Consider the following 1,091,626-nt stretch of genomic DNA (forward strand, 5'->3'; position numbering starts at 1 on the left):
TGCACTCACCGAGTAATTACAGTGACAAAGCTGTGCCCCGAGCTGGGAATTCTCCTCCCTGGAATAACGAGGAGAGCGGAGTTGGGGCCTTTTTGTGGATCTTCGCTGCTCCCTCTCCATGTGGGCTTTGGGACCTGCCCAGAGCTCCTCACGGGAAAGAAACCATATCCAGGAAAATCTCTCCCACTTCTTCATGCAGATCCCAAAAGGCCCAACCTCCAGGACAGTGAAAAAGGGCACAAAGACAGAGGGAATTGTGAAGGTCCCTTTGGAATTTCACCTCCAGAATCATCACCTCCCTCAGTTTTCCATTTTTTTCCTTTGCAAATCTCACCCTCAGGGATGAATTTCCTCCCCTTGGATGATGCTCTAAGCATCCCTCTGGGTTGATGGTCTCGATTTGGGAAGCAGAGTGTCACTAATCCAGGGAGAATAATTCCTCTCCCTTAAATCCCCTCTGGACTCACCATCCCTGGGGATTGCCATTTCCCATGGAATGCTAAAATAACACATTTAGGTGAAGAGATCTTGTGACACAATTGTAAAACCTCTCCAGAGAGTAATTCAGGGTGGGAATCAGAGAATCCTGGAATTTTTCTGTTGGGAAGGACCCCAAAGCCCATTCCATGGGCAGGGACACCTCCCACTGTCCCAGGCTGCTCCGAGTGTCCAACCTGGCCTTGGACATTCCAGGGATCCAGGGTTAGCCACAGCTGCTCTGGGAATTCCATCCCAGGGCCTCAAACCCTTCTGGGATGAGTCCATGATCCAAACAGGGCCTCCCAGTAAGGTCCTAGCTGCTCCCTCAGCCCTGCCATTCATGGAATTTCATCCCATGTCCCTTTTTAGGGAGCCAGCCATGGATCACTGGCTCTGGATCCACAGTTTGTGTTGTGAGGGTCAGGTCAGCCAGTGCCAGGAATCTTCATTCCTGGGAAAATGGGAAAAGTGTTCTTTGCTGCCTTTTTCCCCCTTTCTGCCTGACTGGATTTGCCGGATCCCTTTCCAGGGCCCCTCACCAAAGCCAGGCCCACTTAAGCTCAGCTCTAATTTAAGCAGGGAAGATCTTTCCAGCTCTTTCCAGCCTGGATCCCAGCACACTCCAGTCCTCCCTCTGGCTCTCTTCTTGTTCCCTTTCCCTCCTTTTCCCTGTGTTCTCCACAGAAAGGACAGAACACCAGCTCCTCCTCTGTTTACAGCTCCAGTGACTCCACTCCATGCTTTTCCCTGGCAAAACTGACACCATTCCATGAAAAAAAAAAATAATAACAAACAAACCCTCAGCCCAGCATGTTCTTCTGAACAGGACAAAAAGTCCAAACCCTGTCCTTGGAGGCAGAGGAGCACAAACACACAGCAGAGGAGGTCAGTGCTGATCCTGGAACTCCCTCTCCTGCTCCTTAAGAGCAGCATTGTCCTCGAATCCACCGGGAATGGCCGCGGAGCTGGGGCACGAGCTGGGATCAGCTGGGAGGAATTAGAGGCAGGAAAAGCAGCTCAGAGTTCCCACAGAGCTCCCGAGGCTCCAGGCAGCAGCCCCAGCTCCAGAGCCCAGCTGCTGCTCCAGCCCAGGAGCTCGGGACATTTCATTCCTGACTCTTCGTTACAGATACACGTTATAATATTGGCTTTTTGCAAATATTGACATGGATTCTATATGTGGGATGTTGAAGTAACTTTGCTATAAAGTTTTTATTTCTCTTGTTAATTAAGCTTGGACATAGTGAAATAGCAGCTATGCGTTATAGATACACATTATAATATTGGCTTTTTGCAAATATTGAAATGGATTCTATATTTGTGGTGTTAAAGAAGCTTTGCTATAAGATATAGTTTTTATTTCTCTTGTTAATTAAGCTTAGACATAGCAGTGAAATAGCTGATATGTGGTATAGATACATATTGTAATATTGGCTTTTTGCAAATATTGAAATGGATTATATACGTTTGGTGTTAAAGGAACTTTGTTATAAAGATACAGTTTTTAATTCTGTTGTTGATTAAGCTCAGTGAAATAGCTGATATAAGTATGTGTAATAGATACATATTATAATATTGGCTTTTCACAAATACTGAAATGGATTTTATACTTGGGGTGTTAAAGGAACTTTGTTATAAAGATACCTGTTGTTAGTTAAGCTTGGACATAGCAGTGAAATAGCTGATATGTGTATACATATTATAATATTGGCCTTTTGCAAATATTGACATGGATTCTATATGTGGGGTGTTAAAGTAGCTTTGCTATAAAGACATGGGTTTTATTTCTCTTGTTAATTAAGCTTGGACATAGCAGTGAAATAGCTGATATGTGTTATAGATACATATAATAATATTGGCTTTTCTCAAATATTAAATTAAATATTATTAAACAAATATTAAATATTAAATATTAATTATGGATTCTATATGTGTGGTGTTAAAGGAACTTTGTTAGATAAAGATATAGTTTTTATTTCTGCTGTTAATTAACCTTAGTGAAATGGCTGATAAGTAAGCTTGTGTTAAAAGGCCTGCTAAAATGTTAAAATGTTTTAAATGTTAAAATAAGTGTGCGTGTGTTGAAATGCCTGCTGGGATGGGATAACAGCCAGTGCACACAGGATGAGCACACCTGCACAGATCTGCCACCCATCAGCACCCAGTGTCTGGAGGCAGAGTGGACCAAGGCCCAAAAACTGAAGGTGATGATAAAAAAGGACCAAAACCACAACCAAGGAATGTGCATGCTCTAAAAAGGTGAACCCAAGATGAGCCGTGCTAAAAAGTTCTTGGAACATGTAAAGTAGTTTGGGGGAAGTTTGCTGTGCATAAAGGTCTATGAATATGCAACATGCTGATGTAATTAAAGGGTAATTAAGGGGTACCCCCAAAGATCACAGGGTGCTCTTGGCTGATGCCACAACAGCCTTTGCTCTGTGGCTCTTGTCTCCCATTGTCCTTTATTAAACTTTTACCCATTTTCACAGGAGTGTTTTTCACACTCAGCATTCCTGGGAGCATTTCCCAGCCCTGCCCCTGCAGGGACACTCCCAAACCTGCCTTGGGCCTCTTTCCCTCTTCCCAGTTATGGCCAAGGAGCTCCGTGTCCCGCCTGGCACAGCATTCCCAGTTCCCACTGCTCTCCAGCTGGGATGTCTCCCATGAGTCCTGCTCCATGCTGGTGGCTCCCAGCTGCCCAGGGGGACTCAGATCCCTGGAGGTGGCACTTGGGGACATGGATCCATCCTTGGCAGTGCTGGGCTCAGTGATCTCAGAGATCTTTTCCACCCTCGGTGATTCCACGGCCTCTCCTTGCCCCCAGCACAATTCCCGGTGTGGGATGGGAGCACCCAGAGCTGCCAGCAGCACCCAAGGGTCTGGATGGATCCAAATGGGAGCTGTGGGACACAGGAGCTGCTCTGGAGCACCAAGGAGACTCCTTGGCCAAGCCCACAGAGTCAGGGAGCATCCCCACCTTTCCTTCAGGAGCTGCATTCCCACCTTTTCTTCAAGAGCTGCATTCCCACCTTTCCTTCAGTTCCTGCATTCCCATCTTTTCCTTTAGGAACTGCATTCCCACCTTTTCCTTCAGGAGCTGCATTCCCACATCTTTTGGGGGCTGCATTCCCACCTTTCCTTCAGCTCCTGCATTCCCACATTTCCTTCACCTCCTGCATTCCCACCTTTTCCTTCAGAAGCTGCATTCCCACCTTTTCCTTCAGTTCCTGCATTCCCACCTTCTCCTTCACCTCCTGCATTCCCACCTTTTCCTTCAGCTCCTGCATTCCCACATTTCCTTCAGGTGCAACTCAAATTCATGGAATTTGGTTCCTGTGTTGAGCAGGGACAGGACGGAAATGGGAAGATTTCCATGGGCAGAGTCAAGGGCTGGGATCCTGGTTTATAAAAAAGGAGATTTGGAACAGAAAGAAAGGGATGCAATCTGAGGAACTCAGTCTAAAACTATCCCTGGATTTATTTAACTGCAAAATCATGGAATAGTTCAGTATTGGAATCTGCTCCTGGATCATTCCCAGATAAAAGGACTGGGAATGGGCAAACTCATGGAATCATTTGGGATGGAAAACAAAGCCCCACTCCCTTTATCCCCTTTTTATGCATCCAGAGGAAAATCCCTGGAGATGTCAGAGCCTGGGGCCAGCTGCTGTTCCTGCGAGGAATTTCACAGATCCCAGGATTTACACCAGGATAACAACGGGGTTTGTTTGGATCCAGGGATTTATTTATTTCCCTATTCCTGTCCTGTCTGGGAGTGGGAAGGTGGGAGGGGATTCCTGGGCTGGTTTTAAAGGAGGCTCTGTGGAGGCTTTTGGAATTCCCGCCCCTCTGGAAAAGAAAACAGACTGAAAATTCCCTCCAAATAGTCCAACAAATAAACGAGCAAACAAACAGGGGTTGTTTTTTGGGAGCAAACAGTTCTGGAATGAAGGGAATGAGGTCACAACCCTGCTCCCAGTTTGGTTTTGTGGGATTTTTTAGGAGAATGGAATATCCAGACTGGGAAAGGAGCAGCTCAGTTTTTGGGGAGCATTTTGGCTGGGGGAAATGGACAAGGAAGAGTTGGAGGAATTTCACCCGGGATTTGGGAAGGGAGGATCGGAAGCCTGACCAGAAAAATCAGGGAATATCCTGAGCCGGAAGGACCCACAAGGATCATCCCCCCAGCCCTGTCCCAACCAATCCCACTCTGTGCTTTGGAGCATTGTCCAAACCCTCCCGGAGTTTGGGAATTCCCCCTTGGGAATGTGCCATTCCCTGGGGAGCCTGTTCAGTGCCTCTGGGGGAAGAATCTTTTCCTGATATCCAACCTAAAAATTCCAAAGGATAAAGACCCACAATTCCCAAAACCTTACAACTACACAGCTAAAAATCCAGAATTACAATTCCCAAAAACCCTACAAATACACTACTAAAAATCTGGAATTGCGATTCCCAAAGCCCTAAACATCCAGAATTACCATTCCCAAAACCCTACAACTATACAATTAAAAATCCAGAATTGCAGTTCTCAAAAACCTACAAATACACAACTAAAAATCCAGAATCTCTGTTCCCAAAAAAGCTACAAATACACCAGTAAAATCCAGAATTGCAATTTCCAAAAACCCTCCAACTACACAACAAAAAAATCCAGAATTGCAATTTCCAAAACCCCTACAATTGCACAACTAAAAATCCAAAATTTCTGTTCCCAAAAAAACCTACAAATACACTAGTAAAATCCAGAATTGCAATTTCCAAAAACCCTCCAACTACACAACTAAAAATCCAGAATTGCAATTCCCAAAACCCCTCCAAATACATAGCAAAAAATCCAGAATCCAGGGAATCTGGAGGCCTCCTGTGCCTCTTCCCAGTAGCACAAAGTAAGGAAAGAGTGGAAAAGGAAGGAATTGCCAGGGGTTTGGAAACTTGAGGGTTTTTTCTCTTCCCTTGTCCTAAATTTGGTGGGAAGTGGAACAGAATTCCTTGGCTCTGCTGCGGTTCTGGCCAGTTTAGGGTTTGTTTTTTTAAATATGAAACCCAAATCCAATTATTGCCTCTTTCCCTGGGCTCTCCAGAAGAAATCCCAGCCCTGCTCTGTCCCAGGAATGGGAAACCTCTGGATCATCAGGTAAATGTGAGGAACTTCAGTCCCAGATCTTCTCCAGGCAGAACAATTCCAGATCCCTCCAACATCCCCTGCTCCAGCCTCCGGCCATCCTGGTGTCCCTTCACTGGGCTCCCTCCAGTGTTTCCATGGATTTCCTCTCCTGGGAAGCCCCAAACTGGACAGTGCTGGTCCATAACCCCCCCCATTCTTTTCCATAAATCCTTTTTCCAGCTCACAACAGAGCCGTGGGGTTGGGGATCCCAAATAATGGAATTACTCCTTCCAATCCTTTTCCTCAGCAGTTTCCCATGATTTACACCTCAGTAATTCCTTCCTTTGTCTTTCCCTTTTCCAAGCCCTGCCTTGCACTTTTCCCTCTCCCCAAGTCCCTCATCTGTGTTCCATGTGCAGCAGCCCTTGGAAATCTTGCAATTCCACTGCCTGGCTCCTAAAATATTTAAGGATGGAGTGAGGGCAGCCAGCTGGAAGTCCTCTCAAGCGTTGGAGTGTTGAAACCAACTCATTCCCTGCTCCAGACCGGGATTTCCCTCCTTTATCCCTGGTTTTAATGCTCCCTGGTCCCAGATGAGATTTTTGGGATACACTGCACAGAAAGGGCGCTTCAGCCTTCCCAGGAATATCCGTCCATGGATCCAAACCCAGCTGCCTCTCAGATCTCCAGCTGGTGGTGGCAGGACCATAAAAGTGCCTCTAAAAGGGGCTGTTTTTATGGGATTCCTTTGGGAATTCCCTCAAGGTGTCCTGGGATTCATCCCCCACACAGAACACACCCGGGGGGTTGTTCCCAGTGCCCCGGACAGATGGGACACACATTTCGGGAATCCAGATTTAAAAGCTCCATGGAATTCCTTTGTTTGTTTTCTTCCCAAAGTGGAGAGATAATTTAATAACCCAGCCCTTAATTAGTACCACAATTAATTAGATTTAGGAGCTGCAGCATGAGGACATTCCCTGGAGCTCCTACAATCCCTTTCAAGTCCTGTTGCTTCAGCCCGGCCTTGGAAATTCCCAGGGCTCTGCTCCCCGAGCTGCACGAAGCCTCTGGAGCCAGTCCCACCCATCCCAGAGGGTGTTCAGGCTGGAATTTGGCATTCCTGGGTTTATTCTCCAGCAGTGGGAAGAGCCTGGAGTGGAGGTGTGGGTACAGACACAACTGGGACAGCAAGGTGCCTGGAGAAATCCTTCCTGGACTTTTCCTGGAATCCTGGAGGGGCACATCCAGCTCAGGGCAGGACAGAGAGACCCCAAGCTGGGACAGGGCAGAGCTTCTGTGGGGAATCCCAGTGGGACTGGAGTTTAATTTACATTTCCCACAGTTTCCATCCCAAGAGCAGGCGTTGGGTTGGCGTGGCCAGGCTTCGGGAGTGAGGGAAAATCCCCGGGCAGGGACAGCTCCCATAACCTCAGGTTGGTCAGAATTCCCTTCCCTGGCGCTGCCAGGGATCCAGGGGCAGCCACAGCTGCTCTGGGCACCCTGTGCCAGGGATGCCTCACCCTGCCAGCCAGGAATTCCTTCCCAATGTCCCATCCAGCCCTGCTGGTTTTCAGTTTGAATCCATTCCCCCTCATCCTGGCGTTCCAGGTTCTTGGGAAAAATCCCTCTCCATCTTTCTTGTAGCTCCCTTCAGGTGCTGGAAGGCTGCAAAAAAAGAATCTTGGAATGGTTTGGGCTGGAAAAGACCTCAAAGCCCATCCAGTGCCACCCTGCCATGGCAGGGACACATCCTACTGTCCCAGGGTGCTCCAGCCTGGCCTTGGGCACTCCCAGGGATGGGATAACCCCAATTCCTCTGGGAAATCCATCCCAGTGTTTTACCACCCTCATTGGAACCCTCCTTCCTTATCTCCAGTTAAATCCCCCCTCTTTAATTTAACCCCTCCACCCCCTCTCCTTTCCTTGTCCCTTCTGTTCTTCAGGCCCTGATATAAAAGGCCACAGAAATTCCACCTTTTCCAGGCCCATATGGATATTTAAATGACCTGATCTTATTTTAACTCCTGCTACCTTTGTTTGGACACCAGAAGTGATACCTGGAATCCTGCTGGAATTCAAGAGATCCCTTGTTGTCTATTAAATTGAGTTCCAGGGGTGTGGTTTTGATATAAAATGGGATAAATCCTGGTCCCTCCTGCCTCATTTGCTCCAGAGTCCTCCCAATGCCTGCATTAATTCCTTTAAAACAGGTGGCATAAACTCAGTTAGAGTTTATCTAATTCCGCGCCCCTGGGATTGAGCACGAAATCTGGTTTAGTCCTTCCAGTGTTGCTCCAAAATCTCCCATCCCTCCTAAAAGCAGTCCCTGACACAGAACCAGGGCCAGTCAGATTTACTGGGAAAGGCAAACAATTCCACACAACTCCAATGAAACTGTCAAAATCCAGGGGAGGATTGAAAAAAGGGAGCCTCGTGTTCTGCCCCAGAACCTCCCAGCACCACCAACAGCAGCAGAGGGAGCTGGGAATGGTTTTTCCTCCCTGCTGGATCCTCTTTGATGCTCCTGGGAGACGCCAGCGTGGAAAGCTGCTGGAAAGCTCAGTGCCTGCTGCAGATGGGAAATCAGAGCCCTTCCAGCTGGAGCTGGAAATCTGGGAGAGCCAGGGATTGCCACAAATTGTGTTTTCCACTCTTGAGTGCCCTGGGATTATTCCCTGCTGCTGCTTGATCACTGCAGACAGGGCACGATCGGCTTGGGATGCAGAAATTTTGGGAATTTCCCTCTGTGAGGGGTAATTTCAATCTATTTATAGGATCAGGGTAATTTAAATCTATTTATAGGATCAGGGTGTCTGGTGCAACCAGGCTCACACCTCCAGAAGAACAAGTCTGCTTTTCCCTGCAGAAAAGGGAAAAGCAGATTCCCTTATCTCCTTATTCCCTCCCCTATCTCCTCTTCCTTAGGATTTGTGAGTATTTTCCCCCATCAGTTAAAATATTAGGGATTGGGAATTCCAGCTCAGCTGCCTTTTTCTGTCAAGGATGTTTTTCCTTCCTGTGATGTTGTTTGGATCATTAGGACGCTGAGACACTGCAAAAGGGTGTCCAGAGGGGTTGGGAAATCTCCACTCCTGGAGGTTTTCCCACTGGAAAGCCCTGGGCTGGCCCTGCATGGAGCAGGAGCTTGGATTCCTGAGCTCCTTCCTGCAGCTCTTTCCAGCTTCCACGATTCCATGATCCTTCTGCCCTTCCTTTGTGGCTGCTGCCCTGGAGCTCCTTCCTCTGAGGCACACAGGGATATCTGAATGTCTTTCAAAGCCCAGGATATTTTCCCAAAGCCTCCGTTTAGTGCAGCATCCATAAGAAATCCATAACTGGGATTGCTCAGCAGCCACTGGGAAATATTGAATTGGGAAACATTGAATTGGGAAATATTGGATTGGGAAATATTGGATTGGGAAATATTGAATTGTCAGATCACGGAATTCCAGAAGGGTTTGGATTGGAAGAAACCTTAAGGATCATCCAGTGCCACCCCTGCCATGGCAGGGACATCTCCCACTGCCCCAGGCTGCTCCAGCCTGGCCTTGGACACTTCCAGGGATCCAGGGGCAGCCACAGCTGCTCTGGGAATTCCATCCCAGCCCCTCCCCACCCTCCCAGCCAGGAATTCCTTCCCAAAATCCCACCTAAACCTTTCCTCTTTCAGCTTTCAGCCATTCCCTGTTTCCTGTCCCTCCATCCCTTGTCCCCAGTCCCTCTCCAGCTCTCCTGGAGCCCCTCCAGGCCCTGCCAGGGGCTCCAAAGTCTCTCTCCTCCAGGCTGGAATCCTCCTGGGTGGGATTCACCTGCAGCTCCAGCCTCTCCCACGCTGCATCCCAGTGGAACAAAGGGAGAGGAGCTGCTGGGTGGTCCCTCCTGCAGGACACGGGATCCCAGGGGTGGAAAAGCTGCTGAGCTTTGGGAAAGCAGAGCCTGCAGGAAGCTGCTGAGGCCTCTGTGGTGAGCACACACATGGCAGCTGGATGAGATTTATTCCAGCAGTGGGAATGATTAGGATCAGGGAAAAAAACCACAGCTCACACGACTTCTTCAAGGAGGAGGGAAGGACCAGCGCAGCACAGCCCCTGCAGAATTCCAGGGAAAATTCCAGAATTCCAGGCACCTTTCTCCCAGGGGTAAGGATGCTGAAGTGCAGATGCCGGGCAGGGTTGGATTGCAGCTCTCCAGTCTCTCCCTCACACCTGGGCCTGGAGCTCCAAATCTCAGCAACATCCCAAATCCCAAAATGGCCCCAAAATGCACCAGCGCTCCCGGGCTCTCTCCCTGGGATCAGTTCTGCTCCATTTGCATCTTGCAGTTCATTGTCCCATTCCAGCTTTAGCCCCTGCAGTCCCACCCTGCTTGTTTTTCTCTCTCCAGCCCACGGGGTTTGTGCTCCTGGGCTGAGATTTGGATCATTTGTCCTTGGTGCCCAGCTGGAGCAGGAATTGTTTTGTCTCCCTGCTCTGTGCACAGAGCTCAGCATGGCCTGATGTGAAGCTCAGACCCACACACTAAAGCAGCACAGAATCTGAAAATATAAAACCTGAAACCTGAGGCATCACCATAACTCCCTGGATTAATTTTTTTATTATTTTTTTGTCCTTCCCCTGTGCTCCCTGTCTTCCCTCCATCATCCATCCCTGCTTCCCAATCCAGCTGGGAAATGAGAGGAGCCCGTTTGGATTAGGGATTTGCCGTCAGTGTCACATCATGGGACAGCCGGGAATGCCACGGACAGAGAGGACACATCCCAAAATTCCCTCCTCCATGATTTCCCTCCGCCTGGGTGCCACCCATGTGGATTTTAAGGCTCCGCTCTGCGAGCTCTCAGGCCCCCATTCCGTAGGAATGTTGTTCCCTCTCACAAAGGGAAATAATTGAAACCGAGGAGGGAAAAAAAAAAAAAATAAAATAAAAAAAAAGGAAGAAAGACTGGAGGGAGAGCTACGGAGTCTCCCAGGGATTCTCTGGAAAACAGGCAGCCCCCTCCAGGCTTGGATTGCATCCCGGCCTCGGGAGCAGGGCTGGGAGGCTGCCACCCAACAGGACAGCGGGCTGGGAAGGGACTGCAGAGCTTTGTGCTGGAATTGCAGGCTGCATCCCGAGCCACGGGGACGGGAAAGCCTCGGGATGAGGGGCAAGAAATGGGATCTGAAGGCAGGGAAAGCAGGAGAGGTGGGAAATTGTGCCTGGAGGAGGCTCTGAATCCCTATTAGAGCCGGCACAGCCTCAGTGCCTCGTTAACATAGAATTCACATATTCATATATTCATTGATGTCTCCAGCCAATCAGCAGCCTGTGCTTATGCTGATGCAGTGCAGGGAAACCCTTGGGCTGCTCAGCAGCTCCATCATCCCACTCAGAGCCCATGGACATGGGATGGTGTCGGGATATCCCATATCCCATATCCCATATGCCATATATCTCATATATCCCATATCCCATATACCACATCCCATATCCCATATATCCCATATCCCACATCCCATATCCCAGATATCCTATATCCCATATCCCATATGCCAATCCCATATCCCATACCCCATACTCCATATATCCCGTATTCCATATATCCCATATCCCATATACCACACCCCATATCCCACATCCCATATCCCATATATCCTATATCCCATATCCCATATGCCAATCCCATATCCCATACTCCATATTCCATATATCCCATATTCCAAATATCCCATATCCCATATCCCACATCCCGTACCCCATACTCCATATCCCATCCTCCATATCCCATATCCAATACCCCATATCCCATATATCCCATATATCCCATATATCCCATATATCCCATAGATCCCATATATCCCACATATCCCATATATCCCATATACCCCATATCCCACACCCCGTATATCCCATATCCCACATCCCATATCCCATATCCCATAACTCACATCCTATATCCCATATCCCAAACCCCATATACCATATATCCCATATATCCCATATATCCCATATCCCATACCACATATCCTATACCCTATATCCCATATCCTCTATCCCATACCCCATACCCCATATCCCAAGGTGACCAATTTAGGACAATAATCCCGGCTTTAATTCCAGCTGGGAGGATCCTTGGAGTCCTTGATGGATTCTGTCAGCTCTCCCATCCTCTCCAAACAGGAGAATTGCTGAAAAGCCCACTCTGCTCTCAGTGTCAGTGATAAACATCCCCCATTCCTGACAATCCTTTATCTGGAAAAGATGGATACCCCAGCCAAGGAAAGCTGGGCCGTTTATTTGAAGATTTAATCTCTTTCCTCATGGACAGGCTGTCAGAGCATCCAAACACCTCCCAGTCCATCTGTTATCCATGGAATAATGAGGAGAGCAGGACTCACGGCCACAGAGGGATTTTTTTATTGCCACTTCATGGAATTATCCAGCATTTATCCTGTTTTGTCTGGAATTATTAACATCCCCTGTCAGCCCTGCCCTTGCTGTGAGTGATGTGGGATTTTCGGGCTCTGATGAGATTCCAGGGATTGTCCATTAAAACCTAGCAGCCAATTAAGGCTCAGTCCTGCCAGGACTGGGAAAATACTGGGGGGAAAAAATATTTGGATTTGAATTTCTTTCTTGCCCCAAGTTGAGATTGTTGTGATTTGAAGTTTTTCTACCACACTGTGACTTTTTAATCCTGGAATCATGGAATGGTTTGGGTGGGAAGGGATCCTAAGGGTCATCCCATCCCATTCCACCCCCTTCCAGGCTGCTCCAAGCCCCATCCAGCCTGGCCTTGGGCACTTCCAGGGATCCAGGGGCAGCCACAGCTGCTCTGGGCAGTGCCAGGGCCTGCCCACCCTCACCCCCATTTGAAGGAAAGGGAGGAGGTGAAATCCCAAATCCCAAATCTTTGTGTCCAGATTCTTCCTGAAAATATTTTTTTGGTCAGAATCCCTGTTCCCTTCCATGAGAAACGTTCCCTAAAAGTCGTGGATTTTTTCTGTTCCTTCCCCATGGAGTTGGCTCATTTCCAAACCCTTCTCCCGAGGGTTTCTGCCTCCAAATTCCAGTTCTGCCTCCCTTTGGATCACGGCCTTGTCCTTAGGATCAGCTGTTTGCTCCCATGGATTTCCCAGTACCATTTCTCCACTGGCCCATGTAGGAATATCGAGGGAGTTTCGCTCCTTTTTGGATCTGGTGACCCTCAGGGAGGTGTTTTCCCTACTCCAGAACTTGATGGAGGCCACCAGAACTCTTGGATCACCTCCTAGAAGCAATCCAGCCCCCTGGCAGCAGGAATTCCTTCCAGGCATGGAATGCAGGAGCCATAAATATTTTTACAGCTCCAAACATTGAGTGACTCCAACGGGAAGAGCCCACGGGATCTCCTGAGCAGACCCAAACAAGTGGATAATCAACTTCTTAGGGATAAAAATGTCAAAGGAAGGGATGGGAGAGCTGAGCCTGGAAAAACAGATCCCGAAAAACATATCCCAAAAAACCTTGGAAGACTCAGGGCAGAGCACACCAAGACATCACAGGGAGGCAAGGAGCTTTTCCAACACGGGATGTTCCCTATCCCATGGAAGTAATGGCTCTGTGTGAAATCATCCCATCAGTTCCTGGGAACTGGATTTTTCCCAACTTCCACAGGTTCAAGGCATTAATTCTTGGAGAGTTTTGTTTTTTCCTTGTTTCTCCTGGTGAGGGCACCTTGGAACACAACCACCCTGGATGCTCCATCACCCATCAGCATCCAGCCCTTGGCGCAGGAATTCTTGGCCCTCCTGCCTCTCCCGTTGGGAATTCTAGGTTCCTCACCTGCTGCACAAGACTTTTCCCTTCCCCAGGAATCTTGGAAACCAAACCTAAACTCCAGGAAAATGGTGGCATTTCATCCTTGCAGCGATTCCCTCATTTTTAGCAGGAATAAGAACAGCAGTTCCTGGGGATTGTCTGGAGCAGGAATCACCTTGTAACCGGAGAGCTGCGGAGAGCTGGATTGTCTGTTTGCTATTAATCCCTGATTTTGTGTTTTCCCCGGAAGGGTGGGGGTAGGAATGCTGTGTTTACCAGCCCTGCTCACCTCCCACATTCCCCACGCTTCCCAAGGCAGTCAAATCCCTGCATCAGGTGCCTGTTCCCGTTTTCCAGACCCTCAGCAGGGAAGGAATCACCTCAGACGCCCCCAGGTGCCACCTTGGGCACACCCAGCCGGTGCCATCTCCACCAGGGAGATCCTGGATGCGCCCCCATTCCAGTCAGAATGATGTGGGATGAAGCAGATTCCAGGAGCTGCCTCTCTCCTTCCCACGGCTGGGATTCCAGTGCCTGGAGCCTCCCTGGATTCACGAGGAAAGATGAGCTCATGAGAAAATCCATGTCAGGCTCCATAGCCTGGGATCCCTCTTTGCCAGAGGGTGGGATGGAGGTGCTGTGCCTGGAGGTGTGGGATGAGGGAGAGGAACAAAGGTTGGGAATTGTTGGCCGCTCTCCCTTTCCCTCGGTGTTTGCCGAGAATTCCGCTCCTTCCAGACTGGGACACACAAAGGGTGCGTGGTGTCGGTGACATCCTCACCCCTCCCGGCTCTGGATTCATCCCAACCCTTCCACACCCACTGGAGCGAGGTCAGGGAACCCTCAGGGAGCAGGGGGTTCACACAGCGGTCAGGAGAACATTCCGGGGGCAGCCGGCTGCTCTGGGCGTGCTAAAGCAGGGAACCATGGAATCATTGGGGTTGGGAAAGCCCTCCAAGGTCATGGACTCCAACCATTCCCCAGCCCTGGAGCCTGTCCCCAGGTGCCACATCCACACAGCTTTAAATCCCTCCGGGGATGGGGCTCCACTGCTGGAATTCAGGAGATCCCTCTGGCTGTCCTGGAGTGCCAGGACCCCTGCCAGGGGGCTCACAGACCCTGGCACAGAGCCCAGAACGCCTGGGACTTTGATTATGACCCATGGAGCAAATTACCAACCTTGTATGGAGATCTGCAAGCCACAAAAGTTTAATTAGAATGATAGTGAATTTATCATGGGGTGAAAAACAGATTTTTGGGGTTTTTAGAATGGGGGTTCAGGGGGCAAGATGGAGGAATCTGGGTGTGCCCAGCCTTTCTCCTTCTCCTTCTTGGCCTCCATCTTCTGCTGTGATGGTGGCACTTTTGGGTTGGTTTAGAGCAGAAGCTCAGTGTCTAACACAGGTGATGGGTATTGGGAGGTAACTGTAAATATTGTACATGTAGTTTTTAGTATAAAAAGATAACACAGCCCTGGGCAGGCAGAGCGCCTCTGTCTGTGCTGCTGAGCGGAGCTGGGCTGGACAGGAGAAAGAATTTTATAGATAAGGAACAATAAACAACAATGAGACCGAGAAATGCAGAGCTCTGACTCCTTCTCTGAGCACTGGGCTGGGAAAAGAGACTTTCCAACACATCTCGGGGTCACTGCGAGCAGCCAGAGATCCCAAGACTCCACCACTGCCCTGGGAATGCTGGTCAGGGAAAGGAGGGAAATATTGCATGGAAAACACTTTTTGTGGAACACAAACCTGACTGAAGGTAACACCCCACAGGTATCCATGGGGATTTTATTTTATTGTCACCAGTTTTAGCTCGGATTGGAACCAAACATCCATCATTCCAGGGAATAAAGATCCCTGGATGTTCAGTCCAGGGGGGATCCAAGCAACACCTGGACATCCTCCTTCCAGGAATGTTATCATGGAATGGTTTTGATTGGAAGGAACCTTAAGGATCATCCCAGTGCCACCCCTGCCATGGCAGGGACACCTCCCACTGTCCCAGATGCTCCAAGCCCTGTCCAGCCTGGCCTTGGGCACTGCCAGGGATCCAGGGGCAGCCCCAGCTGCTCTGGGAATTCCATCCCAGCCAGGAATTCCCAATTCCCAATCTCCCATCCATCCCTGCCCTCTGGCAGGGGGAGCCATTCCCTGGGTCCTGTCCCTCCATGCCTTGTCCCCAGTCCCTCTCCAGCTCTCCTGGATGTTCCCTTTGGGCCATTTCCCAATTTCCATCCTGAGCCTGCCCTGGCCCAGCCTGAGGCCGTTCCCTCTGCTCCTGTCCCTGTGCCCTGGAGCAGAGCCCGACCCCCCGGCTGTGCCCTCCTGGCAGGAGCTGTGCAGAGCCACAAGGGCCCCCTGAGCCTCCTTTGCTCCAGTCTCAGCCCCTGCCCAGCTCCCTCAGGGATTCTGCAGCCCCTGCCCAGCTCCCTCAGGGATTCTGCAGCCCCTGCCCAGCTCCCTCAGGGATTCTCCAGACCCTTCCCCAGCTCTGTTCCCTTCCCTGGACTCTCTCCAGCCCCTCATAACAAACCCTGCAGCAGCACCAGGGGGATTCCGGTGAGGAAGGAGAAGAATTTGTGTCATTCCAACTCACAAGATGCTCCAGCCCCGCAGGAAAGCAGAGGAATGGCGTCACATCCCCCAAATTCCTTCTGGCTGATCCCTTCTTGTGGCCAAGATAAAGCTGTGGACAAAGGGAATCGACTCCCTGGCCCAAGATGACACAGGAAAGTGTTGAGTAAAAATATTACAGAATTTAAAATTGATTTTAGGGAGAGTGGTTGTCACGTTGGACAGCACTGATCCAGCAGAGCCAGGAATTCCAAGCTTTGTTGGATCCATGGAGTGGCCCAAGGAAAATGTGGAGCAGGGGAGAGACCCCGCAGCTGAGGCAGGGGGTGGGAAAACCCCACACAACCTGGGAATTGTTCCTTTGCCTTCCAGGGAATGGTTGATTTTGCCCAAGAAGAATTCCACCAGCAGTGATTGCCATGAAAAAAAAAAAAAAATGAATTTAACTCAAAGCAGGCACAAATTTCTCTTGATTTTTTTATTGGTTGTGTCATTCCATGATGATCCAGAAATACATTCTGTGATCCAGAAATACATTCCGTGACCTGGAAATATGGTCCAGGGCAAGCTTTAATCAGCGAGATAATTTCTTTTATTACACAAAAATCAGGTAAACTTTCCTGAATGGGAATGTTTCCACCTCCATGCAGATCCATGGAATATAAAAAAAAAGGGGGGGAAATAAAAAAATCTCATGGAACCTTATTTTTTCAGTCAAAATTGGCTGTTGCTTCTCCAAAAATCTTCACAAGCGAAATCTCATCGGCACAGCCGGAAACCAGAAAAAAATAGGGAAAAAACAGAGAAAAGAGAGGGCCTGAGCGACAAGCTGAAATATTCCAGCGCATTTCCCAGAGGAATGTTTCGTCCCTGTTTGAAGGAGTTCCAGTCAGGTCTGCTCCTCCCTCCTCCGTGTGCTCCCCATGGAATCAGAGCCAGGCCAGAGCTCCTCAGCTCCCAACATCTGCTCCCAGCTGCGTCAAGGAGCTGCTGCTCAGACTCGTCCTTCCAGAAACCATTCCTGCCTTTTCCTGGCTCCGAGTGGTGCCAGCTGTGGAGCAGAGACAGTGGCAGAGGCACAGGACAGGGAGGAGAGGCTCTGGTGTCCCACACAGCCTCTCCCCGAGGGGCTGGGAGAGTTCCTCGGAATCTGTGGAGATCCAGAGAGGGAAAGCAGGTGAGGTCTTCTTGACACACTGGAGATGTCCTAGGGAATAATTTGTCCAGGGATGATGTTCCAGTCTTCCCAGATTTTCCTTTTTTGGTAACTCCATATTTTTGGAAGATACAATGGCTGGGATGTGAATTTTGTATTTCCTTCACTGTCAAATCAGCCAAGGTCATTTAAACAGAAAGAGGTGAGGTTTTGATGGAATATTGGGAAGGAATTCCTGGCTGTGAGGAAGGACTGGGATGGAATTCCCAGAGCAGCTGTGGCTGCCCCTGGATCCCTGGCAGTGCCCAAGGCCAGGTTGGACAGGACTTGGAGCACCCTGGATTATTGGAAGTGAACAAAGTCCAGCCCAGAACTGGAGCACATCAGGATCATCCTGGGATGGATCCAGCTCTGGATGTCTCCAGGTCAGATGGTGCTTGCATGATTCCCACAGAAACAAGCAGGAAATCACAGAATCAGTTTGGACTTATCAATTTATCACGGATTTATCAATTTTGGATGAGATCATCACCGACTGAGTTTCAGCAAAAACTTCCCAGGGGGGCTGGAAACATCCAGAACATCCGTCTTGCCCACATCCAGCTTTAACAAGGATGGATCCTCCTGTTTTCCATGAATCCACAGGCCCAGCAGTGCAGGAAGAAGCCGGGAGGACTCAGGAAAACCATCCTGTGCTCAGCCTGCTCTGTGGTGTAGACATTCCTCCCCTCTGGCATTTGGGAGCAGGAGGGGGTGTCGAGACAGGGAAAGCAATCCCAAATCCCGCTCCAGCATCCCGGGATCTCACGCAGGAGCCCGTCAGCAGCCCGGGCTATCACTCCCACTCACTCATCACTTCCCACCCCTGCCAGCAGCGCAGCTCCAAGCAGGGAACACATCTTGCCTCCACATTTTTTTGTTGGAATCAGGGAACAGCACATCCAGCCCAGATGTGCCTCCAGAAACTGAACTCCGCTGCGGTCGGAGGGTTCTGCTCCCCTCCTCTCACAGCCTGGGTCCGTGGGCAGATCCAAATTCCTGGCCTTATTTTAGGATTTGGGTGGAAGCAGATCCAAGATCAAACGCATCCAGAAGGGTCCAGAGATGTGCTTTCCCCATTCCAACAATTCCTCGTGCTTGGCAAAGGCAGCTGGCGAGGTCATTCCCACAGATGGTGCAGGAGCAATTCCATCCCGAATTCTGGGCCTTAAAAAGAGGGATAAGGATGAGTGGGAGCCACAGCCACATCCCAGGAATACAGGGATTGGGATGGACCTTCCAGCCTTGTCCCATTTGCTTTCCCACCTGCTCCTTTGCCTTCATCCAAATCCAAGCAGGAAAAATCAGCCAAAGGAGCTCTGAGTTACAAACACTGATGGCAAAGCTTGGAAAAGCTCCAGTGGGAATACTTCAAGTTCCTTTTCCACTTGGATTTTGTGTGTGTGTGTGTGTGTGTGTGTGTGTGTCCTTTGCTTTCAGTTGGAAGATCCCACCTGGATTTTTGGGTTCATGCTGCTTTCTGCCAGAGCTTGTCCACAGGACTTCAGACAAGACTTTGAGCCCTTTTTTTTTTTTAATTACAGGTACCTAAAAAGTGAATTTTCATAATTTAGAGGTTTCCAGCTGGACTTGTTTGATTTCTCTTGTGGGTGAGTGGATAAAGAAAACCCTTTGTACAGTTAAGGTCTAAGAGAAGAGCCCACAGAGGGTATGGGTGGGTGAGAAAGAGCTCCTCATCGAAATCCCAGGAATGTGAGCCCCTTCCACGGTCAGGAGAAGCGTTCCCATGGGATGAGTCCCCTCAGGAGTGGGGTTTGGCACCTGATCCAAGCAGGGTTAATCCTGGAATGCAGCTCAGGGAGGAGGAGAGGCTTGGAGATGGTCCCAAATCATCTCCCTCATGGCCTGTGGTCCTGCCAGGCCATGGAGGATCCCAGCCAAGGAATCCCTGGAATAGGGAGGTGCTGCTCCCCTCCAGCTTTGGCCGGAGGATGAACCTGCTCAGGCCTCAGAGACAATTTTATTCCCCCACTAAACCACATCCCAAATGCCACATCCACAAACCTCCTGAGCTTCCAGGGATGCTGATAAGGAGAGAGGCAGCAACCCCAGGAATTGCAGGGAGTTTCCCCCGGGATGCAGGTGCAGTGGGATGAACAAGCTGCTGTCATTCCGTGTTCCTTGGCAGGGTTAAAAAAACCGGCTGAGGGCTTCGCCAAGTGCAACCTGAGCTGGATCCCAAACTTAATCCCAAAATTAACAGCGTATCCCATGATGTCACTCCCAACAACCCCTTCCTGGATGAGACAGAGGCCCCAAATCCAGGTCTGCACATGGAATCTCAGTGAGGAATCACCTGTTATTCCTTGGCTCTCATTTCCTCCCCTCCATTCCGGAAGCTTTTCCCTGTAAACCTCCAGGTGGCCACCAACGAGCTGTGAAGATTTAGCTTATAAAGGTGTGAGGGGTAATCCATGGGAAAAGGCTGGAAAAATAGCTGTGGAAAATTATTTCCAGGCTCACTTTCACTGTTGGATGCCAAAGAATGAGCCAAAAATGTCATTTAAGGGTGCTGGAGTGAAAGATCACCAGGCACCACACCGGGAATGAACCTGTGTCCTTGGGAAGCACAAATTCCACTCATCCACTCCTGGATTTTCCTCCATGCTGTTGGAAGTGCTGCACACACAGTTTGGGAAGCTCTGGCTCTGCTCAGCCTGGACAGAAGGTTGGGATGTCTCCTTAGTGGGGTTGTGTCCTCAGCTGGAACGACACATCCTTGGAATCAGAGCCAAATGTGGAACAACACCCGGAAAATGGACTGGGAGGAAAGAAACAGGTAGAAAAGTCCAAGGATTTGCATCAGGGTGGCAAAGTTTGGGAAGGAGGGATGATCTTCCCTCCAGTTTTGCTTCTGCAGGATTCCTGGCTCAAAATTAACATTAAATTAAATTAAAATAAATTAAATTAAATTAAATTAAATTAAAATAAATTAAATTAAACCCTGCCAGTGATCTGGATGGGTCCCTTCCAGCTCATCAGATTCCAGGATTCCATGGTTCCATTTTGATGCTCCCAGCGTGGTGGTCACGTGCTCAGCACCTACTGGAAGCTCCTCTTCACCTGCACAAAGCTCCAAAACGCGCCTAGGAATTGCCTGGATGAGCAGGACTGATTTAGATGGGATATTGAGAAAGAATTCCTTCCTGTGAGGGTGGTGAGGAACTGGAATAGATTTGCCAGTGCCAGGCTGGACAGGGCTGGGAGCAGCCTGGGATAGTGGGAGGTGTCCCTGCCCATGGAATGGGGTGGCACTGGATGATCCTTAGGGTCCCTTCCAACCCAAACCATTCCAAGTTCCCAGGAGCCAGTGGATTTGACAGAGGCTGGGAGTTCTGGGAGGTTCCAGGAATGTCTTCTCCTTCGGGAACAGCAGGCTGGCCCTATTGGAATTTCACTTTATGCTGTGGGAGCATCCAGAATCCCACCGCAGAAGGAGGAGGTGGAAGGGAAAGGGAAGCTCCTGCCATTGGCCCAAGGGAAGGGTTTTCCTCCTCTCCATAGAGATTCCAGAATTAAAGTCCAGAGAAGGATTAAGCTCTTTCCCAGCTGGATCATGAATCTAAATCACCTTTAAAGGTCCCTTCCAAGCCCAACCATTCCATGATTCTGGGAGGAGCTGGACCTCTGGAAGGAGGATGGGGAGTCAGGAATGTCCCACTCTCGCCGGGAATAGGATCCACTTCCTTCTCCCTTTGGTACCAACCAGCCAAGGGCTCAACTGTGCAAAATTCCAGGGAAATCCAGCAAACCCAACTGCTGGACACCAACGGGGATCATTCCTGCAGCATTTTTTAGCTCCAGGTCTACACCTTTCCCATTCCTGTGCTGCTCTGGACACACGAGGGACGATTCCATTGTCCCATTCCATATTTACGGAGCCCTGGCCCCCAGCCAAAGTACCACAGCTGTGCCTGATCCCAAAATACCCCTCTGGCAGCTCCCACTGGATTTTGGGATGGCTCCATGGCTTCAAACCCAAACAGAGATGCTCAGTAAGGGAGCAAAGCCTCGCAGAAAGCCGGAATTCCCGCGTGGAATGGCGGAAACGGAGCCAACGGATGATGCAAAATGTTTTAGGGAATCACACGGGGCTGGAAATAAAAGAGACCTCTGGGGTCTCATCTTCTCCTGACCATGGGGGAAGTTGGAGTTTGCACAAATCTGCAGCAGGAAAATAATTCACAAAAAAAAACAGAGAGGGCTCCAGCGGGTGTGGAAGCAGAAGGGGAATTTCAGACACGTTCCAAGCAGCTCTTCCTGCACCTTTTTCATAGCAATGGGAAATAATCCTCTGGAAACAGGGCAGGTTGTCCCGAAAAATGGGGGGAAATGAGGCCTTTGGGTGTCGTTTTTCATTCCCTCTGAGTCCTTTTGAAAATGCAGCTGCTGGGAGAGAAATGAGGTTCTTAAAATCAAGGATTTTACAGTCAGGCTCACCGGATAACCTGGAATTTATATTCCCCAACCTGGATCATAAATCTAAGATTAAAAAATCTGGATTACCTGCTCTTTTCTCTTTGCTGGGAATTCTTTTTTCCCCAGGCACGGTGAGTTTGATTCTGTCTGTCCAAAAAAATTCCAATTATAAATGAAGGCTGTGCTGCCTCTCTCCCTGGAGCCGGTCTCCCTCAGGGCTTATTCCCATGGAATATTTTATAAATGGACATTTCCTAAGGGATTTCTCATCCACTGAAAGGTTCCTTGTGGTGCTGAGCCCCAACACCCTGACATGCAGGAATAGCTGAGATTTGGGGGAAATTACAGGAGCAGAGAAGCCTGGAAATGAGAGGAAGAGGGAAAGGAGGTGGGAAGGAGGGGGAAAAGGGATAATGGATTTAAATCAGAGAATAATCTTCATTTCACACCCCCTGAGAGGAAAACCAGGAACATCTCATTTCCACCAGGAATTCCAAGAGAAGGAAGGAAGGAAGGAAGGAAGGAAGGAAGGAAGGAAGGAAGGAAGGAAGGAAGGAAGGAAGGAAGGAAGGAAGGAAGGAAGGAAGGAAGGAAGGAAGGAAGGAAGGAAGGAAGGAAGGAAGGAAGGAAGGAAGGAAGGAAGGAAGGAAGGAAGGAATTGGAGTCAAGTGGAAAATGGGAGGAAAGAAAGAGGTAGAAAAATCCAGGGATTTTCAGCAAGGTGGCAACGTTTGGGAAGGAGATATCTTCCTGCCAGTTCTGCTTCTGCAGGATTCAGGTTTAATTCCTGGCTCAGAATTGAAGTTAAATCAAATTAATTAATTAAATCTGGCAGCAACAGAACAATCCTTCCATTCCTTCAACTGAATCCTTCAGTTCCTTCAATTTTAGTGCTGATCCTTTGTTTACAATTCCTGAAACTTTCCAAGGAATGAATGGAAGTATCAGAGCTTGCTCGGCCTCTGAAGTGGCTGAAAATGACCTTGGAATGGGCCAAGGAGGAATCTTACGTGGATAAAGAAGGAGTTGAACTGGGAAAATGCACAAGGATCTTTGGATTGGGATGGTTGTGGGCCTCTCCTGCTCATGGGACTCACGGACTCTTTATATCCCAATTAATGGAGAGAAAAACTGGGACTCCACCCAAGTTTGGTAGGAGATGGTTTGGGGGTTCTCCATTAAAATCTCCATTAGAAAATGGCAGCTGGAGAAGGACTTGGGATAAGTTCTTGGGGAAACCAAACCCTCCCAGGGCACTGTGGCTGGTGCAGCTCTCCTTGGGGAAGTCCAGAAAAAAAAATAAAAGCTGAAATTCCTGTAAAAAAAAAAAAAAAAAAAGGCTGGAATTCCTGTAAAAAAATAAAAGCTGAAATTGCTTTAAAAAAAAAAAATAAAAGCTGGAATTCCTGTAAAAAAATAAAAGCTGAAATTGCTTTAAAAAAAAAAATAAAAGCTGGAATCTCCTGTAGGACAAAGCCAGCTTGGAGTGTCCCATCTCAAGAGCAGCCTGTCCCAAATAAACCCAAATCCCTTGGGAGCCGAGGAGCTGAAATCTCCTTTTTGGTGGGTTTTGTTAGGTTGGGGTTTTGGGGTTTTTTTGTGGTTGTTTTTGTTGTTGTTGTTGTTTTTTGGTGATTATTTTTTGAGGGTTTTTTTTGTTGTTGTTTGGGGTTTGTTTGGGGGGTTTTGGGGGGGGTTGTTGTTTTTTGCTTGTTTTGGTTTGGGTTTTGGGTTTTTTGTTTGTTTCTTTGTATTTGTTTGTTTGTTGGGGCTTTTGGGGGGGGGGTTTGTTGGTTTTTGTTTGCTGGTTTTTGGGTTGGTTTTTTTGTTTGCTGGTTTTTGGGTTGGGTTTTTTTTTGTTTGTTTTGGGTTTGTTTGGGGGGAGGGTCTGAGGGGTTTTTTGTTTATTTTTTGCTTGTTTTGGTTTGGGGTTTTTTTGTTTGTTTCTTTGTTTGTTTGTTGGGGCTTTATTTTGGGGGGAGGGGGGTATTTTTGTTTTGGTTTGGTTTTGTTTGTTATTTTTTGGGGGGGGTTTGTGGTGCCCTATCAATCCCAGAGACGAAGCAGCAGCAAAGAAACCTCTCCCAGCTCAACCATTCCCAATCCCTGCTTCCCAAAGAGCATCCAGGGCTCTGCCAGAGCCACCTCTGCCTTTCCGGGGTTCCTGGGAGCATCCTCGCTCTGAGGGTTCTGGATCTACAGCACATCTGGCTCCTGGAGGGGGCTGGGGACATCCCGGAGCTGCTGCTGCTGCTGCAGGAGGAGCACCAAGGGCTGGTGAGATCCCAGGATCATATTCCAGGCTGAGCCCGGGATCGAGTTCCAGGCTGGGAACCGATGCCGGGGCTCCTCTGTCCATCCCCAGCCCGGCTCGGGTTACAAACTCCAGGCAGGAAAATTGATCTCCCTTCCCAGCCTCGTCCGGCTGGATTAACCCTTGGCGTACCCTGGGAGTGCTGCAGCAGGGAGAGGGCTGAGGTTAGGAAGGTGGGCATGGAAATCATGGAGAAAAGGAGAATGAATTCCCAGGAAGCCAAGGCAGCTCCTTCTCTGCTGGCATTCTGCCTTGGAGGATCCCCTGAAACCTCAGCTCTCAAAATCTCTTGTCTGGGCTGATTTTCCAGCCTTTGCTCCCTGAGTTTCTCCCGTTCTCCCTCTGGTTTTCCAGCCTTTGCTCCCCGTGATTCTCCCCTTTACTCTTCATTTTTCCAGCCTTTTCTGCCTTGTTTCTCCCTTTCCCCCTTTATTTTTCCAGCCTTTTCTTTCTTTCTTTTTCTCTCTTTCTTTCTCTCTTTCTTTTTTTTTCTTTCTTTCTTTCTTTCTTTCTTTCTTTCTTTCTTTCTTTCTTTCTTTCTTTCTTTCTCTCTTTTCTTTCTTTTCTTTCCTTTTCCCTCTTTCTGAGTTTCTCCCTGTTCCCCTTTGTTTTCCAGCCTTTTCTCTCCGTGTTTCTCCCTTTTTCCCTTGGTTTCTCAGGCCTTTGCTCCCTGAATTTCTCCCTGAATTTCCCCTTTGTTTTCCCAGCCTTTTCTCCCCCTGTTTTTCCCTTTTCCCTGTGTTTCTCTCCCTGCCACGAGTCCCAGTTCTGACCCTGCTGGGCTTCATTATGTTGGAAAAGGGGACACTTGAATATAGAGGACAGGATATAGAGGATATATAGGATATAGAGACTTTCCAGGATAATTCCTTTTTTATTTATCTGGAATAAACCTTCCCTATGCCTGAGAAACACCTTTCCAGCAGAGATTACAACAATTTAATTTAAAATAATAATTAAAATAATAAAAATTTATTAATTTAAATAATAATAATTAAATAAAATGGAATCAAAATAATAAAATGATAATTCAAATAGTAATTTAGGTTTAATAATGATTTAAACAATAATTGCAATAATTTAATTACAATAATTCACAGAGATGACAATAATTTACCCTTCCCAGGCAGGCCACAGTGTCTTTGCCATCCCAGGTCCCGGATGGATCAGCCTGAAATCTCAAATAAAAGTGGCTCTGGCGTTTTTCCACCTCCTCCTTTCGTCCCTGATTCCCAGCAGGTAACTGAACCCTTTGTCCCTCACTGTCCTCATAATCTCCCAGTTGCTTCAAAAATTATCTGAGGCAGATTTTCCCTTTTCTTGCAAAAAAAAAAAAAAAAAAAAGGAATATTTTTATAAGAATGAGAGGATTTAAAAGGTTTATCCCTGAACTCTGCCCCATATTCAGGGAGAAGAGACATCCATGGAGTCTGGAGGTAGCAATCATTTCATCCAGATCCATAAATTATTCCAGAGGAAGCTCTGACAAAATAATTGAGTCCCTTTCACTGCAGAAGGGGAGAAAATAAGATTTCAGAATCAGGCTGGGATGGATTTTTTTTAATAAACCCTGGATGTGATGGAAAAGCAGCCCCCAAGGTGAATGAGCAACAAATTCCCTGCCTGTTAACTCTGATTCCCGCTCCCTGCTGCTTCCCATCCTTTCTCCTCATTTCCCAAGGGATTAAAATAATCCATTTATTTAGGGATTTTTATTTAGGGATTTTTTTTTAATTAGGGTCAAAGACAGGGTTCCTGTTATCACCTGGTTTTATTCCGGGTCCTTATCAGAACTGATAAGGATTAAGTGCTCTGAGGGGTTTTTCTGTTTTTATGACCAATAAAGAAATTCCCTTTCCCAATAAATTGTAGATCCCTAAATGCACAGGACCTGGTGGGAATAGCTGGGATCCTGGAGCACTCACTAGAGGTAGGTTTTGGTTTAGGATTAGGGAAGGGCTATGGGAACACGGGATAACCTGGAAAATGTGGAAGGATTCAGGAAGAATCCAGACTGGTTTGCTGGGGGAAGGAAGCTGCCACCGCTTGGAAATAACACCAAATAACAGCAGGAACTCGGGAACCCCAGCTGAGTGATGGAACCCTGGAATGGTTTGGGTTGGAAGGGAGCTTAGGGATGATCCCATTCCATGGGCAGGTGCCAGGTCTTGGCTTCTTTTTCCGCCTCTGTCGAGGTGGGGATGGAAGGCGCTCAGGACAATAGTTCACGTTCAGACTCAGGCGTTGACTTTTTTACAGTCTCACAGCAGTGAATTCTGCAGTTCTTCACTAACAAGGCACAAAATGGCCAAATATCCTTCCTTAAAAGGCCTTTGAAGGATAAACTGTCCAATTCAGAATGACACCGAAATTATTTTCACTTTTAACCCAATAACCAACCACCCATGGCTGCAATGGGGACTTTTTAATCCAATTACACAAAACCACCCAAACCCATGGAGGAGAAGGAGAAGGAGGAGAAGGAGAAGGAGAAGGAGAAGGAGAAGGAGAAGGAGAAGGAGAAGGAGAAGGAGAAGGAGAAGGTGGTGAAGGAGAAGGATCAGCCCCCACCCCAAAACCTCCATCTTGCTTTATATCCATTCCTGTATTCTAAACCCTTAAACTCTGAGTTTCCCACCCTGTGATATCACACACTTCTATCCAAACTCCACACCCACAATCCCAGTTCTGTCATTCCATTCTGGAAGCTTCTCCAGGGCCTCAGGTCAGTGCAGTGTTCTCTTGGGGGTCAGTGCCTGGCAGCACAGAAATCTGAAATTCTCAGGATTCCAACAGGCAGGGACACCTCCCACTGTCCCAGGCTGCTCCAGCCTGGCCTTGGGCACTGCCAGGGATCCAGGGGCAGCCACAGCTGCTCTGGGAATCCCATCCCAGCCTCTCCCCACCCTCCCAGCCAGGAATTCCTTCCCAATCTCCCATCCATCCCTGCCCTCTGGCAATGGGAGCCATTCCCCCAGTCCATTTCTCACATCCCAAGAAGATTCCAAATGAAGAGCAAGGACTGTGGTTCCTCACCCACCAGTGCCAGGAAAATGTGGCCACCCAGGGAAACTGAGGCAGCTGGAACAAATGGGCCCAGGTGATTCATCCCAGGGATCCAAACACCACCTGAGGGTGAGATGGACCAGTGGAAAATCCTGTCAGGTTCCCACAGTGACCGACAGTGTCCAGAACATTCCTTTGAAATCAAAATCCGTGGTTCAGGCAACAACAGGAGGATGAAATCCCAGCTTCAACAAATCCTTGAGAATTCCCACATTCTCAGGGACCATCTCTGAGAAAAATCTTGGATTGGAGCATAAGGACATTGTAGGCGACACTTGGAGCAGCAAATTTATTGGAATTGTGGTATTGATTTATTGGAATTTCCCAGAGCAGCTGTGGCTGCCCCTGGATCCCTGGCAGTGCCCAAGGCCAGGCTGGACAGGGTTTGGAGCAGCCTGGGACAGTGAGAGGTGTCCCTGCCATGGCAGGGGTGGATTGGAATGGGCCTGAAGTTCCTTCCAACTCAAAGCATTCCATGATTTTCTCCTGCAGGAACACTGCTGCCCAAAGAGCAGAACAGGCCTTCTCCTCATGGGATTTGATCCATGCAAAAGATCCCTTTCCCTCCTCACCTGGAAAGTCCCGATGCCCCCAGACCATCTCCAAGGAGTGTGGGAATGAGGGCCAAAGCTTTGCCCAGGAATGTGGGATTTGTGGGGAGCAGGCAGTGGAAATGACGATTGGAGGAAGAGGAATCTCATTAAGGAATCCAGAGCCACCAATGGAAGGAGACGGGAATGTTGAAAAAAAATAAAAAATGGAGGGGAAAAATAATCAAAAGGCCCAAACATTGCTGGGTTTGGTGGAGAAACTGCACACAAAGAGAGCCTTTCTGGGAGAGAAAGACAAAGCGCTACCTTTGCTGGAATTCAGGGATACAGACGTCTCTTTTTGGGAATTGTTTACACCTGGACACCAGGGAGGGAACGGAACAGCCAAAAAAGACTGAGGGAACGTTGAAAAAATCCGTGTCGGGCCTGTGGGTTTTGTTTTATATGATTTGTTTATTTAAATGGGTTTTTTTCCCGATGAAGCAGCCACTGTTTGAAGAGCTGGAGCGTGGTGGGATCAAGGAACATTTTTAGGTCAGTGGTAGCTCTATTTATCATTTTTAAGACAAATTTGATTATCCTGATGGGAATTCAGGTCTTCAGGGAAAGCTGCCCAGTTGTCATATTAATCATTGCTTTTAGTGTTTTCCTTAGGCTTTGGGGTTTGGGTTTAATAGGGAATATTCATTTTTTTTCCCCTTTTAATTTAGCTTTCAGTTGCCCCAGGGCTTTGGCCTGGGAACCTCTGCAGAGTGTTTTTCCTTCAGTCCCAGCCTTGGAATTCTGGGAAGGCTGTTCACTCCTAATGCAGCCCTTGCTGCAGGTCCATCCCTCCTTCCACTGGTGGGGAGCTGGGATTCAGGGAATTCTTTCTTGGGAGAAGATAAAATAAAGAAAAAAATGTCAGAGTGAAAATAAACATTTACAGTTCCAACCATGGAGCACATCACCTTGTTGTCCTTCCAATGGTTTTATGGGACGCTGTTCCTGGCTTTTGCTATTATCATGGAATCATGGAATGGTTTGGGTGGGAAGGGACAGTAAAGCCCCTCCAGTGCCACCCCCTGATGTGGCCAGGGACACCTTCCACTGTCCCAGGGTGCTCCAACCTGGCCTTGGACACTTCCAGGGGGAATTGGGATTGGATTGAGGGAGGAGGAGAGTGGAGGACACCAAAATCTCAGCCTTATCCAGTAAATCCCAGCGCTCTGTGCAGAGACACTGGGAATAAATAAAACCTTTGGAAAAGGGGGATCACCGTTTTTGGAGGTGTTGGATCCTCTACAGCAGCAAAGGAGTTTGGGATGGGGATGTTTCTGGTTTGGGAATCTCCATGGAGTGGAAAACCAGGAGAGGAAAATCCAGCTGCAGCAGCAGGATCGAGCGGCAGTGCCGCCGCTCCCGCTCCCTGAAATGAGAACAGGAAAAGAGTCAGGAAAACAGTCCGTAAAACTTAACTAGTGGCCATATTTAAGAGAAATTAGAGGAAATGGCCCCACATCCTGTGGAATTCACCTTTGCCAAAGTCTGCAAAGCCCAGTCCCAGGGCCGGATTTAGAAAGGGAGCGGAGGCTTTAACGGCCAAAAACGTCGGGAGGGGAAAACGCTCCATGGCCACAAGAGTGAGGCTTCTGTTTGGGCTGGGATGGCTGGAAACGTGGCCGGGACACGGGGCAGGAATGCCCCAGGTATTCCATGGAAATGTCTCCACTACAATTCCAGACATGGAAACGTCATCAGTGCTGCAATTACAGCCCCAAGGGCACCCTGGAGAGGCGGGGTGGGAAACACATCCAAGGCTTTAGAGGCAAAATCCATCACCCCTCGGCTAAAGCTGCCTAAAGTTAAGCTTGAAATAACCCAGATTTTAAGCTCAGCCCAGTTCACTTTGCAAGAGGTTATGGAGAAGAAATTGGGAATTTTTTCACCCCTGTGGAATGAAATTGCTCCACGAGGGATGGGGTGGGAACATCAGCTCCTGGCTGCATCATGTCCCACAACAGTTTTGGGTGCTGCCCCCAGTTTCCTAAGTGTTTTCCATGAATTCCCATCGTGATCCAGGCACTGCTGTCTCTGATGGTTTCCACCATGAGCAAAGGTTCAAATTCAGCTCCTGCAGAATGGTGCTGGATTCAGTCCGGGAGCTGCAGGAACTTAGGAGGCAGCAAAACCATAAATTGAGGAAAACGGCCAGCCAGAATTCCCAGTGTCCTCTTCCAAGTGTCCCTCCCAGTTTTTGGACCTGCCTCATCACCACTTCATCCCTCCCTTCCCTCACTCAAGATTAAAACCACGGGAAACGCATTGCAGACATATAAAGAGGTTTAGACTCAATATTAGGATTTTTTTTTTCATGGAAAAGGGAGAAAATCGTTGGAACAGACTGCTGAGGGCAGTGGGGGAATCACCACTCCTGGAAATGCTCCAAAAGGTGTGGATGTGGCACTTGAGGACATGTTGTAATGGTGAACGTGGTGGCGGTGCTGGGTCGATGGTTGGACTTGATTTCAAAGGTCTTTTCCAACCTTAACAATTCTATAATTCCATGATTTTCCATCAGTGGGATAGACAGGCCATTTTTCATGGCTTGCGTGAAGTCTGAAGGCAATCTTCCCTTCTTCCCTTTTTCCCTTTTATCCTTCTTCCTGTCTTCCATTCTTCCCTTCTTCCCCTCTTCCATTCTCCCTTTATTCCCTATTTCCTTTCTGCACTTCTTCCCTTTTTTCCCCTCTTCTTCCCTTCTTCCCCTCTTCCATTCTTTCCTTCTTCCTTCCTTCCCTTCTTCCCTTCTCCAGAGGTTCTCCAAAAGCCCCTATCAGCCCCAGGAAAATCCCCATTAATTGGGATAGTGGGTGATATCCATAAGGGACATCACTGAAAAAATTCAAGGAAACTTGGATTGCTAAATCCATGGGAACATCCTGCACTCAGTTCCTCCTGATGTTCTGAGCAGGACCATGAGGATGGCGAGCAGGGAAAAGCAGACCCCAGTTGGGGAAGGATTGTCCCTCTTCATTCCGTGAAAATGAGGATTTATAAGAGGCATAGAAATGTCTGAATAATCCCCGTGGTGCAGATGGAGTGGCTGCTCTTTGTCTCTTCCAGAACAAGCCATTATCCGAGTGCTTCCCTATTTTTAGGAAGGGGAAACTCTTTTGGGATGGAGTTCTCAGTGGTAGACTTGGAATGACAGCGGGACAGAACTGCTGAGGTTGGAAAAGCCCTCCAAGATGGAGTCCAACCCTTTCCCACCACTGACCATGTTCCCAAGTGTCCCATCCACAGGGATATCCAATCCCTCCAGGAACGGGGACTCCTACTGGATTCCACCAGTCAGCACCAGCCTGGAATTTGACTCACCCCAGATCCCAGACATGATCCCTCTCACCCAGCAACAGCATCAGGAGATCAAAGCTGGATCTCTTGGGCTATTCCACACAGAGTTCCAAGAAAGTCTTTGTGACTCTGCTTTCAGGATCCAGCCCACATCAGAGCAGGGACAGAGAGTATCCAACCATGGAAAACATTCCCATTTCCAGGATATAAAATGCCACTCAGACCGAGGTCTGGTCATTTATAAACGAGTTCTTCCAGTGCTGAAGCAGAGGCTTCTCCCAAGGTCCAGGTCCTGCTCGGATCTCCCTCAAGTGCAATTTAAATGATCCATGTGTTTCATTCCCAAAATCCTTGGAGAGCTGATTGCCTGTGCCGGCACGTTCCGTGTCCGATACCCAGGTCATTTTTATGAGTCCCATGCTCACGGAAGTGAGATCCGAAATTGAAAAGTCATCTGCTATTTGATCCTGATTCCCAACTTTCTGACATCTCTTCTCCCCTTAATACATTCCAGATGACTATGAATATCCCAGGAAAACATCCGCCGCTTATTTAATAAACTGAAGAGGATTTGTTATTTTCCTAAGGGCTGAGGGAGCCCTTTGGGCAATGTTTTTCCGTGTTTTCCTTCCAAACTGCTGACACTTTGTTGGTATCAAGATGTCCAGATGCCTTTTTTTCCTCCCTGCTGGGACTCCTCGCTCCGTGGCGTTGATGTGTATATGAACTCCAGAATTCCCTGGATTTTACAGCTCCGGTGGTGTCGCGGTGTTGGATTTCATAAATCGTGCATCACCTCGGCTCGTATTCCTGGATTTCAGAGTGATTCACAGTCCCAGGAGCAGGAGTTCAGCAGGATCCGGGAAGATGCTGACAGGACCACTCAGAGCCTGAGCCCCACTGAGGTTGTTCCCAAATTATCTGGGGGATCTCCTGTCCTGCTGGAGATGAGATCCAGCAGGAATGTGCACCTGGAATGTCCTCACGGCACCAGGAGGCTGAGAACGTGCAGTTGTTGCGCTCGAGCTGGGCCAGAGGAGTTTTGGCTGGATTTTGGGAAAATTTCTTCCTGGAAAGAAGAATTCCAGCCCAGGGGCAGCAATGGAGGCCCCATTCCTGGAGGGATTTAAATCCATGTGGAGGTGGCACTTGGGGACATGGTCAGTGGTGGCCTTGGCAGTGCTGGGGACAGCTGGATTTGATGTTGGAGATCTTTTCCAGACTTAAGGATCCCGTGATTCTATCAAGGATCCAAAGTGCTCCACGCCAAGAGAGGGGGGAGGTGGATCCTGGTTGGTGCTCCCAGCCTGGATCTTGGGCGTGGCCCCTGAGCATCCTGAGAGCCCCAGTCCAAGGTCCTGCCATGGAGAACATCTGGACACTCGGACTGGGAAAGGAGGAACATTTAACATCTCATCCCAAAGCTGATCCCTGCCTCACAGCCAGAGGGGATCACACAGGGATTCCCTTCCCAAATGCGGGATGTGACCCCCTCCCGCTCTCCCAGCCCTTCCCAAGGGGCCGAGCTGGCACTTGGAGCTCGTCACCTTCCCCCTGCTCCTCCCCAGCACCCAAAGCCACCGACTGAAAGGAGTAAAGGCCGAGCAAGGGAAGCAGAAGAATCCTGGGATGGTTCTGATCCACAGAGAATCCCAAAGGAAAAAAAGAAAGTTGGAAGGGAGATAGCAATAAAAAAGAATAATGATACTGATACTGATACTGATAATGGTAATGATAATGATAATGATAATGATAATGGTAATGAAGCATTTCTTCAGTCCCTGTGTGATCGTTTTTAAAGCACAGCCAAACCAACCATCAAAGATTTGCAGAGCCAGTTTTCTTTTGAAAAGAAAACTCAGAGGCACAGAAATACAGAAGAAAAATATTTCAATGGCAAATCCTGGGAATTCATTCTGGCCAAAGGGCTCTCCTGGTGGGTCCCTCTTATCCAAGCAATGTCAAAAGAATTATAAGGGATGAGGATTTCTCCATGAAGAGTCTGATTACACAGAGGGACAGGACACAGGGAATGGCTCCCACTGCCAGAGGGCAGGGATGGATGGGAATTGGGAAGGAATTCCTGGCTGGGAGGGTGGGGAGGGGCTGGGATGGAATTCCCAGAGCAGCTGTGGCTGCCCCTGGATCCCTGGCAGTGCCCAAGGCCAGGGCTGGGAGCAGCCTGGGATGGTGGGAGATTTCCCTGCCCATGGCAGGGGTGGCACTGGATGATCCCTAAATTCCCTTCCTACCCAAACCATTCCATCTACAAACCCACACATTCCACTCAAGACCTCGGATTTCCTGCAGCTGAGCATCCACCAATGAAACCCAAGAAAAATGACCCAAAAGTTGGGCCAGAATCAAAAAAAAACATTTGAAGCTCATGAGTCCCTGTCATCCTGAACGTTACAAGAAACAGAGATCAGCTTGGTTTTATTCCTCTGACAGCAGGAATTTTTTCCAAATGGATGAGTTTTAAGCAGCTGTCGCAAGCCCAAATTAGCTCCCAATGCGTGATCCGTAGAAGTGGGCAGATAAATCATCCAGGAATGCCAGCTCTCAATGGGAAGAGAAATGGATCCACAGTGTTTTTTCAGGGATGAGTTCTGCAGTTTGGTGAGAGGAGGTGTCGACAAAAAAAACACAGCCTTGACAGCTCTGGAAACGAATTGTTGCTTTTCCAGTCACAAAACTCAGCTGAGGTTTTGTTTCCCTTCATAACCTCCTCCATTCACCCCAAAAATTCTCTGCCAACCAGGGAAATGTTGTGCAGAGCCCAAATCCTGCCTGGATTTGAAAGAGACCCAAAATTAGAATCGTTTACAATGTTCTGGAAGGAATCCCACGGAGCAAAGTGAAAAGAAAAGAATTTGTGAATGGGACTTCGCTGCTTTTAGGAGCACGGAGCTGACGGGAGGATGGAATGCTATGGATCTTCTCCTGCTCCTCAGTCACTCCGGGATGGAGGTGATGCAGGGATGGGATGAGAGGTTCCAGTTTTGGTTGCCTCAGGATCCCTTCCAAGGCCTCTCCCAGTTGGCAGGCTGGGCTGAGGGGGGGTTTGGTGCCTCCCAGACTGGTCTCCCTGAGCAGGTGAGTCACAGCCACAGAAACCCCGATGGCCAAATTCACTCCTGGCCGTGTTTGTTCCTGTCTCGGCAGGAGGAGAAGTTGAAATATTGGATTTTTCCACCCCAAAATTTCTGCCAAGACGTCAGAGGTTTAAGGGGAAAAGCAGAATTACCTGGATCAGCCTGACCTCCTGGTGGGAAGGAGGGGCCTCACACTTCCCAAATCCTGGGAGCTGTTGATTCCCGCAAGGACAAGAGAGGTCAGGTTGAGCTGGTTTGGCTTTTTGTCATCATCACTCCAGCCATGAATCCTGAGCTCTCATCCAGGGAAGAGGACACAGTCCATCCCTGATGGGATCATGGAGCCAGGGCCCATCCAAGAGAACACGGGATGAGCCATGGGAGTGACAGCTCCAAAAGGGATCAGGGCAAATGGACCCAAAAAATGTATCCCAGAAAGGATTTGGGAAGGGGAAAGGGAATTTTGGGAAAACAGTGTTTTATCCAAGTCTGTTTGGACAGGAAATCTCTGGTGTTTGTGTCTAACGGGAAATATCCAGGAAATCCCAGGAGTGCCCCAGTGCCAGGCACTTGTCCCGGTGTTGGGATGAGATTTCTATCACTCCCTGCCTGTTGGAGGCCAATCCAAGCACAGCTCCAGAGCTTTGGTTCTGATATTCCCAAAAATCTGGGCCAAAGATCAAATCCATCCCCGGTCACTTCACTGTTCTATGGAAAAATCAGATGGAAATTTAGCGGGGAGCAGGAAAAACTCTGGGTTGTGGAATGGTTTGGGTGGGAAGGGATCCCAAGGATCATCCCATTCCATGGCCAGGGGCACCTCCCACCATCCCAGGCTGCTCCCAGCCCTGTCCAGCCTGGCCTTGGGCACTGCCAGGGATCCAGGGGCAGCCACAGCTGCTCTGGGTGCTCTGTGCTGGTGTTCCATCACCTTCCTCCTTATCTACACGTCTTATCTGCTGCCCAGGAATTTTCCAGAGCTCCACCTCAGCTGGATCATCAAGCCAAGGAGTTGGTGGTCATGGTTCCCAAATGTGGACCTCAAAATGCTTTATTTAGCTTTGGGATCCACCTCCAAACTTTTGGGAGCATGAAACGAGGAGCAGTCACTTTGCAAAGCTCCAGAAACTCCCTCAGGATTCGTGTGGAACCATCAGTGGCTCCCAAGAGAGACCAAATTAAGGCTGGACCTAATTAAACACAGTCATGGAATCTTAAATTCATGGAGTGGTGGGGTTGGAAGGACCTTTAGGATCATCTGCTCCCAGCCCCTCTGCCGTGGGCAGAAATCCCATTATCCAGCCAGGCTGGAGCAGGGCCTGGGGTCCTGCAGGAAGGGAGAGGTCACAGCAATGGAACATCCACAATCCCCATCCAAGGCCTTGGGAGGCTGCTGACATTCCCTCCAGCCATGGCAGCATCTCCTTGGGCACTTTTCTGTCCCAAAATACTCAGGAAAGTGAGGAACAGGGAAGAGCTTTGCTCATCTTCCACTGATTTATGGCAGGAACGTCAGGACCACATGGAATTCCTTGTCATTCCTGCAGGGGAACCGCTCCTGGCAGGGAGATTCCCTACAAAGGGACCAACCTCCCTGTGCTTCCCATTCCTTCCTGCCAGCACCAACTGCAGGGAATAGGAGAGGGAACAAATTTTGGAGCATCCGAACTCCCAAGGTTTGGTGTCCTGCTCCAGCGGGATCCCTCTGCTCATCCCAGGGACCGAGCAAACAGAGCTCCTCAATCCCGACTGGGAATGCAGGGCGGGAGGGAAGCTGAAGGAAAATAAATAATTTCTGGCTGCTCTGAATCAAAGCCTGTTACAATCAAAACAGTTCCCCGCTGCAGCAGGGCCCTGGGGCCTCGTTCCCAAAAATTATGTGTGTGCTGGAAGCCACAGGGAAAAACTCTCTGACAGAGACCTTCCTGCTGTCCGAGGGAGCCAGGGAATGCTTTCAATCCAATATCTCTGTCCAGGCTCTCCCGGAGCTTGTGCAGCCTCTTTGTCCTGAGTCCAAGCCAGAGTGGGTTAATCCTGCAGCTCCTGCCCCTGGGAATGCCCTGAGGGAAAAACGGGAAAGGAAATGAGGATTTGGGGGCTAAATTGAAATGGGAAGTGGACAAGAGAGCATTGAAGGAGTTTGGAGGGGAAAACCCTCGGCACAAATGGCAGCAAGGAGCCCTGAGCCTGGTTTGTCCAAGAGTGTCACTGATTTCATGGGAAATATTCCAGATTTGCAGGAATTATTCCCGATTTTCAGGAATTGCATGTGGATTTATACACGAGGATGCAGCAGTTAAAACGGGAATTCAGAAATCTCATTGTGAGGGATCTCATGAGGTTCAGCAAGGGCAAGGTCCTGGATCCAGGTGGGAGCAATCCCAAGGACAAACACGGGCTGGGTGGAGAATGGATGGGGAACCCTGCAGGGAAGGATGTGGGATGTTCATGGATGAGGAGCTGGATGTGCCCAGGCCCTGCCCCAAGGCTGATCCCAAGGGTGGGACACAGGATTAGGGAGGGGATTCTGCCCCTCTGCCCCCTCAGGTGAGACCCCACCTGCAGAGCTGCCCCAGATCCACCAGCACAGGGAGCTGGAGCTGCTGCAGGGCTGGAGCCGGGCTGGGAGAGCTGAATGTTCCCCTGGAGAGGAGAAGCTCCAGGGAGAGCTCAGAGCCCCTGGCAGGGCCTGGAGGGGCTCCAGGAGAGCTGGAGAGGGACTGGGGACAAGGCATGGAGGGACAGGACACAGGGAATGGCTCCCAGTGCCAGAGGGCAGGGATGGATGGGAGATTGGGAATTGGGAATTCCTGGCTGGGATGGAATTCCCAGAGCAGCTGTGGCTGCCCCTGGATCCCTGGCCGTGCCCAAGGCCAGGCTGGAGCAGCCTGGGACAGTGGGAGGAGTCCCTGCCATGGCAGGGGTGGAATGGACCATCCTTAAGATCCCACCTAAAGCACCTTGGGATTCTGTGAGAGGATTAAATTTCTGGGATTACACCCCTAAGAGCCACTGATTGATGCTGAATGTCCAGAACCTTTCCCTTTTTCCAAGATAAAGGGTGGAAGCTCCACTTTTCCTCCAAGTCCTTCAGCAGCTCCAGGTTCTTCCCCCGTCCCGGAGCTCCAAAGTGACACCAGAGCTTGTCACAGGGAGGGGACTTGGAGCAAAACCTGGATCCTGCTGCTCCAGAGGATCCCAAGAGCAGATCCCACCCCACCAAATCCAGGCTGTGGGGAATCCAGATGAAAAATCACCAGCAGGATAAAGCAGCAATTCTCCTGATTCCGGAGAACCCCAAGTGCAGCTGGCACTCCAGAAATTCCAGGTAAACTTCCTTGGCACCTTGGATTTTCTGAGAGGATGGAGGGGAGAGAAAACAGGGATCAAACTCAGCCACTTGGGACCAGCCATTCCCAATTTCCCTTTTTCCCTCTCCTTGTGGCACTATGAAGACAGAATTCCTTTCATCCTGGATATATTCCAGGTCCTTTTTGTGGATACAGCTTGTTCTCCCTCCATGACCTGTTGGATTGGGCAGTTCTTGTGCTTTTTAACCACAAAAAGAGATGGGAATTCATTCAGATCCCAAATTCTGACGGAGACATCACTGAAAGCAAAGAATTGGGATCCAAGGATATCCAGAGGTGCCTTCCAAGCCCAGTGACTCCGATCTTCCAGCACGAATCCACAAAAGAAGGGCAGAATCCCTCCAGAAAAAAAAAAAAATAAATAAATAAAGCGACCAGACCTCATTTTCTGTTGGATTCTCCAGCAACAAGGACATTCCAACGGAGTGGAAATGGAACGAAAGGAGAAGGTGGGAACAAGGAAGGTGGGAATTGGGGCTGAATAACCTCGGAGCAGTTACAATGGATCCTTGTCCTGCCGCTGGAACGTGGCCAGGAGGTGCTGAACAAGGAGCTGCTCATTCCCTTGGTGACAGATAGGATTTCATGGCTTGGTTTTATGGGATGTGGTCATAAATCCATGGATTCTGCACGCCTGGAACGGGCTGGGCTCCTGCTTATTCTTCACTGGCTTGAAACAACTGGTGCAGGGTGAGGAACCAGCTGTGGGCAGATGTGGCACCTTCCAGGGAAGAGACAAACTCCAAGGATGATCCAGCATGGAATTCTCATAGGACAGAGCTTTCCATGGATTACAGAGAAACCCTGGAGCCGTTCTTGATTAAAATGATGAGCTGGACTTAAAACAGGACAAGAAGTCTGGGCCAGCTTTGCCTCAAGCCCATCCTGAAAAATCCAGCTTGTCCTGCCTTGCCCAGTCCTGAGAGCAGGGAAAATTCCTTGGAAAACAAGGAAGGAAATGGGATTTTTCAGCCTGGAAAATTCCAATAGTAAAAATTAAAATGTTGTTGTTGTTGTTGTTGTTGTTGTTGTTGTTGTTGTTGTTGTTGCTGCTGCTGTTGTTGTTGTTGTTGCTGTTGTTATAACTGGGGGGTGCTGTGAAGGATTCAGGTTCTTTGAAATGCCCCACACTGATTTTCCTGGGATCTCCAAGCTTGGCAGAAATCCCATTAGGAGAGGTTGGAAAAACAGAATACATTGGGATGAAACCACATTCCCACCTGGAAAGGCTTTGGGATTGGCGTGAGGAATAATTGTGAGGCAACTCCCCACAGCTCCTACATCCAGTCAGAGCTGGAAGTGACTTAGCAGAGCTGCTGATCCAGCTTTTCCCTGAAACACAGGGATTTGGGGCAGTTCCTGCCAGGGATGGATAAAAGGGGATGGGCTGGAGTCCGTCCCAGTTTCCACAAGTTTTATGGATGCTGCTGAGGAAAAGAAAGGGCAGAGAGGAGCCTGGATTGGGATGGGGACACCAGAGGGCTCCTACAGGTCCTTGGAACTGGATTTAAGAAGGAATTGAGGGGGGAAATGATCCCAGAGCACAAAGGTTGGATCTATGACTTTTGAGAGGTTTTCCTCATTTTTTATGATGGATAACTCGGCCTCTTGAGGATGGAATGAAACAAATCCCGTGGGAATCTGGTCTGGAAGTCAAAGGAATGGTCAGAGAGACCTGGGCCTTCCAAGCCTTGCTTGGTGCCCCCTCACCAAGCTCAGCTTTCATTCCCTGCCTTTATTCCCTTTTCCCCACTCAGCTTGTAGTGGATTGTAGGAACACAGCCCCCATCCTTTTGGAGCTCCTCCTGCCAGCTGGAATTCCAGGGAGGCAGAGAAATCCTTCCAAGAATATCCTAGAAGGTGAGACGTGGTTATACACGACCCCATTATTCCAAAAATATCCGCTTCCCTGCCAGTGGGACCGGGCCAAAATGTTGGATTTGGGGTTTCCCCCAGGATTTCAAGGATACCTGAGCCACCCTGGGCCTTCGGCTGAGCAAATCCCAGATTTTCTCCTCACCAAGCGGAGCTGGCACAACACCTCCAGCTCAGCATCCTTTTGTCCTGAAGGAATCGTTCCTGGCAGGGGTTTGTGGAGCTCTGCCTTCCCTTTCCCGCTTTTCCAAGTGAAATTCAATCTCCAGGCTCCCGTGCTCCTGGCAGGATGTGATTTGGTGGAGGTGGTTCCCAACCTTCAGTTCGGGATAGGATTCAGGAGCTGAGCCGAAAGGCAGGAAAAGCCACAATAAAAATTCCAACGAGCAGTTTTACCAAGCTTGGAGCAAACCCAGGGATTTTAAGGAAAACCTCTGGGTGTTCCCGCAGCTTCCCAGCCACCAGGAACAGCCACATTTTTCCATGGGATTGGGAAGAGCAAAACGTCCTTCAGGAGCTTCAAAGCCTCCAAGGGGCAGGAGGATTTCCAGCCTTTCCTTGGATTTCCCAGCTCCTGACTCGTCCCAGAAGGTTGGGAGGTTAAACTTTGTAGTCAGGGGTGATCTTTGGATTCTTCCCACTCTCCTCGCTGGGAGCCAGACCTGTTTCCTTGGTGTCCCTCTGCTTTTCCTTGCCCTGACATTCCATGTCTGCACCTCTGTAAAAGGCGTTTGAGTAAGTCTGACAACAGGAATAATCCAGCAGGAGCTGAGGATCCATTTTGAGGAAAATCCAAGTGGTTTTCCTCAGAGTTTCTTGGGAATACCCCATGTCCTGGCAGTCTGTGACCCCACTGGAATTTGTTTTGTGCTACCTGTGTAAAATTGGCGCTGCACAATCCTGGAATTCCAGGATTTTGGTTGGGAGGGATCTGAAGGATGATCCCATTCCACCCCTGCCATGGCAGGGACATCTCCCACTGTCCCAGGCTGCTCCAACCTGGCCTTGGACACTTCCAGACACTTCCAGCTTCTCTGGGAATTCCATCCCAGCCCCTCCCCACCCTCCCAGCCAGGAATTCCCAATTCCCAATCTCCCATCCAGCCCTGCCCTCTGGCACTGGGAGCCATTCCCTGTGTCCTGTCCCTCCATCCCTTGTCCCCAGTCCCTCTCCAGCCCAGAGTTTCCCCTGGATCCTTCTCTTCTCCAGGCTGAACATTCGCAGCATTTCCAATTCTTCTATTTAATGACTCCACCAGCAAAATCCTGGCTCTGGTTTTCCTGAACTTCTGCCAGCAGGAACTGGAATTTCTGGGGGAAACCAAGGTTTGATCCAGCTCTGGTATTGTGAGGATGGGAATGGGATCAGTCCAGAGGAAAACTGGTTTTATTGGGAATTCTCAGTCTCTTGGCCAAGGAAGTCCCTTCCCAAGTGGGGGCTGCACCCTCAGCCCAAACCCAGAGTTAGTGAGAATTCCCAAAAATAGGAGGGGAGAGACGAAGCTGGGAAACGAAAAAATTCCATTGGGAATTATCAGAATCCCTGGATGTCAAAATGCCCAATGAATAAAAAAGAAACAATTAAATAAACCTCCCCAGAATTCCCAAACTGGAGCCAAACCAAAGTAACAGCAACAACTTCCCTGCTCCTGCTGAGTCTCGGTTTTTTTGGGACAAGGATCTATGAAATCCCTCTTATCCTTGGAATGGCCTTCCCGAGCTCTGAGGAGCTCCTGCTAAATTCAATCCCTGCTGTGCTTTGGATAATGGGTCATAAAAACACCACAAAACCCCACAAATGTCTGGTTTTCCCAAAAAAGCCCTGCCCAGGACATTCCCTGCTCCGAGGCGAAGTGAGGCAGGGAAAAGAATTCCATCTTTTCCAGAGGGTTTCCCAAGGCTTTTGGGAAGGGGCTGAAGGTTTAAGGGATCTGAGCTCCAGCCCCGGGATGCTCCACAGGAAGGGCAGAGATGCCCTCTCATGGGGGAATCATGGAATTATCCCTCTAAAATCCCCTTTTCCCAGATTTTAAAGGCTGCTGTGTCCATGGAAGTGGGAATCCATATTTCTCAACTCTCCTTTTAGGGTTTTGGGAAGGAAAAGCCACCCTGGAGCATCGTTGCCCAGTCAAAAGCTGCAAATCCCAGTTTTCCTCTCAATCCTTTTGCTGGGAAAGCCTCTTTGGAAGGAAAAAGAAGGGAAAGATTGAGCCTATGGAATGATAAAGGTCCTGGGAGGGGTGGGAATTGTCCTTGTCCTTTAATAAATCATGGAATGAGTCCTGGAGGTGCAACCCACCCCAGGCAAGGCTGATCCCAAACGTGGAATCCCTGATCCCAGTGAAACGAGGGAGGGTTTTCCATGGGGATGGAAACAGTGGGAAGTGTGAGCTTCCTTCTGCTGCTTGGCACTGGGACATGCTCCACAGAGGAGGAATTTTGTGCCTGAAATATTTGGGGATATTAAACCACACAAAGGGGATTCATGGTCCGAGAGGTTTTGGCTTCCCAAAAATTCCTCCAGGCTGGGAGGAATAGGAGGAATAGGGACACAGGAATAGGAGAATTCCAGATTTAGGACCTTCACGGCTGGAAGGGATTGGATCTAAGCTGAAGGAGAGCAGGGAGAGATGGGATATTGGAAGGGAATTCCTGGCAGGGAGGGTGGGGAGGGGCGGGGATGGATTTCCTGGAGAAGCTGGGGATTAATAATGGATTAATGTTTAATAATGGATTAATAAGTAATGATAGGAAAGAAATGGAACAACCTGGAGGGAAAACTTGGAGGGAAAAAAATTCAGCTTGGACTTGGGTGGAGGATTAGGAAAAGTTTCTGCTCAGTGGCTGAATCCCAGAACCCTGGAATGGTTTGGGAGGGAAGGGACTGAAAGCTCATCCCATTCCCACCTCCCACTGTCCCAGGTGCTCCAGCCCTCTCCAGCCTGGCCTTGGGCACTGCCAGGGATCCAGGGGCAGCCACAGCTGCTCTGGGAATTCCATCCCAGCCAGGAATTCCCAATTCCCAATCTCCCATCCATCCCTGCCCTCTGGCACTGGGAGCCATTCCCTGTGTCCTGTCCCTCCGTGCCTTGTCCCCAGTCCCTCTCCAGCTCTCCTGGAGCCCCTCCAGGCCCTGCCAGGGGCTCTGAGCTCTCCCTGGAGCCCTCTCCAGGCTGAAGGGACAAGGAAAGGGATAATCCTGAAGGGATTTTGCAGGGTTTTGGACAGCCTATCCCTATTCCTATTCCTATTCCCATTCCTCTGGATTTTGCCTTGCTCATTCCCTGGGCTCTTCACCTTTCTGGGATCTTTCCTTCTCAGCCTTTCCATGTTTGCTCCCTCCTTGCTGTATCCCAGATCAGAATCCCACTGGGATCTCTTCCTGACCCAATTCCAGCACTCCAAGGCCTCTTCCACCCCCTCACACATGGAAAAGTCTCTTTGTGGGGAGCTCCAGGAAAAAGGAGGGATCCTTGGAGAGAGGAATCCTTGGAGCAGAAGGTCTGTGAGGGTTTTTCCCTCCCTCATTCCAAGTGCTGCTCTCCCTCCGTCCCAGGCTTGGAAATCCATCTTTTCCCTCTGCTCCAGGGATGGGAAGGAGCTCCTGGAGAACTTTCTCCATAGGCAAAGCATTGAGAATTCCAACTTAATGAGGAGATTTTACAGGCTTCCAAACATTCCCTGGCTCCAGGCTCTCCCCCTGTGGTGGATCCCGAGGCCAACGCTTCCATGGGGGAATTATGATTTTGGAAAATTCCATTTGAAAGATCCGAAGGGAATTTATTAAGACTTCCTGTAAAAGGACAGGGAGTTTAATACAGAGGGAAAAAAAAAAAAAAAAGGAACAGGAATTTTGATTTCCACCAGAACAGGGCTTGACTTCATAAATGAAATTCCCTCATGGTCTCCCCCATCCTGTTCCCATCCCATTTTCCCCCCTCCTCATCCCATAAAACAGAGCCTGGGATCAATGGCCTGTGTGTATGGGAATAAAGAGGAATCCTGTCGTTCCCAGGTTTTTCTGTGGGATGGGTCACGGAGCTGGGGCAGGGACAGAACTGCTGGGAAAGGCACAAACCCTGGGCTGGCTGGGATGGGAAATGTTTCCCTTCCAAACAAACTTTTCTGGGATTCTGGAATTCCATGGAGAACAACTGAAATATTCCCAAAATCCAACGTGCATTTCCTCACTTACATCATTTATTTCCTCTTTTCCTTTCCATTTTGTGTGGGGATTTCTCACTCTCAGAGGGAACCACTGGAGAGGGAACAAACCCTCATTCCGTAGGGAAGGGAATCCAGCCAGAGGCGTTTCCCTCCATCCCAGTCCACCCCAACAACTGGTGGCTGGTTTCCCTGGTGGATCTGATGGAATCCCAGGATTGTGCGAAGCAGTTTTTCCCAAATAAATTAATTCACCTCCTCAAATCAATTCTCCCAGTAAATCCCACCTTTCCATAGCCAGGAATTTCCCCCCCCCCAGCACTTCAATTCCCTCATCCCTTGATTCCAACAAGATCAGGATCCGACCTTCCCTTTTCCTCAGTAATGTTGGAGTTCTGGCACCTCCTCCTTGGCTGCTCCCAGAGCCCACTCCAAGATTTGGGAATCGTGTTTCACTCCATATTAATGCCTGAAATTTTATTATCCCGGGATCATAAAAGCCCAGCTGCTGATGGCGGCCCCAGCCTTGGTAATTTCACCCTGCTGAATTCCTGGGATTGGATCCAGAGTTTCTCCATCACCGTGTGGAGAGAGCCCTCTGCAGATGGCTGGATAAATCCATCCACTCACAGGAAATATTCCAAGGAATATCAAGACTTCTGGGCTTGATGATCCACCAAATATTCCAAGGAATATCTCCTCCTGCAGGAAAACCTCTGGGAAAGCAGCACAGCTGGACACCAGGATCTGGGATCAGCCCTTCCCAAGACCAGGTCAGCCTTCAAGGACGGGTTTGGTTTTTTTTTGGGACATGGGATTCCTCCTTTTCCTGACCTTTTTCCTGCTCTTATGGAGGAGGAGAGACCTGACAAGGCTCAGGAGCAAGAAAGAATCAAATCCAGGCTTTCCTGAGCTTTTTCCTCATTTTGGATGAGGATGCACGAGAATTTCGTGAACTTCTCCTTCCATCATTCCCTTCTGTTCTCCCTAAAACGTTGGTAAGACATGGAATCATAAAATCCCGGAATGGTTTGGGTGGGACCTTAAGGATGATCCCACTCCATCCATGGGCAGGGACACCTCCCACTGTCCCAGGCTGCTCCAAGCCCCATCCAGTGGCCTTGGGCACTGCCAGGGATCCAGGGGCAGCCACAGCTGCTCTGGGAATTCCATTCCAGGGTCTCCCCACCCTCCCAGCCTGGAATTCCTTCCCAAAACCTCATCTAAGTCCCAGGAGAACAGCCCCTGCGCTGGTTCAATCCCAACAGCTCCTGGTTTGGATCAGAATTTCCTGGGATTGCAATCCTGGGAGCAGGGAAACGCCGCCCTTTTCCCTGCACTGTAGTGTTAATTCCCAATGAAACCCTTGATCCGGAGCTACTGGAATTCCTGCCCTTGCTAATGAATTAATTAAGCAAATTGCCCATGGATTTGGTGCAGTGGAGGCTGGGACGGAGCAGAACAGCAGGACAATGAGGAGACACCCCGGGAACATTGGGAGAGAAGCCTCTGGACGCGCCTGGCACCATCTGGGATTTCCAAGGATACCTGGGGATGGATTAGGAACCCAAAATTCCCTTTCCACCTAAATTAATCCACTGAAATTATTCTGCACTTGTCTGCTGGGCACCATCCAGTGAGGGGCATCCAGAGATCCTGGGTCTTGGGTCATCCCAGCTTTCTCAAGCCTTGGGACACCTCCCTGTCACTGGATGTGAGCCAGGAAATCTGGGAAAGGCTGGAATTTCAGAGGTGTGGAGCAGGAAGAGCTGATAGAGGTAAGGAGAGGATCTTGGAAAGGACAGGAACAATGGGGATGGTGGGACAAAGCTCCCACCAGGAGCAGGAAGGAACAAAGGAAGCCACAAGCGGAAAAAATCAGAGGTTTCCTTGTGGAAAGATATCCAGAGTATTGGAGAGGGTTTTCCTAAAGGCTGGGAGCAGCCTGAGCTCATCCCACGCCTTTGGGTGCTATTCCAGCTGGAAAAGCAAGTCCTGGAAAAGCCACCATTCCTAAAAACCCCCCAGGAGGTGGGAGAGGGACACCAGAGCGGGGGCCGGGGGATCCAGCTGGATTTCTCCTGGTGGCACGAGACATCTCCAGGAGCAGCAGGACCTCGTCATGGAGCAGCTCCTCCCCATCCGCCTTTGGGGTGAAAAGGAATTCCCTGCTCTCCCACTGAAAATTTTGGGAAGTTCTGGGCTTGGTGATCCACCAAAGGGTTTGGGATTGTTTGGGCTGGAGTAGGAGAGGAGCATGGAACGGGATGGTCCTGAAGGTCCCTTCCAACCCAAACCACGCCATGGTTTGATGATGATTATGGAAAAGGACACTCTGCCTTGGAATTCTGGCGTAGCCAGGACCGAGGTGGAACAGAACTCGCTCCAGGACATTCCCAGCTCCCATCTTCTCGTTGGATGAAGAACAAACTTCAGCAAAATCCAAGCACATCCCGGCCCCTCACCCCACCCTGCTTTACAGCTCCATGGGGAATCCAGGGATAAAGCTTCTGTCCATCCCCACACAGTCCCTGCCTGGAATCCCGTGCTTTTCCAGCACACACAGCGCGGCTGTGGGGAGGCGGCGGATGAGGCTGGAATAAATCAAGGAGAGCAGCAGGAGGGGCCCGGCATGCGGCTGGAATTAGCGGAGAGGGGAATTGTAAACAACTGGGGAAACGTGCCTGAAATTAATTTTTAGGACCTAATGGGATTTTGCTTGGAGCAGAGTCAAGAATGAAAAGCTTTCCATGGCAGAACGAGGCACTTTGCATAAATTTGCATCCTGACATCGGCTGGCTCTTCCCGGGAGCGCGCGTGCGTCCCTGCACGGCTGCAAAGGGGATTTGGGAATTGCTCTGGTTGTTATCCACAGCTCCTCTCGAGAAGTTTTCATGGGAACAGAGCCTTGAAAGCCAGGATTCCTGGGCTCTGGAATGCCGTGGGATGGAAGAGCGGGAAAGGGAAGGACAAGTCACCTTGCTGTTGTCCTGTATGAACTGGGGGGAATTTTTCATTCCATAGGGAGCTGTCTGGGAAATGTGACTCCCCAGGATGGGTTGGACCCTGGGGAAGAAGTGATGAGGTGTTTTGGGAAGGGAAATGATCACAGAATAGGATCAGGGAATGGTTTGGGATGGAAGGGACTTCCAGGATCATCCCTGTTCCACCCCTGCCATGGGCAGGGACGCCTTCCACTGTCCCAGGCTGCTCCAAGCCCCATCCAACCCCAACCATTCAGGTCCCTTCCAACTCAAACCACTCTGGAATTCCATCATTCCATGATCCTATGAACAATCACAGCAGGAAATTCCTGTCAGCTGCCCAAAACCCTCAGTTTTCCTTGATGCTCATCCCAGCTGATTTTGAGGAAAAACCCAGGAATTAAACCATTCCCTATTGATTAAGCTGTGCTTTAATTTGCAATTATGTTCATTTACCTCCCATCCCACTTCGTGCTCTGCTTGGACATGGGATCCACATGGATCTGGATCAAACTCAGTGGAAATTTTTCCCTGGGTTTCAAAGGCTCCAGCTCTGCCTCTTTATCCCTTTACAGGGAGACACCTGGTTGGAATCTCCATCTCCAAAACACCAACCGGGATTAAAGAAGCATCAAGAAGGCTAAAATTCCTTTGCTTTATTATTCCCACAGAATGAGGAAGGATTTCTATCCTCAGTGGAGGCAATAAAATAATCCCCACTGGGTCACTGGGAGGTGGGAATGTTCAAACATGACTTCCTGCCAAATTTGAAGTTTCTTCATCAGCCAAAAATCAAAGGTCCTTCATCAGCCAAACTCGAAGGTCCTTCATCAGCCAAACTCCTCCTTCATCAGGCAAACTCCTCCTGATTTCCACAAGTTTTAGGCAGAAAAGGGATAAAGGAGAGCAGAATCCTCATGGGATTGAGGTGTGGAGTTACCTCCCAGCAGGACCTTCAGAAGAACCTTCCAGATCCTTTTTACACAACCCCTCTGCCCAAATACCTGTCCCGATTTTCCAGCTGGGAGAACATGGGAAGAGAAGCTTTTCCTGCTATTTCAGGCCTCCCCAAGACTTCCAGGCATTTCCATTAATAAACTTTCCAGGCACATCCCGACCCCAGCTCCAACAGGGACCTACTGGGAAGCTTTTCTCTTTCCCGACTCCGAGTGTTGACAGGCCTGGGAAGAGCCTTCCCCTTACATCTCCAGCTGCCGGGGTGTTTTGGCTCTCCCAGCTTTTGTTCCATGCAGAGACACGGACAGCTCCTTCAGAAATTCCACACTTCAGCTGTTCCTCAGCTTTCTGAAGGACACAATCCCAGTAGCTCCAGTGCCCCCAGGAAGCGTTTTTGGAAAACATCAAGCCGGGATGGCTCTGCCAAGTATTCCCAGGGCAAGAACCACCCTCGGCTTCCCAAACATCCATAATTCTCCATTAAACGCAGAGGAACGCCAAGTCCTTCCCTCTTTTCTCTTCATGTCATTATTTTTGGGAACAATAGGTCAAAATCCCGCAGCCGGGCAGCTGGAAGGGAAACACTCCCGGGAAAAACCTTTCCTGGTGCTACCTGGGTGGGATGAGCTCATCCAACTCCCACTTTTCCTCAATCCTTCAGATTCCCCAGAGGGGAAAAATCCTTAATAAAGGCACAGAATTGCTATTTTTAGTTACATTTACAATCTCCAAACGCCTCCGAGATGTTTTGTTCCTTCCAGCTCCATCTACCACAGATGGAGCCCAGGAAGAGCCATGGGAGGTTGGGCTCTTGTTGAAAATTCCTTTTTATTGGATGTTTTCTGCTCTCTAACAATCACGTCATAAATTCAGCAGGACTTTTATGGGAACTCCCAGGGCGTTTTTATTTCAAATATCATAATACAAGAGGGGGGAAAAAAATCCTTCAGAGCTGGAAGCAGCTCCTGGTTTTCTTATTTTTACAGGGATTTTAACAGGAAGAGCCATTCCGAACCAATGGCAAAAACTCTTCAGGAACAGCCTTGCTGGGCCAAGGAAAGGGGTTGGGGTTCTGTAGTAAAGTTGGAATTTTCTGCTGGAAAAGAATATCCAGGGGTGGGATTCTGCCCCTCTGCCCCCTCAGGTGAGACCCCACTGCAGAGCTGCCCCAGATCCACCAGCACAGGGACCTGGAGCTGCTGCAGGGCTGGAGCCAGGCTGGGAGAGCTGGGAATGTTCCCCTGGAGAGGAGAAGGCTCCAGGCAGAGCTCAGAGCCCCTGGCAGGGCCTGGAGGGGCTCCAGGAGAGCTGGAGAGGGACTGGGGACAAGGCATGGAGGGACAGGACACAGGGAATGGCTCCCAGTGCCAGAGGGCAGGGATGGATGGGAGATTGGGAATCGGGAATTCCTGGCTGGGATGGAATTCCCAGAGCAGCTGTGGCTGCCCCTGGATCCCTGGCAGTGCCCAAGGCCAGGCTGGAGCAGCCTGGGACAGTGGGAGGTGTCCCTGCCATGGCAGGGGTGGCACTGGATGGGCTCTGAGGTCCCTTCCCACCCAAAGCATTCCATGATTCCATGACCTTGCTGTGGTCACAGGGACACGAGTTCCACACTCACCATCCATTAGTGATGGACATGGGACGAGCAGAGGAGAGGATGAAAGGATCCTGCTCCAGCTGTCCCAGCTCCGAGTGACAACTTTCTCTGAACTTCCATGGAGTGCCAGAGGCAGAAAAGCTGCTGGAAGTGGGACATGGGCAGCAGGAGCAGCTCTCCTTCCAGGAATTGCCTTTGGATGTGACAGACTCTGATCCCAGCAGGAATGTGCTCCTCCCTGCCCAGGGCTCATTGCTCTTCCCAGGAATTCAGAGCAGGTGCAGGAGGAAATCCCATGGGCTGTGTCCAGCCACCTCCGTGCTCCAACACCCAAATTTTCCATTCTTCCCTCCACAGGCATGGGAAAACTTCCCAAGGCAATTCCTGCAACGTTGGCTGGAAGAGTTGAACAACAAATGGAGCAGGAGGATAAAAGGATGGCAAAATCCTGGGAAAATTTTCCTGAGTGGAAATTCATTGGAGTCATTGGCCCGACCCAGGGCTGGGGGCAGCTCTGCAGTGTGGGGGTCTCACACCTTTGGAAGGTACCAAAGAATTCCAAGAGCTCCCCTTTCCCACTCCCTCAGAGGCCACTTCCAATGTGTGGATTCCCAATTCCCGTATCTGAGCATCCTGTGCCGTAGGAAACATCCCATGGGATCCCTCCACTCTCCCCCTGCCATTGCCACAGGTCTCCCAGAGCTCCCAAACCCCATCCATCAACCATCCCAGAGCATCTCAGGGAGCCCTTGGAACCTGCCAAGCATTTTCCAAGCATCCCAAATGTTTAACGAAAAAAACTACTCCCAAACAGCTCTGCTCAGACATTCCAAGGCAAAAAAAACAATCCCAGGAACCTGTTTTGGAAGGTTGGGAGCTGCAGAATCAGGCCAGCAGCCCAGCAGAGGGGTCGGTGTCCAGAAGCAGCAGTGATCCCAAATCCCCCCAGAGCTGGAAGAGGCAGCACGAACCCTCGGCTTGGGCAGAGTCCGGCCGGGAACGCCACAAAAGGAATTTCAGCAGCTGTCAAAAACTGGGAATTCCTTTCATGTCCCTGCAGCAGATGGACACTTGAAAGCCAGACCTTGGCCGTGGGTGTGACCACTCCAAAACCATGGCCCGGAGGGCTGAGGGCTAGGGATGAAGGCTCCTCTCCATCATCCCAGGAGGTTGGAGAATCCCAACCAGTCCGGCACTCGAGGGCCGCTCCTGCTTCGTGTCACGGAGCCATCAGAGGCTCCTCCAAATTCCAGCCCACCCTGGTGCCTTTTATCCCAGCCAAGAGCATCCCAGGGCCTGGTTTTTATAGGACAGAGGGATGTCAGAACTTCCAAGGCCGGAGCATGGAGAGCACAGGAGGGAATCCAATGAAAAGAGGCGGGAGGTGGCATTTCCAAGGAGGGCAAAAAGAAACATCCCGGTTTTTAAAAGGCCGGAATGTTGGCAGGGGATAATCCAGAGGGAGTGGCCAGGAGGATCCTGAGGGATGGATTTGACCCCGGTGTCAGTCTGGGGCCGTGTTGGTGTTCTCCACGTTTCCCCCACAAAAGGCAGCGACATCAGGCTCCAAACCAGCCTAAGGAAAACAGGTTTTCCTATGGATGAAGGAATCCCTGATTTTCCATACGGATATTCCTGTTCCTTACCAGAACCCCCAGCACCACAACAACCCTGTCCCATTTCAGGACCACAGTCCCATGGCAGGACCACAGTCCCATGCCGGGATCCCTGTCCCACTCCATGATCCCTGTCCCATGCCGGGATCTCTCCTGCACAGGGACCCCATTCCCATGCCAGGATCCCTGTCCCACACTGGGAGCCCTGCCCCACTCCATGATTCCGTATTGGGATCCCTGTTCCATGCCAAGATCCCTCTCCTGTACAGGGACCCCATTCCCATGCCAGGATCCTTGTCAGGATCCCAGTCCCAGTCCATGATCCCAGTCCCATCCCGTGATCCCTGCCCTGTGCTTGGCACCCCAGTCCCATTCCCAGATCTGTGTCCCATGCCAGGATCCCACTCCCATCCTTGGATCCCTGCCCTATGCAGGGATCCAATGCTGTACCAGGACACCATTCCCACATCAGGATCCCAATTCCATGCTGAGATCCCATTCCCACATTGGGATCCCACATCTATCCAGGGCTCTGGGATTGATCCTGGCTTAATTTCAGCCTGGAATAAATGTGGAAAACACACAGGAAAAGGAAAATTCAGGACATTTCATTTGAGGTTTGTCCTAAATGAAAACATTGGGATTTTTCATTTCCAAGTCAGATTTTCCAGAAGAGCTGAAAGTGAAAATTATCCCTTCAGGAATTGGGAAAAGCTGTGCCTGGAACTGGAGCCAGGTTAAAGGGAATTTTTCCCCTTGAAATGAGGGAAAACTCTTCCGCTTCCCACCTTTGGTCTGGCTTCAGCCAGGGAAGGAAGGGATGGATGGATGGATGGATGGATGGATGGATGGATGGATGGATGGATGGATGGATGGGAATTCCAGCTGGCAGCATCCCAGTCAGGGATGCAAAGCCTGGCTTCATCCGGGTTCCAGCTGTTGGGAACAGCTGGACACGGCACAGTTCTGTGCATGGGGATCTGCTGACATCTACAGGGCGTTCCAGAGATTCCATGGAATCAGGGAATTCCAGAACAATTTGGGCTGCAAGCAAACTTAAGGATCATCCCATCCGTCCCCCTTCCATGGGCAGGGACACCTCCCACTATCCCAGGGTGCCCCAAGCCCCGTCCAACCTGGCCTTGGGCACTTCCAGGGATCCAGGGGCAACCACAGCATTCCCTGATGGAACCTTCCCACTGCTTTTCCATAAATATTTTGCCCCAGGACAAGGGTGAGGGGCACTTGGATGTCTCCCATCCAAGGAAAAACAGGGAAAACCACCAAAATCGCCCTATAGGGAGATGGTTGGACCCCAGCCCAGGTGTTTTCCCACCAGAGAATCCAGAGGGAATCCACAGGCACATCCCAACACCGAGCCTGGCCCCGGTGGGTGCAGCTCTCCCACTGCTCCATGGAATGTCCCCGTTGTCCCCTCACACCTGGGAATGGCCCCTCCACGGGGAGAGGATGGAGCAGGAATGGCTGCAAACACCGGGAACAGGAGAGACAAGGACAGGGAAGGAAGTTGGGAATGGAGGAAGGAATCAGGGAATTTTCCAGCTGCTCTTTGCTCCCAGGCACCCCCTGGAAGCAGGAACGGGGCTCTTGCAGGTGGAAAATCCTCATGGAAGAGCATGGAGCAGTGGGAAGCAGCAGATCCTGGCACAGGGACAAGGATCCATCACCCTGGGAATGATCCACCAGGACAAAAGCAGCAGGATGTGGGAATTACCAGGAACAGCTCTTCTTATCCCAGCTGGAATCTTGTGTCGGCAGCAGATGCTTCCACTTGGGATAAAACCTCTTTGGAATCAAACCCAGAGGATTCCAGCACCGTCTTGCAAGATCTCCCAGAGTTACAATAAAGTTTTCCAGGGAAAATGCAGGATCAGCTTGGCAGATTCCATCTGCTCACCTTTTCCAGAGACACAGGGTTGGGATCACCCCAGGAACCTGGATCACAAAATAACCTGGATCAGCCCATCCCAGGAATTGTGCTTGACCTGCTGTGGCCACCTCCAACTTCCATGGCCTCAATCCCACTGCTCCTCCTCCAACTTCCATGGCCTCAATCCCACCGCTCCTCCAACTTCCATGGGCTCAATCCCACTGCTCCTCCTCCAACTTCCATGGGCTCAATCCCACCACTCCTCCAACTTCCATGGGCTCAATCCCACTGTTCCTCCAACTTCCATGGGCTCAATCCCACTGCTCCTCCAACTTCCAGGGACCCAATTCCACTACTCTTCGAATTTCTATGAACTCAATCCCACTCCAACTTCCATGGGCTCAATCCCACTCCAACTTCCATGGGCTCAATCCCACTTCTCCTCTTCCCACTCCTCTGCAGGACAAGTGACAACTTTTTCCACATGGAATTGTTTTATTAGGAAAAGATCCATTAACAATAAAAATCCCCCAAGAGGAGGAGCGGGACATGCTCCTGGAGGGTTGGGAAATTCGGGAGCGAAGCAAATCCCACATTAAACTGAGCCAGATGCAGAGCAGCCAACGATTCTCGAGCCACGCTGCCCCTTCCCACAGGAATTCCAAGGCTGGCCATCGATATTCCCAAATACTCAGAGCCTCAAGGAGTGTCACAGGAACAGGAGCACCAATCCCTGGGAAATGATCCTGCTTTTCCAGGGGCTGCTGGCCTCTCCCGCCTTTCCCAGCCAGTCTGGATTGACCTTTCCAGCCCCAGCCCGGAGTTTTCCCACTTCTCCTTGCTCCAAGGAAATTCCAGCTAACTGGGGGGGGGGGGGTCTGTCCTGCTCCCATCAACCCCCCCAGATCCCAGAAAGTTTTCCATGGAAGTTCCTCAGCAGCCAGCCAGTTCCTTGGATCTGCCTCTCCTCCGGGCACAGCAGGACCGGGGAAGTTTGGGAAAAGGGAGGAGCAGTCCCAGGCAGGGAGGGACTGAGGGACACGGGGCCCGTGTGAGGCAGATCCAGAGCCTGTTCCTGATGGATTCTCCTCAGTCGGAGTCGCTTCCCTCCTGCTTTGCTGATCCCACAGCCGACGCCAGCTCCCCCTCCTGCCCTTTCAAGCGCTCTCCTGCCGGGAGAAAAGCCATGGAAAAGGGATGGATGGGTTGGATTGGGAGTGACCCAGAGCAGGACCCCAAAACCCTTCCCTTGGCACCATCCAAGTGCTCCCGGAGCCTCCTTGGGAAGCTCCTTGGGACCAACAGCTTCCCAGATCCATTTGGGAAGGGATCAAGCCCCACCAATCCCTCCCTGGCCCAGTGAGCTCCCAGCACGGATCATGGAATCCCTCTGGAATGAGCCACCCCGTTCCCGCGGCTCCGGAACGCACGGATCAGCTCCGCGATGGCTCTCTGGGTCCTCTTCTCCAGCTTTTCCAGCTTCTTGGACACATCCCTCTTCAAATCCCTGGGAGGAGAGCCACAAGGTCAGGACAATTCCATGGCCAGGCAGGGCCCACCTTTCCCTGTGGAAATTCCTTCTCTCTCCCAGGTGCTCCGAAACCAACCCATCCCTGGGTCACAAGCATTCCAGAGAATCAGCAGGAAAAGGGAATTGTGTCTTCCTCCACAGCCAGGAGGGTTTTCCAGTTCCATGGAATCATGGAATGCTCAGGGTTGGATGGGTCCTTAAAGATCAGCTCCTTCCAACCTCCCATGGGATTTTCCTGGTATTTTTAACCCTTAGCTCAGGTTTTCCTGGATATTTCCAGCACAACCTCAAGGGGTTGGAACCGCCCCCCCCGCTGACTCCAGCCCCCTTTTCCCGGGAGCAGCATTCCATAGGCACTCACCAGTCAGGTTTCCTGGGAGCCAAGTTTGCCAAATCCTAGGGAAGGAGAGGAGACATCCAGTGAAAGGCAAAGGCAACATTCCAGCCTGGACCTGGCACAGAGCAGCTCCGGATTGCCAGCTCCAGATTCCCAGATCCGGATTTTCAGCTCTGGATTTCCCAGATCTGGATTCCGAGATCCAGATTTCCAGCTCCACATTTCCCAACTGAGATTTCCAGATCTGGATTCCCCAGATCCAGATTCCCCAGATCCAGATTTCCAGCTCTGGATTCTGAGATCCAGATTTCCCAATCTGGATTTCCAGCTCTGGCTCCCCAGATCCAGATTTCCCAGATCTGGATTCCCAGATCTGGATTTCCCAGATCTGGATTCACAGATCCAGATTTCCAGCTCTGGATTTCCCAACACGGATTTCCAGATCCAGATTTCCCAATCCCAAGAATTCCAGCTCCAGCTTTACCTACCACCTCATCGATGATTGGCTCCGGCTTGGCCGCTTCCAGCTGCTCCTTCACCGTGTCCTCCACTAGATGGGGAAACAGGATCAGTGTTGGAAAACCGGGAATTCCACCAGCGCTCCAGCCTCGGCTCCCAAAAACTTCCCTAAAATCCCATTCCCACAGCTTTACTTAAAAACACAATGCCCACACCTGAGTATATCCCCTCGGTATCCAAACCCTCCTGAAAATTATCTGGGAATGATGGAAATCCCACAAACGGCATCCGCAGCTGGAAGCCGGTTGGGATCGAGGCCTCTTTTCCCAACATCTGCAGGGATCAGCTGCTCCAAAGGTCTGGAATTTTGCTCTCCCTGACTCATTTCCAGGCCTGGGACACTTTGGAGGAGTCAAGCTCCAGCCCAGGCCTCGGGGAAAGCTCTGGAGATATCCGGGATAATGGGAAAACACTCATGGAAAAAGCCACCCACGGAGGGGCTGCGGCACCAGGGAGCACATCCAGCACATGGATTTTGTGGAATCAAGGACAATTTCAGTTGGAAAAGCCCTCTTGGATTGAGTCCAAACATTCCCAGCACTGCCAAGGCCAGCACTGCCCATGTCCCCAAGTGCCACATCCACAGGGATTTCAATCCCTCCAGGAATGGGGACTCCACCACTGTGGGACAACTGGAATTTTCCCAATATCCGACCTGGTTATTCCCTTCCTCCTGTCCCTGTTCCCTGGGAGTGGATCCCAATTCCCCCTGGGCTCCAGTCAGGGAATTGTGCAGCCCCCAGAGCCTCCTTTTCTCCAGGATAACATTCCCAGCTCCCTCAGGAACTCCCCAGCTCCACTCCCTTCCCTGGACAAGCTCCAGCCTTCCCATGTCTTTCCTTTCACATGGAAGTTTTAAGCTCCTACAAAAACACAAGGAAAAGGGCAGTGCCAGAATTCCCAGCCATTCCCAGCCCTCCCTTTTTATTCAGGGCATTTTTCGAGGGATTTGTTCTGGAAAACTCCACATCTCAGGATCTGGGGAACTCCTTCATTTCCCCCCTCAGGTGATTTAGGGAAGTTCCGGGTGAGGAAATTCCAGCCCAACGCCCTCAACTCCTGCCTAAAATTTCCTTCAAGATAAATCCAGCAAAAAACAGCCGGAATTTCCGGGAGGCTCCTCCAGGGAGGCTCCTCCGAGGATGAATCCTTGGATTTGGGCCTGGGAGTGTTCCCACCCCTCTTGTGCAATGCTGGGTGTGAGAGTGACAGGATCAGATATTCCAACCCCTCCACGGACACCTCATCCCAGTGGATCTCCCACCTTGGGAAGAGCACGGAGCTTCCCAAGCCCTGGTTTCCCTTCCCTCGTTCCCATCTTCTCCCACCTGAGGCCGGCTTGGCCGGGGGCAGCTTCCTCTTCTTCAGCTCCTCATCCTCGGGATCGTAATTCCGCAGCTTGATCTCCCTGGGAAAAGCGGGAAGAGCAGTGAGGAAAGTCTGGGATGGCCCAGTGGGCACTCAGGAAAAGTGGGAATGTTGGAATCAGGAGCCAGAGGCAGATGAAATCATGGAATTGTTGAGATTCCATGGAAAAGCCTCCAAGATCATCAAATCTGGCCAAGGCCACCAGGGATCTGTGTCCCCTGGTGCCACATCCATGGCTTTTAAATCCCACCAGGAATAGAGACTCCCATTCCCCATTCCATGAGGAATATTCCCAATATCCAACCTGGGGTATCCTCTGGTACAGCCTGAGGCTGTCCCTAATCCTTGGGAGAAGAACCCAATTCCCACCTAGCTCCAACCTTTTGGGTCTAAAAACTGGGATACTCCGGATGGAGACCCCAGCGAAGATCCAAAATCATGGAAAAAATTATTTCAGGGAAACACAGCGGAAAAAAAAAGATTATTTAGGATACAAGGTGGTTATCCAAGCATTTCTGGAAGTGCTAAAATGAGGGAGCAAATCCCGGTTCTGGAATACATGGATGGTGGAGCGGAGGGAATGAGGGACCCAAACATCACCTGGAAGCTTTTCCATGTTTTCATCTCCTCCAGGGAAGCTCAGGAGTCAGGACTGAATCACAATCCCAGGATATTCCCATCTAATTTGGGCTGTAATTGGACGCCCTCGTTCCCACGAGTGATTCCTCACTGGAACCAAACCCTTCAAGCTTCAAGAGGAATTCTCAAAGCCACAGCCCTGGAAAATCCAGTCTGCAGGAGCTCATCCCAGCTCCAGGACACTCTGGAGGCTGCAGGATCCATGGAAAAGCTCAGCCCACGGGGATAATGAGGGAGGTGAAGCTCATTAACCACCAAGGACGGGATTAACCAGGATTAAGGCTCCAAGAGAAGCTGGGAAGGTTGGGAAGCAGAGAACCAGGTTTTTATGGAAAGCACCAAAAATCCAACCTTGGAGGTCAGCAGAGCACAGGTGGAAAATCCAACCCTCCCCACTCCATCCCATTCCTGCTCCAGGACGGGAATCTCCTGGCCAAGAGTCTGAGCCACTCCGTGGGAATGCTGGGAACACTGGGATGTGTTCCTGAGGTAAATTATGGAATTCCAGAGTGGAAGTGACCCTTGGGATCAGGGCCATGGGCAGGGACACCTTCCCTGATCCCAGACTGCTCCAAGCCCCATCCTTGGACATTTCCAGGGATCCAGGGGCAGCCACAGCTTCTCTGGGAATTCCATCCCAGCCCTCCCCACCCTCCCAGCCAGGAATTCCCTCCCAAAAAGGAATTGGGAGGATCTGGGGAGTGCAGCATTCCAGAGGGAAGCAATGGACACTGCCAGGGGTGGCACATTCCCTGGTTTGGGTGGGGAATATCCCAAATCCATGTTTCCCTCAGGGCCAGAGCTCCTGGCTGGGGAAGCAGGAGGGATCCCAGCTTTTTCTGGGAGGAGGCCCTTGGCACCGGCACGCCGGGAATGCACGGAATGCCCGGAGTGTTCCCGATGGAAACCAGGCCCCTCCGAGCTTGGCTTGTGCTTCACTGTTCCAGCCCCAAGGCTTTTATGGAACAAACAATTCCACAGATTCCTCCAAGCCTCCTGGCTGTCAAAATCCTTGTGGCAGGAGCACCTGGAACGGCTGTGCCAGGAAAAGCTGGAACAGGGATTTCTTCCAGTGTCATGGGGCCCTTGCTCCTGTTGTTGTTATTCCCAAAAGTCACTTGGAGCTGCTTCAGGAGCAGCTTCCCCATCCCACTCCATAAGGATAAGGCTTTCACCTCCTGGAACAGCAGGAAAAATGTATGGAGATCATGGAATCACCCTGGAATGGGCTGGGTGGGATCTGAAGGGTGATTCCCTTCCACGGGCAGGGACTCCTCCACTGTCCCAAGGGTGATCCAAGCTGACCTCGGACACTGCCAGGGATCCAGAGCTGCTCTGGCAATTCCATCCCAGCCAGGAATTCCCAATTCCCAATCTCCCATCCATCCCTGCCCTCTGGCACTGGGAGCCATTCCCTGTGTCCTGTCCCTCCATGCCTTGTCCCCAGTCCCTCTCCAGCTCTCCTGGAGCCCCTCCAGGCCCTGCCAGGGGCTCTGAGCTCTCCCTGGATCTTTCCCTTCTCCAAGCGAACATTCCCGAGTTTTCCCAGAGCAGAGGGATTCCAGCCCCGGGAGCAGCTCCATGGGATCCCCTGGATTGACTCCAGCAGGTGCTGCCAACGTTCCCGGATTTCTCACCCAAGGCACCAAAGGAGGAGCAGGCAGAGATCCAGGAGAGCCCTCCCTGAGGAAAAGCTCTTCCCTGGAAAAGCTGCTCCTGCCCAAGCTCCCGAGCATGTCCAAGCCTGTCCTGCTCCCAGAGTGGCTCCAGAAGGAAGGAATCCCAAAAAATCCCACCCCTCTCCACACCAAACTTGCCAGGCCGGTTGTTTTTCCAGGACGTGCTCCCTGCTGGAGCAAGGATTGGGAGAGATCCAGGGGTTCCAGGAGAGCTGGAGAAGATCCCAAATCCATCAGGATTCCCACAGGGCTTTCCCAAGCACCTCAGCTTTTTCCAGGTGGACACTGGGAATTTCAATATCCACGAATAAAACTGGGCAAAGCCCACGTTCCGTGTGGAGCTGGATGATATTCCAAACCATTCCCACCCCAGCCATGCTGGGAACACCAACACTGGAACGAGGACAAACCTCATCCATGTTTTTCCTGCGGCTCCTCCAGGTTGGGATGGATCCAAACCCAACTTCCACCCTTGAGGTTCAACCAAAAGGAGCCCTGGAGGCACCTTGGGAGCAGCGAGATGGCCACGGGATAACAGCTGGGATAACTGCTGGAATTCCCGGGATCAGATCCACAATCCCAGCACAAGGACTGGGAGCAGAAAGATGCTCCAGACATGCTCCTATTCCCAGGAATTCTCCCCCAGGATGGGCAGCTGGAAGTCTGAGCGCCCAGAAATCCATGCCCAAAACACCGTGGGGTGGATGAATTCCCAGGAATGATCCCTGGAAAAGAGCAGAGCGCTGGGAAGAGCCAAGGGCTGGAAGGAGCAGGGGGAACCTCTGGAGGCTCATCCCAATCCCAGGGAAAATCCAGGATCACCCAGAGCTTGGGATCACGGGAAGATCCATGGATCCTCCACTAGGGATGGATCGAGCTCCATCCTGAGGGAAAATCCTCCAGCTCCAGAGGGAGGAAATCCCAAAGCATGGATCAGAACCTTCAGGATGGAGCCAGCTCAGGGATGCTCCCAGCCTGGATCCCGGCGCTCTCAGATTCCAGGTGGATTCAATCCTTGTCTTCCCTTTTCCAGACTGGAGCAAAATGTGGCAGCTCCCAGTTTTACCCATTCCCACTCCTTTTCCTGAGCACATTCCCGATGGGAAGGGATCCCTGGGATGCTCCATGTCCGTGTCCAAGCAGGAGCAGATCCCGGGAAGTGTCAATCAAACCCTCCCCGGGTCCCCAGCTCAGCTCCCATCTCCCACATTTAATCCCGATTTTTTTTTTTTTTCCATTATTTTCCTTGTCCTAAAGCCCTTCCCTGAGATTTCCACGCTCCGGGATGAAGGGAATCAGGTCCTGGATTCTCCTGGCGAGCCCAACCCCCCTCTGGAGCAGAATCCCGAGGGATTTTGAGGCAGAGATTAACAAACAAAAGCGCTCCGGACCTGTCTGGTGACATTCCAGAGGCAGGAATTCCTCAGGGAGATCGGGTTTCCCAAGCCCGCTCCTCCCCCTCACCAGGAGCTGCAACTTCCAAGGATAACTCCGTGTCCAAGGGCAGGGCTCCCTGTGGATTCACTTTTCCTAAAGCTGGGAAATTGAGGATTATTTTTGCCCCATCCCTCTCCAAGCTTTTCCTTGGGTTTTTAACTCCATTTTTCCCACCTCTGACGAGCACAAGGAGCCCAATTCCAAAGCTCGGAGCTGCAGGATGGGAATTCCAGGCTCCAGCAGGTCCCTGATTCCCAAATCCAGAGTTTTACCCCGCGGGAATGAGGCGGAAAGGCCAAAATCCTCCCACACCCTTTTCCCGGGAAAGGTGGAGCAGCGGCTCCGCTTCCTGGTCCACACAAAAATCCAAAGGATCCAAGTTTTTCACAGCTCCAGAGAGAATTCCCAGGGTTTGGATCGGGGATCACAGCTGGAATTCCTGAGAGAAGAGCGGGGCCTGCAGGGCTGGGAATTTGCAGGAAAATGAGGAAGGAAAAAGGGGATGGGGAGGTCGGAGTGGAGCGGAAAGAAAGCAGGAAGCGGCCAAAAAAAATGGGAGCACAGGCTGGGAAAAACGTTGGGAAAACCAGAGCTGAGGGGATCTTGTCCTTCCTGCAGCCACTGGAAGAGAAAAGCTGGGAATCTCCATCCCTGGAAGTGTCCAAAGCCAGGTTGGGATAGTGGGAGCTGTCCCTGCCCATGGAATGGGATCATCCTTTGGGTCCTTTCCCACCCAAACCATTCCAGGATTTTCCCTGCTCCAGCTTTCCTGGCAGCACTGGGATGCCACAGAGCAGGTGGGTGTGGGATCTCCCAGGGAATCCTGGAAAAATGTGGAGAAGGGGTGAGAGAATCCCAGAATTCCAGAATGGATTGACTGGAAGGGACTCAAGGATGATCCCATTCCATGGGCAGGGACACTTCCACTGTCCCAGGCTGCTCCAGCCTGGCCTTGGACACTTCCAGGGATGGAATTTGATGGGATTTCCCCATATCCCAAGTGGCTGAGAGGGAATTCCCAAAATCCATTCATAACTAAAGGGAAAAGCAGGAAAAAAATCCTTGGAATGACTCCGTGCCCTGGCAGGGACCTCCAGCTCCTTCTCCTGGAATTTTCCCTCTCCAGCCATTCCTGGGATCAGCCAGAGCCTGTGGAGAATCCTCAGGATCCCAGGGATCCAGGAAGGATTCCAAGCCAAACCATCCTGGAATTCCACACCTGGATGGGCTGGGATGGAGCTGAAGTGGAGCAGCCAGGAGTGAAAATCCTGGAATTCTGTTCCACAAACCACAGGATTATTCCCTGAACCATCACATTCCCTATCCCACAAAATTCCTTCTGCCTGGAAAATCCAGCCCAGCTCCTGGAAGTGCTTTGGAGGGAATTCCAGCCACTAGGATTCCTCATTTCCCAAATCCAGGTGAAATTCCAGCAGATTTTCCTCCTTTTCCCCAGGCCAGCAGTGCCCAGCAATTCCCTTTTCCATAGGGAAATCCTTGGGAAATCCAAATCCAAGAGGAAATTAAGGGATGGGTTCTTCCAGATCCAATTCCCATGGGAGAAGTGGACATTCCACAAGAAAAGCAAAAGGAAATCAAAAGTTGGGAATTATCCAGGCAAAATTTGGGATTCAAACACTCCCAGATGGAGCAGATTTTTCTCCAGAAGATGGAAAGGGTGGGAAAAACAGGGAAATCCATTGGGAAGTGAAGTTTTCCCTCAAAAAAGAGGGGAATCCCAAAGAATTCCATGAGTTTGAGGAGAAAGCCAGGATGGAATTTCCCCTCTCCACCTGCAACTTCCTTGGATTTTCCAGGAAATCATCCTGAGGCAGGGGAAGGATTTTGTCTGGATCTGCCACTGGATGAAGGAAAATCCATAGGAAAACCAATGGAACACCAGGAATGCCACAGAGCCCTCAGATCCCTCCAGGCAACCCCAGCAGTCATTCCCAGGAGAAAATCTGCCCAAACCAGGATTTTCTTGGGATTTGGAGGATGGTTCCCAGGAAAAATCAGCCCAAACCTGGATTGTTTTGTTTTTTTTTTTTAATTTGGAGGGTGATTCCTAGGATAAAATCAGCCCAAACCCGGATTTTTTTGGGATTTGGAGGATGAATTTCTCATTCCAGCCAGGCCTGGATCCACAGGGGTGGGAAAACCAACCCAGATTCCATCGGCTCCAGATCCGGTGGCAGTGCTGGAATCTGAGAGCTCCTGATCCATTCATTTTTCAGGAGCTTCCCGAGCTTTGGTTTCACCTCTGGAGCCTTTTCTGGCACAAATTCCAAGCACAGAAATTTCCCTCTCCCAAGAAATTTGGCTCCTCCGGCCCCAAATCCGTGTGGGATTTTCTCCACCAGGATTTGCTTTTTCCAAGGAGTTATTCCCAAAAAAAAAAAATATTTTTACAAAGGAGGATTTTCCTCATTTTTTTCCTGGTTCACTTCTCCCACAGAGGAGGTTTTTAGGGATAAATCCATGGGAATAGGCCACATTCCACATTTTCCACCCAAATTTGTGATCCCAAAAAAACTCTTGGCTCTTGGTGGGAATCAGCTGGATCTGCCTCAGCTCCCATTTTCCAGGGAAAACAGTCACAGAAATCCATGGAAAAATCCCAATCCCAGCAGGAATGGCTGGGAATTCAGGAAAGCTCCCAACATTCCTGCTGCCTCTGGAAACACTCCAGGTTTTCCCTCTTGATCCACGGAATTTTGCCTCCAAGATGAATTCACCCATCCGTCATCCCAAATGATTTGCACCAAATTCCCATGGAAAATTCCTATTAAATCACAGAGATCCAAGGGAAAACCCTCCTGGGAAAAGTGGGAATGAAGTAGGAATCACCTGTGCTTGACTGGCTCCTCTTCCTCGTCTTCTCTGGGGATTTTGGATTCGGGTTCTCCACTCTCCTTGTTCTGCAAAAAAAAATGGGATAATCCGTCAGATTTTGACTTTTCTGGAAAACCAGGAGAACAAACAGCCCCAAAATCCTCTGGGACTGGGATACTTCTGGAATACTTCTGGGATACTTCTGAGATAAGAAAGGATTTGGGAATGAGGGATGAGAAGCCATAAAAAATTGGGAATTCCCAGAGCAGGATTCTTTTTTTTCCCCTAATTTATCATTTGGGATGGAAAACATGGAATCCCACAGGGAGCAGCACAACAAAGGAATTCCAGCTCCAGGAAAACGTTGGAGCAAAACCTAGCTTTTCTGGAATAGGGAAAGAGGCTCCATGGGTAGCACCAGATCCCAGGAAAAGCAGGAATTCCCTCTTCCATTCACTGTCCAGGCAGGAACAGGGATGGAATGGTGCCCAGGAGGAGCTGGGAATGAGCAGCCATGGAATTCTGGAATCCTGGAAGGAAATGAACATCCCAACTTCCCAAAAAAAGCAGGAGCAGCTCTGGATTTCCCAGGAATGGACACAGCAAACACTGCTAACCTCCATTGATCCCGACTTTTATTTCCATGGAAAATGATTGGGAATGAGGAGATTTTAGCCCTCTCCATTCCCAGAGCTGAATTCCCAATTTTCCCTAAAGGCTTGGATGGGAAGGGATCCTAAGGATGATCCTATTCATGGGCAGGGAATTCCCACTGTCCCTGGTGCTCCAAGCTGGCCTTGGACACTGCCAGGGATGAGGCAGCCATGGAATTCCCTGGGAATTCCCAACATCCCACCTCTCCCTGTCCTCTGGCACTGGGATCTATTCCCTGCCTCCCATCCCTTATCCCAAGTCCCTCTCCCAATGCCAGGTCCAGGATCCTGGTATTATCCAGGCCTGGGAATGTTTCCCAAACTGCTGACTCATTCCCTGGATCCCTCTTCTTCCAAACTCTGTCCCACAATCCAGGTTAAAAATTACATTCCCAGCAAACAGGGGAGGGAGCCAGGGCTGGAACTGTTCAGGTTCAGCTCCTGCTCCGAGAGCAAGGAAAATATTCCCCTTTTTTTTTCAAAGGAAAACCAACAATAATCAGCCCAAAAATCCCAATTTAATCCCGTTTTCATTCCCTGTTTTAAGTCCATTAAAATTTTGGGATACTCCCAGGAATTCCCTGCTCTATAAATTCAATAAAACTGGGAAGAGCCCTCTGGAATTCCCTGCTGCAGCTCCGAGCTGGGTAATGTTTGGCCACCCTTGAATCCGTGGAATTCCAAGTCCCTTCCCACACTCCAAGTCCCTTCCCACTCCTGTCCTCGTGCTCCAGAGCTGCATTCCCCTCACTCCTGCTGGAATTTTATCCAGAGGGCTCCAAGATAAGGAAACACTTGGCACAAATATTCCCAGGGAGCCCTGGCTGCTCCCACTCCTGACAATTCCTGCTTTTCCCTGGGTGTTGGAATATTGGATATTCCAATCCTGCCACAAGCTTGCCCAAAATTCCCAATTCTGGCTTCCTTCCCATTAAATCTGGAGTTTTTTAAAGGCTTGGAGATATTCCTAGAAAATCGAGGCAAAGAATTTCCAAGGAAGCTGTGGGGGAAAAGGGAGGGAAAGGAAAAAGGGTGGGAAATAAAAAAGGGCCGGAAGGGAAAAAGGGGAGGGAAAAACACAGGGAAACAGAAATGGCAGGAAGGGAAAAAATGGTGAGGGAAAGGGAAAAATGGGGGGAAGATAAGGAAGGGAAAAAACAGAGGGAAACAAAAATGGTGGGGGGAAATCGTGAGGGGGAAAAGGGCGGGAAAGGAAAAAACAGGGAAACAAAAATGGGGAGGGAAAGGGAAAAAATGGGGAGGGGAAAAAATTGTAAGAGAAAAAAATGGTGAGGGAAAAAATGGTGAGGGAAAGGAAAGACAGGGAAGGGAAAAAACAGGGAAACAAAAATGGTGAGGGAAAATCGTGAGAGAAAAAAATGGTGAGGGACAAAAATGGTGAGGGACAAAAATGGTGAGGGACAAAAATGGTGAGGGAAAGGAAAAAACACGGAAACAAAAATGGCAGGGGGAAAAATCATAAGGGAAAAAAATGGTGAGGGGGAAAAAATTGTGAGGAAAAGGAAAAAAGGGCAGGAAGACACGGAAGGGAAAAACACAGAGGGAAACAAAAATGGTGAGGGAAAAAAATGGTGAGGGAAAGAAGAAAACAGCGGGAAACAAAAATGGTGGGGGAAAAAATCGTGAGGGAAAAATGGCGGGAAGGAAAAAGAGGAGGGGAAAAAACAGAGGGAAATAAAAATGGTGGGGGAAAATCATGAGGGGAGAAAAATGGTGAGGGAAAAAGGGTGGAAGGAAAAAACAAAGGGAAATAAAAATGGCAGGGGAAAAATTGTGAGAGCAAAAAAGGGCAAGGGAAAGGAAAAAAGGGCAGGAAGAAGGGAAGGGAAAAAACAAAGGGAAACAAAAATGGTGGGGGAAAAAATCATGAGGGAAAGATGGTGGGGAAAAAAGGGCAGGAAGGAAAAGGCAGGAAAGAAGCTGGCACAGCTCTGGATTTCCCAGGAATGGCAGCAGGGATGGGCACTGCAGACTCTGCTCTTATCCCAGTTTTATTCCTATGGAATAGGGCACAGGCTGGAAGGAGATTGGGGCACTCCTGAATTCCCAGAACTGAATTCCCAACATCTCCTGAGCCCACAGGCACAAAGGCTTGGACTGGAAGGGATCCTAAGGATGATCCCAGTCCATGGGCAGGGAATTCCCACTGCCCCAGGCTGCTCCAGCCTGGCCTTGGGCACTGCCAGGGATCCAGGGGCAGCCACAGCTGCTCTGGGAATTCCATCCCAGCCAGGAATTGGGGTTTTCCTGTCACTCTTGGATGGAATTTTGGGTTATTCCTACTGAAAACAATGGGAATGTTCATGGAGAAACCTGGATTGTGTCCTGCCGGTGGAAAAAATCCAGGTTTTTTCAGATTCTCTCTGGGTTGGAGGCAACAAAAACAGGGGAAAAGGGAATTGCTTCTGTCTGCTCCTTCAGTTTTTCGATCAGATTCCCTCGAGGAAAATTCTCCAAAAATATTTAAGTGGAAAAAAATAATGGGAGAGGAGAACAAATCAATGGAATAATGAGATTCCTGTGTGGAAATTCCACAAAAAAATGGGAAGCTGCTCCTTTGTCTGCAGTGCTTGGATTCCTGAGGGAATCCAGCAGAGGCTGGGCTGTGGGAAAGCTTTTATATTCCAGGATTATCCAGAGAATTTAAGTGAAAATCTGGGAATGTAGGGATTCCTGCTTTGGGATTCCCACTTTTCCTTTCTTTCTGTAGAAATTGGGGGATGAGGGACTTTTCCCATAACTTAAGGAGAAAATTCCTTGCTGGGACAATATTTGGCATTTCCCATTGGGCACTTCCCAGATTTCCAGCTTTTCCCCTTTTCATTTTGCCCTTGCTATGGAATTCTGTGGGATTTGATGGCTCAAAGTCCCACTCTGAGGGAATTTCCCAGGAAAACTCCCTGGGAATTCACAAGGAAAATTCCCTAGAAATTCCCAAGGAAAATTCCCTGGGAATTCCTCTCCTTTTAAGATCCGTGGGGATGCTGCTGGATCTTCCCAAAGGATCCCTCAGCAAAACCCTGGTGAGCTCACTGTGGGAATTCCAGGCTCAGATTCCCTCTCCCATCCCAAAACTCCTCATCCAAGACCCCCACATCTCCTTCTCCTGCTTTTTTACCCCCCAATCCTTAAAAAGCCGGAGCTTTGCCGTGTTTTTGTGGGAAGGAAGGGTCTCCCATTGCTCCTTCCCTCCTCCCCGCTCCAGAGCATTCCCTGTGCTGTTCCTCGAGCTGGAAGAACTCCTCTGGCTGCATCCCAAGCTTTTGTTCCTGGCTGGATTTGCTCCAGAGCCACATCCCTGCCCCTCCACACCTTCCCAGCAGGAGGAAGGGCTGGCACTGCTCCTTTCCTCAGGCTTTTCCTGCTTTTCCGCCCTCTCCCTGCTTTCTCAAAGCCCCGGACAGTCCCACACTTGGGCTCCTTCTCTCCTTGTTTTTCCTGGATTTTTTTTTCATGCTGGGATTTGTTTTTCCCCAGAGCAAAGCTCCTCGTGATCCAGAGCCCAAGGCTTGGGAAAAGTGTTGCTGTGGAAACAGAGCCCAGGGAAGTTTTTCCAGCCAGGATAAAACACCCGGAGAGCTCCGAAGGATCCGTTCCTGTCCAGGCTTTTTTAGGGAAGTCAGAAAGGGCTGGAGCACAGGAAATGCTTCATCCTGGAGGCTCTTCCCAACAATTCCAGCTCGGGAATGTTGGAGATAAGAGGGGGGCTGGATGGGATCCCACAGATCCAGGGGTGGGATCCTCGGGGCAGGAAGGGCTCAGAGCTGCTGGAGCAAATCCAGAGGATTCCACGGAGCTGCTCCCAGGGCTGGAGCCCCTCTGCTCTGGGAAAACTGGGAATGTCCAGCCTGGAAAAGAGGCAGCTCCAGGGAGAGCTCAGAGCCCCTGGCAGGGCCTGGAGGGCTCCAGGAGAGCTGCAGAGGGACTGGGGACAAGGCATGGAGGGACAGGACCCAGGGAATGGCTCCCAGTGCCAGAGGGCAGGGATGGATGGGAGATTGGGAATGGGGAATTCCAAGGATATTTTTTTTCCCAGTGAATATCCTTTGACCTTGAAATGTTTCCCAGAGATCTGAGGCTTGGGATCATTTGCATTGCTGGAATTAAGGCTGGAAAACAAAGGGATGAGCTGTCAAAGGGAATGGAACCAACTGGGAATAAAGGAGAGGGATAAAAGCCAGGAAAAGCCTTTCACATCTCCCCCCCCCCAAAAAAAAAGGCAGGAAAAGCTTCCCAAGGACCTTGAGCTGCTCCACAAAAACTGCTGGAATTTTCACCAGCTTGAGATTGTCCTGGGGTGTTTTCTCCTGGAATATCCAGCATTTATTCCCATTAAAAACTGGGATCCTGCTGGAATCACAGCCTCAGGTTTGCTCCCCTATGGATTTCAGGCCTGGAATGTTCTGGGTTCCCTGCCCATGGAACTGGGTGAGCTTTAAGGCCCCTTCCCAAAAGAAATCTGGGATTCTCTAAGGTTTAATAAAGCAGGAATTTCAACCCAGATACTTTCCACATCAGAATTCCCAAATTTCTCCCCAAGGGCTGGGAATGGCTGAGCTCTCCCAGAATCTTCCAGCAAAAGTTTCCTTCTATATCCCAGCTCTTTTCCAGGAGCTTGGGGCTGTCCTCCATCCCTCTGGAGTGACACTGGATCCTCCCAGTTGGAAAAATTTCTTTCCCACCAGTTTTTTTCTTTTCCACCATATTTTTCCCACCATTCTTCCTTTCCCACTCTCAGCTTTCCATCCTTGGAAAACCAGGAATTCTCTGTTAAAAACCAAAGAGCTGCTTGGAATTCCCTGCCCCAGGAATGGCATGAGCTTTAAGGCCCCTTCCCAACAGAAATCCGGGATTCTCCAAGGTTTAATAAAGCAGGAATTTCAACCCAAATATTTTCCACATCACAACAGAATTCCCAAATTTCTCCCTGAGGGCTGGAAATGGCTGAGCTCTCCCAGAATCTTCCAGCAGGGTGGGAAAAGGTTCCCTCTATATCCCAGCTCTTTTCCAGGAGCTTGGGGCCATCCTCCATCCCTCTGGAATGGCAATGGATCCACCCAGTTGGAAAAATTTCTTTCCCACCATTTTTCCTTTCCCACTCTCAGCTTTCCATTCTTGGAAAACCAGGAATTCTCCATTAAAAACCAAAGAGCTGCTTGGAATTCCCTGCCCATGGAACTGGATGAGTTTTAAGGTCCCTTCCCAAAAGAAATCCAGGATTTTGGGATTCTCCAAGGTTTAATAAAGCAGGAATTTCAACCCAAACCTTTTCCACATCACAACAGAATTCCCAGATTTCCCCCTGAGGGCTGGGAATGGCTGAGCTCTCCCAAAATCTTCCAAAGTTCCCCCTCTATATCCCAGATCTTTTCCTGGAGCTTGGAGCTGTCCATCCCTCTGGAATGGCACTGGATCCGCCTAGTTGGAAAAATTTCTTTCCCACCATTTTTCCTTTCCCACTCTCAGCTTTCCATTCTTGGAAAACCAGGAATTCTCCATTAAAAACCAAAGAGCTCTACAGGAACTGCTTGGAATTCCCAGCCCACAGAACTGGATGAGCTTTAAGGTCCCTTCCCAAAAGAAATGTGGGATTCTCCAAGGTTTAATAAAGCAGGAATTTCAACCCAAACCTTTTCCACATCACATCAGAATTCCCAGATTTCTCTCCAAGGGCTGGGAATGGCTGAGCTCTCCCAAAATCTTCCAAAGTTTCCCTCTATATCCCAGCTCTTTTCCAGGAGCTTGGAGCTGTCCATCCCTCTGGAATAACACTGGATCTTCCCAGTTGGAAAAATTTCTTTCCCACCATTTTTCCCCCACCATTTTTCCTTTCCTGCTCTCACCTTTCCATCCCTGGAAAACCAGGAATTCTCTGTTAAAACCCAAAGAGCTGCTTGGAATTCCCTGCCCTAGAGGAATGGGATCGCCTTGAAGGTCCTTCCCACCAAAGCATCCCATGAAAAAAGCAGGAGAAGCCACAGAGAATTCCCACTGGGAATTCTGGCACAGCATCCCCAGCCCTGAGCTCATCCCAAAGTGTCACTCCTCATTTCCATGGATCCCATCCCAAAGCTCTGGCAAAAAGGGCAAATCCAGCTGGAATTGCAGGAGATGAAAGGAGCCTGGGATGGGCTTTGGGATCCCAAGGAGATTTTAATCCTTTTTTTTAATGGAGAGGGATGAGAAGGGGGAATTAGGGAAATCTCCGTGTGCATTGCCATGGAGATGGGAATGGCAGCAGGAAAATCCAATCCTGGGGATTTTCTGCTGGGTTTTTTTTTTTAGGAATTAACCCTCCCTGGCAGGAAACAGGGAGATCCTGTTCAAGGAAAAGAAGGAAAATCATTGGAATGGGGCTTTTCCCAAGATTTTGCCTCCATTGGTGATGGGAAAAGAGTTCTGGAATCGTGGAATTCTCGAGGCTGGAAAAGCCTTGGAATGGAGTCCAACCATTCCCAGCACTGATCCAGGTCCCACACCCACCCATGGGATTGGGAATTCCACCCTGTCCCAGGAGCAGCACCCCAAATATCCCAGAGGCTGCACATGGAGGGGCCGAGGGCTGGGAAGGGCCAGATCCTCTTTCCCAGCACATCCCAAAAAATTCGGGATCCATGGGGGACCCTCTGACACCCCCAGTCCCTCTGGGACCCCAAAATCCTCTAATCCTGTCCCACCCCAAAGCACTGGGGATCCCAAATATCCCAAAAATCTCAGGATCCTCAAATCTTGTCCCATTCAAAGCACTGAGGATCCCAAAAATCTCAGGATCCACATCAGGCCCTCTGACACCCCCAGCCCCACTCCAGACCCTCTGGGACCCCAAAATCCTCAAATCCCGTCCTACCCAAAGCACTGAGGATCCCAAATATCCCAAGAATCTCAAGATCCTCAAACCTTCAAACCCAACCAAATAACAGAGGATCCCAAATAACTCAGGATCCACATGGAATCCTCTGACTCTCCCCCAGCCCCACTCCAGACCCTCTGGGATGCCAAAATCCTCAAATCCCATCCCACTGCATCCCAAAAATCTCAGGATCCACGGGGGACCCTCTGGGATCCCCAAACCCTGTCCCACCCAAAGCACTGAGGATCCCAAATATCCCAAAAACCTCAGGATCCACATGGGATCCTCTGACTCTCCCCCAGCCCCATTCCAGACCCTCTGGGACCCCAAACTCTCAAACCCTGTCCCACCCAAAGCACTGAGAATCCCAAATATCCCAAAAATCTCAGGATCCCCAAACCCTATCCCACCCAAAGCACTGAGAATCCCAAATATCCCAAAAATCTCAGGATCCTCCGCCTGTCCCCGGCACCCTAAGGCCTCTGCCCAGGCCCCTTCCGCAGCCTCGGCCCCAGCGTGGGCCCCTCCCGGGGCTCCCCCCGCCCTCGCAGCGCCCAGCCCGACCCGACCTGCAGCGTGCGCTGCCTCAGGGCCTTCAGCCGCTCCCGTCGCTTCAGCGCCTCCTGCTCCAGCCGCCCCAGCACGAACCCCTCGGGCTCCTCCGCGGCTTCCATGCCACCCCCGGGCGCCGCCATCTTGTACCCCGCGTCCCGCTGCCGTACAGCGCGCAGCGCGCATGCGCGGCAGGCCGGGCGCGCCGAGCGCCGAGCGTATCGATGCGAGCAATCGATTGGGGGGGTTTGGGGAGGGGGAAGGAAAAAAATTCTCCATTAAATATTTGGAAACGCTTTAAAAGGAGATTAAAAGGGAAAACGAGGCGAAAGCGTCGAGTTCTGTTTGTTCAGGGTATCTCCGATGGAGAGCAGGGCTCAGCTGCACTAATTAGCGTTAATTATTTGGGGTGGGGTGGGGCTTTGCCTTCCTCCCCCCATTGATGAGCGCGGGGATGCGGGAATAGGGAGGGGAAGCGGAGAGCGGGGAGCGGCCCCGGCAGGTGGAGGGGAGGGGAGGGAGGGGGAGTCCCCGCCCCCCACACCTGGGGGAGGTACCGGGAGGGGGGGTCCGGGGGGGCGGAGCCGCCGCTCGTTCCCAGCCGGGCCGGCCCCGGGCATGGCTTCTTCCCGGGAGCGCCTCTGCGAGCTCTGGATGCTCTACTTCGCCAAGGTGAGCCGGGCACGGCCCCGGGCATGGCCATCGGGCACCGCCACCGGGCACCGGGCACCGCCACCGGGGACCCCCCCACCCCCGCGGGCTGCGCCCCCTCCCTTCCCAACCCCCCCCGTGTCCCTGTCCCCATCCCCTGCTGTCCCCCTTTGTCGCATCCCCCCCTGCGCTGTCACACCCCGCACCCCCCGCGTTGTGTCCGCGCCACCCCCCGTTTGTCACCGCGTCCCCCCCGCACCCGCCGTTGTCACCCGCGCCGCGGTGTCCCCAAGGCCACCCAGCCCCCCGTGTCCCCTCCCTGGGGACAGCGCATCCCGCGGGGACCCCCCCGCCCGGCCCGCTCCGCCCTTCCCCGGGTGAATTTGGGGTCCCCCCGCCCCTCCCAGCCCTCCCCGGGGCGGTTTGGGGTCACCCCGGGAGGATTTTTGGGGTCCCCGTGTCCCCCCCGCTGCCGGCGCCACCGCCCGGCGACAGGTGCGCGGTGACATTGGAGCGGCGACAGGGTGGGGACAGCGGGCTCGGCCGGGGGGGGGAGCGGGGTTGGGGACCCTGTGCCGGTGCTGGGGATGTCCCCAAGGGGGTCCCTGCGTGGGGACCCCCCCGCGCCACCCCCCAAAAGTCGCTCGTGCGTCGTTTTGTCCTTAATTACCCCGGGTGGGGGCGGGTCCTGCAGGGGAGGTGGCACCCGAGTGTCACCACCCCCCCTCCGTGTCACCCCCAGGTGGGTTTGGGGGTGAAACTGCTCCCCCAAACCCCGCTGTGGCCCGGGCTGGGGACATCCCTGGGGCCTGTCACCTCAGCTGGCCCTGCAGTGTCACCTGGGACCCTCCTCTGCACCCAAAAACCGGGCCACCCCACCTTGGGGGGACAGGGCCACGTGCGGGGATATGGGGGGTGACATGGGGACAGTGCCACTGCATCCGGGGGGCTGTGTGGGGACAGATATCACCTTGTCAGGGTGGCCATGGGGACAGGTGCCACATTGTCAGGGTGGCCGTAGTGCTGTGGGGACAGGTGCCATTGCAGCGGGGTGGCCGTGTGGGGACAGGTGCCACAGCACTGAGGTGACCGTGGCCATGTGGGGACAGGTGCCACATGGTCAGCGTGGCCCTGGTGCTGTGGGGTCACTGAGGTGGCCATGGTTGGACAGGGACAGGTGCCACAGGGCTGTGGCTGTGTGGGGACAGGTGCCACCCCACTGAAGTGTCTGTGGTTGTGCAGGGACAGGTGCCACATTGTCAGAGTGGCTGTGGTCCCGTGGGGACACTGAGGTGACCGTGGTTGTGCAGGGACAAGTGCCACATTGTCAGGGTGACCATAGTGCCATGGGGTCACTGAGGTGACCGTGGTTGGACAGGGACAGGTGCCACAGCACTGAGGTGTCTGTGGTGCTCTGGGGACAGATGCCACAATGTCAGGGTGGCCGTGGTGCCATGGGGACAGGTGCCACAATGTCAGGGTGGCTGTAGTCCCGTGGGGACACTGAGGTGACCGTGGGAGTGCAAGGACAAGTGCCATACCACTGAGGTGTCTGTGGTGCTCTGGGGACAGGTGCCACAATGTCAGGGTGGCCGTGTGGGGACAGGTGCCACATCACTGAGGTGACCATGGCCATATGGGGACAGGTGCCATTGCTGAGGTGTGTCAGGGGCACAGGTGTCACTTGGTGGCACAGGTGTCACTTGATGCAGCTGTCTGTGGCTGTGTGGGGACAGGTGCCACTCTGCCAGGTGCCCGTGGTCACAGAGGGGACATGGATGGGGACAGGTGCCATCCATCGGGGGTGTGTGGTGGCAGGGACGTGTGTCACACTGTCCATGGGGACACGTGTGGTGCCACCAGGGTCTGATGGCCCTGCAGGGACCCATCGTGCTGCCAGGGCACTCACAGGGGACAGGTGTCACCCACGGTTGTGTGGGGACAGGTGCCACTTGTCGGGGTGTCCCGCTCACTGTGCCACACCAGCGGGGTGGCCGTGCCACCTCCGAGGCACCAGGGACAGGGCCAGACCCCGGCGTCACCTCCCCAGCCAGGTCACAGCAAAACCCTGTGGCCTTTGCCACAGCCATGTCCCCAAGGCCCTGGCGAGGACAAGGCTGGGGGGACATGGCCCAGGTGATGGCAGTGTCCCCTCCATGGCAGTGTCCCTGTCACCCTCGATGGTGGTGTCCCCTTGATTGCAGTGTCACTCAATGGCACTGTCCCTGTCACCCTCGATAGTGGTGCCCTCTCGATGGCCGTGTCACTCAATGGCACTGTCCCTGTCCCCTTGATTGCAGTGTCACTCGATGGCACTGTCCCTGTCCCCTCGATGGCAGTGTCACTCGATGGCCGTGTCCCTGTCCCCTCAATGGCAGTGTCACTCGATGGCAGTGTCACTCGATGGCCGTGTCCCTGTCCCCCTGATGGCAGTGTCACTCGATGGCAGTGTCACTCGATGGCACTGTCCCTGTCCCCCTGATGGCAGTGTCACTCGATGGCAGTGTCCCTGTCCCCTCGATGGCAGTGTCACTCGATGGCAGTGTCACTCGATGGCACTGTCCCTGTCCCCCTGATGGCAGTGTCACTCGATGGCAGTGTCCCTGTCCCCTCGATGGCAGTGTCACTCGATGGCAGTGTCACTCGATGGCAGTGTCACTCGATGGCCGTGTCCCTGTCGCCGCCCCCCAGCCGGTGGCCCGGGCATGGCCGCGGTGCCTGCGGTGGCTTCAAACCAGGACAGAGCCGCTGTCCCCGGCCTGGCAGGGACAGGGGACAGGGACAGGGCTGTCCCCAGGGGTGGCCGTGCTGTCCCAGCCCTCCGGGGGGGGCGGGAGCGTGACCCCAGCGGTGTCACCAGTGGCGATCAGTGCAGGGGTGACATCCCCGCGCCTTTGTCATTGTCGCTTTTTGGGGGCTCCCGGCGGAGGGGCGGCACTGCCGGCTGGGCATTCCCGGTTCGGCATTCCCGGTTCAGATTCCTGGTTCAGATTCCCCGTTCAGATTCCCGGTTTGGATTCCAGGCTGGGCATTCCCGGTTCAGCATTCCCGGTTCAGATTCCCCGTTCAGATTCCCGGTTCGGATTCCAGGCTGGGTATTCCCGGTTCAGATTCCTGGTTCGGATTCCCGGTCTGGGCATTCCCAGTCCGACATTCCCAGCTGGGCATTCCCGGTTCAGATTCTCGGTTGGGCATTCCCGGTCTGGCATTCCCAGTTCAGATTCTCGGTTCGACATTCTCGGTCTGGGAATTCCCGGTTTGGATTCCAGGCTGGGCATTCCGGGCTGGACATTCCCGGTTCGGATTCCCGATTCCGCATTCAGGTTGGGCATTCCCGGTCTGGGCATCCCGGTCTGAGCATTCCCAGTTGGACATTCCCGGTTCAGCATTCCCGGTTCGGCATTCCCGGTTCGACATTCCCGGTTCGGCATTCCCGGTTCGGATTCCCGTTGGGCATTCCTGATTTGGATTCCGCTTCGGATTCCCGGTTCGGATTCCCGGCTCGGATTCCCGGCGCTCCCAGGCGGCTCCGCGCCGGCCGAGCCCCGAAGCGGCCGAACCGGCTCTGCCAGCCGGGAACCGGCTGCGACAGCTCCGCGGGGTGGCACCGCCACCGCCACCGGGAGGGACCGCGGCCTCGGGAGGGCACACCGGGAACGCGGCACCGCCGCTCCGGTGGGCGCAGCGGGAATTCGGGTTCGGGATGCAGCTCCGCGTGGGCGCCCCGGGAGTTTTGGAACAGCAGCTCCAGGTGAGCGCACCGGGAATTCCGGGACAGCGGCTCCGGGAGATCCCACCGGGAATTCCGGGCTGCAGCTCCCGGTGGGAGCCCCGGGAATTCCGGGGCAATCTCAGCGCTCGGGCAGGATTTGGGTTTGGATTTGCAGGGAATTCGGGATGAACCCACGCAGCTCCTCGTGCTGCCACCGCCGCGGGCTCGGGGACATCCCGGAGCCGCCCGGGGGGCGCAGGGACGGGGGCGGCGGTGGCACCGCGGTGTCCCCAAGCGGGGCCGGTGTCCCCGAGCGGGGCCGGTGTCCCCGGGCCGGCAGCGGGGCAGGAAGCGCCGTTGGGGCCGCGGGTGACTTGGCATTTCCTGAGAGCTCTGGGGCTTTTTCTTTGGTGGCTTTGCACAAGCGACAGCGGTGACAAAAAGGGGGGGCCCCCCTAAGCACCCCCTCCCCGCAGCCCGTTCCGGCCCCGCTGCGTCGGCGCCGCTCCCACGGCTGCGGGGCCATGGAGGGCCACGGCCACCCCCAGGGACAGGTACCGGCTCTGGGGACATGGGGACACCCCCGGCTCGTCCCGAGGGACGCTCGGGGTGGAGCGGGAAGCGCGGGGGAGGCGGATTCTGGGGTCCCCCGCCCCGTTGTGGCGGTGCCTGCGGGATCCCGGAAAAGGGGAGACGGTCCCCGTGGGAACGGGGGGACAACCCAGGTATGGGGAACTCGGGGTGCTCAGGGATTGGGGTGACCCCAGGGTGCTGCACTGGGGCGTGGGGGTGCCCAGGGTGCCGCAGTGGGGTGCACAGGGAACGTGGGTGACCCCACATTGATGCATTGGGGCGCCCAGGGCTGTGAGTGACCCCAAAGGGCGGCACAGGGTGCTCAGGGATGGGGGTGACCCTAAAAGTGCCACCCTGGGGTGCTCAGGGCTCTGTGTGACCCCAAGGAGCAGCAGTGGGGTGCTGAGGGACATAGGGCACCCCAAAGGTGCCACACTGGGGTGCTCAGGGACTGGGGGTGACCCCGAGGTGCCCCATGAGGTGCTCAGGAACATGGGACACCTGGAGGGGGCACCTTGGGGTGCCCAGCCTGGGTGAATCCCCGCTGTCCCCCGCTGTCCCCCGCTGTCCCCCACCGTCCCCACCGTCCCCTCTGTCCCCTCTGTCCCCACTGTCCCTGCTATCCCCACTGTCCCCACTGTCACTGCTGTCCCCATTGCACAACCCCAGCTGGGCCGGGCAGGGCCCGCTGTGCCCTGATTGGCTGCAGGGACAGGTGCTCTGCGAGCTGATTGGCCCGTGAGTTCCACAGGTTGTGCTGTGCTGGGCTCTGATTGGCTCAGCACCTCCACAGGTTTTGTGCCTCTGACTGCTGATTGGTCAGCGAGCCCGCAGGTGATGCTGTGCTGGGCTCTGGTTGGTCAGAGGCTTTACAGGTTGTGCGGTTCCTGGTTCTGATTGGTCAGAGGCTCCCAGGGGTGTGTGGGGCGGGGCTGGTTTCTCTGACTGTGATTGGCCAATCCCTGCGGGTGGGGGCCATGGAGGGCCGTGATTGGCTGCCGGCCCTAGCCCCGCCCTCCCTTGCAGAAGGACCTGTCCTACCTGCAGCAGTGGCTGGAGGCTTTCGTCACCAGCTTCGAGAGGGTCATCGCCCTGCCCTCGCTGGAGCCCCGCAGGTGGGACCCCAAAACCCTGCAGTGACCCTGCCGAGTGACCCCAAACAGCCCTGAGTGACCCCAAACACTCCCGAGTGACCCCAAACAGCCCTGAGTGACCCCACACACTCCCGAGTGACCCCAAACAGCCCTGAGTGACCCAAAGAGCCCTGCATGACCCCAAACACTCCTGAGTGTCCTCAAACACCCTGGAGTGACCCCACCTGGGATGACCCCAGCACCCATGGATGACCCCTCTGAGCGACCCCCAGCAATCCTGGGTGGCCTCCAACACCCCCTGGGTGACCCCAGCACCCCTAAATGTCCTGCCCAAGTGATCCCCTGGATGACCCCAGCACCACCCCTGGATGACCCCAGCACCCCTGAATGACCCCTATAGGCGACCCCCAGCACCCATGAATGACCTCCAACACCCCTGAGTGACCACACTGGATGACCCCCAGTACCCCTGGCTGATCCCAACACCCCCGAGTGACCCCTCTGAGTGGTCCCCAGCACCACTGAGTGACCCCCAACACCCCCAAGTGACCCCAGCACCCCTGAGTGACCCCTGTAGGTGACCCTCAACCTCCCAGAGTGACCCCTCTGAGTGGTCCCCAGCACCCCTGGATAATCCCAACACCCCTCAATGATCCCCGTAGGTGACCCCCGCACCCCTGAGCAACCCCAGCACCGCTGAGTGCCCCCCAAAGCGCTCGGGTGTCCCCAAACCCCGTGTGGGGCCCCAGCCCTGCCGCTGTGGGTGTTGTGGTGCCTCATCCGCCCGCCGCGGTCGGAGCCATCCGGTGCCTCGGGCGGGCGGGGGCCCTGGGGACAGCGGGGTGACATCCTGCGCCCCGGTGCCACCCAGGCCCGAGGAGCCGGGCTCCGAGATCCCGGCGCTGCCGCGGGAGGTGCTGCAGGTGCTGAGCCAGAGGCTGGGACACTGCGTGGCCCTGGGGACACAGGGGACGGGGCTGGGCCAGGCCCTGCTGCTGCTCAAGTTCTTCATCATCATCTGCAGGTGGGTGACCCCAAATCCCTCTGGCCCCCCTCTTCCTCCTGGTCCCGGCTTCCCAGCACGGAGCAGCCCCAGGGATGGGGGTCCCATGCCCCCCCCCAGGTCCTGGTTTGTCCCAGGGTGGCTTTGGGGGTGTGCAGCCCCTACCCCAAAAAAAATCCCATAGAATTCCTCCCTGAGGGGAGTCACCGCACTGGGAAATCTGGGATCCCCCCAAATCACAACATCCCCTCTAAAGTGCATTAAAAATTTTACAAAATTTTCAAAATATAATACTAATAATACTAATAATACTAATAATAATAATAATAATAATTAGTAGTAGTAGTAGTAGTAGTAGTAGTATAAAAATATATTATATATTTATATATATTATATAAATATTATTATATAAATAAATATATTATAATTATAACAACAATAATAATAATAAATTAGTAGCAGTGAAAATAATATTATTATTTAATAGTAGTAATATTAATAGTAATAATAATAATAATAATCGTAGTAATAATACTAGCTGTAATTACAATAATGCAAAATAACAAAATATTTAAAATATATAATAATAATAACTTAATAATAGATATAAAAATATAAATATTTGATATAAAAATATAAATATTTTAATATAATATTTGTATTTTATATATTTTTCTAGTTTAATAATAATTATTAATATAAAATAGTTTGCATTATTAATAATAATAATGCAAAATAACAAAATATTTTTTAAATATAGTAATTAAGAAATAACGTTATTGCCCCTCAAAATTGTCATTCCTCCAATGTAGTGCCTCTCCAAAAGTGCATCACATCTCTAAAAATAATAATTAGAAAATCGTTATTATTAATAATAATAATATTTAATAATGTAATATAAATAAAAATATAATAATTTAAAACCACCATTCCCCCCAAAATTCCATCATTCCCTCCCAGTGGAGTATCCTCCCTGAAATGCATTATATCTCTAAGAAAATTTTTTGAAAATAATCAATATTATTAATAATTAATATATTTAACAGTAATCGTGGATATAATAATAAATAAAATAATGTAATATAATAAAAATATACAAATAGGAAACCCAAATTCTTCTCCCCAAAATTCCATCATTCCCCCCAAACTGCATCACATCTCCAACAACAAAAATTAATAACACAATGTAATATAATAAAAATTGTGTAAAATATAAGAAATTTTTATGGCATTTTTCCTGCCCCAAACACTTTGTTCCCCGCCGAATTTTCCTGTTCCCCTTCCCAAATTTCCTCCCCCAGCTGTGCAGGTGAATTCCCGATGTTTTCTGTTCCAGGAACCTAGAGAACATCCAACCCGACAGGAGCCCCGGCTGCCTCCCGCACGTCCTGCGGCTGCTGCGGCTCTGCGGGAGCCAGGTGGGAATGGGAGCGGGAATGGGAGCAGGAATGGGAACGGGAATGGGAGCGGGAATGGGAGCGGGAACGGGAATGGGAGCGGGAACGGGAATGGGAGCGGGAACGGGAATGGGAATGGGAACGAGAGTGGGAGTGGGAACGAGAGTGGGAGTGGGAATGGGAATGAGAATGGGAATGAGAGCGGGAACAGAGATGGGAATGGGAGTGGGAACAGGAAGAGGGAGGGGGAATGGGAACGGGAATGGGAGGGGAAATGGGAGTGGGAACAGGAACAGGGAGGGGGAATGGGAACAGGAATGGGAGTGGGAGAGGGAGCAGGAGCAGGAATGGGATGGGAAGGGGAATGGGAATGGGAGCAGGAACGGGAATGGGAACAGGAATGGGAAAGGGAGTGGGAAGGGGTATGGGAATGGGAACAGTCATGGGAATGGATATATGGGAATGGGAACAGTCATGGGAATGGGCACAGGAATGGGAACGCAGAGTGGGAAGGGGAATGGGAATGGCAATGGGGACAGGAATGGGAACAGGAACAGGAACAATCATGGGAGTGGGAACAGTCCTGGGAATGGGAATGGGCGGGGCCTGATTGGCTGGGAAGGGGCTCAGCGCTGATTGGTCATTGAATCCACACATTATGTGAGTCTGGGCTCTGATTGGTCAGTGTCTCTATAGGTTGTGTGATTCTGGATGCTGATTGGTCAGGGAATCCACAGGACGTGCTACTCTTGGATCTGATTGGTCAGCAAGACCATAGATTGTATGATTCTGGATGCTGATTGATTGAGAGCTCTACAGCTTGTGCTGCTCTGGGATTTGATTGGCCAGCATCTCTAGGTTTTGTGATTCTGGATGCTGATTGGTCTGTGAGTCCACAGCGTGTGTGACTCAATGTTGATTGGTCGAGAGCTGTACAGGTTGTGTTGCTCTGTAATTTGATTGGTTCATGGGTCCGCAGCTTGTGCTACTCTGGTGCTGATTGGCCAAGAGCTTTGCAGAGCCAGGTGCTGATTGGTCACTGCAGCTCTGGATTCTGATTGGTCATCAGCCCTAGAGGTTGTGTGACTCTGGTTGCTGATTGGTCAGTGCATCCCAGCTTGTGCTGCTCTGGGCTCTGATTGGTAGATTGGTTGATTGGTTGATTGATTGATTGATTGATTGATGATCCCATTCTCCCTACAAAGTGGAGTTTTCCCCCCCAAGAAAAAACTGCATGCCATTTTTGGAGTGTGTCAGGGATTAAAGCTCGGCTTTCCCGGCAGCTGCGGAGCATCCCGGGGGACGAGCAGAGCCGGGCACAGCTGGAAAATGGGGCACAGCTGGAAAAGGGGACACGGCCAGAAAATGGGGCACAGCTGGAAAATGGGGCACAGCTGGAGAAGGGGACACGGCCAGAAAATGGGACACAGCTGGAGAGCCGGGGAAATGGGGCACAGCTGGAAAAGGGGACACAGCTGGAGAAGGGGACACGGCCGGAAAATGGGACACAGCTGGAGAGCCGGGCACAGCTGGAGAACGGGATGCTCCACGCCCTGCACCTCTGCGAGTGCTTCCTCGACCCCTACCAGACCTGGCGGCGGCAGCTGAGCGGGTGAGGGACCCCCCCACTGCATCCCAAAATCCCTCCCCCGTCCTGGATCCCCCCCTCACCCCTCTCTTTCCAGGGAATCCATCAGTGCCAAGGAGAAGAGCAAATACAAGTTCACCCCCGCCCCGCTGCCCCCCGAGTTCGGTGCCTTTTTCCAAGGTAAAAGTGGGATTTGGGAAAGGGGAGGGTTGGTGTGGGATCCCTAAGTGGGGAGAGCGTCCAGGGATGGGGGGGGTGGGATCAGGGAATATTTATAGGATCCGTGGAGGGATGTTGTATCCAGGGGCAGGTATCGGTCCAAGGACCTTAAAGGATCCTTTATCTGCTCCAGGTTATCCTGTGCTTATCCCACAGATATGGGATCCCACCCCTGCTCCAGGTTATCCTGTGCTTATCCCACAGATATGGGATCCCACACCCGCTCCAGGTTATCCTGTGCTTATCCCACAGATATGGGATCCCACCCCTGCTCCAGGTTATCCTGTGCTTATCCCACAGATATGGGATCCCACCCCTGCTCCAGGTTATCCTGTATTGTCCCACAGATATGGGATCCCACCCCTGCTCCAGGTTGTCCTATACCTATCTCAGGATTATTGTAGGATTCCAAGGCAAACATAGGATGCTGTTCCAGCTTATCCTATGCCTGCCCCAGAAATTTAGGATCCTGTACCTGCTCCCATGCCCTGAGAAGAGGAACAGGATCCCAGAGCAGGAATTAAGCCCAGCACCACCTGCAGAACCCGCAAAAATCAACACAAAGGGGGATTTCTATCAGGGAAGCCCCAAAAATCCCCTTTTAGAGGCAGCACTATGGCAAAAATCCCCTAGAACTCCGCCCCATAAACCCCCAGCTGAACACGAGTTTGGCAGAAATCCCCTTTTTTGGGGCCAAAACCCCGTTCCTGGCACAACCAGAGCTGGAAAACCTGGAGCATCCACATCCTCTCCATCACCAGCAGGGTCCAGCACCCCCATGGGGTGGATTTGGGTAGGAAAGGGATTTTTCCCTATTTTTTGCAGTGAAAAAATTATTTTTCCCTATTTTTAGCTAGAAAAGGGCCTTTTTCTGTTCGGTTTTGGTTGTTTTTTTTTTTGTTTTGCTGTTTGCTCCTGTGATGAAATCTTTCCCTCCTCATCCTCACAGAGAGCTTCCAAGGCGGGAAGCAGCTCCCAGAAACGATCCAGCTCCGGATTATCCATCTTTTTGGAGCCATCCTCTCCGGATCCAAGGTACCCTTGGGAGCCCCTCATTCCAGGGATAAACCCCAAAGTTTTGTTCATTCCAAGGCTGGAATTAAACCACTGAATTTTCCAAAGCTTTTTAAAATCCTGTTTAATATTCCAGCCTTGAATTCGGTGGGATCAGCCCAGAAATGTTAAATTAAGTAATTAAATTGAAGAATTGAATTAAAGATTCAGAAATTAAAGATTCAGATTTCAGAAGTGTTAAATTAAGTAATTAAATTGAAAAACTAAATTGAAGTATTACAATAAATAAAATAAAATAAAACAAAATAATAAAACAAAACAAAATAATTAAAAATTAAATAAAATTAAAGTATTAAAATAAATAAGAAAATAAAATAAAACAAAATAATAATACAAGACAAAATAATTAAAAATTAAATAAAATTAAAATATTAAAATAAATTATAAAATAAAGCAAAATAATAAAACAAGACAAAATAATTAAGAATTAAATAAAATTAAAGTGTTAAAATAAATAATAAAATAAAATAAAACAAAATAATGAAACAAGACAAAATAATTAAGAATTAAATAAAATTATTTTAAATACTTATTAAATTAGGAATTAAAGAATGAAATAGCACAAATAAAATAATAAAATAAAACTAAATAAGTAAATTAAATAATAAAATTAATGAAATAAAGTAAATAACAAAATAAAGCAAAATATGTCAATAATTTAAATAATTGAATTATTGAATAGTTAAAGTATTGAATGAGGCTTTTTTAAACTTAAGTATTTTTAAAACTTTATATTTAAATATATTTAAAACTTTGTAATACTTTAACTTCATTTAAACTTAAGTATGAAATAGTTAAATATAATAATTAAATTACTGAATTAAAATATTTTCTTGGACTATTACATTAAAATATTAAAATTAATTAAATAATTAAGTTATGGAGAGCTTTTAAGCTGAAGCTGCTGCTTCACCTTCAGTTCACCTCTGGGCTGGAAGCTGGAAAATCCTTGGATTAAAAATTTGGACCCAAAATCAGTTTTAACTTCCGCAGCAACCAAAAATCAATTCAATCAATAATTCCAAAAGTGGTTTTAAAGCAATTCACACCCCCAGGGTAAAATCTGCAGCGCTGGAGGTCCCGGGGTCAATAAACACCGGGATCAGTGCAGGGCTCAGTCCCACGGGTGACGGAATTCCCGCCTGTTCCCGACCCCGCAGCCCAACGCGCTCGAGGCCATCACGCCCGCGGCTCTGGAGGTGCTGCTGGGGGTGCTGCAGCGGGGTGGCAGCGGCGCCGCCCTGTCCCCCGCGCTGCTGGAGGTGACGCTGCGCTCCGTGGTGGCCGCGGTGCACGTCCTGCACGGCTCCAGCCCCGGCGCCGGCCCCGTGTCCCTGCGGAGCCTCCTGGACGGATTCTTCAGGGTGCTCAACTCCCACCTGCCCGCGGCGGCCGGCGGCGGCCTCATCGCCCTGCGGGTGCTCATGCTGGGTAGGTTGGGAGCAGGGTGGGGTTTGGGGATGTGGGGTGGGATGGGATGGGGCTGAGCCAGGCTGGCTGTCTGTCTGTCTGTCTGTAGATGCCATCCCGGCCATGCTGAGCTGCCAGGACCGGCCGGTGCTCCAGGCCGTGTTCCTCAGCAACAACTGCTTCGAGCACATCATCCGCCTGCTCCAGAACAGCAAGGTAGGGGGTGGCACCTCAGTGTCCTCATCCCTGTCCCCTGTTCCTCATCCTCAACCCTGTCCTCATCTCCCTCCTCCATCCTCATGTCCATCCTCCTTCCTCATCCCCATCCTCATCTCCATCCTTATCACCTTCCTGATGATAAACAAACCTGGGCTAGAGTGGCACCAATTTTGGACACATTCATCTCCATCCTCACCCTCTTCCTTCCTTCCTTCCTTCCTTCCTTCCTTCCTTCCTTCCTTCCTTCCTTCCTTCCTTCCTTCCTTCCTTCCTTCCCTCCTTCCTTCCCTCCTTCCTTCCCTCCTTCCTTCCCTCCTTCCCTCCCTTCTCTTCCTCCCTCCCTTGTTCGCCATTTCCTCTTTAAATGACCCTGGGACAGTCATTTGGTGACACCAGGGTTGGGTACCTTCATCTCCATCCTTACCCTTCCCAATTCTAAATGACCATGGGACAGGGTGATGTGTCCCTTTTGGGGACACCAGGATTGTGCACCTCCATCTCCATCCTCACCATTCCTGGCTCTGAACGATCCTGGGACACATCCCTGGGGTGGGGACCCTGCAGAACCCCTCCCAGTGTCCCATGCCCACCCGTGTCCCACAGCTCTACCTCGGCAGCTCGCGGGAGGCGGGTGAAGCCCGGGACGAGGTTCCCACGCGGAACGGGGATGGACTCCAGCAGGTACCCATGACCCAGGCACCACCCCTGGTGGGCTGTGTCCCCTCATTCCCACGTCCCAGCAGCTCCTCCATTCCCATGTCCCTCAGGTCAGTGCCAGCAGCTCCGACGCCATCGCTGTCCACGCCCTCAGGGTGCTCACAGCCATCATGAGCAACTCGCCCTCAGCCAAGGTGGGCAGGGGGGACCTCCCCTGAGGAGGACACCCCAAAACCAGAGGGATTTGGGTATTTTTCACCCGGGTTGAGGTGGCTCAGCCCGAGGTGACAGCTCACACTGTCCCTGTGCCTCCAGGAGGTGTTCAAGGAGCGCATCGGCTACGCCCACCTCTACGAGGTGTTGAGGAGCCAGGGCCAGCCCACCCAGCATCTGCTCCAGGAGCTCCTCAACATGGTGAGCATTCCCACTTTTCCTGACTCTGGGCAAAGCTCTCAGCACTGGGGGTTCCTGTGGATCTCAGCCCCCCATTCTGAGCCCCCCCCATCCTCTCCACTCTGCTGGTTTCTCAGCAGCTTCCTCCCAGCGGGTCCTGGGTCCATCTTTCACTCGGAGTTGTGCTTGGGTTTGGGAGTTTTGAGCCCTTTTGGATGTGGAACTGCTCACTCTGGTACTGCTGGACACAGGAGGGTCTCCAAGGTGCTTCATGCATGAGAGTCTCTGAGATCCTTGATTCGTGGAGGCCTCCAAGACACTCCATGCACAGAGATTCTTAATGCTCCGAGATTCTGGATGCACAAGAATCTTTAGAATGTTTGGTGCATGAGGGCCTCCAAGATCCTTGATACATGGAGGTCTCCAAGATGCTTGGAGTCCCCAAAATTCTGGATGTGCAGTATCTCCAAAACTGTTAATGCATGGGAGTCTCCAAGACCCTTAATCCATGAGGATCTCCAAGATCCTTGATGCATGGAGGTACCTAAGATTCTTGATGCATGGAGTCTCCAGGATTCTTCATGCAGAAGATCTCCAAAAGGATTGATGCGTAAAGGTCTCTGACATACTTGATGCACAAGGGTCTCCAAGGTCTTTGACCCATGAGACCCCTTGCTGTCTGGGGTCCCCGAACTCTGGCTGCATGGGAGTCTCCAGCATTCTGGATGCACAAGGGCCTACACAAGGTCTCTGCCTGGGATGGATCCATTCCTCTCCAAGCACTGGAGCTGCACCAACCCCCTCTCATGTCCCTGCAGGCAGTGGAGGGTGACCACAGCTCCTTCCCAGTGCGTCCCATCTGCAACGAGCAGCCCCTGCTGATGCTGCTGGCCTGGCTGCCGGCGCTGGAGTGCCGGGATCTCCAGCTGTTCCTGTCGGCGTGGCTGCGGCGCCTCTGCGAGGCCTCCCTGCCCAGCCGCCTCACCTGCGTCAAGGCAGGCATGGTGGGCTCCCTGCTGGCTGCCTTGGCCACCGAGCCAGCTCTTCCCAGCGCCTGCTCCCAAAACCTGCTGGAGCTGCTGCGCTCCTTGGGCAGCCTCTCCATCCGGCCTGGGGAGCTGCGGCAGCTCCTGCGGCTGCTGCGGCGCGAGCGGGGCCGGGGCCCTCATCCCTACGTGGCTCCGGTCATCCGGGCGCTGTCCGGCATGGCCAGGGGCGAGGGGCCTCCCCGGGCACTGCAGAGCTTCGACCTGAGCCCCGGCATGGCCGGGATCATGGTGCCCACCATCCAGAAGTGGCCCGGCAGCGCCTTCGCCTTCCACGCCTGGCTGTGCCTGAGCGAGGAGGAGCCGGAGCCGCCGGCAAGGCCGAAGAGGAGGCAGCTCTACAGGTGATGCTCGCTGGAGGGGGTGAGGTGAGGGTGGGGAGGGGCAGCAGCACCATCCCCACCGTGGTTTTCTCTATGTTTTTCTCCACCAGCTTCTTCACGGCGGGCGGGACGGGCTTTGAGGCGTTCTTCACCGCGGGCGGCGTGCTGGTGGTGGCCGTGTGCACCAAGAAGGATTACATGACGGTGGCACTGCCCGAGTTTCCCTTCAACGACTCTGCTTGGGTGAGGATCACCCCCATCCCCGTCCCTGTCCCCAGCAGGGACACCTCAATGCCCTGATGTCCCTCTCTGTCCCCCCAGCACTGTGTTGACATCGTCCACGTGGCCGGCCGCCGGCCCTTCGGTCAGAACATCGTCAGCATCTACGCTGATGGACACCTGCGGAAAACGGCACAGCTCCGCTTCCCCTCCCTCCACGAGGTGGGGGATCCTCCCAGCACCCACCCAGACCCTTCTGCATGGCCTCACTGGGGGCTGAGTGTGATCCCTTCTCCCTCCCAGTCCTTCACCTCCTGCTGCATCGGCTCCGCGGGCCACCGGACCACCACGACGGCCGCCACGGCTGCCAGCCACCCTCCGGCACCCCACGGGCCAGAGCTGGTCTTCACCCAGCACCCTGTGCTGGGACGCTCCCAGTCCGTCCCTGCCACCCTCGGTCCCCACTCTTGGACCCCCACCCAGCTGCCCACGGAGGGGGTGGTGGCCACCACGGCGGCCGGAAGCCAGGACACGGAGTGGGGCAGCCCCACCTCGCTGGAGGGTCACCTGGGCTCCGTGGCCATCTTCTGTGAGGCTCTGCAGCAAGCCCAGGTCAAGGCTCTCTTCTGTGCAGGTGTGTCAGGGTGGGACATGGAGGATGTCCCCAGGGTGCTGGTGGTGACCGGGGTCTCCTCCACCATGTCCCAGCTCACCCCAGCCCTCTCCTCCAGGACCAAATGTCACATCCCTGTTCACACTGGAAGGGGACTTGGTGGAGCTCAGCAGTAAACTCTTGCTGTACTACACCCCCCAGGTGAGGAGAGGTGTCCCACCCCCCTGGGGACAGCGACAACACTGGTGGACCCTGTGCCACCAGGGACATGTCCAGGAGCATGAGGATGCTCCCACGGTGTTCTCTTCCAGGCCTGCAGGAACAACATCTGCCTGGACCTCTCCCCCAGCCACAGCTTGGACGGGAGGCTGACAGGACACAAGGTGGTCAACTGGGACATCAAGGTAGGCTGGGCACAGGGTGGGTGACCTGTCCAGCCCATGGCCTGGAGGCAGGGGGTCCCTCCTGGGGCACAGTCCCAGGGCAGGACCCCCAGAGGTCCCCTGGACCCTGCAGGGACTCTGCCCATGGTTCTGGGTCACCATGACCCCCATCTGTCCCATGGGTCCTCATTATCCAGGATGGGCACTGTGGGTGGTGCAGGGGAACAGGTGACTTTTGGGGACCCCAGGTGCCATGGACCTCCTCCTCCTCCATGCTGCTGTCACCACCCAGCAAAGCCTCTCCCTCCCTCCCCCAGGACGTGGTCAACTGCGTGGGTGGGATGGGGGTGCTCCTGCCCCTGCTCGAGCAAGTGGTGTCCAAGACGGAGGAGCCCGAGGATGAGCAGGAGACCAACGACCTGGTGGGGCCGGAGCTGACGTCCTCCAGGAACGCCCAGGGCATGCTCATCCCGCTGGGAAAGTCCTCAGGTGAGGAGTTCAGGGGATGTGAAGCAGGAGCTGTCCTGCTTGGGTGGCTGGAGGTGACCACGGAGGGGTTCCTGGGCCTGGCCAGTGTCCACCACGGGCAGGAGAGGTCTTGCCTGAGGCTCCAGGAGTTACAGGGTAATGGAGGAACCCCTTGGGATGTTGTTATGACCCAGTTAGTCACAAACAAACAGTTCTGGGAAGGTGAGGATGGCTCCAGGAACCTTTGGCGTGGGTGGAATGTGCTTTCTCCCGACATCCAGCTGCTCATTCCCAAGCTGAAAGTGGCAAAGACTTCCATGTCCTTAAATCTGGGGAAAGCAGGAGAGAACAGGGTGAAAAGTTTGGAGAGACAGCAGCGTGGGATCTCCAGGCAGGGGTTTGGGTGGGCCTGGGGCTCACAGGTGCTGGTGCCCTGCAGAGAGCAGGCTGGAGAGGAACAGCGTGGCCGCCTTCCTGCTGCTGGTGAAGAACTTCCTGCGGAACCACGCCGTGAACCAGGAGAGCCTGGTGCAGTGCCACGGGCCGGCCATCATCGGAGCGCTGCTGCACAAGGTCTGGGAGGCTCCCAAAACCCCATCCCACCATCCTTGCTGTTCCCAGGGGGCTGGAAGATGTCCCCTGTCACCCGTGACAGGTCCCTGGCACGCTGCTGGACATGAGCACCTTGGTGGCCTCGCAGATCCTCATGGAGCAGGTGGCTTCTGAGGGCAGCGGGTTCCTGCTGCACCTCCTCTACCAACACCTGCTCTTTGATTTCCGCATCTGGAGCAACAGCGACTTCGCCGTGCGCTTAGGTGGGAGCAGGAACTGCCTGGGAATGTCCATCCCACGCTGGCTCCATGGGATCCTGACACCTTCCCCCTGCAGGTCACATCCAGTACCTGGCCAGCGTGGTCAAGGACCACAAGCAGCGCATCCGCAAGAAGTACGGGGTGCAGTTCATCCTGGACTCCATCCGGACCTACTACGGGTCAGCTGCCCCACAGGGCTGGAATCCTGGAATGCTGGCAGGGTGGGCTTCACCCCTGGGAGCTGTGGTTTGGCTAAACACCATTTTTGGGGGGTAATATCCTTCCTACCAGAGTGGGAGCATTGTGGTGGGTGCAGGACCACACATGTGCCATCCCTGAGCCTGTGCCCAGCTCCAAAATCCACCCCCAGCAGCCACCAAGAGTGTGGGGCTCCTGCAACAAGCAGACCCAAATGTGTGGGGTGGACATGTTCCCAGGGGTAGGAGATCCCTGGAGCTCCTCGGGCTTTGTGTTTGGATTTGGGATGATGCTGGCAGTGGGTGGTGGGTGACAAGGGACACATACCCACATGTGTCTGTTGATCAACACCTCCAGGGAGAAGACCACGGCCACCGATGACATCAGGACGGTGCAGACATCCCTTTTCAGCCTAGTGAAGGACTTCTTCTGCAGGAGCTTCTCTGGGGAGGAGATGCAGAGCCTGCTGAACTACCTGGCAGGGGCACAGGATGAGCAGCAGGTGTGTCACCGGCCACGCTGTGGTCCCCAAACCCCTCAGCGAATCATGGGCTGGGGAGAAGCCATTGAGATCCCAGTGGGACACTCAGAGGGCAGTGGACAACCATCTAGGTGTCCTGCAGGTGTGTGGGGCGCTGGAGGTGATCCACAGCCTGCTGAAGGGCTCCCCAGCCCAGGAGCAGCTCTTCGCCTTCCTCTTCGAGCCAGGCCACGTGGAGCTGCTCTTCTCCCTGCTGGTGCAGAAGAGGTTCTCGGATGAAGTGAGGGAAAGGGTCTTCAAGGTAGGGCAGGTCCCCAACGCCCACCTCCTGCTGCCCCCAGCAGGGATGTCACAGCCAGGTTGCCTCCTGTCGCTGTCCCACCAGGTCCTCTACAAGATGCTGAAGTACGAGAAGGTCCCCGAGCGCATCAAGAGCCGCCTGAAGCTGAAGGACATCGGGTACCACGGGCTCATCTCCTACCTCAGCGACATTCCTGGCTCCATGCTGCTCTTCCGCTGCCTCTCGGAGCAGGTCCTGGGGGCAGGTACCGTGTGCCTGAGAAACCAGGCCACCATCCCATCTACGTGCCATGGGATCATCGCTGGTGGCTTCCCACAAGGCTCAGCTGGGCTGGGTCTTTGGTGGCTTCTGGGGACAGCAGGAAGTGTCCCACCACTGTGCTGACTCTCCTTGTCCACAGACCCTCCCAACTACAAGGACCTGGTGGCCGTGGTGTACCTGTCCCACCGGGCTGAGCTGAGCATCCGACTCGACATCTGCCGCAAGGTGAGCGGGGCCAGGACACAGAGGGAGGTGACACAGGTGTCACCCCGGGGCTGAGCTCCTTGGACACCAAGCTGTGCCCAAAAACGGTGGCCTTGGGGATGGTGGTGACACGGATCAGCCAGCATGGAAATGGTGCAGCTCCAGCACCCCATGGTGGTTTTGGAGGATCTGGGGTGCTCCTGTTCCTGGGAGAGGGGACAGAGGTGTCACCCCGGGGCTGAGCTCCTTGGACACCCAGCTGTGCCCAAAAATGGTTGCCATGGGGATGGTGGTGACACGGATCAGCCAGCATGGAAATGGTGCAGCTCCAGCACCCCGTGATGGTTATGGAGGATCTGGGGTGCTCCTGTTCCTGGGAGAGGAAGAGCTGGGGCAGCAGCATCCAGTGTCCTTCATTTTCCATCTCCTTTTCCTTCTCCTGCAGCTCTTCCACCTGATCTATGCGCAGCAGGACCTGGTGAAGCAGCTGGCCAGGCTGGCTGGCTGGCAGGACACGCTCACCAAGCTCTACGTGAAGGAGTCCTACGAGTGCCGCCAGCACAGCCTGAGCCCCGCGGGCTGCCCGGAGCTGCTGCGCCTCTCCGAGCCCTCTGGGACGAGCCCGCCGCCCGCCGAGCTCCAGGAGCTCGATGTCTTCCTCCCACTGGGATACGAGGCCTCGGACCAGGAGCTCTCCGAGGGCTTCTCCGACCTCTCCATCTCCCCGAGCGGCCGCACCAAGTCCTTCCACTCCTACAACTTCAAGTCCTTTGACTCCTCGGACCGGGCCAGCCGCTCGTCCTCCAACCCTGGGGACGGTCCCACCTTCGATGGCGTCTACCACCCGCTGTCCCCCTTCTCCACCTCGCCCTTCGACCTGGGGCTGGACCTGGCCAGCACCAGCTCCATGGCCACGGCCGAGAGCGGCACCCAGACCCCGGCCAGCGGCCCCGGCACCCCCTCACCCCTGGAGAGCTTCAAGCCCTTCCCAGGAATGCGAGCGCGCAAGAGCTCCAGCCTGTCCAACGTCCTGGACGAGAGCAGCTACCAGGACGTGCTGCCCAGCGACAACGTCTCCAACACCAGCAACCCCCAGGTGAGCCCCAAACCCTCGTCCCCACCATCCCGGGGCACTGCGGGCACCTCTCACCTTGCTCTCCGCTGGCAGCAAACCCCCGAGGAGGAGCTGTGCAACCTCCTGACCAACATCATCTTCTCGGTGACGTGGCGCGGGGTGGAGGGCTGGGACGAGGCGGCCTGGAGGGAGCGGGGCCAGGTCTTCTCCGTGCTCACCAAGCTGGGCACAGCCTGCGAGCTGGTGCGGCCCCCAGACGAGATCAAGCGCAGGTGAGGCCCTCCCGTGTGCCGGGGTGGATCCTGAGGGAAGGGCACCCTCTGGAGCTGCTGCTGCTGTCCCACAGCCTGCTGGAGATGATGCTGGAGTCGGCGCTGACCGACCTGAAGGAGTCGGGCCCGGCCACGCTGCCCGGGCTCACCCACAACGCCCTGAAGCTGCTGCGGCTGCTCCAGGATTTCCTCTTCTCCGAGGGACACAACAACCAGGCCCTGTGGAGTGAGAAGGTGGGTGGGAGTGAGCAGGGATTCCTCTGCTAATCCCTCATGTCAACCCTGGCCCTAAAACCAGCCCCACCTGCAGAACTTGAACATAACCTCAGACTTATTCCTAAATTGAAATCAAAGCCTAATCCTAACCTTAGGAAATAACCTCGGCCTCAATCCTAGATTTAAATCAAAGCCTAATCCTAATTTTAGGAAATAACCTCTGCCTTATTTGTAATCATAAATTGAACCCCAATCCTAATCATTAAACCTTAATCCTAAGCCATAATTCTCAATTTAACTGTTCCTCCTAGATCATGATCCTAAACCTTAACTCCACATCTTCGTCATAAAACCCAACCCTTAATCCTAATCTTAACCCTAACTCTTTCTGTAAACCTAAACCCTAGCCTTAACTCACAGCCTGTAATCTCACTGTACTTCCTACATCCTAATCCTAAACTTTACTGCTATACCTTTGTCCTAAAGCTGAATCCTAACTCCAGTCCTCTACCCCTAAACCTGACCCCTGAACTTAATCCTGAGCCCCAACCTCATGCCAAACCCGGTTTGTCACGAGTTGTGTTCTACCCTAACCCTAAACCCAAACCCGAATCCGAGGAGGGCTGGGTGACAGGGCCGGTGGCTCGGCAGGGCTGGGTTCCTGCCCGGGCGGGGGCTCACGGTGTCCCCCCAGATCTACGAGGGGGTCAGCAGCCTGCTGGACAAGCTGGGCGTGTGGCACCACCTGGCCAACGGCACCTCGGACCTGAAGGAGATGGCGCAGACGGGGCTGCGGGTGCTCGTGGGGTACATCCTGCTGCAGGACCCCCAGGTGGGTCACCCCTCCCTGGGCACCGCTCTCTGGTACATTTGAGCACACTCTGAAGTCCATTGGCTACTCATTTTAAATGGAGGTTTAATGTGGTGATAGATTTGATCTAAACATGGTTCCAATTACCTGCATAGTTTGTTGTAATAAATTGGGTTAGCCCTCATCATGTTACTTGAGAGGCACAAAACAAATGAATATAAACTGGCATAACGTGTAGTGACTTAAAACACTTTGCTAACTCTTACGTGTTAATGAAAATGAATGAGGAAGTGGAACAAATCTTCCCCTAGGACAGCAATTTACCTCTAATTACGGCTTCAACTCTTTAAGACCTCCCTTCTTTTAAGAAATTTGCTTATAGTGAAAAGAAGCAAAAGGTGGCCCCGCCTGACGTCCCCTGTCCCCCCAGCTGCACTCCCTGGCCTATGTGAAGCTGCACAGCCTCCTGCAGACCACGTCGGCCCCGCGCAGGGACGAGGCCTGTTACCTGCTGGGGAAGCTGGAGACGCCCCTGCGGCGCTCCCTGGACTCCAGGTCAGAGACCTTCTCCTGGCTGGTGCCCATCATCCGCACGCTGATGGATCAGTGCTACGAGACCCTGCAGCTGCAGCAGTTCCTGCCCTCGCTGCCGCCCACCAACGGCAGCCCCACCTTCTACGAGGATTTCCAGCTCTTCTGCACCACCCCGGAGTGGAGGGGCTTCATCGAGAAGCACGTGGGTGCCGTGGGGCGGGATGGTTGTTGTGGGGTTGCCTGGATGAGGGGTGCTGGGTGCCGAGCCCTGGGAATGCCTCTCTGCTCGTGCAGGTGCAGCCCACCATGGCCCAGTTTGAGATGGACACGTTCGCCAGGAGCCACGACCTGATGTCCAATTTCTGGAACGCCTGTTACGATGCCATGATGAGCAGCTCGCAGCGCCGGGAGCAGGAGAAGGCAGCCAGCCGCAAGTTGTTCCAGGTACTGCCACCTCCTTGTCCCCAGGATGTCACCCTGGGGGGTGCTCTTTGTCCTGGGGACACTCTGCTCACCCCTGGGGTGTCACTCTGGGTGCTCCTCAGCGTGGGGAGCTGTTCCTCACTCCCAGGGTGACAATCCAGGGATGTGCTCCTCACTCTGGGGACATGCTTCTCACCCCAGGGATGCCATCCAGGGGATGTGCTCTTCAGCCTGGGTACATACTCCTCACTTCTAGGATGTCTTTCTGGGTTTTCCTCAGCCTGGGGACATTCTCCCCACCCCAAGGATGTCATGCAGGGAATGTGCTCCTCACCCCGGGGATGTCATTCTAGCAATGTGCTCCTCTCCCTGTGGTATTAATCCTGGGGTTGTGCTCTTCACCCCATGAGGACATTGCCTTCAGGAAGGGCTCCTCCTCCTGGGGACACTGTCCTAGGGATGTGCTCCTCGTTCCAGACACATTATCCCTGGGATGTGCTCCTCATCCTGGGGATATCAGCCCAGGGATACACTCCTCATCCCAACCACATCATCTGGCGATGTTCTCCTTACTCTGAGGACATCACCTATGGATGTCCCCAATCCCCAGCCCTGTTGTCACCTCACTGTGGTGCCCCCCCGGCAGGAGCTGGTGCTGGAGCCGGCGGCGAAGCGCTGCAAGGCGGAGAACGCGCGGCACGCCAACGTCCTCAAGCAGGCCAACAACCAGCACAGCACCGTGCTCAAGCAGTGGCGCTCCCTGTGCCGCCTGCTCACCTCGCCCCGCTCCGCCTGGGCCGACCGGTGAGTCCCCGCCCCGTCCCCAGGGAGGGGTGGCACAGCCAGGGGGTCCCCAGGGTGCCTCACCCTCAGCTGTCCCCCAGGAACCCACCGGAGGTTCGCTGGAAGCTGTCAAGTGCCGAGACCTACTCCAGGATGAGGCTAAAACTGGTGCCCAATCTCAATTTTGACCAGCACTTGGAGGCCAGCGCCCTACGGGACAATCTGGGTGAGGTGGTGGCACTGGGGCACCTGTGGGTCCTCCTGTGCCACGGGCAAGGGATGTCACCGGTGGGGTTGGGCTGGGAGATGACATGGACAGCGCTGAATTTGGGGGCCCTTCACAGGAGCTGCCCCTAGCTCAGGGGGGTGATGGGTCCTGCTGACCCCCTCCTCATTTCAGGAGCTGACCATCTCCAGAACCCCACCGAGTCCCTCCCGCTCGCCATGGCCAAGGAGGCCAAGGTGAGCGAGCTGGAGGATGACCAGCTGGCCGAGGAGGACCTCCCTGTCCTGGACAACCAGTGAGTGACCCCACCCCTGCCAGAGCACGGGCTGACCCGGGCTGGGGTTGTCACCAGAGTGTCCTCACCCCACTGTGCCGCACAGGGCTGAGCCCAAGGAGCAGAACCAGCGGGAGAAGCTGGTGGTGTCGGAGGACTGCGAGCTCATCACGACGGTGGCCGTGGTCCCTGGGCGCCTGGAGGTGACAACCCAGCACGTGTATTTCTACGACGGCAGCAGCGAGAAGGAGGAGACGGAGGGAGGTAACGGCGGGAGCTCCTTGGGGGATGTGAGGAACCCCTGCCCCACCCCATCCCTGCCTCTGGAATGGCGGGATGGTGATCCCTGGGGGGCTCTGCGTGCCCCCACCCTCGGCAGGGATCGGCTACGACTTCAAGCGCCCCTTGTCCCACCTGCGCGAGGTCCACCTGCGCCGCTACAACCTGCGCCGCTCCGCCCTCGAGCTCTTCTTCATCGACCAGGCCAACTACTTCCTCAACTTCAGAAAGAAGGTGGGGACCCCTCATCCCCTCCCAGCTCCCTCCCAGGGCCTCAGCTCTGCCCGAGTTCCTGCAGCTCCTTCTGTCCCCTCCAGGTGAGGAACAAGGTGTATTCCAGCATCCTTGGTCTGCGGCCCCCCAACCAGACCTACTTCGGCAGCCGGTCCCCCCAGGAGCTGCTCAAAGCCTCGGGGCTCACACAGGTACCAGCTCCACCCTGCCCATCCATGTTCTGTGTGTCCCCTTCCCAGGTGGAAAAGGGAGGGTGACAGCATGGGGTGCCCATGGGACCAGGGATGGACATGAACATGGACAGGGAATCAGGGATGGCTGTGGATGCGGGAGTGGCCATGGGACCAGGGATGGGCATGGACATGGACAGGGAATCAGGGATGGCTGTGGATGCGGGAGTGGCCATGGGGCCAGGGATGGCCATGGACGTGGACATGGATTTGGACAGAGGATGAAGGATGGCTGTTGGGAGTGGCCATGGGACCTGGGTTGGCAATGGGGTGAGGACAATCATGGGACAAAGGACAACTGTGGGATATGGGATGGTCTGAGAGCAGGGATGGCCATGGAACAGGGGATGGCTGTGGGATGGGGGTGGCCATTGGACCAGAGGTGACTGTAGAACCAGGGATGGCCATGGGGTGGACATGGCCACAGTTCTGGGGACAGCTGCAGGACCAGTGATGGCCATAAGACTGGGGACAACTTTGGAACCAGGGATGGCCAAGGGACAGGCACTGCCACGCGGTGGGGGGTGTCTGCCCTGTCTCCTCTCCCCCCAAGCCCATCTCCTCCCTCTCCCTTCTCTCCAGAAATGGGTCCTGCGGGAGATCTCCAACTTCGAGTACCTCATGCAGCTGAACACCATCGCGGGCCGCACCTACAACGACCTGTCCCAGTACCCCGTGGTGAGCCCCCGTGTCCCCCACTGTCCCCACACTGACCCAGTGCCCCCGCAGCTCACCCACCTCCCGCCCCCACCCAGTTCCCCTGGATCCTGCGGGATTATGTCTCGGAGACCCTGGACCTCACCAACCCGGCCGTGTTCCGGGACCTGTCCAAGCCCATTGGGGTGGCCAACGAGCGGCACGCCCGCGACGTCAAGGAGAAGTGAGTACCCCACAAACCAAGGGCGGGGGATGCAGGGAGCACCTGGCCAGCTCCTGGTGGACCCCATCCCACCTGGCCTGCAGGTACGAGAGTTTCGAGGACCCCACGGGCACAGTGGACAAGTTCCACTACGGCACTCACTACTCCAACGCCGCTGGGGTCATGCACTACCTGATCCGCACCGAGCCCTTCACCACGCTCCACATCCAGCTGCAGAGCGGCAGGTGGGCGCCCGGCAGGTGGGTCCTGCAGAAGGGACATTGTGGGGACAGCCAGGCTGCAGCCAGGTGTCCTGTGCCTCCAGGTTTGACTGCTCGGACCGGCAGTTCCACTCGGTGCCGGCGGCGTGGCAAGCCCGCATGGAAAACCCAGTGGATGTCAAGGAGCTCATCCCGGAGTTCTTCTACTTCCCGGAGTTCCTGGAGAACCAGAACGGTAAGGGACACCATTGTCACCACCAGGGGAGCACAGCGGGGTCTGTGTCCCTCACTGTCCTCGTGCTGCCCGCAGGCTTTGACCTGGGCTGCCTCCAGCTCTCCAATGAGAAGGTTGGGGACGTGGTGCTGCCACGGTGGGCGCGCTCCCGCGAGGACTTCATCCAGCAGCACCGCAAAGCCCTGGTGAGATGGGGAGCCCCTTCAGCCCTGGGGGTGTTCCAGGGCCATTCCCACCCCACCCTGACGCCCCATCCTTGGACAGGAGTCGGAATATGTCTCCGCCCACCTCCATGAGTGGATCGACCTCATTTTTGGGTACAAGCAGCGCGGCCCGGCCGCCGTGGAGGCTCTCAACGTCTTCTACTACTGCACCTACGAGGGTGAGCTGAGGGGCAGAGGGAGGGGGACACCTTCCAGGGGTCTGTCCCTCCAGGGCTGTGACTGTCCCCACCCTCAGGGGCCGTGGACCTGGATGCCATCACCGACGAGACGCAGCGCAAGGCTCTGGAGGGCATCATCAGCAACTTTGGGCAGACGCCCTGCCAGCTGCTCAAGGTAGCTCAGACCCCCAGCCCCCAAAACCAGCTGCTTTTGGAGGTTCCCCCACTTCTGACGGGTGCCCTGTCCCCCCAGGAGCCGCACCCTGCCCGGCTGTCAGCAGAGAGCGCCGCCCGCAGGCTGGCCACCCTCGACACCCGCTCCCCCAACGTCTTCGAGAACCTGGGCCAGCTCAAGTCCTTCTTTGTGGAGGTGAGGACACCCCCGGGGGTCCCTGGGAGGGGTGGGGTGGCCAGGAGGGTGCCCAGCAGCTGCTGTGTCCCCACAGGGCATCAGCGATGGGGTGGCCCTGGTGCAGGCCGTGGTCCCCAAGAACCAGGCACATTCCTTCATCACTCAGGGATCCCCTGACATCCTGGTGAGTGTGGGGAAACTGAGGCACAGGGATGTTTTGCTGGTCCAGGGGGGCCCAGCACCAAACCAGGGAGGATCCCAGCAGTGAGGGCGGTGTCACCTCCCCTGCCCCTCTGCCCAGGTCACCGTGAGTGCCAACGGCTTGTTGGGGACCCATAACTGGCTGCCCTACGACAAGAACATCTCCAACTACTTCAGCTTCACCAAAGACCCCACTGTCACCAACGCCAAGTGAGTCACTGGGGCACGGGGTCCCCAGGGATGGTCCCTGGAGGTGCCACCAATCCACCACCACCTTCCCACATCCTCCCCACAGGACCCAGCGCTTCCTGCAGGGCCCCTTCGCCCCCGGGGCCGACCTGAGCTCGCGCACGCTGGCCGTGTCCCCCGACGGGAAGCTGCTCTTCAGCGGGGGACACTGGGACAACAGCCTCCGTGTCACCTCGCTGGCCAAAGGCAAGGTCGTGGGGCACATCACCCGGCACATAGGTACGTCCTCCTCCCGTGGTGATGATGGTGATGGTGATGATGATCTGATGATGCCCTGATGGGTTTGTAGGGAGGCAGGTGACACCATGAGGGGCATCTCCCAGTGTCTCCGTCTCCTGGGACTGGCTGGCACCCAGTTCCAACCTCAGATCTGGAGTGGGGTGAGGAGCAGCAGCATCCACACCCCAAAATACATCTTGGAATGGGATTGGCAGCAATTCCACGTCCAAAAACACATTATGGTGCCATCCCTGGGAGTCAAGGGGCCGAGTGTGGTGGGAGGGGACCGACACCTCATGGTGTCCCTCTGGCTGTCACAGATGTAGTCACCTGCCTGTCACTCGACCTGTGTGGCATCTACCTCATTTCTGGCTCACGGGACACCACCTGCATGGTGTGGCAGGTCCTACAGCAGGTAAGGGCTTGAGGAGTGGGGAAGCTTGTGGTGGGCACTGCCAGCAGGTCACTGATGTCCCCATGTCCCCACCACCAGGGTGGCTTTTCCAGCGGCTTGGCTCCCAAACCCGTCCAGGTGCTGTACGGCCATGACGCCGAGGTGACGTGTGTGGCCATCAGCACCGAGCTGGACATGGCCGTGTCCGGCTCCAAGGTGAGCTGGTGGCGCCGTGGGGTGGGCATGGGATGGGCAGTGCCACCACCACCATCACCCCGTGTCCCCTTCCTCCCCCAGGACGGCACCATCATCACCCACACCGTGCGCCGGGGTCTCTTCATCCGCTCCCTGCGGCCGCCCGGCGAGAGCTGTCCCCCCGCTGTCCTGTCCCACCTGGCCGTGGGGCCCGAGGGACAGGTGGTGGCCCAAACCTCCGTGGGGCAGCCCTCCTGCTCCAAGGTACGTCCAGGTGTCCCCATGGTCCCCTCCCGGCCACCGGCACCGCCCCACGGTCCCCCTGTGCTCCTTGCAGGAGAGGTTCGCACTGCACCTGTACTCGGTGAACGGGAAGCTCCTGTCCTCCGTCCCGCTGGACCGGGAGGTGACAGCCATGTGCCTGACCGAGGACTTCGTGGTGCTGGGGACCTCGGAGTGCGGGCTGGAGATCCGTGAGCTCCAAAGGTGAGGCATGGCTGTGCCCTGTCCTGTCCCCAGCACGCCCTCAGGGTGTCCCATGCCGTGGTGTCCCATGCAGTGGTGTCCCATGCCATGGTTTGTGTCCCATTCTGTGGTGTCCCATGCAGTGGTGTCCCATGCCATGGTTTGTGTCCCATTCTGTGGTGTCCCATGCCATGGTGTCCCATGCCATGGTTTGTGTCCCATGCCATGATGTCCATGCCATGGTGTCTTGTGCCATAGTGTCCCATGCCATGGTGTCCCACACCATGCCTGGTGTCCCACGCCATGGTTTGTGTTCCCAGCCTGAGGGCGGCTGTGCCCCCCGTGCCCATGCGGGTGCCCGTGCACAGCGTGTCCGTCACCAAGGAGAAGAGCCACATCCTGGTGGGGCTGGAGGATGGAAAACTCATCGTGGTGGGCGCTGGGCAGCCCGCGGAGGTGAGCGGGACCCCCAGCCAGGGCTGGGTGGGACGAGGACGTGGCTCAGTGTCCCCTGGGTGTCCCCTGGGTGGGGACATTGGTGTGTCCTCTGCAGAGCTGAGGGGGACCAGGGTGGGGTGGGGAAGGGAATGTGGGATGAGGATGGGGATGAGGATGTAGAAGAGGATGAAGGTCTGGAAGGAGACAGTGATAGAGAAGGGGATGAAGATGGGGTTGGATAAAGGGTTTTGGGAAAGAGATTGGGATGGAGAAGAGGATGAGGATCTAGAAGGGAATGGGGATGGAAAAAAGGATGAGGATCGGGAGGAAGATGAGGATGGAAATGGGGAAGAAGAGGATGGGATGGAGAAGGAGATGAGTATCTGGGAAGGAATGAGGAGGAAGAATGGGATGAGAAACTGAGAGGAGTTAGGGGTGGAGAAGGGGATGAGGACCTTGGAATGGAATGGGGATGGAGAAGAGGGTGAGGATCTTGGGATGGAATGGGGATGAAGAAGGGGATGAGGAGGAGGATGGAGAAGGGGATGAGGATATTGGAATGAGAAGGGGATGAAAATCATGGGATGGGATGGGATGGAGAAGGGGATGAGGACATTGGAATGGGATGGGAATGGAGAAGGGGATGAGAATATTGGGATGGGATGGAGATGAAGAGGATGAGGATGAGGATGGACAAGGGGATGGGATGGGGATGGAGAAGGGGATGAGGATCTTGGAATGGGATGAGATTGGGATGGGATGGGATGGGATGGAGAAGGCGATGAAGACCTTGGGATGGCATGGGAACGTGGAAGGGATGGATAAAGGATTTGGGGATGGGAAAGGTGCTCACCCCGTTCCCAGGTGCGGCCGGGCCAGTTCCACCGGCGGCTGTGGCGCTCCACGCGGCGAATCTCCCAGGTGTCGGCCGGAGAGACGGAATACAACCCCGCCGAGGGCAGGGCCTAGGCTGGCACCCACCACCACCCACCCAGCCCCAGGGGCCCCGTGCCCCCCACACGGACTGGGGGACCCCCGGGCACCGAGGGGGGCCCGGAGAGCCCCGTCCTGCCCGCCATCCGTGGCCTTATGCAGCCCCGCTGGGGTGTGCAGCCCCCCTGGACTTTGGGGAGACGCCTCCCCCGTTGTCACAGCGGGGTGGGGACAGCAGGAGGTGGGGACCCCTCGCTGGGAAGGGGGGTGGCACAGCCCCCCCGCCGTGCCCGCTGGCCAGGAGCCGGCAGCGTGTGGGTGTCCCCCCGCCCTCCCCTTATTTTTTATTTCTATCCATTTTTAGAGGTTTTACAGAAAAAGAATTGTTATTAATAATAATAATAATTAATAATAATAATATATCTGTGGGAAATCAAGGTGTGAGGCCCATGGCTGCTCCAAGATGGAGACACACCCCCTCCTGTGTGTGTCCCTCAGTGTCCCCCCACTCTGGTGTCCTGCACAGGCTGTGGGACGTGGGGACACTCGTGCCACCAGTGGGGCAGGACTCAGCAGCTCTGTGCCCACCTGTTATGGGCAGGGGGGCTCAGCAGCTGCACACACACGTGTCACGAGTGTGGGGGGCTCTCAGCAACTGTGGAGTCCATGTCACAAGTCATGGGGGGGGTCTCAGGTGCTCTGTAGCCAGGAGTGACAAGTGGGGGGGTCTCAGCCCCTGTGAACCTCCATGTCACGAGTTGGGACAGGTTTCAGCAGCTCTGTACCCACCTGCCACAAGTTTAGGGGGTCTCAGTAGCTCCACACGCACGTGTGACAAGTTTGGGGGGTCTCAGTGGCTGTACAGACACCTGTCGTGAGTGTGGGGGTCCCCAGCTGCAGCTGTACATAAGTGCGACAAACGGGGGGATCTCAGCAGCTGTGCACCCCCATGCCACAAGTTTAGGGGGGGTCTCACCAGGTCCCCACATATGTGTCATGAGTTTAGGGGGGGTCTCAGCAACTCCCCACACGTGTGTCACGAGTTTAGGGGGTCTCAGCAGCATCAGCTGTGTCCCCCGTGTCCCAGGCAGGGGCAGTGGGTCCCCAGCAGCCCCTCACCCGTGTCAGGAGCACGAGTGGCCCCAGCCCCCCTGTCCCGTGTCCGAGCCCGGGGGATCTCGGCCGGTCCCGCTCTGGCTTTGGCTCCCTGCGCGTCCCTCCCGGCTCCGGCCGTGCCCGGCCCTGGCAGCCGCTCCTGTCCTGGCCGCGGCTGCCGAGCGTGTCCTGCGCTGGCCCTGCCACCCCGGCGAGGCCCCTCGGCTGGCAGTGACCCTTGTCCCCGCTCTGGCGGCCGTGCCACGGCGTCACGTGGGACCGAGGGCACCCGCGGCGCCACCGCAGCCACCGCCGGGACGGCCGGGACAGCCGGACGGAGCCATGGACGGACGCACGGACAGGTGGGCAGGGCCGGGAGGGGACACGCGCGGGGGCAGGTGACACCGCGGCGGAGGGGACACGCTGCTGGAGGGCGTTCCCGTCCCGATGGAGGGTGGACTGGTGTCCCTGTTCCCCGATTTTGGCTCAGATGGCTCCATCCCAGGGTGACACAGCTCCCTCCGGGCATCCTGTCCCAAGGAGCGCCCCCAAAGTGCTCCTTTTCCCAGGTGTCTCAGCCCCAGGTGTCCCTCTGCCCCGTGTGCCCATCCCAGACCACCCATTTCCAGGTGTCCCAGTCCCAAGTGTCCCAATCCCAGGTGTCCCAGTCCCAAGTGTTCCTGTTCCATAGATCCCAGGTATCCCTGCTTCTAGTATCCCTCTCCAAGGTGACCCAGGTGTCCTTGTCCCAGGTGTCCCAGGTGTCCCAGTCCTCAGTTTCCCACTCTCCCATACCCCAGTCCCAGCATCCACCTGATTCCAGGAAACCCCAAGGTGGAAGGGACACCCTGGAGCTGCCCCAGCACCACCCCCACCCAAAATCCCTCCAGGGCCACATCCCTGGGGGATCCCACTGCCCCCACCTGGGGACAGGGACCCCCAGCACCCTCCTCTGGGGCTGCAGGGTGGTGTAAGGTGGGCACCGGGGGTTTCTGAGGGTGCAGGGTGGGTTCACAGCAGGTTCTGAGGGTGCAGGGTGGGTTCACAACAGGTTCTGAGGGTGCAGGGTGGGTTCACAGCAGGTTCTGAGGGTGCAGGGTGGTTCACAGCAGGTTCTGAGGGTGCAGGGTGGGTTTAGGCTGGGGAGGGGTTCACAACAGGTTCTGAGGGTGCAGGGTGGGTTTAGGTTGGCAGGGGTTCACAGCAGGTTCTGAGGGTGCAGGGTGGGTTTAGGTTGGCAGGGGTTCACAGCAGGTTCTGCCAGCCCTCCCCACATTCCCAGCTCGTGGCTGGGAGCCCCCCTGGAGCAGTTGCCCACCCCGGCGCTGACCCTGGACCTGGCCACGCTGCGCGGGAACGCCGAGAGGATGCGGGAGCGCTGCCGGGCACTGGGGCTGCGCCTGCGGCCCCACGTCAAAACACACAAAACCCTGTGAGTGCCACCCCAGAGCCACCAGGAGCCACCCGGGGTCTCCCCTGAATCCCCCCCATCCCTCTGGGTCCCCTCAGTACCCCTCAGCCTTCACACAGTTTTCCCCCAGCATCTCCCCATCCTCACCCCAAAATCCTTCTCCAGCATCTCCCCATCCTCCCCATCAGCATCCCACCCCAGTGTCCCCCAGTTTGTCCAGCATCCTCCCAGTATCCGTCCCAGTGTCTCCCCATCTCCCCCTCAGGACATCCCACCTTCCCACCCAGCATCTCCCAGTCCTGCCCCAGTTTTCCTCAGCTTCACTGCCAGCCTCTCCCCATCATCCCTCCTGAATCCTCCCCACATTCCCCCAGAGAATTCCTCCAGCATTCCCCATATCCCCCCTCAGCACTCCTCACCTTCCCCCTCCCCATTATCCCTCCATTATTCCTACAGATCCCTCCCAGTATCCCCCCTTAGCACCCCTCAGCTTCCCTCAGGCACCTCCCCAGAATCCCTCCCAGCACCCCCTCCTCAGCCCCACCTTCCCCCCAGGCATTTCCCCATCCTCCCTCCCAAGTATCCCCCCACCATCCTCCCAGTATCCCCCATCCTCTCTCTTCCACCCAACTTCTCCCCCAGCATCCCTGCAGCATCTCCCCAGTATCCCTCCAGGAGCCTCCTCACTCTCCCTCTCATAATCCCCACCCTCCCTCCCAGTATCCCCTCATCCTCACTCCCAGTATCCCCCCATCCTCACTCCCAGTATCCCCCCATTCTCACTCCCAGTATCCCCCGATCCTCACTCCCGTCCCCCCAGTATCCCCCATTCTCCTCCCAGTATCCCCCCACCCTCATTCCCAGTATCCCCCCACCCTCATTCCCAGTATCCCCCCACCCTAACTCCCTCCTCCTCCTCCTCCTCCTCCTCACTCCCGCATTCCCAGGGAGGGCGCGGAGCTGGCGACGGGCGGCACCCGCCGTGGCATCGTGGTGTCCACGCTGGCCGAGGCTCATTTCTTCGCGGCCGGGGGCTTCGATGACATCCTGTACGCCTTCCCTGTGCCGCGCTGGCGCCTGGCCGAGTGCTCGGCGCTGGCCCAGCGCCTGCAGCAATTCCAGGTGCTCCTGGACAGCCCCCAGGGGCTGGAGATGCTGCTCCAGAACCCCCTGCCCGGCGGGAAGCGCTGGCTGGTCTGGCTCAAGCTGGACTGCGGCAATGCCCGGGGTAGGTGAGCCCCAGATCCCATCCCGGGCTGCAGGGAGGGGACCTCGTGTGCTGTCCTGTGGGGTGGGATGCTCTGAGTGTTCCCAGGTCCGGCATCTCAACCAGGATGGGGCATTGAAGCCCCCTAAAAGTCATTAATCAAGGGTGTTCCTCGGGGGAGGATGTCTTGTGTCCCTCCAAGCCCCCAAATCCTCCATCAAAACCATGATGGAGCATCTCAGCCCCACCCCCCAAAATCATTATTTAAGGATGCTCCGTAGGGAGGGATCTCCATGTCCCTCCAAGCCACCAGATCCTCCATCAAAATCATGATGGAGCATCTAAACCCCCCCAAAATTGTTATTTAAGGATGTTCCATGAGAAGGAATCCCCATGTCCCTCCAAGACCCCCAAATCCTCCATCAAAACCATGATGGAACATCTCAGCCCCCCCAAATCGTTATTTAAGGATGCTCCATAGGGAGGGATCCCCATGTCCCTCCAAGCCCCCAGATCCTCCATCAAAACCCCAAATTCTCCATCAAAACCACGATGGAGCATCTAAACGCCCCAAAGTTGTTATTTAAGGATGTTCCATGAGAAGGAATCCCCATGTCCCTCCAAGCCCCCAGATCCTCCATCCCAACCACGATGGAGCCTCTCAGCCCCTCCAAAGTCGTTTTTCCCAGCCACACCTGGAAAATGCAGCAGAAATGTCCCCAGAGCCCCACCATGGCACTTTCAGACCCCATTCCCACATTCCCACCGCCAGGATGCTCCATGGGGGCGATGTCCCGGTGTCCCCTCACCCATGTCCCCAAACCCCCTGCCACGCTCGTGTCCCCTCTCCAGCCGGGATTCGTCCCACGGATCCCGAGGCGCTGGCGCTGGCCCGGGCCATCGCCCAGGGCTCCCCGGAGCTGGTGACACTGGTGGGGGTCTACGCCCACTGCGGGAACACCTACGGCTGTCGCGACATCCCGGCCATCCAGGCCATCGCCAGGGACACCACGGCCGCCGTGCTGGAATTCGTCACCGCGTGAGTGGCCGGGATGGGCAGGATTTGGGGATTTGGGGACAGGAAGGGTCAAGGCGGCCGCTGTCCCCTTGCCAAGGCGCGGCTGTGGGCTGTAAATGCGAATCACCCCCATAAAGGGGCCCTCAAAGCCCCCCCGGGGGGCACCGGGGGGTGGTGGCGGCGCCGCTGGCCTTTGATGTGGCTGTGACCTGGGGCATTGTCCCCTCCCTCCCGCCTGTCACCCTTTCATCCCGGCGGGGGTCCGCATCCTGCGGGGAATTGCGGCCGGATGGGCCCTGCTGGGAAAAGGGGGAGGGACCTCCACCCCCCACCACGCCAGGGACAGGGATGTGCCCACCTGGGGACACCTCCCGGGGGCCACCGGCCCGTGGTGGCACCGGGTGGTGGTGGGGAAAGCCCAGATCCCATCCCCTCCCCAAAATCTGCCGGGGTCCCGGGCACATCTGGGACTGGTTCCAAGCACATCTGGGGGTCCAGAAATATCTGGGAGGGGTGCCAGGCACCACTGGGGGTGCCCTGACACATCTGGGGGGCATTTCTGGCACATCTGGGAAACGACCTGGCACAGCTGAGGGGATCCCAGGCACATCTGGGGGCTCCCAGAACCACCTGGAGGGGTCTCCAGCACATCTGGGGGTTCTCAGACACATCTGGGAGTGCTTTAAAACATCTGGGGGGAGTGTCCAGCTCAAACGGGTGGATCTCTGGCACATCTGAGGATGGCTGGGCACATCTGGAGAGGGCTCTGCCACACCTGGAGGGGGATCTGGAGGGACACCCACCAGCCCTGAGTCTTTGAGGGGGCTCTCAGGCACATCTGGCTGGCACCTGGGCACATCTGGATGTGTCCCCAGCACATCTTGAGTTCTCCCTGGCACGCTGGGGGGAGGCTCTGCCACATCTGGATGGCTCCCCTGAGTGTTTGGGGCACCCAGAGGTGCAGGACCCACCTCTGCTCTTGTTCCCGGTGGTGCCCAGGGGTGACAGACCCACCTCTGGTGACCCGGGGGTGACATCCCGCACCCCGATCACCCAGAGGGTGCCCCCCGTGTCCCCCCCAGGCTGCGGCAGGCGGGGATCCCGTGTCCCCAGGCCACCATCGGCTCCACCCCGTCCTGCAGCCACCCGGTGCCGGAGATGTCGCAGCTCACCGAGGTGCACCCGGGCAATTACCTCTTCTACGGTGAGCGGGACGGGACCCCCCTGGCCGGGAGGGACCCCGGGAGGGTGGGACGCGGCCAGGCTGAGCCCGTGTCCCCCGCAGACCTGCAGCAGACCCAGCTGGGCTCGTGCCGGCCCGAGGAGGTGGCGATCCGTGTCCTCACCAGGGTCATCGGGCACTATCCCCACCGCGGGCAGCTGCTGCTGGACTGCGGCTGGGCCGCCCTGAGCCTGCACGGCCGCGACCAGGGACCCCCGGGCTGTGCGGCCATCGAGGGCCACCCCCAGCTCAGGTGACAGCCGCGGGGCGTGCGAGGGAGCGGAGGGGACAGGCGGCGCCGGGAGGTGACACCCGTGCCTCGCGTCCCCGCAGGCTGGTGGGGCTGACCCAGGAGCACGGGCTGGTGGAGGCCGTGGATGGGCAGCTGGATTTCGAGCGATTCCCGCTGGGAAGCACCTTGGCGCTGATCCCGTTCCACGTGAGTGTCAGCCCCGCGTGTCCCCCCCGTGCAAGCGCCGTGTCACAGCTCGGTGTCCCCTCTGTCACAGGCCTGTGCCACGGCCGCCATGCACCCCGTGTACTTCGTGCACGCTGCCGGCAAGGTGGTGGAGCTCTGGCGCCCCGTGCGCGGCTGGTAGGGAGGAGAGAGAGGAGATTGCGAGGGGGATGCAGCCGCACCCAGACCCTGCACCCACCCGGGCACCCTGCACCCACCCTGGACCAAGGCTCTGCACCCACAGCGAGACCCTGCAGCCACTCCGAGTCATTCTGTGCACCCACGCTGGGGTCCTGCAGCCCCGTCAGGGTCCTGTAACCACATGGGATGCTGCACCCACTCCCACACCCTGCACCCACTCCCACACACCGCACCCACTCCCACACACTGCACCCATTCCCTCTCTGCACCCACTCCCACACCCTGCACCCACTCCCACACCCTGCACCCATTCCCACTGCACCCACTCCCACACCCTGCACCTATTCCCACTCTGCACCCACTCCCACACCCTACACCCATTCCCACTGCACCCACTCCCACACTCTGCACCCATTCCCACTGTACCCACTCCCACACCCTGCACCCATTCCCACTGCACCCACTCCCACACCCTGCACCTATTCCCACTCTGCACCCACTCCCACACCCTGCACCCATTCCCACTGCACCCACTCCCACACCCTGCACCCATTCCCACTCTGCACCCACTCCCACACTCTGCACCCATTCTCACTCTGCACCCATTCCCACACCCTGCACCCATTCCCACCCTGCGCCCACTCCAGGATGCTGCACCCACATCGGGGCTCAATAAATCTGCTTCTCTCGCTTCCAGGCGCTTATTCCCGAGGGGAAGAGCCTTGGGGAGGTGGCGGGAGGAGTGGGTGACGCCGTCCCTTCGGTGCCCTCTATCCCAGTTCGGACCGGCCCGGTCCAAGTTGGACCCAAGTTCCGATGGGCGGGACTCGAACCCACGATCCCGGAGTTGTGAGGGGAGGGGCTCCATGTCTGGTCACGCCCCTCAAGCCGCGCGCAGCCAATGGGAGCGCGCCCCGCCCGGCCCTGCCCGGGGGAGCCACGCCCAGCCCGGCCCGGCCCAGGCGCGACGGGGCGGCCGAGAGGAGCCGAGCGGGGCCGAACGGAGCCGAACCGGGACCGAAGGGAACCGAACCGAGACCGAACGAGGCCGAGCCGGAACGCAGCGGGGCCGAACGGAGCCGACCCGGGACCCAACGGGGCTAAGCCGGGACCCAGCGGAGCTGAACGGAGCCGAACCGGGACCCAGCGGAGTCAAGCGGAGCCGAACCGGGACCCAGCGGAGCCGAACGGGACCGAACGAGACAGAACAGGGACGGAGCGGGGCCGAGCGGTGCCGGACGGGACCGAAGCGGTTCGGAGCGGCTCGGAGCAGTTCGGCGCCGCTCGGCCCCGGTTCGGCCCGGCCCGGAGCGGGTCCCGGGCCGGTGCCGGCGATGCGGCCGCTCCCGGTGCCGCTGCTGCTGCTGCTGCTGAGCCCGGTGCGGGCGGGACGGGGGCGGGAGGGGAACGGGACCGGGATGGGACGGGCCGGGTCTCCCGCTGCCCCGGGGCGCTCCGGGTCACTTCGCTCCGTGTCTTTTGTTGAAGTTTTTTGGGTTTGGTTCGGTTAAATTTGGGTCATTTCGGTTCAGTTCCTTTTCCTTCATTTTATTCCATTTTCCTCCATTTTTTTCTCTTTATTTTCCCTTTATTTTCCTCGTTTATTTTCTTTTTATTTTCCTTTTTACAATTTTACTTTTATTTTTAATTTTATTTTTATCTTCCTTTTTCATTTTTTCTTTTATTTTTATTTTCCTCTTTTATTTCATTCTCCTTTTATTGAATCTTACTTTATTTTCCTCTTTTACTTTTTATTTTCCTTTTTAATTCTGTTTAATTTTCCCTGGTTTATTTCATCTTATCCTATTTTACTTTCTTTATTTTCCTACTTTACTATTTTTCTTCACTTATCCTCTTTTCCTTTCTTTTCCTTTCTTTTCTTTTCTTTTCTTTTCCTTTCTTTTCCTTTCTTTTCCTTCATTTCACGTTTTTTTTTCTTCCTTCCACTTTAATTTAGTTCAGCTTTTCCCTTCCTTTCTCCTCCTTTTATTTCGTTGATTTCTCTTCATTCCTTTCCATTCCAATACCTTTTATCTCATTTTTATTTACTATTTATTTCCTTTTTTACTCTTCCCGTTTGATTCTCCCCTTTTATTTCTCTCCCTTTCTCATCATTTGTTTTTACTGCCCCTCAATCCCCCCCCCTCCAAACCCCTTTCCCACGGCTGGGGGGCTCCCAGTGGGAACTGGGGGATTGAAGGGAAACTGAGGCAGGACCGCTGTGCCCGCAGGTGCCGGGGCGGGGCGGGGGGTGCCCCCCGTGTCCCCGCGGTGTCCCCGAGCCCTGCGACAGCCGCTGCCCACCCTGCGCCCGCAGTGAGTACCCAGAACCACCCCGAACCCAGAAACACCCTCAGAAACGACCCCAAAAACCCCAAAATGCTCCAACCCCGCAGCGCGGAGCCCCGCGGAGGAGGAGCCGGAGGAGCCGTGCCCGCCCTGCCCGCCCTGCAGCCGTGAGTGGCACCGGGACCCGGGGGGGCACCGAGGGGCTGGGCCAGGGTCCCCTTGTGTGCCTCAGTTTCCCTTGTGTGCCTCAGTTTCCCCATGTCGCTCCCTAATTTCCCCTCGTTGCTCTGCATTTCATCTTTCCGTGCCTCAGTTTCCCTATGCTGCTCCCTAATTTCACCATTTCGTGCCTCAGTTTCCCTTTTGTGCCTCAGTTTCCCCATGTTGCTCCCTAATTTCCCCCTTTTCGTGCACCAGTTTCCCTTTTTGTGCCTCAGTTTCCCTTTTGTGCCTCATTTTCCCCCTGTTGCTCCCTAATTTCACTTTTTTGCGCCTCAGTTTCCCTTTTGCGCCTCAGTTTCCCCTTGTCGCTCCCTAATTTCCCTTTTTTGTGCCCCCTTGTGGTTCCCTAATTTTCCCTTTTTGCGCCTCAGTTTCCCCTTGTGGTTCCTTCATTTCCCCATATTATGCCTCAATTTTCCCTTGTTGTGCCTCAGTTTCCCTGAGTTGCTCCTAATTTCCCCTTTTCATGCCTGTTTCCCCTCGTCGTGCCTCAGTTTCCCATCGAGGTGCCTCTCTCCTCATGTCATTCTTTGATTTCCCCACACTGTGCCTCAGTTTCCCCTTGTTTCTCTCACTGTCCCCTATTGTGTCTCAGTTTCCCGTCCTGCTTCGTTTTCCTCACATTGTGCCTCAGTTTCCCCACACTGTCCACAATTTCCTCCCTTTGTGCCTCAGTTTCCCATCCTGCTCCATTTTCCTTATGTCGTGCCTCAGTTTCCCCATTGTTCCCTAATTTCCTCTTGTCCTGCCTCAGTTTCCCCTTTTGGGCCTCAATTTCCCCACATCCTACTTTAGTTTCCTCATGTTGTGCCTCAGTTTCCCTTTTTTTACCTCATTCCCTTTCTCTGCCTCAGTTTCCCCCATTTTACCTCATTCCCTTGTCCCTCAGTTTCCCCTTGTGCCTCAGTTTCCCCTTTTGTTCCTCATTCCCCCTTTTTGTGCCTCAGTTTCCCCTCGTGCCTCAGTTTCCCCTTTTGTTCCTCATTCCCCCTTTTTGTGCCTCAGTTTCCCTTTTCCCCCTCATTCCCCCTCACTGTGCCTCAGTTTCCCCTTTTCCCCCTCACTGTGCCTCAGTTTCCCCTTTTTTCCCTCACTCTCCCTCCCTGTGCCTCAGTTTCCCCCTCACTCCCCTCACTGTGCCTCAGTTTCCCCTTTTCCCCCTCACTGTCCCTCAGCTGTCCCCAGACCCGGGGCTCTCTCCCCGCTCGCCTCCCCTGCCCCTCTCCAGAGGGAAACTGAGGCAGGGCCGCCATGTCCTCATTCCTTTCCTCTTTCCGGGGCTCCCACAGACGAGGCCACGGCGCCGCTCGCTGAGGGGACCCCGCCGGTGCCGGGGACCCCCCGAGTGACCCCGCCGGTGTCGGGGGCCCCCCCCGAGCCCCCCGGGGACATCATCCCCCTGTACTGCGCCCTCCTGGCCGGCCTCGTCGTGGGACTCGTGGCCTACGTGGCCTTCAAGTGGTGAGTGAGGGGTTCCGGGGGCCCGGGGCGGTTTGGGGATCCCCGGTGAGCCCCGGTGTCCCCGCAGCTGGGACACCTGCAGGAAGAAGCGGCAGCTGGACAAGGCGCGGGACACGGGGGACGCGGCGGTGGCGGCGGACGCGGAGAAGCAGCGGGGGGACAGCGGAGTCTGCCCGGACAGCGCCGGCCTGGAGCCGCCTCAGCCCCGTGAGCGCCCCGGGGCCGCGGGTGGGGGGGGACAGGAGGGCCTGGGGGTGTGGGGACACCCAGATCTGGGGGAATGGGGGGACATCCGAGGGTGGGGGGACACCCAGCCCTGGGGGGGTTTGGGGACATCTGAGGGTGAGGGGACACCCAGATCTGGGGGACTGGGGGACAGCCGGCCCCGGGGGGGTTTGGGAACACCCGGCCCTGGGGGCATTTAGGGACACCCAGCCCTGGAGGGGTTTGGGGAGACATCCAAGGGTTTGGGGACACCTGAGAATTTTGGGGTGGAAGGGATGGGATGGGATGACCTGGATGAGGTCGGGGAGCCCCCAAATGGGATCGGGGAGCACCTGGATGGGGTCGGGGGTCCCCTGCACTTCCCAAGGCGGGTCAGGAGCCGCCCCCGCCCCTCAGTCCGTCTGTCCCGGGGTGGATTCCAGGGCGCTGACCCCGTCCCTCCCCACAGCGCCCCACGAGGGTCCCTCCCCGCTCCCGGGATCCCCGCGGCGCCAGGAGGAGCCGGGAGAGCTGGAGCGGCTCCTGGAGCTGGGAGCACCCGGCAGCGACCGGCGCGGCCCCGGCCCCGCGGGGACACCGGGGGACATCACCTCCGCCGTGTGACAACCCCGGCGACACCGGGGGACATCACCTCTGCCGTGTGACACCCCCGGCGACACCGGGGCCGCACCGGTGGCTGCTCCCGGCGCGGTGCTCCCGCTTCCCGATGGATTCCTGGGGAATTTTTTTACGTGGGTTTTGTACTTTTGTAGGGATTCTGGGGGGTGGGACTGGGATGTTTGGTGGCTGATGCCTGGGTGGGGGCATTAAACGTGTCACTGGGTGCCACCAGGGTTTGTGTCCTCAGGTGTCTGTGTGTCTGTGTGTGTTCCAGGGATGTGTCCCTTCAGGTGTCCCCAGGTGTCCATGTGTCCCTGGGATATGTTCCTTGAGGTGTTGAAGTATTCCCACAGTCCCTTCAGGTGTCTGTCCCCAGAATGTGTTCCCTTGGGTGTCCCCAGTGTCCATGGGATGTGTCCCTTCGGGTGTCCATTTGTCCCTGGAATGTGCCCCCTGGGGTCTCCCAAGTGTCCCCACCTGCCCATGAGTCCCCTCGGGTGTTCGTGTCTCCCTAGGATGTAGCCCAAGTGTCCCCAGGTGTCCCTTTGTCCCCAAGATGTGTCCCTGCATCCCTGAGATGTGAGTCCCCAGGTGTCCCTATGTCCCCAGGGCCATGTCCCAAGGACAGGACCCATCAGGTGTCCGTGTGTCCCTGGGATTTGTGTCCCTGGGCATCCACGTGTGTCACCAGGATGTGTCCTGGGGTGTCCGTGTGTCCCACACCCATCCCAGACCAGCCCGAGGAGGAGGAGGAGGGGACACCCCAAAGACCCCAAGACAGGTGGCACTGGGGACAGAAAAAGCCATTTCTAACCCCAAAATGCTCCCAGGTCACCCCAAACTTCCCTTCCCAGGGGGTCCAGATTCCCGGGAATGCTGAGGGTGACAGGAGGTCCCCAAGGGAGAGGGGACAGCCCAAGCCAGGTCCCCCTTGTGGCCCTGCCCGGCGTCAATTTTGGGGTTTGGGTTTTGTTTTGTTTTTTTTTTCTTTTGATTTTTTATTTTTTTCTCTTTTTTTGCTCCTTTTTTTTTTACATAAAAAGTTCCGTAAAAATTGGATAAAGTAAAATGCTGGAAGCAGTAAAATCAATCTTATCAACATGGCCAGAAATCCGCAGTATTTACAGGGAAACAGAGGAAACCTCGCAGAACCAAAAGGAAAAACCAAGGAAACAACAAAAAAAAAAAAAAACAAAAAAAAAAAAAAACCAATAAAAATCTGGGAATAACCCCCCAAAGTCTCCTGCCAAACGTTCCCGTGGGATCGGCACGTTTGGGGCTGAAAGCAACGGGAAAAAAGCAAATTATTATCAATATATTCACATATACGTTAAAATATAATACAGAGCTTGGGAGCAGCGCCGCCAGAGCCGGGCTTGGCAAAGCCTGGATCAGCAAAAGCAGGCTTGGGAAAGCCCAGCTCATCCTCAGCGACGGGAACCAAGTTTGTTTTCCTTAAAAAACCAAAAATCCATCGTCATAATAATAATAATATAATAATAATAATAATAATAAATTCACAGGTTGGTGGCTCGGGAGGGCGAATCCCAGCGGGCATCGGGGCTCCCGAGGGCCAGGGGTTATTCCAGGGGCTATTCCAGCTCCGTGTCCTCTTTGGGCTTGTAGAGGATCCCGAATTTCTGCATGTACTTCTTGATGTATTCCTTGGTTTTGTGTTTGACGTTCTCGTTGCACTCCAGGTCCTCGGGGTTCTTGCAGTACTTGAGCTCCTTGTTCATCACTCCGTGGGTCAGCTGGGGGAATGCTGGAGTCAGGCCTGGAATTCCCACCAAGCCCAGGCCTGGCCTCTCCCCAGGCCACTGTGCTCCCACTTCCAAATACTTCCTCTTATTCCCAAATACTCCCTGAGCCACTGTCATATTATTCCCCAAATATTCTCTAAATATTTGGCATTGTTCCCTCAATATCTGCTGTTATTTTCCAAGCATTCCCAAGATATTTTCTTATTATTCCACAAATATTCCTCCTCTTATTTCCAGATACTGCCCAAGCTATTGCTATATTGTTCCCTAAATATTTCCCAGATGTTCCCCAAATATTCCCGAAATACTCCCCAAGTATCTCCCAAATATTTCCCAAATATTCTCTAAATATTTGGGATTGTTCCCTCAATATCTGCTGTTATTTTCCAAACATTCCCAAGCTATTTTCCTATTATTCCCCAAATATCGCCTGTTATTTCCAGATACTACCCAAGCTATTGTTATATTATTCCCCAAATATTCCCAAATATTCCCCAAATATTTGGGGTTGTTCCCTCAATATCTGCTGTTATTTTCCAAACATCCCCAAGCTATTTTCCTATTATTCCCCAAACATTCACTGCTACTTCCAGATACTGGCCAAGCCATTGTTATATTATTCCCCAAATGTTCCCCAAATATTCCTCAAATATTCCATAAATATTTGGGATTGTTCCCTCAATATCTGCTGTTATTTTCCAAACATTCCCAAGCTATTTTCCTATTATTCCCCAAATATCCCCTGTTATTTCCAGATACTACCCAAGCTATTGTCATATTATTCCCCAAATATTCCTCAAATATTCCCCAAATATTCCTGAAATATTTGGTAGTGTTACCCCAATATCTGCTATAATTCCCAAACATCCCCCAAGCTATTTTCCTATTATTCCCCAAATATTCCCTGAGCTGCTGTCATATTATTGCTCAAATCTTTCCTGTTATTCCCCAAATATTCCCTAATATTTACTATTGTTCTCCCAATATCTGCTGCTCTTTTCCAAGCATTCCCAAGCTATTTTCCTGTTACTCCCCAAATATTTCCTGTTCTTCCTCAAATATTTCCTATTACTCCCTAAATTGTTTTTCTATTACTTCCCAAATATTCCCCAAATAAACCCTAATATTCAATTTGCTATTATTGCCCAAATAGTCCCTAAATATTCATTATTGCTGTGCCAATATTTGTAATCATTCCCCAAATATCTCCCGTTAATCCCAAATATTCCCTAAATATTTCCTATTATTCCTCCATATTATTTATCCAGTATTCCCCAATTATTCCCCAATTATTCCCTGTTATTCCCCAAATATTCCCTGAGCTGCTGTCATATTATTGCCCAAATCTTTCCTGTTATTCCCCAAATATTCCCTAAATATTTCCTACTGTTCTCCCAATATCCCCCCACCCTTTCTCCTTCCCTTCCCTCATCCTCCAAGGAGCTGGAGGCAGTTGGAACCACACGATCCCATTTCCTGGGACCATCCCTTGGTCCCCATGTCCCCATATCCCATTGTCCCTGTACCTCCCATGTCCTCATGTCCCACACATCCCTGTGTCCCTGCAGCCACCAGATCCCTGTGTTCCCAAATCCCTGTGTCCTGTACTTCCCACGTCCTTGTGTCCCTATGTTCCTGCACTGTGTTCCCACATCCCTTTATCCCTGTGTCCCCATGTTCCTGTAGCCTCCATGTTCCCATGTCCCACATCCCCCCTGTGCCTGTATTCACAAGTTCCCATGACCCTCATGTTCCCAAGTCCTTAAACCCCGTGTCCCTGTGTCTCCATACCCTTCTGCGTCCCCATGTACCCACGTCTTTGTGTCCCTGTAACACCCATGTTCCCACTTCCCACATTCCAGTGAACCTGCACTCTCCATGGCCCCAAGTCCCACATTCCATGTCCCTGTGTCCTCATTTCAGCATCCCCGTGTCCCCATGTCCCCATGCTCCCATATCCCAAATCCCCATGTCCCTGTACACACTGTCCCTGTGTCCCCATGTTCCTGTGTCCCTGCACCCACTGTGTTCCCACATCCTGGTGTCCCCACGTCCCCCCACGTCCCTCCATCCCCGTGCCCCCCACATTCCCACATTCCCACCTTGCGTGCCAGGTGTTTGAAGTCCTCGGTGGTGGTGATCCGGCCCACCTTGCAGTCGGGCTTCCGGTAGGGATTCAGGCACTGCACGATGAACTGGGACATCTGTGGGACACACAGAGCACTGGATCCACTCCCTGCTGCCACCATCCCATCCCATCCCATTCCATCCCATCCCATCCCATCCCATCCCATCCCATCCCATCCCATCCCATGCCATCCCATCTCAGCCCATCCACAGCCCCATCCCATCCCATGCCATCCCATCCCATGCCATCCCATGCCATCCCATGCCATGCCATGCCATGCCATGCCATGCCATGCCATGCCATGCCATCCCATCCCATCCCATCCCATCCCATCCCATCCCATCCCATCCCTCACCTCTTTCCTGAACACCTCCTTGCTCTTCTTGGCCAGCTCGCTGGACGTGTCGGCTTCCGCCGTCTTGGGCTTCTTGGAAGACTGAGGATGGGAACACAGGGATGGAAACGATTCCCTGGCCCTGCCTTGGGGACAGTGCTCCTGTCCCACAGCCTGGTGGGCAGCACAACTTCCTGCTCACTCCCAGGGACATTCCCAGAGACGTTACCAGCCCAATGCCAGCTCACTCCCCAGTCCAATCCAGATCTTCCCAGCCCGATCCCAGTGAGCTTCCAGGCTCATTCCAGTGCTCTCCTCAGCCCATTCCCAACACCCTTCCCACCCCAGCACATTTCCCAGGCTGATCCAGGTACAAATCCCAGACAAATACCAGCACGCTCCCACACCAAACCAGGGACTTTCCAGTCCCGTCCCATGAATTTCCCTGCCCTCTCCTGGTGCTCTTCCCAGCCTTATCCCAGCAAACCTCCCCACCCAGCCCTGGTTCAATCCTGGTGAACTTTCAGGTGAGCTTCCCAGTTCATCCCAGTGAAATTCCCAGCCCAATCCCAGTCTGATCCAGGCACACTTCCCAGGTGATTCCTGGGGAGTTTCCCAGCCCAGTCCCGGCACACTCCACACCCCAAAGCAGGCATTTCCCAGCCCAATCCCAGTGAGCTCCCCATCCCAATGCCAGCAGGCTCCTCGCCCCAATCCAGGCACAATTCCCAGTCTGATCCCAGCCCAGTCCCAGCATTTCCCAGCCTTGCTCCTGCCACTCCCCAGCTCAGTCCCAACACATTTCCCAGCCCAATCCTGGAACAATTCCCAGCACAATCCTGGGCTGGGAGGCACAGGGACCACTCCTTGTTCTTGTTTTCTTTGGAAAAAAGCTGGAAAAAGATCAGGAGTGTGTCCTGGGGAAGTCAGGCTGGTCCATAGTGGGACTAAGTTCTGTGGGGGTGGATTTTCCTTCAGGAATTCCCTGGGAGGGCTGGGGCCCCCCACAAGCATTCACACAGTTTATCTTTAGCTACAGTCAAGATAAAGGGAATTTTCTAGGAATTTCTGGCTGCTTCTCGGAGTACTGACCCCTGATTTACCAACGGAGTAGAATCCACTCCAGCTGCATCCCAGAGCCCATCCCTTCACAATGGATCCACACCCACCTCCCACACGCTCCCATCCCAAACTCTGCCATCTCCTTGGAGCCTGGGAAGGGAAAAGCAGCATCCCTGCACCAGCACCATTTTCTGGGAGAGGTCTGGGATCCAGGTCATCCCAACTTGGATTGAAAGGACAGGAAGAACAAAAGGATTTGGTAAAGGTTTGGAAAGCTGGGGGAGGTCTCCCTTCTTCTGCTCTTTGATGATGTCCCAATATTTCTTTTAATTTAAAAAATCCCACTTTTTAAAAGTATTTAACACTGAAAAAAGCAGGAAAAAAATCCCTTTCAATCCCTAAAAATGTGCCTGGCTGTAGGGCAGAGCTGCAAAATCCCGGGAGCAAAGGGACAGGGTGTAAATCAGCCGTGCCAGGGAGGTTTTATGGCCGAGGCTTGGCCGGAGCAGGGACATCAAAGCTCCTGCTCCAGCCCCAGGCTCGGCTGCCACTTCAAAAGGCCGGGAATGGGGAGCAGATGGCTCGGGATGGCTCCGGCACCAAGCCCTGCAGTGCTCCATCGGCAAAGCCACTCCCGAGCCCCTCGTCATTCCCAAGCCCTCATCATTCATTCCTAAACTCCGTCATTCCCAAACCCTTTGTCATTCCCAAACCCTTTGTCATTCCCAAACCCTCATCATTCCCAAACCCCTCGTCATTCCCGAGCCCCGCCATTCCCAAACCCTTCCCGAACTCCTTGTCATTCCCAAACCCTTCCGAAACCCTTCCCCATTCCCGAACCCTCATCATTCCCAAACTCTTCCCCATTCCTGAACCCCTCGTGATTTTCAAACCCTTCCCAAACCCCTCGTCATTCTCAAACCCTTCCCCATTCCCAAACCCTTTGTCATTCCCAAACCCCTTGCTTGTCATTCCCAAACTCTTTGTCATTCCTAAACCCTTCTACCACCCCAAATCCTTCTCCACTCCCAGATCCTTCTCTATCCCCAAACCTTTCCCCACCAAATCTTTCTCCACCCCCAAATTCCTTCTCCATCGTGAAATCCTTCCCCACTCTCAAAGTCCTTCTCAATCACTAAACTCTTCTCCACAACCAATCCCTTCCTCACCCCAAAATCCTTCTCCACCCCCAAACCTTTTTCCAACCCAAATCCTTCTCCAGCCCCAAACCCTTCTACATGATGAATCCTTCCTCCATCAGCGATCCCTTCTCCTCCACCCAATCCTTCTCCACCAATCCCTTCTCCATCACCAAACCCTTCTCTGCCCCCACACCCTTCCCCATCCAACCCCTCTCCACGTGGGATGAGGGCAAAAATTGGTGTCAAAGTTGGCAGGGAAGGATGAGGAGGAGAAATGAAAACTCCGTTTCCAAGCTCCTCCTTGTGCCAAGGTGCCAACTCCTCCTTGGGGAATTCTTCCTAATTTTAGATTTTAGGCTAAAATTCCATTTTAAATTTATTTTAATATCAAAACCTCCATATCAAGGCCTTCCTCCCTCACTGCTCCAAAGTGAAATCCCATAACCCAAAGGCTGCCAGGAAAACAAACACAGGAAAATCCCCAGAATGGTGCTGTCCCTATTTTCCAGCCTCTGGAGGAGATGGGAATGGAGAGGCCACAAAGATAGGGGGAAGACCAGCCTGGGATGGGATCAAGAAGCCAAACACTTGGGAAAACCTGGGATTCTCTTTTCCAGCAGCTGTGATCTGCTCCACTGACACCAACCTTTCCATGGAGAACCAATGGGCACAGACAAACTCATCCCAAATCCAAACTTTTCCCATCCAAAAGGATGCAAAACCTTCAGCATCCAGCCTGGTGTCCCTGCCTGCCTTCCTGCAGGGCCACTCCCTCAGGAAAGCCATTTTCCAAGGGGAAACCAGGATTTCAAGTGTGCTTTAAAGGGAACAGTGATCCTGGCTTCCCACTCCTCTTGTGCCTTTCCATCAAAATCCTCCCCCACAGCCCGGGAACACCGGGAATAGCAGCAGCAGCTGTCAGACACGGTGCCAGTGGGTTTAATCCCTCCTGGGTGGGTTTAATCCATCTGGGAAAGGTGTGGGGTGGGGAGGAGGGTAAAAAATCCAAGGAATGTGGTTGTAATTTCAGGGTGGAAGCGTTGGAGGCAGGAGCTGCGACCATGGGAATTCAGTGCCAGGAAAAACCCGACCTTCTGGCCACCCTGGCCCAGAAGAAAAAAAGCTCTGGAGTGAGTAGGAACCACCTCAGCCTGAGGTCAGCCAGAGCCACTGCTCATTTAGGAATGAGGGATTCAGGGAAATTCAGGGATTTAGGGTTTGGAGGGAGCAACAAAATCTGGAAGGAGCAGTCAGCTCGTGTCCAGCCTGAGGTGAAGCCCTTGGATGGTCACCTCGGCCCTCAGCTCCTCTTCATCCCAATTTCTGGGATAAAAGGCCACATTTATGGAAGCACCTTCCCCTGCTGCTGCCTCTGCTGTGCAGGCAGCACCGAGACCCTCAGAATTCCATGGGAAAACAACTCCCAAGCTGGAAAGCACCAGCACAGATCGATTTCCCTGCTCAGAAGAGCCCAACCTTCTCCTCAGAACCTCATTCCCAACCCAGGGATCTTCCCAAACATCCCCAAGCTGCTCTCCACCACTGAACTTCAGCTCATCCCTCCACACGGATGCATTTCCCAGCTATTCCAGCTTCAAATCTCCCTATGGAGCCTCCAATTAACATTTTCTTGCTCAATCCCAAAATCCTTCAACAATACTTGCAACCCCAAGATCCCAGAATGTCATGGGATGAATGTGACACTGATCCAGGGATAAAAATCCTTGAAAAGGCTTCCCTGGATTCCTCTGTGGAAGCAACAGCCCCTTGGCTGAGCAGGGAGTGCCAGCTCTGAGCTCATTTTCCAATTAACTTTTTTCCAGGGAGATAAATATTTGTCCGTAATTTCATCGGAGTGAACTCGCCAGGATTCCTGGCTGGAGCACTCAGAGGCGTTCTGGGAATGGGATTAACCCTTGGCATCCTAGCAGCACATGGAAAAGCAACAGCAGCCACGTGGGACGTTCCTGGGTGCTGCAGGATGGAGAACACCTCCAGGAAAACCCCAGGAATGTGGGAGCACCAGAGCAGGAGAATTGACTCCTCTCTTTCCATGGATTTTCTCCAGCTTGTTAAGGAATCAGAAAGGTATGGGAAAGGTTCCTGAGCTACACCCTTAGTTGGTCCTTTTTCACTGTTGCTCCCCCTCATTCCTGCTTTTCTGGCCAGCTCCACACACAGGCTGGAATCCAGGGCAGAACTCCAGGGAAGTCCGGTGTCCATTCGACACCAGAACAGCCAAGCCCTGAGTGTGGCCAAGGGAGCCACTCCAAAGGATCCGGGCTCACTTCTGTCCCCCTGCCACCTCCCAGCTCCACAGTGACCTCCCATCCCGTGGTCTGTCCCAAAGATTTGTCCCCCTCACCTTCATGGGGTTCTCGTCGTAGGTGGGGGTGCCCAGGTCCATCTCGGCCTCGTGCTCCAGGCTGGCGTCGTCCCCGGGGCTGTCCCAGGTTGGAGGATCCCACTGGGTTTGTCTGGAGGAAGGAAAACACACCACTGACACCTCCTCAGAGAAACTGGGACTTGCTCATGGATTATCCCATCAGCTGGGACATCTGGACCCCATCAGAATTCCTGGCATGAGGAATTCACAGCCTTGCTCTTGATTTGAAGGGTTCTAAGTTGGAGAAGGTTAAAACCAAGCAAGAAGAACAGAAAAAAATGGAATCTGCACAATTTTCTACCATGGTGACACTGTGGGATCAAGGATGTTCATCACCAGGATGGAATTCCCAGCATGGAAAGGTGGGAACATCCCAGCAGAGAGCACAGGGAAGGTTCAGCCTCCACCAAGGCTCCCTGGAGTCTCCTGATCTCATCCCAGGACTTCCAAACAACACAATTCACCAATTCCTGCTCCACTGGTTTGAATTCCAGGTGTTTGAAGGTCTCCTGCTCTGCTGTGTGCCAGGGAGCAGGGAGGAATCCAACAGGGAGATGGAAAAGATTTATGGATGCAGGGAAATGTGTGCCAGGAGCAAGAACTGATAGCAGGAAATGGATATGGAAAAAAATATTCCTGCTTATCGTTTCAGAGGTGGATCCTCATCCACATCTCCCATGGAGTTGGAAATGTCAACAAAACTCTTTTTAGAAGCTTAACATTCATTTTAATTTCAGGTAAATTCATAGGGATTGATCCAAAACCTGGTTCTTTCCAAAACTGATGGGAAAGGTGTAGGAAAAACATTGAGAAAATTGTGTTTCTTCCCATGGAGATGGGAGCTGGGCTCTTCTCCCAAAAAACAAGGAACAGGACAAGAGGGAGCAGCCTCACGTTGTGCCAGGGGATGTTCAGGTTGGATACTGGGAAAACCCCTTCATGGAAAGGGCTGTCCCTGGACAGGGGTGCAGGGCCCATCCCAAGGGACCTCCAAGCCTGTGGATGTGGCACTTGGGGACAGGGGTCAGCATGCCCACACCCACCTGGTGACCACGTGGTAGTAGTAGATCTTTCCCTCAGGATCCCGGGCTGTTTTCCAGTTGGGAGGGAGGACGATGGTTTTGGGTTTGGGAGGGGAAGGCGGAGGCAGATCCAGGAGGTTGTTGGTGACCACCAGCTCTGGCTGCAGACAGCACGGAAGGGATGAAGAGAAAGTTGTGAGGGGTCACAAAAGGTGCCCTGGCAGCTCCTTATCCCACGGGAAAACCTCCCCATCCCTCTGGATGCTCACCTGCTGGATGGGCTGGGGCTGCCCGGCTGCCACGATGGTGGTGACGGCCGTGGGGGGCTGCACGATGACTCCCTGGGGGTGAGCCGTGTAGATCTGCTGGCCCTGGATGTACTGGAGACCTGGCTGGGCGTAGCTCTGGAACAGGGAATCACAATCAGCTGCTGTTCCCAAAAAATCCTTCACTGCAGGAGCGCAGATTCCACCAGGCCAGGTGCTCCAAGCCCCGTCCAACCTGGCCTTGGACACCTCCAGGGATCCAGGGGCAGCCACAGCTGCTCTGGGAATTCTACCCCAGCCCCTCCTCACCCTCCCAGCCAGGAATTCCTTCCCAATATTATCCTCAGATTTTTGTAATATCATTAATTCTGGTAGCTCCAGACTCTGCTTCTAAAAGCCAGTGGAAGTTGAGCTCCCACATCCAAGTTTTACTCATGGGCTCAGCTTTTATCCACACATCTCCATTCAGTCAAAAAACCAAAATACTCCTGCAAACTGCCAATTCCTGATTGTCCCCAACAACTATGGAATCATCACCCCTGGATGTGCTCAACGTCCCCCATCCCTGGATGTTCTCAGTATCTCCCATCCCTGGATGTTCTCAGTATCTCCCATCCCTGGATGCTCTCAGTATCTCCCATCCCTGGATGCTCTCAGTATCTCCCATCCCTGGATGTTCTCAGTATCTCCCATCCCTTGGAATGTCCAAGGCCAGGTTGGACAGGGTTTGGAGCAATCTGGGATAACAGAAGGTGTCCTGGCCACGGCAGGGGGTGGCACTGGACACTCTTTAAGGTTCCTTCCAACCCCACCCATTCCAGGATTCCATGATTCTCCAATTTATGCCATTTGTAGATGGAAAATACCCTGGAATGTGCTTTCCTCCTACTCCTGGGTAGGAAGCTCCCTGGGAAGAGCTAAGAAGATGCTCCAAGAAGAGAAGCACAGAAGTTACAGTGAGTAACTTGCTGGGGAAGATGGAACAGGAAAGCCTTATAAATGTGATTGTCTGGCAAAAGATTTTGAGAATATGGAAACTATGAGCGAGATTGAAATGAAAGCAAGCTTTGAGATCCCTCAGTTACTGAACAACTGGAAAACAATGGTGTGGCTGGACTGAAGGTAATCAAACAACACCCTCTGCCTGCAGACAGCTCCAAGGGTCAGAGCAGACCCTACAGCTTGGCAGAAGGGACCCAAAGAGGAGATTTTAGGGTTTAAAATGTAGCACAGGATGGTAATGTAATGATTCTTATAGGCTGTATGTAAATGCTATAGGATTTGTATTTGTACTAGATTGGTTAGTGAGAATTAGAATATTCAACACAGAAGAAGATTTATTGTATTGTAAAGGGAACTTTGCTCTCTTTACCCTTTTTACTCTCTTATCCTTTTTACTCTCTTACCCTTTTACTCTCTCACCCTCTCATCCTCTCTCCCCCTCTCTTCTCTCAGGCCTGCTCTGAGCTGTGCCTGGCAGCTCCCAGCAGGGCCCTGCACCCAGGCCCTTTGCAATAAACCCCAAATTCCAAGACCTGGCTTCAGAGATCTCTCATCTCCATCCGACCTGACCGTCCTACCTCCAGGTGCTCCTACAGTATCTCAAGTGTTCTCCCAGCTGGCTGCCCTGGTCCCATGGTGTTCCCAGCTGGAATTACCTGGACGATGGGCGGGGTGGTCTGCGAGTAGGGCGAGGTCACCCCGTAGACGGTCTGGCAGGTCTGGCCCTGGTAGTAGATGGCAGGTTGGGACTGGGCTGGGGAGTAGGGCTGCTGCACAGCCACGGGGGGCTGCTGGCTGGAATCCCACACCGAGCCGTAGCTCTGGCTCTGCACGGCGCCGGCCGCGGCCACCGGCAGCACGGCCACGTTGGCCTCCTGGTGCACCACGGCGGCGTCGCCCTGCGCCCCCACGTACTGCGGCGTGGTCACCTCCATGGTGGTGGCCACGTGCTGCACCACGGGCACCGGCTGCGCCGTGCTCAGCGCCGGCTCCACCGCGTGCCCCACCAAAGTCTGGGAATGCTCGGCGTATCCCGCCGGAGAGCACATGGAGTCCATGCTGGGCGTGGGCAGCAGCACCTTGCCGGCGTTGGGGTTGCTGGGATCCACGTAGGCCTGCATGGGGTATCCCGGTGGGTATCCCATGAAGCTGTGGTGGGGGGTTCCGTAGCCCATGGAGTCGTAGGGAAGCGGGGAGGTCATTCCCAGGTTCTGGAGCTGCTGTTGCTGTTTCTGGGCTTCCCGTTGGGCCACCTCCTGCTCGAAGAGCTTCCGGCGCTCCTCCGTGGACAGCTTGTTGCGGTCCTTGGGCCGGACCTTCTTCTTGGATGATGCTGGGGTGTCGTACCTGGGAGAGAGGGAACAGGGAAAGCACCTGTGAGGCCTCAGGAAGCTGCAGGCCCAGGGCTCCAGCAGCAAAAGGGACAGTGGGAAACCTGGAATGCCCAACAACAGCATGAATTCCTAAGAACATTCCCCTTTTTCCAGCTGTTTGACCAACTCAAGAGGAACACCCGCTGGTCCTGCTCATCCACAGGCAGCCAGGGCAGAGGATGAGCAATCCCAGTGGATTGGCCAACATCAGCCTGGTGCTGATGGAGATGCAAGGATGCCACAGAAGTTGTCTGGAGGAGCTGCTCTGAAATACCTGGAGAGGGAGGGAACATCTCCAAGAGAAGCCAAGGAAAGGTCACAATCTGCAGGGTATCCCAAACAGGCCCTGCTGGAAATGCTCCACCATGTTTTCCCCAAGCAGGACAAACAAGGAATTTGGAAGAGGCTCCCAAACAGGAGCAACTCACAATGTAGCACCTTCCCCCCCAAATTCCAGTGCTGGGGTGAGAATTCCATCCTTCCAGTCCAGAACCCCCACATGGGAGCTGCAGACACGGCCAAGAACAAGGGAATCACAAGCAGCACATTCCTGTTTGGAATTCTGCTCGTTCCCAGGCCGCAGCTTCAGCTTCAAAAAATAATGGTGTGGATGGGTTTTTTTAATTCCTTAAGAGATTTCATCCCAAAACACGCAGCAGCTGGAAGGATTTTTCCAGGGAATTAAAGGAGGAGGGGAAAAAAAAGCCTAAGGACTTTGATCAAAGCCCAACCAAGGAAAATTTCAGATCAAAGGTGGATATTTCCAGACGTTACGAGTGTGGTAAAACAGGGATTACAAGGAAAAATGCTTTGCAGCCTTAATATAATGGATTCTACAAAGCATCCAGGATATTCTCCATATATTCTGTGTTCCTGGGATCCATTTACATATCAAAAGCACATTGCTACCAACAGATCCGCTGGAGCTGTTTCCAGGCACTCCCAGAGGAGCTGCAGGATCCGTTAATGGGAACCTCATTGCCGGGAGGAGTTTGATTTCCCTAATTAAACTCTTTCCTGGCACTGCCTGGAGAGTTTGGAAGAGAAGCAGCTGCCATGGAGGGAGTGGGAAGAAAGAAACCGAGGGTTTAGCGTTGCTTTCTCCGTCTATTTGATTATTTTAAATCAAAATATTAAATCCCTGGAATAACAAAGAGGGATGCTCAGAGTGGGGAGAACATTCCCAGAGAAGGAATTTGGTCCTTCACTGACACGGACATGGCACAGGGGGAAGAGCCAAAGCAGCAGCTGCCTGCCCAAAAAACGCTTGTTCTGTTTAAAACAACCCCAAAAATCCAGGTTTTACTTCCTGGGGATGTTTCCAGCCTCGTTACAGAGGGATAGATTTACATCTGTATTTTTCATCCAGATGTTTCCAACTTTCCCAGCTCAGCTCAATGCGAGGTTTCCTCGTCTGGCTGACTCGGCACCAATTGTTCCCTAATTATGGAGTGGCTTTGAGAGGGACAACAGAGAAGTGACTTCTTTAAAGGAAATTCCATGGTATTTCTGCTGCCTTTAACACGATCTCCAGTCTCTCTGAACTGCAAACATGGAATATTTTCCTTCTCTTCATTAGGAGTCGCATGCTCAGCCGTGGCAGTGATGCCACCATTCCCAAGGAAAGGCAGGAGACCTGGAAACAGCCTGCTGGGATCAGACCCCCCTGCACTGTTGTCCTCACAGGTATTTTTAGGGAATAACCACTCAGCCAAGGAAGTTTTGGAGTTAGAAATCCTGGCTTGGGCACTGCTCCCTACTGTACAGGCAGGGATTGCTCCAAGCTCAGAACAATTCCCAGCACACTGGGAAGAGGTGGAGCAGGAGAAGGGAATGGGTTTTGAAGGATCCAAGGAGCTCTTTGCATTAGGAGGGCTGCATCCTGGAATTCCTGGATTCCCCATCCCTGGAAGTGTCCCAGGCCAGGCTGGACAGGGCTTGGAGCAGCCTGGGACAGTGGAAGGTGTCCCCATGGCACGGGGTGGGACTGGATGGGCTTTAAGGTCCTTCCAATCCAAACCATTCCATGATCCCTAATTTCTGTGCGGGAGCTGGCACAGCTCCCCTCATTTCCCACCTCATTCCCAAAACACGCCTGAAAATGGAGGTGCAGGTTACCCCAGAGAAGAAGCCACCAACACCAAGGAACCGCCCAACTCCCACCACCAGGACTGAATCTCACCACCAGGATTCCTCCAGGAGAAAACTCCCATCCCCTTCCTGGGTGATTCCAAAGACCCCAGGCCCGTTTCCCCAGGAGCTTTTACCCAGGCACGTGGCAGATCCCTGGAATATGGCAGCTCCCTGCCACCACTTGCCTGTCCTCTGGCCTCTTCGTGCCCCTCTCGTAGGCTGAGGACGGAGGGGACAGGGAATCTCTGCGTCTCTTCCTCTCCTTGCTCTGGCTCTGCCGCTCTGGATCCCGCTCCCGGCTCAGCACGGGGTTCTTGGGAGTGGGGGTCTGATCCCGGAGCCCAGCTGGGTCCCTCCCACGGTCAGCTGTTGGGAAAACGGGGAAAAAAGGAGGAAAATTTTATAATTTGGGTGTTGAGAGCTCCCTTCTCTTAGAAACGGCCTCAAGCGGTGCCAGGGGATGTTCAGGTTGGATATTGGGAATATTTCTCATGGAAAAGGATGGCCAGGGACAGGGCACGTGTGGAGTCACCATCCCTGAAGGGATTTAAAAGCCACGTGGAGGTGACACTTGGGGACACGGATCGGTGGTGGCCTTGGCAGTGCTGGACTCAGACTTGGAGGGCTTTCCTAAGCTCACCAATTCCATGATTTTAATTCTAGGTTGCTCCATGTCACCCTCAGGGCCCCATCTCTCCCCACCCACCACTCAGATTTTCCTCCCTATTCCCAGGAGCTGTTTCCCAGGAGTTGGAGCTATGGAGGCAGAAGATCCCCTGACATTCCCAGCTGGGAAAATGAAGCATTTCCATGGGAGCAGAGGAAAACAAGGGAGAAGGGGAGGACTTACCACTGCTTTCCTTTTCTGCTTGGCTCTTCTTCGGGATGCGATAGACCTCCTGTGGAAAAGCCACCAGCAGGGTCACAATTCCAGCTGCTCCCAAAACCACCCCAAACAGCCAAGAATCCCACAAATCAAACATTTACAAGAAACCACCAGAAAAGGGTCCCTTGAAGGAAAGTTCTGGGGGTTTTTGTGGTGCTTCCCATATATTTCCTCTGCTCAGTGTTTGATTTTTGATGGGTTTCGGTGGAATTTTGGGCAAAGAGCTGTAGGGTCAGTCCTACACCTTCCAAGGTGACAGAAGAGTGTCCCAGCAGCAGCTCCTGCTGTCCCTGTCCTGGTCTCCAGGGCAGTTTGAGATGACCCAGCAAGGAGCAGGGAGCTGGGCTGGGTGATCCCAACAGATCCCTTCAGCCTGGAGACATTCCATGGCCAACATCTGCTTCCCCTGCTCAGGGACCACCCTGGGCTTCTCCCAGCTCCCAACAGCCTCACTGGGGACAGGGTCACATTTCCATGATGTTCCCAAGGTCTGATCCTTGATGTGGGAGCATCCCAAGGGAAATGAGCAGGAGGAGCTCTGAGTGGCCCCTCTGACCAAGGAGCTGCTGCAGCTGCTGAGATCAGACCCCAGCGCCCACCACACCTTCAGCAGCAGCAAACCCCAAACCCTCTGCTCATCCAGCTCCTCCCTCGGCACAGGGAAGGCCTGGAGCTGCTGCAGAGATCCTGAGCAGGCCCTGGAGCTGCTGCAGGGCTGGAGCCAGGCTGGGAGAGCTGGGAATGTTCCCCTGGAGAGGAGAAGGCTCCAGGGAGAGCTCAGAGCCCCTGGCAGGGCCTGGAGGGGCTCCAGGAGAGCTGGAGAGGGACTGGGGACAAGGCATGGAGGGACAGGACACAGGGAATGGCTCCCCCTGCCAGAGGGCAGGGATGGATGGGAGATTGGGAATTGGGAATTCCTGGCTGGGATGGAATTCCCAGAGCAGCTGTGGATGCCCCTGGATCCCTGGCAGTGCCCAAGGCCAGGCTGGACAGGGCTGGGAGCAGCCTGGGACAGTGGGAGGTGTCCCTGCCATGGCAGGGGTGGCACTGGGTGGTCACAAAGGTCCTGACAACTCCAGGTGGAGATGGCACCATGGGAAGAAAGAGGAGAAGAGCTGGGAATGAGGATCAGAACTTCCCTAAAGTCCAGGTTTAGCACAATGTCCTTGTTAAACCCCCTGGACTGGGCAGGAACAGCCTTTCCCTTACCACTGGCACCAACTGTGCATCCCCCCCAGTAAGAAATGAGGTTTATTAGCACCTTTCCATGCTCCATTGTATTTTTAATTGGAATATTCTGGCATTCCCAGTGCAAATCCCATTTTACCTCTGTGACGCTCATGATCCTACAGAGGTTTTACAGCATTCCTGACTGTCCAAGTACTGGAAGGTTGGAAAAAAAAGCTCATTTTTGTTTAATTGCAGCTTCTATCAAGCCCTTGCTCTGTTCCCTTCCTGAAGGAATACAGCATTCCCAAGAATTCCCAGTCATTTCCAGCAGGATGTGATGAACCAGCTGGTTTGTGCCTGATGGAGCATCCCTGCTGGAGCAGCAGCTGCATCCCAAAAAAAACCCCATTAAATCATGAAGGAGATGCTCAGTTTAACACAAATAAATTGTTTTGGGGAGCTGTGCTGACATTCCAGCTTTCCCAGAGCACCTTCCCTAAAATATCCTTTCATTTAGGCCCTGGATGAGGCAGAGTGGGGAAAAAAGATGGATTTGACATTTCCTGGGGGGTGAAGGCTGCTCCAGCTGGGAATTTAAAGCTTCCACATGCTCAGAAATGTGGAGTTTACCTTGACTTGACTCTCAGATTTTACAGAATATCCTCTTTTATTTAAATTCCTTGAGTTTTTAAAACTGTTTGGGAATTAATTAATGGCTCAGGGGGCTCATTAGCAACGTGCTCACCCGCAGCACTGGATGGGCTAAAAATGAGAATTTCCTTTAGCAAAAAAAAAAAAGGGAAGGAGAAGAAACCCTGCTGTGGTTTGTCCACAAGGCAAAACCACTTCAAAAGTGCTGCTGCTGGCTAAAAAAAAAGGGATTTGGGCCAAGATTTTTAGGTTTTTAAAGATATTTTTGCTTTTCTGTGGAGCTCAAACACACCACATGGAGTTTGAAGCATCTACAAAAAAGAGAGGCATTGAAATTCCCCAAAAAATGCGCTTCAAATAAAGTTTTTAAAATTTATGTATGCGTTTGCTATGGGCTACAATACTCCAAATCCAGTTTTTTCAGATGAAATGTAAAGAAACAAAACAGCAGCTCCATGTTTGAGGTGGGGAGGGATGCAGGATAAACCCATAATTACATAGCATTTATATATTTATAAATGATGTAATCCATATAATGTCTGATCATGGAATCATGGAATGGTTTGGGCTGGAAGCTCATCCAATTCCAACCCCTGCCACGTGCAGGGAACCTCCCACCAGGCCAGGGTGCTCCAAGCCCCATCCAGCCATAATCTATGGATTTAATTTTATTTTCCTAGAGAATTCCATAGCTATGGATGGCAGGGATGACTCTGCCTCTCCCTACCTCGTGTGGGACAGAGGTGACCACAGGGGCAGGTTCTGAAGCCCCAAAATCACCTTCCACCAGTGGGTTTTGCCAGGATTTTTTTATTTCCCATGTTAAACTCCTAAAAATGTTCATTTTCAGAGCAGCACATCCAAAAAAATCCCCCCAGGTCTGCCCTGGCTGTTCCCAGGGGGGAATGAGGAGCCACCAAGGAATGGGATCATGGATGAACATCATGGATGTCCAGAAGGACAACGCAAGTGTTGGGAAGAGCTAAGCTACACCAAGTCCCCAGCTCCTAAAAAAGATCTGTCCCATTAAAGAGCAGGATGGGGAATGGAAATCACTGGGAAAAGGCTCAGGGGGAAGAGAAGGAGGATAAGGAGCACCTGGAGTACGGGAACTTGGCAATGCTGGCATTGCTCCAGCTTCACCAGGACACTGGGGTGCCCACTCCAGGATCCACCCCAACAAACTGGCCAGCCCTAAAGTCCAGGAAGCCCAAAATCCAAGGTGATGATGAGGAGGGAGCGAGCTCCGTGCTGGTGGAGAGAAACTCCAGCCCCGCTCAACGGAGCCTCCAGCATCCATTCCATGCGGGAAGATGGAGGCAGCAAAGGCTTTGAACCAGGAACAAATGGAGGGATTTGTCCAAATTGCTCCATGAGAAGCAGATGGTGGTCAGAGCAGGCTGGGGAAACTCCCAAGAAAAGCCAGTTTTATTTTTGGAAACGGAAGCTGCTGGCTCGGAGCTGCAGAATTCCTCAATCAACGCGGCCGCCGCTAACGGGCTCCAAATGGCTCCCGAGCTCCCAGCACGGCTTTGAAGGGACTGCACGCAAAATTAAATGCAGGAGGAAAAGTGACACGAGTCTGTTCGACACAAAAGAGGGGGAAAAATGGGATTTAGGCCGCCCAGCCTCAGGCACGAGCCAGCCTTGGCTTGGGAAAGGGGAGAGAGCTGCAGGATGGAGTCACGATTTAAAGGATTCTACAGTGGGAAAGGAAGATTGTGTCTTGATGGAACCTTCTCCACAAATCTGCCCCTCAGCTGCCAGCCATTCCTGAACTAACAGGTGGACTTGATGGCCTTGGAGGTCTTTTCCAACCTAAATGATTCCATGAGTTTATCCTATGATTCTATGAACTTCTGTGGATTTGTTGAAGGAAGAACGCAACCAAATCCACCCCTACCAGGCTGGATCCTCTTCCCTCCCTTCCTCTCTCCTCTTATCCTGCTCTGCTTTGGAGATTTGTTTTGGGTATCCAGACTGAGTTTCTCCTTTGGAACAGCTGTGTTCCCTTCCACACTCATGTACACAGAACAGCACAGAGAAAACAATAAAATATTAATAAAATGTGTGAAATTTCACAAAACTCACCAAAATGTTGGTTTAAGACCAAATTTGATCTGATGGTGTCGTTTTATCCCCAGGATTTGTGTTTTCTTTGGACCAACACCACGAAATCCCTGCTTGAAGGCCAGAAGATCCCACAGCAAACCACGGCCTGGCCGCTCCCCAGTCCTATTGTTCTCCCCAGCTATTCCTTGCTCTAAGTTATAACAAATTATAAAATCCCTGATTAAAACACGGGATGTGTGTGCTGGAGCCGGAGACAGGCACTCCAGGATGGCTTCACTGGGAAAGGGACAGGCCAGAGCAGCTTCAAGGGGCTTTGCCAGGATAAATCAGAGGAGACTTGGAAAGATCACCCCAGGGGAAGATGGAAGCTCAGCTGCCTTTGGTCACCCAAGATGTCCCATGCAGGGTGAAATGGCCTCCTGGGGAGGTTCAGGTGGGATATTGGGAAAATTCCTTATGGAAAGGGTTGAGCAGCAGTGAACAGGCTGGCCAGGGCAGGGGGGAATTGCCATCCCTGGAGGGATTTAAAATCCCTGTGGATGTGGCACTTGGGGACAGGGGCAGCGGTGGCCTCAGCAGTGCTGGGGGATGGTTGGACTCAATCATCCCTGAGGGCTTTTCCAACCTCACCAGTTCCCTGATTCCACGATTAAGTGCAAAAAAAGTCCACTTTGGCCTAGGTCAGGGTGAGGACTCAGCCTGAGCTCCAAGTCACCACAAACGCTCGCAAGGCCGGAAGTATCCAAATAAAACCTTTCAAACCCAAGACTGGCTCTTCCAAAAGGTTTTTCCTAAAACCAAGATCTTCTCCAAGCCACAAGGAAAGGAGCTGTGGATCCTCAGAGCCACAACCCTTTCCCAGAAGGTGAGGGCCTCCTCAGGGGTGGGGGAAGATTCCCAAAGCTCAGTCCCGCGTGAGGCAGAGCAGCACCAAAACCTCCTCTCTGTCCCTCAGCTCAGCTACTCAACCTCAGCCCTCAAGAGGACATTGGGAAGAGCTTCCCAAGCTCAGCCCTACGGCGTGTTCCGGTGATTCCAAGAGTTCTGTTGGCCATCACACCACGTGTCACCTCCGGCATGGCCTCTCCACACGGATCAGCCCCCGGAGCCTTACCTGAGCACAATCCACCTGGAAGAACCACGTGGAACCACCGCCTGTGCCCTTGCTGGGTGTTTTGGCCCCTGGGAGGGAGTTTTCAGCCCGGGAGAAGCCATGCAGCGCTTCCTCGGAGAGCGGGAACGGCGCCCACGAGCCCGGGCTGAAAACTCATCCCACTGGGAATGTGACTCTGTGTGTGTGTGTGTCGTGCCAGGGGTGTGGCCGTGGCCAGCACTCCTCAGGGAGCCCTGGAAGGACTTACAAGTCCTGTGTGTAGAGGTAGAGAAAAAAATTAAGCTCACTTAATCCTTTCAGGCCAGGAGCTGGGATTTCCCCGGAGCGACGTCCATTGCCGGCAATGGACGCACCAAAATAACGTCGGCATCCCCGAGTTAACCACCTCTGTCCTCCTTTCACCTATCACACTGCTCATGCATCAGCCAGCTTCCCAACCATCTTCCCGGCTCTTGGCGCTATGTCCTCTCCCTTCTTCTGCACGGAGTTGGAGAAAAGGAGCCCCTTGGTCAGCTCTGGCTGCCCGGAGAAGCTGGATGGAAACGGTGGAAATTACAAGGGGGTCATCAGCAAGGCTGGAGAGGACAGCGCTAAAGTCACCACGTTTCCGACCCTCCCACCCCCCAGACAAGGCCAAGGTGTTCCACCACTCCAAAATCCCGGCTTTTCCAAAGCTTGGATGTGCTGGGAAAGGCACCTGGGGGTGAGTTATCCATCCCCCTTCCAGCTTGGATTTGTCTTTTAGACATCCGGGGTGGGCTTTGATGGCACCTTATGAGGTGAGAGTTGGACAGAGGCAGTTAACTCCTGGAGCCATGAAAAAGTCCAGGACAGGATAAATTCCCAGCTCCCAGTTTCCCTACAATTGTTTTATGGGAGAGAAATGAACTGGCACAGCCCCGTGTCACGATCCTGCTTTTTTGGGGTGGATTTGCTGGGATTACTCCAAGCTCATGAGATCCAACCCCATCCCTACAACCAGACCAAGACCTGAGGTTCATTAATAAATACACAGAGAGGATGAGAATCCACATCTAAAATATGGGAATGTGGCAGGACTCCATGGTCCCACCACAACTTCAACAAAATTCTGTAGATTCCCAAGCTGAGCTTCTCCAAGCTCCAAAGAAAACACAAATCCTGGGGATAAAATGACACCATCAGATCAAGTTTGGTCTTAAACCAACATTTTGGGGGAGTTTTGTGAAATTTCACACATTTTATTAATATTTTATCATTTTCTCTGTGCTGTTCTGTGTACATGAGTGTGGAAGGGAGCACAGCTGTTCCAAAGGAGAAACTCAGTCTGGATACCCAAAACAAATCTCCAAAGCAGAGCAGGACTAAGGCCTGACTTAACTTTTAGTTTAAAACAGGTTGGACTTGACCTTGGAGGTCTTTTCCAACCTTAACAATTCCCTTGGCAATGATGGAAAAGGACTTTTCCCAACTGAACCACAAATTCAACCTGACAGTGTCACTTCAAGAGGAAAACCATACCAAGAGTCTGCAAATTCAAATCTGGTGAGTGATCAGATCCACTTGGAAAAAAGGAAGAAAAGCACCAAACCACAACCCAATCTCTCTACAGAAATGTGTTTTACCTGACCCCTCCCCCTCTAAGATTTGTGTCCCAAATGATTGTGCCCAAAATCTGTGAAAGTTCAGGATTATCTGATCCTCCTGAAAAATTCAGACTGAGGTAAAATGTCCCTGAATTCTCCTGGGAATCTCTGCATTTCTAAATCCTGGTGTTTGCAGCTCCAGAAATGGCACAAGAAAAGCTTAAGGCGAGGTCTCCTCCACCTGTGCTGGTTCCGCTGCACAATTAACACCCATTATTTTAATTAATTTCTTTCAATCATTACTCATTACCAAAACCAATGGGTAAATAAACTCCTTAGCTCGATGATGCATCAGAAAACATGAATTTGCTTCAAACTACTTCCAGTAATTAAAGCTGGGCTGGTGGTTGATTAAGAGAAGGGCAGAAGAGCCTCCAAGTCCCACCAAGCCCACAAGAAGCTGGAACTGTGGCAGTGCCTTCAATTCCTGCTGGATCCTCAGGAATCTCTGGGTTTGGACTTACTAAAGAGGCTCCCAGCCCTCTTGGCCTTGAATGTAAGGAATGTGAAATAATACACAGAATGCAATCCTACAGGAGCAGCAGATCCGTGAGGAGTTTCCAAAGATCTAAAGAAACCCAAGGAATGGCTGAAGTGTTGAGTGGGGAGTGAGATCCACAGAGCCATGGAATGGTTTGGATGGGGAGGGACCTTAAAGGACATCCAGTGCCACCCCTGCCATGGCAGGGACACCTCCCACTGTCCCAGGCTGCTCCAAGCTCCAGCCTGGCCTTGGGCACTGCCAGGGATCCAGGGGCAGCCACAGCTGTGCCAGGGCCTCCCCACCCTCACAGGAGGAATTAATTTTTTTCTTAACCACTAATCTGAATCTTTCCTCTTTTAGTTTAGAACCATCACTGGAATGTCATCCTACATCCCACCAAAAAGCTGGTGATGGCTGCAGATCCCATTGGCCACCTATGGGACAGGGACACAATTCCAGAGGACAGAGGGAGCCACCAAGCCCTTCTCTTGAAGAGGTTTTCTGCTCCAGAAGACCTTGATGGGAGTGAAACCACTGAAGTCCCAAATAACACCCAAGTCTGGGCACTTCCAACTGTGAACACCCAGGGGATGATCCAACACTGCCTTTGAGAGAACTTGGCATGGCCAACAGAGCCTTCTCTGGAGGCACCACACGGTGCAGATCAAAAGCAGAGGTTGAAAGGACAGGAAAAGCTGGGAATGTTGGGATAACTCAATTCAGAGAATCCCAGAATGGTTGGGTTGGGGGGAACCTTAAGGATCATCCAATCCCACTCCCTGTCATGGGCAGGGACACCTTCCACTATCCCAGGCTGCTCCAAGCCCTGTCCAACCTTGGACATTTCCAGGGATGGGCCATTTAGGAGTAGCCTTGAACACCTCCAAGGATGGAATTCAGGAGCAGGCAGTCCATCCATCCGTTTCCATATTGAGGGATGTGGGCAACTTCCACCCAAAATGCTCATGGGAATCTCAGTCCCTCAGAGCTGCCCATTCCCTGGAAGTCTAAGGGGATGACCAAGGTGTCCTTGTGTGCCCAAACCCAACGAGCTGCTGGTTTCACCAACACCTGGACATTTCTCAGGTCACACCCAGGGCAGCTGCCACCAGAGGACTTGTACAGAAAGCGCTTTTTGTGTGGAAAAGGCCATTTAGTTACCACATATTGACCAAAAGACATCAAACCAGCCCCATGTGCACCACACCACCACCAAATCCACGTTTTCCTTAGCTCCAGGTGCTGGAGCTGCACGGAGCTGCTTCTTACCTTGAGCTCCTTCCAGCTGTCGAGCAGCCTGGTGGCCAAGTCGCTCACATCCACGATTTTATCTGTCTGCTCCTGGCTCCTCTCACTCTCCACGTCAGAAACGCCTTCCTCCTCATCCTGTGACGGCGTCTCCATGGCCATGGGCTCCTCCAGCTTCGCTCCATTGCTCTCCTTGACCTCTGCCTCGGGCTCAGCCTCCAGCTCTGCAGGCTGGGATTTGCTGCTCTCCACTGGTGCCTCCACAGCACTTTTGATCTCCTGCTGCTGCTGCTGCTGCTGCTGCTCCTCTGTCACCTCCATTGGGGCAGCCTCCAGCTGGTCCAGGTCCTCCTTGCCCTCCTTCCCTTCCAGCTCGCTGGTGGTGTCCGAGATGGCGCTGTCCATGCTGTTCTCACTGATGATCTTCAGCCTGCGGAACACCAACTTCTTGGGGGTGTCCGTGTCCCCCTCCACGCCCTGCTTGGCCGAGAGCTCGGGGGTGTTGAGGGGGGTGTGGGCGCGGGACGTGTTCTCGCTGGAGTATCCGTCGCCCTCGCTGAGCTGCGGCACCGCCGTCTTGGTCTGAGCCCAGCGCTGGATGATGGGCAGCACCTTGCTCTCCTCCAGCATGTTCTTGGTGGGGATGGGCAGCAGCTCCAGGGTCTTCATGATCTAAGGGCAAGGACAAGCAGGGCGTTAGAGCCAGCAGGATTTAAAGCTGTGGCCAACCCGGAATAATTCACTTTTCTCAGGAAGGATTAACTCTGGAATATTAAGGGGATTGTAAAATCCTGGTTTGGGTGGGAAGGGACCTTAAGGCTCATTCAGTTCTCCTTGCCGTGGGCAATGGCACCTTCCTCTATCTCAGGTTGCTCCAAGCCCTGTCCAACCTGGCCTTGGACACTTCCAGGGATGGGAAGTCCACAACCTCTCTGGACAACCCGCGCCAGGACCTCACCACCCTCACAGGAGTAATTAATTCTTTCTTAACCACTGATGTAAATCTTTCCAAGAATTCCTTCCCAATGTCCCAAAATATAAAACTTAAATATCTGATCTCCTCTACCTAGTGACAGTCACGGGTGACAGATTTTGGGAAGAGTTTCTTCATGGAAAGGGTTGGTAAACATTGGAATGGGCTGCTCAGGGAGGTGGTGGAGTCCCATCCCTGGGGCTGTCCAAGGAACACCTGGAGATGGCACTCAGTGCTCTGGGCTGGGAACAAGGTGGGGAATGGGCACAGCGTGGACACAATGATCTTGAACTTCAAGAAGTCTTTGGGCATCCAATCCCAAATTGTTTATGGAAAACTGAAACATTCCAGCTCCACTTCAGACTGTCAGGATCTCAAATTCCCTGTGCTTCAGCACAGAATAAACAGCAACAGCAAAAACCTTCAAGTTCTGGCTCATGGAATCTATGTCAGGAATCTCAGGAAAACCACAGGAGCAAATTCCTTCCGTTTATTAAGGATCTGCCTGAGGGCAGAAGTTTCAGGCCTGTAGTTCTGAGGCACCTGAGGTTGTTTTCCATGAACACTTGGCACAGATTTGTATTGAAAAAAACAGAAGGAAAAGAAAATCCTTGTGATCCCGAGCATTCAGCAAAGCTGCCAAAACCCTCTTCCCCAAAAAGGGCTGGCCAGCCCTGGCACAGGCTGGAGTCACCATTCCTGGAGGGATTTAAGGGCCCTGTGGATGTGGCACTTGGGGACAAGGGTGAGTGGTGGCCTCGGCAGCGCTGTGGAATGGTTGGACTCGATCTCAAAGGGCTTTTGCCACCTCGAGGATCCCGTGAGAGCTCCCAATGCCAGGGAATCACTGACCTCCAGCTGCAGCTTCAGGTTGTTGGCCGTGCTCCCTCTGCCATCGCCCAGCTCCGTCATCCAGATCCAGAGCAGGGACAGGCCGTGACACTCCAGGAAGGACTTGAGGCAGGACTGCGAGTGCGTGTTCTGGAGAGCCAGAGGTGGGAACAGTCAGACACTTCCAGGCAGAAACAGGGAAAACTGCTCCACTGGGATCAGGGTCAAAGCCACAGCAGAGCCAGAACTCGGCACCTGAGCAGGTCCAAGCTGATTTGAGTGGCTGGAACTGCTGGGGTTGGAGCGGGGATCCAGCAGCAGGACCACCCCAAGCACTACAGCTCATACTGGGGAATAACACTGAAGGACAATGGATCCTGGAGCTGCTCAGCTGAGCTTGGGATGCAGCAAAAAGGGCAGGAGCTGCCTCCCACACTCCCCCTGCTCCTCTGAGGGTGTCACTGGAACAGGACGTGGATCCCTCCCTTCCCAGGCCGCTCCTCACCTGGATGAGCTTGAGGCAGGTGAGTTTCTGCTCCAGGGTTTCGATGCGCACCATGAGCCGGGACAAGCTCAGCACCTGGTTCTTATCAGAGAGCCCCTCCCCGTTCTCCAACAGCGCCTCCAGCTCCCCATCCACCTGCAGAGCCACAGCAAAACACCCTCAGGCTCAGGCCAGGCAATTCCCTGACTCCAAGCTCCCTTTTCCCCAATTTTCCATTTTCCCATTTCCCATTTTCCACCTTGCAGCTCTGCTGGAAATTCCAGGTGGTTGCATCAAAACCCTCCCGGCCCTGAGTTTATCTTTTCATGCAGGAAAACAAACTAAGAAATTATCTTTAATTGCAGGTAAAACTTATTATTTATATTCTGAGTTGTATAAATTCTTTATAAATTTGTAATGATTAATGGATGATAAACTATAACAGATTTATAATCCTTACAGCCAGAGAGTCACTCTCCACACGGACACTGAAATATTACCCTCTCATTTAGTGACTAATTAGTGTTTTAAAACACCCTATAAATGATTTAGGAATTATTTCTTGGCTTACTCACTCTCTAGAAATGATTTAGGAATTATTTCTTGGTTTCCTCCCTCTCTGATACAGCACATTAAAATGAAACTGGCATTTTTAAACTTCCCAAAAGAATTAGGAATAAATCTTTTCCATAGGAACACAGGTTTGTCCCTTCAAGGATGGAATAACTGCAATTTGTAAGAATTAAAGAAGAGCCTGTGCAGGTTCTTCCAGAAGATTTCACCCAAAAAAATTCCTCTTGCTTTGGATTCTCTGCACTTTTTCCACATGGCATGAACCCCTCCCTGCAATTCCATGTGTTGCCTCTAAAATTCCACCTCCCAACCTGGAAATGGTGAAACTCTGCCCTTGGAACTGCCAAATTTCAGGTGATGCCCTAAATGGCAAAGCCAGTATTGTTCATCTTTCATCAGTGTTTAAAAATCATGGAAAGCAACCCACATTTTTAAATCCAATTTATGGTAGGATTTAGTTATGGATGAGCAAATACTGGGAAAGTCACTCTCTGGTGAGACTTTAGAAAACCAGGAGAAAGGAAATTGGATTTAACTGAAGATCCAAGAAAACACAAATCTTGAGGGACCTTGTGAAATAAAATCACTGGAGTTGGAAAAGATCTCCAAGATCATCAATCCAACCTTTGATGACACTGAACCCTGAGGTCATCAGGAGCAAACTCCTCCCAAAGGAACAGAGACAGAATGAGAGGAAATGGCCTCAAGCTGCACCAGAGGTGGCTCAGGTCGGATATTGGGGAAATTCCCTCATGGAAAGGGCTGGTGCTGGTGGAACCCCCATTCCTGGAGGGATTAAAGCCACGTGGGTGTGGCACTTGGGTGGTTTTGGCAGTGCTGGGGAGTGGCTGGGCTCAGTGGCAGAGGCTCAGTGCCCAGACTCACCGAATCCTTTTTGCGGGAGCGTTCCTTCTTCATCTTCCCTCCGGCCGCGCGGATGCTGACCCTGTTCTCCCCACCCAGGTACCCCCGGCAGTTGGAGGAGCCACAGAAACATTTCTGGGCCTCTTTGCTGTGGGGGGACACAAAGGGAGGTTCAACAACAGCTCAACCCCAGCCACAGCCAGCCCCGCACCCTCCAAAGCCAGGAATGGGAATGGCTCTGCATGGAAAAGCCACTGAAAACCCAAATAAAGGCTTCATTCCCAACACAGCTGCCATGATCCCCAGCTGTGGCAGCTGGAAAGCCAAGCCTGCCTCACTTCCAGGCTCTCCACAGGCCAAGAACCAGGAGCAGAGAGGAAAAGGTGGAGCTGGTGGGGCTGACAACTTCTTATCCCGCATTGCTATCAGTATCCTAATTTTCCTAAGGCATTTAGCCTCAGGATTATACATCCATTAGGAAAAGCTTGCATTTCATAGCATTTTATAGCTCATATATTGAATTTGAGAGCTCAAAACAGGATAAAGAATGAGCTCAGGATTCACAGAAGCAGCAAAATCCACATGGAAAATTTGTTTTGGATGTTCAGCCATGGATAATAAATAGAATATATACAATAAATACAATAAATGCAATAAATATAGTTCCCAAGGAATATTTCTACCAAGGCTCTGTATTTCTCACTTGACACACCATCTATTTTAAACTCCATTCCACAATTTCTTGGGAAAATGGTAGGGTTTTACTTTAAATATGTGGAACCCACTGGAGGAATGTGGCCCTGCAGTGCTAAGAAGCAGGAAAGCTCAATTCCAGGAACTTCTAGGAATGAGGAATTATCTTAAAATGCAACTAAAAACTCATTCCTGCTTACAGGAAGGGCCTGGAGAAAGATCCAGAAGGAAAAGGAAGGGATGTTCCTCAAGTTATACTTCATCACAGAGTAATGGAGGAATCTGAGGCTCAGGTTTAGCAAAGGGATCCCAATTCCAGGCTGGAACTTTCCCTGCAGCCCTGGATTAGGCCAGGAAGAGGGGATGAGTTATCCAGGGGGTTTCACAGCTCCTCAAAGCTTGCAAAGCCATGAAACAGGAGTGGGAAGGGAAGAACAGGAATTCTCGAGGAATATCCCAAAGTCTAATTAACAACCAGGCAAGAAGAAGCAGGGAAGGGAATTATCTGGGAAAGGGATGGAGCAGGAGCAGTGACAGTGGGAGAGGGGAAGAGCAGGAATTCCTGGGCCAGGAAAGGGGACATACCCGTATCTCTGGAATTGGTAATCAAACGTCAGCTCCGAGCCCGACGGCACCAGCTTGGTGGTGAAAAACCCAACCCGCAGCTGCCCATTCACAGTCCACTGTGGAGAGAAGGTGCCAGCAGTTATTCCAGCCTCAGCTCCAGGTCTGCTTTCCCTGAACACACCAATCCTTGGAAAAGCAGCACTGGGGAGTTTAAAACCAGGCAAAGCGCCCGGCTGAAATCCAGGTGTTTTCATGTCACTGATACAACAGCAACAAAAACCCCCAAAATAAAGAAGGAAAACGTTTCACTCTGAGCTCTGCAGAGGGAGGAGCTGCTGGGTTTGATCCAGCATTTTACCTTTTGGGTCTCACAGTTTGGCTCACAGCTGTGGTTCATGAAGCGGGAGCAGTTTCCTTTCTGGGTGGCATCGATGATCTGAAAAGGGACAAGAAATGCAGGAAAATGCTCATGACTTGGGATGGGAAAAAGCTACAAACACAACCCATGTGGGAATCATCTCCTTTCCCACTCTATTTGATATTCCCCAGCTTTATTTTAGGGATTGGGGTTTGTTAGAACATTAAATCCCCACAAAAAGAGCACTTAGGTATACGGCTCCTCATTTTCCAGAGTTCTCCAGCTGGGTGCAGATCCTGGATTTTGTTTCTGATACAGCCATGAGGGGTTAGGACAGTGAATTTTTCTCCCACACACCTCATGCACCAAGGGAAAAGTCATCCCATAAATACAAACACTTTTATAACTGGAAATGCTCCTTTGTGACAGTTAGAATCACAAAACAACCTCAAAAATCCTTATTTTAGGAGGCAAAACACCCAGGAAAAAACACTCTGAGTATTTTTAGCTCCTTTTCTCTCAAGTTCCCCAGACCCGAAAAGTCCTGACAGGAGAGACAAGGAGAATAAGAGATGGAATTTCTATTTATCCCCCTTGTTCTCAGGCAGAGAGAACAGCTCCACATCCCTTGGAGCTGAAGCAGCCATAAATAATTAAGGATATCCCATTTATAAATATTCCAGTGGCAATCCTCCACAGAGGGACTCTGCCAGCTTAAAATATCCCAATTTCATGGAGTTTAATGTGAAAGGAAATGTGGATTTTTGGTGTATCTGGGCACCCAAAAAGGGTGAGTTTGGCTTGGAGCATGTTCCCAAACTTCTCTCCCATGGAACAATGAGCCAGGCACCATTTTCTCCTTTGGAAGGACACTTTCCCCTCCCTAAGGACACTGGGATACATTTAAGCTGCCAGAATTTTGTTGGAACTGAGCAATGGGTTAAAAAATCCTGAGGCTTGAAGTTTCCTCTCCTCAGGAAAACATTCCCAATGGATTCAGGATGTTGCTCCGTGGGTTCCCAAGGAGCTGGTGCTGTACACAGCTAAATCCAGCCTTTCCCAAAGCAATCCCATCCTAGCAATCCACTGCTCACCTCATCATTCTTCAGGGCCATGAAATAATAGTGGATGTTCTTGTTCCGGGCATATTCCTTCACCCGAGCCTTGAATTCCTTGTGATCCAGCACCTCCCCACAGTATTCCAAGACAAAAGTGTTGCTGCAAGAGGGAAAAACATCAGTTTTCTTAGCAAAAAACCCACACAAATAACATAAAATAATCCCTGTTCAGGTGGATTCTCTGAACACAACTCCCAGCCTGGCCATCCTGGTGGTGTAGCAATGATGATGTGCCTTAATCTCAGGGAATTCTGATTAATCTGGGATTTTGTGCTGTCACCTGGGAAGGTGATAAGGATGAAGCTCCCCTTGGAGCAAGGTTTGTTCTATAAATTCAATATATTCACAGAATTACAGGATGGCTTGGGTTGGAAGGGAATGTTGAGCTCATCCCATTCCAACACCATTCCATGGCCAGGGACACCTGCAACTGTCCCAGGGTGCTCCAAGCCCCATCCAACCTGGCCTTGGACACTTCCAGGGATCCAGGGGCAGCCACAGCTTCTCTGGGCTGGAAAACACTTTTCAGGAGGAATTTACCCAGTTTCCACCCTGAGTCTGTCCTGGCCCAGCCTGAGGCCGTTCCCTCTGCTCCTGTCCCTGTTCCCTGGGATAAGATCCCAAATCCGCCCCGGCTGTGCCCTCCTGGCAGGAGCTGTGCAGAGCCACAAGGTCCCCCCTGAGCCCCCTTTTCTCCAGGCTGAGCCCCTTCCCAGCTCCCTCAGGAATTTTCCAGCTCCCTCCCAGCTCTGTTCCCTGCCCTGGACACACCCCAGGATGCTCCCTTCTCCCTCATCTTGATCTCCCCATCCTGGTCCTCCCTTGTGCCTCAGGAGATCTCAGTGTCCTCACTCCTCTCTCCTTTCCTGGCCTCACCTAACCCAGCTCTTGGAATTACAATCCTGAATTAACAACAAGAAGAAAGATCCTCTCTGGATCCTCTCATTGTCCAAAGGGGAGGAAGAGGAGGAGGACTCAGGAAGAGAAGTTTTGCAGAGATGGGAAGAGAAGGATGGACACAACTGGAGTGAAATAGGGACAGAGAAAGGGGAGACAGATTCATCCCAAGAATAAGCCATGGAAAACCAGGAAGAGCAAAAGCAGAGTGGGAGATCAAAGAACAGATGGGCAGATGCCAAGGAGGAAGAGGGACACCCAGCAGGGACAAGGACAAGCTGGAAGAACCTCAGCCCATCTCCTGGCAGGGAAATCCAGACCCCACAGGCCCTTTTCCCTTCAGGAGGGAATAAAAGGCTGGGAAAAGGCTGTGGGAAGAGGGAAGGCTTACGATGGCAGGTCCTTGGCAGCTCTGAGCCCCCAGCCCTTCTTCTCAGTCAGGATCACCTCCACATCCGCATGCTGCTTCTTCTGGAAGCGCCGGTTGGAGCAGTAGTCACCGTTTGGACACCGGGAGGAGCTGAGGGAAGGGAAGGGAAGGGAGCAAATCAATTCCCAGCAGGAAAACAGCGCCAACAGGAAGGGCTCAGATGGGAAATAAACCCCAAATAATCACAAGAAATTCCGTGTGAAACCTTCAAATGTGGTTTGCTATAAAAAGCACAACCACGTGACTGTCAGCGTGCAAATGCAGATCGTTTATTTCTGGAAAGATAAAAACATTTGGAATGCTGATCCCGCTGTATTTCTGTATCAGGGCATCCCAGTGGGGAGAACTGGGCTCTTCTCCCCTTGTTTTGGGGGTTATTCCTTCAAGATATTCCCTGTCCTACGTCTGGCCTATGAGATAAGAGGAAAAATTGGGATTCTAGCAGGTAATTCCAATCCTTCCACAATCCTCGTGGGAGGAAGGTGGGGGGGAATCCCACCAAGCACCCTGTCCCTGCCTCCAGCTCCCATGGAGCAGCAAACCTCTCCAGAGGGAGAAGGAGACACCAGCCATAGGCTGGAGAGGCTCTGGGGAAAGGAGATCCAGGAGGCTGTGAGGGCTGATCTCCTGCAGATGATCCAAAGATTTAAATCATGGAATCATGAAATGGTTTGGGTGGGAAGGGACCCTATGGATCATCTCATTCCACCACCTTGCCATGGACAGGGACACCTCCCACTGTCCCAGGCTGCTCAAAGCCCCATCCAAACCCTGAAACCTTCCAGGGATGGAGCAGCCACAGCTTCTGCTGGCAGCTCCGAAGGTCACTCCAGGCCAGCACAGACACTTCACTGTCACAGACACATTTTATGGAAAATCCTTTCCTTAGGATCCTTTCTCCTGAGAAGCTGAGAGGCCTCAGAAATGAAATGTAAAGAATGATTATCTGCTGCTGTGGAATGCAACAGGTGCATCTGTGATTGGTCTCATGTGGTTGTTTTTAATTAATGGCCAATCACAGTCTGGCTGTCTCAGACTCTCTGAGAGTCACAAGATTTTATCACTTCATTTCATTCTTTTCCTTTCAAGCCTATGATGAAATCCTTTCTTCTATTCTATTAGTATAGTTTCAATACAATATATAGACCATAAAACAATAAATCAGCCTTCTGAAACACGGAGTCAAGATTCTCATCTCTCCCCTCGTCCTGGGACCCCTGCGAACACCACCACACTCCACTGCCACCTGCCAGGAATTCCCAAGTTATTTGAGGGATTCCCAGGACACCTGCAGGCCAAAGCATGGACCCCAGCTCACCACTCGATCATGAGCAGGCGATTGAGACAATCCTCTCCACAGGCCACCTCGCCCTGCGCCCGCTCCTCCTTGGACAGAGGGGGACACTCGCACAGCATCCGCTTGATATCCCGGTGGGATTTGTTCTTCTTCCTGGGAAGCCAAGGCATGGAAATACAGGTGAGACAGCAGCCAGGTGGAGAAATTCCTCCTCAATCCTTATCAGTGGTTTTTGGAAAAAAATGGAAAATAAATGTCTCAAGGTATGGATTGGTAACCCTAGGGACAGGAATACCCAAGGACACTTGGCTTGGTGATGACTTTGTGACGACAAAAGGTGATTCCTTAAAGAGAATTCCCAAGATATTTAGCTGTTTTTCCTTCCTCCTCCCTGTCTATGTTTATTTGGACACCCATATTTTAATAAGGCAAATTGGAGGGTTTGGTTACTTCAGCTTCTGCTTTGCTGTCAAGTGAGAGGGTGAAAAAGAGGAGAAAATCAGAAGTAGACAAAAAGCAGGGCATCCACTACTCCATATTTTAGCTTCCATGAAGGATTTGGGGAATGCTCTGGAGTGTGGATCCCAACAAGGCAACAAAACTATAAGAAAAAAAAATTAAATTATGGCCATTAAATTTTTAAAAGCTCCTCTGAGATGACAAATGAAGACATGGAAGTAACCAAAGCCTTTGGAAAAGCGCCTTGTTTGTCCAAAGGCCTTTCCACACCCACACAGAATTCCCAGTGCCAACAGAAAGGGAGTGAGCTGGCATTTGGGGACATTAAACAGGCAGGATCTGGTAAAGCCATAAAAAAGGGTACAAATAAATCAATCTTTCCCTCTGATCCTCCCATTTTCCAACTCTTCTCAGCACTTGGGAGTGTCTGGGGCAAACTGGGTGATTCTCTTTAGGAGAAAAGAGCCTGGGGTGGCTTTGCCAAATGTGGGGAATGCAACATCCCCGCCCCTCCCTCCAATCTGGCCATAAAAACCCAACCATCCTGGAACCAAATGGAAGCTAAATCCCAAACTCTCTCCAGGGAATTAAAACACGGATAAAGCAGCAGTTACCTCTCTGTCAAGTAGACGTTCTCCTCGATGAGGTCGAAGTAACAGGGCATCTTCCCCTGCTTGGCAAACTCCTTCCAGCGCTGGGGGTCCCTGAAGTCATCCATGATGCATAACCTGCCCACCATGGAGGAATCCTGCGGCGCTGGCTCCACCTGCTCTCCCTCCAGCTTCCCCTTCCTCTTCTCCCCAGAGTCCCCATCACTCTCCGAGTCGCTCTCCAACTCCGGCCGCCTCTTTTTTGGTGGGCCTCGTTCCTTGACGTCGTTTTTCTCCAAAGTTTTCACCTCGTCCTTCTTCTCCCCACCTGGCACCGGCTCCTTGGTGGAATTGCTGCTGATCTCGTGTGCCTGCACCGAGCCCTTCTCCTTCTGCCCGGGCATCTGGGATTTTCCAGAGGGGCTGGGAAAGCGGGGCTTGCACTCCTCATCCCAACGCTCATCCTCTTCATACTCCTCGTGGTCTTCCGTGAGGGAATCCGGCACCTGCCCTTGGCCGCGTTCGTAGTTAACCACGGAGGCTCTGCTGGCTGCCCTCGCATCCCAGTAACCGTTGCCTTGCCAGTAGCTCTGGGAGCTGGGATAGGCTCCTGGTCCTGGCTGGTAAACGTAGCCTGAGTACATCCCAAAGCTGCTGTCTGGCTGCTGGTAGGTGCTGCTGGGCTTCTCCGGCTGGGAGAAGTCCCAGCCTGCAGCACGCATCTCCTCCGGGGCACGGAAACCATCCAGCCTGGAGTAGTCTCCAAGGCCAGACTGGTTCAGCCCGCCCTGTCCTTGCCGACTGTCCGGCTTGGAAGAGCTCATCTGGTGCCGGGATGTGTCGGTGCTTTCCAAGCTCTCTGGGACACAGAAGGGCTGCTCCTCTGGCCGGCCCATGGGCCTCCCCATGGCCACCACGTCCGGCAGCACCATCCTCTCCTCCGTGCCGGCTTTGCCGTGGCAATCGGCCGTCAGGTCCGCCTGGCTCGTGCTGTCCACGCCGTCGCTCTGGGCCTGGCACGGATCCGCCCGCAGCTCCTCCGGCTCCTTCCTGCTCAGCTCCGTGGAGGTTGCTGGACTCTTCTCCATCCCTCTGGGAGAACACCGGCTCTCCACCTGGGGACCACCTTTACCCCCCATATTTTCTGACCTCTCCTCATAGTAGGGCCTGCTGGGCTCGGGCCGCTCATCATCCCAGTGGTCGGAGAAGCGCCGGTTGCTCCGGGAGGAGCCTGGGCTGCTCTCCTCCATGGCTATGGTGGAGTTCTTGGGAACCACCACGACCGACTGGAGCTTCTTCCGTGGCGTCCCATCATCGGAATCCGAGTCCTCCGTGTCGCTGTCCTCGCTGCCCCGCTCGCTGTCACTGTCCCCCATGTCGGAATAATCGTCGTGGCCAGCGGGAATGAATTCTGAGGCGTTGCCACTGCTGTCACACGTTGGGGTTTGGGTCACCATCTCCGTGTCCTCTGCAGTGACAATGACATCAGAGGAGGGATACAAAGCATCTGGAAAAACTGAGGCCACCAAGGGCTCGCTTCCCTCATCCCTCTCGGCCGATACACCGGGACACTGAACCCTCAGCTCATCCAGCTCAGCTCCCTCGGTGGAAACAGCACTTTCTTCCACCACCTCTCTGCCGCGGTGCTCCAGCGGCACTTCCGAATAGTAGGAATGTTCATTCTGGAACGATGACTTTCCTTTTGCTGAGCCAAAATCAATGTGCTGAGCATCTGACTCCAGCATCTCTTCAGCTTCCGAATGCTGGAGCGGCTCCTGGCACACACCCGGCGGGGGCACGTCCCATTTGGAAGAGACGCTTTCCTCTGGCATGGGATGATCCGACTGGAGCCTCTGGGAACAGCCATCCTGGGAGGAATCCCTGCTCGAGCTTTCCACTGCCAGGCTGATTTTATGGGAAGGATGGCTGTGTTCATCCTCCCCAGCAGACTTGGAATGGGAATCCTCCGTGCTCTCATAATCGCACGTCACCGTCTGCGGCTCCACCTGCACGTCCAGGAAAGTCTCGGATGTCACTTTCAGATCCGCAGGTTCCGCTTCGATTTCCACTTCCGAGTGGTACAAACCAGGGGTGGCATCATCGGAAATGTAGCAAAAAACAGGTTCTTTGGTTTTGTCACACGGAGTCACCTCCTCATCCAGCTTCTTAAGGACAGTGTTACTGGGATCTACATTCACGGCAGGGAGAGGGGCGGCTTCCTCCAGCTGCTGCGGCTCTGGAGCCTCCGCTTCCTGGAACAGGCTGTTGCACTCGCTGGACTGCACCTGGGAATCATCCAGCTCTTGCTCTTGGGACACATCCGTGCTCTCAAACCCATTGGATGGCAATGGATATGATGGGCTGGTCTTGACGGCAGGCGATGCTTCCGATGGACCCGGGCCATGCTCAGAGGATGCAGCGACATCCCCTGCTTTGCAGGCACTGGAGGTTGCCAGACCCTCATCCTGACCCTCTGGGGAGCCATTCATGCTCGACTCCGTGGGGAAACACGCTCTTAAGGGATCGTGCTTTGCCTTTAAACATGTTTCTTGCTCCTTAACACTGTCACGGACTTCATTTGCTGCAAGTTCCTCGGATTTTGAGTTTGCCAAATCCGCCTTGGATTCGTCGGCCTTCGGCAAAGCGGGAGAATCGCTGAACTGATTTAACGGAGAAAGTGTTTTTTCCCTTTCCAACTTTTTCACACTGGACACCCTGATCTCATTGTTCTTTACACAAGAGGTCTCTAAATCTAGAGAATTAGACTTGGACTTGATTTCTTCAATCGATTCTGTACAACAGAAAGAACTCTTAAATTTATCAGGCTTTGGTGCGGGGGCCTTGGAAGGGGTGGATTTATAGCGGGAGGAATTCACATTACTGTCGGGCTTGGAATGGGATGTCCCCTTCCGATAGCCCAGTTCATCGAGGGGAGAGCACCTTTTGGATACTTCACTTTCAGAAGTCCTTTTGGAATCTCGATCCGCTTTCGAAGACGACCTCCCTCGCCTGTCCACGTCGGCGTGAGACGACTCCACTTTGCTGTCCCTGTCCGACTTGGAGTAAGAGGATCTCGAGTCTCTGTAGGAGGAGGAGGAATGGGAGGACGTACGCCTGGAGTCGCTGGACCTGGAATGTGTCCTCCTGTACTCATCCTCCGAGTCCGAGCTCTCCCGTGCCCGGCTGTCCGCGTACGACCGGGAGTAGCGCGACCGTTCCCGGTACGGGGAGCTCCGGTGGTACCGGCGGTCCGAGTCGTAGTAATGTGAGCGCTCCGACCTCGAGTAGGAGGAGCTGGTTCGGGAGCTGCGATCGGAGCGGGAACGGGAATGAGACCGGCTTCGCCTCCTCTCTCTGTCCGAGCGGGAGCGGGAGGACGAGTACCGTGAGTCTCTCTCCGATTTGGAATAGCTCGAGTACTTCTCATCCCTGTCCGACCTGGAGCGCGACGAGGACTTGCCCAGGTCATCACCACGGAGGGACGTGGAGCTCCGTCTGGAATCTCTCTCCTTTTCCGTGCTGGAGATCTTCTGCTCGTGCGACCGCTGGCTGGAGGAGGTCCTCACGGAATCCTCGTCGGACTCGGAGCCCTGCGGCGCGCCATCCGACTGGGAGAACTTCCTCTTGGCCCCCTGCCTCCGGGAGCACACAAGAGCACCCTTGGAGCTGTCAGAAACCTCATCCTCCTTCCCAATATGGGAATCCTCCTTCGGCGGGGTAATCTCCGTCTGCTCGGGCTGAGTCCCGCGCTCCTCCGAGCCGTGCGACGCCGGATCCTGCTTGGCGCCGTCTGGCTCCAAGGCCTCCCTGGGCAGCGCGTGGCTCGGCTCCCTCGGCACAGGGACCTCGGCTTCGCCGGGCGGCGACAGGAGCAGCGCCGGCATCAGCGTCACTGGCGGCGGCGGCGGGGCCGTGGCTGCAGGAACCGGCATCGGCGACGCCGGCGGCGGCGGCGGGGGCGGGGGAGGCGGCGGCGTGGGGGGGAAATCCACGGCCAAGGCCACCGGTTCCGGTACTGGTGCTGCCGGAGCCGGGGGTGGCTTTGCCGTGACGTTCAGTAAATGTTTTTTAAAATGAATCTTCCCCAATTCTACTTTCGGTTTTGGAGGCGAAGATTCCTCGGCTGAACTGGCGGTGTCCCCCAGGTCCAGTTTATTTTTGGGGTTAAAATCAGTCGGAAGGGGAACCGCCGGAGGGGTGGGAGTTTCATTTTGTTTCTCGTTTCCCAGAGCAGCCAGGAATCTATTGGGTAAAGTTTTCTTGGTTAAACTAAAGCTGAAAGACACTTTTTGTCTTCCCTGCTCCTCAAGGTTAACCTTGGTTTTGGTGCCTTTGGGCAAAAAGCGGCTCGAGGCGACGCCTTTGAACACGGGGCCTTTGATAAAACCGGCTCTCGGCACCGTTTCAGGTTTGCCCTGTGGAAGAAAAAGAAGATGGAGTTGGAGGAATTGGATTTTGGGGGGTTTGAACTCAGTTCTGCAGCATTTTCTTTCACCTGGTGAATTTTTCATGATGATAAAAGAGAAATGCATATCCTGGGTCTGTCTTTATTGCCTGGCTCTGTCCTGAAAAAATCAATTCCTTAGACTTCTCCAGCTTGAAACTAAGCCTCCTCTGAGGTTTGGGCTGAGGCTTTTTATCTGACTTATTAATGACCAAGCTCAAAGTCCTTTTATCATTTAATTCTTATTTTTAAAAAATAGAGTTCAGCTTACAAAGTTAATTGAGGGCAAAAATCTGCTTTTTAATGCTGTTTCTGTGGTCCCAGGCTACAAAGGATCCTGGGTTTTAAGCTCAAAGTGCATTTGTTTATGTGAATCCAGCTGGATGCAGCCTTCCAGTACTGGAGAAAGCTCCAGGGAGAGCTCAGAGCCCCTGGCAGGGCCTGGAGGGACTCCAGGAGAGCTGCAGAGGGACTGGGGACAAGGCATGGAGGGACAGGACACAGGGAATGGCTCCCAGTGCCAGAGGGCAGGGATGGGTGGGAGATTGGGAATTGGGAATTCCTGGCTGGGATGGAATTCCCAGAGCAGCTGTGGCTGCCCCTGGATCCCTGGCAGTGTCTCAGGCCAGGCTGGACATTGGGGCTTGGAGCAGCCTGGGACAGTGGAGGTGTCCCTGCCATGGCAGGGGGGGCACTGGATGATCTTGAGGGTCCCTTCCCACCTAAACCATTCTGGGATTCTGGAATTTGAATCCAGCGTAAACCAGACCAACAAAAATTACAGCAGGAATTCAAACCCCATCCTTTCCCACCTCCCCCCAATGGGCTTCTCCTGGTCATCATTAATTCCTGCAAGTTCCCAGGCTCAGGCCTAGACCAGCATTAATTAACAACTCCCCAAGAATTCCCATCAGGAGCCAGTGGTGCATGATGACTCTGTCACCTCTGGATCAACCGACCATTCCAAGCTCCACGTCCTTCCCACCAGGAGCTTCTGGCTGCCTCCTGCCCAGGAGCTCACTCAGCACTTTCCAAACCCAAACCCAGGATTTTTCAGAGCACACAGCACCTTATATTCACCCATTTGGCCATTTCTCCCTCTGTTTTAAATCTTAGAGCTCATCTGTGTCCCAGAAATAAAATCCCGGAGAAGATAAAGTGGGAAAAGGACTTTGTTGTCAACAGCCCCTATCCCCAAAAATCCAAATTGCATCAGAATCATGGAATTCCAGAATGGTTTGGGTTGAAGGGACCCTTAAGATTATCCTGCTTCGATCCTGTCATGGCAGGGACATCTTCCACTATTCCAGGTTACTCCAAGTCCTGTCCAACCTGGCCTTGGACACTTCCAGGGATCCAGGGGCAGCCACAGCTGCTCTGGGAATTACATTTTTTGTGTTAACCCTAATTCCAACGGAAAGAGTCGTTTCCAAATTGTCCAGAGCCGGGTTTTGCTGCTGTAGCTGTGCCACGAGCACATTTCTGGCAGGAGCAGCAGTTTCCTGCAGCCCTCTGTGAATTATTAAGGATTTTGTTATCCTTTAACTCATGAAACAACATGGAGCTGCCCAGGATCAAGGCACCACAGTAAATGATTAAATGAGACATTGGTGGATTGGAAATCCTGTGTTTTCTGCACCCTGGGACATCACATATCCCAAAAATTCCTCTTTTTCAACACATTGGGGGTTTCATTGTGAGCACCTGTTAATGGTCTATCCATGACTCATCCTGGAGACCTAATCCAGCATCTGGATCTGGGTCTGCAGCAGCAAATTCCCTTCACTCCCAGTAGGAAAACTGGGAGCAAAACCCAAAAGCATTTCCTTGAAATCCGTGGGTTTTTTATGAGGGGTCATTTCAGGGACAATTTTAAAGGAGTTTCATGGCTAAAAGGGAACCCAAAACACTGACTTTGGAAAAAAGGAGAATCTCCAGCTCTGGAATGGGCTCCTCCCACCACAACTCACAACCATCTCCACAAAGTCCTGCTGGAAATTAAATCCCTGTTTTTCAGAGAATCCAAACATGACAAGTGATCCTGGGATTAATCCACATTAATTCATGGAAGAATGAAGGACAAAACGAACACTACTGAGGCCACCCTCCTGTAGGAGTTCAGCCTCCTGAAGAGTGAGGGAACAGCATTTTGGGGGATTCCTGGATCCACTGTTATCCTTACAACCAGAAATTCCAGATTTTTTTACTCCAACCTGGGACAAGAGAAGGGAGCAGGTTCCTCTCCAACCATACCCTGAAGGATCTCCACAGGTCTGAACCCAAATTCTTATCAGGGATAGGATTTTTTAATCATATCAACTATAAATAACAAATTAATAAATATACAGGTAAAAATACTGGAAATTCAGGGAATCAGCATTTCAGAGTTTTCCTTCTTGCTACAACTTTGGTGCCATTATTTTAAGTGTCAATGTTTTGATCAAAATCCTTCTAATTTCAAGCACAACAGCTCTGAAATAATGGGGATAAGAGGGTTTGGATAGATTCACCTTTCCCCAAATATGGGATGTGCAGGCAAAAAAGAGCTGCCACATTTCCATTCCTCCCCTTCCCACAGCAAATCAGCAGAGCTGACATAATCCAGGATATTTCCACTCATGGATGTTTTTCCTTAAATAACAGCAACTTGAACAAAACACAATTCCCAGAATTTGGAACACACTCCACAGGTAACTTGGTAAATGTAAAAGGTGGGAATTAATGAAAAGCTCTCCAGGAGAAGAGGAATTCTTCTTCCTCTCCTGCTTTACAGAAAGAGAACGCTACCCAAAATGGAAAGAAAAAAGCACATCCAAAATGATTAACAGCCTTCATTCCAAAGCCAGGAGATTAAAATATATCCCAGGCCTCCAAGTTTTCTCTTTTCCCAACAAATTCATTGAGTCACAGGCAGCAAAACTCATTATTTTTACAAATTAAGTCTTTAAATAATCAGCACCAACCCACACCAAGCTGTGCCATCACCTCCCGTGTGCTTGTGGCACAAGTGGTACTGGAATTATTGCCACTTTTTCCCAAATTTAATGGGAATTAGTGCCCTTCCTTCCCAAATTTAATGTGAATTATTGCCCCTCCTCCCCAGTTTGAACCAGAGGGATCCCAGAAAAAAGCACCCATTTGCTTTATCCAGCCCCTCAGTGGCTCTGGATTCATGGAATGCCTCAGTCAAACCTACCCAAGCTGGGCTCACAGGAGATCCAGGAACGTTGGAATTGGTTTTACTCACCTCATTTTCCTCTTCTCTATTGCAATCCAGCCGGGGAAACATGGAAAAAAAAACAGGAAAAGAAGGTGTGAACAACAGGTAGGAACAAGAAATGGAACACTGGACATCTGGATTTGGGATGGGAAGGACTTGGGACAGGGAGTGAGGGAAACACCGACGGCACCCGGACACAAACCCGGCTCTGAGGGGAGCACAGCACAGCTGGGAGGCTCCAAAATTCCCTGGAAATTCCCACATGGATCAGGACAGAGCAAACCTTTTTGGAGAGAAGTGCTGGCTTGGTGTTGTCACCAGTTATTCCAACACGCTGCAGGAATAAAACCCTCAAAAATGTGACTGAAAAAGGTGGATTTGGGATTCTTTCTATTTGAATACTTCCCTGAATAACTGAAAGTTTCTGCCTCTCATTGACAGAAATTAAAGATACTAATGAAGGTCTGACCGCTGTGCGTCTGCCCTGGCTATTTGCATAATTAATCCCTATTTTGGCAGCTTGAAAATGAATTAATTAGCATCATTCTCCATGCTGAGCCAACAGGAAAGTTGGGTTTTCCCAGCTTTCCACTCTTCCCAAGTTCTCTGCTCCGATCCCACAGCGAAGTCATTTTTTCTCAGGGAAGAAGGAACAGGAACACAACTCCCTCTCCTTGCTTTGCCCAATTCCTTGGAGAGTGCCAGGGAATTTTTTGGCCCTACCAAGACACCTCAGCCAAGACATCAACAGTTCCTGTGTCATGGATCTACCCGAGATCCCAAAACCCCTCTCCAGCACTCCAGCACAGCCCAGAGCCAGAACTCTACATTTTACCAGCTTTTATTCAGCGCTGTTGGGGTGACAAAGCCAAAGATTTCCCACAGAAAAGTTCACAGATTCCACCTCAAGCATCAGCTCAATGAGAAATCCCCAATTCTGGAAGAAAAAGTCAAAATTTTCATTTCGGAGTGACGCGGATGCAGTGACGGCACAAGAACCACCCGGGTCCCCACTGAAACCATCCCCAGCTGGGAACTGGGAGCAAAGGGAAGTGCTGGGAAGAACTTTCCCCTCAGGAATATTCTCCTGCCCCTCCAAAGGCTCCCACCCAATTGCTTGGGGGTGGGAGCTTGCTAAAAGACCATAAATTAACCCCAGAGCAGCACCAATGGGGTTTGATTCCATCAAGGAAACCCCAAAGGCGGGAGTTCGATTCAATGGGGTCAGGCAGGGCAGGAATTCCGAACCCCACAGGTTCAGGAGCTCTCCAAGAGCACCACTTCCACTGGAATTAGGGCCCAAAAGGAGCTTTCAGTTTCAGGATCACCAAAAGAGGAGTTTAGGACTTTCAGGAAGCATCACACGGTTTGGGTTTGAGGTTTTGTGGGGTCAACACTCAACAAAAACCTTGCACTTGGTGATTTAAGGGTCTTTCCCAACCTCAGCGATTCCAGGGAGATTTTCCAGATATCCCAAACAGATGCAGCAGAGAATTACCACCACCAGGTGGAAGCTGAGGGTTCTAAGGCAAAAATAACTCTCTTTATACACAAAAATCCGTCTTAAATCAGCTGTATATTGGGAGAGAGGTAATTAAATTTCATATTTATAGTTAATAACAAGGATAATTAATGATAAGGAGAAAAGAGAGTCTGGATCCTTCAAATCCCAGAAAAATCCCACAGGAAGAAGAGAGGAAACAGGTGATCCCCATCCATGGAAGTGTCCAAGGCCAGGCTGGACAGGGCCTGGAGCACCCTGGGACAGTGGAAGGTGTCCCTGGGTGGGACAGGATGATCCCATTCCAACCCAAACCATTTGGGATTCTGGGATTCCATCAACTAAAATAAAAGGTGTTGACCTTCCTAAAAGCAGGGTTATGAATCCCATTTCCTCCCCAGCCGCTTCCCTCTCCCCAAATAAAAAAATAAAATAAAAAAAACCCATAAAAATAGAATTCCAAAATTAGGGAAGGCGCTGCCGTTCCCTCAGGAACCTTGTGCCAAATTCCTCCCACGCTGGGATGAAGTTACATAAAACCCCCCTGCTCCAAGCTTGGGATCCATCCCAACACATCACCCAGGGCTTCTCCAGCACTTTCCCAGCCCCACAGGTTTGGAACAATTCCCTCAGCTGCACCTTGCTCCCCGCAGGCATCAAAAAATAAAACTGAGATGAAAGTGAACACGGAATTCCTGCACTTCTGTGGCTCTTTCCTGGGAAAGTCAGGAGAAAAGAGTTGGTAAAACCCAAAATAAAACTGAACACCCTGAGAAGTCCTGAATCAATTTTAAAAATAACCTAAAGAACCACAAAATCAAGCGAAGAACAAAAAAATAACCCCACTACCAGGAAGCTTCAGCACCTTTGATCTGTTTCCAGCAGCTTGATGCACTAATTTTGTTAAAAAACAAAAATTAAACACCAATTAAATCCCAGGAAAAGCTTTTCTAAGGCTACAGAACCACATTTATACCAAAATTCTTTACATGGGTCTCATTTCTATATATTTTTTTTAATATGGACCCACATTTCAACCAAAATTACATATCTGAGGCCACATTTCCAAAAAAATTCCTTACACGGAATTTTCCTTACATATATTTTGACCTTACATATATTTTGACCAAAACTTTTTATATTTAAACTTTATCAGCTTCTCTCCTGATGGAAACATCCCAATTTTGTCACGGGAATGGTGTTAAAAGTAAAATTGTATTTAAATTCAAGAGTTCAGCAGCTCCAGCATTTCTTGGTGCTTCAACAGGTTGAGCTGAAGATTTTTCTCTTTTTTAAGTGCAACCCACACAATAACTGGAATTTTATCCTGGTTTTCCTTATGTAAAAGGAGCCCCAAAAATGCCCTCAGGCTTCTAAAGTCTAAAAGACAAAACTTAAGGAGCCTCATCTCCCCTAAATCCTGAGGTTTTTTTCTTTTCTTCCCTTTAAAAGAGGAAAATCTGGAAGCTTGGGGCTTTTCTTATCTAAGTATCAGCAGCCTTACAGCCCAGGGAGCTGAAAAGGCCCATTCCCAGCAGGAATTCAGCTCAGGAATTCACAGAGATCCATCTGAAAGCCACCACAATGTCCAAAGAAAGGGAAGCTCAGCTCAGGAAATTGGGATTTAACCTGTTTTGTTCAGGCTGGGTTAGCCAGAAATATCCTGGATGCAGCTGCAATTCCATGGATCATCACCCTCATCCACAGCAGGGCTAAGGAAACTGGAAGGCAACGAACACCAAACCAAATTTCAGGTGGGAATTTGGGATTCCAACAGGATCCTGAAGCCCAAAATGAATTTTTACCATTTTTCCTGGATGCTGATGGAGAGCTGCACCCATGGGGTTCTGCTGGGAATGCAATTCCCTGAAAGCTGGGGAGGAAATTCCCTCTCTGCTGCTCTCATGAACAGAATCCCAGAATTCCAGAATTCCAGAATGGAAGGGACCCTCGAGCTCATCCCATTCCCAGCCCTGCCAGGAGCTCCTTCCACTACCCCAGGCTGCTCCCAGCCCCTGGATGCCTCCAGGGATGGAATATCCACAGTTTCTCTGGGAAAACTGCTCCAGTGCCTCACTCCCCCCACAGCCAGGAATTCCTTCCACATGTTTCTTCCTATTTTCCCCTCAATTTCCATCCTCCAGACTGAAGGATTTGCTGGAACACTCCCAGGCCTGAAGTGCTTCTGCTCCTTTGTTTATGAATCCCTAAGGTGGGATAAAAACCAAGGACAGAAGTGCAGCTGTCCCTGTGTTTAATGGGATATTAATGGAATATTGGGAGGAATTCCTGGGAAGGCTTTTGTGCAGAGCACTGGGCTTTTAATATCCCAAAAACACCACACTACAAATGGAGAATGAACAGCAGGAAAAAAAGTTGAGAAAGTACAAGGAAATCCTACTCCTTCCCACAAAAAAAAAACATGGAAAATGGAAAGGCAAAAGCACTCATGTGAGGAGGGAAAATCCCTGGAAAAAAAAAAATCTTATTTATTTAAAGGAGGTGGAATCCAAGCTGAGTTTCCTGGGAAATGAGGTCAAGGTACCTCCCAAAATCCCCAAATTCAGCTGTCCTGCTTCCCAAAATCCCCATTTCCTGGTTTAGACATTCCCACTGAGGGTTTGGAGCAAGGGAAGTGACACTGTTTGTCCTGTGCTGGAACAGGAAATAACAGGGAGGACTGGATATTCCAGGGAAAGAAGGAGACAAATATATTGAAAATAGGGATTTATCCTTTCATTCATAAAAAATTAGGAGGGGCTGAGTGACATCATTTATTAATTATTCCATAATTTATCTAAAATTTATTCCATAATGGAATTATGGGATAATTCTAGGATTTTAGAGAAGTCAAGATGTGCTCCAGGAAAAAAAAATCCAGTAAAGAAAAAATACCCAGTTTCTCTGCTCCTTCTCCCAAATGCCTGAGCATTCCCAAACTCCCCCCAAATCCTGCTTTTCTCTTTCTGCTCAGGGCACACCTCAAGAAGAAATTCCACTTGAAATCCTGACAGGAATCAGGAAAAACAAAGCTGCTCCCATGGAGCATGGGAAAGGGATTCACCTGGCACAGGGAGAGAGAGGAGGATGGAAGGGTGAGGATGAGGATGGGGGTGGAAGTGGGATGGAACCCAAAATAGAGGCACAAATCCCCACTGGAATTCAAAGCATGGCTCTTGGAAAACTTTCCCCTCCTCCTCTGGGAGCAGGGAAGGAGATTCCAGCAGCAGCTTTGGGAGTCAGCACCTTCCCAAAAATCACATGGCCACGGGGTCACTTTCCAGGTAATCCCTGCCCCAAATCCCTCCTGGGGCACAAAGAGCCTTCCAAGGAAAAATCCCACAAAAAGGGAAAAGGGAGATGGAAGTGCATCTTCCCAACCTAAATCCCAAACTCTGGGCACATCCCTGAGCCCATCCAGGGTGCAGAGGGAAGGATGGGCCTGGATCCACACACAAACAAATCCAGCTCAGCTCCTCCAGGGTGGGCTCCCATGGATCTCTCCCTGTGGGAGGGATGGACAGGCAGGAATTGCACCAAGAACCCCAAAATCCACATTAAAACCCAGCTGTACAAAGAACCCCAAAATTCACATTACATCCAAAATTCCATGGAAACTTTGGACACAGGCGTGGGGCATTCCTGGGATCAGAGCAGCCAAGGGCATCACTTCATTCCAGATTTTCCCCCCTTATTAACAATGCCTGATTCAAATTAAAACTGTCCTAGAGCCAAAGTTAGGCCAGAGTTAAAGCTCAAGCTCAGTTCCACCACCAAAACATTTCCCACTACCAGCACAAGGCCACTTCCAGGACTGAAAATGGAATTAGTGGGAATAGTAGGGAAAAAAAAAAAACCAAAAAAACTATTTTTATCATTTTGCTCAAATCCCAAAATTATCTGTGCCCAGATAAAGTTCCAATGTTTAAGTTCCTTTTTTTAAAATTGCTCTTTGTAAATTCCTTGATTTAAGTTAGAACGGGTTTGAGCAGGAAAAAGATTTCAGGAGGGAGTCCTGGAACCTGAAAACTTGAGGAATTTCAGAATTTTAAAATAAAATAATTAATCAGATAAATCCCAGTTTACTTACAATTGTTGCCATCAGGGATTGATTGATTCCCAAGGATGAGGATTCATTCCCAGGGACTGGGATTCATTCCCAGCACCTGGACATGCAGAGGTGCTGAGGCTCCACCTGAGCTGAGCAAAGAATTTGGGATTTGTGCTAAAAATCAGGGAAAGAACTCGTGGAGCAGCAAAGCAAGCCCCTCCCTCAGAGGGGGAGGGCTTAGGAACGGCCCCCAGCCCCCAGCACTTGCTGCTTTCCCGGGAAATCCAGGGAAATCCAGGATTTCCAGCCCTCCATCCCCTCCCTGACCTATCAGGTATCTCCATCCCGGGGCGGGGGATTTTCCCTGAATGGGGCAGCAAATTCCAACTGGGATTTTATGGAGCCTGAATGACATCACCCCCCAGGCAATGCAGGGCACCTTTGTCTCCCAAAATGCCTGGAAAACAAGGAATTCTCTCTTTGGGACACAGATGGATACTGGCACCCACTCCACACGTCCCCAAAACCAGAAGCCATCCCGTCCCCTCATCCCAAGATTCACACTGAGGAAAACCATGAAAACCATGAAATTCTAGCGTCACCACCTCCTGCTTCACACACGTGCAACACCAAATATTCCCAAAATCCACCAGATCAAAGGCTCAAATGTCCCATTCTGAGCCCAAACTCATCCCAAATTTAACAGGGAGGCAATTCCCAATCATGAGGCGACCCTAAAATCCCGTTCCAAAGGGGAGCAGCTGCAACCTGCAACCCAAAAAATATAAACCAGAACATTGCAAGGCCCTGGCTGAGCTCAGAGTCACTCCTTTGATAGAAATAAATAGAAGTAAATAGAAATAAATAGAAATAAATAAAAATAAATAGAAATTCTCAGGGGATTTATTTCTTACCTAATTATAGCTGAAATTTAATGTCCTGGGATTTTGCCCAGCAGGAGCAAGGACACCTTGGGAATTGCTCTCAGTTCCACAGGAGAGAATAAATCCCTTTCATGCTCCCTTACACCAGAAATTTGCCATTAAATTCCAAACTGGGAATGGGTTGTGCAGGCAAACACCAAGCACCAGGCTCTGGAGATTTTCCCTGGTGGATTTCCAGCTGCAAAAAAGCTGGAAATTATAATTGTTTCCTGCTACCTGGGAATGACACACTTTGGATTTCCAGCTGGAAAACTTCCACTGGTGCATTTCAAACAGGAAGGGAAAAATGGAATCACAAAGATGCTGGGGAAGCTGTAAAATCTTGGAGGAATCCAGAGGGAATCCACTGGAAATGAGGCTCCACAAGGAGCTCCAGCTCCTTCCTGATCCAGCCTCTTCCTCACATCAATATTTTGGGATCAAATTTTGACTCCTGGCTCATATTCTCATGAATTTTAGGTCCAGCTCCACATCATTCCCAGGGATTGCAGCCTCTGGGGTGGATCCCAAAAAGCTGAAGCTCACAGGAGAGGTGCAGCTGCAGGGATGGAGCATTTTTAGGGAAGTTTGCCTCCAAAAAATGGGAAAAGTCAGGAAAAAAAAATCAAGGAAAAAGAAAATAACCTGTTCTACCAACACTCCATCAACCAGAGCCACACTTGGATATCCTCAAGACTTTTCCTCGAGGAGTTCTAAAATTCTGGAAGGAAAAATGCCCATTAAAAACAGGTGTGGATAAATGCTCTCTTCCCTTCTAAACATCCAAACAAATCATATTCAAAATTCCATCAGCAGATCCGGGAACAGGCTGCCCAAGAAGCTCCAGCTGCCCCATTCCTGGAAATGTCCCAGGTCAGGATCCCAAACTCCCCATTCAGGCTCCCAAAGCCAAACATATAAAGTGAGTTTTCCATAAATAATCCAACTTTCCAGACACATTAAGGCTGGAAAATCCATAGATACACTCAGGAAACGAGTCAAGTTTCTCCCTCTCTCCAACCCACAGCCCATGGAATCATCATTAATCTCCATAATAAAGGGGAGGAGCATTCCAAGGGAAATGCAGGTGGAAAACTCAGCCTTTCCCTCCCCTCAGCATCTCCCATTGGATTGGAACGTGCTCCAGGATCCAAATGTGGGTGTTTAACCACAGCACATTTACCAGGAGCTTGTGCTGAGGGAACCAACCTTATGGATGGTTTTCCTTAGGGAAAGGCAGAAAATAGAATCCAGATTCCCAGAAAATACCATCCCAAAGTGACACCAACATGGAACACCCAGGGAGATTCTACAGCTCCAATGAACATCAAAAAAAAAAAATCCTTGGGAACAGCCACAACCAAAAACCTGGAGTTGCAGACTGTCTGAATCCATATGGGGTCACGTTAACAAAGCCAATGGAATATTCCATACCCTGCTCCTAAATCCCAACCCTCCAAACCACCCAGCAAGCCCCACCAGGATCACCAGGATGGCTGGAAAAGCTTCTTCCCCCAAAAGGGAGCTGAATTCCTGCTGGGGAGGTCTCCAGAAGCAGATGGATAAATGGAGTTTCCATGATGACACAAGGGCATGAGGAACAGAAACCCTTGGAGTGTGAATTCCGTCCTGTCACGGAGGTGTCACTGGTCCAAGAGGTTCCTGCACCCGCAGGACGGGGACAATCTTGGAATGTTCTTCCAGGAAACAGCAGCACCAATAGATGAAGTGGCTGCTGCTCACAGCAGGATACAAACATCCATCCATGTCCATCAGGAACAGCTTGTCCAGAGAAGCCGTGGCTGCCCCTGGATCCCTGGCAGTGCCCAAGGCCCAGGAGCAGCCTGGGACAGTGGGAGGTGTCTCTGCCATGGCAGGGGTGGGATTGGATGAACACTGAGGTCACTTCCAACCCAAACCAGTCTGGAATTCTAAGCAGCTCCACGCTGGCATGGGCAGCTCCATGGAGAAGCTCTGTGTGGAATGTGGTGGCAGCTCTGAGCTCTGGGAATTGGGTTATTTAAGCATCCAAAGAGTCCAGGAGACCTGGTTCTGCTGGACACTGAAGCTCCCAGGAACGCGAGCTCTGGTCGACAAGTGGACACGGAGTGACCCACGAGGTAAAACTGAGCCAGAGTTCCTTTCCACAGGAAAATTCCAGTCAAAGCCATCGGCATGGACACACCATCACTCAGCTCCCAGCTCAGCATCCACCTTCTCCAGCTTGCCTGGACCTCCAGCTCAGCAGCATCCCTGGAAGCGTCCAAGGCCAGGCTTGGAGCACCCTGGGACAGTGGAAGTTGTCCCTGCCCATGGCAGTGGGAGTATGAGATGATCCTTAGGGCCCCTTCCCACCCAAACCAGCCAGTGAATAATTCAGGAAGTGAATTCACAGGGCTCTGATCAAACCTCTCCAAGCAGCACAATCCCAACGTTCTGAGCTACAAAAACAACTCATCCCAAAAAACCAACCCTGCACGTCCCTCCTCATCCCACCCCGCAGCGGGTACGGAATGGGGGAAGCCACAAACATCCCACAGCCAGCACGGCTCCGTTTGAATTCCACACTTCCCAAACGCCCAACAGATCCTCACATGTTCCTCACAACCTCCAGCCAATTTTCCCAAGCGATCCCTTTCTCCAGGTAAAAGCTCTGTGCTGGGAAAAGCACACCCAAATTAAGGCACGTCACTAACGAACGCGACTCGGACGCGGAGGGAACGCCAGGATTCGAGGTGGGGACGGGGAAACAACAACCCTAAAAACACCAGGACACTTCACAAAAACTTCCTGAGTCCCAACATGCAACCCCCACCCCAAGGAAAACCCCAAAATCAGGCCAATTAATCCATAATTCCATTAAAAAGTTGTTAGAGGAGCCACTCCCGCTCCTTTCAACAGCCCAGGTTGGCGCCACTGGACATTTTTAGACAACAAACAGCGACGTGAGACAACCTGGACACTACTGGACACCAAATTCCAAGTGCCAGATCAATCCCAGGCACGAGGGTCCCTCCACAGGCTCCAAACAAAAAAGGTAAAACACCTGAATTAGCCTAAAAGTTTTGGGATGAACAAGAGTCCTTTGGACCCAGAGGGTCTCCCGGGAAGGGATCATCCCAGCAGGGTTAAACTGAAGAAACCAGGATTTACTCCCATCCTGGGAGCCACATTTGGCAAAACACAACCTGGACTCCAAAGGAAATCCTCCATTCCTCACTAATTTTAGAAGGTTCAGCCACCAGCACTGTTTCAGCTGCAACAAGGGGAAGCTGTTCCTCAGCTGCTCCAGGTGGGCACAGGCAGAACTCGCTCAAAAAAGGTTTGCTCTGTTGTCCCTGCTCAAAAAAACCACCATGTTAGTTGTGTCTCCAATCCGGCCGTCGCTTGGGGGGTGCTCCGTGCCAGATGTCTCCTCCTTCCACCCCAGAGCTGGCAAAGTTTATGGAGCCCCTGAGTCCTTCGCCAAGGAAGTCTAAAAATGTAAAAATACCGTTGAGAACCAGCGGGAAAAGGGTGTGGGGGGAGAAACCCAGCAGGGACGGAGTGACTTCTCAGGAGAGGCGATAAAGCCGGAGGCCCTGGCGGGATCTGGAGGGTGGGTTGGTGAAATTCCCCATCCAAAGGAGAACCAGAGTTCCCGGCCATTAGGCTGCTCCCCCTTCCCCTGGCTCCTTCCTCCTGGCAGAAAATGGGGTCAGGGCAAAGGCCGCCCGGGGGGAGAGAATTCCAGGGGTAAAAGCAAGACGAGGCTCGGTAACTAGGAAAAACAGCATTAATAACAACAATAATAATAAAGAAGGTACAGAAAAATGGCCCCGCGGGGAGGCCGGGACACGTCCGCACGCTCCGCCCGGCTCCCCCCGCGCACCCCAGGCAGGGACGGGACAGGGAAAGGGACACGGACAGGGGCAGGGGGGACACAGCCCCCGAGCCGACCCGCCACCCCCGGCGCGGCCGCTGCCGCCGCTCCCGCCGCCCGCTCTCCGCCCTCCCCGCGCTCCCTGCCCGCCCTCCCCGCGCCCGCCCCGGCCGCGGCCATCACGCAAGGCCGGGGATGCGCGGCCTACCCCGGACCGGCGGGAGGACGGCGGGAAGGGGAAGGGCGGCGGGACAGGGAAAGGGCAGGGGCAAAAGAACGGCAATGAGAAGGGGAATGGGAAGGGGAAAGGGCAGCGGCCCGGCTGCCGGCGGTCGCGCGGTGCCGGCGGGCCCGAGGCCGCGGAGGGCCCGCGCTTACTCCGGCGTGGGATGCTCCGGGTCGTAGAAATCCCCCATGGTGGGTGGGCGGGCGCGGGGCTCCGCAAGTGCCCCCTGGCCGGGGAGGCCCCGCTCGCCCCGTCGGGGCTCCTCACATGGTCCGGCGGGGCCCCCCCGCCACCCGCGCCCAGCCCGGCCCGGCCCCGCCGCGATCCGCCCCGGCCGCCGGCTCCTCCTCCCGCGGCACCGCGCAGCGCCCGGAGCCCTCCGGGAGCGGCCGCCGAGCCTCGGGACACGGCGGCATCGGGCCCGGCATGGGGCCGCGATCAGCCGCGGCACAGAGGGAATCTGCTCGGCACACAGCGGGATCGCCCCCGAGACCGCCGAGGCCACGGCGGGCACCGGCACCGGGATCGGCCGCGGTGCCACCGGGATCCCACCGGGATCGGCCGCAGCACCGCCGGGACTTTCTTGGGACCGTATTGGGATCATGGCAGGGATGGCCGGGGGCACGCCAGAATCAGCCTGGGTGTCACTGGGATCCCACCGGGATCAGCCGCGGGACTGCTGGGATCTCCTCCAGGTCAGCCCTGCACCTCCAGGTCAGCCCTGCACCTCCAGGATCTCCTCCAGGTCAGCCCTGCACCTCCAGGTCAGCCCTGCACCTCCAGGTCAGCCCTGCACCTCCAGGATCTCCTCCAGGTCAGCCCCGCACCTCCAGGTCAGCCCTGCACCTCCAGGATCTCCTCAGGATCACACCTGGGTCATTCCCAGGATCACCAGGATCAGCCACGGGATCAATAAATCTCCATTGAATCACCAGGACCGTACCAGGCTCACCCTTGGGATCACCAGGGCCAACACCAGGTTCACCCACACTATTCCCAGGATCTCAGCAGGATTCCCCTGGGGGCACCCAGGAGTAGCTGCAGGATCTCCTTGGGATCACCCCTGGGATCCTCAGGATCTCACCAGGAGCAGATGGGAGATCACCAGGGCCACACCTGGGTGAGCTGCAGGGCTGTCAGGATCAGCAGGGCTACACCTGGATCACTCATGCGACAGGCAGGAACTTCCCAGGATCTCTCAGCATCACACTGGGATCACTCCCAGGAGCACGCCAGGATCAGCAGCACCCCCAGGATCACACCCTGAGATCACACCTGGACACCAGCACCCCTTGGCACCAGATCCCTGGGGCTGTCCCAGGCCCCATTTGCCCTAAAAATCACTAAAATTCCTTTTTTTCCTTTCACAGGTCATTTCCCACCTTCCCAGTCCCTGGGAGAGCTCCTCCATGGAATGGTGCTGGAGCACTTCAGGAGACCCAGCTGCTTCTGGGATACCTGTTCACATGGAATCCTCCAAACCACATTTACAGATTCCAATATTGAGATTTTGGGGATTTTCCCACATTTGGGAGCATGGTGTGGGCAGGAGGGACCCACAGGGATGAGGTGGGAAGCAGAGGAGGGGTGGATATAGGAAAGGACAAAGGAAGGTTTAATTCCAGTCATGTGGAAGCGTTTTCCTGGGAAATCCAGCCTGGCCTGAATTCCCAGCAGCTTTTGGAACCTCTGGAATTGGATCATGACAAGGAAAAGGTGATTTCTGGCACATTCTCCAATGCCCTTCCAGGGGCCAGGTGCTGTTATGGGGACACAAGGAAGCTCCAACAAATTCAAACAAACAGAGCACCGTGGATCCATTCCCTTTCCCAGTTCTCCATGGAGCTGGGGGTGGCCTGGGGAAAATCTGGGATGCCTGAATTTGGGATGCTCCTGCCGTGGCTGCTGCTGGTTTTGGCAGCGGGATGTTCCTGACAGCTGGGGGGTGCTGACTTTGGGGCTTTCAGCATTCTCCTCCCAGATCCCAAATCCTTCTGAGGGAGCTGGAGGGGCTCACCCTGGAGAAGAGGAGGCTCAGGAGGCACCTTCTGGCTCCTGCAATTCCCTGGAAGGAGGAAGGTTGGAGCCAGGAGGGGTCGGGCTCTGTTCCCAGGGAACAGGACAAGAGGGAACGGCCTCAAGGGCAGGTTCAGGTGGATATTGGGAATGTTCCTCTTGAAAAAGGGTCTCCAAGAGAGAGATCTCAAACTCTGCAAAGCTGCCCAGGGCAGGGGTGGTGTCCCCATCCCTGCAGGGATTTAGAGAAGGCCTGTGGATGTGACACTTGGGGACATGGTCAGAGTTGGTCTTGGCAGTGCTGAGGAATGGTTGGACTAGATCTTGGAGGGCTTTTCCAACCAAAACCATTCGGTGATTCCCCAGAAATGAATCTTTGTTTCATTCCTTTCTCCAGGCAGATCCAACAGGCCAAGCCATGACTTGTTGCTCCAATGGGAGCAAGCCCAGGAGAGCTGCAGCTCCAGCACCAGGAGAGAGGGAATCAGGAGCAGCCTGAGTTCCCCACAGCAGCCTCTGTGCTGTGATCCTGCCTTTTCCAGAGGCTCAGGAACACCAGTGGTGCTGTTGGAGCTGCCTGGCTCGTGTCCTGTCCAAACAGCGCCATCGATCCCCAGTAACTCCCTGCCTGCCCAAAGGTTGTGTGGGTCACTTTTCCTGCTGTTTATTTTTATAAATCGATGGTGGACGCGAGCAGGGGGCACTTCCTGAGGTGCCATTCCTTGGGGAATGCTGGGATCCAGGCTATGTGATGGGCAGGAAGGTCAGGGCTTTCTTCTTGCCAGCATCCGGGAGCAGTCCGGGTTTCCTGTGCATGTTCTGGAGGGCAGCCATGGCGCTGCTGAAGGTTTGCTGGGAACAGGGAACACAAAGGGGTCACTGAGCTCAGCTCGGCTCTCAGAGCACAGTTCTCACCTGTAAAAACTTTTTTTTTTCCCTGAAAAATAAAACCAAATGCCTTCTCAGACTTTCCAAGTGGTGCTGGAAAGAGCTGGGAGAATCCCCATCACGGCAGCATTGCTCTGCTGAGAGCAGATCCCAGCAGGCTCCAAGGAGAGGACAGGAATCCCTAGGAAATTCTCCAGAGCACTGAAAAGATGTCTGAGATGTTTTCATGGAATCCCAGAATTATTTCACTTGGACCTTAAGGCTTATCCCAATCCACCCCATTCCGTGGACAGAGACACCTTCCACTATCCCAGGCTGCTCCAAACCAAATCCAACCTGGCCTTGGACACTTCAGGGATCCAGGGGCAGCCACAGCTGCTCTGGGAATTCCATCCCAGTCTCTCTCCCCACCCTCCCAGCCAGGAATTCCTTCCCAATCTCCCATCCATCCCTGCCCTCTGGCAGTGGGAGCCATTCCCTGTGTCCTGTTCCTCCATCCCTTGTGCCTCTCCAGCTCTTTAGGGTCTGGAAGGGCTCTGAGGTGTCTCTGGAGCCTTCTCCAGGTGAACATTCCCAGCTCTCTCTGGGTGAGTTTGTTCTGGCCAGGTTGGACAGGGCTTGGAGCACCCTGGGATAGTGGGAGGTGCCTCTGCCAGTGGCAGGGGCTGGGACTGGATGATCCTGAAGGTCCCCTCCATCCCAATCCATTCTGGGGTTCTCCCTGGAGTTACCTTTTGATCTGTCTTCATCCTGGCCCTGTAGAAGGACACGGAGCCCGGGCAGTCCAGCAGCACCTTCTCCTGCACCTGCTCAAACCTGTCCTGCTCATCTTCATCCTGCCAGGGAAAAGCATCCCCCATTCCATGTGCAAAACACACACCTGCACACCTGGGACAACTGTCCCTTTTGTGGCACCAAACACCAACTCAGCCAGGAAAACCCTGGAAGTGAGAGGTTCCCTTTCCACACCTTGGAGGAGCAGCTTTGGGCAGGGCTTTGAGCAAAAACCTGCAAGGGTTGGGGTTTTCCCACAGGAAAAATGAACATTTCCCAGCTCTCCCAGCCTGGCTCCAGCCCTGCAGCAGCTCCAGGGCCTCTTCTGGATCTCTCCAGCAGCTCCAGGTCCTTGTGCTGTTGGCCCTGGGGCTGGGGCAGCTCTGCAGGTGGGGTCTCACCTCAGAGGTGCAGAATTCCCCCCTTCTGGTCACACTTTTTTAGATGCAAGAATTGTGGAAAATGGGGAGTTGAACAGAAATGTGCTTTTCAGGATGAGAAAAGATCCAGGTCCCCACATGGCTCCTACCACAGGAGTGGTACTGACAAGTTTGGCTGCAAAGCTGGGATCCCACAGGCTGGGAATCCAAACACCCCTGCACCCCCAGGCACTTTGCCCAGTTCCTGGTGTTCCACAGATGCCCAGGTGCCTCAGTCACTGTCCTGATTTAGTCTGTAAACAGTGAAGGGAATGTGACAGCAGGATGTGGCTCCAGATATTCCCTTTGTGCCTCATTCCTTCTCCTCCTTCTCCTTTTTCTCCTCCTCCTCCTTCCACAGGCTCCCTCACTCCCTCACCACCCCACACGTGGCTCCTGAGGAGAACCAGCAGAACTCTGGGATAACTCACCAGGCACATGACTCTGTTGATGGGAATCATTCCAGGTCTGATGTTCCCTCCAGGCTCCAGAGCTTCCTTCACATCCTTAGGGAGACGGTAGTTTTCGTTGTACCAGATCTCAAACTCTGCAAAGCCAAGAGGGCCAATTCATGGCTGTAATTCATCACCCAAAAGACAGCATGGATTGCTTATCCCTATGGATCAGGCAGCATCTCAGTGCTCTTAAACCCTCAGATAGGAGCTCAGAACTCCAGGATTTGGAGTTTAAACGATTGGAAAAGTGAATTTAAGGAGGCTGTTGGCTGTGCTGAGGTGGCCAGGAGGTGGTGGCCAGCTCTGGGGACAGTCCCCTGGCCATGAGCAGGCACCATTCCTGCAGCCCCCAGAATCCCTTTGGAATGGGCAGCACGGCTGGGGCTCGGATTTCAATCCCACACAGCCATTTGCCACCCCATAATAGGCAGTGAGAACACACAGCAGGTGGGAATTGTGTCCTTATTAATCCTGGGCATTTCCCAGGGCACTCCACTCCTGATCTGGGTGAGTCCTGCGTGTTTGAACAAACTGCAAACATCTGGAGCACCCAAAAATGCCAAACCCAGATCCAAGAGGAAGCAGCGGCACAGCTGTGATTGGGTCCTGCTTATCCCTGGATTAATGGGAATGATGGGAATGATTATCCCATTTCTTCCTGCGTGGGATGCTCTGATGGATCCAAGCTGTCCCCTGGCAAATGCTGCATCCAAATGTTTGGGGCTCTGGAATTCCTACAGGGACTGGCTTCCCCCAGAGGGGCAGATCCAGGGATACAGCAGGGCCAGTTGGAACCCACAGATTTCAAGGTGGAGCCCAGCAGGAATTTGCAGGGATTTCCCAGGCAGAGCTGTGGCTAAGCTCCTTTTCCTGATAAGGCTGCAGCTCTGGAAGCTGGAAATCACAGAGGGACAGAGGAAATATTGGGAATCCAGAGGCAAAGCCCTGTCCCAGGGCAATTCCTTAACCACCACCTCTATTAAATTAAATCAAGGATGAGATTGGGGTCAGCAGTGTAAGATTCCTTGTGGGGTGGGACCTGTGTAAGGGTGGGACCAAGGACTAGAGGGACATTATCTGTGAGAGAAAATCTGCAGCAATTCAAGGTAAGGTCAGAAAACCCCACCTGATTATGGATAAAATCCAGTCTGGAAGGCAACAGGACAAAGGACAACAGAGATGGAGGGACAGGACACACGGAATGGCTCCCACTGCCAGAGGGCAGGGATGGATGGCAGTTTGGGAATTGGGAATTCCTGGCTGGGAGGGTGGGCAGGCCCCGGCACAGGGTGCCCAGAGCAGCTGTGGCTGCCCCTGAATCCCTGAAGTGTCCAAGGCCAGGTTGGACATTGGGGTGGGAGCACCCTGGGACAGTGGGAGGGGATTGGAACTGGATAAACTTTAAGGTCCCTTCCAACCCAAACCATTGTGGGATCCCATGATGTTTGGGAGTGCTCCAGTCTGGATTTATCCCAGCTGAGCCCTGGTGCTCTGTACCTGAGATGAGCCTTTTCCTGCACTTATCCACGAGGTGCTGGCAGTACTGGATCTCTGCCTTCAGGTCCTTGAGCTCTGTAAAGCCAGCCCTGTGCTCCTCCTTCAGCTCCTTCAGCTTCACAATGAGGGAGAACTCCTTCTCATCGATGATCACCTGTCCTTTCTCATCCGTGTATTCTCCTGGAGAGGGAGAAAAGGAAGGGAAGGTTCTGCTGAGGGTGGAGAGCAGGGACAGAGCTCTGCAGATGTCACACCTGATCTGATGGAGGGTCTGACTTGGCTCCCAGGAGAAAAAATCCCTGGGATTGCTTAGATGGGAGATTGGGAAGGAATTCCTGGCTGGGAGGGTTGGGAGGCACAGGTTGTCCAGAGAAGCTGTGGCTGCTCCTGGATCCCTGGCAGTGTCCCAGGCCAGGCTGGATTTGGTTTGGAGCAACCTGGGACAGTGGAAGGTGTCCCTGCCCATGGCAGGGGTGGAGTGGGATGATCCTTAACATCCCTTCCAACCCAAACCATTCTGGAATTCTGTGACCACCCAAAACTGCTCTGGAACCTGGAAATCACATAGGGACAATGGAAATACTGGGATTCCAGAGGCAAAGCCCTATCCCAGGGCAATTCCTTAACCACCACCTCTATTAAATTAAATTAAATCCAATCAAGGATGAGATCTGGAGATCATGAGAGCTCCATCCCCTGTCCCTGCTGCCTCCTCACCCTCCTGCCTCCGCTTCTGCTTCTGAGCCTCCAGAGCCTCCTTGGTTGCCTCCATCTCCTCCTTGAGGCTGTTGATCCTCTGGGCCACAGAATGGCTTCCCTTCTTCTTGGCAATGAGGATTCTCTTGTTGTCCCTGAAGATCCTGTGGATCTCCTGTCCAGTCTCCTTCTTAAACACCTCAAAGGCCTGTTGCTTGGACAGAAGGGGCCTGAAAGCAGATACAGACACAGGAGCTCACTCTGTCCTGCCCTGCAGCGTGCAGTGAATGATTCAGGTTGGAAAAGCTCTCCAAGATTGAGTCCAAGCATCCCTCAGCACTGCCAAGGCCACCCCTGAGCCATGTCCCCAAGTGCCACATCCACATGGATGTCACATTCCTCCAGGGATGGGGAATCACCATGCCCTGGGCAGCTGGGCCAGGGCTGGAGAACCTTTCCAGGAGGAACATTCCCAATTTCCACCCTGAGCCTTCCTGTCCCAGCCTGAGGCCGTTCTCTCTCCTCCTGTCCCTGTTCCCCTGGCTGTCCCCTCCTGGCAGGAGCTGTGCAGAGCCACAAGGTCCCCCCTGAGTCCCCTTCTCTCCAGGCTGAGCCCCTTCCCAGCTTCCTCAGCCCCTCCTGGGGCTCCAGCTCCATTCCCTGGACATGCTCCAGCCCCTTAGTGTGGTGAGGGGCCCAGAACTCCACTCAGGATTTGAGGTGTGGCTTCCCCAGTCCATGGGCATAGCCACAGCTGAGCTCTGATGGGATTTCTGTGGGTTCCTTTGGGGTCCCTAGCACTGCTCCCATGCCAACCCCAACACCCAGTGTCCCCCAGAACAAAGCTCTTCACACAGACACCATATTCCTCAGGAGATGCCTCAGAACTGAGTATCCCCTGGAAAGCCAGCCTTTCATGGGTTGAATTTTCACCAAAATAATGGATATTGTTCCTCCCTATTGTTAAACAAATGCCTGTGCTCTGCCCATGCTGCATTCCCAGCAGGATCAGCCCTTCCTGAAGCCAAACCCCACAGCTCCAAGCTCTGGCCAGCTCCACAGCACTGCTGCCATGCCTTGGAAGTCCTGCCTGTTTCCCAAGTGAGAATTCCAAGTGCCACTCCTGACTTTTCTGTGAAATGGCTTTGATGCCAGCGTGTCCCAGTGAACACCTGCTGTTGTTCCAGTACGAGCCACCCCAGGCAAAAAAAGGAGAATGTCACAGTCCACAGATGCTGCTCTGTGCTGGTGACATTCCTGGAGAGCAGGATGGCTTTGGGAGCAGAAGGAAGAGACAGAAAACCATGGAATGATTTGGGTTTAAAAAATGATTTTTAAAGCTCATTTTATTCCAAGGCAGGTGCCCAGAAGGCTCCACATTCCTCACTCCAAACTGCAGCTCCTGCCTTCCCTGAGTGACCTCTTAAGGGCATTTTCCAGCTCCTGCAGGGCTGGGTGAGCTGGCACAGGGCTGTAAACAAGAGCCCCTGGGCAAAGTGCCACAGCTCCAGCTGCCAGCTGCTGCAAGGGCTCTGGGATGTGCCTCCTGCAGCTGCAGCAGCCTGTCCTGCCAGCCCTGGGAGCCCCAGAGGGACACAAACCCCGTGTGGAGGGCACAGAGGGGATGGAGACACGGTGAGGAGCTCCAGGAGGGAATTCTGCAACAGCTTCACTGCCCCTGCTGCAACCCAGAAACCACATCCTGGGCTGATGCCAGCCTGGGCTGCAGGAAATGGGGATTCTGCCCCTCTGCCCCTCGGGTGAGAGAGACCCCACTGCAGAGCTGCCCCAGATCCACCAGCACAGGGACCTGGAGCTGCTGCAGGGCTGGAGCCAGGCTGGGAGAGCTGGGAATGTTCCCCTGGAGAGGAGGAGGCTCCAGGGAGAGCTCAGAGCCCCTGGCAGGGCCTGGAGGGGGCTCCAGGAGAGCTGGAGAGGGACTGGGGACAAGGCATGGAGGGACAGGACACAGGGAATGGCTCCCAGTGCCAGAGGGCAGGGATGGGTGGGAGATTGGGAATGAGGAATTCCATCCTGGCTGGGATGGAATTCCCAGAGCAGCTGGGGCTGCCCCTGCATCCCTGGCAGTGCCCAAGGCCAGGCTGGATGGGCTTGGAGCACCTGGGACAGTGGAAGTGTCCCTGCCATGGCAGGGGCTGGAATGGGATAATCCCTAAATTCCCTTCCAACCCAAGCCAGTCTGGAATTCTCTAATTCCAAATAGCTCCATTTCCATGACTGTGGGGATTTCTGGCTGCATGTGAAGTCTCCCTGCAGTTTTCCCACTCACCAAAGGGATGCTGTAGTTTTCAGAGATTAAAGGAATTAAATGATTTTAAATGAAATAAAAATAAAATAAAATAAAATAAAATAAAATAAAATAAAATAAAATTTAAATTAAATTAATTTAAATTTAAATTAAATTAAATTAAATTAAAATTAAATTAAATTAATTAAATGAATTGAAGTTTTTAAATATTCCAGAGCAAGTGGCCAGGGCAGAGCTGGAAGCACAGAGGTGACCCCCACCACCACCATGTGGAGCTCAGGGGGTTCCCACCACCACTCCTGCCCTGTATTCCTGCAGATCTCCAAATCTCTCCCCTTTGCCTTGGAGCTGCACTCAGGGAACATAACCCAGTGCAAAGCACCCTCTGGAAAAGGGGATTTATTCCCTCCCAGGGAAAACCTACCTGAGGTTCTGGGCATCCTGGGCATCCTCAGAAGATCGGATCGAGGAGTCTTCATCACTGTCCTGGTCACCTCCTTCCTCTTCCTCTTCCTCTTCTTGTTCTTCTTCTTCTTCTTCTTTCTCTTCTTCTTCCTCATCCTCTTCCAGATCCTTGGTGGGACTTTTGGTTGATGAGGTTTCATCCTGACCTGTCTCAGGAAGAGGGCTCCCAATTCCTTCCTTCCTGCCAGGGGAGGAAAGACAAACCAGATTCCTTCATTTCTTCACCAGAGGCATCTGGAACCAAAACATGCTGCAAGTTTGGCTTTGCTAAGTTCAAAACTCATCTGAGGTAGCTTCTACCAAAGTTTCTGGAGGAATATCCCCTGACAAGGAATGAAATCAGCCTTGTTCCCACAAATCCCTCATCCTCAGAGTGGAGGACCTGCCCTGGATACAGTGGGATACAGGCCAGGCTGGAGGAGCTCTCCTGAGAAGGATCCCAAGGAGAGCAGTCCCACCCTGCCCAGCTTTGGGCACACCTGGACAAAGGTTAACCCTCTCCAAAAGGAATCTCCAGGGATTTGATCCAAGCCCACAGTTAAACCAAGCCTGGCTCCCTGCTCCTTTCCCTCCACAAACCCCTCCAGCATCAACTGCAGGGAACAGAAATAGAATCATCATGGAATCATGGAATGGGTTCAGTTGGAAGGGACCTTAAAACCCATCCCAATCCACCCCTGCCATGGCAGGGACACCTCCCATTGTCTCAGGGTGATCCAAACTCAGTCAGTCCTGCCAGGGCTCCAGGGGCAGCCACAGCTGCTCTGGGCACCCTGTGCCAGGGCCTGCCCACCCTTCCAGGGGATTTTTTCCTAAGGAATGCCGTGACCAGGAGAGTGGGATTTGGAACACATTCAGAGTGTTTGCCACATCTCCTGAAAGCAAACCAGCACAGCAGAGCCCAGGGGCCATGTGGACACCAAAGCCTTGGTGGTTCCTCTGCTCCCTCCACGAGGACTTTGGGGAAGTGTCAGGGAGGAACCAAGCCAGGGTTTACTTCTGTAAACTGAAGGCTCTTCCTCTGCTCAGGACTGGCTGCTTCCCCCTCCCCTCCCCAAATCTCTGCTGCTCCTCTGGCAGCTCCCTCCATTCCTTCCTCCATGGGCTGCACATCCCTGCCTGACCACAGCTGGGCACTGGCAACTGCTGGGTCCTGCACTGGGGTGCCACAAGGATTGGGGACAGCAGCTGGGAAAGGCCCTGAGGGGGACAGGAGGTGCCAGGGAACAGGCACAGGACAAGGGGAAGCAGCCCCAAGCTGGGCCAGGGGAGTTCAATTTGGATATTGGGAAAATTCCTTCTCCAAAAAGTCTGTCCAGCCCTGGCCCAGCTGCCCAGGGCAGTGGTGGAGTCCCCTTTGCTGGAGGGATTTAAAATCCCTGTGCATGTGGCACCTGGGGACATGTCAGGGGTGGCCTTGGCATGCTGTGGGATGGCTGGACTGGATGATCTGGGAGGGCTTTTCCAATCTTGACAATTCCATGATTCCACAATTATCAGAGGTAAAGGAGAGGTGTGTGACTGCTTAACTCACTCATCAGCTTCCTTCTCCCCATCAGAAATGGGGGATGTGGGAGGAGTTCCAATCTCAATAGTCCCTGCATCAACCTCCAAATCCTCATCCTGGTCAACTGTACTTTCCTGGAAAAGAAAGGAATATCCCATTTGTGCACACCATGGAAGCACAGAAAGGAAACATGGAAAAGAAAGGAATATCCCATTTGTGCACAGCCTGGAAAGATGGAAACACAAAGGAATATCCCATTTGTACACAGCCTGGAAAGATGGAAACACAAAGGAATATCCCATTTGTGCACAGCCTGGAAGTACAGAAAGGAAACACAAAGGAATATCCCATTTGTGCACACCATGGAAAGATGGAAAAGAAAGGAATATCCCATTTGTGCACACCATGGAAAGATGGAAACACAAAGGAATATCCCATTTGTGCACAGCCTGGAAGTACAGAAAGGAAAGATGGAAACACAAAGGAATATCCCATTTGTGCACACCATGGAAAGATGGAAACACAAAGGAATATCCCATTTGTGCACAGCCTGGAAAGATGGAAACACAAAGGAATATCCCATTTGTGCACAGCCTGGAAGTACAGAAAGGAAAGATGGAAACACAAAGGAATATCCCATTTGTGCACAGCCTGGAAGTACAGAAAGGAAAGATGGAAACACAAAGGAATATCCCATTTGTGCACAGCCTGGAAGTACAGAAAGGAAAGATGGAAACACAAAGGAATATCCCATTTGTGCACAGCCTGGAAGCTGTGCAGGCCTCACCCAGCAGCTCCTCCATCCCCTGGAACAGCCTAATGTGGGAACTAAAAACTCTGTGAGAGCCCATAGGAGGATTTATGGATTAGGTGGGATTTATACACCAGGCTCCAGACATTATAAGGATTAAAAAAAGGATCTCAGCAGAGGCAGGACCTCACCTTCTCCAACCCAGTGACACACAGGTCACTTTGGAGATTGCATTGTACAGGACCTTGAGGGGGCTTTAAACTGAAAGGGGCACAGTTTAAATGGGATATTGGGAAGCAATTCCTGGCTGGGAGAGTGGGGAGGCCCTGGGATGGAATTTCCAGAGCAGCTGTGGCTGCCCCTGGATCCCTGGAAGTGTCCAAGGCCAGGCTGGATTTGGTTTGGAGCAACCTGGGATAGTGGGAGGTGTCCCTGCTCATGGAATGGGATGATCTTTAATGTTCCTTCCAACCCAAACCTTTCTGGGATTCTAATTCCCATTTCCTAAATTATTCTGTGCAGATAAAGGGTCAAATTAATCCCTCTGCTGCCTGGAATTCCTCTTTGTTCATGGTGCATCTCTGCCCTGGACACATTTTTTGACAAACTCAGCCCAGTGACATTTCTGAGTTCGATTTCAACAGGCAAAAAATCTGCTTTATACAATTCCCATTTTGGCACAAAGGAGCCAGCTCTCAGGTGGAGTCTGGGCCAGGTGAAGCCCCAGGTATTACCTCCTCCTCTACCTCCTCTTCCTCCTGCTCCTCCTCAGCCTCCTCCAGGCACAGATCAGAGCTAGAAATGGAGCCAGCCCCAGCCACGGATCCCAGCCCGTACTTGTTCCAGAGCCTGCTCTCCAGTTCTTCCTCCTGTTGGCTAAGGAAAAAACAGCCCTTTAGGAATCCTTTCCCATCTGTGATCCCTGCCAAAGGCAGATTCCCAAAAAAAAAAAAAAACCTTTACCTGTGGTTTTATCCCTCAACACCCCTCCCAGGCTTCCCATGATAACCTTTGTCCACTCTCTTCCTCTCCTTTTCCATGACATTCCTCTAGGGCTCTTTAACATTAAAGCTTTTTGATGGTTATTTTAATACTTTCCAGGACCTTTTAATGGTCCACATCAAACCATGCTATCTCTGCACAGTCCCATCCCCTTGTTTGAACCTCTAATCCAGGTTGGAGGGGGCTTGGAGCAGCCTGGGATAGTGGGAGGTGTCCCTGCCCATGGGATGGTCCTTAAGGTTCTTCCCAACCCAAACCACTCTGGGATCTCTGGACTTACCTTAAAATTACTTTGAACTGTCTAAACACCTCCTGGATCTGCCTGACATTCACAATCTGAGGAAGAGAGGTACAAAGCCATCAATTTTGGTATTAACTATATAAATGAGTTTAAAAAAAATCAGTTTAAGGGGTTTTAAGATTAAGGAAAATACTTCCAGAGCCTCCAAATCAGCAAAAATGGAATGAAAACATGCAACAGACTTAACAAAGCAAAAAGAAATTAAATTACAATTCTGTAGTGGGTTTGGGGTGAAAAACAGCCTCTTCAAAAGACACTGTCACTGCTCTTCTCTTGGAGGAAAAGAGGATGGAATCAGTGTTTAAATCCTTTTTTCACTACTTACATCGATTTCCTCAATGACTCCTCTGAGGTATTTCTGGACTTGGGATCTGATTTCTGCTCTCTGAGCTGTAGTCAGGGGGTTGTAAGTCATCAAGGAATGACTTGTCTAAAAAAAACCCAAAAGATTGGAAAACTGAGAACCAGGGAGTTGCAAACAGCTGAGGGAGCCTTTGAGAACAACAGGGACAAAGCTTTGGGCAGGTCCTGTCATGGTGGGACAAAGAGTGGTGGTAAAGAGGGGAGATTCAGGATGGATTTGAGGAAGGAATTGTTCCTGGGAGGGTGGGGAGGCCCTGAGATGGAATTCCCAGAGCAGCTGTGGCTGCCCCTGGATCTCTGGAAGTGCCCAAGGCCAGGCTTGGAACACCCTGGGATAGTGGGAGGTGTCCTTGGCCATGGCAGGGGTGGGAATGGGATGGGCTTTAAGGTCCCTTCCAACCCAAACCATTCTGGAATTCTGTGATTCCACTGCTCTGGCAAACACCTGGAATTGCTGTGCCCATTTCTGCCTGGGATTCTCATCACCTGACTTGGCAGGGATTTGGGAGCAACCCACCGACAGAAGAGTCTGGAAAAAACCCAAACTCCATCTCCAGTGGCTGGGGATTGAAATTCCAACACCATCCCTCTGTGTGGGATCTTCAGAAGTTTCCCTAAGCCCCAGAGGGTGGTGCTGGGAGCAGAGGGAAGGACACAACCCCACTGGACAATGAGCTCACTCACCAAGTTGACCTGCATGATCAGCTCTTGCTTCAGGAGCTGGATCTCCTCCTCCAGAGCCTTCACTGATGGCTGACAGGGAAAAAAAAGGGTGAGAAAACCACTACATTATATTGGGAAAAAAAAATAAACTGCTAAAACAGCATGAAATTGGCTGCTGGAGAATATCCCAGCTGGATCCCAGCTCCCTCAGGGCCTGCAGCAGGGAATCAGTGGTTCTGGAAATCAGTTTGATTTTCCTTTGATTATTATTTTATATTTTATTATTACTCCCTACAGGGCAGTTTCTGCTGGGTGCTGCCTGCAGAGCCTGCCCAAGGCATCACTGCATTTTAATGGGATGATTTCCTGGTCTGGAATTGCAGGGACCATCAAATTCCAGGATCTGGGATATTATCCTGGAAGCCAAGCATTGTGCAGGGCTCACCTCTGCCCTGAACTCAGCAGCTCTGGCAGTAAATGGGACAAAGGGGAGACTTTCCTGTGCTGGATTTGACTGGATTTCTCCCTAACATGAAATATCTTCAAGGATTCACTTTTTAAAATGTGTTTCCAGAAAGGTGAGCACAAAAATCTTGGGATTCAGGGAGAAGTGGGCACTGAGCTGCTTTGCAGTGACCTCTGGAGCACCAAAGCACAAAGTTTCCTTCCAATTTCAGCTCCTGCAGTTTGGTTTTCATTTTCACTCTGAAAGTGCACTCTAATATCCTGTGATCACTTCCTTTAAATGATTTCCTTAATTACCCAAGTTTTCTAATTGTGGAGAAGCTGTTCTGTTACCAGCAGCAACAGGGGTGAAGCTGCAGGAGCACTGGAGATGATTTCCTGCATGTCAGGGGAATAATTCACCATAAAATCTCTCTGTTGAGAGCTGAATCTCATCAGAAAAATGTGGGATATGCAGAAGAAAGAATTCCCAGGAAGATGTGACCACCTGCATGGTTGTGCCATAGACCAGGGAGCTGTAATTAAAAACCTATAAAAAGGTTTAATATTGATCCATTTTATCACCCACCTAAAAATCAGCAGTGCCAGCTTGGCTGAGGAAGGGTTATTTATGAAACTACCTGATTTTCCTCAGGGTTTTCAAGTTATTAGCCTAAATATTAATGATAAAATGATAACATTTCCCTTCCCCAGGCCCCTGCTGTCCCTACCTCCCTGTAGAAGGGCTCGTTGGGGACAGGCTCAGCTGTCACCCAGTTCATCCTGGTGGCAAAGCGGAGGGAGGATAGCTGGAAAATAAAGGGTTAAAATAAATAAAATAACTTGGCAGAAATATCATTTTCCTGATCTTTCTACTTAATTCTGTCAGATCCAAGAGCAGAGAGGTATAAAATCTGTGAATTGTTCCAGGGGATTCCTCCCTGTTTGCTACAGATCCAGCTCGCACAGGGGGATTTTCACCCATTTGATCATTTACAGGTTAAAAAACAACCCCTGGGAGCTTCCTGCTCATTCCTGCTGCAGCAGGGAGCCAGCTCAGCTCTGCTGGGAGCTGGGCAATGCCAGGGAGTCCATCAGGGGATGTCCCATGGAAAAAATATTAATATTAATATTAATATTAATATTAATATTAATTATTACAATTATTAATATTAATATTAACTACAATATAAATATAAATAATTATATATATAAATATATATAAATTAATAATTATTATCAATACTATTATTATATTATTGCTATTATTATATAATAATATAAATATATAATAATTACTATAATTATATATTATTATGTTATAACATAATATAATATTATAATATTATAATATAATAACATATAATAATATTGTATAATATTATATAAATATAATATAATATTATATTATATTATATGAATATAAGTAATAAATTATTATTAATATAGATAATTACATTGATAAAAATAATATAATATTAATAATTATCAATGAATAACGATATTAAAATTAATATGTTATTATATATTCTATATTATTACAGATTATTTATTAATGATAATACCACCATGTGATAACATCATTGATATTATTGCTATTATTATTATTATTATTATTAATAATAATAATAAAAACTATATTATACTATAAATATATAATAATATATTATTATTGCTATTATTATATTATACTATATAATTACATTATATTATATTAATATATTATTATGCTATTATACATTATATATTATTAGTAATAAATTATTATTAATGTATATAATTACATTAATAAAATTAATATATCAATAATTACTAATTATTAAGAACTACATTAATAATTGATATATAATGGTATATCTATTATTATTGTTGTTGTTGTTGTTGTTGCTGTTGTTGTTGTTGTTGTTGTTATTTCTTCTGCAGTGAGCTTAAATCTGAGCAGCTCCTGCCTGCTCAGGCTCTCATCTGACAGGAGTCTGGATTTGAGCCTTTGGGATCAGATGGGTTCTCCAAAGTTTGGGATGAATTAGGAATTCCTCCCACTCACGGTTTCTTCCACATGCTCAGCTTCCCCATAGATGTTTGTCACCAGGGCAGTGTTGCAGCCTCTCCCTGGGAAAAAATCATAATAAAAATAAAGCAAATAATATCATTTTGGGTGATTTTTATTTTGTTGTTTCCTTTCCTGCAGTATATTTTATTATGTGCTGATTAAAATAGAGGAGAGGTAAAAATGGAGTTCTATTTTTTTATCATTTATTTTTTAAATGATAAATTGTTTAATTAAGAAATGATACTTAAATTATTTTAACTTAATAACTAATTATTTGTGACTTGTGGATTTTTTATTTAATTACATAATATTATTTAAACTTATAAAGAAGAAGGTGAAGAAAAAGGTAAGAATAAGGACTAGCTTCTGTCTTAGAACTTCTATCTTGTTTTATATATATTACTGTATTTTAAAACTTTAAGTTTTCTACTATGTGATATTAGACAATTTTATTTAAATTATATGCTTATAATTTTAGTTTTATTATTTAATTTTGGAAATTTTTTCTACGGTTTTAAGTTAAATGTAATGTTTGCTTGGGGGTCAGTGTCTGTTAACACAGAAAGTCTAAAATTTTCAGTAGCCAGGGTTCCAACAGAATCCCAGGATGGTTTGGGGTGGAAGGGATTTAGTGATCACCCAGTGCCACCCCTGCCATGGCAGGGACACCTCCCACTGTCCCAGGCTGCTCCAAACCAAATCCAGCCTTGGACACTTCCAGGGAACAGCCACAGCTGCTCTGGGAATTCCAGCCCAGCCAGGAATTCCTGCCCAGGATCCCACCTAAGGCTTCTTTCAGTTTAAAGAAGCACAAAGGATGTAACTGTCCCTCCAAAGGGCACAGAAACAGAGGCACAGAGTGACTAAAAAGGCGAAATTTGTGTCTCACGGAATGAGGATGCAGAAAGAGAATGGGAATAAAAACTCTGAGTTCCAGGTGTTGGTAAAGATTCTATTTCTCAGGATGCCCAGAGCAGCTGTGGCCACCCCTGGATCCCTGGAAATGTCCAAGGTTGGACACTTGGAGCAGCCTGGGACAGTGGGAGGTGTCCCTGCCATGGCAGGGGAGGAATGGATGATCCTTAAGGTCCCTTCCAACCAGCTTAAAGAAGCACAAAGGACACACCAGGGTGTAGGAGTCCCTCCAAAGAGCACAGAAACAGAGGCACAGAGTGACTAAAAAGTTGAAATTTGTGTCTTATGGGATGAGGATGCAGGAAGAGAATGGGAATAAAAACTCTGAGTTCCAGGTGTTGGTAAAGATTCTGTTTCTCAGGATCTGATCCTGAGCAGCTGTGGCTGCCCCTGGAACCCTGGAAATGTCCAAGGTTGGACACTTGGAGCAGCCTGGGACAGTGGGAGGTGTCCCTGCCATGGCAGGGGAGGAATGGATGATCCTTAAGGTCCCTTCCAGCCCAAACCATCGCAGGATTCCCTGATCAATGATGACCTTAGGAGTTGCCCTGCCCAGTTTTGCAGGAGCTGGGGGCAGTGCCAGCCCTTACCCAGCGAGTCCTTGAGGACGTGGGTGAGTTTGCTCTGCCTGAAGGGGATGTGCTCCCTCTTGGGATCGGCCAGCGCGATGATCAGCTGCTCCAGGAACGACAGGGACTTGTTGATGTAGGAGGCCTCCACCCTCACCTGGCCCTCAGACTGCAATGGAGAGCAAGAGGAGACAGTTCTGGTCACACACAGGAGAGGGAGGGTTCCTCAGCAGGGCTGATGTTGTTTTGATTCTGATCAATGCAGAATGTCACAGAATCAGGGAATTGCTGAGGTTGGAAAAGGTCTCTTAGATCAGTCCAATCATCCATCCCCCAGCACTGCCAAGGCCACCCCTGACCATGTCCCCAAGTGCCACAGGCACAGGGATTTAAATCCCTCCAGCAATGGGGACTCCACCACTGCCCTGAGCAGCTGGGCCAGGGCTGGACAGACTTTTCCAGGAGATACATTCCCAGTATCCAACCTGAACCTCTCCCTGAAGCCATTTCCTCCTGTCCCTGTTCCCTGAGCAGCTGGGCCAGGGCTGGACAGACTTTTCCAGGAGATACATTCCCAACATCCAACCTGAATCTCTACCTGAAGCCATTTCCTCCTGTCCCTGTTCCCTGGCAGCAGAGCCTGACCCCCCCCGGCTGTCCCCTCCTGTCAGGAGCTGTGCAGAGCCACAAGGTCCCCCCTGATCCCCCTTTTCTCCAGGCTGAGCCCCTTTCCAGCTCCTTTAACCCCTCCTGGGGCTCCAGACCCTCCCCAGCTCTGTTCCCTTCCCTGTTTTTCCAAAAGGACCCAAAGGAACCTGAGGAGCTCCCAGCACTCACCCCAGTCTTGCTCAGCCTCTCAGACCCTGCCAGGTCAATTAAGGTGATTTTAGATTTAAGGCATTTGTGATTTGTGTAATCTCTGGAACGACACTGAGGGAGAGAGGAAGAGAAACTGCACTTAGGGGCAGACAAAACTGAAATACAGGAAAAAACAAAGATCCTCTTGGATCCCTAGAAAGTTGTCCAAATTGACAGGAACAAGGCTGGAGCCCTCACCTCAATGTACATGGTGAAGATGCAGTGGGATCTGGAGGAATTCTTATTCAGGCTGTGCTCTCCTATCACTCTGTTGGTCTCACCCTGCCAATGGAGAGAAAATTCCAGGCTCTGCTCATAGAATTGTGGCTTTTTGAGGATAAGCCAGGCAACATCTCTGTGGCTCTTTCCATTTCCTGATGAATGGAAAAGCAAAGAGCTCCCCAAGCTTCAAATGGCACTGAAAATTCCCACAGGTGTGGTGGGCAGGGATCTGAACCTCTGCCAGGAACATGAAGGGATGTGGGAAAGAGCCTTAAAGTCCATCCCATCCAACCCCCTGGATGGGCAGGGACACCTCCCACTGTCCCAGGCTGATCCAAGCCCCATCCTTGGACACTTCCAGGGGTCCAGGGGCAGCCACAGCTGCTCTGGGAATTCCATCCCAGCCAGGAATTCCCAATTCCCAATCTCCCATCCATCCCTGCCCTCTGGCAGTGCGAGCCATTCCCTGGCTCCTGTCCCTCCATCCCTTGTCCCCAGCCCCTCTCCAGCTCTCCTGGAGCCCCTTTAGGGCACTGGAAGGGGCTCTGAGCTCTCCCTGGATCCTTCTCTTCTCCAGGTGAGCATTCCCAGCTCTCTCAGCCATCATCACCCTCCTTCTGCTCTTTAAAAAGGAAGAGGCAGCTCCTGCACATTCTGGAGCTCAGGACACCACTGAGTTATTAAAAAGGCCAGATTTTAAGGACAGCAGATGGCTCTGGGTGAGGATCCACCTCCTGCAGCCAGATCCAATCATTCATCCCTGTTTTCCTCACCAACTGGAGCATCCATGAGGAAAAGATGCTGACCTCAGTAATCAAATCCCCTTACAAACCTCTCACCCTGAACAGCCCTGCTGTGAATTCCAACAGTGCCGTGATCACCCCAAACCATCTTTTCTTGGAGCATCTTCCAGAATCCCTGAGCCAGGGACATTTTCCTTGCAAGACCAAGAGTTTTCCAGCACAGCCAAGATGGGTTCAATGGCTGAACCTCATTCCACCACCTTGGCCGCCCACTCCTGCTTTTCCACTTCAGCCAGCACCCACAACCACGGGATTAAAGGGGATATTTGGGTTCTCTTGCCTCAAAGAGGAGATGCAGAGCCTCCTCCTCATGGCTGACAGGGTGGATGGAGAGCCCTTTGACATAAACCCCCTGGGGACCATCCATGACACACAACTGGTTGTCCTTGCAGCCCCGGCCCAGCGCCGGCGCCAGGAGGTCAAACAGGGCCTCGTTGTAGATCTCCAGGTAGGAAATTCGGACAGTCACCAGGATATTGAGGAATGCTGCAGCTGATTTGAAGACCTGCACCAAGACAAAGGGTTTGTGTCCGTTCACAGGGAGGATTTTCAGTTATTTGTGGCTTTTTAGAGAAGATATTTGGGTAGATGTTGATATAAGATATAAAATCTGTGGTGGTATAAGTAGATGTAAGATATAAGATATAAAATCTGTGTGGTATAAGTAGATGTAAGATATAAACAGAGAAGATATAAAAAGATAAGTTTCCCATTAAAAGCAGCTGTGGGTAAAGAGTTGCTGAAAATTCCTTCTGGCCTTGTCCTGCTTGGAAATCTGAGAATGTGAAATGAGAAGGGTATAAAATATAATTAGATATCAAATATAAATAAATACATTGAGGTGTATACAAGACATCAATTTCTGTAATACAGAGACAGATATTGAGAGAGAAATAGTTCTGAACAGCTCCAAGTGCATCTAGGGGTCTGTGGGGCAAAATCTGAGCTCCTAGGGCTCAGGTTGGATTTGGATTTCACGATCTTATAGAAGTATGGGATTCTGGAATGGTTTGGGTTGGAAGGGACCTTAAAGGCCATTCCATTCCACTCCTGCCATGGCAGGGACATCTTCCACTGTCCCAGGTTGCTCCAAGCCCTGACCAGCCTGGCCTTGGGCACTTCCAGGGATCCAGGGGCAGCCACAGCTGCTCTGGGCACTCTGTGCCAGTGTCTCTGTGCCTTAGAGGTGTTTTCAAATTATTTTATGATCAGTTTTATCCTGATTTCACAAAATAACAGTTTGGAAAACACCTCTTTTGAAGGCTTAGTGACATTTGGGGAGCAGCAAGAATTCAAACAGGAACTAAAGGGGAACAACCTCTGAAAATGACAATAAAACCCCTTTATTCTTTAACCATCATCCCTGGGGTAAAATGAAGGGGGGAAAAAACCACATAAAACTTATTCACTGTGTTCAAACACTTTTCTATCAGCAAGAGGTGACAGAAGAGCTCCCTAGTGTCTCTCCCTCCTCCCCTCCCAGCCAGCTGCAGTCAGTACCTGCTGGATAGCTCTGGGGATGATCCCCCTGTTCCTGTACTCAGAGGCTGTTCCTGTCATGGTGTAGGTTTTGCCAGCTCCAGTTTGCCCATAGCACATGATGGTGCCTAAAAAATTCCCAAAGCAAAAGGAAAAACTCAGGAGAGAGCCTTCAACAGGACAGCAAATGGCTCTCTGCTCAAACCCAATCTCTTGTTGTGATCAAAAGAATAAGAATTGCAAAAAATCACCGTTGTAGCCCTGCAAAGCTTTGCACACCAAGTCCTTTGCCACAGTCTCATAAACCATTTCCTGGGAAGTGTTGTGGAGGACCCCATCCAGCTTGAAGGACCAGTCAGTCTGAGAGTTATTCACAACTCCTCCCCTGGGACTCTTCTGGATGTAGATATCGATGCTCTGCAAGCCAACAAGAGAGGGAGATCAACTCAACAACCCTGAGGGTTTTCAGCACTTCAGGACCTGGGGTTAAGTAGAAAAGGGAGCACAAATAACAGAGTTATTTTACTGCCTTGGATGGTTCTAGATGTCCTAAAAGTATCTGGTAATGCTCTCAAAATTTCTGGTGACAAACATTATAAAAATAAAAGGAAATGTGGTTAAGCTCATCTGTTTAACTTTCAGTGATTTTGTGCCTCAGGGAAATTAATTAAGCAAGAGAAGGCAAAGGGAGGAATTTGCATAAGAGAGGATGGAAATAGACTGTGCCAATTTGTGGTTAGCACTGGGAAATCCTCATGGATCAGCCAGCCCCAGTCCTTTGGAGGGTTTTCCTGGTGATTGTACCACAGGAATTGTGTTTTCCATCCTCACACTCGCTGTGACAAAACCACAGCCGAGCAGGAACACACCAACCAACACCCCCAAAACATTATCCACGGCCTCAAGGGATGGAAAAGTCCTGGTTTTCCATTGGAAAAGCTGCAGCCAAACTCCAAAACTTTCCCACTTCAGCTTCTTTGGCTCTACCTTGTTGTCTGCCCCAAGCCTGATCATGTCTTGGGCAAAATGAGCAGTTGGCTTGACCCGCACGAACGCCAGGACTCGACTTGGTGTTCTAGGGAGGGAGAAAAACAAGGAAAAGAATCATCTTTCACTGTCTAAACTGAAATTTACATTATTTCTCAGCAAAAGGTGAGGCAGAGGAGTCAAAATTCAAAGCAAAGTGTTGGCAATTATTCAGCTGCAGTTTTTATTCCCCGTTAAAAGCAACTGCTGGCAAAGAGTGGCTGAAAATTCCTTCCAGTCTTGGAAATCTGAGGGTGTGAAAGGAGAAGGGTCAAACTGATCCTGATTTCCTGATTTCCTCATGTGCACCAGGCTCAGGAGCACTGGAGAACACCACTTTTCCTCCACTTAGCCTTGGGAAGCAAAATATTCACAGGAATGGGAGAGGGATTTCCATTTGTCGCACACAGACATTTATTTTAAAAATAATTTCAATTCCCAGTGAAATATCCACAGGCTGGAGGATCTGCTGGGTAAAACCCTCACGAGGAAGGCTCAGGGATCATCCAGCTGCTGAAGCCACAAGCACTGAGGATTTTTAAATCCCTGGAAATGTATAAATCCCACATTTTCCCTCAAACACTTCCTGCAGACAGCCCGTGCTCAATAATTGTGCAATAAGCAGTGACAGCTTCTGGTTTGGGAAAAAATCTTTGGGATTTCTGGTACATCCAGGATTTTTGTGACCTCTCACAGTTTACCTGCTGTAAAATGAATTGTGGGGGTTGGAGCTGAGCCAGGATTTTCTGGGTTTAAAGCAGGGTGTCAGGAACAAAGTTCCCTGGGCAGCTGTTATTCACAAGAAAATTAAAAACCACAAAAAAACTGGGTTTTTTTCTTCTTGTAAAAAAATCTCCATAACCTTAACAAAAAAGACTTCTCTCCCTAAATAAACTTTAAAAAATTATTCTAAAAATAATAAACAAAATTTAAAAATTTAGGTATAATTTCTTTATATTATTAATTTTTTAAAAAGTGGGGAAGGGAAGAGAAGTATTCTGAAAGGTTTATTTTAATTCTCACTACTTTTTTTTTTCCTTTTAATCACTATTAATAAAACTTTCTTTATACCCTTTTAAAAGTTTTAAACCTACTTCACCTTTCTCCTAATCCTATCTCACAACAAAAAATAAATACACTAGTAATTAACCAATTAACCAGCACACTCATAAACATTAATTAAAATAAAATTTAAATTAAAAAAGTTTTAAATTAAGAAATCTAAACCACTGCACAGGGGAACATTTGAGGCATACCTGGGGCTTTCACCCTCGTGCTCTTTGTCACAGAGCAGTGAGGAGATGATGCTCTCCTGGTCCTCATCCTTCTCCTTCTTCCCCTGCTCTGGGCTGTGCTTCTGCTCCTGCTCATGGAATTTCACAGAGCTCACAGAAACCTGTCCAAAAAAGCCCCAAAACCCAACGTTGGAGCAGTTGGGAATTACTTCTCCAAAGCAAGAAAAACAGCAGAGAAAGAAGGAAGGGAAAATTTTGGGGAAGAGCTTCACTAGGAATCAAAGAGAGGAGAAATTCTAAATAAATGGCATTTTCCTTGCTGCAACTTTGTGGGATTTGGGCAGATGAGGACAACAGCAATCATTGCTGGGAATGGTTGTGAACACCAGGAGAGGGGAGGGAATTCCCAGAGCAGCCCTGGAAGTGTCCCAGGCCAGGCTGGACACTGGGGCTTTGTGAAAAGTGCATATTAGATGGCTCTTTGCAGATATAAAAAGGAATACTAGATGTGTTATGCTGTATTCATTAGTAGTGCTGTATTCATTTTTTAAAGTAATGTGGTAAATATAATTTTATATTTATAAAATTATATAATTATATATATTATTACATTGTATATACGTATTATATAATGTAAATATTATATATATAATATATTATATATATTATATATAATATACACTATATATATTATAATATATAATAATATATATTTTATATAATAATACATATTTTATATATTTTATATATAATGTATTATATATATTATAATATTATATATTATATATTATATATATTATATATTATATATATTATATATAATTACATTGTATATACATATTATATAATGTAAATATAATATTATATATATTGTATAATATTACATTATATAATATTATAATTATATAATTTAACTATAATATTACCTAATATAATATTATATTTCTTTTATATATTTATATTCAATATTTACATTATATAATTACATTATACATCTATATTTACATTATATAATGTTAAAATAGAAACTATGAGATGTAAGATACTTTTTGCAACTAGCTCAAGAAAAGGATGAGATAATCAAGGAATTCTTTGCACAGACATAACAGCAACAAGACACCAAAAATCCCCAAGAAAAGAATTATTGCCTCCTTATCAGGAAAGACACAAGCTGCTTCCTTCCAGACATGAAGGAGCCAACAAGATGAAGGGGGGGAGTTGACAATAACCAAAGAATTTTTGCATCATGTATGAGATATATAAATATGCAACAGGCTGTTGGTTTTAAGGTTAATCCTTTCTTAGTGTGGGTTAATTTGCCCAGGAAGCACCTGAATTGCCCATCTGTCTTTGTTTTTATTGTCCTAACTCCCATTGTCCAAATTCTTATTACTCTAATTTGTATTACTATTTTTATAACCGTTTTATTACTAAAAATTTAAATTTTAAAATTTAAAATTACTTCTAAAAAATTTAAAATTACTAAAAATTTAAATTGCTAAAAATTTAATTTTTTAAATTTAAACTTTTAACTTTTAAACCAAGCGATTGGCATTATTCCCAGCCTTGGAGCTGCCTGGGGCAGGGGGTGGGTTTGAGGTCACTCCCCATCCCAACCATGCCAGGATCCGTTGGAATTACCTCTTGTTCACTCTCTTCTTTGGCCGCAGAAGTTGCACTCTTTTCCTGCCCCTGAGAGCTCTCCTGCTCCTCTTCCTCCTGCCAGGGAAAAACAGCCCCAAATCCCACGTGGGCATCATCCACACATCTCCAAAGCCTCGCCAGTGGGAGGCTCCCCTCCCACGGCTCAGATTTTGGGGAAAGTCCCTCTGGAAGGGCTGGGACCTGCCCGGGAAAGCCTTGCCAGTGGGATGCTCCCCTTCCCACAGCTCAGATTTCGGCAGGAGTTTGGGGAAAATCCCTCTGGAAGGGCTGGGACCTGTCCAGGGAAGCTGTGGCTGCCCCGGCAGTGCCCCAGGTCAGGTTGGACACTGGGGCTGGGAGCACCCTGGGACAGAGGGAGGTGTTCCTGCCATGGCAGAGGGTGGAATTGGATGATCTTTAGGTCCCTTCAAACCGAATCACGCCGTGTTTCCCTCCAGCTCACCCCCCGAGGCGGGTGGGGGGCGATGCCCAGGGGCAGGGGGGCGACGCCTGGGGGGGCTGATGCCGCCTATGCGGGGATACGACCTCCGATCGCCCCTCGAGGAGGGGAGGGCGAGCCCCCCGGCCCTGTCCCACCTGCGACCCCTCTGCAGTCGATTCCGGCGTGGCGTCCGGGGTCGCCATGGCAGCGTCCACTTCCGGGTTCTCTATGGCAACGGCTACTTCCGGGAGAGCCCGGAAGTGGCCCCGCATACGGCGGCCGGGCGGGGCCAGCGCGCGGCGGGGGCGAAGCGAGACGGCAGCGGGACGGGAGTGGCCGGGACGATGCTGGAAGCGGCGGCGGCGGCGGACCCGGAGCTGGATCCCGAGGATCTGGTGCATTTCTCGGTGGGAGACCTGCCCAGCCGCGGGTATGGAGTGATGGGCGAGATCCGGCGGCAGGGAAAGCTCTGCGATGTTACGCTCAAGGTGCGGCCCGGCCCCCGGGGGCGGCGGGGGCGAGGGTGCACCGGAGGGGTCGGAGCGGGGCTGGGAGAGCTCGGACCCCGAGGGGAACCCCGGTCACTGATGGGGATGAGGGACCCCGAACCCTCAGGGGGCTCAGAGAGAGCTCGAGGGACCCCCCGGCTCCTGAGAGGGACCTGGACCCCTGAGGAGGTCACGGGTTTTGGGAAAGGGGAGGCTGAGGGGGAATCTGGGGGTCCCTGAGGGGGGCTGAGGGACCCCCACAGCCTTTGAGGGGGGCTGAGGGTCCGCAGCCTCAGAAATGAGAGCTGAGGGACCCCCCCATGCCCATTCCTGGGGACTCAGCTTCTGGAGGGGGGACTTGAGGAACCCCCAGACCCATAAGGGAGGTCCCCAACCCTTAACAGAGGGGCCTGAGGGACTCCCACAGCCATTGAGAGGGGCTGAGGTAGCCCAGCCTCAGACAGAGGAGCTGAGGGACCCTCCCATCCCCATTCCTGGGGACTCAGCTTCTGGAGGGATCTTCTTGAGGAATCCCCTGAGGAGGGATCCCACCCCTTAACAGAGGGGGGTGAGGGTCCCCAGCCTCAGAAGGGGGAGCTGAGGGACCCCTCTGTCCCCATTCCTGGGGGATCTGAGGAACCTCAGCTTCTGGAGAGGGCACTTGAGGAACCCCCAGACCCATGAGGGGGGACCCCAACCCTTAACAGAGGGGGCTGAGGGACCTCCCCATTCTCTTTTCCAGAGGGAAGGAGGCAGCTGGAGCTCCCCCAGACCCCTCTGGTGGGGCATACAGGGAACAGGAGCAGGAGCTGAGGTCCCCCCTTCCCATGGCTTTGGCAGCAGAGACAGAGCTGAGCCCCCCACCCCCCCAAACCCCCTTATTGTGGGGTGTCAGGGGTGTTGGACCTCCCCAGCCCAGTGGGGTTTCAGAGGATCCAGGTTTAGGGACCAACTAAGATACCTTTCCCTAGGTTGTTATCCAGGGAATTCTGGATATTATGGGAGCATCCCTTCTTAGCATTCAAAGAAATTAATCCAAATTAATCAGCAACAACACCCAATCCACAAGCGTGGTGAGCGCTCAGGATCGTGTCCCTGGCTCTGCTGGGGGGGCTGGCAGCGTCCCTGTGCCAGGCAGGAGCTGCTGGAATCCCTCAGGATTGCAGCCTCGCAGGAGCTGGTGGGCTGGGAGCTCCACGCAGCTCTGAGTCACTGCACAATTAACTCTGCGCTTTAATTAACCGGGGAGGTGCTGCCAGCCTACTCAGCCTCCTGAAACCTGCCGGGCTGTGGGGTGGGGAGCATTCCATGGGCACGGGAGGAGGGGCTGGGATCCTCCTTGGGAGAGCTCCTCCCTTCTGCAGGGTGATGCTGGTGACAGCCTGGGCTGGAACCTGGGGGAATTCTGTGGCAAAGCTGGTTTGGGGTGCAGAGTGTAGTGGGTTTAGGATTAAACTGGGTGTTGGTGTGGCAGGAGAAGATCCTGGCCAGATCCTGGCAGTCCCACGTTTCTGGGAGACAATAGGAGGAGGTTTAGGATCCCAGTCTTATCTTGGATAAATTCCTCACCATTGTTTCTAAAATTCTTGTGAATAATTATCCATTTCTGTGAATTTTCCATAGCAAAGAGCTGTTTGAATCCTCTTTATCCCTACAGAGGTTTAAAACATATTAGGGAAGATCAAAACCATCACAGACCAGTTTGGGATGGAAGGAACCTTAAGGATCATCCAGTGCCACCCCTTGGATGGGCAGGGACACCTCTCACTGTGCCAGGCTGCTCCAAGCCCCATCCAGCCTGGCCTGGGACACTGCCAGGGATCCAAAGCTGCTCTGGGAATTCCATCCCAGCCCCTCCCCACTCCCACAGGGAAGAATTCCTTCCCAAAATCCCCAAGACAGATTCCAGCAGCACCTGCCTCCTTGTCAGTCCTCTGTCCCTGTTGTTTCAAGCATTCCAGCTTTCCCTCCTACACCCACAGCTTGGAATTCCAAGCATTTCATTCATTTCTCTTGAGTCATGCTGTGAAAATATCCCACCCTGAGCTGCCTCTGCCCCTGGCCATCCCCTCTCCCAGTGCCCACGTGGTGGTTCTGGGATCGGTGCAGCCAAACCTTCCCCCCCCATTCCCAGCCCAGCCTGGCTGCTCCAGCTGCTGGGGCTCTGAGCAGGAGTTTGTCCCAGCTGGAGCTTGGAGGTGCCTTTGGATCACTCAGGCCCCCCAGACACAGCCAGCACAAACGGGCCCTGCCCTGGCTCAGTAACGTTTTCCCACTGGAAATCCAGGCTGTGTTTCCAGCAGGGACAGAATTTGGGTGATTCTCACCCACAATAAGGAAGGAATGTGAAGGTCATGGAGCTGCTGCAGGGCTGGAGCCGGGCTGGGAGAGCTGGGAATGTTCCCCTGGAGAGGAGAAGGCTCCAGGCAGAGCTCAGAGCCCCTGGCAGGGCCTGGAGGGGCTCCAGGAGAGCTGGAGAGGGACTGGGGACAAGGGATGGAGGGACAGGACCCAGGGAATGGCTCCCAGTGCCAGAGGGCAGGCATGGATGGGAGATTGGGAATTGGGAATTCCTGGCTGGGATGGAATTCCCAGAGCAGCTGTGGCTGCCCCTGGATCCCTGGGAGTTTCCAGGTCCAGGTTGGACACTGGGGTTTGGAGCACCTGGGGCAGTGGGAGGTGTCCCTGCCATGGCAGGGGTGGCACTGGATGATCCTTAAGATCCCTCCCAGCCCAGCCCATTCCAGGATTCTCAGATAAAAGCTTGGAGAAATATTCCAAGTCCATCCCAGAGGAACCTCCAGGTGGATCCTGATGCTCCCACACCACTGCAGTGAATTTATTCCCCTTTTTTCCTTCCCCTTTTTTCCACTCCTGCTATTTTTTGTCTGTCCCATCTCTAAACCAAAAAGCTTCCAAACACCCCTTTGTCCCAGAAGTTGGATCTTGATGTGCCCAATGCTGCAGGTCATGGATTTGGGAATTCTTTTGGGGGATTTCTTTTCTCTCCCTGTCTCTTTATCAGCTGCAGGTCAGGGCTGCTCCCGATGTTCCCTCAGAGCTCCCTTTGGAGCCTCTCCGAAATGTTTAATTAAATATTCATTTGCTAGGAACACACATGGATGGACTGCAGGGAGGAGGGGAGGAAGGAGACACACCTCAGGCTGTGGTTAGTCCTTTTCCTTTGGAAAAAAAAAAATCGGAATTTTGCTTAGCAAAGCCACATTTCTGCTTTCTTGTCTGAGAATCACTGGGCTGGGCATTGGTGTGGCCATGAAATAACCAAGGCAGCCCTTCTCCCCAGCTGATCCCCATCCCAGTTGTGTTCTGGGAGGGGAAGCTGGGCTTTCCTCCTCATCCAGTCCTGCTGGTGATGGAAAAGGTGATGGAGGTTCCACAGGGGCAGGGAAACACCAGGCCTGGAATAGTCATGGACAGAGCAGAAATGAGGCTCTGAGCCTTTTTTTCTTCTAATTTGGTGGGGTTTGAGGCTTTGAACTCCAGCTGGGGACAAGCCAAAGGTCATTTGAGAATTCCTCTCTCAGAACTTCTCCTCCTTATTTTTAGTGGGTTTCCAGTCTTTTTCCCTTCACAGCTCCCACTAAATACTGCAAAACCCCAAGAGAATTCTGGCTTGCGTGTTCATTCCCTGAGCTGCAGATCCTGATCTTTACCAGCACAAAAGCAGCTCCTCAGTGCTGGTGTTCTTCCTGAGCATTGTTTCTGGAATTGTTTCATCCCTGCAGGATGAAAGCAGCCTGGGCAGTTTTGTTTTTTCTGAGATTTGGTTTCTGTCTGTGCTCCAGGCCGGGTGCGAGCGCTCTCCAGGGACACATCAGAGGCTGCTGGAATGCAGAAACCAGGGCAAGCAGATCCATCCTATTCCTTCCTTACAAATCAAGAGGGAATAAATCCCTTTCCAGCTGGGGGAGAATGATCCAAGTGCCAGGCTGGCACCTCCAGCAATCCTGGCCAAACTGTGGCAAGAGGGAGGGGTTGTGCCTCCCCAAATCCTTGGAGGGCAGAGTTGATGTGAGCTCCTCTTGCTGCTGCAGCTCCTCCTGTGGATCTCAGCCACTCCAATGCCATTTTTCCATGACTAACTCCAAGACCAGTTAGAAAAGTCTCCTAAAATATAACCCAGGTCTGGCAAACTGAAATAATTCCCAGCTGTGGAGAGGGTACAATATTTGCTTTGTGTCCAATCCCAAAGGCACCAACAGGTCATAGCCCTGGTGGCTTCTCTCCCAGCCTGGTCCCAGTTTTTCCAGAGCAGATGTTAACTCCAAACCACTCAAAAACTGGAGCAGTTGCACCCCTGAGAGCTGATGCAGAGGTGGAGGAGCCTCTGGAAGAGTGGAATTCCAGACAGCTCAGGCTGCCTGCCTGATCCCAGCAGGATCCATGGAAACTCAGTGCCTGGCTGTGCTGCAGATGTTGCAGCATGTTTGGGAGATCCTCCAGGAAAACAGGCCTGGAAAGAGAGGGAATATCTGTTTTATGGGAGAGATTGGGAGAGCAGATGATGCATTGTGCACAGGAGAGCTGCAGGTGAGGGTGTGATTCCAACCTTGGCACCCAGCAGACAGGAATTCTTTGGGATTCTGCCTGGATGTGATTCCCCCGAGCTCTTGGCTGCTGTCTACTCTCCTCTTACAGAAATATGAGGTTTTTTAGTTCCAGGATAAGACAAAATTCCTTTTTGCTGTCCCTGCAGGAGCATTCAAGAGAGCAGGGCTGGAGCTGATCCCCTCAGGATGCTCCCTGTCCCTGTGGGAAGGGGAGGAACTGGAATTCCAAAAAGGAGTTGGGTTTCTCTGAGCTGGCAGGGAATTCTCCGGGAGTTTGTTTGTTGTACCTCCAGAGGGGGTGTGTCCTCTGCTTCAAAGGGATTGGTCACAATTCTCATGGAATCCTGGAATGCTCTGGCCTGGAGGGACCTTCAGGATCATCCCATTCCCACCCCTGCCATGGCAGGGACACTTCCCACCATCCCAGCTGCTCCTAACCCCAATGTCCAGCCTGGACTGGGCACTGCCAGGGATCCAGGGGCAGCCACAGCTGCTCTGGCAATTCCATCCCAGCCAGGAATTCCTCATTCCCAATCTCCCATCCATCCCTGCCCTCTGGCAGTGGGAGCCATTCAGAATTCCCTCTTTCCTGCTGCCCACACTGGGGGATCAGCCCAGGACAGGGGGGTTTCTGTCCAGGGAATGTGGAGCTCCTCATCCACCCACAGCCCCAAATCCTTCCCTTCTCATTGTCCCCCTTGTCCCCCCAGCCTGGATTTGTGTTTGGGATTGTCCTGATCCAGCTGCATCCCATTACCTATCCCTGGCAAAACAGGGCTGGGAGGGGTTGGACACCAGCTCTGCCCTCAGTGCCAGCATCCCACAGAAAAGGTGGATTTGGGGTTTTCTGAGACCTCTGCAGCACAAAACTCAGCGAGTTCTCAGCTCTGCAGGGTGGTGACGTCAGGAACACAAGAAATGCCTTTCTCCCACCTACACCCTTTTCCTTGGAGAAAGGCTCCTTGTGCCCTGGAATTTGTTAGCATGTGGGGCTGTGGGGGTGTCCAGGGCCAGATTCCTTTGTCACCCACTCAGAAGGGAATTCCAGGATTGCTGGGCTCAGGAGGGATGCTTGCAAAGCTCCTTCTTCTGGAAAACAGAATCCTTGGCCTTAAAAGCAAAGGACCTAAAATTATAAATTGTAAAACAGAACATCCTGGAATGGTGTTGATGCCTCAGGGTTTAGCTTTTATATTTTCAGATTCTGTGCTGCTTCAGTGTGTGGGTCTGAGCTTCACATCAGGGCATGCTGAGCTCTGTGCACAGAGCAGGGAGACAAAACAATTCCTGCTCCAGCTGGGCACCAAGGACAAATGATCCAAATCTCAGCCCAAGAGCACAAACCCCGTGGGCTGGAGAGAGAAAAACAAGCAGGGTGGGACTGCAGGGGCTAAAGCTGGAATGGGACAATGAACTGCAAGATGCAAATGGAGCAGAACTGATCCCAGGGAGAGAGCCCGGGAGCGCTGGTGCATTTTGGGGCCATTTTGGTTCATCTTGGGTGCAGCCCTGGCTGGGCTCTTGTGCTGCCCAAGGTGCATCCATGGAGGCCTTTTAATAAATCCCTGCTTTATTCTTTAGCTCTGTCCAGCCTCTGCTCTGGGTCAGCCTGCACAAGGCATCAGGAAGAGGATGAGCTCTTTCCCACTTTTCCTTATGTGACTCCATCAGGAAAGTGCATTAATTTACTCCTGGAAAGGGAGAGCCTTTGGCTCTGGAGGTAGGGAGCCCTTTTTGGGAAAGAAGATATGAGGATGAGCTGAATGGACTCATCCTTGGAAGGATTTTCCATATTCCACAGGAAAATCTTGTCCTTTGCCTGCAGCAGGAAATGCAGCTGTTCCTTGGGGACTCTCCATGAAGCACTGATGGAATGAACACAATGATGCTTTTAGAGCAGAGATCCCAATTTCTCCATCTCCCCAAGGGCTCTCCACCATTCCAGGAGCAAGTTCCAAAGAGAAGGAGTCCCAGCTTTTGTCTTGTCCAGCACCAGGGAGTATTTCCCAGGCTCTGGATCTCCTGCTCACAGGGACCATTCCCAGTCTGGGAGCACAGGAAGGGCAGTACTGGGCAATCCCAGACCCAAAAGATTTCGTCCCAGTGGTGATTGATCCCAGCTGTCCTTACCCCACAGGAACCCTGCAGGATGCTCTGCAAGGCGCAGCTGTGTAGGAGATCATGAGGCTGTTTGGTGGCAGCTCCTCTGGTGCAGCCCTGGAGAGGTTCTTGCTGGAACCCTTCCACCCTTGGCCAGGGACTGGGCCATGGAATCATGGAATGGTTTAGGTTGGAAAAGCCCTCCTGGATCACTGAGTCCAGCCATGACCCAGCACTGCCACCACTGACTGTGTCCCCAAGTGCCACATCCACATGAAGATGTCACATCCCACTAGGGATGGGGAGCCACCACTGCCCTGGGCTGTCCCTTCCAAGGCCTCACCCCCTTTTCCATGAGGAAATTTCCCCAGTTTCCATCCTGAGCCTGCCCTGGCCCAGCCTGAGGCCGTTCCCTCTCCTCCTGTCCCTGTTCCCTGGGATAAGATCCCAAATCCCCCCTGGCTGTCCCCTCCTGGCAGGAGCTGTGCAGAGCCACAAGGGCCCCCTGACCCCCCTTTTCTCCAGGCTGAGCCCCTTTCCAGCTCCCTCAGGAGTTTTCCAGCCCCTTCTCAGCTCCATTCCCTTCCCTGGACACCCTCCAGCTCCTCAATGTCACTCTTGTCATGAGGGCCCCAGAGCTGCCATCTGGGCTCTGTAAATTGCACTTATTTTCTGAAATAAGGGCCTTTTTCTCCTCCTTGGGTCACACTACAGGCTTGGGGTTTGAGTAAATACAACCTTGGTGTTGAAATTCCTGTTATCTTTAGTTATAAAGATAATTTTGCCTATAAATAGAAGGTCACTGTATGCATTTGAAGCAGGTGTTTCACTTTAAGAGGTGCCTGTTCAATTTTAGCACCACGTTTCATTTATTAAAAAGCTGAAATGAGATTTGGACAGTTGTGATTTTTGGCAGCTTGAGCTTAGTGGGGAAATGAAAGTCAAGTAAAATGTTGCTTTTCTTGCACACTCAGCCTGAATGGGAGCACTCATGCAAACAAACCAAAGGAACTGTTCCAGTTGGAGTGAATTCCTTACAGGATTTCAGAGATAAGAGGAGGCCTTGTTCTCTCACCTTTCAGAAACAGCAGAAGGAAAACTGGAGTGTTTCTGTGTGTTGGGATGTTTGAGACACACAGGAAGGGATTTCCCAGCAGTGGGGAGGGGTATCAATAATGGGATTTATTATTGATAAATCACTGGCTTGGACCGGGAGAGCTGCTGAGGGAATGGGCAAGGGATGGGCTGGAAGTGCTGGAGCTGCTGGGCAGGGAGGGTTCCTGAGCCTCCAGGCTGGAATGGGGACAGGCCAAGCAGCAAAATTGTGCCCTTGGTCACCCAGGCTGTGGCTGCTCCTGTGTTGTGGGAATCAGAAAGATAGAAATCCTCACAAACACAAAAGTACAGCCTTAGAAGAAGCCTAAAGTGATGTGAAAACAAGGTACACAGACACAAACAGAGAAATCATAAACTTATGTTTCTATAAGTTATATATATCTATAACTTTCTATAAGTTGTGTTTCTATAGCTATATATATCTATAACTTTCTGTAAGTTGTGTTTCTATAAGTTATATATATCTACACCTTTCTATAAGTTGTTTCTATAAGTTATATATATATACACCTTCTATAAGTTGTGTTTCTGTAAGTTATATATATCTATAATTTTCTATAAGTAAGAATATACCTTAAATAAGTAATAAACTCTTAGATAAGATGATGAAGGGTTTTATAATATAATAATGCAGTAATGTGATTATATAGAATAAGAGTTTAGATGTTATTATAGAAACATATGTGTATACATGTAATCAGACCTTATTAGACAAAAGTATCCACATTATAGTAGAAAAAATAAAGGTAATAAGAAAACAGGTAATAAAAAGGTAAAAAAAAAATAAAGGTAATAAAAAAAACCAAAACATACTCTATAACAAATGTCCATTGGATGAGAAAGTTATATACTGTCTTACAACAAAGAATTTATTACCATCTTAGACTATGGCTGACTACTTACTATCTTATAAATCTCATCACCTTTGAGACTGATGTTATCTAAACAATAAATCATTCTTAATCTAATCATAATCCCATCCCTTCCATGAATACAACAACACCTACACTGTGCCAGCCCTTCCCACTGGGAATTCCCAAACCCAGAGCTCCAGCAGTGTCCTGAGGGATTTCCCTGTCCTGAGCAGCACCTGGGCACACAGAGAGGTCTCACCTGGCAGGGAGGGAGGGAATGGAAACCCCAGGGATGTGGGGAGGGGCTGTCAGCTCCCAGGTTCTGGAATCACTTCCCTTTGTGGCCTTGCCTTATGAAATTTGCTGTCTTTTTGTGTTTCTAACGCTCTGGCCAGGCTGGAGTTTGTGCTCTCTGTGTGAAGTCAGGGTGGAAAGCTGCTCTGCCAACATTCCTTCCTCTCCAGGGCCTGGAGCTCCATCCCCTCGTGGGATGCTGCATGTTGGAATCCAAAATGCTGGGAGCTCTCAGAGCCTTGGGGCTGTAAGCCAAAGCTTAGAATGAAACCCAGGATTTGATCGGAGACCTTGGAAAAGGCTTCCCAACTGAGGTGCTAGAAACCAGAATGTGGATTTGTAGTTTAAAGCAGAGACATGTTAAGCTAACAAGAGGAAAGTTTAGAGTTTTAGAGTTCAAGATACAAAAATAAAAGCAGTTACAGAGGTAAACAAGGAGTTTAGAATGCAGTACTGTAAGTTTGTGTGCCATAACATGATTGGCTAAGAAAGCTTACACTGTAGCATAAGACAAAATATTTAAGGATATAGTATTAATATTTAGGATATAATTCAGGATATAATATTTAAGGACAAAATATTTAAGGTCAAAAACATAAATATCATGTTTAGGTCACCTGGCCACCTGGCCATGTTGGCAGTGTTCTATTGGTCAATAAATCCTTAAAAGATCTTTAACTCAGGATCCTGTGACCTTGTGAGCCGTGCAGTGAAGGTGTGAGCTGAGCTCACCCTTCCTGCCTGTGTAGAAGATAAGAAAATAAATCACATCATCAAAAACAGCTCAGAGATCCTGTCACAGATTCATTCCAAAGCTGCCCACAGGTGAATTGTCCCAGCTGCAGGGAGTCCCTGGAGCAGTGGCTGGTGCTGATCCCTTCTCCTCCCTGCTCTCCCTGCTGTAGGTGGGGGACCACAAGTTCAGCGCTCACCGGATCGTGCTGGCCGCGTCCATCCCCTACTTCCACGCCATGTTCACCAACGACATGATGGAGTGCAAGCAGGATGAGATTGTCATGCAGGGCATGGATCCCAGGTAAAACTCCCAGGGGGAGTCCCAGGGACCACAGCTGCCCTGCCTCGCTGTGTGTGCAAGGCTCAAAGCCTGTTCCCATGTGAGTGGTCCCACAGAGCATCCTGCTGTTGGCAGAGTGCTGTCCCAGCTGGAGTTGAGTGCATTTCCTGCCCTTTCTCCTTGTTTTCAGTGCTCTGGAGGCTCTGATCAACTTTGCCTACAATGGTCACCTGGCCATAGACCAGCAGAATGTGCAGTCTCTGCTCATGGGGGCGAGTTTCCTGCAGCTGCAGAACATCAAGGACGCTTGTTGCACCTTCCTCAGGGAGAGGTGAGTGGGGCTGGGGGGATTCCAGCAGCAAGGTTCTGTCACCTGTGTCCAGCTTGGGAGGAGCAGGATGTGTCCTTCTAGGAGGATAAGGAGTGTGCATCCCAAAACTTGGCATCTGTACAGTTATGGAACACAAAATGGGTTGGGAGGGATCTTAAAGCCCATCCCAATCCCGCCCTGCAGGGCAGGGACACCTCCCACTGTCCCAGGCTGCTCCAAGCCCCAATGTCCAACCTGGCCTTGGACACTTCAGGGACCCAGGGGCAGCCACAGCTGCTCTGGGAATTCCAGGTCCTCCCCACTCTCCCAGCCAGGAATTCCTCATTCCCAATCTCCCATCCCTCTGGCAGTGAGAAGCCATGCCCTCTTCTCCTTCTCCATTCTCATTCCCTTCAGAATAACTATCAGTCCTTTTTGGGCACACAGTAAAAGACCTTGGCCAGCCACAGGAATCAAAACTCAGAGCAAAACTGAGGAGACATTTCCCTTTTTGAGAGCCCATAGTGGCAGGAATTGCCCTTCCTGCTGCTGTGTGTGCTAAAGGGGAGGAACAGAGTGCCTCAGCCCAGGAGCTGGACAGGAAACTGTGCCACAGCCCTAAATTGGTCCCAGGTTTTTCAATTTCCTCACTGGTGTTTGGCTGTGAGGCTGTTCCAGCAGCAGGGTGTGGAAATGGAAAGCTGGGATACTCTTTGTCCACATTCCACATGGATTCTCAGCCCTGCCAGAGAGTCTGACGTGTTCACTTTTCCCAGCCTGGCTTCTCTGCAGCTGCTCAGGGCATTCTGTGGTGTGATGTTAAATTAAACACACCCACCAAATGCAGGGATTGGCCACCAAAATGCTCCCAAATCCACCAGGAGCAGCCAGGTGTCCTAAGTGAAGTCCTGGCTTTGAGTGCACAGCTGCCAGTTTGGTTAATAACCAAGACTTAGTGGGTTCTGGCCACCCTGGAGAGCTGGGACGTGGACACTGAGCTCTCCTTCTTAAGTGGAATTGAGAATTGGGATATTTTTAGGCAGCTGTGTTGTAACCAAGCCCTCAGAGTCACCCTCATGTGACAGTTCCCCACCCAGCAGCACAAGGACCTGGAGCTGCTGCAGAGATCCTGAGCTGGCCCCAGAGCTGCTCCAGGGCTGGAGCCAGGCTGGGAGAGCTGGGAATGTTCCCCTGGAGAGGAGAAGGCTCCAGGGAGAGCTCAGAGCCCCTGGCAGGGCCTGGAGGGGCTCCAGGAGAGCTGGAGAGGGACTGGGGACAAGGCATGGAGGGACAGGAGCCAGGGAATGGCTCCCAGTGCCAGAGGGCAGGGATGGATGGGAGACTGGGGAGGAATCCCTGGCTGGGAGGGTGGGGAGGAACTGGCACAGGGTGCCCAAGGAAGCTGTGGATGCTCCCAGAGCCACCTGGATCTATCCAATGCCTCTTTGGCAGGGACAAGGGGACATTTGTGTTTCCATCCTCTGGCTCTGGCTTGGATTCACCTGGAGCTCCCTGTGCAGGTCAGCTCCTGGGTGAGAGGACACTTGTGACCGTGTTCACAGGGGTCTTAGGATGAGGGAAGAGATGAGGATCTGACTCCATGTTTCAGAAGGCTGATTTATTATTTTATGATATATATTATATTGAAACTATACTAAAAGAATAGAAGAAAGGATTTCATCAGAAGGCTGGTTAAGAATAGAAAAAGAAAGAATGATAACAAAGGCTTGTGTCTCAGACACAGAGTCTGAGCCAGCTGGGCTGTGATTGGCCATTAATTAGAAACAACCACATGAGCCCAATCACAGATGCACCTGTTGCATTCCACAGCAGCAGATAACCATTGGTTACATTTTGTTCCTGAGGCCTCTCAGCTTCTCAGGAGAAAAAATCCTAAGGATTTTTCATAAAATGTGTCTGTGACAGACACTGGAGAGGACAGGACACATCTTCCACTGCACTGTGTGTCCTCCTGTGCTTCCCAGAATCCTGGAATGGTTTGGGTTGAAGGGACCTGAAATCCCATCCCAATCCACCCCTGCCATGGCAGGAACACCTCCCACAGTCCCAGGCTGCTCCCAGCCCCAGTGTCCAACCTTGGGCACTCCCAGGGATCCAGGAGCAGCCATCTTCTCCCCCGTTATCCTGAGATTCCTGTTCTCTCCTGCTCCCCTTTCCAGGCTTCACCCCAAGAACTGCCTGGGTGTGCGGCAGTTTGCAGAGACCATGATGTGCACGGTGCTCTACGACGCTGCCAACAGCTTCATCCACCAGCACTTCGTGGAGGTCTCCATGTCCGAGGAGTTCCTGGCCCTGCCCTTCGAGGATGTCCTGGAGCTCGTTTCCAGGGATGAGCTCAACGTGAAGTCTGAAGAGCAGGTGGGTACCTGGAGTGGGGCTTGGCCAAGGAAGGTTTGACCTTGAGGGGTTTCTTGCTGCTTGGGAGTGGAATGGGAATGGGAATTGTTCTGTTCCTGGGCTGAGTGAAGCTGAGATGTCCTGGCACAGTGGGGACACTCAGAGGTGCTGGACAGAGCTGTGATGGTTTCCTGTGCCTGGTCCTAAAGAAACAGAAGGCAGGGCTTTTTTAGGATCACAGAATCACAGAGCTTGGAAAAGCCCTCAGAGGGCATTGAGTCCAACACCTCCCCCAGCACTGCCAAGGCCACCATTGACCATGTCCCCAAGTGCCACATCCACATGGCTTTCAAATCCCTGCAGGGATAGGGACTCCACCATGCCCTGGGCAGTTGTGCCACATCTGGACAGCTCTTCCCATGAAGGAATTTTTGCAAATTCCCACCTAAATCTCTGCTGGGACAACATGAGGCTGTTTCCTCTCCTCCTGTCCCTTGTCCCCAGGGAGAAGAGCTGGAATCCCACCTGGCTGCACCCTCCTGTCAGGGAGTTTGTGGGAGTGAGAGGAGTTTAGGGTGTTCCCACAGCCTTGAGAATCCATCAGTGTGGGCTGACAGTGAGCAGGGAAAACAGAGCCTGTCCTTGAGCCTGGAAATGTGTCCTGCTGTTCCTGAGGAGGTGACAAAGGCAGAGCACACCTCCAGCTTCTCCTTGTAGGGTAAAAATGTGCTTCTTTAATCAGGCTAAGAGAGGGAGGGGAACCTGCCCCACATTCCAGCCACATTCCTGTGTCATACCAAGAATTCCTCACTCTGTTTTTCCCAGAGCAGGTAGGATCCAAAGAGTCCATCCCAGGGTCATATCCCCTTGCCCTGGCAACTGCCAGCTCCACCTTTCAGAAATTCCAGTAGCACCCTGCAGAGTGGAAGAAAGTTGGTTTGGGGTTTTTAATCCCTGTGGTGCTGTTGGAGAAGCATTTTTGCACTGGAAAGTTTGGGAATTGTTTTGGGAGAAACTCCAGATGCCACTGTGCAAGAAAGAGTTGATGATTTGCTCTGGTCAGTTGTAAAGGCTGCAATAACTTTAATGGGGAGTCCTGTGAACCCAGGAATGTGGATCCCAAATTAAACAGGGACCAGGGCACCAGGATCCTTCTGTAGCTGGAGTCATCCAGTGGGGCTTCAGAGAGGGGCTTCACTGTCCCCTCCAGTGTCTGGGATGGAGCCTAAAGGGAGCAGCTCAGCTCCAGGTGTCTCCAGTGCAGTCATCCAGAGATGGATCCCTGTCATCAAACCTGTCTCCTGGTTTCTCATGGAGCGGCACCATTCCCAGTTTGCAGATTTCTGACACTAAATAAACACAATTTTGGGTTCTGTGCCACCTCCTCTGCCAAAATCCTCCTTGCAGCTCCCTCATCTCCCTGCAAACTTCTGTGCTGAATGTCCCATCCCACGGGACAGGAGATCAGGATTGTCAGAGGCAGGGAAAGAAACCTGCATGGAGCCAGGCTGGGGGAGCTGGGAATGTTCCCCTGGAGAGGAGGAGGCTCCAGGGAGAGCTCAGAGCCCCTGGCAGGGCCTGGAGGGGCTCCAGGAGAGCTGGAGAGGGACTGGGGACAAGGATGGAGGGACAGGACACAGGGAATGGCTCCCAGTGCCAGAGGGCAGGGATGGGTGGGATATTGGGAATTGGGATTTGTTGCTGGTGAGGGTGAGGGTGAGGAGGCCCTTGAATTCCCAGAGCAGCTGTGGCTGCCCCTAGATCCCTGGAAGTGTCCAGAGCCAGGTTAAACAGGGCTTGGAGAGGCCTGGGATAGTGGAAGGTGTCCCTGCCCATGGCAAGGGTGGCACTGGATGATCCTTGAGATTCCTTCCAACCAAAACCATTCCAAGATTTCATGTCATTTCATTCCCATCTGTGAGAAATGAATTTGTAGAGAATTTTTAAAGTTTGACAGAAGGTTCACATAGTATATATTTATATGTAAACTTTGAGACAAAAAAAATGTTAACGTAGAAATGCCATGGGATAGGATAGATATTGTTGAGAGAGAAATGGAACTAGAAGCAAATTTTAAAGAAATGTTAACTTAGAAATGCCATGGAATAGGATAGATATTGTTGAGAGAGAAATGGAACTAGAAGCAAGTTTTAAAGGATAGTTTTGTAAAAAAGACTGGATATTTTGGAGAAGTAGAACTATGAAAGATGGAGGACTCACAGGGGGTAGTTTTAGATTATTAGCTTTAAAGTATTTCTAGTATAGTGTGGTAAAAGTTGATAAGCTAAGACACACTTATAATGTATTGTAATTAGGAAATAGTTGGGTTTTGATTGTAATAACATGAACTATAACATCTGTATTGTCTCACTCTTCACACGAGACTAAAAATGGAATAAAAGTTTTTAAAAAACCTCTCAGTTGTCCCACCTCTGGGTCAGAAAATCCAACACCCATCCACTTGCACGACCCCCAGACTGCACCTTGGCCCTGCTGTCTCCTGGCAGGTGTTTGAAGCTGCCCTGGCGTGGATCAGGTACGAGAGGGAGCAGAGGGAGCCCTTCCTGCCCGAGCTGCTGTCCCGGATCCGGCTGCCGCTGTGCCGGCCGCAGTTCCTCAGCGACCGCGTGCAGCAGGACGACCTGGTGCGCTGCTGCCACAAGTGCAGGTGAGCCTGGGGCCAGCAGGCTGCCACAGCCACATCCTGCAGCCTCTGTGGGAGAGTCAGGGGTAGGACAGTGGGCATGGACAGAGACCAGAGATCTCTGCAGCCAGGTCGTGGAACTTGGGGTTTATTGCAAAGGGCCTGGGTGCAGGGGCCTTTTGGGATTTGGGGTTTATTGCCAAGGACCTGGGTGCAGGGGCCTTTTGGGATTTGGGGTTTATTGCAAAGGGCCTGGGTGCAGGGCCCTGCTGGGAGCTGCCAGGCACAGCTCAGAGCAGGCCCAAGAGAAGAGAGGGGTAAAGAGGATTAGAGGGTAAGAGAGTATGAGGGTAAGAGCATAAGGGAGTAAAAAAAGTAAGAGAGTGAGGTTCCTGTTCCAATACAATAAATCTTCCGTGTTGAATATTCTAATTCTCACTAACCAATCTAGTACAAATACAAATCCTATAGCATTTACATACAGCCTATAAGAATCATTACATTACCATCCGGTGTTACATTTTAAACCCTAAAATCTCCTCTTTGGGTCCCTTCTGCCAAGCTGGTGGGGTCTGCTCTGACCCTTGGAGCTGTCTGCAGGCAGAGGGTGTTGTTTGATTACCTTCAGTCCAGCCACACCATTGTTTTCCAGTTGTTCACTAACTGAGGTGTCTCAAAGCTTGCTTTCATTTCAATCTCGCTTATAGTTTCCATATTCTCAAAATCTTTTGCCGGGCAATCATATTGATAAAACTTTCCTGTTTCATCTTCCCCAACAAGTCTTGGTCTCCAGCCAGTCAGATCTCCTCTCTAACAATGCACCACTGGGTTTCAGGGATCTGGTGGATGAAGCCAAGGATTACCACCTGATGCCCGAGCGCCGGCCGCACCTGCCGGCGTTCAAGACGCGGCCGCGGTGCTGCACGTCCATCGCGGGGCTGATCTACGCCGTGGGGGGACTCAACTCAGCAGGTACCTTGCAGTGGAAAGACCACCAGGGGCTGGGTGGGATGATGATGGGATGCTGGAATTCCCTCCTGTGGAAGCATGGTGCAGTTTTTCCTCCTCCATGCAGCACTTTGACCCTTCCAGTGACACCCTGGGGGTGGTTGTGTCTGTAGTTTAACATCTTCCATCTGAAATCCTGTCCAAGTGAGGCTTATTTAGGACATATTCCTAAAGACTTTGATATGCCTGGAGCCCCAAGCAGAACTTGCAGGGATCTCCACAATGTCGTTGGGGTTGTGGGATCACAACACTTTGACATGAGCCTCACCATGGCATAAAAGGGAACAGAAAGTCACCAAGGAGAAACCTTCTACAGAGGAGCTGCACTCCCCGGAAGCAGCGACACCACAGATGGGACTTGCAGGTCTCTGCTGCCCCTTGGAGGACAGTGGAGGTGCCACTTCCACAGAAGGAACTTGTCCAGGCTCCTCGTGCAGAGCACGGCAGAGCTTGGAAATGTTCCCCGATCTTTTTGAGTGTGGGAACTAGGGGGATTGTTCAGAGTGGCATCTCTGGGGGTGAGCAGGGACATGTGGCTGGGAAATGCCTCTGTGGGAGCAGGAAGGCTGGAATAGGGTCTGAGAGCCCAGGATAGGACAGAGAATCCCAGAATGGTCTGGATTGGAAGGGACCTTAAGGATCATTCTGTCACCCTGGTTTTTTAAGTTTTTCTAAGCCTTCTGATGTGTACATTCTTGTAATGAACTTCCTCACGCACTTTATGTAAATAACTTATTGTTTTGCATTCTTTTATGGAGGAGGAGAAATTTGATGGACTGTTGGTTTGTCCAGTATCACTGGAGAGGTGGCAGTGTCACCCTCCAATCCACTGTCACTTTTGGAAATCTGGGAATGTTAGAGTCAGAAATTAAACACCCTCTTTTTTGCCTTGGAGAGCTGCATGTCCGCATCGTTTTATTTCATGTCCTATAGTGACCATCATCCCATTCCACTCCCTGCCATGGCAGGGACACCTTCCACTGTCCCAGGCTGCTCCAAACCCTGTGCAACCTGGCCTTGGGCACTTCCAGGTAGCCAGGTGCAGCACCCTGCACTTGGCCTTGTTGAATCTTTCCCCAGATATTTTCCCAAAGAAAAGCCGGCAATTTCCCCATGCCAACCCCATCTTTATGCACCCCTCTACCCCTCCTCGCCATCCTAGGGCTTCATCAGGTCTCCCTCTTTTAATTTGAGTAGCAAATTTCTATGCAGGCGACTCCCTGAACGTGGTGGAGGTGTTTGACCCCATTGCCAACCGCTGGGAGCGGTGCCAGCCCATGGGCACGGCGCGCAGCCGCGTCGGCGTGGCCGTGCTCAACGGGCTCCTCTACGCCATCGGCGGCTACGACGGCCAGCTCAGGCTCAGCACCGTGGAGGTCTACAACCCTGACACCGACTCCTGGTCCAAAGTGGAAAGCATGAACAGTAAGAGGAGGTATGGGCAGCTCAGAGGGAGGAGACTTCTGGAAAAGCTGGGGGAAACGAGGTTGGAGGGAGAGCGGCTCTTGAAACGCAAGGAGAAATGATTTTGGAGGAAGAGTATGGTGGCAGGTGGTGGGCGCCCAGCAGGATGTGTGTGTGTAGGGGGAAAAATGGGAAAGGAGGAGTGGGGCAGTGTGGAGGCAGCTGGGATTTCCTTGGTTAGTTTCTGGTGCAGCCGGGTGGGGGCCGGGCTCTGGTCCCAGGGAACAGGGACAGGACAAGGCTTCAAGCTGTGCCAGGAGAGTTCAGGTTGGATACAGGGAAAATTCCTCCTGGAAGGGGTTGTCCAGCCCTGGCCCAGGCTGTCCAGGGCAGAGGGTGTACATGCTCCTCACCAGGTTTCTCTGGAGCTCCCTCAGCCACTCCTGGTGCTCCAGCCCCTTCCCCAGCTCCATTCCCTTCTCTGGACACACTCCAGCCCCCCAGTGTATTTTTCTCTTGTGAGGGGCCCAAATCCACACTCAGGATTTGAGATGCTCCTGCCATGAGCACCTTTCTCCTTTGTGAGCTCAGAGTTCAAGTGGGACTGAGCAGTTTGGAGGTGAATCCAGGGAAAAGGCAGTTTGGTGGGATGCCACAGGCAGACTGTGTGGGGTCACAGCGCTGGGGACAGGGTGACAGCACCTCCAGGCACCTCAGAGGGTCCTGCTGTTCCTTGCAGTGCCATGGGAACGGTGGTGCTGGATGGGCAGATCTACGTGTGTGGTGGCTACGATGGAAACTCATCCCTCAACTCGGTGGAGTCCTACTCTCCAGAAACAAACAAGTAAGAGCCCTTGGTGTCCCAGAGCTTTTCCAGAAGGTTCCTCTCCAGCATTCCACGTCCTGGCACCGCTGGGCATCAGGGCTGTGAGAATGGCTTGAATAAGGAGTGGGCAAAGGAGAGGTGGTAGAATCCAGCGCTAGGAAAGCTTGGAACGATCTGTGGGAGTCCTGCTGACCTGTCCCCTCTCTCTCCCCCCAGGTGGACAGCAGTGACCCCCATGAGCTCCAACCGCAGCGCTGCCGGCGTCACTGTGTTCGAGGGCCGGATCTACGTGTCCGGAGGGCACGACGGGCTCCAGATCTTCAACAGTGTAAGGCCCTGGCCAGGGCTCAGCCCCTGCACCTCAGCACGGGGCTGGAGGGCTCTGTGTCCCGTCCCTGGGCATCCAAACAGCCCCCAGTGGTTGTGCCACCAAATTGTGTCACTTCCACTCATAACAGAAAAACCTGAGGGGGAGCAGAAGTGGCTCATTCATCCCCTTGGGGCCGTGGAGATGTTCTGAGGGCTGGAGCCCCTTGGTCATGGAGACAGGCTGAGAGAGAAGAGAAGGCTCCAGAGAGCCTCTTCCAGGGCCTAAAGGGGCTCCAGGAGAGCTGGAAAGAGGATGGGGACAAGGCATGGAGGGACAGAACACAGGGAATGGCTTTGAGCTGAAGGAGAGAAGATTTAGGTGGGATATTGGGATGTAGTTCCTGGCCATGAGGGTGGGCAGGCCCTGGCACAGAGTGGATCCCTGGAAGTGTCCCAGGCCAGGCTGGACAGGGCTTGGAGCAGCCTGGGACAGTGGAAGTTGTCCCTGCCCACAGCAGGGGTGGCACTGGATGAGCTTTAAGGTCCCTTCCAACCCAAACCCTTCAGGCACCATCCCATAACAGCCAAACTTTTAACTGAAAGCAGTTCAGTCCTTTCAGCTCCCTCAGCCACTCCTCCTGCTCCAGACCCTTCCCTTCCCTATTTACCACAAGAAACCCCAAACTGCCCCAGGTTTGGAGGTGCCCCAGCACCGCAGGGGATGCCCCAGGGCAATTCCCAAGGCAGAGCAGCAGCAGCTGCAGCAGCAGCATCCCTGACCGTGCTCGTTCCCCCTGGCAGGTGGAGTACTACAACCCGCACACATCCAGCTGGCACTCGGTGGCGCCCATGCTGAACAAGCGCTGCCGGCACGGCGCGGCCGCCCTGGGCAGCCGCATGTTCGTCTGCGGCGGCTACGACGGCTCCGGCTTCCTGAGCGCCGCCGAGCTCTACAGCTCCGACCAGTGGTACCTGATGGTGCCCATGAACAGCCGCCGCAGCCGCGTCTCCCTGGTGGCCAACTGCGGCCGGCTCTACGCCGTGGGCGGCTACGACGGACAGTCCAACCTCAGCTCGGTGGAGATGTACGACCCCGAGAGCGACCGCTGGACGTTCATGGCGCCCATGGTGTGCCACGAGGGCGGCGTGGGCGTGGGCTGCGTGCCGCTCCTCACCATCTGACACCACCGGGGGGTTTGGGTTTGGGTTTGGGGTTTGGGGTTTGGGGGGCGTCTCGTCTGCAGCGAGCGTGCCAGGATTTCCAGGTGCTCGATCCGGACACAAACTTGACTTGAGAGTAATCCCCACCTGTAAGTTTTTGGGCTGAAGGTCCTGAAGGGTCAAATGTGGTGAGCAAAGACCCCTTGGCCTTGTCCAGAGCCAAGGCCGAGCGGATCCGTCCACCCATCGTCCGTTTTCCTGCGGTTGCGCCTTTGGGAAGTGCCGTTGTGGGCTGGAGGAGGGGGCCAGGCTTCGTTGTGACATAAAAACAGACACTTGGAGGACTTGGAAAATCCATCTGCACCTTCTGGGAGCAGCAAAACCACCTGAGCCCTCCCAGGGGCACCAGCAGCGATTTGGGGGGTCCTGGTTGCACAAGGGGTCTCCAAACAGGACAAACACGGCGCTGTCACTTCCAGGAGCTTCTTACACAAGACACCCCCAGTTTCTCGTGCTTTCCTCAGCTTGATGTGGAAAACTTCTCCACAAGAGCCACAGGATGGAGAAACCAGGAAGAGGAAAAGTTCGGTTAAACCAGGATTGTTTGGGCAAGCTCTGGAGAAGGATGGATGGAAACGACTCCAGGCAACAGCCTGAGGGTTTCAAAATGGAAAATAGATTATCAGGATGTCCTTTAAATTAAATATCGAGGTATTTTCCAAGCCTAAGAGGCAGCTGGAACAGAAAGGCTGGGATATTTTAGGAGAGGCAAGGAAAATACTTTGTGAGTTTGTCGTGCTCTGCTAGGAAAGGTCTTTGCCATGGGTTTTGTGCCAGGAAACTTTGGAATGCTGGCAGAGCCAAAGAGCTGCCTGGCAGCATCTTCCCTGCAGCATCAGCCCTTCAGCCCCTGCCCTGCATGGTCCATGATCCCTCTGGAGCTCTCCGTGCCCGGCTCTCCCCGTGCCACCCTGGGCACAGCCATACCTCCTCCGGGCAGGCAGGGCCAGGCAGCTGCCAGGGATTTGGGATCTCCCCCCGTGCCCAGCCCCATCCCAGTGTTCCAGGGGCTGGGAGGAGCTGGATGTGCCCCCCAGCCCCGCTCCTGGTGTCTGCTCCTGCTCCCAGCATCCCTGGGACTGACTCTGGCTGTACATGTGGATGTCTATATTGGGGTACCGTGTATATTTTAGGGTCTATAATGAGCATATCTGGTTATCAATGTGATCTATCAGGACATATCCATTTCTCCCACATCTATCCACTGCTGGCTTCCCAGGAATGGGAATCCTTTGGACTTTTCTGTGCTGCTCAGACTTTAAAAAGGAAAAATAAGAAAAAACACGGTCAGAATGAAGTTATTGCCTGTGGCATCTTCTCTTCTCCAGGACCCCTCCCGATGGTCTCCATGGGCAGAGGAGGCTCTGGGGAGCTGCTCTCCTGGTGTTCCATTATCTCTTTTCCCTCCCACCATCTCCCACCTGGGGCTTGTGTCCATAGGAATGGGAATATTGGAACAAAGACCTTTGGAAGAGCAGCAGCTCCCCTGACCCCAGGGCTGTTCATGGTCCCAGGGTTTCCAGAGTGCTGTTCCCTGGGATCCTGGGAGGCTCAGGTGTCTCCCAGATGTGCTTCCTGGGATTCCTTCCCCAGGGATTTCTTTGCTTTTCCACTGTGGATGAAGCAAGGAGAAAGGGGAGCTCCTAGCTCCAAAGGTAACAGGAAAATCCTGAATTCTGGGGTAATGAGACCTGCTCAACTGGGGAAGGCAAATTGGAGAGCAGGATGCACACTGTGGAGTCCTTGGTAAACCCTGTGTTCCTGAGTCTAAGGAAAACCTGGGGCTGGGGTGTTTGGATGAATCTGAGCTGGATGAGAGGGATTTTTAAAACCCAAATCGTGTAAAGAAGCTGGGAGAGGGGAGGGGGCTCCTGGTTCTTCTCTCTGTGGGAAGCGGGAGGATGCTGTGGCTCCCGGCTCGGGAGGAGCAGGATCTCGGTAGGACCAGCGTTCCAAGGAACTGGGAGCAGCCACAGGGCAGGGGCCGCGGAGGGGGATCAGCCCTGCCGAGCTCCAGCATCGCCGCATCCCCTGCAGGTCCAGGCGCGTTCCCCCGCGGCACCGGGCCAAGGAAAACAGCGGCAACCCGATCCCTTCCCGCGGGCGGCACGGGAGGGGGCCGCTGTTTACCCTGCCTGGAGCCGCAGCCGGGGGCCCCGAGCCGGAGCCGGGGCTCATTGCCGGACCCATGGCGCTGCTGCTGGGGGCCGTGCTGCTGGCGGCGGGCGCTGCCGTGCCCCCGGCCGTGCCCCCGGCCGTGCCCGCGCCCCGGGAGCTGGCGCGCTCCGTGCTGGAGACGCACGGGCAGGAGCTGCGGCTGCTGCGGCTGCTGGGAGTGGCCAGGACGGTAGGAAAAGGGGTGCGGGGGGTGCTCCCGGCTCCGGCACCATCCCGTGCGGGGCCCCATGGAGCTTTTCTGCCGGCAGAGCTTCGACTGGGGGACCCACTTCAGCATCAACTTCACGGCCCGGCAGCCGCCCTGCCCCAAGCCCGCCCCGGACCCGCGCGGCTGCCGGGGCCGCCCGGGCAGGGTGAGCGTGGGGTGGGACCCCCGAACCCGGGGGATCGGGGGGTCCCCGGCGTGCTGAGGCCGCTGTGTCCGCAGGTGCAGCGCTGCTCGGCCCAGGTGTCCGTGTTCACCTTCCTGCCCGACGTGCCGCTGTCGATGGTGGAGTGCGGCCGGGAGCCGGTGAGGGCTCCGGGAGCGCGTCCCGGGGTGGGACACGCATCCCCCTCACTTCGGGGTGGGGGTTTGGCTCTGGAGTGAACCCCCCCCCTTTATTTCTCCCCGCAGCAGCCCGGTGACAGCGCCCAGCCCCGCTCCCCCGGCACCAACCCAGGTCACTCATCCTCCTCCTCATCATCCTCCTCATCATCATCCTCGGGGCCCCCTCCGCGGCCTCGGCCCCCTCCCGGCGCGTCCCTGCAGGGACCGTCCCGCCGCCCCCTGTCCCCAACAGAGCCGCAATAAAGAGATTTCGGGCTCGGACCTGTGCGTGTGTGCGGGTGACGGTTCGGGGCACCCGGGGGGCACCCTCGGCCTTGGGCAACAGCGATGGGGCAACTCTGGGCTTGTGCAACCCCGCGGGCACCGACCTGACACGGGCAACGTGTCACCAGCCGAGGGGTCCCGGCCCCCAAACCCCCGAGCCCGGCCAAGGGGCCCCCACAAGGGTGGGGACCCCGAGGGGTTCAGATGCCACCGCCCATCACGGGGACACACTGGGACCCCCCCAAAAGAACGGCCACTCTGCGGCTTGGGGCCCGGCGTTTCCCAAGGGGCAGCCCCGGGGCGGGTCCCCAACCTCCCGTGGGGGATAAAAGGGGCCCGGGGGTGGCCGTGGGGACAGCGATGCCGAGCCCGTGGGTGCTGGTGCTGGCGGTGCTGGGGGGGGCCTGCGCCCTCCCCGCCCCGGCGCCCCTCTCCTACACCGAGGCGCTGGCGCAGGCCGTGGATTCCTACAACCGGCAGCCCGAGGTGCAGAACGCCTTCAGGCTGCTCAGCGCGGAGCCCGAGCCCGGCCCGGTGAGTACCCCCCACGGGTGACACCCCCACCCCACTCGTGGTGCCTGATCGGGGCTGCCCATCCCGACTCTGAGCCCACCCCGGTGAGTGTCCCCCACCCGGGACCCCCTATTTGTGACCAGGACCCCAATTCCTGTCCCCCCACCCGCGGTACTCCACTCGGGGTGCACAGTGCCGACCCATGAGTGAGTGCCCCCCACCCGGGACCCCCCATTTGTGACCAGGACCCCAATTCCTGTCCCCCCAGTCACAGTACCCCCACTCGTAAGTGCCCCCCACTTGTGACCCCCCATTTGTCACACACCCCTCATGATCCCCCCTTGTCACCGCTCAGCGCTGGCCCTGAGCCCACACCAGTGACTGTCACCCCACTGGTGACCCCCTCCTAGTGCCACCCCAGTTGCTGACCCCTCTCCTGTCACCTGCCACCCACGCGTGTCCCCAGGGCGTGGAGCTGAGCTCTCTGCGGAGATTCAACTTCAGCATGATGGAGACGGAGTGCGCCGCCAGCGCCCGCACCAACACCGACGACTGCGACTTCAAGGAGAATGGGGTGAGGAGGAGGAGGAGGAGGAGGAGGAAGGGGGCACGGGGGCCAGCTGCCATCCCCAGGTGACACCGCGTGTCCCCCCAGGCCATCAAGGAGTGCTCGGGGCCGGTGCAGTTCCGGCAGGACTCGCCCGAGATCGACCTGAGCTGCTTCGACGCCTCCTCCGACGTGAGTGGGGGGAGCCGGGGGTGGCAGGGGAGGATCCCTGAGGGTCCCTGAGGGTCCCTCCCTGCCCCACATCCCCCAAAAGGGACGCCCCGGGGGCTCTGCTCCCCCGTGGTGGCTCCAGAGGAGGGTGGGGGTCCTGGGTGGGAGGTTTTAGGTGCAGAGTCCCATGGGTGGGGTCCTGGGTTTGGGTGTGGGGTGCAGGGCCCCAGGTGGGGCATCCTGGGTGGGGTCTGGGCTTGGGGACGTGGATGGGGTCCCAAGTGTTGGATTCTGGATATGGGGTGCCAAGTGTCCCAGGTGTGGGGTCCCTGGTGCAGGGACACGAGTGGGGTCCCTGGTGCGGGGTCCTGGGTGGGATCCTGGAGATTGGGGTCCCTGGTGCGGGGTCCTGGGTGGGATCCTGGGGATGGGGTCCCTGGTGCGGGGTCCTGGGTGGGATCCTGTGGATTGGGGTCCCTGGTGTGGGGTCCTGGGTGGGATCCTGCGGATTGGGGTCCCTGGTGCGGGGTCCTGGGTGGGATCCTGCGGATTGGGGTCCCTGGTGCGGGGTCCTGGGTGGGATCCTGGGGTTGGGGTCCCTGGTGCGGGGTCCTGGGTGGGATCCTGGGGATGGTGTCCCTGGTGCGGGGTCCTGGGTGGGTTTCCAGCTGCGGGGGCCCTGGGTGGGGTCGCGGCTGTGCTCCCAGGGAGGATTCCCACACCCCCGCGCCCTCTGACCCCCCCATCCCTCCGGCAGCCGGTTCTGATCCAGCGCGGCCGCTTCGGGCGCTTCCTGAGGAAGGTTCGGCGCTTCCGACCCCGGATCAAGTATGAACTCCACCTGAAGGGCTCCGTGGGGCTGGGCTGAGCAATAATAAAGGAGCCACCGGGAGTGGCCGTGTGGGCACCGCGTCCTCCTGTCTCTGTCACACGGGGAAACTGAGGCACGGCTGGGATACGGGGCTGCTCCGTCCTCAAGGGGACGTGGGGTCGGACTGGGGACAGGGATGGGTTCGCTCTGGGGAGCCCCCAGGACCCCACCCAAAAAAGGGGCCACCGTCAGCCCCAGGGTGTCACTGTCCCCATAGTCATTGTCCCCGTGTGGCATTGTCCCCACTGCATCTTGTCCCCCCCCAAACCAGCAGCGATGGCAAAGGGAGGCGAGGGGGACACAGGGGACACTGTGAGCCCTCCAGGGAGCTGCAGGGGAGGGGCTGGGGGGGGTTCAGGTCCCGAGGGGACCCCCATGGTGGCTTGGGACAGGGACATTGTGGGTGCAGATCTGGGGGCTCGGGGACCCCTGTGCCCCAAAAGCGGCTGGAGCAGCGTCATGGCTGCAGCCCCCTGGGCGTGTCCCTCCTGTCCCCCCGATATTCCTGTGGGTCTGTACCCCACAAACACCTACAGGCTCCAGGGGACCCCCAAGGTGTCCTGGGGACAGGGAAGGACAATCCCAGGGCTCCAAGTCCCTGCAGGAGGGCGGTGCCAGGAGGAGACCCCGGTGGTGCCCGTGTTGTGCCCATTTTGGGGGAGCTGCTCCTGCTCCCCCGGGACCTTCTGTCACCAGCACCGTCCCCATCCTCGTGTCCCCCTTGTGGTGACAGTGGCAGGGAACGGCACGGCAGGGCCGGGAGGCAGCTGGAGATGGAGAGGGGCTGTCGGGGGTCCCGAGGAGGCAGCACCGGCAGGGGAGTCCCTTTGCCTCTCCACGGCCTTGGAGTGGTGGGGGGACCCCAGATCTGCCCCAGAGAGCGCCCCCCACTCGTGACACCCCCATTCATGACCCCCAGGGTGTTCCCAGCTCTCACAGCTCCTTGGCTGGGCATGGGGGGATTTGGGGGTCCAGGAGAGCTCGGGGGTCCCCCATTGGGACGCTCAGGGTGACACCAGGAGTGATGCAGGGACCTTTATTGGCAGTGAAGCACCTGGGGAGGGGACACAGAGAGGGGACACAGGGAGGGGGCACAGCAGTGTCACCCTTCAGGGTTTGGGTGCCTTGAGGTTGAGCCTGTCCCGGATCCAGATCCGACCGCACTGGAAGAAGCCCCGGAAGCGCTGCTTGACCTTGCCAAAGAAATCCTTGATCTTGGATTTCCAGACTTGGCCAAACTGGGAAAACAAAGAGCAGGGTCAGACTTGGAGGGAGGGATGAGGAAGGGACCTGGGGGACCCCCAGCAGCCGGGGGGACACGGAACCATTCCAGGCCCTTCTCACCACGGCCGGCGCCTTCTCGCAGGAGAGCTCCACCGTGGGCTGCTGCCCCTCCAGGAACACGGAGCCCTGGCACCAGGTCACCGCCTGTGGGGCACAGAGGGGACACAGGAGAGCCCAACCCCCTCGTGCCTCAGTTTCCCCACTGGACAATCCCCAGTTCCCACGGGGACGGAGCCTCACCCCGAGCCAGCGGCTCTTGCAGTTGCTGGTGGCCATTCCCAGTGTCCTGCACGTGGTTTCCTCCAGGGTGAAGCTCAGCTCCTGCCGGCTCTGCAGGTCCGAGGGCTGGGAAAAGGGACAGGATCTATCAGGGATCCACCTCCCCCCAGTGCCCAGCCCCACACCGGGCCAGAACCTGCCCCAAGAATCCAGCCTGGAATGGGTCAGGCTCAGTCCCTCAGGGCTCAGCCCCAAAATGGGACAGATCCACCCTGGATCCAGCAATGCCCAGCCCTGGAGCTTCCCCTGGGAAGGGAGAGCTCAGCACTCACCCAGCCGGGCCGGGGCTGAGCCTCCCGCAGCCGCAGCACGTAGGGACTGACAGCCCTGGCGTTGAGCAGCTCCACGGCCGCCGCCACCACGTCCCCGTAGCTCAGGGACCGCGGTGGGGACGAGGACAGCGCGGTTCCATCCTGTCCCAGCGTGGCTCCGCGTGGACCTGGTGTGGAGGCTCCAGCCAGCGCCAGCAGCAGCAGCAGCAGCGGTGGCAGCGCTCGGCTCGGCCCCATGGCGCTCCTGGATCCTGGATCCTGCTCCCCAGCGCTTTTATGGGAGCTGCCCTGGGCGTCCCAGGGGCTGGCACAGAGGGACGTTCCAGGGGGATGAATCTGGCCAGGAGCCCGGCCCAGCCCGCTGCAGTGCCCAGGGCCGTGGGGAGGGGTGTGCCAGTCACCGTCGGTCAGCAGGGACACAGCGGTTGGGGTCCCCCTGCCATGTGTGACCCGGGGTGACAGCAAGGACAGGGACAGGGGTGACACACATGGCCTGCCAGATTAAGCTCCCAGTTGACCCAGAGATGGGGCAACTGAGAGGTGTTTTAAAAATTTTTATTCTGTTTTTAGTCTCATGTGAAGGGTAAGACAATACAGATGTTATAATTCACACCATCATGATCAAAAACCAACTATTTCCTAATTACAACACATTATAAGTGTTTCTTGACCTATCAGCTTTTGCTACACCATGCTGTAAATGTTTTAAAGCCAATCATCAAAAATGACTTTTTAATCTTTCATGGTTTTATTTCTCCAAAATATCCAGTCTCATTTGCAAGGCCATCCTTTAAAACTTGCTTCTAGTTCCATTTCTCTCCCTCAGCAATGTCTGTCCTATTCCGTGGCATTTCTAAGTCAGCATTTCTTGTCTCAGTTTACATACAGATGCACACACTGTGAGCCTCCTGTCAGGCTTTGAGAATTCTCCACAAATCCACTTCCCACATTGGCCATGGATAGTCCAGATCGTGGTGGTGATGAAAGGTCTGAGCCAGGTGAGGGTCTGGATCTTGTCCCAGGGAACAGGGACAGGACAAGGGGAAACAGCCTCAGGCTGGGCCAGGGGAGGTTCAGGTTGGATTTGGGAAAATTCCTTCCCCAAAAAGTCTGTCCAGCCCTGGCACAGCTGCCCCGGGCAGTGCTGGAGTCTCCACTGGTGAAGGGATTTAAAATCCCTGTGGATGTGGCACTTGGGGACACGGTCAGTGGTGGCCCTGGCAGTGCTGGGGACAATTGGGGTATTTTTGGTCTCCAAGGACTTTTCCCCTTGGTTCTCTGCAGACAGATGGGGTTTTCCAGCCTGGGGGTGATTTATGGCCTGTCCCCTCTGCAAACAGGGGAGCAGGAAGCTCAGGAGGACACCCAGGATCCTGCCCTGAGAGTGACCCTCGGCTCAGGCCCCCCTGGAGCCACCCAGCAGTGGAAAACATCCTCATAAATCATACGGGGACAGCGACACCGAGGGCTGGCACCTGGAAGTCCCCGGGGAGGGACAGTGTCAGTCACAGCCCTGCAGCAAACCCCACCTGACCCCGGAACATTCCAGGTGCAGCCAGCTCCAACCTTCCATGGAGAAGGGTGGGATCATCCTGCGCCAAATCCAGGCTCAGCTCCAGGGATGGGGATCCAACACATCCCTGAGGATTGATTGGTCTTGCTGCTTCCCTTCAAGTCTTTCCCAATTCCTTCCAAACTGTGCCCCGTTCCTTAAAAATTCCCTTAAATTCTGTAACTCCTTCCAAATTCTTCCCCATTCCTTCCCTCCAAATTCTTCAATTCCTTCTGAATTTCCTCCAAAATCCTCCCAGTTCCTTCTAAACTCCTCAGCTATTCCCTTTTCCCCATGAATCCCACTTAGGATTTAGCAGCAAGAGAAAGAGTTTCAAAATCGATGTGAAATATTTAAATTTCATTTTTAGCTGCCCGTGCCAGCCCTGAGCAGGCACCAAAAAGCCACAAAATCCTTGGGAATGAAAAAGGGAAAATTGAGTGAGTTTTCCTTGGGAAGTTGTGATTCCCAGGACATCTCCCACCTCTGACAGGGACAGTAAATCCCACCCAGAACCAAACCCCGAGCCCTGAGCTGGGGAAATTCCCTGCTCATAAATCTGACTCGAGGTTTATTTGCCCTTCCCAGGACTGAGCTGTCCCTCCTCATTCCAGAACAGCCCCGGGTTTGTCTGGGAGCCGCTCCCACAGGCAGACCCTGCTCCGACCTGGGCTCTGGAAGGTTCCCAGTCCCAGGCTGGTCCTTCCAGCCCAGCAGGTCTGGGATGCTGGGATACGGAAGGAAGGGCACGGCTGGTCCGTCATGGAATCATCCTGGAGTGTTTGGGTTGGAATGGAGCATAAATCCCATTGCACACCACCCCTGCCATGGGCAGGGACACATCCCACTGCTCCAAGCCCCAGTGTCCAACCTGGCCATGGACACTGCCAGGGATCCAGGGGCAGTGTGAAAAACGCCAATCACTTGGGTTTTTTTAAAATTTTAAAAGTTTAATAGTAATAAAATGGTTGTAAAAATAGTGATACAGTTAGAGCAATAATAATTTGGACTATTTGAATTAGGACAATATGAGACAATAGAGACAAAGAGTTACGGACAGTCCCGGTACCTTTTTCTGGGCAGGACGAGCCCAAAAGACCCCCAAAAAGGACACCCGTTAACAAAGGGTTAACCTTTAAAAACAACAGCCTGTTGCATATTCATACACCTCATACATGATGCATAAATTCCATTCAAACACAGGATTCTGTCTGGTCATCAGCAACTTCTTCCTCTGAACCCTAACAGCGCCTTCGAGGTGGGAAGAAGTTTGTTTCTTTTGATAAGAGGGCAATAAATTCTTTTTCTCTGAAAGATTTAGGTGTCCTGTGGCTGCTATCTCGCTGAGAGACCTTTCTTTAAAAAAAGAATCTTACATAGCACAGTTTCTATTTTAACTTTTTTTAATAACCTAAAACTATATTTAACACACTACTTAAGAGATTTATTATAGTATTACTTCCTAACCCACAACACATATAATATTCATTTTAATATTTGTGAAAAGCCAATCATAAAATACGCATTTTTCACAGGCAGCCACAGCTGCTCTGGGAATTCCATCCCAGCCAGGAATTCCCAATTCCCAATCTCCCATCCATCCCTGCCCTCTGGCAGTGGGAGCCATTCCCTGGCTCCTGTCCCTCCATGCCTTGTCCCCAGTCCCTCTCCAGCTCTCCTGGAGCCCCTCCAGGCCCTGCCAGGGGCTCTGAGCTCTCCCTGGAGCCTTCTCCTCTCCAGGGGAACATTCCCAGCTCTCCCAGCCCGGCTCCAGCCCTGCAGCAGCTCCAGGCCTCCTCTGGATCTCTCCGAGTCCTCGCCAGGTCCCTGCCCGATCCCATTTTCCCGATCCGGGCCCGTCCCCGGTTTCCACGGCAACGGCACCGCCCTGATCATCATGGCAACCCCGCGGAGGGGGCGTGGTCACGTCGGTCAATGCGCGCTGGCGCTTCCGCCTTAGGCCACGCCCCGTCGTAGCCTCGCGCCTCGACCCGGAAGTGGCGCGTTCCCGCTCTCACTGGGCGCCGCCATGTTGGGAGGCCGCACATCATCCGGGCAGCGAGGAGGGCGCTGCGATTGGCGGAGCGCGGCACGTGACGTGCAGCTCGCACCGCGATTGGGCGGTGGTGCCGCCGCGTCTGCGCGGTGCGGGTTCGGGGTCCTGGGGGGGAATCCGGGATGGGGGAAGGTGACGGGGAGCCCCGGCCCTCAAAACACAGCGGGACACAGCGGCTCCCGAGACATTTCACCAGTTTTATTGGCTTTAAAGTCCCGTTTCACTGTCCGCCAGCACTGAAAGGCGGGAATGTCCTTACAGGAATTGCAGAGTCATGGAATTGCTGAGATTAACAAAGCCTCAGAGATGTCCGAGTCCAAGCCCAGCACTGCCCCGTGTCCCCAAGTGCCACCTCCACAGGGCTTTTCAGTCCCTCCAGGGATGGGGATTCCATCCTGCCCTGGGCAGCTGGGCAAGGGCTCAAGAGTCCCTTCCAAGAGGAACATTCCCAATATCCACCTGAACCTGCCCCCGGGGCTCTTCCCTCTTGTCCTGTTCCCTGGGAACAGAGCCCGACCCCTCCTGGCTCCAACCTTCCTCCTTCCAGGGAATTGCAGGAGCCAGAAGGTGCCTCCTGAGCCTCCTCTTCTCCAGGGTGAGCCCCTCCAGCTCCCTCAGAAGGATTTGGGATCTGGGAGGAGAATGCTGAAAGCCCCAAAGTCAGCACCCCCCAGCTGTCAGGAACATCCCGCTGCCAAAACCAGCAGCAGCCACGGCAGGAGCATCCCAAATTCAGGCATCCCAGATTTTCCCCAGGCCACCCCCAGCTCCATGGAGAACTGGCAAAGGGAATGGATCCACGGTGCTCTGTTTGTTTGAATTTGTTGGAGCTTCCTTCTGTCCCCATAACAGCACCTGGCCCCTGGAAGGGCATTGGAGAATGTGCCAGAAATCACCTTTTCCTTGTCATGATCCAATTCCAGAGGTTCCAAAAGCTGCTGGGAATTCAGGCCAGGCTGGATTTCCCAGGAAAATGCTTCCACACGACTGGAAATAAACCTTCCTTTGTCATCCCCATATCCACCCCTCCACCCAACCCAACCCTCCCTGGGACAACTTGAAGCTGTTTCCCCTCATCCTGTCCCTTTTCCTTGGGAGTGTTGGCAACTACACAATGTTTAAAATGTATTTTATTTCTCTAGTCAGGCTCAGTTTATCTTTGCCTTAGAGAAGGGAATTAGAAGAATATTTTTTGAGGGTATTGTTCCCATCTGTGAGGCCTGATAAATTTAACATCTCAACAAACGGGGAATATCCCAAAAGACACCCAAAAAGATAACAGCCATCAGGAAGCATTGAGGAACATCTACCCCAGACCCCTGGGGCTGGAAAAGGCTGATAAAGAGATTTGTCAGGGCCTAATAAACATCAGACACAAAAAAAATCCCAGTCCAATAAGAAATCGAATTCTGAGAACTCTGCAATTTGGAACCAATGAGCATTGAATCAATGGATTTCTGTGGGTTTTAGACTGGATAAAGTTTGGGGAAAATTGAGTAAAATTCACCTGCCATGGGATGATTGCACACCAGGGCCACGTGTGGGTGAAATAATTTCTGTTGCACATCCCATCAGAAATAAGGCAGTGCCTTGTCTAACACCAAAAACGTTGTTGAAGGGTTTTTGTTTTTCCCATCATTTTGGTGACAGGAGCACAGCCCGACCCCTGGTTAGTTTTTAGAGATGGATTTAACATCCCTTCCAACCCAAGCCATTCCAGGATTTCAGGATCCCATGCTCACTTTTCCTTCTTTCCTCCTTTGAGCCACACAAACCCTCCCCTTTCCCAAAGCCTCTCAGTCAATCCCAGTTCAGGGCAGGCCCCACATTCCCAGTTTCCTCTCCCCCAATCCACCTCTGCCATATTTCTCCTCCCGAACCCCCTGGAAATGGGAGGGATTGAGTGTTGTGCCTCAGTGAATCCAATCCCAGTTTCCCCCCGGGAGTCAGAGCTTCTTCATCTCTGTCAAGTTGTCAATCTGGATGATGATGGGCCAGATGGTCTTCCCTTGGGGGACACCCTGGAGCTCCAACTTCTGGCACATGGAGTCCAGAATGTACCTGATCGCCTTCAGCACGTTCCGGAACACGTCCTGGAGCGACACCTCTGGCAATTTCTGGGCTTCCGTGCATCCTTCAAGCTCCTGACTGGCACCTGGATGCTCCAGAGGCTTCGCTCCCTTCCCCACCCCTGCATCCAGGCTTAGGGCAGGGGGTGACCCTCCAGTTCCCAAAATCTCCTCCGGGGCACGTTGTGTGTCCAATGTCACCCCCTCAGCATTCCCAGCGCTCTGGAGCTGGCACGGCGTGGCCGCATCCGTAGGGGGACAAACCCCGGGGTTTGTCCCCTGCGCGGCGCCGCCACTGGAGCTGGAGCGGTCTCTCCACGGAAACCCCAACCTCCAGTAGGGCTGATAGCGCCGCAGGATCTCCCTGGCTCTCCGGAACGTCCTGCGCCAGCGGCATCGACACGACGCCAGCTGGCGCCGCACGGCCCGGAAGGAGCTGACCTCACGTTTCCTCCCAGCCTTGCGGTTCCTCCTGGCCCCACGGTTCCTCCCGGACTTGCTTCTCCTCCTGCCCTCGTGGCTCCCCCCAGCCTCGCGGCTCCCCCCGGCCTCACGGCTCCCCCCGGCCTCACGGCTCCCCCTGGCCTCGTGGCTCCCCCCGGCCTCGTGGCTCCCCCTGGCCTCGTGGCTCCCCCCGGCCTCGTGGCTCCCCTCGGCCTGGAGCTGCTGGCAGTAGTTGTGTTCCCACAGGGAGCAGGGCTGGGGGGCGCAGGGCGTGCCCGGCTCGCTCCGGAGGCAGTAGCCATGGTCCTTTGCTGCTGCTGCTCGCAGCTCCTCCACCCGCAGTGCCCGGGTTCCTGGGAGAAGTGTCGCCTCTCCCAAGCTGTGTCCGTGGTGTTGGGCATTCCCGTGATTCCTCTGCCCAGGGCCATCCCACAGCTGTTCCCAAGGATGCAGCCTCTGCTGTTCCATCATGGAATGAAGCGGGAATGTCTCACTGTGAGTTAGGTCTTCCATGAGTTCAGGTTTATCCTCCACTTCCTCCTTCACAGGCCATGGCTGGGTTTGGCTCCCCACTCCACTGTCTGCTTCCGACGGGACTTCGCTCCTTCCCTTGTGACAGCCAAACTTCTTCTGGAAGTTCCTGTCCTGGAGACACCACAGCGTGCTCCATCCTGCTGGGAGAGAGGTGGGAAGGGGTTGGATCCTTCCTGACTGGAGCAGGGAGAAGAACATCCCTTCTTCCCAGTCCAGGACTATCCGGGCTCCACATCCCAACATCTGCCAGATATCAGGGGAGGCCCACAGTGGGAGAAGCCCTGGGAGTGGCCCAGGGATGGGACTGGAGCAGGAGGGAGCAGGACTCACCTGGACATGAGGTCTCCAGACCCTGGTACCCACTGGATCTGGGCCACCAGTCAGAGGAAGGCTCCTCCAGCCAGCTCTCAGTGTGTCCTGCAGGGAAGACAGCAGATGTCACCAGCCAAGCTGGAAATCCTTACTCTCCATGGCCACGGGAATGAAGGAAGAGCCCTGTCCTTGTCATCACCAGGACTCCTGACTTCTCCATAGCCATAGGGATGGAGCAGGAAGGCCTCACCCCATCCTGGATGCAGATTCCATCCCTCAGGGTCGGGATATTGCTGTTCACCTGGGGATGAGCAGACCCACGGCTCTTCCCCGCGCTCCAGCCGGTGCAGGACGTCGGGCTTGGGGCCTGGATAACCTGGGAATGGACAGAGGGCGTTGGACTGTCCCTGATCACAGGAAAACCAAGGACTGGGACACCCCAGCTGTGCCTCACCATGCATAGAAGCAGCTCTGGGATGTGGGAAAAGCAAGGGAGAAATCAGAGCTGCTGCCAGACAGGGATTTATTCCTGAGAGCCCTGATGGAAGTGTGGGAAGTTCCACAGCTTCCCAGTTCCACTGACAGGCTTTCCCAGAGAGGGAATGTCTCCTGCTCATCCCAGGGGTGGGACATCCCACCGTGCTCCCTGATCTTAGGGAATCATTTCCAGGGGTGCTCAAACCCAGACCCAAATCCTGCCTTTTCCAGCACTAAACTCCCTGATCAGCCTCTAAAAAGGAAAACTCCTCACAGGAAGGGTTGTCCAGCCCTGGAGGGATTGGAAAGTTGTGAGGATGAGGCACTTGGAGACATGGATTAGTGGTGGCCTGGCAGTGTTGGGGAATTGTTGGACTCGGCCACCTCCAAGGCCTTTTCTGACCTCAGCCACTGTGGGATTCTGGGATTCAGCGCTCTGGAAGCCGCTGGGGTGGGATCTGAGGGAAAGCCTGCCCGGGGCAGTTCCCAGGATTACCCAGGGAGGTCAACAGCTCGTAGGTGTCGGACACGACGTCTCGGTACAGCTCCCGCTGCCCCTCCGTGAGCGCGTCCCACTCGGCCCGGCTCAGCAACACCGCCACGTCCTCGAAGGCCATCGGCTCCTGCCACTGCATCAGGGATCACAGCTTCTTCAGGGATCAAATCCCCCCTTCAGGGATCAACTCCTTCCCTCAGGGATCACACCTTCCCTCAGGGATCACACCCTCCCTCAGGCATCAAATGCTCCCTCAGTGATCTAAACCTCCCTCAGGGGTAGCTCCCTCCTCAGGGATCACAACTTACTTCAGGGACCTAATCCTCCTTCATGGATCAAATCCTCCCTCAGGAATCACACCTTCCCTCACGGATCACAGCTTCCCTCACGGATCTAATCCTCCCTCAGAGATCACACCTTCCTTCAGGGATCAACTCCTTCCCTCAGGGATCAACTCCTCCCTCAGGGATCAACTCCTCCCTCAGGGATCACACCCTCCCTCAGGGATCCCAGCTTACATCAGGGATCAACTCCTCCCTCATGGATATAATCCTCCCTCAGGGATCAACTCCTTCCCTCAGGGATCACAGCCTCCCTCAGGATCTAATCCTCACTCAGGGATCACACCCTCCCTCACGGATCTAATCCTCCCTCACAGATCACACTTCCCTCAGGGATCACACCCTCCCTCCCAGCAGGAGAAGCCTTTCCCAGCCCCAAGGAGCTCCCAGGACATGAGGCCATGGATGGGGCTGTCCCAGGAAGGTGTATTCCCCACTGGGGTGGGAATTATGTATCTGGAAGAAGGACAGGCTGGAATCCAGCACCAAACACCGCAATCCAGCACCTTGGGATGTGTTTTACCGTTCCTACTGGGAACACTCCGTGATCCCGTGGGATGGGGTTGTCCAGGAGCCCAGGTCACCTGGAGCTGGGCTGGGGGACATTCCCAGAGGCCCCTGTGACCCCCAGGGCCCATCCCAGGAAATCCCTCGGGAGCGATCCCAGTGGGGATGGGGGAACAGGGGCAGAGAGAAGGAGAGGAGAGATATGGGGGGAAATGTGGGGTTGAGAGGGGTTTGGGGGTGGAGGGTGACGGGGGTGGGACTGGGGGCATGGAATGGGGGTTTTAGGGGCTGATACGGATTTGGGGAGTGATGGGGATTTTGGGGGGTGACGGGGTAGGGAGGGATGGGGTGGGGGTGATGGAATGGGGGTGACGGGGGGTCCTTAGGGCGGAATTTCATGGCGGGGGGGGGGGCAGTGGAGGGGGTGATGGGGTGGGATCGGGGGTGTGATGGGGGTGATTTGGGAGGTGATTTGGGGTTTCGGGGTGAGGCTGGGGGGGTGATGGGGGTGGAGGGGTCCTTGACCATCGGAGGCCGAGCCCCGCCAGCAGCTGCCGAGGGGGCACTGCGGGACCCCCCCTAGATGCGGGGAGGGTCGGTGGTCCGCACATCGAGGGCGGCCCGGGGCTTCCCCCGGCAGCTCCCGGCTCCTACCTGCGCCTGCCCCGCCATGGCGGCCGGGGGCCCCCGCGGGTCTCGGGGTGCACGGGCGGGCCCCGCCGCCTCCCGCCGCCTCTCCCGCACGCGCTTCCGGCGCAGGCCCCGCCCACAGCGGAAGTGCCGCCATGGCCCAGCCGGAAGCGCCGCCCCGGAAGCGCCGCCGTGACCCCGGCACGTGAGGCGGGGCCGGGGCCAGGGGTCAGATCCCAACGGGAAGCGGAACGGGAACGCGGCCCGGCTCTTCCCGGGAGGGATTGTCCCGGTGCCCCTCCCCTGAGGGACAGGGACACCGGGACTCTCCCTGTTCCCTGCGAGCTCAGGCCGAGCCCTTCCCGGATCCAGCCCGCTCCAATCCCATTTGGCCTCCAGAGTCACCGATTCTCCCGAAATCCCAAATTTATCGTGAGAATCCTCAGGTTTTCCACCAGAGATCTCTCAGATCTGGTCCCGACTCTGGGATTTCCCATGGCCTTGCCCGAGGCCTGCGCTCACGTTCCCCGCTGCCCACACATCCCTCCTGGATTTGCCTCCTCCAGATTTCCCTCTTCTCCTGGATAAATTTCCCATCGATTCTGTATATCCCGTGTGCAGCTTGATTCCCTTCCCACCAACCCCCTGCAAGCAGTCTCCATCTACCTCCTGGAATTCCCTATGGAATTCCTCTGCCCTGCCTGGACCCTTCACGTCTGTGCCACCAAAAGCCAGAAATTTGCAATCAATCAAATTCCATCGTATCCTAAGGATCCTCAGGAGTGGCCAGGACTAATTCCTCATCACTAAACGGATACAGCGAGCCTGGTTTGGTTTAACAACAATCCCAGAGCCTGGAATTGTGGGGTTATTGCAGCTACAGGAGCTGCAATAGGATGATCCTTAAATCCCCTCCCAGCCCAGGCCATGCCAGCATTCCAGGACCTCATGAGAGGGGTGCAGCAAGAGCAGGACCCCAAAGCAGCGTTTTGGAGAGAAGTTTCCTCCAGCCCATCCCTTATCCAGACCCAGCCCTTTCCCCTCCCTGTGCCCGGCAGCTCCGGCCCCGAGTGACCTTTCCGGGGTCACCGTGGTGACATCGGGGCCAATGTCCAGGCGGGGCCCGGCACAGCCGCGGGGACACCATGAGGCTGTGGCTGCTCTGTGCTGTGGCCGTGGCTGTGGCCGTGGCCGTGGCCGGGGTGGCCGGAGCTGAGCACGGCGCCTCCGGGATGGCAGCACGCGGGAGAGAGGTCAGTGCTGTGCGGAGAGGGGTAAAACCGGGAATAACGGGACCGGGAATGCCGGAGCTGGGCACGGCCCTGGCTCCTCGAGCAGCAGCCCCTGCCCCCTCCCGCCCCTCGGGGCTGTCCCGGCACCGAACCCGGGCAAATCCTGGGGTGAAGCTTTTCCAGCCTCCCTGTCCCTGCGGGGATGGGCTCGGCACTCCCGGGGCCCCCGCAGTCGCGGGAGATCCCGGGGGGGATCACCGGCCTTCCCGGTCCTGCCCGCATTCCCCGCTGCGCTCCGGGAGATGCCGATCCCAGCCTTCCCTCCGCAGGGCCGGCGGCGACCGCACAGACCCTGCTCCGGCTGCTTCTCCGTGCTGAGCGAGGTGAGCCGGGATGCGGGAATGCGGGAATGGGGCCGGGGGACGGGGCTCCCACACCCGCCTGTGTTCCGCAGGAGTCGCAGTCCATGCCCTGGAATTCCCGGGAGGAGGAGGCGCCTCAGCCGGGCAGGCGGGCACGGAGCGGGAAGGGACTGGAGGTAACAGAGCGTGCCCGGGGCTGCCCCGGAATGGGGTGGGAATGGAGATTGGCGTGGGATGGGGATAGGATGGGATGGGGTTGGAATGGGGATGGGAAGGGACGGGATGGGATGGGGGTAGAATGGGAAAGGGACGGGACGGGATGGGGTGGGATGGGATGGAATGCGATGGGATGGGATGGGATCTCCCTCTCCCTGGCTCCGTGTGACGCCGCGCTCACTCCCGCAGGGCAGAGCCCGGAGGGAGAGCCCGGAGCCGGCCCCGCCTGCCGGACACCCCGGGCGCATCCCGCTGCTGTGAGAGGTGACAGCGGAGCCCCGGCAGGAGCCCGGGCCTGGCAGGGACCCCCCGGCAGCCCCCGCGGGGCCTTGCAGCAGTCATCGAGCAGCCGAGAGCGTGGCGGGAGCGATGCCGGAGCCTGGGAATGCCTCTGGACACCGGGAGCAGCCCCACGGCAGCAGAGAGCTCAGCTCCCCGCACTGCGCTGAGCCCCCCGCCCTTCCCACCCCCAAAATGCCCAAAATGCTTCTGGGCAGCCGCCCCCGCCTCGCCAAGGCCCTAAATAAAGCCGGCACACCAGAGGGAGTGGATGCGTTTGGGGGGACACATGCAGGGTGGGTGACCCCCAACAGAGCCACCCCGTGTTGGGCTGGGCTGAGTGGCACTGTGGGGACACTGGGGACACCGGGGGTCAGAGCCAACCCGTGGGAGACTGCACAGGAGGACTGAGGGGGGACCCCAGGGATGCTGGTTCTGGAGCTCGCTCAGGAACATCTGTCCAAGGGTATGGGAGGTTTCCCAGAATGCTGGATCACAGGGATAGCGAGATCCCCCAGGAATGCTGGGATCACAAGGATGGGGAGATCCCCCAGGAATGCTGGTCCCGGGGGAGGTGGGGCTGGAGGACCCCCCAGCGATGCCGGTCCTAAACAGGGCTCCCAGTTCAGGGGAATGGCGGATCTCTGAGAATGCTGGATCACAGGGATGGGGAGATTCCCCAGGAGTGCTGGACCACAGGGATAGCGAGATCCCCCGGGAATGCTGCTCCCAGAGGATGTGGGGCTGGTCCTGGGGTCCAGCAGGGCTCCCAGTTCAGGGCCCGGGGAGTGCCCAGAGGTCCGGCTTTGGTAGCCCCGGATTTGGTGGCCCCGGCCTCGGTGACCCCGGGCCGGGCCCCGCCCCCAGTCCTGACTCCACCCCTTTGCCCGACCCCGCCCCTCGTCGTGGCCCCGCCCCCTCCCGGCTCTTGCTCCTCCCGGCCGCCAGGGGGCGCCGCTCCCCGCGCGGTGCCGCTCTGGCGGACGGCGCCCTCTGTGGGCCCGGTGGCGGCGCGGGCGCGGGGCCCGAGGCGGCGGTGGCGGCCGCGGCCATGTCCCGCCGGGGGCCCGCACAGGTCAGGGCCCGCCCGGGCCACGGGCCACGGGCCGGGATGCGCGACGGGACACGGGACGGGGCGGGCCGCAGCGGTGCTGGGTCAGGGGCGTGCGGGGGTCCCACGGGGGAAGTGGCACTGGGGGTCAGGGGGGTCCCTCAGGGTCCGGGAGATGGGGGGACAGAGGTGCACGGGGCGGTCCTTGGGGGGTGACAGCCCGGGGGTCTCCGGGAGAGCTGGTTCTGGGGGGTTGAGGGGTTCCCCAGGAGAGAGGGTGCTGGGGGAGCCCCCAGGGGGGCTGGGTCTGGAGCCAGGGGTGTCCCTCTGGATCCTGAGTGACAGCTCGGGAGGACGGGGCTGCCCCAGGGATATCGGTTCACAGGGGTGAGGGGATCTCCCAGGGACGCTGCTCCTGCGAGAGGTGGAACTGGGGAACCCCCCAAAGGTGCTGCTCCTGGGGGCTCCCCTGGGGTGTCCGTTCAGGGGGCCTCCCTTTGCTCCATGGGAAGGTGGGGACAGGGGGACGCGGGGGTGGCGGCCAGGCTCTGGCAGATCCCTGCGGAATTGGGGTCTGGGGGTGTCCCTCGGGGCTACCGGGGGGTCCCGAGCGAGTCCCCATTCCCTGCCCACCCAGACCCCTGACCCTGCATCCCCGCAGGTGTCGGGCAGCCTCCGGCGGAAGGCGGCACCGGGCACGGCCCCGTCGGAGCTGCAGGAGCTGCGGAGCCGCACGGAGCGCGCGGAGCGGCGGCTGCTGGCCTGCGAGAACCTGGTCGGGGAGCTGGGCAGCGGCCTGGCCGCCCTCAGCACCCTCCTGCAGGGCTACGGGCAGCTGCAGCAGCGCCTGCTCAACCTGGAGAACCTCCTCAAGAACAGGAACTTCTGGATCCTGCGCCTGCCCCCTGCCTCCGGGGGGGAGATCCCCAAGGTAGCAGCGGCGCTTGCCAGGGATCCTGGGACCGTGCAAGGCTGGGGGCCGAGCTCCTGTGTGTCCCGAGCCAGGCGTGGTTCCAGGGAGTTCCCTGTGATTCCAGGTGCCGCTCACCTTCGATGATATCTCGGTGTATTTCAACGAGCTGGAGTGGGAGAGGCTGGAGCACTGGCAGAAGGATCTGTACAGGGCCGTGATGAGGGGCAACTATGAGACCTTGGTGTCCCTGGGTAAGGCCTGGGGGGCTGGAGCTCATGGAATCGTGGGTTTGGAAGGCTGTGAGGTGGTGAGGCCCTGGCCCAGGTTGCCCACATCCCTGGCAGTGTCCAAAGCCAGGTTGGATGGGGCTTGGAGCAGCCTGGGATAATGGGAGGTGTCCCTAACTTCCACTAGAGGGAAATGTTCCAGCCAAAGCTTTTCCCTCATTTGGGATTTTAGTTCGTGTTCTGCTGGTTAAGATCCTCTCTGCCTCAGCTGCCTCTGTGCTTGGGGGTGGGTCTTGCCTTGGGGCCAAGGAACTGTTTGGAGTAGGGATGAGGTGTTTGTGTCTCCGCCAGGACTGGGACAGGGGATGAGGGTCACTGTTGGAATGTGCCAGACTAAAGACACAGCCCAATCCTAATCCACCCCCCATCCTCTGCCCCACGACCAGACTACGCCGTGTCCAAGCCTGAGATCCTGTCCCAGATGGAGAGGGATGAAGAGTTCAGTTACAAGGAGGTTCAGGAGTCCCCATGGACACACACTGGGGATGGTCAGGAGCTCCTCTGGGCAGCAGAAGAGAGGGACGAGGCAGAGGAGGCTGCAGGAGATGGAAGCTCCATGGGAGCTGCCCCAGGTGGGTGCCAGGAGGAGGTGGCTGTTCCTGGGGATCTCCCCTTCCTGAGGAAGGAAGGGCTCCATGGACTAAAAGCACCCCAGAGCACCGTGAATCTTCATTCCAAGAGGAATGGCTGTGCTTGGTGGGATGAATCCCATGGAGAACAGAGCCTTGCAGGCGGGTCTGGAGCAGTGGGAAAGGCCTCCTGTAGGACTGGGGCTTCCAGAGACATTCCTGCCTGCTGTGGAGGGACAGGAAACGGGCTGGGAAGTGAGGAACTGGGAGCTGAGGTGGGAGGAGGAGGCTGGAGCTGCTCTGCTTGTCCTGGGGGAACAGAGGAGTGTGGGGAGCCCTGGCGTGTGGATTTAGAGTGGGAGGGCTGGGCAGGAAGGTGGGAGGTGCTGGAAAGGGACAGACAGACCCAGACAGAGCTGGGAGCAGCAGAGGTGTGGGAAGAGCCGTGGTTGAGGGCTCTTTCCTGCAGGATTGAGGAGCTGGGAAGGTTAAAGGCTCCTCAGGAGAAGCTGGGCAGGTGCTGTGCTGTGGGAACACTCACCTGGAGCCCAGGTGGGAGTTTGGGGAGAGGAAAAGGGACACAGAGGGACATCTCCTTTGGGCTTCATGTTCTGTTACTCAGAGCTTCTCTCCTGTGTGGATCCTGCCCGGGGCCAAGGAGGCAGCTCTGCCACTGGGGTTGGAGGTGTTTGTGTCTCTGCCAGGGCTGGGAGAGGGGACAAGGCTCACTTTGGGAATCTGGCTGGATAAAGGTGCAGTTAAATCCTAATAAAGCTCCTGTTCTGTGCTCTGGGAACAGACAGTGCCAAGTCCAAGCCCAGCAGCTGGACCTGCATCGAGAGGGATGAAGAGCCCAGCAACAGAAAGAGTCCCAAGCCCTCATGGACCCAGAGTGGGGACAGCCAGAAAACCCCACAGATACAGACTGGGGACAGCCAGGAATCCTCAGAGACACAGATTGGGAGCAGCCCAAAATCCCCACGGACACGGAGTGGGAACAGCCAGAAAATCCCACAGATACAGAGTGGGGAAAGCCCAAAAGCCTCATGGACACGGAGTGGGAACAGCCAGAAAACCCCACAGACACAGAATGGGGACAGCCAGAACCCCCCACAGACACAGAGTGGGGACAGCCAAAAATCCTCATGGACACGAAGTGGGAACAGCCAGAAAACCCCACAAATACAGACTGGGGACAGCCAGAACCCCCCACAGACAGAGACTGGAGACAGCCCAAAATCCTCATGGACACGGAGTGGGAACAGCCAGAAAACTCCACAGACACAGAATGGGGACAGCCAGAACCCCCCACAGACACAGAGTGGGGACAGCCCAGAGTTCCCATGGACACGGAGTGGGAACAGCCAGAAAACCCCACAGACAGAGACTGGGGACAGCCCAGAGTTCCCGTGGACACGGAGTGGGAACAGCCAGAAAACCCCACAGACACAGACTGGGGACAGCCAGAACCCCCCACAGACACAGACTGGGGACAACCCAGAGTTCCCGTGGACACGGAGTGGGAACAGCCCAAAGTCCCCAAGGACACACAATGGGAATAGCCCAAAGTCCCCAAGGACACAGAGTGGGAACAGCCCCAAACCCCCACTGAGACAGACTGGGAACAGCCCCAAGTCCCCACAGGCACACAGTGGGGATAGCCAGACACTGCCTCAGACACAGACTGGGGACAGTCAGAACCCTCTCCAGACAGGTGTCCCCAACAATCAGAAGCCCCCACAGACACCAGGAGAGATGGAGCAGCAGGAAGAGGCTTCGGGAGAGGATCCCATGCCCACGGAAGCTGGCCCAGGTGAGTTCCAGGCGTGCCAGGGAGGATGTGCTTCTCTTTCCCCAGCTCTCCAGGGCAGAGGAGCATGGCTCTGGTGCTTGGAGAGGCATTGCCAGCGAGCCCTGGGATGTTGTCACAGGACAGTGGAAGAAGGTCTGGACACGGGAATGCAGCCTGTGGAGGTGGTGGGGTGAGGCTGCTCTGTGAGTTGGTGGCATGTGGCACCTTGCTGTCCTTCCCTCCCAGCCCTCCCTCTGCTTTTGGCCCATGTGTGGCTTCACTCCAGTTCCTCCTGACACCTTCCAGCCTTTCCACAGAATTGCTGGGGTTGGAAAAGCCCTCTGAGATCACTGGGTCCAACTGTCCCCCAGCACTGCCAAGGCCCCATGTCCCCAGGTGCCACATCCACAGATCCTGCAGGAACAGGGGACTCCAGCACTGCCTGTTCCAGGGCTGCACAGCCCTTTCCAGAAGGAATTTTCCTGATAGCTGTTCCACATCCTGGCTCTTGAGCTGCAGCTTTCTCCAGCTCTTCCACACACTCCCAGCAATCCCTGGTTCATATTGCTGGAGTAGGGACCTGGGAGGTCCCCATGGGTCTTTCAAATCCCTGTTCCCTGCAAACAGAACTCCCCATCCTGATGATGAACGTGATGTCCCTGGGGGACCGTCAGCAGGGGACGGTGGCAGAGGAGGACGCGGAGATGGAGGAGGACCCGGCAGAGCCTGACACTGGTGAGTCACTCTGTGCTGGGGACATGGGGCCTGGCACGAGGGTGGGAAGCAGCTTCCAGAGCTGATGGGCTTGAAATAGGAAGGGAAAGTGAAGCTTCAGGGGTTCCTTTTATTTTTTCCTGCAACATCATCATGTGGGTTGAGAGGTGGGTCCCTTGTGCCACTGGTCCCAGTGGCACCCGTGGAGGGCTCAGCATGGGAGCCCTCCAGGGATGGGCACTCATCCCTGCCCTGGGCCACTGTGCCACGGCTGGACAACCCTTTTGGGGAAGGAATTTTCCCAATATCCAACCTGAACCTTCCCTGGCATAGAGGGAGGGGAGCTAGAGGCCATTTCTCCTTGCCCTGTCCCTATACCCTGGCAGCAGAGACCTCCCTGGCTGTCCCCTTCTGTCAGGGAGTTGTGCAGAGCCACAAGGTCCCCCCTGAGCCTCCTCTTCTCCAGGCTGAGCCCCTTCCCAGCTCCCTCAGCTGCTCCTGGGGCTTCAAACTCTTCCCCAGCTCTGTTCCCTTCCCTGGACATGATCCAGCCCCTCAATGTCTTTCTTGTCATGAGAAGCCCAGAGCTGCCCCTGGAACTGGAGGTGCCCCAGTAGTGCCAGGACAGGGAGGGCCCTGCTCCTTTGTCACACCGGTGCTGACACCAACATGGTGCCTCCGTGTTCCAGAGGAAGCCTTATCCATGGAAGATGAAACACCGTACGAAGGGGCTGCTCCCGAGGACATCAAGGTGAAGGAAGAGGAGCCTGAGCTGCTGGCAGAGGAATCCACCCCCTCTCCCGGCTCAGAGATCCAGAAGTGTCCCAAAAACGAGCTGGTGAAAGCCAAGATGAAGAAGAAGCCGAACCGGTGCGAGGCCAGCAACCTCCTGATGGGCAACTGCCGGCGCGGATACGTGCGGGAATGGTCCCACCCCTGCACGGAGTGCGGGAAGCGCTTCCGCCTCAAGATCAACCTCATCATCCACCAGCGCAGCCACGCCAAGGAGGGGCCCTACGAGTGCCCCGTCTGCGAGATCGGCTTCAGCACCAAGCGGCACCTGGACCTTCACCGCGGCATCCACGTCAAGGACAGAGCCTTCGGCGCCAAGGTCTGGGGCAACGTGCACCCCGAGCTGCGCATCCGCCCACGCAGGGACCTGTGCGGCACCGGCCACGCCGCGGGGGCCTGGCTGGGCCAGCCCAAGGAGGAGCCCGACAGAGAGGGCCTGGCGGGCTCCGGGATCGTGCAGCCGCCCAACCCCAGGCAGAAGTGCCCCCTCTGCAAGAAGTTCCTGTCCTGCTCCACGTCCATGCGGCGGCACCTGAAGACCCACGCGCGGGACCGGCCCTACTGCTGCAGCTCCTGCAACAAGTGCTTCACCCGCAGCAATCACCTGCTGCGCCACAAGAAGATCCACGAGAGGGCTCTGGCCATGCTCCAGCGGGAGGCCAAGGCCCAGCCCCCTGCTGCTATCCTGCAGCACCAAGCTCCCGAGGCCCAGAGGAGCCCTTCCCGAGAGAATGGGAGCCCTGAGGCTGCAAAAGCGAGCCTGCCCAATGTGCTGCTCTTGGGGACAACGCCACTGGGGCTCCCGGGCAAAGGCTCCCCGCTCCCTGACTGCATCAGGAAAGCCGTGCAGCCCGTGGTCCAGCTGGGATCCAGGGCAGTGGCTTCAGAGATGACAGAGAAATGACAGATGACAGACCCTGGGACAGATCTGAGCTGTGCGTGTCCCTGGAAGGAAACTGCGAGTTTGTTGGGTTTGCACCTGGTGGGACACCAAAAATGGGAATCTGCTGTTTTTTAGGAGCTTCCTGGGTTGTAGAAAGAATGGGAAGCTTGGAGACCACAACAGAGAGCAAATTGCAGAAGCCTCCAGTGATCCATAATGCTTCACCATTCCACTGACTTGGTCCTGTTGGCTGTTACTTGGAATTTTCCCAAGCTGACATTCCTGGGAGATAAGTAGGTGAATCCTGGTCAAACAGGAGCAGAACTTTCACATTCTGATGTTGGAGCTGACCCCTTGCATTGGGAAACACAACTGGAGAGGGCAGGGAGAATGGAATGGAGCTGGCAGCATTCCCATGCAGCCCTTTGCTCCATGGAACAAGTGTCCTGACTGAGATACCAGATGGAGAGTGACATCGCTGAGACCCCACCACATCCTGGCCACCCTGGGGAGGAGATCAGCCTACAGCCCCTCCAGCAGGTTGGGAACACTGGAGCTTTGCACTGGAAGATCCATAGGACAAACCAAACCCCAATATTCTGTGCTGGCATATTCCAGGGATGCCAGCAGGTCCACAAGGAAGGCCACAGGCACCCTCAGGACCATCCTGCACGGGTGCAGAGTGATTTTAGGAATACTTGACAGCCCAGCAGCCAGCCCCATGCTGCAGCAGCACCCTAATCCCTGTGGATCTGCCTGCACTGAGCAGCCCCTCAGCTCTGGAGGAAACTCCCACTCTCCCAACCACAGCTCGTCCCCTTTTGCCCAAAATCCCACCTTAATGAATCCTATGGGAAAACAGTTCTGCAGCTACCTCAGTCAGGGAGAGGGGACCTGCCCGGAGGCAGCCAGTGGAAGCCAGGCCTGGCACTGCCCCAGTGTCCCCTGGAGCCACCAGAGCAGTGTCCATGGCCAGAGCCCCACGTGCTGGGTGTGCACAGGGAGCACCTCCCTCCCGGAGCCAGCGCCACATGGACACAGTGGAGCAGCTGTTGGGACTCCTGCATTTCGTTTTTCAGGTTGTTGTTTGTTGTTTTTTTTTTTGAGCTGTTTGATGTAACAAACATCCTGAGATCTCTGTCCCTCTCTGAGCAGTGAGCACGGGAAGGCTTTTCCCATCTTTCATTCCGAGTCACTCCCAAGGTGTGATGGTGCTGCTGTGGGAAGCTTTGGGAGCTGAGGGAACACCTGTGCCACATCCAGGTGTGATCCTCAGCCACCTCCTGCTCCATGGGACAGACAGCAGCGTCTGAGCTGCTCCATAGAATACACACGACATCCCACTGCTCCTCTGGGCTGGTCTCACACTTCCTGCCCCTGGGATTGCAGTGTGGAGCATTCCCAGCCTGCAGCAGGAGCTGGGAGGGGTGCCAGTGGCAGACACATGACCATGGATCTGGCAGTGAGCCAGTGGCTGGTTATCCCTGTTATCCCAGCCCAGCAGAGATCCAGTGCTCCCCAGTTGATCCCAGGGGCATGGCTGAGCTGGTGTGTCAGTGCTGAAGGCCAGCAGAAGGGCCAGCAGCCCAGCCTGGCATTTCTAAATCTGCTGTGACCGGGAGCAGTTTCCTGCGACATTCCCGATCCCTTTCTCAGGCTGTGGAATCAATAAAGTTACTTGTCTCTATGTCTGGCTGCTTTGGGGGCTGTGCTGGTGCCTGTGGGCACAGAACTGGGATCAGCCAGGACAGCTCTCAGCACGAGGGTTTTGGGAGTCACTGCCAGCAGCTCCAGAGCCCCCAGGCCACTGGGAGAGTTGTGGAATGCCAGGAAGGAAGCAGGGAAGGGCAGGGGATGGAGTGGCCCTGGCCACCATGGGCAGGACATGTCCCTCAGCACTCCCAGGGAGTCCCACAGTGCCACAGTGCCCACAGATCCTACTGAGAATCCAGTGGGGGATTCCTGTGTGACTGTTCCACATTACCAGCAGGTAGCTCTGCATTCCTCCCCTGATGGCCCCATCTCTATTGAGCCAGGGATGTCACCCCCCAGCTGCCCCGGAGCACAACAGGAGAACAGTCAGCTCAGTCTTTTATCTGATTCTCTTCCCGGGCTGGTCCGGCTGCCCAGCCCCCAGAGCCTTCCCGGGGCTATCAGCTGCCCCCAGGCCGCTGACTACTCCCAGCCCCCCTCCCTGCACAGTGGTGGAGTTCAAACAACCCGAGTTCCACCCCGGGATCTGACAGAGCCGCTCCTCTGCTGAATCCACGGGGCAGCGGCACCGCCGGGTCAGCTCCAGTCACTGACCCTCCTCTGCTGCCCCGGGGCCAGTCCCATCCCACCCTGGGCCCTTCCCTGCCGAACAGCACAGCAGGCTCCCTCCTTCTGAGACCCAGGTGCTGCCACGAGTCCCACAGCATCAGCACAGCAGGCTCCCTCCTCCTCCTCCTCCTCCTCCTGCTCCTCTTCCCGAAACCCACGTGCTGCCCACGCGAGTCCCACAGCACCGTGCACAAACTCCCGGTGCTGCCACAAGTCCCAGCTGCCCGGCGTGTCCCCCGCTGAAGAACCGCTGTCCCTTCCCTTCTCCATCCCTCTGGCTACCGATTGTCCTGGCTCAGAGCCTCGCAGGGCTCCAGCTCCGGCTCGTGTCCCGGCAAGCTGCCGGCCGGAGAGGCGGCCACGGCGTGCACCTTCTGGTGGTGGTTCAGCGACTGCCGGTGCCGGAAGCTCTTGGTGCAGCCGTGGCACTGGAAGGGGCGCTGCTGGGTGTGCCGCCGCTGGTGCTCCTCCAGCGACGCTTTCTGGGGGAAGCTCTCGGCGCACTCGATGCAGCGGTAGAGCCGCTCCCCGACGGCGCCGCCGCCCCGCGCCGGCCGGCCCGGCCAAGCGCTGCGGAGCTGCGGGCCGTGGATGCGCTGGTGCTTCTGCAGGTGGTGCTTCTGCACGAAGCCCTTGCCGCAGGCGGGGCAGCGGTACGGCCGCTCGCCGGTGTGGATCCGGTAGTGCTTGTTGAGGTTGGACTTCTCGTTGAAGCTCTTTCCGCAGGCCGGGCACTGGAAGGGCCGCTCGCCCGTGTGCAGGCGCTGGTGCCGCAGCAGCGCGGCGTGGTGCGCCAGGCTCTTCCCGCAGGACGTGCAGATGAAGGAGCCGTTGCTCTTCCTCTCTCGGCTCTGCTGCCGAGCCAGGAGGTTCCGCGTCAGCCGGACGCTCTTCCAGCCCGGCGGCAGCGCCCGGGGGTCGTCCTGGGCACTCTGCTGCTCCCAGCCGGGCTGCGGCGACGCCACCTCGGCCGCGGGGTCTTCTCCCAGCGGCATTCCCTGGGCCAGCGCGAACGGCTGCTCCGTGCCCGCGCCCAGGGCGTGCTCCGCGGGGAAGGGCAGCCCCGGGGCAGGGTGGGCCTCCACCGGCACCACCACCGGCTTGAATTCCCCCAGGCAGAATTCCCCCAGGCCCTCCCCGGCCGCCTTGGGCCCGGCCACGCCGTGGCTCTCCCAGGACACCGGCTGCTCCTGGCTGAGGGGAACCTCCTCGTCCAGCCTGACCGCGGGCACCATCGGCAGCGCCAGGAGCTCGGCTCCGTCCTCCTGCGGCTGCTGCTCTTCCGTCTTGATCACGATCATCTCACCTGTGGAGACACCGCAGCTCATTCCCGGGAAGGGAAGGCCTCCCGTGCCTGCAGCTCCAGAGTGGGGGCGGGAGCAGAGGTGAGAGGAACTGGCAAAGAAAGAAAGGGAGCAGGAAGGGATTCCCAGGAGGAGATGAGGTGAAGGGGGGCTGTCCAGGCAGCTTGTGGGACCTCAGGGACACTATGGAATCACGGAATTAGTGACGTTTGCAAAGCCCGTCAAGATCATCAAGTCCAATCATCAACCAAGCACTGCCAAGGCCACCACTGTCCTGTGTCCCCAACTGCCACATCCACACAGCTTTTAAATCCTTCCAGGAATGGAGACTCCACCAGTGCCCTGGGCATGCTGAACTCAATGAACTATGGACTGACAATACAATCCTCACAAAAAAACCAAACCAGAGGGAATGTGAAGGCAAAGCTGAGGTGCAGAGTCCTCCATCCTGGAGAGAACCCCATCAGGAGTGGCAGAGTTTAAGTGTGTGAATCCAGGGAAAAGGATCAAAGCAAAGCCTCCCCAAAGCAGGAGGGAACATCCACCCACAGGTACCAGGCTCCAGAGCCACCCTCACTGAGCCTTGCCCCAGGTTTTCCCATTTTCCATCCTTAAGAACGCTGCCCAGTCTGGGCAGGTTGTCAGTGCCCACCCTCAGTCCCCTTCACTGTCACTCACTGTCACCAAGCTGTCCTGGCACCGCTCCCTTCTCCGACAGCCCGGGGCTCCCTGGATCCTCCCTGTCCTCGGCTGGTGGCAGCAGTGCAGGTTTGGAACCAGCATCCTCAGGCCCTGGGAAGGAGGGAGCAATGGGATGAACTGCTGACAGTGGGGACCACCCAAAGCCGGGTCCTGGAATTCCAGGACATCTGATCACACGGGCCACTGGCAGCCAAACCAGGCACGGGATTTTTGCTTATCCCAGGAAGTGTCTGATGGACACTCAAGCTCTAAAAATTCAGCCCAAAATTAATGAGTACTAAAACATAGGACTCTCTGCAGCAAATCCCTGCAGGGTGATCCATGTACAGCCCATATCCCAGGAAAAAACAGTGCAGGAACACCGGCTGCAGGACATGGCACCTGGAATCCCCCCATGTTCCATGTGGGGAAGGTTTGGAAGCTGCATCAGCCCAGGGATGAAGATGTTTCCGACATGATCTGAGTGATCCTCACCGAGAGGGACCATGGCCTCGTAGTTCCCCTTCCTGGCGATCCCACGGAGCTCCCGGCTGCCCACGCTGCTCCCCAGCTCCTGCTCCGGCAGATTGGCCTCCTCACCCTCGCCCGCCGCTGGCACCTGGAAGTACAGGAGGCTCCACCTGGGGGTCCCCACTGAACCCCTCCCAAGCCCCTGGGGGTCAGGAGCTCCTATGGACAGAGCCATGTCTGGGGGGACATCCCCAGACATCCCAGCAAGGCTCAGCTGTTCCTCCCCAGACCGGGGGCAGATTCCCAGGATCCATCCTGGCAGCAGGTGAGCAGTGACCCCTCAGGTGGGAGCAGGACAGTGGCATCATCCTACATCACCCCAGTAGGGCCCTGAAATGTGACTGAAACACTTGGGGCGAGTATTCTGGTCCCCCTCTTCCCTGGGGACAGGGACAAGCACCAGACAAGCCCTGTCCATCTGGCTCTGAGCAGCTCCTGAGAGCCAGCAGCCCTTCCCATGGCCACATGGTCACCTGGGGCACTTTCCCACTGCTTTGGGCACATCTCTGTCACCTGTGGCCTGTCCCTATCACACTGAGCACATCCCTGAGAGCTGGGACACATCCCTGTCCATCTTTGGCACATTCCCATTAGCTGGCGCTTGTCCCCGTTTGTCACCGCTGGCATGTCCCCGTTATGTGGGGCTTGTCCACCTCAGCTGGGGCTTTTCCCCATTACCTACACCCCATCCCTGTCACTGAGGGCAAATCCCTGTTCCCTGGGACTCATCCTCATTACCACGGGCTCATCCCCATCCCGTTACCCAGAACTTGTCCCTGCCACCGCTGGCATGTCCCCGTCCCCATCCCTCAGAGCTTGTCCCCGTCCCCGTGGGCTCAGCCCGATCCCCATTCCCCGGTGCCCGTTCCTTTCCTCATTCCCTGTGGCTGGTTCCCGTTCCCCGGGTCCCATCCCCGTCCTTCCCCGGGCCCACCGTGCCCCCGTGCGGGCCCGTCCCGGTTCCCTGGGCCCCGACCCTGTGGCGGTTACCTGTGTCCGCTCCCGGGCGGTCCCGGTGCCGGCGCGGTTGCCCCCGCAGCGGCAGCGGCGGAGCTGGCGCTGGATGCGGCGGAGGCGGCGGGAGTTGTCCCTGAGGAGCGCGGCCAGCCGGGCCCCGCCGGCCCGCACCGTGCGCTCCAGCCCCGCCACGCGCCGCTCCAGCCGCTCCAGCCGCCGCTCCGCCGCCTCCACGCTCCGCTCCAGCCGCCGCTCCGCCACCGCCACCGCCCGCAGCGACAGCCCCGCCGGGGCCGCCCCGCCGGGGCCCGCGCCGGGATCGGGGCCCGCGCCCTGCCAGGCCTCGGGTGCCCACTCGGGCTCCTGCTGCGGGGGGAAGAGGGCGGTGAGGGGCGGCCGGGCCCGGGGTCCCGCCGGGGGTGCGGGGGTGCCGGTGCCGGGGGGTCCCGCCGGTACCTGCGCGCGGCCCCACTGGGCCATGGCCGCCCCTCGCCGCCGCCGCCGCAGCGCCCCCTGCCGGCCCCGCGCAGCCCGCGCCGCCCCGCCCGCGGCCGCCGCACCGAGAGACCCCGGCCCGGCCCCGTTACAGCCCCAGCCCATCCACAGCCCCATCCCATCCCACCCCATCCCATCGACAGCCCGACCCCACACTATCCCCATCCCATTCCATCCCACCCCATCCCATCGACAGCCCGACCCCACACTATCCCCATCCCATCCCATCCCATCCCATCCCATCCCACCCCATCCCATCGACAGCCTGACCCCACTCTATCCCCATCCCATTCCATCCCATCCCATCCCAGGATGAGTCAGGCTGGAAGGGACCACAGTGGCTCATCTGGTCTCACTTCCCTGCTCGGTCAGGGTTATCCCAGATCACATGGCACAGGATTGTCTCCAGACCATTCTGGAATATCTGGTGATGTTCCAGTGAGGGAGGCTCCACACCCTCTCTGGAGAATCTGTTCCAGGGTTCAGTTGCTGCACAGGGTGGAAGTTCTTCCTCCTGTCCAGGTGGAACTTCCTGAGCATCAGTTTCCTGCCTGTTCCTCTTGTCCTGTTGCCCGGTCCCACAGCAAAGAGCCATCTCTATCAGTCCCATCCCATCCTATCTCCATCCCCATCCTGGTTTCTATCACATCCACATCCCCATCCACCCCCATTCCATCCATCCATCCATCCATCCATCCATCCATCCATCCATATCCTCTCTCATCCCCATCCCACCCTACCCCTATTCCATTCTCATCCCATCCATCCCCACCTGTGCATGGACCACAGCTCCAGCCCTCAAATCCCCAGTGCCCAGCAACCCCCAGTGCCATTCCCAGAGGCCCATCCAGACCCCCAATCCCATCCCACCCCATCTCATACTGGGACTGCAGCCCCCCAGCAGCAGCTGACACCCCCCACCCAGTGTTCCATTCTCACTCTCCCATCACTCCATCCCCCCACAGGTCCCATTCCTGGTGCCACCCACCCAGCCAGACCTGGCAGGACCCTCCCAGAACCCCCTCAAGGAATCCACGTGAAGCATCCTGGTTTCTACAGCATCTATTGGCACTCTCCAGAAAAGGGACCCACTCCCAGCATCCCACCCGCCCCACCAGGTCTTGGGAACAAGGAGCCCCCTCAGATGGGCTGGGCAGGTATCTCCTGTCCCCACACCAGGACAGGGGAGCCAGAAAATGTTGTCCATGTTCCAGCCTTCATTTGGAGAGGGATAGAGGGGAGAAGGTCTGACAGTGGCCTCCAGTCCCCAGGAGATCACTTCAAAATCCAGCAGCAGCATTGCATCCCTGGGGGTCACTTCAAGATCCAGTAGCACCATCCTGTTCTTGGGAGGTCACCTCAAGGTTCAACAGCAGCATCTTATTCCTGGGAATTCCTCGAAATTCATCACGTATCCCATTCCTGAGAGGACACCTTAATGCCCACCAGCAGCAGCATCCCATTCTTCACCTCAAGATCAGACAGCAGCTTCCTATCCTAGGAGACAACTTAAAGTCCATCAGCAGCACCCTGTGTCCGGGACGTCACCTCCAAGTCCATCAGCAGCATCATGGGAGGTCACCTCAAGCCTCTCAGAGGTCACCTCAAATTTCAGCAGGAGCTTCCCACCCCTGGCTGTACACCCTGAGATCCAACAGTGGCCTCCCATTCCGGGAGGACACCTCAAGGTCCCACAGCAGTGCCCCATCCCTGGGGGGTCACAGCCTGGCTTCCCACCCCGTCTCCTGCCGCGGGTGCCGCCACGACGGGCCCCGGGTTGGCGCAGGCGAATGGCCGCTCCTGCCGCCTGTGGATCCTCTGGTGCGCCTTGAGGTGGGAGAACCTCTTGAAGGTCTTCTGGCAGATGCCACACTGGTGGGGCCGGACGCCCATGTGCATCCAGTGCTGCCGGACAAAGTCTGAGACCCAGGTGAAGCTGCGGTTGCAGCAGGGACACAGGATGAGGTGGTGGCCGGAGTGCCGGCGCTGGTGCACCGTCAGGAAGACCTGGTTGGAGAAGGTTTCCCGGCACTCGGTGCATGTGTACATCACTTTTCCAGGTGGCAGCGAGCACCTGGCAGGGCCGGGCTCCTGCCACACCGTGCCACAGTCCCTGCTCGGGGCTTGTGGCTGGGAGGACGGGCACAGGGTCTGGCTGGGACACTCCTCCGGCTTCGAGGCCTGGCAGGTCCCATTGGGTGCCCAGGTCTGGGGCTGGGATGTTGGGCACTGGGATGCCGGGCATGGCCCCTGGCTGGGACACGCCTTTGCATCCAAGGGCTGGCAGGTGCCATTGGGTGCCCAGGCTTGGGCCTGGGATGTTGGGCATGGTGTCCCTTGGCTGGGACATGCCTTTGCATCCAAGGGCTGGCAGGTGCCATTGGGTGCCCACTCTTGGGCCTGGGATGTTGGGCATGGTGTCCCTTGGCTGGGACACGCCTTTGCATCCAAGGGCTGGCAGGTGCCATTGGGTGCCCAGCCTTGGGCCTGGGATGTTGGGCATGGTGTCCCTTGGCTGGGACATGCATTAGCATCCAAGGGCTGGCAGGTGCCATTGGGTGCCCAGCCTTGGGCCTGGGATGTTGGGCATGGTGTCCCTTGGCTGGGACACGCATTTGCATCCAAGGGCTGGCAGGTGCCATTGGGTGCCCAGGCTTGGGCCTGGGATGTTGGGCATGGTGTCCCTTGGCTGGGACATGGATTTGCATCCAAGGGCTGGCAGGCGCCATTGGGTGCCCAGGTTTGGGGCTGGGATGTTGGGAATGGTGTCCCTTGGCTGGGACATGGATTTGTATCCAAGGGCTGGCAGGCGCCATTGGGTGCCCAGGTTTGGGGCTGGGATGTTGGGAATGGTGTCCCTTGGCTGGGACACACCTTTGCATCCAAGGGCTGGCAGGCACCATTGGGTGCCCACTCTTGGGGCTGGGATGTTGGGAATGGTGTCCCTTGGCTGGGACATGGATTTGTATCCAAGGGCTGGCAGGCGCCATTGGGTGCCCACTCTTGGGGCTGGGATGTTGGGAATGGTGTCCCTTGGCTGGGACACGCCTTTGCATCCAAGGGCTGGCAGGCACCATTGGGTGCCCAGGTTTGGGGCTGGGATGTTGGGCATGGTGTCCTACTGGGACACTCCTCTGGCTTTGAGGCCTGGTACGTCCCATTAGCTGCCCAGGTTTGGGGATGGGGTGCTGGGAATGGCACCTGGCTGGGACACACCTCCAGCTCCGAGGGCTGGCACGTCCCGTTGGCTGCCCAGGCGCGGAGGTGCCGCCTGATTTTCTTCTTGGACATGAACTTGCGGTCGCAGTGGACGCAGACATAGGGCACCCAGTTGGTGTGGCCACGCTGGTGGATCAGGAGGTTGATCTTCAGCAGGAAGGTTTTCCTGCAGATGGGGCAGGAGTAAAATTCCCGGGCGGAATTTCGCTGCCAGGCCATGGGCCGGCCCACGCAGGAGTCCTTCTCTGGCTCCCCTGGGCTGGGATCTGCCTGTTCTGTCATTTTGTGGATATCTGGGGTCACCTCCTTTCCTGGTTCTTCAGGAATGTTGGCCACCAGATCTTGACCAGTATTCCCTGAATCTTTCACAGCCTCCTCTTCCTGACCCTTGTCCTCTTCCAGACCCTTAGAGGGTGTTTTGGGCATTGATGGCTTCTCTGCAGCAACCTCCTCCTGTGGCACCTCCATTGGGATCCCCACTTCAGCATCTCCTGGGAATTTTTTGGAATCCAAACATCACTTTCCACATGGTTTTAAGGCATGAACAGCAAAGGGCTTTGCTCCCACCCTCCCTCCCTCACTTCCTGCCCTGTTCCCAGCTAGCACAAATCCCAGTCCCACTCTCCTCTTCCAGCTCAGTCTCTGGACTGTTTAAAAGCCAGGAACAGCCACAGCTGATCCCAGGAGACACCCCAGGAACAGTTTGAGGTGGAAAACATCACCCAGGGAGACAGGGGACTCTGACAACCACCCCGGGGCTTGTCTGGGCAGGTGCCCCAATGCCACGCCGTATCCCAAACAGTTTCAGGGCTGGTAACAGGATTTGCTTCCCTTTCCTGGAAGCCCCAAGCCTGGAGAGAGGCCCAATAGACACCCCCAAGCTGCTGGCTCCACCAAGGAGGGCTAAGGGTTCTGCCCCAGTACCTGCTGCAGGGGGAGAACAGTTCTGACCCATGGCTTCCTGACAGTGCACGGAGAGCGGGCGGGAAGGGGACGGGGTCGGCTGGCTGAGATCCGCCAGGACAGCGGTGGCTTCCAGAGGGACGGGTGCTGTGAGGGCAAGAGCAGTGATAAAGGTGGGTGAGGAACAGCCAGGCAGGGGGCCAGGACCCCTCACAGCAGCAGCAGCAGCAGGATTTGCCAGGCACTCACGTGTGCTGCAGTTCTCTGGGACCGCTGGGCTCCTGCTTTCCTCCATCAGGTTCCCACTCTCCTCTGCTTGGTTCCCACTTTCCTTTGCAGGGCTCCTGTTTTCCTCTGCTGGGCTCCTGTTTTCCTCTGCTGGGCTCCTGTTTTCCTCTGCTGGGCTCCTGTTTCCTTCTGCTGGGCTCCTGTTTTCCTCTGTCACATCCCAGATTTCCTTTATCAGGTTCCCACTTATCTCCACTAGGCTCCAGCTTTCCTCCACCAGGTTCTCGCTTTCCTCCACCAGGTTCTCGCTTTTCTCTGCCACATTCCCACTTTCCTCTGGCTCCCTGCAGCCCCTCTCCATTGTCTCTGTCTCCAGCAGTGCATCATTGCTGGTGCAGTTCTGTTGGGCTGGCTCTGTGGAGGACAAGGACATTTGGATTCACCAGCATGCAGTGAAAAATCCCATTCCACTGGGTGTCAGGATCCCTCACACCCAGCAGCTGCTGGGGCAGGGGCTTCCAGGCTATCCACATGTCCCAGCAGGAGTTCCCTCACAGTGCACACCTCCCAATCCCTGGGAGTGTCCCAGGCTGGAAAAGGCTTGGAGCAACCTGTACTAGTGCAAGGTGTCCCTGCCCATGGCAGGGGCTTGGAAAGAGATGAGCTTTAAGATTCCTCTCAACCCAAACACAAAATTCTGGGATTCTGGGATTCACAGTCCCAGTGAGCAGCCAGAAGCTCATGGCACAGAAGGAACACAGTGTCACCCACCTACAGCCAGCTCTGGGGACACCTCCGCTGCCTCTGGCTCCGATTCTGGTGGCGTGCTCAGCTCTTCACTTTCCAGCTGCAGTAACAGCTCAGGCTTGGACAGGGCACAGTCTGGGCAAGAGCAGGACAGACATCAGGAACATGATGGGACAGGGACTCTGCACCCACAGCTGGGCAACAGAGCCAGTCCCAACCCAGGAAACTTCATCTCCAACCGCAGCCACGACGGGAGTTATGGATGCAGACAGGAAACAGCAGGCAGAGCTGACAAGGAATATGGAAAACAGCCTCTGACAGTCCCCTGGGAACAACTGCATGAAAACCCATCCTTGATCTGCCACTGCTACAGAATTCCCTGTTCTCCCAGAAATTTACCTTGCAGATAGGAAAATACCCTGAGTGATGGGAAGGGAATTGTGAGGCTCCTGACTGCATGAGGGCAGTGCTGAGGAACCACCTTGAATCCTGGGGGCAGTTCTGGGCCCCCCATGCCAAGGAAGACATTGAGGGGCTGGAGCGTGTCCAGGGAAGAGAACAGACCTGGGGAACAGAGCACCAGGAGCTGGGGGGCTCAGCCTGGAGAAAAGGAGGCTCGGGGAGACCTTCTGGCTCTGCACAGCTCCATGACAGGAGGGTGCAGCCAGGAGGGAATCAGGACCTGCTCCCAGGGAACAGGACAAGAGGAAACAGCTTCAGGAGGAGGGTCAGGTTGGATTGTAGGGAAAATTCTCATGGGAAGGGCTGTCCCAGGCAGAGAATTTTGGAGGTGACAACCCAGGGAGATGATAACACCAACAATGTACCTGTTCTCCACGAGGAAAAGACACCAAGCACTTACTACCCTGTCCTGCGACTCCCTGCCACGCTCCAAACGCTGCCGGAGGGGACAGGGGAAAGGGAGGATTATTTGAGAGCTGGAGATTGCAGCAAAAGGCAAAGAGGCAGAGAAATGACCCCAAGAGAGCTCCCTGGGGCTGCCAAACCGGCGCAAACGCAGCCTACACAGGGACACCAGCATCTCGTAGTTGCCTTCCATGACGCTCCGGTACATTTCCTTCTGTCCCTCGTCCAGGCTTGCCCACTCCTGCCGGCTGAACCGCACTGCCACATCCTCGAACTGCACCGGGACCTGCAGCACCGGCTGGGATGGGGGACAGGGCAGCTACCCCGAGCAACTCCCAGACCCTCAGACCCCCCCAGCCCTTCAATAGCTCCAAAATCCCATACGGAGATCCCCGTGCTTATTCCCAGTCTCCTAAACCAGCCTGCTCCCGGCAGCCCACTGGATTCATCCCCATCTCCTGGAACCCACCGCAGCTCCCTCAAAGAGCTCCCAGATCCCCAGGAGTCAAACGGATTCATCCCCAGTTTCCTGAAGCCCACTGCTGCCCCCTGAGGAGCCACTCGAGCTGCTCCCGGCCAGCCGGGAATGCACTGGATTCCCATCCCGTCTCCTGAAACCCACCGCAGCCCCCTCAGGAGCCCCCCAAACCGCTCCCAGCCCTCCAGAGCCCCATGGGCGATCCCCAGGCTCCCTCCCAGCCCCAAACCCTCCTTCCAACAGCCCCATAAGCGACCTCCAGCCTCCCCTTCAACCTCCCACCAGCCCCTCAGTGTCCTTCCCAGTCTCACTCCCAACCTCCAGCCCCACAACGACCCCATAAGTGACTCCCCCATCCCACTCCCAGCCCTCCCCGCCCCTCATCACTCCCCTAAGCGCCCTCAGTCTCACCCTCAGCCCCACAAGCGACCCCTCCTCGCCCCCTCCGGGACTCCCCCGGTTCGCCCATCGCGGCTCTCACCCCGTGGAGCTGCAGGGCGGCGAGGGGCAGCTCCCGCAGCGCCGCCTCCGCCCGCTCCATCCGCCGCTCCAGGGCCTCGAGGCGCGCCTGGAGCTCCGCCATGGCCCCGCGCCGCCACGGCCGGGGCGGCTCCGCACGGCACACACCGCCGGAGGGGCGGCACCGAGAGCCAGGAGGGGTGGGTTGGATGGATGGAGGGAGGGATGGGTTAGGAGGGCGGCACCGAGCGCCCGGAGGGGTGGGTTGATTGGATGGATGGGGCGGTGGGATGGGTTGGGAGGGCGCCACCGAGTCCCAGGAGGGGTGGGTGGTTGGATGGATGGAGGGATGGGTTAGGAGGGCGGCACCGAGCGCCCGGAGGGGTGGGTTGATTGGATGGATGGGCGGTGGGATGGGTTGGGAGGGCGGCATCGAACGCCCGGAGGGGTGGGTTGGATGGATGGAGGGATGGGTTAGGAGGGCGGCACCGAGCGCCCGGAGGGGTGGGTTGGATGGATGGAGGGATGGGTTAGGAGGGCGGCACCGAGAGCCCGGAGGGGTGGGTGGGTTGGATGGATGGAGAGATGGGTCTGGAGGGCGGCACCGAGCGCCCGGAGGGATGGGTTGGATGGATGCATAGATGGGCAGTGGGATGGGTTGGGAAGTGGTTGAGTGGCAGCTCCCGGAGGGTCGGGGTCGATGGCACGGGGTGTGGCTGCAGGACAGGGCCCTGCTGGGCTCGGTGTTGTTTGCCTGCTTCATCACTGGCCTGGGTGAAGGGGTCGCTGAGGGCTCAAAGCTGGGAGGAGTGGCTGAGCACCCCGAGGGCTGTGTGGCCCTTCCGAGGGAACTCGGCAGGTTGGACACATGGGCACAGAGGAAATGTCTGGAATACAACAAGGGCAAGCGCAGGTGCTGCAGCTGGGGAGGAACAACCCCAGGTACCTGCACAGGCTGGGGGTGACCTGCTGGAGCAGCTCCGTGGGGAAGGAACTGGGGGTCCAGGGTGACAATGAGCTGTCCCTGAGCCAACAGAGTGTGCAGGGGAAAAGAGGCCAATGGGATCCTGGGGTGCATTGGGAAGAGCATTCCCAGCAGTTCAGGGAGGAATCCTGCCCCTGTGCCCAACCCTGGAGGCACCTCTGGGTGCTGTGTCCAGCACTGGATCCTCAGCACAGCAGGGACAGGAGCTCCTGGAGCCGAGCAAGGGCCTGGAGCATCTCGGTGCCCAGGAAAGGCTGAGGGAGCTGGGGCTGCTCAGCCTGGAGAGGAGCCCCAGCTGAGAGGGCCCCTCAGCCCTGGGTGTCCCTGGGTGCAGGGAGGGTCAGAGCAGGGCCAGGCTCTGCTGTGGGGGGCCCAGCAATGGCACCAGAGCCACGGGCAGGGACTGATCCCAGGAATTCTCCCGGCACAGGAGACAGAACTTCTGCCCTGAGCAGTGCCCAGCCCTGAGCAGAGACCAGAGAGGCTGTGGGATCTCCCTCACCGGGGATATTCCAGACCTGCCGAGATGTAATCCTGAGCCTTGTGCTCCCTGCTGGAGCAGGGAGGTGCCACCAGTGACCCACTGTGGTCCCTTCCATTCAGGAATTCTGGGATTCTGTGTCCTGCGGGGAACGCCGCTGCGGTGGAACCCCGGGGGGGTTTCCTGCCATTCCGATCAGCATCAGCTCCTTCCCGGTGACTGACAGCTGTCAATCACTGCGGGGGCTGCCGGCCGGCGGGGGCCGCTGTGGCGGCGGCGGAAGCAGAGGAGGAAGAGGAAGCGGCGCTTCTTGGCGGCAAGGGAGGGAAAGGCGGCGGCGGGGCAGGGCAGGAGCGGCGGCGGGCAAGGGCCGGTGCGAGCGGAGAGCTCCAGCTCCGCTGCGGGAGGCACGGGAAGGAGCGGGCCGGCCCCGGTGTGCGGCGGCCGAAGCGAGGCTCCCCTGGCCCGCTGTGTGCCTTCGGCAGCCCCGGTGCCGCAGCCGGTCCCTGCGCTCCGCCGCTCCCGGTGCGGGGATGGAGCTGGCGGGCGGCAGCACCATCTCGCTGTGGACCGTGGTGGCGGCCGTGCAGGCGCTGGAGCGCAGCGTGGCCGCACACGCGTCCCGCCTCTTCAGCCTGGAACACCGCGCCGGCAACAGCGAAAAGAAGCACCTGGACTGCGAGAAAATGGTCGGGGAGTTCGGGAACCAGCTGGAGAGCAAGTGCGCGGCGCTGGGCACCCTCGTCCAGGAGTACGGGCGGCTCCAGAAGCGCCTGGAGAACATGGAGAACCTGCTGAAGAACAGGAATCTCTGGATCCTGCGGCTGCCCCCCGGGCTGGAGGCCCCCAAGGTATCGGATGGGTCTTTAAGGGGCCTAGGGGACAGGGACAGCGCAGAGGTTCCTCTGCTCCTCACCTCAGCCTTCCGCCATGGATATCATTCCAGAAGATCTCTGCCAAGATTTCTTCTGTCGCCTGTCGTGCCAAGGCACGAAGCAGGAAGTGATTCTCCTGTGTGTTGTTAGATTCAGCTGGGTTTTCCCTACAAAAGGATGGGCTGTCACTTTTTTACCAACAGCGGGAAGTTCTTCCCCACTCTGAGGTCCCCAGTGGGATCAGGCTCCAGGGGGAAGTAAGAATATCGTGGAATAATACAACAGTTCATCTCCCGAAGTTTAGCAAAGATCCAAAGTGTTACTCTCAGTGTCCAGAGGATGCCCCAAGGCAGGAATTTTCTTTCCCTGACACCTGGCAGCAGGGATAAGTAGGGAGTAGAATTCTCTGTGTTCCAGGAGCGGTGCTGAGTGTCACTTTTGGGATTGCAGGCCCCGGCTGTGGCGTTGGAAAACGATGCCACCGGCTTTTCCACTCAGGAGTGGGAGAACCTGGAGGAGTGGCAGAGGGAGCTGTATGGAAAGGTGCTGACAGGGAAGAGAGAAGCCCTGGTCCTGCTGGGTGAGTGTTGCTGTTGCGTCAGTTATCAGCACTTTCTGGTCAGGGAATCTCTCCCAGACGTGGGAAGCAGATTTGTGGGAACACAGAGAGACCGCTGCCTGTGTTTGAGGACTCTCTGTGCTGCCCAGACGTGTGTTGTAGCTGCTGGAGCTGGTTTGGGGAGCACTGCTGGGTGTGTTCCTCCCTGTGGATGCAGCACAGAAACATTCATTCCTTTCTCTGTTCCTTGTCAGACGATGTCATCTCCGAACCTGCCCTCCTGTCCCGGCTCCAGGGAGGAGAAGCACCCTGCAGGGAGGAGGAGGCAGCTCCTGGAGAGATCCCAGCAGAACCAGGTGCAGGCCAGGGATGAATTAAAGCTTTAATCCTGAGGGTGAGGGTCGTGTGGTGCTGTCACCACACAGAGGCTGGCACAAGGTGGTGGTCCTGGTTTGCTTGGAGGGAACTTCTTGGATCCCAAAAGGAGCAGGTTCAGGGGGAGTAACAGAGGGTGATAAAAAGTATAACAGGTTTGATTTTTAGGATTACAAGTCAGGAAAAAATTCTTTGCTGTGAGGATGGTGAGGCCCCGGCACAGATTGCCCTGTGGCTGCCCCTGGATCCCTGGAAGTGTCCAAGGCCAGGTTGGACAGGGCTTGGAGCAATCTGGGATAGTGGAAGGTGTCCCTGTCCATGGCAGAGGGTGGAACAAGTTTAACCCAGACCCTTCTGGGGTTCTGTGATCTGATTCCATGATTTCTGGCATTGGCAGAGGCTCTGCTGTTTGAACTCAATGTGAGCAGCTGGGACAGCAGAGAAGCACAGGCAAACCAGGAGGGAAGAGCAGGGCTGGCTGAACCTGGCCATGGTGAGTGCTGTGGAAGGGCCTGGGCTCGAGGGTGTGGAGAACCCTCTGGAACTGGGGGAGCAGGGGGAACCACTTCCCTGCAGGGCAGAGCAGAGCTCCCAGGAGCAGGAATGGAAGGTGCTGGAGGGGCTGTGTGTGGCAGCAGGGTGGGTGAGTGGGCACAAACTTCTGGGGCAGCAAGAGAGGAGTCCAGTGGGGCTGTGATAGCCACTAAAGGAGTCTCCTCTTTCCCAGTAAAGCAGTTTCCTCTTTTCCTCAGCAGACAGCAGCATTCCAGAGCGGAGCTTTGCTGTCACCGTGAAGCAGGAAGAGGAGGAAGAGCCACATGCAAAGGAGCAGGGAGCCATGGAGGGTGTGGAGTGCTCTGAGCTTGGTGTGGGTGAGTTTGGATGTGGGAATCCCTGACATTCCTGCTGTGGGACAGTGTGCTGGGATGTGGGGGCTGAGGGGAGGCACTGGGAGAGAGCAGGAGCCGTGCTGAGGTGGGGAGTGAGCAGGACACTTGGGGAGAGATTTATTTTTGGGAAGGTGAAAGAGCTGGGAGGATGAGGCACTGTAGGTGAGGATTCTGGCACACCTGGAATGGATCCCTCAGAATATGAGGAATCATTAAGTTGAGAACAATTCAGGGCAGGGAGCTTGTTTCTGTCTATTTGAAAAATGCTGATTAAATTTGCAGCAGTAAAGACTTGATTCTTAATAAAAACAACATTAAGCCTGTGAAGTTCTAAATGCTTTCTTTCTATCTTTTTTTTTATTTTTCACATCATTTTACTTGCTGTAAATGGTAGTTTGTAGTTTTGTACCTTATTGATGGAGAGACAGAAGTTGACCTCAAATCAAAAAAAAAAAAAAAACCCTGGTGTTCAATTGTTTTTAATTGTTTTTCAATACTGTGGTGGAACCTGAGCAGGAGAATGGTTCTCCATGTGTGTATCCAAGCTCCAAACAGGCCTGAAGTGTAAAAATGTCTAAAAATAGGGTGTAAATAAGCTCACAATACAATTCTCACCCAGATCACGTCAATGCTGCTGCCAGCAAAACATTTTCAGTTTTGTGGTTGTGATGGGTTGAGTCCAGGAAGAGAAAAAATATTTAGTTTGTGTTTTGTTTTGAGTTTTTGCAGTTTTTTTATTTCTTGGTGCATTTCACTTGTGTTTTGACAGCAGCTGTTTGTTCTGGAACAGGAGTTCAGGGGGGTTGTTGCCCTCCAGAGTCCCTGTGAGTGCTGTCACAAGAGTGGCAGAATATTGACATTTACAGAGAAATTTAGACCCAAATATGGAGGGTGGAGAAGAAGGAACTTGAAAATAAACAGAACTAACAAATCAAAACACCTAAATAATAATGACCTCATTATTATTTAGGTCACACAGAAATCAGTTTCCCATGGAAAAGTTTATGCTTTCTGGTTCAGCATAAAATTTGGGGTTTCAGTCAAAATGCTCAGCTGTGAAGAGCATTTTTAGCTTGCTCTTATCCAAGAATCCATGGGTTCTGTGTACTGTCAGATTATTTGAATGGAGTTTTTCCCTCCCGAGGAAATCCATGAAATCAACAGTTCATCTCACATAAAAATGTCATGGAGATATCAAACCTCTTGACTCACTGGTGTCATAGCAATGGAGCTGTTTGGGTTCTTGCTGCATTTCATCTCCTGTGGATTTAATTGTTGGAGACAGAAACCAACTTCCAGTCACAATCTGCTCGGTCAGATCTCACTCAGGAACAAATGAGTTTAGAACTCTCCCTAAAATTTTGGTTTAGTACAGAAAGAGGGAAAATTACACTCTGTGTTTTGGTCCAGTTAGAACTTGGATTAAAACATTTTATATCTTTATTTTTTAAAATACTCTTAGTGCCCTAAATTGCAGGATAATATTGAGGCAAAGGCTTCCTGCTGGCAGAGGGCTGGGTTAGGTGGGTTACTGGGAAGGAATTCCTGGCTGACGGTGGGCAGGCCCTGGCACAGGGTGCCCAGAGAAGCTCTGGCTGCCCCTGGATCCCTGGAAGTGTTCAAGGAAAAGTTGGACAGGGTTTGGAGCAGCCTGGGATAGTAGAAGGTGTCCCTGCCCGTGGCAGGGAGTGGCACTGGATGAGCTTTAAGGTCCCACCCAAACCATTCCAGGATTCCATAAGAGCAGGATGTATTCTGGGATAAAGGGGGAAAGTGGTGGCGCTTTGAAGCAGTGGAAGGACATTTGTGATTCCCTTGTGACCAGAATATCCTGAGTTCTGTTTGGGATCATCTCAGCAGCACTCCTGGATTATTCTGCAAACAACCTGAGGTGCCCTTTCTGGGCTGTTTCTGTATTTTACATGCTCCATGTTTCATAACTTTTTGAAGCTGCCTTTGATATCAGAGGTGATGCAATATTTTACAGTCAGTCACAGTTTCTCTGTTCCAGCCCAGCTCTCCTGAATTTCAGAGACAAATACATGTATTTGTAGCAAATCTCTGAGCTATTTTGGGATTTGTGTTGTTTGAATTGCAAAATGGAATCCTGAGTTCTAGACAAAATGTGAAGTGACACAGAAAGGGACACTTCAGTGCTGTGAGGAGACCCTGTTCCCTCATGGCTCTGAGAGGATCCTCAATCCTTCATAGCTCTGAGAGGATCCCCAAGCCCCTCACAGCTCAGATGGGACCCTGATTTCTCACAGCTCTAAGTGGGACCCTGACCCCTCATGGCTCTGAGTGGATCCCTGACCCCTCATGGCTCTGAGGACTTTGTTTCATCATGGCTCTGGGTGAAGCCCCGATCCCTCACTGCTCTGAGGGAATTGGCCCTCATGGATTAGAGGGGACCTTGTTTCCTTCAAGGCTCTGGGTGAACCCTGATCCCTCATGGCTCTGAGGACCCTGTCCCCTCATGGCTCTGGGTGGAACCCCAGTCTCTCACAGCTCTGAGGACCCTGTCCCCTCATGGCTCTGGGTGGAACCCCAATCTCTCACAGCTCTGAGGGAGGATCCTGTTCCCTCATGGCTCTGAGGATCCTGTCCCCTTATGGCTCTGGGTAGACCCTAATAATCCCTCATGGCTCTGAGGATCCTGTTCCCTCATGGCTCTGGGTGGACCCCAATGCCTCACAGCTTTGAGGAGGATCCTGTTCTCTCATAGCTCCAGGTGGACCCCAATCCCTCATGGCTCCGGGTGAACCCCAATCCCTCACGGCTCTGAGGGGGGCCCTGTTCCCTCATGGCTCCAGGTGAACCCCAATCCCTCACAGCTCTGAGCAGGATCCTGTTCTCTCATAGCTCCAGGTGGACCCCAATCCCTCACGGCTCTGAGGGAGGATCCTGTTCCCTCATGGCTCCAGGTGAACCCCAATCCCTCACAGCTCTGAGCGGGATCCTGTTCCCTCATGGCTCCAGGTGAACCCCAATCCCTCACAGCTCTGAGCGGGATCCTGTTCTCTCATAGCTCCAGGTGAACCCCAATCCCTCACAGCTCTGAGGGGGGCCCTGTTCCCTCATAGCTCCAGGTGGACCCCAATCCCTCACAGCTCTGAGGGGGATCCTGTTCCCTCATGGCTCCGGGTGAACCCCAATCCCTCACAGCTCTGAGCGGGATCCTGTTCCCTCATGGCTCCGGGTGAACCCCAATCCCTCACAGCTCTGAGGGGGGCCCTGTTCCCTCATGGCTCCAGGTGAACCCCAATCCCTCACAGCTCTGAGGGGGGCCCTGTTCCCTCATGGCTCCAGGTGAACCCCAATCCCTCACAGCTCTGAGCGGGATCCTGTTCCCTCATGGCTCCAGGTGAACCCCAATCCCTCACAGCTCTGAGCGGGATCCTGTTCCCTCATGGCTCCGGGTGAACCCCAATCCCTCACAGCTCTGAGGGGGGCCCTGTTCCCTCATGGCTCCGGGTGAACCCCAATCCCTCACGGCTCTGAGGGGGGCCCTGTTCCCTCATGGAGTGCTGTGGACAAGATGCAGTAAGGGTGGCCGGGGTCATGGCGTGGCAAAGGAGCCCCATGGTGCCCCCGGCCGCCCCTCAGCCGCCATTCCCCACAGGGCCGGACGCCACTGGACACAGGGCCCAGGCCCCGGCGGAGGGCGGGAACCGGCCAGGGGCCAGGAGCTGCCAGGACCGGGATGTGAGAGGGAATCCCACAGAGACCAGCTCCGGTGAGTGGTGTCAGGGCAATGGTGGGAGAGGGATGTGGGACACTGAGCACCTGCCAGGATCTGGGGACATCTGAGGTGTGGGTGGTGTTTTGGCCTGGAGAAAAGGGGGCTCAGGGGGGACCTTGTGGCTCTGCACAGCTCCTGCCAGGAGGGCACAGCCAGGGGGGTCGGGCTCTGCTCTCAGGGAACAGGGACAGGAGGAGAGGGAACGGCCTCAGGCTGGGCCAGGGCAGGCTCAGAGTGGATACTGGGAAAATTCCTTCCCCAAATAGTCTGTCCACAGCTGCCCAGGGCAGTGGTTGGGTCCCCATTGCTGGAGGGATTTAAAATCCCTGTGGATGTGGCACTTGGGGACATGGTCAGTGGTGGCCTTGGCAGTGGTGTGGGAATGGTTGGACTCGATGACCTTAAAGGGCTCCCAACCTCAACAATTCCACAATTCTATGACCAGCATCTCTCCAAGGCACTTGCTGTGCTGAGTTTGGTCTTCCAGCTGCTGCTGTCAGGCATTCCATCCCCACCAGCCTTTCCAGGACCTTCCATCACTCCCTTCTTTTCCCTCTCCTGGGAAATCCTCCAGTCCCTTGGCCAGGTCTGCACTGTAAAGGTGCAGAGCACTGGCCCATCTGCTTTTCTTTATTTACTCTACAGACTTTTGTTTTCTTTTTTCTTTTCTCATTATTTGAATGAATTTCTTTAAGAACTCTGTTCTCATGAGTGTTTCTCTGATGGGTGAGAAGTGGTGTGTGACTGAGAGGCATTGAAAAGGAAACAACAGAACTCTGACAGCACCAAGAGAGAAAGAAACTCAAGGACAAGAATTCAAGTGGCTCTGGCCTCTCCTGGGGCCCTGGAGAACGTGTTTCCACTTGTATGAAGATTTTGTGCGTTTCTCAGGCTCAAAAATCTGCTGAGGGTTTTGTAACCAACATTTCAGGTCTGTTCAAGAGGCCTTGGTCAGCAGGAACTAGAAGTGGAGCGAGGTTTTCTCTGGAATGTGAGCTAGAACAGAGCAGATCTGCCTGGGCTGGGCTGACAGTTGGAATTAATTTTGTATGGTGTTAAAATAACAGTGGCTCTTGTTAACAGAGGACAGCATAATCCAGATTAAGCAAGAGGAAGAGTTGTGCACTGCAGATCGGAAGGAGGAGGCTGCAGAAGCTCCTGGAGAGCCCTGCCCAGGTGAGTAACTGCATACCTCAGAGGGAAAATGAAACAGAGGGATTAAATTCCAGGTTGTGTGAATAAATTCCCCACCTCTGCTCATGTATTCCAAATCTTTAAGAAGTTCTGAGCAGACTTGTCAGCAGATCCCCCAGGTGAGGGCTGGTGTTGCCCCTTTCCCTTCTCACAGACACTTTGGAGTTTGTTGCTGCATGGTTGGTTTTTATCCAAGTGTGGCTCTCCCTAAATTCCTTCAGGTTGCTTTTTCCCTCCTCCCTTCCCTTCTGGGGTTCTCCTGGGTAAGGAGGAGCCCACAGACTCTTCTGAAAGGCTGCAGAGCCCAGGGCCCTGTTCTTTGCCCTCTCACTTGGATCTCTTTGTTTTGCAAATCAGCTGCTCTGCTTTGCAGATTTTCCTCACTCTTTTCAAAGGTAGTGGTGCTTCCTGTTGGCTCCACTAGAACTGTACTTGGCTCCCTGTGTTTGTAGCCAGCTGGGATTTTTAGACCTTTCCAAAGGTTTCCTTAAGAAACTGGGCTTAGAGGAGCTTGGCTTGGGGTAACAACCTCCAAAGAAAGCTCAGACCAGGGCAGGTTTACAGCCTTGTGAAATCCTGAGTTTAGGCAGGTATGATACACTTCTGAACTTCCTCCCTCAGCAGAGCGAGGATTTTACGAGCCTGAGGCATCCAGTCAGACCAGGAAAGGCAGCGAGGTGGATACCAGGGAGCTGCCAGGCACAGAGGGTGAGCACCTCCAGAGAGATCCTGCCACAGGTGAGGATCTGCCAAAAACTCCACTGCAGGAATTGCCCCTTAATGGCTCTTCCTGTTGTGCTTTCCCTGCTGCTTTGTTACTGTTGTGCATTCCCAAATTATCCAGGCTTTGTGTCTTCCCCTAGTGTTTCTCAGTTGTGTAAATTCTCCCCAATGAACAGGATTTCAGACTTATGCAAGGGGTGTTTCATCGTGGATTAAACAAGAGGAGCCACCCTGCTCTGAACAACAGGACTTGCAGAAAGAGGAAATCTCTGCAGATCCAAATACAGGTCAGTAATGGATTTCAGCTGGGACTTTGGGGACAGTAAATCCAGTTTAGAGTATTTTTTAATACTGTGTGAAATGTCACAACCTTGCAATGTTAACCATGAGAGAACTGGGACAAACCTCAGTCTGCTGGTTAATATTTGGTCACAAAAATTTTGGGTTCTGTCAGCTGAAGAGGCTCCTTCCCTCTTGAGCCAGCCAAAAGCTGCCAGAGGCACTGGCTTGGGCTTGTGTTGAGGCAAGCCCAGAGCTGCATGGATCAAGTTTGTGCTGCTTTTATCTGGATAAAAACCTGGCTCAGGGCTGGGCCCACAGTGCTGGGCAAGGGAGTGACATCAGCTGGTGGCCAGTCACCAGTGGTGTCCCCAGGGCTGGGGACATCCTGGGGCCACTGTGTTTGATGTCTTTGTCAGCAGTGTGGATGAGGGGAGGGAGGGCACCCTCAGTCCTTTTTATGGTCAGGATTCCCTGCCCTGAGGACAAGTTTCTCACTTCTCATGCTGTCAGTTCTTCCAGGCATTTCTGGAAATGGTTTGGAGGCTTTGGGGATTTTTGGTGGTCTTGATCCCCATCCCTGTAATCCATCCCCACTTCTTGACCTCATTCCTGCCTTTGCTCTGTGTTGTGCTTGTCTCCAGGAGCTACAACAAGGGTGTTTGTCCCAGAAATTGCTGCCTTATCTCCACATGGCACCCCCTTCTCCAGCCACATCTTGTTCTTTCTCATGGCTCCACTGGATGTGGCCATCCAGTTATCAGTGTTTGGGACACACATTCCTTTATTTTCTGGGAATTGGGAGCTCAGTGGGTCTCACTTTGGACTGCAGTTTATAGGGTTGCAGGAGGGTGGGCTTTAATCAGTGATTTTCCATCCTGGCTGCAATTCAAGTCAATGACTTTCTTTGAAAGTTCCATAACAAAAATGTTACTCCACTTGGGTTGTTATTCAGGCAAGACAAATGGGTTCTGAGGCTTTTCACCAAAAAACAGGTGCTTGTTAGACAGCACAAGTTCCTGGGAGCAGAGAGTGAACAGGCTCCCCAGGAAATGGGCATGGCCCAAGGCTGCCAGAGCTCAGGGAGCATTTGGACAATGCTGTCAGGCACGGGGTGGGATTGTTGGGGTGTCCATGCATGGCCAGAGATTGGACTCCATCCTTGTGGGTGTCTCCCAGCTCAGGGGATCCCATAGTTCTGTGACTTGCTGAGCTAACTCAGGGCCCTGCTTGGACTCTTCTCCTGGAGATGCTCAGGAGAGTGTCTGGGGAACAGCTGGGAACACTGAGGTGGGACAGTGTCTGCTCTGTTATCTGGCTGAGAGGCTGAATCTGAGACTGCAGCAGTCATTTTTTATGTAGATTTGAAAAAATACAGTTGAAAAAAAGTCCTTCTATTTTCCTGGAACTTTTGTTTCAGTGGATGCTGGTACTTTGTTCTTCCCTTAGTATTAAAGATGTGGCTTGGGGCTGGGAGGGACATTCCTAAGGGGACTCCTGAATTAAAAATCTCTGAAATCTCTGTTTCAGATGAAAATTTGAGGAGGGACCATCCAGCAAATTCCTTGGAGAGCAAGACCTGTGACTTAGAGGTACCAGGAAGACCGGGAGAGGTGTTTCCCAAAGATCCCAGCCATGGAGTGACATGGGACAGTCAGTGGAATTCAGAAATGATGGAAACAACCACCACAGGGAATGGGAACAGCCTTGGAGGTGATGCTCAGTACGATTTCTTTAGTGCTCAGGAAAAGAGGCCCTGTATGTACAAGTGTGAGAGAAGCTGCCCACAGCAGGACCAGCCTCAGCAGGCACTGCAGGGAGAAGGGGACATATTTCCAGGCTCCACATATGAGAGGATGTTCCCTCTGCTGCACCCACACCCAGGAGAGATGGGAATGGGCCTGGGAGAGAAGGGAATGGGCCCAGGAGAGAAAGGAATGAGCCTTGCAGAGAAGGGAATGGGCCCTGGAGCTGCTCCCACCTCCTGTGAGGGGCCAGGGCCCCACTCTGAGTGTGGAGAGACTCCCCCAGGCACAGGCAGGCCCCGTGAGCAGGACAGCCTGGGCACAGAGGAGGCTGCTGAAAACGAGGAGAGCTTCCCCACGGACACCTCGGGATCCAGCCCCTGCTGGGAGCCGCCCCTGGCCCGGGGCAGCCCTGCCCAGCAGCAGAGCCAGGGCCGAGGCAAATCCTACATTTGCAGCGACTGTGGGAAAAACTTTGTGTGCCATTCGTGGCTCGTGAGGCACCAGACGAGTCACACGGGAGAGAGGCCCTACAAGTGCTCCAAGTGTGACAAAACCTACAGGAGGAAGGATTACCTCCTGAACCACCAGCGCCGGCACACGGGAGAGAGGCTTTTCCAGTGTCCCCTCTGCAGCAAGAGATTTGTGCTCAAGAGGAGCCTGCTGAAGCATCAGGAAGGTCACATGCAGGACACCCACGTGCCACTGGTCAGCTGGCCCTGCGGGAACATCAGGGGCTCTGTGATGCATTCCATTTAGGACATCCCCCACAGCCCTTGGTGCATCCTCCAGGGCAGCACCCCCAGCTCTGTGGCAGACCCTGATGGCAGGAGGAGGCTGTGGTGCAGCCACCTCGAGCCTCTCCCAGGAAAAGGGAGCTAACTGGAGGTTATTTTGTGTTAGACAGCATTCACCAGTGCCTGTGGATTTGGGGAGGTGGAGTTTGGAGGTACTGCTGGCTGTGAGTCCATGTGGGAGAGAAACCACATTGACATGGAACAATTTGTGATGCGTATTACAAAGAACAGTTGTCTGAATAGAGAGAAATTATCCAAAATGTTATCCCAGGAATCTGGAGTCCTTGGACTGGGCTGGGAGCAGTGAGTTAAAGGTATTAATTGTCCACTAACGAGTGAAACGGTGTCAGGAAACACACACTTGGGTGAGGTGCTTTGGGAAAGGAAGTGTTGCCCCTGTGGCTGTAGGAGAAAGCCTCTTTCTTCTGTGGCAAACAGAAAGAGGCTGCAGAGCCTGGGAGGCAGCTTATTCCCACTCTTAAATCCTGGGGCTCCTCGCTGCCAAACCCCAAGGGAGAATTCCTGAAGGCTGAGATCCTTCCTGGGAGCTGTAAGATGGCCAGGCAGCCTGGAATATGGTTTTAATTCTGCATAGCCTTAAAGTTGTGTTGCATTTCTTTTCCCACATTGTTCACAGACTTCTGTGTTAGTTCAGTTTTCCAAATCCTATGAAAGCAAACCATGGAGATGCTGCAGAAACCTGGGAAACACAGAGTTAATGAGCTGCTGTGTCCCAAGCACTGATAACAGGATCTGCTGGAGACCAGGCTGGGTGGAGGTAGGGCAGCTCTGCCTCCTCCCCCAGCTCTGTGTGCTCCACTCCCAGGAGGAAAGAAACTCTCAAGGTTTGTAGATGCCCGTGGTCAAAAAGGAATGACAGGTGTCAGAAGGGTCCAAGAAAGCTCACAAAGTTCTAACAGCAAATTCCACCCTCAGCATGGGAATTTTTTGCCCTTCTGGTCGGAAGAGAAATAAAAAGGTAAAAGAAGAGAGGAAAGAGAGAGGGAGATCAGAGAGATAAAGGGAAGGATATCACCAGTCCTGGCTCCAGCATCAATCCAGCTGTGTTCAGGATCCCAGAGGTGCCCTGTGAGCCCTGGATCACCCTTTTACAGCCACACCCTGGGGCTACTTTTTTCACTTTTGATGCAAACAAGTCAGCAGACACAGCCCATCCCTCTGAATCTCTTAGAAATGGATCAGGGGGTCTCTGGTGGTTTTGATCCTCCCTGATTGATCAGCCTTTGTTGGACACTCCATGCCTTGTGCTGTGCATGCTGTGCTTATCTCCAGGAGCCAGAATAAGGATGTTTGTCCCAAAAAAGAGCTGTCCCTGCTCCGTGTGCCCCCCTTTTCCAGCCACATCCCGTCCTTCCCCTTTCAGTGTCTCACACAACAGTCCTTGGCTGGCTCCACAGCTGAGACACAGCCCTTTATCTCCTGGCCTTCTACAGAATCCAAAGTGATAAACCAGGGCCTGAAAAATGACCAGCCTGAGACTCTTCTTGCTTCAGCAGAATGCAGGGAAAGAGAATTATTTGAGAATTTAGGTAGGAAAAAGCGTGGTAGAGAGAAATAAGACCCCAGAGAGGAAATGAAAGGGGAGGGGAAGAGCTGAATTATTGCTGTCAGTGAAAACTGAGCAACTGCAGAAAGAGTTAAGGAAGAAAAGGAGGAAGACAAGCCCAAAACTGGAAAAATCAGAGGGGCTGAAAATTTCAGAGGGTCCCCCTCTGCAGCCATGTCTTATTCCAGTTTGTCCCTTGTTACCCAGGTCTGGGACACAGCAGCACTTTAACTCCTTGGTGCCCGGGATGGTGCACCCCAGGGCACTGCCCACACGGTGTTGGAACCCACAGCTCTTACTGGGGCCAGCTTAGCTGCAGCTCCAGAAATTCCCATTCCTGCCATGGCTGGAATTTGCCATTGTGGTACTTTAATTCTAAATCAAGGAGTGCAGGTGCTTTGTAGAGCCTGTGCCCTGTAGCCCCTGGAATTCTTTTGGGGTTAAGGTTGGCAGATTCCTGCTTCTCACCCAGCAGCCATAAATTACCCTGAGCAGTTTGGCACAGGGGGATTTGCTCCAGGGATTTTAACTCTTTGTCCTCCGGGTGCTACTCCAGCATGCTGCTATGTTAATACTGGATATTGTGCTCTCGTGTCTATTAAAAATTTTTATTAATTGTTGGCAAAACCAGATGAAATGTGAATATCCAGGCCATTATTCTGGCTGCATGGATAAGATTCCACTTGCTGGATGTGTGGCTATTAAGGAAATTTCCCTGCATGCCCATCCAGGAGCCACTGTGGAGTCACAGCTGAGCAGTACCTGAGCCAGCTCCTGTGGGTCCCTGTTTGATGCCACTGCACACTCACACAGCTTTCCTCACAGACTCCATCCCAGATTTCCCATTGCAGAGCCTCGGTCAGCTGGATCCTTGCAGTAATTTAACCTTGATACAACGGCAGGGTAACAGCTCAAGGTGGTGCCTCCATGCTGGGACCCAAACAAAGGAATTCCACCCCCTCTCCGGGCTTTTCTCACCTCACCACCAAAACAGAAAATGTGGGATGACCGGCTCCTGCTGTGTCCCTCACTGTGCCCTTTGTTATGCAAAGCTCGGGCAGTTCCCGTGCCCTGGCTCCGGATTGTTTCCCTCCTCACGCCCGGGATGCTCTTGCAAATGAACCTGGCTCAGATGGAACGGGATCGCTTTTCATGAGCCATTTCCCGAGCCTCCAGGAGGTTCGGGGGGTGTTGGAGGAGGTAAGGAATGACCTTACCTCGGTTCTCGGGATCACCCCGAGTTTCCATCCCGTTCTAATCTGTGCACTTGTAGCAGCTAAGGCTCCAAGGAGTTAAGGCTGTGCCCTAAACTCTGATAAGGAGCGGGATAGAACAGGATGTGGTTGGAGAGGAGGGCACGGCAGATTGGCCGGTGCTGTTCAACTCCCCCTGGGGACGCGGAGACACGACAAATAGGGGACAAGGCCAGAGGGGAAGCGAGCAGGGAGATCTGCACTGCAGAGGAGCATCGAGATCACCACAGCCCCCCAAAGCCCCCCGACCCAATTCCAGAACGGTCCAGCAGCGGGATTGCGCACACTCTCTCATTTGCATGGGAAGTGGGAAACCTGATGCCGGGGCGGGGAAAATTTACCCATAAGGAGGTGTCCCCACAGCATCCTCGGGACCCTGCACACCCTGCACACCCGGATCGGCGCTGGAGCCAGGACTGGTGATGTTCCCTCACCTCTCCCCTCGCCCCTCCTTCCTTTTTAATTTACTAATAGAAGATCAGGTGCTAACTCATGGCAATTTCCATGCCAAGTGTATAATTTACTAATCAAACTTCGTAGCTCTTTCGGGATCCTCTGTCGTTCCCTTTGGACCCGGGCAGCTCCACACGTGAGGAACTTCCCTCCCCTTGGAGCGGGACACGGCACTGCTGGTTAAACATCCTCCTTCCCAGCTCTTCTGCTCGTGTTCAGGGTTTCTCACGGGATTGTGTCGTGGCCTTGTAAGAACACGACTTATTAATAAGAGTCTGGATTTGTCACCTGTCACTTTGTCGGTGGCACCGTGGGGAAAAAATAGAGAAACAGAGTCAGGGAAGAGCCTGTTTGGGGTCAGAGCTCCTTTAACTTAAAGGAAACTTCCTTAAAGGAGCTTTTTTGCGTGCGTGTTTCTGCTTGAGTTTTGCCCGGATGTTTGATTCGTTGGTTGGAAATTTCAGGGGTTTTAATTAAAATTGTCAAGTGCCACGGGTCGTTCTGCAGCGGGAGGGGAAGGGAGGAGCGAGGCTGAAGCCAGAGGAGAAACTGAGCGGCTGCCACCCCCCAAATCCCAGGTTTCGAGGCATCTTTGCATTGGGACGAAACGGGCGGGGAGGCGGGGGCCGGTCCCGAGGTCCGCCTGCGATCCAGGCGGGGGAGAATCCCTCCGCTGCCCCGGCCCGGGACGGCGCTCCGAGACGGCGAATCCCGCGTCCCACCGGTGCTCAGAGAGGAAGAGCCGGGGCTCCGCTCCCGACTTGCGGCCGGTGCTCGGTGAGGAGTCCCGGAGCTCCGCTCCCGACCCGCGGCCGGTGCTCGGTGGAGCCTCCCGCGGTTTCCGCCGCGCTGCCGTTGCCGTGACAACGAGTGGACGCCGTCCCAATCTCCGCCTCCCTTCCTGTCTCGTCCAATCAGCGCCCTGCTTTCCCCGCGCGCTGACCAATGGGGATAAGCGTCCCTCCCGCCCTCTCCTCGTGGAGGCCACCGCGCGCCGGGCGCTGGGCGGACCTGGTGGGCCAATGGCGTGGGGGAAATGGGTCAGGGCTGAGTTCGGATTGGCTGCTGCTGCCCGACGCCGCCTGTGATTGGCTGCTGCGGCTCGGCGGGGCTGAGGGGAGGAAGATGGCGGCGCGGCGTGAGGGAGAGCCGGGCTGCCGGGGGCCCCGCGGCGCTTCCCGCGCTGCGGAGCCGTGTCCGGCCTCGCCCTGCGGCGCCTTCCCAAGGGCCCCGGCTCCCCGATAGCAGCGCCGCTACCCGCTTCCCCCACGGCTGTGGGACGGCGAGAGAGGCACAGACAGCCCTGGCATGTGCAGGCGGTGAAAGCGGGGCTGGGCTGGAGCCGTTCGTGGTGAAAGGGACCTGGAAGCCCATCCAGTGCCACCCCTGCCATGGGAGGGACACCTTCCACTGTTGCAGATTGCTCCAAGCCCCGTCCAGCCTGGCCTTGGACACTTCCAGGGAACATCCACAGCTTCCCTGGGCGCCCTGTGCCAGCCCCTCCCCACCCTCCTAGCCAGGAACTCCTTCCCAATATCCCACCTCTCCTTCAGTTTAAAGCCATTCCACGTGTCCTGTCCCTCCATGCCTTGTCCCCAGTCCCTCTCCAGCTCTCCTGGAGCCCCTTCAGGCCCTGCCAGGGGCTCTGAGCTCTCCCTGGAGCCTTCTCCTCTCCAGGGGAACATTCCCAGCTCTCCCAGCCTGGCTCCAGCCCTGCAGCAGCTCTGTGGCCCCTTCTGTCCTCATCCCAACGTGTCCCTGCCCTCCCTGTGCTGGGGACCCGGGGACACCTGGGCCCCAAGGAGCTGATGTGCTGCTGTGTCCCACACTCCCGTAAGCAGCACGTTAGAACAGGATGTGGTTGGAGAAAGGAGGAACACGGAGGTGGGGCTGCCCCTCTTGGGGCCGCTTTCCTTCTGCTCCAGGGAGATAAGGGCAGTGGGAAAAGGCAGTGCCGGAATGGGGTCGGGAAAGGGGCACAGAGTGTCAGCCAGAGATTGGTCCAGGAGTGGTGATCAAGAGCCCCAAAGGCCCTTTCCAGAAAGCTCTGGGAGAAGGGACTGTGCATCCTCACTCATTTACATATAAAAGGAGAAACTTAATTCCAAGGCGGGGAAAATTTACCTGTGAGAATGTGCCCTCGGGACAGGATTAGTGCTGGAGCCGGGATTGGTGATTTCCTTCCCTCTCCCATCTGATCTCCCTCTTTTCTTTTATTCTTTTATTTCTCTCATTACCAGAAGATAAGGGCGAAAGTACCCATCTCCACGCTGAGTGTTTAATTTAATAATCAGGTTCTGTGAGCTTTTTTTGGACCTTCTGATCCTTGATTCTCTTTAACCCCGGGTGTCCTCAAACCTTGGGATGTCCTCTTAGGAGCAGGATGCAGCAGGATCCCTGGATGGTTTATTCCCTTTCTCAGTGTTCCTGTCCAAAGATCTCCTCACTGACTGACACCCCTGAGACTCTCCTCTGATATGATGGGAGAGCTCTTGGTACAGCCCAAACTTTCATTTTTTGGGAATTATTTGTCTCTCAGCCCTGTGCTGTGTGCTGGATACCTTTGGAGTTCGATGTCTCTTGTCAATACAAAAACGAACAAAGCTCATTCTGTGTGCATACCACAAGGGTTAATTAAATGTAAATCTGCATATTCAGGGGGCATTAAGCTGATTTTAAAGCATTTTTTTCTTCTCAGATCGTGGTTTGAAGCAGCTGGGACAGACCTGGCTCCTCTCAGTGGGGAGCTCCTGTGAGAAGTTCAGTCCCGCGTTTCAATCGGCCACCTCAGCTCCTCCTCTTTGCCAAAACCATGGGATTTTCAGAGAAATTTAGACCTGTTTGAGACTGAGGTTGATGAAACTCCCTAAGCTTTCTCCCTGGTGTGTTTTTTGGGGTGTTGCCCCGTTCCTGGCCAGCGAGGATGGGTTATTGCGCGGCCCTGAACTGCCGCAACGGCACCAGCGGCGCCTACAAGAACAGCTCCGTCAGTTTTTATACCTTCCCCCTCCAAAACAAAGCCCTGCTGAGGCAGTGGATCCAGAACATGGGCAGGGACATGGAGACCCCCTCCAAGTACCACTGCCTGTGCTCGGAGCACTTCGAGGAGAGCTCCTTCGAGGTGGACCCCGTGAAAATCCGCAAGAGGCGGCGCCTGCTGAAGGAAGCTGTTCCCAGCAAATTCATCCTGGCCTTGGATGGCACCTGGCTCGTGGGCACCCCCCGGGGTGGTGGTGACGTGATGAGCAACAAAACCCGAAAAAGGATCCGGAATTCTGAGCCCTGTGGGGTAATTGAGGGGCTGGATAGTGGGAATAAATTCAATTAAAGGGAGATCTGTGTGTAAAGCCTTGGAAGCAGCTGGGAAAAATATCCCTTAGAGGGTTTAATTAATAATAATAATATTGTTATTCCCTAATAATAAGCTTTCATTACCAGGGAGGAGCTTTTCCAGCTAGTCTGACAGATCATGGCACTGCCTCAGGGTTTATTTAAAACACTGAATTATTTTATTTTTCATTGAAGGAAGAACCACATTCCCTGAGGGGGCTGGGTGTGGATGCTGACCACAGATATCTGTTTTTATGACTAATTTCTGACCCAGTTATTGGAGCAAATCATTGTTCTGGCTGAGTCACATCACTTTAAAGCCTTTTCTCTCATTCTGGATTAACAGTAGAAGGTTCTTATGTAAAATCCTTCATTAATATGCTGCTTACACATACCACAGACATGGCTGGGAGCAGCTGGGAGGTGCCAACGTGTTAAACTGTTGGGATAAGAGGGTTTTGAGGGATTCTCAGCTCCCCTGACTGTGGAGCATTTTGCTTTTTAGGTCCCTGCGATGTTTCCTCAGTGGCCACGTCTGCAGGATTGGCAGAATGAATTTTATAAGCAATTGCTGAAGGAGAAATTTGGACCTTTGATCACACTGGGAAAAGGTCAGTTTTTCCTCTCCAAAGGGACACACGCTGGGTCTGGCCTGGCTCTTGTCACTCCTCACATCCCTGGATTTTTAGAGAATTCATCTTTAAGAGCTTGTGAACCTTTGTGAGAGACAAGAAGCTCTGTAATTTTTCCTTTAAAAGGTTGAAGGACAGTTTAGGATCTGAGGGAATGCAGCTGCCAATAAAAATAAGGAACAGGGAATGGAAAAGGTTTTGATACAGGAGCTGCAGTGACACACTTGTTTTTGGTTTTTTGGTGGTTTTTTGGTGGTTTTTTTTTTTTTTTTTTTTTTTTGTTTTGTTTTGTTTTGGTTTTTTTTTTTTTTTTTTTGTCTTGTTCAGTGTTGGGATTAAATGTGCAGAGACAATATTTTGTGTTTGGACTTAGATATTTACTATTTCTTACTTATATTACAGTCTTACAAGTCATGAAATCTACAGTATTTCACCAACAAGTTATAAAATTGCCCCATATTTATCTCTACAAGATCTTTCAAAGAAAAAATATCTAATTAAGAAATTACACCTAAATTATTTTTACTTTTAACCTAATTATTAATCACTCATGTCTTGTAACGTGGACTTTGTCTAATTACACAATACTACCCAAACCCATGAAGAAGAAGGTGAAAAAGGATTAGTCTTCACCCTAAAACTTCTATCCTATCATTATATATATTACTGTATTCTAAACCCTCAGACTCTAAGTTTCCCACCCTGTGATATCACACACTTCTATTCAAACTCCACACCCACAATCCCAGTTCTGTCATTCCATTTTGGAAGCTTCTCCAGGGCCTCAGGTCAAATGCAGTGTTCACTTGGGGGTCAGTGCCTGGCAGCACAGAAATCTGAAATTCTCAGCAGCCAGGGCTCCAACAACACATGGGATCATTATTCCTGTACCCTCATTAATTACAGTGAAGTTGTGTTTTCCTCATCCCCGGACCCTGATGTACATCTGGGTTTGGGATTCACTTAAGAGAATTCAACTATTTTGATGGAGAAATAGTGAAATAATGTGAATGATGTCCAGAAAATTAAGAAATCTCGATATTTAGCTTTAAATGCCCAACGATATGTTTGCTTGAAGTCACTGATATTTTAATTCTGAAGCTGTGAGCCCTCCCTGGCTCCTCAGCACTCAGGTAATTCCTTGGATTGCTTTCCTAGAAGAACCAGCTGAAACTGGGGGCATTGCACAAGGAGGAATTAGGGACAGGACTGAACCATGAAATCCAGCACCAGGCAGCTGAATTTGGGGTAAAGGCTAAAATCCAAGACCTTCCACTTTTCAACATTTAATCTCCAACCTTCTGGGTGTAATTTTTGGAATGTTTTATAAAAGTTGGAGCACAAATCCTGTTCATCCCAGACACACACCCCTTTAGACACTGGGGCAGCTGCTGCTTCTTCCTCCCCAATGGATCTTTTCCTAGAATAAGAGAGATGCTCTTTAGAGAGTGGGTGATGCTGGAAACCCATCAGGGGGAAATATTGATGACCATCACTGCCATGTTCTTTCTGTTCCTTGTTCAGAATGTCCTGTTCCCAAAAGCCACATCTCAGAAGGAGGAGCAGCATGGGTCAAGGATCCGCAAGATTTGGAGGAAAGGAAAATCCCTGCCAGCCTCAGCACAGGTGTGTGGTGTTGTGGGAATTCTCTGGTAGCACCTTGAAATTAGTAGGATTGGAGGGATGGGGAAATCCAGCTCAGCTCTGCTTTTTTTTTTTACCTAAAACTTAGGGGTTTTGTCCAGAAGCAGCAAATCGGGAATTGTTGTTCTTTGGAGATTTTTCTGTCACATAAGTTACAGGGAATGTTTGGAATCTCCTTGTTCCAGGCCATGGTGGTGCCATGACCCAGGGATCATCCTCAGGACCATCCCAAGCCCCGCACCACCACCGCTCTGACCTGGCAGAAACATCGCGGACCTGCCACAATCCAGCACCAAATCCCATGACAATCAGGAGCGGTAACAAAGTCCTGGCAGGGCAGGAGCTGGATGAGTTCAGGCGGTTCCTGCTGTACCACCAGGGCCAGCCCGAGGACGTGGCAGTGCCCTGGTTCATCTGCAGCGAGTGCGGCAGGAGCTTTGCCCGCCACGCGTACCTGCTGCGGCACCGGCGCGCCCACGCCGCGCAGCCCAGGAGAAACCCAACTGCTTCCTGAAGAAACCCAACTGCTTCCCGGAGAAACCTTCCTGCTTCCTGGAGAAACCTTCCTGCTTCCTGGAGAAACCCAACTGCTTCCTGAAGAAACCTTCCTGCTTCCTGGAGAAACCCTTCTGATTCCTGAAGAAACCTTCCTGCTTCCTGGAGAAACCTTCCTGCTTCCTGGAGAAACCCAACTGCTTCCTGAAGAAACCCTCCTGCTTCCTGGAGAAACCCAACTGCTTCCTGGAGAAACCTTCCTGCTTCCTGAAGAAACCCTCCTGCTTCCTGGAGAAACCTTCCTGCTTCCTGGAGAAACCCTTCTGATTCCTGAAGAAACCTTCCTGCTTCCTGGAGAAACCTTCCTGCTTCCTGGAGAAACCCAACTGCTTCCTGAAGAAACCCTCCTGCTTCCTGGAGAAACCCAACTGCTTCCTGGAGAAACCCAACTGCTTCCCTGAGAAACCCTTCTGCTTCCCAGAGAACCCCCCCCCCCCCCCCCTTATTCCTGGAGCAACCCACCTGATACCCGGAGAAACCCACCTATTTCCTGAAGAAACCGTCCTTATTCATGGAGAAACCTGCCTGCTTCTTGAAGAAATCCTCCTTATTCCTGGAGAAACCCGCCTATTTCCTGAAGAAACCCTCCTTCTTCCTGAAGAAACCATCCTGCTTCCTGAAGAAACCCTCCTGCTTGCTGAAGAAACCCTCCTGCTTCCTGGAGAAACTCTCCTACTTCCTGGAGAAACTCTCCTCCTTCCTGGAGAAACTCTCCTACTTCCTGGAGAAACTCTCCTTTTTCCTGGAGAAACCCATCTGCATCTTGGGGAAATGCTTCTGCCTCCCAGAGGAACTCTTCTGCTTCCTGGAGAAACCCTTCTGCTTCCCAGAGAAACCCTTCTGCTTCCTGGAGAAGCCCACCCTCCACAGCCCCCTCAGAGTCCATCTCACCCATGTGCCACAGGCCTGCCTAGGGTAGAGCTTTGTAGTCAGCTGTCAAAAATCCTGCTCTGCCCAGAGCTGGGGCTTTATAGTTCTCCGTGGGTTAGAGTAGATTCTGGGGATAAGGCAGTTTTCCCACTTTCCAAACTCTAGTTTGAAAGCTAACCAGTGGGAGATCCCAAGTCAGAACTACTAATTTAATAGGACAATTAGAATAAAATGCAGTAGTACAAAACCACTGACAGAGTCAGGGTACAGCCTGGCACCCTGTGGGTCAGGGTGTTGGCAGCAGCCTGGTTCAGTGGTGGCTCAGCCCTCCTGCAGTGCCAGCTGTGGTTCTGTCGGAGCAGGGATCCTGCACAAGGGTGGAGTTTTCCGCTGAAAAAAAATCTTTCTTCCAGTGGTGGTGTAGATGAGCCTGGTCTGCCTCTGGGAATGCAGTGGAGAAGGAAACTGCTCCTCTGGGAATCCAGTGGAAGAGGCTGCTGTGGTGTTCCAGAGCTCAGATTATATGCAGTTGGGAATGCTTGGCTCCGCCCCCTGGGCAGAGCATCTCCCAATGGGATGATGGGATTTTGTCAGCCGTGCAGGGACACTCAATGGCCCATTAGCAGAAGATATCTCCCTGGACAAAGGATGGGTCCTGGAAGAGATAAAGAACACTGCCCCACCTGGCTTTAACACCTGGTGATAGAGTGCATTTGGTTACATCTTGCATTGCAACCTAAGACATGAATCAAGTTCTGACTCAATTTGCTGCTGCTCTGTCAGTGATCAGGACCTGGATCATTCCTGTCATTCTTACCATGCTCCATCCAGCTCCTCTTTGGAGCAGGAGTAGGATAGAGCAGCATTGGCTGTACCAAAAGGGACATTAAAAAAACCTGGTGGACCAAACAACACGTGCTGGAGAGCATCCAGAGTGCCACAGAGAAACAGTGCAAGTTTCCAGGGATGAAAAATGAAGAATTGGGAACAGGATTGTAAACTGATGTTTGAAGCAACCAGTTCCTGGCATTATTTCCCCACTTTAGCTGCTCTCCCATTACTGTACCCGTAGAACTAACTCTGGTTTTGGATTCTATTTTTATATTGACCCCATGTTTTCCTGTGGGCTGAGATACTGCTTTGGTTTCTGAAATTCTGGGGGAAAAACCCCATGGGTATATTCTAAATGTGTGTACAGTGTGTTGGTGATGTTCCTCTGGGAAGTGGAAATGCAGCAGGGAGAAGGGTGGAGGAGAGGAGCCAGGAGGCAGCACATGCAGATTTTGTGTTTTCTCCCCACGTGCTGGTGGTTTTCAGCATTTTTGAATATTCCAGTTGCGTGCCAAGAGGGAAAATGTGTTGCCTCCAGTTGGAGGGGTGTCCTCAGTCAGAGACTCCAGCTGGAATGAAGTCTCCAGGCTCAGCAGCCCCTGAGGAGCAGCAGAGAACACCCAGCTGGTGCTGTGCTGCAGTTCCAGGAGTTCTGAGCAGGACTGGGAAAGTACACTTGGCCCCAAATCATCCTGCCCACCCCAGGTACAGGAATAATGTCCCAAAAACCTTTTGGCACTGGCTTGTCATTGTTTCCTTCTTCGTAAGTGAAGTCCTGGGGTTGGCTTTGCTTTTATTCCTCATAGAATCCCAGAATGGTTTGGATTGGAAGGGATGTTAAGGATCATTCAGTGCCACCCCTGCCATGGCAGGGACACCTCCCACTGTCCCAGGCTGCTCCAAGCCCTGTCCAGCCTGGCCTGGGGCACTGCCAGGGATCCAGGGGCAGCCACAGCTGCTCTGGGCACCCTGTGCAAGGGCCTGCCCACCCTCTCAGGGAACAATTCCTTCCCACTGTCCCATGCATGCCTGCCCTCTGGCAGTGGGAGCCATTCCCCTTGTCCTGTCCCTCCATCCCTTGTCCCCAGTCCCTCTGCAGGCTGGGATGTGGTTTTCCAGCCTGCACATCCTGCACTGCTCCCAGCCCTCAGAGGAGGGGATGTGTCCTGGACTGGGATACAGCTCCATTCCCACAGAGGGCATGGTTCCTTTGTCTCCTGAGCCCTGGATCCCGTGGGATGCTCCAGCCCCCAGCACCCCTCACTCCTGAGGGGGCAGAGCTGCTGTGTCAGACCCAGCTTCCACTCCCCACTGCCACAAGGAGTGGGATCTCCAGCAGGTGCTGTCCTGGGATCAAAGCTTCTGAACTGATATTCCCAGGGAAATATCACCTGTGTGGTAAGAGATGTTTGGAAAATTTGGGGAATAAACCAAGCAAACCATGTCTGTGCTGGCAGCAGGTGAATCCATGGCTGAGATGAAGAAACGTCAGAGGCTGAGGGAGCTGGAAGGGCTCAGCCTGGAGCAAAGGGGGCTCAGGGGGGACCTTGTGGCTCTGCACAACTCCTGACAGGAGGGGACAGCCAGGGGGGGCCGGGCTCTGCTCCCGGGGAACAGGGACAGGAAAATTGGAAATGGAGTCATATTTGGATTGGATATTGGAGAAAACATCTTCATGAAAATGGCTCAGCCCTGGGGCCATGGGGCAGGGCCTGGGGGGCCTGGGGTGTCCCAGCTGGGGCACAGGGTGCTGGAGGGGACAGGGAGCAATGACATCCTGGAGGGAAATGGCTGCTCAGGCTCCCGTGATGCTGCTCAGCCCATTAACCCTTCTTGTGCCATTGCCCTCCCTCCGGGGCCGGGGTCATCCCACTCCCTGTCCAGCCCAGGGGAGCCCTGATATGGCCCATCCATACGGATCCTGGAACACCGAGGCACTGGAGGAGCTTTTCCCGGGATAATCCCAGGAAGGTGGGACTGTAGCGCTTTTCTGTGGCCTGGCCCCAGCCCCAGCACTGGTAAAACGAAAGGTTCCAGGGTCAGGATGAGCACACGGGGTGGCTCCCAAACCCAGAATGTCTCCTCACAAGGGTTTTCTGGCCAGGATGGGGATCCTGGTGTGGGTGCTCATGTCCTTTTCCCCCACAGCTCCTGGCCCTCGGTGCCACCCAAATCGGTGTTCCCAGGACCCAAACCAGTCCAATGTCCCCCATGCTCGTGTCAGCCTCGGTGCTGATGTCATGCAGAGGCTGGTGCTGGTGGCAGAGCCGATACCGATTCCCACAGTGGTGCCGGTGCCGGTGGCAGAGGTGGAGGTGCCAGTGCTGGTGGCCGCTGTCGTGGTGGAGCCATTGCCGGTGCCAGCAGACTGTGGCAGTGCCAGTCCCGGTGCGGTAGCGGGGCCGCTCCCGGCAGGCGGTGGCGGTACCGGGGCCGCGCCGGTGGCGGAGCCGCTCCCGGTGCCGGTAGGCGGCAGTGCTCGGCGCTCCGCGCTGCCGCCGCTCCCCGCCCGCTGCCGCCCAGCCCGGAGGAGGCGGATGCGATTCCCCGGCTGCCCGTGGCTGCTCGGCGGGGCGGCGGGGCCCGGCCCGTGCGCAGGCACCGACAGCGGCCCCGGCCCCGCTCCCGGCCCCGGCCCCGGCCCGGCCCCGCTCCGCGCTCGCCGCCGCCGCCGCCCGGCCCCAGCCCCAGCCCCGGCCGCGGCCGCCGGGGCCCGGCCCAGCTCCGCGGGGCCATGGCCGAGTGGGCGCCCGCCCAGGTAAGCGCGGCCCGGGGCACCGGCACCGGGAACCGGCCGCAGGCGGCGCCGCCCCGCCCGCCGCGCTCCCGCCGCTGCCCGGCCCGGCCGGGACCCTCCGGCACCCCCGGCCCGCGGGGCCCCCGCCGCCTCCGGGGACCGGACCCGCGGTGGCCCCGGTGCCCCGGGACGTGGCTGAGCACCCCCGCCCCGGGATGTCCGTGCGTCCCCGGGATGCGCCGGGCACTGCTGACCCGGGATGTCCACGTGCCCTCGGGATGCCCCGGGGTGCCCCGGGATGTCCCCAGGGACGCGACCCGCGATGGCCCCGGTGCTCCCGGGATGCCTCGCTGACCCGGGATGCCCGGGTGTTCCCAGCGTGTCCCCAGGCACCTCTGCCCCGGGATATCCCCGTGCCCCCGGGATGCCCTGGGATGGCCCAGGGTGCCCCGGAATGCTCTGAGCAGGCTTCAGCCCAGGGATGCCCCAGGCACCTCTGTCCTGGCATGCCCCTTTATGTCCCCAAGGTGTCCCTGGACGTCCCTGGTCCACTCTTGCCCTTGCTGCTCCCTGCCCACCCAGCCCCATCCTCCTCCCGGGTGGGTTCCAGCCCGGGCAGACCCAAGAATGGCTCCCAAGGGATTGGGGTGACAAGTTGGCAGGGGGGCACCATGATGACATGCCTGGCAGGTGTTCCATGGGGACAGGGATGGACACTGACCCCACGGCCACCCTGGACTGCCACTCACTGTCCCCTCAGGCCGGTGGGCATCGCACACAGGGGTCCCCTGCAGTTCTGGGGCTGCTGGTGCCCAAAAGCCCTGGAAACGGGGAGCAGAGGCTCCAGGGGGTGACCGTGGGCCTCCTCCCACTCGTGCCCTCCCGGTGGCCCAGGTGCAGGAGTGGAACATGGAGGCCCCTCACCTGATGCCGCTGCAGCCGCCGCTGCTGCCGGAGCGGGCGCACGTGCGGGAGGCGCAGCTCCACTCTGCAGAGGCCTCGCTCTGGACTGTGGTGGCCACGGTGCAGGCCATGGAGAGGAAGATTGATCTCCTGGCCACCCGCCTGCTCAGCCTGGAGGGCCGCTCCGGCACGGCCGAGAAGAAGCTGCTGGACTGCGAGAAGACGGCCATGGAATTTGGGAACCAGCTGGAGAGCAAGTGGGCCGTGCTGGGCACCCTCATCCAGGAGTACGGGCTGCTCCAGCGGCGCCTGGAGAACGTGGAGAACCTCCTGAAGAACAGGAACTTCTGGGTGCTGCGGCTGCCCCCCGGCCCCCGGGGCGAGGTCCCCAAGGTAGAGTGTCCCTGGGGGCTGCAGGACAGTGGGGGGACCCTTGGTGTCCCTGGGGAGCGGGCGCCGCTGAGCCAGGGGGTCTTGTTCCCACAGGTGCCAGTGACATTTGTTGACATCGCCGTCTACTTCTCAGCGGAGGAGTGGAAGAACCTGGAGGAGTGGCAGAAAGAGCTGTACAACAACCTGGTGAAGGAGAACTATGAGGCTTTGCTGTCCCTGGGTAAATGTCCCTTTTCCCCCTCTCCTGACAGGATGGAGCGATGGCTGTGTCTCCTCAGTGGGTCCCCAGCATGGGTAGCCTGGTCCCCTGTCAGTGTTTGTGGTGGCACTTGCTGTGTCCTGGGACCATTCCAGAGGGAATGTTCCATGGCTCATGCTGTGTGTGGGGACAGGGTGACACACCATGCCATGCCAGTGCTGCCATGGTGCTGCCCAGGGGGCTGGAGAGGGTCCTTGTCCCCCAGAACCCAGGACCTGAGTGTCCACACTACCTCCAGCATGGAGGTGCTGTGGGATTTAGGCACCTTTGCCAGGAGGGACAGGTCCTGGCAGCCTGGTGTGTCCCCATAGTGTCCCCCAAAGCCTGGCTGACAGGGAGGGGGTGACAGGCATGGGGTGACATCGGTCTGTGTCCCTGGCAGATGGGGCCCTCTCCAGAAGCGAGGCCCAGCCCCGCAGCGAGCGTGGGGACGGGCCCTGTGTCCCTGAGCAGCGGGAGCTGGAGCAGAGGGAGCTGCCACCGGACACCTGCGCGGGTGAGACACCGCGGGAGGACCCATCCCAATGTCCCCACTGTCCCCAGTGTCCCCACTGTCCCCACCCTCCTCACCAGGGATGCCCCTCCTCCCTCCCAAACAGTCCCAGCCCCACTGAGCCCAGTTCCCCAGCTGTGACTGAGAGCTGCCGTGAGTGACCCCAGAAAATTCATGACTGTTGTGCTGGAGATCTTGGATACCCATCACTGGGAGATCCACGTGTCCCCTGGTGCCACCGCGTTGTGTCAGGGCCCATGGGCTGTGTCACAGTCACCCAGCCCCATCAGCTGTGCCATTGTCACCTGTTCCCAATGGGCTCTGCCACAGTCATCTGTTCCCAGGGGTTGTGCCTGTCCCCAAGGGTCACCCAACCCCGTGGGCCATCTCAGTGGCACCCATCACCAAGGGCTGTCCCACAGCCACCTGTCCCCACAGCTCCCTGGGGCTGTTGGATGTCCATAACTGCTGTGGGATGGGGGTGTCCCCTGAGGCCGGAGTCCGGGGGTCACACCCCAGGTGTGGTGGCCGTGGGTCACACGTGTGGCTCCATCCTGGCCCCGGCCAAGTCTCTCCTTGTGAACAGAGTCGCTGATCTCCACCTCCGACATCCTGTCCCGGATCAAGCAGGAGGTGGCCTTCGTGGGGGAGCAGCAGTTCCCGGAGGAGCGGGGGATGCCGCCAGACCCCTGTGCAGGTGAGCCCGGCGCTGAGCCTGCCCCCAGCGGAGCTGTTCCCTCCCGTGCCTCCCGGAGCAGGGCCTGAGTCCCTGTCCCCGTCCCTGTCCCTCCCTGTAGGCGCGGACGCCCTGATCACCGCGCACGACTTCTTGTCGTGGATCAAGCAGGAGGAAGAGCCCTGTGTCCGGGAGCCCTGGGAGCTGCCCGAGAGGGAGATGCTGCCCCCGGGGCCTGGTCCTGGTGAGCGATCCCCGCCACGGGGCTGGGGTGGGGGGAGCACCCCCGCAGGGCGAGCTGTGACTTGGGGACATTCCCAGGGTCCCCGGTAGGACTGACCGGTCTCTCTGTCCCCTGCAGCCAGCGAGGGGCTGCTGGTGAAGACGGAGGAGCGGTGCCCGCACGCCGAGCCCCCCGAGGAGGTGGGTTTGCCGGGCGGCTCCGGGGAGCTGCTCTTCCCCGGCACGGCCTTCGGGACCCCCGAGGGACAGGCGGCGGTGCCGGCCGCGGTGGCTCTGCCGGCGCAGCACAGACTGGGCAAAGCTCCGGGCCCCGAGCCGGGCCCGGGGGCCGATGCCGGGGGCGTCCCCGCGGCGCCGCCGGGCCCCGCCGAGGAGCGGCCGCACGGCTGCGCCGAGTGCGGGAAAAGCTTCAGCGGCAAGAAGAGCCTGCGGATCCACCAGCGCAGCCACGCGGCCGAGCGGCCCTACCCGTGCGCCGAGTGCGGCAAGAGCTTCAATTGCCACTCGGGGCTGGTGCGGCACCAGATGATCCATCGCGGAGAGCGGCCCTACAAGTGCTCCGAGTGCGGCAAGTGCTACAGCCGCAAGGAACACCTGCAGAACCACCAGCGCCTGCACACCGGGGAGCGCCCCTTCGCCTGCGCCCAGTGCGGCAAGAGCTTCATCCGCAAGCAGAACCTGCTCAAGCACCAGCGCATCCACACCGGGGAGCGCCCGTACCAGTGCCCCGCCTGCGGCCGCAGCTTCCGCTACAAGGAATCGCTCAAGGATCACCAGCGGGTCCACGGCGCCGAGGCGGGGCCGCCGCCGCTGCCGCCGCCCGGGATCCTGCCCCCCGGGGACTAGGGGCCGCCCCGGCGCGGACTGCCACCCCCCGGCACGGGGACAGCCCCCGGCCACGCCGCTTCCGACCGAGCCGGGGTGCCCGGCCGGGGCGGGGGGCAGGCGGGGAGCCCCGGGGCGGGAACGAGCCTCCCCCGCCACGGACGGACGCTTCACCCCCCGCGCTCCCCCCACGGACAATGTCGCCGCTCGGGGTGGGGGGCAGCCCCTCGCCGTGTCCCCCCGCGCCACCCCCGCCTGCCGCTCTGTCCCCTCGCCCCCGCTGCTTATTTTTACTGCCCCCCCCGCGCCGTCCCGCTGTACAGTGCTTGGGGTGTAGTTTTGTATGGACGAAGCGATACGGAATAAAGTCGTGCTGGGCTGCAGAGCCTTCAGCGGCCCCGCCGCGGGTCCCCCGTGCTCTGTGGCTGCGCTCCCGCCCTGTCCCCGGGCTCCCGCGCCCTGGGAAGGCAGCGGCAGCAGGATGGGAAAGTGGGAATGTCCCACTGGGACACGGGGTAGTGGGAATGGGTTGTGGGTTCGGAGGTGTGGCGGCTCAGGAGGTCCCTGTGTCACCGGCTGCGGTGGCCTCGTGCTGGTGGGGCTGTGTGGAGACCACCACTCCTGTCACCAACCCACCCCTGGGTCCTTCCTGTCCTCTGTCCTTGCTCCATCCCCAGGTCCCTCCTACCCCTGATTTGGGGGTAGGAGCTATTTCACACAATTCTTTCCCCACAGAATCCAGGGGCTTTCCTCAGGCACGCCAGGGGCCCCAAGCTGGGTGTCACCATCCTCCTGGGAGGCCACCACCAGAGCTGGGTGACCCTGCAAATGCCACAGCCCCTGCTGCCCCACTGTCCCCTCCCTGGGGCTGCACCCTCCTGTCCCACCCCACCAGGATGTGGCAGTCAAGGGGTCCTGGATGCTGGGGGGCTGGAAGAGGGGACAGCACAGGGGACACACACAGCACAGAGGGTTCAGCAGTGCTGTCACCCTGATGTGGGCTGGAGATGGAGGCGGGAGACAGTGCTGGGGTGCCCTGGGGACACTGCACTTGCTGTGGGGACACTACACCTGCCATGGGGACCTCAGACATTCCCTGGGGACCCTGCACACTGTCCAGGGACCTTGGGCATTCCCTGGGGACCTTACACACTGTCCAGGGACCCTGCACACTGCTGGGGACACTGCACCTTGCCTGGAGACCACAAATGCTGCTGGGGACCTTGGACACTTCCTGGCAATCCTGCACACGCTCTGGGAACACTGCACAAAGCTTGGGGACCCTGCACACTCCCTGGGGACACTGCACACTGCCCAAGGGGCCTTGCATGATGTCAGGAACCTTCCACACTCCCTGGAGACACTGGACAGTGCTGGGAACCTTGGACACTCCCTCGGGACACTGCACATTCTGGAACCTGTCAGGCTGCCTGGGCCCTGCACACTCCCGGGGACCTCTGAACCTGCTGGGGACACTGCACACTACCTGGGGACACTTCACACTGCCTGGGGACCCCAAACACTCCTGGGCAGGGCCCCCTCCACGTTCCCCCCACGATGTGCATGCCCTCACCCCTCTCCAGCTCCGCAGAGCTGCTGGTTCCAAGCCTGGACAGCAGAGCTCCTGTTCCCCAGCCCTGATCCCACGGTGCTGGGCTGCCCCAAAGGAATGGGGTGAAGTTCATTTGTCCCATGGCCTTGTCCCCATCCAGGGCTGCAGAGCCATGGGACAAACGACTCCCCTGGCCCAGCTCCCGCCCCCACACAGAGATCACACACAAAACCATCGTTTCTGGGTTTTTTTGGAGGCGTTTTTTTTTTTTAACAGAAGTTTTATGGTTATATGCAAATTAGGTCATTAAATGATTTGCATAAAATGTTCGCACGTCAGCGACTAAGTGTTTCTAACTCCCACCCCCCGACAGGTAGTAAATCCTACTGGACTGGCGGCGTCAGACCGCGCTGTCACGCGTGTCCCCCGCGGGCACGGCGGCGTCACCTCGGGGCGCTCCCGTGCCTCAGACCCGCGGGGACCCGCCCGGAGCGCTCCGAGCCCGCCGGGGCGGCGCCGGCCGCCCGCGCCCTCCGTCCCTTCCCGCGGGGATCCGTCCGGGTGCCGCCCGCGTCACCGCACGCCGTCCCCCGGGGCGGCCGCGGGCACTCGGTGTCCGTGGCGGAGCGGCTCCCGCCCGTCCCTAGCTGTTGGTGAGGAAGAGGCGTCTGTGTCGGGAAGCGGAGCCGCGCGGCCGCCCGCGGCGCCGGCCCCGGCCGCGGTTGCCGAAGGGGCTCCGGCTGGGCACGGCGGTGTCTGCCCAGGCGGCGCTCCCGGCCGGCGGCTCGGGGAAGCTGGGCTCGGCTTTGGGCTGCTCGAGGAGCGGGCTGGGGTCGCGGCGGGGCTCGGGGGGCGGCGGGGCCGGGCTCTGGCGGGCGGCGGCGCGCTCCTGGCGCAGGTAGCGCAGCTCGTCGCGGATGTCCGTGAGGACGCCGAGCAGGCGGAACTGCAGCTCCCGGTCGCGGGCCCGCTCCTCGCGCTGGGTGGCCCGTTCCTCCTGCCACATGGCCAGCTCCTGGTGGTACAGCTGGTCCCACTGCTCCTCCAGGTCGAGCAGGTGATGGATGCTAGTCCTCCAGCTCTCGCGGCGGTCCTCGCGCAGGCGGGAGCAGCCCAGCCCGCGGGCGGGGCCGGCGGCGGCCGGGGCGTCCCCGGGCGGGGAGGCGGAGGAGGGCAGCGACTCCTCGGTCAGGGCGCCGTGCAGCGGGGAGCGGGCCGGGGGCTCCTCCTCCGCCGGAGCCTTCTCCCAGGTGGGCCCCATCAGTACCCTGGGCAAGGCGCCCATCTCCGGGCCCGGGCCGCCCGCCTGCTCCTCGGGATGCGCCGAGTCGAGCCCGCGGCCCAGGGCGGGCAGGTCGGACACGCCCTCGTGCCCCCAGTCCGAGTGAGCGTCCGCGGGGTTGAGGGAGTCCTCGGGCAGGGAAGTGACGGAGCCCTGGGAGCTGCACCGGCGGATCAGCATGGCCTGGCGGGACAGTTTCATGTCCTCCTCCGCTGACATGGGGGCCTCGGGCCCCGGCTGCATCCCCGCGGCCCCACCGTGGCCCCTCTCCACCTCCCGGCCTTCCCGTTCCTCCTCCTCCGACATGGAGGCGTAGGAGACCAGGGACTCGTTTCGCAGGGATGGAGAGATGGCCGACGCGTCTGGAGTGCGCAGCTCCGGTCCCGACTCGGCTGGGAGAGAAGAGAAACCTCTGGTGAGAGAAACCACAGCGCTGCCCTGGCCCCAGGCCCTCCCCAGCACGTGGGTTCCAGCAGATCTCCATCCTGACCCAATGGATCTCCATCCTGACCCAGCGGATCTCCATCCTGAGTCAGAGGATCTCCATCCTGAGTCAGACGATCTCCATCCTGACCCGGAGGATCTCCATCTTGACCCAGTGGATCTCCATCCTGACCCAGTGGATCTCCATTTTGACCCAGTGGATCTCCATCCTGAGTCAGAGGATCTCCATCCTGACTCCACTCCCAGCAGACCCCATCCAGAACCTCACTGCCACCGCATCTTCACCCAAACCCTGCTGCCAGAGGATCTCCACCCAGATCTCACATTTCCCAGCGGATCTCCACCCTGATCCAGAGGATCTCCATCCAAACCTCACTCCCAGTGGATCTCCATTCAGACCCAGCCCATCTCCATCCCGCCCTGCTCCCAGCACCCGCAGCCCGTGCCGGCTCCCGCCGTACCGGAGCCGCCCTGCCCCTCTCCTCGGTACTCGCAGCCGCCGGCGGGGTCGGGGCTCTGTCCCGGCAGGCGCGGCGCGGCCGAGCCCTCCACGTCGGGCAGGGCCGAGGGCTGCCCGTTGGTGTCGATGTAGATGCTGGGGTGGCTCACGCCGGGCTGCAGGTGCATGAAGGGCTGCTTGGACGCGCCAGGGAAGAACAGATCTGCGGGACACAGAGGATGTGGCCTCAGCTGGCGGGGACACGGTGGCCCCCAGGTACAGATGCTCCCGCAAGGCCATCCCGCGCCATCGCTCAGCCTCACCTGCCCCAGCACCATCCTGGGCCCCCAGGGGGCTGACAGCCCCTAGTGCCAGAAAATTGTGGGGTAGGAGAATAACCTGAGCTGCGAGGAACCAACAGGGATCATTGATCCGGCTCCTGGCTCTGCACAGACACCCCAAAATCCCACGCTGTGCATGCCTGAGAGTGCTGTCCAAATGCTCCTGGAGCTCTGGCAGGGTTGGAGCTGTGACCATTCCCTGGGGAGCCTGGGCAGTGCCCAGCAGGGAAGAACCTTTCCCTGATTTCCAGTCTGATCCTCCCCTGGCACACCTTCATGCCATTACACAGGATTTCTTCCTTCCACAGCCTAGAGCCCTGTGCTTGGCACATGACAGCCGAGTCTGGGCCACATGGATGGGGCCTATGATGCCCCCAGTGAAACCAGAGAGGCCACTGAAAGCATCAAATTAAAGAAAAGAAGAAAGAAGAACAAAAAAGACCCACTCCTGCAAAGCTTGAGGTGTTCCTATGAATACTGTTGATCTGGCACAGCTTTCCCAGAGCAGCTGGGGCTGCCCCTGAATCTCTGGAAGTGTCCAGTGCCAGGCTGGATGGGGCTTGGAGCACCCTGGGATAGTGGGAGATGTCCCTGCCCATGGCACAGGATGGAACAGGATGAGCTTTAAGGTCCCTTCCCACTCAAACCACTCTGGGATTTCTACGACTCACTGATCCCAGCTTATTTCCACGGAGAATTTCTAATCCCAGCACACGCAGTTCCCTACCCCAGTGGCTGGCACTTGGGTACAACAGGACCGTGACTTTGGCAGATGCTGCAACCCCAAGACAAACCCCAGAGTCTCTTTCCACAACACACAACAGCCAGCTGATAACGCCAGCATGGCCAGACGTCCCTCAGGGAGCGCAGCCCACAGAGCCGCCACCACTCACCTGGGTCCAGGATGATCTCGGGCTCCGAGTCGTGGCTGGCCTGCAGGAAGGTGGAAGCCACCATCTTCTCCAGGGGCGTGAGGCGCGGCTTGTGGAGCGGCCCCCCGGCGCGGTTCATGGGCAGGTGCTTCTTGGAGGTGATTTTCTTCTTGACGTCCAGCCGCAGGTCGCGCCACTTGTGCTTGAGGTCGTCGATGGAGCGCTCGGTGTAGCCCAGGAAGTTGACGCGGCTTTGGATCTGGGTCCAGAGCTGCTTCCGCCGCACGGGGTGAGCCCGCAGGGCCTCGGACCCGTACAGGGCGCTGAAATGCCGGACCACATTCCAGACCAGCGTCTCGGTCTCGTCATTGGAGAAGTTGGCCTTCCTCTTCCGGCCAGACGCTGGCATCGCCTGCGAGGCTGCGGCAGAGGTGGAAGGGGCACAATTGAACCTCGGTCCCCACTCCTCTCTGTCGGCTCCTGGGGGGAACATGGGGCTGCGGGAGCCCGAGGGAGCCGCGGAGGAGGGAGCCGAAGCAAGAGCCCCGGAGGCATCCATGGCAGGGGAGGCTTGGGCCGGGGAGGATCTAAAGAGCCGCTTCGGCACAGCACGCGGCACGGGCGCACCGCATCGCCTCGCCCGGCTCGAGGGCACCTGGGAGGGGAGAAAAGGAAAGGGCAGCGGTGGCTGGTGGCAGCACGGGGGGACGGCGAGGGCCCCCCGGCTCTCTCCAGCCAGAGGCACCCGGGAGAGCCCCCAGGGTGCCACGGACGGGGACGTGGCCGTGCTGAGCGTCAGCACCACGGTGAGGGGTTGTGGTGAGCGCCTTGGGCACGGCACCTGCCCTGGGGCCGCAGAGCTGCCTCACAGGGCGCCTCAGAGCACCTCAGGGCCGGGCTGAGGGTGATGGGGACACCTCAAGGCCACGGCAAGGGGCTCACGGCAATACCAGCAATGATGGGGAAAGTCTTGGGCGTGATGAGCACTTCAGGTTCCCAGCCAGGGCCCCGGGGCCACAGCACTGACCAAGACCTGAAGGACAGGTTCAGGGGCCTTGGCCACAGTGAGCACCTCAAGGCCATGGTGAAGACCTTGGCCAAGAAGCAGGCCTTGGCAAGGGTCTTGGCCATGGTGGGAGCATCAAGAGCCCAGTGAGCACCTCAAGCGCCCACTGAGGACCTTGGAGTCAGGGTGAAACCCATGGCCAGAGTGAGAGCCCCAAGGCCATGGCGAAGGCATCAGAGAAGGCCTTGGCCATGGTGAGCAGCTCAAGCTTGCAGGGAGCACCCTGGCACCAAGACAATGACCGAGGCCATGGCAAGTGTTGCAAGGCCAAAATGAAGACCTTGGCCATGATGAACACCTGAAGAGCCCAGTGAGGAGTGAGGAGCCATAGAAAAGACCTTGACTACGGTGAACACCCCAAGCTCCCAGCGAGGACCTCATGGACACAGCAAAGACCTCGGCCACGGTGCACACCTGGAGCTTCCAGTGAGCACCCTGGGGCCACAGCAAAGACCTCGGCCATGGTAAACACCGTGGCCACGGTGAACACCCCAAACTCCTCGAGAGGAACTTGGGACCACATCAAAAGCCCTGGCTGTAGCGAGAGCTCCAAGGCCATGAAGAAGCCCTTGGCCATGGGGCACACCTGGACCAGGTGTGCAAACCTCAAGCTCCCACGAATACCACGGGATCACAGCAAAGACCACCGTGCCCACCCCAGCCTCCCATCGCGCCCTCGACCCGCAGCAAACCCCAGGAGCAGCGCAGCGGCCTCGAGCAGAGCCCGCAGCCCCGCGGTGCCCCCGCCGGCCCTGCCGTGCCCCGAGCCCCCTCCCCATCCCCGGGGCCCCCGGCAGCGCCCGCACCCGCGGCCTCGGGGCGCCCTTTGCCGGGCCCGGGGGGGCCGCTCGCTGCCCTGCCCCGGCTTTGTTCGCGCTCCTCTCACCGGGGACAAAGCGGCCGGGCCGGGGCCTGCCCCGCGGACCCCCCCCCCATTCGGGATCCCACCGCGGGCGGGTGCGCGGGGCAAGCACCGGCCGCGGCCCCGCCGCTGCCCCCGGCCCGCCGGCCCCTCCGGCCCCGGGGCAGCGCTTACCTGCGCCGGGACGGGCGTGCGGGGCGCGGGGGGCGCGGAGCGGGGCCCCGGCGGCGGCGGGAGGGGGGGCTCAGGTCCGGCGGCGGGTAATGGCTCCCGCCTCGGCGGAACTCGCCTTCATTTCCTCCGAGCGCCGGCGCGGGCCCTGCGCGACACCGCGGCCGCGGGCTCCCCCTGGCGGCACCGCCGCGAACCGCCGGGGGCGGGACCGCGCGGGGACAGCCCCGGGAGGGGACAGCAGAGCGGGACCGGAGAACCCCGGGAGGGAGGAGAGGGAGGGGACAGCACAGAGGGAAGGGACAGCAAACCAGGACATCCCACCGGGACCGGACAGCCCCGGGAGGGACAGAGCAGAGGGAGGGGACAGCACACCGGGACATCCCACCGGGACCGGGTACCCCTGCGGGAGGGGACCGCCCGGGAGGGACAGCATTGCGGGAGGGGACAGCGAACCGGGAGGGGACAGCAAACCGGGACAGCACAGGGGGAGGGGACAGCAAACCAGGACATCCCACCGGGACCGGACAGCCCCGGGAGGGACAGCGCAGAGGGAGGGACGGCACACCGGGACAGCCCACCGGGACCGGACATCCCAAAGGGACGGGACATCCCTGCATTCCACCCAAAGGGGACGGCGGGTACCCACCGCAGATACATCCGTGTGGGGGCTCCCTGGGGTGATACATCCCTGTGTGCCACTCCCGAGGGTGCCATGGGTACCCCTGTGGGGCTGTGTCCCTGTGGGGATCCTGCCATGCCCCCAAACCCTGCACCTCCGGCAAGGTGCATCCCACAGGGGTCCCATCCCCGTGCACCCCATGTACCCCCATGATGGTGTTCCCGTGGCCACCCCCAGTGCAGGAGCCCCTGTGTCCCTCCCCTTTTCCAGTTGTAGCTGTGCATCCCTGTGGGGGTCCCGCCTGCTGCACCCCCTCCCCCGGCTGCTTCATGCCCATCCATGACCCTGTATCCATGTGGGGATCCCTCTGTGGCCCCCATCCCTGTACCCCCTGAGCCTGTGGGGAAACCTCTGTCCCTGCCTGGTGGCCTCCAGCTGCCCTTGACCCTCTGCAGTCCAGCAGAGACATGGAACTCAGGGACCCCATTGTGGGGGACAGGGGCACAGCGCACACGGGGGGCTCTGCAGGGGACCCCAGGGTGCCACCAAGGCTGGCACAGCCAGGACAGGGTGACCAGCCAGGTCCTCACTGCCTGCAGGTGCTGCCACGGTCCTGGCACCCGGGTGGGGATGGCGCAGCTCGGGGTGGTTGTGGGGGCCACAGTGTCCCCAGGAGGGGAAGGGGGGGTTTGGGGTGGCCCTGCTGCTCCAGGAAGCCCCGGGGAGCTCTGCCCCTCTCCCAGCAGATGTGACAGCAGAATAAAACCACCCATGCTTCGCTTTGCTGAATTCCAACTTTTTAATGCCTGTAACAATCCTCCAGGCACCACATGGGGACAGCAGCCGGAGGCACCCGATTCCCCCGTGGGATGGAGCTGCTGTCCCCGGCACGGGGACACCCCAGCACCAGCCACATTCCCCCACAGCAGTCACAACCACCCCACTCAGGGCAAATCCCCGCTGGCAGCAGCTCCACATCGTTTCCTGCTGGCTGCAGCAGCCACTCCCTGGGAGAAGGTTCTGGCAGCAGCTTTGTGTCCCCAACGCTGCCACTGCAAACCCCATGGCTCAAGAGCAGGGAACAGCGGCCAGGCCGGGCCGGTGACAGCCCCAACGAGCACCGGCCCCTCTCACGGGCACGGGCGGCCGCCCAGTCACTGCTGGGGAGGGCTGTCCCCGAGGAAGGCTCGCCCTGCGCCGGCTGACACCATGTGCACCGCATCCTCCAGCTCATAGAAGGCCTGGAAGAGGTCCGGCGAGGTGGCCTGGCACTCCAGGTACCGCCGCAGCGTGGCCAGGCTCCTCCAGACCTCCCGTTCCGAGGGGCAGGGCGGCACGGCCGCCAGCTCGCCTGCGTCCTCGCCCTCCGCCGTGCCCTCGTCCCCGTCCGCCTCCGCCGGGTCCCCGTCGCGCTCCGGCCGCTCCTGACCGAGCAGACCGGGGGCCGAGGTCAGGGACACGGCCTCGCTGCCGGCGTTGGGGGTGAAGCCGGCGGCGCGGAAGCAGCCGGCGATGAGCCCCGGGTGAACATCGCCCCAGGCTTGCGCCAGCATGTGCAGCACGTCCAGCAGGCTGGGCTGGCCCGCGCCGCGCTCCGCCGGCAGCCACCGCAGCACACGGCGCCGGTAGTGGCCCTTGAGGTCGCCGGCGATGCCGCGGTCCAGGGGCTGGGCCAGGGCGGCGGCCGGCGGGATGAAAACCATCCTGACGTTGGACAGCTGGAGGTAGGGGTGCGCCTCGTGCTTGGCCAGGAGGAGGAGGACGCTCTTGCCCCGCCGCCGCATCCCCTCGTTGAACTCCCGCAGCCACTCGGCGAAGAGCGGGGCGCTCAGGCCGGCCGGGCCGCCGGCGCGGTAGCTCCACGGCATCTGCTCCAGGTTGACGCCCCGCAGGCAGCGCGGCCGGGGGCTGTCCCCCACCGCCCGCAGCGGCACCTTCTCCGAGCCACTGGCGTTGGCACAGAGCAGCAGCGTCAGCCGCTCGCCGGGGCTCTCGCCGTTACCGGGGGCGCCGGCCGGCAGCGGCACCGCGGTCTCCCCGCAGGCGAAGATCTCGGCGGGCGCGTAGCTGCGGAGGAGGCCGGGCAGCACCGCGCCGGCCCAGTGCTCCGCCGTGGGCTGCTCCGCGTCCCCTTTCTCTGCCGGCGGCTTCTTGCCGTGGCGAGCGCCCAGGCGAGCCAGCCAGCCGCCGCTGGGCTCGGGCTCGGGCCGGGCCGGGTGCCTGGCCCTGAGCTGCAGCAGCGGGCGGCCCACGGGCAGGTCGGCAGCGTGGGCACCCTCCACCCAGCGCAGCAGCGCGGCCTCCAGCGCCGCGTCCTTCCCCTCCCGCTTGCGCTTGCGCTCGGGGTCGCCGTTGCGGTGCCACTCGCTCAGGATGCGCTCCTTGTTCTTGATGATGCGGCAGATCTGGGGCTGCGACACCCCGAAGCGCTTGGCCAGCTCGCTCTGCGACACCTTGGGGCCCTCCAGCATCTCCAGCACGCGCACCTTCTCGGTCAGCGACAGCTCCTTCCGCTCCTTCCGCGGCGCCACCGTGGCTCCCTCTGCCGTGCCCGGGGAGCGCCCGGTGCAGGGCCCCGGGCGGTGGGGGCTGCCCGTGGCCCCCAGCCCCCCCGGCTCGGCTCGGCCTCTCCCGCAGCGGCCGCAGGCGTAGCCGAGCTCCGCGCCGCGCCCCAGCCGGTGCCGCACCAGGTCCGGCTTCTGCCCGATGCTTCCTCGGCCGCACTCGGCACAATCCAGCGGCGGCTCCCCCGGCCGGCAGCGGCGGGTCTCGAAGGCGGGGGGTGCGGCGATGAACCCCCCGTTACCGGCACCGGGATTCGGCTCTGGCTCGAGGACGCCGCAGTAGCTGCAGCCCCGTTCCCGCAGCGGGACGAGGAAGTCGGTGGGGCCGGCGTGGCGGGACGGGGGCGAGCGGGGCGGTGGGGACACCCCGTCCTCGCTCTTCACCTCCTTCCCCTGCCAGTCCCCTGCGGACATAGGAGCGCGTTGGGGAGCGGCCCAAGCCCCCGGCTCGGCAGGATCCGGGCCGGTGCCCGACTCCTGCTCCCGGTGCCACCTGGCCACGATCCCGCCCGTCCTCGTGTCCCGCTCACCCTGGGAAGGACCGGCGGGTGCAGCTTGTGGCCGGGGGCTCTGGCGCTCCCCGTAGCGCCCCACTGCCGCCGCCACCCCCTCGTCCCCTCGCTCCACCTCAGCCAGGATGTCGGGTTTGGTGATGGCGTAACCTGCAACAGAGACAAGAGGAGGGACAGCCGGTGATGCCACTGGCCATGCCAACGGACATGCCACCAGAGATGACATCGGTCACAACAGGCCAGGGTTGGCTGCCCGTGGTGATGGGTACAGGCAGCCGGTGTGGTCCCGTGGTGACCCCAGAGCCACCCCGTGACCTCCTGCTCCCGGTATCAATCCGGTGAGTGCCAGTCTCCCTCGTGGCCAGGCCACGACCGGCAGTGCCAGGAGCGGAGCCGGGATGGCCCCGGTGCCTCACCCAGGTCGACGGGATGCTGGCGGTCCTCCTTCATGGCACCGGCACCGTCCCGGTTGTCGGGAAACGCGGCGGCAGCTGCTCCCGGTGCTGCTCCCGCCGAGGCCTCAGCAGCGCGAGGGATGGCGGTGCCTGAGTGATGCCGCACCGGGATGACGACGCGCGGCCGGGCGGCGGGACGCGGCGTCGGCGGCGACCGTGGGGCCGATGGCGGGGCCGCCGAGCCCCGGTGGGCCGCGGTGGCGTTGCCGCACCTGTCCCTGTCCCCGTCCCCTCCCGCCCGCTCGGTCCCGCTCGGCCCCGCCCGGTGCTGCCCGGTGCCGCCACCGCCCCCGCCTCGCGCAGCCCCGCTACCGGCGGCGGGAGCGCGCGTGACGCCGGGCCCCGCCCCCTCGGCGCTCCGCCCCCCGATTGGCCGCGCCACCGCCCAATGGGCGCGCGGTCCGCCCGCCGCCGGGGGTCGCTGTGGCGCCGGGCGCCGCCGCCGCCGCTCCCAGCGCGCCCCGCGCCCTCGGCATGGCCGCTCCGCCCCGCCGCTGCTGAGCCGCCGCCGCCGCCGCCCGGCCCCGCCGCCCGCCCGCGCCGCCGCCCCGCACCGCCCGCGCCGCCCCCCGCGCCATGGCCGACTGGGCCCCCGCTGAGGTAAGCGCCGCCGCCGCCCCCCGCCTCCCCCGCCGGCCGCCGCCCCCCGGCCCGGCCCCGCGTCCCGCCCCCCCCGCGAGCTGCGGGCGCGTCCCCGCGCTCAGCACCGCGCGTTCCCCCCGCAGGAGCTGGAGTGCATGATGGAGCCCCAGGAGCTGGGCCTGGAGCAGCCGCTGGCCGCCCCCGAGCACGGCCCCGGCGGCGAGGCCGAGCTGCCGGCCGCCGAGATCTCCCTGACGCTGGTCACCGAGATCCAGGCCGTGGACAGGAAGGTGGACACCCAGGCCGCGCAGCTGATGAACCTGGAGGGCAGGATGAGGATGGCCGAGACGAAACTGATCGGCTGCGAGAAAACGGCGGTGGAGTTCGGGAACCAGCTGGAGAGCAAGTGGACGGCGCTGGGCACCCTGATCCAGGAGTACGGGCAGCTGCAGAAGCGGCTGGAGAACATGGAGAACCTGCTGAAGAACAGGAATTTCTGGATCCTGCGGCTGCCCCCGGGGGCAAAAGGGGAAGTCCCCAAGGTAACGGTTTGGGTTTGCTGCTCCCCGCTGCAAAACGGGGCTGTTCTGCACGTCTGGGGCTCAGAACCCCGTGCCCTGTCCTCACAGCTCCTTATCCTGAGCTCACAGCCCCATATACTGAGCTCACAGCCCCATGCCCTGGACAGCCCCATCTCCTGTGCACTGTCAATCCCATCTCCTGTGCACTGGCAGCCCCATATCCTGCACTGTCAGCCCCATCTTCTGTGCACTGTCAATCCCATTTCCTGTGCACTGTCAGCCCCATCTCCTGTGCACTGGCAGCCCCATATCCTGCACTGGCAGCCCTATCTCTTGTGCACTGGCAGCCTGATCTCTGCACTGGCTGCCCCATCTCCTGCAGTGACAACCTGATCCCTGCACTCACAGTCCCATTTTGGGACAGCTGCAGTGCTCAGAGCCGTTCATGGCTCCCCCAGAGCCCTGTTCTCCCTTCAGTACCCTGAAGCACCAGCACAGGTCCTGCTGTGTTGGCTATGCCCTACTCATGCACGTGTGATCTGGGAGGGATGTCACAAATTCCTGTGTGTGGATCACGTGGAATTTTGTGGCTCAGCCCCGTGTAACTGGGAAGGCTTGGGAACATCCCCAGGGCTGTTCAGAGGTGATGAGCAGCAGAATTGTGTCAAAAAGGAAGTGAAAAGGGGTCTGTGCCAGGCCTTGTGCATGGGGCAGTGACAGGAGGAGGCTGAGCAGGGGGAGGTGACAGGCGGGTGACAGGGGAAATCCCTGTTGTGTCCCTTGAGGCATGAGGCATGTGGGAAGGAGCAGATGTTCCTGTCTGCACGACACTTGAGGAGTTTGAGTGAGAAAACTGAATGAGAGAATGTCCCCAGGTGTTTTCTTAAATGAGGAACAAACCCTGTGGTGCTGCTCCTTGCAGGTCCCCGTGGCCTTCAATGATGCCTCGTTTAACTTCTCTGAGGAGGAGTGGAAGAGCCTCAACGAGTGGCAGAAGGAGCTCTACAGGCACATCATGAAAGGCAACTACGAGGCTGTCATCTCCATGGGTAATGACAGGCCTGGCTTTGCCCTCAGCCTCCTGGCACAGAGTTTTCCTGGGAACTGGTGGATGGAACCTGTGTCCTGCAGGGTCAGGGAGGGGTGCTGTGCTCTGGGGAGGTGTTACACAGCCCTGGCAGTGAGTTCAGCCCTCACAGCCACGCTGAGGGTGGAAGGATGTCATGAGTGTCACTGCAGGGACAGTGGCTCCCTGATGGTCCCTGCAGCCTGGCGAGTGCTGGGATTGTGAGGAGGAGGGGAAGTGAGAGGACCCTCAATCCAAGCAAAGCTGGGGAAGAGGGAAGTTCCTTTGTCACGCCAAGGTCCACAGATCCACTGCGCTGGGTGCATCAGCCCGCTGGCTGCTTAGGGCAGCGGAGGGTGCCCTGTGCCCTGCCTCTGAGGTTCCTTCCAGCCCTTTCCATGGGGAGTTGTGCTGACTTCCCTTTCCTCTCCCGTGAGGGAGAAGTGACGTTTGCCTGGTGCTCTGTCCAGCCCCGGGGAGCGAGTCCTGCTCGCGGTGCTGCGGGGTCTGCTGGGGCAGAGCTGGGGAGAAGCAGTGGCTGGGGGTGAGCTCTGCCTCCTGCTTTCCCCTCAGCAGCTCAGGGCAGTGCATTCCCAGCCAAAGGAACGCGCTCCGCTCGCTCCTGCCAGTCCTGGCTGCGGGAATTCCCTCTGGGGAACTTCACAGCATGTTCCAGAAATGACCTTGCCTTGGCTGGACCGGGGCTGGGAGCGCAGACGCCGTCCCTGGTAGCCAGACACTTCCCTGTGCCGAGTCCAGCCTCATCTGCCTCCCTGCCATCCAGCTCTGCCCAATCCAGGCCTTTTCTGCTTTTTTTTTTCCCCCCCGTTTATTTTTTTGAACAGAAGTTTCCTGCAGTCCCTGTGTGCCAGGGAGAAAGGTGAAGGGTAACCACAGCCCCCACTCTCCTGTTTCCAAACCAGTCCTGTGTCCTGCTCCTGAGGCACAGGAATGCAGCTGCAGGGGATCTGGGGATCTGAGCCTGGAGCTTAGAAAAACCTATCTGTGCTTCATCCCGAGCTTTCCCTTGAGAAATGAGGTTTAGGGCTTTGGCTCCCGTGTAAGGGAAACGGATTGAGCGGAGCAGAGGTGGAGTTTAACCCCCAGGGCCTCCCTCCCACATGTCTGGAAGTGAAGTTTTCTGCTCTCCGCCCCAGGAGAGACAGTAATTGTCCCCTTTCCCCCACCAAAATCCGTGAGCAGCCCGGGACTCGGACGAGTAGGACGGAGCGGTCCTGGTTGGAGGGAACCGCACGGGGAGGGCAGTGCTGGCAGCTCTGCTGCTGCCCCCGAGCTGAAGCCCCCATTGTAATGGATCCGCGGACCTTAGCGCAGAGGAGAAGACAGGAGAGCCTGCAGGTAAGCCTGGATGCCTTTTCTTCCTGTCCTCCTCACGCTGCAGGCTGGGAGGTGCTCCTCACCTGAGCAGAGTGTGCTCCTGCATCCAGGGCCCACGCAAGGTGAGCGCGGCTGAGAGCAGCTTCCCGAGCCTCTCTCGTTCATTCCCCAGCAAAGGAAGGTTGGTGGGCAAAGGCTGCAGAGTCTCTCTCCTGCCAGGGCAGGGGAAACATCCTCATCCTCTTTTTATGTGCAGACGCTGCCATTTCCAAGCCTGAGCTGCTGACACGGATTGAGCAGGGAGAGGATCCCAACGCTGAGGATCAGGAGGACTCTGAGGGAGGAGAGACCCCCACAGACCCCACCACTGGTGAGCCACGAGGTTCCTGGGACTCGGAGGGGAGGTGGAGGCAGATGTGGGGCTGTTCTGTTTTGTCAGCTCTCTCCTCAGGCGCAGGGGGGCTTTGCTTTCCTGCTTGCCTCCCACCTGATGCATCCATCTCTCCTGGAATCCTCTAAAGCAGCTGGAAGGTTGGAGTGTAACTCCTGCTCTTTTCTCTTGCAGAGTTTTTCTTCCCTGGGCCCGATGACAGCTCATGGGGTAAATATGAAGAGACTCTGGCTGAAAGCCACGAAGGCTCTGAGGAAGAGGAGAGCATGGAGGTCCCTGGTACATGTAAGTGCACTGAGCTGCTTTGGGAAGTGTCCCTTGCCTAGATGTGCTTCTGACTTCCCAGCCTAATTCCCTGGAGCAGCTCAGTTGTTCCGGATGATGCTTTTCCAGAATTTCAGAAAGTTGCTTTGAGTCACAGTTTATACCATGGGAGATCCTTCACCCTAAGGCACTGTCCAAGCCCATGAAAGAAAAGAAGTTTTATTCCTTTTTCCTCTGTTTTTTGGGCTTTATCCTAAAGCACAAGTTCTTAAAGACCTATCCTGCTTCAGGAACCCTTTTTTTTCCTCTGGCTACCTATCTATAGCTAGATTATATATATAATATTATATTACAACATAATTGAATGCAGGAAGTTGCTGGAGTGTGTCCAGAGAAGGAAATGGAGCTGTGGGAGGGTCTGGAACACCAGGATCAGCTGAGGGAGCTGGGAAAGGGGCTCAGCCTGGAGAAAAGGAGGCTCAGGGGGGACCTTCTGTCTCTGCACAATTCCCTGATAGGAGGAGACAGCCAGGGGGGTCAGGCTCTGCTCCCAGGGAATGGGGACTGGATGAGAGGAAAGGGCCTCAAGCTGTGCCAGGGAGGGTCAGGTTGGAAATTGGTAAAATTATTCCCTCAAAGAGCCTGTTACATATTGGGACCACCCAGAGCAGTGGTGGATTCTCCATTGCTGGAGGGATGTAACATCCATGTGGATGTGGCGCTTGGGGACATGGTCAGGGGTGGCCTTGGCAGTGCCGGACTTAATGATTTCCGAAGCCTTTTTCAACCTCAACAATTCCAAGATTCCAAGTCCAATCCCTGTGGACAGAGTAGGTGCTCCCAGCCGGCCTCACAGCCCCGTCAGTGCCAGGCTCTGAGCTGGGTGTGCACAGCAGAGACCCCCCGTGTCCCAAGGGAGCTGAGTGAGCACCCCCCAGTCCTTGGGACCCCAAATGACACCGGTGTCTCTGCTCCACCAGACGAACAGCCGTGCGATGAGGAAGGCTCTGAGAGCCTGGAGCTTTCCAGGTCGTTGACAGGAAAGTGGGAAGAGGTTTTCTCCAACCCGGAGGAGGAGATGCAATCGAGCAGCAAGAGCCAGAGCGGGTCGGCCCCGCCGCAGCGAACGGCGACGGGCAACGGGCTGAGGCGCTCCGTGCGCCGCGGGAGAGACTTGGCCAGGAAGGATCCCGAGGAGGCGGCGGCCGACAAGGGGCCCTACATCTGCTGCGAGTGCGGCCAGAGCTTCCTGGACAAGCAGCTCTTCGCCACCCACCAGAAGGCTCATGCCAGCGAGGAGGCCTGCACGTCCCTGGAGCGCGGCGAGAGCTTCCGGCAGAAATCCAAAGCCAAGGGCCAGGGCCCCTCCCGCTCCAAAGCGTCCAAGCGCCCCGACGGGGAGAAGAGCTCGGGCTTCAAGTACGGCTTCGTCAGGCACCAGGTGAACAACATGGTGGAGAGGCCCTACACCTGCTCCCAGTGCAAGGAGAGCTTCAGCCTGGAGGTGAGTCTGATCCTGCACCAGAAGCTGCACACGGGGAAGGGCGACGGGCCACTGACGTGCACCTACTGCGGGAAGGACTTCCGAGACCTCTCCAAGGCCATCCGCCACCAGCGCATCCACACCGGGGAGAGGCCCTACCAGTGCACCGAGTGCGGCAAGAGCTTCATCCGGCGGGACCACCTGCTCAAGCACTGGCGGGTGCACACCGGGGAGACCCCCTACCAGTGCCCCGTCTGCGGGAAGCACTTCCGCTACAAAGAGTCCCTGAATTGCCACCAGAAAATCCACTCGCGCAACCCGCGGCCCGGGGAGGATTCCCAGCACAACCTGGGCTCGGCGGGCACCCAAACCGACCATTTCTGCGTGAAAAAAGAGACTAAGCAGTAGCTGTGGTGGGGCCGGGGCAGGAGGGCTCGCGGTGACCGTGACGGTCTGGCAGGTGGACGTGCAGCATGATGGCAGGTGACTTGTATCGCAGCTAATCCATGTGGTCATGCTACGAAGCCCGCTTTGGTGAAGCATCCAAGGAATTCCTCTTAAAGACTCTGCTCGGCCGGCCCAGGCGGCTCTGGGACCCCGCGGGGTTCCGTGGCGCTCCCACCGCGGCGCAGGCCCTGCGCTCGCTGTTCCCCACGCAGGGTTGGATTCTGCCCGTAGAGAATGATCCCGAGCGGTTCTCTGGGCTCCGTATTTAGCAGGTGTTCCCCCACCTATCTTTGTGCATATTCAGGAGTGACAAGCTTTCGCTTTCTTTTTTCCACTCGTTTCACTGCAAGGCTGGAAGCGCGAGGAGGGAGGGAGGGAAGGAAGGCGCCGTTCCCGGCCGGCCGCCCGCTCCCGCTGCGTCGCCGCGTCCCCAAAGGCTGCGAGGCCAGGACTGGGATGAAGGCCAGAGAGAGGCGAGGCAGAGAGAGGCGATCAGGGCGCGACGTGGGATTTGTGGAAGGCGGAAAAGCGGAGAGGAGAGCGTGGCAAAGAGCGGGGTGAGATAAAGCAGGTGCAGGAGAAGGGGCTGAGGACATTGGAGCAGGAGGAGTCGGGAAGGGCAGCGTGTGGAGGCGTGCTGGGGTCGCTCACACGAGGAGGACACGTCTCCGTGCTTCTGGAGGGTGTCACTGGCACCAGCCGGGCTGTGGTTCCCCTCTGGCCCGAGGGAACGGCGCCGCTGGGCTGACACATGGACTCCTGACAATGAAGGTGATTTTATTTCTATTTTTTAACTGGGTTTGGTCTCACTCAGGTAAGTCAGACGAGTGAAAGCAGCTTCTCCTAACCCCTGTAAAGAGCTGTTTGGTTTTTAGTTAATCTAGAAGTAGTCTTATTATTATTAATTATTATTATTATTATTATTAATTATGATGATGATAATACTACAAGGAAAGGTGTGACACTATATTTCACAGTTGCTCTAAAACACTTCCATGTATGCGATAACCGCCCGGAGTTTTCCAGCTCTTTGTGTAAATATTGGATGACTTCTGGAGCTGTTGGTGTTGTTCTGAGGTGCCTGTACGTGGTGTCTCTTCGCTCTGTATCGTCAGCTGCTGGTTCGTGACCGTGTTTTGTAATAACTTTTGTAAAGTCTGTCAATACAGTGTTTCCATTCTGAATTCTGTGTCAGCCCTTTGTGAGTACCTGCAGCTCCCTCATCCTGCCCCTGGCTGGAGCTTTTCCAGCTCCTTGAGGAGCTCCCTCATCCTGCTCCTGGCTGGAGCTTTTCCAGCTCCTTGAGGAGCTCCCTCATCCTGGTACTCAGGAGCTTTTCCAGGTAATTGTGGAGCAGGTGAACAGCACAAGCCAAGCTGTGCTGGAGGGCCAGGCCTGGCAAATGAGGCTGCTCTGGGATGCTGCATCTGGAAGTGGTGGTTTTAACTTGATTTGGGTTTGTGCCTGTGCCATGCACAAATGGGGCTGTGGACAGCTGAGGAATCCTTGGATCCGTGGTGGGATGGAGCTGGGACATCCCACACCCAGGATGAGGGACAGGGAGAAGTGCTGGTGGCTGTGGCCACCTTGGAGCTGGGATCATGGAATCAAAGGATGGGTTGGAAGGGCCCTCATAGGGTGCCCAGCTGGTGCCACACACTGGGGGTTTTTCCTTCCAGGCTCCCTCTCAGCCCAGCATTCCCCAGGCTCTTCCCTGCCAGAGCCCAGGACACAGAGACAGTTCCCTCTCCCCAGCAGAGACACAACGAGCCCCAGGGGTTGTTCCAGCCTGGGACCTGGGCTGGGAGGGGAGAGGGCAGCCCTGAGGTGACAGCCACCATGGGGATGTGGCACCTGGGGTCCACAGAGACCAGGGAGTGCCAGAGTCCCTCAGCCACCTCAACCCTGGGGGTGCTGGGTGCCTGGGGGGAAAGAGTGAGTGACCCCAGTGAATCCCCCCCAGTGAATCCCCCATGCTCTGAGTGACCCCAGTGAATCCCCCCCAGTGAATCCCCCACACTCTGAGTGACCCCAGTGAATCCTCCCCACACTCTGAGTGACCCCAGTGAATCCCCCCCAGTGAATCCCCCATGCTCTGAGTGACCCCAGTGAATCCCCCACACTCTGGAGCCACTCCATGGAATGGGGCCGCCCCACATGGACATGGAGATGCCCCACATGGACATGGAGATGCTGGAGATGGATTATGGGGAGAAAGAAGAAGGAAAGGAGCTCAGGGAAGGAGCAGCCAGTGGGATCCAGGCTGGGGAGAGTGGGTGCTGCCAAGGGCAAGGCTGAGCACAGCTCTGAGCACACAGAGACACCCTGGGGACACACAAGTGTCCCTCTGTGGTCACACAGACACCCTGGGGACACACGAGTGTCCCTCTGTGGTCACACATGTGCTCTGTGTGCACACAGGGCTGGTCACAGGCACACAGCGCTCCAGGGACATGGCTGTATCCCAGTCCTGCTCACTGCACTCCTGGCAATAACCACACCTGGTGATCCACACCCATCTCCACAGGGACAGCGTGGAGTCCCTCAGCCAGGCTCAGGCACTCCCTCTGCACTGGGATCTACAAACCCCAGCCAGGGACACCCCTGAATTCCAGAGCTGCTCCTGGTGTCCCCTCCCAATGGATCAGCCCTGGGCAGAGGTTGTGGATCTGGGACAGCCCAGGAGGGGCCTGGACAGGGGGGTCTTTACTTGGGGGTCCCCACCTGCTGCCACATCCCTGTGCCCCCCTAAGCCTGGGTGACCCATCCCACTTGTCCTCTCCCTTTTCCCACAAACCAAAGGGTTTCCTGCCCTTCCCTGTGCTCAGTGCCACCAACTTCCCCCCCAAGGTGGGCCAGGGCTGTGCCAGAGCAGGCAGGGATGGTACTGGGGAGATGGGGTGGGGTGGGATGGGGTAAGAAAGGATACAGTGGGACAGGATGAATGGGATGGGATGGGATGGGATGGGATGGGATGGGATGGGATGGGATGGGATGGGATGGGATGGGATGGGATGGGATGGGACAGGATGTGGGATGGACAGGGACAAGAGTGGGGACATAGCATGGATGGAGTGGGATGGGACAGGATGGGATCAGCCAGGGCGCATGGAGTGGGATGGGCCGGGCATGAAGAGACATCGAGGATGGGTGGGACAGGAGGACATGGATGGGACAGGGCGTGGTGGGATAGACAGAATGGGGCAGGACAAGATCGGGAAGGATAGGACAGGATGGACTGAGATGGGAGAGAATAGGAATGGATGACGTGAGACGGGAGGGGACGGCACAGGAGAGGACGGGACGGGATGGGACGGGATGGGATGGGATTGAGGCTGGAGATGGGATGGGACGGGATGGGATGCTGCGGTCGGGCCCGGCGGGGAGGCCGAGAGGTGGAAGGGGAGGGGTCGTTCCATTTCCACGGCGCCGGCGCCTCCGGCCGCCATTTCCGAGCCCGCAGGGATGGGCGGCAGGGACCCGACGGGCGGGGCCGGAAAAGCCGCCCCGGGGCCTCCACAGTGACCCCCTGGTCCCTCCCCTGCCCCGCCATGTCGCACCGAGCCCCCCGCACTCTCTCACTCGCCCCAGTCAAACCAGCGCCTCCCGTCACCTCGCACCGCGCCCCGGCGCCTTCCCCGTTACTCCTCGGTGCCCCCGTCCCCCCGGCTCCCCGCTGCCAGCCCAGCTCCTCGGGCAATCCCGAGTGCCACTAACGGCCCCAGCTCCGTCAGTTCTCCAATCCCTCGGTCCCCGCAGTCCCCCCGGTCCCCGCGGTTCCCGGTGCGGGCGGTGCCGTGGGGGGGCCCCGACGGGGCGGGGCGCTGATGCCGTCGACCCGCCAGGGGGCGCTGTGCGGCGCGCTCCCGCTCCGCTCCGCCCCGCTCCGCGCGCGGTCCGGCGGCGGCAGCGCCCCCTGGCGGCGCGGCGGGGCAGCGGCGCGGCCGGAGCGCCGGACCCGGACCCGGACCCGGAGCCGCGCTCGGTGTCGGAGCCGCCGCCGCCCCCGCCCCGCCGCCTCCGCCCGCTAGGCCCGCGCCGCCTCCGCCCCGCCCCCGCCGCGCCGCGCCCCCGCCCCGCCGCGCCGCTCCGCGCCCAGCCCGATGCCCGGCGGCGGGCGGAGGTGAAGCAGCGAGCGGGCGCTGGATCCTCCCGGCCGCGGCCCCCGGGGCCCCGGGCACGGAACAAAGGGCCATGGCCGAGGGGGCCCCCGCTCAGGTAAAGGGCGCCCGCCCGGCGCGGGGCCGGGCCCGGCGCGCACCGCCCGTCCGCGGCTCGCGGGCCGCACGTCGGGGCTCACGGGCCGCGCCGTCGGGGCCGCGGCGGGCGGGGGGGGCGGCGGGCGCTGTCAGCGCGCGGGGCCGCGGCCGCCCCCCCGGGGCGACGGGCGGGGACGGGACGGGCGGCCCCGGGGGGGCGGCGGCGCCGCGCCGAGCCCGCCCGGGCCTCCGCGGCCGGCGGCGCCCGCGCTGCCGTCGAGGCCGGGCCTGCCCGGCCGCCGCGCCGCCCCCCCCCCCCCCGCCGCCGGGCCCTGCGGCCCCCCGGGACCGACCCGCCGCCGCCCCCGCCTCCCGTGTCACCGCCCGGTCCCCATGGCGACGGGGCGCCCGCAGCCCCTCGGGTGTCCCCTCGCCGTGCCCATGGCAACGGGGCTCGGCCGGCCCGTGTCACCCCGCGCCCCCCCCCACTCCCGTGTCACCTCCCGGCCCCGCGCTGTCACCTCCCCCCACCCCCGCGGGTCCTGCCCGTCCCGTGGGACCGGCACGGGGCCGCCGTAAGCGGCTTAGCGGGGACACGGGGACGTCCCAGCCGCCCCGGCGAGCGCCGGGCCCTGCAGCGGCCTCCCCCCGCGGGGTCCGCATGGCCCCGGGGATGTCCCCATCGCCCCGGGGGCCCCCGTCACACCGGGGGCGGGCGGGTCTCCATCACCCCGGGAGGGTCCCTGTCCCCCTGGGGGCATCCCCGGCCTGACCCCGCGCCCTTGTGTCCGCAGGCGCCGGAACCGGTGCGGCTGCCGCGCTGCCCCTCGCCCCTCCGGCCAGCGGCCGGCCCCGAGCGCACCTCGGAGCGGGAGACGCAGACGGCTGAGCTGTCCCTGACCGTGGTGGCGGCCGTGCAGGCGGTGGAGCGCAAGGTGGATTCCCACTCCACCCGCCTGCTGGACCTGGAGGGTCGGACCGGGATGGCGGAGAAGAAGCTGATCGACTGCGAGAAGACGGCGGCGGAGCTGGGGAACCAGCTGGAGAGCAAGTGCGCGGCTCTGGGCACCCTTATCCAGGAGTACGGGCTGCTCCAGCGGCGCCTGGAGAACATGGAGAACCTCCTGAAGAACAGGAACTTCTGGATCCTGCGGCTGCCCCCGGGCAGGAAGGGGGAAGTCCCCAAGGTAACGGTGTCCTGGGGAGCGGGAGCCGGGCACTGCTCCCGAAATGCTCCCGGGGGGCCAGCCCAGGGTGGGTGAGTGGGGACAGCCCCTGCTCAGGTGAGTCTCTCGCCATGGCAGCTCCCCATTGCAGCTTCCCAGCTCATCCCCTGCTGGGGCTAAAATACAGAGGGACAAGGCCTGGGAGGACATCCTGGTACTCAGGCCAGAGGTTTCAGTTCTGCTCCACTGCGCTGCACAGCCCTGGGGCCGTTGACTCTTTTTTGTTCTTTTTTTTTGCCACCATTTCTAGAAATCCTGCAGATTTTGTGGTTCTTCCGTTTTGACCACCTTGATGCTGCAGAGTCTCCCAGGCCAGGGAAGGAGCAAGTGGGAGCTGCTGCTGCAGGGAAGGGGGAAGCTTTGGGATTCAGGAAGGCAGATGAGCTCCTTGGGCATAGCTCTGGAAAGAGCCCACCATCAATATTCAGTTCCTACTTGAATTTCACAGCCTTCCTGCTAAAAGATTGTGCAAATGAGACCATGTATGACATGGGAGAGGGAGTATCTCTGGAGAGAGCAGAGAGGATCAGGAAAAGGTGGGTTCAGACCCTGACACCCCATTAGTGCAGTTGGGGGACAGAACTGGAGTGCTGCGTTCCCTCTGAAGAGCTCCACTCCAGCACAGCACAGTTTGCACATCCTGAATTTATCCCTAGGAATTATTCCTTGGCTAACAAGCTGGGAAGCTGCAGATGGTGGGTGCACAGTAACCAGGGATAATGGGGAGCCCTGTGGGCCTGGGTAGAGTTTTCCCTGGAGTTCTGGGGTAATTGAATCCGGGAGTTACGTCAGCTCATTAATAGGGATGAGTCCAGCTCAGCTCCTGGGTTTTCTCTCCCTTGTGGTCCCCCAAGCCTGATCACCCTGCAGAGAGCAGGGACTGAGAGGAGGAGCTCAGGGTCCTTTGGGGAAATCCCAGTCTGGATTCACCACCAGGAACCATCCGTTTGGTTGAGTCCTTTATTCCCAAAGAAATACCTGCCCAGGACTTGTTTTAAATGGAAAAAGCAGCTCATGGCTGGCCTCAGAGGAGCTGAAGCCTGGCTGTGTCCAGGCTCCTGCTTGAAGGCACTGTTGGAATTGCAGGTGCCGGTGACCTTTGATGACGTGTCCGTCTATTTCAATGACAAGGAATGGGAGAAGCTGGAGGAGTGGCAGAAGGAGCTCTACAAGAATGTGATGAAGGGGAACTACGAATCTCTGATCTCCCTGGGTAAATACGGGGTGTCCTTGCCCTGCTGAGGGACAGGAGGCTCCTTCTGGCTCCTCCTTGGAGATCCCCTTGGATGAGACACAAATGTTCCATTTTAAAGGCTTGAAAACACAGGAGGATGTTTTCAGTCTGGGTTTATTCCAGCTCATGCCGTGGTGGCGTTCTGGCTGGGCGAGGGGATGCCCTGTGGGCAGGTGGGGTGGAGACCTCCCAAACCTCTTCCAGACACAGTTATGCCATCCAAACCCAGCTCCTTCCTTCCCCATGGCTCTTGGGAGGGCTTCCCTGCATCCTCTGGGCCTGCAGTGGGTACCAGCCCCTGCACCCCTTCAGAGGATTTTGCACCTGTGGATGTTCCTGAGTGTCCTCACATGTCCCCCGTGTGCTGGGAAGAGGTGGAAGCCAATACCAGATTCCCAGTGCAGTAATCCCTCTCTCCCACCCCTCTGTCTCTCAACAGACTATGCAATTTCCAAACCTGGTGTTTTGTCTCAGATCGAGCAAGGGGAGGAATCGCGGGGCAGGAATGAGCAGGACCTGGAGGAGAGTGAGATCATTACTGATGCCACGGCAGGTGAGGCGGCACCTTGGCCCCAGGGCAGCCCTGGGTTGTGTTCCCAGGGGCTGCTCATCCCAAGGCTGGAGCAGATGTTGCTGGGAGCTGTGGCTGGTGTGGTTTATCAGGAGAAGCCTTGCCTAGGAATGGGACAGATTGGGCTGACTGGAGGTTTAATGTCCAGGTACAGCTCAACATAGAAACCAGGGCAAACAGAGCCTGGAGAGTTGGGCACTGGGAGCCCTTCCCAGCAAGGGAAGCATCTGCAACCAGACCAGGTCCTCAGGGAGCCGGTGTGCCCAGCAAGGACAGAGAATTGGGTCCCACTGGGAGAGCCCATCCACCCAGAAAATCCTCCACCCTCTCTTTGCATGGATGGTGCCTGGATTTATCCTTGGAGCATCCTCCCAGGCAGGGAGGCCTGGTCCCAGGCTGTGTGCAGGGAGATGGGATGGTGAGGGCCAAGACTGGGCTGGGAATGGGGCACCAGCGACCCTGAGTCTCAGAGCAACTCCTGCTCTGTGAGAAGGGGGCTGATACGGAGATAAAGAGGTGACCTGGAAGAGATGGTGTCACCTCCACTCGTCATCCCTGATTCCAGGCTGTGGATGTGGGGTCACACCAATGCCTTGCTTGTGCTCTCCATCACAAGGATCTTGAAATTAAATTGAGGCCAATGGGAAGGAGAAAATCACGGGCCCACGTGGAGCTGCAGCTGGGGGATGTGGGGTGGCCGAGGGGTGCCCCAGGCTGGGTGGAGGGAGTTCCCTGTGCCTGTGAAGGGTCCTGGGCTGGAGCTGGGAGCGTGGCAGGGATGGGTGAAGAGCAGGGGCTGAAGGGAGAGCCGAAGGGAGACCCCTCAGTGGGAGCAGCAGCTGGAGCCAGCAGGGATTGCTGGGAGCAGGTCCCTCATTCTGGCTCCTGGGAGTGATGGCAGGTGGCAATCTCTCGTTGCTGCAGCTGGAATAAGGGTGGTGATCAAAACAGAGGAGCTCCTTCCTGAAGACAGCCCTGAGAACCCCGAGCTGCACGGGATGTCGGGGCAGTCCGAGGGCAGCTTCCAGAGCCCCGACGAGGAGGCGGCCTGCGAGAGCCCCTACGGCTCCGTGTCCCCCCCGAGGGACCTCCCGGGCACCAGCCTGGGGGACTCCTCCGAGTACGGAGCCGACTTCAGCGAGATCCAGAGGGTCATCGTTCACCATGGGGGCTGCACAGGTGAGACACTCGGCATGCTGATCTGCACACGTGGTGTGTCAGGGACAGGAGGCCCAGGGGGCTGTGGTGGGTTAGGAAGAGATGGGGAAGGGGCTGGATGGACAGGAGGAGTTAAATCCCCCCAGAACCAGCACCAGAAGGAAAGTTCCTGGCTGCAGTGACTTCCGAGAGTGGCTCTGGTCACACCTTGAGCTTGGAGGAGGAGGCAGCATGTCCATGGTGGACACAGAACGTGGTCTCCAAGGGCTCCTGTCCTGCTCAGGAACAGAGCAAGCACTGGCCCAGTCCTCTGAGTCTGGGAAAAGCCCTGGTTAGCCACGGAGACCAAGGGAAGATGTGTCTCAGGCTGTGTTCTGTGAGAGCCCCAGTGAGCCCTGCTCCCAAAACCCCGCTGTGGCAGAGGGCAGGAGGTTGGTGTCTGGTGTGGAGGAGTGGATGGTTGCACACTGGACACTGCTGGAGGAATGTGGGAGGTCCTGCAGGTTGCCACATGTGGGAGTTGCTTGGGGCAGCTCCACAGGATAGGGAAGAATGTGGCTGGAGCTCTGTGATTTCCAAGCTGCCAGGAGGGAAGGGGAAGGATGAGGTGATTTGTGGAGAGATGAGATGATGGCACCGAGTGTTTCATGTGTAGAATTCTGCTGGTGGAGTGGCAGATACAGGACAAGTCCTACAGATGTGCTGTAAGGCTGGGGATGGGAGAGCAGGGAGATGAGAGGTTGGGAATGGTGGGTTCCTTCCTCCTGACGGCTTTGTGGTGGTGTAACACAAACCAAGACTCAGAGAGTGGGGCTCTTGAGGGCCTCAACTCCGTCTTGTGGGTCCTGTGGTCTGCTCAAGGCTTTGTGAGGGAAACCAGCCAAGCCACCAGGGGGCTGATCCTTGTCTGAGAGCCACTGCCTCTGCCAGCTGGTGGGGCTGGGCAGGAGCTGCAGCTGTGCTGGCCAGGATGGGGGGCTGAGCTCCCAGGCCCACAGAGGGGGCAGAGAGAAGGACCTGGGTTTTCCCTTCCTCAAAGGGAAGAGGGCCATGGCTTTGAGACATCCACTCCCATCACTTTCCTTTTCTTGGGAAAGTGTAGCTGCTCTTCCTGGGAGAGCATTTAGGCCTGGCTCACAGTCCAGTGTGGGGTGACATGAGGGATGACCTGTTGGCCTTTCCTTGGGCCGTGCTGGCTGTGTGTCCTGCCGTGTGTCCCTGGGATGGCTGCTGTCACCAAACAAAGTCCCCGGCTCACTTCCGGCCTTGGTGACATGAAGGGGAGCCTGGCCTGCTGCCATCCCCCTGCTGCCATTCCATCCCACTGTTGATCCATCCCACTGCTGGGTGCTCTGGGAAGGAGGGGGCTGGGTCTCTTGCCACACCACATGGCAGCGGGAGCTGAGGGAAGGGGACAGTCCCAGGCGGGCTGTGCTGTCCCTAGAGCAGAGCCAGCAGCCCAGTGCTGTTTCTGTCGAGCGGTGCCGTGCCAGGGGTGTTGTTGCAGCCCAGATGGAGCTGCTCTGAAATCACTCAGCCACCCGAGCCCTGGTGAACCCATGGTGCTTTCATCCCTCACATCCTGCAGCAGCAGCACGAAGTTGCCAAACCTTTTGGCAGGCAGTGGAACACACCCTCTAGAGGAGCCTGGCCGGGGGGGGTTTGTCTGAACTCCATGTTTGGGGGCACATGGCCCATCCCAGCACTCCGGGCTCCACCTCCAGCCCCATTTGTGGTACAGGCTGGCTCCCGGCGCACAAACAGCTGCAGGAACCCATGCAGGTGTTTCTGTAGCACCAGGGGTATAAGAGGCCATCCTGTCCCACCCAATGACCCTAATGCTGTTTGATTTTCCCCTCAGAGGACGGGATCGTGATCAAGACGGAGGAAGAGGAGGAGGAGGAGGAGGAGGAGGAGGAGGAGGAGGAGGATGACCCCGACACGCTGGAGCAGTGCGCCATGTTCTCGGGCCGGAGCGAGGCGCCAGCGTTCCCCAGCCACGAGGCCGGGCTGGGCTGCGAGGCGCAGTGCAGCTCCAAGGCGCAGCCCCGCAGCCTGGCCCGCGTCAGGAAGCCGTCGGCCTGCGAGAGGGACTCCGGGGACATGAAGCCGGCCAGCGGGCAGCAGCGGAACCGGACGCGGGAGAGACCCTACATCTGCCCCGAGTGCGGCAAGAGCTTCATGCTCAAGATCAACTTCATGATCCACCAGCGCAACCACCTCAAGGAAGGGCCCTACGAGTGCCACGAGTGCGACCTCAGCTTCCGCAACAAGCAGCAGTTCCTGCTGCACCAGCGCAGCCACACGCGCCGCGGCGTGGGGGTCCCGCGGCGCCCCGAGCACGGCCTCAAGCCCCCGGCGCGGCCCCCGCCCCCGGGGAAGCCCTACAAGTGCTCCGAGTGCGAGAGCAGCTTCAGCCACAAGTCGAGCCTCAGCAAACACCAGATCACCCATGTCGGGGAGCGGCCCTTCACCTGCGGCGAGTGCCGGAGGAGCTTCCGCCTGCAGATCAGCCTGCTCATGCACCAGAGGATCCACGCGGGCAAGAACGAGATGGCCTTCCTGTGCCCCCAGTGCGGCAAGAACTTCACCCGGCCCTCCCACCTGCTGCGGCACCAGCGGACTCACACCGGCGAGCGGCCCTACCAGTGCAGCCAGTGCGAGAAGACCTTCAGCGAGAAGTCCAAGCTCACCAACCATTACCGCATCCACACGCGGGAGCGCCCGCATGCCTGCGCCGTCTGCGGGAAGGGCTTCATCCGCAAGCACCACCTCCTGGAGCACCAGCGCATCCACACGGGCGAGCGGCCCTACCACTGCACCGAGTGCGGCAAGAACTTCACGCAGAAGCATCACCTCCTGGAGCACCAGCGGGCGCACACCGGCGAGCGGCCCTACCCCTGCACCGAGTGCACCAAGTGCTTCCGCTACAAGCAGTCGCTCAAGTACCACCTGAGGACGCACATGGGAGAGTGAGGGGCTGCCGAGGCTTCCTCTCCCTCCCTCCCTCCCTCCATCCCTCCCTCCGTCCCTCCCTTCCTCCTCGTCCTCCTTCTCCTCCACTGATCTCTCCCACCCTCCCTCCATCCATCTCCCCCCACCCCGGCTCAGGGCATGGACATCAAGGAAGCTTTGTGTGGTAGCGCCGCTGGTCTGGTGGAGACTCGGCTGATTGGAAATAAATTAATGAATTAAAGCAAGCAACGCGCGGCAAAATTAAAAGATGATATATATAAAAAATTAACAGAAGCAGCTGATTTAGGGGGAATCCTCACCAACAAGCAAACAAACCACCAACAAAAGAAACCTGTACACAGGGTGTTTTGCCAGAGTAGGACTCGTAACTGCTTTTTAAATCTACTGTTTGGTTTTTTTAATAAATGTGGAGGAACTTTTTATTTGATAAGCAACCTTAGGATGGGCAAGATTTTATTTTCGGGTTTGTTTTCTGTTTGTTTGTTTTGGTTTGGTTTTTTGGTTTTTTTTTTTGTTAACTGCTCTGTAGGCTGATTCTGGCACAGTCACTTTTTGTCCAGGAGCTCTGTGGAGGCGCTGCTCCGGTCCGGGCTGGATGTGATAGGAGGAGCTCCAGCCGGGGGGGATGTGAGTAATTAACAGATGCAGCTGATGAGGAAGTTCTGCGTGTGTCTAGATTGGAAGCGCTGATAGGTGCCTGCCCGGCTCGCGGGGCTGTGATGCACTCCTGAATTATACAATAGAATAAAATTCTAGTTGCAGTAAAAGATGCTTTTTCTGGTAGGACCCCTCCACAAGGCTCCCCCAAACATTCATTCCCAGCGCTCAATCCTCCCACCGGGGGCTGGCCCTGCTGCCCCCGAGGGCATGGGGTGCTGTGGGTCTGGCTGTTGCCTGCTGTGGGGCCAGCAGGGACTGAGAGCAAGACTTTGTTGTGTTTAACTGCTCTGCTGTCCTTGAGCCGCGGCCGGGGGTATCGACTGTGCCCTCCTCAATGGCAGGAGCGGCGGGATTCCTGTCTGGGGGAGGAGCAGCTCCAGGCTGGCTCCAAGGAAGGACCTCCCTGCTCCTGAGCACCTGCTGCCAGGGTGGGTGGGAGGGACACGATCCATCTCCCTGCTGTTGGTCTGCACTCCTGTTTGTACCAGCTCGGTTCCAGGGGATCCCAGCTCATCCTGGCTGCAGCTCCTGAGTTTGGGCTGTGGCTGGGTGAGAGCCATCTGAAGGGCTGGGTTGGGGCCACACTGGTGACACCAGCTGAGGCTGGGCTGGTGACACCAGCTCCCCGGAGCATGCCGGGCTCCTTCCTGGTGCTGTCAGATCTCATGTTGGACAGTGGCATCAATAAACAGATGATGGGAGAAATTGTCAGGACCTGTTAAAGCCTTTGCAGAACCAAAGTCCTAATCCAGGACCTGGTGTATGAACCCCTCCTAAGTTGGGATTTACGACCTCTAACGGTGCTAGAATGTGCCAGAGGGCAGCACAGCCACATGGAGCAGCTGAGAGCCACCAGCTGCTCATTGCTGTGGGTGGCAGCATTTTGGGGCTGCCTGTGCAGGCCCCTGCCAGGGTTCCTGCCTTCCCACTGCTGGCGTGGTGCCTGCAACTCCCTGGAAGAACTTTGGGGTTTCGGGTCAGGGCGTGCTGAATGACAGGAGTTGACACTTCCATCTCTGGAAGTTGGCCAGGCTGGATGAGGCTTTGAGCACCCTGGGATAGTGGAAGGTGTTCCTGCCCCCTTCCAGGGAGGTGGAAGAAGATGAGCTTGGAGGTCCCTTCCCACCCAAAGCATTCTGGGATTCCATGAAAAGTGCTGTGGTGGGGCTGATGTCCTGGCAAGGAGGTGTGGGGGCAGGACAGGAGGTCCTGGCTGCAGCCCTGTGTCCCTCAGCAGCCTCCCTGCATCCCCCTCACCAGGTCTGGATGCAGCTATGGGGAAGGAGGAAATGAAAAGCAGAAGTGATTCTGGTTCTCTGTGGCTCATGTCCGTCACACTGGCAGTGTCACTGACCTGGCCGAATCCTTTTTTCTTCCTAAAAATGGATGAATTCAGCTTTTTATTGGATGGAGGCGGGAGCCCTGGTGGCCGGAGCAGCCGGGCCTTGGGGGGATTTCGGGCGAGCAGGCCGGGGCCGGCAGCGCAGGGAGGCAGCGCAGGATCACCCTGGGCTCCCTCAGGGCGCCGCTGCCGCCCCGACCCAATCCCTTCAAAGCGCACTAAGCCCGCCCCGCTGGCCGGGAGCGGCTCCGGCCACAGCCGGGCCTCGGCAAGGATCGCGGGGCCCGGCCTGGGGAAGGGGCTCCCGCTCCCAGCTCCGACCCGCCATAGGGGCCGGGCCGGGCCGAAGCTCCCAGCCCCTGGCAGGTTATTAACGATTCAACTGATTTAAGCATCCCCAGCATGCGCGGGCCCTGGCAGAACCGTACTGGCTGCGCCCCGGGGGAAGGCTGGGATGAAGGCTCACACTCACACTCACACTTACCCTCACGCTCACACTTGCACTGACACTTACTCTCACATTCACACTCTCACTCATGCTCATGCTCACACTCACACTCTCTCTCACACTCACGCCAGCCCTCACTTTGCGCGGCCGCTGCTGCATCCCCGCTGCCGTGGCCTGCAGACACGGGCACACGCAGCGCACACTGCGGCCCCGTGCCCGTGTCCCCCCGGGGTTTTCCTGCTCCTTCTTCCCCAGTTTGCACACACGCACTTGGACATGGACACGCGTGTGAATAATGTGAGATCCAGGCACAGGAATCTGCCCAGGGAGAGACGGGGACACTCCCAGGCACAGACACAGACACAGAGGCACACACAGACACACTTGCAGTGGCATGGATGTGCACAAGGTGTGACATTCTACATGTGTGTGCAATGACAGGGATGCGCACACGCCCGCACACACTGACACACACACTCACAAACACACACTCGCATCCCAGAGCCCATTGCCGGCCCCCAGCCCAGCCCAGCCCGTTCCCGTCGTGCCCAGGCCCTCCCCCGCCGCGGTCGCGGGTGGGGCCCCTTCCGTCCGTTCCCGTCCGTCGCGGCCATGGCTGAGGAGGTGCTGGCCCTGCGAGAGCAGCTGGTGGCCGAGGCCACTTGCCCGTTGTGCCTGGATGTGTTCGAGCAGCCCGTGCTGACGGCGTGCGGGCACAGCTTCTGCGGGCAGTGCCTGGCGGACGTGCTGGGGGACCCGCCGCGCCCCGCCGCCTGCCCGCAGTGCCGCGCCCCGCTGGAGCCGGGCTCGCAGCGCCCCATCCGCTCCCTGGGCAACATGGCCGGGCTGGCCCGGGCCCTGGAGGAGGTGGCGGCGCGGCCGCGGTGCCCCCAGCACGGCAAGGCCCTGGCGCTGTTCTGCGAGCCCTGCGCCGCCCTGCTCTGCGCGCCCTGCCGGGACGGGCCCGAGCACCGCCGGCACCGTGTCCGCCCCGCCGAAGAGGCCGCCCGGGAGCTGCGGGTACGGGGCGGCGCCGCGAGAGGGGCCGGGGGCTTGGGCAGGGCCTGGGGGCCTTGGCTGCCCGGGGTGGGGTGGCCGAGGGGCACAGCTCAGGGTCCCCTCCGGCCACAGGCGGGGATCCCCTGCAGCAGGGGCTGGGCTCCCTCGGGGACAGGCTGGGGTCCCCTGTGGGCACAGGTCCGCGTCCTGTCCGGGCACACATCTGGGCTCCCTTCAAGGACAGTCTGGGCTCTGCTCTGGGCATGAGCTCCTCTGGCTGTGGCTCTGGGTCTGCTCTGAGCAGGGTCTGGGCTTCCCTCAGGGCGCGGCTCTGCTTCCCCTCCACACACAGCTTCGGCCGTGTCCCCGGCCAGCCACGGATCTGGGGCCTCAGCCGGCTGCTGCCCGGGCTCCCTGTCTGGCTGCCAGCTTGGGCTGCTGTACCCCACCCTGCTGGGGCTGCTGCTTCTGCCACCGCCTGGCCCCAGCCCACGCAGGAGCCCAGGTCCCTCTCCCTGCTCACCCCTCTGGGTCCCACATGGTCCCTTGTGCCCCACATGTCCCCAGCCAGGCTTTCTCCCCACAGCGTGGGCTGGGGTCTCTTCTCACTGCAACGCAGGAGATGCCTCAGAGCAGGAGGAGTTTGTTAATACTCTCAGAAATTGATGGGGCCTGTCTGAGTCCCTGCTACTGTCACTGCAAACCTCTTCCCAGAAATCACACTTCCAATGTCGAGAGTTGTTTTTTCTAATTAAAAAAAACATTTAAATAAATACAAAATGCAGGGTCTCCACTGGAATGGAGTGGAAGTCCAATGAAGTTATTCCAGCAATGTTTCTGGCCATAAGAGCTGTGGATGGGGATCTCCCCAGGCTGAGTTTGGAGAGTTGCGTGGTGTCTCTGAGCGCAAAACTCACTCCCAGACACGCAGGGGTCACCCCCAGTGACTCCCCAGACTGGGTTTGTCCGCACAGGGGTTGTTTGGCAACATCATCTCCCTGCTGTGAATGTCATTCCAAAATTAACAGAAATGCCATTTGTTTAATCGCTGCCCCAGGAGACACTCCAGAGAAACCTGCTATTTCTACAAAAGCAGAAGGAAAAATTGAAGAGCACAGGAGACCAGAAAATTGAAGACCTGCAGGTGTGTGTTCCTCTCCATGCCCCCCAGTGCTCACCCATGTGGCTCCCCAGGAATGTCCCATCTTTCCCTCTCCCCATATATACTTATCTCCTAATCCATGCCAACATTCTTTTCTCTGTCCATCTCATGTGGCCTCCTTGGGCCCATCAACATCCAGACTTGCCCCCCCCGTCTCTGTTCTTCCTGCTGTTTCTGTTCCAAACCTCTGGTGCCGTTGTGTGTGATCCTGGCCCCCTCTGTGCAGCAGCCGTGTCCCTGCGGGGGCAGCCGGAGCCTGGCTGGGCTCAGGGCCTCCGTGCGGTGCCTTGCAGGTGACAGTGAGGTCGGAGTTGCAGCGTGTGACTGAGAGCTTTGAGGAGCTGCAGCAGTGCCTGGAGGAGCAGAAGAAGGCCCTGCTGGGCCAGCTGGAGCAGATGTCCCAGGAGCTGGTGAATAAGAGCGAGGAATACACGTCCAGGGTCTTGGAGAGGCAGTCGCTGCTGGACACGGTGATAGCGCAGATCCAGGAGAAGCGGGACCAGCCGGGGGTCGAGTTCCTCCAGGTGAGGCAGCATCAGCCCCTGGGCACTGTGACCCCTGCTGGGGCTGGGGACACCCAGCTGGCACCCTCTGCATCCTGGTGCAGGCTGGGGCCATGGTGGGACACCGTGCTGTGACACTGTGACACTGTGCTGTGACACTGTGACACTGTGACACCATGCTGTGACACTGTGCTGTGACACTGTGACACCGTGCTGTGACACCGTGCTGTGACACTGTGCTGTGACACTGTGCTGTGACACTGTGACACCATGCTGTGACACTGTGCTGTGACACTGTGACACTGTGCTGTGACACCGTGCTGTGACACTGTGACACTGTGCTGTGACACTGTGACACCATGCTGTGACACTGTACTGTGACACCGTGCTGTGACACCGTGCTGTGACACTGTGCTGTGACATTGTGATGTGACACTGTGACACTGTGACACTGTGCTGTGCCTGCTGTGGGTCAGGGCCCTGAGGGAAGGGAGGGTTAGGATGAGGTGTGGGCTCAGCCCCAGCCCCTTCAGCTGCTTCACACAGCTGGGCAGCCACTGCAGCTCCCTGGCCCTCGGCAGGGCCACAGCTCTCCTGTGTTTTCTCTCTTGCAGGATGTTGGCAGAATCCTGAGCAGGTATGAAACAGGCTCGGTGTCCCTCTCCTCCTGCTCAGCTCCTTTGGGCAGAGCTTTGGGAGCGCTGCAGGAGCTGGCACGGAGGTGGTTTGCCCCGCTGGGGATTTGGGATTTCATGGGATGTTTCCAGGAACCAGAGGCCGTTGCACCCCTCCTAAAGATGGGGTTGCTGTGCTGAGAGCAGGGACACGGCTGCCCTGGGCTCTGTGGCCGCAGGGATTTCCCTGTTTCCCTGCTGGCCCTGGCTGGTGGCTGGGCTCTGAGCTCCTCTCCCTGTTCCCCTCAGCTGTGAGGCAGCCAAGGCCCTGATCCCAGAGCCAGTTTCCCCAGAGCTGCAGAAGAGCATTCAGAGCCTCACTTGGAGGAGCCAGCAAGTCGTGGACATGGTGGATAAATTCAGAGGTAAAGCCCTGCTGGCTCTGTGCTGTGCTTCCCTTGGGCTTGGCTGGCAGGGGGAAATCCTCACTGCCTGGTGCCTCTGCCTGGGGCTCAGGAGCAAAACGGCTGCTCCAGATGGGAACCATCCCCAGGATGGGCTTTGCTGGAGCCTGGGGCTCCACATCTGGGTTGCTGCCCTGATGGGGAGCAGGACAGGTGCCACAGGAGAGACACTCATGCATCTTCCTTGCCTTCTTCCAGAGAACCTGGAGAGCAAGATAGACTCTGGCATAAGGGGTAAGTGTGTGGAGCTGCTGAGCACAACTGAGGGGGAAAAGCTTTCCATGATGAGTGTCCTCATGTCCTTGGTGCTGAGATGAGCTCACAGCACATCTAAACCCAGCATCTGTCTAGAGCTGAGTGCTGTTGTTGTGACTAGGCCTCCAATAAAAACCCAGGTCTGTCCTTGTGCCAGGCAGCACCAGGGATGCTGTCCTGCGATGCCAGGCCAGGGCCAGGACAGCAGGAGGCCGTGTCAGGCTGTGCCCAGTTAAGCAGAGGGGCTGTACATGATTTTAGGTGGCATTTTGGTGTGATCAGAAGTGCTTCTGCAGGTGCTCAGGGCCCACATGGTGCAGCATTGCTGGGCTGAGGTGTGGCTGGCACCATTTGTGCTGAGGCCGCTCTCCACACTCTCCGTTTTTGGGATGATGCACTTGAGCACAGGAGAGTCGTGCCTCAGTTTCCCCCCTGCAGTCCCCGCAGGAGTGGGTTTGGCAGAGGCTCTGGGCTGGTGGCACCGCACAGTGACAGCTGTGTGGCCCTGTGGGATGGCCACGGGATGGCAGCAGAACATGCCTGGTGGATGGGCAGCTCGGGCTCTGCAGCTCGGTTGCCTGCTGGCTGGGCAGAGCAGGGCTCCGAGCTGGGTGAGCCCTTGGCACAGGAGCAGGGACTGGCCTGGCCCCTCCTGCCCTGCAGCACTGCCTGCTCACAGCCACGGCATGCACTGCTCCCCACAGGCTGCAATATGCAGCACATCTGGGAGCAGCTTTAGCAAAGCCCATCGTGTCTGTGCCCTGCCTGTGGGGACACTGCCTGCCTCAGTCCTGCCTCAGGGAGCATCTTTTCACCCTCGGCTGCCAGCGTGGGGACAGTGAGGCTGCCGTGTCCCATGCCACCCGAGGGGGCTGCAGGAGTGCCCCTTGTGCTCCCAGGACAGGTCCCAGCCCCGTGGTGCAGGGTGGAGGAGAGGTGCTGGTTCTCTTCTCAGCAGGCACTGACTGATGTTTCTGTCACCCTTTAGAGCGGGTGCGGCTGGACCCAGAGACGGCGAATGCCTACCTGATCCTCTCGCAGGACTGCAAAAGGGTCTGGTTCAAACCTCAAGAACAAAACCTCCCTGACAACCCCAAGAGGTTCACGGGCAGCTTCAGTGTCTTGGGCACCCAGGGGTTCACATCTGGGAGGCATTACTGGGAGGTGGAGGTGGGGGAAGAGGGCAGGTGGGCTGTGGGGCTGGCCCCGGAGTCCGTGCCGAGGAAGGAGCTGCTCAAACTGCTCAGATCTGAGAAACTCTGGGGGCTGCTAATGGACTGGGATGGACAGTACAGTTCAATCTGCATGACCTCTGAGGTGCTGGCACTGAGGGAAAACGTCCAGAGAATCAGGGTCTGCCTGGACTACGAAATGGGCCGAGTGACTTTCTACAACGCAAAGGACCTGACGCAGATCTTGCTGTTGGAGGCCACCTTCACTGAGAAAGTCTTCCCATATTTTTGGATCTGCTCACAAGAAACCCACATCCAGGTGTGTGACTGACAGGGTGGGATGGCTGCTGGGCCCCTGCCCGTGCCCTTGGCTGGCTGAGCAGGGAGGAGCTGTGGGAATGACGGCATCACAGTGCAGCCTCACTGCAGCTCTGCCTGGGCTGGACCCTCTCTGCAATTTTCTGCATCTCCTCCCGCTCAGTCCTTTGGAGCATTAAAGAAGTGCTGTCCTGCCTGGGGCTGTCTGCGTGCTGCTATCCTGCCTAGATGCCATGGGGATGGTGTCCTACCTCTCCCTGTGGCCACTGAGGCCACAGAAGAATGGGGAGGGAGGAGGGAAGAGGCTCTGATTGTCCGTGCCAGCCTTTGGCAGCACTGCAGGGCTGGTGGCAGCTGGGCTGGGCTGGGCTGGGCTGGGCTGGGCTGGGCTGGGCTGGGCTGGGCTGGGCTGGAGGATGCAGCCACCCCGCACTCCGGAAGCCAGGCTGGAGCCATGAGCTGATCATGATGCCTTGCATTTTAGCATCCATATTTTTTAGATTCTGTGCTGCTTTGGTGTGTAGCTCTGAGCTTCATTGTTAGCAAGTTCTTTTCACGGGGTAGGTAGACAAAACAATCCTGTTCTACCTTGAGGCCAAGGATACAAAGTCCAGGCCCAAAATATATAAACAATGGTGAACTGAAGAGAGAGCAACAAGGAGGATGGGACTTCATAACCTAAAGCTGTAATTGGACAGTTAACTCCACTATTGAAATGGAGCACAACTTATAAAAGCACGAGACCACCACACTTCTAAAAGTGTGAGCGCTCGTCCATTTTGTGACCACTTTGGGCCCATCTTGGGTGTAGCCCTGGCGGGGCTTTTCCGCTGCCTAAGGTGAATCCATGGAGACCTTGTAATAAATCCCTGCTTTACCCTTTGAGAGCCACCAGCTGCTCATTGCTGTGGGTGGCAGCATTTTGGGGCTGCCTGTGCAGGCCCCTGCCAGGGTTCCTGCCTTCCCACTGCTGGTGTGGTGCCTGCAACTCCCTGGAAGAACTTTGGGGTTTCAGGTCAGGGCGTGCTGAATGACAGGAGTTGACACTTCCATCTCTGGAAGTTGGCCAGGCTGGATGAGGCTTTGAGCACCCTGGGATAGTGGAAGGTGTTCCTGCCCCCTTCCAGGGAGGTGGAAGAAGATGAGCTTGGAGGTCCCTTCCCACCCAAAGCATTCTGGGATTCCATGAAAAGTGCTGTGGTGGGGCTGATGTCCTGGCAGGGAGGTGTGGGGGCAGGACAGGAGGGCCTGGCTGCAGCCCTGTGTCCCTCAGCAGCCTCCCTGCATCCCCCTCACCGGGTCTGGATGTAGCTATGGGGAAGGAGGAAATGAAAAGCAGAAGTGATTCTGGTTCTCTGTGGCTCATGTCCGTCACACCGGCAGTGTCACTGACCTGGCCGAATCCTTTTTTCTTCCTAAAAATGGATGAATTCAGCTTTTTATTGGATGGAGGCGGGAGCCCTGGTGGCCGGAGCAGCCGGGCCTTGGGGGGATTTCGGGCGAGCAGGCCGGGGCCGGCAGCGCAGGGAGGCAGCGCAGGATCACCCTGGGCTCCCTCAGGGCGCCGCTGCCGCCCCGACCCAATCCCTTCAAAGCGCACTAAGCCCGCCCCGCTGGCCGGGAGCGGCTCCGGCCACAGCCGGGCCTCGGCAAGGATCGCGGGGCCCGGCCTGGGGAAGGGGCTCCCGCTCCCAGCTCCGACCCGCCATAGGGGCCGGGCCGGGCCGAAGCTCCCAGCCCCTGGCAGGTTATTAACGATTCAACTGATTTAAGCATCCCCAGCATGCGCGGGCCCTGGCAGAACCGTACTGGCTGCGCCCCGGGGGAAGGCTGGGATGAAGGCTCACACTCACACTCACACTTACCCTCACGCTCACACTTGCACTGACACTTACACTCACATTCACACTCTCACTCATGCTCATGCTCACACTCACACTCTCTCTCACACTCACGCCAGCCCTCACTTTGCGCGGCCGCTGCTGCATCCCCGCTGCCGTGGCCTGCAGACACGGGCACACGCAGCGCACACTGCGGCCCCGTGCCCGTGTGCCCCCGGGGTTTTCCTGCTCCTTCCTCCCCAGCTTGCACACACGCACTTGGACATGGACACGCGTGTGAATAATGTGAGATCCAGGCATAGGAATCTGCCCAGGGAGAGACGGGGACACTCCCAGGCACACACAGAGGCACAGAGGCAGACACAGACACACTTGCAGTGGCATGGATGTGCACAAAGTGCGACATTCCACATGTGTGTGCAATGACAGGGATGCGCACACGCCCGGACACACACACACACTCACAAACACACACTCGCATCCCAGAGCCCATTGCCGGCCCCCAGCCCAGCCCAGCCCGTTCCCGTCGTGCCCAGGCCCTCCCCGGCCGCGGTCGAGGGTGGGGCCCCTTCCGTCCGTTTGCCGCCGTTTGCGGCAATGGCTGAAGAGGTGCTGGCCCTGCGAGAGCAGCTGGTGGCCGAGGCCACTTGCCCGTTGTGCCTAGATGTGTTCGAGCAGCCCGTGCTGACGGCGTGCGGGCACAGCTTCTGCGGGCAGTGCCTGGCGGGCGTGCTGGGGGACCCGCCGCGCCCCGCCGCCTGCCCGCAGTGCCGCGCCCCGCTGGAGCCGGGCTCGCAGCGCCCCAACCGCTCCCTGGGCAACATGGCCGGGCTGGCCCGGGCCCTGGAGGAGGTGGCGGCGCGGCCGCGGTGCCCCCAGCACGGCAAGGCCCTGGCGCTGTTCTGCGAGCCCTGCGCCGCCCTGCTCTGCGCGCCCTGCCGGGACGGGCCCGAGCACCGCCGGCACCGTGTCCGCCCCGCCGAAGAGGCCGCCCGGGAGCTGCGGGTAAGGGGCGGCGCCGCGAGAGGGGCCGGGGTCTTGGGCAGGGCCTGGGGGCCTTGGCTGCCCGGGGTGGGGTGGCCGAGGGGCACAGCTCAGGGTCCCCTCCGGCCACAGGCGGGGATCCCCTGCAGCAGGGGCTGGGCTCCCTCGGGGACAGGCTGGGGTCCCCTGTGGGCACAGGTCCGCGTCCTGTCCGGGCACACATCTGGGCTCCCTTCAAGGACAGTCTGGGCTCTGCTCTGGGCATGAGCTCCTCTGGCTGTGGCTCTGGGTCTGCTCTGAGCAGGGTCTGGGCTTCCCTCAGGGCGCGGCTCTGCTTCCCCTCCACACACAGCTTCGGCCGTGTCCCCGGCCAGCCACGGATCTGGGGCCTCAGCCGGCTGCTGCCCGGGCTCCCTGTCTGGCTGCCAGCTTGGGCTGCTGTACCCCACCCTGCTGGGGCTGCTGCTTCTGCCACCGCCTGGCCCCAGCCCACGCAGGAGCCCAGGTCCCTCTCCCTGTTCACCCCTCTGGGTCCCCACATGGTCCCTTTTGCCCCACATGTCCCCAGCCAGGCTTTCTCCCCACAGCGTGGGCTGGGGTCTCGTCTCACTGCAACGCAGGAGATGCCTCAGAGCAGGAGGAGTTTGTTAATACTCCAGGAAATTGATGGGGCCTGAGTCCCTGCTACTGTCACTGCAAACCTCTTCCCAGAAATCACATTTTCTATGTTGAGAGTTATTTTTTTCTAATTCAAAATCCATTTAAAAAGCCACAAACTCCAGGGTTTCTACTCGTATTGACTGGAACTACAATGAAGTTATTCCAGCAATGTTTCTGGCCATAAGGGCTGTAGATGGGGATGTCCCCAGGCTGAGTTTGGAGAGTTGCGTGGTGTCTCTGAGCGCAAAACTCACTCCCAGACACGCAGGGGTCACCCCCAGTGACTCCCCAGACTGGGTTTGTCCACACAGGGGTTGTTTGGCAACATCATCTCCCTGCTGTGAATGTCATTCCAAAATTAACAGAAATGCCATTTGTTTAATCGCTGCCCCAGGAGACACTCCAGAGAAACCTGCTATTTCTACAAAAGCAGAAGGAAAAGTTGAAGAGCACAGGAGACCAGAAAATTGAAGACCTGCAGGTGTGTGTTCCTCTCCATGCCCCCCAGTGCTCACCCATGTGGCTCCCCAGGAATGTCCCATCTTTCCCTCTCCCCATATATACTTATCTCCTAATCCATGCCAACATTCTTTTCTCTGTCCATCTCATGTGGCCTCCTTGGGCCCATCAACATCCAGACTTGCCCCCCCTGTCTCTGTTCTTCCTGCTGTTCCTGTTCCAAACCTCTGGTGCCGTTGTGTGTGATCCTGGCCCCCTCTGTGCAGCAGCCGTGTCCCTGCGGGGGCAGCCGGAGCCTGGCTGGGCTCAGGGCCTCCGTGCGGTGCCTTGCAGGTGACAGTGAGGTCGGAGTTGCAGCGTGTGACTGAGAGCTTTGAGGAGCTGCAGCAGTGCCTGGAGGAGCAGAAGAAGGCCCTGCTGGGCCAGCTGGAGCAGATGTCCCAGGAGCTGGTGAATAAGAGCGAGGAATACACGTCCAGGGTCTTGGAGAGGCAGTCGCTGCTGGACACGGTGATAGCGCAGATCCAGGAGAAGCGGGACCAGCCGGGGGTCGAGTTCCTCCAGGTGAGGCAGCATCAGCCCCTGGGCACTGTGACCCCTGCTGGGGCTGGGGACACCCAGCTGGCACCCTCTGCATCCTGGTGCAGGCTGGGGCCATGGTGGGACACCGTGCTGTGACACTAAGACACCGTGCTGTGACACCGTGCTGTGACACTGTGCTGTGACACTGTGACACCATGCTGTGACACTGTACTGTGACACTGTGACACCATGCTGTGACACCGTGCTGTGACACCGTGCTGTGACACTGTGCTGTGACACTGTGCTGTGCCTCCTGTGGGTCAGGTCCCTGAGGGAAGGGAGGGTTGGGATGAGTTTTGGGCTCAGCCCCAGCCCCTTCAGCTGCTTCACACAGCTGGGCAGCCACTGCAGCCCCCTGGCCCTCGGCAGGGCCACAGCTCTCCTGTGTTTTCTCTCTTGCAGGATGTTGGCAGAATCCTGAGCAGGTATGAAACAGGCTCGGTGTCCCTCTCCTCCTGCTCAGCTCCTTTGGGCAGAGCTTTGGGAGCGCTGCAGGAGCTGGCACGGAGGTGGTTTGCCCCGCTGGGGATTTGGGATTTCATGGGATGTTTCCAGGAACCAGAGGCCGTTGCACCCCTCCTAAAGATGGGGTTGCTGTGCTGAGAGCAGGGACACGGCTGCCCTGGGCTCTGTGGCCGCAGGGATTTCCCTGTTTCCCTGCTGGCCCTGGCTGGTGGCTGGGCTCTGAGCTCCTCTCCCTGTTCCCCTCAGCTGTGAGGCAGCCAAGGCCCCGATCCCAGAGCCAGTTTCCCCAGAGCTGCAGAAGAGCATTCAGAGCCTCACTTGGAGGAGCCAGCAGGTCGTGGACATGGTGGATAAATTCAGAGGTAAAGCCCTGCTGGCTCTGTGCTGTGCTTCCCCTGGGCTTGGCTGGCAGGGGGAAATCCTCACTGCCTGGTGCCTCTGCCTGGGGCTCAGGAGCAAAACGGCTGCTCCAGATGGGAACCATCCCCAGGATGGGCTTTGCTGGAGCCTGGGGCTCCACATCTGGGTTGCTGCCCTGATGGGGAGCAGGACAGGTGCCACAGGAGAGACACTCATGCATCTTCCTTGCCTTCTTCCAGAGAACCTGGAGAGCAAGATAGACTCTGGCATAAGGGGTAAGTGTGTGGAGCTGCTGAGCACAACTGAGGGGGAAAAGCTTTCCAGGATGAGTGTCCTCATGTCCTTGGTGCTGAGATGAGCTCACAGCACATCTAAACCCAGCATCTGTCTAGAGCTGAGTGCTGTTGTTGTGACTAGGCCTCCAATAAAAACCCAGGTCTGTCCTTGTGCCAGGCAGCACCAGGGATGCTGTCCTGCGATGCCAGGCCAGGGCCAGGACAGCAGGAGGCCGTGTCAGGCTGTGCCCAGTTAAGCAGAGGGGCTGTACTCGATTTTAGGTGGTATTTTGGTGTGATCAGAAGTGCTTCTGCAGGTGCTCAGGGCCCACATGGTGCAGCATTGCTGGGCTGAGGTGTGGCTGGCACCATTTGTGCTGAGGCCACTCTCCACACTCTCCGTTTTTGGGATGATGCACTTGAGCACAGGAGAGTCGTGCCTCAGTTTCCCCCCTGCAGTCCCCGCAGGAGTGGGTTTGGCAGAGGCTCTGGGCTGGTGGCACCGCACAGTGACAGCTGTGTGGCCCTGTGGGATGGCCACGGGATGGCAGCAGAACATGCCTGGTGGATGGGCAGCTCGGGCTCTGCAGCTCGGTTGCCTGCTGGCTGGGCAGAGCAGGGCTCCGAGCTGGGTGAGCCCTTGGCACAGGAGCAGGGACTGGCCTGGCCCCTCCTGCCCTGCAGCACTGCCTGCTCACAGCCACGGCATGCACTGCTCCCCACAGGCTGCAATATGCAGCACATCTGGGAGCAGCTTTAGCAAAGCCCATCGTGTCTGTGCCCTGCCTGTGGGGACACTGCCTGCCTCAGTCCTGCCTCAGGGAGCATCTTTTCACCCTCGGCTGCCAGCGTGGGGACAGTGAGGCTGCCGTGTCCCATGCCACCCGAGGGGGCTGCAGGAGTGCCCCTTGTGCTCCCAGGACAGGTCCCAGCCCCGTGGTGCAGGGTGGAGGAGAGGTGCTGGTTCTCTTCTCAGCAGGCACTGACTGATGTTTCTGTCACCCTTTAGAGCGGGTGCAGCTGGACCCAGAGACGGCGAATCCTCGGCTGATCCTCTCGCGGGACTGCAAAATGGTCCGGTTCAAACTTCAAGAACCAAACCTCCCTGACACCCCCAAGAGGTTCACAGGCAGCTTCAGTGTCTTGGGCACCCAGGGGTTCACATCTGGGAGGCATTACTGGGAGGTGGAGGTTGGGGAAGAGGGCTGGTGGGCTGTGGGGCTGGCCCCGGAGTCCGTGCCGAGGAAGAGGCCGCTCAACCTACCCAGATCTGAGAATGTCTGGGGGCTGCTAATGGACTGGGATGGACAGTACAGTTCAATCTGCATGACCTCTGAGGTGCTGGCACTGAAGGAAAACCTCCAGAGAATCAGGGTCTGCCTGGACTATGAAATGGGCCGAGTGACTTTCTACAACGCAAAGGACCTGACGCAGATCTTGCTGTTGGAGGCCACCTTCACTGAGAAAGTCTTCCCATATTTTTGGATCTGCTCACAAGAAACCCACATCCAGGTGTGTGACTGACAGGGTGGGATGGCTGCTGGGCCCCTGCCCGTGCCCTTGGCTGGCTGAGCAGGGAGGAGCTGTGGGAATGACATGGCATCACAGTGCAGCCTCACTGCAGCTCTGCCTGGGCTGGACCCTCTCTGCAATTTTCTGCATCTCCTCCCGCTCAGTCCTTTGGAGCATTAAAGAAGTGCTGTCCTGCCTGGGGCTGTCTGCGTGCTGCTATCCTGCCTAGATGCCATGGGGATGGTGTCCTACCTCTCCCTGTGGGCACTGAGGCCACAGAAGAATGGGGAGGGAGGAGGGAAGAGGCTCTGATTGTCCGTGCCGGCCTTTGGCAGCACTGCAGGGCTGGTGGCAGCTGGGCTGGGCTGGGCTGGGCTGGGCTGGGCTGGGCTGGGCTGGGCTGGAGGATGCAGCCACCCCGCACTCCGGAAGCCAGGCTGGAGCCATGAGCTGATCATGATGCCTTGCATTTTAGCATTCATATTTTTTGGATTCGCTGCTGCTTTGGTGTGTAGCTCTGAGCTTCATTGTTAGCAAGGTCTTTTCACGGGGTAGGTAGACAAAACAATTCTTTTCTAGCTTGAGGCCAAGGATACAAAGTCCAGGCCCAAAAAATATTAACAACGGTGAACTGAAGAGAGAGCAACAAGGAGGATGGGACTTCATAACCTAAAGCTGTCATTGGACAGTTAACTCCACTATTGAAATGGAGCAACTTACAAAATCACGAGACCACCACACTTTTAAAAGTGTGAGCGCTCGTCCATTTTGTGAGCACTTTGGGCCCATCTTGGGTGTAGCCCTGGCGGGGCTTTTCCGCTGCCTAAGATGAATCCATGGAGACCTTGTAATAAATCCCTTTGAGAGCCACCAGCTGCTCATTGCTGTGGGTGGCAGCATTTTGGGGCTGCCTGTGCAGGCCCCTGCCAGGGTTCCTGCCTTCCCACTGCTGGCGTGGTGCCTGCAACTCCCTGGAAGAAGTTTGGGGTTTCGGGTCAGGGCGTGCTGAATGACAGGAGTTGACACTTCCATCTCTGGAAGTCAGCCAGGCTGGATGAGGCTTTGAGCACCCTGGGATAGTGGAAGGTGTTCCTGCCCCCTTCCAGGGAGGTGGAAGAAGATGAGCTTGGAGGTCCCTTCCCACCCAAAGCATTCTGGGATTCCATGAAAAGTGCTGTGGTGGGGCTGATGTCCTGGCAGGGAGGTGTGGGGGCAGGACAGGAGGGCCTGGCTGCAGCCCTGTGTCCCTCAGCAGCCTCCCTGCATCCCCCTCACCAGGTCTGGATGCAGCTATGGGGAAGGAGGAAATGAAAAGCAGAAGTGATTCTGGTTCTCTGTGGCTCGTGTCCATCACACCGGCAGTGTCACTGACCTGGCCGAATCCTTTTTTCTTCCTAAAAATGGATGAATTCAGCTTTTTATTGGATGGAGGCGGGAGCCCTGGTGGCCGGAGCAGCCGGGCCTTGGGGGGATTTCGGGCGAGCAGGCCGGGGCCGGCAGCGCAGGGAGGCAGCGCAGGATCACCCTGGGCTCCCTCAGGGCGCCGCTGCCGCCCCGACCCAATCCCTTCAAAGCGCACTAAGCCCGCCCCGCTGGCCGGGAGCGGCTCCGGCCACAGCCGGGCCTCGGCAAGGATCGCAGTGTGTCCTGGTTTAGGGCAATTTTGGGAGAAAAACCATTGAAGGGTTTTCCTCTGGAAAGCAAATTCAAGCGGCCCCTCCCTCAACTGGTTCAGAAGAAAGATTTCCTTGGTGAAAAGTTGAAAAAAATGGTTGTTTAAGGAGCAAAGAATTCATCAGCACAACAAAGGAGCCATATTCAACAATAAAATCTCTTGCTGCTCCAAAAGAGATGACAAACTCAGAAAGTCCCCATCTTGAGCTGTAGCTTGGCTCACTTAATCTCTTATCAGTCCCTCTGGTGCTGGAAATGCTGCAGCCAGGCCTGGTCTGATGGGCCACAGGTGTGAGCTGCCGGTGCTCTTCTGGGTGCAGAACAGGTTTAAACAGCTCCAAAGAAAAAGGAAAAAAAAATCCACAGTCCAGAGATCTTCTCTGCCTCAGCCAGCTAAAAGTAACTAAGAGCAAAGGAGAGCTCTGTCCTGCTGTCCCTGCTGAGGACAGCACCGAACTGCAGCAGGAATGTGCAGAAGGAGGGAGCGCTATTTTTCTGAAAACAAACTCTGCGCTTCTTCTTCTGACCGCCCTCTTTGCCCTCAGAACCAATCCTAAACGTGCAAAATTTATTTCTGAGCGACACAGACGAAGAGGGATATGAGCATAAAAGTCACCTCAGGACACAGTGCAAGGCCTGGAGGTGGGATTGCTGCTAGGTAGTGCCGAGCCGCCGCCAAGGCCGAGACAGGCTGGAGACGTTCCACCTTATTGATGATTATAGGAATTTAAACATTAACCGGGCCATGGCAGCGCTACTCCCGGAGCAAGCCGCGCCTGCCGTACCGTGCGGACTGTGCCCCGGGACAAGGCCCCGACCCGGCCCCGCCTCGGCACCTTCCCGTCCGTTCCCGTCCGTCGCGGCCATGGCTGAGGAGCTGCTGGCCCTGCGAGAGCAGCTGGTGGCCGAGGCCACTTGCCCGTTGTGCCTGGATGTGTTCGAGCAGCCCGTGCTGACGGCGTGCGGGCACAGCTTCTGCGGGCAGTGCCTGGCGGACGTGCTGGGGGACCCGCCGCGCCCCGCCGCCTGCCCGCAGTGCCGCGCCCCGCTGGAGCCGGGCTCGCAGCGCCCCAACCGCTCCCTGGGCAACATGGCCGGGCTGGCCCGGGCCCTGGAGGAGGTGGCGGCGCGGCCGCGGTGCCCCCAGCACGGCAAGGCCCTGGCGCTGTTCTGCGAGCCCTGCGCCGCCCTGCTCTGCGCGCCCTGCCGGGACGGGCCCGAGCACCGCCGGCACCGTGTCCGCCCCGCCGAAGAGGCCGCCCGGGAGCTGCGGGTACGGGGCGGCGCCGCGAGAGGGGCCGGGGGCTTGGGCAGGGCCTGGGGGCCTTGGCTGCCCGGGGTGGGGCGGCCGAGGGGCACAGCTCAGGGTCCCCTCCGGCCACAGGCGGGGATCCCCTGCAGCAGGGGCTGGGCTCCCTCGGGGACAGGCTGGGGTCCCCTGTGGGCACAGGCCCGCGTCCTGTCCGGGCACACATCTGGGCTCCCTTCAAGGACAGTCTGGGCTCTGCTCTGGGCATGAGCTCCTCTGGCTGTGGCTCTGGGTCTGCTCTGAGCAGGGTCTGGGCTTCCCTCAGGGCGCGGCTCTGCTTCCCCTCCACACACAGCTTCGGCCGTGTCCCCGGCCAGCCACGGATCTGGGGCCTCAGCCGGCTGCTGCCCGGGCTCCCTGTCTGGCTGCCAGCTTGGGCTGCTGTACCCCACCCTGCTGGGGCTGCTGCTTCTGCCACCGCCTGGCCCCCGCCCACGCAGGAGCCCAGGTCCCTCTCCCTGCTCACCCCTCTGGGTCCCCACATGGTCCCTTGTGCCCCACATGTCCCCAGCCAGGCTTTCTCCCCACAGCGTGGGCTGGGGTCTCTTCTCACTGCAAGGCAGGAGACGCCTCAGAGCAGGAGGAGTTTGTTAATACTCCAGGAAATTGATGGGGCCTGTCTGAGTCCCTGCTACTGTCACTGCAAACCTCTTCCCAGAAATCACACTTCCAATGTCGAGAGTTGTTTTTTCTAATTAAAAAAAACATTTAAATAAATACAAAATGCAGGGTCTCCACTGGAATGGAGTGGAAGTCCAATGAAGTTATTCCAGCAATGTTTCTGGCCATAAGAGCTGTGGATGGGGATCTCCCCAGGCTGAGTTTGGAGAGTTGCGTTGTGTCTCTGAGCGCAAAACTCACTCCCAGACACACAGGGGTCACCCCCAGTGACTCCCCAGACTGGGTTTGTCCGCACAGGGGTTGTTTGGCAACATCATCTCCCTGCTGTGAATGTCATTCCAAAATTAACAGAAATGCCATTTGTTTAATCGCTGCCCCAGGAGACACTCCAGAGAAACCTGCTATTTCTACAAAAGCAAAAGGAAAAATTGAAGAGCATAGGAGACCGGAAAATTGAAGACCTGCAGGTGTGTGTTCCTCTCCATGCCCCCCAGTGCTCACCCATGTGGCTCCCCAGGAATGTCCCATCTTTCCCTCTCCCCATATATACTTATCTCCTAATCCATGCCAACATTCTTTTCTCTGTCCATCTCATGTGGCCTCCTTGGGCCCATCAACATCCAGACTTGCCCCCCCTGTCTCTGTTCTTCCTGCTGTTCCTGTTCCAAACCTCTGGTGCCGTTGTGTGTGATCCTGGCCCCCTCTGTGCAGCAGCCGTGTCCCTGCGGGGGCAGCCGGAGCCTGGCTGGGCTCAGGGCCTCCGTGCGGTGCCTTGCAGGTGACAGTGAGGTCGGAGTTGCAGCGTGTGACTGAGAGCTTTGAGGAGCTGCAGCAGTGCCTGGAGGAGCAGAAGAAGGCCCTGCTGGGCCAGCTGGAGCAGATGTCCCAGGAGCTGGTGAATAAGAGCGAGGAATACACGTCCAGGGTCTTGGAGAGGCAGTCGCTGCTGGACACGGTGATAGCGCAGATCCAGGAGAAGCGGGACCAGCCGGGGGTCGAGTTCCTCCAGGTGAGGCAGCATCAGCCCCTGGGCACTGTGACCCCTGCTGGGGCTGGGGACACCCAGCTGGCACCCTCTGCATCCTGGTGCAGGCTGGGGCCATGGTGGGACACCGTGCTGTGACACTGAGACACCGTGCTGTGACACTGTGACACTGTGCTGTGACACTGTGACACCGTGCTGTGACACCGTGCTGTGACACTGTGACACTGTGCTGTGACACTGTGACACTGTGCTGTGACACCGTGCTGTGACACGGTGCTGTGACACTGTGACACTGTGCTCTGACACCGTGCTGTGACCCTGTGCTGTCACACTGTACTGTGACACTGTGACACTGTGCTGTGACACTGTGCTGTGACACCGTGCTGTGACACCGTGCTGTGACACTGTGACACTGTGCTGTGACACTGTGACACCGTGCTGTGACACCATGCTGTGACACCGTGCTGTGACACTGTGCTGTGACACTGTGCTGTGCCTCCTGTGGGTCAGGGCCCTGAGGGAAGGGAGGGTTAGGATGAGGTGTGGGCTCAGCCCCAGCCCCCTTCAGCTGCTTCACACAGCTGGGCAGCCACTGCAGCTCCCTGACCCTCGGCAGGGCCACAGCTCTCCTGTGTTTTCTCTCTTGCAGGATGTTGGCAGAATCCTGAGCAGGTATGAAACAGGCTCAGTGTCCCTCTCCTCCTGCTCAGCTCCTTTGGGCAGAGCTTTGGGAGTGCTGCAGGAGCCAGCAAGGAGGTGGTTTGCCCCGCTGGGGATTTGGGATTTCATGGGATGTTTCCAGGAACCAGAGGCCGTTGCACCCCTCCTAAAGATGGGGTTGCTGTGCTGAGAGCAGGGACACGGCTGCCCTGGGCTCTGTGGCCGCAGGGATTTCCCTGTTTCCCTGCTGGCCCTGGCTGGTGGCTGGGCTCTGAGCTCGTCTCCCTGTTCCCCTCAGCTGTGAGGCAGCCAAGGCCCCGATCCCAGAGCCAGTTTCCCCAGAGCTGCAGAAGAGCATTCAGAGCCTCACTTGGAGGAGCCAGCAGGTCGTGGACATGGTGGATAAATTCAGAGGTAAAGCCCTGCTGGCTCTGTGCTGTGCTTCCCCTGGGCTTGGCTGGCAGGGGGAAATCCTCACTGCCTGGTGCCTCTGCCTGGGGCTCAGGAGCAAAACGGCTGCTCCAGGTGGGAACCCTCCCCAGGATGGGCTTTGCTGGAGCCTGGGGCTCCACATCTGGGTTGCTGCCCTGATGGGGAGCAGGACAGGTGCCACAGGAGAGACACTCATGCATCTTCCTTTCCTTCTTCCAGTGAGCCTGCAGAGCAAGATAGACTCTGGCATAAGGGGTAAGTGTGTGGAGCTGCTGAGCACAACTGAGGGGGAAAAGCTTTCTAGGATGAGTGTCCTCATGTGCTTGGTGCTGAGATGGGCTCACAGCACATCTAAACCCAGCATCTGTCTAGAGCTGAGTCCTGTTGTTGTGACTAGGCCTGCAATAAAAATCCAGGTCTGTCCTTGTGCCAGGCAGCACCAGGGATGCTGTCCTGTGATGCCAGGCCAGGGCCAGGACAGCAGGAGGCCGAGTCAGGCTGTGCCCAGTTAAGCAGAGGGGCTGTACTCGATTTTAGGTGGCATTTTGGTGTGATCAGAAGTGCTTCTGCAGGTGCTCAGGGCCCACATGGTGCAGCATTGCTGGGCTGAGGTGTGGCTGGCACCATTTGTGCTGAGGCCGCTCTCCACACTCTCCGTTTTTGGGATGATGCACTTGAGCACAGGAGAGTCGTGCCTCAGTTTCCCCCCTGCAGTCCCCGCAGGAGTGGGTTTGGCAGAGGCTCTGGGCTGGTGGCACCGCACAGTGACAGCTGTGTGGCCCTGTGGGATGGCCACGGGATGGCAGCAGAACATGCCTGGTGGATGGGCAGCTCGGGCTCTGCAGCTCGGTTGCCTGCTGGCTGGGCAGAGCAGGGCTCCGAGCTGGGTGAGCCCTTGGCACAGGAGCAGGGACTGGCCTGGCCCCTCCTGCCCTGCAGCACTGCCTGCTCACAGCCACGGCATGCACTGCTCCCCACAGGCTGCAATATGCAGCACATCTGGGAGCAGCTTTAGCAAAGCCCATCGTGTCTGTGCCCTGCCTGTGGGGACACTGCCTGCCTCAGTCCTGCCTCAGGGAGCATCTTTTCACCCTCGGCTGCCAGCGTGGGGACAGTGAGGCTGCCGTGTCCCATGCCACCCGAGGGGGCTGCAGGAGTGCCCCTTGTGCTCCCAGGACAGGTCCCAGCCCCGTGGTGCAGGGTGGAGGAGAGGTGCTGGTTCTCTTCTCAGCAGGCACTGACTGATGTTTCTGTCACCCTTTAGAGCGGGTGCGGCTGGACCCAGAGACGGCGAATCCTCGGCTGATCCTCTCACGGGACTGCAAAACAGTCTGGGTGGGAGCTGGAAAACAAAACCTCCCTGACACCCCCAAGAGGTTCACGGGCAGCCTCTGTGTCTTGGGCACCCAGGGGTTCACATCTGGGAGGCATTACTGGGAGGTGGAGGTTGGGGAAGATGGCTGGTGGTCCCTGGGGGTGGCCCTGGAGTCCGTGCAGAGGAAGGAGCTGCTCAACCTACCCCAATCTGAGAAGCTCTGGGGGCTGCTAATGGAGGGGGATGGCCAGTACAGAACAGTCTGCATGACCCCACACACGCTGGCACTGAGGGAAAACCTCCAGAGAATCAGGGTCTGCCTGGACTATGAAATGGGCCGAGTGACTTTCTACAACGCAAAGGACCTGACACAGATCTTGCTGTTGGAGGCCACCTTCACTGAGAAAGTCTTCCCATATTTTTGGATCTACTCAGAAGATACCTACATCCAGGTGTGTGACTGACAGGGTGGGATGGCTGCTGGGCCCCTGCCCGTGCCCTTGGCTGGCTGAGCAGGGAGGAGCTGTGGGAATGACACGGCATCACAGTGCAGCCTCACTGCAGCTCTGCCTGGGCTGGACCCTCTCTGCAATTTTCTGCATCTCCTCCCGCTCAGTCCTTTGGAGCATTAAAGAAGTGCTGTCCTGCCTGGGGCTGTCTGCGTGCTGCTATCCTGCCTAGATGCCATGGGGATGGTGTCCTACCTCTCCCTGTGGGCACTGAGGCCACAGAAGAATGGGGAGGGAGGAGGGAAGAGGCTCTGATTGTCTGTGCCAGCCTTTGGCAGCACTGCAGGGCTGGTGGCAGCTGGGCTGGGCTGGGCTGGGCTGGGCTGGGCTGGGCTGGGCTGGGCTGGAGGATGCAGCCACCCCGCACTCCGGAAGCCAGGCTGGAGCCATGAGCTGATCATGATGCCTTGCATTTTAGCATCCATATTTTTTGGATTCTGTGCTGCTTTGGTGTGTAGCTCTGAGCTTCATTGTAAGCAAGTTCTTTTCACGGGGTAGGTAGACAAAACAATCCTGTTCTACCTTGAGGCCAAGGATACAAAGTCCAGGCCCAAAAAATATAAACAATGGTGAACTGAAGAGAGAGCAACAAGGAGGATGGGACTTCATAACCTAAAGCTGTAATTGGGCAATTAACTCCACTATTCAAATGGAGCACAACTTATAAAAGCACGAGACCACCACACTTCTAAAAGTGTGAGCGCTCGTCCATTTTGTGACCACTTTGGGCCCATCTTGGGTGTAGCCCTGGCGGGGCTTTTCCGCTGCCTAAGGTGAATCCATGGAGACCTTGTAATAAATCCCTGCTTTACTCTTTGAGAGCCACCAGCTGCTCATTGCTGTGGGTGGCAGCATTTTGGGGCTGCCTGTGCAGGCCCCTGCCAGGGTTCCTGCCTTCCCACTGCTGGCGTGGTGCCTGCAACTCCCTGGAAGAACTTTGGGGTTTCGGGTCAGGGCGTGCTGTCTGACAGGAGTTGACACTTCCATCTCTGGAAGTCAGCCAGGCTGGATGAGGCTTTGAGCACCCTGGGATAGTGGAAGGTGTTCCTGCCCCCTTCCAGGGAGGTGGAAGAAGATGAGCTTGGAGGTCCCTTCCCACCCAAAGCATTCTGGGATTCCATGAAAAGTGCTGTGGTGGGGCTGATGTCCTGGCAGGGAGGTGTGGGGGCAGGACAGGAGGGCCTGGCTGCAGCCCTGTGTCCCTCAGCAGCCTCCCTGCATCCCCCTCACCAGGTCTAGATGCAGCTATGGGGAAGGAGGAAATGAAAAGCAGAAGTGATTCTGGTTCTCTGTGGCTCGTGTCCATCACACCGGCAGTGTCACTGACCTGGCCGAATCCTTTTTTCTTCCTAAAAATGGATGAATTCAGCTTTTTATTGGATGGAGGCGGGAGCCCTGGTGGCCGGAGCAGCCGGGCCTTGGGGGGATTTCGGGCGAGCAGGCCGGGGCCGGCAGCGCAGGGAGGCAGCGCAGGATCACCCTGGGCTCCCTCAGGGCGCCGCTGCCGCCCCGACCCAATCCCTTCAAAGCGCACTAAGCCCGCCCCGCTGGCCGGGAGCGGCTCCGGCCACAGCCGGGCCTCGGCAAGGATCGCAGTGTGTCCTGGTTTAGGGCAATTTTGGGAGAAAAACCATTGAAGGGTTTTCCTCTGGAAAGCAAATTCAAGCGGCCCCTCCCTCAACTGGTTCAGAAGAAAGATTTCCTTGGTGAAAAGTTGAAAAAAATGGTTGTTTAAGGAGCAAAGAATTCATCAGCACAACAAAGGAGCCATATTCAACAATAAAATCTCTTGCTGCTCCAAAAGAGATGACAAACTCAGAAAGTCCCCATCTTGAGCTGTAACTTGGCTCACTTAATCTCTTATCAGTCCCTCTGGTGCTGGAAATGCTGCAGCCAGGCCTGGTCTGATGTGCCACAGGTGTGAGCTGCCGGTGCTCTTCTGGGTCTTCAGTACAGAACAGGTTTAAACAGCTCCAAAGAAAAAGGAAAAAAAAATCCACAGTCCAGAGATCTTCTCTGCCTCAGCCAGCTAAAAGTAACTAAGAGCAAAGGAGAGCTCTGTCCTGCTGCCTGTCCCTGCTGAGGACAGCACCGAACTGCAGCAGGAATGTGCAGAAGGAGGGAGCGCTATTTTTCTGAAAACAAACTCTGCGCTTCTTCTTCTGACCGCCCTCTTCGCCCTCAGAACCAATCCTAAACGTGCAAAATTTATTTCTGAGCGACACAGACGAAGAGGGATATGAGCATAAAAGTCACCTCAGGACACAGTGCAAGGCCTGGAGGTGGGATTGCTGCTAGGCAGTGCCGAGCCGCCGCCAAGGCCGAGACAGGCTGGAGACGTTCCACCTTATTGATGATTATAGGAATTTAAACATTAACCGGGCCATGGCAGCGCTACTCCCGGAGCAAGCCGCGCCTGCCGTACCGTGCGGACTGTGCCCCGGGACAAGGCCCCGACCCGGCCCCGCCTCGGCACCTTCCCGTCCGTTCCCGTCCGTCGCGGCCATGGCTGAGGAGCTGCTGGCCCTGCGAGAGCAGCTGGTGGCCGAGGCCACTTGCCCGTTGTGCCTGGATGTGTTCGAGCAGCCCGTGCTGACGGCGTGCGGGCACAGCTTCTGCGGGCAGTGCCTGGCGGGCGTGCTGGGGGACCCGCCACGCCCCGCCGCCTGCCCGCAGTGCCGCGCCCCGCTGGAGCCGGGCTCGCAGCGCCCCAACCGCTCCCTGGGCAACATGGCCGGGCTGGCCCGGGCCCTGGAGGAGGTGGCGGCGCGGCCGCGGTGCCCCCAGCACGGCAAGGCCCTGGCGCTGTTCTGCGAGCCCTGCGCCGCCCTGCTCTGCGCGCCCTGCCGGGACGGGCCCGAGCACCGCCGGCACCGTGTCCGCCCCGCCGAAGAGGCCGCCCGGGAGCTGCGGGTACGGGACGGCGCCGCGAGAGGGGCCGGGGGCTTGGGCAGGGCCTGGGGGCCTTGGCTGCCCGGGGTGGGGCGGCCGAGGGGCACAGCTCAGGGTCCCCTCCGGCCACAGGCGGGGATCCCCTGCAGCAGGGGCTGGGCTCCCTCGGGGACAGGCTGGGGTCCCCTGTGGGCACAGGTCCGCGTCCTGTCCGGGCACACATCTGGGCTCCCTTCAAGGACAGTCTGGGCTCTGCTCTGGGCATGAGCTCCTCTGGCTGTGGCTCTGGGTCTGCTCTGAGCAGGGTCTGGGCTTCCCTCAGGGCGCGGCTCTGCTTCCCCTCCACACACAGCTTCGGCCGTGTCCCCGGCCAGCCACGGATCTGGGGCCTCAGCCGGCTGCTGCCCGGGCTCCCTGTCTGGCTGCCAGCTTGGGCTGCTGTACCCCACCCTGCTGGGGCTGCTGCTTCTGCCACCGCCTGGCCCCCGCCCACTCAGGAGCCCAGGTCCCTCTCCCTGCACACCCCTCTGGGTCCCCACATGGTCCCTTGTGCCCCACATGTCCCCAGCCAGGCTTTCTCCCCACAGCGTGGGCTGGGGTCTCTTCTCACTGCAACGCAGGAGATGCCTCAGAGCAGGCGGAGTTTGTTAATACTCCAGGAAATTGATGGGGCCTGTCTGAGTCCCTGCTACTGTCACTGCAAACCTCTTCCCAGAAATCACACTTCCAATGTCGAGAGTTGTTTTTTCTAATTAAAAAACCATTTAAATAAATACAAAATGCAGGGTCTCCACTGGCATGGAGTGGAACTCCAATGAAGTTATTCCAGCAATGTTTCTGGCCATAAGAGCTGTGGATGGGGATCTCCCCAGGCTGAGTTTGGAGAGTTGCGTGGTGTCTCTGAGCGCAAAACTCACTCCCAGACACACAGGGGTCACCCCCAGTGACTCCCCAGACTGGGTTTGTCCGCACAGGGGTTGTTTGGCAACATCATCTCCCTGCTGTGAATGTCATTCCAAAATTAACAGAAATGCCATTTGTTTAATCGCTGCCCCAGGAGACACTCCAGAGAAACCTGCTATTTCTACAAGAGCAGAAGGAAAAATTGAAGAGCACAGGAGACCAGAAAAGTCTTGTCCTGCAGGTGTGTGTTCCTCTCCATGCCCCCCAGTGCTCACCCATGTGGCTCCCCAGGAATGTCCCATCTTTCCCTCTCCCCATATATACTTATCTCCTAATCCATGCCAACATTCTTTTCTCTGTCCATCTCATGTGGCCTCCTTGGGCCCATCAACATCCAGACTTGCCCCCCCTGTCTCTGTTCTTCCTGCTGTTCCTGTTCCAAACCTCTGGTGCCGTTGTGTGTGATCCTGGCCCCCTCTGTGCAGCAGCCGTGTCCCTGCGGGGGCAGCCGGAGCCTGGCTGGGCTCAGGGCCTCCATGCGGTGCCTTGCAGGTGACAGTGAGGTCGGAGTTGCAGCGTGTGACTGAGAGCTTTGAGGAGCTGCAGCAGTGCCTGGAGGAGCAGAAGAAGGCCCTGCTGGGCCAGCTGGAGCAGATGTCCCAGGAGCTGGTGAATAAGAGCGAGGAATACACGTCCAGGGTCTTGGAGAGGCAGTCGCTGCTGGACACGGTGATAGCGCAGATCCAGGAGAAGCGGGACCAGCCGGGGGTCGAGTTCCTCCAGGTGAGGCAGCATCAGCCCCTGGGCACTGTGACCCCTGCTGGGGCTGGGGACACCCAGCTGGCACCCTCTGCATCCTGGTGCAGGCTGGGGCCATGGTGGGACACCGTGCTGTGACACTGAGACACCGTGCTGTGACACTGTGACACTGTGCTGTGACACTGTGACACCGTGCTGTGACACCGTGCTGTGACACTGTGACACTGTGCTGTGACACTGTGACACTGTGCTGTGACACCGTGCTGTGACACGGTGCTGTGACACTGTGACACTGTGCTCTGACACCGTGCTGTGACCCTGTGCTGTCACACTGTACTGTGACACTGTGACACTGTGCTGTGACACTGTGCTGTGACACCGTGCTGTGACACCGTGCTGTGACACTGTGACACTGTGCTGTGACACTGTGACACCGTGCTGTGACACCATGCTGTGACACCGTGCTGTGACACTGCTGTGACACTGTGCTGTGCCTCCTGTGGGTCAGGGCCCTGAGGGAAGCGCGGGTTAGGATGAGGTGTGGGCTCAGCCCCAGCCCCCTTCAGCTGCTTCACACAGCTGGGCAGCCACTGCAGCTCCCTGACCCTCGGCAGGGCCACAGCTCTCCTGTGTTTTCTCTCTTGCAGGATGTTGGCAGAATCCTGAGCAGGTATGAAACAGGCTCAGTGTCCCTCTCCTCCTGCTCAGCTCCTTTGGGCAGAGCTTTGGGAGCGCTGCAGGAGCTGGCACGGAGGTGGTTTGCCCCGCTGGGGATTTGGGATTTCATGGGATGTTTCCAGGAACCAGAGGCCGTTGCACCCCTCCTAAAGATGGGGTTGCTGTGCTGAGAGCAGGGACACGGCTGCCCTGGGCTCTGTGGCCGCAGGGATTTCCCTGTTTCCCTGCTGGCCCTGGCTGGTGGCTGGGCTCTGAGCTCGTCTCCCTGTTCCCCTCAGCTGTGAGGCAGCCAAGGCCCCGATCCCAGAGCCAGTTTCCCCAGAGCTGGAGAAGAGCATTCAGAGCCTCACTTGGAGGAGCCAGCAGGTCGTGGACATGGTGGATAAATTCAGAGGTAAAGCCCTGCTGGCTCTGTGCTGTGCTTCCCCTGGGCTTGGCTGGCAGGGGGAAATCCTCACTGCCTGGTGCCTCTGCCTGGGGCTCAGGAGCAAAATGGCTGCTCCAGGTGGGAACCCTCCCCAGGATGGGCTTTGCTGGAGCCTGGGGCTCCACATCTGGGTTGCTGCCCTGATGGGGAGCAGGACAGGTGCCACAGGAGAGACACTCATGCATCTTCCTTTCCTTCTTCCAGTGAGCCTGCAGAGCAAGATAGACTCTGGCATAAGGGGTAAGTGTGTGGAGCTGCTGAGCACAACTGAGGGGGAAAAGCTTTCTAGGATGAGTGTCCTCATGTGCTTGGTGCTGAGATGGGCTCACAGCACATCTAAACCCAGCATCTGTCTAGAGCTGAGTCCTGTTGTTGTGACTAGGCCTGCAATAAAAACCCAGGTCTGTCCTTGTGCCAGGCAGCACCAGGGATGCTGTCCTGCGATGCCAGGCCAGGGCCAGGACAGCAGGAGGCCGTGTCAGGCTGTGCCCAGTTAAGCAGAGGGGCTGTACATGATTTTAGGTGGCATTTTGGTGTGATCAGAAGTGCTTCTGCAGGTGCTCAGGGCCCACATGGTGCAGCATTGCTGGGCTGAGGTGTGGCTGGCACCATTTGTGCTGAGGCCGCTCTCCACACTCTCCGTTTTTGGGATGATGCACTTGAGCACAGGAGAGTCGTGCCTCAGTTTCCCCCCTGCAGTCCCCGCAGGAGTGGGTTTGGCAGAGGCTCTGGGCTGGTGGCACCGCACAGTGACAGCTGTGTGGCCCTGTGGGATGGCCACGGGATGGCAGCAGAACATGCCTGGTGGATGGGCAGCTCGGGCTCTGCAGCTCGGTTGCCTGCTGGCTGGGCAGAGCAGGGCTCCGAGCTGGGTGAGCCCTTGGCACAGGAGCAGGGACTGGCCTGGCCCCTCCTGCCCTGCAGCACTGCCTGCTCACAGCCACGGCATGCACTGCTCCCCACAGGCTGCAATATGCAGCACATCTGGGAGCAGCTTTAGCAAAGCCCATCGTGTCTGTGCCCTGCCTGTGGGGACACTGCCTGCCTCAGTCCTGCCTCAGGGAGCATCTTTTCACCCTCGGCTGCCAGCGTGGGGACAGTGAGGCTGCCGTGTCCCATGCCACCCGAGGGGGCTGCAGGAGTGCCCCTTGTGCTCCCAGGACAGGTCCCAGCCCCGTGGTGCAGGGTGGAGGAGAGGTGCTGGTTCTCTTCTCAGCAGGCACTGACTGATGTTTCTGTCACCCTTTAGAGCGGGTGCGGCTGGACCCAGAGACGGCGAATCCTTACCTGATCCTCTCACGGGACTGCAAAACAGTCTGGGTGGGAGCTGGAAAACAAAACCTCCCTGACACCCCCAAGAGGTTCACGGGCAGCCTCTGTGTCTTGGGCACCCAGGGGTTCACATCTGGGAGGCATTACTGGGAGGTGGAGGTTGGGGAAGATGGCTGGTGGTCCCTGGGGGTGGCCCTGGAGTCCGTGCCAAGGAAGAAGCTGCTCAACCTACCCAGATCTGAGAAGCTCTGGGGGCTGCTAATGGAGGGGGATGGCCAGTACAGAACAGTCTGCATGACCTCTGAGGTGCTGGCACTGAGGGAAAACCTCCAGAGAATCAGGGTCTGCCTGGACTATGAAATGGGCCAAGTGACTTTCTACAATGCAAAGGACCTGACACAGATCTTGCTGTTGGAGGCCACCTTCACTGAGAAAGTCTTCCCATATTTTTTGATCTATTTAGAAGAAACCCACATCCAGGTGTGTGACTGACAGGGTGGGATGGCTGCTGGGCCCCTGCCCGTGCCCTTGGCTGGCTGAGCAGGGAGGAGCTGTGGGAATGACACGGCATCACAGTGCAGCTCACTGCAGCTCTGCCTGGGCTGGACCCTCTCTGCAATTTTCTGCATCTCCTCCCGCTCAGTCCTTTGGAGCATTAAAGAAGTGCTGTCCTGCCTGGGGCTGTCTGCGTGCTGCTATCCTGCCTAGATGCCATGGGGATGGTGTCCTACCTCTCCCTGTGGCCACTGAGGCCACAGAAGAATGGGGAGGGAGGAGGGAAGAGGCTCTGATTGTCCGTGCGGGCCTTTGGCAGCACTGCAGGGCTGGTGGCAGCTGGGCTGGGCTGGGCTGGGCTGGGCCGGGCTGGGCTGGAGGATGCAGCCACCCCGCACTCCGGAAGCCAGGCTGGAGCCATGAGCTGATCATGATGCCTTGCATTTTAGCATCCATATTTTTTGGATTCTGTGCTGCTTTGGTGTGTAGCTCTGAGCTTCATTGTTAGCAAGGTCTTTTCACGGGGTAGGTAGACAAAACAATCCTGTTCTACCTTGAGGCCAAGGATACAAAGTCCAGGCCCAAAAAATATAAACAATGATGAACTGAAGAGAGAGCAACAAGGAGGATGGGACTTCATAACCTAAAGCTGTAATTGGGCAATTAACTCCACTATTCAAATGGAGCACAACTTATAAAAGCACGAGACCACCACACTTCTAAAAGTGTGAGCGCTCGTCCATTTTGTGACCGCTTTGGGCCCATCTTGGGTGTAGCCCTGGCTGGGCTTTTCCGCTGCCTAAGATGAATCCATGGAGACCTTGTAATAAATCCCTGCTTTACTCTTTGAGAGCCACCAGCTGCTCATTGCTGTGGGTGGCAGCATTTTGGGGCTGCCTGTGCAGGCCCCTGCCAGGGTTCCTGCCTTCCCACTGCTGGCGTGGTGCCTGCAACTCCCTGGAAGAACTTTGGGGTTTCAGGTCAGGGCGTGCTGTCTGACAGGAGTTGACACTTCCATCTCTGGAAGTCAGCCAGGCTGGATGAGGCTTTGAGCACCCTGGGATAGTGGAAGGTGTTCTGCCCCCTTCCAGGGAGGTGGAAGAAGATGAGCTTGGAGGTCCCTTCCCACCCAAAGCATTCTGGGATTCCATGAAAAGTGCTGTGGTGGGGCTGATGTCCTGGCAGGGAGGTGTGGGGGCAGGACAGGAGGGCCTGGCTGCAGCCCTGTGTCCCTCAGCAGCCTCCCTGCATCCCTCTCACCGGGTCTGGATGCAGCTATGGGGAAAGAGGAAATGAAAAGCAGAAGTGATTCTGGTTCTCTGTGGCTCATGTCCGTCACACCGGCAGTGTCACTGACCTGGCCGAATCCTTTTTTCTTCCTAAAAATGGATGAATTCAGCTTTTTATTGGATGGAGGCGGGAGCCCTGGTGGCCGGAGCAGCCGGGCCTTGGGGGGATTTCGGGCGAGCAGGCCGGGGCCGGCAGCGCAGGGAGGCAGCGCAGGATCACCCTGGGCTCCCTCAGGGCGCCGCTGCCGCCCCGACCCAATCCCTTCAAAGCGCACTAAGCCCGCCCCGCTGGCCGGGAGCGGCTCCGGCCACAGCCGGGCCTCGGCAAGGATCGCGGGGCCCGGCCTGGGGAAGGGGCTCCCGCTCCCAGCTCCGACCCGCCATAGGGGCCGGGCCGGGCCGAAGCTCCCAGCCCCTGGCAGGTTATTAACGATTCAACTGATTTAAGCATCCCCAGCATGCGCGGGCCCTGGCAGAACCGTACTGGCTGCGCCCCGGGGGAAGGCTGGGATGAAGGCTCACACTCACACTTACCCTCACGCTCACACTTGCACTGACACACTCACATTCACACTCTCACTCATGCTCATGCTCACACTCACACTCTCACTCACACTCACGCCAGCCCTCACTTTGCGCAGCTGCTGCTGCATCCCCGCTGCCGTGGGCTGCAGACACGGGCACACGCAGCGCACACTGCGGCCCCGTGCCCGTGTCCCCCCGGGGTTTTCCTGCTCCTTCTTCCCCAGTTTGCACACACGCACATGGACATGGACACGCGTGTGAATAATGTGAGATCCAGGCACAGGAATCTGCCCAGGGAGAGACGGGGACACTCCCAGGCACAGACACAGACACAGAGGCACACACAGACACACTTGCAGTGGCATGGATGTGCACAAGGTGTGACATTCTACATGTGTGTGCAATGACAGGGATGCGCACACGCCCGCACACACTGACACACACACTCACAAACACACACTCGCATCCCAGAGCCCATTGCCGGCCCCCAGCCCAGCCCAGCCCGTTCCCGTCGTGCCCAGGCCCTCCCCCGCCGCGGTCGCGGGTGGGGCCCCTTCCGTCCGTTCCCGTCCGTCGCGGCCATGGCTGAGGAGGTGCTGGCCCTGCGAGAGCAGCTGGTGGCCGAGGCCACTTGCCCGTTGTGCCTGGATGTGTTCGAGCAGCCCGTGCTGACGGCGTGCGGGCACAGCTTCTGCGGGCAGTGCCTGGCGGACGTGCTGGGGGACCCGCCGCGCCCCGCCGCCTGCCCGCAGTGCCGCGCCCCGCTGGAGCCGGGCTCGCAGCGCCCCATCCGCTCCCTGGGCAACATGGCCGGGCTGGCCCGGGCCCTGGAGGAGGTGGCGGCGCGGCCGCGGTGCCCCCAGCACGGCAAGGCCCTGGCGCTGTTCTGCGAGCCCTGCGCCGCCCTGCTCTGCGCGCCCTGCCGGGACGGGCCCGAGCACCGCCGGCACCGTGTCCGCCCCGCCGAAGAGGCCGCCCGGGAGCTGCGGGTACGGGGCGGCGCCGCGAGAGGGGCCGGGGGCTTGGGCAGGGCCTGGGGGCCTTGGCTGCCCGGGGTGGGGTGGCCGAGGGGCACAGCTCAGGGTCCCCTCCGGCCACAGGCGGGGATCCCCTGCAGCAGGGGCTGGGCTCCCTCGGGGACAGGCTGGGGTCCCCTGTGGGCACAGGTCCGCGTCCTGTCCGGGCACACATCTGGGCTCCCTTCAAGGACAGTCTGGGCTCTGCTCTGGGCATGAGCTCCTCTGGCTGTGGCTCTGGGTCTGCTCTGAGCAGGGTCTGGGCTTCCCTCAGGGCGCGGCTCTGCTTCCCCTCCACACACAGCTTCGGCCGTGTCCCCGGCCAGCCACGGATCTGGGGCCTCAGCCGGCTGCTGCCCGGGCTCCCTGTCTGGCTGCCAGCTTGGGCTGCGGTACCCCACCCTGCTGGGGCTGCTGCTTCTGCCACCGCCTGGCCCCCGCCCACGCAGGAGCCCAGGTCCCTCTCCCTGCTCACCCCTCTGGGTCCCCACATGGTCCCTTGTGCCCCACATGTCCCCAGCCAGGCTTTCTCCCCACAGCGTGGGCTGGGGTCTCTTCTCACTGCAAGGCAGGAGATGCCTCAGAGCAGGCGGAGTTTGTTAATACTCCAGGAAATTGATGGGGCCTGTCTGAGTCCCTGCTACTGTCACTGCAAACCTCTTCCCAGAAATCACACTTCCAATGTCGAGAGTTGTTTTTTCTAATTAAAAAACCATTTAAATAAATACAAAATGCAGGGTCTCCACTGGCATGGAGTGGAACTCCAATGAAGTTATTCCAGCAATGTTTCTGGCCATAAGAGCTGTGGATGGGGATCTCCCCAGGCTGAGTTTGGAGAGTTGCGTTGTGTCTCTGAGCGCAAAACTCACTCCCAGACACACAGGGGTCACCCCCAGTGACTCCCCAGACTGGGTTTGTCCGCACAGGGGTTGTTTGGCAACATCATCTCCCTGCTGTGAATGTCATTCCAAAATTAACAGAAATGCCATTTGTTTAATCGCTGCCCCAGGAGACACTCCAGAGAAACCTGCTATTTCTACAAGAGCAGAAGGAAAAATTGAAGAGCACAGGAGACCAGAAAAGTCTTGTCCTGCAGGTGTGTGTTCCTCTCCATGCCCCCCAGTGCTCACCCATGTGGCTCCCCAGGAATGTCCCATCTTTCCCTCTCGCCATATATACTTATCTCCTAATCCATGCCAACATTCTTTTCTCTGTCCATCTCATGTGGCCTCCTTGGGCCCATCAACATCCAGACTTGCCCCCCCTGTCTCTGTTCTTCCTGCTGTTCCTGTTCCAAACCTCTGGTGCCGTTGTGTGTGATCCTGGCCCCCTCTGTGCAGCAGCCGTGTCCCTGCGGGGGCAGCCGGAGCCTGGCTGGGCTCAGGGCCTCCGTGCGGTGCCTTGCAGGTGACAGTGAGGTCGGAGTTGCAGCGTGTGACTGAGAGCTTTGAGGAGCTGCAGCAGTGCCTGGAGGAGCAGAAGAAGGCCCTGCTGGGCCAGCTGGAGCAGATGTCCCAGGAGCTGGTGAATAAGAGCGAGGAATACACGTCCAGGGTCTTGGAGAGGCAGTCGCTGCTGGACACGGTGATAGCGCAGATCCAGGAGAAGCGGGACCAGCCGGGGGTCGAGTTCCTCCAGGTGAGGCAGCATCAGCCCCTGGGCACTGTGACCCCTGCTGGGGCTGGGGACACCCAGCTGGCACCCTCTGCATCCTGGTGCAGGCTGGGGCCATGGTGGGACACGGTGTTGTGACACTGTGACACCGTGCTGTGACACTGTGACACTGTGACACTGTGCTGTGACACCGTGCTCTGACACTGTGCTGTGACACTGTGCTGTGACACTGTGACACCGTGCTGTGACACCGTGCTGTGACACCATGCTGTGACACTGTGCTGTGCCTGCTGTGGGTCAGGGCCCTGAGGGAAGGGAGGGTTGGGATGAGGTGTGGGCTCAGCCCCAGCCCCTTCAGCTGCTTCACACAGCTGGGCAGCCACTGCAGCTCCCTGACCCTCGGCAGGGCCACAGCTCTCCTGTGTTTTCTCTCTTGCAGGATGTTGGCAGAATCCTGAGCAGGTATGAAACAGGCTCGGTGTCCCTCTCCTCCTGCTCAGCTCCTTTGGGCAGAGCTTTGGGAGCGCTGCAGGAGCCAGCAAGGAGGTGGTTTGCCCCGCTGGGGATTTGGGATTTCATGGGATGTTTCCAGGAACCAGAGGCCGTTGCACCCCTCCTAAAGATGGGGTTGCTGTGCTGAGAGCAGGGACACGGCTGCCCTGGGCTCTGTGGCCGCAGGGATTTCCCTGTTTCCCTGCTGGCCCTGGCTGGTGGCTGGGCTCTGAGCTCCTCTCCCTGTTCCCCTCAGCTGTGAGGCAGCCAAGGCCCCGATCCCAGAGCCAGTTTCCCCAGAGCTGCAGAAGAGCATTCAGAGCCTCACTTGGAGGAGCCAGCAGGTCGTGGACATGGTGGATAAATTCAGAGGTAAAGCCCTGCTGGCTCTGTGCTGTGCTTCCCCTGGGCTTGGCTGGCAGGGGGAAATCCTCACTGCCTGGTGCCTCTGCCTGGGGCTCAGGAGCAAAACGGCTGCTCCAGATGGGAACCATCCCCAGGATGGGCTTTGCTGGAGCCTGGGGCTCCACATCTGGGTTGCTGCCCTGATGGGGAGCAGGACAGGTGCCACAGGAGAGACACTCATGCATCTTCCTTGCCTTCTTCCAGTGAGCCTGCAGAGCGAGATAGACTCTGGCATAAGGGGTAAGTGTGTGGAGCTGCTGAGCACAACTGAGGGGGAAAAGCTTTCTAGGATGAGTGTCCTCATGTGCTTGGTGCTGAGATGGGCTCACAGCACATCTAAACCCAGCATCTGTCTAGAGCTGAGTCCTGTTGTTGTGACTAGGCCTGCAATAAAAATCCAGGTCTGTCCTTGTGCCAGGCAGCACCAGGGATGCTGTCCTGCGATGCCAGGCCAGGGCCAGGACAGCAGGAGGCCGTGTCAGGCTGTGCCCAGTTAAGCAGAGGGGCTGTACATGATTTTAGGTGGCATTTTGGTGTGATCAGAAGTGCTTCTGCAGGTGCTCAGGGCCCACATGGTGCAGCATTGCTGGGCTGAGGTGTGGCTGGCACCATTTGTGCTGAGGCCGCTCTCCACACTCTCCGTTTTTGGGATGATGCACTTGAGCACAGGAGAGTCGTGCCTCAGTTTCCCCCCTGCAGTCCCCGCAGGAGTGAGTTTGGCAGAGGCTCTGGGCTGGTGGCACCGCACAGTGACAGCTGTGTGGCCCTGTGGGATGGCCACGGGATGGCAGCAGAACATGCCTGGTGGATGGGCAGCTCGGGCTCTGCAGCTCGGTTGCCTGCTGGCTGGGCAGAGCAGGGCTCCGAGCTGGGTGAGCCCTTGGCACAGGAGCAGGGACTGGCCTGGCCCCTCCTGCCCTGCAGCACTGCCTGCTCACAGCCACGGCATGCACTGCTCCCCACAGGCTGCAATATGCAGCACATCTGGGAGCAGCTTTAGCAAAGCCCATCGTGTCTGTGCCCTGCCTGTGGGGACACTGCCTGCCTCAGTCCTGCCTCAGGGAGCATCTTTTCACCCTCGGCTGCCAGCGTGGGGACAGTGAGGCTGCCGTGTCCCATGCCACCCGAGGGGGCTGCAGGAGTGCCCCTTGTGCTCCCAGGACAGGTCCCAGCCCCGTGGTGCAGGGTGGAGGAGAGGTGCTGGTTCTCTTCTCAGCAGGCACTGACTGATGTTTCTGTCACCCTTTAGAGCGGGTGCGGCTGGACCCAGAGACGGTGAATGCCTACCTGATCCTCTCGCAGGACTGCAAAATGGTCCAGTTCAAACGTCAAAAACAAAACCTCCCTGACACCCCCAAGAGGTTCACGGGCAGCCTCAGTGTCTTGGGGACCCAGGGGTTCACATCTGGGAGGCATTACTGGGAGGTGGAGGTTGGGGAGAAGGGCTGGTGGTCCCTGGGGGTGGCCCTGGAGTCCGTGCAGAGGAAGGAGCTGCTCAACCTTCCCAGATCTGAGAATGTCTGGGGGCTGCTAATGTACCCAGATGGCCAGTACAGAACAGTCTGCATAACCCCACACATGCTGGCACTGAAGGAAAACCTCCAGAGAATCAGGGTCTGCCTGGACTATGAAATGGGCCGAGTGACTTTCTACAACGCAAAGGACCTGACACAGATCTTGCAGTTGGAGGCCACCTTCACTGAGAAAGTCTTCCCATATTTTTGGATCTACTCAGAAGATACCTACATCCAGGTGTGTGACTGACAGGGTGGGATGGCTGCTGGGCCCCTGCCCATGCCCTTGGCTGGCTGAGCAGGGAGGAGCTGTGGGAATGACACGGCATCACAGTGCAGCCTCACTGCAGCTCTGCCTGGGCTGGACCCTCTCTGCAATTTTCTGCATCTCCTCCCGCTCAGTCCTTTGGAGCATTAAAGAAGTGCTGTCCTGCCTGGGGCTGTCTGCGTGCTGCTATCCTGCCTAGATGCCATGGGGATGGTGTCCTACCTCTCCCTGTGGGCACTGAGGCCACAGAAGAATGGGGAGGGAGGAGGGAAGAGGCTCTGATTGTCCGTGCCAGCCTTTGGCAGCACTGCAGGGCTGGTGGCAGCTGGGCTGGGCTGGGCTGGGCTGGGCTGGGCTGGGCTGGGCTGGGCTGGGCTGGAGGATGCAGCCACCCCGCAATCAGGAAGCCAGGCTGGAGCCATGAGCTGATCATGATGCCTTGCATTTTAGCATCCATATTTTTTGGATTCTGTGCTGCTTTGGTGTGTAGCTCTGAGCTTCATTGTAAGCAAGTTCTTTTCACGGGGTAGGTAGACAAAACAATCCTGTTCTACCTTGAGGCCAAGGATACAAAGTCCAGGCCCAAAAAATATAAACAATGATGAACTGAAGAGAGAGCAACAAGGAGGATGGGACTTCATAACCTAAAGCTGTAATTGGGCAATTAACTCCACTATTCAAATGGAGCACAACTTATAAAAGCACGAGACCACCACACTTCTAAAAGTGTGAGCGCTCGTCCATTTTGTGACCGCTTTGGGCCCATCTTGGGTGTAGCCCTGGCTGGGCTTTTCCGCTGCCTAAGATGAATCCATGGAGACCTTGTAATAAATCCCTGCTTTACTCTTTGAGAGCCACCAGCTGCTCATTGCTGTGGGTGGCAGCATTTTGGGGCTGCCTGTGCAGGCCCCTGCCAGGGTTCCTGCCTTCCCACTGCTGGCGTGGTGCCTGCAACTCCCTGGAAGAACTTTGGGGTTTCAGGTCAGGGCGTGCTGTCTGACAGGAGTTGACACTTCCATCTCTGGAAGTCAGCCAGGCTGGATGAGGCTTTGAGCACCCTGGGATAGTGGAAGGTGTTCCTGCCCCCTTCCAGGGAGGTGGAAGAAGATGAGCTTGGAGGTCCCTTCCCACCCAAAGCATTCTGGGATTCCATGAAAAGTGCTGTGGTGGGGCTGATGTCCTGGCAGGGAGGTGTGGGGGCAGGACAGGAGGGCCTGGCTGCAGCCCTGTGTCCCTCAGCAGCCTCCCTGCATCCCTCTCACCGGGTCTGGATGCAGCTATGGGGAAAGAGGAAATGAAAAGCAGAAGTGATTCTGGTTCTCTGTGGCTCATGTCCGTCACACCGGCAGTGTCACTGACCTGGCCGAATCCTTTTTTCTTCCTAAAAATGGATGAATTCAGCTTTTTATTGGATGGAGGCGGGAGCCCTGGTGGCCGGAGCAGCCGGGCCTTGGGGGGATTTCGGGCGAGCAGGCCGGGGCCGGCAGCGCAGGGAGGCAGCGCAGGATCACCCTGGGCTCCCTCAGGGCGCCGCTGCCGCCCCGACCCAATCCCTTCAAAGCGCACTAAGCCCGCCCCGCTGGCCGGGAGCGGCTCCGGCCACAGCCGGGCCTCGGCAAGGATCGCGGGGCCCGGCCTGGGGAAGGGGCTCCCGCTCCCAGCTCCGACCCGCCATAGGGGCCGGGCCGGGCCGAAGCTCCCAGCCCCTGGCAGGTTATTAACGATTCAACTGATTTAAGCATCCCCAGCATGCGCGGGCCCTGGCAGAACCGTACTGGCTGCGCCCCGGGGGAAGGCTGGGATGAAGGCTCACACTCACACTCACACTTACCCTCACGCTCACACTTGCACTGACACTTACTCTCACATTCACACTCTCACTCATGCTCATGCTCACACTCACACTCTCTCTCACACTCACGCCAGCCCTCACTTTGCGCGGCCGCTGCTGCATCCCCGCTGCCGTGGCCTGCAGACACGGGCACACGCAGCGCACACTGCGGCCCCGTGCCCGTGTCCCCCCGGGGTTTTCCTGCTCCTTCTTCCCCAGTTTGCACACACGCACTTGGACATGGACACGCGTGTGAATAATGTGAGATCCAGGCACAGGAATCTGCCCAGGGAGAGACGGGGACACTCCCAGGCACAGACACAGACACAGAGGCACACACAGACACACTTGCAGTGGCATGGATGTGCACAAGGTGTGACATTCTACATGTGTGTGCAATGACAGGGATGCGCACACGCCCGCACACACTGACACACACACTCACAAACACACACTCGCATCCCAGAGCCCATTGCCGGCCCCCAGCCCAGCCCAGCCCGTTCCCGTCGTGCCCAGGCCCTCCCCCGCCGCGGTCGCGGGTGGGGCCCCTTCCGTCCGTTCCCGTCCGTCGCGGCCATGGCTGAGGAGGTGCTGGCCCTGCGAGAGCAGCTGGTGGCCGAGGCCACTTGCCCGTTGTGCCTGGATGTGTTCGAGCAGCCCGTGCTGACGGCGTGCGGGCACAGCTTCTGCGGGCAGTGCCTGGCGGACGTGCTGGGGGACCCGCCGCGCCCCGCCGCCTGCCCGCAGTGCCGCGCCCCGCTGGAGCCGGGCTCGCAGCGCCCCATCCGCTCCCTGGGCAACATGGCCGGGCTGGCCCGGGCCCTGGAGGAGGTGGCGGCGCGGCCGCGGTGCCCCCAGCACGGCAAGGCCCTGGCGCTGTTCTGCGAGCCCTGCGCCGCCCTGCTCTGCGCGCCCTGCCGGGACGGGCCCGAGCACCGCCGGCACCGTGTCCGCCCCGCCGAAGAGGCCGCCCGGGAGCTGCGGGTACGGGGCGGCGCCGCGAGAGGGGCCGGGGGCTTGGGCAGGGCCTGGGGGCCTTGGCTGCCCGGGGTGGGGTGGCCGAGGGGCACAGCTCAGGGTCCCCTCCGGCCACAGGCGGGGATCCCCTGCAGCAGGGGCTGGGCTCCCTCGGGGACAGGCTGGGGTCCCCTGTGGGCACAGGTCCGCGTCCTGTCCGGGCACACATCTGGGCTCCCTTCAAGGACAGTCTGGGCTCTGCTCTGGGCATGAGCTCCTCTGGCTGTGGCTCTGGGTCTGCTCTGAGCAGGGTCTGGGCTTCCCTCAGGGCGCGGCTCTGCTTCCCCTCCACACACAGCTTCGGCCGTGTCCCCGGCCAGCCACGGATCTGGGGCCTCAGCCGGCTGCTGCCCGGGCTCCCTGTCTGGCTGCCAGCTTGGGCTGCGGTACCCCACCCTGCTGGGGCTGCTGCTTCTGCCACCGCCTGGCCCCCGCCCACGCAGGAGCCCAGGTCCCTCTCCCTGCTCACCCCTCTGGGTCCCCACATGGTCCCTTGTGCCCCACATGTCCCCAGCCAGGCTTTCTCCCCACAGCGTGGGCTGGGGTCTCTTCTCACTGCAAGGCAGGAGATGCCTCAGAGCAGGCGGAGTTTGTTAATACTCCAGGAAATTGATGGGGCCTGTCTGAGTCCCTGCTACCGTCACTGCAAACCTCTTCCCAGAAATCACACTTCCAATGTCGAGAGTTGTTTTTTCTAATTAAAAAACCATTTAAATAAATACAAAATGCAGGGTCTCCACTGGCATGGAGTGGAACTCCAATGAAGTTATTCCAGCAATGTTTCTGGCCATAAGAGCTGTGGATGGGGATCTCCCCAGGCTGAGTTTGGAGAGTTGCGTGGTGTCTCTGAGCGCAAAACTCACTCCCAGACACGCAGGGGTCACTCCCAGTGACTCCCCAGACTGGGTTTGTCCGCACAGGGGTTGTTTGGCAACATCATCTCCCTGCTGTGAATGTCATTCCAAAATTAACAGAAATGCCATTTGTTTAATCGCTGCCCCAGGAGACACTCCAGAGAAACCTGCTATTTCTACAAGAGCAGAAGGAAAAATTGAAGAGCACAGGAGACCAGAAAAGTCTTGTCCTGCAGGTGTGTGTTCCTCTCCATGCCCCCCAGTGCTCACCCATGTGGCTCCCCAGGAATGTCCCATCTTTCCCTCTCGCCATATATACTTATCTCCTAATCCATGCCAACATTCTTTTCTCTGTCCATCTCATGTGGCCTCCTTGGGCCCATCAACATCCAGACTTGCCCCCCCTGTCTCTGTTCTTCCTGCTGTTCCTGTTCCAAACCTCTGGTGCCGTTGTGTGTGATCCTGGCCCCCTCTGTGCAGCAGCCGTGTCCCTGCGGGGGCAGCCGGAGCCTGGCTGGGCTCAGGGCCTCCGTGCGGTGCCTTGCAGGTGACAGTGAGGTCGGAGTTGCAGCGTGTGACTGAGAGCTTTGAGGAGCTGCAGCAGTGCCTGGAGGAGCAGAAGAAGGCCCTGCTGGGCCAGCTGGAGCAGATGTCCCAGGAGCTGGTGAATAAGAGCGAGGAATACACGTCCAGGGTCTTGGAGAGGCAGTCGCTGCTGGACACGGTGATAGCGCAGATCCAGGAGAAGCGGGACCAGCCGGGGGTCGAGTTCCTCCAGGTGAGGCAGCATCAGCCCCTGGGCACTGTGACCCCTGCTGGGGCTGGGGACACCCAGCTGGCACCCTCTGCATCCTGGTGCAGGCTGGGGCCATGGTGGGACACCGTGCTGTGACACCATGCTGTGACACTGTGACACTGTGCTGTGACACCGTGCTGTGACACTGTGACACTGTGCTGTGACACCGTGCTGTGACACGGTGCTGTGACACTGTGACACTGTGCTCTGACACCGTGCTGTGACCCTGTGCTGTGACACTGTGACACTGTGCTGTGACACCATGCTGTGACACTGTGCTGTGACACTGTGACACTGTGCTGTGACACTGTGCTGTGACACGGTGCTGTGACACCGTGCTGTGACACTGTGACACTGTCATACCGTGCTGTGACACTGTGCTGTGACACTGTGACACCGTGCTGTGACACTGTGCTGTGACACCGTGCTGTGACAAAGTGCTGTCACACTGTGACACTGTGCTGTGACACTGTGCTGTGACAATGTGCTGTCACACTGTGCTGTGACACTGTGACACTGTGCTGTGCCTGCTGTGGGTCAGGGCCCTGAGGGAAGGGAGGGTTGGGATGAGGTGTGGGCTCAGCCCCAGCCCCTTCAGCTGCTTCACACAGCTGGGCAGCCACTGCAGCTCCCTGACCCTCGGCAGGGCCACAGCTCTCCTGTGTTTTCTCTCTTGCAGGATGTTGGCAGAATCCTGAGCAGGTATGAAACAGGCTCGGTGTCCCTCTCCTCCTGCTCAGCTCCTTTGGGCAGAGCTTTGGGAGCGCTGCAGGAGCCAGCAAGGAGGTGGTTTGCCCCGCTGGGGATTTGGGATTTCATGGGATGTTTCCAGGAACCAGAGGCCGTTGCACCCCTCCTAAAGATGGGGTTGCTGTGCTGAGAGCAGGGACACGGCTGCCCTGGGCTCTGTGGCCGCAGGGATTTCCCTGTTTCCCTGCTGGCCCTGGCTGGTGGCTGGGCTCTGAGCTCCTCTCCCTGTTCCCCTCAGCTGTGAGGCAGCCAAGGCCCTGATCCCAGAGCCAGTTTCCCCAGAGCTGCAGAAGAGCATTCAGAGCCTCACTTGGAGGAGCCAGCAGGTCGTGGACATGGTGGATAAATTCAGAGGTAAAGCCCTGCTGGCTCTGTGCTGTGCTTCCCCTGGGCTTGGCTGGCAGGGGGAAATCCTCACTGCCTGGTGCCTCTGCCTGGGGCTCAGGAGCAAAACGGCTGCTCCAGATGGGAACCATCCCCAGGATGGGCTTTGCTGGAGCCTGGGGCTCCACATCTGGGTTGCTGCCCTGATGGGGAGCAGGACAGGTGCCACAGGAGAGACACTCATGCATCTTCCTTGCCTTCTTCCAGAGAACCTGGAGAGCAAGATAGACTCTGGCATAAGGGGTAAGTGTGTGGAGCTGCTGAGCACAACTGAGGGGGAAAAGCTTTCCAGGATGAGTGTCCTCATGTGCTTGGTGCTGAGATGGGCTCACAGCACATCTAAACCCAGCATCTGTCTAGAGCTGAGTCCTGTTGTTGTGACTAGGCCTGCAATAAAAATCCAGGTCTGTCCTTGTGCCAGGCAGCACCAGGGATGCTGTCCTGCGATGCCAGGCCAGGGCCAGGACAGCAGGAGGCCGTGTCAGGCTGTGCCCAGTTAAGCAGAGGGGCTGTACTCGATTTTAGGTGGCATTTTGGTGTGATCAGAAGTGCTTCTGCAGGTGCTCAGGGCCCACATGGTGCAGCATTGCTGGGCTGAGGTGTGGCTGGCACCATTTGTGCTGAGGCCGCTCTCCACACTCTCCGTTTTTGGGATGATGCACTTGAGCACAGGAGAGTCGTGCCTCAGTTTCCCCCCTGCAGTCCCCGCAGGAGTGGGTTTGGCAGAGGCTCTGGGCTGGTGGCACCGCACAGTGACAGCTGTGTGGCCCTGTGGGATGGCCACGGGATGGCAGCAGAACATGCCTGGTGGATGGGCAGCTCGGGCTCTGCAGCTCGGTTGCCTGCTGGCTGGGCAGAGCAGGGCTCCGAGCTGGGTGAGCCCTTGGCACAGGAGCAGGGACTGGCCTGGCCCCTCCTGCCCTGCAGCACTGCCTGCTCACAGCCACGGCATGCACTGCTCCCCACAGGCTGCAATATGCAGCACATCTGGGAGCAGCTTTAGCAAAGCCCATCGTGTCTGTGCCCTGCCTGTGGGGACACTGCCTGCCTCAGTCCTGCCTCAGGGAGCATCTTTTCACCCTCGGCTGCCAGCGTGGGGACAGTGAGGCTGCCGTGTCCCATGCCACCCGAGGGGGCTGCAGGAGTGCCCCTTGTGCTCCCAGGACAGGTCCCAGCCCCGTGGTGCAGGGTGGAGGAGAGGTGCTGGTTCTCTTCTCAGCAGGCACTGACTGATGTTTCTGTCACCCTTTAGAGCGGGTGCGGCTGGACCCAGAGACGGCGAATCCTCGGCTGATCCTCTCGCGGGACTGCAAAAGGGTCCGGTTGAAACGTCAAAAACAAAACCTCCCTGACACCCCCAAGAGGATCACAAGCAGCCTCAGTGTCTTGGGCACCCAGGGGTTCACATCTGGGAGGCATTACTGGGAGGTGGTGGTTGGGGAGAAGGGCTGGTGGTCCCTGGGGGTGGCCCCGGAATCTGTGCCAAGGAAGAGGCCGCTCAGGCTGCCCAGATCTGAGAATGTCTGGGGGCTGCTAATGTACCCAGATGGCCAGTACAGAACAGTCTGCATAACCCCACACACCCTGGCACTCAGGGAAAACCTCCAGAGAATCAGGGTCTGCCTGGACTATGAAATGGGCCGAGTGACTTTCTACAACGCAAAGGACCTGACACAGATCTTGCTGTTGGAGGCCACCTTCACTGAGAAAGTCTTCCCATATTTTTGGATCTACTCAGAAGATACCTACATCCAGGTGTGTGACTGACAGAGTGGGATGGCTGCTGGGCCCCTGCCCGTGCCCTTGGCTGGCTGAGCAGGGAGGAGCTGTGGGAATGACACGGCATCACAGTGCAGCCTCACTGCAGCTCTGCCTGGGCTGGACCCTCTCTGCAATTTTCTGCATCTCCTCCCGCTCAGTCCTTTGGAGCATTAAAGAAGTGCTGTCCTGCCTGGGGCTGTCTGCGTGCTGCTATCCTGCCTAGATGCCATGGGGATGGTGTCCTACCTCTCCCTGTGGGCACTGAGGCCACAGAAGAATGGGGAGGGAGGAGGGAAGAGGCTCTGATTGTCCGTGCCAGCCTTTGGCAGCACTGCAGGGCTGGTGGCAGCTGGGCTGGGCTGGGCTGGGCTGGGCTGGGCTGGGCTGGGCTGGGCTGGGCTGGAGGATGCAGCCACCCCGCACTCAGGAAGCCAGGCTGGAGCCATGAGCTGATCATGATGCCTTGCATTTTAGCATTCATATTTTTTAGATTCTGCTGCTTTGGTTTGTAGCTCTGAGCTTCATGTTAAGTGTTAGCAAGTTCTTTTCACAGGGTAGGTAGACAAAACAATCCTGTTCTACCTTGAGGCCAAGGATACAAAGTCCAGGCCCAAAAAATATAAGCAACGGTGAACTGAAGAGAGAGCAACAAGGAGGATGGGACTTCATAACCTAAAGCTGTCATTGGACAGTTAACTCCAATATTCAAATGGAGTACAACTTATGAAAGCGTGAGTCCGCACTTCTAAAAGTGTGAGCACTCGTCCATTTTGTGAGCGTTTGTCCATTTTGTGACCACTTTGGGTCTATCTTGGGTGTAGCCCTGGCCAGGCTACTGCCCAAGATGTAGCCATTAAGGCCTTTTACAAATCCCTAGTTAATTCTTTAACTCTATCTACCCTTTGTTCTTGGTCAATCTGCCTAAGGCCTCAGTTCTGGCACTCCAATGGGACAGAACTCACAGTCCCTGGCTTTGGAAGCCAATGCCTTATCCATTAGTGGTGGTAACTGCTCAAAAAGTTTGTAAAAAGGAAAATGTTCAGGGAGCGATAGCAGGAACGAGGGAAGAGCAGCAGGAGCCAGGGTGTGATGGTGGTCTCTGAGATTTGGCGTGCTCGGGAAGGAGCAAACACCCCACATTTTAATCCAGGAACCGGCATTATGTGACTAGCAGGGCCCAGGCAGAGCAACACAGCTTGTGGGTCGTGTTCTGGATACGTCCTGGATCCAAAGCAATCAGCTTGACACAGCAGCCTCTGGAACCACTAGAGAGACATGGCAGAGACCTTGCCAGGGGCTGGACAGATGATCTGCCAACCCAGTGCTGAGGAGAAGCTGCATGTCCTAAAGAGTTTATGTGGAGTACCAGTGGGGGACTGTTGGTCTCCCTTCTCCTGCTTGTCTCTCCGTGAACCCCATTCTGGTGTCGCAGGGTTGTGCACTGCCTTGTTTCCCCAGCCACTCACCAAACCCCTCATAAAGTGGCTTTTATAAAGTGGGTTTTGTTCTCATGGAGAGCTTATTTGAAGAGAAATTATATGGGAAGGGCTCTTTGAGGAGAAATGGTATGAGAAGGGCTCTTTGTGTCAGCGAGGTGGTGTTATCTGCTGAATTTGTGGCTTTTTTCCTTCATGTTCCCCATTTTCCCCTCATGCCCAGCCTAAAGGGAGACGGCCGGAAACATGGCGGCAAAGCCGCGCCTCTGTGAGGCAGGAACTACATTCCCCAGCATGCAATGCAGAGAGCGACAACGCGGCACGCCTGCTAGGGATCCTGGGAAATGTAGTTCTCCCCTCGCACTGGCGCGCGTCCCCCCCACTCTGGTTTCCTCGCGTTCTTATTGGTCCACAGCGACGCCAAGCAACCGCCGTGGGCGGGGCGTGGCCGCGGCGCCGCCGTTCCTACTGGCCGGGGCGCGCGCGGTGGGAGGGGAGGTTTGAAAAAAAACAACCCGCCCCCCGCGGGGCTCCGCGCGCTGATTGGCTGAGCCGCGGTTTGGCGCCAGCTTTGGAGCGGGCGACGGGTACCGGTTGGGGTCAAAACGCTGCGGCGGCCGCGCTGTCGGCAGGGACGGGACGGCTGCGCTGGATTCCCGGTCCCCCTCCGATGGATCCCACCCCGAGCGCTTCCCACCGCCGCCGCCTCTCGCTTCTCTCGCCGGCGTCCCCCGCCTCGTCTGCCGTGGTCAAGGCGCTCTTTCAGGATGAGCTCTCGCCTGTCTCGGACCTCCGCCTCACCATGGAGCAGCTGGGGCGCGGGTGAGTCGGGGCCCGGGCATTCTCCTTTTTCTCGCCGCTGTCCTGATCCCCCCCAAAAAGCGAGGTTTGGAGGCTTTACCGCCCGCTTCTTTCTACTGCTCCAAGAGAGCTTCTTTCTCCTTTCCGCCATCCCTCCGAGCCTTCCCGGGCACTTTGTCCCCTCTCCAGAACGTTTTCTTCCCCCTCCCGGACCCGAAGCGAGGCCTAGGGAGGCTCCCCCATATATAAAACCCCCAAGGCCTCCTGGAGTCGTTTTCCTTCCGTCCCATCCACCCCCGTAATTCCCTCTCGCGCAGTGAAGCCTTTTGGAATTCCCGCCCGTCCCTCCAAAAGAAAAAAAACAACCCCAAACTCCCCTGGGATGTCTTCATGCCCCTCTGAAGCCCCAAAGCCCCAGTTTAACACACCCTTCCCCAGGCCCTCCGGAATGTCTCTGCTCCCTCCTCGGCCCTGCCGCCTCTCAGGAGAGCTCTCATTTCCTTCCCTGTCCCCCTCATTCCCGAAGGAAGGCCTCAGGGATCTCCTCTGTCCTCACCCGCAAAAAACCCAGCGAGGCCTCGTGGATCCCTCCTTTTCCTTTCCCCCATCCCCAGTGGAGGCCTCGGGGGTCTCTTCGTGCCCTTCTTCTCCCGGCAGTGAGGCACTGAGGGCTCATCCTGCCTGCTCTCCTTCCAGCCCCACTCCCCACGCTCCAGCCCAGGCCTGTAGCACCCCTTCTCCCAGCCCTTCCCCCAAAATCGGCGCCTCCCGGAGCTGTTTCTTCTCCCCACGCCCACCCACAGGGCCTCAGTTTTAGCCCTCCCACCCTGCACACCTCCATGTGTCCCTTAGTGTCCCCCACCCCTTTGCGGGTGCCTCCCTCTGTTCTCTCCTCCTGCCCCATCCCGCATGGATCCCCGCTCTGGGACACCTTCCCCCTGCCCTGCTTCTGCTCTGGGCATCCTCCTCCCTCCTGAGCCCTTCCCTCTGTCCCACAAATCCCTTTGTGTCCCTTCCGTGTCCCCCTGCCTGCCCTGTTCCATGCCAGCCCTGTTCCTGCTCTCTGCTCTGTGTCCCAGGTGCCGCAGTGTGTGCTCTGCAGCTGCTCCCGTTCCCCAAACTGCAGCCACAGCTGCTCCATTTTGCTGCTCTCTGAACTCCTCTAATCCCATTATTCCCACAGCTCCTCCCTTGTGTGACTCCTGTTTTGTCCTGGCCCACTCAGGTCTCAATGACCCTCCTGGGTTTTATTTGTTGATTTTCTGTCATTCTCATTTCTGCCACCACCTGCTTTATGGTCCTTCCTTCCTTCAGATTCCTGGGATTCCTGCAGACCATTGGCAGTGCCCCCCTTGGAAGTTATTCAGCCCTTTGAATTTGTAGCCCTGGCTACTTTTTTTTTTTTTTTTTTTTAATTAACCACTTGCTGGAGCCTCACTCAAGTAGCTTTTCCCTTATATATGTGGGGCTCCATATGAGTTTCTTCACAGCACTGAGGTTTAGCAGATAAAACAAAATTTGGGAGGTAACTATTTATCAAAATGGGTTTGAATTAGAAATTTGGCAATTTTCTCTATGCAAAACCTGAATTAAAGAGGTGGCTGCCAAAGAGAGGATTGCAGTTCCAGGAAGGATAACTGGGCTCTGGGAGGAATCCAAGTGATGCCCACCTGTGCTGTACCTACCTGCAGTGTTGTGTTTCTTGCTTTTAAAGCAAATCCCAAACTTTCCTTTCCAGGCAGGGTGATCAAGACGTGGGAACCAAAAATGGATTGCACAGATCAGCCTCTTCAGAGTCCACAGACTCAGGTGGGGCTGCCTCTATTAACAAACATTGGTTAGGAATTGGAAAGGAATGCACTTCTACATGGCACCTGGGGTTTGGAGAGAGAACTGGCCCTTGGAAGGAGGGAGGCAGGTGGAAAATGCCCCAGGAAACCTCTGCAGCTCAGGGTTTGGCCTGTGGGTGTATATATATATATATATATATATTTTTTTTTTTTTTTTTTTTTTTTTTTTTTTTTGTTTTTGTTTTTTTTTTGCTTTCATTGTCCTGGAGACTGTGAGCAGTAGGGAGGGAAAACAAGTCCTCACTGTGTTTTCACTCTTTAAACCCAAACTGTGCCAGTGAGTGGCTCTGTCCTGTGTTCTCCTGTCACCAAGAGCTGGTTGATGATCTGAAACCCCTCAGTTCTGCTACTTCCTGGGAGGATTTCCTGTTTTTCACACAAGTTGTTTTATCAGTGAAAATGAAATAAGCTCTCACCCCATAACCTGTAGATTCCCTCTGGTGGTTCATTGCTCCAGCTGAGGGAAATCACTGTTTCCATCTGGATTTATGCCCCATTTTGAGGGCACTTTCAGGCTAAAAAAGAATTTTGTGAAGTGCTAAAGCACGAGTACAAGTCACAGACCATGGAGCAGGACAGAGCAACCAGCCTTGCTAAATCCTCACTTTCTGTGGCTCCTCAGGAATCTGTGCTGGAGTGACTCTGGATGTGTCTGAAATGCTCTGGGGCTATAAAGCTGGGCTTGCTTTGTGCTTCTGAAGTGCTTCCTGTTAATTCCAGGACATTCAGAAGGGCCTTTTGACTCCTTATTTTTGGGAATGAGCCCAAAATTTCTTCATAGGTGTAACTAAAAACATGGCTTAAAAAAACCCTTAAAGGACTGAATTGTTTATTAAGGTGTGTGGTGGATAAACAGAGTATTCCATGCAGGGCTTGGGGGGTTTCTTTAAATTCTCAAGCACTGGCACTTGATGATCCACAGCCAAACCCACGGTGGGGAGTGCCTGTAACTCTTTTTTATTCTGCACCAGATCAGGCTGCAGGTGGGACTTTGCACAGGAATTTCCTGGGTTTTTCTGTGGAAGTGTGTAGCAGTGTGTGGTACTCCCTGGGTATGGATCAGTGGGAAATCTGTGTCTCCTGTGCAGGTTTGGCTTTGGATTCTCCTGGCCCTGGGACCTCACACGACGCCATGGAGGACACGTGAGTGCCCCTGTGTGAAACCTGGCATGGTTAACAAACAAACCTGGGCTGATGAGGCCTGGGCAGGGCTTTGCTCTGCTGGCACAGTGCACTGGGGCTCCCTGCTGCACCTCTCCCTGTGCTCCAGAGCTGGAATGCTGGGGTTGGCCCTGCCCCTGCCCAGGGCACTGCAGTGCTGCCTCTGAGCTGGGTGTTGTGCCAACCACATGGCACTGGCACCCACCTGCAGCCTGGGGCTGCACCAAGGTCTGTCTGAATTGTACCTTTTAACGTTTGGTTTAAGTCTGTGCCTTTAGAACCACAGAAACATTTAATTTGGGAAAGACCTCTAAGACCTTCAAGTCCAACCTTTGATCTTTTGCTTTTAGGTTTGAGAAAGCAATCAAATCCAGCAGGCTGAAGTAAGTATAATTCTATTTTAAATTCTTCCTTGGTGTCTCTTTTAGATTATGGAACTGGGGGGTGATTTCTATTCATGTCCCTGCCTTTTAAAGCAAAATGTTGAAATAAACTTTGGTTCTCTTTCATTGTAGCCTTCGAATACCTTTCAGAAGAATCCATTCCCTGCCAGTAAGTGAGCGTGGGATTGATGTTTTATACATGTTAAAGGATTTAGCATGGTTTTAGTTGAATGCATTTAGTTGAATACTTGTTAATTTTGTGGCTTCAACACCAGCTGCTGGGGTACTTAATGTCAGAACTGCAGTTTGTAAATTCCCAATCTCACTTAATTTAGTGTGAAATTTCTGTGATGTGGCTCCATCTCTGCTGCACTGAAGCATTTTGGTCCCTGTACCAAGATGTCAGCAGAGGATTCCTGCACAGGGTGTGCAAAATCTGTAGTCAGAGGCTTTCCAGTCTTTGTTAACCCCTTTAGTGCTTGAAATGTGCTTGTGCAAGCACTGATGCAGTCCTGAACTGTCCCTTCTGTGTTGCAGCAAAGCCTGCTTGGCTCCAGCCCTGCTCTGAAGAGAAACCACTCTGACTCTCTGGACACTGATGCTTTCCAGCCTTTGGATCAGGATGAAAATAAGGAAAATGTGAGTGCTCTTTCCTGATGCCTGTGGGAGGGGAGGGACAGCTGGATTACCACATCCCTGCACAGGGAATGTCATGGGAAAGGCTTCAATTCCTCCCTGCCAGGCTGTTCTTCAAGCACAACCACCTTTAGCTCAGTTTTTCTGAAGGGAACTTGCAGCTCTGATTAGAGCTGTTGGTTAATAAAAATGGGGAATACTTTGCCCGGTTCTGCCTTGGTGCCACTGACCCTGACTCCTTTCTGGCTGTGGCAGAGGAAGATCTGTTCCCCCTGCTTGCTCTGGGCAGGAGCTGCCTCCAGAATGGGTTTGGGGAGGTCACCCCTGGCTGTCCCCACTGCTGCCATGGGGAGCCCTGTGGTTCCTCTTGGATTCTGTGTCCTGGGTCTGCCCTGGCTGCTGGGAATCCTGTGGGGGATGAAGTGTCAGTGCTTGGCTGCCTCCAAGAATGATTGATTTATTCTGCAGAGAATTGACTGACCAGGAATAGAGAAGCCCTGAAGCCTGTAGGTGATGCCAAGAGCATAAATGCTGGATTATGTTAGATGAAACACTGCTGTAACATCTATAATTTGAAAACATTCACCTTCAGCCTATTCTGTTGGCAGCAGGGAGCTTAAATCCAAAATGTCAGGCACTTTAAGAAATTGGAAAAGATAAAAGGATCCAAGCAGCTTAACACAGTTTGTAATTTTGGTAAAATGATCATTTTGCTGTTTTTAATTTCAGGAATCATTTGAATTCAAGAAGCCAACCAAACCAGCTTCTCGTGGCTTCCGTGATGGGAGGGGTGTTCCTACAGCAAGGCAAAACTCATCTCCAGCCCAGGTACTTGGTTCTTCTCAATTAATTCTCACCTAATTCTCTGCCATCAAAATAACCAAATCAGGGTTCTGAAGTGGTGATGTCAGTCAGGTTCCAGATAGAAAAACTTATTTATCTGCCAGATAAGAGAATTCTTCTCACCTTTGGCTCATGAGAAATTTGAAACCTTGTTCTGGGAAAGATGAGTCAGGACAGAGCTGGGGTTCTGCTCAGTAAGTGGAGGGAGTGTGGACATTGATTTGGATGGAAATGATCAGTAAAGTTGGTACTGAATGTTCAGGCAGATGCATTTGGAACAACAAACCAAACTCTGTAAATGCAGCTGGATTTGGTGTCCAGATGTGACATCCAGGAAGAAAAATTACCTTATTCATACCCTGTTGTTTAGAAAAGGCAACTGAAAAATGATTGTACAGAAACAGAGCTGGGGGGCCAAGCCTTGTCTCAGCTCCCTGGATCCAGCAGCCCTTCCAGAATCCTGCTGATCCCTGCCTGTGCTGCAGCTCAGGGCTGGGGATAACCACGGTGTTCCCTGGAGTGCAGAGAGCCCTGGCAGCCCCTCCTTGGCTGCAGCATCCTGCAGGGAGCAGAGGGAATGCTGTTAAAACTCTCTCTGTCTCCCCTCAGCTGCCCATGGGGGAAACAGCCTCTGGGGAACAGAACTCCAGGGCAGCCTTCCTGCAGCAGCATTCCCTGCCCTCCTCGGAGAGTGAGGATGATGATGGCTTCATGGAGCTGCTGGATGACCAGGACTTGAAGGTGTGTGCAGAGGGGATGGGGTGGAGATCCCCAGATCAGCTCTGCCAGATGTGTCTGCTGTGCTGTGGCTGCAGTCATGGTGCTCAGAGTGCACCACGCTGGGTTTTTGGCAGTCACAGAAGCCCAGACTGCTCTGGGTTGGAAGGGACCTTAAAGCTTATCCAGTTCCAATCCCCTGCCATGGGCAGGGACATCTCCCACAAGGAGATTAATTAGTTTTCATTATCTTTTCTAACTCACACTGGGGTGCCTTTATCTTATAACTGCTCTTTCCTAGTGCAGCCAGTGGGATTTGTTTGGGGTCTGAACAAGTGAATTATTTTTAGTTTGAGGACTGAGGGAACAGTTGGCATTTTTCTTTAGAAACTTGCTGAAAAAGTCAGAGGTGGTATTGCTTTGAGCCACTTAGATACAAAACTGTTTTCAAGGGAGTTTGAAATGCTTAAAGCCCTGGAGGCTCATCTTTGTTAATCAATCAGTGAATTGATAAACTCACCTTGTCCAACATGTTTCCGCTCAGTTCCATTATTTCCTGAAGAATTGCACTGGTGATGGAGTTAAATCCCTGCAGCTGCTCTGGGAGCTGGTTCCAGCTGGGATGTGCACCTGAGGCAGGCAGGAGCTGTAGCTGCAGTGTGTCTGTGGGGAGGGATGAGCAGGATTCCCTCTCTTGCAGAACCATGAGGAGATGCCCTCGGACGTGTCCAGTCTCTGGACGGCGCCGCTGGTCATGAGGAGAGTGGACAGCCGGGTGAGTGTCCCACAGGGGACAGGGACTGTGTCACCCCACTGTCCCCTGCATCCCTGGGAGCAGAACAAGCCCTGGCATAACCCCTGCACAATTCCCTTATCTCTGGGGCCGTTCACCTGGCAGACTCTGTCGCTGTGGAACAAGTGGTGTTTATAGGAATAGAATTTCTTCTTGCACTTCATAAATGTGAGAAGATCTTGACTTCCCTTATCAGAATCTTGGCATATGTGGAATTCACTCTGCAGGGACTCACCTGCAATGCTGTAACCTGATGCTTTGATAACAGACTGGAAAAGCAGCTCCAGCAGAAAGCTCTTTAATCTGCTGATAAATTGGCTGCTAATTGATGTAGAGCATTTTGCTGGCTCTTTATCTTGCTTATGCTGCCCCAAGCTCCCCCAGTAACAAGTGTTACTGGAAATGCAAAGCCTGGATAATTCAGATTAACAGCCCCCTGATGCTCTGCAGTGATGGTGCCTTAAATGAGGCCAAGATTGGAATAATCTGAAAGCCTGAGCTGTGTTTATTTTCTTTTATAAACCTTTGCTGGACAACTCAACTCCTCTCCTCCCTCGTAGGCCAAGCGGTGCCGGCTGTTTGGCTCTTCATCCATGTCAAGCATTGCAGGAAGAACCACCCAGAAAAGGATGGAGAGATCCCAGGAGGAGAATTCTCCAGGGAAAAGCAAGAAGAGGAAAAGCCTGCCAGGAACTTCTGAGGACTCCATGGTTGGTGGCTCAGCATCCAGTTTGTGACACAGAATTGATGAGGGGACATGCAGAGCTGGGGTCTGGTTTGTGAAGGTTGCTGGGAGCTTTTCCTGGTGGATTGTTGGGGCAGCAATTCCACAGTGCTGAACCCAAGCTCTGCCCTGAGCAGGGAGGCTGAGGGGGCAGTTCAGGGCTTGGCAGTGCACTCCAAGCTGTCTACTGTGGGAAACAGGGAATGGGACATGTCTGCCCTCATGGATCTCTGACCTGTGTCCTGCAGAGCCTGAAGCTGGTGAGGACCCAGCCCTCGACAGCAGAGATTGAGAGCATTTTGGACAGTGACCAGAGGGACCTTATCGGGGACTTCTCCAAGGTAATTCCAGAGATTCCGTGGCCAGATGTTGAATGAAGTGTTTTAAGGGCCTCTCTTGGTGGGGATGTCTCAAACCAGCCCAGAAAAACACTTCCCTTTAGAGAGGCTCTTCTGTTCCCTCATAAACCTGCCTTGCTTCTTTGGACTTGATCTTGGAGGTCTTTTCTAATCTTAACAATTCTTTGGTCTTCAAACAACCAGGAGAGGCTGTTGGTGAGAAGGGGATGGCCCAGGGTGGACACAAACTGATCCATTTGTGGTTAAAGCCCTATAAAATCCTCTAGTGTGGGAGCCAAAACCGAAATTCTGTGCCTGATTTTAGCATTCTTAGGAGCTTTAACTCCTGCAGAGGTTCTAGCCAGCAGAGTGTCTGTCAGAGAGTGAACTGCTGGATGCTGTCACCCATGTGATTCACAGCTGGAATTTTCTCAATCCTTCCAGAGTTATTTATTTGACACTGTTGATGGGAAACATCAAGATTTAAAATACATCGACTCTGAAATGGTGAGTGCTCCAAGGGAGCCAGAAAAATTCTTTAGTGGGGGCTGGGGAACAACACAGAAATGGCTTGAAACAGCTGAACTCTGGGTTTTGTGCTCTTTTTTTCTCAGATTGTGTCTGTGCTGACTGGGAAGTTTGAGAGCTTCATCAAGCAGTGTGTGATAATTGACTGTAGATACCCCTATGAGTATGAAGGGGGGCACATCAAGGTATGTTGGCCCCATAAGAGCAGGGCAGGTGCTCTGAAGCTGCAGCCTGGGGTCTCTGGGATCCCTGTGGGGCTGATTTTTATCCAAGGCCCTGTGGAAATGTTATTCCTGAGGGGCCCCTCTGGGATCCTGTCATGCTCACCCACTGCCTGGGTTTGGACCCTGAGCCCACACGTGGGCCATGAAGTGGCTGTTCCCTCAGAAGAGGGGATGTTCTGCTCTCTGTAAGCAGAGGAGGGGCCTGTGGCCCTCAGGGTGACAGAGGTTCCTGAGGAGGATGTGACACTCAGTGTCCAGCATCCTTATATCTCAGGAGGCTAAAATTGGAGTGCTAAACTTCATTTCAGTGACAGACTTCAAAGGAAAATGGCTGTGTAAAACACAACCAGGAACAGGTCACCCAGACCTTGTGGTGTTTGAGCCCCTTTCAGTGCCTGGAGGGGCTCCAGCAGAGCTGGAGAGGGACTGGGGACAAGGCATGGAGGGACAGGACACAGGGAATGGCTCCCACTGCCAGAGGGCAGGGATGGATGGGAGATTGGGAAGGAATTCCTGGCTGAGGAATCACACAGAGCAAGTTCCAGACTGTCCATGGTGCCCTGGTGGGGTTTGGAGCTGTGCTGGGAGAGGGTTCCAGGCTGTCTGTGGTGTCCTGGTGGGGTTTGGAGCTGTGCTGGGAGAGGGTTCCAGGCTGTCTGTGGTGTCCTGGTGGGGTTTGGAGCTGTGCTGGGAGAGGGTTCCAGGCTGTCTGTGGTGTCCTGGTGGGGTTTGGAGCTGTGCTGGGAGAGGGTTCCAGGCTGTCTGTGGTGCCCTGGTGGGGTTTGGAGCTGTGCTGGGAGAGGGTTCCAGGCTGTGCATGGTGTCCTGGTGGGGTTTGGAGCTGTGCTGGGAGAGGGTTCCAGGCTGTCTGTGGTGCCCTGGTGGGGATTGGAGCTGTGCTGGGAGAGGGTTCCAGGCTGTCTGTGGTGTCCTGGTGGGGTTTGGAGCTGTGCTGGGAGAGGGTTCCAGGCTGTCTGTGGTGCCCTGGTGGGGTTTGGAGCTGTGCTGGGAGAGGGTTCCAGGCTGTCTGTGGTGTCCTGGTGGGGTTTGGAGCTGTGCTGGGAGAGGGTTCCAGGCTGTCTGTGGTGCCCTGGTGGGGATTGGAGCTGTGCTGGGACAGGGTTGCAGAGCTCCTCCAGCAGACCCAGATGAGGCATTGGTTCCCAAGGGAGCGGGGTGAGTTTGTGGCTGTTCCCCTGCACTCAGTGCTTGCACTGTGCCCTGCAGGGTGCCATAAACCTGCACATGGAGGAGGAGGTGCAGAATTTCCTGCTGAAGAAGCCCATCCAGCCGTCGGAGGACAAGCGCGTCATCGTGGTGTTCCACTGCGAGTTCTCCTCGGAGCGGGGCCCGCGCATGTGAGCTCCTCTCCCTGGGGCAGGCTTCCCACTGCACTGGGAGCACTGGGAGGGGCTGGGCTGCCTCCACTTGCTGTGCACAGGGTGGTTGGCACCTCTGGCAGGGGTGAGGAGCCGTGCTGGGCCTGGGCTGGAGCACTGCAGTGTTCAGAGGGGAAAGGAAAAACCTCTGAGCTGTGGGGCTGCTCAGGCTCTCCCTGACAGGCAGCTCCAGCTCCTCCTTTGAGGGATGGGAGGTTTGGGGTGCAGATTTGGGAGTTACTGGGTCAGTGTGGGATTTAACATGGGATTTTCCCCGCTGCAGGTGCCGGTTTGTGAGGGAGCAGGACAGGCTGAGCAATGAGTACCCCAACCTGCACTACCCAGAGCTCTACGTGCTCAAGGGAGGCTACAAGGATTTCTTCTCGAGGTGCCAGGTGAGTAACGTGGCTTTCTCGTCCCTGCTAGTGTCCAAGGCCAGGTAGGAAGGGGCTTGGAGCAGCCTGGGGTAGTGGAAGGTGTCCCTGCCCATGGCAGAGTGTGGAACAAGACCTTTTAGGTTCCTCCAACCCAACCTTTCTATGGTCTCTATCACACTCAAATAATATTAATTTCTTCCTACTCAAACTTCTCCTTGGGGCAGTGGTTTGGCTGAGGGGCTTTTCCTCTTCTCTCTCTTTTTCATTGGGCTGGTCCCAGAGCAGCTCAGCCTGTTCCATGTCTTGGAGCTGTCTTCCTGCCATAGCTGAAGGGCTTTTCCACTTGTCTCAAGTAAAATAGAAGAGGTTTCTGCCCCTTTAGAACAAACTGTCACTCAGAGAAAGGATTTCAGCCTGCTCAGACACGAGGCTTGACAGTAATTGCTGGATAATAAATGGAAACCTGAGATCTTGTACAGTCCTAAACCAGCAAAATTGAAAACCTGAGCTTGGAGTTTGCAGCCTCTAATTGAGACAAGGAAACTAAAACCCGCCCCCAGCTCTTCCCAGCACTTGAGGGCTGGGATTTCTCCTGTCCTTGGCTCCTGCTCCTGCAGCATTTCCATGGTCCCAGCGCTCCTGGGATCTGTCCTGCTGCTGTGACACAAACAGGCCTCAGCTCCTGAGGCCCCCACACTTCCAGTCATCCCTGGGAGGTGGGAGATCCCTGGCCTGTTCAAGGCCAGCTGGATGGGGCTGTCAGCTCCTCTCCTGTGGGATGTTGGCTCTCCCAGCCCTGCAGTTGATGGCAGCCAGTGCTGCCCGGGTTTTGGCTCTCCCTGTGATCTGCTCCCTCCCCTGGGCTGAGGGACACCTGGGGTTTGGGGTGTCCCCGTGGACTTCGGGCTGTCCTGAGGAGAGGGCACCGAGGCCTCAAGGTGGCAGCACGGGACAGGCAAGGGCAGCTCCCTGGGAGCCGGGAGCTGGCCCGAGGCACGCGGATCATGGAATGCTCGGGGCTGAAGGGGACCCGCAGTGATCATTGTTCCCTAAACCCACGACCTTGCCGTGATCAGCCACCCTGCTCTGACCATCTGAGCTGGAACATCCTCCCAGTCTGTGCCTTGCAAGGTGAACTCTCAATCGGCTCAGCCTGTGTGTTCCCTGCCAGGAAATTTGGGATGAGAGCCCTGTACACAAAGCCCTTGTTTTGGTGGCTGTAACCTGAATCTCCCTGGGCTCTGTGTGTCTGCCACGGAGCTCCTGCCTGGAAGGGGGGGGGGTCTGTCCCTGTTTGCTCCAGTGGCTGCTGGTGCTGGGATCAGCACCCTGGTGGCACTGAGGTGACCCCAGCTCCTGTTTGGTTCCCCAGAGCTTCTGCGAGCCCCAGAGCTACCGCCCGATGCACCACAAGGACTTCAAGGAGGACCTGAAGAGGTTCCGCACCAAGAGCCGGACCTGGGCCGGGGAAAAGAGCAAGAGGGAGATGTACAGTCGGCTCAAGAAGCTCTGAGGGCTGCAGGGACCTGCAAGGACTGCCCAGCCTGGGGGCTGCAGTGGGACAGCCACGTGTTCCTGTGCTCCCACCCCCCTGGGCTGTCTCCTCCCTGGGATCACCTGGACCTCGGCCCCGCGAGCCGGATTCCGGCTGGGAGCTGCCTTGGGATTCTTTTGGTTACGTTGCTTCGTGAAAATGTTGTGGCTTCTTGTGTTGTGTGACACCCCCAGATCACCCAGGGAGGGTGGGGACAGCCTCGTGGGGCTGGGCTCGGTGTCAGCACTGCCAGGGAATTGTAGTGCCTGTTAATTTTTTAAATGCTTAATTTTATTTAAATACAGTCAAATGAAGCCAATACCGCTGCGGTTGGATCATCTGGATTGTACTTAAACCTTGTTTCTGCTCCAGGGCGACCTGCTGGGGGACTGGGGGTCGTTGTTTTTCTCAATGCAGTTTTGGTTCTGTGTAGCATTGTGGGAAGGAAAATGGGAAATCTCCCACAATGGCTCAGGATTCCCACCTGGGCCAGTGCTGCAGGAAGCCCTGGGAGCCCATCTGAGGGAAACTGCTTATTGTTCATAAACATCACGTTCACCTCGTTCACTCCAGGGTGTTTCATTTCATGGGCTGGCTGTGGTGGTTCTGGAGGAGTTGGTGTTTTGGTGGAGGGAGAGGTTTTGGGAGCTGAGGGGCTCCAGCAGTTGGGGGATCCCAGGATTCTCAGTTGGGGGATCCCAGGATTCTCAGTTGGGGGATCCCAGGATTCTCAGTGGTGCCGCTGCTGCCTCTGAGCCTGTGAGTTGTTGTTCTTATCCTGCAATGGTGCCAGAGCAGATCCTGGCTGTGAGGGATCCCAGAAGCTGCTCTGACTCTGGCACCTCTTCCCTGGGAGTGGCTGTGGCCACCTCTCCATCTGCCAGGAAAGGCAGGAGGTGGAATTTATGCGTGGGGGAAGCAGAACTTCCTCAGCTGTGTTGGACCCCTGCAGATGAGGGAGTTCTGCAGTCCCAAACTGCTTTGCTGCTGGTTTTGGGGTCACTTCAGCCCCAGCTCCTAAAGCCATCTTCCTCACACCAACTTCCAGGTGAAAACTGCTGCTCCTGGGAAGCTCCACGTGCCTGGGAACTTCCTGGTTCACTCTGTATCCATGTCAAAAAATACTGAAATGGGGGTGCCTTGTGTGGAATTTTAACTTGCTTTTTTTTTTGAAACCTATTTCTTAAAACCTGCTGTTAATCCTTTTGCTCCCAAGAGGATTAAACTTGGACTTCTTTCTTGTTTAAAAAAATATTGGAATTTGCTGTTTTCCCTCAGAGCTGAATCTCTTGAATGGGGAGATGATGAAATGTTAAATAAGAGGTGATGGTTACAATTTTCTCCCATTGCCTTGGGAAGGGCTGAACTCTGGGAAGGGGATGTGGGGTGCTGGAGAGTCAGGAAAGGTCACTGAGTGCCCCAAACTGCCCTTTGGTCTAGCCCAGGGGTGAAGCACCAGCTCAGCACCACAAGGGCTGGGCAGGATCTCTCAGTCCCCCTCTGCCATCCAGCTGTTGCTCCATGGGAATGTTTAACTCCTCCTCCTGTCCAGAAAGAGCAGATGGACACTGGCCTGGGTCAGGCTGCTCCTTTCCAAGGTCACTCAGCTGCAGCACAACCCTGGCAGCAGTCCTGGTTCACAGCTGCACTTTCCCCTCACTGCTCCTTGTCCCACCCTCCTGGTGCTTAGGGTGTGGGGTGGCTGGTGTGGCTGAGTCCCAGCAGTGCAGGGATTTGGGAATGGCTGAAACCCCAGAGGGGTGCAGAGGAGACCCCCCTGTCCCTGTCCCAGCCCACCTTGTTCTGTGTGAGAGGGATCTTAACAGGATCCAAACTCAAAACTGAGAGATTGCCTTGGGAACGGGGAAAAAGTCCTAAAACCCCAAGTTACTGCCTGCACCTCTCCTTGCAGCAGGACATGGATGAGCTGCTTGCTCATGGTGGCAGAACCCCAGGCTGGTGTTGGGTGCTTTCTGTGTCTTTGCTTGTTGCTTCCAGGATAAACTCCCAGAGCAGCTGTGGCTGCCCCTGGATCCCTGGCAGTGCCCAAGGCCAGGTGGGAGCAGCCTGGGACAGTGGGAGGTGTCCCTGCCATGGCAGGTGGGCACTGAGTGGGCTTTGAGGGCCCTTGAACCCAAACCATTTGGGGTTCCACCGTCAGGGCTGCAGCCCCCTGAGCGTCAGAGCTGTGTCCTCCCCTCACTCCATCCGTGCTGGGGCCAGTCACAGCTGGCTTCTGGCTGAGGATCCTGCTCTGTGCTGGACTTTTTCCCAGGGGGTCACCTGAAGGGGCTCTTGTGTCGAGGATGTGACAAGCAGGAGGCTGACAATGGGATCAGATTGAAAAGCTTCCCTGGGACTCCAGCATGGTGCCTCCAAAGGCTCGGGCAGAGAATGGGGTGGGGTTTCTTTCCCCTTCCCTCCATCTGTCACCCTGAAAACTGATGCTGAAAGCAGCTTAAACCTTCATCAGCCTCAGCCCCCAGCTCCCGAAGGCTGCAGAGCTCGGTGCTTCCTCCCATACCCCGTTACCTTTGTGGCCTAAAGGACTCTCATGCTCTGGGGCTAACAAAGGTCTTTGGGGCTAATAAAGGCCAGCTGCCCTGCTGTGCCAGCAGCTCCTGGAGCCCCTGGATTCCCTTGGGAATTGGCAGTGGGTGTTGGACATCCCCCCAGTGCTGCCTCAGGGGTGTTCAGGCTCCCTTAAGAACAGCCAAAAGGTGATTTTAGTCATAACCAGGCAATTCTCTGGTTTTAAATACTTTTGCATCTTTTCAAACAAACTTTCTGTCTTTGCCTTTTTGCCTCCTCTGTTTTCTTTGTGCAGCAGCTCTCTTCCCAGGCCTCTTGGAGCCTGTTCCCACATCCCTGCTCCTTTCCCACATCCCTATTCCTGCCCTGCACATGCCCAGCCCCTTTGAATTCTAAACTTGGAATTTTCTGTAGTTTTTTTGTCCAGTGAAGCTGCCCCACGTGAGGCTCTGCTGGGCCAGGAGGGATTGTCCCAGCTGGAGGCAGGAGCATGGGGTGAGACCCAGGAAAGGGCAAAGCAGGATCTCTGCAGGGCCTGAGTGCTGCTGCTGCTTTGGGCTGAGGTTCAAATCAGGTAAAATTCACTAAAATTCCCCAACAAGCCAAGTTCCTGCAGGTTTGCAAGTGGTGCTGCCAGATGTGTCAGGCAGTGGCTGGGAGAGCCCCCTCTCCCCAGAGCTGAGGGGTTTGGCAAGGAGAAGACACAGCAGGAATTGCCTGGGCTGAAATCTTGGCTGTATCTCGGTGAGTGGATTGTTTCCTGAGGGGGATTCACGTGGCCTTGCTGGGCAGAACCTGCTTTAAGAAAATTCTTGGCTTCTTGTCCTGGCAGTGGCCTTAAGTGCCAAGCTGGCTCCTGGAGAGCTGCTGTGTGGGCAGCAGTGCCCCAAAATTCCTGGAAATGTTGGTGCCAGGCTGGGGCCAGGCTGCCAGCTGTGGGACTAGGGCTGGGTGGCGGCTGCTCCCACAGGGACATTCCTGGGGCTCCATCACACCCCTGTGCCCACAGTCCCTCCTGCACGGGGTGATCCTGCTGTGCCACGGCCTGGTCCTCACCTGGGCTCCCTCTGGGCACAGCTGCACAGGGGCAGGCCCAGGGGACATTGCCAGCTCCCCAGCAGGGCCAGGGGACTGTGCCAGGCATCCTGGGCAGCAGCAAGGAGTGGGGTTTGCCAGGCAGGGTGCAAGGTCCCTGTTAGAGGTCACCAAATGCAGGCAGAGCTGGAAGGAAGCTGATCTCCTGCTGGCCAGCCAAGCTCCGGTGGGTGCAGTGCCAGCTCTGGGGCTGGCAGTGGCCCTGGGTCCCACTGTGCTCCCAGGGTGGCCTTGGGGCTGCTCAAAGGCAGTGGCACAGGGGGAGCTGGGGTGGCACAGAGCAATGATGGCTTCCCCCAAGTTCTCCTTCCTGAGGGGAGCAGGCTCTGCTCAGCCTCTGGATGTACTGGTGCCATCAGATCCATCACTGCCACCAACCCCAGGCAGCAGAGGGCAGCGGGCAGGGGTGGCACTGACAGGGTTTTCCTGACCCCAAATCCCTCCCCTGGAAGGGCAGAGTGCAGGTGGCAGTGGGGGCAGGCAGCAATTCAGGTCCTTGTGTGTCCCATCCAGCCTTGTCACCTCCTGCACACGGGGCCACTCTCCGGGGTGTCTGAAGGCCCTCGGGCACCTTTGGAGAAGGGAGGGATGTCACTGAGATGGCCACCAGAGGGGTCTGTCTGGGCCCTGTCTGCCCTGGGGGGCACAGCCCCATCGGGAGCGCTGCCCAGGGCTGTGTGTGCTGCTCTCCCTCCCTGGCTGCTCCTGCTGGATGAACCCCCCACACTCACTGGGGCTCGAGCAAGGAGCTGTAAAAGGGAGAACAACATCAAAAGCAGAAAGTGGAAGGAGGCCAAGAGGAACATGGCCAAGTGCCCTGTCCTTCTTTGTCTTTTGCTCTGTGAGGGAAATCCCCCAGTCTGTGGGACATCCCTGTGCCAGACATGGCCATGGCTCTGCCACCACGGGCACATAGCCACCACAGGGACATCCCTGTGCCAGACATGGCCATGGCTCTGTCACCACGGGGACATGGCCACCACAGGGACATCCCTGTGCCAGACATGGCCACAGCTGTGCCACCATGGGGACATGGCCACCACAGGGACATCCCTGTGCCAGACATGGCCATGGCTCTGCCACCACAGGGACACAGCCACCACTGGGACATGGCCATCATGGGGACATCCCTGTGCCAGACATGGCCACGGCTCTGCCACCACAGGGACATCCCTGGCCACAGCTCTGCCACCATGGGGACATCCCTGTGCCAGACATGGCCATGGCTCTGCCACCACGGGGACATGGCCAGCACTGGGATATGGCCATCATGGGGACATCCCTGTGCCAGACATGGCCACCACAGGGACATCCCTGTGCCAGACAGGGCCACAGCTCTGCCACCACAGGGACATGGCCACCACAGGGACATCCCTGTGCCAGACATGGTCACGGCTCTGCCACCACGGGGACATGGCCACCACAGGGACATGGCCATCATGGGGACATCCCTGTGCCAGACAGGGCCACAGCTCTGCCACCACAGGGACATGGCCATGGCTGTGCCACCACAAGAATGACCCCAACAGCAGCTAAGGCCCAGGGAGGACAGGGAACCTGGGGAGAGGGGCCCAGCCCTCTCCAACTCTGCTGGAGCTCCCCCTCCAGTGTGGGATTGTCCACTTAGGGTGGCTCCTGCCACCACCTTTGGTGGCACGGGAAGGTGGGACCCTGCTGGGGGTGCTGGGGCTGGCTCCTGGCAGTCTCCCCTGAAGGAATTGAGCAGGGTGGGGAAGGAGATGGTGGCTGCTCTGTGGGAAGGAGAGCAGTGGGTGCAAACACCCCACGGGTAACCCCTGTCACCCCCTGCCAGGTGCCACGGGAGGGCACAACCCCAGCTCTGTGCTGCTGGTCTCTGTCACCTCCTCACTGGGATTCCTGCCCCAGGCAGCTCAGGAAACCCCACAAGGGAATCCCGAGCTGGCACCCAGGGTCACCTGGCAGCTGCCCCAGGGTGTGACCCGTGTGACATCAGGGCTCTGTGACACCCAGCACGGATCAGTGGAGGCTCCCCAAGGAGCCTTTCTGGGCACAGGAGGTGGCTGTGCCCTGGGAGGGGACAGAGGAGGTGCCAGGCTTTGGGCTGTGCCCTGGGAGCAGCCACAGTCCTGCCTGTGGTGGCACTGCCACTGCCATAATTAGCAGGCGCTAGTGCTGCTGGGGTTTGTCCCCGGTTCAGCCCTGCTTCAGCCCTGCTTCCTCCTCCCACCATCCTCCTCCTCCCGGGAGGAGTCACAGAGGCACAGCTGGGCCCACGCAGGTCCCCCACTGCCCATACCCACCCACTGCAGCCCTTGGCACACAGACTGAGGGGCAGAGCTGTGCTTTGGGGGGAGCTGAGCTGTGCTTTAGGGGCAGAGCTATGCTTTGGAGGCTGAGCTGTGCTTTAGGGGCAGAGCTGTGCTTTAGGGGCAGAGCTGTGCTTTGGGGGCTGAGCTGTGCTTTGGGGGCTGAGCTGTGCTTTGGGGGGGCAGAGCTGTGCTTTAGGGGCTGAGCTGTGCTTTGGGGGGCAGAGCTGTGCTTTGGGGATAGAGCTGTGCTTTGGGAAGCAGGTTCAGGAGCAGAGCTGTGCTTTGGGAAGCAGCATGACAAAGGATCCAAACCCACTGAACCAGTTTGGCGAGTGCTGAGGTCCATGGGGGAATATTGTGATCATGGGAACTCTCCCACTATCACCAGGGTCCCAGGAGATGTGGGGTCTGTCCTGGCAGAGAGAGCACAATGGAATTTGTGGCTGTGTTTGGGGCTCTCCTGGGTGCAGAGATGGTGTTTTGTGTGTGGAGGGGATGAATTTGGTGCTGAACATTTTCCTGTTGTAGCAGGAGTGGTGCCACAACTCTGCACTGGGAACAACTGGTGACATCCCCAGCAATCCTCAGCCCCTGGGCTGCTCCTCTCGCCTCCATCCAGCGTGGCTGGAATTGGGTAAGAGGTCTGAGCGTGCATCTCTTGGAGCCAGTCCAGATGGGGCCACCAAGGTGATCAGAGGGATGGAGCAGCTCTGCTGCAAGGAGAGAGAATTGGGATTGTTCAGCCTGGAAAAGAGAAACTTTGGGGTGATTACACAGAGGCCTTCCAGTGCCTGAAGGAGCTACAAGAACGATGGGGAGGGACTCTGGACAAGGCCCTGGAGTGACAGGGTAAGGGGGAATGGCCTTCTCTTCTCCAGGCCCGACAGCCCAGCCCTCCACAGGAGAGCTGCTCTCCTCTCCTCTCATCTTCTCCAGCATGTCCTGCTGGGGAGCAGCAGGAGCTGCTCCTCCCTGGGCCTGGCAGCAGGGCCATTCCTCAGGGCAGGGCCATTCCTCAGGGCAGGGCCATCCCTCAGGGCAAGGCCATCCCTCAGGGCTCGGCCTGGCACTGCCAGAGGGGTCCCTGGGCAGCAGAGCCATCCCTCAGGGCATGGCCATCCCTCAGGGCACTGCCGGGCACTGGCCTTGGGCAGCAGAGTTCCCTGGGCAGCAGAGCTCCCCTCAGGGCATGGCCATCCCTCAGGGCGTGTCCTGGCACTGTCCCGGGCAGCAGAGCCATCCCTCAGGGCAAAGCTCACCCTCAGGGCACTGCCTGGCACTGGCCCTGGGTAGCAGGGCTCACCCTCAGGGCAGGGCTCCCCTCAGGGCACTGCCTGGCACTGGCCTTGGGCAGCAGAGCCATCCCTCAGGGCAGGACCATCCCTCAGGGTAGGGCTCCCCTCAGGGCACTGCCTGGCACTGTCTCGGGCAGCAGAGGAGCTCCCCGTGCCCCGGTACGTGCACACCCCAGCCCCACACTGCAGCTGTGCACAGAGGCCTTTGCATGCCCTGAGGGTGTTTGTTTGTTCCCGTTCCCAGCTGCTCCCAGCTGCCCGGGGCTGCCTGCGGCACTGCTGGGATCGTGGAGCTGTTCCCAGTGTGGATTTTGTCAGGAGCTGTGACCAGGAGCTCTCTGCAGCAGCGGGTGCCAGGGCTCCCTGTGCTCCCCGTGCCCAGCACAGCCCTCACTGTGCCCCAGGACCTGTTCCCGGGCCATTTCACTCCACATTCACCTCAGGCAGGATGGGAGCCACCATTCGTGTCTCCAGCGGGACTGGGGCCGAGCAGGGCCTGCTCTGAGCTGGGCAGGCGAAGCAGCAAGGAGAGGGATATTCCCTGGAGCAGCAGCAGCTGCTGTCCGTGTGTCCGGGCCTGGGAGCCGTGTCCTGCCCGCAGAGCTGGCAGCGGCCATAGAGCCGTCGGGAGGCGCGGACAAAGGCGCGATTGTTGCTGCCGGGGCTCGGGAGGAGCGAGGCTGCCCCGGGGTCTCTGGGCGCTGCCAAGCAGCAGCTGGAGCCCCGGAAAACAATTGCCCGGTGCCCCTGTGGGCACTGGGAGCCGCCCGGCAGCTGGGCACGGAGCAGCGGGCAGGCACCGGGACAGCAGCGCTGCAGCTCCGGGCTGGGCCGGGGACCAGGCTCGGGGGCTTGGAGGGAGCATCCAGCAGCGCCTCCGGACAGGAGAGCTCCGGGAATTTCCGCCTGGCTTCTGCTGAGATGGAGAGCAGCCACCCTGGGAGCAGCCACATGTCACCGAGGGCTGTGTACCCCTGTCCCTCTGTCCCCGTCCTGTCTGTGCCAGCCGGGCCAGCCCAAAGCACCTCGTGCTCCCGGCATCCCGGGTGGGTGCTGCGGGATGCTCAGGGCTGCCCTTGGTGTCATCCCTGCGGCCCGTGGGAGGGTCTGAGGGACAGGGTGGGCATTCCCAGCCCTTTTCCCTGCAGAATTGCTCCGGTTCCGGCGGGCTGAGACCGCCTGGAGCTCCGGATCCCTTCTGGGTCACAGGCGCCGGTTCCTCCGCGGGGTTCAGGTGAGCACGGAGCTGTGTCACCTGTCCTGAGTGTCACCACCCCTGCACACTCACTCACACACTCACAGTCACCGCTCCTGCCCCCAGAGCATCTCCCGGCAGCGCTGCCCCGAGTCTGGCTGAGCACAGCAGGGAATTTGCGGCATCCTGGGCATTTCCTACCCATGGAGCAGGAGCAGGAGCCAGGCGCTGTCCCAGGGCTGCTCCTCTGCACGGAGCGGGCAGGAAGCGCTGGCTGCTGTCCGCACTCACATCCTGCTGCTGTTACAGGAGAGCCCCAGGAAAATGTGGAGTGTTTTGTTCCCAGCCCTTGGAGCAGCTTCCTCTCCCAGCCTGCTTTTGGCTGGAACCAAGGAGGAGCTTCCCTGCCTTGCTGAACATTGATGGCCAAACTGGGGCTTGGGTGCTTTATCTTCCTCCTGGAAGTGATGAGGAGCTCCCTGCCAGGCTCTTTCTCCTCCCTCACCACAGGACAGCCAGAAGAGTCTTTTCTTTCTGTGGGACGATGTTGCTATTGACAGAAGCATGTAGCCACCCACCCACTCATAAATAACTCGGTTATTGCCTAACAGAGCTGGCCTTTGCCATGATCCCCCTGGATCTGTGCTGTGGTGAGCGCTGCTCCTCTCCCCAGCAGAGCAGCGCAGCCAGAGCTGCCTCTGCAGCTGATCCGGGGCAGCCTGGCTCTCCTGGGGCTGCCTTTCAGTGCAAGACATTTTAATCAGCCCAGGAGGAGAAGCTGTTCCAGCAGAAAAGAACAGAACAGTTCAGCACTTCACAGCCTGGCTGCATGTGCAGGGAGGTTCAGTCTGTAACACTTCAAGGAGCCCAGGAGACATGAGGGCTTCCCATCTTCTCCCCCCAGCAAAATCAGTGCCCTGAGGCACTTCCATGCTCCATCACACTTCCTGTGAGAAGAAATTCAATATTCAAATAGCAGCAGCCAAGATTTGTACCAGTGGGATTATTTCAGCGCTGGAACGTGATCCTTTGTGGGGTTTGTATGCCAGCATGGACAAACTGGGCAGAAGGTGCTTTTTGGCACCCCCTGAGCCTTTCTCCCACAAGTAAATCAGGGAATATCCTGAGTTGGAAGGGCCCACAAGGACCATGGAGCCCAGCTCCTGAAGGAGGGGTGCTCAAGGTGGGGACAGGAGGTGCAGGGATGAAAGGCCTGGTCTTTTCTGAAGTGTGGGGTTTGGCAGCATCCTGACTCCCTTCCCTTCACCCCCAGTGTCCCTCCAGCCCCACAGCTCCCATGGCACACAGCCAGGAGCAGGACCTGCCACAGCCACCCCCAGGTGACAGAGAGCAACATCACCCACTCATTTCCACACCCATGGCAGGAGGTGAGTTTGGAGATCCCTTCCAAGCCACACCACTGTGGGATCCCATGCTTCCATGACTCCCTGAAGAAGCAATAGCAGCAATCCCTCCTGCACATGGTTACAGAGATGTATATGCCCAAAATGTCTATTTTACGCTGTCTCTTTGTTTGGCAGCTTTAACTGCTGCAGGATTAATGGCCTGGAAAGATTAGAACCAGACAGAGCTGCTGTGGGGCTCAGCTGAAGCTGCTCCCCCCGGCGCTGTGGTGAGGCTATGCACAATCACGGTGCCATCTCGGGGGGTTTGGTTCCATTTCCTCTGCTGGCCTGGCAGAAAAGGAAATATTTTATTCTAATGAACACCAGTGCTCCAAAATATGCTGATTGTTTTCAGCTCGGTGCATTTCAGTGATAAATGAATAGCAGCAAACAGCCAAGCCCCCTGCCCATGCCTTTTTTGGGGGGTTGAGCAGTTGGTTGTGGGTGCTCCAACCCTCCCTAAGAACAGCCTTGCTTTTCCTGAGCCATTCTTGCAGTTTGGGCCTGGTTTTCTCTCTGAATAGAGCCTGTCTGCTGTCAGATGCCAGAGGACAGATGATCTCCCCTCTCTCCATGCTGGAGTGTCCTGGCTGGGAAGCCCTGAGGGATTACCAGGGATAATTTGGTAATAAATAGCCATATTTACAAATCACATCCTAATGCGCTTCAATAATGGGGCGTGTTTACCATGCAGACAAAAAATTTCTCTTTCATCACAAACCCTCTAGGATTTCTTCTCTTCTAATGTAATCCTAGAGAAACCTTGCACACAATCCTTCCTCCAAAGGTCTTTCAGCACCCTGCCAAATTCTGTTGTTGGTTCTCTTCTCCCAGACCAAAGCCTCACTTGGTGGCAGCTCACGGAGAGTTTGGTGCAGGACCTTGGCAGCAGAACCATCAGCAAAGGAAAAAATGGTTTCTTTTTCCTGCAATGCACCATCCCTGAAGTGAAAGGAGAGGATTGGGAAGCTGCAGGGGCTCCTGTGGTCCCAGTTCCTGGGATCTCCCCTGCTCCAGCCCTTCCCATCAGCTCCAGTGCTCCATGGAGGACCTGGGGGTGTTATGCTGGAGTTTCCAAACAAGTAAGGAAAGTTTCTTTCAGTGTTTCTTGGTTTTATCAGTCTCCATTTCATGGTGACAGTTTAAAGCTGGTGAGGAACAGCAAGGCCTTGCTCCTCTGGCCCAGCCAGAATATAAAAAAAGGAGAGGAGTCACCTCTGCTAAAACACCTGAGTGCATTTGTGGAGGCAGCGAGTCTGGGCTGTAATTAACACAGGGCATAATTACACTCATGGCTTTTTGCAGTGAAGAGGGCAATCAGGGGCACTGCTGCCCTTCTGTCACCTCTCCCTTGAGCCCATGGCCTTGGTCACATCCCAGAGCTCCTGGAAGAGCCTGTCCAGCAATTCTGCAGTCAGGCCTCTTTCCCCTGCCTCAATTCCTTTTTATTTCCTCTCCTGTCTCTGTGCAGCTCCCCTGGAGCAGTCAGGGCTGGGCTGTGGCTGCTGGAGCAGGGCAGAGCCCAGGATCATGGCAAGGATTGGCTGGGGGGACATGGGGACACAGAGGGACACAGGGAGGGAATGGCCTCAGCTCTGCCCTGGGGGACACAGAGGGACACAGGGGCAGCAGTGAGGGGATCCTGGTGCTCCTGGGTGATCCTGAGGAGGGGATTCTGCCCCTCTGCCCCTCGGGTGAGACCCCACCTCCAGACCTGCCCCAACCCTGAGCCACCAGCACAGGGACCTGGAGCTGCTGCAGGGCTGGAGCCAGGCTGGGAGAGCTGGGAATGTTCCCCTGGAGAGGAGAAGGCTCCAGGGAGAGCTCAGAGCCCCTGGCAGGGCCTGGAGGGGCTCCAGGAGAGCTGGAGAGGGACTGGGGACAAGGGATGGAGGGACAGGACACAGGGAATGGCTTCAGCTGAAGGGGGGTACATTTAGATTGTTTATTGAGAGGAAATTCTTTGCTGGGAGGGTGGACAGGCCCTGGCACAGGTGCCCAGAGCAGCTGTGGCTGCCCCTGGATCCCTGGCAGTGCCCCAGGCCAGGCTGGGCAGGGCTGGGAGCAGCCTGGGACAGTGGAAGTGTCCCTGCCATGGCAGGGGTGGCACTGGATGATCCTTGAGGTCCCTTCCAGCCCAGCCACTGTGGGGAGGAGAGGCTGGGAGCAGCAGTGCTGTGAGGCTGCAGAGCTCAGCTGCTGGAGCCCTGGTGGGACACAGCAAAGCTCATTCCAGCTGCTGTCCCCATCCTGTCCCCATGTGAGAACCCGAGCAGTTCCCTGATGTAACAAGCTCTGTTGCAAACCTGCACTCATTCATTAATGCTCAGGCTGCTCTTAGTCCATCCCCTCTTTAATGACTCCCTCTCACCAGTGCTTGTTTAGGATGACTGTGGGAAGGTTTTGAAACTAGATACAGGCTTGGCAAAACACTCATTATGGCTGTGGCTCATCTTCTCAACCCAGAAATTGCATCTTCCCCCAGTGCCCCAAATCTGCTTCCATTTGCTGAAGCAGCAATTTGACATTGAAGTCATTTGGTTCTTTTCAGTGGTTTCACATTTGACTTCTCAGGTTTCCTGAGAAATTTGTTGCAGATTTAATGTTTAATTGTGCTCTGGTAGGGTGACAGCTCGAGTTTAGCAAAAATCCTGCTAATGTTCAGATCTGGAATAATTTAATTCCCAAGCAGACGCTTTCCCAGAGGAATGGATTTATTTAGATACTAATTTTAGGGAAATGCTTGGGCTGGTTACAACCAGCACCACTCTGTCAGCATGTAAAGCTCTGTGCAGCGCGTTCCTGACACTTGTGACAAACTGATTATCCCTAATTCTCCCTTCCAAAGACTCCATGGCCAAGGAGAGGAGACAGCAGCCATAGGAGCCTGTTCTCAGAGGGAGGAGAATTAATTCACTGCCTTTGAAAACTGCTCTGAGGCCAACTCTGACAGAAGCCATCCATTAACGAGGAAAGGGAGCGATGTCCACATGGGACACGACTTCAAGCAGATTCCCTTCCCAAAACTGCCTCTGCAGAGAGAGATTAAAAGGCTCTCTGCTCCATGAAACCAAGCCCTGTGAAGGCTTCCAAGTGCTCTCCTAGCAGGATCTGGATGCTGTCCTGGCCTCATCTGGGTTCAGATGGGGTTTATAGAAGCCACAAGCACAGCCTGCAGGGTTTTCAGCTGAAACTCTGTTTTCTGTAGAATTTTAGTTAAAATCTTTTATCAGTGATTTAGTAACAGGCCTGGAAAGAACTGCACACAGCAAAGGCTGAACTCCAGCAGCTCTTCCATGGACTGTGGGTGCTCCTCTTGGAAGGAATGGCAGCCTGAAGGTCACCCTCAGGGACGTGCTGAGACACCTTAAATGCCTTGTCCCATCTGTCTGGGCACTAAATGACCCCACAGCATTCCAAACTCCCTGTTGCCTCTACAGCTTCTCCTGCTACCTCAGCTCAGGTTCAATCCACCCCACATGGGAGTGTTCACCTGGAGAGGAGAAGGCTCCAGGGAGAGCTCAGAGCCCCTGGCAGGGCCTGAAGGGGCTCCAGTAGAGCTGGAGAGGGACTGGGGACAAGGGATGGAGGGACAGGACCCAGGGAATGGCTTTAAACTGAAGGAGGGTACATTTAGATTGTTATTGAGAGGAAATTCTTTGCTGGGAGGGGGTGAGGCCCTCCCACAGGCCCTCAGTGAGTCTGTGGCTCACAGACTGGGCAAGCCCAGAGCCTGGGCCAGCTGAGGACCTGAGGATTTTCTCCTGAGCAGAGACTGTACTGGGTGTCTCATTATGATGTGTAACGACCTTTGGGGACTGGCTTTAATTAGGGAAAGGATCCTTGAGTCATTCAGGCTCCCCAGCCACCATGGCCCCCATTTCACGTGGCATCCTGATGTCCTGAGGCTTCCTTTGTCTGTCACCTTCATCTCTCCCTGACACGAATTAATTACCACAGAGCTCTCTGATCTTCACGACTCTCCTGTCATCTTCCCCTCTCCTTCTCCAGGAGCTTTTCCCAAGCTTGCTCTGCCTGTACCATGCCCTGTTCAATGCCTGATGCTGGCACTGAACACCTCTATTTATAGATGTCTTCAGCACTTATTTCTTTATCACCTACTTGGTGTGGCATTTCATGCCCTTCACTTTCCCAGCTGCCACAAACCTTCTTTACATCAGAGGATTTGGGAGTAGTTTGGACAAGGGGGGCTTTGATTCCTTCAGAGTTTGTTTTCTTCCCCTTAAAAGCAGTTTTTAATGCAGACACCACTCCACAGCTGAGTGCTGCTATTAGGGATTCATTCAGTTTACCAAAAACTTGAAAATAGCTGAATTGGGCTGTTTGGTTGCCTGGATCCTTGGCTGGTGGATGCTTCCAATTATAATCAATTCACAGAGGTGGGGGCCTAAATTTTCCTTAATTCCTGCCTGTCTGCTGCCCTGCTGTTTTCTGTGATAAATCCTCTTGGCTGCAAAAATTAAAATGCCAAGATAATACTTAAGATCAGTTGCCAACAGCCTCCTTTGCTGGGCCCTCAGACCTGCCTGCTCTCCCCAAAGGCTGTTTTATCTCTCAGAATGCTGGAAAGGGGCTGTCTCTCAGTCTTTTTGCTTCTGCCATTGCTCAGACTTTCTAGTTTTCTGCCTTTTTTGAATTTCATAGCCTGCCAAGATTTTTTTCCCCTTGGATTATCATTATTTTCCATGCTTTGTATAACAAGTTGTATTCCTATTCCAAGCAACTGCAGCACATTCACCCCCTCCCCCTTAAAGCCGCTCATTTTTGGGAGATGAATAAGAATTTAAATGGGAATTCTCCCCCACAGTACTGAGAGCTGCTGTCATTTCCCCCAGCTCTCATGTCTTAAAAGCAAGAGCAGAAAGAGATGTAGAGAAATCATGGCAGTTTGTGGCCTTTGAGCACAAGCTTTGGGTATTATTGGCCTTTTTTTCCTTCCTGCAATGATGGAATTTCACAATCAGGTCTCCAGGTCTGCTGTGGAGTCTCAAGGGAAGAAATCTCCTTCTAGAGCCTGTGTTTATGTTGTCTCTTCCAGAAAGCTGGGCTTTACCAACGTGGTGATTAAATTGGATGACAGATTGAGTTTCATCCTTCGGCATTTCCAGGCAACTTTTAATTCCCCGGTCAGCCAGCCTCTGGCTCAGCTGTAACTGGAGCAGCTCTGCTGCAGCCTGTGCTGCACTTTCACTGTGCTCCTTGGGACCCTTTCTGCAGTCACACCCTCACCCCAGCTGTCCCTCCCTTGTCCTCAGCCCAGCTTTGGATGGGAGACAGCTCCTCAGAGTTCCCTTCTCTGCCCCAGCCTCAGGGCTGAGCTGATTCACTTTGCTCTGCTCTGCTCTGCTCTGCTCTGGCAGCAGGGGCTTGGGAGCAGAGGCAGGAAACTTTTCCGAGCCTGGAAAACCTTCCTGGTGAGGGGATTGGTGTGGAGGGTTCATGTTCCAGGGCTGTGGAGCTGTGTGGGATTCCTTACCTGGAACTGGAGCTGCCAGTCCAGCCCAGCACAAGCAGCTGGGGCTGAGGGGCTGCCAGGGACAGGAACCAGCTCTGGCTCCTCCAGGGGATCCAGAGGAGGCCACGGAGCTGCCCCGAGGGCTGGGCCCCTCTGCCCATGGCAGGGTTGGAATGGGATCATCCTCAAGGTCCCTTCCCAGCCAAACCAGGAATTCTCCACTCAAGCAGAGCTCTGCCCTTACTGCTGAGGTGACACTGCCTTTAATCCACACAGGCTTCTAGCCTGAAAAGGTGTTTTTCATGCAATTTCCCTGTGCTGCTCATATTTAAAGCTGTAGCATCTGCATGAAAGCCACACACCCTTTATTTGCATGCCTGGAGTGCTGAGTGTGCAGGACAGGGCCAGCAGTGGCTGCACAGCTCATGAGGAGCATCACTCGTGTCCTGCCCAGCACCCTTCACAGGCTACATGCAAATGGCCTGGCTGCTCAAACTGAAAATAAACAACAAAAAAATGCCCTGGAAATTCTTCAGGCAGCCCAAGTGCCCCCAGCCATCCCCATGGCCAGGGGAGCTTCATGGGAGTCAGGTTTCTAAAGGGGCATTTCCAAAATCTGGCCTGGGCACTACTGTACAGAGTGTCCTGACCTCTGCCAGGCTGGAGCAGGAGGAACACGGTGCCAGAGACTGAAGGGAAGGGAGATGAAGGGAGATGGAAATATTGGAACACGGATGAGTGATCAGGAAATGCATGGAGACAGGCCAGGCTTTGCAAAGGCAATTCCCACAGCACACTGCAAGATTCAGGAGAGTTCACCAGAGCAGGAGGGACACCTGTGGAAGAGAGGAGAGCATTTGGTGAGACACTGACAGATCAGCCACCTCAGGAGAGGTGAGAAATGATGTGATGGAACCAGAGCAAATTCTGAATGGCCAAGGGAAGTTGCAGCAGAAAGCTTCCGTTGTTTTATCTGTTGTAACATGAAAACAGAGGAATTAGAAGGCAGGACCACTCCCCTCTGTAAATTACAGCCCCGAGGAAGTGCTGTCCCTGGGTTAGGAGGACTCAGAAAGAAGTGGACTGCTGGGTCCCAGCATTGCCCAGAGTAGTCCTGAGGAGTGGTGTGAAAAGTGTGTGCTCTGAAAAGTCCTGTCCCAGAGCTCCCAGCAGCCCAGGAGGAGACTCAGCATGAGGAGATCACCCCCTGATTTGGGTTTGGCCTGGCCTGTGCCTGGCACAGCACCCCTGGCACAGCACCCCTGGCACAGCACCCCTGGCACAGCTGTCCCCACACACAGCCCCACACCAGATGTGGCCTTTGGTTGCCTTTCACAATTCCCTCCTTTTGTCCCAGCAGTGCCAGCAGGTCTCACAGCAGAGGCCTGGAAATCCTCTGGACACCATGTCCTTCATGTGAGTGCCCTCAGGCCTCTCCTCCCAGCCTGCAGGTGAGTGGTCAGAACTTTCCCCTCTGCTGCTCTCTGCACCTGATCTTGTGCTTGCTCACCCAGGGAAGGAACAGTCAATAAAACCAGCCAGGCCCTGGTCCCTGACACACTGTCCTTGTCAGTGGAGAGAATGACTTGCACAAAACTTCTTGCAGACCCTCAGGCCTGGTGGAGAGGGCTCTTTGCAGATGGCTTTCCCCCAGAACAGTCGTCTTCTGTCTCATCAGGCAGCTTTTGCAGTCCTGGTTACATGCTCTGTCTAGTTCGGGCTGGGAGCTCCTCAGGGCCCAAAGACCTCTCACCCTCTCCTGTCCCCCAAGTGTCCTGTGCACCAGAAGCAGGACAGAAATAGCAAATCCCCATCCAAGTGATCAGGAGTAATTTGGGAGCTGCATTTTTCACACAGCAAGGAAGAAAACATCCATGGCTGCGCCAGGGAGAGCTGCACTGAGTGGGGAATGTCACAATCCCCTCTGCCCCACTTGGGAGTTTGAGGAGAATAATTTGATTGAAAGGCAAATCCTTTAATCTGCAGATATAAATCAGCAGAGTGGCAGAATTGCTTAGGATGGAACATATCATATAGGGCATGTCCTGTATGTCTTTTCCCTTTAAACAACCACGGGCCCTCCAGCTGTTAACCTATTTATAAAAGGTAACTTAAGGCTACGCGCAAACTCCTGAGGACATTTCATTCTGTCATTACAGCACAGATTCTTCAGCCTCAGAATAACTGGGCTCGGTTTATGAAGGCCCAGGCTAGAGAAGAGATCAGCTCTGATAGCAACAGGCCTCTCCAGAGGAGCCGGATGAAGCCCTGCAGAAGGCCAGGCTGCCCTGTGCTTCCCAGGACTCTGCTTGGAGAAAGAGTGATGCAAATATCAGCTCCTGCATCCTGACAAGCCTCTGCAGGCTCTCCTCTTCCCACATGTGAAATCCCAAGCTCCTGTTCCCGAGCTGCAGGTGGGAAGTGTCCCAGGTCACCCACAGCAGGACCTGTGGTGCAGGACAGCAGCAGGAGCTGTGTTTTTTGGGACTACAGAGCTCTTGGCAGTGGAAGTCACTGCCCCAGCTTCAGTGCAGCCCCCAGCCACCTTCCTCCTCCTCTTCCTCCTTCTCTGGGGCCCCACACCAGGTTACAGCTGACGGAGAGGTCCCAGATCAGGAGATCATGGGGTGTGCCAGCTGCAAGGCAAATCCCATGACCAGTCAGAGAGCCTTGACAGGTCTCTGGGATGGCAGGGATCCCTGGCCAAAATTCCATGCCTTCCATTGTGCTGGAGTCAGCTTTGATGAGCAGAACAGCCCTGTCTGGCTGGCAAATATCTGCCAGTGACCCACAATGCTTTTGTTGTCTCCAGAGCAGCGTCCTGCCTCATTGCGTAGTTACCTTCTCCTTGCATCCCTGATCCACGATAGGGCAGTGATGAGACATTTGTTTTGTAAGAGTATTCAAATTCTCCAAGCTGCTCACAGACATTCACTTTCAAAAGTGAATGAGACAAAATTTCCTGAAGGTGAGAGTCTGTGGGTGCTGCTCCAAGTGTGGAGGCAATTCCACTCAAACCCTTTCCAGATCTGCTTCATGAGTTTTTCTCCTAGATAGAGTTCAGGTTCATTACTTACTGACTGCACTGCTGGGCACTCCTTTTTGGATGTGACCTCTGCACGGGCTCTGCTGCCTGTCTGGGATGAGTGAGAGATGTGGGGAGTGACAGCTCAGCCCCGGCAGTGATGCTTCCCTGGAGCAGGGATGGACCCCAGAGCCTGGACAGACCTTGGAGCTCAGACAGACCTCAGAGCATGGACAGACCTCAGAGCATGGACAGACCTCAGAGCCTGGACAGACCCCAGAGCCTGGACATACCTTAGAGCATGGACAGACCTTAGAGCATGGACAGACCTTGGAGCCTGGACAGACCTCAGAGCTCAGACAGACCTTAGAGCATGGACAGACCTTGGAGCCTGGACAGACCTCAGAGCCTGGACAGACCCTGGAGCTCAGAGACCCCGGAGCCTGGAGAGACCCCGGAGCCCGGACAGATCTCGGAGCCTGGACAGATCCTGGAGCTCAGACAGACCTCAGAGCATGGACAGACCTCAGAGCTGGACAGACCCCGGAGCTCGGACAGACCTCAGAGCCTGGACAGACCTCAGAGCATGGACAGACCTCAGAGCTGGACAGACCCCGGAGCTCGGACAGACCTCAGAGCCTGGACAGACCTCAGAGCATGGACAGACCTCAGAGCCTGGACAGACCTCAGAGCATGGACAGACCTCAGAGCTGGACAGACCCCGGAGCTCGGACAAACCTCAGAGCCTGGACAGACCTTAGAGCATGGACAGACCTTGGAGCCTGGACAGACCTTGGAGCTCAGACAGACCCTGGAGCTCGGACAGACCCCAGAGCCCGGACAGATCTCAGAGCCTGGACAGGTCCTGGAGCTCAGACAGACCCCAGAGCCCAGACAGACCCCAGATCCAGGCAGACCCCTCAGCGCTGCCCCTGTAGGCACCCACCACTCTGCTTTGAGCAGGGAATGATGAACTCTTGCCAAAGAGGCAGGAAAGGTGCCTGGTTCATTACTGCTTCTCTCCAACACTTGTGCTGTCAGTGCCCTGGGATCGCCTGTGTCACCCAGCGTCCTTCATTTGCACCGGCTCCCATCAAAGCGGTGACAAACGAGCGTTCCCCAGACTGAGCTTTCCCTTTCCAGCTCTCCCAGTGCCCACAGGGGACTCACCCAGCACGGGCCAGGCCCACACTGAGAGCAGCCCCGGTGCTGGCTGCCCTACCTGCCCTGCTGGGCTAATGGGGCTGGCCAGGAGTGACTCCTTAGGGAGATGAGCTGGGCCCTTTCCCTTTTCCTCAGCCACTTTCCCTGTCTGGCCTGATGAAAGGGCAGAGCCATTGCCTAAACACCTTCTGTCCTGCCACCAACCCCACCAAACCAAATCCCCCCCTCTGCTGGGACAAGGACAGACACACCTGTGGCGTCTCACAGATCTTGTCTGCCTCCACCAAGGACATTGGCCCCTGCTGCCCTCCCTTCCAGGCCACATGGAGATGGGGAGGACTCAGAGTCTGGAAAAGCAAGTGGAAAGAAAACAGGTTATTTTCTTCAGAGGGACAAACAAAGATAAAGGAGATGCTTTGAATTTTTGCACAGGTGAAGTATGTGGGGAGGCAACAGAGTGTGGCCTGAGGTTGCTCCCAGGAAGCAGAGAACAGACATCAGATTAAACTAAACCAAGGAAGTTTCATATTAAACAGTGCCCTGGGAAGCTGTGCTAGGAATCCTTCCTTCCTTCCTTCCTTCCTTCCTTCCTTCCTTCCTTCCTTCCTTCCTTCCTTCCTTCCTTCCTTCCTTCCTTCCAGGCTTGGGTTGGGGGGGTCAGAAGCCCGTGTGCAATTCCGTAGGGATGCCTGGATTACAGTGGACAGTTGCCTGCTGCAATTTATACTTTACAATGGACACACCTGTGGCATTACAGGGCTCTACCTGCTCTGCTTTCTGATTTCAGGTATACCTGGCTGGGATTTGGGTGAGGTGCCAGAGCTGTGGTGTGACAGGGAGAAGCCTGGGCACACCGTGTCCTTAATCCACCAAAGGTTTGCTCCTGTGTGATCACTGTGCAGTGAAGGTCTGGCTTTGGGCTCTCAGGTTTTTCTTTTGGGGAATAAGTTCTAGGCTCAGAACTTAGAAGGAATGACCCAGAAGCTCTTTTTGAAGCCAAAAGTAGTCAGCCCAGTGGTCAGACACGTACTGATGTAACTCAGTAATTTTTGTTGTATTGTTGTGTTGTAACCCCTGCTTTTTGTTGTGTTACTGAGTCTGTTCCACAGACACAGGGAGCACTGTCCTGCTCTAGGGCTGGGGTGCACCCTGTCTCAGAGACAGGCAGCAGAAAGGCTCCAGAGGGGAAGAGAGGTGGATTTCCTAAGGAGAGAGGGATCTTTAAGTGTCTGATGATCAGGGTAGGCTGGGACAGCCCTGAAATTCAAACTGCTGCCTGACCCTCCCAAAGAGAGCCATCAGGATGCTATTTTATCTCGGAGCTTAAAAATAGCACATGGTACAAGCAGTTGTTATGGATCTGCCTTTCATCAGGACACGGGATTTCCCCTTACCGGCTCCAGCCCTGGAAAGGTACCCAGGCTTGGGAGGCTGGGAGAGGGGTGGGCAGAGGGTGCAGCTTAACCCTGCCTGGATGGGGTGTGCCCCCTCCCACTCTTCATGCCAAGGGTGTTTCCACCCTCCAGTGGCCAGACATGAGCCACACCTATTTTTGTTTTAATTTAGTCACTGTGCTTTGATTTGCTTATCTGGCAGGCCAGCGTGTCCCGTATTTTCATGATTTAGTAGCTCTGCAGCTCCCTCTGGGCAGATGGGTGACACAGAGCCCTCGGGACATGCAGGAGCTTGGCTGTCAACAGGCAGGGGACAGTGTCCCTCCCTGCCTGCTGCCTGGGTTCACTCCCAAAGCACGTTGTAATGGTTTCTCCCTGAAGAACGAGGCTGGATGTTCCTCCTGCGTGCTTGCTGTCACTGCACCAACCCAGCGTCACCTCACACTCGTCCCAGGGAGTTTCAGCCAAATGGTTTCACTGTGGGCAAACAATGGAGCTGACAGTGTGGTGGATGAGGGAACAGTTATGGATGAGGTGACAGTGGTGGTGGATGAACAGTGACTCGTGTCACCCACCTGGACTTGTGCAAAGTGTTCCACGCTGTCCCACACCACGTCCTTGTCCCCAAACTGAGGGACAGGGATTTCCTGGGTGCAGCACTCGGTGGACGAGGAAGGGGCTGCATGGTCACACTCAGACTTGTGGTCACTGGCTCAGTGTCAGTGCAGAGCAGTGACAAGAGGGACACTCAGGGTTCGGGAGTTCCAGGACCTGAAGGGGCTCCAGGAGAGCTGCAGAGGGACTGGGGAGAAGGGATGGAAGAACAGGACACAGGGAATGGCTTTAAAGTCAAGGGGGGTCGATGTGAGGGTGGGCAGTCTCTGGCACAGGGTGCCCAGAGCAGCTGTGGCTGCCCCTGGATCCCTGGCAGTGTCTCAGGCCAGGCTGGACAGGGCTTGGAGCAGCCTGGGACAGTGGAAGGTGTCCCTGCCATGGCAGGGGTGGCACTGGATGATCCTTAAGGTTGGTTCCAACCTAAGCCAGTCTGTGATTCTGTGACTCTGCAGCTGTGCCTGCTGTAAAAACACATCCCTTCATCCGTCACCATCCTGCTATCTACACTTCATCCCTTTATCCTGATTTCCTGCCCTCCTGCATGTGCAGAGGGCTGCCTTTCTGGGCCAGAAGGGCCACGGAGGATTAGGAGCAGCAGCACGAGTGGTCCCTGCTGTTCGGCCACCTGGAGGGGGCGGCTGGGCGCTCCATCTGTCCCTGGGCCCGGCTCTATCAGCAGCCTCCTTCAGCTCCCTCACAGCCACGCATGCTGTACCACACAGGCGTGCACACGCTCCCAGGGCTTCCTCTCCTGCTTTAAATATCGCCCTTTCCTGCCCACATCACCCTTCCCAAAGGTGGGATCTCCTTCATGCCCTCAGCCTTGTCCCTTCAGCCGCGACCCTCAGCTCCCCTCAGCCGTTGCCCCCTCAGCCCCGTCCCCTCATCCCGGTCCTCCATCGCCGCCCCTTGGCCCCACCTCCGCCCCGCCCCCCACAACTGGCCCCGCCCCCACCCCCGCCCCGCGCCGCACCCAACCGCTCTGCCCGTTCACCGCAACGCCGCCTCCGCCCCGCGCGGCCGCGCGCCGCCCGCGCTGGCGCTGATTGGTCGGTGCCGGGCGCGGCGCGGCGCTGATTGGTCAGGCGGCGCGAGCCCCGCCCACCCAGCCAGCAGGGTAGTGCGCTCGGCGCGCAGCCAGCGCGGCTCCGCTCCCCGCTCCTCCTCCCGCCGGGCCCGCAGGGGACAGCGACACTCGCCAGGCGCCTCCGTCCCGGCGCTGCCCCGCGCCCCCGCCGCTCGGTAAGGCCGCGGGGAGGGGGCTGCGGCCGGGGACAGGGCGCGGGGACACCGCGCTGCGGGCGCGGCGCCCTCCGACGCGGCGGAGGGGCGGCCCGGGCCGAGCGGGGGCTCCGGCCTCGCCGGTGTCTGGGGGGCCGGGGCCAGGCGGGCCGGGCCGGGCCGGGCCGGGAGGTGGCCGGGGCTGCGGGGCTTGGGAGCCGCGCAGGGAGCGCCCGCATCATCCCCGAGCATCTCCCGGGGGAGCCGGCGGAGGGAGCGGGCGCTGCCGGGGCGCGGCTTTGTTGCTCGGGGGCAGCGGCGGGGTTGGGTGCGGGGGTCGGGGGGCCCCGGGCGTTGCCCGGCCTTGCTCCTGCAGAGTCCCTTCGGGCCCGGCTGCCCCGGGCACACGGAGCCGCGCGTTTCGCTCAAGGGCGGCGCAGCGGTTCCGTAGTTCTCCTCGGGACGGCTGGAAAGTTTCCGTGCCGCCTTCGCGCCCCGTGCTGCCCCGCTGGCCGCCCCGGGTCCCTCATTGCCGGCTTTATAAGGAGGGCGGCGGGCTCGCAGCGGCCGCGGGCTGGGGATGATGATGAGCATGGGCAGAGCGCGGCTCGGAGCGCTGGGTGTGGCGGGCCGGGATGCGCCAGGCTCCAGCCAGGCCTCTGCTCAGTCATCGCCCCGCAGCCCGGCCGCAAACCGAGCGGGGCCGCTTTCGGGATGAGCAAACTTCTCCTGCAGAGCTCGGCCGGGCTCGGGGTACAGGAATTAAACAAATGCTCGCCACGGCGCCATGCGGGGCTGCTGTTAATAAGTTTAAGCTCACGGCGGTGAAGTTTTGGGTTCTGCAGATGCTGTTCTGCTGCCAAAAGCTGCTTCTAAGTGTATCCTGGTAGTATGAGCGTTGTAGGCTCTGCCTCTCTTCGAGGGGTGTGTTAAAAGCCTGCTCTGTGAACATACTGAACCTGAATTTGGATGTTTAGTTCTCTTTTCTTTAGGTGGTTCTTGATCTCTCCTTCTTGGTTGTTCCCTCTCTTATTTCCTTCCCCTGATTCCTGTACGGATTTAGCAGATTAACCCATTGATTTTAGAGCTTTTAAAGAAGTTTTAATTTATTTTTCAAGCTGGAATCATCTATTCAGTGAACCACGTTCTTCTCAGTTAGCAATTCCAGCTGGAAGGCTTCTTGAATAATAATACAGTAGCCACCCAAGTCCTGCTCAGAGTTTCAGTGTGGAGTAACAAGCCTTGCTCGGGGCCTCCTCCCGCTCTGCGTGTGATGCTGCTGTAGCTTCATTTTGTAAACTGAAGGGACAGGACTGCACTGGAGTTTTACAACTCCAGAGCTTCTTTTCTCCTTGCCAGGGCCTGATGTCCCATCTGGTATGTTTTGCTGGTATTGTATCCATAAGGTGCTGTTGCAGCTTGATAAACTCCCCCTTTATTTGAGAAAGAGATTGTAACTCAGAATTATTCAGGTTGACAATACAGTTATGACAAAGGTGACATTGGCTGGACAGACCTGTCTGTCAAATTCACTTTAGGGGCTTTTGTTTGTTTTTCTTTGTGAGAAGCAATGACATTTCTGATTGTCCTTCCAGATGCATCTTGCAGGATTCACGGGCTCTTTTGAAGTTTTTAATTTTTTTATTCTTTTGTGCCTTCTTGCATCAGAAGAGATGGGCTTTTTCAGTTTGAAAAAGAGCTTAACTTACTTGCTGTTGCAACAGCAGCAATATCCTGTGTCTTTTGTTTTGTTTGGTAATAATTACATGTTAGTGACAAATAATAAGCTTGAAGCAGAATAGCTGATCTGTTTGTGACTGTGATTGTTGACTCTGAAGCTGAAGGCCGTGGATATTATTAAATCTGTTTTTATGTGTCTCTGCAGAAATGACATCAGGGAAAGATCAGATAATACAAAGAAGTGTCAGTGGTTTGAAGATGCCAGCCTGGGGAGTTCAGCTAGAGCCCAGTGTTGCCATGGGTACAGTTTGTGGGTCACCCTGGTTCCCCCCGAGCCCTCAGCTGATATTAGGAGAGGATTATGTCACTCCTGGCCTTAAAGAACAAACGGGGAGGCTGCTGGAGGACACTCATGGCAGCAGATCCTGGCTTTATCAGCTTGTTCCTCCAAGGCAGGGCTGTGCCAGGCACTGTCCTGTGCTGGCCACTGATGCCAGGCAGGCTCCCAGGAGTGGGGACACCATGGCACACCAGGGCTCCTCTCTGCCAGCTGCAGCACATCTGGAGATCTGCTCCAACAAGCTGCCTGATTTGGCTGTGGGGAGCTCTGAAGGCTGTGGGTGCTGTGGGAAGTGATGAGAGCAGCCCTGTGTGGGTGAGCACTGCAGTGGCCAGGGGGTGAATAGTCCCACCAGAGGCTCCCAGCCCCTGCTGGAACCAACCTGGAGTTGCTCTGCTGAGTGTCATTTACAGGTGGCAGTACTGATTGTGAACTCTTCAGGCTCAGTGCACTCGTCTGTTCCCTCCCAGGGACACCAGGCAGTGGAAGGCAAGGTTTTAAGCAGCAGAGCATTGCCCAGACTGTTCTGTGATGATATCAAACACCCCCACGCCTCCAGCAGCCTGACAGCAGTGAGAACAGAAGCAAATTGGGTTTTGGAGGGGCAGAAGGTGAGGCTGAGTGGAGGCTGGGGCAGGGCTGGATTTCCAGCCTTAAGCTCGTTATGTGCAGTCTGAGGAGTGCTCACTTGGACCAGATGAATTACGTATTCCTGCTGGTAAAAGGGCTGACACAGCTGTAATTTCAGCCAATAGAGCTGTAATTATATTTGAGGTCCCAACCCCTGTAGTATTTTAGTGGTTGTCTGTCTTCCCTAGAAATAAATGAATCTGAGCCATTCAGTCAGCTCTGAGTTGTGGCAGGGTTCAGGTCTGGTTTTACACCCATTGCGTGTTCTTGCCCTTGTGCACCTCAGGCTTAAACTCACCTGCTGTTTGCTGAACCAGTGGTGTCTCCATTGCTCAGTCCTTGGGCTGCATTTGTCTCTCTGCACTGTGTCTTGATGTGCAAGCTTCCAAATTCTGACCTACACCAAAGTTATGACTCAGGGAAACCACTGGTCAGACAGGGTTTAGGTCTGTCAGGGTGAATTCAAGCTACTTGCAATTCAAATGAAAGTGATGGTTACTTGAAAGTGAAATAATGTGTGACTATGCCTTGGTTGGGCCAGAAAAAACCCAAATAATTTATTTTGCTAGGCCAGACATAGATTGGAAGATAAAATTCCAGCCTCCTCCGCTGAGAATGAAGAGTTCAAGGCGTGTTACTCATTGTGTTGTTGCGAGTCAGATTGCAGACAACAAAATTATAATTTGTGTAGGTACCTGTGCAGTTTCAAAGGCAAATTGAAGAAGCTGATAGTGCTCTGAAAGGCAGAGTTATTTCCTGGAACTCTGAGTTTATGCTTCCTGTCTCAAATGAAACAGATGAAACTCTTGCTTAGTCAAATGTCTGTGTCCACAGCTTCCTCGTGCTTTAACAGCAATTGAACTGATTATTTCTGTGCTTTCTTTCTTTCCTCCTTGAAGGCAAATGGAATTATAGCCAGCTGTAGATCAGAGCAGCCAGGGGTCTGTGATTACAGCCCATGGGAGGGGGCAGAGAGCTCGAGCTGGAGCCACCAGAGCTGCACCATCTCCACAGGGTTCATCTCCAGGAGAAAGGGTGCAAGTCCTCTGGAGCAGATTCCTGGGAGATGGTGGAGAAGCTGGGCTGGCAGAGCAGGTAGGACCCCTGCATCCCGTGGGGGATTTCTCCTCCTACAGCTCACAAAGCAATTCCATGGCTTAGTGTTGCGCACAGGGGAAGGAATTTCTCGTGGGAAGAAAAGGTCAGTGAAATCAGTTGCTGTAGATGTTATGCAGATTTTAACTTGGTAGTGAGAAGAATGAAATACTTGTAGCTCACACTGGTGCCCTGTGTTGCTCTGGGTTCTTAATATTACGTTAGAAATCATTAAATATTAAATTTATTTAAAATTATTGGGAAATCTGACCCTGAAGGATTATGAGCAGACATTGGTGTGATGCTCTAGCACTCTTAAAAATTACATCAGGATAGTGCTGAGGATTTGCCCCAAACAAGATCAGCCTTGGACTCCTCGGAGTAAATTACTCATTTTTGTGTGTTGCCACAAGAGCCCGTATTTTGGATGCTGGAGAACAAAACTTTTTGCAGTCGTTGCTGTAGAAAACAGGGGAGACACTGAGTTAATAGGAAGTGTAGGTTACTCCCTGGATAAAAATGGCTGTGCATGTAAATGATGGTGTATTCCACCTCCAGAATGCACATTGTTCCCTGGAAATGTCTGCTGGGAGGGTGCTGGGTTATTTATTCTGTGCTCCCCTGGAGACAGGGAGGGAAGGGGCTGATTTCTTCCCTCTCTCTCAGTAAAGGCTTGCTGCTCCTTGCTGCTCTTTTAATCCTTGCCTTATTTTATTTTACTCCCTGCCTCTTAGAACTTTTCTCGGGTAGAGTGGCAACTGCTGAATGGGTAGTTCCTCCGGGGAGTAGCAAGATAGCAGCACTGAGATAAAGCTCACAGTGTCCCTGTGATTTGAACAAAAGTGGCAGACAAAAACAAGAGTTGTAGTTGCGTTATCGAGGGAGGTTTGTGTAACACAACAGGCCCTGGATTAGCTTTCCTCGGCCAAGCTTGGATTTCCAGCCTCCTGGAGCTGGAGCTGCCCTTGTAAAGGGAGTTTAACACAGACAAGCACCGTGCTGAGGAGTGGCTGTGTGGGTGGGAGGAGGGTTCAGCCCCAGGTGTACCTGAGCAGGTGACAGGTGACGTGCCAGCCTCCTGGAGCTGTGGATTAAGGTGGGATGAGCAGCGTGCCCTGGCTGCGTGCTGGCTATCAGGCTACTCCAGGAGCTTCTGGGACAAGTATGCAGTTAATCACATCCATTAGCATGATTAAAATCCTGATTAGCCTGTGTCACTCACTCCCATTTTCCTCCTACACTTTGCCCCTTTTTATCCGGGGCGTTTGCAACTGTGAGCAGCAGTGAATGGATCCCAGGATTCTGGGCTCTGTGTTGGAACAAAGTTCCTCAGAAAGCTGCCCAGCTGCTGGCTGAAGAGAACATCTGAAAAATCAGCCCTTCACAGCTGGAGGAGCCTCAGCAGGACTGTGGGGAATCCAGCTGAGCATGGAGTAGGCTGGTCTTGCTCACAGTCCATGCCTGGTGTGTCCTTGTGTCCTGACACTTGGATTTTAACATCTCCATCCCTGTGTGCTGAGGAGCTGCTTGTGCTGGCTGGCACCTTGGGGCAGGGCTCCTCTGGCCTCCAGCAGCCAGGGCTGAATGGGCTGGAGAACAAGCCCAGGGATGGGATGATAGGGAAAAACAAGGCTGAAATTGAGGGTAGGGAAACTGCACATCAGCTGGTTGGATTTTGACTAGAAGTGGAAAAAAAGACAAAAAATGAGGTAATTGTGTGAATTCCTGTGTGCAAAAACTCTTTTTTAAAAACTTCACTGGTTGGGGAGATACTGTACATTCTCAAACTGGACCTTTTTGGAAAAGCCAACGTCTCTGAGCATTAGGTCATTCACTTCCAACACATTCCCGCCTGGGAGTGAGTCATTGTCTTTTGTAAAATTGTATTAGAGCTACATCATCCCCAAAAGCTGTTTTTCAGCTGAATTTAGGGTGTTGACACTCGCTCTAAACAAAGTAAAGCTATGGGAGCATTTATCAGAGCAATTTCCAAGTGTGTTTACATACTCTGGAGTTGTGACTCCCGAAGTGCCAGGGCTCAATTCATCCTCAGGAGTGGAAACCCTCAGCTCTCACTCTGAGGACTGGGGCAAATATCTCCATGGAACTTGAATGATGTTTGTGAAGTGCTTAAAATCCTCAGGAAGGGGCAGAGAAACATCCAGGTGCTTTTACCTGCTCTTACTGCTCCCTCCTCTCACGTGTTTCTTGCAGGGGCTGTGGTGTGTTGGCTCTTGGCTGGAGATACTCTGGCAGTTTGTCCTTCCAGGAGTTGATACTGAGGGTTTGTTTCCATATTATGACTTGATTTTCTCTAACAGAGCTCGTTTGAGGTTGCAGCCCTCCTCCACTTCATGCTTTCTCTCAGGTTGTTGTGGCAGAAGTTCAGTGCAGTGAAATGGGGCAGTGAGAAATGGGTCAGTGCTCAGGTGGGATTTCTGCAACTGATTTTAGAAGCTGCATCAATTCTGTTAAAGGGGAAGTAGAAACAACTTCTTGGAGGAGGGGATGCCAAGCACTGAGCACACTGGTTTTGCTGGGGAAATTGTGGGGGGGAGATGCTGTCAGTGGGATTGAGTAAGAGCTTGGGGTGAAAAATCCTTGGCCAGGTTTCATTGGAAAGGCTGAGGCTGCCAGGCACACCTGGATCCCAGAATGGTTGGAGCTGGAAGGAGATGACCCAGGCCAGCCCCTGCCAGGGCAGGGTCCCCTGGGCTGTGTCCAGGTGGCTCTGGGATGTCTCCAGAGAGGAGACTCCAGCCCCCCTGGGCAGCTGTTCCAGGGCTCTGCCCCTGCATGGACAGAGGCTGCTCCTGCTGCTGGGCTGGAGCTGTTGTGCTTTGCTTTGTGCCACTGCTCCTGGTGCTGTCACTGAGCAGAGTCTGGCACCATCCCCATCTCCACAGGGCTCCCCTCAGGGGGAAAGGGTGGGTGTCCTCTGTGGGAGGTGGTGGGAAAGCTGGGCTGAGCAGAGCAGGCAGGACCCCTGCAGCCAGGGGGATTTCTCCTGCAGCCTCTCCTCATCTGGGAAAGGATCCAGACCCCAATTCCAAATTCAGTGTTGCTGTGTTTGCTGTTAACTCCATTTCAGCTCATCAGAAAGGGACCTGAGTGCAGAGCTCAGTGAGGACAGGGCAGGAATGAAGCACGTGGAACTGCTCTGAGCAGGATGCAAATGCAGATCTGAAAGTTGTGCTTCACTGACACTTTCCTGTAACCCCCTCTGGAAAGCACTGGGTGTTTTCAAGCACCTGACTCTCAGGAGTTCAGATCTGCCTGGGTTTCAGGCTGACTCAGAGGAGGAGGTGGTGAGAGGAGTTCCCTGGCTTAGGCTGAGGGTCCCTGGGAGGTGCCCCTGGCAGTGCCATCTGCTGATGAAGCACATCTGCTCAGGAAGTTCACCTGCTCCCTTCCCTGTGGGCAAGGACAGCTTGGTGCACACTCGAGGGGAAAATCAGCAATGAGGTGAAGGCAGCAATGATGTTGGATGTGAAATGCTGTTGGAAATACTGAGGAAAACCCAATTGTGAACAGCAGCTTAAAGAAAGTGTTTTTAAATGTCATTGTTGGTGCTGTTTATAGCAGTTCCAAGTGTTTAACTCCTGCCTGTGCCCTCACTGCTCTCTGCACCCAGGTTCCCTTTGTGGTGCACTGAAATGCTGTTAACACCAAACACAGCCCTGAATTTGCAATGTTAATTTTCCCTAGAATCCCAGAATGGTGTGGGTTGGAAGATCATCTCATTCTACCCCTGCCATGGGCAGGACCCCTTCACTGTCCCAGGCTGCTCCAAGCCCTGTCCAGCCTGGCCTTGGGCACTTCCAGGGCTGGGGATTTTGGTGGTGTTGATGAGGTGTGTTCCTCTGTGGGTTTTTTTTCTATTGAACCTCTCAGTTTCAGCCATTTCTCTGTTGCAACTTTATTCAGCTCTGGTTTTAAGGGAATCTCAGAAGTTTTTCTGCCGTCCATGGATACTTCCACTGCTGTTAATTAGGGGAAACTTCCAACCTGGGAGAGCAAGGACAAAAATCCCCAAGCAGCTCCAGCAGAGGCTCTGAATGAGGCTCTGCAGACAGGGGAGGCAGAGAATGAGACAAAGAACTGAGTCACCCTCTCTTCCTTCCTTTGGACTCTTGTGGTGGGAGGGAATCGTTTCTGTTTTAAGTCATAAATCTGAGCAATTAGCAACGGGGTTCTGGATGTTAATGGGTGCATCATTCAAACTCCTCACTTAGCAGGAGCTCTGGATTTAAGTGGGATAAATAAGCAGCAGTAAATGGAACAGAGTGTGTGATGGGCTGGTGCTGGATTCCCTCTGGGATGCTGTGGCTGCCCAGCCTCAGCAGTGTGGATTTCACAGCTCTGAGTGCAGCCCCCAGCCCTGGGCCCAGCACAGGCAGGAGCTGGAGCTGCTGCAGAGAGCCCAGAGGAGGCTCCAGGGGGATCCCAGGGACGGAGCAGCTCTGCTGGGAGAGCTGGGAATGTTCCCCTGGAGAGGAGAAGCTTTGGGGTGAGCTCAGTGTGGCCTTCCAGGACCTCGAGGGGCTCCAGGAGAGCTGGAGAGGGACTGGGGACAAGGGATGGAGGGACAGGACACAGGGAATGGCTCCCAGTGCCAGAGGGCAGGGATGGATGGGAGATTGGGAATTGGGAATTCCTGGCTGGGATGGAATTCCCAGAGCAGCTGTGGCTGCCCCTGGATCCCTGGCAGTGCCCAAGGCCAGGCTGGACAGGGCTGGGAGCACCTGGGACAGTGGAGGTGTCCCTGTCATGGCAGGGGGGGCACTGGGTGGGCTCTGAGGTCCCTTCCAGCCCAGTCCATCCTGGGTCTCTGATTCTGGGAGTGTTTGCTCAGCTCAGCAGCTGCTCTGGGTGCTGTGAGTGCTCCTGCCCAGGTCTGCAGGATGTGACCCCAGAGTGGAGATTGGTTCCACCTCCATGGGCAGGGTCCTGCAGGATGATGGACACACCCTCAGGTGCATTCAGTCCCTTTGGGGTGCCATGCTGTGGGGTTGGCACACAGTGTCCATGGCAGGTGGTCCTGTGACACCACCCCAATGGGACTGCAGGGTGCTCTGGGTGGCTGGAGCTGGACTGGATATCACAAATTTGCATTTATACATGAAACTACAGTGTCTGTAATCTGCAGGGTTAATTTTTCCAGGATATCTTCATGCTTAAAGCATACATATTAATTTTCCTTAGGCTGTATTTTAACCTATTTAAGCATTTACGACATGAGAATTAAAGGATATTTCCATCTCGTGTTCTGAGGGCTGGATTTTCTTTAACTTGGGGTTTTTTTAGATAAAATGTCCTTTTTTTTTTTTTTGCATTGGGATTTGGACAGAGCATGTAGGGCAATAGGATCAAGTGTCACATTGGGATTACATATTTGTCCTGGAGTGACCCTCTTAGGAGCTTGCATGGGTGTAATTGGTGAATGACTGGATTTATAGGGATGTATATCTGCATTAGCCCTGGTTTGATGGGACTCGAGCTGATTTGCTTTTGCTCCAAACTATTTTCAGCTTGGGGAATTCACTTTTAAGGAGGGATACTATAATTTGCCTGTATTTTCCTTTAAAAGCAGTGGTGGTTTTGCCAGGATTTAATAGTTCTAAATATGAATGTAGAGCAGTGTTGCACAGCATTGTCTGCTAGCTGAAACCCAAATTTATCCCAAAAGCTGCAGATTTGAGACCTCTGGGTGTTAATGGTGTGGAAAAAAAACCCCTTTATCATTACCAACTTCCCAGGATTCTTTCATTGCACCAGCCACCGTCTTGTTCTTAGAACTGTAACAACTCTTTCACCCGTGCTGTTCTGCATTATTTTGGTGTATGTGTCCCTTAGCTGGCAGCTTCAGTGGGATTTCCCTCTCCTGGAAGGAATTGCCATGAATTTGAAGGCGTTGGGGAGCATCAAGGAAGCTCCTTGCACCTCCAAGCTGAGTTTTCTGCAGTGAAGGTTTTGAAATGAGCAGTAATTGCTGCTCCTGCTGACAGACTCTGCCCCTGGGCACATCCCTGTGTTCTGCTCTCTGGGCAGAGCCTGGCACCTAATTCTGCCTGCAGCCTGGGCTTCAGAGGGGTTTTCTGAGCCCCCTGCCCTGCTCGGTGCCACTGCAGCTCTGGGAGCCCTCAGGTGGTGCTGGAGGAGGGAGAGGCTGGGATTCACCAAGCCCTGCAGCTCCATTTGCATTTTTCCCTTCATTGCCCTGAGCTGTGTTTGTGCCACAGGTTTCCCTCTGCTCTCTGCCCAAAGCTCCCAGCTGCTGCTTTTTCTCCCATATTTGTTTGCTCAGATCCTGTTCTAGGCCATCTGAATGTATTCAGTGTAGGGTTGGTTTCTTTTTTTTTTTTTTTTTTCCTACAAGGACCTTTTAAAAAGAAAAGGTGATTGGAGCACAGAGTTTGGCAACTGCTCCCAGAGATCCTGACTCTGGCTGGCATCAGCTGATGGTGTCTTGTTTAAACATACCACAGACTTGATGTTTTTTCCCCTTGGGGTTTGACTTCCTGTGATAAAAGGAGATTCCCTTTTAAAGCAGAGCTCTGTGGTTATATAATGAGAGAAGGAAATACTCCAAAAGTGACACTGGGAGAATAGAAAAGTTATTTTGGTGGCTGACAGTTGGACAGGAGAATAGGAAATTCGCTCAGGAGGGCATGGGTAACTCGAGTGCTCTTGGGAAAGTGAGAGGAGCACATTTAAGGAATGAGATGAGGGAGTGACCAGGGCAGAGCAGTGCAAGGAAGGTTGTGCTGGGGACAGAGCTGGGCAGTGCTCATCTAGGATTCCTCTTGCAGGATTTAACCCTTTCCAAACTGCTTTTCCTCTCCTCCATAAGCTGCTCCCAGGCAGAAGTTCCAGGTCTGACCCTCCAAGAGCTGTGCTACCTTTGGCTGATGGATTTGAAGCCACGTGTAGAAGTTAATTTTGAATTTGTGCATGTGGCTTTGTCTCCAGGGGACTGACTAATTCCTCTGCTTCCCTGCCAGGAGTGCCAAGCCCTGTGCAGGAGCCAGGGTGAAAATTGCCTTTTTCTGCTGTTGCTGGGGTAAAGATGGCAGTTCCCAGAGCAGGCTGCTGTCCCTCAGCAGGGTTTTGGGGTAAAGATGGCAGTTCCCAGAGCAGGCTGCTGTCCCTCAGCTGGGTTTTGGGGTAAAGATGGCAGTTCCCAGAGCAGGCTGCTGTCCCTCAGCAGGGTTTTGGGGTAAAGATGGGAATTCCCAGAGCAGGTTGCTGTCCCTCAGCTGGGTTTTGGGGTAAAGATGGCAGTTCCCAGAGCAGGCTGCTGTCCCTCAGCAGGGTTTTGGGGTAAAGATGGCAGTTCCCAGAGCAGGTTGCTGTCCCTCAGCAGGGTTTTTGGGAGGCTGGGATACACTCTGGGGACCCCAGCTGGATTCTGGCAGGGAGTCACTGAGCTCCCTGAGCTTTCCTAGCTCCTGCCCCAGGAGTTCAGAGTCCCCCTGCACACGTTGCTCCTGCAGCTCTGAGCTCCCTGGGCATTTAAAATGGAATATTGATTTCCCTGGGCTGGGGTAGGCCCACAGAAACATGGAAAATGCCCACCATTCATCAAAATTAAGCTGGTTTTTGTGCTAGTCTGGGGTATGTTTATTTTTTCTAGTATGTAATTTATCTGTAGAATATTTTTTCAGCAGCCAGATATGCTGACTGTGCTTGTTAGGTTTCCCCAGTGAAATTCCCTGGCAAGCTTCACTTCTTCCAGGATCATTTTGAGGTGCTGATGTAATCAAACCCTTGAATTTGACCTCAACAAGAAATTATGTAGTGCAAAGTTTGCTCTTAAAATCCGTGTGGAATTGTTACTTTTGTGTATTTTTCGTGTTGCTGTTTGTGCTATTCAGTAACTTTGCTTTTGCTCATTTTTTAATTAAGAGATGGCAGTTTATGCCTGAGGAGGGGGGGAAGCAGGTTACAGATCCTTAACACTTCATCAAAATTTCAGTGGGAGTTATTTTTTCAGCTCTATTTAAATAATTAAACATTGTGCTGAAGTAATTTTGCAAATGTGTGGGGGGAGCACAAGGAGTAATGAAAATAGTTAATCTAAATGGAAATGCATCAGAGCATCCTGGTTGTACAAGTGTAACACCCTGCTTTATTCTAAATAGTTGTATAACTTAAAAGAAACTTCCCAACTTGTAAACTGAGGTGTGCAACAGAAACAGAGATTGGGAAATGATCCTCTGAAAGGCAGCAGTGAAGCAGGGGGCTCTGCTGATGGAGATCTTGTTTAACACAGATCACCTTGAGCAGTGTAATTTTCCATACTGAATTTTTAACCCTTGCTTCAAAGCCAGGGTTTCCAAATTGCCTCGGAGGGACCTGCATTTTGTCCTTAAATTAGTTTAGTTTTCAAATGATGGATTGCAGAATCTCATTATTTATCAAACAGAGGCTTTGGATTAAGCTCAGATGTTCCTTTATTAGAGAATTGCAGCTACAAAGGGAGGCTGGGTATCCACCAGCTGCACTCTCTGACTGATAACAGGCTTTTCAAAGTAGTTTTCTTTCAGCAATCCTGTTAATGCTTTAAATTCAAGCCTAAACTTTTTTTGTGGGATTAGGGGTAGGGAGAAAAAAAAGCTGGATCAGAGGAATAAATGCAAATAATTCAGCATGAACAGCAGAGCAGGAGGGTGAGGTGAGTCAGTTACTGTGATGTGTGTTTGGCAGTCAGCAGGACAGTATTGCACTCCCCATTTTATGGCATATTAAATCAGATTGTAAAAACTGTGACAGCACATCAGGCAAAAGGTTCCTGTACATGTGCAGAGCAGGTTTGGTGTCTGTTCTGTCCTTTTTTCATCTCCTTGGCTTTCACTCTTGGGTGCTGGGGGAGTGGGGGCTGCGTCCCCATGGCTTTGTTTGTGCTGCAGCCTCTGAGGGTCCTGGGGGCTGTGTGGGGTTCTGGTCACACAATCCAAAACCTGAGGGTCATCCCTGCCCCTCCTGGAGCCCCTCTGAGCTCTCCCTGGAGCCTTCTCCTCTCCAGGGGAGCATTCCCAGCCTGGCTCCAGGTCCCTGTGCTGCTGGCTCAGGGCTGGGGCAGCTCTGCAGTGGGGTCTCACCTGGGGGCAGAACCCCCATTTCCTGCAGCCCAGGCTGGGATCAGCCCAGGCACAGGGGGTCCCTGGCCAGGCAATGCTCAGCTCCTCATCCCCCAGTCCTCCTCCCCAGGGCTGTTCATTCCCAGCCTGGATTTGTGGGTTTGTGCTTGGGATTGTCCCAGCCCAGGTGCAGGACCGTTCCCTTGGCCTTGTTGAGCCTCCTGGGGTTGGCACAGCCCCACCTGTCCAGGTCCCTGTGGGTGCCCCATCCATCCCCTCCCTGCAGCTGGGACAGCACCCAGAGCTCGGTGTCACCAGCAGAGTGCCCAGGGTGCCCCACCCCAGGTGTCTAATTTGGCTTTTTCAGGGTCTCTCCATCTTCTCTGCAGCAGCAAATGCCTTTCCCTCCTCCAAGCCAAGTGCACAGGTTGGCTCTGGTGGTGCCAAGGAAATAACCCAGCTCTAAAGTCTCAATACTGGCAAATAAAAAAATGATCTGTGGCTGCCACTGTCACCTTTGTCCTCTCAGCCCAGGGTTTCACACCTGCAGCTCACACTGAACCCTCCTCTCCCTGCTTATCTCCTGTGGGAGTTTTCTGGTTATCTCTCCCAGTACAGGAGCTGGGATTTCCAGATGAAATGCTTTATATTGTACTTGTGTGCTTTATATTGTACTTTTCAGAAACATAATACCAAAAAAGGGGGTTGTGTACTGGGAGGAGAATTTTCAGCTGCTAAGCAGGGATGTAGGCTGTGTTTTAGGGAATTGTCTGAAATATTAAGTTTTTAATGTGGAAGTTGCATGTGGATTGTTCTCTCAGCAAATTTTTACTGAATTCTGTTACTCTACTGCTTAATTTTTAAAAAATATTTTTTAAAAAAGAAAAATGGAGTGTTTTCAGATGCTCATCAGGCTGACCAGATTCAAGGCAGGCTTTTGCTCTCCCGTGTCCTTTGTGTAAATTCTGGGTTAATTAAGTGACTCATTCATTCAGTCTGGCTGAGGCTGCACATGATGGGGTGAAGGAAAAAACAAACCCAGCACAGAGTGAAACTCTCTGAGGCATCTGAGCTTCCTTCTGGAGAGTGAATGGGGAATGGGCAGCCGGTGCCTCAGTGCAGATCTCAAGGCTGGGCATTTCACAGAACATAATCAGAGGTTCTTTGATTCCTAAACACTGCAGGGCTTTTGGTTTGTGCCCTCCTAATTCCTGGTTGTTCATAAATGTCCCTGTGCTGTGATTGCAATTCTGGCCTGTACAATCTGAATTCTGTAACTGGCACAGGACAGGGGTAGGTGGGATATTGGGCAGGAATTCCTGGCTGGGATGGAATTGCCAGAGCAGCTGTGGCTGCCCCTGGATCCCTGGCAGTGCCCAAGGCCAGGCTGGAGCACCCTGGGGCAGTGGGAGGTGTCCCTGCCCATGGAATAGGGTGCATTGGGATGATCCCTAAGGTCCCTTCCAACCCAAAACAGTCTGGAATTATTTTTGTTTTATTCCAGAAAGTTTCTTGCATGAAACACAGAAGCAGTTCCTGAAACAGAAGTCAAAACCTGGAATGCCTGGTTAGGAAGGGGATGGACAGACCTGAAAGTAGAACTGAAAGTATTTCTTCTTTTAAACACCAAAGAGAGAAAAAACCCAAAAAGCCCCTCCAGAATTCATCCCCTCATGATTCTAACAATTTGGCTAAAAAATTGAAAAATGCCTTATAAATATTCTAAATCTAAAGAGGCAGAACTGTAAGAGGAGGAGAGGGGGGGAAGTACTGAACATTTTCTGAATAATAAAGTGGATCTTTCTGTGAAACATCTTTACTAATTAATCCAAAACCCAAGCAAACTGAAGGACAGCAGCTTGTAACAAAAAGCTTTTTGATGGAGTTTGCTGCTGGGAATGAGCTCATCCTGGTGCCCAGCTGGGCACTGGGCAGGGCTGGAGCTGTTGGCTGGTCCCAGCGTGGGCTGGGGCCCTGCTGGGAGTGTGGGGCCATCCCAGCCTCCCACCTGCAGCTTCCAGGTGAGCTCAGCACCAGTTTGGAGTGTGGATTGGCTGTATTTGTTTTTCTGGCAATTGCATTGATTTGAGGTACATAGAGAGAGCTGGAGAAGGACTCTTTACAAAGGGCATGGAGTGCCAGGGCAGGGGGGAATGGCTTGGAACTGAAGGAGGTGGATTTGAATTGTTTATTAGGGAGGAGTTCTGGCTGTGAGCATGGTGAGCCCTGGCACAGGTGCCCAGAGCAGCTGAGGCTGCCCCTGCATCCCTGGCAGTGCCCAGGGCCAGGCTGGAGCAGCCTGGGACAGTGGGAGGTGTCCCTGCCATGCCAGGGGTGGCACTGGGTGGTCCTTAAGGCCCCTCCAACCCAAACCTCTCTAATGAGGACAGGTTACAGAAAAGTGAAAAAATGTGGGCCCAATCTTCACTGAGAAACATCACTTAGGTCTTGAGGTGGAGGCAGGCAAGATTGAAATTAAATATTATATATCAGTGGCTCTTGGCTTCATAATTTTAAGTAACTCCTTTTAAAACATAGTATGGTGATTCAGTGTGCCTTCTGTGCTTTCTACCTGCTTCTGTTTTTAAAATGATGCACTTGGTTGTTAAAACTACTTGTAGTAAGGGCAAACCCTGAATATTCAACTTGTGCAGTGCTTGTGGGGGCTGACACTGGGATCTTGCTGAGTGGGAATTCAGTGATGTGCCAGAAACACAGAGTTTGCTTCATTCTAAGTCAACTTTAAACACCAGAAGCTCTGTATTATCCTTTGTTCTCTCAGTTTCTCACCCTGATAGCTGCTTTGTTGTCCTTGGAGGCGCTGGGAGCCTGATGCTGGTTCCAGGTTCAATTGCAATATCTGTGTGCAGGGGAGGCTGGAAGCTTTGGAGGCTGCTGCAGCTCCAGTACACATCTCTTATTTCTGCCAACTAAAGAAATGCTGAGAACAGTGAAAATAAGGGAATTGCATGTGAGACAATGTCTTAGACTTGTCTCCCTTGTCACTGGGATTTGTCTTTGAAGCTGTGGGAGAAGGAGCTGGAGTTGTAGCAGCTCCTGCCCGTGAGTGCAGCAGGAGCAGCTGATCCATCGTGGTGGGGCTGACTCAGATCCCCAAGCCCTGCAGGAGCAGGGCTCTGGTTTCCTCAGGAGCTGTCAGATGTGGTGCACAGGCCAGTGGCACTGCATTCCCAGCTCCAGGGAGCATTCCCAGCTCCTGGGTGTGTTCCTGGAGTGGTGAGTGGAGCCTGGCATGCAGGGACAGAGCAGCAGTGAAGGAGCTTTGCTGGATCCTGGGATCCCAGGATGGTTTGGGCTGGAAGGGAACTTGGGAATCATCCAGTGCCCCCCCTGCCATGGCAGGGACACCTCCCACTGCCCCAGGTGCTCCAAGCCCCAATGTCCAACCTGGCCTGGGGCACTGCCAGGGATCCAGGGGCGGCCACAGCTGCTCTGGGAATTCCATCCCAGCCAGGAATTCCCAATTCCCAATCTCCCATCCATCCCTGCCCTCTGGCACTGGGAGCCATTCCCTGTGTCCTGTCCCTCCATCCCTTGTCCCCAGTCCCTCTCCAGCTCTCCTGGAGCCCCTCCAGGCCCTGCCAGGGGCTCTGAGCTCTCCCTGGAGCCTTCTCCTCTCCAGGGGAACATTCCCAGCTCTCCCAGCCTGGCTCCAACCCTGCAGCAGCTCCAGCTCCCTGTGCTGGTGGCTCAGGGCTGGGGCAGCTCTGCAGTGGGGTCTCACACACCTGCACACCCCATTTCCTCAGCACTCCTGCTTTCCTGTGGCTCTGGCTGAGTGACCAGCAGCAGGAATGGGTTTGTGTCCCAGCCAGGAGCAAGAGAAAGTGTGGATATGTGTATATGAACAGCTGGGCTTTTCTTTTTTCTATTTTTTTTTTGTTAATGAGTCTGAGCTGAACAGTTTTAAGTCCAGATTAAAAGCTGGATGGTATAATTATTTTTTAATTGGTCTTTGCAGTAAGAACCTGTGCATTAAACCGCAGAACTTTCTGAATTCCAGTTGCTGTGAGAAATAGAAATCAGGTGGATTAAATATAGTGCTGGAAATTCATTTTACAGGTACCTCTGAAGCATTTTCATTCAGTCACAATTCAGTATTTATTAATGCAGCTTTTGATTTCTGAAGGGGTTATTTGAGGTTTTGGAGCAGTGAGTGCACTGATTTATTTGGTTGGGGTGTGAAGTAACACACTTTGTACTGGTTCCAATCTTGATGAGGAAACTGCTGCTGGTCCTGCTGCATTTTCAGAGCAGGAGTTGCTTTCCTTGATAAGCCCAGAGCAAGGATCAGAGCAAACACTTGCAGCAGCTCCCTGGGCTCAGGCTGTCATTGCTCTGATAGCACAGCCAGGGTGAGAGCTGCTCCTCTGCTCTCCCAGGATAAGAGGGGCTGTGGGGATGGAGCTTGGAAGGTGCTGAATCTCTCCCTTGGTTTTTATTTTCCCTGAAGTTCTTACCCAGCTCGTTGTTTGTTTACTGTGGCTGAACCTTCAAAAATGCAGCAAAGTGAAAGTGCTCAGCTCTCAGGGGGGAACTTCTCTCTCTACAGGAGTTTGTGGTGAGCAAGGGACAGGAGCAGAGGGGATGGGCTCAGGGTGGGCACAGCAGGAATTTCCCCATGGAAAGGATGCTCAGGGATTGGGAGGTTTGGAGTGCCCACCCCTGGAGGTGCCCCAGGAATTCCTGGATGTGGCACTCAGAGCTCTGGGCTGGGGACAGGGTGGGCATTGTCACAGGGCTCACTCAGTGACCCTGGGGCTCCTTCCCAATCTTAATTCTGGGATGTTCCTGCCCTCCCCACCTCGGGCTGGCCCTGCCATGGCTGTAACCAGAGATACATTTACAAAGCTGTCACTGGGAGCACTGGGTGTTCAGCAGCCCCCTGAACAGGTCTGTAAATTCAGGGCAGGCTGGGGGGACAGTGGTGGCAGTGCCAGCCCTGGAGCCCTCCAGGGTGTGTTTGGGTCTGGGTGTGCCCAGCACCCCCTTCCCCTGCCTCTCTCAGGTCCTCAGCAATTTGCTCCTGGGATCTGGTTTACCACAGCTGTCTGCACCTTGTTGTAACCTGTCAGCAGCTGCTGGTGGGTGCTCAGACTCCAGCCCAGTTTTTCACACTGAATTGAACAAATCTGTTTTTTCAGACAGTTGCATAACGGGAAGTGACTGCTCATCTTCTGTTCCAGTTTGTTTTTTTTTTTTTTGTTTTGGCTTTGAAAACTTTTTTCTTTAGAAACCTTAATTACTCTACTGCAGTTGTAAATAAACATCTGAAGGATTTATCAGGTAATTTCAGGGTCAGCCACCATTGCCTTGAATTTGCCAAGAGGTGACACTGCTTAAAAATCCCTAAAATCCATAGTTCTGATGCAGAATAAATGAATGTATTCTAGCTCAGCCCAAAAATTTGTCCACAGGATGGCTTTGAGTCTTACTCTGACTGGTTGCTTTTCCAATGCACCTTTAACAAAGGGAAACTTACCCCTTATAAATGGACTTTTTTTTTTTTTTTTGCTGGTGGGTTTGTTTTTCAATCTGAGTTTGAAAACCTTGGGTAAGGTGAGTGTCTTTATCCCTTGGAAATGTGATCTGTGAGCTGAGAGGCAAAGAACTAAATGTTAATGACCTTAACCCTATCCAGGTGCACTGTCCTGACCTTTATCTCCCAGCTCCCCTTTCCCCAGGTACAGGTATCACTTTTTGTTTGCACTTCCCAGAACAAATCTGCTCTGATTTTAGCTGGAAATCTACAATAGCAGGAGAGTCTTGGTTTTCTCTGGTTCTCCTGCACCCTGGTAGTGCCCACATTCTTGTTTCTGGGGTGGAGGGAGGTTGCTTGTTCTGGGAATCACTCAGGGCTGACCTAACAAAGCTCTGCCTAAGCTGAGGTGCAAGTTCTGTCGGGTGTTGGGCTCTGTCCCAAGTGATGTTTTGAGGCTCCTCCTGAATTTGCCAGGAGAATTTGGGATGTTCCACGAGTGCCTTCTGCCCAGCTGGATCCCAGTGGGGTCCTGACAAAGTCACTGTGTAATCAGGAGTTCAGCATTTTGGTAGTTTTGGTATCTCAGGACACAGATACTGCTTAATTCTTGCTAATCTGGGCTTTTCCATGGAAAACTTTCAGGTAGCTGAAAACTTCTGGAATATGCTCATATTCTGAGTGGGTTTGGTTTGAATTAATTCTGACACTTCATGCTGTCTCTGCAGTGATTCTGAGTGTCATTAACTTCTGTAGCAGAGGATGCCCTCCAGTCTAGAAGCCAACAAAGAATGGAGAGGGACTTCAGCTGAGATAGGACAGGGGGGAATGATTCAACCTGACAGAGAGTAGGTTTAGATGGGATACTGGGGAGAATTCCTGCCTGGCAGGGTGGGCAGGCCCTGGCACAGGTGCCCAGAGCAGCTGGGGCTGCCCCTGCATCCCTGGCAGTGCCCAAGGCCAGGCTGGACACTGGGGCTTGGAGCATCTGGGACAGTGGGAGGTGTCCCTGGAATTGTGATTCTGTGCTTTACCTGGAATCTGAATCTGTCCCTGCAGTTCTGGTTCTGTGCTTTACCCATTCTGACACTAGACAGAGTGTATCCTCTCTGTGCTGCTGAGCAGCCATAGCTCCTGGAAAAGCTTTTTGGCTGGAAGAAGGAGGGGAAGACAAACCCGAGCTGGGCACAGCCCATGGCAGGGCTGTGTTAGAGTGCTCATCCCTTGCCCTGCAGTGCAGGCTCAGCTTGTCCCCTGCTGCAGAAGCCCAGCCAGGAGCTGTAACTCTTCACTGGGCAGCCCAGGCCCTGCAGTAGGCAGGTTTGGAATATTCAGCTGTCAGACAGTGCGTCCCTGAAGCCCTGGGCGTTTGTCTGTCCTCCCCTGGTCCCAGCACCCACTGCTCCGTGGGCAGGAGCTCAGGGAGGTTCTGGTGTGTTAAAAACAAGGGAGATTTGGTGCTTGTGTAATCAGAGCTGTAGGTCACTGATGTTTCAGATGTGCAAGGAGCAGCTGGTTCAGTAGCAGGAGATTCCAGGAAATAAGCAGGGAACTCAGTGATTTCTAGCCCTGGAGCAGCAGCAGTCTTGTGTCTGCACAGGGTGTAAATGCCTTTTTTACCTTCTCCTTCTGATCCACATTCATGGTTTTGCTCTTGAGAATTCACAGAGAAATCAACTGATGATTGAGACTTTGAACCTGCTCTATTGTGCAGTGTTTGGTTTTTAATGTATTCCTCCAACACTACTTGTGTTGCTGTCTGGCATAATTTAAAAATCAGAAGTTGTAATCCTTTTGCCTAAAAAGAGTGATGAAGCATCTGCTGTATCATCCTTGTCCCAAAATTGATGTAATAATAAAATCCTAGAATTCCAGAATGATTTGTGTTGGAAAGGACCTTGTGTCTGATCCCATCCCCTGCCATGGCAGGGACACTTCCACTGTCCCAGGCTGCTCCCAGCCCTGTCCAGCCTGGCCCTGGGCACTGCCAGGGAACATCCACAGCTGCTCTGAGATGTGCCAGGGCCTGCCCACCCCCCAGGCAGGAATTCCTTCCCAAGATCCCATCCAGTCCTATTCTGTCAGCTCATAAAAAGCCATCACTGAGCAGAGGAGAGGCTCAGATTGCTGTGGGGTGGATTCATCTTACAGTGCTCATCACCTTGGGTGGGACTGGTTGTTGTGGACATGAGGAATGCCTGGACCACTCTCCTCGTGTGTTCCTGCACATCTGAAATATTCCCCTCAAATACTCAGCTTATTCTTATTTAACCTGTCACACTCATCTGCTTATTTAACTTATTTAATCTGTCACACTGCTCTGCTGAGATGCTGCTCTTTATTTAGGGCACATCTGGGCATGAGACTTGGATTTATAGAAATGTATATAGATGACCTTCATGGAAATATTTATATATTTATTAACCAAATAATGTGGAGACTTGGGTTTACAGAGGTGTATCTAGATGACCTTCGTGGAAATATTGATATATTTATTAACCAAATAACTTGTATTTTCAGAGCTTTTATCCCAGTGTCCTGGTCATGCTGCCAGCCTGTATTCTGTTCAACTTTGGTATTTTTTTTTTTCCTCTGAAGCATCCATGCAAAATCTACGGCCATAATAAGTTTGCAACCTGAAAAGCCAGGAGTTAAATAAATCCAAAATCCCTGTTGTACTTTCAGGTCAGGACTGGGGCAGTTGTGAGTTGGGGTGAAGCAGCACAGGTCAGTGGTTCCACCACCCTGGAGTCCCTGTAAAATGCTCCATTGACAAGCAACAGGCAAAGCTGAGCTCCAGGAGCACCCACTGATCTCTGCATGGATCCTGTCCCATAAAATCCCCTAAAACAGGTGGGTTTTGAAGTGCTCACTGAGGTCCAGTGGCTGTCCTGAGCTGAGACCTGCAGCTCCCTGCCACCCCCACGTCCCCATGGATAATCCATCCCCTCATCCCCAGGGCAGGACACGGGACACGGGAGGGGGCTGTGACCTGCTGCAGGTGAGCAGATATTAATGGGCAGCTGGCTCTGCAGTTATGAAACCTGGCAGGCATCAGCCTTGAAAACATCAGGAGATCCCAGGCTCATGAATTTTCATGCTTTCTTACACTAATAAATGTCAGGGACAGTTGGGAATTCTCCAGGAGCTGTTTGGCTTTGAAGCTGTGTCTGTGGCAGCCTGCAGGGCCCAAGGGGGTGGGAAATCCAAACTTGGCTCCTGTTTGCCCACAGCAGGGCCTGAGCTGACACTGCAGACAACATTCCTTCATCTGGTGGAGCTTGGGGAAATCATGGTTGGTGCCTGCTGTTTCCTCCTTGGTTTTGCTTTTCCAAAGCTGAGCAAAGCCAATATTTTGTAGTTCCACTGGGATTAGGCAGTTCTCCATTCTGGGCTGCATGGGTTTGTTTGATACAGAATCATGCAGTGGTTTGGGTTGGAAGGGGACTTTAAAGCCCATCCCATTCCAAACCCCACTGCCATGGCAGGGACACCTCCCCCTGTCCCAGCTGCTCCCAGCCTGGCCTTGGGCACTGCCAGGGATGCAGGGGCAGCCCCAGCTGCTCTGGGCACCTGTGCCAGGGCTGCCCACCCTGCCAGGCAGGAATTCCTTCCCAATATCTGATATGAATCTCTCCCCTCTCAGTTTAAACCCATCTCCCCTTGTTCTGTCACCATTTTCTCTCTCTGTCTTTTGTCTAAGCCCCTTTAGGGGTGCAGGCAGGACACAGCTGCACATTCTGTGTTTTGGCCGTCCCCAACACCATTCCACTGACCCTTGGATCTGCACAGCAAGGGTTTGTCATGGATGAGAGTGGAATAAACCTCAGGGGCTGTTCTGGAATCATCCCCAGCCTTGCCAGGGGGCTGGGGGGAGCAGCCCTGTCCTGCTGCCTCTGCTCTGGGTGTGGTGTGTGCAGTAACAGGGGAATCCTTGTGCTGGACCTGTTGAACAGCCTGCTACACCTTGGCTGAGAGACTTGGTGAAAGACTCTGTAAAAACCAGTAAAAATGTTAATTTTAAAAAAGGCACTGAGGGAGAATCCCTTACAAATGCCCTGTTTGTTCCAGGTGTGGGCTGGGGAGGCTTTTGTGCTGGTTTGCTCTTGTGTAGTGCCAGGTGAGCTGTGCTGCTGGAGCGCCCAGGAAACCGTGGTGATGTGAATAAAAAATGTTCAGTAAGAGCTGCTCACAGCCTGGTGCTCTGGCTACCCTTGTGCTGCTGGGTTATGAGATGTTTGGTGATTTCTAGCAGTGCTGGGGTGTTTTATTCCAGGAGACTTGCTCTTGCAGCCTTTGACCCTGGGCAGAAATCCTGTCCCACACACTGGTGGGTGCTGTTCCAGAGCTGCCATGGAGCAGGAGCATTCTCAGATCTGTTTGCATGTAGCAGGATTTCATCTGTGAGGATGTTCCTGGTCACTCTAACTCAGCTGTGGCATTGAGGTTCTTCCCATTCCTTCTGCTGGAGGAAGGCATCTCGGGAAAGCTGAGAGCCTCTCATTAGTGGACAAATGACATTTGGATAATGAAAGCTGCTTCTTCTCCTTGTTGCCATCAAAGAGCTCATTAATGCTCCCCAGGCAGGGCAGGATGGGCACTGGAGGAGCTCCAGCCTTGAAGGATGATTTCATAGTTCAGGACTTGACTCTGTTCTTGCTGCTCCTTGTATAATGCATAATGTGTGTGCAGCTGAGTCTTTCTGAATCTCAGATCATTAGAAATGCTATTTCTGGCCTGTAGTATCCCAGAAGATGCAGGTTGGATAATGCTGGCAGGGGGTGGGTGTGGGGATGTGCTTTGACAAATTAAGCAGATGACAGGAGTCACAGTGGATCTGTATTGATCAGACACAACAGTAGGAAGAACTCCTGAATTCTTAAACCCTCTATTTTTAGATGTAGTTCGTCTGGGCTGAAGGCTTTCTGTTCCCTGAATTGTTCCAAAAATAAATATTTCAGAAGAGGATTAAACTTGAATGTGAGAGTCAGTGTTTTTTATGCATCAATGTTCATGGCAGGAGCTGGTCAGAAATCACTATTCTCCTTAAATTTGCATGCTCTGAATCCAAATTAAAGCTGCTTTCACCAAAACTACTCATCCACACGGGAGGCTGGAGGTGCTGGTGAGAATGCAACTGTGAGAGCTAATTTTAGCTAATTCAGTCCTGGGAGCAGCAGAGTCCTTCAGCTGTGAAAAGAGACACTTCTCTCTTGCTTAAATCACTTTCTTTTTTTATTGAGCTTCTGTGAGCACGGACAGGCTTTGCTGATTCTCACCAAGGGCAATTTCTGCCTTGGCTTTTGGTGCTGCCTTTCTTTTTGGTGTGAATCTGGATGTTAAAGGGTTTAATTTTGGTTTTGTTTTGACACGTCAGAAAGATCTTTGAATCTTTCTACGCATCGCTTGTGTCAAAGTCCTTCATCTCAGCCTTGTCTGGCTGTTTGCAGCCTCCTGTCACATAGAGTTTATGTGTAACACAGTCTCTCCCACGTTCCTGTCTCAGGCACTCACAAACCAGAGGGCTCTGGCTTCTGGAAGTTTCCTTCCCAGGTGAGTGCAGCCCTTGCTGTGCTGCCCAGCCCTCCAGAGCCCTTTGGGAAGATCCTTGGCTGGTCCTTGACACTGGCACTGTGGCAACCCATGAGTCACTCCTCAACTTCCCAGAGTCATTGCACGTTGTTTCTTCTTTTCAAATTGCTCCTGACATCCCCAAATCCGTGGTGCTATAAAAACAGCCCAGCTTGTGCAGCTGCTTATTTCCTGTCTGACTGGATGAACCTCACTGGGCTTTAACTTTGTCAGCCCCAGTCGCTGCCCCAGACTCTCATTTTAAAGTCTGTCCCCTCTAATAAGGATGAAGTGTGGATGCTGCCAGTGAGTGTGTGCTTGCTCTGCAGTGGTAGAAGGCCTTCATCCTCCCCTCTTCTCCCTGGGACTGGGGAGGATCATCTCCTTCTCCAGGCACGAGGACGTGTGTGCCTGCCGTGCAGCTCTGACTTGCTGCTCATGAATATTTCCCTAGAAAATGCTTCACTCTTCAAGTGCACTGCAAATACATCCTGTGTTCTGAAGACTCTTTAAATTATTAGTCTAACTCAGCTTCTCTTGGGAGAAGCTCCACTCAAAAGCCTGCAGTTAAATGTAAAAGCAAGTCTTTCAAATCTCTTTCAAATCCCAGAATCATTTGGGTTGGAAAAGATCTCCAAGGCCATCAAATCCAGGCTGTGCCCAGTCCCCTCCTTGTCCCCAGCCCAGAGCTCTGAGTGCCACCTCCAGGAGTTCTTGGACACCTCCAGGGATGGGCACTCCAAACCTCCCTGGGCAGCCTCTCCCAAGGCCTGAGCCCCCTTTCCATGGGGAAATTCCTGCTGTGCCCACCCTGAGCTGCCCTGGCCCAGCCTGAGGCCGTTCCCTCTGCTCCTGTCCCTGTTCCCTGCCTGTCCCCTCCTGTCAGGAGCTGTGCAGAGCCACAAGGTCCCTCCTGATCCCCCTTTTCTCCAGGCTGAGCCCTTTTCCCAGCTCCCTTATCCATTTCTCCTAGGATTTACTGTCACCTTTATCCAGATGCCTCATGCCAGGGTGAGAACAGCAGTTTGATGCTGAACAAAAATTCATTGAGTATCTGGCAGTGGTGCCCATGAAGGAAAAAAGTCCATCATGTATTTGTGAATGAACTCTTGGTTTAGGATCTTGGTGAGTTCAGGAACAGGCATGGAGACAACATGTGGCCATAAAGGTAATTTTCCTTCTCAGGGAAGGTGATCTTTAAGGAGGTAATCTTAAATGAGATCTTTAAGGTTCCTTCCACCCCAAACCATGCTGTGGTTCTGTGACTCCTCGTCAGGTTGTTGTGGTTATTGCTGGGAAGAGCCAGGGATGGAAATCTGAGCTGCCCAACCTGGCTTTCATGGCCAGGGTGTATATTTAGCTCAGGGTTCAGCAGCCTTTGCCTTCGGAGCCGGCACCCGACACCCTGGGACTGCTTTGCATGTGGAATGCTGGGGCTGGGATGGGCAACGCCCCTCTTGGCTCCTCTGTGCAGTGATCTCCATGGCCTGTGTGTGCTGGAGACAGGAGCTATTTAAAGGGAGCTGTTTATCCAGAGCTTTGGGAAGCAGGCCTGGAGGGTGAGAGAACAGGAAACTCCAAGGCTGAGGGGCTTTCTCCTGCAAGGCACAGAAACACTCCAGAATCTGGGCTGGGAAAACAGAAAGTGCTGCTTGTGTAGGGAATTTAAGGGAGCTGATAAGGGCTGCTGAGGTGGGGAATGGCACATTCTTTATTTATCTAACCTCAGTGGCACTGGAGTGCATTCCACCTGGCTGGGATCAGTGATGATCCAGAGCACTGCTCTGCTCCCTGTCTGCCATCCTGAGCAGGGACTGGGACAGTCACTGAGCACACAGAATCACAGAATTTCTAGGTTGGAAGAGACCTTTAAGATCATTGAGTCCAACCCATGTTCTAACACCTCTACTAGATCATGGCACCAAGAGCCACATCCAGTCTTTCTTTAAACACATCGAGGGATGGTGACTCCACCACCTCCCTGGGTAGCTGATTCCAGTATTTGACCACTCTTTCTGTGAAAAACTTCCTCCTTCATTCCAGCCTGTATCTCCCTTGGCACAGCTCGAGACTGTGTCCTCTTGTTCTGTCTGTTGCTGCCTGGAGAAAGAGACCGACCCCAGCTCACCAGAGTCACCCTTCAGGGCGCTGAAGAGAGTGATAAGGTCACAGAGAGCCCTGGCTTCTGGACACTGTCCAGTGCTGATCCTTTGGGAGCTGGATGGGGGCAGTTGCTGCCCCTCGTCCTTGTTGGGTGGCTGACCAGGATGGGCTCAGGGCTTTTCCCCAGCAGCAGCCAGAGCTGGGAGTTCATCTCCAAAGGGCTGTCCCTGCAAACTGCTAGAGATGAGTAGGTGCTGCTAAAAGCAGTAAGAACCATCAAAATCACAAAACCCTGAAGGGGATTGCTAATGTTTGCCCTGAAATGTGGATATGATTTTGGAACTCCCTGGAATAAGCAGTGTGTTAGAGATGGGGTGTGCTTGGTGAGCTCCTGGGTGGGAACCTGGGGTACTCAGTGTGTAATGGGATGCAGGTTGTGCTAATGGGATGCAGGTTGTGCTAATGGGATGCAGTTTGTGCTAATGGGATGCAGGGGTGCAGTTTTTCTGGGAGGGGAATCTCTGAAGTTGGAATGCTCTGTACTAACAGGATGGAGAGCAGAGGAGCTGAGGAACAAGAACTACTGGTGCAGGATGTGGAACTGGATCTTAGAGGGAGCAGGCAGGCACTGGGGAGTGCCATTCCTGGGATCCCTGCTCTGCCTTGGGGCTGCCTTTCCTTGGCAGCTCTGGGGAAACAGTGCTGGGGAGGGAGGGAGGAAGGAAGTTGGGAGCTTGGGGTCACAATGCATGGGCAGCTGTCTCTGCTCCTCAAAACAGTTCTCTGAGGTGTTTCTCCTAATTGCAGAGCAGTCCTGTTAACCATGGGCCACAGGAGCTGGGATTTGCTGGATATATGGGTTTTCTCCTAACTGCAGAGCAGTCCTGGTTAACCATGGGCCCCAGGAGCTGGGATTTGCTGGATATATGGGTTTTCTCCTAACTGCAGAGCAGTCCTGTTAACCATGGCCACAGGAGCTGGGATTTGCTGGATATATGGGTTTTCTCCTGTTCAGCAAGGCTTCTGGAGCAGCCAGAGTCTTCCTCAGTTTATCACATGAGGGGATGGGGTAGAGTCTCTCAGATTATTTTAAGACCCAATGCATAAGAAATCTTTGCAGCCACACCTTCAATTCCAGAAAATTTGTTGGTTTTTAGATATTTAACACTTGTCTTTGGCAGTGAGAACACCCCCTAACTTAAAGAGTATCAATTTTACAATGGGGGCAGTTCAGACCCCCACAGTGCAGGAATTCTGCCCTTCAGGGGTTATTTAGATAGCAACCAAAGGTGCAGCTTTACCAAAGGAAGAGTTGGTTTGCCCAGACCACGAAGCTGTGGTGGATTTTATCTCACAGTTACCAGGCTGACCCAGCACTGCCCCATCTGAGCTGGAGCAGCACTAAAAAAGGAGCTCCTGCTTCTCCTTTTCTTCAATTCTGCCTGAAAAGAGAGGTCTCTGGTTGTTTTTCTTAACAAATAAGGTAAAGTTTTGGTGGTTTCAGTGCAAAGAGATTGGAATCTCCTGAGTGAGAGTGGATCTCAGCAGTGGGCTGGAGGCCAGGGGAGCAGCCAGTGGGGCTGTGATGCCCTCGAGGGGATGGAGGTGTTCTCCAGGGGAAGGAGCTGCACAGAGGGACCCTGATGTCCCAGTTTGTCACAGGGTGGCTCACCTGCCAGTGAGGATGTGGAGAAGGGAGGAGTGGTGCTGGTTTGTGGTGTGTGGCAGCAGTGTCCCTCTGGGGAAGGCACCGAGCACCAGCTGAATCCTGCACCAGAGATTCTCCTTTCCTTAATTAATGTGCTAACTCCCCTTCCCAACCCTTCTGAAGGGAGCAGGACTCTTCTGGAAGGCTTTTCTCACTCCTCAGTGCTTCACTGAAGCTCAAATGACACTTTCCACTGGGCTCTTTCCTCCTTTAGCTAAAAGCTCTGGCGTTTCACTTCCCTGGAGCATGAAATGCCCATCTGTGGGGAGAGGAACATGGGTGGGTGTTTGTCTGACTGCTGGGCAGGCACTGAGGTGATCTTCTCCTGGAGATTGGCTTGGTGACTTGCAGTGCTGGAGAACAAGGTGGACATTTGTTTCTCCATGGGGATTGAACTACTTGAACTCTGTGGTTCAGTTGATGTTCTCTTCTGCAAGGGGGCTAGAAGGAGTAATTACTGGGATAGAAATTTTTTTAACAGCTGTGTTTGCTTCACAATTAAGAAACATTATCAACAGAATGTAAAATATTGGGTAGAAAACTTTGGAACAGGACAGCCTGGTGAGGAGATGGTTCCTGGTAAATCTGGTGGGAGCAGCTGCCCTGGGAATCACAGCAAAAGCAGGAAAGGAGCTGGAGCAGATCAGGGTGGGCTCGTGACTGTCACAGGTGGCTGGGCAGGTGTGCCAGGGACTGCCAGGGGCCCTGTGAGCTCTTAAGCCATTCATTGAGCACCTGAAATGCTGCTTAGGGCAGGGATGTCCTGATCAGCCTGGATTAATTCAGCCTTAATGCTGTGTTTGGAGAAACCTATTAAGGTGTGCAACCTTAATAGGGAAAAGTGGCTCACAGTTTTCGTGGAATAGCCTGAGCAGCTGAGCAGGTGTTGATGGGAAATAGCAATCACAGGGTGGTTGGAGTGTGGGGGAACCTCTGGATGCCACCCAGGCCAGCCCCCTGCCAGGGCAGGGTCCCCTGGGCTGTGTCCAGGTGGCTCTGGGATGTCTCCAGAGAGGAGACTCCAGCCCCCCTGGGCAGCTGTTCCAGGGCTCTGGCCCTGCATGGACAGAGGCTGCTCCTGCTGCTGGGCTGGAGCTGTTGTGCTTTGCTTTGTGCCACTGCTCCTGGTGCTGTCACTGAGCAGAGTCTGGCACCTTCTCCTGGCACACAGATTGGGAGATTTGTGGGCATTGATGGGATCCCCTGTGAGCTTTCCCCTCTCCAGGCTGAGCAGGCCCAGCTCCTGCAGTCCCTGCTCACCAGAGATGCCCCAGAGCCCTGAACATCTCTGTGGCCCCTGCTGGAGCCTCTCCAGCAGCTCCTTGGCCTGAGGAGCCCAGAACTGGACAGGACACCCCAGCTGTGCCTCAGCAGGGCTGAGCAGAGGGGCAGCATCCCCTCCCTCACTCCTGACCCAGCAAGAGGAGCTCTGACTCCTGCTGAGGAGGGAGCACCAGGAAAAGCTGCCTGGATCACTGGAGGGGACTGCAGCAAATCCTCCCAGTTAATTCTGAGGAGCAGCACTGATGTCCCAGCACCCCTGGTCCTGCCATGCCAGGGCCCTGTGCTCACACAGCTCCCTCTGCTTTGTCTTGCAGATCAGCAGCTCCTGAGGACTGAAGAACCTGCCCAGGGAACCCCTGCTCTGAGGTAGGAGCTGATTTTCTGCTGACCCAGCAGAGATGTTTCATTCAGAAGCAGGGTTTGGTGCAGCTGTGTGTGCACTCAGAGCAGCTGTGCTGGGACCTGCAGCCCCCAGCCAGGGATGGGAGATGGGAGCTCTGCCTCTGGGAGCTTGTGTGGAGCAGGCATGGCTGGAATGCACTCACCTTCCATTCTGTTCTGATAAACCTTCTAATTACTGCTCCTTCTACATCCTGCCAGTTAAACCCCTTCCAGACAGAGTCACAGAAAGGTTTGGGTTGGGTTAAACCCACCCAGTGCCACCCCTGCCATGGCAGAGACACCTCCCACTGTCCCAGGTGCTCCAAGCCCTGTCCAGCCTGGCCTTGGGCACTGCCAGGGATGCAGGGGCAGCCACAGCTGCTCTGGGAATTCCATCCCAGCCAGGAATTCCCAATTCCCAATCTCCCATCCATGCCTGCCCTCTGGCACTGGGAGCCATTCCCTGGGTCCTGTCCCTCCATGCCTTGTCCCCAGTCCCTCTCCAGCTCTCCTGGAGCCCCTCCAGGCCCTGCCAGGGCTCTGAGCTCTCCCTGGAGCCTTCTCCTCTCCAGGGGAACATTCCCAGCTCTCCCAGCCTGGCTCCAGCCTTTCAGGTATTTATTGAAGTTTCAGACATGGCTGGGTTCTGTTTGGGATAACAGGGCTGCTGTGGAGCTCCAGGCTTATCCTTTCTGGCCACTTGGACTTTCCTTCCTTGCCTTTTCTGCTTCAGAGGGCTCACATCTTGTTTAACTTGGTCATTCAAATCTTCTTTTTATCAGAGTAAGAGGACTACAAAAGATTAAAATGGGTAAACTAGGCTAAGAAAAACAAGTCTGATTTGGTTTGTTGGGAATTGGGAGCAGCAGATCATGCAAGTTTTTATCCTAGCTGTCCTTTGGGGGAGGCACAGCACAGCTCCAGTTCTGGAATCTGCCTTCAGCTCTGCAGTGGGGATGTCTGGGGTGCAGGTGCTCACCTGATGTGCTGTGGAGGAGGAATTTCAATTTCTTCCTGATTTTTGTGTGGACTGAGAGACCTAGGTGTGTTCTGCAGAGCAGTTTGGGATTGTTCTCAAATGCTGGTAATGTCTTGAAGTTCTGAGAGGGAAATCTGCTGTTTTCTTCCCTGTGTGAGCCATCCATCTGCCTTTTCCTGAGCTGTCAGTGGCAGAGCTGGTTCCACCCAGTGACCCTTGGCTCTCAGGAGTGCAGAGGGGTCACACAGACAGAGCTCCAGCACCTTGATTTACCATCACCAGCCCCATGCACTGTCACCTCCTGGAGCTGCCTGCAGCTCACAAGAGCCTCATAAGCCTCCTACAACTCAGTTATGGCATAAAATTATTCCTCAGGCGCCTTTTATTTTTCAGTGTCCTTAAATGTCACATGCAGAGATAACAACACTGTAGGTGCAGAGTTATTTATTTTCAGTGGGGCTGATGCTCCTGTCCATGGTGTGAAGAGGCTCCCGTGTCCCAGTTCCTGAGGGGGCTGGAAGGTTGGAAGGGGCTCCCAGTGCTGCAGGGGCTGTGCCCAGGCTCCCTGGGCATTCCTGCTCTCACTCCCAGGGCTGTGGCCACCAGCCAAACCATCTTAAGCTGTTGTCTCAAAGCCACTTGAAGAGAAGCCAAGGAAGATGGCTTATCTGCCCTGGGTGGGCTGGAGGGGGGCCATGCCCACAGCTTGTCCCCATGTGCTTGTCCCGTGGCCTGAGGGGACCTGCAGGGGTCACAGGGTGTCACCTCCTCTGTCACACAGGGAAGGTGACAGAGGAATGGGAGAGCTTGGTGTTCTCCTCCCTGCACCTGCCAGTCTCGGGTGGGTTTTATTTTTCCTCTTTTCTGCCTCTCTTGGCTTGGCCCAGTGTGCTGGGAAGGTCTGCCAGGCTCCTGGGATGTCTGGTCTGGGTTTGGACTTCATGGAATATCTGCAGTGGGAAGAGACCCTTAGGGATGATGGAGTCCGACTGCCTGCTCCTCACAGGAGCACCTGGAACAGGGAGAGTGCTCTGCAGGCAGCCCTGGAGCTCTGACAGGTCCTGTTGTGCCTCCCAGCTTGTCCAGGAGGTGACTTTGCCATCAGATCTTCCTCCTTGCATTTCTCCATTTTTGGGGAGCTGTGGCAGGATTGCCCCCTGCACCCCAGGCATCCCTGGCTCCACTGCCCTTGTGCAGGGGTCCAGGATGTGCAGGTGTTTCCCCCAGGCTGCACTGAGCAGCTCAAGGGCTTCCTGCAGTCATTTATCTGGGAATGTTTAGGCCAGGCTCGTTGGGTGTGAGGATGAGGAGCAGCAGCTTCCTCCCCCACATCCTGGGGCAGCTGGGAGGGCAGGCACAAGGGAGGAGCTGGGCTGCTCCTGCTGGATTGACCTGCCTGAGAGTGCCTTGGGTTCTTTACAAACCTTTATCACAGACTGTCCCTCAGGAGTCCCCCAGTCCCTCCTGCTCACTCTACTGGGAGCTCTTCCAGCCAAGCCCAGGGCAATGTTTGGTCATGGTGGTGGCACCTGGATCTTCACTTGGTTCTTGTGTTGGTTCCATGTGTACACATGGGGAGAAGACACTTCTGAAAACGTTACCTGCTGGATAAATTGATGTTTTGTTGTTTAATGGCTCTAACTGGAAAGAAGCCCCCACAAACCCCCGTCTTTAGGGTCAGTTTTATGGAGTGGGCAGGCCCTGGCACAGGTGCCCAGAGCAGCTGTGGCTGCCCCTGGATCCCTGGCAGTGCCCAAGGCCAGGCTGGACAGGGCTGGGAGCACCCTGGGATGGGGGAAGGTGTCCCTGCCATGGCAGGGGTGGCACTGGGTGGGCTTCAGGGTCCCTCCAACCCAACCCATTCAGGGATTTGAGGATTCTGAGTCACTTTACCACTTAAGGTTTTACTTTCCTCAAGTGATGTGGGAAGCACCCTGAACTAAAATCAAAATTTTTTCAGTTCTACACTGAACAGTTATTTATTTATTCCCCTCTTTTCCCCTTTTGAAGGGAGTTGCTGTGTCCAAGGGCACCGCAGTGTGGCCCTGGACACTGCAGCCACACCTGGGATAAGAAAATGAATCATTCTCTAAGGAAACCACCACACCATGCCTGATAAGCTGCAGGGACACCTGGAATGTCTTTATTGCTCTTTCTTTCATGAAATCTCAGCTTTTGTTTTCTAAGCAAGGCCTTGTTTTGCAGGCACCCTTGAATGTGTTTGTTATCAGGAGCACGGAAATGTAAATACAATGGTGCTTGGGCTGCAGCAGCTCCTCCCTTCCTCCCCCTGCCTTCCTGCATGCACTTGGGGAGGGGGGAGCTGTTCTTCTGCATTAATTCATTCAGAAAGGACTGTTCTTGCCCCTGCTGCCACCTCATCAGATTTCAGGGAGAGACAATTCTCTCCTTGAGACCAAGAACTCACACAAGGGCTCGTGCTGTGGCTCCTCTTGGCATTTCCCCAAGCTCCTGCCTACCAGCACATCCCATTTTTTAACTAGATAAGCCACACAGGCTCTGTTCTGCTTGAACTAAGACTGCATTCTTCTCCTTGCAACATTTGAGCTCATTTCCTAGAAGAAAAACTAAAAAAAAACTGGAGCCTTCACCAACCTGAGTCTCAGAGCCTTAAGTTTGCAGCTGCTTTTGAGAGTTTTGCCCAAGTGAGGCTGTGCTGGATGTGCTTGGTCACTGGGAGCTAATGTTGGTTGATCTCTCAGTCAGCAGGAATTTTGTCATTAAAACCAGGTCAGGACAGCAGAAAGGCTCCAATGTAGAATTTGTTCTTTGGCCTCAGCCGGGAGGAATTGGGCTCAGCTGTTGGATGTGAGCAGGCACTTGGCCTCACTCTGTGCCTGTCATCTGCTTTTTTTACTGACTCTGTCATGGACTTTGTGTGGCAGGAACAACTTTCTGGGCACTTATTTCTCCTCAGTCACCAGGCCTTTCTTGCCTAAGGTGCCACAGTAAATTGTGATGTGTCTGTAGCACCTGGGCTGTCCCTGGTCCCTGCCCAGGAGCTCAGTGCACTCCTCTGGCCCTGGGCCAGCTGTGGGGCTGAAGCAGCTCAAGAAAAATCCCCGGGATCCTCTCTAAGAATAAACATCACATGAGAGCAGGAGTGTCCCCCTGCCTGGGCAGAATTAAGTGTCCTGCTGGGAGGCAATAACAGCAGCAGCTTAAGGGCTGGGCTGGCATCCCCCTTGTTATCTAATTGCAGGGGTTCCATGCTGTTGTCTCCTTGTCACAAAGGTCCCAGACCTTCTTGGTGTTTCTTGTGGGCAGTTCCTCAGAGCACTGAACTGACTCTTTCCTCTTCACAAAGCAGCCACTGACTCCAGTTCCCTTCTCAAGGCCCACCCACTCTGTTATAGCATCTTCTTCTCATTGGGTACAGCTGTGGCCTGGTAAAGTCAGGCCTGCCCTAGTCTTTGAGAATTGGCCCAGCTGCAGCTCCTTGGGGGTAAGATTACTTTCTACACTATCTTTATTTTCTTATATTCTATCCCCCTACAGCCCTGGCTGCAGGGATGAGCTGCAGGGCCCCAGGCAGAGGGGCTGCCCTGCACCTGCAGCTCTCCTTGCTGCTGAGCATGAGAGGTGCTTCCAGAGCCTGCTGGGTTCATCAGTCAGCAACCTCTGAGTCCCTTTTGAAGGAGGTGGGGATGTACCTGCTGAGCTGTGGTCTAGCAGAGCTCCCTCTGGATGAAATGCTGCTGGATGTGCCACTGAACACTTCCCTGCAGCTGTGGCTTTGTCCCTGCTCTGGGCAGCACAGGAGGAGCTGCAGGAGGAGTGTCCTGTCCCTGTCCCTGCTCTGGGCAGCACAGGAGGAGCTGCAGGGCTGCTGGAGGGTAGGAGCATCAGGGGTAGGATGGTTGGGATGGATGGAGACCAGAGATCTCTGAAAACAGGTCGTGGAATTTGGGGTTTATTGCAAAGGGCCTGGGTGCAGGGGCCTTTTGGGATTTGGGGTTTATTGCAAAGGGCCTGGGTGTAGGGCCCTGCTGGAGCTGCCAGCCACAGCTCAGAGCAGGTACAAGAGAAGAGAGGGGGAGAGAGGATGAGAGGGTAAGAGAGCGAAGTTCCTATTACAATACAGTAAATCTTCTTCCGTGTTGAATATTCTAATTCTCACTAACCAATCTAGTACAAATACAAATCCTATAGCATTTACATACAGCCTGTAAGAATCATTACATTACCATCCTGTGTTACATCTTAAACCCTAAAAACTCCTCTTTGGGTCCCTTCTGCCAAGCTGGTGGGGTCTGCTCTGCCCCTTGGGCCTGTCTGCAAGCAGAGGGTGTTGTTTGATCAAAAGGGGATCACCTTCAGCCAGCCACACCATTGTTTTCCAGTTGTTCAGTAACTGAGGGATCTCAAAGCTTGCTTTCATTTCAATCTCGCTCATAGTTTCCATATTCTCCAAATCTTTTGCCAGACAATCACATTGATGAGGCTTTCCTGTTCCATCTTCCCCAGCACTGGAGGAGTGTCCTGTCCCTGCCCTGGGCAGCACAGGAGGAGCTGCTGGAGGAGGGTGCTGGTGCTGCCATGTGGCTCCTGGTCTGGGGAGCTGAGCTAATTCACATTGCCAGGAATTCCCTGGCTGGGGGAAAGGTCCCTCTCTCTGCACCAATGCTGGAGCTGTGAATTGTCCCTCAGAGCACCCTGAGTTCTCCCCTGGGGGATTTGGGGTGGCTCACTGTGCCTTTCCTGCCTCACACCCTGTTCTGAAGCTCAGTTATCCTTCTGCCTGTCCTTGGGAGCTGCACCACCACCACCACCAGGAGTGCCCCTCTCCTTGGATCTCAGGTTTTGCTTCCCAAGCTTCCCACAAATCCTTTCCTGAGCTGTTGTAGCCAGAGGTTCAGCTCTGATTGCAGAGGGGCCCAGGTGTGATCAGGGCTTTTAAGGCTGAAGGCTTTGGGCCCCCTGGGAAGCTCCCCAGTTGGGGGAGACTTTCTACTCTTAGTTTTGTGTTAGGAAAAGAAGACACGTAGGACATTTTTCTGTTTTCGGTCTCTTAGTTAATTATTTTCTTATTAAAAACTTGGTATTGTCTGTACTGCATTTAGTGCTTAGGGAAATTACCACTAAAATGGTTGAGGAATGTACAGTCTTAGGGTTCTTTATGATCCCTTTGTTCAATTAACTTTAGAAATGGACTTTATTTTCATTTTTCTACCAGTACTCATCCTCTGTTCATTTATGTAACTAAAAATTGTGGTAAATCTCCTTTAATCACTTTGTACTACCAACACTACAGAAAATAGAGTAGATGAAGAAGAAGGAGAAGCACCTCAGGCCACCACTTTGTCCTCCATACTAATAATCTTAACATAATCTTAACTCCATACTAAAATATACTAAAACACCCTAAACCTAAATTTCTCACCTCAGTGATGCACTACAATAGATAATCTCTCTTATCTATCTTACACTTTTGTAATTTCTAGTTTATCTAGAAATCCTAGAAGCCTTCTTCCCAAGTGGGAGTCAAAGGCAGTGTTTTTCTGGGGTTCAGGGTCCCCCAGAGCAATCAGAGGAATATCCCCCTTGCCCTAAGTTCCCACAGGCTCCTACCTTGGTTTAAAAGGATTTCAGAGTTTTGCCTTTCTCACCTGTGTGTAGGCACAAATATCCTTACTTAGGAGTAATTCCTGTTAATGTGGAATGTGGTTAATCCCCCTTGCATCAGTTGTGGAGCTGCCCCAAGATGAACAAGATCCATACATGGAATTGCATGGTGCAAAAAGCCCTTTCTGAGCATGTTGTAGTGACACACCAGTGTGTAAAGGCTGGCTGGGATATCCCAAACAGGAGAGCCTGTCCTCAGCAGGGGCAGGAACAGGGATATCCCAGAGCTGGGCTGAACAGAGTCAGGAACAGAGTCAGGAACAGGGATATCCCAGAGCTGGGCTTAACAGAGTCAGGAGCAGGGATATCCCAGAGCAGTCAGGAGCAGAGTCAGGAACAGGGATATCCCAAAGGTGTCCTTAACAGAGACAGGAACAGAAATATCCCAGAGCAGTCAGGAGCAGGCTCCACAGCTTGGAGCCTTCCTGGTGTGTTCTGCTCCCACCCTAAATGGGGTCAGGGATTTTAATTCTCCACGAATTTCTGAGCACCTGAGTGGCCTCCACAGAAAAGGAGGGAATTTGGTTCCTGGCCTGAAAATCCCCCTGGATGGAGTGGGGAGGTGCTTGTGTGTGGTCCCTGGGCACATCCCCATGGAGCAGGAGCAGGTCCCTGGCACATCCCCATGGAGCAGGAGCAGGTCCCTGGCACATCCCCATGGAGCAGGAGCAGGTCCCTGGCACATCCCCATGGAGCAGGAGCAGATCCCCAGCATGGTCACAGAGCCAGGCACAAACAGAGCATTTGCTCTGCCCTGTCAGAGCCTCCCCACAGCTTGGTGTGGTTTCCAAAGGGCAGCCCCTGCCCTCTGCAGCAGCCCAGTCTGTCTGTCCCATCCCCAGTCTGTCTGTCCTGTTCCAGGTGTGTCTGTCCCATTCCCCAGTGTGTGTCTGTCCCATTCCCAGTGTGTGTCTGTCCCATTCCCAGTGTGTGTCTGTCCCATTCCCAGTGTGTGTCTGTCCCATTCCCCAGTGTGTGTCTGTCCCATTCCCAGTGTGTGTCTGTCCCATCCCCAGTGTGTGTCTGTGCCATTCCCAGTCTGTCTGTCCCATTCCCAGTGTGTGTCTGTCCCATTCCCCAGTGTGTGTCTGTCCCATTCCCCAGTGTGTGTCTGTCCCGTTCCCAGTGTGTGTCTGTCCCATTCCCAGTGTGTGTCTGTCCCATCCCCAGTGTGTGTCTGTCCCATTCCCAGTGTGTCTGTCCCATTCCCAGGTTCTCTGGGGCAGGTTCTTTGTCTGTTTTCTGGGAGTTTGCAAAGCCACACTCTTCAGAGCCCCTGCAGTCCCTCACTCGCTGTAGCCAAGGTCTTGCAGAATTTACAAATAGCTAAAACTCATTCCTTGGTCTAGAGATACTTAGGTTTATTCTTCCAAAGCTTTTTAACCTTCCAGTTGTGTTTAAAGCTTTAAAATATTGTTTTCTCCTGACAAATCCCCCTTGAAAAAGCATTGCCAGGTTTCCCCTGTTCCCCTCCTCTGGAACACCAAGCTGGTGCTGAGTTGCCATGAATGAAAATAATTCTGCACTCAACTTTCTCATGTGGAAGCTTCCAGTCCTGTGTCCTGATGGGCAGGTTCTGGTGCTCTGTAATTAAGCTGTCAGGAGAAGGGCTTGTTTTAATTAAAAGTGAAGCAGCTGCTCTGGTACAGTCACTGACACAACTGGAATTGTTCTGTGCAGGGAAAGGAGTGGAGCCTGTGAGGAGTGGCTGGAAGCAGAGGTGGTGTCCAGCCTGTGCCTGATCCCCAGAATTAATTCAGAATTTGTCCTCTCTGACCTTCCTTCCCCTCCTACACTCTCAGATGTGTATATACACATATTTATATATTATTATATATACAGAAGGCAGAACTGGGAGTTGATGAAGGCACTGAGGGCCTGCACAGTGGTGCTCAAACTGTAATTAGGTCAGTCTGAACCTCTGAATTTCTTTCTCACAGCATGATTGAACTCATTCTCATCTCTGGGTTTGTCCTTCCAGTGTTGGTGCTGTACAGTTTTCATCCCATCTTAGAAATGAACACCCAAATTCTCACATGGGAACAAAATCCATTATTCTGGGGAGAAATGTCTGTGAGACAAACATGGAATGGGATGAATTTAGAGGGGCTGAGGTGAACTTTTGTGGTGGAACTTGTCCTTTTTGTGCTCCCAGCTGTGGTGCCCAGGCTGTGGCAGTGAGGTGGTGCTGCGGGAGGAAGAAGAGGAGGTGAAGATGAGAACTGTGGGGTGATGCCCTCTGCCAGGGCTGTGCCAGGGCAGGATCTCTGCGGGCACGGCCAGGCTGCCCTGGTGCTGTGGCTTTGCCCTGGGGGGGAGGTGGGACCCAGCTCCTCCCTGGCCCTGCTATTAAAGGAAAGCAGCTGACAGAGCAGCTGCTGGGGCTGGGGCTCAGCCCAGCATCCTCCAGAGAAAGTGCTTTGCAAACAGCCCTTTCCTCCCCTGCCCCCACTGCTCCTTCCCTGTGCCAGGAGCAGCCAGGAGCCTCTTCCCCCATGATTGATGAAACTCTCCTTTTTTGGTGCTGCCTCTCTGGGGAAGCAGCACAAGAAATCCCCTCTGCTGCGAGGCCCTGAGACCTGCAGGGCTCTGGGGGCTGCCTTTTTACTGCTGCTCACTTGGGAGCTAAAACTTCCAGGTCTGGGCAGAAGGTGGGCAGACTCTGCTTTCCCCCTTAGATAAATATTTGATTTTTGGAGTCCTTTTTAGGGCTCTTGCTTCAGTGCTGGTAGGCCTGTGCAGAGCTCGACACTTGAAAGTCCCTCACAGTTATTATCTATGAACTCATCTTCCATGTGGCTTTTTTGAAGGCCAGCCAAGAGCATTAATCCCCACCTTCTAGAGTCCCTAATCCCTGCTGGGGCTTAGAGGAAAGTTATTCTTGTCCTCCCAGTGAAGCTGCTCTGGCAGAGCACCTCTCTCTGTAACTTAAGGCAAGTTTATTAATGTGACTTTTTATCAGCTTGGAAAGGGTACAGCTCAGGATGGAGCAACCCAGCTTGGACAGTCTTACCCCATCCTGCTGAGTGCTGGATGCCTCTGCCATTGCCCAAAGGGAGGGAATCTGCCAGGAGGGTGCTGTGCTCTTATCTCAGCCATGATTACCCATAGTGAAAGGGTCTTTGCTGGCATGGGTAGGTGCCACAGATCTTTTTTGGGAATGGGTGCAGCTGGAGGGGACTCTGAGTGCTGGGGTGATTTCTTTGCAGTTGTATGACTCTTCTCTGCTCAGCCTGACATTCCTACAGCCTCCCAGCTCTGCTTTTCATCCAGTTGTGGCTGTGCTGGCCTCCAGCCCTCTCCCTGTGTGAGCCTCCCCCTTCCCACCAGCCCTCCTTCTCCAAGGCTGCTCTGGCTCCAGGAACACTCTGGCTGCTCCAGGAGGGATTCCTTCAGCTTCTCCTTCCAGGGATTTGGACAGGAGGGCAGCTGGAGCAATTGTGCCTTCACTGTTGTCAGTGTGGTGGCTTTGGGCAGCCCTGGTGGTCAGTGTGGTGTCACTGGAGGGTTTGGGAGGTGGCTCAGGGCCCTCTCTGGGGCTGAGCTGCCTCTCTGGTGCTGCCTCTCCGGTGCTGCCTTCCACAGGGAAGTTGAAAAACCCCCCTCAGGCTTTTGGGCAAGTGCAGAGCAATTGCAGGAACTGTAATTCCCAGGAATGTGGCAGGGCTGCTCTCCTGGGTGTCTGGAGCTTTCTGTCTGAGCTCTTGGGCAGAGTGTGGCTCCTCAAAGCCTGAGAGCAGCAGGAGTTGCTGTGGAGTGCCCTGATAACACAGCCTGCTTCTGCAATCTCCTCACCTCAGCACAGGGGAGGCTGAAACGGGGCCAGGAGGGAACTGATGGAAAAGCTGCAGGTGAGAGTCTGAAATGAGAGTTTGCAGAGCTCTCAGTGCACCTGAACTGAGATCAAACAGGGCATCTGTGCCATGGAAATGCTCAGTTCCAGAGGCCTGGCTGGGAGGGAGCTGCAGCCCCTGGCACTGGTGCCCAGAGCAGCTGGGGCTGCCCCTGCATCCCTGGCAGTGCCCAGGCCAGGCTGGACATTGGGGCTGGGAGCAGCCTGGGACAGTGGGAGGTGTCCCTGCCATGGCAGGGGTGGCACTGGGTGGGCTTTGAGGGCCCTCCAAGCCAAACCATCCTGTGACAGCATTCCATGACACCAGGTACCTGCACACAAACACGTGTGTCTGTGTGTGTCTGTGTGTGTCTGTGTGTGTCTTCAGAGCCACACTCTGCTCAAACAGGGATTCTCCCCAGTTCCCTTGCATTTGGATATTCCTTCTGCCTTGATCTTTGACAGAGATCTGACTCCAGCTAATTACTTCTTATTTTGCATAAGTGCAGAATGTAAACTTTATTTTTAAACTGCTTTTACTGAAGTTGAAAATAATGTTAATCAGGGGCATGTAATATTCATGTTACCCACCACTGGAATTCCTCGAAGTCCTGGTATTTATTTCTCTGCTCCCTTTCCTCTGCTAGCAACAACCCTGGCCACAGTGATCCCTTTGTGTGGAGACCTGGAACCTTCCATCACACCTGGCAGTGATGGCACCAGTGCTCTCCAGGCAACTGTGCTGTGGGAGAGGGAATCTCTTGTAGTTGAAACAGAGACAATACCAAGCAACACACTTCATTCCAGAAGGCTTCAAACCCTTTTTATTACAGCATGCATGCTTTTTATACATTCTTACAAAACTTACAAAAGTGAGTTTACACTTTTCTCATTGGTCAGGAGAGACAAACAAAGGCAGTTGCAGGTTTCTCTTATTTTTATCCTTCTTTCCTTCTTGGTTTCTTTGTCAATGACCTTGGTAAGAAATTCTTTCAGGGGTAAGCATGGATCCTCTCTGGGGTAAACAAGGATCCTCTCTGGCTCACAGAAATCCTGTAAAAGCCCTTCCCAGGAAATGTTCAGTGGAATGTGCTGGGGTGTGCAGGGATGCCTCTCTGGAATCCTGGCTCTGTGGGGCTGTGCTGCAGCTCTTTGGAGGGGATTCTTTGTGGGATGCACTGGCACCAAGATGGGAAGAGGCAGTGGCAGAGGCTCTGGCTGCTGGCAGGTTTTGGCCTGTGCCAGGATCACAGCAGTGAGGTGTGTGGTGAGATCCATTCCTGTGGAATCACAGCAGGTAAAGGCTGGAGTGCCCCAGGTGCCTCAAGGAGCACAGTGTGTGAAATGTGTTCTGGCTGGGGCACAGGCTGTGTTTGAGCAGTGCACAGCCTGGAGCTCCTCTGGAAGAGCTCACTGCAGAGCTGAGAGGCTCATGGAGCATCCATTGGGCCATGGAAAAGGCTGGGTTCCTTGGAAGCACCCTCCTGCAGCAGCCCTGTCAGCCTGGGCGTGTTCCAGCTCTAAATGTGCAGTGTCCTGTGGGGTTTGGTGTTGCCATAGCTCTTGCAGCACTCTTGCAGCTCCAGTGCAGTTTTTATGGGTGCCTGGGCTGTGGGATGTTCCTGGGATGCACTCTGCAGTTTCACAGAAATTCACAGAATCACAGACTCCCAGCCTTTGACTGACACCCCCATATCAACCAAACCACAGCTGGACTCAAGGAGCCTTGAGTCATCCCTGGTTGCTGTTGCCTCCCCTGGGTGCCCTTCTGGTCCTGCACTTTCCTTAAAGTCCCTGTACTTTAAAGAAAAAATGTTCCTTTTTTTTTTGTTGTTGAACCAAATACAGATAATTTCAGTATGAATGAACATTTGAATGAACATTTAAAAAGAGCAGGTGGGAGCTGCTGTAGTAAATCTGGGAGATGCTGGTCTGGCAGCCTTCAGGCCACCCTCAGTAATGGCTTTTGAGCTGACAGTGAGTAGGAGCTCCACATATAGAGAGAGGAGCTTGTTTTACAACTTGCCTCTGGCTGCAGTGGGATTTGTGCCTGGTTCTCCTTGGAGACTGCATCATTCCATGAAATTGAAGCTCTCCAAGCCACGAGTGGCTGCGAGGCAGGGAGAAAATAGAAATTTCCTCAAATCTCCAGCAATGGAGAGAATCTTTTTAACATTCCCAGCGAGGCAGGGATGCTGGAGTTGTCTGCTGCCAGGCTCTGCTAATTCATGTGGCATCTGAATAATTGATGGTGAGGAAGGCACAGCTCAGTGGCTTTATCAGTGCTTTCCTAAGGGAAATGGAGCTGATGAGAATGTTTCTGATCATGGAGCAGAAATCATCATTAAGAAATCATCATCAGTTTGCTGGGATGCAGCAAATTGAGTTTATTTGCAGTACCAATAACAGCAAAACCAATGCTTGAAACAGAGAAATGGCTCTAAATCCCTAAGGAGTGAAACCTTACAATTGATGGGCACCTTGAGGAGCCTCAGATTTCCCTGTGCTGGAAGGGCCAGGTGGGAGAGGTTGTTCCTGACCTGAGAGGTGGAAGGAGGGAGGTGCCAGATGTGGAGGGGAAGTGGCTGGAGCAGACAGTGAGAGGGGGAAGCAATCAGGGCTGCAGTTCTGCCTCAGCTTTGGGATCCTGCTGAGACTTCATTAAACCCATCTGAAGTGAGAACTTAAAACTTCCTGTTTATTGTCTGCTGTGTGGCCATAAAGGGATTGTGGAAGTGCCTGAGATCCGTGTGAAGCCTGCAGAGCTGTTTCATGGTCACAGTCCTGGAATCCCAGACTGGTTTGGGTTGGAAAAAAACCTCAAAGCCCATCCAGTGCCACCCCATCCATGGGCAGGGACACCTCCACTGTCCCAGGCTGCTCCAAGCCCTGTCCAGCCTGGCCTTGGGCACTGCCAGGGATCCAGGGGCAGCCACAGCTGCTCTGGCAATTCCATCCCAGCCAGGAATTCCCAATTCCCAATCTCCCACCCATCCCTGCCCTCTGGCAGTGGGAGCCATTCCCTGGGTCCTGTCCCTCCATGCCTTGTCCCCAGTCCCTCTCCAGCTCTCCCTGGAGCCCCTCCAGGCACTGGAAGGGGGAATCTGGGATTCCTGGGTGGAAATACCTGTGTTGTCCTTGTGCTCCCTTGTGGAGGCAATAGTAGGAACTGTTTTCCTTTTACTTGTGCATTTCTGGCTTTTCTGTAGCAGCCTGGAGGCTCTGGGGCTGACTGAATTTATTCTGACAAATTAAAGTGAGCCAGAAGGCTCAGGGAGTTTGTGCTGAGAAGGGAAACAACTCTGCAAGTACTTTGTCTGTTTTAGGAGTCCAAACTAAAAATCATCAAATGCCCCAAACATGCTCTCTTTGTCCCCAAATCTGCCTCCTCTGGTCCTGCCCTGTCTCTTGTCTCTCACACAGGAGGGCAGCAGTCATTTAAGCCTATAAATAATAGCTGGAAAATCCCTTGCTGTATTTCTGGATGGTCTGAAGGAGAGGGTGGCTCTGTGACTCTCCCTGAAATCCTCATTTGCTGGCAGTGCAAACTTGCACTAAAAATCAGGAATATTTGATGTGCTGCCTTCCTGCCTGCTCTCCCAGGAGCTCTGAGGAAGCTGCCAGCTCACTCTGGTCTCAGCAACACCTCCAAGCTGAAGTTTGGTTTGATTTTGCTGTGGAAATATCTGGAATCTCCTAATTAATCCTGCTTTGATGATGCCATCAGGTGCTTGAGCTGGTCCAGCAGGTCTGGAGCATCCCAAAAACCGGAGACCTTCCCTCTGCCAGGGGTGGTACCTGCACATCCTCCTCCTTCATCCTCCTCCTCCTTCATCATATTCATGCCTGAATATGATTCTGGCATCCAGGTCACCCTTTCTGAGGCTGGTTTTTCCAGCACTTGAGCTGAGTGTGATTTTAAGTGTTGGGAAGATTTTATTAAAGATCTCTCAGCCTCCATCTCTCTGCCTCTAAGAAGCTTCTGGTGATCTGTGGGATTTCCTGTGACTCCAGAAACAGCCACAAAGCAGAGCTCTTGCTGTGTTGCACTTTAAAACAATAAATAAGTGAATCCCATTGGTTTAGACTGTGCCAAAATATAAAAAATGCACAGATTGGGTCACAGATTTTTGTGCCCAGCCAGGGAATGTGAGGAACGTCGGCGGCCCAGGCGGTGGCTGTGTCCTCTCCCCTGGGAGGATGGATGCAGAAATCTTTCCATGGATTCCAGGGCTCTCAAGGAGGATGACTCTGCAGATCTCTGCTCTCCTGTTTCCTCAGCAGCCACGGCTGAGTGCTCCCAACACTCACAGCTAAGAAAAGCAACCTGACTTACCCAGGAGAAATGGGAATTATGAGCTGTCCCTGTTCCTCCCAGCCAGGCATTTAATTTGGGATGGAGTTAGGAGCTAATTTTAAAGGAGCAAGTGGATCTGATGGAATAATGGATGTGTGGACATCAGGGTCTCCTTTAAACCAGCAAAAGGGAGGAAGTGTTCCTTCCCTGCTCCTCCTGGATGGGAGCAGGATTCTCTTCCCTCTCTGGCAGGAAGGTGCTGGGCCAGGGGCTGGCTCCAGCCTGTTTGGAGCAGGATGGAGCCATGGAGGGAGCCTGGCAGGGCTCTGGGGCTGGAATGCTCTGTCACTGTCACTGCAGGGCTGCCAGTGAGGCCTCAGGTTTCAGGTTTTATATTTTCAGATTCTGTGCTGCTTTAGTGTGTGGGTCTGAGCTTCACATCAGGGCATGCTGAGCTCTGGGCACAGAGCAGGGAGACAAAACAATTCCTGCTCCAGCTGGGCACCAAGGACAAATGATCCAAATCTCAGCCCCAGAGCACAAACCCCGTGGGCTGCAGAGAGAAAAACAAGCAGGGTGGGACTGCAGGGGCTAAAGCTGGAATGGGACAATGAACTGCAAGATGCAAATGGAGCAGAACTGATCCCAGGGAGAGAGCCCGGGAGCGCTGGTGCATTTTGGGGCCATTTTGGTTCATCTTGGGTGCAGCCCTGGCTGGGCTCTTGTGCTGCCCAAGGTGCATCCATGGAGGCCTTTTAATAAATCCCTGCTTTATTCTTTAGCTCTGCCCAGCCTCTGCTCTGGGTCAGCCTGCACAAGGCATCACCAGGTCCCTGGGTGAGCTCCTGTGGGAAAACCAACCCCAGCATTCCCTGTGGCAGGAGTGCCAGGGAGGGCAGGCAGTGTCCCACACTGAGTGTCATTGTGCTGGGACACTTGACAGGCTGTCAGGTTTGGGTTTTTGGGCAGCATCCCCGTGCCAGCTCTCCTCTTTCTCTGTCTTCAGACAAGAACTCAGAATCTGGGTCAGACTGATCATAACTTGAAATTCCAAGCCTGTGCGTGCCTGGAGGCAGGAACACAACAGAGCAGGCAGGGAAGCTGCAAAATGGAGGCACAAAGTTGAGGAAATAAATTCTGCTCTTCCCTGGATGGGAATGTCAGGCTGTGGCTCATGCAGGCTTTGGTTTGCCTCCTTTTCCAGAGGGTGCTGAGTGGGGTGGTGGCTCTGGGAAGGTGTTCCAGGGGCTCACCTGAAGCAACACCTGGGTGAGGAAGTTGCTGAAGAGAAGTTCTCGACACCCTGAGAAGTTGTTGATGCTCCTGATGCCCAAAAGTGCCCAAGGCCAGGGCTGGCAGCACCCTGGGACAGTGGGAGGTGTCCCTGCCCATGGCAGGGGTGGCACTGGGTGGGATTTGAGTCCTTCCAACCCAAACCAGTCTGGGGCACTTCCAGGGATGAGGCAGCTGAGACTAAAATCCAGTGAAGAGTTAGAACACTTTGGAACAAGACACCAGGATGGAGGGTAAGGGGTTAAAATAACCCTGCTGAGTTGTTCAGATTAGCTGAGGAGAGATGGATTTTGTTTACCCCAGCAAACAGGTTACTCACTGAGTAAGTACACAGAGATTCTGAGCTGGAGAAGAGCAGATGGAGCAAACCCTGAGTGTAACAGATCAGCTGTGCCTGGAACAGGAGAGATCTAAACAACTCTCCTGTGTAAAAATAATGTGTGAGTTCAAGGAACAGGATGGATTTGCTTTAGGGTGCTTTGAAGGTTTCCTGGAATGTGTGGCTGCAGGAAACCCCTTCTCCCTGCCCTGTCACTGTGGCAGGGCTGTTCTGCTCCTTCCACGCCTTTCCTTGGAGCAAACTCCTCCCTTTGCTGTTGTCTGGGAGGGCTGGGCTGTCCTTGGAGGCTGTTCTGGGTACAAACCTGGAGTCAGGTTGGTGTCACCCACGGCTGCTCCCCTCCCTCTGCTGATTTAACAGCACGAGGACCTGGGCAGCTGAACAATGATTCACAATCCCTGAATCCCTGAGGCTGCAAAAGCCCTCCCAGCTGTGCCCCATCCCCTCCCTGTCCCCAGCCCAGAGCTCTGAGTGCCACCTCCAGGTGTTCCTGGGACACCTCCAGGGATGGGCACTCCAAACCTGCCTGGGCAGTTCAGAGCCTGACCCCCCTTTCCATGAGGAATTTCAGTGCATTCTTAAACCTCTGTCTTCAGAAATCTCTGTCGCTCCTCAGTTGTTCTCTTTCACCCCAAGGTTAATGCCAGAATTCACCTTCCCTGTGCTCTGTTGGTGTGTGATTTGCAGAGCTGGGGAGGCAGGGGAGTGAGGTGCATCTTGCTGAGGATCCTTTAGTGCTTCCCAGGCAGCTCTGATATGGATGGAAATGGGGTGGGAAGCATCTGTCTCTCTAAGCTGCTCAACACATGGATATGCTCCAGGATTTGCTCTCTGCCCTTGGGCACAATCCCTGCAATATCCTTATTTTCCTCTTGCCTTAGACAGGGAATCTGGGAATTTGGCTGCTGTAACAGCAGAGAGGGAAAAGGAGGAATTCCCAGGGGTTGTGGCTGTCCTTGGAGCCCACCTGGGCTGAGGAGGGATCCCTGCAGTCTGTGCCAGGTGCTCCTGCCTGTCTGGGACACCAGTGCTGTATTTAAAATGCCTTTTCTTAGGTACACTGGTTTATTTTTGTACATCCTTCCTACACTCCCTATTTAGCTAAATATGGCCAAGGAAATGTCCTGCTGATAGGGCTGCATAGCCTCATTATTGTTTTTCCCTAGAAAGTGGATCACTCCAGTGTCCCAGTTCCTGTGCACACCTGAACTAGCAGCACTGGCAGTGCCACAAGCCCCCCAAATCCCATTTATTTCATGGCAGCTCTTCCATGGAGTGCAGCCACCTCCACATCCAGGGAACAGGCACAGGACAGGGGGGGAAACAGCTTCCAGCTGGGCCAGGGGAGGCTCAGGCTGGATATTGGGAAAATTCCTTCCCCAGAAAGTCTGTCCAGCCCTGGCACAGTGCTCAGGGCAGTGCTGGAGTCCCCACTGGTGAAGGGATTTAAAATCCCTGTGCATGTGGCACTTGGGGACAGGGTTGGTGGTGGCCCTGGCAGTGCTGCATGGACTCAGGGGACTTTTCCAGCTTCAGTCACTCTGTGCTCATGATGCAGCTTGCTGGGAAATGTAAATATTGTTTTTCCTTCTGATGCTAAATGACATTTTCAGAAGATGATGATTAAATGTTCATTGCTGCACATCGAGGCTCAGTGACCTAAAGCCATCAGTTCACTTGTGAGTTGAAAACAAAGGAGGATGTGCCTGAAAAATTGGCTCTGTCTGAGCCCCATTTATTCCTTGAAGGAGACTGATCAGTGCAGGGATGAAACTTCTGGAAGTGCCTTCCCTGGCTGGTGCTTCCTGCAGGGTGATGCAGCCAGTTGTGTGCACATCTGGATGATGGTTTGTCTTAAAATAGTCAGGAACTCTGAAAAAAACCTTTTTATAAGCCTTTTTCATTTTAATATGAGTTTTTTTTACTGACCATAATTCATTCAACTGTGACCCTGCACAGGGGGTGAAGAGCTCCAAACTTTTCACCTCTGGATTTCCAAGCTGTGACTCAGGGCCTTTATCTAAACCACCAAGAACTGCAGTTGCTGCCTGAAGTGTGCTCTGCCTGCAAGCCTGACCTTTCATTGTTCAAAGAATGAAAAAGAAGAGCTTGGACTGAATTATTTTCCATAATAGACTTGCCTGGAAGGACAGAAACACCACTGTCAGTGGGACCCCATTGTTCCCAAGGAATGTGAGGCTGGAGCCTGTAGGTATGTGCTGGCCCTGCAGTGCTGACACAGAATTTCCTGGAGTTCAAGGAGTAGGAGCCTTTGTTTTTTGGGAACAAGAGGATCTGTGTTCTGCCACCCCATGGAAGGCTGCAGGCCTGGGCTGCTGCACAGTGGCCACTTGGGTCACCCCTCCTGACCCAGCACAACAAGTGTCCCTTGTGTCCCTTGTGTCCCTGTGGCTGCAGCTCTGTGGCAGCAGCTCCTGGTGTTCCTAAGGAGAGGCTGGAGCTGGGCTGGCAGAGCTGGGAATGCTCACCTGGACAAGGGGAAATGCAGGGGCAGCTTGGAGCCCCTCCAGGATCTCCAGGAGAGCTGGAGCGGGACTGGGGACAAAGCCTTCAAAGCCTTTCTGTGCATTCCAGCAGCTTTTGTTGGCTCTTGTTGCCAAGGATGACCTCAAAAGGCTGGAAAGTGAAAAAGGAAGGAATTGGTGATGGGTGTGTGTTGTGCCAACCTGAAGGCTGCAGATGAGTCAGTTCAGGTGCATTTTTTCAGCTTCTTGCCAGGAATAAATTGAACATAGAGATGCAGATCAGGGAGGGATAACTGGTGGTTACTTCTCCTGTTTCCAGTTCATAACTGTGGATATAATGCCTACGTGTGCACTTTGCTGTATTTTTTTCATGTCAACATTATTAAAACGTCACTTTCCCTCCCAAATCCCAGGGCTGGAGGGGGTTTGCTGGGATTAGCAAGGTTTGCTGAGGACATGGATGTGCTGCAGGACCCTCTGGGAGGGATCAGGAGCAGCACTGAAGTATACATCAGAGATTATGTAAAATCCTAATCTCCATAGGGGAGCTGGGTGGAGTCAAACCCAGCACTAAATTCCCTTGCGTCATTTGTGCTGCTCAGGGGTGACATTAACTCCAGAACTGGGGTGTCATTAACTCCAGAACTGGGGTGTCATTAACTCCAGAACTGGGGTCACATTAATTCCAGAACTGGGGTGACGTAAACTCCAGATCTTGGGTGACATTAACTCCAGATCTGGGGTGACATTAACTCCAGAACTGGGGTGACATTAACTCCACATCTGGGGTGTCATTAACTCCAGAACTGGGGTGACATTAAGTCGAGAACTGTGGTGACATTAATTCCAGATCTGGGGTGACATTAACTCCAGAACTGGGGTGTCATTAACTCCAGATCTGGGGTGTCATTAACTCCAGATCTAGGGTGTCATTAACTCCAGATCTGGGATGACATTAACTAACTCCAGATCTGGGGCAGGTGCTGGGCATTATTTTTTACCTTTTTTATTCAAGGTTCTGATAGAAAACCGCATGAAATGTCACATCCGTGAGCTAAACCTGCTTTAGATGATCCCAGTTTATTTCTGATCCATTGAGGGGGTTTGGAAACATCTGGGAATTCCTGAGCATTGCACAAATGTTTGGTGTACAGGCACAGGGGACATGCAGTGGCCAGAATTGTCAGATGGAATTCTCTGTCCCCCTGCTGGGTTCCAGAACACCATGGCTGCCCTGCCAGGTGCTGGGCACTATTTTTTACCTTTTTTATTCAAGGTTCTGATAAAAGACCCCATGAAATGTCACATCCATGAGCTAAACCTGCTTTAGATGATCCCAGTTTATTTCTGATCCACTGGGGGGAGGGAGTTTAGAAACATCTGGGAGTTCCTGAGCAGTGCACAAAGGTTTGCTGTGCAGGCCCAGGGGCACACCGTGGGCAGAGGTGTCTGATGGAGCTGTCTCTGTGTCCCTGGCTGGGTTGCAGGTGCTCAGGCATGGCTGACCTGGACCACTCCCTGAGCCTGGCCGATGCTCTGACGGAGCCGCCCCCTGACGTGGAGGAGGAGGTGAAGAGAGACTTCATCGCCACGCTGGAGGCTGAGAAGTTTGATGACGTGGTGGGGGAGACTGTGGACAAGACAGACTACGTGCCCCTGCTGGATGATGAGGAGCAGGCCAGGCCTGGCAGCCAGGAGCCCAAAAGCAAAGGCCACGTGGACGGAATTGCCGTGGAACGTAAGTGTCCCAAGTGTCCCCAAAAGTGCCCCTGGCACAGCTGGAACATCTGTGCTCGCTGTGACACTGCTGGGACAGGACCTGCTCTGCTGCTGGCCTCAGTCTGACACGCTTATTGCCAAAGCCAAGACTCAGGTCAAGTCCTGGTTGTTGCTTTTTGCCCTGCTGGCCACAGGAGAGGCTGTGCTTTACACTCATGGTTGGGGCTGGTGCTTTTGGGGCTCTCAGAGGAAGCACTGACCAAATTCTGAGGTGCCACACTCCACAAACAGTGTCCCAAAATAGCAGAGCTGTGCAAGGTGCCAGCACTCTGGGGGATGGCAGAGCCAAGCAGGAAAGGTGGGTGATGAACTGGAAGATGGGAATCTTCATCATCTCCTAAATGTTTGACAGCTGAATCCCAGGGTTCTGACCCAAGGCTTTATTTACTTGGATTTCTTTGGCTGTGCTGGTTGTGTGCATGGTACCAAAACCTGCTGCTGCCTCTGCTGCTGCTGCTGCTGAGCACTTTCCAGCCCAGCTGATGTTTAGAATCATGGAATCATTAAGGTTGGAAAAGATCTTGGAGATCATCAAACCCAGCAGCTCCCCCAGCACTGCCAAGGCCACCCCTGACCACGTCCCCAAGTGCCACATCCACATGGATGTCACATCCCTCCAGCAGTGGGGACTCCACCATGCCCTGGGCAGCTGTGCCAGGGCTGGAGAACCTTTCCAGGGGGAATATTCCCAATTTCCACCTGAACCTGCCCTGGAGGCCCTTCCTCTGCTCCTGTCCCTGTTCCCTGGAGCAGAGCCCGACCCCCCCGGCTGTGCCCTCCTGGCAGGAGCTGTGCAGAGCCACAAGGTCCCCTGAGCCTCCTTTGCTCCAGGCTGAGCCCCTGCCCAGCTCCCTCAGGGATTCTCCAGACCCTTCCCAGCTCTGTTCCCTGCCCTGGTCACACTCCAACCCCCCCAGGGTCTGTCTTGGACCTGGGGACCCCAGAAGTGCCCCAGGAGTTTCAAGTGGAACATCACCAATTCATTTGTGTTAAGAACTTTATCAAAAACTTCGCAGGAAAAGAAGATTTTTAAACAGATGTTTCCCTGTGTGAAAGGGAAAAGAGTGAGATTTGGGGTCATGCAATGGGTTTCTTTCCCAGTGAACTATTTAAATTATTGCTCCCTTTGCTTGTGTGCTGTTCCCTCCCTGCCCAAGTGGGAATTGTCACTGGGACCAGCAGTGCCTTGATGATTTTATTTGTTTTGTGGCCTTGATCTGTGCTGTATAGAAGAGGAAAACCTTTGGTAATCTGATGACTTCTTCAGAAGAAGGTTTCTCTTTTTGCTTTAATGCTGCTGCTCATCAGTGCTGAGGAAGGTGGGATGTGATTCCTCAGAATAAACAGAACCTCCACAACCACAGCATGGGGAGTTCTGCTCTGTTCAAGGCATTTATTTGCTTTGATTAGAATTGCACTGGGTGCCTTGTAATACAGGAGATGTAACCTTGAATTTTCTATGCTGACACAGTTATTAAATGGCACCAAAGGAGCAGGAGGGATGGGCAGAGGGATTATTATAAAACTTGGAATTTGGGCAGTTCAGATGTGTATTATTTATTTAATTTCTATTTTAGCACTGCAGAAGCAGAGAAACACGAGGACTTGTTAACACCTTGTATATGATTTGAGAGTATTTTTAAGCAATCCTTTGTTGTAGAAGCTGCAGATCCTGAACCATCTTGGCACCAGGATTTCTCAGTGCTAAAATCATGACACAATATTGGTGTGAAATACAAGGCCCTGAAGTGTGTCCTGCCAGCTGTGTATCCCTGGACATTGCTGTTGATACCTTGGGGTTTAACTTTCTAGTTTTTAGGGCATCACTTTCCCAACTCATATTCCAGTAACTCCAGGACCGTGGGCTGGGGGTAACGAGGCCGTTTGGCTTTGCTCAGTAATTAAAACTCTGTGAGAGCTCAGGCACAAATACTGGGGGGCAGAAGCACAATTTCAGGAGGAATTCCTTCATGGAAAGGTTGTTAAATACTGGCAGGAGCTGCCCAGGGAGGCTGTGAGTGCCCATCCCTGGAGGTGTCCCAGGAGCCCTGGAGGTGGCACTGAGTGCTCTGGGCTGGGACAAGGTGGGCACTGGGCACAGCTGGGACTCAGGGGCTGGGGGGGCTTTTCCAGCCTCAGTAATTCAGGGATTCTGGGGTCTCCTGGCTTTTCCAGCCCCTCCTCTCCCCTCTCTGCACGCCCCAGCCTGGGCTCCTGGGGCAGAACTCATTTCCTCCTCCGTGGCAATGGGGGGGATGGAGTTTCTTACTCTTGCTTTGGAGATTGGTTTTTCCCTTTTTTGGGAGAGCTGGAGAGCAGTCAGGAGCATGATCTAAATCTTTGGCAAGATGCAAACGAGACCCTGGTGAGGAGATGGAGAAGTTGCCCTGAGTGGAGCTGTTCAGCTTCCCCACCCTGGACCAGCAGGGAAGGACTGAAGCCTAAAGCAGGATCAGTTACCACAGGCCAGCCTCAGGATTTGATCCTGGAATGTCTTCATTTCTCTCATCTGTTTTTCCCTGAAGTGCTGAGGGTACCTGGTGGAGCCCTGGCTGCTGAGAATTTCAGATTTTCTGTGTTGAAAGGCACAGAGCCCCAAGAGAACACTGCATTGACCTGGGGATGTGGAGAAGGCTCCCAAAATGCAGTGGTAGAACTGGGATTGGAGGTGTGGAGTCAGAATAGAAGTGTGTGATATCCAGGGGAAAACAGATAGCTGTTTCTTCCATGAACTTTATTTAAGATTTGTAACTGTTTAGAAGGGGATAGTAAAGTGAGGGAGCTTCATTTATTGAGGCTCCAGAATAAATGAGCTCTGGGTGAGACTTACAGGGTCCTGAGGGCGTCCTGGTGTCGCAGTTCCATGTTTGAGTGTGACACCAAGATTTTGGGCAAGAGCAGAGAGAGTTCCATGTCCCTGGCTCCAGACAGGCTGGCTTTCCTGAGGGAGAGGAACAGCCTGCAGAGCTCAGGCTCTCCAGCCTCCACTTGTTCATTTATTTATGTTAAAAGGCACAAATGTGTTCTGACATCACGGTCTGTGCTCCTTGGATTGTCTTTCCCCAGTCAGAAGAGGTTTAATCCTCCATCCTGTCAGGCTTTAGCTGCTCCAGCTCTGCTCCAGGGTTTTCTTTCACTTTTTTTCCTAAACCCAGGAGCCAGATTAGGAGAGTTTAATGTTGAGCTGGGCCCCAGCCTGGGCTGGGTGAGTACAGAGGGGTGGAGAAGAGCAGGGACCTGTGGTGAGCACTCATTTGGTCACCTAAAAATCTGTCCTAGAACAAAGCTTTAATAATGTTAACTGCTAAAATACCAGGGAAGAATGGGCTTGTTCTTCCTCACACCTGGCTGGACGTGGTAATTTGGCAAATTCTGGGATAATCCCCTTATGACCTTGTGGGCCTTACATCACAGCAAGGGCTGTGTGATGCCTGCTTTCCTTGGCAATTCCAAGGCTCTCAGGATCCTCTGGAGCTTCCAGAAAAGGCCTCGAGGCTGCACAGCAGTTTCATTCAGGTGCTGATGTGGTGGGGGGAAGGAGGGGAGTCCAGGTGGGAGCACATTCCAAGGAAAGGAAAACACTGGGGGGGTTCCATGATTTGCAGCAGAGCTCCTGGGCAGTGTTTCAGGTGAGGTGAGGAGCAGGATTGTCTGTGCAGTGATGGTTCCTGGTGGGGAGCTGAGCCCAGACCAAAGGGCAGCTCTGTGCTCTGTGCTGGGACGTGGCCTCAGGCTCAGTCCCTGTGTTCTGTGTTCCTGCACTGCTCACAGGCTCCTTGGTGAGTTTTAACCTTGAGTACAGGATTTTTTGGAGGGAATTGTCCTGATCTGGGCTGGGGTGGAGTTGATTTTCCCCCTGGCTGGGGCAGTGCTGTGTTTGGAGGTGGCTGTGAGAATGGTGTTGATAACACCTGGCTGGTTTGGTTGTCCCTGAGCCCTGCCCACTCTGGACCAAGGAGTTTTTGGTTTGCCAGGCCCAGCCAGGGAGGTGCCAGGAGGGTGGGGGAATCCCACAGTACTGGGATATCACATCCTGCCCAGTATGAACTGGGAGAGGTGGCCAGGAGCTGCCAGTCACTGCTGGGACAGCAATGCTGGGCATTGCTCAGGGCCTGGTGGCCCAGGGCATTGGGCACCACTGGTCCCTCTTGGCTTTTATCCACAGAATCAGGGAATTGCTGAGGTTGGAAAAGCCCTGGGAGACCATGGAGTCCAACCATGCCCAGCACTGCCAGGGCCACCCTGACCGTGTCCCCAAGTGCCACATCCACAGGATTTTTAAATCCCTGCAGGGATGAGGACTCCACCACTGCCCTGGGCAGCTGTGTCACATCTGGAGAGCCCTTCCAGGGCTGGAGTGAAGGAATTTTCCCAGTTTCCAGCCTGAGGCTCCCCTGGCCCGGCCTGAGGCCATTCCCTCTCCTCCTGTCCCTGTTCCATGGGATAAGATCCCAAACCCCTCCAGCTGTCCCCTCCTGGCAGGAGCTGTGCAGAGCCACAAGGGCCCCCCTGAGCCCCCTTTTCTCCAGGCTCAGCAATTCCCCTCTCTCTTTTCACTATTATAATTCTGTTATTTTATTTCATGTATTAATCTGTCCTTGAGCCCGGGGTTCATTGCCCTGCACTCCCCTCCCCAGGGGCTGGGGCAGGGCTGGGGGGGCTCCCTGGGCCCCATTCCCATGGGATTGAACCCTGCAGGACCCAAACCCTTCCTGCCAGGAGGGATGGCCTTGGTTGAATGGAATCAGTCCCAGCAGTGGCTCTGGGACCAGAGGTGTCACCACGAGGTGGCTCTGCTGGCCCTGCTGCCCTCTGTCCCACGGCTGCTGGGCTGAAACCCCGGGCCAGACCTCGGCTCCTTTGGCTTTTCCCTCCCTTCCCACACGAGGAATAAGTGACATCCTTGCAGCAGGATTTGCTTTAGCCAAAGGGATTCAGACACTTGGTTACCTGTGAAAGGGGAGATGGAGAATGTTCCCCACAGCCCAGAGTTCCACAGGGATCAAAGATAGATCAGCACATGATGATATTTGCATTTTTGGCTCAGGTGAGACATTAAACCTTTTCCCTCTCAAAGTCTGTCCAGCCCCATTCCTGCTCTACAGTTGTTACATCACAGAGCCCAGACTGGGTTGGGCTGGAAGGGACCTGAAATCCCATCCCAGTCCAGCCCTGCCATGGCAGGGACACCTCCCCCTGTGCCAGGGTGATCCAGCCTGGCCTTGGGCACTGCCAGGGATCCAGGGGCAGCCACAGCTGCTCTGCTGTGCTGGTTTTACATCACAGAGGTGATGCCCACCACATCTGGGCACCCTGTGCCAGCCCCTCCCCACCCTCCCAGGAACAATTCCCAATTCCCAATCTCCCATCCATCCCTGCCCTCTGGCACTGGGAGCCATTCCCTGTGTCCTGTCCCTCCATGCCTTGTCCCCAGTCCCTCTCCAGCTCTCCTGGAGCCCCTCCAGGCCCTGCCAGGGGCTCTGAGCTCTCCCTGGAGCCTTCTCCTCTCCAGGGGAACATTCCCAGCTCTCCCAGCCTGGCTCCAGCCCTGCAGCAGCTCCAGCTCCTTGTGCTGCTGGCCCCAGGGCTGGGGCAGCTCTGCAGGTGCTTTTGAGGCAGAACATTTAAAGGAATGGAGGGAAGGAGGTGGCACTCCTTGTTTCAGAGTCACCAGCTGGGTCACACTCTGTCCCTCTGTGTTTTCACTCCCATTTTCCTCTCAGTGTCAGCATTTTACAGCTGTGCTAAAACCTGCACGGGCACTCCTGAGCCCCAGAGCCCCCCAGAGCCCTGAGTGCCCTCAGGTGAGCCTGGAGCAGGCTGCAGGTGCTGCTGGGGACGTGCTGGCCATGGTGCTGTCCCCTGGGATTAGGGGCTGCTGCTGGCACTGCCCATTTGCTCCAGATTATCTCTTTAGCCAGCGCTGCCTGAAATTTGTTTATATAAAAACAATCCTTTGATCCACGAGCCAGATGCAAATACTATCTTGTGATTCTGATGAGGATTAGGTAGTTACAACATCTTGACATGGTTTTGGGTTTATGCAATTTGGGATATGAGGGGAGGAGCCCCGGCCCTGGGCAGGTTGCTGGGTGCTTTCACACTGGGGCTTCAGCAAACCAAACTCAGACTGATCTGCTCCAAAGGCACCGACCTTCAGAGACTGGAAAATAACAACCACTTCTGCTGGCTGGATTGGTGGGATTTGACCTGATTTTTCTGGGAGCTTGTCTTCCCAAAAAGCTAAAACTGTAAAGGGAACCATTTTACCTGCTCTGTGTCCTTGCCAAGGAGAGCCATGGCATTTCTGGTCCTTCTGGAACCCACTTTGGAGGGGTTTAATGCATTAATAATCGTGGTGGCATCCACAGAGTCACTGAGGCTGGAAAAGCCCTCCCAGCCCATGGAGCCCCAGCTGTGCCCAGTGCCCTCCTTGTCCCCAGCCCAGAGCACTCAGTGCCACCTCCAGGTGTTCCTGGGACACCTCCAGGGATGGGACTCCAAACCTGAGCATCCTTTCCATGGGGAAATTCCTCCAGACTGTGGAACATCCCAGCAGCTCAGTTGCCTGTGCAGGGTGTAAGGAGCAGCTCTGGGAGAAAGGGAAGCAGGATGTGATCATGGAGGGACTCTTGGGGCTGTCCTGTGCAGGGCCAGCAGCTGGACTGGCGTGGTCCTTGTGGCTTCCCTCCCTCTCAGGAGGCTCCATGATTCTGCAGAGCTTAGGAAATGTGTGGCTCCTGCAGCTGGGCTGAGCTCCAGGGGGGTTCAGCAGCTCCTGCATGGAATTCCATGGAATTCCTCAGGGATGCACTGCAGGACCCTGGCACTCCTCCTGTGCCTTGGGCAGCTGTGAGTCTGTGTTGTTTAAACCACACTGACCCTGATTTCAGGGGATCCAGGCAATGCCAGGACCTCCCCCAGTTTCTGTTTCAGGTCCATTTCTGTTCCTGCCTGGGGAGCAGCTCCAGGGGTCCCTGTGCTGTTCCCAGCTCCTCCAGGAGCATGGAGCTGTGTGGTTTCCTACAAACTGGCAAGGTCATGGGGGATTTTTGCAGAACACCAGGATGAGCCACGGATGGAGCTGGAAATGCTTTTCCTCTTGCTTTGCTGAGGGCTGGATTCAGCCCTGCTGTGTCTGAAGGGCCCTGGGAACGTGGCTCTGTTATAAAACTGGGGCTCAGGAAGGGCCAGCAGCAGCTCCAGGTGACTGAGTGTGTGTCTCTCTGGGAGAAACCTTTATTATTTATAAAATGAACATTTCCTCACTGTCAGCAGAGCTGAGGGCCCAGGGAGGAGCTGCTGCTGCTTGTTCTGCTTCCCTAAAACTGCTCAGGGTCATAAAGTCACAGAATCCAGACTGGTTTGGGGTGGAGGAGCCTTAAAACCCATCCAGTGCCACCCCTGCCATGGCAGGGACACCTCCCACTGTCCCAGGGACACCTCCATTGTCCCAGGGACACCTCCATTGTCCCAGGTGCTCCCAGCCCTGTCCAGCCTGGCCTTGGCACTGCCAGGGATGCAGGGGCAGCCACAGCTGCTCTGGGCACCCTGTGCCAGGGCCTGCCCACCCTCATTGTATAAAACTTCTGCTTTTATATACTCTAAATGGACCCTGCTGCAGCTTCCAACTGTTCCCCTTGTCCATTGCTGCCAGGTTTCCCAAGTTCAGGCTGTAAATCCTGGTGCTGGGTGAAATTTTGGCTGTCAGTGTCAGAACAAGAGGGACTCAATGTCACAGTGAGAAGGATTTTCTGTGCTGGGTTTTGGAATTGGTGATGTTCCACCCTGACCACCCTCCTCTAAACCTGCCCTGATCCCTGCTTTAGCAATATTTGGTGTTTCAGCAGGAATTTCCCTGTGGAAATGGTGCTTAAGCCTCCCTCCCTGCCCAGGGATGTTTGGAGTGCCCGTCCCTGGAGGTGTCCCAGGAATTCCTGGGGGTGGCACTCAGTGCTGGGGACAAGGAGGGGATCAAACTGGATGTGATGATGATCCCAGAGGGCTTTCCCAGCCTCAGGGACCCTGCAGCTCTGTGAGGGTGCTCAGGGCTGGAATTGATAATTTCTTCTGTTGGTTTTGGGATCCCCACCAGGTAACAAAGGGGGATCCATCAAAGCTTGAGCTCCATCTTGGAGCTCTTTTCCACCCTCAGTGATTCTGCAGTTGCACAGAGCTGTTCTCAAGGTCTGCCTGAGATGAATCCATGCAGTTTAACCCCTGTGTTGATCCCTTGCAGATTCCTCAGCCTCGGGGCCCATGGTGGTGGAGAACGGTGACCACGGGCTGCAGGACCATCACACAGGTACCAATCCTCTGCTCTGCTCTCCTCCCTCCTCCCAGGGCTGGCCTTGGCCTTAAAGAGCTCTCAGGGAATGGGCAGCAAAACAGAGCTTCAGTTTCTGTGGGGTTTAAAGGATTTCTTTGGGTAAAACCTGGTTCTGGAGATGTGCTGTTCTCTGTCCATGGGCAGTGCTGGGAGGGCAGCTGATAAAAATGGCTTTGGAGAGTCCATAACACCCACAGGTGACCTGTCCCCTGTCCTGTGACTTCCCCTGTGACCCACTGTGGTGCTTTCCCACGTCTCCCATCCTTTGGAGCAGTTTTTATTCCCTGCCCTGACCCAGCTGTGTCTCCCCCCCAAGCTCCCCTCCATGGACGTGTCCCACACCTGCTCCAGCAGTGGCACAGGTGACACCGAGCCTTTGGGACATTGTCCATGGCATCAGGGAAGTTCTGACTGCCAGAAGCTTGTGATGGAACTGGATGAACATTTCAGACTTGTGCAGAAGCTGGAAAAGAATTTTTCAAAACCTTTCCAGTCAGGCTGGAGTGCTGAGCTTGGTCCTGTTTTAGTCCCAGTCATCTGGGAGCTCTGCTTCCCCTCCCCTTGAGCCTCTCTGCCTGGGAACTGGGGTTCCCCAGACTCCAGCCCATCTGTCTCAAGGGCTTTGGCTGTGGGGATGGAATATTCCAGAGCCAGCTGTCACCCTGCCCTGGGTGAGGATCCCCTTGGTCTCCCTGGGATGATCCCAGCTCCAGATCCTTGCTGAGGCTGCCTGGGTGCTCCCAGTGTTATCCCTAATCCAGAGGAGCAGCCCCAAGTTAAAAACCAGGTCAGGAAATGATGATGAACACTTGGGAGATGGGGGTGAATTAAAACACCTCTTTGCTATAATTCTCTTTAGGATTTTAGAGTTTGGTTTAGTGTGAGTGAGTTTCATGTCCTTAGTGAGGATGGGAATAGAAAAATTGATCTTGGTGCTTCATTTGCCATTGGAAATCTGGTCAAAAGAAAGCTGTGCTGCATCTTCTATAATTCTGTATAAACTGAAATTAAGAACACTTCTGAACCTTCCTAAGGATATTTCCTTCCTCTTATTTAATACTTCTCACTAAAGGAGATAGAAATGCAATCAGATTTATGGTCTGAATAATTAAAGGCATCAGGATTTTTGTATTGAGCTTCTGGCTTGTGTTTAAAAAATTCTTTGTTATTTGCCTCACTCTTGCTTTGTGGAGGTTTAACTCTTCACACTAAATGTTAACAACTTTGATCAAAGATACTTTTATGTGTCTGGAGCTTTTTAATTTATTAATATGTTCCCTCTTTGTGGGGTAGAGTTGAGTTTTTTTCTTCTCTTGTTCAAGTGTGTCTAAAAGTGACATCAAAGTGGCAGAGCAGGGTGTCAGGATGAGGAGCTGTGGCCATCGAGTTAATTAGGTTTGCCAGAGTAACAGGAGATGTACATGACACAATTCCTTCATGGCCTCTTTCCCTGCCTCCTTCCTGTGGAATGCTTTCCATGTCCTGGTTCTGCATGGTAGAGAAGGGAAAAATGCTGAATTTCCACAGGGTGTGCAGGGTTCAGAGCTGCTGCTCTCGGGATGGCCTTGGGCAGGGCCTCTCCCACACTGCAGAGGTGCTGCTGCCCAAAGCTGGAGCCCTGGCTCTAAACCACCTCTGGTTCTGGGTTTGTTCTCAGCAGGATCCATTCCCTGTGTCTGAAACCTGAAATGATTCTTAGGGATGTGAGCAGAGAAATGGAGCAGCCAGGAGAGGACTGAGGCAGGTAATGCTCAGGCAAACCAGCTGCTACAAAAACCAGTGTTCAAAACTGCAGGGTTAAAAACAGTGTTCAAAGCTACAGGGTAAAAACCAGTGTCCAAAGCTGCAGGGTTAAAAACCAGTGTTCAAAGGCACAGGGTAAAAACCAGTGTTCAAAGCTACAGGGTAAAAACCAGTGTTCAAAGCTGCAGGGTTAAAAACCAGTATTCAAAACTACAGGGTCAAAAACCAGTGTTCAAAGCTGCAGGGTTAAAAACCAGTGTTCAAAACTACAGGGTTCAAAACCAGTGTTCAAAACTACAGGGTCAAAAACCAGTGTTCAAAACTACAGGTTAAAAACCAGTGTTCAAAGCTACAGGGTTCAAAACCAGTGTTCAAAGCTACAGGGTTAAAAACCAGTGTTCAAAGCCATAGTTTCAAAATTACAGGGTTAAAAACTACAGGTTAAAAACTACAGGTTAAAAAACAGTGTTCAGAACTACAGGGTTAAAAACCAGTGTTCAAAGCCATAGCTTCAAAATTACAGGGTTAAAAACTACAGGTTAAAAACTACAGGTTAAAAACTACAGGTTAAAAAACAGTGTTCAGAACTACAGGGTTAAAAACCAGTGTTCAAAGCTCCAGGTTAAAAAGCTACAGGTTGAAAACCAGTGTTGAAAGCTGTGCTTTGAGAAGGAGGGCTGGGTTTCTGTTGTTCCTGGAACACTCCAAGGAGAAGGGGTAGTTCAGCTGTTTGCACATCCAAATGTGGCTCTCTCTGGGCTGGAGCTGAGCAGGCACTGCTGGATGATTTCCTTCACTCATCACATCAAACAAGGTGATGACTGACCTTGGTTTATTACAGCAGCATCCTGTGCAGCCCTTGGGGTGTGTCTGCAGAGCTGGCATCAGCCAGGCCTGGGCTGCTGGCACTCCTTGGCACTGCCAGACGCCCTCAGTGCAGCACTGGCAGGGACCCAAACCCCTCCAGCTCGGGGCCAGAGCCTTCACTGAGTGTTGGATCCTTTTCCCCTGGCAGGGCCGTGCTCAAAGCCTGCTCAGGGCTGTGCTTAGGCCAGGCTTTAGGCAGGGAGAGCCTGGCAGCTCCTGGCCAGGCCTTGGCAGGGCTGAGCCTGACGTGGCCATGGCTGCCTGGCCCTGGGGGTTTGGGATCTGCAGAGCTGCAGAGGGGAGCTCTGGGCACATCCCCTGCAATCCTGCTGCTGGTCCTGCTCTTCCTTAAAAGGAGAAATGGAAAGGCTGGAGCAGCATTGCCAGGGATGCAGGGCTGGGAGCAGGGAGTTCAGTGGGGCTCTGGGATCCCTGCTGGGGGAGGCAGCTCTCTGCTCACCTCCACCAGGCCAGGGTCAGGGAGGGCTTAGTCAAACCAACAGCACGTTTAGAACCAAAAATTCATGTGTAATTTGCAATTTGCAACTCTTTATTGCCAGATATTTGCCTAGAGTTCAAAGGAATTATGTATTTAAAACTAAAACCCAACCAAATTTCTGGAAAGAAATCCATCAAGGATGGTCACATGGTTGATCTGGATGTGCCTCTTGCCCAAGATGCTGTCCATGCTCTTGCTGGCAGGTGAGAAGCTCCCTAGGGAAGTGTCCCTGCTGGATGCTGGTACTTCCCCTAGCTGGGCTTTGCCTCCAGCCAGCCTGCTGCCACTTCTGTGCCCCAGCAGTGCTCACAGAAATGCTCTGAGCACTGCACACTGTGCTCCTGGGGTGCTGCTCCTGTGCCTGTCACTGCTGCTGGCCTGTGTCACCACTGTCTGGTGACAGGGGACAGCCCTGAAGGTGACAGCCCTGAAGCTAACAGGGCACAGCCCTGCAGGTGACAAGGGACAGCTCTGCAGGTGACAGGGGCACAGCCCTGCAGGTGACAGGGGACAGGTGACAGCCCTGCAGGTGACAGGGCACAGGCCTGCAGGTGACAGGGGACAGGGGCCAGCCCTGCAGGTGACATGGGCACAGCCCTGAAGGTGACAGCCCTGCAGGTGACAGGGCACAGCCCTGCAGGTGACAGGGCACAGGCCTGCAGCCCCCTGGCAGCAGAGCCGTGTGTGTCCCCTGCAGGTGCCCTGTCCTGGCTGCCTGTGAGGTGTTGGGTGTGGTGCAGTGCTGCTCCATGGTGATGTTTACTAATCACTTGCGCTTTCTTGCCCCTTTCCCCATCCCCTTTCCCTCTCCTACTTCTTTTCCTCTCTTCTATTTTCTCCTCCTAGAAGCCTAGACTGTCTCCTAACACTGGGGCTGCCACTGACACGAGGCCAGTGTCCTTTTCTACCTGCCATTACACTTCTAAAATCTGCAGCATTTTACAGAGCTCTTGCTTTACCTCCTTGGACTTGGCTGTAGAAGAACCAAAGGGTGGCTCCATCCTGCTCCTCCTCCCTGTGCTCTGCAGTGCTTGTTGAAACCTTCCTCTGTCTGTGTAAGCACAAAAGTGCACCCTGCTTTGGAACTGCACTGTGCCTCTGGTTTGAAATCACCACCACAGCTCCATTTTTGCTTTGATCACCTTTAAATTTAATTTCTCTCCGTTTTCATGGTGCTGGATAAGAGAAGGTTTGAAATTTCCAGTTGTGCTTCCATAGTGGATGGGTCCACCATGACTGCATCTCCCTTCCCTTCTCCCCACACTCACCACAGCCTTTTAGAGTACCTGCCTAGCTCCTTGCTGCTTTGAAACCCTCTCACTCGAGGTTCTGGTCTGTAACAATGTTGTTTTCTTGGGTGGGTTCAGATCATTTCAGCACTTTGTAGACTTGAGAAGCAGATCAGGGAAAACCAAGTGTCCTGAGGTGCAGGTGGATCAGCTCTGGTGTCTGAGGGGTGCATTTTGGGGTCCAAGCCCTTGCCATAACTGGGAGCATGAAGGAAAGCAGCCAGCCCCAAATTCCTGCCTCAGGGGAGTGGCTTTGGTGTCACACTCCTTCCCAAAAACCCCAGAAGTAAGGAAGGAAATTGCTTTTTTTTTTTTTATTTCACACCTCTGGCTTCCTGTGGGGAATGAATCCTTGGATGGAATTTACCTGCCATGAGAAATAATCTGTCCCTGCTTAAACTGAGGGGAACAAAAGCACTGAGCTGTGATACTGTGCTGAAATAATCCTGACCATTTCCAGCAGCACTGAAGGAACAGGCCTGGTTTAACCTCAGCCAGACCTCCAGGAGCCTGTCCAGTGGCATTCCCACTGCCCCATAGAGGTGCAAAGCTTTCCAAAGACAAAAGTGCTCATTTTCCCATCAGTAGATGAAACAAAGCATGAAAGGAGGAGATATTTAGAGAGGGAAATCACTGTTTAACCTGAGACAGGCTCAGCCTGGCTTTGGGAGGCAAGGCACTGTTCTGGGTGAGGAGAATCCTGTGCTGTATTCAGGGTACTTGGCCTGCAACACCTGAGGGAAGGATTTAGTTGAACCCAAATGCAGCCCGAGGCTGAACTGCCCAAAACAAGAGCTAAGAGCTTCACTGGGCTAAAAATGGCATTTCCCTGTTGTGAGGGGAGTGCCTGGCACCCCTGCAGCCCTGTCCTGCTGCAGGCAGGCTTTGGGTGGGATGGGCACTGCCAGGGCAGTGCCAGGGCCAGCAGAGCAGCTCTGGGCATCTCCCCCAGGCACGGCAGCCTGGCTTTGCTGCTTGTCCCCAGTGGGACCTCGCGTGGCCTGGCTGGGTGGCGGTGCCAGCGCTGAGCCACAGCCTGGCCCTGCCCTGAGGCAGGACCTGGCACCGCGCTGCCCCCTTTGGTGCCGCCTCTGTGCCCCCTGAGGCTCCTTAGGGCTGCCACCCTTGTGGGCAGCTCCCAGCCAGTGACCCTGGGCTTTCTCCTGCCTGGTGCACAGTTGTTGTTTCTGGGAACACCCCAGTCCTGGAGCCCCACTCTGGGCTCTTCCTTCCCACCCATGAATTTCACAGCTTCATTCAAGTTGGGAAAGACCTGAGATCAGCTCCAACCTGTGAGTCCTTCCTGTTGTGCTTTCCTTTGGGTTTTTGGTGTCTGTGGCCATAAAAGGAGATTCTTGCCTTCTTGGCTTTCTTTTCAAAGACCTTTTCATAGTTTGGTTTTTTTTTTTTTAATGTGATTTTGAAGCAAGGCAGCATCACTTTAACTTGGCTCCTCAATTATTCTTTCTCACCTTTTGCCTTAAGTGGGCTTAACTCTTGTGCCCTAGAAGTAGAGAATAAATAATACAAGACTGGTGTCTGAGGGGTGCATTTTGGGGTCCAAGCCCTTGCCATAACTGGGAGTGTGAAGGAAAGCAGCCAGCCCCAAATTCCTGCCTTAGGGAGTGGCTTTGGTGTCACACTCCTCCCAAAAGCTGTACAAGTAAGGAAGGAAATTTCAGATTGAGATATGGAAATATGGAATATGGAATATGGAAGGTTTCAGGTACCTGAATATGAGACTTGGCCCACTCCCACAGATGTTTTACTTTATTGAAAGGCAAGAATGCTTTAAAGCCTTGGCTGGAGGGAGGTAGCCAGGATGAGGTGGGCAGAGCAGTTTGGGAGCAGCTGCCCATCCTGAGACCCTGTGGGTGGGATGGGGCTGGGCAGGGCAGGGCAGCTCCTCCAGCCAGGGTTTGGCTGTCCCTGCTGCAAACATGGATCACCCATCCCATGCCACCCCATGTTTGTGCCCTGTTCATTTGTAGTGCCATGGGGTCACTGGTGGGCAGGGGGGCTGCACAGGGGGCTGTGCTGAGGGGCTGGGTGATGTTCTGCAGCACTGCCCCTGAGCTCTGGTTGTGCTGGGGTGGGACCCCAGGGGTTGTAGGAATGGGGGGGTCTGTGCAGAGTGCTGGAGTTTCTGTCCCTGCTGGAAACACCCCTGTGTCCCAGTGGGGGCTGGCTGGGGTGTCCTGTGCAGCCCCAGGAGCAGGGAGGCCCAGGAGTGTTCTCTGCTCACATCTCCTGCTCTCTGCAGCCCTGGGGCTGTGCTGTGCTCTAACCCTGTGCTTGCACACCTGTCTGTTGTCACTGCTGCTGAGTTGCTCATTGCAATGCTCTGTACGATGTGAAGCTGTAACTGCTGTGCAATAAATGTCCCTAATAAACATCTCAAACTAACCCCTCCCGAGTTGTTCTGTGCTGGGAGTCTCTGGGGTCCTGCTGCCAGCCCAGGCCTGAGTCCTGCAGGGAATGTGCTGCCTCTGCTGCTCCAGTGGCACTGCTGGAAGGGGACATGGCTGCAGCTGGAAGAGGTTGGGAGGGACAAAGCCAGGGACGTTGTGCAGAGTGTTCCACACTGTCCCACACCTCATCCATGTCCCCAGACTGAGGGACAGGGACTTCCTGGGTGCAGCACTCGGGGGATGAGGAAGGGGCTGCGTGGTCACACTCAGCTGTGGTCACTGGCTCGGTGTCCGTGCAGAGCAGTGACAAGAGGGACACTCAGGGGTGGCACCAGCACTGTCCAGCCTCCCTGGCACTGGGGCTGGGGCACCCTGGGCACTCTGCTGGTGACACCGAGCTCTGGGTGCTGCTGACAGTGATCTCTGGGTGCTGGTGACAGTGATCTCTGGGTGCTGGTGACACTGAGGTCTGGATGACAGTGATCTCTGGGTCGCAGTGATCTCTGGGTCCTGGTGACACCGAGCTCTGGGTGCTGGTGACACTGAGCTCTGGGTGCTGGTGACACTGAGCTCTGGGTGCTGGTGACACCGAGCTCTGGGTGCTGGTGACACCGAGCTCTGGGTGCTGGTGACACTGAGCTCTGGGTGCTGGTGACACTGAGCTCTGGGTGCTGTCCCAGCTGCAGGGAGGGGATGGATGGGGCACCCACAGGGACCTGGCTGATGCCTCAGGGGTTCCCTGGAACAGAGGCTGGACAGTGTTAAAGGAATAAAGTCAGGATTTATTAAAAAGGCCTTCAAAGGATGCACCTTGGGCAGCACAAGAGCCTGGCTGAGGCTACACCCAAGATGGACTCCGAGTCACGAGTTGTCATATTTTTATAAGTTTTGGTCCATTTCCATATGGGGGTTAATTGTCCAATTACAGCTCCAGGTTATGCAGCCCCATCCTCCCAGTTTGCTCTCCTCAATTCCCTGTTGTTTGCACTTTTTGGGCCTGAAGCTGGAATGGTGTCCTTGGTCCTGGGGCTGGAAAAGGATTGTTCTGTGTGACTGAGCTGTGAGGAGAACTTACTAACACTTTATATGACGTTCAGAGTATAATAATAATAATAATAATAATAATAATAATAATAATAATAATAAAGATATACGAATATATACAGAATCTGGAAAATATGGAAGCTGGAACTTAAGGCATGAAGAGATGGGGCTGTGCCAACCCAGGCCAAGGGCAAAGTTCTGCACCTGGGCTGGGACAATCCCAAGCACAAATCCAGGCTGGGAATGAAGGGAGGGACAGCCCTGAGGAAAAAGATGTGTGGGAGAAAAACAACAACAAAAAAACCCCAACAAAACCATCCCCAAATCTGTTTATTCTGTGTAACATTTTGTAAATAGGACAGCTACATGTGTGTTCTTCTAATCAGAACTTTTCTATTGGCTTTCCTCCTTTACCTGCCTGTGTATTTCCCTCTTGGTGCAAGTTTTTACTTGGAGAGGTTTTTATCCTTCCTGGGCTTGAGGCAGAGCTTTCCAGGCTCCTCACAGGGGGCTGCATCCAGCCATGCTCACAGCTGGGGAGTTCACCTTTGCCTGGCTCCAGTCTAAAAACAGCAGCCAAGTGAATAATTCAGCAGCGTTGCTGAGTTCCTGTGACTCAGAGCTTTGTGAGAGCCTCCCTGAGCTTTGGGGTGCCTGTTCTGGGGGGAGTGGGGAAGGGGATGTGACAGCTGGGGGGACAGAGGCCCTTCCAGGGGATGTGGAGCTTCCCCAGCTCTGGAGGGGGAGTGGGGGATGAGTTGGTTTTTCCTGCAGGTCCTGCTGCTCTTTCAGCAGGAATTTGTGGCTTCCTACGGCTCAGGAGCTGAGCAGCTGCACAATCTCAGCTCCTGAGCTACTCCTGAGGCTTTCAAAGAGCACAAAGACATTTCCCAGGTGTTGAGGTGCTGATAAACACTGGGAGTAACAGACAGAGCAGCTGGGGCTGCCCCTGCGTCCCTGGCAGTGCCCAGGCCAGGCTGGACAGGGCTTGGGGCAGCCTGGGACAGTGGAGGTGTCCCTGCCATGGCAGGGGTGGCACTGGATGGGCTCAAGATCCTTTCCAACCCAAACCATCCTGGAATTGTGGGATCTGTGGTGTCAGGATGTGGAGAAGCAGCTCTGGGGTGAGGGGTGGAGGAGCTGGGGGTTTCTCACTGTGCTGTCCCAGTGTCACCGTGTGTCCCCACAGGGCTGTCAGTGTTGGAGCTGCTGCAGCCCTGGGAATGCCCTGGGAGCTCCTCTGGGCGCCACAAGGAAAAGCAGGGACCTTTTCTGCCTACAAAATGCTGATTTCATGCTGGCTCTCTCTCAGATGGTGCTTCCCCACCAATCTGCTGCTTGGATTTTCTTTTTTTGTTTCAGCCTTGGCTTCTGAGGTGGGATGTCCCTGGCTTGGCTCATTGAATAGGAAATTAAAAGGATTATAATGAAGTCATACATATGTCGAGAAGTCTATTAAAAGCTTAACAGGGAGGCTTAGAGAGGTTTAAAAACTGGGAATACAAACCCTTTCTGTTTTGCAGCGTGCTCAGGAGTTGTTCTAGCAAGGATCTGACAGCTGGGTGAATTAATGGGGTCCTCCAAGGCTTGAATTGCCTGAGCAAGTAGCTGGGACTTAAAATATTCAAGCCATGAACTTTGGAGCTTGTAGCTCGGGTTTAATGTGTTGTTAGTGCACTTAAAACACCTTGTCTGGGGAGGTGCTGCAGGACTGGGCAGACTGGGAGCTCCTGGAAGATGTGAACCCTTTTCTCTGCCCATCCTTTGAGCTCGTCAGCCTTCACACTAAACTGACCTGTCATGTCTCTGAGCCGTGTTTCTGTGCAGCTGGAATGTTGCTGGGCACATAATGAGCAGCCTTTTTAAACTCCTGGTGTTTTCTGCAGGGTTTGAGGCAGGGAGGAGAGAGACAGAGACAGTGCTGCAGACAGGGAGGACTGGCTGACCCTCACTGCTCCTCATCCAGAGCCCTGCTCTTACCCTGCACTTTCATTACCCAATTTGCCTCTAATTTGGCTCTCTGCAACTTCACTGCACCTTTAAAAGATACTTTTTTTTCCTCCCTTCAGTGCTTAAAACAACATCATGTTTATTCCTTTGCTTATTCCAGTAGCTCGTGGGGAGTCTATGCAGGGATCCTTCAGATGAAACATAGGGAATTTCAATGAGGGGCTTGTCAAAGGAAAATAAACAGCAGCACTGTAAAAGACACAAAAATTAAGCTTAGTCTAAACCCTTTATCATCACCTTTTTGCTAGGTGGGATTCGTGGTTTGGCTTCACAATGGGAGTTAATCTCTGCCTTTGATCACTTGGGTGAATATTGAAATATTTGCCTTGGAGCTGTTGGGGTGAGCCTGGGATCAGCTCCTGGGCTGACAGCACAAAGAGCAGGGATGAACTCTGCAGGGCTTCAGCCACCTCCATCTGCATCTGCAGGGCTTCATCCATCTGCATCTGCATCTGCAGGGCTTCATCCATCTGCATCTGCATCTGCAGGGCTTCATCCACCTCCATCTTCATCTGCAGGGCTTCATCCACCTCCATCTGCATCTGCAGGGCTTCAGCCACCTCCATCTGCATCTGCAGGGCTTCAGCCACCTCCATCTGCATCTGCAGGGCTTCATCCATCTGCATCTGCATCTGCAGGGCTTCATCCATCTGCATCTGCAGGGCTTCATCCACCTCCATCTTCATCTGCAGGGCTTCTGCCATGTCCATCTGCATCTGCAGGGCTTCAGCCATCCCCATCTGCAGGGCTTCATCCATCCCCACCTGCATCTGCAGGGCTTCATCCATCTGCATCTGCATCTGCAGGGCTTCATCCATCCCCATCTTCATCTGCAGGGCTTCAGCCACCTCCATCTGTATCTGCAGGGCTTCAGCCACCTCCATCTGTATCTGCAGGGCTTCAGCCACCTCCATCTGCATCTGCAGGGCTTCATCCATCCCCATCTGCATCTGCAGGGCTTCATCTATCCCCATCTTCATCTGCAGGGCTTCATCCATCCCCATCTGCATCTGCAGGGCTTCGTCCATCCCCATCTTCATCTGCAGGGCTTCAGCCATCCCCACCTGCATCTCCATGGCTTCATCCATCCCCATCTCCATGGCTTCATCCATCCCCATCTCCATGGCTTCAGCCATCCCCATCTCCATGGCTTCAGCCATCCCCATTTCCATCCCCATGGCTTCAGCCATCCCCATTTCCATCCCCATGGCTTCAGCCACCCCCATCTGCAGGGCTGGAGGAGGTCTGGGAGCTGCTGGATCCCATTCCCAGCAGGAGCTCCATCAGAACTGCTCTGCAGCATCACCTGCAGCAAGGTGGGGCTGGCCTGGAGTGCTGCTCCCCTCCCAGCAGGCTCTCCCTTTTCAGCTTCCCTTCCCCACCTTTTATTCCTGCTGCAGACCTGGGGTTCTGCTGCTAAGAAGGGATTTGGTGGGGTTTATCCTGCTTACAAAACCCTGGGGGAGAGTCGTGTGCTGGGGTGGCTTTGCGAGGTCGTGTGACCCAGGCTAAATCCAACCTGGGATAGGAAACTTCCCTAATCCTGCCTCTGCTCGTGGCTCCCTCGCAGGCCTGAGCTCCTTAATCTTCTTCCACTTCAGTCCCATCACTGCAAATAGGGTAAGGCTGATTATATTGTGCATTTTATCTTTTCTAGCTGCACCCCAGCTGTTGTTATCGAGCGTTCTCCTTTCGGGGTGGGTTGGCACTGGGGTAATCTTGGATTAATGGGGCCTTTTTTTTTTTGGAAAAAGAAAATTTTATAGTTAAGGGATGTGTTGGTTACTGTGAAGCTGCTCAGGAGCTCTTTGGTGGTTGGGCTGAGAGCAGATCTACACCTTGGAGCAAATCTACACCTCAGAGTAAGGGCAGCTTTGGAGTGGCTGAGCAAAGGGAAGCTCAGAAATGCTGAGCAAGGCTGTGGTGCCTCCTCCTCAAACCCCACAGAGCTGCTCTCCCTGGAGAGAGCTTTGGACAACTTCAGCTCTCTTAGTCCTGCATGAGCAGGTCCCTGTACTATAAATTACATGGATCCTCAGCAGTAATCTCCCCTTTCTGCTGCTGTTTTGGTGCAATTTCTGCAGCTGGTTTCCAGCTCTGACCCATGAAATACTTGAGCACACCTTGTGTGCAGTTGGTGTGTCTGAAACACTCTGGCTTTTGGCAAGTGTGGCATAAAACCTTCCTGAATTCCTGCTGAGTATCAGAGCAGGAAAGCTTTGCTGCTTTCTGTAGTTACAAAACTGAAATAATGTGTGAGATGCTCAGGATCCTCATCCTTTCCTGGCCCAGGGAGCTGTGCCTGCTCCCTTAGGAGCATTTTCCTCTCCTGTGGGATAAAGCTGCAAGGCAGGCTCACCCTGCCCTTGGGAATGGTGGCAAATGCTGGCTTGGATGCTTTTTCTGAGTCTGTGCTCCTGATTTTCCATTTGGTGGGTAAGAGCTGAGCTCAGCATGGCAGAGCTGCTCCTTCCTGAGGTGGGGCTGGGGTTTCTGTGTGGTGGAGGATGAGGCTGTTCCCTAAAGCTGTCCCTTCCTTTTGGCAGCAGGGGGAGGCAGAAGAAGCCCCTTCCTGGAGGTGGCCAGGCAGGACCCCTGCTCCTCTTGGCATTAATCAATGGCTGCTAAACAGTGCAGGATTAACAGCTCCCTTGGGAACAGTTCTGGAACTTCTGGCTGTGGCTGTTTCTGTGGACAATTGATGCTGCAGGCACCTCTGGAATTAGAAGTGACTTGGCAAGGCACAGAAGTGACAGGAGACTGCAGGACACGAGCAAAACACAGTTCACCACCCCCAAAAAAATATCTGGGAGGGATGTTTGATTTTGTTCTGTCACATAACTTAGGATGCTGTTTAACCTTCTTCCTTGCAGTGAGAGCACACTGCATCTGACTGAATCATGGAATTGTTGAGGTTGGAAAAGAGCTCCAAGGTCATGGAGCCCCAGCTGTGCCCAAATTGTCCCCAGCCCAGAGCTCTGAGTGCCACCTCCAGGTGACACCAGCAGGGCTGGGCACTCCAAACCTCCCTGGGCAGCTCCTGCCAAGGCCTGGGCACCCTTTCCATGGGGAAATTCCTGCTGTGTCCCTCCCCTGGCCCAGCCTGAGCCGTTCCCTCTGCTCCTGTCCCTGTTCCTGGGAGCAGAGCCCGACCCCCCTGGCTGTGCCCTCCTGGCAGGGGCTGTGCAGCTGCAGAGGTTGGATCTGTCTCTTCTCAAAGAGAATTTCTGTGGCTCTCTGTGACAAGCTCAACCTGTGCAGGGCCAGGATGACCCTTGTGGGTCCCTTCCAGCTCAGGATATTCTGTGATTCTGTGAAGTTGGGTTTTCCATGCCCCCAGTTTGGTCTGGCTTCCTGAAAACCCAGCCTGGCCAAACTCAGGTGTCTTCCCCTGCTCTGCCTGAACTCCTGGGGTTCAGCAGTGACTTGGATTTCAGAGGGTTGGGAGTTCCCTCAGCGATGACTGAAGGACTGAAAAACAACATTTCATTCTTCTGTTGTCCTTTTTCACCCGTGCAGGTGAAAGCTGCCCAGGTTGTGTGGCTGTTCCCAGCTCCAGGAGGAACACTGGGATGGGATGGGATGGTGGCTGTGGTGGCAGGGCTGGGAGCAGAGCTCAGTTTCCTCAGGCAAACATCAGAATTGCTGCTTCCCCAGGCAGCCCTGGCAGGGGGAGCAGCAGGGGCAGGGCTGTGGCAGTGGTGGCCTGCAGGACACTGGTGCTCAGGCTGCAGTGGCCCTGGGACATTCCCTGTGCATGGATTTGCCCCAGGGGAAGGGATGGAGGGGTCTGGCTCTGTGAGGATGCCACCAATTCTGCATTAATTGGGGTCCAGCTTTTTGTGCTTCCAAATCTCCCATCCCAGTGCCCAACTGGGGAGTGGAATCTGCCAAGTCATAAAATCAGAATATCCTGGGTTGGGAGGGAAACCCAGGGATCATCAAACTCCAGGGAGGTTCTGATCACTGGGCAGCAACATCTGGTCTGTTCCTCCAGCACACACCCAGGTGACAGAAACTGGGTTGCTCAGCTGAGTCTGAGATGTGCAGGCTGAATGTTTTCTCTGAGAAAAGATACTTTTATCTTCATTTCATCAGAAGTTTTGGATTTCCAGGATTAAAAATGAAAACATTAGGCCAGGGTTGTTTTGGATCCTCGATCCTCACACTCTAATAACTGGTTATGTTCCTCCAGGAAGAGAATTCCCCTTTTGACATTGCCTTGCCACTTGTCACTTAGCCAACTCTTTATTTACCTTTGTGTCATTTCCTTGTGTCTCCACTTTCCCTAACATTTCCCCTGGCTACAGATAAAAATACTTTTGCTTTCAGCTTTGTCAAGCCTTCCATGCTTTGCCTGGAAAATCTGTGATGTTCCATCTCCTACATTAACACTCTCCTTCTTCCCAGTGATGCAAACAGCTTTTTCAAAATGTCACTCATGGGCACTTTGGCAATATTTTAGGGGCTCTGTGTCTCAATTTTACAACCAAAATTAATGATTCTGCTTAAAAAAAAAAATCTGCAATTTTATGTGCATCACTGAAAGTTTCAGGTAGTTTTTGGCAGCTCTGAATTCTTCCAAAGACAATCTGAGATTCAATAGAAATGGGAATCTGATAATCATGGAGAGATCCAAATTGGAGTGGCCCCATTTTGTAGCTGAGAGTTGAGGAAGATGAGATTTACCTGGCCAGACTTTCAGGTAAAACCACATAAATATAGATAGAAATGATCTGATGAGAGGTTTCAAGTGGCAGTTGTGTTTCCTGGGGTGATTTTAGAATTGCTGCTCACAGGGGTCATATCAGATTTTTACCTTCTGAGTCTTGTGCTACTTTTTTGTCTCAGGGGTGACTCCAGTGCTGCTAAAATCAGGAGGTTTCAGCATTAAACCTCTGTGAATTGAGGACAACCAGAAGTTCAGCAGGGCCTAAAGGGGCTCCAGGAGAGCTGGAAAGGGACTGGGGACAAGGGATGGAGGCACAGGACACAGGGAATGGCTCCCAGTGCCAGGTGGGATATTGGGAAAGAATTCCTGGCTGGGAGGATGGTGAGAGGCTGGGATGGGATTCCCAGAGCAGCTGTGGCTGCCCCTGGATCCCTGGCAGTGCCCAGGGCCAGGGTGGACAGGCTTGGGGCACCCTGGGACAGTGGGAGATGTCCCTGGGACAGTGGGAGGTGTCCCTGCCCGGGTGGCACTGGGATGATCCTGAAGGTCCCTCCACACCCAAACCCTTTAGGGATTTGTTCTCATCTGTTTGGTGGTGGATTCCAGTCTCAAGCCATACCCCCAAAGGGACCTGGAGGGCAGGAATTGAGGGGTTTGTCCCTTGTTGGTGTCCTCTGGAGTGAGCCCCAGCTGCCCTGTGCCCAGACCCTTCCTGCAGCCCGTTCCTGTCCCAGCGGTGTCGGTGGCACCGTCTCGGCCCCCCTGGGCATGGGGCTGGCTCTGAAGGTGACACTTTGTGTGCTCTGCTGTGCTGTCCCCAAGCCCAGGGGACACGTCTGGGCCGGCTGAGCCCTGCAGGGTGAGCAGAGCTGGGAGCAGCTCCCAGAAGCCTGGAAATGTCCTCTGGTGTCAGCGTCAAAGCGCGGCGCCGCCTGCGCTGTCAGCTCCATCTAGGTGAGACAGTTCAGCCCTGTCAGAGCACTGATCTAGGCAAGAATTCACTTTTCTTTCCTTCCATCCCATGCCCGTGGTGGCCAGGTGGGAGGTGCCATGAGCAGCCCTGCTTTGAGGTGAGCTGCTCTCTCACGTGCCAGGTTGAGTCTCTCAGCGCTCGTCCACAGGAAAGAAAGCATTTTATTTCCTAGGTTTTCAGAGGAAAATCACATTGGCAGGGTTTATTTCAAAACATCAGAAACTCCTTAGTGAGGAATTAAAGAATTCCTAGAAAACTGGCTGCTTCTCTGCAGGGCTGTAAATTAGAATGATTTCAAAAGAGCACAGACAGCGTGTCATCTTCCTCATTCTCAGGCAGAAGCTGCCTGAATAAACAGTCATAGAATTGTAGATTCTTCTGGTATTATGTAAATGGCTTCATGCTTTGATGTCCCTCGTGTCATTAGTTTGACACTAGCTGGAATTAATGGCCATAAAACTCTATTACAAACGTGGCACAGAGATTTCTCCTGACTGCCTCTGATTCCTCCTGTGAGCTCGCTGCCTGTGCCACGGGATTGGGGAAGCTGAAAGTAGGTCAGGGTGATGTGTGTGAGCAGGGATGCTGGAATCACAGCCACAAACAAACAGCACTGAGTGCTGAAGGGAAATCTGCTATTTTAAGCCCTTATTTCCATTATCACCATCTCATTCTGCACAACAAGCATGTGGGGGGGGGTGTTGGGGCCATGCACCCACAGATGGGATCCAGGAAGGAGGAGAAAAAATACAAATGAGTTTATAGAGATATATGTGTGTGTGTATGTGTGTGCTTCAAGGGTGACAGTAAATACTGTCACTTCTGAATGGCTCCTCTCCATCTCATGTGAGGCACAGTGAAAGTGCCAAAATATGTAGGTCAAAAGAAATGAAGTATTTTGCATCCAAGCAGCAATCAAGTGCTGGAATTCCAGGTTGGATACACTGGTACCGTGTGGTGGAATGTGGGGCAGGATTATGGGGATGTTTTCCAGAGTTCCCACACTCCTTACACATTCATAATTCATTCCTCATCCTCAGAGGGGCTCCCTGACTGGCAGCTCTTGGGGACAAGTGTGGGCTCCCAACCTGAGCTGAAGAGTTGGGATGTTTTGGGCCTGGAGAAGGGTTAATCATGGAGCTTCCCTTAGGACAGCTGGCTGAGGAAGGGTGGGGAACAAGGAATATGAGAGGATTGGCTGTTTTCAGAACATGAGCAGGAGGGAGAAAAGGGCAATAAATTTAAACTCACCTTGGCAGTCAGGGATGGCAGGAGTTAAACCTGTTGGGAAGGTAAAGTGCTAAAACACTAATGGAGGGAAGTGATTTGTATAGAAAAGGCACTCACAGACCATCTCCAAGGAGGCTGTGTCAAATGCGTTTAAGAGTCTGGAAAAAAAAGGAGGAAATTAATAAAAATGGAAGAGAGGACTTAGAGCTGGAGAGATTTAAGGAGTGCCCAGATTATGGTGCACAGTGATTTACAAGCACTGAAGTGCACGAGTCAAAGGAAGAGGATTTCCAGTTTATTAGAGATAAGAGAAGGTTGGAAGAAAGCTGTTAAATGGAGATGGAGGGGAAAGTGATGCACAGGAGGCTGCAGGGTTCAGCCCTTAGCCTGCTTTAGTTCTGGTTGTTATCATTTGATAAGGATTAGAGCACAGGCTCCATCCAGGCCAGGGAGCAGGACCCAGGGCAGCTCAGGGGTGGGGATGGGTGTTCCAGGTGATGGACAGGCACCACCCTGGGCTAGGTGTGTGAAGAATTATTAATTTGTAACCTAGTTCATTAAAAGGTACCAGGACAAGTGCTGACACAAGCAGAAAGAGCCAGCTGGAGTGATGAAAGTGTCAGGGGGCAGCAGACGAGGTGTAGCTACAGCGGGGTGCAGTGAGAATATTTTCTTCATATATTTTATGTGCTGTAAGTTTTGAGAGGAGTCAGAGTTTTGTGCCCTCCTCAGCCTGAGGAGTAGCTCCTGCAAAGTGCTGTTAGTGGATCAAGTGAGCTGCTGTGTGGACCTTGTTCTTCCTCGTGGTTCTGTCAATATTGACTCTCCAAGGAGCACACTTGGAGCTTGTGATCCCCAGCAGAGTCTGTAAGTGCTGCTTTTTCTTCTTTTTGTTTTCTTCTCTGGCCCTGAGTGCATTTGAAAGAGGAATTCAGGTGCTGGATGGTGTCAGGGGAGGATGTGGGGCTTGCAGCAGGCAGCACAGGGAGCAGTGGCCGTGTCCTGCTGGGGCTGTGGGAGCTGGGCCCTGCTCCAGCTGCTCCTGCCAGGGCCTGGCTGGGCAGGGGGACTCACTCTGGGACGTGGGGAACGTGTGCTGCCTGCTGAGCCTTGGAGCACAGCTCAGGTACCCAGCTCCCACTGAGAGGGCAGAGCTGGGCTGCTCTGGGTGCTGGGGCACAGCAGAAGGAGAAGTCCTGGCCTGCCCTGGGATCTGAAGGTCAAGGAGTGCTTTGTGCTCAGCTGAAGAGAAACCTGCAGCTCTGCTCTTCATGGTGAATGTGCTTGGGTCTCAGAAGGATAAAGCTTAGGGAAGGTTTGAGGTACCAGATCATCATCAGTGGGAAGCAGGGGATATTTTCTTTTTGGAATTTTGCTGACTGTTTATTCCTCAGGTGGTTTTTTTTAAATTTCTCTCTGTGGCTCTTGGGTTTCCTGGGAGCAGGAGGCACTTTGCAAGTGCCAGTCCTGTGTGCAGACTGGCAGCAGATGGTGGTTTGGCTGCTCTCCTGTGTTTGTGGTGTCCTGAACCCTCTGCAGGTGTTGGCATCAGCCCAGGCTGCAGCTCAGGATTCCCTGAACTGTGTTTGGTACCAGCCCAAAATCTCAGCTGGGCTGGAGGGTATTCCTGGGCCTCCTGTGAGCAAGAGCAGAACCAGAGAGTCATGGAATGCTGTGGGAAGGGACCTCACAGGGTTCCACCCCTGCCATGGCAGGGACACCTTCCACTGTCCCAGGCTGCTCCAAGCCCTGTCCAGCCTGGGAATCCACAACTTCTCTGGGCACCCTGTGCCTGTCCTGTGCTCCTGAGCCCCAGGGAGTCACCACACACCTGGGAGGCTCCAGAGCACATTCTCCAGCTCACAGCTGCTCCTGCTCACCTTCCAAATCCTTGGGTTCCCTGTCTGGGTCTGGTGAGTCTCTGGTGATGTTCTCTCATCCCTCCCCCTTCTCCAGAGGCCATGGGTAGATCTGTGTCCCTGTCCTAAAGACTGCTTCAGTTTTCCTGGGGGGAAGGAACTTCCAGACCTGCCTGCCTTGAAAGCCCTGCAGGGTGACAATCCCTGTGTCCCTGTGTGAAAGGTCTGAGCAATCTCAGCAGTGACCTTTGAGCAGGAGTCCTTGTGCTGCTCCCTCCTGTGCTGTGCCCTTGTGCAGGGCTGCTGCTCTCAGTCCTGCCCCTCTCCTGAGCCTGGCTTAGCCTGGAGCCCAGGCAGGCTCCTCAGGGCTGAGATCTGCTCCAGCTCTGCCCCACTGAGGAGCTGGGGTTGGAACTGGAGCCCAGGCAGGCCCCTCAGGGCTGAGATCTGCTCCAGCTCTGCCCCACTGAGGAGCTGAGGCTGGAACTGGAGCCCAGGCAGGCTCCTCAGGGCTGAGATCTGCTCCAGCTCTGCCCCACTGAGGAGCTGAGGCTGGAACTGGAGCATTCCCTGCATCAGGCTGGAGCAGTGTAAATTTGGAAACAGCCCTTTCAGGGGAAATTGCCTTTGCCTGCTCGGAAGGAGGGCTGACAGCACTGCGGGTCACAGCTCTGCAAACTGCACTGTCACTGCTGTGCCAGCACAGGGACACTGCCCTGCCAGGGTGGCACTGGCCAAGGAGGGGCTGCCACCCCCCAAACCTCCCTGGGGCTCCTGCCAGGCTGCTCTGGGGCTCAGGAGCTGCTGTAGGGCATGAAAGCAGCACAGCTCGGTGGGAGAGTTCATGGAAGCTCAGGTGCCCCTTATTTTACACCGAGGTTTTGTCCCTCAGCATGGTGTCACATCACTCCCTGCCCTGTGTGCTCATGGCTCTGGGATCTCCGGCTCAGGAGCTGTGGCCAGGCTGGCACAGGGAGGAGGAGGAGGAGGCTCCAGCTGGTGCTCACAGCTCAGCCTGGAGGAAAGAAGGCTCAGGGGGGACCTTGTTCCTCCAGAACTCCCTGCCAGGAGGGGACAGCCAGGGGGGTCGGGCTCTGCTCCAGGGAACAGGGACAGGAGCAGAGGGAATGGCCTCAGGCTGGGCCAGGGGAGGGTCTGGGTGGGCACCAGCAGGAATTTCCCCATGGAAAGGGGGCTCAGGCCTTGGAACTGCCCAGGGAGGTTTGGAGTGCCCACCCCTGCAGGTGTCACCTGGATGTAGCACTCAGAGCTTGGGGACACGGTGGGCATTGGGCACAGGGTGGATTTGATGATCCTGGAGAGCTTTTCCAGCCTGGATGATTGCAGGATTCTGGGGTCTCTGGGGCTCTCCCTGTGCCAGCACAGTGGGGTCTGGACAGACCTCCTGTGCCCACTCCTCACTGTGATCCCTTTGCCTCAGAATTGAGTTTATTTCAGCTTCACACATTTCAGGCAGGGCAGCCTGGGCAGGGTGCCCCAGCCCTTCCTCTGGGTTCCCCTCCTCAGCTCTGAGGCAGGATGCAAGGCCAGGGCATGGGGCAGGGACTCAGCTGCCTCAGCCCTGGCATGGCTGCCCTGGCCTTTCCACAGGACATGGTCTCTGCATCACCTGCACCTCACCCTGTGCCTGCTGAACAGCTCTGGGGGTTTTGCCTGGCGTGGATGGAAATATTCCCTGCCTGCAGAAGGCTCCTGGCTTTAGGAAGGAGCCCCAAGTGAAACAGGAGGAGAGTCTCAGTTGTGCCACTTGACTGAGAAAAACCAAACAAAAAGTCCAAGCTGGGACACCTTCCACTGTCCCAGGTGCTCCAAGCCCCTTCCAACCTGGCCTTGGGGACTTCAGGGACCCAGGGACAGCCACAGCTGCTCTGGGAATTTCATCCCAGCCCTTCCCCACCCTCCCAGACAGGAATTCCTAATTCCCAATCTCCCATCCATCCCTGCCCTCTGGCAGTGGGAGCCATTCCCTGGGTCCTGTCCCTCCATGCCTTGTCCCCAGTCCCTCTCCAGCTCCCAACACCTGCAGTATTTCCAGTGTGGTGTGAATAAGTCTTCAGTGAGCCTTTTGTTGAAAAACAGAGCTTCAGGTGCCTTTGTTGTTAACAGATGAGTCTTTGTTATTAACAGAGGTTATTACCAGGTGGTTCTGTGCAGGCTGGCTCCAGGTGAGGAGTCTGGGGAGGTGGGAGCTGGGCTGTCCCATGGTCCAGGGCACTGAGGAATGAATCTGAGCAGTGCTAAGGATTCCTCACTCTCTGAGCAGCTGATGTTCCCCGTGGGGAGCAGGAGCAGCAGGACAAACAGGGAGCAGTTAGAGCAGAGCTGGGAGCCCTCTGCACCTCCCTGGTTCCACCTCCCAGTCCATGACAAAGCAATCACTGTGAAAATTCCCTCTGGGAAGGAGAAGTAAGGAAGGGAAAAAAGCTGGACAAGAAACTGTAGCAACTGCATTTTCTTTTCCTTGTAGATTTTTTTTTTTTACAAGGCAGAACATGAACCTTGTGTTGAACTTTCAAGTTACTGACTTTGCATCTCTGAAGTTTGGAGATAGTGGTTCTGACAGTTGTAGGCACGGGGCCCTTTTAGCATTCAGGGTTATGTAACTTCATGGAATTTCAGAGGGAAGGCAGCAAAACCCTTCTGGAACTGTCAGCACCCTCTGAAATGCCCTGCAGTTCCTTGAGGGCCTTTCATAGATTCCTGATCTTCTTCTCCTTCCCATCCAGCTCAATGGTGGAATTTAATTTGCTTCTCATTGCAGGGACTTGAGAGTGCCAGGGCAAGGGGGAGTGGGCTCCCAGTGCCAGAGGGCAGGGCTGGATGGGATATTGGGGAGCAATTCCTGGCTGGGAGGCTGGGATGCAATTCCCAGAGCAGCTGTGGCTGCCCCTGGGTCCCTGGCAGTGCCCAAGGCCAGGCTGGACACTGGGCCTTGGAGGATGGAATGAGATGATCTTTAACGTCCCTTGCAGTCCAAACCATTCTGATATTCTATGAAATAAATGTATTTTGTGTAATCTCAGCCAGCACTAGCTCCTGGGACTAAATTTTCCTCTCCTGCAAGGACAGAAATGTCTTTTCCCCAAAAAGCTGGGTCTGAGGAGCCTGTGGGGGCTCAGCAGGCTGGAGGAAGCTCTGCCAAGCCCAGCAGCTTTGCCCAGAGCAGGGAATGCAGACTCTGCCCAGCTGGGTTTGGAGCTGCCCAGGGCTGGACCCTCCACAGCCTCTCTGGCCAACCTGCCCCGTGTCCAGTCCCCTCAGAGTTCAGTTTTCAGTGGAATTGCTGCATTTCACTCTGACAGGAGCAAAGGGAGGGAGTAACCAGCTCTGACAGCTCTGCTCTGGGTTTGGAGCTGTCCTCCATCAGGGCTGCCAGCTCAGTGATTTAGACATTCATTAAATGCAAAAACTTCTTGGAATCTTGAGCTCTTATTCCCTTGGATAAAAATGCACAGCCTCCCTTTGGGTGGCTGGGTGACATCTTTTGCCATGTAGCTCCTGTCTGTGCTTATCCCTTAGATTTGGGATTAGTGAAGCTTGTCTGCAAAACTCACTCACAGGGATTTGCAGACCCTTCACTCTGAACTGAGCTAGACAATATTTTATTTTACAAAATGATGGGACTGATCATAAAGCATTGAGGGGGTATTCCTGCAGGATACTTCATGTTTACTCCAAAGCCAGCAGGCACAAAAAGAGCCTGAGCTTCTTGGGGGAGCCACCCTGTGACCTTTCAGGGGAAGCTTTTGCCTCCCTTACCCTAAATAATGTCTGGAAATAATGTCCTGGGCAAGGGAAGGAGACCCTGGAATGTCTTGGCTGCCTGTTGGGATTTTAACCTGATGTTCCAGGTAGATCCCATCCTGTAAAACACCACTGGGCAGCAGATTGAAGGGGTTTGTGCCTGAAAATCAGACAGGACATGCAGGCAAAATTCTCATTAATCCCTCAGGTGGGAATCAGAAGCTGCTCCTGGTAATAAATGTCCTGAGCACAGGCAGTTCCTCATACAGGCACCAAGTGCTCCCAAAACAGCCTAAATCTCATATGGAATCCTTACAGCATCCAATGTGGAGAAGGAAAGGCTCCAGGGAGACCTTGGACCCTAAAAGGGCTCCAGGAGAGCTGGAGAGGGACCTGGGACGAGGGATGGAGGGACAGGAGCCAGGGAATGGCTCCCAGTGCCAGAGGGCAGGGATGGATGGGAGATTGGGAATTGGGAATTCTGGCTGGGATGGAATTGCCAGAGCAGCTGTGGCTGCCCCTGGATCCCTGGCAGTGCCCAAGGCCAGGCTGGACAGGGCTGGGAGCAGCCTGGGACAGTGGGAGGTGTCCCTGCCATGGCAGGGGTGGCACTGGGTGGGCTCTGAGGTTTTTTCCAGCCCAAACCATTCCATGACTGATTCTGAAGCTCCTTTTTGAGGCTGCAGATCCCACAGCCTGCAGAGGGGGATGTGTTTGGGACTGATGGGAATTGATTGGCATGGTTGATAAAACTGCTGCTCTTTGGGGACTCCAGCAAGGCCAACTGTGCCTCCCCATGCCAGGTGATCTGGGCAAATTCCCTTGGGGATCCTCTGCAGGAATGGAGCTCCCAAGCCTCCCTTTCCCTGTTTTCCCTGCTGGCTGCTGGCAGGGCCCTCTCCTGGCTGCTCACTCAGTAATTTTGAAGCTCCTTAACCCCGAGCTGGAGGTCTGGCCAGTGACCTGCCAAGATTAGCATCTCCTGCAGGGAAAAGGCTTTAGAGGGTAATCCTGTGCTCAGAGAGCCCCTGGCTGGACATTCCCTGGGGTGTCCTGTGTGCCAGCAGCTCCAGGAGCGTGTCCTGCCCCCGCTCCCCGCTCCCAGCCCGGGCACAGGGGTAGGTGGCCACGGGGGCACTTCTGGCTGGATTAGCTGTGAATTGGGTGCTGTGACCGAGCTGACCTGTGCAGAGAGATGATCAAACAAACAATTCCACGCTGTCAGCAGCCCTGCTAAATGTTCCACCCTCATCCTGCCCTGGGAGCAGTGCACAGAAGGTGCTTCTTGCATGGGATCCTTGTTTTTCCTCTCAGAAGCAAGTTTGCTTTGTAAGTATGTTGTTAATGGTCTTTTTTCCTTTAAGCAAGACTTTGTAAGCTCTAATCCTACATTGGTTTATATTATCAGGGCTCGTAACCGGATTTTCAGCTATCAGCCAGCTTTAATACTTGCTAAAATTGCTTTACAGGTCTGTGGGATCTGTCAGATTTGCATTTTGCGTGGAGTGCATTATCTGCTGCCACTGCACATCCACGGGCACTGGCAGCACTGGGCCTTGGAAGAGTTTGGCTTCTTCTTTTTGTTGTTTTGTGTCTTTTGTTGGTAGGTCAGAGGCAGAAGGTGTGTCTGGGGAGCTTGGGTTTGGAACTGAAAAATCCTCTTTTCCCAGTCCTTGGGAAATCTGAGATCACATTTTGTGTTCCAGGTTTGATAAAGGGAAAATGAATATTGGGATGGGGTGGGGATGACAGATGAGCTGGAAGTGTCCACGTTATGGCACATAACTTGGGAAACATTGTGGGAATAGCAGAGGGGGTTTGCTGGTGGTCCCTGTGATCCAGAAATCTTTGCTGTCCTGGCTCTGGCAGGGGCAGCTGGGTCCTGGCTGGCCCAGGGAAGGGGTGGCTGCTCCAGCCTTGTCCCTGTGGCTGGTCCTGCTCTGCTCTCCCTGCTCCAGAGCTGCTGCATCCCTCCTTGCACCGGGATTCCTGCTGGGAAGCACTGCCTGGTTTGGGTTTTTAATTTGCATCTGTTGTGAAAATATTGTGTGAAGAATATTCCAGTCTTGGGTTTGGATTTGGAAGGATTTGGCAGAGGCAGCTCCCAACTGCTCCTGATGCAGCTTGCAGCCGGCTCTGGGGCTTTGCTGCAGCTCAGGGCTTGCAAACACTGACTGAGTTTTGCTCAACTTGGTTCCATCTGATGGCAAATGGAAATATTTCCCTTCCCAATTCCTTTTGTCTCCTCCTGCTCCCTCCTTCTTCAGCCCCAGGTGTGGTTCCCCTCTGTATTGAAAGGCATGAACACAACCTGGTACTAAACCCCCCCCCCCCCCCCCCCCCCCCCCCCCCCCCAAAGTGGAGGGTTTTTATTTAGGTTTACCTTTCTGACCCTAATTTTATGTTCTTCCCTGTAAAATCTTTCATCATGGCAATATGCCAATATATTTTTAGTGCTAACAAATAGATTTATTTCAAATATTCAGAGTTCAAGCAGTGGGTGCTCTCCATCAGCCTCAGTGTGGGTCCAACCCAGCACTCTGTTAATGTCATAATATCATCATATCATCTTTGAGGAAGTTTTGGAATGTTTTAACTGCTCCCAGGCTCTTCCTCACACTGTCAAGGACTTTTAGTGTCTTCTATTTTTTTTTTGCTTTAAATAGTTTTATAGACACACGAATGACAGGCTCCTGTCTAGAGGAATTTACAGTGGAATCTAATTAAATCCCTTGCTGTTCTGTACCACAAATAATGGTAAATAATAATAATGTCTCTTGACACATTGCAGTGGCACTTTATCTCCAAAGCACTTTGCAAAGCTAAGTAAAATAATACCAAAGTTACATTATATTATCAAAGAAAATATTAATAAAATATTTTCTCCTGAAATGATCAGGCTTTTAGCTGCTGCAGGCTCGGACAGCGTTGCCCAGGCTGAGTTTGGTTTTCCATGGGACACACGGGGGGTTGTTGTCCCCTGTGTCCCCCTGTCCTTTGTCAGGGGCAGGCAGAGGTGGTGTCACCCTGCCTGGGAGCTGCTGAGTGCCCCTGCTGAAGTCAGCCATGGCAAATGGAGCCACTGAGCAGAATGAAAGCTCTGAGCTCTGGCAGAAAATCAGCGTGCCCGTGCCAGGCCCTGCTGCTGGGGGCTGCAAGGCAGGGCTGGGATGGATGGATGGGATGGATGGGGTGGATGGATCTGGGCAGGGCTGCAGGGGATGGATGGGATAAGGGCAGGGCAGGGCAGGGCAGGGGCAGGGATGGGATGGATGGGATGGGATGGGATGGGATGGGATGGGATGGGATGGGATGGGATGGGATGGGATGGGATGGATGGGATTGGGGCAGGGCTGCTCAGCATGGATGGGATGGATGGATCAGGGCAAGGCTGCTCAGGATGGATGGGATTGGGGCAAGGCTGCTCAGGATGGATGAGATCAGGGCAGGGCTGCAGGGGATGGATCAAGGCAGGGCTGCAGGGCTGCTCAGGGTCCTGTTCTCCTGGAGCCAAGGGATGGGAGTGCTGTGATCCCTGGAATTCCCCTTTCATTCCCAGTCTGGCTTTCCCAGCCTGTGTAAGTGTAAAAATCCATTTTATTTGTGTGTCCTTGGACCAGCATCTCTCTAGGATCTGTTCTGCCCCTGGCAGCTCCTGCAGGGGACACCCAAGTGGGAATGTTGGGACATGGGCAGGTGGAGTTCGTGTCCTGCTCCCACCCAGGGTGGCACTGGGGACACGGTGCCAGCACCACGGTGTCCCTGGGCATGTGGCCCTTCCCTCCATGTGACCCTCAGAGGGACACCAACCCCGGGAAGCTCCTGCCTGGCCCGGGATTGGCTGGGAACGGGGACACAAAGGGGACACAGCAGGGATGTCACACACGGGGAGTGTCACACACACAGTGTCACACACGGGGAGTGTCACACACGGGGAGTGTCACACACAGTGTCACACACAGTGTCACACACACAGTGTCACACACACAGAGTGAACATCACATACACAGTGTCACACTGTCACACACTGGGAGTGTCACACACACAGAGTGAACATCACATACACAGTGTCACACTGTCACACACTGGGAGTGTCACACACACAGTGAGTGTCACACGGCCCTGGCTCACAGGGCCACACCCTGGGGACGTGGCAGCACTCGGAGCTCCAGAGCCTGACTGGAAGTAATATTTACATTAATTGTATTAGTCATTACACATATGCATTTATATTTATATATATGTATATGTGTGTATATATAAATAAAAATATGCATAGAATAATGTATAATACATAATTTACATATATTTATAAATATATATTATATACATTACATAATGTAATGTAATATATAATAAAAACCACATGAAAATATATAAACTATACATGATAAAATATATATTATAATGTGCAGTATAATGTGCATGAAAACATGTAAAATATATTATAAAGTACATATAAGATATATAATATATTATATATAATATATATAATATATAATATATTCTATATTTATATATTACATTCATTTATAACATACATAACATACATTATCTAATATATTATTATAGACTGTATTCTCATTTTAATTATTGTTTGAATTATTATTAATTTACTATTTAAATAATTATTAAATATTTATATTATTAATTAGAAGTATTATTTAATATTTACCCCTAATCAGAGCTTTGGACATATTTCAAACTCCAAGGAATCCCCTCCTGCTCCTCTAAACCCAAACTCTCTGAGCAAATTGTTGAACCCAGCTGATGGTTTGTACTGGCGACCTTTCCTTGTTTGAGATGTAAAACAAACTCCAAGCCCCACAAAAGCCATTTTTCATCTTATTATCTCTCAATAACATTATCATCCTCATCATCATCATCATCATCATTATTATTATTAGAGCTGAGTCTCTGCCCACCTTGCAGTGAGCTCTCAGCCCACCTGACCCCTCCAGGTTGTTGTTTTACAGACCAGGGTTGTGTTTTTAATTAATTCTTCCCTTCTGGTCCTTCTGTGCCTTAACATTAGGTTGTTTTTAGGAACTGCAGTTTTGCACTGAATTAGGGGTTATATCCAGGGTTATTTTGTGGTGAATTTCATCTCCTGAGCTCCAGGCTTACAGGTATTGTCAGCCTAAGGAAAGGTAAAGATATTAAAAGCATAAAGAGATGTATTGGCAGAGAGCAGAGGATGTTGTACTGGGGGAGAGAGGAGTCCCTGTAAATATTTCTGTTTCTTTCCAAAAGAAACTAGAACCAGTTAAAAAACTCTAATGTTGTCCTCAGAAGAGTTGACAAATTCAGGTTTCCTTAAAACAGAAATTAAGCTAAAAGTCATTAGTCTGATTATTAATTTTGAACCTTTCCACTGAGTTTGTCCTGTTTAAAGCCTCAGGACAACTGGAGGCTTTGGACCTGGACAGTGCTTCCATGTGAGTCTGTTCTTGATCTTACATGTGCCTCAGGACACAGAAATCCCCATTATTCTGGGTCTTGTATTTGAAGAGCTGGATTAAACCAGTCAAAAATGGATATTATGGTCTCTGGTTTGGCTGCCAGTCCCTGTTACCCGGGGATGTCACGCCCAAATGGCACATAGTGAAGTGATCCATTTTAAATATTTCAATGTTTGGCTTTTGACTGGGTCATTTTCTTCTCCCGTGTCAGTATTCCCAGGAGAAATCATGGATGAGAAGATGTCCTACAAAGAGTTCCTGGATCGCAACGACACCTGGGCAGCAGAGGAGAGGGACCTGTGCTTCAAACCCATGGACATGGCTGGTAGGATGGCTCAGGAGCTGGAGCACCCTGATTTCAGCAGCTGGGGGACCTCATGGACTGCAGGCTGCATCCCTGAGGGGTTCCTGCTCCCCTCATGGCATCCCTGAGGGGCTCCTGCTCCCCTCATGGCATCCCTGAGGGGCTCCTGCTCCCCTCATGGCATCCCTGAGGGGCTCCTGCTCCCCTTATGGCATCCCTGAGGGGCTTCTGCTCCCCTCATGGGCTTCAGGCTCCATCCCTGAAGGGGCTCCTGCTCCCTTCATGGCACCCCTGAGGGGCTCCTGCTCCCCTCATTCATGGGCTGCAGGCTCCATCTCTAAGGGGCTCCTGCTCCTCTTATGGACTGCAGGCTCCATCCCTGAGGGGCTCCTGCTCCCTTCATGACATCCCTGAGGGGGCTCCTGCTCCCTTCATGACATCCCTGAGGGGCTCCTGCTCTCCTCAATCATGGACTGCAGGCTCCATCTCTAAGGGGCTCCTGCTCCTCTTATGGACTGCAGGCTCCATCCCTGAGGGGGCTCCTGCTCCCCTCATGGGCTGCAGGCTCCATCCCTGAGGGGGCTCCTGCTCCCCTCATGGCATCCCTGAGGGGCTCCTGCTCCCCTCATGGGCTGCAGGGTCCATTCCTGAGGGGGCTCCTGCTCCCCTCATGGCATCCCTGAGGGGCTCCTGCTCCCCTCATGGGCTGCAGACTCCATCCCTGAGGGGGCTCCTGCTCCCCTCATGGCCTTTGGCAGCCCCTGGACCCCCTGTGAGTTGGTTTTTGGTTTTAGGCCCAGCCCTGCTGAGGGGATCCCCCCAGGGGATGATGGTGAGGGCATGGGGTGACCCCTCCGTGGTCATGGCCAGCATGGTGGGTGGATGTGGCTGTGCTGCAGGGCAGGAGGCTCCAGGGGGGTCAGCACAGGCTGGATCCATGGGCCAAGGGCCAGGTCCTGTCCTCAGGGCACCATCACCCCATGGAACCTCCAGGATGGGCACAGGGGCTGGTGACAGCAGCTGGACACGAGCCCAGGGCAGGGATTGTCCCCTGTGCTGGCCCTGCTGAGGGACCCCCTGGAATCCTGGGGGCAGCTCTGGGCCCCTCCAGCAGGAGAGCCCTGGAGGGGCTGGAGTGAGTCCAGGGAATGGAGCTGAGAAGGGGCTGGAGAATCCCTGAGGGAGCTGGGAAGAGGCTGCAGAATCCCTGAGGGAGCTGGGAAGAGGCTGCAGAATCCCTGAGGGAGCTGGGCAGGGGCTGGGGAATCCCTGAGGGAGCTGGGCAGGGGCTGCAGAATCCCTGAGGGAGCTGGGCAGGGGCTGCAGAATCCCTGAGGGAGCTGGGCAGGGGCTGCAGAATCCCTGAGGGAGCTGGGCAGGGGCTGCAGAATCCCTGAGGGAGCTGGGCAGGGGCTCAGCCTGGAGCAAAGGAGGCTCAGGGGGCCCTTGTGGCTCTGCACAGCTCCTGCCAGGAGGGCACAGCCGGGGGGGTCGGGCTCTGCTCCAGCGAAGAGGGACAGGAGCAGAGGGAACGGCCTCAGGCTGGGCCAGGGCAGCTCAGGGTGGAAATTGGGGAAATTCCTTCACTCAAGAGAGGTTCAGTGTTGGCAGAGGCTGCCCAGGGCAGTGCTGAGACCCCATCCCTGGAAGTGTTCAAAGCCCAAGCAGACTCAGCATTTTGTGATGTGTTCGGGGGTATTTGGTCAAAGGTTGGAGTTGATTGTCTTGGAACTCTTTTCCAACCCTAATAATTCTGGGATTCTATGCCCAGAGCAGGTGTTGGGGGACTCCTACAGCCAAGCTGCTGTGAGCACTGTGGGTTTCAGTGCAGATGTGTCCCTCTGACCTGCAGTGTCCCCAGGCAGTGCCTGTCCCTGTGTCACATCCACACCTCTGCTGCTGCTGACGCTGCTGAACATGAGCTGCACCTTGTGCAAATCAGCTCTGCACACCGATACACTTTCACCCAGCAGCTTCCCCTCCATTTTCTCCTTTTCCCCCTCATTTTTTGAAATGAAATTGCTTGCTGGCTCCAGGAGAACCTGAGAAATGTGGGTCCTGCCCAGATTATCCCAGGCAATCAACCTGGGAAGATACAGGATGGAACTTCTTTTTTTTTTTTTAATATATTTTCAAGTACTGTAGGCCTGTTTAGGGCATGATTTTCTTACTGACTGTAAAGAACCAATGTATTTTTACAAGGATAAGAAATGATGCATGGAAGAACTGGAAGAGCCACAAGTTTCTTGGGTTTTCCCTCCGGTTGCTGTGTGGGTGCAGGAATGGGACATTGGTGTTGTTCTGCTCAAGAGCCAGATGTTACATTATTTGTTAATTAGGAACAATTTACATACCTGGCCTGGCACCCAGTGTTCTTTTGACCTGAATAATATGAATATTTTAGTTTATTTGTTGCATGAAACCACATTTCTTTAGGTTTCATGTCCTTGGAGTGTCTTGCACACCTGTGCAGGCACCACATAAAGTTCAGGATCAGTGTCCCCTGTGTTGCTCTTCAGTTGGATATAAATGAGATTCTGCTTAGAGCTCCCATCATGGAGCAGAAATCAGATTCAGAGAAATAATTTGATTTATTCAATATTGATGTGCCCACTCTTTGGAAAATGGGAGGATGATTTCCCTCCCAAAGAGAGGATTCTCTGGCCAGTGGTATAAAGGATCTCCTAACCACCATCCCTGTAATTCCTTGTTCCTTGGGGAGAAAGAGGGGAAATTTCAGCTCTCCCACTCCTCCCCTTTTCCCTCTGGAGCAGAGGTGGGTTGGCCCAGATCTGAGCAGCCCATTTTTTCTACACCATCCAACTTCTGGGCAAAGAGGGAACATCAGCAAGATCTCCTGTAGTTTTAAATTGCTTTCAGTCATGCTGGTTTTTTCCCCTTGTTTTTTGGGGTTGGTTTTTTAACTGGAAAGAAGGCAGGTGTTCAGACCAGTCAATACTGTTGTAAACAGCTCAAAATCAAAATATTCTGCACGTTGCTCTGAGGCAAGATGTTGTCTTGGCATCTCAGATAATCTGACAGGTTTATAAAGGAATTCACTCAGCTCACCTGATCTTGACATCCCAGCCCACTGTGGGCATGGGAACAGTTCAGGCTGGGCTCTCAGCCCTTCAGGGAACACTTCTGGCATGAAAATGAGCCACAGCCCACAGCCAAATCCCCCTGAGCTGGGTTTAACTGGAGGAAATCCAAGTGTCTGGAAATAGGGTGCTCACCTGGAGAGGAGAAGGCTCCAGGGAGAGCTCAGAGCCCTGGCAGGGCCTGGAGGGGCTCCAGGAGAGGTGGAGAAGGACTGGGGACAAGGCATGGAGGGACAGGAGCCAGGGAATGGCTCCCAGTGCCAGAGGGCAGGGGTGACAGGGACTTAAAGCCTACCCAGTGCCACCCCTGCCATGGCAGGGACACCTCCCACTGTTCCAGCCTGGCCTGGGACACTGCCAGGGATCCAGGGACAGTCTGCCTGGGACACTGGGGGATGTTTCAGTGTCCCAGTGACTTGGTTAAAGTACCAGTCCATCACCCCAGTTCATACTGGGGTGCAGCTCCTGGCTGGGAGAGCTCAGAGATCCCACACCTTCCCCTGCTCTAGGCTGAGCTGAGCCCAGCCCGTGCTCCTGACTCAGATTCATGGGCTGTGTCCATCAGGGCAGGTGGTTCCTCCTGGAGGGGAGGGCACAGTTTCTCCAGGAACAGTCATGGTCCCCTTTCCCCATGAATCAGCCTGAGCAACTGAGGGTGTAAATTCTAACTGGGAAAGGGTTTGCTCCAAAAGCAGCCTTTCCTTGGAAGTGCAGCCTTGGAACCTGCTGCATCTCCACCCTCTTGTCCCAATGGTGCTCCCTGTCCCCTGTGTGGTGTCCCTGTCACCCTGAGTGCTGACCCTGCCTGCCTGTGTCTCTGCCAGACCCCTTCAGCGTGCACAGAGGGGAGAACCTGCCCGAGCTGTCCTTCCCCACGGACATGAGGAGCGCGCCGCTGTTCCCGGGCCACCACGCCGACGCTGCCAGGGACATCCTTGGTGAGCTGCCCTGCACAGCCCTCCCCAGCTGCCAGCTGGGCACTGCTCTCTCTTGTCTTTCTTGTGCTGAAAATTCAGGCTGATGTTGGAACCCCAGGACGTTGATTGAAGGTTCATTTTCATGTACTGAAAATTCAGGTTGATGTTGGAACCCATTTCTACCTTTCTTAGTAGAAAGGTAGAACTAAAATGCATTCTAAGAGTTAAAAAAGGCCTTGAACCTGGCGTTCTTGGTGCCTTCTCTTCGTACACTAAGTCTGAGATGTAGATGGTGTGCAGAATTTGGATAAGAGAAAAATAAACAACCTGAAGACCAAAAAAACCAAAAGTCCCATCCATCTCTCAATCCTGGCACAGAACTTTTTAGGGGTCTCCCCATCAGGGGATCCACAAGGGAGGTTTCCACAGCTGTAAATTCACAGGCCCTTTTTTTCCCCTGCTCTTGTTTTAATGGCTAAAACCCAGATACTCAGGAGCTGTTGCTGCAAAGTGCTCTTCAGGATTTCAGCTCTTGGATTATTATATCAATATTGGATTATTAAGGGATTACCAGCTGGAATTCATGGAGCAGAAGCAGAAAGCCAAAGAAAATAATTTGCCTGTGTTTACTCACTTAAACCTTGTCAGAAGGTTCTGTTAAATACAGAATTGATGGTTTGTGATGCAGAACTAACATTTGATGCAGATTTATCTGAACTGCTGCTGTGCAGAACAGTCCAAGTGTGGTAGGACTTGAAATTTAGGAGAGGAGTCATTAGGGCTGGTGATTAACAAAAGTTTTGTTATTTCCTTAGCTCCACATGGATCCATGATGGGACCTGAACAACCTTTCCTGGGGTCCCTCTATTCCCCTGCAGAGGCTCTGGACCCATCAGCCTTCATGGGCCTCGAGTCAGGCACAGAATTCCTGCCAGGAAAAGCAGGTGAGAAGCAAATGTTTCCTCTGACTGGCTGGGTTTGGAGGGTTTGCAGCTGGGAAATCCCACTTTACGAGTCCTAAACAATCTTGGTGTGGAATTGATACATAAAATGAGTCAAGATTGGACTGTTTCCTCTTGGCATGGACAGCTGTTGGTTCAGGGGAGTGCTCTGCTTGTGAGGCCCTGGCACAGCCAGAGCAGCTGTGGCTGCCCCTGGATCCCTGGCAGTGCCCAAGGCCAGGCTGGACAGGGCTTGGAGCAGCCTGGGACAGTGGGAGGTGTCCCTGCCCATGAGATGAGCTTTAAGGTCCCTTCCAGCCCAAACCACACTGGGATTCTACATTAGGAGGTCACAGAAAGGTTGAGGTTGGAACTTTTCCAGCCCCCCTGCTTAGGCAGGGCTACCCAGAGCCACTTGCCCAAGAGAACTGAGGAAAGAAACTCCACTTTTGGCTCCTGGGGTCAGTGCTGGGTGTAACTCTTGTCTGATGGGAGCTCTCACTCCCAATAATCCTGGGAGAACAGAGGTTCTGCTGCCTCTTGTAGAGGGAATTGAAATTCCCTGAGGATGAACCCCAAACACAGCAGAGTCAAACCTTCCCCTGGGAAATCAAAGCCCTGTGGGGTCAGGGCAGGACTCAGTGTGTTTGTTTCCCACAGCCCCTGAAGAATACTGGATGGGAGCTCAGCAGGACATGAAGGGACCAGATACCTCTTACTTTGTTGAGCCACCAGGTAAAAACTAGCTGTGAGTTATCTGCAGGAAGTGTTGGCAGAGAGCTCCTGAGCAGCAGAACCAGCTCCTCTCCTTGTCTGCCTCCTCAAGGGACACCAGGCTGGGACAGAGCCACGTGGGAGCTGGCCAAGGACAGCACTGCTTCTGCTGCTCACATCAGTTTAGAATGGAAATGAGTCTTTGAGGAGTGGGAATGGCTTTAAACTGAAAGGGAGTGGGGTTGGATGGGATATTGGGAAAGAATTCCTGGCTGGAGGGTGGGCAGGCCCTGGCACAGGGTGCCCACAGCAGCTGTGGCTGCCCCTGGATCCCTGGCAGTGCCCAAGGCCAGGCTGGACAGGGCTTGGAACAGCCTGGGACAGTGGAGGTGTCCCTGCCATGGCAGGGGTGGGATTGGATGATCCTGAAGGTCCCTTCCCACCCAAACCTTTCTGGGATTTTACAATTACCTTTAAATCCTGGTGGTCACAGATAAATCTTTGAAGCTCCACTGGAGCATTATCCCACTGGGAATTTGTGTGGATTACAAAACTTGACCCATAATGGGATCTTTATTTCTGTGAAGAAGCTGAGAACAGTTTCACCCTGGTCATGGGTAGGAAGTGTTTCTGGAACTGGGAGGGTTTGTAGCACAACCCTCCCCAGCTTTGCCACTTCTCCCGGGATTCAAGAGTTTTCCTGGGTGCTTTCCTGGGTACTTCCCTGAGAGTGGGCAATCAGAGCTGATTCTCTGTGAGCTGAGGGGGATTCCCTCCCTGGGCTGGCTGAGGCAGCACCTGGGGGTGTCCCCCCATCCCAGCAGCTCCATGATCCGAGGCCTCTCCAGGAGCTGATCCCAGCTGCTTCTGTTGGCAGTGCCCCCTGCAGCCACAGAAGCCATAAGGACGAGCCTGCCCGAGAGCCCCACGGCAGCAGCAGCCCCTGGGAGCCTTCCTGCCTCAGCCCCTGCCCTGCCAGCAGAGGCTGCAGCCACTGAGGGAGCCAAGGCTGCAGCTCCAGGTGAGTCCTGCGGCCTGGAGGGGCAGAGGGTGGGAGAGCATGGAATTGCCTCTCCTGGGGGAAACACAGCGAGGTGGGAACAGATCTGCTGTGCCTGCAGGTGAGGGAGGAGCAGCAAACCTGCTCACTTGTGTCCCAGTCCAGGAGCTGATTCCGTGGCTCTTTGCTGTCTCCACATTTGAGCTCCAGGAAAATCCCAAGGCTGTGGTACAGCAGAGGGAGGGAATGGTTTAGGGGGGAAAGCCCCTGAGGTCACCAGGTCCAACCCTTCCCCAGCACTGCCAAGGCCACCCCGACCCATGGCCCCAGGTGCCAGATCTACTCACAAGGACCTCTAACCTGTCCTTTTTAAAAAATTCTCTTTAAAAAAAAAACATTTTTAACGTATTTATACACAGACTCATAGTGCCAGTTGTTGTCCAGTTTCCTAATACTTCATCCCACTCGTTTCCCTAATTCTCCAGGAATCATCCATACTGCTTTTAATATCTATCTATTTACAGTCTTATTCACATGTAAAATCACAATCTTTACGTTTTCTTTTGGAGAAGATCATGATACCACTTAAAAAACCCACAACAAATCAAACCCAAATGAGGGCTGGTGCATGATGCATCCTTTTGGTTTGGTTCACTAAAATACTTGTTTTATCTAAATGGATCCTTAAATACCATTTTACAAGTGACTTTTTAGATTTTTCTATTTCTTTCTGACTTCAGTTTAAGTATCTAAATTAGATTTCATACATTTTCCACTGGTTGGGGAGGATATTTTTAGATGTGACTCAAAAAATCAGTAGAAATGTTGTTTTTTGGTCGTCAGCAATAGAAAGGAGATGTTCAGGGCACTGAGCTGCAGGACACAGAGGGTGGGCAGAGCTTGGGGCTGTCGAGATGAGGAGCTGCAGCAGAGATCCAGTGCTTCTGGCACTGATCATTTGGAAAAGCTTGCCTCTGGACAGCTGAAACATTAAACAAAAACTGACTGAAAAACCTCCTTCAAGGGGATTTTAGGCAAATAGGAGCTTAAATGCAGAGGTTTGATTGTGCTGTGAAGTGACAAATGTTGGTTTGGAGCTACCAGCTCAGTGTTAGGAGATACTGTGTGAAAAATGAACGAGGCCACTTTGAAGGAATAGAGGGAATTTGTGATTCATGGGAGGATTTTGTGTCAGAAGTGCCAGAGCTCCTGCTCGAGCACCAACCAAACCCCACCACCAGCACAAACCATGTTTACAGTGAAGTGTGTGGCTTTGGAGTGTATCAGGACTTTTCCTGCTCTTGGAAAACCTGCTGGGCTTACACAGGTGATCCCACTGCATTTTCTGTGTCCTGCAGTAGGGGTAAAAGGAGCTTTCCCAGGGAGCTTCCAGCTGTAGCTGCTGGAAGTGTCCCAGGCTAGGATGGAGTAACCTGGCATGGTGGGAAGTGTCCCTGCCAGGAGAAGGGAGTGGGACTGGAACTGGGGCATCTTGAAGGTGCCTTGCAGCTCCAGCCATGCTGGGGCTCTGCTGGAATGTGCTCCTGGCAGAGCATCCAGCAGCTCTGGCCCCCTGCCAGCTGTTTGGCATCAGGGAGCTTTGGCACAGGAGCAATCCATGCTGCTGGAGCAGATGGGAGCCCCTCTGCACACAGGGGTGCACACAGGGCACGGGGGCTGCAGCAGGAGAAGCTCTGCTGCAGGCAGCAGTGGGTAAGGATGGAACACCTGGGGAGGAGGTGGTGCTGAAAGGCAGGAGGAGACAGAGAGGGAGCCCTGGTGTTCCCCATGCACAAAGCAGCAGGTCAGGAGTTTCCATGGGGTTCTCCCTGACCTGTGGTGCCCGTGTCCCTGCCAGGTGCAGCCTCTGTTTCCACCAGCGACACCGCATCCCTTCCTGCAGACAAAGCTGGGGCTGGCCCTGCTGGAGACACCAAAGCTCCCCAGAGCCCTGCAGCAGCAGCAGCAGCAGCAGCAGCAGCAGCAGCAGCAGCAGCAGCCAGCCCTTTCCAGGCCACAGATGGGGGCTTTGCTCCTGCACCTGAAGCCAGCCCTGCCAAAGGTGTCAATGACGTGTCCACCCCGGGGACAGAGCTCGGCTTCGCCCCGGCAGCAGATGCTGGATCCCACCATGGGGTGGATGTGGGGTTTGCTCCAGCAGCAGGGGTGGAGTCCCACCAGGCCATGGATTTCAGATTTGCCCCAGCAGCAGATGTGGAGTCCCACCAGGCCATGGATTTCGGATTTGCCCCAGCAGCAGATGTGGAGTCCCACCAGAACGTGGATTTGGGGTTTGCTCCAGCAGTAGGTGTGGAATCTCATCAGAACATGGATTTGGGATTTGCTCCAGCAGCAGGTGTGGAATCTCACCAGAACATGGATTTGGGATTTGCTCCAGCAGCAGGTGTGGAGTCCCACCAGAACATGGATTTGGGGTTTGCCCCAGCAGCAGACACAGAACCTCACCATACCTTGGATTTGGGATTTGCTCCAGCAGCAGATAACAAAGCTCAGCACGTTATGGGCTCTGAGTTTGGCCCAGCAGCAGATGCAGAATTTGCCCCAGCAGCAGAAGTCAACCATCACCATGGCCTGGATTCTGGGTTTGCTCCTGCATCTCCAGCCAAGCCTGACCCTGCTGTGGATGGTGGGAACGTGGCAGCTCAGCCTGGCCCTGCAGCTGCCCCCAGCAGTGCTGTGTCTGGGGAGCTGCTGCCATCTGAGGCTGCCCTTCAGCAGGACAAGGCTCCTGCAGGTGAGTGTGCCCAAATCCCAGAACCCCAGTCATGGGTAATTCAGGTTGGAAAAGGCCTCTGAGGTCAGGGAGCCCAGTATTGGTTGGCTTTGGGTGAAGCACCTTGAGGAGAGCTCAGCTCTGCTCTCAGGAGACACAGAAAATGCATCACAGGGTTTTTTCACTTACAAAACATAAAACTAGAGGTTTTTAATGATTTTTAAATTGTCATTTGCTATTCTGAGCAGTGCTGAGTGGTCTGAGGACAGCCATGGGGAGGTGCTGGCTCATCCCTACTGGTGCTTGGCTCTGTGTCACCACCACCCTCAGCTCTCCCTGCAATCTCCCAGATCCTGTGGGACACAGAGCTGACAAACACAGGTTCTTGAAAACAATTTCTGAAGAGCCTAAAAGGCTTAGTTGATAATTCTGGGACCTTTCCTTGGGATGCCTGTAGGTGCTGAATGCTGGAAAGGGTGTGTTTGGTTTTCCATGTGCAGGTTGCTGTGCTGTGTGGATTTCTCCAGAGACACCATCCCTCTGGAGAGAAAACTGCTCTCCAAAATTTTCTTTATTTTATATTTATATTACTAAAATGCAGCAAGCAGCCCTGGGCAGAGGCAGCATATGTGGATTGGTTGTGGATGGGGTTGGAGTGAGATATTTTTTCTTACCTTCTAATACTCTTTAGTTTAATGATGAGGATAAATTTCAAGAGAGAAGTTTTAACAAAAAAAACCAAAACCCAGTAGAGTGTAGAGACTGAGAAGCCCAGGTGAGTGAATGAAAGAGGAAGTGCAAGACAATGCAGGAAGGTAGAAAGATCCTAAAAATCAGGTTTTGAAAGTGAGGAAACCCTTCAGTTCCTTACAGAAGATAAAAAATTAAGCGAGGGAGTGAATTTTATCTAATTTAATCTGATCTATATTTAAAACCAGGAATTTTTACTCTTTTACATTCGATTTACAGAAGCAACAGCAAAGGTGGAGGCGGAATCCAAAGTCGCAGAAGTTTGTGTGGATCACTCAGAGGAGATGAAGGACAGGAAACCTCCCCCGAGCCCCCGGGAGGAGGAAATTCCCGGGAAAAGCAAGCAGCCCCCGGAGGCAGCAGGTGGGAAATGCAGCCAGGGCACAGCTCTGGCCCCGGCAGGCAGGGCCAGGCTCCAGAGTGCAGCCCCAGCAGGTTTCAGTGCCTGCTGACACAGGGCACAGTCACAGGCCTTGTCCTTTCCTTCCCCCGGCACGGCTGTTGTACCAAGGCCTGTCATCGTTTCCCTTTCTATTTAAAATTGAAATAAAATTAATTACAGAGAGAACTGCTCTCCCTTGTAATTATGCCTTACAAATGAAAACTGGCTGTAATTATGCAGAGTGAGGAATGTTGTGGTGGCTGTGTGGATGTATTGGAAGGTATAGATGAATACAAGATGATCAGCATTAGCCAGGGACTCCAGGCTGATAATGGAGTTCATTCTGGATTTGAATTCCCAGTGGGAAGCTGGGATAGTCTGAACTGGGCTGATTACAAAGAGGAAAAAACCCAAACAAACCCTCACCCTGTGCTTAAAAGCCCTGAAACAGCCCCTGCTTCATGTTCTACCCCCACCTTGGCATCTGCCAGGTATAAAAGTGCTGCTGAAATGGGATTGTGAGGGGATGAACCAGCCATGTCTCATAAACCTCATTCCTGTTAAACACAAAATTAACCCCTTTGCAAGGGCTGGGGTTTAGCTGCAGGCTGCCTCACTCCTGAGACCTAAAGCTTTCTGTTCCTGTCTTTCATGTTCCAGCTGAGGCAAAAGAAGCACTAGAAAATAAAGACCTTCCAGAAAAATCTGCTCCTGCTGAGAATGGTGAGACACAGAAGGAGGAGGCTGAGCACAACCACGTACAACACGCAGAACCTCAGGAAGGGAAAACCCTGCAGGAGCCCACAGGTAGGACAGAAATCATAACATAAAAAATAATTCCATTTCCTCATGGAAGCCTCCTCTGGGAACTCTTCACCTTCTGCTCCTGGCTGTGGGGCCCCCTGGGCCAGCAGAAATGTCTTTGTGTGGCTCTCAGTGCTCCTGGTGCTGGGCTCACCCTTCCCCTCGGATCCCTGCCCTCTCCAAGGCTCTTTCCCCTCACATTCAAACTAAAAGCCCAAATCCCTGTGCTCTGAGTGCTTTATCACTGGGACTGGCTCACAGCTGTGCTGGGGGATTGCAGAGCTCCCATCTCTGCCATCAGCACTGGCTTTTATTTTGGTGTTGCAAAGGACCGGTAATTCTCATGAGGATATTCCCAGGGAGGATCTCCTTCCCAACCGAGCTGTGCAATTGCCAAAGGAAGATGTGATTTTCTCCTGCTCCACTGACCCAGCCTCCAGAGGGGCTGGTGCTGCTCACACTTGGTGTGGAGGAGGATTTGTGGGCCAGGGCTGAGTGACAAACAACTGCTGCTCTGCTCGCCCCTGAGGCATCCCCAGGGACACAGCAGGTGACCCTGGCACAGAGGCTCTGCCTCCCCCTGCTTCCTCCCTGGCTGCTGGGGAAACTTGGCTCTCTTGCCCCCATCTCTCTTCCCATCTTCCCACTAAACTTCTGTTTTCCCACTCTGGAAGGATGCCAGCTAGAGATATAAAAAGGCTCTCTCTGATCTTGTCTTGCTGAGACAAAATGGATCCTTAATGCATTTTTAAAAAGCAATGGCATGTCCTTGCAAGAACTGGTGCTTTTTGGTGGGGTAAGAGCCTGTGTCAGACTTGTGTTTAAATAGCACTGGTGGATGGATTTGGGGTAGATCACACAGGTGTTGGGGTAAATACCTACCCCAGCCCTCCTGAGGTGGCTCTGGTGTGGTTCCAGTGGGAAATCCTGCCTGTAGGGCCTGTTTGAGAGGGCTGCAGCCACATAGAGTATATTTATTATTTCTTTTATCAAGCAAATAGTGGCCTCGATGTTTGAGCAGGCTTCCTGTATTCCAGGTCTTTCCACTGCACAAGTCAGGCAAGCTCCCAAATCCAGGGACCGTGGGTTTGGCAGAGCAAAACCTGCCCCAGTGCCTCTCACAGATGTGCCAGAGGAGCATCCTGTAGGTGTCCCACAGCAGAAGAGTCCTGAGCCCAGAGCAGACCCCTGTTCCACAGTGGAGCTTGGCTGTGGTGCTGGAGCATCCCCTCGCTCTAGGGTTCCTCACAAAAAGGCCACCAGTGTCCCCATGGAGCCTGTGGAGAGCTGCAGAGATCCCCCCCAGGAAAACTGGGATTTGGAAGGTGCCATGGTGAAGAAAAAGAAAAAGAAACCCAAACAAAGGAGAAACCAGCTGCCAAGAGGGATGGAGTTCTGGGAGGAGAATGGGACCTGCAGAGGTGCCAGGAGTGCTCCCTGTGGGGTGGAGTGGCAGAACCCAGCCGTGTGTCCTGGAACAGCCCCTGGGAGCAGAGCTCTGGATGTGCCACAGGAGGCTAAAATAACAGCTGGGAGTCATGTCCTGGAGGAGAAAAACACCTCCCCTGTGCCAGCCCCAGGACAGCAGGGCCCAAAATCCAGTGAGCTGCATGGCAGCCCCAGGGAGGAGATGGAGCCAGAGGAAAGCAGAGCTGCCAGCTGGATGCTGGGGTCTAAGGGTCACAGCAAAGAGATGGGTCACACTGAGGTGCAGGAGTCTGCTGCAGCCAAGGGACCCAGCAAGGCCATGGAGAGAGACTTCCCCAGGAAAAATGAGAAGAGGGAGGACAAGGAGTCAAAAGGTGCCGAGCTGAAGGTCAATCTGAGCACAGCAGGAGCTCCCTTACAGACCAAACCTTCAGAATTGCCTCTGTCCCATAAAAACAAGGAGCCCAAATCCCCATCTCCAGGGCAGGAAGCACCCAGTGACTCTGTCCAGCCTTCCCTGGAAACAGCAGCCAAGAAAAAGTGGGAAAAAAGCAAAGGGCTTGAAAGAGAATCCCTCCAACAGCCTCACCTGGAGGCTGCAGCCCTGGACAAGCTCCCTGCAGAGCCAAAGGCAGCTGGAGAAGGGGAAAGAGGGTCAGGGGGAGCACTGAGGAGCCCAACAGCCGCTCCTGGAGCTCCTGGTCCTGTTCCACCAGAACCTGGGGAAGTCCCAGCTGGGCAGGGCAGGGCCCAGGGTGTCCCCAAACATCCCAGCCCTGGCGAGGCAGGGGCCAGGGGGGTGGCAGCAGATCCAAAGCAGGGGAAAGGAGTCCCTGGCTGTGAGCAGCAGGCTGGGACAGAGCCCAGCCTGACACACGGCACAGACAGGCCAAAGAAAAAGCGCAGTGAAGGCAGAGGCAAAAGAATGAAAAGCTGCTCCGAGCAGGTGATGCTCTCAGAGGATGGAGGCAAATCCACTGATGGAGCAAGGACAGATGAGGCTGGGAAGGAAACAGTTTATCCTGAGAATGGCCAGGCTGTTCCTCCTGCCAGAGGACACCCATCAGGCAGTGCTGCACAGGCCTGGCCTGCAGACAAGCCCAAAAAAAGAGGCAGCGATGGAAGGAGCAAAAAGGGGGAAAGGAGCTTTTCCCAGCAGCCTTTCTTTGAGAATAAGGTGGTCTCAGGGAGTTTTCCTGAGGGAGCTGATAAGGTGAAGGAGGGCAGTGATAAGGGCAGAGAGCAGGGCTGTGTCCCTGCTGGGGGCTTGCAGGAAAATGCAGCTAAAATGCAAAGGCCAATTGAGCTGGGACCGGAGAAACAGAAAGAAAATGTTGGGAAAGGTGAAACAGCTGATTTGGGAGCTTTAGACCAAGCTTTGCTGCTGCAGAAGAGCAGAGAGGAAGCCAAAAATCCTGCTCTGGCTGCCACCATCAGCCCCATAGAGCAGGTGGGTTTGGCTGGGAAAGGCAGAGAGGCCGGAGCTGCCGGGCTCAGCTCGGATGCGCCAGTGCTGGCAGAGAAACCCAGGAAGAGGAGCAGTGATGGGAGAAGGAAACAGCCTGAGAAAAGCCCCTCTGGGCAGGCAGCTGTCCTGGGGGCTGGGGGGGAAGGCAGGCAGGAGCAGGTGGCTGCAGGCAGGAAGGAAATGAGCTTGGCTGAGGAGAAGGGGCCTGGTTTGCAAAGAGAGAGGCTGGAGGAGGAGCTGGGGAAGCCCAAAATCCAGGGTGGCACTGGGAGCTTCTCTGAGCAGCCAAATCTTTCAGGCCATAAAAAAGAGACTTCAGAGCCAGAAATAGGGAAAGGAAACTTGGAAACGAAGGAAACTTGGCCTGTGAATAAAGGGAAGGAAGCAGATAAAGCCCCAGGGCACAGGGCAGGGATGCACAGTCCCACCAGGGAACTGGGCATGGACAAGCCCAAGGGTAAAAGCAGAGATGGGAAAGGCAAAAAGGCTGAGCAGAGTCCTGAGCTGCAGCCAGGTGTCTTCCCTGCAGTGGGACATGTTCAACAAACTCAGTCTGAGGAGGGCAAAGAGAATTCCAGGAGTCCAGAGGTGCTGCTGGGTCACCTGCCTGATCCTGCCAAGGCACAGGCTCCTGCTCTGCCTCTGGAGCCAGGGAAGTCACACACAGGTGGGGAAGAGAAGCACAGAAAGGGGGAGCCTGGCCCCCAGCAGCCTTTACTGCTGGAGCATAAAGCAGGAGCAGGGATGTTCCCTCCTGCTGGCCTGGAGATCAGGGACAAACCTGAGGCAGGAGGTGCCAGTCCTTGCAGCAGGAATAAAAATCCTATTCCAGAGCATCCAGCAGTGTCAGATCCCAGCCTGGCCCCAGTCACTGAGAGATCTAAAAAGAGGGGCTATGATGGAAGCAGTAAAAAGGCTAAAAATGCCTCCAGGCAGCCTGTTCCTCTGGAGGCAGAACCAGGCAGGAGTGAGGCACAGCCTGCAGTGGGAGCTGGGCTGGGATGTGGGGTGGGAGACACAGATCTTGTAGATGAAAACAGAAACATTAAAAACTTTCCCACTGGCCCTCAAGGACTTGGGAATAATAAAGGAAGTGACTTGAAATCCATGTCCCAGAGCCCAGCAAGTGGCCCTGGGGATGGGGGTGATGCTCCCTGTGGCCTCCCAAAGCAGGGAGAGGGGGGTGCAGGGACTGGGGGCCTTCCTCCTCCTCCTCCTCCTCCTCTGGAAGCAGAGAAAAGCAGCAGAGAGCCTGGAGCTGGTGCTAAGAAGGAGATGCAGACCCAGAGATCTCATGAGCAGCCCAAAGAACCTGGAAAAGAGGTTTCCCAGAAAGGTGGGAAGAGCAGAGAGGCTGGTTCCCAGGGTGGCCAGCCCGAGGACAAAAGTCACATTTGTCCCGTGGCAAAGGTGGATGATAAGGAAATAAAACCCACTGATACAAAAGTGGGTGATAAGGAAATAAATGCCACTGATACAAAGGGGAATGATAAAGAAATAAAACCCACTGATATAAAAGTGGGTGATAAGGAAATAAAACCCACTGATACAAAGGGGGATGATAAAGAAATAAAACCCACTGATATAAAAGTGGGTGATAAGGAAATAAAACCCACTGATACAAAAGTGGGTGATAAGGAAATAAATGCCACTGATACAAAGGGGAATGATAAAGAAATAAAACCCTCTGATACAAAGGGGGATGATAAAGAAATAAAAGCCACTGATACAAAGGGGGATGATAAGGAAATAAAACCCACTGATACAAAGGGGGATGATAAAGAAATAAAACCCTCTGATACAAAGCACAACACTGTAAAGGCTCCCTCAGAGCTTCCTCATGGGGCAGCAGATCCAAAACACAGAGCAGCCTCTGGAGCTGCTGAGGGGACAGGAGGACCAGAGGCCACCGTGTCCTGTGCAGAGAAGGGCACAGAGAGGTCCCCAGCCCCTGCAGGGACACCTGTGGGTGTGCCAGGAGCTGGCAAGGACAGGAAGGCTGGAGGGACTGAGCAGGGCAGGGACAGGAGGAATGAGCAGAGCTCACCCCAACACCAGGGCACTGTGCCTGAGGCTGCTGGGACAGCTGCCCAAACCACCCAAAAACAGCCCAAAGAGAACAAAAAAGGTCCCTGTCAGCCTGCAGAGGAGGGCCCTGCTCTCCTGAAGGATGCTCCAGTGTCAAAGTCTGAGGGGGATAAACCCCAAGAGAAAACCAAGGAAAAGGATTCTCAAGCCAAAACCAAAGAAAAGGAGTCTCAGGACACAAATAAAGAAACTCAAAATACAGCTAAAGAAAAGGAATCTCAAGAAGTAACTAAAGAAAAGGAATTTCAAGAAGTAACTAAAGAAAAGGAATCTCAAGAAGTAACTAAAGAAAAGAAATCTCAAGAAGTAACTAAAGAGAAGGAATCTCAGGACACAACTAAAGAAAAGGAATCTCAAGAAGTAACTAAAGAAAAGGAATCTCAGGACACAACTAAAGAAAAGGAATCTCAAGAAATAACTAAAGAAAAGGAATTTCAGGACACAACTAAAGGAAAGGAATCTCAAGGCACAGCCAAAGAAAAAGAATCTCAGGACACAACGGAAGAGAAGAAGTCTCAAGGCCCAGCTAAAGAGACAGAAGAAGAAGGAGAGCAGAAAGTGGTGAGAGAGGCAAAGAAGGAGAGAGTGAAGGCAGCAGAGCAGCTCAAGGGCTACATGAGACCCACCAAGGCGCGGGGGGTGCCAGCCCTGGTGCCAGCCCTGGCGGGCAGAGCCGTGCCCCGGCGGCCGGACCGAGGTGTGTGCGTGTGCCAGGGCCTGCTGCCTGCCCTGCCTGCCCTGGCATGAGCCCAGCGGGCATCCAGCGTGGCATGAGGGGTGCTGGCTGCTCTCAGGGCTGCTGGGGCTGCTTGCTGGCTCACAGTGCTCATCCCCAAAGGCACAGCTGGCACCCACTGCGAGTGCCGGGCTCTGCCTTGGGCGGCCGTGGGGACTGAGTTAGGGCTGGTGTGTGTGCAGGGTTTGGGTGTGGCAGTGTCCCCTGGCCCTGCTCAGGGATGGAGGATGCCAGGGGCAGGGAGTGTTCTGGGTCCCTGCTGTTGGCAGGGTCTGGCTTTATCCCACCTCAGACCAGCTGCATCCCCTTCTCCTCCTGCAGTTGGTTTGGCTTGAGCCTCTTCATCCACAAAATGTGTTTCCTTCTAGAATCAAAACCTTTTCCAAAGCAGCTCTAACAAAACAATGGTGGGACTGATGTAAATTTTGGGATTTTATCCCTCTTAGGAGACTTTGGATGGGCTGGTCAGCATCCAGGACTTGGCATCCTGGCTGTTCTCCAGGGAACAAGGTCCCTGTGCTCATAGGAAATGAGCTGGAATTCATCCCACAGAACTGAATCCAGTTCTTAGAAATTTTGAAATACGGCTAGAGATGAAATTACCAATATTCTTGTACTTGTGCTCATTCTGAAGCTTCCTCAGAAGGAGTTGGCATCTCTGTGAACCCCACTCTGCTGAGATGGGCTGGGGAGTTTATCCCTGCCCTCAGGTGCTCTCCATTTGTGCCTTGTCATCAGGCATGGAAGTTTGCTGCTGTTCCTGCAGAGTTTCTTGCTGCCAGTTTGCATGATGCAGCCACTAACTCACCAGACCCCAAGCTCCAGAGTGCCTTAACATGCTGCTCAGGTTTTTGAGAGGTTTTGTAATTTTAATGAGTGTTGCATAACCTGAAGTAGTTCTATTTTAGTGGAAGTGGTGTTCTCTGCATGAACTTGTGCCTGCAGAAGTGATGCTCTTTGGTGCATGATGCAACAAAACAAAGGGAAAGCTGAAGGCAGCATCTTTTACAAAACCAACATTTCTTCCAAGCCTTTCCATTGTCTGCCAGGAGTTTTTGAAGGAAAAGCCACAGGTAACAGTGCATGGACTGGAGGAGTCCTGGCTCAGAGTAGCACTGCAGCCTGTGAGTAAGTTGGCACAAACTTTGCACCTGGAAGTTGTCCTGATGTCAGTTTACTCAGGGCTTTGATAACCTTCCATTGCTTTCCTCCTTTCAACACTTTGTAGAGTCAACAGTTGGTTTGTTGGGGTTTTAAGAGGAGCTCAGAGTGCCCAGCTCTGAATTCCCCCGAGGGTGCTGGGCCCTGCCCAGGCTCCCCAGGGCATGGGCACATTCCCAACCCTGCCAGAGCTCCAGGAGTGTTTGGGCAGCGCTCTCAGGGATGCTCAGGCTGGGATTTTGGGGTGTCTCTGCAGAGCAGGAGTTGCATCAGTGATCCTGTGGCTCCCTCCCAGCTCAGGAGCTTCCATGGTTCCAGGGCTGAGCTTGTTTTGGAGCTCCTGGTGCTGTGTTCCCACAGCAGCTGAAGGTGCTTTGCCATCCCAGAACCCCAGCATCATTAAGGTTGGAGTCCTGTGCCCACTGGCAGCCTTGTCCCCAGCCCAGAGCCCTGAGTGCCACCTCCAGGAGTTGCAGGGATGGGCATCCAACCCTCCCTGGGCAGCCCCTGCCCACAAATCAGATCCATGACTGAGGCTTTTGTCTCCATTTCCATCTGTGCTGGCCCTTCCTGGAGCAGCTGTTCCAGAGCTGCAAACACCCCCAGGGCTTGGCTGGGTCCCTCAGCTGGCACAAGTGGTGTGGAAGTGCCTGCAGAGGGAATTCACACCCCAGTGGCACTGAGCTGAGGCCAGCACCCAGGGAGGGGAAGGGTGCTGACATCCCTGGCCAGGTGACTGTGCTTGTTCATGGCAGAAATCAGGGAATTGTTCAGGTTGAAGAAGCTCAGCCTTTAACCCCAGCACTGCCAGGGCCAGCACTGACCCACATTCTCCAGTGCCACATCCACACGTTTTTAACCATTTCAGGGCTGCTGGTGGCAGCACTCCCCTGGGCAGGGCTGCAGGGATCCAGGAGATCTCTGTGGAACTCCAGGTGTCACAGGGACTGTGTCCCCTCCATGTGCCTGTTTGTGCTCCTGTTCTGTACCAATGGCATGCTCAGGGGGGTTGTGTCTTTAGCTGTGCCACTCCTTGGCCAACACCTCACCTGTGACTGTCAGACAGGACTGGGAGGCTCCTGCTGCACACTTGATATCCTCACAGGATCCTGGAATGGTCTGGCTTGGGAGGGACCTTAAAGAGCACCCAGTGCCACCCCTGCCATGGCAGGGACACCTCCCACTGCCCCCCACAGCCCTCTCCAGCCTGGCCTTGGGCACTGCCAGGGATCCAGGGGCAGCCACAGCTGCTCTGGGAATTCCATCCCAGCCAGGAATTCCCAATTCCCAATCTCCCATCCATCCCTGCCCTCTGGCACTGGGAGCCATTCCCTGTGTCCTGTCCCTCCATCCCTTGTCCCCAGTCCCTCTCCATCTTTCTTGTTTCTTTCCCCTGGTGGGCAGGCAGTGATTTGCTCCCATTTTAAGGCATTTTGGAGGACCCCCTGCTGAAGTTCAGTGATGAAATCTCTTTAGCCAGGCTCCCATGTCCTACACTGTGTGTTCCAGGATAACAGGATGCTTCCCTGAAAACATCAGCTCCTGTCTGTGCTGCTAAAATCAGTGCCAGGGTTGTGGTGCAGCTCCCTCGGGAGTCATGGCAACTGTGATGCTGCAGATCCCTCTCTCTGATGGGAGTTGGATCCATCTCCTGTAAATTAGGCCTTGCACACTTGTGTAATTTTATTTTTTTTCTATTTTTGACTGTGCAGCTTAAGGAACATTGGCTATAAGGCTGATTGTGCAATTCTTAAATTTAATCCCTTATCCCTCTTTTGGGTTTATTTCAGCTTCTCATTGTTGTTGTTGCCATTGGAAAAACTGCCCCTGAGCCTCCTGGAAAATTATTTTATACCTTTTAATGTCAGGAGGCAGCTGAGCTGATAACAGAAACACCACAGGCATTATCAGCCTTTACAATGTGACTGAACCTTTGTGGTGCCTCTTGTGTGAATTAAAACTCAGTTTGGGAATTAGAGGTGGCAGTCAGGGTCCTCAATTCTGTATTTCCAAGGAGGTGCTGGGTGCTGGGGAATGGTTAAGGGTGAATGATGGAAAGTTTTCACTGGGCCAGGGTTGGGCTCTTGGATTCTGATCTGCTGCTCACATCCCCCTTCCCTCTGCTCCTCAAGCTCTATTTCAAAGGGACACTTGCAGAAGATTTTTTTTTTTCAATCTGTCCTTGAAGAATAGTCGATTTTAGAAAAAGAAATTAATTTGTTTCAGTGTTTGGGGGCTGTATCCTCTTATGGATTTTGATTTGCATAAGCTGTTCAGCCCAGGGCCAGCTCCACAGCCGAGTGCTCATTGCACAACCACCCTGTGGTGCTGACAGTCTGCTCCTGCATTCCTGCCCCCAGTGGGGGCTGGGGGCTGCTGGAGTGCTCCTCTCCTGCCTGGATCCCTCTTTCCATCCCCATCCCTGTGGCTGCCTCCTGTCCCCAGCCCGTGCCAGGCTGCCGTGCTGCCCATTGCCACGGTCACCCTGTGGGATGCAGGGCAGATTTCTCAACAGTTTGTGTGCAAATCAAATCCATTTAAAAGCAAGAAATGCCCATCCCTGTCTAATGACAGGATTTGCTTTGCTTTTGCAGCCACAGTAAAGCTCTTGCTGTAAATATTTTCTTTCCCTGCCTGGTTTCCATTATTTTAAGTGGGTCTAGCATTTGCACAGTAACCTTTCAGTCATGCCATGTTTGTAGTTCTCCTGTGGGACCCCAAACTGTAATTGGGTTTGTCTGACAGGAATTCATCAGCTGATTAAGGCTGTGTTAATCAGGGCAGGGGCTGAAGGATGTGCAAGTGCAGCCAGTCATCCTGAGATCATCAGCACTCGTGCACTTGTGTGCAGGAGCTGGTAATAACAGAGGTGCTCTAATAATGCTTTGGAAATGCTCAGAGTCATCATATTGCAGGCTGGTCATTAATTAAAGGGCTGTTAATTATCCCAGGGGGTGTGTGAGGGAGCTGAGCCCCACATGGTGTCACCAGGCAGCTCTGGCAGTGTCACTTGGCTTTGAGAGGGGACCTTGGCCCTGGGCTGCTCTCCTGCCCTTGGCCCTGCTGGGAGTTTGGTTCAGCTTGAACAGAAGGCTTTGGGGAGGTGTTGCTTCTGTCCCTGGCTAAAAGCTGAGCTGAGCTGAGCTGAGCTGAGCTGAGCTTACAGGATGTTTATCCAGAGGTGCAGCTCTGCAGTGCTGGGTGCTCAGGGGTCTCTGATCCCACAGGATCACAGAATCCCTGAATGGTTTGGGTTGGAAGGAACCTCAGACCTCATCCAGTGCCAGCCCTGCCATGGCAGGGACACCTCCCACTGTCCCAGGTGCTCCCAGCCCCAATGTCCAGCCTGGCCTGGGGCACTGCCAGGGATGCAGGGGCAGCCACAGCTGCTCTGGGCACCCTCCCCACCCTCCCAGGCAGGAATTCCTGGCAATATCCCATCTAAATCCCCCCTCCCTGTCCTGTCCTGCCCCACCCCACAGCTCTGTGTTCTTTTGAGGCTCCCCAGAGCTGCTGATCCCACTGCAGATGCCCCTGGTTTTCCCCCCCTGCTGCACCAGTTCTGGTTCCTCTCCTGCTGATGCAGCCGTGCCCAGCTCTCCCCTGGAGCTGGTCCTGGGCCAGCCTTCCTGAGGTTCATCTTCTTTTATTTTATATTCCTGCTCATCCTCGACTCTCAGATTTTCAAGAAAAGCTGGGAGTGAAACAAATCCACTTCTGGCTGCAGAGTCTGCCAGGCTGAGGCTGCTGATCACATTTCCTTAGTGGTGCTGTGTAACTTTCTGGGAAATCTGAATTCCAAACCTCTTTTCCTGGCTGATGTTGCCAGTCTGTGGCTTGTGCATCATTTGGTCAACTTTGTGTTGCCTCTGCTTGGTTTCTACTATGAAATACCCCCCACAATAAGCAAATACTGAGTTGGAAACACTCTGAGTGTGTTTGATTGCTGGTTTTGGCTGATCTCTGGTTTTTGATGTAAACTCTAAAGCAGGATTTGATCTGTAAATGACCCATCCTATAAAACATGAGGCTGTGTTTAAGGTTTGTACAACTCCACACCTTTGCAATGTTAACCTTATAGTTAACAAGGTTCTGGTGGTCAGAATCCTAAATATTCCAGTTTTATCCTGCAGCCTGTGGGAAGAAGTGAAGCGTGAGTTGAGCAGGGCTGGTTCCACAGCCCATGTGTGTGAGTGTGTGTATGAGCACAGGGGGCAGGGTGTGTAAATCCCATGTTCCTGGGCACACAGAGCATGTCCTCGTGGCTCTGCCTGCTCTGATTGCTGTTCTTGCTAATAACTCTTAATTAGAGACCACACCAACCATGCTGGCACCGAGGAGCTCATCATCCTGGAAAGTGATGTTGCCTTAGAAACCAGTGCAAGAGGCTGCACAGAAACGATTGTGTTAGATTAAAGCAAAAAAAAAAAACCAAAAAACCCAGAGCATTAGCAGGGATAAGTAATAGCTTCAGGAGTGAAGCAAAAATAGAAGCACTAGGCTGATTCATCTGCTGAGGCTGGGAGGCTGCAGATTGGGTAGCAGAGCTGACGTGGGATGTAGTGATCTCCGCCTGCTCCGGGGACTGGCACAGCCCAGCTCCACCTGGAGCAGCCCAGGGAGGGCTCAGGCAGCCCTTGGGGTGGCTGCCCTTGCAAAGGGATCACTGAAAGCATCCCAGGAGATCTCAGTGCCTGCAGAGGTGGTTGGTGCTGGGACTGAGACTGGGCTGGGCGTGCTCAGCATCCCAGGCTGATCCTGTCAGCTCTGGCAAGCAAGAGCAGGGTTTAATGAGGTTAAAAGGATGTGGACAGGCAAAATAGAGCCTTCCTCCTTGTGAACAGGCAAAATAGAGCCTTCATCCTCAAGAGCAGGCTCTCTCACCTCTGGGAGGGAGTGGGACCCTCAGGCAGTGAGGGAAGCTCCACGTGCAGAGCTGGACCAAGGCCTGATTTACAGGATCCTGTAATGGTGTCACTGCTCCTGCCTGCAATGAAGGGTGCTGGAGAGCCCAGAGGAGAGGGAAACCCCAGATTTGGTACTTGAAGAGTAGGAAATGTTCCTCCATGTTGAGCTGAGGGTAAAAGCAGTGGTGGAGCTCCTGTGAGGGTATCTGACTCTCCTTTCCAACCCAGCTCTGCTCCAGTGAGACCCTCCCTTACTTGAGTCACCTGTCAAAATCTGCCCAACTCTGTATCTGAACATCCTTCCACCCTTTCTGGCTCATCTTCACTGACCACTTTGCCTTTTAATTCTTCAGAGAACTTAAGGTTTATGGGAATCTAAAGGAAAAAAACAGGGAGCAAAGCTCTGGTGGGAGAGCTGCTGGTCAGAGTGAGTGGCCATTCCTGGCCTTGCCCCAGCACCATGGCACAGCTTCAGAGGCAGAATATTCATAAATAGAAATTAAAATAAACAGACTGGGTAGAAGATAGAGGCCAGGGCAGTGGAGCTGGGCAGGGCTCTGGGAGCAGCATGCTCTGGGCAGGAGGAGGCTGTTGGGAAGCTCTCAGTGGATGAACTCTGCATTACCTCCATTAATGTCCTGAGAGATTAAATACTGGCTGACTTTGGAGATTTTTCATAGCTAAGCATTCTCCTGCTTCTGAGCATCCCAGGTATTGACTGTGGTTCATTTCCTGCATTAGAAAATATTATTTAATAAGGCAGCAGCAGAGGCTGTTACTGGCTGTGCACTGACATGGAGTCAGGCTTTTCTTCCCTGTGATGCAAATCCCTGCCATGATCCCAGGCTCTGAAGTACCAGCCCCAAAATCAAAGGGGGTTCTCTCCTCTGTTAGAAAGGGTAGGTATTTGCTTTTTAAGTGAAAAAAAAAAAAAGAAATTAAAAGTTCCTAGGTGGTTTCAGAGAGCTTTACAGGGCTGCCCTCACTCCTGGGGAAGTGCTTTAAGGGATCTCTGGTGGATTGAGATTTCCTGTAAAAAAATCTTGGTTTGGATTGAGTGAGCAATGGAGGAATAACAGTAATTACAGAGGATTAGAGGAACTCAGGGCCTGCCAGATTGGGGAGCACAGTCAGTACTTTCAGAGTGAGCAAGTGCTTGCAAACATTAGTCCTACATCAGGGAGGAGGGAGAGCACGAGCCGTGAGCTGAGAGCCCGTTTCCCACAGCAAGACACCTCGGAATATTTTAAAGCAGAGAAAAATTGTTGAGGCTCTTTGAGAAGTGAAGGTTGTGGGTGGAACTATTCTGGTTAATTAGAGGCTGTCAGGAAAGATTCATATAACTTACAGTTCCTTAGTCATTGTTTTTAAATATAGCAGTGCCTTAAATCCCAAGCTTAAATACAAGCAGATAAATGTGTGGATTGTAGCATTTCTCACAGCAGGTTCAATTCAGGGGGCGTAGTGGAACTTGCAGGCTCTGGGTATAAAAATACATTTCTTTCAGTTCAACTCAAGCAGGGGAGGCCTTTTCCATGAGCTCTGAGGACATTTTCTCCAGAGTGGAGTGTGGTGACATCCGGGATGGTTCATGTGCCGTGACCCTGGCTCAGAGAGCAAAATCTGCCTCAGTCAAGGATTAAGCTGCACCAGACACTTAAGAATAAAAGCTGAATCTGCAGTTTGGTGCTAATGCAGCCTCTGCAGCCCAGTTTAGCCAGGGGAGTGGTGCCCAAATCATGACTCCCAGCTGGAGGAGCCCTGTGGGGCTGCTGGAACAGGGGTGGCTGAGGAGGGCACATCAGAGGTGTTGAGGCTGGCTTGGGATGGATCAACACAAAGTGCGCAGTGCTGGTGTGGATGAAGGGTGACAGAAGAAATCCACCTGCAACCAGGTCAGCAAGCAGTGAAGTTTGTATTTTTGTCAGCTGGGGCACTTGTCTGGCAAATTCTGTGGACCCAAACAGGCTGTTTCAAAACACATATATATGGCATCTTTAAATCAGCTAAAAATATTGTAAGATATGTTCATGTTCAAAAATACATAATGAAAATGAATCTTGCTGTATTTGAGACTCCAGGACCTTTCCAAACACATCCCATCCCATCCTTTTCAGCTTTGTCCTCTTGCTTACGGGAGCGATGCAGTTTGTGAATTGTGAAATCCTCATTACAGCAGGACTTGTGATCGCTGTTGACTCCAGAAGAATATATTAAAATTCACAGAAAACAAAGCCCTTGTGCTGAAAGGGCTCATTCTGCACTGTGCTGCTGGGGCTGGGCTGGGGGGGCCGTGCCTTGGTTTGCTTTGTGGGGGAATCGCTGACCTTGGGTCCTGCGTGTTCTTGGAATGGCTCATCAGCAGGAACTGATACCGATCAAAGCATCGATCACAGCACAGCTTGGCAGAGCAAAAGGAGAGGGTGAAATCCCCCCAAACGTGTCAGGACCCCCCAAAGGCTGCTGACAGCAAAACCCTTCCCCTGAGCCCATAAAGCCCCGGCAGCCTCAGCCCAGGGCCGGGCGCTCCCCTTCCCCAAGTGAATTCCTGAGGATTCTCCACAAAAGGATGCAACCTGCCGGTTTCTTTTGAACTAGTGGCTGCCTGCAGTAAGTGAAGGCGACGGCGCAGGGGGTGGGGAGGACGGGGTTTGTCACGAATACCGGGGGCACGCCGTGTCGTCACGGCAGCGAGCCCGGCGCGCCGAGCGCTGCAGCGGAGCCGCGGAGCCGCCGCGATGTCCCTCTCCAACCAGCAGCCCGAGTACAGCCCGCTGGGCAAGGGCAAGAGCCCCGAGAGCTTCCCGGCCGCCTTCCACCGCATGGAGTCCCCGAAAGACTTCGGCAAAACCGAATTCGAGTGGCAGAGGACCGAGGGGAAGCTTAACGAGATTGGCTTGAACGTGAACTCGGGGGGACCGATTAAGGACGGGCTCGTTAAGAACGCCGGTTTCACGGATGAGGACAAGCTCTGCTTCTTCGAGGGAAAACTAGACAAAGAGCTAAAAATAGCTCAGAAAGACAAAAGAGAATTTGAGGTGCCGGGCAAGAAATACCAGGCGGCTGCAGGTCACCTTGAGAGCTGGTCCCTGATTTCGGAAACCTTTCCTTCTGCTGAAGGCAACTTCGGGAACCCTAAAGCGACCGATTTCCGCGTGGGACAGGCGGGAGCCGAAAAAGCCGCTCCCGGGCTGGGTAAAAATGAAGCCATCACCGACCAGGAGAAAGCCGTGGGTAAGGCTGGGATGGAGACCAAGTGCCAGCCGGAGCCGAAGCTGCCCCATCTCTCCGTGCCGGAGAGCGATGCCGGCAAATTCATGAAGGAGCAGGAAATCAGCGTCTGGAACCCCAATTTCCAGCCCATCCTGCCGAACGACTCGGGGTCTAAAGAAGCGGCCGTGAAAAAAGATGGAGCCCCCGGCTATTGTGTCCTGGGGGTGCTTAACGACAGCTACGGGCAGAGCGGGCTCTCTTCCCCCGCTCCCGCAGCCAAAGCGGCCCCTCCGACCACCACCGTGGAGCTGGCCCAGGACGAGTCCAAAAGCAGTGACCTGAGCGAGAGCCCCGAGCTGGAGGAGGAGATGGAGGAGCAGCTGGGCTCTGAGGGCAGTTTGCTGGCCAGGGCTGCCCACCAGAGGAAGGCGATGAGGCGTGCGATGTCAGAGTGCTCTCACTTGTCGGTGCCCCTAACCCTTAACCTGGCCGATAAATACCCTGAGCCGGTGCTTAGAGAAGACGTCGCCACTGGGCTGCTCTCTCCTAATAGCAGCCTGACCCAGAGCCGCAGCCCCACGGCCGCCAAGCCGAGCTCCCCGATGAAGCGCTCGCTGACGGTGGCGGAGGAGCAGGCGGCCCTGGGCGGCCCCGCGGCCCCGCCGAGCCCCGGCCCCGGCGCGCAGCCCCCGGCCCCGGCGCGGGAGGAGCCGGCCGCCAAGAAGCGAGAGGAGTGGAACGGCAGCAACTCGCTCAAGAAAGAGCTGGGCAGCCCGAGCGCCTTCCACAGCAAGCTGGAGCAGATCCCCGAGCTCGGCAGCCAGGACAAAGAGCGGCAGGAGGCGGCGGGCAAGAGGGACAAGAGGGACGGCGGCGATGGAGCGCCGGGGCTCGATGCTCCCAAAGGCAAAGGCGCCGAGCCGGAGCCCGGCAAAACGGCTCCTCTGGAGAGGAAAGAAATCGAGGTCAGCAATGTGCAGAGCTCTCCGTCTCCCAAGCAAGGAGATTCACCACGTGATGGTATGTTACTAATTTTTACCTCTCCGGGCAGGGAGCGGACAGGAGCTGGGAAGTGCCGAGTGACTTTAGAGCGCACCTGGGAGCCCGGCACTGCCGTGCTCGGCAGGCAGAACAAAGGATGGGTCTGTACGGATAGAAACGGAGGGGAAAAGGGGAAAATTAATTGCTTGGCTGGTTGCTCAGCGTCTGGTGCAGCAGCAGCTGTTAATGGGCTGTCGGGATCCTAAACTTGAGCGATGGATTTTCAGATCCGTGGCATCCACAGGGGTCCCCCGCCGGTCTCCCCCGGGTCCCCTCCTGCCACACCTCCCCCGAGCAGAGGTACCCCAGATCACGAGATGTATTGTGAGAGCAGGGTGACAGCAAAATTAAACCCTTTCAGCCCCTGCCAAAAAAATCTGCGGGTTGTGCTTTTCCCGTAAGCTTCTGGCACTCTGTTTGAGGGGAGCACAAGAGAGATGGGTGCAATGATTTATGGAGTTAAGCTCTTCCCGGTGCTGAAATTCAAAGTGGAATTTCTCTGTCACTTTCTGGAAGCTCTTTCCCAAACCCCCCGTTTGAATGGAGCCGTTCCCATTCCAAGGGTCAATAGCAGCTTGTTGTGTTCTGTGGGGTTTGTTGTTTCAATGGTGCTGTGGTGTATGAGGTCACTCTTCCCGGATTTAAAATCTGTGAGAAGAGTAGTTAATCTTTGTTCTCCCGCCTGGAACAACATCTCTGTGTCCCCCCTGCCAGCCCCAGCCAGCAATAAACCTGCTTTTTTCCCAGATTTTGGATGCGACCACGGTGTTTGTGCTTTGTCTGTCGCCCGCATTAACGAGAGGAGAGAAAATGTGTCAGGGGATAAAGACAAAAGATTTGCAAGAGAACTTTTGCATCCTTTCGTAGCCGGCTGGGAGGGCTGATGTGAAATGGAAAGTGTCACGTTGTCGAGGGAGGGGAGGCTACAGCTCAGGTGTGCAGGGGAATGAGCTGCTCAGGTGGAGCCCCAAAACTCCTGGGGTGAGCTGGGCTCTCTGAGCGGGGCAGGGCAGCCCCGAGGGGCTGTGCTCACACAGCCCTGGGTTTGTTCTGCTCTGGGTTTGTGGTGTGTGAGTGACACCCCATGGTCACTCAGGCGGCTCCCGCTGCCCACGCTGGGCTCTGGGCATGGCCCTGCAGCCACTGGTCACTCAGCACTGCTGGGCATAATGAGAGTTCTGCTTTCTCCAGTTACCTGTCTAGATGCTTCAGGTGCCAGTCTCATGTTTGGGGAGCATTTGGGCAGTACAAACTCCCCTCTGTGATGTGCCAATGTGTCTCACCTTTTCACTGAGCCACAGGGTCCCAGGATGGGCTGGGCTGGAGGGACCTCAAAGCCCATCCAGTGCCACCCTGGTACTTTTCACATCCCAGGGACACCTTCCCCTATCCCAGGCTGCTCCAAGCCCCATCCAGCCTGGCCTGGGACACTGCCAGGGATGGAGTGTTGAGGATGGGGAGATTCTTCCCTTTCCATCCTCTTGGTGTTCCCTGGTTCCTCACGGTTGGCTCCAGGGACAGATTTTAATCCTTGGAGCCTGAGCAGAGCTGTCAGCTCCTGGCAGGCAGGTGGGAGCCACTGCCTGCCCTGTGGTGGTCCCAGGGAGGTCCTGAGCCAAGGCTGGACAGGACAGCTGGGGATGTTCCCTTGGGCTCAGGTCTGACCCTCGTGTTCCATGGTCACCTGGGCTTGATTTTGTACCCAAACATGAGAGGGTCATCAGTTGTCTTGGGAACTGAAACATGGCAGGAGTGAAGAGGTGTTGACAGCAAATGTGGAGCAGAAAAAACCCCAAAAGTGATGTATTTGTGCACACCTTTCATGTCAGAGTTCTCGGGGTGAAGGGGCTTGCCATCACCTTTCATGTCGCAGACTTTTGGGGGGTTGCTGACATCTTTCCTGTGCCAGTTTTTTTGGGGGTTTGATGACACCTTTCACGTCACAGTTTTAGGAGTTTGCTGGTACTTTTCACATCCCAGTTCTTTTGGGGTGATGGTGTTTGCTGACACTTTCCATGTCCCACTTTTTTTAGGGTGGTGGGATTTGCCAACACCTGCCCTGACACCAAGGTTTAATTCCAAGACAAATCAGCAACAAGGTTCACATTTTGGGCAACTGGGACCCCCAGTTTGGCTTGGCAGTTGAATCCTGTCCAGCTCAAGGGGCAGCTGTTTGAAAGCACAGCTCTGTGGGATCTTTAAATCAGACAAAACATTTAAAACCTCATCTGAAGTGGATTGACATGTTTTCCCCAGAGGGGCTGAGCATCAGTGATGGAAAGGTCACTGAGATGGGAGTGCTCCCAGTGTTCTGGCTGGGTTGTGCTTTGCAGATGGTTTATTCAGATTGCCAAGGGTTTTTTAGCATTTGGTTTAAAATTTTGCTCTTGCAGTCTTGATTATGAAAGCTTGTTTGTTGTCCTTACAATCACAGGTCTGGGTGAGCTGATACAGAGATAACTGAGCTGGCAGAGCTCTCACAGGCATCAGTATCATAGAATTTGAAGTTATTTTCTACTCTTTGTAGTTTGTACTCCTTTAATCTCTGGGTTTATCCTCTCCTGGGGGCAAACAAAGCAGTATAAGCAACGAAATGTTTTCTATATGTGCAGTTTAGAGGATTTTCAGGATGCAAGAGAAACCAGACAGAAATTCCTCAGATGTTCCTGAAAAGCTTTCCAACTTTGTGTGCTGAGGGTTTTTCCCTCTCCCCTGTTAATCAGCAGAGAGGTGGTTATAGTAAAAATAACTCCCCCAGCAGGCAGTGCTGGCTGGAAGGTGGAGCTGGTGCTGAACCCTCCTGTGCATTTCATTCACGCTCAGTTCCTCTCCTGAGATCCTGATCAGCCTCATCTCAGCACTCCCCTTGCAGCTCTCCATCCTCTCACCGGGCAGAGTGCTCAGTGCATCCATTGGATCTGACAGAAAAGGGTTTTTCCTGCTTTTTGTTAACCCCTCTCTTCTTCTGCCCGCTCTGTCTGTTCACCCCGACCTCAGTGCTCACACCTGGGGTAGCAAATTCTGTCACTTGCACCTTTTATCATCCTAAAAATACTTTAAAGAATTGTGCAGCCTGATCCCAATCATTTGTATGGTATCTCCACTTAAAGCAGACTTCCTTGGTTCTGCCCACCCAGGGTTGTGGGATTTTTTTGCTAAATATCTGCTCCTCTTGTGTTCTTTTAATAGAAAGAATTAGTAGAATCGTACATAAAACTCAATTTTCTTCCTTGCAGACAGGTGGGTGTCGGTGTAATCACAGAATCCCAGGATGGTTTGATTGGAAGGGACCTTAAAGCCCCCCTGGTGATGGCACATGTAGTTTAATTTTAGTTTAATTTCATTTTAAAAGCTGCCCCCAAGGTGCTCCTGCTCCAAGCCCTGGCGTGCCCAGGGCAGGTATTTTCAGCCAGGAGATCCTGGCTGCAGATTAGTCCTGATCAGAGCTGAGCCCCAGCACCTGCCCAGCTCCCTCAGGAATCAAATCTCCCTGGCCAAGGGGCCCTGTTGTTCCCAGCATGAGGACAGCTTTGGCACCTGAGTGTTGTGGGATTTATTGGCATTTATTTGTACCCAGTGTCACCCCCAGCAGTGTCACTGCCAGCAGTGGTGTCCTTCAGCACTGCCTTCACCTTCTGCCTTCTCTCACTCCCTTGGCCTCTCCCTGTAATGTTTTCTGCTCTGGAACACCAGGAATTGCAGGTTGGGTCTGTCACACCCAACAGCAGCTCAGTGTCTGCATCAGGAAACCATCCTGGGTTCCAGCTCAGGTTTTTGGTACTCCATGAAGTCCAGCCTAACTCCCAGCCTCCTGAAGGATTTTTATTCCAGCAGAACACTGTGGTTTAGATGAGTACAGAATCCAGGACTCCCAGCAGCAGTGAGGGTGTGAGGGCCCTGGCCTCAGGTTTGCACTGATTTAAGTGAGTGCTGGGATTGGGAATGTCAGCCCAGTAAGAAAGCCTGGAAAAAGCCAGCACTGCAGTGGTGGGGTCCTGTGCTTTCCTTAGCACAGGAAATGGGGTTTGTCATAGGGGAGAAAAGACAGAAGTGACTGCAGCTGCTCTGTGCCTGGTTGGGATTGGGGGATACTGGGGAACCTCCCTGGGATTCATTGGATCATCAGTGACACCTTTGTGCTTGGGTGTGCCAAGGCAGGACTGTCTTTATTTGACATTTTGAACACTGTGGGACAGTTTTATGCCTTCAGACACTGAAAAGCTGAAGAGGGGCTTTGGGCAAAGGCCTGGAGGGACAGGACACAGGGAATGGCTCCCACTGCCAGAGGGCAGGCATGGATGGGAGATTGGGGATGGGGAATTCCTGGCTGGGATGGAATTGCCAGAGCAGCTGTGGCTGCCCCTGGATCCCTGGCAGTGCCCAAGGCCAGGCTGGACATTGGGGCTTGGAGCAGCCTGGGACAGTGGGAGGTGTCCCTGCCATGGCAGGGGTGGCACTGGGTGCTCTTTAAGGTCCCTCCCAACCCAAACCATTCTGGGAATCTCTGAATTCCATGAAATTACCCTGTGAATCCCCTTGTCCCCTGGCCCAGGCACTGCCCAAGCTCAGGTGGCACCTGGAGATTCTCTGGGGTTTCACCAACGTTCAGAGCAGCTTTAGGGCCAGCCTGAAATGGAATTTGGGCTCTGTTTCGTGTCTGTTCCTCCCTGGATGCCCTGCCCAAGGCAGCTGCAGCTCAGGGCTGGTTTTGCTGGTGGGATGGGAGCTGTTACTCAGAGCAGCCTCATCACTCCAGTCATGCCCTGTTGGATAAATGGGGGAGGCACTTCAGGTTGTTCTGATTTAGGATTGCCCTTGCTGGGGTACAAATAGAGGCTTAACAATCCTGGAGCCTTAGGTTTGGCAAATGCAGGCAAAGAGGACATCTGATTATTCTCAGTTTGTGATAACCAAGGAAAATGTACACCTTGACTGAGTTGCATTTGTTGCCAAATAAAATGCTGAGCCCTCTGCATTTGGGTCAAGCAGGAGATGTGGATTCTGCCTTTTCTGGGGAGGAGGGAGCAGCTCAGGGTCGTATTTCTGTTCAAACCAAGATTTGTTGTACTTGTAGGTACTTTTCTGTAAGAGCCTTAGACAAAAAAGCTTTATTTGAGGGTGGTTTTTGGGATGCAGCTGCTCCTTTGGGGTGCTGAGGGATGAGGATGGTTTTGGGATGCAGCTGCTCCTTTGGGGAGCTGAGGGATGAGGAAGGAGCTGGTGGATGAGGAAGGAGCTGGTGCCTCTCTGTGGTTCCCCATGAGCAGGTTTTGTTCCAGGGCTTGTTTACATTCAAGAGGGAGAGTAAAGACAAGGATGGTCATTGCCTTATTGCTTAATCTATTTCTCTTAATGGATTTTCAGCTGATGACTCTAATCCCGATGAGAATTATGGAGCTGTTTCATTGAATGATGTTTTAGTTGAGCTTAGCCTGCTAAATATCCCTGGCTGGGGATCTGGGGATGATGCCTGGCCTGGTTCACGTTGGGCTGCAGCTGCAGGCAGGGCAGGTGACACAGGGACTGCCACACAGAGCCAGAGGGACAGCTGGGAGGGACAGCATCTGGGGGATACAGCCTCAAGCATCCATGGAAATCTCCTTTATTAGAGGGAGAAAGGAAGCATAGCAAAATGGGGAATGTCCTGAGGCAGGAGGGACCCACAGGGATCATTGATCCAACCCCTGGCCTTGCACAGACACCCCAAAATCCCACCCTGGGCATCCCTGGGAGTGCTGTCCAAGTGTTCCTGGGGCTCTGGCAGGGGTGGGAATGCTCCCATTCCCTGGGGAGCCTGGGCAGGGCCCAGCAGCCTCTGGATGGGACACGAGGAGCAGCAGTCCCAAAAGGCAGGATGGGGCTCCAGATCCAGCCTTTGCCTACAGGAACCTCTGGCCTGGTGACAGGAGCCCAAGACAGCTCCTACCAGGGTCTTCCTTTTGGCATGAGGATGGATTTTTGGGAATTCTTGCTCTTTCCTAAGCTGCTGGTTGGTGCTGAGCTGCCCACAGGCGTTGCTCCTGAGCTCTGTGATTTATGAAACAGTGCAGTAACACAGTTTAACTTCAAAAAGATCCTCCTGGGTGCATTTCTGTAAGTGCTGTTGCCTCATTTTACTTCTTCAGAGAATACAAACAGCAAAGCTTTTCAGGCTTTGTGCCTGTTTGGGTTTTTCACACAGAGTTGCAGCTTTTGTGAGAGCTGTTACTCAAAACTGAGGGTTTGTGTTTGCTCCCTCCTGGCTCAGCTCAGCATCACCTCACACCAGCTGGGACTGCACACTGGATTTGTAGGATGGAGGTGCCATAAGGATAATTCTGTGTGGCTTTCCTCCAGCACGGGGACTTGGAGGAATCCAGAAAGAGAAAACAAAAGGGAAAACTCTGTCAATTCTTAACTCCTAATGTTTGAAAGAGGGAAAGGTCAGGTGAAGATAAATGGAAAAAAATCCTGGTTGTGAGAGTGGGGAGGTGCCCAGAGCAGCTGTGGCTGCCCCTGGATCCCTGGCAGTGCCCAAGGCCAGGCTGGTCAGGGCTGGGAGCACCTGGGGCAGTGGGAGGTGTCCCTGCCATGGCAGGGGGTTGATGATTTTTAGGGTCTCTCCATCCCAAACCATCCTGGGATTCCCTGATTCCTTGTGCTTCCCTTTGAGTCCAATGTCTCAGTGCACATCTGGTCCTCCAGGGGCTCTCTGGAATGAGAGCTGTGATAAATAAATAAATAAATAAATAATCAATCAATCAATCAATCAATCCTGGGGGAGCTGGCACAGGCAGTGGCCAAATGAGACTCCTGAGCCTGGAAGAGGGAATGTGGGGAGGGAGGAGGTTGTGGTTGTGTCTGAAAAGGCATCAGTGGCAGGGGAGTTGTGAGCAAGAGACAGTTCTGGTTTTCCAGGATAGGAATATGGGTCAGCAAACGAAAATAACAGCAGCAGCTGAGAGCAAACCATGCTGGGTGACTGCTGAGAGATTTCAGCAAAGCTGTAAAACAGTTTCTGCCAGGAATTTGGGAACTGAGATTTTAGCTTTTTTTATTTTTTTTTACCAGGAGGGTGATCAGATCCAGGAGCAGAAGCTCCCAGCTGCGGAATCTCCATTGCTGGAGATGCTCAGAGTAAGATTGAACACCCCAGAGCAGCCAGGTGTAGCTGAGTGGGGCACTGGGGTAACTGAGCTCCCCTCATCCCCTCCAGGCTGCCTTGTCCTGCTTCTCCATGGCTGCCTGTGCTCAGAAGCTGTTGGACCTGCAGGTGCTTCCAGACTGAAATGCAGGGAGATGTTTTTTCCAGGGGTGGGTGGGATGGGTTGTTTCCTCCTTCTGGTTAGGAATTCTATTTATAGTTACCCACAACCAGGATTTGGCTTCAGGAAACCCTTGGGGGAGTTGGGCAACCCCCTGCAGCTGGGACAAGAGTCACTTAGGCTGGACTGGACTGGTTTAACCCCAGCCCAAAGCCTTGTGCAAGCAGAGGGGCTGTTCCAGGCCCATCCACGTGTGTCCCTCCCATGGATGGAGACCTGGAGTCTCTTTGGGCTCCTCCAGCCTGTGTCTGGACTGCTCAGTGTCCCCATGTCACCTGAGGGTGTCCCTGCAGCTGCACTGCTGAGGCCACAGGGATCCAGGGTGGTTTGGGTTGGGAGGGACCTTAAAGCTCACCCAGTGCCACCCCTACCATGGCAGGGGCAGCCACAGCTGCTCTGGGCACCCTGGGCCAGGGCTTCATCATGATAGGAATGATTTATTGATAGGAATCGTGATAGGAAAAATGCTAGGAATAATTTATTGATAGGAATCATGATAGGAAAAATACTAGGAATGATTTATTGATAGGAATCTTGATAGGAAAAATACCAGGAATGATTTATTGATAGGAATCATGATAGGAAAAATGATAGGAATGATTTCTTGATAGGAATCATGATAGGAAAAATACTAGGAATGATTTATTGATAGGAATCATGATAGGAAAAATGATAGGAATGATTTCTTGATAGGAATCGTGATAAGAAAAATGCTAGGAATCATTTCTTGATAGGAATCATGATAGGAAAAATGCTAGGAATCATTTCTTAATAGGAATTGTGATAGGAAAAATGCTAGGAATGATTTCTTGACAGGAATCATTTATTGCAGTGCTGCTCTTGGCAACTGTTGGGACAGGCCGAGAATTGTGATGTTCACCATTAGGAACAGGAGTGGTGGGGACAGGGCCCGAGGATGGAGGCACTGGCAGCACACTGCCCCCAGTGTGGGGAGGCACTGCTGAAGGCAGGGCTGTGCTGGGAGGGATCCATGGAGGATGGCAGATGGGAATGGCCCTCCCTGTCTCCTTGAAGCCCCTTTCCCTCGGGAGTGCTTCCCTGCTGCTGCTGACTCAGCTCAGGCCACAGCAGCTCCAACCAAATGCCTTTAAACATCTTCCAGGGCCTTCTGCCTCTGCCTGGGGGAGCAGGCAAACTGAAAAGTCTCCTAAATAATTCTCTTGCAGCCTAATGAACAAATTTGATTAAGGTTTGGCAGCTTTTCCTAATATTCCCTGTAACTAGGAAATGGTGCCAGTTCTCTGCTCTGAGAACAGCCTCGTAATTAAACCATGAATGAGAGCAAATGTCCTGATGAGCACAGGACAAATGAATATTAAACCCCAAACCTCTCCTTCTGTAATCCCTGGGGGATGGGGCAGGGTTGTGTGTCCTGGAATGTCAGAGTCTCTGAGAGATGGAGCCTCAGTTGTGGCCCCTCAAGTAGAGAAGGTCTCTACCCAGTTCCCCTGTAGTAATAATAATAATAATAATAATAATAATAATAATAATAATAATAATAGAATGGTTTAGGTTGGAGGGTCCTCAAAGCCACCCAGTGCCACCCCTGCTATGGCAGGGACACCTCCCACTGTCCCAGGCTGCTCCAAGCCCCAGTGTCCAACCTGGCCTTGGGCACTGCCAGGGATGCAGGGGCAGCCACAGCTGCTCTGGGAATTCTATTCTAGGGCCTCCCCAGCCTCCCAGGGAACAATTCCTTCCCAATATCCCATCCATCTCTGCCCTCTGGCAGTGGAAAGCCATTTCCCTTGTCCTGTCCTGTTTTTTATTCACCTTCTATTAAACAACATGAAATAGCATGAAATTCATGTTGTCACTGGTTCAGAAATGTGGGAGCTGCTGGAGTTCAGATCCTGACCCTCTGGGTATTGCAGGATTTGAGGAGCATTCCCTGATCCTGGGAATTCTTGTCATGGGTGCTGCAACCCCTCATCAGCCAGAGGTTTAATGTTGGTGCTGAATTAGCTGAAATAATTAATGACAGCAGCTTTTACCAGCTGGAAGTCACCTTGATGTGGGGGATATTTGAGACTGGTAGGATTCCAAACGAAGCAGTTCTGGGAGCAGAGAGAAGGGAATGGGCAGGAGTTGTTTTTCAGGAGAGGGAACTGCTGACAAGTGCTGCTGCTGGCATTGCTGTGCATGGAACTGACAGGTGAAAGCAGGAGAACAGAAAGGATTATTGAAATGCAGGGGAGGAATCAGGTAGAGAGCAGCCAATACAGATCAGCTGCAATAAAAACAGGTTTTCCAGGTGGACAGACACAATTCCTAAGGATTTTGTATTAAAGCAGGTGTTCAACCTCTACATTCTGCTGGTTTTCCTTCAAAAGCCTCTTTTATGTGCCCAGCATGCTCAGCCCAGTGTTGCAGAACTGGAAGGCCAGATGGGTAGGAAGGGGTTAAACCAATTCAGGGGGGAAAAGGCTTTTCCTGAGCTTACCCTGGAGTCAGAACATAAAAACAACAAGCCATGCTCTGGTAGGAGGGAGGCACGGGGTGATTTGATTTTCCTGGCTTGTACCAGGACTGAGCCATCCTCTGAGACACTCCTGTCAAGTCTGACAAGCAGGAAGGCAGGGAACAGAAACTGCAATTTCCAAAAGATGTGGAGAACAGGCTGTTTACTGCTGGAATCCTTAGCCTGGCCTTGTCACAATCTGTTCAGGGTTATAAAAAGCAGCGTCCAACACGGATAAGGCTGGATTTGAATCCCCAGATGACAGGAGAGATGCTGCAGGAATTTGTGCTGGGCTCTTGGCAGAGGATGCTGGCAGGATCCAGCCCAGGGCAGCGTGGTTGTGCAGCTGCACCCTGGGGAAGGAGGGCTTGGAAGGGATTTGTAGGGAAGCTGCTCCTTGCTGCTGTAGGATTTCAGGGAATTTGGGGAGAAAACCTGGGGAAACTGCTCCTAAATGAAGGATTTGTTGGGTTGGAGGGCAGTGCTGGTGCTGCTTTGGGTTCTGGCTTTCCAGAGGACACAAGGAGGGGGTGCTGCTCTCCTGCCCCTCGGGGAACAGCCTGGGTGTGTTCCCTGTCCCCAGCCAGTGTCACAGCCCCGGTGACAATGCCAAAAGGAACAATCACAGGGAAAAATGGCCCTTCTTGGAGCTGGCTCTGAGCTCTGTGCTGTAACACAGCTCCAGTGAGGGGTCAGTGTCTGCAAGAATGGGATTTTGGGATTTCCATGGTCCTGCTCTTGTGGGAATCCTGGGGTGGTTTGGATGGAAAGAGGCGTTGAGGACCATCCAGTGCCAGCCCTGCCATGGCAGGGACACCTCCCACTGTCCCAGGCTGCTCCAAACCCCAGTGTCCACCCTGGCCCTGGGGCCTTGGGCACTGCCAGGGATGCAGGGCAGCCACAGCTGCTCTGGGCACCCTGTGCCAGGACCTCCCACTCTGCCAGGGAAGAATTTCCTCTTAATAAACAATTGAAATCTCCCCTCCTTCAGCTGAAGCCATTCCCTGTGTCCTGTCCCTCCATCCCTTGTCCCCAGTCCCTCTCAAGCTCTCCTGGAGCCCCTCCAGGCCCTGCCAGGGGCTCTGAGCTCTCCCTGGAGCCTTCTCCTCTCCAGGGGAGCATTCCCAGCTCTCCCAGCCTGGCTCCAGCTCCTTGTGCTGCTGGATCAGGGCTGGCACCTGTGACCTGTGTGACCTTTCCTGTTGCTCCCTTTGGCTGCTGGGAACCCTCCCTGCTCACTGAGCTGTGGATGTGGGCAGAGGAAAGGTTGAGCAGGAACAGCTGTAACAATGGGGATAGCTGGGAACAGAGCCCCACTGCAGGGTAAGTGTAAAACCTGGAAGAGGTCAGGACTTCACCTTGAACGTTCCAAAAATTTCTTGTAACAACTTAAAAGATGAGAAGATTTGCTATATAAAGTAAACCACAGGTTTCCTTCATCTGCTGGTTGGCTTTTCCCACTGGGATAATGTGAGAAATTGGAATCTAACAGCACCTGGATGAACCATTCCTGTTGCAGGGAAAATCTTTCTTCCTCCTGCAGGTATTCTGGGGTTCAGGAACTTTTCCACTAACACCAACCTGTGCTGTGTCAGTTCTGTCTCCTGCTGCTGCTGTGTTGAGTAACAGCAAACTAAAAAAAACATATCTTAAAAAGAATAAAAAGCTTCCACTTACAAATGTGCCTTCCTTCCCCCAGGCAAGGCAGAGGAGCCCAAAGCAGCCGAGGCCGTGAGTGGGAACGACATCACAGCTCCTCCCAACAAGGAGCTGCCCCCCAGCCCCGAGAAGAAGACCAAGGTAGGAGCTGTTCCCTGCTCCCATCTCTGCTTCCAGGGCTTTCATTTCCCAGCTTTTCTGCTTCCTCAGCTGTGCCAGCCCCACTTCTGTTTTCTGAGCTGCCCCTGGGAGCCCTGTCCCTGCAGCAAACCCGTCCAGCTGGGAGCTGCCCGTGGCAAACTTTGATCAAAGTGTGCAGACTCCATTTCAGTGAATTCCCTGCCTGCTGCAGTGACTGTAGCAGTAGTAAACACATAGTAAACATGTAGTAACCCCTGTGCTCAGCCATACTCTGTGAGTTGTTCTCAGCCTGTTTCTGTGCACGCAGAGCCCTGCTCTGGCTTTGGAGCTGTGCTCTGAGGAGCTCCCAGCACGCAGCAAAGTCCCCCCAGTGTCCCCAGCAGGGCTGGGGGGGCAGGGGCTCTGTCCCCTGGAGGCCCTGCCCGTGTGACCAGGGGAGCTGATCCCAGGGGATTTGGAGCTGTTATCCCTGCGTGCCCATAATTGGAAAGCCACGGCCCGTGGATTGCACGTAGCCCTGGATGCCAGGAGCACCCAATTACTAATCCAGCTTTAGCAGCCATTCCTTCTGTTGCTTTCCATGCTGCTGAAATAAATCTGTTGGTTTGGAATTGAATGGCACAACGCCCCCAGCCCCAGAGGCTGCTGCATTTCGGTCTTTGTTGCGCTCAGAAAACAGAAATATTATTATTATTATTATTATTATTATTATTATTATTATTATTATTATTATTATTATTATTTGTTTCCTTTAAAATATCACTTTTCTGTTGTTGCAGCTCAATGTTTTGGTTTACAATGCGCTATTTTTTGTTGTATTTCTTTGGTTTTATCCTGGATTTTGCTTTTTGGCCCAACCCTAAAGCCTGCTGCATCCTCCTCCACTGCCAAGGCGGCGGCGGCCAAGGCCAAGGCCTCGGGCAGCACCAGCCCCAAGCGGCCCAGCTCGGCCACCCCGGGCACAAACAAAAAGCCCACGAGCCCAAGTGCAGCTCCTGCTCCAGGCACCGCCTCCAAACGCCCCGGCACCAGCAGCACCCGTCCCTCCACCCTCACTCCAAAAGAGACTAAACCAAAGGTAAGAACTGCCTGCCTCTGGGGGCAGACTCCCAGCCCTCAGCCATGGGCAGGGCAGAATTGCTGAGCTAGGTGAGATCAGGAGGGGCATTCAGCGTGCTGGGAGCTGCAGAGGCTTGGAGCAGCTTCCCAGGGATGGCATCGTGTCCCTGGCACTGAACTGTGTCACACAGAGGAGAACTAAACCTGAGTGTAGTGCTGAGATTGTCCTGATGTGCTGCCATGAGTCAGGGACCCAGGCTGGGTTGGGCTGGGAGGGACCTTAAAGCCCATCCCATCCTATCCCATCCCATCCCATCCCATCCCATCCCATCCCATCCCATCCCATCCCATCCCACCCCTGCCATGGCAGGGACACCTTCCACTATCCCATAGTGATCCAAGCGCCATCCAGCCTGGTCTTGGACATTCCAGGGACCCAAGGGCAGCCACAGCTGCTCTGGGAATTCCATCCCAGCCCCTCCCCACCCTCCCAGCCAGGAATTCTTTCTGTGTACAACTCCTAAGTCCACACAAGAACATGGGAAACCTGACTGGAGACCTCTGATAGGAATATTGAAGAAAAACAAAGCCATGTGAACACTCCTTATTTCCCACCAATGGTCATTTTATGATGTGTGGTCACTGCAGAACTGCACAGAGAGGATTGATAACACTTAGAAAACTCTGGATATTTGTAACTCCCCAAAAGAGAGGATTCATGGACAGTGTTGCATCTTCCAGATAAGCAGGGAATCCCTGTGTGTTAGGAATGGGAGATGTCCCTTGAATGATCCCTATGTTAACTTGTGATCTGAGAGAGTAGGAGAATTCAGGTTTAAAAGGGAACATCAAATCTATTTCAGAACCTTTCATTGATGGCTGAACACCACCACTCCTGCTGTATTAAGTTCAAATTACTGCATTTGAGTGTCTTTCAGAACTAACTAAAAATAACAGAAGGCAAATGATAGCCCAGGTATAAAACTGCACTTTTCTCTGAGCTGGTGACTTTGGTTTGGTTCAAGTTTTTGTATTTTTTTGATAAAATAATATTTATTCCCATGCATTAATTCAGTATTTTCATACCTCAGAAATCAGGCAGTTGACAAACAAGTGCCTGACCAGGGACAGCAGGAAAGAGTTTTCCAAGTGAGGGATGAGCTGTGGACACCCAGTTCTCGTGTCTCCACTGTTAAAACAAATTCCAGTTTAGGGACCATTGCTGTTCCTGGAGGATGGGAATCTCTCCCAGGAGCACTGCTGGTGTTGTGCTGGTTCCATTTGATCCAGAAATCAAAACCTCCTTCCCAGCAGGAGAGGCCCCCCCACATCAGAGCTGAGCCAGCCCTGGCTGGGAGCTGCTCCTCGCAGTGTCCGTGCTCCATGTCCTGCCCTCCACACCACCACTCGCTTCTGCACGTCTCAATTATATTTTAATTGCATTATAACCTTTCAGCAGTGCCAGGCTTCATTAGGTGCTGAGGCATTTCAGGGATTCCTGTTCCTTCCAGCCCCTCCTGGCTCGGGCTCTGCCGGGGCCGCTCTGATGCCGCCCGCTCCCTTGCAGGTCGCGGATGCGAAGCCCGCGGAGAAGAGAACCTCCCTCTCCAAGCCTCCATCCTCCACCACCCCCAAAACTCCTTCCAGGAGCTCCTCTGCCGCTCCCCGGACCACGGCGCCGTCACCGGTGACGGCAGCGGCCGCTGCCAAAACCATGGCACCCACTCCTCCCAAGAGGCCAACGTGTGAGTGCTCCCCCTTCCCTGGGGATACCCATCCTCCAGCACCTGCAGCCTCCTGCCTGGGCAGCACCAGGGCTCTGCACAGCTCCTGACACAGGGGACAGCCAGGGGAACAGGGACAGGAGAGGGAATGGCCTCAGGCTGGGCAGGGCAGGCTCGGGTGGATTTTGGGAATGTTCCTCCTGGAAAAGGCTCTCCAGCCCTGGCCCAGCTGCTGGAGGCTCAGGGGGATATTGGGAATGTTCCTCCTGGAAAAGGCTCTCCAGCCCTGGCCCAGCTGCTGGAGGCTCAGGGGGATTTTGGGAATGTTCCTCCTGGAAGAGGCTCTCAGCCCTGGCACAGCTGCTGGAGGCTCGGGTGGATATTGGGAATGTTCCTCCTGGAAAAGGCTCTCCAGCCCTGGCCCAGCTGCTGGAGGCTCAGGTGGATATTGGGAATGTTCCTCCTGGAAAAGGCTCTCCAGCCCTGGCACAGCTGCTGGAGGCTCAGGTGGATATTGGGAATGTTCCTCCTGGAAGAGGCTCTCCAGCCCTGGCACAGCTGTGGAGTCCCCACCTCTGGAAGTGTTCAAAAGCCACTCCATCATTGCCTGGATTCTGACAGTGGCTCAAGTGTTCTTCTCTCCAGGGCTTCCTCTTCCAAATTCCCTTCAGGGCCAGCCTCCATCAGCTGTGTGTGATCCAGGGTTAATGCAATTACTGGACACACTTGATTTAAGCATGGGCATTCTACTCCCTCTGTGTTTTGCCATAGGAACACAATAAGCACTAAATAAAAGTTCAAAAAAGCAAATCTTCAGAAGAGGACTTGAAACACCTGAACTGGTGTGGGAAATCCAAAAGGGTTGAGCAGAAGTGGAGGGTTTTTAGTAGAGCAGGAAGAATTTGGAGCTGAAATCACATCAGCTTCATCCAAAAACTGTGTCCCACTCCTACTGCTGCTAAAGAGGGAACTTCCCATGAGTTCCACAGGAAACCTGAGCAGTGTTTCAGACAAACTAACACTGTTCTTACTCCTTTTAATGGAACTCAAGGGATTTAACATCAGATAAGATTATAGTCAGGTCTTCTCAAGTCTTTTCAAATTACTGGGCCTCAGTGGCAAAAATTGTCAATAAAAGTGTAAAATGACACAAACTGGTTTGAATCCCAAATCATGGATTCCTATCCCAGCTTTCCCAAAAGAATTGTCATGTTTTAGCTGTGCTGGGATGGATTTGGCCTGATGGACATCCCAGACTTTATGCTCTGGGGGAAAATCTAATTAATCAAGTGTAGAGAAGGTGTTGCACGTTCCAAGAGCCACATATCCTGTCTGATAAACTCATTTTATGAGTAAAACTCATTTTGTGTGGTCTTGGAGGCAAACAGGAGCCCGGGAATGCAGGATCTGTTCTAATGAGTTGGGCTCATTCCTGCTGCCCCACAAACAAAGCAGTGTTTGCTGCTGAAAGGAGATGGAGGCAGCGATGCAGAGCTGCAGGGAGCTGTTCCAAGAGGCAGGAGGTGCAGGGCAAGGGGCTGTAGCACCAGGAACGTGGTGGGACCCTGCCAGGGCACAGGCAGGGCCCTGGGGTGAGGGAGGATGAGGTCAGCTGGAGGCACTCCATGAGGAGGCTGAGAAATCTGGATCTGGAAATGCGCAGGGAAGGCAGGAATGGGAAGAGCAGGGGGTCCTGTTCTGGGTGAGGTGGAAGCAGGGGTGGGACAGAGGGTGGAAGGTGACCTGGGGCCTCAGGGGAACCACAGTGAGCCCAATGCTCAAGGTTTGGTTGGGTTGGGTTGGGTTGGGTTGGGTTGGGTTTGAGTTGAGTTGGGTTGGGTTGGGTTTGGTTTGGTTGGGTTGGGTTGGGTTTGGTTTGGTGTGGTTTGGTGTGGTTTGGTTTGGTTGGGTTGGGTTGGGTTGGGTTTGGTGTGGTTGGGTTGGGTTGGGTTTGGTTGGGTGTGGTTTGGTTTGGTTGGGTTGGGTTGGGTTGGGTTGGGTTGGGTTTGGTTTGGTTGGGTTTGGTGTGGTTTGGTTGGGTTTGGTGTGGTTTGGTTGGGTTTGGTGTGGTTTGGTTTGGTTTGGTTTGGTTTGGTTGGGTGTGGTTTGGTTTGGTTGGGTTTGGTTTGGTTTGGTTTGGGTGAGATGTGGGTGGGAACACCTGGAGCTCTTGGGGTCACAGCTCTGGGGTCACAGCTGCCATCAAGTTTCAGTCATTGTCTCACATGAAATGTATCTGTAAAGGCCAGGTTTGATACTATAGAGTCTCACTTTTTCAGGTATTTTCAGGTCAGTCATTTTCTCTGCTAAAGGAGAGCCGAGGGTTATGTGGGACTTGATGTTTTGATTTTTAATTTTATTTCTTCATTAGTTTTTGCCCCCCTCCATGTGGAAATGACTTTAATGTTTGTACAAGACCACGCTCAGCCCTTCAGATCAGGCACAGATCAAAGTCTGTCACACAGACCCTTGTCCCAGGGGGTCTCCCTGGGTTTTCAGCACCTCATGTTCATACAGATAGAAGTGTTCAGCATTTGGCTCCCCACTGACACCAGCAGACAAAACATCTCTGTATATTAATGTAACATAATATTCCTCTGCCTTTTACACAAACCTAAGGCTGTTCTGTCCATGCAGTTTCCCCAATTAAAGTTGTGGTCTCGAGGAATGAAATTAGGTTGGTTTGCCAGCCCCTTGTTTGAAGTGTTTGCTATTAATTATGTATCCATCCTTTAGGCCTTATTAAATTATCCAAATGGGTTTCACCTCATTAGCTGGAATCTTATCTGGGGTGTTTAATTGAATGCTTTTAGGAAAGTCAGGGTGGAATGATCCACACTAACTTGGCCTGTAGTTATCTGCCTCTTCCCCTTGGTCTTTTTGGTATTGATATTCCATAAAGGACCCTGACAGCTGCTGGAATGTATATAAAAATCTGAGACTTAATGGAAATTAAATATTAAAAAAAATGAGGGTTTTCATAATTTCTAACTTGGGTCTTTTCCAGTTATTATTTCTTTTCAATGTTGCCTTCCTTTGGCTGTTGAAATGAAGCAGGTTTTACTCAAACGTGCTCATCACTACAATAGTAAAACCCCTACAATTTCATTATCAGAGCTCCTTAAAATAAAGTCCCATGTCTGTTTTTCAGTCCATGGTTTTTGCCTTGATCAGTTTGGTGTTTGGTTTTCTCCTGCCTGGAGAAGTGTATCTGCATCCCTGGTTTAGAGTGTCCTCTGTGCAGTGTAATCAGGTCATGATCGTTGGGCTTTGCCCAAAGGCAGCTCAGTTTAGGGATTGATTTTTGGGTTTATACAATTAAAATAGCAGCCAAAATATGTGCAATAACTCCTGTGCAAGAAAATTGGCACAGGGTAGGACTGGTCTGGCAATGAGAGCAAGGTTGGGCAAGGACAAATGTGGGGCTGCTTTTTGTTCCTTTTCAAAGAAAGGAAATGTTTTGGGGTGGGTTTTTTCGCTTGATTGGGGTTTTTTTTAAGAATTGAAGATGGGGCAGAATTAAAATACTCCCAGTGAGTGCTGTCAGATTCAGGATGTTAATGTGAGGAGAAACAAAATGCAGCCCATCCCCAGGCGTGTGGTGTGACCGAGTGAGGATCCTTTGACAAGGATTGGTGCTGTGGCTGCCAAACACGAGGGGTTCTGGTGGCAGCAGGAGCTGCCCAGGCAGGTGCTCCCCCAGAGCAGTGAATCCTGGGCTGGTTCCAGGCTGGAATGTGCAGGGATCTCCCCTGACCCCGCTGTGTTTGTGTTGGCAGCCATCAAGACGGACGCGAAGCCGGCAGATGCCAAGAAACCCCCTGCCAAGTCTCCCTCAGGTAACCTCACCTCCCTCCTCGCCTGGGCTCTGGGGAATCCAGCTGGGAAAACCCTGGAGCCCCTGTCCCCAGCACTGCCCATGTCCCCAGTGCCACATCCCCGTGGGTGTCACATCCCTGCAGCGACGGGGAGCCACCACTGCCCTGGGCACCTGGGCCAGGGCTGGGAAGCCCTTTCCAGGAAGGAATATTCCCAATATCCACCTGAACCTCTCCTGGCACAGCCTGAGGCTGTTTCCTCAGTCTGAATCCAATCCCCTTTGTCTGGGGCTGGGGTCATTAAGGGGTCCCTGTACATCTCTGGGAATGGGGGTGTCCCAGGCTGGGCTGGATGGGACATGGAGCACCTGGGACAGTGAAGGTGTCCCTGCCGTGGCAGGGCTGGGATGAGCCGATCTTTGGGGTCCCAGCCCGTGCTGGGCTGTGTGACTGAGACAGTTCTGTGTGACTGAGGCAGTTCTGTGTGTCTGAGGCCGTTCTGTGTGACTGAGGCCGTTCAGTTCTGTGTGTCTCAGGCAGTTCTGTGTGTCTGAGGCCGTTCTGTGTGACTGAGGCCGTTCTGTGTGTCTGAGGCCGTTCAGTTCTGTGTGTCTCAGGCAGTTCTGTGTGACTGAGGCCGTTCAGTTCTGTGTGACTGAGGCAGTTCTGTGTGTCTGAGGCCGTTCAGTTCTGTGTGTCTCAGGCAGTTCTGTGTGACTGAGGCCGTTCTGTACCTGACCCTGATCTCCCCTTCCCTCCCCGCGATCCCGCAGCCGATTCCAGCCGCCCCAAGAGCGCTCCCGGCAGCGCCACCAAGAGCAGCGCCACCACTCCTTCCACCGCGGCCTCCAGCGTGCCCGGCACGGCCCCCAGCCGGCCCAAGCCCAAAGCCGCCGCCCCCAAAGCCGCCACGGCCTCCACGGTGTCCGCGGACGCCAAGAGAGCCGCGGGCAAGGCCGCGGGCAGCAAAGGCAGCACCGGGCCCGCGGCCCGAGCCCCGCGCCCCGCCAGCGCCGCCGGGCCCGACCTGCGCAACGTCCGCTCCAAGGTGGGCTCCACCGACAACATCAAACACCAGCCCGGCGGGGGAAAGGTGAGCCCTGCCCTCCTGCCCGCCCTGCCTGCTCTGGGCTCTGTGCCGGGCTCTGCGGGATGGTGGCTGTGTCCTCACTGCTCTCTCGGCTCCTCGCTGGGTCCTGCTTGGGCAGAGCGCGGGAGCCAGCCCAGAGCCAGCCCTGCTCCACAGCAGAACCCAGAGCTCCACTGCTGCTGCTCTCCTGCCCCAAGCCTGGCACAGAAACACCCTCAGTCCTGTCCATAGTCCTGCCCTTTGCCCTTGGGCGGAGGAACTGCCTGCTGAATGGTACAGAAGGTGGAATAGTGCACTAGGATGAGGCAAATCTGGATTGCACAGCACCTTTCCCATGCCCAGCTCCTCAGGCCCAAAGCTGACATGGAATGAGTCTTTTGGGACCCCCATGGTGGGCACGAGGAGAGGGTAGTGCTGGAAAACCATTACCAGAGAGAAAACTTGGGGCTCTCACTGCCTCCTAATGCCCTTAGGTGGCACTTGCACCATCAGCATGTCCCATGGAAAGGACAAAGGTGGGATCCACCTGCAGCCCCTGCTGAACAATGTGGCCATGTAGAACCACAGAGCCCTGCTTAGCTGTTGTGTAAGCCCAGCCTTGGCCTGGCCACGTGTGTCAGCAGCAGCCAGAGGGCTGTGCCTCCCCCCCAGTGGGACACAGATCTTTCCATTCTCTTTGCTGCAGCTCTGTGGTGCTGAATAACCCGGCCCAGAACTTTAATCTGCTGCCAAGGGAGCACGTTCCATGCTGGGAGAGCTTTAATCTGCTCTCAGGCACATTAAAGTCAAGGGCACTCCTGGCTGGGTGTTGTGTGTCCCAGACAGCATCGATGCAGCATGGATTTATCCTCAGAGGCAGCAGGCTCCTGGCTGGGCAGCAGCACAGCACAGCCCTCGTTCTGTCAGCTCAGGGGACTTGCATTTGCATTTCATTGCACTGTCCTTAATTTTCTAAATATTTTCATAGAGTTATTAAATCCTAACAATTGCCTCGTTAAGCAAATTGTCCTTTTTGTAGTCCTGTCCACACTGAGCTGTTTTTAGAGTCTGAGAATTGTTGTAGTGTTGGGTTTTTTTTTCTTCACTGGTCTGTAGGTTAGTGAAACACAAGATTTATGCTGAGCCCCCCCCAAAAATGCAGGTTCTGCTGCACTTCCCTGCATTTAAACTAGCAAAAACAATGGATATCCTCAGGTAGTTCCTGAATTTTTATGGAACCTGTAAATTTTCCTTCAATTTTCTGCTCAGCTGGACTCTCTGGGTGCACCTGCCTTTTGGTAGATGAAAACTAAAGGAGCTGTTGAGCTCCAAGGCTGAGTGCAGCGAGGCTGGGTGGGAATCTGAGCTGGGAGCTTGGGGTGTGTGTCCAGAAGAGCCCTGAGTGCCTTCACCTGCCAGAGCTGCACCACGTCCTCCACGAGAAGGAGCTGGTCCTGCTCTGCTCTTGGGCTCCCCAGGGATTTGGTTGGATTTTTTTTGGCAGGATCAGTGTCCTGGGGTCCCTTGGATCCTGAGGAAGGGCACCAGGAGCTTTTTGAGAAGTGAATCCTTGCTCTGTGCCCTGGGCTGGGCACTGCTGTGCCCTTGGTGTCACCGCTCCCAGGCACAGGATGATCCCTGGCCTGGGAATCAGAGCAGGCAGAGAGTTCTCCTGGGTGTCCTCTGCAGCAGGTCCCTCGTGTTCCCGTGCTCCTGCCCAACTTGTGCTTTTGCTGGTGAAATCATCCCTTTGTCTCCATCCAGGGGAAGGTAGAGAAAAGGCCAGAGTCAGCCGGCGCCGCGCCCAGCTCTGAGCCCAGCGCGGGCACTAAAGTGGCTCCTAAAGTGGCAGCAAAAGAGGGGGTCCCCAAACAGCCCAATGGGAAAGTGAGTTGCTTTCACACTTTTCTCTGGGGGAGATGAAGGAAAACGTTTCCATTTTGAGTCACTGTCCCTCCTCTCCAGCTGTCCTGCTCTCTCCTGTCAGTGGCACTGTCCTTGCACAGACACCTCCCCTTCTCTCCCCTGCACCCTGAGATGTTCCCAGGGAAACTCCTCCAGGGAGGGACCCTCTCCACTCCTGCTGGAGAGGTTTGCAGAGCAGAGTCCTCCTGTTTCACTGCCAGGTCAATACAGGCTTAACTTGGAGTCAGAGGGTTTCCTTTAAACCAGTTCTCCACACACAGAAACAGTTTGTAATGAGGCAGAGGGGTTGAGTTCACAGCTGCTTCTTTTAGGGGTGCACAATATGTAGGAATTCACATCTTCCCTGCAATATTCCCAGCCCAGTTGTACCAAAACTCTGTAACTCCAAGCCTTAGGTCATCACCACTGGATGGGTTACTCCAAAGCCCAGGTGGAGGCCATGAGGTGGGAGTGTTTAATTCCAATATTACCAGGCAGGGATGGTCAGGAATGAGCAGGATTTGTACCTCTAGGGAGTCAGTGAAGCACCCCCCACTCCATGGCACAGGTATGTTCCCAGAGCTTCCTGAGTCCAGCCTTTCTGACCTGGCTGAGGAGCTCTGGGAGCCTGCCCAGCTGCGAGTGTTGGGTGATCCCTGCTGTGCTCCAGGCTTGTCACCTTGTAGGAGCCAGGATCCAGCTGGGGCCTGCTTGTGCTGTGGTAAATAACTCAGCTGCAGACTAAACCTGTGTTGTAACTAACCTCTGTAAACACTGGTGTCTAACCCAGCTACTGCTGTGAGCAGAGCTCAGCCAAACCTCACCTCTTGCCTTAAGAACCACAGACTCACTGAGGCTGGAGAAGCCCTGTGAGATCATGGAGCCCAACCATCCCCAGCACTGCCACACCAAACCACCACCAACCACATTCTCACACCCTTAATCTGAGTCAGTGTGAAGGAGAAACAATTTCACTAACCTGGGACTCACCTGAGGCCTGAGCTGAGGGTGTGACCACCTTCAATAGCAGAATGTTTCTCAGACCCAGCTGTACTGCCCAGGGCTGTGGAGGGACATTGGCCAGGGCTGGAGCCAGCCCAGGTGTGGGCATGGAGCAGCTCACAGCGTGCTGGGAGCGGTGGCTCCCAGGGCTGGCTCTCCCTGCTCTGGCCAGCTGTCCCTGGAAAGGACAAAGGTGGGATCCACCTGCAGCCCCTGTCCCTGGAAACCTCCCAGGAGCCTCCTGGGGCATGGACAGTCCCATCCCACCTGGCTCTCCCTGCTCCAGGGGGGTTTCCATGCCCTGGACAGTCCCATCCCACCCCTCTAAGCTGGCTCTCAGTGCCCCAGTGGGGTTTCCATGCCCTGGACAGTCCCATCCCACCCCTCTAAGCTGGCTCTCAGTGCCCCAGTGGGGTTTCCATGCCCTGGACAGTCCCATTCTGTCCCTCTGGGCTGGCTCTCAGTGCCCCAGGGAGGTTTCCATGCCCTGGGCAGTCCCATCCTGTCCCTCTGGGCTGGCTCTCAGTGCCCCAGTGGGGTTTCCATGCCCTGGACAGTCCCATCCTGTCCCTCTGGGCTGGCTCTCCTTGCTCCAGGGGGGTTTCCATGCCCTGGACAGTCCCATCCCCCCTGGCTCTCCCTGCTCCAGTGGGGTTTCCATGCCCTGGGCACTCCTATTCTGTCCCTCTGGGCTGTCTGTCCTTGCCCCAGGGGGTTTCCAGGCCCTGGGCAGCCCCAGCCCAGCCCACCCCAGGGCTCTGCAGGGTCCCTGGGCTGTCCCTGGGTGCTCCCAGCCCACCCCAGGGCTCTGCAGGGTCCCTGGGCTGTCCCTGGGTGCTCCCAGCCCACCCCAGGGCTCTGCAGGGTCCCTGGGCACTCCCAGCCTGGCACTAACACTGTCTGTGCAGCCTCCTGTCCTTCACTGTCTCTCACTCTCCTCCTTGGTGCCTTCCCCAGCTCTGGGTCAGCTCCTCAGGGTCCCTGGTGCCCAGGTCCCTGGTGCCCTGCAGAATGCCATCTCTAACCAGTCCTCTTCCCTTGTGTTGTCTCCGTTCTGTGACGTTCCAGGTCCAGATAGTCTCCAAAAAAGCGAACTACAGCCATGTTCAGTCCAAGTGTGGTTCCAAGGACAATATTAAGCATGTCCCTGGAGGTGGGAATGTAAGTATGGCTCTGGGCAAGCTGTGTGTCTGCTAACTGCTTCTCTGTGCCGTGCTGGGGGTGCAGCCCCAGGAGTGCTGTGCTGCAGGGCTCCTGGGCACAGCCTGCAGGATTCCTGCCTGCTCTGGGGCTGCCAGGCTGAACTGTGGGGTTTGTTCCAGTGTTCAGCTGCACCTGGGCTGGTCCTGCTCCCTGGGCTGGCTGTGACCCACACAGGGGCGGGGACGAGCCTGAGCCTGGGACTGAGCTCACCCCTGACCTGCCTGGAGCCTGCATTGCCCAGAGCAGATCCATCATGGCCTGGCAGTGCCTGTTACTCTCCCCTGGCTCCCAGGGCCAGCTGGAGCCACACTCATTCACTCCTTGTTTCATAAAAGGCACTTGGGAGCAGGCAAAGACTCTGGGACTTAACCTTTGAGCTGAGATTAATTTCTAAATTTAAAGGCTGCTGGTATCTGTGGCAGCAGGGCTGAGCTTATTAAAATAGAAAGTTAATCTGGTGGTGTCTGCAGCCTGGTTTGGGGTGTGGGGTGCTCCAAGTGTCTGCCAGGCAAGCCAGGTTCTCTATCCAGCCCCTACAGGCTGGGAGAGCACGAGCAGGGTCTGGGGGCTCAGATCTGTGCTGCTCTGACAAACCTGGGCTGGGCTCTGGGCACAGGGCAGGTTCAGCAATGAAAGTTTGGGTGGTTTCAAAGGCACTGAAGGACCTGAGGCCAAGGAAGTTTGTTCCAGAGGTGTTTAAATATCCTGGGTTCCCAGGGAGGGATGGCCAGCTGCCACATCTGCTGAGGTGCCCAGGGTGTCTGGTCAGAACTTGTGCAGAGACACAAACCCTGCTCAGGACCTGCCTGTGGAGCCAGCTGGGGGCCACTTCTCCTGGGAAATCCACGTCCAGCTGGCTGAACCTCTCCATGAGTGACTTTTCCCCAAATCTTTGCAAGTGGCAGCCAAACGTGGGTTCCTAACACCTGCTTCCCTCCAGGTGGTTCCAGGGTGGCCAGAGATGCTGAAGTCCCACCTGTGCCACTGAACCCAGGCTGCCTTCCCACATCCCTGCTCTGGGCATTTGGAGTTTGTGGTTCTCTGCTGTTTCCATGATTTACACTGTGTTTATGGGAGTGTTTCCCATGGAAATGCTCCCACAGGATACCTGGGAATGCTGGCCTGGGGAGCCCTCAGGGGGTTTGGAGCCCTGTTCCTGTTCCTGTTCCCCTGGTGCTGCCCCCAGCCTGTGCCAGAAGTGCCTTTGGCCACCCTGTGACAGCTCTGGGGCAGCTGCTGGCCTTTCCCTGCCCTCCAAGGAGCTGTACTTTATAAACCACCTCAGGGCTGCCACCTTGCCTTGCTCAGCCTTTCAGGAGCCTCAGAGGTGCCTTCCCTGCTCCTGCAGGCTGCAGGAATGGGCTGGCATGTGGGGATCCTGCCTTGCCTGGTTAACTGTGTCATGAAGTGTCCTCCTGCCCATGAGTCACCACCCTGCCCTTCCCTCTGCACTGCCAGCCATTCCCAGCCCTGGGGACAGCTGTGGCCCTGCCTCCTCCTCCTCTCCTCCTCTCCCACACTCTCCTTTCACCACTGCAGATGTGCTCCTTGCTCAGCTGCTTAAGCAGCTCTTTATTCTGCATTTTCTGAGCCAAAAGCTCATTTCCAGGCTCCAGATGCTCCCAGAGCACCTCCAGGAGAGCTTTCCCAGCCCTCCAGCACAGGCAGGGTGGATGTTTTTATTTTTATTTATTAATTTCTGTATCTTCCCCCTCCCTTTGGAGCACTGTGATGTTAGTGACCTCTTCCCAGATGTTTCCTTGCTCAGGTAGTTGTGGTGATCACTTCTGATAGAATTCCCAGTGTTGGATTCCCAGGTGGGTCTGTCTGGAAGGTCTCTTCTGGTCTGTGCTTCAGTCGGAGCTTTCAGGATCCTGTGGACAAGTGCTGTGGTCTAGAAACAATTCCTGGTGGAGCTTTAGGAGGTGATGGCCATGGGATGGTTTGGTTGGAAAGGACCTCAGGGATGATTGAGTGCCACCCCTGCCATGGCAGGGACACCTTTCCTTGTCCCAGGCTGCTCCCAGCCCTTTCCAGCCTGGCAGGGACTCTCCAGGGGTGGACACTGTGCTGTGCCCAGTGGCTCCAGGCTGGCTCAGCTGCCCACCCTGCCCTCTGCCCATGGAGATCATTCCTGTCCATGCCCACACTCCCCAGGAGCTGTGCCCAAAAGCAGCAGCTGCTGTTGCTGCCCACCAGAAACACAGACACAGTTCAGTTCCTGGGGAAAAGGGTTGGATGGTTTTCTGTTTAGTATTTCCCACTCTCAGAACCACTGAGGTTGGAAAAGATCTCCAAGACCATGGAGTCCAACCTCTGAGCAAGTTTTCTGTTCCAAGAAAGCAGAACAGAGGTGGATTTCACCAAGTGCAGGCAACGTCTGTGGGTGAAGGAACTTTGGGAAGGGAGTTTGGGAACGTTGGGAAGGGAGTTTGGGAAGGGAGTTTGGAGTGTCCCTGTGCTCCCCTGGCCTTTGGCTTGTCCTGCCTGGCTGCTCTGGGACATGGTCAGGGACACAAAATCAGACAAGAGCTGAGACCAAACTTGCCCACTGAGCCAAAGCTCCAAAGTTTATTTCTGGCTCCAGAGTCTGTGCTTGGCTCTCTGAGTGCAATCCCAAGGTACAAACCCAGCTCCTGCTGAAGTCCTACCACAGACCCTTCCCTGAGGGTGGGACACTTTGGATCTCAGGTCAGGAGTCACAGCTGGTAACAAACAGCAGATCTCCAGGTGCATTCTGTGAAATAAATTTCATCTCAGCTCAGTTCTGAGCAAGCAAGGACTGCTGATTAAAGCTGTAGTAACTTTACTCCTGAGAAAACCAAATCAGAGTCTGTGAGTGACCTTTGGAGGGTGTCACTGAGCTGGGGATGTGGGACCTGGCAGGAGCTGAGCTGGGCTGCCCTGCTCCCCCTGCAGCATCCTGGAGCTCCTCCCTGGGCACATGGAGCAGGAGGATCCCTGATTCCCTTGGGGGAATTCTGGCAGATTCTGCTGAGAGCTCTCAGTAACCTCCCAGAGCAGCTGGTGGTCAAGGAATTCTGCCCATATTGGAAAGGAAAATCCTTGGGTTTCCTCTGTGACCTGAGCTGGAGCAGGAGTTCTGAGCCTGCAGCTTCCAGCTGGTGGCTGCTCTCACCCCTGGCCTTGTGTGGAGCAGGATGGGTGCCCTGAGCAGTGCATTCCATCAGGGCACCCATCCCTCTGAGAACCCCAGGCTGCTTGGAGTGGGGGGACCTGCAGGATCACCCAGTGCCACCCCTGCCATGGCAGGGACACCTCCACTGCCCCAGGTGCTCCAAACCCCAATGTCCAACCTGGCCTTGGGCACTGCCAGGGATCCAGGGGCAGCCCCAGCTGCTCTGGCAATTCCATCCCAGCCAGGAATTCCCAATTCCCAATCTCCCACCCATCCCTGCCCTCTGGCACTGGGAGCCATTCCCTGGCTCCTGTCCCTCCATCCTTGTCCCCAGTCCCTCTCCAGCTCTCCTGGAGCCCCTCCAGGCCCTGCCAGGGCTCTGAGCTCTCCCTGGAGCTTCTCCTCCCCAGGCTGGATGTGATGGTGCAGAGCAGAGCAGAGCTGGTGGCACAGCCCTGCCCCTGCAGCTGGGCTCCCTGAGGTGGCCCCAGGCCATGGCCGTGTCCCAGGCTGGCCAGGAGCCCTGTGGGGACCCTGGCAGCAGATTTGGCTTTTGTTGTCCCTGTCCCAGGGCTGCTGTGTCCCATGGCTGTGCCTGAGCTCAGCCCCGTGGTGGTTCTGTCCCTCTGTCCTGCTGTCTGTCTCAGCTCTGTCTCACTTTGGCCCCTGGCTCTGGGTGACCCCAGGGCTGCCAGTGGCCCAGGAATCCCAGGCAAGATTCTGGGAATCTGCAGGAGGAGTGATGAGAGCAGGGACACAGGCTCACAGAGCACAGCCTGAGGTGCCTCTGGCCTGCAGGGCTTTCTCTGTGCTCAGCTGCTGCTCTTTGTCTCCCCAGGTGCAGATCCAGAACAAGAAAGTCGACCTTTCCAAAGTGTCCTCCAAGTGTGGATCTAAAGCAAATATCAAGCATAAGCCAGGTAGGAATTTTGTCATTTCCTCATTTGTCTGTAAGTTTTGTCCCTTAAAAACAGCCCTGGATTGGGAGTGGAATAGTTTTAGGGGCTTGTGGCTTTCAGGGAATGTTCCCAGTGCTTCTGGAAATTTCTAGAAATGCTTCTTCCACAGTTCCTGGTTTTCAAGAGCAGAGGGGGGGATTAGGAGATGTGGGATGTCCTGTGAAGATAATCTACAGCTTTGACTTATTTCTGCTTTTCCTGCTCATTTGAGAAGGAAAACATGGATGCTTCCACAGTCATTCCAGGAAGCTTCATCCATGCTCAGAGAGGCTTTGGGGCACTCAGAACATCCCAGGATGTTCAAGGAGCATGGCAGGATAAAGGAAATTCCCTTCAGTCCTTCAGAGCACATACCAGGGTCCTTTTAGCCTTGAGCCCACAGCAGCTCCTGCCTCACATGGAACCCTTCTGGCCCCTGGGGGAATTTTCTGGGATGAGTGTGGGAATTACCTGCTCCCTGCTGAGAACACAGCCTGAATTCCTGGGAATCTCAGGTTTGTCCCCAAGCTGTGCCCAGCCCAAGGTGCTGGGGCTGGAGGCCCTTGGCTTGGCCTGAGGGATGGTCAGTTCAGTGTCCTGGGGCTGATGGTCAGTTCAGTGTCCTGGGGCTGATGGTCAGTTCAGTGTCCTTGGGCTGATGGTCAGCTCAGTGTCCTGGGGCTGATGGTCAGCTCAGTGTCCTGGGGCTGATGGTCAGTTCAGTGCCCTTGGCTGCCCCTGGTCCCGGGGCCATTCTCCAGCCGGGAGCGCTGCCGCTGGCACGAGGGCCAGGGTTGAGTGCCCAGGCTGGGAAGGAGCCCCTCAGGCTGGGAAGGAGCCCCTCAGGCTGGGAAGGAGCTCCTCAGGCTGGAAGGAGCCCCTCAGGCTGGGAAGGAGCCCCTCAGGCAGGGAAGGAGCCCCTCATGTTGGGAAGAAGCCCCTCAGGATGGAAGGAGCCCCTCAGGCTGGAAGGAGCTCCTCAGGCTGGGAAGGAGCCCCTCAGGCAGGGAAGGAGCTCCTCAGGCAGGGAAGGAGCCCCTCATGTTGGGAAGAAGCCCCTCAGGCTGGGGAGGAGCCCCTCAGGCTGGGAAGGAGCCCCTCAGGCAGGGAAGGAGCCCCTCAGGCTGGAAGGAGCCCCTCAGGCTGGAAGGAGCCCCTCAGGCTGGAAGGAGCCCCTCAGGGTGGGAAGGAGCCCCTCAGGCAGGGAAGGAGCCCCTCAGGCTGGAAGGAGCCCCTCAGGCTGGAAGGAGCCCCTCAGGCTGCTCTTTGTCCCTCTGGGAGGGCCCTGCAGGCTGCCCAGGCTGCCAGGGCAGAGCAGGGCACTCCCTGGCAGGAGCCCTGGCTCCAGGGGCTCCCAGCCCTGGGAACGCGGTGCCACGGGCGTGACCTCTGCCAGCTCAGTGCTGGGCAGTGACAATCCAGTAACGAGCTGGGGGTGACAATCACTGCCTTGTCCAGGCCTGATGGGAGCACTGCCACCCTGCCAGGGCTTCAGCTGCCTCTGTGGCACCAAACCCCTTGCTTTGCACCGTGGTTGGCCGTGCCAGGCTTCCAGGGCAGAGCTGAGGGTTTAATGATGTCGCTGGGAGGCAAAGCTGTGCTCAGCAAGACTTGAGCTGGGCTTTGGAGAAGCTGCTGGGATGGGGACTGCAGCCAGGGAAAGGTGGCCCTGTCCATGCAGGGGGGTTGGAATCATCCTTAGGATCCAGGATTCCAATCTGGGGTTTGTGCACTGTGTGATTTGTCAGTGAAGGAGGCAGCACTGTGGTCAGAGGGATGGAGCATTTCCCCTGGGAGGAAAGGCTGAGAGCTGGGATTGCTCAGCCTGGAGAAGGGAAGGTTTTGGGGTGACCTCACTGTGGCCTTCCAGGACCCGAAGGGAGCCAAGAAAGATGGGGAGAGATGACTTCAAAGGCCTGGAGTGCCAGGACAAGGGGAATGGCTTCCCACTGCCAGAGGGCAGGAATGGATGGGAGATTGGGAGTTAGGAATTGTTCCCTGGCAGGGTGGGCAGGCCCTGGCACAGGTGCCCAGAGCAGCTGTGGCTGCCCCTGGATTCCTGGCAGTGCCCAAGGCCAGGCTGGACAGGGCTTGGAGCAGCCTGGGACAGTGGGAGGTGTCCCTGCCATGGCAGGGGTGGCACTGGAGAATTCTTAACATCCCTTCCAATCCAAACCATTCTGGGATTCTGTAATTAATGGGAATCTATATGCATATCTAATTAATATATCTATATCTATATCTTTATCTATATCTATCTATAAAATCTATCTATATCTAATTCTTCTGTAGTCTATTTCATTCTGGAAAAATCTTGCTAAAATTCTCAGCTCTGTTTGTGACCTCCACGTTCTCCTGCAGTGTCCTGCAGGTGGGGCGTGTGCCAGGGGAGCTGCCCAGGCAGGCAGGGCTGCCCAGGGGTGCCAGGGCTGGAGCAGCAGGGGAAGGGGAGGAGGGGAGAAGGGCAGGGACACAGAGGAGTGGGAGGTGCCCTGGCACTGCTGAGTGCCCAAGTGGCTGAGCTGGAGGGGCCTGGGCAGGGACAGGGACAGGAGCAGTGGGACTCAGCCTTGGAATGGCACCAGTGAGGGACAGTGGGGGTGGCATTTCACACCTCTGCTGGAGGAGGCAGCCTCAGGAGCAGATCCAGGGAATTCTCTCCTGTCTGTCTGGATGTGCAGCATTCCCCAGGGCCCTGTTTGCTGGCACGGCTGGAAATCACCAGCTTTGGTCTTCCAGAACTTTTCCTGAGGCAATGACTGTGGAACTTGTCTTGTCCCTCCTCCAGAGGGTCCCCAGGGGCTCCTGGGTGGGACTGGGTGGGACTGCTGGGGGCTTCCCCAAACTCAGCCCTGCTCCCTGTCCCTGCAGGGGGAGGAGACATCAAAATCGAGAACCAGAAGCTGAACTTCAAGGAGAAGGCACAGGCCAAGGTGGGATCTCTGGACAACGTGGGACACTCACCGGCCGGAGGGGCTGTCAAGGTGAGGGCGGGGACCTGGCACAGCCAGGGAATGGCTTTCATCCAGGTCTTGTCCTGCTCCTGCTGTGCAGCTCCTCCTCCACAGCCTGGTACAGCCTCCTTGCTCCTGGGGCCTCTGCTGTGTACCCCAGGGTGGGGATGGAGCCAAGGGTGGGGATGGAAAGGAGAGAGCTGGACCCAGCTCGGGGTGCCTGACCCTGCCCTGCTGGGCATTCCCAAGGGCTGGCACTGCCAAACTCCATCCTTCTCTTTGAACCTGAGAGCAGGGATCACTGCAGGCTGGGGCCCAGCAGAGGAGATGGCAGTGGCCATGCCCAGCAGAGGGGATGGCAGGGGCCATGCCCAGCAGAGGGACTGGCAGGGGCCATGCCCAGCAGAGGAGATGGCAGTGGCCATGCCCAGCAGAGGAGATGGCAGGGGCCATGCCCAGCAGAGGGAATGGCAGGGGCCATGCCCAGCAGAGGGGCTGGCAGGGGCCATGCCCAGCAGAGGAGATGGCAGGGGCCATGCCCAGCAGAGGAGATGGCAGGGGCCATGCCCAGCAGAGGGGCTGGCAGGGGCCATGCCCAGCAGAGGGGCTGGCAGGGGCCATGCCCAGCAGAGGGGATGGCAGGGCCATGCCCAGCAGAGGGGATGGCAGGGGCCATGCCCAGCAGAGGGACTGGCAGGGGCCATGCCCAGCAGAGGGGATGGCAGGGGCCATGCCCAGCAGAGGGACTGGCAGGGGCCTTCACCCCCAGTGAAAGCTGCTGAGATCCACATGCTCTGTGCTGGGAGAGAGCACCTGGCAGTCTTGGGAGCATTTCCAGATCCATGGAATGCTCTGAGGTGGAAGGGATCTGTCCAGCCCATCCTTCAGTCCTGTTTGTGTGGGGATGAGAACAGAGCACAGCTCTTGGGCTGATTCATCCCTTCTCCCACAGGAGCACAAACTGTCCCCAGCCTCGGCTCTGCATGTTCCAGGTCTGGCTGCAGCAATGGGACATCTGTGCCCAGGGAGGGGACATTCCCTCCCTGAGGGATGTGTGGGCTTGGCACAACCCCAGGGAGCTGGGAATTGTGCTCAGGGAGTCACTGGAAGGGACTGATGACACCCCTGCCATGGCAGGGACACCTTCCCTTACCCCAGACTGCTGCAAGCCCCAGTGTCAGCCTGGCCTTGGGCACTGCCAGGGATCCAGCTGGATCTGGGCACCCTGTGCCAGGTCTGCCCACCCTCCCAGGGAACAATTCCTGCCCAATATCCCATCCATCCCTGCCCTCCTTCAGCCTAAGGCCATCACCCATGTCCTGTTACCCCAGGCCCTCAGGAAAAGACCCTCTCCAAACTGAGGTCTTTGAGGATGCTGTTTCTAAATAAGCTCTGGAAGCAGAGAAAACCCCTCTGGGGCAGCCTCAGAGCTGCCAGCAGGACAGGCAGACCCAGAGAAACCCCTCCAGGCACTGCCATCCCCTGGGTGTCCCAGCCCTGGCTTGTGTGAGGCTCTGTGTGTGCAGGAAGGGCTCAGAGCTGGGCTGAGCTGCTGTGTTGAAGCCTGGGGGCACTGGAAAGCAGCAGTGCCAGTCCTGGGGGCAGCAGGATTCCCAGGGGGATGGAGCTCAGTCATCCCTGGGAAAGCAAGGGCAGAGGGCATGGCCACTGCTCAGGTTCTCCTGGCTCCAGCCCTGTCTGGAAACTCCATCCTGGCAAATCATGGCTCAGGGAAAGCTGGAAGGAGCTGGAGAGGCTGCTCCTGCGTTGGGAGGGATCTGGAACTGTCTGTAACAAAATTCCAGTGAACTGGAGCTCCTGGTGTGTACACTGGTGGTGCGTGCTGGGGAGTTGAGTGGTGCTTCCACCCAAGTTCCAGATTCTCACCAATTCAGTCTGACTGTGGAGTCAGCTCAGATTCAGTCCCATTGTGGAGTCAGCTCAGGTTCAGTCTGACTGTGGAATCAGCTCAGATTCAGTCCCATTGTGGAGTCAGCTCAGGTTCAGTCTGACTGTGGAGTCAGCTCAGGTTCAGTCTGACTGTGGAATCAGCTCAGGTTCAGTCCCATTGTGCAATCAGCTCAGGTTCAGTCTGACTGTGGGGTGTTTCCCCTCCCTGGCTGTCTGTGCTGGCAGTGCTGGCAGTGCTGCTGCTGTCCCAGGGCCTTCCCAAGGGATCTGTCACCCCTGGGATCCCCAGGGCAGCAGAGTCCCCTCCCAGGGCAGGAGGGCTCAGCTCTCCTCCAGGCCCAGCGGCAGCTGCTGACTCCAGGTGGGATGAGCAGCTCTGCTGAGGGACCAGAGCAGGAGGGGATCCTGGATTCTCTTTGAGCTCTCAGTCCTGGGCCATGGCTCAGCGTGGAGGGAAAAGGGGCTCCTTGTGTGAACCTGGCCCTGCTGGTTTGGGACCCACCAGGTGCTGGGAACACGGAATGCTGGAGTGGTTTGGGATGGAAGGGACCTGCAGGATCATCCAGTGCCACCCCTGCCATGGCAGGGACACCTCCCACTGTGCCAGGGTGCCCCAAGCCCTGTCCAGCCTGGCCTGGGACACATCCAGGGGTCCAGGGGCAGCCACGGCTGCTCTGGGTGTCCCCAGGTCACAGCAGTGACCCCACGCCAGCCATCGGCCCCAGAACACGGGGGTTTGTCCCTGGCATTCCCTGTGCCAGCTGTGAGTGTGGCAGCTCAGCTCCGGGACCCGAGGGCACCCGGAGGAGCTCCATGGCCCCGGGGTCCGTCAGACCCCGCAGGGCCGGGCAGGATTTGCTTTCCCAGGAGCAGAGATTCCCGCTGCCATCCCCTCCCGTCCCTGCAGCCTTCCCTCGCCGTGGTACTGACCCGTGCCCACGTTGTCATTGCAGGCAGAGGGCGGCGCGGAGCCGGCGCAGCTCCCGCCGGCCAACGGAGCGGGGCCGGAGCCGGGCGCGCTGCCCGCGGCCCCCGCGCTGCGGGAGAACGGCGTGGGGCCGGCCCTGGCCGCCCTCGGCACCGCCGACCAAAGGGAAATGCAGAGCCTCGACACTCACATCCAAGAAACAAGTAAGTGCCGGGGCCCGCCCGGGGCCGGGGGGAGGGAGCCCGGCAGCCCCGGGCACGGCGGCGTCGCGGCCACCGCAGCCCCCGACCGCTGCCAGCGACGTCTGCGGGGTTGTCGTGCCTTTCTTTTAATTCAGAAAATTGCCTTTTATCTTCCAGGCATCTAATGATGACATTATGGTATCGTCTTCCATTCCCCTCCTGTCCCTTGTCTCCTCCTCTCCCCGTGTGCCCTTGTCCCCTGCCCTTGTGTCGCTGCAGATTGAGTCTCACAAGCTGACGTTCCGTGCGAAGGCCAAGGCTCGAACAGACCACGGAGCGGAAATCGTCGTCTCCAACCCCCCACCCTTTCCAGCAGCACCTGCCCCCGGCGTAGCACCTCCGCCAGCGACAGCCTGGGCTCCGTCGCCTCCCCGTCACCGCCGCCGGCCGCGCCCTCCCAGCAAGGCTTGTGACCCCCGGCCCCGCTCCGCGCCCCGGGGACCCCAGCTTGGCTCTCTTAACCCGGCTCTGGCTGTAGGTGGGAAGGGGACGATGTTCCTCGGGCCCGCCCGGGCTGGGGTCCCTTGGCGGCCGGGCCGGGCAGGGCTCCCCTCCCTCCTTCTCTCCCTGCCCTGCCCTCCCGCTGGCCCGGGGGCTCCCGGGGGTTGCTGCGCCTCGGGGCCGGCCCGAGCGGCTCCGGCTGTGCCAGGGCGGGCAGGGCAGAGCAGAGCCCTGGCTGCGGGGCCAGGCCGAGTTAACAGGGATAAGCTGTGATCTTTCTTTCTGTCTCTTTTTTTAACCCCTTCCCTCCTCGCCGCTTCAGTTTCTGCCGCCTGTGGGATGCTGATAAATCCCCTCCACACTCGTTAGGCTGTTTTAACTGTTGACTTGAACCTTTTATTCTTTGTGACAAAGTGTTGATGATTTATCGTGTTCGAACCCGTGCTAAGTTTCCTTTTCTCTTTCCTTCTTTTCCGACCCGTAGGAGAGTAGGGACATTTAACCGCTGCTGCCGTGCTGGCTTCTTACTGACATATCCAGCCGTTGTAACTTCTTTGTTGTTGTTTGGGGTTTTTTCTTTTTAATATTTTAAAACGATGGAGCGAGTTCATGGGATTAAGCCATGTCCGGAACGAAAGGCACAGGAATGTGTAAAGGGCAAACTTGCTGTGAGAGCTCAGGTGGAGCCTGTGTTGACCTCGAGATGTGTAACTGATGCTCGAGATGCGTTAATTGATGCTCGCGAGCCCTCCCGGGTGCCTTCTGCCGAGGTGGTTTATTTATGAACGGCGCGGCCGAGCCCCGGGGTTTGTCCCGTTTGTCCCGGGCCGAGGCCGGAGGGAGCAGGAGGCGGCCGCGGCGGGGGCAGGAGGGCTCAGCCGGGAGTTCCGCGGCTGCAGCAGGTCCGTGGGGGTGTGGGGAGCGTGTGGGGTGTGCGGTTTTTGGGGTGTGGATGGGGGACCCGAGCGAGCGCCGGGATGAGCAGGGCCGGGCGGGCAGCAGGAGCAGGGAGCTCATCCCGGGGGAGCCCGGGGCAGCAGGGCAGGGGTGGTGCCAGGGAGTTGCAGCTCTGACTCGGAAGGAGATCTAACCACTCTTGGAGCTCCTCGTTTCAAATGACACTAAAGAAACGAAATGTAAATAAATTAAAACAAAACAAAAGAAAAATGTTCTTGGGTGGTCGAACTAATTTAAAGAAACAAACAAACAAAAAAAAAAAAAAGGCAAGCAGAATAACAAAACACTGGGATCAAAGAGAACTGAACCAGGCGTGTGCTAAGGGGGGCTGCTCCAGGAGGGGACAGAGGGAAGCCTGCAGCTTCTCGTGCTTGTGGGAGTATTTCTTTGGGAAGCCAACAACGACACGATAACCCGGAATCTGTATTTACACACAAAGATTCTTATTGCACTTGTATTTTTTATATTAAAGTTTGCATGGTTTCTAATAAAATGGCATTAAAATGTACTAGTTTGCATCAAAGTCGTCTGGTAGTTTCATAAGTGCTTTTTCATCTGAATACAAATTTAAACGATGCAGATTTGCACCTGAAAGGGGCGGTTATATATACCCAGAGACCTCCCAGTGCTTCCCTTCCTCTTCCTCCTCCTCCTCTCCTCCTCCTCCTCCTCTCCTCTCCTCCTCCTCCTTCTCCTCCTTCCTCCTCCTCCTCCTCCCCACCTCTCCCCTCCGCATCCCTGTGACCCCAGCCGGGGCAGGCGGCCGTGCCGTCGCTCCGTGCCCTCCCTGTGTGTCCCTGTGTGTCCCCGGCGTTCCCGGAGCAGCCACGGCCACCGGCCCCGGCTCGGAGGAGGAGCTGGAGCCGGCCCCGCTCCCCGGAGCCCTGCTCGTTCCCCGTGTGCCGGTATATATCACTGCCCTCCCGTGACGCTTCCTTCTTTCTTTACTGCTAAATTCTACACACCAGCTTCAGCTTGGCAGCCTTGCCTTTGGTTTGGTTGATTTTTTTTCCAACACTTGAATTGAGGGAGAATTATAAGGAGAGGAGAGGAGCAGGGTGAGCCCCTCGGCAGGACGGTGAGCCTGGAGTCTGGTTCCCAGGCTGGAGCCTCCGGTTCCCAGCCTGAGGCCAGCCAGGGTGGCCTTGGCAGGGCTGGAGCCGAGCTCCAGGCTCACCGGCCGGGAGGGGCGCTGGGAGCAGCGTTTGTGAGCTGGGCGGCAGCCGGAGATGTGCGCGGGCAACCAAAGAGGAGGCGGAGGCTGAGATGTCTTGTTCCTCTTGCTGCTCTTCCTGGGGCACCACAGGGATGGTGGCCTGGGATGCCCCGGGATGAGATTCCCAGGCTGCCCAGGGATGACATTCCCAGGGATGTCCAGGGATGACATTCCCGAGGTGCCCCAGGATGACATTCCTGAGGTGCCCCAGGATGACATTCCCGAGGTGCCCAGGTGAGGCCCTGGGTGAAGGGAGGCAGCCGGTCCCGGTTCAGGGACTGCAGGAGGAAGGCAAGTGGCAACATTGCACTTTATCTTCTGAGATTGCAAAAAGCAAACGAGCCCTGCCCCGCTGCAAAGGGACAGTGCCGTCACCTTCTCCCTGCACTGCTTTTCTCCGATTCCCGATGATTTCCCGAGCGCCGGGCGGCCCTGGCCGGGTGTGGTGGCTGCGTGCGGTGCCCAGGCTGTCCCTGCCCGAACCCCGGCCCAGCTGAGCCCCCGGCCGTGCTTCTGTGCCACTTCTCTAACACTTGTTGTGCCTGTGTTTAGCTGATGAACTAAATCCAGATACACTAGTTTGCCGTGGTGTTTCTAGGACAGCTTCAGTTTTAATACGGATTTCTTTTTTAACTTTATTTTGAGGAAGCGGCTGTACATATTGCTAGGCTGGGAAGGAGCCGTGTGTGGTGGGAATGACTTTATTTTCCTGTCTGGAGAGGTGGGATGAGCTGGGTAGTGCTGAGACCTTAACGCTGCTGGGGAAGGGGCTGCGGGAGCCGATGGCTCCATCGAGGGCTGGAGGCAGCAAATCCAGGGGGAAACAGGAGCTGAGCTCTGAATGAGATGCAAGTTGAATGTACACGTTCCTGTCCCGAGCTGGCGCCGGGGGTCCTGGCTTTGGCCGCACTGGGGGCACTCTGGGCTGGGCAGGGGCTGAGCGGGGCCAGGTTGGTGGCTGGCTCCGGGCAGGATGCTCGGCAAAGGCCTTTGCAGAGCTCAGGGCGAGGAGCGGCGCTCTGGAGGGGCTGAGCTGCCGCAGGGCCGGGGGAAGCGGCGGGGCCGGGTGCGAGCTCCACCCCGGCGGGGCTGCGCTTCCTCCGGGCAGCGGGAGCCTCCCCCGGCCGGCAGCAGCCGGAGCCCGGCGCCTCCCGGCATATCAGTGGCATCCACAGTTCTTTGGGCTTTTTGTACTGTTAAACAGCAACATTCGAGTAACCGAGTTGGTGGGCTCGAGGCCGCGGCCGCCCCAGCGTGGCTCCCGCTCGGCTCCCGGCCGCAAACTGAATGTAGTTTTCTACGCTGCCCTTCGCGCTGTCCCCGCGTAGTGTGGTGTGTGAGAGGGGCCCCGGGACCCTCGCGTGTTCGTGTCTAGGCAGAATTCCTGCTTTTCTTGGAGCTTGGTGTCGGTGGCGTCCTCGGGGTGAGGGGGCTCCCCTGAGGGCAGGACCGAGTCCCCGCGGAGCCGCGGCCCCGCTGAGGCCGAGCGGCCGCGCTGGGGTTGAGCGGCCTCCAGGCTGAGGGGAAATGTCCCCCAAGGGGCTGAGCGGCCTCCAGGCTGAGGGGAAATGTCCCCCAAGGCCGAGCGGCTGTGGCGAGGGCCCAGCACCTCCAGGCTGAGGGGAAATGTCCCCCCCGGCCGAGCGGCTGTGGCGAGGGCCCAGCACCTCCAGGCTGAGGGGAAATGTCCCCCCAGGCCTCGTGGCCCACGGAGCCGGCGGGTGGGGCGGAAGAGGCTCCGGGCGGCAGCAGCAGCAGCAGCATGGAAAGGGCTCTGAAGGGCTCCGGCTCTCCCTCCTCCCTCCCCGCCTGAGCTCCAGCCTGGCAGCGCTCACCTTCCGCCCTCCTCGCACGGGTCCCGCCGGCCGAGATCACACACGAGGCCCCAGCCTCCCTCGCCATCCCCGCCCGGCCGCCCGCAGCCCCCGCTGTCCCTCACGCAGAGCACCGAGCCAGGAGCGAGCGCAGTGACCGCGGGCTGGGGGCGTGCGGCCGGGCAGGAGGGCTCGGGGCAGCGCCCCGGAGGGCGATCCCGGCCCTCGGCTCCCTCGGGAAGCCACTCAACCTCTCTGCCTCAGTTTCCCCATCTGCAAAGGTGGGGGGGATTCAATTTTACCTCACCGGGCTGTTGTGAGGCGCGAGCAGCGCGTGACGTGTTCTCTAAATGTGACGTGTTATTATTATTTTGTGTCATAGGATTATTGGATTATTCTGCAGGGCGTGCCCGAGGAGGGGGGGACTCCGCGGTCCCTGCGCCGTGGTGGGGCAGGCGAGGGCTGGGAGGGGAGGTCAGTGCTCGGTGTGAGGCAGCAGCTCAGGGGGGAGCCCAGCGGTTGCTTCTGCCTTTGTGTCTCCCCTCCCCGGGGGCTGTACGAGCGTCGTCTCCTTAGCAACATTTCCTGACTTGATGTTGTGATTCTTACTATTGTAAAGGGTTGAAATAAAGCTTCTAGATGTTCCTCCTCAGGCTGCTGTGGCTCTGTGGGGCGGGAGGGCCGGGCGGGGGCGGTGGCACAGCCCGGGGCTGGCAGAGCGCTAAGGAGGGGACTGAAGGAATTTGGCTGTCTCTGATTTTGGCCACAGGAGAATTCCCATCCCTGGCTTTGCTCCACAAGCCTGGGCTCAGAGGGGAGGGGGCTTTGGGCTGACATGGGCGCTGTGGGAGCCTCGGTGCCCATGGCACAGCTGGAACAGCTGGCACAGCCAGAGGTACCAGCATCTCCCAGGAGGTGCCCTTGGCCACTCACTCAGATAAAGTTTTCCTACCCTGGCTAGGACCTGACCTGAGACCCCGAACAGGACTGGAAGCCAAGTTCCAGGTCCCTGTGCCTGGAGCAGCTGCTCCTGTGCCCTCCTTGAGCGCTGCTGTGAAAACAGCCCCAGCTCCACTCACCCTCAGCTGGCCCAGACAGGGCTCGGGAGCACTGGGACAGCCTGGGTTGGCCTCCTCATGCGTGGGCAGCTCTGGGACACGCTGGGCTGCTTTCTCCAGGCACCAGCAGCACCAGGACGTGTCCCGTCAGCAGCCCTCCCTCAGTGCCAGCCCCCTGTGCCCCCGGCCCCTCGGGGTGGCTGGGGTCGGTGTGAGGGCACAGCACGGCCCTGCAGCCCCTCACTGCCCCAGGGCAGCTCTGCAGCGCTCCCAGCTCTTCCCTACCCAGGGAAAGTCACAAAATTCCAACCTTTGCAGAAAAAAAAAAAGTAAAAAAAAGAATGAAGAGGACAGAGGCAGTTCCTACTCTATCCCTTTTTATTGTCTTTAATCTATGTTGTAAAAAGATCCAGTATCACATAACAGCCACGGAAGTATCCCAATATCACACTAGTTCGGAACCATTTAGACAATAGCTTAGTCTTTTTTTTTTTTTTTTTTTTGTCTTTTTTTTTTTTTTTAAACCTGCTGGAAGGGAAAACCATACTGCCCATTATACAGGCCAAAAGAAACAAACACTGGTCAAATAATAGTGACAACCTCAAGCAAGTGAAATGAAGATGAGCAGTTTGGAGTGACCCCAGGCTGCAGGACTCCAAGGGCCCCCCACGGCCGGGGGCAGCGGGGCCTGGGAAGGGCCCCCCGGGCCTTGTGCTGGCACAGCCACGGTGCCCTAAAGCCCATGAGCAGGAACTTAAATGGTAGAACTGGGAGAACCAAAGGGTGGCCCCGGGGCAGGAGCCCCTGTGCCATGGAAACGGCCTCGCTCCCATTCCCGGCTGCAGGTACAAAGAGCGTAAGAAATGGGAATAAAAAGAAAGGAGCCCGGGCCCGGGGGGCACAGCCCTGGGCCCGAGGGCTCCCGTTACAAACCCCGACCCTCACAACAGCCCTGTGAGGTAGGTCACTGTCTTCTTCGGACAGAGAATCCAAGGCAAAGCTGGGGTTAAACTCCAGATTCCTCAGTGAGTGCTGTGCCTGTCGCAATCCTCCTTCCACAGAAATATGGTCCCTGTTCATAGAAAACAAAGGATTTTGTGCCTCTGCTCCTGGCTTCCCGCAGGAGCGGCGCTCACAGGCAGCCTGGCAGCTACAATCACGTCCTGTGTTGCACAAGGGACAGGGATCCGGCCTCCTCCACGTGGGGAGAACAGGAATTTAAAAAAATCATAGGAACAACGCAAGAGGACGAGAAGTACAGGCAGGTTGGGAAGGACGAGTCACATCTCACACTCAGACGCCACGACTGTGCTGGGGCTGGCAGGGCCCCTCGGATCCCGCGTGGAATTCCTCTCCATCCGGCGCTTTCGGGGCTTCCTCCATGTGGAGAGCGGAGAGACAACGATCGGCGATCCCTCCCTGCCGGAGCTGCTGCATCCACCATCCTGGCACAGCCGGGACACCCGTCCTCCTCTTGGGCCCGGAGCAGCTCTGGCCCCGTGGGGAGGGGGCAGAGGAGGCCCCGCAGCAGCCGTGGCCTTGCTCCCGGTCAGGGACGAGCGGAGGAGGCGGGTGGGCGTCCACGAGCCGGGGTCCGTCGGCACTCCCAGTCCATTCCCGGCGGGACTGCGCTGCTCTTCCCACGCGGTGACCATGCACGGAGCCGACAGCAGGAGATTCAGACAACATTAATCTTCTAGGATGGAGAGAGATGACTTCACAAGGGATAAATAGAACTTTATTTAAATAAACATTTGTGAACATCTTTATACAAATTACAAGTCCCCACACGAGGCTGCAGCTCCGCCTACGAGCCAAAGCTGCCGGGAGGGCCCTTGAGCAGATCCACCAGGATGTCGAGCAGTTGGCTGTGCTGGTGGTGCAGGTCCCCAGGGATCGCGGCCATCTCGTAGCACAGGCACGTCTCCACCATCTTGGAGAGGGACACGCGGAAGTCGCGCAGCAGGCGGATGGTGTAGGAGTCCCCCTCCAGCACCAGCAGGTCGCTGTCCGTCAGGGACACCGTCGCTCGCCAGCCGTCATCTTGGGGGGAGGGAGAGCGCGTGAGGGGACCGGGGCTGCTGGGGCTCCTCTGCTGCCCCCGAGGCAGCTCCTCCCCACACTCCTCCTAGCCGGTCCGGGCCGACAGCTCCACAAAAGCCAGGCAGCTCTGAGCACACACTGGGACCCTCCTGCTTTCCCACAGGAGGTGACCGATGGCATAGCCCTGCTGAGCTTGTGGGCTAGAGACCGACTGCAGCACTGCCAAAACCCCACAGGCTGAACAGACACATCCCCGGGGACAAGCGGGATCCTGCCAGCTCAGCTCCTTCCCCCAGGATGATCAGGCACAGCCCTAAGGCTCAGCCTGCCAGGGCTGGCTTTGTCTCACTGCGGAGCAGCAGCTGGGAACAGCTCACCAACCATCACCTCCATGGCCCCGCCAGCAATGCGTGCCCGGCCCGAGAGCTTCAGGAAGCAGGAACAGGCCCAGGGAGCAGCTGGAGCAGGCTGGGCACCCCGAGCACTCACCTCGCACGTGGATGTCGGTGTCAGTCATGAGCAGCACGGCCAGCGGGTGCACCTGCGACGAGTCACGCACGAAGACGCCGCCGTTGGACTTGACGGCCATGAAGTAGGTGAGCCAGCGGCTGTAGAGCTTGGACGCCTCCCTGCAGGAGCAGCTCTGTCAGCCTGGCTGGGCCCTGGCACAGCCACCGCCCTGTGGGACCCCTCCCCATCACCCACCTGTTGATGGTGGACTTGTGCAGCAGCACGGTGCCGGCCTTGGTCCGGTACGCGTAACTGTTGGGCTTGAACTTCCCCTGGCGCGTCACCTTGCCTTGTCTCACCTGCCACGGGAGGGGACTGTCACACACCTGCACCAGCCCTGACAGCCACAGCCACCTCTCTGACAGGGGGAGGGGGATGATGTCCCTCCACTCCCAGGAGCTCCATGGGTTAGTGGAGCGTTCTTGGGGTGACCACACCTGGCAGTCACTCAGTGCCACTGCAGACAACAGGAGGAGAAAGATGCCACCTCAGGCAGTAAACTGGAGAAAAATGCCACTTCAATGGCTCCCAAACCCAGTGATGAGAACCTAAACATGGACCCACACAAGCTGGGGTGGCCACTCCTTGTGAGTGGGGATCAGGGACAGTACTGGAGCACAGGCTGGAGCCCAGGGCAGGACACCTGGCTTGGACACTCACTCCCAAGAGAGCAGAAGCTTCTCTGGCACCTCAGCACTTCAGTGCCACCTGCTGTGACAGCCATCCCCAGAGAGCAATGGCAGTACCAGTACCTGGATGAGGTTGGGGTAGAGCCCAGCCATGAGGACACCCTTGACCAGTTCCTCCTCCTCACTGTACTGGTTACACACGGACGAGGGCATGGTACAGTCAGACGGGGACGACACCAGGAAGGCTTCATAGAGGTTCTCAGAGAACTGCTTGACAAGGCCTGGAGGGAGGAGACAGTCCCAGGGATGAGATTCACCCTCTCCTTTCCCCCATGGAATGAGTCACCTCAGCAGGGCAGCACCGGCCCAGGCTTGGAGAGGAGCCCTGTCCTGGGCCAAAGCCAGCCCCTGCCCAGTCCCAGGGTTGCCAGCCCAGCACCGCCCACTTGTGCCCGTGTCCCTCCCTGCTCAGCAGCCGCCGGGGCCAGGGGAGGGGCAGGACGGCTCTGAACTCACCGTTGATGAAGCGCAGGCTGGGCCCGTACAGGTAGTAGTCCTGCAGGTAGTTGTCCCTGGCACGGCTGTCCCTGCGCCGCAGCACCTCCTCCCAGCCCGCCACGGCCCGCACGAAGGCCAGGTGGTCACTGCCGCTCTCCCGGCTCAGCACGGCCTTGGCCTGGGACAGGGACACGGCTGAGCCACGGGCAGCCCCCGGGCCGGCCGTCCCCCTGTGCCGGGGGGCTCCTCCTCACCTTGTCCACCTCGGCACGGTTCTGCAGGCTGCTGCTGAAGGGGTCCCGCGTCAGGCACGACACGATGACCAGCAGCGGGTGCAGGCAGCGGTAGATGGAGGCCAGCACGATGGCCTTGGCCAGCCGAGGGTCCGTGGAGATCTGCGCCAGGCGCTTGCCCAGAGTGGTCAGCGCTTCCCGCTGGTCCAGCACTCCTGCAGGAGAGACACCCACGTGGCACATCCATCAGCCCGGCCAAAACAGGGGAGGGGCAACTGCCAGGGCTGGGAACATGTGGGGTGACCTCCAGAAGAGACACAGGGACAGGGGCCTGCAGTAAGCACCCAGAACCCTCCAGGTCTAACTGAGCTCAGGACACAGAACAGCTGTCACAGCCACAGGAGCATCCACAAGGCCCAGCCCTGAACTCCAGATCACCACTTCCCTACTTTCCCTTCCGTCACCCCCTCTGAACTCCAGATCACCACTTCCTTCTGTTACCCACCTCTGAACTCCAGATCACCACTTCCCTACTTTCCCTTCCGTCACCCCCTCTGAACTCCAGATCACCACTTCTCTTCTTTCTGTTGCCTCCACGTTATTTTTTTAACCTTGGAAAGTTATCCCCAATTTTTAAGCAAAGCAGTGTGGGAAAACAGCACAGGGCATGTGGTTTGGGGAAGTCACTGTCAACTGCTATCCCTATCCAAGGACAATCGTGCCCAGTTTGCCCCACAGCAGCCTGTGCCAAGTCCCATTGCCATGCTGAGAACAGCAAACATGTTTCCAGGACACAGAATTAACTCACCAATCTCCTGCAGCAAGATCACGGCTTCATCCACAGCTTTGATGTCAGGGCTGTCCAGAGCCTTGGAGAGAAATTCAACTGCCTGCAACACAGCAGGGGAAGGAAGAGGGAAAAAGTGAGCCAGTTTCCCATACAGCTGCGAGAGCCCTCGGGAACCCAGACTACAGCACAATTCCCTCCTTGTCTGCCTCCAGGGATATGACTCAGCCCTCTCCATTCCTTCAAGCTTCCAGACACACTCTGTGATCTCAGGGAGATTTCCTGCTCTGAACTTCCCTGGACAGCACCATGTTCAGCAAAGCACAGACTGAAGCCATCAGCACTGGGTTCTGCCCACTCCTGCCCCTGGGGCTCCAGGAGCCCTCTCAGTCCCTGCAGCCAGTGCTCACCGTTTTCTCTGGCATGTGGATCTTGGCCTGCACCACCAGGTTCTCCAGGGGCGTGCGCAGGATCTCGGGCACCTGGTACGTGGGCATCTTGTCCAGGCGGCTGCGCGGGAACAGGTGGTAGGCAAAGCCCGACTGGCAGCGCCCGGCGCGCCCGCGCCGCTGCACCACGTTGGACTTGGACACCCACACGGTCTCCAGGCAGGACACCTGAGGGGACAGCAGCGGGGTGAGCCCTCCACAGCTCACCTGGTCAAAGCACGGAGCCCCAGACTGCTCTGGGCTTAAAGCCCAGCCTGTTCTGCCCTGCCACAGCAGGGACACCTCCCACTGTCCCAGGTGCTCCCAGCCCTGTCCAGCCTGGCCTGGGACACTGCCAGGGATGCAGGGGCAGCCACAGCTGCTCTGGAAAATCCATTCCAGCCCCTCCCCACCCTCACAGCCAAGGATTCCTTCCCAGTATCCCATCTAACCCTGCCCTCTGGCAGTGGAAGCCATTCCCTCTTGTCCTGTCATTCCAGGCCCATACCCAAAATCCCTCCCTTTGCTATCTTTCCACCCATCCAGGAGGACTCAGACTCTCACGAGTGATGAATGGTCCCTAAGGGCCAGGGAAGCCTTTCCCACTCTCCTGCCTCGTGCAGTGCCGGTCTCTGTCCAGCAGCAGCTCTGGGCTGCATGGATGGGACCCAGATGCCACCTACTGGACACCTGTCCCTGTCCCATCCCAGGGCTCCCCATCCCTGCCTTGGGGTCTGCATGCTGAACTGGGATAAAACTGGGCAAATACCAAAGGGCTGGGTTTAAACCAGAACTGCTCCAAGGTGTGAACGGCCCTGGGAGATGATGTTCTAGAATGGGGCAGAGGGATGGTGCCACAATTCCTTTTCCCAACAGCAACAGCAGCACAGTTGCCTTCACTTTGTTGCAAAGGTGCACAAACAAGAGCCTTCCAGGGCTCAGGGCCCAGCACTGCCAGGAATGGGCCTGGGGGCAGCAGATCCCCCTTGGAAAGCTGAGGAACAGGGACTGGGCCAGGAGAGCTGCAAACAGGAGCAGGATCTAACAGGTCAGGGCTGCCCTGCGAGGGACAGCAGGAGGTTTTTGATGAAATCAGAGAAAAAGGCTGAAAGCAGAGAAGCTACCAGTGTTCTGTGGTGAAACAGAGTTGGGAAGGAGGTAGGATTTGCCTTAAATTTGTTGGAAAAAGCTCAGAATTTGATGGGGAGCCCGGCCCAGAGTTGGGACACAGCAAACACTGACGAGGAGTCAAACACTCTGCTCAAACAACACAACGCCTGTGCCCCAGGGGCCGAATGGGAAGCAGCTCCATCGAGCCATTAATGCACCTCAAACACTCCTCTGACCACAGCCCTGTGCTCCAGAGTGTCCCAAGTGAGTCAGAGGCACACGGCAGCAGTACCTTGGTCTTGAGGTCGTAGCGCTCCTCCTTGTGCGTGCCGCTGTCCACCACGTGCACGATGTCGTTGATGGTGATGGAGGTCTCCGCGATGTTGGTGGCCAGGACGATCTTCCTGACACCTGGTGGAGGCCTCTGGAAGATGTTCTGCTGGTCCATCATGGGGATGTTGGAGTGCACTGGGAAACCAAACCAGAGTCAGACCCGCCCAGCTGAGCTTTCCCTTGTCACCTCTCGCAGAAATGGGGACACCAGCTGCCACTGGGCACAGCCAGCAGCTCCCTGCCAGCCAGACCCTGGGAAAAATCTCCCACAAGTCCTTTGGGAAGGGCTCATTTCAGTTGTTTCACCCTGTGGCTCAGCAGCAGCAGGAGCTCTGCTCACCTCCTGTCACAGAGCCTGGTGGCACCCCAGGAATATCCCTGGCAGAAATCCCACTCCCTTCCCACAGTCCAGTTCTGCAGCTGCCCCTCCTTACAAGTCCCTTGGGGCAGGGATTCTCACTGCCACGTGGGCCTTCTGTCAGAAGTGGTTCTCATGGAGGGCCCATGGCTGTCCTGTATCCCAGCTTTCTTTGCTACAGCTCAGCACCACACAGGAACTCCTGGCAGAGCACAATGGGGCAGAGGGGAGCAGGCACGTTCCACCCAACTACACCTGCACTCATTAACAGCCCAGCTGCTCAAAGCTCTGCTCCTCCCTGGCCTGGTTTGACACTGAATAGGCAGAGCTGCTCAAAAACAAACAAAAAATGCCAAAACCCTTAAGAGCTTTGCAGAGCAAAGCTGGCTTTTGTTGTAAATTTCCTCCTGGGGCAAGGAATGTTAAATTCACTGATCAAAGCTGAGCTCCAGAGTCCACCTGCATCCCACGGAGCAGGTCCTGAGATCTTTTCTGGGCAGGCTCAGCGTGCAGCTACAGCAGTGCAGAACTGAGCTGCTTTCCCCTAGCCTAATTCCAAATTGCTGGAGGCAAATGGGAAGCCACTCTCTTTGATCACACACAGGAGTTACTCAGCCTCTGCTAGGAGGAGTTACTCACACTTACCACACACCATTACACAGCTGGGACATCAAAGCTCACCAGCTCTGTAGCAGAGCAAAGCTGAAGGGGCACACCAAGCCAAGTGCCCCAGATTCTCCCGAATCCTGGGAAGAAGGGGCTGGCCCTGCCCTCTCACCTGGCAAGACGAGGTAGCGGCTGTTCTGCGAGCCCAGCATCTCCAGCAGCCGCTGCTGCACCCCTTTGATCTCCTGCCAGCCAGGGAGGAAGCACAGGATCCCACCTGCAACACACCAGCAGCTAAGAACACACAGCCTCTGAATCTAAGTGCTCTTCCCCAGCTGGAGACACACTTTTCCAGGGCAGAAAGTTACCAGGCTACCTGGAGTTTGACAGTGAATGCCCATGAGCTTTGAAACACTTAAATCTCTTGAAGTCACCTGAGAGTCCTGCCTCTTCCCCAAACACATCATGTCCAGGCAAGGGTATTTGACAGGGATGGGCTCCAATACAAAAGGTAATTATGCAGCACAAGGCTCCCAGTGCTGGAGCACAGCTTGGAACAGCTGCCCAGGACACTGAGGAGTCCAACCCTGTCCAACATTTCTCTTTACAGAGAAAAGCAAGGCACAACTTCTTAAGGATATTTTCTAGGAATCACAGCAAGGAACTTCAGAGAAAGAGAAACCAATTCTTATCTCATTTGCTGCACCTGTGTTGTGCCAAAGCAGAATGCAATATAGGGACTGTTTACCCAAAGTCATAGACAGTGTTTTGTTTCCTTGGCCAATCAGGGCCAAGTGCATGTCCAGACTGTCAGTCACGAGACAGAAAATTCTAGTCAGTAGAGTTAAATACTTATACAGATTCAGTATAATATAATATAATATAATATAATATAATATAATATAATATTTAATATAATATAATATTTAATATAATAAAGTAATTAATTAAGCTTCTGATATCAATAAAGTCCTCCTCATCATTACTCCCTTTGTCGGGGTTGCCCTCATTTCCTATAACCCTGTCTTAGCTGAAGACTCACGTTGTGGTGCCTCTGCAAAGGCTCTGGAGGGGCTCCCTTTCCATCCCCCCAGCAGAGGCAGAGCTCAGGGCAAGGCAGGACCCACCTGGCTCTCCATGGGCATCGATCTGCAGCACGAGGTCGGTGATCAGGTCAAGGTCCAGGACACACTCGTCATCAGATTGCTGGGAAGGACAGGACAGGGGGCTCAGGGGGTGTCAGCACAGCACAGGGGCACTCAAAGCACCCTCTGCAGGCAGCAAACACCTCACTGGACAGTCTGCCCAGGACTTGGAGCCAGGAGTCTGCTCTGGGCTCCATCTGGAGCCTGCTCTGGCCACAAGTGCTGCCATTTCCCTGCTGTGCAGAGGGAATGCACAGTCCCTTCCCAATGTCCAGATCTGTGCACCTCCACTGAACAGCACCTCACAAGTAACAGAATTGCCACGAGATTTTTGTGGACAAACCTGCCCCATGCACCTGGGAGTTCAAATCCATCAGGCTCCAAGCAGGAGCTTCTGTAGCTCTCAGGAATTTGGAACAGACTATGAAAGCTCAGATAAATTCCCTGCCACAACAGAAGCAGGAAGAATGCCCTGGAGGCAAGGGGATACCCCAAGCAAGTTTGCTGATGATCTAGGACCGGGAGAAGTGGCTGATACTCCAGGCACTTGCTCAGCCACAGGGAGGGATCTCTCCAGGCTGGAAAAATGGGCTAACAAACTCCAGACCAGCTGGTTGGACAAGAAAACGTCTGGAGATGCTGGCCAACCTCTGACTGTGTGACTCCATGACCCACCACTGGTGTGGGATTACCCAGAGCACTGCACACGTCTGGAGGGCATTTTCCAGAGGGTCAGACCAGCTGCAGAAAGCAGCAATCAGGGAATTCAGTCATGCAGGATGGTGAGCACTGAGGTAACAGTGCTGGAAGCCACAACCATCCCAGTGCTGGGCCAGGCTTGCCTAGGGTGTGCAAACATTCAACTCTGTGTCTGTGTACACACAGCAATGAGCTCTCAGCCTACTCAAACATCAAACTTCCCATTACAGGGAGACAAAGGCAACTTGACCCCAATGCAAAGTCATCTTTATGCATAATTTAATCAAAATACTCTGGGGTTCTACTAAGCTGACTTCACCCCATGAGGACTGGCATGGAGTTAAAGCTAAGCAAATGCCCAACAACCAGAGGGAAGCAGGAGCAGTGCCAGGCCCGAGCTGTCCCCCTGCTGACAGGGCAGGAGGCAGTGCCCCATCCATGGGGACAGCTCCCCCCTCGCTGCACACCCACCTTGATCTCGTAGTGCCGGTGCCGGTGCCGGCCCAGCTTGGCCAGGATCTCCTCCAGGTAGTATTCCTTCACCGGGTACATGAAGCCGGGCACCTTGACCACGGGGCAATCCCCAAAGTAGTGCGAGAAGCGCTGGTTGTCCCCCGTGGCGCTCATGAGCACCAGGCGCAGGTCGGGGTTCAGCTTCTGGATGCCTTTGAGCAGGATGAGCAGGAAATCCGTGTTCACGTCCCGCTCGTGCACCTCGTCCACCACCACGTGGCTGACGCCCTCCAGGCTGGGGTTGCCCTGCAGCTTCCTGAGCAGGATGCCCACGGTGCAGAAGAGCAGGGCCCCTCCCCGGGCGGGGGGCTTGCTCTCCAGCCGCACCTGGTAGCCCACGTTCTTCCTCATGTTGGGCCCCAGCTCCTGCGCCACGCGCTGGGCCACCGAGATGGCGCTGATGCGGCGGGGCTGGGTGATGACCACGTTGCAGCGCGCGCCGCGGCCCTCCAGGATGTAGTGTTCCAGCAGCAGCTGCGGGATCCGCGTGGTCTTCCCGCAGCCCGTGTCTCCCGCGATCACCACCACGGGGTTCTGCTCGATGGCTGACAGGATGGTGTCCTTGTGAGGGTCTACTGGCAGCGGGTGGCTCTCCTGCCAGGAGGCTCCTCTCCTTTTCCAGAGGGCCAGCAGGTTCTGGCTAAGGCGCACTTCCTCTGCTTCCAGCATGGGGATGTAGGTCTTCCCCGTGATGGCGTCGCTGATGGCACCAGATTCCTTGGTCAGGTTCATCATGTCGTCGGCAATGCGGGGCCTGGACTCCCTGATGTCCACGGGGTACTGGGGGAGAGGGAGGAAGCAGGCAAGGACAGCAAGGTTAGTGCCGGTCCTGAGAAGGACAGAAAGGAACAAGTGCCTGGAACAGACTCAGCCAGCCTGGCTTGGCCAAGGCTGTGCCAAGGTCTCCTCAGATCTTAGGTAACTCAGTCTTGCTCTGAACTGAGGTTATTTAAAGTGAGAACTAATTTGGGCAGCCCCCCGTGTGCTCCTTGCTGCATTCCCTATTTTAGGAGGGGTATTAGTGCTGCTGCCTGAACTGACAGGCACAGACCAGTAACTTCAGCTCTGCAATGCAACAGCCCCTCAAAGACAACTTTTGGAAACTATCAAGTTACACCACCACCCAGACACATAATTTATGCAAAACACAAGCTTTTGGCTAAGCCAGAAATATTCCATCTTGGCAAAAGAAAAAACTGAAGTCCCACATCCCACAGGAAGAACTACAAGGAGCAAGAGGTCAGGAATTGTCTAGAACACAAATCAAAGCATTGGCCCAGGTGTTCATGGGATTAAAAGTTGCAGAACTTTTAATCAATCACATCTTTTGGATTCAACCTTAAGAATCCCAGTCTTCCAAAAGGGAAGGCCACTGCCCAGAAAGGGTCTTCCTTCCCCAAAAGGCAGCAGAGAGTGATCAGGTTTTGTGGCAACAATCAAACCATGAATTCCCTCAACATTCTGACAGGAAGCTTTCAACCACATCCAATTCCTGAAGTGAGAAGGGATCAGGCCCAGGGGATCCTCGGGGGGCTGAGCCTTACATGGTTCAGGTAGTTCTCGATCTTGCGCAGGGTGGCCTCAGGGACTTTGATGTGGCAGGGCTTCCTCTGGTTCTCACCCAGCTCCCTCAGGGAAGTCATGTTGTACATGGCATGGCTCAGGGGGTTGTTGTTCTTGTCCACCAGGCCAAGGCTCTGCAGAGAACAGGCAAACAACACCATCAGGTCTGAGGCTGCTCACACCAAAGGCTGGGATACAGAGCACTTGGATCCCATGTTTGGATAAGCCAACTCCTTACCATCCCAAACCCACCAATTCCTGCTTTTCTTGCCACAGCAAGAAACCAGACGTGATCCCACTCTAGCTCTGGAGAACCAGACACACCAGAACCAACCACCTGTCCTGATACTACACCTGCAATGTCTCAAGCAGACCCATCAGAGGAACAGCAGCCATGACTGCAAAACCCTCTTGTTGAGTCCCTTGCTGTGGTTCTGGCATGCTGTGAATCCCAAGGTTTGGAAACAGGTGTTCATTAAGCATGAGCTCATTACACAAGTCAAAGCTCAGGATGTTTCCAGCGTCCCCTGGCAGGCTCAAAGCTAGTGAGTGAGGCAGAAGGAGCCTGTGTCCAGAGGCACATCCCAGGGGATGCAGCAGCCAGGGGCACTCACCTTCAGCTTCTGGCAGGCCAGAGCTGCTGCCTTGTTCTCGGCCTCCACCTTGCGCCGGCCCTTGGCAGCAAAGGTCATGGGGCAGGGCCAGCGCAGCGTCAGCTTGCAGATCTTGGTCTTGGTGCCCACCGTGCGGAACTGCATGTACTCCTGCAGGGACGACAGCAGGGGCTCTGTGGGACAGCAGGGACCAGCCAGCCCTGCCCTGGCCCTGCACAGACACCCCAACAACCCCACCTGGGCCTGGGAGCGGTGCTCAAACGCTCCTGGAACTCTGGCAGCCTCGGGGCTGTGCCCGTTCCCTGGGGAGCCTGGGCAGTGCCAGCACCCTCTGGGGAAGAACCTTTCCCTGATCTCCCACCTAAACCTGGCCCAGCTCCAGCTGTTCCCTGAGTCCTGTCCCTGTCACAGGCAGCAGAGATTGGAGCTGCCCCTCGGGAGGAGCTGCAGCCCCTGCTGAGCTCTGCCCTCAGTCTGCTCTGCTCCAGCTGAACCAACCCTGTGACCTCAGCCAACCTCGTGTGGCCCCTCTGACCTTTCACCGTGGGTTTTTTTGCTGGATTTGTCAGATTTTGTTGAATTTTTTTTAATGGAGCACTAGAAGAAGGTTACTGCACTGAACTCCACCCCCCAGCTCACAAGGTGCTGTCTAAGCCAAAGAGAGAGCAGACAACTGGGGAACATCCTGAGAGCCTCAGGGTGGAGCTCAGCTCCTTTCTGCTGAGCACATGAGCCCTGGGAGGTGGGTGACACATCCTGGGAAGGAGGATCACTGGATACGGGCAAGAATGGAGCTGTGGAAAGATTCTATCAGCACGGAAGTTACACATCGCTCCCAGCAACACAAACTTGTGCTTGTTGCAGGTATATGGGGAAAGGAAACCTTAGAAAATACCTCCTTCATTCAGATAGCAGCTCCTCCACTGCCCTGGCCTCAGGAGCAACATTCCTCATAGTTCTGTTAAGACATTCCCTCAGCTCTCACCATGAAGTCTTTCCTTTGCTCTTCACACTGATCTCTCTAGGCCTAGTTTTAACCTCCCTCCTCTCCCCAGGTCTGTTTCCCAAAGAAAGCACCCAAAGTGATTCCAGTTGGAGCCCCTGAGTTTTTTCCCTGGCAGGGGTCAGACAGCACCTTACCTTGACTGTGGAGGAAGAGGTTGCAATCTGAATCACTTGGGCCAGGAGGTTTTTGGGAAGTGGGAACTGCGTCAGGGCACGGATGGCAGTGTTGTCATCTGTCATTTCAATGGAACTCCCTCCTCGGCTGCATGGGACAAGAGCAGAGTTGGATACAAAAGTGCCCACTTGTGCTCAGACCTGCCTCACTCCACGAGTGCTACTGAGCTCTGAAACTATTCTGTTAAAGCCCAGGTAATTCTGGTCATGGGCAGAGTCCTGCTGTCCCTTGGTACTAAAATCTGTCAGTCACAACCACCCAGCCTAGTAAAGCCCCTACTGCAGAGGGATCAAACCCTCTTACACCAAGGCTACAAACCAGATGGCAATAACAGATTGAAACAGATTTAATTAATAAATAATTCTGAATTTAAAAAACACATCATAGAAATAACCACCATCACCTACATCTCTTACAGATCTTGCTCCTGCTGCTTATTAAAAATCCAAGATCTGTGCTTATAAAGCCAAGCAGGCAGCTATGGCAGACGGAAGGGAACAGATTGAACCTTAAAACCAGAGTGGTCAAAACCTGGTGTAAGTGCACATGCACCATTTCTGGGGATGGAAATGTCTTGAGGCACAGAAGAATCAGGCAGGTAACAAGACTGGCAAGAGTGTCTCCAGAGGGCAGAACTGCAGGGAACAAGTCTGTGCATTCCCTGGATGGCAGCCAGGTACCAGACCAGGCTGCCCCACTATTCCTCTGGCCCATCTCCAGCCCTCCCCAGCCACAGGAAAACCCTCCCTTCCCCCTGCCCCGGCTCAGCATTCCCAGGCAGACCCACCTGGCATCTCTGCCGGGGGTGCGGGCGTCCTGGTGCGCCATGGGCAGGTAGTCCGAGACATCAATGGCCTCCTCCTCCAGCTCCCCCTCCTCCAGCTCCCCCTCCTCCAGCTCCCCTTCCTCCAGCTCCTCCCTCCTCATGGCTTTGGGCATCCTGCCCTGCTCCATGGGCTGGATGGCGTCGTCGGGCTCCATGCGGCGCCAGCAGGTGGACAGGTCGGCGAGGGAGGGCCCGGACTTGGAGCGCCACTTGCCCTCGGAGCACCAGCGCTCGTCGGGACAGCCCAGCTGCTCGGCCAGCAGCCGGTACTTGGCGGCGTCAAAGAGCTCGTTCCGAGGGCCCAGCAAGCCCCAGCCCTGCAGAGAGACACGGCAGCTCTGGGGACCGAGCCACGCCCTGCTGGGGAAGGGGCAGGGCCGGCCCCCTCCTTCCGCAGCAGAGACAGAGCGAGGAAAGGCACCTGCAGGAGATCTGAACTTCCCCCACCACTGCTGTGTCCCAGGGGGAATCCCTGCCCTCCCTCCCTTCCCAGGGTATGGCTCTCAGCCCCACACAGCTCCTTAGAATGTAAAACCCCAGTGAACCCTGGCCCACCAAACTCTTGGCTATATTTATCACCCTCAAGTTTTGAAAGCACCCTCGGAGCAGGAAATGCATCTTTTTGGGAAGGCTAGTGTGAACTAGCATAATCTGGGACAATACAGGGTGAGAATTCAGGGAATGGTTTATTCCCCTCCATTTCCCAGGAACAGTTAATTATACAAGCAGCAGGAAAAGGTCCCCTGACCTGTCAGGTTCTGGAACAAGCCTACAGTAATTAAAAACTCTCCTACCATCACCATTCAGGACTGAACCTTGCAGGAAGCTCCAGACATATTCAGAGTGCAGCACACACCATTTCAAAATTACCAGACTGCTGCAATAAGTTCTAGCTTTAATTTTAATAAATTAAAAGTTACAGCTGTAGGCCATTTAATGGCCTTAATGACCCTGTATTAGAAAAAGCTGTATTATTTTGTGCTGTGGGAGGGCCTAAGACACCAAATTTCACCTGGCTCACTATTCTATTCAAAGTCTCTCTATTCACTCTCTGCACTAATTAGACATTACTAATTTTCTTGAACTGATGACTTTTTAGGTAGCATTTGTAGCTCTTTCTATAGCTGTGATCACACAAGGCCTCCCATCTCAAGGGTCCTCTGCCAGGATCCAGTTTAGCTGGCAAAGAAAGCTTTGCATATTCAATCTGTGGTTTCAGATGGTTGGGTTTTGGTTTAAGTTCTAAAATGCACTTCAGCCATTTCCAAAATTTGGGGAAAATACATCAGTAGGGTATTTTCCTTCCTTTGAAAACTTCCAGGGTCTCAAAGAATGCAGGGAACTGGACTAGAGAGGATAAAACCAGGATATATTCCCAGTGAATGCTGACTGAGTGAGGTGGAATTAAGTCAGTGAGCGAGGCAAGTTTTGCTGATCACAGAATTAGAGGATCAGCTTAAGCAGCTGAAGAAGCTGAGTTTTCACATTGCCCTCCTTAATTTCTGAAGGCTGGCTACTTCCTTAAAGAGCATTCTGATCTACAAGCAAATCAAAAGCTGTCTCACTGCCAGAGCATCCACAGTATCTTCTCCTGAGCACAGAGACATGCCTGTTCCCACTGAATAGATTAACAGGGAACTCCAAAATCAATCTCACTTGCTCAAGGTAACACAGAACCACCAGGGGCAGAGCTGGAGATAAAACTGCATCTTTTTCTCAGCTATAAAACTGCTTCAAGAGTGACCTTTATAGTTTTACTGTGCCTGTTTGATAGTGGCTGCACACACCCATTTCCAGCCATAAATAAGTGCCAAACAAAGCCTAACTGTAGAGTAATAGTAAATTACTACATGTAATTGTCACAGTGGCTTTGATGAAGAGGAAACAGGAGGCTCTGAAGGTCCTACAACTGCACACACACCCAGCTGCACTGGCAGGAGTGGGAGTTAGTGACCAGCAAACCCACCTGAGGGAAACTCTATTCACTGCAGAGGCTAAGGAGCTGATTAAGGTCCAGGACAAAAGGAACAAGGACCAGGACTACCTGGAGCAAGTGGGATTTTAAGCTCAAATGGATTCAGACTCAGGTCTTGACCATCTAGCCCTGAGTACCAGAGGGGCCCCCTAAGGGAGTGCACAGGCAAGGAGAAGGAGCTCCCACAGCAGGCCAGGCTGGCTGCACAGAGCAGGGTGAGCCTGGCCAGCTGAGCAGCAGCAGAGCTCACCTTGAAGAGCTGGCACGCTGCAGCCGCCGCCTGCCGCTCCGCGTCGATCTTCTTGGTCCCATAGCCCTCCACTTCCACATTCTTGGGCCACTTTATATGGAGAGTGACTTTCTGAAAGGCAAGGAGAGCCACAGGGTGAGCTGGGCAAGCTCTCCCCTCCAGCAGAGCACACCCACTCCATCCATCCCTGCACTCCAGGCAAAGAGGAGAAATGCAGAAGAGCCTTGAACAAAGCGCTGTCTTGGTCCCTTCAGGGGAACCAACCATCTCTGCACTCCAGGCAAAGAGGAGAAATGCAGAAGAGCACTGAACACAGTGCTGTGCTGGTCCCTTCAGGGGAGCTCCATGGCAGGAGCTCTGCAGGAAAAGGCTGAGCAGGGCACAGGGGTGCCACAGCCCCACAGGAGCTGCAGGGCTGGGGTCCAGCACGGGCTGTGGTGCCACAAGGGGTCAGCTCCCAGGGATAAATGCCAGGAGCACATTACAGGAACAATTCCATCCCAGGGCTGTCCCTCTGCTCACTGCAGCAGCCAGAGCATGCCCTGGAGCAGATCCCCTCTCCAGCCCCTTCCAGCTGCAACAGCCAGGAAATCTTCCCAGCTGCTTCCTCCCTGCGATGGAAGCAGCACAGGACTGCCTCAGCTCCCAGGCACCCCAGCACTGACAGGGCACAGGAGCACCCAGCTCCAGCCCAACACTGGCAGAAGCACAGCCCCAGCACAGCTCCTGCAAGGGAGCACCAAAAACCTGCAGAAGCAAAGAATGCTGAGAGCTGAACTTGGTCCTCTTCAAAGAAGTGCTGCAAATCAAGAGCATGCTCAGCTCCCAGCCCTGCAGATGCCACAAGGCTCCCAGAGGGAAATGCCCAGGGAATTCTCTCCTGCTTGTGCAGCACAGATGAAAGGCAGCAGTGGATCCCCCAGGGCTGGGCACAGGCTCCTGACTCCCCAGCACCTGGCTGCCTGCCTTCCTGCCCCTCAACCTGGCTCAGAGAGGGAATTGCTATGGGTTTTGCCTCAGGCACAGCCTGGAAAGCACAGACCTGCTGGGAAAAAAGGTGTCTCAGGAAGGCCAAGTGCTCACAAACCCCTGTTCACACCCAACAAGAGCTCTCTAGGCTCCCACCTGTCCTTCTGTCTACATTTGCTGGGTTGCTTTTTCTTTGTGAGTCAACACTCATTTTTTTCCCAAGGCTCCTGTATCTCCTTTATAATTTTCCTGGTTTAGTTTTTTGTTTTAATCTGAAGTTACTCTCCACATTAATCTATTTAAGTGCTGGCAAGAATGGGAACCAATTACACAAACTAAAGTGATGAGGCACTGCCTGGGGTACTCCAAATTTTAGGGATGAGGCACTGGCTACGGTCTTCCAAAATTTAAGTTGGGAAACTGCACTACTGCTTGAGAAAGAGCAAGAAAAACAAACACAAATAATGAAGAACTCTGAAGTAACATTACTAATGCATCCCCTAAAATCCAGGGATGCTTAAAAAGGATGTGGCAATAAAAACTGTCTGGGAAATTTTAGACAGAATGTTATTGGAAAATGTTAAGCCATCAGAAGTGAGTCTTTTCCTGGAATGTAGGTTACAGTTAAACTTCAGCTGGAAAGGGCTTTCAGCTCTGGAATGAGAGCTGGTGTGACAGGAGGAGGCACAGCCTTGACCATGGAGCGCCATTAGGTAAGAATTCCTGCTCAGTTCATAGCCCAGACCTGGATTTGGGCCTCGGGCATCCCAGTGACAGCTCAAACTACCTGGCAAACTGTTTGCTTGGAATTCCTCTGCTTCATTTAACAAACAGAGAGGCTGCATTTCATTCTGCTCTGAAGTACTATTAGAAGCCTCCCTCCATTGCAAAGAAACTCCTCTTTTCTGCTCACAATTGGACATTTTAGGCTTCGGAATTTGTTCTACTGGAATTTACAATCAAATCTAGAGGTCCTAAGGGCTAAAATACAGCTTTTAAATCTTAATTTTCTAAGGTAGTAAGACACCTTTAAGTACAGACTATGTGTCTTTCTGCTGAGAAAGGCCAGATACAGCAAGTCACTTAAAATAAAAATATCCACACAAAAAGAGGAACAGCACCTGCCCTTATACACCTTTAAAGCACATGAAGATCTGGAAAAATAGGAAGAAGTGAGACTATTTCTTGTTTGAAAGATTATCACACAACTTTTAAGTGGAATTAAAACTCTCCTATGTTTTCCTCTGGGAAGTTACTTCCAGGATTAGCAGTTCTGTGGCTCCCTTCCCACTCTCTGTGTCCCACCCTTCCAGCAGTAAGGATTACCTTTTTCCTTGGCCCGTTAGTGTGGATGTACACCAGCTTGTCCCTGGCATGGGAAATGCCCAGGGCTCGGCCAATCACACTGTTGAGCAAGTTTTTAGGCTGTGGAAATTCCTTTAGCAAATCTCTGGAATCTGGAACAAAAAAAAAAGAAGAGGAATTAAATGTCTCCCAATTGCTGTGCAGTCCCATCCAGAGGTGTGCTCCAGCACTGGCTCAGAGGGGAGGACAGGGGGACAGGCAGAGGGTCCAGGGTTCACCTGCAGCATCTCCAGACACCACTGAGCTCCCAAATCCCTGAGGTTGGGAGAGACCTCCAGGATCATCAAACCCACCCTGTGCCCAATGCCCACCTTGTCCCCAGCCCAGAGCACTGAGTGCCACCTCCAGGTGTTCCTGGGACACCTCCAGGGATGGGCACTGCAAACCTGCCTGGACAGTCCCAAGGCCTGAGCCCCCTCTCCATGGGGAAATTCCTGCTGTGCCCACCCTGAGCTGCCCTGGCCCAGCCTGAGGCCGTTCCCTCTGCTCCTGTCCCTGTTCGCTGGAGCAGAGCCCGACCCCCCCCGGCTGTGCCCTCCTGGCAGGAGCTGTGCAGAGCCACAAGGGCCCCTGAGCCTCCTTTGCTCCAGGCTGAGCCCCTGCCCAGCTCCCTCAGGGATTCTGCAGCCCCTGCCCAGCTCCCTCAGGGACTCTGCAGCCCCTGCCCAGCTCCCTCAGGGATTCTGCAGCCCCTGCCCAGCTCCCTCAGGGATTCTGCAGCCCCTGCCCAGCTCCCTCAGGGATTCTGCAGCCCCTGCCCGGCTCCCTCAGGGATTCCCCAGCCCCTGCCCAGCTCCCTCAGGGATTCTCCAGCCCCTGCCCAGCTCCCTCAGGGATTCTGCAGCCCCTGCCCAGCTCCCTCAGGGATTCCCCAGCCCCTGCCCAGCTCCCTCAGGGATTCTCCAGCCCCTGCCCAGCTCCCTCAGGGATTCTGCAGCCCCTGCCCGGCTCCCTCAGGGATTCTCCAGCCCCTGCCCAGCTCCCTCAGGGATTCTGCAGCCCCTGCCCAGCTCCCTCAGGGATTCTCCAGCCCCTGCCCAGCTCCATTCCCTGGACTCACTCCAGCCCCTCCAGGGCTCTCCTGCTGGAGGGGCCCAGAGCTGCCCCCAGGATTCCAGGGGGTCCCTCAGCAGGGTCAGCACAGGGGACAATCCCTGCCCTGGGCTCGTGTCCAGCTGCTGTCACCAGCATGGAGCCAGTGCTGTTTCCCTACCAGCTCTGTTTGTCACTCCTTGATATCAAAACCCAACTGAGCAGTGACAACTTTGCACAATTTGGGTGTTTGCAACATCCCCCCCCAGCCATGGGTTAAATCCAGGGTCCCACAAGGTACACATCAGATCCAGCCAGCAGAGGAACATGCAAAAATGCCTGAGGACTTCTTCCTGAAATGACTGAGAACGCTGGATTAGAGCCTGGGAATGTGGTTTAGTTCTGAACTGCCCAGAGAACCTCCTGGAGAGAAGTCTGCCAACAGTGTCTGGAGACACAGCAGCCCCAGGGGCAGCAGGACAGAGGACACTGGCCCCTGTCCCACAGGGAAATGCTGCTCAGGGTACAGCAGGGAGGGGATGTTCATGGTCACAGCAAATCACTTAATAATAATAATAATAATAATAATAACAACAACAACAAAGTCCCACTGCCTCAGACAGAGCCATGTCACACCCACCTCCCGTCCCAGCCTCAATTTTGGCAGTGAGGGAGCTGCTCCAGCTGCTCTCACCTGCACCACTGCCATGGCCAGCACTGGGAAGGGCCTTTTTTTGCAGCAGCAGGTCCAGCGAGATGAGACCAATGTGATAACAATTCCAGATGTTCCTGCAGCTCACAAACAGGGAGTGGAGAGGGGCAGCTGCCCCTTCTCCCAGGCTGCAGCACTCCCACCAAGCCAGATGTGCAGGGAGCCAATCTGCAGCTGTAATCCCACAGAAAGCTAAGGCAGGAAAAGGAAACCCACACATTTGTGCTGGGCTCACAAGTGAATCAGCCAGCACAGTCCTGCAGGTACCCAAAGCAGCACAAGGGAACAGAGGGATGGGATCTCTTCTCTGCAGGAGCAAGCACAGCTCATTCCTCATTCAGCCTCATCCCACACACCCTCCCCAGGCAGCCAGGACTCGGTAACCTCCCTGCACACCGCCCTGGGGTGAGCATTCCCTTTCAGAGAGCCTCTAAATCCCCTGCAGGAATCCAGGGTAAGTTTCAGCAATGAATCAGAAGCCAGCTCAGAGATCACTGGTACCATCAGAAACCAGAATTTCCGACTGAGCCGCCAAAGGCGAGGAGAAACGAGGAGCCAAGAGTCACCCACTGGAGCAGCACCAAGATGTGCCACCATGGCCTGCTGGGAACTGGTTCTGGAGTTATTGCCATGAACAAACACAGGAACTGCAGACAGACCCACAGTGGTGTGGGTTGGAAAGATCCTGGAAGATCTTCCATTCATTTATTTAACAGCTGGGCAGGGGCACCTTCCACTATCCCAGGCTGCTCCAAGCCCATCCAGCCTGGCCTTGGACACCTCCTGAGATGCTCCAGGCAAGGAGAGCTCAGGAGAGGCTCTGTCCCACAGGCAGTGCAGGAGATGCTCTCTGGGAAGCTGCTCACTATGATGCTGTGCCAGGAGGGCCCAGCTGGAAGGAAACAACTGGGAAACCACAGGAGGTTCAGGGAGAGCAGAGCTCTGCTGTGCCACTGCAGGCCTGCCACTGCCTTGGACATTGGCTAAGGAGAACAAAAAGCCATTGCTGATGCCATCACCCTCCCCAGCAAAACCCAGCAGCCTGGAACACAGCTCAGCACACAATATGCACTGGTGACACTCAGTTTTGAAACTGCCTCTTGCAAACCATAGAACAACCACCTGGATCTTGAGAAATGCTTTCAGTAGCCTTGGATAACTCCAGGGGAAATGCAGGAATTACTCTGATTTATGAGCATGATTTGTCCATGAATTACCTTCTATGTATTGGCTAAGGGAGAAGGAAAATGGTCTCAGCCTTACGAAAAACTATGAGCCAATTTTGTGTAATTATACAGCAAATGTGCTATTTCTATCTACTGAAGCAAGTTCCTCTACATTCAGACAGGCCTGCTCAGGAAAACTGGAAAAGTGTCCAAGATTTTGGCACTCTGCAGTTCTATTCCATTCCACATTGGTGGGACTAACAGAGGGAGGAGCAGTGACACAACTCCCAAATGCACCATTCAATTCACTAATTAAAAAGAAAAGCAAAAAGCAAATCTCCAGCACCAGCCTGGTGATTTGGCTTCCAGTTGTTTCCTCTTTCACAACAATAACCTGGGAAGTTCTGTGATAAGAGGTGCAAGAAGCACATTTTTATAATGCCCCCCAAGTGCAATTACCTGTGACAGAGGCAGTTTCTCACATTCTGAGGCGATTCCTCGATGAAGACTTAACAAGGTAAATGTTTAATCTGCTCTAGAGGGGAGAATGGGATCTCTGACTGACAAAGCCCAGTTGTGGTGACAGCTCAGGCCTGGAATTCCCAGCAAGGTGCAGTGCTCTCTCCCCAGCTGACAGTGCCACATCCAGCAGCACGTTCTGACTGTGCCAAGGGCTGCTGGATCACCTTCAGCCTGTTCCTGCCCCAGTTCCAGAGCTGAAAGGATCTCATCCTGCAGGAAGCCATCCCTCCCTTGGAGCTTTTACTGAAACAACCCCAGCTGCAGAACTGCATCTGCAGAATGTTCCCTTCCCTGCCAAATGGGATCTGCAGCAAGGAGTGTCTCGGGTCTGCCACAGCTGAGGGTGGATGTCTGGGTGGGAATTGTGTCCGTGTGTGCACAAAGAGCACAACCCAATACTCCCCAAACAGCCACACATGACACCCAAAGCACGGCCCTGACAGCAGGAAGGAATATTAAAAGCCTGTCTTGGAGAGCAGACAAGTCAGGGTGGGGCTATCAAAGAAGCCAATTAACTAATTAAAGTTCCTCAAAGCCACTGAGTGCTTTAGCTTAATTTGATTGTGAAAGTCCAGGATAATTCCAAGCTGCACTGAAAACCACAAAGAGCAGACCCCAAAACCAACAAACCACCCAGCTGGAGTGGCCCAGCCTCCTCCAAACCCAACAAATCTGAGGAGTGGAAACACTCAGGTACCAGAGCACAAACAAAACAGCCCAAAGTCTTCTTCAAGGAGGACAGAGGAGACCCATCAGTGTCTCTCTTCTCTCCAATTCTACTCCCTGGAAAAGCAACAATGAGCACCAAGGACAAACTGTCAAAGACAAAAGTCCTCAAGATAGGATAAATTCAAGCAATAAATCCAAATGTGTTTCCAAGACATCAAAAATCCCCAAGGAAGAAAAAAAGCCCTGTGGCTCCACAATATCCATTTCACAAGGAATTAGCCCAGACATGTTCCACTGCAGAGATGGAGGGAGACACAGAAGGTTCCACCTGGCAGCTTAGCTTGGAGTACAGCAAAGCATGGCTTTTGGGGAATTTGGGGGTTTTAAACCATCCCCAGCCATCCTGACCAGGGCTCCTTTCAACACACACAGAATAAACCCCACGGGCAGCTCCTGGCTGAAGGAGAGCTCAGGGAACACTGAGCAGGCTCCTCCAAAAGCAAGTGGGACCAGTGAGGAGGAGCAGTGGCCAAACTCCCCCTTGGAGCCACTGGGGCTGCTCAGGAACCTGCCCTGCTCCAGAGCTCCAGCCCAAATTCTGCTGAGTTCTACAGGACAAATTTATAATCAGTGACACAGGAGGGCTCCTGGAGCGAACCCAAGGGCAGGGGCACATCAGCCTCAGGAACGAGGGGGAAGGGATCCAGGAAGGGATCCAGAGCTCCAGCCCAAATTCTGCTGAGTTCTACAGGACAAATTTATAATCAGTGACACAGGAGGGCTCCTGGAGCAAACCCAAGGGCAGGGGCACATCAGCCTCAGGAACGAGGGGGAAGTGACTGAGCTCCCCAACCCCACTGTGTGAGCCAAAACCCTGCAGCCTCAGATAACAACATGGATCTAACAGTGACTTTTTGAAGCTGGCCTGGGTCTCAGTGGATTTCCATATTTGCATCCAAGGCTAATAACAAAGGAGCCAAATGATGACAGCTAATGAGACATCAGCCCACAAGCTGAGGGCTCAGAACCCACCTCAGAAAGAGCTTTTCCAAATGACATTTATGATTTCCACGTGTTCAAGGAGCAGCTGGACAGGTAGGGCAGGTTCACAACACCCTGAGGGCTTTTATTTGCTCATCCAAAACAAATCTATTATTGGAAACAATTCCAGCATCACCACACTCCCATCTCAAGATCAAGAGCCTTCCATGGTCAATCCTCCATACAAACTGGGAGGATGAGTGAACTGAAGACCAAAAATAAAAGTTCTCAGGGACTGCCTGAAAACACTTTGGAAAAAAGTGATGAGAGATAAAGTACAAAAGAGGAAAGAAAAAAAATCCTGGTTTATTCCTTTTCTCAGGCAACACCTGAAGCAGCTCATTAAACAATAATTTGGAGTGGTTCAGTACCTGCTTTAGCAGGCAGTTAATTTGCTCTGTTGAACAGCTTGAATGCAACAACCGAAAGAACATCCCACTCTGAACTCCAAGATAAAACTCGGCAGCTTCTGAAAGACAAACGGAACCAAGACCCAAAGAATCCAGAAAATACTGAGAAAACAATAACTTTAATAATGCTGGAACACGGGGGGGAAAAAAAAAAGCCCAACACAGAAGCATGAGGGCTGAGAAAAAAAAAGAAAACGTTCAAATATAATAACACTCCAAATTTCCAAAATGCAGCCCACGAAAGAAAACTGAAACCAAAACAGCGACTATTGTAAGGAAAAATGGTTCAAGTCACAACCTCTGGCACAAAACCACTCGCATCCCTCCAAGCTCCAAGTGTTCTCCACGCTCCATAACCCAACAAAAAACGACTCAAAACACGGCACCGAACGCGAGTTGTAAACATTCTTTTACAGCAGCGACAACTCCGACGGCATTCACCCTTCCCACCGGGGCCCGCTCAGCCCTGACATCCAACCGGGACAATCCTCCAGGCTGCGGCCAGAGCCGTGAGCCCCGGCGGGCTCCGGGGCCGCTGCAGGACCGGGCCCGGTGCCGCGGAGCTGCCCAGGGCTCCTGCCCGGGGTTCCCGCTCGGGGCTCCCGTCCGGGGCTCCTATCTGAGGCTCCTGCCCGGGGTTCCCGCTCAGGGCTCCAGCCTGGGGCTCCCGCCCGGAGCTGCTGCCCGGGGCTCCCGCTGTCCAGGGCTGCTGCCCGGGCGGATCCGCGGGATGCCGCGCACAGAGAGCGGGGAACGGCCCTAACGGCCCGCCCGGCCCAGCGGCTCTCCTGCCGCAGCTCCACGGGGATTTTCCTCTCGCGTCAGCCACCGGAGGCGGCCGGAGTTTCGCCCAGGCCCGGCTCGGCGACCTTGAGGGGAATCACCGGGGAAACCCAACTGCGGCCAACAAAGGCCCGCGGGGGCGGCCCCGCAGCGGCTCCGCGGTGCCCCCGGCGCCCCCCGGTACCTGCGCAGCTCGGCGGCTCCTCTCCCTGGCCGCGCATCCCGGTCCCGGCGGAGCCGCGGGAAGAAGGGAGGGAGGGAGGGAGGGAGGGAGGGAAGGAGGGAGGGATGTGGCGGCTCCCCCGCCCCGCCGCGGGCCCGAGCTCGCCCCTCCCTTCCGCTGCGCGAACGCCGCGCGGGGCCCCGAGCGCCGGCCGGGCCCGCCGCTCACCCTGCGCCACCTCAGGCTCCTCCTCGTCCTCCTCGTCCCGGCGGGGCTCGGCGGGCCCGCGCGGGGCCGAGCAGAGCCCGCGGGGAGCCGCGCAGGGCCCGCGGGGGCCGCGGCACAGGCGCAGCGGCGCCGCCGCCTGCAGCAGCAGCCCCAGCGCCGCCATCTTGGGCCGCCCCGCGCCCGCGGGCAGCGCAGGGGCCGCGGCGGCAGCGCCCCCCGGCGGGCGGGAGGACCGGGAGCGCCCGGCCCGGCGGGAACGGAGCGGGGACGGGGCGGGGAGAGGGACGGGGGAAAGACAGGGAGCTGCTGTCCCGGCCGTGGCCGGAGCCCGCGGCATTGCCAGGGCTCCAGAGCCGGGGAGCACCGGGAATTCTGGCCGGGGAGCACCGGGAATTGCGGCCGTGGGGCACCGGGAATTGCGGCCGTGGGAGTGATGCCTTGTGACGGCTGACTTAGAAAAGAGGCTACACAGAGATAAATAATAAAGTAGGTATTCCCGGTAGAATCTATAAAAGCACCGGGAATTGTGGCCGTGGGAACACCGGGAATTGCGGCCGGGGAATATCGGGAATTGTGGCTCTGGAGCACGGGGAATTGCGGCCGGGAACACCGGGAATTCCAGCTCTGGAGCCCCCAGAATTGCGGCCCTGGAGCCCCCAGAATTGCGGCCGGGAGCACCGAGAACTGCGGCAAGGGAATATCGGGAATTCCAGCCGGGAGCACCGGGAATTGGGCCGAGGAATATCGGGAATTCCAGCCGGGAGCACCGGGAATTGGGCTGAGGAATATCGGGAATTCCAGCCGGGAGCACCGGGAATTGGGCCGAGGAATATCGGGAATTCCAGCCAGAAGCAGCGGGAATTGCGGCCGGGGAATATCGGGAATTGCGGCTCTAAAGCACCGGAGCACACAGAGCCATGTCACACCCTCCCGTATCCCTAAAATCCAGCTGCTCCTGCAGCCCGTTATTCACTAATATTTGAGATAAAAAAATGGAAAAAACTAAAATCTTTATAAGCTTCAAATATTTAAAAGAACTTAAAATCTTAAATATTTATCAAATCTTAAATCTAGACAATCTAAAATTAAAACCTTTGATAAAAATCTTGGAATCTTCATGAAATAAATCAGCACCTCCTCACTTCTCCCAGCTAACTCCTCCTGTTACTCAGTTCTACATGAATTATTTCATATAATAATTCAGGTATAAAATTCTTAAGGCTGTGGAGCTGGTTGAAATTCCCACCCTACAGGAGTATTTATTTAAATCTGATTTTTTTTTCCTAAGCAATTAATCTGTATCAGCCCTAGCTGTATTGGGATTACCATTAAGTTTTGCATTTCTTTAAACCAGGGTCTCATTTTTATGTCAAAGACTTTATTACTGAGTATTTTGTGTGTAAAGTGAAAATTAACATGAATGCCTGGTAAAGCATCATGATGCAAAAGGGGTTTTTTTTACGTGTTCTTGTTTTGATTTTGGTTTTTTTTCTGATTCTTAAAATAATCTTCAATAAGGCAAAAAATACTAACTAATACAATGGCACAGTTCAGTTTTACAAAGCCTTGGCTCCAGGAGAAGAGGTTCAAGACAAATAAAATTATAAAATAAAACCCTTTAGGAAAAAGGAAAAAAGAAAAAACAAAACAAGCTAAAAAATGAAAAAAAAAAGAGAAAAAAAAGAAAAAAGAAAAGAAAAAACTTTAGAAGAGTTGAACACTCAAAAAAAGTCTTATTACGCCAAGTTTGCCTTCTCCTGTATTCTCTTTTTAGAACCTCTGAATTAGCTGCTGATTTGTCTTTGTGGGTTCTTTTACTTAAAAAAAAAACCAACCAAAAAAACCCACAAACAAACAAACAAACCCCCCACAAATGTAAACACAAACCCAGATCTTGAATCAGCACCAGATGACCAAAAAAAACACCAGGTTTTTTTAAAGACCTGAAGTTATTCTGGCACTTGGATTACAAATTTTAAGGAATTGGTCCACTAAAATGGGAAAAATCATTCAAAACTGATTGTTCATTCAAAAATCATCCAAAGATCACCCACACCACTAAAAAGGAAAATTCATCCCACTGAGGGAATTAATCCTGGGTTAATCTTGTGACAGCACGTTGCACAAACTATTATTTTTACTGTTTTACTGTGATTTTTACTATTTTATTTAGGAATAAACTGAGGTGGTTTGGAAATCAAATCTTCAAGGAGGACTGGAAGGAAAGGGAAGCTGGAAAACCTTGGGAACACAAGGGCAGGGGCTGGAAAAGCTGGGAAACCTTGGGAACAGACAGAGGGCTGGAAAAGCTGGGGAAAATCTCAGAAACAGGGGGCTAGAAAAGCTGGGAAACCTCAGAAACACACAGACAGGGGGCTGGAAAAGCTGGGAAACCTTGGAGAAAAACAGACAGGGGGCTGGAAAAGCTGGGAAACCTTGGAAATGCATGGGCAGGGGCTGGAAAAGCTGGGAAACCTCAGAAACACAGACAGGGGGCTGGAAAAGCTGGGAAAACCTTGAGAACACACAGGCAGGGTCTGGAAAAGCTGGGAAACCTCAGAAACACAGACAGGGGGCTGGAAAAGCTGGGGAAAACCTTGGGAACACATGGGCAGGGGCTGGAAAAGCTGGGGGAAGGGGCTGCCAGGCAGTCCCAGTGTGCAGGGACAGTCAGGGCTGAGGAGGGCTGCTGGTTTGTCACCGAAAATGATATAAAAAATTATCTTGTGGGCACAGAAGCAGCAGTGAAGAGTCAATTTATTACAAAATTGCAGAAGTCACCCATGCCAGGTATCTTTGTTTTGCAGAGAGCAGCGTGAGCCAGCACAGGCAGCATCTCCAGAGCCATCCCCCAGCTCTGGCAGCTCCTGGGCTGCACCTGCCCCTCCAGCCAAGGCTGTGCTCCTTAAGGAGCCAAGTGTCGTTCAGGAATTCCTTTATCCCCAGGGCTGGAGCATCCCAGAGTCCCACAGGCAGCCTGGCCATGACAAACCACCAGCCCTCAGCAGGGGAGTTCCATCTCTCCAAGCCCGCTGGCAGGATCTGGGGGAGCAGAGGGGCTTTGCTCCCAGCTGAGGTGACTTCGTACACAATTCCTGCCCCAGACTGGGAAGAATTCTGGGATTTTTAGTATAAACTCAGCTAAATCCCAGTGCTGGTGGCTCAGAGCAGGGCAGTGACAGGAGTGGCGGGGTCACTGCTGGGTTTCCTGAGTGCCAGGGGAAGGATGAATTCCCTGGGATGGAGGGAGGGTCCCTCTGCCTCAACCAGAGCTGGAATATTTTAGTCCATTCTATCCACTAAGACCAAGAGCTCAGGAAAGATGCACAAGTTAAAACAGGAAACAGGGACTGGAGGGATTTCTGAGGACAAAATATGATAGAAAGGAAGGCTGGCAAAGCAATGGCAGGGCAAAGAGCCATAGTGACAAGATCACAGGATCAAATCCCAAGGACAAAGAACCCTTGGAGCTGGTACTGAGGGACACAGGAATATCTAGGAGGACAAAATTAAAAGGGAAAAAGCCTGTACTTGAAGCTGAACAGCAAACAATGTCCAGTGTCTGTGGATAACACTGCAGGGCTCCTCCCTGCCCAATCCCAGTGCTGCCCTGAAATCCTGCCCTGTCCCAGCTTCCTGCCACATCCCCTCGGTGCTGCAGCCCCAGGACACAGCTGAGCTCCCTCCTCACACCAAGAACTGCTCCTCCTCCTCCTCCTCAGGCCCTGCTCCAGCTCCCCCTGGAGCACAGGAACCCCCCGGCTGTGGCAGCTCCTACCTTTGAGGGAATTCAGCGAGAACATCTCCATCCCGGCGGGAAGGGCGTTCCTGGGACAGCAGCAGGGAGACAAAGAAACTGAGGTTAGAATGGCTATTTCCTTTCAAATGCTTCTGCTTTGGCTCTGGGGTGAAAATGAGGGGGTTTTAAAAGCCTTTTAGGCCAGGATGAAGTAGATTATTGCCATTATTCTCTTTAAAGGGAAAAAAAAAAAAACAGGAGAAGAAAGAGAACTGTACTTCTGATAATGTTCTTTACTGAAACTGTGTTAAACTTCCTATTTATAACTTTCACACAAATAAGAAAACCAACTTTGTTTTGGGGTGTTTTATCTGTCATGCCAAGTATTAAATACACTGCAGGGATTCTTGGAAACGGTAACAAGGATTTTCTATAAACTCAGATCAGATGGGTGAGGACTGAAGGTCAGCATTTACACACAAAGTTGGTTTGGAGCTGCACTTCCATGATCCTGGTGGATCCCTTCCAAGCCAGGATATTCTGGGATTCTGTGGACATTAACTGTCCCCATCAATGACTTCCTGTGCATGCAATTAATAGCCTGCAATTATCATTCCAATTATTCACTTTTGCTTTCAATAAGACAAAATTACTTCAATAGCGAAAAAAAAAAAAAGAATCTTCAAATAAACCCACCCCATTTTCTGGCCACATCTCTGGATGTGACACCTTGTCCATGGTTCCTTCCCCACGGACACACGGACACCAACCTGCCCTGGCTGCCAGGGCCACACCTGGCCTTTTCCAAGGTGAAATCAATAAAAACAGAGCAAACTGACTTGGCAAAAATGAAACCCCACGTGTGCTGTGGTGAATCTCGGAGGGAAATGTCCCTGGTGAGATAAATCACTGCAGGGAACAAAGTCAGGGAGCTCTTCTGTGCTCCTGGGGGCAGATGCCCAAGGCTGGAGCTTGGCACAGGGCAGCCTGTGCCCCCTTCCCTGGGCATCATCCCAGCCTGGCTCAAACTGCCTAAAGCCAAGGGGACTGGGGATGAGTTGGGTGAGCCCAGTATTGCTCCAAGAGGAAAGAGCCAGAGCCAGTCCCTGGGAATCAGGAGTGGGACAGGGAATGCTGCAGGGAATGCAACTGCCAGGGCACTGGGCACATCCCCCTGCCCAGCTCTGGCCAAACAGGGGGGCTGTGTGTGGGGTACCCCAGGGAATCCCTCCCTCAGTGTCCTGGGACAGGGGGCAGGTGAACTGCAACATTCCTCCTGGGAATCCAGGGAGCAGGGAATGCCTCACCCACACTGGCATGGGGAAAAGGGCTCTCCCAAAATGCCTTTGAGCTGAGAGAGGGCAGGGATGGATGGGAGATGGGGAATTGGGAATTCCTGGCTGGGATGGAATTCCCAGAGCAGCTGTGGCTGCCCCTGGATCCCTGGAATGTTCCAGGCCAGGTTGGGCTTGGAGCACCTGGGACAGTGGGAGGTGTCCCTGCCATGGCAGGGGTGGCACTGGGTGATCCTTACACTCTCTTCCAACCCAAGTGGGTAAATGCAATATAAAGTTGATGGAAATGGTCTTTTCTGCTCAAGAAAAAAGGAATAAAAAAATGAGAACCCTCTGGGGATGAGGTCCCAAGATGAAGAACTAAGATTCCCTTGGATAAGGAAGATTCCAGCCCAGCTGTTGGTGTGATCCTGTCTGCAGACCACAGCTGGGCTGGGAGCCTCACTGGGAACCAGTCAGAGCCAGACTGGGGGGGACAGGGCAGAACAGGGAGGAGGATAAAGGATCTGCTGAAGCTGACACCAGGATCCCGACCTGGGAATCACTTTCAGCACATCCAGCAGCCTGGGGGACATCCCAGGGTTTGCTCCTGCAGATCCTGGTCCCAAATCAGAAGAAGTGTCCAACTGTGGCAGCTGCTGCAGCCCCCAGGGAAGCACAGGGATGCAGGATCAGCATGGACAGGAGCACTGGAAGACTCAAAATGTACTTTGTCTGATGACAGGAGAGATGTGGGAGCTCTGAGGACACTGGATTTGGGATGAAATGGCCCAGGATGACACAGGACAGGCAGTGGCACAGCTGGGATGAGAATCCATGGCAGCCTGGAGCCTGGTGCCTGACACCCAGCAAACTCCAGAGACCCGGGTGGCACAAGAGGCACTAAAAGTTTGTTAGGAACAGACTCAGGCAAAGAGTGAAAGCAGGCACTGCAGCACAGAAACTGTCAGATCAAATCCCCAAGGATGGGAAGGAACTGGGCCTTTGTGGGGGCTCCTCGATCCACTGGAAAACGCCTACATGAGGGAAAACCACATCCCCGAGAGAGACACGGGAAAAATCACAGCAGTTCTGATTACTGGCTGCTGGGGTACTCCAGCGGTGTTGGAAGGGGCAGAGCCCCGAGTGCTTTGTGAGGAGAACAAAGGAGAGGGAAATCCTGCTGCCTGCACATCCAAGGATTCCCTGCCCGGCTCGGGCACAGCCAGCACGCCCCTGTAGCAGAGATTTGTTTTTACTCTTGGTCATTTGTGCCAAAGGACAGCGGATGGGTGCAGGAACCTCTGGTTAGGGGCAGCCCCGAGGGCTCTGGCTGCCAGCGGTGCAGGGGTGCAGGGAAGGGCTGCAGGTGGCACCGGGCTCCGGACAGCCCCGGGGCCGGACGGGCACCCGCAGCCACAATTCCCGCGGCCACGGGGCAGAACGGGCCCGGCGGCGGCACCGGGGCGAGGCGCAGGCGGGCACGGAGGGGCAGGAGCGGGAGAGGCGGCGGGAGAGCGGCTCCGTGCGGAGGAGCGGAGCGGAGCCTGCCCGGGCAGCGATGGAGCTCCGGGGATGCCGCGCTCCCGGGGCCGCTTCCCGGGCTCTCCCCGCCGGCCCCTCGCCCAGGGCCCGCGGGGAGCGGTGCCCCGGAGCCCCCCCGATCATCCCCGAGGCCTCCCGAGCATCCCCGGCCCCGGCGGTGCCGCCGAGCATCCCCGGTGCCGCCGAGCATCCCCGCCCGCGCCGCCCCGCCCGCACAGGCCGCGGCCCCGCACGGCCCTCCCCGCCTCGCCCCGCGCTGCTCGCCGCCATCCCCCGCTCCTGCCCCTCCTCCCGCCGTCGTCCCGCCCCCGCGGCCTCCCGGGTTCGCCCCAAGGGTCGCGGTCCGACCCCCGCCCGCCCGGCACCGACCTCCGCACCGCGACTGCCGCCGCCGGGCCGCCCCTCGGGACTACCGCTCCCGGCAGGCCTCGCGCGCGCTTCCGGCGCGGCGCGCCCTTCACTTCCGGCTCTTCCCCGGAAGTGAGGCGGCCCGCGCGTTCCCTCCGACCTGCGGCGCCACAGTGCGAAGCCTGTCGTGGGCGCGGGGCGGGGACTGTCCCCATGGCAACGACAGAGCCAATGGGCGGCGAGGGCTGTTACCATGGCAATGGCAGAGCCAATGGGCGGCGCGGCCTGTGGGGGCGCTGTAGCCTCGGCCCCGCCGTGGGACCCGGTCCCGGTCCCGGTCCCGGTCCCGATGCCAATCCCGGGGAAGGACCCGGTCAGGCCCAATCCCGATCCTGGCCCCGATCCCTGTCCCAGTGCCGATGCCGGTCCCGTGGTGGGACCCGGCCAGGCCCGATCCCGATCCCGACCGGGGAGCTGCCCAGAGCAGCCGTGGTTGCCCATGGATCCCTGGCAGTGTCCCAGGCCAGGTTGGACACTGGGGCTTGGAGCACCCCGGGACAGTGGGAGGTGTCCCTGCCATGGCAGGGGTGGGACGGGATGGGATGGGATGGGATGAAATTTTATGCCTCTCCCAACCCAAACCCTTCTGGAATTCTTGGCTGGACTCACTCTGCTGTCTTTTCAGAATGGCAGCCCTGAAATTCTGAAGTTCAGATTTCTGGATGTTTGGTGGGTTTATTATTCCCTGTATCTCCAGAGGCTTCCTTTCCTGCAGGTGTTTATTTCTGTTTGGAGTGTTCAGGGACAAGGGAACATTTACAAACTACAGTAATGCAAGGGATGGTTTTATACTGGGGATTGTGATTTTAATGATGGACTTTTTGACACTCTATTTGAAAATGCTTGAACTAAAATGTGTTGTATTTTAAAATTATATACACGTTTTTGCTTAAAAAAAATCTGTTATGTTCAATTCACAAATAAAACATCAGTAGAGACTCAAAACTTAGTAGTTTCTGTAAAGGAAATTTGGTGGAAATTGCTTCTTAATGACCCCTTCCGTGCTTATGGAATGACCCCTTAGATGTGCTTATGGAGAGGTGAAGGCACCCACCAGTGAGGACTCGGTGCAGACACCTGCAGGTAATTACGGCAGCACCCAGTTTATTCCCTAATTGCACCTCGGGGTCTCCACACCGGGCCTGAGCGGCGGGGGCGGGAGCGGGATCGGACCGGAGCGGTACCGAGGGCACGGACGGTGTGTTCGGAGCGACCCCGGGCGGTACCGAGGGCACGGACAGTGGTGTTCGGGGTCCGGAGCGCTCCCTTGCTAGTACCGAGGGCACGGACGATGTGTTCGGGGTCCGGAGCAATCCCGGGCGATACCGAGAGCACGGACGGTGCGTTCGGAGCGATCCCGGGCGGTACCGAGGGCATGGACGGTGTGTTTGGAGCAATGCCGGGAGATACCGAGAGCACGGACGGTGTGTTTGGAGCAATGCCGGGCGATACCGAGGGCACGGACGGTGTGTTTGGAGCAATCCCGGGCGGTACCGAGGGCACGGACGGTGTGTTCGGGGTCCGGAGCCCCCGGGGTCCCTCAGCGGGAGCGGCTCGGGCGGAGCCGCCCCGGGGCGGGGCGGGGCCAATCGAGAGGCGGGGCTTCACATGAGCGGCGTGCGCGTTCCCGCGCGTGTACCCGCTGGCCTTCCCGATCCTATCCCCAAGCACGTTCACGTTCCCGTTGGTGTTCCTGTTCGCATCTCCGAGCACACTCGCGATCGCGTTCCCGTGCGCGTTCCCATTCCGACCGCCGAGCACGTTCCCGACCGCGTTCCCGTTCCGGTCCCGAGCGCGCTCCCGGGGTGGGCGGGGCGCGGGCCGGGGCGCGGCGCATGCGCGGCGCGGGGCGCGCGGGGACAATGGCGGCGGCGGCGCTGGCGGCGGGCGGAGGCCCCGGGAGCGGCCCCGCGGCGGCTCCGGCGGGCGGGCCCGGCCCCGCGCTGGCCGCGGCGCGCCGCAAGGACGGCGGCCCCGCCGGCAAGTTCTGGGAGAGCCCCGACACCGTGTCCCAGCTCGACTCGGTCCGCGTGTGGCTGGGGAAGCACTACAAGAAGGTGCGGCCCGGCGGGGACGGCGGGCACCGGGCGGGGGACGGGGACGGGACGGGGGGGCCGGGGGTTTCCGCCGCTCTTTGTGACCCGCGGCCTCGCCGCTGCGGCGGGCGCGGGGCCGGGCCGGGGGCAGCCCCGGGCACGTTTCCGCTCCCTTCGCGCCCGGGGCCGTGTTTGGGGCAGCCCCGGTGGTGCCGGGACGTTCCCGCTGCCCGCGGGGGCCCGGCCGGTGCCCGCCCGCCCCAGGCAGTGACTTTCCTGTGCGGGCAGGTCCCGGCCCCGCTGGGTTTCGCTTCAGCCGCGCCCCGGCGGTGTCGGGAGCGCTGGAAAAGGGAGGAGAAGGAGGAAAATCCCCCGGAGCCGTCGGGAGCCGCGTTCGGCCCCGCGTGTTGCCCCGAGCTCGCCCGCGGCAGCGCCGCTGCTGCCCTTGGGCTCCTCTTCCTCCCCGCACGCTTCGCTCCCCTCGGCTGCCTCGCTTTCTTTATGTGTTTTGTTTTTATTTCCCGTGTGCTGATTTTATAACTTCATTTCGGTACCGTGAGGAATGCCCCGGTGTAACTTTGCAGCGGGTCCGCACGGCGCTGCGGCGGAGCTGGAGGAGCTTTGCTCGGACCGGAGCGGTGCCCGGGGATGCTGCACGGCCCCAGCTGTACAATCTCCGTGTTCCCCCGGTTTCGGGGCCGGCCCGGTGTCCGTCACCCACGGAGGAGCAGTGGCTGTTGGCTGGGCTCTTTGTGTGGCGGAGGATCTGAGACCGGCAATCTGACCTGGCAATCTGAGCTGGGGCGCTGCGGGGTGAAGGCAGCTGGGGCTCGGGTGTGTTTTTGTTTTTCCAGTCCTTCCAGCTCGGATCGGGGCGTGGGGAGCGCTTTGAAGCAGCAGCTCGAGTTCTTTGTGTTGACAGGGCAATGTAACAGAATATTTGTGCAGTTTAGCTTGTTCCGGTTGCGGTGCTGGCGGAGCTGTGGTTTTCCCTTTCCCTGTCCTGGCCGAGCACCCCCGGGATCCCAGGAAATCGCTGCTCCGAGCAGGGCCCAGGTGCCCTGCTGAGCACGGAAAGTGTTTGTGTGGCTCTGAACCCCCCTGCCAGGCTGGGCTCTGTACTGGCTGCTGGGCAGGGGGAGTGTGGTGCAGCAATGGGAGCCAAGGGGAAAAAACCACTCCTTTCAAATTGCTTATAAAATAATAATAATAATAATAATAATAATAATAATAATAATAATAATAATAATTATTATTATTATTATTATTATTATTATTATTGAAATATATTATAGAAATTATGTTATTGTATTATTGACTGTTATAAAAATAGATATTTATTTCTCGTGGCTGTGGAAGGTAATTAGAGTTGGGCTAAGGAGGCTCTACAGGGCGAGTGAGTTTTGGAATCCTTTTAAAAAATGAAAAGTGATTTTGGTTTGGGGAAACAAGAAAGTTCATACCAGTGCTTACAGATGGAGGCTTAAAACTCCAGAGGGAAGGGCTGGTTGCCTTTTGGATGTGCTGTAAATGGACTCTGGTTCATCTTGTTCTGTTTTCATCCCGCTGTAGGTGCGTGGCTTCTTCCAGAGAGGTACATGGTGATTTTAACTGGCCTTTGTCCAGTTTATGCTCTTAAAAATAGATGTTTGTACATCTCACAGTGGTGAAGGTGTCAGTGGCACTTGGTGTGTCCAGCTCCAGGGACACTGGGGGCCAGTTGGAGAGAATCCCAGAGCAGCACCAAGCTCAGTCAGGATCCAGGGGTCCCAAGGGACAGGGAGAGTGGGAGAGCTGCATTTACAGAGTTGCTCATTTTGTCTCTAGGTTAGACAAGACTTTTAATATTGAAGAGTTTTCTGTGTCTCTGGAAGAGAGCAGCTCTTGGGGAGCTCTGTGTGTCTCTAGAAGAGAACAGCTCTTGGGGAGCTCTGTGTGTCTCTAGAAGAGAACAGCTCTTGGGGAGCTCTGTGTGTCTCTAGAAGAGAACAGCTCTTGGGGAGCTCTGTGTGTCTCTGGGCAGGAACAGCTCTTGGGGAGCTCTGTGTGTCTCTGGGCAGGAACAGCTCCTGGGGAGCTCTGTGTGTCTCTGGAAGAGGAACAGCTCTTGGGGAGCTCTGTGTGTCTCTAGAAGAGAACAGCTCTTGGGGAGCTCTGTGTGTCTCCAGAGTACAATTAAGAATGAAAGAGGTTTCAGTAGTAGTGTGGAAGACTCACACTGGACCTTGAAAAACTCATTGACAGGCACCAAACACAGTGGCAGAAAAGGAAATTATTTATATTGTACTGAGCTGATTTATTCGAGGCTCTCTCCTGCTCCCAGTTTGTGTGTGTCATGTCTGGAAGTTGGTTTGTGTTGTTTCTGAGCATCAAGGGATGCAGGAGGTGCCCAGCTCCTTCCCAGGCAGTGTGGGTGCAGTGGGGATGTTGGAGCCTTGCTTCCCTGGGAGCTGGGAATGGGTTGGTGCCATGCGTTTGGAGTCCTGGGGCTTCTAACAGACTTTAGCAGAACAAAGTCACAGGATCCTGGAATGGTTTGGGGGGGAAGGGGCCTTAAAGCCCATCCAGTGCCACCCCTGCCATGGCAGGGACACCTCCCACTGTCCCAGGCTGCTCCAAGCCCTGTCCAGCCTGGCCTTGGGCACTGCCAGGGATCCAGGGGCAGCCACAGCTGCTCTGGGCACCCTGTGCCAGGCCCTCCCCACCCTCCCAGCCAGGAATTCCTGCCCAATCTCCCATCCATCCCTGCCCTCTGGCAGTGGAAGCCATTCCCTGTGTCCTGTCCTTCCATCCCTTGTTCAGAGTAATTTGGGTAGACTGGAATGGGCACTTTGATGTCGCCATAGTTAGTTAGAAATTCACACTTCGGAAGTAAAGTGGGCAATTCTCTTTTTGTTATATTAATGCTCATTTACCTATAACACTGTGCATTGTTTAGGCAGTTCATTTCTCAGTAAGCCACATCCCTCATATTAAAATGGGGTGTCCCAAAGCAGTTATTTATTGTCTGTAAGACCTATTTCTAAGGTAGCTGGGGAGGGGTTTAGCAGCTGCCTGATGAAGGATGCAGCCCCTGGCCTTGGCCTTGCAGCTGAGCTCCCCAAGGAGCCATCCTGATGTGTTGTTGATATCCAGCTCCATATCCAGGGCAATATCCAGCTCCATATCCAGGGCAATATCCAGATCCATATCCAGGGCAATATCCAGATCCATATCCATCTGTTGGCCCTGGGAACTCTGGTGGCTCTGACTGCTCTGCCCCTCTGACACAAAAGGCCAGAGCAGTTGATTTTTGGGGGGCAGGAGGAGGATGCTGAGGTTTGTAGGGAGCAGGTGGGATGTTGGTTAGAGGGGACCAGGGCATGGCTCAGCATGGGGAGCTCTGGGGCAGAGCTGGGACCCCCTTGGCCCATGGAGAGGGGTCTGAGCATATCCCTGAGCTGGGGCTGCTCCAGGCCTTGGGCTGCTGCCCAGGGAGGGTCTGCAGGGCAGAGCTCCAGGCAGAGCTGGGATCTCCTCCTCCCTGCCAGGAATATCCTGGAGCAGGGCACAGGCTGGCAGCTGCTGGGGACACTTGTGCCATCAATGCGTCAGGCTGGCACCACCTGCTGTCCCCAGGGGCTGCCCTGGCCGTGTCTGTGGCCCTGCTGTCCCCAGGGGCTGTCCTGGCCGTGTCTGTGGCCCTGCTGTCCCCAGGGGCTGTCCTGGCCGTGTCTGTGGCCCTGCTGTCCCCAGGGGCTGTCCTGGCCGTGTCTATGGCCCTGCTGTCCTTGGCAGGAGCCTCCTGGGCCTGCCTGAGGATGGATCCAGGGTGGGGTCTGTGTGCAGCTCCTCTGTGCTCTCCCCTTTGGAAAGGAGCAGGGGTTTGTTTGACCAGATCAAAGCATTTCAGGGTGGGTTTCCCGTGGCTCCTGTGTGGTGCTCTGAGCTGCAGTGCCCTTTGTGTGGGGAAGGTGTGTGCACAGCAGAGCTGATGGGGTCTTTGGGGTCAGTGCCCACATCAAAGGCAGCCCTGGACTGTCCCCCATTGGTGACAAATGCTCCCAGGGCAGCTGCAGTGCAGCACTGGCTGCAGAGATTCCCTCTGCTGCTGCTCACACTCTGCTTTCTGACCACACATTTTCTGCTTAAAGACAGGGGGTGGCTTTGTGTTTCTAATTATTGTGGAAAGGTTGGAAAATTCTGTGCTGTCTGTGGGGCTTTGGCATTTCAGCAGGAGAGCAAAATCCTCTTATGGAACAGGGCATCATTCTGTCCTCTGGAATTCACTGCTTAGAAACCTTTATTTGCTGCAGGAGCATTGTGTGGACATGAGGGGAGAACCTGGAGATCTGTTGGGCTTGATGCCTCTGTGGTCCCTCAAACCCCCGTGAATTGATTGGGAAATTGTCTGCTGTGTTTTACTGCTTAAAGACCCATTTGTGCTGCTCATTAGGATGCAGAAACGATGCAGGGGAGTCTTGGGCTTCTTTTTGAAGGGTTTTTCCCCTTTATTGTTCAGGGAACCTCAGGCAAGGTAATGGGCTTTCCATTAAAAGGATCTGCAGGATAGTGGCAGTGCAAGGGAGGATGAGAGGGTGTTGTCTTCCTTTATTGCTTCCAGCTGTCAGTGCCTCCTGCAAGAGGGAAAAATGGGAGCTGCAGGAAAAGGAATGACTGCCTGAAAAAGTTCACCTGTCTAAGAATAGGCTGTGCAAGGTGCATTCTCATGTAATTTTCCTTCTGAAGGAAAATATCTGAAAAAAAAAAAAATATATATATATATAAAGTCAGTACAAGGATGCCACTTCTTCTGGATTTGTTTTTTGAAGGAGGTTTGTGGAATCCAGACTGGTTTGGGTGGGAAGGGACCTTAAGGATCATGCAGTGCCACCCCTGCCATGGCAGGGACACCTTCCACTGTCCCAGGTGCTCCCAGCCCTGTCCAGCCTGGCCTTGGGCACTGCCAGGGATGCAGGGGCAGCCCCAGCTGCTCTGGGCACCTGTGCCAGGCCCTCCCCACCCTGCCAGGCAGGAATTTCTTCCCAATATCCCATCATCCCTGCCCTCTGGCAGTGGGAAGCTGTTCCCCCTTGTCCTGTCCCTCCAGCCCTTGTCCAAAGTCCTGTGCAGAGCCAGGAGTTGGACTCAGTGATCTCTGTGGATCCCTTCCAACTCAGGATATTCTGTGATTTTGATGTAATTAAAACATTAATTCCTGGGGGAGGGAAGAGGGCAAATTGAACTGCAGCTTTGAAATGTTAGCCCTCAGTTCCTTCCAGGCTCGTGTTTCTGGCTCAGGATTTAGACCCAGGACAGGACACTCGGGAGCCTCAGGGGAATTTGTGTCCTTTGAGTTGGGAAGATTGAATGTCTCAGATCTGTGCCTGCTCCTGAGAAAGTGCTGGGGGAATTCCCATCTCAGGGTGGTCAGACACTGGAATTGTAATTGTTTCCACTCACTCTGTGTCTCTGTGGTGCCTTTGGAGCTGATGCTTTGCAAAGCTCAGTTGGGTTTGGCTGGTATTTGGCACCACAGCTTTAAAACTTTGAGGGTCTGGGTCTCAAACTCATTTCCTTTAAGGGGTTTTAGAATAATCTGATTTGAGGGAAGGGCAAAGGCTGAGAAATACCCAGCTGAGAGACTGGGGCATCTCAAATTGCTCCATGTTCTACCTGGAAAAGTGATGTTTGTTCTGCTCTTGGCAGTCACCTGGCACAGCAAGGAGGTGACATCCAGTGAGTGAATACTGGATATTAGGGGTGACACAAACTCAGCACCATGGGAGGGGGTTTAATATTCCATGCTGTGATTTTACATTCACAATGTAAATGTAATTTTCTTGAACCTTGGGAGCTGCTCAGATTGTCCCAAAACATCCCAAGTGCCTTTGTGTGGCTCAGCTTTTCCCTCTGGGCAGGACATCCTATTTATACCAAGGGCTGCTCTGAGGATTAATTGGGAGTTGATTAGAGCAGGAGGCTCTGTGTGTGTGGGCAGCACGAGCCTGGTCCTTTATTAGGAGCTGAGTGGTTAATCCTTGTCTGGAGCCCAGCTGGGAGCTCAGCCACAGGTGAGTGCTGGCTGATGTTCAGCCTGAAGCTGGACAATGGTTCTGCTGGGTGCCCCTCCTGTGCAAACCCCTCTCAGCCCTCCCCAGGGATCCCAGAATGCTCCAGCTCTGTTCTGTGGGTGCAGGAGGGAGCTGGGGCGTCCCCAGGCAGCCTCAGTGCAGCTTCCCTGTCCCCACAAACTGTGCTTCTTGTCTTGCAGTACGTTCAGGCAGATGCTCCTACCAATAAAACCTTGGCTGGGCTGGTGGTGCAGCTGCTGCAGTTCCAGGAAGATGCCTTTGGAAAACATGTCACCAATCCTGCCTTCACAAAGCTTCCTGTGAGTATTGTGTTCTGCTGGGGCTCTCACTGCTGGCACAGCTCTGTGTGTGCTCCTGGGATGTGTCCAGGGCATTGGGACGTCCCTGTCCCAGCCCAGGCTCCTCCTGTGCACCCTCTGGAAGGGCTGGAGCAGCACAGCTCTCCTTAGTGCACATTTGCACTCTAATACAGCTTCTTTCTGTATTTGAAATGATTTCTGGAATGCTGTGGGAACATTTTCATTTCTGCTAAAACTCAGTGTAAGTCATCAGTTTTAAGTCAAATCTGGACTGGTGCATCCTAAACTGAGTGAGTAAAATGCATTTTCCAAGGCAAACAAGCTGCCATGAGGTGTTTTGGTTATTCAACTCCAGACTTGGGAGGTTGCCAAGGCTGAGAAATGCCTGTGCCACATTCTGCAGCAGCAGCAGCAGGCAGTGACCTGCTGGTCTGGGGTGGATCTCAGTCCCCTGGGATCCAGGTAACCCAAAACAACATCAGCATTGTGAGGGTGCTGCTCCCAAAGTGCAGCCTGGAGCCCTGTCCTGGGCAGTGTGAGCCCCAGAGAGCTGGAGGAGGGCAGGGTGCCAGCCTGGTGCCAGCTGGGTGCCTGGGGGGTCTGTGGGCCAGGACAGGTGTCCTGATGCTGTCAGGTGTGCTCAGCTTTGGCACAGGTGTGTGCTGGCACTGGGGCTGTGCCTCTGGGGCTCTTTGGGGGGGCAACACAAAGCTGGAACCGTTCCTAGCCAGTGAAGAGGTCAAAGCCCATTGAAGCTGAAGTTGGCCTGAAAACTTGGCAGAGCTCCTGTGGCACATGACAGGACAGTCCTTGTGTTGTTCTGTGCTGGTGTCCCCAGGTGTTCTGCCCCTGTAGCCTCTCCGTGAGGGTGGGGTGTGCACACTCCTTCACTGAAGGGTTTTCACTCCTGGGATGTATCCCAGAGCAATTCCCAGATGAATTTTAGAAGGAATCCTTCCTTTTGAGAGTGGCAAGGCCCTGGCACAGGGTGCCCAGAGCAGCTGTGCTGCCCCTGGATCCCTGGCAGTGTCCCAGGCCAGGCTGGACAGTGGGAGGTGTCCCTGGGACAGCACAGGGGGTACTGGATGAACCTTAAGGTCTCTCCAACCCAAACCATTTTGGGATTTTGTGGCTCTCCTGGTGCTTTGAAAAGCACCCAGAAGCACCCCAAGGTGCCATCAGGATCTCACCACCTCTCCTGATGCCTCAGTGATAGTGGGGAGCTTCAGGGACAGGGAGAGCTTTGCAGAGCTTTATTTGGATGTGGCAGCACAAACCATAGACCTGCCCACATTCCTCAAGTGCATAAACCACTGGAGTGCTCCTGAGCCTTAAATCAATTTGTCTTATCTTAAAAATGAGCAATAAACATTGCAGTGGCATCATAAAGATGTTGTTCCTGTGTTTGTTCTCGCTGCTTCAAAGCTCTAATCTGGCCAAATTTGCTCAGGTTAATTTACAGCCCTTGGGTCTCAGTTACTTCCAGCAGGACCCAACTCCTCAGCCCATCCTCAGGAGTGCTGCTGTTTGGGGGGGTCTCTCCTGCTCCCAGCAGAAAGCCCCTGGTGGTAACCAGAGCCTGGCCTCTGAGCAACTCCCCAGATTCTGCTTTGTGCCTTGTATAGGCTTTTTATATTTACTGAGAAGAATAATCCAGGACCAAAGCAGGTCCTGGCATTGCCCTCCCTGCCCTGCCTGCAGCTGCCCCATCCTCTTGTCCCCATTGCCAGGAGGACTCTGACAGCAGCTGCCTTTCCCAGGCACAGCCCTCCTGACCAGAGAGAGCAGGAAAGGTGCACACTCCAGACTCAAATCTATCAGAAAATTGAGTTTTTGTTCAGGAAACAGAGTTTTTTAATAACCTTGCAGAGAAAGGACTTGGGGGGACTCTGAAGCTTCCAGCCCTGTTTGAGTGTTGTGGGATTCCTGCTTTGGGAAGGGGTGACTCAGGTGAAGCTGAGAGGGCAGACATGAGCTGAGTTTGGTGTTTTAGGGTAGATGTGCAGCTCCTGACACACAGCTTTCCCTGGGGAGGGATGGATGGAGTGTGGAATAGCTGAGCTCTGCTTCAGGTGCTCATTCCTGATGATCTGGTTTGATGCTCTCACACAGATGAGGAGCTGCTTCCCTGACAGCTACAATGTGAGGTTTAATTTACTGTGAAATGGGTGTTCAAAGAATACTTTGGATTTTTACAGCTCGACCTGGAGCTTTCAGATACATCAAGTTCCTGCAAACAAAAAAAAATTCTGCTTAATCCAAATACGTTTAATCTTCAGGAAACATTCTGAAAGGAGAACCTCAAACTCTGGAAGTGTTTCATCTGAAAATTTAACTTTTCATTTGATATGTTCTATGTCTAAAACTCAGCTAACCACTATGTGTTTGTTTAAAATAATTGCATAAAAGACAATGTGACTGTTTTTCCTTGTTTTCTGGGTGCCAGGCAAAGTGCTTCATGGATTTCAAAGCTGGAGGTACATTATGTCACATTCTTGGTGCTGCTTACAAATATAAGAATGAACAGGGCTGGTAAGTTTTTATTTGTATTTTATTTTTTTATACACCTTTTGCATGAAACCAAGCACATGAATTGCTTATGCAAACTACCTAAAGTTTAATCCTTCCTGGAGACTCGGGCAGGCAAGGCAGTGGAGATGGGAAGAGGGAACTTTTTCCTGTTTTGCTGATGGTAGCTTTTTTAAGACACACCCCCACACTTCTAAATTTAAAGAGGAGTTGGCCAAGTTGAAGGTTTTGGGCCTGTAGTTGGAGTTAATTACAAGTTTGAGGCTCCTTTTTTATTTCCTTGCTGTCTGACTGAGAAAATGAACCAGATCAGTCTCACATCTGTGAGACATAAATCTTTGTTGCTGTATTGATTATTTGGTTTAGTTATGGCTGGGAAAGCATGAGGCACTGCAGTTCCTAGTAAATGCTCAGGTTTCCATTGCTCCAAAAATGGGGAGGGTAAGCACTTAGAAACTCTGCCCCTGGAGTTGTTGATACTGGGATGAAAATACCCCTGTGACATCTCAGGAGTGCTTTAACTTGGGTGTTGTTCAGTTACAATCCTCTTCCCAAGGGAACAGCAGCGTGGGATCATAAAATCCTGGAATAGTTTGGGCTGCAAGGGATGCTAAAGTAACCCAGTTCCACTCCCTGCCATGGCAGGGACACCTTCCCCTGTCCCAGGCTGCTCCAAGCCCCAGTGTCCAACCTGGCCTTGAAATCACTATTTCTGAGAGCACTGGGCAAAAAAAAAAAAAAAGAGGATGAAAAGCCAATAAATGTAAACAATCAATAAAATTAAGCAGAGGTTGTTCCTGTCCACAAATTTCAATAGTTTGGATGTGATGTTTCCAATCTGTAGCAGCATTCTTGAATTGACTGAGTTGTTTTTACACAAAAGAGCCATTTAAAAGGCAAAACAAAGTTGTTTGAGAATGATTGGTTGTTTTTAGGAATTATTTATATTCATATCTGCTCTGTCTGAGGTGGATATATCAGGAATAAACCACTCTCAGGGGCTTTCCTATTCCAATCTTACCAGCACCTGGGACAGGCACCTCTCTGCAGTGTGGTTTACCAGCAGTGTCCTGCTACCTCTTTGCCTTAAGATACAGGAATGAAATGGGTCCAACTTCAGGAACATTTGAACTGAATGAACATTTCTTATTTTCAATAAGAAAATGTGGTTTGCAGTCAGCTGCCCAGCCCAGCAGGGCTCTGGAGCTGCCTCCTCCCCTGTCCCTGCCTTGCTGCTGCCCAGGATTAGGTGGGTAGTGCCTGGTGTGTGTGCATGTGGGCAGTAATCCTGCACTTAACTCTGAGCTCAGCCCTAGAGCCTGGCATGTGTCCCCACTGACCCTGCCAAGTGATCTGTGCTGTTTGCCTGCCCTGTGCTTGATTTGATTTTTGTTTTGGTCTGCATTGTCGCTCCTGCTTAACCTGTTTGTGACTGATCTGTCTTATAGGAGAAGTCCCCTTCCTCGCCACAATAGGTATGTCTGAGAGCTGGACATACACCCCTGGCCCAGCCTGGCCCAGGGAGCCTCTTGAGCTGAGCCCAGCAAGAGTTAGTGCCATTCTCTCCCAATGGGCAGCTGAAACAGTGCTGTTACTCATTATCCATGTGCTTCTCTGGCTGTCTGCAGCAGGCAGGGAGCTGGGGGCATGCAGCATTCCATGGATGCACAGTGCAGGTTTTGAGCTAAAAATGGCAACATTCTGGTCATGCCCTGGGTGTCTTTGTGTCACAGGTACCAAGAGGTCTGTAGGTGTTAATTTGGCATCTGTCTCCCACAGAGCCATTCTGGGTGTTTGGGATACAAACCATGGCTGCATACTGGAGAAGGGGCTCAGTCTTGACTCAAAATCCTCTGTATTAGAGGTGTAAAACACCTTATTAACAGTGGCCTGACAGCCTTGATGTCTGTCCATGCTTCTGCAAGTCAGGGTGAACTTCCCAAAGCACACAACAAGGTCATAAATTCCTCTCTAAAAGGCTGATTCCAAGAAATGTGCCAGGATCTTACATTTGATTTGTTTGCCACGTCCTCAGTGTGAAGGGTAATGTGCTTTAGGACAGAACCCATCCCCCTGACAGGGGGTGTTGGTGGAGCTGCCCAGCACCTCAGGTGTTCCCACAGATCCACCTGCCTGGCTCCTCCCTCCTGAAAATCCCAGGGCTCCTGGAGGACATCCTGCAGGTCCCAGGGGGATGTCATCATTGATTTAGTGGGGTCACAGGGCTTGGGGCTCAGCTTTGCTTTCCTGAACCTTCTCTGAGCCCGTGTGCACTGGCCCAAGGGATCTGTGCCTGGGACAGGGCTGTGTTTGTAGGGAACTGCCCTTGGCTGGGAATGGCTGGTGTGAGCTGGGTGGTGACTGCAGCCTCAGTGCCTCGTGGGGAGGGTGTGCCAGCCTCCACTGCCCTGGGTGTGCAGGGTTTGGGATTCACACCTGCCTCTGCCCTGGGTGTGCAGGGTTTGGGATTCACACCTGCCTCTGCCCTGGGTGTGCAGGGTTTGGGATTCACACCTGCCTCTGCCCTGGGTGTGCAGGGTTTGGGATTCACACCTGCCTCTGCCCTGGGTGTGCAGGGTTTGGGATTCACACCTGCCTCTGCCCTGGGTGTGCAGGGTTTGGGTTTGGGATTCACACCTGCCTCTGCCCTGGGTGTGCAGGGTTTGGGTTTGGGATTCACACCTGCCCTGGGGGTGTGCAGGGTTTGGGTTTGGGATTCACACCTGCCCTGGGGGTGTGCAGGGTTTGGGTTTGGGATTCACACCTGCCCTGGGTGTGCAGGATTTGGGTCTCACACCTGCCCTGGGTGTGCAGGGTTTGGGATTCACACCTGCCTCTGCCCTGGGTGTGCAGGGTTTGGGTTTGGGATTCACACCTTCCCTGGGTGTGCAGGGTTTGGGTTTCACACCTGCCACCCCCCACACCCCAGGAGCCTTCCCAGACCCCAGCAGCGGCCTGATCCCAAACCTGGAGGTGCAGGCATGCTCCAGGTCCTGTTCTGCATCTGGGGACACAGCCTGAGGGCTCAGCACCTCTGGAGCTTTGGGACAGGCTGGATCCTGAGGCTCAGCACCTCTGCAGCTTTGGGTCAGGCTGGATTCTGAGGGTTCAGCACCTCTGGAGCTTTGGGTCAGGCTGGATCCTGAGGGCTCAGCACCTCTGCAGCTTTGGGTCAGGCTGGATTCTGAGGGTTCAGCACCTCTGGAGCTTTGGGACAGGCTGGATCCTGAGGGTTCAGCACCTCTGCAGCTTTGGGACAGGCTGGATCCTGAGGGTTCAGCACCTCTGGAGCTTTGGGTCAGGCTGGATCCTGAGGCTCAGCACCTCTGCAGCTTTGGGACAGGCTGGATCCTGAGGCTCAGCACCTCTGGAGCTTTGGGTCAGGCTGGATCCTGAGGGTTCAGCACCTCTGCAGCTTTGGGACAGGCTGGATCCTGAGGCTCAGCACCTCTGGAGCTTTGGGTCAGGCTGGATCCTGAGGGTTCAGCACCTCTGCAGCTTTGGGTCAGGCTGGATCCTGAGGGCTCAGCACCTCTGGAGCTTTGGGTCAGGCTGGATCCTGAGGCTCAGCACCTCTGGAGCTTTGGGTCAGGCTGGATCCTGAGGCTCAGCACCTGCTGTGGCACTCCCTGCAGCTGCTGAGGCTGCTTTGGGGCTGGGGCTGTCCCTCCTCAGGCTCTGGGGTCACCACCCCCATCCCTCATTTGGGTTGGCCCATCTGTGAGTTCCAGGTGTGTCCAGGGGTCAGGTGGGCACAGCAGAGGTTATCTGGGGTCTCTCATGCTGCTTCCCAGGAGGATTCTCAGGTTTTGTGTCCTCCCCCGTTTCTGATGGACAGATCTCCATTGGCATTGCAATAATTGTGATGATTTGTCCATGAAATAACAAAGTTAGAGCACCAGGGTCCAGTAAAGGTGGTGATACAATGCTGCCATGGGTTGTTAGCTGCCTGTGTCCTGGAGGGTGGTTTGTTCTCACACCAGGCAGAGGAAATGCTGCTTCTCTGGACTGCCAGGACTGCTGGATGGGGGCAGCTAGAAGTAAGAGAGCCATGAGAGCTCATCCATGAATTTTCTCATCTGATGTTGAAATCCATGGTGGTTGTGTGTTTAATTACTCCCTGTGGCTGTGGTGGAATGCACAGCCCTGCTGCAGGGTTTGGTGGACACTGTCAACCTTCCTTTTTCTCCCTGAACCTCTCACAAATCAGCTGCATTTCTTGGTGTGGTTCATGGTGGTTTTCTTGCTGGTAAGGATGCCAAGTGCAGCAGAAATAGTTGTGGCTGTGCTGGAGTGTCCTGGCACCCCTGCCACGATCCAGAGTTTGTGTGGAGCAGGGAAGGTTCTGGACTGCTGGCAGCTGGGGATGTGCAGTTAATATTTGTGAATCATTTCCCTTGACAGGAGGAGGTTTGACCTGCAGAATCCCTCCCGCATGGACCGGAACGTGGAGATGTTCATGACCATTGAGAAAACACTGGTGCAGGCAAGGAGGAACCCAGGGCAGGGCAGGCCCCACTCCCTGGGCAGGAGAAACCCAGGGCAGGGCAGGCCCCACTCCCTGGGCAGGAGAAACCCAGGCCAGGGCAGGCCCCACTCCCTGGGCAGGAGAAACCCAGGCCAGGGCAGGCCCCACTCCCTGGGCAGGAGAAACCCAGGGCAGGGCAGGCCCCACTCCCTGGGCAGGAGAAACCCAGGCCAGGGCAGGCCCCACTGCTGGCACTCAGGGCAGGACTTCACCCTGGCCCTCTGTAGGAATGGAGGACCCTCCCCTCCCTCTCCCACCCAGCTCAGTCACAATTCCACATTTTTGCTTGAAAAATGTGAAGTATTTCCATTGGCCTTCTGTGGATATGCAGAGGTTATTTTATTTATTTGTGTGAGGAAAACCTGTTGTAAGGAAAGAGGAAAACATCCCAGGTGTCCCCATGTCCCTGTGGAGGTGGCACCCTTGGGGCTGGGTGACTGCTCCTGTACCCATTCCAGGGCTGACTTCCAGTTTGATCTGAACTGGCCTTTTTCAGGTTAGGATCCATTTTACTCTCACTTTACCAAACAAGTTATTATCTGTACTCATTAAGCAGCTCTGTGGAGTCTCATTTGAAGTTCAGTTTTTTAACTGCTGCATGGCAATAATGTGTGATTTTTTTTTTTTAAACTCTGAAGCCAAGTTCAGTGTATGATGTAGTCAAAACATAACTTTCAGATGTCCATTAGCAATGGAAATAGGAAGAACAGCAAAAAGCAACAATATTTTTATTACAAAAAACCCTTGCCCACGTACAGTGGTTTCAGTGCATGATAAAAACCTGGGCAGGGCTTTGTTGGGGAGCTGTGGGAAGGGAATGTCCCTGTCCCTGGGCTCCTGGAGCTGGGATCACTGACCTGTGTCACCCCCTGGTCTGGGTTCCACTGCAGTTCCAGCACTGGGGGTTTTATAGAAATGTTCTGATTTTCGCCACAGATCACCTCCTAATTCCTTGTTCAACTTGCTGTTCTCCCCCAGAACAACTGTCTGAGCAGACCAACCATCTACCTCATTCCTGACATGGAGCTGAAGCTGGCCAACAAGCTGAAGGACATTGTCAAGCGTCACCAGGTGAATGTCACACAGCACAGCTGTACCAGGGCTGCTCAGCTCTGAGGGACAGCCCTGCCTTAGCCCTGGGCTGCCTGAACCCTGGCTGTGCTCTAAAAGCACACCTGGACCTGCTGCCAGCTGGCTCTGGGTGAGCTGGGACAGCCCCAGCTGATTTATTGCTCAGCACAGGTTTGTCCAAGCCTGGGTCTGAAGCAGGAAGTGAGGCAGCTGTTCCAGATGTGTGGGACAGCAGAAGGAAGCTTCACTCTGAAATGGTTGTTGGTTTTTGCTTTATTTCACTCTTTGATTGCTGGTGCTGAGCAGAGCCCAGGCAGCCTCAGGGAATCTTGCCCTCGTAATTCCAGGATGACTTGAGCAAGATTAATGGCTTCATCCTTAAAAACATAAACAGTCTTCTCACTTGTCTGCAGAGAAATACCCTGGAATGTGACCTCTGCATGGTCTGATGGCTTTTGAGTCAGGACAAGTCACAGCTGTAGCCAAAGAGTTTCTTTTCCAGATTTAATGTATTTCCTGTGTTGTGATTATGAACCATTGTCTCAGCCTCAGTTGGGCAGATTTTCACAAGTTGCTCTTAATTATTTGGCTGATTCAGGATGGGTGTTATTGCTTAAATTAGAGTGAATGAGTCAATTTTCCTTTCATAAAGGAAGTCTGTAGTGAGCTCCACGCTGTATCCATGAGTGATTTAAGGGATTTTTAAAGCAGCTTTGTCTCTGCAGGGATGTGAAGAGATGAAAACAGAAATTGTCCCTAATTCTGCTTTTTGGGCTTTCCTTTGCTCTGCCTCTGAATGCTCATCTTGTCACTAGCTTTGCTTCCTCACTATCTTGGTTATTTTCATTTTTTAACCCCTTGCTGTCATCTCCCCACTACCCCAGCCCAGTGCCTGTGGCTCCCTGCTGTCCCAAGTCCTCCCTGCTCCAATTTTTGTCATTTTCCAGCTCCTTCCAGAGCTGCCCTGTCCCTTTCCAGAGCTGTGGGAGCTCTTGCCCTTCAGCCCCTGATCCCAGAGTATCCCACATCCCCCCCACAGTGCTGTTCTATTCCTGCTGCTGCCATCCAGGGATGGGATCTGCAGCTCATTGTGCTGTTCAGTCAATCCCTTACACGTTTATGGGATGGAAGTTTTGAACACCAGCTGCCTTTTGGGGTGATGTGCTGAGGGTTTCTCATGCAGTTTCTCCTGTTTCCCACAGGGAACAGTCACTGAAGAGAAATCCAAGGCTACCCACCACGTGTATCCAAGTCCTACCTCAGTGGATGATGGTAAGGTTCTGGGCAGCTTTTCAGTGGGAATACTCTGGGAATGAGTGCCATGAGAAGCTGTGGAAGTGTTCACCAGGACTCTTCCCAGCCTGCTCCTGAGGAACACTTGCTGCATTGTGGATAATGTGCCTGGGGAGCTTTAGGCTGGATAGGGGGAGAGTTCCTCCTGCCCAGGACAGGGCTGGAGTCCCAACCCTGGAGGGATTTCAGAGCTGATGTGGCACTTGGGGACATGTGCTGGGGAATGGCTGCACTCTGATCTTGGAGGGCTTTTCCAGCCTCAGCAATTCCCTGATTCTGAGTTCCTGGCTCTCCAGGAATTCTGCAGGGAATGCTGGTACAATCCCTGTGTGTGGGGGGCAAGGAGAGCTCCTCCATGAGCCTTGGCTGTGTTCAAGTTCACTCTGCCTGCATGAAGTGCAAGGTCCAAAAAGAAGCAATTTCATTGCTGCCTCTTTCTGCAAATAGCAAAAAATATTTTTTCCCTTTTTCATCTTAAATAAATTTAATTACCTGGGAGGTCATTGTCCTCAAGCCCAAGTTGCACAGACATAAAGAAATCCCTTTCCCACATTCCCTGGCCTGTGCTGGCCACTAGATGGAAGTGCTCCCTGCAGTTTGCAGGGATCAGGAATGGTTTGTGTCTGTCCCTCTGACAGCAGCAGGCTCAGCCCTGTGTGTGTCTCAGGCTCTGAGCTCTGAGCCCCAGGTCACACTGGGGGAGCAGCCCAAAATTCCAGCAGGGATTGGAGATGGAGGTTCACATCCTTGGGGTTTCTCCTGTGATGCTTCTCTGGGCTCTGTGCTCAGGATTTGGGTTGCAGGGTTTGGTACTTGAGAGCTGCAGGGCCGGATGGGATATTGGGAATTAGGAATTGTTCCTGGCAGGGTGGGCAGGCCCTGGCACTGGTGCCCAGAGCAGCTGGGGCTGCCCCTGGATCCCTGGCAGTGCCCAGGCCAGGCTGGACAGGGCTGGGAGCACCTGGGACAGTGGGAGGTGTCCCTGCCATGGCAGGGGGGATTGGGATGAGCTTTAAGGTCCCTTCCCTGCTCAGCCCCAGCAGACCTTTAGCAGGGGGGTTTGCAGTAACTTGCCTTTGACTCACTGTGCAAAAGTGAATTATTGAGCTTGGATCTTGTGTTCCCTTTGCAGATGAGTGGTTGAGACCTGTGATGAAAAAGGACAAGCAGGTGCTGGTACATTGGGGCTTTTTTCCTGACAGGTAAAGATGGCTGGGGGAAGCAAACCCTGAGTTTTAACTGGTTGTTGATGGAAAAGTCTTGATCTTTTCCAAGATCAAGCTTTGCATTAGCAAAGCTTGAAAGGAATGAACTATTGATGTAAAACTGCAATATCCACATCCTTTTGTGGCACTGGCAGGTGGGTGAGGCTGGAAAAAGAGTTCTTCTGCAGAGCCACAAGGAACTGGTTGGAAATTGATTTTAAAGCTGGAATGAGCCTTTCCTTAAATTTTAAAGGGAGAACCTGGCTGAGCTCTGACAAAGAGATTTACTCCAAGGGTTGTGTTCAGTCAGGTGCAAGTGACTGTTAATGCATCCTTTGAGAAACCTGCCCTGTGCTCTTGGAACATGTTAAAATTCAATGTATGTGCTGGTAGGAGCTTCACTGTATTTGCAATAAGTGGTTTCTGAGCCCAAGCTGTGGAAGATCAATGAAAACATTGATAACCCAGTATTGACTTCTATTTAATTAACTTTTTCAGGCCACTGAAATCTGTTCATACACCAAATTCCTAGGAGCTCTATCTCACATGGGGCTTTCAATGGAGGACAGCAAAGAGTAATAACACTCAAGTTTTTTATTCATACAGATGAAGAGCCTTTAAATATTTCTATATTTCTATCAGTAGTCAGGCTTCTATTGGTGTTTTTAAACCAGGTACACACAAAACAAAGTGTAAAGCCAGGAATGGCTGTGTGCACTTCTTTCCCTGCACCTGACTCCTTCCTCAGCACCTGGTGTTGGTTACAAAGGACTGTGGCTTTTGCTGTTCCTCAGTGCAGTTTGTTAATAAACAGACTTTTGAGGAAATAATGTGGAAGAATGAATATAAATGATGAGTGGTTTCTAGGACAGGATGCAGCTTCCTCCCTTCCAGGAATCCAGTAGCTCTTGCTTTGAAATCACAAGAACAGAAAGAAGTGATTAAGTTAATGGCAGGGTTGGTTGGGTGACTCAGAGCTGCCTTTAGCCCCTGAATCTCTCCAGACTTGCACTTGAAGCTGGAGTGGTTCACTGAGAGGATTTTAAACTTTTAACGTGCATGGGATGCCCCATTTCTGTGGCACAAAGCAGGGTTTGCTCCCCGTGGGAATGAGCAGTCCCAGCAGGGAGGGCTGCACGTGCCAGAGCTGCTGGAAAACCATTCCTGGTGCCTGAGCTGTTCTCTCCTGCCCCTCCCCAGCTACGACACCTGGGTCCACGCCAGCGAGATCGAGGCGGAAATCGAGGATGCGCCCATCCCCGAGAAACCCTGGAAGGTGAGAAAGCCTGCCTCAGGCCCTGGGGAGCTGAGCTGAGCCTGCCTTAGGCCTGGGGAGCTGAGTCTGGCTCAGTGCTTCCAGAGCTCCCCTCCTGGGGCAGTTGGTTGTTGGGTGTTGCCCTGCACTCACTGTGTTACCCTGGCCATGTTCTGTGTGTGCTCCTGGAGTCACAGCAGCCCAGGCTGAAAGGGCCTTGCAGTCTGTTCCAGTACCTGTAGCTTGCTGGAAAACAGGATTTTGGGGTGTAAACCTTACTAGGAATAGTCAGAGAGAATTGTGTGAAGTATTAGCAAATCAGTAATAAATTGTAGAAATGGCTCTAAAGCACAGAAGGTTTCTCAGCTGTGTAAACCAAACTATGTGAAGGTGGATGTTATAATCCTGACAGTTGGCTTTGTCCCTCCAGGGAACGGCCAACTCTTGCTCACTTTTTGGTGTTTGTGGTACACCTGCCATGGGGATGTGTGTATTTAGGAGGTGTTGATGGCAATTTTCAGCATGCAAAGAGCACTGGTAACCCAGAGCTGCTGTCCCAGATCTCAGAACTGACCTCCCACTCCTGGAGGCCTGAAAATGGTTGAGGAACAGAGGTTGAGTTCTGAGTCCTGTTCATCCTCTGTGGTCCTACCCTGTGCCACTGCCAGGAGTGTGTGTGCAACCAGAGGGATTGGGACATTCAGACCTGGTAAAGCTCCAGGAATGTCCCTAACCCTGGGAGGTCTCCCATGGAGTTGTTTCTCCCCAAAGCATCAGCCTGTCCCTGTCTCCTGGTGTGCAGGTCCATGCCAAGTGGATTCTGGACACGGATGTGTTCAATGAGTGGATGAATGAGGAGGATTATGAGGTGGATGAGAACAGGAAATCCGTCAGCTTCCGCCAGAGGATCTCCATGAAAAATGAGGAGGTGAGGGGGGCCTGGGGAGACAGCAGGGTCCTTCAGCTCTGCAGGCACAGGGCTGGAGAAGGGAGGGAGCCAGGGAGAACTCAGAGCCCTGCCAGGGCCTGGAGGGGCTCCAGGAGAGCTGGAGAGGGACTGGGGACAAGGCATGGAGGGACAGGACACAGGGAATGGCTCCCAGTGCCAGAGGGCAGGCATGGATGGGAGATTGGGAATTCCTGGCTGGGATGGAATTGCCAGAGCAGCTGTGGCTGCCCCTGGATCCCTGGCAGTGCCCAAGGCCAGGTTGGACATTGGGGTTTGGAGCACCTGGGGCAGTGGGAGGTGTCCCTGCCATGGCAGGGGTGGCACTGGGTGGGCTCTGAGGTCCCTCCAACCCAACCCAAACCATCCTGGGGTGTTGGCACTGCTGTGGGTGTTTGGATCCCCACAGTGGGCTGGGCATGGGATGGGGCTCCAGGAGAGCTGGAGAGGGACTGGGGACAAGGCATGGAGGGACAGGACCCAGGGAACGGCTCCCAGTGCCAGAGGGCAGGGATGGATGGGAGATTGGGAATTAGGAATTGTTCCCTGAGAGGGTGGGCAGGCCCTGGCACAGGGTGCCCAGAGAGGCTGTGGCATCTTGTTTTGGGGTGGGTTAAGGAAGGATGCAGCCTCCAGCCCTGCAGTGGGAGAATTTGGGATAACTCCAAGCTCTGCTCCCTCCCAGCCTGTGAGGAGCCCTGAGAGGAGGGACAGGAAAGCAGCAGCCAGCACAAGGAAGAGGAAACACTCCCCTTCTCCACCCCCCACGCCTGTGGAGTCCAGGAAAAAGACAGGGAAGAAAGGGTGAGTGTCTGCAAGTGTCCAGAGGCCTGGAATTTGAGGTGAAAAGAGATGAGGAAGAGAAGAAATTCAAGAAATGCTTATGAGGAGGGCTCTGTGACCTGGGGTTCTGGAATTATTTCTGGATAGGCTTGAGGGATTATTCCTGAGCAGTTTGTGCAATTCCTTATTCTACCAATATTTTACCCAAATAAAAACTTAATTACTATTAATTAAATAGTAATAAGGAAGTTTTTAATAGTAATTAAAAACTTAATTACTAACTATGGGGTATTATGTGTGGGTATGGAGGGGAGCACTTCAAAGCTAAGAATTCAGGTGTTTTTTATGGATCTGTGGGGCTCTAATGAGACAAAACTGGAACTTTATCAGGAATGAGTTGGTAATCTGAATTCCTCCTCCCAGGTGTAAAGCCTGAGTTGGGGTCTGTGAGGAGATGGGGGGCTGGTTCTGCCCCTGTTCCCAGAGGGGTTTCGGGAGGGTTTGACCCTCCTGTCCTGGCACTGAGCCCTGTCCAGGAGCATCTGGCACAGCCCCTGTGTCTGCTCTGTTCCAGGCAAGCAGCTCTCTATGGCAAAAGGAGGGGGCAGAAGGAAGAGGATGAGCAGGAGGATCTCACCAAGGACATGGAGGATCCCACCCCAGTACCCAACATAGAAGAAGTGGTACTTCCCAAAAATGGTAAAATATGGGAACACTTTGGGCTCTTTGAGTGTTAGAAATGAAACTGCATTAAAACTGTGTCTATATTTTGTCAAATCTTTGAAGTACTCCGTGGCCCATAAATTTATCTAGTCAGGCATGTAACAGCTGAAAAGGGCAGCAGTGTCACCTCCTTTTGGCCTTTTAAAATACAAAACTACATTTATAAAAGACACTTTTAAAAATAGATTTGCAGTGATCTGCTGAAATGTTTCATTTCACTGGCTCATGTTGGGGGAAATGGAGTTTTCTGGAGGAAAGTATTTCCCTGCCAAGCCCCCAGAAGAAGGATGTTAAATGAATGGAAAATGTGCTGGTGTCAAGTGCTTTTAGTCCTTTTCAGGGAAATGTTGGTGTGGGCAATAATAATTCTGGGAAAAAGAATTCCTTCAGCATCCCTGGCAGCAGTAATTTTGGGAGTCTCCCTGTTTGGGTGTTCCTTGGTGTGGATGTGCACTGGAGCCTTGCTGTGTGTTGGGCAGGGCTGTGCTGCTCTGAGTGGAGCTGGGAATGCAGGGCAATGGGACAAACGGGCCCTTGTGCTGCTGTGAACTCCTGAAGTGCAGGCAGAGCCCAGGGAATGAGGCCAGGCTGCAGCTCTGCTGCTCTCTCATCACTCTGTTCTTGCAGTGAACCCAAAGAAGGACAGTGAGAACACGCCCGTGAAAGGAGGAACCGTGGCAGACCTGGGTAAAGCCCTGAGCCCTCACCCTCAATCCTGCTTCCAGTCAATATTTTAAAACATTTCTTAAATATTTCTAAATCTCCCAATTTAAAAAGCAATCTCTACTTCTGCTGTTTTGTTGAATTAATTCATATTTCATACAAATTCAAGTTTCAGTGTACCAGCTCTTCACTGCAAGGCTGTTCCCTCATAGGCTACTGTTATTTTTATTTTTTAACATGACATGCAAGCTCTTTTCTAGCAGATTTTTTTTTTTTTTTTACTGGGAATCAGGGTAAATCACAGGTTCCCTGAGCTTTGCTGAGCCTTGGCATGAGATACAAACTCGTATCCCAAATCTTATTGTACAAAAGTCATTTAGGACACTGGGAAAGGAAGTAATTAATTATGGATTCTGAAGTGTTGAGAAATTCTAATTATCCTTCCTGTATTCTTACCTGTTCCCTGGTCTGGGATAGGTAAAGGTGTAATTGCTTTAGTGATGTGGGATCCACTTTGTTTCCCTCCTCCCTTCCCTTTCCTTCCCTTCCCAAAGAAATTAAATGTCCTTTCCAGCTAAACAGTTGTGTTGCTGGAAAGGCTCCTGAGCATTTAAATGAGTTTATTGGTGTAATTCTCAATGGTTTTACCTTTCAGATGAGCAGGATGAGGAGACAGTGGCAACTGGAGGAAAGGTAACAGCACCTGCTGCTTCCTGAATGTGGTAACAACTGAGACTGTAGAGTCCCAGGTGGTTTGGGACCTTAGAAAGCACCCAGTGCCACCCCTGCCATGGCAGGGACACTGCCAGGGATCCAGGGACAGCCACAGCTGCTCTGGGATTTCCATCTTGGCCCCTCACCAGGAACAATTCCTCCCCAGTATCCAACCCTGCCCTCTTTCTCTCCGAAGTCATTCCCTGTGTCCTGTCAAGATCTTAGTCTCACCTTCAGTAACTTCACCTGAACTCATTTTCCAGGGGTCTATAAGATTAAGATTAAATCAGTGACTGACAGGATTGAGGATTTGTTATTATAGAACTCTCCAGGTTCTGTGCATGACTTGGTATTTTTAAATCTGGTGTATCAAAAAGGAGAATGAGGAGACAGATGCTGAGTATTTTCCAAGAAGCATTTTTCAGAGAGAGGTTTTGCTTTGGTTTTTTTTTGGTTTTAGGACTAAATCTAAACCCTGCTTTGGCTCCCTGATCATTTCAGTAGAGCTGCAGGGGTAGTTTCTGTATTGAATTGCCTTTGTGGCATGCCAAGCACTATTTTTAACAGATGTCAGATCCCTGGATGTGTTCAGAGTGATACCTTGTTGTCTTTGGGGGGGCTCAGATAAAGATCTGATCACAGATAACGATCCATTATTGATACCAGTGACTCCTCAGGGTCTGCCTGTGGGACTTGGCTATTTTTAATGTCACTCAATCAACACCTGAGGTGTTTTGTACAGTTCTTGTCACGTCCTGACCCTGTTTTGCTGCCTTCTCTGTACCCTCCTCATGATCATTGGGGCTCAGCAGTTGGAACTTCAGTTGCAGAACAGCAGCTGTTCACAGGAGGCTCAGTGGAGAGGCCCCAAAGCTGTCCCTGCTCCTGGGGGTGTCACAGAATGTCTGTGGGACCCCTGTGCTGCTGTCCCTGCTCATGGGGGTGTCACAGAGTGTCTGTGGGACCCCTGTGCTGCTGTCCCTGCTCGTGGGGGTGTCACAGAATGTCTGTGGGCTCAGGGACCCTGTGCTGCTGTCCCTGCTCGTGGGGGTGTCACAGAATGTCTGTGGGACCCCTGTGCTGCTGTCCCTGCTCATGGAGGTGTCACAGAATGTCTGTGGGACCCCTGTGCTGCTGTCCCTGCTCGTGGGGGTGTCACAGAGTGTCTGTGGGACCCCTGTGCTGCTGTCCCTGCTCGTGGAGGTGTCACAGAATGTCTGTGGGACCCCTGTGCTGCTGTCCCTGCTCGTGGGGGTGTCACAGAGTGTCTGTGGGCTCAGGGACCCTGTGCCCTCACCCTGCTGTCCCTGCTTCTCCTGGGGGTGTCCCAGAAAGTCTGTGGGCTGGGGGACCCCTGTGCCCTCACCCTGCTGTGTCCCCCTGTGCCCCAGGAGGACGAGGACCCCAACAAGGGTGACCAGAGCCGCTCCCTGGACGCGGGGGAGGACAATGTCACCGAGCAGACCAACCACATCATCATCCCCAGCTACGCCTCCTGGTTTGACTACAACTGGTGAGGGGCCCTGGGCCAGGGGGCTCCATGGGGTGGTGGCTGCTGCTGCCTGGGGCAGGGGGCTCCATGGGGTGGTGGCTGCTGCTGCCTGGGGCAGGGAGGAGTCCATGGGGTGGTGGCTGCTGCTGCCTGGGGCAGGGGGGTCCATGAGGTGATGGCTGCTGCTGCCTGGATCCTGTTCCCCAGTGAGATATCCTGTGGAAAGGCTGCTGGGGAGGCATTCAGGAAAAGCAGTCAACCACACTCATCATGGGCAGCTCAGCCAGGAGAGGCAGCAGGACCTTTTGTAGGGTCAGTTCCAGCAGGGTTTATTTCAGCACACCCAAGGGAAATCAGGGACAGAGGACATGGCCATGAGCTGTGCACAAGGTTAGGTATGGGAGGGCATGGGGGTGGCACAAAGGGCTCAGTATGGGCACACGTGGGGGTGGCATTGCCCTACAGGGAAGATGGGGCCAGCCACCAGGGGTACCACAGCCAATGAGGGAGCAGGGAAAGGAGAAACCAACAGAATTTGGGACATCTGGAAGGGACTGGAGTGGTTCATGGTAGTGTGCAAGACTCCATAGGGAGTCTGGGGGAAATTGTTCCAAGGCAAGGCCCTGGGATTTCCCTGAGGGGGAAGGATTCAGAGGATTCCACAACAGCCCTGGGGATTCCCCTGAGGGGGAAGGATTCAGAGAATTCCACAGGCAGGCTTCACTTTTTTGGTTTTTTTTTTGTTTTCTCACCAAGTTGAAGGAAGTGACTCTTGTTTAGGTCTGGTTCCCCTGTTTTGTGCTGAAATCTTTCTGGCCCTTCTCAGGGGTTGGGAATGAGGAAGAGGATTTCAAACAGGTTTTGCATACATTGATTTCCCTCCAATTCCCACCTTAATTCCTTTCTCTCTTCTCTAGTCGTTGTCTGACCATTCTGTGTTTATTTAAAAGGAAAGCCTTTTTATTTTGCTTCAGAAGCTGACTTTGAGGAGAAGTCAGTGATTCTAGAGGGAGGACACTTGTTGCAGCCTGGAATCCTTGGAGTCAGGGCTGTTTCAGGCTCTGACACTGAACTGTTCTGTTGCAGCATCCACGTGATTGAACGTCGCGCGCTTCCGGAATTCTTCAACGGGAAAAACAAGTCCAAGACTCCAGAAATGTGAGTGAAACCTGGGAATGTGGGCAGTGACAGAGTGGCAGGATAAAGGAGCTTCCCATCCCATAAATCCTGTGGGCACAGCTGGGTGTGTGTGAGCCTGATACTTCCTGTAGGGACAGAGCCACAGACAGTGTTTGTTCATTGTTGTGGTAGAGATCAAAGTTTAAACAGCAAAGGGATATTTGCCAGTGGTTATCCAGGTAAAATAAAACTACTGTCCCCCAGTAATACTGGAACAAATTCTTCAAGTCTGTGTGGTACAAGATGTGATCAACTTCCAAAGTCATGTTAAAATGCCATGAAAGGGTAGAAGTGGAACAGTCCTGCTTATTCCTCCCTCTCTCCTCATGCCATGCTCTGTTTCTGTGTGTTGTAGATCCTGTCTCAGGCTGTGGAGTGAATTTTCTGGTTTGAGTTTGGTTATTCAGAGTGGTCTTGAAAGGCCATGAATAAAGGAAAGATGGTCAAAGGCTTTTGAACAATATGTTTGTTTCTATTAAAATGATCCTAAACCCTGAGATTTCACACCAAAAAATCCTGGGTTTGGACACCAGTGTGTGCTGGTCAGTGTGGGCAGGGGGACTGGCCTGGTTGGGGTCACTTTGTCCTGGTGTCAGATCTTGGCTTGGTTCCAAAGCAGCTTTTGGGGATTTTAGAAGGTGTTTTTTCAATCCAGTACTACAGGAAGTGTTTGAGGTGTCTCCTCAGTGTCCTGATCTCACTTGGGCCCTTCATTGCTCATACACAGCATTCCATGGGATCCCAGAATGGTTTGGGCAGGAAGAGACCTTAAACCCACCCAGTGCCACCCCTGCCATGGCAGGGACACCTCCCACTGTCCCAGGTGCTCCAAGCCCCAATGTCCAACCTGGCCTTGGGCACTGCCAGGGATCCAGGGGCAGCCACAGCTGCTCTGGCAATTCCATCCCAGCCAGGAATCCCCAATTCCCAATCTCCCATCCATCCCTGCCCTCTGGCACTGGGAGCCATTCCCTGGCTCCTGTCCCTCCATCCCTTGTCCCCAGTCCCTCTGCAGCTCTCCTGGAGCCCCTCCAGGCCCTGCCAGGGGCTCTGAGCTCTGCCTGGAGCCTTCTCCTCTCCAGGGGAGCATTCCCAGCTCTCCCAGCCTGGAGAGGAGAATCCCTGCAGAGGTTACCCTCGTGCTGGGATCTCCCATCTCGGGTGTGGCTGTTGGTCTGTGGTGCTTTGGGTCTGATCAAGAAACAGGAATTAGGGACTGTCCTTTCTCCTGGGCCCCTCGTGGTGTTTGTGCCCTGCCCCAGGAGGTCCCTGTGGTGCAGCCAGGCTGTCCCTGGGCCTGTGCCAGGGCAGAAACAGCTCAGGCTGGCATGGAACAGCAGCTTCTGGCTGGAGGAAAGGGAGTTCTGAGCTCTGATCAAGGCAAAGCACTGGGATGGGGCCTTAGGAAATTGGGATTGCTGCTCCTTGGAGTCTTTCAGGCCTGCCTGGACAAAGCCCTAAGAAACCTGGTGATAATTCATGGTTTGAGCAGGAGCTTGGCTCAGACACCCCTGAGGCTCCTGGCACCCCCAAGGATTCCCAGTCCTTGGTCTGCCCTCCCAGCTTCCCTGCATGTGGGAGTGCAGAGGAAGCCCCAGCAGGGCTTGGGGCAAGGGGTTGTGCAGATCCTCTTGTTCCAGGCTCATCCTGCACTGCCTCTGTTCCAGCAGCTTTGCTGCCCAGGAAATTGCCCTTTGGGGGTTTCTCAGAGTGAGAGGCAGCAGGCAGCTGCCATGTGGAAGGAATGTTCCTCTCCTGGATCTGTGGCCCCTGTGATTGTCACTGCAGGCCCAGGTGCCCTTCTGCAGCTGGCATCACAAATCCGTGCTCCCCCTGCTCCTCCCTGGGCTGTCCCTGCTCTCTGCCTGCCATGGGAGCAGCCTGGGGACTCCTGCCAGTCCTCCTGTCACCCTGGAGGTCTGGTTGTGGGGCCATTGTGGGGTTGTAGGAGCAGCACATGGTCCTGGCTGTGTTTTCTTTGGAGATAAAAGAGAACATCCCCCTGAATGGAGATGAGTGGCCTCAGCTGAATGTTCAGGCCAGAACACCGTGCTGGAGGAGCTCACACAGGTTCACCCTTGTGACAGCTGTGCCTGGGGTGGCCCTGGCTGAAAAGGGATTCAGATAAATCCTGCTTGAGCTCTCACTGCTGACAGGGTGTAGCTGATGGCTCATGGCTCAAAACCATCTCCCTTCAGAGCCAGCCTGGGGATGTTTCTGTCTTGTGCTTCTCTCTGCACCTCCTGATGTGACCTTTGCTAATCAATACTAATTCCTGCAGCCAGGACCTGTTCGGGGCAGGTTCTTCCCCTCCTCCCCTGGAGCATTCAGGAATGTTCTCAGTGTTCCTCTGTGGAAGAAGCTCCTTTTTGTTTCCTGCTTCCCAAGCATCCCACATGGAGCCAAGCACCTACTCCAGCAATTTTCTTCCAGCCAGTTGCACATATGATCTGGTCAGGAGGAAGATGTGGGATTTTGGCAGGGACATGTGCTTGCAGCATCTGCCTGCTCAGGCCTTGCCTGGATGATTTATATTTTTGGTTCCCAGCTGCTTCACACACTGCATGTGAAACATTCCCCCCTGGAATTTTCCAAAGGCAGAAATCTGCTCTAAAACCACTGTTTTACACACAGCTTTGCATTGGATACTCATTAAACAGAATCCTGCAGTAATTTGGGTACAAAAGGACCTTAAAGCCCATCTCACTTCACCTGCCTGCCATGGGCAGGGACGTCTTCCATAGTCCAGGTTGCTCCAAGCCCCATCCAGCCTGGATGGTGCCAACCTGTCTGTGTCAGATGGGGTTTGTTCCCTCTAAAGAGCAGGGCTATCAGTAATTTTATGGCAGGTTATTTTCTTCAGGATAATTTGTATTAGGAAGCATTAGTATTTTCCAGAATCTTACTGAAATGGGGGAATCTCTGAGGGGTTGTTTCTGCTCCAGCTGTTCCCAGCTGTGCTGGCTCTGGGCTCTTGTCCTCTGCTTTTCAAAGGTTTTTTCTTCTCCATGTTGCTGTTCTTCAGCCTTTCCTGCCTCATCCCTTCATCCATTAAAAACTCCACATGCAGCCACAGCAGTGTTCCATCCACGTCTGCTTTTCTGTGCAGCTTTTTTCCTTCACACAGGGATGCAGCAGGATTATTTATCCTGTTCCTGTGTGAAGACCAGACACCTTTATTTTCATCCTGCAGCTTCTATTCTGTTGTGGGAATATTTGCTCAGTGACCAAGCTGCAACAGATAATTGTGTGATTTACAATTTCAACATGTTTCCATGTGCTGCTAATCCAAACACAGGAGAAAATCCAGAGTGAAACAGTCTGGAACCAGAGTGTGAATTCCACTTCCCCATTGGTTTTGGTGCTGGTTCTGACATGACACCAGTGAAAGAGATCTCTGCTGGTGTTTCCTGGCCAGAGATGGGTGTTTGGGGGGTCAGTGTTGGAATGCCTGCCCTGAGCTGTGGAGGAGCTGAGGGACACGGCTGTGGCTGTTGTGTTGCAGATACCTGGCCTACAGGAACTTCATGATCGACACGTACCGGCTGAACCCGCAGGAGTACCTGACCAGCACTGCCTGCAGGAGGAACCTCACCGGGGACGTCTGTGCTGTCATGAGGTGACAGCCTGCCCTCGGGGGCCTTTGGGGACCTTTGGGGCCTGGGCCTTTGGGGACTGCAGCTTCTGGGCATTTCCAGGCAGCAGCAGCATCGCGGAATAACTAAGGGTGGAAGAGCCCTCCAAAGACTGAGCCCAGCCCGTGCCCTATCCCCAGCAGAGCACTGAGTGCCACATCCAGGCCTTCCTTGGGCACGTCTAGGTCACCTCTCTGGGCAACCCTAACCCTGAGCCCCCTCTCCATGGGGAAATTCCTGCTGTGCCCACCCTGAGCTGCCCTGGCCCAGCCTGAGGCCGTTCCCTCTGCTCCTGTCCCTGTGCCCTGGAGCAGAGCCCGACCCCCCCGGCTGTGCCCTCCTGGCAGGAGCTGTGCAGAGCCACAAGGGCCCCCTGAGCCTCCTTTGCTCCAGGCTGAGCCCCTGCCCAGCTCCCTCAGGGATTCTGCAGCCCCTGCCCAGCTCCCTCAGGGATTCTGCAGCCCCTGCCCAGCTCCCTCAGGGATTCTGCAGCCCCTGCCCAGCTCCCTCAGGGATTCTGCAGCCCCTGCCCAGCTCCCTCAGGGATTCTGCAGCCCCTGCCCAGCTCCCTCAGGGATTCTGCAGCCCCTGCCCAGCTCCCTCAGGGATTCCCCAGCCCCTGCCCAGCTCCCTCAGGGATTCCCCAGCCCCTGCCCAGCTCCCTCAGGGATTCTGCAGCCCCTGCCCAGCTCCATTCCCTGGACACACTCCAGCCCCTCAGCGTCTTTCTTTGGGGCCCAGAACTGGACACAGTCAGGCTTTGTTTTATCCATCACACTGCAGTGCCCTCAGGTGTGCACAGAGCTCCTGCTCTGGGATTTGTTTTGCTCTTTGGGATTTAGGAAGGACTAGAGGAGCTCCTGGGTCTGGATTTGATCCAGCAACATCAGCTCTGTCCTTTGTCCCCTCCCACACGAAGCACGAGCAAACCTTTGGTGGCAAAGGCTGGATTTGTGTTGTTTTCACAGGGTCCACGCCTTCCTGGAGCAGTGGGGGCTCATCAATTACCAGGTGGACCCCGAGAGCCGCCCCATGGCCATGGGGCCCCCCCCGACCCCCCACTTCAACGTGCTGGCTGACACCCCCTCGGGGCTGATGCCGCTGCACATCCGCACCCCGCAGGTGAGCCTGGGCTGGGGCTGGGGCTGCCCTGACAGCCAGGGCCCTGCCTGGCTGGGGAGTGTCCCCTGACAGCTGGGGAAGTGTCCCCCTTGCTGGGCAGTTGGGGGAAGATGTCCCTTGCTGGGCAGCTGGGAAATGTCCCCTGTCTGACAGCTGGGGAAAGTGTCCCCCTTGGTTCCCACCTGGGGGAAGTGTCCCCTTTGCTGGGCGGCTGGGGAAGATGTCCCTTGCTGGGCAGCTGGAGAATGTTCCTTGTCTGACAGCTGAGAAATGTCCCTTGCTGCCCAAGCAGCTGGGAAATGTTCCTTGTCTGACAACTAGGAAGTGTCCCCTTGCTGCCTGAGCAGCTGAGGGAAATGTCCCCTTGCTGGACATCTGGCGAAATGTCCCCTTCCTGCCTGAGCAGCTGGGGGAAATGTCCCCCTTGCTGGGCAGCTGGGGAAAAAACCCTAACCCCCTTGCTGAACACCTGGGAAATGTCCCCTTGCTGAGAGCTGGGCCCAGCATCTGGGGCAGTTCTATGCAGAACCACTCACACGTTGCTCAGACATTGTTTTAGTGTCTTGGGCTTGTGTTCAGCTTCTCTGTTCCATCCATGTTGGTCTGAAAACATTGGGTAGCTTTCAATTGCTGTCCCTCTCCCCTGTAACATTTGTTCCCAGGTTCCAGCTGCCCAGCAAATGCTGAGCTTCCCTGAGAAAAACAAGGAGAAGCCAACTGACCTGCAGAACTTTGGCCTTCGCACAGACATCTACTCCAAAAAGACTCTGGCCAAGGCAAGTGTCCCATCCAGCTCCCCGTGAGCTTTGTTGTCCCTCAGGTGTCCCCCACTCTGTCCCTGAGGTGACTTGTGTTGCTCCTCCACTCCTGGTTTGGATGTTTCCCATCCCTGTGCAGGATACTAGGGTGGGAGGTTGTGCTGGAATTCTGGTTTCATGGCAATAAAGCCATGGACAGCTTCCCAGAGCACTCCACACAGTCAGCCCCAGATGCCAAGCTCAGTGTCCCTGCATGTCCTGCTGGAATGGTTCAGCATCAGCAAACCACCCAAGGATTTGGGACACAGGGAGCTTCCAGCAGGATCTCTGCCTCTCCTGGTTCCCAGGCTGACACACAGGGACCCCAGTGCCCACTGGTTGGGTGTCCTGGGGCCATTGCAGGGGGTGTTTGGGCACTGTCATTGCAGTGTCACACAGGATAATGAAACTTGGGGGGCATCATTGCAGTGGTGTCTTGATTCCACAGCCTCCTGCTTTTCCCTGCTCCCTGTGTGTCCCTGGAGGTGCTCTGGGAATGCCAGGGTCCCTCAGCACAGCCTCCAGTGGGAATTGGGACTCTCCAGAGCTGGGTAGTGCCCTCGTGGGTGGCATCAGGCTAATTCCATGCCATTGGTTCATTGTCCTCAGAGGTCACCGTTTAAACCTAAAAAATAACTATTTAAGCACTATTTACCACTTCAGACCATCCTTTAAAACCCCCCCCAAACCCAAACCTGTTCTCGAGGTATTTTTATAAGGCTGGTTCCATCTCACATTTCATGGATTGACTTTTTCACTTGTTAGGGGAGGTGTAAATACTCTCCAAATTGATAAATCTGTTGCTGGTTGTGGGCTCTGGCTCTGTTTACAGGGGCTGTGAACTGGAGCAGGTTCACAGTTGGCAGACTGCCCTGTTTGGTTTCTGTGTGCTGGAGCTTTTGGCTGTGGAGAGCAGCAGTTGGGTGACTCACATTGATTAATGAGCTGTTTGAAATGCATCTGGAGATAACATTTATTATCCTAAATAGCCTCTTCCTCTCAGTCTAGCACGGAGCCATCCAGTGGGGCTGATGTTCCTGGGGAGCAGGTCCTGAGCTGCTTTTGTGCTGGGTCAGGGTGTCACAGGAGGGGAAGCTCCACCATGAATTTGGAACTTTTATCCAGTCTGAGCAGTTTACCATGAGGTGTGGGTTTGGGAGCAGCAGCCCTTGAAGCAGATGATCCTGCTGGACTTACTCTGCCTTCTCACATAGCTCATCCCCCTGTACAGAGTTGTTATTTCTTTACTGAATGACTGATGAACTTGGAGATAAATTAACTTATTTTGGACCAGCCCACCCTGCCTCCATCTCTCAGAGGGGTTTATTATTCAGGAAAACCCTCTCTGCTGTGTGTGCAGGCACAGATCACTGGGAGAGGAGGGTGCAGATCCCTTTGCTTTAGCTCAGAAGGCGTGGTGGAAGTTGGGGTGTGTAAACCCAGCTGTGCCTTCACTGAGGAGTAAATCATGGACCCCTGAATGGAGTGACCAGCTGGAGGGGGGAGGTTTGAGTGGATCAAATCACAGCTTCTTCCCCTTTCATCTTCAGTGTTTTCTTCTACAAGGTTTTGTGACAGAAGTACTGTGTTTCACCTTTTCATTTTTTCCCCTCCTGTCTTTTGTAGAGTAAAGGTGCAAGTGCTGGCAGAGAATGGACAGAGCAGGAGACACTGCTGCTGTTAGAGGTGAGTTCATGAGGCCATGCCAAAGGGTAGGAAACCAAGCCAGGAGGGGTAGGTCAGGCTTTAAAAATCCACATGTGCATTTTCCAGAGTTAGATGACAATTGCCATCATGGCTACAGGAGTGTTGCTACCAAAAAGAGATGGCAGGAGCATCTCTGTGAGAGAGGGGCTGCCTGTGTCTGAGGTTTGCTTCTAACTTAGAACTGCAAGCCAGAATGAAGCATTTAACAATTTTGCATTAGTCAAGAACAGGTTTTGCAGTGCAGAGAGGTGCTTTCATTCAGCAGGACTCACTGACAGTGTGAAATGATGTCACCAATTCAAATAGTGGTAAATAATTCAGGTAAAGGTTTGCCTGGCCCTCAGATAAATACTTGGAAGTTTTGATTTCCAAGCTATGCCATTGCTCAGGGAAACAGCTCATTTTGGAAGCTGAAGTGGTTGGGAAACAGTTGAGGCCACGGAGAAGGGAAGTTCTTTGGTAGCTCCTTCATCCCATCTGTCTCCTCCTTGTTTTCCTGTAGCTCAACTTGGGGTGTTCTTTGAGCTTTTTCTGGAAGTCTACCAAAAAAAAAATCCTGAGATGACTCCATGAGGTGCCTTATGGTGCAGACTGGTGTCCCCAGGTGGCTTCAAGTGAAGCTCTGGAGCACATGGGGATGGGTGGATCTCTGGAGCTGCAGTGGGGCTGGGACCCTCCGAGGAGCTGCAGAGGGGTCTGAGCTCTCACATCAGGGCAGTTTCTCTCTGCTTCAGCAGAAGAACAATCTCAGTGCCCTGAAATAATTTAAAGTGCTTCCACTTCCTGCAAAGAAAATATCTTCTCCCCAGCTTTGCTTTCACAGGAACATTTTCCTGATGTAGAGGCTGCATGGCTGATTTCTTTCTTTTAAAGTAATTCAGACTTCTGAGAATTTCAGTTTGGGGCTCTGTTTTTGTTGGGTTTTATTTGCAGAGCTCAGAGCAAACTGCAATTGCCTGGTTGTTTCAGCTTTTTTGTCTTCCTATGTGTCAATAAACCCATTGAAAAGTTAATTTCCTGGGGAAAAGCCTGGAGGATGGACCTGTGTCAGTGCCAAATGAGCAGCTGTGATTCAGTCTTCACACATATGGAGTGTGGTCATCAAACAGCCAAAATCTCCCCTTTTCTCCTATTTATTTTAGGTTGATATTCACTGTTTAGCCAATACTTTTCTATTGGCACATGGAAAAATTTTGCTTATAGGGTGTAAACAGCTGTTTTCCATGGCATTCTTGTAAGGAGAAACAAGGCTAATGCCTTGATATACTGACTTCTTTCATTTTTTAATTTATTTAAATATATTATTTAAATATTTAATATTAATAGTACTGTTACTTAAAATTCATTGGTTTGTATGTTTTTAGCTTATGGTCATACACTGCATGCTATAGCCCAGTGAAATAATCCAGTGACATATTCTGTGTTTAAAACAAACCAAAACCCCCCTAAATCTTGAGATTGCAATTCTGTTTAATGAGTTTAAATTAATAATGGTTTTGTTCCTCCTTTTTCATGGACTTGCTCCATGAATAAATCAGTAAAGAGTATATCAGTTCAAGCATAAGTAATTCAGCTGTAACAAGCCAGCTCAGTCCAATTAAATCCTCAGGGTAGCTTTGGGCAGATAGATAGGCAGCGAAGTTCCAAATAATAAATCGTATCTGAAATATAATTATTGGCCTTCTGCCTGTTGACTGAATAATTTGGGGGAGGAAATAGAGTTTTCCTCCCCAAAGCAGCCTCCCTGCACAGCCCTGTCCGTGTCCCCACGGCTCAGGCAGAGTTAAATGCATTTTCAGCTATTTTTAGGGAGGACATTTATTGCGAGCGAGGGTTTGTCTGGCAGGAAAACAACAGACGGGGAAGGAGGAGGAGCAGAAAGCAGAAATTTGGGGGTTGAGAAGCTGAGCTGATCTCGTGTGCCAGTGGGGTTAAAAATGGAGATGGGGACTGAGAGCCCAGAGGTGAAATTAGGGAAAGGGAAATAAGGGCTGAGCAGAGAATAAATATCTGCCTTGAGTGTGACCTGCTGAGCTGAGCAGTCTGTCCTCTGCTCAAACCCTTGGAAGGTCCCAGGGCAGGAGAAGGGCTCAGCAGGGCTTGGGGATGGTGATTCCCAGTGGGGAGCAGGGTGGCCAGTGCAGCCTGTCCCAGGTCATTCCCAAGCCCAGGGCTCTCCCTGGAGCTCTCCCAAGCCCTGCTGGTGCTGCTCGGGGTCTTCAGCAGCTCCTGGGTGTTCTCCCCACCCAGCTGGGCATTCCCAGCTGACCCCACCTGCTGCTGGGAGGGAAGGAGCAGGGAGCCAGAGGCTTTCTGGAGATGTGCTGGGGGTTTCCTGCTCCCACCCAAGTTAAGCACTGAGACCTGGCTGGGAGAGAGGAACTTCAGCCAGGTTTGAGCTTATATCACTCTGGGAAGTGCTGCCCACTGAGGCAGCTTGGGCATGTCCCTCCAGTTTGATCCATGTTGGATCTCTGCTGCTGTTGGATTGAATTATTTGTCCTTGTAGCCAGTTTACTTCCACATCTTTGCAAACAGGAGCATTTTTGCAAACATTTTCCTGACCTCAGCTGACCCTCTTGCAGCCACAGTGTGCCTGAGGGCCCCGTGAAGGTTGATATTCTGTCCTTGAGGAATTCTCAGAGCTTCTGTTTTAACTGAGCAAATACTAAAACACTTCAGAGCTGCTCTGAAGACAGCAGTGTGTTTGGAAGGGACCTTAGAGCCCATCCCACTCCACCCCTGCCAATTTCCACTATCCCAGGTAGCTCCAAGCCCCCTTCAGCCTGGTCCTGGTGTTCCATAGACATTGGTGTGTATTGTGGGCCCTTCCCAGATGGAGGAACTCTGAGCACCAGGCTGGTGGCTCAGTTTGGATCTTCCTCTTGTCCCTGGGAAGTGCTGAAACCCCCAGCACAGGAATGTTGTGTCCCTGTGTGCTCTGCTCTCCCACCTTGGGCGTGTTCTCCTCGGGACCTCTGGCAGATCCACCTCCAAGCTCTCTCTCCCTGCTCTGAGAGTTCAGTCAGTCTGGAAGGTTGAGATTTCTGGGAGTTCTCAGCCTTGTGGGAGAGATTTACTTGGGAAAACTCATTTTCACACTGAACATCTTTTGCCAGAAACTCAAATGGTTTTTTGCCTTTTCTGGGTGACTGCACCATGAATCCTTTCAGAAATGTGAAAGTTAATGGTTCAGGATATGTCAGTATTTATTTTATACTGTCCAGATACTGCACTAAAACAATTTTCAAGGAAAAAAATGTCTTTTTAAGGAGTAATAATTTATTAGGCTGTGACTTAGAGGATTTTACAGGATTAATGTGTTGGTTTTTCAGGAACTAGTGCAGTGCCTTCAGTAGCTCATTGCTGTCAAATTGTTTTAAGACTTTTCTTGAGGAAGTTTAAAAATTACTGAAATTCAGGATTATGTCTTTGATATGATCTGCAAGTTCTTACTTTATGAGATGCCTTATCTAGCCAGTACTGATTTGTTAGCCCTGATTTTAACAGAAATCACACTGTGCACAGCTCCTGCAGAGCTGGTCTCTCCTGGCTTCAGGGTGTGGGATAGATTTCCCTCTTTTCCACTGGTCTATTGGTTTGATGCTTTTCCACTTCCATAGCATCTGTTGGATCTAAAGGCTGGATTTCACCATCACAGCCAGGCCACATTTAGAAATAGAAACAGAGAAATAAATCCTGTTCCTGCCCCAAAGAGCTTCCTGTGTTCAGACAGGGAACAAGAGTCCTTGCAGGCGGTGCTGGGAATTAAAGGAATGAGAGAGGAATGAGACTTGGTAGGAAAGGCAGGTTTAGTTCTCTCTGGAAGCAAAATGGAAAAACACCTACTGTGCAAGTATTAGTAAATCCCAAGTCCTCTGACAATTCTTTCTGATACAGTAACAGCATCCACTCCTGTGATGATCCCTGTGGCTTCAATGTCACTGATACCCCAGGAAAATTCTCATATTTCTTACGCAGATAATTTTGATGCCAGAAAAAAAACCATTTTTAGTAGTTGTCTGATCCCCATTTACTGCTCCATCACACAATAACCAGTATGGATAATCCTTCTGCCCACAGCAGTGTTGCTTTCCCCGAGTAGCCGCCGCTTTTGCCTTTTGCAGGCCCTGGAGATGTACAAGGACGACTGGAACAAGGTGTCGGAGCACGTGGGCAGCCGCACGCAGGACGAGTGCATCCTGCACTTCCTGCGCCTGCCCATCGAGGATCCCTACCTGGAGAACTCGGACGCCTCGCTGGGCCCCCTGGCCTACCAGCCCGTGCCCTTCAGCCAGTCGGGCAACCCCGTCATGAGCACTGTGGCCTTCCTGGCCTCCGTGGTGGATCCACGCGTGGCCTCAGCCGCCGCCAAGGCCGCCCTTGGTACGGCACTGCCCCCTTTGCCCCGAGCCTCTTTGTCTCACATCCCTCGCCCCACGTCCCTCGCCCCACGTCCCTCGCCCCATGTCCCTCGCCCCTTTGCGTCACGTCCCTCGCCTCATGGCCCTCGCCTCATGCCCCACGTCCCTTGCCTCACATCCCTTGCCCCACGTCCCTTGCCCCTTTGTCACATCCCTCGCCTCATGGCCCTCGCCTCATGCCCCACGTCCCTCGCCTCACATCCCTTGCCCCGCATCCCTCGCTGCTTGCCCCACATCCCTCACCACCTGCATTGTCCCTCTTGCCTCACACCCCCCACCCTGTGTGTGCCTGCCCCTCCAGCCATGGGGGTGCAGAGTCCTCAGTGAGCAGTAAAACACAGAAGTTGGGGGTACAGGTTCTGTAGGAGAAGCTCTGCTCCCCCCAGGTTTGTCTTCTGCTTCCCTGAAATCCCGTTTGTAGTCAGGGTGCCCTGGTGAGGCACAGCTGGGGTGTCCTGTCCAGTTCTGGGCTCCTCAGGCCAAGGAGCTGCTGGAGAGGCTCCAGCAGGGGCCACAGAGATGTTCAGGGCTCTGGGGCATCTCTGATGAGCAGGGACTGCAGGAGCTGGGCCTGCTCAGCCTGGAGAGGGGAAAGCTCACAGGGGATCCCATCAATGCCCACAAATCTCCCAATCTGTGTGCCAGGAGAAGGTGCCAGACTCTGCTCAGTGACAGCACCAGGAGCAGTGGCACAAAGCAAAGCACAACAGCTCCAGCCCAGCAGCAGGAGCAGCCTCTGTCCATGCAGGGGCAGAGCCCTGGAACAGCTGCCCAGGGGGGCTGGAGTCTCCTCTCTGGAGACATCCCAGAGCCACCTGGACACAGCCCAGGGGACCCTGCCCTGGCAGGGGGCTGGCCTGGGTGGCATCCAGACCCTCCCAGCCCAAGCACTCTGTGTGAAGTTGGAGTGGCTCCAGAAGGCCACTGAGAGCCCAGGAATGGCTGGTGTTGCCTTCTGCCCTCACTGCTCCTCATGTGTTTGCAGCTGGTGGTTGGTGTTCCTCTGAGCACTGTCACCAGAGCAGCTCTGGGGAAATTCAGTGTGGATCTTGAAGTTTTGCTGTTTTACCTGTGTGAAATTATTTGCCAGAGATCCTAGAATTGCCAGACTGGACTGAGTTGGAAGGGGCCTTAAAGGGACCTCCTGTTCCACCTCATGAGCAGGGACATCTTTTACTCGAAGGTTCAAGTCTTGAGTGGACACTGGATATGTCCACTTGATAAAATAGTTCCTTTCAATTTTTGCCTTGTTTTTCCACATAAAACACAATTTTATGTAATTGGGAAAACACTCTTTTCTACCACACCTGAAAGACAGAATCAACCACCTCTTATGACAGGAAGGAACTCAGATATTTGAGAATTCCCTTTGTCCCAGAGCTTACCTGCACACCAGTCAGAGAAAATGTGACTTAATTTGCTGCAAAAGCCGCAGAATGTCTCATTTTGTGTGTGGTGTCCCCCAGAGGAGTTCTCCCGGGTCAGAGAGGAGGTGCCCCTGGAGCTGGTGGAGGCCCACGTGAAGAAGGTGCAGGAAGCAGCTCGAGCCTCTGGGAAGGTGGATCCCACCTACGGCCTGGAGAGCAGCTGCATCGCTGGCACGGGCCCTGAGGAGCCTGAGAAGATGGGTGAGTGCTGCATCCCCTGGGGGCATTGTCCCTGAGTCCTGAGAAACCCCAAATTCTCCTCCAAATTCTCCTCCTCCAGGTGGAGATGGAAGTTGTGGGGAGGGAGAAGGGGATGGCTCATTCTGCTCACAGCAGGATTGACTCAGACACTGAACTAAGGATTTTAGGGCTACCTTGAGTTCTAGGAGTTTGTTCTCCTGCTCTCACTGTGTGGAAATGCTGTGGCTTGGGATGCACAGAGTGGGCTGAGCAAAAATACCAGAGCAGGATGTTCCATTGGTTGGGTTTTGGAGAATTCAAGACAAAATGATAGTCATTAAGTTTTTGCAAGAAAGTTGTGCAAGACCTTCAATCTCAGGTGACTACATTTAGTATTAATTATGCTAAAGTAATGCAATTAATTTGTATTAGTAATACAAATCTGCAAATCTGTTGTCTCCTTATGATACTGTGCATTTAGCTACAGTTTTGTTTCTGCCTTTGTGGTGTTAAAGCAAACAGGGGGGTTTGGGCAGTGGGTTTTAGGGTGGATCTGGTACTCTGAGTGTGTTGCTCACTGTGGGGGCAGCAGCAGAGACATTTCTGATGGAGTGCTGGACTGGCACATGATAATCCAGCCCTGGCTCTGGTTGGGCTGGAATTCTGCTGGGCTTTACCTGTGTGTGTTAACAAGCTCTGGTTTAATTTCTGTGGTGTTCAGCAAATACTCTGCTGCTAAGTCTCTTCTCTGAAACCCTGCCTGGTGCAGATTGGTTCCTGATTGCTCTGGAGTGTCAAAGCAGCTCCCTGGGAAGTGAAGCTGTGTTGCCCCTCTCTGTTGGCCGTGGTGGCTCTCCCCAGCAGGAGGAGCAGACACTGTTTACTCCATCCCCAGGGCTTTCTCAGGCTTTGCTCTCCTCATTTGGTTACAGATCCACAATCTTGTCACTGCTCCTTTCTCTCAGCCCTGTTGGCTCCTGCTTTGTTCAGCTTATCACAACTGATTTCAGTGCCTGGACATGAAAAGGCATGTCTGGCTCTGGGTGAAGCTGAGCAGGGTGTGATGGAGCTTGACTGGAGGCTGGCTTTGGGATGTGCTGCTGCCCTGCTGTCACCCTGTCCAGGGACACGAGCAAGGTGCCAGATTGTGGGATGGCATCACGAGGGGCTGTGCTCGCTGCTCTTCACTTATCAACTGCTGCCCACAGAGGGCTGCTATTTATAGCTCCTAATGTCCATTGCAAAACTACCCAGTAAATTAGATTGCAAAATGCCATTTAAATCACCAAGATAGTTTTTAATTAGAAAAGAAGCAAACAAACCACTCAGCCCTTCTGTCACACATCTCAGTTGTGCACTCAGTGGGACAGACTTGCCGTGAGGCAGCTCGGTGCTTTGGGATGGTGGGCATTGTGTGCTGGAAGGGGAAGAGAAACATCTGGAACATCTGCTGCTGCCTGCTCCTCAGAGCTGACAGCAGGCATTGAAGCTCTACTGGAAGGACAAGCTTTGGGTTTATTTACAAGTCATCTATAAACCAAATCTCCATGTTACTCCATCTGGAGCTGAGTTTAATTTCATAGTTGTTTTAAAATAAGGTCAGCTTAAGTTAAATTTTTCTTCCAGTCTTTGTTCCCCTTAACCATATTCTCCCAGTACAGATGTCACTGTGGGTTGTTAAGGATCATTTCAGTTGGAAAAGCCCTCCAAGGTCACAGAGTCCCAGCTGTGCCTGGTCCCCACCTTGTCCCCAGCCCAGAGCACTCAGTGCCACCTCCAGGCCTTCCTGGGACACCTCCAGGGATTGGGACTCCAAATCTCCCTGGGCAGCCCCTTCCAATTTTAATAACTCTTTCCACAAAGGAATTCCTGCTGATGGGCACCCTGAGCCTCCCCTGGCCCATCCTGAGGCCGTTCCCTCCTGTCCTCAACATGTCCCCCCTGTGACACATTTGCTCTTGGACTTTTCCCCGTTTCCAGGCTGCAGGCTGGCCCTTCCTGTGGGCCCAGGCTGGCAGGGGGGTGTGAGGTGCCTGTCAGTGGCTCTGGGGCTCTCAGGGCAGTCCCACCCCAGCAGCTCTGGGTGAGCAGTGAGGGGAGCTGGGCCTGGCCCCAGCGGCGTTAATGCGATTTGTGCCGGGCTGTGACTAATGGAATAAATTAGGGCAGGAGCAGATGGTTCTCCCTGGGGGAGCTGCTCAGCCCGAGTGAACTGGGTCACTCAGCAATCTGTGGTGCCTCCCACCCCCCAGAGCTGGGCACAGGGACCCCCAGTGTCCGTGGCAGAGGGTGTGCCATGGGCTGGGGCTGTGCTTGGGCACTGGGGGATTGTACCCCAGAGCTGGGCAGGGATGGAAACACCTGCTGGGGCTTCCAGATGGGAATGAAAGCCCACTGGCTGTTAGACTAGCATGGAATCAAAGGATGTTGGGCTGGAAGGGACCTCAGGGATCATCCATGCTACCCCTGCCATGGGCAGGGACACCTCCCACTGTCCCAGGTGAGCCCTGTCCAGCCTGGCCTTGGGCACTGCCAGGGATCCAGGGGCAGCCACAGCTGCTCTGGGAAATCTGTTCCAGTCCCTCCCCACCCTCCCAGGGAACAGCTCCTTCCCAATATCCAGTCTAACTCTGCCCTCTTTCTCTTCAAAGCCATTGCCTGGGTCCTGTCCCTCCATCCATTCTGTAATGGAATCACAGAATGCTGGTTTTATATTTAAATGCAACCATGGTTGCAATGCAACTATCTGCCTAAGGTTCCATACTAGAATTAAAGTTCATTAGCTGATATATTTCAAAAGTAAAATTATATCAGAGCTCCATAATAATTTTAACACTATTTAATATCAGTGAATTATATATAGTCAATATGGGATGTGAAAAGGGAAAATGACTGGAACAGATTGGAGGAGCTTAAGTTAATACCCAAGAATCTCCTCTTCTAAGTCTTCATTGTTAGGTTTTCTAAGAGCTGGTGATAATTCCTTTTAAGTTGATAAAGTGAGGCTGCAGTGGAGTTAGGAGGAGACTGGAGTGGTTCAGATGCTGTGGTGAGTGTGGTGGGCTCTGTCTCCTGCTTTCATAGGGTCACAGAAAGGTTTGGGTTGGAAGGTCCCTAAAACCCACTCAGTGCCAGCCCTGCCATGGCAGGGACACCTTCCCCTGTCCCAGGCTGCTCCCAGCCCTGTCCAGCCTGGCCAGGGCACTGCCAGGGATCCAGGGGCAGCCCCAGCTGCTCTGGGCAATCTGCTCCAAGGTTTTAAAACAGCCCCCCACAAGAAATACCCAGAGCTTTCTGAGCTCTGCCCCAGTGCAGGCTGTGGAAGGAATGACTGGAGCTGCTCTGCAGCTGTGCCAGTGGCCGAGGGGAGCAAGGGAGGATTCAGCACTTTGGGCAAAGGAGCAAAGGAGGATCCCCTCTTTGGGCTGGGATTCAGCTCCAGAGAAGGGGAATATCCAGCACACCTGTGGTGATTGATAATTTCTAGGAGGTCTTTGTTGATGTCTTTCCATGGTTAATGACACTGATTTCTCAAGGCAGCCTGTGCAGGGGCTGTGCTGGAGCTACCTGGGCATTTCAGGCCTTACTCCCACAGGGGTTTCCCCTGACACCATCCTGGGGCCTCAGCTGGAGCTGCTCTGTGCCACTGAGTGAGGGACTGTGCTTGATTTCCTGCATCCCATCACCTGCCAACAGTGCCAGGGGAGGGTTCAATTCACCATTTTGGGCATGGGTTTGATTCATTCCCAAACACACACACACTCTAGAAAACCACACACAAGGAGGGCACATATACCCAGTTATCTGAGTCATGTTTGGCAGGGAGATTCCTCTGCTGCTGTCCAGGGTGAAAACTCTGAGGTGATGGAAGCATTCCTAAACCAGTGGATTCCAGAGTGCCTGGAATATAACAATAATAATATCATGATAATATTATAATAATATTATAATAATATAATATAGCTTTGAGTGTGTCCCAGGGGCTGGGCCCATCTGAGTTCTGCTGAATTCTGTGGCTCTCCCAGGAGCTGCTGTGGCTTTTCCAGCTCCCCCACAGCATTCCCAGCTCCCCTGGCTTCCCCTGGAGCCCCCTGTTGCTGAGCCCCCAGGCTGTGTGAGGCAGTGCAGCCCTGATTTATGGTGGGAAATGTCAATGATGGTTTAGATAACAGCATCATTATCATACCCAGGGCTGGGATGTTTCCTCAGCTATCGTGGATTTCCTCTCAATTAAATATTCATGTCCCAGCCTGGCTGTGACAGGCTGTGTGTTGCCTCAGTGAGAGCAGAGGAGCCTGGGCTGTCTGGAGGGCATCTTGAGCTGTTTGCTGAGCTGGAGCTCAGGCAGGTGACTCCACTGCTGTTTGCAGAGCTGTGTTTGCTCCTCTCACTGCAGCAGAGGTTCCGGAGCTGCTGCTCCTGCATCTCTTTGGTAACACAGGGAGTTCTTAGCTGGGAGATGTTTCACAGGTTTGCTTGTTGACCTAAAGTCCATTTGAGTTCTCTGTGGAGTCACTGGTTTGGGCAGAACTCAGCTCTGGGTTCTTCATGTGTTAGAAAAAAGGGCTCAGTGTTTTTGGAGATAATGTGAAAAACAGAAAATTCCATAGAAACAATACACCTGCTAATTCAGGTGGAAAGAGGGGCTTGGAGAGGTGATGATTCCTCATCTCCCAGTGGATTTTCCCTCTTTAGAGCTGTCCTGGGGTGGGTCACAACCATCTGCTTCTTCCTGACCTAAGAAATGTCCTTTCATTCAGGGAACAGGGACAAGAGGAGAGGGGGCAGCCTCAGGATGTGCCAGGGGAGGCTCAGGGTGGACATCAGCAAGAATTCCTTCATGGAAAGGTTATTAAATATTGGCAGGGACTGCCCAGGGAAGTTTGGAGTGCCCATCCCTGGAGGTGTCCCAGGAAGGCCTGGGGGTGGCACTCAGTGCTCCAGGCTGGGGACAAGGTGGGCATTGACACAGGGTGGAGTCCATGGTCTCAGGGGTGAATTCCAGCTTTAATGAATCTGGGATTCTGTGATCCCTGATTCCCACATCCTGCAAGGTGCACTATGAACTCTCCTGAAGAGAGTTCAGGAGCATCTTTGGTGCAGGGGAAAGGGATTTCAGGAGCTCTCTCCTTAAAGTCAAGCCTTCCCCCTTTGTTCCAGGCTGATACTTCCTCTGGGGTGTATTTTCAATAAGCTCATTAGATCACAACAGAAAATCAGTGCAGTTGTGGTTGTGTCTGTGCCAGGGCCAGAGGCAATTCTGTCATGGCTGTGCAGGTCAGGCATGTTTTGGGCTTTGTGTCATCCTTTCATTTTGGAATTTGGGATTAAGTTTTACCAGACTCTACTGTTTTGAGGAATTCTTCATGGAGAGGGTGTTAAATATCAGAAGGGGCTGCCCAGGGAGGTGGTGGAGTCCCAGAGGTGGCACTCAGTGCTCTGGGCTGGGGACAAGGTGGGGATCAGGCACAGCTTGGACTCCATGGTCCTGAAGGTCTTTTCCAACCTTAATGACCCTGGGATCCTTTGACAGCCTGGGATTTAGAGCCAAAACCTGCTTCCACCCAGGCAAACTCATTTCCCCCAGACTGCCAATGGATAACTGGAGCTGTTGTGCCTTGTCCCGTGGTGTCCCACCCCTGGCACCTGGTGGCACTGGGAGCTGCAGCCACCGTGCTGTCACTGCCTCTTAGGGCTCTGCAGCTGATTCAGGAAAACACTTTTCAAAACCCATTGACCACAACCTGTGTGAAGCTGTCAGCCTCATTTTAACCTCACATGTGCTGCTGCAGCCAGGGCCAGAGGAGTGAGTTAAATCAGGATGTTGGAATAATCTTGGTGTCACAGGTCCCTTCCTTCCAGGTGTCCCTGGACATGGGAAGGAGGACCTGGGTTTGGGTGGTGTCCATCAGTGTGTCCTGACACCCAGGAGGATCTGAGGGCACTTGAAGATGCTCTGTGTGCTTTTCCTTGAGAAAATCATCTCTGAAGAGTGGCTGGGAAGCAGTTTGTCTTTCTGGGATGTCCTGTTTGTTTGGAGCTCCTACCTGACAGGAGGGGACAGCCAGGGGGGTCAGGCCCTGCTCCCAGGAACAGGGACAGGAGGAAACAGCCTCAGGCTGGGCCAGGGGAGGGACACCAGGAGGAATTTCCCCATGGGAAGGGTGCTCAGGCCTTGGCAGGGGCTGCCCAGGGAGGTTTGGAGTGCCCAGCCCTGCAGGTGTCCCAGGAATGACTGGAGGTGGCACTCAGTCTGTGGCACTCACTTCTGGGCTGGGAGGGCTTTTCCAGCCTCAGGGATCCTGGCATCCTGTGAATTTCTCCACAGCAGCAGCAGCAGCCCCTCAGCAGCTCCCATGGTCCATGGAGGGGTCTCCTGGCCAGAGCAGCTGTGGCTACCCCTGGATCCCTGGAGTGTCCAAGGCCAGGCTGGACAGGGCTGGGAGCAGCCCAGGACAGTGGAACGTGTCCCTGCCATGGTAGGGTGGCAATGGGATGACCTCAATGATCCTCCCCACCCAAAAATGTAAATTTAGATATTTCTATGCAGTATTTTTTTGGTTTGAGTTCCACCAACCTAGGCACACTCAGAGTGTTCTGCACTTTGTCTCCCCTTTTTTGTCTTAAAGGATTGAATCCAGCTTTCTTTGTGAACCCTTCCCTTTCCTGGAGGAATGACACTTTCCAGCCCAGTCTGGAACTCTGCTTCTAGGCTTGAAAGAGCTGTCTGACAAAATCTAATCGAGATTTTCCTTGTGACATTATTGGGTCACTAAATCCTAACTCTGAGATAAAACCTGTGAGGGAGAATGTCCCCAGTCTCCCTAAATTGAATTATGGTGGCAGATAGTTCAGATAAGGGGGTTTATCATCTTAAAATAGGCCAAGAGGAAAACTATTACCCTTCAGTCAGGCATTTTAGTTGGTTTTTCTTATATATGGAAGGGACTTGTGTAAAAATTTCTCTACAGAGCTGTTGCTGTTCAAGAAGAACACTTTGTACCTTGTTTTTCTCAGTGTAGCACACAGGAATTAGCAGGAAAATGAGGATTACTGAAAATGAACCCCCAGCACCAGCTGATGTCTTCAGAAGCTTAGAGATGGATCAGGGCTTGTCACCAGCAGTTCTGCATCACCCCAGTCCAGGATCTAAATAAGCTCCTTTAATGCCTCTATATAAATTGTGAAATCCTTGGCCAGGACCACGAGCTTCCTCTTGTTTCTCCTTGCAGAGCTGTGGAGGAATTAGGATTTCTTTACCTTCTAACCAATCCCACAAACTATTCTAGATTCTAGAACATTGTGCAGGCACCTCCATGGTGTTTCCATGGCTGGTTGTTATCCCCTGATCTCCAGAACGAGCTGTCATTACAGGAACATTTTAAATCAGTGGTTTATAAAGCAATAAATGAATTGCCACATGGTGCACGGGGATGCACTCCCAGCACTCCTGCCACAAGGTGCACCCATCCAGCACCTGGGACAGAGGCTCCTTAATCATCACCTTTCTTATTCCTTCTTCTGTCCTCATGTTGGTCTCACTTGAACACCAGCTGGGCCCTGTCTGCTCTGGTTTAGGGCTGGGGGGATGGCAGTGCCCCAGGGCAGGGCTGGAGCAGCCTGGGCTGTGGCAGTTCAGTGCTGGCCCTTTGCTGAAGCCACTGGTGGCGAACAGCAGGTTTTAGTTAGCCCAAAATTGACAGGGACTGTGGGGACAATCCTAAAACCCTAAACCCCTCCCTGTTTGTTTCTCAGATGGAGCTGAGGAAGAGAAGATGGAAACAGAGGCAGAGGGGCAGCCAGCAGAGAAGGTGAGTTTGGGGCTGCTGGCAGGAGGCTCCTGGCACTTCAATCCTGAATCCAGGAGTTTTATGGTGCCTGTGACACACACAGGTGACAGCTGTGACAGTGTGTGTCCCCACAGGGACAGATCCCAGCCTCCACTGAGCTCCAGCTCAGCGCTGGAGCGTGGAGTGACAGCAGTGAGGCAGCAGGGGGGGTTCTGGAAGGATTGGGAACAGGGGATGCTGTGGGAGCTGGGATTGCAGCTGCACCAGGCAGGCACCCTCACCTGGGGGCTCTGGGCAGCTCCTGGGCCAGGGCTCTGGGCACATACCTGCCCCAGGGCTCTCAGGACACTCTCAGTTATTTCACTGCCATTTCTGGCTGAGGGGCCTCCAGCTGAGCTGCTCTAGGAGAATCCTCCCCACAGGAATTGTGGCCTGGCCCTTGGGCATGGGTGTGTTTGTGATACTGGGGGTGATCCACCCTGCCCTTAAAGATCACTAATTATCATTATCCTTCTACCTGTTGATCATGACCCCAAGAACACGCTTGTGGCTTTTTCATAAGCTGTGTCCACAGACAGGCACCTCAAACTGCAGTGGGTGTTTCAGACATGAGCTGGGATTAAACCAGGAATTCCAGGATACCAGTTTAGTTACTGCTAAATTACTCTAAATTTAAATTATTACTATTTTATTTGCTTGTGTATTAATAAAATTATGTTTAATATGTATTCTAATAAAATAATTATTTTAATTCTATATGTAAATTAAATTTTTAAATTTTTGCTTATTTATTATTTAATTCCTGCTACATTCCTGACAAATAAATGGTGATGGTTTTTTCTGGAGTCTGCAGCAACAGGAGATATTTCTTGTTGCCTCCTCCAGCAGATGAGGAGTTCAGACTAACCTGGGGCTGATCAGCCTTGGGGTTATTTCCCACTCTGTTCTCAGGCAGTTCTGCCACCCTGATCAACAGGGACATTGGGGAAGAGATAAGTGGGGAAGACTCACTCAGGGCTTGGAAATCTGCATATTCCCAGACATCCCAGTTCAGGAGTTTTTATGCCCACAGAGTAACCCAGCTTGGCCTGGGTCACTGGACTTGGTCCAGTTTACATTTACATTTATTCACATTTTGGGTTGGTCTGTCAAATTTGGCTCAGGCAGCAGCCACCCTTTAAAATGTAACCTTTCCACTGTGGTAAGGAATTCATTGGAAGCCATAGCCAGAGTTAACAGTGAGTACCTTGTCTCCCTGCCCCTGTCCCCCAGTGGCATACAGAGTTAACAGTGAGTGTCTCCTCTCCCTGCCCCTGTCCCCCAGTGCCATACAGAGTTAACAGTGAGTGTCTCCTCTCCCTGCCCCTGTCCCCCAGTGCCATACAGAGTTAACAGTGAGTGTCTCCTCTCCTGCCCCTGTCCCCCAGTGGCATACAGAGTTAACAGTGAGTGTCTCCTCTCCTGCCCCTGTCCCCCAGTGGCATACAGAGTTAACAGTGAGTACCTTGTCTCCCTGCCCCTGTCCCCCAGTGCCATACAGAGTTAACAGTGAGTACCTTGTCTCCCTGCCCCTGTCCCCCAGTGCCATACAGAGTTAACAGTGAGTATCTCCTCTCCCTGCCCCTGTCCCCCAGTGCCATGCAGAGTTAACAGTATCTCCTCTCCCTGCCCCTGTCCCACCCTCCCCTCAGGTGGAGAGCAAAGCCGAGAGCGAGCCTGAGGAAGGGGAGAAGGTTCCAGAAGGGGAGAGCGAGCGGAACGTGGACAAGGAGCCCGAGAGCGAAGGGGCTGCAGAGCCCAAGACAGGTGAGGAGAGCTGCCCCTGCTCAGCTCCTCCCCAGAGGAGCTGGGAGTGTTCCCCTGGGCTGCTCTGTGCTCACAGAGGCTCCACTGACCCTCCCTGCAGAGCTCGGGCACCAAATCCCTCCCTGAGCTCCCCAGCCCTGGGCATGCAGGAGGAGCTGCAGCCCCCAAGTGCCTGTGGGTCATAGAAAGGAGGGGGTTTGCCCAGATTCCACAACATTTGATCACTTTGGATGCAAGGAAGTGGAACTGCTGGAGGTGTTAAAGGTTGGAGCAGCCTGGGACAGTGGGAGGTGTCCCTGCCCATGGCAGGGGTGGCACTGGATGGGCTTTAAGGCTCCTTCCAACTCAACCATTCTGGGATTCTCTGCTCATTTCTCCTATTGGAAGTTAATATTTCAGCTCAGCTTCCCAGGGAAGTGATGCAGAGCCTGGATTTTGGCAGGCTGAGGAGTAACAACATCTACATAAAACCTTATTCTTTTTGCCATTTCCCCTGTGCCTCATAAAATCATGGAATGGTTTGGGTTGGAAGGGACTGTAAGGATCATCCAGTGCCACCCCTGCCATGGCAGGGACGCCTTCCACTGTGCCAGGCTGCTCCCAGCCCTGCCCAGCCTGGCCTGGGACACTTCAGGGATGGGAATGGATATATTGCTTTTTTCCTGCAATCCAAGATTCAGGATTTTAGCACCATGTAGGAGTTGCTTGGATTTGATGGAGTTGATGTGGAAATGAGGAGGGGAGCTGCAGGTGCTGACCTGAGAGGATGGAAATGAAAATCATTTAAAGTTGCCCCATTTGTTGGATCAGATCCTCTCAAACTGGGGTTCCCCTGTCAGCATTTGGATGGGGAGCAGTGCTGGGACTGGGGATGAGTTAATTAGTGCCTGGCTAATGAGTGTGGTGCATCCTGGGAACACGTGTAACAGCCTGGGCTGGGTGTCTTGCAGAGGAAAAGGAGGCAGAGGAGAACAAGGAGAACGTTGATGGCAGCAAGGACAAAGAAGCTGAGGCTGGGAAGAAGAAAGTGGAGCACGAGATCTCAGAAGGAAACGTGGCCACAGCTGCAGCTGCTGCCCTGGCCTCTGCTGCCACCAAAGCCAAGGTTGGTGCTGTGCCAGCAGCCTGAGCCTGCCTGCCAGGGACAGCAGAGCTGGCCTGGAGTGCTCCTGGCTCCCAGAGCTGGGGGCTCGCCCTCTGATCCCTGACACCTCACAGGAGCACCAGTGCTGCCTGCATTTCTCCTGCCTGAGCCCCTGGGGGAGTTAATGAACAGCGTTAATTAAGCAGCTCCTTGGTGATTATGAGCTGGCTGAGCATCCCTAAGGAGTAGCCCCAAAGTGTGTGTGTGACTTCTTGGCAAGGCTGGGGGATCTGGGTGGTGCTGGGGGGCACAAACCCCCTGATGGCCTCTCCTGCTGCCCCAGGGCTCTGCCTGGGGCAGACACAGAGGGATGTTCACGCCTGGCACTGCAGCTTTCAGACACCTTAACGTTCCTGTGTTTTGCTAGCAGCACGTTGGTGTGTCCCCTTAGGTCCTGTTTGTGTGTGGTCTCTAATGAGCTGTGTTGAATCAGCTTTTCTTTACCCTGTAATTAGTAATTGCACGCCGTCTTGCCTTTCCTTTTGCAGGAACCACACTGCTTTCATTGCTTCTAGAGTATCTTTCTCAAATCTGTTTTCTCTTTACAAATTTCTCTGGATTCAAGTTTTAATTTGGGTTTTTGTAATCGCTCTTGGATTCAGTATCACATTGCACCTGCTTTATAAAACTAAGAGCAAGGCTTGGGTGTTTATCCCTGGTGGATTTCCATGGATAGAGTGAGGTGTTGTGTGTTCTATTAACTTTTCCACTCTGATCTTTGACTCTTTAACTTCAGACTTTTTCCCCAGCTGCATCCCCCAGAGTGAGCTGGTGGGTGATGTCCTGTGCACTCCCTCCTGCAGAACCCAGGAGACGGAGGGTGTTTCAGTTCTTACCTTTCAAACCAGGCTCTGAAATCCCACATGGCAGACAATTCCCTGTCCATTAAAATCCCAAATTGCAGCAAAGCTGAGGGTTCAGTATTTTGGTGAAGTGCAGAGCCCAGAGTGGCTCTCAGTTCATCAGACTCACAGATATCCTCAGCCAAGGTGGGCAAACCTGTATCTGTGTGAGGAGACATGAGGTTTAATCTGTGTTTTATGGAAGGCCACTTGCTCCAGGATGAGCTGCTGCTCCATTTTTCTGGAGATGAGGAGTTGGAGGGAGCAGGGGCCTGGCTGATGGCACTTTTCATTATGGCAGTAATAATGTTCTGGAAGAGCTTCAGCTTCCCATTGCAGGGAATAATGTATTGTAATTAGGAGGCTAACACTTCAGATACAATTCAGGTTCAGCAGGGATTTCTCTTCCCACTGCCTTAAAAAGCCAGACAATATTAGAGCTTTGGGTGGTCTGTGTCTGAGGGAGTAATTAAACTCTTCATCATAAACTCTGGCCCTGCTTATGTGAAAAGCTGTTTTCCTTAGGATTTCATATCAGAGCAATATTGCAGATGGATTCTGAGTGAAGACGGGGGTTAAAGACAGGGGATTGAAATGAGGGCTGTGTTTGGGGTTTTTTCCCTTGTTATTGTTTTTTTGTTGTTGTTTGTTTTGTTTTTTTTTTTCTTTTGGGATCAGTGGCTTCCAGAAGTTGAGTTGTGCTGTTTGAGGAATGGTGAACATGAATGTTCAGGGTGAGACTCTGCATTTCACACAGACCAACAATTGAAATGTTTGCACAGGTTCTGGTTTCTGAACAAACAGCATTAGAATATAAGTCCCTTCTGCTCATTTTCCTCTCCATGGACACCCAATGTGAGCTGGTTTTTCCTTTCTGTGCAGAAGCATCCCTGATGGCTCCTGCTCTTCTCCAGCTGGGACTGAGCTGCAGAACTGCTGCTCTTGGTCCATCTCTCCCCTTCCCAGAGCTGTTCTGGTCCCAGTTTCACCTCCTGCCAAACACTGATCTTGTGACCTCTCCAAATCCCTGTTGGAGGTGCCTGGGACTGGAGAGATCATTCCTGGAAGCTACTGATCTCAGTTTGGCTCCAGGAGAGCTGGAGAGGGGCTGGGGACAAGGCATGGAGGGACAGGACACAGGGAATGGCTCCCAGTGCCAGAGGGCAGGCATGGATGGGAGATTGGGAATTGGGAATTGTTCCCTGAGAGGGTGGGCAGGCCCTGGCACAGGGTGCCCACCCTGCATCCCTGGCAGTGCCCAAGGCCAGGCTGGACAGGGCTGGGAGCACCTGGGACAGTGGGAGGTGTCCCTGCCATGGCAGGGGTGGCACTGGGTGGGTTTAAGGTCCCTTCCCACCCAAAGCATTCATGCATTCCATGATTCTTTTTTGTAGAATCATTTAGGTTGGAAAAGCCCTTTAGGATCACTTGCTCATTTATGAGTCCAGGCTGATGGGTTTATCAGGCATTTCAGATTACCCCTGAATTTGTGTTCCTGATTCTCCTCAGCTGGAGCTGTAGGGATTTGTCCTTTGCCCATGGAAAGCCCTGGGTAGTGCCAGGCTGAGCCTCTTTGAGTCTGTCTAGGAAAAACTTGAGAGATAATTTTCTTTCCAAGGTGTATTTGGAGACCTGTCCTTTAACTAATCACATGCTTTGATCCCATTGCATTATTAAAATTGCACATGTGAAACAGAGTGAAATGTTTGGTAGAGGACTGTGTATCCCCAGGTGATTCCCTCACTCTGAATTTTCATACAAACAAGTTTATTTTCCTTAACAGTGTTATTAACATGAGATTTCCTGTTCTGTCAGCTTTGTTTCATTATTTTTTGTGCAGCACTTCGGTCAGTTTTGGAACAGCTGCTGGAATTTCTCAGGGATGTGGTGTTGGACGAGCTTGGGGTCACTCTGGTTCTCTCAGACCTGATTTGAAATTCACTTTAGAGAGTCAGGAGTGCATTTGCCCACATTTACTGAGCCCTCCCTCACTGCTGCTGGGTCAGGGAGGTGAACATTGTCAATGGCACAGTGTCACATGGGTTTGAGAAATTCAGATTCTGCTCAGGGTTCCAGGGAGGTTTCTAATGCTGCTTTCCTCCCCTCTGTGTTTGTTGTCCCAGTTTGGGGCCCAGCTCCCTCAGCAGGGGTCTGTTTGCAGCTGGGGCTGGAGGAGCTCCAGCTTTTCCTTGTTTCCTGCTGCCCCCAGCCCTCACCTTTCCCTGTCCTGTGGCACACCTGTGAGCACACAGCCCCCCAAGCTGCACTCTCAGGGGCTTCTCCTGCTGGGCTCAGGTTTTAACAGAAACAGGGACGGGCATAGTGAGCGCACTTGTCACACTCTGAGGGTGTGAAACACTTGCATGGCTGCCTCCTGTATCAGATATAGATGCACAGATCTCTGGTGTTATTTATGTGGGGATATAAATGGCACGAAGCTAATCCTTATAAAAATCAATTTGCCTTCTGCTTGAGAAAAATCTATTTTAATGGCAAAGACGTGGCAGTGCCATCTCCCTGATTTGGGGTCATTCTGGGTCACAGCCTCCTGTGTGTGTCCTGCTGGGAGCTTTTTGGGTGACCCTCAGCTGACTCCTCTGAACAGCTCCTTCCTTCTCCCTCATTTGCATTCCCACTGGAAGGGCTCCCTGTGCCCAGAGCTGGATTGCTCTGAGCATCCTCCACACCTCTTGTATGAAACCTTCACACCTGTTTATTTGATTAAACCTAATCATCTTCCAAGGGCCTCTGGTTCCCAGCATAAGGTTTAGAATTCCCTGTCTCGTGCCACAAGTGGAGCAGGATGGCTGAAGCGGCAGATTCCCTCCCTCCCAGCCCCTTCCTGTGCCCAGTGTCACACAACACCCCCTGTGTTTCATCCCCAGCACCTGGCAGCTGTGGAGGAGAGGAAGATCAAGTCCCTGGTGGCCCTTCTGGTGGAGACTCAGATGAAGAAGCTGGAGATAAAGCTTCGCCACTTTGAGGAGCTGGAAACCATCATGGACCGGGAGAAGGAGGCAGTAAGTGCAACTGGGGATCAGATTCTCACTGCAAATCCTGTGTGCCAGCACCTGGAAAAGCAGCAGCTCCTCCCCTCCCCTCTGTGTCCCTCTCCTTCAGCTGGAGCCCACAATTCCCTCCCACAGTGGCATCTGGGCCCTGTCCTGCTCCATCCAGTGTTCCTCTGTCCCATAAGCAGCACACTGGGGTATCTGGATTTGCTTCCTCATCCTTACCCTGAGCAGGAATGTGGAATTGAGCTTCATGTGGCCCTTTCACATGGATTGTGTCTGACCTCAGAACAGCTTTGCCCTGCCAAGAGTGAAAGGGGTGGAGCCCTCCCTTCCCCAGGGGAGGGAGCCAGCCCTGAGTGCCTTTCCCCTGACCCAAGGGGTTCCAAGGACACAGTTCAGGGTTTGGGGGCACTCAGCAGCTCCTGGGAAAGCCCTGGAAGTGGGATGTGGAGGTGGAAGGGGAATGCTCAGAGTGCCAGCCTCACTTTGTGCTGCTGCTGATGGGTTTGCCTGAGCTGGGAAGGCAGCAGCAGCTTCAGGAGAGGGGAGGGGAGTGAGGTCAGGGCATGGAGAGGAGCTGTCTGCACCTGGATTACTCAGGAATTAGCAGCAGTTGTGTCACGTGCAGTGCCAGAGGCTTTGGAGAAGTGTTTCCTCTCCAGCTCCTTGAAAGGTGACTCAAAATCTCATTTCTATCAGAATGGACAGTTTTTAATTTCTTTTTTCTGTCTGTAGCTGCCTCATTGTTGTGAGTAGACAGTTACTATGGATGGGTTGAAGATTCAAACTGGGTTATGTTGATTCATAATTGCAGGGATTTCTGCATTTACCCTTCTGTGTGAATTTAATGGAATTACAGCCCCATTTGGCATTCATTGAAAGGGCACCAGGTCCAACTCCTGCTCCTCACAGCACCCAAAACTAAACCATGAGCATCCTGCAGGCATTCCCTGAGCCCTGCCAGGCCTGATGCCATGGCCACATCCATGGAGAACCTTTTCCAATCCAGAGTTGCCCTAATCACACTGATGGAGTCTGACAAGATGTGGACTCCTCTTGGAGCAGGATGTCAGCAGGAATTTCTGGATTGCTCCACATCCTCCAGTGTTTCAGTCTGTGTTTGATTGGCAGCTCAGGAAATGGACCCAGCTCTTTTGGAAAGGTTCCCTGCAGATTCTTTCTTTGGGGGATATATTCCATTAGTGACAGGGAGGGGTTTTTTTCCTCCCTTTTGAGGCATATGACATTTCCCTTTTTAAAAATGTGCATACAGATTTTCCCCTTGGCTTCCTGGTGGTTAAATTCGCTCTTTTCACCTGTCATTGTGGATATTTAGTGGAATAATTAAGGCAGCAAAGCCTCCTTGCTGCCACTGCACCCTGGGCCTGTCATTCCTGCTGCCCTGGCTTTCCTTGCAGGGAGGGAGCAGGGGCTGTGAGTGCTGACAGGAGTCGGTGCTGCAGCCTGCAGGGTGTTACATCTCAGGCAAAACACATTTATTTTATTTGTGTTTGAGCTGAGCAGTGTCAGCAGTGCCACTGCTGTGGGAAACCAGGGGATTGTTGGTGGAGCTTGGCCCACCCACAATTTCTAATGGCACCTAAAGCTTTGCTGGTTCTGTTCAGGGAGGAATTCCTGAATCCCTGAGGCTGGAAAAGCCCTCCCAGCCCATGGAACCCCAGCTGTGCCCAGTGCCCACCTTGTCCCCAGCCCAGAGCACTCAGTGCCACCTCCAGGTGTTCCTGGGACACCTCCAGGGATGGGCACTCCAAACCTCCCTGGGCAGCCCCTTCCAAAGCATGACCACCCTTTCCATGGGGAAATTCCCCCTGAAAGGAAGCTCTGTGCTGGAGATGAAGCTGTGGCACTGATTTGTTGTGTGAGTGGCCATTAAGGGCTTGTAGTTGCCCCTCCTGGTGCAGCACTTTGACAGCAGCACAGACAGGGGTGTTGGATATTGTCACTGTCAGCTGTGACACCCAGAACCACCTCCCTGAATTCCAGCTGGTTTCCTGAGTGGGCTTTTGTGGGGAGGCTCTGCTGGAGAGGGTCCAGCAGGGGCCACAGAGATGTTCAGGGCTCTGGGGCATCTCTGGTGAGCAGGGACTGCAGGAGCTGGGCCTGCCCAGCCTGGAGAGGGGAAAGCTCACAGGGGATCCCATCAATGCACACAAATCTCCCAATCTGTGTGCCAGGAGAAGGTGCCAGACTCTGCTCAGTGACAGCACCAGGAGCAGTGGCACAAAGCAAAGCACAGCAGCTCCAGCCCAGCAGCAGGAGCAGCCTCTGTCCATGCAGGGGCAGAGCCCTGGAACAGCTGCCCAGGGGGGCTGGAGTCTCCTCTCTGGAGACATCCCAGAGCCACCTGGACACAGCCCAGGGGAGCCTGCCCTGGCAGGGGGCTGGCCTGGGTGGCATCCAGACCCTCCCAGCCCAGGCACTCTGGGGTTCTGGGCAGAGCTGACCTTGGTGAAGGCTCCCAGCCTTGCTCCTGCCTCATTCCTGCAGGAATGACTGAGGTGGGAGAGCAGCTGCAGGTCCCTGATGGAGTTCCCACTGGAAATGTGTTATTTAAAGGAATTGTTTTAGTGCCAGCTTGGGGGCAGAGCTGGGGGCTGTGTGTGAGGTGGGACAGAGCCTGCTGCAGAACCAGGGCTTTGGGTCAGCACTACATCCCAGGCTTAAGCTTGGCTCAGCTTTAGCACCAGCTCACATTGTAATTGTCTTTCTGTGCCTTTTTTCCTCTGTCCAACTGTCTTTCCTCATCCCAAGCACAGGGATTGTGTAGAAGGGAAGTCTTCCCTGCTTTTCCTCCTCCGATGTGAATTTTCAGGCCCTGGCTGCTCTTTGGGCATCCTTGTAAGGACTCTTTTAAACTGTAACGGGATGGGGTGCCACGAAGAGAGCAAAGCAGGGCCACAAAAGGGTCTCAGAGGAACAAAAGTGTTGCCTGAGCCTTTGTTTGGAGTCATTTGCAGGAATTCCTCTCCCAGCTGTCCGCCACCTCGGGAATGTTTCCCCACACACCCCATTTCCCCGGTGGGGTGGATTTCTCGGGTGCTTCCCTCAGCAGATGAGAGCAGAAAAGAGCCAGGGCAGCGTGAATGATGCCATTGTGGCCGGGAGCAGCTCCCCCGGCCGGGCTCATGTTTAATTCATGGGCTCGGCCCAGCTGGGGCTGCTCAAAGGCTCCTCTGTGAGCTGCCTTCCCCTGCCCTGCCTGCCTCGTCAGCAGCCAGCCTGCCAGCACCACTACTGAGGCAGCTCGGGGATTTTTGGAGAACTCCTGCTAGGTGAGAGTCTCCTTGGCAACCTGCTTTTCAGCTGAACTGTGGAGCCTACCTTAAAACACTGCTTCAGTATTTGTACACGAGTCACGCAGCCCCGGGCCTGGCTGTCCGTGGACATAACAATATATTATTGTATATATTAATGTAATAACGTGGGGATGGGTCAATATTCCTGGAATAAGTCAAACATCACTTCCTTCAGCAGAGCCCTGACCCATCATACACATGCCCAGTGGTAGGAAATGCTTTCTGTAGCTTTTTTTGTCTTTTCATGGAATCTCAGACTGGTTTGGGTTGGAAGGATCTTCTGGATCATCCAGTTCCACCCAGGGCAGGGGCACCTTCCCTTGGCCAGATTGCTCAGGTCTCACTCTCTACGTGACTTCATAATTAATCAAAGCAGCCTATTTGATGTTAATTGGCCTAAATTAAATGAGGTTTTTTTACATAAAGCTCTTAATAATGCAAATCTGTGTCTGGCTGCTGTGACATCCGATTCCTGCACTCACAGGGTGGAGAAGGATCCTGCCTGTGATCCCTGAGCTCCTGCAGCTGCACACACCTTCTGCTTCAGGCTTCCCTAGAAAATCCCCTGAGGTTCCTGCTCTCCCTCATTCCAACATGCAGAAGATGCAGAGGAAAACCCCCCAGTTTCTCCCAGAGCTGTGCTAGGGCTGAGTTCTCAGTGCAGAGCTCAGTGAGTAACGAGCTGTGCTGCTGAGAGGCTTTAGGACAGAACGAGGTGAGTTCATGTGTCCCAGCTAGAAAAAGCTGCAGAGCCTTTCCCAGAACCTGCTGCAAACATCCACAGGACAGCAGTTCCTTTGGGTTTGGGATGAGAGACTTCTTCCAACCCAACCCACTGATGGGCAGGAGCAGGTGGGAAATGCACCATTGCTAACTCAGCTCTGCCCTTCGTCCTGTCCTGGCACATCTGGAGCAGCAGAGGCAGGAGATGTTTGAAATGCACCATTTTTCACTGACCTCTGTCCTGGCACATCTGGAGCAGCAGAGGCATCAGCACAGCTGGAAATGCACCATTGGTAACTCATTATTAACCTCTGTCCTGTCCTGGCACAGCTGGAGCAGCAGAGGCATCAGCACAGCTGGAAATGCACCATTGCTAACTCATTATTAACCTCTGTCCTGTCCTGGCACAGCTGGAGCAGCAGAGGCAGCAGCAGCTGGAAATGCACCATTGGTAACTCATTATTAACTCTGTCCTGTCCTGGCACAGCTGGAGCAGCAGAGGCAGCAGCTGCTGACTGAGAGGCAGAACTTCCACATGGAGCAGCTCAAGTACGCCGAGTTGAGGGCTCGCCAGCAAATGGAGCAGCAGCACAGCCAGAACCCCCAGCAGCCCCACCAGCACCCCAGTGGGCCTGGCATCACCCCCCTGGGGGCACCAGCACACCCAGGGCTGCTGCCCCACCAGCAGCCCCCACCCTACCCCATGATGCACCACCAGATGCCACCTCCTCACCCACCTCAGCCAGGTAAGAGCTGGGAGCAGGGAGTTGCTGCCCTGAGCCTGAGCAGTGAGCCCAGAGGGAGAGGGGCTGCCCATGGGGCTGTGGATGCTCTGGGTTACTGGTTTATAATGGGGCCCCTGTCAGACACAGTTTGCTGCTGCAAAGATGAGCCGTGCATGTTGTGCAGCTTCGTTATGGAGCTCCCACCCCCATTCCAGATGTGGGGAGGAGGTGTTTTATGGAGGGGGGAACCCCAGGAGTCAGGAGTGGGGAGTGCCAGGGTGGGAGGCAGTGGGCACCGGCAGCAGAAATTCCTTCGAGCCACAGGAAAACACTTTCCTCCTTCAGGGACTCATCAGCCCCGGAGCAGATTGTCCAGCAGGGCTGGGAGTCCCCTGCCTGGGACAGTCAAGCTCTAAAGTGAAATATGAAGCTGCCCCAAGCATTTCCAGATGTTTTTAGGTTATTTGTATTTCCCTAGACTTGTTTTATAATGGGTGATCTGAGCAGATGCTCCTTCAAAAACAGTCACTCCTCAAATTCTCCAGTTCATGGCACACCAAAAGTGCAGAAATTAAGGGAAAGGACTGGGAGGGGCAGCAGGGGCAGGAAGCTCCTTAAGGACCTTCTTTGGCAGGAGACCTGGCTGTGAGAGGTTTCTGTGTCCTGTCTGGATGGTTTGGTGCCAGGGGAGGGTCTCAGGACTCTGTTGGTCAGAGGGGTCACCTGCAAGTCTGCAGTGCAGCCTCTCCTGCTGGCAGGGCCCTGTCCTGCTGAGGGTTGGGTATCTCCAGGGGTGGGTACTCCTGATTCCAGAGGGTGGGGTGATCAGGTGAGGATGTGAATTGGCAGCTTTTACTTGCTAAAGGTTGTTGAAATGGTAATTTAAAATCAAATAACGGTTCTGGCACGTGGGAACCCGGCTGTGGGACTGGATACAGCCAAGGAGGAGCTTGACCAAAACCTGCTCCAGAAGCAAACCTGATCAGTTATTAGCCAAAAATATTTGGGAAGATTTTTCATAGGCAGCTGCTGAAGAAGCTGGAAAGTTTGGGTGTCGTAATCCACATAGAACATGGCAACAAGAAGCTGCAGGAACTTGGGCTTTCCTGTTGAGACAAAAAGTGTTTGATTTGGGAGGGAGCAGAAGGGCCCAGGAAAACAGCAGGATTTGCAGGTGAGAAGGAAAATGGGAAGGATCTAATCCAAGTGGATCTGCAGAGTAATCAGAGTGGGTTCCCTCAGCAGGGGCAGAGTTCTGGTGCTGGGCAGGGAGGGAAGAGGTCTCTGGTGAGGCTCAGGCTCACTCTGCTTTTAAGGCTCAGGGAGTTCCTGGGTTTACTGTGGACAAAAATCCCTTGGACTCTTTGGGAGCTGGTATGGTTTTTGCTGGAATTAGACTGGGAGTGTGATAAAACAGGGTGTAGTTTTAGACTCAGATTGAAAACCTGAGCACAGCTCAGGGCTGCTCCCATGAAGGAATAACCTGGAAAGGGACAACTGGCAAATGAGAGCAGAGGGAAGGAGGGAACCCTGGCACACCCATACACAGCTGTCCCTCCCACACTGCTGTGGAGGCTGGGACAAGGTTAAAGCATTCGTTAATTGGTTCAAGTATTTGTTCACTGGGGGCTGAGAGCTCCCCTGGCTCACTCAGCCCTGTGTTACTGCAGCCCTCACAGCCCTTCAGGCTCTGCATTCCCCGAGCAGGGATAGGGAATGGGCTCTGTCCATTAGTCACAACAGCTCTCTTCCAGCTTTGATTAAAGCTGCTCAATAGACTGGCTTTCCCAGCAGCACCTCCCCTGGCTGGGGCTCAGCTCTCCTGGCTCCCAGCAGCATCCAGAGCTGTCTCATTCCCCAGGACCAGGATGTGCCCTCACCTCCTCTGACAGTTCTCTCTTTGATGCTCTTGTAAAGGGAGGAATTTGAGGCCCACTCTAAGTTTGGAGCAAACCCCTCTGTGTCCCCAGCCAGAGCCCAGCTGATCTTGCCTAGAAAGCAGAGGAGGCTCCTTGCCTTGAGTTCTTCAGAGGAAGTTTGTTAGGAATGCCTGGGGTTAGGGAAGCCCAGGGGTGCCAAAGCTCTTTGGCTGCACAGTAGAGTTATTCTAGCCTGGGAGCATGGAGAGGAAATGGTGAATGTCAGCTTGGTCACCCCACACCTGTGAGTGCCCTCAGTGGATCTGCCCCCAAGTCTCCTGCAGCCTTTGTGGAGATCCCAAAATTTGGTGAGTGTGAGGAGATCATGGAGTCCTGCAATGGTTTGGGTTGGACCTTGAAAATCACCCAGTGCCAGCCCTGCCATGGCAGGGACACCTTCACTGTCCCAGGCTGCTCCAAGCCCTAATGTCCAACCTGGCCTTGGGCACTGCCAGGGATGGGGAGGAGAAACCCCCAAACCCCTGAGAGTGATCCAGGGGCACCATGGAGCAGCTGGGCTGGGAATACCTGCCAGCTCCTGCTGTGCTGGCCAGGTTTCACTGCAGACCTCACCTTGGTGCTCAGTGCTGGTTCCTGACAGGTTCTGAGCTCAGCAGCAGCTGCAGGTGCCACCCTGGGCTCAGCAGAGCATGAGCAGAACACCCTTGAGTGACTGATGAGAGCTGAAGGGATGGGGGAAAGCAAAGGGAGGAAAGGATCTGAGATGGCATTGGAGAGGAAAGAGAGGAGGATAAATCCCTGCTCAGGGCAGAAGCAGCAAAGTCAAGCTCTTACCTAAAAGTTAAAAAGAGAGGCTTTTCCCAGAAGTCTGGTTTTTAGCTCAGGTGTCAGTCTGGACATGGTGGTGGAGAACATCTCCAGTGCTGGGCCCATCTGGAGAGCATCTCCAGCCAAGGGTCACCCACTTCTCCTTGGCATGGCCGTGTCTGGTTCTGCTGGGCCATAGAATTCATTTTCCCTGAGCTTATTTATTCCTTTGCCCTGGAATGAAAACTTTTAGAATAGGAAAACAAAGTTGGGTCCCAATTTCACTGTGAAAAGCTGCCCCTTGTCATTGCAATAGGAAATCAAATTCCCAGTTTCTTCCCATGGTACCACTTTGGGCACTCCATTGATTTCTCTCCAAGCTCTGGGCTGGTGATCAATGGGATGAGAACTCCTGGTTCTGGTGATACCCATGGTGTGGAATGGGAGAAACTTCTGGAAATCCTTGGAGGAAGGGAGCTGGGAAGCAGTAGCTGTCATTGTTAACTCTTCCTTCAGGTGGGATTTTCAGCTGGTAAACAGTTTCTGACCTAAGGCAGAAATGGAATGAGGAGGGCAGGATACACTTCCCACCACAGCTGGATGAGCAATTTTAATAACCTTTCCCTGATAGATTTTACCTCCTTTTCTGTCCATGGTTGAAATACTCAAAAAAAAGGGACTTTGTCAGGAATTTTGGGCTTGGGGTTTTTCAGCTGCTGAGCATTTCATTATTTGTGGCTTTAAATTGAGTTGCTGGACACTATTTGCTTCCTTATTGGACTGGTGATGATTCCAGGGGGCTTTTGGGGTACAGAAAAAGATTTTGAGTTTGCTTCCTTTAGGTAAATATTCCCTGTCAGCTGTCAGTGCTCCCCATTTCTCCATCAGATGTGCAGAGCTTGCAGGGAGCAGTGGGATGGGAGGAAATCCAAGTCAGGGGCTGGTGAAAGGGGCTGGAGCTGATCCATGGCCGTGCAAGCAGGGTGTAATTTGGGATTGGAGCTGTCAGGGTGGTTGGTGACACACAGGGACACTGACACCACCTTGGGCTCCTCTGCTGCAGTTTGGCTCTTTGGGGCTGGAGTAGTGAACAAAGCAGTAAATACCTGATACATTACAGAATTGCTGGCCTCAAGCAGTCAATCAGTGACCCCAGGACAGCTCCTCTGGAGGGACCAGCACTGCCCTCCCCTCCGCTGCTGAGGGCTGAGCTCTCCCTGGGGTGTTGGGTGGGGGATCCTTTCTTTGGGGTGTTGGGTGGGGGATCCTTTCCTTAGGAGGGGGACAGCAGCAGCTCCCCAGAGATGCTCCAGTGTCTCCTATGTGCCTCCTGGGAATGGTGCCCTGGGAATGGTGCCCCAGAGAGGCTGGGAATGGTGCCCTGGGAATGGTGCCCCAGAGGGGGTGAGAATGGTGCCCCTGGGAATGAGGGGCTGGGAATGGTGCTCCTGGGAATGGTGCCCCCGGAGCAGGGCTGGCTCTGGCCCGGGAGGGCTCTGGAGGCAGGGCAGGAACAGAGATGCTGGGTGCCAGTGAAGTGGGAACTCTGCCTCTCCTTCCCCAGACACGAGGCTCAGTGAGTTGCTGTGGTTAATTATTCACACTGCTTGGCTGGGGAGGGGGAGGGAAGGGTGGCTTTGCTCTTGGAATATCCCTGCCCATGGCAGGGGTGGCATGGGATCAGCTTTAGGGTCCCTTCCAACCCAAACCATTCCAGATTCCCAGAGCCTGTGAAGCCTGTTCCCAGTGGGAAGGAGCACACCTTGGGATGCCAGCAGGTGTTCCTGAGGCTGTTCTGTGCCTCTCCCGTGTCAGGGCTGGGAAGCAGCTCCTCCAGCAGAGCAGGGTGGCAGCCAGGCTCATCCCCAGAGCTGCTCCATGCCCTCCCAAGGCCATCCTGCACGGAGCCCTGGCTGTGTCCACAGGTTCTCCCTGCACAGGCTGGGCAGGGAGAGGTGCCGGAGGATTTGGATCAACTCCAAGCCTCATGCATCAAAACAAAACCCCTCTGGCTGCTTATCAGCCCAGTGCTCCTCAAGTGCTGATTTAATAGAGGGAGAGGCTTTTTAATGGAGATAAATACCTTGGAGAGCCTCTGAAGGCAGCTCCTGCCCGTTTCCCTGGGCTGTGGAGCTGCACTGGCAGCAGGGGAGGGTGAACCTGCCCTGCCCCTCCGTGTGAGGGGTTTTCAGTCAGTTAAATCTCGTTGTGTTGAACCTTTGGGCTGGATCTCTTGCTGCAGCTGCTGCTCCTAAGCTCTCCCCCCTATGTAGGTCACACTTGCACATTTTCTGCTTGAGCCGCTGTCTTGGAGCGCTTTCTCTTGGAAAAAAAGGAAAACATCTCTGTGAAGCAGGGCTGTGCTTGTGCTGTGGTGGCAGCAGTGGTTTCCCCTTGGTTAATCCCACTCAGGGTGGGGTCAGTGCCTGGGTGCTCTCACTTGGGTGTTTTGGAGCTGGGATGGGATGGGCTCGTTCCTCTGCCAGCTCCCTAAGGTGATTTTGAGATGAAAATGTTGCATCCTGTGTCAGGAAGGGGAAAAATGGGAGCCAAAGCCCCACACAGAGGAGCTTCTCAGCTTCTGCACAACTTCAGCTTCAGCTGCTTGGTTTTAAACCTCCAAGGTTTAACAGGGAGAAAACTCAGGACACTCCAAGGCCCAGGGAGGAGGGAGCTTCCCAGTGAGCACTGCTGGGACATTTGGGGTTGATTTGGGTTGCAAGAGACCTTAAGGATCATCCAGTGCCATCCCTGCCATGGCAGGGACACCTCCCACTGTGCCAGGCTGCTCCCAGCCCTGGACCCTGCCAGGGATGGGACACACTTTGCATTTATGAAGAAAAGACACTTTATAAAGTAGGTTTAGTTTCTGTTCAGTGGTGGTTTTAGCTCAGCTGGGGTTGATTTGCACATAAAACACCCTTGAATCTTCACGTCCCTGTGGGTTTGGCAGCCTTTCCCTGAAGGAATTCGTGCCCAGTGCTGGAGTTCCACTGAAGCCACTCAGTGTGTAGTAAAGTCTGATTCAGCTTCAGGTGTTTCAGAAGAGGGATTTTAATATTAATCACTTCATTAGTGAGAGAGGATCTCGTAGGCCTGTGGTGCTCAGGGATGGCCAAATTATTGAGGCTCCTGTCAGGTGGCAGCTCCCAGGCTGGGAATTTCTCAGTTCCCACCTTTCCTGGGCCTCTCAAACACAGCTGTATTGTTCCAGTTTTTATATTTGTATTCCCTGATCAACCTTTATTTTGCCAGTGAATGACACCCCTCGTAGCTGTGAATGTCTCCTTCTGCTGCAAAGCCTCTGAGCCTCTGGGAGCTTGGAACTGGATGATTTTTCCAATATCCCATTCCTCTGGTAGTGAGAGGCCATTCCCTGGGTCCTGTCCCATGTCCCAAGTCCCTCTCCAGCTCTCCTGGAGCCTCTTTGGCTCTCAGGTCCTTCCCCCTTTGCCTGGGGTTAGGGGGCAGGAGCTGTTTCCATCCCTGTCTCATTAAAATCCTGTCCCTCCATGGAAGTGTGATGAAGGAAATGGAATTGGATTGTGCCAAACCATCCCTCAAATGAGATTTTAAAGCATGGGAAACCTGTTCCTTCCCTGGAACAGGGAGGTCTCCCACAGAGCTGATTTGTGAGGAAGAGCCTTGCAATCTTCCCTCACAGCAAAACAGGGAATCAGGGTAGGAATTCCTGTGCAGCCCAGTTTGAACTCTATGATTTCAGTTCTCTCTCCAAATTTATCCATGAGGAGGCTTCATGGCTGCTCCTTTCCATCAAGGCTCTTCCTCTGATGCCTTGTTACTGCATTTGCTTCCCAGCACCTGCATTCCATGGATGCCCTTTCTGCTTCCAGTGGCTTTGCCTGTGCTGTCTCCCACTTCTCCCTTGTGGGGAGCTTCCAGGTGCCCCCTGGCCCTGCCTGGAGGTGTGCTGGGGGTCAGAAGGCATTTTCTGGGGAGTCAGAAGGCATTTCCTGGGGTGTGCTGGGGGTCAGAAGGTGTTTGCTGGGGGGTCAGAAGGCATTTCCTGGGGTGTGCTGGGGGTCAGAAGGTGTTTGCTGGGGGGTCAGAAGGCATTTTCTGGGGGATCAGAAAGGCATTTCCCGGGGTGTGCTGGGGGGTGAGAAGGGAATTCCCCCTTGGATAGGCTGGGGTCTCCTGCAGTTTCCTGGGGTGTGGAGCGCACCTGGAGCCACCTGTGCCGCACGGTTGTGCCAGGGCTGGGAGCAGGACCCTGCTGCCTGTCCCTGCCGGCTCTCACCGTGTCTGTCCCTCCCTGCAGGCCAGCTGCCGGGCTCCCTGCTGCCGGGCCAGCCCCTGCCGGGCCGGATGATCCCTGCCAGCATCCACGGCGGCGGCGGCGGCGGGGCGGCCCCGCCCGGCATGGCCCCGATGGCCGGGAACCTGCTGGGGCCACGCGTGCCACTGGCTGCCCCCAACGGAATGTGTAAGTGCAGCCTGACAGGGGGGGGTGATCCTGGTAATCCTGGGCTCCCCTGCCCTGCAGACCCCTGCTTCCTGTGGGAACAGTGGGATCTGTGTCAGTGCATCCTTCAGGGGTGGGTGATCCTGACACTCCTGGGCTCCCCTGCCCTGCAAACCCCTGCTTCCTGCAGGGATAGTGGGATCTGTGTAAGTGCACCCTGAAAGGGATGGATAATCCTGGTAGTCCTGGGCTCCCCTGCCCTGCAAACCCCCTGGTTCCTGGGAGTCTCAGGATCTGTGCTGCCAGGGATGTGCTGGAAGCTTTAAGTGCCTCTCAGCCCTCTGGGCATCCCAACACATTCCATTGTTCTTTATTTTATTTATAACATCCCTTATTTTATTTATAACCATACAGAGGCTTGGTGGTGATGATCAAAAGCCTCTCCTGACTTTAGTGGAGGGTCAGGAATTAAATGTAATTTCTAAATAGCGGAGGTCAGAGTAGAATCCAGTTCAATTATTCCTTACTGAAAACTTGGCACCCTGGAATTGGAGCATGGAAATCATGATTAGGAAGAAGGAGAGGATAAACCATGTAAAGAACATTCCCAGTATAAAATGTGTACCTCCAAAAATGAAGTTGATTTATGGCAGCCAAAAAAGCAGCTGGATCAGGAGCCATGGTGTGGGAGTTGTTGAATGAGTGTGAGAGTGTGGCCAAGCTCAGAAGGCAGAAGACAAGCTGGCACAGAGAGGGATGACTGAGGAATTCTCCATCAGGGATTCCTCAATAAATTTGCCATTATTAATTGCAGCCTGGCCCAGCTGCTGCTCAGGAATCCTCACCCCAAAATGCTCAGTGTGGTTCTCACCAGACGAGCAGGAATTGCCATCACCTGTAGTACCTCTCCCAAAAAATAATTGGGAAAAGCCCTTTAGATTTTGGCTTCAGCAGCAGGAGCTGCTGTGAGCTGTGACTCAGGGGCGTTCCCAGCCCCAGCAGGAGAGCTCTGTGCTATTTCTGCTTGGGCACTGCTCCTGTTCTCTGCTCCCCAGCCTTACTTTTCCCTCCTTTTCCCCGAGCCTTTACCGCTGGGAATGTCTCGTGTCAGGTTGTATTCCTGTTTGCACTCTTCCCTTCCCTTAATTTCTCCTTTTTTCCTCCCCTGCTAAACAAGTCAGTCATGTTCCATTAGCATCTCCTCTCTGGGCACGAGGCTGGCCCTTTGTACCCTCCTTCCTCCCCTCCTCACTGCATCTGTGGATTCCTCTGCTTTAACCTACATCCATCCTTCAGAGGGAGGAGCAGCCTCTGTTGATACCAAACCTATTGTTCCATCTGTTTTAAACAGAGAAGAGCTGTAATTTGGGCTGGAGCACAGAGCTGGCAGGTGAGAGGTGCCAATTCCAGCTCTGCAAGTTGCTTGGCATGGATTTGCCAGCTGCTGAGCTGCATCCCCAGCATCTTGTCCATAAAAATATAGGAGCTTTTGCTCTTTCACAGAGCCCATGCAGTGCTGGGTGGTGGAAAAGCAAACTAAAGGTGCAGCAGAGCTTCAGGAGCCATTCCTGGGCTCTGGCTGCAGGAACTCCCCTCAGACAGACTGTCCTGTGGGCTGGAGACACGCGGGTGTTGTGTCCCTTCTCTGCGTCCAGCCCCTCCTGCTGTCCCCGTTGTGTCCTTCCCTGTCCCGTTGTGTCCTTCCCTGTCCCGTTGTGTCCCTGCAGACCCTGGCCTGGCGCAGCCCCCCTGCTGTCCCTCCCTGTCCCTGTTGTGTCCCTCCCTGTCCCCGTTGTGTCCCTCACTGTCCCGTTGTGTCCCTCCCTGTCCCCCCTGTCCCTCACTGTCCCCCCTGTCCCTGACTGTCCCGTTGTGTCCCTCCCTGTCCCTGACTGTCCCGTTGTGTCCCTCCCTGTCCCCCCTGTCCCTCACTGTCCCCCCTGTCCCTGACTGTCCCGCTGTGTCCCCCCTGTCCCTCACTGTCCCGCTGTGTCCCCGCAGACCCCGGCCCGGCGCAGCCCCCGCCTCCCGCGGAAGGAGTGACCCCACCCCCGGCCGGAGCCCCGCCGGCCTCTGCCGCTCCCTAAGGCAGCCCCGGAGGAGGAGGAGGAGGAGGAGGAGGAAGGAGCTTCCACAGCAGCGGAGTGGTGACCAAAAGAGAATTCCTCAGTTCCCTTCTGTTCCTGGGGAGGTGTCCCCTCCCCTCCCAGCCGTGGGCACGGCTGGCAGGGCTGGCAGGGCTGGCACTCCCCTCTCCCCCTGCAGCCCCCAGGGCTCGGTGTTGCCAGGGGAAGCTGCAGGTAGGGGTGCCAGGAGTGCCTCCACGTTGCTGCTGGGAAGTCCTTCACCCCTTGGCCTGCTGGCCTTGCAGAGCTCCACGCTGGTTTCCTTCCTCTTGGTGCTTTGGGCTTCTCCTGCAGGGTGAAACAATCCAGGTCTTAGGGCAGGAGCTGAGCTTTAGGATGTGCCCACCCCGGGGGGATTGGGTGTTCTGGGGTCTCTGGGCTGAGCAAAGCACCGAGAGCAGAGGCCAAACCAGAGCTTGGGGCAGAGCAGGAGAGGCAGGGGCACAGCCCAGCAGCCAGGCCTGCAGGGATTCCTGGTGGCTGCAGCCACAGCTGCCTCTAACTTATTACAGGAAATATTGATCCATGGCAGTGAAACCAGGAGTCAATCAATCAGAATAAAACCACTCAATGGTAGGAGTTCTCTTGCTCCAGTTTTTACCTTTCCTTTGCCTTTGGAGGTGGTAGTTGGACCTTCCCTGAGTAGTTTGGTGCAGTAGCCAACTGAGGAATAACCCCCCATTTTTAGTCCCTCTTTTTGGAGCATATACTTTGTACTTTTTAAAATGAAGAAAACAAACAAAAAAAAAAAAAATTAAAGTAGGTAGCGAAGAAGTGCTAGAATTTGGGATTGGGTTGGGATGGCTGGGATGGGAATGGCAGAACTACCTCTGGACAGCCAGGGCAGCAGCTGGGACAGCTCCTGTCCCCCCAGTGCAGCTGCAGGGGTGGGGAGGGCAGCAGCTGCAGCAGGCAGACCTGGGAGCACTCCAGAGCTGCTGCTGCACACCGCCAGGCTGCCAGAACTTGGGGAAAAGTCCTGCAAAAAGTCCTTTTCTGCCTGTGCTTCGGGTTCTCTGCCCTCCTCCTGGCCCAGCAGCGTTTGGGGTTTCCCTGCCGAGGGTCTGGATGCTGCTCCTTGATTTCAGGGATGGCTTTTGTCCAGGTTGGGCTGGAGAGAGGCTCCCAAAAACTCCAGAACCTCCAGAACCGCTTCCAGCATTTAAAAATTCAGGCTTTGCCAGGTCTTCCAGCACAGGGGCCTTCCCATTCCCCTTCCCAAGGCTTCCTTCCCCTCCAGGCTCTTTGGGGTGAGCGTGGGATTTCTGGTGCAGCCCTTAGTCCAGTTTAGAGTAACCTCAGGTTGTTTTTAGCGTGAGCAGTTCCCAGGATCCAGGTGGAGACTATTTTTTACTGTCCTAGTGCTGATCCTGCCGAGGACCTGGGTCCTGGACTCTGTTTTGTTTCTGTATAAATAATCCCTGTGCCCACTTTTTCACCTGATCTCTGTATAGGGCCGGTTTGATTCCTGCAGCAGCCACCCAATTTTGTGAAATAAAAGCAAAAAAAAGCGGTTTTTGTACAAAGCCTGTGGAGTTTGTGAAGTCTCCTTTGCCTCTGTGTGTGTGGGAAGAGCTGGCAATCGTTGCTGTGTGGGAATGGGGCTGTGCTGGGGCTGGGTGTGAGCTCCAGAGGAGCAAACACAAACCCTGAGCTTGGGGGAGGCATGGAAGCCATGGGGGAAGCACAGACCCTTCCCACAGTGGGAATGTGCTGGGGGCACGGGTCCTGTCAGCGTTCAGAGCTCAGGGAGTGGCTGCAGCAGAGCAGCCCCATGGCATCCCTGCTGTTGGGGTCCTGCTTCCCGCTGGGATCGGGCTGGGAGGGCAGCTCTGATGTGCCAGGCTGGGCTGGGGGAGCCCTGTCCCACTGCTCTGCCAGGTCCTGCTGCCTGTGCTGCTCTTCTGTGATCCCCCCGGGCTCCTCAGGCTGCAGCAGGGCTCGTGTGCTGATTAAACTGAAACCAGAATCCAGTCTGGATGATATCCAGCCATTCCCCTGCCATGCCCAGTGGCAGCCTCTGCCTCAGAAGTGGCACCTCTTCCATTCCAGGCATCCTGTAATGCCCACAGTCCTCAATTCCCTAGGAGGGAAAAGCCCAGGGATAGAGCTGTGTCCCTGGGTTCAGGACATGCCATGAAAGGCACATTCCCAGCTGGGAATTCTCCTTGGATAGGCTGGGGGGATCTCCAGGGCTGGGGTCTCCTGCTGAGCATCCTCTTGAGGGCTGCTTGGAGCTGCCCCTGCTCGGGGCAGGAAGAAAAGGGAAGGAGCTCTTGGATCTTTGCATTCCAGCAAGGCTTGTCCCAGCAATGGTCATTTCTCCTCCTCTCATCCTGAAGATCATTTTCCTGAAGGATGCACAGAAACTGGTAAATCATAAATGTCAGTTTTGGAAGTTTTCTTTTTACAGGCTTCAAATCTTCATGGTTGCTGCTGAGGCCAGGCTGGGCAGAGCTGGAGTGAGGCAGAGAGGGATGGATGGGCTTTGGGATCTCATGGATGGGCTTTGGGGTCCATTGGATGGGTTTGAGATCCATTGGATGGGTTTTGGGGTCCACTGGATGGGCTTTGGGATCCACTGGATGGGCTTTGGGGTCCCATGGATGGGCTTTGGGATCCCATGGATGGGCTTTGGGGTCCATTGGATGGGCTTTGGGGTCCATTGGATGGGCTTTGGGATCCCATGGGATGGGCTTTGGGGTCCCATGGGATGGGCTTTGAGATCCCATGGATTGGCTTTGGGATCCCATGGATGGGCTTTGAGATCCCATGGATGGGCTTTGGGGTCCATTGGATAGGCTTTGGGATCCCATGGATGGGCTTTGAGATCCCATGGATGGGCTTTGGGGTCCATTGGATAGGCTTTGGGATCCCATGGGATGGGCTTTGAGGTCCCATGGATGGGCTTTGAGGTCCCATGAATGGGCTTTGGGGTCTGTTGGATGGGCTTTGGGGTCCCATGGATGGGCTTTGGGGTCCGTTGGATGGGTTTTGGGTCCCATTCCCAGTTTGGGAATGCTGGTGGCTGAGGGATTGGCCAGAGACCCCCCTGTGCCTGGGCTGATCCCAGTGTGGGCAGCAGGAAATGGGAATTCTGCCCCTCAGGTGAGACCCCACTGCAGAGCTGCCCCAAATCCAACAGCACAGGGACCTGGAGCCAGGCTGGGAGAGCTGGGAATGTTCCCCTGGAGAGGAGAAGGCTCCAGGGAGAGCTCAGAGCCCCTGGCAGGGCCTGAAGGGGCTCCAGGAGAGCTGGAGAGGGACTGGGGACAAGGCATGGAGGGACAGGAGCCAGGGAATGGCTCCCAGTGCCAGAGGGCAGGGATGGATGGGAGATTGGGAATTGGGAATTCCTGGCTGGGATGGAATTCCCAGAGCAGCTGTGGCTGCCCCTGGATCCCTGGCAGTGCCCAAGGCCAGGCTGGACATTGGGGTTTGGATCACCCTGGGACAGTGGAGGTGTCCCTGCCATGGCACTGGGTGGGCTCTGGGGTCTCTCCAACCCAACCCAAACCATCCTGGGGTTTTGGATCCCCACAGCTGGGCTGGGCGTGGGGTGGGGGCTGGGGCTGCTCCTGCTGCTGGAGCAGGGAGTGGGATTTGGGAGTGAATTTATGGCTGTTCTCGGTTTCCTGGTGCAGGTACAGCAGCTGGAAAGGGGGCTTGGACAGGGCTCTGAGCTGGCTGAGTGTCTGCTCCAAAACCTCTCTTGGGGTCACTTCAATCCCAGATGTCCTTAGGACAAAGGGAATTACCTGCTCAGGGTGAGCTCTTGTGCCCGCTCCAGAACATTCCCCGAGCCTGGTGCAGCCGGGAGGGGTTTGCATCTTCACCCGGTAATCGGATCCCGTGGGGAGGGAGAGGTGATCCGGGATTGATCTCTGCACCACGCAGGAGCAGGCACAGCCCTTGTCCATCCCAAAACCACCCTAAACCTCCCCTGTCCTGCCTCGGATACCAACTCCACCCCAGCTGCCTGAAATCTGCATTTTTGTCCTTTTCAGGCCGATTTAAAGCCCAAAATGCACCTTGGGGCTCGTGGAGACTTTGAGGTGGCTGAGTGCGCGTTGTGCCCTCGCTGCTGTTTCATCCCTGTGCCTTTGTCACAGGAAACCTCCACAGGCAGGGTGTGGAGGGCTGGGAGCTCCTTCCCTCCCTCCTCAACTTTGACAGGAACCAGAACAGGGCTGACTCCGGTGCCCGCCCTGGATAATCCCCAGACCCCAGCAGGAACAGACCTGCCCCAGACAGGGCTGATGGTGGCTCTGGGTGACCTGCCCAGGGCTGGCCTGTGCCAGGGCAGTGCCAGGGCAGTGCCAGGGTAGTGCCAGGGCCATCCCTGCCCACTCTCCAGGAGCACTGTCCCCCTTTGCCTGCACCAGCTCCCACCCAGCTGCTTGTGCTGGGACTTTCCCCTTCCACAGGAACCCCAGGATGCTGCTGGGACCACAGGGACCCTTCCAGCAGCCCTTGGGTGTCACCTGGACAAACTGAGGGCTGATTATTGGGATTTTTTTTCCCTAAATCTCTCATTTTCTGTCGTTTTAAGTTGCAGTGTGATAAAAACAACCTGGTGTCCATCAGAGCCAGCAGCCTACCAGGCTTGCTCCCAGAATTCCAGTCCTGGGATGGAGCTGGTGGTCCCCATGTGCCAGGACCAAGGATGCCCAGCCAGCTCCGTGCCCACAGAGAGCTGGAGCCACCTCCAGGCACAGCATCAGCCCAGAGGGACCCGAGGGGCATCTCCTCGCTGGGCTCTGCTCCAGCTGCTGCTGGGGAGCCTCCAGACCCCCCAGGATCCATGCCCTGAATTCCCCTGCTCCTTCCCAGTGCCAGCACCAGGCTGCCGCGTTCCCCCTGGGCGCTGCCCTCGGAGGATGCTCCGGGTGCCCTCGGTGCCCTGCAGCCCTGGCTCTCTCTGCTGCTCCGGTGTTGGGCTCCCTCCTGCAGAGCTGAAACAGCCGTGGGAGGGACGAGCTCGTATTCACCCCTCCGGGCTTAGCCCTGCCCTCCGTCCCGGGAGGGAGCTGAGCCCCGAGCCCTGCCCTCCGTCCCGGGAGGAGGCTGAGTCTCCACGGCTCCTCCTGACTGTGAGGGAGCCGCGTTAATGAGAGCGAAGCCTTGGAGGTGAAAGCTGCTCTGAAGGGCCTTTGGTGCCCTCTTGGCAAAATCACCAGAACTAAAGCGGCTCCTCCAGGCGGGAGGAGGAGGAAGGTGTGGGAGCAGTGCTGGGCTGGCACTCAGGGTGACTTCCCCTGCTCGGGGACAGCTTCATTTGTCACCTGTGCACCTGCACAGACACAGCAGCTGGCACGGCTGGGATGTGGCCTTGGATGCAGGGCTCCATCCTGGGATGTACAGCTCCATCCCTGGGATGTACAGCTCCATCCTTGGGATGCAGGGCTCCATCCTTGGGATGCAGGGCTCCATCCTGGGATGTACAGCTCCATCCCTGGGATGTACAGCTCCATCCCTGGGATGTACAGCTCCATCCTTGGGATGCAGGGCTCCATCCTGGGATGTACAGCTCCATCCCTGGGATGCAGCTTCCTGCCAGCTCCTCTCCCCAAATCTCGGCCTCACTTCACTCAGGGTTCTCCCTGCTCCTTGCAGCTCAGAGCTGTGACAGGGGATTTTCAAACCTCTCCCACCTTTCCCTCTGCAGCCCCAATGCCCCAGCCCATGGGCAGCTCAGGAAGGGTTTTTTGGGAAGATCCCGGCTCCAGCACCACAGGACACGCAGAGGTTGTGGATCTGTGGATTTCTGTGCCTCCAGCCTCCTTCCCCACGCTGCTCCTGCCATCCCAAACACGGCTCCTGCTCCGGGCACTGTGAATTGGGGTGATTTGGGATCAGCCGGGCGTGGGAGCAGCTTGGCCGTGCCCGATGGGGCAGGGGGAGTCTGTCCCTGCAGGAAAGGCTTGGGAGCCGTGGGCTGGGCGCGGGGGAGGCTCAAGGTCGGCAGCGGCTCCTCCAGGGATCGGTGTCGCATCGGGAATCGTCACCTGGGAGCCAGCCCGGGCGGTGCCAGCCCCAGTCAAGGACAAAGCCGTCCCTAAACCCCGCCTGGCTGAGCTGGGCTCAGCCCTGGGCTCAGGATCAACGCCCAGGATGTTGTGAGACAGGGAAGGGTTCGCGTGTCCGAGGTGCCCGAGCCGGGGCAGGAAACACCAACCTCAGTCCTGGCTCTTTGTTCCAGTCCTTCATTTTCTTTGCACTTCTCCAATATTGTTAATGAAAGAAATACGGGTAAAAGGTGATTTGAGCCTCTCCAGCACCTGGCTGAGGGGAGGGAAAGGCAGCCCAGGGAGAGGAGATGGGAGGAACAGAAGCTGGGGGCAAATATCATCCCCCAGCCCGTTATCCCATGGGTCTGGATGCCCCTGGGATCAGCACTGGATGCAGGAATGGGGCAATTCCTGGTGCTCAGCGGAGGCAGGGATCAGGGAAGGTGAGGATCCCAGCCCAGCCTGGGCCTCCCCCGGGCCTTGGTCTGTCTGTCCATCCCCACGGGATCCTGGATCACACTCCAGGCTGGCACCTGCAGCCAGTGGTGCCCTGAGGGAGGAGGGAGGTGTTGGTGTGGGGCTGCCCCACAGCCCCTGGGACAGGGGCCTGCCAGCCTGGGTGAGCTGGGACGGGCTGGGATGAGCTGAGGGATGGAGCTGAGGCTGCCCAGGCTGGGACTGAGCCAAGCTCTGGCAGGAGCAGGACTGGGGAGCAAAGCCCCTCCCTTGGGCTTTTGGGGATCCCCAGGTAGGGCAGGATCCACTGCCAGTGCTGAAGTGGGCAGGGAGGGGGTTTGGGGTGAGATCCCTGCCCAGATCCCTGCACGGACGGACAGAGCTCAGGGATCTGCTCTGGAAGGGCCCCAAATGGTGGCTGCCATTCTGTCTTTAAAATCATCTTTAATATTCTGAGTAACTCCCCCAGGAATTCCCAGACTTGGCAGCAGCAGCTGTTTCTCCCCAAGTGAGGGAGTCGGTGCTGGGTTTCTCCTTTGGGACCAAAGAGCCATCACTGTCCATCTGTCTGTCTGTCCGTCCTGTCCGTCCGTCCTGCCATCGCTCACCCCGGCCTCTGCTGCCGAGGAAGCCCAGCCCAAGGCAGGTTTGTAGGAATGAGGGGGGATCTGGCTCTGCCCCCGGGCTGGGCTGGGCTGGGCTGGGCTGGGCTGCTCCTGGCTTTGGGCACAGGGCTGGAAACGCTCAGCCCCGCTTTGCCTCGGGGCTCTGGGAACAGGGAGGCTCTGGAATTGTCCCAGCTGGATGTTCCTGCCCTGCACAGCACCCAGTGCCCCCTGAGCAGGAACAGAGCACCCAGTGCCCCACCCTGAGCAGGAACAGAGCACCCAGTGCCCCACCCTGAGCATGAAAAGAACACCCAGTGCCCCCTGAGCACCCAGTGCCCCCCTGAGCAGGAACACAGCACCCAGTGCCCCCTGAGCCCTGCCCCATGTGGGGTCAGGCCCTTGGTGCTCACTGCCCACCCCAGCTGGGGGTCCCTGACCCGGAGCCACGGGAGCAGGGATGGGTGTGGAGCTGTGGGGCTGTGGGGCTGCAGGGAATGTCCCAGCCCTGTCCCCTGGGCAGGCTGGGGCTGCCAACACCCTCTTGTCCCCAGAGCCCCAGGTCTGTCCTCACGGGGCTCTGACCCTGGGGTGGCACTGGCTGGAGCCCCCGGGGTGTGGGGACCCTGAGGGCACCCCGAGGGTGGGAGGGGATTCCCCAGCATGGGGAACACCCCTGGATGAGGTGCCCCAGGGCTCCCATGGCACACAGCCCTTGGAGGGGAGGAGCTGTGCTCCAGGACACCTCCAGGCCAGTCCTGAGGGCTGGCAGAGCCATGGAGGTGCCAAGATGTGACCCTGGGTGGCTCCAGGCCTGGAACAGGGGTCCCGGGGTCCCTGCCAGCCCCACGAGCTTCCTGCCCCCAGGGGTTACTGTGGGTGCTGGAAGCTTCCATGGGCTGGGAACTTCCAGGGCTGCTGCCCTGCCCAGCCCCATCCCAGCCTCCATCCCAGCCCCATCCCAGCCCCATCCCAGCCCCATCCCAGCCCCATCCCAGCCTCCATCCCAGCCCCATCCCAGCCCCATCCCAGCCCCATCCCAGCCTCCATCCCAGCCTCCATCCCAGCCCCATCCCAGCCTCCATCCCAGCCCCCATCCCAGCCCCATCCCAGCCCCATCCCAGCCTCCATCCCAGCCCCACCCCAGCCTCCATCCCATCCTCCATCCCAGCTCCATCCCAGCCCCATCCCAGCCTCCATCCCAGCCTCCATCCCAGCCCCATCCCAGCCCCATCCCAGCCTCCATCCCAGCCCCATCCCAGCTCCATCCCAGCCCCATCCCAGCCTCTATCCCAGCCTCCATCCCAGCCCCATCCCAGCCTCCATCCCAGCCTCCATCCCAGCCCCATCCCAGCCCCATCCCACCCCCTCCATCCCAGCACCATTCCCATCCCCAGATCCCACCCATCTTCCCTCTGCCTCTTGCTGCCAGGCAGGGCCCTGGCACTGGGACCCCCAGCCCCTTCTCAGCCCCTTCCCAGCCTTTCCCATCCCCTTCCCAGCCTTTCCCAGCCATCAGGGCCGTGTCCCTCTGTCCGTCCAGGCGGCCCCGGGGCTGGTCCCCTTGGAAACGCATCCAGAGGCGGAAGCCTGGGGAATGCAAAGCAGGTGCAGCCCCTTCAATCCCCTTTGAGAGCGGGGGACAGAGCGGGGCTTGTTCCCAGCAGGAGCCCGGCCAGGAGCTGCTGCTGGGGGAGAGGGGACCCCATTCCCAGCCCAGCCCCACACACACGGCCCAGAGGGGCAGGGGGACACCAGGGGGTCCCATGTGGGACTGGGGCACACTGGAATGGGGTCCCTGGGAGCCCCCAGCACTGCCCTGGCATCCTGCACTGGTGTGGGGTGTGGGGTAAAGGATGTCTGATGGGGGACACCCGAGGTGGGATGGAAGATTTGGGATCTGGGATGCAGGATTCAGGATTTGAGATGCAGGATTTGTGATATGGGATGCCCAGCACAGGGTGTGGGATGCCCAGGGCAGGATGCCTGGTGCAGGGTGTGGGATTCCCGGGCTGGGATGCGGGCTGTGGAGCAGCCATGACGGTCACATTCCTGCGGTGCTGCAGGTGGAGGTGTCCAAGGACGCTCGGTGACCTTGGCAGGTCTCCATGGAGCCCGCGGCGCAGGGACAGCCCAGGAGCAGCCGCGGGGCCCGGGCTCTGTCCCCAGAGCGGCCCGGGCTGTCCCCGGGCTGTCCCCGGGCGCTGTCCCCGCCCTGCGCCGGTGGCACCGGGGGGCTCTGCCGGGGGCTCCGGGCCCTGCTCCTGTCCCGGCTCCTCCCCGGCCTCATCCGGACGCTGCCTCTGGCGCTGGGCCAGGGGCTGGAGCAGCCCCCTGCCCCCCTGCTCATGGAGGGAGCCAGCCCACGGTGCCCCCGGGGACGGGCCAGCGGTGACAGCGGCCGTGGTGGCAGCTGGTGGCATCTGGACCGGTCTGCCACTGGCCAGCAATGCCACGGCCGGGGGACAGGAGGGTCCAACCCGGCACGGGGGCTCTGCTGGGGGGGCACAGCCCCACCCGGGGCCGGTGGGGTGCCGGGAGGGGATCCCGGTGCCGGTGCCGGTGCGGGGGGGGGGGTCCCTGCCCCATGCAGGAGCAGTTTGGGGGTCAGAGAGCGATGACGGCGCTGGGGGGGCCGGGATAGGCTCCCCCTGTGCTGGGGGGGCCGGGACGTGTCCCCGGTGTCCTGCCCCAGGAGTGCCGGTGCGGGGGTGCCGGGATGTGTCCCTGGTGTCCCCCCAGGGACAGCGGTGCCGGGGTGTGCCCTCTGTGTCCCCTGCCCCAGGGATGCTGCTGCCGGGATGTGCCCCCCGGTGTCCCTCCCCGAGGATGGCTGGGGGCTGCCGGGGGGTTCCCCCGGTGCTGGGAGTGCCGGGATGTGCAGAGGATGCCCATGCCAGGGGTGCCAGGGTGTGTGTCCCTCGGTGGTGGGGGCTGTCGGGATGTGTCCCCCGGTGTCCCCCTCCGGGGATGCCGCTCTTGGGGGTACCGGGCTGTGTGTGCTCCCGATGCTGGGGGTGCCGGGGTGTGTGTCCCCCCGATACCGGGGTACCGGGCTGTGTCCCCCCCCCGATGCTGGGGGTCCCGGGGTGTGTCCCTCCCGATACCGGGGGTGCCGGGCTGTGTGTCCCCCGATGCTGGGGGTGCCGGGCTGTGTGTCCCCCGATGCTGGGGGTGCCGGACTGTGTGTCCCCCGATACTGGGGGTGCCGGGCTGTGTGTCCCCGGATACTGGGGGTGCCGGACTGTGTGTCCCCCGATGCTGGGGGTGCCGGGGTGTGTGTCCCCCCCGATACTGGGGTACTGGGCTGTGTCCCCCCCGGTGCTGGGGGTCCCGGGGTGCGCCCCCCGGCGCTGCCCGCGGGGTGCCGGGGGGGTGCCGTGCCCGTGCCCGGAGCCGCCGCCGCGTCCGCGGTCCCGCCCCCGCCGCCCGGCCCGGCCCCCCGGCTCGGCGCGGCTCCGCTCGGCTCGGCGCGGCTCGCTCGGAGCGGGGCGGGCGGAGCCGCTGCCGGTGCCGGCCCCGTGGCGGAGCCGGGGTCCCTCCATGCCGCCATGGCCCCCCGCGCCCCCCGCGCCCTGGCCCTGCTGCTGGCGATCGGCGGCGCCCTCGGTGCGTACCGGGACCGGGGACACACGGCACGGGCGCGGGGGGGCGGATCCCGGGGCGGGGGGGATCCCCCGGGTGGGGGGGCTGCGGTCCGGGCGGGGGCTGCGGGCTGGGGGGGGTGGGGGGATCCCCCGGCCGGGGCCGGATCCCGCTGCTGCTGCTGCCGGGGGAAGGTGGATCCCCCCGGGCGGGGGCTGGATCCCTTCATGGGGAGGGGGGGCATCTGCAGGAGCAGGGAAGGGCTGGATCTCCCTGCAGGGCGGGCGGGATCCCCCGGCCGGGGCCGGATTCCGTGCGTGGGGCTGGGTCCCCTTGCAGGAAGGGCTGGATCCCCCTGCCGGGGCCGGATCCCTTGCGGCAGGGCTGGATCCCCGTGCGTGCAGGGGGAGCATCTGCAGGAGCCGGGGAAGGGCTGGAGCCCCGTGCAGGAGGGAGCGGATTCCCTTGCAGGGGCTGGATCCTCTCGGGATTTTGGGGCGCACTTGCAGGAGCCGGAGGGGGGTGGGTCCCCTTGCAGGGGGCTGGATTCCATTGCAGGGGAGTCGGATACCCTTGGAAAGGGGCCGGATCCCCCTGCAGGGAGCCGGATCCCCTTGCAGGGGCGGGATCGGGGCTGTGTATGGGGTGCACTCGCAGGAACCGGAGGAGGGCTGGATCCGCTTGCAGGGGGCTGGATCCCGGCGTGGGGAGGGCTGGATGCTGCTGTGTGTCCGGATGGACAGGCAGGCGGCAGAGAGGGCTGATGCCCTCGGAAGGGGCCGGATTCCATTGCAGAGGGGCTGATCCCGCCGCAGGGGCCGATCCCGTTGTGTGTAGCGGCTGCAGCCGCAGCAGCCGGAGGGGCTGGATCCCCTCGCAGAGATGGGGCGGGAACCGGGCTGGATCCCATCGCAGGGAGCTGCAGCCCGCTGTGTGTGTGGAGTGCACTCACGAGAACCACAGGAGGGCTGGATCTACCTGGGCGGGGGGGCTGGATCCCCTTTTGGGGGGCTGATTCCTTCTGGGGAGGGCTGGCTGCCCTTGCAGTGGGGCTGGATCCATTTGGGGGAGGACTGGATCCCTTTGCAGGGCGCTGGATCCCCTTGAAGGGCAGCTGAGGGGGCAGGAACGGGGGCAGCTCGTGTTGGGGGGGCTGTGCTGAAGGGGGGCGTCACAGAGTTGGGTGTGAGGGCACCCACAGAGCTGGGGGCTTCTGTGGGGTTCACCCCATCAGTCCCCCGAGAGAGTCTCAAGGATTCGGGGTGCAGCCCCCCAGGTCCTTGTCATGCATCCAGGTGGGTGCAAGGTGGAGCAGGTGGGGGACCTGTTGGACCTCCCCCCAGGCTGCCACGTCCTCACAGGGGTGCGGGGGCACCTCTGACACCTCTTTCTCTCCTTGCCCTCCCCAGCATCCGCGTGGCCCCCCCAAAACTCCAGCGCTGGCGAGGGGAGAGCCTGGGAGGGCTCGTTGGAGAGCAGCCCCCCGAAATGGGACCTGGCGAGCGGAGACCCCCCGGGGGGACCCAGCAACAGCACGAGCGCCGGGGGGGCGGCGGCAGGACCCCAGCTAGAGCCCCCCGGGATGGGCACGGCCACCACGGAGCCCTCGGCCGTGCCCGAGGGGTGCCCGGGGTGCGCCGGGGAGGGCGAGGCCAGCGCCGTGCCCCCCCGAGCCGTCACCTGGCCCGGGGACGGGGGCACGGTGCCGGTGGCGCTGGGCAGCCCCGAGGAGCCGGGCAGCGGTGACCGACCCACGCCGGGCTCCCCGCCCGCCCCGGGTGGCTTCGGGGGGCTCCCGGCCGCGCTGCCGAGCCCCCCCGGGCCCCAGCTCGCCACCGACTCCGCCGAATCCGACCTGCTGCTGGCGGCCGGGGGCTCGGCCGCGCCGCGCACCCCCGTGCTGGGCGAGCCCGGCCCCGTGGCCGCCGCCGGGGGGGACTCGGGGGGTGCCCCGGAGCTCTGGGCCGCCGCCTCCAGCCCGGCCCCGGCGCAGGGGGCCCGCGGCTGGACCGACCTGACGTGGCTGCAGGAGCCCGTCACCGCCGCCACGGGCCCGCCCAAGCCCCCGGCCGACCGCACGGGCTCCGAGATCATCGACGTCGATTACTACGACCTGTTCGAGGGGGGCGAGGGACTGGGGGGCTTCCCCGGGGGCGGCCGGGGCGCGGCGGGCTCGGCGCGGCGGCGGGAGCCCGAGGGGGCGGCCACGCCCTGGGCCCTGCACGAGCTCTACGACGACTTCACGCCCTTCGACGACGCCGATTTCTACCCCACCACCTCCTTCTACGCCGACGGGGACGACGAGGACGAGCTGGAGGACGAGGAGGAAGAGGAGGAGGAGGAAGACGGCGGGCTGGAGGACGAGAACGGCTACCGGCCGCCCGCCTCGGCCGCGCCCGCCCCGCAGGACCCCCGGCCCACCGGGCACCGCGCCGCGGCCCCGCCGCCGCCGCCCGGGCTGCCCGGGGCCGGCCCCACGGCCTGGCCGCGGCCGGGGGAGCGGGGCCCGCCCGAGAACGGCTCCGAGTGCCGGAGCGGGTACGTGCGGCACAACAGCTCCTGCCGCTCCCTCTGCGACCTCGTCCCCAGCTACTGCCACAACGGCGGCCAGTGCTACCTGGTGGAGAGCCACGGGGCCTTCTGCCGGTAAGGAAAGGGCCCTGGTGGGCTGGGCTGTGGGGCTCGCCATCCCTGGGCTCACCATCCTGGGGCTCACCATCCCTGGGCTCACCATCCCTGGACTCACCATCCCTGCACCCCATCCCTGGGCTCAGCATTCCTGGGCTCACCATCCCCTGCACCCCATGCCCAGTGTTCCCATCCCCTGCACCCCATCCCTGGGCTCACCATCCTGGGGCTCTCCATCCCTGGGCTCACTATCCCTGGGCTCAGCATTCCTGCATCCCATCCCTGGACTCACCATCCCTGCACCCCATGGCCAGGCTCTCCATTCCCATGTATCCCATTCCCAGTCCTTCCAGCCCTTGTGTACCCCCACTCCCAGTCTCTCCCTACTCCATGCATTCCATCCCTGGGCTCTCCACCACCCATGCACACTATTGCCAGTGCTTCTATCTCCTGCAACCCAATCCTGGCCTCTCCACCCCTTTCACCCCATTCCTGGTCTGTCCCACCCCCAGTACCTCATTCCTGGGCTCTCCATTCCCTCTGCCCCATCCCTGGGCTCTCCATCCTCCTGGCCTGGCATTCTCAGTGTTTCCATCCATTGTGTGCCCCACTCCCAATCTCTCCATCCTCCATGCACCCCATCCTTGCAGTCTCCCTCTCCACGCACTCCATTCCCAGGCTCTCCATCCTCCGTGCTCCTCATCCCTGAGCTCTCCCTTCTCTGTGCTCCATCCCTGAGCTCTCCCTTCTCTGTGCTCCATCCCTGAGCTCTCCCTTCTCTGTGCTCCATTCCCAGGCTCTCCATCCTCCATGCTCCTTATCCCTGGGCTCTCCCTTCTCTGTACTCCATCCCTTGGCTCTCCCTTCTCTGTGCTCCATCCCTGGGCTCTCCATTCTCTGTACTCCATCCCTGGGCTCTCCATGCCCCTGACACCCCATTCCCAGTCCTTCCATCCTTTTTCATTCCATTCTGAACCTTTTCCACCCCCTCGCAGGCCGTTCCCGGGCTCTGGGTGCCCCGCAGCCCCATTCCCGGGATGCAGGGGGGTTTCCCTGCCCCCGGGCGGCGGCTGCCCAGGAATTAGGTCAGGGCCGAGCCTGCGGGGCGGCCGCGCTAATCGGGCCCGGCAGATTGCGCCGGGAGGCGACGCCGGCTGTGCCGCACGCACCGGGCGTGCCCCGCGGCTGGCACCGAGCCCGGGGGGACGCGGGGGACCCCTCCCCGCTCCCGCCGCCGCTGGGGCTGGGAGCCGCTGGTGCGGGGCGCCAGCGCCGTCTGGGAGACCCCGACCCCGCTCCCAGCATGTCCCAGTGTCCCCATCTCGCTCGGTGTCACCCCCCTCGTGTGTCACCCGCTCATCCCATCCCCCTCAGACCCCCGCAACCCCCGCAGGTGCAAACACCGCATCCCCCGAGGATGCTCTGGGCGCGTTTTGGGGCGGGGGATGCGTTTTGGGGCGGGGGATGCCTCTGAGCGCGTCCCCCGGCAGGTGCAACACGCAGGACTACACGTGGCACAAGGGCACGCGCTGCGAGTCCATCGTCACCGACTTCCAGGTGATGTGCGTGGCCGTGGGCTCGGCCGCGCTCGTGGTGCTGCTGCTCTTCATGCTCACCGTGTTCTTCGCCAAGAAGCTCTACCTGCTCAAGACGGAGAACAGCAAACTGCGCAAGACCAAGTGAGTGACGGGGACGCCCCCGGGCCGCCCCAACACCCCTGCCCTGCTGGCGTCACCGGGACCGCCGGTGCCGCGGGGGACGCGGGCACGGTGGGTGGGAGAGCTGCCGGGGGCGGGGGCCGTGGCCGCGGCTCCTGCTCCGCGGTTAATCCCTTAAAGCCGCTCCTGACTGGCACCAGTTAATCTGCTTCGCTGGGAGCTGGGACAGCGGCTGGGCGGCCATCGGGGACGGTCCGGCTGGGGACAGGGCTGGGGGTGACGGGGAAGGGTTTGGGGTCACCCCCCCGCCCCGGCCACTGCTGGCCAGCTCCTGGAGCAGGGGGGAGGGAGCCTTCCCAGCCCGGTCCCTAATGAGCTGTTAATTAGTGTTTGGAAATGCCAAGTGTAATTAGCAGGGAGGCTCCGTGCCAGTTCCCGGGTCTGCCTCTCCAGCCCTGCCCCGGGCTGCCCTTCCCGCTCTCCTGCCCAGAGCCCAGCTACCCCCAAACCCCCAGATCTGGGGGCACCGAGCCCCCCAAAATGACACACTGGGCTCCTTTAGCCCCAGCTCAATCCCTGGGGACATTTAGTCCCCAAACCTCCAGAGTCCAGGACATTTAAGCCCGTAGACCTCCATCTCTGGGTGTACTGAGTCCCAAAGCCCCCCAGACTTGGAGGCATTTAGCTCCCCAAATCCTCAGAGATGGGGTTACAAAACCCCAAACCCCCAGAGCAGGGAAGATTTATCCCTCCAAAGCCCTTAGATCTGGGGGTACAAATCCCCAAACCCCCAGAGCAGGGAAGATTTATCCCTCCAAAGCCCTTAGATCTGGGGTATTTAGCCCAGACGTCCATCCCTGGGGACATTTACCCCCCCAGACCTGCAGTGCTGGGAACAATTAACCCCCCCAACAGCAGGGTCACCCCAAAAGGCGGGCGGGGCTGCGGGGGGGTCCTGCTCTCACCCTGCTCTCCTGGCCCCGCAGATACCGCACCCCGTCCGAGCTGCACAACGACAACTTCTCCCTGTCCACCATCGCCGAGGGCTCCCACCCAAACGTAAGGAGCTCTGTGTCCCTCCTCCTGTCCCATCCCTGTCCCTCTGTCTGGTGACCTCTGACCCCTCCACGATCCCAGCGCTGCCCTCCTGTCCCCATCCTGCCATGGTCACAGCTCTGTTCCCTCGGTCCCCACTGAGCTAAACTGGTCTGAGGCCAGGCAGGGGGGCAGTGTCACCCCCCTGTCCCTTCCCCGTCCCCTCCTGCCTGTGTGGCTCCCCGGGAGCCACCGTCCCGAGCTCCCGATGGCTTTGGCTCCGTGTGGGAGTGGCGGGGGTGGCTCTGCCGGTGCTCAGGGAGGGGACAGCGGGGCAGGCGATGCTCCCTGGCTGTGGCATCGCCGGGCAGGAGCAGTGGATGGCCGCGGGTGCTGGAGGATGACACTGGTGCCACGGTTGGGGTGCACCCCCGGCGTCCCCGGGATCCCGCTCCAACCTGCTGTCTTTCGACTCGGAACAGAGAGAAGCGAAGGGCTTTGCGGAGCCGGAGGAGGAGCGTAGGTCCCTTTAGCCTTCCCCCACCCACGGCCGGTGTTCCCCGTCTTCCGACCGCCTTTAGCAGCCCTAGCCGCCCTGGCAGGAGGCTCCGGGGCCGGCTCCCTCCCCGCTGCCGAGAGGATGCACCTCGGGATGAGCTCGGTGCCGCTCCCCGGCACATCCCCCGTCCCCTCCGGAGCTGGAGGGCTCGGCACGCGGTGCCTGGGACGCAGCAGCACTGCGAGGATGAGGAGGGGTCAGCAGGGTCAGCACCCCCCGGAAAGGGGTTTTTGGGGATCCTGCAGCCAATGGCACCAGCTCCGGACTGGCCGGATGTCACTGCCCAGGAGATGGGGATCCTGTCCCTGTGTGACGCCGGCCCTTGGGTGTCCCCGTCCGTCTGCCGCTCTCCGCGTGGCACCGGCAGCACCGGAACCACCACGGCCCGGCCCGGCAGGCTCCTCCTGCCCTGCCCACAGCGGGACCGTGCGGGCACAGCCGCCGCCCACAGCCGGGGCCCGGTGCCGGTGCCGGTGCCGGCGGGGCCGCTCCTGCCGGGGTGCGGGCCAGACCCCGGAGCGGAGGATGCTGCAGCGGGGGGACGTCGGGAAGAGGCGTGCCCGGCTTTGCCAGCGGCGCGGGGGCACGGGCTGTACGCTGAGGAACCGCAATAAAGCCAGCCCCTCTGGGCTCCTGCCAAGCGCCGGGAGTGGCTGCTCGTCGCGGGGACGAGGCGAAGGGAACGGGAACGGGCGGGAACGGTGGGCGGATGGCCGGGGGATGATGCGCCGGCGGCTGGCACGGGCTCCAGGCTGGCACAGCTCCTGGCGCTTCGGGAGCCGAGGTGGGGAGGCTCTGCTGGGGGACGGCGTCACCGCGGGGGGGTCGGGCCCTGTCCCCGTGCTGCGAGCGCCGCGGGCCCCCCGTGCCGCCCCCTGAGCTGGGAGGGGACATTTGTCCCCCAGTGGCTCTCTGCAAGGGATCAGTGGGACATGGGTGCCCTCGCTGGGTCTCGCCCCATCCCGGCCCTGCCCTGACCCCCCTCTCTCCTGCAGGACGATCCCAGCGCTCCCCACAAGCTGCAGGACTCGCTGAAATCCTGCCTGAAGGACGAGGAGCCGTTCAACATCCACAACTCGACGTCGCCCAAGCACGAGGGCGGCAAAGGGGAGCAGGACGTGGGGGAGCTGAACTGCCTCCAGAACAACCTGACGTGAGCGGCGGGGCCGGGGCAGCGGCGGGGCCGGAGCCGGGCTCAGGCTCCCCCCTCCCGCAGCCTCTCCTCCCGCCCCGCGTCCCTCCCGCTCCGTGGCATGCTTTGGTGTGTTTTGTACCGAGGAAAACAAAAAAAAAATTCCAGTAATAATTCGGCCGTGTCGTGGGGGTGTTTGGTTCGTGCTCCGTGTTTCTCGCTTGGGTTCGTTCCGCGCTGTGATTTCTAAACCTTTGCCGTTCCGCAACTGACTTTTTTTGTACTTTTGCCCCACTTTTTTTGAAATACAGGTAAAAACAACAAAAAAGGAGAAAAAAAAAAGTAAGATCTTGAAATAAATAAACCTTTTTTTTTTTTTTTTAAAGTTAAGCCTCTTGCCGGTGCCTGCGATCTCCCAACGTGGCCATTCATGTGTCCTGACAGGGATTCAGCCCCTGCTTCCACAGGGTCCCCTCTGAGCATCACCCGGGGGTGCTGGGTGCCTGGTTCCCCCTTGTCACCCTCTCCAGGCACCTTCCTGCCTCTGCCAGGCCAGGGGTGCAGCTCATCCTGCCACCCTGGACACGCCTGGGAGCAGCTGGGGCACCCGGGGATGTCTGGTGGAGGTGCCTGGGCTGCTCCAGGGTTTGCTCCATCCCTGTCCCCATAAGGTCCCCCCAAACAAGGTGGCTGCCCATGGCGTGATGGCTCCCAGCTACTCCTGCTCCAACAGGCTCCTTCAGTGGAGCTGCCCAGGCTGGGATTTGGGGTGAAACACCCCAGGGTTATCCCTCCCAACTCCCAGTTTCCATCTGCCTGCAGGAGAACCCGTGCCACCGTCCCAGTGGCTTGGGCAAGGTCAGGTCGCTGTGGCCATCCCCTGGCATGGAGCATGGCACAGGGATCTGTCCCCAGGGACCCCAGCGCTCCCACCACCCTCCCCTCGTGGCTCCCTCTTGCTTCCAGCAGGAGCCGATCTCTCCTGGGCTCGGATTCAGCCCCGTGCCAGCGCTCGGGGTTCCCTGGACAGAGGGCACGGATCCATCCATCACCCCCGGCGTGAAGGGTGCGGCACCTCGGGGCCGGGGCAGCCAAAGCCCCGCGGGCGCGGATGTTCCGAGGCGTCCTGGGAGCCGCTGAATAATTAATTCTCGGCTTGCTGGGGAGATTAAGAGCCGAGGAGCGGTGGCGGGCCCCGGCAGCCGATCCCGGCGGGCACGGCGGGCGGCTCATCGGTGTGGGATCCTCAGATCTCCCCAGGCTGCAGCGTTTCCATCACCCTGCCACACACTGCTGCAACAAACCGGCGGGGCTGGTCTCTGCCGGCCCCTTCCAGCACAGGACAGGAGCTCTAGGACAGGTAAAGCACTGGATAAAGCACTGGGAACGTGGACACTGCAATGGAAAGGGCGGGATGAGGGCAGGAGCTCTAGGACAGGTAAAGGCATGGATAAAGCACTGGGAACTTACAATGGAAAGGGTGAGATGTGGGCAGGAGATCTAGGACAGGTAAAGGCATGGGTAAAGCACTGGGAATGTGGACACTGCAATGGAAAGGGCGGGATGAGGGCAGGAGCTCTAGGACAGGTAAAGCACTGGATAAAGCACTGGGAATGTGGACACTGCAATGGAAAGGGTGGGATGAGGAGAGGGATGTGCTGGTGGGGCAGAGAGGAGCTGCTGATGTCTGAGCAAACCCTGAGGGCAGGTGGGATGTCCTGGCACGGGCAGAGCTGGGCATAAGCTTCCCATGGGATGGGAGGGAGGGAAAGGGAGCTGGAGTGGGATGAGCATCACTGTGGCAGGAGAGGATCTGTGTTTGTGTATGAGGAGAAGAAACGGCTGTGTAGGGACAGGGATGTTGGAGGGGATTGGGGATCCCAGAGCGATGCAGTGCCGCGGGTGAGGCAGGGCAGAAGGGGCACTGCAGGATGGGCCAGGCCAGCCCCCGTCCCCAGCTGCCCTTGGAGGCAGTCAGCGAGGAGGGAATGCAGGGACACACGGAGTGGGCTGGGGCAGCCAAGGAGGGAGTCCAGCCAGGGCTGGTGGGACCTGGAACCCGTCTGCTCCTCACTGGGATCCTCCCTCACGGTGCCTGTGGGTCTGTCCAGCTGGACACCGCCCGGGGAGACCCTGCCCATGGTGTCACCAAGTGTCACAGTGTGGAGGTGAGGCTGGCACAGCACGTCGTGCACAGTGTCACCGCGGAGCTGAGGGTGACATGGCACAGAACCTCAACCTGGCACAGCCCATCCATCCTGGACGTGCCACACAGAGGTGCCACCTTGGAGTGGTGCCCACATTCCCTCCCCACCCGTGTTTGTCCCTCCCAGGGAGCCCAGTGTGGCCGGTGGGCAATGGTGGGACAGTCCCCTCTGCAAAGCCAGGCTGTGGCTCCTCAGCTGTCTCAGAGCCATGGGGATGATCCACAGAGGAGCCCTGGATTCAGGAGCCATCCTCAGCTCCAGCTGCTCGCCCCCATGGGCTGCAGGGCCTTACTGGGATTCAGGACCAAAGTGGGTCACAAGGATTCCAGCAGGTTTAAGGATGTTCCTGCTCATGCCAGGGTTGGGAGCACTGGGGAGTTTGTCCCGTGTCCCCCAGCCCTGGGGCATCGCTCTGAGCCCATCACTCCCCCACGCTGCTCCCTCAGACCCTACTCACCTTCCTGGCATGCTCCTGCTTGCCCCAGGAGGGCACAGCCTCCGTTCCTGCCTCTGGGTCAGTGTCCCTCGTTCCTGCCTCGGGGTCAGTGTCCCTCGTTGTGTCTCTGGGGTCAGTGTCCCTCGTTGTGTCTCTGGGGTCAGTGTCCCTCATGTCTCTGGGGTCAGTGTCCCTCGTTGTGTCTCTGGGGTCAGTGTCCCTCGTTGTGTCTCTGGGGTCAGTGTCCCTCGTTGTGTCTCCGTGTGCCCCGGGGCTGCCAGCCCAGCCCAGCCCAGCCCAGCCCAGCCCAGCCCAGCCCAGCTCTCATCCCCTCTGCCTGTCCCAGGGGAGGGAGCAGCGGAGGCTCAGGTAGCCTGGGGCTGTCCGAGGGCTCCATCAGTGCCCACTGGGACACAGCACAGGGCGGGGAGCAGCTGGGACACGGCACAGGGCAGGGAGCAGACACCCCGAGCTGCCTTCACCGGCCCTGCAGAGGAATTTGCCTCCAGCCAGCAGAGCAACACATGGGCTTTAGTCACAGGCCTAATCATGGGATGAAGAGAGGCCAGAGCTATTAAATTTCAATGCTTGGCTGGTTGGCTGGGAGGGGAGATGGGCCCATTGTGGGCAGCCAGGGCTGGCACGGGCTGCGGGAAGGGAGCTGGCATGGGCACTGGGGCTGCCCTCCTCTCTCCACCATCCTCTTTTCTCTCCCAGACACAGAACAGGACCAGAGCCACGACCCTGAGACAAGGAACCTTTCTTCCCTTGACAGGCTCCGGCTGCCTGAGACAAAATATCCGGAGCTGGGATTCACTGGGTGAGTCCTGATGCACAAACGGGGCCCAGTTCACCAGCCCAGGGTCCCCATTCACCAAACGGGGCCCAGTTCCCCAGCCCAGGGTCCTGACTGACCAAACAGGGCCCAGTTCACCAGCCCAAGGTCCCTATTCATCAAATGAGGTCCAGTTCCCCAGCCCAGGGTCCCCATTCACCAAAAAAGGCCCAGCTCCCCAGCCCAGGGTCCCCATTCAGCAAACAGGGCCCAGCTCCCCAGCCCAGGGCCCCCATTCACCAAACGGGGCCCAGTTCACCAGCCCAGGGTCCCCATTCACCAAACAGGGCCCAGCTCCCCAGCCCAGGGCCCCCATTCACCAAACGGGGCCCAGTTCACCAGCCCAGGGTCCTGACTGACCAAACAGGGCCCAGTTCACCAGCCCAAGGTCCCTATTCATCAAATGAGGTCCAGTTCCCCAGCCCAGGGTTCCCATTCACCGAAAAAGGCCCAGTTCCCCAGCCCAGGGCCCCCATTCACCAAACGGGGCCCAGTTCACCAGCCCAGGGCCCCCATTCACCAAACAGGGCCCAATTCCCCAGCCCAGGGTTCCCCATTCACTGACCAAGAGTCCACATTCATGGTCTGGGTCCACATCCACCAGCTGAGAGTGCCCATCACTGGCTGAGTCCTGACTCAATGGCCAAAAGTCCCAACTCCCCCAGCAAACCTTGATTCGCCAGCTGAGTGTCTGCATTCACCATGGTTCAGCTGGTTCAGCTCATCCATTTTTCCTCCCAGCTGCTCTTTGCTGTCCAGGAGCATGAGGGGCTGGAGAGGGAGGTGGCAGCAGCTCAGTGGTCCCTGTCAGCCCCCACACACCCCAAACTGTGCCCGACACCTTTGGCACAGGACAGTGCTCTGCTGGGATTGCAGGTTGGTCTGCCCCTCCCTGGGCTGCCAGGAGCTGCCACTGCCATGCCTGTCCCTTGTCCCCTTCTGGACACCTCTGAGGACATTTCCTTGCCTGAGGGCTGGCCCCACACCCTTTCCCTTGGTGAATTTTTGGAAGATGAGGCAGGCTGTGTCCCTTCCCTTGCCTGGTGCTTCTGTGCCCCCTCTTCCACCCCGGCACAGCCTGGCTCCGGTCACACACAGCCACAAGTGGTGGGGTGGGTCCCACCCCTCCTGTCCCACCCCTCCTGTCCCACCCCTCCTGTCCCGCCTCCAGCTCCCAGGGAAGCAGGGTCAGCCTTGAGGAACCATTCCCAAACCCTTGTGGAGCATCCCTGGGAGCAGCTCTGCTGACCCCAGCACAGGAGTGTTGGGTGGGGAGCCCTGGGACACCTCCCAGTGAGCCAAAGGGTCACTGTGGGAGGCTCCTGGAGCAGCTCTGGTGACATCCCAGTGTTCCCACCAGAGCTGGGCTCTCTCCTGGCTGGGAGGGGCTGTCACTGGAGTTCGTGCAGCCAGGAAGCACCGGGGGGATCCCAGTGTTTAGTGCTGGGAAATACCAATTACTCATCACCCACAGCCTGGCTGTAACAGGGAGCGATTTCAGCACTAAACCCACTCCACGCTGGATTTAAAGAGAGGAGAAAAGCAAAATCCTCTTAACTCTGTGACCTGTAGAATGCCCAGTGTGGGAACGAGGAGCTGGGCATGCGCCCGCTGAGGCCAGCGAGGGCTGGGCTGGCCATGGGCATGGCAGCTGCTCTGTGTCACCACTGTCACCACTGCACTGCCTGGTGCCACTGGCAGGGGACAGAGCAGAGCACGGCCAGCAACCATGGCCAGCAAACCAAGACTGCCTTGGGACACAAGGACAGCAGGAAAAGGGGCCAAGGCTGAGCGTGGAGCAGCCAAGCTCCCACCCCTCATGGAGAAAAGGGAGAAATAAAGACAAGGGGCACTGAGATGTTTGGAGAAGTGGGAAGCAGGATCTGGGGGGAGGCAGGATCAGAAGTGAAAGGAGTAAAGGAAACTGGAGGGACTTCAAAGGAACGCTGCAAGCAGCACACACAGGAGCCATCCCAATAGGAAACGGAGCAGGAACCAGCCTGGCTGCAGCACAAGCTCCTCACTGATCTCAGGCTCGAGAAAAAATGCTTATGGGAAGTGGGAACTAGGTCAAATTACTAAGGGCAGTTACAAGGGGAGCATAAGCATGTGGGGAGACATCAGAAAGGCCAAATTGAGATGGAAATAGGGAGGAATCATTAAGGAGAAGAAGAAAAGGCTCCATCAGCAGGAGGAGAATGAGCAGGGGAGCGTTGGTCTGGGCCCAGGAAAGGAGGAAGGCGGCTGGCAGAGGAGGCTGGGAACTCAACAGGATCGCTGGCTGGTTTAAAAACTTCTTAAAACCCCCAGCCTTTAGAGGTGCCAAGTGCCAGCAGATGCCCACCACAATAATGAGGTGCTGTGCTGCCACCGAGAGAGCAGAGACTGCAAAAATGGGAATATTGAACAGCACACCCAGACTGCTCCCAGCTCTCAGAACCTCATCCTGGTTCTTATAAAAATGGGAATATTGAACAGCACACCCAGACTGCTCCCAGCCCTCAGAACCTCATCCTGGTTCTTACAAAAATGGGAATATTGAACAGCACTCCCAGACTGCTCCCAGCCCTCAGAGCCTCATCCTGGTTCTTACAAAAATGGGAATATTGAACAGCACATGCAGATTGCTTCCAGCCCTCAGAACCTCATCCTGGTTCTTAAAAAACGGGAATATTGAACAGCACACCCAGACTGCTTCTGACTCTCAGAACCTCATCCTGGGGTGCTTAGAAAACCACTTAAAGCCACCTGGGAGCTGTTTGGTAGAACCCACTTAAAGCCACCTGGGAGCTGTTTGGTAGCACAGGGGATGGCTGAGGGTTTACAAGAGCTGGTCCAGTTTGGGGCAGGTCATGTAAGGAAAGATGGAAGCCACAGGAGAAAGTCCAGGAGAAGAGAGATCCAGGAAAGAGGGGTGGGCAGTGGGGAGAGCTGGAGAGCCAGGGAGACATGGGAACAGTGTCTGAAGGACTCCTCAATTCCCTGACAGGAGGGGACAGCTGGGGGAGTCAGGCTCTGCTCCCAGGGAACAGGGACAGGACAAGGGAGAACAGCCTCAAGTTGTGCCAATGGTTCAGGCTGAGTATTGGGAAAATCCCTTCAGGAAAGGGCTGTCCAGCCCTGGCACAGCTGCTCAAAGAAGCTGGGGCTGCCCCTGGATCCCTGGCAGTGCCCAAGGCCAGGGTGGATGGGCTTTGGAGCAGCCTGGGACAGTGGAAGGTGTCCCTGGAATGGGATGAACTTTAAGGTCCCTTCCCACCCACCCCACTCCAGAACTCAGTGGTTCAATCTGTGTGTGCAATTTGCATCTATTAAAGGAATCTGGAGCCATCCTGCAGGAGCACCCAGGAGTCTCCATCACCTTTTGCTGGGAGCTACAAAAATGCAGCGTGAAAATGCAGCTCTGGTGTCAGAGCTGAGAATTTCACATGGAGGCAAGAGACGGCAGATGGGACAATGTGGTGGGCTGAGGAGCAGTGAGACAACACTGCCTGCCGGGGCAGACAGGACCAGGCAAACCTGGTGAGGCTCTCTGGGAAAAGAGGAGATTTCAGGAAGGATTTGGGAGAAAAGGCAGAGATTCTTTTTGTAGCTTCCAAACTCCAGGTGTGCGTGGTGATCCAGGTGTGGGGGAGAAGGGGATCTCTGAAGGGGATCTCATTCAGGCTGCTGAGTGGTGTGCATGGAATTAGTGGGAAGAGGAGAGGGCAGGAAAAAAGGAGCTGGGAAGTGCTGCAAAGTGTGGGGAGAGGGGAAAAAGCAGGATGGGGCAAAATGAGGAGAAGGAGCAGCCAAAGGAGCAAGGGAGTGAGGGATGGGGAGGCACAGAGGAGCTGGCAGAGGGCAGTGGCTTTGGGGAGCCCAACAGCTGGGTCTGGGAGAGGGGACAGTGCTGGCTTTGATCCCCCCTGGCTCTCAGCCATCCTCAGGCCCACCCTGCTCACTGCCATCCTCAGGACCTCGGTGGTGCCCTGCCCAGACAGCTGAGGGGCTCCATGCTGGCACAGCTTCGCTGCCAGGTCCCTGCTGCATCCAGCAATTTCCCAGGGGTTCTCCAGTCTCCTGAAAAGGCCTGGAGATCCCTCATGGAGAGCCAGTGGCACTCTGCTTCGAAATGGTGCAGTGAATTTTAAAGGTGAGCTGCAAAATGCATCCAAAGTGGTTTGTGTTTCTGTTTTCCTCCCTGCTCTGCAAAGGCAGTGAATCGTTCTCCACAGCCAGGAGCAATCAGCAAGAGCAGCACAGACAAACCCAGAGCAGGAGGGGATGAGGAGTGGGAATGAAGGGGGCTGGGAAGGAATGCCAGGCAGGCTGTGGAGCTGTGGCTGCCCAGGGTTTCTGGAGCAGCCTGGACAAACATCTGCCAGGGAAGGTTGGGGCTGAGCGGATTTTGCTGGTGGCAGGTGTTGCTTCATCCCAGTGACCTCTCGGGCTCCCTCCGGCCTCATGCTCAGTGATCCTGCTTTTCTGCCATCAGAAATGTCAGCCCAGCCCTCCCCTCCCGCTGCCAGAGCGTGCAGAGCAGGTTTATCAGCTCAGTCCTCATCATTTTTGCCAACGTTTTTCACAGTTGCTCCTTTCACCAGAGATACATTTGTTTATATGGATACAAGCAAGCAAAAAGTGAGATTTAAAATGGGAAAAAATAAACATCCATTTCCTATATTTTTCTTGTATTTTCCAGGTGTATCATTCTCCCACGAAATCTTCCAGCAGGAGGAGTACCCCGAGGTGGGAATAACTCCATGCTGAAGATTTGGCCTCAGGCAAACACTAGAAAGAGAAGGTAAAGGAGGCAGACAGGAACTGATGCTGCTCCGTGGCTTTGTTGGAATCTTTTAAAGGCAGCTCAGGTGTCCTGGCCATTTTACCATGCCCTCAGGATCTAAATCCACATTTATTTTCCTTGTCCGATCCTTGCTGCTGCAGCCCAACCCGGATTATTCCATGATGTGCAGCCTCGGGATGACAGAGCAGAGTGTTTGTGAATACCTGGAGGATTTGGTTTCACTGGCAGCGCTTTTCCCAAGCCTGCCCATCTAAAGGAGAGGGGAAGGTCCAAAAGGGGCTGGTTTTCCCTGAGTTTTCCTAGAGAAAAGGGCTGTGGGAAGGCAGGAGGGCCGGAGGCACCGGGCACACCCCGCCTGTCCCACCGGCGCAGCTCTTTTCAAACTCTGGCTCCTGCATTTCTGCAGAGAAATCCAGCGCCTGCTTCAGCTCATCCATTATTCCTTCCAGCTGCTCTTTGCCGCGTCGGGGCGGGCATTGAGGAGGTGGGATTTATCCCGGAACGTGTCCCGTTCTTTTCTTCCCTGCCCATTGACTCGGCCAACATCTGCTCCCGTTAACCCTCGCTGGCCCCACAGCTCTGGGGATCCTTTATGGCTCCGGAGCACTCGGCATTGTGTCAGCAACAGCCGAGGTGTCCCGGGAGAAGAAAACCCTCCTTTTGCTGGGGGGGAGTGGGATTTGGGCACTAAAATCCATCCTGGATAGCTCAGCAAAAAGCAACAGTCACGGGAGGTCAATCAAAGTGTTTTCTCCCTAAAAATCATTTTCCACACACTCACATCATGAAACCTGATGGGTTCAGCTCCCCTTCCCTGCCAGGCTCTTGGGAATCACCTCAAACACTGCAAGATTGATTGGTTTTATCTGTTCTGCTGTGTTTTGGGGTTTTTTTTCCCTACTTTTGGGCATGATTTGCTTTTCACCCACTGCTCTGCCATAGGGGCTTCATTGGAAGCAGCGTGGTTACCTATGGATCCCATATGGCTCCTCTGGGAAGCAGCTCCATGGTAAATACTGGAAATAGGCACGGAGCAGATGGGAGGGAAGGGGCACCGGTTTTAACAGCAAAATCCTCCCTGCCTTCGCACGGTAACAAGTCCTGGGGTGTGGGAAGGAATAGATGAGGAAGGACGAGAGGTGTTTGGAGGGATGCAGCTGCACTTTGCATGCGGCTCTGCTCCCCTTCCCGCTGAGGGGAGAAGAAGGGAGGATTTTGCGTTTCATTTGCGAGGCATTTCGGGCTCTGCGGCTCGCGAAGAGCCGGAGGGAAGTGCCACGGGGAGGGAGACGTGACAGCGCACACAAAGGGAGCCCGAGCGGCGGCTCCGCTCGCATTCCAATGCGGCCAGGTAGGGACAGCTCCGGGGACAGCTCCCGGGACACCGCCGGGCACTGCCCGGGCCCGGTGAGCCCCTGGCCGGCGGAACGGGCTCCCACAGCCCGGTGATCCCGGCTCCAGCCCCACGAACTAACACCGGCATGGGGATCCAGCCCCGGGCCAGGCTCTCCCGGAGGAATTCCGGCCCCGGCAGGGAGAGGCTCCTGAAAGGCTCCAGCCCCTGAAAGGCTGCGGGAACAAAAGCAAAGCGATTTGGGCTCCTAAAGGAGCTCCCAGCCCCGGGTTCTGCAGGACAGAAGGCACCGAAGGGAAGCAGAGAGGCAGCTCCTCCAGAGGGGGCCGGGGCACAGCAGGGACCCCGAGCTGGGCAGGAGGGCAGGATGGGGAATTTTAAATGGAACACACACACACGAACATCGGGAATAAGGGCAGGAGAACGGCCGCAGTGCCTCAGCCAAACCTCACAGTGCCCATCCTCCCTCCAGGAATCATTCTGCGCGAAGGTGAGGGAGCACCTCCCGTGTTCCCACTGCTCTCTTCCCGGGAATCTGCAGCTCTGGGGCTTCCCCGGGTGGCCACAGCCCGGCTTGTCCCCTTCTCCCGTGGAACCCCGCTGCCAGCCCCACGGAGTCCCTCAGCAGCGATGCTCCGAGGGGCTGAATGAACCCAGGCAGTGCCTCCGTCCCTCGTTCCGTGCTCTTCTCCCATCGTGGGATGCCCCCTAATGCTCACAGCGCAGCATCCCGGCCTCCAGCACATCCCGGGCTCCAGAATCCTCTCTCCAGTTCCCCTGGATCCAGAATCCTCTCTCCAGTTCTCCTGGCACATCCCGGGCTCCAGAATCCTCTCTGCAGCCCCCCTGGCACACCCCGGGCTCCAGAATCCTCTCTCCAGTTCCCCTGGATCCAAAACCTGCTCTCCAACCCCCCTGGCACACCCCTGGCTCCAGAATCCTCTCTACAGTCCCCCTGGATCCAGAATCCTCTCTCCTGCTCCTCTCAGCAGGGCAATCCCTGCTTCCATTATGAAATTCACGATGAAAGGTTACAAAAGCTTTGCTGGAGCAAATGGAAAGCTGAATTAAGTGCCAGAAAACTCAAATTTGGGCTCGGAGGCAAAAATGACACCAGAGAATGTGGATTTTGGTGGTTATGGGCTGTAAATTTGCTGTTACTGCAGATCATTTTTACCATGTTCAGCACTTTCCAAATGTGCTGATACTGAAACAGGAGTCAGTGAGAGAGTAACAGACCCCTCACAAATCCCCCGTGTCCCAAAGCGTCCCTGATGCTTCCCAGATGGATTAAATGTGCCACACAGGGGTTTGGAAAGGGGCAGGTGGCACCCTGTGACCAGGGCTCGGGTTGACCAGGGCAGCTGGGGGCAGCTGGGGGCAGCTCTGCTGCTGGGAACGGGGAGCCAGCCCAGGGTGTGCCTCTGTGAGCAGTGGGATGGGGATCCAGCCCCATTAATTATTATGGGAATGAGGAGCCAGCCCCAGGGTGTGCCTCTGTGAGCAGTGGGATGGGGATCCAGCCCCATTAATTATTATGGGAATGAGGAGCCAGCCCCAGGGTGTGCCTCTGTGAGCAGCGGGATGGGGATCCAGCCCCATTAATTATTATGGGATGGAGAGCCAGCCCCAGGCTGTGCCTCTGGGAACAATGGGGTGGGGATCATGGGGATCCAGCCCCACAAACTAACAATGGGATGGGGACCCAGCCCCAAGAACTAACAGTGGGATGGGGATCCATCCTCGTTAATTATGGTGGGATGGAGAGCCAGCCCCAGGCTGTGCCTCTGGGAACAACGGGATGAGGATCCAGTCACACAAACTAACAGTGGGATGGGGATCCAGCCCCATTAATTATTATGGGATGGGGAGCCAGACCCAGGCTGTGCCTCTGGGAACAACGGGATGAGGATCCAGCTCCATGAACTAAGGATGGGATAGAGATCCAGCCCTGTGAATTAATGATGGGGGATGAGCATCTAGCCCCGTTAATTACGATGGGATGAGGATCCAGGTCCACGAATTAATGATGGGATGTCCCATTCAGAACTTTAATTAACCACATGGGTGAGGATCCAGCCGCTTTAATTGAGGTTGGGACGAGGGCCCAGCCCCGCTAATTGCCGATCCAGCCGCGTTAATTGCCGATCCATTCCCGTTAATTAATTGCCGATCCATTCCCGTTAATTAATTGCCGATCCAGCCGCGTTAATTGCCGATCCATTCCCGTTAATTAATTGCCGATCCATTCCCGTTAATTAATTGCCGATCCAGCCCCGTTAATTGCCGATCCATTCCCGTTAATTAATTGCCGATCCAGCCCCGTTAATTGCTGCGCACGCGGGTCCCCGGGGGGCGGCAATGGCGGCTCGGGCCGCACCCCGCCAGCAGGGGGCGCCACCCGCCCCGCGCATGCGCGGCCCGCGGCGTTTCTCGCCGCGCGCGGCCCCTCAGCGGCGCCCGCCATGTTCGCGGAGCTGAACGAGCTGCTCGGGGCCTCCCCGGAGCGCCCGGACGCGGTGAGAGGGCGCTGAGAGGGCGGGAGGGACGGGCCGGGGCCGCCGGGAGCGGCGGGGCACGCTGGGAGGGGCACGGCCTCCGCAGACGGAGGCGGTGGCTGCGGCCGGTGCCAGAGCTGAGCCGCCTTCGGCCCTTCCATCTCCCGTTCCCGGCTCTCCGCCGCTCCTCACGGCTCCGGCTCCCACTGAGCAAGGGCCGAGCTCTGCTCCCGCGGTGTGTCCGTGCTCCCATGCGGGGAATAAACACAGAACTGGGCGTTAAACCCGCTGGCGGGCACTGCTCCGGACCGGGGAGCTGCTCTAGAGATACTTGTCATTAATTAATTAATTAATGTAGCTTTTCCAGGGAGGTTTTGTGTAAATGAAGTCACGCAGGAACTAAACAGCCTGGCTGTCTGTGAGAGCTGTGCAGGTAAAATGTCAGTCGTGGAATCCCAGAGTGGTTTGGGCTGGAAGGAGCCTCAAAGCTCATCCAGTCCCACCTCCCGTCCTGTGTAGGGACATTTTCCTGCATCCCAAGCCCCGTCCAGCCTGGCCTGGGACGCTTCAGGGATCCAGGGGCAGCCAGAGCTGCTCTGGGGATTCTATTCTAGGGCCTCTCCACCCTTACAGGGAACAATTCCCAATTCCCAATCTCCCATCCATCCCTGCCCTCTGGCACTGGGAGCCATTCCCTGGGTCCTGTCCCTCCATCCCTTGTCCCCAGTCCCTCTGCAGCTCTCCTGGAGCCCCTCCAGGCCCTGCCAGGGGCTCTGAGCTCTCCCTGGAGCCCTCTCCTCTCCAGGGGAGCATTCCCAGCTCTCCCAGCCTGGCTCCAGAGCAGAGGGGCTCCAGCTCTCCTGGAGCCACTCCAGGTCTGTTTTCTGTCCATCCGTCCCCCAGCCTTTGCTGATTCTGGGTGTTGTCCTGGCCCAGGTGCAACACCTTGCACTTGGCCTTGTTGAACCTCATGAGGTTCCCATGGACCCGCTCTGTCAACATCTCCGGGTCCCTCTGGGTGTCCCATCCCTTCTCTCTGGCGTGTGACCACACCACCAGCTTGGTGTCATCAGTAATTATTAATAAATTATCCATATGCTCCATGTTACTCCATGTTTTTCCTGACAGTTATGAGCTTAGATGATAAAAACAAGTTTGAGGTGATAATTTATTTTATAAGTGTGAGTTTCCCCTTTTGTCTCCAGTTTCCCCCCTTGCTGTACTACCAGCTTGTGATGGGAATAGGAGAGGTTTCTCCTTGATCTGGAGGGTACTTCTGAGGTCATTCCTTGTCAGGCTGGCTGGAGTGGGGCAGTGCTGCTCTGATGGGGAATCAGTACTGAGGGGAATTTGGGATGGTGCCCTTGAGGCTCAGAGCAGACCTGGGGAGGTGTTAGTAAAGGGTGGTCTGAGTGTGCAAAGTCCCAAAGCCCTGAGGTGCCTCTGGGTTGCTGTTGGGTTTTTAATTCACGTGAAACACTAAGGGAGAAGTGCTTGGTGGAGTTTGTGCTCTGTGGTGTGGACAGGACACTTTGGTGGTGGAGCTGTGGGATGAGTGGGAATGAGGGCATCCACGAGCTTGGTTCTGAGGCAAGGAGCTCACCTCGATGTGAGCAGGAAGTTCCGCAGAGCAAAACCCTGAGCTTTGGCCTGAAGATCCTGGGTTTGGCTTGGCAGCCAGAGCAGGAGCTGAGCAAGGCTTTGTCTGTGTGAGGAATTCCCTTGGGTTGAGCTGGGCGTTCCCATCCCACCACAGGCTGTGGGTTCTGCTCTCTCTGGGTGTCACACCAGGGTGGCTGCCTGCCCAGTGAGCGTGTTCCCAGTGCTGGAGTGGGGAATGGCCTCCTGCAGTACTCACGGCACTAAAGGTGCTTCACTCTGGTGGTAAATGATGAGTAGTGTGTGTGCAGGTCCCCCTCGGTGATCCCTGTGCAGAGCCAGTCCCTGCGGTGTGCTGGGGTACCCGGCCGGGTGTCCCCCTGTGTGGCAGTGTCAGCCCTCTGCTGGCCGGCCCTTCCCGGCGCTGCCATCCCCATTTCCGCAGCTCCACAGCCGGGCCCTGCCGCTTCCCGGGCTGACAGGAGCTGTCCCCGCAGGCTGCTGGGTGCAGGGAGCTGCTGTGGCCGTGCCTGCTGTGTCACCTGGGCTTGTGGCACCCGCCGGGGCATTCTGGCAGTTCCTGGCGAGCAGCTGCAGCCTCTCCCTGAGCCTGCAGGTGTTGAGTGTGTGAGGGCAGAGCGTGGACACACCGGGCTGGGGCTGGTGGGGAGGATGCCACAGGAAGGCTTTGCCTTTGGGATGGTGCTGGGTGCTCAGAGTGACAAACGCCAGCACAGCCTGTGGGACCCAGCTGGTGCTGGCAGGGAGGGCACGTGGGGCGTGCCCAGCCCGCTCTTCCCGGGGCTCTGGTGGGGAGCAGGAGAGGATGGAGCTGCACAAGATAAACCCTGAATGCCTGGGTTTGTGCTCTTTGACACAGCTCTCCTCCATGGAGGGCACATCTTGGGGCGGTGTCCCTGTCACTGCAGTGTGTTATGCCATTGAGGCATAACCCTTTTTGGGGAAAGAGCTCTCTCTCACTCCAGCTCTCACTTCCCTGCCCTGGCCTCTGCTCTGCATTCCCTGCAGTCACGTTCAATGTTTGCTGTTCCATTCACTCTGCACCGGGGAGTTTGTTCTGATGGATGGTTTGGGAATTGCCTGTGTGGAGATGGCTCCTTGCTCTGAAAGGCTTCTTCTGTTCCTGGGAGTAGAAAAACCTCCCACTTTGATAAGTTCTTTGTGTTTCCAAGCAGCTCATCTATGATTTGTATTGATTAAAGAAACATCCTGCCTAAGATTTTAATGGAAACAAACACCTTGATGAGGCTGGGGCTGATAATGAGTGTGCACTAATGAACAGAATTAATTTCCTGCCTGATCAAAACAGGGTTTATACCTTGTGCTGAGAGCTCTGCTGCACTACAGAACTTTGATGATAAGGTTTTCTACTCTGAAGGTGGCATGTTGGAAGTAAAGCTGGAAGGGAGGCTAGGGAGGGCTGTTTGACACAGGAGGAGCAGCAGCTCCAGGGGTGCTGGCGTTTGGAGCACACTGGCAGTGCTGGCTGTGGCAGGGGAGGATGGGCTGGGAGTGCAGTGAGTGAGTGGCTCTTGTTCCCCTGCCACTGGGAGAAGAAAGATGCCCGTGAATTGGAGGAAAGGGGCACAAGGCTGGGAGATGGAAACAGCCCAGAAGCCCCTGGTGGTGCCCAGCACCAGAGGCTCCGTGTGGTGGCACTGGGAGCACCGTGCTGCACCTTAGGGGAGGGGGTGGCACCTGCTGCCACAGACCTGGGGGTTCAGCTGGGCTCACAGCTGAGCACAAGGGTTTTTAGCTGGGACATGTGGGGACATGGTCCAGTGGTGAAGGGTTTTTAGCTGGGACATGTGGGGACATGGTTCATGGTGAGCTTGGCAGTGCTAATGGTTGAGCTGGGTTCATGGTTGGACTTGGTGAGCTCAGAGGGCTTTTCCAGCCCTAGTGAGGCTGTGGTTCAGATGCCTCCCCGTGGGCTGTGTCCAGAGGAAGTGCTGGCTTCCCTCTGTAAACAGGCAGCTGGAGCTCTGCTTGTCCACTTCTTCCTCTGAGTAGCACCTGCAGAATTCCTGCAGCTTGAGCCAACATCTTGTCTACCAAGAGCACTTGGTGCCCTCACCTTACTCTGTTACTTTGCTGCTTCTTTTCCAGGGTAAATTCACCCTGCTGCGAGACACCCGGACAGATGGCAGCTTCCTGGTGCACCACTTCCTCTCCTTCTACCTCAGAGGTGGGTCAGCAGCAGCACTCTGAGGCAGGAACACCTCAGAGGTTCCCTCAATGAGGGAGCAGTTCTGCAGAGTGTGAGTTATCCTCAGATAAACCCAAAGTTTGGGGTTAGGATTTATGGGTCCTAGTCCTGACTTGTTCCTGGGACTCCACTGTATCCTTGGGTACATCCCATAATTCTGCACCTTGTTTCATCATGGATTGTGGCAATGGTTGTAAATCAAACAGGCTCTGACAGGGAAGTGTTCACTGCAATTCTCTCACTGCTTCCATTTTTATGATATAATTACACATATCAGGACCAATTAACAACAGATAAGCTCAGAGTGAGTCAAGAAACAAACAGAGCCTGGCAAGCTGTCTAATTACTTTTGTGGGAGCAGTTTCCCCTGTGAGTAACCTCCTGGCCCCTGCAGAGCAGGCATTGGACTCAGGGACTCCTCCAGCTGTAAATGGTTCAGAGACCTGCCAGGCACTGCCTCAGGCTCTGCTGGTGTCCTGCCCCACAGCAGTGCCCTGGGCATTGGTGCTGCTGCCCCACAGCAGTGCCCTGGGCATTGGTGCTGCTGCCCCACAGCAGTGCCCTGGGCATTGATGGTGCTGCCCCACAGCAGTGCCCTGGGCATTGATGGTGCTGCCCCACAGCAGTGCCCTGGGCATTGGTGCTGCTGCCCCACAGCAGTGCCCTGGGCATTGGTGCTGCTGCCCCACAGCAGCGCCCTGGGCATTGGTGCTGCTGCCCCACAGCAGTGCCCTGGGCGTTGGTGTGCTGGCTGTCACCTGCTCCCCTCCAGCCCAGGACCTGGGTGCTGTTATTCCCTGTTTGCAGCACCCCCATGTTGTCCTCTTGGTGCCCAAAACCTTTGGGAGATCTGAAGGTTCATCTGGGGCCATTGACTTGTTCTATTTGAAATCCATGTCCAACAAACATGCTTATGTTCATAGCCAAACTGTGTTCCAAAATCACTTTTTATTTAGGTGTCTGACACAATTCCCAGTTCTGTGTTTTTCCAGTCAAGGTCGCTTGCCCTGTGAGAGCCAAAATGGGAATTTTTGGTATGTCTGTGGTTTCAGTAGTTCAGTGTCACAGCTGGCACTTGGCCTCCTTACTGTCACACCATCAAACAGGGTCAGGAGGTCTCAGGCTGGCCTGGCATGAGGCAGAAAAGTGGCTTTACACTCTTCAAAGTCATCTTTTTCCATCTTTTTCCCTCTTTTTAAACTCACATTTTCACTAATGCAGATATCCTCTAGAAGGGTGGAAACTGAAAGCAAAGGAGGGTTTGTCTAGACCTGCATCACTTCAAGGTCCTTCCAGACAGATGTGTGGCCTGGCTGCTGTGATTTATGAGCTTTGATAATGTCAGCTGCAGAGTGGAACTGCTAACACGTGCTTTTGTCCCTCCCCAGCTGGCTGCAAGGTTTGCTTTGTGGCCCTGCTCCAGTCCTTCAGCCACTACAGCATCGTGGCACAGAAGCTGGTGAGTCCTTGGCATGGGTTCATTGTTATGGGTCCAGGAAGGTTCTGTTGGGTGGGAAGGAATGGGAATGGGCAGCAGGAACTGTGTGTGAGCAAATGTTTCCAGGCCTTGATGGGGACAGTCAGGATTGGTGCTCCTGGGATGGGGATAAAGAGCACTTTGGGGCAGAAACCCAGCTGTGAGGTGCCCCACGGGCTCTGCCCTGCCACGAGCTGGAACAGCTGCTTGCTTTGTGCTTGGAATGGTTTGCTGGGGATCAGTGCTCCCCAGACAGGCACAGACTGCTGGATGGAGGCTCCTTAATCCCCTGGAGAGGAAAATGCTGGGGTGTCAGTGTTCCCAGGACCCTGCACTCCTACAGGGGCTCCTGGGGTGACTTTGTGCCCTGTCCTCTGGTTCCTGTTGGGATGGAGGGTCACAAGGACACCTGTGTGCCTCCTTGGCCTCTGGGCTGAGCCATCCCTTTGAGCTCTGTGAGGAGCCACAGGTAAGTTCCTGGGGATTTCCTTCCCATGCTGAGTTGGACAAGGATTATGTGTACTCTGCAATGAGGAAAGAGAGACAAAGCAGGCAGGGTAATTCTGCGTGTCAGCATATTGTCTGAGCTCCAAACTGCTTCACTCAGCTCTTTTACACCACTCCAAGGTGAAATGCCCCAGGTGGGCAGTGCAGGTGACCTTCCAGGGCTGAGGGGATGCGGGCTTGCACTGCTCCTCCCTCTGGTTCTGCTGTGAATCCCAGCAGCACTGCTGCTCACAAAGACTCCCAGATGCTGAGGAGCCAGGTTCTGTATTCTCCACTGGAAACACGGTGCTGCTAAACAGCTGGATTTTATTTACTGCTCAGATTTTACCTTTTGAAAGGAGATCAGCGCCCGGGGCACACAGCAAACAGGCTGTTCCCCCACGGAGCTGTAACTCCAGGTGTGATTCCCCTGGCTGAACAACCCCCCCAGGAGCACAGAGCTGTCCTGGCCTTTGTGGTGCAGAGGGGAGGAAATCCTGGGGGGAACTTGCTGAGTGGGGCAGGAAATGGGGCGCAGCAGCCGCTGTGGGGAGGAAATCCAGCGGTCAAATACGGGCTCCCTGCCTGCTCCTCAAGTTCAGGGTGTTTCCCAATGCCGAGATTTCCCGGTGTACACTCATGGCAGCTGCTGACATCTCCCTGGCTGGAGGCTGAGGAGCGAGAACAGGAGGATTAGCTGGAGCACACGTGCGATGCAAATGGGGGCGATTTGCTGTCTGATACTCGAACAAAAGGTGGCTGCCACAAAGGAGGTGATAAGCACAGCTCAGAGAAGCACTGAGCTGCTTTCAGCTCTGAGTCACTCCTGCCTTGCAGCTTCATAGGTGCCCCTGTGGTCCTTGCTGTGGATTCCTCCCAGGCTCTGAGGAGCTGGAGGTCGCAACATCGGTTATTTATATCCAAGTTTCCATCACATTTTCTCTTTGCTTTAATCCTTCTTTGCACAGATGAACACGCCAGGCTCAGAAAAGGTGGTTCTCGGCAGGGTAGTTTCACTCTTAAATTTGGTTAAGAACTGGCTGCTGTAGATCTTTACTGGAGAGCAGTAATGGTGTGGCCACAGGCCCTGTGCTGGCACTGCTGAGGCACCTCCAGTCCTGGGGGCAGATTTGTGATCCCCAGGTACAGGACAGGGCATGTTCAGAGAAGGGAATGGAGATGGGGAAGGGTCTGGAGCCCCAGGAGAGGCTGAGAGAGCTGAGGGAGGGGCTCAGCCTGGAGAAAAGGAGGCTCGGGGGGACCCTGTGGCTCTGCACAGCTCCTGATAGGAGGGGACAGCCAGGGGGGCTCAGAATCTGCTCCCAGGGAGCAGGGACCTCAAGGGTTGCCAGGGAAGGTTCAGGTTGGATATTGGGAAAATTCCTTCCCTTGAAGGGTGATCCAACCCCGGCCCAGCTGCCCAGGGCAGTGCTGGAGTCCCCACTGGTGAAGGGATTTAAAAACCCTCTGTTTGTGGCACTTGAGGACATGGGTTGGTGGTGGCCCTGGCAGTGCTTGGGGGAATGGCTGGACTGGATGGATTCAGGGGACTTTTCCAGCCTCAGTGATTCTGTGACTGTAATTATGGCCTTAGGAAAGCCTGCACTTGGAAGAGCTTCAGAACTGAGCAATGCCCCAGTTTCTGTTGGGAGCAGGGTAGTCCCAGCCCCAGGAGGAGGCTCCTGGAGTCAGGGTGGATTGTACAGTGACACTTGTAGCACTTGTGTGAGGTGATAAAGTGAATATTTATACACAGCTGAAGTGATATTTCCAGGGACTTGCTGCTTTCCCAGAGTGCCAGGTGTTACAGGTCCCAAACCACTTCCTTCTGTGTTAGCTAAGCGCAGGGATGTATCTTTACTTGCAGGAAAAAACTTCCCTGACTTTTTTTGTGCCTGTGTCATCTTTCCCTGAGGACCCACACTTCATTTTAAGGCACTGTCAGTGTTATTGGCCCTGACCTTGCAGAGAACATGCAGGGCTATATCAGGACAAACAGCAGCAGGGCACCCTGCCAGGTTGGTGTTCCCACCCTCACTTGAACAAAGTTTGTTTTGTTTTACAGGAAAACCAGATTTGTCCCCATTTGATGATGCCCATCTCCTGTCCCCTTCGTGGAGCTCACAGCTTGGAGGGCGTGGTGTGGCCTGATCACTGATGGCCCCACTTTGTCCCACAGCTGTGTTTGCCGATGAGCTCATCCCCCCTGCTTTGCACTCTCCATTCCTTCTGTCCCTCAGACATTTCCCTTTCCCGTACGGGATGGCCAGTGGAGAGCAGCAGCTCTGCTCTGAGGGGCTGTCACTGCTGGCAGCCGGGGGGCAGCACGCTCCACAGCTGCCCAGAGGGACAGGAGAGCTGAGCTGCAGCTGCAGGAGCATCCTGGGCTGGGTCCTGCTGCTGGTCAGGAGCATCCTGGGCTGGGTCCTGCTGGTCAGGAGCATCCTGGGCTGGGTCCTGCTGCTGGTCAGGAGCATCCTGGGCTGGGTCCTGCTGGTCAGGAGCATCCTGGGCTGGATCCTGCTGCTGCAGGAGCATTCCTGGGCTGGGTCCTGCTGGTCAGGAGCATCCTGGGCCGGGTGCTGCTGGTCAGGAGCATCCTGGGCTGGGTCCTGCTGCTGCAGGAGCATCCTGGGCCGGGTCCTGCTGGTCAGGAGCATCCTGGGCTGGGTCCTGCTGGTCAGGAGCATCCTGGGCCGGGTCCTGCTGGTCAGGAGCATCCTGGGCTGGGTGCTGCTGGTCAGGAGCATCCTGGGCTGGGTCCTGCTGCTGGTCAGGAGCATCCTGGGCTGGGTGCTGCTGGTCAGGAGCATCCTGGGCTGGGTGCTGCTGGTCAGGAGCATCCTGGGCCGGGTGCTGCTGGTCAGGAGCATCCTGGGCTGGGTGCTGCTGGTCAGGAGCATCCTGGGCTGGGTCCTGCTGCTGGTCAGGAGCATCCTGGGCTGGGTCCTGCTGCTGGTCAGGAGCATCCTGGGCTGGGTCCTGCTGCTGCTGCAGGAGCATCCTGGGCTGGGTCCTGCTGCTGGTCAGGAGCATCCTGGGCTGGATCCTGCTGGTCAGGAGCATTCCTGGGCCGGGTCCTGCTGGTCAGGAGCATCCTGGGCTGGATCCTGCTGCTGCAGGAGCATTCCTGGGCCGGGTCCTGCTGGTCAGGAGCATCCTGGGCTGGATCCTGCTGGTCAGGAGCATCCTGGGCTGGATCCTGCTGGTCAGGAGCATCCTGGGCTGGGTCCTGCTGGTCAGGAGCATCCTGGGCCGGGTGCTGCTGGTCAGGAGCATCCTGGGCTGGGTCCTGCTGCTGGTCAGGAGCATCCTGGGCTGGGTCCTGCTGCTGGTCAGGAGCATTCCTGGGCCGGGTCCTGCTGGTCAGGAGCATCCTGGGCTGGATCCTGCTGGTCAGGAGCATCCTGGGCTGGATCCTGCTGGTCAGGAGCATCCTGGGCTGGGTCCTGCTGCTGGTCAGGAGCATCCTGGGCTGGGTCCTGCTGCTGGTCAGGAGCATCCTGGGCTGGGTCCTGCTGGTCAGGAGCATCCTGGGCTGGGTCCTGCTGCTGGTCAGGAGCATCCTGGGCTGGGTCCTGCTGCTGGTCAGGAGCATCCTGGGCTGGGTGCTGCTGCTGCAGGAGCATCCTGGGCTGGGTCCTGCTGGTCAGGAGCATCCTGGGCTGGATCCTGCTGCTGCTGCAGGAGCATCCTGGGCTGGGTCGATGGCTGACAGCGTGCCAGAGATAATGTCCTGTGCTCCAGGGTAATGGAGCAGGATACTGGCTCACAGTGAAAGCTTTCAGGCTGTCTGGGTGCTGGGCACTGCAGTGGCTCTGCTCTGGGGATATCAGTCCTGGCTGTGCACTCAGGAAGGTGCCACTGGCCATTTAGAGCACTTAGCCCACTTTTCCAAGCTGCCTGATGCTTCCTGTGCTGCTTCCAGAGATCACACTGGGTGGGCTGGCAGCAGGGGACAGGCAGAGGTTTGCTGTGGAAGGTGGCTGCAGTGGGTGAGTTCCCTGGAACCTGTTCCCCTGCTGGAAAACTAAGCTGGACTTGCTGGCTCCATGGCATGGCACTGAGGGGGCTGAATTCTTGGTCTGACACACAGGCACCCTGTCCCTGGCTGCTGTGGCCCTTCTCTGTCACCCAGGCAGGCCCTGGTGTCACAGCACTGAGTTTCCTTCTGAAGGGGGGACGCTTTTCTTGCAGATCTGAGGTACAGAGACTTTGTGTGTGCAGGAAGAAATGGCTGAAGCAAAGGTAAAATCAGTTGCTGAATTATTGATATCAATAGTGAATTTAGTCACAGCCTTTCAGCAGGTTCCCAGTCCTATGGACTGCAGAAATCCCCGAGGGAATGGGGCATGTGAGGGAATGTGAGGCTGCTGTGCAGCCCAGCCTTTCCTTATGGCATGGCAGGTATTTATTTGCTGGCTGTTCCCTGCTCCTCACCTGCCACATAAAGGTGCTTCTGTCCTTGGCTAGGAAGTTTTCCATCGTGTGTGCTCAGAATTGCCCAATAATGCTGCTATTTCTGGAGCTGTTACTGAGGGGTAGTGCCCAAAAAAATCTATTGCTTGATAGGGGGACTCTGAAGAGGGAGTGAGCATTCAGGCATATGTTCCTTCCCAGCTGAGTAGAAGGAAAATAGAGGAAGAGTTCTAAGGCAGCAGGATTCCTGGGGTTGGGAGTCCAAGCAGCTTCCATTTAAAGCAGGGAGCAAATGCCAGCAGATGGAGTTCAGTCGGGCCTCAGATTATTCTTAATATCCATGTTACAAAGTGATAGTGCTGCAAAATTGAGCCTGGGAAGATAATCATGGAATGGTTTGGGTTGGAACACACCTGAAAAGGTGATCTAGTCCAATCCTCCAGGAAATAATTGTACTGCACATGGTCATGGAATCACTGAGGTTGGAAAGCCCTCAGGGATCTTTGTGTCCCCCTGTCCCCCAGCACTGCCAAGGCCACCTCTAACCCAAGTGCCACATCCACAAGGCTTTAAATGCCCCCAGGGATGGTGACTCCTCCACTGCCCTGGGCAGCCCCTTCCAATGCCTGGCCACCCTTTTTGAGAATAAACTGTGGAGAGTGAGAAGGTCCCCTCAGAGCCTCCTCTTGTCCAGGCTGAGCCCCCCAGCTCCTCTAGCCCCTTACAGGCCTTGGAGCAACCTAATCCAGTGGAAGATGTCCCTGCAGAGGGATGAACTGGATGACCTTCAAACATCCCTCCAACCCAAACCTGTGTAGAATTGTGTGATCTCCAGCTGAGCCCTGTCCATGTGTGCTGCAGCTGTGGATGTCTCCGTTGGAGCTGGCTGTTCCCAGCACGTGGCCCTCCATTGGCCTCACCACCAGGCAAGGCTGTGAGCCAGCTGAGCTTGAGTCTGAGCTGCAGCCCCAGGCATTTGTCGTGGTCCTCCTCCTCCTCCTCCTGGTGGAGTCAGGGCTGCTTCCCGTGGGATTCCTGGCTGTGGGAGCCCTGGCTGCTCTCTCCAGGTGTTGTGCAATGCGGGGATGCCAAGCCCACGGCCTCTCTGGATCCAGGCCGTGCCAGGCTCAGCTGGTGCCAGGCTCAGCTGCGTGGGCTGTGCCCAGAGCCCTCATTGCCACAGATCTGGAGATAGTGACAAACAAAAGCTTTCACCTCCCAGGGAGGGAGGTGAAGGGATTGCTCACAGCAGGCCCTTGGAGAAGCCTGGCCCATTCTCTCCCTGTCTCTGCACACCAAGCTGGCTTCCCAGAAGGAATTCCAGGAGGTTTGAGCCCCCAAATCACAATCACAAATGTGCTTTTGTTATCTCCGGGCAAAGTACAGAAGAGTGAATATGTCACCAGTGACTGTAACAGAAATGCCCATTTCATCCCTGAAGCACTGACTTTATCAGCACATTTAGATAAGATTTGATTCAAACAAGAATGAAAATTTGGCTGTCGACCCATGTGGTTCTGTGTGCACCATTTTCCATAAGTGTTCACTCTGAAAGCCAATGTTTTCCTCTCTCCAGGGAGTCAGTCTGGCAGCTGCCAAGGAGCAGGGACAGCTTGTCTTCCTGGAGGGTCTCAAGTCCTGCCTTGACCTCCTGTTTGGGGAGGAGGAGCAGCCAGGACAGCCCAGTCCTCTGCAGTTTCTGAGGTGAGCCTGAGCATGGAGTGTTCCCCCTCACATCTGCTGCCACCAAGGGCACCACCCAAGGTGCAGGACTGCCTCCTGCTGCCCTTTGTGCTCTCCTCCAAGGCCCAAGGACTCAGCTGGACACCAAGGGAAGGGAAACACCAGCATTGTGCACATCCCTCTAAGTGTTCTGGCCTCTCCCTCGCTGCTGCTTCGGAGGGATCCTGTGTCCCTTTCCAGATTTTAGGGGAACTTGCACTCCCAGCCTCATTGCCAAGCATGTCACAGGTCTAGAAAAACATTTATTTCAGCACTCCACAGGTTTGTGTGGAATGAAACCCCAGCCAAGTGGTTTTATTCCCTTCTCTCATTACTTTGAGTTTTATTCTTATCCAAGAGAGCAGTGCTGCTTTATCCATGCTGGCTTTTGGGTTTATTCCCATGCCATTTTCTCCCTGTTCCCTGGGAAGCTCAGCAGAGGCCAGACACTTCCCTGTCAGTGTCCAGGCCATGCTGGACTGGGCTTGGAGCAGCCTGGAGAGTGGAAGGTGTCTGTGCCATGGCAGAGAGGTGGCACTGGATGGGCTCTGAGTTTCCTTCCCACCCAAACCGTTCCATGGCCCCCGGAGCAGGGCAGGAGGGTTCCACCACACGCAGGTGTGAAGGACAGGGGCTGACGGGCAGCGAGTGAGGAGGTGGCTGTCACAGCAGGAGGGGACAGGCTGGTGATCCCCACCGTGGGTCAGTGGCTGAGGAGGGGGACGGGCGGTGCCAAGCCCTGACACGTCCCTCGTGTCTTGCAGCGGGAGCAGCGGTGACCTGCGAGCCCTGTTTGACTTCGTGCGGGTGTCCCTGAGCGCCACCGCCGGCCATTCCTGGAAGGGCCCCGTGCTGCTGGTGGATGACCTGAGTGTCCTGCTGAGCCTGGGGGCTGCGCCGGTGGCCGTGCTGGACTTCATCCACTACTGCCGTGTGTGTGTGTGCTGCCAGCTGAAGGTACTGCTGCCCCGGGCTCTGCCTGTGCTCAGCCTCCAGAGCAAAGCCAGGTCCGTCTGCTCCTTCCATCGGACCATGCTGAGGTTTCTGAAAGCCTGTGGCTGTCCAGGGAGTTCAGATCATTGCATCATTGCTCTGGGGCCACTCTTGGGAATTGTGTGGGTCCCTGTGCAGGCTCCTGTTCAGCTGGATTCCTGGGAGATGCTGCCCAGAGAAGGGTTCTGTGTGTCTCTGATGTATGAACAGGGATTTGAGATGTAAAATGTTGGGTTTTGGAGCTCCTGGCTCTCCAGAGATCCTGACTCACACCCCTGTGTGGGAGGGCAGGGGTGGAAATGGGTCATGTGAGGGGCTGGTGAGTCTCACAGGGGACAGAAATGAGGGGTCCCTTTGGGGGCACACCAGCCCCTACTCCCACCACCCTCCAGTGTGGCTGCTCCCCGAGGTGGGGTGATGATCTACAGAGATCTCCCAGCGATGTGGGGACTCCTGGGAGCACCACAGCCAGGAGTGCTCACAGTGACATCCAAGCTCTGCCATCGCAGGCAGCGTCCCCTCCCTGGGCACTTCCCTGCAGGAGTGAGGAATGAGCCAATGGTGCTGGGTGCTGTCACCCTGCACTTCACACAGTACAGGGTGTTGGGCTGTATGTGCTGACAGGCATGATCTGCTGGCAGAGACTATTTACCTCCAAAGAGCTAAAAAAGATATCAACCACGCTAACACTTTGCTATTTCTGTCTGAGGTGTTTTGAAGCCTTAAAGTACATTTTAATTGATTGAGAATTCATGTTATTTTAAGTCACTGGTGACTTGCATGGGCTGAGGCAGAGTCTCTTGGGGTGGCTGTTAATAGAGTCGGTGTGCTGGGGAGGTGTTTGCTCCCTGTCAGAGCTGTGAGGGTGTGAGCATTGCTGCAGCCCTTTGGCCACCTCTTTATTTACCTGCTCTGAATTCAGTCAGTGCCATCTGCCCAGCCTGACAGACTGGTTCAGCCACTGTCTCCTCTCAAAGGCTGGAGGTATTTTTAGATTGCATGTTACATATGTGTGTGTGTACACAACGTACAGTGAGCTCCTCAGTGTTTGTATGTCACAGAGTGGCCTGTGTTGGAAGGGACCATAAAGATCATGTGTGCTGTGGGCAGGGACACCTCTGGGTTGGGCCCAGAGCTGGAGGCAGCTCTGCAGGGGGGTCTCCCCTGGGTGGGGCATAGGGGCAGAATCCCCCCTCCACTGCTGCCCACACTGGGGATCAGCCAGGGGATGGGGGGATTCTGGCTGGGCCATGTCCACCCTCTCCATTAGCAGCTGCTGGTTCTTTTCCCAGTGGAATTCAGAGCAAGCTGGAGCTTAGATGGGATGTTTGTGAAAGCTCCTGCTGCCACCCTCCCCATCCTTCCCCTAAAGAATTAGGCCCAGCCAGGGGCTCATCCCTGCCTGCTGTTCCCGTTGCAGGGGAACGTGGTGGTGCTGGTTCACAGCAACGAGGATTCAGAGGATGAGGAGAATGAACTGGTTGTGAACTCCCTGTGCCATCACAGCGACCTCATCCTGTGGGCAGAGGGGCTGGCCACCGGCTTCTGCAAGGATGTTCACGGGCAGGTGAGGCACAGCAGCGTGGACAGCTGGCACGTGTCCCTGTCACCTACAGCACTGCAGGCCCCGGGGTGGTGGGAGACAGCCCAGGCTGCAGTGTGGTTAAGGGTAATCCCATGGACACCAGGATCTGCTGGAGCACCCGGCTGTCACTGCTTCTGCAGGGATATTCAGGGACATCCTGCCACCTGGGACTCCCCCCCTCCAGAAGCTTTCCAGGGTTTGTACAGCAGCTGCAGTGCAGGCTTCTCCCAGCCCGGGGTGAGGGAAAACTTTCCTGGGAAGTTTCCCCCAGTGGTGGATCTGAGCCTGGCCTGTGGTGATCTCTGCAGGGCTGGGAGGGTGCTGACACTTGTGTGATCCCTCATCAGGGGCTGCCACCAAAGGCACAGGGACAGGCAGCTGCTGATGGATTGTTAGTGACCCCCCTTCCCTGCAGGCCAGCCAGAGGCATGGGGGCAAGGCTGCTCTGGGCAGCAAAGGGACAATGTTCCTGTTCCCTTCTCTTTGCAGATCAAGATCATCAAGAGATTGTCCTTGCGGCAGGCGGAGCAGGACCAGGTCCAGACCTACCAGTACAAGATCCAGGACAGGAACGTCACCTTCTTTGCACGGGGGCTGTCAGCTGCAGTCCTGTGACACTGGGACAGTGCAGAGCCTGCAGTGTCAGTCCCTGCCTCTGCAAAAGCACCACCAGCACCTCTCAGGAGCAGCACAGTGAGCTGACCCATGAGGGAAGCTCAGACACACCTGCAAGTGGTGCCAACGTGGGATCAGCCTGCCTGGGGCCTGCTGCATCCCTTTGTCCTCCCACCCCGTTCCCAACACACTCAGGCCAAGAAAGGGAGCAAGAACTTGCAAGAATGGCCCAGAATGGCCCTTGGAGCATGTAAATACAGGCAGGGGGTGCCCTGCGGGCTGGGTGTGCCTGGCCTCACCTTTTCCGGTGCCAGGCACTGCACGGAGGGAGCTGGAGCTGGCACGGGAGGGGATGACACACAGCGGGTGGAGCAGGGATGGTCCCGGGGCCTGGTGCAATCCTCCCCTCGCTCCCAGCTCTGGCTGGCAGAGGTTTGGCCATCTGCCAGCTTCCCTGCACTTGGTAAATCCACAGCTCCGTGTGCAGCCCTCACCTGGCTGTGCTGAGAGCTGGCACTGCCATGCTTTATCAAACCCTGTGGCTTCCCAAGCTCAGCCTGAGCTTTGTGCTTGGATAAACCCCTCTGCAAGCCTGTGTCAGCCACTGCTTCCTTATCCCAAACCCTGACTCGAGTTACACGACCTGCCTGTGCTGGAGCAGGTTTTTCTATTAATAATCTGTAATTTCAGTGAGATAAGGGTACAGTGATTAAGTAACCGTGGATCTCTGGGTGGGAACTGCTCCCCACCTGCTCCTTGGCAGGGAACAGGAATGGGTATCTCCCAAGCCTGGGTGAGGACAGAGCCTTCTCCTGGCCACAGAGCTCAGGCCTGGAGGTCTCCTGGTAGCTGCTCCTGCTGGGGTATCCCATTTATCCTGGGAGATAAAAACGTCCCACACACTTGTGAGAGTCCAGAGCAATCTGCCAGGTCCTTGCAGCTCCAGAGCTGGGATAGCAGCTCTGGCAGTGGGACACATTCCTGATTTTCCACATAGACTCAGTGGCCCATCCCACGCTGATTTGTGCCCTTTGCCTTAGAGTTCTGGGAGCCCTGGCAAGCTCAGGGCTGTGGCTGCTGATCAGTGGCAGCCCAGGGAAGCCAGGCAGGCTCCAGGGATTGTGGCAAAGCCACAAGGAGGGAGGGGAGTCAGGCCATGTGTGTGCTAGAGGATCACTGGTCCCTGGTGTCCCCTGGGTCTCTCTGTGCTCGGCTGTGGAAGTGGCGGTGCCCAGTGCCACTGCTGCTGTCCCAGTGTGCTGGCAGTGCCCAGGGTCACTGCACTGCCCCAATATGCAGAGGGAGGAGGAGAGGACCAGTAGCTGCTGGCACTGCAGCAGCCTAAAGTGCATCTGTGACGGGCACGGAATGGTGAATAATGGGAGTAATGTCTGTGGGATTATCCTTAGAGAAATCCCAAATTCTGGCTCCCAGGCTCTGCCTCCCTCTTGAAACTGGCTAGGTCACTGTGTGACATCACTGCTGTGTGACATCACTGCTGCCTTCTGCCTGGTTCTTTCTGCCATAACCAGTGCCTGTATCCCAGAAATGTGCCGAGGAGCCTGGGTCTGACCCCCCATGACCCCATGCAGGGCATGTTCCCTGGGATCCAAGCCCTTTGGAAAGAGCCTCTCTGCCTGCACAGTGCGGTGGTGTGAGCTTGGACGGGGCCATGAGGCCTGTGGGGGTTACTGAGTCACAGCCCTGCCCAGTGTCCAGCAGTGGCCTTGGCCACCAGGACACGAGGGGACAGCTGTGCTGCCCAAGGCCACCGGCATGGCCGTGCTCCAACCAGGGCCTCGCTCTGGAGCTGACGCTGCGGGAGGGCAGCCCGAGAGTGGATGGCAGGAATGGTGCCATCGGTGGCAGGACAGGCTGGCCTTGCCTGGGGTCAGCCACCAGCTGCGTGCTCAGGGCCCTGCCATGCACTCAGGGCTGTGTGTGTGCCAGCCAGAGCTTGGGCAGCGCTGGAACTTGGGTGGGACTTGGCCTGAGGGCTCAGCTCTCCTGTTCCCTTGGCCTCGAAGGGAGCTGCGAGCAGGGGAGGTCCCACCAAGGCTGAGGCTGGTGGTCAGGGGTGCAGGTCCCTGGGAGAAGGGGATGTGTTATATAGGGGATGTGTTATATTGGGAAATCTGCAGGCAGCAGGGACTGGTAAGGGTCAGAGTGTGCAGCAGCAAGAAGGGCCCTGGAAAGGCTGTTCTGGGGGTGCTCAGCCCCTGGAGATGAAGGAGCAGGGCATGTGTTTTGCAGCATGCCAGCACGGTGCTGGCAGGAGAGCAGGGGCATGGCTGGGGGCGAAGGAAAGATCCCGTGGCCTCTGGGCACCGCTTGCCCCTTCCCGTAGCGTGTGCCCAGTGCCTGGCCCGCTTCTGTTCCCGGGAACCAGAGTCCCCTCTGTCCCCTGCACCGAGCCAGGGCTCCCGCTGCAAGGCGCTCCCTCCCGAGGCGCTCTGTCCCGGGATGCTCCGGGGCTCCTCGTGCCAATCCCCGCCATCAGCTCTTCCTGTCCCTCTGGGGATACTCGTGACCCGCAGCGCCTGACCCGCACATTCCCGCCACGCCCGGTGCACGGGCCGGCTCCGCTCTGCCCCGTAGCCCAGCGTGGCCGGTGCCCGGTTGTGCTCGCACGGCGCCGGCCGCTGCAGGGCCCGGGCCCGGTCCCAGTACCGGTCCCGTTGCTGCCGCAGCCGCCCGCTCCCCGCTCCACGTGCTCGCGCCGCTTCCGGGGGCGCGGCCGGAGGGACAGGAGGCGTGGCCAGTGAAAAGAGGGGATTGGCCCCGGGGCGTGGCTATGTAAATAAAGACGTGTCTCGCGCGGTGTGGGCGTGGCCATGCAAATAAAGCCCATATTGGGGGCTCACGGCTCCCTTGAGGGCGTGGTCGGATGAACGTGGGCGTGGCCACGCCGACGGCGGGGGGTGTGGCCGGCGTGCGGCGCTGCGCGCGCGCGGTCGGGGCCCGGCGGCGGCGGCAGCGGGGGGAGGGCGGGAGGGGGTGGGAGAAGCCGGGCCGGGAACGGGCGGAAAGGCTCGGGATTAACGCGGGTTTGCAGCGAATAGAGCCCACAACATCCTGCGCTAAAAAAAAAAAATCCGGAAAAACCCCCCACCCACGAAGCACGAGAGCCGCGGCTGCTGGGAGGTCAAAGGGCGGAGGTGAGGAAGGAGCCGCTTCCCGGTGAGGTGAGAAGGGCCCGGGGCGGGCGGGGGCTGCGCGATCGGCCGTGGGGATAACCCCTCACCACCCGTGCCCTGCCTCGGGCTCCCCTGGCGGGGGCCCGGGGCCGCGCTCCTTCCCCCGCACCCCCGGCCTCCCCTCCGGCCCGCATCCCCGCTTTTACCGGGGCAGGAGCGCGGGATGGGAACGCGGAGTGGGGTATTCGGGAAGGGAACGGGGGGAACGCGGGGTGTTTTATTCCGGGGCTTGTCGGTGCCATGAGGATTCTGTGCCGGGGCTCTCGGGGACTGCGCTCGGTGCTGCCCGACCCTGCCCTGCCCTGCCCATCCCGCGGGGTGATCACCGTCACCTGCCCGGGAATCTGGGCAATATTCGCGAATGGGCAGAGATGGAGGAAGGGTTGGGGCATCAAACCTGCCGAGCGAACAGGGAGAGAGGAGAGAAGAGCTTGATCGCCTCTGCTGCAGGACCAGGAGAGGGTTTTAGGGGAAGGATTACAGGGATGGAACATGTAAAGGGAGCAGTGGGACTGGAGTGAAACACTCCGTGGGTTTGTACAGGTCACTGAGCGCTCCGGAACCACACGGGTTTGGGTTTGCTGCTCTGGGCTTTAGGGAAAGGATTACAGTGATGGAACATGTAAAGGGAATGGTGGGACTGGGAATTAAATACTCCATGGGTTTGTACAGGGTCACTGAGCCCTCCAGAACCAGATGGGTTTGCTGCTCTGGGCTTTAGGGAAAGGATTACAGGGATAGAATATGTAAAGGGAATGGTGGGACTGGGAATTAAATACTCCATGGGTTTGTACAGGTGACTGAGCCCTCTGGAACCAGAGGGCTCTGCTGCCCCGGGTCTCTGGGGACCTGGCTCTGTGCTCACTCAGTTATCTCGCCCCCTGAATCATGAACTGAACTGAACCACAAACCTCTGAACTTTGGGGTTTGCTCAAAATTTAGGAGTCGACTTCCTCGTGTGAGTCAGAATGAACATCTTTACATTATGTGTGATCTAACTACTGAGGGGCTTTTGGAATGCTGAGGCAGTTGTGGGGCTGTGCTGGGGAGAATCCCGAGGAAAGGACTCCAGAACGATTTTGGCCTCAGTGCCAGAATTTCCTGAATGCAGCATCCACGTGTTTTTCCGGGTTGTTGAAAGGCAAACCAAGTTTCTTTTCATTCAAGGGGCAGCGATGAGGCGTGAGCTCCCTCTCTGTGAAAGCAGAGCTGTGAGGGGAGGACTAGGGTGGTAAATTTGGGATTACACGAGCTGTTGTGTAATGCAGAAAGGAGATTAGCTGGGATTGGGAAGAGAGGAAAACACCCCGGGATGTTCCCTGAGCCTGTGGCACAGCTCTGTGTTTCCAGGTACAACTTGGCATGGCTTATTTTTCCAATCAGGATTTAAATATAACATTCCAAAAGAGCCCTGAACAATCAGGCTTTGTCTCAGGAGCATTAAAATAGTATTTTAAGTGTCAGAATCCTATGATGAATGAATTAGTCAGGCTCTCCCTGAGTTACTCAACACTGTTTTCAGTCAGGGGGTTGCTGGGCCTGTCTGGCGTCAGAGCTTGGATCATTATGCACCAAAAACTCCTTTTTTTTCCCTCTCTGATGAGAATTTAAAAAGTAGAACAGGTACAGCTCGAGGAACAAAAATAGCATTACCTGCCTGCAGTGGAATGTAGTCGGTGAGCAGCAGCAGTTCCTGGGAATCCTTTCCAGGCCAGGCAGCTGCAGGCACCTTCCTCTTCCTCCCCTTCCCCAGGAGACTCCAGGGGCTCTGGGGGACAGGGGGCACAGTCCCTGTGCCGGGCAGCACGGAGGGATTGCTGGCACACGGGGCTCCTGGGACTGGAGGGAGAGGTGGAAGCAGCTTTCCTTGGCTCTGATATCTGTGATTATAATTCCTCTGAATCCCCTTCTCCCCCTGGTGCAGAGCATTAAAGGGTGAGGAAGAAAGGCTGAAGGAATTGAGCAGTTCTGTGGTGGTACAGCTGCTATTCCCATGTCTGGGAGTGTTACTGCTCACATCCAAGATACCAGGGCAGGGAGCAACAGGGAACTGAGGGTGCCTGTTTTGGAGGGAATCTTAATTCATGTCCTCAGGTGAAGACCCAGCTCCAAAGACTCAGAACAGCCTTGGCCTTTTGGCATAACTGGGAAAAAGTAAAGTTCTCCTTTCAGGAAAAGAGTGAATTCAGCTGGAGTGAGAGCATAGTGGGCAGTGGAGAGGGGAGCAGGATTGCAGTTCTTAAATCTGAATTAATCTTGTATGGAGCATTGTGGTGAAGGAATAATAGTTGGTTTGTTTACAAAGGACAATGTTTGAGTCAGATTCGGGGCTTGCTGCCTCACAGAGGAGTTTTGGGATAGTTTCTCCATCTGGAAGAAAGAGTGCAGTGATTTCCTGGGCCTGGCTTCCTAGCTGCTGGTGATTAGAAAGGAAAATGTTTGGTTGTGTGTGCTGCTGGGGGTGCCCAGTGTCGCTGCTCGGGGCTGGCAGCCCTGGCACTTGGTGTGCTCAGCCCTGCCCTGCTGTGACCCAGAACCTGTGGAAAGCCAATCCCAGGCAGGTGCATCACCTTACAGCTGCTGTGTTCCTCTTTGCAACCCCCAAGATGTGGGAGTGCAGACTCCTGAGCCATGGGAGCTGTCCTGAACAGAGCTTTGGGGGTTATTTCTGAGGGAACCATGCAGGGCAGTGCAAGCTCAGGGTTATGTCTACATTTTTGCTTTTTATTGCATGGATTAATGATCAGAACTGTGGGGTTTCTCTCCCTTTTGTCATCCTGCCTGTGAGGGGATCCCTGACGATGCCATGCCTGACACCAGAGCTTCCAGAACTCCAGAGTCAGGCTGGAAACAGGGCTGGAGCTCTGGCTGGGTCTGTGTGGAAATGTGTTCCCTAGAGAGCCAAGGGCACACTTCTGGTTCCCTGCCAAATCCACAAGTTGTGGAAACCCTTCACTGAACAGGAACCCAACTGGTGCTGCACCCCAGCCCTCCCTCTGGAACGGGAACACTCCTGGTTTATGTTTCCAAAAGGTGTTTCTGGAAATGATGGTGCTGAAGGGATAAACTGTGTTTGACCCAGCTCTAATTCCAGTCAGTCAGGAAACCCCTGGCAGTGCTGGCTGGGCTCTGCTGCAGGGTGGGTGAAGGTGCTCAGCAGGTATTTGTGAGGGGTTTTGGAGGGGTTTTCTTCTAGGAGAAGGCAAACGGACCCCGTATGGAGTGTGGGTTTGGAAAATGCAGGGTTCTGTTTAGAGGGTTTACATGGATGTGGTTTTACCTGGGAAGGGTTTTGGGAAGCTGCTGTCTGCTCCTGGGGCTGGAGCAGGGCTAGCAAAGGAGCTCCAGGTCCTTCCACAGACAATGTTTGCCCATCTGGGCACCCCTGCAGGTGTTGCTGTCCTCTTTAACTGTCCCTGCCCTGCCAAGCTGCGGGTGAAGCATCTGTGGTGGCACATCCCTTAAAAAGAGGTGCAGAGAAGGTGCAGTTCAGGTATTCAGGCATGGATTTGAGTTTTGAGTTTGTCTGTTTCAGAACTAAACACCAAAGCATGCAGACAGAAGGTGTTTGCCTGCATTAAACAGGCTGGTGTGGGTTTTATATCCTAGTACTGATCATTGACTACCGATGCTGATTTCTGTTCTGAAGGAGAGTTTTGGGGCAGGAAATGTGTCCTGTGCAGGGAGAGGAGCCCCAGCCCTGGAGAAAGGAGCAGGGAAGGAGCTGTGCTCAGCTCAGATCCTGGTTTTCTGAGGTGGAAGATAACTGAGGAAGAGAGTGAATCTCCACTGGCCTCCTTGGGATGGTGAATGGCCCCAGGTGCTTCCCAGGCAAACTTTGCCTCACAAAAGCAGAGCTGGAGCTGGGCACGAATCCTTGAAGTGCTGATTTATCTCCAGCACTCCTGCAGTCAGGGTGATTCGAACCCTGAGGTGTTTCCATTCCTCTTTTGAACAGCAGCAAGGCCACAAAGGGAGGATTAAGATAGAAATCAAACCTGACTGTCAGAGGGCATCAGGGCACACATTATTCTGGGAATGTCCTCATGGCAGAAGGTGGTAAAGGAAAGAACAAAGAGGAAACCTTGATGTGTGGCACCCCCAAAACTGGAGTGTTCAGCACCTTTTGACTCTCGGTGAGCAACTGGTGCTGGTGGCAGGCTACAAAAAGGAAGAGCAGCTTTGCAAGCTGTCGTTTCAGGGAGGGATTTCTGTGTGCTCAAAGCAGGGACTAAAAAAGACCTGAAAGCTTCAGGAGGCATCTTTGAGGCATGGAAAGTCAGTGATGTTTCTGAAGCCTGGAGGAGAGCGAGCCGTTGGTGTGGGTGGGAGTGGGACAAGGAGAATGGGCAGGAGTGCTGATCCCAAAATCCTGCAGCAGGTGGGACATGGCTGAAAAGAACCTGGCAGGGAGCAGGAGTGCAGAATGGCTGGTGCTGCTTTGCCACAGGTACTCCTTGCCAAGGTGAGCTTGCTCTTTCCAGGATAAGATACCAGGGCTGTTTCTGCCTGCAGAAAAGCAGCTGTGGCCGTGAATCCTCTAAGATTTGAGTTTTATCCAAAGAACAGTCTTGAGTAGGTGCAATTGAAATAAACTCTGAGCCTAAGAAGGTGCCAGTCTGTGATGGATAAATGAATGTATTCAGAGCAGCAGTAACAGCCTTGTTAATGGGCCTGGGTGTTCTGAGGGGGCTCTGGGGGCTCCCTCACCACTGAAGTGCCAGAACAGACTGTGCACATTCAAGTTGTAAATGACATAAAGCAGGCAAGGGCTGCACGTGTGACTCAGGAGTGAGAAATGGGTTTGAGCAATTAAACATGGCCTGAAATGGGGCTGGTGGTGAGGAAGGACAGTGGTGAGGTTGGGGTTCAAGCAAAAATAGCCAGCTGCAGGCATGAGGATAATTGATGAGGTGTAATCCCTAACTAAAGGAACCTGGTGACCTCCTGTGTGTGTGGGAAGGGGCAGGTGAAAGTCTGAGTGTGGACATTGCTGGTGGTGGCCTTGGCAGCACTGTGGGAGCAGTGGGACTCCAAGGGCTCCTCCAGCCTCAGCAATCCCATGGCTCCACATCCCCCCCTGGGGCTGGCTGTGCCCCCTGGGAGCAGAAGGGGTTAAACAGCAGGGAGGGGCCCAGGGAAAACCAAACCAAACCCTGTGTGACACCTGTGGACATTTCTGGGACTGCTGAAGAGCAAACTGGACACATTTGTTGGTGTGTTGGGAATAACTTGAGCAAAGCTCACTGTGCTCTGAGTGAGGGCTGTGTGCAGAGCCCCCTGTGTCCCTGCTGTCCCTGTGTCCCTGCTGTCCCTGTGATGTCACTGCTCTGAGTGAGAGCTGTCTACAGAGCCCCCAGAGCCACTGCAGCCCTGTGTCCCTTTGTTCCTGCTGTCCCTGTGACTGTCCCTGCTCTGGGCTGTGGGTCCCATGGCTGGGCTGGGGCAGTGGGACGGGGCTGTCCCCGTGTCCCTGTGACTGTCCCTGCTCTGAGGTGCTCTGGGCTGTGTCCCTGCCCGTGCTGGGACAGTGGGACAGGGCTGTCCCTGTGTCCCTGTGACTGTCCCTGCCCATGCTGGGGCAGTGGGACAGGGCTGTCCCTGTGTCCCTGTGACTGTCTCTGCTCTGAGGTGCTCTGGGCTGTGTCCTGCCCGTGCTGGGGCAGTGGGACAGGGCTGTCCCTGTGTCCCTGTGACTGTCACTGCTCTGGGCTGTGTCCCTGCCCGTGCTGGGGCAGTGGGACAGGGCTGTCCCTGTCCCTGTGTCCCTGTGACTGTCCCTGCTCTGAGGTGCTCTGGGCTGTGTCCTGCCCATGCTGGGGCAGTGGGACAGGGCTGTCCCTGCTGGCAGGATGAGCAGTGCTGTGTCCTTCAGGGCTGCCCAGGGAGCTCTCAGGGCTGTGCCCAAGGGCTCAGCTGCAGTTTGTGTCCTTCACAGGCTTTGCTGGGGACTGGGGGTGGCCTGGGCTCTTTGGTGCTTGTCCATGATATGAGCAGTGCTGGGAGCCTCAGGATGGCACAGACAGACCAAGTGACCATTCCATGAATGACACAGAGCCAGAGGATCCTGGGTTGGGTTGGACAGGGCCTTAAAGCCCATCTTGTTCCATTCCCTGCCATAGCAGGGACAGCTTCCACTATCCCAGCTCCAAACCCTGTCCAGCCTGGCCTTGGATAATCCAGGGATTGAGCAGCCACAGCTTCTTCTCTTCCAGGGCCTCTCCACCCTGCCAGGGAACAATTCCCAGTTCCCAATCTCCCATCCATGCCTGCCCTCTGGCACTGGGAGCCATTCCCTGGCTCCTGTCCCTCCATGCCTTGTCCCCAGTCCCTCTGCAGCTCTCCTGGAGCCCCTCCAGGCCCTGCCAGGGGCTCTGAGCTCTCCCTGGAGCCTTCTCCTCTCCAGGGGAACATTCCCAGCTCTCCAGCCCGGCTCCAGCCCTGCAGCAGCTCCAGGTCCTTGTGCTGTTGGATCCCAAGACTTTGCACAAGTCCAGGCAGATGATCCAAGAGCATTTTGCCAACTTTTGTACTTCAGACAAGAGGCTTGGGCTGAGATGTTGACCCTGCTCTGGTGGAGAGGATTAGGAAAGAGCATGAGTAGAATTACTACCTGTAGTAGAAAGGGAAGAGCATTGCAGGTCTGTGCTGGATGAGCTCTGTACACAAGGAGTGGAGGATGGATGGAGTCCCTGGTGTGTGTGCCTGGCCCTGGGCTGGCTGCAGGGCCAGGAGAGGGGAAGGTGGCACTGCCCAGCTGGGGTTCCTGGGGGTGCCCTCAGCTGTAACTGCTCGGGGCTGTTGCATCAGGCTCTGCTGTTTTCAGGAGAAAGCCATTCCCCAGGCACTTGTGGAGCGGCTGCATGGATAAACAAAGAGGAGGAGATTGTTCCAAAGGGATCACGTGGATGCTTTGTGTCAGCGTTTGCCAGGGCAGGCTCCCTGTGCCCCCTGAGCGAGGCCAGGAGAGCTCCAAGAGCAGCCTGGGGACACTGCAGCCACCCTGGGGACACTGCAGGTGGCCAGGGGTGCCCCAAGAGCAGCCTGGGGACACGACACTGCAGCCAGCCTGGGGCTCGTGTGCCAGGGGCTCCCAGAGCCAAGGGACCCTGGCTTTGCTCAGCAGGGCCTGGTGGCTCTCTGCTGGCTCTAACCCCTGAGACAGGGACAGTGTCCTGGGGACAGGATTTCCCCGGCTTAGCTGGGGTTTATTTTGAGCTGCAGCTCTGGAGTTGGTTTGGTGCACACAGAGTTATCCCTGGGGTCCCCTTCCTGAGCAAATTGCTGCAGCTGGAAAAGCCTTCTGAGGCTGCTCTCTGCCTGTGGGCACCCTTCTGAGGCTGCTCTCTGTCTGTGGGCACCCTTCTGAGGCTGCTCTCTGCCTGTGGGCACCCTTCTGAGGCTGCTCTCTGTCTGTGGGCACCCTTCTGAGGCTGCTCTCTGCCTGTGGGCGCCCCTGAGCTGCCCTGTGTCCCTTGTGGGGTGAGGAGGAGGAGCAGGAGTGCTCAGTGCAGCGTGAGGATGGATTTACACCCTGATTCCATTCCATTCCCCATTCCAACACACAGTTTCCTGTTTCACACTGAAACAGGGCACTGAGGATGGGGATCCCAGGATGGTGTTTCCCTCTGTGCATCACATCCCGTTTGCTGGGACTGGGTGATCCTTGAGGTTCCTTCCTGCCCAGACCATTCTGGGATGCTGTGCCTGTGGAGGGGATCATTCCCAACTGTGCAGCTGGGGCAAGAACTGTAATGGAGAAGAAGGGCTTGGGAAATGTTTCCTTGTATTTGGAATCTCTGTTCTTCTCTGTTTCCTTGTGTTTGGATGATCTGTGCAAGGGAGCTTCCCTTGGCTGCATGCAACAAGAGGAGTGAACTTTGAAATTGTGTTTTTTCTAAATTTGGGCATTTTCTCTTTTTGTCACAAATCCCAAACTTCTGTGCTTCGTGGCTCTGATGTGGGACGTCCTGTCCTGTCTCATCGTCCACAGCAAGTTGTTGTCTGGTGCTGCTGGGAGTATTTTGGGAAGGAAGAAAGGATAGAAACCACATTCAGTGAATGACTTCCAAAGCAGGAGCGAACTGAGGTTCTTCTCTTGTGGCAGAAACGTTTAAAAATGTCCAGAAAACCCTTTTGGAAAGTGATTCTTGAATGTCAGCCCCTGTTTTGGGAGCAGATAACTTTATCTGACATGTAGAGATTACTGAAGTGTTCTCTTTAAATCTTCCTTGTTGTTGCTACTCCAGCTTTTCAAGAGATGTTAATAATGAGTGAAATGCCACTTATAAAACGGGGTCTGTTCCAGACAACCTCTGAAATTTTAAACTCAAACCATGAATGAATGTTGTAGAGGGAGGAAAAGAGGCAAGAGCAAGTGGGGTAAAACTGGCAAAGTCAGGCAGGACAGGTAAAATGAAGAAAGTTTGCACATTTTGGGGGTTGAAATTTGGCTCAAAAACTTGTGTCAGCCTTTCAGCCCCAGAGCTGCACTGGGGGGAGTGCACTCAGCAATGTCATTTTCTGCCTTCTGAATATGGAAAGTGCCCCTTGTGTGAACGGGAATCCATTGAGGACTCAGAGCTGTTCCGGAGCCTTGTTCCTACACAGGGCTGGGGTTAACCCTTCACAGCCAGGCCTTGTTCCTACTCAGGGCTGGGGTTAACCCCTTACAGCCAGGCCTTGTTCCTGAGGCAGGGCTGGGGTTAACCCCTTACAGCCAGGCCTTGTTCTTGCACAGGGCTGGAGTTAACCCCTTACAGCCAGGCCTTGTTCCTACACAGGGCTGGGGTTAACCCCTTACAGCCAGGCCTTGTTCCTACACAGGGCTGGGGTTAACCCCTTACAGCCAGGCCTTGTTCCTACTCAGGGCTGGGGTTAACCCCTTACAGCCAGGCCTTGTTCCTACTCAGGGCTGGAGTTAACCCCTTACAGCCAGGCCTTGTTCCTACACAGGGCTGGGGTTAACCCCTTACAGCCAGGCCTTGTTCCTACACAGGGCTGGGGTTAACCCCTTACAGCCAGGCCTTGTTCCTACACAGGGCTGGGATTAACCCCTTACAGCCAGGCCTTGTTCCTGAGGCAGGGCTGGGGTTAACCCCTTACAGCCAGGCCTTGTTCCTACTCAGGGCTGGGGTTAGCCCCTTACAGCCAGGCCTTGTTCCTACACAGGGCTGGGATTAACCCCTTACAGCCAGGCCTTGTTCCTGAGGCAGGGCTGGGGTTAACCCCTTACAGCCTGCAGCCTGCCCAGGGTGGTGCATGGCTGGGATTTTCCCATAGGAAGTGCTCTGTTCCTCGTGACCTCCGTGTCCTCTGGCAGCACAAAGCCCCTCATTCTTCCCATGGGAATGCCAGGGGAGAGCAGGACCTTGGTGTTAGAGCCCATTGTGCAGCTTTTCTCTGAAGGAGCTTGTCTGGAGCCAGGCTCTTGTTTTCCCACCTCTGAAGTCCCGAGGAATGTTCCCTGGCCCCTGCTGAGGAGAGGAGAGCTGGGTTCTGAGCTCTGTGCCTCCCTCCCTGCCCTCCTCCCTCTGTGGACAGTGGGGTTTGGGAGCTCCCATGGCAGTGAGAGCTGTGGGTGATCACTCACAGCATCAGAGCCCTGAGCCACCTCTGGGGCCAAACAGAGGGCAAGGAAATCCAGCTGCTTTTCTGGGGTTTGAGCAATCCATCATCCATTTTCTGCATCTGCAGGGAGCTGAGATTTCCCTTGTGCTGGGCTGTCTGTGCTGCTGGCTTTGGGCACTGCTGGGGAGGGCTGGGAGCTGTTTGCAGCCTGTGGATCAGCCTGTGGGTTTGTGATGGCTCCTTGTTGGGGAAGATGGAACAGGAAAGCCTTATCAATGTGATTGTCTGGCAAATGATTTAGAGAATATGGAAACTATGAGCGAGATTGAAATGAAAGCAAGCTCTGAGATCCCTCAGTTACTGAACAACTGGAAAACAATGGTGTGGCTGGACTGAAGGTGATCCCCTTTTGATCGAACAACACCCTCTGCTTGCAGACAGGCCCAAGGGGCAGAGCAGACCCCACCAGCTTGGCAGAAGGGACCCAAAGAGGAGTTTTTAGGGTTTAAAATGTAACACAGGATGGTAATGTAATGATTCTTATAGGCTGTATGTAAATGCTGTAGGATTTGTATTTGTACTAGATTGGTCAGTGAGAATTAGAATATTCAACACGGAAGATTTATTGTATTGGAACGGGAACTTCGCTCTCTTACTCTCTTATGCTCTTACCCTCTCATCCTCTCTCACCCTCTCATCCTCTCTCCCCCTCTCTTCTCTCAGTCCTGCTCTGAGCTGTGCCTGGCAGCTCCCAGCAGGGCCCTGCACCCCGGCCCTTTGCAATAAACCCCAAATTCCCAAAGGCCCCTGCACCCCGGCCCTTTGCAATAAACCCCAAATTCCAAAAGGCCCCTGCACCCCGGCCCTTGGCAATAAACCCCAAATCCCAAAAGGCCCCTGCACCTGGCCCTTTGCAATAAACCCCAAGTTCCATGACCTGTTTTCAGAGATCTCTGGTCTCTGTCCATCCTGACCATCCTACCCCCCATTCTCCTACAGCTCCTTTGCTCTGTGTGAGCTGGGAGGAGCCCAGAGGTGAGGGAGACACCTGTAACCCCTCCCTGTGTCACACTGTCCTGCCTGCAGCCTCCTTCCTGCCTCACTGGGGTATTTTCCGAGACCCTGTCAAAGGGAGGAATGGTGAATCTGGCTCCATGTTCTCAGAAGGCTAATTTATTGTTTGATGATTTATATTATATTAAAAAACACTATACTAAAGAATACAGAAAGGATACAGACAGAATGCTAAAAAGATAGTGAAAACTCTGACTCCTTCCAGAGTCCTGACACAGCCTGACCATGATTGGTCATTAAGTTAAAACAATTCACATGAAACCAATCAAAGAACCGCCTGTTGGTAAACAATGTCCAAACCGCATTCGAAAGCAGCAAAACACAGGAGAAGCAAATGAGATAATATTGTTTTCCTTTTTCTCTGAGGCTTCTCAGAGTCCCAGGAGAAGACTCCTGGGCAAGGGATTTTTCTAGAAAATATGATGGTGACAGGTCATGATCTGAGCTGGAGCCCAGGGCAGATGTGTCACTTCCAGCAGGAATCTGAGGAGCTCTGCTGTCAGTCCTGCTGCTCCCACGTGTTCTGGGGCAGCTCTGAAGGCAGGAGATGCTCTGATCCCCCAGGAGCCTGTGTGGGATTGATGGGTTCATGGGTACAGGGCAGTGCCTGCAGCACCAGGAGGGGGAATTACTGCTGGGCACCCCTCCCTTACTGCTGCTGCTCCCACCTCAGGGGTGTGAGCATCACATTGAGCTGTTCCACTGAGACCAACCCAGTCACCTTTATAAATCCTCATTTTTAGTCCTTCCTTCCCTGTTCCATCTGCAGAGCAGGTGTGGACAGCCAGGTCAGCCCCTGGATGTGTGGGTCCTGCTGGGATGCTGGAAAAGGGGGCAGAAGGACCACGTTGGGTCTGTTCCTGCTTTGCCAAGCTTGGGGCTGTAAATGGAAAATGCTGGGTTAAAATCCCCATTGGAGGTTCAGGTCTAAGCAACATGATGGAGTAAATGACTGAATGTATTCAAGTGCAAGAAAAGCACTATGGAACAGGGATTTATTTGGGATTTTTCCTTCTATTTCCCCCCTCCAGGCTTCACTGGCTCAGCTGTGTGTTTTTATTACACTAATGCTGAGGCCTGCTTCCAGAACATTTTGTGGGAAACTGAGGAGTTGACTGTGCCTAAAACCCCAGGTGACTGTGTGTTAGAAAAAGGAAAGTTTTCTACCTTTGTTAGCTTATCCTCTGAGCTCACAGTGGGTTCTGCTGTGTTTCCCTGCCCTTAGTGTCCAGGGAGGCCCCTGGGAAGGCTGTAAAGCCTTTCAGGCAGAAATGTAAAGAATTTGGAACATGTAACTATTGTTGAGTGAGATAAAAGCTTTTGTCTGGGGAAAAGGAACGAGTTTGAGTTGATTTTTCCTGCAAAGGGAAGTTCTACATTTCTTCCTTCTGCTGGTCAGCCTCGTTTTTGTGAGAGTGCAGGACACAGGAGCCAGGGGGAGATGGGCTCTGCTCCAGGGCACAGGGACAGGAGCAGAGGGAACGGCCTCAGGCTGGGCCAGGGCAGCTCAGGGTGGAAATTGGGAAATTCCTTCACTCAAGAGAGGTTCAGGGTTGGTAGGGGCTGCCCGGGCAGTGCTGAGCCCCCATCCCTGGAGGTGTCCCTGGAGGTGGCACTCAGCTCTGGGCTGGGGACAAGGTGGCCATGGGGCACAGGGTGGACTCAGGGACCCTGGGGGGCTTTTCCAAGCTCACTGATCCTGGGATTCTGTGCTGTGTCTGTCTCTTGTACCTGAAGCAAGCCAGAAATGTCACCTGTGGGGCTGCAAGGTGGGCACATCCTGCTGCCCTCATGCTTCCAGGCAAACTTTGTCTTGGGTTTGCAGTCATGCAAGAGGCAGGAAATTCTCCTTTAACATTTGTCCTGCAATCCACAGGTTTATTTTGGCTTAGACAATCTCTGTTTGCAGAAATGACTTGGAGCAGGAACAATTCCTGCTGTTCAATCTTAGGAGCTCTGTCGCAGCATAAAGCAAATAAAGATGGCAGATTTTAATATGCAACCCCCCCCAGTGATAAAGAAATACTGGCTTTGGAATGCTCAGTGTTTTCTTACAGAATGCTGCTGTTGGACAGCAGGTGAAGAGAGTAAATAGAAAGTTTTCCTCCTTGAAGGTACCAGGAATTGTTGCCAGTGCTGTGCTCCTCCTCAGAGTGCCTTGGGCAGCCCAGCCTGGTCAGAGAGCCACTTGTGATGTATTTTGTGCTACAGGAGCAGCATATCCATGTTGCTCTTGAGTTTCCCCTGGAACAGGGATGGTCCAGCCCTGACAGCGAGGTTGAGATCTGCTCAGTCATTTCACAGCATCAATAAATAAATCCCGGAGTGGTTTGTGCTGCAAAGGACCTCAGAACCCACCCAGTGCCACCCCTGCCATGGCAGGGACACCTTCCATGATCCCAGGGTGCTCCAAGCCCCAATGTCCAGCCTGGCCTTGGGCACTGCCAGGGATCCAGGGGCAGCCCCAGCTGCTCTGGGAATTCCATCTCAGCCTCTCCCCACCCTCCCAGGGAAGAATTCCTTCCCTAACGTTTGCAATCTTTCTAAACCAAGCTGCTAACATTTATTTCCCTTGTTTCTGTCCCCGTGCCCTCCCAGGTGGAGGCAGTGCCTCCCTGCAGGGCTGCCCACGCTGCTGTGCCCCGGGATGGCCTGGAGGTGAGGATGACCCTGACTGAGAGGCTGCGCGAGAGGATTTCGCGGGCGTTCTACAGCCACGGGCTGCTCTGTGCCTCCTACCCCATCCCCATCATCCTCTTCACTGCCCTCTGCATCCTGGCCTGCTGGTGAGTGCTGCCCCCTCGGGCACACGGGCATCAGGGATTCTCCTGCCCCCTGCGGCACGGGGGAAATTAAGAATCTGACTCCATGTTCTTAGAAGGCTAATTTATTATTTTATTATAAATTATATCATATCATATCATATTATATATTATATATGATATGATATTATATTCTATTTTATATAAATATATCATTATATTATATTAATATATTATGTTATAATACATGTTATGATATATTATGGTATAACATTATATATTTTGTTATGATATATTATGGTATAACATTATATTATATTGTATTAAATATATTAGGATATATAAGGATATATCATATCATATCCTATCATATCATACCATACTATATCATACCATATTGTACTATACTACATTATACTACATTAGCATACTGTATTATTATACTATATTTATTATTATACTATATTATACTATACTATATTATTATAATATATTATACTCTACTAAAACGATACTATAACTATTATAGTATATAATATATATTATATCAATATATTATATTATATGTTATGATATATTATATGTTATGATATATTATATTATATGTTATGATATATTATATTATATTATATTATGATATATAAGGATATATCATATCCTATCATACTATATCGTACTATACTACATTATACTATATTATTATACTATGTTATACTATACTAAAACTATTATAGTATATAATATAAACTATATTATAGTATATAATACCATCTAAAGAACACAGAAAGGATACTTACAGAAGGCTTAACAAGATACTAATGCAAAACTTGTGACTCTCTCTAGTCCCGACACAGCTGGCTGTGTTTGGTCATTAAGTTAAAACAATTCACATGAAACCAATCAAACACCCACCTGTTGGTAAACTATGTCCAAACCACATTCCAAAGCAGCAAAACACATGAGAAGCAAATGAGATAATATTGTTTTCCTTTTTCTCTGAGGCTTCTCAGCTTCCCAGGAGAAGAATCCTGGGCAAGGGGATTTTTCCAGAAAATGTGACAGTGACACGGGGCTGGGCACAGGGATTCTTGGCAGCATTCTCCCTTCTGGGCCCACCCAGAAGCTCTTTTTAAATTTAGACTTTGTAGGTTTTGTCATCTCCTTTTGTGGGACAGAAGAAACAATGGAGATGAAGTGTCTGCATCTGGTTTAATAAGTAAGAACTAATTGGATGAGTGAAGTGAAGCAATAAATGAGATTAAGGTAACCCTCAAGCACCTGGTAGTGGCCTCCAAAGCCATGAATTAAAAATGGGGAGAAGGAAAGCTGATCTTTCCTTGCACACCTGCCTGTCCTGTTCTCCCTGGAGCCTGCACTCTTCTCTTTCACCCTTGGCATGCCCATGTGGGAGTGGATTCCCCACTGTCCTTATGGACCTTAATGTGGATCCCTGGTCTGCAGGTGGATATAATTTTCCTCCCAGGAATGTCACATGGGCTCAGAATCACCTCCAGCAGGGCCCTGTGGGGCTGAGCAAACCTTTGTCCCCAGACCATGCACACATGTGCATGTACAGACTGTGTCCTGCAGGCTTCAATTCTCGTCTCTTTTGGGCAAAATAAACCCCTTGTGATGCTTTGCTCCCCTGTTTGTAGGAAAGCTCCACCTGTGTTGGCACAGACACAGGTTTTCCTTTGAGCTGTGGGGGTGGCGGGGGCTGCCTGCACATCTCAGTTAAAACATCATCAAAGGGAGGATTTTCACACGTGGAAAACCTCTGGGGTGGCTGCTCCTGGCTGGAACCCTTTGTGGTTGTGAGCAGCAGTGGGGGCGTTGCTTCCTGGCTTTTCACTGCTCCACAGGACCCCTTGTACCTTTCAGGGACACTTTTATTCTCAGGCTTGTCCTGTAGCACATGAAGCTCCTACAAGGCCCACCCAAGTGGTTCCTACATTTCTCTGTCTTTGATATGAAAGATATCAAAGATATCTGGATATATCTCACTACTTGCAAGGTAGCAATCTCTGTGTTTTGGCTCCAGCTTTGCCAGGTGCAGCTTTCCAGTGGCATTTCTTCACCTGGAAGCTGCACCCAGCAAAGCCAAGCCAGGGTCCCCCGTGTGTCACTGTGTCACCTCACTCCTGCTTGGGAATGGCTTCCAGGATGGCTCAGGCTCCTCATCCCAGCTCTCCCAGGCAGAAAATGCAGGAAACTGCTGCAGTGTGAATGTTCACCCAGAGTGTCATGTTTGGGGAGGGATCAAAATGTGCTTATTCCCCTCTGAAATTCAGGATTTCCTGGAGAGGAGGAGATCTGACTGGGGTCACCAGCTCAGCCCCCTGGGTCAGGGCTTGGAGCTGCCCTGTCACTGCTCAGAGCAGGCAGCTGAGGCTGCAGAGCAGGAGGGTTTTGGTAACTGGGGGTTTGTGGGAGTGTCTGCATCCTGAGTGCCAGCCTTTGAGGGTTCTGCAGTGACTGGTTCCCTCCAGGCTGCAGAAATCCGCCCAGGACACCATCAGGTGTGAGGAGTCTGTTTGCTTCAGGGAGTTCCAGGAATTCCTGAGCAAAGCAGAGCCTGGCCCTGGCAGAGCCAGGTGGCAAAGGCCTGGTGACAGCCCTGGGGAGCAGGAGAAGCTCTGCAGAAAGAGAATCCCAGCCTGGCTGAGGCTGGAGGCCTGGGGCCCTGTTAGGAGCCGTTTCTGGGTGTTCCAGCTCCTGCTCTGGGCTGCTGTGCATTACCCGCTGATAACGAGGGGTTAATTGTGAGGAGTGGCTTTGCTAATTAGGTGAGAACTGTTCCACAGTGGGTCCTGCACCTGGCATGCCAGGGGGTGAGAGTGAAGGGATTGCTGCGTGGGTGCATTGTGCTGCATGGGTGCTTTGTGCTGCGTTTGGTGTCTCGTGCTGCATGGGGGCCGGTGCATTGTGCTGCCTGGGTGAGTTGTGCTGCATCGGTGCATTGTGCTGCCTGGGTGCATTGTTCTGCATGGAGGTGGTTCATTGTGCTGCATGGGGACTGCTGCATTGTTCTGCCTGGGAGCTGGTGCACGGTGCTGCATGGGAGCCAGTGCAGTGTGCTGCATGGGTGCTTTGTGCTGTGTTTGGTGTTTCGTGCTGCCTGGGAGCTGGTGCGTAGTGCTGCATGGGTGCCAGTGCATGGTGCTGCCTGGGTGCATTGTGCTGCCTGGGTGCATTGTTCTGCCTGGTCGCTGGTGCATGGTGCTGCCTGGGTGCTGAGGAAGATGCATTGTGCTGTTTGGCACGGGTCCCCTGCTGGAGCTGAGCTGTGGGTGCTCTATGGGAGCTCTCCTCTCCTCTCCCTCTCCTCTCCCTCTCCTCTCCCTCTCCTCTCCCTCTCCTCTCCCTCTCCTCTCCCTCTCCTCTCCCTCTCCTCTCCCTCTCCTCTCCCTCTCCTCTCCCTCTCCTCTCCCTCTCCTCTCCCTCTCCTCTCCTCTCCTCTCCTCTCCTCTCCTCTCCTCTCCTCTCCTCTCCTCTCCTCTCCTCTCCTCTCCTCTCCTCTCCTCTCCTCTCCTCTCCTCTCCTCTCCTCTCTCCCAGCTGCGTTTCCCTGATGCACCCAGCACTCTGCAGACACCGCCCAGGAACAGCCTGAGCCCTGGGGGAGGATCAGGGCCCAGCACTGAGGCAGCAGCTCACTCAGGCAGCATTTCTGTGCAGCAGGGCTGGGCAGGAGCCTCTGCTCTGTGTGCAGCTGCACTGAGACCTGCACAGGGCAGGGAGCTCACAGAGCCATGGAACTGGTAAGGGTGGAAAAGGCCTCCAGGTCAAGGATTCCCCAGCACTGCCAAGGCCACCTGTGACCCCTTCCATGTTCCTGAAACAGGGTTAATGGATAAAGGCATCCCTGCAAACGAGGGTGGGTCTGGTATCCTGAGCTGTCAGAGGCAGGGAGGTGCACCAGCCCTGCCTGCTGTGCCTGGCACCAAGGACAGCTTGTGGAATTCTGCTGCATCTGAGACAAAATCATCTCAGTTACTGTGGCTTCCCTCCCCCTCACATCAGTCAAACCCCACCGTTCTTGTGTGCAGACAGTTTTCAAAAGTTGAAATAAAGCTCAAGGTCCACAGTTTATCCACCGGGGGCTCTGGCCTCAGGCAGGTGAGGGCAGTGCCCATGCAGGCAATAAGGTCACCACAGAGTCTGGTCTGGTTGTTTTGGGTGCCTTTCCCCTTGGAAGGGTTTGTACAGACCCTGTGTTTAATGTCACTGACAGACAAGACACAGCACCTCTGGATTTGAGAATAAATTAATACCCAAAGCAAAAAATCCTGTGACTCATTCTTACTCTCCAGTCCTAAAGTCTGAAAATCCAAGTTAGTCCCCACGTCAGAGGGAGAGTTTTCTTGTTCTACTGTAAATCCCTTTGTAGGTGATACTAATTTTCCTCATCCCACTTGAATGGTTCTGTGTTGGGATCTGCATTTTCCCTGGAATGGGGGTGTCACCAGCCTCGTCTGACAGCAGAGGGGAACAGGTGACACCTGGGGATGTGGCCATTGGGGTAAATATGAAATGCCAGTGTCACCCTGAGGAACAGCTTTTAGTTCAGGTGAGGATTGCAGATGAGCCAGGTGGGTCTGAAGCAGGTTTAGGGCAATTAAACAGGGCTTTGTTAATGAACAAAGCACAGGTTCTGCTCCTGAGGAATGGCAGAACAGGCTGGAACCAGAGCCCCTGGGCAGGTGTGTGTGTGTGTGTGTGTGTGTGTGTATGTTTATTTATGTAAAATAAACCTTCCCTTATTTCTGTAAGATTGTATCACTCTTGCACAGGTCTGTACTTTTTGTGTGGGAGCCAGAGGACCTGAATTAGAGTCAGACTCTTCAGATCCCCAGAGAACAGAGTCTCCTGTGGGCTTCCAGCATGACTCTGGGAGCAGCTTGTGCTGCACAGGAGAGGGGAATCTCCTTTCCAGGGCAGAATTTGGAGCCCTGTCAGAGGGAAGCAGGGCACAGCCACCACCACTCACTCAGAAGCAGGTTGGTGGTGCACTTGCCAGGGCTAAAAAGGCACTCTTGCTGCCAGATATTGGCATTGCCAGCCCTGTGGCAGGACCCTGGTAGCAGATTCCCTCCCTGCTCAGCAGTGGGATTCCAGGCTGCTCTGTCTTGGCTGCAGACAGGCCCAAAGCTTGTCCTGCTGGGAGCTGGTTTCATTCCATGGATCAGCTCCTTTCCTGTTACCTGAGCCCTGGCAGCTCCTGCCCCTGGGGCTGGCAAGGGGGAGTGTGCAGGGAGGGATTTGCCTGGAGCTCTCCTGGCCCTGCTCCACCTTGGCCGCCTGAGCTGTCTTCAGAATCTGTCAGTGCCTGGATGAGCACCTCTGCCTGCTCCTCCTCATGCTGCTGGCTGGAATGCAGCTCCTGCTGCAGTTCAGCAGTTCCAGCTGGTTACAGGATCTGTGTTTCCTTTATTCTGGGTTCCACAGGGGTGTCAGGGTGCACAGGGATATGAGCATCTCAAAAGAGCCTTTCCTAAATCAGATAAGAGCTTTCCTGTCATCTTTGTTAGATCCCAGGATGGGTGGGCTTGGGAGGGTCTGGATGCCACCCAGGCCAGCCCCCTGCCAGGGCAGGGTCCCCTGGGCTGTGTCCAGGTGGCTCTGGGATGTCTCCAGAGAGGAGACTCCAGCCCCCCTGGGCAGCTGTTCCAGGGCTCTGCCCCTGCATGGACAGAGGCTGTTCCTGCTGCTGGGCTGGAGCTGCTGTGCTTTGCTTTGTGGCCATTTCAGGTCCTGCTGTTCTTCCCTCCTCTGTCTGTGCTTTCTATTCTGTTCACCTCTTTCCCTGCTGCTCAAAAAAAATCCCTAACACAGAGAAATGTGAGGAGAGTCAAACCCAAGTGCTGGAAATGCCTTCCCTGGAGCTGAGGTGGGGCCCCTGTGCAGTGTCAGTGACCCAGAGCTGTCACAGCCGTGGCTGCCCCTGCACCCCTGGATGTGTCCCAGGCCAGGCTGGCCAGGGCTTGGGGCACCCTGGCACAGTGGGAGGTGTCCCTGCCATGGCAGGGGTGGCACTGGATGATCCTGCAGGTCCCTTCCGTCCCAAACCACTCCAGCATTCCGTGTTCCCAGCACCTGGTGGGTCCCAAACCAGCAGGGCCAGGTTCACACAAGGAGCCCCTTTTCCCTCCACGCTGAGCCATGGCCCAGGACTGAGAGCTCAGAGAGAATCCAGGATCCCCTCCTGCTCTGGTCCCTCAGCAGAGCTGCTCATCCCACCTGGAGTCAGCAGCTGCCGCTGGGCCTGGAGGAGAGCTGAGCCCTCCTGCCCTGGGAGGGGACTCTGCTGCCCTGGGGATCCCAGGGGTGACAGATCCCTTGGGAAGGCCCTGGGACAGCAGCAGCACAGCCAGCACTGCCAGCACAGACACCCAGGGAGGGGAAACACCCCACAGTCAGACTGAACCTGAGCTGATTCCACAGTCAGACTGAACCTGAGCTGATTCCACAATGGGACTGAACCTGAGCTGATTCCACAGTCAGACTGAACCTGAGCTGACTCCACAGTCAGACTGAACCTGAGCTGACTCCACAGTCAGACTGAACCTGAGCTGACTCCACAATCAGACTGAACCTGAGCTGACTCCACAGTCAGACTGAACCTGAGCTGACTCCACAATGGGACTGAACCTGAGCTGATTCCACAGTCAGACTGAACCTGAGCTGACTCCACAGTCAGACTGAACCTGAGCTGACTCCACAATCAGACTGAACCTGAGCTGACTCCACAGTCAGACTGAATCTGAGCAGTCTCTGGTTGTAAATTATTCAAATTCTACAAAAAACATTTGTTGTGACTCCTCCCAACTCACGGGTGACTCACAGGGAATACCTCCCTGCAGAAGCACCTTCTGTGAATCTCAAGTGCTTTCCTTGGATTTCTGGACACAGCTGCCAACACTGAAATCATTTAGGGAAAAAACAATTCCTCCTTAAGCATTTGTTGAAGGTGCTCTGCTTTGTTTATCACTTATGCTTGATCTTACTGTTCCTTTTTCTCTTCCCTGCCCTTGCCTAAGGAAATTCTAATAATTAGATGTATTTCTGTCAGAGCAATAAAGAGCAAATCTGACAAGCTTGGCTTCTGATCTCATTGTTCTTTTCCAGCTGTTTGTTGTTCTCTCTGAAGCTTTGTGTTTAGATGCTGCTTGTTCCTCCATGGCCTTTGATGATCCAAGCTAATCCCTAATGAAGTGGGCAGGAAAACAATTCCAAGGCCTTTCTCTTTATTGTGTCAGTATTGCCACAAAATTCATCTACAAACAGGAAAATATATCAGGAATTGTAGGGCCACAAAAAGACTGAAGTTCTGATCTCCAGTTCAGTTTGGTTCAGTTTGGTGTTCAGACAGTTCCAGATTCTCTGTGGATCTCTGTGTGTCAGCAGCCTTGCTTTTCCCACCAGTTCAATTTTGATTTGCTTTTAACCACTTTTGAGAACACTTGGAGTTAAAAATCTGATTCTAAACTCTCTGTAACCTCATTTTCTCAATTTCTGAATAGTTCAAAGTTGAAAGTTCTGTTGTGGGACAGGAGCTATGATCACCAGAGGTTGTGGTGGCAAAGCAGCAAGAAGATCAAGAGTTCACAGTTTTGGTGTCTCACTGCTGCTCTTAAAAGTGCTTTGAGGACCAATGAAGCTAATGACAAGTTTTGGAAATAGTTTGAATTTAATAGAGGAAAAGCAGAGGATTATAAAGGCTTTGGGGCAGGGAAGCAGCCACTGGAACAAGGGAGTGTCTGGGCTTTGGGTGGGCTTTGGGCAGTTATTGAGCCATGGCCATACTGAGAGGTTTTGCCACAGCCAACTTGGATGGGGGAATCCAGGAGAGGCCCTGCCAGGTCTTCCCTTCTTCTCTCCCAGGACTTTTCCATCCCTGTCCGAGGGAGGAGGACTCTGGGATAGCAGTGAAAGCCAAAGCCCCCTTGCTGGGTCTCCTGTCCTGCAGCTTGGACTCTTCTACTATTATTATTATTATTATTATTATTATTATTATTATTATTATTATTACTACTACTACTACTACTACTTTTATTACTTTTATTATTATCATTATCATTATTATTATTTAAATACTACTACTACTACTACTACTACTACTACTACTACTACTACCACTACTACTTATTATTATTATTATTATTATTATTATTATTATTATTATTATCATCATCATCATCATCATTATTATTAATAAAGTAATATAAATTCCTAATTTTATTATTATTCTTCATACCACCAGGAGAAAATTCCTTCAGCATTTAGAGCTAAACCTCAGGGCAAGGTTACCATTTTGGGGACGCATTCAGATGTTTCAGGAAACACCGAATTTATTCTGCCTGTAAAAGTGCATGAACCTCCCAAGTGAGGGATTTGCCTGGTTGTGTCCCCCCAGCTCGCCCCTGCTGAAGCTGCCTCTGCCAGGGACGGGCCCCGTGGAGTTCAGCACGCCGCTGAAGGACTACGCTCCCCCCGGGGAGCAGGGAATGCAGCACGGGGAGCCCGGGGAGCGCCCTGACTGGGTGAGTGCTGCTGGGGACACCATGGGGACACTGGGGACACTGGGGAGGGGACACGGCTCCCAGGGAGCAGGGAATGCAGCACGGGGAGCCTGGGGAGCGCCCCGACTGGGTGAGTGCTGCTGGGGACACCATGGGGACACTGGGGAGGGGACATGGCTCCTGGGTAGCAGGGAATGCAGCACGGGGAGCCTGGAGAGCGCCCTGACTGGATGAGTGCTGCTGGGGACACCATGGGGACACTGGGGACACTGGGGAGGGGACATGGACCTGCTGGGGACACTGGGGAGGGGACACAGCCCCCGGGGAGCAGGGAATGCAGCACAGGGAGCCCGGGGAGCGCCCCGACTGGGTGAGTGCTGCTGGGGACACCATGGGGACACTGGGGACACTGGGGACACAGCCCCCGGGGAGCAGGGAATGCAGCACGGGGAGCCCGGGGAGCGCCCCGACTGGGTGAGTGCTGCTGGGGACATCATGGGGACACTGGGGAGGGGACATGGACCTGCTGGGGACATGGGGAGGGGACACGGCTCCCGGGGAGCAGGGAATGCAGCACGGGGAGCCTGGGGAGCGCCCCGACTGGGTGAGTGCTGCTGGGGACATCATGGGGACACTGGGGAGGGGACATGGACCTGCTGGGGACATGGGGAGGGACATAGACCTGCCCCCTGAGGAGGGGACACAAGGAGGGGACACAGCCCTGCTGGGTTATGGGGAGGGGTCATGGCCCTGCTGGGGACACAGAGAGGGGCCAGGGCTCTGCTGGGTTGCCCATCACTTGATGGCCCAGAGCAGCTGGGGCTGCCCCTGCATCCCTGGCAGTGCCCAAGGCCAGGCTGGACAGGGCTGGGAGCAGCCTGGGACAGTGGGAGGTGTCCCTGCCATGGCAGGGGTGGCACTGGGTGGGCTCTGAGGTCCCCACAACACAAACAGAGAACCAGACTCCTTTTGTTCTTGCCTGCTGAGTCCTCTCGTGTTCCCCCTCTGATTTGGGAAGGGAGAGCAGAGTCTGGCAAAGCCCTTCTGTGGGATTTTCGGGGTCCCCCATGGCAGGAAGGAAATGATGACTCTGACTCCATGTTCTTAGAAGGCTGATTTATTATTTTATGTTACTATATTATATAAAAGAATGCCATACTAAAACTATACTAAAGAATAGAGAAAGGATATTTACAGAAGGTTTAACGAGATACTAATGAAAACTTGTGACTCTCTCCACAGTCCCAACACAGCCTGACCATGATTTGCCATTAATAAAAACAATTCACATGTTGGATGAACAATCTCCAACCACATTCCAAAGCAGCAAAACACAGGAGAAGCAAATGAGATAATATTGTTTTCCCTTTTCAGCTTCCCAGGAGAAGAATCCTGGCTAAGGGATTTTTCCAGAAAATATGGCACTTGTGGGGGTTTTAGTTATTGGTTTTTTTTGGGTTTGGATTAAAGGCACTTGAGACAATAGTTTATGTTTGGACTTAAGTGTTTATTATTTTTTTTATTAGTAAAACAGTTTTATTACTGTGAGTTTGGCAGTTTTTTATTAGAAGGCACAAAATGGTTAACAATTTTTTGTTACAAGGTTTTTTAAGACTAAACTATTTCATTAAGAGCTGACAGATTTTTTTTTTAATTTAATTGATTTTAAAGAGCTTGCAATGCAGACTTTTTAATGTAATTACAAAATGCTACTTATGAAGAAGAAGGAAGAAGTATGAAGAAGAAACTTAGGATAACATTCTGTGTTTTTTTTTTTTAATTTACAATATACAAAAAAATCTTAAAACTTAAATTTCTCACTAAGTGATATACTTACACTACTCTATATAATTTATTTTACACTTTTGTGGATTCTAGTCTATCTTGAAGTTTAGGAAACTTTCTCTATGAATGAGGGTCAAAGTCAGAGCTCCTCTGGGGGTCAAGGCACCCCAGAGCAGAGACAGAAATATTTTTGGTGCTTTGGGTTTCCACATGGCAAAGGGATTTTTCCAGAAAATATGGCAGTGACATCGTTCCTGCTCTGGTTCTCTGGGAGCTCCCCAGTTGTGGGAATGTTTAAAAGCTGAGGATTTTAGGAAAGTTTATCTAGTGAGATATGAGGAAGTTCTAAGCTTAATAATGGAGCTCTGTGTGTTGTATTTGAAGGCTCACAAGCAGGTATTGTATTGGAAATAAGCAAGCATTGTTTAACCAAAGGGACCTGTGCTTAGAGTGCTTGGATAGAACCACTGTCAATGTGCTTTTGCTTTGTGGGATTGGTTAAAAAACTTCTAAAGTGAGTTGTGACATGAAGTTCTTTGTCTGCTGCCTGGGATGTGAGCTGCTGTCATCTTCCCATTGCCATAACCATGTGATGAGGCTGATGCTGGAAAATCAAGCAGCTCAGGAGGTGTTCCCCAGCAGCCCCATCCCACTGGGGGTTTGTACAGGCCCCTGTCACTGAAGGGGTGTTGGGGACAGACTGTGGCATTCACACCCCCTGAACATGATTTCTCTGCCCAGGATTTTTCTCCTGGGAAGCTGAAAAGCAGCAAGAAGCCTCAGAGAAAAGGAAAACAATTTTTATCTCATTTGCTTCTCCTGTGTTGTGCTCGTGTGGAATGTGTTTGGAGATTGTTCACCCAAGGTGATTGCTTGATTGGACTCCAGTGGGAGTTGTTTTGACTCATTGGCCAGCTGGGGCCAAGCTGTGTTGGGACTCTGGAAAAAGTCACAAGTTTTCAATTATTATCTTTTTAGCATTCAGTAAGTATCTTTTCTGTATTCTTTAGTGTAGTATAGCATAGTTATACCATACTATATTTTATTATATAGTTATACTATATTTATATTTTGTACTTTATTATACTTTATTATACTATATTATATTCTTTAATATAATATAGTATAATAAAGTAATAAATGAGCCTTCTGAGAACATAGAGTCAGATACATCATTCTCTCTCCTCATCAGGGTTGTCCACACTTACAATAACAGACAAAGCTGATACAGAGATTCTGTCATTAGAGGGTATGAAAAGGCCCTTTTTTATTAGAAATCAACAGTTTTTGTAGAAACAACGGTGGACTTAAGACTTGACTGGTATAGCCATGATATTTTCTGAAAAATCCCTTTGCCAGGACTTTTCTCCTGAGACTCTGAGAAGCCTCAGAGGAAGAGAAAGCCAATAATTATCTGCTGCTGAGCAATTCAACAGGTGCATCTTTGATTGGTCCATGCTGGTTGTTTCTACTTAATGGCCAATCCCAGTCAGCTGGCTTGGACTCTCTGAGAGTCAGGAGCTTTTGTTATCATTCCACTTCTTTCTTTGCAAGCCTTCTGATGAAGTCCTTTCTTCTATTCTTTAGTATAGTTTAATATATCAATATTAAACTATACTAATATTAATATTAGTATAGTTCAATATATTATTTTCTTCTGATATAATATATATCATAAAATAATAAATCAGCCTTCTGAAACATGGAGTCAAGATTCTCGTCTCCCCCCTCGTCCTGGGACCCCTGTGAACACCACCACAGATTGGTTTTTAGGAATCTTCTCTCACACTATCAGCAAACTATGAACAGCACACTCTGGAGGATCATACCTATAAACAGCATTTACAGAAGGAGAGATAATAATTGCTTTAATTCTTTCTCTGGGGAAACTTCCCAGGAGAACCCTGGGGCAGCTGTGTGTCTGTGTCTGTGTGTGTGTGATGACCCCAGCCCCCTGACCCTGCCCTGTGTCCCTGCAGTACGTGGGGGCCCCTGTGGCCTACATCCAGCAGATCTTTGTCAAGGCCACCGTGTCCCCGTGGCAGAAGAACCTGCTGGCCGTGGACGCGTTCCGCTCGCCGCTGGCCCGCGTCTTCCCGCTGGTGGAGGAGATCAGGAACCACGCCCTGAGGGACAGGTGAGCCCCTGTGGGGACTGCTGTGGCACACCTGGCTCTTGGTGTCACTAATACTGCAGATGGGACATGCACTGGCTTGTGTGGCTGCTGAACCAAACAGCAGCACTGTGTGTTTCACCCCACAGACACTTTTGGCCGCTGGGTGTGTGGTGTTTCACCCACAGACACTTTTGGCTGCTGGATGTGTGGTGTTTGACCCCACAGACACTTTTGGCTGGTGGATGTGTGGTGTTTGACCCCACAGACACTTTTGGCTGGCTGGGTGTTGGTGTTTGACCCCACAGACACTTTTGGCTGGTGGATGTGTGGTGTTTCACCCCACAGACACTTTTGGCTGGTGGATGTGTGGTGTTTCACCCCACAGACACTTTTGGCTGCTGGGTGTGCGGTGTTTCACCCCACAGACACTTTTGGCTGCCTGGGTGTGTGGTGTTTCACCCCACAGACACTTTTGCCTGCCTGGGTGCTGCAGCTGGGCACTGGGGACAGGTCCAGGCCTGCAGGAGCTCTGGTGGTGCTGGGATGGAGCTTCCCCCATACCAGGGGCTGCTCCTCAGGTTTCCCTCTGTGGAGAAGCTTTGAGGCCATGGTGAAGGAAAGGAGTTGGTTCTGATGGAGGCTTTGGATCCAGAGCTTTATTCTGGCCCTCAGGCCTCTGAATGCAGCACCAGCTCCCACAGAACTCCCTGAGCCCGTGGTTGCTGCTCCTTTAACCCCGGGGAGAGGGGCAGGGAAGGGGCAGGGAGGCACCAAGCAGGGACAGGAGGGGAGGGACAAAGGGACAAAGGACACCTGGATGGCCCCATGCCCCCCAGGGGTAGAGGGAATCCTTTGGATCTGCCAATCCCTTCTGGAATTGCAGGACTGACAGACAGTGCTGGGAGGGGAAGGAGAGGAGACTGACACACCTGGGAGGGAATGATCAGGGGAGGAGCCCGGGTTTCTGGGGTAAACCCTGAGATCACACCAACACCTGGCTGCAGAGGGCTGCCCCAGGGCTGGGCAGGAGCTGGGGGTGTCCTAAAGGGGGATCCATCCTGCACATGGGGCAGTTCACATTTGTGCTGGGGCATTCCCTGTGCTCCAGGCCAGGCACTGAAAGTCCTCAGGAGTTTTCTGGTCAGAGCCCAGAAGGGGCCTGTGGGGTGGCACAGGTGTCTCAGGATGTCCTCACCTCCACACCAGCTCCGTGTCACAGGGGGTTCTGGGCCACTGCTGCCATTTCCTGCTCAGGAACCTTCTCCTGGCTTTCTTTGGCTGTTTTTAGGACCAGTTTGTACCTGCTTGGTTTTATCCTGTTGCAGCCTCTATACAACAGCTTTCCTCAGCTCCCCCTGCCCAGCCCTGCCCCCTGTTTGTTAAAAGCCAAACAGAAATCTCTGGGCTCACTGGTGACAGGCTCAGCACTCCAGGTGCCATCCTGGTCCTGCTGCTGTTAGTGGCACATTCCTGAGGGTGGGAGAGCAGAACCACACACAGATTGTCAGGGCAGTCTCACTTGGGGGGTGTTTTCCATGGAAAGGCTTTTCCTGAAGCCTCTCTCAGATCACAAGTCTGTTTTTTGTGCCCACTCACATCAGTTCTGCACATTAAGAGGTGATTTATTGGTGTCCCCATGTCCCTCTGTCCTTTCCAGCTGACAAGCTCCCACCTCAAAGCAGAAAATCTTTTTTACCCCCAAGTGGGGTCTTGATCTTTGTGCTGGTAAGAGAAGGGGTATTAAATTGCTCATTTTTGAGTGTCCACCCTGCTCCTCTAGCTGATGATTTGTCCTTTTGGGGAGCCATCCTTCACCCCCGCCGCTGCTCTCGGAGGTCACGTTTTAGAAATGCCATTTTTGCTCCTCAGATTTCCTCAGTTTTCCTCTCCCTGGCAGCTCCCCCAGCCTTGGCACTGACCTTGTGGCCGTGTGCTCAGTGCCTCTCCCCCCTTATCCTGTGGGATAATCATTGTTGCCAATTGCAGGCAGAAACAACTGCTGCCAGGCCTGTGCTGTGCTCTCATTATCTCCCTTGTCTTCTCATTGTGTTTTCATTATCTCCCCTTGGCATTGCCCTTGATGAGCACTGATGCAACCCAGGAACAAAATCATTACTTTTGTTATTATTCTTCATACCACCAGGAGAAAATTACTTCAGCATTTAGACCTAAACCTTGGGGCAAGGTTACCATTTTGGGGATGCATTCAGATATTTCAGGAAACATCTAATTTTGAGATGAATTCTGCAATTACCTCAAAAGTCATTATGAAGTTCTTGTTTGTTGCCTGTAACAAAGCTGAGCAGAAATAATTTTTTTACATGCAAACTGGCTTGTTTTGTATTTTATTTTCTATTCTTTTCTATTCTGTTATGTATCTTTTATATTATTTTATATTCCAGGAGGAGCTGAAGGTTGTTAAGTGTCCCTGGGCAGGTGTAAGTGTTAAGTGTAGCATGGGTGTGTTTCCACTGGCTGCACTCATCGATGTGAAGGCCAGGAGTGCTTTGCCCCAGCTGTGGGTTTGGTGTCACTGTGAACCCTCAGCATCCCCCAGGGACAGGGATGGCAGCCTGGCCTGCAGACAGGAATGGCCCTGGCCTTATCTGCAGCATGAGCTCTTATCTCTGCCACATTCCAGAGCTGATAAAATCCAAACCAGGGTCATCTGCTCCTCCTGGAGCCCTTTCCAGAGCCATCACTGCATCAGTTCCTTTAAATGTTCACCCCCAAAGCTTTTGTCCCTATAAACACTATATTTTGGAAGTGTATTTTCCATGGCTGTCTTTTGACAGCTGTGCCTTGTCCAGGTGTCCTGCCATGCAGCCACAGGGTGCACACTGTGCAGGGAGTGTTCACAAAGGCAAATAATAATTTTTGAATGTCTGTGCTCGTTCTTTGTAGTTATTATACAAGAAATCTCTTCTGGAGAGGGATCTTACAAAGGCTTCAGTTCATTTGCCATCTGGAAGCACCTTCCTGAGATGTGCAGGGCCAGAGCCAGGCAGGCCTTAGCCTCAGACTTTGGCAGCAGTTTAAATTTAAGGACTCCCTCTGCCCCACATGTGCTGGTGATGGCAAATGAGGTGTCTTTATAAAGTGAATTATTTATTAAACAGACAGGAAATAACAGATGGAAGATGTTAATCACAAACACTCCCTAGTACAAAACTGAAGAAGTGCCAGTAAATTATGGCATAATTTATTTATTTACAGCATAAACACTGCAGAAATGGAGGTGCCTGTGTTAAAGCTGGCAAAGGAATCAGCAGTGAGTGAGGGGCAGATGGAGCTGCCCATGGACATGGGGAGGGATTCGGGCTCCTTCACTCAGCCCCTGGAGTAACCACAGAGCAAAGCAGTGTCCCTGCTCAGGGGATGGATGCATAGATAGATAGATAGATAGATAGATAAAATATATCTATCTATATATAGATATATTGATATGTAGATAAATGATAGATAGAGATAGATAATAGATTATATAGATGGATAGATAGCTAGATAAAATATATCCATCTATCTATAGATATATAGATAAATAATAGATAGATGATAGATAGATATAGATAGATAATAGATAGATAGATAGATAGATGTAGATATAGATACATAATGATTACTGATAAAAAAAAAAAGCTACAGTGACAAGGTATAGGATTAAATCCAGAGTGTTCCTGGTAGCTGAGGACAACCCAAACAAGTAATTTCACTTGTATTGTTACCAGTCTGTGTAGATCAGGATGTTCCCCACATGTTCAAATCATAGGAAAGGTGGGATGCAAATGAGGATCCAAGTTCCTGGAGTTAATATTTTAGTTGCAGTGATTGGAGGAGTTCAGTGATGGGTCAGTGACTCCCTTCACTTCCATTCATGGTTCTTAGTCCAGTGTTCTCAGTGAAGTTCAGCATTTCACGTGTCCTTGCTCACCACATCAAGTGTTAGACAGTTCTGACCTGACCAGTACCCTGCAATAGCCTGACCAAATGTGTGTGTACTACAGAACAATCTGGTTATAGCCCCAGGGCAGCACAGCTGGAATGAAACTCAAATTGTTCCCACCTGCTGCAATGGGGAATTCTATACCTTACCCCGAGGAGATGGGAAGAGGTGCACAAAACTGATTCCAGAATCATATGAAAATTCGAGTTACATTCAGGGGGAAGTCTTTTCCAGCCCCTGTGACAAACAGAGTGAAGAGATGAGCATTCTGAAGCAATGACTCATATTCACTGCAAAACTACTGGGACAGACCATAGCAAATATTAATCCAAACTATTGAAACCTCAAATGCTCCAGCACTTTAGCAATACTGACCAAGATTTTACTTACCACTGTGCAGATCTGGGCTGTCATTCCTTCCAGAGGGAGCATCACTCCAGCTGGAGGAAGGCCACTGGGAAAGAAATTTGGTGTGGAATTCCCATCATCCAAATATTTTGTTGAAATGAGTGGGAAACAGAGAACAAGTGCACTGTTGTTATCAGTGTCGCAGCTTGCAGGAGCTTCAGGTGGGAATTTCTCTTACAAGGGTCAGGTACCATTGGTTCTGTGTGTGCTGCATTGGAGTGGCCCCAGGAAAACCAGCCCTGCTCCCTTTCCTTCCCTTTGCAGTCTCTGTAGGAGGTGCAGGGGTGGCTGACAGATCAGGGTGCTGTGCAATTAAGGACATGGTTCTGTAAGAGCCTGAATGAGAGATGTGGGACTCCAGGGGCTCTCCAAAATGCAGTTTATTGTATACAAAATGCAGTTTATTGTATCCAAGGTGTTACAGCAGTCCAGGGTCCTGGGTGACAGAGCTGTGCCCACAGCTGTCAGCTCCAGCTGCAGGCAGGCCTGGACACCCTTAATTTAGTTTATAAATACATTATATACTTTGCTTAGCATCTCAATACAGTAGGACCAATCTATACTTTAACTTTTATCTACAGCCTATCATAACTACTATAATTACCATATTCATGTTACTCTTCTCCAATCACTAAAAGTTAGTACCTTACAGTTTGAGCTAGAAGTTGTTTTTCAGTTTTCTTGCAGTGGAAAATTCTGAGACCTTTTTTCTTCTTGCCACATTTGCTGCCTTGTTTGCCTGTGCTCTCTTTCTGCTTGGTAAAACATCTTCTTGTTTGAGGTGGGTTTATCCTTTGCTCTAAGCCATAAAAACCCTTCTAACTAACACACCCTTTGCCTCCTTGGTTATCCAGTAAGACTGGCTCAGCAATTCTTTTCTTCTATATGAAAATTTGCTCTCATCTCTATTCCCTCTTCAGATGCAACATCCAAAATCTTTCTGCTAAGCACACATATCTGTGAGACTTTCTTGTCAAACTTTCATCCTTCCCAATAGTTCTGAATGTAACCCTACAGTGATTGTCACTGCAGAGCTCCTCAGTGCTGCAGCTTCAGCCACAGCAGCTGGGCCAGTCCCTGCCTGTGCAGTGCATCCTTATGGCCAGAGCTGCCTTTATTCATTCCCTGCGGAGTCTGTCAGTGACTCCCACCGGCCCTTCCCTTGCAGCCCGAGTGGCTACCGGCTCCGGTGGGATGCAGAGGGGGTTTTCAGGGGTGTCCGTGCCCGTCCCGGGTTTGCGGGGAGCCCCGGCCCGGGGAGCCCCGGCGTTACCGGAGCCGCGGTTCGGCGCAGTTCCGGCCGCCACCACACGAGGGCGCTCTGGGGCGGCCGGGCGGGCCCGCTGGTTGGGAGCAAAACACGGACTGGAGCTGGGGTGTGGAGCGGAGCCTCCATCGGGGGCTCCTGGTGCTGTTAGAACCCAGAGCCACCCGAACACGGGGTCAGAACCCACAGAACACCGGGTCATAACCCACAGAACACTGGGTCAGAACCCACAGAACATCAGTTTAGAACACATAGAACACCAGGTCAGAACCCATAGCCACCTGAACATTGGGTCAGAACCCACAGACAACGGGTCAGAACCCACAGACATTGGTTCAGAACCCACAGACATTGGGTCAGAACCCACAGACATTGGTTCAGAACCCACAGACATTGGGTCAGAACCCACAGAACACTGGGTCAGAACCCACAGACATTGGTTCAGAACCCACAGACATTGGGTCAGAACCCACAGACACTGGGTCAGAACCCACAGAACACTGGGTCAGAACCCACAGAACACTGGGTCAGAACCCACAGACACTGGGTCAGAACCCACAGACATTGGGTCAGAACTCACAGACACTGGTTCAGAACCCACAGACACTGGGTCAGAACCCACAGACACTGGGTCAGAACCCACAGAACACTGGGTCAGAACCCACAGACACTGGGTCAGAACCCAGAGACACTGGTTCAGAACCCACAGAACACTGGGTCAGAACCCACAGAACACTGGGTCAGAGCCCACAGACACTGGGTCAGAACCCACAGACACTGGTTCAGAACCCACAGACACTGGGTCAGAACCCACAGAACACTGGGTCAGAACCCACAGACACTGGGTCAGAACCCAGAGACACTGGGTCAGAACCCACAGACATTGGTTCAGAACCCACAGAACACTGGGTCAGAACCCACAGACACTGGGTCAGAACCCACAGACATTGGTTCAGAACCCACAGACACTGGGTCAGAACCCAGAGCCACCAGAGCACCGGGCCTCAGCTGCCCTCGGAGCCACAGGCACCATCCCAGGCTGGGCTCAGCTCAGCATGGCTGGCTTTCCCCCTGTCAGCTGTCCTGAAATCATCAATTTTGTCATCTGGAGCTGTTCAGAGACACACGGGGCTCAGGAGAGCTCGTGAAACCTGTTCGTCCATAACAGTTATTTATTATATTTATTATATTTATATATATGTAGGTATAGATATACATAGATATAGATTGTGAAAAACGCCATTCACTTGTGTCAAAATTATAGAAGTTTATTAGTAATAAAATAGTGATTAAAAATAGTAATAAAAGTAGTAATAAAATAATAATAAAAATAGTAATAAAATTAGTAATGAAAATTAGGGCACTAAGAGACAATAAAAAGCAAAGAATTATGGGTGTCTGGATGCCTGGCACTCTGCCACAAAGCACACCTTGCTAACAAAGGATTAACCCTTAAAAGCAATAGCTTCTTGCATATTCATATATCTCATACATGAGTCAAAGGTTCCTTTCAAACCAGGCTGTTTCTCCTTAATTTCGCCTTCCCCCCTCGTCTTGTAAATCAATTTTCTTGGTCCCTCAAACTCTGGGCTTTCCCAATAAGGTGGCAATATTTCTGTTGGGATCTTGGTGTCTGTCCTGTTATCTCTATACAAAAAATTCCTTGATCCTTTTCCATTCCTTGAGCTAGTTACAAAAAGTATCTTACATCACATAGTTCCTATTTTAATATTATGCTATAGCCTAAAAACTATATTTGCCACACTACTTAAAAGAGGTTAATACAGCACTACTTAAAAGAGATTAATACAGCACAACTTTCCAACAGAACACATACAGTATTAATTTTAATATTTGCAAAGAGCCAATCATATCATATGCATTTTTCACATTTATATAGATATAGATATATAATGATTACTGATAAAAAAAGTTACAGTAACAAGGTATAGCATTAAATCCACAGTGTTCATGGTAGCTGAGGACAACCCAAACAAATAATTTTACTTGTATTGATGTAGGTGGAGATACATATACAAACACACATAGGGAAAAAAATCTATTTTTTTTTAAATTTATTTATTTATTGTACTTATTCTGTCTGATATCAGTTATTATAAATAAATTATTTATCTTGTAATTTATTATATTTGTTATAATAATAATATTGTGATAAATATAATAAATTTATATATTTAATATATATTAAATATATAAATTTATTATATTTATTATTTATTTATTATATATATTTTATATATATTATATATATATATATAATAAATTTTTATATATTGTGATAAATATAATAAATACTTACTGTAATAAATATGTTATCTGACATAACACAGAGGGTAACCTTTTATCCCAGCCAGATTCACGTGGCCTAAGGCACTGCTTTAGCAAACCACTGGCCCAGAATCTCTTGGTCCAGGGGCACAGAGTCTTTTGTTATTTCTGCCCTGTGAAGGCTGTGCCGGGTCTGGGTGATTCTGTTCAGGTCTCAGCTGGCCCTGGGGGCACTGTGAGAATGCCTTGACACATCTTCCTGGTCAGTGCCAGCCCCTGCTTTGTGCTCCCAAAAACGGGAGTTTTTTGTGCAGTGTGCCCTCATTTGAGTGTAACCACTCACCCAGTCCATACCAGTGCCGTGGAGCCTCCTGTGGATCAGGTTTGCTGATTTTTGGCAGCTGGTCACCTTGTTGTCTGTAAAGTTTGGTCACTGGCTGAGCTCTGACCCATCCTGCGTGGATTTGTCCGTGGGACTGAGCCTGTAACAACAACCACTTCCCACCTTCCTTCTGCCAAGCCTCCTTTGCTGTGGGAATCAGAGAGACAGAAATCCTCACAAACACACAAGAGTTGATTCACAGCCTTAGGAGAAGCCTAAATTGATGTGAAAGCAAGGTACACAGACACTGAACAGAGAAATCATAAACTTATGTTTCTGTAAGTTATATATATCTATAACTTTCTATAAGTTATGTTTCTATAGTTATAAGTATGTTTCTATAATTATAAGTATGTTTCTATAGTTATAAGTAAGAATAGGCCTTTAGTAAGTAAGAAACTCATTAGATATTAACATGTTAGATAAGATATTGACATATTAGATAAGATAATGAAGTGTTTTATAGTATAGTAATGTAGTAATGTGATTGTAATAGAATAAAGAGTTTAGATATTAAAATAGAGACATGTGTACATGTAATCAGACCTTATTGGGCAAAAGTATCCACATTGCAGTAGAAAGAGGTGAAAGTGGCAGGTTAGAAAAGCAAAACATGCTCTGTGGAGCTGTCCTTTGGATTAGAAAGTGACACACTGTCCTACAAGCAAGAACTTGTGACCATCCTAGACTGTAACCAACTGCTTGTGTCTGATAAATCTCATGGCCTTTGAGATTGGTGTTATCTAAGCAATAAATCATTATTAGTCTGATCTTAGTCCCTTCCCTTTAATTAATAATACAACAGCCACATTTTCCCTTCATTGCCAGTCCAGGGCCTCCCACTGCCACAACCACTGTGGCACCAGCCCAGGGTGTGTAAGAATCCACTTAATAACAAATAAATAGATAAACAAATGAATAGATTGTGACTAAATAAATAGATTGTCTTTGTTTCCTCCTTTGCTGCCAGCAGTATACAGCCTTTAACTCTGCACTTGTGCACTTCTGGTTCCTTCTCCCACTGCTCCCACTGCTGTGTGAGTGCTCAGAGCAGCTGCTCTGCACCTCCCCTGCCCACCCGTGTGTTTGGCTGAGCCTCAGGGTGTGAAGCGAGTGCAGGAGCAGGCAGGAGAGGATCAGATCTGTGGCTGTTGTCAGGCTGAGCTGTCTGGTGTCCCAGCTGTGTGGTTCTCTAGGGCTTTAGGCCCTGCAGTGCCATCCCTTTGATCTGTGACACCCCTGAGACACCCCCCTTTGTGCACTGTCACTGTGCAATTCCCTCTGGAAGGGAATCGTCATCATCACCATCATCATCATCATCATCATCATCATCATCACTGCCCTTCTTACCAGTGGCCCACAGACTGCAAGGTCCTTGGCTCTTCACACATTGATGCTGTTGAATTTATTTTTACTTGTTCAGGACCTCAGGTCAGGGACAATAATCCCTTTTCCCAGGCAGTGTTTCTCTTTTCAGTACCTTTAAATGCTGTGGAACTGAACCCTAGTGGTTGTCTGGGTCCTTGTGGCCCTTTCTGGAACATACCACAGTGAGTCCCCTGTTGGCAAAATCCCATTCAGCTGTTACAGGATCACTGGGATGAGCTGGCCCCAGTGACTGATGTTTTTAACTCCTCTGTCAGTGTTTGCAAAGCCTGTTTGTGGCTGTCAAGCCATTCCCAGATTTGGATTTTCCTCATTAATGTGGACAAGGGTCTTGCTATTATAGAAAATCCAGGAATATGATTTCTGCAGTATCCCAAAGTACCTTTTGAGGCTCCTTTTCAGTAGTGGGGCTAGATACAGCATCTAATTTTGTTTCATGTGGAATTACAGCTTGGCTGCTACCCCCAGGTTCCCGGGAATTCCATCTCTTTAGAGGGGCCTGGGCTCTTAGCTGAGGGCACTTCTGTCCCCTCCCCATTTCATCTGTTCTGGATATCCTGTGCTGTTGTTCTTACTGCACTTTCCTCCTCACCTCCTGCCAATTTATGGGTAAATCTGTTCTCCTGCCTGATTTGTTGGGGTTCAGCTGGAGCATTGTGTGCTATGCTGGGTGAGTGCAGAATTCCCTGAGGTAGGCAGTTGAAGCTGGGTTGTTCCTTCCCCAGTCAAGCAGATCTGGGTTTATCTTCTTCCTGAACTGGAACCATCAAAATGATCTTTTCCATGCCAGGCTGCCTCCCCTTTGTGTGCTGCAGTGCCTGCAGAGGAGCAGTGAGCTTTGCAGGATTTGGGCCTGCTGCAGGGAGTGCCTCTGTGTCAGCATCAGGCCTTTGATAATCAACTGCTGAATGCCAGCTCCTGTCTTCCTTCATCACCTGTCAAACAGGGGAATTGTGAATACATCCTACGCATAATGGCCCTCTGTTCTAAATCTTTAATTACTTCATTTTTCCCTTGTTTGGCTGCAGGAGGCACAGGGTGCTGTTTAATGTTAGAAACAGGTTAAACTGGAGCCCTTTTTAAGAGTCTGATTTTCTTACCCTTCTCAGAAAGGTTACTCTGGGGTTTTTTTGGGTCCAAAGGGCCAAAGATCCCTGGTTGGTAATAGCAAAGCTTTCCTTTAAGAATGTCATATCCTACAATGCTTTCTTCATGACCTGCCATCACAAACGTGTGTGAAGTCTTTCCCTTTTCCCCAGGTAACCATAAACACACTTTGGAGGTGTAACAGAGAATACTTTTCCTATTAAAGCCAGTTAAATGAACTTCTCTATTTTTAAAACCTAAGTTTAGCTTTTTAGCATCCATGGGAGTAATTAAAGAGGTCTGAGCTCCAGTGTCAGTTAAAAATGTCAAAGGCTGTCCTTTAACAGGGAAATGTACAGAAGGTTTCTGATTGGGGGAGTGCTCTGGGGTGTCTGTCAGTCAGAAGTGCAGCTCCTGTCCCAGTGGGAGAGCAGGGAGGTGGTTTTGGGCAGCTGGGAGGTGCCAGGGCAGTGCTAACCCCGTGGGGCCAATGACTCCTGTGAGACACTGCTCCTGTCTGATCACTGAGCAGTGCCAGGCAGCAGAGCAGCTCCTGCTGGGGTGACAGGGACACGGCCTCTTACACTGGGCTGGCCCCACAGCTGCTCTGGCACTGGCCCTTCTGTCTGGCCTTGAGAAGCCAGGAGTCTGCTGAGGAAGGCAGGAGCCTCCCCTGGAATGGAAAATGTCAAACCCCTCCCTCTGAATTGTTAGAATTTTGAAATTAAAAGGCTCTCAGGCAAAGATATGGGAATAGGAATAACAGTTCTTTGCTAGAAGACTAAAAATAAAAATGTAACCCAAGAAAAAACAACAGAAACAAAACAAAACAAAACAACACAAACAAACAAACAACAACAACAACAAAAAAACACCAAAAAAACACCAACAAAAAAAACCAACCCCAAAAAAACCCCCAAAAACCCACTGCCAGAGTCAGAGCAGTCCCTGTCCCCTGTGTGTCAGGGGGTGGCACAGCCCCATCCCATGGGGGCTCAGCCCTCCTGCAGTGCCAGCTGTGGCTCTGCTGGAGCAGGGATCCTGCACAAGGGGGGAGTTTTCCTCTGCAGCTCCAGGGCTGCTGCAGATGGGCCTGGGCTCCCTCTGGCCATGCAGGGCAGCAGAAGCTGCTCCTCTGGCAATGCACTGGGCAAAGGCTGCTGGGCTGTGCCAGGCTCACATTGGATCCAGGTAGGAATGCTTGGCTCCTGCCCTGGGCAATGCAGCATCTCCCCATGGGATGATGGGATTGGATCAGCCCTGCAGGGACACTCAGTGGCCATGGACAGCAGAGATCTCCTGCAGGGAGGATGGGCTGTGGGAGAGATAAAGAAAACCACCCAATGGGCAGAGGATAACTGCCCCACCTTTAACAGATTCCAATAGAATACACACACATATCTGACAACCCAGAACACTTCCCACCAGTTGTACACCCAGCCTGGGTCTTGCTTGAATTAGTGGTTGCTAAGGATGATGCCAAACACACCAGTTTCCAGTTCACACCAGTTCCACCTGTGTGCAGCTCTGAACCTCTCAGGAAATGCCCCTTTCCCCACAGTGCAGAGGAACTGGGGAAACACCCCCAGGTGCAGACATTGAACCCTGGATGCATTTTAGAGCACCTCAAAGGATGCCCCTCAGGAAGGCTGACCAGGACTCCTGTAAAACACCCACTGCATGTGTGGAGAGAGGTGCAGAGAAGGGTTTGGGGTCAGGAAGAATTCCAGAGAGAGTTTCTCTGTCAGGTGGAAGTGTCTTAAAGGTAAAAGCGAAAGTGTGGTACCAGAGCTGGGTGAGGAGTGAGAGCTGGGGGCCAGGCAGCCCCAGGAAGGCTGATGGAGTTCTGGAGCCTGTTCACAGTTGCAGGGAGCCCCAGCTCCTGCTCTCAGCTGTGAGGAGGCAGAGCAGCCACACCTGGTGCAGGTGCCTGGGACGCCCCTCTCCAAACGCTCGGCCTTTGCCTGCGTGGGGTCCCTCAGCTCTGTGTTTGCCTTGCAGCTCCGGGGTCAGGAGCCTGGAGGAGGTTTGTCTGCAGGTGACAGACCTGCTGCCCGGCCTCAGGAAGCTGAGGAATCTGCTCCCAGAGCACGGCTGCCTGCTGCTGTCCCCAGGGAACTTCTGGCAGAACGACCGCGAGCGCTTCAATGCCGACCCAGATATCATCAAAACCATCCACCAGCATGAGCCAAAGACCTTGCAGACGTCAGCCACTCTCAAAGGTGAGCCAGGGAAGCTGAGAGTTGCCTACAGCTTCATTGTTATTCCATCCTCACTAATTCCAGCACTGGAATTGCTGATGGTGCCAATTTGGGCAGTATTTTTTCATTCACAGCAGCCGAAGCTGCCCGATCTTTGTTGTCTCTCATTTCATATGTGGGGCCCTGATCTGTATTTGTGAGAAGTGAACAAATCACTCAGTCAGGCTTCTTTCTGCAGGTAAAAATAGCAGGGTTTTGTTCCTCTCACTCTACACATGCTCCAGCCTGGCTTTTCCCTCTGTCACACTCCAAGGCTGCCTCATTGTCACAGATAAATCAACATTCATCCTGCTCCATTGTGTGTTCGAATTCCTTGCACACAGCCCCAGCTAAGAATGGATATCATAAAACTCTTTTTATCTCTTAGTTATAAAGAAACCCTGTGACCATGTGTGGGGTTGTTAATGATTATATCCATAATGCCAGAGGAAATGCTGCTTTAAACACAGGTTGGATCCTTTGGTTTTAAAGGAACCTCAGAGATGTGGCAGTGTGTGATGTAGTGTGTTACATGTCTGAAAAGGGGTTTGTTACCCTAAAGGAAGTTTGCTTTAAAGGCTGTTTTTAAGCACCCAGAGTGTTGATTTATTAAAAAAAATATGGATATTGATCTAGTACCGATATCCAACTGTGATGGACAAAGACTCTCTAACAGTTTAAAGTTAGAAAGTGTTTGTTTATTGTGATAACTCCCAAATACACACTGCAATTTACAGGTGATCACAGAGCCCTTTCATCTATACAAGTATTGAATACTCAAAATACAAGTAAATATTCATAACTTTGGTACATCCCATTCCCAATATGGATATTGATCTAGTACCAATATCCAAAAACTCTCTAACAGTTTAAAGTTAGAAAGTGTTTGTTTATTGTGATAACTCCCAAATACACACTGCAATTTACAGGTGATCACAGAGCTCTTTTATCATACAAGTATTGAATACCCAAAATACAAATGCATATTCATGACTTCGGTACATCCCATTCCCTGCTTTGTATGGTAATTAGTTCAAAAGCTATTAAGCATGGTAATTAGTTCAAAGCTATTAAGCATGCACAGTTTGTTCCTTGAAATGGGGAGGAGTCCCAAAATGAGGAAGTAAATGAAGTCTTCCTCGTTCTGACCTTTCTACCTTTTCAAAGCAAATATGACAAATGAACCCTTGGTAGAACTCCCATTCCCCATCTTCAATTGGTTTCAGAACAGAGGAGGCCACAATTGTGTAATGTTCCCAAAAGTTATTTATCAATTTCTATATTCTTCATTATAAACCCAGCTAACCAAACAGTGTGCTGACAATCAATCAGTTATTAGTTAACTACTAACTCTTAACTTCATCAAGGCCTACACATTTATTTTAATTACCTCCAATAAAGCTTATCCCCGACTAAAATCTTAGCTCCTCTAAAATCTCTGAATTCCTTAAAGTTTATGTGTCAGTGTGAGCTCGCTGTGGTTGGAGCCTGCTCCAGGTGTGTCCCATCCGTGGGCTCTCCCCGGAGCATGGGATACCCCACAGGATGAGAGCAGCCATTCCCGCTGGGGCTGCTGGCAGGGGACAGCTGTGCCCCCTGTGCCGTGTGTGAGCTGTGTCCCCGTGTCCCCCTGTCCCTGCAGACCTGCTCTTCGGGCTGCCTGGCAGGTACAGCGGGGTCAGCCTGTCCAACCGGCGCCGCGTGGTGTCCTACACCGTCACCCTGGGGCTGCAGCGCTACGACTCCAGGTGAGGCCTGCTCTGCCACCCAGCTCTGCTGCTTCCCCTCCCTGATGGTTCCTCTGCCCTCCACTTCCTTCTGGCTTAGAGTGTCTCACATCTCTGAAGGTGCTTTTCTGGGAGAAAACTTGCTGTGTTTTACAGAAATAAAATACCCTCAGTTCTCAGTTGCCCTTTGCAAGCAGGGCCTGTAGCATGCAGAGCTGCCAGGGGGAGTTCCTGTGGCATCCAGGGCCCTGTGGCTCTGGTTTGACCCAGTTCCTTGTGCACAGGCTGCTTGGCTTTCCAGTAAGCACTGCTGGAAACACTGTGGCAGTGTTGGCCAAACTGGCATGGATTGAGTGGATGTGAGGATGTCAGGTTTCCCTCTGGCAGAGAAGCTTTGAGGTGAAGGTGAAAGAAAGGAGTCGGTTCTGATGGAGGCTTTGGATCCAGAGCTTTATTCTGGCCCACAGGCCTCTGAATGCAGCACCAGCTCCAACAGAACTCCCTGACCCCATGGTTGCTGCTCCTTTAACCCCAGGGAGAGGGGCAGGGAAGGGGCAGGGAGGCACCAAGCAGGGACAGGAGGGGAGGGACAAAGGGACAAAGGACACCTGGATGGGCCAATGCCCCCCAGGGGTACAGGGCATCCTTTGGATCTGCCAATCCCTTCTGGAATTGCAGGACTGACAGACAGTGCTGGGAGGGGAAGGAGAGGTGACTGACACACCTGGGAGGGAATGATCAGGGCAGGGACCCGGGTTTCTGGGGTAAACCCTGAGATCACAGCACAGCACTGCTGTCCCCAGGTTCCTGAGCAGCCTGCGCTCGCGGCTGAAGCTGCTGCACCCCAGCCCCAACTGCAGCCTGCGGGAGGAGAGCGTGGTGCACGTGCACTTCAAGGAGGAGATCGGCATCGCCGAGCTCATCCCGCTCGTCACCACCTACATCATCCTCTTCGCCTACATCTACTTCTCCACACGTAGGTTTGGGGGCACCTGGGTGTGGGCTCAGGGGGCAGGTGATACCTGTATAACATCACCTGTTTCAGCAGGAGAGGTGGTGGTGGAGTTCTGCCCTGAGCTGTCATGGAGAGGGTTAAAACTCTTTGCCTGATTCCTGCTCGTTTGCCCCTCTCAGCCAGGGTGCTGTTATTCCTTGTGATCCACCTCCCAGCTGGAGGTGTTTCCCCATCCTTGAAGTGTCCAAGGCCTGGATAGACTTCTTTAAAGTCCCTTCCAACCCAAACTATTCCATGATTCTTTGATACCTTCCCAGGTATTTTCTGTCTTGGGCACCCTTAGATGCCACAGCAATGCCTTTTTTCCCAGTTTGTTTCATCCATTATCAGACACGTGTTCTGAGCTGGTGGGTTTAGGCCTCTCTGGCCACATTTCAGTTTGGTTCTGCCCACCTCAGTGCAGTGCTGGAACTGGTGTGAGCTGTGAAGCAGCATTTTCCCCTGTCCCCCCTTGTCCTGTGGGAGCTGCATTTCAGACTTTTTCTGGATCTCTGCCCAGAAAACAGCCACGTTCCCAGTTCCCCAAGCTAGCTGGGCACATCTAGATTGCTGGCATATAAATGACAGAAAACATGGATTCTGCCTTCTCTGAAGCAAGTTTTTCTCAAAATATTACTTCCGTTAAAAATTCACCTTTTGGCTTCTTCATTCTGATCCAAAAAAACCAAAAATGTGTCAAATTTTAAAATTTCTACATTTCAGACACTGCAGTACCTTCATTTCAGACATGAGCACTGCAGTACCTGCATTTCAGACACTGCAGTACCTTCCCTCTGGGCTGGGGTGTCCTGTGACCTGCTGGGGCCGGCCAGGACAAGCGTGCTGTCCCCATTTGTGTGTCCATCTGTCCCCGTCTGTGTGTCCTTGCTGTGTGCTGTCCCTGCTGACCTGGCTGGGCTGTTTTGCAGGCAAGATCGACATGGTGAAGTCCAAGTGGGGCCTGGCTCTGGCAGCAGTGGTGACGGTGCTCAGCTCCCTGCTCATGTCCGTGGGGCTCTGCACCCTGTTTGGCCTCACACCCACGCTCAACGGCGGGTACGTGCCGGCCCTGCCAGGGCACACCTGGGGAACACCTGGGGAATCAATTCAGCGTGCTGGAACCAGCTCCTGTGGGGCTGGACATGCTGCTGGGCACAGTCACTGTCGGAATAGTTACTAATAGAGCTGGACAGAACGTGCCCTGGCTTGTCTGGCCCTTGCTGCTGAGCCCCTCCTCAGCTGTGCCTCTGTTTCCCCAGAGAGATATTCCCATACCTGGTGGTGGTGATTGGCCTGGAGAACGTGCTGGTGCTCACCAAGTCCGTCGTGTCCACGCCCGTGGACCTGGAGGTGAAACTGCGCATTGCCCAAGGTGGGGTCCTGCCCTGGGGCTGGGAGAGGGAAAAGTGGGAGAGCCAGGGGCTGGGAGAGGGAAAAGTGGGAGAGCCAGGGGCTGGGAATGGTCTCACTCAGGTCTGGGAAGGAAACAAGGTGACTTGTACAGCCTTTTGTAGTGAATTCCAGAAACATAATGCTGCTGTTGTGGGCACTGCTTTTTGGGATTGTTGACTGAAACAGGGTAAATAAATACAAAAAATATTGGTAGGGGAGAGCTGGATCTCCTGGTGTGGATACTGAGCATTCCTGCTCAGGAATCAACACAGCAATCCTGTCCTCAGGTCACGGATATCAGAAGTGCAGAACACAGGTCCTACAAAATTCCCCTGAATGTGTGACAAAATTATCTTTTCCATTCTATGAATGCTCTGTGCCTGTGGAAGGATTTGAGTGTGCTCAAACCATGGATAAATGGGATTTGCAGTCTTCAAAGCTGTTTCTAAACATCAGGGAGAAGAGATTCTAGAGCGATGCTGATTTTAGTTTTAAAAATACAAGTGGTTTGGATCCTAGATGGGAAACAGGACTCAGAACTCCAGTGGGCCTTTGCACTCAGGAGTTTTAGCCTGGAAGGGCCTTTTGAAAGGCCTGTTCCCTGTAAATTCCTGGCTTTAAAGAGGGGAAGTGCTGCTCCTTTGGCTGTGTTCATGTCTGGCACAGTGAAGAGGCTCCCCTGACCTGTCTCTGCCCTTCCCCAGGCCTGAGCAATGAGAGCTGGTCCATCATGAAGAACATGGCCACGGAGCTGGGGATCATCCTCATCGGGTACTTCACCCTGGTCCCGGCCATCCAGGTGAGAGGGGCTGCCAGGACAGAGCCTGACCACTGCAGGGAGCCACTGGCAGCAGGCTCACACAGTCAGGGAGTTGGCTGGGCTGGAAAAGCCTTGGACACCATCAAATCCAACTGTTCCCAGCACTGCCAAGGCCACCACTCACCCATGTCCCCCAGTGCCACAGCCACACTGCTGTAAAATCCCTCCAGGCACGGGGACCGCACCCCGGCCCTGGGCAGTTCCAATGCCTAACAGCCCCTTTTGAGGAAGACATTTTCTCTAATTTCTAATTACATCTCCCCTGGCACAACCTGAGGCCCTTTCCTCTCATCCTGTCCCTTGTTCCTGGGAGCAGAGACGGATTGTGGCCAAAAAGAGCAAAGAATGTGAATTAGAATAAATGCCTTGGGTTCTCACACGGACGCCCCCAGCCCTGAGCTCTGAGCCAGCACAAGAGGTGGATCCCAGGGTTGTCAGTGAAGCACTGCTGGCTTCCCCCCTCCTGAGGTGCAGGGGGAGCTCATGCCTGTCTCACCCACAGGAGTTCTGCCTCTTTGCCGTGGTGGGGCTGGTGTCAGACTTCTTCCTGCAGATGTTCTTCTTCACCACCGTGCTGTCCATCGACATCCGCCGCATGGAGGTGGGCAAGGGGCACGGCCTGGGGCAGGAGGGGGGCACAGCCTGGGAGAGGAGGGGGGCACAGCCTGGGAGAGGAGGGGGCACAGCCTGGGGCAGGAGAGGGGCACAGCCTGGGACAGGAGGGGGGGGCACGGCCTGGGAGAGGAGGAGGGGGCACAGCCTGGGGCAGGAGGGGAGCACGGCCTGGGACAGGAGGGGGGCACAGCCGGGGGCAGGAATGGGGAGGCACAGCCTGGGGCAGGAGGGGGGCACAGCCTGGGGCAGGAGGGGGGCACAGCCCCAGCATCCCACCCCTGAAAGGGGGAAAGGACAGAATCATAAACTCACTGAGCTCAGAAAGGCCTTTCAGCACTCCCCAGCACCACCACTGTCCCTGTCCCCAAGTGCCACATCCTCCTGGCTGTTAAATCCCCCCAGGGATGGGGACTCCACCCCTCTTCTGGGCAGCTGGGCCAGGGCTGGGCAGCCCATTCCAGGAAGAAATTATTCCTAAATTTAACCTAAACTTCCCCATGTCAGCTTGAGGCTGTTTCATCCTGAGCTGTTGCAGTCCTGGTTCTGTACTTGCTTGGTTACACACACAGGGATTGGGAACAGAGCACTTGAGGGAAAAGACACTCTTAGGAAGGACATGGAGCTGTGGGAGCAAATCCAGAGGGGGCATTGAGTGGATCAGAGGGATGGAGCAGCTCTGCTGTGAGGAAAGGCTGAGAGAATTGGGATTACACAGCCTGGGGAAGAAAAGCTTAGAGACCTACTTGTGGCCTTCCAGGACCTGAAAGGAGCCACAAGAAAGATTGGGAGAGATGCTGGACAGGTTAAGTGGGAATGTCTTCAAACTGACAGAGAAGGTTTACATTGGACATTAGGAAGAACTTGGTGAGGGAGAGTGGGCAGGCCCTGGCACAGGTGCCCAGAGCAGCTGTGGCTGCCCCTGGATCCCTGGCAGTGCCCAGGGCCAGGCTGGACAGGGCTTGGAGCACCCGGGACAGTGGAAGGTGTCCCTGCCATGGCAGGGGTGGCACTGGATGGGCTTTAGGGTCCCTTCCAACCCAACCATTCTGTGATTCCCTGGGTCTGGAAATGTGCTGGTTGGGGTAAATGGGCTGGGAGGAGACACCAAGGAGTCATCCCCTGACCCTGGGGGACAATCCCTGCCCAGGGGTCTCTCCCAGCTCTCCAGGGTCCCCTTTGCCCTGGAGCAGCCCCTCACCCCTGTCCTTTCTGTGTCTGTTGCAGCTGGCTGACCTGAACAAGCGTTTGCCCCCCGAGTCGTGCCCGGCGAGGCCCCCGTGCCGTGCGCGGCCGCTGCGCCCGGCGGTGCCACACACCCCACACACCATGGCCCCACACAGCATCACCCCACACAGCCCCCACCCCATCACCCCACACCCCATCACCCCACACACCATCACCCTGCAGCCGTCCTCGCTGCGCAACCTGCGCCTGCCCAAGCGCCTGCGCGTCATCTACTTCTTCGCCCGCACCCGCCTGGCTCAGCGCCTCATCATGGTACGTGGGGGCACACACACTGCCAGGGGGCACACAGATGGTTGGGATGGCACCCAGACTGCCAAGGGGGCACACAGAGAGCTGGGCTGGCACCCAGAGAGCCAGGGTGGCAACCAAATCGCCAGAGGGGCACCCAGACCACTGGGCTGGCACCCCTGTCTGCCCCACTGAGCACCCAGACCGCCAGGATGACACCCAGATAGCTGGGATGGCACCCAGAGAGCCAGGGTGGCAGCCAGACCACCAAGATGGACCCACAACAGCCAGGCTGCAGCCCTGGCCACCCCACTGGGCACCCAGCTCTGCCAAGCTGGCAGCCCTGCCCACCCTGCCAGCCACCCACTCCCACCAGGCCTGACAGCTCCATGTCCTGCTTGCCATGGGATCCAGGAGTCCAATCCCCACGTGGTCCCAGAGCAGAGGGTCCTGCAGGAGTGTGGAGCCAAAAACCCAAACTGAGCTTTTCCAGCCCTGCCTGGAGGTGCCAGACTGGCTGGTCCCAGCTGCCAGCACGGAGCCCCTTCCTGCTGTGTGTCTGGGGAGAGAAGGTGGGCTCTGAGCATCATGTGGGTCATGGAAAATAGTGCCCAGGTTCTGGGTGTGCAGGGCAGTGCTCCAAATATCCCCCCTGTGCCACCTCCCTGTCCCCAAGAAACAGTGCTGGGGGCGAGGCTGCAGGAAATGAGGGCTACCTGTGGGTTGGGGTGCCGTGGGTCAGCTCGGGCAGGGGACAGGGAGGTGGCACTGAAGGGCAGGGGGACAGGGAGGTGGCACTGAGGGAGCTGTGTCTCTGCTCAAGCAGGGGACAGGGCGGTGGCACTGAAGGGCAGTGGCACTGAGGGCGCTGTGTCCCTGCACAGGCAGGGGACAATGCAGTGACACTGAGGGCGCTGTGTCTCTCCCTGCACAGGCAGGGGACAGGGCAGTGGCACTGAGGGCGCTGTGTCCCTGCTCAGGCAGGGGACAGGGCAGTGACACTGAGGGCGCTGTGTCCCTGCACAGGCAGGGGACAATGCAGTGACACTGAGGGCGCTGTGTCCCTGCACAGGCAGGGGACAATGCAGTGACACTGAGGGCACTGTCTCTCTCCCTGCTCAGGCAGGGGACAATGCAGTGCCACTGAGGGCGCTGTGTCTCTCCCTGCACAGGCAGGGGACAGGGCAGTGGCACTGAGGGCGCTGTGTCCCTGCTCAGGCAGGGGACAGGGCAGTGACACTGAGGGCGCTGTGGCGTCTCTCCCTGCTCAGGCAGGGGACAGGGCAGTGGCACTGAGGGCGCTGTGTCTCTCCCTGCTCAGGCAGGGGACAATGCAGTGACACTGAGGGCGCTGTGGTGTCTCTCCCTGCTCAGGCAGGGGACAGGGCAGTGCCACTGAGGGCGCTGTCTCTCCCTGCTCAGGCCGGCACAGTGATCTGGATTGGAATCCTGCTGTACACGGATCCTGCCGGGCTCCGCACCTACCTCACGTCCCAGGTCACCGAGCAGAGTCCCCTGGGGGACACAGGCCTGCCTGCCATGCCCGTTCCCGGCGGGGTCCTGCCCGCCGGGGACCCCAAGCTGGACCTGTCCGTGTTCCCCTCGGAGCCCGCGCAGCTGTCGGAGAACCGGACGGAGCAGAAGGCGCGGCTGGAGCCGGAGCAGCAGCCCTGGGGCCCCGAGGGCAGGGGCAACGGGCAGCTGGAGCTGGGGACAGAAGCACAGGTTACCTGGGGAGCAGAGGATGAGGAGATCTGGAGGAAGCTTTCCTTCAGGCACTGGCCTGCCCTCTTCAGCTACTACAACATCACCCTGGCCAAGAGGCAAGTGAAGTGGGCTGGCATGGAGTGCCACTGGCACGGGGATCTGGGAGCTGACCCCAAGGGTTTGCCTTGCTTCTGTCCTTGGTGCTCCCAGCTCACATGACCTGCTTCCATGGGGCTCATTCCAGGTGTGTGTGGGAGGGGCTGCTGAGCAGGGCCCCTGGGGTGGGCAGAGCTCACAAACCCTCCAGGGCTGTTCCTCTGGGAATCAGGGTGGTTCCACTCTGCTCCTGGGTGGTTTATGTGTGTGGTGTCTTCTGTCTTCCTTCATCCTGGAATTGAAGTTTTAAAATTTGTAAAACAAGAAAAGGGGGCTCAGGGGGGCCCTTGGGGCTCTGCACAAGTCCCTGACAGGAGGGGACAGCCAGGGAGGTTGGGCTCTGCTCCCAGGGAACAGGAGGACAGGGAACGGCCTCAGGGGTTTCCAGGGCAGGGTCAGGGTGGATATTGGGAAGAGTCCTTCCCCAAAAGGGTTCTCTGGCCCTGGCACAGCTGCCCAGGGCAGTAGTGGAGTTCCCATCCCTGGAGGGATTTAAAAACCCTGTGGATGTGGGGTTTGGGGACATGGGTTAGTGGTGGCCTTGGCAGTGCTGGGGGAGCAGTCAGACCTGATGGTCTCAGAGGGCTTTTGCAACCTCAGTAATTCCACAATTGTCTGATACAACCATCTGTAAGGGATGGAAATTGTACATGTGAGGAAGAGACAGCTGAGCTGAAGGAGCTTCTTGGTGAGACCTCCCAGCCTGCAGCACACAGGAAACCAGGCTTAAATTCGTGGGATCCACTTGATCTCCTCAGGACTTCATTTCTGTTGGCTCTTTGAAGGGTTAAAACCCGGGGGAATGGCTTTAGAGGAGAATATTTCCGAGGAGATCTGTAGTTCCAAGCACCTGCAGTCACACACTGAAAGCACCCTGACTCCTGCCGTGGCTGCCCGTCCCCTCGTGCCCCTCCTGAGCCTTGTCCCCGTCCCCTCAGGTACATCAGCATCCTGCCGGCCATCCCCGTGACGCTGTACCTGCACCCCCAGGAGGCGCTGGAGATGCGGCACCCGCAGGAGGCCCGGCGCTCCCAGCCCTTCCTGGACACGGCCCCGCGGCCGGAGCGCGGCTCGCAGCCCCGCGGCCACCAGGACGTCACCCTCTACAAGTACAGTGTCTGTCACAGCCTGCCTCGGCCCCAGGGGCAACGGGGCTGCTTCAGGCTGGTCCTTCAGGGCTGGTTCCTCCCTGCTGGGAGAGGAGAAAGCTCCTGAAGCTGCCGTGCCAAAGCTGGGGATGCTCCAGTGCAAAGCAGCAGCTCGGGGTGCTGGGGATGCTCCAGTGCATCCTGGCACTTTTCCATCACTGAGGGCAGGCTGTGCATGGAGGCCCTCAGGGCTCCTGCTGCAGTACGGGTGACCAGGACAGAAGGCCAATTTGGGGGTTTAAATGTGATTTCATCGAAGCCCAGAATGGTCTGGGTTGGAAGGGACCTTAAAACTAATCCAGTCCCACTCTGTGCCAGGGCAGGGACACCTTCCAACATCCCAGGGTGCTCCAAGCCCTGTCCAACCTGGCCTTGGACACTGCCAGGGATCCAGGGGCAGCCACCACCTGGATATAATTTGATAATGATTTATTGGGGGTCAGATCAAACTCTGGTGCAAGGAGCTTCCCTCTCTGTGGAGAGGACGGCTCACAAGCCCTGCCTGAATCTGCACGTGCTGAACACACTCTGTTATCCCATCCCCAGCTGGTGTTTTCTTAGATCTTAGTTGCTCATTACTTTCCTTAGTGAAAAGCCTCAAGATCTTGTGGAAATTGTCATTTTCCCATTAAACCCCCCTTAATTTCCAACAAATCTCTGTAATTTGCTGAAAAGCTTTCTCAGCTGAGAAACTCAGACCAGCACATGAGTAATCCCGGCACAAGACTTCCCAAATCTATGTGTGGCCTAGAAATTGGAGTTTATTTCCTTACCTTCTTGTCTCTGTGTGTCCCCCAGGGTGGCTGCTCTGGGCCTGGCATCGGGCATCCTGCTGGTGCTGCTGCTGTTCTGCCTCTACCGGGTGCTGTGCCCCAAGAACTACGGGCAGAACGGGCCGGGCCGGCGCCGCCGCGGGGACCTGCCCTGTGATGACTACGGCTACTCACCCCCTGAGACAGAGATCGTGCCCCTGGTCCTCAGGGGACACCTCATGGTACGTCCAGCTCAGCAATCAACACCTCAGGAAAGGTTATTGGGGCATGAAATTCCTGCAGCACGCTCTCATCTCCTCCTGGGGCTGGCTGGCTGCAGTTCCCACCATCACCGCCTCTGGCTTCTGTTCCCTGCTTTGCTGGGACAGCTCCACGTTGCTGAGTTCCAGGGGACAGCTGGATGGGGCACTCAGTGCTCTGGATGTGGCACTTGGGGCTCTGGATGTAGCACTGGGTGCTCTGGGCTGGGTGACAAGGGGAGGGTCAGTCACAGGTGTGACTCAGTGCTCTGGGAGGGATTTTCCAACCAGGATGAGTCTGGGATTCTTCCTCTTCTGAGATGAAACAAAGCTCTTGGGCATTCAGACAGACGAGTTTGCAGTGCTGGGCTGTGTCTCCCAGCAAAGCTCTATCTCTGCTCCTGATCCTGCCTTCAAACTGGGATGGATTTTTTAAGGGAAGGCAAGACAGATGGAGTCTGTTGGGTTTGCAGCAGTGCAGTGCACACTGAAGTTTCTGGGCAGAGATCCTGGAATCCCAGAATGGTTTGGGTTGAAAGCGACCTTGAAACTCCTCCAGTGCCACCCCTGCCATGGCAGGGACACCTTCCACAGGCCCCATCCTACCTGGTATTGGACCCTTCCAGGGACATCCATGTCCTCACTATCCCTCAGTTCCTAAACCAGCCAGTTTTGACACGAAGTCCATCATCTGCAGTTCTGCAGGCACACCAGGCTGTGCTCAGGACCCAGAGGCCTTGGTGGTGCCCCCTGAGCTGTGCTTGTCCTTCCCCTCGCAGGACATCGAGTGCCTGGCCAGTGACGGGATGCTGCTGGTGAGCTGCTGCCTGGTGGGGCAGATCCGCGTGTGGGACGCGCAGACGGGCGACTGCCTCACCGTCATCCCCAAGCCCAGGTGCGGCCCTGGCCATGTCCCCGTGTCCCCACGGTGCTCCCAGGAGGCAGCCCGCAGCGAGGGGCTCAGCCTTGTCCCTCCTCGCAGGCTGCGCAGGGACAGCAGCGGCATCTTCGACTACCAGGAGGGCTGGGATCCCAGCCCGGACGGCAAGAACGGCCTGGAGGACTCCTTTGAGAGCAGCCACCAGCTGAAACGGCTGCTGGGGCCCCCCCAGCCCCCCCTGTTCTGTGACCAGCCCGACCTCACCTCCCTGATCGACACCAACTTCCTGGAGCACGCCAAGGCCGAGCCGGAGCCGCGGCTGCGGGCAGTGGGCGCTCGCCGCAAGGACTCGGGCTACGACTTCAGCAGCCTGGTGGGGAAGGTGTACGAGGAGCACGGCGGCTCCGGCTGCAGGAACGGGACCTTCCCGGGGCTCCCGGCCCCGCTCGGCCCCGCCGGGCTCTGCGGGAGCGGCGGCCGTGCCCCGGCCTGCACAGGGGACGAGGGCGGCTGCGGCGGGGACGAGACCTGCGCCGGGTGTGACAAATCCTCACCCCCTCCGTCCTGGGGAGGGGACCTGGAGAGCTCCATCTGGAGCCTGGAACTGCAGGGGAACCTCATCGTGGCTGGCAGGAGCAATGGGAAGCTGGAGGTGAGGAACAGGGACACAGTAATGGGAGGTGGAGATGAGCAGGGACACCGAGGGGAAGGTGGAGATGAGGAACAGGGACACAGCAACAGGGACGTGGAGTGAGGAACAGGCACACAGGAGCAGAGAGGTGGAGATGAGGAGCAGGGACACAGTAACAGGGAGATGGAGATGAGGAGCAGGGACACAGTAACAGGGAGATGGAGATGAGGAGCAGGGACACAGTAACAGGGAGATGGAGATGAAGGGGTACACAGTAACAGAGGCGTAGATGAGTGGGGCACAGTAATGGGAGGGTGGAAATGAGGAGCAGGGACACAGTAACAGGGACGTGGAGTGAGGAATAGGGACACAGGAGCAGAGAGGTGGAGATGGGGAGCAGGGACACAGTAACAGGCAGGTGGAGATGAGTGGGGACACAGTAACAGGAAGGATGGAGATGAGGAGCAGGGATGCAGTAATGAGGAGCAGGGATGCAGCAATGGGAGGTGGAGATGAGGAGCAGGGATGCAATAAAGAGGAGCAGGGATGCAGTAACAGGAGGGTGGAGATAAGAAGCAGGGACACAGTAATGGAGGCAGGAGGTCACACAGCCTGGCAGCACAGCACGGGGAGCTGTGACTGCTCACCCAGCTCAGGGGCCGGGGCAGAGCACACAGAGCTGTTCAGGATCCCAGATCCCCTGTGTCCAGTGCTCCTGTGACCAGTGTCACCACAGTGACCCCTCCTCCCCCAGGTGTGGGATGCCATCGAGGGGACCCTCCGCAGCAGCAATGATGAAGGACAATCCGGCATCACCGCCCTCGTCTTCCTCAACAACAGGTGACTCCTTGTGCAGGTGCTGGGAGATCCCCAGCCCCAACCTCCACGGCAGCTCCCAGCAGCAGAGGCTGGGCTGGGATGTCTCTTCCCTGGAATCAGTGTCATGGAATAATATCCTGAGCTGGAAGGGGCCCTCAGGGATCATGGAGTCCAACCCCTGGCCCTGCCCAAGACACCCCAACAACCCCACCCTGTGCCTGAGAGCTTTGTCCAAGCACTCCTGAGCTCTGGCAGGTTTGGAGCTGTCACCATTCCCAGGGGAGCCTATTTAGTGCCCAACCACCTTTTCTTGCTATCCAACCTCACATCCAGCCCAATCCTCTGAGAATCCACCTTCACCAGCTTTCCTGGCTCCAGGAATGCTCCAGCAGCCACTTCTTCAGCCCTCAGTGTTGTCAGTAGCTGAATGTTCAGGGCTGGGACACCTTTGGGTCACTGCTGTTCAGAGGCACTGCCATTGTCCAGTCCATTCAGAGCTGTGTCCAGTGTCCCAGCCCAGCTCTGTGCAGGCTCCTCCCGGGGGTGGGTGGGCTGTGCTTGGCCCAGGGGTGTCCAGGTTTGGGCTCAGGGAAGGGCCTCTCTCAGCCCCCACATCTGTCCCTCAGGATCGTGGCTGCCCGGCTGAATGGCTCCTTGGATTTCTTCTCTCTGGAGACACACACATCCTTGAACCACCTGCAGTTCCGAGGTGAGCAGTGTTGGAATGTGACTGCAATGCCCTGGGCTCCTGCCTTCCCCTCCCTGCAGCTGAGTCTTCTCACAGCCCCTTCAGCTTTGGTGGTAACTGCTCCAAAAGCACCCAGAGCTGTGCTGAGCTGAGGGAGCTCCCTGTGCTGGACACCATCCCCATGCTGCCCTTTGCTCCTTCACTTCTGTCTCCTTTCTCTCTCTGTTCCCAATCCCAGGAACAGCCTGAGCCCTCGACACAACCACAGCACAGCCCAGAGGGGCCCATGGGGTGGCTGGTTAGAGCAGGGGGTTCCTTTGCTTCTGGAGCAGAATAGAGGGGATGATTCAGATGGGATACTGGGGGGAAATTCTCCCCTGGAGAGTGGCGAGGCACTGGAATGAATTTCCTGGAGAAGCTGTGGCTGCTCCATCCCTGGAAGTATCCAAGGCCAGGCTGGATGGGGCTATCCCAGGAGCAAAGTGGGACAGTGGAAGGTGTCCCTGCCCTGGCAGGGGTGTGGGACTGGATGGGCTTTAAGGGCTCTTCCATCCCAAACCAGTCTGGAATTGTGTGACCCTGCTGAGGCCCTCACTCAGCTGTTCTTAGCCCAGAGGGTTCACTGCAGTTCCAGCCCCAATTCCCCAAAGCCCAGCACCCCGACCCCCCTCCCTCTGTGCCACGCCGAGGTGCCCGTGCCCGGCTGAGGCCCCGTGTTGCCCGCAGGTGGCCCGGGCAGGAGCAGCCTGCCGCCCTCACCGGAGCTGAGCCGCGGGGCCGCGGGGCTGCGCTGCCGCCTCACACACAGCGTGGCGTGCGCGCACCACAAACCCATCACCGCCCTGCGCGCCGCCGCCGGCCGCCTCGTCACCGGCAGCCAGGACCACACCCTGAGGGTGAGCGGGACACAGGGACAGGGATGGGGAACCGGGAGCACACCCTGAGGGTGAGCGGGACACGGGGACAGGGAGGGGGAGCCGGGAACACACCCTGAGGGTGAGCGGGACACGGGGACAGGGAGGGGGAGCTGGGAACACACCCTGAGGGTGAGCGGGACAGGAATGGATGGGCAGGGACACAGGGACAGGGATGGGGAGCCGGGAGCACACCCTGAGGGTGAGCGGGACAGGAATGGATGGGCAGGGACACAGGGACAGGGATGGGGAGCCGGGAGCACACCCTGAGGGTGAGCGGGACACAGGGACAGGGAAGGGGAGCTGGGAGCACACCCTGAGGGTGAGCGGGACACGGGGACAGGGAAAGGGAGCTGGGAGCACACCCTGAGGGTGAGCGGGACACAGGGACAGGGAGGGGCAGCTGGGAGCACACCCTGAGGGTGAGTGGGACATGGGGACAGGGAAGGGGAGCTGGGAGCACACCCTGAGGGTGAGTGGGACACGGGGACGCTGGGGCCAGGAGGGGGAGCTGGGAGCTCCATGGGGTCTGTTCACCGAGCAGTCCAAGGACAGAGCCCAGATTGTCACCCTGAGCTGAGTGTGGGACCCTCCTGCCGGGGGAATGGGTGACTTCAAAGAATTATGGAATCACTGAGGTTGGGAAAGCTCTTCAAGACTGTCAAGTCCCCAGAACTGCCAAGGCCACCACAAAACCGTGTCATCAAGTGCCACATCCACACAGCTTTAAAATCCCTTCAGGGATGGGGAATCCACCACTGCCCTGGCAGCCCCTTCCAATGCCTGACCACCCTTTCCCACAAAGGAGTTTTCCCAATATCCAACCTAAACCTCCCTCTGCTCCCGTCCCTGTTTTCTTGGAGCAGAGCCCGACCCCCCCGGCTGTGCCCTCCTGGCAGGAGCTGTGCAGAGCCACAAGGCCCCCCTGAGCCCCCTTTGCTCCAGGCTGAGCCCCTGCCCAGCTCCCTCAGCCCCTCCTGGGGCTCCATTCACTTCCCAGCTCCATTCCCTTCCCTGGACATGCTCCAGCCCCTCCAGGTCTTCCTGTTGGGTGGGGACCCAAAGCAGCCCCCAGGATTTGAGGCCCCTCAGCAGGGCCAGCACAGGGGGACAATCCCTGCCCTGATCTTTCAGCCACTATTTTGACACAAAATCCAGGAGCCGTTGGCCTCTTGCCCACCTGGGCACAGCTGGTCACATCCACCAGCACCCCAGGGTCTTTCCAGCTCCTGTGTCTCCAGCCTGGAGCATTCCATGAGATTGCTGTGACATTCCCTGAGTGGCAGACCCGGGTTCTGGGGTGTCCCCTCTCCCCTTCCCCTTCAGCTGTGCAGTCACTGCCCACCAGCCATGACCTGCCCTGCACCCCATGGCAGCACAGGTGGGCTCTGGCTGTGCCACACTGGGGACCAGGTGGGACCTGTTGTGCCATGGGGAGCTCAGGTGGCCCCACCCTGAGCCCAGCTGGCCCCAGAGCCTCACTCAGGCCTCTCCTGCCCCAGGTGTTCCGGCTGGAGGACTCGTGCTGCCTGTTCACCCTGCAGGGCCACTCGGGAGCCATCACAGCTGTGTACATCGACCAGGTACGGGCAGCTGCTGGGCCTGAGCCCTCCCCTGCCCTCACACCTGAGCTGACACCTGAGATCACACCTCAGCCCATCCCTGCTCCCATCCCTGAGCCAGTGGCTCAGCTGGAGGCACCCACTGGCTCCCTCCATCTCTCTGTGGCCAAGCCAGTTTTCCCCCAGTTCACTGTGAGCTCAGCAGTCTTTCCCTGGAGATCTCTTGCTTCTCTGTCCTGGAGCAGGGAATCTCTGTCCCTGCACTGCCAGGTGAAGCTGAGCAGGCCTGAAATGGGGCCTGAGGCCCCAGGGGGGCTCTGTCCCCAGTCCCCAGGAGGAGTGGGGGTCCCCAGTGTGCTCCCTACAGCAGCGTGTGCCCCCAGGTGCTCTCCCACCCCACAGAGGTGACCTCAGGTGCCTCTGCACTGGGGCTCCTGGGGTTCCTGGGCTCTGTTCCCTCAGCCTGCTCAGGCACAGGAACAGGGATGGAAGCGCTGGGCTGGCAGCGCAGGGTGCAGCCCTGCTCGCTCCCCTCCTGCCGCGGGAGCATTGGGAGGGAGCACTGGTGGCACCGTGTGTGCCCCGGCACTGAGGTGGCCCTGCTGTCCTGCAGACCATGGTGCTGGCCAGCGGTGGCCAGGACGGGGCCATCTGCCTGTGGGACGTGCTGACGGGCAGCCGTGTCAGCCACATGTTCGCGCACCGCGGGGACGTCACCTCGCTGACCTGCACCACCTCCTGCGTCATCAGCAGCGGCCTGGACGACGTCATCAGCATCTGGGACCGCAGCTCGGGCGTCAAGCTGTACTCCATCCAGCAGGTGGGACCTGGGGAGGGTTAACCGGGAATTGCTCGGGTGGGAAAACCCTCGGAGAGCACCGAGTCCGACCACCCCCCTGCGCTGCCAAGGCCAGCACTGATTGTGTCCCCAGGTGCCACATCCAGAAAAGGGGACTGCTCTGCTACCCTGGGCAGCTCCTTCCAAAGCCTCATCACCCTTTCCATGGGGCAATTCCTGCTGATGTCCACCCTGAGCTGCCCTGGCCCAGCCTGAGGCCGTTCCCTCTGCTCCTGTCCCTGTGCCCTGGAGCAGAGCCCGACCCCCTCGGCTGTGCCCTCCTGGCAGGAGCTGTGCAGAGCCACAAGGGCCCCCTGAGCCTCCTTTGCTCCAGGCTGAGCCCCTGCCCAGCTCCACCTCACACCCTCAGGGGTCCTCCTGGCTTTTCCAGGCCACCTCCAGACCCTGCAGACACCTCTGCTGTGCTTGGAGGCTGCAGAGCCTCTGTTCCAGCTGGGCACGCTTGGAACAGCCTCCCTGTCCCACGCAAGGGCTCTGGCCAGGCCGGGTGTGGCTCTATCCCGCTCCAGCCCCGGAGCTCAGCTCTCTGCCCCCAGAGCTCAGCTCTCACCTCCATCCCGCTCCAGCCCTCGGAGCTCAGCTCTCACCTCCGTCCCGCTCCAAACCCGGAGCTCAGCTCTCACCTCTGTCCCGCTCCAAACCCAGAGCTCAGCTCTCACCTCTGTCCCGCTCCAGCCCTCGGAGCTCAGCTCTCACCTCTGTCCCGCTCCAAACCCGGAGCTCAGCTCTCACCTCTGTCCCGCTCCAAACCCGGAGCTCAGCTCTCACCTCCATCCCGCTCCAGCCCTCGGAGCTCAGCTCTCACCTCCGTCCTGCTCCAGCCCTCGGAGCTCAGCTCTCACCTCTGTCCCGCTCCAAACCCGGAGCTCAGCTCTCACCTCTGTCCTGCTCCAACCCCGGAGCTCAGCTCTCCGTCCCCGGAGCTCAGCTCTCACCTCCGTCCCGCAGGAGCTGGGCTGTGGCGCCAGCCTGGGCGTCATCTCCGACAACCTGCTGGTGACGGGGGGCCAGGGCTGCGTGTCCTTCTGGGACATCGGCTACGGGGACCTGCTCCAGACCGTCTACCTGGGCAAGAGCAACGAGTCGCAGCCGGCGCGGCAGATCCTGGTGCTGGAGAACGCCGCCATCGTCTGCAACTTCGGCAGCGAGCTCAGCCTGGTCTACGTGCCCTCGGTGCTGGAGAAGTTGGACTGAGCAGGAGGAGGGGACTGAGGCGGGGCTGGGGGCTGTGCCGGAAAGGGGACGGGGCCGCGGGCTCCGTGCCTCCATCCGCGCCACCGGAACGGCTCCGGTCACCGAGCGGGGTGGGGCCGCCGCCCTCCCCTCTGCTCCCCCCGGTCCGGAATCTTCCAAGCGGCCTCGGGGACCCCCCGGCAGCGCGATGGTGCGGAGGGACACGGGGCGGGACAGGGCAGAGCGGGGACAGCGTGGCGGCTCCCAGGCCGGACACCCAGCGGTGGCTGTCCCGGCCCGGGACACGGAGCAGCCCTCGGCCAGCCCCGGCCCCGGGTGGCAGCCGGGAGAGGGCCGGGACCGGGACTGGGCTCGGCCCCCACGTGCCTTAGGGCGCGGCAGGGCCCGCCCGATCCCGCCCGGGGCCGCAGCTGCCCCCACTCTATTTATTTATACGCTGTAAATAGTTATTTATTGGGGCGGGGGGCGCGGGGGCCCAGCCCCGGCAGCGCTGCCCTTGCCGTGCCCTGGCACAGCTGCCCTGCCCGGCTCCCTCCTGCGCCCTGTCTGCAGCAATAGCACCTTCCTCCCCTTCCTCCTCCTCCTCCTCCCGCTGCGGGGCCAGAGGAGGCTTTTCTCAGGTTGGGAGCGGGCGCAGCTCTCGCCCCCGCCCTGCAGGCGCCGGGAGGGACCCGAGCGGGGCACAGCGGGACCAACGTGCAGAGCCAGGGCCGGGACAGCCCCCGGGGCTCCCCCGAGCACGGGCCGGGCCCCGCTGCAGCCCCGGGGCTCCCGGCCCGTCCCGCCCTGCCCCGAAGCGCCCATGACGCCTGTTCTCGACCCCCGGTGATTGTAGAGGCGGCGCCGGCCTGGGGCGGGGGGGACCCCCGGGACCCCGGCCCAGCCCCCGCGGGTGGCCTTCGCCCAGCTGTACCTTTGTGCTGTACAGGGGACGCTTTTTGTACCGACCGTGTTTTATAACGTGTGCAGAACATCCATTAAACGGAACTAACCCGAGCCTGGCCCAGCCCTGACCCACCCCCCGCCCCGCTCCGGCAGCACCAGGGCCCGGCCCTGCAGATAAACTCGCTTTATTTTAGTAGCAAAGAGCTGAAAAAGTCAGTTCTACCTGGAGTCAAACAAAGTGGGGCTGGGGGCCGGGGGCCCCCGCCCCCCTCACGCCTTGTTGAGGGTCCAGAGGGGGTCGAGCATGCTGAGGGGGTCGTCGCTGGGCCGGGGCGCCCGGAGCCCCTCGCCCGGCTGTGCCTGCAGGAAGTTCTGCTTGTTCATGCGCTGCTTGCCCTTGAGGGACGCGTCCAGGCTGAAGGCCTCGGGCGTCAGCGAGGCCAAGAGCTCCAGGGAGGAGGAGGAGGAGGCCGGGGGGGCAGCGGGGGGCTCTGGCGGCCCCCCCGGCCCCTCGGGGCTCTCCCCCCCGACGTGGTTGCTGCTCTCAGCGTCACCCGATGCCTCGGGGAGGGGCGGCCGAGGGGCGGGGGGCTCGGGCTCGGGGGCACCGACGCCATCCACGAGGCCGTCAGGGATGGCCAGCGGCACCTCGGGCTCCACGGGGTCCGGAGCGGGGCCGGGATCCGCCCCCCAGCCCTCCCCGGGCTCGGCGCTGGGCCCGCCCGGTTTGATGCTGAGCTTGGCGATGGTGGCCTGGATGGAGCTGATGGGCACGTCCCCCCCCAGCACCAGGTCCTGCGGGTCCTGCTGGAAGTACAGCTGGGGGAGAGCGGCCCCGTGAGCCCCGGCAGCGGCAGAGCTCCCCAGAGCTGCCCGGCACGGCCCCGCACCCACCTTGGGGGAGGTGCTGCTGGGGGGCTTGGCCAGGCTGGGGCCGCCCACGCCGTGGCGCAGCAGCACCTGCTCGGCGTGCAGCAGCACGGCCTCGAAGCAGAACTTGAGGTGCAGCTGCAGGGGAGAGGAGAGGGGACACGGTGAGGCCCGGGGGTGCGGCCCCACGCCCCCGGGGCCGCGGCCCCCCGCAGTACCTTCTCCTGCAGCATGTGCTTGCGCTGCTGCCGCATCCGCCGCACCAGCTGCGCCAGGTCCGGGATGCCGTTCCCGGCCTCCACCTCCTGCACGGCGGCGTACAGCAGGCAAAAGGCGCCGGTGCGGCCCACGCCGGAGCTGCGGAGACACCCCCGAGCCATGACAGGCACCCCTGAGCCCTGACAGACACCCCCACCCCGAGCCCTGACAGACACCCCGAGCCCTGACAGACACCCCGAGCCCTGACAGACACCCTGAGCCGTGACAGACACCCCGAGCCCTGACAGACACCCCGAGCCATGACAGGCACCCCCGAGCCGTGACAGACACCCCGAGCCCTGACAGACACCCCGAGCCGTGACAGACACCCCGAGCCGTGACAGACACCCCGAGCCGTGACAGGCCCGGGACAGGAGGGGGAGCCCCTCTCTCTCTCCCTGCCCCGGCCCGGCTCACCTGCAGTGCACCACCACCGGGGTGTGCAGCGGCCGCTGGTGCAGGTAATGGCCGTGCACCTCCTGGATGAAGCGCAGGAGGCTCCCCTTGCTGTCGGGCAGGCCCCTGGCGTGGGGAACACACACTCGTTGGGGGGGCCCTGGACTCAGCCCCCCCGACGGGCCAGGGCTGCCCAAACACCCTCACCAACCCCGGAGCCACCCCCACAGAAGATCAGGGCTCCCAGGGCCTTCCGAGCCTCCCTTTGTCCCCCCACGTACAGCTCAGGCCAGGAGGTGAACTGGAGGTGGGCCACGGTGCGTTTGAGGCTCTGGTCCCGGTACTGCAGCGTCAGCATCCGCTCCACATGTGTGGGGGTCACCCGCAGGCTGGTGAGCACCACGCTCAGAGGGCCGTGGGCCACGGGCTGGCCCCGCTCCGACGGGAAGTACCGGAGTACCTTCTGCCGGGGGAGGGGCCGTCAGCACGGCCCGGGGAGCCTCGGGCCCCGCAGGGCACCGGGCAGGCTGTGCCATCCCCGGGACCCCGCACCCGGGACAGAACGCACCTTGTCCAGCTCCTGCTCGGACACGAGCATGACGACCACGGACACCTTCTGCTCGTAGATCATGAGCCAGAAGTCGGCGGCGGTGCCGAGCAGCGGGGCCTGGGTGGCGATGAGGGCGGGGCAGTACGGGGACAGGTCCTCCACGCGGCTGGCGTTGATGTAGTCGTCCTTGCCCGAGCGCAGCACGACGCGGTTGCGGTCGTAGGGCATGATGTCCTGGTGCCGGTTCTTCATGGAGTAGCAGCGGGCGATGGCGATGGAGCGCTGCCGGGCGTCGCGCTCCTGCGCCTCCTGCAGCTCCTTCCAGAGCGCGTCCAGCTCGGAGCCGCCGCCGGGCGCGGGCCGCTCCAGCCGCTCGGCCAGGCCGCGGAACCGCTCCAGCTCCGCCAGCAGCCGCCGGACGCGCTCGGGCTCCGCGTACGGGTCGGCCTCGATGAGCTGCACGGCCCGGGGCCGCTGCCCCTCCTGCGCCCCCGCCTTGGTGGGCTGCAGCAGCCCCCCGGGCGCGGCCGAGCCGCCGGGCTGGCTCTCGGGGCTGGACGACAGCAGGTCGGCGGGGCAGGGGCTCTGCCGCGGGAACGGCTGCTCCGCGGGGCCCGGCGGGGGCAGCGCCGGAGGCGGCCGCGGCGCCGGGGGCTGCATGGGCAGGGCTGGGGACGGGGACGGCGCCGGGGACGGGACCACCGGGCCCGGGACCACCACGGAGCCCGGCAGCGGCCCGGGAGAAGGGGCCTGGCTGGGCGGGGCGGGCGCGGGCGGGCCCAGGGCCATGGTGCCGGGGGGCAGCTGGGCGCCGGCGGGGGCCGGGCTGGGGCAGAAGGGCAGGGCGGGGGAGGCGGGCGGCACCGGCTGGAGCCCCCCCAGGGCCGGGGGGCCGCTCGGGGCGGGGGTCCTGGGGAAGGGCACGGCCCCCGGGTGCGGGGCCAGGCCCGCGGGGGGCAGCTGCTCCTGCCCGGGGAGCTGGTAGAGCTGCGGGGGCAGCGGGGGCTGCGCCGGGGCAGGCGGGGGCAGCTGCGCCCCCGGAGCGGCGAAGCGCTGCTGCTGCTGGGGGAACTGGGCCGGGGGCGCCAGGGGCACGCGGGGGGGCTGCTGGAAGGGCAGAGGGGCCTGGGCTCGGCCCGGGGGCAGGAAGGGACCCGGCGGGAACTGCTGGGGGCCCTGGGCGAAGGCGGGCGGGGGCTGTGCCGGGGGGAAGGGGGCCGGGGCCGGCGCCCCGAAGGGCTGCACCCCTCCCGCCGTGTAGGGGAAGGGGGCCGGGGCCCCCCCCGGGCGCTGAGGGGGCAGGAAGGGGCCGCGGGGGGGCACGGAGCAGCTGGAGATGGGCGCCTGGACGCTGTCCACAGTGGTGGTGGCCGGGCGGGCGCCCGGGGGCTCGTGGCCCCCCAGCCCCGGCTGGGCACCCGCGGGCGCTGCCCCGGGCACGGGCGGGCGGAGCGGGGCGGGGGCCGGGCCGGGCCGGCCCAGGCCGTAGGCGGGGGCGGGCAGGGTCCCGTGCTGGGGGGACGAGCGCGGGGGCGGCACGTGGGGCCCCCCCCCGAAGGGCGGCTGAGCCGGGGCGCGGATCAGCGGCGCGGCCGGGAAGAGCTGAGGGGCGGCGGGGCCGGGGGCGGGCCCGGCCGGGGCCGAGGGCTGCAGGAGCTGCCCCGGGACCCCCCCGGGGGCGGGGAAGGGCCCGGGCATGGCGGAAGGCCCGGGCAGGCGGTAGTGCCCCGGGAAGGGCGGCGTGGCGGCCAGGGGCGGCAGCGGGGCGCTGGCCACCCCCCCCGGCAGCAGGTAGGGCTCGGCGGGCCGCAGCCCCCCGGCCAGGGCGGCCAGCGCTGGGGGCGGCAGCTGGGCCAGGGGCCCGGGCAGCAGCTCCGGGGGGAGGCTCCGCAGCTCCTCCGGCAGCTCCGACAGCACCAGGGAGCCCAGCTCGGCGGCCTCGGGGCCCCCGGCCTCGTCCAGCGGCTTCTTCTGCAGGGGGGGCTTGGGGGCCGTGGGCCGGGGGGGGCGGCTGCTTCTTCAGCTCCCTGGGAGGGCGGGGGGCTCAGTATGGGGCTGGGTGCTGCCCCCCACTGGCCCACAGGCACCTGCCGCCCTCCCCCTGCCCCCAGACCACCACCCACAGCTCCCAGGGCCCTTCTCCCCCCGGGGGTCTCTGTGCCCACCCACCTCTCCAGCAGCTGCTGCCTGTGTGCCTCGCTGGCCTGGCACGCAGCCCGTGCCCGCTCCAGCAGCTTGGCCACCTTCCCCTCCAGGTCCGTGTAGAAATCCTTCCCCTCCTGGGACTTCTTCATCAGGTCCTCATAGGCCTCGTAGGAGGCCACCAGGGTCTGCACGGTTGTGTTCCACCTGGGACAGGGGCACAGAGGGGCTCAGCAGGACGCAGTGCCAGGGTGAAGGTGGGCACCCAGCTCCAGGCACCCGTGGGACCCTCTGGTTCCCACTGGGATGGGCATCAGGACAGGACAAAGCCACCGCAGCCCCAGCAGTGGGGCGGGACAGGAGAAGCTGGTGGTGGCCCCAGACCTGTCCCAGGGGGTGGGGGCTGTTCCTGAGCACTGAGACCCCCCCTCACTCACTTGTGCTCCACCTCGGCCAGGGCCTTGCGTACGGCCGCGTATTTGACGTTGGCGTCGGTCAGGGCCTTGAGCACGTTCTCCTGGGCAGCCAGGTTCTGCTCCAGGTACACCTTGAGCTGGTCGTACTTCTTCAGCTGCTCCTCAAAGAGCTTCTGCAGGGACACGGGAGGGTCCGCGGGGCTGTGGGACAGCAAGGTCCCCGAGGGGGACACGGGGGTGTCCCCAGGCCCACCTTCATCTCGGAGCGGTCGGTGGTGACCAGCGAGGTGGTGATGTCGTCCTTCTGGATCATCTCCCTCAGCTGCTGCTCCAGGGACATCCGCTGGTCCCGCATCTCCTGCACCTTGGCCAGGATCCGCTTCAGGTTCTGCAGCACCTGTTTGTCATCTGGGGGTGGGGCGGGGTCAGGGCCGGGGCCGCTCCCAGGAACCGCAGGGAACCCGCGGGGCGGGATCTGCGGAGCCAGGCCTTGGCTGGGACAGCTTCTGACCCTCTGTCCCCAAACAGGGCCCACAGGGTGGCATCTGCGGAGCCAGGCTGTGGCTGGGACAGCTTCTGACCCTCTGTCCCCAAACAGGGCCCACAGGGTGGGATCTGCGGAGCCAGGCCTTGGCTGGGACAGCTTCTGACCCTCTGTCCCCAAACAGGGCCCACAGGGTGGGATCTGCAGAGCCAGGCTGTGGCTGGGACAGCCTCTGTCCCCTGTCCCCAAACAGGGCCCACTCTGCACGCTCCCTGCGGGCAAGCCCCCATTGTGCTAACACGGACAGTGCCAGTGCCAGGTGACACACAGGGACATCTAGGGGGGCACGGAGAGGGACAGCCCTGCCTCCCCTGGGGGGACACAAAGGGTACAGCCCTGCCTCCCCCAGCCTGGGGGGACACTCCCAGCCCCCAGGGCAGGACTCACCTTCGGAGAGCGTGGGGCTGGGCAGTGCAGCCCGCACCTGCTCCAGGGGCCCACCGAGCAGGCGCAGGTTGCCCAGGTGCAGGTTCATGGCGCGGTGCAGCTCGGTGTTGGTGAAACTCGCCTTCTCGTGCAGCTCCAGGTACTTGGAGCACTCCTTGCTGACCTCGGCCAGCCCCGGGGGGGACGCGGGGGCCGGCGGGACCCTCCCCAGCAGCTCCTGCAGCTTCCGCTCCTGCGCCTCGTCCTCCTCCAGCAGGTCCCGGATCTCCTTCAGCGACGCCTCCACGTCGGTGAAAACCCCGGAGAGCACTGGGGGGGCACGGGGGGCTGGTGGGTGTGGGGCCACCTCCTGCCTGCCCCAGGCTGCAGCCAGGCACGGACACAGCAGCTCCAGGGATAAACCCGGTTGTGGGCAGCCAGAGGAGGGACACGGCAGCCCAGGCATTGGGGTGATGGGCACCCCTGCCCTTGGGGTCATCCCCCCTCCCATCCCACAGGGAAAATGCTTTGGGATTCAGGAATTGATGGCAGTACAGAACCAGCCATCGGTGGGAACATTCCCAACACCTTGGGCAGGGAGTGATGCTAGCCCCAGGCCCCCCAGCCCCAGGCAGGGAGCAGTGCCAGCCCCCAGGCCCCCCAGCCCCAGGCAGGGAGCAGTGCCAGCCCCAGGCAGGGAGCAGTGCCAGCCCCCAGGCCCCCCAGCCCCAGGCAGGGAGCAGTGCCAGCCCCCAGCCCCTCACCCTGCATGGACTGGACGAGGTTGCGCACGGTGTCGGGGCGCACGCTGAGCGCGGCGCATTTCTCCATCAGCACGGGCGGGATGTGGTTGTACATGTCCAGGTTGTCCACGGTCTCGGGGTCCAGCTGCATGGAGTCCATGAACTGGCTGTGGGACACAGAGGGGCCCCTGAGGGGTGGCAGTGTCCCTGCTCCAGAGGCTCGGGAGCAGCGGGACCCCGCGGGGCAGAAGGGCCGGGCCCCTCACGTACTCCAGCACTTCGTTCTTGGCTTCGATCTTGGCCATCACGTCCCGCAGCAGCTTGGCCTTCTCCTCGCTGGGACAGCACACAACAGAACAGTCCATGAGCACAGGGAAACACCCAGCAGGCCCCCAGCCCCAGCTGCACCCCGCCCTGCTGTGGCTGGAGCCCGGACACACCTGTGCAGGGCTGAGCAGGACACACCTGTACAGGGATGAGGCCTCGTGGGCAGCCATGGGCACCAGCTTGGCAAAGATGTCGGGGCCGGTGACCGCGGGGTCCGTGGGGTTGACGGGCAGAGCCTTCACCAAGGGGGCACCTGAGGGACACACCCGGGCTGGGACAGCTCTGAAGGGCTGCTCCCCTCAATCCCTGCAGCTCCCTGTGCCCAGAGCTGCTCCCCTCAGTCCCTGCAGCTCCCTGTCCCCTGAAGGGCTGCTCCCCTCAATCCCTGCAGCTCCCTGTCCCCAGGGCTGCTCCCCTCAGGCCCAGCAGCTCCCTGTCCCCAGGGCTGCTCCCCTCAATCCCTGCAGCTCCCTGTCCCCAGGGCTGCTCCCCTCAGGCCCAGCAGGTCCCTGCCCCCGGGGCCCCCTGACCTTTGACAGACTGCAGAGTGTCCAGCGCAGGCACGGCCTCGTGGTAGATGAAGTCGTTGTCCTTTTTGGCTGAATTGTACCTGGAAATGGGAAGTGATGCTGGGAGAGAAGGAGCAGGTGGCACTCCTGGCTCCCTAAGCTTGCTCCCAACAGGCTCAGCCCCCCTGGCTCTCCTGGGACTGCTCCAGCAATCCATCCCTCCATCCCTCCATCCCTCCATCCCTCCATCCCTCCATCCATCCCTCCACCCACCCACAGGCCCTGGGGCAGTGCTGGGCTCTGCACGTCAGGACACCTGGAACGCTCCCCAGGCTCCCTGCCCACCAACATTCCCAACTCCTGGAAAAGGATGGAGACACCCTGGGGGCCCCACAGACTCACTTCCCACCAATGACATCCATGGTGAACCTCAGAGCTTCCTGCACGGTCTCAGGCTGGCCCTGTGGGAGTGAGAGTGGGAATTCCTGTCCGAGCATTCCAGATGGGATCAGAGAGGCCTGGAGAGCCCCTGGAACCGACCCCAGCCCTGCTCCTCCTGCAGCCCAGAGGGCAGGAACACACCTTGGCCAGCTTGATGGCTTCGTTGAGCTTGTCCAGAGCGCTCTGGAAGTAGATGACCTGTGGGAGAGAGGGAGCTGGGTTGGCATGGGGGGCACTGTCCTGGCTCTGCACAGGGCCACAGCTCCCCATGGCCCTCCCAGAGCACCCAGGCCCTGGCAGGACACAGGACACAGCTGTGGATATCCAACCTCTTCCAGTACACAAGCCCCTTCCCAGGACCCCAGTCCAGAGGCTGGAGAGGATGAAATGGGATGGCACAGCCCCACTTACCCTCTCCCCAAACTTCTGCTGCTCCTCGGCCTGTTTCCCCATGTGCAGCTGGAAGAAAACTGGGATCAGAGCTCTGTAACTCCAGGGAGAGCTGTGAGAGGGGGAGGAAAGCCCCAGGGAGCAGCCAGGCTGCTCCAGAGCTGGCAGGAGCACCCCAAGGTGGGGTGGGAGCACAGGCAGAGCCCCCCAGCCCCAGCTCTCCCTCACTCACGTGGGCCACAGCAGCAAAATAATAGATTTTCATTTGGACCAGCTTCTTCCAGTCCTTCTGGATCTTGCCCAGCAGCGAGGCTGTCTCTGAGTTCTCCAGGGCCCGGCAGGCCTCCTTGTAGTAATCCACCACCTGTGGAGAGGGACAGGGAAGAATTCCAGAATTCCAGATCCCAGGGGAACCAGGGCAGGGCAGGGGAATCACCAGCACCAGCCCAAGGACTTGGATCACCCACAGGAATGGTTGGGGGAACTCAGGGATGTGTTTGGGACCACACACAGGGATTGTCACCAGCCCAGGCTGCTCCAAGCCCTGTCCAGGGGCACTGGACACTTCGACACTTCCAGGGATCCAGGGGCAGCCACAGCTGCTCTGGAAAACCCAGTCCAGTCCCTCACCCAGCTCACAGCCAAGAATTCCCTCCCAATACCCCCCCCCATCTCCCATTCCCTGTGCCCTGTCACTGCAGGCCCTTGCCCCAAGTCCCTCTGCAGCTTCTGACCCCAGAGCAGGGGGAGCAGGGCCCTGCTGGCAGCAGCTCCTGGCGCTCACCTGGGCACTGATCCTGGCCACGAGGAAGCTCTTCCTGTTGTCCAGCATGGACTTCTCCAGGAGACACTCCTGTGCCTGGCCCTGCCAGGGACAAGAGAGGAATGTTGAGTGTCCCCAGCCCCTGGGACAGCCCAGGCCCCTGGCAGGACCCACTGACTCCAGCTCCTTTCCCAAGGGGTGGATGTGGCACAGGGAATAGCAGCCCTGAGGGTGCTTGGAGAGCCCAGGAATGGCACTGAGCCTTCCCTGATCCCCCAGTGCCCCCCAAACCTCCTTCCCCCCACCCTGGGAGAGAGCCCAGAGCCCACAGAGAGGCCCTGGGGGACACTGGGGTCCTGTGCCCTTGGATGCATGGGCAACACCAACCCCACAGACACACTGGGGGGGTCCCAGTGCCAGCAGTGCCCCCAGCCCCTACCAGCATGAGGTTGATGTTGAGGCTCAGGATCTGGTGGCTCATGTCCACGCTGTAGGAGTGTGGGAAGTGATCCCGCAGGTAGGTGAAGGCACCAGCAGCACACTGGAAGTGGGTGCAGGAAACCTTCATACCCTGAGGGGATGGAATTGTTGGGTTTGGAGAAGACTTCCCAGATCATGGAGTCCAGCCAGCCCCCAGCACTGCCAAGGCCACCCCTGACCATGTCCCCAAGTGCCACATCCACATGGTGAAGGGCTTTTAAATCCCTTCACCAATGGGGACTCCAGCCCTGCCCTGGGCAGCTGTGCCAGGGATGGAGAGCCTTTCCAGGAGGAACATTCCCAATATCCCAGCTGAGCCCCACCTTGAGGCCATTCCCTCTTGTCCTGTTCCCTGGGAGCAGGGCCTGACCCCTGGCTGTCCCCTCCCCTTCCCCAGCTCTGCTCCAGCAGCCCCTCAATGTCATGAACCCGGACACCCCAAACCCCAGAGGTTCCAGGTTCCTCCCAGAGCCCAGCACAGGGACAGTCCCTGCCCTGTCCCACCCAGCTGGCACTGCCCTGGTGCCCCAGAGGGACAGAGGGGTCGTTACCTCCTCGGACACGCGCTTGTCCATGGCTCCCAGCATGGAATGCAGAGCTCCTGTGGGGACAGGTGGGGGCTCAGTGGGGCAGGGACACCCCAACACCCCTGGGAACGGGGGCTTGGGCCAGGAGCCCCAGGGCTGCTGGAGTCAGGGAGCTCACCCAGGTTGTAGAGGACACAGGCCTGCTCGTACTTGATGTCCTCGTGTGTCACTGCCTTGCCCGAGAAGATCTCAGTCCTGGGGGGAAGGGGCACAGGACAGGGAGCAACCAGGGATTCTCCCAGGAGCAGGAATTACTGGGAACCCCATTCCCCAAGGGTCCCTGGGACTCCCCTCTGCAGGACCCCATTCCTCTGGGGCTCTCCAGGGCAGGACCCCGTTCCTCAAAGGTCCCCTGTGATCCCCTGTGCCACCCCAGGCAGGAGCACATTCCCCAGGACATCACTGGGCCAGCCCTGTGCCACCCCAGGCAGGACACTGTCGTCCCCAAGGGGTTCCTGGGATCCCCCAGTGCCACGCTGGGCAGGACCACATTCCCCAAGGGGTTTGCGGTTCCTGGAGCAGCCTTTTCTCAGAAAATGGGCATGGCCATATCCTGCACAGCTCAGCCCCCCATCCCAGTTCCCGATACCCCATCCTATCCCATCCCATCCTGGATCCCACACCCCAGTCCTCCCATCCCAGATCCCCCATCCCATCCCCTCCCAGATCCCCCATCACAGCCCAGCTCCACATCCCAGCCCCCCGTCCCGGATCCCCCATCCCATCTCAGATCCCCCATCCTGGCCCCCCACCACATCCCAGATCCCCCATCCCATCCTGGATCCCCATCCCAGACACCCTCATCCCATCCCATCCCATCCCAATGCCATCCCTCACCATGTGACAGGCACGGCCGCCTCCTGGCCCTGCCCCATGGGGATGCGGCTCTGCAGGAAGTGCAGCTGCCCCAGGTACTTGCGCAGGGTGCTGCAGCCCTCGAAGTCCCGGGGGACGCTGACGGCGCTCTGCGAGCAGGGAGGGGAGGGACAGAGTCTGGGGACACGTTCCAGGCAGGAACAGGAGCTGTCCTGCAGGGGAGGCGGAGCCAGCAGCATGGGACGGGACAGGGCTCCTGGAAAGCCTCGGGAGCAGCTGAGTGCTCCCAAAAACGAGCCCGGGGGAGGGGGATGGGGAAATGAGGCTTTGCACCCCCGGCACAGCTCCCAGGGCTGGGAGATCCACGGGAGTTGGGTGTCCTGGGGCACACAGGGGAGGAGGGAACAGCAGCAGCACCTGGGAAGGTTCCCTGCCCTCCTGCCTCGAGAAATCCCAGCGCTGGGCTGGGTCTGTCTGGGCCCCCCAGCTTTGGGGACCCTGGGGCCAGCACCAGGAGCTGTCCCTGCTGCCCCCAGCCAGCAGCTCATGGCCCTGGATCGCTGGGATCACCCACGGGCTGCTCCGTGGGCCACGGGACGGGCAGAGGAGCAGCCCCAGCCCGGGGGGTCGGCACGGCCACCCCAGAGCCCCCAGGGTCCCCCCAGGGTCCCCCCTCACCTGCCGGAGCAGCTCCAGCTTCCGCAGCTCCTCATTGTAGTTCTCCGGGTTCTCCCCATAGTTCTTCAGCACGAACTGGGAGACGGGAGAGGTTGAGCGGCCCCGGAGCCCCTCCCAGCCCCGGAGAGGCCGCCGGGCGGCGGGGACACCGGGCCGGGCTGCGGGGACACCGAGACGGGCGGCGGGGACACCGGGCCGGGCTGCGGGGACACCGGGCCGGGCGGCGGGGACACCGAGACGGGCGGCGGGGACACCGAGACGGGCGGCGGGGACACCGGGCCGGGCGGCGGGGAGTTTGACGCCCACGGACGGCTCAGAGGATGAGATCAGGGAAGGGGATCGGGGAATGGCTGAGGTTGGAAAAGGGACTAAAGGGCGGAGGGAAGGTCCCCCCGGCTCCAAAGTGTGTTGGGGACACTCCCAGGGACCGCCCGTGTCCCCCGCAAAACCGCGAGAGGAGCGACACAAGGCTGGGGATCCCCCCAGCCCTCCCCATCCATAAATTCTGTGGCACAGGAAGCGGCGAACAGGGGTGGAGCTTGTTTCCAGCCGTTCATTAAGTGACTAATTAATTACCCGGCCCCCGCGGGGGTGGCACGGACACGGCGGCTCCGGGCAGGGGGGTCCCATCCCTCGCTGCCCGCCCCGATCCAAACCCCCAGCCCCGGGCCCGGCGGCTCCAGGGACCCCCCTGGCATCCCGCCCGCCGTTCCCCCTGCCCTGGCCTTCCGAAGGCAGCGGGACCTTCCCGGTTCCCTCCCGGCCCCGCCCCGCCCAGGCCCCGCCGGCCCTCCCTGGCCCCACCTTCTTGACGGCGGCGTTGAAGGCGAACTCCCCGGCCTCCTTGAGGTCGAGCCAGATCATGGGCATGCGGGGCACGGCCTCCATCCCGCCCGCTCCCGGCACGGCCCGGCCCCGCTCCCGGCGCGATCCCGGCACGGCCCGGCGCGCCGGAACCGCGCGCGGGGGCTCGCGGGACACCGAGTCCGCGCGACACTTCCGGGCCCGTTCCCATGGCGACGCCACGCCCCGCCCCTCGCGCCCGTTCCCACGCCCCACCCCTAAGAAGGGGTGATCGTGCGGCCACGCCCACCTGGGGCGGGACAAGCGCTGTTGCCATGGGGACGCCTCGCCCGCTGATTGGAGGACACGGACCTTGTCGCGGAAAAGCCCCGCCCCGGAGGCGGGGCAGTTACCATGGCAACAGGCCATGCCTAGCCCCTCCCTTTCAAGGCTCCTCTATTGGGGTGCCGTTAATTAATGACCCCGCTAATTACCCTTCTCCCCACCTCCCGCGGCCCCCCAGGGTCTGGTTGAGTATTTGGGAGTCCAGGACGCCTCGGCGGTCCCAGGGACACCTCGTTCTGCCCCAGGGCTGTTCCAACAACACGGATCAACCAGGGTAACAGGAGCTTATCCTACAATATTCCAGTAATGCATTTAACCCGTTAACATTAACCATCTGCTAATTATCTGATGCATTAATCTAGTTGTTTGAGCCATTAGCAGAGCTCTTCGATGGGTTCTGGTACCCCAGCAGCTTCCAGGATCGCAGCAGGAGCACACCTGAACCCCTGCTTCCAGCTGGGAGCTGCGCCCTGCCTCACAGCCACTGTGTCCCTGTCCCGACTGCGGGCCCCAGGGACTGGGGACACCAGGAACCGAGGACATTGGGACACTGGGGTTCAGGGAAATGGGGCTACCTGAGCCTGGGACATGGGGACAGCAAGCCATGGTGAGCCAAGGTGACCATGGGGACACGGAGTGGGCTCCTGCTCCCCTGGGGAATCTCAGCTCCAGCACCTGGAGCATCCCCTTCCCCTCCCACTGAATCCCTATTTTTATCCCTTTTAGGCAAAACCAGAAAATAAAAAAGCTTTGGAATCCAAACACATTAAAACTACGGGTTCATGTTTAATTCCCTGACTCTGGTGTCGCTGAATCCTCCTGGTTCTTCCACAGGGAATCTGCCCTGCTGCTCCAGCCTCTGGATAGATCCCTGTGGGATAACAGCACGGCCTGGGAAGGGTGGGCTGGCAGGTGACACCCAGCACACACCTCCTGCTGGCTCATTAACAGAATGGTTAATTACAGTGACAACAGCCTGGCACCCGCTTCCTCCTTTCCTGGAGGCTTCATGATGCCTCTGCATCACCACGGAGGGAGCCTGCAATGGGAAAGGCAGGAGTGTCAGTCACCCGCCCTGCTGCCCTTGGATCCCCTGTTCTCCCCAAAGCCCACTGGGCCTGCAGTGTCCAAACCCACCCTGGGATGTCCAGGATGTCCATAACCACCCTGGGATGTCCATAACCACCCCCAGGGTGTCCAGGTGACCATAACCACCCTGGGATGCCCAGGTGTCCATAACCACCCCCGGGATGCCCAGGTGTCCATAACCACCCCCGGGGTGTCCAGGATGTCCATAACCGCCCTGGGATGTCCAGGTGTCCATAACCACCCCCGGGATGCCCAGGTGTCCATAACCACGCTGGGATGTCCATAACCACCCCCGGGGTGTCCAGGATGCCCATAACCACCCTGGGATGTCCATAACCACCCTGGGATGTCCAGGATGTCTATAACCACCCTGGGATGTCCAGGTGACCATAACCACCCTGGGATGTCCATGACAGCCCTGGGATGTCCATAACCGCCCCCAGGATGTCCAGGTGTCCATAACCACCCCCGGGTGTCCGGGGTTTCCATAACCACCCCCGGGGTGTCCAGGGTTTCCATAACCGCCCCCGGGAGGTGCCGAGAGCGGCCTCAAACGGCCCCAGGATGCTCTGGCAGCGCTGCAGGAATGGTGGGAGCCACGCCAGGCCCCCCCATGCTGGAGCCTGCGGCGGGAAGGGCCCGGGACATCCGGGCACGGCAGAGCCCGGGCCCTGTAGGAAGCACTGGCAGCTCAGTGGCACTCCAGGAGTGCCCTGCTGGAGCCAGGGGTGACATGGGGACAGCCCAGGGCCTGGCAGGGTCCCGGGAGCCGAACTGCCCGACATTCCCGTGGCATTCCGGCCCTGCAGACCCCCCTGGGCAGACAAGGAGCACGGGCAGAGCTGGGGCTGGCCCTCACCTGGGCAGTGGTGTCAGCAAGTAACTCCTGCCAGGATGGAGCTCCGTGTCTCGGTCACAGCATTCCCATGGAATTTCAGCCGTGGGAGACGAGGGGCTGAGGCCTTAGTAGCCTTAATTAACCAAAACTAAGCTAATTACAGTGCTAGGTCCCTTGAATCCATTTCTTTCTTCCCAGTGCCTTCCTGAAGCGCTCTGGGTCCTTGGAGCAGGAACCTGGAATGGGGAAGGGCAGGAATGTCACGGGCCCCACCGCGCCCGGGGGTTTCGGGCTCCCGCAGTCCTCCCATGTCCCACCCAGCCCGGGCATGTCCGGGGATTCTATGACCGCGCCCGGGATGCGCCGGGAGCGGCCTCAAACGGCCCCGGGATGCTCTGGCAGCGCTACAGGAATGGCAGGGGCCACGCCAGGCCCCGCCATGCTGGAGCCTGCGGGGGGAATCCGCTCCCGAGGGAGCCTCGATCCCCGGGGACAGCCCAGGACAGCCCCGGCGGCCCTGCCCGGAACGCACCGCACCCCGCGGCCCCTCACGAGCGCGGCGGGGCCCGATGGGCGGGAAGCGCCGCACCCCGCGCGGCCCCGGGAGTCATCGGAGGTGCAGCGGCCCGCGGAGGCGGCCCCGGCAGCGGGAGGCCGCGGATGGCGGTGGATGCGTACGGGCCGCCATCCGCTCTCACCTGCTCCAGCGGCGGCCATGCTTAGAGAGGGGGCGCTTGCTGATGACGTCACGGACATGCGGGGGAGGCGGGATCAGCGCGTTTAGCGCACGGGTGGGCCGGGCCAAAAAGGGGGCGTGGCCTGAGGTCCCGTGTGTGGTCTCATTGTGACATCACAATGGAGGCGGGGATATGGGCGCGGTTTCACTGTGATGGGCGTGGTCAGCAGTGCACCGTGTGAGGGCGTGGCTTTGAGGTGGGCGTGGCTCGCTGCGCTGACCGTTTGGCGCAGGCGCACTGCTCTTGTCTCCCCCCGGCGGCGGGACGCTGACGTCACGGAAGGCGCCGCCCAAGATGGTGGCGGGGCCGAGCCGCGGGCGCTGAGGCGGCGCCGGGACCGGGACCGGGTTTGGGACAGGGACCGGGATCGGGAACGCCACCGGGAGGCGGGGCTGGAGCGGGAACAGGGCGGGCCATGGCCGGCGCCGCCGCTGCCGCGCGTTGAGGCCCAGCCGCTCACCCGGGCCGGGATGCCCCGGGGGGGGCCCGGGCCGCCGCCGGAGCCATGGAGGAGGAGGGCAAGAAGGGCAAGAAGGTGAGATCGGGGGCAGAGGGGCAGCGGGGTCGCGCTGTGCCCCCGGGGGAGGCTCAGCCTGGGCGGGGCTGCCCCCTCCGCCGGCTCAGAGCCCCCCGGCGGTGCCCGGTGCCCCCCGGCCGTGCCCGGTCCCCTCCCGGGGCTGTTCCAGAGCCCCGTCCCGGGAGGCACCGGCTGCCGCTCCCCGGGACAGTCTGCCTGCATCCCCTTCCCCAGCGCCCCCAGCCCGAACCCCCGCTGTCACTGAGGGCTTGGAGAAGGTTATTAATTGATGGGGTTATTAGTTATGGAGCGATTAATTGATGAGTTTCCTAACTTATTTAAATTGTTGCTGATACGAGTTAATTTAATTCATGCATCTGTTAATTGATGCCTTTCTCATGTCTCTGGGCTCAGCAGCACCAGCCATGCCTGTGTTGCCCTGATTTGCCTCCTTCCACCCCATTTCTGTATCCCTGGGAGAGGCTCAGCCAGAGCTGCTCTGCACAGTTGGAGCAGGAGGATGGAGCTGATCCCAGCGTTTGGGGGGAAATTGGGGATTTTGGGAGCCCCTGGCCTCGCAGGGAGCCCAGAGGTGGCAGCAGGATCCTGCTGGAGCTGAGCAAAACATTTCCAGAACGAGTGAAGTTGAGTGGGATTTTTTGGGAATTGGCCCTCAGGCTTCCCAGACAGTCAGGCTTGGGAATGCAAGCCCCGTGATGCCATCAGAGACAGGATGGTCCTGCTTTTGGGAAGGAGTCAGCTCCCAGGGCGCCAGGGGCTTTAGGCAGAGCTCAGGTGTGCCTCACCTGCTCCCTGGGGCACCCCACTGTGGTTCCTGGCACTGGGGAGAGTCTGGATCCTTCCCTCCTCCCTTCCCCAGGGACACGTTGGGCTGGCCCCCCTAACCCCGTTATAATCCCACCTGGATAATCCCACCTGCATTCCCCTCTGATCCCTAAAGCCTCCTCAGGCCCTTTCCCAGGGCTGGTCCCACTCCTGTCCTGTCCCAGTCCCTCTGGAGCAGGGCTGAGGTGGCACCTGGCAGTGCCGTGGCTGTGGCCTCTTCTCAGCTGACCCACGGCCTTGGGGAGCTCCCTTGGAGTGAGTTTCCCATGGTTCTGGTGGTGATTGACCCCTGGAGCTGCTGCCTGTGGATCACCATTGAACTTGGACAAGTTGGCTGCAGAGATGGGCAGATCCATCCTTTTCTTCCCCGGGTGTTCCAGCTGCAGGGAGAGCTCTCCTTCCTGCTTTTCCCACTCTCTGGATCATCCCAGCAGCACTCTGAGCTGAGGGGAAGGCCTTGAGTTCCCTCAGTGCTCATCCAAAGGGAGCTCAGAGCAGCTGTGCTTGGGCTAAGGAGGAAAATCCCAGCCTGGCTTTGGGGCCGAGTCCAGCTTTGGATAAAACCTGAACTGGTTTAAGCTGGAGCCCTGGAATTCCCTGGGTCTCACTGTGGTTATCCCAGTGGGCAGGGGGAGCTGTCTGGGATGAAATCCCATTTCCCACAAGTCCTGGGAGGCAGGATGGATCCCTCTGGAATTCTGCCCAGCCACGGGTTGGTGTCACACCTGGAGCCCCAGGTGAGGCTGGATGCTCCCAGCCTGCCCATTCCCAGGAACAAGTGGGGGTGGAGGTGAATTTCCTGGGAGTGATTGCCCTGCTGCTCTGCCTCCACAATCCCTGCCAGGGACCCAGGGTTTCCTTGAGGGAATTCCCTGTGCATTTAGCTTTTAGTGTGGAATTCCCAGCTCTTCCAGCTCGGGGGTGCCCTGGAGGACTGAGGCTGGTGCCTTTTGCCTCTCTCAGCAGCTCCTTCTGCCTTTCCCTCCTGAAACATGGACTGGCTGAGCTTGGGGTTGCATCTCTGGGGGACATTCTTCTTGAAATTCCTTTGTTATCCCGAATTTCCAGCCCTGTGCCTGGGCTGATCCCAGCGTGGGCAGCAGGAAATGGGGGATTCTGCCCCTCAGGTGAGACCCCACCTGCAGAGCTGCCCCAAATCCACCAGCACAAGGACCTGGAGCTGCTGCAGAGATCCAGAGGAGGCCCAGAGCTGCTGCAGGGCTGGAGCCCCTCTGCTCTTTGGGATAAAGTGGATTTTGGAGTGTCCGTGCGATGCAGGGGGAGTGTGGATGTGCTGGGAGGGTGGGAATTGGGGTGGAGGAACTTCCACTGTCCCAGGTGCCCCCAGCCCTGTCCAGCTGGCCTTGGGCACTGCCAGGGATCCAGGGGCAGCCACAGCTGCTCTGGGCAGGAAGAAGCTGCACAGCCCATGGACCCAGAGGGCTGTGGGATCTTTGGGGTTGGGAAAGCCTCTGGGAGCAGCACCTGGGATCCAGCTGGGTGTTAGAACAGAACAACTCCGAGCTTGGGAGAGAAACCAGGGCTCAGCCTCCCTCGGCACGGGGGTGTTCCCTCCTGGGTGTGGCTGTGGCAGAGCATGCAGGACTGGGGGTGTCCCAGGGATTTGGGGGTGCAGGAGGCAGGGTGGGAGCAGGGATTGGGCTCGTGCCCTGCCGTGGGTCCCTCCCCAGCTCAGTGTGTCACGTGGCACACAGGAAGCCGTGGCACTTCCTGGCCCCGAGCGCCTCCATTGCAGCACCCCAAAAGGAGGGGAGCCTTCCTTCATTGCCTGCTCCCCCAGAGCTCCCCCAGAGCCCCTGCAGCCCCCCAGCACGGCTCCTGCTCCCCGGGGGGTTCCATGGAGGACGAGGTGGGTGCTGGCCTTTTTGGGGTGCCCCAGAAGCAGGAGCTGCTCCAGGCTGCGTCACAGCCCGAGCTGCTCCAGCCGGGGCCTGGGGGCCCTGCTCCTGCCCAGGACAGCCAGGGGGGCACGGAATCAGCCCAGCCCGAGGGCTGCAGCCACATCCTGGAGGGAAAAGGGGCTTTCTCTGGGTTGGGGCGGGCTGGGACCCTGCCTGGTGAAAGGGGAAGTGTCTGGGTGCGACCTTGGCCCCGGTGGCACATTCCTGCCTTGCTCTGCTTTGGAGTCCTGAAGGATTCCTGAAGGATTCCTGTGGAATTGAATCCTTAGGCACTGGCAGGCAGGATTTCAGATGGGACATCCCAAAGCTGGAGAGTCCCCAAATGTCAGTTCTTGGTACACTGACCTGTTGTGTCCAGGATTGCCTTGTCTCCAGAGCCCAGCCCCTTGGCAGGATGATGGAATATCCTGGATGCTCTGTGTAGGGATGCTTCCCAAAAATCCATGCTGCTGCTCCTGAGGCAGGGCTGTGAAGCTGTTTCCTCTCCTCTCTGTCCTGTAAGATCCCTTCATTTCTGTCTCCCTGATCCAGGGGACGCTTTTCCAGGCCAGGCTGTCCACAATGTCCTTGTGTTTCCTTGTGAGCTGGTAATTCCCATTGTCCCAGGAGCTTTTCCTTGGGTTATAATTAATTAATCCACAACTGGAAGCATGTTCTCTGCCCCTTCAGATCCCACATTCCTTTCCTTGCCCCTGAGGATCAGGAATGCAAGGATGTGGTTGTCCTGAGGGGTGGGAAGCAGAGGCCACCAGGGAATAGGACACTAGAGTCACACGTCCAAGGAATTTCTAGACCCAGCCATGGATCTGTCTGCTCCAAACACCCCCTGCCCCTGGGAGAGCTGGAATTGGAGCAGTTTGGGGATGTTCCCAGTCATTTATCTGGTGTGGAGCTTGGTGAGATCCACGTAGCATTCCCATGCCAAAGGACAGCTGCGTGTTGGCTCCAGAGGCTTTCCAAATCTAGCACTGCAGGGTTTAGAATTGCCCATTTTTCCCAGGGAAATCCACTTTCTGTGTCATTTTCTCATTGTTTGGAGTCTCCTTGGAACATTCCTGCCTGTTTTTTGGCATTCCTTGTTGAGTTGCACCATCAGATCCTCAGGGAAGTACAAAACCATGGAGAATCCCTTTGAATCTGCTATTCACCTGGAATATATTGTTGTATGTAAGAATTGGTTTTCTCTTACCTGGAAGGTTGATCATGGTGACTTTGGGGGAAAACCACCATATTTTGGTAGTGGGAACATTCAGCAGTTGCCTTGTGTCCCAGGAAAAGGGTTTTCTCTGGAAATCCGTGGATGGATAGTTCCAAAGCACATGTTGTCCCTGGGGCAAAAGCAGCAGGATGGGATTGAGGGTCACTAGGCAGGAGGGGCTGTGGGAGTTGCACCATCAGATCCTCAGGGAAGTACAAAACCATGGAGAATCCCTTTGAATCTGCTATTCACCTGGAATATATAAAATCCAATATAAAATCCAACTCCTCCTGTATGTAGGAGTTAGATTTCTCTTACCTTGAGAAGGTTGAACACTGAGATTTTGGGGAAAAACCACCATGTTTTGGTAGTGGGAACATTCAGCACTTTTGTTGTGTCCCAGGACACAACAGGAGAAGGTATTTCTCTGGAAATCCATGGATGTGTAGCTCCAAAGCGGGTGTTGTCCATGGGGCAGAAGCAGCAGGATGGGATCGAGGGTTGCCAGGCAGGAGGGGCTGTGGGAGCCCCAGTGCCAGTGCCAGCCCCACACTGACCCTGGTGCTGTTGCTGTCCCCAGCCTGGCATCGTGTCCCCGTTCAAGCGCGTGTTCCTGAAGGGGGAGAAGGGCCGGGACAAGAAGGCCCAGGAGAAGGTGACGGAGCGGCGCCCGCTGCACACCGTGCTGGTGGCCCCACCCGACCGCGTGGAGCCCGACCTGCTGCTCCACGACTACATCGAGAAGGAGGTCAAGGTAGCCACGGGGCCTGCTCCTGGGAACCCTTCCTGATAGCCCAGCTGCCACTGGGAACCCAGTCCCCTTGTGCAGAGCTCCTCTCCAGCTCTGCTGTAGCCCCCCAGGCACTGCAAGGGGCTCTGAGGTTTCTGTGGGGCTTCTTTTTGAGCATTCCCACCTCTCACCCATCTCCAGTTGTCCTTAGAGCGTCTCCATGGCTCGTTTTGCCACGTCCAGGATGGTGTCCACGCTGTGGTAATGGTTTGGCTCTTCTCTCCCAGTATTTAGGGCAGCTCACTTCCATCCCGGGGTACCTGAACCCCTCCAGCCGCACGGAGATCCTGCACTTGATCGACAATGCCAAGGTGAGCGCTCAGCTGCTCTGGGACTGCCTCCAGCAGGTTCAGATCCAGGCTCCCAGGGCCTCCTCAGCCCTGGGCCAGCTGCTGCTCTCCATCCTGCTGCTCCCAAAGGGCAAACACCCCTGGGATGGATTTCCCAGGGAAGCTGTGGCCCCATCCCTGGAGGTGTTCCAGGCCATGCTGGATGGGGAGCAGCCTGGGGCAGTGGAAGGTGTCCCTGCCCATGGCAGGGAGCTGGATAATCCTTCAGCTCCTTCCAGCCCCAGCCATTCCATGAGTAAATCCATGGTGTTGCTGGTGTTGCAGAGAGCCCACCAGCTCCCGGGGCAGCTGACCCCGGAGCACGACGCCGTCATCAGCCTCTCTGCCTACAACATCAAGCTGGTGTGGAGGGACGGGGAGGACCTGATCCTCAGGGTGCCCATCCACGACATCGCCTCCGTCTCCTACATCCGGGATGACTCCGCACACCTGGTTGTGCTCAAGACAGGTGAGCTGTGCCCAGGGAGCTGGGATTGTCCTCTGGGAGCCACCTGGGACAGTGGGAGATGTCCCTGCCCGTGGCACGAGGTGGGGCTGGGGGATCTTCAAGGTCTCTCCAACCCAGAGCATTCCATGAGGGTTCCATGATGACACCTCAGTCCCTGTCCTGTGCATGTCACACCTGCGCGGTGTGGGAACATGGTTTGGGGAGTGTGGGGAGCCCTCTAAATGAACTGCAACAGGGGAGGGCTGAGCCAGGGATTTATCTGAGTACAAACCTCATAGAGAGGCTGTGGAATAAAGGAATAAATGCCTCGGGGGCTGGAAATCTGCTGATGGAATTCTGAGCTGTGAAAACAGCCAGACAGCTGTCAAACCCAGCTCTAAACTGGAGGCTTTTCATCCCATTCTCCTGCTTCAGGGCTCTTGCTCACCTGCAGGACCCCTTCCCTGCCCTGGCCTGGCCTCACCTGTCCTCTCCCCTCAGCTCAGGATCCCGGGATCTCGCCCAGCCAGAGCCTGTGTGCCGAGGGCTCCAAGGCGCTGACGTCGGGCTCACTGTCAGAGAGCGCAGGGGGGCCCCTGGAGTCCTGCTGCCTGGTGGTCCTGGCCACAGAGAACAAGGTATGGATGGCTCTCACTGCTCCATGGAACCCTGGCAGTGCCCCAGCCTGGGCTCAGAGTCATTGGGATTGCTGGGAGGTTCTGGCTCTCGGGTCGTGGTGATGGTGGAGCCACAAAATCCACAGTGGCCAAGTCCTGTGGTGTGTCTGGGTCCTTCCCTGCTCTCACACCTCGTGGGACACAGATTTAGGGATGCCAGGTGTGGTTGGGCCTTGCTGGAGCACTTGGAGAAGGACTCCTGATCCCTGTGCCAACCCTGGGGCACAGGAGGGTCTCCAGGAAGTGTTTCCCTTCGTCCCTGTTGTCCAGAACCTTCTGCAGCAGCACAGAATCCATGAGGACAATCCCACAATGGGGTTTTGCTGATCGGGGTGTTTTCCCTGTGCTGAGCTGGGAATTTGTTTCATCCCGTGTCTGGATCCAGGGATTCCAGTCTCAGCCTCTCTGATCTCCACTGAGGATGGAGCTTCACTGCCCACATTCCCAGCTCTGACATTCCTCTGGGATGAGCCAGAATCCCAGGGAGCTGCATGGGGGAGCCTCAGCACAGAACATGGGGGGCTCCAGGGTCGATGCTGGAGCATCCCAGCTCCTGCTGCTGGGTGGGAGAGGGTGGGGATGCTGGGAGGGTGATGGACCTGGGCTCTGTGCCCTCCCTGTGCTCGTGGGGGACCAGCACCCGTCCCACAGAGCCAGAGGGAGAGGGAATATCCCTGCGTGGGCTCTGCCACGGCTCCCTGCTCGTCCCCAGGTGGGTGCTGAGGAGCTGTGCTCCCTGCTCAGCCAAGTCTTCCAGATCGTTTACACCGAGTCCACCATCGACTTCCTGGACCGCGCCATCTTCGACGGCGCCTCGACGCCCACGCGGCACCTGTCCCTGCACAGCGGTGCGTGTGTCCTGCTGCAGGGCTGCTCCTGCCCCCAGCACCTCCCTGGGGCCATGCAGAGGCACAGCCAGGGGTGGGTGGGCTTGGGAGAGCCTCAGGAACCCCTGAGCCCACCTGGCACCTGTCCCTGCACAGCGGTGCGTGTGTCCTGCTGCGGGGCTGCTCCTGCCCCCAGCACCTCCCTGGGGCCATGCAGAGTCAGAGCTGGGGGTGACTGGGGTTGGGAGAGCCTCGGGAACCCCCTGAGCCCACCTGGCACCTCCCTGGGGCCACACAGAGGCACAGCAGGGAGTGACTGGGGTTGGGAAAGCCTCAGGAACCCCCCAGGGCCACACAGAGTCACAGCAGGGAGTGACTGGGGTTGGGAAAGCCTCAGGAACCCCCTGAGCCCACCCAGCACCTCCCTAGGGTCACACAGAGTCACAGCAGGGAGTGACTGGGGTTGGGAAAGCCTCAGGAACCCCCCAGGGCCACACAGAGCCACAGCCAGGGGTGGTTGGGGTTGGGAAAGCCTCAAGCCTGGCCAGCCCCCAGCACTGCCAAGGCCACCACTGACCATGTCCCCAGGTGCCACATGCACAGGATGGGGACTCCACTCCTCTCTGGGCATCCTGTTCCAGTGCCTGACCCCCCTTTCCATGAAGGAATCTTTCTGAGATCCAACCTGAACCTCCCCTGGCACAACCTGGTCGGGCTCTTACCTGGTCCTTCATTCCTGGCCTCCTCCCTTCCAGCCACGTCAGAATCACTTTGTGTCTCTCCTGGCTTGGGAAAACACCGAGTTCATGCCTCTCACACTCCATCTCCCACATTTTCCCCCTGCAGATGACTCTTCCACCAAAGTGGACGTGAAGGAGCCCTTCGAGGCGGATGCCAGCACTTTGTGAGTGATCCCTGGCCCCTGGAGCTGGGATTAACCCGGATCTGCTGCCCTCAGCACCCCAGGGAGCTCAGCTGAGCCTGGCCAGGCCTGGGGGGCTTGGCACGGATCCTGGGCCTGGATTGTTCTGCCCTCAGCATTCCAGGAGTCACATCCCTGTGTCAGCACAGTGCAGGGTCAGCAGCTGGAGCTGGGAGCAGGGATTTCCCCAAAACTTGTTATTTGGGAAGCTTCTCCCTCCTGGAAACATCAACAGTGTTTGTGGGATGAAATCCTAACACACAAACCATTGGTTAACATAGAGGGGTACTCTAGGAATGTTTGACATGGAGGAGTTAGGAACCTCATTGAAAATTGCACATTTAAGCCCAAGGAAGGAGCGTGGGGATTTTTCCCTGTGTTGCTCCCAGCAAGGAAGCAGCCAGAGGGATAATTCCCCACAGAGGGCTTTGTTGTCACTGTCACCAAAGCAGTGTTCAGTTCCCTGGGAGTTGTGGGGTGCCCTCAGGGCTGGGGGTGCCCAGAACCATGGGCTGTCCTGGCGTGGGAGGCACCCCAGGGATCCTGGCCCTGCACCAGCCCCCCAGCCATGGCAGCAGCACCTCCCAGCCCCCCAGGGCTGCCTGGAGAGCTGACCCTGTGCTGGCTGTGTCAGTTCCTTTGCAGACACGCTGGAAGCAGGGGACACGTCCCCGTCCTCCTTCTCAGCCCGCCCGTCCCCACACGTCACCACGGCCAGCGAGAGCGAGCTCAGCACCACGGCCACCGAGCTGCTCCAGGACTACATGATGACGGTGGGATTTGGGCTCTGGGATTTGGGGGCAGGATTTGGGGCTGGGAACAGGCCTGGGGGCAGGGACAGGGCTGGAGGAGCAGCTTGTCCTCGTCCTTCCCAGCCAGGCTGGGCTTGGAGGGCCTGATCCTGGGCTCATGTCATGGAACCATGGAATGGTGTGGGGGAAAGGGGCTGTGAGGATGATCCCATCCCATCCCTGCCATGGCAGGGACACCTTCCACTAGCCCAGGCTGCCCCATGCTCCATCCAACCTGGCCTGGGGACTTCCACAGCTGCTCTTGGAAATGCATTCCAGTCCCTCACTACCCTCCCAGCCAAGAATTTCATCCCAGTATCCTATCTAAATTGCCACTTTTCCAGTGGGAGCCATTCCCTGTGTCCTGTCCCTCCCTGCCTTGTCCCCAGTCCCTCTCCAGCTCTGCTGGAGCCCTTCAGGCCCTGCAAGAAGGGGCTCTGCCTGGAGCCTTCCCTTCTCCAGGTGAACATTCCCAGCTCTCCCAGCCTGGCTCCATCCCTCAGCAGCTCCAGGGCCTCCTCTGGACTCTGCCTGTCCCACAGGAGCATTTTCCTCCCACTCTTTCCCCTTTCCCAGTATCCAAGTCCCCTCATTCCCTGAGGCTCCAGGAGTCCCTTTCCTGTCCCTGCCCTGTCCCTGGCAGCCCCGGGGCAGTGCCAGAGGTGTGTGCTGGCCCTGCCCTGTCCCTGGCAGCCCGGGGCAGTGCCAGAGGTGTGTGCTGGCCCTGCCCTGTCCCTGGCAGCCCGGGGCAGTGCCAGAGGTGTGTGCTGTCCCACAGCTGCGCACCAAGCTGTCCTCTCAGGAGATCCAGCAGTTTGCCATGCTGCTGCACGAGTACCGCAACGGCGCCTCCATCCACGAGTTCTGCATCAACCTCAAGCAGCTCTACGGGGACAGCAGGAAATTCCTGCTCCTGGGTGAGTGGGGCAAGGCTCCAGGGCCAGGAGAGCAGAGCTGAGGGGTGCAGGGGGGCCTTGGGGTGCCACCACCAGAGGAGAAACATCCCAGTCCATCTCCTGGGGGTCATGGTGCCCTCAGGAGACGGGGGCTTCCAGAATCATGGACTGTCCTGGCTTGGGAGGCGCCCCAAGGATCTGAGCCCAATTCCTGGCCCTGCACAAACCCCCCAGAAATCCCAGCAGCACCTCCCCAGGCACCCCAGGGAGCTGTGGAGAGCTCACCCGTGCATTCCTCATTCCTGAGGGCAGCTGGGCCATCCAGCCCAGCTCATCCCACAGCTTCAGGCTCTCCTCTGAGCTGTTCCCTGCTCACACCTGCCTGTGAAGCACCTGGGAACCTCCTCCAGATCCAGGCACCCTAATCCAGACCTGGGAACCTCCTCCAGAGCTGAGACTCTCTCCCAAACCTAGAAATCTCCTCCAGAGCCAGGGAATTTAATTCAGACTTGGAAATCTCCAGGCCAGGAGACCTCCTCCAGAGCAGGGATATTTAAACAACCTGGCCTCTGATATCCAAGGAAAACAGGTCAGGAACACAGAATACTCCCAGGACAGGAGCAGTGTCTGACTGCACCTGGGGCCTCTGATATCCAAGGAAAAGGGAGTCAGGAATTTAAAATGCCCACAGAGCAGGAGTAGTGGGTCCCCCTCACCCCTGGGGACACCAAGGGGACAGGACAGTTGTCCCTGATGGGACAAATCATTGAGATAAGCTCAGCAAAGCCCGGCAGGATGCCAGGTGAGGAATTAGATGGTTTGGAGCTCAGAAAACCCCACGAGAGCCGATTTTGCCCTCGGTGAGCAGTGGCTGCAGTCTCGGGTGTGAATGAGTGGGGCACCCGGGGGGACCCTGTCCCTCCCAGGGAGGCTCCCGGGCTCGGGAACGAGCCGGGTGAGGAACCCCGGCACTCACCGTGTCCCTGCTGTGCCCGGCCCCAGGCCTGCGTCCCTTCATCCCCGAGAAGGACAGCCAGCACTTCGAGAACTTCCTGGAGACCATCGGCGTCAAGGACGGCCGCGGCATCATCACCGACAGCTTCGGCCGCTACCGCCGCTCGCTGGGCCCCGCCTCCGCCGCCAACGGCACCGCCGCCGGCAGCTCCGACGAGCAGTCCGTGCCCTCCGAGGAGGACGAGTGGGACAGGATGATCTCCCACATCAGCAGCGACATCGAGGCCCTGGGCTGCAGCCTGGACCGGGACTCGAACTGAGGGAGCCCGGGAGCTGCGGCCGCCGGGAGCGCGGGGCGGAGTCACCCCCGGGGGACAGGGGCTGCCCCCCGTGGGGACACGGGATGGGGACCCGGTTCCAAGGTGATCCTGGGATGGGGAGCTGCCCCTGGAGGGACCCCAGGACAGGGAGCTGCCCTCGGGGGGATCCAGGACACAGAGCTGCCCTCAGAGGCGACATGGAACACAGATCTGCCCCAGGGGGACTCTGGAGCTGCCCTCAGAGGGGACATGGAACACGGATCTGCCCCAGGGGGACTCTGGAGCTGCCCTTGGAGAGGCCCAAGAACACCAACCTGTGCCCTGATGGAGATCCTGGGGCATGGAGCAGCCCTTGGAGGGATCCCAGACCCCTCATGTGGGATCTGGGGGCTCCACTGGGTGTCTGCACTGGCCCAGCCCCCTGAACAGCTGCAGGGGCTCCAGCTGGGAAGTGGGGGGACAGAGCTGGATTTGGGGGCAGGTCCCCTCCCAGAGGGACAGATCAGCTCCTGAGCATGCCCCTGTGCTCCTGAGGGATGTGCTGAGTGCTGGGATCTGTTCCCAAGGGGCTGGATCTGCTCCCCCCCACCCAGTTTACAGTTTGCACAGCGGCTCCCCCAGAACTGCCCCCCCCCAATGAAGTTTTACCACAATGTGAATTTTTTCACCCTCTCATCCATGGTACTGGAACATTCCTGAACATTCCAGCTGCCCCAGACTGGGATTGCCCCCAGTCACTGCCCCCCTCCTCACCCACCCCGGGGTGCTGCTGGGGAGAGGAGCTTGGTGGGACCCCCCCTTATCTGCATCCCCTGGTTGTGGGGGGGTCCCCAGATGGGCCTGGGAGGTGCCATTACCCCACAGCCACACCCAGGGGCTCTGTCTCCTCCCTCCCCCTCTGGGGCCACACGCTGACTCAGCACTTTGGGAATCTGGAACATTCCAGAGGCCTCGGCCCCAAATGCCCCCAGTGCCCCCAAATCCCTCTGCACCCAGCTCTGTCCCCGTCACCCTGCCCACACTGGGGTGTCCCCCCCCTTACCCCACTGGTGACCCCCTCATGTTTCCCAGAGCTATCCCAACCCCTCCTCCCTCTGGAATTCAGGTGTCCCAGGAGCTCAGGCACCTCCAGGGACTCACCTGGAGCACACACAGTGTCCCCTCCTGCACCTTTCCCCTTCCAACACCAAGAAAATGGAGAGCAGGAGAGGGCCCCTGTGACACCTGGGATTTGGGGACCAAGAGTTCCCTCCCTCCCTTCCCAGCCCTTGGAGCTCAGGGGCTTCATTCCCATCCCAGGTCCCTGCCACGCCCCAAATCTGGAGGGGAGGGGGCTATCCCTGATCCCCAGGGATGCTGGCAGCACCCTGGGGTGCAGAACCTGTCCCTTCCACCTCCCAATCCCAGTTACACCCCCAGGCACTGCCCCGATCCCACTGCTGGCAAAGGGGCCCCCCAAATCAGGCCTGGGAGGCGAGGTGCGATCCAAGGGGTGCAGGAGGCCTTTATTGAGCAGTCCAGGGACCAGGAGGAGGATGGGGGGCAGGAGGAAGGGTCTGGGGGGGCTCTGTGCATCTCTACAGGGGGCCAGGACACCCCCGGCTGCTACATGGTCAGTTCCTGTGGGAGAGAGCAGAGGCAGGAATGCTGGGGTCACCCCAAATTCCTGCTGGGGAGAGGGGTCACAGCCCCAATCCCAATCCCCCCTGGGAAAAGGGGGGGTTCATGGCCCCAATCCCCCCTGGGAAAAGGGGAGGGGGTCTCAGCCCCCGCTCACCATGATGGCGTTGACGATGTCGTTGTTGTTGTGCCTCAGGGCTCTCACGGCCTTGGGCCGGGACACGTTGGCCTGGGCCATCACCAGCTCGATGTCCCGCACCTCCAGCCCCGTCTCATCCACCTGGGGAGGGGGCACAGCGCCGTGAGAGCCCCCCCGAGCACACACCCAGCCCTGAATGCCACGGCCCCCCCTGCACAGCCCCAGGCCACACCATCACCTCGGCCATGCCCAGCTGAGCCTGCCCTGTCCACCCCAGGGTCACAGCGCTGGCACCCCCCACCCCCGGGGGTCTCAGAGCCCCCCAGCTCACCTCCTCCTCCTCCTCGCTCTCCTCCTTGATGGCCAGGGCAGGAGCAGCGTCGGTCACCAGCGCCGAGTGCTCCAGGGGCACCTTGAACTTCTCAGCCGCTGCCTTGTGCACTTGCTGGGACAGGTCCTCGATCTGGGGGACACACGGGGTCACCAGAGCCCCCCCGAGCCAGGAGCTGCCCCCCCAGAGCCCCCCGAGCCCACCTTGGCCTCCCCAAAGACGATGTAGATGTCGGAGGCGGGGCTCTTGAACACGTCGGGTTTGGAGATGACGAACAGGATGTTCTTGGACTTGCGGATGGTGATGCGGGTGACGCCGTGGATCTGCCGCAGCCCCAGTTTGGACATGGCCTGGGGGGGCACCGAGTGAGCCCCCACAGCGCCGGGGGAGGCACAGCCCCCACAGCACCCCAAATCCCCGGGTAACACAGCCAGGCACGGGGGATGCTGTCCCTCAGCGTGGCCAGCATGGGACACCCCCAGCCCACGGTGGGGACCCCCCGAGTCCCACCCCAGAGCAGGGACCTGCCCCTCCCAGGGCTGAGCCCCCTCCCCATGCCCGGGATGGGACCCCAGCCCCGAGGGGCAGCCCCGGGCCCCCCCACCTTGCGGGCCTTCTTCTCGCTGCGGCTCTGCTTGGCTTTGCTGAGCGGCTCCTCCCCGGGCCCGAGGCCGTGGCCGAGGGGCACCTGCGATACGGGAGGGGGGGTCAGGGATACCCCCACAGCCGGGGGTCCCCAGCACCCCCCCGATCCCCCCAAAGCGCACCTGGGGCTGGGCAGGGGGCAGCTCCGAGCCCTCGGGCTCCTCCAGCTCCGGGATGGACTCGTCGTTGCTCTCGGACTCGTTCCCAGACCCTGCAGAGGGGGGGTTGGGGTGAGAGGGGCTCCCGGGCCCCCCAAAGGCGGGGGCACCCCACGGGACCCCCCCTCACCTCGGTGGTTGGGCTGGCAGCGCTGGGGGGCCGGGGGGGGCTGGGGGGGCTCAGCCTCGCTGGACGAGCTCGACTCCGACTGCAGAGACCCCCGGGGGGGCGCCCGGGCCGCCCCCACCCCCGGGACCCCCGCCCGGCCCCGGGGCTCCGGCTCCTTCTGCGGGGGGGCCTGGGGGGCTGGGGGGCACAGGGGCTGAGCTGGGGGGTCCCCAGAACCCCTCTGGGGGTTCAGCCCCGCCTGCTCATCCCCACTGCCCACCCAGGGACCCCCCAAAAGCACCCCCAGACCCCCGGGTGCCCACCCCGGTCCCAACACCCCATGGCAGGGAGAAGGGGGGGGGGCTGAGCTGGTGGTGCCCCCCAAACCCCCGTGGGGCTGCACCCAGGGACCCCCCAAAGTGCCCTTCACCCCGGGCAGTGCCCGCCCCAGTCCCACGGCCATGGGGGGGTTTTGGGGGGTCTCTTACCTTCGAGGTGCTTCCTGGAGAGGGGCAGCCCCGGGGGGGGCTCCTGGCCGGGGGCGGGCCTGGGGGGGCTGGGAGGAGGCACTTGGCTGAGTTTGGGGGGTGCAGGGCGGGGGGGCTCAGGAGGGGGCCCCGCAGCGGGCAGGGGGCTGGGGGCGACCCCCCCCACGGCCTCCTCTTCCTCCTGCTGCTCGGGGGGGGCCCCGGGGGGACTCGGGGGGACTTTGGCATCGGTGTCCCCTGCAGCGTGGCCGGGGGGCTCAGGGCCCGGCCGGGGGGCGGGGGGCTCCTCTGGGGCGGGGGGCGGCAGCCCCGGGGCCCCCCGGAGCGGGGCGGTGACCCCCGGGCCGGCCCCGCGCCCCGAAAAGGCACCGGGTGGTGGCAGCAGCTCGGGGGGGGCCGGGGGGGTCCCCACGAACACCTCCCGCTCCGAGGCCGTGAACTGCGGCGAGGGGGGCGCGGGGGCCGCATCCTCATCCTCCTCATCCTCTTCTTTCTCTTCCTCCTCATCCTCTTCCTCCTCCTCGGGCTCCCCGCGGGGCCCGGCGGGGCTTGGCGCGGCCTCTCCCCCCTCGGGGACGGTGACAAAGCCGGAGCCGGTGCGGGACGTGTCCGGCAGCGCCGGGGACAAACCCTCGGCCGAGGCGGTGGCCGCGTCCCCCCGCTCCTCAGGGACATCCCCGGGGGGCTGTGACAGCGGCGCCTGTGCCGGGGGACACGCGGGGGACTCGTGGGACGGGGCCACCCCGGCTGCCAGCGCCACGGGGGACACGGCCCGGGCAGGGGGACACGGGGCAGGGACAGCAGCCGGGGGGCTGGGGGTCACCACAGCAAGGGTCACGGGGTCCTTCAAGTCGGGGGTCACTGCAGTGGCGGTCACGGTGCCCGTCTCAGTGGTCACAGGGGCCATGGAGCCGGGGGTCACGGTGGCCGTCTCGTCCTGGGGTCTCGGTGTCACTGATGTCACCGGTCTGGTGTCCGTGGTGTCCATCACGCTCGGGGTCACTGGGGCAGCGTCCGTGGTGTCCATCAGGGCAGGTGTCACCGATGTCACCAGGTCGGTGGCCGCAGTGCTACTCTCATCCAGGGAGGGTGGTGTCACTGATGTCACCAGGTCGGTGGCTGCAGTGGCCATCAGGGTGGGTGTCACTGGTGTCACCAGGACAGTGTCCACAACTTCCATCTTGTCCAGCGGGCTGGGTGTCACCTCTGTCACCAGGTCAGTGGCCGTGATATCCAGCTCACGTGGTGGGCTTGGTGTCACTGGTGTCACCAGGCTGGTGGCCACAGTGTCAGGCTCATCTGGGGGGCTGGCTGTCACCGGTGGGGTTGGTGTCACCAGGTCCGTGGCCATGGTGTCCTCTGGCTCATCTGGGGGGCTTGGTGTCACCGTTGTCCCCAGGCTGGTGGCCACAGTGTCCAGCTCATCTGGTGGGCTTGTTGTCACCAGGCTGGTGGCCACACTGTCTGGCTCATCTGGTGGGCTGGGTGTCACTGTTGTCACCAGGCTGGTGGCCACACTGTCCAGCTCATCTGGAGGGCTTGTTGTCACTGTTGTCACCAGGCTGGTGGCCACACTGTCTGGCTCATCTGGAGGGCTTGTTGTCACTGTTGTCACCAGGCTGGTGGCCACACTGTCCGGCTCATCTGGTGGGCTGGGTGTCACTGGTGTCACCAGGCTGGTGGCCACACTGTCTGGCTCATCTGGAGGGCTGGGTGTCACTGGTGTCACCAGGCTGGTGGCCACAGTGTCAGGCTCATCTGGTGGCCTTTGTGTCACCAATGCCACGACATCAGGGGCTGCAGCATCCAACGGGCTGGGTGCCACCAGGCTGGTGGCTGTGCTGTCCATCAGGCTGGCTGTCACCACATCACTGTCTGCAGTGTCCAGTGGGGTTGGTGTCCCTGGTGTCACCACGTCAGTGTCAGGTGGGCTGGGTGTCACCGGGCTGGGGGCTGCAGCGTCCATCTCGTCCAGTGGGGTTGGTGTCACTGGTGCCACCAGGTCGGCGTCCACCGAGTCCATCAGGCTGGGTGCCACTGGTGCCACCACGTCATTGTCTGCAGTGTCCATCTGATCCAGGGCGGTCGGTGTCACTGGTGTCCCCAGGGTGGTGGCTGCAGATCCCAGCTCGCTGTGGCCGTCAGCGCTCCCCACTGTCCCCGTGCTGAGCTCAAGGTCGTTGTCACCATCACTGTCACCGCCAGGGCCGTCCTGGGGCTCCCCATTGGTGCCCCCCAGCTGGTGGCTCTGGGTGTCCCTGGCACAGAGCCCCGGGGCCTGGGGGACAGGGCCGGTCCCTGCCAGCTCGGGGCACGGTCCCTGCGCGGCTCCAGAACCGTCTGTGGCTGCCGCCGCCTCCTCGGGGGGCTCGGCCGGGGGCCACGCCCCGGTGATGGGGACAAAGGCGTCGCCGTCCAGCTGCGCGTCCCCTCCGGGGGGTGCCGGGGGTGTCCCCGGGGATCCGGGAGCGGGGGGGTGACACGCGGACCCGGCCCGGAGGTGCAGCTCCACGCCGGGGGGCGCGGGGGAGCCCGGGGGTGTCCCCGGGGGTGTCGCGGTGTCCCCCGCGTGCCGCTCGCTGCCATAGAGCCGCTCGTCCTCGTCCCCGTCGTAGGCGGCCGAGTCCGAGGAGGCGTCGGTGTCGTCGCGGAAGGCGAAGGCCTCGTCCCCCCCCTCGGGGATGGAGCTCTCGGACAGCGAGCGCAGGAAGGACGCCGAAGTGCTGCCTTCATCCTCCTCCTCCTCCTCGGGGGCGGCCCGGGGTGAGATCTCCACGGCCTCGGCCTGGAAGAGGAGGCTGCCGCGGAACGGGAGCAGCGCCGCCGGGATCAGCCCCGAGCCCTCATCCTCATCCTCCTCCTCCGGCGTCTGCCCGTCCTCATCATCATCATCATCCTCGTCCTCGTCGTCCGCACAGCCCGGCGGGGCGAAGGGACCGTCCTCGTCGTCATCATCCTCATCGTCATCCTCCTCCTCGGGGGACAGTGGGGGGAAGGCCGGGGGGTCTCCCAGGCCGGGGGGCAGCCCCAGGGCCCCCCCCAGCCCTTCGGCCTCACCCTCAGCCTCACCCAGGCCTTCGGCCTCGGCCGCCAGGTTGGGGGAGCAGGACGGGGAGGTGCTGGCGGTGCCCGAGGAGCCCCAGCTGCCGCCCTCGGCCGTCATGTAGGAGCCCGAGGGGGACGTGGGGGGCGAGCAGAGCCCCTCGCTGTCCCCGTCCGTCGGCTCCTCGGGGGGCACCGGCCGCGCCCCCCCCGCCCGCACCGGCGTCGAGGGCGCCGTGAAGAAGAGCTCGGGGTCCAGCGCGGGGGGGCGGCCCGGGGGGGGCTCCTTGGGGGGCGCGGGGAAGGGACAAGGCACGGGGGGGCCCCCCCGCGGCTCGGGCGGGGCGCAGCGCGTCTCCTCGCCCATCACGATGCGCGTGTCCAGCGGGTCCGCGGGCGGGGGGCGGCACGGAGAGCCGGGGGGGGCGGCGGCGGCGGGGCCGGGCTCACAGCTGGCCCCCTCGGGCGGGGGGCGAGCCTCCTCCTTGGCCGGCATCGGCGGGGGGGCTGCGGAGAGAGGGGACAGCCCTGAGTGCCACAGTGTCACCGCAGGGCCACCATAGAGAGAGGGGACAGCCCTGAGTGCCACAGTGTCACCGCAGGGCCACCATAGAGAGCGGGGACAGCCCTGAGTGCCACAGCCCCCCAGGGCCACCATAGAGAGCGGGGACAGCCCCGAGTGCCACAGCCCCCAAAGCCCCCCAGGGTCACCCTGGCACGGTGGGAGGGGGGACACCCGGGCCAGTGCCCTGGGTGGGGGCTGGTGCCAGCCGACCCAGGCAGGGCTGGGAGAACAGGTGAGCCCCATCCGGAGCACCTGGGGAGGGTCCCCGGAGGTTTGGGGGCACTGAGGGGGAGCAGCAGCAGCCGCCCGTCCCCAAACCCCTCTCTGTGGGGGCCACGCGGTTGCACCAGGGCGGGACCCCAGCCCAGACCCCTCCATGGGGAGGGGGGCGGAGGGCGCATCCCCCCCTCCCCAGGGCGCCCCGTGCCCACACCCTGCGCTCAGTTTGGGGGTGCTCAGCCCCACCGTGCCCACCCCTACCCCAAAAAGCCCCCTGGGTCCCCCCCGCATCACCTGAGGCCCCCGGGCACGGCTCCATGGGGCGGGCGGGCGCGCTCAGAGCCGCGGTCGCCCCCGGCCCCTCCTGCAGCACCGACCCCGCGCCCCCCCGGGCGTTATAAAGGGGTGGGGGGGGCGGGGCGGCGCGGGGGGAGCCGGGAGGGGGCGGGGCCTCGCGGGGGATTTGCGGGGCAGGTGCCGCTGATCCCCCCCCCCATAGTCTGGAATGGTTCGGTCCGGCACAACCCCCCCGCCACGTGCTGGGGACCCCCGAAAGGCTCCTTGGGGGGGGGTCCTGTCCCCGTCACACCCCGGGGCCGTTCTGGGGTGATTCTACCCGGTAAGGGGGGGCTGCGGGACCCCGTTAATCCAGCCCGTCCCTGCCTGGCCGCGGCCGCCCCCCCACCCTCGGGGGCCCTTTTGGGGTCCCCTCTGCACACCCTGACCCCCCCGCACAAACCGGACCCTCGCCCCTTTCTCGGGGACCCCCAGCCTCAGCTCTGGGGGCACGGAGGCACAGGGTGACCCTGGGGTGTGTCCCTGTCCCTGTCCCCGCTGTCGCCAGCCCCGCAGGAGGTGCGGGTGACCCTGGCGGTGCTCCCGGCTGTCCCCAGCCCCCCCCGCAGGTGACAGTGGCCCCCGGGGACAGCGGTGTGGGGTGACCTTGGGCTGTGCCTCAGTTTCCCACCCTGGGGGGGGGAATGGTGCTGGGGAGGGGGGTGAGGCTCAGCCCCCCCCAGTCCCACCAGCACCTCCCAGTCCGGGGGGCACAACCCGCCGGGTTCCGGGGGTTCAGGGTGGTGACCCCGAAGCGAGGTCCCCAAAGTCCCCGCGCCCTGGCGGGGGGGCCGGGCCGGAGCCCCCCGGTACTGCCAGGCCCGAGCCCGGGCGGTGGCGGCTGCCGAGAGCCGCGGCCGGGCCGCGTCCTCCCGCTCCATCCTCATCCTCCCGCTCCATCCTCATCCTCGGGCTCCGTCATTCCCGCTCTGCCCCTCATTCCCCGCTCCATCCTCATCCTCGGGCTCTGTCCTTCATCCCCCGGCTCCATCCTCATCCTCCGGCTCCATCATTGCACCTCTGTCCTTCATCCCCCACCTCGATCCACCTTCCCTCTGCTCCATCCTCATCCTCCCATCCTGCACCCCTCCCTGCTCCGTCCTTCATCCCCTGCTCCATCCTCATCCCTCCATGGCTCCCGCTCTTCCTTTCATCTCTCCATCTCCACCCTGACGGCTCCGGCTCCCTCCTCCCTGCCCCGTCCTTCATCCCACCGGCTCCATCCTCCTGTTCCATCCTCATCCTCCTGCTCCGTCCTTTCCGCTCCGTCCTTCATCCTTCCGGCTCCGTCCTTCATCGCCCCGCTCCATCCCCATTCTCCGGCTCCATCCCGCACCCCCATCCCTCCGCTCCCATTCTTCCTCTCCCTCCTCATCCTCCCGCTCCGTCCGCGCCCCCGCCGCCCCGGGCCTCACCTGCCTCCGCTCCCTCCGGCATCCCGTTCTGGGGCTCCGGTCCGCCCCCCCCGGCTCCCGGGGACTCTCCGGGCTCGGCGCTGCCCGCGGCCCCCCCCGGCCCGGCCCCCCCCGCTCCCCCCGCTCGGCTGGGCCGGGCGGACGCGGCTGCGGCGGCGGCGCGGGAGCATCAGCGGGGCTGCGGCGGGGGCGGGGGCCCCGGCCCGGCTGATGTCAGCGGGAACCGCGTCCCGCCCGGCCCCGGCTCTGTCGCGATAGAGGCTCCGTGCCGGAGGGCGCTGCGGGCCGGGGGAGGGGGGCGCGGGCCCACCCAGCGCTTGCATCAGCTCCGGGGGGGGGGCGAGGGCGGGGCCCGGCCTCAGTTTCCCCCACTTTGTCTCCTAAGAAAGGGGGGATGAGCATCCCGCGGTGTCCCGGGGGGGGGGACACAGGGCGGGGCCCCCCAAAGCGTCTGCGCGGGCCTGGTGGCACCGGGGGGGACAGGGAGGGAGCCGCGCGTCCCCCCCGCTGTCCCCGAGCACCGGGGTGCGGGATCAGGGCGGGCATTGTCCCCCGGGCCGGCCGTGCCCGCGCCGCCGGTGCCAGGCACAGCCCCGGGCGGTGACTCAGCAGCTCCCGCCCGCCGGGTGTGCCCCCTCTGTCACCGTGTGTGCCCCCCGTGTCACCGTGTGTGCCCCCCGTGTCACCGTGTGTGCCCCCCTCTGTCACCGTGTGTGCCCCCCGTGTCACTGTATGTGCCCCCTCTGTCACCGTGTGTGTCCCCCGTGTCACTGTGTGTGCCCCCCTCTGTCACCGTGTGTGCCCCCCTCTGTCACCGTGTGTGCCCCCCGTGTCACTGTGTGTGCCCCTGTCACCGTGTGTCCCCCCCAGCTGCCCGTGTCCCCCTCCCTGGGGCCGGAGGGGTCTCGGTGGCCGCCAATCTGTCCCCCCCCGGTGTTTCACCCCCACTTTGTCCCCCTCCCCCGTGCGGGGACCCGTGACCCCACGGGGGACACGGCCGGGATGTGACCCCCCCCAGGCAGGGACACCCCCGGCCCGCGGGGTCCCCGTGCCCTCGGTGCCACCCCCAGCCCCGCCCGAGCCAGCCCCGGTCCCTGTCCCCGTGGCCCGGGGACAATCCCGGGATAATCGGGAATCAAGGCCGCTGGTGGCTCCTGATGCCGATCCCGGCTCAGACCGGCGGCCCCGGGCACAGGGGGGGTGGGCACAGCCACGTGCCACCAACACCGATGGCACCGCCCCCACTGCCACCCGTCCAGTGTCACCCCACCCTGCTGTCACCCATTCCCAGTGTCACCCATTCCCAATGTCACCCAGCCCCAATGTCACCTGTCCCTGCCATCACCCAGCCCCAATGTCACCTGGCCCCAGTGTCACCCGACCCCAATATCACCCTGCCCCCATGTCACTCAACCCCAATGCCAACCACCACAGATGTCACTTGGCTCCCATGTCACCGAGCCCCGATGCCACCCAGTCCCAATGTCACCTGGCCGTGATGCCAACTAACCCCCATGTCACCCAGTCCCAATGTCACCTGGCCATGATGCCACCCAGTCCCAATGTCACCTGGCCATGATGCCAACTAGCCCCAATGTCACCCAGCCTGGATGTCACCTGGTCCCAATGACACCTGGCACTGATGGCACCCATCCCCAATGTCATGTGTTGCCAATGCCACCCCTCCCCACTGTCCCCTATGATACCCATCCCCAATGTCATGTGTTGCCAATGCCACCCATCCCCACTGTCCCGAAGTCCCCAATGATACCCATCCCCAATGTCATGTCCCAAATGACACCTGTCCCAATGTTCCTGTCCCCAGTGTCACCCACCCCCAATGCCACCATGCCCAGCCACCATCCCTGTACAGTTCTGTGTTTATTTGAGCCGTTGGTGACACGGAGCAGCAGTCACACAGTGACACAGGGACAGGGGGACCTCACTGTGGGGTCCCACCCGGGCACGGTGACCTGGTGACGTGGCCACCTCGCTGTGGTGACGTGGCCACCTGGGCTCAGGTGCGGGGCCACCTCGGCACGGTGACCTGCTCACATTGGCACAGGGACAGGGCCAGCTGATGAGGTGAGGCGGGCTAGGTGGCCGTGTCCCCTGCTGTGTCCCCTGCCGTGTCACTGGCCAGGGCCTTGGCCACCTTGTCCTTCAGGTAGGCCACGCGCTGCCGCTCCAGCTTCAGCTCCAGGAACTCGTAGTGTGGCACCTGCAGGGGACAGGGGTGTGACAGCAGCCGCGGGGTCCCAGCTGCGTCCCCTCCTGTCCTGCCCTGGCTGTGCCATGCCACCCACCTGGGAGGGTCCCAGTGCCCACCCTGGGACGTGCCACCACCCCCCAGGTGTGACAGCGACAATGAGAGCAGGGGGTGGCAGTGACCCTGGGGGTGACACGTGGCTGTCACACTCCCCCCGGGCTATAATTACCCCCAGGGGTTAATCCTGGATGACCCCACAGGATCAGCTCGTCTGTGTCACCTCCCTGTCACCCCTGTCCCCCCCAGCCCCTGGCAGGTGGCCGGGGGGATCACGGTGGCTCATCCCTGCTGAGCCCCGGGCTGGGGGCAGCTGGCAGCCCCCCAGGGGGTGTCAGAGCCTCCATCCCAACAGTGCCAGCTGTGCCCAGCTGTGCCAGGGGCACAATGGCACCCGGCTGGTGTCACCAGGGTGGCCACGGGCACAGGGACCGTCCCCTGGGCTGGGCACAGGTGAGGCCACACCTGAGTCCTGGGGACACCTCACAGGATGGGGCTGGGCTCTGCTCCTGAGAGGGAGGCTCAGGTGGCATTTGGGGAATATCTGGGGAACATTTTGGGAATATTCTGGGACTATTTGGGAACATTTTGGGAATACTCTGGGACGATTTGGGAACATTTTGGGACTCTTTCTCTTTGGAAGGGCTGGGAGGGTCCAAGTGCCAGGTGGATGTGTCACCCGGGGCCAGGCCCCGTGGTGGCCCTGTCAGTGCTGGACACACACAGGGGCTGTCAGGGACCGGGGGGTGGTCCTGGGTGTGTTGGGTGGTGTTGGATGTTGCTGGATGGTGTTGCTGGGTGCTGCTGGGTGTTGTTGGATGTTGCTGGGCGTTGCTGGGTGTTGTTGCTGGGTGTTACTGGGTGTTGCTGGGTGTTGCTGCTGGGTGTTACTGGGTGTTGCTGGGTGTTGTTTCTGGGTGTTGCTGTTGGGTGTTGCTGGCTGTTGCTGGGTCTTGCTGGGTGTGTGTTGCTGGATGTTGCTGCTGGGTGTTACAGGGTGTTGCTGGCTGTTGCTGGGTATTGTTGCTGGGTGTGTGTTGCTGGCTGTTGTTGCAGGGTGTTACTGGGTGTTACTGGGTGTTGCTGGCTGTTGTTGCAGGGTGTTACTGGATGTTGCAGGGTGTTACAGGGTGTTGCTGGCTGTTGTTGTGGGTGTGCCATGCTCACCTCGGCCAGCAGGAAGCCGGCAGCTCGGAGGTGCCTTCGGGCCATGGAGCCCCGGCCCAGCAGCTCCCGGCCCCGCGAGCTGAACTGCGGCAGCTCCCAGCGCAGCACGGCCACCCTGGGCACAGGGACAGGGACAGCCATGAGCATGGGGACAGGGACAGGGACAGCCGTGAGCACAGGGACAGGGACAGGGACAGCCGTGAGCATGGGGACAGGGACAGCTGTGAGCATGGGGACAGGGACAGCCGTGAGCATGGGACAGGGACAGGGACAGCCATGAGCACAGGGACAGGGACAGCTGTGAGCATGGGGACAGGGACAGGGACAGCCGTGAGCACGGGGACAGGGACAGCTGTGAGCACGGGGACAGGGGACAGGGACAGCCGTGAGCACGGGGACAGGGACAGCTGTGAGCATGAGGACAGGGACAGCCATGAGCATGGGACAGGGACAGGGGACAGGGACAGCTGTGAGCACGGGGACAAGGACAGGGACAGCTGTGAGCATGGGGACAGGGACAGCCGTGAGCATGGGGACAGGGACAGGGACAGCCGTGAGCATGGGGACAGGGGACAGGGACAGCCGTGAGCATGGGGACAGGGACAGGGGACAGGGACAGCCGTGAGCACGGGGACAGGGGACAGGGATAGCTGTGAGCATGGGGACAGGGGACAGGGACAGCTGTGAGCATGGGGACAGGGACAGGGACAGCCGTGAGCATGGGGACAGGGACAGCCGTGAGCATGGGGACAGGGACAGCCATGAGCACAGGTACCCCGGGGACAGGGACAGCCGTGAGCGTGGGCACCCAGAGCAGAGACGGCCCGGGGGTGCCTGAGCTGTGCCTCTCCCACCACCTCCTGTCCCCTTCCTGTCCCATGTCCCCTTCCTGTCCCATGTCCCCTCCCTGTCCCCCTCATTCCACCTCTTCTCCCCCACTGACCCTTTCCATTCCCCCTCCTCATCCCTCCCTGTTCCCCTCCTCTTCCTCTCCTCTTGTCCCCCCCTTCCCCTCCTGTCCCCTCCACTGTCCCCCCTTCCCCCACCAGGGGAGCCCCTGCTGTCCCCACCCACCTCCTGTCCCCCTCCTGTCCCCCCCGTCCCCACGCACCTCCTGGCCCCTGGTGGCAGTGGCTTTGTCCCCTCAGAGTGGGACAGGTGGGGGGCAGTGTAGTCCCTCACGGGCAGAGGTTTGTTGTCACTGTCCAGCACCGCCTCGGCATCTGCAGGGACAGAGGGGACAGGGGACTCAGAGCCACCCCAGAGGGGCGGTGTCCATGGGGATCCACCTCCCCAGGTCCCAGCAGGGGACAGAGGGGACTCAGAGCCACCCGTGGGGCTCTGCTGAGCCCACCCCAGAGGGGCGGTGTCCGTGGGGTTCCGCTCCCCAGGTCCCAGGAGGGGACAGGGGACACGCGGAGCACAGGAATTGCTGTGGCAGCCGGTGGCCGGTCCCCGACACTGAGGGACAGGGACCGAATTTGACTGGGCTGCAGAGGGTGACAGGGAAAGGTGACAAGGCTGGAGGGTGATAGGGGAAAGTGACAGGGCCGAGGGGTGACACAGGAGGCTAACGGGGGACAGGGCTGGGGGTGCCCAGGGTGGGTGGCACAGATGAGGGGTGGCACTGGAAGGTGCCCAGGCAGGTGGCAGGCCTGGGGGTGGCACTGGAAGGTGCCCAGGGTGGGTGTCAGGGCCCAGGGGTGGCACTGGCAGGTGGCACTCACCGATGTCCCAGCCATACACGGTGCTCACGTTGTACCGGACGAGGTCGGGGCCCCCCAGTGCCCCTGGCAGTGCCTCCCGCAGCCACCGCTGCAGGGGGGTGGCCTTCTCCTTGTCCTTGTCCTTGTCCCTGTCCCCGTGCCCCCCCAGCAGCTCGGGGGACAGGAAGGGCCCCTCGTAGCCCGGCACCTCCAGCCTGGCCGTGGCATTGATGTGCAGCAGCTTCAGCCTCGAGCTCTGTGCCCGGGGGGAGCTGTCACCTGTGGGACACGTGGGGACACACTCAGGTGGCATCCAGGGACAGGCTATACCCCAGGCGACCTGCAGCCACGGGCTGTGACTCTGTGACACAGATGTACCCCAAGTGACCTGCAGCCATGGGCTGTGACACTGTGACACAGCTGTGCCCCAGGTGACCTGCAGCCACGGGCTGTGACACTGTGACACAGCTGTGCCCCAGGTGACCTGCAGCCACAGGCTGTGACACTGTGACACAGATGTACCCCAAGTGACCTGCAGCCATGGGCTGTGACACTGTGACACAGCTGTGCCCCAGGTGACCTGCAGCCATGGGCTGTGACACTGTGACACAGCTGTGCCCCAGGTGAGCTGCAGCCATGGGCTGTGACACTGTGACACAGCTGTCCCCCAGGTGACCTGCAGCCCCTGAGAAGCCCCCCCAGCCCCAGGCATTCCCAGACTCCATGTCTCCAGTGGCATTGACCCCCGGGTCCCACGAGAGGGACACGGGGCTCGTGGGCACGGAGGTCACTGTGGCAGCCGGTGGCCGGTCCCCGCCATGGGGGGACAGGGACCGAATTTGACTGGGCTGCGGTGCCAGCAGCACCTGGGGGACAGGTGACCCTGGGGGACAGGTGACCCTGGGGGACAGGTGACCCGGGGGGACAGGTGACCCTGGGGGACAGGTGACCCGGGGGGACAGGTGACCCTGGGGGACAGGTACCCCCGTGGGACAGGTGACCCCCCCAGGTGCCCCCCAGCTCCTGTCCACCCCCTGGCTCCCAGCTCAGGGTGTCACCAGCCCCACTGTGCTCACCTTGCAGCCGGGCCTGGAACTCAGGGGACAGCACCTGGCTCAGGTGGGGGGCCCGGGGCTGCTGCAGGACACACAGGGACCACACCACATCTGTCAGCAGGTGCACGTCCAGCTGCTGCTCCTGCCCCTGCAGCCGCTCGTGGATCTGCAGGGGGACACACAGAGCCCAGCTCAGCCACACAGCTGTCACCACCTCCCTCGCTGGGGCTGCAGGGCCCGCTCAGGTGACCCTGTCACCCCATGGATTCAGCCATCCAACAGCCCCTTTCCCATGGGAATGTACCTGTGCTCTGGGACAGGTGACAGCTTGGCAGGGGTCACCTGGAGGGGGTTCCAGGGTCTCTCCCAGTGCCCAAAGAGGGAGCTGGGAGGGATTGGGGGCACCTGGAGTGCCAGGACATGGGAAAACGGGGAATTTGGAAGGCTTTGGGGGAGGGATCTGTAGCTGGGGGGTCTCTGAGGTCCCTCCCCTCCCAGACCCCAGGGAACCCCAGGGACATTACCATGGAGAAGAACTCCTCGCTGGAGCTGGGCTGGAAATTGAGGCGGGCGAAGGAGACGAGGATCCCACAGAGCTGGGTGATGGACAGGTCCTGAGAGTTATCCAGGCAGTACTGCAGGAAAAACGGGAATGTGGGGCTGTCCAGAGCGGGGACAGGAGGGACAGCTGGGACACGTCAGGTGGGAACACCAGTGAGGGAATGCTGGGGCTCTCTGCAGGCACCGGGGGAAGCTCTGGAACACCCCAGTGTGGGTGGGACAGGGCAGGGGATGGACCAGGCAGGAACTGGGCAGAAGTGGCAGGAAACTGGGAGAGGAGCAGCAAGGAAAAGCTTGGAAACATCAGCAGGGACCCTGCTGGGTGGGACACCAGGGGTGGGGGATCTTATCCTGGGATCTTATCCAGCTACAAGGGCAGGCTGGAATGTCTTAGTCTGCATGGGGACGTGCAGAGAGGTGAACTGGGACACAACTGGGACAGAACTGGGACAATAACAGCACCAGCTGTCACAGCTGGAGGCTCTGGATGGAGCCAAATCCAGCGGGAAATGATCCCTGATTCCCACTGGGAATGGTGACACAGCTTGGACAGGGAGGGGTCCTTGCTGCCACCTGCTCCAGGTGACAATGGCACAGACTGGTGAGAGGGACCTGCTGGGAAAGGTGACAACACCCCCTGCACAGGTGAGTGTCCCCTGCCTCCCCCAGGGCCAGGTGAGCTCCCCCCTGTCCCCCAGGCCCAGGTGAGTCACCCCTGTCCCTCAGGTGAGCTCCCCCCTGTCCCCCAGGCCCAGGTGAGCTCCCTCCTGTCCCTCAGGCCCAGGTGAGGCCCCCTTGTCCCCCAGGCCCAGGTGAGTCCCCCCTGTCCCTCAGGCCCAGGTGAGGCCCCCTGTGTCCCCCAGGCCCAGGTGAAGTCCCCCTTGTCCCCCCAGGCGCAGGTGAGTCCCCCCTGTCCCCCAGGCCCAGGTGAGGTCCCCCCTGTCCCCCAGGCCCAGGTGAGTCCCCCCTGTCCCCCAGGGCTCACCTGAGCCATGGCCTCGGCCAGGGGCCGGCTGAGCCAGCGCAGGCTGCTGAAGGAGCGGGCACAGCGCAGCACCTGAGCCGGGCTCAGGCTGCCCAGGTGAGGCTGCAGCTCCAGGGCCAGGCGGTGCAGCACCTGCGGCTGCTGGAAGCTCAGCTTACCTGTGCCAAGGGGGACAGCTCAGCACAGGGGGCTCTGAGCACCTTGTCCCGTGCCCCCCGCGCCACAGGTGACAGCTGGGGACGGCCACCTGGAGAGGAGAGGCTCCAGGGACACCTCAGAGCCCTCCCAGTGCCCAAAGGGGCTGCAGGTGAGCTGGGGAGGGACTTGGGACACACAGGGTGATGGAATGGCCTCATGCTATGAGCTCCCAGGGGTTTGGGACACCTGGAGTGACAGGATACCCAGAATGGCCCCCTCGATGACCCTGGGCTGACCAACAGTGCCCAGCCCCTTGTTCCCACCCAGCACTGGGAAAACCCACTGGCAACAGCTGCTTGGGCTCACCTGGACTCCCTCACCCCACCTGGCTAGCACAGGACACGTTTGGGACCCCAAAGCTCATCTGGATTCCCCCACCCAGTGCCAGTCCAGGCAACTCCCAGCCCCGGGACAGTGACACAGGACCAGGATTTGTCCCCAGCCCCTGCAGACGGCCCTGGCATCCAGCCCAGCAACTCCCAGCCCCGGGACAGTGACATGGGACCACAGATTGTCCCCAGCCCCCCTGCAGGTGTCCCTGGCATCCAGCCCAGCAACTCCCAGCCCCGGGACAGTGACATGGGACCACAGATTGTCCCCAGCCCCCTGCAGGTGTCCCTGGCACTCACTGAAGGCGAAGAGCAGGTCGGTGAGCACAGGCAGGGGCAGCTCAGCAGGTTTCTGCAGCAGGTGGTAGCTCAGGGCCCGCAGCAGGGGCACGCAGCGGCGCTGCTGCAGCGCCAGTGCCAGCGCCACACGGCGCAGCTCGTCGGGGTCAAACTGCTCTGCCAGCTCCAGGGCCTAAGGGACAGGTGGGACAGGACAGGTGAGACAGGGACAAACTGCTCTGTCAGCTCCAGGGCCTAAGGGACAGGTGGGACAGGAGGGACAGGACATGTGAGACAGGGACAAACTGCTCTGTCAGCTCCAGGGCCTAAGGGACAGGTGGGACAGGTCACAGGTGGGAGAAAGGAGACAGAGGACGGGTGGTGCAGGTGACCCCAGGTGGCACCGCTGACCCCAGGTGACCCCTCCAGCCCAGGCTGAGGCCCCCAGTGCCACCCCCGTGCCGTGCCCAGGTGCAGGGTCCCACCTTGTCCTCCAGGCGCTCCATCAGGGCGGGGGACAGGTGTCCCACCTTGGCCATGAGCGTCACCACGGTGCGGGTGCCCTCGAGCTCGGTCCAGCGCAGCTCCAGCTTGCGCAGCACCTCGGGCAGCAGCAGCCCCTGGTGGCCCTGCCCCGCCAGCTGCTCTGCCAGCTGCACCAGCTGGCGCAGGGGCAGGCGCCGCAGCCGCCACAGCACCTCCTGCTCCACCGAGCGCACCTGGCGCCCGCCCCGCGCCAGCCCCAGCGCCGGCAGCACGCGCAGCAGCTGCAGCAGCGACGAGTTCCACACCTGGGAGATCTGCGGGGACATGGGGACAGGGGTGAGACAGGGACATGGGTGAGACAGGGGGACAACAGCGGAGTTCCACACCTGGGAGATCTGCGGGACAGGGACAGGGTGAGACAGGGACACGGGTGAGACAGGGACACGGGTGAGACAGGGACAACAGCCGAGTTCCACACCTGGGAGATCTGCGGGGACAGGGTGAGACAGGGACAGGGGTGAGACAGGGACACGGGTGAGACAGGGACACGGGTGAGACAGGGACACGGGTGAGACAGGGACAACAGCTGTGTTCCACACCTGGGAGATCTGCGGGGACAGGGACAGGGTGAGACAGGGACAGATGTGAGACAGGGACAGGGGTGAGACAGGGACACGGGTGAGACAGGGACAACAGCCGAGTTCCACACCTGGGAGATCTGCGGGGACAGGGTGAGACAGGGACAGGGGTGAGACAGGGACAACGGGCGTGTTCCACACCTGGGAGATCTGCGGGGACAGGGACAGGGGGACACAGAGACAGGCGTGACACAGGGACAGGTGTGACATGGGGACAACAGGCGTGTTCCACACCTGAGAGATCTGCAGGGGACACGGGGACAGATGTGAGACATGGGGATACCAGCCCTGTTCCACACCTAGGAGATCTGCAGAGGTATGGGGACATGAGTGACACAGGGACCACAGGTGTGGTCCACACCTGGGAGATCTGCACAGGGACGCAGGGATACATGTGACACAGGGACAACAGGTGTGTTCCACACCTAAGAGATCAGCCACAGGGACAGGTGTGGGACAGGGATAACGAGTGAGGATTTGGGACACCGCTCCTCTACCTGTGCCACCTCCCAAGTGTGCCCTGAACCCGCTGGAGGGACCTGGGCACTGCCAGCCTGTGCCCCAGGTGTGCCCTGAGTGCTCAGGTACAGAGCAGAGCACAGTGGCCGCTGCAGCCCTGTCCCCAGCAGCCACTGCAGCCCTGTCCCCAGCAGCCCCTTCCAGGTGTGACCCCAACAGTCCCAGGTGTGTTCCCAGCAGTCCCTCCCGTCCCTGTCCCCAGCAGTCCCTCCCAGGTGTGTCCCTCACCCTGTCCCTGTCCCACCTGTGCATCGAGTGTCCCCAGGAGCTGCTGGAAGCGGGGGTCCCCGCGCAGGCTCTCGGTGTCCAGGTGCTGTTCCGTGCTCAGCCGTGCCAGCCGGGCGATGGCCAGCGCCGCCAGGTTGCTGCTCAGGGCGGAGCCGCGGCCCAGCTGCAGCAGCTCCTGCGCGCTGCCGGCCTCCCGGATCAGCTCCCGCAGCTGCTGCTCCTCGCCCTCGGGCCGTGCCCGTGCCCGCGGCTCCTCGGCGGCCCGGGCCGGGCCGGTGCGCAGGGCGGGCCCCGCGCCGGGTCCCGGCGGCGCCGGCAGCAGCAGCAGCCGCCGGCAGCAGCGGCGAACCAGGTGCGCGGCCATGGGCACGGCTCGGTGCCCGGGCAGGGCTCGGCGGCACCGGGCAGGGCTCAGCGCCGCATCCCGGGACTCTGCGCGGGACCGAGCGTTAGGGCGGCCGCACCGGGACACTGCCCGGTCCCGCGTTAGTGAACCGTGCCCCAGCTGCCCCCACGGGCCGGGCCCCTCCGGTGCCGGTCTCCCCCCGGCCCATGCTCTACAGCCCGGCCCCGCTCCCGACCTCCCCGCCCGGGTTCCGGTTCCCTCCGGCGCTTCCCCGGGCCCGCTTCTCCCAGCCCCGTCAGTGTTCCCACAGTCCCGATCCCAACGCCGGACCCAGTCCCATGCCGGATCCCATCAACGATCCCGATCTCGGTCCCAGTTCCGCTCCCATTCCCGATCCCGATCCCGCCCCCGATCCGGTTCCCAGTCCCGTCCCTGATCCCATCCCCGCTCCCGGTCCCGCTCCAGGCCCTCTCTGACCTCTCCCGCCCGGGCCCCGCGCACGGGCCGCCACCGAGGCGCGTGGTTATGACGTCACAGCGCCGCGTCCGCCCGCTATTGGCTGCTCGTCTGCGTCATCACGCGGCGGCGGCGCCTTGTCCGTGACGGGGCGAGAGCGCGGCCGCCATCGGCGCCAAGGGGCGTCCATTAGAGTGTCCCTCAGAGAGTCCCCCAGAGTGTCCCCAGAGTGTCCATCCCGCACTGTCCATCCCGCAGTGTCCCCGCGCTGTCCCCGCGTACAGGACGGGCCCGGACCCTCCCACCCGCCCTCCTCTCTGTGGGCGCCCTCGTGTGGTAGCGGGGGAAACTGCAGCCTCCGCCAGCAGCGAGACCCCCAGTGTCCCCCAGTTCATCCCAGTGCCCCCCAGTGCCCCCCAGTGCCCCCCAGTGCCCCCCCGGAGATCCCCAGTTCACCCCAGTGCCCGCCCCCGAGTCCCCCAGTTCATTCCAGTTCATCCCAGTGCACCCCTGGAGACCCCCCGTTCATCCCAGTTCATCCCAGTGCCGCCCCCCGAGACACCCTATTCATCCCAGTGCTCCCCCGAGTCATCCAGTTCATCCCAGTGCTGCTCCCTGGGACCCCCAGTTCATCCCAGTGCTCCCCCTCCAGTTCCCCAGTTCCCCCAGTGCCCGGGTGAGGTTATCTGTTAACGACTAATTATCGATTATGGAGCTCCATCGATTATCGATCGTTTATTGGTATCCATAATGATCTCGATGCCGACACGAGGGGGGACGGGCGGTGTCCGGGAGTCTCCTCAGCGCCGGCTGAAGTCCCCGCCTGCGGGACAGGAGGCTCCGGCTGTCCCCGAGCCCCCCGCAGCCCCCCGGGACCCCCAGGACAGCCCCTCCTCCACCCGCAGCGCTCCGAGCGGCGCGGGGGCCGCGTGTCCCCCCCGGAACCCCGCAGGATCCCCCCGGCCCCAGAGCTCCGGCAGGATCCCCCCAGTCCCCGCACCCTGGCAGGATCTCCCGCTCCTCCCGACCCCCGGCGGGATCCCCCTGCTCCCTCCGCTCCCCCCGAGTCCCGGCAGGATCCCCCCAGGCCCCGGAGCCCCTCAGGACACCCCCGTTCCCCCAGAGTCCGGCAGGATCCCTCCGGCTTCCCCCAGCCCCCATTCCCCCGTTCCCCCCGGCTTCCCCCAGCCCCCTTTCCCCCGTTCCCCCGTTCCCGTTCCCGCACCCCGGCAGGGCTCGCAGCGGCACTGGGCGATGCGGGGCAGCAGCGCGGGCCGGGGGCGGCCCCGGGGGCACGGCAGCAGCAGGGCCCGCACGGGCCGGGCCGGGTCCAGCCGGTAACTGCAGCACTCGCACAGAGACCGCACGTACGGCTCCTGCGGACACCGCGTCACGGCGGGGGACAGCCCGGGGACAGCCGGGAGCACCGGAGAGCCCCGGGGAGCCCGGAGAGCACCGGGGAGCACCGGGACAGCCCGGGGACACCCGGGAGCACCGGAGAGACCCGGGGAGCCCGGAGAGCACCGGGGAGCACCGAGGGGCACCGGAGATCACCGGAGACAGCCCCGGAGAGCCCCGGCCAGCCCCGGGCACCCAGGGACACCCCCGGTCACCCCGGACAGCCCCAGACACTCCCGGACAGCCCCGGAGAGTCCCGGAGAGCCCCGGGCCGCGCAGAGGCGGCTCCGGGGGCAGCAGGCGGGGCTGGGGTCCCCCCGCGCCCCCCGTACCTGGGCGCTGACGGCGGTGCGGGAGCGGCACGCCCCCGCGCAGTAGGTGACACGGACGCCCCGCAGGACACACGCGCCCTTGGCGATGGTCCGGAGCGCCGTGAGGAGCCGGCACGGCCCGGGGGGCTCCTCTGCACCGGGGGGGACACGGTGTGAGCGGGGGGGCTGCCGGGGCCGCCCCTCCCCTGGGTGCGGGGTCTCACCTGGCCACTCGTCCCGGCACACGGGGCAGCAGCTCCCGGGCTCCCGCACCGGCTCCGTGCCCTGCGGGGACCCCCAGGCTCAGCCCCGGCCCGCCGGGACCCCCCGCGCCCCCCGGAGCCCCCCGGAGCCCCGCACCTCGGGGCAGGTGAGCGCGGGGCAGGAGGTGGAGCAGGTGACGCGTCCCTCGGAGCAGCGACAGGTCCCGCACGGCTCCTGCCACTCGCTGCCGGCCTGCGGCGGGGCAGGGACCCCAGCGTTGCTCAGGGACCCCCAGACGCGGCTCAGGGAGCCCCGTCCCGCGCCCCCCGCCCCGCTCACCGCTCGCAGCGCCCCGCGGTACCGGCAGCCGCAGCTCCCCGCGCTCACGCACTGCCCGGAGCCGTTCCGGTACCGCCCGGGGCCGCAGGTGCAGCGCGGGGGGGGCGAGGCGGTCCCGAGGGTCGCGGGGGTTCCGGGGGTCGTGGGGACCCCGGAGGTGCCGGAGCTGTCCGGGGTCACGGCGGTCCCGAGGGTCGCGGGGGTGCCGGAGCTGTCCGGGGTCGCGGGGGTCCCGGGGGATCCGGAGGTTCCGAGGGGCGCAGGGGTCCCTCCGCAGGTCCCGGGGGGCCCCGCCAGGTCCTGGCAGCTGCGCTCGCAGGCGGGGCCGGGGTCCAGCCACACCTCACCCGGGGGGCAGCTTGGGGCCATCGGGAACGGCACTGCGAACGGCACCGGGAATGGCACCAGGAATGAGAACGGCACCGGGAATCACATTTGGAACGGCACCGGGAATGGCACCGGGAACCGCACCGGGAATGTCACCGGCACCGCCCTGACCCCCGGCCCTCCCTCCCTCCCTCTCCCACCGCTCCGTTCCCCTCTCCCGTTCTTTCCCCGTTCCCCGTTCCCTCCTCCGTTCCCTCCCTCCCTCCCTTTCCCCGCTCCGCCCCGGTCCCTCCGTGTCCCCGGTGTCCCCGCTCTCACCGGGGCACGCCTGGGCGTTACACGCCGCCGTCTCCTCCCCGGGGCTCTCCCCGCACGGCGGCCCCGGCCCGGGGCGCTCCCGGCACTGCCGCTGCCGCCTCCGGGTGCCGCCGCCGCAGCTGCGGGAGCAGCGGGACCAGGGGGACCAGGGGGACACGGCGGGGGACAGGGGGGGCTCGGGAGAGAGGGGGAGCGGGGCGGAGAGAGGGGGCAAGGGGGACAGCGGGGACAGGGGGGACACGGGGATGGCGGGGGACACGGGCATGGCGGGCGTGGCGGGCTCCGGAGAGGGACACGGCAGCGCTGGGCAGGTCAGGGTCCCGTTCTCGCAGGTGCTGCACGGGGGGTGACACGCGTGTCACCGTCACCGCATGTGGGGCTCTGCCGTGTGGCACCGCCACGGTGCCTGTCCTGCCAGCACTGTGCCCTGTCCCCCGTGCCCGCCCCACCGTCACCGTGCCCGTCCCACCCTGTCCCCCGTGCCAGTTCCACTGTCACCGTGCCCATCCCATTGTCACCGTGCCCGTCCCGCCGTTCCCGTGCCCGTCCCGCTGTCACCCCCGTGTCTGTCCCCCCTCCCCGGCCCCGTGCCGTCCCCCCGTGTCCCCCCACCCCGTGTCTGTCCCCGAGTGCTGGTGCCCTCCCCACCGCGTCCCCCCCTCGGTGTCACGCACCAGTTGTGGCACCCGATGCGGGTCACGGTCCCCGGGGCCACCTCGCGGCTCCCGCTGTCCCCGCCGGGGGTCCCGCAGCGGCAGCGGCTCAGGGGGACGCAGAGCCCGTCCTGCAGCAGCTGCCCGGGGGGGCACCGGCACCCTGGGGCGGGGGGACACCGTGGGTGCTCGGGGACACGGTGGGGACACCGTGGGTGCTCGGGGACACGGTGGGGACAGCCTGTGGCGGTGGCCGGGCCGTACCTGTCTCGCACGGTCCCTGCAGACACTGCACCGGCGCCCAGGTGTCCGCGCAGCTCCGGGGGCAGCGCCCGGCGCAGGGGCTGCGGCTCCGGCCCCTCTCGCCGCAGCGGGGCTCTGGGGGGACGCGGGAGCCCTGAGCAGCCCGGGGGGGTTACCGGGGGCGCAGGGAGGGGGTTCCCGGGGCGTTACCGGCGTTACCGGGGCAGGCGCTGGAGCTGCAGCTCTCGCTCTGGGTGCGGACCCCCGCACACGCCCGCCCGGGGGGCTCGGGGTGCAGGGGGTGCCGGTGGCGCAGGCGGGACCCCCCCTCACAGGGGTCTCCGCTGCAGGGCCCCCAGGGCCCCCAGGGGCTCCAGTCACACGGCTCTGGGGGGGCACGGGGGGGCACCGGGGTCACCGGGACCCTCGGGACCCCCCAATGCCCCGTGAGCCCCCCCTGCCCTCCCCAGTCCCCCTCCGGCCCCCGTACCGGCGGCACACGGCGTGTCCCAGCACTCGGGTCCCTCGGGGGTGCAGGTGCTGCGGGGGGGGCACAGGCGGAGGGTGGGGGGCGCTCAGAGCGCCCCGGCCCCCCCGGCGCCCCCAACTCACCAGTGCCGGCACGGGCCGGGGCTCCAGCGCTCGCCCAGGGCCCGCTCGGCCCCCGCCCCGGGGCACAGGGGGGGGCACGGCGCCTCCTCGCAGCCCCGAGCCTGCTCCTGGGGGGCTCCGCAGGGTCTGCCCCCGCCCTCGGCGGGGATGGGGGTCCTGGGGGGCCACACGGGCATCGGGTGTCCCCACAGCCCCCCCAGTGTCCCGTCACCCCCGTGGGGTTTGTGTCCCCTCAGCGCCACGTGTGTCCCCAAGGCGACGTGGCCCCCCCAGGGCCATGACCCCCCCCCCCAAAAGACACCGCATTCTCTCCCAAGCTCTGCGTCCCCACAGTTCCGTGTCCCCACCCCCACGGTGGGACATTGTCCCCAAGGTGCCGTGTCCCCCCCCCCCCCCAACCCCCGTGTTCCCCTCGTGTCTCCCCCGTGTCCCCCCCTCACCTGTACCGCTCCTGCCGCCCCCCCCCGCAGGTGACACTGCAGGGTCCCCACTGGCTCCAGCGGCTCCAGGCGCAGGGGGGGGTCCCGGGGGGGGTCCCGGGGGTGGCGGAGGGGGGCGGGCACGCCCCCGGTTCGCAGCGCAGCCGCCCCCCTGCGCAGGTGCAGTTGCGGCAGCCCCGGGCGGGGCCGCTCCCCCCCGGCACCCAGAGGTGCCCCCCCGAGTCCAGGCACCCGCACAGCGCGGGGGGGACACAGCCCCCGTCCTGCTCCAGGGTCCCTGGGGGGGCACAGGGACCGGCTCAGGGGGGGCCGGGGCCGGGGGGGGGTCACACAGGGAGTGCCGGGGGGGGCCGCGGTCTCACCGGGAGGGCAGCGGCAGCCGGGCTCGCAGGGAGCCCCCCCCTCGCAGGACACCCCCTCCTGCAGGTCCCGGCAGCTCCGCGGGCACCGCGTGGCACAGGGGGACTCGGTCTGCCCGGGGGGGCACCGCGGGCCTGGGGAGGGGGGCACCGTCAGCGCCCCGACACCGCCAGGGCACCCCCCGAGCCTCCCAGGGCACCCCCCGAGCCCCCCAGGGCACCCCCAGCCCCTCCCCGTGCCCCCCGAGCCCCCCAGGGCACCCCCAGCCCCTCCCGGAGCCCCCCGAGCCCCCCAGGGCACCCCCAGCCCCTCCCGGTGCCCCCCCGCAGTCCCGTACCGCAGGCCCGGGGGTTGCAGACCCGCAGCTCGTGCGCCCCCCCGGGGCAGGGGCTGCCCCCGTTTTTGGGGGGGGGTCTGGAGCAGGAGCGGCTGCGCACGGAGCGGCCCCCCCCGCACGTGACGTCACAGCGCGACCAGGGACCCCACGGGGACCACGCGCCGTTCACTGCGGGGGGGGGGGACAGGGGGTGACCCCCGGCACCGCCTGGGTTCGCCCTGAGACCCCCCGAGACCCCCGATCCCTGCCCCCCTGAAACACCCGGACAGACCCCGCGACCCCCGAGCCCCCCGAGCCCCCCGAGCCCCCCGAGCCCCCCCTCCCCAAAGCCCCCAGGGCTCCCCACGCCCCCCCAGTCTCCAAAAGCCCCTGATCCTACCACAGCCCCTCTGAACCCCCCAATACACCCCCAGCCACCCCAATATCCCCCCCAGTGTCCCCCCATAGCCCCCCCAGTGTCCCCCCATAGCCCCCTCATGCCCCCCACACCCCCCAACCCCCCGCAGTCCCTATGAACCCCCCAACATCCCCCCAGGGACACCCCAATATCCCCCCAGTGTCCCCCCGTAGCCCCCTCATGCCCCCCACACCCCAATATCCCCCGATCCCCAGCCCCGATCCCGCACCCCGGCACGCCGTCACCCCGCACGGCCGGCGCTGTTCGTGGCCCCCCAGGATTTGGGGGCACCAGGGCTCCCCGGGCCCGGGGGGGGCAAAGGCGCGGAGCCGCCGCTGCTGCCCCCCCCCGCAGGGCCGCGAGCAGGACCCCCAGGGCCCCCAGGGGCTCCAGCGGCACGGGCAGGGCGGCGTCACACAGGGGGGAGCTGCGGGAGCCACAGCGTCAGAGCGACCCCAAAAATACCCCAGAACATCCCACAGCCCCCCAAACCTCCTCACAGGGGGGCACAGCGTCACAGGGACCCCAAAAATACCCCAGAACCTCCCACAGGGGGACACAGCATCAGAGGGACCCCAAAAAATACCCCAGAACCCCCCACAGCCCCCCAAACCTCCTCACAGGGCGGCGTCACACAGGGGGGAGCTGCGGGAACCACAGCGTCAGAGCGACCCCAAAACGGCACCAGAACATCCCACAGAGGGGCAGGGACCCACTGGATCCCCCCACAATGAGCGGGACCCCCACAGAGCCCCAACCTCTGTACCCACACGGGGGGGGCAGGCTGCAGGGACCCCAGACCCCATAACCCCATATCGTGGCAGTGTTGCAGGTTGCAGGGTGACCCCATAACCCCATAATCCCAAATCCCCCGTACCTTGGCAGTGTTGCAGGTTGCAGGGCCGGCTCTCGGTGCTCCCCCCCGCCCCACAGTTCTCTCCCGCGCAGTCCCGGTGGCGGCTGCGGCTCGCGGGGCTCTCGGGGCGGGTGCAGCTCTGGCTGCAGGGCCCCCACGGCCCCCACGGCCCCCACGGGACCGCCCGGGACCCCCCGGGCTCCTCCTCGGCCCCTGCGGGAAGGGCCCGTCAGTGGGGCGGGGTGGGGCAGAGCCCGGGCTGGGCGGCACAGGGGGGGACCCGCACCTGGGGCTGTGGGGCTGAGATCCGATATTGGGCTGAGATCTGCTGTGGAGCTGAGATCCGCTGTGGGGCTGAGATCCGCTGTGGGGCCGAGATCCGCTGTGGGGCTGAGATCGGCTGTGGGGCTGAGATCCGCTGTGGGGCCGAGATCTGCTGTGGGGCTGAGATCGGCTGTGGGGCCGAGATCTGCTGTGGGGCCGAGATCTGCTGTGGGGCTGAGATCCGCTGTGGGGCTGAGATCCGCTGTGGGGCCGGGCTCTGCTGTGGGGCTGAGATCCGCTGTGGGGCACAAACAGCCGGTGACACCCCAGGACCCGCTGGGTCCCCCTTCAGTGGGGCTGGGACCCCCGGTGTAGGGCAGGGGGGCTGGGACCCCCGGTGTAGGGCAGGGGCTATGGGGCCGGTACCCCCGGTACAGGGCAGGGGCTATGGGGCCGGTACCCACCGGCACACGGGGGGCTCGGGCAGGTCGGTGCAGGGCAGGGGCTATAGGGCCGTACCCCCGGTGTAGGGCAGGGGCTATAGGGCCGTACCCCCGGTACAGGGCAAGGGCTATAGGGCCGGTACCCACCGGCACACGGGGGGCTCGGGCAGGTCGGTGTCGCGGTCCCGTTGCAGGCGGAGCCCCCGGCGGGGGCGCAGCGCAGGCGGCCCCACAGGCACGAGCTGGGGGGCACAGGGGCGCTCAGGGGGGCAGGGGGCGCTGGGAGGGGAGGGGGCGAGGGGAAGGACCTGGGGGGTGGGGGAGGCCCCGGGGCCGTCCCCTCCTCACCAGCGGGCGCAGCCCAGGCGCAGGGTCCCGCCCGGAGGCAGCTCCGCCATCGCGGGGTCCCCAGGCGGGCTCCCGGAGGGCTCCGGGCCGGGGGGGGTCCCGGGGGGGGTCCCGGGGGGGGGGCCCGGGCGTGCCCCCCCGCAGCAGCGCGGCCGGCACCGAGCAGGGGCACTGCTGGGGCTGAGCAGGGCTTGGGGGGCGCCCGGGGGCACCCACAGATCCAGAGACCCCAAACCACCCCAAACCACAGACCCAGGGACCCCAAACCAGACCCAGGGACCCCAAACCAGACCCAGGGACCCCAAACCACAGACACAGGGACCCCAAACCAGACCCAGGGACCCCAAACCACAGACACAGGGACCCCAAACCAGACCCAGGGACCCCAAACCACAGACACAGGGACCCCAAACCAGACCCAGGGACACCAAACCACAGACCCAGGGACCCCAAACCACAGACCCAGGGACCCCAAATCACCCCAAACCACAGACCCAGGGCCCCCATGAACCCCGCACTGTTCCGGCGGGCACCCACACTCCTGGGGGGCACCCATGGGGCACCCACCACCCCACAGAAGCACCTTGGGGACCCCCCCACTGTCCCAGGGGTCCCTCCCCTTCCCCGTGATCCCCCCGACCCCGGGACCACCCTGCCGGGGGGAGCCCACGCAGCCCCCGTGGCCCAGGGAACACCCCCAGGACACCCCCACAAAGGGGATCCTCCCCCTCCGGGATCCCCGACCGCTCTGAGGGGCTCCCATGGCTTGGAGGACCCCGTCCCAAACCCCAAATTCGCCCCCCCCCATCATTCCCACCGCAGGATTGGGGGGGCAGCACCCCGGGGGCTCTCACCTGCAGGCAGGTGTGGCGGTGCAGGAAGGTCCCGGGGGGGCAGTGACAGCCCTCCTGGCACCCCCCCGCGCACCCCACGGCCCCCCCGAGGTGGGCGCAGCTCCGGGGACACCCCGAGCCCCCCCCGCACTCACGGAACGTCCGGCCCGGGGGGCAGCCGGCCTCTGCACCCCAAAAACACCCCTGAGCACCCCGGGGCACCCCAAAAACATCCCTGAGCACTCCGGGGCACCCCCAAAAACATCCCTGAGCACTCCGGGACACCCCAAAAACACCCCTGAGCACCCCGGGACACCCCCAAAAACATCCCTGAGCACCCCGGGGCACCCCCAAAAACATCCCTGAGCACTCCGGGGGGCAGCCGGCCTCTGCACCCCAAAAACATCCCTGAGCACCCCGGGGCACCCGGCCTGTGCCCTCTAACACCCCCCGACTCAGGGCCCCAGGGGGAGTGGGGTGGGGATGAGGGGCAGCGCTGTGGGGCACGGGGGTCTATGGGGCACTGTGGGGTCTGTGGGGCAGGGCTGTGGGGCACTGGGGGTCTGTGGAGTCTGTGGGGTCTGTGGGGCAAGACTGAGGGGCACTGTGAGGTTTGTGGGGCACTGTGGGGTCTGTGGGGCACTGGAGGTCAGCGGGGACAGAGCTCTGGGGCACTGTGGGGCAGGGCTGTGGGGCAGGGCTGTGCTCGGGGGCTCGGGGTGACATCTCTGGGTCGGGGTCCCGGTCTCGGGGTCTCTGTACTGGGGTCTTTGGATGAGGGTCCCTGTAGGGGTCCCTGTGTCGGGGTCCCTGTCGGGGTTCTCGTGTCTGTGTGTCCGTGTCTGTGTGTCCGTGTCGGTGTGTCCGTGTCGGATTCCCGTGTCGGTCTGTCCGTGTCGGTCTGTCCGTGTCGGGTTCCCGTGTCGGTGTGTCCGTGTCGGTCTGTCCGTGTCGGTCTGTCCGTGTTGGTCTGTCCGTGTCGGTCTGTCCGTGTCGGTCTGTCCGTGTCTGTGTGTCCGTGTCGGTCTGTCCGTGTCGGTCTGTCCGTGTCGGTGTGCCCGTGTCGGTCTGTCCGGCGGCACTCACCGCGGCACACGTGGCTGTGGCAGCTCTGGCTCTGCAGCGCCGGCCCCGGGCACGGGGGGGTCCCGCAGCCCCGGCGGCGCCAGCGCTCGCCCCCCCCGCACGGGGCGCTGCAGCCGCCCCAGGGCCCCCACGGCGACCACCGGCCCCGGGCGGGCTCCGCGCTCCAGGGCGACACCGGCACCGGCACCGGCATCGGCGGGGACTCTGCGCTCCACGGTGACACCGGTACCCCCGGGGGCTCTGTGCTCCATTGCGACCACGAGCCGAGCGCGGCCTCCGGGGGTTCCGGGGGCTCCGGGGGTTCCGGGGGCTCCGGGGGTTCTGTGGCCTCCGCGAGCTCGGGGGGCTCCGGCACCCAGAGCGGCTCCGTGCCCCAAGGCAGTTCCGTGCCCCACGCCGGCTCCAGCGCCCACGGCGACCCTGGGGACCCTGGGGTCTCTGGAGTCTCTGGGGTCTCTGGGGTCTCTGGAGTCTCTGGGGTCTCCGGGGTCTCTGGGGTCTCCGGGGTCTCCGGGGTCTCTGGGGTCTCCGTGCCCCCCCGCGGCCGTGGGGATCCCCAGAGCCAGGATGCCCCGGTGGCCCCGGGCGTTCCCGCGCTCCCGGGCTCTGCGGACAGACGGACACGAGGGGCTGGAGGGGCCGCGGGGGCACTGGGGGGTCCCAGCTCCGGGGGTCGGGGGGATCCCGGCACGTACCGGGTCCGCAGAGCTCGGCACAGCCCCGCACCTCTCGGGGGGTCCCGGTGCAGGGGGCACCGCCCGGCGCGGCCGCGGGATTGGTGGGAGACCTGTGGGGAGTGGGGCAGGACCCCCGATATGGGGCAGGATCCCCGTTACGGGTCAGATCCCCCCGTTATGGGTCAGACCCCCCCGTTATGGGTCAGACCCCCCCTCACCTGAAGCGCTGCCGGGTCCCGGTGCCGCAGTCACAGCGGGTCCAGGGGGTCCAGCGCGACCACCCGCAGGATTCAGGGGGGCCCCGATTCCCGGGACCCCCCATCACTCCCGCAGGGACCCCGCAGGCGCTGCAGGGAAAAGGAGGGTCACTCCAAATCCTGGGGAGCCCCTGGGAGCCCCCCCATGTTCAGGGGCCCCATTTTCTGAGGACGCCCAGCACCGGGGTTTGGGGTACAGATGGGTTTGGGATGCAGCAGGTGTCAGGTACGGGTGGAGTTTGGGGTACAGATGGGTTTGGGGTGCAGCAGGTGTCAGGTACGGGTGGGATTTGGGATAGAGATGGGTTTGGGGTGTAGCAGGGTGCAGGTACGGGTGGGGTTTGGGGTACAGATGGGTTTGGGATGCAGCAGGTGTCAGGTACGGGTGGAGTTTGGGATAGAAATGGGTTTGGGGTGTAGCAGGGTGCAGGTACGGGTGGGGTTTGGGGTACAGATGGGTTTGGGGTGCAGCAGGGTGCAGATGCGGGTGGGGTTTGGGGTACAGAGGTGTCTGGGTTATGGGGGTTGGGGTACAGATGGGTTTTGGGGTACCTGGGCTCGATGCAGCCGCTCCCCTGCAGCACCAGCCCGGGCCGGCACCGGCAGCCTGGGGGTGCGGGCGGTTCAGGGGGGCTCCAGCCCCTGTACCCCTCCCAGCGCCCCCTAAATCCCCCCCAGCCCCCGGACGGCTCCGTGCTCCCCCCAAGTTCCCAAGCCCTCCCCAAGTTTCCTCCCAGTCCCCCGAGTTCTCCCCAAGTCCTCCCAAGCCTCCTCCATGCCCTTCCAAGCTCCCAGGTCCCCCCAAATCCCCCAAATCCCCCAAATCCCCCTGTGCCCCCCCCAGCCCTACCCAAGCCGCCCCTCCGAGACCCTCCCGGGACCCTCCCACGCCCCCCTCGGGTCCCCCAGACCCCCCCGACCTTCCTGGCAGCCCCCCGGGCACGAGCTGTTCCCACTCAGGTCCGCGCAGGTGGGGGGGCAGGGGGGGACCCCCAGATCCTCGCACCCCCCCGGGGGCACCAGCAGCGTCTGGGGGGGGCAGGCTGGGGGAGACACGGGGGGCTCAGCGGGGAAAGGGAGGCTCGGGGAGGTTTGGGGGGCAGGGAGGGGGGAGGCCATTGGAGCAGTCAGGGATGGAGGGGTTGGGGGGACTTAGGGGGTTTTAGGGGGCTTGGGGGTGAGCACGGGGGGTTCGGGGGGTCCAGGGGGGGATTTGGGGAGGGGCGGTGGTGGCGTTTCGGGCCGGGGGAACAAGGTTGGGGTTGGAGGGGTGTCCCCAGCCCCCCGTGTCCCCCCCGTGCCCCCGTACCTGGGGGGTCCCCGCAGGGCCGCAGGTTGCAGGGCCGGCTCTGCAGCGCCCCCCCCTCGCACGGACGCCCCCCGTTTTTTGGGGGGGGGTCGCTGCAGCTGCGGCGGCGAATCTGCTGCCCCCCCCCGCACGGGGCCTCGCAGGAGCTCCAGGAAGCCCAGGGCGCCCACCCGCCCGAGACTGGGGGGGCACGGGGCGGTCAGGGGGGTCAGCACCCCCACAGCCACCCCCTGACCCACAGAGCCCCCCTTGGGGCCCCTCCGGACCCCCCCCCGGGGGGCAGCGAGCCCCCCGCACTTGGGGACTGCAGACCCCGAGCCCCCGCCCCTGGGGATCCCCCTCGGCCGGGGATGGGGGTCCCAGACTCGGGGGGGCCCAGCCCGGAAAGGGGGAGCGGTCCCAGCCCCGCAGAGCCCAGACCCCGGGGGTCCCACCCCGTAAGGGGATCCCTGCCCACAGGGGGGTCCCACCCTTTACCGGGGGTCCCAGCCCATAAGGGGGTCCCACCCAAAAGGGGGTCCCAGCCCTCCTGAGGGTCCCGCTCTTACCGGGGGTCCCCGCCCCGCCGGGGGTCGCAGCCCGTGCGGGGGGCGGGTTTGGGGGTACCGGGGCAGGTTCTCAGGTTTGGGGGTACCTGGGCAGGCTCGCAGGAAGCAGGCGCGGGTGTCGGTGTCGGTGTCGGTGTCGGTGCCGGTGCCGGTGCCGGTGCCGGTGTCGGGGGGGTGGGTGCAGCCCCCCCCGGGGGGGGTCTCCCTCCGGCGCCGCAGAGCGACCCCCACCCCGCAGGAGCGGCTGCAGGACCCCCACCCCCCCCAGGGCGGGGGGGCACAGCCTGGGGGACACGGGGGGGGGCCAGGGTGACCCCCGTGTTTGGGGTCCCCCCTGCAGCCCCCCGTGTTCTGGGCCCCCCCCTGCAGCCCCCCCGTGTTCTGGGCTCCCCCCTGCAGCCCCCCCGTGTTCTGGGCCCCCCCCTGCAGCCCCCCCGTGTTTTGGGGCCCCCCCGCAGCCCCCCAGCCTCGCTGTTGCCGATGTTGGACCCGCAGCTCCCCCCTGACCCGGCACTGCTCCCCCCCCTTGAACCCCCCGGCCCTGGGGGCTGTTTCGGGCCCGTCCCCCCCGTTCCACCGGGACTCCCCAATCCCGGGGGGCCGTTCTGGGGGGGCCCTTCCCCCCCTCCTCGCGGGCTCCGCTCACCTGGGGGGGTCGCGGCGGGGACCCCCGTGGGAGCCAATGGGGACAGCTCCGGCTCGGGGGGGGTGGCGGAGCCCTCGGGGGGGCTCGGGGTGTCCTCGGGCGGGGTCGCGGCTCTGGGGGTGCCCCCGGCCGCGCTGGGGGGCGCCGGGGGTGTCTCGGCGCCTCTGGGCCCCTCGGGCCCGGCCGTGGGGCTGGAGGGGGCACGGTGAGGGAGTGGCGCCAGCGGGGAACCCCCCCCGCTTTGGGGACCCCCAAATCCCGGCTCTCCACCGTGCCCCTCGTACCCGGGGCTGCCGGGGGCCTCGGCACCGTTTGGGGACAGCGCTGTCGTCATCCCGGGCGGGGTGGCCGTGGCGTTGTCACCTGCGGCGGGGACAGGCGCGGCGGTGAGGGGCACGGGGGGATGGGGGTCACCTCCCCCGGGACCCCCGGGACCCCCGGGACCCCCGGGACCCCGCACTCACCCGCGGGGCCGCAGGTGCAGCAGGAGCCGCCGTCACCTTCCCGCAGCGCCTGGCCCTGAGGACAGCGACAGCGTCACCGCCACCGCCGCCCGCGGCTGGGCCCGCGCCCCGCGGCCCCTCCTCACCTGGGGACAGCCGCGGAGGGGACAGTAGGGGACGCAGCGCACGGCCCCGGCCGCCTGGCACTGGCACACCTGGCACGGCTCCCCCCGCCAGCGCTCGCCGGGGACGCGCCAGCGGCCGCGCTCCCGGCAGCGCGGGCACGGCGCCGTGTGGCACCTGCGGGTGGCACCGTCACACACCCGCGGGACCACCCGGGCCCCCCGCCCACCCCCCGGCCCCGCTGACCGTCGCGCCTTGCGGTAGATGCCGCGGCAGTGGCGGCCGGCCCCGCGGCGCGCCGGGCTCGAGGGGCTGCGGAAGGACCACTGCACACCGGGGGCACCGCAGCCGCCCGCGCACGGCCCCCACGGCGACCACGAGGACCAGCCGCAGTCCACTGTGGGGGACAGCGGGTCACCGGCACGGCCGGGCAGCCCGGGGCGGCACCGCGGGGACAGCGGGCACCGGGGACTCCACGGCCGCCGCGCCGGGACCCACCTGAGCAGCCGGGGTGCGGGCGGCAGTGTCGCAGCTGCCCCTCGAGGCAGGTGCACAGGCGGCACCCGAGCGGCACCGGGGCGCCCGGGGGGTAGCGGCGCCCCCCGGCCCGGCACGGGCACTGCCGCGGCCGCACGCACCCCGCGGGCCCCGCGCCGCCCTCGGGCGCCTCCAGCACCTGCCCCGCCGGGCACCAGCACCCTGCGGGTATCGGGGGGGGTCAGGGGTGCCCCTCGCATCGCGGAGCCCCCCCAGAGCCCCCCGTGTCCCCCTCACCTGGGCGGCAGGGCGGGGGTCGCGGGCAGGGCACGGCGGCCGCCAGGTCGGCGCAGGAGGCGGGGCAGGGGGCGCAGGGCAGGGGGCGCAGCCCCTCCGCGCACTCCGAGGCGTTGGGGCAGCTCCCCGGGGCACAGGGGGCTGGGGGCAGCGTCAGGCACGGACAGCAGCGGCCCCGCCGGCCCCCCTGAGCCCCAGAACGCCCCCCGCTCTGGGGAGCCCCCACCCCGGCGGGACCCGGCCGTGCCCCCCCTGTCCCCGCAGGGCCCACCCGTCCCACGGAGCCCCTCACCCCGGGGAGACCCCGCACCCACCCAGCGCCCCCCACTCTGCGGGGCTCATCTGTCCCACGGAACACCCCGGGACCCCCACCCCATTGGCCCCAGAGCCCTCCTCCGAGCCCCCCGCCCCAGGGCTTCCCCCCTGCCCTGGGACCCCACAGCCCCCCCCGAGCCCCCCTGCGCCCCCCCCGCACCCACCCATCTCCAGCGCTCCGGGGCCCCCCCCGCGCAGCTCCTCGCAGGCGCGGCCGCCGTTCTGGGGGGGCTGGCACCCCCTGGTGCGCAGCCGGACCCCCCCGCAGCCCCCCGGGCACTCGGACCAGGGTCCCCACGGGCCCCACGCGCCGTCCACTGCGGGGGGGGGCGAGTTAAGGGGGCCTCAGAACCCCCCGGACCCCTCTGGGACTGTGGGGTCCCCGAACCCCCCACCCCCGGCCAGCCCGAACCGTGGGGACCCCCAAATCCCTCAGGTGCCCCATGAGACCCCCAACTGCCCCGGGGTCACCCCAGGCCCCCCTCACTTCCCTGGGCACCCGTGGCAGTGTCAGGGCTGCCCCTGCCCGCTCTGCCCCCGGGACACAGACACCTCCTGGTCCCCCCAAACCCTCCGGGCTGCCCCGGGGTCCCCGCTCACCCGGGCAGGCCCGATGGAAGCAGGGTCTCTCCTGCTCGCGGGGTCCCCGGCAGCCCCGCAGCAGCCCCGGGTGGCGCTGGTGACAGCCCCGGGCGCGGCGCTGCCCCCCGGGCCCGCAGGGGCGGCTGCAGGACCCCCAGGGACCCCAGGGCCCCCAGAGGCCGCAGCCCCGCTCGTCGCCAGCCGAGGCGCAGTCCCGCAGCCCGTCACACACCTGCGGGGACAGCGCGGCGGGAGGGGACACTGGGGACACAGGGGGGACACCGGGGTGACACCGGGAGGGAGCTGCGGGACACTCAAGTGGCGCTGGAAGGGGCTCATGGGACTCCGGGACACCGGGGTGACACCGGGAGGGGGGGTCGGGACGGGCCAGGGGACAGCGGGGGTGGCGCTGGGAGGGATTGGGGGACATGGCGGGAACGATGGAGGGAACACGGGGGTGACACCGCGAGGGGGCAGGGGACACCTGGGTGTCCCCGGAAAGGGGTCGGGGACACGCTGGGGCACGCGGGTGACAGCAGGAGGGATCGATCGGGGGCTCCATGGCAGCCCCGGGAGGGCCCCGCGGTGGCCCGGGCGGTGGCGGTGCCCGCGGTCCCCGTTACCTGCTGGAAGGTGACACATTCCCCGTCCCCGCAGTCGAACTCCGCGCAGGGACCCCGCGGGCTGCTCCCGGGGCCGGGGGGCTCTGGGGGGGCACGAGGGCTCTCAGGGGTCCCCAGGGGACCGAGGGGACGCAGGGGGTCCCTCTCTGGTGGCATCTCCTCCCTCCGAGTTTCCCGCTCCCTCCCCAGGGGACCCCGGCGATCGCGCCCCCCTCAGCCCTGGGGTCCCCAGGAGGTGACACGGGGGGCACTCCCAGACGTCCCCCCCCGCAGATGTCCCCGGGGTCTCACCGCACAGCCGGGGGCTCTCGTCGGCGCTGTCGCGACAGTCGGGGACGCCGTCGCAGAGGCGGCGAGGGGGGACGCAGGCGGGGGCGCAGGGGCCGCGCCCGGGCTCGCAGGGGGGGTCGCAGGGCAGGTGGCCGGGGGCGCACGGGGGGTCGCAGCCTCCCTCGTCGCTGCCATCGGGACAGTCGCTGTCGCCATCGCAGCGCCACCCCCGCGGGACGCAGCCTCCGCTGTCGCAGCGCAGGGACCGGGGCGGGCAGGGCGCTGCCGAGGCGGTGGCGGGGCCGGGGACAGCGGCGGTGACAGTGACAGTGTTGGTGACAGCATCGGTGACAGCGGCGGTGACAGTAGCGGTGTCGGGGGCGGTGTCGGCGATAGCGTCAGTGTCGCTGACAGCGACGGTGCCGATGGCGCTGGTGACCGCGATGACGGTGTCGGCGGTGACAGCGGTGACAGAGGCGGTGACAGCGGTGACAGGTGACAGCGGCGCGGGGGGCAGCGCCACCGCACACCCCGCCGGGCTCTCGTCCCAGCCGTCGCGACAGTCGCGAGCGCCGTCGCACACGGCGACCTCCGCCACGCAGGAGCCGTCGGGGCAGGGGACGGTGCCGGGGGCGCAGGTGGCCCGCGCTGGGGACACGGGGACAGCGGTGACACCGCCGCCGTGGGGAGCGGTGACCAAAGGGGGGTCCCAGGGTGGGCGGGGGTCCCAGAGGGGCTCCCGGGGGAGGAGGTCACGGGGAGGGGTCCCCAAAGGCGGCGATGCCGGGCAGGGGGTCCGGGGGGGGGCAGTGCCTGGGTCGGGACCCTCGCGGGGCAGATGGGGCGGTCCCAGGGGGGGTGGTCCCAGGGCAGAGGGGCCGGGGGTCCCAGGCGGGGTTCCCGAGCTGGTGTCCCCCTCACCGGGGCAGTTGGCCTCGTCGGCGCCGTCGGCGCAGTGGCGGCGGCCGTCGCAGATGGCGGCGGGGGGCTGGCAGCCCCCCCCGGGGCACGGCAGGTGCCCCTCGGGGCAGGCGCAGCCGCTCTCGTCGCTGCCGTCCCCGCAGTCGTCGCGGCCGTCGCAGCGGTGGGGGTAGGGGACACAGCGGCCCCCCCCCGCACCTGAACTGCCCCGGGCCGCACCGGGGGGCGCAGCCTGCGGGGACGGAACCCCCGGGTGGGCACCGACACCCCCAGCCGGGGCACGGGCGGCTCTCGGCTCCGGGGGGGCTCCCGAGCAGCGCCACCCCCGGGACCTCCAGATGCCGCGGGGGGGCACAGACCCCCGGGCTGGGGGGCTCAGGGACTCTCAATGTGGGGCACAGACCCCAGGGCTGGGGCGCTCAGGGACCCTCAATTTGGGGCACAGACCCCCGGGTTGGGGGGTTCAGGGACCCTCAGTGTGGGGCACAGACCCCCAGGGTTAGGGGGGGTCTCAGAGATCCTCAATGTGGGGCACAGACCCCCGGGCTGGGGCGCTCAGTGACCCCACTGCGGGGCACAGACCTCAAAGCCTGCAGGGCTCTCTATTTCCCCAGGACCCCCCAAGCTCCCTGCAGCCCCCTCTGCACTCCCAGGACCCCTCGACCCCCCTGCTCACTCACCCGCCTCGTCCGAGTGGTCCCCGGGGGGACAATCGAGCCGCCCGTCGCAGACCCGGGCCGGGGGGAGGCAGCGCCCCCCGGCACAGGCGAACTCGGGGGGCGCACAGGCGCGGGGGGCGCAGCCCGCCTCGTCCCAGCCGTCGGGGCAGTGGGTGACGCCGTCGCACCGCGCCCCCCAGGGCAGGCAGCGCCCGCCGGGGCAGCGGGGCTGCTGCGGGGCGCAGGGGGCGTCGCACAGCTCGTCCGAGCCGTCCCCGCAGTCGTCCTCGTTGTCGCAGAGCCAGGCCCCGGGCACGCAGAGCCCCCCGGCCCGGCAGCGGAACTCCCACGGGGCACAGCCGGGCGCGGCGGGGCACGGGGCCGGGCTCGGGGGGCACTGCCAGCGCCCCGCCAGGCACGTGCTGGGGGGAGGCAGACCGAGCTCACAGGGGGCCGGGGATCTGTGTCCCGGTGTCCCCCCCCGGTGCCCCGGCATTCCGGTGTCCCCCTGTCCCAGTGCCAGTGTCCGGCTGTCCCGGTGTCCCCCTGTCCCAGTGCCAGTGTCCGGCTGTCCCGGTGTCCCCCTGTCCCAGTGCCTGTGTCCGGCTGTCCCGGTGTCCCCCTGTCCCAGTGCCAGTGTCCGGCTGTCCCGGTGTCCTGTGGTCCTGGTGTCCCAAATCCCAGTGTCTCCGTGTCCTGCTGTCCAAATATCCTGGGATCCCCGTACCCCGATATCCCATTTCCCCGGTGTCATTGTGTCCCCATGTCCTGGTGTCCCAGTGTCCTGGTGTCACCACATCCTGGTGTCCTGGTGTACCAGTGTCCCGGTGTCCTGGTGTCCCAAATCCCAGTGTCTCCGTGTCCTGCTGTCCCAATGTCCTGGGAACCCAGGATCCCAAAATCCCATTTTCCTGGTGTGCCTGTGTCCCCATGTCCTGGTGTCCTCGTGTCCCCACACTCCGGTGTCCCAGTGTCCCAGTGTCACGCTGTCCCAAATCCCAGTGTCTCCGTGTCCTGCTGTCCCAACGTCCTGGGAACCCAGGATCCCAAAATCCCATTTCCCCGGTGTCTCTCAGTCCCCATGTCCTGGTGTCCCGGTGTCCCTGTGTCCCCACACCTCGGTGTCCCACACCCCGGTGTCCCGATGTCCCCGCACCCGGGTGTCCTGGTGTCCCGCTGTCCCAGTGTCCCACACCCCGCTGTCCCGGTGCCCCCAGCGCGCCGTTCCCGGGCTCCCAGTGTCCCCCAGTGTCCCCCAGTGTCCCCCAGTGTCCCCCCGTGCCTCACCAGTTGCTGCAGCCCTGGGTCACGCTGGCCCCGGCCGGGAAGGCGAAGCCGTCCCAGAAGCAGGGGCAGGCGGGGGGCTCCACGCACAGCCCCTCTGCGGGGGGGGGGGGGCACAGGGGTGGCACCGCGGCCCCCCAGGCCCCCCCAGCCCCTCTCGGACCCCCTGCCCCAGCCCCCCAAACCCCTCCCGTCCCCCAGAGCCCCCCCCAGCCCCTCCCAGCCCCTCCCAGCCCCTCCTGTCCCGTCCCAGCCCCCCCCGCGCTGTGCCCCCCCCCTCACCGTGCAGGACCCGCCCGGGGGGGCAGAAACAGCCCTCGAGGCACCCCAGGGCCCCGCAGAGCTCGGGGGGGTCCCGGCCGAGGTCGCGGCAGGTGGGGGGGCAGGGGGGGCCGCAGGGGCTGTACTCCTGCCCCCCCTCGCACTGCAGGGCTGTGGAGATTGGGGGCGTTAGGGGGCTGGGACCCCACACCCCACAGCCTGGGACCCCCTGAACGCCACGCGGGGCCCTTGTCCCCCCCTCAGTCCCACAGCTCTCCCTGCCCTATAGCCCCTAAGGGGGCTCCTGCACCCCCAGACCCATTGCCTGGCTCCCAACCCGGACACATCCCACCGGGGGTTCAGCCCGCACCTCCCCGTGTCCCCGGGCTGTCCCCGGGCTGTCCCCTGTGTCCCCGGGCCCTCCTGTGCTCTCCTGAGCGCCCCCAGACTCACGGCACAGCCCCGGCCCCACCCGTGCAGGGGCAGGATGGGACCCCCCCCGTGTCTCCCCCTGGACCCCCGGGACCCTCCGTGTCCCCCAGCCCGTGTGCGATTGGGGTTCTGGGAGATGAGAATGGGGGTGCAGGGACCCCAGCCCGCCCCTGGACCCCAGGTACCCCCCAGTCCCCTGGTACCCCCGGTACCCCTGTCTCCCCCAGCCCCCTGTGCCCCCCGTACCCCCGGGTCCCCCCAGTCCCCCGGCACCCCCCGGTACCGCCGGCCGCTCCCGGTCGCCCCGGGCCCCCCGCACTCACGGCACAGCCCCTGGCTCCGCCAGCGCAGGGCTCTCCCCCGCCGGCCGCACTCCTCGGCGTAGGCGGCCAGGGCCGTGCACAGGCACTCGCAGTCCCCGCCGCTGTCACACCTGGGGCAGGCGCCGTGGGACAGGGCCCGGGACCCCCCTGGGGCCTGGGGAGCCCCGAGCCCCCCAAACTCACCCGCAGGCGTCGAACAGGCACCACTCGTAGAAGCGCTGGGGCGGCACCAGCTCGTGGCAGGGGGCGAAGAGCTGGTGCCGCAGGACCCCGCAGCGAGCCCGCGCCCAGGCCGAGCGCTGGGGGCTCTCCTGGAGGGGACGCCCCCGTCAGAGCCCCGTGTGTCCCCAGCCGGGCCCCCGCCGGCTCCGTGTCCCCCCTTTGCCCCGGTTCAGGCAGGGCTCGGCACACCCGGAGTGCCGGGGATGGGAATTCCAGGGGATTTCAGCCCAGACCAAGGCTCCTCTTCCTCCTCCTCCTCCTCCTCCTCCTCTCGTCCGGGGTTTGACTCCCTCACTGAACTGGACCGTCACAGCCCCATGTCCTTTTGCAACCCCCAATGTCCCCCTGCCAACCCTTGTGTCCCCCTGCCAGCTTCTGTGTAACCCTGTCTATCCCCAGTGTCTCCCTGCCAGTGCTCCCTGTGTCCCCCCGTGTCCCCTGGTGTCCCCATCCAGTCCCCGTGTACGCCTGTCAATTCCCCACCTCTCTCCATGTCCCCCACGTCCCCCCATGTCCCCCACGTCCCCCCATGTCCCCGTACCTCGCAGGGGTGCGGCCGGTGGCCGTCGGCCTCGGGGCAGAGCGGGCTGAGGCGCCAGGAGTCCCCGAAGATCTCGGGGGTGGCCTCGAGGGCCCCGTCCCGGCTCCCAAAATCGTTCTCGGCGTCGCCGTCGAAGTTGCCGCAGAGCCCGGCCAGGCGGCCGCGCAGCCGCGGGGACACGCGCACGTACACGCGGGTCCCTGCGGGCACTGCGGCTGCCACGGGGCACCCACGGCACCCGGGACCCCCCGGGACCCCCCCGGGACCCCCCCCGTGGCGCCACCAGCGCTGCGAACCCCGTGCGGCACCGGGGACCCCGCGTGGTGGCACCGGGGACCTCGCCATGGTGACACCGCCCTGGCAACAGCGGCGCCAGGGAACCCCCACGGCCCCCCAGCACTGGGGACCCCCACTCGTGTCCCCCCCAGGGTCTCACCTCCGTCCCACAGCACGGCCACCCCTGTGTCCCCCGTGTCCCCCCGTGTCCCCCCGTGTCCCCCGTGTCCCCCTGTATCCCGCCGTGTCTCACCTCCGTCCCACAGCACGGCCACCCCCGTGTCCCCCCGTGTCCCCCGTGTCCCCCGTGTCCCCCCGTGTCCCCCCGTGTCCCCCTGTATCCCGCCGTGTCTCACCTCCCTCCCACAGCACGGTCACCCCCGTGTCCCCCGTGTCCCCCATGTCCCCCGTGTCCCCCCGTGTCCCCCGTGTCCCCCGTGTCCCCCCGGGTCTCACCTCCGTCCCAGAGCACGGCCAGCCCCAGGCGCGTGAGGAGCAGCAGGAAGAGCCCCGCGCGCTGCAGCGCCAGCCCCGAGCCCCCGAACACCTTGGGGGGTCTCACGGCCACCCCGTTCACTGTCACCTCTCGTCCTGCCGGGCCGGCACCGAGGGTCACCCCCACGTGTCCCCCCACGTGTCCCCTCATGCTCTGCCCCCAAACGCCACCCCGCCGCCGCAGGGTTGGGCTGTCACTGTGGTCCCCCCGCCACTTCCCCGTCTCCCTCCGTGTCCCCCCATGGCGCCCCATGACCTCCCGTGCATCCCCCGTGTCCCCTCAGGTCCTCACCCCCTGCAGCCCCCACCCCACCGCGACCGAGCCAGGATGTCACCGCGGTCCCCCCACGTCCCCCGTGTCCCCTCACCCCGCAGCATGTGCACCACGGTGTTCCCCATGGCCACCACCACGGACTTGGTGCAGGTGACGCCGCTGGCCCCGCAGGGGACATTCTCGGCGGTGACAGCGAAGAGCCCGGTGGCCTCTCGCGCCAGCAGGTACTCGCAGTCCCCCGCGAAGGTGAAGGCGCGGCCATCGAAGGTGACATAGTGCGGGTCCCCCGTGGCCACGCAGGTCCCCGCGCACTCCTGGCGCCCGCAGTGCCACCGCTGTCCCCGGCACACGCTGCGGGGACAGGCTCGGTGCCACCGCGGCGGCTGGCGGGGGGCCCAGGGTGTCTCGGGGGTCTGGGGGTGCGCGGGGGTCCCACCAGGTGTTGCAGTCGCGGGCGATGGTGGCGTTGGGCGGGTACAGCTGCCCGCCGTGGTGACAGGGACACCGGTCCGGTGACACGCAGCTCCCGCCCTGCCACCAGACGGCGGTGAGGGGGGCTCGGGGGGAGTCCCACCGCCCCCGCCCCCCGGGTGTCACCCACCAGGAACAGGGTGCCGGGGGGACACACGCAGCCGTCGGCGGGGCCGCCGCAGGTGCCGGAGGGCTCGGCGGGGTCGCAGCGGCGCAGGCAGGAGCCGGGCGAGTGCAGCAGCCCCGGGGGACAGCGCGGGGCGGGCGGACACGGGGCGGGGGCGCAGCGCCACGAGCCCCCCGCGCACACACTGCGGGGCGGGAGAGACCCCGTCCGCCTGAGACCCCTCGGCCCGCCCCAAACGCCAGAACCCAAATCCCACCGACCCCCCCGTGGGGTCCCCAGCCCCACCTCCAGCTCCCTCCAGCCCTCTGAGCCCCCAAATCCCAACGAACCCCCCCACTGGGGTCCCCAGCCCCACCTCCAGCTCCCTCCAGCCCTCCGAGCCCCCTCATCGGGGTTCCCCAAGCCCCAGCCCCCACATTCTGCTGAGACCCCCATGCCGTGGTCCCAATGTCCCCATCCCCACCCCTCATCCCTCCAAATCCCACTGAACCCCACACAACAACGGGGGTCCCTGCACCCCCATTCTCATCTCCCAGCACCCAAATCCCACCGGCGCCCTGCACCCCCATCCCCCAGGACCCCACATCCCACTGAGACCCCCTAACCGGGGTCCCCCCGCTCCCCCATTGTGCCACGGCCCCGTCGCTGTCCCCACGGTGGGACACGGGACAAAAGCCCCTCCTTCCCGCGGGGTGCACACCGGGCTGGAGGGGTTTTCATCACGTGTCGCCGTCACCGCCACATTCTGCCCGGGGACCCCCGTGCTGTGGGTGACCCTCCGGCCCCCCGAACCTCCCCGCGACCCCCAAATTCCCGCGGGACCCACCAGGCCTGGCAGCCGCGGTGGATGCGGGCTCCGGGCGGGTACAGGCGGGCGCCGCGGGGACACGGGCAGGCGGCAGGGGGCACACACTGCCCGCCCTGGGCCAGCAACAGCCCCGGGGGACAGCGGCAGCCGGGCACGCACAGGGTGTCCGGAGGGGGACAGGCACTGCCTCCGGGGGGCTCTGAGCAGGAGCGGCCGCAGGGACCCCCACAGTCCCGGTACTGCTGCCCCCCGGGACACGGCTCGTCTGGGGGACAGGGGGGTCACCAGGGGGGAAGACGTCACCTCATGCCGTCCTCATCCCATCGATCCCATTGCCATTCCCCATCCCAATCCAAACCCATCCCATCCCAATCCAAACCCATCCCATCCCAATCCAAACCCACCCCATCCCATCGATCCCATTCCCATTCCCCATCCCAATCCAAACCCATCCCATCCCATCGATCCCATTCCCATTCCCCATCCCAATCCAAACCCATCCCATCCCAATCCAAACCCACCCCATCCCATCGATCCCATTCCCATTCCCCATCCCAATCCAAACCCATCCCATCCCATCGATCCCATTCCCCATCCCAATCCAAACCCATCCCATCCCATCGATCCCATTCCTATTCCCCATCCCAATCCAAACCCATCCCATCCCATCGATCCCATTGCCATTCCCCATCCCAATCCAAACCCATCCCATCCCAATCCAAACCCACCCCATCCCATCGATCCCATTCCCATTCCCCATCCCAATCCAAATCCATCCCATCCCATCGATCCCATTCCCCATCCCAATCCAAACCCATCCCATCCCATCGATCCCATTCCCATTCCCCATCCCAATCCAAACCCATCCCATCCCATCCCATCGATCCCATTCCCCTTCCCCATCCCAATACCAAACTCATCCCATCCCATTGATCCCATTCCCCATCCCAATCCAAACCCATCCCATCCCATCGATCCCATTCCCATTCCCCATTCCAATACCAAACCCATCCAATCCCATCCCATTGGTCCCATCCCATCCCATCCCCATTCCCATCCCATCCCATCGGTCCCATCCCCATCCCCATCCCCATCCCATCCCATTGATCCCATCCCATCCCATTATCCCATTACCCCATTACCCCATTATCCCATTATCCCATTATCCCACTATCCCATTATCCCATCCCACCGCAGAGGCTCTGGTTCCTCCACTCCAGCTCGGTTCCCTCCTGGGCACATTCCCGGCCGTAGGCGCCCAGCGCGGGGCACAGGCACCGCTCCCACTCCCGTTCCCGTTCCCGTTCCTGGCAGGAGCACACATCCCAGCGGCACAGCTCCAGGAACGGCTCCGGGTCCACGGCGCGGTGACACGGCTGTGCCGGAGGGGACATTGTCACAGCCATCCCAGCTGTGCCGGAGGGGACACTGTCACACCGCGTCACCTGTCCCCGCCCGCCCCCGTGCCCGGGCTCACCTGGAAGGCCGGCCCCATGAGCACGGCGCAGGCGGCCTCGGCGCGCTCCCGGCTCCCGGGGAAGCCGTCGCAGGGATCGGGAATGCCGGGGCCCAGCGCCGGGCACGCTCCGGCCGCCCGGAAGGCGTTGGCGAAGGCGGCGACTCCCGGCTCCACGTCCCCCTCCGGCGTGGTGAACTCGTCGCGCTGGTCCCCGTTGAAGGTCCCGCAGAGCCCCCGCACCTGCCCGGAGCAGGGCAGAGCTCGGCAGAGCCTCATCCCAGAGCCGGGCACAGCCTCACCCCAGCGGCTCCATCCCAGATCCCAGCACAGCCTCATCCCAGCGGCTCCATCCCAGATCCCAGCACAGCCTCATCCCAGCGGCTCCATCCCAGATCCCAGCACAGCCTCATCCCAGCGGCTCCATCCCAGATCCCAGCACAGCCCCATCCCAGCGGCTCCATCTCAGATCCCAGCACAGCCCCATCCCCGCGGCTCCATGCCACTGGAGCACCGCCCGGCTCCCGGCAGCGCCACTCACCGCGCCGGCCATGGCGGGCTGGAGGGTGATGAAGGTGTCGGGGGTCCCCAGGCCCCAGAGCAGGTGCGCCTCGGGCAGCTGCAGGTGCAGGAAGGCCGAGGACGCGCGGCGGATGCTCAGCCCGGCACCGGAGAAGGGCAGCGTCACCTCCCGCCCGGCCACTGTCACCTCCCCTGAGGGCGACAGCAGTGGCACCATGGGGCGGCCAGCGGGGTGGGACTCGGTGATGGGCAGCATCAGGGACAGGGACAGGGACCGGAGTGGCTCCCGCTGCCACGGAGACTTGGGAATGGGCACTGGGATGTCACCCACTGCCGTGGGGACAGGAGGATGGGCACAGGGATGAGACCACTGTCACAGGGACACTGGGGACAGGCACTGGGGCGGCTGCCACAACACCGCCAGGGCGTGGGGACAATGCCAGTCCCGGTCCGGGTCCCTGTCCTGTCCAGGTGTGTCACCTGTGCCGTGGAGCCGCGCCGTGGTGAGGCTGGTGGTGACAGTGAGGCTGCGGGGACAGCCCAGGTGGCTGTCACACGGCTCGTGCTCGGCTGTGATCAGCAGCCGCCCCGCCACGAAGTCCTGGGGACAGAGACACGGTGACACTCCCGGCAGAGCCCTGCCACCGCGGCCACCACCCCATCACCCTCCCTGCCACCCCACGGCCACCGCGGCCACCTCCCCATCACCCTCCCTGCCACCCCACGGCCACCGCGGCCACCACCCCATCACTCTCCCTGCCACCTCACGGCCACCGCGGCCACCTCCCCGTCACCAGCACAACACCATGGCCACTACCAGAGCTCCGCCCCGTCACCGCTCGGCCACCCCCGATGTCCCCCGTGTCCCCTCACCTCCACCAGGGTGTGGGCGCAGGTGGCCGGCAGGGAGAAGCGGCGGCGGTCGAAGGTGACAAAGTGACGTCCCCCCAGCACCGCGCACTCGGCCGGGCACCGCTGCTGCTCGCAGCGCCAGCGGCCACCCTCGCACGTGCTGGGGACACCGGGGACACGGCTCAGCGGGGGCGGGGGGGAGCTGAGGGAAGGGAGGGCCCTGCGGGGGACCCCGGGGTAACGCGGGGACACCGCGGGGCACTCCAGGCTGGGGGGACACCTGGAGTGGCCCCAGGATGGGGGACACGTGGCAGGGAACAGTAGGGGACATCACGGGGAACCTGGGACACTCTACAGAGACCCCGGGGTGAGGGGACACCATGGAGGACCCCGGGGTAACGCGGGGACACCGCGGGGCACTCCAGGCTGGGGGGACACCTGGAGTGGCCCCAGGATGGGGGACACGTGGCAGGGAACAGTAGGGGACATCACGGGGAACCTGGGACACTCTACAGGAACCCCGGGGTGAGGGGACACCTGGAGGTCACCAGGATGGGGGGGACACGCCAAAGGGGACCCTGGCGCTGCCCCTCAGTGGGTGCCCGCCAGCCCGGACCCATCGCTGTCGCGGCGGCGCCACCCACCAGCGGTTGCAGCGCTGGCGGATGCTCTGGCCGGGCTCGTAGCGCTGTCGCCGGTGGTGGCAGGGGCAGGCGGCCGGGGGGACGCAGCGCGGCCCATCCCGGGCCAGCCCCGGGCCGCACTCGCAGCCGCCGTGGCAGTGGCGCTGGCAGGGGCCCGGCTCGGCGCTGCCCGCGGTGACACAGGTGACCGGGCACAGCGACACGCAGTCCGAGAAGCGCTGCCCGGCCTCGCAGCGGCGCTCTAAGGACAGGCGACACCGCGCTGGCACCGGCGGCACCGCGGGGAGGGGGCGGCCAGGGGACAGCCCCGGTTCCTACCGCAGAAGCCGGGACGGCGCCAGGGGACATCGAGCTGGCGGCGGGAGCACTCCCGGGCGTAGGCGGCGAACGTGTCACAGGCGGCGGGCGGTGGGGCACCGGGGGAGGGCAGGGCGCCGGGGGAGGGCAGGGCACCGGGAGGTGACAGTGGGTCCCCGTCCCCGCACAGCAGTGCCACACACGCTGCATAGAACCCGCTGGGGTCCACCTGGGGGCGGAGCAGCAGTGAGAATCCTCTAAGACCCCCTAGAAGACCCCAGAACATCCCAGAACATCCCAGAAGAGCCCAGGAGACCCCCAGAACATCCCAGAACATCCCAGAACAGCCCAGAACATCCCAGGAGATCCCAGAAGACCCCAAAACAGCCCAGGTGACCCCAAGAACAGCCCAGAACAGCCTAAAAGACCCCAGGACCTCCCTGAGGATGAACCTCCCTGGAATTTCCCAGGCCTCCCAGGACCTCCTGGAATCCCCAGGACACCCCAAGACTCCTGACCCCGTTGACCCCCTGGGATCTTGCAAAACCCCACGGGAAGTTCCCAGACTCCCCAGGACTCTCTGGAATCCCCTGGGACCCTCCCAAACCCCCCCAGAGGTCCCTGGGAGCCCCCAGGACATCCCAGAACAACTCTGGGACCCCCGGAACTCCCAGGAGCCCCCCGCTACCTCCCGGGACAGCCCTGGGACCTCATGGATCCCCCAGGACATCCCAGACCCCCCCGGGCCCCCCAGGCCCCCCTGGTGCTGCTGACCTCGCCGTGGCACTGCCGGAAGGGCTGGGCCAGCAGCCGCCCGCACGTGGCCACCGCCGCCGCCACCTCCCCTGGGCCGCACCTGGTGCCACCCTCGGGCACGTCCCTGCACAGGGGCTGAGCCGGGGGTCCCTCAGCGCGGGGGCGACCGCCGGGGACCCCCAGAGGGCACGGGGTGTCACCCTGGCCCCCCCTCGGGTACCTCTGTGCCAGCCACCGGCACCTTCCAGGCGCTGCCAAAGGCGGCGGCGATGGCGGCGATGTCCCCGTCAGGGAGCATGAAGTCATCTGGGGGGGGACAGGCAGGGTGGGGGCTCGGGGGTGTCACCCAGGCAGGGTGGGGGTGGCACTGGGTGCGTGGGGCTCACCTGCAGGGTCGTCGGTGTAGGTGCCACAGAGCCCCCAGGTGCCACCGCGCAGCTCGGGCTCCACTGTCACTGTCACTGCCAGGTGCCCGTCCCAGGCCACCCGCACACCCAGGCTGCTGGCCACGGCCACCCATTCACCCGGCCAGGTGACACCGAGCCCTGCACGAGGGGATGGGGCGGGATGGGGACAGGATGGGGACAGGATGGGGACAGGATGGGGACAGGGATTCCAGTGGTTGATCTCCATGTCCTGGTGCTTCCTGGTGGTACTGGGGGCTCATCCCCACCCTGCCCCGGCCTGGTGGCCTTGGGGACCTTGGGGACCTCACCTTTGTGCAGGTAGGGGCGTCCCTCTGGCACTGCTGCCCCGTTCACCGACACGTTCCGTCCCTGGGCCACCACCGTGTCTGTCCCGAAGGTCATGTGCAGCTCCTGTGGCAGGGGGGTGGCACTGGGACACTCAGGTGTGTCACAGTCACCAGGGATGGACCCATGGGTGTGCCATCCCAAACCCCATCCCAGGTCCCAAACTCATCCCAGGGACAAAACCCATTCCAGCCCCAAAACCCCATTCCAGCCCCAAAACCTCATCCCAGCCCCAAAACCCCATCCCAGCCCCAAAACCTCATCCCAGCCCCAAAACCCCATCCCAGCCCCAAAACCCCATCCCAGCCCCAAAACCCATTCCAGCTCCCATCCCAGCTGCCAGTTCCACCCCAGCCCCACCCCAGCCCCACCCCAGCCCCACCCCATCACCCATCTCAGCTCCCAGCCCCATTCCCCCTCCGGGAATGGGAGCAGTGGCCCTGGTGACCCATCCTGTCCCCCTCTCCCAGTGTGTGTGTGTGTGTGTTGGTGACACGCCAGGCACCGTCCCCATCCCTGTCCCCACCATCCATCCCAGCCCCATTCCAGGCTGGCGGTGACTCTGAGCGCCCCTCCCCGCGCCCCCCGGTACCCGGGGGTGTCCCAGGCCGATGGTGACGTCCCAGGTGCCGTCGGTGGCGGTGGCCAGGCTGTACCGGCAGTTCCCGGTGACCGCGAAGTGGCGCCCGTCGAAGGTGCGGAGGCGCGACCCGGCCCAGGCCTGGCAGGCGGCCGGGGGCCCGCGGTGGCGCGGGGAGCCCCCGTCCCCGCCCAGGGGCAGGCGGGTGCAGGGCAGGCAGGGCCCCCCGCTGTCCCCGCGGCGCCAGCTGTGTCCCCAGGGCTGCCGGCAGCACTCGGCGCGGCTCATGGCGCTGCCGTTGTGGCTGGCGCTGTCCTGGCACTGCCACGCGCTGAAACAGCGGCCCAGGGAGCCGGGGCCTGCAGGACGGGGACAGCGGTGACACCGCGGGGCACAGGGGATGGCACGGACCCCAGCACCTGTCCCAGCCCCCAGAGGGAATGGCACAGTGAGGGTGCCACGGCGGGAATGACGTTGTGGGAGTGACGCTCATCCCAACTCCCATTCTGGCTCCCAGTTCCCATCCCAGCACCAGTCCCAGCTCCCAGTTCCCATCCCAGCACCAGTCCCGGCTCCCAGTTCCCATTCCAAGTCCCATCCCAGCTCCCAACTCCCATTCTGGCTCCCAGTTCCCATCCCAGCACCAATCCCAGCTCCCAGTTCCCATCCCGGCACCAGTCCCAGCTCCCAGTTCCCATCCCGGCACACAGTTCCAATCCGAGCTCCCAAATCCCATCCTGGCTCCCAGTTCCCATTCCAGCTCCCAAATCACATCTCAGCATCAGTCCTAGCTCCCAGTTCCCATTCCAACTTCCATCCTGGTTCCCAATTCCCATCCCAGTACCCAGCTCCCGTCCTGGCATCCAGCCCCGCTCCTAGCCCCCGCTGGGAATGACACGGTGGGAGTGACGCCCATCCCAGCTCCCGCTGGGAATGGCACTGCAGGGATGTCCCCGGGTGTCCCCGTGTCCCCCCTCACTGACCCTCGGTGCAGCGGGCGCCACTCCAGCCGGGACAGCAGCCGCGCTCCGTGCGGTTCCGGGCCACCGGCTGCATCTCCGGAGGGCTGTGGGGACACCCCGGTGTCACCCAGCGTCCCCCGGTGCCACCCGGTGCCGCACCCCCCCCCCCCCCCCCCCCCCGGCTCACCGGTAGATGTAGCAGAGGGCGGGCTCGGTGCCGGTGTCCCCGGGGGAGTTCCCGCGGTCCCGGCGCGTGCGGTCCCGGTCCAGGCGCCACCCGGCCAGGCTGTACTGGTACAAACTGGGGCACGGCACCGCGGCCTCGCGCCGCGGCGTCACCTCCTCCTGCTCCGTCACCAGCACTGTCCGCTCGCACCAGCGCCTGCGGGCAGCCACGGGATCCGCCGGGATCCGCCTGGGATCCGCCAGGATCCACCCGGGATCCACCCAGGATCCACCCAGGATCCGCTGGGATCCACCCGGGATCCGCCTGAGATCCGCTGGGATCCACCCGGGATCCATCCAGGATCCTCCCGGGATCCACCTGGGATCCACCAGCACCCAGCACAATCCCAGCTCCAGCCCAGCTCCCATCTGGCACCCCCCATCCATCCCCACTCTGGGCACACATCCCAGCTCCCAGCCTCCATGCAGGCACCCAGCAGGGATCCACCCTGGCTTCTGGCACCCACCCCAGCTCCCACCCAGCTCCATCCCAGTTCTCTTTCCCAGCTCCCATCCCAGCTCCCACCCTGTTCCCATCCCAGCTCCCATCCCAGCTCCCATCCCGGATCCTGCCATCCATTCCCACCTCCTAGTCCCCATTTCCAGTACCAGGCCCTGATCTCTATTTTGCAGCCCCAATTCCCAGTTCTCTTTCCCAGCTCCCAAACCCATTCTCAGTTCCCAATTCCCAGTTCCCAGTCCTCATTCCCAGTTCCCGTTCCCCATTCCCATTCTCCATTCCCCATTCCCCATTCCCCATTCCCCATTCCCATTCCTATTCCCAGTCCCAGTTCCCATTCACATCCCCCCATTCCCATTCCCATTCCCATTCCCATTCCCATCCCCATCCCCCATTCCCCATTCCCCATTCCCCATCCCCATTCCCCATCCCCATTCCCATTCCCCATTCCCTGTCCCATTCCCATTCCCCGTCCCATTCCCATTCCCCATTCCCCATCCCCATTCCCATTCCCATTCCCATTCCCATTCCCATTCCCATTCCCATTCCCATTCCCATCCCCGTTCCTCACCCTGTGGCTGCCCCCACGGCTGTCACCCATAGTGTGGCGATGGCCGCCACTCCCCTGGTGACCCCCGGCCCTGCCACCGCGGCCATGTCCGATCCGGTGTCCCTGGAAAAGTGGGATCCAGGTGCCCCCATTGTCACAATTCCCGGGTGTCCTCGCGGCCAGGGGTCCCGCGGGGTCACCCCAATGTCACCCACCCCAGCGCCACTCACCGGCCCCAGCTCTGGCACTGCCCGGCAGCTCCGGGATTTATGGGAAGTCCCCAGAAGTGCCACCAGCTGTGGTGAAGCCGATTGGGCACAGCTGGCGGCTGGGGGGGCATGGTGACACCAGGGTGACATCTCCCCGTTTCCTGGGAGAAGGCAATGGCGCGGGACATCCGGGATCCGGCACGGGGCACAGGGACACGGATGTGGCAGGGCAGCGGGTCCTGGTCACAATCAGCCCCCCGTGTCCCCCCGTCCCTGTTGCATGTCCCCTTGTGTCCTGTCTGTGTCCCCTGTACCCCTCCGTGCCCCCACGTCCCTGTCCGGTGTCCCCTCATGTCCCCTGTGTCCTCCCAGCCCCATGTCCCCCCACAGCCCGGTCCTGTGTTCTCCAATGTCCCCCCCCACAGTGTCCTCTGTGTCCCCCCCGTGTCCCCCCCATGCCCTCCGTGTGTCCCCCCCCGTGCCCTCCATGTCCCCTTTTCTATCCCGTGTCCTTGCCCATTGTTCTCCCCATGCCTCCCTGAGTGTCCCCAAGTCCCCCGGTGTCCTCCTGTCCCTTCCCGTGTCCCCCCCGTGTCCCTGTCCCATGTCCCCGCTGTGTCCCTGCCCGTGTCCCCATGCTCCCCCCATGCTGTCCCCGACCCAGCCGTGTCCCTGTCCGTGTCCCCGCCGTGTCCCTGTCCGTGTCCCCCCTATGTCCCTTCCCGTGTCTCCCCCGTGTCCCTGTCCCGTGTCCCCACTGTATCCCTGTCCGTGTCCCTGTCCGTGTCCCCCCTATGTCCCTGTCCGTGTCCCCCCTTGTATGTTCCCGTATCCCCCTCGTGTCCCTGTCCGTGTCCCCCCCGTGTCCCCCTCGTGTCCCTGTCCCGTGTCCCTGTCCATGTCCCCGCTGTGTCCCTGCCCGTGTCCCCATGCTCCCCCCATGCTGTCCCCGACCCAGCCGTGTCCCTGTCCGTGTCCCCTCCCCGGGGGACACGCGGTACAGCGCAGGGTGGAGGACACGGGGACACACGGGGACACACGGGGGGAGCCCGGGGGTGCGGACACGGGGGGGGCGGTCCCGGCGGGGCGGGGGGACCGGCGGCCACCGCGGGGGGCGGGGCGCGGCGGCGGCGGCGGGGCCGGGGCAGCCCCGAGGCCGCGGGTACGGGCGGGACCGGGACCGGAGCGGGTTCGCCACCGGGATCGCCACCGGGAGCGGGCTCGGGAGGGGCAGGAAGGGCGGGCGGAGCGGCGGGGAGGGGCAGGATGGGAGGGCGGGGACGGGAAGGGGGCACGGAGGGGACAGCGGGGAACAAAAACGGCTTGGGGGGCGACCAAGGGGGACTGAGGGGGCTGGGAGTGCGGAAAGGGCTTGGGGGGGGGTACCGGGGGCCCAGGGCGGACGGAGAATGGCGGTGGGGTGGCCGTGAGCTCCTGGGGGACCAGGACGGGGACGCCACTCCACGGGAACCCCGCGGAACACCCCAGAGCCCCAGGGAATCCCACGAGACCCCCCCGGATCCCTGCGAGCCCTGCCTGACCCCCCTGAACCCCCCCGGATTGCCCCCGAACCCTTGCAGACCCCCCCGGACCCACCAGGCAGGAGAGGGTCCGCCCCCACCGCGCCCGGGGGTCGCGGGGATCCCGAACCCCCCGGTGGGCAGGGGGTCCCGAGCTCGGGTCTGGGGGGGCTCACCCCGTGCCCCACCCCGCAGGTCCCGCCGTGGCCAGGACGGAGCGGGAGGAGATGGAAGCACCGGGATGCACTGGCTCAGGTGGGCACTGGGGGATTCCGGGGGGTCTCGGGGGGGCCCGCGGGGTCCCGGGGTGCTCGGGGCCCCCCTGAGCCGGGGAGGGACCTGTCTGTGCCTCTTTGTCCCCCCAGAATGGCTGGTGGTCCCCAAGGCGGAGGTGACCCCCGAGGATGACAGGGATGATCCAGGGGAGCCAGAGCTCCACGACTCAGGTGAGGGACGGTCACAGCGGCAGTGCCAGGCCTGTCCCGGGAGCGCTGGGGCCACAGGGTCACTGTCACCCTGTCCTGGGCCTGGTGGCAGTGCTGGGTCCTTGGGGGATGGTCACCATGTCCCCAGGGCCAGGGACTGTGCCAGGTCCTTGAAGTGACTGTCACCACGTCCCCGGTGCCGTTGGCCTTGATGGTCACCGTGCCCGGTGCCAGTGGCAGCTCCACGTCCTTGGGTGACAGCTCCCGTGTCCCGGTGGCTGTGCCGGGACACCCTGGCGTTGGCACGTCCCCTCCCGTGTCCCTGCAGGGCAGTGGCTGGTGCGGAAGGTGAAGGTGGAGGAGGAGGAGGATGAGGCCGAGGCCTGGGCGGCCGCAGCCGGAACCGGGGCCCCGCTGACGCCGCCGCCCCTTCCCGGCGCCTTCGCCGCCGAGCCCGCCGGGTCCCCGGGGATCGCCGGTGCCTGCAAGGCGGAGGAGCCGTGCCCGGAGGAGCTGGGGTACGGGGTGCTGCCGGCCTGGGGGCCGGGGCCGCGCCTGGACGGCATCGGGATCGGCCTCGGGGTGGGCACGGGCACGGGCGTGGGATTGAGCCCCGGCGGGTGCGGGCGCCGCTCGCAGCCCGGCCCACGGCCCTTCTGCTGCCCGCAGTGCGGGAAGGCCTTCGGCAAGAAGGCGCACCTGACGCGGCACCTGCGGGTGCACACGGGCGAGCGGCCCTTCCCGTGCCCGCACTGCGGCCGCCGCTTCCGCCAGCGCATCCACCTGCGCTCGCACCTGCGCACGCACACGGGCGAGCGGCCCTACCCCTGCCCGCGCTGTGCCCGCCGCTTCCGCAAGAAAACGCACCTGGACCGGCACCTGCGCACGCACACCGGAGAGCGGCCGCACCCCTGCCCGCGCTGCGCCCGCCGCTTCGCCCACCGCCAGCACCTCCTGCGCCACCTGCGCCTGCACGGGGACCCCGCCCCGGGGCACGGGCACCCCGACGGGCACGGAGATGGGCACGGCCCTGCCGAGGAGAAGCCGCTGCCCTGCCCGGGGTGCGAGATGAGCCTCACCTGGAAGCAGAGCCCGGCGCCGCACCTGGGGCTGCACACGGGAGCGGTGCTGGGAGCTGGGAATGGACACCTGGACGAGCACCGGGACGGGGACAGGGACGGCCCTGCCGAGGAGAATCTGCTCATTTGCCCCCAGTGTGGGACGGGCATCCCCTGGAAGCAGAACTTGTCATCGCAGCTGTGGCAGCACCTGGAGAGCCAAGCCCTCGGCTGTGCCCAGGACCCCCAGCACCCCCTGCAGCCCCCACAGGAGCCCCCAGCCCAGGACCCCCAGCACCCCCCACAGGTGCCCACGGCCGAGCCCCCCTTCGTGCAGGACCCTCAGCTCTTGTCACAGGTGGCCGGTGCCAACGGCAGCCACGGCTGCGCCCAGGACACCCCGCCCCTCCTGCAGCCCCAGCCACAGGTGCCCGGTGCCCAGGACCACCAGCCCCGGCTGCAGGTGCCCGGTGCCAAAAGCGGCCAGGGCTGTGCCCAGGACCCCCCACAGGTGCCCCCTGCCCAGCGCCCCTTCACGTGCCCCCAGTGCGGGCGCGGCTTCGGGCGCAAGGCGCACCTGGCGCGGCACCTGCTGGTGCACTCGGGCACGCGGCCCCACGCCTGCGCCCGCTGCGGCCGCCGCTTCAGCTCCAAGACCAACCTGGGCCGGCACCAGGCCGTGCACACGGGGCTGCGGCCCCACCACTGCGCCCGCTGCGGCCGCGGCTTCACCCGCAAAACGCACCTGGAGCGCCACGAGCGCACCCACGGCACCGGCACGGGCACAGGGATGGGCACGGGCACCGCTGGGGCAGGGATGGCCACAGCCACCGCTGCCACTGGCACCGGTGTCACTGGGTCCCAGCTGGGCTGGCCAGAGCCCCCGACCCTCTGCCCCTGAACGCCTGGAGGTGCCAGGGGCTCTGGTGGTTGCCAGTGGTGAATCCCTGGCACGGCAGTGTCAGGAGGTGCTGGGAGGTGCCATGGACCCTGATGGCTGCTGTGGATGTGCCAGGGGACCCAGTGGCTGCCAGTGGCACATCCTGAGCACTGGGGTGTGCCAGGTTCTCCAGTGGCACATCCTGAGCACTGGGGTGTGCCGGGTTCTCCAGTGGCACGTCCTGAACACTGGGGTGTGCCAGGTTCTCCAGTGGCACGTCCTGAACACTGGGGCGTGCCGGGTTCTCCAGTGGCACATCCTGAGCACTGGGGTGTGCCGGGTTCTCCAATGGCTGCCACTGCTGCATCCTTGGCACCCTGTGCCGGGCTGTGCCGGGCTGTGCCAGTGCCCACAGCAGTGCCGGTGGTGACCCCTCAGCCCTGAAGGTGCCAGAATGCGCTGGTGCCACATCCTGAGCACTGGGATGTGCCAGGGGCCCCGGCAGGGGGATCTCACAGCATCCTATAGGATCCCACAGGATCCCGGCCCGTTCTGCCACGGGCAGCGGCGCAGGAGCAGCCCCGGAGTGTGGTGGTCAGTGGCGCTGGAAAACCCCCGGTGAGAGGGACCCGGGGGGACCCCAGGGCGGGGTCGGGAGGGGTGTCCCCATTGCGGGCAGGGGGCAGCGGGGGTGTCCCGCAGTGCCAATAAAGCCGTTTGTATGGAATTCTGCGGGAGGGGTGTCCCCATTGCGGGCAGGGGGCAGCGGGGGTGTCCCGCAGTGCCAATAAAGCCGTTTGTATGGAATTCTGCGGGAGGGTGTCCCCCCGTGGGCAGGGGGCAGCGGGGGTGTCCCGCAGTGCCAATAAAGCCGTTTGTATGGAATTCTGCGGGAGGGTGTCCCCCCGTGGGCAGGGGGCAGCGGGGGTGTCCCGCAGTGTCAATAAAGCCGTTTTTACAGAATTCTGCGTGATCGCGGGCCCCGCGCACGGGCCGGGGGCAGCGGGGGGCGGGGCCTGGAGGAAGGGGGTGTGGTCAATCAAGGGGGGAGACAGGCGGTGTGGCCTCGCGGTGGGCGGGACCTCGCCCCTATGGCAACGGGGGCGGGGTTTAGTCTCCATGGCAACGGGGGGCGGGGCCTCGGGGGCCGCTGGGAGCCGCCGTGCGGTGAGAGCGGGGGGGGGGAGGACGGGGGGGGGAGCGGGGATTTGGGGAATCTGGGGGGACCTGGGGGCACCGGGAGGGCGGAGAGGGGCGGGTGGAATGGAGGGGCTCGGGGGGGGTCACGGGGGAACCACAAAAGGGTCTGGGAGCAGTGGGGGAGGGAACGGGGGGGTCGGTGAGGTCGGGGGCTGGGTGCGGGAGCGCTGGGGGGGTAACGGGGGCACCGACGGGGGAATGGGGAGGCCTGGGGGCACCGAGGGATGGAACACGGTGGGTCTGAGGGGTGCTGGGGTGAGGGCCGCTTGGGGTGTGGGGGCTCCCCGTGGGCTCTGGAGCTGTCCCTGTGCCCCAGGTTCACCTCAGATATGATCCCCGTGTGTCTCCTGACCACACCAGTGGCCTTTGGGTCCTACATGTGTCCCCACACCCACAAGACACCCCCAGATGTTTCCCACATATGTCTCTGCACCCCAATTCCTGCACAGATTCCCACAAGTGTCCCCATACCCCAGGACACAGCAGCGTGTCCATCCAGAGCCATTCCCCAGTGCCATCCTCAGCCCCTTTCCCTGCTCAGGACCCCACTATGGGGATGGAGGGGTGCGGGGAGGAGAAGGTGACACCCCCAGACGTGCCCCATGTGTGTCCCTGTGCCGCCCTCGCACACCACATGTGTCCCCACACCCCAGGGCACCCCAAGGCCATCCCGGGGGATCCCCGGTGCCACCCCAGCCCCGCTGTCCCCCCAGGACCTCCCCACAGGGATGGAGGGGAGTGGGGAGGAGGCGTCAGAGGAGCCGGAGGTGTCGGAGCCATCAGAGGAGGAGGAGGAGGCATCAGAGGAGGAGGAGGAGGAGGAGGAGGACGAAGGCTCTGGGGTGCGGGTGACGCCGGCGCTGCTCAAGGCCACGACGGGCGAGTTCTCCCTGGAGTCCATCCTGCTGCTGCGGCTGCGCGGCCGCGGCATCGCCCACCTGGGCTGCCTGGCCGACTGCTCCAACCTGGAGTGGCTGGACCTGTCGGGCAACGCCATCGCGGGGCTGGCGCCGCTGGCCGCGCTGCGCGCCCTGGCCGTGCTCAACCTGGCCGCCAACCGCGTGGCCAGCGTGGAGCCGCTGCGGGGCTGCCGCAGCCTGCGCCAGCTCAACCTGGCCGGCAACCGCCTGCGCAGCCTGCGCCAGCTGCGCTGCCTGCAGGGCCTGCGGCACCTGGAGAGCCTGCGCCTGCGGGACCCGCGCGGCGGCCTGGCCAACCCGCTGTGCGCCGCCCCGGCCTACCGCGCCGCGCTGGCCGCCATGCTGCCCGGCCTCAAGGCCATCGACGGGCAGCGCGTGGCGGGCCGCGGCAGCGAGCTGTTCCGCCTGTGCCGCGAGCTGGACGCGGCCCTGGACGGGGAGGACGCGCCCGCGGCCGCGCCCGCGGAGCCCCCGCAGCCCTGGGTGCGCGCCGGCTTCTGGGAGGCGCGGCCGGCGCGGCGCAGCCCCGTGCTGGAGGAGGCCACGCGGCAGCTGGGCCAGGCCCTGCGCGAGTGCCGCGAGCTCGGCCGCCGCGCCGACGACTCCATCGCGCAGGCACAGCGCGCGCTCGGCCGCCGGCAGCACGGGGACTTCGGGTTCTGAGCGCCGCGGAGACACGTGGGCTGGAGATGGCGTTGGCTGAGCTGTGGGAGCCCAAAGGTGGCAATGGAGAACCCCCAAAGATGGGAATGGAGAACCTCCAAAGAGGGGAATGGAGAACGCCCAAAGATGGGAATGGAGAACGCCCAAAGATGGGAACGGACAACACCCAAAGATGGGAATGGAGAGCCCCCAAAGATGGGAATGGACAACACCCAAAGATGGGAACGGACAACACCCAAAGATGGGAATGGAGAACCCTCAAAGATGGGAATGGAGAGCCCCCAAAGATGGGAATGGAGAGCCCCCAAAGATGGGAATGGAGAGCCCCCAAAGATGGGCATGGAGAACCTCCAAAGATGGGAATGGAGAGCCCCCAAAGATGGGAATGGAGAACACCCAAAGATGGCAATAGAGAACCCTCAAAGATGGGAATGGAGAGCCCCCAGAGCCACCACAGCCCAGAGCCACCATCATCTGTGCCACAGGACCACAAAAACGGGGCTAGGAGAACGCCCAAAGTCACCACAGCCCATAGCCACCATCATCTGAGCCATAGGACCCCAAAACGGGGCCAGGAGAACCCCCAGAGCCACAACAGCCTGAGCTGTGGGACCCCAAAGCCAGGGCTGGGATACCCCCAGAGCCATCACAAGTCTAGCTCCCTCATCTTCCGAAGTGTGAGACCCCAAAACCAGGTCGAGGAGCCCCTCAGCCCTGCCCAAGTTCATTTCCTTATCCGTGGGAGCCCAGAAATGGATCCAGGAAAGCCCCCAGAGCCCACACGGTCACCCTGAGACCTCCAGAGCCACCACAAGCCTGTCTCCTTCCTCCTGTGAGCTGTGGGACCCCCACACTGGAGCTGGGGCACCCCCAGAGACACCCCAGCCCAGCAGAGGGTCCCCAGGGAGCAGCAGAGCAGCCGTGGGGAGCCCAGCCTTGGCTGGGGGACATCTCGGGGACAGGGGACGTGGTGGCACTGTGCATTAAACATGTCCCACCCTCCAGTGTCCTTCTGTCCTGCTGCCTCAGGGGTCTCTCACCCATCGTGTCCGTGTCTTTCAGCCCTGGGGACAAGAGGTGACGCAGGCAGTGGTGACATGGAACCCACTGCCCACCCACAGTGTCCCCATCTCACCCCTGGGGACAACGGGGGGTGACACGGGCGGTGCCAGGTGGGAATAAGAGCCGTGAGAGCGGAGCCAGCACTGGGTTTATTGGGGACAGGGGACAGGCAGGAGGGGGGGACACGTCCAGGACCCTCCTTGGTCACAGGGGGCTGGGGGGTGACAAGCGGGGCAGGCCATGGCAGCGTCCACCGGTGCCGTGGTGCCTGGAAAGGGGACACAGAGGGGGCTGTGATGGGGTCCCTGTGTCCCCTGTCCCTGGGTGTCCCGTATCCACCTATGCCCAGGGGACACAGAGGGGGCTGTGATGGGGTCCCTGTGTCCCCTGTCCCCCATACCCACCTATGCCCAGGGGACACGGAGGGGCTGTGACGGGGTCCCTGTGTCCCCTGTCCCCTGTCCCCATACCCACCTATGCCCAGGGGACATGGAGTGGGCTGTGATGGGGTCCCTATGTCCCCTGTTCCCTGTCCCCCCATACCCACCTATGCCCAGGGGACACAGAGGGGCTGTGACGGGGTCCCAGTGCCCCCTGTCCCCTGTCCCCATACCCACCTATGCCCAGGGGACAGAGAGGCTGTGACAGGGTCCCTGTGCCCCCTGTCCCCTGTCCCTGTACCTACCTAGGCTGGCAGCCCCCGGGAGAAGGCGAACATCCCGGGCAGGTACGGCGTGTCCCCCCCTCTGCCCGCCTCCTCCACCGCCCGGCACTCGGCCTCGTCCCGCTGCCGGATCTCCTGCGGGCACACAGGGGCTGGCACCGGCTGGGGACACGGCGGGGGACACCGGGGGGCACTGGGGACACCTCACCTTGGCCGCCAGGTGGTGGCTGGGGCCGCAGTTGTGGTACTTGTCCAGCACCTTGGGGACGTCGCCGGTGTCGAACTTGTAGCAGGCCAGGCAGATCGGCTTCCGCTGGGGACACGGTGGCATGTCACCCCTGGGAGCCCTGGGGACCCTCTGGCACTGACCACTGTCCCCTCTGTCCCACCCACAGCAGCAGGGGGGGGGACAGCGGGTCTGCAGGAGGCTGAGGGGCTGGGGGACCCCTGGGATGGCCCCAAGGGATGGGGGACACCCAGGAATGGGCCACAAGGGTGGGGGGACACCCAGGGATGGGATCAAGGGATGGGGGACATTCAGGGATGGGCCCCAAGGGAGAGGGGACACCCAGGGATGGGCTCAAGGGAGGGGGACACCCAGGCATGGGCCCCAAGGGATGGGGGACACCCAGAGATGGGTCCCAAGGGATGGGGGACACCCAGGCATGGGGCCCTATGGGGGGATGTGCCACAAAGGATAGGGAATACCCCAGGATATGCCCCAAAGGAGTGGGGACGTGGCCCAAAGGAGAGGGACAGCTTGGAAAGTGTCCTGGGGGAGGGGACACCACTCCAGGATGTGCCCAAGGGAGATGGGAACACTCTGGGATGTGGCCCAGGGGAGGAGGGACAGCCCATGTGCCCCAAGGGAAAAGGGACACCCCATGTGCCCCAGGGGAGGAGAGACAGCCCATTGCCCCAGGGAGGAGGGACAGCCCAGGACAGTCCCCAGGTGCCTCACCCGGCTCTCCAGCACCCGGCAGTGCCGCTGTGGCGCTCGCTTCCGACACGTGGTCTGTGCCAGGCCCAGGCGGAGCTGCACAAAGGTCCCCGAAGGGTCCTCCTGGGGGAACGGGGGTGGCAGGGCGTGGTAGGCGTGGCATGGCAGGGCCTGGACCCCCCCCAGTGGCATCCGGACCTCTGGAGTCACTCCCAGACCCCACAGACTCCCAGGGAATACAGCCCCCAGTGAGACCCCGAACCCCAGGAGTGACCCCAAATGCTGGGGGAGACCCTGAACCCCCCAAACACCAACCCCTGAGAGGACCCTAAAGCTCCCACAGGAACCCCAAATCCCAGGCGGGACCCTGAACCCTGGGACGATCCTGAATGCTGGAAACCCTCAGGTAAACCCATCCCAGGAATGACCCCAGGGTGGCCCCAAGGCTGGCACGTGCCCCAAAGTGGGGGTCCCTGGAGTCCTGGCCCTTCCCAGAGATGGGACAGTGTGCAGGGGCACCCCGGGATGGCCCCGGCTCCGGGGGCACCGGGATCAGCTTGGATCTGTTAATGAATAACCGAGCTCAGTCTGGCCAGCAGGGCCGGTCCTGGGCACCCCAGGGCACCCCGGCACTTTGCCCATTCCCTGTGGGACACCCGACCCCCTCCCCATTCCTGTGGCCATCCCAGATCCCAGTCCTGAACCCCAATCCCAAATCCCAAACTCACCTGCTTGATGATCCCATCCATCTGCCATTCCCTCCAGGACACCCCAATCCCCTCCCCGACCCTCTCTGTCCCTCCAGGACACCCCAATCCCCACCCCTACCCTCTCTGTTCCCCCTGGGACACCCCAACACCCTCCCCATTCCCATGGTCATCCCGGACCCTGAACCCCAAATCCTGTTGCCCCCATGCCCGAAGACCCCGTTCACCCGTGCCCCCTCCAGGACCCCCCACCCTGACCCCCTCCCTGTCCTCGTGGCCACCCTGAGCCCCCAATAATCCTCGATCCCAATCCCAATCCCTGCCCACCCCCTCGATGACCCCTCCACCGCTGCTCCCTCCCGGCCACTCCGTCCCCTCCCCGTTCCCCCCAGGACCCCCGCGCCCCCTCCCCGTTCCCGTGGCCATCCCGGCTCCCGGGTGCGGAACGCCGCTGCTGACCCGCTCGATGAGCCCGTCCAGCTCCCGCTCCTTGAAGAGGAAGTGCACGTTGCTGCGCCCGTGGAAATACTCGAGCACATCGCGCACCACGCGCCGCTGCAGCGGGGACTGCCCCGCGGCCACCGCCGCCGCCGCCAGGGCCGCCGCCAGGGCCAGCGGCAGCCAGCGCCACACCGGCAGCCCCATCCCGCCCGCAGCTGCCTCACGGATCCGCGGGCCGCTGGCGTCGGGCCGGCATGAGCCGATTTCCTGGGATCTGCCCCCAAATCCGCCCCCGGGACGGCCCCGCGGGTCACCCCCCCCACCCCCGCCGCGGGGCGCGGGAGGAGGGGCCGGGATGGGATGGGATAATGGGGTGGGATAATGGGGTGGGGTGGGATGGGATAATGGGATGGGGTGGGATGTGATAATGGGGTGGGATGGGATGGGATAATGGGGTGGGATGGGATGGGATCGGTGGACAGACCCCGGGAATGGCGTCATGACCTGGGAATGCCATCCTGCCCTGCCAGCGCCCTGCAGCCCCAGAACGGCTCCTGCCTCCCGGGAATGGGCTCCTGTCCCTCGGGAACGGCTCCTGCCTCCCGGGAATGGGCTCCTGTCCCTCGGGAACGGCTCCTGCCCCCCGGGAATGGGCTCCTGCCCCCCGGGAATGGGCTCCTGCCTCCCGGGAATGGGCTGCAGTCCTCTGGGAACGGCTCCTGCCCCCCAGGAATGGGCTGCAGTCCTCTGGGAACGGCTCCTGCCCCCCGGGAACGGCTCCTGCCTCCCGGGAATGGGCTCCTGCCCCCTGGGAATGGCTCCTGCCTCCCGGGAATGGCTTCTGCCCCTCGGGAATGGGCTCCTGCCTCCTGGGAATGGGCTGCAGTCCTCTGGGAACACCCTGCAGCCCCGGGAACGGCTCCTGCCCCCCGGGAACGGCTCCTGACTCCGGGAATGGGCTGCAGTCCGCTGGGAACACCCTGCAGCCCCGGGAATGGCTCCTGCCCCCCGGGAATGGCTCCTGCCTCCCGGGAACGAGCTGCAGTCCCCTGGGAGCAAACTCCAGCCTCCGGGAATGGGCTCCTGCTCCTGGGAACAACCTCCAGTCCCGCAGGGATGGCTTCATGTCCCTGTCCCACCGCCAGTGTTGTCGTGTCCCACCGGGAGTGGCATCCTTACCCCCGAGAACGGGCTCCTGCCCCCGGGAATGGATCCCGCCCCCGGGAATGGGTTCCTGGCCCCCGGGAATGGGCTCCTGCCCCCCGGCAATGTTGTCAGTCCCACCGGGAAGGACACCCTGCCGCCAGGAACAGACTCCTGGTACCGGCCATGGGCTCTGGTCCCCGGGAATGGCTCCAGCCCCCGGAGCAGCCGCGAATGAGCTCTGCCCTCCGGGAACGGGGTCCTGGCCCCGGAAACAGGATCCTGCCCCCAGGGAATGGGGTCCTGCCCCCGGGAATGGGGTCCTGCCCCCGAGAATGGGGTCCTGGCCCTGGAAACGGGATCCTGTCCTCCGGGAATGGGGTCCTGTCCCCCGGGAATGTGCTCCAGACGCTGGGAACAACCTCCCGCTCCTCCCGGCTGTCCTTGTCCGGGTATCCCCTCCCGGTAGCAGGACTGGGGGGGGAGTGAGGTGCTGAAGGCCAGGGGGGTGACATCCGGAGGTGTGGGGGGCACCGGGGAGCACCAGGGGGTGCAGCTGGCACGGGGGTGCACTGGGGGCACTGTGGGGTTACTGGGAGGCACTGGGGCTGTACTGGGGGACACTGGGAGGTCTGGGGAGCTCTGGAGAGCGCTGTGGGAGCACTGTGGGAGCACTTGGACTGTATGGGGGACACTGGGGACACTAGAAGTGTACTGGGGACATTGGGGCACACTGGGGACACCGGGGCTGTATTGGGGGACAGCGAGGGGACACTGGGAGCCCTGGGGCTGTACTGGGGGACACTGGGGACACTGGGGCTGTACTGGGGAGTCCTGGAGGGCACTGGGGAGCTCTGGAGAGCACTGTGGCGACACTGGGGACACTGGGGCTGTACTAGGGGACACTAAGGGACACTGGAGCTGTACTGAGGAACACTAAGGGACACTGGGGACACTGGGGCTATACTGGGGGACACTGGGCACGCTGGGGACACCGGGGCAGTACTGGGGAACACTAAGGGACACAGAGGGGACACCGGGGGGACGCTGGGGGGACACTGGGGGGGGGGGGGGGTCTCTCCGGCCCCTCCCCATCCCCTGTCCCGCGGCTCCGCTAGGGGGCGCTGCCGCCGGGCCCCGCCCCCCGACCCGGAACGGGGAGCGGCCGGACGCGGCCATGGCTGACACCACGACGTCACCGGCGCGCTGACGTCACCGCGCGCGTGACGTCACCGCGCGGCGGGGCAGCGGCCGCCCGTGAGTTTCCCGGGGAGGGTCCCGGGGGTCGCGGTCACGTGGCCCGGAGGGGGGGGGGTGGCACGGACCGGGGGTCGGGGGGGCTCGGGGTGAGTCTGGGGGGGCTCGGGGGTCTCGGGAACTGCCGGGGTCGCGGGGGGGGACACGCGTGGGAGCGGGGGTCCGGGGGTCCCGCGGGAGGGAGCCGGTGCTGGGGGGCACGGGGGTCACTGCGAACCCCCCGAGGCGCGGCCGGCACCGGGGAGAGCCGAGATCGCCGGGAGCTGCCGCAGGAGCCGCTGGGCCCGGGGGAGCGTGGCTCGGTGGCCCTGGGGCTGTTCCCGGCTCCCGAGGCCGCTCCCGGGGCTGTTCCCGGCTCCCGGGGCCGCTCCCGGGGCTGTTCCCGGCTCCTTGGGCTGTTCCCGGGGCTGTTCCCGGCTCCTTGGGCTGTTCCCGGCTCCCGGGGCTGTTCCCGGCTGATGAGGTGATTCCACGCCACGGCTCCTCCCGCGCCCCAGGGCTATTCCTGACTGCCAAGGCGAGGCTGTGCCGGACTATTCCCAGCGCCCGGGGCTATTCCTGCCAGGAGGATGCTGTGCCGGGGCTGTTCCCGGCTCCCGGGGCTGTTTCTGGCAGGACGAGGCTGTGCCAGGGCTATTCCCTGCTCCCGAGGCTATTCCCTGCTCCCGAGGCTGTTGCCGGTTCTCCAGGCGCTGCTGTACTGGAGCTATTCCCGGCTCCTGGGGCTATTCCCGTATTCCCGGCTCCCGGGGCTATTCCCGTATTCCTGGCTCCCGGGACTATTCCTGGTTCCCGGGGCCGTTCCCGGCTGGACAAGCCGATGCTGTGCCGGGGCCATTCCCTGCTGCCGCTCCCGCTCGCTCCCATCCCATCCGATCCCGTTCCATTATCCCATCCCATCCCCTTATCCCATCCCATTCCATCCCATTCCATCCCATCCCATCCCATCCCATCCCGAACTACAACTCCCAGCGCTCCCGGCTCTCGCCGTTCACAGCCGGATCCGGCCCCGCTCGGCGCCTTCCGCACCCCAAATTCCGGGGGGAGGAGGAGGAGGAGGAGGAGGACGGGGGGGCCGAGGCCGCCGGAGCCGCTCCGGGACTGCCGCGCTCCTCCGGCCCGGTTCCGCCGCCCTCCCGCCCCATCCCCGCCGCCCTCCCGCCCCATCCCCGCTCCCGCTCCCATCGCGGCTCTCCCGCTCTCCCAGGACCCGTCGCGGCCATTTGAGGGACTCGGTGGCGGAAGGAGGCCAGGAGGAGGCCGGGCAGAGGCCGGGGAAGGGCCGGGGAGCCGCGGGGAAGGAGCCCCGAGGAGCCGGAGGGGCCGCAGGGCCCGGGAAGGGGCAGCGATGTCGGCGGGGGGAGCGCCCCAGGTACGCGGGGGACTCGGGGGAACTCCCGGGGGATCCCCGCTCCTCCCCCCCCGCGGCCTTTGGGGGGATCCCCGGGGCCCGGGGCTTTTCCCGTGTGTTTTTCCTCGACCCCTGGAGCCCCCCAGGAGTTTTTCCGGGAAATCGGCGCATTGGGGACCGCACCCCCCCTCCCGGCTCTGCCTCCACCGGGCTGCGGGGGCTTGGGGACACGAGAGGGACCCGGGAGGGCACGGGGGGCCGCGGGGGGGTTCAGTGTCTCCGGAGAAGCAGGACTGGCTCCTCGGGACAGGTTCCTCCCTCGGTGCGGGTCCTGGCTGGAAAAGGAGCTGGTATGGGGGGTGGGCAGTGGGGATGGGGGGGACAGGGACCTGGTTTAGGGGTCAGGGATCTGGTCTGGAGGAACGGGGCTGGGCATCTGTTGTGGGGGAACAAGGATCTCGTTTGGGAAGGAGGGATCTGCTGGGGAAGCGGGGATTTGGTTTGGGGAGGTGGGGGTGTGATTTGGGGGAGCAGGGGTCTGGTTTGGGGTGGTGGGGATGTAATTTGGGAGAGCAGGGGTCTGGTTTGGGGTGGTGGGGATATAATTTGGGGGAGCAGGGGTCTGATTTGGGGAGCAGGGATGGGGGCTCCATCCTGGAGCGAGAAACCTCGTATTTGGGATGCAGGAATAGGGGCACGATCCCTGTCCTTGGCCTGTGGCCAAACCCAGGGAAAGGTCCCCAGACATCCCCAAATGACCCCAAAATGCCTCTGAGCCGCTGCCCCCTCCCCAGCCCGCCCACGCCCTGGATCTGCTCCCGTATTCCCGGCTGAGCCCGGCGCCGCGGGCCGGATCCCAGCTGGATGCCGTGGGCGCCGAGATCCCCTCGGATCCCTGCACAGGTGAGGGGAGGAGAGCACCCTGGGGTGGGGGCTGGGGTGGGATTTTCCGCACAGAACTCTGTGCATTTTTGTGGGGACTTTGAACTGGGATGATGAAAGCGTTCTGGGGATTCCCGGGGCTGGGAGAGGCTGCAGGGAAAGCCCAGAGCCCAGGATGGCTCTGTCCCAGCTCACCTGGAGCCGCTTCTCGAGGAGCAGCTCCATGGCCCATGCCAGAGCCCGGCTCTCCCGGGATCAGCCCGGCTCTCCCGGGATCAGCCCGGTCCCAGCCGTGCCGGGCTCCCGACGGCGCTGCCCCGTGTCCCCCCAGGGTACCGGTTCTTTAAGCCGGGGGGTTTGTTCGGGATGAAGCCGCCGGAGGAGCCGTTCGGAGCCGCGCGGACGGGCCCGGAGGAGTCCAAGGCCCTGGGCAGCCCCTGCGCTGGTGAGTCCGGGGCTGTGGGACTGGGGGAGCAGTGGGACTGGGGGGCTTGGGGGAAAAGGCGGGCTGGGATTCTTTAGGGGCGTTCTGGGGCAGTTTAGAACATTTTGGGGCCGGTTAGGGGCTGCTCTGAGCCAGTTTAAAGACCTTTTTCAGCCATTTTGGGCCAGTTTTCAGCCATTTTGGCGCCATCCTGGGCCAGTTCACAGCCGTTCATGACCAATTTGTGGTAATACTGGACCAGTTTGTGGTCATTGTAGGCCAGTTTTGAGAGCCAGTTTTGGCCATTTTGGACCAGTTTTTGCCATTCTGAGCCAGTTTAGACAATTTTGGATCTGTGTGTCACAAACTGGGGGTTTTGGGGGCCCTTTGGGGTGTCACACACCAGGAGAGGCCTGGGGAGTTGAAGCTCTTTGGGGTGTCCCATGTCGCCATGGTTCAGCAGTGGGGGCCCCACAAGGAAGGGGGGGCTGGGCCTGGGTCCTCCCCACTCGGGACAGCCTGGAATTCTCTGGGAGCCGGGCTAACCCCGGGATCTCTCCGGTGCAGTGGAGCCCGGGCGGGTGAGCAAGGTGGAGCCCGAGGAGAAGCCCGGGATTGGCGCCGGCTCCCTGGAGCTGTTCCCGGCCGCCGCGGGCGGCAGCTCCGGCCGCTGGTTCCCCGGCGGGCAGCGCGGCCCCGAGCCCCCCCGGGACCCCCCTGCCCCCCCGCGCCGGCTGCTGGGGGGCCCAGGGGGGCGTCCCCGGCCCCTTCCGCTGCGCCCAGTGCGGGAAGGGCTTCCGGCAGAAGCAGAGCCTGGTGACGCACGAGCGCATCCACACCGGGGAGAAGCCGTTCCGCTGCGGGGACTGCGGCAAGAGCTTCAGCCAGCGGCCCAACCTGCTGACGCACCGGCGCGTGCACACGGGCGAGCGGCCCTTCCCCTGCGCCCAGTGCGGCAAGAGCTTCTCGCAGAAGGCCAACCTGCTGGCGCACCAGCGCATCCACGGCGCCCACCCCGAGGAGGGCAAGGCGCGGGCGCGGGCGCCGGCGCGGGGCTGCCCCGAGGACGCGCCCTTCGTGTGCCCCGAGTGCGGCAAGAGCTTCCGGCAGAAGCCCAACCTGATCACACACCGGCGCATCCACACGGGCGAGCGGCCCTTCTCCTGCTTCCTGTGCGGCCGCAGCTTCAACCAGAAAACCAACCTGGTGACGCACTACCGGGTGCACACAGGTGAGCGGCCCTTCGCCTGCGCCCAGTGCGGCAAGCGCTTCACCCAGAAAACCAACCTGGTCACGCACCAGAGCACCCACACCGACCTGCGCCCCTTCCCCTGCGCCCAGTGCCACAAGTGCTTCAAGGACAAGGTGTCCCTCAAGGCCCACCAGAAGACGCACATCCCCCGCCAGCGCCGCTGCCCCGCGCGCGGCCCGGCCCCCGCCGCGCCCTTCGGGGCCGCGCCCGCCCTGCTGCCCCCCGCGCCCGCCCCGCAGGACCCCCGCTCCCTTCGCCCCGCTCCCGCCCGCCCCCAAGCTCCCCGAGGGCGCCGCCGAGCTGTTCCCGTGCCCCGAGAAGGGCTTCCCCCCCCCGCCCCCGGCCGAGCCCTCCTTCCCCTGCGCCCACTGCGGCGACGGCTTCTGCCCCAAGGTGCCCCTGCTGCGGCCCCCCGAGGCGCCCGCCGCGCCTTTCGCCCCCGGCCCGCCCCTCCTGGGGCCCCTGGGGGCGCAGCCGGGGCCGGGCGAGGCCGTGCTCTCCCCGGAAAAGCCCTTCATCTGCAATCAGTGCGGCAACAGCTTCGGGCTCTGGCTCGCCCTCGTCGCCCACCAGAAGAGCCACGCGGGGCACAAGCCGTGCCCCGGCGCCCCCCCCTGCGGAGCCGGGCGCCGAGCAGCCCCCCGGGTCCCCCCCGGGGGCGCGGGCGGGCGAGGGCCGGCCCTGGCCGTGCCCCGAGTGCGGGCGGGGCCTGGCGCAGTGCGAGCGGGCGCCGCGGCACGGGCACGGCGCCGGCGGGCGCGGCCCCTTCCGCTGCGACACCTGCGGCAAGCGCTTCAGCCTCAAAACCAACCTGGCCACCCACCAGCGCATCCACACAGGTGAGCGGCCCTTCACCTGCGGCGTCTGCGGCCGCCGCTTCAACCAGAAGGGCAACCTGGTGACGCACTACCGGGTGCACACGGGCGAGCGCCCCTTCGCCTGCGCCCAGTGCGGGAAGCGCTTCGCCCAGAAGCCCAACCTGCTGGCACACCAGAAGACGCACCTGGGCCGCCAGCCCTTCACCTGCCTCGAGTGCCCCAAGCGCTTCAAGAGCAAATTGTCCCTGCGGGTGCACCAGCGCGTGCACACCGGGACCCCCCGGCCCGGCCCCCGGCACCCTGGACCCCGCCGGGAGCCCCTTCCCCTGCGGGCTCTGCGGGGAGGCCTGTGCGGAGCAAGGGGGGCTCCGGCCGGGCCATGGCGGCGGCGAGCGGCCCCACACCTGCGCCGAGCAGCTGCACACCTGCGCCAAGTGTCCCCACGCTTGTGCCGAGCGTCCCCACGCTTGTGCCGAGCGTCCCCACGGCTGCGCCGAGCGGCTCCACACCTGCCCCGAGCAGCGCCGCACCTGCGCCGAGCATCCCCACGCCTGTGTGGAGCATCCTCACGCCTGTACGGAGCATCCTCACGCCTGTGAGCGACCCCACACCTGCCGGCAGCCGCAGCCTCAGCCCTGCGCCGAGCGGCCGCACCCCTGTGCTGAGTGTCCTCACCCCTGCGAGCAGCCCCACGCCTGCGGCAAGCGGCCCCACGCGTGCGAGCAGCCCCACGGCTGCGCCGAGTGCCCCCACGGCTGCGCCGAGCATCCTCGCACCTGCGCCGAGCATCCCCACCCCTGCGAGCGGCCCCACCCCTGTGCCGAGCGGCCCCACGGCTGCGCCGAGCAGCCCCACGCGTGCTCCGAGTGTCCCCACGCGTGCTCCGAGTGTCCCCACGGCTGCGCCGCCGAGCGGCCCCACGCCTGTGCCGAGTGCGGGAAGCGCTTCCGGCAGAAGGTGAACCTGGCCGTGCACCTGCGGACGCACACCGGGGAGCGGCCGTTCCGCTGCGCCGACTGCGGCAAGGGCTTCAGCCAGAAGGCTCACCTGCTGCGGCACCGCCGCACCCATGGCGCCGGCCTGGCCCCCCCCCTGCGCCGCCGGCGACCCCCTGGCCAAGGGCCCCGAGCCCCCCGCGCTGCTGCTGCCGCCCTGCTCCCGCGGGGCGCCCCCGGCGCGCCCCGACAGCCCCTCGGGCGCCGCCGACATCCTCCTGCAGCTGATGCAGGACGAGCCCCCGCCCGGCCCCGGCGCCGCCCCGGCCCCGGTGCCCCCCTGTAAGTGCCCCGGGGGCGGCCCGAGCCCCCGGGCGCCGGGGCTGCCCCCCGCCGTGCTGCTGCGCCGCCTGCCTGGCCCCCCGCCCTCCCGAGCCCCCCCGCGGGCAGCTCTGGGCCAAGGCCGGCGGCTGTGCCCACGCCTTTGACGAGAAGCGAGTGCCGGGAGCGCCGGAGCGCGAGTGTGGCGAGGAGAAACCGGCCCCGTGCCCCGGCTGCCTGTGAGCCCCGGGACCCCCCGGCCGCCTGCGACCCCCACGCTGGGACCTGCGCTGAGACCCCCCCACCAGGACCCCCACCCTGCCCCGGCCGCCTGCGATCCCCCACACTGGAACCCCCAGTGAGACACCCCCAGCAAGGACCGGCCCTCGGCTCATGGGGTCACCCACGGCGAGCCTGGAGGAGATGGAGCCCAGGGGACAGAGCCAAAAAACGGAGCCGAGGGGACAGATCCAGAGGGACGGAGCCGAGGGGACAGAGTCAACGAGATGGAGCCAGAAGGGACAGAGCCAAAAGGATAGAGCCAAGGGGACAGAGCCAAAAGGATGGAACTGAGGGGACAGAGCCAAAGGGATGGAGCTGAGGGCTCAGTGCCAAGGTGACACTGCCAGCCAGATTCAGCACTGGGACTTGGAGGAACCTCCAGCCGAGGCTGTGGGGCAAAGCAGAGCCAGGCTGGGACATGGCACATTCCTGGCTTGGGAAGACACCAAAGGGCTGGAGGAGCCAGCGCTGGGGCTGGATCTGCCGTGTGGGCTCCAGCCACACAGACCAGGAAGAGCTGGGCACAGTGGAGTTGCGTCCACTGGAGCCAGACTTGGGACAAGAGGGGCCCTCAAGGGCTCCCTCTGCTTCCAGAACCTTCCAGCCTGTTCCGGACTGGATGGCATTCCCTAAGGACATGCTGGGATGGGAGGCTGGGCCCGCCCTGCAGCGGGCTGACCCCTGGGGTCCCCAGTGGAGCTCCATGCGGGGGGCTGGGAGCGCACTGGGCAAACAGCCAGGAAAAGGAAAAGGGACTGGAAGGGCTCAGCTCTGCTTCCAGAAGGGCCCGGAGACGCCTCCGGTGCCGGGGGGATGGGGGGCAGCTTGTGCTTCTGCTTGCTCTGGGTAACTGCGCGCTTTGGGACTCGATATCCGGATGGGGAAGGGTGACACGGGGGGGCCGCTGGGGCCGGATTGTGGTGGTGGCGGTGGTGGTGGGGGGCTCGGGGGGCTTGGCTGGGGTTTGTGTGGCCTCTCCCCGTCCCCCCGGTGTGACAGAGCCGGGGATCCACGGTCTGGGCAGAGCTTCGGCCACAGACACCGCTGGGAGCTGCCCTTGCTTCATCCCAAAGGGAACCGGATCCTGTGACGGGACCGACACCGGGACAGCCGCCCCCGGAGCCCCGGCTGGGCAGGGGGTCCCGCCCCACTCCCCTTCCCCAGCTCTGCTCTCTGCAATTCTATTTTTTGAGGTTATTTAAAATAAAAGCTTCTGATGGCTGCGGGGCTCCAGGTGCTCTGTCTGGGACTGGGCGGGGGGCACAGGGGTCTCTCTGCAGCCTCAGTCCAGGCCTGAGTCCCGGGAAAGGCTCTGACCATGGCCAAGGGACCACCAGGACACTGCCATAGTTCTGTCACCACCTGGACACTGCCAGAGCTCTGTGACCACCAAACCTCACCTGGACACCAGGTGAGAGCTCAGCAATAGGGTGGCCGACCCCAGGGTCACTGTCACATCCACGGGGGTGGCACCAACGCCCCCAATGCTCCCTGGGGAGATTGGAGGGGGGTCTCATGCTGGGGCTGGGGTCACTGGGGGGACCCACTGGGACACAGACCCCCTGTGCCCCCTGTCCCAGGTGTGTGGCTGTGCTCTGGCTGGGGACACACGGTGCCACCGGCGTGGGTTCTAGGGGGTTTGGGCACAGGGGCTGCAGGACCCGCGGGTGTCCCTGTCCTGGGGCGGACACGCGGTTGGGACCCTCCGGGCTGGGGACACCTGATGCGGGAGCCCCCTGGGGCTCCCGGATCCCGGGGGTCACCGGGCCGGTCCCTCGGGATTTGGGAGGCCCATTCGGACGGGGCCGTGTCCCGAGGGGCCCCGTTTGGGGCGGGGGTGACGCTGCCGGGTGGGCGAGCGGGGCCGGATCCCGGCACCCGCCGGGCGCGGGCAAGGAGCCGGATCCCGGTACCCGCCGGGCACAGCACAGGAGCCGGATCCCGATACACACCGGACACAGCACAGGAGCCGGATCCCGGCACCCGCCGGGCACGGGAAGGAGCCGGATCCCGGCACCCGCCGGGCACAGCACAGGAGCCGGATCCCGGCACCCACCGGGCACAGCACAGGAGCCGGATCCCGGCACCCACCGGGCACAGCACAGGAGCCGGATCCCGGCACCCGCCGGGCACGGGAAGGAGCCGGATCCCAGCACCCACCGGGCACAGCACAGGAGCCGGATCCCGGTACCCGCCAGGCACGGGAAGGAGCCGGATCCCGGTACCCACCGGGCACGGGAAGGAGCCGGATCCCGGCACCCGCCGGGCACGGGAAGGAGCCGGATCCCGGCATCCACCGCACCGCAGAGCCTCCCCTCGCCCGCTGCCCCCCCAGTGCCCCCAAGGCCCGGTTCCGGCGCTCTCCCCCCTGCCGGTGCCTCCCTCCAGCCCGGCCCCTTCCGCCGCCGCCATCGGCCCCGCCCGGCCATGCAGCGGGTGAGCCCGGGCCGTGCCCGGGGCCCGGGGTGCGCCGGGGGCGGGGGGGCTCCGCGGGTCGCTGCGGAGGGCTGGGGGGGCCGCCGGGGCTGTCCCGGTCGGGATTAGCGGGGCTCGGGCCCCCAAAGCCCGGGGACCCCCACGGGGAGCGCAGCGAGGGCGGCGCCGCCGTCCCCCTGAGCCCCCCGCTGTCCCTGCCAGGGGGTGACCCCCGAGGTGACATTCGAGGAGGTGGCCGTGCGCTTCTCCCCCGAGGAGTGGGCGCAGCTGGCGCCCTGGCAGCGGGAGCTGCACCGACAGGTCATGTGCGACAACTACGAGATGGTGGCCAGCCTGGGTGAGGGACGGGGAAGTGGGGCTGGGGTGACACGGCCTGGGGGTGACATGGGGCTGGGAGTGACACGGACAGGGAATATCACGGGCTGGGGGTGCCATGGGGCTGGAGGTGCCACGGACAGGGGGTGCTATGGACAGGGGGTGCCATGGGCAGGGGGTGACACGGGCAGAGAGTGACACGGGCAGGAGGTGCCATGGGCAGGGGGTGGCAGGGGGCAGGTGACACGGACAGGGGGTGCCCAGGGCTGGGGATGCCATGGGACTGGGGGGTGGCACGGGCACGGGGTGTCACGGGACTGGGGGTGCCCAGGGCTGGGGGGTGCCACAGGCTGGGGGTGCCCAGGGTTCCGGGTGCCAAGGGGCATGGGGAGCCACGGGCAGGGGGGTACCACGGGGCGGGGGGTGGCACGGGCTGGGGGTGCTCCGGCCCCCCGCCCCCAGCTCAGCCCCCGGCCTGGTGACGTTCCCGGTGACCGTGACCCTCCCAGAGCGTGGCGGGGGCACTGAGGGTCCTCTCTCCCTCACAGACCCCAACTCCACGTTCCCCCACATGAAGGAGGAGTCGCACGGGGGGGCTCCCTGCGCTGGGGGGCACAGCGGAGATAGCGACAGCACCGACAGCACCGACAGCTGTGAGTGACCGGGACACCCCGCGGGGACACCCCTCGGGCTGGGGGGGTCGCTGTGGGACCCGGGGCTGGCCCTGGTCAGAGCCCCGGTGTGACACCCCTGGGCTGGGCTGGTGTCGCAGGGGTGGCCGCGGGGCCGGCGGTGGGTCCGGGACTCCCCCACGGTGACGCCGTGTCCCCAGCAGGTGCCTGGAGCGGCTCTGACACCAAGGATGACGCCGGGGGACGCTGGCAATCGGGCTCCGGTGTCCCCCGCTCGGGCTGCCGCGACACCGAGCGGAGGGGCCGTGCCGGGGCCCTGCCCCGGCCGGTGCCGGCGGCGTCGGGGCTCCTCACCGGCAGGAGCGGCGGGGCCGAGGCGCTCCCGGGCCGGCCGTACCTGTGCGGCACCTGCGGCAAATCCTTCCGGCACCGCCGCAGCCTCCTGACGCACAAGAAGCTGCGCCGGGGGAACCGGGCCCGGCACGGCTGCTCCGAGTGCGGCCGCAGCTTCTGCCTGCGCGGGGACCTGCTGCGGCACCGCGACTCGCACCGGGCGCGGCCCCCGCGCTGCGCGGGCGCGGCGGGGCCGGCCGGGGAGCGGCCCTTCGTGTGCGGGCGCTGCGGGAAGAGCTACAGCTGGCGGGAGAGCCTGGAGCTGCACCTGCGGCAGCACCGCGCCCACCCGTGCCCCGAGTGCGGCCGCGTGTTCCCGCACCGCGGGCACCTCTGGCTGCACCGCCGGGGCCACTCGCGCCAGCGGCCCTTCCCCTGCTCCCGCTGCGGCCGCGCCTTCGCATCGCGGGCCAACCTCAGCTCACACCGCAGGACGCGCCGGCAATGCCGGCCCCGCAGCCTCGGGCCCCGCGGGGACGGGGACGGGGACCCCCGCCGGGACAGGAACAGCGACAGGGACCCCCGCGGGGACAGGGACAGGGACAGCGACAGGGACCCTCAGGGGGACGGGGACAGCCACAGGGACCCCCGTGGGGACAGGGACAGCCTCAGGGACAGGGACCCACTCAGAGACAGCAATAGGGACCCCCGCGGGCACAGGGACAGAGACAGGAACCTGCTCAGGGACAGGGACAGGGAATCCTGCGGGGACAGGGACCCTCTCAGGGATAGGGGCATGGATAGGGACCCCTGCGGGGACAGGGACCCCCGTGGGGACGGGGACTCGCTCAGGGACAGGGACAGGGACAGGGACAGGGATAGGGATAGGGATTGGGATTGGGATTGGGATTGGGATTGGGATAGGGACCCCCGTGGGGATGGGGACTCGCTCAGGGACACGGACAGGGACAGGGACAGGGACAGGGATAGGGATAGGGATAGGGATAGGGATAGGGATAGGGATGGGGACAGGGACCCCCGTGGGGATGGGGACTCGCTCAGGGACACGGACAGGGACAGGGACAGGGATAGGGATAGGGATAGGGATAGGGATAGGGATAGGGATGGGGACAGGGACCCCCGTGGGGATGGGGACTCGCTCAGGGACAGGGACAGGGATAGGGAGCCCTGTGGGGATGGGGACCTGCTCAGTGAGAGGCACCCCCGCAGGGATGGGGCCATGCTGGGGGACAGGGACCCCCTCGAGGCCAGGGACCTGCTCAGGGCTGGGGAAGCCCTCGGGGACGGGGAGCTCCCGGCGGGTGCCCAGCGGTAGCCGCGGGAGCGGGGCCATCCCGGTGCCCCGGTGGGTGGGACCCCGCCGGTGCCACGCCCACCCCGGGGCGCCCCCGGAGGCTTCTGGAACCCGGGGACTTCTCCGTGTCCCTTTGGACCTTGAGAAATCCCTCAGGGACGTTTCTCCATGTGCCTTTCACACCTCGGAAAGTCTCTCCAGGACACTTCTCCGTGTCCCTTTGGACCTTGAAATGTCCTCCAGCACTTCCCAGTTCTCCCAGACCCTGGAAATCCCTCTGGGAGGGTTCTCCGTGTTCCCTTTGCACCTGAGAAAATCCCCCGGCGATGCTTCTCCGTGTCCCCTGGGGCCTCGAGGTATCCTCGGACCCTGGAAAATCCCTCTGGGATGATTCTCCGTGTTCTCTTCAGATACTGAAGTACCTTTGGATCCTGGAATGTCCCTCAGAGGCATTCCCAGTCCCTGCCAGTCCCACCAGTGCCCTGCCCCGTGTTTGTATTTAAGGCCAGCAGTTTCTTTAAGTCTATTTATTTTCTTTTTTTCTATGTCATTTCTATGTCATTTATTATTCTTTCTGTTTTATTTTATTCTATTTAAGTTATTCCAGTTGTTATCTTCTGCTTAGTCCAGTTCTCCTACCCCATTCTGCTCTTCCTATTCCATTTAATTCTATTTCTTTCTATTCTATTTATTCCCTTTAATTAGGAGGAAGGGCAGGGAGGGAGGAAGAGGAAGGGAGGGAGGGAGGAAGGAAGGAGACTCCTCTGGGCTCTTTGTCGTGGTTGAACCATGACAGGCCTCTGGTGACAGCAGAGGCCACCACGTGTCCCCTCAGTGTCCCCCCTTCCCCAAATAAACAAACGCCAAAAACCGGAGTTAATGTGGAAATGAGTAAAAAACGTAGAAATGAGTAAAAAATGTAGAAATGAGTAAAAAATGCAGATGAGGCTGGGGGGGGGGGGGGCGGAGGGGAGGACCCACCGTGGGGCTGGGGGGGGATCCGCACACCTGGGGGGCACCTGCAGCCCCCAGCTGCTCCCAGTGCGGCCCCCCCGGGCACGGAGCTCCCCTCCCTTCCCAGCGAGCCCGGGGCCGCTGGCACTGGGAGCACTGGGAGCACTGGGAGTGTCCCCCGGCGGATGTCACCGAGCAGGGGACAGATGGTGGCGTTCCCAGGGGAATGGGGACAGGCCCCCCCACCCGCGCTCCATCTGCCCACGGAGCTGGGAGGGGAAACCGGGCCAGGGCGGCCCCGCGGAGATGGGACACCGCCGGTGTCACCTGTCCCCAGGGCCGCCACTGGCCGTGTCCCCAGGAGCCGCGTCCACGCCGCTTTTCCGCCGCCCGGGGCTGGGCAGCTCTTTCCAGGAGGAAAATTCCCCAAACGCTCCCGAAATCCCAGCCGGTGCCCCCCTGGTGCCACCTGAGGCTGCTGCCAGCGTTCCTGGCGGTGTCACCCTGTCACCTCCGTGCCACCCCCGGCTGTGGCTTTTTTGGGCTGTCCCAGTTCAACGTGCCGGGAGCCCACGTGGAGGAGCCGCCGGAATCGGGGTCGGCAGGACGGGACACGAGGGGGAGGTGCTGGGCCCGCTCCTTTGTGCTCGGCGCTCAAATAACCAGGAAAATTCCCCAATTTCCCTTTTTTTCTCCTTTCAGATAAGATCACGAGGCCGGGAGCCGTTTTCCCAATTAAATTCCTGAAATTAGAGCGGAGCCCGGAGCGCGGGGGGGGGTTGGGACGCTGAGGTGACTCCAAGGACGGGAGTTTGTGGGGCTGAATGTCCTGAATTCCTAAAAAAATGGGAATTCCATCCCTGGATCCGGGCTGCGCGGGGAGGGAGAGGCTGGACCCGGCTCCTGCTGGGACCTGCGGGGCTCCGGCTGCCGGGGCACCCCCGAGGGCTGGGAGCAGGTCCGGGAGGACATTTCCCCCTCTGCCACATCCTCAGGGCCACACGGTGCCTGTGCCCCACAGCAGCGCTCCCAAGGAAGCCCAGTTCCGAGGAAACACCGGCTGTGCTGCCAAAAAACAGAGGAAACGGAACTCCGGGACGCCAGGGCGGCGTTAGGAGCAGGAATTCTGCTCCCCTGGTGCTAAGGGGGTTTGGTGACAGCTGGGTGGGACCTACTCCTGAATTCCAGCGGATCTGAGGGATCAGGGGGGCCTGGAGGGAATTTTGGGGAGAAGCTGCGATCCCCAGAGGGCAGGAAAAGGGAGCAGGGGCCCCAAAGGATGCAGGGCATCCTTTCCTTTGAAGGGGGAAGTGCAGAAAAAGCTTCCCAGGGCGGGCCTCAAAGGTCCCTGGGGGTCTGGGGCTCTTCTGGGAGCTCCCACCCAGGAATGGGTTTGGAATGGCACAGTTTGGAATGATCCTGCTCTGGAATGGGTTTGGAATGGCACAGTTTGAAATGATCCCAGCTGGGAATGGGTTTGGAATGGCACAGGGTTTGGAATGATCCCAGCTGGGAATGGGTTTGGAATGGCACAGTTTGGAATGATCCTGCCCTGGAATGGGTTTGGAATGGCACAGTTTGGAATGATCCTGCCCTGGAATAGGTTTGGAATGGCGCACTTTGGAATGATCCCAGCTGGAATGGGCTTGGAATGGCACATTTGGAATGGTCCTGCCCTGGAATGGGTTTGGAATGGCACATTTGGAATGATCCTGCCCTGGAATGGGTTTGGAATGGCACAGTTTGGAACGATCCCAGCTGGGAATGGGTTTGGAATGGCACAGTTTGGAATGTTCCCAGCTGGGAATGGGTTTGGAATGGCACAGTTTGGAATAATCCCAGCTGGGAATGGGTTTGGAACACCACAGTTTGGAATGGGAAGTGGCCCCTGTGCAGTGAAAGGGGGGATTCTGGAGAGAATTCCCCGAGGATGCCAAGGGAAGCTTTGGGGGAAGCTGGGGCAGGATCCCCTCGCTGGGAAGCAATGGTGGTGGGAGTGCTGCAGTAACTGGTGGCTGAATTAGTGAGGAAAGGGGACATTGGAAAAGGAAATGTCCCCCAGACAGGATCCCAAACCAGCTCTCCAGACCATCAGGCTCCCAGGTGGGGATGAGGAATCCCCTGGTGAGGACTGAGGGACTCATCCTCAGCTGAGCCCCTGGCTGCAACTGATGGGGAAGGAAAAGGAAAATTTGTGATTGATGGGGAGCAGCTTCTTGGGTGCTGAGCTCCTGCAGAGCAGAGCTGGGAGCTGCTGTGGGAGGAAGGGAAGAGGCCTTTGTTCCAACCTCTGCCGTTCAAATCAGGAAAACAGGGGGGGCACTCCAATTTCTGTCCTGCCCCAACGCCCAGCCCCTGCCTGCAGAGAGATCTGTTGGGAAAATTGGGTGCTCCGAGATCTCTCTGGGGTGGGCAATGCAAAAACACCTGGACCAAAAGGCATTGAGGTGTTCCTGTTTCAGGGATCAAAGGAGGCAAAGGAACACCGGGGGCTGCAGGGAATGCTGTGGCCATGGGGCCTGGCTGATCAAAGGGGGCCCGGCTGCTGAGGGCCCAAACAGGGGAGGCAAACACCACCTTCTGTCCAGGGACAGGCAGGGAGAGCTGTGGGTTATGGATGGAGTGTGGGCCAGACACTGCCCAGCAGTGCTGGCAGTAAAAAGCAGAGTGGGGAGCAGACTTAAGGGTAAAAAAATATATATATTTTTAACCAGTTATTTATTTATTTATAACTAATATATAGTTATATATTTATATATTTATAACCAGTTTTAACCAATATATATTTAAACCAGTTTTATAGTTATAGTTGTTATAGTTATAGTTATAGTTATAGTTATATTCATAGGTATAGTTATATTCATAGGTATAGTTATATTTTTATTTTATTTTATTTTATTTTATTTTATTTTTAAATTTTATTTTTATTTTTATAGAATATATTAAAAACAGTATAATGTTTTTATAGAACAGTCCCAGGCACTCCTGCAGCCCTGGCTGAACCTGGCACACCCTGGCTGTGCCAGCAGGGTCACAGGTGCTCCCTCCTGAGGGGCTTGTTCCTGTGTGCTGTTTCACTCCACAGACACTTTTGGCTGGTGGATGTGTGGTGTTTCACCCCACAGACACTTTTGCCTGCCTGGGTGTGTGGTGTTTCCCCCCACAGACACTTTTGCCTGGCTGGGTGTGTGGTGTTTCACCCCACAGACACTTTTGGCTGCCTGGGTGTGTGGTGTTTCACCCACAGACACTTTTGGCTGCCTGGGTGTGTGGTGTTTCACCCCACAGACACTTTTGGCTGGTGGATGTGTGGTGTTTCACCCCACAGACACTTTTGGCTGCCTGGGTGTGTGGTGTTTCACCCCACAGACACTTTTGGCTGCTGGGTGTGTGGTGTTTCACCCCACAGACACTTTGGGCTGGTGGATGTGTGCTGTTTCACCCCACAGACACTTTTGCCTGGCTGGGTGCTGCAGCTGGGCACTGCAGACAAGTCCAGGCCTGCAGGAGCTCTGGTGCTGCTGGGATGGAGCTTCCCCCATACCAGGGGCTGCTCCTCAGGTTTCCCTCTGTGGAGAAGCTTTCAGGCCATGGTGAAGGAAAGGAGTCGGTTCTGATGGAGGGTTTGGATCCAGAGCTTTATTCTGGCCCTCAGGCCTCTGAATCCAGCACCAGCTCCAACAGAACTCCCTGAGCCCGTGGCTGCTGCTCCTTTGAACCCCGGGCAGAGGGGCAGGGAAGGGGCAGGGAGCCACCAAGCAGGGACAGGAGGGGAGGGACAAAGGGACAAAGGACACCTGGATGGCCCAGTGCCCCCCAGGGGTAGAGGGCATCCTTTGGATCTGCCAATCCCTTCTGGAATTGCAGGGCTGACAGACAGTGCTGGGAGGGGAAGGAGAGGAGACTGACACACCTGGGAGGGAATGATCAGGGCAGGGACCCGGGTTTCTGAGGTAAACCCTGAGATCACACCAACACCTGTGAAGCACAAAGGAGGAATTGGCCAAGATCCTGCAGACCGGGGAATCCTGCAAAGGACAGAAGTGTCTGCAGTGCCCGTGTGGGGCCCAGCGGGTGGGAGAATCCCCAGCAATTTCTGGGAATCCCCGGGCTGACAGAGCAGCTGGAGAAGCTGCTGGGAAAGGGACCCTGCAGCAGCACCTGGGATGTCCTGGGACAACCCCAAATATCAGTGCTCAGCACAGGCAGCCCCGTGGCTGGGAGCCTCAGAAAACCCAGCAGGTGATTGGTGACCTGGTGTGGGCAGGAAACTGCACAGTTAATGAATTACAGAGCTGAAACACAGGAAACACATTGGGAAATAGAGAATACAGTGGTCAGTTTGCAAAGGAATATAATGAGCACAAGTACAGCATGAATTAATAGATCAGTCACTGAAAAATGTGATTTGTTTGCAGATAATCCCAAGGAAGGCAGAGGCCCCTCCAGGGCTGGCAGAACAGGGAATTCCCAGGGGATCATTGGCAAACTGACCTTGCAGAGCTGCCCAGGCAGGAGGGAACTGGCACCTTTTGGGGTTGGGACATGGCCAGAAACTCCCCATGCCCCACTGGCACTGAGGGAAGGCTCAGAAGTGCTGCTGAAATTAATATTTAATTGCGCTGGGGCTGACTCTGCCGAGTCTTGTGAGATGCTTGGTTATCAGCAGATCCTCGGGGCTGTTTATTCCAGGAAAATCAGGGAATCTGTGTGTGAGACAGGGGATGTAAACAGGAGCTCCTTCTGTGCTCAGCACACACCATGGCTGGGAGGAGAAATCCCCCAGTGCATCCGGCCAGGTGAGGAATTCCTGCTGTTCAATGCTGTGCTGGGGTGAAGGAGTTTTATTTTACCAATTTTTGGTAACAAAACGAGGCCATGGGGGCAATAAAATCTGGCCATGAATTGCAATCCAGTCAGCTCCAGTGCAGCAGGGTTTTGGGGACCTGGTGGACAGCAAAGAGTTAAAATGCCCGGAGCAAACGTTATCTGAGACTCTGATAAGGGGCACTGCTGCTCCATCAGGTCATTCCCAGCTCCCTCGGGCCATTCCCGGCTTCCGGACCTCAGCACTGGGAGCAGCCCCGGAGCCCCATCCCCACCCTGGGGTGTCACAGCTCTGGGGTTTGCTACAGCCCAAACCCAAATTCCCGGAGCTGCGGGGTTGAACGTTGAATTAAACATTGAACATTGAACATTGAACATTGAACATGGAACATGGAACGTGAGACGTGAAATATTGAATATTAAACATGAAACATTGAGCATTGAACATGAAATGTGAAATGTTGGACACAGAACATCGAACATTGGACACGGAACATGAAAAATGGAACATGGAACTTGGAACACTGAACATTGAACACGGAACATGGAACATGGAACATAGAACTGTTGTGGTGTGATGGCACACCTGGGGAAAGAACCAGGATGACTTGGACAGGCTATTACATCACACCACAACACGGAACATTGAACATGAGACATGAAATATTGAATATTAAACATGAAACATGAAACATGGAACATGGAACATTGAACGTGAAACATGGAACATGAGACACGAAACATTGAATATTAAACATGAAACATTGAACATGAAATGTGAAACATTGAACATGAAACATGGAACAACACTGAACATTGAATATGGAAGGTGAAACTTGGAACATGGAACATTGAACATTGGACATGGAACATTGAACATTGGACGTAGAACATGAGACATGAAACATTAAACACTAAACATGAAACGTTGAACATTGAACATGAAGCATTAAACATTGAACATGAAACGTTAATCATTAATCATTAATCATTTCCACCAGGGCTCTCACCCCAATCCCGGGAGCCTTTGGTTTGGTTGCTCTCTTTTTCTTTTCCTGGGAATGCCAACGCTCCCCGGGCACAGAAAATGGAACCCAGGAGCTGCAGTGGGGCAGCTGCTGATGGGTTTGGATGAGAAAAGCCAGAGCCAGATGAGATCACGGCTTTTAGGCGCTTTTAGTGACTTCTGCGGTTTTGCAGCGGAACTGAATCAACACCCTGTGGATTGCTGCCTTTTTTTTTCTTTTTTTTTTTTTTGTTTGTTTGTTTGTTTTTTGGCTTGTTTTTTCTTTTAGTTTTTTGTTTGCTTTGTGGTTTTTTGGGGTTTGTTGTTGTTGTTGTTTTGGTTTTTTTGTTTGGTTTTTTTTCTTTTATAATGATCTGTTTGTAGCAGGTCAAACTTTCACTTTTCTTTTTACAGGAACAGAAACCGATGGGACTTTTAACCGCCCTCGTCATCACTTGTATTACAGTTTATTGATTTTGGTGATTTGTTTGTGTTTTCATCCGGAGCAACTTGTTAGGAGACCAAATATTAACACAATTATGTAAAACAAACCATTTTACGTGTTGTTAGTTTGGTTTTTGCTGATTTTATTTGGCCTTTTTTACTGGAAAAGAGAGAATAACGTGAGAAAAGCTGTAATCTTGTGGGTTCATGCTTTTGTTTCAACCAATGAAGAATCAGAAAATCCAACCAAACTGGGAGCTGGTGGGAGAATTGATGCATATTTGGGATCATGCAGACCTGTGTTAACCTTCCTAGGCCTGCCCAGAAGGATTTAAATTTATGATGATTTGGGTAATTTAAAAACAAAAGTATTAATGAGTGAACGGAATGATTTTAACAGAAGGAAACCCCAGAGGGGGGATGGATGAAATGCAGAAAATCCTTTTAGCAGCTCTCGAGCCCTGACACCATTTTTGGAAACACTTGTACTCCCACCTGAGCACGTCTGAGGTGCAGCTGGGTTTCCTGCTGCGTGTCCTCAGAAGGAAGCGGGGTAAGATTAAAATCCTGTATTTTCTAATGGCAATTATAGCTCTGCTCTGCACCTCACGTTTCCAAACTGTGGGTGCAGCTCCCTGCAGCACAATTGTAAAGGGATGGGATGGGGCAATTTCCCACTGAAATTAAAAACGGGGAGGGAAAGAAACAACTAAGTTTGAAAAGGAATTAATTTTATTTATAACCTCAATGGCAATAAAGCCACAGTTTTTGTGTCAAAATTAAATCCGAACTGTGATCTCTGACCCCTGGAGAGCATAGGCCTGAAATAAAAACATGCATATCTTATATGAAAAGGTTTTTCATAGTTCTATATGAAAAGGTTTTGTGTTTTGTATGAGAACTTTTGTATGTGAAAAAATTTACATGTTGGACCCACATCCCACGGGCACAGAGCTGGGGAACATTTCAGCTCCCTGGGCTCCTCACAGCCCCACAGCTCCTCCTCACAGCCCTGAGCCCCTCGGACCTCCCTGAGCCCCTCAAACCTCCCCAAATTGCTCACACCTCCCCAAATTCCTCACACCTCCCTGAGCCCCTCAAACCTCCCTGAGCCCCTCAAACCTCCCTGAGAACCTCAAACCTCCCTGAGACCCTCGGACCTCCCTGAGCCCCTCACACCTCCCTGAGCCCCTCAGATGTCCCCAAATTCCTCACACCCCTGAATCCCTCACATCCCCAAAACCCCTCACACCTCTCCAAAGGTGAGGGGAAATCCTCACCCCCAAATTCCTCACAATCCTGAGCCCCTCACACCTCCCTGAGGTGCTCAGCACCTCCCCAAATTCCTCACATCCCTGAACCCCTTACCCCCTGAGCCCCTCACACCCCTGAGCCCCTCACACCCCTGAGACCCTCAAACCCCTGAGCCGCTCACACTCCACAATTCCTCACACTCATGAACCCCTCACACCCCTGAGCCTCTCCACCCCTGAACCCCTCACATCCCCTGACCCCCTCAGAGCTCCTGAACCCCTCAAACCACCCCAAATTCCTCACCTCCCCGAGCCCCTCACATTCCTGAACCCTTAAACCCCTGAGTCCCCCACACCCCACAATTCCTGACACCCCTGAACCCCTCACAGATCCCTGAACCCCTCACCCTTCTGAGCCCCTCAGACCCCCTCACCCCTCACTCCCTGTCCCTCAGGACCACCAGCCCCCCGTGTGCCAGGGGTCATTGTCTGGGGGGGGCAGAGGTGCCCATACACCCCACACACCCCATACACCCCACACACCCCACACACCCCATACACCCCCTACACCCCATACACCCCATACACCCCACACACCCCATACACCCCACACACCCCACACACCCCATACACCCCTACACCCCATACACCCCACACACCCCCTACACCCCATACACCCCACACACCCCATACACCCCTACACCCCATACACCCCATACACCCCATACACCCCTACATCCCATACACCCCACACGCCCCACACACCCCATACATCCCCTATACCCCACACACCCCATACACCCCATACACCCCTACATCCCATACACCCCCTACACCCCATACACCCCCTACACCCCATACACCCCATACACCCCATACACCCCATACACCCCACACACCCCACACACCCCACACACCCCATACACCCCATACACCCCACACACCCCATACACCCCACACACCCCATACACCCCATACACCCCACACACCCCATACACCCCCTACATCCCCTATACCCCACACACCCCATACACCCCATACACCCCACACACCCCCTGCACCCCATACACCCCACACACCCCATACACCCCATACACCCCCTACACCCCATACACCCCATACACCCCCTATACCCCATACACCCCATACACCCCACACACCCCATACACCCCACACACCCCATACACCCCACACACCCCATACACCCCCTACATCCCCTATACCCCACACACCCCACACACCCCATACACCCCACACACCCCATACACCCCCTACATCCCCTATACCCCACACACCCCACACACCCCACACACCCCACACACCCCACACACCCCACACACCACATACACCCCACACACCCCATACACCCCACACACCCCACACACCCCATACACCCCACACACCCCACACACCACATACACCCCATACACCCCATCCAATGCCCAGCTCTGTGTGGGGTGTGCAGGGACATCCCTGAGCACAAACCCACCCACACCCACCCAGTGCCAAACGTGATCGATTTGACACAAACCCCAGGGATCCCTTTGGCCAAAGGACACACAGCGGGTTTTATATGAGTATTTAATGGGTATTGAAATACGTATATTTCACCATGTTTAATACATGTATTTAATGGGTATTTTAATACATATATTTAATGGGTATTTTAATACATAGGTTTAATTGTATTTAGTACTTTACTTAATGAGCATTTTAATGCTCATATTTAACCGTGTTTAATATGTGTATTTAACGTGTATTTTAATATGTATATTTAACTGTGTTTAATATGTGTATATAAGGTGATTTTAATACATATATTTAACCATGTTTAATATGTGCTGTGCATTGTAGGCATAGCCCGGATGGGGTTCAGAACTCACACTAGTGATGGTGAATCAGGTCTGTCTGTAAATGAATTCTTTATTAAACAGACAGGAAATCACGGATGGAAGATGTTAATCACAAACCCTCCCCAGTACAAATCTGAAGAAGTGCCAGTGGATCATAGCACAGCACAAACACTGCAGAAATGGAGGTGCCTGTGTTAAAGCTGGCAAAGGGATCAGCAGCGATTGGGGAGCAGCTCAAATGGAGCTGCCCATGGACATGGGGAGGGGCTCAGGTTCCTTCACTCTCGAATTTCTTCACATATTTTTATATATATATATATATATATATATATATATTTCATATAACTTCAACTAATTTTATTTATGTACTTATATATTTCTATATTTATATTCCATATAACATAACATAATTTTATTTAGATATTTGTATATTTATATATTAGATATTTGTATATTTATATTTGTATATAGATGTATATATCTACATAAAATACATTTATATATTTAAATATATTTATATTTATGATCCTATATATTTTCATGTGTATATTGACATGTTTATATATACTATTACTTAACACATATTTTATTTATATATGTATGCATATTTGTATATTTATATAAATGTATATATATTTATAAAATTACATTTATATATTCATATTTATATATTTGTATACATTTATATATTTCTTTATGTCTATATTTATATTCTGTATAAATTAACATAACTTTATTTATATATTTATATATATTTATATATAAATACATGAATATATTTAAATATATTTATGACTGTATATTTTATATATGAATATTTATATATTATATATTTATATATTTATATATAATATAACTTAACATATTATTAATATATTTTTATATATTTGTATGTTTATATATTTGTATAAATGTATATATTTATATTAAAATACATTTTTCTATTTAGAAATATTTTTATTATTTATTTTAAGAAATACAAATATATACAAATATCATATTACTTAAAATAATTTTAAAATATATTTATGTATATTTGTATATTTGTATTTTTATATATTTATATAGATGTATATATGTGTATATAAATCCATTTATATATTTATATATTTACTTATATTTCTATATATTTGTATTTATATATTTATATATTTATAGATGGTATTTCTATATTTATAAATGGATGTATATATTAAGAAACGTTTTTTATATATTTATCTATGGTATGGTGGGCGGTGGTCCAAGTACAATTTATTTTTCATTTTTTATTTTATATATCTTACTTTATAATTTACTTATTTTATTTTATTTTATTTTATTTTATTTTATTTTATTTTATTTTATTTTATTTTATTTTATTTTATTTTTAAAATAAATGATTAATCCCGGGGGTTTTATTGCATCAAAACTTCTCATCTCAATTTTTTTGTTGTTTACCAAAAAACTTATCTCTTTTTTTCTCTTTTAAAATCACTTGTCCCATTTTTTTGGCCTTTGGAAATACTTTTCCTGGGGTTCTTTGTTTTGTTTTGTTTATTTGTTTTTTGATGATGTTGACTATTATCACTTATCCCATTATTTTGGGGGCTTTAAAGCCATTTATCCCAATTTTTTTGGCTTTAAAAATCATTTATCCCGGTGGGTTTTTGGATTATTTTGAGGGGTGTCGGGTTGGATTTGGTTTGGTTCTGTTTTGCTTTTAAAATCACTCATCCTCTTCTCTGATATTTTAAAAGCCACTTAAGGGCCTATCCTGGGGTTTTTTTTTGCATTTAAACCCACTCATTCTGTTTTTGAGGAGTTTTAAACTCAGCTATCCCAAGTTGAGAGCTTTAAAACCACTTATCCATTTTTTAGCTTTTGAAATAACTTATCCCCTTTTCTGAGGGGCTTTAAAACCCTTTAATCCCATTTCTGAGGCTCTCCATACCCCTTAACCCGATTTTTGAGGCTTTCAGATCTGCTCGTCCTGGCTTTGGAGGCCTTTTAAAACAACTAATCCCTAATTTTGTTGCTTTTTCTATCACTTATATTGGTTTTTTTTTTTTTGCTTTTTTAAAACTCCTCCCAATTCAAAGCTTTCAAAGCCCCTTGAACCACTTATGCTTTTTTTGTGTGTGTGGTTTTTTGTTTGTTTTGGGTTTGGGTTTGGTTTTGTTTTTCCTTTAAAGCCACTTATTCTGGGTTTTTTTGAATCTTTTGTGACTGCTCATACCCTTTATTAAAAAGCTTTGCTTTTAAAACGAGTTATTCCATTTTTGGGGAGCTCTCAGCAGCAATTGTGCCTCGGGTTTGGCTTCAGGAGTGACTTATTCTGCCTCGAGGGGAACTTTTCCCAGTTCTGGGGCCTTTTGGAGCTACTCTTCCCAGTTTTGTGGCTTCAAATTCACTTTTTGGCTTTTAAAATTCTTTATTATTTTTTGGGGGTGTGTGTGTGTGTTAAACCACTTACCCCATTTTGCAGGGCTTTTAAACCACACGTTCCTGTTTTGTTTTTGTTTTTTGGTTTTTTTTTTTATTTTTGGCTTTAAAAGCACTTATTATTTACTTTCTCTTTTGCTTTCCTTTCTCCTCTCCTTTCCCCAGTTTTGGGGGCCTTTCCCCATTTTGGAGGCTTTTACATTTTTTGGCTTTTAAACTTGCCCATCCTGAAGGGGTTTTTGTTGCTTTTAAAATAATTTCTATTTTTCCCTTCACTTTTAAAATAATTTTTCCCATTTTTGAGACTTTCAAAGCCAAATATGCTTTTTTGGGTTTGTTTTATAAATAATATATCCTAGGATTTTTTTTTTTTGCTTTAAAACCACTTATCTCAATTTTTGGGGCTTCATAAACCAATTACCTCTTATCTTCTCTTTTTTTTTTTTCCTTTTTTTTTTAATGACTTGTTGCTTTTGTTCTTTTGGCTTTAAAAAACACATGCCCTGTATTGGTTTTTTTTCCCTCCATGCTTTTAAAAGCACTTAAACTGCAATGTTTGTGAGGGTTCCCAGGACGAGGTCAGAGAGAAGAATTTGACTCCATGTTTTCAAAAAATTGATTTATTATTCTATGTACTTATATTATATTTTAAAAATACTATATTAAACTATACTTTAAAAAATACATAAAAAACCTGAACAAGAATGAAAAATAAAACCCCATAACTGACTCAGAGAGTCTGACACAGCTGGCAGTAATTGGCTATTAAAAAAACCCAATTCACATAAAATGAATCAAACACACATCTGGTAATAAACCATCTCCAACGCACATTCCAAAGCAGCAAACACAGGACCAACAATCAAATAATTCTTGTTTTCATTCCTCTCTGAGGCTTCTCAGCTTCCCAAGAAAAAAAATTTAGATTAAAAAAAAACTTTCAGAAAATATCATAATAACATCATAGCATTATTTCGAGGCTTTAAAACATTTTATTCTCCCCTTTTTTTGCCTTTAAAAATGACTTATCCTAGTGGCTTTTTAAAAACGGCTTCTCAAACCACTTGTCCTATTTTTTGGGGCTTTAAAATCCATTTATCCTGGGTTTTGGGGCCTTTGAAACCACTCAGGCCATTTTTTGTGGTTTTTGAAAACCTCTTATCCCACTTTTTTTTTTTTTTTGCAACTTCAAAACCCACTTGTCTTTTTTTTCCTTTCTTTCTTTTTTTTTTTTTTTCCCCTTTTAAAACCACTCACCACAACTTTGGGGCTTTTAAACCCTTATCCCTTTTCCGCGGGCGTCTTAAAATCACTTCTCTTTTTTTTTTTTTTTCCTATTTAAAAATGACTTATCTTGGGATTTTTTGGTGATTTAAAGCCACGCTCACCCCAGTTTTGGGGCTTTTTCAACCACTCGCCCCATTTCCAGGGCGTTCTAAAATCGCTTACCCCATTCTTTGCATATAAAATTTCTTATGCTGGGTTTTTTTGGCTGTTAAAACCACCCATCCCACTCCGGGGATATTGAAAACCCTGAAACCCATTTCTGGGGCTTTTCAGAGGCTTTTCCTGGGGTTTCATTTGTTTTTAAAACCACTTCGCTTTTTTTTTTTTTTTCCTTTGGCTTTTAAAATCCCTTATCCCATTTTATTTTGCTTTTTAAACCACTTCCCCCGGAATTTTGGGTTGGTTCAAGCCACCGACGCCCTCTTTTGTGCCTTTTTCACCCAATTTTCCCCTTTTGGGGTTTTTAACCCCTTCATCCCGGGTCCGGGAGGGAGGGGCCGAGGATGCGTTGCCATGGGAACGGGATGCAGCCGTGGAGTTTTGGGGGGGGTCAAAGACCCCTTTCCATGCGGATTCTGGGGGTCGGCGCCCCGTTTCCATGGCAACGGGAGGGCCGGGGACGCGTTGCCATGGGGACGGGATGCGGCCGTGGGATGGAGGGCCCCGCGCCCGCTTCCGTGTGGATTTTTTGGGGTGGGGGGGAGTCGGGGGCGCTGTTGGGAGCCCGAGGGGCTCCGGGGGGGCCCGGAGCGCCCCCAGCCCGCCCCGCGCCCCCGCAGCTCCGGGCGGCCGCGGCTCCCCTGGGATCTCCGGGCTCTTCTCTCGCCAAATCCCCGGAATTTGATCGCTCGGAGCGCCCCCGGCGCGGGGGGGGACAACGACCGGGCGGCCCCGGTGATCATTAACCCGCGGGGGGGCGGGGGGCGGTACCGGGGCAGTACCGGGATCGGTACCGGGGGTCGGTACCGGGATCGGTACCGAGGGTCCCTCCCCCGCCCCCCCGCGTGGGCGCGATGCAGCGGAGACAGCGAAGGTGCGGACTGGGGGTGCGGGGGGCAGCCCGGGGGGGCAGCCCGGGGGGACAGCGGGGACACGGCCCTGCCGGTGGCCTTGACCCCGGGCCGGCTCGGGGGGCGGGGAGGGGGCGGGGAGGGGAGGGGGGGGGTCAGTGCCCCGGGGGGGCAGGGGGGGTCAGAGCCCCAGGGCCGGGCACAGAGCGGCAGCGCTGCTCGGATGGGGCGGCAGAGCCAGCGCGGGTGAGTGGGGGCTCCCTGTGGTGGGGGGGGGCACCCGGGGCCCCCGACATTGGGGGGTCCCCAGGCCCACCCAGGGGGTTCAGCAGCTGCACTGCCAGAGGGGTTTGGGGGTGCTGAGGGGCTCCGGGCTGCGGGGAGGGTTTTGAGGTCACCCCATGGTGCCCCCAGATTTTTGGGGGTCAGCCCATGGTGTCCCCATTTCCCCTGGGGTCATCTCATAGTGTCCCCAGTTTTTTGAGGGTCACCCCATGGTGTCCCCAGTTTTTCGGGGGTCACCCCATGGTGTCCCCATTTCCCCCGGGGACATCCATGGTGTCTCTGGTTTCACTGGGGGTCAGCCCAGGGTCCGCCTGGTTTTTCTGGGCGCTCTGCTCCTCCCCGTGGTGGTTCCAGTTGTGCCGGGGGTCCTGCCTTGGTCCCCCTCGGTTTTCCGTGGTCACCCCAGCTGGGCTGGGATCGTGGCACTGCTGGAGCGGGGGTGCCCCGCTGAGCCCCATCCCCTCCCGGGGCTGACCCCCTGTCCCCGTGTCCCCCAGGATGTGGCAGCTGGGGCTCCCCTGGGCGCTGGCCCTGCTGCTCACCGCGGCCAGCTCCGGCCCCTCGGCGGAGCCCGCGGACCCCGCGTCCATCTTCGCCGACCTGTCCCCGGCGGAGCTGCGGGCCGTGCGGGCCTTCCTGATGGAGCGGCCGGAGCTGGGGCTGTCCCCGAGCCGGGGGGGGCCCCTGGCCAAGAACTCGCTGTTCCTGGTGGAGCTGCTGCCGCCCAAGAAGCGCTCGGCGCTGCGGTTCCTGGAGCACGGCGGGGCGCGCCCGCGCCGCGAGGCTCGGGCCGTCATCTTCTTCGGGGCGCAGGCGGAGCCCAACATCACCGAGCTGGCCGTGGGGCCGCTGCCGCGCCCCAGCTCCTACCGGCCCCTGCCCTTCAAGGGCGGCCGCGCCGTGCCCTTCTGGGCGCGCCCCATGACCCGGCTGGAGTACGAGCTGCTGCACGAGGCGCTGGTGGCCGCCCTGGCCCCGCTGGAGCCGCTGCTGCGCGAAGCCACCGGCTTCGGCTTCCAGAACTGCTCGGAGCGCTGCCTGACCTTCTCGGACATCGCCCCGCGCGGGCTGGGCCCCGGCGAGCGCCGCACGTGGCTGGTGATCCAGCGCTTCGTGGAGGGCTTCTTCCTGCACCCCGCGGGGCTGGAGGTGCTGCTGGACCACCGGGACCCCGACCCGCGGCGCTGGGCCGTGCTGCGGCTCTGGTACAACGGGCGCTACTTCGGCAGCGTGCGGGAGCTGGCCGAGAGCCACGCGCGGGGCGCGCTGCCCCTGGCCCGCCTGCCCGAGCCCCCCGCCCGCCAGCTCTTCTCCAGCTACGAGCCCCGCGGGCGCTTCTCCAGCGGGACGCCCACCGAGGTGCACGGCGCCAAGGTGTGCGAGCCGCAGGGCCGGCGCTACCGCCTGCGCGGGAACCGGCTGGAGTACGGCGGCTGGAGCCTGGCCTTCCGCCTGCGCTCCTCGGCCGGCCTGCAGCTCTTCGACGTGCGCTTCGACGGCGAGCGGGTGGCCTACGAGCTGAGCGTGCAGGAGGCCATCGCCTTCTACGGCGGCCACTCGCCCGCCGCCATGCAGACCAAGTACATGGACGCGGGCTGGGCCATGGGCGCCTCCAGCTACGAGCTGGCCCGCGGCGTGGACTGCCCCGAGACCGCCGCCTTCCTGGACGCCCACCACCTCCTGGACGCCGACGGCCCCGTGCGCTTCCCCCGCGCTCTCTGCGTGTTCGAGCTGCCCACGGGCGTGCCCCTGCGCCGCCACTTCGACAGCGACTTCCAGGGCGGCTTCCACTTCTACGCGGGGCTGGAGGGGCGGGCGCTGGTGCTCAGGACCACCTCCACCGTCTACAACTACGACTACATCTGGGACTTCCTGCTCTACCCCAACGGCGTCCTGGAGACCAAGGTCCACGCCACCGGCTACATCCACGCCACCTTCTACACGCCCGAGGGCCGGCGCTACGGCAGCCGCGTGCACAGCCACCTCCTGGGCAACATCCACACGCACCTGGTGCACTACAAGGTGGACCTGGATGTCGCAGGTGAAGGCTCCCGACACCCCCTGGCTGTGGGGAGGGCGCTGGGAGAGAGGCTGGACCCACGGGGGGCTCCGGGGGCTCAGGTGCCTTGTTTCTGGAAGGGTGGCGTCACCCGGGTGTCACCCGCACCCTGAGATGGTGATCCCCTCCGTGGTGGCATCTCTGCGGGGTCACACCCCTCCGTGGTGGTGGGATCTCACAGCCCTGGTGACATCCGGGGCTCCAGCCCTCTATGGCATCTCTGCAGGGTCCCAGCCCCCATGGGTGATGGCATCTGCCTGGGGTCCCAGCCCCTCATGGTGACATCTCTGTGCAATCCCAGTCCCCCAGGGTGATATTTCCCAGGCCACATCCACGGTAGCATCTCCTGGCGTCTCAGTCCCCTGTGGTGGTGGTGGTGGTGGTGGCATCTCCAAGGTGTCCCCAGCCCCCTGTGGTGGTGGCATCTCCTAGGTGTCCCAGCTTTCCATGGTGGCATCTCCTCAAAGGCCCTCCTCTCCATGCTGGTGTACCAAACTGGACCCCAGCCCACCATGATGGCTTGGTTGTAGGGTCACAGACTTCCGTGGGGGTGGCATCCCAGCCCTCCATGCTGGCATCTCCATGAGGTCCCAGTCCACATTCACGGTGCCACCCCTGCGGTGTCCCACCCTCACCCTGGGGTGGGGCTGTGCCACCGTGTCCCCTCCACCGACGCGCGGTCCCCGCAGGCTCCGGGAACAGCTTCGAGACCATGGACATCCGCTTCGAGAACATCTCCAACCCCTGGAGCGCGGGGGCGCGCGTGGTGCAGCCCTGGCTGCACCGGGAGCCGCGGCGGCGGGAGCGCGAGGCCGCGCTGCCGCTGCACCGGCCCGCGCCGCGCTACCTGCTCTTCTCCAACCCGCGCCGGCGGAACCGCTGGGGCCACCGCCGCACCTTCCGCCTGCAGCTCAGCTCCCACGCCGGGCCCGTGCTGCCCCGCGGCTGGCAGGAGGAGCGCGGCGTCACCTGGGCCAGGTGGGCACCGGGGGCGTCTGCAGGGAGGGATGGGGCTCCCGTGTCACCAGCGTGTCACCGGCGGGCGCACGGCGTCCTTGCCCTGGTCACGCCTCTCCCTGCTGGCACCTCCCCATGCTGCCCTGGAGCTGGAGTAGGTCCTTGGGAGCCGGGGAACCTCCAGAGCTGGGAGCTCCCCCTGGAGCTGGGGAAACCCCTTGGGAGCAGCACAGGGGAGTTTGGGACACCCCGAGGCTGAGGGGGCTGTCGGAGCTGGAGCAGCCCTTGGGAGTTTGGGACACCCCGGGGCCGAGGGGGCTGTTGGAGCTGGGGAACTCCCTTGGGAGTTTGGGACACCCCGGGGCTGAGGGGGCTGTTGGAGCTGGGGAACCCCTGGAAGCTGAAGAGTCTTCAGGAGCTGTGAAACACCTTGGGAGATGAGGAAACCCTGGAAATGGGGACCCCCTCAAGATCTGGGGATCCTTCTGGGCTGGGAAATCCCTCGGGAGCTGGGGAGTCCCTCAGGGAACCTGGGGAATCCCCCTGGACTTGGGGAGCCCCTCAGGAGCTGAGGAGCGCACAAAGCTGGGGACCCCCACACCCTTGCCAGCCCTGTGTCCCCTGTGGGTGGCACAGGTGCAGGACCAGGGCAGGGTGGGACAGGAACCCCCCGCCCCCGGGCTGACCCCACCCCTCACCTGTGGCAGGTACCACCTGGCCGTGACACGGCGCCACGAGAACGAGCCCAGCAGCAGCAGCATCTACACCCAGAACAACCCCTGGGACCCCCCGGTCACCTTCGAGAGCTTCATCCACGACAACGAGACCATCGAGGACCAGGTGGCACATGGGGGACGCTGGGCACGCGCAGCTGGTGGCCGCTGGGGGGTTCCATCCCCAGACCGGGGCCATCTCTGGGGCTCCCCAGCTCCCGCGGGGGGAAGGGGGGTCCATGGTGCCACTGACACCGCGGTGTGTCCCCCCAGGACCTGGTGGCCTGGGTGACCGTGGGCTTCCTGCACGTGCCCCACGCCGAGGACATCCCCAACACGGCCACCCCCGGCAACGCCGTCGGCTTCTTCCTGCGCCCCTTCAACTTCTTCAGCGAGGACCCGTCGGTGGCGTCGCGGGCCCCGGTGATCGTGCGGCCCCTGGACCCCCCCGCCTGCTCCCGCCTGCAGATCCAGCGCTGGACCCCGGCCAGCCCCGGGCCCTGCGTGCACCCCGAGCCCTTCACCTACAACGGCACCTACCGCCAGGTGTGACGGGGACAGGGACAGGGGACACCGCTGGCGCCGGGCCGTGCGCCGCGGGACAGACGCAGCAGAGCCGGTGTCACCTCCCCGGCCCCGGCACCACGGGGACACGGTGCCACCGGGGCGTGGGACACGTCACACCGTGTCACACGCTGCCACGGGCCAGGCCCAGCACAGGCGGTGTCACCTTCTCTGACCCCGGCTCCGTGTGGCACCCCAGTGACACTGGGACACTGCGGTGGCGGATGTGTCACACTGTGCCACCTGTCAGGCTCAGTAAAGGCCATGCCCACCCTTCCACCACCATGTGGGTCACTGGTGCCACCAGGACACTGGCTGTGGGACATCACACAGTGTCACACACAGTGTCACACACAATGTCACACAGTGCCAGTAAAGGCAATGTCACCTCTTCTGTTGGCACTGGCACCACGAGGACTCTGGTGCCACCAGGACACCACGGCATGGCTCAGGTCACATTGTGACACACGGTACCACCTGTTGGGCTCAGTAAAGGTGATGCCACCCCTTCTGCCACCACACGGGACCCCAGTGTCACAGGGACACCACGGTGTGGGACGTGTCACATGATGCCATGTGCTGGGCTCAGTAAAGGCGATGTCACCTCCCCTGTCCCCGCGTCTCTGCCAGTGCTGTGGCCCAACCCGTCCCCAGTGCCACAGCCAATCACGGTGCCACCCGAGGCCATTGTCCCTCCCCCCAGCTCCCAGGAGGTGACACACACAGCCGGGGGTCTCTGTCTGGTTTATTGGGGGCACCTACGCGGGGGTGACATGCAGGGGTGACACGGGACAAACACAGCACACGCTACGGGGCGGCCGGGCAGTGCAGCCCCCGGAGCCCTGCATCCCCTCCCTGTGCGGGGGTGACACTGCCGTGTGTCCCCTCGCTGTGCAGAGGTGACACTGCCGTGTGTCCCCTCCCTGTGCGGGGCTGACACTGCCGTGTGTCCCCCGGCTGTGAGGGGCTGACACTGCCGTGTGTCCCCCGGCTGTGAGGGGGTGACACTGCCATGTGTCCCCTCGCTGTGCGGGGGTGACACTGCCGTGTGTCCCCTCCCTGTGCAGAGGTGACACTGCCGTGTGTCCCCTCGCTGTGCGGGGGTGACACTGTCGTGTGTCCCCCGTTTGTGCGGGGTGGGGGGCTCGGGGACGCACGGCCCGGCCGGCCGGGGGTGGGGGCACACGGAGGGTCCCGACCCTCCCTCAGCCGGGCTGTCCCTGGGGACACGGGGGGCACACACGGAGCCACCGGGCCCCGCAGCCACTGGGGGGATCCCGGCGGGGACACACGGCGGGGACACGGCGGGGACACACACACACACACACACACACACACACACAGACGGGGGGGAGCAACACACGTGTCCCAGCGCAGCGGGACCCCCCCGACACACACGTGACGTCCTGGGGACAGGACCCGGGGACACACCTGTGCACACCTGTGCACACACACACCTGTGCACGCCTGTGCGCGCACACACACACACACACACACACACACACACCTGTGCACGCCTGTGCACACACACACCTGTGCACACCTGTGCACACGCACACACACACACACACACACACACACACACACACACACACCTGTGCACGCCTGTGCACACACACACCTGTGCACCCCCCCGCCGCCCTGGGGCTCGGGGAGCAGCACGAGGAGGAGGAGGAGGAGGAAGAGCAGCACAGTCTGACAGTCCGGGCAGGGGCCCTGGGGTGAGGCGGGGTTACGGGGGGTCCCGGCGGCCCCGAGCTCCCCCGCGGGCCGCCGGCACCAAGGGCAGTGTCCATGGGGCCGGAGCCCCGGCGGGCCAGGCCCGGGAAGGCTCTGGGGACCCCAGGGCTGGGGGCTCTGTGTCCCCACCCTCAGGGGTCCCAGGGCTCTGGGGACCCTGGGCTGGGGGCTCTGTGTCCCCCCATTCCGGGCTCAGGGGCCCCAGGGCTCTGCATGTCCCATGGCCTGGGCTCTGGGGGTCCCACATGCTGGGGACAGGGGTCCTGCAGCTCTGGGGGTCCCACGTGCCAGCCCCCAGGGCTCCCAGGGCTCCCAGGTGCCAGGGTGGGGGGCTCCGAGGACTCTGGGGGTCCCACCTTCCAGGGCTGGGGGTCCCAGGGCTCCAGGACTTGCAGGGTTCCGGGGGTCCCGGGCGGCGGCGTCCAGGGCTGAGGGCTCCGGGGCTCCCACACTCCGGGCTCGGGGGTCCCCCGTGCTGGGCTCTGGGGGTCGCGTGTCTCGCGCTCTGAGGGCCCCAGGGGTCCCACGTCCTGGGCTCCGAGGGCTGCGGGGGTCCCGCTTTCCGGGGTCGGGGGTCCCGTGGCTCCGGGGGTCCCGCCGCGCCCCGGCGCTCCCATTAGCTGCCGGGGTCGGAGCAGTGTCTCTGCAGCGGGGGGGTCCCCGGGGGGGTCCCCGCGGGCGGGGGCAGCGCCCCGGGCAGGGAGCGGCGCCGCGGGGGGGGCGGCTCCAGCAGCAGCACCACGTCCGGGGGGTCCGGGGCGCGCGGGGGGCGCGGGACCTGAGGAACGGGGCGGGGGGGGGGGGGGGGGGGTCAGTGGGGGGGGGCACCGGCAACGGGGGGGGGGGGGCCCGGGGTGCGCCCCCCCCGCTACCGACACCCGCCGGGGGCAGGGGGACACAGGGGCAGGCACAGGAGGGCGGCAACCCCAGTCCGGGGGGCTCGGGGATGACCCCAGCCCACGATGGACACTAAGACGAAGTGATGTCCCCCCAAACCAGCACACCCCCAGTCCGGGGGGCTCGGGGATGACCCCAGCCCACGATGGACACTAAGACGAAGTGATGTCCCCCCAAACCAGCACACCCCCAGTCCGGGGGGCTCGGGGATGACCCCAGCCCACGATGGACACTAAGACGAAGTGATGTCCCCCCAAACCAGCACACTCCCAGTCCGGGGGGCTCGGGGATGACCCCAGCCCACGGTGCACAGCAAGACAAAGTGATGTCCCCCCAAACCAGGCACACTCCCAGTCCGGGATCTCTGGGGTGACCCCTACCCCCAGAGTCGGGCAGTGGAACCCCCCAGCCCCGGCGCCCCCGGTCCCTCCTCACCTGAGCGAGCGGGCGGATGGGGGTGATGGGCAGGGTGGGGGGCAGCGGCCCCGGCGGGGGCTGGTGCGGGGAGGTCACGGCGCTGTAGGCGGGGGGCACCAGCACCTGGCGCTGCAGCAGGTGCACGATGGAGGAGATGTCCGAGCTCAGCCGGGACTCCAGCCTGCGGGGCAGCGGGGCCGCCGCGGGATCAGACGGGAGACCCCCAGCCCATCCTCCCATTGCCCCCCAGGACCCCCGGCACCCCCAGCCCATCCCTCCCATGGCCCCCCAGGACCCCCGGCACTGCCCCTGTCCCACCCCTCTCTCAGGTGACTCGGGGGGCTCAGCCTGACCTGGGGGTCTCCCCTTCCTTCTTTTCCTGCTCAGGGTTCTCCAGACCCCTTTGACAACGGGGGGGCTCCCATGGGGTCGCACTGACCAGGGCCCTCCTCGGGTCCCACCCGACCCCCCAGATTTACCTGTTGAGCTGTTTCTGGAGCAGATCCAAGCGGGATTCCAGGTCGGAGCGCTGGCGGCGGGTCAGGGTCGGGGGGGGATTTGGGGGAGCCCCGTGGGAACAACGGGGGAGCTCCTGGTACTGGCGGCCCCGGGTGTCACCCCAAAAACTGAAGATGTTGGAGACCCCCGAGAAGGCGCCTGGAAAAGGAGGGGGGCGAATGGGTTTGGGGGGGTGGGGAAATGAGGGGGGAGGTTTGGGGGATCCAGGAGCCTGGGGGGGGGGGGGGGGGGCTGGGGCTTTTGGGGGGCTCCACAGCCTTAAACAGGGAGGGGAGGATTGGGACCCCCTGCCCAATCAGAGACCCCTATCCCCACCTGAGGGGGTGCAGGGGCCGTTGGGGGGGAGGGCTGAGAATGGGAGGGGGATCCAAGGTTTGGGGGGCAGCTCTGGAACCCTGAGTGAGGAGAGCAGGAGAGGGGAACCCCCGCCCCAGCCCAACTTTCACCTGGAGGGCTCCAGGGGTGCAGGGGCAGCGTGAGAGGGGGCTCAGGGCTGGGCAGCCAGGGCGTGCTGCAGTTTGGGGGGGTCTGCAGGACCCTGAGCACGGAGGGAAGGAATGGGGACTCCCCAGCCGCAGCTGAGGGGGGCGAGTGGAGCAGTGGACAGGGGACGGGGACGGGGGCAGGGATGGGGACGGCAGCGCCAGGGTTTGGGGCGGCCTCTGAGCCCCGAGGCAGGAGGGGAGGGAGCCCGCACGCACCTGAGAGGGGGTTGCACATGTCGCTGCCCTCCCGCTCCTCGGGCTCGGGCGGCGCCGGGGCGGCGCTGCGGAACGGGGACAGCGCGGTGGCGCCCGGGGGGGGGCGCGGGGGGCTCCTCCTCGTCACTGGAGCCGCAGCTGGAGGGGCTGGGGGGGTCCCACTCGGCCGGGCCTCGGGGGGCTCCGGGCGCTTGGCCCCCGCCGCCGTCCCCCCGCAGCGCCCGCGACTCCCCGGGACTGGCGGCGTCTGCAGGGGACAGAGCGGGGTCAGGGCCGGGCCACGAGACCCTGGGGCCACCCCCGGGGGTCCCGGCCCCCGCCCCGCACCTTTCTCGGGGCGCCGGCGGAAGGAGAGCTTGCGGCGCCGCAGGCGGGAGAAGCCTCCGTCCAGCTCGTCGCTGCCCGGGGAGCCGGGGATCATGTTGGTCTGCGGGGGCACGGGGGCACCGTCGGGGGGGCCGGACCCCTCCCCGAGCTCAGGACCCCCCGAGCCCCCAGCCCCTCACAGTTCGCTCAGCGCCTCTTCCCTTGCTCAGGACCCCCCACCCAAAATTGCACAGAATCCCCCAACCGGCTCAGGACCCCCAAACCTGCTCAGGACCCCCCAACCTGCTCAGGACCCCCCAACAGGCTCAGGACCCCCAGCCTCACTCGGGGCTCCCCCGGCTCGCTCAGAATCCCCCAAGACGTCTCGAAACCCCCCAACAACCTGCTCCGAACTCCTCCAACTCCCTCAAGACCCCCAGTTCGCTCAGGACCCCGCTCAGCTTGCTCTGAACCCCCTTATTGGTTCAGGACCACCCATTTCCAGGACCCCCCGGCTCACTCGGACCTCCCGGCTGGCGGGGAGGGGACCCCCCCGTTTTTTGGAACCCCAGCCCCCCCGGGCCCCCCCTCACGTCGCGCAGGTTGAAGGTGATCTCGAGGGTGCCCCAGAAGCGGTCGGAGAACTCGGGGTACATGTCGAGCACCTCGAGCAGGTCCTCGCGCAGGATCTTGTGCAGGTCGCAGTAGGTGAGAGCCCGCACGTCCGCCCGCGACTTCCCGGGCCGGGCGTGCAGGTGCAGCGGCTCCCCGAAGGTGTCGTTCTTACCTGGGGGGCACGGGGGGACCGGGGCTCAGCACTGCCCCCGCCACCCCGCGGCTCCCCAAGGGTCCTTCCGAGCTGGGGACACCCAGGGAGGGACCGAGGGGAACCCAAAGGGGTGACCCCAAAGCTGGGGGGGTCAGGAGGCACTCGGGGTGCCTGGGAGCCAGGGTGTGACTGGGGGGGACACTCAGGGTGTGCTCAGGGCTGGGGGCCCCGGGGGACAGGGGGGGCATTCTGGGCTTTGGGGGTTCCCCAAGAGGGGGGTCAGTCTGGGCTTTGGGGGGTCCCCAGGAGATGGGGGGGTCAGCCTGGGCTTTGGGGGTCCCCAGGAGATGGGGGGGTCAGTCTGGGCTTTGGGGGTCCCCAGGAGATGGGGGGGTCAGCCTGGGCTTTCCCCGGCACCGGGGTGTCCCGGGATGGGGGGGTCCCTCGGCAGGCAGGTCTGGTGTCACCCGAGGAGCACCGGGGGTCTCCAGGAGATGGGGTGTCACCTCTAGGAGATGGGGGTGTCACCCTGGGGACACCCAGGAGCCCCAAAGGCAGCGGCTGCTGCCCCACGGGGCACTGCCGGACCCCAGGGTCCCTTCGGGGGGCTCACCCAGGATGGCGACCACGACGTCGCCGCGCAGGATCTCGATGGAGCCGCGGGAGATGAAGTAGAGCGCGGTGAGCACGTCCCCGGCGTGCACCAAGGTGTCCCCGGGGGGCGCGTGGGTGGTCTTGAACTTCATGGCCAGCGCCCGCAGGCAGCCCTTGGTGGCGCCGCGGAACGGGGCACAGTTCTGCAGCAGGCTGCGGTTCAGGTGCAGGCAGATGTCGGCCTGCAGGCACTCGGGGAACCCCTTCAGCACCTGGGGAGAGCCGGGGGCTCACGGGGGGCACAGAGGCCGGGGGGTCCCCGGGGTCAGGGGCAGGGCAGGTTTTAGGGGTCCTGGAGGGTCCCGCTGTGGTCACACCGATGCTGCCGGTGCTGGAAAGGCTCCCTGAGGAGGGGGGCTGACGGCCAGGGGGGAATTTGGGGGTCCCACGGGGGTTTTGGGGTATTTTTGGGGTCTCACCGTGTTCATGTCAGTGCTGTTGGTGCAGGACCAGGTGGAAATGCTCCCTGAGGAGGGGAGGGGGGTAGGGGTCCCAGGGGGGTTTGGGGTGTTTTAGGGTGTTTCTGGGGTTTCTCGGGGTCTCACCACGTTCATGTCAATGCTGTTGGTGAAGGACCAGGCATGCTGGAAGAGGGGCTGAGGGCTGGGGGGGGGTTTGGGGCTCCCGTGGGGTTTTGGGGTGTTTTGGGGTGTTTTTGGGGTCTCACTGCATTCATGTCAATGCTGTTGGTGTAGGACCATGTGTGCTGGAAGCACTCCCTGAGGAGGGGAGCTGAGGGCCATGGGGGTTTGGGGGTCTCAGGGGGTTTGGAGTGTTTTTGGGGTGTTTCTGGGGTTTCTCAGGGTGTCACCACGTTCATGTCGATGCCGTTGGTGTAGGACCAGGTGTGCTGGAAGAGGGGCTGAGGGCTGGGGAGGTTTAGGGCTCCCGTGGGGTTTTGGGGTGTTTTTGGGGTGTTTTTGGGGTCTCTCCCCACGTTCATGTCGATGCCGTTGGTGTAGGACCAGGCATGCTGGAAGAGGGGCTGAGGGACGGGGCGGGTTGGGATGTTTCTGGGGTTTTTTGGGGTGTTTTTGGGGTCTCACCACGTTCATGTCGATGCCATTGGTGTAGGACCAGGCGTGCTGGAAGAGGGGCTGAGGGCTGGGGCGGTTTAGGGCTCCCACGGGGTTTGGGGTGTTTCTGGGGTGTTTCTGGGGTGTTTCTGGGGTTTCTCAGGGCCTCACCGCGTTCATGTCGATGCCGTTGGTGTAGGACCAGGCGTGCTGGAAGTACTCCTCGAGGCGCTGGCGCAGCGGGTTGGGGATCTGGTGGAAGCGGATGAACTCGCGCACGCGCAGCATCTGCGTGTGGTAGCGCGCCGTGCCCGAGTACAGCCGCTGGATGATGGCCGACACGTTCCCGAAGATGCTGGCGTACATCAGCGCTGGGGGGGCAGCGTCAGGATGGCACCCCGAGCCCCCCAGACCCCCACTGCCACCCCCCGGCCTGGGGGACAGGGTCCCCGTGTCCCCGTGTCCCCAGGCACGAGCGCCCGGTGGTGGCCGAGGCGCTCCCGAGGACGCTGCCCTGCACTGGTGCTGGGGAGCCGTGTCGGGGGGCTCTGCACCCCCAAAGCCCCCAAACGCCCCCCCCAAACCCTCACTGCTGCCAGGGCTGTAGTGTGGGGCACCCATCACTGTGGAGGGTGCCCATTGTCACTGGGGGTCCCCACTGTCACGGGGGATCCATCACCACAGAGTGCCCCTTGTCACGGGGGTCCCATCAGCACTGGAGCTCCCATCATCACGGGAGTGTCCCCACCACCACAGAGTGCCCCTTGTCACAGCAGTCCCCATCACCACATGGGTTCCCACTGTCGCCATACCCCATAATTGTGAGGGTCCCCATGGCCATGGAGGGGCATCATTGTCACACTGGTGCCAAGAGTCATCCAGGGAATTCTCAGATGCCTGAGCCCACCTGTCCCCCAGCACTGCCAAGGCCACCCCTGACCATGTCCCCAAGTGCCACATCCACACAGATTTAAATCCCTCCAGTGATGGGGACACCACCATGCCCTGGGCAGCTGTGCCAGGGCTGGACAGACTTCTCCAGGAAAGAATTGTTCCAAATTTCCACCCTGAGCCTGCCCTGGCCCAGCCTGAGGCCGTTCCCTCTGCTCCTGTCCCTGTTCCCTGGAGCAGAGCCCGACCCCCCCGGCTGTGCCCTCCTGGCAGGAGCTGTGCAGAGCCACAAGGGCCCCCTGAGCCTCCTTTGCTCCAGGCTGAGCCCCTGCCCAGCTCCCTCAGGGATTCTGCAGCCCCTGCCCAGCTCCCTCAGGGATTCTCCAGCCCCTGCCCAGCTCCCTCAGGGATTCCCCAGCCCCTGCCCAGCTCCATTCCCTGGACTCACTCCAGCCCCTCCAGGGCTCTCCTGCTGGAGGGGCCCAGAGCTGCCCCCAGGGTTCCAGGGAGTGCCTCAGCAGGGCCAGCACAGGGGACAATCCCTGCCCTGGGCTCGTGTCCAGCTGCTGTCACCAGCCCCTGTGCCCAGCCTGGAGGTTCCATGGGGCTGGTGTGACCCACAGGTGTCCCCAGCCCATGGATCTCTGCACAGCCTCCTGTCCCTCAGCAGAGCCACCTCCCACCCAGCTGCGTCACCTGAGGACAGGCCACGAGGGGCTCTGGTCCCCAGAGCATCAGTGAAGGTGCCAAACAGGGCTGGCCCCAAAACTGAGCCTGGGGGTGCTCCTACACCCCCCATGTGTGTGGGTACAGATACAGGTGTTACACACAGGTGTGGGGATACACACACAGCTCTGCACACTCACAGGGGCTCTCACACCCCATGGCCCTCACACCCCATCACCCGATGCAGATAGAGATCTCCTGGAACTGGTGTTGGGGGACGGGTCCAAGGCCCCCAGGGCTCTCACACACACCTGGCTGCACACACAGGTGCTGACACACACACCCAGGTGTGCAGCACACACTCACAGTGCAAAGGTGCTCACACACACCCGGGTGTGCAGCAGACACACAGCTCTCACAGCCCGGGGCACTCACACACAGCCAGGTGTGCAGCACACACTCACACAGCTCTCACACACACACACACACACACACTCACACAGCTCTCTCTCTCTCACACACACACAGGCGCTCACACACACCCAGGTGTGCAGCACACACTCACACAGCTCTCACACACACACACACACACACACACACACACAGGTGCTCACGCCCCCAGGTGTGCAGCACACACTCACACAGCTCTCTCTCTCTCACACACACACACACACACACACTCACACAGCTCTCACACACACACACACACTCACACAGCTCTCTCTCTCACACATACACACACAGGCGCTCACACACACCCAGGTGTGCAGCACACACTCACACAGCTCTCACACACACACACACACACACACACACACACAGGTGCTCACGCCCCCAGGTGTGAGGCACACACTCACACAGCTCTCTCTCTCTCACACACACACACACACACACACACACACACACACTCACACAGCTCTCTCTCTCACACACACACACACACACACACACACTCACACAGCTCTCTCTCTCTCACACACACACTCACACAGCTCTCACACACACACACACACACAGCTCTCTCTCTCTCACACACACACACTCACACAGCTCTCTCTCTCACACACACACACTCACACAGCTCTCACACACACACACACACTCACACAGCTCTCTCTCTCTCACACACACACACTCACACAGCTCTCACACACACACACACACTCACACAGCTCTCTCTCTCTCACACACACACACTCACACAGCTCTCACACACACACACACACTCACACAGCTCTCTCTCTCACACACACACACACTCACACAGCTCTCTCTCTCACACACAAACACACTCACACAGCTCTCTCTCTCTCACACACACTCACACTCACACAGGTGCTCACGCCCCCAGGCGTGCAGGCGCCCCCACTCACACCCCGGGGCACTCACATCCGATCAGCATGACGCAGATGGAGAAGATCTTCTCGGAGTTGGTGTTGGGGGACACGTTGCCGAAGCCCACGCTGGTGAGGCTGCTGAAGGTGAAGTAGAGCGCCGTGACGTACTTGTCCTTGATGGAGGGCCCGAAGCTGCCGTTCAGGGGCTTGCCGATCTGCTGTCCCAGCGCGTGCAGCCAGCCCGTGCGCTGCCCCTCCACGTTGCCGATGGCGTACCAGATGCAGGCCAGCCAGTGCGCGATCAGGGCGAAGGTGCACATCAGCAGGAACAGCACGGCCGCCCCGTACTCCGAGTACCGGTCCAGCTTCCGCGCCACCCGCACCAGCCGCAGCAGCCGCGCCGTCTTCAGCAGCCCGATCAGCGTCGTGGTCTGGGGAGCGGCAGGGAAAGGGTTACAGGGGGTGGGGATACCCTGGGGACACGCAGAGGGCTGACGGTCCATCCTCTCTCCCCACATCAGCAGCCCGACCAGTGTCGTTGTCTGGGGAGCGGCAGGGAAAGGGTTACAGGGCTGGGGATACCCGGGGCACCCACAGAAGGGAGAGAGGGGCTGGGGGGGTTTCATCCCCTCTCCCCCCATCAGCAGCCCCACCAGCGTCATTGTCTGGGGGACAGGAAAAAGTGGGGGGTCGACAGTGAAGAGACACCCTCAGGACCCCAAAAGGGTGGAGGGCTCCTGCCCCAAGCCAGGCACCTCCATTCTGGGGTCTCCCCCTGCCCCAGGTGCCCCCCAGGCTGAAGGTGTCTGGGGAGGGAGGAAAGGGGGGTCACCAGAGCCAGAGAGCCCCCACAGACCCCTGGTAGGGCAGAGGGGGCCATGAGCCCCTGTCCCCCTCCCCGTACCAGCCCCAGTGCCCCTGCTGTCCCACCCAGAGCAAAGGGGGCCTGGGCAGGGGGTTCAGGGGGATCTGGGCAGGGGGTTCAGGGGGCTCTGGGCAGGAGGTTCAGGGGGGTCTGGGCAGGGGGTTCAGGGGGATCTGGGCAGGGGGTTCAGGGGGTTCACCAGGGGCACTGTGGTGTCCTGGGCCTGGGACCTGCCTGGTGTGGGACCCCCAGGCACTCCCTACGGGCAGACCCAGCACCCAGGAACAGCCCCCACCACCCCAACATCCACGCCAGCACTGGGGGCATGGGTGGGACCCCCAGACACAGCCCAGACCCCCAGAGCAGCACTGCCCGGCCAGCAGGGCTGGCAGCCCGTGTCCCCGTGTCCCCTGTCACCTCCTCGGAGCCAGAGCCGAAGATGAGCAGGTCGAAGGGGATGGCGGCCACCATGTCGATGAGGAACCAGCCCTTGAAGTAGTGGATGGCGATCTTGGCGGGGTGGCTGACCACCTCCTCGTTGGAGTTGACGTAGGTGGTGCGGAAGTTGATGAGGATGTCGATGATGAACATGATGTCCACGATCAGGTCCACCACGTTGAGCGGGCTGCAGGAGTAGCCGCAGTGGTGCCGCTGCGCCTCCTCCGAGTCGCTGAGCAGGAAGGCGGCCGAGTAGGGCGTGAAGATGGCCGTGTAGATGACCAGCAGCAGGATCAGCCAGTCCCACACGGCCTTGAAGGGGCTGTAGTGCAGGATGGTCCAGCGGTGGATGCGCGGCGCCTGCAGCTTGTACTCGGGGAGCACATCGGCGCCCAGGGACAGCACCTGGCACGGGGGACACGGGGCTCAGCCTGCACCCCTACACCCCACAGCGCTCTGCCCCTGCCACCCCAACCCCGACCAGTGCCCGGGCCAGGGGATGGTGGCCTTGGCCAGGCTGGGTCAGGGCTGGACACTGGCCAGGCTGGGTCAGGGCTGGACCCAGGGGTTCTGGGGGGCCTTTACAACCTCAGCAGTGCTGTGGCACTCTGGGGTGAGGTGTGACCCCAACAAGGGCATGTGGGGGGCTGCAGGGGGGCAGTGCTGCTGCAGGGCTCACACCCCCAGCCTGGGGACAGGTGGGCACCTGGGTCAGGATCCTCCTGCCCAGACCCCCCTGACCCTCCTGCCCAGATCACCTTTGCACTGGGTGCTCATCACTGGACCTGGTGGTCTTAAAGGTCCTTCCCAAAACCAACGTTCTGTGACTCTGGGGGGGCAGAGGGAGCCCAGCACAGGCAATGAGCGGTGCAGGGACACCACCACGTGTGACCAGGGGTGCCAGGGGGGGACAGGGGGGACCATGGCCCTGCACAGCACAGAGCTACCCCACAACCCCCTCGTGCCCCACAAATAGCACCAGGGCAGCTCCCACCCCACGGTGCTGCCCTGTGCCCCAGCTCTGTGCCCCCACCCCCATCGGGGGGCACAGCCTCCCCCTGGCATTTCCACCATGAGGGTACAGACCCCTCCCCACGCACCAGTCCCTGTGCAGAGCACCTGCACGTCCTGGGGCACAGCCCCAGCGTCCTTGTGGGGTCCCTGTCACCCTGGGGGTGCTCCACGGGGTCCATCACCCCGCACAGCCCCACGGCAAGGGTAAGAGGCGACAGGGGCGCCCCACGCCCCCCGCCCTGTGCCCCCCAGGGGTCACAGCCTCCCTTCTGCCCTGTGGGGGTCACAGTGCCCCTGCCCCCCCGTGTCCCCTTGCCCCCCCGGGCCCATCGTGGGGCTCCATCTGCTGCCGCAGCACCAGGAGGGGATGGGCGCCATCCCCCCTGCTCCCCCATCGGCCCCCAGCCCGAGGGGACCCCTGGGGGGGCCGGGGTGCCCCCGTCGCGCAGAGCCAGAGCTTTATGTAAGCCCCGCACCCTCCCGAACCATGCCGAGGACACGGACGCGGCCCCCACAGCCCCCGCCAGGTCTCGGGTGGGCACAGAGCCCCCACCCTCGCGGCACCCCCGCCCCACCGGCCGGGTCAGGGGGCTCAGGAAAGGCCGGCACCGGTACCTGCTCCTGCTGTCCTCCGTGCCCGCTGCCATCGCGGCGGAGCCCCAGGCAGGCGCTGCAGAGCGGGACCCCGGGCATGGGGCAGGGCCCGGGGGGCGGCCCGGCCCGGGGGGGCGCGGGGGAGGCGCCCGGGAACTCCTGCAGCAGCTGCAGGAGCGCGGGCAGCATCCTCGGGATGGGGGCAGCGGGGTCAGCCCCCGCCGGCCCGGGGCGGCCAGGGACCCCCCCGGCCCGGCCCCGCGCCCATCGCGTGCCCCGGGACCCCCGGGGGGAGCGGGGACCCCCGGCGGCGATGGGGACCCCCGGTGGGAGCGGGGACCCCCGGCGCGGTGCGCCAGCCGCGCTCCGCCCGAGCCGACAGGAATTATTGGGGCGGAAATTTTTCCCAGGCTGCTCCGCTGCCGCCGCCACGGCCACGGCCAGGGCTGCCCCCCCGGCCCCCCAGCGCCCCCCGGGCCCCCCGGCTGCGGGGACAGCGCGGGGACAGCGCTGCCGGTGCCCTGGGGCGACACGGCACGGGCTGCGACATGTCACAACCCCCGAGAGCCCCCGGGCACCCCCAGGGCACCCAGGAACCCCCACCTGCCCCAGGTGTGCGGGGACAGCGCTGCCCATGGCAACGAGCGGGGCGTCAGGGGCCACACCCGTGCCAGGGACACGCAGGGGACACGCCAGGGCACGCCAGGGATGTCCCCCACCCGTGCGGTGCCCACAGACTGGAATGTGGGTCCCATCCCAGCCAGAACATGTCCCCCACTGCCACAGCCCCCCCGGGACACAGGCCCCGTCACCTCTGTCCCCAGAGGCCACCAGCCGCGGTGGCCTCGTGGGGAACAGCCACGGGGTGCTGGGACACGCGGTGCTGGCACCGGGACACGCGGTGACACACAGTGACACAGGCAGCCCAGCCCGCCCCAGGGACACACAGCGATGGCACTGGGACACACGGCGGTGCTGCCGCGACACGCGGTGACAGCGCCGGGACACGCGGTGACACGCGATGACAGCACTGGGACACACGGCAGCTCCTGCGTCACAGCCGCCACCCCCACGCGGGGGATTCCCGCTGCCACCCGTGTCCCCACGCACCGAGTGACAGAGGGACGAGGCCACCCCTGCCCCGCGTGCGGGGGTCCCCGCTGCCACCCCCTCCTGGGGGGCTGCACCCCAACACCCCCCGAGCCCCAGGCACGCCCCCCGGGGGTGGCACGGGTGGCACGGGGCCCTGGGGACACGGAGGGTGACAGGTACCGGGACACGGGGGGTGTTACAGGTACGGGGACACGGGGGTGACAGGTACGGGGACACGGGGATGTGACAGGTACGGGGACACGGGGGGTGATAGGTACGGGGACACGGGGGGTGTGACAGGTACGGGGACATGGGGGGTGACAGGTACGGGGACACGGGGGGTGTGACAGGTACGGGGACATGGGGGGTGACAGGTACGGGGACACGGGGGGTGTGACAGGCACCGGGACATGGGGGGTGACAGGCACCGGGACACGGGGGGTGACAGGCACCGGGACATGGGGGGTGACAGGTACGAGGCACGGAGCCCCCCCCGGTGCCAGCGGGGAGCCCGGGGGTGTCCCTGGGGGGGACCCCAGCCCCGAGCCCCCCGGGCTGTGCCGGCTCGGGGGGAGGGGCGGGCAGGGGGGGACAGCGGGGGAGGGGCGGGGGGCGTTTCCAGCCACCAGCCGCTCCCGCCGCTAAATTTATCGCAGCTGCCGCGGCAAAGTGGGACAGAGCCCGGCCTGCGGCGTGGGGGGCGGGGGCCGCGGAAGGCCCCGGGGGCGGGGGGGTCCCGCCGTCTACAGGGACAGACCCCCGCCCCCCCGAGCCGCTGGGGGTGGCCCGCAGCCCACCTGAGCTCGCCCTCAGCTCGGGACCCCTAACCTGGACCCCCGCTCAGGCACAGCCCCCAGAATACACCCAGCGCAGCCCCTGCCCCTTCCCGGGGGCCCCAGCGAGGCCGAGGGACTGTCCTGGCACCCCCTCCCCGTGCCAGCCCCCCGCATGCACGGGGGACACGCGGAGTCCCCCTGGCCCCAGCCGTGGGGTCTCCAGCCCCCCAAATGGGGGGGCAGCCCCCAGCCCAGCGTGTCCCCGAGCCCTGGGGACAGCCCCCAGCCCAGCGTGTCCCCCCTCCACGGGGACAGCCCCCAGCCCAGCGTGTCCCCCCTCCACGGGGGCAGCCTCCCAGCCCCCAACCCAGCGTGTCCCCGAGCCCTGGGGACAGTCCCCACCCTAGCAGGGCTCGGGGGTGCCATGAGGAGGGGTTGGGGACACCCCAAGCACGGGTGGGACCCCCCAGCCCTGGCGTGTATGTCGGGACAGAGCCGATATGCGGCGACATCCCGAGCGCCCCGGGCCCGGTGCCACCCCCCCGCCCCGACACCCGTCAGTCACGGTGACACAGATGGCGGCGGTGCCGGTGACACGTTCGGCAACACGCGGCGACACGTCCCGCCCCGGTGACGCGTCCCCGACACCTGCGGTGACACCGCCACCCCCCGCCCCCCCGGGACACCCGGTGCCGCACCTGCCGCGACCCAGACACCTGCGCCCACGGGCACCCCAAATACCGGCCGGGACAGGGGCAGGGGCAGGGACAGGGGCAGGCTGCACCCCCCGAGAGCCCCCCGAGACCCTGGCTGGGACCCCTGCACCCCCCGAGAGCCCCCCGAGACCCTGACCGACCCCCCTGCGCCCTCCGACACCCGGGCTGACCCCCCTGCACCCGGCCATGCCCCTCAGCATCCCCCGGGGCACCGACCCCCCCCCCTCTGTCGCTGCCCCGTCCCTGCTCCCCCCCAGCCCAGCAGGGACCCCCAGCACCCGGCAGGGACCCCACCCCTGCTCTGGCAGGGACCTGAGAGTCCCAGAGCCCCAAACCCTGCCCAGCAGGGACCCCACAGCCACAGAGTCCCAAATCCTGCCCCAGGGAGTGCCCCACAGCCACAGAGCCCCAAATCCTGCCCCAGCAGGTACCAGCACCCACAGGCGCCCAACACCAGCCCTGGCATGTACCCCACCCCTCCCTGGGCAGCCGACACCTCCCTGGGTACCCCACACGGGCCCTAACCAGGCCCGGGCACCCACCCCATGCCCCACCAGGGTCCGAGACCCCCAGCCGTCCCCAGCCTGAACACTGACACCCGCCCTGTCACTGCCCCTGAAGCGCTGGGGGCCCGGGGACACCCCCAGCCCGAGGGACACTGACCCCCATGTCCCCACCTGGCAGCTGTCACCCGGCCACCCCCGGGCACAGCGGGGCACTGCCAGCTATTGCCAGGTGACACCAGAGCAGCGTGGGGACGCCCCGACACGGACATCCCGTGCTGGGGACCCCCCCGCTGTCCCCTCCCCGCGCTGCTGTCCCCGGTGCCATGGGGTACTCACGGCGCTGAGCTGCGGCGTCGCAGCCCCCTCGGGACCCCCCGACATGGGCACGGGGCACACGGGGCCGCCCGGGCGGGCAGCGACACTGGCACCCGCTGCCTCTGGCACGGTGGGGGACAGGCCCCGTGACAGGGTGACGTCCCTGGGGGACGGGGTGACGTCCCTGGGGGCGGTGCGCCCGCCCCAGCCCCGACCCCTGCCCAGTGACGCTGGCACTGACCCACACCCACCCCAAAGCCACGGCCACGGCAAGGGAACGGCTGCAAGGAGCCGGGACACTCTGGGGACCGCCGGGGACACTCTGGGGACCGCCGGGGACACTCTGGGGACCGCCGGGGACACAGCAGGGCCGTGCCAGGCACGAGCCGTTACCCCCGGCACACCACAGGCACCGCGGCACAGCGGGACACGGCGCCGGGCCCGGCCGTGGCACCAGGTGGGCACTGCGGACCCATGAGGGGGTTATGCCCCCAACCCCCGGGGCACTGGGGGACCCCAGATCCCCCTGGACCCCCAGAGCCGCCCTCCACAACAGCCAGTCCCCGGTACTCCCGGCACCCCCGGTACCCCACGGCCCCTAAGGGCGGGATGAGCCACAGGAGCCACTTCCCCAGCGGGGACACCCCAGACCCCCTCGGGACCCCCAGCCCCCCGCAGCCCCTCAGAGCCGCCTGCTGCGACCCCCGTGCCAGGCCTGCTCCGTATGCCCCAGCCCGGCGTGGGGACACCCCGCACCCACGCGTGGCAGCAGAAATCGCGGGTCCCTGTTCCCACCGTGGGGGGAGACCCCCCCCGAAATTCCCGGGACCTCCAAACCCATCCCAACGCTCCGGCCGCGATCCCCGGTGCCCGCCCCCTGTCCCCCATCCCGGCATGGGGACACCCCGTGCCCGCGAGCCCTGGGACGACGGCGGGGCCACGTTCCCAGCGCGGGGGGACCCCCGGAGCCGCCCGGAGCCGCCCGCAGCGCCCACCGCTGTCCCCAGCGCTCCGTGCCCTCCATCCCGCGTGGGGACAGCCCCGGCACGCACGGCGCAAAGACAATGGGACCCCGGTCCCCGGGGGGGGCGGACCCTCCCCAGAGCTCCCCGATCCCCCCGGCGACCCCCAGAGCCGTTCCCGACAGCGCCCGGTGCCCGCCCCTCCGTTCCGTTTCCCCCGTGCCGCCGGGGGACGCCCCGGGACCCCGAGCCACGTGCGCCGCTACAGACCGGGGGTCCCGCTCTCCTCCCGGCGAGGACCCCCGCGACCCCCGCGCCTCCCGCGGCCCCGGCCGGCCCGTACCTCCTGTGCCACCAGGCTGGAGACCCGCACGGCCCGGCGGACCCGCTCCCGCCGCTCCCCGTCGGGGCGCTCGGCGCGGTCCCCGCTGTCGCGCCGCGCCGGGGCCATGGCCGCGCTCCGGGGGTCCCCGCGCCCCCCCGGCCCTGCGCGCGGCAGATGGAGCGGGGCGGGACCCCCCGAGCCCTCCCCGCGCTCGCCCCCGCCGGGCCCCCCCGGCTCCAGCCCTCGCCACTCCCCGGAGGAGGGACCGGGAGCGCCCGGGAACGGCCCCGCGGGGACTCCGGGCCGAGGTGGGGCGCGGGGGCCCGCGGAACCGGCGCCTTCCCCGCCTGCTCCACCGGCACCGCGGCCCCCCAGGATCCGGGAGGGATCCCCGAAGTGTGACTGGCACAGCGCTGTCACCGCGGGATGGGGACGGGGAGGATGACGGGGACAGTGGTGGTGGGGACACGGACGGTGACGGGGACACGCACGGTGACGGTAGCGGTGAGCTGGCCCTGGCAGCCCCGGCTGATTCACGGCTCCCGGTGTCCCCGTGTCCCTGGCTCCCGATGTCCCCGTGTCCCTGGCCACTGCCCAGCCCTGGCAGTGCCCCACGGCTGCGTCCGCCCGGCCCCCCGGGCACCCCCAGCCTCGACGAGAGGGACCTGGGGGGCAGCGGGTCCAGGGTCGGCAGGACTCGTCCTGTACTGGGGGCCCTGGTGTCCCCAAGCTGCCCCAACAGCCAGCGATCCCCCAGTGACACATCCTGGCTGGTGGCACCGCCGGGTCCCCACACGCCCTGCATGGGGCTGGGGTCCCCCCGCCCTATCCTGCCCCACCCGGGGATCCCCTCCAGAAGGGAGCAGGAGTTCCCGGGGGTCCCATGGGCCCTGGGGGTGTCACGGCCACACCAGGCCCCTGTCACTGTCACCTAGAGCGCGGTGACCTTGACGGGCGCTTGGCTCCGGCCCCGCGGGTGAATCACGGTGCCGCTGCAGGGACACCCTGTCCCCCGGAGCCACCGACCCGAGGGGCCGAGCCGTGCCCGAGCTGGGGACAGCCCCACGGCCCCTGTGGCCGTGTCCCCTGCCTCCGTGTCCCCTGTGGCCGTGTCCCCTGTGGCCGTGTCCCCCGTTTCCCCGAGCGCACAGACGGGGCACCCCGAGACTCCCCCGCCGTGCCGGGGGCACAGCCCGGCCCGGTGACTGCAGCCGTGCTCCCCCGTGTCCCCTCATGGCCCTGTGGCTCCGGCGGGGAAGTGAGAGCGCAGCGTCACCCTGGCGGCACAGTTAACCACGGCCGGGGCAATCAAGAGGTTCCGAGAGGAGCTGGGGGGGGGAATGCAGAGTGAGGGGGGTGCCACCCCCAGAAGGGTCCCTCCAGCCCGCAGAGGGTCGCTCCGGCCCACCGAGGGCCCTGCGGCTGCTCCAGCACCGGCGGCAGGGCCTGGAGCTCTGTGTGGGATCGGGGTCCCCACGGGGCCCCTCACGTGTGCGGGCAGGTGCGGGGCCGGGGGAGCCGAGGGGGCCGGGCAGATGCGCCGGGGCTGCTCCGTCCCCCGCCAGCTGCCGGGGACCCCGGGGACAGCCCGGGAGGCTCGGGGACACCGCGGGGCGGGACAGACAGCGGGTCCCCACCCCGCACGGCCCTTCGGGGATGCCCGGAGCCGCCGGCCCCCCCGGATCATTAGCGGAGGGAAATGAGGGTGTAATTAAGCGGCGCCTCCTGCTCCCGCGGCAGATGGCGGTTACACAACGGGCCGCGGATTAGCGGCGGCCGCCAGTGCCTGGCACCCGGCAGGCACGGCACCGGGGCCGGGGGTACAACGGCACCGGGGCCGGGGGCACGGCAGCACCGGGGCCGGGGGCACGGCAGCACCGGGGCCGGGGGTACAACAGCACCGGGGCTAGGGGAACAACGGCACCGGGGCCAGGGGAACAACGGCACCGGGGCCAGGGGAACAACGGCACCGGGGCCAGGGGAACAACAGCACCGGGGGGTGTCTGTCCCCTGCATCTCACTTGGAGCCCCCCAGGGCCTGTCCCGGACCTGGCTGCCCCCAGCCACGGCACCCACCTCCCCAGAACACCACGGTCACGACGCCCGGCCAGTGCCCCCAGCATCACCAAGCCACCTTGGCACTGCCTGGTCACTTTGGCACCACTCGGTCACTTCTGGCATCACCCAGACACTTTGGCAGCACTCGGCCACCTCCAGCACTGCCTGGACATCTTGTCATGGCTCGGACACTTTGTCACTGCTGGGCCGTCCTGGCACGGCCTGGCCACACTGAAACCGCCCGGACGCCTCGGTACAGCCCAGCCATGTCTGCACCACGTGCCACCTCTGGCACCTCCCGGGCACCCGGCCTCACCTGGCCACCTCCAGCAGCACCTGGCCACCATGGCATTCCCCGGTAACCTTTGTCACCGCTTGGCCACCTCTGGCACCACCTCCAGCATCACCCGGTCAGCTCCCACCCACCCCGGGGCCCTCCACAGCCCCCAGGGCTCACCGCGTCACCCGTGTCACCTGTCCCCCGGTCCGGGTCTCACCTGAGTGACCTTCTCGGTGACGTTGTGGGTGCGGTCGCGCAGTTTGGTGGGGGCGATGATGGGCCGGGGGGCCGGCGGCGGGGCCAGGAGCCCCCCCGGCTGCAGGTCCATGAAGTTGAGGGTGATCTGGGGGATGCGGCCGATGGCCCGGAACCGCGCCAGGTCCGAGTCCGACGTGGAGTTGAGCAGCGCGCTGCGCACGGCGGCCACCGCGCCTGCAAGGGACACACCAGCACCGTGCTGTCACACGGCAGGGGCACCGTCACCCGGCACAGAGCCTGGATCCGCGGGGCAGCTCCCACAGCTCCCCTGGGCTCCTGCGGCAGGGGTCCCACGGCACGTGAAGGGAATGTGGAGCCCCAGGGCGGGGACAGACCCCCAGCCGTGTGCCACCAGCCCGTGTGCCACCGGCCCCCCCAGGGGCCTGCAGAGCTGCTCTCAGTTACCTTTAATGTCATTACAATAATTGTCCCTTATCTTATTACCCTTAACGAGCTCTGGGGCCAACGAGGTGACTCGGAGGTGATTCCCAGGGTGACTCCACCCTGTGGCTCAGGGGGCTGCAGGATGGGCCAGGAGCGTCTGGGATGATTGGGGGGGTGTCCCCAGCCCCTGCTGTGGGGTGGTGGGATGGGGGTCCTCAGGGTCCCTGGCTGTGGCTGCCCCGTGTCCCCAGCCCCGGTGGCTGTGGCTGCCCCGTGTCCCCAGCCCCGGTGGCTGTGGCTGCCCCGTGTCCCCAGCCCCTCTGGCTGTGGCTATCCCCGTGTCCCCACCCCTCTGGCTGTCCCGTACCGGTGCTGGAGCCGCGGTGCAGGCCGGTGCCGGCGCTGGCGCTGGCGTGGCGGCTGTGGCAGCGCTTGTCCCCGTCCCCCTTCATGGCCTCGATGTCATCGACGGACGAGGCCCGGCGGAGGCTGCGGAGGCTCTCCCGGGACCGGCGCTCCCGAGAGCGGCTCCGGGCCAGGCTGTGGTTGGCGAAGGCCAGCGCCAGGCGCTCGGCCCGCGGCGAGGACTGCGTCACCGGCGGCTCGGGGTCCCCCATCAGCGCCGCCTCGTCCTCGGGACGGTCCCCGGCTCCGGGCTCCAGCGACGAGGAGGCGTCCTCGGGGCCCGAATCGCTGGCGGCCGGGGCCGGCTCCGTGGCCAGAGGCTCCATGACCCCCGGGTCCACGACCACCACGTCCGGCGGCTCCGGGGGCTCGGGGGGCAGCGACTGGCGGCTGCCCGTGAGCGCCAGCAGCTTCAGCCGCAGGGACCGGCTGCGCCCTGAGAGGGACAGCGCTGGGTCACACCCGGGCTGGGGACGGGGGCAGGAGCAGCTCCACACCCCCACCCGGGGCTGCCCCAGCCACAGGGATCGGCTGCGCCCCGAGAGGGACAGGGCTGGGGCCGGGGGCGGGGTTTGACCCTCTCCTCACGGTGCTGCCACTGTCCCCATGTGCCCCAAAGCAACACCTGGGACGTGGGGCCAGCAGGACACGGGCTGATGCCAGCCCGGTGGCACTGACCCCATTGCCCCTGCAGGAACCCAGGAGGAGGGTGTGACCCGGTGTGCCTGTCCCCATACCCGGGGGTGTCCCTGTCCCCATACCTGGGGTGACCTCGTGTCCCTGTGTCCCCATACCTGGGGTGACCCCGTGTCCCTGTGTCCCCATACCCGGGGTGACCCCGTGTCCCTGTCCCCGTACCTGGGGTGACCCCGTGTCCCTGTGTCCCCATACATCGGGTGACCCCGTGTCCCTGTCCCCATACCTGCAGGGCCCCAGGGGGCCGGGGTGACCCAGTGGTTGCTGCTGGGGGTCGGGGCCTCCCCGGGCTCAGGCTCCCTCACGGCCTCGAAGTTGAGGATGAACATGATGACGGTGCCATCCTCGTTCTTCACTGGCACCACGTCCACCAGGCACGGGAAGGAGCTGCCTGCAGGGAGGGGGGACAGTGACATGGGGGGGTGGCCCCCCCACCCGGGAGGGCACCCCTGCCTGGCCGCAAACATCCCGGGAGACGCTGCCCCTGTCCCAGCTGGGCACCCCCTCCTGGGGAGATCCCTGCTGCCCCCCATTCCTGCTGACCCCCCCTCCTGCCCCCCTGGGATCACCCCCGCCTGTCCCCCAACGCTGGCCCCACCAGACAGCCCCAGTGCAGCCCCACCGCGGGGGAAACTGAGGCACGGAAGGGGGGGTGCCCCTTTCTCCCCCCCCAGATGCCGTGGCGTGTCTGTGCGTGGGCAGCGGCGCCGGGGGGGCTCTGGGGGTGCCGGGCAGGGTTAATCCGCTCGGAACTCGTTAACAGCTGGGGCGTTAATCCGGTGCCGCAGCTGGGGGCGGGGGGGGGGGATTGGGGGTGCTCAGGGCAGCCCGGGGCAACCTCTGGGGGACGGGGGGGGCATCCTGCTGCCCCCGGCACCCCTCACCCTAAGGGGACGCAGGTGGGAGGTGCCGGGGGACACGCGGGTGACGCCAAGCACCGAGTCCCGCTGACGGTGTCCCCCCGGCTGGCACCGGGCCCGGCAGCCTGGCACGGCGGGTGCCAGCTGGCACTGTCCCCGCTCCCGTGCCCGCGGCGGGGGGATTCCCTGACGCACGCGGGGCCGCGGGCCAGCACGGGGTGGCACGGGGTGGCACCGGGCAGCCGCGGGGTCCCGGCAGAGCCAGCACTGTGAGGGGATCAGTGCCACCGAGCCGGGGCCGCTGCGGCTCCATCCGCCCCCGCGGGGCCGAGAGCTCCGGTCCAGCTGCCGGTGGGGGCTGCTCCCGGGGCACAGCGGGCACGGGGGGACCGCAGTGGCACAGGGAGGGGTACCCCGCTGCAACGGGAACTGTCCCCCTCGCCCCCCTCACCCTCAGTGCACCATCGACCCCCAGAGCTGCGCCCCAAACCCCCCCTCACCCCCACACTGCACCCCCAGCACCCACACCGCTCCCTGTGACTGCACGGGGCACCGGCACCCCCAAAGTGGGGGGACGCCCCTGGCCCCCCATCCCTGCTCCCCCATCCCTGCTCCCCCCACTGCACCCACTGCCCTGGGACCCACACCCCGCTCCAGGAGCCACCTGCACCCCCAGCCCTGCACCAGGCTGGGGACACCCCTCTGACACGGGGGGGACCCGCACCCCGAGGTGTCACAGTGACAAGGCCCCGATTCAGCCCTTGGTGCCCCCGCCCCGGCGCTCCCCCGTGGCCCAGGGGCCACGCACGGGGGTCCCCAAAGGCCGCCGGGGGTGCCGGTGCCCCCTCCCTGTCCCCGGCCAGCCCGGGGTCCCTGAGGTGTCCCTGTGGGGACACAGGTGCCCCACGGGCGCCGTGACCTCCGCGCGTCCCCGGCACCGTAAACAACACGTCGCAAAGACAAATGGCTGCAGCAGCAGCAGCAGCAGCAGCGCGGAGCCGCGGCGGCTCCAGGGCTCCACCGCGGCTCCAGGCAGCAGGACACGGCACCGGCACAGCCCAGGGGCTCGGGGCGGGGGCTGCAGGCTGCCGGTGAGCACCACGGCACCATCCCGAGGGCACCGTGGCATGGCAGCGACACCGGGGGCACCGGGAGTCCCTGCCCACGGAGCTTGGGGGGCCCAGGGCAGTGAGAGGAGCCCCCAGCACCCTCACACCGTGGCTGGCAGCACAGGGAGGAGACCCCCGCGGTGGCATCACTGCAGCCCCCAGGGCCGGCACCCCCTGCAGCACCAGGACCCCCAGAGCCAAGGGTCCCTGCCCATCCCAAGGGACAGACGGACCCCATGGACTGCCCCTGTCCCGGTCGGGGCTCCCAGAGCACCCCCAGAGCCCCCACCACACTTACCCTTGGGCCCCACAGAAGCTCCCAAGGGCTGGCAGGGGCAGGGACCCCTCATCACCTCTGGGACCCCCCTGTCCCACCTCTCCCTGGCAGCAGATGGGGGCTGGTAAGGGGTGAGACCCCCACGCTGCTCAGGGGGTGTCGAGGTCTCTGGGGACCCAGGGAAGGCCCCAGGCAGGAGCCCCCTTTCCCCCAGCCCTGTGGCACCCGGCAGGCTGATCAGTGTCACCCTAACGAGGGCACAACACGGCTCCAGGGGGGCACCCGTGTCCCCCCTGTGCCCCAGAGCCCCGGCACCGCAGAGTCCAAGGGGCACAGGGGCGTGCCAGGCACAGCCGTGCAGCAGGGTGGGGGTCCCAGGGCCGGGAGGGGAGCCTCTGGGCCCGGCCCACCCCACAGGGCTCTGCTGGGCGCTGTGGCCACGCCGGCAGCTGGCACCGGCTTTGTTTACTCCAGCACCGGAAGCGGGGCCGTGTGCCCAGAGCGGGGACAGCTGTGGTGACAGCCGGGACACCTGGCACTGGCACGGGGCCACGCGGAGGGGAAGCACCGGCATCACCAAGGCGGGAGCCAGCCCTGCCCGGGCTCTGCGGGGCACAGCTCCCCCCTCCCGGCACAGGGACCTCGGGATGCCGCCTGCCAGGGCGTTCCACACAACGCCGCGGGGACGGTGGCACTGTGACACCAGCTCAGCCCGCTCCAGGTGACACGGCCCCCCGCACCCCCGTTTGTGGGGATCACCGCACCCCGCAACCCAAAACCCCGGACCCACGACACGTGGTGCCTCCCTGGGCCCACCTGGCGGCCACCGTGGTACCAGGAGGGGCTGAGGGCTCGCAGGAGGCGGGTGCCCGTCTGGAGCCACCAGCGCCAGGCTCGCACCCTGCTGGGAGCCACCGCGGGGCTGGAGAGCGCTGCGAGCCCCCGGGGCTGCCAGGGAGCCCGGGGTCCCACCTGTGCCCGCATCTCCTGCCACCCAGCCGTGTCCCTGTGCCCACAGCCCCTGCCACCCAGCCGTGTCCCTGTGCCCGCATCTCCTGCCACCCAGCCGTGTCCCTGTGCCACCATCTCCTGCCACCCAGCCGTGTCCCTGTGCCCGCATCTCCTGCCACCCAGCCGTGTCCCTGTGCCACCATCTCCTGCCACCCAGCCGTGTCCCTGTGCCCACAGCCCCTGCCACCCAGCCGTGTCCCTGTGCCCACAGCTCCTGCCACCCAGCCGTGTCCCTGTGCCACCATCTCCTGCCACCCAGCCGTGTCCCTGTGCCCCTGTCCCCAGCCCAGGCCCCCGGGGGGGTCAGTGTCCCCCTTGCCGCGGTGCTCAGCGCAGCCCGCTGTCCCCGCTGTCCCCCAGGGCGGGTCCGTACCATCCTTGCGGTAGAAGCAGATCTCCACCTTGCGCTCCTCGGCGCCCAGCAGCGCCTGTGCGATCTGGGCGGCGGCGCGGCGCTGCGTGCGGGGCCCGTGCAGGAAGTCGCAGGTGCTGGGCTGCTGCATCACCTCGGCCCGCGAGTACCCGCAGAGCCGGCAGAAGCCCTCGTTGCAGTAGATCACGGCGCAGTTCTCCACTCGCGCGTTCCCGATGATGAACTTACGGCCTGGAGGGACAGGGGGGCGCGGGTCAGGCCGGAGCCCCCGCTCGGGGGGTCCCCCCTACCCACCCATGCACCCACTGCTCTGGGTTTCCCAGGGACACACGCCATGAATCATCCTGCTGGTTCCCCAGGGACCCCCTAAGCTGGTGCCATCACCACCATGGGGACCCCAGAACCGCTGGGATCCCTCCATCATAGGGACCCCAAACCACGGGGACCCAGGGGCTCCCAGCACGGCAGGGACCCCCCAGGAGCAGGGCCCCAACAGCTACAGACACCTCACAGGGACCCCCCAACAGCTACAGACACCCCACAGGGACTCCCCAACAGCAGGGACCCCCCAACAGCTATGGACACCTCACAGGGACCCCACAACAGCTACAGACACCCCACAGGGACCCCACAACAGCAGGGACTCTGGGACCCCCTCATCACCACAGGGACCCCCACAACTGCAGAGACCCCTTAGGGACACCACTACCACGGGGACCCTGGGACCCCAGCACCCCACCCTGAGGGCAGCGGCTCAGCCAGGCCAGACCCCCGAGCACAGCCGGTCCCCAGCAGGTGACAGCCCCAGCCCGGCCCAGGGGCAGCATCCGCCCACATCCCTGCCCTGTCTCCAGTCCGGGGGATGCCCAAGGCCTGACCCCAGAGAGGCGCTGGGAGCCCCCCTATTTTCAGTCTCCCGGAGCCCCCACTCTGCCAGGTCGCCCTGCAGCAGCTGCTGGGCAGTGTGGGGGGGCACAGGCCAGGGGGACCCCCAGTCCCACAGCAGCCTGAGCTGGTGCTGGGGGCTCCACACCTCGGGGACTGGGGAAGGCCCAGTCCTGGCAGCCCAGAGCCAGGGGCTGCTGGAGGTCAGGGCGCGCAGGAATCCCCCACCAGCCAGGTTTGTCCCCGGCACCCCAAGCCCACCCCGAGCTGGGGACTCCGGGACGCCAGGGCGAGCAGGGTCCCTCCTGCCGGGCTTGTCCCTGTCACCACAAACCCACCCGGGGCCACTGTCCCCTCGCTCCCCTCCCCGCCCGGTGCTCCCCGGTGTCTCCCGATCCCTGCCCCCGTGCGGATCCCCCTCGCGCCCCCCAGCTCCCGGCCCGGGTGCCCCCCGGCGCCCCCCACTCACTCTGCCCCTCGAACTTGCGGATGATGGTGTCCAGGAAGGTGTTCTGGGGGGCGACGTGCCCCCGCCGCACCGGCATCGTGCCGGGCCCATGGGCAGCGCCGGCGGGGCGGGGGGGCCGGGGCCGGGGGGGCCCCGCGCCGCGGGGGGTCCCGCTGCCCTTGAGCCAAGGACGGCGCCGCTCCGGGGGGGCCCCGGCACCGGGGGGGCCCTCCCGGCCCGCGGCCGGACCCCGCCCGCCCCGGCGCGGTGCTGCGGGGCCGGGGGGGTCCGGGGCGGGGAGCCGGAGGGGGGCGGCGGGGCCGAGCCCCCCCGCGCTACCCGCCCGGTGCGCGCCGCGCCATCGGCCTTATTTAGTCACGGAGCGGCCGGGGGGGACCGGGACCCGCCCCGCGCGCTCGCCGCCGCTCGGAACAGCTCGGAACGGCTCGGCTCCGCTCGGAACGGCTGGGCTGAGCTGGGCTCGGCCGGTTCGGTGCGGCGGGGTTCGGCCCGCTTCGGTTCGGTTCGGTTCGGTTCGGCAGGGTCGGCTCGGCCCGGCTCGGTTCGGCCTGAGCTCGGGTGGGCTCAGCTGGGTTCGGCGCGGTTCGGCCGGGTTCGGCTGTGCTCGGCTGCACTGGGTTCGGCCGGGCTCGGCTCGGCTCGGCTCGGCCCGGCCCCGTTCAGCTGCGCTCGGGCGGGCGCGGCCTGGTTCGGGCGGGCTGAGCTCGGCTCGGCTCGGCTCGGCTCGGCTCGGCTCGGCTCGGCTCGGCTCGGGCTGGTCCCTGCGCTCGGCCCGGCCCGGCCCGGCCCCGCGGGCGCGGCGGGCGCTGCGTGTTGACAGCGGGGCCGGGGCGGGGCCAGCGCGGGCGCAGCCAATGGCCGCGGGGGGGCCCGGGACCCCCGCCCCGCCCCGCCCGGGGGCGCCCAGCGCGCCCCTTGGCCACGCCCCGCCCCGGGCACGCCCACCGGCACCGGGCCACGCCCCCTCCCCGGATCCCCGCAACGCCCCGCGACCCCCGGGGGACACTCCGGTCACAGCCCCGCTCTGCAACGGGGCCACACACCCGGACGCGGGGACACCGCGACACGGGGACATGAGGACACGGGGGCATGGGAACACTGGGTCACCAGGACATTGGGACACACGGACATGGGTACATTTAGACACCAAGACACCAGAATAAAGCACAGTGGGACATCGTGACACTGTGACATCGGGATGTGGGGACACTGGCACAGCAGGACAGTGGGACACGGGGCCATGTGGGGCAGCAGCAGAGCTTCCCGGCACAGCCCCAGCTGGGTCCTGGGGGAGCCTCCCCGTCCCAGTCCTGCCATCCCGGCCCAGCCTAACCCATTTCCCAGGCTAGTTCCAGCATCAGCCCCAGTACCAGTCCCAGACCAGCCCTTGCCCTAGGCCCGATCCCAGCCTAATCTCTATCCAATCCTAATTCTAGTCTCTGTCGTAGTCCTAGTTCCTGTCCCACTCCCAGTCCTGTCCAGTCCCAATCTCAGCCCAGACCTCATCTAGTCCCTGTCCTGTTCAGTTGTGGTCCCAGTCCCAGTCCCAGTTAAATCCTAATCCCAGTCCCTTTTCCAGTCCAGACCCAGTCCAGTCTGGTCCCAGTATCAGTCTCCATCCAGTCCAAATCTCAGTTCCAGTCCAGTCCAAGTCCAAGTCCCAGTCCCAGTTCAAATTCCAGCCCTTTCCACTTCCAGACCAGTCCAGTTCCTTCACAGTCCAATGCAATCCCAGTTCACTCCCAGTCCGTTTCTGGCCCTATCCTGGTCCCAGTCGCAATCAGAGACCAGCCCCAGTCCCAGGGTCTCGGTCCTGTCCCAGTCCAGAGCAATCCCAGTCCCAGTCACGGTTCTTGTCCCAGTGCCGATCCCAGTCCCACGTCAGCCCAGTCCGGTCCCAGTTCTCTTCCGGCCCTGGAGTCAGTCCCGGTCAGAGCCCCGTCCAGCCCAAGTCCCGGTGCCGGTTCCGCGCCGTCCCAGCCCGGTCCCGGCCTCAGTCCCAGCCCGGCGCTGCCCTGGATGCTCCCGGTCTCTGTCCCAGGTGCTGAAACTGGCTCCGGGCCGGGGCCGCGACCGCCGGGACGGAACGGACCAACCGGACCCGAACGGCCCCGAATAGACCGACGGAACCGGCTGGTCCGGCCGGGCTGGCTCCGCCAACCGGACCCGACCGGACCCGGCCGGTCCCGATCCGACCGGCTGGACCGACCGGCTGCGAGCGGCTTTCAGTGGCCACGAACGGACCCGAACGGACCCGAACGGGCGCGAGTGGACCCGAATGGACTGACTGGGACCGACCAGACCCGAATGGACCGACCGGACACAAATGGACCGACCGGACCCGAACGGACCGACCGGGACCGACCGGACACAAATGGATGCACTGGACTGACCAGACCGACCAAGCCGACCAAATGTGACCGGACAGAGCAGACCCAGCAGGGCTCAGCCCAGCCAGGCGGGGGGTTGTGGGGTACGGGGGCGTTGTGGGGTGCGCGAGGGTCTGTGGGGTACGGGGGGTTCTATGGGGCTGTAGAGTACGGGGGGGCTGTGGGGTGCGATGGGATCTGTGGGGCACGGGGGGCTGTGGGGCACGGGGGGGCTGTGGGGCGCGGGGGGGCTGTGGGGCGCGGGGGGGCTGTGGGGTATGGGGAGATGTGGGGTACGGGGGGATGTGGGTACGGGGGGTTCTCTGGGGCTGTGGGGTACAGGGTGTCTGTAGGGCACGGGGGGATGTGGGGTGCGGAGGGGTCTGTGGGGTACGGGGGTCTGTGGGGCTGGACGAGGCCGTGGCACGGGGGAGGCTGTGGGTTTGGAGGGGCTATGGGGCGGGGGGAGCTGGGGGGTGTCAAGGCCTGACCCCCATCACCCCCGCCCGCCCATGACCGAGTCCCGCCCCCGAGCAGGGCGGGCGATCCGGTGGCTGCTGTGCCGTGACCGACAGGCCTGTCCCGCCCCACGGCCGCGGGGGCGGCGGCCCGGGATCCCCCCGATGGGGCGATGGAACCGCACCCCGTGTCCCCCGGGGGTCCCGGCTGTGCCCCCGTGCGGTGCCCCGGGGCCGCCCCGCGCCTCCCGGTTTCCCCGCCCCGCTCTCCCCCGCAGGAAGGAACCGCCGGGCCGGCACCGGGCGCGGTTTCCCGTCGCTGCGTGAGCTGCGGGCTGCGCCCCTCCTCGACCTCCGGGGGTCTCACCCGCCGGGATTCGGGGCACCCCGCACCCCAACAGCACCCCCGTCCCGGGCTCCCACCCCGCGACCCCCGCGACCCCCGCCCCACTCCGGGGTCACCGTAGGACCCTCCCCGCCGGCAGCTGGGGTGAGCCCCAGGTCCGACCCCCCTGGGGTCCCCCCGGAAGGGTCGCGGGCTGCACCCCCCCCCCCCCCGCCTGGTTCCCCCAGGGGCGCTGACCCAGGGGTCCCCGGCAGCGCCCAGCGCGTCAATGGCCGGAACTGGGTGGAAGCAGCGGGAAGTGGGGGGGTCCCGCAGGACATCCGCCCCACGGCCGGGGGGCTGGGGGCGGCCCGGGAACCCCCCGGGGCACCCAATCGCCCGGTGAAAAGGTGGGGGGGGTACAGTGTCCTGTGCCCAGGGTGGGGGTCCATGCCACCACCGCGGCCCCCCAGGTGCTGTGTGTCCCCCATGAGCGTTGTGTCCTCCCTCTGGGTGCCATCGCTGTGTCACAAGGGTGCCATGTCCACCCCAGTGCCATGTGTGTGTTCCCCCGGCGCCACGTGTGTCCCCCCAGTTCCATGTCCCCGTGGGTGCCATGTCCTCTTCAGTGCTGTGTCCCCCCCAGTGCCATATATCCCCTCCCCAGTGCCATATATCCCCCCCCAGTGCCATATATCCCCTCCCCAGGGCCATATATCCATATATCCCCTCCCCAGTGCCATATATCCATATATCCCCTCCCCATTGCCATATATCCCCTCCCCAGTGCCGTGTCCCACCGGGTCCATGTGTGTTCCCAAGTCCCCCCAAGGGCCATGTTCCCCCATGAGTGCCCCATGTGTCCCCTCTCCGGGTGCCACCGCTCCCTCCCAAAGGCCACATGCCAGGGCCCGCGGGGCGGATTGGGTTCCACTCCCCCCGGCGGGGTCCCCGGCGTGTCCCACGCCGCGTGGCGGTGGCGGTGACGGTGGAGGTGGCGGTGCCCATTGTGTGCGGGGCGGGGGCGTCGCGGCCTCGTCACCACTTCCCCGGGCAGTAGGAAGCGGGAAGCGGCCGCTCCCGGCTCAGAGGGGCCGCGATGGGGAACCTGCCGGGGGTCCTGCCCGGAGCCCCCCGCGCCTGCCCCGGCCTCGGCCTCTGCTCGCGCCCGCGCGGCCCCGCGCCCGAGGACCCCCCTGGCACCGCCGCCCCCGCCGCTGTCACCGAGCCCCCCAGGTAGGTGCCCGGGTGGGACGGGGAGCAACGGGCTGGGAAGGACGGACGGGGCACGGGGCACCGGCACTCACCTGCCGCAGCTCCGAGCCTCGTCGGGGACCCCCTCCTCGCTCGGGGGGACGTTCGCACATGGCCCGAGTCCACCGGAGACGTGTCCCGGCCGCGGAGGTGTCCCCGACGGGGTGGCTGGCGTGGGGCACCGGGGCACAACACGGAGCCCGCCGGCAGCAGAGCGCTGTACCCGCTGCCCGTGGCGTCGTGACAGTGTCTGCTGTCCCACGGCACGGCCCGGAGACCCACGGGACCCACGGGGCTGCGCTGGGGCGAGCGGCATCTGGGGGCACATGGGGGACATATGGGGAGGGGTCTGTGGGGTCCGGTGGGGACGGAGGCGCGGGGACCCCTCAGCTCGGAGGGGCTCGGAAGGGACGGGCATGGGACGGGGGGCGTGCCGTGTCCTCCCCCCGCGGTGGCCCGGAGCCCGCTCTGACTCATGGCCATTGTTCACACTCACACGAGGGCCAGGAACGCCCCGCGTCCCCTCCATCCTCTGACCCCTCAACTCCTGACCCCTCCGACTCAGCCCCCTGTATCCTGATCCCACATTCCCTGACTTCCCAGCTCAGCCCCCATCCCCTGTTCCCCCGAGCCCTGATCCCCACATCCCCTGACCCCCCCAGCTCAGCCCCTCATTCCCTGTCCTCCCGTGCCCTGATTCCCGCACCCCCTGATCCCCCCGGCTCAGCCCCCCATCCTCTGAGCCTCCCCATCCCCTGCCCTCCATTCCCTGCCGCTCCCCATCCCCAGGGGCTGCATCGGGACCCCCCAGCACCAGCAGATGTTGGGGAGCCCCTGGGCCTGCCCCGCTGTCCCCGGGGGTCACAGCCCAGCCCCTGCTCCCCGCCCCAGAGCCCTCCTGTCCCACCCCCGCACCCGAGGGGTCCCCGAGCCGTGGGAGCAAGGGCAGGGGGGGCACGCGTTTCTCCCCAAGCCCCCCGAGACCCCCGGCTGGGCCCCCCGTGCCCGGGCAGCTCTCAGGGGTGCCCCGTGTCACCCCCAGCCCGGTGCCCTCTTCCCCGGCCGAGCCGCCCCGCTTCGCCCGCCTGAAGAACTGGGAGACCGGGAGCATCAGCTACGACACGCTCTGTGCCACGGCCGGGCAGGTCCGGAGCGAGGGAGCGGCTGGGGGGCACGGCAGTGGGAGCACGGGCATGGGGACATGGGCATGGGGACATGAGGAGTGGGGCACGGGTGTGGGAGCACGACAGTGGGGACATGGGCATGGGGGGCACGGAAATGGGGGCACGGGAGTGAGGACATGGGCATGGGAACATGAGGAGTGGGGGCACGGCCATGGCTGGGGGGCACGGGTGTGGGGACATGGGCATGGGGGGCACGGGCACAGGGGCACAGAGTGGGGTGTGCGGCTGAAGGGGGGCACGGGCGGGAGGAGGGATAGCGGCCGGAGATGGCGGCGCAGGCTGGAGTTGCGGACAGGAGGCAGATGGGGGCAGTCAGGGGGCAGGGCTGGGGGTGCAGGTTTGTGGGGTGCCGGACGTGGGCGGGCAGACAGGGACGGGGACGCTGTCCCGGGGTCACCCGGTGCCCCCAGGAGCTGCCCTGCTCGGGGCTGCGCTGCCTGGGCTCGCTGGTGCTGCCGCGGCCGCTGCCCGCCCCCACGCCCGAGGGGACGCGACCGCCCGAGGAGCTGCTGGAGCTGGCCCGGGACTTCATCACCCAGTACTACGTGTCCCTGCGGCGGTGAGCGCGGACGGGACCCCCAGAGCGGGCACGGGCACCCCCACAACCGGCACGGGCACCCCGCGGCCCCGGGGCGCCCACAGCCCAGCCCCAGCCCTGCCCCATCTCCACCCCAGAGCACCCCACAGCCTGGACCTGCCCTGCGCCGGGGCACCCCACAGCCCCAGCCCTGCCCAAAACACCTCCGAACCCCTGTCCCTGTCCTGGGACACCCCAAAACCCACCCCTGCCGCAGAGCACCCCCAGCCCCGCCCCTGCCCAGAGCACTCCACATCCCCAGCTGCACGCCAGAGTATCTCCATAGTGCCCTGGGGTGCCCCACAGCCCCACCTCTCCCCCAAAGTACCCCCAGATCCCCCATCCCTGCCCTGGGCCATCCCATATCCTCATCCTTACCCCAGAGCACCCCACACCCTGGGGCTGCTTGGCCCCCCTACCCCCGAGTGTGCCCGTGCCTGGGGGTGCTGGGGGGCGCTCCCGGGGTCTGTGGGTGCTGAGGGTGCCCCCGCAGGGAGAACTCCCCGGCGCACACGCAGCGGCTGCGGGAGGTGGCCGCGGACATCGCGGCCTCGGGCTCGTACCGACTGCGGGAGCCCGAGCTGACGTTCGGCGCCAAGCAGGCCTGGCGGAACGCGGCGCGCTGCGTCGGCCGCATCCAGTGGAACAAGCTGCAGGTGCGGGAGCCTCACCCACCGCGGCCAGGGGGACACCGCACACCTCAGCCTCCTGGGGACACCAAAGCAGAGGCGGCCCAACTCACCCCACCCCATCTCACGGGTACCCACAGGCGCCAACGCCCCCATGGTCACCCCCACACCGCGGGGACCCCCATCCCATGTCCTGTGTCCTGTTGTGACCCCCATCCCACAGAGACCCTGCCTCGCACCTGTAGCAGAGCACCCTGACTCACGGAGCCCCGTCCCACGGGACCCCGGTTCCGCAGGGAGTTCCCGCCCCAACACAGACCCCACGGCACCCCCGCCCCATGGGGACCCCGTCCCAAAGGAGATTGGAAGAGCCCAAGGGAGCCCGCAGATTGCCCCGGGGGCTGCCCGGAGGGCTCCCCACACCCCCTGTGCCCCCGCAGGTGTTCGATGCCCGGGACTGCGCGGGGCTGGCGGAGATGTTCAGCCTCCTCTGCTCCCACATCCAGTTCGCCACCAACCGCGGCAACATCCGGTGAGGATCCCCCCGGCGCCCCCCGGCCCCCGCGGCCGCAGGGTGTCCTGACGGCCCCCCCGGCCCCCCAGGTCCGCCATCACCATCTTCCCCCCGCGGGCTCCGGGCCGCGGCGATTTCCGCATTTGGAACCCGCAGCTGATCCGCTACGCGGGCTACCGGCAGCCCGACGGCTCCGTGCGGGGCGACCCTGCCAACGTGGACATCACCGAGGTGGGGGCACCCCTGCGCCCCCGGGCCCCCCCACCACCTCCCCACCCCTCCTCTCTTCCCTCTCCATCCCCACCTCGTGTTCCCTCCCTCCACGCCCCCCTCCATTCCCACTCCGTTTCTCTTCCTTCTCCCCCCCATACTGCTCTACCCCCCCATCCCTTCATCTGCCCCCAATCCCCGCGCCCCCAAACACCTCCTGGAGGCCCCCCCTGACGCTGTCCCCCCCAGCTGTGCATCCAACACGGCTGGACCCCCGGCGGGGGCCGCTTCGACGTGCTGCCGCTGCTGCTGCAGAGCCCCGACGAGTCCCCCGAGCTGTTCCCGCTGCCCCCGGAGCTGGTGCTCGAGGTGCCGCTGCACCACCCCACGTGAGTGCGGCTGCGACCCCCGGAACCTCCCGCGCCAAGGGACTGTCCCGGTGACCGGGGCTGCAGTCCCAGGGGTCACCCCTGGGGAGGGTTTGGGGAGGGGATGGAGCGGGGATGAGCGTGGGGAATCGTTCTGGGGACAGGGAGCAGCTGTGGGGTCTGGAGAGGGGATGGAGGGGGGATGAGCGCTGGGGACAGGGAGCAGCTGTGGGGTCTGGAGAAGGGATGGAATGGGGGACGGAGAGTGGGGAACAGCGCTGGGGACAGGGAGCAGCCGAGGGTCTGATCCCATCCCTGACGGGCACTGGAACGGCGGCGCCTTCCCGGGCTGGGATACCGGGTTCTTGACCCCAGGATCCTGGAGTACTGGGGTGCTGATCCCCCCTGAGGGAGCCATGGGTGTGCCGACCCTCCCCGGGGGGGATGCGGGGGGATGAAGGCCGGGTGCCCATGCTGGGGGCTGTGGGGCGCTGTGGGTGTGCGGGAGCGGCCACAGCCCCCGTGCCCCCAGGCTGGAGTGGTTCTCGGAGCTGGGGCTGCGCTGGCACGCCCTGCCGGCCGTGGCCAACCTGCTGCTGGAGATCGGGGGGCTCGAGTTCCCCGCGGCGCCCTTCAATGGCTGGTACATGGGCACCGAGATCGGCTCCCGCAACCTCTGCGACCGACACCGCTACGACGTGCTGCCCGTGAGCACAGGGAGCGCGGGACAGCGCTGGGACCCCGCGGCTGCACTGGGACCCCCGGGGCTGCACTGGGATCCTGGGGCTGCACAGGGAGTGCGGGACAGCGCTGGGACCCCGGGGCTGCACTGGGGCTGCATTGGGACCCTGGGGCTGCACTGGGGCTGCATTGGGACCCTGGGGTTGCACTGGGACCGCGGGACAGCACTGGGGACCCCTGGGGCTGCACTGGGACCCCACAGGGACAGCCCTGGCACACCATTGGAGTCCCCCCAGGACCCCTCCTGGGAGCCCCCTGGTAGTCCCCAATATTTCCCTTGGGACCCCCACTGAGCCCCCCTGGAACGCCCCAGGGATCCCCGCTGGGGCCACTCTGGGACCCCCTTCAGGCCCATCCAGGGACCCTCATCAGAGCCCCCCTGAGACCCCCACCAGGACAATGCTTGGATCACTCCTGGGACCTCCCCCGGGATTCCCCCAGAGCCCTCTGGTACCCTGAACAGGACCCCACTAGAACCCCATCCGGGACCCCTCGGGGACCCCCTGGCTGAGCCCCGGCCAACCCTGCCCTGCTGACCCCGCAGGAGGTGGCCCAGCGCATGGGGCTGGACACAGGGACCAGCTCGTCCCTCTGGAAGGACCGGGCAGCTGTGGAGGTGAACGTGGCCGTGCTGCACAGCTTCCAGGTGGGACCCCCGTGGGACCCCCACGCTGCCGGGACCCCCCCTCCGGGCCACGGCATCCCCCCACCCCTGTGCCCCCCATCCCCAGAGGCAGCCCCCATCTCCACCGCGCCCTGTCCCCCGCAGGTGGCCCAGGTGACCATCGTGGACCACCACGCGGCCACCGAGTCCTTCATGAAGCACCTGGCGGCCGAGGGGCGGGCGCGGGGCGGGTGTCCCGCGGACTGGGCCTGGATCGTGCCCCCCCTCTCGGGCAGCCTCACCCCTGTCTTCCACCAGGAGATGGTCAACTACCACCTGAGCCCCACCTTCCGCTACCAGGTGGGACCCCTGCCCCACAGATCTGCCCCACAGCCCCCTCCTGCTGTGGGGTGTGGGGTTGGACCCACAGATCCTCCCTGCCCCCCAGCCCCTGTGCCCCCTCCCAGGGCTGGAGGTGCAGCCCCCGGGCCCTGAGACCCTCGGTCAGCTGGCACTGAGCCCCCTGGACCCCCAGGACCTTCTGGGACTGCCCTGGGCACCGCCGACCCCTGCGGGACCCCCAGTCCCCTGCATCACCCTGCACTGGCATCCACCCCACAGCTGCCCCGGGACACCCCACAGCACCCCCTGGGACAGGCCAGCCCCCAGCTGGGTCCCCCTCAGCCCCTCCCTGAGCCTTCCAGCCCCCCACGAGCCCTCACGACCCCCATGAGCCCCAGTTCACATTCTGGTACCACATTCTGGCCCCACAGACCCCCGACCCCTCTTCCCCACAGCCAACGCCCCCACTCCCCAATCCCACAGACCCCAACCCCTCCCCTCACAGTGCCCCCCTGGCCTCCCTGCCCCACAACCGCCCCCTCTCGCCCCACAACCGCCCCCTCCCGCCCCCAGCCCGATGCCTGGAAGGTTTACGTGTCCAAGGGCACCACCGTCACCCGGAGGAAGACCTTCAAGGAGGTGGCCAAGTAGGTGAACCCCAGGATCCCGGGGAGCCCGTGGGAGTTCCGGGATCCCGGGGATCCCGTGCTGACCCCAGGGTGCACCGGGGACCCCACAGCGCCGTGAAGATCTCGGCCAAGCTGATGGGGCACGTGATGGCGCGGCGGGTCAAGGCCACCATCCTGTACGGCACCGAGACCGGCAAGTCACGCACCTACGCCTGGAACCTGTGCCAGCTCTTCCGCCGCGCCTTTGACCCCAAGGTCTGGGACAGAGGGGACCGAGGGGCAGGGCTGGGGCCGCTCCCCTCGCCCACCGCCCCCCAAAGGCCCCGGGGTGGGGGTTTGGGTGAGGGGAGGTGCAGCGCTGCGGGGGGATCCTGACCCTGCAACTCCATGAAGGTGCTGTGCATGGATGAGTATGACGTGGTGGCCCTGGAGCATGAGACACTGGTGTTGGTGGTCACCAGCACGTTTGGGAATGGGGACCCTCCAGAATGTGCTGAGGTAGGGATGGGATGGGATTGAGGCTGCAGATGGGATGGGGCTGGGCATGGAGATGGGATGAGGATGGGGATGGAGATGGGATGGGATTGAGGTTGGAGATGGAATAGGGCTGGGGATAGAGATGGGATGAGGTGGGGATGGGATTGAGGCTGGAGATGGAATAGGGCTGGGGATAGAGATGGGATGAGGTGGGGATGGGATTGAGGCTGGAGATGGGATGGGGATGTGATAGAGATGGGGATAAGGATGAGGATGGGGGTGTGATAGGGATGGGACAGGATGGGATCGAGGTTGGAGATGAGATGGGGCTGGGGATGGAGATGGGATGAAGATGGGGGGGGGATGGTGACATCCTGCCCCCACAGAGCTTCTCCAAGGCCCTGATGGAGATGACATCGCCCTACACTGGCACCTCCCAGGCAGAGCCACCCATGTGAGCACCCCGGGGGTCCCGGGGGTCCCTGCTGGGGCCGGGGCAGGATCCCCCCAAGCCCCCTGACCCTCCTAACACTCCCCCAGGAGCTACAAGCTGCGCTTCAACAGCGTCTCCCAGTCTGACCAGCTCGTGTCCTCCTGGAAGAAGAAGCGGCGGCAGCTGAGCAACACAGACAGTGCAGGAACCTTGGGAGCCCTGCGGTACCGAGCGCACGGGATGGGCATGGGATGGGCACGGCCACAGGGACAGGGATGGGCACTGGCATGGGCTCCTCAGCCTGGGCATGCCAGGAGTCCTGCAGTACCCAGGCCACAGGATGGGCACAGGGATGGCCATGGCCACGGAGCAGGGATGGGCTCCTTGCCTGGGCACGCTGCCTCGTACAGGGGCTCACACCGGCACCATCAGCTCCTACTGTTGTCCTATTGCTAGAGTCCCATAATGCTGTTGTTATCAGATTTCTAAAGTCCCATACTTCCTCGGTGCATTCTTATGGCTGCAGATCTTCACAGCACAGACTCCTTCTTCTGCATGTTGCTCTTTCTTAGTTGAGGGCTCCCCCAAGGCTCTCCCTGACTGGCCAACCCACCCCCTTTTATCCCAGTTATCTCCATTGGTCACAGCTGCAGCCCATCAAGGACAACCGGGACCTCCCGGGGCAAAGCCTCTGTACAGATATTCAAGTACAATACATGCATTTTGCTAGGGATCAAAGGCCACCTCTACTATAAGCTCCAGCCCTGAGTGCCCTGCGGGTGTGGGTGGGGGCAGCAGCTGCCCCGAGGTGCCCCATGACCCCCTCATGTAATGGCCTGATAATGGCCAGGCCCCTCTGGCTTTGGGGACCCCTGCCCAGGCTGGGCTCCCGGGCGTGCCCCCACTGCCCCGGGGACCCTCACCCGCCCTGTCCCCAGGTTCGCGGTGTTCGGGCTGGGCTCCCGGGCGTACCCGCACTTCTGTGCGTTCGCGCGGGCCGTGGACACGCGGCTGGAGGAGCTGGGCGGGGAGCGGGTGCTGCCCCTGGGCGAGGGCGACGAGCTGTGCGCCCAGGAGGAGTCGTTCCGCACCTGGGCCCGCCAGGTGTTCCAGGTACGGGGGCTGGGGGGCCGCTCCGCACCTGGGCACCCCCGCTCCTCCAGGTACCAGGGCTGGGGGGCACCCACCGCCCCCCGCCTGGCACCCACCGCCCCCCCGTGCCCCCAGGCTGCCTGCGAGACGTTCTGCGTGGGGGACGGGGCGGGCGGCGCCGAGGAGCTGTTCGCCCCTCCGCAGGGCTGGAAGCGCCAGAGGCACCGGCTGGTGCCACAGCCCCAGGCCACCGAGACTCTGGCCGGTACCGACTGCCCGGGACCCCCAGACCTGCGGGACCCCCACCTCGCACCGATTCCTGCCCCGGGACACCCCATAGCACCCCCCGAGCACCCTGTGGGATCCCCTCACACCCCACAGCTCGGTGGGGTCAACCCCCAGCCCCCCAGGGACTCCTCCTGCCCCCTCATGCCCTCCCCAAGACCCTTGGGTTCCCCTCAGCCTTCTCATGACCCCATAACTCCCAGCCCCCTGACCCTCTGTGTCCCCCAAATCCCTGCTCCTCCCCAGCCCCCCCGTGTCCCCCCAAACCCCTGCTCCTCCTCAGCCCCCCCGTGTCCCCTCAAACCCCTGTCCCTCCCCAGCCCCTCCGTGTCCCCTCATCACCATCCAGTCCCTCCAGTCCCACTATGTCCCCCAGCCCCACATGTCCCCCTGTGTCCCCTCGTGTCCCCCCCGTGTCCCCAGCCTTCCCAGCCCCCGTGTCCCCCAACCCTCCGTGCGTCCCCGTGCGTTCCGTGCCCCCAGCCCCCCGTGACCCCCCGCGCCCCCCAGGACTGTCCCAGCTGCACAAGCGCCAGGTGTTCCCCTGCTCGGTGCTGTCTGTGGAGAACCTGCAGAGTGAGGAGTCCAGGTGAGGTCCCCCCGCACAGGGATCCCCACCTCGCCCCCGCCCACCCCGGGGATCTCCCGTCCCCCTCCGCTCTCCCGGCACCCCGGGGTCCTCACATCCCCAGGACGCCCCCACTGCCGGGACCCCCGGGGCCGCTTTGCCCCCGTGCCCCCTGACCCCTCCCTCACCCTGCGGTGCCCTGGCACCCCCCGTGCCCCCTGACCCCTCCCTCACCCTGCGGTGCCCTGGCACCCCCCGTGCCCCCTGACCCCTCCCTCACCCTGCGGTGCCCTGGCACCCCCCGTGCCCCCCGTGCCCCCTGACCCCTCCCTCACCCCGCGGTTCCCCTGGCACCCCCGTGCCCCCTGACCCCTCCCTCACCCCGCGGTTCCCCTGGCACCCCCGTGCCCCCTGTGCCCCTGACCCCTGCCCGCAGCCGGCAGACGCTGCTGGTGCGGGTGGGCTGTGCGGAGCAGGGGGGGCTGCGCCACCTGCCCGGGGACCACCTGGGCGTGTTCCCCGCCAACCGCGAGGAGCTGGTGCGGGCCGTGCTGGAGCGCGTGGAGGACCCGCCGGCCCCCGAGCAGCCCCTGGGCCTGGAGAGCCGCGACGGGGACCCCGCCGGTACGGGGGGCACGGGGGGACTGGGGGAACCCATCTGGTACGGGGAGCACGGGGGGACACGGGGGGATTAGGGGAATCCCAATCACAGGGGGGTGGTGGAGATTCCACCGGTACCGAAGAGGGTCAGGAGGGAGACAGGAGGGGACAGGACAGGAGGGGGACAGGAGGGGACAGGAGGGGACAGGACAGGAGAGGACGGGAGGGAGACAGGAGGGGACAGAACAGGAGGGGGTCCCGCCGCCCCGGACCGCGGGAAGATGGGGAGGGGCTGAGGCTTGGGAAGAGACAGGGGAAAGGGAATAAATTGGGGCAGGGGAAGCGAGAGAAGGGGCTGGGGAAAGGAATGGGAAGGGACTGAGGAAGAGGAAGACAAAGGGGTTAGGACTTGGCGGGGGGAAGGGGGGGAGGAAGACGGAAAAGAGGAAGGGCCCTGGGAAGGATCCCGGACAGAACTGAGCACCACAACCCCCCCGTCCCCAGGCGGGTCCAGCCCCGGGCCCCGCTGGGTGCTGCAGCCCCGGCTGCCGCCCTGCACCCTGGCCCAGGCTCTCACCTTCTACCTGGACGTGGCGGCGCCCCCGACGCCCCAGTTCCTGCAGCTCCTGGGCTCGCTGGCGCGGGACCCCGCGGAGCGGGAGCGGCTCCAGCGCCTGGCGCAGGTCAGGGGGGTGGGGGGACACGGCCCGAAGAGGGGCTGGGGGGGCTGGGATACGGGGGTGCCGGCTCCCCCTCTCTGGCTGCGATGCTGGGCTGCTGGGATGGCAGTTACCTCGCAGTCGGGATACCGGGATGCTGATCCCGGGATGCTGATCCCGTCCCTGATACCGGGATGCTGATCCCGGGATGCTCATCCCCTCCCTGATCCCGGGACGCTGATCCGCTGCCTCACTGGATCCCGGGGTGCTGCCCCGCTCCCCGGGCCGGTGCCCGGCGCTGGGGTGCCCGCTGTGCCAGCCTGGTGCCCGCAGGACGCGCGGCTGTACGAGGAGTGGAAGTGGTTCCGGTGCCCGACGCTGCCCGAGGTGCTGGCCGAGTTCCCGTCCGTGGCTCTGCCCGCCGCGCTGCTGCTCTCCCAGCTCCCGCTGCTCCAGCCCCGCTACTACTCCATCAGCTCCGCGCCCGCCGCCCACCCGGGCGAGATCCACCTCACCGTGGCCGTGGTCACCTACCACAGCGAGAGTGAGCGGGCCGGGGCTGTGCACGGGCGGGGGGCTCCTCCAGGGGTTCCAGGGCACCTCCAGGGGCTCCAGGGCACCTCCAGGGGCTCCAGAACATCTCCAGTGTGCCCAGAGCATCTTCAAATCCCCATCCGGGCACAGAGGAGTCCCCATCCCCTGCGGGGGTCTCTGTGAGGGGCTGCCTTGGGGCCGCCCCTGCCACAGCCCCACCGGCCCCCTCTGGTCCCCACAGACGGGCAGGGTCCGCTCCACTACGGCGTCTGCTCCACGTGGCTGGCGCGGCTGCAGCCGGGGGACACCGTGCCAGCCTTCATCCGGGGGTAAGGGATCACTGCCCTGCCGTCTGTCCCGTCCCTGCCCTCCCTGTCCCCATCCTGCCCTCCCTGTCCCCATCCCTGCCATCCGTGTCCCCATCCCGCCCTCCCTGTCCCCATCCCTGCCATCCCTGTCCCCATCCCTGTCATCCCTGTCCCCATCCCTGCCATCCCTGTCTGTCTCCCTCAGCTGCTCCCCTACAGGTCCCAGCCCCCCCCCCCCACCCCCAGCCCACGCCCCGCGCCATTTCCCGACCCCCCCCCAGCCGGGGCTCGCCCCGAGGCCCCCCCGGTGACCCCCGAATGCCACAGGGCCCCCTCGTTCCGGCTGCCGCCCGCCCCCGACACCCCCTGCATCCTCGTGGGCCCTGGCACCGGCGTGGCGCCCTTCCGCAGCTTCTGGCAGCACCGGCTGCAGCTGCTGCGCGCCGGAGGTGGGGACACGGGGGACACGGGGGACATGGGGCACAGGGGGGACACGGGGGACACAGGGGACACGGGGCACAGGGGGGACACAGGGGACACGGGGAAGACAGGGGACACGGGGGACACAGGGGACAGGGACACGGGGGACACAGGGAGACACGGAAGACACGGGGGACATGGGACATGGTGGGCTGGGGACAGGGGACGGGGGTGCCCGGGAGAAGGGGATGGAGAAACAGTGACATGGGGGTGGGGATGGGGGGAGAGGGACCTGGGGATGGGAGGGTTGTGTGGGACATGGGGACATGGGCACAGGGACAGGGTGGCACTGGGATGGAGGACAGGAGACGTGGTGACAGTGACGAAGGGGATGGGGACAGGGGGAAGGGGATGGAGACCGGGGATGTGGGGACAGGGGGGCTGCAGGACAGGGCTGAGCAGAGCTGTGGCGACACGAGGCCACTGTCGCCCTGCAGGTGGCCCCCTGGGCCCCATGGTGCTGGTGTTCGGGTGCCGCTCCTCCGCCCTGGACCACATCTACCACGAGGAGATGGAGGAGGCGCGGCAGCAGGGCGCCCTCAGCCAGGTGCTCACCGCCTTCTCCCGGGAGCCCGGCAGCCCCAAGGTGCGACAGGGACAGCGCTGCCACCGCGGCCGCGGGCACCGGGCTGGGACAAGGACAGGGGGGGGATGGAAACGGAGGGCACAGGGATTGCTGGGGGACACCGAGCCAAAGCTGCAGGTGACACAGACAAGGACAGGGACAGCACACAGAGGGTCAGGGCGGGGATGGGCACCTGGGGACAGGCTGCCACGGTCCCTGCGTGTCCCCAGACGTACGTGCAGGACGTGCTGCGGGCACAGCTGGCGGCCGAGGTGCACCAGGTGCTCTGCCAGCACGGCGGCCACATGTACGTGTGCGGGGATGTCACCATGGCCACCGAGGTGCTGCAGACCGTGCAGCACATCCTGGCCCAGGAGGGCCACATGACGCTGGGCCAGGCGGGGGACGTCATCAGCGAGCTGAGGGTAAGGGCCGGGAGCCGGGACACCTTTGGGGACACCCTTGGGGACACCCTTGGGGACACTCGGCGGGGGGTGGCCGGGCCTGACGCCTGTCCCGCAGGACAAGAACCGCTACCACGAGGACATCTTCGGGCTGACGTTCCGCACGCAGGAGGTGGCCCTGCGCATCCGCAGCCAGTCCTTCTCCCTGCAGGAGCGGCGCCCTCCGGGGCCCGGGCCCTGAGCAGGGGACACGGGGGACAGCGCGGCCCTGTGGCCGTGCCCCCGCCCGCCACCCCCCAGTAAAGGTTTAGTTTTGATACCCCTGGCCCGACACTTCGGCTCCTGCGGTGGCACTGGGGACATGGCACGGGGAAGGGCGGGCTTTGTGACACCTCCCGGGTCACCTGGCCACGCTTCAGACACCGGGGGCGGGAAATGGGGGCAAAAGGACACGGCCTGTGCCTCTGAGGGCGGGAAATGGGGGCACAAGGACACGGCCACTGTCCTCTGGCTCTGAGGGGCGGGAAATGGTGGAGGGCCATGGTCCTGTGGCTCCCACCTGTGTGGCTGCAGATAAGGGCACCCCCTGCCAGCACCACCACTGCCACCTGCCCAGAACCCCCAGTGTCACCCCAAGCTGCCACAGCCCCATCCATGGCATTGCCCCCCGGGACCCCCAGCACACCCCCAGGCACAGCCCCTCTGTAAACCTTTATTTCAGCTGGTGCACAGGGCACCACGGGGGGCACCAGCTCTGTGCCCCCCAAAAACAGCACCTGGGGGGGCCCTGGCAGCACCCCTGGCCCTGCACCATAGTGGGGGCACCAGGGACGCCCCGAGCAGGGGGCTCTGACAGACAGGGCCCCCCTGGCAGCATAGTGGGCACGGCGAGCCCCCCACTGTGCCCCTGGCAGCTCCCCCGGCACCTCCGGGGGCTCTCGGCACAACCAGGACCCTGCAGGGGGAACGGGTGTCAGCAGGGACCCCGGGGCAGGGACCCCGGGACAGGGACCCCATAGCAGAGATTCCATAGCAGGGACCCCGGGACAGGGACCCCATAGCAGAGATTCCATAGCAGGGACCCCACAGCAGAGACCCCAGGGCAGAGATCCCAGAGTGGGGTCCCTGGCACTTGGGGACCCCAACACTGGGCACCCTGGCACACGTGGCAGCCAGGCCCCACTGCACCCCAGCCCCGGGGGTCCCTGTGCCCCAGCCCCTCTGTGTCCCAGGCCATGAGTCCCTGTACCCTCAGCCCCGAGGGGTTCTATCTCCCACCCCGGGCGTTTCCATGTCCCATCCCGAGGGTTCCCCTTCCCCGTGTCTCCACCCACCGGCGCCGGGCCCGGCTACGTCATCGTCTCCTCTTCCTCCTCCTCCTCTTCCTCCTCGGCCCACCCGCCCAGCGGCATCTCCCGCAGCTGCGAGGCCCGGGCAGCCGAGCCTGGGGGGCACAGGGGGGTCAGGACCTCCAGAGCCCCCCCTGCCCAGCTCCAGGCCCGGCCCCGTGGTGGGGGGGTGCCAGCAGTGTCCCCCCAGCCCCCCGGGACGCCCCCTGGGCTCACCTGTGGTCACGAAGGGGGGTTTGGGTGCCCCCGCAGGCTGGGGGCCCTGCGGCTGCTGCTGCTGCTGCTGGTGGAGCTGGGGGGGACAGGGGTCAGGGGAGAGCAGAGAGCCAGGATGAGTGCTCGAAGCACCCCCAGAGCCCCCCGATTGCTGCTGGAGCCCCCCACCACAGCAGAGCCCGCCGTGCTGGCACTGGAGCCCCCCGTGGGGCAGCAGGACAGGGGTCCCTCAGCCCGGACACTCCCCAGCCCCAGGGGGGTGGCAGAAGGGGCACCAGGGGTGACACCAGGGACCACCAGCGCCCTGTCAGGCCGAGAACACAGGGTGGGTGTCACCCAGCCGGCCAGGGAGGGTGGGGGCAGCCTGGCATGGCACTGGGGACAAGGGACGGGGCACAAGGACCGGGGCCAGGCAGAGCACGCAGACAGTGACACTGTGGTGAGAGACACCAGGGAACCCCAAGGGCCTGTGTCCCGGTGGGCAGGGGGACCCCGGGAACGGCGGGTGACACACCTGGTGCAGGTAGATGGCGTGCAGGCTCATCTCGGCAGAGGCCACCTCAGCCAGCAGCGCCGAGCGGCTCAGGCTGCGCAGCCGCGACTCGCTCAGCGCCGGCCTGGGGGCACGGCAGGGGCGGTGACAGCCCCGCCACAGCGCCCTCCTCCCTGTGACACCCCCGACTGCCACCGCATCCCTCCCTGCCACCCCTTCCCGCTGTGACACCCCCGAGTGCCACCGCATCCCTCCCTGCCACCCCTTCCCGCTGGGACACCCCCGAGTGCCACCGCGTCCCTCCCTGCCACCCTCCTCGCTGTGACACCCCTGAGCTGCCATGACACCCCCTCCTCTCCCCTCCCGACCCCCGTCCCCACGACACCCCCTCAGTAACACCCCTGACTGCCCTGGCACCCGTCCCAGCCCTGTCCCCCCTCCCGCCGCCCCCCGTCCCACCTGTCCTCGGGGCCCTGGTGCTCGGCAGGGCTCTCGGGGGCTGCGCAGGTGCCCAGGGGGGTCCGCAGGGACGCCAGCAGGCTGGCGGTGGCGCTGGCCGTGCTGCAGGGCTGCCCGAAGCGCGGGTCCCGGGCCACCAGCCCGCTGGCCGCCAGGACACTGCTCACCAGCGCCTCGGGCTGCGGGGACACCCGTCAGGGGACACACAAACACCCCCGGGCACCCCCCGAGGCGCCCCCACTCACCGCCAGGGCCGAGTCCTCGGACAGCAGGGACGCGGGCAGCGGCCCCTCGGGCAGCAGGTGCCGCGGGGCGGGCGCGGTGGCCGCGTCGCGGGTCACCTGCGCCTGGAGGTGGCCGAGGAAGCGGCGGGCGGGCGGCGGCGGCCGCCAGCTGGGGTTGCTCAGGGCGAAGCGCATGAGCGACAGCTCCGTCTTGCCGTGCTCCGCCTGGCGCTCCGGGGGCGCCTCCGTGTGTCCCTCCGACAGCCACTGCGGGGACAGGGACGTGGCACGCCCAGCCCAGCACGGACACAGGAGCGCCCCGCCCGGCCCCGCGCTCACCTGGGGGTTGCCGTGGTGGCGCACGTCCAGCTGCGCGAAGGAGCAGATGTCGCCCACGCCCGCCACCTCCACCGTGAAGTTGCGGAAGAAGTCCACGATGTCGAGGGCGCGGGGGGGGAAGGCGAAGATGAGGATCAGGGGTGTCACCAGGGGGCTCAGCAGCTCCTCCAGGATGAAAACCTGCGGGGGGGGCAGCGGGATCTGGGGGTGTCCCGGGGCGGAGGGCCCAGATTTGGAAGCCCTGGGGTGGGATGTCCAGGGCGGGGCTATCAGGTCCTGAGCAGGGCAGTCCTTGGGCTGCCCGGGGTGGAGGGATCTCAGCCTGGGGGATTCCAAAGCAGGAGGCTCCTGGGTGGGGGTGCCTCGAGAGCGGGGAGCCCTGATGCAAGAGGGTCCCAGCGTGGGGAATCCAGGGTACAGGATCCTGGCACAGGAAGGTCCCACTCTGAGGGGTCCTGGGGGTGGGGGATCCCAGGGCAGGGGATTGGGACAGGGAGTCCCAGGGCAACGGGGTCTTGGAGCAGGGGGTCTCAGTGTTGAGGGGTCTGGGCTGGGGATCCTGATGTGGGGAGTGCCAGGGCTGGGAAGTCCCAGGAAGGGGGGCTCCCAGTCTGTGGGGTGCTGGTGGTGGGGAGCAGGGGGAGAGGATGGTCCCAGGGGAGCGGGGTCCTGGGGAGGAGGGTGGGCTGCACGCACCGCCTTGTACTGGAAGAGCTGTGCCATCTCTGCTCGTGTCTCAGCACGGCCAGCACGGCCCTGCCAGTGCTCGGGCAGGTAATGAACGTGTGCCAGGACCCGCTGCAGCAGCTGCTCCGGGCACCACACCGCGTGCTCGTCCGGGATGAAGGACCTGCAGGGCACAGCCGGGGCCCCACCTCAGCCCCCCGCTGCCCACCCGGCCCCGCATGGCACGGCAGAGTCTGGCCCCAGCACCCACTCAGCCACCGTGACCCCAGCACCCACCCGGCCACAGTGACCCCAGCACCCACCCGGCCACAGTGACCCCAGCACACACCCGGCCATGGTGACCCAAGCACCCACTCGGCCACTGTGACCCCAGCACCCACCCGGCCACCGTGACCCCAGCACCCACCCGGCCACCGTGACCCCAGCACCCACCCGGCCATGGTGACCCAAGCACCCACTCAGCCACCATGACCCCAGCACCCACCCGGCCACCGTGACCCCAGCACCCACCCGGCCACCGTGACCCCAGCACCCACTCAGCCACTGTGACCCCAGCACCCACCTGGCCACGGTGACCACGAGCCCCAGCAGCGTGATGGCTGTCAGGATGTGCTGCACCGTCAGCACGTCCTCGTCGTACACGGTGAGCACGATGAGCACGGCCAGCACGGAGCCGGCGAAGAAGCCGACGTGGCGAGCCAGCACGGCCAGCAGCGGGCTGCTGAACGAGTCCATGTACCTGGTGGCGGGCGCGTGGCCGCGGCCCAGGCGCGCCTGCAGCTCGTGGCCCAGCTCGTTGAAGTGGCGCAGGTAGTGGCGCGCGTAGAGCGACCAGCGGCGCGCGCCCAGGCTGCCCGGGGCCCGCTTCAGCCCCTCGGCGTAGCTGAAGAAGGCGAGCAGCAGGCGCCAGCCCAGCACGCAGGGGCACAGCGCCAGGTTGGCCACCCCCAGCAGCACGGCCGCCCGCGCCAGCCCCCGCGCCAGCGCCCGCCGCGCGCCCGCCCGCTTCACCTGCGGCCGCAGGCTCCAGGTGTTCTGGAAGAGCGCGGCCGGGCCGCGGAACAGCAGCAGCTCCAGGTTGAACTGCAGCCCGCGCGTCAGGAACACCACGGGGCCCAGCAGCGGCAGGCGGAAGCGCACGGGCAGCAGGGATTTGTTGACCATGGCCACGGTGTAGTTGCGGAAGCGCAGGATGCGGTGGTGGATGTCGAGCTCCGTCAGCTCCCGGCGCGGCACGCACAGGGGCTGGCGCCGCTGCAGGGCCAGCAGCCGGGCCTGCACCGACTGCCAGCTGTGGTTACACAGCTCCTCCTGCGGCAACGGCACGGGCATGGGCACGGGGCACCCGCGGCACAGCGCCGCTCGGCACCGGTGTCACTCGGCATGGCCCTGTGCCCAGTGGCACCTTATGGCCCAGCCAGAGCCCAGCCCCTCTGTGGCACCTGACAGCCCAGCCCAGAGCCCAGTCCCCCCCAGTGTCACCTTACAGCCCAACCCAGCCCCCAGCCCCTCTGTGGCACCTTCTAGCCCAGCCCAGAGCCCTGTTCCCCCGGCAGCCCCAGCCCAGCCCGGCGCCCTCACCGCGGGGATGCCCAGTGCTCGGATGTAGAAGCTGCGGATCTCCCAGTAGCCCACGAGGCGCCGCAGCGCCGTGACCAGGCGGCAGAGCCACACTGCGCCCGCCAGCACCAGCAGGAACAGCAGCCACCCGCTGCCACGGAGCCTGCGGGGACACGGGTGTCACCAGTGCCACTGGAACCCCCCCACAGACACACCGGTGCCAACAGAACCAGGAGGCACCTGCTGACACAAAGCCCGCGGGGACACAAGTGTCAGCAGGGCCAACAAACCCCTCACAGGCAGCAGCCACCCACTGCCATGAAGCCTGCAGAAACACAGGTGTCACCAGTGCCACCAACCGCCTCGCTGCCATCTACAGCCTCAGAGACTGCTGGGGACACGTCACCCACAGCACCAGGATGCGATGCAGCCACACCAGTGGCACCCTGACCCCGCAAAGCCACGCCGGTGGCTCTGGCACCTCTGCACGGCCACGCAGGCGGCAGCAGGAGCCGTAGCCACCCACCACCGCTGACCCTTTGGGGACACGCGTGTCACCCCCGCCGCTGGGAGCCCCCGTGTCCCCCCAGCACTGGTGTCCCCCGTGCCCCTGCCCACCTGCGGGCGCACTGTGGGGCGGGCAGCACGGCGTCGGGCAGCGTCACCTTGGCGCGCTCGGGGACGTGGCTGTGGTTGAGCGGGCGCGTGGCGAAGAGCACATCATAGTCCACGCAGCAGAGCAGGAACGTGCTGAAGGTGACCACGAACAGGAACTGCCTGGGGGCACGGGGGGTCAGCGGGAGCCCGGGGTCACGGCCGCCCGGCACCGCACGGTGACAACGCGGCATCACTTACACCAGCTCCAGCACGTCCGAGAGCAGCACGCAGGCAAAGCCATTCCTCTGGTGGAACTGGTAGATGTGCGGGGGGGTTAAGGAGGCTATGAAGGAGTGATGGACCCCCCATGTCCCCCCTCCCATCCCCAGAATCACCCCATGCTCCCCCATGTCCCCAACAGTGCCACCAGGGGCTGTGCCAGGATATCTTGGTGAAGAAACTGTCCAGGTCCTTAATGTGGTGCCACGAGTCTGGGGGGAAAAACACGGGAGGGTCAGGTGGGAATGTGGTACCGGCCCCCCCCCCCGGGACCCCCTCGCCCCGCCCAGGACCCAGAAACACCTCCTGGGGTCCCCAAACAGCCCTTGGGACCCGGATCCCGCGCCAGACCGGCACCCCAGTACCTGTCGGTCCTTCAGTGACGTGCAGCAGCAGCTGCTCCTCCTCCTCCTCGCCGGGGGGCGAGTCCTCCTCACAATCCTCCAGCCGCCGGTACTCCCGGTAGTCCCGGTCCTCCTCTCCCTGCTCCGCCATCACCTGCCGGAGAACGGGAGCGCCTGCCGCCGCCGTGGGGCCGCCGCCATGGGGCAGGCGGGGGGCGGAGGGGTCGGGGGCAGATGTGGGGCACCGGAAATGCCGCTGGGGTGCCGCAGCGCCGCCCGCGTGCCCCGAATTCGGGTGGCCTGAGCTGGCCCTGACCGCGGGCAGGTGACACCGCAGGTGCCACCGGCCCGTCCTGTCCCACCGGCCAGGGCAGTGGCAGAGCCTGCCGTGACCCCGCAGGGCTCCCCGGGAGGGACCCCCTGCGAGGCCCGAGGGACCCCGATACTTCCCCAGCCGTCCCTCGGGCCACGCTGTGCTGCCCAGCCCGAGTGGGGCGGGGCGCCTCTCCCCACGGACCCCTGTGTCCACAGCCCCCCACACCCTTCACCCCACAGAGCCCCCCTCCCCACGGACCCGTGTACCCACAGACAGCCCGCAGACCCCACCCAGCACGGACACACCGCCCCGGAGCCGGGACCAGCTGAGCACCAGTCCCGAGCCCCGGTGGCCTCTCAATGCCTTGCGGACCCCGGCCCGGGGAAGGACTGGAGCCCCCACCCCTCTGGGGCAGGGCAGGAGCCCGGACCTTGGGGCAGGAGGACAACCCCCTACAGGGGAGGACGGGACCCAAAACTCTTGGAAGGGACCCCAAACCCTTGGATGGGACCATCGCTCCCTGGGGAAGGGTGGGACCCCCACGCCTGGAGCAGAACGGGACCCCCCGTTCACCCCCCCCACGGTCCCCTTACCGCCGCCCCGCAGCGCCGCGCGTCACCAGCGTCCCCCGCGGTGGCCGCAGCCGCTGTCCGGCCAGGCCGGTGGCCGCGGGTGACACCGTCCGGCCCCACGTGTCCGGGGCTGACTCACGGCGCGGGGCTGATGCAGCAAGAGGGACGCGACCCCACTTGTGCAACACCCCTTGGGGACAGCGGCCGCGTCCCCCGGGATCGGGTGTCCCGGCGGGTGACATCGGCACGGCCCGTCCCCAACCAGCTCCGCATCGGGAAGCCAAAAATACCCGCGGAGCCCGAAAATAGCCCCGGAGGGTAAAGGGTGGGGGGGCCGGGAGATCCCCGGGCCGGGCGGCCGGGACACCCCCGGGGCCAGGGACACAGCCCAGGGGACGGTGGCACCCGAGGGACACGGCGGCCGCCGGCAGCGGCCCCGGGGACCCTGCCGGGACACACGTGCTTTTCCGCAGCGTCACCTGTGCCACGGGGACCCCCGCGACTCCGCACGGGGACGCGGACACCTGCCCGTGGGGACACGGCAGGTGACACCCCCGCGGTGACACGAGCCCCGGTGGTGACACATGGCTGTGCCTACGGGGCTCGTCAGTGACCCCCGCGAGTGCCCCGGGACCACACGTGGGGACCGCCAGGGCCGCAGGGGACACACCGGGTCCCGGGGCAGCGGCCGGGCTGAGGGACCCCAGGAAGAGCGGCGTGACCCCGCTCTGGGGACAGCGGGGCTCCGCCGCCCCGGTACGCGCCGCCCCGTCCCTGCTCACCTGGCGCTCGGTGCCGGCCCGGTCCCGCCGGTGCCGGGCGCTCAGGGGGCCCCGCGCTCGCCCCGGGCCCCGCCGCCGGCCATGGCAGCACCGGCAGCAGCCCGGGCAGCGGCGGGGTCGGGGGTGCCGGTGCGCGCTCCGAGCTCCGCCGCGGGTTCCGGTGCGGGTCCGGCGGTCCGGAGGCGGCCCCGGGGAGGAGCGGGTGTGCCGGGCCCGGGGATCGGCGGGGTCAGGGCGCGGAGCCCGGGAAGGGCCCGAGGCGGTGGAGCGGGGCCGGTGCGGGTCGGGGCCGGCGCAGGGCCCGGGCCGCGGTGTTGGGCTCCGCCCGCCCGGGCCCGCCCCGGGCCCGCCCCGCGCCGCCCGGTGCCGCCCCCGGAGCCGCCCCCGCCCGGAGCCGCCATGCCGCTGCCGGTGCTCTTGCTGCGGGCAGCGGGCGCTTGGACCCGGCTCCGGCCGCCCTCCGTGCCGGGGCGCAGGTACCGGGGGAGCGCGGGGCATCCCGGGCGGATCCCGGAGCCTCGGCTCCCTTGGGAACCCCAACTCCTGCTGGCAGGAGCGCCGAGTCGGGGGTCGCGGGGGTCCCGGGGGTGCGAGTCGGGCTGCGGGGGAGCCAGGGGTGCCGGGAACCCGCGGGGGCTCCCGGACACCGGGATCCCTGCGCGGGGACCGCGGGGAGGCCGGGGCTCCGGGAGGTTACGGGGTCCGGGGGCTTTCCGGAGCAGCGGGACGGGAATCGGAGCGGGGGCAACACGTGGGCAGGTGCTGGGGAGCCCCGGGCTGCCCTGGGAGGAGGAGCCCGCCGCTGGGTGCGGTGCGGTGCGGGGAGCTCGCACTTTGCAGCCCTGCGGCGTCCGGGAGCTTCCCAAACTCACGGGCCCTTGGGGTGGGGGCACCCCAACTCCTGGTGGGGGATTGGACTCCGGGATTCCGGGCGGTCCTGGGGGATCCTGGCTCCCTTGGAGGCAGGAACACAACTCCTGAGGGGGGAGATGGGATTCTGAGGTGCCTGGGCTGATCCCTGGGGGCTCCCCCAGGTTCATTTCATTCACCCCTCTCCCCAGTTTCAGGTATGGGGGGCGCCTGGGGCTGGCCGCGCCCCCCCGGCCGCCCCCCGCGCCCCCGGCCCCGCGCCGGCTGCTCCTGGTGGGCTCGGCCTCGGGCTGCGTGCTGCTGGGGCTGCTGCGCACGGCCGCGCGCTGCCAGGAGGCCACCACTGTCCCTGCTGTCCCCTCTGCTGCTCCCGAGCCGCCAGAGCCCCCCCCGGAGACCCCCTTTGACTGGCCGCTGTTCTGGACCTTCCTGCGCCCGCAGCTCCTGGCGCTCTCCGCTGCTGTTGTGGTGAGCAGGGCGAGTGGGTGGCCATGGCCGCCCTTGTCCCCACTGTCCCTGTGTCACACCTGAGCTGTGGAGGAACACACTGCCCCAGTGCTGCAGCGTGATGGCCACTGTCCCATTGACATGGTGTGACACCCGCCATCCCGCTGCCTGTCACTGTCCTGGTGCCACAGCATGATGGCCGTGGTTCCTGTGCAGGGTGTAGCATGCCACGGTCCCCATGGCATGGTGTGGCAGCCACTGTCCTGGTGCCATTGTGTGACACCCACCATCCTGGTATCTGCTGATGTGTGACACATGCTGTCCCAGTGGCACAGTGTGACAGCCACCATCCCAGTGCTGACACAAGATAGCCACTGTCTGGTGACATGGCATGACCCCCACTGTCCCAGTGCCATGGTGTGGCACCCCGTGCTGCTGTCCCGGTGCCGTGACAGCCGTGTTCCTGTCGCTGTGTGTCCCCGCAGCTGGCACTGGGCGCAGCCCTGCTCAACGTGCGCATCCCGGTGCTGCTGGGCCAGCTGGTGGACGTGGTGGCGCGGTGTGCCCGCGGCCACGTGGCCACCTACCTGCGGGAGGTGCGGCGCCCGGCCCTGCGCCTCCTCGCCGTCTACTGCCTGCAGGTGAGTGCCGACCCCCCAAAGGGGGGTCCTGGGGTGCCCCCCGGCCCTGCTGACCCCCCTGTCCCGCAGGGCCTGCTGACCTTCGGGTACATCGCGCTGCTGGCCCGCGTGGGCGAGCGGGTGGCCGGCAACATGCGCAAGGCTCTCTTCAGCGCCCTGCTCAGGTAACCCCGGCAGGGGTGGGGCACGGGAGAGGGGGTGCCCGGGGACCCCCACCCACCGCTCCCCCGGCAGGCAGGCAGGAGGTGGCCTTCTTTGATGCCACACGCACGGGGCAGCTGGTGACACGGCTGACGGCCGACATCCAGGAGTTCAAGTCTTCCTTCAAGCTGGCCGTCTCCCAGGTGAGCCTGGCCTCTCCCAGGTGAGCCTGGCCATGTCCCAGGTGAGCCCAGCCATCTCCTGGGCCAGCCTGGCCATGTCCAAGGTGAGCCCGGCCATCTCCTGGGCCAGCCTGGCCATGTCCCAGGTGAGCCTGGCCTCTCCCAGGTGAGCCTGGCCATGTCCCAGGTGAGCCCAGCCATCTCCTGGGCCAGCCTGGCCATGTCCCAGGTGAGCCTGGCCTCTCCCAGGTGAGCCTGGCCATGTCCCAGGTGAGCCCAGCCATCTCCTGGGCCAGCCTGGCCATGTCCCAGGTGAGCCTGGCCATCTCCTGAGCCAGCCTGGCCATGTCCCAGGTGAGCCCGGCCATCTCCTGGGCCAGCCCGGCAGTCCCCCCAGCCTCTGTGTCCCCCAGGGCCTGCGCAGCGGCACCCAGACCGCCGGCTGCTTCGTGTCTCTGTACCTGCTCTCGCCCAAGCTCACGGGGCTGCTGCTCGTGGCGCTGCCGGCGCTCGTGGGTGCCGGTGCCTTCATCGGCGCCTTCCTGCGCGGCCTGTCCCGCCAGGCTCAGGAGCAGGTAACCCTCACTGAGACCCCCTGCCCTGCCAGCCCCGAGCGTGGGCGCGGGGCGTCTCTGATGTCCCCGCTGTCCCTGCAGGTGGCCAAGGCCACCGTGGTGGCCGACGAGGCGCTGGGCAACGTGCGGACGGTGCGCGCCTTCGCCATGGAGGAGCAGCAGGCAGGGTAAGGGCGAGGGTGGGCCCTGGGGGTGGTGGGCGTGGGGCAGAGGGGACCCCGGCCCACCCCTGCCCCAGGCTGTTCCGTGCCGAGGTGGACCGTGCCGGCCATCTGAGCGAGCAGCTGGGACTCGGCATCGCCGCCTTCCAGGGGCTCTCCAACCTGGCGCTCAACGGTCAGTGGGGTCACGCAGTGCGACGTGGGGGCGGTGGGTGGGACTCCCTTGGGCAGGACCTCCCCCATGCCCCTTCTGCATGTCCCCTTCAAATCCAGCTCTGCCCCCACCCCACAGGCATCGTCCTGGGAACCATCTTCGTGGGTGGCTCCCTGATGGCTGGAGACCAACTCTCACCCGGTGACCTCATGTCCTTCCTGGTGGCCTCACAGACAGTGCAAAGGTCAGGGCAGGGCCCAGCGGTGCCCCCAGAACCCCTGGTACCCCCTGTACCCTGCAGCCTGCCTGGGCACAGCCCTGAGCTCAACCTCTGCCCTTGTGCATCCCAGGTCCTTGGCCAGCATCTCCATCCTGATGGGCCAGGTAGGTGGGGTGAGGGGTCCTGGCACCCCCTGAGGCTGGGGATTCAGGTTTGGGGCTCTGGGGCTGCTTTCACCACCCTCCCTGTGGGTGAGATGGGGTCTGAGTGCCAGTGAAGTGGGGTCTGGGGGCCATGAGGTGCTCCTGCTGTCCCCCCACAGGTGGTGCGGGGTCTGAGTGCTGGTGCCCGTGTCTTGGAGCTGCTGAGACTGGAGCCCCTCGTGCCACTGCAGGGGGGTGCCACCATCCCTGCCCACTCCCTGCTTGGACGCATCTCCTTCAACCACGTCTCCTTCAGGTGAGTCCCAGCAGGCCCCTGCCTGGCCCCCATGGCTCTGAGCCACCCCATGGACAGGGGGATTGGCACCATGTCCCCACAGCCCTGCAGCCCCTGCTCCTCTCCCTGCAGTTACCCCACCCGGCCTGGCTACCCTGTCCTGAAGGACTTCAGCCTCACCCTGCCCCCCTGCCAGACCGTGGCCATCGTGGGCCCCTCAGGAGGAGGTACCAGCACCCCCACCTCTCCCTGGGCGCATCCTCCTGCAGCCCAGTCCTCTGCCCAGTGTGCCCAGTGTGTGCCAGGGACTGGGAGCCCCCCAGGGCTCCGGAGCAGGGGGGCTCAGGGGTCCCCTCCCCAGGGAAGTCAACCGTGGCAGCGCTGCTGGAGCGGTTCTACGAGCCCACGGCAGGAACCATCACCCTGGATGGGCACGACATCGCTGGCCTGGACCCCTCCTGGCTGCGGGGGCAGGTCATCGGCTTCATCAGCCAGGTGGGGACAGGAGTGCTGCTGGCCAGGGCCCCCTGGTGTCCCTGGGCAAGGAGAGGGAGGTGGGGCTGGCTGGGCTCAGTGCTGAGGGCCGGGTGTGCTGCAGGAGCCGGTGCTGTTTGGCACCACCATCATGGAGAACATCCGCTTCGGGAAGCCAGGAGCCTCTGATGCCGAGGTGTACGAGGCTGCCCGGCTCGCCGACGCTGACGGCTTCATCCGCAGCTTCCCCGAGGGCTACGACACCATCGTGGGTATGGCCGGGGTGGGAGGGGCCAGCCCAGCTGAGGTGGTCCCGGTCCAGTGGGGACCCCGGTGCTGGTCGCTGCTGAGGTTCACAGGGAGCCGTGGCCGCGCTGGGCTCTGAGCAGGAGGGATGGGCTCCAGCTGTGGGGGGTCCTTGGCTGCGGGCCGGGGTGGCGTCCCCGGGCTCTGTGGCACGGACACAGCGGGGATCCCCTGGCACGGTGCGGCGCAGCATCCCCACGGTGTCCCCGCGGTGCCCTGCAGGCGAGCGCGGCACGGCGCTGTCCGGGGGGCAGAAGCAGCGCATCGCCATCGCCCGGGCGCTGCTCAAGGACCCGGCCGTGCTGATCCTGGACGAGGCCACGAGCGCGCTGGACGCGCAGGCGGAGCGGGCGGTGCAGGCGGCGCTGGAGCGCGCTGCCGCCGGCCGCACCGTGCTGCTCATCGCGCACCGCCTCAGCACCATCCGCGGCGCGCACCTCATCGCCGTGCTGGCCCGCGGCCGCGTGGCCGAGGTGAGGCGGGCGCAGGGCGGGCACGGGCCCCGCAGGTGACGCCTGGGTGCGCCCCGCAGGTGACACCATCGGCTGTCCCCGCTGTCTCCGCAGGCGGGGACTCACGAGGAGCTGCTGCGGCGGGGGGGTCTCTACGCCGAGCTCATCCGACGGCAGACGAAGGAGGGGTCCTGAGGGGTCCCCGCGCTGCTCCCCAATAAAGCGGCGCTGCCAGGCGGACCGGGCTGCGCTCTGTCGCGGGGGTCGCGAAGGGTCCTCCGGGCCGCGAGGGGGCGCCCTCGGCTCTGGGAGGGGCGGGGCCTAGTGAGTGACGTCTGTAGGGGGCGTGGCATGTGATGCTAGCCCCGCCCCTCCCTGCCGCGCTGCCCCACGGGGCGGGGGTGTCCCCTGTGTCACCCCCGGTGTCACCCCCTGTGTCACCCCTGCTCGGTGCCAGCCCCCTGCCGAGGTGCGGGACCCCTGCGTGGCCCTGCTGCTGTGAGCGTTCCCCGTGTGACCCTGGGGTGTCCCCTGTGTCACCGGGGAGTGTGGCACCCCTATCACTCCCGAGTGAGGAAACGCTGCAAGACCCCCGGGGGCTGGAGGAGTGAACCCCTACGTGACCCCGGGATGGGGGACCCCTGCACCCCCCAGGATGGAGGAGCCCCTGCGTGATTTCTGTCAGGGGGACCCCGATATTACCCCCGGGGCAGGGGGCCTCATGTGTCACCCCTGGGTGACCTCTGGGGTGGGGAGACCCCCTGTGACCCGCCGCTGGAACGAGGGGGTCGCCTGTGTCACCCTCCAGCAGCGGAGGGAGCCTGTGTCATCTTCCTGGGGTGGGGACCCTCTGCCTGACCCCGGGACGGGGGACCCCTGGAATGGGGTTACCCCTTTGTAACGCCACTGAAGGGACTGTCCCCTGTGCTGGCCCCCAAGGGAGGGGACCCTTGTGTCAGCCCCCCAGGCGGGGGTAGCCCCTGCGTGACCCCCGGGGTAGGATTAGCCCTGCATGACTCTCCCGGGGCGGGGGTCCCGCGGGTCAGCCTCTGGCTGGGAGACCCCTGTGCCAGCCCCGGAGCGGGGGGACCCTGCCACATCCTTCTGGGCTGAAGGCTCCACTGCATCCCTCCCGGGGTGGAGGGACCCCTGTGTGACCCCGGGGCGGGGGGACCTCGGTGTGACCCCCGGGCCGGGCTCCCCGGGCTGCCCGGTGCAGGGGCGCTGTCTGCCGCCCCCCTTCCCCGGGGGTCCCGGCCCCCCCGCACCCCAAGGCTGCGGCCGCCGGCGGGGGCGGCGGGTGGAGCCGCGGGAGGGGCGGGGGCGGCGGCGGCGGGGGACGGCGGGGACCGGCGGCGGCTGCGCCGCGGCGGGAGCGGAGCCGGGAGCGGGACCGGGACCGGGGCTGGGGCTGGAACTGGAGCTGGGATCGGGGCTGGGACCGGATCCGGGACCGGGATCAGGAGGGGGACCGAGGCTGGAATCGGGACCGGATCGGGGACCAGGGCTCGAACCGGGACCGGGATCGGAGCCGAGACCGCGGCCGGGGCTGAGGCTGGGGCTGGGAGCGGGACGGGGGCTGCGCTGCGCTGCCCGCGGTTCCGCGGCGCCGGCCGGGCGGCACCGGCAGCGGCAGCGTGACGGACCGGGGGCAGCGCGGCGGCCGCTCCTGCCCCCCCATCCCTGCCTTCCTCTCCCCTGCCCACCCTCCTCCTCCCCCGTTCCCTCCCGCCGGCTGCGCCCTGAGCCCGGTGCGGCGATGGGCTGAGGCTGCGGGGCAGCGCGGGGCCCCGGCCGCAACAGGATGAGGAGGGGCTCGGAGGGCAGCGGGGAGGGCGAGGGGCTCTCGAGCCTGCGGGCGTTCGCCCACAGCTCCTCGCTGCACGGCATCAGCCACGTCTTCGCCTACGGGGCCGTGTCCCTGCGCCGCGTGCTCTGGGGCGGCTTTTTCCTGGGCTCGCTGGGGCTGCTGCTGCTCGTGTGCGCCGAGCGCGTCGCCTACTTCCTCACCTACCCGCACGTCACCAAGCTGGACGAGGTGGCTGCCCGCAACCTCACCTTCCCGGCCATCACCATCTGCAACCTCAACGAGTTCCGCTTCTCCAAAATCACCCGCAACGACATGTACCACGTGGGCGAGCTGCTGGCGCTGCTCAACGAGCGCTACGAGATCAGCAACCCGCAGCTGGCCGAGCCCCACGTCCTGGCCGCGCTGCGCGACAAGGCCAACTTCAAGAACTTCAAGGCGAAGCCCTTCAGCATGGCCGAGTTCTACAACCGCACGGGCCACGACCTGGCCGACATGCTGCTGCAGTGCTCCTTCCGCGGCACCGGCTGCACTGCCCGCAACTTCACCGTGGTGAGTGCCCGGGGCCGGGGAGGGGACCCGCCGGGTGGCCCGGGGCTGCGGAGGGACCCGGGAGTCCTGCTGGGGGCAGGCACCGGCAGGCGATGCCCCTCTGTCACCCCAGCCCCGCAGCACTCTCAGCCCTGCCCGGCCCACCGGAGACAGCACCCCCGCAGCGGGATGTGCCCACCCTGGGTCCTGCAGGGGCGCCAGGCGGCTGCGGGCAGTGCCAGGATGGAGTGGGGCTGTGCTGGGCACTCTGGGCTGCCCGGACTCTCTGCTGGCACGCAGGGGTGTGCTGGGCACAGGATGATTGCGGGTACAGGATGCTCGGGGTTGTGGGGTGCTCAGGGTGCTCCCAGCTGTGCTCTCCTGCACGGGGTGTCACTTGTACAGGTGCTCACAGGTGCAGCCCCCACCGCCCGTGCCAGCCTCAGGTGCCACTGGGCACCGCCAGCAGCAGCTGCTGCCCCGACTGTTGGCACAGAGGCTCCCATGGGCAGCTCTTCCATGGGTGGGGGTCCCCGTGCCAGCCCTGCTGGGACCCCCTGCTGCTGCTCCCAGCACCCTCCACCCCGACCCCCAACATCCCCATTCCTGCCCCCAGCACCTCCACTGCGGCCCCAGAACAGGGCAGGGACAGTGGCACTTGTGGCAGGGAGGTGGCACTTGTGTGACAGGCAGGGACAGGCAGGGACGGGCAGGGATGGTGGCACTTGTGTGACAGGCAGGGACACTGGCACAGCAGGGATGGTGGCACAGGCAGGGTGGACAGGGACGTTACCACAGGCAGGGCGGTGGCAGGGGCAGGAGAGGCAGGGACATTGGCACAGGCAGGGACATTGGCACGGGCAGGAGAGGCAGGGACATTGGCACAGGCAGGGACATTGGCACGGGCAGGACAGGCAGGGACATTGGCACAGGCAGTGATGGCGGCATGGGCAGCACAGACACTCCCCTCCTGCCACAGCAGCACCAGGCAGCAGCGTGGGCGCTGGGCAGCTCACGTCTGCCATGCCAGCTCTGCCCAGTCCCATCACTGTCCCCTTAATGCTCTTGGAGCACTAATGAATTCACCCCGCAGCTTCGGGACGAGCTGTCCTTTGACAGGTCTGTGGCCCCATGCTCCCTGTGCTCCCTCTGTTCCCCCCGTGGCCGTGGCCAGAGCTGCTCTGCCAGTGTCCCCATAGCCTGGCAGGCAGTGGTGATGGCCCCTGGGTTTGAGGGCTGGGACATGTGGCAGCAGGGCTGAGGGTCCCCAGGGCAGGACTTGGGGTGGGTGGCAAGTGCCTGATTAGGCAGCAGGGTCCTGGCTCTGCCCCCCAGAATCCCCAGGCTCAGCCAGTCTTAGGGATTGGGATCCCCAGCTTGGGATCCTGTGACCCAGGCCACGGTGCTGAGCCCTGGCCCTGTGTCCCTGCACCTCACCCCAGCCCAGGCCTGGTGTCCCCGAGGTTCCTGGACATGTGGTGGGGCCCGAGGGCCATGGGGTGAGCTGAGTCCCCTCTCACAGCCCCCAGGGTCTGTTGGATGGGGCAGGATGGGGTGTGGGGACCGGGGATCCTCGGGGAGCAGGGCTGGGGGTCCCCGGGGCTGTGGGTCCCTGTGTGACCCCGAGTGCAGCGCGGGGGGGCTGGCACTGCTGGGGACACGTCCCCATCGCTGTCCCCACCCATGCCCCCCCCCAGCATCCCCATGCCGGGCAGCCGTTGCCATGACACCCGCCCCCCCCTTTCCTCCTTGGGCACCGCATTGCCATGGCAACGGGTCCCCACTTTGGGAGCAGCTGGTTGCCACGGCAACGCCCCCTCCGCTCCCCCCCGTGGGACATCACCCCGGGTGGGGCACCCCCGGCACCACGGGGCAGGAGCTGGGGGCCCTGGGACCCGGCTGGGGCTCAGGAGCACCCCGGGGTCCCGGCTGGGGGTTCCCATCCCCGGGAACTCAAGGTCACCCCAGGGCTCTGCTGGGGCTGTGGGACCCCGGGGGGGCTGCCCAGGGCAGGCTCTCTGCTCTGGGGGGGACACGGTGGCCTCTGCTGCTGTGACAAAGGAGTCCTGGTCCCCATCACCGCTCTGGCTTGTGCCTTCCCATCTCAAGTGTCCCCACATGTTCCCTGGAGCTGTGACGAAACCCAATATCCCTGCAGAGCCGCAGCAGCACAGGCCGGGCACCATCAGCGCCCTCGCCTTCTCCTGGCAGCACTGAGATCCTGTCCTGGGCACTGGGACCCCACCCTGGGTCCTGCAGGGCACTGGGATCCTGTCCTGGGGCACTGGGAACCCATCCTGGGTCCTGCAGGGCACTGGGTTCTGTCCTGGGGCGTACTGGGATCCTGCTCTGGGTGATGCAGGGCACTGGAATCCCCACTGCCATGTCCCCGTGTATGTCCCTGTGTGCCCACAGGGTCCCCACGGTGGCACTGCAGGTCCAAATGGGTCCCTGCAGTGGCAGTGAGCGCCCTGTCCCCGTGTCCCACGTGTGTCCCTGCAGATCTTCACCCGCCTGGGGAAGTGCTACACGTTCAACCCGGGGGGGCCGGGCCGGGAGGTGCTGACCACGCTGCAGGGCGGCTCCGGCAATGGCCTGGAGCTCATGCTCAACGTGCAGCAGGAGGAGTACCTGCCCGTCTGGGGGGACACAGGTGAGCCCCTGCACCTGGGGGGATACAGGGGGGACCTGCCCGTCTGGGGGGACACAGGTGAGCCCCTGCACCTGGGGGACACAGGGGGGACCCTGCACCTGGGGGGACACAGGGGGGACCTGCCCATCTGGGGGGACATGGGTCAGAGCACTTGGGTCCCAGCTGAGTGGGTACCCATCCTTTTGGGGGGACACAGGTGAGTACGTGTCCATCTGGGGGGGACACAGGTGAGATCCCTGACCCCCGTCCCCTGCTCTGCAGATGAGACCTCGTTTGAGGTGGGGGTGAAGGTGCAGATCCACAGCCAGGACGAGCCTCCCTTCATTGACCAGCTGGGCTTCGGCGTCGCCCCTGGCTTCCAGACCTTCGTCTCCTGCCAGCAGCAGCGGGTATCCGGGCACGGCGCCCGGGGCTGGGCACACACCCCCGAGGGACCGGGATGGGCCCCAAAGGGACTGGGATGGACCCTCACAGGGCCCGGGATGGGACCCAGAGGGACCAGAATGCACCCTCACAGGGCTTGGGATGGCCTGGTGCTGCCACAGCCAGCCCTGTGGGGACATTCCAAGCCGCGGGCACCCAGCCATGCCCATGGGGACACCCCTGCCCAGCCGTGCCATGGGTGCCATGCCACTACACAGCACAGGCTGTGGGGCAGCCCCACGCGGGCAGCGGCTCCGGCAGCGACCCCCGGCTCCGCGGAACAGCCGCCGGGGGGTGGCGGCACCGGCCCCCGCAGCCAGACACCTAAATTTAGGTGCCTGGGGTGGGCGTCACCACGTGTGCCGGCACATGGGCGGCAGGAGCGCGGCGGCAGCAGGAGCGGCCCTGGCACCCACGGGCGGGGGGTGCTGGGCCCTCACCAGGCACCATCCCCGCACCAAGGGCAGGGCGGGGGTCCGCGCTGAGCCCCCCACCCGGCACGTCCCGCTCCAGCCAGTGCCGCCCGCCGGCCCTAGCTGTGGCACCCGGTACAGGTGACAACTGCTGCAGCAGCCGTCCCCGTGCCCCGACAGGAGGGGACGGGAGGGACGGGGCTCGGGGAGGGACAGGACCCGCAGCGCTGGGGTGCGGGGTGAGCTCTGCCCGAGGGACGGCACCGCCGCGGGCCGGGAGGCGCGGCCGTGGCCGGGCACGACAGCGGGGACATCGGGGCTGGCCCGGGGCCCCAGGACGCCGTGTTTTCCTTAGCGGGTGCCCGGCAGCTGGTGTACCTGCCCCCGCCGTGGGGGGACTGCAAGGCCACCCCCATCGAGTCCGACTTCTTCACCAACTACAGCCTGACGGCGTGCCGCCTGGACTGCGAGACGCGCTACCTGGCCGAGAACTGCAACTGCCGCATGGTGCACATGCCGGGTGAGCGGGGGGCGCCCGGGGGCCGCGGGGCTGCGGCACCAGGGCACCAACCCCGGCCCCGCCGCCGCCGCCTCCCCCGCAGGCAATGCCAACGTCTGCACCCCGGAGCAGTACAAGGAGTGCGCCGACCCCGCGCTGGGTACGTACCCCGAGCCCCGCAACGGCCCCGGGCACCCCGAACCTCCCCGGGCACCCCCGAGCCTCCCCATGCCCTCATTGCTGTGACAGCAGCTCCGGTGTCCCTGTGCCCCCACCACTGTCAGAAGTGCTCTCGTGTCCCTGTGCCCCCGCCACTCAGAATGCGGCTCTGGTGTCCCTGTGCCTTCACCAGGGTGCGGGTCACTGCTGTCCCCAGATGCGCAAGGCCGGGTCCCCTCCCTGTGCCACCAACAGTGCCCGTGGCACACTCGTCCTGGGTGGCACATTTGTTCTGGGTGGCACACTTGTCCCGGGTGGGGGGACAGCACCCAGCCCTGTCCCCGGAGCATCCTGCCCCCCCCCCCGGGCAGAGGTCTGGGGTCCCGGTGCCACCCGCGCCCCCCCAGACTTCCTGGTGACGAAGGACAGCGAGTACTGCGCGTGCCGCACGCCCTGCGCCATGGTGCGCTACGGCAAGGAGCTCTCCATGGTCAAGATCCCCAGCAAGGCCTCGGCCAAGTACCTGGCCAAGAAGTTCAACAAGACGGAGCAGTACATTGCGTGAGTGACACTGCCACCTCCACTGCGCTGTCACCGCGGTGTCACCCGCCGCCTCGCCAGCGCACAGCGTGACACAGCCCCATGGCCCGGCATGACAGCGCCAACACAGGGCACAGTGTGACAGTGTGACACGGCACGGCATGGCCCCGTGGCATGAACCAGCAGTGTGACACAGGGGCCCCAGCATCCACGAACTGACACAGCCCAGTGACAGTGTGACAGGGCACACCCACCCAGCATCCCCCAGCAGACACGAACGGGGACAGCATGACAGTGTGACACAGCAGCACGACACAGCCACGCACGGCATCCCCATCACACACCAACCGACAGCCCAAAGTGACATGTGACAGGGCATGGCATGGCGTGACAGCATGGCATGGCACAGTGTGGCACAGCATGGCCTCCCTGTGCAGACCTGCCCCAGAGACGGGAAACCCACACGGCATGGCATGGCTCAGCATGGCCCAGCATGGCCTGGCACAGCACAGCCCAGTATGGCACAGCGTGGCCTGGCACACCCGTGTGCCCCCTCTGCGCTGCCCCACGGTACCCCATGGCACAGTGCAGCCCCCAGTGTGGCACGGCACAGCCTGGCACGGCACAGCCTGGCACCCCCCTGCAGCTGACAGTGCCCCCGTGTCCCCCCAGGGACAATGTGCTGGTCCTGGACATCTTCTTCGAGGCACTCAACTACGAGATGATCGAGCAGAAGAAGGCGTACGAGGTGGCGGGGCTGCTGGGTGAGGGACGGGGACCCGGGGGCGCCGGGGGACACGGGCTCTGCCCTCGCTGATGTCACCTCCCGCACAGGTGACATCGGGGGGCAGATGGGGCTCTTCATTGGCGCCAGCCTCCTCACCATCCTGGAGATCTTTGATTACCTGTACGAGGTGAGCCCCCCCGGCCTCCCCCTGCCCGGGGCTCTCCGGGCTGGGGACCCTGACCTGTCCCCCCCCCAGGTGTTCCGGGACAAACTCCTCAGCCTGTACAAGGAGAAGAAGCGGAGCCCTCGGAGCGACGGCAGCACCCTGGTAACCCCCCCGCGCCCCCCCGTCCCCCGCCCCCCGCCCGGGGGTCGCACCCCATCACCCCCCTGCTCACCGCTCTCTCGTCCCTCCGTGCGCCCGTCCAGGAGCACCCGGCGGTCCCGGGCAGCCCCACGGCCCCGCGCCCACCCAGGTACACGGGGGGGGGGCACCCGGAGCCCCCCGGGGCCGGCACGGGGGGTGCGGGGCTGTCGCTCCCCGGGGGGAGATGGGGGTCCCTGGGGGGCTCCCCAGGGCCAGGACCGGGGTGGCGTTCCCGCATTCCCTGCGAACCCCCCGCATTCTCTGCAGACCCCCCTGCATTCCCTGCAGACATCCCCCATCCTCATCATCCCCCACGGCACCTTGTTCCGGGGTACCCCTGCTGCAGGTGGGGGGTTCGGGCTGGGGTCCCCGTGGGGCAGGAGGGGGGGTCCCTGTGGGGACACGGGAGGGCCAGCCCGGCTCGAGGCTGGCTGTGCGCTGTCCCCTGCCAAAGGGGAGGGCTCCGGGGCCACCGTGGGGCACACGGGGAGGGGGCAGGGGGCAGAGCCCCCAGGGGCAGGGCTGGCAGTGGGAGCTGACCCCCACCCCCCCGCAGGGCGCCTGGCCCCCCCTGCCCGGCCCCGCGCCCCGTCTCGGCGTCGCCCCGAACCTGCTACCTCGTCACCCGGCTCTAGGGCCCCCCCCGGGCCCCCCCGCAGAGCCCAGCCCGCCCCCCCGCCGGCCGGGGGGCTGGGGGGACACCCCCGGGCCGCGGGGCGGCCTCCAGGCCTCCCCCGCCCCCTGAGGGGGCGTCGGGGGGCTGGGGGTGAGGGGCCCCCCCGGCCCCGCTCCCACCTCCCTGCATGCGCTGCCTGTGCCCCCCCGCGCTGGACATGCAACCCCTCCCCACGGCCCCCCCAAATAAAGAGGTGCCCCAGGCCTGGCTCCAGGCTGCTTGGGGGGATGGGGGGCCTGGGGTGCTCAGGGGTCTGGGGTGCCCAGGGGTCTGGGGCTCCACAAGAGAGAAGGTGGCACTGGGGGTCCCAGGGCTGGGCTGGGCTCAGGGGCTGTCTGGGGGGGTCCCTGACACCCCAGGAAGGAGAAGGTGGCACTGGGGGGTCCCAGGGCTGGGCTGGGCTGGGCTCAGGGGCTGTGGGGGGGTCTGTCACACGGCAATGGGGGTCCCTGACACCCCAGGAAAGAGGAGGCAGCACTGGGGGGGTCCCAGGCTGGGCTGGGCTCAGGGGCTGTCTGGGGGGGTCCCCGACACCCCAGGAAGGAGGAGGCAGCACGGGGGGGGAAGCTCTTTATGGGACACGGAACGCACATCACCCACGTACAGCAGGCCCTGGCAGGGGGCACCCCCCCAGGACCCCCCAGCAGAGGGGGGCTCAGGGGGAGTAGGGAGAGGAGATGGGGGTGCATTCCCCCCTGGCGTCCCTGCGCCTGGTCCCGGAGGGTCCTGCCCCTCCACCAGCCCTGTGGCCCCAGCTCTGGGGGCTCCTGTGTCCTTGGGAAGGCCCCTGGCCCCGGTGAGTCCTGTGTCCCCGGGGGGAGCCCCAGCCCTCTCATCCCCCCCGGATGGGGGGCCCGGGGGTTGTGCCAGCCCCCCGCAGCCAGGGCAGAACCTAATAAATACTGGGGGGGCTGCAGTCAGGGGGGCTGGCACGGGCTGGCACCCCCTCAGGGGGTCTGGAGCCTCGGGGGGCCCTAGGGGGGGCAGAAGTCGGTGAAGTAGGGGTGCTGCAGGGCCTCCTCCGCTGAGATGCGCTGCACCGGATTGCACTTGAGCAGGTTCTGGGGGGCACGGGGGGCTGAGGGGCAGGGCACACACCCTCCCCATCCCACAGCCCCCCAGGCAGGAGGGGGCTGCGAGGGGGAGGGCAGGGATGACACAGGTGGGGGACACAGCGGTGGGACAGGGGCAGGGGGTGTGCAGGCTGGGAGACACACCAGGGTGGGGGGCACAGGGTGGGGGGCACAGGGACAGGGGGGCTCAGGGACAGGGGGGCTCAGGGACAGGGGGCACAGGGACAGGGGGGCACAGGGACAGGGGGACTCAGGGGCAGGGGGGCACAGGGGCAGGGGGGCACAGGGGGGCTCAGGGGCAGGTGGGCTCAGGGGCAGGGGGGCACAGGGGCAGGGGGCTCAGGGGCAGGGGGGCTCAGGGGCAGAGGGGCACAGGGACAGGGGGGCTCAGGGACAGGGGGGCTCAGGGGCAGGGGGGCACAGGGGCAGGGGGGCACAGGCGCGGGGGGCTCAGGGGCAGGGGGGCTCAGGGGCAGGGGGGCTCAGGGGCAGGGGGGCTCAGGGGCAGGGGGGCACAGGGACAGGGGGGCACAGGGGCAGGGGGCACAGGGGCAGGGGGCACAGGGGCAGGGGGCACAGGGGCAGGGGCACAGAGCGGGGGTCTCACCTGCAGCAGGTCCCGGCCAGTGGCGTTCAGCTTGGGCACCACGTTGACCAGGGAGGTGGTAGCTGGGTACATGGGGTAGGGCTGGGGACACACGGGTGACCTCCAGCTCCCCCAGACCCCTCATTCCCTCTGACCCCCCACATCCCCTGCCCTCACCTTGTAGTCCGGCAGCTTGGCCATGGCCGGCCACTGCTCCTCCGTGGGGGTCCCCAGCAGCGTGGGGACAGTCAAGGGCCACCACGGGGACACCCAGCACCTGCCCCCTGCCCAGGCGAGGGGGGCTCCCATTCCAAGGGATCCTCATTCCCAGAGCTCCCCGTTCCCCAGGGGGTCCCTACTCTGCAGGGCTCCCCATTCCCCAGGGCTCCCCATTCCAGGATTTCCCCAATCCTCTATTCTGGGGTCCCCATTCTGGAGGGATCAGCATGCACAAAGCTCCCTATTCCCAGGGGAAGTCTCCATTTAAGGCTTTCCCCGTTCCCTGGAGTCCCCATTCCTTTGGGTTCCCCATTCCCAGGCAGTCCATTCCGTGGCTTCCCATTCCCAGGGGAGGTCCCCATTCCCAAGGGCTCTGCATTCAAGGATTTCCCCAATCCTCTATTCTGGGGTCCCCATTCTGGAGGGATCAGCATGCACAAAGCTCCCTATTCCCAGGGGATTCCCCATTCCCAGGGGAAGTCTCCATTCAAGGCTTTCCCCATTCCCAGCAGTCCCAGCTCCTTTGGGTTCCCCATTCCCAAGGATATCTGAAGATCCTCTTCAGCTGGTCGTCCACGTCGTTGCCCGGGAAGAGGGGCCGCCCGGCGTTGGCCAGCTCTGGGGGGACAGGGGGTGGTTCCCAGAGGCCCCCGTGGCCCCCCAGGCCCCCCAGGCCCCTGGCCCCCAGTGTACCCGCAAAGATGCACCCAGCTGACCACATGTCGATGGAGGTGGAGTAGAGCTTGGCCCCGAAGAGAACGTCCGGGGGCCGGTACCACAGAGTGACCACCTGGGAGGGACAGGGACGCTGGCACAGGGACAGGGACAGCTCTGGCCGGCAGGGCCAGGAGCCCCATCCCAAGCCCCAGGAGCCCCATCCCGAGCCCCAGGAGCCCCAGGGCCCCGCTCACCTCGGCCGAGTAGCAGCGCACAGGGATGCCGAAGGCCCGAGCCAGCCCGAAATCCGCCAGCTTGAGCTCCCCGTTCTGGGGGGACAGAGGGGTCAGCCTGGGGGATCCCACTGCATCCCCCAACCCCAGGGACAGCGGCCCTGCTGCCTGCCCATCACTGGGAACATGGCAGAGATGCAGCTGGGGCTGGACAGACACCAGGACAGACTGACAGACAGCCCCCGTTTCCAAGTGCGACCCCAGAGCACAGCGCCACTCCCAGGTGTGACTGCACAGGACTGACAGACAGACAGCCCTGCTAGCAGGTTTGACTAACCAAGACAGATGGACAGATAGCCCCCATTTCCAAATGCAACCCCTAAACACAGCCCTGCTCGCAGGTGTGAGTGCCCAAGACAGACAGACAGACAGACAGCCCCGCTTGCAGGTGTGAGTGCCCAGGACAGACAGACAGACAGACACCCCCCATTCCTAAGCGTGACCCCTGAGCACAGCCCCGCTCACTGGTGTGAGTGCCCAGGACAGATGGATGGACAAACAGACAGCCCTGCTCGCAGGTGTGAGTGCCCAACCCATCACCCCGTGACCCAGCCCTGTCCCAGCCCGTGTCCCAGCCCGTGTCCCAGCCCGTGTCCCAGCCCTGTCCCAGCCCGTGTCCCAGCCCTGTCCCAGCCGTGTCCCAGCCCGTGTCCCCTCCGTGTCCCAGCCCTGTCCCAGCCCGTGTCCCCTCCATGTCCCAGCCCGTGTCCCCGCCGTGCCCACCCGGTTGATGAGCAGGTTCTGCGGTTTCAGGTCGCGGTGCAGCACGTTGCGGCTGTGGCAGAAGGCGAGCCCCTTCAGCAGCTGGTACATGAAGGACTGCGGGCACAGGCGGCTCCGTCAGCACCGGGCACCCCCCGGGCATCCCCCGGGACCGCCACACCCACCTTGACGATCTCAGGGTCCAGATCCCCGTTACAGCTGTCAAAGTATTTCTTCAGGTCCTGGGGGAAACAAGAGGGGCGGCAGCGGTGACCCTTAGAGACCCCCAGGTTGCCCTGTGACCCCAGGGTCCCCCAAATCCCCCGGGTCCCCCGTGCCCCCCACCCAGACCCCCGTGCCCCCCCAGGGTCCCCGGTGCCTCCAGTGCTCACCTGGTCACAAAACTCAAAGACCAGGGTCAGCTTCTTGTCGCTGTGCAGAACGTCGTGGAGCCTGCGGGGCAGGGGTCCCTGAGCCCCCAGCGCCCGGCCAGGCTCGGGGCACCGGCAGGAGCAGCCCCCGAGCCCAGCCCCCGGTAGTCCCGGTGCCCCCGGTACCTGACAATGTTCTTGTGCTTGAGCTCCTTGAGCAGGCAGATCTCCCGCAGCGCCGAGCTGGGCACCCCCTGCGGGACACGCGGGTTGCGGGAGCCGGGGGCACCGGGGGGTACCGGGAGGGTCCCAGCCCCGGCCCCCCCTCACCTCATCATCGTCGTCCAGCCGCACCCGCTTCAGCGCCACGATCTCGTGCGTCTCCCGGTTCTTGGCCTTGAACACGGTCCCGTAGGTGCCTGCGGGGACGGAACGGGGTCATGGCAGAGCCCCCGGTACCGGTACCGACACCGACACCGCCGCCGGGCCCCGCATGCACCGGGTCCCTCCGTACAGCCCCGGCGCTGCCGCACCTTCGCCGATCTTCTCCAGCTTCTCGTATTTCTGCATCGCGCCGCGATCGGTCCCGGCCCGGCCCGGCCCCGGTACCGGCCCCGCCACCGGCCCCCGCCCGCCCGCCCGCCACACGTCCCGGCAGCCCCCGCGCGGCCCGGCCCCGCCACACCTCCCGGCAGCCCCGCCACACCTCCCGGCAGCCCCCGCGCGGCCCGGCCCCGCCACACCTCCCGGCAGCCCCCGCGCGGCCCGGCCCCGCCACACCTCCCGGCAGCCCCCGCGCGGCCCGGCCCCGCCACACCTCCCGGCAGCCCCCGCGCGGCCCCGCCCCGCCACACCTCCGCGATGGCCCCGCCCTCCCCGCCCCGCCCCTGCCCCGTGGTTCCGGGTTCGATCCCCGGCTCCGCCCGCCGCGTCCCCCCCGGACCCCCCGGTCCCCTCGCCTGCCCTCCCCGGGACAGCGCCACTGCGCGGGCGCCCTGCGGGGATCCCTTGCGGGGACGGTGTCCGCTCCCGCTGGGTCGGTGCCGGAAGCGGTGCGGACCCGTCCGGTGCCGCCCCGCCCCGGCGCGCTCCCGCCGTTCCGCCCCGCGGGGACGCGCAGACCCGCCCGGCGCGGCTGGACTGTCCGGTAAGCAGCGGCACCGGCAGCGGGATCGTGAACGGAGGCGGTGAGGCTGGCGGGGCGCAGCACGGCTGGTCCGGTCCCGGTCCCGGTTCTGGTCCCGTCCCAGTGCCCCTACCCTCCCGGTGCCGCCCGTCCCAGTCGGTGCTGTCCCCGCTCCCCGCACGCTGCTCTCACCGAGCCACCTGAATTCCGCTCCCTCCTCTCCCGCCCCGCTCGCCCGCCCGCGGCAGCCCCGGTCCCGCTCCCGGTCCCGTCCTGCCCCGCCCTGGCAGCCCCAGGTCCTGGCGCGGCCGCGGCTCTGCTTCCCCCGGTTCCTCCCGGGGCCCCTGCCGCGCTGCGGGGGTTCAGGGCGGCTGTGCCGTGTCCCGGGACCCGGCTCTCCCGGTACATGCTCCGGCTGCCTCGGCTCCTTCGGCTGCAGGTGGAGCGACACCAAGCCCGGGCACCCCCGGACCCCTCCCGGGCACCCCGGCACCATCCCCCCGGCCGGGAGCTGTGCTGCCCGGGGCGCTGAACCCCGGTCCCTCCCCGCCGCCCCGGAGCTCCGTGCGGGGCGGTCCCGGGGAACCCGGCCCCGCTCTCGGGGTGCGGCGGGATCCCGGGGGGAGCGGGAGCCCCCTGACCCATGCTCGTCCCTCTCTTGCAGCGAGGCCGCTCCATGCGCTTGCCCCGCGGCGCCTGAGCCCGGCAGCCCTCGGCAGGTGAGTGACGCGGGCTGGGACCCGCTCCGTGTCCCTGTCACACGCCCGGAGCACCCCGCACCCACCCGCTCCCCGCCTGCGGAGCGCTCCGGGGGCTCCTCGGGGCCGGGAAGGGCTCTGGGGTCATCCAGCCGCCCCCACCGTCCCGCTCCCCGGAACGGGGGCTCCGAGGTGCCCGGAGAGTCGCCCGGTGCCCGCTGAGAGCCGCCGGGTGCCGGGGCACTGCCCCTTGCGAAACCATCCGAGGTTGAGCAACGCCGGGCACGGCTCCAGCGCGGGGCTCTCCCACGGAGCGTGGGCTCCCACGGCCCCGGAGCGCTCCCCAGGGACGGGGCAGCAGGTTTGGGGTGCGGGCAGGTTTTGGGGGCTGCCTTGCCCGTGGCTGCCTCTCGCAGACCCTTTTTCGCAGACCCTGCCTCAAGGCAGACCCTTTTTCTCTTCGGTACGCTGTCAGGATTTGGGATCGCTCCGCAGTGGAATTTTGTTGGCAGCTCCCGGTGCTGCGGGAAGGGCTCCGTGCCTGCCCCGTCCCCGCACGGAGAGGGCTCCAGCTGGGAACCTGCTGTCGAGCCCTTCGGGGTCGCTGCACCACTTCAAGCGCTTGCCAAAAAACCGGGATTTGATCGTTCTAACGATCCGCTGGCACCGGCGGCTGCGCCTCCCCGCCGGCAGCCCTTCCGCCGCTCCTCGGGGAGCGCTGTACCTGCCTTGTCACCTGTGCTGGGCGGGCGGCGACGCGGCGGGACATGGGGCTGCGGGAGGGGTCCGAAGGACGGGCTGGGGCACCCTCCCGCCACCTCCTGTGCCCCGGGCAGGGCTGGGGGTGACCCGGATGCCACCGTGCCTGAGCGCTGTCCCGGGCGGCGGCAGGGAGGGGACCGTGGGAGCCGTGTCCCCGTGCTGTCCCCGTTTCAGCCCCCACAGTCGCAGCCTGTCATTAGACGGGACGGGGCGGCCGCAGGGCCGGGCTGGCTGCCCGAGGGCGCCGCGCTGGGGCATTCCAGGGGCGCCAGGCCAAGGGGGTGGGCACAGCCCTCCCCGGGGTGGGACCCTGCGCTCGCCGAGGGGGTCGTGTCCCCTGTGTCCCCAAACACGCCTGGGGCGGGAGCGGGGTCGCCACGGGAGCCACGGCGGAGGACTTGGCAGCACTTCACTGTTTGGATCCGGGCTGCTCCAGGGAACAAAGGCTTCGCGCTCCCGCCGCTGCTCCCGCGGGTTGTTTTCCTCCGGAGCCGGTATAAAACTGCGGGCAGCGCTCGGCAGCCCCGGGCACGGCGCCGCTGCCCGCGCTCCTGCTCCGGACCGGCCTCGCCCCTGCCGGGCCGGGGGTCCCGGTCCTGCCCCCGGCCGGGGGAGCTGCCGGAGCCTCGGCTGAGCGGCTCGCGGGTGATGGGGTGAGTGGGGCCGGGCCGGTGCGGGACCGGGGCTGGCACAGCGGGAGCGACACCTCCGCGGTGGGCTCCGACAGCCGAGGGCGGATGGGCGGCGTCCAGCCCTGCCGCAGGTGACAGAGTGGCTGTCCCTGTGGCCGGACCACCCCTCCACGATCCCATCCTGCAGGGACCAAGCTGTCAGTGCTGGTGCGGGTCCCCCCAGGACTGTGGGGGCAGCTGTGCCTGTCCCCTCCTGGGGCTGGGGTGGGGACAGTGGCAGGAGGCGCTTGCAGGTCTGGCAATGTGGGGGGCTCCTGGCCGCTCTGAGGTGGCAGAGGGGTGGTGGAGGGTGCCTGGCACATCGGTGACAGTGGCAATGACCGCGGTGGTGGAACCATGTGGGTGCAGAGCTGTGACTCATCTCCAGATCCGGTGGTTTGAGGTCGTGGGCAGGGGGGAGGTGAACATTTTTGGTGTTGGTTTCTGAAGTTTCAGCATGGGAAGCTCTGCTGGGTGGGAGCCAGTGGTGCCTGGCCCAGCTCTGTCCCGTGGTGACAAGGGGCTGCAGGGTCCTGCTGGGTGGCATCTGGGGACACACTGGGTGCCAGTGACACCCAGGGGTTTCCTGGAGCAGCCAGGTGAGATGGGGCAGGGAGCAAGGGGCTGCAGGGAGCTGGGGTCCTCCCCTCTTTGGGGGTGGGCAGAGTGCTGGAGCACCCACTGGGCCTCCTCCATTTTGGGGTGCAGGGAACTGGGGCCTCCTGACTTCCCTGTTCCACGGACACATCTGCCCAGGCGATGGGCACAGCCTGAGCTGTGCTGGCCTCACCCCAGCCATTCCTCCTGCCTGGCACATGCCGTGCTGGAGGGTGCTGCCAGCAGGGAGGCCACAACAGACACGCTGTGCTGTTCCTTGTCACCAAGGGGGCAGCTGGTGTCACCACCAAGGCTGGGGAACGTGCTACGGGGGTCACCATCAGCCTTGATGCCAGTGTGGGCACAAGCATGGGTGGCACATGTGTGTGCACTGAGCCCATGCCAGGGATCTGCTGGGTGACACAGTGGTGGCAGGAGATGTTCTGGCAGGAGTCCTGGTGCTGCTGCTGGTGGGGGCACTGGAATGGCAGAGTGGGCAGGAGGACACTTGCTGCCCTGGGGGGTCCCCCGCTCCCAGTCTTGTCCCTTCTCATGGGGTCTTGGCTCTGTGCTATGGACGCGCTCGTCCTGGTGTGGATGTGTGACCTGGCTTCCCAGGACGTGGGTGCCTCAGTGTGGATGTGGTTGTCCTGGCTGTGATTGTCCAGGATGTCCTGTTGTGGCTGCCCAGGATGTGATTGTCCCAGTACAGATGTGGTTGTCCCGGAGTGGACAGGCTGTCCAGGACATCATTGTGCAGGTGCGGGCAGGTGTATCCCTCTGTGAATGCCAGCACCCTTGTCCCACTTCCCACCGCGCTCAGCCCAGTGCTGGCGGTGCCAGAGGTGGGTCCCGGCACAGGCTGGGTCCAGGAGCTCTGGGGCAGCCCCGAGGCGGTGTGGGGCCAAGGCCGAGCCCTGTAATCGCCTCAGCAGCTCAGGCAGGCCAGGGCCGGTCCCAGGAATGTGACTCCGGCGGCGCGGGAGTGGCCGTGGCAGGGCGCTGGGCGCCCGTGGCAGCGGCAGGTCATTCCCCGCGCCCGGAGCGCGCTCCTGCCCCGCTTATCGCTTATCGGGGCGGCCCGGCCTCGCACAAGGGGCCATTGTGCCGCGGGGCGCGGCCGGTGGCAGGGCCAGCACCGACACCGGCACGGTGCTGTCGCCGCCATGGCCTCGGGTGCGTGTCCTGACCCTCCTGCCCGGCGGGAGGGCGAGGTGGCGGCGCTGCAGCCGCGTGGTGCCGGTGGGACTGTCCCGGGGTGTCTGCTCTGGACCCGTCCCCCCATCCCAGGGTGCCACAGCGTCCTGGGAGTGGGGTTGGCCACGGGGCACCAATCAGGGCTTGTTCTGGCCCCTTTCCACAGGGCTGGCCCTGAGCCGTTCCCGGCCACCACTCGTCCGTGACTCAGCAATGGAAAGCAGAAGTGTCCCCCCGTGCCCCCCCCAGCTCTCCGTCATCCTTTCCAGCGGGGTCATGCCCCTGGCTCCCGGGAGCCGCATGTCCCCAGTGTCACCATCCCGCCGGGCTCCTGCTGTGGTACCTGGGGGCCAGGACCCCCTTGTTGGGTGTTTTGGTGAAAGCACGACGTTCCCGAGAACAATCCCAGTGTGTTCCCAAACTAATCCCGAGCTGCCCACGAGATTAAGCCCAAAAAGCTGCTTAGTGCCCACAGCGGCGACACCGTCCTGTGCACCCAGCGAGGCGGTGGCCCAGCCCCAGGTCCCCCCCCGTGGGAGGGTCCCATCCCGAGTTTGGGGGGGCTGAGTGCTGGCGGCGGCTTGGCGGGCGCCCCAGGAGAGCGGCGTGGCAGGGCGGATAATCTGCCTGCTGGAATGTGGATGTGCTGGCTCCGGCCCCGGACGGGAGCGGGGATTAGGGAGAAGCCGGAGCAGGGTAGCACCGAATTTTGGGAATAGGTGGGATTCAGGGCTGCAGTGAGGCTCGGAGCCGCAGCCTCGGCATTCACTGAGACAACTCCTCGAGCCTCACCACGGCCACCGTGCTGGCACCCCAGCGGTGCCGGTGACGGGGACGGTGATGCCACCCATGTGAGACGCAGTCATCCGTCACCACCCTCCTCGGTCCCCCCGTCACGTGGGCCACCTCCCGTGGCAATAAACCCGGCACGCCGGTGCCACAGGGGTCAGCGCGGGGCCGGGAAGCTGCCAAGGGGCGAACGTGGGTGGAAGCTGGGCCGGGCTGGGGAAACGCGGGAGGGCTGTGGGCTTTCGGGAGGGTCGGGAGCTGCGGTGCCCCCCGAGTCTGGCACCCTGCCCGCACCCCGCAGGGTTGGGTGCCTGCCCGGGGTCCCGCTGCCTCGACTCCGCTCCCCTCCCGGCGTTTGTCTTGGCCGCAGCTCTCCCATTCCAGCCGGTGGCCAAGACAAACCAGCCCGGAGCCAGCGCGGCCCGAGGAGGGGCAGCCCCGGCCCCCGCCCGCGGCACGGCTCGGGGCACCCCCTGATCCCCTGTGCGCCCCCAGGTTATGCTGCCCCGAGAGCGTCCCCTGAGCCCCCGCGAGAAGGAAAAGGGCTAAGCCGGCCGTGCCGGGGGCCGTGCCAGCGCCATGACCCATTCCCAGGTGTCTTCCGAGCTTCACCACATCGTCTCCTCAGCCTTCCAGAGCGTAAGTGCCACCGCGGGGCGGGGGGATGAGAGGCTGCAGCCCCTGACAGGGCCTGGAGGGGTGACAGGTGTCATGGCACAGCCCCTGCTGCTGCCGGGGTGCACCTGGGGGATGCCCGACTGCGGGGCTGTGGGTGCTGGCAGTGCTGTGTGGCACCTACCCTCACCCCTGGCTCAGGTGTGGGGCAGGGCTGTGGGGTGCTGGCAGTGCCCATTGCACCTGCCCTAGCCCTGGCTCAGGTGTGGGGCCGGGCTGTGGCTGCTGGCAGTGCCCAGTGCCACCTGCCCTAGCCCTGGCTCAGGTGTGGGGCCGGGCTGTGGCTGCTGGCAGTGCCCAGTGCCACCTGCCCTAGCCCTGGCTCAGGTGTGGGACAGGGCTGTGGCTGCTGGCAGTGCCCAGTGCCACCTGCCCGGTTGCTCAGCCCCCCGGGGCAGGCCAGGCCGGCTGTGCCAGGGTGGCGGGCGCCCTTGGGGCCGCACGGTGCCAGCGCCGCCGGTGGCAGGGCCGTGGCGGTGCCCGCGGTGCCAGCGCTGCCCTGGCGGCGGTTCCCGGCCGGGTTAATGATTGAGCCCCGTGTCACGCCGCGGCCGCCCGGTGCTGCTGGCGAGCCCCGCCGCCCGCACGTGACCGGGGATGGGACCGGCCCCATCCTAATGGAGTTTTTCCGGGGCTCCCGGGTAAGCTGCGGCCTAGGGGGCCTCTGGGGGCTCTCTCAGCGCTGCTAACCCAGGGCACCGTGCCCACCTGTGCCACGGTGACGCCAGGTGCCCGACAAAGGTGGGGTGGGTGCTGCTGGGGTGCAGAATGGAGCCCGGCAGGTTTGGGGCCTTGGGGCCACGGCCAAAGGGACTTGAGGGGTCTGGGGGATCAAAGGGGGCACGGGGATGGTGGGAGGGATGTGGCAGGACTGGTCTGATGCCACCGCTGCCATCACGTGGCAGCCCCTGTGTGCCGGGGTGCGATGGGCTGGCGTGGGCCATCACCTGGGTCACCCCACTGCACAGTGACCCCCTGTGTCACCCTCCAGGTAACCCCCCTGGGAGCCCAGGGGTCACTGTGCAGTGGGGACAGGTATGGGGCACCTGTGCCCAAACCGGATACCTGGGCTGGGGTTCATGTGGGGTAGCCATGGCACAGCCATGGACCCGCAGGTGCTTCTGGGGTGCCCACTCGGGGCGCTGGCAGCTCCTCCCCCGCTGCCCCTGCAGGCAGATCCTGGTGCCTGGGGTGCCCCTGTACCCCCCTGCCCCCCACTCCGGGGTCCCTGGGTGGGGCCGTGGCGGGGGGCTCGGCTGTGCAGCCCCCGCAGGGGCTGAGGAGTGCAAGGCTGGCAGGGCATTTACCGGGGGTCCGTGCAGCCCCGGGGGATGGGAGCTGCCCTCCGGGGCAATCCGAGCTGGGCCCGGGGAGCCGGCGGTTCGGGGGCCGGGGCTCGGCGGGAGGGGCCGGTGGTTCCCGGGGTGTTGCTGCGTCCCGAGGGGCCGGAGTTGGCGGGGGATCGGCGCATCCCGAGTGGGTCCGCTGCATCCTGCGGGGCCCGGTGCATTCCGGGGGGGGGGGGGGGGGGCGGTCGCTCCGGGGCCGCCGCCGATGCCGCGGTGCCGCCGGTGCCCTCTGCGTTCGCCGTCACCTTGAGACGGGCGCGAGGCGGCTCCGTCAATATTTGGCAAGGCCGGGACGGAGCCGCCGCCCCCCCCGGTTTCCTCCCCCGCGCCCCCCCCTCGCTCTCCCCCCACCCCCGGCCCCATCCCCGGCCGGTCCCGCCGCTCCGATAAAGCGCTGCGGGAGCTGCGGAGGGAGCGGCTCCGCCATGACTCAGGTAGGACCGGCCGGGGACGCGCCCCCCGCAGCCCCCGCAGCCCCTCCCGCACTCCCCCAGCCAGGCCCCTGCAACCGCCAGCCCCGCATCCTCCGTATCCCCCCAGCTCCGCATCCCCCGTGTCCCCGCAGCCCCCGGTCCCGCGTTACCCCCACAACCCCCCCGCACCCTCCGCATCCCTCTGCGCCCCCAGCCCCGCATCCCCTCCCGCTCCCAGCCCCGCCCCCTGCCCCCGCAGCCCCTCCCCCCGAGCCCACCCCTGGCATCCCCGGCTGGGGGGCAGCGGCAGCCCGGGGCGGGGGGCACAGAGCCGGGGGATCTGCGGGTCAGGGGCTGGGACAGCGCTGGGGGGGGCACAGCACCGGGGCACCGCGCTGGGGGTGCTGGGGTGGTACAGGGACACAGCACTGCGGGGGCCGGGGCTGTCCAGGGACACACAGCACTGGCCATGCTGGTTCCCATTCGGAGGAAAGCGTGGCACGGGGTACCCGGGGCACAGCCCAGGGCCCGGAGCTGGGCTGCTGTGGCACGTGGGGTGGAGGTGACACCGTGGCGTGGAGGTGACACCGACGCAAGCACTGAGGCCGGGGGTGCTGGGGTGCGTGGGGTGGGAATGATGCAGGGGGTGCCCAGCACAGGGCAGCGGTGCCCAGCCCCTGGGTGCCTTCGGGGCTCAGACAGCCCCTCGGAGCAGCCATCTCGCGGGGCTGCGTGGCCGGGGTGCGCTGGGGTCGGGGCACGGTGGGTGGCGGTGCCGGTGCTGCCGCCGTGTGCCCGCTCATCCCCGCTGCCGGCCTGCAGCCCGAGCAGGAGGCGCTGGGCGCCGGCTCACCTGCCTTCGGAGAGGAGGAGGAGGAGAAGGACCTGAACAAGGCCCTGGGCGTGGAGCGCTTCGAGGAGATCCTGAACGACGCCCACCCCCGCAACGCCGAGGAGGCCGGGCGCAGCTACGGCGAGGAGGACTTCGAGTGTGAGCGGGGCCAAGGGCGGGCACGGAGCAGGGAACGGGCAGGGAGCGGACAGGGGGCGAGCAGGGCGTGGGGAGCTGGCAGGAAATGGGCAGGGAACACAGCACCAACTCCTGGTCCCCCCAGACCACCGCCAGTCGTCCCACCACATCCACCACCCGCTCTCCACGCACCTGCCCTCTGACGCCCGCCGCAAGAAGGGGATCCCGAAAAAGGGCAAAAAGAAGGCCCGGCGTGCCTCTGTCCCTGGAGAGACCCCCACCATCGAGGAGGCTGAGGAGGATGAGGATGACACGTGCGACACGGAGACGGAGCGGTCGGCGGAGGAGCTGCGGCAGCCCGGGCCGGCCGAGGCAGTGCAGGTGAGGGCCGGGCTGGGGTGGGGGCAGCGCTCCGCGTGCCTGGGCACAGCTGGGCACCGGAGGAGCCGGGGCCGCTGCTGCCACGGCCAGGGAGACGCGGCTCCCCAGCAGCCGGCTCACCCGCTGCCCCCCCAGTTCTTCTTGCAGGAGGATGAGGCGAGCGACCAGCAGGCAGAGGAGCCAGCGGCCCCTGCGGCACTGCCCGGCTCCCCCCCTGAGCCCCGAGGGGGCACGGCCCCGAAGGAAGCGCAGGCCAGCAGGTGAGCTGGGGTTGGGCCATGCTGGGGCTCTTGGGGAGCGGGCAGCATCCTCTGGCCGCCCCACGGCAGGGTGGGGGCTGGACAGCCCCTTCCCGTACCCCGTGTCAGGACTGGGGTGCAGGGCGGGGCTCAGCACTGAGCTGGGCTCCTGCCTTGCAGCCCTGATGCTGAGCAGGGGGCTCTGGGGGAGGGGGCAGCCGCCGAGGCTGGGTCCCCGGGCCGCCCTGCGCCCAAGTCGCAGCCGGGGCACCGCAGCTACAACCTGCACGAGCGGCGCTGCATCGGCAGCATGACGGCTGCAGAGCAGGACCGCTACCAGAAAATGCCAACAGACGAGTCAGAGGCACAGACACTGGCCTCGGCTGACCTGGACTACATGAAGAGTGAGTGGGCACTGTGCCCCTGGGGCTGCCCTGGTGGCCACTCTGTGTTGGGCGAGTGGGCTGGGACAGTGGAGCGGGGCTGGGGATGGTAGGGCCGGCATTGCTGGGGATGGCATCACTGGGGATGGTGGGTTTGGGACAGTGGGGCTGGCATTGCTGGGGCTGGCATTGCTGGGGATGGTGGATTTGGGACAGTGGGGCTGGCATTGCTGGGGATGGTGGGTTTGGAACACCGGAGCTGGCATTGCTGGGGCTGGCAGTGCCAGGTTGCCTTGTGTCTGCAGCCAAGCTGAGCTCAGTGCAGGCACTGACCCTGCTCCCAGTGCTAGGCACAACCACAGGGGACCCATCCCTGGTGCCAGGGCTGGGCTGAGTCCCTGTGAAATGGCCAGGAGCTCGGTCCAGGGCAGCTGGAGCCAGTGACAGCAGTAGCAGTGATGGTGGCTCCCCTGGGCACTCAGAAGCCCCAGGGATTCACAGCCCAGGACTCTCAGGGTGGTGGGTGATGCTTTTGCTGTGGAGCTCCCAGGGGAGTGCAGCCAGGGCAGGGCCCATGTGCCAGTGGCCACGGGTTGACCTTGGCACATAGCGAGCAGGTGACCCCGGTGCCAGGAGCCACCTTGATTGGTGGCATTGCTGGCAGTGACCCAGTGACCCCCGCAAAGCTGCAGCACTTGCCCCCAGCAGTGGGATGATGGCTCTGCCCTGAGCTGTCCCTGGCAGGACACATCCCACAGCTCCACAGCTGGGCAAGGCCCCACATCTGAGGGCTCAGTGTCCCCCGTGCTGGGCTCTGAGGTGCAGGGCCCCACAGACCGGGCACCCCCCATTGCTGACCCCCCCAGGTCACCGCTTCGAGGACGTGCCGGGCGTGCGCCGGCACCTGGTGCGGAAGAGCGCCAAGGCACAGGTGGTGCACGTCAGCAAGGACCACAAGGAGCCCACCACGCGGCAGCGCAAGCAGGACCGGCAGCCCCACGAGGTGCGGGGACCTTTGCCAGGGCACGGGCAGGGATGGGGTCTGGGGTTCCGGCACTGACCTGGCTGTGCTGCAGGTGTTTGTGGAGCTGAACGAGCTGGTGGTGGACAAGAACCAGGAGCTGCAGTGGAAGGAGACGGCGCGCTGGATCAAGTTTGAGGAGGACGTGGAGGAGGAGACAGACCGCTGGGGCAAGCCACACGTGGCCTCCCTCTCCTTCCGCAGCCTTCTGGAGCTCCGCAAGACCCTGGCCCACGGTAGGGAGGCGGGGACCGCCCTGTGGGGCCCACGGTGAGTGAGGTGGAGTCCTGTCCCTGCTGGCCCCAGCGCCCCCTCTGTTGTCCAGGGGCCGTGCTCCTGGACCTGGACCAAAAGACGCTGCCGGGGGTGGCTCACCAGGTGGTGGAGCAGATGGTGATCACGGACCAGATCCGGGCTGAGGACCGTGCCAACGTGCTGCGGGCGCTGCTGCTCAAGCACAGGTGGGCGCTGGGGGCACGGACACAGCCCCTTGCCCCCGGGCTCTGCTCCCTGAGCCGTGGGGCTGATGCTGTCCCTGGGATCCTGGCAATGGCTGTGCCGCCGGGCCACCACGGACAGCCCTGGCCCTGTCCCGCAGCCACCCGAGCGACGAGAAGGAGTTCTCCTTCCCGCGGAACATCTCGGCGGGCAGCCTGGGCTCCCTGCTCGTGCACCACCACAGCACCAACCACGTGGCTGAGGGCAGCGAGCCGGCTGTCACCGAGCCCCTCATCGCTGGCCACGCCGGCGAGCACGACACGCGCATCGACGTGGAGCGGGAGGTGGGTGCCACGGCCCCCAGCCCTGCCCGTGCCCTGGGGAAGGGCCCTGACCCCTGTGCCCCACTCTGTCCCCACAGAGGGAGGTCCTCACTCCCACACCCCCGGCCGGCATCACTCGCTCCAAGTCAAAGCACGAGCTGAAGCTGCTGGAGAAGATCCCGGACAACGCTGAGGCCACAGTGGTGCTCGTGGGTATGGAGAGGTGGGCAGGCCAGGGGTGTGGGTGCCGCATGCCAGGCACCCTGGTGACCCCTGTGCTCCCCAGGCTGTGTGGAGTTCCTGGACCAGCCCACCATGGCCTTCGTGCGGCTGCAGGAGGCCGTGGAGCTGGACGCGGTGCTGGAGGTGCCCGTGCCTGTGCGGTTCCTCTTCGTGCTGCTGGGCCCCAGCAGCACCCACATGGACTATCACGAGATTGGGCGCTCCATCTCCACCCTCATGTCCGACAAGGTCCCTGCCCCGGGGGGTCCTGGCGGGCGGGGGGCTTGGGCTGTGCCTGCCTGAGGGGTTTGGGGCTGTGCCAGGATGGGGGTTCAGGGCTCTGCTGGGGCAGGGGCTTGAGGCTGTGCTGGGCAGGGAGCTCAGGGTTTTTGTGCCAGGGCTGGGGCTTCAGGGTTGTGCTGGGACTATGGTCTTGAGACAGCACTCGACTGTGGGTTTGGGGCTGTGATAGGGCCAGCAGCTCAGGACTCAGATGGGATGGGCTGGAGGGCTCAGATTGTGCCAATGCTGCGGTCTCAGAGAAATGCCAGGATGAGAGCTTGGAGTCCTGTCGGGGTTGGGGAGCTTGGGGCAATGCCAGGATGCCAGTTAGCCTTGCTGTGTTGGGGTCTCGTGGCCATCCTGGGATGGGGACCAGGGCTGTGCCAGGGTTGGGGGCTCAGGGCCGTGCCAGGACCAGGGCCATCCTGATGCTGTGGGCTCGGGGCTGTGAAATACCAGGCTCTCAGGAGCCACAGGGCTGTGGTGTGGGCACTGACCCTGCCATGGCCCCCCAGCAATTCCACGAGGCCGCCTACCTGGCCGATGACCGTCACGACCTTCTGAATGCCATCAACGAGTTCCTGGACTGCAGCGTGGTGCTGCCACCCTCCGAGGTGCAGGGCGAGGAGCTGCTGCGCAGCGTCGCCCACTTCCAGCGCGAGATGCTGAAGAAGAGGATGGAGCAAGAGCGGAGGCTGCTGCTGGAGCCCAAGTCCCCTGAGGAGAAAGGTGCCAGGGCCAGGGCTGGGGCCGGGGCAGGGTTTGGGGTGTCCCAGCTGTTGGGGTCTCACTGTCTGTCTGTCTGTCTGTGCATCTGCTCACCCCCAGCTCTGCTGAAGCTGAAGGTGGTGGAGGACGAGGCCGAGGAGGACGACGACCCCCTGAGGCGCACGGGCCGCCCCTTCGGGGGGCTGATCCGGGACGTGCGGCGGAGGTACCCCCACTACCTGAGCGACTTCCGCGACGCGCTGGACCCCCAGTGCATCGCTGCCGTCATCTTCATCTACTTCGCTGCGCTGTCACCCGCCATCACCTTCGGGGGGCTGCTGGGTGAGTGCGGGTGTGGAGCCTGCCAAGGGGGGTGCAGCAGTGCTGGTGCTGCGGGGCAGGGCCGTGCCCGAGGGCCCATCCTGATGGTGAGCCTGAGCCTGTGCTGCCGCAGGGGAGAAGACGCAGGACCTGATCGGGGTGTCGGAGCTGATCATCTCCACATCGCTGCAGGGCGTCCTCTTCTGCCTGCTGGGTGCTCAGCCCCTGCTGGTCATCGGCTTCTCAGGGCCGCTGCTCGTCTTTGAGGAAGCCTTCTTCACGGTGAGCTGCTGGGGTCTGCCCTGGGGGCTGGGGAGACACCCCCACCCCAGCCCCGCTGCCTGGGGCAGACATCCCCACAGCCCTCCTGCCTGGGCTCTGCCCCACTGCCCAGGCTCTGTCCAGCCCTGTTGCCCTCCTGACACCCATCTGTCCATCTGTCTGTCTGCACGGCTGGGCAGTTCTGCACATCCAATGAGCTGGAGTACCTGGTGGGGCGTGTCTGGATCGGCTTTTGGCTCATCCTCATTGTGCTGGTCATGGTGGCCTTTGAGGGCAGCTTCCTGGTGCGTTTTGTCTCCCGCTTCACCCAGGAGATCTTTGCATTTCTCATCTCCCTCATCTTCATCTATGAGACCTTTTCCAAGCTGGCCAAGGTGAGCTGCGGGGGTGAGCCGGGCGGGCTGGGGCAGGGCCAGGCAGGATGGGGCTGAACAACCCACCCTCCTGCTCCAGATCTTCCAAGAGCACCCTCTGCACAGCTGCCTGAGCACCAACAGCTCGGCCGAGGCCTGGGGCAACGGCACCGTGGCCGTGGCCAACACCACAGCCCTGGCCACCAGCCCGGTTGCCCGCGGTGCCACCAAGGTCACGGGGCAGCCCAACACAGCACTGCTCTCACTCGTGCTCATGGCCGGCACCTTCTTCATCGCCTTCTTCCTGCGCAAGTTCAAGAACAGCCGCTTCTTCCCTGGACGGGTACGTGGGGACGGCTGTGGGGCCATGGGGCTGGGCTTACCCTGGAGGCCGTGGGGCTGGGCTGAGCCTGGGGGCCATGGAGCTGGGCTTACCCTGGGGGCCGTGGGGCTGGGCTGAGCCTGGGGGGCTGGGCCGAGCCTGGGGGGCTGGGGTGAACCAGGAGGGCTGTGGCCAGGCTGGCACTGGTGTTCCCCCAGATCCGGAGGCTCATCGGGGACTTTGGGGTGCCCATCGCCATCCTGGTGATGGTGCTGGTAGACTACAGCATCCAGGACACCTACACACAGGTGAGCAGCCACCCATCCACTGCCTGGGCAGCACACCTAACCCCGCACCCTCCTAGGGATCCCTGTGCCCCATCCCACTGACCTGGCTGTGGGTCAGCAGCTCCATCTGCTCCCAGCAGGGCTGCACCTGCTTGGTGCCAGCCTCTGACCTCCTCTCTCCCTCTGACTATGGCTACTGGGGGTCCTGGTGCCTCTATGGTCCCCTCACTCTATGGGGCACAGCCAGTGCCCTCTCAGCATTTGTGTCCCCCTCCCCCTGCAGAAGCTGAGTGTGCCCAGTGGGTTCTCGGTGACAGCCCCAGACAAGCGGGGTTGGGTGATCAACCCCCTGGGTGTGCAGAGTGCCTTCCCCGTGTGGATGATGGTGGCCAGCGGCCTCCCCGCCATCCTCGTCTTCATCCTCATCTTCATGGAGACCCAGATCACCACGTGAGTGCACTGGGGGTGGGCAGGGGGCATTGGTGGGGCAGGGGGAGCCCGTGCTGTGCCAACTGTCTGCCCTGCTTCCAGGCTGATCATCAGCAAGAAGGAGCGGATGCTGCAGAAGGGCTCCGGGTTCCACCTCGACCTCCTGCTCATCGTGGCCATGGGCGGCTTCTTCGCACTCTTTGGGCTGCCCTGGCTTGCCGCAGCCACCGTGCGCTCCGTCACCCACGCCAACGCCCTCACCGTCATGAGCAAGGCGGTGGCACCTGGGGACAAGCCCAAGATCCAGGAGGTGAAGGAGCAGCGGGTCACCGGGCTGCTGGTGGCCGTGCTGGTCGGTAGGTCCTGCCCTCGGGTCCTGGGGGGACTGCAGTGCAGTGGGGAGAGGGCTGGGGAGCCATGGGGGGCTCTGGTGGGGAGCGGGCAGCGTGGGGAACGGAGCTGGGGCACCCTGAGCCCCGGCCAAATTGGTGTGGCCATCCTGTCCCCAGTGGGCACAGGGATGCAGGACCCTCTCCAGGGGAGGGGGTTAAGGGGGAGGTGGGGCTGGAGGGCTGTGCTGAGCCCCCTACCCAGGCTGACGCTGCTCTGGCCCAGGGCTGTCCATCGTCATCGGGGACCTGCTGCGGCAGATCCCACTGGCCGTGCTCTTCGGCATCTTCCTCTACATGGGCGTCACCTCCCTCAATGGCATCCAGTTCTACGAGCGCCTGCAGCTGCTGCTGATGCCCCCCAAGCACCACCCTGATGTCACCTATGTCAAAAAGGTGGGGAGGGGGCCTGGGGAGGATCCTTGGGGCAGGACCCTTGTCTGGGACAGCAGCCAGGCTGGGGTACCCTTGTGTGGGAGCACTGCGGTGTCTGCAGGACAGGCTGTGGCAGAGCCTAGTTTAGGAGGCACAGGGGGACAGAGTGGGGGGCTGTGTCTGGGGGTGTGGGTGCCCCAGTCTAGGCCGTGCCCGCAGTGGGAGGGGGACACAGGGCCCAGCTGGGGGACACAGAGCCCCAGCCCTGACAGCGCTCTGTGCCCAGGTGCGCACGCTGCGCATGCACCTGTTCACCGGGCTGCAGCTGGCCTGCCTGGCCGTGCTCTGGGCCGTCATGTCCACTGTGGCCTCCCTCGCCTTCCCCTTCATCCTCATCCTCACGGTGCCGCTCCGCATGTGCCTGCTCAGCCGCATCTTCACCGACCGGGAAATGAAGTGTGTAAGTGGCGCCGTCGCTTGTCCCCCGGGAGCGGTGGGTCGGGAGCGGTGGCTCCCGGGGCCGGGGGGTTCTCGGGGGCCGGGGGGCTCCGGGGGCCGGGGGAACTCCGGGGGCCAGGGGGCTCCCGGGGGGCGCTGGCCGCCCCTCAGCCGCCGTGTCCCGCAGCTGGACGCAGCCGAGGCCGAGCCCATCCTGGACGAGCGGGAAGGTGTGGACGAGTACAACGAGATGCCGATGCCGGTGTGAGGGCGCCGGCGGCTCACGGCTGGCGGTGGAGCCCGCGCGGGGCCGGGGCAGCGGCTGCGCGGCCGTGCCTGCGGGGACGGGGCCCTGCGGCCCCCAGGCCCTCGGAGGGCACTGCCAAAGAGACGCCGGCCCCAGGCTCAGCCCCTCGGACACCTGCTGCCCGTGCCCCGGGACAGGGCCCCCCGGGACAGAACCCCCGGGCAGGGCTGTCCGGGACAGGGCCCCCCAGGACAGAACCCCCGGGACAGGGCCCCCCGGGACAGAACCCCCGGGCAGGGCTGTCCGGGGCAGGGCCCCACGGGTCAGAACCCCCGGGCAGGGCTGTCCGGGGCAGGGCCCCACGGGACAGAACCCCCAGGACAGGGCCGTCCGGGGCAGGGCCCCCCGGGACAGAACCCCCGGGCAGGGCTGTCCGGGACAGGGCCCCCCAGGACAGAACCCCCGGGACAGGGCCCCACGGGTCAGAACCCCCGGGCAGGGCTGTCCGGGGCAGGGCCCCCCGGGACAGGGCTGTCCGGGGCAGGGCCCCTCGGCCCCTCAGCAGCCCCTCAGCTCCTGCCCCACCCTCAGGCGTCGGCTGAAGCCCCCGGGGTTTATGGATCAGGCAATTCAAAGGCAATAAACAGCTTTATTCCGATCATGGGGCCCAGGGCAGAGGTGTTGGGGGACCCCCCTGCCAGGGGAGCCCTGCTCCGAGCATTCCCTGGGGTGCTACCGGGCTGGGGGCCTCCCCACCGTCTTCAACTAATAAAGAGACCGGAGTTTGCACACTTTTCACCAGTTTTATTGGAAAGTTCCCCTTTCCCTAACACCCCCCTCCTCCAGGCCCAGGCCCTGGGAACAGCCCCACGTGCACACCCACTCCCGGCCCTGCACAGGATCCTCCACCACAGCCCCCGGGCCCCCTGCACCCCCGGAGGGGCCGGGCAGCCGTGCTGGGGACCCAGGAACAGCCCCCAGTGCCCCGGCCAGGCCCAGCAGCAGCAACAGACCAGGCTGAGGTGGCAGAGCCAGGGCAGGGGGGCCATGAGGGACCTTCCCCAGTAACTCCCCCCACCCCCCGGCACCCCCCAAGTCACTCCCCGGCCCCCCATAACGGCAATAAATAATCTCACACTCCCCCAGCCCCACAGCAGGAGCACTGCCCACGGCCTGGCCCCACAGCCTGGCTCCCCAAGATGGGGACCATCTCCATATCCCCCTGACCCCCCGGGATGGGGGGCAGCTCCGTATCCCCCTGCACAGGGGAAGGGGCTGGCAGCACCCACCTGGCCCCCCACACCCCCCGGATCCGTCCCTCAGAAGCGCAGCTCCCTCAGCTTCTGCCGCAGGTAGTGCTTGGCCTCCTCGATGCCACTCACCTTCTCCAGCTCCGTGTAGGGCAGCTGTGAGGGGACAGGGACCATGTCAGAGCGGTGACAGCATGGCCCCACCTGTATCCATCCCCAGTACCTCCAGCCCCCAGCCCCCCTCAGCCTTCTGTGATGGTGGGAGGAAGAACCAGGGTGCAGATCCCTCCCTGGAGGAGGAGGGCATGGAAGTGTGGACAATGGCACAGGAAATGCAGACAATGCCCAGCTCCAGGCTCGTCCAGCCTGAGCTCAGCCCTGGACAGGTGCTGCAGGCACAGAGAGGGAGGAACCTCGAGCCTCACGCCACCCTCGAGCCCCTGCCAGCACCCTCCATGAAAGGTGACAGGGGACTGGGGGGCTGCAAACCCTGCGGGTCCAACAGCCCTGAAGGCACCAGCAGCAGTCACAGAGCAGCACCAAGGGTCATTGGGACCCATGCTCCAGCCACTGGCAGCACAGGGGAGGAATAAAGATTCCGAGGGGGTGGAGCCCCTCAACCCACGGGTTTTCACCTGGAAAAAGAAGGCTCTGGGGAGACCCTTTAGAGCCCCTTCCAGTGGCTAAAGGGGCTCCAAGAGAGCTGGAGAGGGACTTAGGTCAAGAGCTGGGAGGGACTGGGGAATGGCTTCCCACTGCCAAAGGGCAGGGCTGGATGGGATATTGGGAAGGAATTCCTGGCTGGGAGGGTGGGGAGGCCCTGGCACAGGGTGCCCAGAGAAGCTGTGGCTGTCCCTGGAAGTGTCCAAGGCCAGGTTGGACATAGGGGTTGGAGCAGCCTGGGATAGTTGAAGGTGTTCCTGCCCATGGCAGGGCCTGGCACTGGATGGGCTTTAAGGTGCCTTCAGCTGGGTCCCTGCTGTGCCTTCTGCAGGAGGGACACAGCCCAGCCCAAACACCAGCTCAAGGGAGAGCTGGCCCTGCTCCCAGCCCAGCTACACTGCTGGGCAGCTCCCAGGTGATTCCTCAGCAGAGTCACAGGACTCTGGAGCTCTGCACAAACACTGCTGAGCTCTAGGATGAGGAGGGAGCTGTGGCTGGCACAGCCTGGCAGCAGCAGGGAGTGAAACTGTTTGGGAATGGCTGTGGGATGGCACAGTGAAGGCACTGCTGCAATCCTGGTCCTCTCTGCAGTGCAAGAGTGAACAGGACAGAGGGCTCCTTTCCAGCGCTGTTCTCCTCAGAAAGATTCATCCTCAGGCTAAAACCACCCACAGAGAAGCACGTGGGAGCTGCACATCCTAAACCAACACCTGGGTTTGCCAAAGGAGCTGCACACCTGACGGCTCTCCCAGTCCCAGCACTCGGCAGGGAACACCTGGGGCTGGAACAGGGTGGGCAGGGCTCTGGCACAGAAGGTGAAACAACCTCCCTCCTGCCCCCTTGGCACATGGGATCACAGGTGGACCCACGTGTGTCCCACCCACCTGATCCCACCCTGAGGCCCCACACCCAATGCTGCCCCTGTGGCTGTGTCTGCCAGCCTGGGCTGAACACCCTCCCCTTCCACTTCCCCTTACTCAGGTCGGGTCTTAGCTCACAGGACAGACTGTCCCTTGTCTCTGCTTTCCATCAGGGCTGGTGTCACCCACCAGCTGCATGGAAAAAGTCCTGCATGGGGTGGGGGAGGGGACATGAGGATGAGTCATCCCTGCTTCCTCTCACAGGGACAGGAGTGTTTACACTGGGGATGCCAGCGCTGAGCCCATCACCCACCGTGCCCCCTGGCCCCGAGGAGGTGGGGGCAGCCCCCCTTACCTGCACCAGACAGTATCCCAGCAGCCGCAGGTGCCGGTCCCGCATGGCCCGGGAGCCCACCAGGATGTCGGAGTTCTGGCAGTAGTGCCACTTGTCATTGACCGACAGCACCACCCTGCACAGGGGACAGCAGGGAGGGCAGCGTCACCCCACGCCACAGTACCAGCCCATCCATGGACCCTGCTCCCCAGCACCGTGGCAGCTGAAGAGCAGTACCCAGCTGAGCCCAGACCCTGCTGGTGGCAGGGACAGCTGTGTGCAGCACCCAGGGACTGGGTCTGTGGGTGCCCAACAGCACTGGGCAGGAAGGGGCCAGGGCTGAGTGCCTCAGCGAGCAGGAGCCAGGGTGGCTGTGCTGCTGGAGGGGACCAGAGCCAGGGCAGTGCCGGGGTGGCTGTCCTGCTGGAGGGGACCAGGGACACAGCCAGGGTGTGGCCCTGCCCGTACCTCTGGATCTCCTCGGCTCCCTGCAGCCCTTCTTGGGGGCCCCGCTTGGGGCTGGGCTGGCACGGCGAGGGCGGGGGGCCAGGGTCCTCGCTGGCTGGGGGGCTCCGCTCCTCGGCCTGCTCCTGGGCCTGCTCCCCCTGGAAGCAGCCGTGCTCCTGGCCAGGGCAGCCGGCGGCCTCCTCCTCCTCCTCCAGGATTTTGCCGATGGGGAACTGGAAGAGGGAGGCGGCGGAGGTGCGGGGCGAGCAGTCGGGGGTGCCGGGCGGCGGCGCCGAGAGGCACTCGGAGGGGCTGCTGAGCGTGGAGCTGCCCGGGCTGGCCAGGGAGGGCTCCTTGCTCAGCCCGCAGTAATAGTCCGAGGGGGGCTGGAAGCAGGGCCCCCCCGGGGCCGGGCAGAGTGCCGGCAGGAACCGCCCGGCCCGGCCGCTCTCGCGGGGGCCTGAGGGGCTGCTGGGTGCCTCTGCAGCAAACGGGGCAAAGTCCTGCAAATCTGAGGTGAGGGCGAGGACGCTGGACCGCAGGGACATGGTGACAGGGGATGTGGCTGGGGGCGCCCTGGAAGCTGCTGGAACACGTGAGAGAGGCAGCACCGTGCCTGAGCGGTTGATCCACAGCAGGAAGTCTGCGGGAGAGAGAACAGGGATCAGCTACTGATGGGACACGGCTCGGGAACTCTGTGCCCCAGCTGGGACTCTGAGCCAGCAAACAGACACAGGGGAACCCCGCCTTCTGCAGCGGGAGCTTTGTTCCAAAGGCGGCGTCACAGGGCAGGCAGTGACAAAGCAGCCAGAGCTCATTTCTGCACCACAGGACCTCCCAGCCCCAGCCCCCCGATGCCACTGGCAGCCCACAGCCCGGGGGTTACCTGTGCAGTACCCAGGAGGCAGCACCTCGTCCTGCCGGTAGCATTCCTCCCCCACCAGCTGCCGCAGAGCCTCGGCCACCAGCCCCTTGTAGCTGCAAGGAGGGGACAATCAGGGGGGCACAGCAGGGGCTGGTATGTCCCCCCAGCACTGTTGGTGCTGACTACATCGATGTAGAGATGGGAAGCCCCAGGAGTGGGATGCATGGGCCTGGAGTTTTGGATCTGCTGTTGGGAGTCAAGAGGGGATGGGCTCCAGTTCCTTTTGCAGAAAAGCTCCTCACAGTATTGGGACACCAAAAGCCCCCAAAAGGGCTGCCCAGCCCTGGCACCACTGCCCAGGGCAGGGGGGAGTCCCCATCTCTGAGCCATATGGATGTGGCACTTGGGGACATGGTCAGTGGTGGCCTTAGCAGTGCTGGGGGGCAGGTGGGCTCAGGGGCTAGGTGACCCAGCATTGTTATGACATCTTCATCCAGATGTGCAGTCCCTTCATGCAAGCACCCTTCCTCCTCCTCTGCCCAGGTCCTGCTGGGGAAATGGGGTGTGCAGGATGCATTTCCATCATCTGATTTTTTGCTCTCCTCATTGTCAATCTGAAAGCCTTCACCTGGTATGCCAGTCTCCTGACCTCCTGTACGTCCTGCTTCCAGCAGGTGGTATGCCCTGAAATGCCTGGGGTGTGGTGAGGCTGGCGTGGCAGAGAGAGGGCACTGACTGAGAATGCCTTGGGAAGGGAGCCTCTGCACCCAGCCTCTGCCGCCCACTGCTGGTATCTCTGGCTGGACTTGGAGGCCCTTCCAAACCAGTTCTCCCTGTATGAATACCACCTCTTCTCCACTGGGGTCTCTGAGGCTTTCCCAACACAAACAATTCTGCAATTCTAAATGATTCTGTGATTCTAGAGTGCTATCCCACAGGCTTTGGAGCTGCCATAGGGGCCTCCATCTCAGCACCCTGTGGGATGCTGCCAGAGCAGGTGACAGACCCCCGTCCCCCACTGCAGGGGGTGCTCCCCCTGGCCCCTCACCTGTACTTTCTGTTGGCCTCGTCGGCGGTCAGGGCGTGCTCGAACATGAGCACGCGGTAGCGCGGGTCCAGCCGGGGGCCGCTGTACTCGCGGAACTCCAGCTCCACGGCCGCGTCCAGCAGCGACAGGTACCGGCGCACGATCAGCGCGTAGGGGCTGCCTGCGGGGCAGGGTGCGTATGGAGCCTGTGCCACGGGCACCACGGGCACCCCCTGCCCTGCCCAGCCCTGCCCCAGCAGCGTAGGGGCTGCCTGCGGGGCAGGGTGCGCATGGAGACCACGGGAACCCCCTGCCGAGCCCTGCCCCAGCAGCTTAGGGGCTGCCTGCGGGGCAGGGTGTGCATGGAGCCCATGCCACAGGCACCCCCTGCCCAGCCCTGCCCAGCCCTGCCCCAGCAGCGTAGGGTCTGCCTGCGGAGCAGGGTGCGCATGGAGACCATGGGCACCACGGGCACCCCCTGCCCAGCCCTGCCCCAGCAGCGTAGGGGTTGCCTGCGGGGCAGCACGCATAGAGCCCATGCCACAGGCACCATGGGCACCCCCTGCCCAGCTGTGCTGCAGGGACTGCCCCCACCCAGCTGGGCTCTGCCAGCCAGGAGCACCTGCATGCAGCCCATCCCCACAGGCACCCCCTGCCCAGCCATGCCACCAGGGACCATCCCCACCCCAGCTGGGGCTCTGCCAGCAGGGAGCACCCCAGCAACAGCCCCACGTACTCATGACATTGGTGATGAAGCCTGGGGAGAAGACCTGGTGCAGGACAGTCTGCGGGAAGTGGCTGAGCTGGAACATGGACATGAGGATGTTGACGGTGGCCAGTGGGGAGCTGCCAGCCTTCTGCTCCAGGATGGCCTCCAGCTTGGGGAAGAGCTCGCCGTGGTTGGAGGGGCGGTAGTTCATCCGGCTGAAGGGAAACACCAACTTCTGGATCACCTGTGGCAAGAGAGGTGTGTGGGGCTGGGCTGGGACGAGGGACAGGTCGGGGCCACCTGCCCAGTGCCATGCAAGGACGGATGCTCAGAACCTGCCGGGACTGGGGCATGGCCCCTGGTTCCCTGGAATGCCCCTTCACAATGGAGAAGGGCCATAGCTGCTGTGCCCAGGCGTGCCCATGGACGGAGGGAAGCGCTCACCTTGCTGTCGAGCTGCTCGCCACGCTTCAGCAGGAAGTTGGCGATGGTGTCGAGCAGGCGCGGCTCACGCAGCCGGTGCCGTGCCACGTACTTGGCAATGAGGGCCATGGTGTAGGGAGTCAGGTTCTCTGCCTTCCGGGGCAGCCACTCTGTGAGCCAACACAGTGGGGAGGCCGTCACAGGGGCCAGCTCTGTCCCCAGCCCAGGTCCTCTGCAGCCACCACAGCCCGGGCAGGTGGGACGACAGGATCAAACAGGAGGGCCAGTCCCAGAAACCTCAAAAGCCAGGCAGCTCCTAAAACCCTCAGGTATGGGTCAGGTGAGAGGCTAAGACAGACTCCTGTCATACACAGCCAGAAGGCACAGATGGAGCACAGCTGGAATGTGCACAAGTGGGGCCTTCTGCAAAACCCCACCAAAACTCTGCTGTGCCCAGCCTGGAGGCACTGTGGGAAAACAGCCCCTGAAGGAATAGGGGGCTCCTGGTCCCTCCCAGGCCATAGAGGAATGGGGGGTTCCCAGCCTGTCAAAGGGCTGTGCTGTCAGTGACAAGGGTGGCCATGATACAGGGCTCCTTCTGCTCCACTTGTGGGGCTCAGCAGGGTCCCAGCTGAGGCTGCATCACCCAAACATGTCCAGGGCCAGGGAAAGCATCTGCAAGGCTGTCCCCCACCTGGCCAGAGGCTCCCATGTCTTCTGGCTGACCAGAGCCCTGGACCCCCAATGAGGGGACAACGCTGGACCCCTCCTGGGCACCCCTCACCTGCCATGCTGCGAATGAAGCGCTCCTGCCGGTTCTCGTAGAAGAGCTGGGAGCTGAAGATGGCCTCCAGGGCCTTGTTGTTGGCCTCCTGGGCACACAGGGCCAGCATCTCGTCCAGCAGCGCCAGCTCGTGCTCCCTCATGGCGCTCACCTGGCCCAGCGTGTGCCGCACCAGGCGCAGGATCTTGCGGTTGTTGATGAGCTGCTGGTCGGAGGCCGCGTGGCCCTGCAGCGCCTGTGCCCGCAGCCGGTAGTAGGAGAGCAGCAGGAACAGGGTCTGGGGGTGCCGCTCCTTCTCCAGGTGCCGCTCCAGGCTGCTGAGGCACGACTCGACCAGCGGGTGCGGGCTGGAGGGGTGCAGCCGCATCACGCTGCTGAACACCATCGACACGTCCTTCTGGTTGAAGCGGCCCAGGCGGCTGCGGGACTCGTCCTCCAGCACCCGCACCAGTGGGGACTCCCCGGGCAGCCCTGCGGGGGGACAGGCACAGGTCAGATCCTGGCACGGCTCAGATCTGGGCACGGGTCAGATCCCGGCACGGCTTGGATCGGGGCATGGGTCAGATCCTGGCACGGGTCAGATCCCAGCACGGCTCGCATCCTGGCATGGCTCAGCCCCACGGCACAACTGCCTCAAAGCTCGGGCAGGAGGCCATTGCCGTGACTGGATGGATGTGCTGGGTCAGTGCCCAAACTGAGAAGGGGAAGGGAGGGGAAGGCAAAGCACCGGCAGAACATCAGAGCATCCGCATCACAGGAAACACTGCAGGGAGCTGTGGGGTCGTTCCCATTCCCACCCATCCCACTGCAATGGGAGCGCTGCAGCTCCTGCAGTGGCGAGGCTCATTTCCTAAGTCTCAGACATCTCAAAGACAAGGAACTCATAGAATCTCAAAATCTCAGACTGTTTTGGGTTGGAAGGAACCTTAAATCCCATCCAGTTCCACACCTCTGCCTTGGACAGGGACACTTCCACTAGACCAGGTTGCTCCAATCTGGCCCGGAGCACTTCCAGGGGCTCTGGGCATTCAAAAAATTCACCTCAAAAAGTTCATAAAAAAGAGTTGTGGTTGGAAAACAACTGTGCCATCCCATGTGACCAAACTAAACCCTGTTTGTTCCAGCAGGGACTAATCCTTTGGCTTTTTTGACCTTCTCCTGTTTCCCAGCTCAGCTTTACTTTGTGCTAAAGACCTGGCTCCCAGGGAAACACTTCCCTGCAGCTCAGGACGTGTTATCCAGGCCTGGGCACAGGCTCAGTGCCTTGGCTGTCAGGAGGGATCTCCTCAGCAGAGGCAAAGAGCACTGCAGGGGCCTGGAGTTCCCCATCACCCCAGGATTTGGGCGGGCTCAGGCCACAGGGCAGCGCAGGGCCAGTCACTGCGGGTTATTGTTAATCAGAACTCAGCTGGGGGAACATGCAGAATTGGTCTGAGCAACCGCTTTGTTCCGTGAAAAGGCCTCCAAAGAGAGCTGGAGTTTGTGTTAATGAGGGACAAGGGGGCAGAACAAGGTGGGGGGCACAGCAGAGCCGTGGGGGGCCCAGCACGGGGAGCCTGGCGAGGGCAGCCCCGGCTCAGTGTCAACAAACACCCGGCGCCGCCGCCCGGGACTGCGGGCAGGGCCGGCCCCCCCAGCCTGGCAGAGGCTCGAGTTACTGCCTCAACCACCGAGCCCTGGCCGGCCAGGCTGTGGGGAACGGGAACAAGAACGGGATGGGGGAGCCAGGGAAGGAGGGCAGGAACCCGCCAGAGTGTGGAATCCTGGAATTGTTTGGGTTGGAAGGCACCTTAAAGATCATCCAATTACAACCTCCTGCCGTGACCAGGGACACCTTCCACTAGACCAGGCTGCTCCAAGCCCTCTCCAGCCTGGCCTAGGACACCTCTAGGGATGGGCAGCATCAGCTTCTCCGAGCAACTTGTGCCAGGGCCTCCCCACCCTCCCAGGGAAGAATTCCTTCTCAATATCCCATCTAACCCTGCCCTCTGGCCGTGGGAAACCATTCCCCCTTGTCCTGCCTCTCCAGGCCCTTGTCCAAAGTCCCTCTCCAGCTCTCAGAGCATCTCCGTGGCCTCCTCTGGGCTCACTCCATGGCTGTCTGCTGGTGGGCGTCAGAGCTGGAAGCTGCACTGCAGGTAGGGCCTCACCTGAGTGGGACAGAGGCGAAGATTCTCCCTGCTGCCTTGCTGTCCACTCCTCTTTGGATGTGGACCCCATCCCCGTGCTGCCAGCAGGAGAACTTGCAGGGTCACCCTGGTCCACAGATGGAGGAGCCTCTGGGATGCAGCCTTCCCTGGCCACAGCCCCTTGGTATGTGGCCTCTCCAGCTCAGCAGCACCCCAAGGAAGCTGCACAGGTACCCATATACCTCAAACCCTCTCTCGCACACAGCAACACCCGGTGCCATGGGGCTTATACCCTCCAAGAGTGCAGCCAAACCCATGGTGTCTCCCATCAGTGCTTGGGTGTTTCCTGGTTTTTTCCAGGGTGTTTCCTGGTTTTCAGAACTCAAGCTGGAGCTAGACACGGCACAGGAGTGGCTGATACACACCCTGCCAAGCAGAGCTGCCCAGCACCAACCTCCTGGTCAGCTGGGACACCCAGCCCCAGAGGAGCAGAGCATCCCTTCTGCCCAGAGCCCCAAGGGTCACAGCCCATCTGCCCCTGACCCAGCAGTGCCCAGGAGCCCGGGCTGGCGCCGTGGCAGCGCCGTGCTCCCCACCCTGCGTGGCCCCAGGGAGGCTCACCCAGCGCGGCCGCCGCGTACAGGCAGTTGACGATGCTGAAGTTGTCGAACTTGGCGCAGCCGCTGACGATGGCCTGGCAGAGCACGTGGAACTCGGGCTGCTCCAGCACCTGCCCCGCGGGCCCGCGGCCGTCCCCGGCCCCCGTGGGCGGCCCCGGCTGCTGCTGCAGGAGCTGCCCCAGCTTGTGCAGCGCTATGGGGTAGTGACTGGCCGACACCTTGCCCGGGTTCTGCGTGACCCAGCGCAGCACCTCGCCCACGCTGCGCGAGCGCTCGATCAGCCGCTTCATGGTGAAGAAGGTGTCGTAGCTCATCTTCTCGTGGATGAAGTTCCAGCTCTTCCTCTTGCCGTGGGCCCGGCCCCGGCCGCCGTCCGGGTGCACGGCGGGCAGCAGCCCATGGCCGTAGGGGTCCAGGGGCAGCAGCAGCCGCGGCCTGGCCTTGCCGGCGCAGCAGCAGGCGGGAAACATCGCGGCACCGCGGCGCTCACGGGCAGCCGGGCCCCGCGGGCCCGCCCGGGTCAGAGCGCGGAGCCATGGGCACAGCAGCGGGCACAGCATGGCGGGGGCGGCGCGGCGCGGGGGACTCCGCGGCTCCGGAGGACCCTGCGGGACAGAGCGGCGGGGCCGTGACGGGGAGACCTGCGGGACGGCCGGGGGTACGGGCGGCCACGGGCACTCCCCCCACCCACCGGGATCCCCGCCCCCGCGACTCCCCGGCACCGGGCCCGCCGGCCTGTCCGGGCCCGCGTCCCGCCCGGCCCCGAGATGCCGGGACCTCCCGCCCGCCCGGTGTCTCCCGCCTCACGGCACCCGCCCCTCTCCCGAGCATACCCCGACCTCCACCGGCACCGGGGCCGCCCGGGTCCCCCCGGTGGGACTCCCTGCCCCCCCACCCGGTCCAGCCGTACATGGCGCTGGCGGCCGCTCGCTCCCGCCGCCACCGCCGCCGCTCAGCGCCGCCGGGACACAGACCCGGCCCGGGAGCGCAGCCCCGCCGCCATCTTCCTGCGGCCCCGCCCCACGCGCGGCACTTCCGGGGCGGGGCTGGCGCGCGCTACACGCAAATCAGCGCCGCGCCTCCGCCAATGAGCGAGAGCGCCGCTGAGCGCAGGGCGGTGCCTCCGGCGCAGGCGCGCTACGGCCCTGCGGAGCGCGTGGCAGGAGGAGCCGGGCCCTGCCCCTCCCGGAGCCCCGCCCCCAGCCCGGTGCCCGGTCACACCGGGTGCCGCCACCTCCCCCGACCCGCGGCGCAGCACAGCCGGGACGCCACGGCCGCTCACAGTCTTTCCGCTTTAATCGGAACGGCGGCGAGGGGTGGTACCCCCAACACAGCATCGGAACCCCGGCACAGCGGGGAGTGCAGCCACCCCCAGCACCGGGACCGCTTGGGGGCACTGAGCTCCCCCGGCACAGGGACCTCAGGAGCGCATCCCGCCGGCACCAGGACCCTCGGCACGCCAGGGCTCATGTCCCTCCCCAGGCACCGGGACCCGGGAGCAGCCCCCGGGAGGGGCCAGGCCATATTCCCACGAGGAGAAGCTCCGCGGGCACGGACACCGGCTCGGGCAGGACCGCACCCGAGGAGCTTCTGCACGCGGAGTGGCTGGGGGTATGCTCCATGCAGGGACAGGGGGCACCGGGACCCCCCCGAGGTAGCTGAGCCCCCTCTCCCGCCACAGCCTCTGTGTGCATACAGGGCGTGGGTGGGCACCTGGGCCTGTGGGGGACACAGTCCGGGGCCAGTCCCGCTTCAGGTGCAGGGCAGGCCCCACGTGCCCCAATATGATGTGGGCTTAATGCAGAGCCCTCCATGTGCCAGGCGGGCTGGGCAGGCCCTGAGGGTCCCGCGCATCCCTGGTGTGGGTGCAGCCGCGCTATCTGCGGTACATGGCGAAGGCCACGAAGGTGACGAGCAGAGTGAGGCCGGCCAGGCAGGTGGTGGCGGTGGCGGTGAAGACGTGCCGGTGCTGCAGCTGCAGGTACCAGAGCAGGGCCAGCAGCAGCACGAAGAGCGGCAGCGCCAGGCTGCCCACACCCAGCGCCGCGGGCGCGGGGCTGCGGGGGCCGGGGCTGCCGGGGGCCGTGGGGGCCGCGCTGGGCGGCGACAGGTGGCAGTGCAGGACGCTCAGGTGGCCCAGGTGCAGCCCCGCCAGGCTCTGGGTGTCGTCACGCAGCAGCTGTCCCTGGTAGATCAAGCGCACCTGCTGCTCCTGCCCCGGGAAGTAGGTCCTGCAGGAGACAGGGACAGCGGTCACACCGCTGACAGGACAGGCCCCTCTGACCCACCTCCTGTGCCCACCCCGAGCTCTCACCCACCCGCACAGCTGAGTCTGTGTGTCCCCATCAGCCGCTCCGAGTGTCACCTGCCAGCTCAGTTTCTTCATCCACATCCTATGGGTGTGCCCACCCTGACCCCCGCCCTGCCCTGCACACCTGACCCCACACACCTGTGCCTGTCCCAGCTGTCACCTGCCGGGACAGTCCCCTCTGTTCACCCCATGCCATCGCACCCACCGTGACCCTCCTGCCCTGCCCACACACCTGACCCCACACACCTGTGCCTGTCCCAGCTGTCACCTGCCGGGACAGTCCCCTCTGTTCACCCCATGCCAACGCACCCACCGTGACCCTCCGGCCCTGCCCACACACCCGAGCGTGCCTGTGCCCATCAGCGACCCCAGGTGTCCCCTGTCAGCCTGGGCTGTCCCACGGCCCCGCCAGGGACAGGCACAGCCACCCGGGCACAGCTACCCGGGCACGGGCCGCTTGCCCCGGGACAGCGCTGTCCCCTGCCGGGTGCTGCGGGGAGGGGCCCGGGACCTCCGGCCAGGACGAGTCGCCGCTGCCCGCACGCCCTCACCTCTTGAGCGCACCGACGGTGTCCCCGGGGCGCACCCGCGCCAGGCGCTCCGTGTCGTTCAGGAACTTGAGCCGCAGCACCAGCGTGGGCTCGGCGGGGCCCTCGGCGGTGGCTGCGGGAGGGCTCCGGTGCCGCAGCCCCTCCGCCTCATCGGAGGCCGCCGCTCCCTCGGCCGGGGCAGGGGTCGGGGCCGGGGCCGGGTTGGGGGTCGAGGCCTTGCGCTCGGCGGGGGCCGTGCTCGGGGCCGCCTCAGCCGGCGGCGTCGCGGGCTCGGGGGCGCGCGTGGAGGCCCAGGCGAGCCCCAGCACGGCGGCCGCCAGCAGCAGCGCGAACAGCACCGTCACCTCATCGCCGACGCCCTCGATGAGCGCCATGGCGGTGGCAGGACCGGGAGCGCAGCGGGAGAGGGCAGTGGGCGGGCGCGGCCTCAGCCCGCGGGGCCGCGGGAAACCGAGGCCGGGGCCACGGCCGCACCGGGCCGGGCTAGGGCCGCCATCGCGCCGCTTCCGGCCGGGCGCGGGGGGCCATGGGACACGTAGTCCTGGCTGTAGGAGCCATAGCGGGGCGTGGCCGCCGCGCGGAGCACGCCGGGAGCTGTAGTTCTGGCCCAGCGGAGGCGCGCCCCGTGCTATCCCAGTTACTCCCAGGGTGATCCCATTCCCTCCTAGACACTCCCGGTACTATTGCAGTAACCGGCAGTGTGTTCCCAGACGCTGCCAGTAGGGTCAGTTCTCCCCAGCATGGGCCCAGCTGCTCCAAATACGATCCCAGTTGCTGCCAGTATGGTTTCAGTTGCTCCGAGTGTAATTCTAATTAACCCAGTTAACCCCACTATGATGCCATTTGTCCCCAGTGTAGTTCCATTTGCTACCAGTCACCCCCAGTACGGCTCCAGTCACTCCCAGATACTCTAGATACTGCCAGGTTTAAATTCCTGTGGCTGTGTCACTTGGGGACATGGGCAGTGGTGGCCATGGCCATGCTGAGGGTGGGTGGGCTCGGGCATCTTCAAGAGTTTTCTGCCCTCAGTGATTCTGGAGCTGTGAATCCCCAGGAGTGCCCAAAGCCACCTGCAGACTCTGATTAAAATATTTTATATTAGGTGAAAAATCCTTAATTTTAGGTTAAAAATTGTTAATTTTATGTGAAAATGTCTTAATTTTAGGCTAGAAATTGTTCATTTTAAGTGAAAGATTCTTAATTTTAAGTGAAAAGTTCTTAGTTTTATGTCAAAAATTCTTACTTTTAGGTGACGAGATCCAACCATGGAGATACAGAAACAGGGATGGGAGAGATGGGAACAAACTGACTCTCCCATAATGGCCAATTGTGGGTGGAGGGGAAATTCTGGGCAACAATGTCCTCTGTCCCCAGGGTGTCCCCTCCACGGGTCCCTCGCTGCTGTGGCACTGATATTTCCTGGGATGAGATCAGGAGGATTTTCTCCTCCATATTATTTTTCCTGGGAAAAAAAATCGGGATGAAATCAGGACAAAACCAGGAGGCATCAGCGAGCCAGGGCAGCCCCTTCCTGCTGAGGGTACCTGGGGCTGGGCCCCTCCCAGGAGGGAATTCCTGATTTCTGTGCAGGGATTCTGGGGGGGACCTACAGGTGAGGGATCCCTGCTTCAGGTGAGGGATCCCCGCTCCAGGTGATGCAGGCATTCTGGGGGGAGCTCCAGGTGAGGGATCCCTGCTCCAGGTGAGGGATCCCTGCTCCAGGTGAGGCAGGGATGCTGGGGGGAGCTGCAGGTGAGGGATCCCCGCTCCAGGTGAGGCAGAGCCCGTGTGAGCCGGGGCTGCCGAGGAGCCCAGCACATCCCCGGCTGTCATAGCAGTGGATGTGACACAGCAGCAGATTTAAAGCATGGCTGATCCCTGCAGGCACAGAACGGGATTTATCCCTTCCCGACGACGACGTTGGAATGAGCCCGGATCCGCTGCTGGAGGGGCTGTGTCTGCTCAGATTTGAGGGTTTATCCCGCGGTTCATCCCCTCCCTGATAAATCCCCTGTCTGCTTGTCACTGCGGATTTGTCTGGCTTCAGCTCCCAGAGAGTGAGACTTTTCCATCCTCCCTGCCTCGATTAAGAAGCTGTTTAATATTTCCCTGAAAGTGCTTCCCCAGTGCCATCCAGCCACCCAGGAAAAAGCAGATTGTGCTCCTTAACTCTGCTGCTGAGGAACCAGGAAGCATTGGTGCTGCCCTGCCCAGGGCTGCTCTGAATCCCTTGCACTTTTCAATGCTCTCCTGAAAGCCTGGTGCTCCAATCTATGGCCAGTCCTGGAGGTGGGAGTACCCTGCCCTGCCCTGCCCTGCCTGGGCTCTGCAGGAGGCTCTGGGGGGGGGATCCCAGGGTCAGCAGGGTGGGGACCCCAACAGTGACACCCAAAGGTGTCCCAGCCCCTTCCTGCAGCTCTGCCCTGCTGGGGCTGGGCTGTGATGGTGGCTCTGCCCTCCTGGGCACAGGGGAATCCGGCAGTGCCCGGCCCCTGCAGGACTGAAACATGTCCAGGGATGAAGCTGGGAAGTGAATGGAGCCCCAGGAGCAGCTGAGGGAGCTGGGAAGGGGCTGAGCCTGGAGCAAAGGAGGCTCAGGGGGCCCTTGTGGCTCTGCACAACTCCTGACAGGAGGGCACAGCCGGGGGGGTCAGGCTCTGCTCCAGGGAACAGGGACAAGAGTAGAGGGAACGGCCCCAAGTTGTGCCAGAGGAGGTTTAGGTTGGATATTGGGGAAAATATTTTCATGAGAAGGGCTGCCCCATTGTGTTTCTGCCAGGGTTCATGGTCCCCTCCTCCTGGTTCCTCTTTACTCACTATTTCACCTTCCCTCAGCATTTGTCTCTGTTTCTCCCCCATGACTGGGCTGAGCCCTCCTGTCCCACAGGCCTTGCTGGGATTGCTGTTCAGGGCCTCCACAGAGCCCAGGAGGGTTTAATGCCCCTTGTTCCATTGTCAGCCTCTTTTCCCAGAGCCCACACCATCAGACAGCCCAGCTGCTCGGGGCTGTGACCAGAGAAGGTCACAGAGGGATCCTGCCCTGGTGAGGCACTGGGGACACTGGGACACCACCCCAGATATTCAGTCCACCCTGTGGTGGCCCTGTTTGTGCAGAGGCAGCGCTGATGGGAGCCATTCACCCATCCCAGAAGAGGATGCCGGGGCCCTTCAGGGTGCCTGGAGTGGCACAGGTCCCAACGGTCCCCAAAATCCACAGGGTGGCCTGAGGTGGCCGGTGGCATCGCAGTGGGTCACAACAAGGGACACAGCCAGCTGTGGTCCTGCATATACCTAGCAAAAGCTAACAGTAAGGTTAGGACTAAGTCTTTTGTCCTTGGGTGTGTGTGGCAGCCATCTTGACACCTTCAGCGTCATGCTTTTTATAAGCTACAAGAATGTAAAATTTGGTGGGTGATTGGTTAATGATTTATCATCATGGTTTGTATTTTTGTTTGGTATTTTTTGGGGGGTTAGTTCTGGGGTTAATTCTATGCTTGTTTGGGGGTGGTTGTGGAGTGATGATGACAGTTGGTTATTGTTTTTGATACTAGGAAATATAGAGGAAGGTTAATTGAAAGTGTATTGATGACAAATGATTTGGATAATGCTGGCCACCCCACGGGGCCAGCAGCTGAGCTGTGTCCCTGGCCCAGCAAGGGACATGACTCTGGCTGGGACATTGCCCCTCTCTGCCCCTCTCTGCTCCCCCAGAGCCTGAGGCAGGGCACAGAGGGACGTTCCCCTACAGCCTTGGGGCAGGGCACAGCAGAGGATTTCAGTTTGCCCCCGGCAGCCGCGTGCTGTGGATCTGGGGGGATTAGCGGGGCAGCCTTGGTGCTCCAGAGTGAGATCAGAGAGCTGCAGCCATTGCAGGAGAGCTGCTGGCTGACCCCTGCCCAGAGAACAGTCCCTGCCATGGAGGGTGACATCAAACACCTCTGGCCCCAAACCAGCGCTGCCTTTGGGAGCAGGAGCCACAGCTCTGGTGGGGGCACAGGGGGACAGGCAGCCCCAGCCCTGGAGATGGATGGAGTTTCCTGCTCCCCTCGCTCTGGGGAAGAGGAGCAGGGTCCCCAGCAGGGTCCCCCAGCTGTGCTCTCAGCTCTCCCAACATTGGTGTCCCCACAGAAAGAAAGCCCCAGTTTTTATTGCAGAAGGGATCAAACATCTCAGTGTCCCAGGGCCCTGAGAAGCCATAAAGGGCTGGGGAGCCCCCGGGACCCCCTCTCTGCCCTTTTTGCTCTGACACTGACTGAAGCTCAGCTCTGGGCCCTGGCCTCCCCTCAGCTCTGTTCTGGGGGTGCTGCTCCCAGTCCCCCATCCTGGGTGGACACTGGGATTCAGCTGTGGGGACCCTCCTGCTGCCCCCCACGGGCCCTGGCACTGTCTGGTGTCACGAGATGGTTTGGGTGGGAAGGGACCTTCACACCCATCCTGTCCCACGCCACTGCCATGGGCACCACAGGCACCAGGGTGACTGCTCTGGGGGTGGGAGCAGCGGCAGGAAAAGGAGGGGGAGGAGGAGGAGGCAGCTCCTCTTGGCAGCAGCGCCGGTTTGAGGCACTCAGGAGCTGCAGCATCAGATGGGAGGGCTGCAGTGGAGCAGAGAAAGTTCGGGATCTGAGGGTGAAACCCATCCTGAAAAGCAGTTTACATCTTCGAGTGGCCTGTGTATGCAGAAGGCAGGTGGTGGCCATCCCTGAGGGAATGCTTGCTCCTGAAAGCCTCGGCTTGTCCCCACCCGCTCCTGCCTTTTCAGCATGTTGAAATTCTCTCCCGGGTTTTCCCACCCCTTTGCTCAGCCCCAGCTCCATCTGTTTGCTCTGATCCCTCTGCAGCACTCCAGGCTCCAGTTCCCCAGTGCTGGTCCTGGTGCTGCCTGGGGGTCCTGCTCCACAGGGCTGGCAGGGACAGGGCCCTCTGTGCCCGCTGGGGCTGCGTGATGCTCCAGCCCTGTGCCCTGTGCCCTCTGTCCTGTGTCCTGTGCCCTGTGTGTGCCCTGTACCCTGTGCCCTGTGTGTGCCCTGTGCCCTGTGTCCAGTGCCCTGTGTGTGCCCTCTGCCCTGTGCCCTGTGCATGCCCTGTGCCCTGTGTGTGCCCTGTGCCCTGTGTGTGCCCTGTGTGTGCCCTCTGCCCTGTGCCCTGTGCATGCCCTGTGCCCTGTGTGTGCCCTGTGCCCTGTGCCCTGTGTGTGCCCTGTGCCCTGTGTGTGCTCTGTGCCCTGTACTCTCTGCCCTGTGTCCTCTGTCCTGTGCCGTGTCCTCTGCCCTGTGCCCTGTGTGTGTCCTGTGCCCTGTACCCTGTGCCCTGTGTGTGCCCTGTGCCCTGTACCCTGTGTCCTCTGTCCTGTGCCGTGTCCTCTGCCCTGTGCCCTGTGTGTGCCCTCTGCCCTGTGTCCTCTGCTCTGTGTCCTGCTGGCTGTGGGGGGCGGTGGGACCCTGGGGTCAGTGCTGGGGACACTGGTGGCACAAGGACACCCCAGCTGTCAGCTCAGGGCTGTAAACACCCGTGGGGTCTGTGCTGGGGACACCGGTGGCACAAGGACACCCCAGCTGTCAGCTCAGGGCTGTAAACACCCGTGGGGTCTGTGCTGGGGACACCGGTGGCACAAGGACACCCCAGCTGTCAGCTCAGGGCTGCAGGGCAGGGCGGGCATCGCTCATCCCTGCCGGGGAGAAGGAAAAAGAGCAAGACAAGAGAGGAGGAGCAGGAGGCAAAGGGGCAGGGGGTGTGGGGAGGCCAGAGCCCACCTGTCAGGGGAAAGGATGGGCTGCTGCCTCAGCCAGCTGAGGGCGAGGGTGAGGGAGGGATGAGGGATGATGTCCCCTCCCTCACCAGAGATAAATCCTGGAATCCCTCACTGAGAGGGTGCTGTGGTAAAGGCGGCTGCACCTGGGGTGTCTGGACATTCAAAGGTGCTGAAATGGAGACAATTTACAAATGTTTGTGTGATAACTGACTGAGGGCAGTGTTTAGTGGGGTACTGGGGAGAAATTCTTCCCTGTCAGGGTGGTGAGGCCCTGGTGCAGGCTGCCCAGAGAAGCTGTGGCTGCCCCATCCCTGGGAGAATTCAAGGCTTGGAAGGGGGTGTGGGGCAACCTGGTCTGGTGGAAGGTGTGCCTGTCTACAGCAGGGGGGAACTGGATGGGCTTTAAGGCCCCTTCCTACCCAAACCATCCTGGGATGATGAGGATGGTGATGTTGATGCTGGTGATGCTGATGGCAAAAGATGGAGAAAAAGGCCCTGAGCAAGGACCAAGAGACCCAGACAAAAAACAGGCTGAGAAAGACCATTGCTCAGCCAGGCACTGTTGTGTGGGGTGGTGGGATGGCCTTGCAGAGCCCACGTGGATGCAATCCCCTCAGACTCATAGGGAAGCTCCATAGGGAGCAGAGCTGCGACCGACAGATCTTTCAAAGACCTTTGGGAGCCTTGGGGAGCACGCAGATGGCTGTGTAGGTGAGGGGAGCATGCAGGGTGAGGGGAGCCCGGTGCTGTGACAGATACAGATTTTCTAAATGCTTTCAAAAAACCCTCATAAAAATTGTTTTCTAATAAACCCCTTCTCGTGGCAGAGGCAGTAGGGATGCACTCAAGGAATCCTGGAAGGGCACAAGAAGGAGGAGAAGAGGGCAGGGAGGTGCTTCTCCCACCCACACACCCAGCACCCACTGCCGAGGAGCCACAGAGGATTCCAGAGCCGCAGGCATTTAGAAACTTCCCAGGGCTCTCTCCTCCTCCTTTCCCTCCTTGCTGTCCTCTTCCTCCTCCTCCAGCCCCTCCCACCATCACCCAGAGAGGGGCAGAGGGTGGGAACCGGCCCCCAGCTGCCCCCTGAGCCCCCCTGGCCCTGGGGCACTGCTGCACACCATGACTCTGGTCCCAGCGGGACTGAGGGAGAAATCCATTGCAATCCTGATTCTCTCAGCTGCTCACCTTTCTGTTCCTTCTCCTCTCCCAATTTCCACTTTTTTATTTAATCTGCCAGGGCCCATGGTCCTGTTTTGTTACATTTCTCAGCCATTTGGCAGATTTCAGCTAGTCCCCAGTGATGCCCAGGCGAGCTCCCTGGCTCCCACGGTGCTGCCGGGGGCTGCCAGCCCTGTGCCCATCCAAGCCTTGCTGTGCCCCAGTCACCCCATGCCAGCTGATTTAGGGATGGGCACAACGGGAGGGGTGTAACCAGTCCCTGCCCAGCAGGCATCCCCTGAGATGGCCGGGCTGGCACCAAGCTGGTGCCCCGGGCAGCTCCATCATCGTGCCAGCCCTGGAGCAGCCTGCACTGGGCACAGAGCAGGGGACAGCACTGGGCCTGTGGGCAGGGGGTGACAGGGAGGAGACCCCACACAGGAACTCCTCAGGACCGGTCCTGTCCCACAGCTGCACCAGTGACTTGGGGTGATTAACGACAAAATTACCTCTGGAAGGCAGCTGCTGGCAGGGCTGGCACAGGGGGTTCTCAGGCTGGCACAGGGGGTCACCAGGGTGGCACAGGGGGCTCCAGGCTGGCACAGGGGGTCTCCAGGCTGGCCCGGGGGGCTCCAGGCTGGCACAGGGGGTTTGCAGGCCCGGGGGAAGCATGGGCACGGGCAGCAGCACACCAGCGGTGTCCGGGATGGCCGCGGTGGGATGCTGAGGGGCGGCAGCCGGGACTGGTAGCCGAGCAGGGGCCGGGCAGGGGGCAATGCCCACCACCGTGGTGCCGGGCGGGCAGGGGCCGTGGCGGAGCGGGCAGGAGCGGCACCGACAGCGCTCCGCTCCCGGTCCCGGTCCCCCACTCCGCTCCGGCTGCCCGTACCCCCGATCCCCTCCCGGGGCCGTTCCGCTCCCCGCTCTGCCCGGCTCGTTCCCCGCCCGCCGCGGGGCCGGTCCCGCTGACGCGGGCGGGGCGGGGCGGGGCGGGGCGGAGCGGGCGGGAGGCGGGCGGGGGCGGCGGCGGAGCCCGGGGACCCGCGGACGGACGCGGCTGCGGCCATGCAGCGGCTGCCCGGAGCGCCGCGCCGCTGACCGGCCGTGCCGCCGCCGCGATGAACTTCCCGGGCGGCGCCGGGCAGAGCCCCGGGCAGCAGCAGAGCCTGGCGGCGCCGGGCGGGCCGGTGCCGGTGCCCGTGCCCGGGCCCTCGGGGCCGCAGCCCGGCGGGCCGCCCCCGCCGCAGTTCGGGCTCTCCAACTCGGCCGCGATCCGCGCCGAAATCGGGCGCTTCGAGTCCGTGCACCCCAATATCTACGCGATCTACGACCTCATCGAGCGCGTGGAGGACCTGGCGCTGCAGAGCCAGATCCGCGAGCACGTCATCTCCATCGAGGGTGAGCACCGGGCACCGAGCGGTCACCGGAACGGGCACCGAGCGGCCCGCCCGCGCCGCCGCCTTTGTCCCCGCCGCCGCTGCACCTGCGCCCGCTGCCGCCCGCGGGGCCCGGCGGAGCCCGGCCCGGCCCTGCCCGCGGCACCGGGATCGCGCCGGGCCCTGCAGCGGCGGGGCCGGGGGCGCGGGGGGCCGGGCGCGGCCTTCGCGGGCCGGGGCTCACGGGCTGCGCCCCCGCCGCCGGCAGCGCGGCCGGGCACGGCGGAGCTGCGGGGGCCGGGCGGCAGGCAGGGAGCGGAGGGGACCCGCTCGTCAGCCGCCCCCGCCCCGGCCCCGTCCGGCCCCGCAGCGATGGTGGTCGCGGCCGGGCCTGCGCAGGGCCGGGGACTCCGCCCGCGGCCTCTGCCGGGAGCGGCGGGCGGGGGCGGGCGCTGGTCCGGCAGCGGGCGGGGGGGGCTCGTACCCGGCGTCGACGGGAACGGATCCGCCGGAGCCCGTTAACATTAGAAATGCAGAACACTGCAGCCCGGGAGCCGGCAGCGAGGGGAGGGATGGAGCCGAGCAACTGCAGAGGAGCTGAGGAAATGCAATGGAGCCGAGGGGCTGCGATGGAGCCGAAGGGCTGCGATGGAACTGGGGGACTGGGATGGAATTGGGGGACAGGGATGGAGCCGAGCTAACTGCAGTGGAAATGCAATAGAGCCGAGGGGCTGCGATGGAACTGGGGCTGGGATGGAGCTGAGGAAATGCAATGGAGCCGAGGGGCTGCGATGGAGCTGGGGGACAGGGATGGAGCTGGGGGACAGGGATGGAGCTCGGGGACCACCGTGGGTGAGGGACCGCGGTGCAGCCTATGGGCTGAGATGAAGGGAGGCTGGGATGGGGCTGCGGGCCGGGATGTGCGAGTGGCTGCGGTGGAGCCGAGGGGAGGGGAAGGCTGATGGAGCTGTGCTCAGGCCCACCGTGGGCCGGCAGGCTGCTGCAGCCCCAGCCCAAGGGTCCCTCTGCTCTCCAGTTTCTGCAGCTGGCCCGCAGCAGGGAAGGTGCCTTTGGGCTGCGTGAGGAGCCCCAGTCCAGCCCGGTGCTGCCATTTCCCTGCCCTGGGTTTTGTTGTCCCAGCTTGGTGGCAGTGTGCTCAGCTCCGTTCCTGCTGCCTCATGCCAGGAATGTCACTGCAGGGGCACACGAGGGGCTTTTGGGGAGTGGTGGCCCCACTATAAGGGTGCTGGCCACCATGGTGATGCTGCATGTGAGCAGCAGCCTGGCTGCTTCTCCAGAGGCCTGCATCCCACTGTGGTCCTTTTGGGTTTCTATGGAAAGGAGGAAAGGAGGATGGCCTGTAAGAACAGTCAGACCTGTAAGAAGAAAGGTTGCATGGGTTGAGGGAACATAAATCCCAGAATTTGTTTTATTGGCCTTGTGGTGCAAGGACAAAGGACACTCAGTGGAGTTAAGACAGGAAGGATGTAAAAACCCTGTGCTGAGGCTGGAGGGGCCTTTCCACGTCTGTGGAGGTCTTCAGCCACAGAAAGCTGCTGGGTTGATGGAACTGGAGGAGAAGAGCAAAGGGACTCAGGCTGGATGGAGATGGGTGGCAGTGCAAGGCTGGCACAGGCCGTGGCAGTGGCTCAGTCCTATAATGTTGGGTCCCACCAGTCCAGCTGGGGGAGTCACAGCGGGCACATGGGGGAGGACTGTGCTGTGCCCCTTCCCATGGGGCTCCTGCAGCTCTCCCTGCTTTGTGCCTCTGATGACAGCTGTGGTGGGAGCCCCGAGGTCCCTGGTGACATGATCTTACCGTGAGTGAGGTTCCTGTGCTGTGGGACAGAGGAGCCGCCAGCTGGGACACGGGGGGCTGTGCCCGGGGTGCTGCCAGGGTCACCTCTGTGGGCAGAGCCCTGCCGGGCACCGTGCCCCTGCCCCCTGCAGGAACCCCCTGGGCGCTGGGTGCGTGTCCCGTCCCGCACCCCCAGCCCCAGAGCGGGTGCTGGGCGCGGGTGGGAGGCGTGCGTCTCTTAGCAACTCCTCTGCTGCGTGGTTCCTCTGCTGCTGGGAAGGTGTGAACGCACACACCGGCTTCCTGCCTGCCTGCTGCTGCTGCTGAGCTGCTCGGGGCTTCCCAAAACACCCGAGTCCCCCAGAATGAGGGCTGAGGGGTGCCCTGCTCGCCTGTGGCCACAGGGCTCGCCTGTGTCCAGGGCTGTGGCATGGATGGTGCCAGAGGCTGCGCGTCCTCGGGGGCCTTGCCTGCTCAAGCCACGACCCCATCCTGTCTCTTCTGAACCTTTCCTGTGGATTTGTAGCAGGAATCCCACAGATTTCCTTGTCTAGGCTGCATTCCCTTAATACCTGCCAGGCACTGGGATGGATCCTGATCCTGGTGAAATGTGTGCTGTGTTTACACAGTTACCTGTGACCCGTTACCAGGTGTGTGTGAGTGAATTAACAGGGGTTAATTAACGGCTGGAAGAGCCTTGCTGGAGATGTTATCATTCCATGGAGTGCCTTGGTCTGGGAGGGAATTTCCTTTTAAACTGCAGGTTTGGGGCTTACAGATACAGAAATATCTGAAAGAGGGGTTTGTTTGTTGATGTTCCTGATCTGAAAATCAGAGTTCGCAGTCTGAAAATCCACAACAGAAGTTGCCAGTGAAACCCCAAATTCAATTTCCTAAAACTTGAGCGCTGGGTCTTGCAAGACTTGCTCATGTGCTCCTGCCAGATTCCTTTCCTGTAGGTAATTCCTTCATTTTTGAAGGGGAAAGGTGGAAGGCAGTACTGTGCTGCAGTGGGGCAGGGGGTCCAAGCTGCCCAGCCTGGGCCAGGGCCACCAGTGTCCCTGCAGGGGTGTCACCACAAGGGTGCCAGCAGTGGAGTCGGGGCCGTTGGCAGAGCTGTGCAGAACTGGGGCTGGAGGGGGGTCTGTGACAGTGTGGCTGTGCTGGGAGGGGCTGGGGTGGGTGTTGGGGGGCTGCTGCAGCCGGAGCCCTGCCAGCCCCCAGGCTTGGGGAACGAGCCTTTCTTGAGAAGTTTGCAGCCCACGATGGGGTGGGAGCCAGCTGCGCCTGCTCATGGGTCGGCATTGGTGGTGCCACTGTGGGAAGAAAGGGAAATCTGCTCTGTTTTGGTCTCCTCCTGGAGCTGGAGCTTTGCTGGGAGGCGATGGGGGCTGAGGGGACTGGGGCTGGGGAGATGGCAGGCTGGGCTGGTCGCCAGCATCAGCTGCATCACAGGCAGGACCTGGAGTCTTTTGGTAGTTTCTAACCACCAAATTTGGACAGATTTTCAGGGGGCTTGCAAAAAGCGATTCCCTCATCCCAGGCTGCTTTCCTTGCCAAATTGTGGAGACTGCTGCAAGCTGCTGAGTTCTATAAAAGATTTCATATCTGCATAAAGCAAAACCATACCAACCTGGGGCTGGTGCAGCCCTGCTCGCAGTAAATGTGGCCTCCAACGTCGTGACTCTGGGACAGGCTGCAGACAGAACCGTGTTAATAGAGTTTGTAATTAGAGCAGTAATTGCACAGTGCCTAATTTCTTTCCTAGAAGTGAACTTGGAGCAGTGACCAGAGCGTGGGTTTGAGGAGCACGAGCAATGTCTCTGGTGCAGGGGTTACCTGAGGGGATGCAGGACAGGCTGCGGCAGCATGGGGATGCAGGAGCCAGCACAGACCCATGGACAGCTGGGACAGGCAGCACCAGCAAGGTGGAAGAGCCAAGGATCATGATGTGGGACCAAAGAGATGGTTACACAGAGGTTTTCTGGGTGTGTAAAGTGGTTGAAGGCAGGAGGGAGAGGTAGAAGGGAGATAAGAAGTAGGTGAGATTCCCTCAACAGAGCTTTTGCCAGATGATGGGAATTTTCTTCTGATGTTTGTGGTTGTGCACATGCCTTGCAGCCTACCTAAAGCTCATTTCTCTGGGAAAGCTTGGAGAAGGTTTGAGCCATGGTGAGGATTTGGTGTCCAGGGAGCAGCACCAGGAATCTCTCTGTAGTCAGCTTTACCTGGAGCACATGTTTTTAACCTTAATTGTCCTTCCTCACCTCTCCCACCTGCCTCTAGACCCGTGTGGGTTCCTCTCTGCAGTTTAAGAAGCAGGGTTAGTTTGGGCAAGCTCTCCTCTACAGTTTGCAGCTGCTGCTGCTCTGGCAGAGGCTCGGGATGAGAGAAGCCCTGCAGAATGTGTGTGATGGCTGGGAGCAGCCTGGATGTCCATGAGTTCCACATCTGCTCTGCCAGGCAGGGGCTGCCCCACTGCTGGCTCTGCCTCACTCCAGGGCCTGGCTGTTGGCTGGACCATTGGGTCACCTGGTGTAAATAGTCCATCCCAGCATTTTAGCCTTAGAAAACAAGGCCTCTGGCTGAGGCCTGTTGGAGGAACAGACCTGGGCCTCTGCCTCAGGAGTTTATTCCATTATAACCCGTCTTGCTGTCAGTAAGTGCTGTGACTTTTCCAGCTGGCATCTCCAACATCCTGGGTATTTTCTGCATTTCCCTCTTAGAAAGGGGCTGCTTTGATATTGGGCATTTTCCTGTTTAAAGCCACTTGCACCAGTTACAGAGGCCACTTTGCTGTCTCTGTTTCTCATGAATTAAATTGGCTGAACTTCATCATTTTGTTCAGTTCCAGCACAAGTCTTCCAGCCCCATGCTCCATCCTTTCCCAACATCTTTTGAAACTGGCTCCTGATGTGCTGATTCACAGAGCAGACTGAGGCAGGAGCTGCCTTTGCTGCAGGATCTCCTGGAGGAAGATGAGGACCCTCCTCGCTGGGGGAGCCCCACACTGCCAGGCTGCACTCAGGGCTCACCATGTCTTGGCTCTGCTGAATCAGCCTCGAGTAAATTACACCCTTTGGGAAGGAGAGCGTTCTGCTTAGCCAGCTTTTCCCTGCTAATTCCATGACCTCTGCAGAAAACTGCCCTGTTTGTGTATGCCTGTGAGTTCCCCAGGGCTGGGAAACCACAGGCCATGGTGCTGGGGTGCCGTGGGGGGAGCTGCAAACTCCAAAGCCATGGGCACATCCCTGCTCCAGGGCCAGAGCTGGGCATTCTGGGCAGCTCTGTGGCTTGTGCTGCGTTACCCCTGCATGCAGGTAGTGACCACTCTGACACTGGGGTCTCCAGATTTGCTGGAAGTTAAGTGCAAAGGTGGTTGAAAGAGCACAAAATGGGAGGTTGGGCAAATCACAGAACCAGAGAGTGGTTTGGGTTACAGATCATCTTGTTCCACCCCCTGCCATGAGCAGGGCCATCTTCCACTAGACCAGGTTGCCCCAAGCTCCATCCAGTCTGGCCTTGAACACTTCCAGGGATGGGGCAGCCTCTGCTTCCGGGAGCAGCTTGTGCCAGGCCTTCCTCACAAGGAAAAATGCCTTCCCAATATCCCATCTAACCCTGCCTTCTTGTCTGTGAGAAGCCCTTCCCCCTTGTCCTGTCACTCCAGTCCCTTATCCTGAGTCCCTCTGCAGTTCTTCTGGAGCCTCTTTAGGCACTGGAAGGAGCTCTAAGGTCACCCTGGAGCCTTCTCTTCTGCAGGTGAACATCCCAGGTGAACATCCCAGGTGAACATCTCCAGGTGAACATCCCAGCCTGGCTCTGGAGCAGAGGGGCTCCAGCTCTCGGAGCAGCTCCTGTTCTGACCCTGCACTCTGTGTTTGGGTGAGGGGTGCTGTGGCCTCAGGGCCAGCTCCCAAGAGAGGCTCCAAGGGCACTGGGAAAGGCTTCCTGGCTGCCTTACCTTCCTGCTGGCAAGGGAGAGCCCTGGCTCCTCCACCACTGCCTGTGTCCTGGCCTGGCTGAGGTCATTGCCCTGCTCGGCATCTCGTGGTGCCAGTGCCTGGCATGAGCAGCACAAGCAAAGGATCTGCTTGGAAGGAGTCCTGGAGCAGATTCTGATGCAATGGGAGATGTTGGACCTCCAGGAGTGATGGGCAAGAGCCAAAGCACAGCTGAAGGAGCCTTTAGCACGCTTGAACAAATACATCCCCTGTTTTTACTAAGTTTTGTGTGCCCGAGTCAGCTGGAGGCATCTTTGCCAGGTGCAGCTCTCACCTTTCTAAGCTTACAGATGGAGAATCTGGTCTTGGGGAAGAATCAGAAAAGGCCATTCCTTGATGCCCTGATTGATAGGAGGTGGGAGAGGTGGTGGAACTGCAGCAGGAAGGCTGGAGAATTGTCCTGATGGCTGGGAGCTGAGCAGGATGGAGTTGCAGGTGCTGTGCTGGGGGAGGTGAGGGTTCCTGGTGCTCTGGGGGCAAGAACTCAGTACTGTGGCTAAAGAGGAAAATTGGGATGTGAAGGGGAAGAACAGGATTTGGAGGTGGGGTCAGGAGAGACTTGGGAATCTCTGTGGCTGCAGTTTCAGTTCCCTTGATCCAATACGAGCGTGGTTGCTACGGGCAGGGACAGTGCGGCTCTTCCCACTTGGCAGCTCCTCCTACCCCTCCCTGTGATCAGGAGCTGCTCTGGCAGGAGCCAGGCCAGTGTTGGTTTGGTTCAGTCAGCTCTCAGCTGCTGGTGCTGTGAGCACGAGGAGGGGAGGCAGCAGGCCTGGCCTGTGCTGTTCTGTGCTGTGTGGCAGTGGTGGCACAGCTCCCTGTGCCAGTGTGACCGTGCCAGCAGCTCCAGCAGGACCTGGGGAGGAGCTGGCAGCCTGCTGCCTGTGCCAGGGACACGCTCTGTGTCTTTGGCCAGCGCTGGCTGGTCTCCCTGTGCTCGCTGTGGGTCGGTGTGATGCCACTGCTGGTGGCTCTGCCTTCCCAACACAGCCATTGTGGGAAGTCCTGGTGTGACTCTTGTCTCAGCATAAACCCCCGATGTCTCAGGAGTTTCACAGCCTCGTGCACAGAGCCTTTTCCAGTTCAGGGGTGCTCTGTGCTGGCTGCTGCTCCATGCAGCCATATCCTGCTGACCTGGCCCCTGTCAGAAGGGCCAGCAGTGCCCCTGTCCTCAGAGCTGCCTCTGCCGTGGCTCTGGGGTGAGCCCTTGTGCGCTCCTCCTCTGCTCGGGCTGGAGCTGCTGGGAGTACCTGGTGGGAGCAGTGAGACTGGGGCCAGCTTTGCACCGTTGACTGTGAATCATTCAGCTGCCATTCACTTTCAGGAGCTTTCCCAAAGCTCCTGACAGAGCATCACCCCTTTCTGCAGAGACCCCTTCCAGTGCTGGGCACTGCTGGGCTCTCACCTCCTCTGGAGTCCCACTGAGATGGGAATGTCAGGCATGGCTGCATCCAGGCTGGTTGTTCTGAGCTAGTGATAGGGCTTGCTTGATTTGGGTGGCCAAATTGGAGCTAAATGATGTCTGATCTGGTCCCAAACTGTGTTTCCAGCTGGGCTGGCCGACATGGGAGGGTCCTATGCTGGGGAATACTGGCTGTTGTGGTGCCTGTGGCAATGGGGCACAGCCTTGGGGCTGAAATCCCCTCGTGGCTGCTGTGGATGTGGGGGCAGTGGGCAGCAGCCACATGGTCTGGAGGAGCAGCTGTGGGCTGAAGGGCTGGCACAGAAGCCTGGCTGCTGGGAACTGAGGGATGCCAGAGCTGCCCCAGCCTGTGATCAGAGCTCTGCAGCTTGATGGGCATCTCGGCAGTGCCATGATGCTCTTACTGCATCCCTTCCTCTCAGGAGGGGGCCTTGCTCCTTGTGATCCCACCTTGCTGCTTTGGCATTGGATTCTTTTTCAAAATTGTTCTCCAAGGCTTCCTGCAAGTGGTTATCTCTCCGTGCAGCAGCTGCAGGGTTGGGTGTCCTTGTCTGTTGTGTTCCTGCTGGCCGTGCCCTTCATGGAAGAGGCGCCTGTGCTCTCACTCCTGCTGCCTCCTGCAGCTCTGGGCAGCACTGGGAGCACAGATCCTGTGGGTGCCTGTTCAGGTGGATTTCCTGAAGTGATGTAGTGAGTGCAAGAAATCTCCTGGGGTGGGAAAGGTAAAAATTAAGATAATTTTAGCTGCTTCCAGACTGGAAGGAGGGTTGTGTGGTTAAGATCTGTTGCATACCTGCTCACCTCTCCTGCCTCAGTGATTTTCGGACCTGCTGTCCAATTACAACCAAACCCTACTGCTGCTGAATTCCCACAAATCCTAGGAAATAGATTTCCAGACAGAGCAGAGCACCCCTGCTCGTGGCATGCAAGAGGGAGAGGGCAGTTTGCATCTGTCCAGGGTGTGTGGCTGCATCTCCACTCTGTAAGCCCTGGCTGAGTCACTGGGGAATTCCTGCCCGGGGTCATGTGTGAGATCTGGTTCTGGCCATGTGATCTATGTGATGAAATCCTCTCCAGCCTCGGGGCCCTGTGCCACGCTCCCAGCTGCTCTCCTGCTGGGGCTGGAGCTCCAGGGTGGGAGCTGCTGACTCTGGGTTGCTGTGTGGCCAGCGTGGGTGCTGACCCTGGCTCCTGCAGTGGGCTCAGTGCTCCCTGGCTCCTGCTCCTGGTTTTGGGCAGCTTAGGGTACTTACCCCAGCAGTGACTCCCGTGGTAGGGAAAGGGGTCTGGCCTTCCTTTGAACAAGGGACTTGAGTGACAAGGCAATGGGGGAATTCAGCTTTCCATGCAGAGGCAGGGTTAGATGGGATATTGGGCAGAAATTTTTCGCTGTGAGGGTGGGGAGGCCCTGGCACAGGTTGCTTAAAACAGTTATGGCTGCCCTATCCCTGGCAGTGCCCAAGGCCAGGTTGGATGGGGCTTGGGGCACCTGGGATAGGGGAAGATGTTCCTGCTCATGGCAAGGGGTGGCCGAGGCCAGTGCTGCTCCTGGTGGGAGGTGGGTGCTGCAGGGCACCGTGGCCCTTCTGCTCGAGGGTGGTTCAGTGGGAGAAGCTGCTCCTGGTCCTGGCTTTTCACTGCAGTCACCCTTGGAACCTCACCTGGTCCAGTCCTGTGTAGGGAGCACAGGACAGGGCCAGCTTTGCCGTGGAGGGCTTGGAGCTGATGAGCATTAGGGGGGCTGTGTCAGGACATGGACCTCCCAGGTCATCCACCTCACCTGGGGTCATTTGGGTGTTCCTGGTGGGCGCAGAGCTTGGGGGAGCTTCAAGGAGCTCTTTAAAGGAGGAGAATAAAGCCATTTCAGGTGGTTTACACAGAGCTTTTCCAGCATGAAGCACAAGCTGGAGGAAGCAGGGAGGTGTTTGCTGTAATTCAGCATCTGGGAAGGGGAGCTTCTGCCAGGCTTTGGGAGGGAGGCAGTGGAGGCAGGATGGTTGTTATGGAATGAGGCGTTTGGGAGGGGGGAGACACGCAGCTCGCGCCTGACGTGACAGAAGAGGAGGGCCCGGAGGGGGACTCAGAGCGAGCTGAAGAGGGAGGGTAGGGAAATAAATCCAGCAGCAGCAGTGCTGTGGCTGAATAGGGATGAGGCAGGGTTTTATGGATTATAGGCACTCCTTGGGAAAAGAAGCAGTAGTGGTCAGTGCAGAGTGGACACTGTGAGCCTTTGGCTGCGTGGCCAGAGGACAAGGAGGTTTCAAGGACTGGAGCTTGTGTGATAAGAAGTGAGGAGAGGAAAGGAGAATCCATGAACTCTGACTGACTGAGTCGTGTCCTCAAGTCCCAGACAGGGTCTGAGTGATGTCCCTAGTCCCTGTGCAGCAAGGGCTTGGGGGGAGTGGGACAAAGCTGGGATTAGCAGCAGCTCTCTTTAATCATGTGGACCTTGGGCTTGTGGGTGCACACTTGAAATGCTGGAGGGGAAAAGAAGCTGAGACTTCATTTTGGACAGGAGACAGTCCAGGAATAGAAAAGCAGAACTATGAATCATCACACAGAACTGAGGAATGGCGTTAAATTAAAGGCTGGCTGGAGGAAGCGTGGAAGAAGAAGGGAAGGTGCTATGGGCAGAGCCATGTGAGACACCCAAAAAACAGCATCACTGGAGGTGGAGAGTGAGCATGGTCTGTCTGAGGCTGGTGAAAGAAGCTGTAGAGAACCAGGAGGAGAACAAAGAGGATAAAAGGATTGCTGGGGTCAATGAGAACAAGGTGTTGTGGCCAGTTTGGTTCCTGAGAGAGGAGCCTCAGGGTCCAGAAGAGCCCAGAATCTGTAGGTGAGGCAGGAACAATCTTGTGCAGACCCCTGGTGAGACAGAAAAGGGCAGTGGGAGATCCCGAGGTGGGGGTGTCTGTCCTCCAGGGAAGTGAAGGCATGTCAGTGACATCAGACACCTTCCCAGGAGACTGGGGAGAATTCAGAGACTGGTGGGTTTGGTGGATGGACTGCTGGGTGGGTGGGGAATGGCACAGATGGCCACGTCCAAAGGGTGGTTTCCATTATGGTCAGTGGCCAAATGGAAGCCAGTAATGAGCACTGTCTGCCCCAGGTCCATACTAGGACCAGTAGTGGTTAATGTCTTTGTTAATGACACAGAGAGTGGCACTGAGTGCACCCTCGGTGTGTTCACAGGTGACACCAAGCCGAGGGGTGCAGGGGAGAGGCTGGAGGACAGCGATGGCATCCAGAGGGACACTGACAGAAAAGTGGGCCCATGGGATCCTCATAAAGTGCAGCAAGGTCAGGTGCAAGGTCCTGCACCTGGGTTCGGGCCAATCAGCTGTACCAGTACAGGCTGGGGCACCTCCCACTGTCCCAGACTGCTCCAAGCCCATCCAGCCTGGCCTTGAACGCTGCCAGGGATGGAGCAGCCTCAGCTTCTCTGGGCACCCTGTGCCAGGGCCTCACCACCCCCACAGGCAAGAATTTAATCCTAGTATTAATCTAAATCTTCTCTTGTAGTTTAAAACTATCACCCCTTGGTCTGTCACCATCTGCCCATGTAAAACATCTGAAATTGCATTTTTTACTGGAGGTTTTGATGGGTTATTTGGTCTTTGCCTGTGCTGGCCTCCTCTTTGCTCTTAGTTGTTACCCTACACAAAGAGGTTTAAACCTCCCCTGTCCTCAGCATCATTCCTCAGTGTCTTCTCTGTCTCCTGTGGAACAGCCAAGCTTTCCTGTGTCCTTATGTCAGTCCCTGATGTGCCTGGGATTTGCCTCTAGTTTTTGCTGTTTGTCACTGGTCACCTCTCACTCCTTGTGTGGCTGCTCTGGGCTCAGACTAGGGTGCTGCTGCCACTCCTTTATATTTATCCTTATTAATCTGACCTCATTTCCAGTTTCCCTGTGCATGCCTTCCCATGCCAAGCCTGGTATGGAGCTTGGTGAGCCAAGTTGATCTCCTACCACGCTGGTTTCTTCTGCACTGGCATGGTTTCTGTGTGTGCCGTCACTGCTGCTGCAGGGGCCCAACAGCTTTTTGTCACCTTTTTTGGTTTTTTTTTGTTTTCCCTTGTGGATTTGCTTCCAATAAGATCTTGCCTATAGAGTCTGGTAATCACAAAATTCCAGAATGGTTTGCGTTGAAAGGGACCTTAAAGCTCATCCAGTTCCATGCCCTGCCCTGGCCAAGGACACTGTCCACTAGATCAGGTTGCTCCGAGTCCCTTCAGCCTGGCCTGGAGCACTTCCAGAGGTGGGGATCCACAGCCCCTCTGGGCAATACCTGCCTGGTGGAGTCTCTGCACTCTGCTGTCCTTCCTCCCACAGACTGTAAGAACTTGTGGGCAGTCTTTCCTGCCCTGCTCCTCCCGTCAGCTTCCCTCCGAGGGGCAGCTGAAGGGTGCTCTGTTGGACCACAAGTTGGGGGGATTCAAAGAGAAAATCGGGGACAAAATGACTCACGAGGCCTGGTATGAGTGAGAAATGGGCATGGGAGGAGGCGCCCAGCCCCTTTGCAGGTCTGGGAGGGGATTTTTGGGGAGGGGATTGCACAAGCTGTTTGGGGAGCTCTGGTGGTGAGAGGTGAGGGAGGAGACCGAGATTCTGCTCTTGGAGGAGAAAATGCCTAAATGTGTGTTGGGCTTAGTCAGGTGGCTCTGTAGGGTTGTGGTGTTTGATTTCAAACACAAACTTTGGTACTGGAGTGTCTGTTCCTTTACTGGCCATGTATCATGAACTGATAGATGGTACTGCCATCCCCCTGTTCCGTTTAACAGCTTTGCCATCCGGAGTGCTTTGTCCGGCTGGAAAGGTCTTGGATTCCCACTCCTGGAGGTCTTCACACCCTCCTGGGGCAGCAACTGAAGGGAGCCCAACCACTGCTTCTTCAGTCAGTTGTTCCAGTCATTAACTCCTCCAGCTGATGATAGTTCCCGTTTAATTCCCAATTTACATTCATCTGTTTTAAAGTTCATTTTCTCACTTGTTTCTTTAGATTAGACTAAATAAAACTTTGTTACCTGAACATTGTTCCCTGAGAAGTTTACTGTTACTTCATCAAATATCTCTTGATGTTCTTTTTGGGAAGTAAATTGCATAACTCTCATTAAAAGTCTCTTCATGAGTTCATTTTGTTTGGTCTTCAAAGAATTTTTATGGCTCTTCCTTATCCAGTGTTCTTAAAATGAAAATCGTCAGATTACAGGCAGTGTGCTCCCACTTGACCCAGCTGCAGTTGGATGAGCTGTAAACTCAGTTCCTTTCTCTGCTGGCTGCTCTGTTTTATGAAATCCCAGAGTTTGGGTTGGGAGGAACCGTAAAGGTCACGTGTGGCCTGGGTGCATTAGAGCTCTGCTGTCCGGCGTGTCCATCTCCTGCTTCCTCATGGGCTGATGTGGATCCACACTGGTGGTTCCTGGTCTCCCAGTCATTTCTCCTGAATTGGAAATGGCCCCAAAAGGACGTGGTCTGTGCTTTGGGGCCGGGGGATCTGACTGTGTTGGCATTCCTGGCATTTGCCGTTTCACCTCTCTTAGAGCTGGCATGGTAAGAGTGTTTGCCCAGTTGTCTGAAGCTTCCTAACAGCACTGGTAAGGCTCCAGGTGTCACTGGAATCCTCTTACCTGTTGACCTGGATCTCTGGCTCTTCTGAGCCTGGTCCTGCTGTGTTTGTTGTAAATGGCTTTGCAAAGTGATGGTTTGTAGAGGGAATGTTGTATGGGAATGGGTTACATGATCATGGAAACATAGGCAGAGTTGTTTGTGTCATGGAACCATGGATCACCTTGGGCTGCAAGGACCTCCAAGGTTGTCCAGTCAAACCCTGAACAGCAACACCTGAACCACCTGGAGGAGTGCAATCAGCTGTAACATGAATTGGTGTCTGAGAACATCCAGTTCCATTGACTCCATCCCCTTCCCAGAGACTGGTGTCAATGGGGGCTGGGGGGTTTCCCTTCCTGGGGCCTGGTGTCCCTGGGACAGCAAGGGAGGTCGGAGGGTTTCCCTTCCCACAGGCTCTGGTGTCAGCAAGGACTGCTGGGGGATATGAGGTCACTTTGCTCTCTTCCAGCCTTTCCTGAATATCTCTGTTATTTCAATATTTATTAAAAACTCGCATGGACAGGAGTGTGAGCTCACTCTTCCCCGCTCTTCCTCGCACCATTGTATTCAGGTTGTTTGTGCCTTTAATTTAAAGTTATGTTTTTTGATGCCATCTTTAAAATTGTTTCTGCTGATGGTTTTGCCATTCTCCATGTGCCTGTGTTTGCTCTTGCCGGTGGTGTGAGGCCCAGCAGAGCCCTGTCCCTGCCCTGCTCTGGGGAGCAGCCGTGCCTCCTGTGCAGGTCTGTGCTCACACAGCCGCTTCCTGCTGCTCTCAGCATTGTTACAGACTCCTTTTCCTGAAGCCTTCAGCTTCCTACACCCTTTCTGATGCTTCCTGCGTCCGAGATCTTATTGACATCTGTTTCCTCCTCTTTCTTCCTACTTTTTACCCTTTTTTGGGCAGTTTGGATGTCAGTTGCCTCCAGGAGGGTTCAGGAGTTTCAGCCAAGTTGTTGTCCTGGTGTTTTTATGAAGAGTTGGCATTTGGACTGTCTGATCATTTATTATGGAAGTGTAAAAACACAAACCACAGTGAAAGGCCCAAACTGGGGCTTAGAATCCTGGAATGGTTTAGGTTGGAAGGGACCTTACATCCCCTTCCATTCTGCTCCCTTGCCATGGTCAGGGACACTTTCCACTAGATCAGGTTGCTCCAAGCCATGTCCAACCTGGTCCTGGATGCTTCCAGGGATGGTTCAGGCACAGCTGCTCTGGGAACACCCAGGTTGCCCTGCTTTCCTCTCCAGGTGTCTCCAGGGTCCTGCTGCTGCTCCCCCATTGTCCCTGGCTCCCACTATGCCCATGGCTGTGTCTGGTGGGCCCCTCACAGCACTGGCCCTAGTGCAGCGTCCCTTCCTCTCCTTGAGCTACTTCTGCTGGTCCCAGAGGCCAGATTTACTGCCAGATTTAGGTGGCACAGTAAAACAAGAGCAGTTACTGAGGATTTGGGTTACTTTATTATGGAAGTAGGTGCTAAGCAGCTTTCTCCAGGTGAGGAGTGTGCAGTGGTCAGAGGGACAGGGCAGGTCTGGTCCCCTCAGTCCCCCTGCACCTAATGATGTGTCCCTGTGCCCTGGCCATGTGCATGCACCACACTTGGGAGTGTGGTGGTGGCCTTGGCAGTGCTGGGGGAACTCTTGGTCTTGATGGTCTCTGAGGATTTTTCCAACCTCAATGATTGTGTGATTCCGTGACAAGCTGTGCTTCGGGCACAGCCGGGCCCTTGGGCTCCCTGTGCCCAGGGCAGGGGATGTTGAGGCTGGCAGGTGGGTGGGCCTGTGGGGCACGGGGTGAGCCCTGGGCTGGGCATCAGAGCCAGCAGGGCAGTGGCAGCTGTGGTCAGGCTGAGGGCTCCCCTGGCGCACAGCGATGAGGGTCACTGCAGCAGGGCCACCGGGGTGTCTGGGGACAGCAGGGCACCCCTGCTCAGTGTCCTTGGGACAGCACTGGGAGACCCCTGCCCATGGCACTGCCTGCTCTGTGCTCTGCCCGCTGCCCTTGGGGAGCAGCAGCAGCAGCAGCGTGTGAGCAATCCTGCAGCTGGAGCTGCTGCTGTGGCTGCATGTGCTGTCCCAGTGTGGCCAGGGTGAGTCACGGCCACGCTGTGACTCAGTGCAGACTCTGCTCTGCCGCTGGCTCCGCACCTGAGTCACAGGGCTGGGAGGGACAGCCCCGAGTCCGGCTGCAGCTGGGGTGCCAGCACGGGCAGGGGACGAGCCCTGGGGTCCTGCCAGGTGTCCTGCAGCCTGTCCCCTCCACAGCAGCTCCCCTGTGCCATGTGTGACATGGAGCAGTGGCAGGGCCACCTGTGTGACACGGGGAACTCCAGTGGGTGACTGCAGGGTTCAGGGTGTTACAGGCTCAGGGGGTGACTGCAGGGTTCAGGGTGCCACGGGCTCAGTGGGTGACTGCAGGGTGCTCAGGGGTGTGTGACTGCAGGGTGCAGGGTGTTACAGGCTCAGTGGGTGACTGCAGGTTGCTCAGTGGGTGACTGCGGGGTTCAGGGTGTTACAGGCTCAGGGGTGTGTGACTGCAGGGTTCAGGGTGCTCAGGGGTGTGTGACTGCAGGGTTCCGGGTGTCACAGGCTCAGGGTGGATCAGAGGGCACAGTGGCTCAGCCTTGCTGGTTCCTGTCTGCACAGGCACTGTGTGCAGCTGTGCTCTGGGAGGTTCTCTCCAGAGGCTGGAGGAGAGTCTGGCCTGGAGCACACCCTGCCTTCATGGGAGATCAGCTGTGGAAGTACTTTCAGCCCTGGAACCTTGCCAGTCTGAGGGTGGGGATGGCTCCACATGAGCTCCTGATGGAGCAGGCACTTGCTGTGTCCCACAGACTCCGATATAGAAGGTGACATCCTTCCAGCTGCCCCAGGTCTGGGCTCTTGGAGCCGGGTTGGGATTTTCTGTGGGTGGGAAGTTGCTTTCCTTGAGGTTGAACACCAGTGTGCAGATCTGCAGGAAGGGCTTTGGGAGTGTGTCTGTAATCGTGGCAGGAGTGTTGCTCATGGCCAGGTGTCCATTGTCTTCCAGGCACGGGCAGGGCAGTGGAATGCACGTGCCATGGTAAACTCCTCTCCATAGCACATTGCCCTCTGAGTGTTGGTCTGTGTGGTGGTACATGATCAGAGCTGGGCTGAGAAATTTCAGTCCTTGAATTGGGCGTAACAGCCAGGGAAGGCCTGGGCCCATCAGCTAATGGTCCTGCTGACTGCAGTGGGGTCAAGGCATGGAGCATGTGGAGGGGATTTTGGGCAGTGACCTCTCTAAGTGGACCCCTGTCTGGACAGAAGACACAGGGGCAGCTCTTCTTTTCTGGGAGATGTGTCTATGTTAGCTGAGGGCTTCCTGGGCACAGGGAGCTCCCCTGATTTGCCTCAGCAGCTTTGCTGATGCTCCCAGGGTTGCAGTTTGCATTGTGGTGTTTGCAAACCCAAGGTATGAGTCTGGGGAGTTCTGTGGTGTGCTGCCAGGTCCTTCCCACCTTTGCTTTCAGGAGAGGCTCGTGGCTGCCCGGTGGAGAGGGGTGGTACCAGTGATGGTAATTAGCACCTCGGCCCCACGCTGTCCTCGGCTGACCAGAAGCACTGTGGGGCTTTGCTGTGTCAGGGGCAGGGCCTGCCCTGGGAGGCACTGGGCTCCCCGCAGTGCCTGGAGCCATCCCTAACTCCCTGAGTGACTCACAGCACATAAAGCCTTTCCTGCTGCTGAGGCACTGGGCAAGCCTTGGTCAGCAGGATCCCTGTGTGTGCTCCGGGATCAGCTGCTGACAGACAAGTCGGCACTGGACTGAGCCCCTGTGAGCTTCCATCCCCTGATGTGCTGCCGTGGGAGGCTCTCTGGAAACCCAATGGCTGCTGCAGGAGGCTGGGACAAACAGCTGAGCGTGGCTGGCCGTGGTGCTAGGGCCAGGTGCAGGCAGTGGTGTGGGTTAGTGCCATCTCCTCTCCTGGAACTGGGGATTGGAGTGTGACAGGTTTAACAGTTAAATTCCCAATGCTGGTAATTGTCGTTCCGTCGAAGTCTCTAATTCTGCCGTTTCCATGGAAATAGAACGATCTTGTGATTAAGATGTGAGGCTGAGGTGGCAGCTCTCTGGTCCTTGGGAGCTGCAGGCCCTCGTTTGCTCCCACGATGGTGTCTCCCTGTGAGGCAGACACTCAGCTGCCCTTACACGGCAGTCTGGGTCCCTGCCTTCAGAAGGTGTCCAGGAGCCCTGCCTTGCCCCAGGGATCCTGGCAGAGCCTCCTCAGGTGCACGGAGCAGCAGTGGTATCGTCGTTCTGTGTCAGCTGAGTGGGCTGTCCTCTATGGAAACGGTGGGATCCAGGAGCGGGGGAGTTGGCTAATGGGGTGTCAGGGGTGGAGGTGACATCACCTGAGCCTGCTCCCCCAGGCTCTCGTCATCGTCAGCGGTCTCGGGCTGAGGTAGGAGTGATAAGTAGGTTGGGTGACTTGGGCACTAGAAGTGCTGATTTCTCTGCATGCTGTGGGAGAGCCGAAGGTGCTGGATCAGATCTGGAGCTGTAAACTGCAGATGGCTGGGGTTCAGCTTGAGAGGAGGAGGAGCAAGAGTTGTGATGGGACCCACTTTAATTCTGGCACCCTCCTGCACAGGGTGGTGGTGCCAGTGGGACATGGGGCTGGTGGGGCTGAGCAGGGCCTCTCCCTGCAGAGCTGCCCAGGGAAACTGGGCTCTGCAGAGCAGATCCATTCTTGGGAGGCTGGGGAACTGGGCTGTGCAGCCTGCCTCTCCCAGGTCCCCAAACTCTTATCTGGCTGAGTGGCCCTGGCATTTCTCCTGCTTCCCTGTCTCAGGTAATGGCCTTGGAGGGAAATCCCACAGTCACCATGGTCATGGAACCCAGAATCTTTGAGCTTGTCCTACCCCCTACCATGAGCAGGGACACCTTCCACTAGAGCAGGCTGCTCCAAGCCTCATCCAGCCTGGTCTTGAATACTTCCAGGGGTGGGTGGGTTAGCCACAGCTTCTCTGGGAAATGTTTTCATACAGTTATTGAGAATAACCCCAGGATTTCATCTGAGAAATGCTGGGACTGGAGATGCAGGAAGCACTTGCTGGGCCCCAAGCAGAGCCCAGTGTGGCTTGGCAGATCAAAGTCTAGAGTGCTGGGCTCCAGCCTGGAGCTGGGAGGTTGATCAGCTCTTCAATCCCTCACTCAAAGCTGGAAAAATGTACAGCTTTGGCCAAGCTGCCTGCTTTTGGGGAGTGTCTGAATTGCTTTTGCTGAAACTTCTATAAATACCATCCCGATGCAGCGAGCAAGCATGGAAAATGTCAGTGGGAATGTGGGTTTGGCAGCCTGGGCCTGGCCGTGGGGACGGTGTGACAGCCCCAGCCGTGTGACAGTCCCAGCCATGGCACTGCTGGGGCTCAGTGTGTGCATGGGGACAGGGGGCAGGGGCCCCTCTCTGCTGCTGCCAAGGGGCTCCAGGGGCTCCTCTGCCCCTGCCCAGCCTGAGCTGCTGCCCTGCTGAGCGTGGGCTGTGCCTTTCCTACTCCCAGGAAGCCATTCCCGAGCCCAAAGCTGCCTCTTGTGTCCCTGTAGCCTCGCATGGAGCTTTTGTCCTTGGATTTGGCCGAGCGTCCTTTGAGCGCGTGTTCACTGAGCGCCGCCGCAGCCCTGATGAGACATTTCACAGTGATGCTTTATGTGGAAATCTCCTGGTTTGGACCTGCTTAATTGGATGTGATGTCCCTAAGTTCCTGCTTCGGAAGAAACAGTGAACAAATTGTTCCCTAGTGGCCTCTTCCTTTCTTCTCCCGGCATGGAAAACTTCATTCCCCTCTGCCATCTTCCTTTCCAGGCTCCCTGTACAGCAGCTGTTCCTGTCCTGTCAGTCATCTCCTGCCCCTCTTGGTACCTGCTGGGGACTGTGGGTCAGGATGAGAGTGTTGGGGTATTCCCTCTCTTGTTCTCTATTCTTTACCTATTAATGGCTGGCTCCCCCTTTTTGATTGCTGCTGAGCAGCAAACTGATGTTCACAGGATCATGGAATCATAGAATTGTTTGGGTTTGGAGGGACCTTAAAGCCCATCTAGTTCCACCCCCCTTCCACTAGACCAGGTTGCTCCAAGCCCCATCTAACCCGGCCTTGAACACTTCCAGGAATGGGGTAGCCACAGCTTCTGTGGGAAATGTTTTCATAGAGTTGTTGAGAATAACCCCAGGATTTCATCTGAGTGGTGAGAACTTGCAGCTTATTTTTCCAGATGTAAAATCAGAATTGTTTGTTTCTGATGATTCCACTTCTCGTTGGTCACCTGCTGTTGTGGCAGCTGGACACTCGGGATTTTAAGGTCTTATTGCCACTCATTCCCTTTGTTTCTGCCACCTTGAGTAATGCTTTGAGCTGCTGGGGTTTCCTTGCTTTATATTGTTCTCCCTGTGCCTGTCACACACCCCATACTTGTTCTGCACCTTCCTCTCCTGGAGTTCCAGGGCTGCACTGCCTGTGAGAGCTGTGTGACCCGGCCAGCAGGCAGAGCTCCCCTGAGCTGAGCCTTGGTGTGAGCACCGCTGGCTCTGTGCCTTCTGCCAGGCTCTGCCCTGCCAGCTGCCTGTTCCCTGTGTGCCTGTGGCCAGGGCAGGTCTCCTGCTTGCCGACCTTCCAGCAGCACAGCACAGCAGAGCTTTGCAGCCTCGTCCTCCCAAAGCAGAGTTCTCCAGGGAGGGATGGGTCCTGGGGAACGCACCATGGTGCTGGGGTGCACACTGGGGTCCTGGGGTGCATGCCATGCTCCCTGGTAGCCCTCCTACCCTAGTGGCTGCACTTGCTGCCTGGAGCCCTTCCTGTAGCCTTGATGTCTCAGTGCTGTTCATCCCCACCTTCTCCCCAGCACAGCATGGAACCAGCTGCATCCAGAGAGCCCAGGGGAGGTGTGAGCCCCACAGCCTTGCCCGGGACTTGCTGCAGGCACTACACAGTGCCCCAGTTGTGCTGTGGATTTTGAGGTGAGCAGCAGCACGCAGGGGGTGCTGGAGTTACCGACACTGGCGGCATGGTGTCACCAGTGGTACCGGTCTGTGCCAGCCCTGGGCATGCCCAGGGAGGTTCCCTGCAGTGTTTCATCTCCACCAAGGTCATCTCTTGGGAGCCATCCCAGCCCTTCCCTCAGTACCAGACTGCCTGCAGATGGGGAAGGATGTTCCCTGTCCCTCACAGCCCCCATAATGCCCTGTAAATGTGGAGCAGTGAGGCTGTTCTGTGCAGGGTGTTTGGGTAAAACTCACCCCTTGCCATTTGGTTTTGGACGTTGGTGTCACTAAAGCCAAAAAACCGGTAAAAAGCCACAGGACTTGAGAGGACAGCAAATGCAACAATTCCAAAGAATGTCATGTTTGTGCCCAAATCACATAAAGCCCCATTAATGAGGGAGGCTGTGCCAACAGCCAGCCTGGCACATGGAGCGGTGGCGCATCCGAACAGCAGGACTGGCACAGAATTGGTCCTAAACAGAGGAAGAGTTGGTGTTACGGAGCACAGACCAAGAGTGGAAGTGAGCAAAAGAGGTGGGACAAGTGGCCATTGGCATCCAGCTGGTCAGTGCCTATTGGGAACTGGGAGGTTTATTGGGAACAGTGGTGTTTTTAGCTGTGATGTTTGTCTGTACTGTCTGAAACACGGGGTGTGGAGAACTGTGCAGTGTGAGCATCTCCATCCCTGCTTGGAGAGGTGGAATCCTTTCTCTGGAATGGTTGTTCAGTTCTGAACAGCAGCTGCCAGAGCCAGGTGTTCTCAGAGTCCCAGCTTTGGGCAGCTGGCACCCAGAGCTGGCTGCAGAGCTCCCTCCCTGCGAGCTGGCTGTGAGAAGATGACCGAGGTTGGAGTGGGCTAATGCTCTGCCAGCCTTCAGCAGGATCCGGGGATGACTCAGGTATTTAGGATACAGTTAGGCTGATACTGATTCCTGAGAGAGCAGTGGAGTGCCTGACATAATCCGAATTAGTGGAGAATTAGAGGAGGGAAGTGCGTGCTGGGTGACGTAGTTTGATGGGATCTACTTTCCATGACATTGAGAACCGTTCCCGAGCAGTGGGATTACTGAAAGGTGTTGGTGATTAAATAATACCCTGAGGCTTCTTTATGGTATTTGGGTTAGTCCAGAGTGACCTCAGGAAGAAACTGGAAGAGTCAATGGTCAGCGTGAGATGTGTGAAGTGGCCTAAGAACTGGGGCCCTCAGTGTGTAGCTGTGAATACAAACTGGGCTGAGGCAGGTTTGGGGGGAGGATTCCTGGGGATCCATCCTCTCCTGTGAGCATTTAGTGTCTGTATTGGATCCTGGAAAAATCATCAAGAATGGTTCTCCCTGCCAAATCCCAGGTGGTGTGAGGCACTCAAAGCCATCCCCTTCTGCCCCAACCACATGGGAAGTTGGTTTTGGTGCCGGGGGATTTGAGATCTCCCTTGTTGCTCTCTGCACTCATGTCAGGCAAGGGGCCCCACTGTGACTCAGGCAGCTGGGACCCCTCGGGCCCTGCTGGGACCCCTCGGGCCCTGCTGAGCCCCAGTGTTGGTGGGAGCCACGAGGTGCGGGTTGCTGAGGCTGAGGCTGTGAGCTGGGCAGTGACACGGGGACTGGTCCCTCCTGGGGCCCTGGAGTGACTGTGGCAGCCATTCCCAGCTGGGAGGATGAGCCTGCAGGCTGAGGTGTCTGTGGCTGCAGCAGGGAAGCCTCGGGGGATGGTGGGAGCAGAGGAGCAGGTGCAGGACCTGCACCTTCCGTCCCACCTTCCGGCTGTGGCTTGTGGCTTTCAGTTCTTGGGGTTTTCTGCTGTCTGTGGTTGGTGGTTGGCCCCTGTGCAGAGGCCTCAGGGAGGAACCCAGAATGCCTGAGTTAGACACAGGTAGGCTCTTGGGGCCACTGGGGTCTGTAAAGGGGAGCACTGATGGAGATGGTTGGCGTGGGGAGGCTGCTTCCAGCAGGGGCTGCTCCAGGGGTCAGAGCTGGGACCCTCGTGCCAAAGTGAGAGCAGGAGCACGAGACATCCAACCCTTGGTCAGCCTGGAGCAGGGTCTGTGGCCCAGCATCCCTCAGGCTGGGGCTGCCTCTGGCTTTCTCCAGGATCTGGGGGCAGCACCTGAGGTATGAGTGGCTTCATTGAAATGGGTAGTCTTGCCTAAGTGTTTGTTCTGAAGGTCAGTTTTATGTGCCAGGTGACATCTGCTTCTTTACCATCCTGAGGTTGACATTTCCTTCTCTAAGTCCATTGTGAACATCAAAGTTCCACATGGGGCTGGGGCCTGTCCATCTTGAGGGAGAAGGTTGTTGGAGGCTGGGGCAGTGCAGTCCCCCTGCTCCAGGTGGGATCAGGGGTGTTACTAACACTGTTCTCACAACTGGCTCTTGTTGTTTGCTGCACAACAATCTGTGTGTGTGTGTGCAGATGCTGTTAGTCACTGTGCTCACCTCAGAGCATGACGAGGTGGGAGCAGCAGTGACACGGTGTTTGTTGGGGTGCTCAGGCCCACATGAGCATCCTGTGTTGTTGTCAGCCTCAGCAGCTTTTTTGCTTTTGTTTTGAAAATACTTCCTTTGGCTGCTCTGTTGTTCCTCAGCAGGTGCCTCTGGGCACAGGGCAGAAGGAAGGGATCTTTCCGTGGCTTTAATTGTTTTGCATGTTTCCCAGGGAGGGAGGAGCGGTCTTGGAGACCTTTGGGAAGCCCTGTTGGGAACATCCCTTTGGGATTCTGGGCTGCTCCCCTTTCTGTGGAGCTTGCTGACCCTCCAGTCCTACCTTTTGCTAGGGTTGGCTCTTCCCAAAATTCCTGTGTTGTTGGTGTCTTTGATGCCACATGGGCAGAGCCAAAGGGTGTGAGGGCAGCTGGTGTGTCAGGTCAGCACAGGCCTGGCTGGCAGCCCAGGCTCCCTCTGCTGCTGGGCTGGGTGGGAGCTCTGCCTGTGGGCACAGCAGTGTCCTGTGTGTGCCAGGCACAGCAATGTCATGTATGTGCCAGGCACAGCAATGTCCTGTGAGTGCCTGTGGGCACAGCAATGTCCTGTGTATGCCTGTGGGCACAGCAGTGTCCTGTGTGCCCTGGGCACAGTAATGTCCTGTGTGTGCCTGTGGGCACAGCAATGTCCTGTGTATGCCAGGCACAGCAATGTCCTGTGTGTGCCTGTGGGCACAGCAATGTCCTGTGTGTGCTGGGCTGGGTGGGAGCTCTGCTTGTGGGCACAGCAATGTCCTCTCTCCACTGGGCACAGCAATGTCACCGCAGGGAAGGAGCTCCACAGTCCAGCTGAAGGACAGCTCTGTGACCATCCTGTGCAGGCTGCTGTAGGGTCTCTGCCTTTCTGTCAAGGCAGGAGGGATTTTCCAGCCTCCTCCATCTCCTGCCATGTTCTGCTCCTGACCTCCATGTGGATTTTCATGTCCTCTGGGTCCCATTGCTGCACCATTCAGTTCTTAGTTTCACTCCATTGCTATTTTTCATGCCATTTCTTCTTTCATTTGCTGCTTTTGGAATAAACGGGCAGATTTTCACTGTTTCAGTGAGGTTATGAGAGAGATTTTAAAGCAAGGCTTGAGGACCTGAGGAGGTCTTCCTTAGTCCTCTAACCAAATTTTCACCTGGCCTTTTGTCTTTGAATTTCTAAATCCCAAGGAGATTTCACAATGTCTGGCCTAATCATGCTGATGATGCTCATACCTGCATCACCAGGGGGGAGCTTGGGAATTGGGAACATCCTGGTGCCTGGAGACAGCCCTGTTCCCTGGGAGCACCTGTGTACCTGGAGACATCCAGGTGCCTGGAGACAGCCCTGTTCCCTGGGAGCACCTGTGTGCCTGGAGACAGCCTGGTGCCTGGGGCCAGCCTGGTGCATGGCTGCCAGCCTGGCGGGGCTGCTCGTGCCCTGCAGTGCAGGTACCAGACCACCTGCAGGTTGAATCAGGGTGCTGGTATGGACGGCTCTGCACGCAGAACTGCCCCGAGGTAGCTTAAGGAGCTGAAGTGATTGCTGCTGCCTTGATCTAGTATTACACCCTGTAGGTAACATCCCATTATCTTCCGGGGCTTCCCTGAGGCCCAGGGTCTGGACCAGCTTAGGAAGCATCATCCCTGCATCTGTTATCCCTGCATCTGACTTGCATCATTGTGGGTGCAGGATCTGCAGCATGCCCACCTCCACAGGCTCCGTGGCAGGATGAAAGGCTGGCAGCAGTTTGGTGCTCTCCTTGGTGGACAGGAGCATGGCCGTGCCCTGTTTGGGTGACCTGGGCCTGACCTCACGTGTGTGGGAGGGAGGCATTTGCCTCAGTGCTGCATCCCGGGCTGGGGAGAGAAGGTGGCAATTTCCTCATCAGCAGCTCGAGGTTTGCGGCAGGACCTGAGCTGGGGGTGTGCAGTGTGGGAGGAGGGAGGGAGCTGGTGCTGGAGTTGGGCTCTCCTGTGACTGTCGCTGACTTCCCAGCTGGCGTTAACTCTCTGCTGGCTGGGCCTGCTCCTCCTCTCCATGGAAACTGTAGGGAACCACCTGCCTTGAGGCACCTCTCTGGGCAGGAGGCCTCGGAAAGTCAGCCAGCCTGTCAAGTACCAAACCCAGGGCTCTGCTGCAGGCTGGGCACAGGCACAGGGACAGGGCAGGGTCCAGCTGGCAGTGAGGGTCTGTGGCAGAGCTTGGACCTGGAGCAGTGCCTCATCTCTCCGTCCTGACACCCTGGGGATGTGCAAGGGCTGTGGGGTGGGTGGGTGTTTGTCAGTGGAGAGCAGGAGGACATTGTCTCTTGGGCCCAGGGTGGTTCGGGTGACCAGAAGGGGTTCTTGGGGTGCTCACGGTGACCAGAAGAAGTTACCACAGTGGAGCTGTGTGGTGTGCAGTGGTGCTGTGCTGGATGCTGAGCCTGTGGCAGGACTCAGTGTGAACATGTCTCTCTGTGCTGGGTCAGGGGATGCCTCTGTTTCCCTCTCCTTCCTCCTGCTTGGGCCGAGGACGTCTGTGGCTCCATGGTGGCCCCAAGGACGTCTGTGGCTCCATGGTGGCCCTGTGAGGGCAGCAGGCAGGGGCTGGCCCTGCCACCGCCTCCGTGTGACGGTGCTGCTGACGCTGGCAGCGTGGGCTGTGACGTGGGGCTGCGGGGGCTGCACCCCAGGGCCGGGCCAGCGGGCTGCGCCCCCTGAGAGCCTCATCAGTATTCCTGCTGCATGGCCGAGCTGGCTGCAGCTGGTTTGCAGAGCCCGGCAGCTCCAGCGTGGTCCTGACACAGCGCTCGGGGTGCTCCTGAAGCTGCGGGCAGGCTTGGCTCGGCTGCCGTCCCTGGCACTGCACAGAGCCTTCCTGCTCCAGCTGGGCAGCCCGTGCTAGGGCCCTGTGTGCCCCGCAGCCTGGCACAGGTGCTGTCACCTGTCCTGCGCCCTGTCCTGGCTGTCCCTGGCAGTGGTGCCTACCCTGCTCCGCTGCCCACAGTCCCACTGCCAGCTTGGCAGGCAGGGTGGCACCCTTGGGCACTGGCAGCCCTGGTGGCACGCAGGGCATGGAGCTGGCTGGGCTCTTCACGTGCTCCTGGTGTGCCGCTGTACCTGCCCTCTGTGCGGGCACTGGGAGCTGTTGGGTTCCCTGCCAGGACCCTCATTGCTCCCCCAGCTGCCGAGGCAATGCTGGTCTCCCATCCATGCTGGATGTGAGGGGCTGTGGGGGCCCCCAGCGTCAGGCCCTCTGCAGAGTGACAGCATTTGAACCCAGGAGGGATGGAGAGTGCCGGTGTCCCATCCTCCCAGCTGCCAGGGCATCTCCCTGGCAACAAAATCGCCCTATCTGCAGGTCTCTGGAGCAGCAATACTGTGTGTGTCTGGGGGAACCCAGGGCTACCAGTGCCGTGGGTCAGGGAGAGCAGTGACACCAGTCTCATGGGGTCTGGGGAGCACAGTGGAACATCTGACCATGGTTTAGACTCCTTTCCCTTTTCAGGGCTCCACCCTGAATGTCACACCAGGGCCAGCCAGCACTGGAATGTTCCCTGGCTCTCGGACTCTTCTCATGCAGCTGTTGTTAAGCCTCTCATGGATTATGTTAATTTCAGCCAGATGTTCATGGCCATAACATTTGTACCATGCATGTGACTCAGAGAAGGCCTGGTAAGGGACCAACTTGCTTCTGTCCCCAGGCACCTGCTCTGGGTCAGATTGCCAAAGCCCTGTTCCTTCCCAGCTCTGGGAGATGAGATGCTTCTGCAGCCCTGCATAGCCCTGGGGACTCTGGCCAAGCTGCTGCCCACCAGCAGCTTGTGAGCTGGTGAGCTGTCACCTGTCCTCTGCATTAGACATGGACACAGCTCCAGTCCAACCCAGTATGGTTATGGTGTGAGCTGCCAGAGGAGAGACATTAAAGGCACATGGGGAGTTTCAGTGATGGCTGTGCTCAAAGCCTGGTGTTTTCTTGTCTCATTCTCAGAGCAGTTTCTCTGTTGGTGGAGGGCTGAGGCAGCTGGAGCCCATGTGTCACTGAGACTGGGGGGGTTTGAACCTGCCCTGGCATACAGATTCCCAGCCTGTGCAGGTGCCCTGCAGCCATCAACCCTAGGACTTGAATCTAAGGCTCCATTTTAGCCTATTTTAGACGTCTTTTGGAATAACGTCAAGGGGATCACATCAATATATAAATATCAATGCACACAGCATTTGGAAACCTTTGCCATGAAATGGCCTAATTAGGTAAGAACAGTGTTAGGCTGTTGGTGTGGTATAGAGCAGTATCTGACTGGGGTGCAGTAGGACAGGTGTTGTAGCTGTATTTCTTCTTAGGCTGCTGGAGGTTCCAGTCAAGTGTTGTGCCCAGGTTCTGACTCTGAGTTTAAGAAAGGTGCAGACAAACTGCAGAGAATTGGGAATGCTTTAAAAACCCTAATAGCTTTAAAAATATGACCCCTGGTAGGACAGAGAAGGGGTGTTGTCAGCTAAGGGGAACTCTTCATGTTTTCCAGTAGGTTTAATCAGAATTTGGATGTGATCAAAGGAGGAGGAAGAGCTGGAGCAGGAAGGAGGTCACAGGTGGAGGGAGCTTGAAGAGGTCATGGTGCTGGAGGGGTCTTGGGGAGGTCGTAGGGATGGGTCAGACAGACCCTGTCAGGGGGATCCAGCATGTCCAGTCCTGCCTCAGCAGCCAGCACAAGGTGCATCATATCTCCAGCAGACAGTTTGTGATTCAGCGACACCTCACAGCCAGAACCTGCCAGAATATTTTAAAAAGCTGAGACTCATGTGGAAGGGGAGCCATCTGGTGCCGTTGCAGTATGCGTTAAACCCAGGGTTTGGAAAGAGATGGATGTAGACAGTCCAGTCTCCCCACAGGGAGAGCTTTCCATCCCTGGGAGCACAGAGCTGTGCCAGGCACGGTGGACAGGAGCTGGCGAGGGCCCTGGCCTGGTACCTGTGCCTGAGGTGCCCCTGGCAGGGCGGCTCTGACAGCCTGTCCCCACAGCCAGCCCTGTCTGTGTTGAGGACTTTGGAAGCCATTCCCTGGTAATTGCTTCCTGCAGAGTTGCTGGTGGTGGCTGCAGTGCGGTGCTGAGACGGGCTGGCAGATGCCGTGCGCGCAGGTCGGATCCCGTCTGGCAGCTCTGTGTTCCTGTGACCTTGGCACAGATGGCAGAGCTGCGGCTCCGCCGGGCTGGCGGCGCCTGCTGCTCCGTCCCGGGCACAGGTGCCCGTTGTCTGGGGAGGGAGGGCGGTGGGGTGTGCCCACTGTGTGCCCACGGGACACGGCCGTGGCGCGGGGACAGGCGGCTCTGAGCCACAGCTCCGTGCCTTGGCCAGCGGGTACCCAGCATAGGGCTGGGGCTGACATGTGAGGGAAGAGCAGGACCGAAGCCCCAGGAGAGGGGGGAGTGGGACCTCTGCTCCTGCGTGCCGTGATGGGATCTGTGGTACTGACAGGGATGGGAGGGGAGGTGGATGGTGGCATCTGTGGGTTTGGGAGAGGAGGGAGAAGGGAGAAGGAAGGGGCTTGGCCCAGGCGCTGGCTGTGCAGTAGGGAGGGGAAGAGCTCTAAGTGGAGTTTGGTTGTGTCTAAGGCCTGGGTGCATCCAGAAAACTGGAGAAATAAGGATGAGGCCTGCTGTGGAGGAGGATGAGGGTTCAAAGAAAAGGCACAGTCTGAGAAGGTGGCGGTGGGAGTTTGGAAGAGTCAAGGCAGCAGAGTCAAGACTCCTGTATAAGGAGGGGGAAAGGGAGGTGCTTGATGTTAAGGTGTTCCCTGGAGAGGCCTGGAGAAGCAGAAGACCTTGGCTGGCTCACCAGCCAGGGCTTTCAGTAAGGTAAAATTTGTTTAAGGGGGAGTCAGGCATCTTTTTTTTTTCCTCCCCAGAGGGAGCACAGATCATACTTGCAATGTGAAGGAGGAAAGCCAGGGAGAGTGAAAAGGTGTGGAGGAAAAAGGAGGAGGAGGAAGAGAAGGAGGAGGAGGAGGAGGAGCGCCCTGGGGTGATGCTGGAGACAGGGATTGCAGGCAGCAATGGGGGGTGCTGGGGAGGAGGTGGAGGAGGTACCACAGTCAGGACTCCCGTGGCCGAGGAGGAGGGTCAGTGCTTAGTGATGGTGCGTTTGGTCAGAGGAAATGACCGCCCTGGAACAAGACAGGAGTGAAGCTCTGGCTGAGGTGGTCACACTTCACCTGGTGCCCTCTGCCTCGGGCTCGGGGGAGCTCTGGAGGTCAGTGCTCCTGGGGATGTGTGCTCCAGGCTGTGGGTGCTCTGGGCTGCCCGGGCCCCTGGGTTTGGGTTTTCAGGTGTCCCCAAGCACAGGGCGGCTGTTGGGCATCACGCAGCTGCTGGGGGTTCGCTGCCCCGTGGCAGGTTTGGGAAAGGTGAGGAGGCAGAAGGTAGCTGGGTCTGGTGCAGGGCCGGGCCCAGAGGTCCGGGCAGGAGAGGGGCAGCTCCGGGACTGCGGCCGGAGAGGGCATCGGGGGGCGCGGGGATGCCGCAGGGGCGGGTCGAGCCGGGGCCGCCGAAGGGATGGTTCGTGTTTGGCGGTGGCGGGATGTGCGTGTTTGGCGGTGGCGGGATGCCGGTGCAGGGATATGGGTGTCTGGCGGTGGCGGGATGCCGGTGCAGGGATGTGCGTGTTTGTTTGGCGGTGGCGGGATGCCGGTGCAGGGATGTGCGTGTTTGGCGGTGCCGCTGCCGAGCCGGTCCCGCCAGGTCCCGCTGTCGCTGCCGGTGCCACGGGCAGCAGCGGCGAGCGGGGCCGCAGCGCCCCCTGGCGGACACGGCCGGCCCCGCGCCGCACCGGGGCCCCGCTGCCGACCCTGCCCGGCGATCGGTACCTGCAGGGGCCGGGCCGGTTCTGCTCCCGGTGAACGCCCCGGCGGGGCCCGGGCAGGTTCTGCTCCCGGCGCTCGGCGCCGCTCCGACGGGCTCCGGGCCAGTTCTGGTCCCGGTGAGCGCCACGGCGGGGTCCGGGCGGCCGGGCAGCGCCGCCGCTCCCTGGTGTGGGCTCCGCCGCGGGCGCTGGGCGACACCGAGCAGTAACAGGGACCGGCGCTGCTCTCTCTGTCCCGGGGCCGCAGCCCCGCGCCGCCCCGGGACAGCGCCGCCGCCGCTGCCCGTGCCCCGGACTCGGTGCCGTCGGTGCCCGAGGAGGGCGCGGCGGGCGGGGCGGCCCCGGCCCCCGCCCCATCCCCATCGCGGCCCCGGCCCGTTCCGGGGCGGGCCGGCCCAGCCCCGCGCTGGCGGCGCCGAGCACGGCCCGGACATGCGGGCGCGTCGTGGGAGCCCCGCGCCGGCGGCGGAGAGCGGTGGGGCCATGGGGCAGCCCCGCCGCTGACCATGGCCGAGGGCTGGCGCTGGGCCGGGCCGGGCCGGGGCGCCCCGCGGCCGAGCCCCCGCCGCGCCGTCAGCGTCTGCGAGTCGCTGGACTTGCAGGGCGTCCCCGCCGTCCAGGCCGCGCTCGGCGCCGCGCAGCAGCAGCGCCGGCGGCCCAAGAGCTTCTGCGCGGCGGGGAACGGGCTGCCCGGGGCGCTGCTGCCGCCGCCGCCCCCCGCCCGCGCCCGCGGCCGCCTCCTGGAGCTGCTCCGGCTGCGCTCGCCCCGCAGGCAGAGCCCCGAGGCAGAGGGCGACGGCCCCGACGAGGCGCAGCGCCCGCGGCCCAGCAGCATGACCTTCCTGCCCAGCGCCCGGCCGCCGCACCCCGCCGAGAGCCCCGGCTTCCTCCGGGGGGGCTCCCTGTGGGGCAGTCGCCGCTGGAACATCTTCGGGGGCAGCGGCTGGAGCGGCTCCGGCCCCAGGAAGAACTTCAGCTCCCTGCGGAAAAGCTTCAGTTTCCGCCTGCGCCGGGGCCACGAGCTGCGGCGCTCGGAGTCTGGGGGGCTCCTGCGCCCCACGCGCCTCCGCACCAAGAGCGAGGGTGATGCCAGCTCCCTGCACACCTGCCCCAGCAAGCGGGATCTGCTGTACCCGGAGCTGGCCAGGGTCGGGGGCCGGCTGCACGCCGACCCCGTGCAGACGGGGGGACTCTGGAAGCTCCTCACGAGCCGCTTCCGAAGGCGAGAGCGTGGCAGCACTGGCAGCGTGTGCCCCAAGGATGCCCATGGCAGCGTTGAGCCTGCCCTCCTGGCTGGGGGTCCTCTGCGGGCTCTGGGTAAGTAAGCACAGGAGCAGTGCTGGGCTGGCGAGAGCCCCTGTGCCGACGGCGCCTGCAGGGATGGGTGGCTGTGGCCTGTCCCAGCTGAGGTTCTGGGCTGTGTGCTGGCACCTGGCTCTGTCCCGATGCTCTGCAGGGTTTGCACTGGGCTGCAGTGAGCTGAGCAGTGCCCTGGGCACTGCCATCATCAATGGTGCTGGAGCAGCCGTGCTGTGGCTGCCTGGGAGGATGTGCTCTGACATCTGGTTCCCTTGCTGGCCACACACCTGGGAGTCAAGCACGTGTGTCACATGTCCTCCCTGCCCGAGTGGTGTCCACAACATTGGTGGAATGGGGAGAGGAGTGCAGTTGGACTCCCAGGCAAGTGGGACTGTTTGGGAGGTTGCCAGAGCAGAGGTTTGGAACAGCACAGGGGGTTGGGAGCCCAGAGATGTGCTTGCACCCCCTCTTTGTGAGTGGCTCCCTGGTGCCAGGCCTCGTCTGGGGGATGCTCAGCCCCAGCCACCCCTGCTAAGGTCCTGCCCTGGGGCTGAGCGGATTCCACGTGTTCAAGAGCACAGGGACCCTCCCCGGGTCGGGGCAGCCTGCAGAGAGCAGGCGTGGCATTACCGGTGATGGGACAGGGGACAGGTCCCAGCGGTGCTGGGCATTCACCGGGCACTGGCAGCTGGAGCAGCTCTCGGGTGTTCGACTCTCTGATGTTGGTGGGGAGTTCCCTGGCGCCAGGGCTTTGTGGGGCCTCAGCTGGGGCTGTGCTGGCTGTGCCTCTGTGCCCTGTCCCCTTCGGGCCCTGTGGAAGGAGCTGCAGGCGAGCCCCGTGTCCCGGCGGGGCCGGGAGGCGACAGCAGCATCCACAGCAGCATCCACAGCTTTTTAAGGCATGGAACGCACGGAGCTGGGGGCCGGGCCAAGCCCCGCCGCCGCTCCGGGGCCTCGCTGCGCTCATGGCTCTGCTCTGCATCTGGGTGCTTGGAGGCAGTTCTGTGCTCGGCTTGTGAGCCAGAGGGATGTCTTAGGGCTGGCAGGCTGTCCAGAGGAACCCACCTGCTCCTGAGGAACCTGGCTGCTTCTGAGGCAGCGGCTGTCCAGGGCAGCATCGCATCTGGACGTTCCCCAGGAGTGCTGGGCCGCAGAACTCGGCACAGGAGCAGCTCTGCAGCTGCCCAGGGAGCTCAGGGGGCCCCATCCTCTGTCCCTCACTGTGCTCCAGGGGAGGGTTCCGGAGGCTCCAGGGGAAGGCTCTGGAGGCTCCGAGGGATGCGGGGCTGCCCGTGTGCCACGAGGCCGAGGCCGGCAGGCTGCTGGCTCCGGGGGTTCGGGTGCTGGCAGGGCAGCCCGGGCCGTGTGCCGCCCCGGCTGGGTGGCGGGAGGTTCCCAGGAGAGGGGAGGCTGCGCTCATGGCTGGGGAATGTGGGTGTATGCGGGCAGGGAGGGCCGGGCCCTGCCCCTGCAGCGGGGCCTGTTCCTGCTTGCCGCTTCCAGTGGGAGCTGCGCCAGCGGCAGCCGGCCCGGCGGCCGCGTTCCCAGAGAGGCAGCCCAGGTTGAGCGCTTGGTTGGCGTCCTTGCCTCTCACCTGGCTCCTCCATGAGACAGGTAGGAGCTCCCTTTGGATCCATCTTTGGGAGACCCTGCGGAGGCTTCTGTGCGGAGCGGTGTGGGCAGCTTGGGATCCCTGCAGCGGTGACCAGCCAGCTCATGCAGGACCACTGCTTGTTACAGGGATTAGTGTTTGCCACTGTGGCTCATGCTGGAGGCAGAAGCTCGGGGATTGACCTCTCCAGGCTGCCATCAGCACTGTGGCTCCTGGCAGGAGCCCCTGGCGCTGCAGAGCTCACACCGCGTTCAGTCACACTGAGAACACCATTCATTACCTGCCTGGTGCCTGCACAGTCCCTGTACCCACTAACCCTGAGCCCTCCTGGGGACAGTGAGGTGTAAAAAGGCAGTGGTGAAGTCTGCACAGTAAAGTAGCTGCTGCTTGTCCTCTCTTGTGCCCCGTCTCCCCGTTGTCTCCCTGCTCAGGACGTTGGTCCGTCGGTCTCCTCCGGTGGGAACTGTGGGTCTCTGAGCCAGGCTGGAGGCTCTCAGCCTTAGTGCTGCTGCTACGGGGCTGCTCAGGAGGTCTCTGCCCCATTCCTGTTCCAGTCTTGCAGGCCCACGGTGCTCCAAACACCTGCTTGACGTCCCACAAACTTTGATGCTCATTGTGGGCGCTGCCCACCCTGCCCTGGGAAAGCTGCTGGTGCAGCCCCAACTTGCCCTCCTGGGGGGTGCAGCTGCAGCTGCGGTTATCAGCTCTTGGAAAAGCTGGATGTAGGAGTCCCGGCAGAGAGCCAAGCCAGCACTCTCTGTTTCCAGAACCTGCAGTGGTTTGTTTATGGCACGCTGTGATACCCACCCTGCACCACGATCTGCATCCAGATAGACCCACAAGAGCCAGGGGGTCGCTCCAAGTGCTGCTCCCAGCCCTGGAGGGGTTCGGCTGGCATTGAGCACACACAGAGGTGATGGGGGATTCCAGGGCTTGCTACCCAAAAGAGACACAAAGAACTGATCCTTGTATAATGAGCAATGGAGGGCAACAGCCCTAGGGACCAGGGAGCAAAGTCAACACAGAGTCCAGCCAGCTTGGACTGACCCAGGCGATCATGGTCAGTGGTTCAGAGCATTTCTAGGTATCCAGGTGTTGGCTGGTGCCATTCCAGAGAGGCTCTCTAATAGGTATGGTCTTGGGAAGACTGGACTGTTTTGGAGTTGGAGTTGTCCCTGTGCATGAGGGGACTGTCTGATGGGTACAGCATGTCTGATGGCTCAGGAGGTACTCCTCATCTGAGGGAGCAGCACGGAGCTGTGTCAGGGAGGTTTAGTTGGCTATCAGGAAAGAGTTCTTCCCCCAGAGGGTAGCTGGGCACTGAACAGGCTCCCTAGGGAACAGTCATGGCCCCAAGGCTGCCAGAGCTCAGGGAGCATTTGCACAGTGCTCTCAGGCACAGGGTGGGATTGTTGGGGTGTCTGTGCAGGGCCAGGGATGAGACTTAATGATCCTTGTGGGTCTCTTCCAGCTCGTGATGTCCGTGATTCTGTGATCACAGCCATGTCCCCTCTCCCAGAGAGATGCCCTGCTTTTTGATGTTCTTTAAGGTACCTCCCTTTACTCTCGTGTGCGGAGTACTGATGTGCAGGGCATGTCAGGGAAGGCTTCTGAGAGAACACGGGCTGTTTTCTCATGGATTGGGTGAAGTTTGCATAGTGAGTTGGGTAGGTCATGATAAATATCACCTCGTGTTGGTACTTGCCTTGGTTGAGCTGGGAGTGTTGGTGAGAGGCAGAGGTGTCATGGTGGGGTTAGAGGTGCCTCGGATGCTGAGGCCAGTCTGGTGTCTGCACTTTGGAAAAGCTTCTGGAGGTGTCAGGGAGGGAGCTGTTGGGACAGTACTCTGGAGGGCTCAGTTCTTAGGACGGGGTCAGGGTGTGCAGTGGGTGCAGAGGTGTCTGACTGCAGCCACGGGCAGCCTTAGGGAGAGGGAACCCTGTGCCTTCACCCTGCCAGGGCTCATGGGGCTGCACAGCTGGAGCTGAGGTCAGGCACATTGGGAACAGGTTTTTGCTGCTGAGGTAGATCCCCACAGAGGGCTGTGATGGGAGGTTGAGTTACCTTCTTTCCATGCCACTCTCTGCTGTGTTTTCCCTTCCAACAGACCCTGTCCCACCATCACAGTAAGAGTTTGGTCTGGGCCTTTGGCAGTGTTTGGATGGGGGCTGGAGAGCCTCAGGTGCTGAGAGGTTTCTGGATCTTCCAGACTCTGCACTGACCTCAGAGCACAGTGACACCAGCTGCTGCCTCCCGTGCATGCTGACCAAGCAAGGGTGGCAGTTCCTAAGTGTGCCCTTTCCCAGAGAGACACAGCATCGTCCCCTTTTGTTGCTGCAGAGTGTTTGAAGCTCTGCTGAGAGAATCCTCTCCAAGGTCATGTCCTGCAGTGGGTTCCTGTGCTGGCTCAGTGCTGACTGGAGCGCTGGCTATGCCTGTGCTGGTCCTTGACCTGCAGAAATCCCCCTCCTGCCAGCATTGCTGGGGTAGAGGCTTTATCAGCCTGGCCTGGGAGGGGTGGCTGTGCCCAGGAAGGGTGGCTGTGCCCAGGCTGTGCCTCCCTTTGATCTCTGTGTGGTCAGGTGGGTCCGTTTGTGTGGCCGCAGTGGTGGCCACAGGTGGCCTCGGTTTGTGTGGCCTCTGCTATGTTTGCACAGCCTCTGCCCTGGTTTCAAGGCTGGGTTTAGTGTCCAGGGTTGCAGTGTCCAAGGGAGCTCCAGCATGGCTTGGATAATGGGTTGGTTAATTATTAGTTGCTGTGTGGGGAGGCAGATGTGTCTGGCACTGGCGCTTCTGGAGCACAGGGTAGATGAACCTGCTGTGCATCATCTGTGGAGCAAGCAGCTGGGCTGAGGAGTTGAATTTGGCTGGCCAGCCCCTTTCTCCTGCCAGCCTCCGTGGCATGTGGGTGCTGGGAGCTGTGGGTGTGTGGCTGAACCCCTCCAAGCTGTTGTCAGGGCACAGGGAGCCACGGTGTCCAAGCTCCGTGATGGAGGGTGCTGATCCTGCCTCCTCGGTGCACACCACTGCTGTCCCACAGCTGGGATCTGCTCTGTGGGTCCTGAAGGTGTTCAGGACGACCAGCTGACCAAGGAACATCAGATACAGAGTGCCTCCTTTAAGTCCCTGTCTTCTCTTCTGCATGGCAGGGTCTCTGCCCACCCCACCTCCCAAATATCCACTTTGTGCAGTAGAGCTGCCTGTGCCAGGAAACCTCCATCAACAGAAGCTTCTGGGGAGTAACAGAATTGTCCTGAATTTCCTTTTCCCAGGCCAGTCTGGACTGATCTCCTCTTGTATGGTTGTGTTGTGGAGCCAAGGATGCTGTTGGGCTGTGCTGAAGCTCTTGGTCTGACAGTGGTTTCCTGAGCCCACTGCTTCGGTTTTGGAGGTCAGGTGGACCTGGGGAAGGGTGTTGAACTGCAGCACGGACAGCCTGGTCCCCTCTCTGTGATTTAATAACAAAGAGAAGGTGCAGGAAGAGTGACCAGGTGTATTTTCATCTGGAATTGCAGGTGGTGCAGCCAGTCCAGCAGTGAAGCTATGCAGTAAATCGTGACTCCTGGATGGTACAGACCCCCGTGCTCCGTGGGAGGTGTCTCCTGCTGGAGGCAGTGCCTGCTGAATGGGCTGGCACCAGGGACCAGGAGCTGCAGGGAGGGTGCTCTGTGCACCTGCAGGCTTTGGGTGGTGCCCCAGCCCCGTCAGGCTGCTGGGGGCTCAGTGTGTGTTTGTTTCCACACGGTCACAGCTTCACCCAGGGCACCACGGGGGCCTTGTGCCTGAGGGCTGCGCACCCTGGGCTGTCAGTGCCACACGTGCCAGGTGTGTCACAGGAGCAGTGGGTGGCCTGGGCTGCCCTTCAGGCCTGGCACATGCTGGCATGGGCAGACAGGTGTGCCTGGTGCTCAGGTAAGGTGGGCTAACGGGAGTGAGGAGCGGGGCGTGTTGTGGGGCTGAGTACAGTGCTCTCAGCCTTGTGTTGTCAGCTTTGATTTGTGTTAAGCTTTACTCAGGGGCCTTCTCAGCACATCAGAAATCAAAGTGTTGCAAGCTCTTGAACCTGGGTTAACAACCAAGCCAGGATCTGTTGGGATGGTTGGTGCAGGAGGCAGCTGGCAGTTTGTCCTGGTCATCCTTGAGCAGATCCAGAGAGCCCAGCCAGCCCTGTCCAGGGCTCTCCCTGCCTCTCCTCCTTCCCAAGGCCAGTCACCGAGTGTGTGTGCCTTGTGCTCCAGTCAGAACCTGCCAAAAGCCTGCTGTGTGTAGTGAAACAGCACCTGTGTGTGCTGCCTGCTCCCTTCAGGCCTGGATGGTGCTTTATCTGTCACATTACCTGCCAAAGAGGCTGAGCAGGGCAGAAGTCCCAAGTGGAGGTGACAGCTATTTTTAGACCCAGTGATGCAGTTGGAAATACAGGTGTGCTGTTACCTTTTGGAAAGGGCTCAAAAATGTATCATTTTCCTCCTGACTGATGAATTGTTCTAATAAAAACATTACCTCTGCCTAAAAAAGGAAAGGGCAGGTGAAAGACACCGCAGAGAAATGATTCCTCAGGAAGGCTATAAATAACCTGGTGTCCCTGCAGCAGGCTTGGGGAGTATTTGTCTGGAACTCCTGGAAAAGGAGTGTTCCTAAGTCAGCCATGGAAGGTAAAACTCCAGGCAGGAGCACCATGTGCACACCTTTCTTGAACATGATGGGTGAATGTTGTAGGTGCTGGTGGCACCCAAAATAGGGACAAGGGCCAGGTCATGGTTTGTTGCCTTGTGCTCTCAGAGCAGCCTAGCCAGCCCTCTGGCAGTGGGAGCAGGAGTGGGCTCTCCCCATGGCTGTGGGCTGCCCAGCAAGGTGACAGAGGTGAGATGGAGCTTTATTCTGGAGATGGAGGAAGAGCTGGTGCTGTTGTGTGTCCAGCCTCCCCTGAGGAGTTAGGAGGGCTGGAACAGGAGCTGGGGTGAGGGCAGGCACTGGGAGGCTCTGGCAGGGCTGTGGGGCCCAGTGCTGCCCCCAACACAAGACAGATGCTCCAAGGCTGGAGCCCCTCTGGAGCCAGGCTGGGAGAGCTGGGAATGCTCCCCTGGGGAGGAGGAGGCTCCAGGGAGAGCTCAGAGCCCCTGGCAGGGCCTGGAGAGGCTCCAGGAGAGCTGGAGAGGGACTGGGGACAAGGGATGGAGGGACAGGACCCAGGGAATGGCTCCCAGTGCCAGAGGGCAGGGATGGATGGGAGATTGGGAATGAGGAATTGTTCCCTGGCAGGGTGGTTTGGGTACTGCTGGAGCAGGCGCTAGGAGTTGTGGGGTTGGGGCTGCTGGGGCACATCTGGAGCCACCCTCCCTGTGGCCTCGGGTGACACTGGAGCAGTGGCAGTGCCCAGGTCACCGTGTTTGATTGCTGCCTGCTTTTGGGTCTGGTGGATTTGCTGCTTCCCTTCTGAGCCATCTGACATTCTTATTCCTGCAGTAGTCTGTGGCCACAGATTTGGCAGGTTTATTAGAGGCTCCTGAAGGTGCAGAGCTCCCACAGATTTCTGCCCTCAAAAAATCCTTTCTGTTTGTATGTGATACACATGCAGGAGGTGCTGCTCCTGTGGTCCTGCCCTGGAGCTGGTGTTGGATGGAAGGTCTGACCTGGCCAAGGCGAGTGAGGAACTGAGGTTTGTCAGGGGGGCTGCTGGCTGCCCCTGGCACTCAGGGTGTCCTCCAGTCTCCTGCTCCTCCTCCAGACGCTCTGTGGCAGGGTGGGCGTGTTTCCCCAAGCCGTGCTGGGTTCCTGCAGCCTCTGTGAGCCTATTGCAGCATGCTGCTGGCTACACAGTGTGCAGAACTGCTGTGTTTGTGTTCAGTCAGGAGGTGCTGGTACCCTGTTGGAGCTCCAGCGCCGCGTGTGCCGAGGGCAGGGCTCGGGGCACTGCCTCTGCCCTCAGCTCCGGGGCTTGTGCTCCCCCAGAGGGCGTCTGCTCCCCAGTGCTTCCCTTGTCCCCTGTGCCTCGGGGCAGGGCATGCTGAGGGGTTTGTGCTCCTGCAGGGCTGAGGGGAGGGCTCCAGCAGTGGTGCGTCTTTGCCGCCCTTGGCTCGGCCGCTGCTCCCGGCTACGGGCTGGGTCCTCCTGCAGCTCGGTGTCTCTGGAGCAGAACCATTTATCTGCCTGGAGGGAGGCTGTAGCAGCATCCTTGCTGGGATCTTGAGGGTAACCTGATGATTTCTTCCCTCTGTCTGCAGATTCATTTGTGAACAGCCAGGAATGGACCCTGAGTCGCTCGGTGCCTGAGCTGAAGGTGGTGAGTACTTGTGGCTTGTGCCTGGGATACCCCTGGATCCCCAAATCTTCAAGAAAACCCTGCATTTTCGTGTGGCCAGGTGGAAGCACACAGAGGCTTCAGCCTCAGAAGGGAGAGGGGAGATGAGGCTGCTGCCATGCCAGGGAAGGACTGGTGTATCTCAGCTGAAGCTGCAGGTGCTTCAGTGATCGATTCCTCCCTCTGCCCTTCCTGTGCTCTCTGTGCCAACCCTCAGCTCTCCTTACAGGCTCCTGGCGTGTGCCCTTCTGTTCTGTCTCCCTTCAGCTTTTGCAAGATTAACTTTTTTCAATGTTAGTCCAAGGAACAAAAGAACAAAATTCTTCTTGCAAAACATTCCAGCACTGTCCTGCCTCAGTGTCTCTACCTGCAGTTAAGTGAGAATCAAACCAAACTTCAAATATTTGTTAGTTTACCTGTGAAATGCATTTTAAAAACATTCTCACAGCTGTTTGGGTGTTGCTGCCTGATATTGGGGTTCTGCAAGGCTGCAGAGCCATGCTGCCAGCTAAACATCCTAAAGCTCTTAGTTCTTCCTCAAGTGGCACAGCCCTTTCCCCAGGTTTTGCATGACCTCTGGGGATCTCTGTTGCTCCAGGATTTGATCTGGCCAAAGCAGCTCTTCTAAAAACCCAGAGGCCTTTTGGAGTCCTAGTTTAGAGTGACAGAATCATTTGGGTTGGAAAAGCCTCTGGAGATCTTTGAGTCCAGCTGCTTCCCCAGCACTGCCAATGCCCTCACTGACTGTGTCCCCAGGTGCAGCATCCACACAGCTTTTAAATTCCTGCAGGGATGGGGACTCCACACCTGCCCTGGGCAGCTGGGCCAGGGCTGGACAGCCCTTTCCAGGTAGGAATTTTCCCTCTACCCACCTTGAGCTTGCCAGGAAAGTGGGAGAGGGACTTGGGACAAGAGCCTGGAGTGACAGGACAAAGGGGAATGGCTTCCTATGGACAGAGGGCAGGGTTAGATGGAATATTAGATGAGATGGAAAGCGTTCTTCCCCCTGAGAGTGGTGAGGCCCTGGCACTGGTTGCCCAGAGAAGCTGCCCCATGATCCCTGGCAGTGTCCAAGGCCAGGCTGGATGAGGCTTGGAGCAACCTGGGGTAGTGGGAGGTGTCTCTGTCCTTGGCAGGGAGTGGAGCTGGATGATTCTGAGGGTCCCTTCGAGGGATTCTGTGGTTGTGTGGTTATTGTGGGCAGAGCTCAGTGGCAGGGAGGGCTTGGGCAGAGGCTGGGCTGTTCCATTCCATTGTCCCTGAGATGTGCACAGCCCCTGCCCAGCAGGGCTCTGGAGATGCAGCTGCAGGACAGGCAGGGTTGCAGCCCAGCCCGTGCTCTCTGTGTTGTCACCTGTGTTGGGGTCTGTCGCTGCTCTGAGGGGTGGCACATGGGGCAGTGGTGAGGGTGTGCCATGGGAGCCATTGGTCAGTGCTCCCTGCTCCTGCCCCGTGCTGGCCTGCTGGCACCAGGAGCTGGCACACGGGCGCTGTGCTGGGCTCTGCCAGCACGGTCTGTGCCGCACAGGCCATGGGGCTGGTGCCCCTCTGCTTCTCACAGGGAGCACGTGCCTGGCCCAGGGCAGCGGGAGCTGGAGAACCTGCCTGGTGGTGACTCACCTGCCAGGCTCATCCCGTGCCTGGAAAAGTTTGGCTGTAAACTTCCCTGGTGGCAGAGGCAGCTTTAGTGTTCGTAGCCACTCCTCACCCCACATCTTCTGGCACTGGTGTGGCCATGTGAGTGCAGCTGAACCATTAAGGCTGGAGAAGCACTCTAAGATCATCAAGTCCAACTATCAACCAGCATCACCACCGTGTTCACCACTAAACTATATCCTCAAGTGCCACTCCACGTTTTTTGAACACTTCTGGGGATAGTGACTTGGTTCACCTTCAGCTGAAGGTGACCCCTTCCCTTTTTGTGGAAAAGGGATACCTGATATCCAACCTAAACCTTCCCTGACGCAATTTGAGGATGTTACCTCTTGTCCTGTTGTTAGTTACTTGGGGTCAGAGCCCAATCCCCACCTGGCTGCACTCTCCTGTCAGGGAGTTATGGAATGAGAAGGTTCCCCTTGAGCCTCCTTTTCTCCAGGCTGAGCCCCTCCCTCAGCCAACTCTCATCAGACTCGTGCTCCAGATCCTCCAGTACAGACCTGGTCCCACAATTAAGCAGCATTAAACGGTCAGGAGGACACTGTCAACGAGCCGAGCTGCGCTGTGGCTGACCATCCTGGCTCACCCACCTGCCTTTCATGGCCAGTCTGAGGGTGCTGCAGTCAGATGTGCTTCCACCCAATTCCATTTGGTGCTCACAGCTTTCTGCTGTGTTGGTTGAACATTGGTGCTGGGTGTTTCCGTGTGGGTGGCACCATCTCCCATCCCGGGAGGTGCACGTAGTGCTGCCGTGGTGCTGGTGCCTCAGGCACGAGCACATGCTGGGCCTGCACCCAACGTGGAGCTGCTCTCTGCTCCCCTTCACTGGCAGCTGCTGTCCAGAGCTCAGCACCCCAAAACTGGGCTGCTGTGGGCTGGGGAAGAGGTTTTTCTCCTTCTGAATTGACTTGGGATGGCTAGTGTTCCCTGAGGAGCTGATGTGGCTCTGACAGGGCTGTGCCCGTTCAGGTGAGGACAGCAGTGCTCAGAGCCCTCTGCCCGGGTGGCTGTGCCTGTTCAGGTGAGATCAGGAGTGCTCAGAGCCCTCTGCCCAGGTGGCTGTGCCCGTTCAGGTGAGGACAGCAGTGCTCAGAGCCCTCTGCCCAGGTGGCTGTGCCTGTTCAGGGGAGGACAGGAGTGCTCAGAGCCCTCTGCCCGGGTGGCTGTGCCCCAGTCTCAGCTGCTCTCTGCCTGGCTGAGCCCAGGGGCCATCCCCTGGCCTCCCACCCAACACTGGGCTGGGTGACACCATCCCTGTGTGCTCTCTCTCAGGGACACCTCTGCCTCTCATCACAGTGTGCCCCAGCACTGGTGCTGTCACCCCTCGGGGAGGGCCTCGTGTCCACGTGCTGGGCACACAGGTGACACGTGCATCTGTTCCAGGGCATCGTGGGGAACCTGTCCAGTGGCAAGTCAGCCCTGGTGCACCGCTACCTGACCGGCACCTACGTGCAGGAGGAGTCTCCAGAGGGTAAGCTCTGCTTCCCAGGGTGCCTGGGATGGGCTGGGATCGCTCCTCTCTGCGGTGCCGAGGGTGACGCCAGTCCCTGCACCTCCTCCCCTGCCATAGGGCTCTGCACCCCCCCAGCCCTCGTTTGGGGTGTCCCCTGCTTGCCCCCCGTTACTGACCAGCAGCTTTGCTCCCCAAGGTGGCCGGTTCAAGAAGGAGATCGTGGTGGATGGTCAGAGCTACTTGCTGCTGATTCGAGATGAAGGGGGCCCCCCTGAGCTCCAGGTAGGACACCTGTCCTCCCTGGGGTCCCTTCCTGCCCATCCTGCTGGAGGTGGTGGCTGGGGGAGGTGGTGCTGACTGAGCCCGGGCTGTGGCTGCCCTTGCTGGGCAGCTGGCCCGGATGTCCGTCTGTCTGTCCGTGCTGTAATCCTGCCCCGTCTCTTCAGTTTGCTGCCTGGGTGGATGCAGTGGTGTTTGTCTTCAGCCTGGAGGATGAGATCAGCTTCCAGACCGTCTACAACTACTACCTGCGGCTCTGCAGCTACCGGAACACCGCCGAGGTGCCCATGGTGCTGGTGGGCACACAGGGTGAGGATGGTGCCCGGCTTCCCCCAGCCCAGCTTCCCCCAGCCCAGCTTCCCCCAGCCCAGCCCAGCCCAGCCACGGGCAGGAGCACTGCTGCTGTGTCCTGCTGGCTCTGTGGGCACGGGGTGCTGGCCCCAGAGCACAGGGTGCTGGCCCGGGGTGCTGGCCTGAGAGTGCAGGGGTTGTCCTGGTCTGTGAGCCTTCCTTGGGGCTGAGGGACAATGCTGGGGCCCCGGCCCAGGGCCCTGAGGAGGGAGTTCCTCCTCACACCATCTCAGCTTCCCCACTGAGAGCTGCTTCATCCCATGGAGCCACTTTGCTCTGGAAATGGCATGATACCCTGGTGCTGCCTCCCCCAGCTCTGCCAGCACAGGCAGCAGGCAGCTTGGGGTGAAGAGCTTCTACAATCCCAGTAGAGAGCAGAAGCAGGACATGGATGTAGGGAAAAACTGTCCTGGCAGGACAATTCCTGAGCACTGTTCCTGGCCAGGAAGAAGCTCTGAGGCCAGGAAAACAGGCAGGAGCAGTGGGAGGGAGTCACAGAGGGTCTGCTCCAGACCCCCATATTAAAAGCAGAACAAAATTGTTAAAGTTTGGATATTTAGAGATTGTGGAATGAATTTTAGGACTGAGTGATCTTGGCTCAGGAATGGGGTGGCAGCATGCACTGTGGAGGTGCAGGAGTGGGACAGATAGTGGGGTAGTGGCCATTGTTGTCCCACACACAGAACCAGGTGAGGTCCTAGCCTTGGTACAGGCACACAACCATCTGGAGGGCTGGAGGAGGGCTTCCTCACAGGGCAGGTCCCAGTTCTACCCCACCTGTGAAGGTTTGTTCACAGTCCCCACTTGTCCCTGGCTTGTCTTTAGGGAGTTGGATTCCTCTTTGGAAAGAAGTTTTTCCAAAACAGGCAAGCACTTGGTGGCTGTCTGGGATACAAACTGAGCCTGTATTTTAGAGCTGTCCAGGAATTCCTTGGCTGTGGAGACATCCCAGCAGAGTTGACTTTCTTGTTAAACCAGGAGGATTTCTTCCTTGGATTCTTTACATGTAGAGCTTGGCCATAAGCCCTAAAATGTTGGAGACTGACAAATCAATTTTATTTGGCAGCTGGGGCTGCCTGGCCTTGGTCCCCACACCTCCCAGAGGTGTTCTGCCTCTGTCTTGCTGAAGTGTTGGTGGCTGGGTGCTTTGGGGAGTTGAGTCAAGTTAATTTACAGAGATTCATCCATTTTTCTATGGATGAATCTCTGTAAATTCTTTGTGATCACAGGCATTTGTGGGACAGTGCTGTGGAGGTGGTTCCTCTGTGTGACGAGAGGGAGGGAGGCCAGAGGTGTGGTGGGACCCCTGGATGGGTGGGACAGGCTCCTTTGCCTTCCAGCCCCCTGTGCCTTTGGTTTGCAGATGCCATCAGTGCCACCAACCCGCGCGTCATCGACGACTCCCGGGCGCGGAAGCTCTCCAATGACCTGAAGCGCTGCACCTACTACGAGACCTGTGCCACCTACGGCCTGAACGTGGAGAGGGTCTTCCAGGATGGTAACTGCAGCCCCTCAGGGCTCTGGGCACGGTGGGGCCTCACAGAGGGCTCTGTGCTGCCCTGGGAGCAGGAAGCAGCGCCTGCACAGCTGGGTGGGGCAGCTGTTCCTCATGGGAACGGTGTGAGAGAGCATTCCTGCCCGGGCTTGGAGAGGGGGCTGCAGCACAGTCATGCTCAGGGAACCTGCATCATCTCCTGGGGCTTGCAGTTTGCTTAAATTAACTTACCTTAACTCCCCTAAAGGGGACTGTGTGTCCCTCTAGTGACAGGACAAGGGGGACTGGCCTGGAGCTGATGGGATGAGGTGTTTCTGGAGTGGGTGAGAATTCTTCCTAGTGAGCACTGGTGGGTCATGATGCAGCTGGTTTGGGATCTGGTGGATCCTGATGCAGCTGGTTTGGGATCTTGTGGAGTCCTGGCAGTCACAGACTCTGTGAGGACCTTGCCTCACATGGCAATCCAGTTTCCATCAGATTTGTCTTTATATGATTCCTGCACCCCAGATCCCAGCAGACCTGCCCCGGGCAGGCTGGCAAGGATGTCCAGTTCCCGCAGCAGGAGCACCAAGAGCTGCTTTCAGAGCTGAGGTTGCCTGTTTGCCTGTGCTGGGTGGAGTGTGTGCTGCACCTCTGTTTGTGCAGAGAGCCCTTCCCTGCCACCATCCTGGGTCACAACCAGTGGCCACTGACCTTTCTGGGGAGCAGGTCCATGTGCTGGCATGAGAGCTTGAGGGAGTGACCACCCTGCCCCGTGGTGTTCACAGACAGCTCTAAACACACCTGCACGTGGTGCTGCAGAGTGTGGGGGTGCTCCAGGACAGACAAACTGGTGTCTCCATCTTCACCCACTGCCCAGGGATTCTCCAAGAGCTGGGTGGCCCTGGCTGTTGTGCCACCACAGCTCAGCAGGAGCAGCAGACCCTGTTCCTCAGAGCGCGCCTTGGTGTCTGCTCTGTGGCCTGGAGCTGGGCTGAGCTGGGTCTGGTCTGAGCACGTTGCAGGGTGTGCCTGATGTGCTGGGGATTTTGTGGCTGTGTCTGGGCACTCAGGCTGCCACAGGTCACCGAGAGACGGACACGTGGCAGGAGAATGGGGTCCCTTCCTCCTTGCTGGTTTCTCATGTCCTGGCAGGATTCTCCCTGGAGGTGCTGCTGGCGCTGTGGGAACTGTGCTCCTCCATCCTTCCCAAGTCCTCAGATGTCACTGGGGCTTCTGTGGTGAGAGGATGGGATCTTGGTATTGCCAGGTCTTGCCGGGAGGTGGCCCTGGCAGGAGCAGGGACAGTGCCCTGGGCCGGGCTGTGTCCTGCAGTGTCTGGTCAGCTCCAGGACTCCCTGAGGGTGCTTGGCATGGTCCCCTCATGGCAGAGCCCCTCTGGGGTGGGGGCTGGGATGGAATGTGCCTTCTGCCCTCTTGCCTCCAAAGAGGCCTGGGTAAAGAACTTTATTCTCAGGGTTGTCCTCACAATTCCTGTTTGCAGGAATCCAGGGTTCAGATTCAGCAGATGCCAGGGCAGATTGCAGGGAGCCATCAGTGCGGGGGGGCCTCAGTTCTTGGGCTTCATTTTAAGGGTGTTTCTGTACCAAGAAAAGGTCAGGGAGCCCCTGGCCATGGTCACCCTTTGGCGATGCTCCTGAGGAGGAGGAGGAGCAGTGACCCAGCCCTGGTCCTGCAGGGTGCAGGAGGAGGAGGAGGAGGAGCAGTGCCCCAGCCCTGGTCCTGCAGGGTGCAGGAGGGACAGCAGCTGTGCTGTGGGTGACTTCCTGAGCTTCAGCTCTGCTGCAGATCCCGAGTGCGTGGTCCCACCTTTCCTGTGCCCTGAGCACTGCAGAGGGCAGGAGAGGGCAGCCAGCAGCTCCATGGCCCAGGACCTTGGCTGGGGTGCTGGTGGCATTGCTGCTCTCCATCATCCCCTCCAACACGGGGCTGCAGGCCCAGGCTCCAGCATGAACTCCCAGGGAGGCTCTGGAGCCCCTGCCCAGGGACATCTCCCATCCCAGTGCTGGCTGGGCACACTGTGAGCTCCAGCCCTCCAGGAGCCAGGAAATATCCAGAAAAAGCCCTCAGCCACTGCTGTTGTGGGCAGGAAGCCTGGCAGAGGCTCTGCCCATCAGTTATCCCATACCACTACTGCTAATGAGGAATTAACCATGAGACCACACTGGAGAGATAACCTCTCCCCAGTCCTGAAATGAGGCACCTTGGGGTGACCTTCACCTTCCTGCATGTCAGGCCCAGGCTCTTCTGCTTCCTGAGCATCAGCCAGATGTTCTGGGATAATTTCTGCCATCCCTTACACCAGTCTGTTCTGGTTTCTCTGGTTACCTTACAGAGCTGTGCTGTACAAGCAGTGAGGTGTGCCCTGGCTGCAGAGCCTGAGCTCTCAGTGCCCAGTGTCACTGTGAGCACCAGCACCTGAGCATCACTCAGTGTTTCAGAGAAACCCAGCACTGCAACTCTCACAGAGGAAGAGCATGCAGAGGGCCCTAGTGACCCACCAAGGGTTCTACACCCTCAGGGTGTCCCTTTACAGACCAACAAGGCCCAGACTGCTGGAGGTGCCATTTGCCCAGGCAGTTCAGTCCCTGGCTCCTAGAGTTGCTCTGTGGGGTGACTGAGGGTGATGGACTGGCAGGGAGGTGATGGAATGCCCAGGGTGACTGAGGGGTGATGGAATGCCCAGGGTGACTGAGGGGTGATGGAATGCCCAGGGGTTCTCCTGCAGCAGGCCCAGGCTCACATGGTGCCCACGGGGAGTTGCTGTTCTGTGTAATGCCCAAGAAGGCAGGTGGCCCTGGGGACTCAGCCTGAGCAGTGCAGGCAGCACACCAGTCAGGGCAAGGGCCTGGCTCTCCCTGAAGCCCTCCAGAAATCTGTGGTGGGAGGAAAATGCTTTCTGAAGGCTGACCCTGTGCCTTTGTCCCTTTTGCAGTGGCTCAGAAGGTGGTGGCTCTCCGGAAGAAGCACCAGCTCTCCATCGGCCCCTGCAAGTCCCTGCCCAACTCACCCAGCCACTCATCTGTGTCTGCAGCCTCCATTCCTTCTGTCCACATCAACCAGGTGGGGAATGGCCACGGGGGAAGCCAAGCACTTCTTGTGCTCTCCACAGCCTGAGCTCAGTAGCCAGCAGTTCAGTTCAGCCTCAGAGTGGTGCCACTGCTCTGGGCTGGCTCTTGGAAGGGCAGTGGTGTCACCCTGGTGCTTTCTCCATAGCCCCGAGCAGCCGTGGCTGCCCGGTGCCTGGGAGTGTCCCAGGCCAGGTGGCAGTGTCCCAGGGGCTTGCAGCAGCCAGGTCTGTGCAGGGTGTCCCTGCCCAAGGCAGGGGGTGCAATGACATGTACCTGGAGGTCCCTTCCAACCCAGAGCGCTCCATGATTTTGTGATTGTGTGACAGTTTGGTGCTCGCCCTGAGGTCAGGTTCCATGTCTCACCCTTTGGGTGTGGCTCATGTCCCCAGGCCGTGTCGTGCTTTGGCAGGCACAGAGCAGGGCTGTGAGCAGTGTGTGGGGAGCCCTGGGCAGCACAGGGCTGTGTGAGAGGGGCTGCCCTGCCTGCCCAGGTCCTGCTTCCCCCGGGCTCAGGAAGCTGATGGTCTACGTGCCCCTGCATCTGAGGGGCTCTGAGGGCATGTACCCGTGGAGAGGTGAGCTCAGTGGTGAGCTGAGGAGCAGAACAGGGAAGGAGCTTTCCTCCCCTCTGCCACAGGAAGGGCCCTGTGCTGTTGGTGAGGTTTACCAAGGTCTTGCTGTGGGAGGATGGTGAAGTTCTGTGATCCTGGAGCAGAGCTGAGGAGGACAGGCTGCATGGTGAGGGGCTGGGGGAGGAGATGCTTCAAGCAGCCACCTCACTGCATTGAAGCTTTCCTACATTCCAGTGCCCACAGAATGCTGGCTGGGAGACTGGTGAGGAAAAAGGAGAGGTCCTGGGCTCCATTGCTCCCCAGGGCACTCAGACAACAGATTCCATCTCTGCAGCAACTGGAATATGGATTCACAGGATCTGTGACTGGACTGCGGGAAACCTGGCTGTCTCTGAGGACAGCACGTGTAGCTGATGGGTTTGCCATGAGGGATTGCCTCTGAAGCTCTGGGTGTGTCAGAGCCTCCTGGCCCTGGCCACAGGAGCCTGTCCTGCACAGAGCCGAGCCCTATCTGCAGCCTACCTGATTGCAGAGGCTTCTAAAGCTGGGTTGAAGTAGGTGAGTGCAGGTGTTTGCAGAGACCTGTGCCAGCTTCCTGGTGCTGCAGGTCACCTGGACACCATCAAGTTCAGGTAAAGTCTGTGTGCAGGTGGATGGGCTGCTGGGCAAGGCTGCAAAGCCAGGTTCTGTCAGAGTGTGTGTGTGTCCAGAAAGCTGGGGACAAGTTCAGTGGGAGACATCCAAGGTGGAGAGCAAAGTCCCAGGGAAATACAGATTTGGGTGTCTCTGGTAGTTTGAGGGTTTTATTAGCAAATTGTGTACAGTTTGAGCGTGGTTGGGAAGAGGCCACCTGTGCTGGAAGGGAAGCAAGAGGCTGATGGCCAAGGTCAGCATTTCTCAGGGGAGCTGGACACTTGTTTAGTGTTTTCTTCCATGTCGAAAGTATGAGGAGTCCCCATAAATGTGTGTCATGGGCACTGGCTGTGCCAGGCAGGCAGGGTGTTTGCTGTGCAGCTGGAAAGCGTTCCCTGTGTGAGGGATGGGGCTTCCAGACCCCCACGTTCCCCAGCTGGAATCCAGTCACTCCAGTGACTGTGCATGGAACCTGAAGGAGTAGCAAAAACAACTGGGAGGGAAGAGACCCTGACACAGGAGGAAAGCGAGCACTTGGCTGATTTAGCTGAGGAGTGAGTGCAGAGATTGGCCAAACCTGACCTGAAACGCACAGGAGAGCTCCTTCAGGAAAGGCAGCTCTGAACTAAAGGGGTGGATTTAGGACTGGCTGTGGGAAGCAAATTTTGGAAGAATTTTCTAAGTGCATGTCATGAGCTTTGTGAGGAGCTTGCTCAGAGGCATCCCTGCTTTCCTGTGCTTTCCTTCCCACAGAGCCCCTCTCAGCACGGCTTGCAGACGGTGTCTGTGTAGAGGTGAATTCTGGCTGCCTGCTCGGGGACAGACCTTTGCTCTCTGTACCTGGCTGTGCTCCTGCTTGGCTGGAGGGACGTGGGGGCTGTGGTGGGAAGCAGAGCTGTGAAGGGAAGTGAGCAGCGTGCAGCTGGCAGGGGTTGTGCCCTGGTGGCTGTGCCCCCTCCCCAGACCTGCTCTGTGCCCCTGCCCCCCTGCCCTCGGCCTCCTGGGCCCCACAAGGGTCACCAAAGTCAGTTTGTGTTCCTGGGTCTTGTGAGGTCCCCCACAAACCCTCCCGGTGCCAGCAATCTTTGCCCCTGGTGTTTGCTCCTCTCTCCCCCTTACTAAGGACATCTCTAAAATAGTGGAGCAATGGTGAGTGATCCTGAAATGCCATGAAGCATTTGCCTGTTCTTGCATGGGCTCAGAACTGAGGTTCTGGAGCTGCTCCTCGCTCTCCTCAGGGAAATCCAAGTGGCTTTGGGAATCAAATTCACCTATAACTGGTGGTTCTGGCAGGAACGGGGCAGAGCAGCCCACACACTCAGGTGTGAGCTCAGGCTGCCCTCGTGGGAGGGCACCATGGCCAGGGGGTGCTGGTGTCCCCTGCTCCTGGCCCAGCAGTGCATGTGGGGCAGCTCTGGGAGGGGGGACAGGCTCGCCCTGCCTGGAAGGACAGTGGGACGGTGTAAGGTGTTTGTGGAGCTGAGCTGAACTCTGTCATGCCTGAGGGCCTGGGGCTCTCACCAGGGTTTCTCATTTGCTTTTGCAAGTCAAGGAGGAGTAACTGGCACAGGGAAAACAGGAAGAAGGCTCTCAAGGAAGAGTTTAGGAGCACAGGACTTAACATGGAGATGAGGTGGAGAGAAGCCAGACAAAAAACACAATTAGGAGCTTTGCCTTGTGCCTCAGGTATCAGTGTGTACAGGTGAGACATGCACTTGGGCCAGAAGGATCCACTTCCCTTCCAGGACTGCCTGGGGGGCAGGAGGAGTCCCTGGAGCAGTGGGACTGGCATCTGGGGGTCAGGAGGAGGCCCTGGAACACCAGGATTGGCATTTGGGGGCAGGAGGAGCCCCTGGAACAGGGACTGGCAGTACTGATCTGTGCCTGGTCTGGCCCATACTGCAGGGACAGTGCTGTCCTCTGGAGCTGCCAGCTGAGAAGGCACTTTTCTTGGAATGGGAACAAGGAGTCCCCCCCAGAGGGCTTCTTATAGTAGGTGGGAGCTGGGACCAGCCCTGCCCCTTCTCTTGTGCTGGGCACAACTCTTCTGGGAGCAGCTTGACACTTCTGGCTGAGCCAAAGTAACTTTTGTGGACATGGCTTGTCTGGTCTGTCAGTTGGACCAGTCCAGCATGGGTACTGGGAGAGGAGGGACTCCTTGTTAGCCATCTGTCTGGAGGATTCCCTTCTCCTGGGACTCTGGTGCTGTGGATGTGTCCCAGTCTCCTTGCACAGCGCTGATGCTCTTGGGAACCAGCCAAAGGCCCTGGCTCCATTTCTGCCTTTGGCAGTTTGGGGTTTTTCTCTTATTCTGCAGCGGTGCCTGGAGGATGTTGCTCCATCTGTGGGGAGGCAAAGGGACCTGTAGGAGCAGGTCAGCCCTGGTCAGGGTTTTCCAGAGCTCTCATGAGTCACTAGGTGTGCTCAGCAGGTCCCTGACCCTGGCTACTGTGCTCAGCTCAGTCTGGAACAGCAGGAGCCAGGGCCAGCCCTCCCTGGAGTCCTGCACTCCCTTGGGGACACTGATGTGCCCCTTTGGCCTTCCCAGCAGCTTGAGGGCTGTGGGTCTGCACCTGCTGGAGCAGGCACCTGCTATTCCCCAGGGCAGCAGCCCCAGGGAGAGCTTTGCCTGCTGCCTTGGGCTGTCCTCTCTCTCTATCTTGCCCACACCTATTGCTGAGTGAGCAGGCTGGATGGGTTTGGGAATCCCACTCCTCACTGGCCCTGAGTCCCACCTCGCTCCCTCCTGGCAGCTCCTGCCCTTGCCTGCAGGATGGGATGGGAGTTGCTGGGGCCAGTGGGTGCTTGCAGCACCTGCAGAGTTGTTCTACCTGATTTCCTTACTTCTGCTGCCCCGTTCTCAGTCTTTCTTCAGGGCCTCTGGGGTGCCTTTGGGAGTTCCCCAGGCTGTGGGTGAGTCAGTGTTGTGTTTGCTGTGGGATGGCAGTTTGTCTTTCTGCCAGGAAGCTGGTTCCCAGCAGCTGGCAGAGGTAACACAGGCACCCCATGCAGGTACCCAGCAGGCTGCTGGAGGGAATTGGGTGCCCCCCTGGGCCTTGGGAGCTGCTGCCATCCCTGCCATGCTCTGGGCTGCCCAGTATGGTGGCTCTTCTCCCATGGCCTCAGTCTGCCTTCCTGCACTGGGAGGGCCCTCATCCACACTGCAGGGAGAGATCAGAGCAAAGAGGTGGAAAGTCAAAGTTTGCAAGTGAAATGAAGCCCCGAGGGCAGCTCACCTGAGCTGTAACAGTGCTCACTGGCCTGCTGTGGCACGTTGTTCTGCCAGAGCTCAGGAGCTGCGTTGGCATTTCCTTGTGGAAGCCGTGTCCCATTGCCTGCTCAGCTCATGGTGCCCTTTCCATTGTCCTTGTGCTCCTCTGGCTTCTCCTTTCTTCCCACAGACACCAGGCTGGTGTTTGTTGTTTGTCTGTTGCACTCAGAGCCCTTCCCAAGCTCCTTGCTCTGCCTCAGGCCCTGTTACACCAGGAACTCCTGCCCTGAGCTCCAGCTGAGTTCTGCCCTTCCCAGGCACCCGTGGCGCTGCTGATGCTCTTACACACTATGGGAAGGATTTGTCCCACAGGTGCTTACCAAGTTCCCAGTTCCCACTGTGTTCTCAGATTCCAGTGGTGACCACAGGTGATTGTTCAGGCCCACCAGCAAAGTACCTGACAACAGCAGACACATGGGACCAGCCCAGACCTGCCATCTTGTTCTCCCACATCCCTGGGATTTGTGTCCCTAGATCCCATGGAAGTTCGGGAGCTCCCTGCTCCAGCAGAGCTCAGGATTGGCTCAGGACTGCCTGAGCCACTCTCTATCTTTGGAGGACTTTCTCTTCTGCCCCCAAACTCATGGCAGCTTGCCTTCATAGCCTGGTGTGAGCCATCCTCCAGCCCCAGAACCCTTCCTGAGGTTTGGTCTGTGGGACGTGGGAGGCCCAAAGGCCAGTGTCCTCCATCACTCAAGGAAAGTAACCTTGGCTCCAACACCAGGCAGACTTACAGGCTAAGGAAAGTTATTCTGGCCAGACAGAAATGACACACAGGATTGTAGGGAGTAAGTAAAATATAAACCAAGGTGTAGCAAAATTTCTTCCTTGATGCTGCAGTGCCCATCACCTGCAGCCACAGGGTTTGTTGCAGCTGCTCTGGCAGGAGCTCAGACTCTGCAGCCTCCTTGGAACTGTCTCCTCCCCTCAGTCACAGCATCATGAACATGCAGCCACGGCCACTGAGACATGCCAAGCATGGCCAGGAGCTGTCTTGGAGGGACAGCCATGCCCAGCTCACTGTTCCACGTGACAAGTTGTCTGTGCTGCTGCATCCTCCTACTCTTCCTAGCCCTTGGAATGTTTCACTTTCTTTGCCCTAGTTCACATGTGGTGAATCAGTTAAACAGTTAATCAGTTAATCAATTAATCAGTTGAACACAGACTGTGCCTGTGTGCACTCGGTGGCCCTGGCTCTCTGCAGCTCTTCCTTCACCACAGCACTGCTGTGTGGGTGCTGGAGCCAGCATTGACAGCAGCTCTCTCTGTTGAGGGTTCAGGAGTCACTGGCAGGTGACGTGGTGCTTTGCCCCTCTGTGTCCCTGGTGGTCCCCCCTTCCCTGGACTCGGCAGCAGAACCTTCTTGTCCAGCACAGGGTTCCTCACCCTGCACAGGAGCTCCCAGAGCAAGTTCCCAGCCTCTTGTACTTGTGGAAAAGCACAAGCAGGCCAGATTCCCTCTTGTTCTGTGGTTCAGGGCTCCAGAAATGTTCCTGTTTCCAGACAGGCTGGGATGATCTGAGCCACCCACCTGCTCACAGCATGGAATTATTTTCCTTGCTCTGCCTTCGTAAGGGGGAAACTGAAATGCTGCTTGGGTGGCTTTTCCCTCTCCTAAGTTCTCATTGTGTGTCTTCTCCCATATCTCCTGTTAAAGATGAGGGTTTGGTGAAGGTTGCACCTCTCTCTGAGGCTGGGCTGTGGGTCATGGTCACTGCTGTGCCTGTGCAGCCCCTTTCACCCTTCTCTGAAGTGCTCATCTCGCAATAAGGCTCGGATCCCACTGGGGATCAGTCTCTCACAGAGCCCCTCAGCAGATCACCCCCTGCAGGGGCTGCACTCGTGCTCAGAGTGTGGGCAGGAGGGAGAAGTCGCTGGGCCAGTGGTGCCACCGCTCTGTGGCTGTGGAGCTGGGAGGGAGGGGGCAGGCTGCCCCTTCTGGGCTGCTGGAGCTCACCTGCCCTCCCAGGGCCAGCTCCCCCACGTGTTTCTGAAATGCAGCTCAGAGCTGCCAGGGAGCTGGGGCTGCCCTGTGCCTGTCATGGTGAGATGTCCTGGGCTGCAGACCTGAAATGCTTCCATGCCACTGCTGCTCCTGGGGTGTCCCTAAGCCCCTGTCCAGTGGCTGCCCACACTGGGCAGAGTGGGAGTGAGCAGCCTTGTCTGGAAGAGATGTGTTGGTGACGTGGATGCGTGGCTGGATCTTCCTCTTGCCACGGAGTCCAGTGAGGGGATGGTGAAGCCCCTTGTGTTCCCAGCACAGGCCGCTGCAGCCATGGCTATGGTGGTGTGCAGGCATGGGAGGGGTGTGCCAGCCTCGGGGTCTGCTCAGAGAGACCTCCAGACCAGCAGCAGAGATGGGTTTCACACAGAGGTTGAGCTTGGGGTGTGGCACTCTGTGCCAGGTGAAGGCTGGAGTCCTGGCGGGACACATCCCCACTGGCATCACGGCCTTACTCACAAGGCAGGGAATGGATGAGTGGGACTTGGAGCTTGGCAGGCTTTGGGCTGCCTCACAGCCTCCTGTCTGAGGGGCTCAGTGGAGAGGAAGGGAATGACTGCCCCAGGAGAGTGACCCTGATCCTGTGTTCTGGGAGCAGGTGGAGGTGCCCTAGCTGTGCCCCTCTGCTGGGCACAGCTACATGGAGCCGTGCTGCCTCAGGCCTTGTTCCACAGCTATGTTTGGAAGGGCTTCAGCTGGGCTTCTCTGGCCATTTGCTGCCCTTCTCTTTGCTTTCAGAACTTGAACATTTTACTGGTGAAAAAACAAGAGCAGAAAGAGATGAAATGCTTCCCAAGCCCCTCTGTTGAGCAGGAGCAGTGCCTGGCATTGGATGTCCCTCTGGGTTGCCCAGAGAGGTTGTGAGCTCCCCATCCCTGGCAATGTTCAAGGCCAGGTTGAGTGGGCTTGGAGCAATCTGGTCTAGTGGGAGTTGTCCCTGCCCATGGCAGGGGGTTGGAACTAAATGGTTTTTAAGGTCCCTTCCAACTGAAACGATTCCATGATTGTTTGGATGTCCCCCAGTCCCAGTCCTGCGTGGCATGCCCTGCCCTGGCATAAGGCCACGTGGGGCAGGTGGTGTTCCTGCAGTGGTGCCTCCAGGTAGCCTGTCTGACCTCTCTGACCACCCATCTCCTCCTCAGGCCACCAACGGTGGAGGAGCCTTCAGTGACTACTCCTCGTCCGTGCCCTCCACCCCGAGCATCAGCCAGCGGGAGCTGCGCATCGAGACCATCGCTGCCTCCAACACGCCCACCCCCATCCGCAAGCAGTCCAAGCGGCGCTCCAACATCTTCACGGTAAGCAGCACAGGGAGCCCAGGAGCTCTGGGGGGTTTCAGCACAGGAGAGGGCAGGCAGCGGGCCAGGGCAGCCTGAGCCCTTGGGCTCTCCTGCACGGTCACCCGTGCTGTGCTGGCAGTGTGTGCGCGTGGGAGGGACCCGCGGGACCGTGGTGCTGCAGGCTGCTTCAGGCAGGGTGTGCGTGCATGGGGAGCATCTGGGAGCAGGACAGTGCTCACACACATGGGAGTGTGCAGGGGTGCACTCGTCTGGGTCTGTAGCGTGTGTGAGCTCCTGCTCGCTGCAGGGAGCGCAGCTGTGCGTGCACAGCACCAGTGACTCTGCTCATCTTCTCCTTGGGCTGCATTCCCCGAGCGTGGCACAGAGCCCCTGGTCTGTGGGCCTCCTGTTTGGTGCCAGTGATGCTGTGCCAGTGGTGCTGTGCAGAGCTCAGCACCTGGCATGGGGCCCCACTCCCTCCTGTTCCTGAATCCTGCGTGACTTGAGCAGCGCACGTGAGAGCTGCTGTGGGTGTGGAGGGAGGGAGGACAGAGGGGAGGCAGCGAAGCTCTGGGCCCCAGCTGGAGCAGGGTACATTTGCAGCCCTCAGCTGTGCTGGTTGCCTCGCAGCCTGCCTCTCTGCACGCTCTCACACCATGCACACGCCGTCCACGCAGTGTGCCCAGTCCTGCCCTCACACTCACCTTGCTCTGAGCACAGCCATGAGTGTCCCCTCACTGTGAGCACACACGTGTCCCTGTCCCGTGTCTAGTGCAGGTGTAGCCTCTGTTCCCTGTGTACATGTGCAGGCTCCGGCCTCGATCCTCTCCCCATCTCAATGTGCTTTCCAGCCACCATTGCTCAGCACACTGTGTCTGCTGTTTGTGAGACCAGCCACAACAAAGCCCTTGTACCTGTTGCACTGTGTCACCCTTGTGACCAGCCGCTATTGCTCTGAGCCCAGACCACACAAATTCAGTGTCCTGTGCCCCATTCCTGTCACTGCACCATTGGCATCCCAGATTCCCCACTCCTGGTGCTGGGAATGTGCCCATCTCCCTTGGCTTCTGACATCCTGGCAGCTTCTGCACTGACCTCTCCAAAACTCTGTGCATTCCCCCAGCTGCATCTTACGCACCGCCAGCTCTCTGTGCCCCTCCAGGGCCATGCTCACCTGCCCGTGTGCTGTTGGTGGGTGGGCTGTGCTCCCCAGCCCCTCCTGCCAGCACACACGGCCCCTCGCAGCAGGTCCCCGCTCCCACGCATGGTTGTTCTCTCCCTGTGCCCTCTGGAGTGCCCGGTAGCTGTGCCGTGCCCAGGCCGTGCTCCCCTGCACGCAGCGCTGGCGGGTGCCTGCCCGGCCCCGCTGCCCTCTCTCTCTGTGTGCTTGCTGCCGTGCTGCGGGCGCTCGCGCTGTGCCACCGCCCAGCCACGCTGCCCGACGCCTCTGGACTCACCGCCGGCTCGCCTTCACGCTCTCGGAGCGCCATGCTTGCTCCCGGGTGGGCCCGCTGCGGGAGGAGGAGGAGGAGGAGGGTGGCTTGGTGCTTACGCTTGTTCGCTGTGGAGTCATCCCGCGCGGCTGCGGGGCTCTCCCGCTCGCTCATCCCGGCTCACGCTTGCTCTGCGCCGCGCGCTCACCTCTGCTCGGCGCCGCGCTCACCTCACTGCTGGGCTCACCTCACCTGCTTGCTCGTGTGCTGCTGCACATCCATGGCTCACGTTGACGTCTTCACCCATCTGGTCGTGGCAGCAGCAGCAGCTCCCGACACCTCCCGCAGTGGGGCAGGACCAGGAGGGGCGGGAAGGGAAGGAGAGGGCAGGCTGTTTTCTGCCGCTAGCTTTTCCCAGGCAGGCAGCGCAGGTGTAGCCAGCAGCCTTTGCCCTTACAGGGTCCCCAGGTGGGCACAGGCTTTTCTGAGGTGCAGTGCTCAGCCCAGCTCTGGGAGCTGCTGCAGCCCCAGTCCTGAGCTCCGCCTGACTCCTTTGCTCCTCTTCTCCTGTCCTCCTTCTCCTTTCCTCCCCCTCCTCCCCGTTCTCCTCCCTCTCTTCCTCCTCCTCTTCTCTTCTCTTCTACTCTTCTCCTCCTCCTCCTCCTCCTCCTCCTCCTCCTCCTCCTCCTCCTCTCTTCTTCTACTTTCCTGCTCCTCTCTCCTGCTCTGGCTCCTCTCCCGCTCCCCTCCCGCTCCCCAGTGGATCGCACTCCCCCCAGGGGGTCTGCGTGCCCCAGAGCTCCAGGTGGAGACAGACTCTGCGCCCACCCGCGCCTCGAGGCGCCCACCCACTCCTGCCCCCATCCCAGCCCCGACTGCTGCTGCCGCCGGCGCCCACTCCGTGGCCTGTCCGTGCTGTCTGCTGGCACCCATCACTGACAGACTCGTGTCCGTGTTCTGAGTATAACTTGCCAAACTCTTTATTCTTTCGATATTTGCAGATATGTGCCACTGTTTCCAACTTTTCATCAACAAAAAGGCCTTTCCAACTCCTTCCAAATTAGAAGATCCAGGTGGTTACACACGGCACCTCTGTACAAATTCTCTCACTTTTCATTGCCTCTCCAGGGCCGGATAAGGGATGGGCACTGGGATTGATCTAAGATTAGAGGCTCGCCCGCCCTCCAGCCAGCATGGGTCCCCCCCTCGGAGACACGCAGGAGCCTTTTAAATCCCCCCAATGTAAAGTCTAGGAAGCGCTGAGACGGCCTGCGCCTGCACTTTAAGCTGGGACATTTCTGGGCCTGCTGGATGCTGTCTAGGCACTGCCCTTTCTCGGGGATGCCGGGCGGACGACCCTCCTGGGATGGGAAGACCTGCAGACACACCGGGACCGGGCGACAGCCGCGCATGGAGCTGGATGGGCCAAAAGACGCTTTGCTGCTGCCTGCGGGAGCCGCTGCAGCGCCTGCCGCTAGCGCTCCGCTCCTTCTTCCCTCCTGCACCTCTGCAGCCTGCATGGACTCCTGCTCCTTCTCCTCTTCTCCTCGCAGCCGAGCAGCCATCTGTGTCTCTTTAGTTTTCTTCTCTTTCGATCTCTTTGTTTGGTTCTGGGCCCAAAATCTGGTGAATCGGTGTACCAGGCGCGCGGGGCTCGTATCCCTTTCTGATCCAAAGCACACGGGGCCCTCCTGGACTGAGGGGGTGTGTAGGACGCTCCAGAGAGACGCTGCCGCTGCCTCCTGCCATTGTTGTGATTCTGAATGTATTGGTTGTGCTCCATGCCATGTATGACTTGGTATTTCCCTCTGTCCTAAGCACTTTGAATGAGTTCTGCTCAACAGACTGTAAATTTCATATTGTATTTATCAGAGTTTGCTCTCCCCGCGGCCCTCGGGTGCTGGTGGGTCCCGCTCTCGCCGCTCTAGACGTGTGGTAGATATTTATTGTCCATGCTCTTTTGTAAGGGGCTGGTATCTGCCCGGTGACCTGTGCTACTTTGTATGGTGCAAGTGTGTTACCAGAATAAATCTGTTGGATTAGTAGAGGTGTGAGTTCCTTCACTGCCTGACCCTCTCCTGCTTCCATCCATGCTCCACCTGCATCCCATGCCATTTCTGTCTGTCGCCATGTCCTGTGTGCCCCACGGGAGGGGGGGCCCACATAGCCCCGCTCTGCCAGGAGGAGGACAGCTCTGCTTGCACTGGGGGGAGAGGACAGCTTGCCGGGGGGCTGGGCTGGAGCGTCCCCAGTGTCCCTAGAGGGGCCGGGTGCTGGGAGAGCTGGCCTGGGGGAGAGCAGAGTGCTCTGGCCTGGAGCTGTGGGACAGGGGGCCGTGGTGTGCTCTCCGTGCCCGGCTCTAACGCGCCTGTGTCTCTTCTCTTCCAGTCCCGCAAGGGCGTGGACCCGGAGCGCGACAAGAAGGTGCCAGAGTGCAAAGCGGACAGCATCGGCAGCGGGCGGGCCATCCCCATGAAGCAGGTTCGGTGTTCTCCTTCACCCTGCTGCCAGAGCAGGCTCCAGGGAGTCTGGGGGGCTGGCTGGTGCTCCTGCCCCAGGGGCTGCACGCCCCAGTGGTGCTGGGGGGCTCTGGGGGCTCTGTGCCGTGGGTGGGTGGGTGGGTGTACAGTGGGGGCTCTGGGGGCTCTGTGCCGTGGGTGGGTGTGCAGTGGGGTCTGGCCCTGTGCTGTGGATAGGTGGGTGTGCAGCAGGCCTCTGGGGGCTGTGGCAGGGCATTGCTGGGGCTGTGGCAGGGCGCTCCCGGGGCTGTGCTCTGGATGGGTGGGTGGGTGTGCAGTGGGCTCTGGGCTGTGGCAGAGCGCTCCCGGGGCTGTGTCAGGGCTCTCCCGGGGCTGTGGCAGGGCTCTCCCGGGGCTGTGGCAGGGCACTCCCGGGGCTGTGGCAGGGCGCTCCCGGGGCTGTGTCAGGGCACTCCCGGGGCTGTGGCAGGGCACTCCCGGGGCTGTGTCAGGGCTCTCCCGGCGCTGTGCTCTGGATGGGTGGGTGGGTGTGCAGTGGGCTCTGGGGCTGTGTCAGGGCACTCCCGGGGCTGTGGCAGGGCGCTCCCGGCGCTGTGGCGGCGGCTGCAGAGCGGTTCCAGCAGATGGCATCCATGCCCCACGCCCGCTGCAGCCTCTGCCGCAGCCTCTCTCTGCTCCTCTCTGCTGCTTTTCTCTCCTGTTCCTTTCCACTTGTTCTCCTGCTCCTGGCAGGACAGGGAGGGGATTCCCCTCTTCACTGGCTACTGCAAAGAGCTGTGAGCACAGTGCCCACACCGTGAGCCGCTGGGAGTCTAAGGGAGGCATTGCTTCCTCCAGCAGCAGTGCATTCTGCTGCTGCCTCTTGGCTTCCAGGGAAGCTTGAACTGCTGGGATCCAACCCAGAGTGTTGCCTGCCCCTCACTGTGTCCATCACTGGCAAGCAGTGATGGGTGATGTCCAATCGAGCCAAGTGGTGTGGATTGCCTGGATGGTGTTTCCATCAGGATTCCCTTGCATTACAGGAAAGACTGATCTGGCAGTGCCTGGTTGTGCTCCTGCCTTGCATGTTGTGGCCCCGTTGTGGATTCATTTATCCCTTGCTGGCCCCTCTGTGCCCCATGGGCCCCCCAGCACTGAGTTGCACAGGGCCAGTTGTGTCCCTGCATTGCAGGAGTGCTGGGACATGAGGCAGCAGAACTGAGTCTACATCCCCACCAGGTTCTGGCTGCCTGGTATGATTCCAGGCTGACATTCCATGGGGAAGGACTCAGTGAAGCCAGGCTAGGTGGGGAGGGGAGTAGTGGGTCAGAAGAGAGAGACCCTGCTCAGTGCTGGAGCTGCCAAAGCTCCTGCCCATCCCTGCCCGTGGAGTAATCCTGTGGCAGGTTTGTGCAGGGCTGTTGGTGCCCCAGGCAAGGGGCTGTGCTGAAAGGAGGCTGGTGTTGGGAAGGCAGCCTTGGGAGGGTTGGCTCTGGCGCCAGGGGGGCAGTGACAGTAGAAGCAATGCCAGGCTGGAGGCTGTGGGACCTCACACATGGGGGCTCTGCTCCTGACGTGCCCACGTTTGGCACTGAGGTGCCCACATTGCCCCAGCAGGAAGAGGCAGCCCAGCTACATGCTGGGCCTTGCCCTGCTCTCTGCAGCACAGGGCCTCTGGGTGTGCAGTGGGTCTCTGTTTGTGGTGGGTCATTGTTGGTGTGGGGGTCATTGGCATGAGGTGGTTGCTGATTGCAGTGGGTTGTTGTTGGTTTGCAGTGGGTTGTTGTTAGTGGTAGGTCGTTGTTGGGTTGTTGTTTGTGGTGGATCATTGTTGGTGTGGGGGTCACTGGTGTGAGGTGGGTTGTTGATTGCAGTGGGTTGTTGGTGTGCAGTGGGTCACTGTTTGTGGTGGCTCATTGTTGGGTTGTTGTTTGTAGTGGCTCATTGTTGGTGTGGGGTTCACTGCCATGAGGTGGGTTGTTGATTGCAGTGGGTCGTTGTTGGTGGGCAGTGGGTCACTGTTTGTGGTGGGTCATTGCTGGGTTGTTGTTTGTGGTGGGCCATTGTTGGGTTGTTGTCTGTGGTGGCTCATTGCTGGGTTGTTGTTTGTGGTGGCTCATTGTTGGTGTGGGGGTCCCTGCCATGAGGTGGGTTGTTGATTGTGGTGGGTTGTTGGTTTGCAGTGGCAGTGCCCGTAGGCTCTGGTCTGGGGTCAGCCCATCCTGGGCAGCAGGGGAGGTGGTGGTGGCTGTTCTGTGGTGAGCTAGAGCAGCTGGAGCCCTCAGTGAGACCTGGCTTGGTTCCCCAGATCCTGCTGCTGCCTGCCCAGGGCTGGTCCTGAGAGGGGCCTGACAGCCTCTTGTGCCTGGAGCCCTGGGTTCCTTTTTCCAGGATCCACTCGGCAGGGCACAGGATGATTCTTTACCTGCTCCTGTGTCTCTGTGCTGCTGACAGGGCCTGGCCTTGCCTGGTCTACCAGAGGCTGTGTTGTCTTAGTGGGATTAAGGCATTCCATGGTGTTCCTGTGTGAAATGGGGAGAATTGGGACCAACAGAGGCCCAGCTCTGCAAACACAACCTCTGTACATCCTTTCTGGGCTTTGCAAGGAAGAGGAGATGCCAAACCTCTGCCTGGTTCGGGGCTAAGCGCAGGAACCAGTTCACAGCAGCAGCAGCATCTCACAAGGAGAGCCTGGAGCAAAGAGTTCCCATGGGAGATCCAGGTCCACGCTGGGCTCAGGACTGGCACCTTTTCTAGCCAGAGTTGCTAGAGGTGGTTTCACAGAGATCCTGGCAGTGTTTTTACAGGAACACACGTGGGGGAGGTGGTGTTTGCCAGGTGGACACTAGCTTGTTCCAGCAGATACCAACAGGTGGCTTGTGGGGAAGGGCTTGCCGGGGATCCATAGCGAGGTTAGCACTGCAGCTTGGCACATTCCTGCCGTGGCCCTACACCACAGGGAGTGGTGGCTTGGTACCACCAACAGGGAGAGGAGCAATGACCCTCAGGAGGTGTAGCTCTGTATCAGAGATTCAGGACAGGGCATGGTTGCTCTGGTCTCTGGTATGGAGCTGCCCTTTCTGGAAGATGGTGGAGGTCTCAATGCTTGCTGCCTGTGAGAGGCAGTGGGACAGTGGGGCCTTCAGCTGGTTTTCTTGTTAGACTGCTCGTTGGTCCTGCCCAGCCCTAAGAGCAGAGAAGCTGTCGGGTTTGGGGCTGTGAGTGGCACATGGGCAGGATCTGCTGCCTGGCTTGGTGGCCAGCATTGGCTTCCCTGGGCACGGGCACCGCTGGGCTGGCACGTTTGGTGCTGGGGCTGCTGGCAGGTCACTCAGGAGCAGTGGGGAGAGGAGGCTGCGCTGTGCTCACAGTGCCAGCCCAGGGCTGAGGGCAGCTGGTGCTGGGGGCAGCAGGCTCACCCGTGGCACCCATGGCTGCAATCACTGTGATCCAGGATCCTTCCTGCTCTCTGTGAGCACAGAACAAGCACTGGGAGGCACTGACAGCACACAGTGGAGTCTGGGGTTTGCATGGAGCCAGGGAGCAGGAGGCACGGCTGGGTGCTGCAGAATGAGAAGCACTTGGGGAGCCTTGGCTGAGGAGGGATGTGTTGCTACCACAGGGTGCTTGGTTGTCACTTGCCCCTGCCTTCTGCAGCACAGCACCTCTAGGTGACCTGATCTGTCTCCCTTGTGCACGTCTGGAAAAGATGGAGCTCCCCAAGGGGACAGGTGAGGCTGTGGGTGTTGGGGCCCCCCCACACCTGGAACAGCACCTATGCACCCTCCAGGCAGCTGGTGCCTCTGCCAGGGCTGCTCTGTGCCAGGGACTCAGCTCTGTGTGCTGCAGTGTCCTTTTGGTGATGGCCCTGCAGGGCTGGAAGAGTTGCCTCGTAGCTGGACACTTGTCTCTGAGAAGTGGGTTAATGAGGCCGGGAGAGGAAGCTTCCTCAGCTGTTTGTTACCGGGAATGAGCTCCTAATTGCACATCTCCCAGATCTTTCTGGGAAGGCTGTGTGGGGCGTGCTGGCAGCCCCAGGCTCCCCTGGCCCCTGGCCTGGCTCTGCTCGGGCCGTGCACTCCAGCAGGGCCCAGGGCGGGTGACTCCTCCTCCTTGGGAGCTGGGATCATGCTGGGAGCTTAGATTACATTTAAATTGCCATTTGCATTTTCCAATCAATACGCGACTTCACAATTAAGTTTGGTGTTAAAATTCTTAGCAAAAAGTGAGTGGAAGGGAGATTTGTGGAGTAAACGAGTCCTCTGGGGGCCATCACCACTCCCTGCTTCATTACGCTGCATATTGCTGCTGCTGCTTTTAGTGAGCACCAGCCCAGCCCAGCTCAGCCCAGCACGGCACAGCCTGAGCAGCGCCGGGGGGAGCAGCACCAGGCTCCCCTCCTGTGTGTGACAGGGGAAGGGCCCTGGGAGAGTTGCTGCCTGTGAGGTGCACAGGGAGGCTGGGGAGCACCTGTGTCTGGCACAGGGCTCTGGGGCACAAGGAGCCTGCCTGGGAGGCTCAGGGGCAGCAGCACGGGCACTCAGCCTGGGCTGTTCCCCCTTCTGGAGCTCTGTTCCTTCTGCTTGCACAAAGGGGCTGTAGTGCCGGGCCCTCCTTTCCAGCTCTCACTTTGGTTGTGCTTCAGTTGGCCAAGCTGCAGGTGTGAGGCTGACCCAAGGGCAGCCGAGCTGTTCTCTGCTGGCAGCCTGTGTTTGGGGCGGGCTGGCAGTGCTGGAGTGGGTGTTTTGTAGCATCAGGTGCATCGGGTTGGAGTCACATCAAGGGGAGGAGAGGAGCTGCCCTGCAGGATGCTATAAGGTCAGGGTCAGACTGTGGAACTGAGCTGGGTTTAGGGCAAGAAGGGAGATCATCATGCCCAGGAGGGATCTTCATGCCCAGGAGGGATCTTCATGTCCAGAAGAGATCACTGTGTCCAGAAGGAACTGTCACACTCAGAAGCCAGAGAATTCCACACAGTGACTTCACGTTAGATCTGTAACTTCAGCCCGGTCTGGAGCAGATTTATTTGAAAGATACCAAACAAATGTTCTGAATTACAGAGAATTTACCATTTACCTGGGTGAGCTGGTGGATGTTAAACTGGCTTTGTGTGGCAGGAGGAACAATCATTTTCATACACTGTGTGGGAAATGTGTGGCCCAGCTGTGGTGTTAGAGTGGACCATTTTGGGTGGGCCCAGAACCAGAGGGAGCACAGGTACTGCTGGGTGTGTGGGGGAGAATGGCACACAGGACCCAGGCGGCTGTCCTGCCTCTGGCATGGCATGGCATGGCATGGCATGGCTGCTGTCTCATCTGGGAGGTGCAGACACATCAGGATCCCATCTCAGCTGCGAGGAGCAGTGTCCATCAGGGCAGGTTTTGTGAAGGGGCTGGGGTGCTGTGGTGCAGCTGAGCCTGTCCAGGGAGGGAGGGAGGTGAGGTGACCTCCCAGCACTGTGGCCAGCCCATGGCAGGCTCCTGCCACCTGCCCCTGAGCAGGACTGTGCCTGCTGTCCCCAGCAGCTCAGTTTGCCCAGTGATAGGAGGCAGCTGGGGTTGAGGACCAGTCACTGCACTGATTTACACCATGCAGTTCCAACATTACCTTTACATTTTCTGGTTTTATGTTTTCTTGGAGTTCATTTGAGCAAGACATTGAAGAATGAGTCTGAATCAGATGCAGATTGGCTGAGCCTCTGTAAGTCCTCTTGGACACAGGTTTGCCATTTATAACCACGCTGGCTCTCAGACATGGATATGTTTTGAGAGCTTGCACTTGACTAGTTCTCATTGCATTCATGGCTGCCTCTATGGGTTTTGTACAACCGGTGTTGAGGAGGGTTGTTGCTCAGTTAAAGTCCTGACAGAAAGCTAAAAACACTTGTCAGCACAGTCACTCCTGCCATCAGATAGTGTGTTTTACCCAAGGGAGAACCAGGCTCCTCTAATGTCCTGTTTGCACCAGCTGGCATTGGCTCCTCTCCTCTCCTCTCCTCTCCTCTCCTCTCCTCTCCTCTCCTCTCCTCTCCTCTCCTCTCCTCTCCGGCTGTGATTCCAGGGTTGTTGCTTGCCCCTGGCAGCCCTTGGCAGAGCAGGAGGTGTCAGCCAGCTGCCACATTCCATGTCCTGTTCTCATCAGCCCCTTCTGGCTCTACTGAGTCCTTCAGCTCATGTCCTCTGAGCGCCTGAGGGCCAGGGCTCTGATCCTGACAAGGGCTCTGATCCTGCCCCCACACAGCTTTGCCCAGCCACTCTGCTTTGCTGTTCCATCCCTGCATGTGTGGAGGGCAGTTCCTTCTCCCAGTGTTTGCTGGGAGCACCGAGCTGCAGTGGTCACGGGGGCTCTGCCTCTTGTGCACCATTTATTGCTGATTTCATGCTCCCGTCTGGCAGTGCTGTCCCCCCACCACTTTGTGCTGGGCCTTTGCACCCTGCAGGAGCAGCAGCTCAGTCTCCAGGCACTGGGACAGGGCTCCCAAATATGCCAGGGCTGGCAGAGCTGAGACTTTCTGCCCAGGTTTTTGAGGAGAGGCTGGCCTGGAGCCCACATTTTTGCCAAGTTAGGAGCAGGCAGTCTGGGTGTCTGTCCAGACAGCACTTCCAGAGGGGCCAGGCCTGACAGTTGGTAGAGCCAGCTTTTTCCCAGACTTTGTTACTCATTCCTACTTTTGTCCCCCATGCTGTGCTTCCCTCCCTGCCGACAGGACAGAGTGCTTGATGTGCTCTCCCTGCTCCAGAGCCCTTGCACCTGCTGTCTTCCCCAGCTTCCTTCTCCCTCTCCTCCTCTGTCCTTACCTGGTACATGATAAATTGCTGCTGGAGGTGGATTTCTCAGGGATGCAAAAATGAGTGGGGAGAGGATGATGAGGGTTGTGCTGTCAGCTTTGGTTCAGATCAATGGAGTTAGGTCTGGGCTGTTTGAGTGCAATAATTTCCTGGCCCTGGGAGTGTTGTGCCAGCAACAGCAGGGAGGGTCCCAGGTAAAATCCTGATGGGAAAAGGGGATGACTCTGACTCTCAGCTGCCCAGGACCTGTGCTCCCTCCTGGGATATGTCCATCCCTACTCTGTTTGACAGCTCTCAGAATCACAAGGAGGCAAGAAAATGTGCATCCCTTGGGAGACCTGTATTTGGAGTGTTGTTTCTCAGTCTGGGACTGCCTGTCCCCAGTTTTCCCTGCCTTGTCCACCCCTCTGCACTTTGGGTGGTGGAGAGGGTCTGGGAGCAGTCTGTGTCTATGGTGGTGAGGCTGGCTTGTGCCCTGTGTGGGCACTGCCCTTCAGCAAGGGAAAAGTTGCTGGTTGGGGACTCCAGAGGATGTGATGGTCCCTCAGAGGACCTGAACATTGGCACTGATGTGTGGAGACCCTTATCCCTGAAAGGGAGGGGCTGTCTGTGGGGACTGGGGCTGGTAAGGAAAGAGTGCAGCCCAGGGAGTGTGGGAAAGCCGGCCTGGAGGATGTTTCCTTGAGTCTGCTCGTTGTTTCTTCTCAAAGACCAGTCTGCAAGGGGCAGTGCTGGAGTGGAGCATGAGGTGCCTGGATAAACACCATCTGAGACTCGTGACTCTTCTCTTTTAGGGCATTCTCCTCAAGCGCAGTGGCAAGTCCCTCAATAAGGAGTGGAAGAAGAAGTACGTGACGCTGTGTGACAATGGGGTCCTCACCTACCACCCCAGCCTGCACGTGAGTACTGGGCTGAGTAGAGGAGCAGGGTGGGACAGAGCAGAGTCCTCCATGCAGAGAGGGGCTGGGGAAGAGTTGGGTAGCAGATGGAAGTTCTGGGCTCTGCCCTGTGCAGGAGCTCAGTGTTGGCCACCTCCCAGGCAGCATTTTCAGCAGACCTAGTTTTCACCAGGGTCTGGAGGAGCCTGTCCCCTGCAGGCTGTTCAGTGCTGGGCTGGTGGAAGGAGGCTCTGAGAGGGTTACACTGGGAGCTGCAGTTCTCTCCTGTTTGCCTGCTCAGTCCTTTAAAGCAGGGCCTGCCCTGCAGCCGGGTGAGGAGCAGGCAGAGCTCCTTGCAGCTGTATCTGCTGGTGCCATTTGGGTGTGCAGTGATTTTCCTGGCTGCTGGGTGTTGGGTAATGGAGAGGGGGTGTCTGTGCAGAGCCGCGCTGCCCTCGGAGCCGGCTGATCCTGCTCGGCTCAGGCGCGCAGCTGCCGCCCCATCCATCTCTGTCGCCTCCCCACTGTGGGGCTAATGGCTTCTTCCCCTTCCCTCTTGAGCACAGTTTGCTGCTGCAGCAGCAGCCACGGACAGACACACCTTTGACACAGGCCCAGCACCTCTGCCAAGGACGTGCTGCCACAGGACGGACAGACGGACAGTGGCTGGGGGGCACACGGTGCTTTAGGGGGCTGCAAAGAGAAGAACAAGGTGCTGCAGCTCTTGTGAATGTTTCCAGGCCCTCAGTGTGCCCCTGATCTCCTCAGATGTGGGGTGTTGGAGTGTCCTGAGCCTCAGAGTCTTTCTCCTCATTGCTCACCCTGCACCATCACTCCAGGGTTTACCTTGCTCAGTTATCCAACTCCAGAGCCCCTGGACCCTCCTGTCCTTGAACTGGAGACCCAACCATTGCATTTCCTTTCTCTAATTCATTGGAGCTTTTTCTTAGAGTCCTCAGTCCCCATACTGTGATGTACTCTGCAGCTTTTGGTCTTCAGATCACCAAGCCAGGAGGGAGTGGCTGCTGCTGCCATCTCTGTGTGTGTGCTCACCTGTGCACCCCTGTGTATGGGCTTATCACATTTCCACCATGGAAACTGCCATGCTATTACCATCAGCTCTGGAGGGAGAGCAATTTCTGGGCTATTGTTTAGCTACTCTCAGATGCTGCTGCTGCCACACACCAGGTTTCTCTCCTTTTTTCACCATTCCTTCCTCAGGGGGTGATCGAGATTGGTGCCACTTGCTTTCCATCCTGCACTTCAGTGTTTCATTTCATTACTGTGTTGCCCTGGGAAAAAATCTGGTTTGCTTCCAGCTGATGCCACTGGTGATCCACAGCCCGTTGCTGAGGGTGATGCCAGCTGGCCTCTCCTGCCTGGTTCCAGGAGGAGCTCTGAACCTTGCCCCTGAGATAGGAGTTGTATTGCTGGGTGTGTTTACCTACAGCGAGGGTGGATTACACGTGGGCACAGAGCCTGGGCTGCCCAGCCTGGCTGCCACAAGGCTGCCGTGCTGCCCTTGTGTGCTGCCCTGTGGCATCGCCTGCCCAGGAGCTGGGGAAAGGACCCTGGCACCCACCATGGTGCCCCACTGCCTACTGCAGTTCTGGCAGCGTGATCCACAAAGCCTCCCCGCCTCCCTTTCCCTCTGGCACCTGCTGTACAGCCTGCTTGGAAGGGGTAGATCCAGGAGGAGGAGGTAGTCCAGAGCAGGAGAAGGGTGTCCCATTGCATCTGCTCCTCCCCATCCTCCAGAGGGAATCAGGAGGTGCTGGGATGGATTTGTACCCTGTGGCCCGAGGCAAAGCTCCCATGTCCTTTCACAGGATGACACAAGCAGAGCACGTTAGGGATGGAGCAAACCTGTGCTCCCAAGGATGGGCACGTGCTCTTCAATCCCTTCAGTGTGGCAGCAGCAGCAGATCCAGGCTGGCTGGCACGGGCTGGGGGAGCTGTGGGCCGAGCAAACCATGGAGTGTCAGCCAAGGGGATGTGCAGCATCCAGTTCTTGCCATTGATGGGAAGTCCCAGCTTCTTCCCTGCCTGTGCTGCCATGTGTCTGGGGATGGTGGAATTCTGGATGCAGCAGAGGGGTCCCTGAGAGCAGATGGAGCCTTGCAGGAAGAGGGTATTTTCCTGTCCATCAGGATGTTCAATGCCCCAGAGCATTTTTGTGCCCTTTTTGTGTTCCCAGTGGCTGTTCCTTGGCGTGAGTCAGGGCAGTTCCTGGCGTGTCTTCTCTTCCATCTCTGTTACCTTCTCTCCCTGTCCCTCTTGGGGTGGGTGTCAGGACCTCAGAGATCAGCAGCCCGAATTTATTTCTCTGCCAGTGCACATCTGGCCAGGTGTGTCCATGCCCCACTGGATGGAGGTCAGGGCCTGGCTCTGGCAGTGCTGATTTTACCAACCAAAACTTCCTGGTGGAGCTCTTCATCTGTTTTTGGGAGTTCATCACTCAGCCTATTTCCAGATCTGGATCATGGTACCTCCAGCCCAACTTGAAAGTTTCCTCAACAGGAGTCAGGTGTAAACTCTGGGTTTTCAGTCACAGGTTGGCAAAACACGTGGTGGTGAGCTGGCCCTGGAGTTGCTTTCCTGATGGAAGCAAATCTGCCTTGACCACCAGCCTGGATTCATGCTTGGGAGCCGTGGGGCAGTGGTGGGTTCCTGCCCTGAGGTGCCACCTCTGCCTCTGCACGGGAGCTTTGGTGGTTCCAGGGACAAGCAGGATGCCTGGAAATGGAGGCAGGAGTGCTGGGGGCCTGATCCCTGGATTCAGCAGGGCATTCCTTGTTACATCTATGTTCTACCTTTCTGTAAGTGTGTTCAGTGAAAGGAGAAGAACGAGTTGTGTGAAGAGCCTGGTGCAGTTTCCCATCACTTCCCCAAAGCCTTGGAGAGAATTCTGCTGCTGGGAAGGTGCGTGGCTGAGCCCAGGCTCGCCGGCCGCGCTGCACAGAGCCAGGGAAGCAGCTCCCATTTTGCAGCCAGTGGAGCCATTCACACAATCACCTTCTGTTAATTCTATCTGCAACATCAATTAAATTGTTTGTAGAAACTAATTGAATGTGGCTTAATCACACATCTTAATAGCTTTCCACGCTTTGAACTCGTTGTTAATTCCAGTAATAAAATGAAATGAGAGAACTGGCTGGGTAATTAGCGAGGAGGCTTGGGAAGAAATTGCAGTTTTATGGTGGGTAATAAAAGCGAGCGGCAGTGACCGCTCGCTCCGGCAGGCAGCCGGCGACCGCGGCACTTGTGCTGAGTGAGGGAAAATCCTCCAGCCCTCGGAGGGTCCTGCCCAGGGCTGGCACCAGCTCTGCACCCAGCCGGGAGCAGCTCGGCATGCTGTGTGCCTGGGCTGTGCCACTCACCCAGGGTGCTGGCTGGGGAGAGCCCACGTTTGAGGCCAGGCTGCCCGGGAGCGTGGGGCTGTGCTGCCCCGGGTTTGGGGTGCTCTGGGGCAGGGGGCAGGAGCGTGGGGCTGTGCTGCCCTGGGTTTGGGGTGCTCTGGGGCAGGGGGCAGGAGCATGGGGCTGTGCTGCCCTGGGTTTGGGGTGCTCTGGGGCAGGATGGGGGTCAGGAGCGTGGGGCTGTGCTGCCCCGGGTTTGGGGTGCTCTGGGGCAGGATGGGGGTCAGGAGCATGGGGCTGTGCTGCCCCAGGTTTGGGGGTGCTCTGGGGCAGGATGGGGGTCAGGAGCGTGGGGCTGTGCTGCCCCGGGTTTGGGGTGCTCTGGGGCAGGGGTCAGGAGCGTGGGGCTGTGCTGCCCCGGGTTTGGGGTGCTCTGGGGCAGGATGGCTGCAGGGGGGCAGTGGGAAGGGAGGAGTTCACACCAGGGTGTGAAGGTGCTGTGGGGAGACTATGACCCTTGCAAATAGGTACCTGAAAGCACAGAGCAGGGCCTGTGCAGCCCCTGTCCCCTGCTTTTGGGTCCAGGATGGGAGGATTGTTGCTCTTAAACTGAGCTTGTTCTTGTGTTTATCTTGGATGTGGAAGCAGACAGGGGCCATCTCTGTGTTAATCTTTTGGGTGACCTCCTTGTGAACTGGAGTAAACCCAAGCACCCCACAGCAGCCACAAGCTCACCCTGGACAGCTCTGGCTCCTCTCCTGATGGCAGCAGAGGAGCCCAGGGATGTGGTCCTCAGCTCCCTGTTCCTCCCAGAGCCTTGAGCTCCAGTGTAGGTCCCTGCTCTCTCAGGATCTAACAGTTCCTCCTGTAACACTGGTTGGGTCTTCCCCTTCTGAGGGCACACGCCCAAGGAGGAGCTGGTCTCATCAGAGGGCTGGGGAAGAACCACAGGGCCCTAGGGGTGGGGAGGGTGGGAGGCACAGGAAGGGACACAATGCTCAGGAGAGACTGGGAGTCGCACCCTCATTCTGACTGAAAGCTGAGATGCTCTTGGAAGACAGGGCAGAGTGATAGTTACAGTCTGCACACGGGCTTTTGGTTGTATAATGAATTGTCTGCCAGAAGAAATGGTGGAAGCACCAAGTTTTGAATAACAGGAAGCTCTGCAGGTGAATGAGCAAGGGAGTTACCTGAATTCTGTTGTTTTGGGTTTCTCTTACTCCAGCTGTTACCTGAGAGGGAATTTTTAGGTATCCTATTGCTTATGCTGTAATTATATTATATTATATTATATTATATTATATTATATTATATTATATTATACTATATCATCTATCATATCATATGCTGCTGCAGTTGAGTGCTGAGATTGAACAAGGGATGATGAGGAGGAAGTGCTGGCCACCCGTGTGCCCTCTGGCTCCATCTGGTCTCTGATCCCCAGCCCGGCTTTCCCGAGCGGGCTTGTCCTGGCATGCAGCAGGGCTTAGTGCTGACTCTGAGGGTGGGGAGCTGTGCTGGCTGCCTGGGGCAGGGCTGATCCTCCTCCCTTGTGCCTCTGCTGCAGGACTACATGCAGAACGTGCACGGCAAGGAGATCGACCTGCTGCGGACCACGGTGAAGGTGCCGGGCAAGCGGCTGCCCCGCGCCACGGCCGCGCCCAGCGCCAGCCCCAAGGCCAACGGGCTGGCCAAGGACAGGAGCAGCTCCCAGCTGGCAGCTGGCACAGGTAGGAGCTGGTGTGGGGGGCACAGGGCAGCAGCTGTCCCTCCACGATGCCCAGCAGCCCTTGGCTTCGCTGGGCTGGTAACAGAGCCCCTTCTGGAGTGTCCTGTTTTCACCACCCTCGGGGAGTCCCTTTGGTGTGTGTTAGCATTTCTGTGCAGGGCCCAGCTGAGCCCCCTGGGGAATCCTCTTAGGATTTTACAGGTAAGAGGTAATCCTGTTAGGATTTTGTGCTGGTTGGTGTCCGGGACAGAAGAACATCAAAGGGTGTAACTGGCAGCATGAACCCCTGAGGAATTTCCTCACCCTAAGGACACTGTTGAGGCTGGTGAGCTGATACACGTGGTGGAAGCTGCTGCTCCCTAAACCAAAAGAAATCCCAAGGCTCTTGGTTCCTGACAAGATGTGTTCTGTTTCTTTCTGGTTTTGGGGCCCTCTTTCCTCCTTACCTTTCCCTGGAGAAATGGTGAAGATCTGGTTTGGGATCATCACTCTGTGTGCTCACTGAAGAGTTGCCCCAGAGTGTGCTGAGGTGAGACGGAAGGCTGGCTGCCCCTCTGGCCTCTCTCAGGGTTCCTGTCACACTCCTCCTCTCACAGAGTCCCTGCCATGCTGCTCCTCACTGCTGCTGCCATGGGAGGTTCTCACCTGCCAGGGGGAACTGTTGAACCTGGGACCATCCTGCCCACATTTCCCAGAGCCTTTACTGCATCCTTGGGGCTGGTGTCCTTGCCAGGGTGGGCAGCTCCCACCTGCCTTCTTCCCAGCTAGCTGCTGGCACAGTCTGGTGCACAGGTTATGGAGAAGGCTCTGTTTGGGATGCTGAGGGAGTGCTGGTGCTGCTGCTGATCACAGAAATCCCTCCAAATCCAGTACTCAGGGTGAGCTTGAGTGGCACATTCCATCTGGTTCCCTCCTGCTCTGTGCCCTGGCTCTGCCCCATGGTCAGGTGCTGTCAGCACAGTGCTTCAGAGTGTCCTGGGGCTGAGGGGAGGTGGGATGCAGCTGGGCTGAGGGGCAGGAGCTGCTGGAGTCCTTGGCATCACACCCACCCAGGGACACGGACAGGGAATGGGGCACAGTAACATCACTGCTCACGTGGTGCCAAGGAGGCCATTGTGAGCCCCCCCAAACCCAAACTGCTGTTCTTGACATGTCAGAAGTCATGTGTGGATAAACTGTCAGTTCTGGCCAGGGCTGTGCAGGTCTGCCTGTTCTTGCCTTGCCTCTCCACTGTACACTGACACTTCCACCCACACTCAGCATTGCCCAGCATGGGACAGTTCCTGATTCTGGACAGGGACACTCCTCTGCCTGTCAGAGGTGCCTGTCTGAGCTCTGACTTGGCAGAGGTATCAGAGCTGGGGGAAGGATTCAAACCACAGAGGAGCTTCTGCTGATGTCAAACCAGCTGCTCACTTAGCACTGTATCCTACTTCCAGCAGTGCTCTCAGTCCTGCTGGGCTCAGGAGCAGGCTAGGATGGACCTGGATTGCTGATCCCTGCTGCCATCCCTTTCAGGAGCAGGCTGGGATGATCCTGGATCCTGATCCCTGCTGCCATCCCTCTCAGGACCAGGCTGGGATGATCCTGGATCCTGATCCCTGCTGGCCATCCCTCTCAGGAGCAGGATGGGATGTCCCTGGGATGATCCTGGATCCTGATCCCTGCTGGCCATCCCTCTCAGGAGCAGGCTGGAATGTCCCTGGGATGATCCTGGATCCTGATCCCTGCTGGCCGTCCCTCTCAGGAGCAGGCTGGGATGTCCCTGGGATGATCCTGGATCCTGATCCCTGCTGGCCATCCCTCTCAGGAGCAGGATGGGATGTCCCTGGATCCTGATCCCTGCTGCCATCCCTCTCAGAAGCAGGCTGGGATGTCCCTGGGGTGATCCTGGATTGCTGATCCCTGCTGCTGGAAAGGCAGTGCAAGGAGCCAGTGTGGTGTGAGAGTGGCCCTGCAGTCTGGGGCTGGGGCTGGGGCAGGCTCAGAGCGTGGGGCTGCAGCTGGAGCAGTGACATGGGACAGGAGATGCAGGTTCCTGGCAGGGGGAATGTTGGGGTAGTTTATCTGGAGGGCAGTTGGGCTCAGCACTGCCTGAGCCTTTAGGGTGACACAGTTTTCTGTTCATGAGCTGTGCTTTAGTGCATCTTGGGGTGCTGCTGGGTGTGTGTGCACCCTGTGGTACAGTGGTCACTGCCATGCAGGGTCTGAGGCTCTGGGGTCCCTGCTGGCTCTCTGCCCTGGCCCTCGAGCAGAGCAGTGCTCTGGGCTGCCCAGAGCAGGTGTGCCCATGCAGGGCTCAGCACCAGCACAGCAGCTTCACATCCAGGGGTGTGTCCTGCCTGGCTCAGGCTGTGCCTGCAGTGTCAGAAATGCTTTTTGTCTGGCACACAATCAGGAAAGGCATTTCTGAGGAACTTTTTAATCTCTCTCTGATGCCTCCAAGCCCAGTAGCAGTGAATGCAGTCACCAAGGGCATTGATGGGACACAGACTCTCTGAGGTGATGTGCTCTTACCCCTGTGCAATGCCCAGGGCTGGATTTAGGGTTGATGGAGAATCTGCCTGGCTTCAAATTAGCAGTGACCTCACAGTTTTTCCACCTTTGGGACTATGGATGAGACTGTTACTGGATCCACTGGGCATCTCTCATCTGACACATATTTGGGAACTGGAGAAGAAGCACATCAAAGTTTGGAATTCTTTATCAGTCACAAGTTAATCTTCAGAGGAAACAAACTTTGGAGACAGGAGGGATTTGCTGTCTTGCCCCAGGAGTCTCTGGGCAAAGCCAGGTGGCCAGTGGTTAGAGTTCAGAGCAGTGTCTGTGGTTCCTCTGTGACCTGAACTCTGCAAAGGTGAGTGACTGGGCTGGCTGATGTCCACTGCTCTGTCCTTACCTGGGGTGAGGAAGAGCCAAGGACATAAAGGGGAGAAGAAGAAAAAAATGAAGTCTCACCTTGCCCTGTATGTGGATAAAATACATGAGTGCAGTGCTCTGGTGAGGATTCAGAATAACTCCAAAGCAGGTACAGACAGCCTCCAGCTAAATACAGCCAGAAAGAGAAGGGACTTGTGTTTGTGAAACCAGTGGGGGCTCTGTGCCCCAGTATTTAAACCATTCAAGAAGGCAACTTTACTGTAGTTAGCTTGGTTTTATTTTGGGTTGGATGAGTTCTCGTTGTCCAGGGGAGGCCATGGAGATGCTCCAAGGGCTGGAGCCCTCTCCTACAGAGATGGTCTGAGAGAGCTGGAGGTGTTAACCAGGGGAGACCTTAGAGCCCTTCCAGTGCCTGAAGCTGGAGAGGGAGCTTGGACAAGGGCCTGGAGTGATGGGACAAGGGGGAATGATGATGTACTGAAGGAGGGGAGGTTTAGATTGGATATTGGGAAGTTGTTCCATGTGAAGGCAGTGAGGTTCTGGCACTGGTCGGCCAATGGCTGCTCCATTGCTGGAAGTGTCCAGGGCCAGTTTGGACAGGTCTTGGAGCAGCCTGGTCCCATAGAAGGTGTCCTTGCCAATGGCAGGGAGTGGCACTGCAGTGGTTGGGCTGGAGAGGGCAGGAAGGGGATGAGCAGATCTCTGCCAGAGCTCACAGCTGCTGTGGCCTGCAGGCAGGTACTCACTAGAGGTGTGGCACTGCTGGGTCAGGAGTCTCCTTCCAATCCCTGCTGCTCCTCTTCCTGCTGGAATGTCTCTTCTCTTTCCCTCTCCCTCACAGCCCCCCAGGTGCATCCTTGCTCTGGTTCCTCAGCTTCACCCAGCCTTGTCTGTGCTGCATCACATGTTTCTGGCTCGAGGAATGAGGGCAGCTCATACCAGAGTGCAGCTGGGATGAAAAGGGACTTCAGTGAGGGGGGGAGAGATGGTGGCACAAGAGACAGAGCCAGCCAGCACGAGAGCCAGTGTCAGCTCAGCCCCGCTGAGCCCTGGGTTATTGCTTCAAAGAGGTTTGCAGGGACCTGCTCCAGTGCTGGCAAAGGGGAGCTGGGCAGGGACGTGCGTGACCCGTGGTCTGTGACAACTGTGACAGTTTGTATGTGGCACAGAGCACAGCCATGCACGGGCACAGCCATGCACAGCCATGCACAGAGCACAGCCATGCACGGGCACAGCCATGCACAGAGCACAGCCATGCACGGGCACAGCCATGCACAGAGCACAGCCATGCACGGGCACAGCCATGCACAGGCACAGCCATGCACGGGCACAGCCATGCACAGAGCACAGCCATGCATGGAGCACAGCCATGCACAGCCATGCACGGGCACAGCCATGCACGGAGCACAGCCATGCATGGAGCACAGCCATGCATGGAGCACAGCCATGCACAGCCATGCACGGGCACAGCCATGCACGGAGCACAGCCATGCATGGAGCACAGCCATGCACAGGCACAGCCATGCACAGCCATGCACGGGCACAGCCATGCACGGAGCACAGCCATGCATGGAGCACAGCCATGCACAGCCATGCATGGGCAGAGCCATGCACCGGCACGGCCATGCACGGAGCACAGCCATGCACAGCCATGCACAGAGCACAGCCATGCATGGGCACAGCCATGCACAGAGCACAGCCATGCACAGCCATGCACAGAGCACAGCCATGCACAGGCACAGCCATGCACGGAGCACAGCCATGCACAGCCATGCACGGGCACAGCCATGCATGGGCACAGCCATGCACAGAGCACAGCCATGCACAGCCATGCACAGAGCACAGCCATGCATGGGCACAGCCATGCACAGCCATGCACGGGCACAGCCATGCACGGGCACAGCCATGCACGGGCACAGCAGCTGTGCTCTGCAGCTTGGGGGTGGCAGGGGCTGTGAGAGCTGAGCCCCAGGAAGCCTGCCTGGAGTGGGAAGTGAAGTGAAGTGCAGAAAGAGGCTGCAGCAGTGCTGAGCTGGCTGTGGTTGCAGGCAGCAGTTGGAGGTGTTTCCAGCAGCACACAGAGATGGCACTGAAGGAAGCAAACGTGGGGGAGCCAGAGCACTAGGGTGAAGGGAGCAGGCTAAAGGGGAAAGTTCTGCTCCACTCTGGGGGGCTCACAGGGCATTCTCCAGCTTGCTGAGGACGGTGGGTGAGTCTCCCGTGGGGTGTGGTGCCAGAGGGCAGATGGCAGCTGTGTCCTCAGCACTGGGCAGGCTCAGCAGGACAGGCCAGTCAGACTCAGCATGGAGTCTGGAGGGTTTTGGGTGGGGACTGCTGCTGGTCAGTTCTCTTCAGCCTGAGGAACAATCTGCATGGTCTGACACGGGTGTTTGGGCCAGTGCCAGTGCGAGTCCTCCTCCTCCTCCTGCTTCTGCAGCATCACTCCTGCATCTCCTCCAGGGAGAGCTTCTCCAGAGTGTGTGCTGGTGGGAGGCACTGCTTGGGATGCAGGGCTTGGCTGATGCTCCTGTTTGCTCTGAGGTGATGAGGGTCCAGCTGTCCCCGGGCCGAGTTCTGTGTGCTGGCAGCCACCCCTGGTTCCAAGGGAGCCAGCAGTGCAGAGTGTGGCAGCGTGCCTGTCCCTGGGCCTCTGTGCCAGGCACGGCGGTGGGAGGGAGCCATGCTGGCCTCAGCCCCTGCAAAGGTGGGGATGGCAGGGCATGGTGAGGGTCCCCAGCAGCTCGGGATCCTGCCCGGGTCCCTGCTGAGCCTGGCAGCTGCGTGGTGGCCCCTGGGGCGGTGGCCGTGCGCGTTGGCGGGCAGGCAGTGCCAGGGAGCGCCGCGCTGGCACGGCCCCCCCGCCAGCCCCGTGCCCCCCGATGCTCTTCCTCTGCAGAGTGAGGGATTGGCTCCCCCAGGCCGGGGTTGCTGAGCCTGCTGTGATCATGTCACGTCGGGCTCCGTCGATGTTAACATCTCATTATCTTTGTTACTGTAATTACATTATCCGCTGCTTTATGCAGAATTATTCTCCGAGGACTAATTGATGGATCCATGTTTAATTCATTAATCATTAGCATCAAATTCGACAATTACAGTGCACACTGATTGTGGAATTTCAAATGTAATGAGGGAAGAATTAACAAAGAAAAGGGAAAACCTGTTTCCCTGGCACACCGCTGCTCGCCGTGGGGGACAATGACATTGAGGGAAGAAGAGCAGTGAGAGCAGGGTGGTGCAGGTCATGGCAGACAGGAGGCTGGTGGATCATCTCCTGCCTTTCTCCTGGTTGTGGCTGCACAACAGATTCTTCGGGTCAGAGCAGGGTCATTAATCTCCTACAAAAGAATGGAAATGGACATTCAGGAGGGAAAGCACAGCTCTGACTTCTGAAACAAAGTTGTTTTTGCTTTCCCTCCCACCAGCAGCTCGGGTCACCCTGCCCTGGCGTGTGTCCAGGAGCATCCCAAATTACACCTGTGCTCCACACTTGGCAGGGAAGGCTGGATGGACTCTGGTGTCCCTGGGATTGGCCACAGTCCCACGGCTGCTCTGCTCCATGCACACGAGTGGCTCGGTGGCCCCTGCCTGTGTTCTGTGTTCTGTGTTCTGTGTTCTGTGTTCTGTGTTCTGCTCAGAGGTGGGATCCCGTCCACTGTGCTCTTTGTGGTGCTCCCTGGGAGCTGGGCAGCAGAGGGAAAGCCAGAGCAGGGCCCCCAGTGCCCCCCAGCCTGAGGGACTGCTCGGGGTGGGGGCAGTACCCATGCACAGCTGGTTCTGTGCCAGCTGTGGGGACACCCCTCCCTCCATCCCTGACTGTGAGAGTCCAGTGTTAGTCACTGTGTTCAGCCAAGGGCAGGGGCTGCAGGTGGATGATCTTTGAGGTCACTCCTGACCCAAACCAGACTGGGATTCTGTAACTCAGACATGGGGATGCTGAGCTGAAAGGAAGAGGATAGGGTCTGTCTGTTCCTCAGTGTGGGACTTCTGCCCTTCCCAATAATATGTTAAAGGGTTGTTTGTAGTCTGAAGATGAAGCTGAGATGAGAGATTTAGGAAAATTTATCTGTAATTAATATTTTGCATCATGAATCATGTATAAAATACTGCAAATTCATATGTATATTATAAATATTATACATTCACCATTACAGTCATACAGTAACCTCTTACGAATGTTTATCTGCATGTCTGAAGGTGGAGGATGAATCCAAATATGAGGCTTGAGCTGCTGGTTTAAAGTTTTGCATTGAGTGGAAGCTGGAAGTTGTCAGGACTCTGTGGGAAAAGGAGGAGCGTGGCTGCAGCCAGGTGGGATGACACGAGCAGGACAGGAACCAACAATCCTTGGTGCCTGGTTCTAGTGCTGGACAGAAGGCTGGAGGGCCAGATTCAGATCCTGCTGGGTCAGAATGGCTCCTGCTCTTGGAACAGGCGGCTCCAGAGGTTCATGGAGGGGATCAGAGCACGAGGGAGCTGCTGGTGCTTCCCCCTCCACAGCCCAGCTCTACCTGCCCTCCCCAGTGGGAAAGCAGAGACTGATTTTCTCCGACCCAACAGTAATCACTAACCCTAATTAGAGATAATTACTGGGAGTTGATATACTTATTCCTTACCAGATCACTAAGGAGCCGTGCAGTGCAGGGCTGAGCAGGGAAAAGGCCTTGGAGAAAGGAAGGAGGAGAGGAGCAGGGAGGGAGAAGCACAAGGCAGCAGAGTGCCATGGTGATGAGAGCCCTGCCCAGGGCTGGCCAAGGTGTCCAGGGCAGCCAGGTGGGCATGGGGCAGATAGCCAGGCCTGGGGCTGCAGCTGTAGCTCTCAGCATCCTGAATTCTGGAACATCTGGCTCAGGTTCCTTGCATGGGGCACCTGGAAAAGCTACGAGGGTGTAATTAGTGGCCACCTGTGAAACTCTCAGTGTAAATAACTTGCCTGGTGCTGCCAGGAGGGCTGGGCTGGAGGGGTGGCCGGTGCTCTCCAAGGTGGACTGAGAGCCTTCTCCAGCAAACCAGGCTTTCTCATCCATACAGCCCAGGCTTGTGCTGCAGGAGGGAGAGGGGCCAGGGAGTGACTTGTCACAGGCCACAGAGTCCTGCTCTGTGCTGTCACAGAGCCCCAGCTCAGCCCTGAGCGCAGGCAGCAGCTCCAGCCGTGAGTCCCTCTGCCATGAGCACACAGGGCCTTTGCCTGGGCTCTGCTCTGTGCTGCTGGACAGGGAGCTGTCCCAGAGCAGTGGCAGGCATCTCCAAACACAGCAGGGCTTGCTCCATCCCCTGGAATTTATGCACCCCAGGAGGTTGTGCTGCTGCACCCCAAGCAGCCTCTGTGGACAAAGCAGGCAGGGCTGGATAAAGCCTTGTGTGAGTGAATGGCTCCAGAAACAGGAGTTATGCAGGAAAATACAGCAACTCCAGCATCCCCAGATGGCCCTTTCCCAGTTGCACTTGTGGAGAAGAACAGGGGCTGTTCTTCATCAGTCACTGCAGGGCTGCTCCAGCTCCACACTCCTCTGCAAGCCCAGAAGGTTCTGGCTCTGCTGCCTCCCCTCCTGCAGCTCTGTCTCAGAGCCAGGTTCCTGCTCCATCTACACACAGACGGGGATCCATGTCAGTGCTGCCTGCCCCTCTCCCCCACCACCACAGGGATCTCAGGGATCTCTTCTGGGCTGTGTGTTAGACAGTGCTACCTGCAGATTTCCTGCAGCTTGTCATTCCAGGTTTGTAAGGACACCTCTCTTCACAGTCACAGAGCAGGAGAGTGATCTGGAACACTGGGACAGACCCTGCTCCCTTCATCTGCTTCTGCTGCTCATTCCCAGCACCGTGCTTCTCTGAGATCATTCTTTGTAACGTGTTGGAGAGTAAATGATATTAATGTAGTAGAGTCACTGAGGGACCTTATGAAGTTGCACTAAAGCTTCCCTGGACTTTCTGAAAGCTGGTTCCAAACAGCAGAGCAGCTCCCAGGGAGAACACTGCTGTTATCCTCACTGCAGCCAGTCACCAAACTAAACTCAGTAGTGCCTTATGTAAAGGTGACTTGGCTGTATTGTGCTGGTGTTCAGGCAGAGTAACATTCACATCACAAATAGAGTGTTAAACACATGCACAGACACATGCACGCAAAAATGTGTCTGAGCCAATTTCACCAAGCTGGAAGCAATTACGTGCCAGATCTTTTGGGAGAAGAAATTTAAACAGGGAAATAAAAAGTGAAGCGTAATTAGGAGTTTTTAAAGAATATTTTACCAGATACCAGAAAGTTAAAAGGAAGGTTGAACTGCTTAAAAATATGTCAGTCTTGGTGGAGAGGAGATGTGAACTGTTTGTTCTCTGTCCCAGTAGTGAGAAGGGGCAGGAGCAGGGAGAAGAAGCTGGCTGCTGGTGCTGCTGTGGTTTGTGCAGCTGTCTCTGTGTGTGTCTGAAAAGTGATAAAATTACCAGCAACATGATAAAGGAATGGCTCGGTGCTGAGCAGGAGCTGGAAGCTGCAGCAGAGGAGGCTGTGGCACTGGTGTGGCCTGGCACAGCCAGCTGGAGGAGGCTCCTGTGCCAACGCTCCTGGCCCAGCCTGCACCAGCAGTGATGAATTGTGAGCAGCCCTCAAAGTGACCCTCCTGGCTCCTTGCATTCCAGATGCACTGCCTGCAGCCACACAAAGGCTGTGTCACCATTTGCTCTGGGCTCTCAGGGCAGCCTTGCACTGCCCCACATCACACTCCATGCCCACCACATCTAGGGAGGAAGTTAAACAGCATTGGACAAATGGTGGTGATGAGGGATTTAGGAACAAAGTCACTGCTGAAGTGAGAGCACCAGCACAGCACAACTGCTGGGGACCACCCCCCATCTCTTTCTCTGTGGGGACAGGGGTGTCCCAGCTGATGGGGACATTAACACTGCCTGCCCCATTTTGGGGACATCTGCACAAGTCTGTCACTTCACTTCTGGTCCCTTCTCCCAGAGGAAAACCTCTCTTTCATCACTCTCACAGCTGCTTTACTTGGCAAAAACTCATCTCCTGTGTCTCAGCTCCTGCTCCAGGCGCTGAGCACAGGGCAGCTCCCATGTCCTCCCTGGCACTCTCTATCCTGGTCTCCTTCACCACCATTCCATGCCAAAGTGCTGGGTGGGGCACTCCTTAGGTGGCAATGTCACCCTGTGCCAGTTGTTCAGGCTGAGAGCCACAAGAACAGTCACTGCTCACGGATCTCGCCAAGGCTCTGATCCTCAACTATTCATGTTCCATGGAGTTTCCACTTAACATACAGATCAAAGTGATGGATCCAGCCCCAGGAGCTCATTTCCCAGCCCACCTTCCACCTTGGCTGGCACAGGAGCCTGCACTGCCATGGCTGCACGAGGGGATGCAGAGCAGGACAGACAGTGAAAGGGCTTTTTTCAAGTGTATTAGGAACTAATGCATCCTAACCCCAGCATTCTTTCATTACTGTGTGGGAATAATAGAATGGTTAATAAGGAAAAAAAGCAAAGTGTTCAGTGAGCACTTGTATTTGTGTTTGGGAAGAGGCAAGATGATGTTTCTCAGCACAGAATGATGAATTCTTCATATTCCAGCTGTAATTAAGCAGCAAATTAAACACCAGGTAGGAGATGTGGACATGTTGGAATCAGCAAGGCTGAATTATTTAATTCAGGAATTGTAGAAGATGTGGTCAAGGTATGGATGGTAACAGTGAGTTTTGGGGTGGAGAGGGCTTCCACAGAGCTCAGGTTAATGGATTTATGTGTCCACAGGATGAGACTAAAAATGATGGACAGGAAAGGCTGTAAAAACCAGGAACTGCTCTCAGAATCACCTTGTAGGAAGGTTCGATGAGCTCAATATATTTAACTTACCAGAGAAAAGGTTAAGAGGTAATTTCAACACCACCTGTAAATACCTGTATAGAACAGAAATTTGGTGAGAGAGCTCTTTATCAGATAAAATGTACCAGGATGCAGTGACAGTGGCAGAAGGAACACAACTCAGGCCAGAAATGAGGCCCAGATGTCAGCAGTGAAGGCAATTAACCACTGGAACCACTTACCCAGCATCACTGTGATCTCTCTGGCACGGGCAGCATTCAAGTCAGGCTCAGATTTTCTGATGGATCCGTCACTGTTGAGGCAGGAGTGACAGAGGGGCAGACCTGTGATGTGACTTTGTGCTGTGCAGCAAAGCCTGGGGGCTCCTCTGGCTGCTCCCTGGCTCCAGGTGTGCCATTGCTGTTCAGGAGCTGCCTCTCCCTCGCAGAGCTCACCTCCCCTGCCCGTGGAGCTGCTCCTTGGTGGGCTGGGCTGCCTCAGCTGGCAGCGTGGGCTCTGTGTGGGGCTTGGGGCAGGGCTCAGGCTGGACACAGATGGAGAAGCTGTGCCCGGGCTGGCAGAGTGCTCTCAGTACAGGATTTTGGGGGCAGCGCCACTGAGGTGCCCATTGCCAGGCTTCCCCAGTCTGTTGGGCCCTGTAAGGCTGCACGGGGGGTTGGTCACCCTCTAAGCCAGAGGTGGATTGGTGTGTTGGCTGGAGAAGCATTGGCTCAGCCTGTGTGTCCTGGAGCTCTGCCTGGGGAGTGCGGGATGTCCTGGCCAGCCCTCCCCATCCTGCTGGCACAGCCAGCCCAGGCTCTCACTGTCCCACAGACACTGGCACCGTGCAGAGGTTCCTGTCCTGGTGCTTTGTACCCAGCACCAGTCAGCTTTGGTACGAGCTGGGGTGTCACTCAGTCACTTAGCATGTGCAGATGTCCAGAACCATGCTGTGCAAGGGCAGCACTGAGAGAGGAGGGAGATTCCCTGTGTCAGAGCATCTGTGAGGCCCAGTGCAAAGCAATGGCTCCTGCTGTGTGCAAGCTGGCAGGTCCTGATGGCCCTGCCACGGAGCTGGGCTGGGAATCCTCAGTCCCCACTTTGGATCAGTGAATCCACACAGACGTTCAGTGTTGGCAGAGCTGGGAGGAACACCTGTCCTTCTGTCTGTCTGTCTGTCTGTCACCCCAGAATGTGCCCCCCACGCCTGGGAGCTGTGTGGGTGCTCAGCATGGGGGCCAGCTCCCAAGGAGAGCCCAGAGGTGACGTCTTTCAAATGACACGACTGCATCCTGGGGCTCCTGGCTGCTGGGAGCCAGCCCACGTGTTTGGGCTCTGGAAGCTGTTCAGGAGGAAGGACCCAGCAATGTCCAGGCAGCAGCACAGTGCTTCATTTGGAAACCCAGCCTGACAGAGACTCCTGGCTCTGGGCTGGCCCTGGGGCACAGGTGGCTCTGGGAGCAGCAGCCACAGGGGCTCCCAGGATGGCCATCTTCCAGCTGCTGGCTCCTTGGCATGGGGGGTGACTTACATCCTCCCCAGCAGGGTTTCACAGGCAGGCAGCTCTGCCTTGGCTCTCACCTCCCTTCAAGAAGCCGTTGGTTGCTGGGAGTGGAGGTGTCCCACTAGCTGGAGCTGTGTTCAGCCCTGCTCAGGGTCCTGAGCTGCTGTAGCTTTTGGGGAGGCTTTGAGCCCTGTTCAGCTGCAGGCTCCAGCCAGGCTCTGGGGAGCCAGTGCACTAAGGTGACTCACAATAATCCTGGTTTTTATTTGGAATAAATGATGACATGTTGGCAACAAGTGGTTGAGGGGCAGAGTGACTGATGACTCCTTGGGACACCGTTTGGCAGGCAGTTAATGGCATTAATCTGCACTGTGCTGTTGGCCGCTGCAGTACCAGAGAACACAGGGTTTGCTCCATGCCAGGGTGGCCTCACCCATCCTGGAGCAGCTCCATGACCATCCTGAGCCACACAGTGACAGTTCTCTGTGGTGCAGCACAGTGTCCCTGTGCCTGTGAGGGAGGGAGCAGGGCCTGGCACTCCAGGGGAAGGGCCTGCCCTGCGCTTGGCCATAGCCCAGGGGGAGCCCAAAAGGGCTCTCTGGCTGGTGCCTCTTTAATATTCAGCATAGCCCTTTCCCTGTGCCAAAATTGGTTTCCTCCACACTGTAAGGGCCTGGTAGCAGCATCCAGCATAATGTCACCTGGAAATATCACCAGACACTGTGTTTTATTTGACAAATTGCTCTTGAAAATATTGAAGAGATCCTAAAAAGATCCTCAAGTGACTGCATATTATCTCCTTCCCAACTGGTGGTGCACTTTTGGCTGACTCCCCTTTATCCTGTTCCCTGGGCAGCCACACCCTCATGAGGAATTCCCAGTTTGCTCTGATCCAGATGTTTCTCCAAAGCATCTGGGCTACCACATGTCATGCCTGGGAAAAGGCCTTTCTGGTTTTAGGTCATTTTCCATCCAGTGCCATGTTGTCAGCTGGGCTGTACTGGAAAGGCACCAGGGAGCCATGTGAGTCTCTTTTGTGGGGGCTCGAGGAAACTGACTGGGAGAGGGACTTGGGAGTGTCAGCAGTTTGGGGTTCAGTTCTGCAGGCCTTGGCCCAGAGGCAGGTAGTGTTTGCATGTCCCCTGTCACTTACCCCTGGACAGGGAACACATCCAGCAGCTGCCAGAGTGTCACTTCCAAAGGGATGCAATTCTGAGAGCTCTGGCCTTGCTGGGAGCACCCAGCAGCTCCCTGGGAGAAGCAGGAGCTGCACAGTTCAAGGTCTGTGAGTGAGCATGGCTGGGCTGAGAGGGAGTTTCCCCACAGCTGGGTGGCTCCAGGCAGCTGGAGAGAGGTGCAGGGAGCTTGGAGGGGCTGCAGAGGCCAATGGAAGCTGCTCCTTCTTTCAAAATGGAGCCCTGGCATTTGTGGCAGCCTGTGCTGCTCCTCAGAAGGGTGATGGAAGGGCATGTCCTGGTGGGCTGGGGCTCCTGGCCTGGCTGGGTGAGGGAGCAGGGGTCACATCTGCACTGCTGAGGGCCCTGCAGGACTTTCCCCTCTGCAGGAGGAGCTTCTCTCAGCCCTCTGGTTCTGCTCTCCCTTCTTCACCATCCTCTGCTCCGTGGCTGTAGCCATAACCAGGGCTGGGGGCACTTGGGGCTTGGTGCTGGCAGACACTGTCTGACCTCTGAGCATCCCATCCCATCCCATCCCATCCCATCCCATCCCATCCCATCCCATCCCATGCATCCCATCCCATCCCATCCCATCCCATCCCATCCCATCCCATCCCATCCCATCCCATCCCATCCATCCCATCCCATCCCATCCCATCCCATCCCATCCCATCCCATCCCATCCAATCCCATCCCATCCCATCCATCCCATCCCATCCCAGCCCAGCCCAGCCCATCCCAGGAGAGCAGCGTTGTCCCTGCCTCAGCAGCAGCAGGCTCCCTCCCACGAGGAGGCAGAGAGGAGATGGATGCAGCAGTCAGGAGCGGAGCGCCAGCTAATTACCCTTCCGAGTGTGTCTTGTAAATTAAGGGCTAATTAGAGGCAAAGTCAGTGTCATGGTTTTACACGTGTTTCTGTGGCGCTGAACAAGGGGAGGGAGGGAGGGGGAACATGCAGCAGCCGGGCTGGAGGCAGGCAGCGTGGAGGGCTCTGCAAGGAGGGTCCTGGCAGCTTGGGGTCAGGCTGGGGGAGCGCAGGGGGCAGTGCCAGGGCTGGCACTCTGGGGTGAGGGTCCCAGCCAGCCTCCATCAGCACTGCTGGCAGGTGGGGTCTGCAGGGGGCTCACAGGGCATCCCTGCACCGCCCTGCAGGGAACGGGCATTTTGGTGCAGGATGAGACAGGGAAGAGGAGGGTGGGATGTACATGCCTTCCATGCTGGTGATGAAGGAGTGGTGGTGATGGTGGTGGTGATGGTGGTGGTGACGATGGTGGCAGCCATGCCTGGTGCAGGGCTGGTGGCCCTGTCACCCCTCCTTTCAGCACCTGCCTTTGGAGGGGGTGTTTGGACTCTTGAGCTGCCCCGTCACACACTCAGCAGCCCTGGCTATGCTTGGGCACATCTAAATAGCAACACTTGGGTTTTCATGGAAACAAGGACAGAAATATACATTTATGTATGAGCTCTGGGGCTTCACGTGGGGTTTTGTGGGGCTCTGCTCTTTGTAAAGGGTGGCACAGCACAGGGATAGCTTGCCTATCTCCCTCCTTAGAGATGCTCCACACTCATCAGAAACAGTCCAGGGCCACTAGCTCTGGGGGGCCCTGCTTGACCCAGGCTGTGCAGGATGATGCCAGGGCTCCCTTCCACCTCAGCCATGCTGGGATCCATGAGAGCCAAGTGAATGTGGTTTCCCACAGGAAGGCAGGTGAGCTGTCCTGCTGTGGCAGCTCCCACTGAGGACCTGCTTCCACAGGTGTTCCTCTGCTTCCCTGGAAGGCTCTCACTTGTAGCAGTCCCATCAGACCAATGGTTTCTCACAGCCCAGCCTCATCATGGCTGCAGGGCTGGAGCTGTGGGTGTGCAGCATCTGGAGCTGTTCATGGCCCTGCCCTGGGCCATGGCCAGGTGGGCTGCAGTGAGAGTCCCAGCTCAGTGTCTGTGCCTCCGGGCAGGGAAGGAGGAGAAGGAGCTTTGTAGTAGGGACAGGGCCCTTTCTCTCAGGCCTGAGCTCCCAGAGCACTCGCTCTGCAGTGGCTGGAGCAGAATGGCCTGAGGGGAGCTGGGAGGGGGCTGGTGCTGGGCAGGTGCAGAGGGATCCCTCGGGCCCCTGTCCTCTGTGGCACATTGCCTGCAGACTGAACGGGAGGGAGGGTGTGTGCTCCCTGTCAGAACCGTTCTGTTTGCTGTTCTGGACATTTTGGGTATTCCTGTATTCCAGAAACACTTGACCCATTTTGCATCTCTGAGCGATCTTGTCCTCTGTGAGTCTCTACTCCCACAATCACTCCTCTCTTGGGGGTTCAGGTTTCTGGGCTCAGCCACAGCAGTTTTGAGCTTGTGGAAAAAGGAGCTTCCACCTGCCATCCCCACCTTACACACATCTGCTCCCCTGCTTGTTTCTTTGACACCCTCCATGTGATTTCCCACTGTCTCCCAGTGACCCCAGCATGGCTGGATTTCCTGCCAGGGACACACAAGAAAGTGAAGTTGAGAGATGAAGGTGGGTGTGCTGGTTGTGGGCTGGGTTTGGGCTTGCCAGGGGCCAGAGGCTGTAGTGAAAATCATGACTGTGAGCTCCAGCTGTGGGGAGGCTGTGTGCCACAATCCCAGCTGTACATCCCGGGGTGCTGCACTGCACCCCACTAAGCGGGGCTCCCTCTGGGAGGTGGGCTGTGCTGGGCTCTTCCATCAGCACCCTGGGGTGATGCACAAGCACCCCTTGGGAGAGGAGAGCCAGGGAGAGCCTGTCCTCATGTGGAGCCACCCGAGGATTGTGACCTCGGGTACGGGACAGCTTTGCCTTCTCTCCTCCAGTGCCTCCAGGGAGCAGTCAGTCCATGCTCCTGGGCAGCAGTCAGTCTGTCCATGCTCCCAGGCAGCAGTCTGTCAGTCAGTCAGTCAGTCTGTCAGTCCATGCTCCTGGGCAGCAGTCAGTCTGTCCATGCTCCCAGGCAGCAGTCTGTCAGTCAGTCAGTCAGTCTGTCAGTCCATGCTCCTGGGCAGCAGTCTGTCAGTCAGTCAGTCTGTCCATGCTCCTGGGCAGCAGTCAGTCTGTCCATGCTCCCGGGCAGCAGTCTGTCAGTCAGTCAGTCTGTCCATGCTCCTGGGCAGCAGTCTGTCTGTCCATGCTCCCAGGCAGCAGTCTGTCTGTCCATGCTCCCGGGCAGCAGTCAGTCTGTCCATGCTCCCGGGCAGCAGTCTGTCTGTCCATGCTCCCAGCAATCAGTCCGTGCTCCTGGGCAGCAGTCAGTCCCAGGCAGCAGTCAGTCAGTCCATGCTCCCTGGCAGCAGTCTGTCAGTCAGTCAGTCAGTCTGTCAGTCATTCAGTCAGTCCGTGCTCGTGTCTCTCTCCTGCAGGTGCTCCCCACTCGACCAGCAGCACCTCCCTGCACTCGGAGCGCTCCATCAGCGGCATCAACCTCGTGGGTTTCAGCTCCAAGCCGGACGGGATGCACCAGCGCTCCTACTCTGTCTCCAGTGCAGACCAGTGGAACGAGGCCGTGGCTGTCCCCGGCAGCTGCCCCAACCCCTGTGAGTAGCTGCCCCAACCCCTTCTGGCCTTGTCCCCTCAGCCACAGCAGGTGGGGAGCTCATTTCAGCCGTGGGGCAGGGCTGAGCTCTGCCCTGTGGCTGTGAGCCCAGAGTGTGCTCCTGAGTGTCAGACACAGCCTCTGGGCCTCGCTGGAGCTGTCCCCCTCAGTGAGGGTCAGCTGGCAGTGTCCCACCAGGGAGGACGCTGTCCTGCAAGGCATGGAGAAGCTCCAGCCAAGGGACCCTGCTCTGCAGCAGGAGGGCTCCGAGCGCTGTGCTCTGACCTTGCTCTGAGCTCTGCCTGCTGGGGCACTGGGGTACGTACCACTGCTTTCCCCATCACTGCACCTTGCTGGCACCCCCCTGTCCCAGATTTCGGGGCAGTTGAAGGAATAGGAGTGATTCCTGTCTCTGGAGCACACACTGAGCACGGCCCACCCCCTCCCCCCACGCTCACTCGCTCTCAGTGATGTTTCAGGACAGTTGAGTGAATTAAAATAATTCATACATTTCCCAACGTAGCCACTTTGCCGAATTGGAAAATAAATGCTTTTGTGCTGCATTCATCACTCCTTCGTTCCTGGCTCTGCCGCCGCACTAAAAAAGCAGTTAAATGCACATCAAGAGTGGAGGAGCCATTTCCATGCCTGCTCGCCCCTTGTAGTTCTCATTAGCGCGGCAGCCGCCCCCCCGCCCGCTCCCAGGGGCTTTCGCAGTTTAAAGGAGCCTCTTTATGATCATTACCGGAGTCCGACTGTGCGGGCGCCATTTGCAGCTGAGGAGGCTCCTCATTTGTAACTGTGAAAAACTATCAATTTCAGCGCGCCTGATGCAGCGGCTCCATCATTGGCCCCATCAGCTCCCTGCTGGAAGCGAATTAATCAGACTGTTACTGCTGATGGGGCAGCGCGGGCGAGGGGAGCGGAAGGGCGCAGCGCTGAGCGGGATGTGCCGCAGCCCCGGCCTCGGACAGGGGCGGCCGGAGGGAGCGCGGGCTGCGCGGGCTGCGCACGGCTGATGCTTGTCCCGGGCGGGGCAGGGTCCCCCCGGGCCGGGCAGGGTCCCCCCGGGCCGGGCAGGGTCCCCCTGGCGGCACCAGGCCCGGCCCGCGGGAGCTCCGTGCCCGGCGTGCTCGGCAGCAGCAGCTCCGGTGCGCTCATGCAGCGCCGCGTGGGGCACTGCCTTGGCACAGATCCGTTCTGTGCCATGAGCCCTCTGCAGAGCAGCTCCTTGCCCCAGTTCCCTCCTGCCGCAGGAGCTGTCGTGGCGGGTCTCATCCTTCCTCCCAGCAGCCCCTCTGCAGAGCTGGGGGCTGGTGTGGCCGTGCTGGGTGTTGCTCTGCCCTGCCCTTCCTTGGGTGGCACAGGACAGCAAGCCCCCTGTCCTTCTGTCCCCTGTCCTTCTGCTCTCCATCCCTCTGTCCCCTGTCCTGCCCCCTGTCCTTCTCTCCATGCCTCTGTCCCCTGTCCTCTCTCCATCCCTCTGTCCCCTGTCCTTCTGCTCTCCATCCCCCTGTCCTGTTCCTGCCCATGGAGGAGCTGTCTGTGCTCACAGCACCTGGACCAATCTGCCTCTTCTGTGCACAGTAACTGAAGACTCAAATGAGAGCTGATCTGCATGGTCTGTTGTGGCAGGAAAAAGAAAAATGTTTTTAAACTAAAAGTGGGTGAGTTTAGACTAGATATAAGGAAGGGATGTTTTATTGAGAGGGTGGTGAAGCAGCAGGGTGCCCAGAGCAGCTGTGGCTGCCCCTGGATCCCTGGCAGTGCCCAAGGCCAGGTTGGACAGGGCTTGGAGCAGCCTGGGACAGTGGGAGGTGTCCCTGCCATGGTGGGACTGGGTGAGCTTTGGCCCCTTCCCACCCAAACCATTCTGTGATTCTGTGCTGCTGCTCCTGTCAGTGACCTGGAGGGATGAGGTGTCATCCCAGTGCTCACTGTTGTCCTGCTTGCTGGTGGCTGCTCATCCCCTCTCAGGTGCCCCTGCCCTGTGCTGGACTTCAAACCCTGTCAGAGCTACACAGACTGGGCACAGGGCCAGCTGCTCTGGAGGGCCCACAGCACAGCACAGGGGCCCCAGGCATTCCCAGGACTGCATCCCTGCTCTGTGTCCCCACAGCACAGCACGGGGGCCCCAGGCATTCCCCATCCCTGCTCTGTGTCCCCACAGCCACAGTGACAGAGGTGGGCTCTCAGTGTCCTGAGGGAGGGTGCATTTGTTGGGGGCAGTGCTTCCCACATGGCTGAGCTGGGCAGCACAACCAGCCCTCCCTCCGTGGAGGAGCTGAGCTGGGGGAGGCTGCCCTGCACCACAGCTGAACCCCAGCTCTGCCAGGGCCAGGCTCTCTGCATGGCAGGGCAGGTGAGGAGTTTTCCTGTGCTCAGAGCTGGTTTGGGGCACATAGCAAGGCTGTAGGCTGCCATCCCAGCTCCTGGGGACAGGCTGGCTGCTCTGGTTGTGCCCTGGAGAGTACGTGGAGGAGTGGGATGGGGCCAGACAGTCATATGATCATGCTCCAGCACATTCTATACCTGTCCCTTGTGCAGGAGCTCTGCACAAGGGCCCCCCCTAAGGCTGACTGCTTTGGAGAAGGGCCCAGGAGGTCCCAGGTGTGCCTGTGGAAGGTTCCCTTGGTGAGCTGGGGCTCTGGCAGTCCTTGGGTGGGTCAGAGGGGTCCAGTTGTCCTCCTGGGGAAGGAGAGAGTGAGCAATGTCTGATCTAGCAGAGGGAGTGTGTTCCATGTGCTGCCCCCACCCCACTGCCACCCTGTCCCCATCCCACGGGGGCCCTGCAAGTCCCCAGCTCTGTGTTGGCTGCTGGGCAATAAGAGCAGGGACATGGGTGATGATCCCTCGGGAGCTGCCAGGCTCACAGCAGGCCACAGGAAGGGGAGTGCAGAAATGTGCAACCCCTGTCACGGAGCCTGGAGTGGGGCAGGGTGCCAGAGGTGTGGGATTTGGCCCAGGGAGCATCCTGGTGAGCAGGTGGGCAGCAGAGGGAGGATGGAGGCACCACGTGTAGCATGGTAGCACCACGAGAAAGTTCAGGTCTCCTGTGACATATGGCTGGGAGGTGAAGGTGCTTCACACATGCTCTAAGCACGGTCCTGTAGCAGGATCAGTAATTTATATTTAGAAAACTGGAGTCTGATTTTATTAGATTTATCTCTCTTAATTGTCAAGGGTGAGCTATTTCCCCATGGATAAATAGCAGCAGAAACACCCTACTGGTGTGTGTCAGTGAGGAGAAACCAGAGCTGGGAGAGCGCCAAGGCTGCAGCCTCTCTCAGCTGTGTGAGGGGGACACCAGCTGCACCTCGATCCCTGCCTGGGGCAGCTCCTGCCTCTGACCCTCTTGCCTCTTTCCACCCCACTTTTGATGTTTGTCAAGACCAACCAAGCCCCAAAAACCATTCTGACCAAACCAGGATGAACCAAGGGAGCAGAGGACGGGCTGGGGTGGGAGAAAGGCTTGGCAGGTCCCTGCCATCCCACTGCTGGAGCTGCTGCCCTTGTGCAATGCTGTGGTTCCTTTTTAACTCCAGGTGCCACAGAAGGTGGAAATGGGAAGTCAGACTTGCTGGGGAACACTGGGCTGTGGCAGAGGGGACAGCAAGCTGCCCGGGGCAGGGGTCCTGGGCGTGGAGCTGCCATCTGTGCCCTGGGGTGGGTGGACACTGGAGAGGCAGGAGTGGATTTAGGAGAGGGTTAACAGTGCAGCGAGGACTCCTGCGCCTCGTTGCCTTCCCCGGAGTCTGCATTTTTATGCTGATTGGAAGCCTGCGCTGTGTGTGCTGCTGAAATTGAATGTCAGGCTTTTGATTTTGTTGCTGGTCTCTAATGAAATTTGACATTTAATGGTGAGTGCAGCGGCAGCGTGTGTGTGTGTGATCGGAGCTTGATTAGCGCACTCTAATTGACAGTAATTAGGCAGCTCCCTGATTGTTTCTAATTCTGCTATTAATTGTGAGGAACAGTATGATTGAGGATAAATTTGGTGCGTTGCTGCTGGGGATGCAGCTTCTTCAGCTCCGTATCGGAAGCCTATTGAGCCCATCATGCTCAGGTTCCTGAGTGTGGCAGCCCCAGTCACTCGTCTGGCAGAGCAGTGCTGGGAGGGCAGGGCTTCTGCAGAGGCTCTGGGGCCTGGGTCTGCCTGGAGAGCCACATCACCTTCTGGGCTGTCCCTTCCCAAAACGCTTCCCAGCCCTGTGAGGGCACTGCCTGTGAGGGCACTGCTTCCCCAGGAGCACACCTTTGGGACCTCGGGCTGCTGCAGAGCTGCTGCTGCACGTGTCCGCTGCACAGGTGCCAGTGCTGCCCCTGTGGGATTGTTCTGCATGGGTCCCAGTGCAGACTGGTCCAGCCTGGCTGCCCAGGGAGCTGCCAGCCCTCATCTGCAGTGGGTGTGGGAGCGGCCCTGTGCCATGGGGTCGTGTGGGTCGAGCCAGCCAAGTACCGGGGCTGGCTCCAGAGTGCTTTGGTGTCTCTGGGAAGAGGAGTGTCACTGTCCCATGTGCATGACTTGCCTTATTTTTGTCCCCAGCTAACGGTACTGCTGACTCCCTCAGCTCCAGCCCAAACATTTCCAGCGCCGCCAGCCCAAAGCTGGAGCCGCCTCCGTCACCACATGCCAACAGGAAAAAGCATCGCAGGAAAAAGAGCACAGGGACAACTCGGCTTGATGGCCCCAGCACGGCAGCAGAAGGTAGGAAGGGTCTGCCTGGGGGCAGCTCTGCTGCTCAGAGGGTCCTGGGTGCTCTCTGGGGCCTGGGGCTTGGAGTGCTTCTCATGAGGGGCTCAGTGGTGACCTGGGGCTCAGAGCACTCCCTGTCCCAGCAGCTTGGGCTGAGGCAGGAAAGGGCTACCAGCCTCTCTGATCTGCCTTTCCCTCCATTTCCCACGTGCCCTGCACAACCACCATCATGCCTGACATGTGTGCTCAGACAGTCACTGGTGATTAAAATTTCTAACTGTAGCAGCAGACCTGAGAGTACACCATATGGTTAAGGTGTGCTCTCAGACACTTTCCACCACAAGCACCTAATTCCATTGACTTGTAAATTGGTCAGACTTTCATAATTTAGAAGACCTGTGCTGGGCACCTGCCTCAAGCCAAGAGTCTTTTGGAAAAGCTGGTCTGCTTCAGGGGACCAGCTGAAGGCATGTGCATTGCTTTCCCAATGTTCAGAAAACTGATGGGTTTTGTGTTGAGAAATTCTGGTGCCTGTGGAGGGACAAGACTGAAGAGTGACCCAACACTTGACAGGGAGGCTGCAAGGCATGGGGAAGCATTCTGCTGGGAAAAGACCCCAGATTTGTCCAGGTAGAGATGAGCCTGGCAGCCATGTTCTCCAAAGCCTGCATCTGTGGTAGCTGCTGGAAAAGTGAGATTTGACTTTATTCTTGGTCATCCTGTCCCACAGCACTCGGTAAGCTTCTGTAGTGAACCAAAGATATAATTCACAGGGAAGGAAGTTCCAGTACAAGTGTTTGAAGCTAACAGCTGTTGCAAAACAATCCAGGAAATATTAGTCTGTACCTGAAGGTGCTGCAGCTGTCCTGGCACCTTGCTCCAAATCACCTGTCTGCCTGCAGTCCAGCAGCCCAGGTGTCCCATAGCAGAGCAGCTCAAGTTCTTGGAATCATTGTTTGATGATGTGCAGAGTTGGGCAGCTCTGTTGGGTTTTTTTGCTGTTGTAGTTGTCTGCATCTGAAATGCACAAGTCTCAGTCAGGCTTCCCCTCTGTGGTGGTTGACTGAGGAGCCTTTAGCATCGTTTGAGTGTCAGACTGGTGTGCCATGGATAGCAAGAAGCGTTGCCTGTATTTGCACTTTGTTCTTAGCTCTGTGTGTGTGTTGCCTCCTCAGACCCACTGTTGCCCTGCCCAAATTGATTTGCAGTTCTCAGCCCAGTGCCTGGCAAAAGGAGAGGATCATTCCTTGTATGAATAGTGGGGCAGTGAAGGAGGGCATGGTTTTGCACCCCCACACATGAGACTGAGAAAGCGTGTGCTGCAGTAGTGTGTCCTGCCCTGTAAATAAAATGCTGAGAGTTGTAAAGGAGGCCCAGAGCTGACCTTGGTGTGATGATTGGGTCTGTGATGTGGACATGAGGGCTCTCAGCTGACCACAGCAAAGGCCAGGAAGCACAGGACTGATGTGTCAGTGCTTGCAGAGGAGCTCTGGCCCTGCAGCCGTGCAGCTGATAGTGTGGGAGGTGCAGAGGCTGGGACCTGACCTTACACAGAACGGGATGCCATTTCCTAATGGAAAAGGCAATTGAATGTGGGAACACTTTTATGAAGCAGTAACATGCACTAACCACTGCTTGAAGTCTTAAAATTTGATTAGTTCCTTTTGAACAAACACATGCGTGCTTGGCAGAATTCCCAGCCCTCTGCTCCCAGATGCACAGGCTGGAGGGCTGTCACCCTTCTTGTGTGCCCAGGACGGGAGTCCTTGAGCAATCCCAGGTTTTCCATCATCTCACAGGCATATATCTTCAGACACATGGTCACTCTTTCTGTCCTTCCTGGTTTGACAGCATCCCTGGAAGGTGGAGTGATGGGGGTGGAGACATGGGGTGAGCACAAGTGCATGAGAGCATTTTTGTTGTTTCCTGCACTGGTCCTTGGCTGTGGTGGTGAGCTGGGCAGAGGTCTGTCTTACCTGAAGTGTTACCCAGGCCCTGTCTCAGGTTGATATAGTTAATTTAAAGCCCTATCAGGTGTTTTAGCAATGTAACTTTTTCCTACAGTGTGCATTCCTCGGCATTTTTCCACACAGAACTTCATTTACCAGTGTAAGTTACCAAAATTCATCTGTCACTGCACAGAACTTGCACACTGTGCATCCTCATGCTGCCAGAACCTCTGGCACCAGTACTGGGAGCAGGAGGAACCCCCAGTCTGTGGTCTGCAGTGCTGCTGGTGCCAGAGTGCTGGCAGCAGGCAGTGGAGCTGCTCTGGGGCTGAGGGGCACCCGTGACCTGCAGGCACACAGGCAGCCCTTCCTCCACATGTCCAGTGTGAGCCCAGGCTGTCCAGGCCCCTGTGTCCTTCTCCAGAGGGTGAGCAGGTGCAGCACCTGCCAGCTCAGTGCAGCTGGGGCAGAGCTGGCAGAACCTGCTGCTCCCAGACCTGTGCTAGGGCACAGTGCTGCTGTGGGCTGCTGCAGGGTGGGTGTCTGGCTTTTGGTCAGCTATTGACAAACTGAGCTCGCATTTCTTATTTAAAAGAATCCAGTATATTGGAAAATTGGTCCAATTGCAAAATTGGAGCTCCAGAGGCTGGGTCAGTTCTGTCATGCTCCCAGCTTGCCCTGCATCAACAGGACCTGCTGCTGTGGGCAGCGTCCATGCCAGCAGAGCCATGCTCTGAGTCCACGGGAGCAGCCACTGTTGCTGCATTTAGAGCTTCCCACCTTGGTTCTAGCCAGTGCCAGCAGCAATGAGCTGTGTGCCCCATTTTGGCATGAGGGGGACATCCTCAAGAGAGGACCATGTGTATCCTTGTGCTCAGTATGAATTATGGAGCTGGGTCACACAGCCTTTCCATCCCCTGCCTGCCACGTGCCTGCTGCACAGCTCCTGCCTTGGTACCTTTGTGAGTGGCTTGGTTGGTCTCTCTCCTGCTCTGAGCTGCGGGACTGTTCAAGAATGATGCAGCTCTGGACACTGTGGTAGCTCATCCGCAAGACCAGCAGGCCAGAGCAAAGGCAGAGGAGCGAGTGACTCTGGGACTGGTGCTCAGGTGCCACCCATGATGGGTCACTGTCCTGCATGCCAAGCAGAGACTGGCAACAAGCACGAGGAGGTGCTGAGCCTCCACCTGAGGTCCCGTCCCAATGTCTGAATGGTCCAGCTGTGAACCCTGGGCTGAGCATTGCCCCACACCATTGGCATGGCCAGTGGTTTGTATCGTGGACTGGTGTCCATAAGTATGACTGATACCCCCTTGAATCTTTTTTATCTGCTTTGAACAGTTACGGCAGTTTTTTCAGAGCGGGGTAATTTGAGTTTTTTGCTTCTGCATAGTCAGCATGGTGAAAGTGTGAAATTGCTGTGCCAGGAGTGGGCCCTGTGGCAGAGCTGCCATCCCGTGTGGCTGAGCTGCTGTCCCCTCGTGGTGCTCATCCCTCTGTGGAGGGTTCACTGTCCTGGCAGGAGCGTGGGGACAGCCCAGTGAGGAGCCATGCTTTCTGTTAGCTCACATCAGTGTGGCTGTACTGGTGTGGGGAGTACTGTGGAGGGACACCCCCCAAAACTCCCCACCCTCCAGGAGCTGCATGGGGCCAGGCAGGGTGTCAGGCTCAGCCTCTGTCACAGCATCCCTGCGGGCAGGAGCAGCCCTGGGGCTATGTAGGGAGCAGGTTTGGACTGTGCTCAGGCTGCCTGCACCTGCCCCCACCCGCCCCACGCTGGGGAGCCAGGCATGAGCAGCTCAGGTTAGCATCCTGGGAAAGTTGGTGAGGTCTGGGGATAAATTGCCATCAGTTTATCTCATTTAGGAGGTAATCAGAGCCAGGGACGTGCAGAGCAATTGAATCTTAGTTGTTCTGAAGTATCATAAATCAAACGAGCTGTTGCTTTTTTACATGGGCTCATGTTAAAGAGAGCTCTGTGTCAGGCTGCCAGGGAGCATCCGCAAACTATGGCAGGCGTGGGATTGGGCTGCCGGAGATGTCACCAAGCTGGGGAGTGCAGCTCAGGCTGTCAGGGAGCACCCACAGGCTGGCAAACGTGTGTCAGGCTGTCAGGGGACAAAGATGCTCATCCCCCTGGTGTAGGTGCACTGTCATGCTGCAAGGACCGTCAGGAAAGTCTGCTCTTATCAGAGCCCAGCAAAGCTCTGTGGCCAGGAGGGCCCTGTCGTGCCGTGGAGCATCCCACAGCCCTCTGCAGCCACACTCCCCTTGGCCTGGACCCTCGGCCCCTGTTGGTGCTCCCAGGAGGGCCAAAGAGCCAGCAGACAGAGCTGAGGGCGGCAGCACCTTTGCGACGCTCCCTGCTCCAGTCTCCCCATGGCTGCCAGAGCTCCGGGGATAATGAACTTCTCATGTGCTTAAAGAGTGATGCAGGGTGCATGGCGAGAAGCTGACAGCCCCTTAATGTGCTTCTCAGTGGCGGCCAAACGACGCGGTTTTGTCTTTGTTTTTTAGTTTTAAAACCCACAGGAAATTGATGGCCAGTAAAGAGTTGTGTTGGGGCGATGTGCGTGATTAATGCCAACTGTCAGGCGCTGTCGAGGCCGATCGTGGCAAGGCAGGAGTGTGAGGCTGAGCCGTGCTCACAAGATTGCTGGGGATTCCAGCTGCTATCGCTCAGCTCCCGCCTGCCCCACACAGCTTGTGTCACCCGCGCGCTTCCTTCCACCAAGCCTCTTAATTCAGTGCTAACAAGTCACTCCAGCTCATTACGGACCTTGGAGCTCCCTGCTCAGTCCTGGCGGGAGGGAGGCAGCCTGTGCTGGGCATTCTGTGGTTCAGCTGGTCCCCTGTCTCCGTCAGGTCCCACCCCTTCAGTCTGTGGTTCCTGGGGACCTTACACAGCTCCGTGTTACCCCTCTGAGAGACCCTCATGTGCACACCCCTGACCCTGCCACAAGCCTCTGCTCACACCATGAAGCCCGTGCTGTCTGTGCCCTCCCTCCTGTGACCTGCCTCCCTGACACCTGCACACAGCCCCCAGCCCTTCTGCCACCCCCCAGGCCTCACCTGCTGTGCGCACACTGCATCCCACATTGCATCCTCCCTGCCGTGTACACAGAAATGACGCTGTTGGACCCTTACATGACCCCCTGCACACCCCTGTGCACCTGTGGTGTCCCCTGGGAGCACCTGCTCCTCCTGACACACTGTCCTTCCCCACACATGTTTGGGACCCCACCGTATTCCCCCTGGTGCAGCTCAGTGTGCTCCTCCACGCTCGAGTCCCCACTGCTGCCACCCCCCAGCCCCACGCCATCCCTGGGGGTGCCTGCCAGCTCAGCCTGGGGCACTCTGGGCCCTGGGGGCGCCGGGACAGCAGCACTGGGGGGTCTGCACAGCGCTGCTCCTGCTGCGCTCTCCTGGCGCCCGTCCCCGCGGAGGGCCTGTCCCTGTCGCACTAATACAGGTTGGGAATATTGGGTTTAATGATCTGCAAAATGAGGAGGTAGCGAGCTGACATTTACGAATGGTGCTGCATCCTTCTCTTCCCAGACGCCTGCTAATTTGTTGATATCCCAAACACCTCATAATGATATGGTACAGTCGCAGCTTGCAAACAAGCACCCGAGGCCAGGGGCTGCCGGCTGCCCTGCTCCAGGACCCTTCTCACAGGCTTGGCAGCCAGAGAGCAGAGCTGCGGGCCAGGGTCTCCCTGCGTGTCTCACAGGACCTGCCCTGGTTCCTGCCATGTGCCCCCCATGCTAGAGGCATCCAGCACCCCCTCCCTGCGTGACTACCCACTCTCCAGGATCTCTGGAGGCACTTCCACTATGCCAGCACAAAGCAGGAGAAGGGATGGGAGTGGGAGAAGGACAGCATGCAGGGAGAGGGAGACGCTGGATGTGACTGGGAGATGGTGAAGAGCAGAGGTGACCGAGGAAACTTCTGCTTCAGGAGTGGGGCTGGGGCTCAGTGCCAGCTCTGCTTCCTGTGTTGCTGATGTTGAGTGGAATCCTGTTCCTCTCTGCCGGACCTGCTGGGATGCAGGGAAGGTGTCCTGCACTGTCCTGCTCCGACCTGCTCAGGAAGGAGCCAGCTGGGAAGTCTGGCAGGGAAGGCTCTCTGCCCAGTGTGCTGGGATGGAGATGCTCCTGCCATCCCCTGTGCTGAACTCCCCCTTCCCACGAGGAAGAAAGTGCTGCCCTGGGCCTTTGGGCTGGCATGGGGGAGCTCTGTCCAGTGCCCTGTACAGAGTGGGAGTTGCTGTGCCATGTCCAAGTGCTGGGAGCACAGTCCTGCTGCACTTGGTGGGAACCAGAGGGACATTTGCTCCATCCTCTGTCCTCACAGAGCTGCTTCGTATCCTGGTGCTTCTGGGACAGGGGAGCAGCCCCCCTTATTGCTACCTGTGCTCTGAGAGTGCTGCCCCAACCTGTGTGGGGGCATCTCGGGTAGGGGTGAGGCATGGGGCCAGCCTGTCCCACGCTGCCTGCGTGCACCCCACGGGGAAGCAGGGTGTCCATGGGAGTGGAGGTGGAAGTACTGCTCCCGTGGCACCACGTCAGGGTCCCTACAGGAGGCTCTCTGGGCTGGGCACCAGCGCAGGGTGTAGCCAGAGCCCTTTGCTGAGCAGGGCCAAGCTCTGCCCCAGCCCTGTATTGAAGCTGAGGCGTTTTTAGCTCCCCGGTACCCCTTGTGCTCAGAGCTGTACTTCCCCCCACTCAGAGCTTAGAGAGGGGGCTTGGTATGAGCTGTGAAGGCAGCACTCTGTGTCACTGCTGCTCCCCTTCCTTTTCCTCTCTGGCATCCCACAGGTGTCAGTGGGACACGCTGTTCCACTGGGCACCCTCTCCCCAGGGCTGCCTTCAGCAGCAGGTGCAGGCTCCCTTGCATCTTGGTGGGCACTTTATACCGTCCTGCTGTCCCTCTGGTCTCACACAGGATGTCTCCATTCCTCATTCTTGGCAGCCCCATGGTGCTTCCCCCCAGGGCTGGGGTGTTGGCAGAGGGAGGGTGACTGCCCTGGGCTGCTCCTGTCCCTGCAGGCCCTGGCTGCCCATGGTCTTGGCTGCCGCTGGGCTCTGGGTGCCACAGGGCCTGCTGTCCCAGCCATGCCCTCCCTAATCCTGCTCCTGCTCAGAACCCTGGTTCCTGGGCAGTGTTGGAAGGGGGGTCGTGGGGTTAACACCCATTAGCAGAGCCGGCTCACACCACTCTGCTCAGCAACTCTTCACGGAGCTCAGTCTTTAAAACATCATCAAAAAATCATCAAGAGAGAGAGAGAGGCAGCGCATTCATTTCCACTGCCCACTAATTCTAATGGATCTGGTGTAATGGGCTCCCACCAGCATACCGGGGCAGCCGCGGGGCTGGGGACTCTGCCATGGCGGGGCTGGGGGCTCTGCCATCACAGGGCTGGGGGCTCTGCCATGGCGGGGCTGGGGGCTCTGCCATGGCGGGGCTGGGGGCTCTGCCATCACAGGGCTGGGGGCTCTGCCATGGCAGGGCTGGGGGCTCTGCCATCACAGGGCTGGGGGCTCTGCCATGGCGGGGCTGGGGGCTCTGCCATCACAGGGCTGGGGGCTCTGCCATGGCGGGGCTGGGGGCCCTGCCATTGTGGGGCTGGGGGCTCTGCCATTGTGGGGCTGGGGGCTCTGCCATTGTGGGGCTGGGGGCTCTGCCATCGCGGGGCTGGGGGCTCTGCCATCGCGGGGCTGGGGGCTCTGCCATCGCGGGGCTGGGGGCTCTGCCATCGCGGGGCTGGGGGCTCTGCCATCACAGGGCTGGGGGCTCTGCCATGGCAGGGCTGGGGGCTCTGCCATGGTGGGGCTGGGGGCTCTGCCATCACAGGGCTGGGGGCTCTGCCATCACAGGGCTGGGGCCGGGCTCTGCCATCTGCCCCTGGGCAGCCACTCACTCGGAGGCAGCTGGGAAGGGCTCCCTGCTCCTGAAGGAGTGGCTTCCTCTGAGGTCTGAGCCCTGTCAGGCTGGAGCTGGCAAGCTCTGGGACTTCTCTGGCCTCCAGGAAGGAGCTTGTGCCCATGTGTGGGGCAGGAGCAGGAGTTCTGCCAGTTCTGCTTCAGCAGAGGTAGTCTAAACCCTTCTGCTTATGTCATCTGCTTGGTGCCTCCCTCTCATCCAGCCAGAAATGGCCCTGCCACATTGGAAACCTGTACCTCTCCCCAGAAGAAGCTGAGAATACCCAGTGCTTTCCCTAAAACAACTGATTCAACTTGTATGGGTGCCCTGAGGAGCTCGGGAACTGGTCCTAAACCATCCCAGAAGGTGGGTCTGCACAGTGTTCGAAGCTGCTGCAAGTCCTTGATTCCCTTCCCAGCTCTGCTGGTCCTCCTGTGTGAATCCTGCAGGGTGTGACCCTGCAGTGCCACACTCTTCTGTCGTAGTCATGCTGTGCTGAGGCCTCCACAGAGATCAGCCCATGGTACCATCCTGCACTGTGAGGTGGGGAATTGGCCACAGCACAGCAGAAAAGCTGTGGTCCTTTGTTAGCTCTTCCCGGGCTCCGAGAGCAACAGGGCCTTTGTTTGGCGTGAAGCTGGAATCCAGGAGGCACAAAGCAGGAGGGGAACGGAGGTCCTGCGTCTTGCAGAGCTGGCGCCAGGGCTTTGGTTGGTCTGGGACTGCTCCCAGGGCTGGGACTGGGCAGCCCCAGGGCTCTGGAATGTGGCCGTAGGAAAGTCCATCCGAGTCAGGCTGGAGCCCCAGAAATCTCTCACCCAAAAGGAGGGAAGCTCCTGCCCTGCTGTGAATGTCCTGAGCAGAGTGGTGGGAACCACATGGAGCCCCCTGCCCCAGCGTGGTGCCTCAAGGAGTAGCAGTGACCCCCACACCAGAGCCCTGGGCAGGCAGGGCTGATGCTTGCTTCCCTGGAAGTGTACAGGTGCAGGAAGGCTGGGACTGGGATTCCTGCCTGCCTGCCTGCTTGGTGGGGAGGTGCTGGGCAAACAGGAAACAGGACCAAGGAGCATGGAGCCATGTGAGCCCTCAGCAGGAACCTTCCCTGTGTCCTGCTGACCATGATGTCCTCGTCCTGCTGTGCAGGAGTGGCTCAGCAGCAGGGAGGACTCCTCTAAGTGTACCCAGTCCAGACAGCTGGCTTGGGCTCAGCAGCACAGCAGCAGCAGCAGCCACAGTGGCTCAGACCAAGGCAGGACGAGGTTTGAGAACAGGGCCTGTTGTGATGTGTCAGGGTCCCCCAGGAGCCCTGTCTGCAGATGCTCCCTGCAGCACCTGGGCAGCCTCTGCCCAGGGAGCTGCTGCTCCTTCCTGCCTGGCTGGTAGTGCTCAGCAGCCACCAGCCCTGTGGCTGTGGGGGGATGGTCCTGGCTCCCATGCAGTCTGGGGGCTCCCTGCCCGTGCTGGGCTCTGGCAGCACTCACAGGGGCTGGTGCCAGCAAGCAAAAGACGCAATGCCTGTTAGCCTGGCTGTTGCCTGGTTATTTCCTCTCCTAGTATTCACAGGCTGGCAGCTGTATATTTTCCAAGAATGTTGTTCTTGAGCTGGGACTTGATGTCTGTGGGGTCTCTCCTGCAGCTGAGAGCTGGAGGAAAGTGTTGGACAAGTGGGATGTCCCGGTTACACCTGTGCATCACAGAGGGGAGAGTCCAGCAACGTGGCTAACTACCCCCTCCCTGCAGTCTGTCGTCCTCCTGAGGGCTCAGTCTCTCATTCCAGCAGGACACACGCGGTTGCAGACATCTTTCCCCAGAGGAGGAGTCCCAGGCTGATTTAGGGTGAAATGAGTAAAAGGGCCTTGCCTTCCTATCTGGGAAGGACAAGCCCTCATGCTGGAGTCATTCCATCCTCCCCAGGCTCGGATGGTGTGGAGACCCAGCCTTGTGCTCCTGCCCCAGTTCACAAGCACTGGTGGTCTCCAGGCCTGGTGCTTGTTGGTGCAGGTGCTGACCACGAGCCTGGAGGAATGGCTGTGCACTCCCATCATGCCCAACAGACCTGGCTCTCCTAAGGAGGCTTCCCAGGGCTGCAGCGTGTTCTGGGGAGGTTGGTGGACACAGCCTGGCTCAGATGGGCCCAGGAGGCCCAACAGTTGCTGAGGGTTGCCATGCCCTTGGTGGGTCACAGCCAGGGGCCTCTGCAGCCATTCACTGTGGGCTGTGCAGCTCCTCAGTGCCTGCCTTCCTGCTGCTCCCCTCTGCAGCGAGAGCCTTCTGTGCTGCAGAGAAGCCAGGGAGACCCCCCTCAATCCCCTCCAGACTGCCCTGCTCACCTCCCCACATCATGCCCGGTGTGCACAGGCCCTGCCAGGCTTGAGGCCAGCGCAGCTCTGCTGCGATGTGGGCCAGAGGCCCCTCGGCCTCCGCGCTGTCTCTGGAGCTGAGCAGTTGACTCCCTGCTTTTAATAGAGAGCTGGGAAGGCACATTATGGAGATGAGGGTGTTATTTGCATAACGCTAATTAGGTAATTACAAATCATTTTGCTATGAGCTGAAGCGTGTGCTGTGACATAACGTTTATTAGTCATTCCATTCAGGCCCCGCTTAGTTAAGTCATTTACTGCACTAACTACTGAAGTTGGCAATAAAAGGTAAATGCTGGTGCTGGGTGTGAGGCTGACACGACACCCCATGAACTGTGCCCGTGGGGGGCCGTGTGAGGCAAAGCCAGGCTGGCAGGTGTTAGCAGGGCAGAACACCTCCTAAGCCTTGGTGAGGAGCTGCCTCTGAGCCTGCTGCACAGGCTCCTCTTCCTGGCCTCACTCACTCCGTGTGCAGGGCCCGTCCAGGGTGGGCATGGAGCCCTGGCACTGGGGCTGTCTGCAGGCACCGGCCCCATGGAGGAGCTGATTCCACTGCTCCAGAGGCTGGCAGCTTTCTCTGAGGGTGGGACACAGGGCAGGGAGAGCTCCACAGGCCAGTGAAGCTGTAAGGGGCAGAGGGAGGGAGGAGGCAGGACTGGCACAGAGCTCTCATTCTTCTCTGCAGGAGGAGAGAAGCCTGCTGGGCTCTGCTGCTGCCTCAGCCCTGCCATGTGCGGATGGCAGGATCTGTCCCATGGCAGACCCCCTCCTTCCCAGTCCCACGTTAGGCAAACCTTTCTCTTCCAGAACCAGATGAGCCATTTGAGTTCATTATCGTGTCACTGACGGGCCAGACGTGGCTCTTTGAAGCCTCAACGTCAGAGGAGCGGGAGCTCTGGGTGCAGGCCATTGAGAGCCAGATCCTGGCCAGCCTGCAGGGCTGTGAGAGCAGCAAAAACAAGGTAAGAGGTCTTGGCCAGCTTCTGTTCTATCTTCTCCAGCATCTGGTTTGCCACATTCCTCCATGTCCCACGCTTGCCTGTCTGTCCAAGCTGAATCCTGTGGGATCCCTCTCCTTCCAGTGGGAGTTCAGTCCTGTCCCTGGGACTGTGCAGTTCCCTTGGGTTTCTTGTCACCTCTTCCCGGCTGGCTCTGGCCCCACAGAGTACTCTGCATCCCATGCGGCTGGATCCTGCATGGTTCATTCCCTCCCTGGACATTTCTGCCCTTTGTCTCCCCACTTTGGCCCACTGTCCCCTGCTCCTCCGGCTCTCCAGTCCCTGTTGTCAGAGCCCCCATGCTGGCCAGCCTGCTGGAGCATGGTGTGGCATGGCAGGAGGGGTGCACGGTGCGGGTAGGGGGGCTGGCCTGCAGTGAAGGGCCTTGTGGGGTTCTTTGCAGGCTCGGCTGGGCAGCCAGGGCGACGCGCAGGCCATGCAGGCCGTCCGCACCGCGCGCGGGAACAGCTTCTGCGTGGACTGCGACGCACCCAGTAAGAGATGGCACCCTGGGCGGGGGGCTCACCCGGGAGGGGAGGGGAGGGAGCTCCAGCCACCCAGGCACCCCCTCTCTGAGCCCAGAGAGACCTGCTTGGTGTGTCTGTCCTGCCCTGTCCTGCAGCTGCTCCTCGGGGTGGGGTACAGTCCCCACTGCCACCCTGTGACCCCTCCCGGGCCAGCCTGAGGGCCTGGCCTCTCCAGGGACACCGAGCTGGGCAGGTGCCTGCAGATACGAGTCTGAGCCGCAGGAGACGGGCTGGTGAGGCTGGGCAGGTTGTTAACTCTCCCCCGCTGCTCCTGCTGCCCTCAGATCCGGACTGGGCCAGCCTGAACCTGGGTGCTCTCATGTGCATCGAGTGCTCCGGGATCCACCGCAACCTGGGCACCCACCTGTCCCGTGTGCGCTCCCTGGACCTGGATGACTGGCCGAGCGAGCTTCTTATGGTCATGACGGCCATCGGCAACGCCCTCGCAAACGCTGTCTGGGAGGGAATGGTGGAGGGCTACCCCAAGCCCACTCCTGAGAGCAGTCGGTAAGGGAGGTGGTGAACCCCAGAGATGCTTCTTGGGAACCACACAGGAGAACTGGGTGGCACTGCAGGGGTTGGGAGCAGCCACTGGGGCAGGCAGGATTCCTCAGGATGTCCCAGTGTGGGGCTCCTGCCTGCCTGTGAGGCACTGGCCACCCTCTCCTGCCTCCCTGGCGGGGCACTTGGGCTCCACGGCAGCCGCAGCCGTGCCGTGGCTCCGAGAGCTGAGGCTGGCTGCGAAGCCGAAGGGGTTAAGAGAGATGGCTTGGCGGCGTGGTGCGGGTCCCCAGGGCCTGTCCCTTTCAGCCCTTGTCTGTGCCGATCGCCGCCGCTCTCCTGTCACTCAGGCCGACAAGAGCCCATTCTGCGCTTATCAGCGCCGGGGCGCGGGTCAGGCCCGCCGGCAGCGCGCATGCGCGCCGCGCCATTGATGGCCGCCCGCCAGCCGCAGATGGAGAGAATGGCAGCAGATAGCGGGGCACGGCGCGCATCGATCCGCCGCCCCGGCGGGACGGACGCGGACACAGCCTTTGTCTGCACCAGGCGGGACGGCGGCAGCGATAAGGTGCCTCCCGTGGCACTGGGCTGGTGTGTGCAGCGCTGGCCTTTTCCTGCCGCTGGCCATGGCCCGCGCACAGGCCTGGGGCAGGGACGGTCCCCGAGCTGCCCCACGCGGGCCCACAGCACCGGGGGTGAGGGGCTGCAGCCGGAGCTGCACACGGACAGCTGCGGGGGCTGGCTGCAGGACACACAGCAGGCATGGCTGTAAGCACACCGTGTCCGTAGGGAGCTGAAGGAGGGGCACGGAGTGGAGCAGGGTTTGGGAAGGTGTCCAGAGTGGGATGACAGAGCCTCGGTGGCAGCTGTGGGCACAGGGGCACGGCAGGGGCTGTGCAGAACATACCTGGGTGTGACAGATGTTCACTGCTCACAGAGTATGTTCACGTGGCAGTGCTGATACTTGTGTCCTTTTGTGCCTGGGGCCCAGGCAAATTGTCTCAACTGTGACTGTGACAATGTCCTGTCTGGCAGAGAGGAGAAGGAGCGCTGGATCCGAGCTAAGTATGAGCAGAAGCTCTTTCTGGCCCCACTGCCCCAGTCTGACATCCCGCTGGGGCAGCAGCTGCTGCGGGCCGTGGTGGAGGATGACCTGCGGCTCGTGGTGACACTCCTGGCCCATGGCACCAAGGAGGAAGTGAACGAGACCTACGGAGACGGAGACGGGCGCACAGCGCTGCATCTCTCCTGCGCAATGGCCAATGTGGTCTTCACACAGCTGCTCATCTGGGTAAGACAGAACCCACACCTCCACCGCAGTGCTTCTGGTGCTATCCCGGTGCTTCCCCACCTCCCTGCTACCTTTATCCATCCTGCTTCCATGGCTTCCCTCACATGCCCACTTCACTGACCTGCCCACTCTCTTGGTCCCCTGTCCATGCCCACCCTCCCACTCTCTGCCCCTTGCTGCTGCCGTGCCCCTGGGCACACCGTTCCCAGGTAGCACTGACCAGCTGCTTGTCTCCCATGCAGTACGGAGTGGATGTGAAGAGCCGGGATGCTCGGGGCCTGACCCCTCTAGCCTACGCCCGGCGCGCAGGCAGCCAGGAGTGCATCGACATCCTGCTGCAGCACGGCTGCCCCAGTGACAGCGCCGCCACGCTGACCCCCAGCCTGCCGCGCCGCAACGCCAACGCCAACAACAACGCCGCGCCCGTGGAGCTCAGCGCTGGCCCCGGCACGGGCTAGCCCGGCACTGCCCTCTGCTCACCATGCCCATGGAGCTCAGCGCCGGCCCCGGCACGGGCTAGCCCGGCACTGCCCTCTGCTCACCGCGCCCATGGAGCTCAGCCCTGGCACAGACTAGCCCGGCACAGCCCTCTGATCACCGCGCCCGTGGAGCTCAACACCAGCCCCCACCTGGGCTAGCCCGCCACTGCCGTCTGCTCATCATGTCCATGGAGCTCAGTGCCAGCCCCGGCACAGGCTAGCCCGGCACGACCCTCTGCTCACCACACCTGTGGAGTTCAGCCCCGGCACAGGCTAGCCCAGCATGGCCCTCTGCTCACTGTGCCTGTGGAGCTCAGCACTGGCCCTGGCATGGGCTAGCCTGGCATGGCCCTCTGCTCACCGCACCCGTGCAGCTCAGCCCTGGCATGGGCTAGCCCAGCACAGCCCTCTGCTCACCGCACCCGTGCAGCTCAGCCCTGGCATGGGCTAGCCCAGCACAGCCCTCTGCTCACCGCACCCGTGCAGCTCAGCCCTGGCATGGGCTAGCCCAGCACGGCCCTCTGCTCACTGTGCCTGTGGAGCTCAGCCCTGGCACGGGCTAGCCCAGCACAGCCCTCTGCTCACTGCACCCATGCAGCTCAGCCCTGGCACAGCCTCTGCCTGTGCACAGCCCTCTGCTCACTGTACCCGTGCAGCTCAGTGCCAGCCCTGGCACAGCTTCTGCCCATGCACAGCTGCCCTCCAGCCCTGCCACAGAGCAGGGCTGCAGGAGTGGCTCTGAGAGCCCCATGGTGCCTGTCCCCAGCAGAGCCCTGCTCCAGCCAGGAGGAAGCTGGGAGCCAGCTGGGAGCCAGGTCCTGCTCCTCTGCGCTGGTTCCAGCCGCCTCTGGCCGTGCTGCTGTGCAGAGCCCGTGCTGGCAGCTTGTGAGGGCTCCTGCACAGTCACTGGGGTGGCTCCAGTGCCCCTGGCTCTCATGACCGGTACGTGGATGGGGAGGCAGTGTCTCCTGCTCCCGCCACACATCTGTAGATAAAGCAGGGGCTGGGGGCAGCTCAGCTGTGTGGCCTCCCCTGCACAGCAGCACCAGGGAGGCTGATGGCTGCGCCTGCTCCCTCAGGGAGGTCAGTGTGGTCACTTCCCTCCTGCTCTCCCTCCGTGTTGGCCTTGCCACACCCCCAGTGCAGTGCTGAGGTGGGGGGCAGCAGGAGCTGCGTGTTTCTGCATTGCACCCCCAAGCTCCTCTGCTTCTGGCCAGTGCGGGAGGCTGCACGCACCCAGACTGCTCCCCGTGTGCTGATGCAAGGGTAGCACCTCCCCAGCACTGCCCCTGGACAAAGGCCTCCCCAGCCTCCCTGCTGACCTAGAGGGGAAAGAGGATGGTCACCTCGGGATCCCCAGCTCTGTCTGTCTGTCTGTAGAGTCACTGTCCTTCCAGGTTAAAACTCCAAGCTCCAAGCCATACACAGTGTCTCCATCAGAGCCTCCCGCTGGCTCCTGCTGCTGCCCAGGTGGGGCTGGTCTCCAGCTGAGCAAGAGGAGAGGAGAGGAGCATCTCTCTTTGCATTGGGGTCAAGCCTCTAGCTGAATGCTGGAACCTCAAGGCTTTGGACACTGCTATGGAATGTCTCTGTCACTTGTGTATAAAATGTACATTGGAAATATTTATATGGACACTCTGTATATACGGTTTCTTTTCCATAAGTTGCCCTGTGTGTGTTATCTGCAGCCAAGGAGATAAAGGCCAATAAAGCAACTCACCTCCTGCCAGGCCAGTGTCTCAGTGTGCTGCCTTTGGGGCCTCCATGCAGCCCTGGTTTGCAGCTGGCTCTGGTGACTCTCCAGCCCACACTGACCAACGTTCAGCCTCTTCTCCTCGGGCTCAAGCTCTGATAACATCAGTCCTGTGCCAGAGCAGGCCCCTGGGACACGGCAGAGTGCTGAGGTTGGAGGGGGGATGTGCCAGCCTGGGGCACCGAGGGACAATGCCAGAACATGGCCCCGGAGGAATGCCCAGCTCAGGGGGATGGGAGATGGGCACCCCAGAGGGCTGTGCTGGAGAGGGGACATGCAGGGCAGGGGGCTGGGCCGGCTGGTCCCTGTGCACAGGACAGCAACGTGGAGCTGGGCTGGGGAAGGCAGGGAGTGATGGGCTGCCACAGCGAGCCGGGAGTGCAGGCTGCAGGATCATGGAGTCCCAAAGACAGGCTGACCCCGAGCCGTGAGGAGAGCCGTGTGTCTGCCCTGCCTTCGCCTGCCTCTCATGGCTGTGGGCAGAGCAGGGCCCCAGTGCTGGCAGTTCCGGGCTGGCTGCACCCAGGCCACGCCACAAACAGCAGGGGCTCCGGGTATGCCTGGAGTGTCTGTGCTGTGCTGGGTCCAGGCTCTGCTGCATTGGGAATGGGCACAGCCCTTGGGCCCCAAGCCTGTGCGGCAGTGCTGCAAGGCAGGGAGGTGCCGGGACAGCCCAGCTGCCACAGGTACCCTCGGACGTCCCTGCCACAGCCCTGCCGCTCCTCCCGGGCCCATCCCGTGGCACAGGGCTGCCTTGCTGGGGGCTCCCCTCCACTCCTTGATGTGTTCTGGCTGTGTGTGCCCATGCTGACATGGTCCTCATCCTGGTCCTGGTCCCAGTCCTGGTCCCAGTTCCAGTCCGGCCCCTGCGCCCATGTCACCCCTCATTGCCATCCCCTCGTGGTGCCCATGGGTGCCCCCACACCGGCCCTGGCCCCAGCCCAGTGCTGGGTTTGGTTAATTTCCTGGCGACTGCATTAACGGGAATGGAAGCCGAGGGACGGCAGCTCCTCTGGGGCCCATTAATCATCCCCCTCAGACAAGCTGCCTTGATTACAAGTGGCAAGAAATTCATTAGGGCTGCGGCTCTGACAACTTTTATCTGCGCGGCTGGATCTGACTCATTAGGCAGCCAAATTAAAGCCATGATGGGCCCTGATGAAATTCACTGCTTGTTTATCTTGTGCGATCTGATACATCTGCCCATACATCATCTCCCGCGCGGGATCCCGCCCTACCCAGCCCTGGCGCCTCCCTTCCCATCCCAGCCCTGCCCCAGGCCCCTAGGTGCCAGCCCGGACCCAGCTCTGACCCCAGGAGCCCCCGGGTGCCAGCCCGGACCCAGCTCTGACCCCAGGGGCCCCTAGGTGCCAGCCTGGACCCAGCTCCGACCCCAGGGGCCCCCTCGCCTGCCCCCACACTCTGCTGTGGCACTGGGGCTGGAGCTGGGGCTGTGACCCATGGCCATGCCACCAGGAGCCATGCGGGGACAGCTCTGGAACCAAAATCATGCAGCACCCTGAACTGGAAGGGACCCACAGAGATCATCAACGTCCAAGGCCTGGAAGCACACAGCCCCAGCAGCCCCCATGGCCCATGCAGTGCCCATGGGGCGCAGGCTGCTCAGGGCACCCGGAGCCCTGGCCAGGTTCAGCTGGCAGTGGCAGTGCTGGGCACACAGCCCCGTGGGGACAGGCCCTGTGCCCTGCTGCTGCTCAGACTGCAAACAGGTGCTGGGCATTCTGGTGATGCCCTTTTGCTGGCACCTGGGGCAGGGAATGCCACCAGGTGTCTGCGGGCTCTGACACTGTCCCGAGGAGCCAAGAGGGGGCCAGACCCAGCCCAGCATTATTCCAGTGTTGGGGCACATCTGGGTGCCAAGGTGACCAATGTGGCTTCAGGTGGCCCTGGGCCAGGACAGGCTGCATGAGGCAGGAGCTCCATGTCCGTGTTCAGGGGAAGAGGTGTGTGTCCATGTTTAGGGACGTTTAGAAGCTGTGTCTGTGCTCAGGGGCACTGTCACTGTGTTTTGGGGCAGGAGTCAGTGTTCAGGCTGATGCCAGGGAGGGCACGGGCCAGCCCTCTGCTCTGCTGTACACCAGAGGACTGTGCCAGGGCAGCAGCAGTGGGGTGTCTCTGAGTTAGGCGGCCCAGCAGCAGCAGTGGCCACAGCAGCTCCATGAGGACCCTGCCCCAGGGAGGACTCCAGCCCCAGCAGTGCTCCCACCGTGGAGCTGAGGCTGGAGCCGGGGCAGGGAGGTGGGTGCCACAGGACAGGAGCCATGGCTGCAGCCCCCTGCCAGGAGTAAATCCAGGGTGTGCAGCCCCTGGCTGGAAACCAGCCATACCACGGGTTTGCAGCACTTCCCAGAGAGCCTGGGCACAGCCAGGAAAAACCCCACAGGGCACAACTTACAATCAGAGCCCCACGGGACTTCCTGCAGCCCCAGCTGAGCAGGCACAGCTTCCTGGGGATCTGTAGGTGGGCACAGGTGGGCATGGGGCAGCACTGTCCACCCTGAGGCTGCTGGGCTGGTGCTGAGCACATGCAGAGGTGGCCAGGGCAGAGATCCTGCCTTCATGTGTCCCGCCAGCCTTGCCTCTGGGGAAAAGGCACAGGTGTGACAGTGTCCCAGCCTTCTCAGGCTGTGCTCACTCAGGTGCAGCAGCCCACACTCCACTACCACTCCTGACCTGTGCCCATCCATGGGAGTCAGCCCTGCAGGTGGGTGCAGACTTCCACAGCACAGGGAGTCACGAGGCGAGTTCCGGCCTGGCTGATGGGGCCCTGGACAAGCTGGCACAGGCTGCAGAGGAGTTGGGGAGGTCACAACCTTTCCCAGGTGCCAGCCATTGGGACATTGTTTCTCTCTTGCCCACTGTTTCTCTCCCACACCTTGAGCTAGTCCTGGAGCCACTGGCTAATGATAGTACCAGCACCATATTGTGTTGTGGGCCATCACATCTTATACAAGCCCCCTGTCAGGGAATGCTGAGGACCAGCTTTGTTGTGCTGAGTGAATAAACACTCTATGGGATGCAATCCCTGCTCCTTTCCCAGTTTTTTAAGAACCACCATACAGGTAAACAAGTGGACAAGTTTGGGTAGGGAGAATTCCCTTGTAAATGCTGAAAATGCCTTCCTTAGGGCAACAAAAGCCTTGTTTTATGAATGCATATATATATATTTATATGTGTGTGTGTGTATAAGCATATTTATATAAACAAATGCATGTCCATGTATAAGCACACTCTATGTATTTATCTCTGTGTGTGTCTGCACCTGTATCTACCTTTTACTCTGTGTACACACACACATGCATGTGTGTACCCGTGCACAGACATGGGTACCAGTGCTTGCGTGGAGATTCCTTCCCCAGCAGTTCCCACTCCAGGACACAGGGTAACAGCCAGAAGCTGGTGGATGGGAAATTACAAATAGATGCAAGTGAAAAAACAAACTAGGGAGGTGGTTGGGCACTGGTACAGGGCCCAAAGAGGAGGGGCTGCCCCCACTTGGAGATACGGGAAGAGATGGGCAAATTCTCCATCTGGAATGGGACAAGCTTCGAGCAGGTGTTGGAGCAGAGACCTCCCAAGGCCCCAGCCAGCCTCATGGCTCAGCTGCCCTGGGTCTGTCTTTACTGCCCAGTTTCTCATCGTGGCCAGTTTCTCATTTCTCATCATTTCTCCTTCTCCCACCAGCCCCAGTCTGACCCAGCACCCGGAGCTCCAGCTCATGGGGGCCCCCACAGCTCTCCCATCTCAGGAGGGGCCACAGCTGCTTCGGGCAGCGTGGGCAGTGCTGTGTAGTGCTCAGTGTGCAGGGTGAGCAGTGCTGTGCAGTGCTCAGTGTGCAGGGTGAGCGGTGCCTTCACTGCACAAGATGGGCAGTGCCCTGCACCGTGCTCACGGTGCCGTGCTTTGCTCTCCGTGTGCAGGAGGCACCGGAGCCATCACAGTGCTCAGGGTTCACAGGGAGCTCTGCTCAGTGCCAGCAACACTCTGCTGCTCTGCAGCTCTCTCCAGCAGCGCTGGTAACAGCATGAATCTGTCACCTCCAGCAGCTCTGCACAGAGCTGCACCTCTGCAGCATTTGTGGGGATTTCAGCGTGGCTGTTTGTAGGGCTGCAGCGTTTATGGGCTCCGGGATTGGTCTAACATAACAACAACAACAGCAGGAACAACAAAACCTTCCATGCAGCTGAAAACTGTAGGTGTTGGACCCACCTCAGCAGCAGCCCATGGATGAGCATGCAGTGGAGTGGGGTGCTCTGCACACGGATTTTGGGTGGGCAGTGGCCTCCATGGTGGGGGACATGGGTTAAAGACACAATAAACCAGTACTGCCACTGGGGCAGGACATATCAAGCCAGTGTCAGCTAGAAATGCCTGGTGGGAATAAGGGAGTTCTTGGACCTTAAAATAAAATTTTACTCCTTTAGATGTCACTGGCCCAAGCCTAGAGCTGTGGACACTTTCTGGAGTGTTGTGGTTAGCATGCACTGCTGTGCTGTGATCGGCTGCAGTGGCACAGACCCCTCATGTGGACACATTTGTA

At 57.9% G+C, this 1,091,626-nt stretch overlaps 51 protein-coding genes, 3 long non-coding RNA genes and 4 other non-coding genes across 100 annotated transcripts; 32 read left to right on the plus strand and 26 right to left on the minus strand.

Moving 5' to 3' along the window:
- Nucleotides 1-52,870: 52,870 nt before the first annotated feature.
- CCDC12 (coiled-coil domain containing 12) lies at nt 52,871-71,008 on the minus strand. Its single transcript, XM_071456331.1, has 7 exons — nt 70,834-71,008; nt 62,756-62,826; nt 56,111-56,190; nt 54,752-54,813; nt 54,288-54,322; nt 53,826-53,902; nt 52,871-53,564 (listed from the first exon to the last, which is right to left on the minus strand). The coding sequence occupies exons 1-7, from the start codon at nt 70,957-70,959 to the stop codon at nt 53,485-53,487; spliced, it is 531 nt and encodes a 176-aa protein (XP_071312432.1). The 5' UTR covers nt 70,960-71,008; the 3' UTR covers nt 52,871-53,484.
- A 349-nt stretch (nt 71,009-71,357) lies between these two features.
- Nucleotides 71,358-101,048, plus strand: NBEAL2 (neurobeachin like 2). Its single transcript, XM_071456332.1, is given in 57 exon segments — nt 71,358-71,488; nt 76,779-76,867; nt 77,718-77,870; nt 79,186-79,267; nt 80,530-80,858; nt 80,932-81,014; nt 82,003-82,088; nt 83,288-83,558; nt 83,647-83,753; nt 84,360-84,437; nt 84,524-84,607; nt 84,729-84,827; nt 85,625-86,196; nt 86,286-86,418; nt 86,497-86,616; nt 86,698-87,028; nt 87,126-87,208; nt 87,319-87,411; nt 87,708-87,879; nt 88,298-88,431; nt 88,514-88,673; nt 88,747-88,849; nt 89,226-89,370; nt 89,492-89,650; nt 89,735-89,894; nt 90,051-90,136; nt 90,561-90,655; nt 90,792-90,894; nt 90,897-91,211; nt 91,284-91,462; nt 91,537-91,696; nt 92,373-92,510; nt 92,920-93,225; nt 93,318-93,467; nt 94,093-94,250; nt 94,331-94,455; nt 94,630-94,750; nt 94,836-94,993; nt 95,109-95,246; nt 95,249-95,433; nt 96,055-96,150; nt 96,228-96,352; nt 96,436-96,576; nt 96,657-96,787; nt 96,863-96,972; nt 97,052-97,169; nt 97,247-97,344; nt 97,423-97,539; nt 97,616-97,705; nt 97,823-97,932; nt 98,018-98,190; nt 98,511-98,605; nt 98,684-98,800; nt 98,882-99,043; nt 99,117-99,265; nt 99,565-99,700; nt 100,547-101,048. Coding segments are annotated over 57 exon segments (8,370 nt in total). The 5' UTR covers nt 71,358-71,434; the 3' UTR covers nt 100,652-101,048.
- Nucleotides 101,049-101,983: 935 nt separating this feature from the next.
- LOC139605018 (D-serine dehydratase-like) lies at nt 101,984-109,633 on the plus strand. Of its 2 annotated transcripts, none has more exons than XM_071456353.1 (9): nt 101,984-102,072; nt 102,993-103,142; nt 104,069-104,349; nt 105,181-105,367; nt 106,429-106,550; nt 106,632-106,821; nt 106,902-107,007; nt 107,078-108,545; nt 109,398-109,632. In XM_071456353.1, the coding sequence occupies exons 1-8, from the start codon at nt 102,053-102,055 to the stop codon at nt 107,165-107,167; spliced, it is 1,146 nt and encodes a 381-aa protein (XP_071312454.1). In that variant the 5' UTR covers nt 101,984-102,052; the 3' UTR covers nt 107,168-108,545; nt 109,398-109,632. The 2 variants fall into 2 exon arrangements, with proteins under 2 accessions (XP_071312454.1, XP_071312453.1); XM_071456352.1 differs by having other exon boundaries at nt 101,992-102,072; nt 102,975-103,142; nt 109,398-109,633.
- LOC139605007 (collagen alpha-1(I) chain-like) lies at nt 108,068-112,190 on the plus strand. Its single transcript, XM_071456339.1, has 6 exons — nt 108,068-108,545; nt 109,398-109,482; nt 109,873-109,902; nt 110,722-111,138; nt 111,206-111,345; nt 111,812-112,190. Exons 1-6 carry the CDS (start codon nt 108,068-108,070, stop codon nt 111,964-111,966), a joined length of 1,305 nt encoding a protein of 434 aa, XP_071312440.1. The 3' UTR covers nt 111,967-112,190.
- A 1,250-nt stretch (nt 112,191-113,440) lies between these two features.
- SETD2 (SET domain containing 2, histone lysine methyltransferase) lies at nt 113,441-164,873 on the minus strand. Of its 2 annotated transcripts, XM_071456379.1 has the most exons (21): nt 164,339-164,859; nt 153,651-153,666; nt 145,984-150,374; nt 144,932-145,063; nt 143,575-143,703; nt 142,263-142,386; nt 141,169-141,246; nt 140,829-140,926; nt 139,572-139,698; nt 138,135-138,269; nt 137,651-137,779; nt 135,847-136,497; nt 127,425-127,473; nt 126,760-126,940; nt 123,725-124,415; nt 122,070-122,204; nt 121,822-121,961; nt 120,758-120,869; nt 116,210-116,290; nt 115,829-115,930; nt 113,441-113,717 (listed from the first exon to the last, which is right to left on the minus strand). In XM_071456379.1, exons 1-21 carry the CDS (start codon nt 164,788-164,790, stop codon nt 113,556-113,558), a joined length of 8,115 nt encoding a protein of 2,704 aa, XP_071312480.1. In that variant the 5' UTR covers nt 164,791-164,859; the 3' UTR covers nt 113,441-113,555. The 2 variants fall into 2 exon arrangements, 1 of the variants encoding a protein (XP_071312480.1); XR_011684205.1 differs by lacking the exons at nt 113,441-113,717; nt 115,829-115,930; nt 116,210-116,290; ... (2 more) ...; nt 122,070-122,204; nt 123,725-124,415 and adding an exon at nt 132,756-133,000 and having other exon boundaries at nt 126,859-126,940; nt 164,339-164,873.
- A 1,977-nt stretch (nt 164,874-166,850) lies between these two features.
- Nucleotides 166,851-190,378, minus strand: KIF9 (kinesin family member 9). Of its 2 annotated transcripts, XM_071456411.1 has the most exons (23): nt 190,098-190,378; nt 189,498-189,575; nt 187,878-188,017; nt 186,583-186,670; nt 185,847-186,012; nt 185,617-185,723; nt 184,397-184,621; nt 183,290-183,373; nt 183,071-183,163; nt 182,255-182,402; nt 180,744-180,808; nt 179,428-179,505; nt 178,274-178,342; nt 177,552-177,656; nt 177,206-177,261; nt 176,658-176,799; nt 175,200-175,306; nt 173,625-173,846; nt 170,953-171,161; nt 170,236-170,415; nt 168,715-168,830; nt 167,822-167,926; nt 166,851-167,054 (listed from the first exon to the last, which is right to left on the minus strand). In XM_071456411.1, exons 1-23 carry the CDS (start codon nt 190,341-190,343, stop codon nt 166,947-166,949), a joined length of 2,937 nt encoding a protein of 978 aa, XP_071312512.1. In that variant the 5' UTR covers nt 190,344-190,378; the 3' UTR covers nt 166,851-166,946. The 2 variants fall into 2 exon arrangements, with proteins under 2 accessions (XP_071312512.1, XP_071312514.1); XM_071456413.1 differs by lacking the exons at nt 166,851-167,054; nt 167,822-167,926; nt 168,715-168,830; nt 170,953-171,161 and having other exon boundaries at nt 170,252-170,415.
- A 9,183-nt stretch (nt 190,379-199,561) lies between these two features.
- On the plus strand, nt 199,562-210,421 carry KLHL18 (kelch like family member 18). Its single transcript, XM_071456340.1, has 10 exons — nt 199,562-199,570; nt 200,271-200,401; nt 200,571-200,711; nt 202,871-203,069; nt 205,556-205,716; nt 206,528-206,664; nt 207,913-208,135; nt 208,844-208,948; nt 209,147-209,258; nt 210,041-210,421. Exons 1-10 carry the CDS (start codon nt 199,562-199,564, stop codon nt 210,419-210,421), a joined length of 1,599 nt encoding a protein of 532 aa, XP_071312441.1.
- A 19-nt stretch (nt 210,422-210,440) lies between these two features.
- LOC139605067 (collagen alpha-1(I) chain-like) lies at nt 210,441-213,431 on the plus strand. Of its 4 annotated transcripts, none has more exons than XM_071456455.1 (4): nt 210,441-212,807; nt 212,887-212,991; nt 213,066-213,149; nt 213,255-213,431. In XM_071456455.1, the coding sequence occupies exons 1-4, from the start codon at nt 212,649-212,651 to the stop codon at nt 213,429-213,431; spliced, it is 525 nt and encodes a 174-aa protein (XP_071312556.1). In that variant the 5' UTR covers nt 210,441-212,648. The 4 variants fall into 4 exon arrangements, with proteins under 4 accessions (XP_071312556.1, XP_071312557.1, XP_071312554.1 ...); XM_071456456.1 differs by having other exon boundaries at nt 213,258-213,431; XM_071456453.1 differs by having other exon boundaries at nt 210,441-213,149.
- A 225-nt stretch (nt 213,432-213,656) lies between these two features.
- Nucleotides 213,657-215,590, plus strand: CAMP (cathelicidin antimicrobial peptide). The gene is made up of 4 exons (XM_071456457.1): nt 213,657-213,986; nt 214,432-214,539; nt 214,621-214,704; nt 215,441-215,590. The coding sequence occupies exons 1-4, from the start codon at nt 213,657-213,659 to the stop codon at nt 215,549-215,551; spliced, it is 633 nt and encodes a 210-aa protein (XP_071312558.1). The 3' UTR covers nt 215,552-215,590.
- Nucleotides 215,591-216,663: 1,073 nt separating this feature from the next.
- On the minus strand, nt 216,664-217,626 carry LOC139605009 (cathelicidin-B1-like). Its single transcript, XM_071456342.1, has 4 exons — nt 217,390-217,626; nt 217,079-217,183; nt 216,899-216,982; nt 216,664-216,792 (listed from the first exon to the last, which is right to left on the minus strand). The coding sequence occupies exons 1-4, from the start codon at nt 217,624-217,626 to the stop codon at nt 216,664-216,666; spliced, it is 555 nt and encodes a 184-aa protein (XP_071312443.1).
- Nucleotides 217,627-222,109: 4,483 nt separating this feature from the next.
- On the minus strand, nt 222,110-226,938 carry LOC139605052 (uncharacterized). 4 transcript variants are annotated; one of them, XM_071456436.1, is made up of 5 exons: nt 226,832-226,938; nt 225,330-225,462; nt 224,658-224,732; nt 224,375-224,461; nt 222,110-224,181 (listed from the first exon to the last, which is right to left on the minus strand). In XM_071456436.1, exons 1-5 carry the CDS (start codon nt 226,847-226,849, stop codon nt 222,944-222,946), a joined length of 1,551 nt encoding a protein of 516 aa, XP_071312537.1. In that variant the 5' UTR covers nt 226,850-226,938; the 3' UTR covers nt 222,110-222,943. The 4 variants fall into 4 exon arrangements, with proteins under 4 accessions (XP_071312537.1, XP_071312536.1, XP_071312535.1 ...); XM_071456435.1 differs by having other exon boundaries at nt 222,110-224,184; XM_071456434.1 differs by having other exon boundaries at nt 224,607-224,732.
- A 2,884-nt stretch (nt 226,939-229,822) lies between these two features.
- Nucleotides 229,823-237,584, plus strand: LOC139605040 (zinc finger protein 398-like). The gene is made up of 7 exons (XM_071456414.1): nt 229,823-229,971; nt 230,609-230,878; nt 230,985-231,111; nt 231,534-231,719; nt 232,516-233,529; nt 234,136-234,243; nt 234,912-237,584. The coding sequence occupies exons 1-7, from the start codon at nt 229,948-229,950 to the stop codon at nt 235,916-235,918; spliced, it is 2,736 nt and encodes a 911-aa protein (XP_071312515.1). The 5' UTR covers nt 229,823-229,947; the 3' UTR covers nt 235,919-237,584.
- Nucleotides 237,585-237,975: 391 nt separating this feature from the next.
- LOC139605050 (zinc finger protein 398-like) lies at nt 237,976-242,227 on the minus strand. 2 transcript variants are annotated; one of them, XM_071456430.1, is made up of 5 exons: nt 242,149-242,227; nt 241,726-242,058; nt 240,700-240,823; nt 240,202-240,315; nt 237,976-239,525 (listed from the first exon to the last, which is right to left on the minus strand). In XM_071456430.1, the coding sequence occupies exons 1-5, from the start codon at nt 242,170-242,172 to the stop codon at nt 238,498-238,500; spliced, it is 1,623 nt and encodes a 540-aa protein (XP_071312531.1). In that variant the 5' UTR covers nt 242,173-242,227; the 3' UTR covers nt 237,976-238,497. The 2 variants fall into 2 exon arrangements, with proteins under 2 accessions (XP_071312531.1, XP_071312532.1); XM_071456431.1 differs by having other exon boundaries at nt 241,726-242,055; nt 242,149-242,193.
- A 1,007-nt stretch (nt 242,228-243,234) lies between these two features.
- Nucleotides 243,235-247,879, minus strand: LOC139605041 (zinc finger protein 775-like). The gene is made up of 4 exons (XM_071456415.1): nt 247,309-247,879; nt 246,559-246,951; nt 246,331-246,456; nt 243,235-245,897 (listed from the first exon to the last, which is right to left on the minus strand). The coding sequence occupies exons 2-4, from the start codon at nt 246,896-246,898 to the stop codon at nt 243,871-243,873; spliced, it is 2,493 nt and encodes an 830-aa protein (XP_071312516.1). The 5' UTR covers nt 246,899-246,951; nt 247,309-247,879; the 3' UTR covers nt 243,235-243,870.
- Nucleotides 247,880-249,738: 1,859 nt separating this feature from the next.
- On the plus strand, nt 249,739-279,782 carry LOC139605010 (uncharacterized). Its single transcript, XM_071456343.1, has 23 exons — nt 249,739-251,405; nt 251,880-252,009; nt 252,243-252,344; nt 252,761-252,856; nt 253,116-253,235; nt 256,876-256,989; nt 258,079-258,171; nt 258,811-258,927; nt 259,089-259,199; nt 260,722-261,687; nt 265,661-265,783; nt 267,925-268,314; nt 270,798-271,090; nt 271,444-271,620; nt 271,706-272,082; nt 275,093-275,221; nt 275,284-275,626; nt 276,500-276,901; nt 276,995-277,121; nt 277,543-277,656; nt 278,240-278,350; nt 278,451-278,573; nt 278,691-279,782. The coding sequence occupies exons 1-23, from the start codon at nt 251,088-251,090 to the stop codon at nt 279,416-279,418; spliced, it is 5,604 nt and encodes a 1,867-aa protein (XP_071312444.1). The 5' UTR covers nt 249,739-251,087; the 3' UTR covers nt 279,419-279,782.
- A 1,417-nt stretch (nt 279,783-281,199) lies between these two features.
- LOC139605051 (uncharacterized) lies at nt 281,200-286,589 on the minus strand. Its single transcript, XM_071456432.1, has 4 exons — nt 286,430-286,589; nt 284,349-284,747; nt 283,137-283,337; nt 281,200-282,623 (listed from the first exon to the last, which is right to left on the minus strand). Exons 2-4 carry the CDS (start codon nt 284,734-284,736, stop codon nt 281,593-281,595), a joined length of 1,620 nt encoding a protein of 539 aa, XP_071312533.1. The 5' UTR covers nt 284,737-284,747; nt 286,430-286,589; the 3' UTR covers nt 281,200-281,592.
- A 1,239-nt stretch (nt 286,590-287,828) lies between these two features.
- TIGD3 (tigger transposable element derived 3) lies at nt 287,829-290,901 on the minus strand. 2 transcript variants are annotated; one of them, XM_071456424.1, is made up of 3 exons: nt 290,541-290,901; nt 290,143-290,274; nt 287,829-290,016 (listed from the first exon to the last, which is right to left on the minus strand). In XM_071456424.1, exons 1-3 carry the CDS (start codon nt 290,572-290,574, stop codon nt 288,203-288,205), a joined length of 1,980 nt encoding a protein of 659 aa, XP_071312525.1. In that variant the 5' UTR covers nt 290,575-290,901; the 3' UTR covers nt 287,829-288,202. The 2 variants fall into 2 exon arrangements, with proteins under 2 accessions (XP_071312525.1, XP_071312524.1); XM_071456423.1 differs by lacking the exon at nt 290,541-290,901 and having other exon boundaries at nt 290,143-290,518.
- Nucleotides 290,902-291,026: 125 nt separating this feature from the next.
- Nucleotides 291,027-308,455, plus strand: LOC139605011 (zinc finger protein 777-like). Its single transcript, XM_071456344.1, has 13 exons — nt 291,027-291,179; nt 291,305-291,703; nt 292,605-292,731; nt 294,343-294,456; nt 294,652-294,762; nt 295,722-296,631; nt 297,867-297,872; nt 300,517-300,889; nt 301,665-302,057; nt 303,183-303,309; nt 303,770-303,883; nt 304,826-305,080; nt 306,921-308,455. The coding sequence occupies exons 1-13, from the start codon at nt 291,156-291,158 to the stop codon at nt 308,033-308,035; spliced, it is 4,068 nt and encodes a 1,355-aa protein (XP_071312445.1). The 5' UTR covers nt 291,027-291,155; the 3' UTR covers nt 308,036-308,455.
- Nucleotides 308,456-311,022: 2,567 nt separating this feature from the next.
- LOC139605055 (E3 ubiquitin-protein ligase TRIM7-like) lies at nt 311,023-316,172 on the plus strand. Its single transcript, XM_071456440.1, has 7 exons — nt 311,023-311,505; nt 312,542-312,628; nt 312,940-313,170; nt 313,764-313,786; nt 314,073-314,188; nt 314,426-314,461; nt 315,471-316,172. Exons 1-7 carry the CDS (start codon nt 311,098-311,100, stop codon nt 315,983-315,985), a joined length of 1,416 nt encoding a protein of 471 aa, XP_071312541.1. The 5' UTR covers nt 311,023-311,097; the 3' UTR covers nt 315,986-316,172.
- A 2,191-nt stretch (nt 316,173-318,363) lies between these two features.
- Nucleotides 318,364-323,307, plus strand: LOC139605056 (E3 ubiquitin-protein ligase TRIM7-like). The gene is made up of 7 exons (XM_071456441.1): nt 318,364-318,818; nt 319,852-319,938; nt 320,250-320,480; nt 320,901-320,923; nt 321,210-321,325; nt 321,563-321,598; nt 322,608-323,307. The coding sequence occupies exons 1-7, from the start codon at nt 318,411-318,413 to the stop codon at nt 323,120-323,122; spliced, it is 1,416 nt and encodes a 471-aa protein (XP_071312542.1). The 5' UTR covers nt 318,364-318,410; the 3' UTR covers nt 323,123-323,307.
- Nucleotides 323,308-325,498: 2,191 nt separating this feature from the next.
- LOC139605054 (E3 ubiquitin-protein ligase TRIM7-like) lies at nt 325,499-330,755 on the plus strand. Its single transcript, XM_071456439.1, has 7 exons — nt 325,499-326,057; nt 327,095-327,181; nt 327,493-327,723; nt 328,349-328,371; nt 328,658-328,773; nt 329,011-329,046; nt 330,056-330,755. The coding sequence occupies exons 1-7, from the start codon at nt 325,530-325,532 to the stop codon at nt 330,568-330,570; spliced, it is 1,536 nt and encodes a 511-aa protein (XP_071312540.1). The 5' UTR covers nt 325,499-325,529; the 3' UTR covers nt 330,571-330,755.
- A 1,883-nt stretch (nt 330,756-332,638) lies between these two features.
- LOC139605012 (uncharacterized) lies at nt 332,639-345,331 on the plus strand. The gene is made up of 14 exons (XM_071456345.1): nt 332,639-333,528; nt 334,565-334,651; nt 334,963-335,193; nt 335,817-335,839; nt 336,126-336,241; nt 336,479-336,514; nt 337,524-338,026; nt 340,293-340,844; nt 341,881-341,967; nt 342,279-342,509; nt 342,925-342,947; nt 343,234-343,349; nt 343,587-343,874; nt 344,632-345,331. Exons 1-14 carry the CDS (start codon nt 333,001-333,003, stop codon nt 345,144-345,146), a joined length of 3,336 nt encoding a protein of 1,111 aa, XP_071312446.1. The 5' UTR covers nt 332,639-333,000; the 3' UTR covers nt 345,147-345,331.
- A 2,161-nt stretch (nt 345,332-347,492) lies between these two features.
- Nucleotides 347,493-352,748, plus strand: LOC139605057 (E3 ubiquitin-protein ligase TRIM7-like). Its single transcript, XM_071456442.1, has 7 exons — nt 347,493-347,979; nt 349,016-349,102; nt 349,414-349,644; nt 350,342-350,364; nt 350,651-350,766; nt 351,004-351,039; nt 352,049-352,748. The coding sequence occupies exons 1-7, from the start codon at nt 347,572-347,574 to the stop codon at nt 352,561-352,563; spliced, it is 1,416 nt and encodes a 471-aa protein (XP_071312543.1). The 5' UTR covers nt 347,493-347,571; the 3' UTR covers nt 352,564-352,748.
- Nucleotides 352,749-354,571: 1,823 nt separating this feature from the next.
- CDC25A (cell division cycle 25A) lies at nt 354,572-366,848 on the plus strand. Its single transcript, XM_071456437.1, has 16 exons — nt 354,572-354,815; nt 356,533-356,603; nt 357,733-357,787; nt 358,156-358,188; nt 358,321-358,357; nt 358,726-358,827; nt 359,554-359,652; nt 360,277-360,408; nt 361,085-361,159; nt 361,738-361,887; nt 362,150-362,242; nt 362,684-362,746; nt 362,854-362,952; nt 364,219-364,349; nt 364,654-364,765; nt 366,120-366,848. The coding sequence occupies exons 1-16, from the start codon at nt 354,664-354,666 to the stop codon at nt 366,258-366,260; spliced, it is 1,545 nt and encodes a 514-aa protein (XP_071312538.1). The 5' UTR covers nt 354,572-354,663; the 3' UTR covers nt 366,261-366,848.
- A 22,008-nt stretch (nt 366,849-388,856) lies between these two features.
- Nucleotides 388,857-541,410, plus strand: MAP4 (microtubule associated protein 4). Of its 7 annotated transcripts, none has more exons than XM_071456400.1 (23): nt 388,857-389,011; nt 418,299-418,350; nt 438,726-438,976; nt 447,257-447,322; nt 475,382-475,495; nt 479,400-479,513; nt 480,308-480,436; nt 481,094-481,168; nt 482,025-482,168; nt 484,006-484,902; nt 485,851-485,994; nt 486,674-486,820; nt 514,345-514,445; nt 515,311-515,523; nt 517,072-517,249; nt 521,008-521,067; nt 521,820-522,139; nt 523,880-524,002; nt 526,091-526,183; nt 530,203-530,284; nt 533,174-533,286; nt 536,121-536,298; nt 536,557-541,410. In XM_071456400.1, exons 3-23 carry the CDS (start codon nt 438,736-438,738, stop codon nt 536,559-536,561), a joined length of 3,537 nt encoding a protein of 1,178 aa, XP_071312501.1. In that variant the 5' UTR covers nt 388,857-389,011; nt 418,299-418,350; nt 438,726-438,735; the 3' UTR covers nt 536,562-541,410. The 7 variants fall into 7 exon arrangements, with proteins under 7 accessions (XP_071312501.1, XP_071312503.1, XP_071312506.1 ...); XM_071456402.1 differs by having other exon boundaries at nt 521,820-522,094; XM_071456405.1 differs by lacking the exon at nt 523,880-524,002 and having other exon boundaries at nt 521,820-522,094.
- Nucleotides 541,411-542,183: 773 nt separating this feature from the next.
- DHX30 (DExH-box helicase 30) lies at nt 542,184-574,279 on the minus strand. 3 transcript variants are annotated; one of them, XM_071456393.1, is made up of 20 exons: nt 574,111-574,279; nt 570,962-571,011; nt 560,419-560,549; nt 558,124-558,234; nt 555,860-556,215; nt 555,033-555,159; nt 553,893-554,042; nt 553,260-553,412; nt 551,674-552,495; nt 550,486-550,564; nt 549,531-549,635; nt 548,354-548,529; nt 546,934-547,140; nt 546,545-546,626; nt 545,758-545,951; nt 545,522-545,681; nt 545,129-545,286; nt 544,572-544,675; nt 544,356-544,495; nt 542,184-543,866 (listed from the first exon to the last, which is right to left on the minus strand). In XM_071456393.1, exons 2-20 carry the CDS (start codon nt 570,990-570,992, stop codon nt 543,631-543,633), a joined length of 3,522 nt encoding a protein of 1,173 aa, XP_071312494.1. In that variant the 5' UTR covers nt 570,993-571,011; nt 574,111-574,279; the 3' UTR covers nt 542,184-543,630. The 3 variants fall into 3 exon arrangements, with proteins under 3 accessions (XP_071312494.1, XP_071312492.1, XP_071312493.1); XM_071456391.1 differs by lacking the exons at nt 570,962-571,011; nt 574,111-574,279 and adding an exon at nt 567,184-567,378; XM_071456392.1 differs by lacking the exons at nt 570,962-571,011; nt 574,111-574,279 and adding an exon at nt 566,977-567,077.
- Nucleotides 574,280-575,996: 1,717 nt separating this feature from the next.
- On the plus strand, nt 575,997-644,357 carry SMARCC1 (SWI/SNF related BAF chromatin remodeling complex subunit C1). Its single transcript, XM_071456409.1, has 28 exons — nt 575,997-576,206; nt 582,439-582,558; nt 585,005-585,090; nt 589,492-589,573; nt 590,594-590,686; nt 591,889-591,958; nt 593,112-593,181; nt 594,385-594,460; nt 595,242-595,367; nt 596,071-596,189; nt 596,743-596,867; nt 597,519-597,578; nt 598,210-598,247; nt 599,660-599,781; nt 600,847-600,918; nt 604,445-604,558; nt 605,543-605,696; nt 606,359-606,472; nt 608,120-608,179; nt 612,328-612,586; nt 614,091-614,252; nt 621,987-622,042; nt 623,713-623,827; nt 624,778-624,932; nt 628,699-628,833; nt 633,355-633,613; nt 640,562-640,726; nt 642,707-644,357. The coding sequence occupies exons 1-28, from the start codon at nt 576,012-576,014 to the stop codon at nt 642,790-642,792; spliced, it is 3,288 nt and encodes a 1,095-aa protein (XP_071312510.1). The 5' UTR covers nt 575,997-576,011; the 3' UTR covers nt 642,793-644,357.
- An 8,972-nt stretch (nt 644,358-653,329) lies between these two features.
- CSPG5 (chondroitin sulfate proteoglycan 5) lies at nt 653,330-660,878 on the plus strand. Of its 3 annotated transcripts, XR_011684208.1 has the most exons (6): nt 653,330-653,512; nt 654,898-656,134; nt 657,607-657,795; nt 658,761-658,833; nt 659,292-659,573; nt 660,364-660,501. XR_011684208.1 is itself a non-coding variant. In XM_071456418.1 (5 exons), exons 1-5 carry the CDS (start codon nt 653,455-653,457, stop codon nt 660,523-660,525), a joined length of 1,719 nt encoding a protein of 572 aa, XP_071312519.1. In that variant the 5' UTR covers nt 653,330-653,454; the 3' UTR covers nt 660,526-660,878. The 3 variants fall into 3 exon arrangements, 2 of the variants coding, with proteins under 2 accessions (XP_071312519.1, XP_071312520.1); XM_071456418.1 differs by lacking the exon at nt 659,292-659,573 and having other exon boundaries at nt 660,364-660,878; XM_071456419.1 differs by lacking the exon at nt 660,364-660,501 and having other exon boundaries at nt 659,292-660,010.
- LOC139605069 (uncharacterized) lies at nt 660,844-663,307 on the minus strand. Of its 2 annotated transcripts, none has more exons than XR_011684210.1 (2): nt 663,165-663,307; nt 660,844-661,851 (listed from the first exon to the last, which is right to left on the minus strand). It is a non-coding gene; the product is annotated as an uncharacterized lncRNA (long non-coding RNA). The 2 variants fall into 2 exon arrangements; XR_011684211.1 differs by having other exon boundaries at nt 660,844-661,895.
- LOC139605072 (uncharacterized) lies at nt 661,727-669,632 on the plus strand. The gene is made up of 3 exons (XR_011684215.1): nt 661,727-661,860; nt 663,861-663,963; nt 668,663-669,632. It is a non-coding gene; the product is annotated as an uncharacterized lncRNA (long non-coding RNA).
- Nucleotides 669,633-672,507: 2,875 nt separating this feature from the next.
- ELP6 (elongator acetyltransferase complex subunit 6) lies at nt 672,508-688,443 on the plus strand. The gene is made up of 7 exons (XM_071456450.1): nt 672,508-672,640; nt 676,349-676,427; nt 677,837-677,907; nt 684,407-684,534; nt 685,317-685,509; nt 686,966-687,112; nt 687,620-688,443. Exons 1-7 carry the CDS (start codon nt 672,587-672,589, stop codon nt 687,743-687,745), a joined length of 798 nt encoding a protein of 265 aa, XP_071312551.1. The 5' UTR covers nt 672,508-672,586; the 3' UTR covers nt 687,746-688,443.
- Nucleotides 688,444-690,729: 2,286 nt separating this feature from the next.
- Nucleotides 690,730-748,505, plus strand: SCAP (SREBF chaperone). 4 transcript variants are annotated; one of them, XM_071456386.1, is made up of 23 exons: nt 690,730-690,930; nt 704,185-704,372; nt 712,764-712,890; nt 716,634-716,791; nt 729,533-729,753; nt 731,414-731,519; nt 732,302-732,474; nt 733,422-733,548; nt 733,752-733,864; nt 734,589-734,683; nt 735,207-735,305; nt 736,544-736,816; nt 738,215-738,615; nt 739,594-739,764; nt 740,602-740,797; nt 741,595-741,710; nt 741,798-742,347; nt 743,081-743,166; nt 743,772-743,854; nt 744,560-744,729; nt 746,250-746,330; nt 746,923-747,129; nt 748,117-748,505. In XM_071456386.1, the coding sequence occupies exons 2-23, from the start codon at nt 704,251-704,253 to the stop codon at nt 748,360-748,362; spliced, it is 3,921 nt and encodes a 1,306-aa protein (XP_071312487.1). In that variant the 5' UTR covers nt 690,730-690,930; nt 704,185-704,250; the 3' UTR covers nt 748,363-748,505. The 4 variants fall into 4 exon arrangements, with proteins under 4 accessions (XP_071312487.1, XP_071312488.1, XP_071312489.1 ...); XM_071456387.1 differs by having other exon boundaries at nt 690,730-690,903; XM_071456388.1 differs by lacking the exon at nt 704,185-704,372.
- Nucleotides 748,506-749,416: 911 nt separating this feature from the next.
- PTPN23 (protein tyrosine phosphatase non-receptor type 23) lies at nt 749,417-761,531 on the minus strand. Its single transcript, XM_071456381.1, is given in 26 exon segments — nt 749,417-750,066; nt 750,142-750,255; nt 750,336-750,474; nt 750,793-750,897; nt 751,053-751,234; nt 751,340-753,328; nt 753,330-753,348; nt 753,491-753,670; nt 753,901-754,052; nt 754,133-754,287; nt 754,811-755,119; nt 755,554-755,699; nt 755,803-755,868; nt 755,998-756,112; nt 756,390-756,469; nt 756,771-756,829; nt 756,951-757,007; nt 757,221-757,268; nt 757,432-757,563; nt 757,984-758,064; nt 758,402-758,533; nt 758,994-759,043; nt 759,148-759,224; nt 759,867-759,994; nt 760,524-760,598; nt 761,328-761,531. Coding segments are annotated over 26 exon segments (5,223 nt in total). The 5' UTR covers nt 761,412-761,531; the 3' UTR covers nt 749,417-749,517.
- Nucleotides 761,532-762,417: 886 nt separating this feature from the next.
- LOC139605071 (uncharacterized) lies at nt 762,418-764,365 on the minus strand. Of its 3 annotated transcripts, none has more exons than XR_011684212.1 (3): nt 764,277-764,365; nt 763,600-763,814; nt 762,418-762,690 (listed from the first exon to the last, which is right to left on the minus strand). It is a non-coding gene; the product is annotated as an uncharacterized lncRNA (long non-coding RNA). The 3 variants fall into 3 exon arrangements; XR_011684214.1 differs by lacking the exon at nt 764,277-764,365 and adding an exon at nt 764,168-764,189; XR_011684213.1 differs by lacking the exon at nt 764,277-764,365 and adding an exon at nt 764,111-764,132.
- LOC139605077 (small nucleolar RNA SNORA9) lies at nt 763,241-763,369 on the minus strand. Its single transcript, XR_011684219.1, has one exon. It is a non-coding gene; the product is annotated as a small nucleolar RNA SNORA9 (small nucleolar RNA).
- On the minus strand, nt 763,905-764,033 carry LOC139605076 (small nucleolar RNA SNORA9). The gene has a single exon (XR_011684218.1). It is a non-coding gene; the product is annotated as a small nucleolar RNA SNORA9 (small nucleolar RNA).
- A 207-nt stretch (nt 764,366-764,572) lies between the features above and the next one.
- On the plus strand, nt 764,573-776,427 carry CCM2 (CCM2 scaffold protein). Of its 3 annotated transcripts, none has more exons than XR_011684209.1 (11): nt 764,573-764,850; nt 769,379-769,552; nt 769,816-769,899; nt 770,203-770,386; nt 770,867-771,003; nt 771,755-771,890; nt 772,716-772,773; nt 773,426-773,564; nt 774,361-774,499; nt 775,481-775,944; nt 775,997-776,427. XR_011684209.1 is itself a non-coding variant. In XM_071456444.1 (11 exons), the coding sequence occupies exons 1-11, from the start codon at nt 766,951-766,953 to the stop codon at nt 775,750-775,752; spliced, it is 1,881 nt and encodes a 626-aa protein (XP_071312545.1). In that variant the 5' UTR covers nt 766,936-766,950; the 3' UTR covers nt 775,753-776,427. The 3 variants fall into 3 exon arrangements, 2 of the variants coding, with proteins under 2 accessions (XP_071312544.1, XP_071312545.1); XM_071456444.1 differs by lacking the exon at nt 764,573-764,850 and adding exons at nt 766,936-767,469; nt 767,510-767,548 and having other exon boundaries at nt 775,481-776,427; XM_071456443.1 differs by having other exon boundaries at nt 775,481-776,427.
- Nucleotides 776,428-777,231: 804 nt separating this feature from the next.
- Nucleotides 777,232-785,342, minus strand: NACAD (NAC alpha domain containing). Of its 4 annotated transcripts, none has more exons than XM_071456384.1 (9): nt 784,820-785,342; nt 779,243-782,791; nt 778,776-778,952; nt 778,610-778,698; nt 778,447-778,530; nt 778,046-778,192; nt 777,843-777,974; nt 777,530-777,652; nt 777,232-777,372 (listed from the first exon to the last, which is right to left on the minus strand). In XM_071456384.1, exons 1-9 carry the CDS (start codon nt 784,839-784,841, stop codon nt 777,358-777,360), a joined length of 4,338 nt encoding a protein of 1,445 aa, XP_071312485.1. In that variant the 5' UTR covers nt 784,842-785,342; the 3' UTR covers nt 777,232-777,357. The 4 variants fall into 4 exon arrangements, with proteins under 4 accessions (XP_071312485.1, XP_071312483.1, XP_071312484.1 ...); XM_071456382.1 differs by lacking the exon at nt 784,820-785,342 and adding an exon at nt 784,619-784,740; XM_071456383.1 differs by lacking the exon at nt 784,820-785,342 and adding an exon at nt 783,363-783,501.
- Nucleotides 785,343-786,681: 1,339 nt separating this feature from the next.
- On the minus strand, nt 786,682-796,200 carry TBRG4 (transforming growth factor beta regulator 4). The gene is made up of 11 exons (XM_071456425.1): nt 796,060-796,200; nt 795,253-795,668; nt 793,851-794,165; nt 793,387-793,558; nt 792,560-792,717; nt 791,538-791,648; nt 791,035-791,179; nt 789,980-790,237; nt 789,364-789,475; nt 788,253-788,367; nt 786,682-787,040 (listed from the first exon to the last, which is right to left on the minus strand). Exons 2-11 carry the CDS (start codon nt 795,598-795,600, stop codon nt 786,915-786,917), a joined length of 1,860 nt encoding a protein of 619 aa, XP_071312526.1. The 5' UTR covers nt 795,601-795,668; nt 796,060-796,200; the 3' UTR covers nt 786,682-786,914.
- LOC139605075 (small nucleolar RNA SNORA5) lies at nt 789,617-789,747 on the minus strand. Its single transcript, XR_011684217.1, has one exon. It is a non-coding gene; the product is annotated as a small nucleolar RNA SNORA5 (small nucleolar RNA).
- On the minus strand, nt 790,680-790,811 carry LOC139605074 (small nucleolar RNA SNORA5). Its single transcript, XR_011684216.1, has one exon. It is a non-coding gene; the product is annotated as a small nucleolar RNA SNORA5 (small nucleolar RNA).
- Nucleotides 796,201-796,758: 558 nt separating the features above from the next.
- LOC139605013 (SCO-spondin-like) lies at nt 796,759-827,631 on the minus strand. The gene is given in 65 exon segments (XM_071456346.1): nt 796,759-796,861; nt 797,264-797,414; nt 797,769-797,899; nt 797,972-798,032; nt 798,108-798,203; nt 798,291-798,670; nt 798,936-799,270; nt 799,610-799,751; nt 799,853-799,966; nt 800,051-800,218; nt 800,322-800,371; nt 800,444-800,599; nt 800,884-801,160; nt 801,246-801,377; nt 801,581-801,748; nt 802,207-802,404; nt 802,855-803,046; nt 803,120-803,395; nt 803,688-803,782; nt 803,889-804,906; nt 805,808-806,413; nt 806,503-806,594; nt 806,703-806,831; nt 807,294-807,348; nt 807,662-807,784; nt 808,051-808,230; nt 808,685-808,882; nt 809,245-809,435; nt 809,529-809,607; nt 809,709-809,763; nt 809,834-809,987; nt 810,057-810,207; nt 810,309-810,509; nt 810,585-810,926; nt 811,064-811,216; nt 811,500-811,713; nt 812,105-812,187; nt 812,396-813,022; nt 813,296-813,488; nt 813,490-813,527; nt 813,976-814,376; nt 815,242-815,335; nt 815,521-815,670; nt 816,255-816,364; nt 816,438-816,565; nt 817,018-817,217; nt 817,750-817,884; nt 818,157-818,413; nt 818,499-818,593; nt 818,664-818,844; nt 819,487-819,733; nt 820,661-820,844; nt 820,946-821,167; nt 821,466-821,638; nt 821,927-822,047; nt 822,320-822,458; nt 822,943-823,183; nt 823,261-823,658; nt 824,196-824,301; nt 824,382-824,540; nt 824,711-824,813; nt 825,340-825,686; nt 826,311-826,393; nt 826,477-826,833; nt 827,546-827,631. Coding segments are annotated over 65 exon segments (12,744 nt in total). The 3' UTR covers nt 796,759-796,838.
- A 1,204-nt stretch (nt 827,632-828,835) lies between these two features.
- On the plus strand, nt 828,836-832,501 carry ZNF467 (zinc finger protein 467). Its single transcript, XM_071456426.1, has 4 exons — nt 828,836-828,895; nt 829,449-829,508; nt 829,619-829,699; nt 830,007-832,501. The coding sequence occupies exons 2-4, from the start codon at nt 829,481-829,483 to the stop codon at nt 831,635-831,637; spliced, it is 1,740 nt and encodes a 579-aa protein (XP_071312527.1). The 5' UTR covers nt 828,836-828,895; nt 829,449-829,480; the 3' UTR covers nt 831,638-832,501.
- A 183-nt stretch (nt 832,502-832,684) lies between these two features.
- On the plus strand, nt 832,685-835,401 carry LRRC61 (leucine rich repeat containing 61). Of its 2 annotated transcripts, none has more exons than XM_071456446.1 (2): nt 832,685-832,783; nt 833,470-835,401. In XM_071456446.1, exons 1-2 carry the CDS (start codon nt 832,736-832,738, stop codon nt 834,397-834,399), a joined length of 978 nt encoding a protein of 325 aa, XP_071312547.1. In that variant the 5' UTR covers nt 832,685-832,735; the 3' UTR covers nt 834,400-835,401. The 2 variants fall into 2 exon arrangements, with proteins under 2 accessions (XP_071312547.1, XP_071312548.1); XM_071456447.1 differs by having other exon boundaries at nt 832,723-832,783; nt 833,530-835,401.
- Nucleotides 835,402-835,592: 191 nt separating this feature from the next.
- On the minus strand, nt 835,593-838,882 carry RARRES2 (retinoic acid receptor responder 2). The gene is made up of 5 exons (XM_071456449.1): nt 838,232-838,882; nt 837,087-837,188; nt 836,334-836,438; nt 836,147-836,260; nt 835,593-835,729 (listed from the first exon to the last, which is right to left on the minus strand). Exons 1-4 carry the CDS (start codon nt 838,712-838,714, stop codon nt 836,147-836,149), a joined length of 804 nt encoding a protein of 267 aa, XP_071312550.1. The 5' UTR covers nt 838,715-838,882; the 3' UTR covers nt 835,593-835,729.
- Nucleotides 838,883-839,989: 1,107 nt separating this feature from the next.
- Nucleotides 839,990-848,099, plus strand: LOC139605038 (zinc finger protein 585A-like). Its single transcript, XM_071456410.1, is given in 9 exon segments — nt 839,990-840,613; nt 841,821-841,985; nt 842,759-842,867; nt 843,178-843,291; nt 843,838-843,982; nt 843,984-844,764; nt 844,766-845,116; nt 845,118-845,608; nt 845,610-848,099. Coding segments are annotated over 8 exon segments (3,027 nt in total). The 5' UTR covers nt 839,990-840,613; nt 841,821-841,961; the 3' UTR covers nt 846,622-848,099.
- A 97-nt stretch (nt 848,100-848,196) lies between these two features.
- Nucleotides 848,197-853,654, plus strand: LOC139605014 (uncharacterized). The gene is made up of 6 exons (XM_071456347.1): nt 848,197-848,289; nt 848,738-849,343; nt 849,516-849,651; nt 850,178-850,282; nt 850,462-851,526; nt 853,566-853,654. Exons 1-6 carry the CDS (start codon nt 848,197-848,199, stop codon nt 853,652-853,654), a joined length of 2,094 nt encoding a protein of 697 aa, XP_071312448.1.
- Nucleotides 853,655-865,766: 12,112 nt separating this feature from the next.
- On the plus strand, nt 865,767-872,154 carry AOC1 (amine oxidase copper containing 1). The gene is made up of 5 exons (XM_071456417.1): nt 865,767-866,987; nt 867,747-869,290; nt 869,998-870,286; nt 870,973-871,105; nt 871,252-872,154. The coding sequence occupies exons 1-5, from the start codon at nt 866,968-866,970 to the stop codon at nt 871,528-871,530; spliced, it is 2,265 nt and encodes a 754-aa protein (XP_071312518.1). The 5' UTR covers nt 865,767-866,967; the 3' UTR covers nt 871,531-872,154.
- A 113-nt stretch (nt 872,155-872,267) lies between these two features.
- Nucleotides 872,268-898,984, minus strand: KCNH2 (potassium voltage-gated channel subfamily H member 2). The gene is given in 16 exon segments (XM_071456408.1): nt 872,268-874,060; nt 874,615-874,777; nt 875,076-875,253; nt 875,817-875,919; nt 875,921-876,063; nt 876,144-876,243; nt 876,716-876,909; nt 877,505-877,757; nt 878,733-878,932; nt 881,508-881,886; nt 882,738-883,163; nt 891,614-891,828; nt 892,406-892,879; nt 893,366-893,530; nt 896,770-897,000; nt 898,124-898,984. Coding segments are annotated over 16 exon segments (3,462 nt in total). The 5' UTR covers nt 898,200-898,984; the 3' UTR covers nt 872,268-873,898.
- Nucleotides 898,985-902,246: 3,262 nt separating this feature from the next.
- Nucleotides 902,247-915,057, plus strand: NOS3 (nitric oxide synthase 3). Its single transcript, XM_071456399.1, has 26 exons — nt 902,247-902,511; nt 903,572-903,674; nt 904,124-904,272; nt 904,784-904,946; nt 905,360-905,451; nt 905,523-905,664; nt 905,893-906,032; nt 906,544-906,718; nt 907,297-907,398; nt 907,522-907,716; nt 908,272-908,345; nt 908,438-908,582; nt 908,721-908,825; nt 909,191-909,258; nt 909,345-909,461; nt 910,176-910,350; nt 910,465-910,594; nt 911,125-911,203; nt 911,619-911,806; nt 912,287-912,465; nt 912,775-912,985; nt 913,217-913,304; nt 913,611-913,732; nt 914,201-914,349; nt 914,559-914,753; nt 914,851-915,057. The coding sequence occupies exons 1-26, from the start codon at nt 902,375-902,377 to the stop codon at nt 914,971-914,973; spliced, it is 3,546 nt and encodes a 1,181-aa protein (XP_071312500.1). The 5' UTR covers nt 902,247-902,374; the 3' UTR covers nt 914,974-915,057.
- Nucleotides 915,058-915,430: 373 nt separating this feature from the next.
- On the minus strand, nt 915,431-921,430 carry ATG9B (autophagy related 9B). Its single transcript, XM_071456349.1, has 13 exons — nt 921,301-921,430; nt 920,915-920,999; nt 920,678-920,836; nt 920,081-920,222; nt 919,062-919,810; nt 918,509-918,662; nt 917,813-917,992; nt 917,495-917,740; nt 917,250-917,428; nt 916,812-916,914; nt 916,298-916,373; nt 916,067-916,176; nt 915,431-915,687 (listed from the first exon to the last, which is right to left on the minus strand). Exons 1-12 carry the CDS (start codon nt 921,428-921,430, stop codon nt 916,082-916,084), a joined length of 2,298 nt encoding a protein of 765 aa, XP_071312450.1. The 3' UTR covers nt 915,431-915,687; nt 916,067-916,081.
- A 1,879-nt stretch (nt 921,431-923,309) lies between these two features.
- Nucleotides 923,310-928,250, plus strand: ABCB8 (ATP binding cassette subfamily B member 8). 2 transcript variants are annotated; one of them, XM_071456422.1, is made up of 16 exons: nt 923,310-923,425; nt 924,011-924,287; nt 924,752-924,907; nt 924,977-925,071; nt 925,146-925,251; nt 925,644-925,805; nt 925,887-925,972; nt 926,044-926,141; nt 926,259-926,364; nt 926,471-926,504; nt 926,663-926,799; nt 926,911-927,005; nt 927,140-927,273; nt 927,377-927,524; nt 927,781-928,031; nt 928,125-928,250. In XM_071456422.1, exons 1-16 carry the CDS (start codon nt 923,349-923,351, stop codon nt 928,203-928,205), a joined length of 2,043 nt encoding a protein of 680 aa, XP_071312523.1. In that variant the 5' UTR covers nt 923,310-923,348; the 3' UTR covers nt 928,206-928,250. The 2 variants fall into 2 exon arrangements, with proteins under 2 accessions (XP_071312523.1, XP_071312522.1); XM_071456421.1 differs by having other exon boundaries at nt 924,752-925,071.
- Nucleotides 928,251-929,351: 1,101 nt separating this feature from the next.
- On the plus strand, nt 929,352-937,007 carry ASIC3 (acid sensing ion channel subunit 3). 2 transcript variants are annotated; one of them, XM_071456428.1, is made up of 11 exons: nt 929,354-930,369; nt 932,851-933,001; nt 933,263-933,390; nt 934,207-934,357; nt 934,440-934,496; nt 934,903-935,056; nt 935,708-935,799; nt 935,870-935,949; nt 936,019-936,090; nt 936,192-936,238; nt 936,686-937,007. In XM_071456428.1, exons 1-11 carry the CDS (start codon nt 929,815-929,817, stop codon nt 936,762-936,764), a joined length of 1,566 nt encoding a protein of 521 aa, XP_071312529.1. In that variant the 5' UTR covers nt 929,354-929,814; the 3' UTR covers nt 936,765-937,007. The 2 variants fall into 2 exon arrangements, with proteins under 2 accessions (XP_071312528.1, XP_071312529.1); XM_071456427.1 differs by lacking the exon at nt 936,192-936,238 and having other exon boundaries at nt 929,352-930,369.
- Nucleotides 937,008-937,362: 355 nt separating this feature from the next.
- On the minus strand, nt 937,363-941,396 carry CDK5 (cyclin dependent kinase 5). Its single transcript, XM_071456448.1, has 12 exons — nt 941,240-941,396; nt 941,037-941,125; nt 940,893-940,960; nt 940,728-940,788; nt 940,521-940,577; nt 940,357-940,452; nt 939,595-939,669; nt 939,377-939,473; nt 939,232-939,301; nt 938,642-938,702; nt 938,486-938,566; nt 937,363-937,866 (listed from the first exon to the last, which is right to left on the minus strand). Exons 1-12 carry the CDS (start codon nt 941,274-941,276, stop codon nt 937,780-937,782), a joined length of 879 nt encoding a protein of 292 aa, XP_071312549.1. The 5' UTR covers nt 941,277-941,396; the 3' UTR covers nt 937,363-937,779.
- A 214-nt stretch (nt 941,397-941,610) lies between these two features.
- SLC4A2 (solute carrier family 4 member 2) lies at nt 941,611-958,182 on the plus strand. 7 transcript variants are annotated; one of them, XR_011684206.1, is made up of 24 exons: nt 941,611-941,853; nt 942,497-942,551; nt 947,042-947,185; nt 949,806-949,974; nt 950,099-950,334; nt 950,470-950,594; nt 950,754-950,977; nt 951,823-951,959; nt 952,033-952,213; nt 952,303-952,438; nt 952,576-952,759; nt 952,837-952,951; nt 953,025-953,209; nt 953,758-954,292; nt 954,405-954,553; nt 954,733-954,927; nt 955,007-955,249; nt 955,447-955,536; nt 955,799-955,965; nt 956,047-956,300; nt 956,560-956,729; nt 956,995-957,168; nt 957,334-957,715; nt 957,846-958,182. XR_011684206.1 is itself a non-coding variant. In XM_071456398.1 (24 exons), the coding sequence occupies exons 3-24, from the start codon at nt 947,126-947,128 to the stop codon at nt 957,412-957,414; spliced, it is 3,711 nt and encodes a 1,236-aa protein (XP_071312499.1). In that variant the 5' UTR covers nt 941,612-941,853; nt 942,497-942,551; nt 947,042-947,125; the 3' UTR covers nt 957,415-958,182. The 7 variants fall into 7 exon arrangements, 5 of the variants coding, with proteins under 5 accessions (XP_071312495.1, XP_071312499.1, XP_071312496.1 ...); XR_011684207.1 differs by having other exon boundaries at nt 957,959-958,182; XM_071456398.1 differs by having other exon boundaries at nt 941,612-941,853; nt 953,758-953,971; nt 954,071-954,292; nt 957,334-958,182.
- Nucleotides 958,177-968,569, minus strand: FASTK (Fas activated serine/threonine kinase). Its single transcript, XM_071456416.1, has 10 exons — nt 968,415-968,569; nt 967,506-968,109; nt 964,756-965,226; nt 963,993-964,141; nt 963,576-963,792; nt 962,861-963,020; nt 961,834-961,925; nt 960,969-961,590; nt 960,522-960,636; nt 958,177-958,799 (listed from the first exon to the last, which is right to left on the minus strand). The coding sequence occupies exons 2-10, from the start codon at nt 968,062-968,064 to the stop codon at nt 958,713-958,715; spliced, it is 2,472 nt and encodes an 823-aa protein (XP_071312517.1). The 5' UTR covers nt 968,065-968,109; nt 968,415-968,569; the 3' UTR covers nt 958,177-958,712.
- Nucleotides 968,570-968,782: 213 nt separating this feature from the next.
- Nucleotides 968,783-970,897, minus strand: TMUB1 (transmembrane and ubiquitin like domain containing 1). Its single transcript, XM_071456452.1, has 2 exons — nt 970,367-970,897; nt 968,783-969,735 (listed from the first exon to the last, which is right to left on the minus strand). The coding sequence occupies exons 1-2, from the start codon at nt 970,738-970,740 to the stop codon at nt 969,381-969,383; spliced, it is 729 nt and encodes a 242-aa protein (XP_071312553.1). The 5' UTR covers nt 970,741-970,897; the 3' UTR covers nt 968,783-969,380.
- A 7,373-nt stretch (nt 970,898-978,270) lies between these two features.
- AGAP3 (ArfGAP with GTPase domain, ankyrin repeat and PH domain 3) lies at nt 978,271-1,087,041 on the plus strand. 2 transcript variants are annotated; one of them, XM_071456458.1, is made up of 18 exons: nt 978,271-978,674; nt 1,016,900-1,016,958; nt 1,020,016-1,020,103; nt 1,020,282-1,020,367; nt 1,020,532-1,020,673; nt 1,022,079-1,022,213; nt 1,025,146-1,025,273; nt 1,032,902-1,033,057; nt 1,036,861-1,036,953; nt 1,044,514-1,044,618; nt 1,049,524-1,049,686; nt 1,066,414-1,066,587; nt 1,071,133-1,071,294; nt 1,082,324-1,082,478; nt 1,082,918-1,083,008; nt 1,083,326-1,083,548; nt 1,084,578-1,084,833; nt 1,085,076-1,087,041. In XM_071456458.1, exons 1-18 carry the CDS (start codon nt 978,395-978,397, stop codon nt 1,085,289-1,085,291), a joined length of 2,712 nt encoding a protein of 903 aa, XP_071312559.1. In that variant the 5' UTR covers nt 978,271-978,394; the 3' UTR covers nt 1,085,292-1,087,041. The 2 variants fall into 2 exon arrangements, with proteins under 2 accessions (XP_071312559.1, XP_071312561.1); XM_071456460.1 differs by lacking the exons at nt 1,036,861-1,036,953; nt 1,044,514-1,044,618; nt 1,049,524-1,049,686; ... (5 more) ...; nt 1,084,578-1,084,833; nt 1,085,076-1,087,041 and adding an exon at nt 1,035,474-1,035,613 and having other exon boundaries at nt 978,281-978,674.
- The last annotated feature ends 4,585 nt before the right edge of the window (nt 1,087,042-1,091,626 follow it).

The sequence above is a fragment of the Agelaius tricolor genome, unplaced genomic scaffold, assembly GCF_023055355.1.
Source record: "Agelaius tricolor isolate 1412-34295 unplaced genomic scaffold, bAgeTri1.0.p SCAF_58, whole genome shotgun sequence".
Taxonomy (NCBI): domain Eukaryota; kingdom Metazoa; phylum Chordata; class Aves; order Passeriformes; family Icteridae; genus Agelaius; species Agelaius tricolor.

Coding starts and splice junctions, on each gene's coding strand:
- CCDC12 (XM_071456331.1), bottom strand. CDS start 70,959: ATGGCGGCGCCCGGGGGTGGCATGGAAGCCGCGGAGGAGCCCGAGGGG. Junction 53,903..54,287: donor GCTCCCAGGAAACCTGACTG/GTGAGTGCCTAT, acceptor CTCTCCTCCCAG/GGATTTGAAGAGGGATGTGT. Junction 53,565..53,825: donor AGCCATCGCGGAGCTGATCC/GTGCGTTCCGGA, acceptor TTCTCCCGGCAG/GAGAGCGCTTGAAAGGGCAG.
- LOC139605018 (XM_071456352.1), top strand. CDS start 102,053: ATGGACGGACGCACGGACAG. Junction 106,822..106,901: donor GAGGGCCACCCCCAGCTCAG/GTGACAGCCGCG, acceptor GCGTCCCCGCAG/GCTGGTGGGGCTGACCCAGG. Junction 107,008..107,077: donor TGGCGCTGATCCCGTTCCAC/GTGAGTGTCAGC, acceptor CCTCTGTCACAG/GCCTGTGCCACGGCCGCCAT.
- LOC139605007 (XM_071456339.1), top strand. CDS start 108,068: ATGGGAGCGCGCCCCGCCCGGCCCTGCCCGGGGGAGCCACGCCCAGCC. Junction 109,903..110,721: donor TGTGCCTCAGTTTCCCTTTT/GTGCCTCATTTT, acceptor ACTGTGCCTCAG/TTTCCCCTTTTCCCCCTCAC. Junction 111,139..111,205: donor GCCTACGTGGCCTTCAAGTG/GTGAGTGAGGGG, acceptor GTGTCCCCGCAG/CTGGGACACCTGCAGGAAGA.
- SETD2 (XM_071456379.1), bottom strand. CDS start 164,790: ATGATCCCAATACGGTCCCAAGAAAGTCCCGGCGGTGCTGCGGCCGAT. Junction 143,704..144,931: donor CGCCTGCTCATGATCGAGTG/GTGAGCTGGGGT, acceptor CCCTTCCCTCAG/CTCCTCCCGGTGTCCAAACG. Junction 142,387..143,574: donor GCTGCCAAGGACCTGCCATC/GTAAGCCTTCCC, acceptor TCCCTCTTGCAG/CAACACTTTTGTCTTGGAAT.
- KIF9 (XM_071456411.1), bottom strand. CDS start 190,343: ATGCACCAGATCCTCGGGATCCAGCTCCGGGTCCGCCGCCGCCGCCGC. Junction 179,506..180,743: donor CTGAGCATGTGGAAGAAACC/GTGAGTGGGAGG, acceptor TTTATTTTCCAG/CTATCCTCCCTCCGCTTTGC. Junction 167,055..167,821: donor GGATGAAGACAGATCAAAAG/GTAACTCCAGGG, acceptor CCCTGTTCCCAG/CAAACCTTCAGCAGCGCCAT.
- KLHL18 (XM_071456340.1), top strand. Junction 203,070..205,555: donor ACGTGAAGTCTGAAGAGCAG/GTGGGTACCTGG, acceptor GTCTCCTGGCAG/GTGTTTGAAGCTGCCCTGGC. Junction 208,136..208,843: donor AGCATGAACAGTAAGAGGAG/GTATGGGCAGCT, acceptor TGTTCCTTGCAG/TGCCATGGGAACGGTGGTGC.
- LOC139605067 (XM_071456453.1), top strand. CDS start 212,649: ATGGCGCTGCTGCTGGGGGCCGTGCTGCTGGCGGCGGGCGCTGCCGTG. Junction 213,150..213,254: donor TGGAGTGCGGCCGGGAGCCG/GTGAGGGCTCCG, acceptor TTCTCCCCGCAG/CAGCCCGGTGACAGCGCCCA.
- CAMP (XM_071456457.1), top strand. CDS start 213,657: ATGCCACCGCCCATCACGGGGACACACTGGGACCCCCCCAAAAGAACG. Junction 213,987..214,431: donor CGGAGCCCGAGCCCGGCCCG/GTGAGTACCCCC, acceptor GCGTGTCCCCAG/GGCGTGGAGCTGAGCTCTCT. Junction 214,540..214,620: donor GCGACTTCAAGGAGAATGGG/GTGAGGAGGAGG, acceptor GTGTCCCCCCAG/GCCATCAAGGAGTGCTCGGG.
- LOC139605009 (XM_071456342.1), bottom strand. CDS start 217,626: ATGGGGCCGAGCCGAGCGCTGCCACCGCTGCTGCTGCTGCTGCTGGCG. Junction 216,983..217,078: donor GCAAGAGCCGCTGGCTCGGG/GTGAGGCTCCGT, acceptor TGTGCCCCACAG/GCGGTGACCTGGTGCCAGGG. Junction 216,793..216,898: donor GCGAGAAGGCGCCGGCCGTG/GTGAGAAGGGCC, acceptor TTGTTTTCCCAG/TTTGGCCAAGTCTGGAAATC.
- LOC139605052 (XM_071456433.1), bottom strand. Junction 224,733..225,329: donor CGAGCTGTTGACCTCCCTGG/GTAATCCTGGGA, acceptor GTCCATTCCCAG/GTTATCCAGGCCCCAAGCCC. Junction 224,185..224,374: donor TCTGGAGACCTCATGTCCAG/GTGAGTCCTGCT, acceptor CCTCTCTCCCAG/CAGGATGGAGCACGCTGTGG.
- LOC139605040 (XM_071456414.1), top strand. CDS start 229,948: ATGTCCCGCCGGGGGCCCGCACAG. Junction 230,879..230,984: donor CCGGGGGGGAGATCCCCAAG/GTAGCAGCGGCG, acceptor CTGTGATTCCAG/GTGCCGCTCACCTTCGATGA. Junction 231,720..232,515: donor CTCCATGGGAGCTGCCCCAG/GTGGGTGCCAGG, acceptor CTCTGGGAACAG/ACAGTGCCAAGTCCAAGCCC.
- LOC139605050 (XM_071456430.1), bottom strand. CDS start 242,172: ATGGCCCAGTGGGGCCGCGCGCAG. Junction 242,059..242,148: donor CCCAGTGGGGCCGCGCGCAG/GTACCGGCGGGA, acceptor TTCCCCCCGCAG/CAGGAGCCCGAGTGGGCACC. Junction 240,824..241,725: donor CCGCCCGGGAGCGGACACAG/GTAACCGCCACA, acceptor CTGTACTTCCAG/GTGCCAGCGGCGGGCGAGGG.
- LOC139605041 (XM_071456415.1), bottom strand. CDS start 246,898: ATGGAGAGGGGCTGCAGGGAGCCAGAGGAAAGTGGGAATGTGGCAGAG. Junction 246,457..246,558: donor CCCAGAGAACTGCAGCACAC/GTGAGTGCCTGG, acceptor TTGCCCTCACAG/CACCCGTCCCTCTGGAAGCC. Junction 245,898..246,330: donor CTGTTCTCCCCCTGCAGCAG/GTACTGGGGCAG, acceptor AAAAATTCCCAG/GAGATGCTGAAGTGGGGATC.
- LOC139605010 (XM_071456343.1), top strand. CDS start 251,088: ATGGAGCTGGCGGGCGGCAGCACCATCTCGCTGTGGACCGTGGTGGCG. Junction 258,928..259,088: donor CCAGAGAGATCCTGCCACAG/GTGAGGATCTGC, acceptor CCCAATGAACAG/GATTTCAGACTTATGCAAGG. Junction 259,200..260,721: donor CTCTGCAGATCCAAATACAG/GTCAGTAATGGA, acceptor TCTCTGTTTCAG/ATGAAAATTTGAGGAGGGAC.
- LOC139605051 (XM_071456432.1), bottom strand. CDS start 284,736: ATGCCAGCGTCTGGCCGGAAGAGGAAGGCCAACTTCTCCAATGACGAG. Junction 283,338..284,348: donor CGAGATCATCCTGGACCCAG/GTGAGTGGTGGC, acceptor TGTGTCCCGCAG/ATCTGTTCTTCCCTGGCGCG. Junction 282,624..283,136: donor AGAGGGGCAGGGCGGCTCCG/GTACGGCGGGAG, acceptor CTTCTCTCCCAG/CCGAGTCGGGACCGGAGCTG.
- TIGD3 (XM_071456423.1), bottom strand. CDS start 290,350: ATGTCATCTCTGGTGGCATGTCCGTTGGCATGGCCAGTGGCATCACCG. Junction 290,017..290,142: donor ACCCGCCGGTCCTTCCCAGG/GTGAGCGGGACA, acceptor CTATGTCCGCAG/GGGACTGGCAGGGGAAGGAG.
- LOC139605011 (XM_071456344.1), top strand. CDS start 291,156: ATGGCCGACTGGGCCCCCGCTGAG. Junction 291,180..291,304: donor CCGACTGGGCCCCCGCTGAG/GTAAGCGCCGCC, acceptor TTCCCCCCGCAG/GAGCTGGAGTGCATGATGGA. Junction 303,310..303,769: donor CGAATCTCTGATCTCCCTGG/GTAAATACGGGG, acceptor GTCTCTCAACAG/ACTATGCAATTTCCAAACCT.
- LOC139605055 (XM_071456440.1), top strand. CDS start 311,098: ATGGCTGAGGAGGTGCTGGCCCTGCGAGAGCAGCTGGTGGCCGAGGCC. Junction 312,629..312,939: donor AGAAAATTGAAGACCTGCAG/GTGTGTGTTCCT, acceptor GGTGCCTTGCAG/GTGACAGTGAGGTCGGAGTT. Junction 314,189..314,425: donor CATGGTGGATAAATTCAGAG/GTAAAGCCCTGC, acceptor GCCTTCTTCCAG/AGAACCTGGAGAGCAAGATA.
- LOC139605056 (XM_071456441.1), top strand. CDS start 318,411: ATGGCTGAAGAGGTGCTGGCCCTGCGAGAGCAGCTGGTGGCCGAGGCC. Junction 319,939..320,249: donor AGAAAATTGAAGACCTGCAG/GTGTGTGTTCCT, acceptor GGTGCCTTGCAG/GTGACAGTGAGGTCGGAGTT. Junction 320,924..321,209: donor GTTGGCAGAATCCTGAGCAG/GTATGAAACAGG, acceptor TGTTCCCCTCAG/CTGTGAGGCAGCCAAGGCCC.
- LOC139605054 (XM_071456439.1), top strand. CDS start 325,530: ATGGCAGCGCTACTCCCGGAGCAAGCCGCGCCTGCCGTACCGTGCGGA. Junction 328,372..328,657: donor GTTGGCAGAATCCTGAGCAG/GTATGAAACAGG, acceptor TGTTCCCCTCAG/CTGTGAGGCAGCCAAGGCCC. Junction 328,774..329,010: donor CATGGTGGATAAATTCAGAG/GTAAAGCCCTGC, acceptor TCCTTCTTCCAG/TGAGCCTGCAGAGCAAGATA.
- LOC139605012 (XM_071456345.1), top strand. CDS start 333,001: ATGGCAGCGCTACTCCCGGAGCAAGCCGCGCCTGCCGTACCGTGCGGA. Junction 338,027..340,292: donor TAGAAGAAACCCACATCCAG/GTGTGTGACTGA, acceptor CGCACACACTGA/CACACACACTCACAAACACA. Junction 342,948..343,233: donor GTTGGCAGAATCCTGAGCAG/GTATGAAACAGG, acceptor TGTTCCCCTCAG/CTGTGAGGCAGCCAAGGCCC.
- LOC139605057 (XM_071456442.1), top strand. CDS start 347,572: ATGGCTGAGGAGGTGCTGGCCCTGCGAGAGCAGCTGGTGGCCGAGGCC. Junction 349,103..349,413: donor AGAAAAGTCTTGTCCTGCAG/GTGTGTGTTCCT, acceptor GGTGCCTTGCAG/GTGACAGTGAGGTCGGAGTT. Junction 351,040..352,048: donor GATAGACTCTGGCATAAGGG/GTAAGTGTGTGG, acceptor GTCACCCTTTAG/AGCGGGTGCGGCTGGACCCA.
- CDC25A (XM_071456437.1), top strand. CDS start 354,664: ATGGATCCCACCCCGAGCGCTTCCCACCGCCGCCGCCTCTCGCTTCTC. Junction 354,816..356,532: donor ATGGAGCAGCTGGGGCGCGG/GTGAGTCGGGGC, acceptor TTTCCTTTCCAG/GCAGGGTGATCAAGACGTGG. Junction 364,766..366,119: donor ATTTCTTCTCGAGGTGCCAG/GTGAGTAACGTG, acceptor TTGGTTCCCCAG/AGCTTCTGCGAGCCCCAGAG.
- MAP4 (XM_071456400.1), top strand. CDS start 438,736: ATGGCTGACCTGGACCACTCCCTGAGCCTGGCCGATGCTCTGACGGAG. Junction 522,140..523,879: donor ACCAGCCCGGCGGGGGAAAG/GTGAGCCCTGCC, acceptor GTCTCCATCCAG/GGGAAGGTAGAGAAAAGGCC. Junction 533,287..536,120: donor CGGCCGGAGGGGCTGTCAAG/GTGAGGGCGGGG, acceptor TTGTCATTGCAG/GCAGAGGGCGGCGCGGAGCC.
- DHX30 (XM_071456391.1), bottom strand. CDS start 567,346: ATGGCGGCGCTGGGGCTGCTGCTGCAGGCGGCGGCGCCGCTGCGCCTG. Junction 553,413..553,892: donor TGGCCTGCCAGAAGCTGAAG/GTGAGTGCCCCT, acceptor TGTTCTCTGCAG/AGCCTTGGCCTGGTGGACAA. Junction 545,287..545,521: donor CAGCCTGCGCTTCATCAACG/GTGAGTTCAGAG, acceptor TCCTCCCTCCAG/GCCTTGTCAAGCAGTTCTCT.
- SMARCC1 (XM_071456409.1), top strand. CDS start 576,012: ATGGCGGCGGCGGCGCTGGCGGCGGGCGGAGGCCCCGGGAGCGGCCCC. Junction 582,559..585,004: donor CTGCCTTCACAAAGCTTCCT/GTGAGTATTGTG, acceptor TCTGGGTGCCAG/GCAAAGTGCTTCATGGATTT. Junction 590,687..591,888: donor ACATTGTCAAGCGTCACCAG/GTGAATGTCACA, acceptor TGTTTCCCACAG/GGAACAGTCACTGAAGAGAA.
- CSPG5 (XM_071456418.1), top strand. CDS start 653,455: ATGGCCCCCCGCGCCCCCCGCGCCCTGGCCCTGCTGCTGGCGATCGGC. Junction 653,513..654,897: donor GGCGATCGGCGGCGCCCTCG/GTGCGTACCGGG, acceptor TGCCCTCCCCAG/CATCCGCGTGGCCCCCCCAA. Junction 656,135..657,606: donor AGCCACGGGGCCTTCTGCCG/GTAAGGAAAGGG, acceptor GTCCCCCGGCAG/GTGCAACACGCAGGACTACA.
- ELP6 (XM_071456450.1), top strand. CDS start 672,587: ATGTTCGCGGAGCTGAACGAGCTGCTCGGGGCCTCCCCGGAGCGCCCG. Junction 677,908..684,406: donor GCATCGTGGCACAGAAGCTG/GTGAGTCCTTGG, acceptor TCCTCTCTCCAG/GGAGTCAGTCTGGCAGCTGC. Junction 687,113..687,619: donor GCAAGGATGTTCACGGGCAG/GTGAGGCACAGC, acceptor TTCTCTTTGCAG/ATCAAGATCATCAAGAGATT.
- SCAP (XM_071456386.1), top strand. CDS start 704,251: ATGACCCTGACTGAGAGGCTGCGCGAGAGGATTTCGCGGGCGTTCTAC. Junction 733,865..734,588: donor GAAACTGCGCATTGCCCAAG/GTGGGGTCCTGC, acceptor GCCCTTCCCCAG/GCCTGAGCAATGAGAGCTGG. Junction 743,167..743,771: donor CTCGTCTTCCTCAACAACAG/GTGACTCCTTGT, acceptor TCTGTCCCTCAG/GATCGTGGCTGCCCGGCTGA.
- CCM2 (XM_071456444.1), top strand. CDS start 766,951: ATGCAGGGGGAGTGTGGATGTGCTGGGAGGGTGGGAATTGGGGTGGAG. Junction 767,549..769,378: donor GGGGTTCCATGGAGGACGAG/GTGGGTGCTGGC, acceptor TGCTGTCCCCAG/CCTGGCATCGTGTCCCCGTT. Junction 770,387..770,866: donor CCTGGTTGTGCTCAAGACAG/GTGAGCTGTGCC, acceptor CTCTCCCCTCAG/CTCAGGATCCCGGGATCTCG.
- NACAD (XM_071456382.1), bottom strand. CDS start 784,646: ATGAGGATGGAACAGGAGGATGGAGCCG. Junction 778,953..779,242: donor CTCCAGGAAGCACCTCGAAG/GTAAGAGACCCC, acceptor TGTGCCCCCCAG/CCCCCCAGGCCCCCCCGCAG. Junction 778,531..778,609: donor TGCCCCCTGCCCAGCCCCAG/GTGCGCTTTGGG, acceptor CCCGTATCGCAG/GTGCCCCTCGGCCACGGCCT.
- TBRG4 (XM_071456425.1), bottom strand. CDS start 795,600: ATGGCCGCGCACCTGGTTCGCCGCTGCTGCCGGCGGCTGCTGCTGCTG. Junction 792,718..793,386: donor CGACCTGCTCTTCGCCTTCA/GTGAGTGCCAGG, acceptor CCCTTGGCACAG/GTAAGCTGAGCTTCCAGCAG. Junction 788,368..789,363: donor CTGCCACCAGGGGCCAGGAG/GTGCGTGGGGAC, acceptor CCCTGTGCCCAG/GGTGGCCGTGCTGCGCTGGG.
- ZNF467 (XM_071456426.1), top strand. CDS start 829,481: ATGGAAGCACCGGGATGCACTGGCTCAG. Junction 829,509..829,618: donor ACCGGGATGCACTGGCTCAG/GTGGGCACTGGG, acceptor TTGTCCCCCCAG/AATGGCTGGTGGTCCCCAAG. Junction 829,700..830,006: donor GCCAGAGCTCCACGACTCAG/GTGAGGGACGGT, acceptor GTGTCCCTGCAG/GGCAGTGGCTGGTGCGGAAG.
- LRRC61 (XM_071456446.1), top strand. CDS start 832,736: ATGGCAACGGGGGGCGGGGCCTCGGGGGCCGCTGGGAGCCGCCGTGCG. Junction 832,784..833,469: donor CCGCTGGGAGCCGCCGTGCG/GTGAGAGCGGGG, acceptor CCCACACCCCAG/GGCACCCCAAGGCCATCCCG.
- RARRES2 (XM_071456449.1), bottom strand. CDS start 838,714: ATGACGCCATTCCCGGGGTCTGTCCACCGATCCCATCCCATCCCACCC. Junction 836,439..837,086: donor GCCGGGTGCTGGAGAGCCGG/GTGAGGCACCTG, acceptor CCGTGTCCCCAG/CGGAAGCCGATCTGCCTGGC. Junction 836,261..836,333: donor GCCACCACCTGGCGGCCAAG/GTGAGGTGTCCC, acceptor GTGTGCCCGCAG/GAGATCCGGCAGCGGGACGA.
- LOC139605014 (XM_071456347.1), top strand. CDS start 848,197: ATGGCCAAGGGACCACCAGGACACTGCCATAGTTCTGTCACCACCTGG. Junction 848,290..848,737: donor AAACCTCACCTGGACACCAG/GTGAGAGCTCAG, acceptor CGGGTGGGCGAG/CGGGGCCGGATCCCGGCACC. Junction 849,344..849,515: donor GGCCGTGCCCGGGGCCCGGG/GTGCGCCGGGGG, acceptor TGTCCCTGCCAG/GGGGTGACCCCCGAGGTGAC.
- AOC1 (XM_071456417.1), top strand. CDS start 866,968: ATGCAGCGGAGACAGCGAAG. Junction 870,287..870,972: donor CGCGGCGTCACCTGGGCCAG/GTGGGCACCGGG, acceptor CACCTGTGGCAG/GTACCACCTGGCCGTGACAC. Junction 871,106..871,251: donor ACGAGACCATCGAGGACCAG/GTGGCACATGGG, acceptor GTGTCCCCCCAG/GACCTGGTGGCCTGGGTGAC.
- NOS3 (XM_071456399.1), top strand. CDS start 902,375: ATGGGGAACCTGCCGGGGGTCCTGCCCGGAGCCCCCCGCGCCTGCCCC. Junction 904,947..905,359: donor TCCAGTGGAACAAGCTGCAG/GTGCGGGAGCCT, acceptor GTGCCCCCGCAG/GTGTTCGATGCCCGGGACTG. Junction 909,259..909,344: donor TCCCAGGCAGAGCCACCCAT/GTGAGCACCCCG, acceptor ACACTCCCCCAG/GAGCTACAAGCTGCGCTTCA.
- ATG9B (XM_071456349.1), bottom strand. CDS start 921,430: ATGGCGGAGCAGGGAGAGGAGGACCGGGACTACCGGGAGTACCGGCGG. Junction 920,837..920,914: donor TCGGACGTGCTGGAGCTGGT/GTAAGTGATGCC, acceptor CCGTGCCCCCAG/GCAGTTCCTGTTCGTGGTCA. Junction 917,993..918,508: donor AGCTCTTCCAGTACAAGGCG/GTGCGTGCAGCC, acceptor CCCCCCCCGCAG/GTTTTCATCCTGGAGGAGCT.
- ABCB8 (XM_071456421.1), top strand. CDS start 923,349: ATGCCGCTGCCGGTGCTCTTGCTGCGGGCAGCGGGCGCTTGGACCCGG. Junction 925,072..925,145: donor CTCTTCAGCGCCCTGCTCAG/GTAACCCCGGCA, acceptor CCCGGCAGGCAG/GCAGGAGGTGGCCTTCTTTG. Junction 926,142..926,258: donor CTCCAACCTGGCGCTCAACG/GTCAGTGGGGTC, acceptor CCCACCCCACAG/GCATCGTCCTGGGAACCATC.
- ASIC3 (XM_071456427.1), top strand. CDS start 929,815: ATGAGGAGGGGCTCGGAGGGCAGCGGGGAGGGCGAGGGGCTCTCGAGC. Junction 934,358..934,439: donor CCGCATGGTGCACATGCCGG/GTGAGCGGGGGG, acceptor CCTCCCCCGCAG/GCAATGCCAACGTCTGCACC. Junction 935,057..935,707: donor AAGACGGAGCAGTACATTGC/GTGAGTGACACT, acceptor GTGTCCCCCCAG/GGACAATGTGCTGGTCCTGG.
- CDK5 (XM_071456448.1), bottom strand. CDS start 941,276: ATGCAGAAATACGAGAAGCTGGAGAAGATCGGCGAAG. Junction 939,474..939,594: donor TGCGCTGCTACTCGGCCGAG/GTGAGCGGGGCC, acceptor TGTCCCTCCCAG/GTGGTCACTCTGTGGTACCG. Junction 939,302..939,376: donor AGCTGGGTGCATCTTTGCGG/GTACACTGGGGG, acceptor CTGTCCCCCCAG/AGCTGGCCAACGCCGGGCGG.
- SLC4A2 (XM_071456394.1), top strand. CDS start 947,126: ATGACCCATTCCCAGGTGTCTTCCGAGCTTCACCACATCGTCTCCTCA. Junction 952,214..952,302: donor CCGCAAGACCCTGGCCCACG/GTAGGGAGGCGG, acceptor TCTGTTGTCCAG/GGGCCGTGCTCCTGGACCTG. Junction 954,293..954,404: donor CACCTTCGGGGGGCTGCTGG/GTGAGTGCGGGT, acceptor GTGCTGCCGCAG/GGGAGAAGACGCAGGACCTG.
- FASTK (XM_071456416.1), bottom strand. CDS start 968,064: ATGCTGTGCCCGCTGCTGTGCCCATGGCTCCGCGCTCTGACCCGGGCG. Junction 961,926..962,860: donor GAGGCCAACAGAAAGTACAG/GTGAGGGGCCAG, acceptor CCCTCCTTGCAG/CTACAAGGGGCTGGTGGCCG. Junction 960,637..960,968: donor GGAGCCGAGGAGATCCAGAG/GTACGGGCAGGG, acceptor TCCCCTGTGCAG/GGTGGTGCTGTCGGTCAATG.
- TMUB1 (XM_071456452.1), bottom strand. CDS start 970,740: ATGGCGCTCATCGAGGGCGTCGGCGATGAGGTGACGGTGCTGTTCGCG. Junction 969,736..970,366: donor ACCGTCGGTGCGCTCAAGAG/GTGAGGGCGTGC, acceptor TGTCTCCTGCAG/GACCTACTTCCCGGGGCAGG.
- AGAP3 (XM_071456458.1), top strand. CDS start 978,395: ATGAACTTCCCGGGCGGCGCCGGGCAGAGCCCCGGGCAGCAGCAGAGC. Junction 1,049,687..1,066,413: donor CCAGCTGGCAGCTGGCACAG/GTAGGAGCTGGT, acceptor TCTCTCCTGCAG/GTGCTCCCCACTCGACCAGC. Junction 1,084,834..1,085,075: donor TCACACAGCTGCTCATCTGG/GTAAGACAGAAC, acceptor TCTCCCATGCAG/TACGGAGTGGATGTGAAGAG.